This window comes from Hyperoodon ampullatus, assembly GCF_949752795.1.
Source record: "Hyperoodon ampullatus genome assembly, chromosome: 10".
NCBI classification, from domain to species: domain Eukaryota; kingdom Metazoa; phylum Chordata; class Mammalia; order Artiodactyla; family Ziphiidae; genus Hyperoodon; species Hyperoodon ampullatus.
In genome coordinates this window covers 55,259,970-56,413,402 of record NC_136923.1, presented here as the reverse complement: position 1 = coordinate 56,413,402, position 1,153,433 = coordinate 55,259,970, and the positions used below count along the sequence as shown (strand labels likewise).

Sequence of the window (1,153,433 nt, the reverse complement as noted above, 5' to 3'; positions counted from 1 at the left end):
GAAAAGAATAAAAAAGAATGTATGTATGTATAAATTTGCTGTTATAGAGATTGGCATAATATTGCAAATCAGCTATACTTCAATTAAGAAAAAAAGATTCTGGTCTCCGGGTGCTGGAAAAGTTGGGGAGGGACTAGGTCTTTAGTCAGATTTGTCCCAGAAGTCTTGTGCTTTGGAGCTTGACAGCTCCAGTCACCTGTCTCCTTAGTCCTGCAGCTCCAGGGACCCCAGAGACCCCTCTCACTCTCCAAGTCTGCAGCTTAGGGTCCAGTGCCACACCCTCCATCTCTGTCCTGAGTGTGAGGAGACACGTGGCCCACTCCCCCCACCACCCAAAGCCCTGATGCCCCATGGAGCTGCTCCTACCTCCCCCTCCCCCCTCTTCTGCCAGCGCAATCTCACCCAGTGGGCCTTGTTGAGTCTCTCTCTTTTGGAGTCAAAGTGAAGAGAGGAAATTCCAGAAACTTTTTTTTTCTTAATACAATTACAAAAATAATTTTCCAAACCAAAGTTTAAGAGAGTGAAGGAAGTATACTGCCATGGTAGCTGTCTGAAACCCTCCATAGCACTAGTAGAACTGGTTACAGTTATTTTGTTTTTCCTTTTCAATTTAAATTTTTTTTTTTTTTTTGCGTTACGCGGGCCTCACATTGTTGTGGCCTCTCCCGTTGCGGAGCACAGGCTCCAGACGCGCAGGCTCAGCAGCCATGGCTCACGGGCCTAGCTGCTCCGCGGCATGTGGGATCTTCCCGGACTGGGGCATGAACCCGTGTCCCCTGCATCGGCAGGTGGACTCTCAACCACTGCACCACCAGGGAGGCCCTAAAAAAATTTTTTTTTTTAATTGAGGTTATGTAGTCTTCCACACATTTGTGTTGTATGAAAGATTCTTTTATTGTTTGTGCAAAAATGTTTATTTTTTATTTTATTTTTTAATTGTAGTATAGTTGATTTAGAATGTTGTGTTAGTTTCAAGTGTACAACAAAATGATTCAGTATTATATATGTACATATATATATTCTTTTCCAGATTCATTTTCATTACAGGTTGTTATAAGATATTGAGTATAGTTCTCTGTGCTTTGCAGCAGGTCCTTGTTGATTATCTATTTTATATATAGTAGTGTGTATCTGTTAATCCAAAACTGCTAATTTATCTCTCCCCCCAACTGGTTACAGTTCTATTAAAAAGAAAACAACCAGTTTTGCAGTGATCCGTGGACGAACAAATCACAAACTTATACATGAAGCCTGAAATGAAAGATTATTTGAGGGCATTTGACTGGATTGATTGTTAACCTTATGGTTTTAAAAAAGGTAAAAACAAATCTTTTTCTCTGAATGTGTAGGAGGAAAGGCAGCCTAGAAGAAAGCCATCCTCATTAGTAAAGGAGTGAGAGATTAAGTTAATTTTAATTCTGAAGTGGATAGATGAGAGCACTTTATAAGAAAAATGAGGATGTTTGGTATTGACACGTGGAAAGTGATAAAGAGGAAGCTGAAAGAACAGAGAGAAGAGGAAGATGTAGGCATGAGATCACCACTCTGATTTTCAACTTGACCTGGGGTGAAATAAATCCATCGTCATAAGACTTCCTTGAATATTGATACTCCTGTTTGCAATGAGAGTACAGACATAACTGTCAAAGGCAAGCATGTTTATAAGAAGGATTCTTTTGAGTGGAATTGCAGGCCTTTAATAAAGTTGTACTTTTGCCTTGGTAGAAACTCCATTTTCCAGAAGGCAGCTAAGACAAGCTGCAGCCAACAGAGGCGTCGCTTCACAGTGATCAGTTTCATCAAAACTAGTCTTTTGCAGGTGTATGTATGGTCAAGCAAAAACAAATATTTAAACAAAATCATTTGGTGATTGGACTTGTCTACAAAGACAAAAAAAAAAGAAAAAAGAAAATCAGTTCAGTGCATCTGCCATTGTCTATAGCAGAGGTTGGCAAACTTTTTCTGCAAATGGCCAGATAGTATATATTTTGGGCTTTGCAGACCACAAGGTCTATGTCACAACTACTAACTCTGCTGCTGTAGCATAAAGGCAGCCATAGAAAATCCATAAAGAGATAGGTGTGGCTGCTTTCCGGTCTAAGTTTATTGACAAAAAAGAACAGCTGCCGGATTTGGCCCACAGATCATAGTTTGCTGACATCTGGCCTAGAATATCTTGGAGCCTGGGATGTTGGTCCAAGATTATTGTTCTAGAAACAATTTACCAGGGATGCTACGAAAAAGATTCAGAAGCTGGGGAAGTATAAGCTGTTGAATTAATGTTTATTAAAAAGGATATTAACTGATCTATCTACCAGCATGCTTCTACACAAATACAGTTCTGCAAATGCTTTATCTAGCCCTGTACTTTTGAAAACTAATGTATTGAATGGTATACAAATTTCCCACTATGCACAGATATGTATTTTTGAGAAATAGTGCATTAAAAATAACACCTCCCTTACTTATGTCTTGTCCTTTTCTGCTCTCAAATTCTAAAATGTATTTTATTAATTTTTCCTCTTCATAAAAAATAACCATAGTGAAAATTGAATTGGGAAAGAAAGGAAATAAATTGTCTCAAAAGTAGAACTAATTAAGTGATTCAATGCAGAAGAGTTAGAATGTGGGAGCGTCAAAATTTTAAATGATAGAAAACTTACTCATGCACATATACATTCATTTAAATGACTTATTAAAGCCCTACTGTGTGCTAGGCTTCGAGATAGGCACTGTAAAGGGCATACAAAGAATAAAAATACGTCAGGATTCTCTCCTTTGACAGGGAACACAGACAAAATTGCATCCCTTATAGATGAAACTGATAGATGTAACAATATTTGGAAGAGTTCGTTTCTTTTTATATAAATATTGGTCATTTGGCTGTTGGCATAGGGGAGTTTAGCCTAAAATAATTTGACCAAGCTTCATTTTTCAGGGAGTAGCTCAGAGGTGAGCTACTTTTTTAATCCTAGTGAAACCTGGTGGTGAATATTGTACCAAGACCCTCAGTCTTCTTAATTCTTTATTTTTCCATTTTTCCCCAATAGAACAACAGCAGTGGAAATCAAGACCAAAAGAAGTCTGTTGATCTTCTATAGCGTTTTATATGTCTTTGATGGGGGAAGGTGGAGTAGTCTATTGATTCTATTCAACTTACATAGAAAATTGGCAACCTTAACTATATGAAGACTCCAAATCTACTTATTTTTCACTTTAAAATAATTGTCAGGAGGCAGAAAATGGTATCATGTGCAAACTGGTATATATAGGATGGATAAACAACAAGGTCCTGTTGTATAGCACAGGGAACTATATTCAATATCCTGTGATGAACCAGAATGGGAAAGAATATGAAAAATAATATATATATGTACAGCAACTGAGTCACTTTGCAGTATAGCAGAAATTAACACAACATTGTACATCAACTATAGTTTAATAAAATTAAAAATAAAATAAAATAGATAAGCAACAAAGACCTACTGTATAGCACAGAGAGCTATACTCAAAATTTTATAATAACCTATAAGGGAAAAAAATCTGAAAAAGAATAGGTGTATACCTTGCTGTACACCTGAAACTAATAGAACATTATAAATTGACTATATTTCAATTTTAAAAAATAAAAAAAAGAAAATGGTATCATGGAAGGATTACAGTCCTTTGTCTTGATTCCATCACACAGGACTTTAAAAAAAATGTAAAAATTTCAAATATAAAATTTCAGCTTTTTTTGTTATCACAGAGCATGGTGAATTGATGTCTTCACCCCACTTCTGGTGTGGAGACCAGCAATGAGGTGGTAGTGGGTTGGGGGTGACAGTGAGGCCTGGTATGTGTTATGGGTTGAGTTTTGTACCCTAAAAATGATGCGTTGAAGTCCTAACTCCCCAGGACCTCAGAATGCAGCCTTATCTGGGAAAGGGCCTTTACTGAGGTAATCAAGTTAAAATGAGGGCATCAGGGTGGGCTCTAATCCAATATGACTTGTGGCCTTCCTTATAAAAAGGGGAAATATGGACCCAGAGACAGAAAGACAGACATGCACACAGGGTGAAAACCATATGAAGATGAAGGCAGAGGTCAGATCAGGATGATGAATCTATAGGCCAGGGAATGCCAAACATTGCCAGCAAAGCAACAGAAGCTAGGTGACCCCCTCACAGCCCTCAGAAAGAACACCAACATCTGACCCCATCTGGATTGTGAGCTTCTATCCTACAGACCTGGGTGACAATACATGTCTGTTTTTTAAGCCACTCCGTTTGTGGTTCTTTGTAACAGCAGCCATAGGAAACTAATACAGCACAGGAGTGTGGGACGAGAGAGATCAAAGATAATGTATAGGAGCCAAGGATGTATGCTGACATGCACAGTTCTCTACAATTTTAAAATATCATTTTACATTTTGACAAAACCACTGAGTTTCCGATTTTCAAGGGATCTCTTAGTATGTTGGAGACATGGAGGAAGGAGTGAATCTTACTTTAGGTTAACATCTGTCCATTTTGGCCATGGCTGAAGTGAACATGATTTCCTCTGGTTCTTGGTCATCAATCCCTACCGACCACTGCATTATTGTTTCTTATCCTATCAGGGTCTCTGCAAGTCCAGATCTCTGCCAGCAACTTTCTTCACTCTCTGGGTTGCCGGGACTAAATCATATTTTTTTCAGTTCATTTCAGGTTACAGGCAACTGATTAGAGCTGTCCAAAGTCTTTTACCACCTCTTTAGAATATGAGGATATATGGACCTCATCTAACTGCCAAGGTCACAAAACTTGGTCACTTGGGAACTCCGGGAGGCTGTTTCAGGCTATTGGCTACACTCATTACCAGCACATTTCTACTCTACCTCTTTGTCAGTGCATTTTGCCTTTGTGTTTAAGGTGGGACTTACTGTTTTCTTGGGCTATACTTGGTTGTAAACCAATATGAGGTTTCTGGATTCTTTATACCACCTTCTTGTTCTTGGAATTTGGGTATTTGATTAAAGTCAGTGGGGAGATTTTCCATGTTCCAAGTGCAGAGTAATCATTCTTTGTAAGCACACATGGTACTCTTATGAAAATTGACCATAAATTTATCCAAGCACAAGTCTCATCAGATATCAAATGACTACAGTCATTCAGAGTATTTTCTCTGATGACAATGACATTTTGCTAGAAATCAAAAAGTATAAAAATTACAGGGAAATCCATGTGTTTGAAAATTTTTTAAAGTCACCTCATATTTGTGTTATAACTTTCGTATCTTTTTCTTTTCCTTTCTTTTTTCCAGAATTTCTAATTGCCTTTGGTTTTTGTTGGTATTGATGAAAAAGAATGATATGTCTTTTGCATACTCTCAAGTTAACCTGGAACTTCAATAATATTTTTATTGTTTTCCTTTTTTAGTTTAGATTAGTTTCTAGATTGTACATCCATTGTTTTCACATACTGGCCATTTGAAATATTCTAGCAACTTTTACTGTAAATTAAGAGAAAAGGAAAAGGTATAAAGCTTATACTTTTATATCTGCCTTTACCTTCTGGAGGACATGGTGGTTTCATCAAGTAACTTACTGTTTTTAAGATAAATCATGTAATCCTACTAAGCAATCATAGCTAGCTGTTTAGGAAGTAACTTACTATTGGAATAATGTCAAATTAGTAAAGTTTCTTTTTCTAACCAACTAGTTTTGTATGTGTGAGATTCCTACATCAGCCAACTTTGTGCTCTGTTACCTGTTATGAATAAAAATCTCTCATGGGGCAGTTATTGAATGCATTGGCCTAATAAGGTTTCGGGATCATTGGTAGATTTCAATGTTCCCTCTTTGTCTCTCAATACTACCGCTGGGTAATTAGGAGGCTTTGTACTCACTACCTTCACATCATAGGGATGGGGTAAAGATGAACGAGACGAGAGTTCAGGATGTCAAAAGGATGTCCTTCGTTAATGCAGACGTTTCTTAAGAGGCATTCTAACTTTGTTTCCTGCTTCATTCAACTTGCTTATATAAATGGGAGTAGGGATCCTTTTCTCATGGCCATTCTTCAGGTCTGCTTGGAACTTAAAACAAGCCCACATTTGTGGCAACTCAAAACTCCTGAATTCACTGACACTTGTACTTGTGAGAGTAGAGCTGTTGCAACTCAGGTGACAAGTTGTGAAGAATCCCTGGTTGACTTGGGATGCAAAAATAAAAGAAAAAACGTTGACATTGTGACAGTAATAACCAAACTTAATCTAAAATTTATATAAATTGATCAGTTCTTATAAAAAAAAACCCCATACATACATCAGGGACCATTCCTTAGGGAATGAAATGAGAATGAATGAGAAGTGGGAACCCTGGCTTACCAGCTCCATCCTTGCTGTAATTTAGGGTTGAAGCTCTTGCAGTAATTGAAGTCCTACCCCATCCCACTGAACCTCTTGTGAGATGTACTCAGTGATGATTCTTTCAATCTTAATTTGCAGAACTATAACTCTCTTTTCACTTGGAAAGATTTCTGTGTGAGTCTGTTCACATACTGTATATGTGGGCAGATATAATTAACTTGAATGCTGAGAAAACTAGAGGCACAAAAAAGTTTTAATCATTTGGTCACCATGTAGATATTCCATAATTTAATCACACAAACTAATTAAATGTCAGGCCATTTGTAATACAGAAATCAAGCTATGACCATAGGTCTTCAGTTGTAGTAATTAGATATGCATGTATAATCGTGTTAGAAGCATATTAAGAAAAAAGCAACATCAAGACAGGCCATTTCTTTGTCCCTAATTACTTTTTTATAGTTTTGAGCTGATTTATTGGCACCATTAGGAGCTGCACAAATGTGTAAGTGTATGCGTATGAATCTGTGTGTGTATGTGTGTTTTAATTGGGTTTATTATATGTCAAGTCACAGTTTTCAAATGGATCTTTTTGATGTTTGTGGGAGAGTTAGTTAAGAAATTAATGAGAAGGATAAACAAATAGCATATTTTAACCCTGTGCTGAGCATACTGCTTTTTTTTATATTGAAGTATAGTTGATTTACAATGTTGTATATTTTCTGGTGTAAATATATATATATGTGTGTGTGTGTGTGTGTGTGTGTGTGTATATATATATATATATATATATATATATATATATACATACTGCTTTTTGATTCTGCTGTAGCTCAAGAGAGCTAGGAAATTTTATTTTCGTATATTGCCCAGATTTGAACAAAAAATAAGAAGAAAGCTTCTCAGCAAATAATACAAAACTTTTCCTTTGTTTCATTAATTTTACTTTTTAAAGTAACCTTAAGTAAAAATACATTTGCATCAAATCCTGTTTTGGGTCAAGAATAGAGATAAAAATAATTAATATTAATAGCCAAGCAAAAATGTTTGTTTTGTAAGATCAGGCAAAAACATCACAATACCTTATTAATATTAATCATTTTTTCCTAAGCAAATGTAAGACATAACTAGTGGCAATTTAGTTCTTATATCCCATAAAAAAATAAATATATGCAGTCCTTCTTATTTGTAAAACATAACACTTCTTTTAGTGTTATGTAAAGGTTTGCTTTTGTTGAATTCAGAGAATTTTGTGTTTGCTTGTTGTTTAATAACGTGTGTGAAGGAAAACAGCCAAAGGTAATGAAACTCTCAAGGAGACAGCTTACCTTACTCCAAAGCTGGTGGTGTTCTGTGACAGTAGGAGAATGTTATTAACCTGCCTTTGAGGGGCAAGGATGACACCTTCGTTTTAAGCTTTCTGCATTCCAGAAGGGAGAGCCTCTCTCCATCATGGGAGATGGATTCAATGAGCAGGTACTTTATAACCAAACCTACATTATAGTAACATGTATCATAAAGCTTTTCTAAGCAATTTAGACAGATGATTTTTTTTTTAAGCCTGAAAGAAAAGTCAGAGATGGGTAATAGGTTTTGAAAGCAAGTATATTTTTTAAATTAATGATTAAAAAACAGAGAAATATGTATCTTTAAATTTAGTTCTACAAAAATTAAGCATACATCACATATCAGAACTTCAAATAAAATGGAAGCATAAAAGAATAGTCAAGAAAATTTATGAAAAAATTATGAAAAGTAGCATAGTGAGTGAAGAACCCTAACAAATATTCAGACATATTTTAAAACTACAATATTTAAAATAATTTATACCCAGGCATGGATAGATGATCCAATGTAAATGCATGGAATAAAACAGATTTTCTAGGAATAGATCCAAATATTTGTGAAAATTTAGTATACATTAAGGTTGCATTTTAGCTTAATGGGAAATAAGGTTGCATTTTAGCTTAATGGGAAACAAATTTTTAAATAAACTATTTTGGTAAAATCTACCGGATGTCTAGAGAAAGAATAAAGCTGAACACGGACTTAAAACTCTATGCTAAAATCATTTTGAGATCACCATGTTATGTATAAATTAAATTAAAATTTTAGAATCAAAAAATTAGGTTACTGGACTTCCTGGGTGGCGCAGTGGTTAAAAATCCATCTGCCAATGCAGGGGACATGGGTTCCAGCCCTGGTCCTGGAAGATCCCACATGCCACGGAGCAACTAAGCCCATGCACCACAACTACTGAGCCTGTGCTCTAGAGCCCACGAGCCACAACTACTGAGTCTGCATGCCACAACTACTGAAGCCCACGCGCCTAGAGCCCTTCCTCCGCAACAAGAGAAGCTACCACAATGAGAAACCCGTGCACTGCAGGGAAAAGTAGCCCCAGTTTGCCACAACTAGAGAAAGCCCAAGTGCAGCAATGAAGACCAAATGCAGCCAATAATAAAATATAAATACATTAATTAATTTAAAAAAAAAGAAATTCAAAAAAAAATTAGGTTACCGTAGTGTAGGTGAAGTCTTTCTAAGAAAGATACAAAGTCAAGAAGCCATAAAACAAAAGAATAAATTCACTAGAATTATTTAAATATACACATATATTTATTTATATTTACATGTGAAATTTACATTAACAACTTATAAATAATCTGTTAGGTTCTTTGTCCCTATATCCCTGTCACCTTTAAAATAGGGACCATGAAATGCCATCTGTCTGCTTCAGTCCTGCCATCAGCTCTGAGACTACTCCTGACTCATTTGAGGGCATTTAATAGAATTGTAGAGGTACAACTCTACACCTTATGTCCAAGCAAGATTTGCTGTTGGTTCATGACCAGCAAGACTTGCTGGTTCCAGGAGGAGTTGGGCTCTGGATTTTGTTATCAACATCTGCTCTTTCATAAGTACTTTTTATTTTTTCTGAAACAGCTGTGCTTTGGGGTCACCCTTAATGTTCAGAGATGAAGGACAGCCCTATGTTTCTTCTGCAAAAAAATTAGAGGGGTGTGTGTGTGTGTGTGTGTGTGTGTGTGTATGTGTGTGTTTATCAAAGTAGTTCTTTAAATATTGTAAAGTCTAGATACTGGGTAGAGAATGAAGAGAACCACTATCCATAGCCAAAATAGGAAATGCAGAGTTGGAAAGAAATATCCACAAAAGTTGGAAAGATCCCAACTTTGTCTGGGAATAAGATCTTGAGAAAATTCTTGCTCTGCATTTCTGAATCCCTATTCATAGGCAGGTTCAGATTTTGTGGGGACTGGAGCTTATACCATTTGAGGGGCCCTTTTACAGAAAAAAATATTTTAAAATTACATATACAAAATTAGTTAAAGGAGTGAATATTTATTTAGAGGGTCCTGTATAAGTGAGGGACCCAGAAGTCTAAGCTTTTTTTTAAATGGTAAGTTAACCTCTGCTTCTGTGGTAATTATTATCTGATTCACTGTATGCAATTCATCTGACACTTAATCATACATTGCCTAATTTTGTTATTTTACTCTCCATGCTTAGAATTTTAATTCCTGGAGAGTATTTTTTAAAATTCACTCTCTTCTACTATATCTTCCCCTTTTCTGCCTTCCACCCATCAGGGCTTATCCTGAACCAAATATCTGGTGTGCAGAGTGGGTACTTAATAGGTATTTATGGAATAATCTTTTGAATAAGCAGTGTATGAGTAACTACTTCTCAAATGGATATTTCTCCTTTCAAATAGGTAAATAAGAAATGACTAGGCTAAATGTTTCTTTAGAAGATGTTTTAAACCCAATCAATAAGTTGGGAATGATTAAATTATTAGAACTGGTTGACATCAATATGAAAGTTTATTAATGTAAGGAATCATTATTGTTTTCAAAGTGGGTTACTTCTTAATACAATCACCTAATGCTAAAGATCTCTTTGAGGACAATTAAATTAATTCTACAGGGTAACCCTCCACAAAAAACCCTGTCTTACTCCCCTGCCCAAGTAAATGCCAAGTTTATATCATCACCTTTGTCTGCCTTTGGCTTGATAACCATAGTGGTTGTGTCATTACTGACACATTTTCACACCATCCTTACATCTCAGATGTAAATGAAGATGTGGGTACACACTTTGGCTTTCTTCATCCATCCTGCCTCTTGCTTATTAAAAAATTACCCATGTGGAAAATTAAAAAGAAAGCAGAACTAACTATAGAATCGCAACTTGCAAGCACTCCAGTGAATCGTAATTTTCGTAACTATTAACAATGTGCTCCCTGTGGACTGTAGCATAGATGGGATAGAATGTCGGTTATGTAGGAGGTCCAACTTAATCCTTCCTTCCCACTCTGGAAGGCATAATAACAACATGTAAGGGAAAATGACATCGGGACAACGATGAATTAATCCTAATTTGTTATTTTTTTCAAGAAAATGGTTAATAAATGCTGGTCTTATTTTTTTCTCCTGGTAGTGAAACAAATTACTCCCAATACCAGGACATATTCTTTATCAGAGCAGGAAAATAGAAACCTGGAATTGTTACTTCTTTGCTATAAACATGTTGGCAATTAGTGTCTTTTTATTATCATTGCCTAACTAAATTCCGTTAGCATTTAAGACACCGCAAATGAGGGGAGCCATAATGAGTATGAAGATACTGCAAAGAGAGGCAGTGGCCTTATGTTGATATGCATTCAGTTGTACAGTTGGAACACAAGAAACATTATTAGAAACTTTCAAGGGATACAATTCAGGGCCCAACTACTGCTGCCAATTTAGAGATAGTGGCCAAGTTGATATTCTAGAACTTTTTCATCTAAATAAATCCAATCCCAGTCCTGAGACCTCACTTGCCATATTTCTAATTAGAGATAGAGTGACTAAATGTTAATAAATGACCAAGTGAGGAATAAAAATTAGCTGATATATTCCATATCACTTTATGTTTTGTGATTATAATGGTTATACATGGCTTGAGATTAAAAAAAGTAAGCGAAGGAAAATTAGTTACTAGAGGCAGATCTAAAATGGAGCCATAATGAGGTTTAGGCACAGATGAGATCATGTACTATGGAGCCTGATGGCCTGAGTGTGAATCCTGGCTCCACCAATCACTTGTTTGGTTTCCTTTCTCTTTAAATTTTATCTATTGCAGGTTTTTTGATTTGTGGTTACAGTGTCAACCTAAACTCTATCTACTTGTCTTAAAGTGATAGTAGGTTACATTCAGACACATTCTAAACGATCTACATTTTTTACTCCCCCTACCAGATTTTGTGTTTTTGATGTCATATTTTACATGTTCATGTCTATCTCTTAACTGTTCATTGTAGTTATAGTTGATTTTACAATTTTTGTCTTTTAATCTTTATACTACCTTATTTAACTGGTTGATCCATTGCCTTTACTATATATTTTCCTTAACTAGTGAGATTTTCCCATCCTATGTTTTCTTATTTCTTGTTATAGCCTTTTCTTTTTCACATTAAGAAGACCTTTTGGGAATTCCCTGGCAGTCCAGTGGTTAGGACTCCATACTTCCACTGCAGGGGGCACGGGTTTGATCCCTGATTGGGGAACTAAGATCCCACAAGCTGTTCAGTGTGGCCAAAAAACAAACAAACAAACTCTTTAACCTTTCTTGTAAGGTGGATTTAGTGGTGATGAACTCTTTTTGTTTTTGCTTGTCTGGGAAACGCTTTATCTTTCCTTCAATTCTGAATGATAGCCTTGCTGGATAGAATATCCTAGGTTGTAGGTTTTTCTTTTTTTTTCCTTTCAGCACTTTAAATATTTCATGCCACTCTCTTCCAGCCTGCAAAATTTCTGCTGAAAAATCATCTGATAGCCTTATGGGGGTTCCTTTGTATGTGACTCTTTGTTTTTCTCTTGTTACCTTTAAAATTCTCTCTTTATCTAACTTTTGCCATTTTAGTTATGATATGTCTTGGTGTGGGTCTGTTTGGGTTCATGTTGTTTGGGATTCTCTGTGCTTCTTGTACCTGGATATCTTTCTTTCTTCCACCTTGGGAAGTTTTCAGCCATATTTCATTAAGTTCAATTTTAAACCCCCTTTTCTCTCTCTCTTCTCCTTCTGGGACCCATATAATGTGAATGTTAATATGCATGATGTCCTAGAGGTCCCTTAAACTAGTCTCATATTTTTTTTTCTTTTTGCTGTCTGATTGGCTGATTTCCACTGTTCTGTGTTCTATCTAGTTTGCTTATATGTTCTGTATCACCTTATCTGCTGTTAATTCCTTCTAGTGTATTATTCATTTCAGTTATTATATTCCTCACTCTGGTTCATTTTTAATATTTCCTAATTGTTTGTGAAGTTCTTGCTGAGTTCATCTATTCTTTCCCCTGAGTTCAGTTAACATTTTTGTTACTATTGTTTTGAATTCTTTATCAGGTGAATTATTTATCTTTGTTTCATTATGGTTTTCTTTTCTGGGGTTTTATCCTGTTCTTTTGTTTGAAACATATTGCTCTGTCTTTTCATTTTGTTCAACTTTCTTCATTTATGAAATTAGGTAAAACAGTTGCCTAATCCAGTCTTGAAGGGGTGTCTTGGGTGGGAGTCTCCCTTTACAGTCTGCATGTGGTGGGAGAGCTGGATCTGAAGTGAGCATGGACCATGTCTTCCCCGAGTGTGGGCTGGCAACCACTGCCTTGGTGAGAGGTAGGGCTGACGTTAGAGGGGCTAGAGCCAGAGCAGGTGCAAGCCAGGGCTTCTCTTAAGTTCACACGTGGTCAGCACCCCTTTGGGGCTGCACCAGGGCCCAAAGATCTGGAGCAGGAACCCTGAGAGAGCTGGGCTTCTAGGAGTGATGAGAGTCTCTGTCTTGGTTGGGGGTGAGGCCAGAGCTCGAGGGCTTGGGGCTGCACTTCTGAACTGGCTCTGCTACCTCCCTGGCAGTGGTCTCCGCCCTGGGTAGAGGCTGGGCTGGGGCCCCAGGTGCTTCTATGCTGGGGCACATGTGTGCACCTTGTCAAAGGCAGTCTCTGCCTTAGTAGGGAGCAGTGCTGGAGCAGGAGGGCTGGAGCAGGAGATCAGTGTGGCCAGAGCCCCTGGCAATTTTCAATGTGTTGCCTCCATACTTTGGGAACAAGCAAGTCTGTGTGCTCTTCAAGAGCAGAGGCCCAGTTTCTCACAGCCCTTCGGTAAGCCCCACTGGGTTTCAAACCAGCTAAGGGGCTTGTCTTCCTGTTGTCGGATCCCAGGGCTGGGTTGTCCAATGTGGCGCCGGAATCCCCCACTCCACAGGGAGGATCCCTGAGCCTGTGATGTCCCCTCCTCTCCTGTGTCCCTGCTAGGGGTTTGGGACCCAACTAGATCGCTTCTCTTCCCCTCCTACCTGACTCCTTGTGGTTCTTTCTTTACAGCCTTGGTTGCAGAAGAGCTGTTTTGCTTGTCTTTCGGTCATTCTCAGTGAGAGTTGCTCTATATGTTGTGACAGTTTGTTTTTTCTTTTCATTTCCAGCACATGAAATAGGATTATTTCGCAAAACAGGAGCCTTCTAAGCCATTGTGAGGCGACTGAGAAAGGGTAGTCTGCATCCCTTTGTCTCCCCTTTTAGAAGATCAAAATCTAGACTTGACTAACTGGACCATAGAGTAAAGTTACCTGTAGGAAGAGGGAGGGAGACGCCCACCTTTCACATTGTGGGAAGGAGAAGAAAGGGAAAGTGCAAATTGTGAGATGTGTTCTGACTTTGCCTCTGTAGTGGCAGTTTTGATGTGTTCATTGGGGAGGTGAGCTCAGGGTCTTCCTACTCTGACCGATCCTGCCTCTGCCATTTTTGTTTTCTGCTTGTTCGCACTGTTTTTTCTTTCTCAGTTTTACTTTTCCTATTTTCCTGTGTGTCTGAGTTTCTGACTTCTTCAGTCCTAATTCTAGGATATATAAGCAGAAAGTAAACTTAGAGAACTCACTGCTGTGTCATTCCTTACTTAGGTCCCAAGGTCCCTGGTTGGTTTGCAATCTTATGATGTTTGTTTTTTATATGATGTTAAGGTTTTTTGTTATAGCTAGTGGAAAGAATAGGGAAACATGCTGACTGTATCCTCCCAGAAAGGGAAAAATGTCTCTATTTTTATCAGCATTTAAAAGTTCTTTCATGAGGGAACTGAACAGATTTGTTTTTTACTAGGTTCACTGTCATTCCTTTTTTCCTCTTTCCACTGACACTAAAGATGGTTCTGATTTGTGTCAAATTTTTTATCATGTCGGATTCTGATTGTTGTAATAAAACATTAAAAGAGGCTGTTCAATATGTTTCCAAGTGGATTGTCTCCTGTAATTTAAATTAAGAAACACTTTACAGTATTGACAAGTTTCAGTTAGTATACTCAGCTATAAGTTGTTAACTCAATACAGAAAAGATATAGACAAGAAATACTGGGACAATTTAGAAAATAAATGTACAAACACAGCTTGAGTCCTAAATATTGGTGTAGGTTCATCTGGTTCTATCACCATGCTTAATGAACAAGCTTATGCTTTTGGTCTAAATCTATAATATTCATATCAATGCTTTGGAATGTTGCCTTGAAATTCAGTTCACGTTAAACATTTTGAAAATGAGAGATCATTTTTTCATATTATAATTTTACCTCCTTTTAGCCAGCAATTGAAATATTATAACATAGGGTGATGCCACTCAAAGTGATCCATAAGCCACAGCATCAGCATCACCAGGGAACTTGTTAGACATGCAAATTCTTGGGCCCCTACCCTCAACCTAATGAATCAAAATTTCTGGAGGTGGGGCTCAGGAGTCTGTGTTTTAAACAATTCCTGGGATACACAGATGGTTATTATGTGCCTTTGGCAAAGTGGGTGAGAATTCTTTGGTCTCTAGAGCATCATTGCCCATTCTAGCTCTACCACTTCCTAGCTGTGTCACTGTTATTCACTGGTTGCCTCAATTTCCTTACCTATAAAATAGGATAATAGGGAAAATGTCTGAAGATCATTTTGAAAATTAAATAAGTGAATAGATAAAAGTACCTTTTATCTATTCATAAAAGGTGACTAACACCTACATAACACTTGACAAATGTTAGCTATTTTTATTTAAAATGTATAGTATGATCATAATACCTAAAATAAGAGAACTTTTACTGATTTTTTTTTACTCTTTGATATTTTCACTTTCATGAGAATTCATGTGGTATGGAAATATGACTTGTGTACATGAAGTCAGTTGCCAGGATAATATCTCTTTCCAGCCATGCAGATATAGGCTACTGTGTATTAACTCTATATTCTTTGGTGGAAGGGATTTTAGTATACAGCACAAGCATACATGGGGACATGAGTGTGTGCACACACACATATACTCACACACACACATCAGTTGGCTTAGATCATATTTGAAGGGGACAAGGCATGGAACACAAGCAAGTTGGAGCACTTGGGTTGTTTCATAATTGTTCCCCTGCCCTGGGACCTGTCTATCCTCTGTACAGCCCTGCCCAGTTAAAGTTTCTAGCACACCACACTGAATCCTTTCTTCTTCCTCCTTTCTGCCCTCCTGAGCCTCTGAACTTAAAATCTGCTCCCTTATAACTTCCTGAAACCCACTTTCTACTGTTGCACTGTAATAATGTTTCCTTTCATCCATCCAGTCTACAAGCCTCAGAACTTGCCACGTGTATTCCCGCCTCACCCTCATCTTACCTTCTGCAACATGAATTTGTTAGAGGGACAGATTTGACCTGTGGCCTGTACTTGGGTCTTGATATTTACTTTACTATATCCTGTCTCATCATCAGTTTAAGCATTATTTTTAGGGCAGGGACAAGACTATGTCTTTTATCTCTTTATATATCCAGCCTTTGGTTATTTCACATCTCCCATAAAATCTAAAAAAAACCTAAAACTGTGATAATGCTTTTATTTTATGAATTATTTTATGAGCTCTCTACTACTACTAATACCATTGATTGAGCTTTTTCCTTGACATGAGGTGCTGTGCTTTGTATAATCCAACTCATTTAATGTTTGTAACTCCATAAGGATGGACTGTTATCATCCCTATTTTCCAGGGGATGAAATTAACACCAGTAACTTCTCAAGGTCACATTGATAGTACATGGTGGTAAAGGGCTTGTAGCTCAGGCAATCTGAGTTCAAGAGCTCTCTTTCTCAGCCACCTTGTTCCATGACCTCTTATCTAATATTATCAAAGAGGGTACAACAATTCACAGAGGGTAAGTAAACTTGGCCTGGGGTAAATACGTAGGTTCTCTGGCTTCAAATTCTGTGTCTTTTCTATCATATCACAGGACCACTGTGCAAGTAAGTGCTAATGAAAATAAGACTTGGGAGGACATCTGTGGATTATATTTTTTCTATTAATACCTCTAATTTCTAGAGTGATGCAAGTTGCTTGTTCAGTATATCAGAGGAAGAGACAGAAAGAAAGAGAGAAAGGAAGGGAGGAGAAAGAGATAGATGTATGGAGGCAGGAAGAAGTCACGTTTCATTAAGAGATTGGCTGTTCATGATTTCCTGTGTCATTGATATTTTGTTTCTATTTTACTAATTGACATATAAATGTCCTTATGTTTGTCAACATTCAATCATAAATGAACATCTACCTGAAAAAGCTTTATAACAGTTTTCCCCCCTCCCTGTTTATACAGAGAAATAAGAAGAAAACAAACACCAATAAAAACAAAAAGCCACACCTGTGGTCTTGTCAATTACCAACCACTAAATCTAGTTTCAAATTCTGTTAAAGTAATGGGACCAAAATAGGGAGGAAAATGCTGTACATATCCAATGGAGTAACAGAACATTAGCAATAATGAACTTGGTTTTATAAAGTACAAATTGGGCTAGACAAGCTTGGTCACACTTTTCCAATTGAATCACTGAGTTAGTAAGTGAAGAGAAAGAAGTAGATATAACATATATGGCCCATGAGCTGGAAACACACAGCTGTGTCTTTCTGTACTTAGAGTTCAACCCAAGGAGAACAAGTAGTGGAAAATCAGTGAAATCAACTATGGAAATTATTGATTCATTACTTGAACAATGAGTGAAACCAGAAAGCAAGGAATCAGAGCTGTGTGTCACTGGAATGTTGCAAGGCAAGGAATTGTTACACTGTAGGTGAATCTTATAATCTACTACCACCTTTGACACACCATGCAGTCTTATGGTCTAGCTAGGTGCCTGTGAAGCTGCACCTGGACTGCTGGATCCTGGTGGCTATCATCATGGTCACTTTCATTTGTGTCTCTCTGGATTCCAGGGCCACTTTCTCACATGCAGGGACCTTGTTTGCCAGGCACTAGATTTTGAACCCTGGATTACCTCACCTTTCTTCTAATATCAGAGGAGCTAAGAATTGTTCCATTGTCTTTTGTTATTCCATAGAAGTACTGTCTCTCAGAGTGTTGAACTGTGGGGCTGTATGGGAGCGAACTGGCAGTTTCGTGGTTTTGTTTTATTCCTTTTCAGTCTTTCTGGGTAGAGGAGCCCTGGCAACCCACTGGTTCCCCTGATATGCCGGTGTCCTCTCACTCTCCTTCCAAGGAGCTGACTTTCCATTCGTTCCATTTCTAGTTAGTCACCTTCCTGCAAGTCAGACCACTATATATCAACATTTTCTTTCTATCAGAAACTTTTGCTGTATGTTAAAACAAAGAATTGTGAACAGAACAATGGTGATCTCCCACCATGTTTTAGAGCAGCCTATTTCAAAATAAGATCCATCTTGGAAGCTATAAATTCTTTTGTTTGTTCAATGATATGCTTTTCCAAAATGACTTTAGCGTTATAAACTTTTCTTTTTAATTTTTTTCTTTTCAAAATGAACCATTGATCTGTTATCCATGTCAGCAAACAGATCTTCTCCCTGGTTATAGTTAAGAAGATTGTGATAGGGGAAAAACTAATTATTGCCTGTTCTTCATTGCTGTAACCTGTCATTCTGAATCCAATCCTACCTTCCCAACACTAAGATACGTTTTTTCTAGTTTTATTGAGATATAATTGATACATAACATTGTATAATTTTAAGGTATACAACATGTTGATTTGATACATTTATAAATTGCAAAGTGATTTCCACCATAGTGTTACCTACCACTTCCATCTGTTACCGACCAGGGTTTTTGGCCTCTGTAATCAAAAGAAATTGATAAGAGAAATTCAGACAAGACAAGAAATTCAGGCAAGACTTTATTGTGGCCCCTGCTGCAGTGGGGGATGGGGAGAGTGAAAATAAGCAACAGGTTCCCTTGCTCACTCTCTGAGGTCGGGGTGGGGGGGTGGCGGGGCGGGGCGAGATAGTTCCTTATATGGAGTGAGGGTAGAGGCAGGTCCAGGGGTCACAGAGGGGTGGCTTAGGTGTTTTGCCTCCCCCCCTTTGGTGGTATTGAGTGCAGGGGGCATGCGCAGTACCTGCTTTTGCTCCCAGCTCTTCAGAAATGCAGTTGGGCTTTTAGTCTTTTTGTATCTTATTATCTATAATTTGCCCCAACTGCTCATGCACACAGTTATTTTTATTCCCTTATAGTTTCTTTGTATTTTGTTACTCCAGGAGATGTTTGTCCAGGTGCAAGCACTGCAGCAAAGGGTCCCAAGTCCCAGGACCCAGCCTGTGTAACATCCTGTCCCATAGCTACCATTTTTATTGTGTGGTGAGAACACTTAAGATCTACTCTCTTAGCAACATTCAAGTATATGACTATATTATTAGCTATAATCACTATGCCATACATTAGATCCCCAAATTTGTTAATTCTATAACTGGAAGTTGGTACTTTTTGACCAATACCTGAGATACAATTCCTTATTTTCACATCTGTCTTTGGACATTGTGTTTGGAAGTTTGGCCATTTCTCTTTATAGTCAAGTTAATTTAAGAAATGAGGCCAACTACATTGTACAACTGTAACTTATATAATATTGCACATCAACTATACTTCAATAAAAAAAAGAAAGAAAGAAATGAGGCCAAGTCCACACCATGTTTCTTCCTCTCTTGTAGTAACTGAGGTCTCCTTGTTCATAGACATGGATGTGAAAAATAATTTTGTTTGATGTTAATAAACAAAGAAAATTAGATTTTTATTCTTTCTCTTCTCAGATGGTTTCTCATGTGAGCTAACTGAATGAGGGAGGAAAGTCACAGAGGGACCTGTATTTGTCATTTATCAACTATGTACCAAGAATTGCTCTAGGTACTTTATCAGACATTTTTCCTCTTTCATTTTCTCTTTCTAAATAAAGCTACAAGATATTTCCAAGTTACAGATGAGATAATCAGGTATTAGAGAGTCCAAGAACACAGATAGTAAGAAATAGGGAAAAGTTGAGCACACAAGGCTACCCATTTTCTGGTGGGAAGTGTGCCCTTGGCCAAATTTCCAGAACTGGTGCAGACAACACTTCTGCTTGCCTATTCAGGTCCCTTCTTTTTTTTTTTTTTTTTTCTGCAGTACATGGGCCTCTCACTGCTGTGGCCTCTCCCGTTTCAGAGCACAGGCTCCGGATGCGCAGGCCCAGTGGCCATGGCTCACGGGCCCAGCTGCTCCGCGGCACGTGGGATCTTCCCGATCCGGGGCACGAACCCGTGTCCCCTGCATCGGCAGGCGGACTCTCAGCCACTGCGCCACCAGGGAAGCCCCAGGTCCCTTCTTTTATAGGAATCTCCCTGCTACTGTCTCTCATTTTTACTGTCCACTCTCCTCCATCTGCTTATGACATTTATTGATAGCTTTTTTGCAAAAATTTTTTATTTAGTGAAAGATAACTTAAATACAGAAAAGTACACAAATGACAATTGTATAGCTGATACATTTTCACAAAATAGACATACCCATATCAGGTCACACCCAAGATCAAGAACTAGGACATCATTAGCACCTGAAGTCTTCCTCAGGCCCATTTCCAGTAAGTAACCCCAAAGGAAATCCCTGTCCTGACTTCTAACAACATAGTTTTGCTAATGTTTGCTCTTTAAATAAGTAGAATCATAAGGGATGTACTCCTTTGTGCCTGGCTTTTGTTCTACATTTTGTTCATGAAAGTCACACAGGTTTTTCCCTTAAGCATCAATCCATTCATTTTCGTTACTGTATGATATTTCATTGTATACTATATATATTTTTAACTTTTGATGGACATTTGTTCTTTTTCCAGTTTTTGGCTATTACAGATAATGCTGCTCTTTGCATTTTTGAACAAGTTTCTTGATACACATACGAATGCAATTCAGTTGGTTATAAATCTAGGAGTGGATTGTTGGGTTTATTGGGATGCATACATTCAGCTATGATGAGTGTTGCCAAGCACTGTTTACAATTGGTTTTCAGTAGCAGTGTATGAGAGTTCCATTTCTTCAAGATCCTTGACAGCGCTTGGTATTGTCTGTCTTTTTAATTTTAGCAACTTAGTTGATGTGTTAAGGTATATTACTGTGATTTGAATTTGCCTTTTCCCGATGACTCAGGAGATTAATCGCTTTTTCAAATGTTCATGAAATTGACTGTCTTTTGATTTCACGTCTCACATCTCTAAGAGCTCTGAATGGTCCTGCAGAATACTAGCTTCGCTATTAGCCTTGCGGCTCAAAGCAGCTCAGATGTGTGAAGGAAGTGCCTGCATTCAGAGCTTCCTCTTGGCTGTTGGTCCTGTGCGGCCCCCACCCCAGCAGAGGCAACGTCCTGGGCACTGTGGCAATTACTTTCTGACCACCTGCCTGTTCCCCGTTCCCTTATCCCATAATGTCATTCCTTCTGCTCTGGTTACTCTCTATTTTGTAAATAAAGCTGTTGAATGTACAGTTTTCCTTGAGTTGAAATAAGTCAAGCTTACCCTGCTCTGGCCCCAAGCAAAGGCCCCAGTGCCTTTCTCCTGCTCTAGTACTTGCTTTGATTTCTGGCTCTTGTGACTATGATTCTCGTTTGTCCCGGATTGTTCTGCCTTTGGGCTACCTCTGAATACACAATGCATTCCAGACCTATCCACATTGAAGTAAAGGAGAATTAGCATCAGGGTCTGCTTCTAGAATCAATGTGTTTTGAGAGTGGTCTACAGTAGTTTTTTAAATGATCCCTATTCAATAGAAACTGCACTATAATCTCCACTTCTTTCGCAGCTATGAACTTTTAACCCCTCCCATCTTGGCCAAAGAAAAAAGCAAAAAGGCAGCTTTCCTGCCCAAATATATTAATTCAGGGGAAAAAAAAGTCTTGGTTTATGCTCAGTAATTTAACGTCAAACAAAATCATTACTTTCATAATCTAAATTATAGCCTTGCTACCTTGGCAAACTGATTTAAAAAATTCAACCCTTCTGCATAAAAATACTTCTATAGTATATGATAACAGATCTGATGTGGAGGTCATTGTGTTTTACTCTGATGAATAAAAAAATATAGTGTGGTGTTAAGGATGTCAAACAAGATCAGGGTTTGCCTTCAGCATTTACTAGAGTGGTCTTTAATCCGTCTAATTCTTTGAATATTTGCTACTAACCAGTGAGAAACACTTTTCCCCCATTCTGTTCACTGAGCTGTCTTGCCTTAAAATGTTTTTAGATTTCACTACAAAAACTAAACCAACCAGTTAACTAAGCAAACATACATAGAAGACCCTCAGAAATGTATGTACAGTAACTAAGAGCCTGTGGCTTTGCTCTGTCTGGCAAAGCACACGGCGGTTCTCTTCACTCTGATGCAGTGAGACTCTGCCAGTGTCTGGAAACTGACAGACAAGAAGCTTACACTAGGTTCTGTTAACAGAATGTAATTTTGAACATTAAAATTCTTAATTGATTATTTTTTAAAAGATTGGTTACTTACCTTTAAAAATAAACACAACTTCAAAAATTTCTTTAAACTGAAACCCATTCATTTAGTTGACATATCCTTATTGTTACCAAAAATGCCAAGAAAAATTAAGTTAATAATAAATGCTGTTTTAGTCGCAAATAATGATATTTATTTGATTAACCAATTCATTACTAACCGCTCTGTGTTATCAACAAATATAGACCTAAATCCAGGAGCTCAGGGAAGGGCCAATTCTAGAAAACACGCATGCCAAAGTCATGACTTCGGGGATGTAACACTCTTGATCTTTGTACCTTTAATTTCCTATTCATGTAAACATAGGTTTCCCGATAACTTCCTTATCTGAGGTCCCATCCTTTGATGACAGGTCGTCACTGGTGGCAAACACTGAGTGTTGACCACGTAGTCACAGCTCCAAGAAGCTACATTGCAAAGAGGGGACATATGCCCTTGTCTCAGAATTCGTAACACCTGATGCTCCATTGGCTGTTTTCAATTACATATTCCACTTTGGGACCAGAAAACTAGTGGGATATGTATTTTCTGGAATGCCCGTTGTTGTTTTTTTTTAATGTGATTCCCTGATTTCACTCACCATTTCCACTGTAAGAAATATCATGTGTAGCAGAATGATTGAAAGAACATTAAAATCCCTGGTCCACCATTTACTTTCTTTGTAAATTTGAGCTCCTCTTACACATAGAGAAGCAGAGAAAATAAACAAATAATAAACCCTGGAGGCATTCATGTCCTTGATTTTGATGGTTCTCAAAGTCATTTATATGGAGTTTGGTTATTGTGCCCCACTTGGAGTCCATGAGCCCATAATTCTCCTGTCCTTTCTGTAGTACAGGTTGGGTTTTGCTGCTTACAATGACTCATATGAGTTATGCTTATGGATGAAAGTATACATTCATATTTGACCATGTCCCCAATTTCCCTTTTGCCTTTTAATTATTATTTTTCTTTGTATTTCAGGACCGTGTATGGTTTGTCATATAAGAGGAAAGATTGACAAGCTGAATTTCTAAGTTCCTTTAGCATTTTTACATAACACGGTTTACAAAAATCTTTAAACATGAGATCATTCTCATGCAGCCTCATTACTCTCCATCCAAAAATAGTACTAAAATATTATAATAATCCTAGAGTTTATAAGGGTAAGTACAGGAAACTGATCATAAGGGTGCAAGAGCTATACCACTCACTATCTGGGGAGATATTTTATTTTATTTTATTTTATTTATTTATTTATTTGCGGTACGCGGGCCTCTCACTGCTGTGGCCTCTCCCGTTGCAGAGCACAGGCTCCGGACACGCAGGCCTAGCGGCCATGGCTCACGGGCCCAGCCGCTCTGTGGCATGTGGGATTTTCCCAGACTGGGGCACGAACCCGCGTCCCCTGCATCGGCAGGCGGACTCTCAACCACTGTGCCACCAGGGAAGCCCCAGGGGAGATATTTTAAAAGGATACATTTTCTCATTATACATGAAATAAAGGTTATGAAAATACCTCGTACTACAAATGTGACTCATCATATCATCATTGTCATCACGAATAAGGGTCTTATCTTAGACCTGTAATCATCCCTCAGTTTCTATGAGGATTAAAGTTTTTAGTTTGATTATTCTCAGATTGTTATTAGAAAGCAGCTCATAGATCTTTGCTTCATGTTTTTTTTTTCCTTTTTGAAAGAAGTTCACATCACATAAAAGTTATCCAAAAAGAATTAGAAATGGATAGCAGAAAATAGAGGAATTAATAAATGGGAATTGCTAATCCACCCAGAGCATAAGTCACTGGACTGCAACATTTCCACATTAGAACTTTCATGTCCCCTTCCTCTATAAAAACATATTTAAAATTATATTTTAGGAATCTGTTGGTGAAAAGACAAATATACTAATATTATATAATAAAACATTTTTGTGACTTCAAAGTTCATACTTTTTTTCTTCTAATTAAAATTAAAAAAAAAAAGCATTTTCACAGATCTCTAAAAGTACTGTGGGCCCTGGGCACTGTATCTACTGTGCCTGGTGAGGATATGGGCCCCGAGCAGCAAGTCACCCATCACTAAATGCATCAATTAGGATGCATTTAGATCAGGTTGTCACACAAGGAGACACCCAACGAATGGAGGAATGGAACGCAGGACAGGCAAGTTTTCATAGACAAAGAAAGATGATAGGATACAGCCTGGTGAGAGAAGACTTCCATCTGGTTTCAAGAGATGGGATGGAAATGGCAGGAGGAGGGAGGTCCCAGGAATCTGGAGAAATGTTTAAAAATGGGGCAGATGGGAGGGTGAGTAGAATGAATAAACACAAAACCAGAATCCTGATCTCAGTCACCTCCAAGGTTATCAACAGAATCATACGTGTTGGAAATGACTCCAGGCTTAATAGTGCTTAGGGAAGAAATTGCTTTTATTTATATAAACAAAATAATTTGTGGTAAAGTGTCTACCTGTTTACTTTTTGCCTTCTCTCAATGGAGGAAAGTTATCCTCTATGCAATTGCAACTCTGAAAGAAAAATCACTATTTTTACCTTTTTGTATTTTCCCCAGCGTACCTTTTAACTAACTTTATAAGCTTTTTTCATTTTTATTGGAGTATAGTTGCTTTACCATGTAGTGTTAGTTTCTACTGTACAGCAAAGTGAATCAGCTATACGTATACATATATCTCCTCTTTTTTGGATTTCCTTCCCATTTAGGTCACCACAGAGCACTGAGTAGAGTTCCCTGTGCTGTATTTGCAAATACTTGCAAATCTTTTAATTGAAGGAATGTGGAAGCCTGATGTGTCAGTGGAAACTCGAAAGCACACTGCTCCTTTCATTGTGAAAAGTTAAAAGTCATAGCTCTTGAAACTTCCCTGGTGGTCCAGTGGCTAAGATTCCGTGGTTCCAGTGCAGGGGACCTGGGTTCGATCCCTGGTCAGGGAGCTAGATCCCACATGCCACAACTAAAGATCCCACACGGCAATGAAGATCCCACGTACTGCAACTAAGACCCGGCACAGCTAAAGAAATAAGTAAATAAATAAATATTTTTTAAAAGTCATAGCTCTCAACAAACATTCTTACCTTCATTTCTGCTGAAAATAATACCAAAGCATTGCAGGAGTGTATATAGGGGCTGGGGAAGGGTGGGGGAGGTTTTGATTCAACTTTTAAACAAGTTTACCAAGATGTGTTTGAAATTTCTTTGTAAAAATTACACTAAGATTGATGTACTGTAAATATGTTATAATTGAATACAATCAGAATTGCATCACAGAATGAGGACTCACCTTTTTATTCTCTAATAAAAACCCAACTCTCCCTTATTGCAAAGCATGCCCTTTGCCTTAAAATAAAAATGGTTTTAAGTGATTTTCTTTCAGTCGTTTGGGTCTCCATTAATGTGATGGTGAAATTTCATGTTAATTACTGTCAGTTTCCATGGGCAGGGGAATTGCAGGTATCTTTCTGTGGGTTATGGAAGAAGACAGTTTGGATAAATTACTTCTGTCTAGACAGACTTCTGCCTTTTGCTTTGTTGCTCACTGGGCAAGGAGAGCAGGGAATCGAGTGGAGGTGAGGGATTCTGATGTTGCTGACCTGTGGACCACAAGCTGATTTAAATAGTATCAGCCTGGTGGCAGCGTGGTGCCCATCCAACTCTAATAATTGTATAGTTCCTTTGCAATTTCAGCAGGTCTTGTTTATCTAGTGACAAAAGGACCATGTAAAATCCAGACATACTTGATCATCGGGAGGACTACAAAACACTAAGTTTTGATACCTATGCAGTGGTTCTGGAGTGAGACTGTGCACTGTTACCCAAACTTGGAAAACAAAACTTCAACTTAAACCTTAGGTGAAGTGCTTTGGGTCAGCTTATTGGGGCCACACGGAAGCCCACATAGGAGTATGTCCAAGAGAATATGTCCTTAGGGGATAGAGGAAAAGACTTCACAGTTGTTGTTATCTGATTGAGTTAGTTGGTCATGCATAGAAGTCACCAGTCTTTGGAGAGTCCACACCACTTTCATAAGAAGCACAAAGGAAAGTTTCATCTTGCAGAATTTTTCTCTCATTTTTCTTTATATGATTTTTAAAATTTATCTATTTTTATTTATTATTTTTATTTTTGGTTGCATTGGGCCTTTGTTGCTGTGTGCAGGCTTTCTCTAGTTGTGGCGAGCAGGGGCTATTCTTCGTTGTGGTGTGCTGGCTTCTTATTGCGATGGCTTCTCTTGTTGTGGAGCACGGGCTCTAGGTGCACGGGCTTCAGTACTTGTGGCATGTAGGCTCAGTAATTGTGGCTCACGGGCTTAGTTGCTCTGCGGCATGTGGGATCTTCCCGGACCAGGGCTCGAACCCATGTCCCCTGAATTGGCAGGCAGATCCTTAACCACTGCACCACCAGAGAAGCCGTCTCATTTTTTTTTCTTCCTGTTTGACGGCTTGTTCGCACTGTCCTCACCCCAATAATCTGAATTACAGAGATGCTTTCCTGCATATTATTTATATGCATATCCCAATGCTGGGAATAAAAGCATATAGAAACTCTGATTTTATTGTGTGAATGCTGCATAAAGAGATTTACTTTCCAAAAAAGCACGAAGTGATTTACGCATCCACAGCATACAAGTTTCTAATGCTGTTTTAGAGTATTCTGAAGGATTTATGACTTTCCTGTACGTACTACTCACCAACTCAGATGTCCTTCAGGATTTTCGCATCACTTTTGACAAAATACTTTGAAATCGAAGGTTGTAGTGCAAAGTGCTCCAGACACCAAATAAAATAAAATAAAATCTGAGGCCGTGCAGAATGCTAATGATAATCCCCATTCAGCTGTGCTTCCAAAATTAAAAACTAAATCTGCAAAGCCTTATGTTCTTTTTACTTTTTGTGTGTGCAAATAAACTAAAATGTTGGACTGTTTTTCATAATGTTTAATTTGACCAAATCATTTGTTTTCACCAAACGAAGAATACAGTTTTCATTTACTGTATCATTTCACTTTTCTTTCTTATGACTGTTTTTCCCAAGCAAACAGATTTTGCCATCAGATGCCCACTAGGTGGGTGTTCACGAGCTGTGATGGATTACTTTTAATAGGTGCTGTTTTCCTACTTCATTAACTGCTCTTTAGCTGGTGGTGTTTCTTTGGGCAAGTTGAAAAGAAACAATGGTTTAGCCATTTACCCAAATACACGATGACTCTTAAGTGTATTCTTTTTAAGTTGATTATGTACACACAGGGTTGTATTTTGAGAGCATGAGTGTGTGTGAGTGTGTGTGCTTCTTTCAACCTAAAACTCTCTCTCTCTGCACCTGGCTGACCGCCATCTCCTTGTCAGTCTCCATGGCAACTTTCTTAAGGATAAAGTAACAGAATTGTGAGGGGATCGCCTGCCCACAAACAAAGCTGCCAGGGTCCTGCCAAAGGCCTGACTAGACAGAATCCTCCGCATCCCTTGAGGGCAATGCAGGTTACTCCAGCTGGCTCCTCCAGTCCTGGGAGGAAAGTGCACGAATGTCTTCTGACCGGTATTCCCATACACTGGAATGAGATGCAGAACACACGTCTTGACATTACTTTTTCGTTCTTGTCCACTTGAAATAATTTAAGTATTTTATGTCTAACATTTACTCTGAGATGATATTTGGACCTTTGGCTTCACAGAGACCAGTGCCTGATACAGTGTGTTGAAAATGCAATCAGGACACGATTTAAGTACCTTTAAATCACTTGCATAAAAAGTTGGCCAAGTGATGCTTTTAATATTTTGTCCCATACTGCTTTTTTGAAAAGCAATACATTTGTTTGCTTTTTAGTGAGTTACGAAGGATTCATGCGAGTTTTCCCAAGAAATTAAGAAAAATATTTGTTGAAAGATATTGCTATGAACTGAATGTTTGTGCCCACCCCCCATCCCCAATTTGTGTATTCAGGTCCTAACCCCCAAAGGTGATGGTGTTAGGAGGTGGTCCTTTGGGAGGTGATTAGCTCATGAGGGTGGAGTCCTGAGTGGGATTAGTGCCCTTATAAAGGATGCTGCAGAGCAATTCCCTCTGCCCCGCCCCCACGTGAGGACACAGTGAGAAGGTCCTAGCCATGAACCAGGGCCCTCATGGAAAATGTGACCTTGATGGCACCTTGATCTTGGATTTCTGGCCTCCAGAACTATGACAAATAAATTTCTGTTGTTTATAAACTATTCCATCTGTGATATTTTGTTATAGAAGCCTGAATGGCGTAGGATAGATATATATTGTACACAGTACATACCACTAGTTCTCAACCAGGGACAGTTTTCCCGCATGAGGCACTTGGCAATATCTGAAGATATTTTTGATTGTCATGACCGGGGCCGTGTTACTAGCATCCAGTGGGTAGAGTCCAGGAATGCTTCTAGATATCCTATAGTGCACAGAACAGCTCCCACAACAAAGATTACTGGCCCAAATCATTAGGTAATGAAATACCAAGGTTGAGAAACCATGTTGTATATACAGAGATGTAATATGTTTGTGCTGTGTGTTGTATATGTGTATACATGCACACCAATTTTTAACAAAAATCCTAATGCGTAGCATTCTCAGATAGGAATAAACTATGCGAAGGCACTTTTTCATCTAAGTTGGTTTTGCTCCGTCTGCTCCGACTGGGAACTAGGATTCTCATAATAGTTGTCAATCTTGGGTCAGATTTATCTATACAAGTTGTTTAAGCACTCCTATAAACAACAAACTGCGATTGTTTTTTTTTTAAACTACAAAAGATTACCTGAGAACACATACCTACCCTAAGGAGTGGAAACTATGTATACTTTACTCTGTCTCTAAGAATGATTTCCGTGTGATGAACTATAAATAATATACAAAATGTTTTGATATTAACAATTCTTTTCTGTTAGGAATTGGTAAAACACTTAGTAAGTATGGCTACAGGAATATTTCTGATCTGCAGAATCCAGATTGCTCATTTCATCAACAGAGTTCCGCTTGCTCTCCACACTGTCCATCTTGTTTCTATCCAGTACTCTTCAGCCCAGTTTCCTTATGTTGAGTTTTTTAACCAATTATGGAAAATTATGAGTTTCTGGTTGTGCAAATGCAGAGCTCACTTTAAAGACAAATCAAGGAAACTTTGTTATGTTAAGCAGTGCTACTCATAGTGTGGTTACCTGAACTGCTGAAGGACCACAGACATTTGATTACTGGTCTGCAATGACTTAGAGAAATTGAAAGTAAGCTTTTAGAAACTTTTAGAGCAATTTAGTAATGCACATCTCAACAAACAATTTGCGAATTCACTTGGCAAGTCAAAGGGGGTTACTAGCTATAAAATAGTTAGTGGATCACATGAACTCACATGGTGAGATCATATGTTGGTCTGTGACAAATTAGAGATTTAAAAAAATAATAACTGAAACTTTACCATTGATAATATGAGAAACAACATCATGTTTACTTTTTTATTATTACCTGGAAATGCCTTATTTCATTCATATGTAGATAAGTTCTGCTCATATCTGCCATATCTGGTTGAGCTGCCTTGTGTTTTGTTGTGATGTTGAGGTTAGTTGGTTACTCTTCCCAGGTGGATTAGTGTATGGATTTGGTGCAACACACAAAGCATCTTCTTTTGGGGAGGGAAGAACCTCATGTGTATCACTGAGAATATGCTAGATTATACTGCTGTAACCAACAAACCCCACATGTCAGAGGCTTAGGTCAGCAAAGGCTGACTCCTGGCTCCCAGGGCCCACCTGTCATGGGCAATGGGGCTCTCTCACTGCTCTTCTGGAGTCACTTGGGACCCCAGGCTGATGGGGCACCCAGACGTTCAACATTACTGACTGTGGTCCAGAGACAAAGGAAGTCTTGGTTGCTCTTTGCTTTTAACATCCCAGGTTTACTCTTCAGCCTGTCACTTTTACTTTTACATAGGAAGGCATAGGAGGCAGAAAGGGAAGCAAAGAGATTACTTCCTTTGATTTCAGATAGAATCCCAACCCTATAACTTGGTTGTGGTATAACCATACATAAATTATTTAATCACTTTGGAATGGGACAGTAGTGCCCACCTCATGGGTTTTAATGAAGATTAAATTAGATAACTTCTATGAAAATGCTTTACATATACGACATGCTTGTCCAATGCAGGCAAAAGAAAATGTTTATTATTAGGCTAAAATGGCTTAGATTCAGCTTCCAAAAAACCTTTTTTTCAACTAGACAATTCTAAAAAATATTGGAATCAATTTAGGTAGAACTCACTATCAAACTATGATAGACCTAAGCATCTTTACAATATTGTCTATTTCTGTTGATCTAGCCAACACATCTTGATTATTCTTTATAAATCATGGTGGGAGTGGGTGGATATGAATTATCAAATTTTTCCTTGGGGTAAAAATATTTCTAGTCTTTCATACATTTCCCTGTTAAGCATTTTGTGGTACCACTTTGGTGTTTATTGTTCTAGGTTACTGGGCAATATTGTTTCTAGGGAATTAAAAGTGTGATGTGATGGGCCTTATTTAAAATCTGTGTCCAATTTCAGCTGACTTTCAGGCTAATTGCATATTTTTTTCTGTTTAAGAGTTGATTATGTAGGTTATTTTTTTAAAAGAAATATTCTTTAATAGATTCAAAGTAAACCTAAGAATGATAATCAATATGTTAGAAAGATGTTTTCTGCAAATCTCCGGTCTATTGATGATCAGGACAATTCTACATTTGTGACATCACAGGAAAAGCCATCCCAGCAGTAAACAATGTATTATTGGTTCATTCCCACTGGAGCGGGGATAGCCAAACTTTGTAGTCTCTTTTCTGGCTCTGCTATCAAAGAATATACCATTGAATCAATCTTTGGTTCATTTCTCTTTCTGCCTCCTTCCCTCCCTGTCCAGGCTCCGGACAATGCTGTTCGTTGAATGATTTCAAAAACAGGTATTTTGCAGGTACATCTAGGTTCCTGGGCCTAAACTTCCATTTGGAGAGTCATTATCAGTGTTTCTATCATAAACATAGTGGTGCACTGATGCACAAATATTGCCATTTTTTCACCCATCCCTATAACCTGTGTCAAGTGGGGCTTTGCAGCACCTCCATTTAAGAGGTAGAGCCAGTCTATTTCTGCACCCTTTACTCTGGACTGGCTGTGAGGCTTGCTTTGGGCAGCAGAAAGTGATGGTATGTTGGTTCAGAGCCACGGCCTCAAGAGGCCTTGCATGCTTCTGTGTTTCTTCTGGAGCCCTGCCGCCGCTGTGAGAACAAGCCAGGCCAGCCTGCTGGAGGGGGAGACATGATGTGGAGATGAGCCACGTCATCCCAGCTGAGGCCATGTGAGACCAGCCAGAACCCAGCAGACTTCCTAAGCTGACTGTAGACCAGGAGTGAGCCTGCCAGAGATGCCAGGTGATCCTTAGACTCATGACAGATAACACATTGCAGTGTGTAGGTCACCAAGTTTTGGGGTGGTTAGTTGATGCTGCAGTTGTTATGGGCCCCACAGAAGTGAGGGAAATGGGGCAACAGTGAGCGTCAGTGTCAAGGAGAGTCACCAGCTGAGTTCCACGTCTCAGAAGCTCTCCCCGCAAATGAACACGTTCTTTATTTACCCGGGGCTTCTCATTTTGGCCACCGTATTAGTTTCTTTTTGCTGATGTAACAAAATGCTGCAGACTTAGTGGCTTAACACAATGTATATTTATTATCTTATAGTTCTAGAGTTGAGAATCCTAAAATCACAGGTTTTAAAAAATGTGGATTGGCTGAGGATTTCGAAAATAATCAAGTGTTGGGTTTTTGTTTTGTTCTGTTGCTTAAGACTTCTTTCCTCAATTTTTCTCTTTCCTATTACATTTTATTACAGACAGCAAAAGGAAACCAGGATGTACCTTCAACACTTTGCTTGGAAATCTCCACAGCTCAGTACCCTAAGTTATGGCCCAGAAGGACCGCTTTCCACAAATTTGTGGCACACGTGTCAGCCAAGCTTTATGCCATTATATACAAAACAAGAGACCCCTTTCCTCCAGTTTCCACATATTCCTCGCGTCCTGAGCCCTTGCTAACAATGCCTTTAAGGTCCACTTTTCCACCAGCAGTCTTCTTAAATAAGAAAATGTAAGTTTTCTCCACTGTGCTCCTCATTTTTACCTAAGTCCTCCCTACCAGAGTCATCAATATCCACATTTTTACCTACAGTCTTTTTAAGGCAATGTAGGCTTTTCCTGTCCTGGTCATCAACAGTTTTCCAGCTTCTGCCCATGCCTAATTCCAAAGCCACTTCCACATTTTTCAGTTGTTTTTAATAGCAGCAGCCCACTTCCGTTGCCCAAGTCTGTGTGTGTTTCCTATTGCCATTGTAACAACTTACTTACCACAAATTTAGGGGTTTAAAACAACAAATTATCTTACGTTTCTGGAGGACAGAAAATCAATAATGTTGGCAGTATTCCTCCTGGAGCCCCTAGGGGAGAATTCATTCCCTTGCCTTTGCCTAGAGAGGCTATGTACCTTCCCGGACACATGGCCCCTTCCTCTATCTTCAAAGCCAGGAACTCAGCATCGCCAAATCTCATCCTCTCTCTCCCTCTTGCCTCTGCTTCTGTCACATCGCCTTCTCTGACTCTGACACTCCTGCCTGCCTCTTATAAAGACCCCTGTGGTTACACAGGCTCACCTAGATCATCTAGGATAATCTTCCCATCTCAATGCCCTTAATCCTATCTGCAAAGTCCCCTTTGCTACTTGAGATAATAATACACTCACAAATTTTGAGAATTAGGACATGGGCACCTTTTGGGGGTTGGGGCATGATTCTACCCACCTTTCTAGACGTTTTCTTGTAATATTAAAATCCAAATATGCAGCAAATAGTACTCTTTCATGGGTACTAAAAATAGGATGTGTATATCAAAATTATGTTTCTAAAAGAGGAAAGATAAATTTTATCTGATCATATACAGTGAAAAGTAGATAAATGATAGACAGGTAGATGGATAGATAGATAGATAGACAGTGAAAAGCCCCATATATTTCCTTAAAGAAGTTCCTTTGAATTCTAAGTTATTCCTGAACAATTCATGTTTTAAATGGTGTTAGCTAGTATTAAATTTTTACTAGTAAGAAAGACCACTGTTTGTAGAAGTCTGACAGCAATAAGCAAAGAACATCTTTGGATCAGTAGGAAGGTGGGAATGTCCCGCTCTGTCATTTCTCTGATGCTGAAGGTGATGCTCTCTGCCTCCAAAGCTGTTCCTAAAGGCAGGGAAAGCAGAGCTTGGCCTCTGATGCCCACAGCCCAGTGGGGTTTTGGGTTCAAGGTTGGTGCAAGGCTAATCCAAACCTTTTAGTACCTCTAAGGTTATTTGTTCATATCTGGGCCTGGGGTTTGATCACACCTCTTTCAGCTACCCCATTGTCATTATTACTGTGGATCTTAAAATTTCCAGCTTCTTTTAACTCCACCCACAGCATTTGACACTGAGCTTCAGCGACCTTGAATGCCACAGCTAGTTATGTCCTGTGCAGAAGACAGATCTCCTTTCATATATTTTGTTTACTTGCCATAACCTCCCTGTGACCCTAGTTCTTGCTTTGTAAAATTGCATAAGGAAGCAGAAGACAATCGCACAGAAAACAGACCTTCCTCTCCCCAACTCATCGTAGTATTAAAACAGTACTTCTCAGGATCTTCCATCAGCACAAATGAAAATATTAATTATATTTGTTACTTCATAAAATCTAAATGTGTGGCTGCATCTCTCATTGCACTGCTTTGAAGGCCCTTGGGTTCTGGTCCAAATATTGCTCTTTATATTTGAATGAGATGATTTCTTTGCTGTCTGGGGCAGTTTTACCTCTGGTTCTAAGGCCCAGGCAGTTGTCAAGGACTCTCCCTTTAACATTCTGCCAAGCATCGTGTTTGCTTTCTGAAAATTTGTTTTTCACGGTGAAGAACATCATCAAAGTAACTCCAAAATAACTCCAAACTATCTTCACTGTAGAATCTTTGGTCACTTTAGAGCCCAGCTGTTGACCGATGCAAGTTACAAGGGACAAGTTATCATCCTGTGATACTTACTCTCTTGCATTTACAAGCTATGCTCTTGTGACAGGGAAATCTGTGAGCTGACTTTTTATACTAAGGTTAAAAGAAATCCAGGATGTGGCACTGAAAGTTGGTCTGATGCTTTACTGATGTGTATTATTTCTCTCTTTCTGGAGTTAATGTTCACCTGCCATCAGTCTGCCTCCTCACCCCAAATATTGGAGTCCACTGGCATTCCTTTACATCATCTGTGTATGGGTTTCCCCCTCCCGTCACACCAAGGCAAGTTAGCATCATGAGAAACCTTCCCAGGCTCTGCCACCTGACTTCAGAGTTTGGGATGCCTGCAGAATTCACAAGTCCTGAAACTAGTCACGGTTGCCTCTTTATGCAGGAATTGGTAGTAGTATCATTATGTATTGATTTATTTTCTAGCATTTTATTTGCCTACGTGTGCCCGTGCGTGTGTAGGTGTGTACTTTAATGCACACTATGGTTGACCTTAAACAGGATCTTAATTGCAAACTGGGAAATATTATGGAAGGTGGCATGACTTAGTGGTTAAATGTAGGATTTGGGTGTCATAACACATACATGTAAATTATGACTTTCCCATTTACTAATTTTGCCTCCTTAGGCAAGTTACTTTTCTCTCCAAGGCCCAATTTCTCCTTCTTTAAAATAATGATCGTGATAGAACCTTTTCTATAGGGTTTTGAGAGGATTTAATGAGATTCCACAAATAAATTCCTTAGCATAGTGCTTGGCAGGTATTAAATGCTCAGTGGATTTCACCTTTTATTCTTTATTTTGATAAAGATGTTAAGCAAGTGTTCAGGAAAGTTTCACCTTAAATAGAAATATGGTTATATTGTTTAAAACAGAATTGACACTTACTCGGTATACATTTATTAAACATGTCTGGTACTTTGGATATAAATGTAAAGGTCCCTGCCTTTTTTTTTTTTTTTTTTTTTTTTTTTTTTTTTTTTTTTTTTTTTTGTGGTACGCGGGCCTCTCACTGTTGTGGCCTCTCCCGTTGCGGAGCACAGGCTCCGGACGCACAGGCTCAGCAGCCATGGCTCACGGGCCCAGCCGCTCCGCGGCATATGGGATCCTCCCAGACCGGGGCACGAACCCGTATCCCCTGCATCGGCAGGCGGACTCTCAACCACTGCGCCACCAGGGAGGCCCGGTCCCTGCCTTTAAGGAACCCAGAATATAGGGAGAAACAGTAAAACAAAGGATGATAACACAACTGTGATGGGTATTGTGATAGCGGTATGCTAAGATGCTATGAGAAAAAAGTGATACCTGTCCTGGGTGATGGGAAGAAGATGGCAAGGAAGAGCCTTCCTGGAATAAGTAAGGTCTAGGCTGAGTCCTGAATGGCGGACAAGTAGAAGTTCACCAAATGAAAGAACAGTTATTCTAGGCACAGAGGTAAGAAGAAGAATGATACCATCTTAAAAAAAAAAAATTAAACCACAACATTAGATTATGACAAAGGAACTGGACTTAATTTCTGCATGAATTTGTATGAATCAAAATCTGGTTAAAGACATAGATGCCCATTGGGCAGGTCTCAGGCAGCTCTCGGGCAGCTCTATAAAGACCCGCTTAACTTCTGCCCTTGCACAACAGTTCATAAAATGAGAGTGACTACTATTTACTTAATACCTACTCTAGGCCAGATGCTGAAGTTGGTCTCTTTATAACCAATGTCCTCTCAAAACATATGATATTTTATTGGTTTTAAATCTTATTACAGTGAGCCATGCCACCACTGCAGAAACCATCCTGCAGAAAATGTAAGGAATGACTGAGTTCAAACACCAAATTCCCTTTACTCTGTCCAGGTGATCTTTATTATGAGGATTGGAGTTGTACCTGAAGAATTCTCTCTCTGCTCTTATCAAATACTCAGTTTTTTGATTTGGTAATAGTCAATAGTTTTAGGATTCAAAATAAAATTATTATGTGTCTGTGATTTTCCTGAATGTTAATAACCAAATTTGCAACTTGTGAAGAGCTGATGATTTTAAAGTATGGTGTTATCAAGCTACAAAATTTGAAATTTTATGTACCTTCCCCCTCAGCTGTCATTCATTCCCTCCCAGGGGACAGAGTAGGGTTAGGAAGCAGCATAGGGTTAGGGTTAGTGTAAACAGCTAAACTTCTTTAAGAGTTTCTGGACATGGGTGGCCTCCAGAGGAAGCCATAAAGGGTTAGCGCCCTTCTACATGGTGGACCCTATGGAGCATTAGAGGAAAGAGACAAGGCAGCTAAGGGGCCCTTTCCTTCCTTTCTGTGGGACACAATCATCCAGCCAGTGAAAGGCTGCCACCTTGAAATCGTGCTCTTTAATGAGAGTGTAGGTACCTTAGGAAATGTAAATAGTCCTGCTAACCATGCCTGACCCCTTGTCAGACTTGCTCCCTTTGGATGTTAAAAGGCCTGTCAGGCTCAGAGATTGTTCCTGTATTCATCATCTGTGGAAAAAGGAAGTGTAGCTTGTTCCCAAGTATTCACCCTCTAACGTGTACTTGCTTCCTGTGATCACAATGAATTTGCCAGTGCTAAGTACTTGTGCCCTGTCCAAAAGGTTTACTTGTGATGAATTGAGCTAATAAACATGTAACTGAATGATGCAGCTGCAGATTGACTGTCTCAGCAGGATGTACCTGCTTTGCCATATCCCTCTACTTTCTACCCTTGTACACTCAACATACCCACAGACCCAACACCTGTCGGTTTGGTAGCTGCTGGTTTGTCTTCTGAGGTCTGTATTGCCGTGCCTCTTAAAGCAAAGAACGCTTAGAGATCTAAAATGAAGAGCAAATATGTAGCTCCCTGCCCCTTCCCAGAGAGGCCATCTGGGAAATTGATTATAATACCCTTTTTGGCTGAACTTAGATTTGGCCTCAGAATCCTTCTCAACTCCTTGCTCCAGACAGACACTACCAATGGACGAGAGTTGGCAGGCAAGATGAAACCTGTTGGTCTTTTGTGTCAATCACATATTTTGCATTCTTACAATAGGGGAATCAAGTGAAATTGCACAAGAAGAAGGCTTACATTCTTCCAAGGTTCTAAGAAGAAAAAAGTCTCTTTTATGTTTGTATGTGTATATATATTTGTTCATGTGTGTATTTATCTATTAATATGCATTTGAGGGAGAGAGAAATATTCGTTGGTTATAGACAGGCAAACAAAAATAACTGGGTGTAGAATTTTCATAACCTATAATACATTCAACGAGTAAATTGTAGAAAATAATGACTGTGGATTATTTTCCCCATTATCCACATTTATCATTTGTAGCTATGAAGTGCTCTTTAAAATGGTCTTTCTTGCAAAGGTAAAGGAACATTTTCTGTCTCCATGAAAAAAATGACCCTGCCAGTACCTGTCCAGGTTTATGGTCGGGAGCTATAACCTTTTTTTATGGGATTTAAGCACAGGGAATGTTTCACAGTGATTTCACTGTCACATGAAACCTAGGCAACATTTTGCTCTCTTCATCACTCTATGAGAAATTCAAAGATGGGTTAAGAGGAAAGTCCTTATATTCCCAGAGTCTGAAACTGCATGGAAGTGGATGGTTCTTCCTCCTTTGCTTTTGTGTTTCCTCCAAAGAGTAGGAGTAGAAAGCTGTCCCATCTCTTCAGGTCATTTCAGTTTGCTGAGCATTTACAGAATGTATTTCTGCACAGTCCTAGGTGAACTGAGCATCTTATTTCAGGCACAGCATCTCTGTATTCTTCATTAGATTTATTTACCAACTACTCAGTTTTCAAGCAGGAGCATTTAAACTCTCAGTCTGAAGTTTTGAGTTAATTCAACCCAGGTCTATCAGATAAAATAAAAATACTATTTTCTCTTTCCTCGTTGGAGGATCACTTTCTTGCCTTGAGAACAGCCATATTACATTATTTTAATATTTTTCTTTTAAAAAATGCAGTAGTTCCAGCCATTTCCACTTTCTCCCTAAAATACTTTGTAAAATGAATTTCGAATGGTGAAATAGGTCATCCCTGTGATAGAGATTTTTTGAGACTTTTGCTTTATCTCTTATTGTTCAAACTGTATCATGCTTACAAATAATATTAAACAAAAGATGGTTTTTCCATAATGTTTAGTAAGCAACTGTCTGAATTTCAATAGCTTTTTGGTATACTGTTCTGGAAGAACAGATTGTTTTGAAAAAATAATATTTGCCAATATCTTGTATTGGGAAGCGATTTTTCATCTGACCCCATTGTCACACCCTATTGATGAAAATTACAGCCATTTTGAAAAACATTTTCTGTTGTTTGTCTTCTTAGGTATTTTTGGTTGAGTATATTATGATTCCATACAAATTCCTACACATCAGAAGTATTAGCTTGGAAGTTTAAGGCTGAGAGGCAACCATTAGTATCTCTTTGTCAAATTATGAAAGGAAGTTCTTTAGAAAGTCAGTCTGAAAGCTGCCACACATTCAAACATGTCCTTTCAGCCAATTTAAATAGTCTCAGAACAAATTTAATGTCCCTCTTTGCCCTACAATGTCTGGAAAGCTGACAGTGACATTGATTTCAGAGAGAAAAAGAAGGAACGAGCATTTGGGAAACCTTTTATTCTTGCTCCTTGGCTACATCAGAGAATTCAGAAGATGCAAAGCTAGTGACTGGGAGGAAGATGAACTGGATGGAAGACATGAAACTATAAGAATCTTGCTCTGTCTCTGATTGTGGAAACTTATAGAGCCAATCACAGACCTGCCTCAGGGACTAAAAATTAGCATTTGTGTCAGACAAATACTGGATGATACTTTTTTATATGATGAAAGATTTGCATGTAGTCCTTCCCTGCATGTTCAGTGTTTTAGTCTAACTCTGAGAAGAAACTTAGCAGCAACATACTTTCTCTATGTTCATCTTTACATCTCCTCCCCCCAAATAAACTATTTTGGTTTGCACAGTGAAATTAGTGGAAGCAGTAGCAGTAGCAGTAGCACTAAATTAGTGGAAGCTGCTAGCCCCTCCCCTCAGAGCACATCAGGTGGAATATGTAGGAAAAATAAAGTTTTTATTCTGAGTGAAGTCAAGTGGAGTTTTAGTACACTTGGTGGTAACTACCTTTCAGAGCTTGTTTTCATGTTGGAATTACATCTTATACAGGCATCCTAATCCTAAAGTTAGTGAATAAGCCAAAAAAAAATCGCGTATCAACAAATTTACTTTTTGAAAAACCCTCTAAATTCCGAGACTTTTCTGTTCTGATTGGCACTTGAACCCTCACATAAGCTGAGCCACCTCCAGACAAGTAGGTAAGATCACTTCATATCACCTAGGCCCGGTCGATCTGCCAGCTGAGGACAGCCACATGAACCAAGGCAAGACCAGCAGAACGACCACCAGCTGAGCCCAGCCCAAACTGCTCGTCCTTCATCAATAGATGGTACCTCTCTGAAACCACTAGTTTGGGGGATGATTTGTTGCACAAAAATAGATTACTGGGCTTCACTGGTGGCGCAGTGGTTGAGAGTCCGCCTGCCGATGCAGGGGAAACGGGTTCGTGCCCCGGTCTGGGAAGATCCCACATGCCGCGGAGCGGCTGGGCCCGTGAGCCATGGCCGCTGGGCCTGTGCGTCCGGAGCCTGTGCTCTGCAACGGGAGAGGCCACAACAGTGAGAGGCCCACATACCGCAAAAAAAAAAAAAAAAAAAAAAAGATTACTGATATAGTGAATTCTCATGGATTTTTAGGAAGCTAACTCCCTCCCTCCCTTCCTTCTTCCTTCCTTCCTTTCTTTTCTTCTTTCCTGTTTTACATCTCATATGACAGTATATTTGGGGGCAGACAGTCAAGGGCTGGACTGATGATGTCATCAAGCATATTTGTATCTTTAGCATCTTGGCTTCTTTCCATGGCAAGAGGGCCACCCTACCCTCAGGCCTCACATCTGCGCTCAGGGCAGGAAAAAGAGAAAATGGCTTCACCAATTGCTCCAGTTCTACTCCTTAGGAAAGCAGAACTTCTCCAACATCCCTACCAGACTTCTGCTATAGGAATGAGACATGCGGCTACTGAGAGCTGCCAGGGCAGCTGGGAAGTTCGTACTTGGCTCTTCAGCTCCTTCGGTGGATGCAGAGAAGTGGGCTTGGGAATGGCTGCTGTATTAGCTAGCAAACAGTGTCAGATATATTTCCTTTCTCCTCACACTGTTTTAACTTCTCAGTATTACGTGGAACCCTAGAAAAGGAACCAGATAAAGCTGGATTCATATCTATTCACCAGTTACGTAATACTAACCAAGCCTCAGTTTCCTTATTGGTAAAATGTGAAACATTACTTCATACCTCAAAATGTATTTTGAATATTGAATTATAATATGAATAATTGTGTAGAGAAGTGATATTCTTTATAATATCTGAGATTTAGGTAAATTTTCTACTTGCCAATATCTTGATACATAAGGAAATGTGGCTTTGGATGATCAAACAGGTACAGACTGACTTTGATTTCATCGTGTCTTTCTAGTTAATTAGAGTCAAAATATCCCTGATAAACAAATTTGACGTTAGATCCTGAACTTATTTTAACTTTCTGTAAAAATAGTTTAGAGATGGAAATAGTGAAAAATGGTTGTTTTACCCCATTTGGTATGTAAATTTAGCAGTCTGACATGCAGCATGAAGAGACAAGAGTTATGTTATGGACAATTTGGAATGCTAAATTATGAGATAAAGTTATGGGACATGATAGAATCAGAAACTCCTCAGATAAGCAGCCGTTTCTCCTGACAAACTTTCTTTCAACCCTGCCCAGACGTTGGCGAGTTGATATTACTGGACTTCTTTGACATTAGAGATGACAGATCACTAGTGTTGACTGAAAAAAATATGCACAACGTGAGAGTTGGGAGTTAAGTTTTATTGGGAGCAAAATGAGGAATATAGCCCGGGAGACAGCATTTCACATAGCTCTCAGAAACTGCTCCAAAGAGGCAGGGGGGAAGGTCAGTATATATGTGATTTTGGTGAAGGGGGAGCACATGCAGTGAAGCACACATTTGTGCACAGGGTTACTGCTTGTCTCATGAAGGTTACTGCTAGTCACAAGGAGCAGTTGTCACCATGAAAGTTTTTAGTGCTTTTCTAAATATGAGGAGATGCAAAAATTGGGCTCATAAAATTTCCTCCTGAAAATGTGTAACTATCTGAATTCCTGTTCTGCCAGTTTTTTTCCAGAGCACAGAGTGCCACATTCCTGATCTCCACGCTGAACTCCTTTCAGGGGGTGTTGAAGGTCAGTGGTTGCAGCAGCTTGTGATATAATTCTTGTAGAGCCAGATGGCAAGTGCCAACCTTCAGTTGGCACCAGTGATCCTAGAGGATTCATGAACCAAAGAGCCTCTGTCTTAATTTACAATGACTCAGAATCTTAGGAATCATGATTAAGAAGGGGGAAGGTGTATTATTCAGGCTTTCCTGTGGTAACAAACATAAATCTCAGCAACTTAAAATAATGTATATTTTTTCTTGCTCATACAAACTTCTATGCAGTTCCATTGGTTTCCCCAAGGATGCTCTCTTCCAGTCAGTGACTCAGGGCTCCAGGCAGCTTCCATTTTGGGGCAGAACTATCTGAGCACGTGGCCCTCATGGGCACAGGTAAATAAGTGATCAGAGATGGAGGAGGCACACCAGCTTTAATTGTTTTGGTCTGGAAGGGACACTTGTTACTTCTTATCTCCATCTATTATTTAAATTTTTCACACAGCCCAACACACCTACAAGGGGGGCTGGAAAATGTAGGAAAATGTGGATATTTGTTGAGCAGCACATTTTCTTTGCCACAGAGGAAACTGGTTTCTCAGTAATTGTAACTTTGAGGTTTAAATTAAGGGAGGTAATATTTGTAAAATACCTAGTAGAATATCTGGCTCCATGAAAGCTGAGATGATATCTATTCTGTTCACTTCTAGATGCCAAATGCTGGGCACAGCGTTTGGCAAATAATAGGGACTATGGAATGAATGAATGAACAAATAAACAGACAAGTACTGACTTGCTTTCTTTCCACCACATTTTATCATCTTTGAGTGTAGATAAGAAAACTTGTCTCCTTAGATTAGTACACTGTCCAGCACATAGTATATACTCAATATATATTTGTTGATGATGAGGTTGATGACAGACAGACAAGGCTCACAGTTCATGATCTAACTATGATGGCACTGAGTGATTTTTCTTTTCCTTTCAACAAGGGTTAACATTTTCAATAGGATGGATTGTATCTACCTCTGGCAGTACATTTTAGAAGTATAATCGTGAAAAAAAACCTCTGTTCAACTTCAAAATACCAGGACAAATGTTCCTCATGTGCTGCATGGAGCTGAAGGCATTTAACGTAACTGTACCTTCCAGAGCACATTGCTTTTCTTTCTTAAACAACATAAATTTGCTGAGCTAGTCCTTCGAGAACTATGATTTGTTGACATGAATTCAACATGATCCCAACCTGCATCGTAAGAATGTTTTGATTCCTTTGCCAACTTTTATTCCTTCTGCCAAGTTTTGTGGAACATGCTTTTGGTCTTGGCACTCTCCTGTATATTAGCTATTCTATTTCTTATCATTTCTAGAGAGAGACATTAATTATTTTCCTCTGCACTTCTGGGAGTCATACACATGATATTATTACTGGACAATATCAGTAGATTGTCTCCCTGAGACATATTAAGTTGGGGTAGTACCAAGTGCTTCTGCAAGGTGGAGACTAGGTCTAAGTGGACCACTTTCAGCTGGAGTTTTTTAAAAGTTTGTCATTTCACCCAATAGCAGCAAACAAGTAGAGTGAAGTGCTTATTTGTCCATGAAGACGTAAGAATGCCTTTCCATTTTTATTCGCAAGAAGTGCTTTCTTGATGAAAATTCTAGGTGGATGAGAAACTTGCATCTTTCCCCAGAGGGAGAAACAGACTTGAAATACCGAGAAACATGAATTGGAGAAAATCTTAGTGTATAAGCATTTGGTACTAATGCTGTGATCTGCTATGATGTGCTGTTCACTTGGCAAATGAAGAAATGATGTGGGTTTTATAAACAGAGAACTCTCAATCTGGCCACAAAATTGTGTTGTAAAGTTTGAGACTTGTTTGTTGGCTTTTTAAAAAGTGTGTTCATTTATTCAGTAGTTATTTACTGAGTCCATACTACATGCCAGGCATTGTTCTAGGGGCTGTGGATACAGCAGTGACCAAGACATTAAAACAAAACAAAATAAAGCAAACAAAAACCATCCGACCCTTGGGGAGAGTTTAGGAAAATTGCCTAAAGCCATGCAGCTCTTAAATAAGAGAATTGGGACTCAAACTACCAGTCTGACTTGTAGCCCATGCTTTTCACTACTAAGCTTTGGTCCTTCCTATTTTTTTCTTAATTAATAAACCTTATTTTTAGAGCAGTTTTAAGTTTCAGGAAAAATTGAGCAGAAAGTACAGAGAGCTACAATATAATATACAACTGTCCCACACGTTTGTTGATCTTTGATGCAGAAAATAGAAAATGGATCAAATATGAGTATACCTAATGCATGCCCCCTCTTTCTCTGCAGTCATATTACAATAGCATTAACTGAAAATTGTCCTAGTCCTAGGTTATTCATTCATTTAGCCAACAATTAATTATAGAGCCTCTTTCATGTGTTAGGATGCTCAAATGGCAATGAATAGACAGACATGGTCCCTGCCCTTACAGAGGTTATGGTAGAATGTAAGCCCTGACGCAAATAATATCAAAAATGAGTATAAAATTACAAAAGACAGAGACTTTAAAAGGCAATGTAGCATATAGCACAGGGAACTCTACTCAATAATCTGTAATAACATATATGGGAAAAGAATCTGAAAAAGAATAGATATATATATATTGATGCTTGTATAACTGAATCACTTTGCTGTACACCTGAAACTAATACAACATTGTAAAACAACTATACTCTAATATAAAATAAAAAATAAATTAAAAAAGACAATATGGCACACAATTTTAGATTGGGGATTTGTACAAGTCCTATCTGAGAGAATAATATTTAAATGGCACCTGAAGGATGAGTAAGAGTTTGCCTTGCAAAGAGGAGAGGAGAGGGTATTTCAGGGAAGGGGATCAACAAAACAAAGTTACTGACAAGGCTAAGAATGTGGATCTTTCTAATATAAAGGAGCTGAACTGGTAATGGAAAGGGAACATGACTGGCCTGAGAGATAGGAGGAAAGCCAGGAGACTTTGTTGTCCTAAAGTCAAAAGAAAGCATGATCACATAAGGTCAAGTAAGTTTAAGATTAAAAAAAGTCCACTGATTGGAGGCTGTTGGTGTCCTTTCATTTTTTGATATCAGCATTAGCACAAGGGTTGTTTTAAATGGTTTTTTTAAAAAAAATTTCAAGTGCATGTTTTCTTATCAAGAGCAATGTCCTCAGGTTTCGGATAAAGAAGTGTCTTTGAAGTGGGCTAATTTATGAAGGTGAGAAAGTGGTCAGAGTGCAAAGATAACACTCATGAGCAGCTTGCAAAGAGAGGACAGTAGCCAGAGAGGAGGTGGCATGGAGGGAACTCTTTTTTTTTTTTTTTTTAAGTTGACACCAATTGGAGCAAGTTAAAATGCTGATTTTAGAGAACTGAGAATGAGAGAGAGCACAGGAGGGCAAGAGGGCTAAAAATGCAAGTTGGGGGATAACCGAGGCAGCAGGAAGGTAAGACTCTGGGCACCCGTAGAGGGACTGGCTTTTGCTAGTGAGAGACTCCCTTCCTCCAAGGTTACTGGAGGAAAAAGGGAAAAGTAAAGATTTAATTTAGTTAATAGATTTGATAGCAATATTAATTATATTCTTTAAGAATTATGAAGCAAGAAATTGGTGTGGAGCTGAGAGAGATAGGGTGGGAAGTGGGGAGGAGAAAGTCCAAGTATCTGAAGGTAGTGAGGGTGGTGGACAGAGACCTCATTAGAGAAATACTGTGAAGAACGCCAAGCAGTGCTGAGTGGCTGTCTGAACAGGTAACCAAGAAATTATAGTGATGTCAGCAAATTTGAATCAGATTTCAGTGGACGTAGACACAAAACGTTAGTAGCCTACATAAAGTTTCTCTCTCAGATTACTTGGTATTAAGTCCAGTCTGGTACAGAGGGGCCTGGACCCCTCTGTTTGGTGCTCTGTTTTTCTCCATCATGTGACTTCCATTTCATGGTCCAAAAGTGTGTTCCATTCCAAGCAGGAAGGGAAAAGCAACAGAAAGAGTGTATCCATTCCCCATTTAAGTTTGTTGTCAGAGAGTGGATGATTGAACAGATGCCTTCAGAGACAGCAGTTTCCAGTGCTGAAAGTCTAGAATCTGACTATGGAAGCGGGGTAGCTGAAGTGACATGCGGAAAAGTCACTGGAGACAAGGATCAAGGAAACCACATGAGATGGGTCATTCACATGGACTATGAGGTTTCCATCAATGGCAGATTTCGAGGAATAAAGAAAGAAAGAGAACTCAGAACCCAGATCTTTGACGAATGAAGGGGAGAAACCATGCAGATGGTAGAAAGGCAGAGGGGGACCAGGGGTATTTACAAGACAGTGAATATAAAAATGATGAACATACTCTAAGCTTAGTAAGGAGGTAAAACACAGTGGGGAGCAGCCTGATAGTTAAGAAGAAAGAAGTGGTACCAATGGATCAAGGATATTGATGAGGTAGAGTTGCTAGAGCAGATGATCTAGAAAAAAGGAAGCTACCATCTTTTCTAAAAGAAACTTAGCTTTTATTGTGAAGGAAATGGACATAGTTGTTATCCAAATAAACACTCCAGTGCATGTTAGTACAGCTTGAGCCTGGAGGATAAAACATGATTTTGAAATTTGTTATCATATACATTAATAAGTATTTGTCTATGGCCCAAACATAAGAAAAATAAAATTTTTTTGATTTGTAATATACATTCTAATCATATTATTTTGGATAATTCTTAAAATTTGAAGCATCTAAGCCTTGTTCTGGTTATCCTCACAAATTTGGCCTTTATCTTACTTCAATGCTTTATTTAAATTATAAAATAAAGTATGCATATAGTGTAAAAATGTTCCAACAAAACAGAAGTTTATAAAGATAAAAGCCAAAACATCTTCCTGTCTTGACTCTTCCACTTTTAATGCCACTCCTTAGAGACAATTGTCTTTAAATCTTTCCAGGGATTCCTTGGTGGTTAAGTCGATCATTTAAAATAATGTACTAATTTTTAATTTTTTAAAAACTTATCTTTCTGTAGTGTTATGGACTGAATGTTTGTTTCCTCCCAAAATTTGTATGTTGAGGCTCTAACCTGTAATGTGATGGTATTTGGAGGTGGGGCCTTTGGAAGGTAATCAGGTTTAGATGAGGTCATGAGGATGGAGTCTCCATGATGGGATTAGTGCCCTTATAAGAAGAGAAAGAGACACAGCTTCTTCCCTCTCTCTGTCAAGTGAGGGTACAGTGAGAAGGTGGCCATCTGCAAGTCAGAAGGAAGGCCCTCACCAAGAACTGAGTCTGCTGCTACCTTGATATTTAACTCAGCCTCTAGAACTGTGAGAAAGAATTATGTGGTATTTAAACCACCCAGTGTATGATATTTTGTTATAGCAGCTTGAGCTAAACTATAAAGTTTCTGCTGATTTCCTGATATGAAATATTTGAAACTTTACAGTTACAATTCTGATATATTCTCTCTGCTTCTTGAGTTTGATTTTGTTAATGATACTATTGTTTTAACAATTTAAATGAACATACTTAGCTCTCTATTTCTTGATCCTAAACTTTGGACAGTCCTTATATTTAAGGATGTTGTTTTATAATCTTATAGCCCTGTATTATGCCTCCCTGACCTTGTTTCTCTCCTCTTCTTCCTTCTCCTACCTCCAGGCTTAACATGTCAAGACTTGTGTCTTTTACCTTTTGTTCTATGATTATAATTAAATTCTTCAATGCTTTGTCCATAAGTTGATATTATACTTTGAAAATTTTATCAGTATAGTTTATAACATTTTGATTAATATTATTTACTTCAGAATCAAAGTGGAAAATAGAATGTCTGATTCTAAGAGAATGTGTCAAATGTGTATTCTTTATTCTTATATTCCATCAGTTACTCAAAATAAAACTTAATTTTTGTTTAAAATTTGACTTGTCTTTCAAGCTTTTTGTCTAGTTTCTAATAGTCTTGGAATTGTAGTTGATAGAGAACATATGCCTTCATCTTATTACCATGTACATGGAATGGCGTCTGTGTTCTTCTTGAAGGCATTCTTTGCACATACTGACTACTATTCTTTGATTACTTACTGTTGTTTTTTATTTCACTCCCAAAGTCATCTATTGTTTCTAAGACACCATGATTTTTTTTCTTGGATTCCTCTCTCAGTTTGCTGGAATAGATTTTCAAGCTTTTTAGTTTTGCTTTTTGCTTTGTGTTGTTTAAAGAAGAGGTGGAAAGTAATTTCCAGAATTCTTCCATGTCATCCTTAATTGATACTTTTTAATCCTCCACTTGAAATGTTGATGATGAGAAAGGATTTTGATGCCATTTTGATCCTTATTCCTTTGTAGACGACATGCTTTTCTTTTGGAGAAGATTTAGGATATACTCACAGTGGAATGTGGAAATCTCATTAAAATGTGTATACTTGAAACATTTTTCATTGGTTCCGAAGACTGGAGATAAATTTTCTTCAATTTTTTAAAAATTTCTCCCTCCATTGTCTTTATTCTCTTATCTTTGTACAATTTTTAGATTCGGTTTGGACATTGTTGAATCTATCTTCCATATCACTTAATGTTCTTTTAATATTTCCCATCTCTATCTTTTTGGACTATGTTCTTGGGGTTTTCTTTGAATTTATTTTATGTATTATTAACATGTCCTGTATGTGTGTCCATTCTGTTATTTAGTCTCTCTAGTCAACATTCTATTTTGTAATCATTTTATTGATTTCCAAGATCCCTTTCTTGCTATTTAATTGATCCTTTTTTTTTATAGTTGTTTGTCTTGTTATGGATGACTTTTTCCTCAGATTTCTCAGAGGACAATAAACAAGGTTTTTTTTTTAAATTAGAGGGTACATTATTTCTGTGTCCTCTGGGTCAGTGTTTTTATTCTCTATTTTGATCTTTCTCTTTGAAGTTGTGAATTTTCTTCAAACACCAAGTGAACTTTGATTAGCTATTCATCTTTACCAATGAAGAACTGCACTGATTTGTGTAGATAGGTGGCCTGCATTTCTTTTACAGTTGTGGAGCTGTTGTCCCAAAAGTCTTATGCTTTGAAAGGGAAGGCTGATTCTATACAAGGATAAAGGCCCTGTCCTTGTACACATTTCCCTTTAGGATATGTGGACAGGACATATATAGGCAGGCCTAGGGCTACCACTGTTACTAAGCTAAAGAACATTTTATTTTGAGATTTTATTGGTTAGAATTCTTAGGTACAGAACAAAGAATCTACTCCAGTTAGTTTAATCAAGGAGGGATTTATTGAAACATTAAATAATTCATGCAGTTGTTGAGAGAGTTGGAGAATCAGTTTCTAGAAGAAACTGCTGTTGGAAAAAAAATAAATGAACAAAAAAACGTTTTCCAGAAACTCATTGAAGAACTGGCCTATTTAGGGAGCTACTGGGCCATAGAGCACTGTCCCTGTGCTGCCACTTCAGCAGCTGGACAGATGCCCTGTCTGCTGGCTACTTCATGTAGCCAAATCAAACTCTTGTATAGATACAGCTGACTGGGGGAGCTCGTCATATGTCTACATTCTGGTTGCAACAGAGGGTACGAAATAAGGGCTTTAAACAGTATACCTCAGGAAACAGTATTCACAATGTGGTGGATCATCAAAAGCAGAGTGAGTACTCAGAAAGCAGTCTTAAATGTCCCAGATCCTCCATGTGGGGAAACACACTTGAGTTTATTTCTATCTCCTGGTCCAATAGCCTTTCCTTTTTCACCTCACTGATCTCATGGCACTGTACTTGTTTAATATCTTTCTTTTGTCCTAAAATACACACTAACAGACTCTTGACAAATAAATCTTTCTTATTAGAGATCCCTACCTGAGGCTCAAGATTGGATTTATTGCTGCAGCCAACTGAACAGAATATGAAATTGAAGGGGCTGCCCAGCCCCACCTGTGCACAGCATGCCATTTAACTAATTATCCTAATTCCCACCCCCAGTTTACTTGTACTCCTGTACCTGCTGGGCCTTTGGGGGGCTCCACAGGAAGCACTACGCCCACCTCCACTGCAACCTCTTCTATTTCCTCTGATCTGACCTAAGCATCAATAAGACCCATCTAACTACTATCTTACAGAGATTTGTCAAAATTTCTTGTTTGCTGATTGCATTCTTCCTTTTTTATGTTATTGTGGATACATTTTATATATCTTTATTATTTTATTGGAACTTTGGAAGGAATTGGAGATAAATGGGAGCGTTGAGTTATCTATTTTGTTACAAAGTTTAGTCCATATTTTAGAAAAAGGAAAAACAAACAAACAAAACCTCATAACTAGTTACCTTCTCTGCCCTCTACCCCATGTTTTCCTCTATATTGCCTATCAAGGATTGGTAAACATTCTCTATAAAGGGTCAAAAGCAAGTGTTTCAGGCTCTGTTGGCACTATGGGCTCTGTTGCAACTGCTCAAATCTGCTGTTATAGGGCAAAAGCCACCACAGCAATACATGAAGAAATAGGCACGGCTATATTCCAATGAAACTTGACTTACAAGGATAAATGACAGGCTGGGTTTGGCCAGCAGACCATAGTTTGTTCACCCTGGTTCACATGGAGGATCCTGAGGGTTGCATTTGTCTTTCATAATCATTCATATGATTAACTCAATGCTTGAACTTTCAGTTTCTCATCACCCATAGATGGTAAAGATACGTTAATTGGAAAAATGTAGGTTTGACAACACATCATCCTATCCATTAACAACTTTGTTTTACTATTTCCTTGCACCAATGAATGAATTTCCAGCAGGCCTTTTTGTGACTTTGCTCTTCATAACATGAAAGCAGAATTTAAAGAGGGATTTTCTGGTTTATATCGCCCTGATAACAGAAATAATTTTCAGAATTAGCAAGTTTACATGTAAAGGAGAAGAAAGGTAAAATCTCCAAAATTAACTTAGAGAACCAGAGTAGTGATGTTGCATCCATACCTGGTAAATCAGTCGATGAGGAGAGCACAACATTTTCATCTGAGTTTTCGCTTAAATGGAAACCATGTTAAAATTTGGAGGCAGGAAAAAGGCATAAATGTGGAGAGTAGGTATAATCTAAAGTATTTTGAATTTTAAATGGATCAGAAAATTGCTGAAAACATATTTCCCCACACATTTACTAAGGTGGATTTGTGATGGAAGCAGCTTCTATTTCCCTCTTTCATTTAATCCATGCAGTGCTTCAACACCAATCAAAATCCCTTTAACTCAGATGTCTGGCTTGACATTTGTCTATGCAAACTAGGGAGAGAAAATTCAGCTCTGAAGTTGTCTTGGAGAGAGCAGTGAACCGGATGGGGAGAGTGTTAATCCTCCAAGTGCAGGAAATGTCCACCTTCCGTGGGTCTGATTCTGCACGCTTCCACTGTCGCTTCTATTGCAGTTGAAATCTGCTCTCTTTGGTGCTGCTTTTGAATGAGGGGGTCTGTTCTCATCCCTTCCACTGGGGCACCACCCCAGCTTTGCAGCCAGCACCCCTCTTTCAAACATCCCTAATAACTTCCCAACTGGTAACTCCAATGGTCTGGATTCATCTTTTTTTTGATGGCCATGTGGCGTGTGACATTTTCCTTTACAAACTCAAATCTTTGATTCCTAAGTGCTTCTGTTTCTTGTTTTCTTCCTAAATCTTTCTTTCCTCACTCTGTAATTCAGAAGACTTTCCCTACTGTTCCCATTCTTTTAATAAAAAGAGTTTTTGCCACAGTGCAATGCCACTGAAAGACTATTATCTCTCAGTAGGGTTAGGGTTAGGGTTGCATAGTGATTCCAAGCATAGGTACTTGAGCTGGATGGCATGGATTCAAATCCCAGCTCAGCCACTTACTAGCTGTGTGACCTCGGGCAGGTCCCTTAACCCCTCTATGCCTCAGTTTCTTCATCTTTCAAATTGGGCTAATAATAGTATTGACCTCATTGGATATATAAAGATTTACTGAGTACAAGTGTGTAAAACAGAGTTGCTCAAACTATAACCTGCATTCAGCTCAAAGAAGAATCTTGATAAAAGGCAGATTCTGATTCAATAGTTCAGGGGTGGGGCCTGAGAGTCTGTATTTCTGACACGTTCCCAGGTGACATGGGTGCAGCTGGTCTTACTACATATGTGAGGAATAAGGAGGAAAAGGGCTTAAATCCAAGTCGGGCACATGGAAGTGCTGGCACCCTTGTCATCAAAATCACATTCCTCTTTACTTGACACGTTCTCTTCTTGATCTCATGCATTTCATTTGCAACCTCCTGGAAGAATGAAAGCTTGACAAGTGCAGAGATGTTATTTGTCTTATTCTATCTAGGTGTTCAATAAATACTTGTTGGAAAAAAAGGAAGAGAAGGAGGGAGGAAGGGAAGGAAGTAGGGTAGAGTAATATCGTACGTGAATAGCTCTCAGTTTTTGTCACCAGATCTGACTTCTCTTTACAGTTCCACTGACTCTGCTGAATGTCTCCATCTGGAAGTCCTCTGGGCAACCCATATTCAACCCCTACAAAACAGACCCCACGTCTGCTCCAGTCTTCCCTCTTTTCTCCATATCTGTGACTCTCTTCTATTTTGTTTCTCTCCCCTCCCACATTTTTTCTGTTTTTGTTTTGCGATTGCCATTTTCTCTAAAAGGAAAGGCCTAAACCCATCTCCACCTGTCATGATGGCATATACCCTTCATCTCACACCCCACCTCCCCTATGGAGCCATGTAGTAGGCGCCAACAACACTGCAGATGGCTCCTCTCTTATGGCCCAAGTCTAACTGATTGTTTTGTAGGCTATTCGTGCTTCCCCATTTCAGTCCTGCAGGTTCTGCATTTATGAGTCTTGACATATCCCGGTACCATCTCTATGATTATCACTTTTGTCAAAAATATATATGCACATAAGTTTAAAGAGAAAAAAGGGCTAAAAGTCTGTAGATAATCCCTAAAATTGAAAACGAGAAGTGGCAGTAGGAACAGAAGAATCCTTTCTTGAACAGACATGCATACTTCCTATTCCTTGGAGGCAACAACTCTCAACTCCTTCAGTGGGTTCTTTGTTTTTACCTCAACTTCACTCAGTGACGCACTTATGTTGCTGTTCCTTTTTTTAATTTTTAGCATTCTGTATAAACTCTTCAGTTTGGAAAGTGAAGATTAATTCTCTTACCCATCCTACCTCTGTCAGACAGGGCCACTTCCCATCTCTCCAGTGTAGACAGCTCATGATTTGGATTAGAGGTCAATTTAGTATTTGTATTGTTTTGACAACTGAGCCTATACTTCTTTCCTTTTGTGTACAATCATTTACTTTTCCCAGAGTTAATAATTGTGTTTTTTTCCTCCTACTTGCTTAATAATTTATGTACCACTAACTCAGCTCCCCAAAGCCACCCAGTTAGGAGCTATCTTCTCAGGGTATTGGGCTCTATATTAATTTCATCTTGATTAAGACATCTCTCCCAGAGTCTTTCTACTGCTTCATTCTATATGGCTTGCTCTTTACTGAAAGCTGTTATCATGGGCTCCCCATTACCATCATTTTGAGAATTTCCTTTATGCTTCTCTAGTGATGAATCTCCTGTTTCTAGGATCCTGGGTCTTTCCCATTTTTAATTTACTTCTTTGTTTTTAAGAAATACAACTTTCATCATCTTTGAGGCAAAGAGCACATGTGAGGTAAATTTTTTGCAGTAATGCATATCTGAAATTATTTTTTTTCTATATCATACTTGATTGATAATTTGGTTGAATATAAAATTCTAGGTTGCAAATAATGTATCTTGGAATTTTGAAGGCATTACTCCATTGTATTCTGGCTTCTGTGCTTCAATTTAAAAATCTGATGCTGTTTTGATTCTTGATCACTTATATGCTAACTTCTTTTTTCTTGACTTTAGGATTTTGATTTTTTTTTCACATTGTCACAGTTGTGCTCTGAAAAATTGGTGCCCGTTTAAATCTGGAATTCTAAGTTACTCATTTCTGAAAATATTTTTGTATTTTTTGGTGATATTTTCTTCCCATTCTGCTTAAATTCAGTTTTTCTTTTTGGAACTACTGTTATTCAGATGTTCAATCTTCTGGATTCATTCCCTAAACGTTTTATATTTTTCTTTCATATTTTCCTTTTTCCGTCTTCTATATTCTGGGAGATATTCTTATCTTTTTCTTTCCCCTTTTCTTTGAGGTTTTAATTTCTGTTAGCAAATCTTTTAATTTTTAAAAGTTCATTTTTGTATTTTGTTCTTTTTATATCATTCAGTTCTTGATTCATGAAAAACTATTCACTATTCACTCTCTAAAAAAATATTAACAATATTTTTCTTCTCATGCATCATTTCTGTTTCCCCCAAATTCCTTGTTTTCCTGTGTGTTTTAGTTTCTGTTTTGCATATTAGTGTTGTTTTTTGTCCCCCCTCCCCCCAAATATCTGGCTGTCCTTCCTTATCTGCTCAAACTAAGAAGTATGGTACCAGGGATGGTTGAAAATTCTTATGTGCAAATTATAATTTTCAAACGTGGGTTGGCCGGGCTATTTTATTAGGGCATCCCCAAGATCATTACCAGTTTGGTTAAAATCACTAAAGAAGAATCTTGCGGTCTTTTGTAATCTCAGCATTCATATGTAAACTTTTATTTGTTTCCAGAGTACCTCTGCTGTTAGCTCTGCCTCACTGCTCATAGACATATTTATTTACTCTTTTGGGACCCAGATACTCCAGTCTTTTGCAGGGTGGGGCAGTTGCCTGGCTATGCAAAGTGTAAGAAAGAATCTGGGCATCAAAGTTCTTCTTGAGGGCTTCCCTGGTGGCACAGTGGTTGAGAGTCCACCTCCCGATGCAGGGGACACGAGTTCGTGCCCCGATCTGGGAAGATCCCACGTGCCGCGGAGCGGGTAGGCCCTTGAGCCATGGCCGCTGAGCCTGTGCGTCCGGAGTCTGTGCTCCGCAATGCGAGAGGCCACAGCAGGGAGAGGCCCGCGTACTGGAAAAAAAAAAAAAAAAAAAGTTCTTCTTGAGCAAAATTATAGTACATTCTTCAGTTTTTTTTCCTACTGTCACTCCCTCTTATAGAAGTTTCCATACAGCCCACTCCTAACTTGTGGGAGTTCTGTAGTGAAAAGGGGTGTGTTTCCTAGCTTCCTTCAGCTTTCCCAGGACCAGATAAGTAAGCTTCCCCTACCTAGTTCTTCTGATTTCAAACTATCAAATTACATTGCTGTTGTCCCCTCTTCACTTCCTTTTGTCCTTGTTGGTTTGTTCTTTTAAAACTTTTATTCACCATCATTTTATTGGAGTTTTGGGAAAGAGTGCATCTAAATGAACTTGCCTAATCCTTCCCCAAGCCATTTTTTAGAAAACTTACATATCTGCTTTCATTTTATCTTAAGCAATATTTGTGAAATAATGTTTTTTTCTGTGTATCTATGTTTTCCTTATGCACAGAAAATAAGCACACAACATATTTTTAATTATGCATATAAAGCCCAAGATTATTTTGTGAATTTCTAATTTTAAGCATAACATATTTTGAGAAGTAATATGCAATATCGCACAGCATGGAGTTGACATTCCTTAGACATTTGTTTATTTGAAGAATTAATGGTCCCTGAGCATTCTTTAGAATAATTGTTTTTAATAGCATATTTTACACAATATGTTCTAATGTGACTTGTATGTGTGTATGTGTGTTTAACAGCTGATCATTCAGCCACTTAATGGAAGCAGCCCTACAGACTGTGTACCCCCAGGAACAATTCCCCACTGCTGAGTTACCATACCACTCAGCAGGTTCGAGTCCCTGGCAGTGGCATAAGTATCATCATTATTTTCCAGAATATTACCATCTGCTCATTTGATCCATTAACCTCCTATTGTACCTCATAAAAGAAATGTCCGGTTATAGAGACAGAAAAACTGTGGAGCTAAGCAGAGGAAAATATGTTCGATACACACTTTGATTTGGGAACAGGGGTTAATGCTTCTCTTATTTTCTTTCTCTTTCCTAAATAGTCCATTAACTTTCCTGAAGGGAGATTGTAGCTTATCCAGATAAACGAAATGATCCTGGTCCTGTTTATTTATTTATTGCTGGTAACAGGTTAAGATAAATCAATGATCATTCAAATTAGTTACTTCTTTGTGTCCACCAAGAGTAGAAAAAATAAACAAGCTCATAGCTGGTTAAATTCATGTAATTTCTCTTCCCACACACATAAGTTGGCTCTTTAGCCCATCTTTGTAACACCTTGAAATGATGTAATTTTTTAATTGGTCATATTGACATTTACATGAGGTTGTAGAGTCTGAAAAATTATGTGACTTGGTGGTTTACCTGAATTATTTATGCAGGTACTTTTCTGTATTTCTCATCACTTTATGATAATAGTAATATTCAGAGTATATGTTATTTTGCAGACTTTGTCTTGAGAACTATGTGTGTCAACTCATTTAATCTTCACAATGACCTTTTGAAATTGATATTATTCCACTTAACTAATACTAGATGAAGCACTCAGAGAATTAAATAACTTTCTTGGAGTTGCACAACTAGTAAGTGGTAGGTTGATGTCTGAAACCACACCTACTGGCTTTAGAGTCAGCATCACAGTGCAGACCTCCTTAATTTCAAGATAACATAGGTCTATCTTGACTGTAGTAGGTGAACATCCTTGATTGAAGAGTGAAAAAAAATCTTTTCTTTTCCTGACTTGAGGTTATGCTTATGATACAGGTTGGACAGGGGTCAGTGGTCCACAAAAGATAGTTGGTATAAGCCCATTGCTTTCCCTAGATTAAATAATGACTTCTCTTAGATTATTTGATTTTAATCTTGTTTAAGGCTGCCCTAAAATTAAAATAATGTGAATTCAGTAGGCTTCTAAACTAAGGAAATCATATTAAATTAACAAATAAAAATTCAAATGATGTGAATTCTGGTCTCTTAAATTTTTGAAATCTTTTAGATGCCAAACAAAATAAAAATAAAACCTGTTACATGTAAAGTAGCCATTATTTTAGTATTAAGAAGGTTAAAAATGGAGCTCTGAAACTGATAAAGAGTAGTTACAAAAAACCTACTGCTGAATCATACTTAATGGTGAGAAACTAGAAGCTTTCCCACTAAGATCAGATACAAGGCAAGGACATTTCCTGTCACCACTCCTTTTCAATATCGTCCTGAAAGTCCTGGCTAATTAAATAAGACAAGTAAAGGAAATAAAAGGTATATACATTGGGAAGGAAAAAAAATAAAACTGCCTTTGTTCATAGATGACATTATCATCTATGTAGAAAATCTGAAAGAATCAACAATAACAATAAAAACTCCTGGAACCAATAAGCAGTGATAGCAAGTTTGCAGGGTACAAGGTTAATGTACAAAAGTCAATCACTTTCCTGTATACCACCAATGAACAAATGCAACTTGAAATTAAAAACACATTACCAATTTACATTAGCACCCCTCAAATGAGTATAAATCTAACAAAATATGTACAAGACCTACATAAAGAAAATTACAAAACTCTAATGAAAGAAATCAAAGAACTAAATAAATAGAGAGATATTCCAACTTCATGGATGGAAATACTCACTATTGGAGCTTCCCTGGTGGCATAGTGGTTAAGAATCTGCCTGCCAATGCAGGGGACATGGGTTCGAGCCCTGGTCTGGGAGGATCCCACCTGCTGCAGAGCAACTAAACCTGTGCACCACAACTACTGAGCCTGCGCTCTGGAGCCCATGAGCCACAACTACTGAGCCTGTGTGTGACAACTAGTGAAGCCCGAGCACCTAGAGCCCATGCTCCGCAACAGGAGAAGCCACCACAATGAGAAGCCTGCGCACCACAACGAAGAGTAGCCCCCACTCACTGCAACTAGAGAAAGCCCGTGCGCATCAGCAAACACCCAACACAGCCAAAAATAAATAAATAAATAAATAAGATAAATTTATTAAAAAAAAATACTATTGTCAAGATGTCAGTTCTTCCGAACTTGTCTGTAGAGTCAATGAAATCCCAATAAAAAATACAGCAAGTTCATTTGTGGATATCAGCAAACTGATTATAAAGTTTATATGGAAACAAAAGGCCCAGAGCAGCCAACCCAATATTGAATGCGAACAAAGTTGGAGAGCTGATGCTATCCAACTTCAAGACTTACTGTAAGGCTACAGTAACCCAGACAGTGTGGTTTTGGTGAAAGAATAGACAAGTAGATCAGTGGAATAGAATAGAGAGCCCAGAAATAAGCCTGCATAAATATTGTCAACTGATCTTTAGCAAAGGTAATATAGTGGAAGAAAGGTAGGCTTTTCAACAAATGGTGCTGGAAAAACTGGACATCCTCATTCAAAACAATGGATTTAGATACGGACCTTATACCCTTCACAAAAAACTAACTCAAAGTGGATCATTGACCTAAATATAAAATGCAAAACAATAAAACTCCTAGAAGATAAGAGAAAACCTGGATGACCTTGCTTATGGCAATGACTTTTGAGATACAACACCAAAGGCAAAAATCTATGAAAGAAAGAATTGATAAGCTGGATTTTATTAAAATTAAAAACTTCTGCTCTGTGAAAGACACTGTCAAGAGAATGAGAAGACAAGCCAGGGGCTGGGAGAAAATATTTGCAAAAGACACATCTGATAAAGGACTATTATTGAAAATATACACAGAACTCTTAAAACTCAACAAAAAGGAAACAACCAAAGCAATTAGACCGGGCTTCCCTGGTGGCGCAGTGGTTGAGAGTCCGCCTGCCAATGCAGGGGACACGGGTTCGTGCCCCGGTCCGGGAAGATCCCACATGCCATGGAGCGGCTGGGTCCATGAGCCATAGCTGCTGAGCCTGCACGTCCGGAGCCTGTGCTCCGCAATGGGAGAGGCCACAACAGTGAGAGGCCCGTGTACCGCCAAAAAAAAAAAAAAGCAAAAAAAAGCAATTAGACCAAAGACCTTAATAGACACCTCACCAAAGAAGATACGCAACTGACAATACACATATGAAAAGATGTTCCACATCATATGTCATCAGGCAAATGAAAATTGAAATAACAGTGAGATATCACTGTGTACCACTAGATGGGCAAAATCCAGAACACTGGATCGAAATGCTGGTGTGAACTCTCATTCTTTGTTGGTGGAATGCAAAATAGTACAGGCACTTGAAAGACAGTTTGGAAGTTCCTTACAAAACAAAACATATTCTTACCATAAGATCTAGCAATTGTAGTCTGTGGTGTTTACCCAAATGAGTTGAAAAATTATATACACATGAAAACCTGCACATGGACATTTATAGCAGCTTTGTTCAAATTGTCAAAACTTGGAAGCAACCATGATGCCCTTCAGTAAGTGAATGGATAAATAAACTTTAGTACATACAAACAATGGAATAATATTCAGTGATAAAAAGCAATGAGCTATCAAGGCATGAAAAGACAAGGAAGAACCTTAAATGCATATTACTATGTGAAAGAAGTCAATCTGAAAAGGCAGTTTACTATATGATTATAACTACTCGGCATTCTGGAAAAGGCAAAACTATGGAGACAATAAAAAGTTTGATGTTTGCTGGAGGTTGGGGGTAGGAGTGGGATGAATAAGTAGAGCACAGAATATTTTTAGGACAGTGAAAATACTGTTTCTGATACCATAATGATGGATACATGTCATTATACATTTGTCCAAACCCATAGAATGGACAACACCAAGAGTGAGCCATAGTGTAAAATATGGATTTGGAGTTATTATGATTTGTTGATGTGGGTTCATCGATTGTAACAAATATACCACTCTGGTGGAGGTGTGGATAATGGGGGAGGCTATATATGTGTGGAGGTGGGGGGTGTAGGGGAAATCTCTCTACTTGCCCCTCAATTTTGATGTGAACCTAATATTGGTCTAAAAAAATTGTCTTATAAAAAAATGAAGCTTTATGTTCAATTCTCATAATTTAATTTCACATTGTTAAATTTATTGTCTAAGTGGTTTAAACCCATGGCTGTTTCCAAATGTATCAGCCTAGTTGAAAATATTACTGCATCAATAAAAATTGAGAAAGTCATTGACCCTCCCTGATTCCCCTTTGAGAGGTAAAGTCTTCAGCAGAAAATAAAAAGCAATTAAAAAATAAATTGATGCATTCCTTTCCATCCACCTCCACTTCTGTGAGAAGATTTTAAAAACATTTTATTTTCTACACTTCTGTAAGTTCATTACCACCTTGTTCCAAAAACTGTCTCCATTGTCTGGGTTAAATTAGTTCCATTATTTGATAGTTAGTTGATGAGGTAGTCTTCTTTTTATTCTTGACAAAGGACTTTTTCCACATCTTTATTTGGCCTCAGAGTTGAAACGATTCTCATAGAAAATTAAAAATTTGGGGTTTGAGTAGGAAGCTCAAATGGCTTGATGTGAATATTTGGATGACTCAACATAGAAATGCTGAAATCATCTAGTCTTCCAATTTTCTAGAAAAATGCATGAGTTTTAGGTTCATTCAACAAAGAATGAAAGAAGGAAAAATCATATAAGCTTTTCCCTTAGAGTTAAATATTACCTTTTTAAGGAGAGTTCATACAAAAATTTACAAGAAAATAACAAAATATTTAAAGAATATGGTAAATATTTACACACATACAAATAACATGGATAAATGTATGCATATGAAATATAGACATACAGATATGTGTATACATGTATTTAAAGGTATACATAATATTTAGGTCCACATTGTAGTAGACTTGACTTTACTAAATATAGACTATATCTAATGAACCTGTTTCTCAAAAATAGTAAGTCACTGCTCTTCAAGTTTTTCCTCTTCATCTAAACCTATCTGTTTGACACAGGAAGACCAGATTAATGTTGAACATGAGGGAAATTACGCTTAACACTAAAATAACTTACTCTTACACTATTTCAGACCAAAGTGACCATGAAAGATGCTTACTAAAGTACACTAGAGGTTTTCAAAGGTATAAGGAAGCTCTATCAGTGATCATCCACAGGACCTCTGCAGGTGTTTTCAAACAAAAGAAAATTAATACAGGTAATGGTTACAAAAGAGGGAGAAGGGCAAAAGAGCAAAGACCTGAAGGAGTTCATTACTATATCAACTACGAATCACCCTGATTTGTGGAAGAGAAAAAGGAAAGTGTTGTCCCCCAGAATCCATGTACTGCTGAGGCTGCTGTTGCTAACACAAAAACCATTGCTCCTAACATTTTGCAAGAAGGCTGCACTCCCACTGCATTGCCAGTGTTTGCATATATTGATTCAAATTTTGTTTCCTAATTGTTTATTGCTTGTGTAGAGAAATGCAAGAAGAGTTGCTGATTTTTCAGTCTGTTCAGTTTTTTACTTGTTAGAATGGAGAGGTGACTTCTAAGTTCCTTACGTGTGGAACTGGAAACTGGACATCTAAGATGCTCATTTTCCTTTAAATTTTTATTGTGAATTTTTTATTTCAAGATGAAAATGTGTTTTTCCAGAAAGGAATTTTGTTTGTTTCTGTCATTTACCTGGGAGCACTGAAAGTGTCTGGCCAATCAATTTTTATGAATAAGGGTATGCCCATTAGGTTCCTAAGTTTGCTGACTATCTCCAATTAGACCTCTCACCTAGAGAAAGCCCTAGATTTTGTCTTCTGAAGATGCTCAAATTTTTTCTTAAGATACAAAGAGGCTGTCTTAGCTCAGGCTGCTATAACAAAAATACCATAACCCAGGTGACTTAAAAAAGAGAAATTTATTCCTCACAGTTCTGGAGGCTGGGAAGACAAGATCAAGGTCCTGACTGATTAAGTTCCCAGTCAGAGCCCTCTGCGTGGTCTGCAGATGGACACCTTCTCACCACCTCCTCACAGGACAGAGAGATCATCTCTCTCCTGTCACTTCTTACAAGGGCACTAATCCCATTCATGAGGGCTCCACTCTTAAGATGTAATTACCTCCCAGAGGCTGACCTCCATTAAGGATTAGGGGTTAGGGTTTCAATATATGAATTCGGGGGCAGGGATGGCACAAATATTCAGTCCATGGTGCCAGGTTAAGCTCTGCTTCTGGCCTCAGTAATATTACTTACTTTATTAGCAGAAGATTGATGCCTTCAAGGGCATTAACAACATGTGATCAAATATCTTTAATTGTTTTCACTGGAATATTCTTTGTACCCTAATGTTGGGAGATGGAGTGCAATAGCAATAAAGTAAAATAATTGTTCATAACAATTAAAGTTAGGAAGTAAGCTACATTTCAATCAGGAGACAAACAGACAAACAGGGGGACATCCACACTAATGAGGCACAGGACACTCAACACCTTTAAAACAGATCTATCTGTGTGTAGTGAAGTGTAAACTCTTTTATATTTTTTTGAGACAAAAGCAGTTTACAGAGTAACATGAGAGAGAGAATACATACAGACACAGATATATACACAATGTAAGTACTTTAAATACTTCTGCAAGGCTACGTTCAAACTGTCACCAGCAGTTATTTGGGGAGAAGACAGTGTGGTCAGTAGAGGTACAGGGAGGTGAAAAGGAAATTTTACTTTTTAACCTGTAGCTTTTTGAAATGTTTACATTTTTAGGGAGCCTATTACATTTTTTTAATGAAATTTTCAAGAATCTTGAGAGAAGACAACCTAATCACTAGTATGTTCTTTGTATATACAAACTTAGTCCTCTAAATATAATAGAGTTTATTTTGTGATACTTATTGATATCTTTATTACTTAATAAAATATTTTGCTGAAGCAAAAAGATATCATAAAAATAAATTTTATAATTTAAAATCTAAACAAAAGGAAACTATTAAATCAAAATAATACTTCTTTGATATAATTTTCTTTTGAGATCTAGTCTGCTCTTCACCTTGATTTGGCATTGTTTGAATCATCAGTACATTTTGCAATTTCCATCTTTTCATCTGCTGGAGTTTATGTTCTATTAGAGCTAATTCTAGTAAATATTATATCCTAGATTTGTTCTTTAAAATAAGTTGAAATTAATTTTAATTTAGAGCCGGAACTTTCTTCCGTAGACACATGGGTAAGATTTGTTAAAAATAAATAACACATTTCAGAAAAAAAGATTATTCTTGTCATACTAGTTTATGATAACTACTTTACAAATCTCAAAGATAGTTTTTTCAATTAAATGTTTTAGTGATTTTACTTAAAGCAGTAATTGCTTCAATGATGATAGTGAGGAGAGTAAAATTTTTCTTAAATACCTTTTTTATTTTTCATGATATATTTTTCACCATTTGAATTACTGGCCTGGAAAGTAAATATGAGGAGCTGTTTACAGGTTTTTGCTTAATCTATTGTCATGAAGATCCCAAACTAAATTAAAATATGTATATCAGAATGATAAAACTGTAGCCCCGGTATTTGGAAAATACATAGACAAAATTTTATTCGTGATTGGTTTTGTTTTCAAATGCAGTCACCTCTTTAATGTCTGCACCAAATACCACTGAAAACTTTTGCTTGCATTATAGCCCTCTCATCACAATGGCTCCAATTTAAAGCATTGCCTACTGGAACTTTCTTTCACCAGTCAGTGATGTTTGAAGCACAGTAAGGGGCTTAGCAGCTGTCAAGGAGGCACTCCAAGTAGAGAGAGGAGCATAAGTAAAGGCTTCAAGTTCTGAAACAGCAGCACATTTGTGGAAGGCAAGTAGCTCCAAATGCTACAAGTAAGGCTACTGTTTGGCTGGAGCCTAGGGTACAAGAAGCCATAAAGAGTCATCACCTGAAGTGGACAGGAGTGTGGTCACATCACGTAGAAGCTTTAACACCACTGTGTGATTTACCATGTGGGTTGACGGAGACAGGCAGATGAGTAGATGGATATGGGGATACACAGTAACCCTTGAACAACATGGGGTTTGATTCGCAGGTCCACTTATATGTGGATTTTTTTCAATAAATATACATCGGAACCGCGGATACAGAGGACTGACTGGGGCTTTAAAATCCATGGATTTTGGTATCCTTGGCAGGTCCTGGAACCAATCCCCTGCAGATACTGAGGGACGACTGTAGATTGAAAGACATGACTATATGTTCTATATTACACAAATAAGATTATATATAATACTACACATATTGGCTTAAGAAAATGTAATATACTTCAATATATGATGTTTGCATTTCTACATTTAGCCACATTTATCAACTCCCTTTGCTTGTTAACTGTCTTACATCTCCACATTTGAAAATGTGAAATACTACAGCATTGTTTGCTGGAACAAAATGAAAGTCCCACAAAATGCCTATCAGTTCAGAAAACACTTGAATGAATTACTAATGAGGGTTTGGGTTATTCATTAGACACATTCACTAACATTTATTAAGGAGAGCTGATAACACAGCTCCCAATTTAAATTCATCTTTCTGACCTCATCCTTCATTTATGCTTGCATATCCCCATTATGGTCCTGCAAAATTAATATGATGGACTGTATCATTAAGTGTTAATTATGTGTCACATACTATCAGTGATGTCAGAATTTAAAAGTGGTAGAGCTATTGCCCTTGAGATAGCTTAGAGGTTTTATCCATATGAAAACCTCTGTGTTCTATGATCTACTTAGTATATATGTCAGAAGAGTATTGCTAATGGGCAAAGAAACGTATTAGAATCCTCTTTGGCCACATACTCTACTATGTGCTTTGGAATCTAAACACAGGATGGGTTCCTAATGTAAGTTCATGATGAACAACTCACCAAAATGTGTCTTTTAAATTGCCCTGTTGTTCCAAATGGATGTTTTTCCTTCCATAAATTCTGTAAGATGTTGCTCATGGATGGGTGTTTCTTTGTAGAAATTTAAAAAGGAAGGAAATATCTCTTTCATAGCAATTTGGCAAAAAATACGGCAAAACCTCCCCACCCTAAAACCCTTGCTTAATTCATTTTCATTGACTTTCCAATTCCAGGTTTTTCAACATTTTTATAGGTCAAGGATGGGGAGAGAGAGTCTTTTCTTCCTTTCTTGCTTCTATTTTATGTGCCTTTCATAATGTATACTTATATGTTATTCAAGTCAATTATTCTTTATATTATGAATAATTACTGTTTTGATCACTTAGAAAAGCCATACTTGTTAAGACACCTAATTAAACTTAAAAGCTTTTGCACAACAAAGGAAACCATAAACAAAATGAAAAGACAACCTACAGAATGGGAGAAAATATTTGCAAATGATGCAACCGACAAGGGGTTAATCTCTAAAATATAGCTCATATAGCTCAATATGAAAACAAACAAACCAACAATCCAATGAAAAAATGGGCAGAAGATCTAAATAGACATTTCTCCAAAGAAGACATACAGATGGCCAACCGGCACATTAGAAGATACTCAACATCGCTAATTATTAGAGAATGCAAATCAAGACTACAGTGAAGTATCACCTCACACAGGTCAGAATGGCCATCATCAAAATGTATACAAACAATAAATGTTGGAGAGGGTGCGGAGAGAAGGGAACACTCCTGCACTGTTGGTGGGAATGTAAGTTGGTACAGCCACTATGGAGAACAGTATGGAGGTTCCTTAAAAATCCTGCAGTCCCACTCCTGGGCATATATCCAGAGAAAACCATACTTTGAAAGGATACGTGCACCCCAATGGTCATAGCAGCACTATTTACAATAGCCAAGACATGGAAGCATCGACAGAGGAATGGATAAAGAAGATGTGGTGTGTGTGTACATAGATAGACAAGATAGGTAGATAGACAGATAGATGTCTAGATATGTAGATACAATGGAATAGTACTCAGCCATAAAAAAGAATGAAATAATGCCATTTTCAGGAATATGGATAGACCTAGAAATTATCATACTAAGTGAAGTAAGTCAGAGAAAGACAAATATATATGATATCACATATGTAGAATCTAAAACAATGATACAAATGAACTTATTTACAAATCAGAAACAGACCCACAGACATAGACAACAAACTTATGGTTACTAAAGGGGAAAGGGGGGGGAGGGATAAATTAGGAGTATTGGATTAACAGATACACACGACTATATACAAAAGAGATAAACAATGAGGTCCTACTGTAGAGCACAGGGAACTCTACTCAATATTCTGTAATAACCTATAAGGGAAAAGAATCTGAAAAAAATATGTATGTATAACTGAATCACTGCACACCTCAAACTAAAACAATAATGGAAATCAACTATATTTCAGTTAAAAAAAGAAGACACCATTGTTGCTCTTTTTGTGTAGAGTAACAAAGCCTAGAAATCAAGGATTTGCTAACATTATATAAAGTATCTGGCAATACATTATTGTGTTATGATCTTTAATTTCATACATATATATTAGTGTATAGTGTATATTATACTACATATTAATATATAAGTAATGAGAATGTCAGAGAAGTGTGCTAACCTGAGTCGGGTAATGTGGGGATTGCTGTGTTTTCTAGATTTTAGGGTGCTTTTTTTTTTGTGTGTGTGGTACACGGGCCTCTCACTGTTGTGGCCTCTCTCATTGTGGAGCACAGGCTCCGGACGCACAGGCTCAGCAGCCATGGCTCACGGGCCCAGCCGCTCCACGGCATGTGGGATCTTCCCGGACCGGGGCACGAACCCGTGTCCCCTGCATCGGCAGGCGGACTCTCAACCACTGTGCCACCAGGGAAGCCCTTAGGGTGCATATTTTTACATCCTAACATCTCTGAACCTGCACTGTGCCTCACAGACCATGACATCCCTACAGCCTCTCTGGTCAGGCAGCCGTCTGGGCACCATGGTCACAGCCTGCTCCAGAGAAGATTTCGTTTGGTCCGTGGTGGCACATCTGGACACCTTCAGCTCTCAAATTTCATGCTACACACCCTTCATGGATTTCTAGAGGAGACTGTTGAGGACATGAAGCCTGCTCGTTCCCTAAAACCTTCTAATAACACTGCCTGTTGAGATTTAGAGAGAGTCCACATCAAGAGTGGCAGAATCAGGGTCTGAAGCTTGGAAGAAAAGCTCAGAGACATAGAAGGACATCCTGTTAAGAAAAGCTGCATCACTAACCCTCTTGTTGGCCTGGAGAATATTTGTACAGGAAACATGGGTTGTGACATCTCTGAGGCAAAAAGTGATACAGAAAATTCAGATTCGGAATGTGATAGAATATTATGAGTTCTTTTATTTCACTTACATTTTTCTTTTTATGATCTCACAAAAGTGACAAAGTTAAAATTCTATGTCTAAGTAAACCTAACAGAGCTCTTTCAATAAGTAGAATAAAGATGTGATAATCAAACTAGTGCCATTTTTTAATTGGCAGCTTTTAAATTATTTCATATAATGTATAAAATAATGGCGTGTCATGCAATTAATGGCACTTAGAACTGATGGAAAACTGTAATTGGCTTTTTTTCATGCTAAGTAGAGGCGATAACTATTAATATTTGGGTTTTTTTAAATTGGGGGTTTTGTGGGATCTTCCCTTAAAATGTCAATTCTGGCTATGCATACTGCCTGTTCAGGTATAAAGATTAGAGAACATGGGACTGAAGGTAAAGTAACATGAAGTCCAGAATTGTTTCTTTTTACCTCCCTCAGACCGACTTTTAATTTTTGGGCCCTGACATTTAATTGCAGGAGAAAACTCAACCAATGCAAAACCCATCATTTATGTGACTTTTATTTTAATCAGAATTTCATTATTTTATTTTTGCTCAATACTTATGTTTCATAAGCTAAGAGACTTACCATAGACCATATTTGACTTAATAATTTTGTGACCCTCTTTAACAATTTACATGAAATCCATGGTCCTGTGAATGACCCTTTAATGTAGATCAATAGGTGATATCCAATATCTAAGTCTTATTACCTTACCATTTTATTTCCATAAACCTAATTTGTTATTTAAACCAGCACAAACATGTGTAATGGGAAATAACCCTTTTTGATGACAGCCTTGGTCTGATCACTTATTATATGCATTTTAAAATGCATTCCATCAGAACAGGGAAGAGAAAATGTAGATATCATGCCCTAATATAATGGTGTCTAATGCTTTCTTTGTTTAAAATGATTGATTCTGGTTTACTAGATTATCTGTTTCACTAGCTCATAAATGCAACAGCTGTCTGGGACCTAACAAATGCAATTTTTCTTTAAGATATTAAAATCTGGGAGAGATCATTGCACTGCTTCCATTATCTAGATGATGAGGAAGCACTTTGTACAAGCAGCTCTTAGCATTTATCTCACCAAGGAGTTATTACTGACATACAAGTCTGTTGACTGGACCTAACCATGCACCTTTTGGCAGCAGGAATCTCTTGTTCCATCTTTAAATCCATAGTACCTAGTGTCCTGTCTAGCTCGTTACCAATGGTAAGTGCTCAATAAAGCATAGTGAGTGGGATGTCAGCTACATGAGGTTAAGGACCCAATTTGCCCTGCTCTTTCTTGCCCCATAGAAATGTAGTAAATATCTATTATTAAACTTTCTCCAAATTATGGGGACTTTTGAAGCAAACGACAACATAGAAGAGGCAAAATTTTAGCTACATTAGTGCACCTGACCTTTGAGGAGCTGCCAAGTCACCCTTCCCATGGCAGACCTCCCTTCTGAGCCCCCTGTCTTTCTCAGCTGCAGACAGAGCTGGCAAACAGGAAGGAGACGTGTCGCCCGGACCCTGCTCCCATCGACTCCAGGCCAGCTGCAGTCCTGGGACAATCAGGTTTCCAACTGCTCTGCCAAGGAGGTTCGTGTGACTTAAATGAATATTTATATACATGTCATTAAAAAGTCTCTCATTCAGTCTTTAATAATATTTTCTCTCTGACTGACTCCACTGTGAAGTTAGGATTCCAGAATATCATCTATAAATGAAAAACACTTTTTTGTTGGTTATTCACATCCTTGAGGCTGACTGCACATTTTCATGTCCTACAATTGCTGTTTAGAACCGTGTTTCTGGCTCCAGATTAATATGTCTGAAATTCTACCTAGAATGATGAGTCCAAGAGCTGAATATAAATTGTGTGTCCGTGATATTAGAGACTCAGAGTTGAACACAGAGACATGACTCTCTCCACTTGGAACAGGATATTATTTTATAGAGGGTAAAGTTTATTTTTAAAACTTCAGCCCTTGACTCTGCACTCATTCTTCTATTATTTGGCCTTGTTTATATCGGGTTCCTTGACCTACCCGCCACCTTTTGCACATGTTTTCTTCTCTCTTCAAGCCCTAAGATCTTTCTTGCATCCCTACAGCTCAACACTGTTAATTTTAAAATGATTTATAGTCCAAAGGTTTGGAGAGCTGATTATTTTAAGGAAGAAGGAGCTTGGAAAATTTAGTCATTTCTATGGAGCACAGATATGTAAGATTTAAAAAGTTTAGGTTTTTAAAGAAGATGCCTTTTTTTGGTAATCTCTGAGTGGCAATCTCCTGTCAATAGCATGACTAGAGTCAGTTATCCTAACAGACGTTTTTGGAGGTTATTGTTGGTGAAAAAGCATTCCCTCTTCTCAATGGATACCTCAGAAAATAAGATACATTCTAAGAGCAGAATAAACAGGATTTATCTTAAGCAATAATAAAAGAGACAAGATTGAAACAAAAGGAAAAAATGAGAAAAACTCATTGACAGCTAAATTGCTCATTCTTGATTTCCCTTTCCCTCCCTTTTCCTCTTTAAAGACTCAGAGAACTGTAGAAAAACACTCAAAGGTGAAATTTAGAAAGTCAAATCTAAAGAAGCAGGAGGAGGTTTCCTGAGGCAAGATAAAAGGCAAATCAAGAAAATAGATGGTGGCTGAAGAATGATGGAGCCATTAAAATTAAATATTCAGGCCAAGGAAGCAAGGAAAAGTCATTTAAGTTTTAAATACCTGTTGTACTAGTCAATGAAGTCGATATTTTACCTAGGTTTAATTCTCGTGATGACTTTATGACTGGACATTATTATGTCTATTTTCAAAGATGAGGAAACTTGCGCTCGGATAGTTAAGTAGCTCATCCAAGTTCTTACAGCTTGTAAGTAGCATTAATGAGCTGAGAACTCAAGTGTGTTACTCCAAACACAAGAAGTTAAAGAGAGTTGGAGAATTCATAAAGAATTTGAGAGGTTGAACTTCAAACAAGAAACATGAAGATGATGATTGCAATGATGATAGCAACTTCCACAAGTAAGAGCTTGGAACAGAGAACAGAGGATGAAGGGACGTGAGCTAGGGATTTGATTCCAAAAAAGACAAGCCAAATAAATGTGTCCTTTTATATACTTTACATTTCAATATTTCCTACCATTGTTCTATAGTGGGAAAATTACACATTAAACTGAAGATGTATCTACTTTCCAATATACTGACTTTGCAATCCCATCTGAGTGACATATTGATTGGAAGGAAGAATTCTAGGACCCATGAGAGGGAGTAGTGAGGTGGGAAGCTCCATTCATAGGTGTTTGGGTGTTTGGGTGTCTGGATACAGAGCTTACCTCTGTATCACTTCAGCTCTTGGGGACTAAGATTCCTCATCTATAGTAGAGGCAGTGGGACAAAAATGACTTTAAAATTTTCTTTCTCCATTACTACTGTGATTCTGTGATCTTTTATCAATGGTATACCATCAAAAGCCTGGGATGATTGTATCTGTCAGTGTCACTTTTTACTCTTTCCATTGTTCTTCCCTAATTTACTAAGATGTGAGATTTTTGTTGTTGGTTTTCACTTCCTTACAGACTCTTCTTTCGGTCTTTAAACAATAGCTTGCATACAAGCTGTAGATTATTAATATGTGGCCTTAAATACTATTTAATCTCCATGTGCCTTTGTTTATTCATCTTCAAATAAGATAATACAGTGATATTATTTACCTCTTAGATTTAATAGATAATTGAGATAATTTAATAAGGTTCTCAATATACTACTTGGCACATGGTAGATTCTCAGTAAATGATAGGTCCTCTTTACTTTTCCAAACTAAATATTGATTACTTGCTTTTTAGAGCCGGGAGGCTGTCTCCCCAGAAATTAAATGTAGCATCACCTATTTCATTTTCTGGAAAAGTCATACTCCTTTCCATGGCTTCAAAAACTGTGGCTCCAGAAATTGTGTTTCAAAGTACCTCATTCCCTTTATACTAACTTGACCAAACATTTTTATTTTATTTGTGTTCTGATTCAGCCATTGATCTAGGCAAATCTAGTGCTAGTTTAAACAAAGATTAATGATTCATTACTGACCAACCATAGGTAGTATTTTGTAATCATTTAGCCAAAAGTATACTACTGTAATAAAGTTAAATTGACAAAAGCACTAAAGTCACCCTATTAATATCCTTAACTGCTTCACTTTTGCTGATAATCATGAATCTGCTCCTTTAGTATTTTGTAAACTAAAATAAAATTTTATATATTTCCTGTACAAATCGTGTCTGTCTAACGACAAAAGAATAATACTGAAAGTAATGGTCATAAGACTCATTCATGAGCTTGGTAACAGTTTTGATTTCTTGGTCCTACCCCATAAATTCTGATCCCATGGGTGTGTAGTGTAGTTAATGAGCACCCTGGGGCACCAAGTCATACATTGGTTGCTATAACTTAGAGACCAATTTAGAACATTAATTTGGATTTCACACATAGCATCTACTAATAAATTCTCAAATGAATGAACAAAACAATCCGTGAACAGTGAATGTCTTTATCATCTTATGTGTGTACCTACTCTGTTGTCAGATTGTGACTTACAAATGTCCCTTTATACTGCTTGCAGATATGGAAAAAGAGATCTATTTGTTTTTAAGGGACCATGATGGATTCATGGCCCCTATAGATCACACTGACTGTTATAGACCTGGATTCCTGATGTATAGCACTTTCTCTTTCTGGTGCAACATTAAATCCATGGCATTTAACTATCATCTCTACATTCACCAAAGCAGATACGAAATAATTCTTTTATCATAATATCAATTTCCCCTCCTCCCATTGTTTCCTCTTTCCAGTTTTTTTTTTTTTTTTTTTTTTTTCTGTTTTTGCGGTACGCAGGCCTCTCACTGTTGTGGCCTCTCCCGTTGCGGAGCACAGGCTCCGGACGCGCAGGCTCAGCAGCCGTGGCTCACGGGCCCAACTGCTCTGCGGCATGTGGGATCTTCCCGGACCGGGGCACGAACCTGTGTCCCCTGCATCGGCAGGTGGACTCTCAACCACTGCGCCACCAGGGAAGCCCCTCTTTCCAGTATTTTTGAGAGCAATTTTTGAGAATACTTGCACCCTGGTCACCATTCCACACAATTTAATCATCACGTTGCATTTTACTAGAGGGAATTTGTAACAAAAAAGGGATGAGTGAAACTTACATTTATTTGCATTATGTATCCCAAGCTCATAGAATTGGCTTTGAATGATATAATTATATTGTATTAATTTTCCTGTATCTTGGTGTCAATAGCTAATAATGAGTGGATATGTGTCAGTATTGAATTATTAGGACTATATATTAAAATGTAAGTAATATGTTGAAAGGACAACCTCAAATTATGAAAGGTAGAAATTGGTTGAAAATAAAAAGAAGACCCAATCATTCCTATTACATATAAGCAAAAGCTCTCCTTTGAGTTCTCTTTTAGAAACAAATTCTTTTTCTTCTGATTCTAAGTAATAATTTTTTGTTGGAAAATTTGGGGTAAATTTTAAAATGCATAACAAAGTAACAGTACGATATCCACAATCTCATTGTTTAACTATAATAACAATGAATTTTTTGGTGTATAATATCTGTTATTCTCAGAAACTTAAATATATTTGAAACATATGCTTTGTATCTCTTTTTTCACTTACTATTCTATCTTTAACAATTTTTTCATTAAGAATTATTAGCGGCCTGATGGCTTTGAAAATAAACCCCAGGCTGGGTGTAATCACACCTCCTCACCACACAAGATTAGCTAATATGGGTGAAGCACTTGGAGTGCTTCTGAAGAAAGCAAAATACTGTCATTGTTAGTATGACTCTGTTAGGTACCTCCCTCTTGAGATTCTCAACAGACTTGCTCTGTGCCCTTTTGCCTGCTTCTTGCATCGCTACTTCCAGAACCAGGAACAAATTTCTCCGGATCAGATGGGCTTCCCTGCTGCTTCTTTGGAAGACATGTTAAAGTGAAGGTCCTGGAGCCCCAGGAGCAGGAAGAGACCAAGAGGAGGAGGAGTCAATAAAAGGGGAGAAAGAGAAAAGAAAGAACAGTAACAGCATCTCAATTCACTCTTCTGATTAAGGCCTCTGCCAAAGCATAGCATTTGTTTAGAAGAGCAAATGAGGTGTAATTTGTTACCGAAAGCAGAGCTTGAAGTTCTCACTATAAATAGCATATAATAAGCAAAATGTTTGCTAGCTCAGAGAAAAAAAAGGGACCCTAAAAAGAAAAAGAACACTGATGCGCAGAACAGACAGTTATTATAAAAATGGGAGGGGAAGAGACCTTCAGGATGGCGGAGGAGAAAGATGTGGAGATCACCTTCCTCTCCACAAAGGTATCAGAAATACATCTACATGTGGAACAACTCCTACAGAACACCTACTGAATGCTGGCAGGAGAGCTCAGACCTCCCCAAAGGAAAGAAACTCCCCACGTACCTGGGTAGGGCAAAAGAAAAAAGAAAAACAGAGACAAGAGAATAGGGACGGGACCTGCACCTCTGGGAGGGAACCATGAAGGAGGAAAAGTTTCCACACACTAGGAAGCCCCTTCACGGGTGGAGAGTGCAGGTGGCAGAGGGGTGAAGCTTCAGAGCCGCGGAGGAGAGCGAAGCCACAGAGGTACAGAGGGCAAAGCGGAGAGATTCCCGCACAGAGGATTGGTGCCAAACAGCACTCACCAGCCCGAGAGGCTTGTCTGCTAACCCGCTGGGACGGGTGGGGGCTGGGAGCTGAGGCTCCGGCTTCGGATGTCAGAACCCAGGGAGAGGACTGGGGTTGGCTGCGTGAACACAGCCTAAAGGGGGCTAGTGCATGACAGCTAGCCAGCAGGGAGTCCAGGAAAAAGTCTGGAACTGCCAAAGAGGCAAGAGACCACTGTTTCGGGCCACAAGGAGAGGGGATTCAGAGACGGGCTAAACGAGCTAAACGAGCTCCAGAGACGGGCGCGAGACACAGCGTGGACACGAGAGATGGGCATGAAACGCTAAGGCTGCTGCTGCAGCCACCAAGAAGCCTGTGTGCAAGCACAGGTCACTATCCACACCTCCCCTCCTGGGAGACTGTGCAAACCTCCACTGCCAGTGTCCCGAGATCCAGGGACAACTTCCCCCAGGAGAACACACAGTGTGCCTCAGGCTGTTGTAACGTCACGCTGGCCTCTGCCAGCACAGTCTTGCCCTGCACTCTGTGCCCCTCCCTCCCCCGGCCTGAGTGAAGCAGAGCCCCCTAATCAGCTGCTACTTTAACCCCGTCCTGTCTGAGTAAAGAACAGAGGCCAGAGGGTGACCTACTTGCAGAGGTGGGACCAAATCCAAAGCTGAACCCCGGCAGCTGTGCGAACAAAGAAGAGAAAAGGAAAGATCTCCCAGCAGCCTCAGGAGCAGTGGATTAAATCTCCACAATCAACTTGATGTACCCTGCATCTGTGGAATGCCTGAATAGACAATGAATCATCCCAAAATTGAGGCAGTGGACATTGGGAGCAATGATAGATATTTTTACTTTTTCGCTTTTTGTGAGTGTGTACGTGTATACTTCTTTGTGTGATTTTCTCTGTATAGCTTTGCTTTTACCATTTGTCCTAGGATTCTGTCTGTCCGTTTTCTTTTCTTCTCTTTTAATCCTTTTTTCGTTTTTAATTTTTATTTTATTTTATTCTTTTGTATCTTTATTTCTTTTTTTCTCCCTTTTCTTCTGAGCTGTGTGGCTGACAGGGTCTTGATGCTCCAGCTGGGTGTCAGGCCTATGCCTCTGAGGTGGGAGAGCCAAGTTCGGACATTGGTCCACCAGAGACTTCCCGGCTCCATGTAATATCAAATGGCAAAAGCTCTCCCAGAGATCTCCATCTCAATGCTAAGACCCAGCTCCACTCAATGACCAGCAAGCTACAGTGCTGGACACCGTATGCCAAACAACTAGCAAGACAGGAACACAAACCCACCCATTAGCAGAGGGGCTGCCTAAAAGCATAATAAGGTCACAGACACCCCAAAACACACCACCAGATGCAGTCCTGCCCACCAGAAAGACAATATCCAGCCTCATCCACCAGAACACAGGCACCAGTCCCCTCCACCAGGAAGCCTACACAACCCACTGAACCAACCTTAGCCAATGGGGGCAGACACCAAAAACAATGGGAACTACGAACATGCAGCCTGTGAAAAGGAGACCCCAAACACAGTAAGTTAAGCAAAATGAGAAGACAGAGAAACACACAGCAGGTGAAGGAGGAAGGTAAAAACCCACCAGACCAAACAAATGAAGAGGAAATAGGGAGTCTACCAGAAAAAGAATTCAGATTAAAGATAGTAAAGATGATCCAAAGTCTTGGAAGTAGAATGCAGAAGATACAAGAAATGTTTAACAAGGACATAGAAGAAATCAAGAGCAAATAAACACTGATGAACATAACAATAAATGAAATTTAAAAATTCTTTGGAAGGAATCAGTAGCAAAATAAATGAGGCAGAAGAACGGATGAGTGACCTGGAAGATAAATATTGGAAATAACTACTGAAGAGCAGAATAAAGAAAAAAGAAGGAGAAGAATTAAGGACAGTCTCAGAAAGCTATGGGACAACATTAAATGCACCAACATTCGAATTATAGGGGTCCCAGAAGAAGAAGAGACCAAGAAAGGGACTGAGAAAATATTTGAAGAGATTATAGTTGAAAACTTCCCTAATATGGGAAAGGAAATAGTCAATCAAGTCCAGGAAACAGAGAGTCCCATACAGGATAAATCAAAGGAGAAACACACCAAGACACCTATTAATCAAACTATCAAAAATTAAAAAATATATATATATTGAAAGCAAGAGAAAAACAACAAATAACATACTGGGGAATCCCCATAATGTTAACAGCTGATCTTTCAGCAGAAACTCTGCAAGCCAGAAGGGAGTGGCAGGATATATTTAAAGTGATGAAAGGGAAAATCCTACAACCAAGATTACTCTACCCAGCAAGGATCTCATTCAGATTTTATGGAGATATTAAAACCTTCACAGACAAGCAAAAGCTAAGAGAATTCAGCATAACCAAAGCAGCTTTACAACAAATGCTAAAGGAACTTCTCTAGGCAAGAAACACAAGACAAGGAAAGAGCTACAATAACAAACCCAAAACAATTAAGAAAATGGTAATAGGAACATACATATTGATAATTCCCTTAAATGTAAATGGATTAAATTCTCCAACCAAAAGACGTAGACTAGTTGAATGGATACAAAAACAAGACCGGTATATATGCTGTCTACAAGAGACCCATTTCAGAGCAAGGGACACATACAGACTGAAAGTGAGGGGATGGAAAAAGATATTCCATGTAAATGGAAATCAAAAGAAAGCTGGAGTAGCAATTCTCATATCAGACAAAATAGACTTTAAAATAAAGACTATTACAACAGACAAAGAAGAACACTACATAATGATCAAGAGATCAATTCAAGAAGAAGATATAACAATTGTAAATGTTTACGAACCCAATATAGGAGCACCACAATACATAAGACAAATGCGAAGAGCCATTAAAGGGGAAATTGACAGTAACACAATCATAGTAGGGGACTTTTAACACCCCACTTTACCAACTGGTACATCATCCAAAATGAAAATAAATAAGGAAACACATGCTTTAAATCATACATTAAACAAGATGGACTTAATTGATATTTATAGGACATTCCATCCAAAAACAGCAGAATACAATTTCTTCTCAAGTGCTTATGGAACTTTCTCCAGGATCAAATCTTGGGTCACAAATCAAGCCTTGGTAAATTTAAGAAAATTGAAATCATATAAAGCATCTTTTCTGACCACAACGCTATGAGACTAGATATCAATTACAAGAAAAAAATCTGTAAAAGATACAGACACATGGAGGCTAAACAATACTTAATAACCAAGAGATCACTGAAGAAATCAAAGAGGAAATAAAAATATACCTAGAAACAAATGACAATGAAAACAGGATGACCCAAAAACTATGGGATGCAGCAAAAGCACTTCTAAGAGGGATGTTTATAGCAATAGAATCCTACCTCAGGAAAGAAGAAACATTTCAAACAACCTAACCTTACACCTAAAACAGTTAGAGAAACAAGAATAAAAAACCCCCAAAGTTAGCAGAGGAAAGAAATCATAAAGATCAGATCAGAAATAAATGAAAATAAATGAAGGAAACAATAGCAAAGATCAATAAAACTAAAAGCTGGTTCATTGAGAAGATAAACAAAATTGATAAACCACTAGCGAGACTCATCAAGAAAAAAAGGGAGAGGACTCAAATCAATAGAATCAGAAATGAAAAAGGAGAAGTAACAACTGACACTGCAGAAATACAAAGGATCATGAGAGATTACTACAAGCAACTCTATGCCAATAAAATGGACAACCTGCAAGAAATGGACAAATTCTTACAAAAGCACAACCTACTGAGACTGAACCAGGAAGAAACAAAATATAAACAGACCAATCACCAGAACTGAAATTAAGACTGTGATTAAAAATCTTCCAACAAACAAAAGCCCAGGACCAGATGGCTTCACAGGCAAATCCTATCAAGCATTTAGAGAAGAGTTTGCAGCTATCATTCTGAAACTCTTCCAAAATATAGCAGAGAGAGGAGCACTCCCAAACTCATTCTAAAGGCAACCATCACCCTGATACCAAAACCAGACATAGATGTCACAGTGAAAGAAAACTACAGGCCAATATCACTGATGAACAGAGATGCAAATATCCTCAACAAAATACTAGCAAACGGAATCAAACAGCACATTAAAAGAATCATACACCATGATCAAGTGGGGTTTATTCCAGTAATGCAAGTATTCTTCAATATATGCAAATCAATCAATGTGACACACCATATTAACAAACTGAAGGAGAAAAACCATATGATCCTCTCAGTAGATGCAGAGAAAGCTTTCAACAAAATTCAACACACATTTATGATAAGAACCCTGTAGAAAGTAGGCATAGAGGAAACTTACCTCAACATAATAAAGGCCATATATGACAAACCCACAGCCAACATCATTCTCAATGGTGAAAAACTGAAACCATTTCAAATAGGATCAGGAACAAGACAAGGTTGCCCACTCTCACCACTATTATTCAACATAGTTTCGGAAGTTTTAGCCAGAGCAATCAGAGAAGAAAAAGAAATAAAGGGAATCCAAATCGGAAAAGAAGAAGTAAAGCTGTCACTGTTTGCAGGTGACATGATACTATACACAGAGAATCCAAACATGCTACCAGAAAACCACTAGATCTAATGAATGAATGTGGTAAAGTAGCAGGATACAAAATTAATGCACAGAAATCTCTTGCATTCCTATACACTAATGATGAAAAATCTGAAAGAGAAATTAAGGAAACTCCCATTTACCACTGCAACAAAAAGAATAAAATATCTAGGAATAAACCTACGTTAGGAGACAAAACACCTGTATGCAGAAAACTATAAGACACTGATGAACGAAATTAAAGATGATAACAAACAGTTGGAAAAATGTACCATGTTCTTGGATAGGAAGAATCAACATTGTGAAAATGACTCTACAACCCAAAGCAATCTACAGATTTAATGCAATCCCTGTCAAACTACCAATGGCATTTTTCACAGAACTAGGACAAAAAATTTCACAATTTGTATGGAAACACAAAAGACCCAGAATAGCCAAAGCAATCTTGAGAAGGAAAAACGGAGCTGGAGTAATAAGGCCCCCAGACTTCAGACTATACTACAAAGCTACAGTAATGAAGACAGTATGGTACTGGCACAAAAACAGAAAGATAGATCAATGGAACGGGATAGAAAGCCCAGAGATAAACCCATACATGGTCACCTTATTTTTGATAAAGGAGGCAAGAATATACAATGGAGAAAAGACAGCCTCTTCAACAAGTGGTGCTGGGAAAACTGGACAGCTACATGTAAATGAATGAAATTAGAACACTCCCTAACTCCATACACAAAAATAAACTCAACGTGGATTAAAGACCTAAATATAAGGCCAGACACTATAAAACTCTGAGAGGAAAATATAGGCAGTACACTCTATTACATAAATAATAGCAAGATCCTTTTTGACCCACCTCCTAGAAAAATGGAAATAAAAACAAAAATAAACAAATTGGACCTAATGAAACTTAAAAGCATTTGCACAGCAAAGGCAAACATAAACAAGATGAAAAGACAACCCTCAGATTGGGAGAAAGTATTTGCAGATGAAGCAACTGAAAGAGGATTAATCTCCAAATTTGCAAGCATCTCATGCAGCTCAATGTCAAAAAAAAAAAAAACCCAATCCAAAAATGGGCAGAAGACCTAAATAGACATTTCTCCAAAGAAGATGTACAGATTGCCAACAAACACATGAAAGAATGCTTAAATCACTAATCATTAGAGAAGTGCAAATCAAAACTACAATGAGGTATCACCTCACTCCAGGCAGAATGGCCATCATCAAAAAATCTGCAAACAATAAATGCTGGAGAGGGTTTGGAGAAAAGGGAACCCTCTTGCACTGTTGGTGGGAATGTAAATTGACACACCCACTATGGAGAACAGTATGGATCTTCCTTAGGAAACTAAAAATAGAACTACCATATGACCCAGCAATCCCACTACTGGGCATATACCCTGAGAAAATCATAATTCAAAAACAGTCATGTGCCACAATGTTCATTGCAGCTCTGTTTACAATAGCCAGGACATGGAAGCAACCTACGTGTCCATCAACAGATGAATGGATAAAGGCGATGTGGCACATATATACAATGGAATATTACTTAGCTATAAAAGGAAACGAAATTGAGTTATTTGTAGTTAGGTGGATGTACCTAGAGTCTGTCATACAGAGTGAAGTAAGTCAGAAAGAGAAAAATAAGTACTGTATGCTAACACATATATATGGAATTTTTAAAAAAAGGTTAATAACCTAGGGGCTGGATGGGAATAAAGACACAGGCGTACAGAATGGACTCCTGGACATGGGGAGTGGGAAGCATAAGCTGGGACAAAGTGAGAGAGTGGCATGGACATATATACACTACCAAATGTAAAATAGATAGCTAATGGAAAGCAGCCACATAGCACAGGGAGATCAGCTTGATGCTTTGTGACCACCTAATGCGGTGGGATTGGGAGGGTGGGAGCGAGACCCAAGAGGGAGGCGATATGGGGATATATGTATAGGTATAACTGATTCACTTTGTTATAAAGCAGAAGGTAACACACCATTGTAAAGCAATTATACTCCAATAATGATGTTTAAAAAAGAATTATTTGAAAACTTTACAGTTACAGTCATACAAATGTACTGAATTTTATTTGGTTGTCCTCCATTATTACGTGTTTAGGCAATTTTCATCTTTTTTTCCCCCCTAATACAAAGAGAGATATTCTCATACATAAACCATTGAGTGCATCTCTGAGTGTTTAATTAAAACAAGTTCTAAGAAGTGGAATTCCTGGGTCATATTGTCTAAGTGCTCTTTAGAAAACTTTTACCAATTTGTACCCTTGCCAGTATTGTTTGAAAGCACTCATTTTCTCATAACATCATCAACGTAGACATTTTCTCATAATACCAAAATACAAAATAGTATTTTGTTGATTTCTTTTCTTTGTTTTTGATTAGTATGAAGGTTGGAATAAATGCACGATTTTTAAAATTTTTTAATTTTATTTATTTTTTTAAACAGCAGGTTCTTTTTTTTTTTGCGTTACACAGGCCTCTCATTGTCGTGGCCTCTCCTGTTGTGGAGCACAGGCTCCGGACGTGCGGCTCAGCAGCCATGGCTCACAGGCCTAGCCACTCCACAGCATGTGAGGTCTTCCCAGACTGGGGCACGAACCCGTGTCCCTTCCATTGGCAGACAGACTCTCAACCCCTGCACCACCAGGGAAGCCCAAACAGCAGGTTCTTATTAGTCATCCATTTTCTACACATCAGTGTATACATGTCTATCCCAATCTCCCACTTCATCACACCACCACCACCACCCCCGCTGCTTTCCCCTCTTGGTTTCCATACGTTTTTTCTCTACTTCTGTGTCTCAGTTTCTGCCCTGTAAACCAGTTCATCTGTACCATTTTCTAGTTTCCACATATATGTGTTAATATACAATATTCGTTTTTCTCTTTCTGACTTACTTCACTCTGTATGACAGTCTCTATATCTATCCACGTCTCTACAAATGACCCAATTTCATTCCTTTTTATGGCTGAGTAATATTCCATTGTATATATGTACCACATCTTCTTTATCCATTCATTTGTCGATGGGCATTTAGGTTGCTTCTGTGACCTGGCTATTGTAAATAGTGCTGCAGTGAACATTGGGGTGCATGTGTCTTTTTGAATTATGGTTTTCTCTGGGTATATGCCCAGTAGTGGGATTGCTGTGTCATGTGCTAATTCTATTTTTTTTTTTTTTTTTTTTTTTTTTTGGTATGCGGGCCTCTCACCGTTGTGGCCTCTCCTGTTGTGGAGCACAGGCTCCGAACACGCAGGCTCAGCGGCCATGGCTCACGGGCCCAGCTGCTCCACGGCATGTGGGATCTTCCCGGACCGGGGCACGAACCCGTGTCCCCTGCATCGGCAGGCGGACTCTCAACCACTGCGCCACCAGGGAAGCCCGCTAATTCTATTTTTAGTTTTTAAAGGAACCTCCATACTGTTCTCCATAGTGGCTGTATCAGTTTACATTCCCACCAACAATGCAAGAGTTCCCTTTTCTCCACACCCTCTCCAGCAATTGTTGTTTGTTTATTTTCTGATCATGCCCATTCTCACTGGTGTGAGGTGATATCTCACTGTAGTTTTGATTTGCATTTCTCTATAATTAGTGATGTTGAACAGCTTTTCATGTGCTTCTTGGCCATCTGTATGCCTTCTTTGGAGAGAAGTCTGTTTAGGTCTTCTTCCCATTTTTGGATTGGGTTGTTTGTTTTTTTAATATTGAGCTCATGAATTGTTTATATATTTTGGAGGTTACTCCTTTGTCCGAGGATTCGTTTGCAAATATTTTCTCCCATTCTGAGGGTTGTCTTTGTGTCTTGTTTATGGTTTCCTTTGCTGTGCAAAAGCTTTGAAGTTTCATTAGGTCCCATTTGTTTCTTTTTGTTTTTATTTCCATTATTCTAGGAGGTGGATCAAAAAGGATCTTGCTGTGATTTATGTTGAAGAGTGTTCTTCCTATGTTTTCCTCTAATAGTTTTATAGTGTCCAGTCTTACATTTAGGTCTCTACTGCACTTTGAGTTTATTTTTTTGTGTGGTGTTAGGGAGTGTTCTAATTTCATTCTTTTGCATGTAGCTGTCTAGTTTTCCCAGCACAACTTATTGAAGAGACTGTCTTTTCTCCACTCTATATCCTTGCCTCCTTTGTCATAGATTAGTTGACCATAGGTGTGTGCGTTTACCTCTGGGCTTTCTATCCTGTTCCATTGATCTATATTTCTGTTTTTGTGCCAGTACCATACTGTCTTCATTACTGTAGCTTTGTAGTATAGTCTGAAGTCAAGGAGGCTGATTCCTCCAGCTCCGTTTTTTTCCCTCAAGACTGCTTTGGCTATTCAGGGACTTTTGTGTCTCCATGCAAATTTTAAGATTTTTTTGTTCTAGTTCTGTGAAAAAATGCCATTGGAAATTTGATAGGGATTGCATTGAATCTGTAGATTGCTTTGGGTAGTATAGTCTTTTTCACAATATTGATTCTTCCATTCCAAAAACATGGTATATCTCTCCATCTGTTAGTATCATCTTTAATTTCTTTCATCAGTGTCTTATAGTTTTCTACAGACAGGTGTTTTGTCTTCCTATGTATTTTATTCCTTTTGTTGCAATGGGAAATGAGAGTGTTTCCTTAATTTCTGTTTCAGATTTTTCACCATTAGTGTATAGGAATGCAAGAGATTTCTGTGCATTAATTTTGTAACCTGCAACTTTACCAAATTCATTGATGAGCTGTAGTCATTTTCTGGTGGCATCTTTAGGATTCTCTGTGTATAGTGTCATGTCAGCTGCAAACAGTGACAGATTTACTTCTTTTCGAATTTGTGTTCCTTTTATTTCTTTTTCTTCTCTGATTGCTGTGCCTAGGACTTTCAGAACTATGTTAAATAATAGTGGTGAGAGTGGACATCCTTGTCTTGTTCCTGATCTTAGAGGAAATGCTTTCAGTTTTTCACCATTGAGAATCATGTTTGCTGTGGGTTTGTTGTATATGGCCTTTATGATGTTGAAGTAGGTTCCCTCTGTGCCCACTTTCTGGAGAGTTTTTATTATAAATGGGTGTTGAATTTTATCAGAAGCTTTTTCTGCATCTATTGAGATGATCATATGGTCTTTATTCTTCAATTTGTTATTATGGTGTATCACATTCATTGATTTGCATGTGTTGAAGAATCCTTGCATCTCTGGGGTAAATCCCACTTGATCATGGTGTATGATCTTTTCAATGTGTTGTTGGATTCTGTTTGCTAGTATTTTGTTGATGATTTTTGCATCTATATTAATCAGTGATATTGGGCTTTAATTTTCTTTTTTGTAGTATCTTTGTCTGGCTTTGGTATCAGGGTGATGGTGGCCTCATAGAATGAGTTTGGGAGTGTTCCTTCCTCTGCAAATTTTTGGAAGAGTTTGAGAAGGATGGGTGTTAGCTCTTCTCTAAAAGTTTGATAGAGTTCACCTGTGAAGCCATCTGGTCCTGGACTTTTGTTTGTTGGAACATTTTAAATCACAGTTTCAATTTCATTACTTGTGATTGGTCTGTTCATATTTTCTCTTTCTTCCTGGTTCAGTCTTGGAAGGTTATACCTTTCTAAGAATTTGTGCATTTCTTCCAGGTTGTCCATTTTACTAGCAGAGGGTTGCTTATAGTTTTCTCTTAGGATGCTTTGTATTTCTGCTGTGTCTGTTGTAACTTCTTCTGTTTCATTTGTAATTGTATGGATTTGTGTCCTCTCCCTCTTTTTCTTGATGAGTCTGGCTAATGGTTTATCAATTTTGTTTATCTTCTCAGGGAACCAGCTTTTAGTTTTATTGATCTTTGCTATTGTTTTCTTTGTGTCTACTTCATTTATTTCTGCTCTAATCTTTATGATTTATTTTCTTCTAGTAACTTTGGGTTTTATTTGTTTTTCTCTCTCTAGTTCCTTTAGGTGTAATGTTAGATTTTTTATTTTAGATTTTTCTTGTTTCTTGAGATAGGACTGTATAGCTATAAACTTCCCTCTTATAACTGCTTTTGCTGCATCCCATAGGTTTTCAATCATCATGTTTTCATTGTCATTTGTCTCTAGGTATATTTTGATTTCCTCTTTGATTTCTTCAGTGATCTCTTGGTTATTTAGTAACGTACAGTTTAGCCTCCATGTGTTTGTGTTTTTTATGTTTTTTCCCCCTGTAATTGATTTGTTATCTCATAGTATTGTGGTCAGAAAAGATGCTTGATATGATTTCAATTGCCTTAAATTTACTGTGGCTTGATTTGTGACCCAAGTTGTGATCTATCCTGGAGAATGTTCCATGTGCACTTGAGAAGAAAGTGTAACCTGCTGTTTGGGATGGAATGTCCTATAAATATCAATTAAATCTATCTGGTCTATTGTGTCATTTAAAGCTTGTGTTTCCTTATTAATTTTCTGTTTGGATAATCTGTCCATTGGTGTAAGTGAGGCATTAAAATCCCCCACTCCTATTGTGTTACTGTCGAGTTCCTCTTTTAGAGCTGTTAGCAGTTGCCTTATGTATTGAGGTGCTCCTGTGTTGGGTGCATATATATTTATAATTGTTATATCTTCTTCTTGGAATGATTGCTTGATCATTATGTAGTGTCCTTCCTTGTCTCTTGTAACATTCTTTATTTTAAAGTCTATTTTTTTCTGATACGAGTATTGCTACTCCTGCTTTCTTTTGATTTCCATTTGCATGGAATATCTTTTTCCATCCCCTCACTTTCAGTCTGTATGTGTCCCCAGGTCTGAAGTGGGTCTCTTGTAGACAGCATATATATGGGTCTTTTTTTGTGTCCATTCTGTGAGGCTGTGTCTTTTGGTTGCAGCATTTATTCCATTCACGTTTAAGGTAATTATCGATATGTATGTTCCTATGACTATTTTCTTAATTGTTTTTTTTGTAGGTCCTTTTCTTCACCTGTGTTTCCCACTTAGAGAAGTTCCTTTAGCATTTGTTGTAGAGCTGGTTTGGTGGTGCTGAATTCTCTTAGATTTTGCTTGTCTGTAAAGCTTTTGATTTCTCCATCAAATCTGAATGAGATCCTTGCTGGGTAGAGTAATCTTGGTTGTAGGTTCTTCCCTTTCATCACTGTAAGTATGTCATGCCACTCCCTTCTGGCTTGTAGAGTTTCTGCTGAGAAATCTGCTGTTAACCTTATGCAAGTTCCCTTGTATGTTGTCATTTTTCCCTTGCTTCTTTCAATAATTTTTCTTTGTCTTTAATTTTTGCCAATTTGATTACCGTGTGACTTGGCATGTTTCTCCTTGGGTTTATCCTGTATGGGACTCTCTGCGCGTCCTGTACTTGGGTGGCTATTTCCTTTCCCATGTTAGCGAAGTTTTCGACTATAATCTCTTCACATATTTTCTCGGGTCCTTTCTCTCTCTCTTCTTCTGGGACCTCTTTAATGTAAATGCACACTTTCATTTCCCCTTTAATATATTTTTTATGAGTTGGAAGGGCTGGGGGGGGAGACTTTAATGCAAAAATCTAACCTAAGTTAGCTTTCCTTGGAGCATAAAAGTTACTAGATAAACAATGGGGTTAAGGAAAAACTTGAATTTTTCAAATAACGATGAATCACCTGATCCTCAGGATATTGAACAGAGAAGGTGAGAAAAACGAACAAGAAATTATGGAACAAAAATAGGTCTATCCAGTGAATATCTTTTTTTAAATCATAATTTTTTGAAGTATATTTGATTTGCAATTTTGTGTTAGTTTCTGCAGTGCAGCAAAATGAATCTGTTATACATATACATATATCCACTCTTTTTTAGATTCTTTTCCCATACAGGCAGTGCATATCTCAAAAGTTCTGTCTGTTTGAGATCACTAGAATACAGACCATAATGGTTAAGACCATGGGTATTAGAATCCCACAGTTTTCAGTTAAAATCCCAGTTCTGCCATTTATTTAGTTGGGTGGTTTTAACCACATTATATTTTGTCACTATAAATTGAGAATAACAAGGTGATTCCATAGAATTGTTGTAAACATGAAATAACAATTTTAAAATTCATATCCTAACTCTGAAGAGAAAAGGCACTTAATAAATGACAGTATGAGTAGTAACAGTAAACATTGTTACTGATGTGTTATGAGTGTTCATATTCTTTTTTTTTAACATCTTAATTGGAGTATAATTGCTTTACAGTGGTGTGTTATTTTCTGTTTTATAACGAAGTGAATCAGCTATACATATACATATATCCCCATATCTCCTCCCTCTTGCATCTTCCTCCCACCCTCCCTATCCCTTCCCTCTAGGTTGTCACAAAGCACTGAGCTGATCTCCCTGTGCTATGTGGCTGCTTCCCACTAGCTATCTATTTTACATTTGGTAGTGCTCTTATTCTTATGCAGGAATGGCTGACACAGAGGCAAGGTCAGCAGTGACCTTCCTGAGTCTGTCCTAGGGCTGGGAAAGCTCCATGAAGGTTTCCCCTAAAAACAACCCCATCTTACCCCCAACAACACACTACCTACCACTATTGTTGAAATCCTATGTCAAGAGATTTTCCCACTTAAACATTTTATATTTTAGAATAGAAACATCTAGGAAGACTGTATCCATTCTTTTTTTTAACTAACCATTTACCTTTCAAGGTGAATTAGTTGATCAGATTCTGAGAGCAGATTTTAATAACAAGAGACATGAAGAGTTTTGCATCTTGAGGGGGGCATTGAAGAATTATATAGCTTGGTGTATTCCTGATGCTGGTAGCAATGTATAAGAATAGTTAGGGAAACCCTTATTTTACTAGAATAGAGAATCCATTAGTTAAGAGCTGAGTTACAAGTGAGTGTATTTAGTAAAATGATTTATCGAGAAAAATGTATGCATTGTGCTGTGTATTCAGTTGGTAGGAATAAACAGGTTCTTTAAATTACTGGATTTGAGAGAACAAATATGGTGTGAAAACAGATGAGATGACTGGGCTGAGGCAGGAGCACCACTACACCTCCAGACAGTAAATCAGAAGCACTGGTTGCATCTGGACATGCTCACTTCTTGCCATTCGTCCTGGGGCTTCTTCCTCTTGATAATGTTATTTTAATAATAAAAGCCACGTGGAAGCACGTATTAGGCAGCTGAGCAACAGGTGGTCTGGGAAGCATGGAAAGGCAATTGTATTACAGACAAAGGGTGAGACCAGGAGTGTATGAATTCAGATTGTAATAAAATAAAATTGTATGAGACAGTAAGATCCAGAACTTCCTAGGGATGTTGTAGACAAGTTGTCCCTCCTTTTCCATTATGGAAGTCAGTGGAAATAAATTACAGGCTTACCATGTCTTCACTTTGTTTCACCTGCTCTACTAAAGGTATTTCTCAGAACCCCTGAATCGGGAGACACAGAGCTCCTACTCCTAGTGGTTTATGTGGATTTTATGATCCCAGGGTTGTGCTATCTTGTGTCAATCTGTTGAAAGTAGCTACACACCCAATAGGGATAAGATATTCAGAAGTGGGGACCATGGCAGGGGCATCTCCAGAAGGTGGTGGAAACTTTCATTTTAGCCAGCCTCCCCTGCAGGGTCTGAGGGTAGCATTTTACTGTCTCAGGGTGCATCGTTCATTGCTAAAGCTGAACTTAGAAAATTGCATTTGGTGACTATTCAAACACCTTATTAGATTCACTGCTTCTATTTATAGTAGGAGGTTGGGAAAAATAGAAATAGCAAGTAAAAAATGATGCTTTGGGAATCAGGTCACAATCTGATCTTCTGCAAGGCTGATTCTAGTCTAGCTGCTTTCTTTTCTACAGTGAATAATGATGACCCCCATTAATCTAAATACCCTTATTCATATTTCTTCCTCTGGTGATAAATTTTAGAAGTCTGAAACTAAAATCTCAAGGTTTATCATTAGTGAGAAAGCTCAGTCCTAAAACTTAGTCACCTCTCCATAATCCACGAACTCATTATTGCTCTTTCATAGCAGCTTTTTCCAACTCTGTTTCTCTCCTGTCCTGCTGCCAGCTTGCCACGAGCTATTTCATTCCTGATTTGCACTTTCACTAGAACATGGATGTGTTGAGAAATTGAATTCAAATAATTCATTTTTATTGCTTATAGAGGACAGTTGATAGGAAGGAAGTGGAAATGACAGAAATGAGATTTTAAATCTCTTCTATAGATTTCATTTATTCCATCCATGTTTACTGATTGTCTACTGTGTAATAGGTACAGTAGGGGATAGAGAGAACATAAAGCATGGTCCCTGCCCTCCAAGAGATTTTAACCTCCAAAAAGTGCTGTGTACAAATTGTGCTATCTTAAATAGCCCATTGAGTAAGGCTGGTGTAAATAAAATACATACACTCACTTCAACACCGGGAAGTTGTAAGTGTCACATAGATGGCACAGAAAATAAATGGTGGAAAAATTCAGTTTAGAGAGTTGTAAGTTTAGAGGGTGTATGATCAGGGAAGGATTTACTGAAGAGCTAACATTGGTCATAAGTTAGATTTGTAGAAACATAATACCTGTGGTTATTTCATATTTTGAAAGTATTATATATTGATTGTATAACATTGGAAAGTACAGAAAAGCAATGAGGAGAAAAAAATCAAAATTGCTCATAATCCCACCACCTCGTGAGATACGCGTTGTTGGGTTTTGAGGTGTATTGTTGTAAGGTTTTTTCCTCCATTTATGAGTGAGTGTGTTTGTGTTTGTATTTGTATTGTGTTAGTCGAGGTTTTAGCAGAAAACAGATAGCAGAGTTAAATTCTATGAGTGGGTAAAACATAAGGGAAGCATGGGGGTGGTGCAGGAAATCAAGACTAGTAATAGTAAAGGAGCTGTTACCAAACTTAGTCAGTTAGTGAGGGAATCAGGGGAGGGTGTGGTTACTAAAACTTGGAAGGAGAGCCAGTAGAGAAAATGACCTTGAGAGAAGCAGTGTCCTTCATGCAATAGACTCAGCCAGCCCAAGCAACTTCGCAGGGAGAGAGTGGCGAGAACACACCCTGTTCTCCTCTCCTTGTGTCTCAGATCTTGTGCTGGGGCTTCCAATTGGCTGAACCCAGCTGGAAAACAGATCAAGAGCTCCCAATGGGTAGAGCTTACAATCAGAGAGTAAGATAGAGGAGGATCATGAGTAAACCCAGAACGGCCAATGAGTTTATCTTCCATAATTGGGTCAATCTGTACACACAGTTTTGTAACCTGTATATTGTGACTATTATATGGGTTATTAGCTATTCTCCTATGATGCTATTTTTAATCATTGTATATTACACTTTAAAATGGATAACTATAAATTATTGTGAATGCCCCACCCTATAATAATTAGGATGTTTCCATGTTTTGCTCTTAAAATTAACATGACAGTATATGTGTGTATGTGTGTGTGTTTGTTTACTTAGCTCCATGCAGCTGTCTTTATTTTCTCAAGGTTAATTCTGAGAAATGGGATTGTTGGGTCAAAGGGTATGCTCATGTTTAAGACTTTTGATGTGTGTTGCAAAGTTATCTTCCAGAAGACTATACCAATTAGTTAAAGTAGACCTTCAATGGGTAAGATTTTGATACATGGAGACAGATGGACTAGTGATAGATGGCGTTTGGGGGGACTTCCGAGTGAGCACTGTGAAGAAGGGAGTGGAAATGAAAAGGCACGTGTTACACTAGGCGATGGAAAATTCATCTAATTTGACTTGAGAGAGTTAGTAATGGGTCTAGTAGTCTATTCATACTCACAGTGTTGGAAAGCCCCAGTGCTAAAGTGACAGAACAGTTACACAAGGCAGCTCAGCACAGCACAGCTTCAGGAAAAATGCACTATACACCTGCAAGTATGTTCAAGATTGATACTGGGAAAGTGGGAACATGTCTAAACTCCAAGTACAAAAGAAGATGTACCTAGAAAAAGCCTAGAGGGCCATTTGACAAATTTTGGTCCAAATCATGGCTCCACCATTTACTAACTGTGTGACTTCGGACAAGTGACATAAAGTCTCTTGGTTTGAGGGTTCAAGACTTTGTGTTGAGAGTACGTAGCACAGCATCTGGTGCATGGTAGGGACTCGACGACTGGTCCCCACTGAGGAATGAGTCCAGGACAGTAATGGTGACTGCATCTCACATTCCGTGTCATTGGACTTTGCCCGCTGGCAGGAGAGGGGCAGCACCTGGACAGCCAGCCCTGCAAGCCCTGAGCACCCTCCTTCTTGGTGTCTAGCAAAGCGGATAGAGGGTGTAAGCCAGGAACACAAAGAAATAACATTTCTCTAACAAAAATCTACAGAAAAATAGAATTTTATCAATTTCAAACTTTATCTCCTAGTTTTTGTTTTAATGCTTTTGAGTCTGTTACCACCTATTTGCCTTCGAGTACAACTAGAGGAATTATACTCCCATGTTAGCAGCAAATCCCTGAAATATTCTACCATGCATTAGTGTGTGTCTTTTGTTGTACCTGCCCAGATTCCATATACCCTTCTTTGGGTAAAATCAGCACAGTTTCTCACTGAAAAAACTCAAGTTTTTAGTTCATGAGGTTTGTGTGGTAACTCAAAGAAGGTAACTTGTAATTCATGCCTGCCTGTTCAGAGCCTGGTTCGTCCCTAACCTCAGTGATTAGCTGAGGAGTGATGTGACCCAGGTCAATTTAATCAGAGCAAAACCTGGGATTTTACAGGACTTTTGCTAGGAGCTCACTCTGTTTTCCCTCCATTGGACTTGGGCGTGTAAGGGTGGAAGCCAGAAGCTACTACTGTTTGCCATCATGCCATCATGAGGTTGCTTGATAGAGTAGCCAATATGATGGGCTGCAGTGAGCTTAGTTAAGAGATGGAGAGATAAACCAGCTCTTGTCAGTCCCTTAATGCCCTGGATCAGACTATACCTGAAGCTAGTCTCCTCTCGGACTTTATATTTACAAGAGGCAACGATTCCTCTTTTGCAGTTTCAGTTAGTTGGATTTGGAGTTTTCTGTCATTTTTAGCTAAAATAGAGCTGGCTCACACATACACTTGGTTCAGTAGTTTATTTTTCATGGGATGTGAGGTCATGATGAGGATGGTAATTCTTACCAATTCCCATGATGGGAGTAAAAATTAAATTTCATGCTACTCAACAGGGTTTAAGAACTAATAAGCTAGAACATGGGGAAGGTCAACCTAATACTTCTCTGGACTTGAGAAATAATTTTATATCTTTCATGAATTAGACACTTCAGCCAAAAGTCCCCTCATCACTGAAATACTGCACTTTTAAAATATATAGAGAGAGCAAACATGTGAGGAATCTGGTGGAATATCTCCATTTCATCAAAATAGAATCTTCTGAGAGAAACATGCACTTATTGGGCTTTTTTTCCCCCAAAGTCAGGATTGTCTGGCTCAGCGTACAATAAGTCCTTTGTATCTTTCTCTGTCATCTTCTCATTCAGGATGAAAGCGACACAGAACTGCCAGCCCCAGTCCCCTCCCTACAGGCTGATTTCCTCAGGGCTTTCATCTCCGCAGTTGCTAATGTCACCAACAGGCAGGCTTTGAAGTCAGAGGGAGGGGACCCCTTAACTGGGCAGCAGCCAGGACCCTTCTTGGGAGCCACAATTTCAGCATCCAGTCCAGGTCAGCAGCTCTGGCTTGAGGCGTAGGGGTAACTAATCCCTGACAGGTGACATGGGAGACTATTATCTTCCTCTTCTTCTTAGTCCCAGGTGTGAGGAGAAACCTTGTCCCTGTGTATTCTTGGACTGAAGCTGCTCCCTTTGCAGAGAGCCAGGCATTGTCAGCACCTTCCTCTGGTGCGGCTCTGGGGTATGAGGAATGCGAAAGCCAAACAGCACTTGGGACAGAGAAGAAAGCAGGAAGGCTCGGTTCTTGCTTTCTCCCCTGATGTACCTGCTTTTCCATCTATGTCCTGCCTTAGACGTTGGGGCATAGACACATGAATGATTTGTAGGTTGCTTTTGAACTCTGGATGAACGTGCGTACCTGCGTCTCTTGCATTTTTGCCTATTTCCCGGGCCCTGGGGAGCTGGGAGTAAACCCTAAACCCGGTGGAGTGGGGGGTGGGATAGGGAAACAGAGGCCTTCACCCCTTCTCTCTCCCTCCCGTCCGGACCTCCATGCTTTGTAAGACTTTCTGTGTCGGAGAAGGAGGAGGTCTTCTTCCTTCCTGAGGACTCCGTGGCATGAAATCTCATTCCATAGTTCATAATTTTCCTCCTTTGCTTTCCTGTCTCTTAGCTGTCTGTTTACATTTTCCATCTCCCTCTCTTGCTTCTCTCCATTTCTCTTATTCTCTTTCTTGTTTTCAAATAGCCCATTCAAGTTTGCCTCCAAACAACTTTCTGGAATTACTTTGCCTTCCTTCTCTCTCTTACCGTATATTTACTTCTATTTTCCCTCTTTAGAAACCTTCCTTTTCCAAATTTCTTCTGAGTCCTGAAGCTCTGGGCCAGGCCTGCCCAGGATGCCTATAAAGCTTCTTAGGGGAAAGGCCTTGGAAACTTTAATGGGACAGTAACATTCCAAGCTCGGCATGAATGGCTGACAATCCACAGTTCTCCCTGGCAAGAGGTTTTTCCAGAGGCCCGTCCATAATGCTTTCATGCCAGAACTTGGGATTTCCAGATGTGGTATTAGCGCTATGGGCAGTCAGTTTTTCTACAAAAGCAACTCTGAACCTAGTTTCTCATAATTACTGGGAAAAAAAATAGCCATTTCCATGGCTTTCTCCTCCTTTTTTTTTTTTTTTTCACTTTTATTCTTATGCATGGCTTAGAGTTGCTCACATTTAGACCAAAAATTTCAAGGCACTGATGGTATAACTCACAATAGTTAAGATGCTGGTTTCCACAGACTGTTATCCAGCATCCATTCTGTCTCAGACAGAGGATCACATTTCCTCTTAATGCCTGTTTTAAATATGTAGATGCCATTTAAAGTTTATTTGCATATTCATGAGAAAAGCTATTTCCCTTCCTATCTTTTAATTCCCATCATGGTTAGGTGTGATTTAACAATTTCTCACAGTCCTGCTGAAGGGTCTGGTCAATTTTTTAAAGGTAAGAAGTATTCAGGGAAAGCAATTCTTAGGAACAGAAACCCTGATATAGAGGATATTGCCGGGGGCTTCTGGAATGAGACGCTGTGTATCGTGGCCTGAAGCTGGTGGTAGTGGGATATGGATTCGAGGTAGGGGAGGGTGGGACTCCTATTCCAGCCCTGCCAGCTCCCAGCCCTGTGATCCTTAGGTAGGATCTGAACCTCAATTTCTCATCTATGAAATGTCATCTGGGACTAACACTACACTGCAGACTTGCTGATAGGATTTGATAAAACAATGTTTGTTAAGTACCCAGTGCAATTGTATGTAAACTTACATGAAATCTGCTAGACAGGTTCTGAGGGCTCTGAAAATACTCCTCCACCCCTTCCTGCCAGCCCTATGAGATGGCCCCATTTTTATTATCATCCCCATTTTCCAGAGGCGAAAAATGAGCTACAGAGAGGTTGACTACCTTGGTTATGGTCACACAGCTAGTGACGGAACTGGGATTCCAGCCCCGGCCTCTGGTCATCAAAGCCGTGCAGGAGCCCAGGGCGCCCTCCATGTAATAGTCACTCCATGGATGTGCACACTCATCCCTGCTTGCTGCCTGTTCTGTTTTCGTGATGCCCTGTTCTACCTTCTAGCTTTGTGACATGACACTGCTATTTTACCTGTAATGTGACTGCCTTCGCCTAGTCTGTTGTTAACTCGTCCCTTGCCCACTGCCCCCTCCACTTGTTGGCACTTACCTTCCCCAATCCTCCAACAACTGTTCACCCCACCAGGCCAACACACATTTTATAATGCTGTATGGTTCATCTTTCAAGCTCCTTTTCCTGAATTTAGGGATCTTAAGTCAAACTCAATAAAATTGCTGAGCACAAATTAGAGGCCGCATCAAATAAAGGCAGTTGTGTTTTAAATTTCATGTATTCTGTAGCTACACTTTCAGCTGATAAATAAATAACCCAATTTACTGTAAAATTTCCCTTGTCTTGACCTTCCAGCAGGTAACTCCTGTCCACCAGACCTCTTGCTGAACACTGGTCTTCCTCACTCCTTCACTTACCCCGGGCCCATTTTGCAACACAACGAGGTCGGTCAATTCAGCGGCCAGGATGTGATGGCAGATACCTCTTTCTCTAGGGCTGACCAGCCCCCTCCCACCCCGCTCCCTTGTGTCTTATTTTCTGCCACCAGGTTCCCATCTTAGGTTACCAGACTGATCCTACAGTCATCTGAGTTTGTGATGAGTGCTTGAGCGTTGGATTTCTAGATATCCAGAGGTAATCAAGTTTCGATCATGTGTGGTGCCCCTTCCCTTGTTTCTAATTTAGCGTTTTCCTTGCCTTCTGCCTTGTTTTGACTTTAGCATTAATCCCAGTCTCAGGTCCAAACTGGCCCTGGTTTTCCCCACTTCTCATGTGATCCCTGTCTGTCTTGGTTGTTCTCTTACTCAGTGGCTGTCAGACTGTCACATGGGCCCTGTGTTTCTTATATCCACTGGTTGCTTCAGGGCTAGACCTACATACAGCCACATGGCTGCTGCTTCTTTAGGCCACCTGCTGACTGAGGGCCTTCAAAGCGCTCAACTTCTATACTACTGTTACCCGAGGCACTGTGTCTCCTTTTCAACTCATCAGCTTTTTGTGACACTTGAGTCATTCTTCAGAAACTACTCAAGCAAAACCATCGCAAGTTCCCTGCTAAATGTCACTCTCTATTTGTACTTTGGAATAAGTTATATGCTCACTCCCTTTTACCAAGTATTAATTGAATTTCTGTTATTTCTGGAACACTATTTAGGGTGTGGTAGTAGAAGCATCATTATTTCCTCCTTTTGGCTCAGCTGTAACACATGCAACTGATACAAAAGAAGCTGTCAGTCTAGGACCAGACTCACATCCCCAAATTTCCCAGGGAATAGTTGTAAAATCCAAAGAGAAACTGGAGTTTGTACACTAATGCTGTACTTTTGACTATTAATCCTGACAAAGAGTGGCCTCTAAGTCTTGTTAACTCTCTAGTATCTACGCTGACATGTGCTGCACAATTTCAAAACTTCAATCCCTGATAAATACAGGATGTTCTCAGTTGACTGTGCACTGTGGTTAGAAAGATGTTTTACACCAGTGCCCAGATGACAGGTCTTTTGTGTCTGCCTCTTCTGTTTCACTCTGCCGACAGCAGGGGTAGATAGAAGTACACATCTGAGAGGCAGCGAAGGTTCTCCTCCCACACCAGAGGCTTCACTCCTGCAACAGGGCTAGATCGGGCTGTCTGGATTCTTTGTGAGCATGCTCCAAACTAACATTTATTATCAAGGAAGAAACCTTGCCTAATGTTAGATCACTGATATTTGCCTGGTGGTGTTTCCTTGCAGAAAATTGCAAGAAAGTGATTGAAATGAGTTTGTTGAGACAACTACAGAAAAATCCACCTTTTTCAAGGGCAAAGTTCTGAAAATATCTTTGCAGACTGGGGAAACTGGCTATTTGCTTGTCACTGTATTTTCATAAAATGAATGATGCATCCGAAAGATAAACAGTGACCATGTCAGGAACCAATGGTATTTTGTTGAAGGTTGGAGCATGCTTACAGTTTCAAATTTTTTTTTAGTTATGAGGATAGGGATTTATTTATAAATGTTTGGCCCAAAGCTCATAAAATGTCTGAGTTCTGTTGGTACAACACACAAATCTTTTGCGGTGGTTTTGAGAAAACCCCAGACTTTTCAAGTCTGGGAACAGATGGAGCTCTAAACTAACTGCATTTCACAACAGGGACATGTTACTATCTGCCAGTCTGTTTTCACTGTATGTAAGATGTTCTCCAGTCTAGTCAGCAGATTTATTAAACTTCTATGAGTATGCAAGCTTTTGAAGCGGCTGTGCCGTATACAGTTACAAAAATTAGGGAAACTCAGACCTAGCTCTGCCCTTTAAGAGTCTTGGTAATTCTTGGGCTTCCCTGGTGGCGCAGTGGTTGAGAGTCTGCCTGCCAATGCAGGGGACACGGGTTCGTGCCCCGGTCTGGGAAGATCCCACATGCCGCGGAGTGGCCGGGCCTGTGAGCCATGGCCGCTGAACCTGCGCGTCCAGAGCCTGTGCTCCACAACGTGAGAGGCCACAGCAGTGAGAGGCCTGCGTACGGCAAAAAAAAAAAAAAAAAAAAAGTGTGGAGCTTAAAATCACCTCCCTTTAAAAGAGAAAAAATACATTCTCTCTCTCTCCTCCCACCCTTTCCTCCCCTTCTCCTCATCCCCTTTCTTTCTTCTCCTTTCTCCCTTTCTTGTTCTTTTTTTCACTCAAGTTATACAAACAATAAGGGGCCAAATTTCATGAAAATAAGTGTTGCCTTTACCAGAGAGCATAAAATTGTCGTGTCACAGTTTCTCACATGCCAAGTTTACTACATCAAACCTAAAACTTACCAATGCTAACTAAAGAGTTAAATTATTTAACTTAAAATTATGTAACTTGATCAAATGATTCATTATATGTTTACTTTGATTAGCTACTACCCTTACTATATGTAAAATGATTCAACTTAACGCATGTACAATTAACTCAAAATATTTTAGAATGTGTCTTTTGTATAAGGGTTTGCTTCTTAGCCAGTCGTTGAATATTGACTGGATAAAAGAATCAGTCTTAGAGATGGTCCTTTGTACAGGTTTAAAAACAACATTGTAAATCATTATTAGCATAAGATAAACTTAAGGATATTTGTCATTGGGTATATATGAACCCTGGGGAAAATAACATGTGAAAGTCACATGTTGGCATAAATGCTTTGGTTCAAGGTCTTAATGAGTTTCTTGCATTTCACTTTCCTGAGATAGTCCCTGAATCAAGCTTCCCAGTTGTTTGTATCATTACATCTCTGCTTTCCTTTGCATTGCCTGTGGAAGGCTCTAAATGCCAGCTGCAATCTGAAATAGCTTTTTTATTTTATCTTATTCTACTTTTATTGAATTTGTGGCACTAGGGATTGGGGGTCCTAGGTAGAATCTTAGCTTTTAGCCCTCAGCCAAATAAATATTCTTTTTTTGTTGTTATTGGCAGGTTTTTGTTTTTTGTTTTTTTTGGAGTATAGTTGATTAACAAGATTGTGTTAATTTCAGGTGTACAGCAAAGTGAATCACTTATACATATACATATATCCACTCTTTTTTAGATTTTTTCTCATACAGGCCATTACAGAGTATTGAGTAGAGTTCCCTGTGCTATATAATAGGTCCTTGTTAGTTATCTCTTTTATATATAGTCGTGTGTATATGTCAATCCCAATCTCCCAATTTATCCCTGCCCCCCTCCCCCAATAAATATTCTTTTTCCTGTAATTTTGTTTCTGAGGACCTGGACAAGTTGGCTGCTTTGTATGTTTTTTGAATAGAATGAGCCATGACCAAACGTGATTGTACAGTCAGTAACTAATTAGATGTAAGTCTTATAGAAGGTGCCAGTTGACCATGATGTAAAAGTGTTTGTGTTTGGGTGGAAGGCTAGGAGTTAGGGAGAGAGCTGGATCTTTGGTGTCTTCCCTCTAAGTGGTGTTAAATGAAGCACAGATGGCTTTAGACCCATGCTTCCCACATTGTGGTCCTCAGACCAGAAGCAGAAACATCACGTGGGAACTTGGTAGAAATGCAGATCTTAACAGTAGGGGGTCAGGAGCTTGAAGGAGATGTCTTCATGCAGAGGCCTTTCAGTAACCAACACGTTGTAGAGACAGGCAGCCACCTGTTTCAGCTTTGTTGTCTGGGACTTGTTCCACAGCTTGTCCAGGACTGGCAGACATCTGTCAACTGTAGCTCTGTCTCTTGCCTGGTATGGAAGGACTATGCTCCCATACAGCCTTCCTAGTTGAAAATAATCCTATTTTACTTTATTTTATTTTAAATTTATTTTTATTGAAGTATAGTTGATTTACAATGCTGTGATAATTTCTGCTGTACAGCAAAGTGATTCAGTTTTATATATATATATATATATATATATATATATATATATATATATATATACATTATTTTTTAAATATTCTTTTCCATTATGGTTTATCACAGGGTATTGAATATAGTTCCCTGTGCTATACAGTAGGACCTTGTTGTTTATCCATTCTATATACAACAGTTTGCATCTGCTAACTCCAAACTCCCAGTCCTTCCTTCTCCCACCCCCGTACCCCTTGGCAACCACAAGTCTGTTCTCTATGTCTGTGGTTTTATTTCTGTTTTGCAGATAGGTTCATTTGTGTCATAGAAAATAATCCTACTTTTGAAAAGTCTACAGCTTTTAAAATAATTTATTCAAAAGTTAGCCCTCTTCATCTGTAAATGTACCCTGTGGCTTATTTAAGGCAAAACATTCTCTTATCCTGTTTTTACAACATAAAAAATGGAAAATAACAGCTTAATATCCTCTCCCTTTCCTTTGGACATTTGAAAAAAATGTTTAAAGAGGCTATTTGCCTTTTACACTTCATTTTTCTTCATGTAATCCTTTTTATTTCTAAGTTTATCTTTTCAGGACCTATTTCCCAACACATGTAACTCTATAGTAATTAACCTAGTTCTCCAATTGGAAACGTGTTGAAGCAAAGTCCCCCTTTTGCATGAGGATAGAAAATGACAGTCCTTTGGGTACAAAATTAGTTCCTCTTAATCCTCCCCCAAGGTGTACCATTTTGTGCTCTAACTTGTATGGCCTGTAAACCTTTAGGAATTTTATTGTCTTTGAACATTATCCAGCAAATCTCCTCTAATTAATTTAATCCCTAAAGACATATGCTTGTTGATCAGTATAAATCAAGGCCAAAAATATCAGTACTGCTTGGAAAGCTCTGCTTTTGGCAAGAAGAATCTTGACCTGAGTTGTTTTGAGCTCACACAACAAAGATATGTAGGGAGGTTTTTACTCTACCCACCCCCATTTTATAGGGACAACTGGCAGACACAATAATCTTCATGTATGTGCTCATCCCTCTGACAGCCTTCTCCCAACTGCTGTGGAACATTATTAACATTTTTAGATTTGCAGAAGTAGTCTTAGGATAATCAGAAGGCCAAACATCCTGAGAGGTCACTCAATGCCGCCTATGTATGTAAGTCAATTTTTCTCTAAAGGATAGCATGAATGCATGTCTCTTGTTTTTTTCAGGGCTTTGAGGCTGGAAGAACCAATTGTCTTTCTAGATAACACAGTTTCATGATTAACAACACACTTTATCAGAAGCCTCCCTCATGAGAAAGCTCAGTGCCTTCAACTATAGCTCAAGATCATTGCCTCTGCCTTGCTTCTTCATGCCTGAAAGTCCAGTCGTAAATCACTCCTTGGCTTTCTTCTCTCCCCACTAAATTTTTCTGATTTCTTCCATCTTTTTGCATCTATTTTAGTTTCTAGCTTTCTATCTTTCCCTTATTTCTCTCTTAATTCTTTCTAAACTCTTCATTTAAACCAGACTTAGTATTTTAGTAGGATCAAGGGAGTGCTGACTTGAGTGGGTAGATGGATCACCCTAATAATTCTTGGGTATATTTTCATTCTTATATCCCAGAGTCACTACAAAATCGTAGACTACTGTGATTCCTTTATCCCTTCTTCACATACTTGCATGTGGATTTAGATATAGCATCTTTTTTTTCCAGCCTATTTTATAGGTTAATAGATAAATAGGAAACTCTTTTATTGATTGTTTTTAACATAACAGAATTTGAAGTTACAGTGTCAACACATAATGCTTTTCTCAGACCAACCATATCTGAAGTTCATAAACCTTTTCTTTAAAGGGCCAGAGAGTAAATATGTTAGGCTTTATGGGCTATAAGGGCTCCATTACAACGACTCAGTTCAGCTGTTATAACAGCAGAGTAGCCATAGACGTTATATCAATGAATGGGTGTGGCCATGTTCCAATGAAATTTTATTTGTGAACACTGTGAAATTTGAATTCATATAATTTTCATATCACAAAATATTATTATTGTTTTGATTTTTCCCCAACCATATGAAAAATGTAAAAAGAACATTCTTAGTTTGTGGGCAGTACAAAAACAGACAGCCAGCTGAATTTGGTCCTTGAGCTACAGTTTGCTGACCCCTGAATTATACGAAAAGGGAAGTTTTAATGAAGTACTGAAAACATTTATTAAGCTGAAGCATATCTTTTGTCCAAGAGTGGTTTTTTAGGCTCCTCTCTTTTATACTTACTGCTTCAATCTCTTATGAATCAGACCTACTTCCACTGTTTTCTAATGTCTTTTCTGGCACTAATTTAATGCCACTATACTACACTGCTTCTAGTAGAATGCCTGGCAAGGATTCAAACAATGTTGAGTGAATGAATGAATGAGTGAAAAGGGGGTTTGGGAGAAAGAAAGAAAGAAAGAGACAGACTACTTAAAATGAAGACAGTTTTATAATTAATAAAGAGGACAAGTAAATACAGTTAGCTCTTTGAAAGAATCATCTATTTGCCCCCATCTCAGTACTTTTATATTTTGAACAAAGAAAAAAAAGTTGAATATAATTCTGTTGCTCCTCTACTTTTCCTTTGGCGTTGCCTCAGATTTGTGGGCAAATTTTAATTTTTAAATGTGTACCCATATTAGGGTACAAACATCTATACTTTTTTTAAAAAGATGCCATCCAGTATAATGAAGTTATATCCATATATGTGACTGATTCACTCAGTCAATAAGGATCTTGTGCTAAATGAGGTTCAAATTTACCATGGACCGAGAGTGTTTTGACAGTAATAGATCTAACATTGAAATGTGAACAGCAGCCCAGCAAATACTTATTCTTTTTTTTTAATTAATTTAATTTATTTATTTATCTTTGGCTGCGTTGGGTCTTCGTTACTGTGCACAGGCCCTCTCTAGCTGCGGTGAGCGGGGGCTACTCTTCGTTGCGGTGCACGGGCTTCTCATTGCAGTGGTTTCTCTTGTTGTGGAGCACGGTCTCTAAGCGCACGGGCTTCAGTAGTTGTGACACACGGGCTCAGTAACTGTGGCTCACAGGCTCTAGAGCACAGGCTCAATAGTTGTGGTGCACGGGCTTAGTTGCTCTGTGGCATGTGGGATCTTACCAGACCAGGGCTCAAACCCATGTCCCCAGCATTGGCAGGCAGATTCTTAACCACTGTGCCACCAGGGAAGCCCCAAATGCTTATTCTTGATAAGAAGATCCAGCAAAGAGAATATTGACAAATCAAAATAAATCCTTCGCTGTAACTGAAAATGTACCTTATAGCATATATCCTTTGGACGTGGATAAATGGTATTGTAGAGTAAGTAAAGGACAACACACTTAGAAAAAATGTTCATGATTTATTCACTCTGATACGGTATACAAAACTCATCCTGGTCAATGAAAACCCCTTTTTGAACACTGCAAATCTACATCATTATTGCACCTATATTTATGCTTTTCTGTGTATGTAGGTATTTACATAGACTACCCTGGTCATTTCGACTTAGAGAAACAATGCTATGTTGAAAGCCATGATAACATGTATCCCTGTTTTTCTGTGGCTTCATTGCTTTAAATATATATTGAGCAATACATTGGCATTGTTTCTTTAAATAAGGAAGAAAACAGAAAATCCACCAGTTCAGGGATGCCTAGGGTGCTTTGTATTCTGTAGAATGTGATCAGTTGCTCTGGAAGGGTTTAGGCTCTTAAAGAGAGGGCAGTCCAATCCATATCCATTAGAACAGCCTAATGAACTGCATTTCCAAGGCTTGACTTGGTCCAATTAAATGAGAGACAAGCTAGCTAATAGAACCATCAGATAAGCTGGCTAAGACCACTGATTTTATTCCACATGCAGAGAAATTCATTGGGATGGAGCCAGGTTTACCATTCCAGTGCTTTCCAAATAAGCTCTGTGGAACGCCAGTTCCATAAAATGCAACCAAATAAAGGGTTCTATTTAAAAGGTAGTAAGAGTGTTTTAAGAGACCCTGTGAGATACCGTTCTAGCAGATTCACAGGGCACACTCACATACCCGGGCTCTGGACAGTCCTGCAGGAGTCCTGACATTAGAATACCTTCTTGGTCCTTTGCTCTCTTCTCTGCTTTATGAGGCTAAAATTAAGTAGCACTTTGTAAACCTAATAAATTGTTTCAACCCCAGAATTTCTGATGCGGAAAATTCCCCAAGAAGATAAGATCAAAATTTAAAGAATCTTTTACCTTTACAAAATGCTCTTTCCCTGCTTAGAGATGAAAAACTCTATTTTTTCTGATTTTAAGTGATTAGGAGCTTGTATATTCTTTTTTTTTTTTTTAAGGCTTTTGAGGAATTGGCAATGGAATGAGAAATAAAATACCATCCCTCCCCATTCTTTGAGAGGTGCCAAAATGCCCTGCATTTAACTGGGTCAGCTCTGAGCTAGGATCATGAGTCCAGTCTCAGTTATGCAACACCAGTTGGGGCCTCTGGTCATGTTAAGTGGTGTTGCAGAAACAGTAACAAGAAAATTAATTTTGTTTATTTTCATTTATAGGATTAATATTTTTCACACAGGAAGAAGTGTGATTTGAAATGATAGGGTGTGGCAGGTCCTAAAAGACTGTGGACCACAGGGGAGCCACAGGGGTGCTCAGCCTGGGCTCTCTTCACCTGTTAGAGCAGACAAGTTCCGGGTCATGGGGCTGCCCTGTGCACAGCAGGACGCCCAGCAGCATCCCTGTTCTCTGTCTCTGACTGCCAGCAGCAGCCCTTTCCAGCAGTGCCAATCACAAATGCCTCAGACACTGCCAGATGTCCCCTGGGAGGCAAGGACCCCTGGGCTGGCTGCCCACTGTGGGGCCTCTTTGTTAGTTGCTACCTGGTGCCTTTTGCATTCCTAGACTTTATGTGCCCAACTCATTTATCTGGAAATGAACTCCAAAATATGACTTTTCAGTTATCACCAACCTGCTCGTATTACTACATTCTTTTAAAATAAATTAATATTTCCTAGAGAACTATTTAATTGTTATAAAATCCAAATTGTGTATAAGGCTTCAGTTTCTACTGTTCCTTGGGCAGAGCTTGAAAGCAGAACAATTTAAGTACTATAAATTCTAATACAGTAATTGAATTATAGGATACTGTCTTAGAATTTTCTATATATAAAACCAGTGGGATGAAATATGAAGAATGTTTTTGAGAGGTGTCTGAATAATTGGTTTAAACATGTGATTTTTATGAGTGAATATTTATTTGGGTGAGAAAAATATAATTCACTTTTTTCATAAAGCTAATTCTTGGTCAGATTAAAGAAAGTCAGTCTCTAAGAACACTAAGATCAGTGACAAATAAGATATTTTCGACACTGAGCTTTTCACCCCGGAATCTTTGTTCTACATCTTCATTTCTACTGAAAGCGATTCAGATGATTAAAAAAATTTTTTAAATGTTCACTTGCAACAACAAGTTATAAAATTAATTCCATGAATCCATGAACTTGGAGAAATCATGTATGTGACCTGAACTGCTTGCAAGGCTTTCCTTTAGTATATTTTTAAAGGTTTATCAAATTCCTGTTATATTAGTAACAAACCTACATAATGTTTAAATTAGTTTTGTTTATATTTATACATTTCATTCTTTTACTCTCCTTGTTCCTTCTACCTTTCCATTTTATCTCTTATTATTCAGATAACAACACTAAGAGAATGGTACTATTCAATGTAAATTCATGGGGTGAGCATTGATTTTTTTTTTTTTAAACAAACATGTGCATGTGCACACACAACAAGATAAAGAAAAGAGAGAGAACAGAAGGGAAGGGAGAGAGAAAAGCTGCTAAAAATATTAACAGTGGAAGTGTGCCTTATAGTACAATCCTTTGTACCTCTTTTATTAAAGCAAAACAATAAAAGAAAAAAGAACTCTGAGCTTTTTTTTATGCTTACATTTTTTTTTCATTGATGTATAATTGACTTACAAGATTATGTTAGCTTCAGATGTACAACATACTGATCCAATATTTGTATACATTACAAAATGGTCACCACAATAAATCTAGTTACCATCTGTCACCATACAAACTTATTACTGATGACTGGGTAAAGAAGATGTGGTATATATATGCAATGGAATATTACTCAGCCATAAAAAAGAATGAAATCTTGCCATTTGTGACAGCATGGATTGGCCTAGAGGGTATTATGCTCAGTGAAATAAGTCAGAGAGAGAAAGACAAATACTGTATGATTTCACTTGCACGTGGAATCTAAACAAAGCAAATGAACGAAGATAACAAAACAGAAATGGAGTCAGAGATTCAGAGAACAAATGGGTAATTGCCAGAGGGGAGGGAATTAGGGGAGGAGAGAAACAGTTGAGGAAAATTGAGAGGTATAAACTTCTAGTTATAAAATAAATTATTTGTGGGTATGAAATGTACAGTGTGAGGAATATAGTCAATAATTATGTAATACCTTTGCATGGTGACAGATGGTAACTAGACTTATCCTAGTGATCATTTTCAAATACAGAAATATCAAATCATTGTTGTGTACTAGGAACTAACACAGTGTTGTAGGTCAGTTGTACTTCAATAACAAAAAAAACTCATAGGAAAAGAGATCAGATCTGTGGTTACTAAGGCAGGGAGTAGGGGAGGAGACTTAGATGAAGGCTCTCAAAAATATCAAACTTCCAGTTATAAGATAAATAAGTCCTAGGGATGTAATATACAACATGATAAATATAATTAACCCTGCTGTATATTACATATGAAAGTTGTTGTGATAGTAAATCCTAAGAGTTCTCATCACAAGAAAAAACTTTTTTCTAACTCCTTAGTGTTGTATCTATTTGAGATGACAGATGTTCATAAACTTATGTGGTCATCATTTCATGACACATGTAAGTCCAATCATGCCATACACCTTAAACTTATACAGTGCTGTATATGAATCATATCAATAAAACTGGTAAAAAAAAAAGGGAGAGAGGGAGGGAGGAAGGGAAGGGAAGGGAGAAAGAAAGAGAGAGAGAGGGAGGGAGGGAGGAAAGAGAAAGAAAGGAAGGAAGAGAGAGAGAAAGAAAGGAAAGAAAGAGGGAAGGAAGGAAGAAAGAAAGAGAGAGAAAGAAAGAAAGAAAGAAAGGAAAGAAGCGAATAAGGAAGTAAGTAAATAAAAAGACCAAAGGTAAATTTTAAAAAAACCTGTTGCAGTGGAGAGTACCAGGCACTGGAATGATCTGTGGTGAGAAGCTCTTGGTTCTCTGCAGACATGGTGATGGCAACGCACAGACCATTTCTTTCTTTTATAGGAGAAGCTGAGTGAAACCAAGGGTAGCTGCTCTAGGGGTAGAAGCTGTCAGATGTGTGGGCACCTGGCACCCATGCTGTGCAATATAAGTTCTGTCCTGAGTCATCAGGATTGACCCTGAGTGTGATAGAGCTTAAAGTCACAATCTTGAGAAGCAGACCCACGTTTTGTCATTTGTTCACTCCGGGACCATGGGCATCTCCTTGTGTTCACCTGACAGTGTGCAAGATGCTGTGGGAAGTACTAGGATTCCCAGCACAGAGTCCCTGTCCTTTAGGAGCTTTGAATCCACAAAGCCGTCTAGGATACAAAGTCAAGAGGCAAACGTCTTTTCTTGAAAGCTGCGTTCAGGAAGCACTAGTGAATATTTACTCCTCTTTGCATTTAGAGCTTTGGGTCTTGCCAATGTTCAGGCTGAGAACAAAGAATGAGTAAAAGCATTATTTTATTGCATAGTTTGAATTCATTTATTTTGTGTATCTGCCTCCTAGTTAGGGAGCAACATCATTAAAGACAGGATTGTAATTTTTTTTTTTTTTTTTTTTTTTGTGGTACACGGGCCTCTCACTGCCGCGGCCTCTCCTGTTGCGGAGCACAGGCTCCGGACGTGCAGGCCCAGTGGCCATGGCCCACGGGCCCAGCCGCTCTGCGGCATGCGGGATCCTCCTGGACCGGGGCACGAACCCGTGTCCCCTGCATCGGCAGGTGGACTCCCAACCACTGCGCCACCAGGGAAGCCCAGGATTGTAATTTTTAAACCTGTTCTTAGGTCTTAAATTATTTTGAAATGATCTGAGAAATGTATGTTCAGTATATTAAATGATCTGTTGAATATATATGCAATATATTGGAATATCTCTCTCTTCCACTAAACTACTAACATATCAAGGGTAGAGTATATGTCTTATTCATCTTTGGAATCATAGTGTCCTATTGTATAGTAGGAACTCAATAAATGCCAGACTGAGCCAGATTTAGAAATGTGATATGTGATCTTAAGATCAATGCAAAGAATGATATCTGTTTGTGATTAAAGAAAAGTAGGGTCAGGTTAAATAAGTTAACTGTTTATAAAAAGTCACATTCCCACTGCCCAACAGATGATCGAGGTGGCTCTTATCAGATATTGTAAGAAGGTAGCTCTTCAGAGATACAAAAGAACAAACATCATTTTGTTTCCCTGAACACTTTTTCCTTGCCTGGAGAGAGTGCTGTTGGCTTGCCCATTTGTTCTTTCATCTGCCATGGAAGAGAAGACCCATATATACAATGAACCTCAGTGTTCCTATGTATTTATTTCCACCTCATCTTTTTTTCCCCAAGGATCTGAGTTGAAAAATACCCAGTATTATGTACCTAGTCAGCACACTGGCCTGAGTCTTCTGGTCTCCTTGCCTGGTGTTTTCCTAAGAATCTGCGCTCTGAACTAGTTTCCAACTCTAGTTGCCAACAACATGTCAGGTAAATAATAAATGAAGCAACATATGTATTTCTTATGTGCCATAGAAGACTTACTTTGAATAAATAATAAAACATCCAGAGGACAGCAAAGGGTTATGAAGGATTGCTTCCATCAAGCTTTCCAGCTCATCTGGTATATAACAAACGGATTTCACCCAAGCAAGTTCTTTTGTTTCCATGAATTATTCTTCCCCACCCTCTTTGGGTGTGAGGACCCATGAGAGAAAAATGTGATTTCTACCAGTAATGCTGGTAGAAAATGCTGACAAATGGCAGGACATTCAAGGAGACAGGATAGAAAACAGTGTTACTCAGTGATGGTTGCGTTGTAATGCTCAAACACTTTCTGCTGTTTGTGCCTTTTCAGATAGCAGACTGTAAGAAATTTAACTTCCCTGAATTCTGAATTCTCTTAAATCTTGAATTTCAATTTCACCTTCCTAATACTAGTGTGTGTGTGTGTGTGTGTGTGTGTATGCATCCGTGTTTAATTAATACAGTTAAGTACAGTAAAGCCCCATGTGGCTTAGTTCAAGTACAATTTGAACTTTGTTTGTAACATTGATATCTTTCTAAAGCAGGGGTTGACAATTTTTTTCTGTGAAAAATCAAATAGTAAATATTTTTGTCTGGGTTGGCCGTACCATCTCTGTTGTAACTACTCAATAATACACTCAACAGTGCGAAAACAAATAGACGTGGTTGTGTACTAATAAACCTTTTTTTACAAAAACAGGTGACAGGGTGAATGTGGCCCACAGGCCTGTAGTTTACTAATTCCTAGTCTAACAAAATGCAAAATGGATAAATATGGGAAAGAAGCCACCTGTCTACACCATAGCCAGCCCTCTCTGTGTAAACACATTTACAAGCAAGTCCAACTTAAAGAAATATTTAAATTCCTTGAGTACTAGATCTTTTTCCCCCAGGCCACAGATGAATCAGTTGTCATTACCAAATAAGAAAATGTCTTCGTCACCGTGAAACATTGCCCTCCATCTTCACGTTATCCCCCTTAGCACACCCCTCTCTTTTACTCAACTGCTCGGTGATAAACCTCACTGGAGAGAAGGGCCAGAGTGGTGCCACCAGGATGACTTAGCATCCTCAAGCCCCAGCCTGCAGCTCTTGAAAAAGCTCCAGGCTCAGCTGGCCTCCTGGGCTGGCACTCTGTTACTGTGGGTTAGCACGGGTATCATATTTCTAATGGATTAGCTGACTACTGGGAATGCAGAAGGGTTTTTAAAGTCTCTTAGCTTCTAAATGCAGCACATAAATGGAGTTCTATGAATATTTAATTTGAGTGCAAGACCCGAAGTTCTTTGCAATTAGTTTAACTGTTGCTTTCAGGAGAGAGAGAGAAGGAAAGAGAGAGAGAGAATTTTCTTTGTGTGTTTTCAGATTCACCATGGACTCTGGTTTTCTCATTTTGGAACTTTCCATGAGCTGGGTCATGACCACTTTTAGAAAATGGTCAGAATCCATTTCTTTTGGGGTACATCTAGCATATGTCTTCTCTCAATCATTAGGAAAGAGATGGAGTTTTCAGGTACAATATCTCTTATGTCTTTTGTTAGCAACCTTCCTGGTGCATCTCAGCAGAGCCCAGGGACTCAGGTTTGCCTAAAGGACTGGCAGCCTCTGCTGCAAAATCCACCTGCGTACCATTCCAATCAAATGAGTAACTTATTAGAAGCACAATCTGGCTTGAAATCCCACATGATTTTTTTTTTTTGTCTTTTGATATAAGAATATGAGAATAATGCCCTGGTACATAGTAGGCTCTCTAAAAATGCTGACTGAATAAATTCCAAGGTTCGAATCCTCATTCTTTCTCTAACAATGTAATCTTCAGTAGGACTCAATATTTCTGAGTGAGAGTTTCTTCATTTATAGCAAGAGAGATTTTATAAGGTGATTTTAGGTCCCTTATGGCTCTTAAATTTGATGCTTCTCTGGGCTCAACACTTTGCTAGGTACTGAAATGCAAATTATTAGAACTCCCCAAAGTCTAGGAAGCCTACCATTAATTAGGAAGGCAATAAGCACACATAAATAGCTAGGAAAACAAAAATTCATCATATAATCAAGGACACCTAGTACTCTTTTCAGTAGAGACAGGTTATTGTGAATGTGGGAAGGGCTGATAGAAAAGGAGAATTTGAAGTGGGTACTAATATAGAAAGCAGGCTACTCAAAAGAAGAAAGGAGACATTTCCCGGACAGTCATTAAAGAAAAGAGCTATTAAAATAACATATGGAAACCAGGAAAGAAAATGGTATGTACTGAGAAAAACTGGGGATTTGTCAATTGCAACACTTAACCCTTTTTTGACATAGAACGCCTGTGCTGCATACAGGCTCTTTTCTCCTTTTTAGACTCTTTACTTCCTCCTTCTCTCTCTTCTTTTCTCTTTTCTTTATTTCAATATGTACAGGGTGGAAACATCCTTCAGATTATTTTTTTAAATGGGAACTTTATTTTTTTAAATATCTATTTATTTATATTCTTTATTTTGGCTGTGCCGGATCTTAGTTGCAGCACACGGGATCTTCATTGCGGCGTGCGGGATCTTTAGTTGCAGGATTCAGGCTCTTATATGTGGCATGTGGACTTCTTAGTTGTGGCATGCGGACTTCTTAGTTGCAGCATGTGAACTCTTAGTTGCGGCATGCATGCAGGATCTAGTTCCCGGACCCGGGATCAAACCTGGGCCCCCTGTATTGGGAGCATGGAGTCTTACCCACTGGACCACCAGGGAAGTCCCCAGATTATTTTTATTCAGCCCATATTTTTGAGCACCTAATGGACGCATGAACACAAACCCTAATCTTTTCTTGCCTTGATTGTTGAAACAGCTTCTTAACTGGTCCCCCCGTCCATCTGCAGTTTGCCCCTCCAGTCCCTGTACCCCAGCCATGCCAGAGTAAGGTGCATGTCTAAAATTTCCAAAATACAAGTCTGGCCACATCATTGCAGTTGCATCCCAACATCTGAGGACATGGGGCAGGCACTTTTCATTAGCATGAGTAGCCTTGCAAGTTTGGCTCAGCCGCTTACAGCCTCTGGCCCCATCATGGCCCCTCCCATGTGTGCATCAGTAAAGCCTGATTTCACTCAGTTCCCAAAACATGTCTGATTGCTCGCCACGCTACCTGACCAAGTCCTACGTCATCACTGCTTCCTCCTTTCCTCCTTTCCCCAACAGAGCTAATTATTCCCTATCCTGGCCACTTTCTCTACATTGCTTGATTAGTAATATTCTGTATATCACACTCCAACGTTATTTGATTGCAACAACTAGATGGTAATTCCATAAGAGGAAAGTGTGTGCCTTTCATGTTTTAATTTCAAGCATCCAGCACAATCTTTACACAAAACAGGTATACAGCGAATGTTGAATAAATATCCGGTCCTCAATACTGATGTGCAGAGTTTGATAAAGGGCTCACATTCTTTCCCCTATAAACTGAAGTTTCCTATGTTTTAACAGTGATTGCCTGGTCTTGCTGATTTATCATTCTAGTTGGCTTTCTATCTCATATGAATCTTATTTTGAATGTATCTTTTTCTCTTGTCTATCGGCTAATGTCTAACTCCATTATTAATCTTGAAAATAAATGTTCTGATGTATTCAACATATGACGTCTTAACAGTCTTCTGTAATTGGTGCCATCACCATCTGCTATCTTGTGGTGATGGATTCCGGAAAATATTGTGGGTTGCCATTTATGCGAGAGTCTTTACAGATTAAAGTGACTCCCTACTTCTGTTTCAGAATGCACTTGCCACAACAACAGGACAGCATAAGGCCTTCCATGGCAACATCTGTTGAGAAATGCATCCTTTTGTGTGTGGAGCCTTGTGTTTCCCATATCTCTCTAAAAGCTTAGAACATGTCTTTCCCAGTATCTTTGTTTGTTTAGCAAAATAAATCTATTTTCCATAAGATAGTTGAAGATATATGAATAGATCATTTATATATAACACCCTCCACAGGCTTTAAGTGTGAACAGATAATAAAAACACCTTGCATCCATGATTCATTCTAAGTTTATGACCATTTGATACACTTCAGTAGGACTTTGACATCAATAAAATGCATATGTCACCTCTTTATTACTTTTTATTTTAAATTATTTTATTTCACTGAACTTTTTATTCATTTACTTTTAGTTGTACAAGAAATTACAATTACAGTGGATAGATCCCCACTTGTACCTTCATCCCCAACTTGGCACACGTCCCCAGACACCATTTTAATTAGTCATCACTTTGGTGTGTAAGCTTTCAGACATTTCCCTAAGCATTTATATAGATATATAGGTATCAATACATACACATGCAGAAGTATTTTCATTTTATATATATATATATATTTATGTGTGTACATATATAAACATATTTGTGTATATATGTGTATATATAGTGTGTGTGTATGTGTATATATTTTTGTGTATATATATATATTTTATAGCTTGCTTTTAACAATTAACAACATATCTGTAAATACAGATTTATATGATTTCCTTTAAAACTACCACATAATATTCCACAGTATGTATAATGGAGACATCTGGCTGAGAGTAACCAAAACTCCTCTAACTTGGGTTCAACAATATAGACACATGCTATTTCACTTACAAGAAAACTGAAGGTTGGTATTTTCAGGGCTGGTTTAAGGGCTCAGCAGCACCACCCAGGGACCCAGGTTCTCTTCATCTTTTTACTCATCCTCACACGTTGGCTTTTTCCCTCACGCTTTTTGACTACTTTGGTCTTGGCATCTGCTCACCCTGCATTTAAAAGCAAAAGCCAAGTGCCAGGACAAAGTAGCTCATCTTCTATAAGGAAGCCAGGACCCTTCAGCATACTTCCCATTACATCTTATTCACCAGAACAAGGTCAGTTCTACACCAGCTGCAAAGGACAGTGGGAACGGGAATGTCCAGCAAAGGGGAACCATATGGTTATCACTGGTTTAGACCTACAGTGATCTATCATTGAGTCTTCACATTATCACTGCAAATACAACTATTCTGGTTGTAAGAAAGAAGAAAGGGATGGCTGATAGGTGGGCAACTCAGACAGTCTGTCGTAGAATGTGGTTATTTAATTTTCCATGTTCATTAAGAGTTAGATGATATCTAATCTTGGCTATTAAAAATAGTTCTTGAGGGCCTCCCTGGTGGCGCAGTGGTTGAGAGTCCGCCTGCCGATGCAGGGGATACGGGTTCGTGCCCCGGTCTGGGAGGATCCCATATGCCGCGGAGCGGCTGGGCCCGTGAGCCATGGCTGCTGAGCCTGCGCGTCCGGAGCCTGTGCTCCGCAACGGGAGAGGCCACAACAGTGAGAGGCCCGCGTACCACAAAAAAAAAAAATAGTTCTTGAGGGCTTCCCTGGTGGCTCAGTGGTTGAGAGTCCACCTGCCGATGCAGGGGACACGGGTTCGTGCCCCGGTCCGGGAAGATCCCACATGCCGTGGAGCGGCTGGGCCCGTGAGCCATGGCCGCTGAGCCTGCACGTCCGGAGCCTGTGCTCCGCAATGGGAGAGGCCACGGCAGTGAGAGGCCCACGTACCACAAAATAAAAAAATTAAAAAAATTAAAAAATAAAAAAATAAAAATAGTTCTAGAGTGAAAATGATTGTACCTGCTTCCTTGTTCATTTATGAGTTTGTTTCTCTTATGGAAATACAATGAAGACGAATGGATGCCATAGGATATAAAATATTTTAATTTAATTTAAACTGCCACACTGCTCTCTGAAATGCTTGTAAGAGTTCATATTCCTTCCAGCAGTATATAGTAATATCTGTTTCACATACTGAGGGGTCGTCCAAGCCTCCTCCTTTGCTCACAGTGGCTCCCAGTTGTGGAGGGTGTGCCAAGACCCAGTTCAATGTGGGTATTTTCTCATTCATCTGATGTGTAGGATTTGCTCCCTAATTTCTTTCAGAGGTGATTACTCTGTGTGTAGCTGTAGATTTGATGTGTCCATAGGAGGAGGTGAATTTAAGCCTCCTATGTCACCTTTGACCAGAGCTCAACAAGGATTTTCAGGGTCATGGAGGCTGAGCGCTATCATGTCATACTTGGAGTTTCCTCCCACCTTGGAAGGAGAGAGGCCACTTCTTCAATTGTTTGTTGTAGCTGTTGTTTGGTTGGTTGTTTGTGTGTGTGTGTTTACACACAGAATTTAGTTCTTTAATTCACCAGGGTTTTTTTTTTAGTGGTGAAATATAGCTACGCTACTTCTTTCACAAAAAAGTAGGCAATTGTTTCTTTACTAGTTATTCAATACTAAATTATTTTCATTAGAGTTTGGAATGACATCTTTATCATAATCTCAACGTTTATATACACATGGGCTTCTTCAAACTCACCTCTGATCCTATAACCTAGTTGCCTGCATTTGTGCCTATCTCATAGTTTTTAAAATTAGTCACCCTTTAAACTATCATGTTATAATTGGTAGAAATATAATTTGGTAGAAATTTCCACTTGTTTTTACCTCTTTTAAGTATTGCTCAAATATTCTTGTGTATTTTCCTTCTATCTGACTATTACACTTCGGCAAGATCTATTAAAAGTAAAGCATTTTAGTTTTCTCTTATAAAAGTATTACATATTTCCTGATGGATTTATTCCCTGGGATTTTTTATTTTTTATGTTATTATAGAAAGATTCTTTTTCTTATTAAGTTTTCTTATTGAATGTGGTGAGTACATAGGAAAACTATTAATTTATGTAACTTGATTCTGAATCCATCCACCTTGCTGAAATCTCTTCATTTGTCTATAATTTTAAAGTTAATCCTATGTAGATGGATATGTTATCCTGACATAGAGTTTGACCTTTTTTTACTTTTGTAACTTTTTTTATTCTTGTCTTATTGGATTGCCTAGTATATCCAATTCAGTGATGAACAAGTAGCAGAATTCTTATCTAGTTCTGGAATAAAATGGGATCATTTGTATTATTTAGCCATGATGTATAACATTTCTTAATTTTCTAATAGATGTCATTGATTAAGTAAAGTATGCTTCCTACTTACCAATTTGCTGAGAGTGTCTCACCAGTAAAGATATTACATATTCTTCTTGTTCAGCTATTGACGTATTGCCATAATACACAACAGCCATAAACAGAGACTAACGTGCATTGAGTTCTTTATGCCAGGAACTGTTCTAGGTACTTTACATGTAATCTGTCATTTATTTCTCAGTCATTTCACCCATGGAGAAACTGGGACACAAAATTGTCGCATGACTTGCCCACAGTTACATAGTTTGGTTAGTAACAATAGATAGATTATGTTAGATAGATTTCAGTCATTCTGAAACCCCTAATTTATCTTGAAGTGTTCTTTTTTGGAATACAGTTGATTAAATTTTTAATATTTAATTTAGTAGTCTTGAATTTATGTTCATAAATCAGTTGGATTTCAGTTGCCTACCCAACCAACCTATCTAATGTACAAGGTAGTTTTCTTTCTTCTTCTCTCTTTTATAGGATTATGGATATATGGATATAATGATATGTATGTGAAATAGATATTATGTTCATTAAAGGTTTGATGAAACCCATACCTAAATCTATTTGGTTCTCAGGACTTTTAAAGGTAGAGCTTTACTTCCTTTTATTTTCCTTTGTGAGCCAATCATAGTATATATAGTATATAATACATATTTCTTAGATAATATTGTTTAATATATTGGCTTCAAATTAAACATAATTTTTCTTTTCTGCCTTTCTTTACTTTTAAAAAGTTTTTATTAAAATAATCCTCTGTAAGTTGTTTGCGTCTTTTTTTTCCCCTTTAAATTTGGCTTCTTTGTGTCTTTTTTCTTTTTTCCTCAAGTTGATGTCTTTCATCCTTATTTCTTCTTCAGGAAATCATAATTTCAAAAGTTTTTTCTCTTCTTTTTTAGTGAACTTTAAGAAAACTGACTTTCAACTTTAATAAATTCTACTTTTTATTGGGTGCGTGTTTCATAATTTTTCTTTCATTAATTCCTTCCTTCTATTTTATTTAGTTTATTTCCTTGACTTTAAGGGGACAAGGGAGAGGTCTTTATGCATTAATTTCCATTTTCTTTCCAGAGTGGTTTTGAGAATAACTTCTAGGGCCTCTTCTTTTTAGTGATCTAAGACAAAGTCCATTTTAGTCAATGAATTATATGTCTTATGAAAAAATGTATATTCTATTGATATTTTTGGAGCATAAAATATTATAGATTGTGTATATATGTATTTGTTAGTCTAGCCTCTTAATTATTATATTTAGTCTATAGCACTGCCTTTTTTTGGTTTTATTTGATCTGTCAATTTCTTAGACAGGCAAGTTAAAATTTTCTGTTCTAGCTGTGCATTTTCCCACTTTCCCTTTCATCCTACTTCTTTTTGCTCTTAAAATATGTTTCAGTTATATGCTTAAAGTTTTTAAAGTTCCATCTTTTGGGTAGATTATTTCCCTATCTGTAGGAAATATCTAATTTTCCCCGTTTTATTGATTTTAGCCTTGAATTCCCTACCAGCATTAGTTCCCTGGGTATATGTTCTTTTTTTTTTTTTTTTTGAGTTTCAAGTATCATTGTAACTGCTGGCTTTAGGTCCATGCATATTGTAGCATATGTCAGAATTTCCCTCTTTTTAAAGCTGAATAATATTCTATTGTATGTTTAAACAGCATTTTACTCATTCTTTCATCTGTCTATAGACACTTGGGCTGCTTCCATGTTTTACTATTGTGAATAATGCTGCTATAAACATGAGTGTGCAAATATTTCTTTGACACACTGCTTTCAACTATTTTGAGTATGTACCCAAAAGTGAAATTGCTGGATCATATGGAAATTCCATTTTTAATTTTTTGAGGAACCCCCCCACACACACACACACTCTTTTCCATAGCAGCTGTACCATTTTAGACTTCTACCAACAGTACACAACAATTACAATTTCTTCATCTCATCACCAACACTTGTTATTTTCTGTTTTGTTGTGTTTTGTTTTGTTTTTGATAGTAACCATCCTAGTGGGTGTGAAGTAGTATCTTCTTACAGTTTTGATTTACATTTCAGTTGGGGGTTCGTTTTTGTTCTTGAAATTTCCTGTGAGTCCTTCAGTGAACGCTACACTTGCTTCCTAGTACCTGCTCTAGAGACTTATAAGAGAGTGTCATTGCTGAGAAGGGTGTGCTTCAGCTTATTTCCAGGGGAAAGGAGAAGGAGAAGCTGAAAGGTGTAGTGGGACAATCGCCAGTCTCCTTGGAAGGGACCCTTCCTCTTTTTCTTTGTGCCATCAGGTACTAGATTCTGCCTTGCCTATTTTGAAGCATTCACCCTCTTAAACTGCAAAGTTTCCCTCATTCATTCAATAAATATTCAGTAAAGCCCATTATGTTGGACACTGTTTAGGAGGTGGGGATACCATAGTGAACAAAGCTGATAAAGTCCGTGTCTTCATGGAGCTCACATTCTAATGAGGGGAGACAGATAACAAAGAAAAAAGTAAACAGATAATATGCCAGGTGGAGATAAGTGCTTTGGAGAAAACTGGAAAAAGTTGTATTTGTTCACTGTTGCTATATAAAAAATGATCACTAACCTAGCACCTTGAAATAAGACGAATTTATTATCTTTCCTTTGGTCAGGAGTCTAGCATGGCACATCTGGTCTCTGCTCAGGATCTCATGTGGCTGAAATCAAGGTGTCTTCCAGGGTTGCTATCGAACCTGAGGGATGGGGTCCTCTTCCAAGCTCATTCAAGTTGTTGGCTGAATTCAGTTCACTTCATTGATAGGACTAAGATCTGTGTTTCTTTGCTGTATGTCTACCAAGGGACTGTCCTCAGCTCCTAGAAGCCACTCATCATTTCTTGCCATGTGGCCCTGTTCACAACATGGCAGTTGCTTCTTTAAGATCAGCAGGAGAAACTCACTGCTTCTATAAACCTCTCCCTTTGTCTGTCTTTGACCTGTAAATCCAGATTTAAAGGACTCATGTGGTGAGGTCAGGTCCACCCAGATAATATTCCTTTGGTAAAATCAAATGTGTATAGAAGATAACCTAATCAAGGAAGTAAAATCCATCATTTTCACAGTCCTGGGATTATGGAAGGTACATACTCCAAGAGATGGGGATCTTGAAGACCATCTTAGAATCGTGCCTACCACACAGAGTACGGGATGTATCATGCAGGAGTGGATGAGCATTGTGCCATTTTATACAGGCTGGCAAGTGACATTTACACACAGCTGTGAGATTTCTGGAGGAAGAGTTTTTTTCCAGGATGAAGGAAAAGCAAGCGCCAAGTCTCTGAAGCAAGAGCATGCTGAGGGTACTTTAGAGACAGCAGGGAGGCCAGTATGGCTGGAGCCAAGTGATTAAGGGGGAAAGTAGGGGAGGGCGGAGGAGGTCAGCCTGGGAGGTCAAGATCAAGGAGGGCCTTGAAAGCCATCAAAAGAACTGTGGCTGTTACTCCAAACTGTTGTTTGTTTCCTTGTGTAATATCACAACTTAAAATTATGATTTTGAAAAAAAAAATTTTATAAAGTTGAGATGAGTTTAGAAAACATTTGTGAACCCCAAGCCTGAGTACTGGTGGATAGCTTGGAAGGACAGAGGTTCACAGTCGGTGGTGGAAGCAGTTACAGGATGGGGTGCAGAGCGAGGGAGTTTACAAGCTCAGTGTTTTACAGAAATTAACAGAAATTGTACATTTTCCTGTAGTGAAGCTTCAAGAGGGAATAATAATGTCAGGACATTAATATAATGTCAGGACATTATATTATACATATAATAGTCACAGTACTTGATATTTTCAGTTAGACTAAATATATGCCATTTTTAAATTAGAAGACTTTTAATTTCAACTTATGCAAACAAAATTGCATGCATTGCTTAATTTTAACCATGATTTACTGAACATATTTTGTTTTTTTTAAGTTATGGATTTGATCCTACAAAGTTGGGACTCACAGTATGACAGGAAATATGAGATTAGCTTCTTTAATGTAGCCACATGTTTCCTTTTATGATGGCAAAACCCAATCTTCTGTATCTGCTTAGCCATCCCAAAGAAGAATAGGAAATTAAAATCTTCAAAATCAACTTAGCAAATCAAGGCTCCTGCCTGAAAGGGTTACTGATGTGTAACCTGCAAACCATTTTGCAATACTAGCAGTTCTCTGACTATGGAGATACAGATAATTCCCTTTTATCTTTCCTACTTACACAGCAACTTTAAGAGTGATGTGCTGAATTTCCAGACATTTCTCGCACACTTACCTGGATGTTTCAATGCTGCTCCAAGATCCAACAATTTCTCTTTCTCTTAGAGTTTCTTTTCTGCCAAATCCCCTCCTTTCTGACAGTGTCACCATCTGCTACAGGTGCAGCAACCGAGGCTTCACTGGAACTCCTCTGTCAGTTTTATTCCAACATCCCAACCATTGCTAGTTTACTTCTGAAGCAGTTTCCCACTCTAAAGCTCCCCCTGTAAGCTCCGGCCTTCCCTTACGTTAATATCTGCCAACAGTGACCTACTGTATAGCACAGGGAACTATGCTCAATATCTTGTAATAACCTATAAAGGAAGAGAAAGTAAAAAAAAATATATATGTATATATAGTTAAGTCCACTACATACAAATAAGTTCTGTTCTGAGAGTGTGTTCATAAGTCCAATTTGTTCGTTAGTCCAACAAAGTTAGCCTAGGTACCCAACTAACACAGTCGGCTACATAGTACTGTGCTGTATTAAGTTTATAATACTTTTCACAGAAATAATACATAGAAAACAAATACAAAAAATGAAGAAAACATTTTTAATCTTACAGTCCAGTACCCTGAAAAGTACAATAGTACAGTACAAGAGCTGGTATACAGGGGCTGGCATCAAGTAAACAGGCAAGAAGAGTTACTGACTGGAGGAGGGAGAGGAGGTGGGAGATGGTAGAGCTGAAGGGTCGTCAGCAATAGGAGATGGAGGGCAAGCTGCAATTTCACTCATGCCTGACGTTGATGGCACAGGTTCTGGTTCCTTGCTGGATTCAATTCTATCTACCCTCTTGAAAAAACGATCCAGTGATGTCTGGGTAGTACTGTAGTACCAGCTACATCACCGCTACTTTTATGCCTGCTTCCGGACGTCCTGGGCTTGAAATAAAGACACTATACTACTCTACTCTATACAGTACTGTACAGTAAAGTACACAAAAGCGCAACCACTTGTAGAGGATGCACGCATGTGACAATGTACACCAGACACGTGAACTAACTTACATGATTGGACATGTGAACGCACGTTTGAATCTTTGAAAGTTCGCAACTTGAAAATTTGTATGTAGGGGACTTACATATATATATATATATATATATATATAAAATTGAATTACTTTGCTATACACCCAAAACTAACACAACATTGTAAATCCACTGTGTTTCAATAAAAATTTAAAACAAATAGATCTGCAACCTCAAGGCAGACGTTCTGGAAGCAGACTTTCACTACTTGCCTTCCATCGGCCATTAATGTGCCTGCATGGCCATCTTGTAGGATGCCTTCCCAGTTTTGTCAGTATAAACTATGGAGACTGGGGGAGAGGATGGATTGGTGAAAGGTCAGAGAGTTAGAAAACTACGGCTTCTCAACCAGTGAGCACAGAGCATCCCCAAGAAGCCACTACCACAGGATAGGTAGGATTGACAGGTGCTATCCAATCATAGGCAGCAGCTCATTCCCATACAGAAAATCCTCAGATGGAAACTTGGCTCATGAGGGCCCTCTCCCATCAATTTTTCTTTTCTCTCTCTCTCACTTTCTCTCATTGTTCTCATTTCTCTCATTGTTCAACATTTTTTAAAATATAAATTTATTTATTTATTTTATTTTTGGCTGCGTTGGGTCTTCATTTGTGTGCGTGGGCTTTCTCTAGTTGTGGCGAGCGGGGGACTTCTCTTCACTGCGGTGCGCAGGCTTCTCATTGTGGTGGCTTCTCTTTGTTGCAGAGCACGGGCTCTAGGCAGGCAGGCTTCAGTAGTTGTGGCTCGCCGGCTCTAGAGTGCAGGCTTGGTAGTTGTGGTGCGCAGGCTTAGTTGCTCCCAGGCAAGTAGTATCTTCCCGGACCAGGGCTCGAACCCATGTTCCCTGCACTGGCAGGCAGATTCTTAACCACTGCACCACCAGGGAAGTCCTGTTCAACATTTTTTGTACCCTTCTGGTTACTTCTCTTGCTTCTGGTTTTGAGATTTATCCACTGAGTCAAGGGCAACATAGCAAAGAGGATGAAGAGCATGTGTTCTGGGGTTGGAGATATACACACACTACTATATATAAAATAGACAACCAACAGGACCTACTGTATAGCACAGGAAACTCTACTTAATATTGTGTAATAACTATATGGGTAAAGAATCTGAAAAAGAATGATTTTATATATATATATATATATATATATATATATATATATATATATATATATGTTTAACTGAATCACTTTGCTGCACACCTGAAACTAACATAATATTGTAAATCAACTATAATCTAATAAAAAAATTTATTTTTGATTTGAAAAAAAAAAAAACCTGGTCTCACTACTTGGTAGCACCAGCCTCAGAGTCCTCAGCAATGACCTCAAACGCGGTTGTTGTGGAGATGAATTAAATAATGTACACAAAGTGCTAGGTAATGACAAGCATATTCACTCTCTCCATCTCTCTCTTTTCATTCTGTGTGTATGTTTGTAAGTGTGTCTAGGTATGTAATATGCATATATGTATAAACACACCTATAAAGTCAATGGTGCTTCTTTTCAAGTTTATTTGATTCTTTTCCTTATATTCTTCTCTTCTAAGAGCCTACTCACTTCCTCTTATTCCCTGGAAACTACATGGACTCCTAAGTAAACTCTCACTATATTATAACTAAAGAAAGAGAAGAGATGAAGAAAAATGTTCTTATGCACAGGTCTGGGTGAATCAGACCTAATTTACAGTGACAAAAAATATAATTGTCTATTTACCCATATATAGTATAATACATATTTACACATGCATATTAATTTATGTGCACACACCTAAACCTTTAAACCCCATTTCTCATATTTGCAAACACTGTCTCAGAAAGTGCTTTTTGTTTAGGATTGTAGAATGAGATATGGGTGTGAAACACTTATAAAAATGATAATTATACTTAAATAATGAGATTCCCTTAAAGGTGAATTTACTAGTTAGTATTATCTAACCAACTTTCTCCTTCATTCCTGTATTAATCTGCTCAGGCTACCATAACAAAATATCTTGGACTGGGTGGGTTAAACAACATGAATTTATTTCTCACACTCCTGGAGCCTGAGAAGTCCAAGATCAAGGTGCAAGCAAATTCCATTCCCCAGTGAGATCCCTCTTCCCAGCTTGCAGATAGCTGCCTTTTTGCTGTGTCTCACATGGTAGAGATAAAAAGAGAGAGGAAGTAAGCTCTCTGACATCTCTTCTTAAAAGGACACTAATCTCATCATGGGGACCCCACCCTCATGACCTCATCTAAACCTAATTATCTCCAAAAGGCCCATCTCTAAATACTATTGCAGTGGGAATGGGGCTTCAACATATGAATTTTGGGTGGAAACAATTCAATCCATAGCAGTCCCATACTTGAAAACTGACTTTTCCCTATAAATAACCCCAGATTCTCAGCCTTCTGATTCTTTTTATTTTTATTATATTTATTTATTTGTTGACTTGGTTCCTCAGGAATGTGATCTTGTAAAATGATTTCAAATGTTTTGCTTTGGGTGCATTGTCACAAATATGCTCCTCTAACCTACAGTTCTCTAACTTTATGCTTAGACCTATTCACCTTTGCTTCAGTAGGATATTTCCAATTGGTTGTTCTATAGATGTATGGAGCAAAATACTGATAGATATATTAATTTTTCCACCAAAACACTGTTTTCTTTTCCCTGTCAAGCTCATCAATATCACTGTTTTACAGACCTACCATCTTGGTGATCTTATCCTTCTTCTGAATTTCAAAATCAATTGCTTTGTGTAATTGCATGAAGAAATATATTAATTGATTCAAAGTCTTTTCTTTCAGTGACATCTATTTTAATACTGTTATGCTAGTTGTTAGGGAAAGTACAGAGATTAATTAAAAAGTTGACTGTCTAAAATAGAATTCAGCAAACTATAGCAAGCCAAATCCAGCCCACTATCTGTTTTTGCAAATAAAGTGGGTTTTTTTGTTGTTTTTTTTTTGCGGTATGCGGGCCTCTCACTGCTGTGGCCTCTCCTGTTGCGGAGCACAGGCTCCGGATGCACAGGCTCAGTGGCCATGGCGCATGGGCCCAGCCGCTCCTCGGCATGTGGGATCCTCCCAGACCAGGACACGAACCCCTGTCCCCTGCATCAGCAGGCGGACTCTCAACCACTGCACCACCAGGAAAGCCCCCAAATAAAGTTTTATTGGCACTTAGCCACGCCCATTCTCTTCCAGATTGCCTATGGTTACTTTCACCTTACAATGACAGAGTCGAAAAATTGCTACCAAGACTGTGTGGCCCAGAGACTGTATATTTACTATCTGGCCCTTAACAGAAAAAATTTTGCCCACTCCTGATCTAAAAGATGGAGAATGTGTGTGTGTGTGTGTGTGTGTGTGTGTGTGTGTAATAGGGTAAGATATAAATGTGTGCATAAACACATCTTCTAATATTTTGAACTTAACGAAGAAGATATAAGTTCCAAAATTATGTGATGATAAAGAAGAAAGAGCAATTAATATTTGCTGCAGGGCTACAAATTGAATAAGACTTCACAGAACAGCTTGCATTTTGGTAGAACCTTTTAAAATTAGTATAATTTTAATAACAAGAGGTTAGCAGAGGCAGGTTTTTTTCAATAAATATTTACTAAGTGTCTACTGATATATTCAAATAGATGGGAAGTTTACCTAGCATGAGAATCTGTTACTTCCTTGTGCCTTCTGCAGGACTTAGCACAGTGCCTTGCACATAGTAAGTTAACAGTAAATACCTGTTATTTAATTAGCTGCTGAAATAGTGTGTAACAAATGCATGATAACATTCTACAGCATAAACTAGTAAAATGTTGAGGAGGCATAACTTCTGGCAGGATTTCTTGGAGGGGATGCATTGGAGGGTCATTGCCATTGAATCATCTTGGGTGATGATTACCATTTTTTAGTAAGATTTATTTGTTACTGCAGCCTTAATTTTCTGACACCCAAGTCCAGCTTTTCAATCTGTGATGACTTTCATGGCTGGTAGAGAGTACATTATTTACTTTAGAATGAAAACTAGCCATCATCTGTGTCCTTTGAAGTAGGAACCCAATGAGTAATATTAATATTAGAATGAGCTTGATGCCAAGGGCAAACGACTCTTGGTACTTTGCCATACTTTGCAGCATGGAAACAATAATTTTATAGAATGTTCCACTAATAAGCTAGTCCTTATGTCTTTGGCTGATGGGAATTCTTTCTTTTCTTTTTTTTTTTTTTTTTTTAGATACTAGGCCTAATTGAATTAGCTCATCACCTTAAGCTTATCGTAATAACTTTAGTGATAGCTTTAAGCTTTATGCTTTTTCAAAGCAGTCCATTTGCATGGTGTTAGTTACTCATGACTTCTGAGTCTCCCACCCAGAATTTTCTGAATGCCAAACCCACAGTTCTCCATATGGTAGACACATAGACATCTCAGCTTCAATTTGCTCAAAGTTATATTTTTTTCATTGAAGTATAGTTGATTTAAAATATTATATTAGTTGCAGGTGTATAGCATAGTGATTCAGTATTTTTACAGAGTATACTCTATTAAAAGTTATTATAAGATAATGGCTATATATCCTTGTGCTGTACAGTATACACTTGTTATATATTTTATACATGGTCATTTGTGTCTCTTAATCCCATACCCCAAATTTGCTCCTCCCTCCTTTTCTTTCCCCTTTGGTAACCACAAGTTTTTTTTATATCTGTGAGTCTTTTTCTGTATTGCATGTACATTTATTTGTATTATTTTTAAGATTCCACAAATAAGTGATACCATATAGTATATGTATTTCTCTGACTTATTTCACTAAGCATAATATTCTCTAGTTCCCTCTATGTTGCTGCAAATGCCAGAATTTTATTCTTTTTTTATGGCTGAGTAACATCCCACTGTATATATGTACCACATCTTCTTTATCCATTCATCTGTTGATGGACACTTAGGTTGCTTCCATATATTGGCAATTATAAATAATGCTGCTATGGACTTTCCGGGTAAGATGGCGGAAGAGTAAGACGCGGAGATCACCTTCCTCCTCACGGATACACCAGAAATACAGCTACACGTGGAACAACTCCTACAGAACACATACTGAACGCTGGCAGAAGACCCCAGACCTCCCAAAAGGCAAGAAACTCCCCACATACCTGGGTAGGGCAAAGCGGAGAGATTCCCGCACAGAGGATCGGTGCCGAGCGGCACTCACCAGCCCGAGAGGCTTGTCTGCTCGCCCGCCGGGGCGGGCGGCGCTGGAAGCTGAGGCTCGGGCTTCGGTCAGAGCGCAGGGAGAGGACTGGGGCTGGCGGCGAGAACTCAGCCTGAAGGGGGCTAATGTGCCACAGCTAGCCGGGAGGGAGTCCGGGAAAACTCTGGAGCTGCCGAAGAGGCAAGAGACTTGTTCTTCCCTCTTGGTTTCCTGCTGCGCGAGGAGAGGGGATTAAGAGCGCTGCTTAAAGGGGCTCCACAGACGGGCGCGAGTCGCGACTGAAAGCGCGGAGCCCAGTGACGGGCGTGGGACGCTGGGGCTGCTGCTGCCGCCGCCAAGAAGCCCGTGTGCGAGCGCAGGTCACTGTCCACACCGCCCTTCCGGGAGCCTGAGCAGCCCGCCACTGCCGGGGTCCCGGGATCCAGGGGCGGCTTCCCTGGGAGAACGCACGGCGCGCCTCGGGCTGGTGCAACGTCACGCCGACCTCTGCCGCTGCAGGCTCGCCCCGCACTCCGTGCCCCTCCCTCCCGCCCGGCCTGAGTGAGCCAGAGTTCCCGAAGAGGCTGCTCCTTTAACCCTTTCCTGTCTGAGCGAAGAACAGACGCCCTCCGGCGACCTACACGCAGAGGCGGGGCCAAATCCAAAGCTGAGACCCGGGAGCTGTGAGAACAAAGAAGAGAAAGGGAAACCTCTCCCAGCAGCCTCAGAAGCAGCGGATTAAAGCTCCACAATCAACTTGATGTACCCTGCATCTGTGGAATACATGAATAGACAACAAATCATCCCAAATTGAGGAGCCAGGAGTCAGTACTGTGCCTCTGAGGTGGGAGAGCCAACTTCAGGACACTGGTCCACAAGAGACCTCCCAGCTCCACATAATATCAAACGGCGAAAATCTTCCAGAGATCTCCATCTCAACACCAGCACCCAGCTTCACTCAACGACCAGCAAGCTACAGTGCTGGACACCCTATGCCAAACAACTAGCAAGACAGGAACACAACGCCACCCATTAGCAGAGAGGTGGCCTAAAATCATAAAAAGTCTGCAGACACCCCAAAACACACCACCAGACGTGGACCTGCCCACCAGAAAGACAAGATCCAGCCTCATCCACCAGAACACAGGCACTAGTCCCCTCCACCAGGAAACCTACACAACCCACTAAACCAACCTTAGCCACTGGGGACAGACACCAAAAACAACAGGAACTACGAACCTGCAGCCGGCAAAAAGGAGACCCCAAACACAGTAACATAAGCAAAATGAGAAGACAGAAAAACACACAGCAGGAGAAGGAGCAAGATAAAAACCCACCAGACCTAACAAATGAAGAGGTAATAGGCAGTCTATCTGAAAAAGAATTCAGAATAATGATAGTAAAGATGATCCAAAATCTTGGAAATAGAATAGACAAAATGCAAGAAACAGTTAACAAGGACCTAGTAGAACTAAAGATGAATCAAGCATCGATTAAAAACACAATAAATGAAATGAAAAATACTCTAGATGGGATCAATAGCAGAATAACTGAGGCAGAAGAACGGATAAGTGAGGTGGAAGATAAAATAGTGGAAATAACTAATGCAGAGCAAAATAAAGAGAAAAGAATGAAAAGAACAGAGGACAATATCAGAGACCTCTGGGACAACATTAAACGCACCAACATTCGAATTATAGGGGTTCCAGAAGAAGAAGAGAAAAAGAAAGGGACTGAGAAAATATTTGAAGAGATTATAGTTGAAAACTTCCCTAATATGGGAAAGGAAATAGTTAATCAAGTCCAAGAAGCACAGAGAGTCCCATACAGAATAAATCCAAGGAGAAATACGCCAAGACACATATTAATCAAACTGTCAAAAATTAAACACAAAGAAATCATATTAAAAGCAGCAAGGCAAAAACAACAAATAACACACAAGGGAATCCCCATCAGGATAACAGCTGATCTCTCAGCAGAAACTCTACAAGCCAGAAGGGAGTGGCAGGACATAATTAAAGTGATGAAGGAGAGAAACCTGCAACCAAGATTACTCTACCCAGCAAGGATCTCATTCAGATTTGATGGAGAAATTAAAACGTTTACAGACAAGCAAAAGCTGAGAGAGTTCAGCACCACCAAACCAGCTATACAACAAATGCTAAAGGAACTTCTCTAGGCAAGAAACACAACAGAAGGAAAAGACCTACAATAACGAACCCAAAACAATTAAGAAAATGGGAATAGGAACATACATATCGATAATTACCTTAAATGTAAATGGACTAAACGCTCCCACCAAAAGACACAGATTGGCTGAATGGATACAAAAACAAGACCCATATATATGCTGTCTACAAGAGACCCACTTCAGACCTAGAGACACATACAGACTGAAAGTAAGGGGATGGAAAAAGATATTCCATGCAAATGGAAACCAAAAGAAAGCTGGAGTAGCAATTCTCATATCAGACAAAATAGACTTTAAAATAAAGACTACTAGAAGAGACAAAGAAGGCCACTACATAATGATCAAGGGATCGATCCAAGAAGAAGATATAACAATTGTAAATATTTATGCACCCAACATAGGAGCACCTCAATACATAAGGCAAACACTAACAGCCATAAAAGGAGAAATCGACAGTAACACAATCATAGTAGGGGACTTTAACACCCCACTTTCACCAATGGACAGATCATCCAAAATGAAAATAAATAAGGAAACACAAGCTTTAAATGATACATTAAACAAGATGGACTTAATTGATATTTATAGGACATTCCATCCAAAAACAACAGAATACACATTTTTCTCAAGTGCTCATGGAACATTCTCCAGGATAGATCATATCTTGGGTCACAAATCAAGCCTTGGTAAATTTAAGAAAATTGAAATTGTATCAAGTATCTTTTCCGACCACAATGCTATGAGACTAGATATCAATTACAGGAAAAGAGCTATAAAAAATACAAACACATGGAGGCTAAACAATACATTACTTAATAACGAAGTGATCACTGAAGAAATCAAAGAGGAAATAAAAAAATACCTAGAAACAAATGACAATGGAGACACGACGACCCAAAACCTATGGGATGCAGCAAAAGCAGTTCTAAGAGGGAAGTTTATAGCAATACAATCCCACCTTAAGAAACAGGAAATATCTCGACTAAACAACCTAACCTTGCACCTAAAGCAATTAGAGAAAGAAGAACAAAAACATCCCAAAGTTAGCAGAAGGAAAGAAATCATAAAAATCAGATCAGAAATAAATGAAAAAGAAATGAAGGAAACAATAGCAAAGATCAATAAAACTAAAAGCTGGTTCTTTGAGAAGATAAACAAAATTGATAAACCATTAGCCAGACTCATCAAGAAAAAAAGGGAGAAGACTCAAATCAATAGAATTAGAAATGAAAAAGGAGAAGTAACAACTGACACTGCAGAAATACAAAAGATCGTGAGGGATTACTATAAGCAACTCTATGCCAATAAAATGGACAACCTGGAAGAAATGGACAAATTCTTAGAAATGCACAACCTGCCAAGACTGAATCAGGAAGAAATAGAACATATGAACAGACCAATCACAAGCACTGAAATTGAAACTGTGATAAAAAATCTTCCAACAAACAAAAGCCCAGGACCAGATGGCTTCACAGGCGAATTCTATCAAGCATTTAGAGAAGAGCTAACGCCTATCCTTCTCAAACTCTTCCAAAATATAGCAGAGGGAGGAACACTCCCAAACTCATTCTACGAGGCCACCATCACCTTGATACCAAAACCAGACAAGGATGTCACAAAGAAAGAAAACTACAGGCCAATATCACTGATGAACATAGATGCAAAAATCCTCAACAAAATACTAGCAAACAGAATCCAACAGCACATTAAAAGGATCATACACCATGATCAAGTGGGGTTTATCCCAGGAATGCAAGGATTCTTCAATATACGCAAATCAATCAACGTGATACACCATATTAACAAATTGAAGGAGAAAAACCATATGATCATCTCAATAGATGCAGAGAAAGCTTTCGACAAAATTCAACACCCATTCATGATAAAAACCCTGCAGAAAGTAGGCATAGAGGGAACTTTCCTCAACATAATAAAGGCCATATATGACAAACCCACAGCCAGCATCGTCCTCAATGGTGAAAAACTGAAACCATTTCCACTAAGATCAGGAACAAGACAAGGTTGCCCACTCTCACCACTCTTATTCAACATAGTTTTGGAAGTTTTAGCCACAGCAATCAGAGAAGAAAAGCAAATAAAAGGAATCCAAATTGGAAAAGAAGAAGTAAAGCTGTCACTGTTTGCAGATGACATGATACTATACATAGAGAATCCTAAAGATGCTACCAGAAAACTACTAGAGCTAATCAATGAATTTGGTAAAGTTGCAGGATACAAAATTAATGCACAGAAATCTCTGGCATTCCTATATACTAATGATGAAAAATCTGAAAGTGAAATCAAGGAAACACTCCCATTTACCATTGCAACAAAAAGAATAAAATATCTAGGAATAAACCTACCTAAGGAGACAAAAGACCTGTATGCAGAAAATTATAAGACACTGATGAAAGAAATTAAAGATGATACAAATAGATGGAGAGATGTACCATGTTCTTGGATTGGAAGAATCAACATTGTGAAAATGACTCTACTACCCAAAGCAATCTACAGATTCAATGCAATCCCTATCAAAATACCACTGGCATTTTTCACAGAACTAGAACAAAAAATTTCACAATTTGTATGGAAACACAAAAGACCCCGAATAGCCAAAGCAATCTTGAGAACGAAAAATGGAGCTGGAGGAATCAGGCTCCCTGACTTCAGACTATACTACAAAGCTGCAGTAATCAAGACAGTATGGTACTGGCACAGAAACAGAAAGATAGATCAATGGAACAGGATAGAAAGCCCAGAGATAAACCCACGGACATATGGTCACCTTATCTTTGATAAAGGAGGCAGGAATGTACAGTGGAGAAAGGACAGTCTCTTCAATAAGTGGTGTTGGGAAAACTGGAGAGGGACATGTAAAAGTATGAGATTCGATCACTCCCTAACACCATACACAAAAATAAGCTCAAAATGGATTAAAGACCTAAATGTAAGGCCAGACACTATCAAACTCTTAGAGGACAACATAGGCAGAACACTCTATGACATAAATCACAGCAAGATCCTTTTTGACCCACCTCCTAGAGAAATGGAAATAAAGACAAAAATAAACACATGGGACCTAATGAAACTTAAAAGCTTTTGCACAGCAAAGGAAACCATAAACAAGACCAAAAGACAACCCTCAGAATGGGAGAAAATATTTGCAAATGAAGCAACTGACAAAGGATTAATCTCCAAAATTTATAAGCAGCTCATGCAGCTCAATAACAAAAAAACAAACAACCCAATCCAAAAATGGGCAGAAGACCTAAATAGACATTTCTCCACAGAAGATATACAGACTGCCAACAAACACATGAAAGGATGCTCAACATCTTTACTAATTAGAGAAATGCAAATCAAAACTACAATGAGATATCATCTCACACCAGTCAGAATGGCCATCATCAAAAAATCTAGAAACAATAAATGCTGGAGAGGGTGTGGAAAAAAGGGAACACTCTTGCACTGCTGGTGGGAATGTGAATTGGTACAGCCACTATGGAGAACGGTATGGAGGTTCCTTAAAAAACTACAAATAGAACTACCATATGACCCTGCAATCCCACTACTGGGCATATACCCTGAGAAAACCATAATTCAAAAAGAGACATGTACCAAAATGTTCATAGCAGCCCTATTTACAATAGCCCGGAGATGGAAACAACCTAAGTGTCCATCATCGGATGAATGGGTAAAGAAGATGTGGCACATACATACAATGGAATATTACTCAGCCATAAAAAGAAATGAAATTGAACTATTTGTAATGAGGTGGATGGACCTAGAGTCTGTCATACAGAGTGAAGTAAGTCAGAAAGAGAAAGACAAATACTGTATGCTGACACATATATATGGAATTTAAGAAAAAAAAAGGTCATGAAGAACATAGGGGTAAGACAGAAATAAAGACACAGACCTACTTGAGAACGGACTTGAGGATATGGGGAGGGGGAAGGGTAAGCTGTGACAAAGCGAAAGAGAGGCATGGACATATATACACTACCAAACGTAAGGTAGATAGATAGTGGGAAGCAGTCGCAGAGCACAGGGAGATCAGCTGGGTGCTTTGTGACTGCCTGGAGGGGTGGAATGGGGAGGGTTGGAGGGAGGGAGATGCATGAGGGAAGGGATATGGGAACAGATGTATATGTATGACTGATTCACTTTGTTATAAAGCAGAAACTAATAAAAAAAAAAAAATAAAATAAATAAATAAATAAATAATGCTGCTATGAACATTGGGGTGCATGTATCTTTTTGGATTAGTGTTTTTGTTTTTTTCAGGTACACACCCAGTAGTAGAATTGCTGGGTCATATGGTAATTCTTTTTTTAGTTTTTTGAGGAAACTCCATACTGTTTCCCACAGTGGCTACATCAGTTTACATTCCCACCAACAGTGTACAAGGGTTCCCTTTTCTCCACATCTTCACCAACATTTGTTGTTTGTGTTCTTTTTAATGATAGCCATTCTGACAGGTGTAAGGTGATATCTCATTGTGGTTTTAATTTGCATTTCTCTGATGATTAACAGTGTTGAGCATCTTTTCATGTGCCCATTGGATATCTGTATTTCCTCTCTGGAAGAATGTCTATTCAGGTCGTTTGTGCATTTTTTAATCAGGGTTTTTTTTTATATTGAGTTGTATGAGCTGTTTATATATTTTGGATATATTAACCTCTTATCTGTCATATCATTCGTAAATATTTTCTTCCATTCAGTTGGTTGTCTTTTCATTTTGTCAGTGGTTTCCTTTGCTGTGCAAAAGCTTTTTAAGTTTAATTAGGTCCCATTTGTTTATTTTTGCTTTTGTTTCCTTTGCTTTAGGAGACAGATCAAAATATATATATTGCTACAATTTATGTCCAAGAGTGTTCTGCCTATGTTCTATTCTAGGAGGTTTATGGTTTCTGGTCTTACATTTAAGTCTTTAATCCATTTTACTTTATTTCTGTATATGATGTCACACTGAACTTCACACATGAACTGCCCTCTTGCACATAATCAGGGCCATTCTTTCAGTGGCTCCATCCTTTCATCTCCGGCACTCCTCTCTGTCTTTGAGATTCTCTTATAACATCAATTCTTCCAGTTTAAACCCAGCACCTTCCTCTGCTGCCACCACGTCACAGTAGGGCCCCTGTTGTCTATTCTCATTTTACTATGTCTTTCCACATTAAAACAATCAGTATTTATGTGTTTATTCAAATGCCTGTCTCCCTTGCTAATTATTAATCTCTATCAGTTTCTCTCTCATTGTTGTAGTCCTAGCCTCTACATAATGCCTGGCTCATTATAAGCCCTCATTAAATAAGTGTTTAATGAATGGATGGATGGATGATTCATGTGGGGCATTTACTCTGAGCTAGATGTGGTTCCAGTTGCAGAGATAAGAAGAGGATTAAGTCCTGCCCCAGCATCACTCACGGTCTGGCATGGAAATTCCTCTTCAAACAGATAAACTAGCTTACCTCTTGACGTTAAGCTATTAGAAAAGTTGTAAGTATCGTTTCCATTTATCTTGTTGTCACTTTTACAGGCTAATTTCATTTTGGGAAATCAGCCCATTCCAGGCTCAGTCATTCTGGGGCTGTAGACTGTCCTCCAGGGATGTTCTATGTGACTCCACCTTCCAACCCACTCATGCAGGAGCAGTAGCAGCCGTGGGTTCATTGGATATTTGCTGAGCCAGGAATGAGCTGGAAAGTGACTTTTAGTGTGGAAAAGAAAGATAAATATGAGACTCAATTACTCAGATATAAAGAAATTAGCCTCTGCTAGTTTGATTTTTTTTTTTTTTTCATTTAGGAGAAAAGAGGAAAGATGAAAGGAAGGAGGGACGGAGGGAGGGAGGGAAGGAGGGGAAAAGGGAAGGGAAAAGGGAAAAGGGGAAGGAAAGAAGGCTTTCATAAATTTCAGTTCCCAAAGTTACATGTTTGTATTGTTCTAAAATTTCTTTTAAAGTAGGATTTTAATTCAATAACAATTGCTAATAACATCTAATGAGTATGACACTCTACTAGATGTTTTATTAACTTATTTAATCCTGATGACAGTCTTATGAGGTGGGTTCTATTATGAGTTCAACTTGACCTCAGAGGAAACTGAGGCACAAGGAGGGTGAATAGGAAAACACACTTCCCCTGTGGGTCTTCCCTTGACTACTCACACAGAACACTTTACCCTGGACACTTCTGGTCACCAAATGTGTGACGGTTTTTCCCACACCAAGCAATTCTGTGACACCAGCTGGGTGTCCTGTATTTAACTCCATTCTACTGTGTACCTGGAAGTAGTGTCAGATCCCACAGCTTAAAGGCTCAGTCATACACACCAGTCCCCCACCCCCTGCCACATACTTCAGATGCCAATCACAAGTCCAGATTGTCACCTGTGCTTCTCACTAACTGCTCTAGATCAGAGGTTCTCGTGATCCCTTCCTAAGTTCAGTTAATTTGCTAGAGATGTTCACAGAACTCAGGAAATCAGTTTACTTACTAGATCACCAGTTCATTATAAAAGGATAAGATAAAAAAAAAATACAGATGAACATCCAGATGGAAGCTACATGCAGAGCAAGGTCTGTGGGAAGAGGCGTAAAGCTTCCATGCCCTCTCCTGGCACCTGCATGTGTTCACCCACCTAGAAGCTTCCCAAACTGGACTTTTGGGATTTTTATGGAGGCTTCATCATGCAGGGTGATTGATCACTAAGTCAATTTCTAGCCCCTCTCCCCTCCCCAGAGGACAAGAGGTGAGGCTGAAAGTTCCAAGCCTCTCATCATGCCTTGGTCTTTTTGGTGACCCACCCCCATCCAGGAGCCCCCCCAGGGTCACCTCATTAGAACAAAAGACACTGCTGTCACCCAGGAAATTCCAAGGGATTTGGAGCTCTGTGTCAGGAACTGGGGGAAGAAACCAATACATATATATACTTTTTTCTATTATTTCACAACTCACCCCCTGGTCTCTGACATGGACCCCTCACAGCAAAATGGTATACACCTCACAAGGTCTTGGAATGTTGTAGATCCCATTCAGTCATTAATAATTAGTGCAATCCATCATCGTATTGCATGAAAACTGTCTCCCTGGGCGAGGCCACTTGAATTGGCAGGCTTCTGTTTAATCTTGTCAGGTTCCAAAAACATGAGTGGTCTCAGCGAACTTCATACTTTCAGACATCTGGTGTCATTGAACTAAGAGAGTGTCATCTCTTGCTCTGAGCCTCTCTTGCGGGATTAATGTAATTGGATTTCCCTCATTACATACCCACTTATTCATTCTTTTACCCTCAGCTACTGTTCCTTCTACTCTTTATTTATACCAAAGCTTTTCCACTTTTGGAAGGGACATTGGGTTTAGACACTGTGCTGGCAACCAATCCAGCACAGTCCACTCCTGTTCAGGCAGGGTGAGTTTACAGAGGTGCAGAGCTGGTGGGCAATTTTCACCACCAGGCCATACTGCTGCAGTCACTGTGAACCCCAAATGTGCCAGATGAAGGGAGGGCACATCCTACCCCATCAGGCCCTTAAGGATTCTGACATAAAGGTTAAAAGACAGAGTTACAGTTTCTTGCTTAGAAATCATCCCTGTTTCCAGCAGTTGTAGTTGCAGCCCTGGTCCTGTGACCACTCCATCAGGTAGGAGGAATCTAAAAGCTGAGGTGATGTGGGCAAGAAGGAAAAGAAAGTATAGTCTTGGTACCAGCAGTCTCTCCTCTTGGCAAGAACTGCACTGTCATAGGAGCATCCTAAGGGTATGGGCCATTCCCAAGGTGAAAAAGCTGTGAGAGAGCAGAGCCCAGCTCTGACTTACCTGATCCTTTCCCAGAGAAGTATGTGAAAGCAACTGAGAGAATGTGAAATTTCCCCTCCATTCACACACATGCCAAAAACCCTCTTTCCAATCTTCAAGATACTGAGTCATTGTAATTAGTACTTTGTCATGGATAGGGCGTCTTCTTACTCTACCCTAACAGAGGCTCTCTCATCATGAAGTGGCAGTTCCCAGTGTCAAGGAGAGAGCATCTGATCAGGGTGAGTCCAGGGACACGAGTGATCTGGGAGTCACTGGTACACCCTTGCTGGTCTTGCCACCAAATGCAAGTTTGTGTGCCTGATGCACAGTGAGGCCAAACAAATCAAAACGTCAGAGTCTGGAGCAGAGAAAGAAAGGTTTATTGCAGGGCCAAGCAAGAATGGGTAGCTCATGCTCAAAAATCCTGAACTCCCCGAAGGGCTTCAGCGAAGCATTTTTAAAGGCCAGGTGAGGGGGACTTCGCAGGGTATGTGATCATCTAGTGCACAGTTCTCTGACTGGTTGATATTGAGGTAACCAGCAGTGTCACAGGGGTTAACATGATCAATCCTTAGGCTCCAATAGGCCTGGGGCTACATGCTCATGGTCATCAAGTAGTTAATTTCTTCCATTTGGTGGTGTTTTTTAGCATCTGAAAAACTCAGGAAATATGCATGAGATGCTATTATCTGGGTACTTCAGAGAGGAGTACAGCAGAGGATATGGGGGAAGGGTCTGTCCCAGGTAGGCCCCCTAGGGTCCTGCTGGGTTACAAGTCTAGGAACAGCCCTAAGTTGGAGCTGGGAAAGCACCAGAGTGGCTGGCAAGGTCCCTAAAGGGTGTCTGCAGAGCACAGAGAATGTTCTGTCAGATTCCACCCTTTGAAGGTTTGAAGCTCGACATTAACAGTAGAATAAAGTGCCAGAAAGCACCATGTTTTATGATTATTTTATAAAAAGGGCCTCTGATAAATAAAGCTCACTCAGATACTTGATACTGACAAGTCATGAAAAAAGCAGTTGTGGAAAAATGAAGACAGTCCCCACGTCAAGGGAGCAGCAGTAACAATAACACAACCAAAAAAGCCTGATTTTCCTCAGAGAAGCATATTGGTGGAGTCTGAACAAGAGACTCATCTTTGAGGAATGTTACAAAAGCCAAATAAATTCATTTGTATCATCTTTTTAGATTCCACATATAAAACACAAACGGACTCACAGACTTTGAAAACAAATTTATGGTAACCAAAGGGGAAAGGTGGGGGGAGGGATAAATTAGGAGTTTGGGATTGACATGTACACACTAATATATATAGAATAGATAAACAACAAGGACCTACTGTATAGCACAGGGAACTCTACTCAATATTCTGTAATTCTATATGGGAAAAGAATCTGAAAAAGAATGGATATATGTATATGTATAACAGAACCACTTTGCTGTACACCTGAAACTTACACAACATTGTAAATCAACTATACTATAATATAAAATAAAAATTAAATTAAAAAAATAAATATTTGTACATCTCCATGTCAAAAAACAAACAAACAAAAAACACCGGCACAACACCAACGACAGTAAAGCCAAGACATCAGAGAAGAGAAGACATTTTCTGTTCCTCTGGGGCATTGGAGTGTGGGAAGGACTTAAAAGTTTCTCCCCATTTCCTCATGCGGCCTTCTTCCTTTTGAGTGTCATAATTTAGATCTGCTTAAAAGGATTGATTTGAAAGAAGCTTCTTATACCAAAAGGCAGTTTGTCTCTCTCTCTCAGCCTTTGTAAGTGAACAAAGTCACCACTTGTCCCACACAGGGAGCAGAGAGGGGCTTGGGGTGGGTTTACTGTCCATTCAGGCCCTGTTTTCAGCAGCTTGTAAGTGGGATCTTTAGAACCACACAGCGGGAATCCTTTGCTTGGGGCACGGGTTGGGGAGAGGACTTTGAAAAACCTATTGAAACTCTGAGAGCCGTTGGGTAGAAACTGTTCCTTTTAGACTTCCTCACAGGCTGTACGGGAAATAAACATGCACAGGAAGTCATTTAGCCTCTCTGTGAACTCAATGTTGATATATGCTCACCAAAAAGTTCATTGTGGTACTTAAGAAATGTATGTATGTGGGTGCATATACATGTGTGTGTATGTGTGTGTATGCACAGATATGTCTATGTGTATAAACATTTTCTAATCCTCCCAGACCACAGTGTTTATGAAGTGATGCTAAAAAAATTAACAATGGGAAAAAAAAAGAATAACACAAAAAATAGAGGTGTGGATACCTTTGACAACACTGTGTTTTGGGAGTAGAAACTAAATATAGGTGACATATTTCTAAACGACTCTTTAACAGTCTGCTGGGTGGTCTTTCTCACATGTACTTTGTAGGGTTTTACACTAACTGCTTGACCCAGGATGTCATTATTATGTGTAATGTTCAGTTCATGCTTTTTATTTTTATTTATATGATTCTTGCTTTAGAGCTGGAACAACTTTAAAATCTTCAGTGAAGGGTCACTGAATCCCTAATGTCAACTGGAAATACTGGCTTAAAAAACCAAAGTAGAAGAACAATAAATGCATTTTACAGGAGAAGATTAAGGTACATGGGTGAAGGGAAGAATACCGACATCCCCCATGTGGTTGTTAGGAAGAGAAATCCGTCCAGATGAGTGAAGGCAAAGGGGGTGTCACTGGAACGGTTCACGGGATTCCTATGAAACATGTTACAGGCCTTCTGGAACCAGAGAGCCCTTGGTTTCTGTCTCCATCTGGGCCATGTGGTCACTCAACTCTGCTTCTTTCCGCACATCTGCTCTTTTCACTTTGTGCAGTCAGTGGCCACTTAATTGCAATTTCTTCTCAAGATCATCTAAGCAGGAAAGAAGGATTTAATATCTGGACCCAGGAATACAGGATCAGGAGTGCAGCCAGGTGTTCTGAGAGAAAGGAGCCAAAAACTATAAAAGTCACCCAAGAGGGAGGGGATATGAGGATGTCCTTGTGCATATAGCTGATTCACTTTGTCATACAGGAGAAGCTAACACAACACTGTGGAGCAATTATACTCCAATAAAGATGTTAAAAAAAAAAAAGTCACCCAGAACTGAAACGTTCCTTCCACCTCCCTGTAGCTAGAGTGTCGCTTTGTCTTGTCTCCGTCACTGTTTAAATTGTCTTTCCCACCAGCCCTCCCCTTACTTTCACTGTGGCATCCCCCACTCTTCCCAGATGGGCTTCGTTTTTATATTTATACAACCAAACTCCTGTTCTTCCTTTGCATCATTTCTTAGTTCAAGTGCCCAGTAGAGATTTACAAGTCATTATTGGATGGCAATTTCACATTTCAAGGAGAAGTCATCTCATTGGCCCAGATTGGATCAGGTGACTACCTGGTTCCATCAGACTCGGGTTGGGAGGTCACCTGTAATAACCATGTCTACACAGGTATGCTCTGTGTTCGGCAGGACTTCTGGGAAGACCAGCTGAGCTGCTTAGCTGGTGAAAGATACCTACTACAATCATTATTATAGGCCTCTCTGATCCGTTTACTCCATGCGGTGTCAAGTAATATTTTAATAGTATTCGTTATAAAGGACATACATTCTCCTTAAGACTAACTTGAGCTGTATTTTTATTTATTTTTTATTTATTTATTTTTTAACATCTTTATTGGAGTATAATTGCCTTACAATGGTGTGTTAGTTTCTGCTTTATAACAAAGTGAATCAGTTATACATATACATATGTTCCCATATCTCTTCCCTCTTGCATCTCCCTCCCTCCCACCTTCCCTACCCCACCCCTCTAGGTGGTCAAAAACCACCTAGCTGATCTCCCTGTGCTATGTGGCTGCTTCCCACTAGCTAGCTATTTTACGTTTGATAGTGTATATATGTCCATGCCACTCTCTCACTTTGTCACAGCTTACCCTTCCCCCTCCCTGTATCCTCAAGTCCATGCTCTAGTAGGTCTCTGTCTTTATTCCCGTCTTACCCCTAGGTTCTTCATGACCTTTTCTTCCTTTCTTTTTTTTTTTCCTTAGATTCCATATATATGTGTTAGCATACGGTATTTGTTTTTCTCTTTCTAACTTACTTCACTTTGTATGACAGACCCTAGGTCCATCCACCTCACTACAAATAACTCAATTTCGTTTCTTTTTCTGGCTGAGTAATATTCCATTGTATATATGTGCCACATCTTCTTTATCCATTCATCTGTTGATGGACACCTAGGTTGCTTCCATGTCCTGGCTATTGTAAATAGAGCTGCAATGAACATTTTGGTACATGACTCTTTTTGAATTATGGTTTTCTCAGGGTATATGCCCAGTAGAGGGATTGCTGGGTCGTATGGTAATTCTATTTGTAGTTTTTTAAGGAACCTCCATACTGTTCTCCCTACTGGCTGTATCAGTTTACATTCCCACCAACAGTGCAAGAGTGTTCCCTTTTCTCCACACCCTCTCCAGCATTTATTGTTTCTAGATTTTTTGATGATGGCCATTCTGACTGGTGTGGGATGATATCTCATTGTAGTTTTGATTTGCATTTCTCTAATGATTAATGATGTTGAGCATTTTTTCATGTGTTTGTTGGCAGTCTGTATATCTTCTTTGGAGAAATGTCTATTTAGATTTTCTGCCCATTTTTGGATTGGGGTTTTTTTTGTTGTTGTTATTGAGCTGCATGAGCTGCTTGTAAATTTTGGAATTAATCCTTTGTCAGTTGCTTCATTAGCAAATATTTTCTCTCATTCGGAGGGTTGTCTTTTGGTTTTGCTTATGGTTTCCTTTGCTGTGCAAAAGCTTTTAAGTTTCATTAGGTCCCATTTGTTTATTTTTGTTTTTATTTCCATTTCTCTAGGAGGTGGGTCAAAAAGGATCTTGCTGTGATTTATGTCATAGAGTGTTCTGCCTGTTTTCCTCTAAGCGTTTGATAGTGTCTGGCCTTACATTTTAGGTCTTTAATCCATTTTGAGTTTATTTTTGTGTGTGCTGTTAGGGAGTGTTCTAATTTCTTACTTTTACATGTAGCTGTCCAGTTTTCCCAGAACCACTTATTGAAGAGGCTGTCTTTTCTCCACTGTATATTCTTGCCTCCTTTATCAAAGATAAGGTGACCATATGTGCGTGGGTTTATCTCTGGGCTTTCTATCCTGATCCATTAATCTATATTTCTGTTTTTGTGCCAGTACCATACTGTCTTGATTACTGTAGCTTTGTACTATAGTCTGAAGTCAGGAAGCCTGATTCCTCCAGCTCCATTTTTCGTTCTCAAGATTGCTTTGGCTATTCGGGGTCTTTTGTGTTTCCATCCAAATTGTGAAATTTTTTGTTCTAGTTCTGTGAAAAATGCCAGTGGTAGTTTCATAGGGATTGCATTGAATCTGTAGATTGCTTTGGGTAGTAGAGTCATTTTTACAATGTTGATTCTTCCAATCGAAGAACATGGTATATCTCTCCATCTATTTGTATCATCTTTACTTTCTTTCATCAGTGTCTTATAATTTTCTGAATACAGTTCTTTTGCCTCCTCAGGTAGGTTTATTCCTAGATATTTTATTCTTTTTGTTGCAGTGGTAAATGGGAGTGTTTTCTTAATTTCACTTTCATATTTTTCATCATTAGTGTATAGGAATGCAAGAGATTTCTGTGCATTAATTTTGTATCCTGCTACTTTACCAAATTCATTGATTAGCTCTAGTAGTTTTCTTGTAGCATCTTTAGGATTCTCTATGTATAGTATCATGTCATCTGCAAACAGTGACAGATTTACTTCTTCTTTCCCGATTTGGATTCCTTTTATTTCTTTTTCTTCTCTGATTGCTATGGCTAAAACTTCCAAAACTCTGTTGAATAAGATTGGTGAGAGTGGGCAACCTTGTCTTGTTCCTGATCTTAGTGTAAGTGGTTTCAGTTTTTCACCATTGAGGACGATGTTGGCTGTGGGTTTGTCATATAAGGCCTTTATTATATTGAGGAACGTTCCCTCTGTGCCTACTTTCTGCAGGGTTTTTATCATAAATGGGTGTTGAATTTTGTCGAAAGCTTTCTCTACATCAATTGAGATGATCATATGGTTTTTCTCCTTCAGTTTGTTAATATGGTGTATCACGTTGATTGATTTGCATATACTGAAGAATCTTTGCATTCCTGGAATAAACCCCACTTGATCATGATGTATGATCCTTTTAATGTGCTGTTAGATTCTGTTTGCTAGTATTTTGTTGAGGATTTTTGCATCTATGTTCATCAGTGATATTGGCCTGTAGTTTTCTTTCTTTCTGACATCTTTGTCTGGTTTTGGTATCAGTGTGATGGTGGCCTTGCAGAATGAGTTTGCGAGTGTTCCTCCCTCTGCTATATTTTGGAAGAGTTTGAGAAGGATAGGTGTTAGGTCTTCTCTAAATGTTTGACAGAATTCGCCTGTGAAGCCGTCTGGTCCTGGGCTTTTGTTTGTTGGAAAATTTTTTTATCACAGTTTCAATTTCAGTGCTTGTGATTGGTCTGTTCATATGTTCTATTTCTTCCTGGTTCAGTCTTGGCAGGTTGTGCATTTCTAAGAACTTTTCCATTTCTTCCAGATTGTCCATTTTATTGGCATAGAGTTGCTTGTAGTAATCTCTCATAATCCTTTGTATTTTTGCAGGGTCATTTGTTACTTATCCTTTTTCATTTCTAATTCTATTGATTTGAGTCTTCTCCCTTTTTTTCTTGATGAGTCTGGCTAATGGTTTATCAAGCTTCTCAAAGAACCAGCTTTTAGTTTTATTGATCTTTGCTATCGTTTCCTTCATTTATTTCTGATCTGATCTCTATGATTTCTTTCCTTCTGCTAACGTTGGGATTTTTTTGTTCTTCTTTCTCTAATTGCTTTAGGTGCAAGTTTAGGTTGTTTATTTGATGTTTCCTGTTCCTTAAAGTAGGATTGTATTGCTATAAACTTCCCTCTTAGAACTGCTTTTGCTGCATCCCCTAGATTTTGGGTCGTTGTGTCTCCACTGTCATTTGTTTCTAGGTATTTTTTTATTTCCTCTTTGATTTCTTCAGTGATCACTTCATTATTAAGTAGTGTATTGTTTAGCCTCCATGTGTTTGTGTTTTTAACAGATCTTTTCCTGTAATTGATGTCTAGTCTCATAGCGTTGTGGTCAGAAAAGATACTTGATACAATTTCAATTTTCTTAAATTTACCAAGGCTTGATTTGTGACCCAAGATATGATCTATCCTGGAGAATGTTCCATAAGCACTTGAGAAAAATGTGTATTCTGTTGTTTTTGAATGGAATGTCCTATAAATATCAATTAAGTCCATCTTGTTTAATGTATCATTTAAAGCTTGAGTTTCCTTATTTATTTTCATTTTGGATGATCTGTCCATTGGTGAAAGTGGGGTGTTAAAGTCCCCTACTATGATTGTGTTACTGTCGATTTCCCCTTTTATGGCTGTTAATTTTTGCCTTATGTATTGAGGTGCTCCTATGTTGGGTGCATAAATATTTACAATTGTTATATCTTCTTTTGGATCAATCCCTTGATCATTATGTAGTGTCCTTCTTTGTCTCTTGTAATGCTCTTTATTTTGAAGTCTATTTTGTCTGATATGAGAATTGCTACTCCAGCTTTCTTTTGATTTCCATTTGCATGGAACATCTTTTTCCATCCCCACACTTTCAGTCTGTGTGTGTCCCTAGGGTGAAGTGGGTCTCTTGTAGATAGCATATATATGTGTCTTGTTTTTGTATCCATTCAGTCAGTCTGTGTCTTTTGGTGGAAGCATTTAATCCATTTACATTTAAGGTAATTATCGATATGTATGTTCCTATTCCCATTTTCATAATTATTTTCGGTTTGTTATTGTAGGTCTTTTCCTTCTGTTGTGTTTCTTGCCTACAGAAGTTCTTTTAGCATTTTTTGTAAAGCTGGTTTGGTTGTGCTGAACTCTCTCAGCTTTTGCTTATCTGTAAAGGTTCTAATTTCTCCATCAAATCTGGTTGAGATCCTTACTGGGTAGAGTAATCTTGGTTGTAGGTTCTTCTCCTACATCACTTTAAATAGGTCCTGCCACTCCCTTCTGGCTTGCAGAGTTTCTACTGAAAGATCAGCTGTTAACCTTATGGGGATTCCCTTGTGTGTTGTTTTTCCCTTGCTGCTTTTAATATGTTTTCTATGTATTTAATTTTTGATAGTTTGATTAATATGTGTCTTGGTGTGTTTCTCCTTGGATTTATTCTGTATGGGACTCTCTGTGCTTCCTGGACTTGATTAACTATTTCCTTTCCCATATTAGGGAAGTTTTCAGCTATAATCTCTTCAAATATTTTCTCAGTCCCTTTCTTTTTCTCTTCTTCTTCTGGGACCCCTGTAATTCGAATGTTGGTGCATTTAATGTAGTCCCAGAGGTCTCTGAGACTGTCCTCAGTTCTTTACATTCTTTTTTGTTTATTCTGCTCTGCAGTACTTATTTCTACTATTTTATCTTCCAGGTCACTTATCCGTTTTTCTGCTATTGATCCCTTCTAGAGTATTTTTAATTTCATTTATTGTGTTGTTCATTGTTGCTTGTTTCCTCTTTAGTTCTTCTAGGTCCTTGTTAAATGTTTCTTGCATTTTCTCTATTCTATTTCCAAGATTTTGGATCATCTTTACTATCATAATTCTGAATTCTTTTTCAGGTAGACTGCCTATTTTGTCTTCATTTGTTAGGTCTGGTAGGTTTTTATCTTGCCCCTTCACCTGCTGTGTGTTTTTCTGTCTTCTCATTTTGCTTATCTTACTGTGTTTGGGGTCTCCTTTTTACAGGCTGCAGGTTTGTAGTTTCCGTTGTTTTTGGTGTCTGTCCCCAGTGGATAAAGTTGGTTCAGTGGGTTGTGTAGGCTTCCTGGTGGAGGGGACTAGTGCCTGTGTTCTGGTGGATGAGGCTGGATCTTGTCTTTCTGGTGGGCAGGTCCACGTCTGGTGGTGTGTTTTGGGGTGTCTGTGGCCTTATTATGATTTTAGGCACCCTCTCTGCTAATGGGTGTGGTTGTGTTCCTGTCTTGCTAGTTGTTTGACATAGGGTGTCCAGCACTGTAGCTTGCTGGTCGTTGAGTGAAGCTGGGTCTTAGTGTTGAGATGGAGATCTCTGGGAGATTTTCGCCATATGATATTACGTGGAGCTGGGAGGTTTCTTGTGGACCAGTGTCCTGAAGTTGGCTCTCCCACCTCAGAGGCACAGCACGGACTCCTGGCTGGAGCACCGAGAGCCTTTCATCCACACGGCTATTATGTTTAATGAAGTCATATCTCTGGCGGCATCCCATCATCACCAAAACTGGCACAAGGGGGCCATCCCTGGTTTCACATCAACATGATCTCAGGCACAGACCTCCTTGTTTTTCCATTTTGTCTTTAAGTTACTTGTTGAAACAACCGGCCCGCGGTCCCCATGACTGTTGTGTCTTTGGCTGCTGGGGCTCCTCCAGAGCCAGCAGCCTCAGTGAGGCTGCCCTCCCCTTGGACTCCGGGGCAGTTCCGTGACGGCGGAGGGAAGAGTCCCTGAGCCGGGAGTTCCAGCTCTGCTGATGTATTTTTAGATTACATTGGAATATACTGAAAATAATTTCAGGGTACATTTATTGATTATATTTCTAGAATTATCTTGCAATCTCTTCCTGTTGAGAAGCACTGATGGAGACTGAGCAACTTTTAAATGTGGGCAGTTTGATTTGGCTATTGTATCATCATGGTAATTGAACTTGAGTTAATGGTGGTACATTATCATGTGATAATGATGTCACCAACAGGGAAAGATGGTCTTATTCCATACAGTGAGTGGTGCTCATGCCTGTATCTTACAACAATTTTGTGCTTTTTTGGATTTTTGATTGTCTATATATATTTATATTAATACATACCTATAATGGTTTTTCTCAATCTCTCTTTCAGATGGTGTATGTGGTTCATTCCTAAGCCTTATTCTTTGGAGATGACAAGTTGCTAATCACATAACCAACCCTAATTCTGCATTCTTTGAACTTTTCATCTGTAGCTCTGTATCCTTTCTAGCAGTGTGTCCTTAGGGATGTTGTCTAACCACCGTACATCCCAGTTTCTTCCTCAGTAAAATGGGGATAATGACACCTCTGTCACTCGTTTGTTCTGAGGATTCAGAGAGACAGTGCATGAAAGACACAGCAGCAGGTGTCAATAAACATTGCTATCGTGATCATTCACCTTGTACTTACTAGTCTCAGAGATGTGGTTATAGTAGCTTCCTCTGGTGACCAGTCAAATCCCCACAAGCCCATCCCTGTTTCATCTCTGATTTCAGCTGCAACTGTGAAGGACAGATTTACTCACTGAGCACTGACAGCATCTTACCTGAGTCTACCTGTGTGTCTCTCCACCTTCGCCCCAGGCCCTTCTCTGATGCCAAGAGAGCTCAGTCTCCCATGCCCAAATGCAGCTTGAAGGTGCTGGGGGTGATCATTCCCTTGAGGGCAACTCTGACCCAGTGTGGGGACAGAGGCCAGTCCACAAATGCTCCAACATCTTTCTGTGGATAATTCTCAGGGACATTTTGAACCCTTTTCAGTGGTCTCAGGAGAATCCAGTGCTTTTTACTTTATAGCATACATATCAATAATGCACATTCATGTAGATTTTTTTTTCTCATTTTCTGACGAAGACTCACATTTTCTTCCCTCTCGAGTTTTGTAACCCTCCAAACAAACAAACAATCCTTGCCTTAGAATCTGTTTTAGAGAAAATCCAAACTAAGACAGTGTAATGGCAGAGTAGTTGAGAGCGTGGGTTATGGAGTCATTTGTCTGGATTTGAATCTCAACTCAACATCTTAGTAGTTATATTACCTTACGTATTTAAGTTACCTTATTTCTTTCTGCCTCAGTTTCCTCTCTTCTAAAATACAGATCATAATAGGAACTACCTCCTAACATTATGAGTAATACATGAGATATGACAGTATAAATATGAAACACTTAGAATGTGTCTGATGGATGGGACGTTGCATGTAAGCATTAAGTCTTACTGTCTCCTCGTAAAACTCATTCTGTTGTGTCTATAAATCTTAGTATTACTTATTCCGTTCTTTCTCATTAACTTAGTGCAGCCTCCTTTTGCCCCTTTCTTTCTCTTCCTTTTGTTTGCTAGTGCTGACTGAGTAGGTAGAACAGCAAAAGTACAGCTTTGTACTTTCTGGAAGCATGTCTGAGGGCCCTTCCTTTGTGCCATGCCCTGCCCCCTGATCTACTGGCAGATACCAGATGATGCTGCCAGCTCTCAGTTATTCAGAGTCTCTTTATCCAGACTCTTTGCTCTTCTCTCTGGCTGCCTGCCTTTTGGCTGTCACATGTTCCCTGGCATTGCTCTCAGAGGGAGTGCCAAGGAGGGAAAAGATAGCAGAACTCAGATTAGCCAATTATGGGGTCTAGAAAATTAGCATTTGGGGGTCAGTGGGCTTCAGTTTTTTGGGCCATCTCTACCCTCCATTACCATGAAAAATTCAGAATCAGCCTTCTGCAATAGCAGTGTATTTTTTGTTGATTGAGATCTAATTGAGACATAATAAAATGCACAGATCTCAAGTGTTCCATTTGATGAGTTTTGGCAAATGTATGCATTCATGTAATGACCCTCCAGAATAAGATGGAAAGCCTTTCTATCACCCTAGAAAAGTACCTTATTCCCCTTTTTAGTCAATTCTCCTCCATTCTCCAAGGAGCCACTTTCTTATTTCTTTTTTTATTGACGTACTGTTGATTTACAATGTTGTGTTAATTTCTGCTGTACAGCAAAGTGACTCAGTTATACACATATATACATTCTTTTTTTTAATATTCTTTTCCATTATGGTTTATCACCAGATATTGAATATAGTTCCCTGTGCTATACAGTAGGACCTTGTTTATCCATTCTGTATATATACTAGTTTGTATCTGCTAGTCCCAAACTCCCAATCCATCCCTCCCCCACCCCCCTCCCCCTTGGCCACCACAAGTCGGTTCTCTATGTCTGTGAGTCTGTATCTTTTTCGTAGATAAGTTCATTTACTCCATATTTTAGATTCCACATATAAGTGCTATTATATGGTATTTGTTTTTCTCTTTCTGACTTACTTCACTTAGTATGATAATCTCTAGTTGCATCCATGTTGCTGCAAATGGCATTATTTTGTTCTTTTTTATGGTTGAGTAGTATTCCATTGTACACATGTACCATTGCTCCATTGAGGGACATTTACATTGTTTCCATGTCTTGGCTATTGTGCATAGTGGTGCTATAAACATAGGGGTGCAGGTACCTTTTTGAAGTATATTAATAGCTTTGTCTGGATATATGCCCAGGAGTGGGATTGCTGGATCATATGGTAATTCTATTATTAATTCTATTATTATCTATTATTATCTATCTATTATTATTCTATCTATTAATTCTGTTATTATTAGGTTTCTGTGGAACCTCCATGCTGTTTTCCATAGTGGCTGCACCAACTTACATTCCCACCAACAGTGTAGGAGGGTTCCCTTTTCTCCACACCTTCTCAAGCATTTGTTATTTGTAGACTTTGTTGATGGCTACTCTGACTGGTGTGAGGTGGTATTGACCCAATTTCTTAGTTCTATTACTACATATATTTTCCTTATCTTGGACTTCACATACATAAAATCACAAATAACTTTTCGTCCATTCTTAGTCTTCTTTTATTTGGCACAATCTTGATATCATCCATGTAGTTGTGTGTATTGGAAGTTTATTCTTTTTTTTATCACTGGGTAGTATTCTTCTACATGAATATACCTTTTTTTTTTTTTTAATCCATTTACCTGTCAATAGACATTTGAGTAAATTGTGTTTGGGGGCTATTTTGAATACAGCTGCCGTGGTCACTCTTTTTTTTTTTTTTTGGTCATGCTGCACAGCATGCAGGATCTTAGTTCCCTGACCAGGGATTGAATCTGTGCCCCCTGCAGTGGAGGCATGGAGTCTTAACCACTGGACCCCTAGGGCAGTACCCATGGTCACTCTTATAAAAGCATTTTTGTGTAAAAAAGTAAATAACTGGGTGTGGAATTGCTGGGCCCTAAAGTAGAAGTGTGTTTAATTTTATAAGAAACTACCAGTCAGTAGCTATACCATTTTACCCTTCCATTGACAACATGTGAAAGTTCTAGGTCATCAATAACTTCACCAGCATTTAGAGTTGTCAGTCTTATTAGTTTCAGCCATTCTAGTGGGTATGAACTGGTATCTTATTGCAGCTTTATTTTTATATTTTCCTGATGATTAATGATTTTGAGCACCTTTCACCATGCTTACCCGCTATCCCAACATATGTTTGCACATTGTCCTTTCAAGTCCTTAATGGTAGTTTAGTCAAGCCAATTTGACCAATATTTTTGAGATCCTGCTCTTAGCTGTTCGAAAGGAAAATGTGAGTATCTTGGGTTCTCTGGCAGATACAGAGAAGTTCAGGGAGTCCTCCACTCAGCAGCAGATGCTGTCAATGGTCTGCCCCTACTTTCTTAGCACTTACTTTCCCTGAGCATGTATACAGCGTCCTGGAACTCTATACATGAGAACTTTCTTTTGGCCTATGTGTATGGCAGGCCTGAAATGCCAGGGGATTAATGTTTCAGGAACAACCCTCAGTCAATGACGAATGGGAATTGGAGGTTAAATACACCATCTTCCTTGCACTTTGGGTAAAATAACTCTGAACTGTGGTCTACACTGTCTCCCAGGGTCCCTCAATGGAATTGAACCTTAGTTCTCTACAGTAATCACTTATTCAACGATGTAAATTTATCAGCTCATCCTCTCTCTGTCACATTTCCCATTCTCTGACTGATTTTCTCTAGGATCGCTTCCAAAGTGAACTACTTGTACTCAAGTTCTTGCATTGCGATCCTCTTCTGGAGAAATACAGATGAGACACATTTCCAGAAATATGCATCTTGGGACATAAGAATTGTATGTAAGACTAAGAGATTTGATGATATGCTCATGAAGTTATGACATTGATTTCCTGGGTACCCACACAAATGAAAGGACCAGATGAATATGATCGAAAATTAGTAATATCAGTGCCTGGTAGAAGCAAATGTCCCTATGGGCTGGTTACTGAGGTTTGGAATAGATTTTCCAGAAAAGATAGAGTCTGGTAGGATCATTGAAATGTGAGCTGAGAGGAGGGGAAGACATTACAGGAAGGAAGATGGGTTGTAACAATGGCATGGTTGTACAAATCATATTTGGATTTACAATCTACGTGGAGCTTGAGAGTATATGAAAAGGGACAAAAAAATAAGACATGCAGTGCTGGTTAGGATCAAATTAGAATCTCAAATGAAAGACTAGCAAGTTTGGACTTTGTCTAATAGATAGTGGAGAGTCACTGAACATTTTTTCAGCAGGAAGTAACACAATAAAGTAGGTTTCTAGAAAAAACTAATCTAGTGTCATTGTAGACAGTTAATCAAGGCTCAAGGTAGAAGGTTCTTGATGTAGTTTTGTGACTCAGATATAAACTGTTAAAACCCTAAAAATTCATAGCACTAATGAGAATGGAAAGGGCAACATCAATTCAAGAACTACTGAAAAGATTCAATAGAATTTGGTGACACTGATGATGGAACTTGGAGGACAGATAAAGGAGTCAAAGTTTTTCTAAGGTTTCAATGCTGTTGGTTTCAAACTATTGCCAAAATATTAACAAAATCTTAAAAATTATAAAAGATAAAATTTTAGAGTAAAACAATGAATTCAGGGCTTCCCTGGTGGTGCAGTGGTTGAGAGTCCGCCTGCCGATGCAGGGGACACGGGTTCGTGCCCCAGTCCGGGAAGATCCCACATGCCGCGGAGTGGCTGGGCCTGTGAGCCATGGCCTCTGAGCCTGCGCATCCGGAGCCTGTGCTCCACAACGGGAAAGGCCACAACAGTGAGAGGCCCACGTACCGCAAAAAACAAACAAACAAACAAAAACAAAACAAAACAAAAACAATGAATTCATTTAATTTTATACACTGTAATTTCAACTTGGAGTCCCTTTGTGGTGATTTTTAAGGGTTATACCTCTATATCCAACAAATATTTTAAGATCTGGAACTGGAATTTAGGAGAGAGTTGGTACTGTTAAATGATATCTGAGAATCATCTTTTTAAAGCTTTGGCCATGTATGAGATCACAAAGGAAGGAAGTTAAAAGAGTGAAGAACACAGACTGAGGATTAAGCCCTGGCAGAAGACCACATTTAGGGCAAACAAAGAGAAAGAGAAGCAAGGGGGTGAGAGAAGAAGGTATAGCCAGAAGGGTTGTGGAGTCCAAGAGAAAGATGATTGCAATGGTGAGGGGATAAACATGATTAGAGGCTTCACAGGTCAAATGGTTAGAGGCTCCGAGAAGGATAAACACTCCTTGGAGCTGTAGAAAAGGCAACACATGAACTTGACCTCATTAGACTCAGCCTGGTTGGTGAGCTGAAATTTACATAGTAAGGAAACAATACAAAACAACATAATCACATGCTACAGTGTTTGAGCAGCACTGTGAGAGCTTTGTGAGAGCAGGAAGACAAGGGGCCACTAAAGCCACAGGCATCATGGGGGAATGGGACCAAATACAGGTGTAACTTGAGCATGAGCTTTGCAAAAGGAGAGAAAGGAATGTGCAGGAGGAAGACCCCATGAATAAAATCACTGAGTAGAGACTGATGTTATTTGGGAACATAATTAAACTAAGAGATGAGGATATTTCCGAACTTACTTATGCATATACTGCCTGCTTCTCCATGAATTTAAAAATCCCTGAGCCAATCTAAATGTGAAAAGAGATAAAGTACCTAAACATGTCTAGTCTGAAGAAGCTACCTGTAGAATCAACTGACCTAGTGAGAGTGATTAGGTTTAGTGTCCATAGATGCAGAAACGAAGACATTTTCAGTGCCAAAGGCAGTTTTTTGGGTGGGCTCATTTATTCTTTGAAGTGACTGTATATGTGGTAAAAAAAATAATAATAATATGGGCTTTTTACGTGAATATGGAGCTTCTGTACCTAGAACCAAGCACAAATATGCTAATTTTATAGAAGTCCACTATTGCTGCTCCAGCACAGGTTTGTTCTAAGGAGGTGTGCAATAGTCTGTGCTTTTGTGCTGCTGCACCTGCCCATCTCATTGAGCTATTTGTTACCAAATGCAAGTTTGTGTGTCCAATGAACAATGAGGCCAAACAAACTGAAACACCAGAGTTTGGAGCAGAGAAAGTTTTATTGCAGGGCCATGCAAGGAGAACAGGTGGCTCATGCCCAAAAAACCCCTTACTCCTCAAAGGGTTTCAGCAAAGCACTTTTAAAAGCAAGGTGAAGAAGGGGCGTGGTTAGTCATTGCAAACTTCTTGGTGTAGGAATCCTTTGTTCTTGCAGCTGTCCACATAGGTCAGGTCCTGATGTTCCTGTAAACCTCCAACAAGACAAATGTTATTCTCTGTTCTGTAACTTTTTATCTCTTTATGAATTGACTCAAAGATCAGAGCCCTGAGAATAGGCTATCCTATATATTTCAGGCAATAGGCAACATTCTTTTACAAAAGGTGCAGAGCCAGCATGACTAAGCACAGGCAACAGAACAGGTCTAATATGGAGTCAGATTTGTTCTTCTCTATTACATATTGAACACTTGGATAGCACACATGATTAGGGTGATGATGGGGATGAGACTGGATACAGACAGTCAAGTAAATCTGTCTACCTTAACAAGGCTAATTGGTTCTCCAATTTGTGCTTTAAATATTTTAAATTGTCTGTAAGTAAACCACTGATTTAAATTTACTTTTCCCTTGCCAAATATTTTGAAGCTATTGTGAGAGAAATAGATCTACTACTACCTTTGAATTGCTGAGGTCCTTAATTTTTTTTGGGGGGGGTTATTTTAAGATGCCCAAATCTGTCTTCAGAAAAGTTGTTCCTCTATCTAATGGCATAAGAATCTAGCCCAGGGCTTCCCTGGTGGTGCAGTGGTTAAGAATCTGCCTGCCAATGCAGGGGGCATGGGTTCAAGCCCTGGTCCGGGAAGATCCCACATGCCGCAGAGCAACTAAGCCTGTGCATTACAACTACTGAGCCTGTGCTCTAGAGCCCACGAGCCACAAGTACTGAGCCCGTGTGCCACAACTACTGAAGCCCATGCACCTGAAGCCCGTTCTCCACAACTAGAGAAGCCACCACAGTGAGAAGCCTGTGCACCGCAATGAAGAGTAGCCCCCGCTTGCCACTAGAGAAAGCCCATGTGCAGCAATGAAGACCTAGTGTAGCCAAAAATGAATAAATTAATTAATTAAAAAAAAAGATTCTAGCCCAATGGGAAACACAATCTCAGATAAAAGTTTCTTCCCCACTAGGTTTTCTGAATATAATGGCAGTGAGATTAGCACATTTCCCAGTTATTGAGTTGGCATGTGCCCATAGATTTATAAATAGAATTTATTGTGAAAGTTACTGTGCTACTTGGGTAAGTAGCTATTGCAATTTGATGATAGAAAGTGTTCTCTGAAAAGAAACTATTATATGCTTTATATGCCATGGCCATCTGAGGACAAAGAAGGACAGAAGACACAAGTGAATTTTGTTTTCAGTCCATTTTACCCCATATACAATTATGAACAACTAGATATATTTAACATTTGACAAATTGATTTTTTCCAGTTCCTATATTTTTAATTACATTGGGCCAGTTGGGGGTAAATGATGATTTCAAATCCTTCATCATTTTTCTGTCGTTAGGTAGTGGAATGGTGACATGTTGAAATGTGTACAGATTTCTGCTGATGTGCCCCACAGGAGAGTCATAGCCTCATGGAATTTGAAGACCATTTGGAGTCAGGAACCAACCTGTGCCTCGATCCAGCCCTTGTAAATGAAGATATTTGTTTACTGAATTCAGATAAAACTAATGGTGAATTTCTAAGGTGAACCTTGTAATGAAAGGATATTTATGTAATTGAAAATATCGCCATTGCTGTCACCAGTAAAGTGTATCTCATTCCTGAAGGATGGAGTTACATGTTACAACTAAGAAAAACTATTTTCAATAAGATTAATTTCAATGAGCCTTTGTGCTTTGTGATCGTCAAAATTCTAATAGTGAGAAAACACTTTTATACTAGTCAGAACAGCATTTTATGCCTCCTCTTAGGAAATCACGCATTTCCTTTAACCAGCCAAGTCCTGTGCCTTGATCATACATGGGAATGCACACTGCTATACACAGCTGACTTGGGTTCTATACAGAGCTGTCTTTACATTGCATTTCTTTCTTCTTGATAGTCTAGCTCCACAGTGAGAACCTACCAAACCAGTAAGTCTCGAGTAACCATGAGTCCTGGCTTCAGCTCCCAGTGGAACAGCAGCCAACCAGCCTGGAATACTTACTCCTTTCCAAGAGCAAGCTTGCACTATCAATCGCATGCCAGCTATACCTACTGTACTGGACATCCTGCTGTAAGTACTCCATTTTTCTGTATTTAGTAAATTGGATGCTTTATGCAGGTACATTTTGAATCCAGAGTTGGTATCTCTCTAAGTGAGCAGTATTTCCAATGTTATAACTATTCTAAAGCAAGAATATGCTACTCTTGAGTAAAAGAGATGAGCACTGGAGAATATCTTAGGCATTTAAATGACATGCTTGGATGATTTTTTGCTGAAAATTGATGTCTTATTTAAAGTCATTTCTAGGTGAAATAGGTTGGCAGAATTTTCAGAATGGTGTTAGTGTGAAGGCTGAATATATGTAGGTCTCTGGTTTTATTTTCTCCTGGCTGCTGCTTATGAATTTAGTTGGTTGTTTTTGCACTGGGAGAGGGTGTCTTTCAAAGTGGCACAGAACAGTCAGTGGAGCCTGTAGGCTCCCACTTTCATCAGTGGCCTTGTTGATATAGTTAAACAGATATTAACATACAGATATAAATTACTTAGTAGGGTATTTTCCAGTTACTACTACACAGAACTCTGAGGTTCTTGGCACAGATGACTCAAAGGGCAAGAGAAAGAAACATTTAGTGGAGAGAAACTCATGGAATTTGAGAATCTTTTTGAACAGGATACCTGTTTTTGCCATTGTTTTCTGAGTCTCAATCCAATTCTCATACACTAAGATTTTTGTTGTTATAAACTACCCTTATACACTTGGAAAAATTATGATGAATGTTGATTAGGAAGACACCTGTTTTCTGCTAACAATATAAACCTAAGATTCCTGGGTAATGAGAGCCTTTTAAAAACAAGCCATATCCACTTAAAACAAGCAGATATAGGTTGATATATATGAACTTTATGGTAACCACAAATCAAAAGCCTACAACAGATACACAAAAAAAATAAATAAAGAGAAAGGAACCCAAACATAACACTAAAGAAAATCATCACATCACAAGGTAAGAGACTAAAAGAAAAAAGAACAGAGAAGAACTACAAAAACAACCAGAAAACAAGTAACAAAATGGCAACAAATACATACCTATCAATAAGCACTTTAAATGTCAGTGGACTAAATGATCCAAAAAAGACATAGCATGGCTGATTGGATAAAAACAAACAAACAAAAAACAAACAAACAAAAAAATAAGCCCCATCTATATGCTGCCTACCAAAAAAAAAAAAACTCCAGAGCTAAAGACACATACAGACTGAAAGTGAAGGTATGGAAAAAGATATTCCATTAAAATGGAAAAGAAAATAGAGCTAGGATAGCAACACTCATATCAGACCAAGTATACTTTAAAGCAAAGTCTGTAATAAAAGACAAAAATGGGCATTATATAATGAAAAGGGGGTCAATCCAAGTAGAGGCTATAGCAGTCACAAACATGTATGCACCTAATACAGGAGTAACTAAATATATAAAGCAAATATTACCAGACATAAAGGGAGAAATTAACTGTAATACAATAATAGTAGGGAACTTTAATACCCCACTTACATCAATGGATAGATCATCCAAACAGAAGATCAGGAGGAAACAGTGGCCTTAAGTAACACATCAGACCAGGTGGACTTAGTAAATATCTACTGTATATTCCACCCCAAAACAGCAGAATACACATTCTTTTCAAGTGTATGTGGAATGTTCTCCAGGATAGATTACATACTAAGCCATAAAAAAGATCACAATAAATTTAAGATTGAAATCATATCAAGCATTGTTTCCAACCACAAGGGTGGGAAACTAGAAATCAAATACAGGAAGAAAAGTGGGGAAAAATCACAAACATGGGGAGGCTAAACAACTTGCTAATAAAAAATCAATGGGTCAATGAAGAAATCAAAGAGGAAATCAAAACATACCTTGAGATGAATGAAAATAACCACATAACTTCCTAAAATCTATGGAATGCAAAAAAGCAGTTTTAAGACAGAAGTTTATAACAAAACAGGTCTATTTCTATTCCCAAGAAACAAGAAAAATTACAAGTAAACAACTTAACTTTCCATCTAAAGGTATGAGCAAAATAAGAAAAAATCAACGCCCAAATTCAGAAGAAATAAGAAAATAATAAAGATCAGAGAGGAGATAAAATAGCAACAAAAATAATTTAAAAATCAATGAAACTAATAGCTGTTTTTTGAAAATATAAACAAAATTGATGAGCCAGCCTCATTAAGAAAAAAGATTTAGGGCTCAGATAAACAAAATTAGAAATGAAAAAGGAGAAGTTACAACCAATATCACAGAAATACAAACAATCATAAGAGAATATTATAAACAATTATATGCCAACAAATTGGACAACCTAGAAGAAATGGATAAATTCCTAGAAAAATACAATTTTCTAAGACTGAGTCAGGAAGAGATAGAAAAACTGAACAGACTGATGACTAGTTTTGATGTTGAATCAGTAATCAGAAAACTTCCAACAAACAAAAGTCTAGGACTGAACAGCTTCACAGGGGAATTTTACCAAACAATTAAAAGAAGAGTTAATACCTATGCTTCTCAAACTATTCCAAAAAATTGAAGAAGATGGAACATTTCCAAACTCATTGTACAAGGCCAGCACTACCCTGATACAAAAACTAGACAAAGACACTAAAAAAAAAAAAGAAAGAAAATTAAAAGCCAATATCCCTGATGCACATAGATGTAAAAATACTCAGCAAAATATTAGCAAACCAAATTCAACAATCCATAAAAAGGATCATACATCATGATCAAGTGGGATGTATTCCAGAGATGTAAGGATAGTTCAATATCTGCAAATCAATCAGTGTGATACGCCACATTAACAAAGTGAAGGATAAAAATCGCATGACATTCTCTATAGATACAGAAAAAGAGTTTGATAAAATTCAACATCCATTCATGATAAAAATTCTCAACGAAGTTAGGTAGAGGGAACATACCTCACCAGAAGGCCATTTATGACAAACTCACAGTTAACATCATACTCAATGGTGAAAAGTTGAAAGCTTTTCCTCTAAGATCAGGAATAAGACAAAGATGCCCACTCTCACCATTTCTATTTAACATAGTATTGGAAATCCTAACCATGTCAGTCAGACAAGAAAAAGAAATAAAAGTCATCCAAATTGGAAAGGAAGAAGGAAAACTTTCACTGTTTGCAGATGGCAAATATGTAAAAAACCCTAAAGACTCCACCAAAATCTATTAGAACTATTAATGAATTCAGTAAAGTTGCAGGATACACAATTAATATACAGAAATCTCTTGCATTTGTATACACTAATAATGAACTATCAGAAAGAATTCAAGAAAACAATCCCATTTACAAATGCATTAAAATAATGAAATACCTAGGAATATATTTAACCAAGGAGGTAAAAGACCTGTACTGTGAAAACTATAAAACATTGATGAAGAAAGTTGAAACAATGTGAATAAATGGAAAGGTATCCTGTGTTCACGGACTGGAAGAATTAATACTGTTATGTCCATACTACCCAAAGCAATCTACAGATTTAATGTAATCCCTAACAAAATACCCATGACATTTTTCACAGAATTAGAACTAATAATCTTAAATTTTCTATGGAATCATAAAAGACCTGAATAGCCAAAGTCATCTTGAGAAAAAAGAACAAAGCTAAAGGTATCACATTCTGTAACAGACTATACTACAAAGCTACAGTCATCAAAAGTATGGTATTGGCACAAAAACAGACACATGGATCAATGGAACAGAATAGAGAACCCAGATATAAACCCACACACATATGGTCAGTTACTCCATGACAAAGGAAGCAAGAACATACAGTGGGGAAAAGACAGTCTCTTCAACAAGTGGTGCTGGGAAAAGTGGACAGCTACATGCAAAAGAATCAAACTGCACTTCTTTCTCACACCATATACAAAAATAAATTCAGAGTGGATGAAAGACATAAATGTAAGACCTAAAACCATAAAAATCCTAGAAGAAAAACCTAGGTAGTACACTCTTTGACATGGGTCTTAGCAGTATTTTTTGTATATGTCTACTTAGTCAAAGGAAACAGAAGCAAAACTAAATAAATGAAACTACATGAAGCTAAAAAGGTTTTGCACAGTGAAGAAACTAACAACAAAATGAAAATAAAAACCTACTGAATGGGAGAAGATGTTTGCAAACTATATGTCTGATATGGGTTAATAGCCAAAATATGTAAAGAACTCATACAACTCAATATTAAAAAAAATAACCTGATTTAAAAATGGGCAGAAGATCTGAATAGGGATTTTTCTAAAGAACACATACAGATGGAATTCCCTGGTGGTCCAGTGGTTAGGGTTCTGTGCTTCCATTGCAGGGGGCATGGGTTCAATCCCTGGTTGAGTAACTAAGATCCCACAAGTCACATGGCATGGCCAAAAAAAAAAAAGAACACATACAGATGGACAATAGGCACATGAAAAGGTGCTCAACATCACTAATAATCAGAGAAATGCAACTCAAAACCACAATGAGATATCACCTCACACCTATCAGAGTGGTTATCATCAAAGATAACAAATAACAAGTGTTGACAAAGATGTGGAGAAAAGTAAACCCTCGTGCACTGTTGGTGGGAATGTAAATTGGTGCAACCACTATGGAAAACAGTATGGAGGGTCCTCAAAAAAGTAAAAATAAAACTGCCATATGATTTAGCAATACCATACCTGGGTATTTATCTGAAGAAAAGGAAAATGCTAATTTGAAAAGATGTATGCACCCTAATGTTCATATCAGCCTTATTTAGCCAAGATATGGAAACAACCCAAGTGTCCACCAACAGATGTGAGATATATATATATATATATATAATATATATATATATATTATATATATATACACACACACACAAACAACGGATTATTATTCATCCATAAAAAATGAAATTTTGTCTTTGTGACAACATAGCTGGACCTGGAGGGTATCATGCTTAGTGAAATAAATCAGACAGAGAAAGACAAATACTATATGTTTTCACTTATATGTGGAATCTAAAAATAAAACAAAACAGAAACAGACTCACAGATACAGAGAACAAACTAGTGGCTACCAGAGGGGAGAGGGATTAGGGCAGGGGCAAGATAGCTTAAGGGGATTAAGAGGTACAAACTGCTAGGTATATAAGAAATAAGTTACAAGGATGTAATATACAGCACAGAGGATATAGACAAAATTTTATAATAACTTTATTTGGAGTATAATCTATTGAATCAGTATGTTGTACACCTGAAACATAATATTGTAAGTTAATTATACTTCAATAAAAAAAAATTTTTTTAAGAGTATGTGTGCATGCTTCTCACATTAATTCCTCTAATCATCAGTAAATGTGCATTCTTCAGTGTTCAGAAGAGCCATTGTAACTTCTGCACTTTGCCTCTCCTTTTTGCATTGCAAGGTTATGAAATCATAGTGTCCCAAACTTTATCCCAAATTGAGATAATTTGTCTCCAATATCGTGACATAAAGTCACTTAAGAGAAGACTCAAGGTATCCACTCATCATATAAATTGGTATAACTTTGTTCAAAAGCAATTTGGAAAAACTATGAAAATTTAAATTGCACATACCTTTGACTCAATAATTAAAATTTTGGCAATTAACTGACATGTACAAGATGTATGCCTAAGGATGATGCTAGCAACATTTTTACAAATACTTGGAAAAAGAACCTAAACAAACCTCATTCATTTTCATTCATCCATTCTTTCAAAAATATCTGAAGCATGATTAGGCATTTATTGAATTCCAGAGTTCTTCCAGGTGAAAGAAGCACAGGAATGAGCAAGACCAAGTCTTGCTCTCAGGGAGCTTCCATTCTAGGGAACAGGGAAGCTGGCAACTACACAAATAAACATATGAATAAATAAAAAGAAGCAAACAAACCAGAAAAATATACAGTAGTTTTCAATGTTATGCAGAGACTCAAAATAGCTTGAGATGTTGGAGAAGGACCAGGTGGCTATGTGGGTTGTATTGTCAGCAAGTCCTCAGTTGGAGCCAGGTTTCCTCTGAGATCTGAAAGAAAGAAGAGATAGAACTATGCAGAGATCATGAGGAAGAGCACACCAAGCAAAGGAAACAGAGTGAAGGACTTGAGGCCAGACTGAGCCTGAATGTTCTCCATCCAGAGGGAGCCAGTGTGCCCCAAGGTTGGTCTGGGAAGGATAGAAGATGGTAAGGTCAAAAGGAAAGGCAGCGGCCAGAGCGCACAGCTCTTTGTAATGCAGAGAGAGTTTGTATTTTATTTAAGTCCGATGGGAAACCATTGGAGTGTTTGAAGCAAGGAAATTAAATGACATAATATAGTATATTTTAGGGCTCACTCTGGCTGCTGGGTAAAGAATTTCTGGTAGCAGAAAAAGAAGGAAATCGGGGAGTCAAATTGGGATAATATTACATATACACACACAAATGCATGTGTGCATGTCTGTGTATGTGTGTGGGGTTACTTCTGTAGAATGGAATTGAAGTTCTGCAGTAAGAGGATGACTTTTTCTTATATATCCTTTGATCTTTTTGGTGTTCAAAATATATGCAACTTGTTTTCATAATAATAAAAGACAAGTTGTATATATATTACATAAAATTTTTTTTAGTAACCAGTGCATATCTAAAATGTCTCCTTAGCTTTTTCCCTTCAGTCATTATTTGTCAAACAAGATTATGACAAATTATAATTTAATGTGCTATTTCAATTCATATTCTTATTGGCCTCAAGGCCATATATAAGTAGCTGACATTTATTGAGCACTTAATATTTTTCAAGCTCTGTACTGAGCACGTTTATGTGTATTATATATGTATATATATTCAAAATAGCCCTAGGAGGTAAGTACTATTATTATCATCGTTTTAAAGATTAGTGAAATAAAGCTTAGAAAAAGTAACATCTCACCCAGAGTTACACAGCTAGTAGTGGGGCTTGAGATTCAAACGTGGCGGTCTAGTCTCTAACCTGCATTCTTAAACGTTGGATTATATGTATTATACTACTTACCATTAGTCTTTATTTACATATTGAGAACAATCCCATAGTTGTACCTCAGATAAAACTCTTTTTAATCATTTAATTTAAATGTGCATATACCTCTCTACTCCTCAGAGAGGTACTTGTATTTATAAGATATTCAATTTTAGGCCTGGGGCTTGGAATAAAGAATAGGTGTTATTCTGTCTTGGAAACTACTGGGATAATTACAGGATGTCTAGCCATTTTTTTGGGCTTCAAAATCCAGAAACTGATACTTTCTTTTGTTACACCACTGAGAGTAAAGTGAGTCAAGTATGGAAAGCAGAAGCAAAAGATTAGAAAATACTTTAAAAAATAGTCATGGGTGTTGTACTTCTGATTTCAAGGATACTCTAAGGATCAATTTTAAAGCCTACTGGACATCCTTCCATTATTTCAGCATTTAAACTTTTCTTTCATGTTTTCCTCCCCTGCCTAATCAGATGGCATTAACCTCTTGACTCCAAGATCAGTGCCCATTTAGCTCTGCTACCACCTTATAAAAGGAATGATATCATCTGATAATAAACCAGATGTCCAGCATAGGAAAACTTGGAGAGCTGACTTATGATAACATACAAAAATGTTGACCACCTCATAACTTGTACTTGGGTCCCTACTGCAAGTCAAAATACTGGAGAAGTAATTTAGATTCCAAAATGGGAGAGTAAATCCTACAGTTGCCATGTAGTGTAAGATCCACAGAGGTTTTGTGGTCAAAACCACAGAAATGGAATTCTGATCTGAAGAGATTGCCAGTGACTTTCTTGAGTCATATAACTTAGTAGCCTTTAATGAAGATGTAAATGTTCTGTCTCCCTTGTGAGATTCTGGCCCTTTTTCTTAAGTTACTGGCTTGATTGAAGATTTTCAGCTCTTTAGTTTCCTGGGGTTACTAGGGTTACAAGGGAGTCAGCCAGTGAAATGTTTTTGCAGTCAGTAGATGTTTCGTTCTCCTGCTACAGAGGAATTCTGATACCCCATGAGTGCCTGGTTAGTTAATTTTGTATCAGTAGCCTATAGAAATCTCAGAATATAGTTAGGCCTCTCCCTGACTAAGAAAATCCTGTTGTACATCACTGCATTTGTTTCCAGTGGCTGCTGTAACAAATTACCATAAACCTGGAAGCTTTAAACAATGCACATTTATTCTCTTACAGTTCTGGAGGTTAAGTGTCTGAAATGGGTTTCCCTGAGCTGAAATCAGCTGTTGGCAAGGCTGCACTCCCTCAGGATCTTCTAGGGGAGACCCTATTCCTTGCCTTTTCCAGCTTCTGGAACTACATTCCTTGTACACCTTGGCTCATGGGCCATTCTTGCATCATTAAGGCCAGCATCACAGAATCTTCAAACCTATTTTACTTCATCTTCACTCTTCCTTCTCTGTAGTCCAATCTCTCTCTGCTTCTCTCTCATAAGGATGCTTGTGATTACACTTAAGGGCCCACCCACATAATCCAGTAATCTCCCCACCCAAAGATCCTTAAATTAATGACATCTGCAAAGTTCTTGTGCCACATAAAGTAACACTCACGAGAGGGCAGAGAGCAGAAGCAAGAAGAACTACAATCCTGGAGCCTGTGGAACAAAAACCACATTCACAGAAAGATAGACAAGATGAAATGGCAGAGGGCTATGTACCACATGAAGGAACAAGATAAAACCCCAGAAAACAACTAAATGAAGTGGAGATAGGCAACCATCCAGAAAAAGAATTCAGAATAATGATAGTGAAGATGATCCAGGACCTCGGAAAAACAATGGAGGCAAAGATCGAGAAGATGCAAGAAATGTTTAACAAACACCTAGAAGAATTAAAGAACAAACAAACAGAGATGAACAATACAATAACTGAAATGAAAACTACACAAGAAGAAATCAGTAGCAGAATAACTGAGGCAGAAGAACGGATAAGTGATCTGGAAGACAGAATGGTGGAATTCACTGCTGCAGAACAGAATAAAGAAAAAAGAATGAAAAGAAATGAAGACAGCCTAAGAGACCTCTGGAACAACATTAAATGCAACAACATTCGCATTATAGGGTTCCCAGAAAGAGAAGAGAGAGAGAAAGGACCAGAGAAAATATTTGAAGAGATTATAGTTGAAAATTTCCCTAACATGGGAAAGGAAATAGCCACCAAAGTCCAGGAAGTGCAGCAAGTCCCATACAGGATAGACCCAAGGAGAAACACGCCAAGACACATAGTAATCAAATTGGAAAAAATTAAAGACAAAGAAAAATTATTGAAAGCAGCAAGGGAAAAATGACAAATAACATATAAGGGAACTTCCATAAGGTTAACAGCTGGTTTCTCAGCAGAAACTCTGCAAGCCAGAAGGGAGTGACATGATATACTTAAAGTGATGCAAGGGAAGAACCTACAACCAAGGTTACTCTACCCCGCAAGGGTCTCATTCAGGTTGGATGGAGAAATCAAAAGCTTTACAGATAAGCAAAAGTTAAGAGAATTCAGCACCACCAAACCACCTCTACAACAAATGCTAAAGGAACTTCTCTAAGTACGAAGACGACCTACAAAAACAAACCCAAAACAATTAAGAAAATGGTCATAGGAAAATACATATCGATAATTACCTTAAACGTGAATGGATTAAATACTCCAACCAAAAAACACAGGCTTGCTGAATGGATACAAAAAGAAGACCCATATATATGCTGTCTACAAGAGACCCACTTCAGAACTAGAGACACATACAGACTGAAAGTGAGGGGATGGAAAAAGATATTCCATGCAAATGGAAATAAAAGAAAGCTGCAGTAGCAATATTCATATCAGATAAAATAGACTTTAAAATAAAGAATGTTACAAGAGACAACGAAGGACACTATATAATGATCAAGGGATCAATCCAAGAAGATATAACAATTATAAGTATATATGCACCCAACATAGGAGCACCCCAATACATAAGGCAACTGCTAACGGCTATAAAAGAGGAAATCGACAGTAACACAACAATAGTGGAGGACTTTAACACCTCCCTTACACCAATGGACAGATCATCCTAAATGAAAATAAATAAGGAAACAGAAGCTTTAAATGACACAATAGACCAGATAGATTTAATTGATATTTACAGGACATTCCATCCAAAACCAGCAGATTAAACTTTCTTCTCAAGTGCGCATGAAACGTTCTCCAGGATAGATCACATCTTGGGTCACAAATCAAGCCTCAGTAAATTTAAGAAAATTGAAATCATATCAAGCATCTTTTCTGACCACAATGCTATGAGATTATAAATGAATTACAGGGAAAAAAACACAAACACATGCAGACTAACCAATACATTACTAAATAACCAAGAGATTACTGAAGAAATCAAAGAGCTACTCAAAAAATACCTAGAGAAAAATGACAATGATAACACGACGATCCAAAACCCATGGGATGCAGCAAAAGCACTTCTAAGAAGGAAGTTTATAGCTATACAAGTCTACCTGAAGAAACAAGAAAAATCTCAAATAAACAATCTAACGTTACACCTAAAGGAACTAGAGAGAGAAGAACAAACAAAACCCAAAGTTAGCAGAAGGGAAGAAATCATAGAGATCAGAGCAGAAATAAATGAAATAGAAACAAAGAAAACAATAACAAAGATCAATAAAACTAAAAGCTGGTTCTTTGAGAAGATAAACAAAATTGATAAACCATTAGCCAACTCATCAAGAAAAAGAGGGAGAGGACTCAAATCAATAAAATTAGAAATGAAAAAGGAGAAGTTACAACAGACACCGCAGAAATACAAAGCATCCTAAGAGACTGCTACAAGTCTATGCCAATAAAATGGACAACCTGGAAGAAATGGACAAATTCTTAGAAAGGTATAGCCTTCCAAGACTGAACCAGGAAGAAATAGAAAATATGAACAGACCAATCACAAGTAATGAAATTGAAACTAGGATTAAAAATCTTCCAACAAACAGAAGTCCAGGACCAGTTGGCTTCACAGGTGAATTCTATCAGGCATTTAGAGAAGAGCTAACACCCATCCTTCTCAAACTCTTCCAAAAAATTGCAGAGGAAGGAACACTCCCAAACTCATTCTATGAGGCCACCATCACCCTGATACCAAAACCAGACAAAGATACTATAAAAAAAGAAAATTACAGACCAATATCACTGATGAATATAGGTGCAAAAATCCTCAACAAAATACTAGCAAATAAGGCTTCCCTGGTGGCGCAGTGGTTGACAGTCCACCTGCCGATGCAGGGGACACGGGTTCGTGCCCTGGTCTGGGAAGATCCCACATGCCGCAGAGCGGCTAGGCCCATGAGCCATGGCCACTGAGCCTGCGCGTCCGGAGCCTGTGCTCCACAACGGGAGAGGCCACAACAGTTTTTTTCGTGTACCACAAAAAAAAAAAAAAAAAATACTAGCAGACAGAATCCAAAAACACATTAAAAGGATCATACACCATGATCAAGTGGTATTTACCCCAGGGATGCAAGGATTCTTCAATATACACAAATCAATAAATGTGATACACCATATTAACAAATTGAAGAATAAAAACCATATGATCATCTCAATAGATTCAGAAAAAGCTTTTGACAAAATTCAACAGCCATTTATGATAAAAACTCTCCAGACAGTGGGCATAGAGGGAACCTAACTCAACATAATAAAGGCCATATACAACAAACCCACAGCAAACATCATTCTCAGTAGTAAAAAATTGAAACTATTCCTCTAAGATCAGGAACAATACAAGGATGTCCACTCTCGCCACTATTATTCAACATAGTTTTGGAAGTCCTAGCCACGGCAATCAGAGAAGAAAAAGAAATAAGAGGAATATAAATTGGAAAAGAAGAAGTCAGACTGTCAATTTGCAGATGATATGATACTATACATATGGAATCCTAAAGATGCCACCAGAAAACTACTAGAGCTAATCAATGAATTTGGTAAGGTCACAGGATACAAAATTAATGCACAGAAATCTCTTGCATTCCTATACATTAATGATGAAAAATGTGAAAGAGAAATTTAGGAAGCACTCCAATTTACCATTGCAACAAAAAGAATAAAATACCTAGGAATTAACCTACCTAGGAGAAAAAAGCCCTGTATGCAGAAAATTATAATGCACTGATGAAAGAAATTAAACATGATACAAATAGATGGAGAGATATATATACCATGTTCTTGGATTGGAAGAATCAATATTGTGAAAATGACTATACTACCGAAAGCAATCTACAGATTCAATGCAATCCCTATCAAATTACCAATGGCATTTTTTAAGGAACTAGTACAAAAAATCTTAAAATTTGTATGGAGACACAAAAGACCTTGAATAGCCAAAGCAGTATTGAGGGGAAAAAACGGAGCTAGAGGAATCAGACTCCCTGACTTCAGACTATATGACAAAGCTACAATAATCAAGACAATATGGTACTGGCACAAAAACGGAAACATAGATCAATGGAACAAGATAGAAGGCCCAAAGATAAACCCACACATCTATGGTCAACTAATCTATGACACAGGAGGCAAGGATATACAATGGAGAAAATACAGTCTCTTCAATAAGTGGGGCTGGGAAAACTGGACAGCTACATGTAAAAGAATGAAATTAGAACACTCCCTAACACCACAAAAATAAACTCAAAATGGATTAGAGACCTAAATGTAAGACTGGACACTATAAATCTGTTATAGGAAAACATAGGAAGGACACTCTTTGACATCAATCACAGCAAGATCTTTTTTGATCCACCTCTTAGAGAATGGAAATAAAAACAAAAAGAAACAAATGGGACCTAATGAAAGTTCAAAGCTTTTGCACAGCAAAGGAAACCATAAACAAGATGAAAAGACAACCCTTAGAATGGGAGAAAATATTTGCAAACAAATCAATGGGCAAAGGATTAATCTCCAAAATATATAAACAGCTTATGGAGCTCAGTATTAAAAGAACAAACAACCCAATCCAAAAATGGGCAGAAAACCTAAACAGACATTTCTCCAAAGAAGACATACAGATGGCCAAGAAGCACATGAAAAGATGCTCAACATCACTAATTATTAGAGAAATGCAAATGAAAACTACAATGAGGTATCACCTCATACCAGTTAGAATGGGCATCATCAGAAAATCTACAGACAACAAATGCTGGAGAGGGTGTGGAGAAAAGGGAACCCTCTTGCACTGTTGGTGGGAATGTAAATTGATACAGCCACTATGGAGAACAGTATGGAGGTTCCTTAAAAAACTAAAAATAGAATTACCATACGATCCAGCAACCCTACTACTGGGCATATACCCAGAGAAAACCATAATTCAAAAAGAAGCATGCACCCCAATGTTCATTGCAGCACTATTTACAATAGCCAGGTCATGGTAGCAACCTAAATGCCCATCCACAGACGAATGGTACATATATACAATAGAATATTACTCAGCCATAAAAACGAACGAAATTGAGTCATTTGTTGAGACGTGGATGGATCTAGAGACTGTCATACAGAGTGAAGTAAGTCAGAAAGAGAAAAACAAAGATCGTATATTAACACATATATTTGGAACCTAGAAAAATGGTACAGAGGAACCTGTTTGCAGGGCAGAAATTGAGACACAGATGTAGAGAACAAACGTATGGACACCAAGGAGAAAAGCTGTGATGGGGTGATGGTGGTGGTGTGATGAATTGGGCAATTGGGATTGACATGTATACACTGATGTGTATAAAATTGATGACTAATAAGAACCTGCTGTATAAAAAAAATTAAATTTAAAAATTAAAAAAAAAGTAACACTCACAGGTTCCAGGGATTTGGTTGTGAACATGGACTATTTTTCAGCTACCACAATAGTACCCAGTGACTCAGTGGCTAATTCTGAGCCGTTAGGTAATTATTCAGAGCTTCCTGAAATTGATGAGACTTTTCACTGAGGGACATGATGTGAGAGGGGTTTTTTGAGGAGTAGAGGACTGAAATGGATATTCTATGGAAATTCAAAATTATTGAAACTCACTGGCATACATTTGATTGTTCTGAACCCACTGTTTTTCTACCTATAAAATAAGATGATAGCCACTCCATTATAGATCTCTGTATAGATATTCTATGGAAATTCAAAATTATTGAAACTCACTGGCATACATTTGATTGTTCTGAACCCACTGTTTTTCCACCTATAAAATAAGATGATAGCCACTCCATTATAGATCTCCGTGTAGATATTCTATGGAAATTCAAAATTATTGAAACTCACTGGCATACATTTGATTGTTCTGAACCCACTGTTTTTCCACCTATAAAATAAGATGATAGCCACTCCATTATAGATCTCTGTATAGATATTCTATGGAAATTCAAAATTATTGAAACTCACTGGCATACATTTGATTGTTCTGAACCCACTGTTTTTCCACCTATAAAATAAGATGATAGCCACTCCATTATAGATCTTAAAAGAAAATGTGAAGGCAAGGTGATTAAAACTCTACTAACATTTAATCCATTGCACTATTAAAAGAAAAAGAAAACCATGCAAATGAAGAAAATATATCCAGACATCTAGGGTGGCCTCTTCAACTTGGGATATAAAGTGGCAAAAACTAATATTCAAAATATTCAAGTAGTATAATAATAAAATTGATAAGTCAACTATTAAATATAACATACTATCTTTATTGACTAAGAAAGTTAAAAAGATATATCATGTACATTTCTTACCTAATCATATTATTTCTAATACATTTCATTTGTAAAATTATTCCAATAATTTCCAAATAGTATATTCACTAGGGTGCTGGTTTTGACCTTTCATTTGATTCTTTGGTCAGCAGCTGAATGGTAACCCTGTTGGCTTTATGACTTGACATTGGTAACTACATCAAATTTCCAGCAACTTCCTATGAACTGATAGCCATTAAGTGACTGGGGATCATGCTAATCATAAAAGAAGGGGATTTGCTGGGCTGCCCTTCATGTGAGCTGAGCTCTCCATGACCCCTGCCTCTTCTCCTGTCTTGCACCTTTCTCTTCCCATACCTGAAATAGTGTCATCATTTGGGTGATCCTGGGGAGATGGAGAGATGGAGTCGGGAAGTGGGAAGAGATAAAAAGTAGATGGGGAGTATTTGATCCTCATGCTGAGGCCAGGATCCTGTGTGTTATTTTCTCTTTGTGCCAGTCATGAGGCAGTGACCAGGTGCAACTCAGCTAGTAATGGAGACAAAGCAGAAACAGCTAAAAAAAAAAGAGGTAAAGTGAATTAAAAAGTAGTGGGCTTGTGCCTGGGGGCTGATGCTGCCAGGAGGCTGTGAAGGCTGCTGCTGAGGCCCTGTTTCTCTCAACAGAAGAGCAGACGGGTAGGAGAGGAAGAGTGGGTGCTGGGTTTCGCTTTCTAGAAAAAATCCTGCCAGGAAAAGGGGAGGGACCACAGCACTGTCTTGTTAGAGGACTCTCTCTTTTAGTTCTTGAATAAGGTTCCAGGAGATTCCCTCTCTAGAAACTTATTTGCAAAGCCCAGGGACAACAGCCTTCCATCAGGAGTTAAGCTGTCAAATAAAACAAGGGGTTCGCAAACCTATCAGAAAGGGCATTATCCCACAATGAAGGTATTTATTCGCTATCTATGTCCATGGCACCCAGTTGCCTTACAAGCTGCTCCCTGAACCCGGACCTGCCATGGGCAAGGACAAGCATTTCTTTGGGAGGATTATAGAAGGCATTAGAAAAGATGGCAAGTCTCCCATTTCCTATATAAGGACTTTTATGTTTCAACACAACCCACCAACTTTGGAGATAAATGGAAAACATTTCAAAGAGTACTGAAAATGGACAGTTTTCAGTGAAATAATGACCAGCTCTTCAGTTTCCATGAATTTTCTTTTGTAAACTGGCTTGCCCTATAACTTACTAGTATTCCAATAACTAGGGTTACTATCCCGATTTTCCTGGTTTATGCTTTTTCCTTAGAGTCGTTATTAATAGTGTTCCCTTTTACTCTCAAAAATATTCAACTTGAGAAGATATATGGTCTCCCTACCACAGCCCTTTACAAAGGAAAGCATGTTCTTTGCACATAAACCTTACTTTGGTCTATTCCCTCTGGGTGTGAAAACATCCCAGAGGGGCGCCAACGAAGGAGATGCCTCATGTGATGAGTAATCAGGCTCCCTAAACCAATGGGGCTTCTAGTCTTCCCCAGCTGTCTGTGTATCTCTGTGCAATTATTTAAGCTCATAGTGAAAGCTCATTTAAGCTTTTAGATAACTTAAAAATGGGAAAGAAGGTATGGAAGTTTTCAAAATTCTTCTAGGGACACGTTAACAGAGTTTGAAGACCACTACTCAACGGTAATTTTTTCTAAACTTTTTTTCATGTCATGGAGCCTGTTCACAGTGAGTGAAGCCACTCACAGCTCAGGACTCAGCCTCCAACCTGGCCCAGCTGTTCCAAAGGCCAAGAGATTACATATCTCTACACATCTGTATCTCTCACATTTTATCACTTCTAAGGCTATGGGTCTCCCCACACTCATAAAATCTCCTACAAGACTGAATATACAAAACAAATAGTAACACGGTTACCTTCATTAAAGTTGGGGTAAGGAATTTTATCAGTTACGATACTTCTGCTGCAGATAACAGAGTATCCAGCTGGCAGTGACTTCAAAGAGAGAGATGCACATTGACTGTCTTAACACAAAGTCTGGAAGTAGGGTGCACGTTTCTACATGCCAAGATGGCTGCAATAATACCATCCATCCCACGTGTCTTTATGCTATGTGACACTGCCATTCTCTCACCAAGTAGTGGCATCTAAGTGCCCTCTTCCTGAATCTGGCCTTTGTGACTCACTTCTGCCAGACAGAATGTGACAGAAGTGATGCTGCATGACTTCCAGATCAAGGTGCATCCTTCTGGATACAATATTCTTCTCCTTTAGCTCAGGGATATATACATACAGCTGAGAAAGAAAAGGCCATGTACTTTTATCTAGCTCTCTTACAAAGCTGGGTTTCTGAATGCCCTCTCTCAGGACACCCCCTTTCTGAACCCAGTCACCGTGCTGTGAGGAAGCCCAAGCTGTATGGAGAGGCTGTATGTACGAGCTCTGGTCTCAGCTGAGCCTGGTTTCCAGTCTCCTTAGCCCACACTCCCCATGTGTGAGTGAAGAAGCCCTCAGGTGACTCCATTCTCTTGCTGTTTGAGCCACACCCAGGTATTTGTGGGAGGTTTTCCCATCTAAAGCCTCAGACGTGAGAGAGCAGAGACAAACCGTTCTCAGTGTGTCCAAATTCCTGACCCTCAGAACTGTGAACATTACAAAATGGCCATGGTTTTAGGTCACAGCCTTGGGTGGTTTGTTGCCCAGAGATAGCAGCTGGAACAATAGATGTTTCCAAGTTGGTGTAGTAGTGGGTCAGCCTCATCAAGGACTCAGGCTCTTTCTGTTTTTCTTCCCTGCTACCCTCAGTGTTGTGGTGTCACCTTCCCTAGGCATAAGACGACACCCACAATTCCAGACATTTCATTTAATACAGCAGCACCTCAGGAAGGAGGGAAGCAAGCAGGAGCTTTCATCTTGCACCAGTTTAGTCAAGGAAGAGAATCTTCCCCAGAATTCCTTTGGTAGACTTGCCCTTACATCTCATTGACCAGAACTGGTTTTTCTGCTCAACTTTAGACTAACATGAAGCAAAGGAAAACAGACTTCCCAACATGGATCTAAACCAGGAGCATTTAAATTGCCTGGAGGACTTCCCTGGTGGCGCAGTGGTTAAGAATCTGCCTACCAATGCAGGGGACACGGGTTCGATCCCTGGTCTGGGAAGATCCCACATGCCGTGGAGCAACTACGCCCATGCACCACAACTACTGAGCCTGTGCTCTAGAGCCCATGAGCCACAACTACTGAGCCTGCATGCCACAACTACTGAAGCCCACACGCCTAGAGCCCGTGCTCTGCAACAAGAGAAGCCACCACAATGAGAAGCCCGTGCACTGTAATGAAGAGTAGCCCCCGCTCTCCCACACTCAGCAACAAAGACCAAATGCAGCCAAAAATAAATAAATAAATAAATTAATTAAAAAATAAAAAAGGCCCTGGGGGCTAGAATGTCTATAAAAAAATAAATTGCATGGAGATCTTTTTTGTTTGTTTTTCTTAAAAAGAAAAAAAACAAAACTAAACTAATCCCAAGCTTAACTCCTAACCAATGAAAGCAGAACCTACCCAGGTGACTGCAATCATAGTTGAGAATCATTGGTTTGGAACCTCGCTACTTAAAATGTCGTCTGGGGACCAATGGTAACAGCATCACCTGGGGACTTTAGTCTCCGCCTACGAATAAGAATCTGTATTTTATCTGGATCCCCAGTTTATTTGTTTGTACATGAAAGTTTGAAAAGCACTGGTTTAAACAAACTATAAGTTCTCCCTGGAGGCTAGGTGTATTATCCCCTGGGGCTAAACAAAGTCAAGGTTCTATTGTACAGAAAAAGGAAAATGAGGATTGCAAAAGCAATTAACAGTATCTGCTCTAGGGGCCCAGACTTCTGTTATTTTGCCTCCCCCAGCATGCCCTGAGGCATCTCCCTAGAAGATTAAGTCTCCTTGGAGCACAGCTCTAAAAATCATACACTGAAAGCCAATTCCTGCCTTTATCACAATATATAAAACCAAGCTTAAATCGACTGTGCTGCTTCTACTTCACTATGAGGCTGGTTGGTGGCTGCCCATCTGTACGTGTCTCAAGGAGTATATTCTTGGTCTTACTGTCCTAAACTTTCCTCCTTCTTGTGCATAATCCTTCAGGGGCTAAAGTTTGTTTCATTGAAGTACGCTTGCTTCCTGACTATACAGTTTTGGTTGTCTAGTGTTTGTACATACTACCTGGAGCAGCTGAGTACCAGTCTTGACCCCTCAATGCTCTTAAACTTTGAATGAGGTCATGTATTCATTCAGCAAACATTAATTGAGCACATGCTGTAAGCTGGACGTTGTGCTGGGTGGGGACAGTGGTAGAAGGAAGGATAGAAGAAGAAGGGAATGGAGAAGAATACAAAGTGTCCATATTTTCAAGGTGCTTAAAAGCTAGTGGGGAAGAGATTTGAGGAAACAGACTGAAATTATATAATGGTAACAAGGTTCTAAACCAGTCGTTCTCAAATACTAAATGTGGATCCTTGTAACATGGTAGGTTGAGGAATCAGCTAAGCATTTGGACTCAGGAGTCAGACTAGCTTGGGTTCATATCCCACCTCTATCACTTAGTAGCTGATGACCTTGGGCAAGGTTATTGAGCCTCTAAGTCAACTTCCTTCTCTATAGAATAGGAAACTTATAACCTACTTCTTGAGGTCATTGTGAGAATTTAATGAGATAATACGTGCATAGCTATTTAACACAGGCTTATCCCTTATAAATCACTTAATATATAGAAGTTATACTAAAATAAGAAAGAAATCAATGTTAATTTGGGGCATCAGAGAAGGCTTCCAGGCTCCCAGTTTGCACTATTTGGATGGCATCTTCTTTAAGACCTTGGGGCTCAGGATTTGAATTATCAAGAGACCCTCAGGTACATGTGTCTGCCTGGAAATCTCAACCTCTCTCTTTCTTGGCTGTTGAATATCCTGTTTAATAGATCAAGACCAGGAAAGCATTATAACTTTGCCCAGAGTCTCTCATTTCTAGTGACCCTAAGATCTAAATGCCACCTGTTTCATGCGGTATTCTCCCCAGAGGTTATGCTTTCCAGATAAAAGTTAAGAATCCTGGCCTTCCTGCTTCTCCCTCCTGACCTTTATTTTTTCCCATGATGTTTCCCAGAGCTGAGGTTTCATCTGGTGTACTTTATGCCCTTTGTTCAGTTCCCAGCCATGATGGTCTCCTTTCCCATGGCCGAGTCTCTCTAACAGTCCCTTACCCACCTCCATAATGCATGGCTTGACACCACTTAATTCTGAGTATCCAGCACAGACATTCTGGGGAATTGATACAGCCATCCATCTAGGCTTGGTCCATACCTCCTGTGGCAGAGCTTGGATTTCCTAAGACATTGTGGGAACTCAGGGCAGGATCTTAGGCTGCCCAAACCTACCTCCAAGCAGCTCTCAGGTTTGTGAGTTTGATTATTTTTAAATATCCCCTGCTTTGATAATTTTTTAAAAATTAACATTAAAATTGATTAAATGCAATACAGCATCACATGAAATAGTAAATTGTAAAATCATCAGTGAGGGACTTCCCTGGTGGTTCAGTGGGTAAGACTTCATGCTCCCTATGCAGGGGGCCCAGGTTCAATCCCTGGTTAGGTAACTAAATCCCACATGCCATAACTAAAGATCCTGCATGCTGCAACTAAAAGATCCCGCATGCCACAACTAAGAGTCTGCATGCTGCAACTAAAGGTCCCGCATGCCACAATGAAGATCCTGTGGCTGCAACTAAGACCTGGCACAGCCAAAAATAAATAAATAAATAAATAAATAAATAAATATTAAAAAGTAAAATAGGGACTTCCCTGGTGGTGCAGTGGTTAAGAATCCACCTGCCAGGGCTTCCCTGGTGGTGCAGTGGTTGAGAGTCCGCCTGCCGATGCAGGGGACACGGGTTCGTGCCCCGGTCCGGGAAGATCCCACATGCCGTGGAGCGGCTGGGCCCGCGAGCCATGGCTGCTGAGCCTGCGCGTCCGGAGCCTGTGCTCCGCAACAGGAGAGGCCACAACAGTGAGAGGCCCGCATACCGCACAAAAAAAAAAAAAGAATCCACCTGCCAGTGCAGGGGACACAGGTTCAATCCCTGGTCTGGGAAGATACCACATGCCACAGAACAATTAAGTCCATGTGCCACAACTAGTGAGCCTGCACTCTAGAGCCCATGTGCTGCAACTACTAAGCCATGTACCACAACTACTGAAGCCCATGCACTCCAGGGCCTGCGTGCCACAACTACTGAGCCTGTGTGCTGCAACTACTGAAGCCCGTGTGCCTAGAGCCCACGCTCCACAACAAGAGAAGCCACCTCAAAGAGAAGCCCGCATACCACAACAAAGAGTAGCCCCCACTCGATGCAGCTAGAGAAAGCCTATGCACAGCAATGAAGACCCAACAAGCCAAAATTAATAAATAAATATAAAAAAATAAAATCATCGATGAATCAATTTACTATAGATATAAACCATTTTCAAAGACTTTAGTTGACAGCCTGGCCTCTTTCAAATTTGGTTATGAGCACTGGAGTGAGATTAAACTCTCTTTATAGCAAGGGACCTGACACATGAGAAGAATTTCGAGATGATAAGGAAGAAAAGTGGCACCACTGTTACAAAAAGGCACATGAGACGGAAAGGTTTCGGTTTGTGATCAGCAGTGTTCTAAATGCTGGGGCTGACAAATTACCAGAGTTGTCTGTAATTTGTTACCCATGTGAGTGAAGGATGCCTCACAAACGTGTTCAACTGAGTCTTTGAAAGAAATAAAGGCAAAATATGCTTCCATTGTAATGAATCCCTCTCCAAAAGAAAAAATAATAATTTTAAGATTAAAAACAAAATGCTCTGATTAGCTCCTTTCACCCTTTTAGGAAATGCAGATTTTATCAATAACTTTTATGAAGGGACTTTCCATGCTGCCTCTTAAGGCCTAGCTTTGTCATGATCACAGGCAGTGAACTTGAATGGCATCGGCATTATCAGCTCGGCTTATTGGAGCAGCTCCCTAATCCTTCATGTATGAAGACCCATTAAGGTTGGGTCTTTTCTTTTCAGTGACAAGATTAACACAGGTTCTTTGGGGATAAATATCTAAACTTTTGGAATGAACGTTAAAGTGAAAATTCCAGCTTCCTTCTTTCCTAGCCATAGAGGATGGTTTATCCTTTCAGAGACTTTTTGGTTGTGAATGTTCTTTCTCCTTCAATTGCTCTTCAAACTTAGATGTGCATTTAAATATTAATGGAGAAATAATCACAAAAAATATAACAAAATATTCACCTCTAAATTCAACAGCTAGCTTCAGAAACAGAACATTATTGATATTTTTGAAGTTCCTTTAATGCATCTTCTTCACAGCCCCCAGAGGTAACCATAATCCAGGATTTTGTTTTAAGTATTTCTTTGCCTTTTTTCATAGCTTTGCCCCATATAGGTACTTAAACATATCATTGCCTAGTTTTGAACTTTATAAAAATGTGAAATGTACAATACTACATGTATTTTGCAATTTTTTTTTGCTTTTGTGCAACATTATGTTTTTGAGATCCATCCATTTAATGTAATTAGCTAGAGTTCATTCAGTTTCACTGTTGTATTATGAAACTGAATATGCCACAATTCCATTATCCATTTTCCTGTTGATGAGTATGTGGGCTGTTTCTTGTTTTTACTACAATGAACAATGCTGCTGATTTCCTGTCTCCTGGCACACTTGTTGCCTATGCCAGGGTGTGGAGTTGCTGGGTTGTAGGGTGTGCTGTATTTAAGCTGTGTAGGCAATGCCACATGGCAGCTGTGCCCCAACTTAGGGTTGAACATGGGTCTCTCTTATTTCCTCTGTGTGAAAGACTTGCACTGTCTTTTCTTCATTTTTCTATTGAGATATTTGTCTTTTTCCTTATTACATGTAGAGTTTCTTTATATAGCTGGATAATAATCTTTTGACAGTGTGTATATAGCAAATATCTTCTCTCAGTTGCATGCTACTGTTTCATTTGTTATGGTATCTTTTGCTGAACAATGTTCTTAATTTGAATGTAACAAAATCAATCAAACTTAAAAAAAAATGGGTAGCCCTTCTATTGTGTTGCTTGAGAAATTCTTTTTTTACCACAAGGCAGACGATGGCTGTCTCTTCTCTCCCCCATCCCTCTTCTAGGATAATCAGAACAATGAAGCCAGATTTTATTTTATTTATTTATTTTTATTTTAGGATTTTTGTGTTGGGCATTTGAGGGAAGGTTGAGAGGGGTCATGCATTCAGTGCAGTGGGTGGCTGTGTACCCCACTCTAGTAACTTCTTTTCTCATTCTCTTTCTCTTCATGATCAATGGAACCACCAAGAAGTTCTCTGGGAAAGAAAAATGCCGCATTTACTCAGGTCCCCTTGGGACCTCAGATTCTATCCCAGACAAGTCCATAAAGGAATTTCTTTGGGACACATACAGTGTAATCCCTGCAGGAATTCTCTTGAGGTCAAAACAGGACTTAACAGAGATGGAAGCCCGTTATGCTTGCTGTTCTTAACTTCCTTTCCTTCACTTAACAATGTATCATGAAGATCCTTTCCTTGCTAGAAATATAAAATCCATCTTCCTTTTAATTGTTGCATAAAATATAATAACATGGCTTTATATGAAGTATCTAAATCTTGCCTATTTAGGGGCCATTTAGGTGGTCCCCATTTTTCTTTATTATCATAATGATAGAGTGCATATGTGCATGTGTAGACACATGCAATGTGTACATAGGTGTGTGTATGTATATCCCTATATATTTGTAAAATTGCTTCCTTAGTATTGTTTTGGAGAAACAAAATTGCTGTGACTAATGATATTTTCATTTAAAATTTTTACTGTAGCTGCAAGGTCGCCTTCCCACCGATGTTGACAAGGGTAAGCTTCACCACACTCTAGTCAATATTGGGTACTATCTGGCAATTAGACTTTTGTTAATCTGGGTGAAAATAGTATGCTATTTTTTTTTTTTTTTTGCATTTCTTTCATCACTGGAGAGGCCAAACACCTTCTGAAGTGTTTATCAACCATTTATAATTTTATAATGAAGTTAGCTCCTTCCCTAAATAAAAGTAGAATGATAATATAAACCAGTGTAACTGAAGAGATATTTGCCATTTTACTGCACTGTATTTGCATCCTAAAAGCAATAGAATTATATTTATATCACCTGCAAATTGGTATTTTTGTCGCTATTTGTACCTAACCTAAAACATCACAGACCTAACCATGCTAAAAATTAATGGATTTGTCTGGGTTTGTCGCCTGAAATCTTTTAGTTTTGATGCTTTAAAATAAGAAGAAATTCACAAAATTCTCACCAGTGTTATCTTATCTGATCTGTTACATGTTAAATACTTTTAAATCAGCAGACATAAATGAAACAAAACAAAACACAACAGAATATTTATTAATTTAGTACTGTAAAACTTTTTCAAGACGTTTTATGTACTCAGGATTCTAATCCTTATTCCATAAATCAAGCTTTTAGTGAAAACATTTTTAAATGTGAATGACAGAATCATAGAAAAGCATAAATAACACCCAGGAAAATTACAAAATTCAGAATATGAGGGAACATTTGGGAAGGTACATGGGTACCTCAACTCTCCTGTTAATATTCTGTTTCTGAAGCTGGGTGATGTGGACACAGGTATTTGCATATGTGGTTTATACTTTCTCATATTATAAAATATTTTTTAATATTTAAAATTAAAACCTCAGTACTTGCCTTTTTCCTGTTCTACAGTGGCATATAAAAAAGGATTACCACTCTAAAGCTTAATGATCACATCTGAGAGGTTTCACATGCCAGGATATTTGGCAGCCATTCTGTGCAGGGATCATGGAGCCAAGTCACCAATTCTGAGTGGCCTGGATGCCAGTACTCAGTGTGGCAGAGGTGAGCACTCCAATGCAGCAATCACTCGAATTCTTTTAGCTCTCATGGCACCACAAGTAGTAGAAGTTCTCAAAGGCATCTTCAGAAAAGAATGAAAAATGGAAATGGTACACGACTCAACAAATCTACCCCAAACCACACTGGTAAAACCTTTTAAAAAAATGTAACTAACTGCTTTTTCTCCTTCATTGATAGTTTGCGTCTATTAGAATATAGATCTGAAGCTCACACCTTTTACTTCTTAAATTGAGATGATGAGTTTCTTAAATCTCCCAAAATGTGTTTGTTATCAAGTCCTAAGGATAAGCATGATGGGCTTCATGTGATCATAAATTCAAAACTCTGGCTCATTTTGGAAGATAATGGCTTGAAGGCTAATAATTGTCACTTTGGGATTTAATAATGAAAATGCACAGGAATATTTTGTGAAGCAGCCTTTTCAGGGTGGGGAGCCCTATCTTGTTTCAACAAGTATAACTTTAATTGGCCAAGCGTTTCGCTGGCAACAGGAAGGAGAGTGTAGCCTCTGGTGAGGGTAGGGCCGTGTCTAATGTCCACATTTGGCCGTGACTCTGGCTTTGAGGCTCTCAGCAGAGATGCCCCGGTGGCAGCCCCACACTGGAGTGGCCTCTGCACTGCTGTCAGGGCAGTTAACATTTACAGCACAATTCATTTATGTTTTTATGGGGCCTTCATATTCCCTTTATGACACCAAACAGGAAATGTCCATGCAGGGGATGAGCAACACTGCACACCAAAATCTGCTTTAGTTTATTTTTTATGTTAATATTCATTAAACCTCTAAGCCCAGGAGGTGTAGTTTCCTCAGTCTCTAACATCGTGTACCCCTCAGAGAGCTTCAAGCATTGTCATCTGAATGGAACTTTTTACGGCAGAGTGACGTTTTCTTAGGCCACTTTGAGACGATATAGTCAGGCACAGAGACCTGATATGGTTGGGCACAAAATGCCACTAATATAATTATTTTGCTTGTTTAATCAATGCTTGTTACGTACTTATTGTGTACCTACTGTCTTAGTTGGCTTGGGCTGCTATAACAAAATATCGTACCCTGGGTGGTTTGAACAACAGACATCTACTTCTCACAGCTCAGGAGGCTGGAAGTCTGAGATCAGGGAGCCAGCATGATCAGATTCTGGTGAGAGCTGTCTTCCTGGCTTACAGACGGCGAGCTTCTCCTCTTGTGTGGTCACGTGGCTTTTCCTTAGTTACTGCTGAGAAACAGAGAAAGAAATAGAAAAAGAGAGAGAGAGAGACAGAGAAAGAGAGACGTCTTTTTCTCTTCTTATATGAGTGTCAATCCCATCATGAGGGCACCCCCCTCATAAACTAATTACCTAGTTACTTTTATAAGTCCCTCATCTCCAAATACCATCACATTGGGGGGCTAGGGATTCAACACATGAATTTTGGACAGGACACAGACATTCAGCCCATATCACCTACTATGGCGGGCAGTTTTCTGGGTCTTGTGGTATATTTGTTCAGGTTTTCCTATGTCTGTTTGCCATATGAAACCCTCAAATCTCAGAGGTTAAACAAAAGAGGAACTTATTTCTTATTTGTGTGAAGGTTTTTGCACAGTGATTAAGGTGCTCATTTCCTAACACCTCCCAGCTTTGCCATCCCCTAGAGCCTTGGGGTCATCCCCAGGACCCTCTGCATCCAACTCGCCAAGAAGGGAGGAGAGAATAGAGAATGGCTGTTGGGAGGTCTTTGTGTACCTAGCCTTGAAGAGCAGAGGTCACTGCCACCACATTCCATTTGCTGGAAACTCAGCCATGTGGTCATGCTGGTTTCAAGGAAAGCTGGGAAATGTGGCCATGTTTCTTGGAAAGAAGAAAATATGGTATTGAGTACGAAGCCAGTCTGTGCCAAAAGTGCTACACTATTAGACAAGACAGACAAGGTTCTCACTTGTCTGGAGCATCCCTTCTGACTCAGCACAGCAGACGACGGACATGTACGAGGACGTGTAAGTAAGACTTACAGATAGTGATGAATGCAGTGTAGAAAACACCAAAGCAAATGAGTTTCGGGACCAACAGCCGAGGGAAGGGAGCTCTTCTAAGGAGCATGATGAGAGAAAGAATTTCTCTTGAGGTAAAATTCTGAGTGAAGGAAAAGAGTCAGCTATGCAAAAATCCAAAGAAAATCTGTCCAGACAGAAAGCAAAGGGCCAGAGTCAGAACAAGCCTAGTGTGTTTGAAGCTCAGAAAGAAAGGGGGTCTGGCTGAAGCTCATGGACGGAGGTTGGGAGTGAGATGTTTGGAGAGAGGGGAAGCAGGGGACCACCTTAAGCAGAGCCTGCAGGTCTTCCCTGATTCTGTGTACAGAGGTCTTTGCTAAGCATTCTGGATGCATTATCTCATTTAATCATTTCAGCAAATCTGGGAGGTGAATTTTATTGTCCCCCTGAAAAAAATGGGGAAACATGGAATTCAAATAACTTTTGCAGGGTCCCACAGCCATTGAAGAAGAGTCAGATTTATACCAGAGTCAGACTCCAAAACCACACTGCCAGCCACAATGTGACCATGCTTTCAACCAAGTTCTTAGTCAATACTGTGGACTTTTTTCTAGTTCATGCATGAAATGATGCAAAACAATGTGTTCTGCCATCTTAAAAGTTCAGACAACAGAAACCACTGAGATGGTTCCCAAGCCAATGCATATTTAATAAAGGACATTTCTAATATTTTTTAATTTAAAATTTTCTATAATAAATATGCTTTGCTCTTACATTAAGAAGTTTAGTCATATTTAATCATTGTCGACAATGAAATTATTGTGACATAAGAAAACTTGTGGAGCTTAATGCAAAGTATTTTATACAGAAATATTGCTTGCAGATACTCCCCTCTTTTAAAATGTATGGCAACCCTTTTCCAAATTTAACTTGTAGGATTATCCAATGAACCATGCTTTTTATTTTTCTACCATCTAGCCTGCTATTTTTAGAGTTTATATGTGTTCAAAGTTTCAAAGTGCCACTATTTCCATTCTATTTTCTTGACATCTAACTTTCCTTAAGTTTAGCTATGTGTTCTGAAGGCTAGATTATTAGGTTAAATCACTGTAAGTCTATGTTTCTCTCAAAACCTAGACCACTGGAAATCCTCAACCAATTAAGGATAAAAGATAACACAGAGTCCTGTTCTAACCCTGTCATTCAATTTTTCTTTCAATGCCTTCCTGTTTCTTTCATTTTATTTTATACTCATGGCATCTTTTGTCCATCTAAAGAGGACAGATGCAAGCTCACTCTTGAATCCTGGGAAATGAAAGGAATTCAACATGAGACGTGTAGGTGGAGGAGTTGGCCACTGATTTATCTTCCTTAAATGATGTGAGATGACCAAGAACAAGGGCCCTGCAGTGCAATGCTCTGTGTGGAAAACCTCTACTTGGGAAACCAAGTTGGTAGAACTTTGAAATTGTCACATGATATGTGCATCTCAGGGTAGAAAGTCTCCCTTTTGTTCTTCCTTATTCAACGAATCATGAATAATTTAAAAGATTAAAAAAAGAAACAATTTTTTTTTTTCCTTTTAAGGATAGGGAGAATCCTGTAATTATTTTCAGGGGAGATTAAACAGATATAAACACTCTATACAGCTGGAAGAAGAAGTCGAGTGATATTTTTTAGAAGAAAACTTAAGGCATTTAGACCAGGTAATCTCTACTGACGTATTGCTCTCTCCTCTTTATCATCCAGCTTTTCTATTATGTCTTGTAAGGTTGACGCTGTACCAAGAGTAGAGAATATAATGTCAGAAGACCTAAGTTTGTGTCTAGACCACCATTTACTTGTTTCCTTACTCTGGGCAAATTATTTGTAAATTTTGACTTGGTATTCTCTGCAAACTATGATAACATAGGTGAAAAAGTGTGGTAAATATTTAATGTTATATTAATGGGAAAATGTTAGCATCATTAGAATCAAATATTTCTAATTCAATCCAGCATCCTGACAATTAACTTCCTCTCATTCTCTTTGTAAAATCCCTGTCTGTTCTGAACTTTCCATCATGCCTGGACCATCCTGACTTTTAAGCTCTCTTTTTTTTCTATTTTGCTTCATTCAGAGCTTTTCCTTCTTCTAGGATCAAAAAAGCAGTTTTGAGTGTAGGCGGAATCATAGAGGCATTCATTCCTTCGTGCATCCCCGCGTCACTCGGCAGCTCTCATCTTTCCCTCCATCGCTATCCCCGCTACTCTGTTCTTCCTGGTCCTGCTGGGGGACTGTTCCCTTCTTCCAGGCTCATTGTACTCCTGTTATTTCCTTGGACTTGATGAACTTGAAGACTCTTTCAATCAAATGATGTTTCTCTTCTGGGGACAAAAGGAGTAATTTAAGATTCCCTTCATTTTAAACTCAGTGGAGGTATTACTTCCTCCAGGAAGTCTTTCCTGACTTCATCCTCTTCTGTATTGAAACATTGCTACAGGCTGTGGTTAAACAATATACTACTGCATAATGTTATATAAATTTGTTTTGCAGGGAAATGCATTTTGAATTACAAAGTTCTTACAATATTCTTTCAAAACACATGCTACTTCAAATTGAAAAGGGCTTATATATTCATCCATTCATTTATTTATTCTTTTGACAAATATTTATTGAGATCTGCAATGTGCCACATGTTGGTCTAGATGCTTGGAGTACAGAAATAAGTAAGATGTAATCACTTAAGGAGTTCATAGTTTAAGGGGATAGGAGACACATACAGATCATTAGAATCACAAGAGAAGGGTAAAGGTTTGGAAAGTGCCATGGCAGCTCCAAGTCTGAGTCACTGCCTTTGCTTTCTACTAGGGATGGCGATACAGAAGAAAGGGTCCTTTAGTGGAATCTTGAAAAGTTAGTTAGCTGTGTGCAGGGGAGGTCATGAAAAACAAACAGAACAGCAAGGCAAAGGCCTATTTTTTTTTAATGCATCATCATTCTCTCGAGGCCCAACTTTATCTATAACATGAGGGCTTTGGATTAGAGGAGATTTTATGACTCTTTCCAAGTTCCATGCTCCTAGGATTTCTATGGATTTCTATTTCTATGATGTTTTGAGCATCTTCTCCGTGTAAAGCCAATGTGCTGGCCTCTGTGGCGAAAATGTCAGCTCTGTTCTCAGGGAACTTACCCTTCTGTGAGACATGGTAAGGAGGGTTCATTTCTTCAGCTAGCCAACTGACAGCAGTGCTTGAAGTGCTGTGTTGAGAAAGTTGTAAAATCACATCTAGATTCATTACAAGAGCTGTTCTGAGGAGGAGAAAGCCATGCAGAAGGGAATGTGCATCATTTCCCTTATGTTCTAGAGGTTACATTTAGTAAGTTACCCAAAACCTTATTAAAGTAAAAAGTTGAAGAAATGAATTTTGAAAAGAAAGCACTTTGAAAACCAGAGTGTCATTTTATGGGTGTTCATATCATTAAAGACAAAATCCTTAACTTTAATGGTTTGTCCTTTTAACAACTAGACTGATGTCTGTAGACAATAAAAGTGATTTTGTGTTTTGGGGATGCAAAGGGAAAACTCATTTTAACTGCCTTGTACAAATTAGATTTCACACGCTCTCCTAACAGCCTGTTATCCGTCACAAACTCCCATTGTGGTATATATTCTTGTAGTCAGAATGTTGAGTGCTGTATCCCAGCAGCTATATCCTAGGAGCTAACACAGGAGGTATTCAATACATAACTGCTGCCTGAGCATTGAGTGAAAAGTTCCCCGAAATAGTTTGTGTAGCTTTTCAGCTGTCAAGGTAGATGGAGAAAGTTCGCATCTGAAGATCATAAATAAGATGAGAGAGAATGCCAGATATTTGACTAGAGGCAACAGTGCATGAGGAAGGGAAGTTTAGAAGTGATGTTATTTCAGAAATCAAACTTTATGAATCTTGCATATAACCAAATGACAAGCTGGCTTTTCATTTACACAATGGACATGAATATTAAAGTATTCATAAAGACCAGTAGAGAAATAGAAAGTTATTCAGATGGAGTGAAATTTTAAATACAAAAAAATGAATATATTTTATAGACTTATCTCAGCATGTAACAGATTTTGATGAAAACAATGTAGACTGTGGGTATGGAATTCATTTATGCAGATTCTTATGGCACAACCCATTAGAATTCTTAAAATACATTTAGCCCATGTTTAATAAAAACTCTAAAATTTACCATTTTCTTTTGTGCCTATGTCTTTCCATTTTTCTCTTAGCCTATTTATACAAAACAGGCTATTTCTATTGTTAGGAGTAACTTTGAGAGAAATTTCATTATTCATTAAATTGTTTAGAGAAATGTTTCAATTCTAGGAACTGCTCCCTTCTAGCTAAGCTCCATAATCTTTTCACGTTAGAGACCTATTTTTACCCTCACAAGGCAATAAAACTTCTATTTAAGCTATCGCTATGGATATTGATTATAAAAATTTCTGTAAGTCTGAAAACTTCAAGTGCTTGTGAATTATAAAGCCAGCCTCTTCATCGTCAAGCTATAGCAAATTATTTTGGAGTCTGTTGCAGTTGCTTTTCAGGAAGTCTTTTCTTATTTTCTGTTTCTATTCCAAGTTTAATATTTCACAGAGATCTAATGTGGACCTCCTGCTATGAGATAGAGTTATAATGAGGGTCCTTTATCACTTCCAGGCATAAATTCCTTTGGATGGGTTCAAGACAAGCCTCATTCTGAACTCAAATATAGAAACATTTTGTTATTTGAGTATTGCTCGGATACCCAAATCTATAATACATTATATTAGTAACCTGATTAAAAAACAGTAACAATTACCCCTCCAGAATTACCACCTTCTTACTTTAATGTTTTGTGTCTTTTCCTTGGCTAATCTGGTGTTAGACCTTTGAGAGGCCACAGGCAGAATCAGCTAATGTGAAAAAAAGTACTGTGAGAGATTGCTAGAGAGAAAGAATTAACATGAAAAGATGTGAATAACTGAACAACTCGTTTTCTAATACCCTTCCAGAATTTAAATCCTGGATATTTTTGGATAGAGATAAGGAAGTTTCTAAGCTTGGCTCTATTTGAGGAGTTTAATTGACAGTGGATTGAGTATATTTCTGTAAGATGAAAATTTTAAGTATTTTCTTTAAGCATAAAAATGGTTTAGGAGTCTACTTGTCCATGAAATTCACATGATTAAACATAACAAACGAGGAGTTTTTCCTCCATAGAGTAAATAACCTCCTTCCCATGTGTATATTGATATAAACTTTCAGTGCATTTGTTTTATGATTTAGCACAGATGGTTTCTCCCTTCTTTGAGGCTGAAAAATGGATTTCCTTTTGGTTCCCCTGGAGTTCTTTTTCTCTGCTGGTTAGAGAATAGGTGTTAGCTTTTCCTGAAAATCACACTTAAAGAAAACTGGGGCTACACCTTTAAAACTTTTTTATTTGTGCATATTTCAAAAAAGAAATGCACAATAGTAGTATCTATTGTTAGTACACATTAGAATTTATGCTCTCATGATAAGAACACTTCCCAAAGAGCCAAAGAAAGCCAGATGATTTTATGAAAAATCACATGAAAACCTATTACATTAGAACAGGTGCTTGGCATTTATTGTACCCTTTATTTCACACATTTTGTTAGCATCAGTGTAAGATTCAAAAGCATATTGTTTTATCTGTTTATCACGTTTAGATAGAGATAATAAAATTAATCAAAATAGGTAGGCTGTAATCTGAAAATCTTTAGCAGTATGGTGAGGAAGATTTAAATAATTCTTCTATTTTATCTAAGCTATTCATAATTGCTAAATATGTTTCTTGGTCAATATCATTTAGTCTGGCATAAATATTAGTACTTTTAAACCCATTTAAAGTCATTACTTCATAATTATCAAAACAATACTATGAAGTACACAGTGTTATCTTCTCTAATGTAATAGATACAAAGAAACAAGAAGATTAAGTGGCTAACCTTAGATGACCCAGGATTTGGGGAAAAGGAACTAAGTAAATAGTAGTTAATAGTTTTTTGTTTTGTTTTGCTTTTTAAATTTTTATTTATTTTTTTTTCCAGGAAAAATTCTGTCTTCTGATGCATGACATTTGAACAGATCTTCTCCTTCTTACACTGTATATTTCCAAATGGGAACATTGTCTCCTTGGACACATTGTGTCTGAGATGAACCTAATGATAATAGTAGGAGCAACAGCTAACATTTATTGAGTGCTAATTACATTTGGCAATGAACAAAACTCTTTCAACATGACTTCATTTAATTCTATTAATCACCTGTGAGATACAGCCTAGTGTTATCAGCATTTTATAGATGAGGGAAACCTAGGTTCAAAGACTAGGAACTGACTCAGTGTCAGGAAACTCATATATATAAAGGTAACATCAGATGGTATGCTTTTCACCAATAAACTGTGTCACGAGAAGGATTTGGCTGAAGTGGAAAAACAGAACAAACCCCTTGTTAATCAACATATTATAAATGCCTTGTTCTAATTCCTTGAATTACTGTTGGGCAAATATAATTAAGATTAAAAGTAACTCATCAGATTAAGATTCTACATTATAATTTAATCCTTTTGGGTTTTAGTATTGCTTTAAGCACAGAGCTGTTAAAAAAAATTGCGGGGCTTCACAAATCAAATGAATTAGTAGTTATAATTTGGTATTGGTATATCTACCAAATAGCGCTAAGTGAGCAAATAATCTCGTATGTGGGTCTTAGCTAAGCTTGTTTCTTCCTGGTGCCACTGCATTTGCAGAAGCCCTCTTCCCATGGCAGGGGCTGCTTCCTCCATGCTTCCCTACTTTGCCCTTCTAACCCTTCTTCTCTAATCCCTTGTGCCCTACTTGCCTCCACTTCAGCTTCTGTTCATGCTTTCTTCCATATCACTGTCCTTGAAATGTTTGCAAATCTTTAATGATTCCAAATGCCACTGATAGGTGATGGGGGTGGGGGTCTATGGAGTCAGTAAGAATTTTAAAGCCAACTTTAGAAGTGCTGTAATTCAGTGGCAATTGTGTGTGGGGTGTTAGACATGAAAAGCTATGCTGCAGATTAAAACTAGATCAATACATGCTAAATGAACAGGTGTCTGTATTCTTCATGAATCTCTGTCTACCTCCTTTGTCTTGATCTACCTCAATCTCCCATCCATTTGCTGTGCGTCTTTTATGTCTCTTTCTCTGCCACCTTAAAATTTTGGATTTGAGGTACTTCTGCTCATTTTATTAAGGAGCAAAACAGTTTTGCCAGGAAGTGCCATCCATCAGTAGAAAGTAATGAGATTCTTTTGTGCATAATACACTGGGGCTTTCTGTCTCCACCATAAGTTGCAAAAGCCACACATACTGTCTTTTCTAAGTTGGGCTGAATTTTATTTGCATTCACTCTGCCACAGATGAACTCTATCAGATTTTAAAATCAAAAGCCCCAGATGGACTCCCTGTGTAAAGAATATTAAAACTCAAAAATAAAATGCAATACTTCAGAATGAGAATAATGAAAAAAATCATGTTTAATGCATCTGATAATTATTGAATTAACAGATTCTATTGATTACACTTGGAGTTGGCAGGGACAGGGGCCCAGCAAGCCAAAGATATCCAGCTTCATTCATAGAAGAGCTCAAAGCCTTGGAATTTTATTTTATACTTCCTATTGTTTTCTTTCTTTTGCACATTCCCACCACCCACGTGTAAACTAATGGATTAATCCACACACATGCATAATGGTGATAAAATTGGAAACACAAAACGTTAACCAAACTCTAACCTCTCCAAAATTCCTTGAACTAACGGTAACAGTGTCAATACTGCTGAAAGATAGTTCTTCTTATTACCTGTACATACTTTAAATATTTCCCAAAATGTCTCCCACCACCTTTCTCATTCCCAGATGACTGACATATGTTCCTGTATTTTTTTTTCAAAGCAAGATTCCATTGATTTTAAAACACTGAATAAATAAAGAGAACCTGGAAGCTTTTGGAAGTAGAAAAGTCATGATTTATGTAGGGGATGATATAGCATAAAACTAAAGATTTCCCCCATTCGGGGCTCTAAGATATTTACCTTGCTTCTAATGATCAGTGCAATGAAAGATGCTACTATAATACATAAATAGTCGATATTTTGTGTAAATTCTGTGCCCTTCTCTCTGAAATAAGCCTGTCTTTTAAAAAGTGGTTGGCCACTGGCAATTTTGTTTGACAGAATATAATATGTAGATAAGCTACTATGATTATCACAATAGTACATGATGAAATAGTTGTAGTTTTTCTTCTTTCAATACCTTTACTCATCATAGGTGGCTGAACCCACTACCCTCTTCTCTTTCCCCTTGAGTATGAATAGAAAAGTGGATATCAAGGTGTTATTTTATCTCATTCATTCAATAAGTACTTGCATTTTTTGCAAGCTAAAGGTGTAGACATAAATAAACACAACACCCACCACTAGGAATTCACATTCTAGAAGGGGAGAAAGGTATATTAAGAAACAAATAGCAATACTCAGTACAACATAAAAGCTGATAGAAAAGAAGTGTGTACATGGTTCAGTGGAAATTCCAGGGAGAATGTGGTCAACTTCCCTGGGATAGAGATGGGCAGAGGGGATGCACCTCCTCAGTGGAGAGCCACCTGAACATGACTCAATATTCCGGTCCCAGCATTAAGAGGGCCTAAGGATTTATTCTAGAGTATCTTTTAACAAATTTCTAAGATTTTTACTTAGAAATTACTTACAAGTAACTTACATATTCAACTCCGCTCCTGCTTGCCCAGGTTCTGTTTCCTTCCTTCCTTCCAAGTTATTTAATTATTTATTTATTTATTTTGGCTGCACTGGGTCTTCTTTCTTTTTATAACCTCAATTTATTGTGAAATTTAGCATAGATACATTTGTGAAAGACTATAAAATATATACTTCAAAAGTTTATTATAAAATTAATAGCTTATAATCACCATGTAGGTCTATAGACAGATTATTGCCAGCACACCAGAGCCATCTATGTGCCCCTACATTTTTTTTTTAATTGGGGTATCGTTGTTTTACAATGTTGTGTTAGTTTCCACTGTACAGCGAAGTGGAGTTCCCTGTGTTATACAGTGGGTTCTCATTAGTTATCTGTTTCATACATATTAGTGTATATATGTCAATCCCAAACTCCCAGTTCATCCCACCACCGCTTTCCCCCCTTGGTGTCCATACATTTTTTCTTGACATCTGTGTCTCTATTTCTGCCTTGTAAACTGGTTCATCTGTATCATGTTTCTAGATTCCACATATATGCATTAATATATGATATTTGTTTTCCTCTTTCTTATTTCACTCTGTATGACAGTCTAGGTCTATCTACATCTCTACAAATGACCCAATTTCATTCCTTTTTATGGCTGAGTAATATTCCATTGTATATATGTACCACATCTTTATCCATTCATCTGTTGATGGACATTTAGGTTGTTTCCATGACCTGGCTATTATAAAGAGTGCTGCAGTGAACATTGGGGTGCATGTGTTTTTTTGAATTATGGTTTTCTCAGGGTATATGCCCATTAGTGGGATTGCTGGGTCATATGGTAATTCTACTTTTAGTTTTTTAAGGAACCTCTATACTGTTCTCCATAATGGCTGTATCAATTTACATTCCCACCAACAGTGCAGGAGGGTTCCCTTTTCTCCACACCCTCTCCAGCATTTATTGTTGGTAGATTTTCTGAGGATGCACATTCTAACTGGTGTGAGGTGATACCTCATTGTAGTTTTGATTTGCGTTTCTCTAGTAATTAGTGATGTGAGCATCTTTTCATGTGCCTCTTGGCCATCTGTATGTCTTCTTTGAAGAAATGTCTATTTTAGGTCTTCTGCCCATTTTTTGGTTGGGTTGTTTGTGCTTTTTTGATATTGAGCTGCATGAGCTGTTTGTATATTTTGAAGACTGATCCTTTGTCCGTTGATTCATTTGCAAATATTTTCTACCACTCTGAGAGTTGTCTTCTCATCTTGTTTATGGTTTCCTTTGCTGTGCAAAAAATTTTAAGTTTCATTAGGTCCAATTTGTTTATTTTTGTTTTTATTTCCATTACTCGAGGTGGGTCAAAAAAGATCTTGCTGTGATTTATGTCAAAGAGTGTTCTTCCTGTGTTTTCCTCTAAGAGTTTTGTAGTGTCTTGTCTTACATTTAGGTCTTTAATCCATTTTGACTTTATTTTTGTGTATGGTGTTAGGGAGTGTTCTAATTTCATTCTTTTACATGTAGCTATCCAGTTTTCTCGGCACCACTTATTGAAGAGACTGGCCTTTCTCCATTGTATATCCTCGCCTCCTTTGTCATAGATTAGTTGACCATAGGTGTGTGGGTTTATCTCTGGCCTTTCTATCTGGTTCCTTTGATCTATATTTCTGTTTTTGTACCAATACCATACTGTCTTGATTACTGTAGCTTTGTAATATAGTCTGAATTCAGGGAAACTGACTCCTGCAACTCCGTTTTTTTTCTCAACATTATTTTGGCTATTCAGTCTCTTTTGTGTCTCCATACAAAGTTTAAGATTTTTTGTTCTACTTCTGTGAAAAATGCCATTGGAAATTTGATAGGGATTGCATTGAATCTGTAGATTGCTGTGGATAATATAGTCATTTTCACAATATTGATTCTTCCAATCCAAGAACATGGTATATCTCTCCATCTGTTTGTGTCATCTTTGATTTCTTTCATCAGTATCTTATAGTTTTCTGAATACAGGTCTTTTACCTCCTTAGGTAGTTTTATTCCTAGGTATTTCATTCTTTCTGTTGCAGTGGTGAATGGAATTGTTTCCTTAATTTCACTTTCTGATCTTTCATTGTTAGTGTATAGGAATGCAAGAGATTTCTGTGCATTAATTTTGTATCCTGCAACTTTACCAAATTCATTGATTAGCTCTAGTAGTTTACTGGTGGCATCTTTAGGATTTTCTGTGTATAGTATCCTGTTATCTGCAAACAGTGACAGCTTTACTTCTTCTTTTCCAATTTGTATTCCTCTTATTTCTTTTTCTTCTCTGATTGCCGTGGCTAGGACTTCCAAATCTATGTTGAATAATAGTGGTGAGAGTGGACATCCTTGTCTTGTTCCTGATCTTAGAGGAAATGCTTTCAGTTTTTCACCTTTGAGAATGATGTTTGCTGTCAGTTTGTCATATATGGCCTTTATTATGTTAAGGTTGGTTCCCTCTATGCCCACTTTCTGGAGAGTTTTTATCATAAATAGGTGTTGAATTTTGTCAAAAGCTTTTTCTGCATCTATTGAGATCATCATATGGTTTTTATTATTAAATTTGTTAATGTGGTGTATCACATTGATTGATTTGCATGTATTGAAGAATCCTTGCATCCCTGGGATAAATCCCACTTGATCGTGGTGTATGACCCGTTTAATGTGTTTTTGGATTCTGTTTGCTAGTATTTTGTTGAGGACTTTTGTGTCTATGTTAATCAGTGATATTGGTCTGTAATTTTCTTTTTTTGTAATATCTTTGTCTGGTTTTGGTATCAATGTGATGGTGTGCTCCAGGTCTTAGTTGTGGCATTCAGGCTCTTAGTTGAGGCATGTGAGATCTAGTTCCCTGACTAGGGATCGAACCCGGGCCCCCTGCATTGGGAGCCCCAGGGAAGTCCCTGTTTTATTTCATATTAACTGGAATGGGAAACTCAGCTCCATCATCAGTTTCCTAAAAATGTTTAATCACACTGTTTCTCTGACTGTGAGTAAGTTCACTGAGTATTTCACGACCCTAGTGAGTGGGTAACAACAGTCGCACAGCCTTCTACCATCTTCGTTTACACCCTCTTTTTTTCTTCCTCCCTCCCTTCCTTCCTTCCTTCCTTAGTTCCTTCCTTCCTACCTTTCTTTCTTTCTTCACCCCTGGCATCATAAAACTGTCCCTCTTGCTCTCTTCAGAATAATCAAGTCTCTTTTTAAAAAATTTTAGCAACAGCCTCCACTCACTTCCCCCCCATGGAACTCACCTAGCTCAGCTGAGCTTATCGAGACATTTTCTCAGTTCTCCCTCAAGCAGGAATTGCCACACCAGCTCCAAAGAGAATTAAACTTGCATAACCAAAAGAAAGCTTCACTGATTTGATAAAAACTTGGATGAATGTTTGAATGGCCTTGGGGCATTCCTAAATAAATAGATTAGTTAATGCCTATTGACTGCCAGGTTTTGTTCTGAGCCTGTTAGGCATAGTAGTTCATGGCATTTAGCAAATCTGAATTGTAGCACTAGTGCTGTCCCAATTTTACTGAAAGCACAAAGAGATGAATCACAAACAGGTAAAATCACTTGACCAAAGTCCCACAGCTAATAAATGGTGAACTAGGATTCAAACCCAGAGATTGACTTGAGCCTATGCTCCTAAAGATTATACTATATTATAGAAGAACTGAGAACTCAGTGCTATGTTGTCTATTAACACTCTTGACATATTGGATATCAGTTTGAAAGTTGTAAGAGACACCCCAAATAACAGCAATTGAAGTAATTTATGAATATAACTCATCACATATAAAAGTCTAAGAGTAACTGAGAGGTTGACACATTACATCTTACATCCATTGGCTAGAACTTGGTCACATGGCAACACTTTCTTACAAAGAGAGGCTGAAAAATCAAGTTTTATCTTGATGATCATGTACCAACAAAATACAAATACTAGGTAAAAAGAGAACAGCTATTGGGAGCAGCAACCTGAACTGAAGTGGATTAACTCTTCATATTTTCTCCAAATTCTTTCAAGGTCAGTTCCTTCTCTAAATAGTTTTACATTAAACTTGAGTTACAGAATAACTTCGATAGTCATCAGATATAACAGGTGCATCCTTGTTTTGTCTCTGCAGAACATAGATGTGGAATTATTAGGGTGGAATCTTTAATGGTGTATGGGCATCTTTTGTGTTGAAAACAGAATCACAAGAGAACAGATGTACCCATAATGCCTACAGGTACAATCTCGTTCCCTGGCAAGGACTAGCCCGTGATTTTGCTTAAGTCAGGAACCGAAGTGCAGGACAGCATATGTTTTCTAGGAGAGGTAAAAACATAGACCAGAGGCTTGACAACCTGATAATATTGAGGAAGTCTTTGGCCTTTCAGTACTGATGGAACACTAGTTGTTCATTACTTTCCATTGGGTTCTGATCTAAGAGTTAGTCAGTAAATCAATCCTTTAAAAAGGGCAAACAAATTGTCAAGGGCTAAATTTGGCACTGTGGGAGAGGCATTGCCGTTATAAAGTTGTGTGTCGCTAATTAAGTGATGAATCCAGAGCTGTAATTAATACTGTGTTCATTTATCAAGGTCACATATTTGGAGGAGCTGAACATATGACAGCAGTGAATCCTTTGATTGCTTCAGAAGTGAATATAGGGTAGGTGGGTAGTTCCAGATAAAAAAGTATCCTGATTGTGGTACTATATACCAGAAATTATATTAGGCAGTGGAGGGAGATATAGGCGTGAACAAAAATAATAACTTTGACATTGTGGATCTTACATTCTGGAGGGGGAGAAAAACAGTAAATAAATAAATAAATATCATTATTAAATATTGTTATAGCAGTACATTTAATAAATGAATAATATTAAATAATATTTTAAATACAGTGAAATATTTTAAAATAATATTAATGTTAAATAGTTAAGTAGGTAATAAAGATTTCATCTGTCATGTGGTTGTGGTATATGATCAGAAGAAAAACAGAGTAAGGTAGGGATTACAGAGAAATGACGTGCAGTATTTAGAGTGAGTGGTCAGGAAAGGCCCTCTTCTCAGGCACATTTAAATCGAGACAACTTTGAAATGGAAGAGTAGGTCAAGCAGAGGTCCCAGCACATGCAGTGACCCTGAGTAGTGATGGTGCTGGGTGTCCTGGGAGCAGCGATAGCAGCTGACTGTAGCAGAGTGAGCCTGAGGAGAGTGGTAAGACATGGGGTCTGACATGTTTCTGGGGCACAGAGCTTATAGAGACTGTGAAGCCATGGTGAAGACTTCACATTTCATTTGGAGCAAGGCTGTCGTTGATCATTATAACTCTCCTTCTGTTACTCATTGCATATTTCTTATTGCATATTTCTTATTTCAACAGCCAGTCCTTCTTCTCAACAGTGTTTCAGTTGGTGGGTTAAGTTAGGCCTTCATCTCTGAAAGGTTTGAATGATCAATGTCTGTGTCTTTGTGTTTTCCTGTAGTTTTCCAATTAAGTTATACTATTGGATATGAAATGACTAAGAAGCATCTCAGAAAATCTCCTAGGTTCCACGTGTATTCCTCCCTGCCCCCACTGTATAACATCAACTCGATGTCCTCTGGGTAAATGACATTAGTCACCCAAACAATAATTTAATCACCTTTGCCTATTAATGCTTTAGTGGCACAAATGACCCCAAATGGCCAGGTGATGGTGTCAGTTTCCAATCCAGTGGACTTCTTGTTGCATCACCTTGACCATTTCTTCCCTTGGGATTTGAAATGACTAAATGAGTGGAGTCAAATTTAGAGAACAGAAAGCCAATACTTTGAGTGGAATATTAGTTGTAATAGCGAGAAGACCCACACTTCCTTTCACCATTGTATTCTGACTATAACAGAAATAGCACAGCCCCTGGTTCCAAAGCTGTACTTGATCCTACAGGTAAGTGCTCTGAGCTTTCTGAGTGTTGCTTCCAACACAGGCCACGTCTGAGCTTTCAAAAGGCCATCCTACTGATCTGTTGGGTCATCTCCTTCTAGATAATGGTATATGTGGTAAATTCCAGTGTAGTCCACAGGGTCCAAAGCCGTGGCTGGGCTTTTGGTGTAAAATGAGTTCTTTAGTCAGAAGTGATGTTTTGTGAGATGGTCATGTTGTCAGAAGCATTGCAGAGAGCAAATGCAAATCAGTATGACAAGTGTTTACACCTGTGAAGACACACGGCTGCTCCCGTTGGGATGGAAGGATCCAGTATAATCAACCTGCTGCCATGTGGCTGTTTGGTCTCCCTGGGATTGGTGTCCTGTAGGAGGCTCTGTGTTGGTGTCTAATGTTTGCAAGTTAGTTGCTCAGTAAAGGTAAGAGCCTAGACAGCCTAGAAGAGGAAGGTGCATGCTTTTCATCATATGCATACTTTCGATCTCTGCTGCCTTGGTTACCTTTTTAACAAACACATCAGCAAGCACTAGAACAGCTAGAGAAAGAGGCTGACTGGCATCCGTGAATGTATTTCCATTGCCATCTGAGCACTGAGAGCCTCCTCTGTCATGAATGATATTTGGTTATAATGCGTAGAGGAAAAAATATCTTTCCATGTGCCTTTCTCAGAGAGCTATCCACATACCTTCTCCCCAGATTTCCTTGTCACCAATCTATTCTTTCCAAGTCCCTGACCATTCAGCTAAACTCTTAGCCACTGCCCATGAATCAGTGTAGACCTTTTCCTCTAGCTATCTCTGAATCTAGAGAAAGGGACAACAGAATATTCTGCTTAAATTTTCTTTAACAGGATGTTTTCCGTTCACTTCCATCTTTAAGAAATACTCTAGGTTGGGGCAATGATGCTGAAGCAATCTATTTCCAGTTGCTTTCAGTATATCATGCTATAAACCAGGCCCAAATGGTCATAAGGATGCCCTGTGATGCCTGAAGCATAGATTGAGGTAGAGAGACAATGCAGCAGGAGCAGGTGATGTATGAATCACTTGATGACATCAATTGTATCTGCCTTCACGATATGATCCAGGTTCATCTCTTATAGCCCATTTCCACCTAGTGGGTTGCTGGTGCATATGCCCAATTTTCTGGTTTGATCGGTCAAATACCATGGTGGGCAGTTCAGAATGCATGGTCAAGTGATGTCTCTCAGTCAAGTGTAAAGCATTGGGAGAACCCAGTGGCCATTTAAGAGCTATTTCTCATAAAGAGAATGGTTATCATAGAATGGGAGAAGACTTTGCTCTGAAAGCTTTAAGGTCAGCACCGTGATTGTCCTATTGAAGGCTGCTAGCAGGACTATGAGACACGCATATTTGCCACAAACACTTTAGTCCCCCCGGGTCTGCCGGGTTATAAGGTCTCAAGGGCAGAGTAGCTTTCACTGCATCCTGGATCTGTAGCAGAATCTTCTCTTTCTCTGAGCCCCACTCTAAAACAGAAGCCTTAAAGTTACCCTTTAAATAGTTTGGAGCAGCACACTGAAATATGATATATTTTGCCTCGGAAATCCAAAAGATACCAGACTAGCCTTATGCCTCTTTCTTAATTCCAGGTAGTCCAGGTTGACGCAATTTCTCTTTCACTTTGGAGGAAGGGCCTCAACTTGCTCCAGACCATTGGAGTCCCAGAAACTTCTCAGAGGTCGAGGGCCTCTGAATTTCTCTGTTTCTTGCCTATCCTCTGGCATTCATGTATCTTAGTAAGGCGTTTTAACCTCATGCTACTTCCTGTTTTCCAGGTCCAGTCAGCATGATGCCATCCATATGCTGGACCAGTGTGTTGATCTACAGATTGTCTAGACAATCCAGATTTCTACAGACTAGGTTATGACAGAGGGAAGGGGAGCTGGCACAGTCTTCATGCAAGACAGCAAAGGCACACTGTTGGTCCATTCCAGTTGAAAACTGTTAGTGCAGGAGCTAATCAGGATAACAATAGTATTTAAAATCATGACCTCACACCAGTCAGAATGGCCATCATCAAAAAATCTACAAACAATAAATGCCGGAGAGGGTGTGGAGAAAAGGGAACCCTCCTACACTGTTGGTGGGAATGTAAATTGTTACAACCACTATGGAGAACAGTATGGAGGTTCCTTACAAAACTAAAAATAGAATTACCGTATGATCCAGAAATCCCACTCCTGGGCATTTATTCAGAGAAAACCATAATTCAAAAAGATACATGCACCCCAGTGTTCATTGCAGCACTATTTACAATAGCTGAATTTTGAAATTTTGCTGAAAGGTAGAGTAGAATAAGCATTGAGAACTGAATGTCGAATTTGGCAGTGACTCTTCAGTGACTTGAAAAGAGCAGTTTCAGTGGAGTGGGTAGCAGGGGCCAAATAGCCTGACTGGAATGGATTCAAGGGAGAATGGAAGAGAGTCATTGGAGAGGGCAAATATAAAAAGGTCTTTCAGTGAGGGTTCTTGTAAAGATAATGAAAGAAATTAGTGTCAACTGGAGGGAGTCAAAACAGCATGCCTGTGTGCTGGAAATGATGGAAGAGCAATGGAAAAAATACGTTTCAGGAAAAAGGGGTGATAAGTACATGAATGAAGACAGCGCATATGTAAGAGTCAGGAGAGTGTTCTACAGTTCAGGTTCAAAGATGATCCGCAGTCAGGGCTCATAAAAGGGAGGAGGGAGGTAAAAGTTTGAACTCAGCATACTTGGTCATCCTTCAAGAGGTAGGCTCAGAATGGTTCTCCCTTTCCTCAACATGCCCCCTGCCACACACACACACCCTTCCATGCAGACACAAAAACATTAACAACAAAGCATGGGAAACTGGAAGGCCAGGTGGAGATGCTCATAAATATTCATCAAAATATCATGTTGGTGTTTCCTGGCATTCTGTCCTCAAATATCTCTGTTATGTTTCAGAACCAAGTATTTTTACTGTGAGATTACAAATTATCTCCGGACCTAGGGAAGACTCTGAGTAGTTTGAAAATAACAATGTACATTTCATGATTTAGCAAAACAAACACAAAATCATTTAAAAACACAGATGCCATGGATGGCTTGTAGGGACAGCTGTTGTAACATTATCGAGTCAGGAAAAAGAACGTCTTGCTTCTGTATATTATAGGGTTGGATCTTTTTTGACCTGGAGTCATAGATACAGTTTGCTCATGTTATCGACATAAGGGATGAGCAAACTTTTTTTAAAGGAGCAGGCAGTAAATATTTTAGGCTGTGGATGATATGACAACTGCCTCAACCACTCTGTCCTGCTGTATACTAGCTGTGTGACATTGGCAAAATTATATGCCAGTCTGTGTCTCAGTGTTCTCATCTGTACAGTAAGGATACTATTAGCACCTGTTTTGTAGGTACAAACTAAATATGTTAATATATTTAATGCTTAGAACTGGATCTGGCAGAAAAGACTCTCTCAGCCAGTGAGGGCTCTTATTATAGTATACTACGCTGAGTCGCACTCCTATTCCTTTCTCCTATTGCCCAGTTCCCAACAGCCATCAGCATAAAGGTGATCATTTTTGTTATTTGTGTGTGCTTATGTCCTTTATGTAAAAATAAGCAAACAAGTATATTTTCCATTTTTCTCATTTTTATGCAGACTACACACAAAATGTCACCTTACTTTAAAAAACTTAGTGTGTCTTTAAAATCTTTATACACCAACAATTAGAGAGCATCTTCAGTCTTTTGTACAGCTGCATAATGTTCCATTTTACCCACATGACATAATCTATTTATCCAATTCTCTGTTTATGGACAACATATTTATTTCTAAATATTTGCTATGAATAAGGAATAACCTAGTACATATGCCAGTTTGAGTTGTGTAAATATACCTATAAGGTAAATATCCAAGACTGAAATTTTAGGCCAGAATGTTAATGATTTTGTAATTTGGGTAGATATAAGTTAATTTTTTTTAATGTCTAATTTATTAGTTAAGGTCCTGGGTTCTAGAATCAAACTGAGTTCAAATCCCAGCTTCACTACTGCTACCTCTATAAAATGAGCAGCTCCATCTACATCACAGTGCCCCAGCTAGAGCTGTTTCCATTCAGCTGCGGTTAGAATCCAGTATCAAGTGGATTGAGGGTATGGATATTGAATGTGGAGTCAATTGTTTCAAAAAGTTTGTCTATGAAATGAAAGAGAGAATGTAAAGAGTTTGGGATGATGGATGAAGGGACTCTTTTAAGGGAGAGATGTGAGCATATTTAAATTTTGATGGGCCGTGATTTGGTTGAGAAAAACTGATTATACAGTACAGGGATATGCAGGAAAGCATAACAGTTACTGAGAAGGAAGAAGATAATAGGAAAGGAAGAAGATAATAGGAAAGGAAAAAGAAGGAAATGGGCTTATTGGGCTTAAATGATGGGAAGAGCTTCCCACTGCAGTAACATGAGGGGTCAAAGACAAAGGAAGCTGTAGCACTTATAGTTTTAGTAGAAGGTAGTGAGGGCTTTTCCATCTGGTCGCTTCAACTTTTTTCACCAAAGTAAAAGGCAGAGTCATCTTCTGAGATTAAGGGAGAAAGGGGCAGTTGAAGGGTTAGTAGTTGGCTCTTTGAGAGGAATAGAAAAGGTTGAAGTTTGTTGCAGACGATGACACGTTAAGTTGATCAAAGAAATGGACGACGATTGCCAGTCAATGCCATGCTCCCATTTGAGTTTGGTGATCTTACATCCACAGTGAAACCCAGCTGTCTCTCTGTGGAACTTCAGCTGAGCTTAGCCACTCAGGTGTAGCACATGTATTAATTACATGATTTTCTAGGTAAGTAGCAAGTGGGGGGTATACCTCGCCAAGCGCATTTTAAAAATAAGTGAAGAAAGCAATAGATTGGGAAAAAGTGGAGGATTCAGGAGGGTGAGAGCAATTTAATAAGCAAATAAGAAGGAGAAGTCGTAATAAGGTAATGTGCACAAATCATGTAGCATCATCTCTAGTACATAGTTAGTACATAGTGCTCAGTAAGTGTTTACTGCTGTCATCATCATGAACAGAATTGTGTCCTACATTTATCCAACCTAATGCTTCTCTTTGAGTCCCAAGAATACAAGAATCTTTCAACAGAGAAGGTAAGAGAGGCTTCAAGCCAGCTGGTTATTTCAAAAGTATAAAATCAATCCACTTGTTTTTTTTTTTTTTTTGCTTTATAACAAATTTAATCAGTTATACATATACATATGTTCCCATATCCCCTCCCTTTTGTGTCTCCCTCCCACCCTCCCTATCCCACCCCTCCAGGCGGTCACAAAGCACCGAGCTGATCTCCCTGTGCTATGCGGCTGCTTCCCACTAGCTATCTACCTTACGTTTGGTAGTGTATATATGTCCATGCCGCTCTTTCACTTTGTCACAGCTTACCCTTCCCCCTCCCCATATCCTCAAGTCCATTCTCTAGTAGGTCTGTGTCTTTATTCCTGTCTTACCCCTATGTTCTTCATGACATTTTTTTTTCTTAAATTCCATATATATGTGTCAGCATACAGTATTTGTCTTTCTCTTTCTGACTTACTTCACTCTGTATGACAGACTCTAGGTCCATCCACCTCATTACAAATAGCTCAATTTCATTTCTTTTTATGGCTGAGTAATATTCCATTGTATATATGTGCCACATAATCTGACATGCCAATGGGGCAGTTCATTTTTGTTTTCCTTATTTCTATGGCAAACATGTTGCACTAACTTTGAGAGTGATCAAAGTACAAGACAAATAAAATTTGACCTGGTCAAGTCGAGCATTTCTGTGATAGCTTTAAGGAGCTGCCACAAATTTGATATCTGATTTAAAGCAGTCATTGTTGCCTTCCCCTCACCTCCCGTCTCTGAAGGTTGGCTTGTGGAATTGGACCTAGGAGGGGAGGAAGAGGGTGAACACATCAGGTCATTTGATGTTGTCAGAACCAGGATGTATATTGATCAGCTCGGTTATTTAATCCTCTTGTAATTCTGCTGTTCCAATACAATGAGGCTCTGAAGCTCTGTGAGCAGGCTCTTTTGCTAGGGGTTCTCTTGTTTACTGAAGAAGAGTTAGAGCGGGTGGGAGGACAAATACACAGAACAACGAAAAGAACACAATGGAAATCATCTAATTTATTATCTATATGAATGTGAAAGCATGGAAGAGAGCAGAATTTCTAGCAGTTCCACATGAAAGGTTAAAATAATTCAGAGTGATTTGTGTAAACTATGCGACAGGTCAGCACATTTGAATCTCATTTGAATTCCACAATGATCATAAAAAGAGGTGTAAGCAGAATAGCTTTGGTTAGCTCTGCGTGTCTTTTACTGGCAGCGTGAAAAATAAAACTCTTTAGCTGTACATAGGTGTAGAACTTCCAACTGGGCTGCGGTTAGATGCTCTGAGCTTTCAGTGGTCATATTTGTCTTCCCTGTTGATCCTTTTTTATTTTGTTTGTTTTATGTTCTTTATTGTCTGTCTCCCCTATTAGAGGGCATGGCCTATGATTGTTTCTCTCCAGTTCTTAGAATAGCGCCTGGAATATATTATTAGGTCCTCAAGAAATATTAATTGAATGAATTAATGAGTGAATGTCTAAATTGTGCTTTCACCATGTAAGTAAATTCTATTTTTTCAAGAAGGTATTTGATTGAACCTATGTATGAAAATTTACTATTTTTGAATCACCTTCACATAGCATCAGTTGAAGGAGATTTAGTGGGTAGCTGCAAGGTGTGTGGGGCAGAGGACTTGAACTGCTTTTGGTGATGTAAAAAGCCCACCGTGTGAGCCTGTGCCAGCGAATACCATGGCATGTCATGGAGGGGGTTATGCTTGCTTGATCAGAGTTGGGGCTGACACTTGGCTGGAAATGTCTTCAAGTAAAAGAATTAGGTAGAAAAATTTTCCAATAGCTATAAAGAAAATTTTTCCATTAATTAAATGTGAGCTAGGAGACCACCAGAGTTTTTCCTTTAAATATAGAACTGATGGCACATTGTGGTTTCAGTCATCATGATTACGCAAATACAAACCTCTTTAAGAGCATTATAAATAGTGTGGCTTAGAAAGAAGAGCCTCTTGACTTTTTTCCTCACAGTTCTTTTTCTTTCTCCAATGAGTTCTTGACCGTGTAAAATATTACATCCTGATTTCCTAACATGAGAAGCAAGTATATTTCTGGATCTTGTTTCTTGCTTATTATGAGTAGTATTTATATTACACCCAGAGGATAGTTTTTTGTGTGTTATTCTTATAAATGACTTGAAAGATCCAATAAAAATGGGAAAGGATTTCAGGATAATGGTTCCTTTTCAAATGGAGATGAAGCTTTTTGATTACACAGGGTTGCCTTTCTCTGTTTACAAATACTTTGTCCTTTATCCTTGCCCCTGAACTTCTGTCTGCAGTGATCCTGTATGTAATGAGGCCTGGCATGCGTGGTGTCAGGGAAAGGTCCAGATAAGGGAGAGAGCACCATCAGATAGTCCTTGTCTAACATACAGTATTTCCCCCCATTATCCTTATCTTCATACTTACTTCTGTTACTACACCTTCTCCTGTTTTCAGAATCAGCATGAAACCGTGGAGCTCTTATTCTGCAATGACATATTTTAATGGCAAGATCTGTTTATGTATATTCCGTGAATTAAAGAGTGGAACAGTTTTCATTAAATTATCTAAATACATTTCCAAGATTTAGAGGCAACTGATTTGTAGGGACACTTGCCTTCCTTATCTTCTTTGAGGTGACTTTCAAAGTCTAGCTCTAACTATTATATAGAGACTAGGTAACTATATTCAATATCTTGTGATAACCCATAATGGAAAAGAATATATATAAAACTGAATCACTTTGCTGTACAGCAGGAATTAAACACAGCATTGTAAATCAACTATACTTCAATAAAATTAAACAACAACAACAAAGGCTAGCTCTTACTACACTTTGTGTTTATATCCCTTTTTTACCTTTCCAAACTCCCTAGCATACACTTCCTAAATTTTACTCCTAGATTTGCTCAGAGTGTTATTTTTTTAATCTATTTTTTAACATCTTTATTGGAGTATAATTGCTTTTCAGAGTGTTATTTTAATAACACTGCTTCTGTTTTTAGGAGAATAATTTCCCTGGCAGATTTATTATATTCATATGTTTGAACAAGTTCATAGAAAGGCAAAGTCTTAAAACATGAATAGTCATTTATTTTTATTTTTATTAAGGCATAATCTACATTCAGTAAATATCACCCTTTTTAGTGTCCAGTTCTGTGAGTTTTGACAAATATACACAGTAACATAACCATGGTCACCTCCCAATTTTCCACACCCCTCTGTAGATAATGCTGCAGTGAATGTGGGGGTACATATATCTTTCTGTGCAGGTGTTTTTGTTTTCTTCAGATAAATACCCAGATGTAGAATTATTGGATCATATGGTAGTTCTATTTTTAATTTTCTGAGGAAGCTCCACTATTGTGCTTGTACCATTTTATATTCCCGCCAACAGTTCACAAGGGATCCCTTGCCTCCAAATCCTCATCAACACTTGTGATTTCTTGTCTTTTTGATGCTGGCCATTCTAACAGGTGTGGGGTGATATCTCATTGTGGTTTTGCTTTGCATTTCCCTGATGATTAGCGTTGTTGAGACTCTTTCCATGTACCTGTTGGCCATCTGTATGTCTTCTTTGTAAAAACGTCTATTTAAATCTTCTGCCCATTTTTTAATTGATTTTTTTCTTCTTTTTGTTTGCTGTTGCTTTACATATTTTGGATATCAATCCCTTATCAAACATATGATATGAAAATATTTCCTTCCATTCCTTCCATAAAAAGTAGGCTGCTTTTTATTTTGTTGCTGGTTTCCTTTGTTGTGCAGAAGCTTTTTAATTTCATATAGTCCTACTTGTTTATTTTTGCCTTCATTGCCTTTGCTTGTGGTGTCAAATCTGAAAAATTGCCAAGATTGATGTCAAGGAGTTTATGGCCTATGTTTTCTTCTAGGAGTCTTATGGTTTCAGGTCTTACATTCAAGTCTTTCATCCATTGCTAATTAATTTTTGTTTTTGGTGGAAGACAGTGGCCTAGTCTCACTCTTTGTTGTCCAGTTTTCCCAGCACCACTTATTGAAGAGACTATCTTTTCCCCATTGTGTATTCTTGCCTCCTTTGTCAAAAATTTTATGGTATTAATAATTTCTCTTCTGTCTACCAACATTTTACTAAGTCCTTTTTATATACTATTTCACCTAATTCTCAGAGAATGCTATGACACTTTTCTGAATATCCCATTTTCCTGAGGAGGCAACTGAACACCTCTGAGGTTAATAGGATTTCATGGGGTAACATAGCTAGGTAGAGAGAGGAGATTGGCCTACTTTCAGGGCTATCCTAACTCAAAGCCCTTGTCCATTTTTCTAGGCTTATAACCACTTCTCCAACCTGGCATTTTAAGTCAGGAACCCAGAGATATTGCATTCAGTCAAGTTGACATATTTAATTACTGTTTTTTGAGGATTTTTAAGTTGCTTGCAGACATGTTATGAAGCATCTGTAGACAGCATTCTTCCATCAGATGAACTTTCCCAGCTGGAAGGGTCTTGCTGATATTTTCATGGATCTGTTGTAAAACAATCTCTATTTTCATAAGAGTCCCTGAGACTTTTTCTTCCGTGTTCATTTCTGTTAGGAAGTGGTACAAGGAGCTGCTAGGAGGATCAGAGGCTGCAGATTTAAGTTTGGGGGTCTTTCATCATTGAGGAAGGCTTTCTTTGTTGAGCAATGTTTGGCTTTGATTTGCATCCACAAACAAACACACGTGCATACACGCATGCATCCACACACACACATCCGTACATACATGCCTGGGTATACCCATATTACCACCACCCATGTCCAGATAGTAAACATTTCGACCTCCCGCAGGAGGCTCCCTCATCCCTTCTCTAGTCTAAAGGGACCCCTCCCACCCTCAGCCTCCATGTATACATATATATACACACGTAGAGGTGACCCAGTCATTCCACTTCTATCCCCATATATTAGTTTTCCATGTTGTACTGGGTGAAAGTGGAATTATGTAGAGTGCATTTTTGGGAGTCTGACTTCTTTCACTAAACATAGTTTTGAGATTCACCCATGATCTTTTTCAGTTGTTATTTGTTTGCTTTTCATTTTCATAGCTTTGTAGTAGTTCATTGTCTGAATCTCTTCCAATCTGTTTATCCATCTTTCTGTGAATGGATACTTGGATTAAAGCTGCTAAGAACATTCTTGCCATGATCTTCGTGTGGACATAGGCACTCATTTTTCTTGAGTATGTACCTAGGAATGGTGTTTTGGTGTCATAGGGTCAGGCTTGTATTTTCAAAAAGTGATTTGGAATGCTGTTCAGAGTGAAGGAGCACAGCAAATGATTAAAATGAAGTGAAATAGTACTTATGATTGGAGAAAGAGGAATTAGGGTTACTCAATCTAGAAGATATGGCTGAGAGATGATTTCCTAATTCTCTTGAAGTATATAAAGTCTAAATTTAGGGAAGAAAGGAACACAATATCAATTTATACAAAGTACAGGGAGAGAGAAAATGGGATTAAATTTTAGCAAAAGAGTGCTTAGGCAGAGTATTATTATAATTAACATAGAAATAGGTTCCCCTCCCCAGGGTGTCTTCAGATAGAATGCTCTCTCCTACGGTAAAAGGTAGATAGAAACAAACCCTTCCTGCTATCTCATGAGTCCTTATTCTTGATTTGTCTTCTGGAAGATACAGTTTTCTTGCTACTGTGTCTTATGGGTAGGGTGACGATATTTTTTTCAATTCTTGAAGCCCAAAAGCTCAGTACAGTAAGATGTTAGATTGGATCGTATGCCAGGACAAAGGCTTCATTCTGGACCCTCGGAGTGACACCTGGACACTTTTGACAGAAGTGAAGCTAGGGATGATTTCTGCTTCCAATATGATAGAGCAACTCATATTAGACCAACCTTTCTACAGATAACACTAAACTCTGGGCAAAATGTAAAGGACAGCTATCAGAAAGCACTGAACAGAGACCCAAAACAGGGAAATTCTGGAGGGGAGTCCACACTTAGAATAAGGGAATGGTTCTGGGTGGATTTTCCATTTTCATGCCTTCTAGCTTGAGAAAGACTGTACCATGCACCGTGGAGGATGCCTTAAACTCCTGAAATTATATTTGGGTTCTACCTGGGACAGAGACTTAAGACCTCCATAGGGTTTTTTGAGAGTGGGACACTGAGACCACTTTCTTTTCCCCACAAACCCAAGTTTAGTGTCCTTTTTTACTTTTCTATATCTGGCTACAATAACATAAAAAGCAAACACATATTTCCTCTATGAGGCTGAACCAGAGCCACTGTTAGCATATGTGATGTCATTACAAGAATTAGAAAACACTAACCTTCTGGGGGAAGGCAGCCTGCCTGGAGAGTTCTAGGCAAGCACACAACAAAACTACATCTAGGGCCACTGCATAGCACATCTTCAGGTGATGCTGTTCTTGCAGTAGACTTTGTGAAGTTGTACCTTACATAATCTGTTCAGGCTTAGGATGTTGCCATCAGGAGGCCCCTTCCTCTGGGAGGGTCACTGCCTCAGGCCACAGCACATGGCTTGGTGAGCAGGTGTGACCTGCATTTTAGCTACAACTTGCCCATTGTGATCTACACAGATGTAAATGGCAGCCTGGTGCCAACTTGTTCTTTCATGGCTAAGGAAATTTCCTATTTAATTCATAGCCTTGTGCTTCCTTACGTCCTTTTTTTTTAGTTGAAATATAGTTGATTTACAATGTTGTGTTAGTTTCAAGTGTACAGCAGAGTGATTCAGTTTTTTATGTATATATATAAATTCAAATTCTTTTCCATTATAGGTTATTACAAGGTATTGAATATAGTTCCCTGTGCTATACAGTAGGTCCTTGTTGTTTATCTATTTTATATATATTAGTGTGTATCAGTTAATCCCAAACTCCTAATTTATCTCTACCACTTTGGTAGCCATAAGTTTGTTTTCTATGTCTATGAGTCTGTTTCTGTTTTGTAAATAAGTTTAATTGTATCATTTTTTTAGATTCCACATATAAGCGATATCATATGATATTAGTCTTTGTCTGACTTACAAAATGTCATTCTTGGGCCATTGTTTTGTGGTTCTTTTCTGCTAATCTCTGGACTGAGAGGAAAACTGTAACTCAGAATCCCCCTGGTGTCAAAGTTAGCCTTCAAGGACATAAAAATTTGAAAACACATTTCAAAGGCTACTTATATATAGATTTTTTATAGTACAGCTTGATGTCCTAGGACACTAATGATTCAATAAGCCATCGTCATTTTGGAAAATGGTTTACCTAAATTCGGTTTTGGAAGAACACTTTTGTTTTATCTGGAAATGTAGCTAATTTTCTGTGTATGTCCTTTGCAAGAAATGTTGAGATTGTACTGTCAGAATTTCAAGGATGATAATTTTCTTTTTGGTCACGGGAACCCAAGGCAAAGGTTCACTTTGGCCAGTCTTCCAAAGATATGGCGAGTTCTGTATTGGTTTTCTACTGCTGCCATAACAATTGCCACAAACTCAGTGGCTTAAAGCAACACAAATTTTGTAGGTCATAAGTCTGATAAGCATCTCAACAGGCTGAAATCAAGGAATTGGCAGGGCTACATTCCTTCCTGGAGGCTCCATTTCCTGCTCATTTGAGCTGCTGGCAGAATTCAGTTCCCTGCAGTTAGCTGTAGGACCCGTTTTCTTGTTGACTCAGCAGAGGACTGTTCCCAGCTTCTAGAAACCTCCACATTCCTTGGCTCTTGTTCCCATTCCTCCATCTTCAAAGCCAGTGATGACAAATTGAGTTCTTCTCAAGTACTTTCTCTCTGACTCCCTCTTTTTCCCTCCTCTTCCACTTTTATAGGCTCATGTAATTAGAATGGGCTCCCCTGGATAATCTGGTATAATTTCCCCCTCTCCAGCTTCCTAATCTTTAATCACATCTGCAAATGTTTCACCTTTATCATGTAATGTAACATATTCACTGGTTCCTGGAATTAGGATCTGGTCATATTTGGTGGGGGTGGGGTGGAAGATTATTTTGCCTACCACAGCCTTCAGACATTCTGCCCTAACTGCATTCTTAGCTTAATTTATTTAGTAAACATTTAATGAACACTTAGTTTGCAACAAAGGATATACAGATCAATGAATTATGACTCTGCTTCCTACAGAAACCAGAGTGATATGTACAGATACACACTGAATTCATTAGAAATGTCAATTTCACTGGCCAGCTCCTTAAAAATAGAGACAATGGCCTTCATCACAGATTCCCAATGCCAGGCTCTCTATGTCACACATAATAAGCACTCAGCAAGTTTGCTGAATTTATTAATTCTAAAAATATCGGTTAAGCATCTACCTAATGCCAAATATGTGTCGACTGAAAAAAATGCACAACCTAAAAGTTGAGAGTTATGTTTTATTTGGTGGACAAAACTGAAGACTTAAGCCTTGGACACAGCATCTCAGATAACTCCAAGGGACTGCTCCGAAGAGGCAAGGGGAGAGCCAGGATATACAGGAGTTTTTGCAACAAAGATCAGGTAGAATATCAAAGATTACTGTTAATTAAAGAAAACCAGACATCTCAAGTTAAGGAATTTAGCAGTTTTCTATGTATAGCAAGATTCAAGAGGCTGGGCTCACTGAAATCATTCCTTTGAAATGCACCTCAGCTATCTGGGGCCAGTATCCTGTGCTTTCTCATCCTGAGTTTCCTTAGGTGCACCGTGGGTTGGGGGGTGGCTGCAGTGTCTGATGATTTGATGGTAGGCATTACGTTTCTATCCTGAGTTCTCTCAGGGCTCACCGTAGGGGTGGCTGTAATGTGATGGCTTGATGGTTGCAATATGCTTTGTCTACTGATATGACAGGCAATATGTTTCATTCACATAGGGTTCTAGATGTTTAGTAGACATTAGTGAAAGAAATAATCCGAATCCACACCCTTGTGGAGCTTACATTCTTCTGGGCAATAAATATTTTAGCAGGGGCACTTTCATCCTATTGCTGACTGATGAACACACAAATGGATGAGGCTGAGTAAATAAATTAACAACAGGTTATCAGAGATTTCGAATGCCGTGTCTGGGTGTTTGAATCTTTTTTCATAGTTAGTGAGGAAAGAGGGAATTTTCTTAAGCAGAGGTGAATTGACAAGATCTATTTTTTAGAAACATATGATGGTAGAGTAGAGGATAGATCTGAAGATGGAAGGTGTAGAATGGTTTGCCAAAGGTTTAAACTGAACCAGTGACATTTGGAATAGAGCAGAGGATGTGGGCTCAAGAGATATTTACAAGACGTAAATCTGGAGAAGGGAAGAAGTTAGGGAAACTAACCTGGTATACGGTAGACTGGTAACAACAAAGGACATACTTTTACAGTCTATTTGAATATAGGTGATAGTCACTCTCCTTAAATTAGTTTAATGAACAACAGTTTTTCCTGTTAACATATTATAATGTACATACACAGAGACACCTCCACGTAAAATATTTCAGTATTTTGTATCATACTACTAACATGACCAACAATGTATTGAGCATCTGTGGAACATATAGCATGCTTCAGCATTCAAACAGGGAACTTAAACAATCATTCTTTTGGAAAGCAATAGAATTTATGTGCAGAGCCATCAGAACTGAAAGCTTGACATGGGAAATTCAGCAGTTGAAATGCAACCAAGAACACATCAGAGGTGACCTACATAAAGAAACTTAGTACGAATGATTCCTCCTTTGGGGAATCTACTTTTGTTCTTTCTTGTTCAACTGGAGAGAGAAAAAAAATTCTGTCTGTAAAAATGCTGAGGAAGAAACTAGGGTGGAGAATTGTTTGAGAGAGCCCATTTTCATTGTGTCTGTGAGAATTTCCAATAGTTAGGTGTTAGAAATTATTGACACCATCTGAATATATTTCTTTCTTTAATGGCTTTGCAACGATGGCTCTCTTAGGACTGTCTGGCCAGCGTCCTGCAAGTGTGAAACCATTGATCAGGAAATATTCCTGCAGCAGAAAGGATCTGGAGGCATCCATAAAGTCCAGTGGAATCTTTGAAATAAGAACCTGTCTCTTGACCCCTCTACCGACAATTCAGAAACTTTTCACGCTAAAAGAAAGAAAGCAACCACTTTTGACTTTATATTTGCTTAGGTAAATACATACATACACTCAGATATATTAGTAAAATCCCAACATAGCACTGTAAGTGGTGACCAAAAATTCAAATGCACAAAGTGTTTGTTCATATTATTGAGAGCTTAATGAGATGTTTGGGATGACCTGGCTCAGCCGGCTGACTGGGATTTTTAGGGTCCAAGAATCAATTACCAAAGTCTTATGTCCAAATTAAATTTATTGCAGGATAAGAGATGGTAAGTTTTTAATATTTTTCATACAAAGCTACACACAAACACACACAAACACACACATACTGCTTAAGAAATAAGCACATAGAAAAGGAATTTAGCTATTATTTTAAAAATTATAAAGCTGTGTCAGATAATCTCAGCTTCTTCCTAGGCCATAGAGATACTCTATACCCAGTAGCAATGGGCTACTGAAAAGTTCTCTAAACTTCCAATCATGGAGTTGTGAAATCTTCGAGCTGAGTAGAGGTTAGTCCAATCCCCTCATTTACAGAGGAACAACAATTACCAGAGAATTTTCCAAATTCTCAGAAGCTGAATGATTTCTGAGCTGGAATAGAACTCAAAAATTTTCTCCTTTCTTGAAACATGTCCATTCAGTTTTCTTGTATTTATTCATTTTTCAAATGGTGTTAATGTTTATAATGGGGTAGGAAGATGGGCATTTCAGGAATTTAAAGTACAGAGTGAAATTCAGGAATCCATCTATCTTTCTCTGGTCTTTGTCTCTTGCCCTTATTCTCTCCCACTGTCATGCTGACTATTATGTCATTCTGGGAAATTTTATTCAAATAGTTTGCATATCTAAGTTTTATCCCTCCCAAATATCAAAACCCCTGGTCTTTTGCTTATCAAATAAAGACATTATGATAACTGGAGAGTCAATTTTTTAAAGAATTGGAGATCCTCCAGGGAAAATTCCTGTATTTTTAAATTAAATATCTTATAAACACTTTATCTACTTGCTGATCTTAATGCTTTAAGGAAGACAAACAGTCAAAATAAGCAAAATCAAAACACTGCAAAGCACCAATTTTCTAAAATTGAAAGGTGAGTAAACTTGAAGTATGAGGGTTACTTTTTTTTCTTTGCCTAAAACTGCTTATTGTTGTTGCATTACTCATGAAGCTGTAATATTCCAGACAGGTTAGAAGGTGATATAAAACAAACAAACAAACTGATTGCACTAAGAAAATATTTATTCATCTTGTTTTTATATTTCAAGTCTTCCACTTTCCCCACTTGCTTAAAATTTGTCTTAAAAGGCACAGTTCCTGAGAAAGTTGAGGATGATTGAAAAAAATGACATGGTATGTCAAATGGAGGGGATTTTGTCCCAACATAATGTGTTGAAAGAAATGTTGTTGAAATAGTTCTTGCTATTATTCCTGGATCAAGAAGTTAAGGGCTAAATAGATTATGAGCCACTTAAGGATAGGAGCTGTATCTTACTCAATTCTACTTAGTCTTAGGATTTTTAGAGAGAATGTTCAACAGTTATTGTTATTCTCAACTGTAATTGGCCTGTAGTTCAGTGGTAGTAATTGCAAAGAATGAATATATACTATTCTGCCAATTTTTCCATTGCCCTCAATTGTATGGACCAATTTTCCATAGACCAGTCAATGACTTTGGATTTAAGTACTAAACCTTTAAATGGGCTTAACAATACCAACCAGCCATCAAGTATTGCTTCTATGAACTAAAAGTTATAGGAAAGAATTTTACAGAGAAAACTGTGAAAAAAAATTAAGTAACACTTGCATTCATTATATAACTAATTTTAACTTACATTCAGATTTTAACCACAGTGTTATATTTCCAGTTCTCACTGACTATTTGTAATTTTCCAGAAGGTATTATAGTTGAAAGGAAAAAAAGAAAACAGTATCTTCTTCTCTTCCCACCTTTTTTTAAAGGATGAGATAAAAGTGAGGTGTTTTTGTATTCTAATTAATTTCTTAATTTATTTCCATCCCCTTTCAGGATTATAATCAAGGAAAAGTGTGATGACTCTTAACATTGTTGTTAAAGGATATGCTCTGTGAAGCTGCAAGGCTTGGCTGGAAAGTATCTGCATTTTAGACATAGATTCAAATGATAAATTGGCACATATTAACCTTGAGTATTTGAGAAATGATACTGAGAATTACATTTGAGAATTTGAGCTCCTGAAACTTAAAGGATCTTCCTGAGTCTCCATCGCTCCTTACAAAATAATGAGGTTTTCCTGAGGGTTAACTGAGAAAACAAATACAAGAATATCCAGCATTTTGTCTGGCATAAATATTTGCTCATTACATGTAAGTTTCCTTTCCCAGGATTAGCTGGGGACACTTATTTCAAGCAAATGATTGACACTATGCATGGAAGAATCCACTTTCTTTGATCACTGAAATAGAGGTCTGTGTATCATGTTCTACTCACACTATGTTCTAAGTCTTCTCCAAAGAGTTATTGCTGATGGAAACTGGCCCCAGTTGCTTGTTTAAGATAAGTGACACACACAGTGTCTTCTTTCACTGTCACTGTTACTGATGTCCCTATGTTTCCAGAGAGCCATCCACCTTGAATGTTCCTAAAGGGAGTAGACATTTTTTATGCACATTCTGTAGAGTGGCTACTCCCACATTTTAAACATCAATAAGAGATTAATGTAGAGAAGAATTAAGGATGGAAGAAGCTGGCAAAGGCTGTTAAGAATTGTGTTGGTTAAAACCAAAAGCCACTTTCTTAACTAAGTGATCAGACTTAGCATCACCCATAATCAGATCCAAGTGCCTCTTGACTGATACCCTAAGAAGGGAATGGTATCACCTAGGTAGTAATCCTGCCAAAGTTTGCCTTCAATCCAATCATGAGGAAACAATCAGACAAATCCCCATTGAGGAGCTTTTAACAGGTTTGTACTATTCAAAAAAAGGCAAGATTGGGACTTCCCCGGTGGTCCAGTGGGTAAGACTCCACACTCCCAATGCAGGCGGCCAGGGTTCAATCCCTGGTCAGGAAACTAGATCCCATGTGCATGTTGCAACTAAGGATTCGCATACTGCAACTAAGAAGCCCACATGCCACAACAAAGATCCTGTGTGCCACAACTAAGACTTGGCACAGCCTAAATAAATAAATGTTTTATTTTTGATTAAAGGAGACTACAGATACATGAGAAACAAATAATCCTTCACTACTGGATACTGGGTTTCCTTTTTTTTTTTTTTTTAGTGCCCGGAGGGCTATGAGAAACATTTTTTTTTTTTTTTTGGAGGAATATCGGGGAAATTTGAATAGGAGCTGTTTATGTTAGCTAATAGTGTCACATGAAAGTCAAAATTCATGGGAATTTTGCACAGTTCTACAGGAGAAGATCCTTGTTCTTAGAAGATTTATGCTGAATAATCAAGAGGAGAAGTGTCATTGGCTGCTTCTTTCTTATAAATGTTTCAGTAAAAATCTGTGTATGTACGTGTGTGGGGTTACAGAGAGAGAATGTAAGACAAAACAGGTGTAGCAAAATGTTAAAATGGGTGAATCTAGGCAAAGTAAAATGTGGATGTTTATAACACTGTCCTTATAACATTCCCAGAGGTTTGAAAGTTTTCAGACTAACACATTGGGGAATGAAGCAAATATTTATTTATACTTTATATTGGTTAATATCCATGTATGAATACTTCTCAAGAAAAGAAAGTTAACTCAAGTAAGGCAACAGAAATATGTTGAGGAGTGGTTTTTGGTTTCAGTATCCATCTAGCTGCTCAGACATCACAGTCATTTTGAGCTTTTCTATATAGAATGGATAAACAAGGTCCTACTGTATGGCACAAAAAACTATATTCAATATCCTATGATAAACCATAATAGAAAAGAATATGAAAAAAAGACTGTTTATCTATACATAACTACTTTTCTGTACAGCAGTAATTAACACAAAGTTGTAAATCAACTATACTTCAATTAAAAATGTAGAATAAAAAAAAGAATAAAAAAGTGCATTGAAACAAACAAACAAAATAACAAAAAACCACATCACAGTCACTTTGTTCTTCTCTTTTTCTTACCATCAGCATCCTGTCTGCTGCCCCTTCTGACGGTGGTTAGACAGCCACCCTCTCCACCCTCGTCCAACCATCACCACCATAGTCACCTGGCAACAGAGGTGATTCCTCTCTCTGCAGTCACACTGCCCTCTCTGAACCCACTCCCCAAAACACAGTCACAGTGATTTTCTAAAACTGTCAAGTACTCATGACCCCTACTGCTGCTAAAACTCTCCAATGTTTTCCAAACCCACTTAGAAAAATAAAATTCACACTCTTACCTCCATGATCAGCCTTCTCCCTCCACCCTGACCTCTGCCTGATCTTCCAAGCTTTCCCTTCCCTGCTCCTCTCTCGCTCCACTATTCTAAGCTCCTTCTGTTTGAGTTTCTTTGTCTTTGCCTGGAATATATTTTCTGCTACGTAGCTAGGCCCCTCTCATCCGTCACATCTCAGGTCAAATGGAGTCTCCTCAGAAACTCTTGCCCTGACTCTCCCAGCTAAAGTCGTGCTCAGTTCCACCCTCGCATCGCCTGGTGTTCCTTCTCCACCCTTCACAACGATTATCTATTATTCTACATTTTTTGTTTTTTGTCTCTTTTCCTGGAACTTATGAAGCTTCATGAGAACAGCCACTGCAGGATCTCTAGCAACTAAAATGGTACGTGCCTCATACAGGTACTCAAGAAATGATGAATGAATGAAGGAAAAATGAGTAGTCTGTCAGTGACTACGGAGCTGTGTCAGTGAAAGTCCAGCCAGAAATACAGAATCTATGCTAATTAAAAAAAAAAAAAAAAAGGAATGTGATGTAGGGAATTGTCCACACAGATGACGAAGGAACTGAGGAACCAAACAGGGATCCCTGAGATTGTCAACAGCAGGAAGCCACCATCCCCCCTGCTGAGGCAGATGGGAAAACTTATGCTGCTGTGGCCTTGAACCAGTGCCAAGTGGTAAAAGCTGAAACTACTTGCTGACGGAGAAGCCTCCAAAAGCAGGGAAGAAGGAGGGAATAACGTTTTCCTTCTCCTTGCTGTCCTGTCTCCAGCCAGATGGAAACCAGGTAGAAGCCAGCAGGCCCAGGAACCTGGGAAACACAAGGAAACTGGGAACCTGTGCACCAAGGCACCTCTCTCGTGGGGGATGGGGGAGGAGGGGCTGCAAGGGACAAACAGGTGGGCAACCTGACCAGGGACCTACCTGCACAGGAACCTTTCACTGAATGAGGAAATGCAAATCCACTTAGGAGCATTTGTTCTCCATCAGTGCAGCTCTGTTTATACTTGGAGGACCAGGAACACTTGAGAGTTTCCAAAGTATCTGGTAATGGGGAAATGGTATAATCATTGTGCTTTTTCTGGAGGAGCAATTGACTCCATTGTTTTAAATTTTGAGCTAGTTCCCTGAAAATGTGTCTGGAGGTTAACAAAAATCATAGTTATCAAATTATTAAAAAATGTAATTCATATTTTAAATCCTGTTTCCTGACTTGTTTGGTATGCTATAGTGTTCTGGCCCACATGTTTCTAAATCTAAGTAGCATCATCATTAGCACGTGAAAATCACCGGGTGGGGATTATGCTTAATCATATATTGCATTTATTCCAATCTATTTAAACACTGGAATTTTCTTTTTAATTAAATTAATTTTTTTATACAGCAGGTTCTTATTTGTTATCTATTTTATACATATTAGTGTATATATGTCTGTTCCAATCTACCAGTTCATCCCCTGCCACTTTTCCCCCTTGGTGTCCATACGTTTGTTCTCTATGTCTGGGTCTCTATTTCTGCCTTGCAAACCAGTTCATCGGTACCATATCTCTAGATTCCACATATATGCGTTAATATATGATATTTGTTTTTCTCTTTCTGACTTACTTCACTCTGTACGACAGTCTCTAGGTTCATCCACATCTCTACAAATGACCCAATTTCGTTCCGTTTTATGACTGAGTAATATTCCATTGTATATATGTACCACATCTTCTTTATCCATTCACCTGTCGATGGGCATTTAGGTTGCTTCCATGACCTGGCTATTGTAAACAGTGCTGCAATGAACATTGGGGTGCATGTGTCTTTTTGAATTATAGTTTTCTCTGGGTATATGCCCATTAGCGGGATTGCTGGGTCATATGGTAATTCTATTTTTAGTTTTTTAAGGAACCTCTATACTGTTCTCCATAGTGGCTGTATCAATTTACATTCCCACCAACAGTGCAAGAGGGTTCCCTTTTCTCCACACCTTCTCCAGCACTTGTTGTTTGTAGATTTCCTGATGATGCCCATTCTAACTGGTGTGAGGTGATACCTCATTGTAGCTTTGATTTGCATTTCTCTAATAATTAGTGATGTTGAGCATCTTTTCATGTGCCTCTTGGCCATCTGTATGTCTTCTTTGGAGAAATGTCTATTTAGGTCTTCTGCCCATTTTTGGATTGGGTTGTTTGTTTTTTAATATTGAGCTGCATGAGCTGTTTGTATATTTTGGAGATTAATCCTTTATCCGTTGATTCATTTGCAAATATTTTCTCCCATTCTGAGGGTTGTCTTTTCATCCTGCTTATAGATGAAAGCTTTTGCTGTGCAAAAGCTTTGAAGTTTCATTAGGTCCCATTTGTTTACTTTTGTCTTTATTTCCATTACTGTAGGAGGTGGGTCAAAAAAGATCTTGCTGTGATTTATGTCAGAGTGTTCTTCTTATGTTTTCCTCTAAGAGTTTTATAGTGGAATTTTTTTTCTTATAATTTGCAAAGACAAAAGTCAGCAGTTGAAGGAGGCCATGTGGCTCCTGCCCATTTCGTATCCTTGAATCCCCTGGCCCAGCTGTGAGGTCGGAAAGGGACCCCTAGCTCCTTCTAACAGCTTCACACCGACTCCCATCTTCCCTCCCTCTCTCTCCATGCCTGTCCCCCACTTCTCTCACTGCTCCCTTTCAGATACCAAAAGAAATAGAAAGTGCAGGGTCTCATTTCCTCCTCATGCCACTTTTCCCGAAGCCACTCTCATCTCTCTCAAATATCATGAAAGAAAGCAAAACACAGAAAACATCCTGGAGAAGCAGCTGTTCCGAGGGAAGGTACACTTCTACAAAAAGAAAATAAATGAGTTTATATTTTGGTACTGAAACCTAATCCGGCCTCTGTACCCCAACACTGAATTAAATCTCAGAGACAGAGTTTTGGGTGAAGTAGAAGAGAATAGCTCTATTGCTTTGCCAGGCAAAGGAGGCCACAGCACGCTAATGCCCTGAAAACTCTGTGTCCTGACCCGGAGAGGGTAGTGAGGAGTTTTATAGGAATGGTTCAAAGAGGGCATCATTAGCTCATGGACATTCTTCTGATTGGTTGGTGGTGAGGTAATTGGAAGTCAGCATCATCAACCTTCTGGTTCCAACCAGTCTGGGGTCTATGTGCTTGTGGGCAGCATACAGTTAACTTCTCCCACCTGGTGGGGGTTTCAGTATCTGCAAAACAGCTCAAAGATATTGCTTGTATCCCTTGAGGGGGAACCAGGACCCTGCCCCAAGGCTGCACTACTGTTTCTCTTGACTGCTCCTCCTTTGTCTCCCTGTCCCCTCCCTTCCCTGAGTAACAACTGTTTGGACCTGCCCTTTGGAACTCAGGGAAGGTCATGGAGGCTGAATGAAGCCTATTTCCTGTAATCAAGAAATGGGGGACACAGTAAAGCTTTTGTGCCCAGGAGACTCACAGGGTCCTGTTCAGTTTCAGTACCCTGTGATGTTATACAGAACAGACACAGATTCTGTTTAGGGTTCCAATTCCCCTGGCTCAATAAGGAACAGAGGTGGGCAGATAGAGGAGACACTGTTGACAGGGGACATTAATGTACTTTTTAAAGTAATGGGTCAGACATATGTAAATCATGGGAGGAATGTCATACAAAATAGTGAGTGAAATATTTATACATTCCACTGAAGTTTAGTGTATGTTCCAGAGGGAGTTGCCCTAGAGAGATGGGTCTCCCCTTTGTTCGGAATCTATTTTTTCACTTGCTCTGACATAGCTGTCGACTTCACAGTCATTCTGAAGTTGATTAGATCAGAAGGCAGAGACCGGCCTGCCCAGCATGACCAATGACAAACATCAATGTTGTGGGGATTCCAGGCTTGTAGTCTGTATACTGAAGTTGTTTTTGGTGTTCTGTGGGCCTCTAAGTGGTTTCCTGAATTTTAGTGCTGCTGTATTTGTTAGTCATCTGTGTTCCAAACAGGGCAGCATGATGTGCATACACTTCCCTAAAATCCAGCTTGAAATTGGCTGTCAGATTCATGGAGCTTGATTATAAGTATGTGCCCACCAATGCTCAGCTAAATGCAGAACCTTATTACCTTTGTTTTGCTTGTTTTAATAAAACCAAACACTTTAAGGAAGTAAATTGTTACCTATTGAGAACATCTTTGGACCTGCTGTTGAAATGATTTAGTGTTTCTAAAACATATGGTATAGGTGGACCTGCATGCAGATTCTTTTCTGTCTGAAAGTCAGAGAGATCTATAAAAACTGCTAAAAATGATGAGATATTACACTAAGTGATTTTCAACCACTATTTAACTTTCACAAAAACCCAAGGAGGTGTATGGTTTTCAGTGCCATCTTATAGATGTGGAGATTGAGGCTTACAGATGTCTTCCCCACATCTGGGTCGGCTCTCAGTACAGGTTCTGATCCTATATCCATCTGAGCACAAAGCCATAGGGCAGCATTTTAGTGAGCATTACCCTCCTTCACAAGGACTTCTGAGTGTTGGTCTCTGGGTCATGTGACTATGGGCACAGCCCCGGATGCCTGGGGGCCTCTTCAATGGAGAACCATCGTGCTTCTTTACCAGCAACATCAACAATTCCCCTTGGCTTCCTCATCTCACTGCCAGCTTGGCTCCTTGAAAGCTTTATCTTGCCAGAGGTGCCAGTAAATATAGACTCCAAAGCCAGCCTCATTTTAACTATGTAATTAAGAGTAGACAGCTGAATTACCAAGTCATACAATTTTAGAGTTGGAAATGACCTTCAAGTTCATCTGATCAGAACCTCTCTTTCTCCAGGTGAGAAGGCTGACCTCCAGGGAATTGGAGGAATTTGCCAAACAGGTAGGGAATGTGACTATACGTGAATGAGAAAGCACATACATTCATTCCCAGTCCTGAACTCTTTCAACCATGGTATTGTCAGAACACAACATGTAAATTCCCTTGGCCATAGATAGTGTCCTTTTGATACTAATATTGATATTAATATTATTAATATTGATACTAATGCTGATATTATATTATAGAAATAAATATTGAATATCCATGATGTAGTCTATGATAAGATTTTATTTTTTAACATTAAAAGAAAGAGCTGGTTTTTCAACTATTGTTTTAAAATTCATACCTGAAAATTATCATCTCTTGTCAAAGAGAGAAACAGAAAACAAAATCATTGTCTTAGAATATCTAATAATAAAGATAAGCTTGTAGGAGATCAAGATTAGTCCTAAGTTTTTCTTTCTCCAGTTTTTCAAGTGCTACCTCTTTGTAGGAATTTTGACTAAGAATCCAGAGGCCAAATCTAGGTGCACAATTTCTTTAAACTGATATAATTGCAACAAAAATGGGAAGGGGATACTGAGGGGAATATCATATCCTAGATATTGACTATTCAAATAGGAGGATTCTCTTCACAAGTGTAGATCCTACCCCTTAGTGCATTCTGAGAATCTGACATTAGATTCTTTTATAGCTCTGAAAAAACTCTATTTGGAACCAACAGAATGACTTTAGAAAGCACACCATTTTTTTTCCCTGAAATGCTCAGAGACTGTACCTCATGTTTTGTAGTTTCCGGAGGCATCCTGCCTGAATGTGGTATGTATGAGTCCTTTTCATTCAACAAGGGAAATAAGTGAACATTTATGTAAATGCCTCAATGTATGTGGCTATTGTATTATTTTCCATTTTGAAAAACTGGCTCTTCAAATTGTTTTCTACATAGGAAAATTTTGTTTCAGATATGTGATATGTCTAAAGCCCTCTTTAAAAATGGTACTGTTTCTGTGTTTGGAAATAGTTTAAGTGGGATTTGGGAAAAGCAATGAGCTCTTTTCAAGAGATTGAATTCTAAAGAAGGAGCAAGAGTACAAAATATCATGCAAAGTAAATTCAGTCTTCCAAAACCATTCTCCGGAGATTAGGTTTGGAGAAGTGAATGGAGAGAGAGTGTGAGGAACATTTCCTCCAATTTGTAATATTGGATCAGGCCCATTTTAAACTGCACTAATTTATTCTTCATTGAACCATAGAGATTAATTAATCCTTTGTTTTGCTGGATTAATGAGTAATCAATATGCCAAAGGGGAAAAAAGAGAATGATTTCTTCTCAAGGAACAAAGCATATCAGGTAGCCAAGTCATTTTATCTTTTATGTTTACAAAGCACACTGCAACCCACATAAAATGTGTGGCTTCGAGGAGATTTAAGATCTTTTTTTAATACTAAGATATCCTGTGTTTGTGTGTTTCAGATAGATACAGGCCAGTGGGACACATACACTAAAATAACCAATGCATTGTGGCTGTATTTTGGTGGCCTCTGCTCTTCCCTCCAATTTTAAGTCAGTTTCTATAGTTCTTTGACACCTTTATAGGATAAGAAAGTCACTTCCCCTGAGAGTCCCTCCCGAACTACCAAACTTAATTCTGACCATCCTCTTTGGTCACCAAACCAGCCCCTTTCAACCAACTCATCTTACTTATTTTCTTCATAGTGCCTATGACTACCTGAAATTGTCTACTTAGCCTATTTATTTACCTGCTTCTTGCCCATTCCTTCCCCACCCCCACAAATGTAAGAGTCAGGATTCTGTCAGTTTTGTTCCCCATTGTATTCAGTGAATCTAGCTGGGATCCTTGCACATAGCTGCCAAGCAATACGTGTCTGAATGAACGAATATCAGTGAATGAATGAGTTTGCAATGGAATGGACTTGACCTGAAGTGGTTTCTCTAAGAGAAACAGAAGACGTAAAGGATTGGGTAGGAGAACTTGGAGCATAAAACCGAAGAGAGAGATACTGAGAATGTCACAGCACCTTAGAAACCTGTACTTGGTGTCCAGAATACCATGGGCTTTCTACATTTCCATGGACCAGGAACATTCCTGCTGAATGTTCCACGGAGGCCCTCGTGTCTTTGCTGCCTGTCTAGTCTAAGCATATTTGCATGCAGCCCAGTGGTGGGATTGCATGTTGGCAATAAGGGTGGGATGGATGGAGGGCATGTTTGGACAGATGCTTCTCTTAACTGTGAGAATCATCCAGGTACTAGTCGGGGTCTGCTGCTACCATACTAATTCCTATTTGGCAGATTAACAATAGATACTAGGACATACCCTGTAAAATAGTGCATTGTTAGCTTCTAGGAATTCATCTGTAATCATAAGGTCTGCGATAGTCTTCCATTCTGCCATAACTTAGTTATAATTTGAAAATACCATTAATATTTGTATTTCTAACCCCAAAGGTAGAGATACTAAAGTCTGTTAATATATTAATTTTTAGATTGAGCAGGGGCTTATGTTATAAAACACATCAATGGAATATAAAAGGGGCATAAAGTGGTACCTGAACATTTATATAATATATTTCTAGTGTCAAAAAGGTTTAATTAAGATATGTAATCCATTGACATCAGAACTGGCAAGTGATTCTATACATCATATATATTTATGAATAATTATGATATTGATCCCTTCAAGTAAAATTGAGAATGGTCTCTTCATTTGCCTTTGCTTTAAACCATTCCCCTTTAGAATGTGAAGTCATAAGTCCCTCTTTAGAGACTTTTTGAAATTGTTAGATTTTTAATTTGAGTCATTGTAGTAGGTCTTTTGGTTGCAGGCAACAGAGACTATCTCTGTCTAATAACAACAGAAGCAATCTATTGAAATGATATGTAGATTGAAAAACCAAAGCCCTGCCAAAGAAGAGCTGAAATTGAGAGATCAAGGAACAAAAAATAATGAGGACTCCACTCTCTTCTGGGCATTACTGTGGTCAGGAAGAAATGCCACATATTGTCCATGATGAGGTCACCCAAGACAAGCATTTTTTTTTTTTAGACAAACATTTTTGAGAAATGAATCTGACTGATTCAGTTGAGTCAGTGCTCAACCCTCCTGTGAGTAGGAGACCATCTTTAATAAAAATTCATAAATGCAGAGGGACTGTTTCACAGGGAAAAAATAGCATGCTATTACCAAACAAACAAACAATAAATAAAAAGGATGCTGGTCAGGTAAAAACACAAATATCCACTACAGTAACTGATCTAATCCCATCCCTCTCTAATGTTGGTTTTGTTTTGTTTTCCCGGAAGCATGGGAAATAGTCACTCATACTGATCACAGCATCTTCAGCAATGACAGAAGAATAAACTTGGATTAAATCTTAGTGTTGATTAAGGTATAATAAGCCAGCACATTAAAAAGAAATATTAATTGATGGTGACAAGGTAGGTGAGTGGAAGGAAATTAATATTTCAAGAGAGCCAGGTACTATGCTAATTGCTTTTCAGGACCCTCTCATTAATATTCATCCTGATCACAGGAGGAAGGCATTCTTATACTGATAGGGAAGCTGAAGATCAGAGAGTTTATGCAACTTTTTTTCAAGGTCACATACTTAATGACATACAAATATGATGATGTGGTGTATTACTGGGAATACAATTCCAAAGGAAAACAACATGCAATTGTTAGTTGGCTTTGCTGATGTAATGTTGCTGTTGTCACAGATAATTAGTACATAACGCCTCTCTGTTGGACCATTGTGTTCTCTTGAGACCTAATAAAATGGAAGCATCTCTTTTTCTACCAGTATTGTTAGGATTATGAATATTATCACTAAATAGTGTTCTCTTTTCTTGCTAAAAATCTCGGTTGACAGTTTTTATTTGAAACCAGTCATCTTGTTTTTAACCCATTTGTCTTAGGTCAGATTTCCTATCAGATCTTGAGGCAGGGGTTTGGGTTTAAGTGATTTATGTTAGGAGTGCTGTTCAGGAAACAGACAAACAGAAATACTTTAAAGGAAGTGAGGGAAACAATAGGAAAGAGGATGTGCTCAAGGGTGGAAATAATGAGCCCTGACCTCATCCTCAAGGGACTCCAGAGCTTAAGTCACACTATGAAGTCCTTCTCCCTGACAGCAGGGTGTCACCTGTGGGCAGTTATGCAAAGCTGGGCAACTGTGAGTCCTTAGCAGATGGCATGCAGAGGAGCTGGAGGATGGGGGTTACTAGCTCTGTATAAGGGATCTGGGCCAGCTGTGAACAGTCAACTCTCATTTGACATTCAGGAGTTGAGTCATTGCCAGGTGCAACCCTTTGGTCAAAGGGAGGATAGGTCTTTGCTGGCTCTTTCCTTGCAACAAAAGTTTTCACACCTCAGCAAACCTCCTTTCTAACAGAAAGAGCTCCTAGCTGAGCCTGCTCATTTTTGGCAGGAGGGTGTGTGTCATTGGATACTTAATGACAATACTTAGCCATTGGCTAGGTTCGGACCTGCTTTCCTAATGTCATGGGATGTGGCTTTGCCAAGAGGAGACTGGAGTAGCATCAATGCCATGTAGCTGAAACCTCACTCCTTCTTGGGTGGGACTTGAACCCAGCCAAAACTCAGATTGGGACTCAAACCTACGAGCTGGGACTTGAGCCCACTTGCACCTCAGATTGGGACTTGAACCCACAATCCCTGACTAGGAGGGGACTCGAAACCACTGTCGTTTGATTAAAACTGCTCACCTGGTGTCAGGACTTACTGAAGCTCAGGTCCTTTTGTCTCGTTGCAGAAAGAATTCAGCATGAGGCAAAGATGCAGGCAAAGAGTGAGTTTATTAGTATAGGATGCTTGTGAGAGATAGAAGCAGACAGGCAAGGGAGCACAGCACCAAGAACAAAGAGGGCTACATTTTTATAATCAAAGAAAAAGTGGGGAGGGGAGAAGGTCACCTTCTTCCTCATTTTTAGGTAGACATCAAGGTTTACATGATTAGTTCCTCCTTTGACCCTATATGGTCTAACCAGGACTGTCATGGTGCTATTTAAATCATATGTGTATTAGCAGAAGTGTGGTCACATATACTAAAATATGGTAATTCATCTTGGGCTCTGGTATAATGTCCCCTTTCTCCTATATTTCTGTCTTGGCTGCATGCAGAAATGCTAGTCTTCAAGGACTATCAACTCTTTGACTTCATGTAACAAGATTCAGACCCTGTATCTGTTGTCTTGTGTTTTATCAGGGTTTGTGACTTGAGTGTGTCTGGCACTTGGATGCACCTGGTCTTCCTTCAAAGTAGTGTAGATTGTTGCTAGGTTACTGGATTCTTGAGTGGTCATTAGCTTACAACAGTCTCCCAAACTCCCTTAAAATTCCCTTTCTGTCCTTAATCCCCTCGTGGGATTTCTAATCTGACTATTTAATTATCCTACTCTATGTCTACCACAGCTGTGATTCACGGCTGTAATTAGTGCACCAGTAGTTTAATAGTGAAATTTTGTATGGGAAAAATAGTACCTTTCTGTTTGTTTTCCTAGTTTGCAGGTCTAGGTTAAACATTTGTATCTTGTTTTTATGCCATAGGTAGATAGCTCTTGTTCTATTTCCCTTTTCCTTATCTGCCCCTCTTGAACTGAGTTTTGTGAACTGATACACTTTTGTCATTTAACAAATGTTAGGCTATTTAATATCATTTTAGTAGATGAACACTGAGGCATTTTTAAGCTGGCATAAATAGGTATTTGCTGCTTTCTTCTATCCTTCCTTCAAAGGATAGTCAATTTGCATTTATTTTATTTTTACCAAATAGATCTTCCTGTGTCCTACCTATACCCTCACCCCTTTCTCCTTCACTAGATCACTGTCTTAGTTTAGACCTTTATCGCTTCTTCTCTGGGCTCTTGTTAAATAGCTTGCTATGTGCTCATCAAAAGCGTAATGGTGATTTACAGAGAAATCGAAAATATGTGACTCCATCAATTTCATGGAAATGGCTTTACCGAGCTGAGATTCAGAAACGTCCACTTCAGTGGAGAGACGAGTATCTTATCTTCACAAAGGGACCTGACACCGATTACAGGGCCGAGGGATGTGTGAGCCCATCTATTCCTTGAGAAGTTATCCTGGGCTTTCTCCATGAAGTTTTATAGCCTGACCTTGTGTGTCATAGAGGGTCTGTCTATGTGCCTGCCTGCTTACCTAGTAAGTGCAAGAGACAGAACAGGCCCAACACACATTGAGTGCTTGTGACCAGAATGAAGGACAGACCAATCACCCAGGGGCCTGTGCTCCCCTCCCTCCTGAGGTTTGGGTACCTCCATTCTTGCATCTCTCAGCTGGCTGCCCTCCCCACAGCACCCACTCTCTTTCCCCAGATTCTCTGTGCTGCAGTAGAGTCCTCTTTATCAAACCCAATTTTTATTTCTTTTTATACCTTTTGAGTTCTTTTCTTATGCATACTTCACATAAAGTGAAACAATTACAGTTTTTAAAAATCGAATGATGTCCTTTTCCTACTTACATTTTACTGGTTCTCCATGATGTAATTGATCATGAATTGTATATAATTCTGTGTGTGTGTGTGTGTGTGTGTGTGTATTCACACACTGATCTCATACCAGTTTGTGTCTTTACATCCTACATGCCAAACCACTCGCAGATTTGGGAACACAACACGCTTTCTCAAACCTCTGAGTGTTACCACTTGGCATTTTCTCTTTATTTTAGAAATTCAGCATATGAATCTAGGGGAACCCATTTCAGTTCATAACACACTTGTTAAAAACATTTCTGCCCAAAGGAAAAACAAACATTTTAACTCTTTTCTCAACTTCGCTCATTTCCACTCTACTTTTCCCTGACAGATTTCCTTGAGAGTTTTCGATTTCAATTTCAATAGTTTATGAATATCCACTTGCTTTCAGAGTCCTAGCAAGTGATTCAAAGAGTGCGGGATATGTACTTTTCCTTCAGTTGGACGATAATTTTTCAAAGCGAGCTCACGTATTACGTAGGCTTTTATTTTTTATTGATTTCTTTGCCTTTTCCCTCTGTCTACCTGAGCCAGTCTCATGTCTTCATGAATGAGCTCACATTTCACCTCCTCGGTGCAGTTTTCAGTGGCATTCTGGGCAGTGTTATCACTCTTTCTCCTGTGTTTCTGTAGCATCTCTTACATGTGTGCCTTTTACTATTTGTGTTTGCCTATTTACATATCTGTTTCTCCTCTGAGACTTTGAGGGCAGACGTATAAACACATACGGTTCCCCAAGGTTCAACTGGTTGTTTTCACAGGATTATGTTGGCCAAACACCTCATGGAAACCAGTAGAAATCCCACACCCAGCTGAAACACGAGGAAACAGACTCTTAGGTGGGACTCTCTCCAAGCAGACTGGGCAGTTCCTCTGTGAGTGATTTATTGAAGGCAGGCTCTTAAGAGAAACCTTTCAGGGGGTGAGGGGAGCCCAGTAGGAAACGGACGGAATTGGAGAGGTGTGGTTTCAGGAGTCCCGCTTCAGCCTGGTCCCAGGGGAAGCTCTGGATCGTGAGAGAGCATTGCCTGCCTTTAGGCAAATGAGCTGGGCTTTTATGCCTTTGGTCATGAGTCACCCCAGGAAGTGGGTAGTTGTAACCTCCCAGCAACTCTGGACAAGGTGCCTTCTGTAGGCTAAAGGGGAGCCTCCAGAAAAGGTGGGGGCATGGGAACACTGGCTTGGTAAAGGAGATCTGGGCAGGGGGCAGAAATAGCATCTGCTACTCACACTCAGATATTTGATGGCTATCAAAGAGAGGGATAGTTCACACGCGTTGAGATCTCACTTTTTGCAAGTGCTGTGCTACGTGACTTAAGTGTGAGGCTTGGGCCACTCGGCTGTCTATCCTAGATTCTATTTAACCAGCTTTCAGTCAGGGATAATATCATACTACAGATCTAGGTATTGAGCCAGGAAAACAATGTCTATTCCTGTGTTTCATCAAATTCAAGAAGCACTGATTGCAAAACACGTCTTTATTTTATATTTCACTGTTCTACTGTGAAGGAAAACACAATAATTCCTATTAAATTATAATGCAGTACTTTCTTATCTTCCATTTTGTGACACAGCCTGCTTTCAGAGATGTTCAAAAACAAAAGTGTGCATGAAATTTTGAAATATATAAATCTTGATAGCTAAATGGCAAGTAGGAAGAAGTTTGTATTCCAACTTTTACAATATTAGATTATTAACTTAATTTCTAAGATTAACTCACAATGGGTTATTTTAAATGACTTTAAAGTAATACAGTACATACAAGAGTTTGTAAGAATTATTGTACTTCTAAGTTGATCATAGGATGGACTTTTGATAGAATCTGCATATACTTTTTTGAAACTTACCTTTGGTCGAGGACAAGTATATGGTATTCTCATACATAATCATTATGTGTCATATCTGAGAAGAGGTTATTAACTACATTTATCAATAGTTATTCAGTGACTACTATGATTTGCTAGAATGGTATATACAATATTGAAACTAGTGTTTTCTTGTGCATATATATTATATTTATATATATTCTTTTGAAGTATACTTGAGTTACAATACTATGTTAAAGGAATGAAATTGGGTCATTTGTAGAGACATGGTTGGACCTAGAGACTGTCATACAGAGTGAAGTAAGTCAGAAAGAGAAAAACAAATATCGTATATTAACGCATATATTTGGAATGTAGAAAAATGGTACAGATGAACCTGTTTGCAAGGCAGAAATAGAGACACAGACCTAGAGAACAAATGTATGGACACCAAGGGGGCAAAGTGCAGATGGGATGATCTGGGAGATTGGGATTGACATATATACACTAATATGTATAAAATAGATAACTAATGAGAACCTACTGTATAGCACAGCGAACTCCACTTCGCTGTACAGTAGAAAGTAACACAACATTGTAAAACAACTATACCCCAAATAAATAAATAAATACCTGTTGAAAACAAAACAAACAATACCATGTTAGTTTCAGGTGTACAGCACAGTGATTCCGATTCTTTTCCCATATAGGTTGTTACAAAATATTGAGTGTACCTCCCTGTGCTATACAGTGGGTCCTTGTTGGTTCATCTATTTTATATATAGTAGTGTATATATGTTAATCCCATATATTTGTTAATCCCAAACTCATAATTTATCCCTCCTCCACCTCCCACTTTGGTAGCCATAAGTTTGTTTTCTATGTCTGTGAGTCTCTTCCTCTTTTGTAAATAAATTCATTTGTATCATTTTTTTAGATTCTACATATAAGTGATATCCTATGATATTTGTCTTTCTGTGTCTGGCTTACTTTATTTAGTGTGATAATCTCTAGGTCCATCCATGTTACTGCAAATGGCATTATTACATTCTTTTTTATGGCTGAGTAATATTCCATTGAATGTATGTACCACATCTTCTTTATCCATTCATCTGTCATTGGACATGTAGGTTGTTTCCATGCCTTGGCTATTGTAAATAGTGCTGTAATGGACGTTGGGGTGCATGTATCTTTTCGAATTATGGTTTTCTTCAGATATAGGCCCAGGAGTGGGATTGCTGGATCATATGGTAGCTCTGCATTTAGTTTTTTAAGGAACCTCCATACTGTTGTCCATAGTGGATGTACAAACTTACATTCCCAGCAACAGTGTAGGAGGGTTCCCTTTTCCCCATACCCTCTCCAGCATTTGTTATCTGTAGACTTTTGGTGATGGCCATTCTGACTGGTGTGAGGTAATACCTCATCGTAGTTTCAATTTTCTTTTCTCTAATAATAGCAACGTGGAACATCTTTTCATGTGCCTTTTGGCTATCTGTGTGTCTTCTTTGGCAAAGTGCCTATTTAGATGTGCATATATTTTTCAATCTTCAGCACAAAGTATAAAACTAGTGAGGCTATTGACAACCTCAAAAGATGAGGCTCATCCACATGACCTGGTATGCTGCATCATCTTCAATCCCCACCCATTGCTTCCTCAGCACCTGTCTCACTTCAGGAGGTAAAAAGCCAAGGACAAAACCATTAATTCAGTGAAAACAAGACTTTTTTGGCCGATGTAATGGGTCATTCTATTACAGACTGATGTTTTTCTAATTCTCCAACATTAGTGTGAACATCATAATATTAGTGTGAACATTATACATATTAACAATGAATCATTTTTAAATGAACCTTCTTTGAGCAACAGCCAAGTGAAATGAAACAGTCATACTCATTATGGTTTGGTTTAGTTCGTTAGTTGAAACATGAGAGATTTCTTTATTTAGTCTGTGATAGAAAGGGCTTATTGCCTTAGCCAGCTAGTCGCTATTACCAAAATTAAAAACTATATAAATTATACAAAGCTATTTACAGAGGCTAGCATCAAAATTACTGTCCTTGCTGAGGACAAAATGATGTCTTCAGTTGAACTTCCAGATACAAAATAGCAGCAAGAGATAAATCAATTTCTGGACCATTATTAAAGGATTAATGGTGGGTCCCAAGTCTCTGTTGACCAGACTTATTTTCTCTTTTACGGTTGGTATGTCTTTGCTTGGTTTTGAGTTGTTATTACAGAGAAAATTGCTGCCATGTTAAAGAAAGCTAAGAGCAGCCAAAAAAACAAATCTCTTTTATTGTTTTTTTGTTTGTTGGTTTGGTTTTATGTACCATTGTCAGACAGTCAGCTTTGAGATATTTTACAAAATAACAAAATTTTCAGTTGGTTGGTGTCTAAACTGATAAAAATAATATTTTAAAGTGGATTTAAAGATAGGTTCAAATTCACTTGCAGTCATTAACATTTTTAGGACTGAAAGTATAAGTCTTCAGAATTGTTTCTCCCTTGGGTGAAGGTAACAGAGAAAAGTTTTCATCTCATAGTTTGGTCCTCATATATAAGTTTCAATTTTTCTCCTATCTAAGAAACAATATCTCAAAGAAAGCCAAAAGGATAACCTTTTAAGAGAATGTGAGAACATCTCTCCGCTGGACCATTCAACTTGGCTCAAGATGGAATTGTATCATAGAAAAATTGAATAGCTTCAGATGTTATGAAACTGGGTCATCTCCCACCATCATGATTGATCAGAAACTACATGAGAATCAGTGGGAGTGGGAAAACCTGTGGAAATAACCACAGAGCTTAGATGTATTTTACTGGGAGTTTGACTCAACAATAGTTTAAACAGGTATTCTTCTTTAGTTCTTCTTTAGTTTGAGTTTAGGAAATTTATTTTCCAAGCTAAGAAAAAGGGCAATGAAAGGGTCAATGTTATGCAGTTTTTTACTTTTTATATTTTTTCTGGTTTTAAAAATAATAGAGAAAATATAGCTCATTGATGGAATAAAAGAAAAATCACTTTTATTTCTACTACCCTGTGATTCATTCATTCATTCCGTGTACTGTGTGCCCGGCACTGGTCTAGGAACTGAGGCTCTAGCAGTAAAGTGACTCCTACCCTCACAGAGCTGACAGTCCCATAGGGGGAGATAGACAACAACAAAAGTAAAGGACACAGTGTGTTAGAAGGTGATAAGAACGATGAAGAAAAGCAAAGGATGGTCTTCGTACTGCACACAACTTCAGAGTGTACCATCCACATTCTATTTTATGAGAATCTCATTTTCTGGAACAATACCACGTGGCCGTAGGAACGAAGACTGGAGACTCTTGGTGAGAACAGAAGGAAGAGGTGGGGTTTGGGGGCAATGGCAGGATTGCTCCAGAAGGTAACATGAGAATCTTGAAGGGGGTACTATTTAAAGGAAGAGGGTTCCAGGCCATGGGATCAGCCTATGCAAAGAGGAGAGGGTGTTCAGCAAGCGTGAGGCCCAGGAGGGAGGCCAGTGTGATTGGACGAGTGTCAGATGAGGAGAGTAGCTGGAGGTGATTTCTGGAAAGTACTAGAGAGGCTTATGAAAGGAGTGTGAGATGCAGCCACTGGAGAATCTGAGCAGGGGAATCTGACATTTTCCACAGTCACACTAGATGCTGTGTGAAGAATAGACAGTGGGTCACGGGGTAGCCAGGAAGGAAGCCAGGCACCCTATCAAGAGGTGAATGAGGGGATCTGATGAGGATGATGATGATCTAGGAGAAAATGATGGTGGTTCAGACCAGGGTGGGGACAGTGGTGGATAGTGTTTGGATTCTGGATATATTTTGGGATAAAGAGCCAATTAAATTTTTTTTCATACAACATATGATGTAGGAGAATAAAAATAACTTCAAGTTTTGGGGCACTGTTACCATAATAGAGTATATTTATCTAGTACTTTTGTATGGATTAGTGTATGTGCTATTTATATAAAATATTTTAAGGTTGTAATTCTATACTACCTACTAGTGCATAAATTTTTCACTTAATATATGTTATGACATAAGGATATATTCTACATTCTTAAATATTAGTTGAGAATATGATATTTAGAACAAAAGTTTTATAGCATTCCAAAAATAGAATATATTACCCAAGGTACAGAATTGAGAATTGGGATGGGGTCTGTCAGAGGTTGGGGAGCAGTGGGCAGAAGTCTTTCAGGAAGGGACCTGTTTGGGTTTGCTGTTTTTTCATCTTGTCATTTCAGAGCTCCTTAGCTTGGGAGACTCACCAAAAAATTTCCTCTCTGAATTTGGTATGGGAGCCAACAGTTAGCTGGGCAGAACTCTGCTCGTTGTCAGGAAAGGGTGCCCTTGTTCTAAGTTGGAGGTTACCCGATCTTCCTCCAACCCTGCCTGGGCTTTGCTCACCTAATGCAGACCTAGAGAGGCCATTCATCATGCTCTCCTGTATCCCGTGATCTCCCCAGAGATGCTTGTGGGTTCTAAATATATACACACTGACCACCACTGTCCCCGTGCACAGCACAGTGGGTGTTACCAGGTTCTGCTGGAATCTCTTCCATGTTTATCTCAGACAGGCTGTCCCCTCACCTGTCTGTCAGTGCTGTCTGGTTGCCTTCAGGTCCATCTGGTATATTTATACCACAACTAATAGAAATCACTTCTGCTCTTTGGTAGGTAGCTGTAGTTCCTACTGCATCCTTTTCTGAACTCTAATATGGCCTTTTTCATAGTTTCATGGCGGCGATCATGTCCATGTGTGCATGTTGTCTGAAAGTCTCTGAAACATTTTGTGTGTGTGTGTGTGTGTGTGTGTGTGTATCAAATACAACATCAAATGGAAACTCCAACTCATACAGTAACTTACTTCTTAAATTACTGTTGCATACTTATATTTCTCATGGCTTTGAGATATGGTTTTATGACTATTTTTGGCATGCAAAATATATTTTAATCAGAGTTAAAACACATTTTATTAATTAGATAGTATTAGAATTGTATGATGTATCTCATTTCTCTAAGTTGGAACTCACCTTTTATTTCATGTTAGAGAGATAGATACTGTGTAGATTTCAAAATATACAGATCAGCCTAGAAAATGAAGGCCTTGCCTAGAGGGAAGTAGGTTAAATAAGGGAAATCTTGACTAACTCGGACTTACGGACACCACTGGTTATGACAGAGAATGATGCCTGTGCAGGATTAGGTCTTACTTGACTTCTGCTATGATCCAGATTAAGCAAGAAGATGACCATTTAAGTTTCGTGTTGCCAAAGTATCCATCCAGCCACCAATTCTTTCTCCACAATTTTATGGAATGCGTATGAGGAACCAACAGTAAAAAAACAGAAACAAAAACAAAACACAACAACAAACGTAAATTCCGTCCTCATAGAATTTACTCTCTACTTAAGAGAAAGACAATAAACACACATATACCATGTCAGGTGGTTAGTAATGCCATAAACATGCATAAAGCTGGGTAATAGGGTAAAGAATGAAGTGAAGGTGCTATGTTATGTAAGATGATTAAGAAAAACCTCTTTAATAAAGTGGCATATGTGCAGAGAGCTTTAGAAGTGAGGGATTAAATCAAGTGGCCATCCAAAGAAAGCCTGTTTTAGGCAGAGGGAAGCAAAGTGCAGAGGCTCCAGGACGAGAGTCAGCTGGCCTATTGGTGGAAGGGCAGGAGGCTGGTGAGCGGGGCAGCAGAAGAGCAGGCAGAGATGAGGTGAGGGCCTTGAGCCCTTCTGTGCCTGCCAGGCCCCATTCTTTCTTTGTTCTTGTAGATCTTGAAGATGTTTTTTGTTCTTGTAGATCTTGAAGATCTTCCAGAACTTCCTTTTAGAACAGAAATGCCCCCAAGGAGAGCAAGATCTCAAGCTCATTATCATTGTCATGTTCATTTTTCTGTTAACTTCTTGAAGATCCGTGGAGAACCAGCAAAGGTCTGATTTAAGGAAAACAAAGTGCCTAGGTGGTGAATTAAGGAAAAGACAAAGAAAAGAGAAAAGAGCATTATAATGTAGGTGAGAGGGTAACAAACAAGTTTATTTGATATTGGAGACAATTGTGTTTTGCCTACCCAAATTAATTCCCCTTAAATCCCTCTTTCTTTTCTGGAGGGCTCTAATTTTGATCTATAGTACATGCTCCATTCTTAAGCCATATGCAGCCATTTGCTCTGAGAAAATGACCTTTCTCCCATGCTCAGGAGGGTAGTATGTCTTGTGTAGTTTGAGCCAATCATTGTAATTCCCTTTTCCTCATTAGTGAATGACTTAGGAAACAGTATGTGACCAATTCTGTCCAATAAGACATGAGGAGAAGACTGCTTGAGGCAGGAGCTTCTAGTAAAAGTTATTTAAAAGGTACAGGAGGAGAAGGTAGCTAATTCCAGATATTGGCGGGGGAAGATATCTGTAGCCATCTTGTGACCATGAGGACAGCTATCAACATGCTGAGGGTGGCTTGCATTGTTATGTGATTGACCCTGGCACTGTCCACTGACGGGCATTTTCTTTGCCTCTTGCTACAGCAAGGAGCTCCAGAATCCACACCAAAAGGGAATAAACCCCAAGAATATATATTATATATATTTGTGATAACAAACATATGAAACAACCTATATATCTATCAATAGAGAATCATAAAATATTATAATTAAAATTTATATCCCCGTTATATGTTGTTTTCAAAGAAAATGCTCACCATGTATTGTTGGAAGAAACAAGTACAAGAAGATATAAATACAGTATTTTCTCCAGATGTCACATATGTGGACAGAGAGTCAGAGAGACAGAGATGGACAGAGAGATAGACACAGAGAGAGAAATATATATTCACTATTCATAGAGAAAAGAAAATCCAGAAGCAAATAGACCAAATACTAATAGCAGTTGCCTCTGGGTTGTAGAATCAGATGAGATCAGATATGTGAATTTGTTTTTATACAATTTTGCATTTCAACATTTTACAGGAAAAGGTAGAGCTTTTATAGTCAGCTGAAAACTTACTAATTTTACAAAAATCGAAGGATGATCCATGTGCCTCATAGGCCTTCTCTAATATAACTTTTAACCTGTCAGAGTCTTTCCCATGAACTGAGAACCTCTGCGCCCCTCTGTCCAGCTTTGCCTCAATCTGGCTGCTACATCAGGCTCTTGCCTCAGTTTGAATACATTGCGGCAGGCAGGGGTCTAAGCACCAGTGTCTCCAAAACTGATGAGAATTCCTTGCAGTCCACCTGTCCGCTACCTTCCTCTGTCTCATGTGGCCAGTGGGGCAGGCCTGCAGCAGGTAGGACACTGGTAACTCCCGGGTAGTCCCCTTGGGCGACACCCTGCCCTTGGTTTCCGCAGCTGCCTGGGTGTATGATGGTGGCCTCTGGGCTTCATCCAGCCCTCCTCTTTGGTGAGGGCACTACACACTGATGATCTACACAAAGCAGGGATGCCAGTGACTGGTCCTACTACATAAACCTTCTTCCACCCCATGGACCAGGGCGGTGTGAGACTAACGCATGCGTGCAGATGGCATCGGCAACATTGCCGCATAGTCCAAATTAGGATGCAAGTCAGCTTGAGCCATTACGGAGGCTTGGGGCTTCTAAGCTAATTTATGGTGACCTGCAGAGGCTAAAATGAGGCAGAATCTGGATTGTTCCCCTATTATGAGACTCTGGGAATGACTCCTACCTCATTGGTAAGACAGGATATTTAGAGCTGAAATATTTAATATTTCAGAAGACATATCAAGGAACAGTCTTAGTGGACCCCCTATTTCCCGGCATCAGCATCACCTATAATCTGTCAGCCTATATGTGTTGGGGTGCTCCTCATATTATTTTTCTGTCCTATGACAGGGAAAGGAAACGGAGGGTGGAGGAATAGGTATATTACATGTGCACACATGGGTGGTGTGACTGTCAGTGTGGGGATGCCCCAAGCTGTCACCGTTCAGCTTCCCCCCCAACTCAGAGACTGAGGCAAGGGCTTGTGTGCAGAAAGTGTGTCTGGAGGTGATTTCCTGAAGCAAGAGGAGAGTGGAAGGAGGAGAGTCCACGGTGTTATTAAGGTCAAGCTAAAACGTTTACAGGGGAAAAAAAGGCTGCGGTTGGTCAGTGGGGATCAGTTTCACTGAGGCATCCTGAGAAGGGACAAAAAGGCTTGCAGATTGTCTGCCTGAAGGCTGAGAGGCAGGAACGTGTATCTACTAGCACCTGTCCTCCTCTGGTAGCTCAGTGCAGCCTTTGTGCTACCACCTGGCCCTCGGCTTCCCTGGTCCAGCCATTGGTGCCATTTGCTGGAGGAGGGGCCCTCCATGCAGAGAACCTGTGCTGGCAGGAGCTGTTCCCTCGAGCTGAGGTGGCCACGACTATGTGACATGGTGACCTGGACCACCAAGTTCCCAGGGTTTCGTCCAGGTGTATGAACCTGAAAAAAAACACACCTTGATTCACAGCCCTTAGAAATAGTATTTTCTGGATCAGAACTGAAGACTAATTAGATTTGGCCTATGCAGTCTGTATTTAATTCATTTATTAAGCACCTATTATGTTTTTGGTGCTGGGGTAACAAAAATGGATGGGATAGTTTTTAGATTCCAGTTTGGTACAGGAGATAAGCTCATTACGATGAAATGTGTTACCTACTCGAAGGAGGTATGCATAGGGCACCTAATGTGGTTTCCTGGGGAAACCACATTTATTCCAAACTGAGGAAGACTCCAGGCGGAGGTAAGAGCCGGGACATACGTGTGTGTGTGTGTGTGTGTGTGTGTGTGTGTGTGTGTGTGCGCACGCATAAAATTCTTCCTTTCAGAAGAGTTGTCTGCTTTATGTGAATTATTTCTTCTTATTGTCAAAATTCAAATCTAGAAGAATGGTAAAGTTCATGGAGTCCAAAATGATCACACAATAGACTGGTTTTAGTGAGAGTGTATTTTCATCCCAATTCATATTTATGCTTTGGATACTTTCATATTTTTGGTTTCCCGGTAGTTACTTAAGACGCAGATGTAGAGAATGGACCTGAGGACACAGGGAGGGGGAAGGGGAAGCTGGGATGAAGTGAGAGAGTGGCATGGACATATAAACACTACCAAAAGTAAAATAGATAGCTAGTGAGAAGCAGCCGCGTAGCACAGGGAGATCAGCTCAGTGCTTTGTGACCACCTAGAGGGGTGGGATAGGGAGGGTGGGAGGGAGACAAAAGAGGGAGGGGATATGGGGATATATGTATACATACAGCTGATTCACTTTGTTATACAGCAGAAACTAACACAACGTTGTAAAGCAATTATACTCCAATAAAGATGTTAAAAATAAATAAATAAAGAGCATCCATGCAGCTCATTCCTAGGTTAGAATTTGTATTCAGCCAAAGAAAACCTTTGCACCTGCCACTAAAATACGTCCACTTCTGGGTGGAATGCACCAGCTGCTCCCCAGCCTCCGACGGCACGCCAGGCAGCTCAGGGCTGAGAATGAGGCATCATATCCCAGGCAGATGAAACTGGTGGGGAAATTTTAAGTCAACAGAATGCAATTACCCAAACTGAAATGAGGCCAGGGGCATATCAGGAGGCCCATCCCATCTGTTGAGGAGAAGGATCACCAGATATTTAACAAGGGCAAGTGGTCAGGATCTTAGTTCTAGGAGTCATTTAAAAGGCAGGCACTTACACAAAGACTAAGGGAAAAGTGCACCTGGTATGCAAATCATATTTCTTCATTTGAAAAGAAATATCATAAAAAAAAGACGACATTCCCCCGCACCCCCCAAAATAAATAAATAATTAAAAAAAAAAAAAAAGAAATAACATTAAGACCTAGAAGATCAGCCCCTTCTTGCTCTGGGAGGAAAGAAATGTTTATGGATGGGGAGGTGAAATATTTCTACATCAGCTCCTCTTAACAAGGACAATTGGTTATCCTGGAACTGACAGAAAGAGATTTCCCAAACCAAACTTATTGGATCCAATACATTTATCCCTGGTTGTAATGGACAGGTCCTTCCATTACCAGCTTATGGAACAACACTGTATGATTTTTCTAGGGGTCTTGACACAGCATTGTTTTTTACCAAGAAACAAACCTAATTTTTAGACTTTGCAGCAAAAAGAAATAAGCTGGGCTTGGACAGCAGCCTCTAACAGCTGCTGTGTGATGGTTGCTCATCGGAAACGTGTAATCCACAGGTCCATTTCAGCACATGGATCCCCTGCCTGTCTCCCCGTCCTGAGTAACATGTGTATCTTTCTCCCGGAGAGAACAGAAAAATCTGTCTCAGTCTCCAAGCCAATATAAACCCAAGTATTGCTACAAGCCCCCGACACCCCTTGTCAGATAGAGATGAAGAGTGAGGCATCTTGTACCAAATCTGGTTTGATGGGAATCCATCACACTGAGAAATAGACTGGCTTTCCTATTTTCCTCTTAATAACCTGCCCTCTTTGTGGACCAAGAACTCAGCATTTCCAACCTAAGGGAGAAATAACAGAAGGCATCACTGGGCCAGATGTCTCCTTTTCCAACTGTTGCTTTGTGGAGCTGTGCTGTCCCCAGGTTCCTTTGTGCTGCTCCCCAAAGTGAGGTGCTACGAGCCATCTCTGTATCCTCACTCAAGGGACTGTTCGATGCCATGCTGCTGATCCTGCAACACTCTCACTTCTCTTACCCCCTGGAAGTAGAGAGGAAGGAAAAGAGATGAGCTGGTAAGGGATCTTATTCAGCATTGGAAAAAAGAAACTTCCTTTGTTGGGGTGGTTCACTTTTAACTCTGTTTGCAAAGGCAGTGATCTGGGGAACCTGAGAGGTGGCCGGGGCTGGAGGGGCTGAGGCAGTGAGCTGTCATGTTTCACACGGCTTCCACCGTGGGAAGGAAGGTGCCACAGGCGCCCTGACAGGCTGAGTTATTTGCAGCATCTCTCTGTGTCGCCCCCCACCCCTCCCTCGCACCCACTGTGGGACAGCACACAATGTCATCATTTACCTGTCACAGCGGCAGTTAAGGTAGGAGATCGGGGTCCCAAAGTCCCAGGGTCTTCACACTGGTTTCTCCACCCTGCAATGCCAAAACTTCCCAGAGATTCTCCTAAGATGAGCCCAGTCTGACCCATGGCCCATCCGAGCCATAAATGAGCACTGTTCTTAAATTCCTAACTCTGAAGAGGTGTAGGTATTTGATGGCTCTTGCTAATAAATTCTGACCTGAGCTTTAACCACTTTTCTTTACTAATTGGCCAGAACAGATTTCTTAACTTCATTCATTCTTTCTTTTTTTTTTTAAATTTCTTGATGATTTGTAACAACGTTTATCTCTCACAAAGGAAAACAGAGAATTTATTAGTAAATGTTGACCTAGGGCTCTGCAAAAGTTAAAAACTTGGCATTATTACTTAGAGGTTTAGCTTATACTAATTACCTCTGAGTTTTACTAGCCCTATATAACAAGCTACCCTTTGCACATTTTATGTGAAAGCCGCTTTTCTGAAAGGATGAAAGTTGTTAGAGCCGGGAATGAATTAGGTGCTAAGTTTTATTTCCGACTAAATAATTCTCCAGGTGGGGAAACTTTTAGTAGTTAAATTGCTAAAAATGAAGATTCTACACGACAAAAACAAATCTCCAAGCAACAATTATTTGTCTGTGTTCTTAGCATTTATGAGTCTCAGTAAGCAGTCAGTACATCTATGTTCCCCCCATTACCTTTGGTCATAAACTTCCTTAAAGAAAAAACGAATAATTACATTTCCTGACTGCAGAATGAGCATAAACATTCAGAATAGTGAAAAACCCTGGGTGGGACAGTTGGTGCATCTCGACTTCCCGGGATTAAACTATTTTCGAGGCATTGGCTAAAGAGTCAGGTAACTGTTTGGCCTTATTTTAGTTCTGCTCAGGGATGTCATCTCTAGAAGGCAAATCATAATCCGTGCGGGGCTGTTACTGAATGCAAGTTCATGCTCGACACACAGTGAGGCCAAACAAACCGAAATGTTTGGAGCAGAGAAAAGTTTATTGCAGGGTCACGCAAGGAGAATGGGAGGAAACCCCAAACTCCCTGAAGGGTTTCAGCAAAGCACTTTTAAAGGCCAGGTGAGGGAGAGGCGTGGTTAGTTGTTGCAGACTTCTTGGTGTCAGAATCCTTTGTTCTTGCATTGGTCCAGGTAGGTCAGGTCATGATGTTCCTGTAAACCTCCAACAAGAAAAATGTTATTTTCAGTTCTGCAACTTTTTGTCTCTGTATGAATAGAAAAGAGTTAAACCCTTAAAGGTCAGAGCCTTGAGAATGGGCTATCCTGTATATTTCAGGTTATACACGAGGCAAAGTCAATCAAATACAAAGGTTAAAGTAAAAGAAACAGATCTAATATGGAGTCAGATTTGTTCTTCCCTATGACAGGGCAGGCTGCTTTTGGATTTGGTGTCTCCCAGCACACAGCTGCTGGGAATGGCTGGGAGTCACACAAAGCCTGTGGCTCAGGTGTGTCAACCTCAGGTGTGATGCTGGTGTGAGTCTCCCATCCACTCTGGGGCCAGCCAGCGTACCCCTGCAGCCAAAAAGATGTAGTCTCAACTTGGTTTAACAAGTGTATCCTGGGACCGTGGGATACTGGAGTCAGAAAGGGACCTTAAATGACCTAATCACAACCTTCATTTTACACTTGGGAAAACTGAGGCTCCAGCTGGGGAGTTGATTTCTCCAGGGTCAGTCACTCACAGTCAGAAGCCCTGCGTACCCTGGGTTTGGTACTCTTAAGTGTCATCTCTGGGGTCAGGAAGGTGGCATAGGGTAGAGGGTAAGGAATAGACAAAGAAAAGAGAGTGAGTTAGGAAATTTGCAGGAACGAATATTTTCCTTTGTAGTTCATGTGGGTTTCATTATTCTTTGTATTGCAATTGGAAAAGACATCAATGCAATGTTTTCGCCACTAGAAATGTGCAAATAGAAATGAGAGGACATAAGACAATTGTGTATTTCCTAGATCAGGACTTTTCAAACTCTCCAGTGAGAGACTGGTTTTTGTTTATTTCTAACTGACTAGCTGATATTTCTGTAAATTACTAGAAAAATGAAATGCAAAAAGCAGACTTTCAAACTACAAGTCCACACTTTCATTACTTAGAGACAAGAGACATAAGATTCTTCCTATAAAGTTGATGGACACTCAGCCTCAAGCCCTGTGCTCAGTGGACATGGTAGTGTCTGCCCATCAGCACTTGTCTGGGGACCACACTCAGGTAGCGCTGTTCCTGACCGCCTTTTCCCTTGTATTTTGCACATTTGTCTGGTTTCTCTGAATTGGACCTTTATGATATCAGGGATGGGGATCTGGGCATGTGTTATTCTGGACAGGCACTTTTTGTGCTGAATAACAATTTAAGAAAATAAATATTTCCTTATGCTAAAAAGAAACAAGTTCATAATTATTAAAAAAAAACAGAGCCCTTGGAACACTGTATGGATTCATATTGGGAACATAACTGTGGTTTAAGTCTCTTGAAGGGAGGCTCAATTTGGGGACATGTTTGCTTTACTTGGTTTGAGTGTAAAGACGATTGAAAATATTAGGCGTTGCCAGTTGTCCGTAAATTTAAACTCTATCAATTCTTGTGTCCTCTGAAAGGCCTGTGAACTGTGTCAGTTCATCGGTTAGGAGTAGGTTTGGACAGATTTAGGAACTTAAAAATACAGAACACCCAGATAAATTTGAGTCTCAGACAAGCAATGAATAATTTTTATAAGTATGACCCAAATATTCCATAGGACATATCATATGCAATATTTGGAATATAGTTATATTAAAAACATACTCACCATTTTTCTGAAATTCGAATTGAATTGGGTGTGCTGTATTTTATATGGTAACTCTAGTTAGTAGTATCCTTTCAGCTTAGACTTCTGCAACTCTGGATTTTTTTAGCAAGACAAATCAGTCTAGCCAATCAAATCTGGCCATATCAACCCAATTTGCTTAGCTATTGGCAGGTGGAAGCTGGACAGTTGATACAAAGTCATGATCTTCCTTTTAGAAAAATGTGTTTCCCATGTAACAAAGCAGCTATTCATCCTTCTCTACTTTGAGGCTTTTAGTTTGGGGTTTTCCAAAGCTCTGGTCCCACTAATGACACAAGTCATGGCAGACGGTATACTTGTAAGAACGGCCTCTAGAATCTGCCAGTTATATCAAGACCAAATTGACTCAATGGACTGGAAATAGTGACATTCTTTGCATGGAAATATACAGGGAGGCATAGTGATAAACCAAAATAAAAAAACATTCTTGGTTTCTACAACATATTGTAAACAAGCTGGCAGAGCTGCATCAATATTTTTTACAAATAAATTCAATGAGAAACTTAGAAGTACAAAGGCCGAATTAGTTGAAGATAAAAATAAAATCTTAGATACGATGCAGTTTTATTTTAATCCTTTTGAAGCTATGTCCTCTGCCTTTGGTTGCCGTTATTTTTTCATTATCCTCATTGAATAAGAGAATAGGTCTTTAGGTCTTTTTTTTTTTAAGACAATGGCTTTTTAATATTTTAAAATTAATTTATTTTTAAAATATTTATTTATTTATTTGACTGTGCCGGGTCTTAGTTGCAGCATGTGGGATCTTCATTGCGGCATGTGGGATCTTTAGCTGCAGAGTGCAGGATCTAGTTCCCTGACCAGGGATCGAACCCCAGACCCCTTGCTTTGGGAGCACAGAGTCTTAACCACTGGGCCGCCAGGGAAATCCCAGTCTTTAGGTCTTAAATGAGAGTTTCGACCTTTTTTTAATGTAGAATTGATGCTTCCAGACTTTAAAGACTTAAACTTTTCTTAAATTGCTGTCTCAGGTAAGAAGTAAATGGCTACTTAAAATACACGTGTAATTTATTTTGATGTTGTCACTTCTGGGAGTTTAAAAATTTCCTCTCAACTAATAATAAAACCCTTACTTAGAAATACATATATATTTTAAAACAATGTTTATTTCACTTAATGAAACATATGCTGATTTTAAGACAAATTGGAAAATGCCAAAATTTGTCAAAAAGAAAAGTAAAATCACCAATAACCCCACCAGAAAGGGAAAGTTTCACTGTTGCTATTTTGATGCAGTTCTTCTATTGTCTATGTGTTTATATTTCATAGTTTAAAACCTACTGCATGTACAATGTTCTGTTTTTTTCTGAATTTTTATTTTTTCCATTAGCTATTCAAGTTAAGCATTTCCCATATTGTTAAAATGTTTTCTAAGGATCATTTTAATGGTTGAATTATACTTTATACTGTAATTTATTTAATCACCTAGAGTTGGACATTCAGGTTTCTCTAGTTATTTACCATTAAAATGCTATGATGGGGCTTCCCTGGTGGCGCAGTGGTTGAGAGTCCGCCTGCCGATGCAGGGGGCGCGGGTTTGTGCCCCGGTCTGGGAGGATCCCGTGTGCCGCGGAGCGGCTGGGCCCGTGAGCCGTGGCCGCTGGGCCTGCGCATCCGGAGCCTGTGCTTCACGACGGGAGAGGCCGCAGCAGTGAGAGGCCCGCGTACAGCACAAAAAAAAAAAAAAAAAAAAAATGCTATGATGATCTCTTTTAGATTCTTAGAACTGAAGTTACTGGGTGAAAAGGATGGAGGTTTTTAAGGCTCTACATTTTGTTCAGTAGACATTTAATAGAAATGTATAAGTGTCCATTTCATTGACCTTCACTGTTGCCATATTTTCTTTCATTTCATTAATACATTCTCCAGAGAAACACAAGTAGTCAGATGTGTATTTGCATATATATATATATATATATATATAGAGAGAGAGAGAGAGAGAGAGAGAGAGAGAGAGAGAGAGATAGCAAATTATTTTCACGGATTGGCTCACATGAGTGTGCGAGCTGGCTAATCACAAAACTGTAGGGCAGGCTGGCAAGCTGGAGATGCAGAGAAGAGCTAGTGTTGAGTCTTTAGTCCAGCTGTAGTCTGGAGACAGACTTCCTTCCTTCTCGAGGGACCTCAGCCTTAACTCTTAAAGCCTTCAATTGATTGGATGAGGCCTACCCACATTATGGAGGGTAATCTGCTTTACTTAAAGTCTACTGATTTAAGTGTAAATCATGTCTAAAAAATACCTGGCAACAACATCTAGACTGGTGCTGACCAAACACCTGGGCACCATAACCTTGCCAAGTTGACACATGTAACTGTGTATTAACCATTACATCTGTCATCCAAATAGAGTTTATGCTGTATGACAGACAGCCATGCTCTTTCTTTCCAGTTTGCTATGAAGACATAAGTGACTTATTTAGGATGTTTCTGTATACTGTGAGTTTTATGTTTTAAACACAAAGGTTTTCTCATCCGATTTTGGAGTAAAGCATTTAAGATTTCAATCAAGGACACTGAGGAAAGAGCCTGAGTTTGGACCTTATACAGAAATGAGGCAGAAGTGTTCCTCTACTACGTGATACCTGGGTGAGTGTGGATCAGGTAGTTAAACCTGATCCTTCTCAATTTTGTAAAGTGTGAAAAATCATACCCAGTTCCCAGGTACTTGTGCGTTTTCACTGAGGAAACATTTATAGGCATCTCCTCCAATGTCTATTATGTAGTTGGCCATCTATATCTGTGTTCACTTACTTCTTTGCCTTCTTTATCTCTTAACTAGTTAACACCACACCCCAGTACTTACTCCAAATAGTCAGTGAAAGAATACTTTCCTTCTTCTGAGTGTTCAGTATGATAGCAGTTCTCCTCCTATGAAAAAAAAATTTTTTTTAATTTTATTGAAGTATAGTTGATTTACAATGTTGTATTAATTTCTGCTGTACAACAAAGTGATTCAGTAATATATATATATATATATAGACATCATTTTTCATATTCTTTTCCATTATGGTTTATCACAGGATATTAAATATAGTTTCCTGTGTTATACAGCAGGACCTTGTTGTTTATCCATTCTCTATATAATGGTTTGCATCTGCTAATCCCAAACTCCCAATCCTTCCCTCCCTCCCCCTTGGCAACCACAAGTCTGTTCTCTATGTCTGTGAGTCTGTTTCTGTTTCATAGATATGTTCATTTGTGTCATATTTTAGATTCCACATGTAAAGTGATATCATATGACACTGGTCTTTCTCTGTCTGACTTATTTCACTTAGTATGATAATCTCTAGGTCCATCCATGTTGCTGCAAATGACATTATTTCATTCTTTTTTATGGCTGAGTAATATTCCATCATATATATGTACCACATTTTGTTTTTATGCTATGATGGTTAATATTTATTTATATCTTATATTCTACCAATTTCCAGAACGTTTTTGAGTTAGGTTACAGTAAAAACATACACAGTGTTATTTAAAAGTCATGTTTTGGAAAAATATTTAAGGATATGGAAAGGTAATTGTTATATTAAAAAAGTTACAGAGTTTCCACAATATTTTCACAGCTTTGTAAAAGAGAATACATACCTAACCTGGAAGAACATATACCAAAATTTTAAGAGGAATGATTATCTTTGAATTGTAGTATTTAAAAATTTTCTTTTCCCTTTTCTGCATTTCAAAAGTAAAATGTATATCATTATTTTTGCAATCAGAAAAACATAATGTTATAAACGTACATGCATACATATAATAGGATAGAGGTGGGAAATAGCATAGAGAAAAGAAATTCAGTATATTTTGTTCTCCTGAATAAATGAATCTAAAATTTACAAGACTTGTTCATTTCCTGAGGCTTATAAAACAGCTACAAATTGTTCATGCTTAGTGCTTTAATTAATACATACAAATATTTTTTAACATCTTTATTGGAGTATAATTGCTTTGCAATGTTGTGTTAGTTGCTGCTGTATAACAAAGTGAATCAGCTATATGTATACATATATCCCCATATCCCCTCCCTCTTGTGTCTCCCTCCCACCCTCCTTAACCCACCCCTCTAGGTGGTCACAAAGCACCAAGCTGATCTCCCTGTGCTATGTGGCTACTTCCCACTAGCTTTCTATTTCCCATTTGGTAGTGTATATATGTCCATGCCACTCTTTCACTTTGTCCCAGCTTACCCTTCCCCCTCCCTGTGTCCTCAAGTCCATTCTCTACGTCTGCATCTTTATTCCTGTCCTGCCCCTAGGTTCTTCAGAACCACTTTTTTTTTTTTTTAGATTCCATATATATGTGTTAGCATACTGTACTTGTTTTTCTTTTTCTGACTTACTTCACTCTGTATGAGAGACTCTAGGTCCATTCTCCTCACTACAAATAACTCAATTTCGTTTCTTTTCATGGCTTTGTAATATTCCATTGTATATATGTGCCACATCTTCTTTATCCATTCATCTATCCATGGACATTTAGGTTGTTTCCATATCTTGGCTATTGTCAATAGTGCTGCTATGAACATTGGGGTGCATGTATCTTTTTGAATTAGAGTTTTGTGCAGATATATGCCCAGGAGTGGGATTGCTGGATCATATGGTAGCTCTATTTTTAGTTTTTTGAGGAACCTCCACACTGTTTTCCGTAGTGGCTGCACCAATTTACATTCCCACCAGCAGTGTAGGAGGGTTCCCTATGAAACTTCAGTTTTTACTTTTTGTGAATATGTTTCATTTCACCTTCCGTGATTTCCTAAAGTAGCATGCATTAAGCACTGATAAGTAAATGAGATGATTTTAGATAATCATTTTATTTATTCATTTATTTAATGCACATTTATTAAGTGTGTATTAAATTCCAAGGACTGCTCTAGGTGCTGGGGATATAACAGGGAACAAGACAAATATGCTCCTTTCCCTTGTGGAGCTTAGATATTAGCGGGGGTGCTACTCAAGCAAGGAAACCAATGAATACAGAATCAAACGACAAGTAATGTTGGATTAGTCAGGGTAGGCTAGGTGATGCTGTGGTAAGTCACCAAATCTCAATAGTATAATCCAACAAAGGTTTACTTCTCATGCATGGCAAATCAGTGGCTGGTCTAGGTGACTATTCAAGGCAGCTGTTCTCACCCCTCTGAGATGCTTACTCCATATCAGCACATGCTTGCCTCAGAGAAGAGTGGACTGGAGAATTAAACAGCAGCAGTTAAAGCTTTTGTGGGTGTCGCTCGTAAAAGCTTCATATTTTATTGGGCATAGCAAGTCATGTGGCCGTTCCTACTTTCAATGAAATGGAGAAGTGTGAGTCTTGCTAATCCTAGTGGTAAAGGAGATCCAGATGTGCCTGCCACAGTGTTGAGTGCTACGAAAAATGTATATAGAGAGCTGGTGGATAGTGTGCATTTTTTAAAAGATAATAGAAGCAAAATAAACAAAATATACATAAAGTATATTATTGCTTAGAATTCTAATAAAGTTCACATGGATTTCAGGAAAAATTGAGTCAACTTAAAGAAAAGTATTTTTATTGTTTCAAATTGGTACTCAGATATGAGAAAAAACATTAAGGTCATTTGTGAATGGTTGAAGTTTGAGACATACTGATTTGTTAAATCTCCTTGAGGACATGGATGATGATACCGTATTTATACTGGTACCCTCAATTTTTTAGGCCCAGAATAGAGGCTCAATAAACTGTTGTTGAAGTTAATATTGTTTGTTTTAAACTGCTCTTGCTTTTCTACTTAACTGTCTTGAACTATAGTCCATTGTAGTTTTGTCTTGAGGCTTGAAATTTTCTTCCAAGGCCAATTTTTATTGTCTTTATCTACATTAATATTTTTACATTCAATTATCGTTTAAGTTTGGGCCACACATACTTGAACGGTAGTCTCTTTCTTCTCATTTGTCTCAGACATTTTCTTAAACCATTGTTAAGGATTCAGTAGGAGAAAGGAAAGTTGTAACATTAATGTTGGAATTTGCAACCTACCATCTTGTCTTTAAGAAAACAAACAACTTTTATGTTTCATACTCATGTGGCAGCTGCTGGGTTGGAAAGAGATTTCACAAATTTGGATAAAGTGGGCAGGAAATGCCACAATTTTTGCCTTTTATGTTTTACTCAAGGTCATGGATGTCTTTCTTAAAGGTAAAATAGAATACTCCTTTTGAAGATAGTATGATTATGGTTTTTCCTTATATCTCTACTGTTCTTTTACTTTTGACTAAGTCTTTGTAATTTACAAAAATAAATCTTCCAGGGCTTCCCTGGTGGTGCAGTGGTTGTGAATCCGCCTGCAATGCAGGGGACACGGGTTCGAGTGCTGGTCTGGGAAGATCCCACATGCCGCAGAGCAACTAAGCCCCGGCGCCACAACTACTGAGCCTGCGCTCTAGAGCCCGCGAGCCACAACTGCTGAAGCCTGTGTGCCGCAACTACTGAAGCCTGCGTGCCTAGAGCCTGTGCTCTGCAACAGGAGAGGCCACCTCAGTGAGAAGCCCGCGCACCACAATGAAGAGTAGCCCCCGCTCGCCGGAACTGGAGAAAGCCCGCGCCCAGCAATGAAGACCCAACGCAGCCAAAAAGAGAAAAAATTAAAATAAATAAATAAATAAATAAATCATCCAGAGAGGGGACCCAGTTCTTCTCTGAGTGGCTAGGTCAAGGGCAAACCAGAAGACTTTCTGCCTCTGTCCAATTGCCCCTTATTTCAATACCATCACTTCCCCATCTCTGGATGTATGTCTGAAACATCCTCTCAATTCTGTTAGCCAAGAACTTGTCTTAAATAAGTGCCTCTCCAGTCTGTGCTGTGAATCACGTGCATCTATAAGAGTCCATGCCCTTTGATGCAGTTTGCTGCTTTTGGATTTGTACAAAATTTGTTTATTTGGCAAATGGCACACAGCTGGCTTCTGATTTAGAGAGTGCCTTAAACTAGTTCCCTCCTACCTTAACTTGATCATTTAAATGGAAAGTGCTGCAGCTCCAACAGAGCAGACATGATATAAAAACTATTTCTGACATGACTATCTTGCCCCCCGAATCTCCATGGCTACTGGGATCTATGAGGGAAAAAATAAATTAAAAAATGAATAAAACACAGGTTTTACCATCCTCACAAGGGCTAAACTGTCTTTACATTATTTAAGAAAAGCTTTAAATGTTCAGTGAATGTTCTTAAGCTATGACAATTAATGCCCAGAAAATACCGATAATCCAACGGAATGGAATAGATTTTGGGAAGTGGCAATTTGTGTAGAAATTGCTCATAGTATTGACACATACTGGGAACTTTGCATATAAGTGGGCTATAGCATGCACTGAGAAGAGTTATTTATTTGGCTTTTTATTTGTAAATAAGACAGTAGTCCTTTCCCTTTAAGGAGCATCTTAGCAGTTATGAATGAAAGAATACTGATGTCCTTTGTCCAAAGTGGCCACGTTGGCAGAAGCATCTTGGCAGTTATGGAGGAGCATCCTGGCAGTTATGAATGAAAGAATACTGATGTCCTTTGTCCAAAGTGGCCGCGTTGGCAGAAGCCATCTAGGATCCTGATCCTAGGTGTCTTATAATTTGGAGGAACCCCAATCTTTCATTTAGGAAGACAGCATTCTGTAGTTGAAGATGATTTGGATAGAGTCCTGGCTGTACTGTTAACCATCGCTAATTAGCTTTCCCCACCAAATTCCACCAAGGCTTGTAGACCTTGTCCCAGCCTCATTCTCTACTCTTTACTCCTCTACTCTTTACTTGCTCCCTTCCAGCCCCTGCACTATATCTGGCACATTCCAAAGACACATGCTTGCTGCCAGCCTTTCCGTTCTTACTGGTCCCTCAGCCTGGGATGCTCTTCCCCAGGTACAGGCTTGTGTTTATTGAGCAGATCCAATAAGTACCAAGGTGTTATCAATGCTTCACATGTTTAACTCAGTGAATTCTCATAATAACTGTATGAAGTGGGCAGTGGCATCGGATGGATGAGGCGCCTTGTTCTGATCTGTGTAGCACTATATCCCCTGCACCCAGAAATGTACTGAAAGATAGATATGAGTTGGGTTAGAGTTGTTTCTGATATTTAAGATGTCTTATTCTTCAAACATTTACGGAGCAACCATTTGGTGCCAGATGCCATGCCAGTTTTAAAAAAGATGAAGGTAAACAAGAATGATGGGACCTCCTCCTTTCCTGCTTTTCCCGATGCTTTTAGAGCTTTTAGAGCATCGTAGAGAAAACGAGCAATTCATAGGCAGTGACATAGGATGAACATTATATTAGGGTAAATACAGGTGCTGTGGGAAAGCCAGTGGGGAAGCCACTGGGTGTGGGTGGTGCTGAGACCAAAGGGCGGGCTGGAGGATCTGCTGAAGGTGGGTCTGGGAGAGCCCCCCTGGCAGAGAGGATGACCAAAGACTGAGAGCACAGCCCAGACCTGAAAGCAGGGCAGTGTCACTCAGGCATCAGATGTGGGGGACAGGGTCTACCGCCTGCCTCTGGAGAAGAAAGTTAGGTTTTTAAGTGACTTGAAAAGTATACCAAAAGTCAGGACTCTATTGTCTGAGCAGTGAGATGCTGCAAAGAATTTTGAAATCAATGGGATTTTTATTTAGCATCTGATTCAGTTGACTCTCTCCAGCTAGGTAAGTTGGAAGTAGTTCCATTTTCTAGATGAGACCTCTGAGTCCCAGAAGAACACATAGACACTGGCAGACTTGATTTAATTTTCTCAGTGACAGGACTTCTACCTCCTACCCTCCACCCTCTCCCCTTCCTTCCTTCCGATCGTCGTTCTTGTCAAAAGTCAAACATAAAACTATGTGCCCACCATCCTGATTTGTCTCCAAGGAACCTACCTGCACTCACAGGGCTCCCAGAAACCAGAGCCCTGCGGGAAGCCCATTGCCCCGGGGGTGGTAGGGCTTGTACATGGGACCACATTCTCTGGTCTTCTTGCCTAGGAAGCTGGATTTGTGCCAGGAACCTTTTATCTGAAAAGGTGACTCAGGGCTGGGGAGAATACAGCCGACTTGACAAAGTCGAGAGGAGTTCAGTGCTGGTCTGCCCACGCTCTGGGCATGCGTGAGCCCTCAGCAAAACACAGCTGGCACGTCTAATTTTAGCCTCGCCTGCCTTGAAAAGGGACCCTTTAAGGAAATATATTTCCTCTGAAACAATCTGTATTATAATGTAGCAGCTGATAGACACGTCAGAATACTACTTATTATTGGTGGAGAAACACCCTGCCAAGTGATTATGATTTTTGTTCTTTGTGTTTGTGTATGATGATGTCAGGAAAGTGATTAAAGCCTCCATGAATCATAAAGAGATAGACAGTGAGAGAAACAGTGATTTTATTTATCAAGACGATCATACACCGAAGGGGACACCTCTTTTGATTTTTACAAAATGGATGTAATGATCAGATTGATTATTTCTGCTATGATAAGTTGCTAATTGTGATCTGATGATGCCTGGCTTGTTACGAGCAGTCCTGGAGTAGACTACAACATTTCTTCAATACTTACCATCCTCCACGTTCTCCGAGAAGTAAAAGGTTAGTTTCTAAAGCAGGTCTTGGATTCCTTCGGCTTTAGTGCGTTCACAGGTTTTGAAAGCATCCGGGACACACTTTTTCCATTTTCACCAGCAAGCTTAGCCCGTCTGCCTTGATTTTTTCCTTTCTCTCCCTTCCTCCCTTCGTCCTCCTGTCCCTCCCGGGGTCTGCTGTGTTTTGTTTCGCAGTGTGGCTTACCTTGGAACTTGGCAAGCAAAGCAAAGAAGGCAGCTCTTGTGCGGGGTTGATGGAGGGAAGGATAAGGAATCATCCGCCGCCCACATTTGAGTTCCCCGGGATCAGCGGCAGCGGCAGCAGCTTTGCTGCAAAAACCGCTTTGCTATTCGAGATAGCCAGTAGAGGGAATCGGAACTTTGCTTGCAGCAGGGGTTGAAGCAGCCTTTTTTTTTTTTTTTTTCTTGGAGGAAAGACTGCAGCCTTCTGGACTGCGTACGCTGCTCCCTGGAGGGGCTCTCCGGGTCCCACCCACTGGCTGGAAGGAGGGGACGTGAATGAAAGGACAGGACAAGCACCGAACACCATGTCACTCTGGGAGGGACACAGCAGCAACTGAGCTGTGAGAGGTTTTTTTTTTTTTTTTTTTTTTTAGTTTTTCTTTTCCCCTTTCTTTTTCTTTCTCCCCCCCTTTTTCTTTTTCTTTTTTCTTTTTCTTTCTATTTTTTTTTTCGTTTTCTTTAAGGTGGGGAAAGAGACACACAGGAGACAGGAAGCTGATCTGCAAGATTTCCGAGTTGTGCTAAAAGGACTTTGATTTTTTTTTTTTTTTCCTTTACAAACGCTGGCAATTGACATCACTACAGACAGCCGGGTAGAGAACAAACTGCCTCATCCCAAGTGGACCCCAGGCGAGAGCTGGGGAGGCTGTGTGGGGTTTTTCCTACAGATCCCCCACCTCCCTCTTTTTTTGGTGTGTTTCTTTTTAAAATTCTTGCTGTGTTGGAACTAGTGAGTGGTGGAAGACTCTCCGAAGCCTCATCAGTCATCGGGACTGTCAGGAATAGTGGTTCCAGAGGAAGCTCGGCCTGGGGCACATACCCTGTCATCCAGTTCCCTGCCTCGGAGACAGAGATTCCAGCTACATGGGCAAACGCCTGGATCAGCCACAAATGTACCCCCAGTACACTTACTACTATCCTCACTATCTCCAAACCAAGGTATGGCTCGCTCCACAGTCTGGCAGCAGTGGGGTGTCCTTCGGCACTTGGGATGGGAAACAGACAGGCATGTGAATTATTATTTACCGCCTCCCTCCCCTTACCCCATCACCTCTTCCTGCTTCTTTGAAATTAGTAACATAGCAATGGAGTTAATGAAGCAGAGAAGGATATAGGAAGAAAGCAAGCCTGGAACTGGTGCTTTCTCTTTAAGAAGAGATAATAGTTTTACTTGAGTTCCTTTGTTGTTATTTGGCTGCCTAGGTGTTCCTGATATCCGTCAAGTCCTTGGCAGATGGGCAGGGTTGTTAAAAAGGAGATCATAACAGTGATGATCAGGCACAAGAATACAATTTCAGGGGCTTTTCTGGTGAGCTGTTCTTTGTTTGTGGCTCTAAAAGGTTTTTTTCCCACTGGATAGGACACGCCGGGGTGGGGGCGACTCAAACTTTTAACCGCTGAGCGTAGAATGAAAGACGGGTGTGGGAAGGGACACGGTATCTAATTCAAGTCTCTTAGAGTTTGTCTGGGTGCATTTTTGGGTTTTTTTATGGCCTTATTTTATACTGAGGATGGTCAGGATGCTAGAGAGTGAATTTAGGAGCTTTACAATAGATGTTCTTTACTTTTAGAAGCTAGATGTTGGCTGCCATCAGGAGGCCTGGGGCTTGAAAAAGGATGAACTATACTGATGATAATTGGACATGAATTGGTTAAATACTTTAGGCTTTATGTGTGTGCTCAGATGATCATGAGGGGGCCAGTGGCAAGACCACGTCACTGAACAGTGGGTCATGCCAATCATGAACTTTATCCTGCAGTTCAGACATGGAAGACTCTCAGGTGTGAAATCACTGCTCCAATTTGTCAATTACATCGGACTTAATTTCGGGGGAAAAATGTTGGTTGTTCCCCCTTGAATGCATGGATTGTATTCCTTTATGGATGATATTATTTTATATTGCATTAGCCAGACTCTACCGTGTTCTTGGTAAATACGCCGGGAGTGAACAAGGCATGCCTGAGTGATCTGTGCTGTCACCAGGACTGGGTGCTGTGATTTGGGTTTGGTAATTCAAGCCGTAGTTAGCTCTCATTTATTCTCTCTCACCAAACAATGCTGATTTGTAAACCAGATCAGGCAGCAGACTTTCAGTATTATATTAAAGATTGTTCTTTTTTTCCCTTCCTTTCTCAGTCGCTTTACAATTTGCCCTGCCCCTCCAAGGTCGACTCACACTGCTTTTTGCCTTTGTGAGCATTTAGTTTGGGCTGCTGCTGAAATAAATAGACCAGCCCGCCTGCTCCAGTGGCTAGAGTTTTAACTCTTTGGGGGATTGGGAAGAGAACGCTGCCTGCCTTCCTCAAAGAAATGGCAAAGCAAGGACAAGTTAAAAGGGGAAATTTATAGTCATTTCTCATCCCCCAAAGAAACAGAAACAACAAACAAAGGTTGCATGAAAAATATCACACATTCCATCCCCTTTAGTCATTTGGCTAAATTTTTCCAAATGTTTCAAAATTCGTGCTTTCTTTTTGGTTCTTGTTTTCTCCGATGAAGTCTATTCAGAAAAGAAACTTTAGATCAAAATGAATGGAATAATTGCTTTTTGGTTTGAGATTTCTTTTAACCTATTGCTAGCGGGAAATAATGTCGGGCACATTATATTAAAGACAGGACCAGCTACACTGGTGGGAAGTTTGTGTGTGTGTGTGTGTGTGTGTGTGTGTGTGTTGTTTGGGGTAAAGAGGAAACATGGGGTGTTGAGGGAAAAGAGAGCTAGAAAAATAGAGAGGGAATTTAAAAATAAATCTGTTTTGGGGTCCTATGTAGTTTAGTGTTGTGTAGACAGGCAGCATCTGGATCTTGTTACTTTCAAGCTAGTCAAAGCCATCAACTTCTGGAACATTTTTAAAGAAGTTAGATCCATTAGGTGACCTCAGCTGATATTTGGGTAATCAGATCAGGGTGGTAGAGAGTATAAGATCAGCTACTTTGGCTATCATGGTAGTTCATATTGATTATTACGTTGTAAAATTTCGACAGTGCTGTGAAGTTGTCAAATATCATTACAGTGGCTCTGAAATGACAGACATTAATGACATTCCTGGAAGCTGAAGATATGAAAATGTGCCCTGTTTGGGAACTTAGGCACTCAGGGAATGGGAGGAAGGGTCAATGTGCAATATTTTAAAATACGGGAACTTTCTGACAGCATTCGCACTGTATAATAAAGTCCCATCACACCCTAGCATAGCATGAAAACAACCGGGTTGTTTCGGTAGCACTTTTTGCTCCTTTTACACTTATAGCTCAAAATATAACCTATAGTAATTTTGAAGGAAATGCATGCTGCTTAGATTTATTTGCTAAGCCTAGGTGGAATTCCATAAAATCCACTGTCCTTCCAGCCTTGGCTTGTAGTTTTAATCCAATTTTAAAATCATTGCTTTTTAAAATGATGCTGATATGTAAAGAACATTTATGGTTGATAAAAATAGAATTCTGTGGTTGACAACAAAAATCATATTCTGGTGATACCCCATGCCTTAAACTGTTCTCTAAATTCAGGTGTTTTTAACTCACCCACAAAAGCTATTTGCTGACATTAGTTTTGGTTGGAAAATCTTCATGGGATGTTTATTATTGTATTCATTCAGAAAATGCCAAAATACTGAGCCTTCTCTTTCTACCTAAATATGTGTGTTAAATGCAGCTGCTAGTTTCTTATGATAAAACAAAATGAAAACGGATTTTGAAATAAATGCAAATGTCTTCCATTTCCTCAAATGCAATTTAAGTTTTAGAAAAACTTGTGACACTTTCCTGCTTTCTCTGCTCCCCTTACTACCCATCATATTAGAACCAATCTCTTCACTTTGTTGTTAAAAAGAAAAAAAATAGAAACAAGATATTTATGCTTTTGTTTCTTTGAATAAATTTCCAGATGCTTAAAATGTTATATTAGAAAAATGTATGGGTAAGTCAAATAAAAGGAAAACCCATGGCTGACTTGTAGCTGTTGTACCTTGTAGTAATGTGGGTATATAACATGCTTACTCTCCCAGACCTCACATTAAAAGTTGTCACTTGTCAATTTTCCTTTTTACCAATTTTGTTTTCCTAGCCAAAGAAGCAATTTCTAAAAAGAACATTACTTTTATTTAGAAGTAATGAAGAAATTTTGGTGACATGTCATAATATTTCAATAAGAGACATAACTGGGTTTTTAAAAAAGTTTCATCAAAACGAATTTGCTGTTGGAAAAGCCACCCATAATAATCAGCAAGTTTTGGAGAAAGGAGACCAAAAAATAGTTTCTTAGCTTAATGATAATATATGTAATGATGTTTGCTTAAGTTGTAACATAATATTTCTCAAGAATTTTGTTACAGCCAGTCCAAATAACCAACCTGTTGCTATTGCATTATGAGACCCAGGGTGAATTTCAATCTGAATTTGAGGTACTTTGGGGGGGTCTTCTTGGAAAAACAAATGAGTTGAACTGGGAAAGCTAAAGAGTAAAACATGGTCACAGCCTGGTGAGTTGATATTTTGCAGTTGAGAAATAGATATTTCTCTCATATGTGATATTTAGAAAACTTTAGTCATCTTCATGAAACTTTAAAACTCACCCAAGCACACACAGCAAGTTTGTCTTTTCTTCCTTTCCACGCCCTTGCCAGATCCCTCTATTTCTCCCAGTTCAGTGCAGTTTCTAATCACTCTGCTTTTTCATCAGTCTGCTGCCTGCCCTTCTTTGGCCATCTGCTTCCCCAGAAAACCTTGAAGAAAGGGGTTCAGACCATGGAACCCTGACCAGGTCTCCCTGGCTGGTGGTACTCAAATTCTGTTCAGAGCCTGGTGTGAAGTTGGGGTCAGGTGGAGGAATAATTCATCACCAGCACACTGATTTCAGGCTGAATTTCCAGCCATCTGCAGCTGGACAGCCGCCCGGCCCTGAAAGTCTAGCTGGACCCCAGTTGTGCCATGAAAAGAGCAGACACTTGAAAACACAAGGCCAGGGCGGCCTGCAAAGGAAGAGAGAGCCTCCCGTGGGGCCAAGGATATTCTTAAAGATGTCAATGTACAGGTCCTACAAAAGCAAAACAAAACAACCCTTCACACATTCCTCACACATGAAAATGTAGAAAATCTTGCAGAGGGAGGGAATGAGTTTAGAATTTCCTTAGTACTTCCTGCCTCAGATTTGCATTGATAAGTCAGAGTTGGTAACTTGCCAGTTACCAACCAGTTTTGTATGTTTCAGCCTTGAAAACTCCCAGGTACTGTTTTCCTTTGAAAGACTGAAACATATAAAACTAGTTTTCTAAAAATCTTCCAGCAAGAGAATTTTTAGGAATAACTCCACATATTTCTTTTACTGCAGGGGGGTTATATGATAGCATGAAATGATGATCGATCTTATCTCCTGTTAGAATGTATTCTATTTTAATTGGTTTTAAATGAGAGAAACAGAAACAACAGGCTACCTTGCCTTTTCAATTTGTTTTTTTTTTTTCATTACTTCTCCAAATCTTTGTTTGCATTGGGATTTTCTTTCTCTAATGTCATCACTGTTTTCACAACACTAAGTTTGGTGCCTACTAAAAGGAGTAGAAATGTAAAAAGTTCATGGTTTGTTTTTTTTTTTTCCGGAATAATTCCAAACTTAAGGGAAACACCATGTATATTTCTTTGAACAGTACCTTTCCAATACATTTTCCTTTCACTTTCTCTCAATTTGGAAAAAGAAAAACAGAATTATAACTCAAACCTATTTCCATGAAGTACTAAAATGTATTCGAGGGTTGGAGGTAGGGGCCACGTGAAGGAAGAGGCCAAAGAGAAGGAAGGATGCACATCATTCCAGGTCTTTCTGGCTCCAGGAATTCTGGAAAGCTTCGTTTTTGCACTAATATGATTTACACAATCCTTTTTGACATTATCAGTCTTTTTGTCAGAGAGAAGTCTCAGTCACAATGATGCCCATGCCAAATTCTAAGAAAACCAGGGTTTTCCTTTAAAAGAAAATCTTTGGAGTGTTGGACTTCTTATTCAGAGTAAATGGTTGATGTTTATCCAAAATTGACTTCAAGTACTACATTAAAATTGTGTTTTGTAACAGCCTCATAAGCCACAGCTGTATGTGATTAAATAGTGTAATATCAAAAGCATGTGAGAAGAGACATTTTTATGCTATAGCTGTTCGCAGCAAGAGTACAGATGGGGCTGAGGGGAGCCCAAGAGCAGAAATGTGTGTGGTGATACGTGTGTTGTTGAGGATATGTTATGATACGTTGTGTTGAGGGTACGTGTTGCTATTTTTGGCAGTAGTGGGAAAAATGCTGAACTATTTTGGATGTGATTAAAAATATGCTCTTTGAAAATGGAAACCAACATAAAATACCAATTTTTATTTTAAATATGGAATGCCATTTCATTGCAAAACACATAGTTACTGAATGGATCTGAAAGAAATACAGATGGAAAGATGAAAGTTATTCCCGTGAAGCACACATTCAAAAAGCAAAAGTGAAGTTTTTCCTTTCTGTTTTGAAATTTTAAATGGTTTTCTTCTCTGTTTCTTTGCTACTTTAATCTATGGAACTATTGTAAGAAAACCTTCAGGCCATTTATCCCTAAACAAAAGAGTGATACATAGTAAGGATCAGTGACATAGAGCAAAATAGGTGGCAGTGTGATTCTTTTTTAAGATGTTTGAGAATATGATATTCAGTTTGGTATGAATATTAATATTTTGTTGCTGCTGTTAAAAATTACATAGTCACACAAGGAGACAACTTTTGTTTCTATTTCTTTAGCAGGGATGTTATAGTAAAGAGGCTTTAACTACAATGTTTTTGAAAGACTGTTCATGAAAACTATAATCTCTCATCTTCTAGAGATTATCAATCTATAGGATTACTAATACTAAAGATTTATTACTAAGTGATCATTTTCAGGGCCTTGAAAAAGCCTATAGAATTGGCTATTTATTTTCAGATTTCAAACATTCAAAAGCAATTTTCAAAAGGCAAGAAGAGGTGTGGACCGAGGTAAGTTGGATTCTGTTTGTTTTGGTTTTTAATTTTTCTTCTTCAAGTTGATATTGGCAGGGAATTTGTCCACATAACTTTATTTTTCCATGTAGATTTATTGGTCAGGAAATATATACCATGTAGAATCAGATATCTGAATGAAGTTTTGCTGCTCAGAACATCAACCTCTAATATACATCCAATTTCTAGAGGATGGAGAGTAAATTATAAGGCATTCATTCTGCTTTTCTTTGGGAGAATTCTCTGATTTGTGTGTCAGTAAGTTAGTTTCTAGGACAAGTTCCCTAAGATCCCTTCCAGTCTTAGCATTTGTAACTCTCGCTTTGAGATGGATGAGGCTGCTTTGATATATTAGGGATATTTGGGAGATGACCTTGGATTTGTGCCACTGATGAGTTTTTGTTCGGGTCCTCAGCACTTTCTACAGAGCAGATCAAGTGCTGCTTTGACGACTCTGGAGGCTTGACACATGAAACTGTCTGCATCCTTCACCACATCTAAATCCAGGGCACCCAGAGAAACACCCCCATCACCCAGGAGTGGGTAGAGGGCAGCTCCCAGGGGTGAGGCCAAGTGACAGGCACTCTTTAATCATCATTGCTGGCTTTGTCGTGGTTCAAGTTTTCTTCCTTGAGTGGGTAAAATTAGGCCTTATGCAAAGACTTGCTCTCTCCAGGTGGCATAAGAGCTGAATAGTGATGCATGTGTTTGGCTAAACCAGTTGATCTCATTAGGATCCTGACAGCCCTAGTTTCATGAATGAATCTAAGAGCTCGTGTACATGTGGAAATAACAATTGATAGATGAAATGCTATTCTGACTGGAGTTTGCAAAACCTTCAAATCCATGAATTTCTGTATAGTAACCTTTAAAGCGCAGGGGAAAAAATACTCTAGTAACCAGAGTGCACAGTATTGTAGGAGAAAAATAATATCTTCTCCAGGACACATAAACAAAAACATTCTCTTTTCCTCTCTTTCTCGCTAGGTACTCTTCTTGGTCCCCCTCAAAGCCCCTGTTACCTGAATTAATGAAAGTAAATGGAACCCTGAATTTTGTTTTTATGAATGACTAACAAATACCAAAAATAAACTAGACTACATACACAGTCAAGGCAACCCTGATAATATCCTTTCCTGTTGTGTGGAAAGTAAGGCATAATAGAAGTAAAATAAATCTCATGATATTCTAAATATTGGTAGTAAGTGTTTTGGGGAACTGATTTTTAACTTGTTCTAGAATTAGTTTTCCTATCATTATACCGTAGGGTTAAGAAATTGGCATGTATTGCCAGATGCAGGTGACCTTCTGTTTATCTCATTCTTAACTGGTGGTTTTCAAGCTGAATATGGATCATATATAGAATTTAATGAGAATTTTGGAGAAGTCTTCCTATTTTTATCTAGGAGCTGCTATTTATCTTAGTCATATTTCTGATTGATGACAATTTAGTGAAAAGGAAAATGGGAAACAGAATGCTATCTGGTTTTCTGGAACTGTTTAAGATTTCTTAAAAGGTTTTCTTATGTATACAAGTCATATTTGAGGCTATTACTGATGACTGTAAACTCTTAGGTTGCCCCTTTTAAAACTTATTCACACAGATTGGATGGTGGCATCCTGAATATAACTTAGAACTAAGGTAACTTAAAATTCAAGCAAATATACATTTTTCTCTCTTTCTTTATTTTTTCATTTTTTAAGCAAATATACGTTTAAAGTCCCAAATAGTTTTTAAAGATCTTTCTTTCTTTCTTTCTTTTCTTTCTTTTGTTTCTTTCTTTCGCTATGCCAGGTCTTAGCTGTGGCATGCAGCATCTTTGAGTTGCAGCATGCAGGATCTTTAGTTGTGGCATGCGGGATCTACTTCCCTGACTAGGGATTGAACCCGGGCCCCCTGCATTGGGAGCACACAGTCTTAGCCACTGGACCACCAGGGAAGTCCCCCAAATAGTTTTGAGTAGATGAAGTATTTGAAGAAGTGTGTACAAAGCTTGGAAGAACATTTTAGACTGTTTTCAGGGATATCATACAAGAGAACCATATGACATACCCATGAGGTTGAATTTCTTCTTGAGAGATGAGAGAAGCAGTTTTTTTTTAGCTTGATGCTAGTCTCTTGAAGGGTTGTGACAGCTCCTGTGTTAGCCTTGGTCTTGGCTTTCGGCCCCTCGGTCTCTTGTCCATTGCCAGGCATACCAGTCGAGACTGTGCTTCCAGAAGTAAGGATGTTGTGTTGTAATCTAGGTAGGCAGGGAAATCTGAAAAGAATAAAGTTCTGATGTTCTTTCCTCAATTTATTCCAAAAAGTTAACCATTGACTTTATACTTTATTATTCATCTGTTAGGACAACTAGACTTATGTTAGCAACAGGGAATTTTCCCTTTCTGGCTTGTTCTTGTGTTTAACTTTGTTGATAAGCTGGAAAAGGATGAGGAAAAAGTACAAGGGAATAGGTCAGTGAACAGGGAAGAATTCTGATCTTTTAAACTTTTTTATTGAAGTATAGTTGATTTACAAGGTTGTGTTAATTTCACCTGTACAGCAAAGTGATTCAGTTATACATATATATATTCTTTTTCACATTCTTTTCCATTATGGTTTGTTACAGGACACTGAATATAGTTCACTGTGTTATACAATAGGACCTTGTTGTTTATCCATGAACAGGGAAGAATTTTTCTCCAAATTTAGTGATGTCCTTTAACAATAGGAGAAGTAAAGCGTCACTCTAAAACCTCCATAGTTTCTGAACACTTTAGGAGCCTCCCACTTCTCAACAAATATATTAAACATATTAAAGTGTACTCATATTCCACATCAAATTATATTTTTTGCAATAAAATATGGGAAGAGTTTTTATTATTTTGCCACTAAAACTCTCTGAGTATGAGTAAATTCATTTATGTGTGCTTGTGAATTTATGTGCACTTACCATCTTGCATATGTAGGTGTTCCTGCAAATGAAAAAAATCTAATCTACAGATCTTCTTGAGGTACAAAGAAAGATTATTTCGGTCTCTACTAAATAGAACAATGAATAAAGTTGGCAATGTATTATGCTTTGTAGAAACAAATGTTTGCTAATTTTGGTTTCACAGTTTTCTTTTTTGTTTGGAGGCAATACATTTTTCTCATCTTGTCAGTGCTTTTGTGGGTCCCTAAAGTGGTCGGAGAGCCTGAAAAGCTGGCCATATCTCTACCTACTGTGACATTTTGGCATTCAAGATATCTCTGTGGGCCTCCCTGGTGGCGCAGTGGTTGAGAGTCCGCCTGCCGATGCAGGGGACACGGGTTCGTGCCCGGGTCTGGGAGGATCCCACATGCCGCGGAGAGGCTGGGCCCATGAGCCATGGCCGCTGGGCCTGCGCGTCCGGAGCCTGTGCTCCGCAGTGGGAGAGGCCACAACAGTGAGAGGCCCGCGTACCGTAAAAAAAAAAAAAAAAAAAATCTCTGTATTTTAGTAATCCCAAATTTCCAGGGTGGGACATGTGTTAGAACAGCACAGTGTATTGGAAAATGTCATTAACATTCTTTGGCTAAAATATGTCACAAGCAGATACATTGGATTGACCTTTGGTGGTGAGAGCAATTGAGAGTTCCAGATCTGGGTGCCAGGGTCACAGAATTTTTTCATTGTGCAATTGGTAGAATTGTTTACCAATTGGAAAGAAAAAGAGCTTGACTGTAACAGGTGTTTCCCTGGGCTCTCAGCTTAGGGTCCAAGCAGGAGGCAAGTTCCTGGCACAGTAGTTATTTTATGGCATAATCTTTCTAAATTCTTCTGTTTCTAAATAGGGTCATGGGTTTTTTACATGTGTTAAAATGGCCACCTCCTCCTGTTCCCCAAGTCCACGATTATTCACCTTGGATGACTTCTCTTGGTTTCCAGAGGTCCCTGTCAACACTGCAACATCTGTGTGCCTCTGAAAGCAGACATGTCTGCACATATGCACACCCCAGTCAGACCCACCATGACTCTCACAAGTGGGTGAGCACCCTGAAGATACTGCTTCTCTAGCCCTAAGCCAAGCACGATGCTTCCTTCATTTTTATTATGATTTTTATTATTTTCAGTAATATAAGAAAACAAGGATGCCAGGTCCAGAGCAGGGCCTTCTCTCCCCACCTCAGTCAAGAAGGACTTTTCTCTGTCTCTCTCGACCCCTGCATATGCTCACACCCGAAAACTCCCTCCCCTCCCACAATCTTGAAGGGAGAATTCTCATAATCACCCAATGTTTTGATTCTCCTCCTAATTACTCAGTTTTCCTTCCCCGCCCTCTAGCCAGATCTCACCAAATTTCATCAGCAGATTCAATGAATAAGCTTTGATTTCTCTTTCACAAACATAAAACACACACACACACACACATTTCTGGAAACTTTAAGAATTGTTTCGATGGTTCTGATTTTCTCTGAGGCTAAATGACCACTGAGAAATATGGAGGGGCAAAGTGGTCTTAAGGAGACATATACTCATTCTTTTCAGGTCTAATAAGTGATTTGCTGCTAGCTGATGGCAAAAAGGGACGAGTCTCACCAAAATACAGATGACTAATAACTTTTACTTTCTTTCAAAAATGTAGTATCTTCCCATGATCTGAGATATATTGATAATGTATTATGCAAATTAGATATATATTCTTTTTCCTCCATTATTCTTGATAGAATTTTTTAGAAATCTTATTGATAGATTGACTCTAATTTTTCCCCAATTTCATTGTTTATTGTTTATATTGTGGAAATTCTAATGATCCTCAAAGCTTGTAATGATGAGGCTGTCAATAGCATGGTAGAAAAAAATGGCAGTTCCATGATTTTAATTTTACAAGTGATTTAGGAGAAGCACCAAGAAAGATAAAACAAAGAAAAGAAGAAAGAGAAAATAAGAGGCTAATGTTATCAAGTTCTAATTTATTTTTGAAAATGTCTGGAATTTGACTATTTTCCTTTCCAAAGGCAAAGGATAAGAGCTGTTTGCAAAGGAAGTGATAGTTTAGGAATCAAAGAACCATCTTCGGGAAAAACTTTGATGTGAATATAGAACTTGATTTGGAGGAGTCATATAGTTGAGACTTTTGGTGTCTTGTGAAAAAGTGAAAAAATCAGTGCTTCTGAGGACAGCTTAGTGCTTTGTTCTAGGACAGCTTAGTGCTTTGTTCTGCTTCCACATATCAATGCACTTGATAACTTCCAGCACCTGCTTTTCTTGTTCTGGTTTACCCATCACTCGTTCCTACCAATGACCTGGATAAAAGCCTTATTGTTTTTGACTGGAAACAAGGGTGTTTTATAGAAGGATATTGAAATAAAAGTTTTACACATATTTGAAATTTCTATGTATAAAATGTTCATATAAAATTTTTATCTGCTCAAAAATATAATCATGAGTGAAGCTCTGCTGTTCTATGTAGAAAGGATCTGGCTTTGAGTGAGGTAATCCAATAGAATAAGTTATAAAACCAGCAAAGCTGTATTGGCATAAGAATTGTACAATGCTAACCAGATGGCAGTGATGTTTGAGGGCCACTGATGTGCCCAGGGATCCACAGAGCAGTTGAATTGAAGATATGAATGCAATCGTGCTTAAGTGCCCTGGCTCTCAGCACATTCATATGTTAGAGGGTGGATCCTGGTGAAAGAGTGTCTAGATTTCAACATGGTCATTGCAGTTTAGGTCAATAGAGGTCCAAGAAAAGTTAGCTATTATTGTTATTATTATTCATGGTCTGTCTTTTCTGCCAAGTTCATTTTACTGACTTCTCCATCCTTATTCCATTTAGGATGTCTGTCTGCAGTGACCTCACATTTACACTGCATCCTCTCCATCTCTCTGCCTTTCCCAGATTGTCCTTCCTGAGAAACTAACTCTTTTCTTTCTGTTTCACAACTTCCACTCCCCTTCCCCTTTCCCTCTCACCCCTTTTCTCCTATCCTCAACTTGTCTGCTATGGATTTGCCTTCTTTGCCTCCCTGCCTTTAGCTCCTAAACTTCTTCCTACTTTTTGTTCTCTTTGCTCTCAGTTTCCTCTTATCTTTTTAGTTATTGCTTTTTATTTTTTCCCATTTCTTTCCAAGGTAGAGTGGATTGGATTTTGACTTTCTTTTCTTGCTTGGTTGTAAATTTATTTTTGGCTTTCAAATATACCTTTACTTATCAGGATCAGATTTGTTTCAGAGTTAGTCTGTGAACCCCCTGAAGACTAGGACCACGGGGTCTTCATCTTTGAATGCCCCACAGGATCCAGTAGAGTGCCTAGTGCAGGCTGAGTGCATAACAGAAGGTTTTTAGCGTGTATTAATCCGTGTTGTTCAGTGTGTCTCATGCAGCCCTCTGTTGCTGAAGGCAGTGATTTTTAAAACCAGAGTTGCTGAACGTTCCCTTCACCTCTGTGATGCTTTTTGTCAAAAGGCATTTTGTATAGCAGAAATAAGTCTTACTAAATTCTTTTACATATACCAACTGATATATCACTCCCTACCCCACCTTTCTCCCCTGAAACATGTGGGCCACTAGGACCCCAGGATTGTTGGTTAGAGTTAGGTTATGTACGCAGCTAATGGGACACACTGTGATAGCAGGTGAGCTAAGTCAGAAACTGCAATAGGAAAAGAAGAGAGAGAAGGGAAGAGAAGAGAAGAGAAGGGAAGAGAAAAGAGAAGAGGAGAGAAGAGAAAAACTGACACAGTGTTGCTTCCCAAGATGCTGGCAAGAACATCAGAATGCATGCCAACTTGGAAGGACAGAAGTGGATTTCAGAGACAGCCAGTATTTGGAAATTGGGGATGAGAACAAGCAAGGAGGTCAGGACTAAATGGCAGTGGTGGTGGTTTGAGGGGACTGGAGAGGCCATTCTTGAGCAGTTGCCAAGACTGTCAGCTTGTATATGCAGCTTCCTTCCTTGGGTTGGCGGAGAGTTGGACATATCAGGAGGTGAACTCAGAAGACGCAGCTAGGAGATGGATTGAGTGCTAGGCCCATCTTTTTGTCTATTTTTCTTATTTGAGACAGAGGATCTTGAGTATAATAGTCATATATTATCTCCCTATGCCATGTAAATATCCACAGCAATATGGATTTTTTAACTCAAGATTTTGAAAAGACAACTTCAAAGATCAAATAAGACTGACAATGCCTATTTTGGGAAAAGAAAGCTCTAGTTTCCCTATACAATTAACTAAGCAGGTATAAAGATACGTCCAAAGTAGCGATAGATGATATAAGATGGGATTCTGATGTCAACTTCAAAGGCTTCCTCACTAAGGAATGTATGGAAACAATAGCCCAGTTGTGGCTGCAAACTGTGTTTTTGGTTTGGATGCCTCTTGATTTTTCCAAGTTGTGTTGAATCTCTTATGTTTGTTTTGCAGTTTTGTATTTTTTTTTCTCTACCATGTTCTTTTTTTGCATCAAGGCTCTTATTACCATCTGTAGAAAATATAGTCTCTATATATGTAATTCCTCAACATTTAGTAAATTTTTCTATCGCGAAGTAATCCAGACTAATCGTATCTAGTGAAACAACTCAAGATATATATTGAAAATATTAATAATCTTCTGCACACCACACTGGTCTGTGAAGAACTCTCAGAAATAACATATGTTAATAAAAAAATCATATGTGCCCTTCTATAACATTCTTTATGCTCATACAAACATACAATCAGATCTATGGTATCTGAGATCAAACTGAGCAGGTTATTTTACTCCTTTTTTCAATGGAATACATACTTTGTGCATTCTCCCCAGTTCACGAGACATGTCCTTTATATTAATTGTCAGGGTAATTGTTTCTAGTGTGTTTGCATCACATTTTATGCAAGTGTTGCCCATCGATGGGCACGGATTTTTTTTGCCACCATTTTGCCATTATGAATAATTTTACAATAAATGTATAAGGTACTCATTTCAGTACTGAAAATTGAATCATTTATCTTCTAAGCAGGTTTGCTTCCTTTCAAACACTGAAAAATGCCTTGACGAGTTCCTTATTACACAAGGATTGACATCAGTGCTTGGGTTCTTTTTTTTTTTTTCATTAAGCAATACCCACCATCATTTCCTCATTTCTTGGCATTGCTCTATCCTTGATCATTTTTTTTAACATCTTTATTGGAGTATAATTGCTTTACAATGGTGTGTTAGTTTCTGCTTTATATCAAAGTGACTCAGCTATACATATACATATATCCCCATATCCCCTCCATCATGCGTCTCCCTCCCACACTCCCTATCCCACCCCTCTAGGTGGTCACAAAGCACCGAGCTGATCTCCCTGTGCTATGCAGCTGCTTCCCACTAGCTATCTGTTTTACATTTGGTAGTGTATATAAGTCCATGCCACTCTCTCACTTCGTCCCAGCTTACCCTTCCCACTCCCTGTGTCCTCAAGCCCATTCTCTACATCTGCATCTTTATTCCTGTCCTGCCCCTAGGTTCTTCAGAACCTTTTTTTTTTAGGTTCCATATATATGTGTTAAGTGCTTGGATTCTTAACCTGAAGATTCTGTGTCCTGTGGGACTGACCTGCCCCTTTGTGTTGGAGTGATAAGGGTTATTAAAGTCTGTTCCTTTTGGTGAGATGATGAACTTCTGGACTGAGGTTTGAGCTGAAAGGGAACCTCTCACATTTGGCAGAAGAAGAAATGTCTCTTTTTTTGTGTGTGTGACACCCTCATGGGGATCCCAGCCATGCTTGGGGTGAGCAGGGCCAAACATTTCTTTGCTTCTTGTCCATCCCATGGGGCCGCACTTGTGTTCCACGTTGATCTGCTTTGTCTGCCACTCATATTCCAAGTTGAAAGAGCAATAGCAGGCGAGGACAGCTTCAAGCAGCCCAAATCTTCCGGAGTGGTTGGAATCTAGCTGAGACCTTTTTGTCCTAGAGCAAATATTCGTGTCCCAAGAGTTTGGACATCAGGATTTTCCTTTTTATGTTATTATCTTGGGAATACTGCAAAATTATATTTCGTGATAGCCCTCATCTGGTGCACTTGTTTGGTGCTCCTTGACCATAGGAGGAATATCCTGGTATATTAACTGAGCTGGAAAAGTGACTCTGGAAAATCTAATGTACCTCAGTGAAATCTGATTTTGTTTCTTTTTTCCCCCTGTACTTGTCCTGTTTCTCACTTCCAACATAAATTTTAATTAAAGTTAAAACATGGCAATGAAAAGAAGAGAGCAAAAGATGCAGAAGATGCTATGCTGGACTGGTATAGAAATATTTACCAACTGAAATCCATCTAGAAGATAGTAGGTCATAAAGCCTCAACTGTTTGCTCTTCCTATAAAAAAAAGTAAATCGAGGACATGTATTTCTAATAACACTTAATTCTATTTAATGTATTTATATTTCATAGCCTTTTAAAGTTTAATGATCAAGTTCCACATGCTTCTTTGGAAACTCAGGGAGTATCCTAAACATAGACCTGCAAGGATGACTTTTTTCTCTTATTTTGTGTATGAGATGAGAAGGAGAGCTTAGTTCAACACAGGAAGGCCAATTTAGCATTTTCTCTTTTTACAACTAGAATACCGACCTTTTTTTTTTTTTTTTTTTTTGAGGTACGCGGGCCTCTCACCGCCGTGGCCTCTCCCGTTGCGGAGCACAGGCCCCGGATGCGCAGGCCCAGCGGCCATGGCTCACGGTCCCAGCTGCTCCGCGGCATGTGGGTCTTCCCGGACCGGGGCACGAACCCATGTCCCCCGCATCGGCGGGCGGACTCCCAACCACTGCACGCCACCAGGGAAGCCCCCGATCATTTTTTAACCCATGCTTAAAAAGCAACAGTATACCATACTTCATATATATTTAATGCAAGTTGAAACATTTTAACCAAGTCTGGAAAAGGAATTTAATAATCAGAAATGAAAACAGCGCTTTGGTTAGGTGAAAGGATTCTGAGAGAGAGGTCTGGGAGGCCAAATTTTTTGATTCTAGAACTTGCTTTAATACCATATCCCCAGGGTTTCCTGACCTTTTTATATTTCAGTTTCCTGCCACTTCTTCCAATCATAAGAATATTTAGTTATTTGGTAAGAATGTCCTAATGATCAATATTAGACTAGTAGTAATGTGTTTCAGGGTTCTGTAAAGAATGCCAATATATTAACATATTATGAAAATGATAAAATATAAATAAGAACCGTTAACTCCAAGAGATTGTTATAAGTGATAACGGTAAGAAGAGGGGGACTAAGAGGCCTAAAATTGACTTGATACATGAATATAATGGACCACAAATCCTTACGAGAGCTCAGATCAATGCCCTTCACTGAAACATTTCTTTGCACTTCCATTATGTTTCTCCGGCCTCCATTTCTGCCATCAGTTGGATTGAAATCATGTAGAGAGATTTGCTTTCAGTATTTCTCATACTTCTTCCATGATTTTTTTAATTGTGGTTTTGTTTTGGAAAGCAATGCAGGTCTGTTTCAGTGCTTCATAGAAAACTCACCCTGCAGTCTGAGATGAATCTATTGAGAAATTGTCTGGTTTTTACATTGCTATATTTCACAATACTTTCACTTTTCTCATTTAAGTTCCCAGGATGCTTTTTGTCCCCAAAAGTAACTAAATTAGAGGAGGGAGGGGTGTCATTTTCTTGTAGCCAGCTTATAGAGTGTCAGCCCTTGCTTCCCTAGAGCTATAGCTCGTGTTTAAAAATGCTTTGAGTGAGGCCAGCACTGGCTCTGGGTGTGGTATTGGGTTTTAACTAGATAATTTTCCAGACTTGTTCATTGGGGAATGAAGGAATTGAAGGTTTTTAGTTTCTCCAGCTTACACTGGGCTTTCAAATATTCTCAAACTTGCTCACATGTAACATCACTGAACTTAATTGTAATTACTTGTTAATCTTCACCCAACTGTAACGGCTTCCCTCACCTACACCTTCATGCTCAAAACCCAAGGGCCATCTCAAAGGTCTTCCAGCTGGGTGACCCTCAGTCCTTGCCCAGCATCTGGTAGGTGCTTGATAAGTGTCAACTGATGACATAGAAGTTGTTACATATCCTGAACTCTAGTAACACTTATTGATAACACTTATGCTTTCTGGGCACTTAACCAGTTTTTCTTCCCTGTGTTTTTTTCCGAATAATTCATCCCCCAGAGGAAAGAATCCTTGTGCTCCTCTTCCTTGTCTCGCTCTCAGACCCTACAACAATGACCTGCATGTAGGCCGTGCTCTCACTCTCTAAACATCCTTTAATTGATTGTAGAATCTTCTGGAAAGTTGAATGAAACTACTCCATATTTATCTGTGCTTCTGCTATAGTTTTCTTTATTCCTTTTTAATTTCAAAATAATACCGCACTTTCAATTCCAAAGATACATAACACTAGGAAGGAAGTATAAAGGTGAAATTCTCCTCAAGGTGTTTGGCTTTTTTTTTTCTGTAAAGTATTTGCTTTATTCTTGCTCATTCTCATGCTTACTCTCAAGTCAATATTGACTTAGCAAAAAAAAGGTGTCTGTGTACACCTGCTGTCTCCCACACCCTCGTGTATGTTTGGCTTGAAGATGCTTTGGAAAAGGAGGAAATAAGATTTTTCAGTGTTTGTGCACTGTTGAATTATAATATCTTATAGTCCAGTGCTGTGCCAATTTATTTCATATCCTATAGTTATTAAGAAGTGATTTGGAACGTGGAATTTCTGAATGTGAAATCCAAGGTGTCAATCAATGCACGTTCATAGAGCTCTTCCTTAGGCTGGCCCTGTATAGGGGGTTTTGAGACAGTCTGGGACCTGGGACCCTTTACAGCAGTGCTTGCACATGGACAAAGGTCTTCTTAAGCAACAGGATACAAAGAAACTGTACGTGATTAAAAATAATTGCATGCGTGTGCTGTTGGGGCAAATTATAAACAAGGTACAAAACGGCCACAGATCAACTGCCATTTGTGAGTTGCTGGGAGCCAAAGCAGGGTCCTGTACATGATCCCTGCACCACCGGAGCGGTGGGCAGACCATCTAAGCCACACCTGCTGCCCCACCCACCAATCTGCCCCATTGTTACCCCACTTAAGGACCCAAGCAGGGGAGTGGGCGTGGGCACCTGACTCTTGCTTCTGCTGTCTTGAGCCTTGGCCCAAGTCCCCATAAAGCTTTGCCTGCAATTCTCTGGTGGCCTCTCATCAGTTTCTATTGATTAGAGAGTCTAAGGACTGGGGCTGGTAACAGTCTGTTCAAGACAGAAGGAGGTTATACTATGATTCTTGCTCTTCAGACGACCATTTATTTGAGGAAACAGAGGTGACACATGGAACAAAAGGGAGTAATTGAGTAATTAGATGCTAAATTGTGTGACATTGACTTAAAGAGAAGGGACAAGGGCTGTTTGGGCAAGAAGAGCCATGAAGGGAGAAGAGAGTTTAGGGTGAGTCTGGAAGAGAACAAAGGAATTGGACATTTGGCATATTGGTGAAGTCAGGGAAGGATGGGTGGGCACTCCTGCTAGAATTAGAGCCGGAACATAACATAGGCATGAGGTACAACTGGGGGGATAACAAACAGTGAGGAATCAGACTTTGCCGGAACAGAGAATGGGTGGCAGAGGGAATTGGTTGGGTTCCCAGAACACAGCAATGACTGAAAGTCCTTCGAGGTCAGGAAAGAAAAACGTGAACTATTGTTTAATCTTTGTAGAGGGAGTAGATTTATACGATTCATTCCAGAGGCATAAACTATAAATGAAAAGAATGATAGACTTAAAATTCTTTATTTTTAATGCAATTCCCACATTATGACTACAGGCATATTTATGCACCTTCATCTAGCACAACCCTACCATAATTTAAAGTAAAAAGCAAGTAAACAGTCTTATAAAGAAGGTTTGCAGTATAATATTACTAAGGTTGAATACTCTGGGTATAAAACAGGCTCCTAGTATTCAGTAGGACAAAAAGAAAATGAAAACACTCCAATAATAAAAGGGAGAAAAATTCACAAATGAAAACAATAGAAATAGCTAACAAGCACTCAAAAGTATGTCACTAATAATCAAAGAAATGGTGACTAAAATAACAGTGAGATATTATTTTCACCGGCTAGATTTTTTAGAAGTTAAACATTTCTTAACAGCCAGAGTACATTGAATTATAGGGAGGCAGTGGCTCCCAACACACTGTTCATACTCAGGGGAATATTAACACATAGGTACCTTTTGGATCTCAGTTTGAAAGAATGTATCAAAAGCTTTCAGAATGTACATGCCTTGTTATACAGCAAGTTCAATTCTAGAAATACCTGCTAAGGGATAAAAGTATGGGTGTATAAAGGTGCTTATTGCGGAACTGTATTTAATAGAGAAGATTGTAAGCAATCTAAATGTCCATATATATGGTGTAGCTTAAATAAATGCTGTTATATCTTTACAAAAAAACACTTATGCAGCCATGAAATCTATGCATATGGATATATTGACTAGGGAAAATGACATATTGTTAGGTTTTAAAAATAAGGTATAAGACAGTGCTATTATATGATTCCAAACCTATTTTTAAAATCCTGTATGTCTGTGTGTGCATGTTTATGCTTGTCCTGTGTTCACCTGTTCCTAAAAAAACATAGGAATGATTTTGTCTGGGTTTTTGGATGACATATTTTTTAAGGCTTTTGAGTATGAGTTGATGATCACTCAAACAATTAACACTGGAAATTAAGTTGTTTCCAAAAAACAATGATGACAAGTTAAGAGGGAGCCACCCAGTTAGTAGAGGGAAGCGCTTACAAATTGTTTCACTGGGAGGGAAGAAACATTCATAAAAGGAGTATTTTGGATTGATTACTAGTATGTTGCAAGATGTAGTGGCGCAAAAGGGTAACATTTAGGATATCAAGCTAAACCGGGGTGAGCATAGACAGGAAAGCAAGAAATATCAGGGACTGGAAAAAGGGCAGGTGTGGTGGGTGACACGGAGGCTGGAGAAAGGGGCTGAGAGTGACCTGAAAATAGACTATGATCCAGTTTGAAATGTAACTTCAGGGTGACAGTGGGACTCCCAGATGAAGATGTGCTGTAGGCAAGGAGGAAGAGCTGAGCATGAAGTGAGTCCAATGGCAAACACAGATTTAGGTGTCACCTACACGGAGGTGACATTTGATGTGGTACGTGTGAGTGAGATAACCAGAAGTGAGGACAAAGCTGAGATTGTAGAACTAAACAGAGTTCAGGCTCCTTCCTCCCTACCTGTGCCCCACACGTACTTCTGGGTTAAGGTCATCTTCCGTATGGCAAAGCTCTTGCAAAGGTTAAGAAGAGAATTCGTTACTGGCAAGAGTATTGAAGTGATAAACCTCAGAGAGTTTAGAAAACGGGGCTGGCAGAAACTCAACCTATCTTAAAGTCTGAAATCGTCTTTGCCAGGTTTTAATTTTATCTTTACATGCAGTTGTCCTTGGCCATTCACTTCCTGTTTTGTTGCAGTGATTCTTTTGTGTGGACCTATTTTTGAAAAGTTTTATTTAGAGAGCATGAGATAGTTGGCGATGTTTCATTTGTTTGCGGCCTTGCTTAAATGATTAGTTTTTATTTATTTGTTTATTTTATTTGTTTGACTGACCAACTGATTATTTTGTGGGATTTCTTTCTCAAGTTGTACTTTAGGGTACTGGTTCTCAAACTTTAGCATACATAAATAATCCCCTGGTGGATCTTCCTTCCTCCCTCTCTTCCTCCCTCCCTCCCTCCCTTCCTTCCGTCCTTCCTTCTCAATAGGTTTGGGGTAGGGCCTAAGAAATATTTCTCATGATCTCCTAAGTGAAGCTGATGCTGCTAGCCTGCAGACCACACATTGAATAACACTGTTCTAGGAAACATGATTTTGAAGCCCACTTTCATTTTCACTTACCGTCCTTTCACAAAGAACCAACCAACTACAACACCAAATAGTCTGTTGAAATGTATTGACGGTGGCACTTCCTGATTATTATAATGTACTCTGTAGCCATTTATCCAGATTTAAACTTGCCTGTAATTTAAGTAATTAAAATTATTTTTGTGGTTTACCTCTCCTGACCCTGGTACCTTCATACATTCATGATACGATTGGAAAGAGACTTCAAGGGAAACACAGTGAGTTATCCCCAGGATCTTGGCAAAAAGAAAGACTAGTTTGCCTTCTGATAGTTAAAATTAACTGACTTTGCCAGTACATATGGAAAAGCAATATTTATGCAAGAATGTATGAAAATCTAGTTTAATCAGTGAGTTATTAAAGCTATCTAGAGAAAAAACTATGTTACAGAAAAGACTGACAGTTGAACACATGTGTGGTGCCCTGTCCAAGGGGAAGGAACTTTGTATCCTGAAATCCAAGCATTCTTGCCAATACAGAAGGGGTCTCTGCTATGTGACTCAACCTGGTCTGGGGAAAAACATCACTTTTGCCTGTTTATTTCTCTGTTGTTTTTTTTAAATGTATTTATTTTTATTATTTATTTTATTTTTGGCTGCGTTAGGTCTTTGTTGCTGCACACGGGCTTTCTCTAGTTGCGGCAAGTGGAGGCTACTCTTTGTTGTGGTGCGCAGGCTTCTCATTGTTGTGGCTTCTGTTGTTGTGGAGCATGGGCTTAGTTGCTCCGTGGCATTATTTCTCTGTTTTTAAACTGCATTTTATTAGCAAGCTTCCCATGTTATTATTTCTGCAAAATGTGAATATGCTGATCATAATATGTGTGTTATCTATGATAAATTGGCCTTCTGGTTTATACATTAGTCTCATGTGAGTTGAGTTAGGTTGCGTCTGTCCCCAGGATTCTGCTCATCTCAGTGTGTGCTGAAAAAGTCCAGGTCCTAAATCTGCAAGGCTGGGGAACAACCATGATCCACCATAAATTCACCAAGACAGCAAAATGCTGGGTCCTATGAACAGCCAACAGCCAGGCCTAAATGGACACTCCTCTGCTTTTCTGAGCACTTTACCTGCAGTGCATTTGTTCATTCACTAGGAAACAGAACTAGAGAATTTTATAAAACTGAAAGGAACTTTGAAGTCATTAGGGCTAGCCCTTTCATTGTAAAGTTGAGACTATAACCTTCCACTGGAGTCCGATTATCTCTTGAACCTGGCAGTTGACAGGATCCAAAGGCTAGGTTCACTGTCAAAATATTCCACTGCCTGTGGGGTGTTTCTCCTTTGTGGTGTCTTAGTCTGAAGTGTGGTGCTTGGCATCGGGTTCTGGTGCTAAAGTCAGAGTGAGAATTGATCAAACCTTAACCTCGAGGCCCCTTCCTTAATTTAATTTAAGAAGCACATATTTGCATTAGAAAACCTGTCTGTTTTGCTTACCTTTGAAAGTGAACTTCACTTTCACTGAATTTCTCTTTCTAACCTTTGTAGCGCAGGATGACACTTCTTTATAAAAACCTCAAAGAATAAATCCTGGTGATGTGACTATATTCTTAAAAACGTGCCAGAGGGAAAATATACATCAGAGTTCCAAATAAGGCTGAATGGATTGTGGGCCTATTGTACTAGGTCCATACATTTAAAATTATACTTTCAAATATGCATTAGTTGATAGAGGGGAATAGAGTAATTTTTTTTCTTTTCATAGAGAACTCCATATATGTTTGCTTTTATGTTCTGTCATAATGGGAACAAGTGATCATAAACACTTGATTCTAATCATTTACTATCATTTTGGGGTTTCAGTTTTTTTCCTCTCTGTAATTGGAATCAAGGATTAGGAATAATGTTTGCAACTTGCCCAGTATGTGGTTCTTTGTATGTATTTGAGCAATGGTAGTTATTCTTAAGGAATATTTTAAATCTAACTGGTATTTAGAATGGGTGGTAAGACTCCAAACAAAGGCACTGAGAGAATGTCTGGACTCACCACCCTTTAGTGCTTTCTCTGCCTTCTTCAGCTTCTTACAGTTGGATCCACTGAGGTCATTACCCTGCAGACAAAGCCTGACCCAATCTTGGCTCATGTAAGAGGGCTATCATAGCTCTCACCTCACCACTTGGAGGATCCTGGGAATAAGTTGCCCACCCAAGTATGGGATGTGGTAACCTGACCACAGTACTTCCAATGCCTGGCACTTTTGCATGAGACCACCTCTGGGTAGCATGCAGAGCCATGCTTCTCCCTCACCCCCACCTCACTAACTATTCAGTTATTCTATGGGACCTTCCTGTCCTGATGGTGCACCATGTGGTTTCATGGGGAGGTTCTGGATCCCCAGCAAGATTCAGATCCATCCTCTTCCTCCTTATGGAAATCTAATCTTTTGCTGCATCCCAGGGACCTGAACCCTCCCTTACATCACTTCCCAAATTCCCAGATATGGCTCTTTACTGACTTGACTGCCTTCCTGGTTTCCCCACTATCCTAATAAACATCCACAGTGACTGCTTCTGGAAACATCCTCTGAGTTTTCCCTTTAGAAACCACCCTTATGACCAACCGCCCACCTGGCCCCTGCCCGCCTCTATGAACTCATCGCCTACCCCTCTCTCCCTCACCCTTTCCTATTCCAGCCACAATGGCCTTCTTTCTGTTATTCCAACACACCGAGACCTTGGCAAGAGCTGTTCCCTTTGCCTCAATTCCTCCCTTACTGTGCCCAATCTGAACAGGAATGGTTTCTTCTTGCTGGTCAGATCCTAGCTTAAACCACCTAGTATAAAAGCATCCCCCAGTCAAGTTTCATTGCTTCACCATATTTTCATTCCCTGCAACACACAGAGCTCTTACCGTTACTGGATATTTTTCTTCTTTTTTTTCTTCTTTGTTTACTATCTGCCTTCCCTATTAAAATGTAACCTCTGCAAGAACAGAGATCTAGTCTCTCTTGTCCTCTGCTGTATCCCCAGAGCCCAGAACAAGGGTTGGCACATAGTACGTGCTCAATAAACATTCGCTAAGTGAGTAACCGGCTGCCGGTCAGGTTTCTTTCTGTATCTGGCTCTGTTTTCCCAGTGCCTGTGCTAGATTATAGGCCAAGATCATGCTTCCTTTGTCTGATAACAATAATGAACCTACGTACCTCAGATACATTGGCCAGTTTCACCATCCCATCCTTCTCAGCTAGAAAGATACAGATAATTGATAGCGGTGCCTGCCACCTCCTTGGGACCCTCCTAGTTTTCCAGGAGGCTCCACCAGCTGACCAGAGCATGAAATCAAAGCAGCATGTCCTCTTTGATTCTTCAAGTTGTTTCTGAATTTCCATTCTACCAGAATTGGATTGATGGTACCTACAGTGGATTATCCACATTCCTTTTAACTAAACTGGCTTTTCAGAGGAAATTGTTTAGGGAAAGTTTGCTCTTCTTTTTAAAAACACCTGAAGGTACTTAGCAAAAGATAAAATGCAGAGATGCAGAGTTTGGGTCCCATTAGAACTCAGTGGTCAGAGTGGTCCAAAGGAAGCAAGAACCTCAACAGATCAGGGGGGTGTTCACCAGCTGGGCTAAAAACACATGAGGGAGCAATAGCACACGTGTGTGCACACTCCATGCCAGTGTGTTGTTTGACACTTCTTTCCTCTTCTCTATGCTGAAATCTGCATGCCGTGAACATTGGATTTCACTAGCCCAGCACCCATTCTTCCTTGTTTTTATAATTGTACCCCAGTTTCTTGGGAAACTAATCTATTGGATATAGTTTTGGTTAAATTACTTATCCTGGGGCAAGGCATCTGGACATAAGGAAGACTCTTGACCAAATCTAAGAAAGCAGATGTTCTTTCCCTAGAAGATGTGTCTTGATTTGTTCATGTTGACTGTAGCTAACTGTCCATCAGCTTCTTCAGCTTAGATTCCCGCAGCTTCTCTGGTTCCTATCTTAGCTGCTTGCTTCTTTAGGTTTGCTTTTGCTCTAGTCAGTCAGATGTTTCTGCTTTGACAATAAGAATCAATCACTGTTACCTGCAACCATGGAACCCTAACTCATACAGAGTAAGTATTTAATAAATGTCGACTAATAATAAGACAAAGAATTGATATTTCATATTATGGGGAAGTAGAGCAGAACCTCAGATTTATCCCTCCCTTCCTTGTGATGTGAATGTTTATATAAGGAAGAAGCAGTCATTACTTCCAAAGAATGCAGTGTCTCCCTTACCAGAAAGGTCCTTTCAGTTGATCAAGTTGGGGTTCTATCTGCTTGACCTTGCTGCACTGTCTCCTTTGTTTGGAGTCTTCCTTAGGCCTTCCTGCCCCAGCTTCATCTTCTAAGTCCCGCTCACATCCTACCTCCTAGGATAAAAATGAATCTTCTTTTCCCTTCCCCTTCTTTCTTCCCCCTGCCCTTCACTGAGTCTTGTTGGTTTTATAGCAGGTACAGTACATAACCACGGGCCTTGTGTCTTGCTGCTAGACAAAAAGCCATATATTAACTCAATTGTTAAAGAAAGAAAACACACAGTTAAGAGGAAACTCATCTTTTAACAATATATTCACCACTACATGTGGTGACCTTGTTTAAAATAGCTGCTAGTTCTGCTGCCACTATTTCCATTTCATTCGTCAAACTCCGGCAGCCTGAGAGCATCCTCTCCTCTCTCTCTGACTCTACTCCCCTCCGCAAATGTCTCCACCTGCATTCGTGTCCTTTCCATGACTGATCACTGAGCTAAATGACGCATTGTGCTTTATCTAAAGAAATCGTAAGTGGAGGATTGCAGGAAGGTCGAGCTCTCTCCAGTGTCAGTATTTTTGCATTGCTTATAAGCAGTTATGCATGTGTGTTAGTCGTATTTTGAGTAATTCATTTACAGCTGCGGCTGCGAAGAATAGGCATGTGATTCTCTATTTATAAAGTAGCTCACAGTCCCTTCCCGTGCTTGGCTAGAAGTGGTGGTCTATATTGGGAGAAGGGTTTTCTGGAGGTCAGGATTGTGCTGGGAATGAACAGGGAAACCCAGAAGGATTGGGGTGACTCATCACTGCACTGTTTGTGTTTCCTGGGATGGTGATATTGTTCAGTGCAAAGGTGAAGCCTGAGCAGGACAAATGAGATGCCTCGGGTAGAGCACTGAACACATAGATGGTGTCTGTCTTTGGGGGTGAAATTTTAAGAGAACATTAAGGGGAGCAGGCCACCTACAGGGTAGAAGAATAAGTGAATTAATAAATCATTAAATGTATAAATCATTAAATCTATAAATTAAATGTATAAATGTCGAAAAATACGTGAATTTATAAATCATTAAATGTATAAATAGGTAAATTATATGGATCAAGAAGATTACAACTCATACTTTGCTTTTGCATTAGATTTAATGAAAATATACCAGATTCTTCACTGCTTTAAAAATGTAAGCCTATATATAGGAAACCCAAGTTTTTGTGTAATAACATTTTTATAGACCAGTAAAGTAGTATAAAACTTTTTATAAAACTCTTTTTTAACAGTTGTGGGATGGCATGCTCTGGCAATTGAAATGAATAGATAAAACTGATAAATGCAGAGTTCCACTAGTTACTAGCTTGTCAGGAGATTCGGAGAAGTCTTTGAATTCACAGTACCTTTATTTCACCTGTGAGGTTAGGGACAATTCCATTCTACACATATTTACTCAGCACCTGCCATCTCCCAGGTACCCTACTTGGTTGAAAGAGTTGGCTCATTGGAGGAGATAAAGAGATTTTCATATTGCATTTCCAGGGTCTGTCATGGAAAGCACTCTGTCAACACTGAATGAATAAGGGGGATGAAATTACTAAATAAGATCTCAGTCTATAATTTGGGAAGGGATTTAAGACAGGAGCATATTGCCTAGTATGTGATATAGAACGCGTTCAGTCCTACAGTAGGTACAGAAACCTGCCAGGGCCAGAGTTTATGATTATGTCAATCCAGAACCATTGGTGAAAACATCATGGAGGATGTGTTATTTGAGATGCGTTTTGAGGAATGCCTAGACTCCTGTGGCAGTGTCTGTAGGGCTGGCATTGTTGGAGGTCTAGAGTTGGAAAGGATGCACTTGAGAGGAATAGAGGATAGTGGTGGAAAACAGGGAGAAAAAACTGGAAAAGAAAGTTTGGTCGGAAATCAGGAAGACCTTGAACGCTACGGTAAGGAGTCTGTATGTTCTCATGAAGATCATGAGCTGTAGTCTTGTTTCCAGTGTGGAATGATATTATCAGACAACAATCGTTGTGAACAGTTTCTCTATAATTGATTAGGATGGAGATGCTAAAGAGAGCTTTGAGGCAAGAGGTCAGGTTGGATGTTATCAAATTAACCCAGGTAACAGATTATGAACTTCTGGCTTCAGAAAGTTCTGTTGGAAGTGAAGAATTGTTGAGGGAGTGTTGGCAGACATTGGGTTCGAGGAATGGGGGTAAGGGGTAGAGAGGTTTCAAAGGTGAATCTAATGCTTTATTGCTGGTGTGACCCTGAAGATGGGACATTCTCACCTGAGGAGGAGGCTTAGGAGGAAGAGCAAGTCCTGGGGAGGTGACAGTGAGCTGAGTTTTGGACATGCAAGCATGGAAGTGTTTGTCGGTTTGTTGGCTACCTGGAGCTGCCTCCAAGTCTGTTAGAAATTTGTACAGAGACAAGAAAAAAAAAGTACTGAAGCTTATAATAAAGATCTGGAATAAAGATTCAGATTTAATAAAATTAAGAATAATACCAGCAACAGGGCTTCCCTGGTGGCGCAGTGGTTGAGAGTCCGCCTGCCGATGCAGGGGACACGGGTTTGTTCCCCGGTCTGGGAAGACCCCACATGCCGCAGAGCAGCTGGGCCCATGAGCCATGGCCGCTGAGCCTGTGCGTCCGGAGCCTGTGCTCCACAATGGGAGAGGCCACAACAGTGAGAGGCCCGCGTACCAAAAAAAAAAAAAAAGAAGAATACCAGCAACAGCTAACACTTTTTCAAGGGTTTTGTGTTGTATTGTATTGACTCATTAAATCCCTACAACAACCTATGAGGTAGGCACCAGAGTTATCATTTTACTGATATTTGGGAGTCATCAGCAGAGCTTTTAGAGCAAACAAGATTAGAATGGAAATAGAAAAACAATTCAAGGACAGAATCCTAGGGAATATTAAGGAGCTAGTCAGTGAAGTAGCAAGAATTGGTCAGAGACATAGAGAAAAGACTTGTAGTTGCCAAGGAGGGTGGTGGTGGGGAGGAATGGATTGGGAGTTTGGGATGAGCAGATGCAAACTATTATATATAGGATGGATAAGCAACACGGTCCTACTGTATAGCACAGGGAACTATATTAAATATCCTGTGATAAACCATAATACAAAAGGATTTTTAAAAGAATGTATATATATATATATATATATATATATATATATATATATATATACGTGTGTGTGTAACTGAATCACTTTGCTATACAGCAGAAATTAACGCAACATTGTAAATCAACTGTACTTCAGTAAAATAAATTTTAAAAAAGAATTGGTCAGAGATTGAAGAAACAGAGTTGAGTATTATGATAGCAAAGGGAAGAGGAAATGTCATAACAAAAAAAGTATTTAGTTAGTTCATGTATTAGAAAGAGTTTAAGGTATGATTATCCCTCTGTATCCGAGGGATATAGGTTCCAGTACACCTCACCCCTTCCCCGCTGGGCAGTGGCTACCCAGGATCCTCAAGGTTCTTACAGTTGGTCCTCTGTATCTGCCGCTTCCACATCTGAGGGTTCAACCAACCATGGATCCAATATTTTTTCTTAATGTCTTCCACCCAAGCCTTGATTGAATACGGAGAGCCGACTATATTTGAAGACAGAAAACAATGCATTGCATTTAGTAATTTGAGGTCATTGTTGGCTTTTGGGAGAATAGTTTCAGCTGGAGGGCAGGTGAAGAAGACTAAAAATTTAGTGGGAGGCATTAGTGTTGTCCACGCTTTCTAGAAGTTTGAGACTGAAAATTGGGAGATAGGCACACCCTAAACTGGAATCATGTAATTAATGGAAGGTGTTTTTGAAATCAAGAGGGTTGAGAGTATTTGTGGTTTCAGTGAAGGGAGGAGGTGGCCGTGAGGGATTGGAGATGAGAGGAAGTAGGTAAGAGATGCCATTAAACACACATCCTGAATCCAGGGGGCAGATAATAAACAGATCACGGGCACCAGTGGGACAGTTGGTCTTAGAAACCTAATGTATAATCACTTCTTCCTCCAAGAAAGGAGGAAAGAAAGGGTAGATGAGGACAGAGATAAATTTTGCGTTGGGACAAAGTAGAAATAGATCATGTCTGAAAACTTTAATCTCAGAAAAGTAGGTCATCTTCTGTGAGAGAGCCAGGAGGGCCTGAGAGAGGTCATATCTGCAGAGGCAAAGGCAAATTTTTCTTCCTAGTAGAACTTCTTGCTTTACAGTTCCAATAATTGAGGAATTTTCAAATAGAGGAAACTATTACTAAGTGTACAAGAAACATGTGTGGTGGAATTGGATCCTTTCCACTGGAATTCTTAAAAATACTTGAATCCAAGAATTTAGGCTTCTGTATTTTTTTAAAAGCCTTTATTTTTAGTGAAATTCTCAAGACCACGATTGAAAGGCTTAGAAACCATATTTGTGTGTGAACAAGTTTTTTTTTTTTTGAATTTTTGAACTTTATTTATTTTTTATACAGCAGGTTCTTATTAGTTATCCATTTTATACATATTAGTGTATATATGTCAATCCCAATCCTTCAATTCATCCCACCACCACCACCACCACCACCAACCCCACCCCTGCTGCTCTCCCCCCTTGATGTCTGTACGTTTGTTCTCTACATCTATGTCTCAATTTCTGTCCTGCAAACTGGTTCATCTGTACCATATTTCTAGGTTCTACATATATGCATTAATATACGATATTTGTTTTTCTCTTTCTGACTTACTTCACTCTGTATGACAGTCTCTAGATTCATCCATGTCCCTACAAATGACCCAATTTCGTTCCTATTTATGGCTGAGTAATTTTCCATTGCATATATGTACCACATCTTCTTTATCCATTCGTCTGTCGACGGGCATTTAGGTTGCTTCCATGACCTGGCTATTGTAAATAGAGCTGCAGTGAACATTGGGGTGCATGTGTCTTTTTGAACAATGGCTTTCTCTGGGTATATGCCCAGTAGTGGGACTGCTGGGTCATATGGTAATTCTGTATTTAGTTTTTTAAGGAACCTCCATACTGTTCTCCATAGTGGCTGTATCAATTTACATTCCCACCAACAGTGCAAGAGGGTTCCCTTTTCTCCACACCCTCTCCAGCATTTGTTGTTTGTAGATTTTCTGATGATGCCCATTCTCACTGGTGTGAGGTGATACCTCATTGTAGTTTTGATTTGCATTTCTCTAATAATTAATGATGTACAGCAGCTTTTCATGTGCTTCTTGGCCATCTGTATGTCTTCTTTGGAGAAATGTCTATTTAGGTCTTCTGCCCATTTTTGGATTGGGTTGGTTTTTTTTTAATATTGAGCTGCATGAGCTGTTTATATATTTAGGAGATTAATCCTTTGTCTGTTGATTCGTTTGCAAATATTTTCTCCCATTCTGAGGGTTGTCTGTAGTTTCCTTTGCTTTGCAAAAGCTTTTAAGTTTCCTCAGGTCCCATTTTTTAATTTTTGTTTTTATTTCCATTACTCTAGGAGGTGGATCAAAAAAGATCTTGCTGTGATTTTTGTCAAAGAGTGTTCTTCCTAGGGCTCCCCTGGTGGTGCAGTGGTTGGGAGTCCTCCTGCCGGTGCAGGGGACGTGGGTTCGTGCCCCAGTCTGGGAGGATCCCGCATGCCGCGGAGCGGCTGGGCCCATGGGCCATGGCCTCTGAGCCTGCGCGTCCGGAGCCTGTGCTCCGCGGCGGGAGAGGCCGCAGCAGTGAGAGGCCTGCATACCACAAAAAAAAAAAAAAAGAAAAACAAGAGTGTTCTTCCTATGTTTTCCTCTGAGGGTTTTATAGTGTCTGGTCCCTCATTTAGGTCTCTAATACATTTTGAGTTTATTTTTGTGTATGGTGTTAGGGAGTGTTCTGATTTCATTCTTTTACATGTAGCTGTCCAGTTTTCCCAGCACCACTTATTGAAGACTCTGTTTTTTCTCTATTGTATATCCTTGCCTCCTTTGTCATAGATTAGTTGACCATAGGTGCGTGGGTTTAATTCTGGGCTTTCTATCCTGTTCCATTGATCTGTATTTCTGTTTTTGTGCCAGTACCATACTGTCTTGATTACTGTAGCTTTGTAGTATAGTCTGAAGTCTGGGAGCCTGATTCTTCCAGCTCCGTTGTTCTTTCTCAAGATTGCTTTGGCTATTCGGGGTCTTTTGTGTTTCCATACGAATTGTGAAATTTTTTTTTCTAGTCCTGTGAAAAATGCCATTCGTAGTTTCATAAGGATTGCATTGAATTGGTAGATTGCTTTGGGTAGTAGAGTCATTTTCACAATGTTGATTCTTCCAATCCAAGAACATGGTATATCTCTCCATCTGTTTGTATCATCTTTAATTTCTTCCATCAGTGTCTTATGGTTTTCTGCCTACAGGTCTTTTGTCTCCCTAGGTAGGTGTATTCCTAGGTATTTTATTCTGTTTGTTGCAGTGGTAAATGGGAATGTTTCCTTAATTTCCCTTTCAGATTTTTCATCATTAGTGTATAGGAATGCAAGAGATTTCTGTGCATTAATTTTGTATCCTGCAACTTTACCAAATTCATTGATTAGCTCTAGGAGTTTTCAGGTGGCATCTTTAGGATTCTCTATGTATAGTATCATGCCATCTGCAAACAGTGGCAGTTTTACTTCTTCTTTTCCAATTTGTATTCTTTTATTTCTTTTTCTTCTCTGATTGCTGTGGCTAGGACTTCCAAGACTGTGTTGAATAACAGTGGTGAGAGTGGACATTCCTTTTCTTGTTCCTGATCTTAGAGGAAATGCTTTCAGTTTTTCACCAATGAGAATGATGTTTGCTGTGGGTTTGTTGTATATGGCCTTTATTATGTTGAGGTAGGTTCCCTCTATGCCCACTTTCTGGAGAGTATTTATCATCAATGGGTGTTGAATTTTGTCAAAAGCTTTTTCTGCATCTATTGAGATGATCATATGGTTTTTATTCTTCAATTTGTTAATACGGTGTATCACATTCATTTATTTGCGTATATTGAGGAATCCTTGCATCCCTGGGATAAGTCCCACTTGATCATGGTGTATGATCCTTTTAATGTGTTGTTGGATTCTGTTTGCTTTTATTTTGTTGAGGATTTTTGCATCTATATTCATCAGTGATATTGGTCTGTAATTTTCTTTTTTTTTTGTAGTATCTTTGTCTGGTTTTGGTATCAGGGTGATGGTGGCCTCATAGAATGAGTTTGGGAGTGTTCCTTCCTCTGCAGTTTTTTGGAAGAGTTTGAGAAGGATGGATGTTAACTCTTCTCTAAATGTTTGATAGAATTCACCTGTGAAGCCATCTGGTCCTGGACTTTTGTCTGTTGGAAGCTTTTTAATCACAGTTTCAATTTCATTACTTGTGATTGGTCTGTTCATATTTTCTGTTTCTTGTTGGTTCAGTCTTGAGGGGTAATACCTTTCTCAGAATTTGTCCATTTCTTCCACGTTGTCCATTTTATTGTCATAGAGTTGCTTATAGTTTTCTCTTAGGATACTTTGTATTTCTGCAGTGTCTGTTATAACTTCTTTTTCATTTCTAATTTTATTGATTTGAGTCCTCTCCCTCTTTTTCTTGATGAGTCTGGCTAATGGTTTATCAATTTTGTTTATCTTCTCAAAGAACCAGCTTTTACTTTTATTGATCTTTGCTATTGTTTTCTTTGTTTCTATTTCATTTATTGCTGCTCTGATCTTTATGATTTCTTTCCTTCTGCTAACTTTGGGTTTTGTTTGTTCTTCTTTCTCTAGTTCCTTCAGGTGTAAGGTTAGGTTGTTTGTTTGAGATGTTTGTTGTTTCTTGAGGTAAGATTTTATTGCTATAAAGTTCCCTCCTAGAACTGCTTTTGTTGCATGCATCCCATAGGTTTTGGATCGTCATGTTTACATTGTCATTTGTCTCTAGGTATTTTCTTATTTCCTCTTTGATTTCTTCATTGATCTCTTGGTTATTTAGTAACTTATTGTTTAGCCTCCATGTGTTTGTGTTTTTTACGTTTTTTCCCCTGTAATTGATTTCTAATCTCATAGCGTTGTGGTCAGAAAAGATGCTTGATATGATTTCAATTTCCTTAAATTTACTGTGGCTTGATTTGTGACCCAAGATGTGATCTATCCTGGAGAATGTTTGTGCACACTTGAGAAGAAAGTGTAATCTGCTGTTTTTGGATAGAATGTCCTATTAATATTAATTAAATCTATCTTGTCTATTGTGTCATTTAAAGCTTGTGTTTCCTATTAGTTTTCTGTTTGGATGATCTGTCCATTGGTGTAACTGAGGTGTTAAAATCTCCCACTATTATTTTTTTACTGTCGATTTCCTCTTTTAGAGCTGTTAGCAGTTGCCTTATGTATTGAGGTGCTCCTATGTTGGGTGCATATATATTTATAATTGTTATATCTTCTTCTTGGATTGATCCCTTGATCATTATGTAGTGCCCTTCCTTGTCTCTTGTAACATTCTTTATTTTAAAGTCTATTTTATCTGATATGAATATTGCTACTGCAGCTTTCTTTTGATTTCCATTTGCATGGAATATCTTTTTCCATCCCCTCACTTTCAGTCTGTATGTGTCCCTAGGTCTGAAGTGGGTCTCTTGTAGACAGCATATAATGGGTCTTGTTTTTGTATCCATTCAGTGAGCCTGGGTCTTTTGGTTGAAGTATTTAATCCGTTCACATTCAAGGTAATTATCAGTATGTATATTCCTATTACCATTTTCTTAATTGTTTTGGGTTTGTTTTTGTAGGTCCTTTTCTTCTCTTGTGTTTCCCACTTAGAGAAGTCCCTTTAGCATTTGTTGTAGAGCTCGTTTGGTGGTGCTGCATTCTCTTAGCTTTTGCTTGTCTGTAAAGCTTTTGATTTCTCCATCGAATCTGAAAGAGATCCTTGCTGGCTAGAGTAATCTTGGTTTTAAGTTCTTCCCTTTCATATCACTTTAAACATATCGTGCCACTACCTTCTGGCTTGTGGAGTTTCTGCTGAGAAATCAGCTGTTAACCTTATGGGAGTTCCCTTGTATGTTATTTGTCATTTTTCCCTTGCTGCTTTCAATAATTTTTCTTTGTCTTTAATTTTTACCAGTTTGAGTGCTACGTGTCTCGGTGTGTTTCTCCTTGGGTTTATCCTGTATGGGGCTCTCTTCACTTCTTGGACTTAGGTGGCTATTTCCTTTCCCATGTTAGGGAAGTTTTTCACTATAATCTCTTCAAATATATTCTCCGGTCCATTCTGTCTCTCTTCTCCTTCTGGGACCCCTATAATGCAATTGTTGTTGCATTTAATGTTGTCCCAGAGGTGTCTTAGGCTGTCTTCATTTCTTTTCACTCTTTTTTCTTTATTCTTTTCTGCAGCAGTGAATTCCACCATTCTGTCTTCCAGGTCACTTATCCATTCTTCTGCCTCAATTATTCTGCTATTGATTCCTTCTCGTGTATTTTTCATTTCAGTTATTGTATTGTTCATCTCTGTTTGTTTTTTCTTTAATTCTTCTAGGACTTTGTTAAACATTTCTTGCATCTTCTCAATCTTTGCCTCCATTCTATTTCTGAGGTCCTGGATCATCTTCACTATCAGTATTCTGAATTCTTTTCCTGGAACGTTGCCTATCTCCACTTCATTTAGTTGTTTTTCTTGGGTTTTATCTTGTTCCTTCATCTGGTACATAGCCATCTGCCTTTTCATCTTGTCTCTCTTTCTGTGAATGTGGTTTTTGTGCCACAGGCTGCAGGATTGTAGTTCTTCTTGCTTCTGCTATCTGCCCTCTGTTGGATGAGGCTATCTAAGAGGCTTGAGCAAGTTTCCTGATGGGAGCGACTGGTGCTGGGTAGAGCTGGCTGTTGCTCTCATGGGCAGAGCTCAGTAAAGCTTTAATCCACTTGTCTTCTGATGGGTGGTGCTGGGTTACCCTCCTGTTGGTTGTTTGGCCTGAGACGACCCAACACTGGAGCCTAACTGGGCTCTTTGGTGGGGCTAATGGCGGACTCTGGGAGGGCTCATGCCAAGGAGTACTTCCCAGAACTTCTGCTGCCAGTTTCCTTGTCCTCATGGTGAGACAGAGCCACCCACCGCCTCTGCAGGAGACCCTCCAACACTAGCAGGTAGGTCTGGTTCAGTCTATGGGGTCACTGCTCCTTCACCTGGGTCCCGATACGCACACTACTTTGTGTGTGTCCTCCAAGAGTGGAGTCTCTGTTTCCCCCAGGCCTGTCGAAGTCCTGCAATCAAATCCCGCTAGCCTTCAAAGTCTGATTCTCTAGGAATTCTTCCTCTCGTTGCTAGACCCCCAGATTGGGAAGCCTGATGTGGTGCTCAGAACCTTCACTCCAGTGGGTGGACTTCTGTGGTGTAAGTGTTCTCCAGTTTGTGAGTCACCCACACAGCAGTTATGGGATTTGATTTTATTGTGATTGCACTCCTCCTACCATCTCATTGTGGCTTCTCCTTTGCCTTTGGATGTGGGATATCTTTTTTGGTGAGTTCCAGTGTCTTCCTGTCGATGATTGTTCAGCAGTTAGTTGTGATTCTGGTGCTCTCACAAGAGGGAGTAAGAGCACATCCTTCTACTCCGCCATCTTGAACCAATCTCCTGAACATGTTAATATTAACATTCATTTTGGGGACTTCCCTGGTTGTGCAGTGGTTAAGAATCCACCTGCCAATGCAGGGGACACGGGTTCGAGCCGTGGTCTGGGAAGTTCCCACATGCAGCGGAGCAGCTAAGCCCGTGTGCCTCAAGTACTGAGCCTGCGCTCCAGAGCCCACGAGCCACAACTACTGAGCCCTCATGCTACAACTACTGAAGCCCGCACACCTAGAGCCAATGCTCTGCAATAAGAGAAGCCACTGCAAGGAGAATCCTGCACACTGCAATGAAGAGTAGCCCCCACTTACCACAACTAGAGAAAGCCTGAGCGCAGCAACAAAGACCCAACACAGCCAAAAGTAAATAAATAAAATAAATTTATTTTTTAAAAAAGATTCGTTTTTTCGTTTGTTTTGTAGGAATATTTTTCTCTTCCTGGGGAAATGAAACAAAGGAAAGTCACAGGACCCATCTCCTCCTGCCCCATCTTCTCTCATTGCTATTAGGCTAAAGCTGGAGGGAAAAATCCCTCAAGGTAGACTCCTTGGGGTGACTTCATGTGATGAAAATTTACTGTCATGTGGCATTTTGAGAAGCAGCATCTGGCATATTTGCTCATGTTTATGGCTCTGATGGTCATGTGTTATTCTGTTTGTTTTATATAAACTAATGTTTTATCTCCACTGAGTTTTTCTATTATTAAATAAGAGTGAAGCAAAGCAAAACAATATATAAAACCTTTTACTTTGCATTATGCAACTCTCAGTGAGTCCAAATCCATGTCTGATGTTACATATCGACGGTGCCCCTATGTTAGTACACCTGAGTGCTGCCTTTTCTGTGGTCCACGCCATAGGCACTTTTCAATCCTATCCCTGATTCTGTAGGTTAAGAAGGCTGCCGAGTGTGGTCCTGGTTGATAAACAGAGCTAATAAGCAAAACTAGACATTATCTGTTATGTGCAAACAGACTCGAGCTGCATTTCTTTGTTGGGTTCTCTTATTATCTTTAGAGAGCCTGGCCTGTTCTCTAATATGGCTCTCCTCTTAAATGAAATTGAGATCGCTGATCAATCCGGGTTGGAAGAATGTAATAACAGTTTCTGTAGACTACTTTATGCTCCATAGCCAGGCCTCAAGAAGGAAGGACACAGGTAGGATGGAAAATTGGGCTGACAGGTCATGGAAGCAACCTAAATGCCCATCGACCGACAAATAGATAAAGAAGATGTGGTGCATATATACAGTGGAACATTACTCAGACATAAAACGGAACGAAATTGGGTCACTTGTAGAGATGTGGTTGAATCTAGAGACTGTCATACAGAGTGAAGTAAGTCAGAAAGAGAAAAACAAATATCGTATGTTAACGCATATATGTGGAAAAATGATACTTGCCAGTTTGCAATGCAGAAATGGAGACACAGATGTAGAGAACAAACATATGGACACCAAGGAGGGAAAGTGGTGGTGGGGGGATGAGCTAGGAGATTGGGATTGACATATATACACTAATATGTATAAAATAAATAACGAATAAGAACCTACTGTATAAAAAATAAATTTAAAAAAGTTTAAAAGAAAAAGAAAAAAAAGAAAATTGGGCTGAAGTCTGAGTGTGATGGGCACTGGCTGCCAGATTGATTGAGGAATAGGTACTTGTTATTCTGAATGTGTCTCTCATATCACGATATACAAACCATCAAAGGAAGCTGGTATTGAGCCAGAAGATTTGTGAAGCCAGGGAATAAATATGGAATATGTTCCTGGGTTGTCCGTTATTCCAGGTGTTTAGGGAAAGTTTGAGATTTATAGTTTTAGGCAACTGGAAACCACAGTAGGGTACGAAGCACGGGAACATGCAATGAAATGTCCATTTAGGAAGATTTGCTTGACGATGGCATATATACTTGGCTAGCAGAAGGCAAGAAAAGGGGACATGAGAGGGCTTGCATTGGATCAGAGATTCCTAAAGTGTGCTCCACAATGCACTTGTACTCTGAGGTGTACTTTGTAAAATAAAGGACTCTCCAAGTCTGCTTGGGCAAGGCTGCACCATCCACTGACATCATGGAGAACTCAGTGTCCATCAGTGTATACCAGGCTCTGAGAAGGGCTGAAGGGAGGAAGCCTGTTTCAGTTGGGTGAACCCACCATTTCCTAAACATTTTGTCCACATCATCTTGTGCAGAATAACACCTCCAGGGTTATAGTCTAACACTGGAGTCACATTCTAAATTATAAGACAGTGATCAGAAATTAACATCCTAAACAACCAGCTATGTTTTTTCCTCTAGAATTCTATTTATTTGGTTGAGCATAAGATAAAGTGATTAATTTGCATTTAGGGAACCCGTTTTTTGAACAATATATTCTCTAGTTTAAAAAACCTGAACTGCTCAACTTACATAGAGACATAAGGGAACCAAGGATGACCAGGGGAACAGAAATTCCTCTTTCAGGACCAGAGCTCATCCTCCATTATAAGTTCCTGGTTGTAGCAAGTGGCCACAAACGTAGATCACTAATCCCTTCTCACTCTTCCTGCTTCCTCTCTAACTCTCTGCATTTGTATTTGTGTGTCTTTTCTGTCTCGTGTCCTGTATATTTGCATGTCCTGGTTTATTTCTGTCTCTTTATCTTCATCTCTTGACCCCTTTCTCTCTCTCTCCTTCTTTATCTTTCCCCCAAACCAGCACATTGACAAGCATAGAGTTGAGTTCCCATGAATTAAATGTGCATGTGCTGTGTCTCCCTGCACTTACTTTTTGCTAAACTGCTATTCCCTGGAAACCATGAAATACTCTAGGTGCCTTTGATCTGCCCCTCTCGTCGGCTCTGCTTTTCTGGACCCTCACTCCGCACGTGTCATTCCCCCATTTCATGACAGAGGCATCAGAGGGACGAGAGTCCCCCCTTGTTCCAACCCCTTTGCAAATAATCTCCACATTTCTCAATGCTGACCTGGAAGGCATTTTCTCACCATCTGTGGATCATATAATTAATGACACTTTTGAAGGAATGTCCACATTTCTTATCTCACTTGTTACACACATCATTTTTAAAACCTTGGAATGATGAGCTGGCATTTCACGTAAGGGTGGTCCCACAAATCAAATGCAGGGTGACTGGTTTCATTTCTTTGTTGAAACATCTGGTCCTGTTTAGTGCATGACAAGAAAGAGGTAGGAAGCATGTAAAGGCTCTCACTGTCCTCAGCACTGATGTCTTTCTCTTTCTGCAATTGTATTATGAAACTTACTGCCTCCAGAAGAGAAAAGAAGTTAAGTCTATGACCATTACATTTATCAAGACTCATTTTCACGTCTGTGGGCCTGAAAACTCTGTGTGGCCAGCTTTTCCAGACTCCAGTCTGGGACCCCTGCCTGGAGCGAGGAAAGTTGGGGTACAGGTCATGGGTGTCTGTGGGGACGTGGTTTACTTGCAGCAGTGTCACATTAAATGTCATGATGTTAATAACGGAGATGTAAACCACCACCACCTCCCAAATTTCCTAGCTATAAAGCAATACTTTCCCCCTCAAGGATCCTACAACTCTCTCATGGGAACATCTGTAGCTGCTGGTACATAGACATCAGGTATACAGTATTTTGTTAGAAAGGCACAATGCCCATTGGAAGGAGAGCATCTGTCTCCAGAGCAAGCAGTGGGTACCAAGCAGGTGATGAGTTTATAGATGGACAGTGTGCTTAATAACCACCCAGTCTCTTTTATAGAAACTCCCTCTTAAATGCCAGCCTCAAGTCTTGGCCCTATTCCCTCCCAGAGTTTGTTTATAGTTTTTGGCAAACGGAAAATTCAGCATGAGTGGAGAATAGTCAGTAAAACCTAGAGGAGTTACCCTTGAACAGATACATGGAAATCTCCTTTCTGCTCCTTCTTGCCATCCTCTTGCCGCTTGGTCATCGGCAGATTCTTTCTTTGGTTTTCTCTACTTGGTGGTGCTGCAGCAGCGGCTGTGTAGGGTCATAGTCATGGAAGAAGTGTACATAGCAATAATAGCAAACATTGTCTATGTCACTGACTCCATGACAGGCCCCGCTCTAGGTATTTGACATATTAACTTTGTCCTCACAGCAAGCTCATTGCCGTGACACTGTACCCTACAAATTTGGACCTTGTGTAATGGGGAATTAGCTCCAGGATCCCTGGAGCTTTCAGCCAGCTAGCTAACTCTGGTCATCCCATGACTCTCACAAAAATGCATGCTCATATTTTACTTTTTTTTTTTTTTTTTTGAGGTACACGGGCCTCTCACTGTTGTGGCCTCTCCCGTTGCAGAGCACAGGCTCCAGACGCGCAGGCTCAGCGGCCATGGCTCACGGGCCCAGCCGCTCCACGGCATGTGGGATCTTCCCGGACCGGGGCACGAACCCGTGTCCCCTGCATCGGCAGGCGGACTCTCAACCACTGCACCACCAGGGAAGCCCCCATGCTCATATTTTATTGGATTGAATATTTAGATCCCATTTAAAAGGGTATGACAGGGGTTTACTATCCTGTTAGTATCCTTAGCTTACAAATGAGGAGACTGAAGTACAGAGTGTTTAAGTAGTTTTCGAAGACCACAGAGCTAGAAGGCAGGAGGCCTATTGAGTCGTGTGGCTTCTGAGCCCAGTCCGGTACAACCTGAGGTTTATAAAAGGTGTCTAGGGAATCAAGTTGTTGCCTAAGAGTCAGGAGACCATGGCCATGACCTTGGTTCAGTTCCAGGTACCCTGTGTTTCAGCCTTGTGTTCTGCTTTTCCCCAGGTGCCTGGGGGTGGAGGGAGCCAGGTGTGCATAAGGCTGGGAGCTGGCTCGTTGAGGGACCTCCACTTTGAATTCAAGTTTCAAGTTTTATCTCAAAATGAGTTTTATGAACTGGAGGAGTTATATTAAACCTAACTTCATGTATCAACCATGAATGTTGTCTTATGTTGCATTTTTCTGAATTAGAGTCTTTCTTTCCTAAAGTGCCACAAAAGGCATGTGCTTTTCTTGGTAAAGTGATTCCAGTAGCTGGAATATAAGATCAGTAAGAAATATACCAAAATAGCATTATATCCTCTATCTGGATTTGACTTTGGGGAATCCAGGACTGGAAAAAATTCTAAATGCCTTCAGTCAGAAATATAGAGCTTGAATGTTTACAGTTGGAAGCTTTTAGGCCTAGGAGCAGGGCCATCTCTAGTCTAATCATAGCCCTTGCTAAAATCTAACTTGAAATTTAACTTGGAAAAGAAAACATACAAATTAGACTCTATTGGCACTATTACAAAGCAATGTGGCATTATTTATTAAAACCTTAAAATGTTCATAAGTTTTTATCTAATTATCCTGTAAGTAGAGATGGAGGAGGCATTTATATTCTATATATCTATGTATCTATGTATCTATCTATCTATCTATCTATCTATTTTCTACCTCTCTATGTATTTTCTATCTATCTATTTTCTATTTTCTTTCTATATTCTATCTATATCTATTTTCTATCTATCTATTTTCTATCTATCTATTTTCTATCTATCTATCTATCTGTTTCTATCTATCTATCTATCTATCTATCTATCTTGCTAAGCAATAATATTCTGGTTGAAAAGTAGTCAAACAGAAATGTATAGAATAAAATGTCAAAATGCTCCTTACTCCCATTCTACTACCCAAAATTCAACCACTCTTTTTTTTCCCCAGATTTATTGAGGTATATATAAAGTTGTATATACAATGTGATATATATATATATATATATATATATATATATATAAAATGTGATATATATATAAATATATAATGAATTAATTACCACAATCAAGCTATTTAACATATCCATCACCTCACACAGTTATATTTGTGTGTGTGTGTGAAGAACATTTAGGATCTATCCTAGCAAATTTCAAGTATACAGTACAGTATTATCTTCTATTCTGAACTATACACTTCTTGGAAATGAGCCTTGTGTAAATGGCTATGAGGATTAAATTTTAATTCCTATGCACTCAAGAGACGTTTATTGAATGAGTGAAAAATACTAATACCATTATTACTCATCTGTAGAAATGTTAGTGATTCTAATGTGAACAATGAATATTGATATATTGACACACCAAAGTCTGTCTAAGACTCTAATTTGGTGTACAGTTTTATACTTTCATTGCTCTTTTGGTCATGTACCAGATTTAGTTTATTCTTTGAGATTCACTCTTTTTTCAAAACGTTTTTAGAGATAAAAGGAGTTTAGAAAAGACTCAGTTCAACATTTGAGAAAAGCCCTAAATCAAAATACAATAGGTCTAAAAGACAGCCTATTCAGTTTGAGTATGGTGACATTTATTCTTGTTTAGAAAGGTTTATGTCGGTTGCTAATATGTTTTTGGCTTATCTAAACTAAGCTATGATAGATCTGAACAATGATATATTCAGAAAGCAAATGCAATATAATGAATAAAATTATTTTTTTATCCTTATATTTCAAAGAGTAAAATAGGATGTCCATTAGGAGAACTACAGTAGCATGTTGAGTTTTGTTCATTCTGTCTCTCTGGTTTTAGGTTTTATCTGAACCTGAAAGCTTTAAATCATCTATAGTGGAAAAATCTCACCTGTTGTGTCCCTAGTGTGATAAGCTGAGGAATGTGTAATGAATTTGCAGCCATTCAGAAGCCACAGAGACAACACATAAAAGCTAAGGTTAATTGGATAGAAAAAACAAGAATCAATAAATACATATAATGAACACATACACACACACAGAAATACATGAAAATAAAGGAAACTAAACATAAATAATTAAGGTATTTAAGAAATTAGGAAATGTGAAAGGGATTTTGTGTTTATGTACTAAAGATTTGAGAAGGAATACTTCTCCCTAATGACTATAAAAGGTCCAGAACACAATGACGTCATATCAGTTAAACTACAGAGTTCTTCCAGAGGTAGTGGGACTACGTTTTATATTCACCTTTAGTTTTCTTCTTACAAGACTACACTTGTTCCCTCCACTCATGGAAAGAACAACTTGTCTTATTACCCTCCAATGGAAATGAGTTATGAACCTTTTATGTGGAGATTACAAGACAGCTTTAACCTCTTTATAGTTGAATTTCAATGATGAATGCAGTATCTTATTTCATCTTAGTTAATTTTTTTTTTCAAGAATTCCTTTTCCTCTTCTGATTTGTAGGTACATACAAGATAATAATGGGAAAGATCAAATTACCCTGTTTGGGATCCTGTTAAACACTTTTCTTTTGTCCTGAGAATCTTCAGCATTAATTTCCTGTTTTTTCTTCTGTATATGTCAATCCAACTAGAAAAAGCAGGCATTTGTGACATTCATAAAAATTTGGTGTCTTTATGAGATTGTAAGCAAAGCTTGTATTTTATGCCATACCCATCCCTCCTGATTAATTTTACTAACTTTTTCTTAGGTTAGTAAAATAGGTAGTCAGGAATCCTGTGAATTAGGACTATAGGAACTGAGGTCACTTAGGCATCAGTTGCAAGTTGAAATGAAGACTCCTAAAGATGCAAAAGGTCCTAACATGGGTACCAGAAACAGCACCATTAGGAGAGGGAGATGCACTGTGCAAGAAAGATGGATGCCCCTGTGTGTCAGCTGGCTGGCCAACATCACACTTTTTGAAAGCCCTCAAAAGGCAGGTCCTCATTGTTTTAGCTCCTCAAATACAAGAGCCCCTTACCTTGAAATATGTCATCCTCTGGCACTGATTCATGATTAATTCTGAATGATGACCTTTGGATGATTGGATAGAGTTTGTGACTTGCCCAAAGTCAAACCAATGTAGACAATCATGGACCAGCCCCTTCCTTTGGACATTTCATTAATTCATTGACACATTCATCATTTATTGAGTGCCAACTGTGGACCAGGTATAGTGTTATGTGCCAGGGGTATGAAGTTGAGTGAGACAATATCCCAAACCTCCAGAGGCTTAGAGTGAGTAATAAATATGCAAATCAATGATTACAGTTTTATCAGTGCTATAATAGAAACATGATCAGAATACTAGGAGAGTGTAAGGGCATCAAAATCAGGAATCAAGGAAATTACCCTGGAGAAACCTAAATTTAGACTGAATTTTGGAGAAAAACTGGAATGTCTAGTTAAAGAGACAATGAGACAGCCCTGAGACCTGTAAGAAGTCAAGGAGAGGGCTTCCCTGGTGGCGCAGTGGTTGAGAGTCTGCCTGCTGATGCAGGGGACACGGATTCGTGCCCCGGTCCGGGAAGATCCCACATGCCGCGGAGTGGCTGGGCCTGTGAGCCATGGCCGCTGAGCCTGTGCGTCCGGAGCCTGTGCTCTGCAATGGGAGAGGCCACAACAGTGAGACGCCCACATACCACAAAAAAAAAAAAAAAGAGAGAGAAGTCAAGGAGACAGTAAAGTGTTTCAGGTATTTGTGGAATGGCAAACACTTTCACTGGACTTGAGCCATGGGAGCTGAGGGTAGGGGGTAGGTGTGGAAGCTGCGGACAATGCCAGAGGCCAGATCGCAAAAGGTTGGGATGCTAAGCTAGGGGACGCTGCCCTAACTGGGAGCAAAGTGCTTAGGTTAAGGGAAGAGTCCACTCTGCCCATTCCTGAACATCATGCAGACCCCAGAGCCTCAAAAATCTTCCCTTGCCTCATTCAGGGCATTTCCTCGGGGTCTGGCCTTCAAAGTAAAGGCAGGCCTCCTCTCCCTAAATGGAATTCCCATGCCAACTGCTGAGAGATATCTCTTCCTTTCATTTCGCTTGTATCTCCCCTCTGGAAGTGAGCTCTGGGGGCCTGCACTGCCTGCCTGGCTCGTGTGATCAATTTCCCTTGATTGATACTCGTTTGACTGTATATGAAAAGGGGCAGAGATGCCATCAGCGTAGGTATAGGAGGTAATGACTCAGTCCCCATCAAACCCTGCCCTCTGAAACCTCCTCCACAAATACTCAGGAAGGCACACCGTCGGAAAAAGCAACTTTGAGATTCTGAACACTCAGGTTTTAAATCTGACCCTGCCCATGACAATCTCTGAGATTGGACTCGATTCAATCCCTCCTGTGTAAAAGGATCTGACTTACCTCATTAAGTCCATGGATTTTGTTTTCTCAGATGAGACATCCAATTGTCTATCTAGATGACCTTTGCACAAGATGCTGAGTTATTTTTAGATAGCAAGGAGATAATCTCGTGCTGGGATTAGACTTAAGTTGACTGTGGATTGGAAGGGATGGGGGTTCTACCAAATAAGAGGACTTCGTAAATTCAGGGTTCTCTGAAAGGTTCAAAACGCCTGGTTTTGTTTTAACTCTTAAATAGCAAACTCCTTAAAAATGTCTTCAAGGGGGCTTCCCCGGTGGCGCAGTGGTTGAGAGTCCGCCTGCCGTTGCAGGGGACACGGGTTCGTGCCCCGGTCTGGGAAGATCCCACATGCTGCAGAGCGGCTGGGCCCGTGAGCCATGGCCACTGAGCCTGCGCGTCCAGAGCCTGTGCTCCGCAGCGGGAGAGGCCACAACAGGGAGAGGCCCACGTACCGAAAAAAAAAAAAAAAAGTCTTCAAGGTATGTCATGAAAAATGTTCTTTCCGGAGGTGAAAGGAGCCATTCATTGCTTAATAAACTGGATCATCTTCCTTCTTAGAAATATTCTGTGGCATATAAATGGAGACATTTATACTATCACAGAGAAAAATTTACAGTCATGACATACATCACTTCAAGATGCTTAATCCCTGGGAATCATAATCAGAGAGAATTTTATTCACTTATGGAGGAATATTTTTAAAAGAAACTTTTGCTAACAGGTTGATTTTCTATTTTATTAACTACTTCTTATCAGTCATGAATTTGCTACTTGGGCAACTCGGAGTCACCTGAAATGAACTGGAGAAAGGATATTAGTTTTAGTTATGAATTAAGACTTTGAATAAATAACTTTTTTTTAAGTAGGAGGCTTATAAGAGTTTCTGAAATGCCAGATAAAAATAGCCTTTTATAGAAAGGTGAGGTAAATGTAATGTGACATAGTGAAAAGAATAGACTTTGAAGCAGAGAGGATGGAATATGAACCAAGGCTCTGGTGTTCTTTATTTCTAAGACTTTGGGAAAATCTTTGAGCTTTGTCTTCTGTCCTGCACTACCGGTATGTTTTGAGGAATAGATTGAGTTAAGATATAAAATATTTAGCCAGTGCAGGTGCCAAATGACCCCTAGATGTCCTATTCATGTCATAGGTCAAGAATCTGAAGAGAGAATTCCCTTGAGCTTTCCCTCATTTACAACCTGAATAGACACCTAGCAGTCACTTGAATTAAGTGTTTTATTGTACCAGATAAAGGTTTCCCAAACTTTTTAATACAATAGCCCATTTCCTTGAATAAATGATCCTAGGAACTTCCTTATGAATTAAAAATAATCATTTTGACATGATTATCTGGGGCAAAATAAAATGAAATAACCAGACAGTTTTTTACTGTTTCCCATTTAACCAATGATGTACACTGTTCAGTTACCTCAAAGTTAAAGATTTTTTAAACTTACAGAAAATAGGAAAATATAGGAATAATTTGACCACAAGAGATTTCCGATGGTAGCGTGTTTTGTGTGGCTAAATTCTGTAATTTTCACAAGTTGTTTCTAAATGATGAGATAAGGGACACATTTTAGTTTGTGAGCTTTTTTCAACTTGTGAAATATTCCTGGCATGTGTAGCTTTTTATTCCTTACAAATGAAGATCCAAATTGGAAATAGCAGTATATCAACCTGTATTTTTTCTTCTTAGAGTTGACTATGGACTACTAATATCATCTTGATGTATTATGTAACATGATAGCAAATTGTATCTCAACACCAGTACTGATTCTATATACTTCCTGCCATCATGGATACAATAATCAGTTACATGGCTAAAAATGAAGGCAACTTACAAATTTATAAAGGTCAAAGCCACCCAGCTGGCTAGAGGTGTTCAGCTTAGGGCTACAACTACTGCAGTCTGAGTCCTGGCAGCTTCCTCCCTCCTCTGTTAACTGCTCTGCCCCTCTCAGTAACTCTAAGTGGCTTTGCATGGTTTCCTTTTAAGAAAAAAACAAAACATGTTTAATGCCTTATTTTATTTATTGACTTTTAAAAATTAGATATTATGATGGATCCCAGTAGTGGTATTTTTTTTCCTTTTTTTTTTTATTGGAGTATAGTTGATTTACAATGTCGTGTTAGTTTCTGCTGTACAGCAAAGTGAATCAGTTATACAGATACATATCTCCACTCTTTTTAAGATTCTTTTCCCATATAGGTCATTACAGAGTATTGAGTAGAGTTCCCTGTGCTATACAGTAGGTCCTTATTAGTTATCTATTTTTTTTATAGCTCTTTGTTGGAGTATAATTGCTTCACAATACTGTGTTAGTTTCTGTTGTACAACAAAGCGAATCAGCCATATGCATACACGTCCCCATATCCCCTCCCTCTTGAGCCTCCCTCCCACTCTCCCTATCCCAACCCTCTAGGTCATCGCAAAGCACCAAGCCGATCTTCCTGTGCTATGGTTCTGCTTCCCACCAGCCAACTATTTTACATTTGGTAGTGTGTATATGTCGATGCTACTCTCACTTCGCCCCAGCTTCGCCCTCCCACCACATGTCATCAGATCCATTATCTATGTCTACCTGTTTATTCCTGCCCTACAACTAGGTTCATCAGTACCTTTTTTTTTTTGATTCCATATATATATGCATTAGCATTAGGATACAGTATTTGTTTTTCTCTTTCTGACTTCACTCAGTATGACAGACTCTAGGTCCATCCACCTCACTACAAATAACTCAATTTCGTTTCTTTTTATGGTTGAGTAATATTCCATTGTATATATGCACCGCATCTTCTTTATCCACTCATCTGTTGATGGACACTTAGGTTGGTTCCATGTCCAGGCTATTGTAAATAGTGCTTCAGTGAACATTGTGGTGCATGTCTCTTTTTGACTTATGGTTTTCTCAGGGTATATGCCCAGTAGTGGGATTGCTGGGTCATAGGGTAGCTCTATTTTTATTTTTTTAAGGAACCACCATACCGTTTTCCATAGTGGTTGTATTAATTTACATTCCTACCAACAGTATAGGAGAGTTCTCTTTTCACCACACCCTTTCCAGCATTTATTGCTTCTAGGTTTTTTAATAATGGCCGTTCTGACTGGCATGAGGAGAATTCTCTTTTCACCACACCCTTTCCAGCATTTATTGCTTCTAGGTTTTTTTAATAATGGCCGTTCTGACTGGCGTGAGGTGATACCTCATTGTAGTTTTGATTTGCATTTCTCTAATAATTAGTGATGTTGAGCATCTTTCCATGTGCCTCTTGGCCATCTATATGTCTTCCTTGGTGAAATGTCTATTTAGGTCTTCCACCCATTTTTTAACTGGATTGTTTGTTTTTTTGATATTGAGCTCCATGAGCTATTTGTATATTTTGGAGGTTAATCCTTTGTTGTTTCATTTGCAATATTTTCTCCCATTCTGAGGGTTGTCTTTTTGTCTTGTTTATGGTTTCCTTTGCTGTGCAAAAGCCTTTAAGTTTAATTAAGTCCCATTTGTTTATTTTTGTTTTTATTTCTGTTACTCTAGGAGGTGGGTTGAAAAAGATGTTGTTGTGGTTTTTGTCAGAGTGTTTTTCCTATGTTTTCCTCTAAAAGTTTTATAGTGTCTGGTCTTATGTTTAAGTCTTTAATCCATTTTGAGTTTATTTTTGTGTATGGTGTTGGGTAGTGTTCTAATTTCATTCTTTTACATGTAGCTGTCCAGTTTTCCCAGCACCAATTATTGAAGAGGCTGTCTTTTCTCCATTGTATGTTCTTGCCTCCTTTATCATGAATTAGGTGCCCATATGTGCGTGGGTTTATCTCTGGGCATTCTATCCTGTACCATTGATATATATTTCTATTTTTGTGCCAGTACCATACTGTCTTGATTACTGTAGCTTTGTGGTGTGGTTTGAAGTCGGAGAGCCTGATTCCTCCAACTCCATTTTTCTTTCTCAAGATTGCTTTGGCTATTCGAGATCTTTTGTGTTTCCATACGAATTGTAAGAGTTTTTGTTCTAATTCTGTGAAGAGTGCCATTGGTAGTTTGATAGGGATTGCATTGAATCTGTAGATTTTTTTGGATAGTATACTCATTTTCACAATATTGTTCCTTCTAATCCAAGAACACGGTATATTTCTCCATCTGTTTATGTCATCTTTGATTTCTTTCATTGGTGTTTTATAGTTTTCTGAGTACAAGTCTTTCTCCTCCTTAGGCAGGTTTATTCCTAGGTTTTTATTCTTTTTGTTGAAATGGTAGATGGGAGTGTTTCCTTAATTTCTTTTTCTGATTTTTCGTTGTTGGTGTATAGGAATGCCAGAGATTTCTGTGCATTAATTTTGTATCCAGCAACCTTACCAAATTCATTGATTAGTTCTAGTAGTTTACTGGTGGCATCTTTAGGATTCTCTATGTGTAGTATCATGTCATCAGCAGACAGTGCCAGTTTTACTTCTTCTTTTCCAATTTGTATTCCTTTTATTTCTTTTTCTTCTCTGATTGTTGTGGCTAGGACTTCCAAAACTATGTTGAATAAGTGTGGTGAGAGTGGACATCCTTGTCTTATTCCTGATCTTAGTGGAAATGCTTTCAGTTTTTCACCATTGAATATGGTGCTTGTTGTGGGTTTGTCATATTTGGCCTTTATTGTGTTGAGGTAGGTTCCCTCTATGCCTACTTTCTGGAGAGTTTTTTATCATAAATGGGTGTTGAATTTTGTCAAAAGCTTTTTCTGCATCTCTTGAGATGATCATATGTTTTTTATTCCTTAATTTGTTAATGTGGTGTATCACCTTGATTGATTTGCATATATTGAAGAATCCTTCATCCCTGGGATAAATCCCACTTGATCATGGTATATGATCCTTTTAATGTGCTGTTGGATTCTGTTTGCTAGTATTTTGTTCAGGATTTTTGCATCTATGTTCATCAGTGATAGTGGTCTATAATTTTCTTTTTTTGTGATATCTTTTTTCTGGTTTTGGTATCAGGGTTATGGCAGCTTTGTAGAATGAATTTGGGAGTGTTTCTCCCTCTGCAATTTTTTTGGAAGGGATTGAGAAGTATCAGTGTTAGCTCTTTTCTAAATGTTTGATAGAATTAACTGAAACCATGTGACCCTGGACTTTTGTTTGTTGGAAGATTTTTAATTACGGTTTCAATTTCATTACTTGTGATAGGTCGGTTTATATTTTCTAATTCTTATTGGTACAGTCTTGGAAAATTGTACCTTTCCAAGAATTTGTCCATTTCTTCATGGTTATCCATTTTATTGGCATATAGCTGTTTGTAGTAGTCTCTTATAATCCTTTATATTTCTGCAGTGTCAGTTGTGATTTCTCCTTCTTCATTTCTAATTTTGCTGATTTGCATCCTCTCCCTGTTTTCCTTGATGTGTCTGGCTAATGGTTTATCAGTTTTATTTATCTTCTCAAGAACCAGCTTTTAGTTTTATTGATCTTTGCTATTGTTTATTTTGTTTCTATTTCATTTATTTCTGCTCTGATCGTTATGATTTCTTTCCTTCTACTGCCTTTGGCTTTTCTTTGTTCTTCTTTGTCTAGCTGTTTTAAGTGTAGGGTTAGATTGTTTATTTGGGATTTTTCTTGTTCCTTGAGGTGAGATTGAATTGCTATAAATTTCTCTGTTAGAACTGCTTTTGCTGCATCCCATAGGTTTGGGGTCGTCGTGTTTTTGTTGTCATTTGTTTCTATGTATTTTTTTATTTCTTCTTTGATTTCTTTAGTGATCTCTTGGTTATTTAGTAGCGCCTTGTTTAGCCTCCATGTATTTGTGTTTTTACAGTTTTTTTTCCTGTAACTGATTGCCAATCTCTTAGCGTTGTGGTCAGAAAAGATGCTTGATATGATTTCAATTTTCTTCAATTTTCTGAGGCTTGATTTGTGACCCAAGATGTGATCTATCCTGGAGAATGTTCCATGTGCACTTGAGAAGAAAGTGTATTCTGCCACTTTGGGGTAGAATGTTGTATAAATATCAATTAGATCTATCTTGTCTATTGTGTCATTTAAAGATTGAGTTTCCTTATTTATTTTCTGTTTCGATGATCTGTCCATTGGGGTAATTGGGGTGTTAAAGTCCCCTACTATTACTGTGTTACTGTCAATTTCTCCTTTCATGGTTGTTAACATTTGCCTTATGTATAGAGGTGCTCCTATGTTGCATGCATAAACATTTATAATTGTTATATCCTCTTCCTGGATTGATCCTTTGCATTATGTAGTGTCTCTCCTTATCTCTTGTAACAATCTTTATTTTAAAGTCTATTTTATCTGATATGCGTATTGCTACTCCAGCTTTCTTTTAATTTCCATTTGCATGGTATATCTTTTTCCATATCTTCAGTTTTAGTCTGTATGTGTCCCTAGGTTTGAAGTGGGTCTCTTGTAGACAGCATATATATGGGTCTTGGTTTTGTATCCATTCAGCCAGTCTGTGTCTTTTGGTTGGGGGATTTAATCCAGTTACATTCAAGGTTATTATCAATATGTATATTCCTATTATCATTTTCTTAATTGTTTTGTGTTTGTTTTTGCGGGTCTTTTTCTTCTCTTGTGTTTCCTGCTTAGAGAAGTTTCTTTAGCATTTGTTGTAAAGCTGATTTGGTGGTGCTGAATTCTCTTAGCTTTTGCTTGTCTGAAAAGCTTTTGACTTCTCCATAGAATCTGAATGAGATCCTTGCTGCGTAGAGTATTCTTGGTTGTAGGTTTTTCTCTTTCATCACTTTAAGTATATCCTGCCACTCCCTTCTGGCCTGCAGAGTTTCCCCTGAAAAATCAGCTGATAATCTTATGGGGATTCCTTTGTATGTTATTTTTTGTTTTTCCTTTTCTGCTTTTAATATTTTTTCTTTGAATTTAATTTTTGTTAGTTTGATAAATATGTGTCTTGGTGTGTTTTTCCTAGGGTTTATCTGTATGGGACTCTCTGTGCTTCCTGGACTTGGGTGACTATTTCCTTTCCCATGTTAGGGAAATTTTCAACTATAATCTCTTCAAATATTTCCTCAGACACTTTCTTTTTTTCGGACCCTTTCTTTTTCTCGCACCCCTATAATTCGAATGTTGGTGCATTTAGTGTTGTCCCAGAGGTCTCTGAGATTGTCCTCAATTCTTTTCATTCTTTTTTCTTTATTCTGCTCCTCGGCAGTTATTTCCACCATTTTGTCTTCCAGCTTACTTATTCATTCTTCTGCCTCAGTTATTTTGTTATTGATTCCTTCTAGTGTATTTTTCATTTCAGCTATTGTTTTGTCATTTCTGTTTGTTTGTTCTTTAGTTCTTCTAGATCTTTGTTACACATTTCTTATATTTTTTTCAGTCCATGCCTCCATTCTATTTCCAAGATTCTGGATCATCTTTACTATCATTATTCTGATTCTTTTTCAGGTAGATTGCTTATTTCCTCTTCATTTATTTGATCTTGTAGATTTTTACCTTTCTCCTTCATCTATGACTTTTTTTTTTGGCCATCTCATCTCATTTTTTTTTTTTTTTTTTGAGTGAGATTGTGTTCCTGTCTTACTGGTTCTTTGACCTGAGGCTTCCAACACTGGAATCTGTAGACTATTGGGTGGAGCTGGGTCTTGGTGCTGAGATGAGGACCTCTGTGAGATCTCACTCCTGTGAATATTCCCTGGGGTCTGAGGTTCTCTGTTAGTCCAGTGGTTTGGACTCAGAGCTCCCACTGCAGGAGCTTCTGCCCAACCCTGGGCTCACGAACCAAGATCCCACAAGCCTCATGGGGTGGCAAAAAAAAAAAAAGAACAATAACAAAGTAAAAAATAAAATTAGACTAGGAAACTAACAGATATGTTAGAAAGAATGTAAAAATAAAAATATAGATGAATCAATAACTGGAAGGTACATGAGTACCACAATATTAAAAAAAGAGGAGGAGGGAAGAGAAAAAAAAGGGGGGTGGGAGAAAGGCCTTGGCTGTGGAGGGCAGGGCCTAGGCAAGGGCAAGGTTTGGGTGGTGGGCTACCAATGCTCAGGAACCACCGGGCTGTGGGGGGTGGTGCTTACGCTCAAGGAACAGAAGGGGCCCAGGCGTGCCCCCCATGCCTGGTCTCAGAGGGCAGGGGACCTCATCTGGGAGCCCAGCAGGCTTCCTGGGCTTGAGTGGGTGGGGCAAACATCCTCCTCTCCTCTCCTGCTCCTCTGGTCTGGGGTCTGGGAGGGCCTGTTCCACCTGCCTCTCCTGGTCTACCCGGCCTCCCTCATATGCCTCCAAGGACCCACGCAGCCTGGAGGGGTCTTGGAGGGCAGGGGACTGGCCTGGGAGCTCAGCAGTCTCCCCGTGCCCGAATGGATGGGGCAATCACCCTCTACTCCTCTCCCACTCCTCCCGAATGGCTCCTCCCACCTGCATCTCCTGATCTCCCCATCCTCAGGGGCGCAGATCCTCTGTCTTCCACCTCTCCTCCCCCCCTCAGTCCCCCTACATCCTACCACTTCACTTTAGGGTTCCTCCTGTCTCCTTGGGTGTCAGAGTCCCCCACCAGCTGCCGGCAGGCACCCTAGGTGTGGGGAGACACTAACTCGTGTGTTCCCCCACCGCCATCTTGACTCTGCCTCCCCAGTAGTGGTTTTTAATGACAAGATTGTCCATGATAAAACGTGGAAAAAGAGTTAACAGTGATTTTGCCAGGTACTATGGTTAGTGTTTTATAGAATTTTCTATGGGATACTCCCTTTGTGGAGAGTTCTTCTCCTTCCTTTTCTTCTTTTCTTTTATTTTCTTTCCTTCCCTTTCCTTTCCTTCCTTCCTTCCCTTCTTTCCTACCTCCTTTCTTCTTTGAGTCAACCCATATTTACTGTATCCCTACCAAGAGCCAGACATACATACAAGGCACCAGGGAAATGAAAAGTTAGAATTTCTAATCTAGTGAAAGTATTTTCTGTTTCTTTGCTTTGAATTTACCCAGAGTTGTCTTTATTTACATATAAACATATAAATTCTAATTAAGCTATAATCATATTGGATACATTACAATACAGTATTTTGGAAACTTTATCAATTAACCTAAGCCTCCACATGCCATAGAGAAAATTAGAAAGTTCATTCTTAAAAAATAAAAGTAAAAGACAACAACAACAACAACAACTAAAAAAGTTCATCCTTTAACATTCAAATAGATCTGGTGAATATAAGAGGTACATTTTATGAGTAGAAAATCTGAGTCTTGCAATTTCTTGATTGCAGTTCTCTTAAACCACCTAGTCCAAACTAAGGCAGTTGCCTTGTTAATCATTTTTCATATGTGGGGGGGAAAAATGGCCACACTCCAGCTACTGGTCTTTGTATTTCAGGAAATATATCATATAAGGAAACCCCACTCTATGCAAAGGATTTGTAGATAGTTCTTTGGAGTTAATTTTCATGAGCATTAAAAGGTACTTAAACCCCATGCCAGGGAGAGAGTTTATTTATAAATGATTGCCATAAGCTCTTTAGCGACTTTAGTTAAATAGAGTAGCACCTCTTTGCCACTGAATGAGTAGTGTGCAGAATTGTTGGGACCGCTTGGAACTCTGGAGCAGCCCATTGTTTGAAGATTATGTTTTTGATGTTTCTTGCTAAAAGTCATTCATTCATCTAATAAGTATTATTTAAGAGCATTCAGTGTGCCAAGATGTAGACTTGACATTGCCATTGAGACCATCAAATTCCAGTTTCATTTTTCAGAACCAAGCAGGAGTTGGTGCTGGCAAGTCAAGAAGGACTGAGGCTCAGACTGAATGTCACTCATGAAATATCTGGGTTTGAATATGCAAATGTCATACGTAAATGTCAATGGTGATCAAAATAACAGATATACAGCTTATATGTATATATAATATATACATAAATTATATATATATAATTTATATATATATAAATTATATATATAAATTATTTTTATAAAGAAAAATAGAAGTATACTTCAGTTTATTTTTCATGTAAAGTTGACTTTTGTAATAGGCCTGCATGACACAATGGAATTTACAATAATTGCAGAATTATGCACAATTACCATAGTGAACAAATCAAAGCTGTACGCTAGCTTATGTTACTGCCTTGATCTTTTGAATTTTGGGACAGAGCAGTGTTGATCATTCGGTGAACTGGCGACTGGTGTAACTGAAAGTTGGGAAATGCTGAGATTCGAATCTTCTATGTTTTTTCCATTATTCTCATCTTTACATGACCTAAAATGCATGCTTAACTCCAGTATTGAAGTCAAATTAACAACAGAAAGAAACAAAAGTCAGAGGCCACGTGTAACATGTCTTGGATCCCTTCTTCTCTTCTCTTCTGAAATGTGTCTCTTCTTAGATGAATGAGTTTGAGAGGAAATTTTTAAAATCAGCTATTTAGTATCTCTTAATATCATCCACATCCTTCCTTGGCATTTCCCCCATGGCTTTCATTTAAGCATATTTGCAGTCTCAGACATGAAATAAACTTTTTAAGGCATTTGGCTGTTGGAGGCATTTTGGGAAAATGTGAATGAAGCCAACAAAATGGCACAGCTGGTCAGAGATTCCCCTTGTTCCAACAGGGTTCTGATATAGGGATTGTTTTCTAGGATTTGCCCAGTCTGCTGGAAATACATTCACTGCAAGAAAAATCACTATCTTTAACAATACCTATAGATTTCTTTAAAAATTTTTTTTTATTTTTAACTCTGGACTTTATTAAGAGGACAGAGAAACTCAGTGGAGTGGGATGATGTAGATGTTACTGTGTGCTGAACTTAAATGCACTCACTTCTATAAAGCAAGTCATGAGCACTGCCTATACCCTCTCATTGCCTCTGGGGGGACCCAGTTGAGAGGATTAGCCACTGATGCTGATCAAAGAGGCACAGCGTTTTGTTCTGGTCTGGGTTCTTCTTTTCTTCTTCGGCTTTTTCTTTCTCCCTTTCTATGTGCACTGTTCTTGCGAGCTTCTTTTATTTTTTATTTTTATTTTTTTAGAAAATTGAAGCAGTGAGTAACTTTTCAAAGGCTGCATGGCTTGTAAGTGAAAGTTACTAGTAGAATGTTAACCTATTAGTGGGTTTGGAACCAACAGAAGTAGTAGAACTTGTGAGATTGGAACTTAAAATTCTGTTTCCATATTCCATACTTTAAAAAAAGTTATTACTGTTATTTTTTAAGTTTTCTTTTATATTGGAGTATAGTTGATTTACAATGTTGTTTTAGATTCCGGTATAGAGAAAGTGATTCAATTATACATGTACATGTATCTAAAGAATATATACTTGTGAGCTTCTTTTAAAACCTCTTAACTATTTATAGATTATGCACCATTTTGGCTCATATGATTTACAATGGCCTCAAGAGCCAGGTCTTTCCATGTAGTTGGTTCTTTTTCAAAGCATTTGGCTTTTGTCTGGAAGGCTCACTCTTATTGCTGTATAACCTGGAGTGGCCACATCTCGGGTTCTGTGCGCTGTATTTTTTTAGCCTTGGGGTGTATTTCCCTTGTGTTGCCGTAGTGGGTGGGTTGTTTGGACAGGAAGAGCGGCTTCCTTGTTCTGTTCTCCCAGCATTGAAGGGCTCCCTGACATTTCCCATTAAGCCCTCCACCCCCTGCATTACAGTTGAATCATTCCCCTCCTAGAATCTTGCAGAAGTCAACAGCTTTCCCCTCTCTTCATTCTTTTCTTCTCTCCTTTTTCTCCTTTCTCATTCCTTCCTTCTTTTGGTTTTCCTCATCTGCCTGTCTTCCTTCTTTCCTTCTTCTCATTATTTCTTTTGTTTTCTTCTTTTCTCGCTGTTATGATCTTTCTTTTACTTTTATATCTTTTTTGTTATGAAAATGAGATCCCAACTTATGGAAATTTATCCCACAGATCTGTTTGCACACAGGTGAAAGGTTGCATGCTGGTGATTATGAATGGCAGCATGGTTTGTAATAAGAAAGATTGCAAACAACTCAAAGGTCCATCAGCAGAGGACACGTTGAGTAAACAATAAATATTCATATACTGAAACATTATGCAACTCTAGGAAAGCATCAGAAGGTGCTCTGTGTATTAATTTGGAAATATCTCCAAGACATTTTGTTAAGTGAAAAAAGCAAAGTGCAGAACAATTTGAATTTTATATTTCCTTTTGTGAAAAGAAGTGGTGGGGAATCAGATTCTATTTTTGCTTTTATTGTAACTAGTAAACACACAAAGAAATCTGTATAGGAAACCCAGGAAGCTACTCATAAGTGACAGGGGATGGGTGAGCTGAAGAATAATGGGAGGAGGAATTTCATTGTTATACCTTTTGTAATTATTAAATTTTAAAAACATGTTAATATATTATCTATTCCAAAAATTAAATCTAAAAATGTAAACCTCAAAAGCCAAAGTAAATTTCAGCTGAAAGAAAACTACTGACCCATTAAGTGCTAAAAAATATATAAAGCATTGCCATGACTGGGACATTTGTCCAAACTCATGGGTGCCCTTCTAGCCTCTTAGTTGCTTATGGCTTGAATCATGTAAAATTGTCATTTTCATAGACAAAAACGCTTTTGAACATTGGCAATTTCATATATTTCAATAGAATGTTTATCTTAGTTAAGGCATCAAAAAGCTGCCACCAGATTGCCTGCGCTATGATGCCCTTAAAGTATTATTTTATTTCTCTTTTGTGCTCTAGACACCCTTGAAGTCTTAGTTCACTCACTTTGCTGGGCCACCTGGGTAGTACTGTGCGGTGGGGCATTTCTCTCTGGAATTACCTTTCCATCCAAGCTTTATGAACTTTGTGCACAGCTGTAGGTTAAGCCCTCATGATCTACCACTGGGATTATAGCCTTCTTCTGAAAAGTCACTCTGAATTCCAGGCTTTCCTTGCGGGTCTAACTTTCTCACTGCCACCAAATTTATCTTCCTACAAGGCAGTTTGGATCATGTTTCTCCTGAGTAAATTTATCCTGTGTTAATCAGGGTTCTCTGGAGAAATAGAACCAATAGTATATATAGAGAGAGACATAAGAGGAAGTTTATTACAGGAATTAGCTCAAGCAGTTTTGGAGGCCTAGAAGTCCTGGAGATACAGGAAAGCCTGTGGTGTGATTCAGTCCTAATCCAAAAGCCTGAGAATCAGGGAAGCCCATGATGTAATTCCCAGTCAGAGTTCCAAAGACCTGTGATGGAGTCGGGGGAGAGACATGTAGGTCAAGTAGAGAAAGAGAGAATTCACCCTTTTCCACCTTTTTGCTCTATTCAGGCCCTCAAAGGATGGAATTATATCCATCTGCATTGGTGAGGTTGGATCTTCTTTACTCAGTCCACTGAGTCAAATGCTAACCTCTTCTAGAAACATCTGCACAGACACACCAAGAAATAACCTTTTACCAGCTCTCTGGGCATCCTTTCCTCCACGTAACTTGACCTATAACAGTAACCATCACAGATCCCATCTCTCTTCACTGCTTATAGATTAAATACGGACTGAACTCCTTAGCAAGGCATGTCATTCACCTCCAGTCACTGAGTTTTTTTCACAAACACCCTATACCTGTTCTTTGCCCAAATTGCCCTCCCCTGTAGGTCATGGCTTTGAGAATTACATTGTTTACCAAGAAGAACCTTCTTCAACCTCCGTACCTTTCAGACATCTCATTACCAAGTAAAGTTTCCACACAAGTAAGTCTTTTCTCTGTAGCTCTGACCCCAGCCATCCAAAACTAATTTTCTCCTATTTATGTTTCCATGGTCCCGTATACCTACTCCTATTTTAAAGGTACTTATTATAGTGTATTCCAGATATTTGTTTATGTGACTGTCCTGCTACCAACTAGTGAGCACTTGACATCAGAAACCCAGGTCCTGGTCACCCTGTACTCACTCTCCTTAGCCCAGTGTCTGGACTACAGTAAGTCTACGGTAGTTTTATGCTTAGTAAATATTGTCATATTTAGCAATGCTTCAGTCTTACTCTTGGACTCCTTTTCTATATGGAAGAAGGTTTTTATAAATCTTTTTTAAAAAGATGGGAGACTAATGTTCAAGAAGATCTTGAGAGTGGGGAAAGAAGTGCTTATCCACTATGACCTGAAAGTTGAAAGTCTAAAGCAAACTCTCCAATTTCTTTACTATTTGCAATAAGGTTAAGATTTAGTCTTGAATGTAGTCTACACATTCTCTTTGATCATCTCCTTTGCTTCATATTTGTGTTGATTTTGATGATGATGAAAGCAATAGACTCACATGAGTTATGTTGAGTCTTTTTTTTAGTTATGCCTTTATGTTAATTGATCTTTTCTGTAGTTTTGAAGGCCTGTGCTCATATTTAATTGTAAAAATTCAGGCTATCTCAAGACCATAGACAGAATTGTGTGTTCTCCAAAAAATAAATCTAAAACTTTGGAGTGGAGGATAAATGAGAGGTTTTGTTCCTCCTACTTCTCCCCCTCCTCCTTTTCCTTCCCTTTCTGTTTACTTAATATTATTTCTATTTTTATTATTTCCTCTAATCTGGAAAAATAATAGCCTGTTAGCTTAGACTATCTAAGTGGGACTTTTACCTTTGTTGAAAAATATTAAATTATCCCAGTGGAGTAAATACTCGTCCTGGGATGTGAATTCTTTGTTGGTGTGTGAGTACTGTTGATCACACAGATATTGGGTTGGCCAGAAAGTTTTTTCAGTTTTAAGTAAAAATAAAAGACATTTTTCATTTTCACCAAGAACTTTATGAACAACGTAGTCACTAACCGAACAAACTTTTTGGCCAACCCAATATATTACTAACCGGTACTTGGGGTTGGAGAGTTTTATCACAAGAAGGTGTTCTAGTCATTGTATCTTTATCTCACCTGAGGATTGGGCTCCCTGTTTTGTAGATGATAATAAAAGCTAATATTTATGTGTGTAACTCACTATTGCCTTTTCAGTTAATCAAAATTAGCACCAAAGAACTATCATTCATCACTTTGGAGTGTTTTTTAGAGTATGAGAGAAAGCAATATTAGTCCCTGAATCTTGGTTGTTGGGTGCTTTCCTTCTTCTTTTATCAATAAATGATTATTCATGAACAAAGAAAGAAAAGAGAATGGCATCATTCTGCAGTGTGCTCACTTAGTGGGACCTACTCTGATCTCGTCTATTATAGCATCAGTATGGCTTGCCCATGGCCCCTTATACTGCAATCATCCTTCAACTGTTTTCAGAGTGCCTCTCCAGTTAAACAGTGAGCACATTCAAATGGTTTCATTGTACTATAAAATCTTTGGCTTACTGGACGTAAGATTTTTTAAATTAGCAAATTTTCTATTGAACCCAGGAGTATATGAGAGCGGGCATGACTTTGACTGTTGAAATGAAAAGTCTCTAAGAACAGTGAAATCGTGATTGTTAGAAGTGGTTACTGTGATTTGTTAGAAGTGTTTACTGTAAATGTGAATAAGTGGAAATGAAAACTGAAAGCTTGCAAGATTAACACAAAATGGATATTTGGTATTATTCACTTCTTTTTAAATTCCATCATCCCCTACCACCCAATTCTTCACCCCAGAATTAGGGTGACCTGTTGCTTTCCACAGATTCCATGCAATAGGTAGATGACTTAAGAACTCTGGGATCTGTCTTCCTTTCCCCCAACCTCTAGGTAAGTGTTTTGGCAGCTAATGCCACCAGTATGTTCACGGCCTAGAAAGTAATCTCTCCTTCCTTCACTTGTTAGCATCTCTATCCTTCTAGTCTCAGTTCGGGTCTCCCGTGCTCCTACAAGCCTTCCCTGCCCTCTTTGGCTTGGTCAGACTCTCCTGTGTGGTGTTCAGAGCACCACTTCCTTCCTAACACTTGTCACAACTTCAAGTTCACAACTTCAAGTTCACATTCGTTTACATGATTATGTGATTCCTCACTAGTCTAAAACCTGTGAAGCTGAGGACAGTGTTCGACTCTCTATTGTATCATTAGTCCCTAGTCTAGGGCTTTACACATAATAGGTGTTGAATCAATTTTTATTAATTTTCTGAAAGTTAAACCAAAAGCATTTCTTTACTCTGAAAAGTAAACTAATGTTTTCAATGCCAGTTTGTAGGTAATATAGGTATTTTTAAAAATTTTATTTTATTGAAGTATAGTTAATTTACAATGTTGTGTTAATTTCTGCTGTACAGCAAAGTGATTCTGTTATTCATATGTATATTCTTTTTCATATTCTTTTCCACTATGGTTTATCATGGGATATTGAATATAGTTCCCTGTGCTATACAGTAGGACCTTGTTGTTTAGCCATTCTAGGTATTTCGGGTTTTTAATTCCACAATATATTATCTCTTTTCTCCCTATAATAAAATTAATATTTCTCCATGTTTTTGAAGGTAACCCTACATCCACATCTTCATGAACCAATTACCAGTGTAAGCATATGGACTTTAAAATGTATATACAATTCTCCAGAGCTCATGGTGTAATTAAAATTTGGAAGGGCAGGTGGCTGAGAGGTTTCAGTAATTTATTGTGTTGCTCTAAGATCAGAATCGAAAATTTTAAAATCACAGCAGATTCTATACTTAGCTTGTGTCTGACGCATATACAATGAAAGCCACAGAATTAGTTCCCCAGCAAGAGGATTTAGCGAAAGATTTAGAATGAAACTGAAAGAAATAATTTATTGAGTTGAATCATAGAAGAGCATCATAGAAAAAGTGGATAAAGGGTAGAGAATCTCTTAGTCTCCGTACTTCGTTTGGCCAGAGGTCACTGCAGAGAGTTAAATAGGTAGATTTATCATTGTCTCAATTCACTCATTCAAAGAAAATGGAGTGCTTCAGTGTGCCGAGCTCCAAGCCAGACAAGATGCCTAATTAACCAGACCCAGCATCTCCGTGGAAAGCTGGTCTTCTACTCCCTGATGGAATTTTAAAGTTTTGTTCCTGACCTAAAAAGACCATGATCAAATCTGGAAACTTGAACCCCTTCTCACATTCCCAGAATGCTGTAAAAGTGTGTTCATTCCTCCAACTTCCAGAACCATCTGTCCCATGTAACCCTTCTGATCTTTGTGAAATTTAGCTAGCCCTCTATGACATTACTAGGCTCAGTTGCCAGGATAGACTAGGTCTTCAGAGCTCTATATCTGCATAATAGACATCAGACTGTTTGAACAAAGCACAGACTCAACACTTGAAACTGTTACTTCAGGCTCCAAATACCTGAAGTTCAAATACACCACAATGTGGTATTTTGGTCTCTATTTCTCCATGGTAGAAACCTGCCTTCCTGGATTCTCCTGGTCCTGTTTTAAGAGTGGGTGTTTGTTTATAGGTGCCAGCTGGGGTTTATCGTTCCAGCTATATGTGTCACTCAATAGCTTCTGCCTTCCACCACCCCTGTACTGGATACACTTTGGTATAAGTCCTACTTAATAAGTGCTATTTTAAACTAAATGACTTTATCTAATTTATGAAATCATTTGGGCTGGAAGAGACCTTGAGTGAAACACATAGCTCATCTCCTTTCTGAGAAGAGCTGGATAGATTTTTATTGTTCATAAAATCCATTCTGGGTGGGTATCTATTCTCAGCCTTCATTATCTCCAGTGTAATAATCCCACAGCCTCCTTGGCTATCTTCCCTATTGCTGAACTAGCCTTGCTTATTAATCCTGTAATGATACCTTCTGTCTTGTAAATATTGCAGCTGTGCTGAAGTTTCCCTTGATAACTTTTTCCTCCCTGCCCACCCTGTGGAATGCTTCTAGAAGGAGGGTAATTACGGGAGCAAACAGCACCAAATGCTGTGTTATGCAGCCTTGTCCTGAGCCTGCTAGGATGGTGCTGTCCGTCCTTAGAAAATTAAGCTATTAAATCTGCCGCCCAGGGTGGTGATTGAATTGGTAGTGCCACTGGCATGAAATTACTTCGCAGATGTGTGAATTTCACAGCCAGTAATGTTCCTCCCTACCTAAGTGTTCTAACTGTAGCATTACATTAACACAATGATTTAGGGGCTATCCTGGCATGCTTGTGGTAGTGTTAGGACAAGGACATTGGCTGGACAGGCCCTAGGAGAGTATGGCTCAGGAATTGTCCCAGAAAAGAACTGGCTATGGAGACTGGATAAGGAGCTTCCTCACCCATTTTTTCATCCACCTGTGCTACCCAGCATTGGCACCGTACCCACATCTCCTTGATTTCGTTTTACCATTTCTGAGCTCCCATCACCCAGGCCCTGGATGCTTTGCTTCTGCTGGCCAGCATTTGGGACTTTCTTTAGAGTGCTGCCTTTGGGCTGCTGAAAAGCTGAGGTGCCTAAGGGTTCATGTCCTCCCTGATGTGTATGAAAGCCCAGCTCCCTTGCTTTTAGTTGGGACAAGCCCTAACATGCAGCCTGCAGTCCTTAGGTCTTCAGTGAGATCAAACTGAAGTTACCCCTTGTAGCATTTCACCTTGCTTGGTTTCTTTTCCTTCCCTGGCAGGTTTCCCCCACTCCCTTTCCAGTTTATCCTGGGAACACTTCTTCAGTAAATCGTGCCCATCCTCGTCTTGGATTTTGCTCCTGCGAACCAGGCTCAAGTTGTTGCTCTGTAATCCACTGAGAATGGGAAGTCAGGCTTTTCCACCTCGTATGGTAAATGAGCTGATTTCCATGCATGCTTTTTCGTAACAAGCCCATCTGATCCTGCCCACGGAAATCACAAGTTTTTTCCAAGATTGAAAGGGGCTTGTCCATAATATTGCTTTGCATTTTTTGAAATAGCAAAGCTTACTTGGTATTCAAACCCATAGTGGGTCCCCTTTCCTGGAGTTCTCCTCAAGTGCTGCATCTCTCGCGCTCCTTTTGAAAGCAGCTCGTCCACCTATTAGAGCACAAGCTACGTGCTGCCTCCAACTACAAGATTTGTCCTCAAACTCGACTGTGAATTCCTAGGGGGTACCAGCTTGTCAGAACCCATGACAAGCAACTCATACATATGGTGTCTTCTACTCCAAAGCTGCCCAATAGTTGTTTGTTGCCTTCTACTGATGAAAGGACTTAAGTGTATCCATACTGATGGTAAAGTCCCCGTGGCTGGGTCACTGATTTGACACTTTTGCTTCAGTTTACTTAGCTCAGCTCCTGCAACACTGTCTGACTTATCTCTTCTAAGTCCAATAAAATTTTATATCCCCAATAAATAAATATCAGAATATCAAGGGTCAATGGCAAGGTAGGAAGGAGTGATGCATTTGGGGACAAAACAACAAGAACCAGTCATGATCATTCACTCACCTCCTTTGCTCTTTCCTGTGGGTCTTTATCCACAAATAGAACTTTTTTTTTTTCAGCCTATTCTCCTCTCTCTCTCTCTCAAATACTTTAGGAATATTAACTGAGAAACATGCTTTATCTTAGAAATGAGTATCTTTCTGAGAACGAGAGCTGACCTGACTGCAGTGTTGAATTAGCCTGGAGGCACCAAGGATAGCTTGTCTGTTCATGAATGTTCCAGAAGTTTTTGCTGCAGCTGAGAACAACATATTCATTGTGGTGTCAGTCTCCTTCTGTTCTCAACTCTTCAAACATCTCCTACTGTTCTCAACTCCCTAACCCTAACCCTAGCCCTATCTGAAACAGCCAGTTAACCACCCTCCTTCTATGTGTGTCTTGCACACAGTTGGAGCTCCATAAATATTTTTCAAATTAATATTGAATAAAGCAAGGAGCAAACGAACTTGGGACCGTATTTCTTGTAAGCACAAAAAGCTATTTTCAGAACCCATAATTGATAACACTGAAAAATAAATAAGGAGGTTGTATTTACGTTGCATGTTCTTGCAATCATTAGCAGGCTGACACTGAAATGAGAATTCAAAGTATAATTAAATCATGACATTATTCTAGGATGACTTCATACCCTTGCTGTAGACTAGCACATGATTTTGCTTGTTATTATTTTCTCAGCTACCCTTTTAAATATGAAAAAAATTCAGTAACAGAAAATAAATATTGAAAAATTTTAGTAGCAGGAAAACCTAACCTTTTACTCAGTGACTATGTATTTTTTTCATTTGGTTGATATCCTATTAAATTTGTATATGTGTATGAATATGAAGTCTATGTGTATAGTAATATTTACATATGCTGCTTTTATATCAGAGAGAGATTAAGGAAAATGGTCTTGGTAAATATGGTCTAAAATTGCAACTTGGACTATCTTCAATCTCTTGTCTGCCCCTTTCATGGCATGATACTACCTGGTAGATTCTGTCCCTTATTCTTATGACCAAAGGTGAGATAATCCGTGGCCACTGGCATCCAGGATGCTCTCAAGGTTTTCTGCCCAGGTGGAAATCAACACATGTAACATTCAGTGCTGAGGAGGTGGTCTAAAGTCACGGGGCTACATAAAAAACGTTCATTTGAAAATTCCACCACATGAACCCATTCTTCTTGAACTCTAGACCATATTGGATAGAGAGAAATCAAAACAAAACAAAATGACTTTCAATCTGTTGGATAATTGACTAGCTCTGTCTCCTCTGGGTCATTGTAGAATAAGAGCAGAGATGCAAAGTTGTCTATGTTATTTTAGTATGACTAGGTTAAGATCTTTGATAGTCTGACAACCCCGTCTAGTCTTCATTTGTGTGAGGAAATACAGTAAAAGAGTAGTTACGAGGTCAGTGCTTCGGGAATCAGAGGGACTCAGGTTTGCTCTTAGCCTGATGGCCTTAGGCAAGTTGTATAGTTTATGGGGTTTTTTTTCCCCCTCATCTGTGCAATGGCTCTGCATTAGAGAGTTGATATAAGAATGAAAAAAAAATTGTGTCCAAATTTCTTAGCTTAGTACCTGACACCTAGCAAATGCTTATTAGTGGAACTAGTTAATGATATTAATAGTAGAGTCCTAGTTGTTATCTTTTTGTTTTTATTATACATGATTAAGCTTTTTACAATTCTTGTTTGCAATACAAATATAACTTAGTGTTTTTAGTTCATATCCAGATTGAGCGTAAATGTGTCTTCAAGAATATGAGGAAATTAGGAGGCTAGTCTGCTTAAATTACTTTCTACACTTGATCTTAGCCAAAAGGGCAAGAAGCGATGCTTGAATTACTTTCTATTCCCAATTTTGATTACATACACTCTTAAAGTAATCTTTTGCATTATTTAATAGTTTGTTTTTTCCCATCATACGAGAATGTTTGTAAAGTCCCTTATGTCTCTATATTTTTAAGAAAAAGTGATCTGTTTTTATATCCAGTTTAATAGCTTTTTTGTTTTGCAGCTGTGAGGCAGTAAATGATAAATCAAAAACTAATATTTCCAACTACCTCAAAAAATTAAAGTCTGTGACAGACTAAATATGGGCTCAATGAGGCTTATGGATGATTTGTTCTAATTAGATATAAGGTAAATGTTCCTGCAATTGTGACTTTTATTAAAGTCAGAACATGTGGTTGTTCTGGCTTTCCCACATTGCCCCTTTAAAAAATCATTTGAAAATATTTGGGGTCTGCTGTTGCTGAGACAATATGGCTTGGCAGTGTGTTGGTAACTTAATAAGCTTGCCACATTTGTCATGCAGAAACTGTTCTTTATATGCAAAGCTGTCAGATTGAGTATATAAGTCTTCTTCGCATGAAATAATATGATAAAACTCCAGTATCAAATTGAATGCTGTACTAGCATTTGGAATCTTTCATGCATAGGGTGAAATTGTTTTACAATGGAAGCATTGTTTGATGACAAATACTCTTTTTGTAACATTCATCAGTTATGTTTTAATAGCAGGCATTATCCTCCTGACTGTAGGTCCGCCTTTCTTGCTGTTAACATACTGGAGAGTGAGTCGGCTTCTAAGTTATGTTTGGCATTTTTTAAAGGGTTCATGGCTGCAGTGAGACTCCACTATGGGTGTCGTAGGTGTTTTCATTCTTCCTTTTCTGCCAGGTTTGTGATAGAGCCGACAGTATTTTCCTCCTTCCTGGTTTTGATTTAATTCCCTACGAGAATGCTTACTAATATAATATTTCAAGGCTCAGCTCCCCACAGTGGAAAATGTGGGATATACACCTATAAGGCATGTGGGCATGAAGAGCAGGAGAATCGGTTAGCAGAAATTGTGGACACAGCCCATGGGGCAAATTCTAGAAAGTCAGGCTTTTGCTTTTTGTTCAGTGGTGGACGTCCTCAGAGAACTGGCCCACCCATGTCAGTTTCAAGGGGCTGGAAGGGAAAGAAATGGCTCCAGATATACACACAGCAAATGTGTTTCAAGCAGCTCTTTGCCAAGCAAGTTCCTGTTACAGGGTGGCCCCGAGCCAAAGCTCTTCCAAGCACTCCAGGGCTACTTCATGTATTTGGTATGTGGGAGAAACTCGTAACTCTGGGACTGCCCATTGTACAGCGCCTGTCACGTCTGAAGTGTGAGCATTCCAAAGCCCCAGTGGGGCAGTCACCAACCCAGAGATCGACAGAGAGATGCGTTTTCACCGGGAAGGGTTTAGCTGAAGGTAGATTAGACCAGAAAGCCCTGAAGTTCTCTCTCTGTCTCTCCCTCTCTCCCCCTCTCCCCCTCTCCCTCTCTCTCTCCTTCTCTCCCTCTCTCTCTCTCCCCTCCCCCTCCCTCTCTCTCTCTTTCTCCTTCTCTCCCTCCCTCCCTCCCTCCCTCCCTCCCTCTCTCCATCTCTCCTTCTCTCCCTCCCCTATCTCTCTCCCTCCCCCTCCCTCTCTCTCTCCCTCTCATCCCTCCCTCCCTCCCTCCCTCCCTCTCTCTCTCTTTCTCCTTCTCTCCTCTCCCTCTCTCCCCTCTCTCCCTCCCTCCCTCCCTCCTCTCTCTCTCATTCTCTCCTTCTCTCTCTCCCTCTCTCCCTCCCTCCCTCCCTCTCCTCCCTCCCTCCCTCCCTCCCTCCCCTCTCTTTCTCTTTCTCCTTCTCTCCCTCCCCTCCTCCCCTCCCTCCCTCTCTCTCTCTCCTTCTCTCCCTCCCTCTCTCTCTCCCTCCCCCTCCCTCTCTCTCTCCCTCTCTCCTCTCTCCCTCCCTCCCTCCCTCCCTCTCTCTCTCTTTCTCCTTCTCTCTCTCCCTCTCTCCCCCTCCCTCCCTCTCTCCCTCCCTCCCTCCCTCCCTCCCTCTCTCTCTCTTTCTCCTTCTCTCTCTCCCTCTCTCCCTCCCTCCCTCTCTCCCCCTCCCCCTCTCTCTCCTTCTCCCTCTCTCCCCCTCCCCCTCTCTCTCCTTCTCTCTCTCTCTCCCTCCCCCTCTCTCTCTCTCTCTCCCTCCCCCTCCCTCTCTCTCTCTTTCTCCCTCTCTCTCTCCCTCCCCCTCTCTCCCCGTCTCCCCCTCCCCCTCTCTCTCCCTCTCTCTCTCTCCCCCCTCCCTCTCTCCCCCTCTCCCTCTCTCCCTCTCTCCCTCCCCCTTCCTTTCTCCCTTCCTCTAACTCCTCCCTCCCTGTCTTTGATTTTGTGTTTTCTTTTTGAAGGGAGCTGTTTTCTAAACATATGAAAAATAATTATAAAATATTCATGGACATTCTCAGTCCTGGGTTGGCCAACCCGAATTTTTCAGCTGATCAGGCTTTCTGGTTTTTCTTAACAAAGGAAAACCAGCTCTTTGCAGCCCATCACTTCACAGTGAAGCCTCCATCTGGAATGAATTCGGCGTCTTTAACAAATATGTGTTCTCTATTCAAAAACCATCTAAAAATAGTGCTCCAACAAGTAGGAAAAAATATTTTGACATTTTCTTCATGTCTTGTGGGGTAAGCACAGTTGGAAACAGGCTTTCTGTTAATTTTCACAGGCTTAAGAGTTGATGTACTTTTGTGTACAACTTATTCTTCTCAAGGATGCTTTCTGATCTGAAATATTATATAGTAAGTATGTTTGTTATCAAGGCCCCATTTATGTTACCATAAGTCAACCTTCACATTAAACTCTAATTCAAGGAGTGAAAATGATCAATCGAGGCCTGCTGACCTATGCCAATGCTGACTTTTCTTACGTAGTTTTACATGAAGAACTACACAGCCAGCCTGTAAGGTTCTGTTCACAGCCTGATCTGCAAACAATCCTGGATGGCAGTGACTTCGGTCCCAAACCAAAGGATTGCCTTCTAGGAGAGCTGAGCCCTTGTAAGAACAATAACCACGCCTCTAATTTAGTAATTGACTACCACAAGTTAGGCGTCACAAAAGGGACTTTATATCTTCTCATTTAATCCTATAAAGATTAAATTATAGGATTAGTATATCTGAGTAATCAGTTACTCTAACTTGAGAAAACGGAAACTCAGAAAGTTTAGCAAATTACCAAAGGTAAACTGGCTGATAAATACTAACAGACATTCAAACCCAGGCCAGACACCTTCTACTTTGCCTTTGTGTTCACCCTTAGAAGAGGAAAAAATGGCAAAATCTTGATCTTTTTGGTCAAATTCATATTTAAATAATTTGAAAAAAATGAAGCTCAAATTCTGTGTACCTTCTTTTTCCAAGCCTTCTAGCACTATTTGGTGTTTTAATGTACAGAGTTTCAGAAAAATCTGAAACTGTTTTTAAAAAATGCTATCACAATAGTTTCATGGCAACATGCTTAAAATTCTAAAATTAACCCTGGAACAATAGTATAGATAATATCTTTGATTATTCTTAACCCCCCATACCTATCCTTTTCGTTATTTTGTGGAGATGATTAAGGAAAATACTTCAATCTAAAGTTGATAGACATTTACAGAGGTGTTTATAAATTAATGAAACCATTGTTATCTCAGGATTAACTTCTAGCAATCCAGCATATGATTTTAGGAATATCTGATAAAAAATGTTGAAAACTTCTCCCAGATGATCAACATTATTTCTTAGAGAAACGGTTGCTGCGAGGCCCAAGTTATCCATAGTCTTTAGGGACACGCTAGGGAAAATTCTGTTTCAGATTTCCACATGTGTTCTGATGTCATATGTAGCTGCACAGAACCAAGGACTGATGTGATGTTAAAACCACGCTATAAGCCTAGGACACAATTACGAAATGACCTCACAACACTGCTTGTCTCTACTGATGCTTTGTGTTCCAAGGGGCATAGTTAAGGGACAGGTCTGGCAAGACTGACCTTTCCAAATTACGTTTATGGTACAAAATAGTATCTGGTCATTGTGCTTTAGGAAAGAGCAAGCAATTTGAAAAAACAAACAGCTCCAGTGACAGCCGGTGTCCCAGGTTAGAATGGTGCACGTGGAGGGAACTTAGTTCTTCTGTTCTGGCCTTCCCATTTTTTAGATGAGAAGACTGAGGCTAACAGCATGAAGTGACAGGCCCAAGACCTAAGGCCAGTTAACAATGGACAGAGTGGAACAAAATCCATGTGCATGGTCTGTGTTCTTTTCTTTGAGTCCTGATTGGCCCTCCTTAGGCTTTTTTGAACAATCTTCACATCTATTTTGTCTTTCATTTGCATTCACTTTTATGGTCCAGCTATAAAATATCAATTCCAGCATCTTAAATATCATAAATAAGGCTTAGCACATTTTAAACTTCATCTGTGAGTTATATAAAAGCAAATAAAATGTTTGGTACTCTGCAGATTGACATCGACTGAGACACAAAAAAAGAGTAATTGGCTTGCCTTCCACCCAACAATATGTCCTTTGTAAACTAGAAGAGAATCTTTCCTATAAAGGTTTAGAGTGGTGGTTCTCCAAGTGTGGTACCTAGACCAGGAGCTTCAGCATCACCCTGGTAACTGGTTAGAGAAGCAAATTCTCAGACTCCTCCTCAGACCTACTGAATCAGGAAGTGTGTGTGGGGGGGCAGCAACCTGTTTTAAAAGGTCTCCAGGTAATGCTTATGCAGGTTAATGTTTAAAAACTACTGATCTACTTATTCAGATTATACAGGTCTAACTTCCTTCCTTCCTTCCTTCCTTTTTTACTTCTTTCCTCCCTCCCTCCTTCCCTCCCTTCCTTTTCTCTTTCTTATTACATAAGTACTTTAGTTTTCATTTTTTCATAAATTACTACCTTTTAAATCTAGAGTTATTAAGCAACCACCATATCAGCCATTATTCTGGACTTCCAATGCAGTTTAGAGCCAGTTTTGTCACCCCTTTGTGGATAAGTGGACCAGCATTATCAATTTCAATACGATTCTTGGCCAGTGTTTCCCTTGCAAATTTCAAATGATTGTGTCTCCTGTGTCTCTGCCATGCTTGTCGCTAACTGGCATCTCTTTTGACAAGCCCCGCTGCGAGGCCAGCCATTGCAAGCCTGGAGACTCCGAGATCCTCTCTCTCTTGTTGCCCTCTCATTCTGCCTGAGACCCCTCCTGGGCAGGAGTGTGGAGTGGGGTTAGTTGGTTGGGAACACCTGCTTTCTCTAGAGCCCAGGCCATAATTCTTCTGGAGATGAGTAGGGAAGCCTCATTCCTCTAGCTCTAGACCTGGATTCCCTTTTTGCCAACCCTAGATTCACTTCATTATCTCTGTCTGGCAGAAGTCAAGACTAAGACAAATGGCATTTGCAAATGAAACCATCTTGGGGACAAGGGCTCTGGAGCATGCCTGATAAGAGATCTGTTGTTCTGTCTGGTTTCAGGTGCTGATGGGGGCACCTGGAAATGACTGCAGGTCCTCACAGATGCAGAATTTCTGACCTTTAGTTGTTCAAAAATGTCTGGAGAGCAGAGTCATGAATCATGATTATTAAGCAATGGGGGGGAAAGCTGCGTGACTGTTATTTAACTCCTGGCAGCGCTGTGAACTAGATGGGCTTCCAGTAAACCTTGTCACTTTTTAAAAAAGAACAGCAAGATGTTATCAGGAAAGTCACATGTCTTGAGTGAGGGGACCAGTGGTATTAAGTAAGCAGTTGCCTTGCAACTACAATTCCAAGAGTTCTCGCAAGAATACCTATCTAGAATAATACATTCCTGATACATCACAGGTGCCAGAAATTTCTTTTACAGAGAAAATAACTTAAAAAAACTTTTATTGAAATATAGTTGATTTACAATACTGTGTTAATGTCTGCTGTGCAGCAAAGTGATTCAGTTATACACTTATGTATATTCTTCTTCATATTCTTTTCCATTCTGGTTTATCACAGGGTATTGAATATAGGTCCCTGTGCTATACAGTAGGACCTTGTTGTTTATCCATTCTATATATAATAGTTTGCATCTGCTAACTCACTCCAAACTCCCAGTCCTTCCTTCCCCCACCCCCTACCCCTTGGCAACCACAAGTCTGTTCTCTCTGTCTGTGAGTATGTTTCTGTTTCATAGATAAGTTCATTTGTGTTATATTTTAGATTCCACATGTAAGTGATATCATATGGTATTTGTCTTTCTTTTTTCTGATTTACTTCACTTAGTATGATAATCTCTAGGTTCATCCATGTAGCTGCAAATGGCATTATGTCATTCTTTTTTTATGGCTGAGTAATATTCCATTGTATATATATACCATATCATCTTCATCCATTCATCTGTCGATGGACATTTAGGTTGTTTCCATGTCTTGGCTATTGTAAATAGTGCTACTGTGAACATTGGGGTACATGTATCTTTTTCAATTATAGTTTTGTCTGGATATATGACCAGGAGTGGGATTGCCGGATCATATGGCAACTCTATTTTTAGTTTTTTGAGGAACTTCCATACTGTTTCCATAGTGGCTGCACCAATTTACATTCCCACCAATAGTGTAGGAGTGTTCCCTTTCAGAGGAAAGAACTTTTAATAAATTTGAGGGAGACCTGAAGTAGAAATACCTCGAGAAGACACAAACTATTGACTGCAAAGCACAAAATGGTGCAGAGTTCTGACTTCAGGTGATGCTCTGGGGTGGGGCGAGGGGCATATTGTGTTGGTTGCAGGAAGAAGGGAAATAAGAGCCCCTAAGAAGATGCACCAGGGGAATGGTGCAAAAAGATGAGATAGAGCTGGATGTAAACATAGTCTTGCGTTTTTGTTGAGGACTGGTCTTTACTAACAGATATTTTCTGTCAAGGCAGTGTTCTCCAACAATCCTAGATAAGAGAAACTTCAGCCCCATCTAAGGAGAGATTTTAGCAGTTTCTCTGTCTTCCCTCAGGACTGGTTAAATAATTTGAAAGGTGCAGTGCAAAAGATAATATGAGTCCCCTTGTTCAAAAATTATTAGGAATTTCTAGACGGCAGCAGCAGAAAATTAAACCAAAGGCAGTGTCCTTCTAAGTCATAGCCCTGTGCACAGGTCTTGTGCCCATGGAGACTGTCTTCCTTTATTAATCTTTTCAAAGTATTTGTCCTCTTTTTTGACCAGTGTGCATCACCACTGGACTGCCATCTTATGACAGAATGCAATTTTGTAAAGTCTTTTTTCAACACTGTGTATTGAAAGTTCCCTCTTGACTTAATGGAGGATTTTGAGAATGGAGTAATACCTTCTTTAATGGCCAAATAAATTGAAAGTTGAACGTGTCTCAAAATCTATCCTTTCTTCATAGTCTTTCTAACATTAATTCCAAGTTTGTACTAGGGAGACTTGGTAAAACACCAGTTATTTTCTTCTGCTCCAAAACTGTGTCCTTAGAAGAGAGAATGGCTTTTGTCTGAATCCATCATATCAAAAGCAAAGATGGTTTTATCACAAAATCTCTTGTAAGCAATTCTACTTTTTAGGAGATATCAAGTATCTCAGTTTCTTCTATGTGCTTTTGTTTTGTTGTTGTTTTGGTTTGGCAGGATAATTATATCACAGTATTTCAGTGGTATAACAAAAATGGTAGCAAATAAAGTATATTTTGTGTTTTTGATCATCCTGTTCCTTTATATATATATATATATATCCTTTAAAAATTAGATTAAGGGCTTCCCTGGTGGCGCAGTGGTTGAGAGTCCACCTGCCGATGCAGGAGATGCGGGTTTGTGCCCCAGTCCGGGAGGATCCCACAGAGTGGCTGGGCCCGTGAGCCATGGCCACTGAGCCTGTGCATCCGGAGCCTGTGCTCCGCAACGGGAGAGGCCACAACAGTGAGAGGCCAGCGTACTAAAAAAAAAAAAAAAAAAAAAAAAAATTAGATTAAGCTAAATCCTTTTTAAATAGATAAAAGCTGATCTTTATTTGATGCTTTTTAATCATATTCTTCTATGTTTTATTAGTTTGCAACCTGCGAGGTATTGTCATAAGCTCCACAGCACTCATGCAGTGAATAGGAAGAGCTGACCACTGGTAGTACTCCTATTGGCTTGTTAGAGAAAGATAAATAAATTACCTATCCCTCCATGCATGCATCATGCATGCATCCATCCATCTACAACACTTTTATACATATGCATATATAAAATAAAAGAATAAACAGTAAAATCTTTCATTAATAATATATGTAATTAAATTAATAACTCATAATTACATAAGAGCGATATTAAGAAATACTGAACAATCAAAATGTTTCAAATATTCTCTCCTTTAATTGTTAACAACTCTGTAGATTTATCACCCTTCATTTAAGTAAAGGAAAATTCAGGAAAATTAAGTTATGTTGCCCATTTTCACATATTGGAAGGTTCAAAGCACAGATCTGTATTAATTTTAAAATCCATGTTCTTTCCATATTACCCTGCAGTCTCAAGCAAAACATTTTGAATTTTTCTCAGTATGTTTATTCTATGATCTTTCTTTATTACTAGTTTTTTATATGAAGTAAGCCATGTAATAACTATTTGATTTGATCAACAAGATTATTACAGCTCAAGAAGCTAGGCCGACTTGCTCAGTTCAGGAGCCCATCAGAGACCAGGACACTGCACCAGTGACCCGGGTCTTGTTTCTTGTCCCTGTACTAGCCTGGCTTCTCCTGTGGTCACTACTCTCAAGTAACAGGATACATTTATCCTCAGTAGTTTATGATCCTATATAAATCTCTACCTACTTAACAAGTGTAGAATTATGATTTTCCATCTCTGACCATCTAAGGGCTTCCCTGATGGTGCAGTGGTTGAGGATCCGCCTGCTGATGCAGGGGACACAGGTTTGTGCCCCAGTCCGGGAGGATCCCACATGCCGCAGAGCGACTGAGCCCGTGGGCCATGGCCGCTGAGCCTGTGCGTCTGGAGCCTGTGCTCTGCAACGGGAGAGACCACAACAGTGTGAGGCCTGTGTACCACAAAAAATAATAATAATAATAATAATAATAATTACCCTTAAACAAGGAAGTAAACTAGTCATTTTCATTCTGAGAATGTAGAACTCAGCTCTTCATTTTAGGCACCATGCCAAACACTGCTAATTGGATTAAAACCAAAGAGGCATTCTTTTTCTTGTCTGTGGAGCCTCACCTCTTTGGTTTAATTTTCATAAAACATCATGTGTTTGGTAAGATTGCATCCCTGGGGATACAGTTGGGGTAGCTGGGGTCTAGAGAAGGCTGAAAGCTGAAGGATTCCAGTGTGATAGGGGAATGCGTTTCCACAATAATAATGTGTAAAAATCGAGAAGAGATTCTGCTGAGTTCTGAGTTGTTTCCTAGAAAGGAGGCTTCAAATGTGAACAGAAAATAGACACTTGTGCTCTTTACAAAGGACTTAGTGGCTCATCCATGGGGATTTGAGACCTAGTTCTTTTTACCACTCACTGGTATACTGAAAAGCTGACCAATTGTAAAATCAACTTTGAAGGCAATTTCCAATGGATAGAAAATAATGAATCTTTTCTTGGTTTTATTATATTTTTACCTGGTTGCTTTTCTGGATTTGGAATATGCAAAAATTAATTTTCCTGTGCATTTCCCAATGTTGTCTGCTAATCTGCACTTTTGTCTCATGTCTATTTGCCTGAGGTATTGAAAGTTAAGAATCAATGAAAAAAAATGTCTCTTCAAGTTTATCTTTAAGGATCAGAGTACAATAAATAAATAATTTAAGATTTAGATTACAAAACCATAATGGATCAGTTAACCATGCCTCAGTATTACCAAGTGTGTGAGGAATTTATTTCCATAGTTGTCAAAAATATAACATCGAACCTTATGTTCTACTCATAATTTGACCAATTGCTTAGTTAAGTAAGTGTACATTAAAAATTTACAAATTGTGATTAAATCAGGAAGGTTTCCACACATTGTAGAAACAGCTCATGCATTTGAGGAAGAGTTGGAGACAATTCCGCAAAGACCCTTCTCGCTATAAAATTTTACTGCAATGATTCTAAATTTGTAAGATGAAGAAAATGTTGAGAAGCCAGTAACAAATTTCTGTTGGGCTAATTTACTGGTGGAAAAATTGATTTATTGGTATGTGTAAAGTGGAGACTGAAATTCTAATCAGAGGAATGTCATATAGTATATGTTTAAGCTGTATATGTTTATGTTTAAACATATATGTATATGTTTAAACATATACTGGTTTCTTATATAGTTGCTATTCAGTAGAAGAGCAATTTCTGAAAAGGTGAAAAGTTTGTATCTGTATATGTAGCTAGATTCAATAATGTGCTTGCATTGATGTTTTTATCTAATAACGTATTGAATAATATATATAAACAGCTTAGGGCTACCCTGGTGGTGGAATGGTTGAGAGTCCGCCTGCCGATGCAGGGGACACGGGTTCGTGCCCCGATCCGGGAAGATCCCACATGCCGCGGAGCAGCTGGGCCCGTGAGCCATGGCCGCTGAGCCTGTGCGTCCGGAGCCTGTGCTCCGCAACGGGAGAGGCCACAACAGTGAGAGGACCACGTACTGAAGAAAAAAAAAATATATATATATATATATATATATATATATATATATAAACAACTTAAAAAGAGCATGTGTGAGTCCATTCAATAGAGGTTATGATTTCTGGTCTGAGTGAACTATCTTATAGAAATGGACATAAATAATGCTGTATTGAAACTTCTGTTTTTCTTAAAAAATGCAACCAATTACCTGAGGAAACCATGTGTTTTCTGCTTAAGTCTACTAATACCAACGTTGATAAATGTAGCTAAGTCTAAATAAACCACTTTAATAAGCAAAGAAGGACACTGATATTTAAAATCTTAAGTGTTTTAGTCTGAGTGAATAATTTGAGAAACTTTCAAAATAAAACTTAAGACTGGAAAATAATTTTACACATCTGTATAATTAATATTTTGTAGTTTCTCTTAAGTAGATGGCTCATATATTCCCCTTACTTATGAGCAAGTTTTTCTTTTGTATATAATACCAAATTGCAGAAAGATTTTCGTAACTTCAAAGGTAGAAGATGATGTTTCCTGCACTGGAATAGCACTTAGGTCTTGGTAGGAATGTTGATGAATTGAAAGCACCAGGAAAGCTGATTCTAACTCTCTGCCCCTCAGAAAACATCTCTATTTTAATGGTTCCTTCACAAAACAAAGATTCCGTTATAGAGGCATAAATTTAATTTCTCTGCTGCCTTTGATCCAAAGGTCATGGCTGGTAAGCGGCAGAGCCCAGATTTGAACTGGGACCACCTCTCCATCCCCAGTTGGGTGTACTAGTAGTGGGTCCCTTTGTCTCCACTGTTCTTGTTCTTTACTAAACAAGGATGCAGTGCTTCAGAACTACACGCAGGCATAGGCAGCAGTGTTCCCATTTCACTGGGGGTGTGTATGGTGAAGGCACGTGTCTAAGGGACTTGCCCAAAGGATGGGTGGCAAAGCTGGGATTGATATCACCTAGACTGATCCCAGACAGAAAATCACATTTTTCTCTCCTCCCTCCCTCCTCCCCACTTCCCTCCCTCCTTCTTTTCCTACCTTCCTTCTATTAAAGCAAAGAAACTAAACTCAGTCTTATTTGTAAAGGTAAGTCTTTCTTATATTTATCCATCCATTATTTTTTTATTGAAATATAGTTTATTTACAATGTGTTAATTTTCAAGTGTATAGCAAAGCGATTCAGGTATATATACATACATATATATATATGTATACATACGTATATCCTTTTTCAGATTCTTTTCCATTATACGTCATTACAAGGTATTGAATAGAATTCCCTGTGCTATATAGTAGGACCTTGTTGTTTACCTATCTTATATATATTAGTGTGTATTTGTTATGCCTAAACTCCTAATTTATCCCTCCCTCCCTCTCCCCTCCTCCGCCCCCTGCTATCCCCTTTGGTAACCACAAGTTTGTTTTCTATCTGTGAGCCTATTTCTGTTTTGTAAATAAGTTCATTTGTATAATTTTTTAGATTCCACATATAAGTGATATCAGATGATACTTGTCTTTGTTTGAATTCCCTCATTTAGTATGATAATCTGTAGGCCTATCCATGTTGCTGCAAATGGCATTATTTCATTCTTTTTTATGGTATCCATCCATTATTATTATTTTTATTTTTTTTATTTTTTGCGGTATGTGGGCCTCTCACTGTGTAGCCTCTCCCATTGAGGAGCACAGGCTCTGGACGCACAGGCTTAGTGGCCATGGCTCACGGGCCCAGCTGCTCCGCGGCATGTGGGATCTTCCCAGACCGGGGCACGAACCCATGTCCCCTGCATCGGCAGGCGGACTCTCAACCACTGCGCCACCAGGGAAGCCCCATCCATTATTTTTGATGGCATGCTGTAGACCAGGTGCTGTGCTGGGCCCCACAGAGGCTAAACAGTTTCGACCATACAATGTGGTCAGTAGAGTTTTATCACACGGTAGCAGTTGCTTGATTCCTGGAAAGTATAACAGACACTGTCTCCTAAAAACTTTCCCTTCACTAAACAAGGGCAACTGGAAATTGTCCTTGGTTTTGCTTGGGTTCACCAGTTCTGAATCTTCTTTTGGGAATTGCTGGTAGAGAGCAAGTTCCCAGAGCTACTATTTTTAGTTTCATAAGGACTATCATGTCTATAAACTGTATTCCCTTTGTTGAGGCCAATGTCTTAAATGCAGTCCAAAATCAATTAGCTGTTATGTGCAAGCAGGCTACTGATTAGAAAGGTAAAATTTCTGTTTTGTGTATGTTACCAGTATTTGGTACCTTTTCTGGAACTAGTTTAAGCCAACGATTTTTATGTATGTGGTTCCCTCTCTCTCTTCCCCAAAACGATAATTTCAAATTTTCAACATGTAATCACAGAGGAAATGAACAAAATAGATTATTTTGCCATCTCCGCATAAGGGGCTTCTCCAGAAAAGAGAATACAGCCACCGCCAGTGACTGTTGTCTTTGACTCCCAGCCCAGGACCTGAAGATTTCTCTTTGAGAACTTCAACCCCAACCAGAAGTCTTTTCACAAAGGGCTGTAGGATTGTTAGTTATCCAATGTCGAATTTCAACCCTCCTGTAAACACCATCTAGCCAAATGTGATGTCAGCGATATTTGTCTTGTTAAAAACCTGAAGTGAAATCATTGGTGCACTATTTTCCTTCCAGGACAGCCTCTTAGTTATGGTGGAAGTGAGCTATTGACTGGGGCCTTCCCATCCATCTAGGCTTCCTTTATGATTGTAAATGATCTCATGTACTGAGGGATAGCAATTTCCATTCTTCGTTCAATGAATTCTACCTGAGAGTCCTGTCTATAATTTTCCTTGTGAGAGGAACAGAAGGACTGAGAATGATAAATTGTCCCCTGAAAAGTCATGGCTTCATCTAATTCTATCACAGAAAGCTATAGATTTAAATTTTCTTGACTGAGGAATGTTTAATAATAGGAAGTACTATATTCTAACATTTTTGGAGGAAGAAGGATATTTTATCTCCCATGCATCCTCTTTCACTCTTTCTTGCTTGATCTATGCTTGATCTAAAACCTTGGTTTCTCCTCTTGCTTTGATGGGGATTCCACTAAAATAATAAAATGCCTCTCCCCATAGGAAGCCCTTCATCAGAGACAGCCCTTTCTGTCTGTACATTTTTTGGCTTGCATGATTTTCTCATCCAAATATAAAGCTCATCACGCTGTAATGCAACTTACTAGAATATCCCTGAAAATTCATGTTATCCAGCATATGTGTGGGTCTGACGTTTTAAGGGACGTGCTGGCAGTCCATGGCCAGAGGGGACCATTAAGGAAACAGGTTTGATGGAAGTCTTGACACAGGCATTGACAGCAAAATCAAATGATTAATTTGGAGTAAGAGAAGTGTTTCAAACTAATGAGAAACATGGTTTGGGCATACCCGCAGACTGTACACGTGGCCAGGGGAAGAGAGGGGAAAATGAAGATGTATGTTCAACTTGGGTTATTCTTTTATGGAAAGGATGCTACAAAGTGAAAAAGTATAAGAAATTTTTATCCTGGTGATTTTTCTGTGAGTCTTTGGGTCTCTCATCCAAGCCCATTTTGCAAATTTGCTGCCTGGGATGACAGGTACAAAAACAGAGAGAATATTTGTAAACCTGGAGTTGGCCCATGTTAATATAAATTAATTCTCAATCAAAAGGACCACATATTTACTTGCTGCTACTTTAGAGGAGTAAATGGAATACAGAAACACCAGCAGAAGACACAGAGTAGGAGCTCACTATTTGTGTGTGTGTGTTGAGGCAGCCAGAGCAGTGCTTCTGAATATGGCAAAGTGAAAAGACTTATGAAGTTTTGCTTTCTGGTCACACTTTGGTTTTATCGGCCTTTTCTGTTCTGTGAATTCTGCTGAAGGCAGTTCAGTCTTATGGGTTTGGAACTCCTGAATTATCATAGACCCATTGGTGTGTGGATTACTAATAAGCATTAATGGAACCATATTTTCAGGCCTCTTTGCACACATAGCTTAGTTAAAATTCTTAGCTTCTAGAAAAGCTGATTTTTGACACTGTGGGGATGGTGCTCTTACTGCAGGAAAAAAATATTACCAGAAAGAATTTTGGGGGCTTCAAACATAACATGTCAGTAGCTGTTGACTGGAACTTTCTAACCAGAAGTACATGAGAACTAAGTTCTTGCCAGAATTCAGGCTTTCCTGCTCTTTGTGTTCTGTAAAGCCTAGTGGTGGATTTTCAGTTAATGCCTCAGGCTACATGAAAAAGGAGTTCCTCCAAGAATGTCGGGAATTCCTTTGGTGCCCAGGAGGAAATATGAGGACTCTGGACGCCAATGAGAGAATGGAAAATGAGGATGGGTGCCGTAATCATCATGCCGACTCCTGTAGTTCACTTCGTGTTCTTTTAAAATAAGATCTAAAAGTGTTTGAGAATTTTTATAAAGCATATGTCAACTTTCTAGCACTTTCAAGTTGAATGCAAGTTCGTGTTCTTCAAGTGACAAATAAGTGTAGGTAAGGCCACTCACTCCAGGTCTGTAATTTTTAAAGATACTTAATAAATGGGTTCTACTTGTTACTCACAAAATGCAGACAAAAATTCATAGGAGAAAGAGTGGTTTAGGGATCTGTTTGTTTTAATTGAATGTAACTAAACACACTTGTAATCCTTTTAAATTATAGTCTATTTGTATATTCTTGATAATTAAAGTTATCTATGGTATGTTTGTGTGTGAGTGTACGTGTGTGTTCATGATGGGGGAAAAAATGGCCTCTTGGGAAGAATGGCATTTTGATGAATCACAGGAAATAGTAAATTATGCGGATTCCACACAGTTCCCAAGGCTGTGACCATTTTACCTCTGAAATTCATGAACCAAGGTCTGAAGGGAGATTGGCTGGAATTACAATTCAAATGCTTTACTTTGGGAGGAGGGCAGGGTGGGGACAGAATTAAATTTTCAGTTTATTTCTCCAAACGAAACCCATTGTGACGGCTGCCCTTAAGAGGGAGGGAATGCATACTTTTATGATAAAAATTTCTAGCAATGTGAAGCACAGAGGCATTTATTTTAGATGATACTGGCTTTAAAAATGTTTAGATTGGTGGTCATAGTAATAGCCTATTCAAAACATTTCAGGAAAGAACATAACTGCACAGGGTAAGGTTGACCAAGTACATGAAATGGTAATGAATCAGTAATAAGTGAACGTTCCAGATTTGCACGTTCTCGCTACACACTGAGTTTCAGGGGATCTTTATAAATAAAGTGGGAAACCTTATTTTTTTTCCTCAATATTCTTGTTTTTCTCTCATTTTAATTCTCTTGGTTGCCTTGTCAATTAAGTTAATTAAGGCTGAAAATAATTCTCCCAAGGGGGCATTGAACTAAAACATTTCAGGCAAAATCATCTCTAAGACTTTTAATCTAGTCAGGAAATATTAATAATATGCAAGTGGGGTTATGCATAAAAGGAATGGTATAAAATGTTGCATTGTTCATGGTGCATATATTCAGACAAAACACTGCATTTACTGTCTCCAGAAAATGAAAGTTAATTTGTGCACTTCATCAACAGGCTTTATTACAGTGCCACATATTTGTGGTGGCCCTCAGGCCATGGGAACTTTTCACTCTTGACTCCACTCATTTAAAAAAAGGCCAGACTCTTAAAAAGAATGGATATATGTATATGTATAACTGAATCACTTAGCTGTACACCTGAAACGAATACAAAGTTGTAAATCAACTATACTCCAATATAAAATAAAAATTAAATTAAAAAAAAGAAAAAGTTACAGATTGGTTTAAAAAAAAAAGCTAAAAAAAAGGTCAAATCAAATCACTCTTTATTTTTTAAAAGGGGTTCCATACAATAATGGAAATGCAGTTGAGAGTGTTAGCTTTTTGTTAGTCAGTTGAAGAGTAATTGGCAAAAAAATCTTAAACTGTCTGAACTCCAGTTTCCTCCTTATTCAGTGAGGTCACAGGGATGTGGGATGGATTTTAGCAAATTGAGGCTTGATTCAGAAATTAGAATATATAGTTCCCACCCAAGAATTAATCTTTAATAAAAATGTAGATTCACATTTGATTGCATCCCTTCCTCCAGCTCAAGTCTGTAGTGGAATGGACGCTTCAGAGTAAAGAAGGAGGCACCGTGTTTCTCTCTGCCTTTCCCTCCAGCAGATCCTTGCTGCCCTGACCCTGGTGGGGTCAGCATGAGAGGAAAAGGTGGGTGAGAAAGACAGAGAAGTTCTCACTTGACCTCTGTCATAAGATGGCTCTGCATTCTCTTCCCAAGTCTCTTTCTTTCTTGGGAACGTTCTTAGTATCTTCAGAGGCCCCTACCATGAATGTCTGAAAGCCCGACTGTGACACTGATGATCATTATTCTCTAGCCCTGTGCTCCCAGCTCAGCCCCTGGAGGTCCAGCCTGTCCAACATGGACAGGAGACAGAAATGTTTGCACTGGTTCTGTCCCCCTCTCCTCTGTAACCCATATCTTGTCCAGGGAAGACAGGCATCCTTGGCCCCAACAAAGTCTGAGTATGCAAGGCCACCCCCAGACCACCCCCACCTTTAATCTGCACCCAAAGCAGTTTACCAGCTGTTCACTTTCTCCATTTTCTAAGTAGGGACTAAGCACAGTCCTTCTGGCCCTGTTAACTTAGAGCCAACGCACTCAGCCCTTGATGGGTGCTTCCGAGGCTCCTCTCTCTGCTTGAGTGGAGGGGTTAGCGCAGAACTACTTTCTCCAAACACATCTTCTCACATGTCCTTCTTCGATCTCAGTTTCCTTGGCCCGCAACATTTTTTAACACTCAATGTACATTTAAGCCCATCTAACCAGCTTCCTGTCATTCTGCTCTGACATTTCTTTTTTTATATAAATTTATTTATTTATTTATTTTTGGCTGTGTTTGGTCTTCATTGCTGTGTGCGGGCTTTCTTTAGTTGTGGCAGCGGGGGCTACTCTTTTGTTGCGGTGCGCAGGTTTCTTGTTGAGGTGGCTTCTCTTGTTGCAGAGCACAGGCTCTAGGCACATGGGCTTCAGTAGTTGTGGCACATGAGCTCAGCAGTTGTGGCTCATGTGCGCTAGAGCATAGGCTCAGTAGTTGTGGCACACAGGCTTAGTTGCTCCACGGCATGTGAGATCTTCCCGGACCAGGGCTTGAACCCATGTCCCTGGCATTGGCAGGCGGATTCTTAACCACTGTGCCACCAGGGATGCCCTGCTCTGACATTTTACAAATGTTATTACAACTTGCTGAGCGGTCTGCTATCTATTTTATCTTTGTACCTCAGTTTTACAAGAATATAATTTTTCCCTTTAAGTTTATTTTTTATTGAAGTATAGTTGATGTATAATATCATATGTAACAGGTGTACAATATAGTGATTCACAATTTTTAAAGGTTATGCTCCATTTATAGTTATTATAAGATAGTTGCTATGGCCCGCATGTTGTACAATATATCCTTGTACCTTATTTTTTTGTGGTAGTTTTTTTAAATTTAATTTTTATTTTATATTGGAGTATAGTTGATTTACAGTGTTGTGTTAGTTTCTCCTGTACAGCAGTGTGATTCAGTTATATGTATACATATATCCGCTCTTTTTCAGATTCTAAAATAATATAATTTAACATACCATTACAAATAATTTAAATTCTAATAGCTTTCAAAACTTCTTATTCCATTCTCTCTTTGTGAAGCCATCCAGTGAATCCCTATTTACTCATATAATTCTAACAGTTCATTTTAAACATTTTTGAAAGTAAAGGAATTTTAAAAATTGTCATTATAAAATTGTGGCTAAGAATTAAGGGATGCATGTTCCTATTCATTAACACTGTTGATTATTTGTTTTGTTTTTATAAATTGAACAATTGATTGTTTTAGGACTGATTCACTCTGGAGATTACTAATTTACTTACAGATGTTTCCAGGTCTGGATTCATGGAACAGAAAATTCTATAGGTAGATTTCAGTTAAATGACCACATATAGAATAAATGAAAACTTAATACATTCTTAAAATGTCTTCATTTGACAAAATTGCAATGAGCAAGGCAGTGTAGTAGATGGTACAGAGGCCATGAAGACGCATAGAACAAATCTCACGGTCTGCTCTAGGACAAGGTGGTTGCCTAGGATGAGCCTTAATCAATATCACAAAAGAGAAGGACAAATACCGTATGCTAACACATATATATGGAATTTAAGAAAAAAAAATGTCATGAAGAACCTAGGGGAAAGACAGAAATAAAGACACAGACCTACTAGAGAATGGACTTGAGGATACGGGAAGGGGGAAGGGTAAGCTGTGACAAAGTGAGAGAGTGGCATGGACATATATATACTACCAAACGTAAAATAGATAGCTAGTGGGAAGCAGCCGCATAGCACAGGGAGATCAGCTTGGTGCTTTGTGACCATCTAGAGGGGTGGGATAGGGAGGGTGGGAGGGAGGGAGACGCAAGAGGGAAGAGATATGGGAACATATGTATATGTATAACTGATTCACTTTGTTATAAAGCAGAAATTAACACACCATTGTAAAGCAATTATACTCCAATAAAGATGTAAAAAAAAAAATCACACATGTGGAGCAGCTTAGTTTCATTCGGACGGTAATTGATTATTTGGAGAATTAACTTCAAACATAATATTAAGTAGTGTGTTTAATATTAAGGAATTTAAAGAGAAAACAAAAAATGGTCCATAATCTACTGCACAGATAATGCCTTTTGACAAAAAAACAAAACCAAAACCAAAATATAAGTGCATGTTAAGAAAATTTTAATAGGATGGAAAGCTATGAAAGGAAAAGTGAACATCTTCTATCCTGTGTCCTGTTTCCTCTTTCCAAATCTAACTATGCACTTCTAAGAGTTCTTGCCTGTTTTTCTAGAGAATTTAATGTGTACATATTTATATTTGCATATATGTATATAAAGTTATCATTAGAGATATGTAGATACCAGCTACTTCTTCTTTCCCTCATTTCTTCACCTTTTCAATCTCTCCTACAGCTCTACCTCATCCCTGTTAATAGCAATAGTACATTCCTTGTAATCTGGGTACCAGAATGTCGTCAATCAGTGCATTCTTTTTTTTTTTTTTTTTTTGCTGTACGTGGGCCTCTCACTGTTTTGGCCTCTCCCGTTGCGGAGCACAGGCTCTGGACGCGCAGGCCCAGCAGCCATGGCTCACGGGCCCAGCCACTCTGCGGCATGTGGGATCCTCCCGGACCGGGACACGAACCTGTGTCCCCTGCATCGGCAGGCGGACTCTCAACCACTGCACCACCAGGGAAGCCCAATCAGTGCATTCTTGATGACTGCTTTCATTGCTAATACAAACAATGATGTGATGAACGTTATTATGCATATTATCTTTGAACCTTGTGATAAAATCCTAAGTCTCAACACTAGATCAAAGGAACCCTGAGGTTTCTGCTATTTCAGAGATTGCCAACTTGCCTGTAAGAAATGATCCATACATTTATATTTTAACCAGTAGCATCTGCTTTTTCTCATAACCTCTCTAGCATTTGGACTGCTGAACTTCCAAATTTTTTGCCAATCTGAACTGTGAAATATGCAACCTCATTTTTTTATACATTTCTTTCATTATGAAGGAGCTTAGATCGCCTTTATCCATCATTTGTATATTTTTCTAGAAACTTACTCTTTTTTTTACAGATTTTTATTTTGAATTGTATATCTTTTTACTGACATTTTTGAGTTCTGTATAAATTAAGAAAATAACATTCTATCTGACGTAGCACATATATTCTCCCCAATTTCTTTTCTGCATTTTGATTTCATGATATTGTTGCCGTACAAAAGTTTAAAATATGTGTGTATAAAATCTAACATTTTTTTCTTTTGAGCCTTCTAGGTTTTTAGACCTCCTTAAAATAGCTTTCCCACTAAAATATTATGAATAAATTCATCCATACTTGCTTCTAGACCTTTTGAATTTATTTTTATATTCTAGTGTAAAGGGTAAAATACACAAACACATATGCATATACACACATACATTCATGTTTATGATATATATACACAAATATACATTATAGTTGATATATGTAAGTTTAAAAATCCAATCAACTGGATCTACAGTCCCAACATTAATTATTGAATAATTCTTTCCACAGAGATTTGAAATTTAGTTGTACCATGGATTTTATTTCCATATGTTTTTGCTATATTTCTGAATTCTTCTAATTTTATTCCATATCCTATAAGTGCATTTTTTCTCCCCAAAACAATTTTAATAATTAGTATTTTGTAATTAATTGTATACCATTTAGGTCTATTCTCCTTTCTTTAATCTTCATTTTCAAAAATTTTCTTCAAGTTTTTATGTCTTTTCTTTGAGATAAATATTTTGTTCATTTTCACAAACAAGTGTCACAGTGTTTTATGGGTCTTTTGGGGGACTCATTTGTATTCATAGATTAATTTTGAACAATTTGACCTTTTTATACTATCCTGTTTTCCTTTTATAGTTCATGGCATATCTATCCACTCACCAAATTTTGCCATGGTATGTAGTAGAATTTTAAATTTTCTTCACATAAGCAATGTGGATTTCTTTTAGATTTATACCAAGTATTTAATATTTTTGTTTACTATTAAAAATTGATTTATCTCTTCATTATATTTTCTACATTTAGATTATAACTTTACATATCACTCTCTTACAGAATTCTCCTAGTGTTCCTAATATATTTTTAAATTAATATTTCCTTGAAGCATAATCACATTACCTAAGATTAATGATAAACATGTCTGTTGATATCCTATTTTTATAATTTTTTCTTTCTCTTATCTGATTGTATTATCTAATACCTACAAAGCAGTTTAAAATTATAGCATATTCTTGTTATATTCTCAGTTAAATGCGACTGATTCTTTTTACCCTATCAACAGTGATGACAGCGTTCGACTCTGTGTATGTGTGTGTGCACGCGCGCGCGCACACGCATACGCGTGGGTGCATTTGACTTGGTATAAAGAAAGCAGATATTTCTATTGTTCAGGTTATTTTAGCACATCAGTATTGGACTTGAACTGTGCCTTTTTTGTGTCGATTAAGGAATATAGATTCATAGGAGCATTTATTTCTTAAATGTCCACCAGCTTTTTTTTTTGCTTGACTGCAGCTGGGCATTTTTTTTTTCTTCCTTTACTTACTATAATTAGGCTTGCGGGAAGGAAGATTTTGAAATCATGCTTCATTCTGCCATCTGAAACCAGAAGTCCTGGTGGGGATGCTTTAATTATTCATCATGGAATCTCTGTATAGCAAATCAAATAGAGTTATGTATTTTTCACTTGATGATTTTGCTAATGGGTTTCTAATCTTCACAACTTAAGACACCCAAAACAGCCAATAATGTTTTAAACAACATAATTAATTATTGCCTGGAAGTTTCTACCAAAGGGCATGTGGACTTTGATGAGATAAAATTATAAACCAGAAAAAAGAGATTAACACTTGTATTTTAATACATATGCAGTTTCTTATTAGCAAATCTCATTGATAAACGTATGCAGAGTTATTTTAGGTGTGAACCAAAGTCCTTTAGAAGTAGATTAGCTCTTCATCTGGACTCTACAACATTTGAAATCCTGTTACCTGACACAGATTAGTATGAGATCCAGATGCTTTGCCAGCAATCCTAGTCTCCAGTAAAAGTGAGAGGGGTTTTCATTTGTTTTTGGTTTCTTTCTGTTTCTTGTTTTTACTTAATGGTAAGTTTTCTTAGGAAGTATGCCTTAAAATTGCTCTTACAATGTGTTGATTAGTCATTGACATTTTCCACTTTTCTTAGAGTTATTATCCCAACTCTAGAATTAGGAAATACTCACACATTTGAACATCCCCTTGCTCTCTTTCTTTCATTCCACATAGATGTTTGTGAAAGGTATATGTACCTGTTTACATGTGTGTGCATATTAATTTCCACAATATTTTTGCCAGATATTCATGCCATAGTACAACTTTGTTCATTTATGGTGTGAAATATAACTCTCAAGCAGACCATAGCCCTGGTTCTCACAGTCACACCATCTCTGTCTCTCTCTCGGTGTCTGTGTTTCTCTCTGTGTGTCTCTCTGTCTCTGTCTCTTCCTCTCATTCTGTCTCTCTTTCTCTCTCTCTGTATATATCAGCTACATAGTGATTCAGATTTTCGTGGATTTCCATGGAGTTAATACAAGAGGAGATAGATTGTGCTTCTGTTGAGCAGTATCAGGCTCTGCAATCATGATGCATTCATTGCCAACATCAGGACACCTGGCAGAGTGGACGCTGACCAAGAGGAAGTACCCTTGGCGGCCACGTGTTTCCCTGTTACTTACATAGCACTCACTCTCTGCCAGGTTGTGTTCTAAGAACTTTACATCTGTGAATTTACTTAATCCTTCAAAACCGTGTGAGATAGATACTATTTATCCATTCCATTGTCAGATGTAACATTGAGGCACAAGGTATTTAAACAACTTGTCTAAGATTATACATCTAGTAAGTGCAAACCAGAATTTGAACACTTTGGTTCCAGAGCCCATACTTTTATCCACAGCAGCCCTGCCTCAGTTTTTATCTGTGTTGTAATTATTCATTTCAGGGCCTGGGCTCCTGCCAGACTGGATATTCTCTGACTAAGGAAACACACAGTCTTGTCTACCTTTCTGTCCCTGGTGTCATCACAATGCCCACCGTGTATAGGGAATACATAACTTATTTTGTTTTAAATTGAATTAAAATAAAAATTTGTCTCTATAATACCCCTTCTCTTATGCCTCTTCATAAACAGCCTTCATAATAAACTCTGAAAAGATGAAATTTGGTTAAGAAAAAGCAATATAGATAACTACTGTATGTTTTTCTAACACATGCTTCATTTGGCCTACTGCTTAATTCACATTTGTCATCAGTGCACTTAGAATGTTCACTACAAATGGCCATTCTCATAACTTGGAGCTTCCTAACACCTCACTCTTTAGCCAAACAAGGTAACTCTTATGGGGAAATCTGCACATTAAAAAAAAAAAGTAGATGTTCTGTTCATCTTCTGATGTCACATCCCAGAAAAAACATACTCCTCATTACAGCAACATTTAGTTTTCCAAAACATCATTGACTACACAGTGTGCTCCTTTGTTTCCAAAATCAAAGGGAAAGCTTTGGATAAATGGCAATTGCTTTTTTTTCCAAAGAAGAAATCCTAATGGAAATTACACTGAAGAAAAATTTACGTAAAGCAAAAAGCACAGATCTTAAGTCTACAGTTCAATGACTTTTGTAAAAGTATATACCCTTAACTATCACCCCAATCAAGATATAGAACAGTTCTGTGGGTCCAGAAATTTCTCATATTCCTCCTTCCAGCCAGTGCTCCGCACTCTCACCTTTCAGCAGGCCCTGATATGATTTCTATCAAGATATCGTAATTTTGTCTGTTCTTTCTAGAACTTTATGTGAACCTTGTAAAAACAAAAGTTACTAAAAAGAACTGTAATCATGATCACTTTTATTTTTGCAAGGTCCACTCATTGGTTGCATGGTAGGTACGTCATCCAGAGAAACACGCTGATGAAGTAGGACCAGTACAAGTTGAATTCACAAGTCAGATGATGTTGAACACAGACATTTAAGCGTGTTTCAAGATCATTCTTGAGAAGCAGGCTTCACACTGACAGTTTCTCTCACCTCTGTTACGTTGTCTTTTTATTTCACAAGTCTCTCAATAAAGTAGTGATGGGAAAATCCATTTACTCTATGTTTTGTTGCCCTAGTGGCAAATTTTGTGGTGCTCAGATCTCAAGCAATTAGATCGTAATTATCCCTCAAGAGGCTATTTTCTTAAGGCAATTTATTGGGCCAAAAAGTCCTCTGGAGAAATAACAGTATTTCTTAGTTTCAGAGAGCATGGTTAACCTCCATCTAAAATGTGATCTTTATGACCTTCATTCTATTAAATAAATATTCATGAGTGTTCTGGCCATTATTGCTAAATATGCATATGAAAATATTTACAAGTAACTGTCATTGTTAAGCGTATCAATTTTTCTTTATGACCATATTGCTTTAAACAGTAGGTAATTTGTACACACTCCTGTGATCAGTCTGAAGTTTACATAGTAAATAATATTTACTGGGAAATATATGTGTGTGTTTCAGTGAGTGTGTGTATGCGTTCACATGCCTACTACCTCCTATGTGAAAAGAGACCATTTTCCCCCAGAAATAGAGAGTTAATGATAGCACTTATGGCATCAAGATCCTTGGAGGACCAAATGAGATAGTATACTCAAGAAAAGTTGGGTATTATTTGGTTGGAAATGTATAAAGAGGGATGGTCTTACATTGGGTACAGCCTTTACAAGATCTTACACATGAGTGGTTGCATACAAATGTCCAGTTTCCAAAGGGGAAAATAGTGGGTATAGTGACAATTTTAACCTATATTGTTACTTCCCAAATGCTACAACTATTTTCCATGTTGGACCATGTACAGTGTACTGTACAAATAACATCAGGTATTTTTAACATTTAGTTTTGACTATAGTTGGGCCTTAACATTGACTTTAGAACCTACTTCCGGGTAAGGAGCAACTCCACCCCATTGCAGTTTTTTGGTCCTTTGGGCAGTGTCCTGTTTGGAATATCATTCCAATATCAATACTTTCTGAGATCTTCCTGCATGCAAAGGAATAAATAAGTGGTTCCCATTCTTTTACATCCTGGGCCACATAGAAGCTCTGCCTCTCTCTCATCTGCCCTGGAGACAAGTCTGTTCCAAGCACCTGATAGTAGCTTCAGCTTCTAATTCTGATTTATGTTCTTACCTGCTAGGACTTTTGGTTGAATTTGGTATGGCCTCATGCTCTGGCCTAAATCTGGGACTGCCTCATTATAATCCCTGAGGCAGCTTACGACTTAATTCAGAAGCAGTGGGACAAGAGGGAGGAGATATGGGGATATATGAATATGTATAGCTGATTCACTTTGTTATAAAGCAGAAACTAACACACCATAAGAAAAAAGAAGGAGTGGGACATGATACATTTAATTTGGAGTACATTTGGGCAGACACAAGCCTGGAAAGAATTAGGAGTAGACTGTTTCTTATTTGGGTTTGCCTACTTTGTGGACCAGGATCTTCACTGTGAATAATCACAAACACATTAGCGAGACCTGATGACTATATAAAGTAATTCCTACTGAGGCTTTCTAACCCAAGGTTTCGTGAAACATCAAGATGTAAAAGGAATGATTGAGGTTAAGTTCTAATTTAAAACAACAATGAGAAAACTTTTTTGCTATCAAATGGATTAAAAATATAAGACCTGTATCACCTCACATGGATAATGATGATGTCCAGGAATGGTTACTTTCACAGACTAAATCAGAAAAGCCACTTGGATGGCCACTTGGAAATGTCCATCAAAATATCTTAGGTCCAGAATTTCTACTTCGAGGAATTATGTTCACATGGACAAAATGATATATGCACAGGGATGGCCTGTGTAGACACGTTGGAACCTACTAAAGGCCCGAAGTGGAGGGGGTTTGGTTAAATATGATACAGCTACATATATGACACTGGAAAACCTCAGGTATATCATTTACTGAAAAAAAAAGTACTAACCTGGCAAAACAATGCATGTAGAATAACACATTATTATATAAAAATATATTTATGGGTATATGTCCATAAACATTTATAATTGCATAGAAGGGCTGGTAAAGTGGAGAAGGATGAACTTGGAGGGACCTACATGTTGTAGACCCAGTTATATACGCCATGGAAATGAGACATTGCAGCGAGCCTGATCTAGGATTTCTCATGCTTCAAGAACAAAATATGAATAAGCATTTAAAACAACCTAAATATTTTAATTGGAGCTTGCTGGCCAAAATTGGCTTCATTTCCAAGGAATACATGTGAGGGTAGCTAGCAGCAAAGCAGTGTAGATAGTAGCAGTCTTGCACTCTTTTCACATACTTTGTATTTTCCCATCTATAAAACGCTGCTTTGGAAAGAGCCACGGGAGTCCTTCAGGAATCCCCGATCTCTATGGCCTTATTAGATGCACAGACATGTGTCTCCTGGTGAGAGTCTCATGCTGGGAAAGTCATTAGAATAATAAATTTCACTTCTCTGTGCGCTGGCTTTCTGAGCTTCAGGTGCATATGCCTTTTGTGCTTTTTCCATTTTCCTGTAGCTTGAAGTATTGGGATTGCCAACTATCCCTTCCTGCAAAGTTTTGCCAGCATCATGAGTTCATGGAGTCACTGATGCCTAAAATAATTTGTGGAGTTCAGATTGCCATAGCCCTACACAGTTCTGTTTATTCTCGATTTTGAAGAACTCAGTGAAAAATAAGACCTAATTAATGAAAATAGACTTCACAAGGGCTATTAAGGAAGATCCCATAAAATACTTTTCGATATTTTGTATTAGAGTCTGACCCCAGCTTCCATTAATACCACTATCAACAGCATCCGATAGCATCTATTTATATGGATGGAAATTATTACATTAAATTGCAGTTTTCAAACAGAGAGATTCTGGAAAAGGCCTTGCCACACTAAATGGCAATTTCTATGGGTGGGACAATGGCAATTTCTGTAGGTGAGGAAGGCTGCAGAAAGCAATAACATGTAAATTCACCATTAAGCTTTGCTTTTTCAAAGTAAGGATATCAAAAAGATTTAGGAAAAGTATATTATATAGTAGATATTCCTTTTAAAATTTTAAGGAATTGCCATTCAGTTTAGAAATTTAGCATAACAGCATTTTGCCATAATTTAAATATTGTTAGAATTGGTTAATCCTCCTGTCTGTATCAAACAAGGAAAAAAAAATAATACATATAAGTGGCAATAAACATTTGGATCTCCAAAAATAATGCTAGGCTGGGACGTCCCTGGTGGTCTAGTGATAAAGAATCCGCCTTACAATGCAGGGGATGTGGGTTCGATCCCTGTTCGGGGAACTAGGATCGCACATGCCGCAGCGCAGCTAAGACCACGCACCACAACTACTGAGTTCTCGCGCCACAACTACTGAGCTCTCGCGCCTCAGCTAGAGCCCGTGTGCCGCAAACTACAGAGCCCACACACTCTGGAGCCCGCGTGCCACAACTAGAGAGAGAAAACCGGCACACCACAACTAGAGAGAAGCCCGTGCACCACAACAAAAGATCCCACACTCCTCAATGAAGACCCCGCCTGCCGCAACTAAGACCCGACACAGCCAAAAAACATAAATAACATAAATAGATAATAAGTAAATCTTTAAAAAAAGAGAGAAAAAGAATAATGCTAGGCTGAAATAAGAGCTGAACCAACTTTCAGCTTTAAGACTATTCCTCACTGTCATATGCATCTAAATTTGGGACAGGTAAAGAAATCACTCTTTGTAAAAATGTAACTGAAGTCAGGTTTATTTCTTTTAATATAAAAAGTAAAATAGGATTACTCAGGTGACAGTTCTGTTATTAGTGATATGCAGACATTACCTAACCACACATATCTATATTGATCTATTTGAAAAATTTTTTTTAAAAAACAACTTAGGGTTCTAATGAAAGATTCCTCCAAATTTGTTTTTCTGGCCTAACTAGAGGGATTTTTTTATTTTGCAGGACAAGAATTTTCTAAACACCCCACAGAGCACACCAACTACTTTGACACAAATAAAATTAAGCTCATCTCTTTACAGTCTTTTATCCTTTATCTAGTTGAGCTGTGACACTTGTTGATGACTTCTTTGCCATTGTTTCTGTATCTACAGCTTTAAAAATGAAAATGAAAATCAGTCTTTACTAGAAAAGCATGTTCATCCTTGATCAAGGAATCAAAAACAATTGTAAAGGTTAATTATCAACCCAGATGTCCAACAGTGGTGGAACTATTTTGTAAAAAATAAAATGATATTTGGAAACACATGGAAAAGCTGAAAGAGAAAAATACTATATATTTGTATGTACTTTCTGGTGAAAATTGTGTAAAAGCTTTCTGTTGAAATATGTGATATTTATGAGAAGTCTTCAACATGCTTAATAATTTGATGTGGTATTCCATTTTATGGATAAAGTTATAGTGTAATTTTTTAAAAATTGATGTTTATCCCATCAATAATTACAATAGAAAAATAATTTAATTCTAATATGTAAGCATTCCATTACTTTACATCTATATGGTGAAATATTGTCTCCACTAAAACTTACCTTTAAGAAAATCATTTAATAACCTGAAAAACAATTGTGATATGTTAAGAAAACAACATACAATGTGTGTGTGAATGTGTGTGTGTGAGTAAGAGAGAGAAGAAACAAAGAGACAGAGAGACAGAGGGAAAGCAAGACAGAAAAGTATTTTAGTTGATGCGGAAAGGCAATGTGTCAAAACAAGAACACTGCTAGAATCAAATAATTTATCTTTAATAGAATTCTGTATATTCCAAATTTTCTGTTATTAACATTTATTACCCTTATAATCAGGAAAACACCATAAATGTTATTTAATCACCAACAAAGCATAGCAAAATTTAAAGGATATACAGCTTTTAAAACTTGTGGTTGTATTTGCTTGATAGGAATATAATTACTTTTTATTTCTTTCTGACTTTCTGTGTTTTCCATTTTTTCCTATAAAGAACATGTACTGTTCTTGGAAGAAAAGATAAGTTTTTTGTTTTGTTTTTTACAAAAGAGGCAAATAATATTTCCCCATTCTTAATCAAATATTTTGGTGAAACTAGAAAATAAAGGACAGTAATGCACTTTCTCTACAACTAGATTATAACTAATCAGGAAGGACAAGAGTGCACTTGATTTTATTATGTTTCTTCCTCTGTTCTAAGCCAGTAAATGAAAAGAAATATTGAGGGTGATATGTTGAAACATCCATAAACCAATGATCAAGATGTCACCTTGGATGAAAATAAGAGAATTACTGTGGCATCTCTCTTTTAGACACTGAGACTACTTTGTGCGTGGAACTAATTGAAACTGTAACTAATTCTTCAGACCCTGTGCTAGTCATAGAATTGCAAAATGTCTCTTTGTATGTGGATTCCGGATACTTATGTGGCCATCAATTGAGTTAACTTTTTATTAAAATAGAGAAGTTTCAGCCTTAACTAGCTTGCCATTAGAAGTTAGAAAGGAGTCTAACATTGTATCATTTAGTAAAAAAGACCACCAAGGTCCATGGAGCAATGTATGGAGTGAAGCTGGTTCAGCAAACCCTATTGTTGGTACTTGGCCTGATCACCCAGAGAGATGGAAATGTCTATACTGATATGTGGAAAGCCAAAAGAGCAGATTGATCTATGTTCATTGGAGTGACGGCTAGGGAGCAAATTTGTCATCATTTTTCGCACAATGCCTAGTACATTGCCTGGCACTTAGTAAGTGCTCAATAAATATTGTTGAATGAATTAATGAATTCTACAGCATCAATCTGAGCTATCTTTCGCATCACTAATGAAAAACAGGAGTTCAGTAGAGGCTGTTAAAAAGTAAAGCTTCACTGAAATTTAAACAGAACAGAAAAAAATACGAGAATTGTTCTAAATTTCTTGAATCAGAGATATCCCCAATTTGTTTTTCTCTTTTCCAATCTCACAAGTGTTTGCAGTAGTTCAGATGAAACTTCTTAAGCCACTGTCCCGACGTACCCACACAGTTTGAAGATGGGGAAGAGAGAGCAGGCAATGAAGAAAATGATGGTGTGTAAATTAAGAAAACTGTTGAAATTTCCTTTTGGCTTGTTTTGTTGATGGTTGGGACAGGGTCAAGGAAGGAGGGAATATTGGCATAACCAGCAGAAACGTGTCCCAGCGTCCAGAGCTAAGGGGCAAGAAAGAGAGAAATATGGGAAACTAGTGTAGAATGGATTATTGGACCTAGAAATGAATGTAGCTGAAATTCTTCTTTCTGTCCAGTAAAAAGGTCCCCAAATGGTGACAGTGAGGACTCCCCAGTTCCAACCCTGATTTACAGAAATAACTTTGCACAGTAAAAAGGCAGCTCTTTCTGAAACTTCAATGCCAAACCTCCAAGGCTCTGGCTTAATTAATCTGAGGATACAATGCAGGCCCAGCTCTTCTTTCAGATGTCATTTTCTTGAAGCCTACAGTTACGTCTCTCTAACAAATAGCCCAGAGAAATGGCTTTGTGGTTTTCCTTTCATACATTCGGAGATGATGGACAGACAGGCCTTATGACATGCGATTCTGGGAAGTCTTTTTAATTGACTTGTTTACAGATGTAAAGAACTTGAGCAGCTAAGTGGTCTGCTGTTTACTCTATTGCTTTCCTGATGGGCTTTTCTCAAGAGAAAGTGAGTAAATCATGACATAATTTGTTGATTTCACCTGGGCATCATTGAGTCAGGTTGGAGTATAGTCGTAGTTGACCCTGCATCTCATGTCTTAGGTTAAAATTACAACGTACATAAACATTTTATCAAAAGTTCCCTGCAAGTTGGACATTCATTTTTATGTTAGATAACCTATTTAAGAATTCCTGACTCCTGCTAGATATATTGCTTTGGATAAGCTGTTGGACTTTTTAAAATTTCCGTATTTTATGTCTCTTTGAACTCAACTATGCGTACTCCTTGGATTTTAGTATTTGGTTTTTAGTGCATTTGCAGACCAGAACGTTTCTGTTGATTAATGGTGATATAAACCTGGATCTTCCACTGATGCAATTCCTAGATTCAGACTGTCTAATAAATTACTGGAGGAGGAATAATTAAAAGCTTCTTTCAGTTCTATTATTAAGTTACCAAGGATGCCTGGATGCTGCTTCTAGATGTGCTATAATTTATACTATTAGTGTGGATTGTTTTGGTTTTCTAAAAATAATAAATGACCCAGTGAATAACGTTTGGCTAGAGGCATACAAGAAAACAATCCATAGTATATAGATTTGTTCAATGGCATTTAAAAGACCTTGATTAGAATTCAGTCTGGGCTGGAGTGATGAGAATGCTGTTTACTGATGGCTGTTTGAAGTCGTCCTCCGTGGCAAAGGCGGAAGGGGTTCACAAATCGAAACATTTCTTACGTCCAGTGGCTGGATGCAGCTGTCAGGAGGAGCTGACATTTTAAAGAGAGGAATAAAAATGTCTGTGTGTCCCGATCGCTGATACCATTTTTGTGTTTTGGTTTTTATGCTACCTTTGTTGGCTCAGAGCTCCAGCAGTGAGCTGAATGGGCCTTCCCAAGATGCTGTGTCCTCATGGTTCCTTGAGCAAACGCTGGTATTTTGTACGTGGAACAGGAAGTATCTTCTCTGACATAGTGGTTCACCTACACCTGTGTTCCTTTCAACCACCCTAAGAATCATCTCAGCATGCTTAGTGTTTGGGGATTGGGAGGGTTTACTTGTATGGTGCAGGGATGTGGACTGGAGAAAGGCAGGCACAAGGTGATAAGTTTAAATAGTTCATCTTTGAGATGGAAACAGACATTTGATTGGTTTTGCCAGTGGGGTGGGGCAATCTCTGGTGTTAGAAAGCCAAAAAATTTGCCAGGCAAATTTATTCACCAGGTTCTGGTTTAAATATCTCTCTGTAGAATTATGTTGGAAACACATACACACAGCATTATTGAGTGAGCAAATGTGGTCAGTGCTGTCAAGAAACTGAGAGGTAATATACACAAATTAATGCCATTACATTAAAATATGACAGTGATTTTATTAATTCTGTGTGTGTCTGTGTCTGTGTGTGTGTGTGTGTGTGTGAGAGAGAGAGAGAGAGAGAGAGCATCATACAAAACGGGCAGGAGACAGCACAGATCATTTTGCCATGGTAGATTCAAGGAAGGCTCTACATTTGATCTAGGTTTTGCAGGAAAGGTCCAGCCTGAAGGTGGAGATGATGTTCTGAAGGAGAGAGACCAGAAAACTTGACTAATCTAGAGTTTGGAGAATCAGGCTGCGTTTCAGTCAGTTCTAAGTACAAAAGGTCTTACTGACTTATTTTCCCATAGCCTCATCACCTTTAAAAGATTTCTTGCTTCTTTCATTCATTAATCCTTTAAACATTTTTTATATAACAGTCATATATCAATATTCTCTTAGGTGTGGGGGATTCAAAGAAAAGTATACAAAATCATGGAATAAAAAACACTGCCCAGGGCTTCCCTGGTGGCGCAGTGGTTGAGAGTCTGCCTGCCGATGCAGAGGACACGGGTTCGTGCCCCGGTCCGGGAAGATCCCACATGCCGCGGAGCGGCTGGGCCCGTGAGCCACGGCCGCTGAGCCTGCACATCCGGAGCCTGTGCTCCGCAACGGGAGAGGCCACAACAGTGAGAGGCCCGCGTTCAGAAAACAAACAAACAACAACAAAAACACTGCCCAAAAGCATACAGTGGGGGTGAGGTGGGGGGCACCAAGGAAGCAGTTGTAATCTTCCAATGATCACCACTAGTACTCACAGTGTATTAAACAGTTAAAGTATGAAAGTTAGCCAAAACGATGCTTTCATTTTGAGAGAAAAAATTAAATACGTTGTTTAAAAAAAACTTTATTAATTCTTGGTTGTATGTGTTTGTAATAAGATAAGCTAGCTAAAGTGCCCTTATTTTCCTTTTCTGACAAATAAGAAAATATTCTAGTGAATAATCAAACAGGAATATTTCAGAAATTTAAGTTGCAAACTATTGTGAGAAAAAAATTTTAAATGCCTTCGTTGGGAGCCAGAGTTTCCAATGTCACCATAAACTGATAAGCAACAAAATAATTCTACTTGCTTCTTTTAATTGTAGTGTTTCTCAAGTATTGGATTTCTGTTTCTTACTCCCAGTTGTACTGTGGTTCCTCTAGTAATAAATGTCTCGGGGAAATCAAGCACATCTGTCTTCCCAATGAGAAAAGAGAAACTATTAATTGGCCTAGAATTACTATTGCAAAAACACAAAAACAAAAGAGATTTGTCTTCAAGTTTACCCATCTGTAAAATGGGAATGATAACAGGACCTACCTCACAGCCTTACTGTGATGTTTCAATGAGAAACAAAAAATTCACTTGAAGCCATTAGAACAGTGCTCGGAATATAGTAAGAGCTCAATTATGTTCCTTCTATTTTGTGCTTATACATTAGTAAACCTAATTCTAAATTTTAAAAAACTAGCAGGCAAAATTCTAAGATATAGGCACATATAACTTCCTCTGAATGTTTAATTCCATAAAGCAGGATGCTTGGACTTATTTTCTGAATTAGTGTCTGGGGTTTCTCGTGTTAGAGTGTCTTCTGGAGGCCACATGCCTGTAGTGGTGATGTCATGGCCCCTTGTGGGTTAATATTGAATTTGTTCTGTCTGTTTAACCCAGTGAATCACAGCACTGCTATTCTGGGTATAAGTAGCTTCTGAAACTAGGCAAAAAGTTTTTTAAAAAAGGAAAAAAAAAAAAAGAAAAGGATAATGTTGGGTCACACCAAGGATAATCTTCCCCCTAAAAGAAATTCTGGCTTCCCGATAATACCAGCTGGGTGTTCTCCCTAACCTCCTGGCTGCACATATGTGATGAATAATTGTGATTTAGCAAAAGAAAGTGAATGGGAATGGAACAAATTGAAGCAATTAACTAAAAGATGTAAAAGGGAAACAAGAGTCAGACTTGGCCCCCGGACCTTGTGGGTAGGAAACCCTCGGTGTTGGTTAAAGGAATGGTAATGATGACTTTCCCTGTTTGCAGACTGTTATCAGTGGTTAAGGCCCTTATGATTTTCGCTGGAGACTGCGAAGGAATGCTAACATATGAAACCAAGCAAAGAAGTGGCAAGTAATTGAGCCTTGAGGGATCCTTTGGAAAGCAGCTATCATTTAGGGGAATGCACTTTTGATATTCATCTAGCTGGTTTCAGAGTGCCTGTTTGCAGGAAATGAAATTCTAGACTTTGCTGTTTGAAAAGGGGAGGAGAGGGGTGGGTAGTGTTCTCAGAAGTAATCAAAGCCTTTTTAGCATTAAAAATGACTGAGGAATGTTTGGAGCTGGAGGCACAATGATGCAAATCAAATGCTGTATTAGTATCCTGCCTGGTGACCCTGGAAACCTTAAAAATTCTGCCTGGAAGTGGGTGGTTAGCATCAGTGCATTAGACTCAATGCACTGAGGCAAGGAAACCCAGGGTGCTGTTCAGTTTGCACAGAGAGAGGGTTTAGTGCTGGGGCAGTGGGACACCAAGTGCTTACAGGGAAGAGAGGATGAGTGAGGGTGGACTGGGGCCCTTTTGACTCACTTCCGTCTGAGTGTAGCAACCAGTCCAAAATGGCAGAGGGCAGCAAGAACAAGACCATAAACTTGTGAAGGTGGGTCTTTCCCGACCTGAATCAAGAGCCCTTCAGTCAATGTGAGTTGCTTTACTTGTTTTATTTTTTTCCCATCTGATATTTTATATTTTTAGTTTTTATTTTTTTACATTTTATGGAAGTATAGTTGATTTACAGTGTTGTGTTTAATTCCTGCTGTACATCAAAGTTACTCAGTTACACGTATATATATGTGTGTGTGTGTATATATACATATATATATATTCTTTTTCATATTCTTTTCCATTATGGTTTATCACAGGATACTGAATATAGTTCCCTGTGCTATACAGTAGGACCTTGTTGTTTATCCATCCCATATATACTAGTTTGCATCTGGTGAGTTGCTTTATAATGAGAATACATCCCTGAAGTTGTAAAAGGTATGGATGGTATCCTACAGAGAGCTCCACCTGGCTTGTGTCAACTACAGTTGGCACTCGCCATGGGCACTTGCCATCTACCTCTACAAGGATTAAATCATGTGCTGCTGCAGCTGCTGATTTTCAACACTGCCCTGTAAGGAGTTCAGGGTGGAGAGCTGAAATGAGACACTCTGTGCTCTGGGAAAACAGGTCTTCAGATAGTTAGATATTTTCAGGAGCCAATTTTATGAGCCCATTTCTTGTATCTCCTCATATCTAGAAAAACACTAAAATCCTTCATGGTGATGACTGCTCCTCGTGACTAGCAGAAACCTTCTGCCAAAAAAATATGTGCTTGATTGCATGTACTCCCCCTTCACCAAAGTCACATATATACTGATCTACCCCCCCTACCTCTTTGGAGCAGTTTCTCAGAACTATCTGGAACTCTGCCTTCTGGGTTCCAGTCCTCATTTTACCCCAAATAAAACTAAATGCGCACTCTCACATTGTGCATTTTTTTAAGTTGACACTTGTGAAAAACAATTTTTAAATTTTCTAGGAATTTCGCAAGATGGTTTTTAAACACAGTCATTATTTGAAATCACACCATAGAAACTTGTAATTAAATAAATTATAGTTTAGAAAGGCAATACTCAAAATTCACCACTTCGTAATGATTTTACTGGGTTTTGCTATTATCTGTGCTCTTGAAGTTCTTAACATTTATTATATCCATATGGTAAAAATATCATAAAATGGGGTGCCACTGCTCATTTCTCCCAACTCTGCATTTTGTGATGTGATGTTGGTAGCTTGAAATTGGCTTCAACTGGCCTTACTCCCACCCACAGGAAAGCAGCAGCAGGACAGTGATTCTGAAGCCTTCACAGGAGCAGTTGAAAAGATACAGTGTGTTAAATGCCATGCTATTTAGGTCTTCTGCCCATTTTTTGATTGGGCTGTTCTTTGTTGCTGTTGTTGTTGAGTTGTGGCAACAGACTCACAGACAAAGGGAATAGACTTGTGGTTGCCAAGGTGGGGGTGGGGGAGGGATGGACCCGGGTTGGTAGATGCAAACTATTACATATAGAATGGATGGACAATAAGGTCCTACGCTATAGCACAGGCAACTATATCCAGTCTCCTGGGATAAACCATACTGGAATAGAATATGCAAAAGAGTGTATATATGTATAGCTGGGTCACTTTGCTGCCTAGCAGAAATTAACACAACACTGTGGACAGCTATACTTCAATTTAAAAAAAAAAATGCAGTGTTATCTGGTAAAGTCCGCCTCTTGATCAGCCCTCTGCTGGCTTCTTTCTTAGTGGCTCCATTTCTTAGTGTTGAAGAACCAACTTCTACTACCGCTGCAGAACCTCTGCCAAAGCCAGAAGACCTCGGGCACCACTGGTGGTCAGATGTGCTGCCCTTGGACAGGAACGTGGACATGAGCAGAACCAAAGTCCTGGCTTAGCTGATCTGGGGGGAGGTTTGGACAGTGGGGGTTTGTAAGACTCCCCAGGGATGCTCCTATGGAGGCAAGGTTGACAACTACGAGTCCAGGGAAAACTAACATTTATTTTTGCTTTTCTCCTTCCTATGGATTTCTCCTTCCCCCAGTTATGCTGCTGCCTACGTGACTCACCTGTGTCCACTTTCTTAGTAATTCTGCCCTCACCTCTGTGTTGATGGAGTGGCTTCAGGATTGCAGAAGCCCCAGAGCTGCCCACCACCAAACAAGAGAGTGACTCTTTCCTAAAAGTTCCATTAAAAACCCCGGGAGAGGGCTTCCCTGGTGGCGCAGTGGTTGGGAGTCTGCCTGCCAATGCAGGGGACATGGGTTTGTGCCCCGCTCCGGGAGGATCCCACATGCCACGGAGTGGCTGGGCCCGTGAGCCATGGCCGCTGAGCCTGCGCGTCCGGAGCCTGTGCTCCGCAACGGGAGAGGCCACAATAGTGAGAGGCCCGCGTACTGCAAAACCAAAACAAACAAACAAACAAACAAAAACCTTGGGAGAACTTGAATGGGTGTGGTTTGGAGCGTGTCTGTCCACCTCCCAACCAATCTCTGTAAGCTGGATGGTCACCTCCCTGTCCAGTGATGCTCCTATACCATGGCCAACCCCACCAAGACAGGTGTCGAGCACACTGATGTACGTCTGCTTCACTGGCTTGGACGACCCTTGTTGGAATCATGTGTTAAAGGCTTCATTCTAATCATCAGCAAAAAAGTGATGGTAGTCCTAAAATTGTTACCAATTTATTTCAAGTCTGGCCTTTCTGCAAGGATTTTACTAGAATAAAAGTGACTCTTGTTGCATATATTTTTGATCAGCATATATAGCCTTGATTCTGTTTTGGGCTTTGGTGGCCAGGGAAAGCCAAAAGTTATGGTGGAATAACTCCTGAGATCTCATCTCTGATCTGCCTCTAGCTCGCTTTGCAGCCTTGGACGAGTCCCTTAACACTTCTCTATCAGCTGACTTGTCTGTGAAATAGAGATTAAAATACCTGTCATTTTATCTCACAGGGGTATTACGGGGATTAAATGAGATCATGTTGATGAGATAATTTTGAAAAGAGTCTCATCCTACAGTTGTAAAGTATTATTCATATTTACTGGCTAGCCAAGTGGTGTTAGCTGTTACAAGTAAAGATGATAAACATGCAAATGCGTGTGTTCAGCTGATTATTTGTAACATAAATAAGTATTCTCCTGATATATATTCTTTTAGTTACAGCTCTGATTTGGTTGCAGATGCTGTCTTTGCTAAGACAGAATTTTACTAAAACTCTTAGAATGATTTTTTCTAATCTTATCATTCTTAACTGTTAAGTATGACACCAAAATTAAAACAAAAATGTATAAAATCAAAGTGCAGGCATATAGGAATAGACAGAATTTATTTTCCAAATAAGCTCGATTGGGACTTGTAATAAGATCGCTCATTTATTTTATAATTTCTTTGAAATAGGTTTCCTGGTTTAACTATTTCTCACCTTCAGAGTATCATCTTTGTCTTGTATGCCTAGAGACTTTCTCTCAAGGTCGGCCTCAAATTTGTAGCCTTTTGTGAATCCACTGTGATAAAATTCCTTGTGCCATTCTCTGTGTTTTTCTCTCAGTTTTCTGAGCATCACACACACACACACACACACACACAAACACAGACACATATAGAGCACATGTCAGTTTTTGTTGTTGTTGTTTTTGGTTTTTTTTTCGGTATCCGGGCCTCTCACTGTTGTGGCCTCTCCCGTTGCAGAGCACAGGCTCCGGACGTGCAGGCTCAGTGGCCATGGCTCACGGGCCCAGCCGCTCCACAGCATGTGGGATCTTCCTGGACCGGGGCATGAACCTGTGTCCCCTGCATCGGCAGGCGGACTCTCAACCACTGCGCCACCAGGGAAGCCCACATGTCAGTTTTTATAAGGTTTATTTGTTCATCATTTTTCCCTAATCCTTAAAAGCAGCAACCCAATGTATTATTCCATCCCCTTTGCACCTAAGGGTGCTGATATGTACCTGTAACCTAGTAAATACTGAATGAGTGATTGAATGAGAGTACATTTTTTGAAGGTGGAGAGAAGATAGAGTAACAAGGAAAAAAGATCAAAGGGAAACTACTAAATTTTATTTCTGATTCATAGAGAAATATACTTCATCGATTCAACAGGTTTTTACTGAATATTTACTACATGTCAAATATCAGGGTGCAGATGAGGGTTAGCAGTGAAGACTACAGATATCGTGTGATCCACACCGAGGTAGACAAACACATGATAAATCATTTCAAAATGGAGGAGACTTGATTCAGAGCAGTCAAGGAAGGACACGGAAGAGACAGCCTTTCATCTGAGACCTGTGGAAACAGGAGTAAGTTTTACAGGGACCCAGAGGGGAGCATTTTCGACAGAGAGAAGGAGCAAGAGAGCAAGGGGACCAGAAAGAAGAGGGAAGGAGGGAACAGGAGACCCCCAACCAGTGGTTAGAGTCCTGCCTCAGGGCCTCTCAGGCAGGTTACAAAGGACAGACAGTGGGGATGGACTGGGCTTTCAGTTGGGGAAAGACACCCACCCCGTGTGTGTGTGTGTGTGTGTGTGTGTGTGTGTGATAAATATGGCTTGTTCTGACAAGTGGCAAGGGCTACTAATATTCCACCATCTTCTTTGTGGCTCTACCCCTTTTGAGGTGTACAGGTGGCAAAGCCAGTTGGGCTATGGATGAAAACACACAAGAGAAATAAAATCTCACACAGAGGGGCTCCTGTGTGCCTGGTATTGTTGTAGCTGTCCTGGTGGCTTTGTGTATGTTAACTCATTTCAGTCCTCACCACAAGCCCATGAGGTGGCTATTGTTTTCGTCTCCATTGCACAGATGAGGAGACTGAGGCACAGAGGATTAAGTAAATTGTCCACGTCACACACGTTGGTAAGTAAGCCGCAGAGCCAAGGTCAAGGCCAGGCAGTGAGACTCCAAATCCCATACTCCACATAGCGTGATGCGTCTGTGAACTGCTTGTCCTAGGTCTGCAGTGAGTATGGAATTGGGAGCAAGTGTGTGATCAGTGGTCTTGTCCCCTTGAACAAAGTGTTGTGAAAGTTGTGTGGGCTTGCATCTGACCTGTGTACAGTCCACATTATGTTTCCATGATGGATTGGGAGGAAAACGGTCCTTCAGGTAGTTCCGTAGTTCCAAAAGCACAGGTCTGAAGTGTACACTGTCCTGCCCTAAAGGAAATATGGTGGTAAATCTCCTCTTTTGTGTCTCTTGGTAGCCCACGCGATACATCATGTGCAGAAGTGTCATTTGTCATTTACCTTGTGGAAGCTTGTCTTATTTCCTTCCTGCCCCTTGGGCCTCTGAGGAAGTGTGAGAGAAAGGTCCAGAAGGGGAAGAGATCATGTGACCTCCTGCTCTTCGCTGTTACTGCTAAGTATGACTGTCACCTTACTACAACCATCCTGCAGCACCTCTGGAAATTGTGAGCCTATGGGAGGAGCAAGGTGGTCTGAGTGCTGGGTGCTTATCAATGTTCTCTCTGGTCACGTGGTCCGGGAGATTGGTGTTAAGTGGACCAATGGTCTGTGCTGCCTTTTTTCTCTACTAAGGCAATAACCGGAAGCAGCCACAACCTACCAGCCTGGTTAAATGGGATTGGTTATGAAATTTGGATGGATTCCTATAATGTCACCTCCATGTGGTGAGGGGCAGGAGGATACATTGTTTTGACAATAGCAGAAAAGGAACTGAAGTAGTAATGTTCTTAACCTTATACAGCAAATCAGTGCCAGCAGCACATTGCCCAGAAATCTTTATCTTTTAATCCACGTGATAACCCTTGAATCATATCTCCCCCGCCGCCCCCCACCCCGGCTTTAACTGCAGAGGTTCATTTTGTTCCTGAGCTAATGACTCTCTGGGTCAGATATCAAGCATGTGGTACCTGGGTGGAAGGGATATGTTCATTTTAGTCTTAGTTGTTGTTGTTATTAATGTTACCTCATGTGTTTGGTATTCTGTGTTGGCTGTGGAATCAGATTCCTTTCTCGTTCCTGAAAGAAACAAAACAGTGCACACAGCATATGTGGGGAAACTCTTGTCCATCTTCCCTCCCTCCCTCCCTCCCTTTTTCTCTCTCTTTCTTCCTTCCTTCCTCTCTTCCTCTCTCCCTTTCTTTCTTTCTTTCTTTCTCTTTCTACTGGTGAATTAGAAAAACTTATGATAAAAAATTGTTAAGTGAATGTTGCCATTACACGGGCATTTCTCTGCAGTTTTGAATAAAATCAGAGCCGTGGTAAAGACGTCTGAAGGCTCACAATACTCACAAAGTACAGATGCCTCCACAAACAACTCACACACAAAGAGAGATGTGGAATTTTTAGAAGACATTTAGTTCTCATGTTGTCTTAGTCAAAAACAATGCCAATTTCATTTCAAGTAAATCACCTACTTATGCCAACAGAGGACAGAGTGTTTGCCTTGACTGGCTTGCTTCATGGATAGTAAATGGGAACAGGGAAGCAGTTGCTGTATGGTGCACGGAGACATGAATGGCCTCACATATATGATAATGTACATGGAGAAGCATAGACCTGTACTTTATTGATCTCTTCCTTAATGTGTATTACTTCCTGCATCTTCAGGGTTGCAAGGTATCTGTTGCTTTATCTAAATTGTCTTGCTTAAGAAATTTGCCTACTGTGTATGGGGGTGGGGAAGGGGTATATGGGGTATATGTGCTCTGAAGTATTAAAAGTTCTTCAGTTAACTCTTGGGAGCACTAAAAATCAAACAGGTTTCATCAGATGACTGCTCTGTTCATTGAGGTCCTGGAAACAACACATTCTTTTGACTTGAGGAGGCAACACCTAAAGTACGATCCACTGAAATACCTTTCCAGTTTTACTATAGACTCTAGATATGTGGCAATACGGGTTTAAAAAAAAATTATACCCCCTTTCTGTTCTATCATCATTCAAACAAACTAATACAATCATTTACAATTTAACATAGAGTTTAGATAGATAGCATTCTGAATTTTGATATTTTTCTCCTATTTCTTTTACTAACCCTATTTAAGCAAATAAACAAAATCTAGGGTTGATTAAAGAAAAAAATAACACACACACATTCATTTACACACATTATTAGATGGGCCTTATGATGAGAAAACAAAACAGGATGTTTAAGGTACAAGGTGTTGAAGAGAGAATGGCTTAGTGAAGCCGACCTTCACTTGTACTCAGGCTTCTAGGCTGCAGTGTCATAGATGATATATTCTGTCAAAGTAACAATGCCTTTAATTGGGGGATGCTACTTATAAAAAGATGCTACTTATGAAGGGAAGCTGATCTCTGCCATGGCAGCTGTTACATTCTGATTTCATAAATAAGTCAAGGTTGTGTTTTTCTTTTGGTTTAGTGTGTTTCAGTAAGAATTGAAACTTAAATGGAAATAGTCCTTTTTTGAGAATAGCATGTGGGCCTCTCGCAGCTCATGGTTCCCTGTAGAAGACAACCTGCTCTCTCCTACTCTGGCTCTGGACGCCCATCTCTAGGATCTCCGTGTTTGCTGATGCTGCTGACTCCTTTAAGATGGGGAAAAGGCTGCAGAAAGTTATTTCTCTAACACTAATCTTTCTTCTATGACACTTATAAATTGATTTGCCAAGAAAGATTCCTCTCAGCCTACAAGCGTGCTTTAAAAATCAATATTGGTGGCTAGTTACATTTATGGTGATTCAAAATGTTGTGTGTGGGTAAGCACCTAGGCGTCAGATGATAGCATGATATTGTTAGCATAAAATATCTAATTCCATACTGGACTGTGAGCTCCTTTAGGTCCGTTGTCTTAATCAGCTTCCCCACCCAGCGCCTAACTCAGTATCTGGCAGTGTATTGTAGTAGCTAAGAATATGTATAATCAGGAATCAACACCCAAGTTCAAATCCTGGCTCTGCTACTTACTCTAGGATCCTGGGGTCATAAGTTTTCAATATTTTAGTGTCTCAACTGTAAATTGTAGGCAATATTACCCCTTACCTCCTAGAATTATTATAAAGATCTAATGGGATAATGCATGTAAGGTACTTAGCCCAAGGTGAACAACTAATACATGTTAATTTAACCATATAATACGTATTATACCCACCGAACTTTGAGGTAAGCCATTACCCTGAGGTGGTTGGTAACTATGAAATTACAATGGAAAAGAATCTAAATGTGAGATGGAATTCTAACTTTGCTTGGAAAGTGAAAACACATAAGCCAGAAAGATTCCAGACGTATTCTATAACCCCTGACGGGATTTGAAGGAGGGTCGTGAGTGAGACAGAGGCCAACAGCTACTGCTTTCTGGTCTGGAATGTTTTATTAAACCACCCAGGCCGTAAAACTAGGAGGGAAGTTTTGCTATCAAGGACAATCATCTGACGTCTTGACCGTATTAATATATAAGTGTGATTCTGTGCCGGTGTCTGGAGTCTACGTTGGAAAGTCTGGAAGGAGATGGGCACTTCAGAGGGTAGCGCTGGCAACCAGCAGGCAGTCTCCTTCCTCTCCACGCTGCTCAGCATCACCACCCTGCTCCCGAGGGCCTCGGACATTCCTCAGTGTTGTGAGCCGGCAGGAGAGACATGCTTTCTAGCTGGCTCAGATTACCTTGTTCTGGTTAAATGAAAAAGTATGAGCATACGTTCCTTGTCACCACAATTCCAGCTGTCCCAGGCAGTGTTCTTGGAGCAGAGATATACGATCTGGTAACTCCTGAGGTTAGAAAACAGAAATGTTGTGGTTGCCAAGGGGGAGGGGGGTGGGGGGGAAGGATTGGGAGTCTGGAGTTAGTAGATGCAAACTATTACATATAGAATGGATGGACAACAAGGTGCTACCGTATAGCACAGGGAACTGTAGTCAATATCCTGTGATAAACCATAAGGGAAAAGAATATGAAAAGAATGTATATTTATGTATAACTGATTCACTTTGCTGTACAGCAAAAATTAACCCAGCATTGTAAATCAACCATACTTCAATAAGAAATAAATAAAAGTTTTTTTAAATGTGTTGCAGGACAGACCTTCCCATCCCTGACACAGGGCTTCCTGCCTCCTGTGTGGGACAGGAAGGTAAAGAGGGGAAGTCCTAATAACAGACGGTCTTCAGTGTGTGCTCAGCCCAGCCCAGCTGAGGGCACAGAACACTGCCATTCAGAAGGACAGGATCAGAAGACAGGCTCCTTCAGGAGAAAAATGAGCCAGAGTGTTTGACGTGTTGTCCCTGAGCACATGTTGCAATGACCTCAGTTGTTTGTAACACCCAGCAGACCTTCAGGGCTAATGCCAAGCCACACGCTGCCCCAGGCTGTCTGGTTCACACTCACACTCTTATCGCTCATAGCTTTGTCCACTCCTCCTTCTGACCCAGATCCAAATCCTTTTCCTGGGTTCTCCAGAACTCCAGAGTTGTAGACAACATCTCTTTTATCCTCAAACTCTTCTTGGTCTCTTTCACTTTCTCACTCACACTCAAACCTGATATCCCAGAAGACACTGCTTCCCTTCAAACGACCTCAGATTGGGAGACTGCACTCCAGTGGTGCCAGAGGGCCTTCCCAGGTGCCATCTTCAGATCATTCTCACTCTCTTTTCTGTAACCACCTCCATTTTTGAGTCTCATGAGTCTTCAGACCATATCACCTACCTCCCCTCCATCCTTCACCCACACCCCTTCCCTTCCAGGTCACTCATGTATCCCACATCAATCCTGCCATATTCTTGGTGATTTTAGGACCCTGGCCTCTTCTCCAATGAGTTTCATCTCTCTTCTCCCTCAGCCACTCATCCAATGGCCATATCCCAGATCTTGTCATTACCAATTACTAAAACCCATCTGTAATCCCAGTTCCAGGGGTCCTACACTTGGGTAATTTCTTCCTATTTGTCTAGCTCACTACTTTGGGGATTCTGATTCTAACCCTTAAAAAAAATCTCATTAGGAGCAATGAGCCATTGCTTCAGTAGTTTTTTCTTTGTCACTCATTTCCTCATTCCCCCTCATCCCTCCATCCTCTGCTTAGGCTTCATGGAAGACCATTATGACTCTCTTACATATAATTATATAAATTTCCTTATCCCATACTCCCTCCTTTGAACGACTCCGGTAAAATTCTAATCCTGGCTGTCTCCAGCTCTCTCTCTTTCTCTCTTTTAACTCTCATGAACCTGACAGGAGAAAAACACTCTACCTGCTACCTGGTCTCAGCTGAAATTCACAACCCCTCCCCTCAAACCATCCTTTATTACTACCATGCAATATTGGATTTCCCTGTTGTATTCAGTGCTCCCACTCCTCCTGGATGACGAGTTGGTACATTTTCTCTTCTCTTTCTTCCTTGCTTGCTACTTCATTGAAACCATAGAAACAAACAAGCAAACAAAAGAAAAATTTTTAAATGCTCCCACCACCATATCTTCCAATGGAGTTATTCCTCTCAGCGCACAAACATGCTGTAAGTTTTCTCATTTTAAGAGAAAAAAAAAATGGAAAGTTCTCAACTTCACTCTCTTTTCAGTGACTGCCTAATCTCTCCGCCCATTTATTTATTTATAATTTTTTATTTAATTTTTAACTTTTAAAATTTAATTATTTTTTAATTTTAATTTATTTTTAATTTTTATTTATTTATATATTGTCAAGTTTTAAGTAATTTTTAATTTTTATTTTGTATTTTTTTTCTCTGCCCAATTACAAAGTAGAACTCCATAAGAGACAAGTCTCTTCACTGTTTCCACTCGCCCTCCTCCTGCTCTGTTAAGGCCACTCTCATCGTGTCCTAATCACCCCTACTTTGTGAGGGTCACCTAGGATGTCTTGTTGCCTGGTCCAATGGGCCATTTCCATCTTACTGTACTGTTAATACTGGGCAACATTTGACACACTCGACCCACTCTTCCTTCTTAAAACGAGGACTGTTTGACGCTGTTCTCCTTTGTGCCCCTACTAGCTCACTATCTGCTTCTTCTGTGTCTTCCTGGCTAGTTTCCCCTTATTTCCATACTGGAGGACTCCAGAGCTCAGTGCGGGAATTTCTGAATGTCTTGATCATGTCCTTAGTGAGCTTATCAAAATTTGCATCTTTAAACATCATCTGTATCTTGATGATTCCCAAATGTATATTGCTAAGCTTGGCGTCTCCACTAAACACTAGACTTTGTAGAAAACTGAAAACCAGCATTTCCACTGTGGATATTAAATAGAAATTCCACAGTTAACATGTTCGAAACAAGTCATTCTTTGCCTCTCAAACTTGCTTTATCTTTAATCCTTACAACCTCCATAAAGGGCAACTCTGTACTTCTATCTGACCCCGGTACAACCTTGACTTCTCTTTTTTTCTCATATATCACATGAGCAAATATTAATGGCTCTATTTGATCATTTCTCACCATTTTCACCTCTATAAGCCCAGTCCAAACCAACTCTTTGCCTATATTATTACAATAACTTTTTAACTAATGACCTTGTTTCATTCCTGCTTCCCTAAGGTCTGTTCTTCACCCTACAGCTAGAGTAAACTTTTAAAAACATATATCAGTTCATGTCATTTTTCTGCCCCAAAGCTTTTCAAAAGTTTCTCATCTCAATCAAGGTAAAAGCAGAATGTTTTTTCTTTTATAAACATCTGTGAGGCCCTGTTATGTTTCTGCCTTGCCTTCTTCTTCTCTCCTAGGTAATGCATCTTAGCTACGCTGGCCTCTTACCTATTCCTCGTGCTAAGAGGACCCCAATCCCACCCTCTTGCCACCCCCACTTCCAGTTATGCTTGTTTATTTCTTCAGGTTTCTGACAAAATGTCACCCTTCAGAGAGAGCTTCCCCAACCGAACCATATACAATACATAGGTATACATATATGTTTTTATATGTGTGTGTGTATGCACACATACATATATAACACATATGTCACCTTTCTCTCTACTCCTAGCTTCCCATATACCTTTCTCCTAAGTAGTAGGTAAATAGTTTATTATCTGACTCTCGACGATAGAATGCAAGCTTCAGGAATGTGTGCTTTGTTCCTTGCTGGATTTCTAGCACCTAGAAGAGTGCATGGCACAGAGCAGGTGCACAATAAATATTTGTTGAATGAATAACAAACATTTTTGCATAGCTTTGACTTTTGTCTTTAAATCACTTCAATATTTAACCCCTATTTGCTTTCCAGGAAGGCCAATTAAAGAAACACCATTTCGAGTAAACACCATTTTGTGTCCCCTGTTCCCTCCTCAATCTGTAGAGTGGTAAAATTTTTCTGCTGCAACAAGGTACCATTTTTTTTTTCCCTACAGAAAGAGCTTGCAGACTGGATGTCTCCCTTCCTTTTAATATGGACACATCGTTAGGCAAGTTCCTGCAGTGCTGGTTGGTCTGAGCATTTGAGAGGAATTGGGTAGAGGAGGATAGCACTTACCTAAAACTTAAATCCTCTCAATTTTTAAAAAATTTAAAAGTGTTGTTTAATTGAATCCCTTTGGGGAATTATTCTACCTCATGGAGAATAGTGATGTGATCACAACAGAATCAGTTTGACTCTCCCTCTGGATAAGAAAAAAAATTAAAATGTACAAAAAGATCAACTCTCTGCTTTCTTTCCCCCCAGTGCCCAGGTACGCCCCTAGCATGGCTTGTTATTTCCCCTCCTTGCCTTCAGCTTAGCTTTTTATTTTCTATTAAAACAGCCTACTTTTGAGATCGCTGGAACAGTGATTCGAATCTCTGATAAGACAAGGTTACAATTTAATAAGAAAAAAATGGGGCAAAAGGCCACTCTTGAGCTACAGAGCTGCTTGGCTCTGTGATGGCTGCCTGTACATTGGTGTTTAAATACCTGAACGAGAGTTTTGTCATAGAAACTGAACTGTGGAGGGGTGTGCGCAACCCTCTGAATGTCCTCAGGCATAATTTAATTGTGGGCTGACACCCTTAAAGACATTCCAATTTGAAGGTCAGATTAGCAGGCATTGCAGGTCTTATTTCAGCATCACTGGTCAAGTCAATGTTTAAATTTCACATCGAGTTGGATGGTGATAAACATATTTAGTGAAAATGCCTTTCTTGCTTCTACAGTTCTCTGTAGTGACAGACACCGGGTAGGACCAGAGAAGTGCACCCAAATAAAATAAGAGCCATAATCCTCTGAGTTTTGAGTAGTTGCAACCTTCATTCTTGTCCACAAATGGAGGCTGTAGAGTAGGTTTGTTTCCTGCTTTTGGGGCTTCACCAGGGGTAAGTAGATCCTTACTCAATTACAGGCTCCAGAACTGCTCCCTGGGGATGGGAGTGGGAACTGGAGTGGAAGGATGGGTGGGGGATTGCTGGTGAAAGTGGCCGGCTCACTCTCTTTGCTTACTTTCTCGGGGCTTTGGTGAGAGTGTGATGGAGATGGAGAGGTTTTAAGGGACTCCTATAAAAAGTCCCCTCGATTCCACCCCTGCTAAAAACTAAAGTTTTAATTTATGTTTGCACAGCTTTCTCTCAGATTCCATTCTGAATGAGTAATAAAGCTATGGAGATTTTTTAAATTCTTTTGAAAATTGAAGATTACAAAAATCCCTCTGCCACTGTTTTCCCCTGTCTTGGTAGATAGGTTGGCGATTTCCAAATTCAGGATAAAATTTCACTGCTCCAAAATAAATACATTTAGGAAACATGGCTTTTACACAATATTTCCCAAAATATGTTCTGTTGCCACACATTCAAAGAGATATTGGGTTGGCCCAAAAGTTCGTTCAGGTTTTTCTGTGTGATATTATTTTTTGGCCAACCCAATATGTTATGATGTAATAAAATTTCCTGGTGAAATAAGCTTGGAAGACACTGCCTATTACTATGTTTTATTAAATCTAAGATGCTGTTGACCTTAATATCGACCACTTTTTAATGTACAGCCAAGAAAAAAATTCCTGCCAATTAAACTATGATTTGATTATAGAAACATCTCCATCTCAAAGGGTTTTTTTTTGTAGGAAAAAAATGCATGTCTTCGAGTTTATGAAATACAATGTGTACAGCCTTTTTGGAGAGTACTGGAGTATACTAGTGTACGATAGATGAGAGATACCACAGTAAAATTCTCTGCTGAAATTCTTTTAAATCATCTGAGTCTCTATCACACCACTCAACTTTATATTTGTTAAAAATTATTTGGTGGAGTATTATCCAATACAACATGGCAAAGACAGGTGATCTATTGAAAGATTTAAAGAAATAGTGAGAAAAATAAAAGAGGAAATGAAAGGTGACCTTGAAAGAAAATAGATGCAACAAGTCCAGTAGAGCAATTGTTAAGTATATAGAAAAAAATGAAAGAAAATATTTCGAACAAGCTATTGAATTTGAGCAAAAGCTGTCTTTGATTTTACTAAGAGGAGTTCAACTAGAAAAGGGACAGAAAGAAGGTCGTCTGAGCTTGTGATTGGTGAGAGTGTATGGGGAGAGACACAGATACAAACGCTGTTATTGCCATTGATATAATCTTAGTTATGATCATAGAACTTTTCTTGAAATGCTGTTCAAATCTGATGCCAGTTGGTGGCCCAATTATACTTGTGAACATTATATGGGCAGGTTTGGGGGAGGAAGAGGTACGGTTCAGATCCTTAGAAAAAGATGTTCAACTTTGCAGTCACTGCTTCCTCCCTCAATGGTCAAGAGGGAGGGATGAACAAAATCAAGTAACTGAGGACCTCAGTGTGTAACTGCTCAGTGACTTAGGCACTTCATATTGTCATAGTCTGTCATTCTGGAGTTTGTAAAACTATCTACAGAAATCTAAAGTAATGGAATTATGCAATTCGCTGACCACTGAATGATAAGTATAACTATGAGACTGATGTTTAGCAGAATAAATGAGTTACACCTATGACAAATACAATTAAATTAAGAGAATATAGAGAAAAATAAAGAAAAGATTAGGTGGACCATGAGACATAACCAAATGGAAATGTGTATTACTATATCTGGAATTACCTTATTTTGGCTTACTTGTTCCTTCTCTGTTTCATCCATTTGGAAGGTATCACTCATGAGAGTAGACTGTCTTTTTCATCATTGTATCCTGGCTCTTATGTTAATGGCTGGATTATAGGAGTCACTCAGTAAATATTTACAAAATATTTACAAAGTGGATGAATAAACAGAATGTAATTTAATCCATCATATTCACTCCTACTAATTAAATAGTGTATCATCTTTAAAGCTTTTAAACCTTTGCCTAGTGGATAATAGTCTTCTAGGTAATTTATTAAAATTTCAGATAATAAAATATTTTAGACAGCAAACTATGACTGCCACAGTAGGGGAAATATTACATGTGTATATTAATTGGCTTAATGTGATCAGTCATGACTACATGTCTATGCTGGCAAGGGTAACAGAGAAGGATCCTTCTGTGACCTTTCCTCAGGTGGAAAGAGGTCCTGCCAGGCATCAGTGTTGCAAAATGGCACAGTGTCTGCAGAGAAACCACAAAGGAACCTTCTCTTTTCCCTGTTAGAACTTTTCTTCCAAAGCTTAGCTTTAAATTCACCCTGATGACATTTTTCCTCTTTTTTTTTTGAAAGAGCCACTATTTTCACAGATTCCTTTAACAAAGAGTAAACTTTTGCTGGTTTATGAGTGAAAACTACACTACAAAGGTGAAGCAACATCTTTGATGAACATGAAATGATGTCTTGGCATCCCAAGGATAGGAGCCACTTTTTTTTATCATTAGACTTTGAATTGTAAACTTCTAATACATACCTATGTGAGAACACATATAAGGGGATATATTGAGATCTCTGTCACTTTGCATTCTAATGCTGCCCCAGAAGAAGTCAGCCTTTTAAGAGTTTTCCTTCCTTTTTACAAAACCTGAAAGTTGATTTGAAATTTAGCATTTTTCAGGAACAATCCTCAAAATAATATATATTTTTTAAATATTGATGTTTTTATTTAACACTTAGCAGGACAGAATCTTTTCCATGGCTTGTAATATAATATACCATGTGATAATATGTACAGATATATCCTATTTCTTTTTTATTGAAGTCTAGCTGATTTACAATGTTGTGCCAGTCTCTGCTGTACAGCAAAGTGACTCAGTTACACACATACAGACATTCTTTCTTATATTCTTTTCCATTGTGGTTTATTACAGGATATTGCATATAGTTCCCTGTGCTATACAGTAGGACCTTGTTGTTTATCCATCCTAAATGTAATAGTTTGATAGGTTGCATCTACCAACCCCAAACTCCCAATCCATCCCTCTCCCTTACCCCCTCCTCCTTGGCAACCACAAGTCTGATCTCTATGTCTGTAAGTCTGTTACTGTTTTGTACATAAGTTAAATTGTGTCATATTTTAGATTCCACATATGAGTGATATCATATGGTACTTGTCTTTCTCTTTCTGACTTACTTCACTTAGTATGATCATCTCTAGTTGCATCCATGTTGCTGCAAATGGCATTATTTTGTTCTTTTTTATGGCTGAGTAGTATTCCATTGTATATATGTACCACCTTTTCTTTATCCATTCATCTGTTAGTGGACATTTAGGTTGTTTCCATGTCTTGGCTACTGTGAATAGTGCTGCTATGAACACAGGGATGCATGTATCTTTTTGAATTATAGTTTTGTCTGTATATATGCCCAGGAGTGGGATTGCTGGATCATGTGATATATCCTATTTCTATGTGTAGTCATTCAATCAACATTATAGAGACCCATTCTGTGACCTAGAAACTAAGAATTAAAAGATGAATGGGACTTCCTTCAAGGAAATTATGATCCCAGATATAACACCAATATGTAAATATACACAGTATAATGTAGGAAGGAAAAGGAGTGGACCTTCTCAAATTATTGTTGGTGAACAAAGGAGAAAGTTGAAGAATGAAATAATTCAAGTGGAAATGATTTATGAGGCATATATCCCAAGTTTTACATATGTACACACACATACAATAAATTAAATTAAATTAATTATGGAATGCAAAACCATCAGGGTAAAGAGAGAATAACAATTAGCTACCCAGATACCCATTTAATAGTATCAGGTTTAGCAAAACCAGGTTTACCATATAGAATGAAAATATCAACCCTACTGGTCCTACTAAAATGTAAGTCATCAGGTCGTGTGACTTTGGTACCCCAAACCCTTTAATGATTCCCTATCACCCTCACATTGGCCTCTGAGACACCCCCCCCCCCCCGCAGGCCCGTGAGCTCTCCATCCCTCACCTCTTTGCATCTCCTGGTACTTTTCTGGTCCATCCACCCTGTTGCTCCAGCAACAGTGGCCTCCTTGCTGAGCCTCAAACATGACCTGGCTGCAGTTCTCTCGCACTGTCTATTCCTTCTGTCTGAAATGCTCTTCCTTTAGGTAGTCATACCTCCTTCAAGACTTTGTTTAAATGTTAACTTATTAATTAAATCTATCCAGACCACCCTGTTTTAATTTATGAATTGCCCCTCCTGCGCCTTCCCTCAATCCCAACTCACACTGAGGCCACAATTTACCAATTTACCCTTAGCTGGCTCAGAAAGACATGTCTGAGAAAGAGATGGTTGGGTGAATAGAGAGGTCTAGATAGAGAGAAAAGCAAATTTAAGGTAAGTGCTGTAGAATGTGACAGGTGAGAATGAGGAAAAGGCAGGGGTATCTTGGATATTCTTTGTACTATTTTTGCAACTTTTCTATATTTGAAATTACTTCTAAAAAAAAATTAAAAAATAATGAGGCACTCGCTTACTACCTAGAGCCGCAGTGGAGACTTCTTGACTCCTCTGAAGGAGATTATTTTCTTTTCTAAATACCTAACTTACAGTCAGGCAGGGACTTGGTCTTTTGGGAAGGGAAGATGTTTCGTGCATAAAAATAGCACCATGGAGGTGTTTGATATGTTAATATTTTACTGCGTCTTCATTTTTATTATTTATTATTAATGAAATGCAGTTGTCTTTGAAGCCTGCTGAGTGTTTAATAATGAAATTGTACAAAGTTCATTTTCAAATGTCTGCGTCCCATATGTGTTAGGAACACAAATGCAATATGTGCTTCAAACCACTTTATAAGGGGAGGACTGCAGGCAGAGTAAACCAACTGATGCTTTGTAAATGCCTGTTTACATACACAATGGCCAGGTTGCCTAGGCACCTTATGAGTTTGCCTGCTATACACAAAGTGCCCATTCATTCACTGAGCTTTTGGTTATGTGGTCTAAGACATCCACTTATAGGCTCATACTATAGTATGATTTGGTAACATGTTTCCCGTGGTCCGCACTTAAATTTATTCACTTTCAAATACTGATTATATTCTTCCTTAATATCCCAGGGTTCTTTGCATAAATTAGAGTCAATTAGTTCTCAATCTGTGGTGGTGCTATCACGAAAATTGACCTTGATCTTAAATGGTTCCTGTGTTGAATGTTTGCCCACAACTTTTTACCATTTCTGCTCAGCATGTGCAGTGCAATCATTGGCTTGGGCTAGTTTGGAAGGAGGGAGGCAGCCTAGCTTTAGTCAAGAGAAGCATGAGCTCACCTAAGACAGCCGTGCCCCTAGAGTCCTCTCCCTCACTGGCCGCCTTTCTCTCTCCTTCCTTCACACCCTCTAAGCTCCCCACTTACAACTCTTCTCTTCCAGGCTTTTCTCCATTTTAGCCACCAGAGAGTTACAGGCAGGCAATCCCATAACCGCAGGGTCTTGCTCTGGGATCAGTGACAGAATAAATAGAAGAAATGCCTCCATGATGACCAAGTCCTGGGAAGTGTAGTGAGAAAGGAAGGATGTGGGAGAGGCTTTGAAATCTCCTCGTGGCCTTTGGGGAATTACACACGCAGCTACTCTCAGCACCATCAATGAGAGTAGAAAGTCTGTAGACCCAAATGGACCTGAGTTTGTCTCTTCTCTACCCCCTGTTAGCTGGATGAGCATCATAAGCCAACCTCTGAACCCTGGACTCCTCGTCTGTCAAAAGGAGGTCATTACAATACCATTCAGAGGATTCTTGTGGGGATGAAATGAGATGACACAGATATAATAACTCCTGCTATGGCTGGCATGCTATTATTTTATTCAGCAGTGTTATTTCTTTAATTTTTGGAGACTTCACCCTCCAGCTCTAAGATAGTCTGTCCAGAGCTTTTTTGGGTTAGTGAAGGAGCTTATGGACCAGTGAGGCACATCTCTCTCCCATCTCTTCAGTCCTCGAGATGTCAGTGGCCAACATCTCATCAACTGTACCTCCTAGAACCATGTGACAGCTATGGGAGTAAACAAAATCGTCTTGTAACTGACAATAACCAGATCTTAGGCTGGCAAAAGCCAGAATTACTTTTGTGACTTGAAAATTCTTCTGAATTAGAGATGAAAAGATCTTTCTCAGCTCTTTCCTGTTGGCAGAATTCCAGAGAGAACACATGGCCGTTGCCCATATGACAGTTTGTGACTAGGATTCTGGAAACGCTGTTAGATGGGTACACAGTAAAAGAGTGCTTTAAAGACCCTCGCCTTCCAAGACCACCATGTGCTGCAAGTGTCAAGTGACCCGAGAAATGTTTACATAGCATGGATAAAGCCAGGCACTGTGAATCTCCACCAGTCTATTTTTTTATGGTGTGTCACCGTGCAGGAAGACACTTATAAAGGAGAGAATGTGATTTAGGCTCTTGGAACTCAGCTTTGAAGAGAAGGGCTTTGGTGTTTTTGTGACAATTTTCTGCTATACATCTGGGAAATGTTTGTTGAGGGTGTGAATCACTGTGTAGATCTCAGAAAGGCGTTTCTGTTTTCTGTGCTCCCAGGCTGCCAGTGCTAAGGCAGTGTTTCTGGCTGACTGCCAGCCTTGGAAATTCACTTCTTTCTAGATCAAGCCTCCTCGCTCCTTCTAGACCTGCCTCATCTCCTTTTCTTGTCCCCAGAAATTTGAACTTCTTTTCATAAATTACAGGGCATAATCATTTGGAACAAATAAACAGACAAAGCCCAAATCTCAAACAGCTGTGGCCCCATTCATATACATATATGTATATGTTATGTACATATACACATAAATATGCACACACATTGCTATATATTTTCTCATCTCACAAGCTCAGATGAATAATAATTTAGTAGTAAAGCACTTGAATTTGAAGGTCGGCTTAGATGCAATTTAACTGAGCATCCTGCTTAAGAAGTAAATGCTCTTGCTTATAAGTAAAAGAATGTTTATCAGGAGCTTTAAAAATTGTGGTTTGTTTGTCTTTTATAAAAGAAAGCTGAGAGAATCACTCTAGGAGTGGGGAGATGCTCAGAAGTTTCAGACACCCATAGCCCCTTGGCTTTAGCCTCATGGTCTCAAAACAGCTAAAGAATCTCCAGCCATCATACCCTGATGACATCAGTATCTCGAAATGACCATGTTCCAAGGCCCCACTTAAGCTGAGAAGAGAGGAACAAAAGCCAAAAATTTGTGCCAGATGAGTCTATTATCTTGATTAGAGAAGTAAGAATTTTCCTGAATACTTGCTCAGCCGACTTCCACTTATACCTTTTTGGCCAGAAATATCCTGAAGCCACTCCCAGATGGAAGGCTGCTAGGCAGGGAAAGAGGTAGAATGAAGGATGGAGGCTGCATCAGGGAACCAACCGTGTTTGCCAGATATCCCAAGAGAATAGCGAATTTTATGTATATATATATACATATGTATATATATATTTTAAAGAATGGTTGGGTGGAAAGATTATAAAAGGGAAACTAATCTGTGGGAGTCCCTATATATGCACCAGGTTATTGTATTCAGAAATAGAGCAAAGGATAGCCCAATTTTTGTCAACTCAGAAGCAGAAAAGTTGTACAAGCAGAACACTCAGCTATTAGCAATAATTAAAATGTTTAAAAGTCTAGTTGCCATCTCTTCTGGGGAGAAAACTTGATAAACCTACTAAGCCAATGAAATGCTGTTGTCTGTAATTAATTCTGAGACAAATAGTGAATTCAAGGAATATTTATCGGGTATCTACTAAGTTCAGAACACTGTGCTGACGCCATAGGAATTCTGACATGTGCTACAACATAGATGAACCTTGAAGATGTTATGCTAAGTGAAATAAGCCAGCCACAAAAAGGCAGATATTGTGATTCCATTTATATAAGGTACCTACCGTAATCAAATTTATAGAGACAAAAAGTAGAATACTGGTTACCAGGGGCTGGGAGGAAGGAGGTTGAGGAGTTTTTGTACAATGGGTACAGGGTTCCAATTTGGGATGATAAAAATATTTTAGAGTCAAGTGCTTCTGTGTACTCACAACAATGTGAGTATACACTTAAAATGGTTAGAATGGTAAATTTTATTCTATGCCTATTTTACCATAAAAAATTAAGACAGAAAACCAGAAAAAAACAAAACAAAAGCAAATTACCTGCTGTCAAGGACCTTACAATTGCATGGCAAGTAGGAGAAGTACGCTACTTAACTTTAGACCAGATGGAGAGTAATACATAGTCCAAAATGGAACCAATGTCTGTAGGGATCAACAGGTTGAAAGATCCTATTTGGTCAGCCAAATGAGGTCATTCTTCTCCATTCCTATGACCTTTCATCATTTAAGATGTTTCTCCATGGATGTGCTCAAGTTTTATGGGGAAAAATGGTAGGAATCATGGTGAAAAATACAAAGAAGACCGTGACATTTCTAAGGGAGAATTAATAGATGCATTTGCCCGGAGCATGGGGTATGGACTATAAATAGAAGAGTTGGGACTGGAAAGTTCATTTTGGAGAATAGGTGAATACTAAAGTAAAATGATCTATGCAAGTCTTTGTGTCATTAGAAACCACTGAAGCTTTTGGGGTAGGATATTGATGTAATCAGTATTGCTCTGCACTCAGAGAAGAAGCAGGGCACATAGAGTGAGGGAAGGAGAGCAAGATGCTGTTACAGCTCTTGATTTTATCTGCTGATGTCATATGGGGTCAGACAGTGAAATTCAGTGGTGATTCAGATTTGAGTCCAGTTGACTGGTCTTGTTCTTCCCCCCCACCAGTAGTCATACCTGAGGAAGATAGTGTGTTAAATTCTATTTATTTCAGTAGCATGGCAAACAAGTAACAGGAAATACCAATCTGCTCTGGATTTGGTATTGGGAATCATTGTCCCAAGCATTACAAGCAGGAGAGAGAGAATTGAGAAAGGAGCCTTTGAGATATGCCTTCCTGGATCACATGGCGGTGAGGGAGGTGAGGAGCAAGCATCCCCAAAAGGACAGGGTTGGGCAGTCAAACACATTGTGGACAGAAGGTAGCAGAATGGAACGTTGGAAGCCACAGATGTAGTTTCCAGAATGTTGAGTGATATGGAGTGCAACCACTTCCAAAATCTGAGAAAGATGACAACTGAGAAAATCCCACTGGCTTGGGTGATCAGAGATCTCAGATCTCACCGTACAGGGCAGGATGATCCTAGAGTGCTTACAGCACAACTCAGATGAGGGGAGTTTGAGAAGGGGAGCAGATTGAGGGAATAGAAGAAACACATGGGGATGACCCTTTAAGGAAGCTCAAAAGTTAAAGAGAGAAGACGGAAACAGAGCCTTGGGAGGAAAGCAGGATCCAGTGAAGGATATTAAACACTGGAGAGACCTGAGCATTTTGCCAGGAGCCAATGTAGGAAAAGGGAGAGATTAAACATTACAAGAGAGAAGGAGGGCAGTCAGAAGGGGCAGGAATATTTGTGGGAGCATGAGATGAGGCCCTTATAGCCCTACACTGGCCAAGGTTGGAAGGGACCAGGGAAAATCAGAGGAAGAGTTAGGAGTTCCAGGTGGAAGCGTAAATGTCATAATGGCTGAATAGATTGCTTTAAAACCCAGGTGAAAACAGCAGAGTAAAAACAAGCAAGGAAAACCCATAGAAGATAATATGAGGAAGGATAATAACTTTCACCATTTATCTTCCAATGCTTGTGTCACTGGGTTTCTGCCACCTCTTTTATTTTTCCAGCTTTATTGAGATATAACTGACATGTAACATTGTGTAAATTTAAGGTGCGGAACATGACGATTTGATACACGTATATATTGCTAAATGATTACCACAATAAAATTAGTTAACATATCCATCACCTCACATAATTACAATTTTTTTGTGTATATCATGTGAGAACATTTAAGTTCTACTCTCTTAGCAAGGTGCAGGTATATGATGTGGTGTTGTTGACTGTAGTCACCATGCTGAATATTACATCCCAGAACTCATTCATCCCTTTTGCCAACTTTGTTATCTTTGTCTTTTTGATAAACAGCTATCCTAAAAAGTGTGAGGTGATATCTTATTGTGGTTTTGATTTCTGTTTCCCTTATGATTAGTGATGTTGAGCACCTTTTCATGTACTTGAGGACCATTTGCATGTCTTGTTTGGAAAAATTTTTATTTAGGTCATCTGCCCTTTTAAAAATCAGAATTTTGTTGCTATTGAATTGTGTGAATTTCTTATATATTTTGAATATTAATCCTTATCTGATATGTGGTTTGCAAATATTTTCTGCCATTCCTTAGGTTGCATCTTCATTTTGTTGATCACTTGATCATTTCTTTGGCTGTGCAGAGCTTTTTAGTTTGATGTAGTCCCACTTGTTTTTTTTTGCTTTTGTTGCTTGTGCTTTTGGTATCATATTCAAACTTGTTCTCAAGACAAGTGTCTAGGAGATATTCCCCTATATTTTCTTCCAGGAGTTTTATAGTTTCAGGTCTTACCTTTAAGTCTTTAATCCATTTTGTGTTAATTTTTGTGAGTGATGTAAGATTTCATTCTTTTGCATATGAATATCCAGTTTTATCGACACCATTTATTGAAAAGACTGTCTTTTTCCCACTTAGTATTCTTGGATCCTTTGTCAATATTAGTTGACAGTATGTGCATGGGTTTATTTCTTCTGGGCTCTTGATTCTATTCATTTCCATTGATCTATGTGTCTGTTTTAATGCCAGTACCATACTGTTCTGATTACTATAGCTTTATAGTATAATTTGAAATCAGGAAGTGTGATGCCTCTAAATTTGTTCTTCTTTCTCAAGCTTGCTTTGGCTAATTAGGGTCTTTTTTGGTTCCATATAAATTTTAGGATTGTTTTTTCTATTTCTGTGAAAAATGCCATCGGAATGTTGATAGGGATTGCAACAAATCTGTAGATTGCTTTGGGTAGTATGGACTTTTTAACAATATTAATTCTTCCAATCCACAGCACAGAAAATCTTTCCATTTATTTGTGTCTTTTTCAATCAATATCTTATAGTTTTCGGTGCACAGATCTTTCACCTCCTTGGTTACATGTATTCCTAAGTATTTTATTATTTTTAGTACTATTACAAACCAGATTATTTTCTCTGTTTCTCATTCAGATGTTTCATTGCTGATGTATAAAAATGCAACTGAGTTTTGTATATTGATTTTGTACCCTGCAGTTTTACTGAATTTGTTTGTTAGTTCTAACAGTTTTTCCATCTCTTTAAATTCAGTGGAAGGTAAATGTTCTCAGTGTTTTAATCATTTCATTAATTACAGTTAAAGAAACTCTGAAATCTCAATAAGAACTGCCAAGAAAAAGGAAAGAATCCATGACTGAATCCGAGATGAAAAAAAAATTAAACTAAACAAACAAATAAGTGAATAAAGAAAATGCATAAATGTCTATAGCAACTTTATCCATAATTGTCAAAACTTGGAAGCAATCAATGTGTTGTTTGATAGGTGAATGGATAAATAAATTGATACATCCAGACAATGGAATATTATTTGGTGCTTTAAAAAAATGAACCATCAAGTCAGGAAAAGACATGGAGGAACGTTAAATGCATATTACTAAGTGAAAGAAGCCAATCTGAGAAACCAATTATACTGTATGATTCCAACTATAGGATATTTTGGAAAAGGCAAACTATGAAGATAATAAAAAGATCAGGGATTGAGGGCAAGGAGGGATGAATAGGTGGAACACAGAATTTCTAGGGCAGTGAAACTATTCTGTGATATTACAATGGTGGATATACATCATTAAATATTTGTCAAAACTCATAGAATATAGAACACCAAGGGTGAACCCAAATGTAAGCTATGGACTTTGAGTGACAATTACTTGTCAACTCAGGTTTATTGATTGTAACAGGTCTCTCACTGTGGTACAGGATGCTGATAATGGGGGAGGGTGTGTGTGTGTAGGGCAGGAGGTATGTGGGACTCTCTGTACTTTCTGGTCAGTTTTGCTGTGAAACTAAAATGCTCTAAAAATAAAATCTATAATAAAATCTATTATAAATAATACATAGTACTGGATATAAATAAGTCAAATAGAGTTTCCAGAAACATCTATCACTCATTGTTAAAAATAGCCCATATTAATTACAAATGTTTAAAAATGTTATGTTCTGTATTTAACATTGGTTCCACAAATATTTGAGCAAGATTCCACCATATCACTGGTAAAGTTAAGTTATAAACTATTATGTGTACTTCTGTGAAAGAGGCATGAAATCTGACTCAGGCCTCTGCATTTACAGTATGTGCATCTTCAGTGTAACATTTGTCAGGCAAGGTGGAGGGTTGCAGAGCAAAGCACCTTTTCATCATGAGAGAGTATGTGATGCCCTCATGGATGCAGAGCTTCAGGAAGGAGGATTGCTTATGTTTACTACTGCTTATTTAAACCCTGGGCAGAATTTAAGAAGAAAAGTTATAACCAAACTAGGTTGGCTTTTAATTTAAACAGTGATAGCCACTTTAGTGTCATAAAGGAGCATAGATGTGTAATAATGACATCGTGGGAAGTTCTAAATGAAACTGAGGGATAGAAATCTTTCCTTCTTTCAGAGACTGCTTATAAGTAAGACTGAACTTGAATTTATCCTTTAAACTTTCTTAAACAGAGAAACTCCCTTTACAGAAAAACTTCTGCGTTGTGGTTTTATTCTTCTCAGTGTTCAGACAGCTGCTACAGTTCTTTTCTCTCTTGTGGTCATGGTATGACGATTGATGTTTTTAACCTGGAAAAGGGGAAATTGCTTCAAATTAAAGAAAGACAGCTTTGAACAAGTTGCCCCAGAGCGAAACATTTCAAACATCAAGCACGTTAGTGTAGCTGCCTATACTGTAATTTCGATAACAGCACAGACACCAGGCTGGTGTGTGTTGCTTGTTGGATGATAGCCACTTTCAGTGTGCTCCATTTTATGCCACAGTGATGACTTTACAGTGACAATGATGAAAAGAGCTCTTAGTAATATACTGAAGACTAGGCTTTTAGATATATATCTATGGCCCTCCAATCATTAAAGACAGGGGTGCAGGAAAAATTATTCTAATGAAGGAAGAGGTTATCTGGAATGTCTACAACCAAGGATTCAAGTTAGGACTGAAGATTCCAGCAGAATTGTATATAGCCAAATATACAAACAGCTCAACTGCATGTGTTCGAAATCAGTCAAAATATTTCAGGGCATTGCATCTTATTTATTTTTGTATTCCATGCAGAGAGTTTTGTTCAATAAATGTTCCACAAGTGAACAGATTAAGCAATGATGTAGGTTTTTATAACACCAAAAACCAAAAATGTGACTAACATAATAAAGTAGTTGTGAGATGTGCTTTGACTATCCTTTTTGTTTTCTAATCGTGCTAGCCGTGGGTTAACTATATTGATCTTTTCAGAGAGATCTTGGAACTGTTTTCCCGTTTGATGGCAAAGTAGTCTTGAATAGAAGTATAATTGGTCAGAGATCAGTTTGGAGGCCCCCCTGTATAACCTGTACTGACTCCGAAAAGAAGCGTATTTATGGATTTGGAAGTGAGATTAAATTTTATATTTTTCACGGGGTGGGGGCAGTGCTCCACCTACACAGTTTGCAGTTTGTGGCACAGAACTTTACAGCAGAGGATATTCAAGCTGGGTCAATAAAGAATTCAGATGGAGGGCTATGAAAATGAATTTGAATGTATTGACAAAGTAACTCCACGATTCCAAACAGAGGGAGACAAAAGCCACTATGATCTCCTACAATAGCTATTTATACTTTATTTACTGAGCATTTAATTTGTACAAGGCCCTGGAACCGTGAAGAAAAGTATAAGAGGATCCTTTAATGTTTTAAAATAGGAGAATTTAAAAAAAATAAAATAGGAGAATAAAAGGGAGGGGGGATTGAGCTGTTGATCATAAATCAATCAGATATGTCCTATTCTCAAGCAAAGTAAAAGATTACAAAGTTAAAAATTCAGACAAACAAACAAAGAAGCATACCTAATCTCCTACTTTCCTATAATTCTTTCAGAATCATAGCTGTATTTGAATGTATTTCCTTATCCTGACAGGGGAGTGCCCAGCTGTGCCAAAGCTGAAGTTTGGGAGGAAAGGTCAAAGGAAATAAATGACATGACATGAATGGATTCAGTTCTTTTCCCAAAAGCTATTGGTCTCATATATTTAAGGTACTTGTTTAGAGCGAAACATGCGGAGCATCTTCTGTCAGTTTAAGTTGAAGGGTGGGTGAAGGAAGTGAATATTGTGTGTATCCGACCAGATCTGGCTCTAGGTAGAAGCAGTGGAACAGCTCTAGGGGTCACCTTTACCTGGTTACCTGAGCTGGAGAAAGCTGATCTATGACTTGTAAGAACGGTACCTCCAACTCGAGGCCCCATCCATTGTGAGGCTCACAAGAAAGGCCGGACTTGAGGAAGCAATGGGATTTCTAGAAGGACATTCCAGGGCTGTTGAAAACTTTTTCCCGGGCAGTATGATGGTCGCTGGAAATTCTCTGGAAAGCCCGTGGTGACGTGGCTGAAACAATGAAATGCAATTGAAGTTGGGGAAAATCAATCATTTTTACTTTTCTCCTTTTCTGTCGTTAATAAAATATGATTGCAGATATACGATTAAAGATCTTAATTGGTAAAGAAATAAGTTCCTTATCTCTGCTTCTAACCTAGGAAAACAATAACTAATCAAACACATTTTTAAAGGTATACAAATCTGACCCCAAAGACAGCGTGATGTAGTTCCCAAACTGCTCAGTGATTTCTCCTTTCTCCCACCTGAAACTTCTCAGTAATAGACATTTGGATTAGTTTTATGTTCTTTTCCTATTGACATAAAGTTATATCTGATATCAGCATTCTTCTCAACTGGACTATGCAGTATAGTATAGCCCAGATTGCAGTAAAGACCAAGAAGGTGTGGTGGAGACACTAACATCCCAGAAGTTAAGAGATGCTGATTCCCAGGGGTGCTTCTTCAACGACCCACGATGAAGATGGAGTTTTTGTTTATTTCTAATCCATTGCAGCCTGATGCTTTTGTAAAGGATGAAACCAGACGTTTGGATGTTGTGACTATCAAACTGGCATCCACATTTGTAAGCGTTCTCTCTCGATTTCTGTAATTGAACTTGTGGCAGACTGGACTCAGCTTGTAGACTGGCACCTGCCCACGGACCACACTTGGAGCCTAACTCATTTAGAGTGCTCTGTGGTTTGTTTTTGGGATGGTGACTTTCCCTCCCTGAAATTCTTTTCCCTATTTATAAAATGAAGTGGGAATACACTGAAATCCTACGATTCTATCCGTTTTGATAGAATTTTCTTTTTACTAGTTGTGCCATCCAGTCTATTATCTACATGGTCTCTGTTAGGCCCCATGTAAACAAATGAGCAAAGAGCATGTTTTAGTTGAGGGTTTACAGGCTCTATTTTTACAGAGTTGTCACTTAATTGTCACACCATCTGCAGGGTAGTGGCTCTTTGGACCAGCTACGTTGAGGGAGAACATGACTGCCTGAGTAGCTCTGGACTTTCTAGGGACACCCCCCTTATACCCCCTGCTGTCCCCTGAGGGCTCCAGGTGGCATAGGATAGTGCCTTGGCAGGTCAGCCCTGAGTGATGAAACTTCCATTTGCTTCACTAACCGAAGTGAGAGTACTGAGTTACAAGTAGGTCAGTTCTGAAGATGGCAAAGCGCCTACAGCCTGAGGTCACTGGCTCCCTCTTCTCTCCCAAAACCTGTAGTGAAAAATACACACCCAAAGGTGGCAACAAAACCATCACTATAAAAGCTGTTAACTGTTGTAGTCTTGGATAAATGTTCAACTGTGGAATGATTTTAATGCTAGACTGTTCCCTCACCCTCTCTGAATTTTAATGAATGATAATAAAAGGAGGAATGGAAGAAGACATTTATCTAGACTTAAAAGTCACAATAACCATGGGTGAATGATTGTGCTTAGTCACTTTGTGTCTAGAGTTTATGTTTTTAGGATGTGTTTTAAATGCTAGGACCAAAATCTAAGTTTTCATGGATTTTAAAGTCTTTTTCAAAAGAAAATTAGATCATAATGGGAAAGTTGGTGATTCTTCATGAACAAGTGATTTGGAAGGCTCCATGCTGTTTCTAAGAATTCAAGATGGTTACAACTTTCTGTGAGAAAATAGATACTGCAGATAGGCGAACCACTGTTGGTGCTTTTGGTTACTGACTTCCAGACTTTGTGTATGGTCCTGCGCCCACATTAAAAAAAAAAAATCACAGAAAATATATATGTCAGGTCATGCTCTTAAAAATTCTTTATTCTTAAGCATCTCTAAGAAAAGAAAAAAAACACCAATACTTCTTAATCCATAAATCCTCTCATTTGTTTTTTTTTAATTGGTTTTGTGGCAAATCAGGGTACATGACTTTCATACTGAGCCTCATTGATTTTTGGTATATTGCAAGTACCCTTGGCCACATGTGTGGTCATCATGTATGTTGGGTAAGGTAGGAACAGGGGGAGTGTGTACTAATTAGATGAATGAGTCATGCAGGAACACACACACACACACACACAGATTTCCTTAAACACATCTTGCTTAACTCAATCTGCAAATTGTATGGCTATTGTTCAACTGTCTGCTTCATTTGTCACTGACAGCGGTGGGGAAAATCCAGCCCTTTCAGCTATATTTGCAATCACTCAAGATGTACCTGGTCAGCTACTGATTGATTTGGACAATATACTTTGTTGTTTTGGTTTTCCGAGTTTCCACTCTTAGGAAAAGGTGAAGAGATTGCACAACTTTGGAATTTATATGCCATCTTGAAAGAGATAGATTAGACAGATTAAAACAGTACTTGAATGTCCTCACAAAAATTCCAACTGAATATAGACATAAATTTTCTTCCTGTTGCATATCCTAGTTGTTGAATTTTAAAAAAAGATTAATTTCTAGACTATTTTCCAGAGAGAGGCAAATAAACACCAGACTATATTTAACAAACCTTCAAGTTACACTGTCAGTCACTGTGATGTTTGCCTAGAGGCAAATTAAAGTAAATATCTTCAGCACGTTTCTGAAGGAGACATTCAATCAGCATCGTGATCTGCTCTCGATGTGTTAAACAGTTGAGGCTCATAGTTATGCTGTCTTCAAATTCATTCTGCTGAGCCTGACCTTAAGAGAATCTAAAAAAGCAATTAGTTTTAAACAGTGGGAGTGCCATCAGTGTGAAGGAAACAAATTACACAGTGGGGTGATATTTTTAGTGATTTTTAAGGAGATTATTAAAAATGAAATCTGCACTAAAAGCTACGATTGTAATCTTTAAAGGTGGCACAGAGCAATGCATTATTTTCACACAGCTACACTCCCTAAATGGTACTCCTAGCCCCTTTCTGTGTCCTAATGAAAGGTGGTCTGGCTCGTTAAGCCACATCAGGACTCCCCCTGGATAATCAAGCCAAACATTTCTTCCACATGATTTGTTGAATTCAACCCCTTTGCCTTGTCATTCAATTTTAGCAAACATTTACAGTGCATGCATCAGAAACCAAAACTGGGCTTTGCATTCAAAAATGTTGTTGATAACCCTTAACTAGACGTCTAATTGTGTTTTGAATTTATGGTTACCAAACGGGAAAGGTGGGGCAGAGGGATAAATTAGGAGTTTGGGATTAGCAGATACACACGACTATATATAAAATAGATAACCAACAAGGACCTACCGTATAGCAGAGGGAATTCTACTCGATATTCTGTAATAACCTATAGCGGAAAAGAATCTGAAAAAGAATAGATATATGTATATGTATAACTGAGTCAGTTTGCTGTACACCTGATACTAACACAACATTGTAAATCAACTATACGCCAATATAAAATAAAAATTTAAAAAGTCACATCTTTGTGTATTCACACACGCAGACATGCACACACAAAAATAAAACATTTTGTTTTATTTTTACTTTTTGTTGACAGGATTAGCAAAATGTCATTCTATTGAAATTTCACTTCTTTTTCTTTAACTTGTAGAGCTATAGCTAAAATCGGCAGAATTTTTAAATGCTCAAATTTGCTGTCTGTGTGTTATAGTCACTTACCTATATGCAGGTTTCTAATGCCAAGGAAGAAATGATCTTAATGTTAAGTGTGATCGTCATAAAAATCATATTTATGAAAATCAGACACATGCTATTCTCACAGTGTCCTGAGTGGAAGCTCTCACATGGAGAACTGCCTGGTACACTCTGTAGAGCCAATGTAGATGCCAGTGCAGTTCAGTAATAAGTTTATGAGCAAGAACAATACAAATGATCATGATAACTAACAATTACACGTGCTTACTCAGTGCCAGAGACTGTTCTAAGTCGTTCACATCTGCTCCATTCACTGAATCATCCTAGCAGCTCTAAGAGGGGTGTACTATTTTTAACCTTAGTCCTCAGATGTGGAAACTGAGGCTCAGAGAGGTTCAATAACCTCTCCAAGGTAGCATGACCTTGAGGAAGCTTGTATGCAAACCTCAGCAGTTTTCAGGGTCCCATTCTCTGCCACCGTGCTCTATGGCTGAACAGTAGGGGCAATTTTGCTCATCAATATACTCAGCATAATTTGATTAAAATAGGAATAGTCAAAAGATGTTAGTACAGGCAGATACTATATACTAATTATAATTTGATTCAAATATGCAGATTTAAAGAATTATAATATAAGCCGCTGCGATATCTGAGTGTGATTAGGTTACATAGAGTCAAAGATCTCAGTCTAGGAAGATGCTTCCAGGGTCTCCATTTAACCAGGCACTTAAGCACTCCTACAGCCTCCTCCCTTTTCTCCCTAAGAGATAACTGAGTTAGACTCGGGCATCACACTTGCTTCTGTGGCTGAAATGACTCTTAGCACAGTCCTCTTTACAGTGGGTACAAATCAGTGTCCCCAAAGCTAATCTGGATAAATCAACATCATGAAATTAGGTTGTTGAGATTTTCTGGCATGTGTGTAAATATTCTCACTTGGGTAATAATAAGATAATTCACATTATGAATGGAAATAAAATTAGTGAATAAATATTAATGTCTTTAAGAGACAGTGCAGAACTTAGAGAAAGCATTTCTAAAAATAGGTGCCTTTTTGAAAACTGAGTAAATAAAATATTTCGGTTTAGTTTGCATCCAAATTACAGATTTGTTTTGACTTAAGTTGGTCTTTGATTTTTCTGTAATACCTTCATATCTCTAAACAGTTCTGCCATAATTCTTCAACGTTTTAAATATAACTATCATGTTAATTAGCTCACTCGGTCAGAATTTGGTTTAAATAACAACATGATCTTGGGTTTACTTCTCATATGGGTCAAAACAGTACATTTATGTGTAAGGATACAGAATCTGGAGCCAGACTTCCTGGGATATAAGACCAGCTCTAACACGTCAACTGTGTACCTAATGTTTATATGCTTCAGTTTCCTCATGTGTATAATGTTTGGAACAATGTATGACACACCACAAACACTATAAAAATGATGATTAAGGGAAAAAAATGTCCTCAAGTTTAAAAAGCAATCATAATCTCATTCTTGGTACTAAATTGGTACAGAATAAACCGTTTGATAATGGTGTTTAAATTACCCTTAGGGAAATTATATGTGTAAATAGGTACAGATTTCTGACTCTCTAATGTCATTATATACATTATACGTTTATTCCTTTTCTTTCTAAATAGTGGAAAGAACTTACAGCAGCAGATCCTAGCTCTTTTGAAAAGCACACATCTCATATTGTGTAATCACTAACACAAAACAATTGTTTTCTTCAGAATATATATAACAGAGAGTTGAAGAATCTACATCAAAAATGCTCAGCTATGATGAGGCTGAGATTGAAGCCCTTTTCACAAAGGATGTTTTGTTACCTGGTGGATTTATATTGGACCAGGATTGCCAGCTAAAGTCTCTTCCCTTGAAGGTTGCAAGGTTGCATAATTAGTTTGCTGTTGCAGTCAGATGGCTAACAACCTTTATTCTAATCCCAGTGCAGAATGAAATAGACTCTCAGAGCTGGAAGGCACCTTGAGGTCACCTAGTTCAACTTGCTCATATTATAGATGAGAAAACAGCCTCTGGCAGATTAAATGTCACCCAGCAAGTTAGTTAGCTGTCCATCAGGATCTCGGAAAAAAGTTGCATTTTTAAGTGGTTATTTCAGTTATCTGTTTCTGCATAAAAATTAGCAATAGATAACAAAGTGGCTAAAAGCAAGTATGATATATTGCTTATTAAGTTGTTGATTTTTTTGAATAAGGTTGTGATTCTCTGCATTGACCTGGTAGGCTTTTTGCTCCATGTGGTGCCACCTAGGGTCACTTACACAGATCTGTTTATCAGGAGCTCTGTGGAGAACCCTCAGTTGGGGCACCTCAGTTCTCCTTTCCATGGCCTCTTTCTCCATATGCTGTCTTGGCCTCCAGGGAATCTCCATGGAGCCTCTCTCTCCTGCAGAATATTCTGTGACTGAAATGGTACATGTTTTAGCCTTAACTCTTAACACAGTCTTCCTTTCAATGACTACACATTATTGTCTTTAAAGCTTATCTGTAAAAACCCATTTCAAGAAATTATGCTGTTGGAATAATTTCCTTACAGGATGGTGGCTGTGTTACACGACAATGCATCTCAAGAGAATAAATCCCAATGCATAAGTGGTTATCAAAACGACTTGTGTCAAACTCATGGATAACCATTGGTGAAAGAAAAATATTATGGTCCAGACCAGCATAATATGAGACAGCATTATAATAGAGTGTAAATTATGGAAGATGTGTTCATTTGGAGTTACCCATGTGCCTTCCGACCATGGTGGCAGATAATTTATGTGGTCAAAGTCAAAAGAGCAAGTTGTGAGAACACAATATATTAACACATAGAACTGATGCTTCTCTAATATTTCTTGCATTGCTTCACTGAAACAATCCTACAGTAGACTGTAGGATTAGGATGAAACTTTCCAGAATGTGATAAGCAACAAGAATATGCACATTGGCTTTGGCAGCTACTGTTTCTTTTTTTAATTGAAGTATAGTTGATTTACAGTATTTATATTAGTTTCAGGTGTCTAGCATAGTGGTTCAGTATTTTTATAGATTACACTCCATTAAAAGTTATTACCAGATAATGGCTGTATTTCCCTGTGCTATGTAATATATCCTTGCTGCCTATCTATTTTATATATAGTAATCTGTATCTCTTAATCCCATACCTGTATCTTGCCCCTCCCCCCTTCCTTCGCCCCTCTGGCAACCACTAGTTTGTTCTCTATATCCATGAGTCTGTTTCTGTTTTGCTATATACATCCAGTTGTTTTATTTTTTTAGATTATACATATAAATGATATACAGTATTTGTCTCTCTCTGACTTCTTTCACTGAGCATAATATTCTCCACATCCATCCACATTGCTGCAAATGGCAGAATTTCATTAATTTTTATGGCTGAGTAATATTCCATTGTATATATATACCACATCTCCTTTACCCATTCATCTGTTGATGGGCATGTGGATTGCTTCCAAATCTTGGCTATTGTGAGTAATGCTGCTGTGAACATTGGGGTGCATGTATCTTTTCAAATTAGTGTTTTCATTTTCTTCCAGATATATACCCAGGGGTGGAATTGCTGGATCAATCATATGGTAGTTCTATTTTTAGTTTTTTGAGGAATCTCCATACTGTCTTCCATAGTGGCTGCACCAATTTACATTTCCACCAACAGCATATGAGTGTTCCCTTTACTCCACATCCTCAACAGCATTTGTTATTTGTAGACTTTTTGATGATGGCCATTTTGACAGGTGTGAGGTGATATCTCATTGTGGTTTTGATTTGCATTTCTCTAATAATTAGCAATGTTGTGCATCTTTTCACATACTTGTTAGCCATCTATATGTCTTCTTTGGAAAAATGTCTATTCACGTCTTCTGCCCATTTTTGATTGGATTGTTCATTTTTTTGATATTGAGTTGTGTGAACTGTTGATATATTGTGGATATTAACCCCTTGTTGGACATATCATTTGCAAATATTTTCCTCCTATTCAGTAGTTTGTCTTTTTGTTTTGTTGATTTTTTTTTTTTAGCTGTGAAAAAGCTTTTAAGTCCCATTTGCTTATTTTTACTTTTATTTCTTTTGCCATAGGATGATGATTCAAGAAAATATTGCTACAATTTATGGCAAAGAGTGTTCTGCCTATATTCTCTTCTAGGAGTTTTATGATTTCGGGTCTTAACACTTAGGTTTTTAATCCATTTTGAGTTTATTTTATATATAGTGTAAGGATATGTTCTTATCTCATTGTTTTATACGTAGTTGTCCAGTTTTCCCAACATCACTTATTGAAGAGACTGTGTTTTCCCCATTGTATATTCTTGCTTCCTTTGTCAAAGATTAATTATTGTAGCTCTGTGGGTTTAATTATGGGCTGTCTGTTCTGTTTCATTGATTTTTTTGGTCTATTTTTGTGCCAGTACTATACTGTTTTGATTACTGTAGCTTTGTAGTATAGTCTGAAGTTTGGGTGGGTGATAACACCAGCTTTTTGCTTTTTTCTCAAGATTGCTTGGCAATTCAGAGTCTTTTGTGGTTACACATGAATTTTAGGAGATATTTGTTCTAGTTCTGTGAAAAAAATTCATGGGTATTTTGATAGTGATTGCATTAAATCTATAGATTGCTTTGGGTAGCATGGACATTTTATCAATATTAATTCTTCCAGGCCAAGACCATGGGGCATCTCTCCATTTCTTTGTATCATCTTCAATTTCATTCATCAGTGTTTTATAGTTTTCAGTTTCACCTCCTTAGTTAAGTTAATTCCCAGGTATTTTATTCTTTTTGATGTGATTTTAAATGGGATTTTTAAAACATTCTCTTTCTGATAATTCATTATTAGTGTATAGAAAAGCAAAAGATTTCTGTATAGTTCATCTTGTATCCTGAAACTTTACTAAATTCATTTATTTGTTCTAATAGGTTTTTTTTGGTGGAGACTTTAGGGTTTTCTATATAATGCATCATGTCATCTGTAGATCGTGACAGTTTACTTTTTCCCTTTTAAGTTGGATGCCTTTTATTTATTGTTCCTGTCTGATTGCTGTGGCTAGGACTTCCAATACTATGTTAAGTAAAAGTGGCAAGAGTGGTCATCCTTGTCTTTTTCCTGAATTTAAAGGAAAGAATTTCAGCTTTTCACCATGAAGTACGATATTAGCTGTGGGTTTTTTCATAAATGGCTTTTGTTATACTGAGATAAGTTCTCTCTATATTTAGTATGATGAGAGTTTTTTTAAATCATGAATGGATATTGAATTTTGTCCAGTGCTTTTTCTGGATCTATTGAGATGATCATGTGATTTTTATCCTTCCTTTTGTTAATGTGTTGTATCCCATGGATTGATTTGAGAATATTGAACCATCCTTGCACTCCTGGAATAATTCCAACTTGATCATGGTGTATGATCCTTTTAATATGTTGTTGGATTTGATTTGCTAATATTTTGTTGAGAATTTTTGCATCTATACAAAATTAAAGATATTGGCCTGTAATTTTGTTTTTTTGTAGTGTCTTTGTCTGGGTTTGGTATCATGGTAATGGTGGCCTTGTAGAATGAATTTGGGAGTGTTCTGTCATCTTCGGTTTTTTTGTTTGTTTGTTTGTTTTTTTGCGGTATGTGGGCCTCTCACTGTTGTGGCCTCTCCCGTTGCAGAGCACAGGCTCCGGACGCGGAGGCTCAATGGCCATGGCTCACGGGCCCAGCCGCTCCGCGGCATGTGGGATCCTCCCAGACCGGGGCACGAACCTGTGTCCCCTGCATCGGCAGGCGGACTCTCAACCACTGCACCACCAGGGAAGCCCTCATCTTCAGTTTTTTAAAAGCAGTTTGAGAAGGGTGGGTATTAGCTCTTCTTTATATGTTTGGTAGAATTCCCTTGTGAATCCATCCAGTCCTGGACCTTTGTTTGCTTGGATTCAATTTCAAATTCAGTTTCACTACTAGTGATTGGTCTATTCAAATTGTCTGTTTCTTCTTGATTCAGTCTTAGCAGGTTGTATGTTTCTACAAATTTATTTACTTCTTATAGTTTGTTCAATTTGTTAGCCACTGTGTCTTTATTTCAGATAGTGAGATTCGATAAACCAGGCAGCTGTCAATATTTCAATATTTAAATATTCAACCATAAGACTAGAAAAAATATTTCCAATGCATATGTAATAAAAAAGTGAAGGCATGAGAACACAACTTTGGGTGTGATTTACCAAAAGAAAGAATGAGACTTCAGTGTGTCTTTTATTTGGGATGAAGATTATTCTGGCCTTAACCCTATAGTGAACTGCTGCTGCCAGTAACTCAGAAAGGAAAAAAAAAAAAGTTCTTCCATTAAACTGGCAGCCTCCTAACAAATTTTGCCAATCAGCATGCACACGCATCAGTGATGAAGCCATGTCTTCCATGAGACTTCTCTTGGCCACTCTCAAGTCCTTGACACACACCTTGTCACTGACAGCTAGTGTGTAAATTGCCTAAAAGCTCCATTAGGTTGATCTAGGCAAGGGAAGCCCATCTGTCAGTTCTGTGACACTTTCCCTTTTGGATCCTCATGTGGGAATATGTTCTTGAGACACCCAGTTGGATGAATTTGTGCCAGTGTCTGGAATCACCAACCTTGGAGGAAATTGTCACTTCTACTTTTTTTTTATAGACTTTAATATTTGATCTCCTCTTCCCCCTGTTACTGAAGAATAAAATTTAAATGGATGGGAAAGTTTTCTATTCTAAATAAAAAGGACACATTATTATTTTATGCACAGAGGAAGGAACATGATGAGCCCTCTGTTTGGGAAATCATGGTATTACTGGGTGTTTTCCAATGCTGTGTGTGTGGTCTGATCTTCACAGGAGAGAACACACAATTTCAAATTAGCTGGAACTTGTCAGCTGTTGCTGATAGAGGTTGGAAGTTTTGGGGAAAAACAGTGGCATGACATTATTTCAACAGGCCTGCCTATTAAAGTCATTGATTGAAAATGGCCTCATGATTCCTCTCCTCTCTTTCTTTTTTTTTTTTTTTAAAAGACAACAATTACATGTAAGCAATTGGAAAAGAAAGTCTAACCCCCTTGTTCCAATGGTTTTATGAGCATACTCAAGTCTCTTGCCCATCTCAAGTTGAAATTCCAAGAGAAAAGTTAGAATTGGCAACAGCAGATTCAGAAAAGCACCTATAACTATGATCATTGGTATCTGTTCATTATAAACAAACTTTTATCCATCTGGTCTACCAGAATGGTCCACTCATTTTTCTTTCTAAATGGAGGTAGAGTGGCATAAAAGTAATGTTGGCCTCACCAAGCTGGGAAAGAAAATATTAAGGATCAGAAAATAGTTCATAGAAATGTACAGTAAATTATAATCTAGAAACAGAAAAATAAAATATTTCCTCTTTTTGAAAAATTCACAATTCTATGTCAAACGATGTAGGCAGGTATATGAAAGGTTTACGATGGGACAGGACTGATGCTTTTGATCATTTTGGCACCTAAATGGTTAATTTCATCAGATTTAGAGTCTGCTTTCTATTTTTCAGGAAATGGTCCAAAAAACGGACTGTTGTTATTGACAGGACTACCAAACTAGTTATTATTTGCTAATAATGTTGTGTTAAAAGTCTAAGCAGAAAAAAAAAAAAAGTCTGAGCAGAGCATCTTGCCAGAGAGAGAGTAAAACTTTTACGCCCAACAGTGTTTGGATGAGCAAGATAATTATACCCTTGTCCACAGCAGATGCTCTGTTCTTCGCTTTGGCAGTTTCCCTGTTCAGTGTGCAAATAATTTTCTCCACTGAAGTTGGTGGCTATTTGTGACAAATATATTTCTTTTCCAGCAAAGAATGGATCTTTTCCATCATCACTCACAAATAGCCACTGAATGGAGTTTTTATTATTTTAAACACACACGCAAATCTGATATGAAGCAGAAAGAAATTTATGTTCATGTCCCGTAGCCATCAGAGAATGTTATATGAAGAAAGAAGTTATTTACCAAACTAGTTGGAAAAATACATTGTAACAATTATTTCAATATCCTTAATAAAATCAAAATTTAAAAATCACGTCTCAATGTTGATAGACAAATGAATTTTTAATTCAAGTATACACAAGTTCAGTTTATAATGGAATAGACCTTTATTTACATGTATTGATATTTACAAAGATCTTATGAGCTCTCTCTATCTCTGTATTTTTGTAACAGGCAAAATTTAGTTGATACATATATAGTGAGACCTAGAATATGAAGTTCACTTCCCTCACAGTTTTGACAGACATGTGTGACTGTCCTATGTTTGAAAAGATGAGCGTATTCTTGGCCAGTGATGAGTAAATATATTTCCATAACTTCTCTTGGCTTAGCCCAGCTGCTATAACTCTATCTATAAGCAGCAGGCTAGCAGGTGTTTGGCAGAGAGCTGCAGTAGGAGAAGAAAGGAGGAGATCTATTTTCCATATCTCCTTTTTTCTGTTCTTCACACAGGCCCCCATCAGTAGAAAGGCAAGCACAGCCTCTCCTCAAGATGCCATGTTTTCACAACCATATAGCACAGCATACATTTATCTCATAAAACTAAGAATATAATTGGGGGCTAGGTTTCTGGATTATCCCTGGATCTACCAAGAACAATCACTATTGACAAGATTTTTATGGTAAAATTCAACATCTAGCAAATGATTAAGTACCAACTGAAAGACTGGTCCTCAGTACAGTAAATCTCCTGCATACGAACGAGTTCTGTTCAGAGAGCACATTAAGTCCAATTGGTTTGTAAGTCCAAGAAAGTTAGCCTATGTACCCAGCTAACACAATCAGCTGTTTAAGTTCACACAAATAATACATTAAAAGCACACAAAAAATAAAACATTTTTAATCTTATAGTATAGTACCTTGAAAAGCACAGTAGTATAGTACAACAGCTGGCATACAGAGCCTGGCACTGAGTGAACAGGCAAGAAGAGCTACTGACTGGAGGAGGGAGAAGAGGTGGGAGATGGTAGAGCTGAAGGATCATCAGCTATAGGAAATGGAGGGCAAGCTGCAATTTCACTCACGCCTGACGTTGATGGCACAGGTTCTGGTTCCTTGCTGGAACCAACTACACATTCGCCTCTTTGAAAGGTCACAAATTGAAGGTTCGTATGTAGGGGACTTACTGTGCATACATAAGTGTTAAGGGTCAGTGCCCCATGCCCTGTCCTCAACTCTCCAGTGTGCCAAGTCAGGGATAGCTAGTAAAGGATGAAATACTGCACAGAATATTTATCACCAGCAGAGGCAGGAGGAAAAGGGCCCCTATATAGAGCCTTAAGCAGGGAGGAGATAAATCTGCCTGTGATACAGGTTTCTCAGAGGAGGTGGAATTTGAGTCAGGATATGTAGGTTTTCTCCTACCAGTGGGAGCCAGGAGGAGGGCATCCCACATAGAACAAGAGCACTGATTTGGAGTCAGTAGATTCCACTTTGCCAAACTCTCAAACACCACGATTAGGTGAGATGGCACAGAAAAGGATAAGTGGCCTGTTTGAACATCGACATCATTTCTCTCCTCTTCGAAGTTGCAGCTGAAAAATAAGGAACAATCCAGTATAGTCTCGAGAAGATTCTAGACTATGATGTACAGTCCTATGCTAATAAAGATCTAATAACTCACATACTTATAAATATAGTTCTAGTTGTATGTAAGAGTCACGTTGAGATATTATTGAAGGTGGTATCAGGACACTAGGATTCTAGGTGTGTGCAGGGTTAAATGAGATTAGTGATAACTTCTACTCACATGACACTGCCAGGTCATTGTTATCTTAGATCTTCAATGTGAGATTTTCACCTCTGTTTCCAGATGAAGAGAATTGAGTGTGCGTGGACCATTCACAGAACTGAATTGCTGCTTCAAATGGCACATCCCAAGTTATAAATAACTGAGCCAATTGTGTGTAAAGTTGGGAACTTCCTTCCCAGTTGAATGATCAATGAGGAACCAGGGACGTAGTCCTCCTGGTCTCCTCCTTCCTTTCACTTAACCTTCCCCATACAGGCTGCACTCTGTCCTCTCATTTCTTTCTTTTTTAAATTAATTTTTACTGGAGTATAGTTGATTCACACTGTTGTATTAGTTTCAGGTGTACAGCAAAGTGAATCAGTTATACATATACATATATCCACTCTTTTTTAGATTCTTTTCCCATATAGGCCATTACAGAGTATTGAGTAGAGTTCCCTGTGCTATACAGTAGGTCCTTATTAGTTATCTGTTTTATATATTGTACTGTGTATATGTCAATCACAATCTACCAATTTATCCACCCTGCCTTTCCCCCAGTAACCATGTTTGTTTTCTACATCTGTGACTCTACTTCTGTTTTGAAATTAAGTTCACTTGTACCATTTTTTTAGATTCCACATGTAAGCGATGTCATATGGTGTTTGTCTTTCTCTGCCTGACTTACTTGTCCTCTTGTTTCTAATCATGTATCTGACATATCTATCCTTTCACACCCTTCCTCTGTGGGAAGGAGCTTATATACCTTCAGTATAAACAACCGACTTGGGGATATTATTTTCTCTTTGTTGAGAATTTTTTCAGGTTTTAGGATGAGGTCCATTTCTATCAATGTTGAAGCATTTTTAGTGGTTTCTGGGTTTATCCTCGTGTCTGGTTTTTGTAATAAATACATACAAAATGGGACTGTAGTCATGTAAAGAGGAACTACCTGGTTAAGCAAATTTTACAAAATATTACAGAAAAAAATATATCCTTCTCATGAGATAGCCCAGAAAAGGACCACACACTTTTTCCATTATGTGTGTATAGCTGAATCTGTTTCTCACCTCACTTTCATTCTTTAGGAATTACCACCAGGGTCTCTTGGTTAAAAAAAAATGAGTTCGAACCCCAAACAAAGGAATATCATTCCTCCTCAAATAACTTAATTACACAGAAATGCTTTTTGGCAAAAAGCAGTTTCTAGCATCTTCCATGTCCCTGCAATTTATCCATACTCTGGATTACCTCATTCATTCATTCTGACAGGGGACTGTATTTGTATCATTGCCTGACAGATGTGTTACATGTTTCAGTCTTAAAATATTCGACTCTGAGCTCAGGGCTGCATACTTGGGGGATGATGTTAAATCAGCCTCGGCGTCGCACTGCTGCCATCGCGCCAAATAACTCAGGGGAAAATGATAAGGGTATAAAGAGATCAGTAAGGCAAGAGAATCTATGCTTTCAAAAGTAAGGCAAAATAGGAAAAAGACTATCAGTCAAGCACTGGGAAGCAAGTAAAGCAAGAGCAGGCCGTGTTTGGGACACCCTTACACCACAGTGAGCCATTACCCTGTGAGTAGTAAATTCTCTTACGTTTGCCTAACTCCTGTAATATAGGTCATGCTAAAATACAGCCGTAAGACTCACCGGCACATCGATCAGCCTGGCATTGCTCTCTCTTCTCTCCTAATAGAATAAAATGAGGACATGCCTGATGAATGCTGTGCAGGACAATCCCAGGTCATTTCTATGGGAGCCATCACAACGGAGCAGTCTCCCTGCTTAAAGAAGATCTGTATGACTCATATCTTTGTAAATGTGCAATATGCAAATACGCTTCTGCCCTTTGAGATGATATCACTCAGTGGAGCTCTCATAAGTGCCTGGTTGTGTTGGATTTTTTGGTGGAAAACCAGCAAGCCATAGAAACTGGCAGTCTGGAAATGACATCCTTTATTGAGTCATAGGTACTCAGATGTGAATCAAAAAGCAATCATTTCTTTTTTTTAGCAAAGGCATTGCATTATTCTAAATTTGAAAAAAAATGAGAATCACTTGCAGACAGAAGAGAGTAAAATTTATGAACAGTTGGAAATAAGAATTTTTTTGTATGCTAATGATCATGGAGACTGTGTGAAGATGGTCCAGCTTTCCTCAGCTGCCGCTAAGGTGCTTGGTCCTTGGGGTGAGGCCCTCGCTTCATCCCGCGACTAGCACTGAGTCCGGCAGCCCCCGCCTAGCACTCGCCTGCACCATGGCCTCCGTCTTGGAGCTCGCCTGCATCTACTCAGCCCTCATCCTCCACCGTGATGAGGTGATGGGCACTGAAGGTAAAATCAATGCCCCCGTTAAAGCAGCCGGTGTAAATGTTGAACCTTTCAGGCCACGCTTGTTTGCAAAGGCTTTGGCCAATGTCAACATCAGGAGCCTCATCTGCAATGTGGGGGCTGGTGGACCTGCCCGGCAGGAGGTCCTGCCCCCTCCGCCACTGATGCCCCAGCTGAGAATAAGAAAGTAGAAGCAAAGAAACAAGAATCTGAAGAGTCTGATGGTGGCATGGGCTTTGGTCTTTTTGACTAAACCTCTTTAGTAACATGTTCAATAAAAAGCTGAGCTCTAAAAAAAAAAAAAGGTCCAGAGCCCTTGAATATCAGTTGAAGGAAGATACTCTTTAGCATTTCATGATTTTCTTTCTTTTTTTTTTAACATTTGGATAAAGTGTGAAAATTAAGTTTTGTTTTAGGAAGATAAAGCTTAAGGTTGTTTGCAGGACAGATTACAGTATCAATACTTGGAGCTTGGGAACAGGAAACACAATTTGGAGACAGGAACATTGATCCATATGTGAAGTGAACTGCTCCCAGGCAAGAGCAGAGGCAAGGGAGTGAATGGAAAAAGACAGATGTGAGAGGCACAATGAAGGAACCATAAGCAGGACTTGGTTGCCCGGATGAGACAGAGCCATGAAGATCAAAAACAGATGTATCCAGATGTTAAGTCACCAGAGCACAGTTGATCTGTGAAAAATGGCTGCTAAGTTAAAGTTGAACATTCAAGACATAATGTGGTATGAAACATTGCTGCCGTGATTTGGGGCAACACGTGGAGATGCCCGGAAGTACAGCAGGCATCCGGAAAAGGGCACCAGGGGTTGCAGGCTGAAAGCAGGCTGTGGGCGGAAAAAACAGCATGTGGGAAAGCATGGGTGCAAATGACCACAAAGGACTCACATCTGAAAGTGGAAATCCCTGATTGGTATGGGGAGGGGTGGAGGGGAGGCTGGGGAGGCTGGTGGAGAAGAGATGGCAGCAGGTTTGCTTAGAAGCTGATGAAATTTAAGCTTTAGGGTCCCTCCTCTTCTCCACCCTTTTCAATAGTCCTATATCTAATCTTATATCTTCATTCTGTATTCTTCTTCTTAAAAAGTCCAATGACCATCCAAATTGGACACAAAAACTTTAGCCCCACAAAAGCCACATTCTTCCATTGCCTAGAAGTGTGTTCACATGGTCATATGGGCTTGGAAAATTTGCAAAAGATATTTTGATAACAGCTGGTTAAGACCCTGTCCTTTTCCATGTCAGCTGCCCCATCCTCACTTTTCCCAAGTGGTGGTGGTATTTTGGAATTCCGCTGAGGGGAGGCTGGTAGAGATGAGCTTAGTCTGGATACATGCATGTTTGTGTTAACACTAGCTGTCCTGTGGTACGAATGGTTTCCAAGAATCTCAAACTGCCCACCGTGTGATCTTCTGGGCATTGTGGCAGTCATACACGGCCACAAGATCCTAGTGTGTTTGGTGTGTTGCCTCTGGCCCTTAACACTGCAAGTATATGGGAAGGAGGAGAAAAAGATCTGAAGCCAAAAGATAAGTCTATGCAAAATTCTTCCCAATTTTTTGTCCCCAAATTTGTTATCCCAACCATTTATAAGCCATTACCATTAATGAGTTGTGAGGCTGAAGAAAAAAAATATTCTAAACTATCGACTAAAAATATGTATAACTCATTCACTTTGCTGTACACGTGAAACTAATACAACATTGTACATCAACTACACTCCAATAAAAAATAAAACATAAAATAAAATAAAATAAAAATAAAATCTATTCCTAAAAAAAGCCTCTCTATCAGCCACTAGAGGACAGACAGAATTACTTTTTCATTCTCTCTACAGAAAATATTATGAAATTACTGTCATATGATGAGAGAAAGAGTATGCAGACAAAAAAAAGAATTATTTTTGAAGTGTGTCAGGGAGTTAACACTGTTATTTCAACACCTTCAATGCTTTTTTTGTGTGTGTGTGGTATGCGGGCCTCGCACCGTTGTGGCCTCTCCCATTGTGGAGCACAGGCTCCGGACGTGCAGGCTCAGCGGCCGTGGCTCATGGGCCCAGCCGCTCCACGGCATGTGGGATCCTCCCGGACCGGGGCATGAACCCGTATCCCCTGCATCAGTAGGCGGACTCCCAACCACTGCACCACCAGGGAAGCCCAATGCTTATGTTTTTTAAAAAATTTATCAGCTTTTTAAAATTGGTGATTTGTTGCAACAGTTCTTCATTCTAAATGAATATTCATTTTTGTAACCAATTTTATAAATTTTATTCTTTTTTTAATGAATCCTCCTGCCCCCAGTTTGTAGTTTTAGGTACTACAAAACCTGGATCTCTCCCTGCATTGGGGGGTTGATCATAATGAAGTACATAATGTTTCATAATGAAGTATATAATCTTAATGTCTGGCCCAACCATGCAGACCATTTTGGAATTAAACACCTGCTGTGATCTGAATGTTTGTGTCCCCTCCCCCCACCAAATTCATATGTTAAAATCCTAATGCCCAGTGTGACAGTATTAAGATGGGGGAGCATTAGGGAGATGCTTAGATCATGAGTGTGGAGCCCTGGTGATGGGATTAGTGCTCTTATAAAGACCCCACAGAACACCCTTTGCCCCTTTGCCCTGTGAGGATACAGGATAATCTGGGACCTGGGAGAGGGTCTTCACCCAACCATGCTGGCCTCAGATCTTGAACCTCCAGCCTTCAAAACTGTGAGAAATATAAAATTCTGTTGTTTATAAGCCACCCAGCCTATGGTAATTTGTTATAGCAGCAGGAAGGGACTAGCAGCATCCATTGCTTTCAGCTTTTGTGTGTTCACCCTTTTTACGTCCTGTCATCTAGCTCTACTCTATAATATCCTCATCCTCTAATTCTTATAATTACAGAATGTCTTAGTGGTTTATATATTAGTGGAACACATTACTATTCCCTAAAACTCTATATCCCAATGCAGTTTAAAAATAATTCCACTCTCTGAATAACATAGTATTTGAGAAATATATTTAACCAGAACTTTAATACTCGTTCAAATCATAGATAAGTGGTTCAAATCAAAACTGCAGAATATAAACCAAAGTTAAGAAGATCTCGACCTGTAACATTATTCCATGTAGAGGATTTCAGGAATTATAACTAGTTTATTTAGTAAAGTATTGTCAGAAGTACACAAATGATCTTGAATGGAAAGAGATTATCTACCACCTATCATTACTCCGTTAAAACAAATGTTATATAATTAAATATTAAATGCTAAATAATAATGGAGTCATTTTGTAACAGAATATATAGGATGTATTCTAGCCCACAGGAAGACCACCCACTGAAATTGAAGTTTATATAATGAACAAATTTGGAATGTCAGTGATCATTTTTCTGAATTTTCCCAATCCCTCTGTGTCTTTTATGAAAAAGAATCTGTAAGATTCGGTAGAGATAAGACATGAGGATATTGCTTGGTCACTAGAAGTAATGTATCAGCTACAGACCTAATTTTCATTTTCTTCCATGCATAAACAAGTCTTATCTTTACTTGACCAGCCAGGGTATGATAAGTAGCTCAAAGTAGATGGAACACATCGGGTCACCCCATTTTCAGTCTTCTCATCATGAGGAAGCAAATGTAAAACATGCGTCTTTTTGTCGTTATCTCTGTGCTCACACAAGATGGTAGAGTGTGTCCACAACAGGAACTGGTGGCCAAGATTAGAGGTGTGTCTGTCTGTCATTCTCAAACTGCTAACATATGACACTAACTGGCCTTGCCAGACACCTTAGTACTGATTGAAATTAATGACTAGTGGAATCTAAGTAAATAAAAGGAAACCTGTCTTTGCACATAGCACAGCCAGCTTTGAGGTGAATAAAGTCAACAATGTAGAATATTGTAGTACAGTCGTCCCTTGTTACCTGCCAGGATTGGTTCCAGGGCCTCCCTCAGATACTAGAATCCACAGATGCTCAAATCCTTTGTATGAAATGGAAATGGGGTGGTACAGTCTGCCTCCGTGTCTGAGAGTACGGCAGCCTTGGACATGGAAAGCAGACTGTACCCCAAACAGTGCTTCTCGGCTAGTGGTGGGTGTATTAGGGTCTCATTCTTCTGTTTGCCTAAACTGAAGGACTTTAGGCATTAAGAAGGAGTTCTGCCACTGTGGTGTAGTCTGCACTTTGGGCATCTTTACTTTCCTCTGTTGAAATCAGAAACCAACACCAGAGGATGCTGGATTCTACTGGTTAAAAAATATTCCTTTGCCAAGAAATGTCTTAAATATGGCCATAACTCATTTGAGTAAAAGTCACCACAGTGGTAGAGAAAATTCCATGTCGTTAAGTACCTTCTCTCATTTTATTTTATCTCTATTTTTATGAAAGTAATTTTCTCTGATTTCTGTAAACCACTAGAAAAACAATCAAATTAATTGCATTTATTGTCTTTGAGAACTCTGGTTATAAAAGTTAACCATTTCACAGTTCAATTCATTCCCATACTTAAAACAATAACCTGAGTAGTAAAATATGCTTTTTAAAAATTTATTATGAGAAGTGTAACTTACAATAAAAGAAATAGATGTTCTCATAAGAATTATCATTGGTACTGTTTCTCTTATCCTTTAATAGATGTAAATATTGACCACATTTTGGTGTATATCAATTTTCCTATCTTTTATTTACTTTCTATCCTGCAATTATATGTGCTCAGAACTCTGTGCTAACTTTACCTGCCTGAACTGTTTCTCTATTTTTGTCTCTTTAACACTTAAAGAGTAATTGTCACTGGTTATATTTTATCTTTTAAAATATCTTCTCATAATAATATTTACTTTTATATATTATTGTTGCACTTACACAATGAATTCTCATATATTCTGTTTTACATATGTAGTGCAGATTAAATTTGTACTGGTTATCTGAGAATCAGAACTCTTTGGTCTTTCTTTGGTATAATACAAACTTTCTCTAAATAGACCCCTTCTTCAAGTCAAAATTCTGGACAGAAATTTTAAAGCTAGCAACTTCAGGAATTCTACATATAGGAAAGAAATAGTTTATTTGCAAAACTATAAGGAAGTGTAATTCTAGGCTGCTTTCCTGTCCATGTCTTCTAAACTTGAACAAGTTGCTTACCCATTATCTGCCATAGTGTTGGGTTCTGTATGAAGTTGGTTATAAGCAGAAGGGGTGCTGAGATACATCTGTGTTTTATGTTACATACATAACTTAATATGTAAAGCTGGCTTATTAAAATGTTTAACTCCACACACTGTTCATTAGACCCATTTACTGAATTACAGAATCCTTATAAAATTACAGATATTATGATTTCAAGGAGGCAGCTTTTATCACTACTGCAATAGTTAGTACTATAGTTAGTACTATACTTTTTGCTTTGGTGATAGATGTTGTCATAGTTTAGCTTCTTACATTTGATTGTCTCTGTTTTGATTCTGCTTAAGATGTGATCAGATTCATGGAGTTAACGGTCTGCCCTTAAAGAGTTTAAGTGGGTCTCAAGTGTTTGTACATCAAGGGGTGATGACATAAAAATATTTTCTTTTCAAGGAGTTCTCTGTTGGCTAATGAGAGGCAGGTTTTCTTTGAGTCCATCATTCTTCAAGGGATTCTTATGTTTCCTGTACTGTTACATCATTAGATCATGGAGATTCACTAAATCTGTCTGCACATCCTGCCCTCGCACCCTCTCAGGGTGCCCTCTAGTCCTAGAAGCTGAGACAAAACCACCAAGAAATCGTTACTCTGTCTTCCCAGGATACTCTAGCTCCTTCGTTATATGCATATAAACCCTTTCCTTTGTTTATGTCTTCTAGGATGTTGGGCGTTTCATCTGTGGTCACATCTGTTTGTGATGCAGTGGGGCCCTGGCATTGGCTGGTACCATTTGTGAAAGCTGATGGCTAAGTTTTCAGAAATTGTGTCAGCCAGTTGTTGAACTGTTAGTAGGTTAAAATCAGCCAAATAAAATTGCGTATATGACAAAAATCAGCAAACCTATACATCAGGGCTTTTTCGGTTTTTGTTTTTGTTTTTGTTTTTTTCCTTAGAGACCTGGAATACCAGCAGAGTACTAATTCTGAGTTAGTTTTCTGTTTTGATCCTCACTCTGGCCAACTTGCCTTCTATGGAACAGAGCAAGAACTGTGGCGTCTTTTGGAGAAGCAAAGCAATGGTCACTCTTCAAAAACTCTTTTAGTGATTATCCTTTAGAAAAGGCTCGTATCTCTGTTTGCCAAGTAACACATAGGATTCTCCAAACCAAAGCAAAACTAAACAAAATAAAATCATTCTCTGGAATACTGGGGATGTGTAGTAAGTACTTCGGAACGTAAATATGTATGACTATCCCATTTGTGTACAATAAACTATTTGCTAGAGTTACCCTAAGGCACATATCATACTTGTTAGAAATGAAGGAGATAATTAAACAGAAATAAGCAGTTTAAGCAATTGTTTACCCACAAAGTCTTCTTGTAGGGCAACAATTTTAAGAAACCTAATTATATTTAGAGTTGGAAGCTATGAAATTGGTACAGTTTATTTTGTGTATATAAAATTCCTTGTAAGAGGGTAGACATTTAGTAGTTAGTGTGTTATTTAACCCATAAGCGTTTTTCCACAGGAGATAAGATAGATCTTATTTTAATGAGCACTTTCACAATTTGTAGATATTTTCTCAAAATTTGTATATTCTGAAAATGACTTCCCTTGTGAAAGTTTATGTTTATCTTAAAAATTCTTTTGAGGGTCTTGTCATCAGTTTATCTGAAGGCAATTAGTATCAGTAGCTGAAATAGTACTAACTGAACCTAATTTCTCATTGAAGAATGACATTTCTTGGTTTCTAATGGAGAGAATTTCAGTTGGGCAAGCATCAATGGATTGTTTACTTTGCATTGGAAGATTTCAAACCAGGCAAACCCAAGTTCACTAAACCATTCAAGAGACCAACCAGTACACATCTTACTCAATAGATCATGATTGTTTATAATAACAATGAATATTGTAAAAATGCTTTAAGATTGATGTAACAATAGTAGCTAGCCCCTGAAGAAGGCTTACTGTGTTCCAGGTTTTATTCTCAGTACTTTCCACATAATTACTCATTTGAAATGTTTATAGTCTTCTAAGGTAGTTATTATCCCATTTTCAGATGAGGAGACTGAGGCAAAAGCAGTTAGGTAATTTGTCCAAGGTCATACAGACAATGAGTGGTACAGCAGGATTGAAACCTGGGTGGTGTGGCTTCAGGATCTAGGGTCTTAGTGGCTGTACAGTGACAATAACACTTCCTTCTTCATCTTGAGTCTTTGGAGAGTCTCCCAATTAAGGGCAAATACCCTTTTTTTGCCAGTCTCTGAAGCCTTAATCACTTATTTTAAAAGGCCAAGAGTAATTTGCAGAAGGAAAAGCAGGACTGTCTTATCATTGGGGATAGTTCATTCTGTTCATTATGGAGAATATCCCTGTGCAAAAAAAATCTCCAATAATCATACAAAAAAGAACATGCATCAAAAATTGGATTTGGGGGGCTTCCCTGGTGGCGCAGTGGTTGAGAGTCCCCCTGCCGATGCAGGGTATATGGGTTCGTGCCCCGGTCTGGGAAGATCCCACATGCCGCGGAGCGGCTGGGCCCGTGAGCCATGGCCGCTGAGCCTGCGCGTCCGGAGCCTGTGCTCCGCAACGGGAGAGGCCACAACAGTGAGAGGCCCGCGTACCGCAAAAAAAAAAAAAAAAAAATTGGATTTGGTTTCAGAAACTCTCTAAAGCACAAAGTGGATTGACTGAAAATATACTGGGAAAAGGAGTGCTTATAGAGGTTTATGATCATGAGAAATAGAAGTTTGAATATGTAAATATCTCATATGTTTCTGATTTAAAAATTATCATAAATTTGATAACCATATAAATGTGTAATATTCATTTTATTTTCAGATCATTTTTTTTCTTGAACTTGAGCATTAGTTTATTCTTATAGTTACCATCTCAGCCCAAAATACCATAAATGTTGAAAATATATTCATAGAAAATTATCCACAAGTGTTCCTTCCAGTTTTTATAATGAAGCAATTACTTTGTCGGTATTAATTGCTGTCACAGTTAATTGATCTGTGCTCTTTGTCTTCTTGAGGAAATTGTTGTGTTTTATAGTCTAAATTTCTTAGATTTAGGACTTTCAAAGTGTTGGTTCTGTTCCCATTTAACTTTGCTGCAGCAATAAAATATGAATGAATTGGCTAATAAAGTAACAGTTATTTTATGTCATGGAATATGGGTTATTGTTTATGAATTTGCTGAATTGCCCCAGTAGTTCACTATATGAAAGCATTCTTGTTTTTCACCTTGGTCTAGTTTAGAGAGAAATAAGGTTGGTAGAATAGCAGACAACATGGGGTCGGGGTGTTCTTTTTGGGGGATGTGCAGGTGAAGTAGATGATGTCATATTGAAAATGCAAAGCTTCCTTCTCAGACATGAAGCTTGTCTGCCAAAAACAGAGACATTTATTCTGTACCAGCAGTTTACCTCAGTTGCTTTCTTTTCTTGGTATTTAGCAATTTTGCAATACAGATGAAACTTTGATTATTAGTTAAAAACAGATAAAATACATCTTGTCCTTCCCACAGATTATATTTGACCTCCTGTAAATCTCTTTTAATGATGACTACTTTGGGTCAGGGGAGGTATCAGTTGAGAGAGAGATTTTAGATACCAAAATCTGGACCCACTCAGGAGGGAGAAAAAACTGAAATGTGGTCTCTACTGAAAGGAGATCAACTGCACTTAAAAATGTATGAGGAGCAGCATAGACATTGCGACAATTTTTCTGCTCAGTGCGTTGAGGTGCTATATATGTGTAGGGTATTGTGGGAGGCAGGGCCTTGGAATTGCCAGAATGATCTCCATCAGCACGTGCAGTAGAACTTCCTGCCATCACCATGTTCTGTGCCCGCCTGTTCGACATAGCACTTAGTAGCCAGTGGTCTTGAACATTGGAAATGTGACTACTGTGACTGAGGGATTGAATTCTTTCTTTCACTTTATTTGAATTAATTATCTTTACATTTAAATAGCTACATGTGACTAGTGGCTACTGTCTTGGACTGCACATATCTAAGGTTAAATCTGGGATTAACTGGAATGAAGACCGCCCAGCTTCAGGTCCTGGATGTGCTGCAGGGTAGCTAAACAGCCTTGGAAAACCCTGTAACCTGCCCAAGCCTCAGTATTCCCAGCTCCAAGGTGGGCATAATAATAGGATCTACCTCTAAAAGTTCTGATATCATGAAATAAAGCAGTGAGTATAAAGCTCTTTGAACTGTGCCTGGCATAAAATATATGCTCAACAAACATTAGCCTGTGTTATTCTTTTTCATTATTTTGTGACCTTTTGTAGATTTTAAGAATGTAGAAACTGAAAAAGAGATAGAAGTGAAATAGGTCTAAAGTAATAAACAAAAAAGTCCATGACATGGGATAGAATTTTAGGTTATACTGGAGGAATATGTGAGATGGACATATAGAGAAAGTAATTATAAGGTGACTATATATTCCAATTTGCTTTGGATGGTTTCAATTTATACCTTGTGTCCTGGTTTAATTATTAATATCTACTCTTTTGTTCTCAAAAGTATCCCAAAGGTGTTGTAAGGTACATTTTTAGAGTCACCCTGGAGGAAGACATAGGCATGCAGCCCAGTTATTCCAAGTGGAGGGAAAAAGATGCATGCACATGTGACTATGAAGGTGTGGTCTGGAGGGACATTATAAAGGTGGGATGGGAGCTTGGACAAGGAAAGTAGATGTTATTTTATGTGGTATTTATGCTGTTATTACATTGCTCCCAAGTCATCATAGATCTACTTTCAGAAAAACTAAATTCTTATTTAATTGGACAAAATGATTTGGTGTGTCAGAAAAGCCTTACATTATTTGATGTTCTGATTGGCCTTCTGTCATCGATAGCAATTTTTGTTACACAAAACCAAAGTTTGAAACAAACTGCTTTCTTTTTATCACTGATTAGCTGCCTCATTCTATCTGTTTTCATGACTGAAAACTTTGAAAGTGTTTACTGGGTTGCAATAAAGTACCAGGTTGACATAACTTACGGTGGGTGTTCTTTAAGCTACGTCTATTGGTCTCTATTCTATTTAGGCATATATTAGAAAGCTAGAGAGTTAATTGTTGGCAATATTGCTAATTGTGATTTTAGGGAAACAGTGTATTAAACTGTGAAACATAGAATATTGTAAAAAAATGAGGAAAACCTTCAAAATTAGAGATTATGGGGGGAGAACTAAACTAAAAATTTAAGTAAACGTATAAGGTACAAGAATGTGACTCAACTGTAATTGTTTGACTCTCCCCAAGTCCCTCCCTTACTCTTCATCTCTGATGGCATTCTGAATCAAGGTGCTGACCATTGGCTCTCCTGGAGGTCTCCATCGATAGCTGATGGGGACCTGTTTTGGATTTTCACTCTTCTCCCAGTGATTCTAGCCCATCATGAAAGCAGACATTAGAGTTTATCTCTGAAGTATTCCCCAGACAGAACAGAGGTACCATACAGGGATTAGTTGCTCTCAGGATTTCTGGGGAATTCTAAAAATTATTGTTATACTGTAGTGGACTTTGTAATCTCCACCTGGGGAACCAGTCATGGCTCAATTTTTGCAGGAGGAACCAATCATTATCAATATAGGAATCATGAGCTGTTTCGGTTATTTGCAAAGTGTAGACTTGACTTTTTAAACTAAGTAAGCACCTCAAATTTCAGTCTGTCTGAATTTTGTTTATTTTTCCTTAAAAAGGTCAAGAGTTGGCCACGTTAAAAGAAGGGTTGGAGCAGAGACCAGATGTCATTGACATTTGGAGAATTGAGCAATCTTTATAAAAAGTCATTCCATCATTTATAGTAGTCACTCTTCTCAAGCTTGTAAATTTATTAATGAAACTGGGTTATAGCTGCTTGAAATGAACAATAATTATTTTACTTGTGTTTCCAAGTACCGTGAATTTTAAAATGTCATTTAATATTGAAACCTCTGAATGGAGTTCAGTGACTTCAGATTAAGCCTATTTGTAAATAGCACAGAGCAGTGTGTGATGATGCAACTACTGGGGTTTTCAAATACTAATATATAGTGCAAAAGTGAATCTCATCCTAACAGGTTTTTAATCAAACCTCGGTAGTAGTAGTGATGTGTAAATACCTTGAAATTAATCATCCATTCCATCCACAATGATTGTTTCATCAGTGCTTAGTGCTTTTTGGTTCTTGATAAAAACGGCAAACCCCAGTTCTAATGACATAGTTTCATCTCAAGAATAGTGGCTGCCATACCTAAAAAAAAAAAGATTGACTCTTGTAGCTCCCGCTTAAAGGTAAATTACTCCAACTGGGACTGAGAAATCCGTGTTCATTTTAAGGATCTGCCTCATGATGATGATGCAAATGTTAAGAACAAAAAATAATTTATTTAGTATTGACTCTGTGCCAGGCACTGTGTTAAATATTTTATGTGCAATTTATAAAGTAAGGCCTCACAACTGACCTCTGAGGTAAGATCATCATCATCCGTCTTTTACTCATGACTAGTTAGTGGTGGCGTGGATTCTCGGCGGGCGATCTGGAGCTCTTAAGCATTCTGTTACCACTGTTGACAGCAGCTATTACGTAGGCCAGTGGCCAGAATGTGCAAATGAATGCCTTTTGTGGGGAATTTTGTCCTTTAGTACTCATTTCTGTATCTGAGCTCTGGATAGGCAAAGTGAAGTGGGGCAGGTTTTCGCCAAACTCTGTTATAAAAGGTATAACTGAAGCAATTGTTTTCTACAGTTGTAGTCTCCAGAATGGAGAGGCAATTGCCTAGCATAAAATTGCAAAGCCATCCTGTATGTGGTTCATGAAACGCTGGCTACAGTCGCATGGCTTGCCTTAGATATTAATTTAGCCACATTCTTATTGCTTCCATGGACAATATTCTTCTTCACCCTCATTGGAGACTATTACAGACACTACAGTGATTGCCATGATTCCTGTCACATCCACAGCAGCATCCACCAAGCAAAAGATTGCATGCGTACGTGCAGGCTAAATAATGTATGATTCAAGACAGGAATGTGGTCTGTATTCATTTTTGGAGAGTAAAAGAGTTGCCATGTCAGTCTCACGGGAGACTTTATCCAGGGCTTTACCCTTGAGTGGATAAAAGAGTACAAATTCTCTTGCACTGGAGATGAATAAAAACAAATTGGGGAGACCATCAGCAGAGCAGACTGCTGCATGATGGAGTCCAAGGCTACCCAAAACCACCAGACCAACTGCTCCAGGATCCTGCCAGCAACCAGACGCTGGGAAGAGGATTGACTGCAGTTTGGCATCAAGGCCTTGTGATTCCCAGACGAGGAATTGCATGCAGAAAATATTTAAAATTCTCTTTGTAAAAGAGTTATGTTTTCAATCACAGGGAGAAGTATGTTTCAGACCTAGTCTGCTGCAAAGGAAATGTGGCAGAGGGTTAGTTACAAAGGGTGAAGGTACTGGGGAAAGAAGTTGAACTTTGGTTAGGTGAGGGGTGTTTCAATGAATAGTTTTAGGCCGTTGAGTTATTGTCATTATTCCACAACGGGGACTGTATTGGCCTTTCAAGGCGAGGGGATGGATCTCTATAAAGCAGTGCCTCCCAACCAGAGACGATGTCATAACCCCAGGGCACATTTGACAATATCTGGGACATTTTGGGTTGTCACAGCTTGAGGGGAGCGTAGCACAACTGGCATCTAGTGGTAGAAGACAGGGGTACTTTTAAATATCCTACACAAGACAGCCCTCCACAACAAAGAACTATCCTGTCCAAAATGTCAGTAGGGCCAAGGAGGGGGGACGCTGGTTTAAAAGGACCTGGTTAATGTCTGTGCATAACAACACGGCCTTCAGACAGGTGTTCATCCAAGGTAGCCTGGCATTGTATAAAAGACGATTTTTAATGATTTATTTTATTGATGTGTGAACATTTATTTGATGTACCAAATGCTTTCTGTTTAAAAAAATAAACAGGAAAACAAACAAACAAACAAAAACACAACTCACATCCCTCTCCAGTTTATCTCCAAATTACCTAAGGGTTAAAAACACAAATGGGCCGCCCTCCAAACCACACATTTTCCAAGAATGTAGGAGGACCTGGTTGATTCACTTTTCAAACTTGAAAAATGAGGCATATTAACAAAGCACACTAAATGAATCAGCTGCTTAGGATGATCTACAAGCCACTTCATTTTTCTGTTATTAAATAACAAACCATGAATCTTGACAAATGAACCCCCTTGTTTGACATTATTTGAAAAACTCATAACACACTCTCTTCTGATGGTGACTTCCCCTTTGAAATTAAATTTAAGATGGACTTCATTTAAATTCTGATAGAGGGAAAGGCCTTGTTAACCTTCCTTGTGACTGTATGCTGTTTATCATCTTCATTCTTTTCCTCCCCCTTTATACTTGGATGGGCCAGAGCTCCAGGCAGGGTGTCATCCTGCAGAGTTCATTGCAAGGAAGACTTTTGTGTTTATTGGTGCCCATATCATGAAGAGGAGAGGTTATGTATGTAGTGTTGTGCGGGGCTGTGTGGCTTCTGGGGTCAGATTCCCTAGGTTCAAACTGGAGCTCCAGCTGTGTGACCTTGAGAAGGTCATTTGCCCTTTCTGTGCCTCAGTTTTCTCATTTGTAAACCCAGAAGAAAATGATTTGCCTCATCGGGCTCTTGTGGAGATAACATATAACATGCTTAGCAAGCAGATGGCAAATGTTACCTCTAATTATTTGAATAGTTATTTTAAATATAGCATCTTCCAAAATGGATGCTAAGTCATTTTATTTAATTTCCTAAAGAGGTCGCTGGTATGGATTGGCTGATTTTAGCAGCCCCGACATGTGGCTAAGAGGGCTTTAGCCCCCATGTAAGAATCCCTAACAAACCCTCCAAGCATTGCCACCATGAATAAACATCTAAGAAAAATCTGCATACTTGCCAAGCATATGCAGCTTCAAGACAAGCCCTCTATCCCCCTCCTCAATCCAGTACCATCTGAAGACCCTCTTCTGAAAGTCTGCTGTTCCTACTGGTTTTAACAAGCTGACGCTGCAAATTCATGGCAATGCCCTGCGCTGGTACAATTCAGCATTACAATGTTCTGTATCCCCAGACTCTTTAAGTCCTCACCTTTCCTAAATAGGATTTATAAAGTGTGACTTTGATCAATATAGCAAAGCCAATGTTATGTGAGGGGAATAATAGTTTTAACTAACATTTTAAAATGTCTTTCTTAGTACCTCAAAATGATTTAAACGTTAATCAATGATAAAATCACAAATCCATCTAAAAACAAAGAATTGAGAAATCACAGCCACTTTTAATCAGGAAAGTGGCTGCTGTGACCCATTGACCCCTAAAGGTTATCGTCACTCCTTTTTTTCTTTTTTTTTTTTTTTTTTAAGAGATGCCATAGTTCGGTCATTTGTCTTTGGCAGCCAGAGTATGCAAAACTGCTTTTGCTTTTCACGTATTAATTCAAGCCTATGCATTTGTCAGACATTCTAGGAACCTTCTGCCAACGTTTTGTTGATTACGGAATGTGTATTTTGAAAATGAGTAGAAAGGAAGCAATTTATAATTCTTAAAACAAAAGAATGATTTACAATGTAGACTGCTACCTGAATTGTTCAGCATATCATCAACAGATAAATGAAAATATTAAGGATTAGCAAGAGTGTTGGCACTGACTCTTAAAACCTGTGAAGTGATTGGTTCAATAAGACTGAGAAAGTCTACATCTTTCAGTAGAATTTCTAGAACTCACAAACAAGAATAGGGCATAGAAAACCACTTTTCACTGTATGTATTTTTCAAAGGGCTTTTGAAATACATCCTTCTCTACAAGAATCTGGTGATTCCACTACTATTTTTAAATTATATACCTCCTTTCCATGCATACAAGTTCCCTATACTCATCCTAGCTTCGATTCGCTCTGCCCGTTTTGTTTTAATTTTTCCCACTGGGCCCTTTGGAGGGCACATTTATTGTTTTAGGCACCATGCAATTTACTAAATGGTGTCTGGTTATGGAAATGCTTGCAAAGACCCCTGGGGCAAAAAAAGAATTAAGTCAACACAGATTGATCATCCTGTAGTTGGTGTTTTCTTATTTGATCTGTCAAGGGCTCACTCGGTCTGAACTGGTCCATCTGATCTGTGACACATAAAGCTAGATGCATTTCTCTGGTTCCCTGGTGGTTTTAAAGGCTATGCAGTGGGAAAAACTGCTTTAAACAAAGCCTCATTTTAAAAGAAGCCTGAGTACAGACTGGAATTCAAAGAATTTGGGGAGAGGGGAGGTGAAAGTGGTAAGAAACAGCTTGAAAAAAGCCCTGGGAAATTTAAAAGAATAACGCACAGGAGGGAAGTCAAAGATAAATCCCATCTGTTCTGTTGTGAGATACACAGACCAGGACACTGCTTCAGCAAGGCCGTATTGAACACCTACTAAGTGCAGGACTTGTAAAGAGGTAGAGCTTAAGTGTTCTGGGGTGTCGGAGGAGAGAAGCAGAATTCGTAGGTCAAGAAAGAATATTTTTTTAATCTCAGCCAAGAAACTTTATTCAGCTTTATGCAGATATGACATTCCAAAAGGCAATGAATACCCGTTATTTTATTCAAGTATTGAGAACGGAAGGTATTCTCCCATGTAATTCATTTCAAATTGTATGTTAAAAATGTTGGTCATAGATTAAGTAATACTGATTAAGTGGTTGAATGCAGCTAACACCAAGGTTTCTAGCATGGAGGCTGCAAGAATGACAGAAAGACGGAAAGCAGTGGGTCTTTGTGAGGGGTGGGTGGCTGTGTGGGGAGTGGGCGAGAAGAGACCAGAGGGAATGAGTTACATTTTCACATATTGCATCCAAGAGGCGTTGTATTGTAGCCAGTTGGGAATATGGACTGGGGCAAATCTGAAATCCTGGATGGTATAAAATGGATTATTATAGCAAGAAACAAAACTGGACACAGCCTCCTGTCTTTATGAGCTAACTGCTGTGATCAGTCAGTTTTTATTGTGTGGGATGTAGCTTGAGTGTTTACGAAGCTTCCACTTGCTATTGGATAAGTACTCACCTCCTACCCCTGATAAAACAGCTAATGAATCTTCAGGTTAGAACTCGGCCAAAGTGTCCCCACTGGAATCATGCTTGATGCATTCATTGTGTATTTACGTAACATTCTAGATTATAGTTGAGAAAACCTGGGATAGATTTAAATGCTGATATCACTTGCAAGACACATATGAATCACAAATATTATCATTATTATTATTATTTCTTGGCCGTGCCGCATGGTATGCAGGATCCTAGATCCCCAACCAGGGATTGAACCCACCCCCCCTGCAGTGGAAGTGCAGAGCCTTAACCACTGGACCGCCAGGGAATTCCCATGATCATCATTATTTCTTGTGTTTTTGTTATTGCTGACGCTTATTGTGCACTTACTATGCCCAGGAACAATTTTGTTTGCATTAACTCATTGAGTTTTTGTAAAGACCCTATGATGTAGGGGAGTACTAATTTTATCCTCCTCATATTAATGAGAATGCTGCATCTCAGAGAGGTTCAGGCACCCCAAAGATCACACAGCCAATAATAAACACATCACGGACTCAAACCCAGACAGTCAGTGTAATTTTAGAACTTTTGAAGATATGCCTGTATGAAAAGGAAATAAAGGATAAAGTGTAATATATCTCCTAATTCTGGCATGTATAATTATAAAGATCCTCACATTGCATACTCCAAGTCACTGGGGGTCATCTTATCATTTACATTTTGTAATAACACAGTGTGACAGGTTAGACCAATGGTTCTTTACTGGGAGAGAGTTCCCCACCCTAGGGGACACTTGGCAGCATGTGGACACATTTTTGGTCCCACAACTGGGGGATGGGTGCTACTAGAATCTGGTGGGTATAGGCCAAGGATGCTGCCACCAGCCTACAATGAACAGAACAGCCCCGGCGACAAAGAATTATCCTGTCCGGTATGTCAGTAGTACCTCAGCTGAGACTTTCAATCAGAGTGATTCCAAGAGGAGAGAATAGTAGCTTAGTTTGCAAATAAAGGGCATTCACCATGAAGGAGCAGATTTGGGAATGGGAGAACGAGATAAGATGGAGTCGTTCACTCATTGGTTCACTCATAGCATCGCTATTTATAGAGTGATCACGCTGGAGAGTAATGGTGAGGAAAGCAATATGAGGAAGTTTCTCTGGAGAAAAGGAGGGAAGATGGAGTAGAGGCAAGGCAGAGATGCTTGGCTGTCACAGGTGAGCTGGGCCAGAGCTTCGGTGCACCCAGGAGAGAACTGTGCTAGGCTGATCCAAATGCAGGGCCAGATGGGGGGAGAGCAACTGATGTTCTCAGAAGTACCCCAGAGTAGGGACATGAACACGAGTGTGCATGTGTGGATTGGAGAGGCTGAGAAGCTTGCATTGCTTTCGAGTTGCTCTGCTGGCCTGGGAATAGGTTGCTGGCTTTGTTTTTCCAGTAACAGCCTTTTCTGTTTCCAGCAGTCCTATGCACCAGCTCCCCACCCCATGGCTCCTCCCAGCCCCAGCACAAACAGCAGCAGCAACCACAGCAGCAGCAACAGCAGCGGGGAACAGTTGAGTAAAACCAACCTGTACATTCGAGGCCTCCCGCCAGGCACCACTGACCAGGACCTAATCAAGCTGTGCCAACCGTAAGTGCCCCCCACCCTCTGCACCATTTCCAACCTCATCCTTGCCCATGTGGGCTCGTCCATATGGGGTTGGGTTTTGCACCCAATGTACCCAGTGAGGAAGACTCTGCTGTAGAAATGGGACTTAAATTTAAGATCTGAGTCCAGCTTATTTTGGGAATGGAGTTTGTTTGCCTTTTGCTTTGAAAGAGAAGGTTCTTGAACAGAGAGACATAGGGATGCTGGCTGATGTGCATGTATTGACCAAGAAGATGAGGAGCAGTCATGGAGTTGGGTCCTCACACCTTGTGGCCGGTGGGTTCTCACACCTTGTGGTTGGTGGGTTCTCACACCTTGTGGCCGGTGGGTTCTCACACCTTGTGGTTGGTGGGTTCTCACACCTTGTGGTTGGTGGGTTCTCACACCTTGTGGCCGGTGGGTTCTCACACCTTGTGGCCGGTGGGTTCTCACACCTTGTGGCCGGTGGGTTCTCACACCTTGTGGTTGGTGGGTTCTCACACCTTGTGGTTGGTGGGTTCTCACACCTTGTGGCCGGTGGGTTCTCACACCTTGTGGTTGGTGGGTTCTCACACCTTGTGGCCGGTGGGTTCTCACACCTTGTGGCCGGTGGGTTCTCACACCTTGTGGTTGGTGGGTTCTCACACCTTGTGGCCGGTGGGTTCTCACACCTTGTGGCCGGTGGGTTCTCACACCTTGTGGTTGGTGGGTTCTCACACCTTGTGGCCGGTGGGTTCTCACACCTTGTGGTTGGTGGGTTCTCACACCTTGTGGCCGGTGGGTTCTCACACCTTGTGGCCGGTGGGTTCTCACACCTTGTGGCCGGTGGGTTCTCACACCTTGTGGTTGGTGGGTTCCCACACCTTGTGGCCGGTAGGTTCTCACACCTGTGGTTGGTGGAATCAATGATGAATCTCATGAAAGAAACTGCTCTTTTTTTGGAAAGGTATTAGTGATGGGGATCACAAAAACTCAGAAGTGGTAGATTTCAGGATGGCCACCTGCTGTTTTGCAAAGCTCTTCTGGTCAGTTCTTGCTTGGTAAATGTAAGTTCAGCCAGGACCAGGTAATTGGAAAATTAGAAGCCTAATCCTTTTGTTTCCTTGAAAACATCTATTTCCAAGTCCAGTGAAGCTATTCCCACCAAAGCCAAGAACCACACTCACCTAGTTTTATATTTTCCAGGAAATACGGTAGTGATTAAATGCCCTTCCAAAATGTTTTCATTCATCTACTATCTACCAACACTTATGTTATTAACTCTTTTATTTCTGTGCAAATCAATTAAAAGTTTACCCTCCAAATTAAATGAATAGTGGATAACAAATTAAGAACCATAGGCCTGGATTTTTAGATTGCTGTCTGATTATTTTCAAAGTAATATCAGTGCAGCTATTTGTCACTTGACTGTGCATTAGCTGGGTATTTTTAAGTTGGGGGAAACTATTACTCAGTTTTTCTTTTGCTGTTTTGCAATGCTTTTATGAGAAGGTTGAGAGGATATTTACTTTGTAAATTTTCCAACCTCTAAAATATTGGAAGAGGAAAACAAGGCAGATAGTATTTATTTGCTTTTGTTCTGGTTTTGAAGATTGGGAACAAATATCAAAACAACAGGAAGTGGCAGATTAAACAAAATACAAATACATAACTATATAATCAGTTGACAAGGCAGTATGTAGACTAGAGTAGGGGCAACCTGCTCGTATCAACTGCCTTGATTTGTGAAAGATTTAAGACAGAATATTGAAAAAGAAATATTTATTTGAAAGCAGTTAAAAAAAAAGAAATGTTCCAGGGCTAAGATATACAAGTATGTTAGGTTTTGGTCTATAAAATGTTGAGGTTGAGAATTGGAAGGTAAATCACTCAACGTTTTTTAATTTTTTTGCTAGTGTTAGAAAATTCTAAACTATTTTGATAAACAAGGGCTTTGAAAATGTGAAAGATGACGGACTTTATGTTAGAAGCTTCAGATGAATAATCTCCTGTAATGGGTACTGATGTGAAAAAGAAGGCCAGCTATTATCTTTGTGTGTGAATCTTACTCATAAAAAATATTGGTGGGTTTTAAGGAAAGATTCTTTCCCACTTGTTGAGCTTGTTGAAACACAGATTTCAGGGCCCCTGAGATTGCGATTTCACTAGGTCTGGGCTGGAGCCAGAGAATGTAAATTTCGGCAGGTTCCCTGGTGTTGTCATGATGCTGCTGGTGTTTTGAGAAATACTTCTTTTTTTTAAAAAAAGGCACAACTTAAAGGTTGAGAATTATGTTTTATTGGGCAGACTTGCTGAGGGCTTAAGCCTGGGAGGCAGCTTCTCAGACAGCTCTGAGGGACAGCTCTGAAGAGGTAAAGGAGGAACCAGGAGATACAGGAGTTTTTGCAACACAGACCAGGTAGTCGGAACATCAAAAGATTACTGTTAATTAAGGAAAACCAGGCATCTCAAGTTAATGAATTTAGTGTTTTCCTGTGTATGGCAGATTCAAGAGTCTGAGCTCATTGAAATCATCCCTTGGAGATGTACCTTAACTATCTAAGGCCAGTATCCTGCTTTTCTTCATCCTGAATCTCCTCAGGATGCACAGGGTGGCTTCAATGGCTGATGGCTTGGTGTCCACAACCTCTTTTGTTTACTGATGTAGCAGGTGACCTTTTTCATCCACATATCTCTACATTAATATAAAGCCCACTGACTATTCCTAACGCAGAAAATCTCATTAAATATGTGAAGGTATTTGAGGTGGTGTATTATAACCTGCTTGGCCACCGTGTGATCTTGTGGCAAATCATTTACTGTCTTTGAGCCTCCGTCTCCTCATATAAAAGAGTGGTCTGGGTTTGATTATTTCTAGGTTTACTGTAGTACCAGTGGTGTACTGCAGCTGCCTCTGACTGAGGCACCAGAGCCAGTGGTTAAATATTCAGGAATTCCTGAGTGATTTGTTACAGACTCAGTATCTTGAAATCGGCCATGGTGAGAGTATTTATATCACAGGAATCAGCAAGACCTATAAATGAGGGCTTTTAAAATTCTATGTAGTTTTGTTTTTTGAGAACTGGTTTATGAACATACCACTGATGTAGCATTATACTATGAATTTCTGTATCAGTGTCCATTTCTGCCAAGATATAGCCAGAAATTTATAAATGGAAAGGGTTACCTAAAGTCTGCATTAGCATTTTTAACTCAGGAAAGAGATTTAGTGGCACAAGAACATTATGTTTGAGGGAAAAAAATGTTTTGTTTGTGTTTCTTCTGTTTATTTGAGAAATTTAAAGAATGCCAAGGGCACAGAGGGTAGTGGTTACTTGTTCATATTAATTTTTGCTGGCTAATAAGATCTGGCCCATGTTATTGTTATTGTAAAAATGTTTGTGGGTTCTTCAGTTATTGAAGTGGTCTGGACCTGAGGTTTATTGCTGAGATTTGCTTTCCGGGAGACTGAGAGGACTAATGTGACCGGGCAGCATAATGTAGAGGAAATAGCCATGCGCTGAGAGTTTGGGGTTTCATTCCTGGCTGTGCCATCACCTGGGTATGTGGCCCTAGACAAGTGACTTGTCCCCTCTTAATTTTGGTTTTCCCCATGTATAAAATAATTTGTTTATACATGATAATCTTTTAAATATTTTTTACTTTAAAAGTCTGATAGTTCATTGAGGCCCTCACTAGTTAGCAGTAAAACCTACTCTAGTCACCTTTCACCAATCGCCTTTTACAGTGTTGGCAGGGCCACTACCTGAGCTGATTCAGCTGCATGAATATGACCTGAGAGCTGGGGACGCCTTTGTTAGGGACCATTGTAAGTCCTTTGTAAAATCCTGGTTTCCTCTCTTGTAGTGGTGATGTCTTAGAGGGCTCCTTGCTCTTTTAAATTAGCATTCTTCTAAAGATTCAAATCATCTTGCATTCCTATGACTCATCCAACACTTTAAAATAATGTTACCTACAAAACAGATAATATTTGTAGGTTTCAATTATCTTGCCATCGGGATAAATTTTCCATGGTTATTCCTATGAAATTATAAGAACTTTCAGAGTTACTATTCCCTTATATTATAAGAAATGCAATATTTGCTAATATCCATAGTAATAAAATAATAGAAAACAGAGATATATTAAAAAGGCAGAGACATAGCAAATTATCTGGCATTAGAATACAATATCCATATGAATACTAATGAACAGCAAGGAAATGATATTAAAGGAAAGAAATTGCATTACTTCTCAATGTATTATCTGAAAGCAAATTCTTATTAAGAGATTCCATTCACATTTATCATCAAAGCTCCTATGGTTGGATCACATGTAAAGTCAAGGAAAGAAGGCAAGACTAAAGAATAGACATGAAGAATGATTTTACTCTATGGAAAATCTCTCTAGTTATACCTATGTTTTGGATGAATACATGGAATTGTGTGTCTTGTAGGAAATACTAGTGTTAAAGACCTTGTAATGTCTTTTTTTAAATTTAATTTTATTTATTTTTTTATACAGCAGGTTCTTATTAGTTATCCATTTTATACATATTAGTGTATATATGTCAATCCCAATCTCCCAATTCATCCCACCACCACCACCTCCCCCTGCCACTTTCCCCCCTTGGTGTCCATACATTTGTTCCCTACCTCTGTGTCTCTATTTCTGCCCTGCAAACAATACCTTGTAATGTCTTTACCTTGAAAAATTTCAAGGAACTTTATTGTGTTCTCAATCAAGAAATTTTCACAGAGCACCTATGTTGCATGCCAGATAGTGTGCTAAATATTCAGTGGTGAGTACATTTAGATAAAGGTCTTGCTTTAGCAGAGATTATATTTTGATAGGGAAAGTGGAAATCAATGAAATGATCATGTGATTTGATATAAAATTGCAACTACAAATGCAAAAAAAAATAGAGGAGCGTGGAAATAAGAGGGTTTGTAACATGGGATGAGACCTTGTTAAGGCAATGGGCAAAGGAATCTCTGAGCTAAGATCAGAAGGAGTAGGAATAGGTTTAACTAAATGAGGAAGGAAGGGAAGAGCATTCTAGGCAGAAGGAACTCCATGTGTGCAGAACCAATGGCTGGAGGGAACATGGCAAAGACAAGGGGCTGAGCAAGGGTCAAGTTGTTATAGCAGAGAGAGGGGGTGGAGCCTGGGGCAACATGACCTGGAAACATGGAGGGGGTATGGTGATCCCTTTGTATGTCACGTTAGGAGCTTTGTTTCAATGAAGGAAATCATTGAATTGTAACAAACGGGAAGGTGACAGAGTCAGATTTTTGTTTCAAAAAGATAATTCCGACTGCCAAGTAGAAAAGACCTTACGAGATCAAGGAACAGAGCAGGACAGTTGAAGAGCGAGCTGGAAGCAGAATAACTAATGGTCAGAGAAGAGGGTGTGAGAATTAATATTTGTGGTGGGGGAACAATTACGTGTGGTGAAAGATGTCTTTTTTCATATGCATTTGTTTTTCTATTAAAAAACAAGGACGTTAGAGACAATTAACCAAACGAACTCCAAAAGAAACAACAAAGTAGCACAAAAGAGGACCCAAATTAGTTGATTTTTAATTTTTTTCTTACCCTGTCATGAATGGGTCATCAATATACTATTAAATATTTAGTGGCTGCAGTATTTAAAACATGCAAGGCTGATATAGTGAAAACTGAATATCCAATTGATTATACAATTATATTCATAAAATGGGTTATCAGTTGGAGACTCTGGGTGGAATACTTGAGTTATGCACCATTTTTGCATATCTCAAAAGGGGGATATGGAAGTGAGGGAAGATAAATTTGGCTTAATAAAGAGAGAGAGAGAGAGAGAGAGCATTGCAACTTCTTTGGACCAAATAAAAGTTTGGTGGTGTAATGATTTTTCACATATTAAGCTCTGTTTCCTACCTCAGAGAAATTGATAACCTCTATTGTGTGATTCTAAACATCCCCTTGAAACACACTGAGATTAGTCTTGAAAAGTAAAGGCACATATTTAACATAATGGACAGAATTTTTAATGGAAAGTAAAATCATTAATGTGTTTATGTTTTCTACAATCTACCTTTTATCTAACCATTCTCATAACTTATAAACTTTAATTAATATAATGCTTTCAGAAAGCCCCGGCCAGATTGCCCTCACTTCCAAGTGATTGATCTGGAATTAAGGCCAGCACCATGCAGGTACAGAGTGAATTGTTCTTTTATAAAGTGAATGCGCTGCTGACAAGGCCGCTTTAAGCAGAATAAAGGAAAAACCAGGGAACTCTAGGGTAGGTGCACACATACTTCCAATCATCACCTGAAGATCAGGAAGTCAGATGCCCCAGCCTTCATTTTTCTGGGTAAATGTTTTCCTCGCTCAGGCTCTGGCATCCTAGGATTGCTCCCTTTAAAAGGAAGCTGTAAATATCACTTTAACATTTAACGAGAGAGGAGAAGCTCCCACAGTGAAAAGCCAGGGGAACAAAGTAGGAGTGTTTGTACCCACGCTCATCTCCCAGACTTTGACCCAACCCTGCTGGATGTCTGGTTAGGTGTGGACTGAACGCAGAATAGTAAAAGGAGACTCAAGTGCCATCTGGGCTCTGAGTGCAGAGTCCATTATACATGGTGTCAGACAGTTTTGACAAATGCACTGACACAATCAAACCTTTTATCAATTTAAAAAGTAACCTTGTCACAGTAATATGTCAAACTGTTCAGATACAACTAAAGGAAAACAAGTCGTCACACACTCCAGAGGAACCGAGTAAATAAGAAAAAAATGTGACTGGAATTTTTTTTGAGTTCTTTCTTCCCATGTCAATGAAGATTTTAAAATTCCTTCTAATAAAACCTGAGGAAATTTATGAGCCTGCAAGTCAGGCTCAAATGATGCAGCTGCTTTGGAGGTGTCCTGTATCCGTTTGGTGGCAGGTATGAGGAGGAGGTGAATTTGAGGCTCTTTGAACTCTGCCTTTGTTTCATTTAAATGAAAGAGTGCTCCTAAGGCCCAAATTGGTTGCCTGAATTCAGTGAGTCAGCATAGATGTGATACTTTGTTACATATAATAATTCAGGTTTAAGTACAGTTATGTTTGTGAAGTATGTATTAGAAACCACACAGAGTATTTGGTTTGTAATTCATAAATAATTATCAGTAATAACACAGTTATATTTATATAGATTATTAGCATTTATTGTGCATTATATACCATGTGCTCTGCTGAGTTTTTATATTACCTTATTTAACTCTCAAAACGACCCTACAGAGTGGGAACAAAAATTACTGAGTAATAATTGAGTAAACTGAGTCTCAAGCATATTAAGGGGGTTGTCCAAGTCTATACAGCCACAAGGATTCCAAATCCAGCTCTGGCTTCAAAGCCCTTATTCATAACCACTAAAACATTCATTTAATGAGAAGGGTAGCATAAGTCCTGAGTTCTCAAATCCATGGCTGTCCAGGAGAATCCTTGAAGAGGTTTAAAAAATACTGATGCCTGGGTCTCACCCCCCAGGGATTCTGATTTATCTAGTATGGGGCCAGCTTAGACACTAAGATTTTTAAAAGCCTGCTTAGGCAATTCTGTATGTAGCAAAGCTTGAGAATCATTGGAGTAAATAATGCCACACTAACCACAAAACATAAGTGAATCCTCTGTTTTAACTTCCTTACTCTGACTTTTGGAGAATCTAGAAATTTCATAGGACCTACCAATTTACTTTCAGTTAACCAAGAGACTTAAAAATAAATTCTAGGGACTTCCCTGGTGGCGCAGTGGTTAAGAATCTGCCTGCCAATGCAGGGGACACGGGTTTGATCCCTGGTCGAGGAAGATCCCACATGCCGTGGAGCAACTAAGGCTGTGCGCCACAACTACTGAGCCTGCACTCTAGAGCCCAAAAGCCACAACTACTGAGCCCGTGTGCCACAACTACAGAAGCCCGCGTGCCTAGAGCCCGTGCTCTGCAATGAGAGAAGTCATTGTGATGAGAAACACACGTGCCGCAACAAAGAGTAGCCTCTGCTTGCAGCAACTAGAGAAAGCCCATGCATAGCAATGAAGACCCAATGCAGCCAAAAATAAGTAAATAAAATATAAATAAATTTATATAAAAATTCTATTAAGGTAATTGGAAAATGAGTTGTATTTTGATCACAAAATGGGAATTTTAAATTAGGCACATGAAAAATCAAGGTCTGGAATAGGTACCTAAAAGTGCTTTAAAGAATATACTATCCTTCACATAATTTTCATAAGTCAAATATTTCTTCAACATTTCAGTTTTTAATAATGTTTGCACTTAATTGATAATTAAGCAATAAATTCTTCCTATTTTTGACTCGTGTTATTAATCTTCTATATATATTTACTTTTTCTTGCTGCCCCATAGTCTGCTAAATGTAAGTCTACTGAATCTTAAAAAGAAATCAGCACTTTCCAGCATTTTGGGGGCATCCTGGAAATTATTGTCCCACTGATTCATTGACTATCCATTCATTATTGTTTTAATTACTTTGGATGAAGACGATTCTGCTGAATTTTTGAGATTTATTTGAAAATATATTTATTTAAATTGCAGATAGCTGATAATACTTTCTTCTTATTTATTCTACAGATAGAGAAGAGAAAAAACAATGATTAAACCATTGAAAGCACCAGTTAACTTAGGTTACTATGTTGGTGGCAGCACAAAAATGTTGGAGGTGCCAAATCAAGGCTTAGAGGTCTGGGAGAGGTGGAATTCCAGACAGATATTTTGATAGTGCTTGAAAATTTGAGGGACTTGGAATTCAAGGGCAGGAATCTGGCAAGTTCAGATGGCATCTTGGTTTTCAATTTTCTCAATGATCTTCTAATTGCTAAATGCAGCTGACTGTTTTTAGTACTTATTTTATTTGATCTCTCTGTTACTTGATCATGTTGACTTCACCTTTATTCTAGAAATTACTTTCTCCTTGGCTGGCATACTCCTCCATCCTGGGTCTCCTCCTAGGATTTTGTCTTCCAGCTTCTCCACTATCTGCCTCTTGAATATTTTGGTGTTTTAAAAGTTTAGACCTCCTCTCTTCTCACTCCATAAACTCTCTGCTCTCCTCTACTTAAATGTCAGCTATTCTGATGATTATTAAATTTATATGTCCAGCCCATAGAGGTATACTTTTTTTTAGTCCTAGATCCATATCTCATTATTCCTTGTACAATTCCAAATTTGTATCCCAAGAGCTATCAAAGTCATTGTCCAAAAAGGATTATTCCTAGACTTGTCCCTTCTTCAGTGTTCTCTTTCTCTCTGAATGACAGCATCACCCATCTGGTCATGCAAATAAATAATCTTAGGATCACTCCTTTCCCCAACCTAGAAATGGTTTCCAAGGCAAATAGATTTCAACTGCTGGTCTCTTTTGTTTCACTACTGTCATAGTTTATTTACTTATTAATTCCAAAGTATTTATGGAATGTCATCTATGTGCCAAGCATTGCAGATACCTGAAGACCTGGTCTCTGCATAGAACTTGCATTGTAATAGAGAGAGATAATATAAGAATGAATGAATAAAGAAGAAAACATCAGAATATGCCGTGGAAAGGAGGTTGAAAAACCATGAAAAGAAGGTTGTACATAATGACGGGCAGGTTACTAATGAACTGAGGAACCTCTTTGAGGTGAGATGTCAATTTCAAGAAGCAACCAGGCATATGATATTCAGGAAGAGTGGCATTACAGATGAATGTGGGAGCTTGTACAAAATCCCAAAGGTGGAAATGAGCTCGGTGTTTTCAAGTAACATAAAGAAGGTTGGAATTACAAAAGAATAGTGAATAGGGGAGGTGGGGGCAGTAAAAGATGAAGTAAAAGAAAGTATACCAGGGCCAAATCAATAGAGTTTTCTAAGTCAGAGCATGGAGATTGGATTTTATCCAAATTTACTTTTTTTAGAAAAGTTATTTTGACTACTGTAAAGAATGAATTTTAGGGAATGTGAGAGAAGAAGCAAGTAAATGAGCAAAGATGCCATTGTGGATTCCAGGAAGGAAATGGTGATGGCTTGGATTAGGATCATAGTGGTGGAGGAGGTTAGATGGATGGCTTCACAGTATATTTTGAGAGTTTTGATAGAAGTTACTGATGAATTGGATCTGGCAGGAGGGTTAAGGGAAAGAGAAATTAGGGATAATTCTTAGGTTTTGGCTTTAGCATCCAGCTATAGAGTCACTTAATACAATGGGGAGGATTGTGGAAGGAACAGTTTTGAGTGGAGAGAAATCAAGTGTTCTTCTAGTTTTATTATTTTTGAGATGCTATTAGACATCTAAAATGAGATACAAGTTCATAGCTTAATATATGACTAGTTTTCAAAGCAGAGGTTAGAGTAAAAGACACAGAATGCAAGTCCTAAGCATTATAAATAGCATTTAAACACATTGTACTGATAATACTATCATGCCTAATATGTGTTAGATATTATTCTAAGTATTTTACATGTTAAGTACTTCATATCACCTGTGTTAATTCATTTATACTTCATGATAACCCCTATTTTAGAGGTAAAAAAAATGACACAAAGAAGTTAAGTGACTTTCCCAAGGTTACATAGGTGGTAATTGGCAAGTCCAGGATTTAAAATAAAGAGTGTGGCTTGAATGCCCTCTCTTAACCATGATTCATACATAGGGTGTGCACAAAGCAGGAAAAGAAAAGTGGTCATAAACTCAACATTCTGAGAGGAGGAGAAGCCAAGAAAGGAGTTTATAAAGGAAGCAATGAGATAGAGGAAATCAGGAAAGCAAGAGAGTGATATTATAGAAGCTGGGAAAAGACAGTACCTCAAGAAGTCAGAATGATCGAGGGTGTGGAATACTGTTGAAAAGTTAAGAAATGTAGAAGAAAGAGAAATAGAGAAGTTACATTTGGTTTTGGCATTGCCAAGGTCATTGGCGAGCTTGACCAGGGCTGTCTTTGTATGGGGTAAAAGCTAAAAGCCATTTGGTGGGCCTTTCTTTAGGGTCATCACTTGACAGTGCTTCCAAGTGAAAATGCCTCTCTCTCCTTTGTGCTTGAACTATGCCTAAATAGTCATTTTCTCCACTGATCTTCTGGTTATTCTCTCTTTATCTTTCTTTACCTCTATCTCTATTTCTGTCTCTTTAACTCTTTCTCATTTTCCCCTTACCTTCTTTCACTATAAGCTTTTGATGTCAGTAGATTTATCTTGCTCATTTTTTCACTCCTGGTGCTTAATACAGTTTCCAATATTTAAGTGGTAACTAATAAATATTTATTGATTGAATAAAGGCTGAATGCATCAGTGATATAAAAATGATTTTATTGGATTTAATCATAAAACTTGTTTCAGGGTAGACTTTGAGTTTATAATGCGAGATACAGGAAGAGGAGTTTTTCTTAGACACTGCGTTTAAACTTGAACTACTGGAAGCAGGAAACAAGGAAGTACCTGGCTTCAGTTAATTGATTGGGGCTTCATATCTGACTGTATTTGAATAGATCAAGGAACAAGAAAAGCTATTTGGCTGACAGGGTCTTCGTGCTCCGGCCACGTGTCAGGCCTGAGCCTCTGAGGTGGGAGAGGTGAGTTCTGGACATTGGTCCACCAGAGAACTCCTGGCCCACATAATATCAAATGGCAAAAACTCTACCAAAGATCTCCATCTCAACACTAAGACTCAGCTCCACTCAACAACCAGCAAGCTACAGTGCTGCACACCCTATGCCAAACAACTAGCAAGACAGGAACACACCCCCACCCATTAGCAGAGAAGCTGCCTAAAATCATAAGTTCACAGACACCCCAAAACACACCACCGGACGTGGTCCTGCCCACCAGAAAGACAAGATCCAGTCTCATCCACCAGAACACAGGCACCAGTCCCTTCCACCAGGAAACCTACACAACCCACTGAACCAACCTTACCCACTGGGGGCAGACACCAAAAACTACAAACCTGTAGCCTGCGTAAAGGAGACCTCAAACACTGTAAGTTAAGAAAAATGAGAAGACACAGAAATACACAGCGGATGAAGGAGCAAGGTAAAAACCCACCAGACCAAACAAATGAAGAGGAAATAGGCAATCTACCTGAAAAAGAATTCAGAGTAATGATAGTAAAGATGATCCAAAATCTTGGAAATAGAATGGAGAAAATACAAGAAAGGTTTAACAAGGACCTAGAAGAACGAAAGAGCAAACAAAAAATGATGAACAACACAATAAATGAAATTATAAATTCTCTAGAAGGAATCAATAGCAGAATAACTGAGGAAGAAGAACGGATAAGTGACCTGGAAGATAACATAGTGGAAATAACTACTGCAGAGCAGAATTCTAAATAAAAGAATGAAAAGAACTGGGGACATCTCAGAGACCTCTGGGACAACATTAAATGCACCAACATTCAAATTATAGGGGTCCCAGAAAAAGAAGAGAAAAAGAAAGGGACTGAGAAAATATTTGAAGAAATTATAGTTGAAAACTTCCCTAATATGGGAAAGGGAATAGTCAATCAAGTCCAGGAAGCACAGAAAGTCCCATACAGGATAAATCCAAGGAGAAACACACCAAGACACATATTAATCAAACTATCAAAAATTAAATACAAAGAAAAAATATTAAAACCAGCAAGGGAAAAGCAACAAATAACAAAAAGGGAATCCCCATAAGGTAAACAGCTGATCTTTCAACAGAAACTCTGCAAGCCAAAAGGGAGTGGCTGGACATATTTAAAGTGATGAAAGGGAAGAACCTTCAACCAAGATGACTCTACCCAGCAAGAATCTCATTCAGATTTGACAGAGAAATTGAAACCTGTACAGACAAGCAAAAGCTAAGAAAATTCAGCACCACCAAACCAGCTTTAAAACAAATGCTAAAGAAACTTCTCTAAGCAGCAAACACAAGAGAAAGAAAACACGTACAATAACAAACCCAAAACAATTAAGAAAATGGTAATAGGAACATACATATCAATAATTACCTTAAATGTAAATGGATTAAATGCTCCAACCAAAAGACATAGACTGGCTGAATGGATACAAAAACAAGACCTGTATATACGCTGTGTACAAGAGACCCACATAAGACCTAGGGACACACATAGACTGAAAGTGAGGGGATGGAAAAAGATATTCCATGCAAAAGGAAATCAAAATAAAGCTGGTGTAGCAATTCTCATATCAGACAAAATAAACTTTAACATAAAGAGTATTACAAGAGACAAAGAAGGACACTACATAATGATCAAGGGATCAATCCAAGAAGAAGATATAAAATTGTAAATATTTATGTACCCAACATAGGAGCATCTCAATACATAAGGCAAATGCTAAGAGCCATAAAAGGGGAAATCAACAGTAACACAATAATAGTAGGGGATTTTAACACCCCACTTTCACCAATGGACAGATCATCCAAACTGAAAATAAATAAGGAAACACAAGCTTTAAATGATACATTAAACAAGATAGACTTAATTGAAATTTATAGGACTTTCCATCCTAAAACAACAGAATACACTTTCTTCTCAAGTGCTTATGGAACATTCTCCAGGATAGATCATATGATGGATCACAAATCAAGCCTTGGTAAATTTAAGAAAATTGAAATCATATCAGGTATCTTTTCTGACCACAATGCAAGAGACTGGATACCAATTACAGGAAAAAAATCTGTAAAATATACAAACATATGGAGGCTAAACAATGCACTACTAAATAACAAAGAGATCACTGAAGAAATCAAAGAGGAAATCAAAAAATACCTAGAAACAAATGACAATGAAAACACGACGACCCAAAACCTATGGGATGCAGCAAAAGCAGTTCTAAGAGGGAAGTTTATAGCAATACAATCCTACCGTAAGAAACAAGAAACATCTCAAATAAACAACCTAACCTTACACATAAAGCAATTAGAGAAAGAAGAACAAAAAAACCCTCAAAGTTAGCAGAAGGAAAGAAATCATAAAGATCAGATCACAAATAAAAGAAAAGGAAATGAAGGAAATAATAGCAAAGATCAATAAAAGTAAAAGCTGGTTCTTTGAGAAGATAAGCAAAATTGATAAACCATTAGCCGGACTGATCAAGAAAAAAAGGGAGAAGACTCAAATCAATAGAATTAGAAATGAAAAAGGAGAGATAACAACTGACACTGCAGAAATGCAAAAGATCATGAGAGATTACTACAAGCAACTCTATGCCAATAAAATGGACAACCTGGAAGAAATGGACAAATTCTTACAAATGCACAACCTTCCGAGACTGAACCAGGAAGAAATAGAAAATATAAACAGACCAATGACAAGCACTGAAATTGAAACTGTGATTAAAAATCTTCCAACAAACAAAAGCCCAGGACCAGATGCCTTCACAGGCGAATTCTATCAAAAATTTAGAGAAGAGTTAACATGCTTCCTTTCCAAACTCTTCCAATATATAGCAGAGGGAGGAACACTCCCAAACTCATTCTACAAGGCAAACATCACCCTTATACGAAAACCAGACAAAGATATCACCAAAAAAACTACAGGCTAATATCACTGATGAACATAGAAGCAAAAATCCTCAACAAAGTACTAGCAAACAGAATGCAACAGCACATTAAAAGGATCATACACCATGATCAAGTGGGGTTTATCCCAGGAATGCAAGGATTCTTCTATATATGCAAATCAATCAATGTGATACACCATATTAACAAACTGAAGGATAAAAACCATATGATAGTCTCAGTAGATGCAGAAAAAGCTTTTGACAAAATTCAACAGCCATTTCTGATAAAAAGTCTCCAGAAAGTAGGCATAGCGGGAACCTACCTCAACACAATAAAGGCCATACATGACAAATCCACAGTGAACATCATTCTCAATGGTGAAAATCTGAAAACTTTTCCACTAAGATAAGTAAGAAGACAAGGTTGCCCACTCTCACCATTATTATTCAACATAGTTTTGGAAGTTTTAGCCACAGCAATCAGAGAAGAAAAAAAAAATAAAAGGAATCCAAATCGGAAAAGAAGAAGTAAAGCTGTCACTGTTTGCAGATGACATGATACTGTACATAGAGTATCCTAAAGATGCCACCAGAAAACTACTAGAGCTAATCAATGAATCTGGTAAAGTTGCAGGATACACAATTAATGCACAGAAGTCTCTTACATTCCTATACACTAACGATGAAAGATCAGAAATAGAAGTTAAGGAAACAATCCCATTCACCGTTGCCACAAAAAGATTAAAATACCTAGGAATAAACCTACCTCAGGAGGTTAAAGACCTGTACTCAGAAAACTGTAAGACACTGATGAAAGAAATCAAAGATGACACTAACAGATGGAGAGATATACCATATTCTTGCATTGGAAGGATCAGTATTGTGAAAATTACTATTCTACCAAAAGCAACCTACAGATTCAGTGCAATCCCTATCAAATTACCAGTGGCATTTTTTACAGAACTAGAACCAAGAATCTTTTTTTTTTTTTTTTTTTTTTTAGTTTCTGCTTTATAACAAAGTGAATCAGTCATACATATACATCTGTTCCCACATCCCCTCCCTCATGCATCTCCCTCCCTCCCACCCTCCCCATCCCACCCCTCCAGGCGGTCCCAAAGCACCAAGCTGATCTCCCTGTGCTCTGCGGCTGCTTCCCACTATCTATCTACCTTACGTTTGGTAGTGTATATATGTCCATGCCTCTCTTTCCCTTTGTCACAGCTTACACTTCCCCCTCCCCATAGCCTCAAGTCCATTCTCAAGTAGGTCTGTGTCTTTATTCCCGTTTTACCCCTAGGTTCTTCATGACATTTTTTTTTTTTTAAATCCCATATATATGTGTTAGCATACGGTATTTGTCTTTCTCTTTCTGACTTACTTCACTCTGTATGACAGACTCTAGGTCTATCCACCTCATTACAAATAGCTCAGTTTCATTTCTTTTTATGGCTGAGTAATATTCCATTGTATATATGTGCCACATCTTCTTTATCCATTCATCCGATGATGGACACTTAGGTTGTTTCCAGCTCCGGGCTATTGTGAATAGAGCTGCAATGAACATTTTGGTACATGTCTCTTTTTGAATTATGGTTTTCTCAGGGTATATGCCTAGTAGTGGGATTGCTGGGTCATATGGTAGTTCTATTTTTAGTTTTTTAAGGAACCTCCATACTGTTCTCCATAGTGGCTGTACCAATTCACATTCCCACCAGCAGTGCAAGAGTGTTCCCTTTTCTCCACACCCTCTCCAGCATTTATTGTTTCTAGATTTCTTGATGATGGCCATTCTGACTGGTGTGAGATGATATCTCATTGTAGTTTTGATTTGCATTTCTCTAATGATTAATGATGTTGAGCATTCTTTCATGTGTTTGTTGGCAGTCTGTATATCTTCTTTGGAGAAATGCCTATTTAAGTCTTCTGCCCATTTTTGGATTGGGTTGTTTGTTTTTTTGCTATTGAGCTGCATGAGCTGTTTATAAATTTTGGAGATTAATCCTTTGTCAGTTGCTTCATTTGCAAATATTTTCTCCCATTCTGAGGGTTGTCTTTTGGTCTTGTTTATGGTTTCCTTTGCTGTGCAAAAGCTTTGAAGTTTCATTAGGTCCCATTTGTTTATCTTTGTTTTTATTTCCATTTCTCTAGGAGGTGGGTCCAAAAGGATCTTGCTGTGATTTATGTCATAGAGTGTTCTACCTATGTTTTCCTCTAAGAGTTTGATAGTTTCTGGCCTTACATTTAGGTCTTTAATCCATTTTGAGCTTATTTTTGTGTATGGTGTTAGGGAATGATCTAATCTCATACTTTTACATGTCCCTGTCCAGTTTTCCCAGCACCACTTATTGAAGAGGCTGTCCTTTCTCCACTGTACATTCCTGCCTCCTTTATCAAAGATAAGTTGGCCATATGTGCGTGGGTTTATCTCTGGGCTTTCTATCCTGATCCACTGATCTATCTTTCTGTAGAACCAAGAATCTTAAAAATTTTTATGGAGACAGAAAAGACCCTGAATAGCCATAGCAATCTTGAGGGGAAAAAGCTGACCTGGAGGGATCAGGCTCTGTGACTTCAGACTATACTACAAAGCTACAGTAATCAAGACAGTATGGTACTGGCACAAAAACAGAAATATAGGTCAATGGAACAGGATAGAAAGCCCAGAGATAAACCCACACACATATGGTCACCTTAACTTTGATAAAGAAGGCAAGAACATACAATGGAGAAGACAGCCTCTTCAATAAGTGGTGTTGGGAAAATTGGACAGCTACATGTAAAAGAATGAAATTAGAACACTCCCTAACACCATACACAAAAATAAACTCAAAATGGAGTAAAGACCTAAATGTGAGGCCAGACACTCTAAAACTCTGAGAGGAAAACATAGGCAGAGCACTGTATGACATACATCACACCAAGAACCTTTTTGACCCACCTCCTAGAGAAATGGAAATAAAAATAAACAAATTGGACCTAATTAAACTTAAAAGCTTTTGCACAGCAAAGGAAACCATAAATAAGACCAAAAGACAACCCTCAGAATGGGAGGAACTATTTGCAAATGAAGCAACTGACAAAGATTAATCTCCAAAATTTACAAGCAGCTCATGCAGCTCAATATCAAAAAAACAAACAACCCAATCCAAAAATGGGCAGAAGACCTAAATAGACATTTCTCCAAAGAAGATATACAGATTGCCACCAAACACATGAAAGAATGCTCAACATCACTAATCATTAGAGAAATGCAAATCAAAACTACAATGAGGTATCACCTCACACCGGTCAGAATGGCCATCATCAAAAAATCTACAAACAATAAATGCTGGAGAGGGTGTGGAGAAAAGGGATCCCTCTTGCACTGTTGGTGGGAATGTAAATTGATACAGCTACTATGGAGAACAGTATGGAGGCTCCTCAAAAAACTAAAAATAGGGCTTCCCTGGTGGCACAGTAGTTGAGAGTCCACCTGCTGATGCAGGGGACACGGGTTCGTGCCATGGTCTGGGAAGATCCCACATGCCACGGAGCGGCTAGTCCCGTGAGCCATGGCCGCTGAGCCTGCGCGTCCGGAGCCTGTGCTTCTCAATGGGAGAGGCTAAAACAGTGAGAGGCCTGCATACCGCAAAAAAAAAACCACAAAAAAAACCTAAAAATAGAATTACCATATGACCCAGCAATCCCACTACTGAGCATATAACCTGAGAAAACCATAATTCAAAAAGAGTCACATACCACAATGTTCATTGCAGTACTATTTACAATAGCCAGGATATGGAAGCAACCTAAGTATCCATCGACAGTTGAATGGATAAAGAAAATGTGGCACATATATGCAATGGAATATTACTCAGCCATTAAAAGAAACGAAATTGAGTTATTTGTAGTGAGGTGGATGGACCTAGAGACTATCATACAGAGCAAAGTAAGTCAGAATGAGAAAAACATATACCATATGCTAACACATATGTATGGAATCTAAAAAAAAAAAATCCAATGGTTCTGTAGAACGTAGAGGCAGGACAGGAATAAAGATGCAGACATAGAGAATGGAACTGAGGACACGGGGAGGGGGAAGGGTAAGCTGAGACAAAGTGAGAAAGTGGCATGGACATATATACACTACCAAATGTAAAATAGCTAGCTAGTGGGAAGCAGCTGCATGGCACGTGGAGATCAGGCCAGTGCTCTGTGTCCACCTAGTGAGGTGGGATAGGGAGGGTGTGAGGGAGAGACAAGAGGGAGGAGATATGAGGATATATGTATACATATAGCTGATTTGCTTTATTATACAACAGCAACTAACAGAACATTTTTAAGCAATTATACTCCAATAAAGATGTTAAAAAAATAATTTGTACTACTGGAATGAAAGAAGAAACGTTTTGGATATGAAGTGTTTTTTTGTTTTTGTTTTTTTTTAACATCTTTATTGGAGTATAATTGCTTTACAATGGTGTGTTACTTTCTGCTTTATAACAAAATGACTCAGTTATACATATACATATGTTCCCATATCTCTTCCCTCTTGCATCTCCCTCCCTCCCACCCTCCCTATCCCACCCCTCTAGGTGGTCACAAACCACCTAGCTGATCTCCCTGTGCTGTGCGGCTGCTTCCAACTAGCTATCTATTTTACGTTTGGTAGTGTATATATGTCCATGCCACTCTTTCACTTTGTCACAGCTTACCCTTCCCCCTCCCCATATCCTCAAGTCCATGCTCTAGTAGGTCTGTGTCTTTATTCCCATCTTACCCCTAGGTACTTCATGACCTTTTTTTTTTCCCCTTAGATTCCATATATATGTGTTAGCATGCGGTATTTGTTTTTCTCTTTTTGACTTACTTCACTCTGTATGACAGACTGTAGGTCCATCCTCCTCACAGGATATGAAGTTTTTTCACACTGTAGATCCCAAGGAGATTTCTAGAAGGAAGCCTCAGGATAACCTGAGACACATGTGTGGAAGTAATCAAATCAGGATTGATACTTTGATTACTCACTCAGTATTGCTACTGAGACAGGAAATAACCATTTATTCTGGCCTGAACTATCAGGTCTCAGCTGTCAGACAGGTCACAGTCTGCCAACTGACTGCTAATTCCATAGCTAATGCAAAGTAATTTGGGCTCATAGAATGGTGTTTGCTGAAAATTTTTGGTTCTGAAAGTTTTCTACAGATTGATCTTTGCAACCAGTGACTTCTGAGGCTACCATATTACAGACTATTGATGAGAAAAACACACGAAGCAAATCTGTGTATTTGCCATATTAAATATCACAGCTTTTAATCTGAAAATTGGCAAAAGTATGATTTGTATACATTATTTAATCACGATTGTGAATGTTATAGTTAAAATTTATTCTTTTTTATTAAATTATAGTTGATTTACAATATATTAATTTCAAGCATACAACATATTGATTCATTATTTTTAAAGAGTATACTAAATTTAAAGTTATTATAAAATATTGGCTATATTCCCTATGCTGTACAATATATCCTTGTATATTACTTATTTTATACATAGTGGTTTGTACATCTTAACCCTTTGCCCCTCCCTCCATCCCTCTCTCCACTGCTAACCACTAGATTGTTCTCTATACTTGTAAGTCTGTTTCTGTCTTGTTATATTCATTTGTTTTGTTTTTTAGGTTTCACATGTAAGTGAAAACACAGAGTATTTGTCTTCCTTTCTCTGTCTTATCTCACTCAGCCTAATATTCTCCCAGTCCATTCCTGTTGTTAAAAATGGCAAAATTTCATTCTTTTTTATGGCTGAGTAATATTCCATTGTGTATATATTACATCTTCCTTATCCATTCATCTGTCGATGGACACTTAGTTGCTTCCATATCTTGGCTATTGCAAATAATGCTCTTATGAACATTGGGGTGCATGTGTCTTTCCAAATTAGTGTTTTTGTTTTCTTTTGATATATACCCAGGAGTGAAATTGCTGGTTAATTGGTAGTTCTACATTTAATTTTCTGAGGAACCTCCAAACTGTTTTCCACAGTGGCTGCACCAATTTACATTCCTGCCAGAAGTGTACTAGGGTTCCCTTTTCTCCACACCCTCTCCAGCATTTGTTATTTGTGGTGTTTTCTACAATAGCCATTCTTACAGGTGTGAGGTGATATCTGATTGTGGTTTTGATTTACATTTTCATGATGATTATCGATGTTGAGCATCTTCTCATGTGCCGGTGGGCCATCTGTATGTCTTCTTTGGAAAATGTCTATTCAGGTCTTCTGCCCCTTTTTTTTTTTTTTTTTTTTGCGATACGCGGCCCTCTCACTGCTGCGGCCTCTCCCACTGCGGAGCACAGGATCCAGACGTGCAGGCCCGGCGGCCATGGCTCACGGGCCCAGCCACTCCACGGCACGTGGGATCCTCCCAGACCGGGGCACGAACCCGCGCCCCCTGCATCGGCAGGCGGACGCTCAACCACTGCTCCACCAAGGAAGCCCCTTTCTGCCCATTTTTTAATCAAGTTGTTTGTTTTTTGATATTGAGTCTTGTCTTGTTCCTGATTTTAGAGGAAAAGCTTTTAGCTTTTCATCATTGAGTATGATGTTAGCAGTGAGTTTGTCATAAACTGCCTGTGTTATATAGAGATATAGTCCCTCTTTACCAACTTTGATGAGAATTTTCATCATGAATGGATGTTGAATTTTGTCAAAGGCTTTTTCTGTGCCTATTGAGATGTTTATGTGATTTTTGTCCTTCATTTTGTTAATGTGTTAATACTTGTTGATTGTTATAGAGGGGATAGGTTACAGTTTATTCTTAAAAAGAAAATTGAAAAAAAAAATTTGCTTTAGTGTTTATCTGTTATCATATTCGTTATATCTCTAACAATGTGGTATCTCTTGACAAATGAGGACTTCATTCTACGGTTTAAATATGCCTCTGAAAATTGTGTACATATGTTTGTTGTTTTCGTTTTAAATCAACATTATTTAGGAGTAAAATTAAATGCACTCATTTTAAGTGTAGTGTTTGATGAGTTTTGACAAATATATGCACCTATGTAGGCACCACAATAATCAAGATATAAAAAATGTCCATCATCCCTAAGGCTTCTTAACAATATAGTCAGTGTGCTAAGAAGTTCGCAGTATAAAGCCATCCTACTTAAGAAAGCAAGGGGTGACATCAGACCATGAGAGTATCAGAGAATTTTTAATCAGTTGTGTGTTCTTATTAATCACTTAGAAGTGGTGTAAGCTTGATAAAGTCATGTAGCCCATCTGAGTATATTAGTGACTGATACATATTAAACCCTAAATAAATTCTAGTTATTGTTATTCACTTACGCAATGGAAAAATCTTTTTTGTCATTTATGCAGTACTAAATTAAGTAGAGCTCACCTGTAATTTTAAGGGTTCTGTGTTCAAACAGAGCACATATTTTGGTTTTTGCATTATTCCTGTCTTACTTATCTCTATGTAATCATAACTTCTTGTATTAACTTGTAATATTTTGTATGATTGTTTCTATCCGTTGTTCAGTGGTACAGTCATGCTATAAACAGTCACAGTATCAGGATAAATACATACAATTTAGGCTTGATCTAAAAGATTAAAACAGTGCAAAATAAATTTTAAAACACCATAATGCTTCAGTATGGCATAATGATATGCTTTAACAAATAAAATAGAAGTTTTTGAATCAAATTGATGCCAAGCATCTTAGCTCTTCAATATAATTAAGTGGTTTAAAACATATTTGATAGTCTTAGTCAATGTGTGTATATTGATGATATTATGATCTCAGGGTTTATTGCTGAATCAATAGGTTGAGTTGGTTTTAGCTTGAATTAGTTCTTACCAACTAAATTTTCTTCCAAAGTATATATTTAAAAAGTGTTTCCTCTGCTTCTATTAAACAATGTTATAGAAAGCTCTTTTGTGTTTACTAGAAACTTCTATTTATTGAAACAATTACACTAAATTTAGAATTAGGGAGACAGATATTAAATAATATCAATTATTGAAATATTCATTGTAACCATATAAATTCAGATGCATTTCAAATATGGTTTAGGTTGAGTTCTTTCTCAGAAAATCCAGAACCTGTGACAGGTCACCTTTTTTCTGTACATCATTATGAGGACCACTCTGGGTACGAGTCTCAATCTAACTTTATCAGCTCTGTGTTCTTGGACAAGTTACACTACCTCTCTGTTCCTTGGTTTCTCTTTCTATAAAATGGGCACAGTAATGATACCTCCCTTTTGGGGTTGTTAAGAGAATTAAATGAGTTAATACATGAGAAGCACTAAAATAGGGCCTGGTATGGGTATTACGCTTACAAGAACTTACCAATATAAACTGAAATAAGTTTTCTCCTAATCTAAACATTCCTTGTGAAGTGAGTGGTCATGATTTCTAGCTCTGTGTTGAAACTGCATATGACAACATACTACCCCAAGTCCTTTCAGCTCTGGAGCCCTGTGATTCTTCACTTGCAGGCTTTATCTCTGTGAACACAATTGCCTTCATTATTCAGGACACAGGCCTCGGTTGTTGGTAATTATTGCCCTCCATACCAGAGTTTTCAAAGGCACTGAGCCTAACATTGATTTGTTACCTGCAGGATTGAGCCTTGCTGATTCTTGCACAGGAATCTTGGGAAAGCAACCAAGTTTAAGACAAAAAGCTGAACTGTTTCACTGATTCATGCTTCAACATCCCAGGGCAAGGCAGAGACATAATCTCTGGGTGATCGGCGTGTCTCAACACAGAACCAGGGCATGATCACACAGAGAACTCCCTGAGCACTACAATTACCTGCATGCTTTATTGGATAAAGGGTCTTTAGGATACTTTCATGACCACAGACCAGAAAAAGGCCATGAGCAGTTCAAGTAAGAACTAGAAATGAGGTTATCAGAGAACTGTAAAAGGCTCCCCCCAGTTTCAAATTTTAAGAGTCATCTGGCACTAATAATGAATGACACCTCTGAGAGAGGGAAGGGGGCATATTTCCAGGGAATGCTTTCATGTCAGGATCATTTTGTCTGAGTGGAAAGTGATTTGCTGTGGGCCTTTACATAAATAGTTCCTGGGTCTCTGCCTCTGTATGTGACTCGGTTTGCTTTAATCTAAAGCAAAAGGGTAGTATTTATGAGGTTACAACTTCAGGCTAATCCTGTGGACCGTGAATTTGTTCACGTTCATTTCATGTTAGAATTCCAGTGAAATGAAGAAAAATGACAGCGAAACTGACATCTCAGTGAGTGCTGTGTACCAGGTACTGCTGCAAGCACTTTTCAGGTAGAGTTGAGACAGGCTGGGACCTGGGACCCTTTGCTGTAGTGCTGCAATGCCTGCACCTGGACAAACCTCTCCTCCAGCAACAAAATACAAAGAAACTATATGAGACTAAAAATAATTGCTTGCATATGCAGTTGGGGCAAATTATGGACAAAAAGATACAAAAGACCAAAAAACTCAACTGCCACTTCTGAAGAGCCAGGAGCAAAAACAGGGTGTTGGGAGCAAAAGCAGGGTACTGCGCATACCCCCTGCACTTAACACCACCAGAGGGGTGGGCAGACGACCTAAGCTACCCCTCTGGCCCAACCCCTGGACACACCCCTACCCTCACCCCATGTAAGGAGCAAGCTTGCCAGCCCCCCAGGGAGCGAGCAAGTAAGGGAACCTGTTGTTTGTTCTCGCTCCCCCCTGCTGCAGCAGGGACCCCAATAAAGCCTTGCCTGAATTTCTTGTCTGGTCTCTAGTCAATTTCTATTGATTGGGGAAGGCCAAGAACCCTGGTCGTTATCAGAATGGTCAGCTCTTTCTGGCTTGTCAAGACTTTCCAGGTTTCAGCATGAAGGACACACATCCTGGGAACCCCCCGATTCCAGGCAAAGTGGACTCTACTTAACAGGTATTATTTCACTTAATTACCAACCTCTTCCATTACCAATGAGCAACTGTTACTCTCTTTTGCCACTAGGGGAACTGAGATCCAGAGAGGTAAAGTCATTTTTTGAAGGTTCTAGAACCATTGACACATCCTACCAGTGGCTGAGTGGGAATTCAAACCCAGACAGTAGAGCCGACTCTCATTCTTCACCTAGGTTTAGGTATTGGAATAAGTGCATAAGTTGCTGAAACAGACCCTTTTCACCAAAACTTGGCCTAGAACTTGGGTACTTCAATGCCTGTGGGTGTAGGGAGAGGAAGACAATTATTTCTATGCCATTCTTTGGTGACACCAAACCATATTGCAGACTCAGTCTCAGAAATGCCTGTCAATGGGCATGAAGTAAGGACTTTCTGAGCCACCATAGAAAATTGGTTAATGACTTGCAAAATTCTGCCAAAACAACACACCTGTACTGTACAGTCCTGTAGTGCCTTGCATAGTAACTACTTAAGGAACAGTTTTGAGTGTCTAGTTTGGGGAAAAAAGCACTTCAGCAAAATGTGTTTTGTTTACATTAAGGTCCTTTTCCCCTTCTTATAAAAGCATGAAGAACTCTTTAGACAAATTATGATAAAATATCTGAAAACATCAAACTGTGTTTTGAATGGAAGTTACTATTTCCTGGATATTACTGTGATATAAATGCTCTTTGATAGAGTTTTATTTCTTCTATCATTCACTACCTATATGAATTGCTAAATGTTCTGAGGAGAGTAGTATAATAGCTCCCAGATTTTCAAGTTTAAAAAAGTGATCAAATAATAAAAAAGGGGAGGGCTTCCCTGGTGGCGCAGTGGTTGAGAGTCTGCCTGCCGATGCAGGGGACACGGGTTCGTGCCCCGGTCTGGGAGGATCCCACATGCCGCGGAGCGGCTAGGCCCGTGAGCCATGGCCGCTGAGCCTGAGCGTCCGGAGCCTGTGCTCCGCAACGGGAGAGGCCACAACAGTGAGAGGCCCGTGTACCGCAAAAAAAAAAAAAAAAAAAAAGGGGGAGATGGGCAATGTGGTATTACCAACTTTTAAATTTATTAAACAATGATACTAAATAAAATACCTACTACTGGTAAATGATGGTTACAAGCATATAGATCTAGTGGCACAAATTGTCTATCACTAGCACATTTGTTTTTCAAAATTTCATTTTAATACCAGACGGGCCATCATCTTAGTTTAAGACAAGAAAGTTTATCTCAACATATTACAAAAATAGGTGTTATGTTGGAAAAACAACTTGTCTGCGCTGTAGCATCCCAGGCACTTCTTTTGGGTACCAGTGTGTCAGCGTTCAGTGCAACTCTGTTCAGTGCAACATGACACCAACTGCTCCAACAAAAGAGTTCCCTTTTGTACCACAGTCATTGTAGAATACCAGTTTCACATCCCTGTGTTGACAGAAATGGGAGCAGCGTATTTCATGCTGTTTCACTCAATTGAGAGTTTTCTGGGCAAACAGAGATGCTGAGGAACCACAGCCCCCAAGCCAACACCAAGAATGGAAGAAGCTGCGACAGGCTAGCATAGCACACCCCAGGCGGGGGTGGTCTCAGCTCAGGATGCTTACCCACTACCCAGAGCTCCCAACTCACCAGGAAGGAGCAGTTGGGGATGGATGTGAAAGGCATAGGTTGGGTCTGGAAAACGTTGTCGAGGATTGTCCACTAGTGTGGTGACTGGGAATTGGGAGACCCGAGTCACTTCCTAGCTCTGCAGCCAAAGAGCTCCATGGCCCTGGCAACTCCCTTTACCCACTAAGCCTCAGGTGCCCCTATAATTGTATGACCTTCCAGAATCCTTCTGTTATAAAACACACAGCTGTTTAATTTCCAATTCTCCGGGATCCCCGTTTTCTGCTAATGGACAATACGTCCTAAAGCATTAATCAGCCTTGCTCATAGAGGTCATTTTGCAACCCGATGGAACACAGATGCCCTAAGCCTAAAACCATGGTGATAAATAGAAAACAAACAAGCAAATCAAATGTCGAACGAATAAGGAAAGCATGTACTAAATACTGTATGCCAAAAAACAGTGGGGCAGATTGGAAACTTGTGGCTGGTTTTCCAAAGCAAGTACTATGGCCAGGACGTATCAGCACATAACACACACACACACAGACATACACACACACACACATGGTGTCTGTATGCTTATGAGCACTTCTATATTTAGAGATAATTTCCTTGAGAGCAGGAATGGTTTCTTTTTCCAATCCCCAACATTTAGCTCAGTGACTGCCACATTCCCAGGGCCTAGTCACAATTTGTGGCATGAAATGTTGTTATCTGTTGGGGACTAATTTCCAGGTCCTGTGAATACTTTTACATCTTAAATTCTTATTTTCACTCCTTAGGGCAGAGTGGGAAAAAATGGCTTTCTCCAGAACCAGACTTCACAGAATAATATTTGTTAATATATCCCTATGGATATTAAAACTATAGGACCAACATTTTTATACCTGCAAAATACTGAGTAGGTAGTTGGAAGGGTGTAGGTGAGGGTAAAACAAGAAAGAAATTCTTTTTATTTTTATTTTTAATTTTTGTTGGAGTATAGTTGATTTACAATGGTGTGTTAGTTTTAGGTGTACAGCAAAGTGAATCAGTTATTATATATGTATATGTATCCATTCTTTTTCAGATTCTTTTCCCATATAGATTATTACAGAATATTGAGTAGAGTTCCCTGTGCTATACAGTCCTTTTTAGCTATCTATTTTATGTATAGTAGTGTGTGTATGTTAATCCCAATCTCCTAAATTATCACTTCCCCCAACATTTCTCCTTTGGTAACCATAAATTTGATTTCAAGATCTGTGGGTCTGTTTCTGTTTTGTAAATAAGTTGATTTGTATCATTTTTTATTAGATTTCACATATAAGTGATATCATATGATATTTGTCTTTCTCTGTCTTACTTCACTTAATATGATAATCTCTAGGTCCATACATGTTGCTGCAAATGGCATTATTTCATTCATTTTTATGGCTGAGCAATATTCTTATAGGATGTTGTCATAGATACTTTCAAAAATCAGTGCCAGCTCCCCTCTCTGGGCTCTTTAAAATAAAAAGGCAGTAAAGACAAGCATTTCATGACGTCAGAAGAGAATAAATAGACAAAGGACACCTCCACCAACTTTTTAGTCTCTCTCCATATTGAATATTGAAACAACATTCAATATTACCCACAATGGCCTCAGCCCCCAGCTTATGAGGGGTTTTGTTTTGTTTTCTCCAGATTGTCAAGGACATCAGGATTCCTCACTTTTTGAGAAGGCAGACACAGCAGGTTTTGCACAAAAATTCTCTAAGAGGAAGGTTGCTGGTATTTCCATGCTTTTTCCTCCTTGGATGGAAAGTGATTGACAGCGTGCCAATCTACAGCCTCATTTGAGATGCACTACTAGATAGGTACCTGGCTGTTCTTTTCTAGGCAGCTTAGACAGGAAATGCACAACTGTTTTTTGTTTTTTGTTTTGGCTGTGTTGGGTCTTCACTGCTGCACACAGGCTTTCTCTAGTTGCGGCGAGCAGGGGCTACTCTTCGTTGCGGTGTGCGGGCTTCTCATTGCAGTGGCTTCTCTTGTTGCGGAGCATGGGCTCTAGGCATGCAGGCTTCAGTAGTTGGAGCACATAGGCTCAGTAGTTGTGGGACATGGGCCTTAGGGTGTGCGGGCTTCAGTAGTTGTGGCGCATGGGCTTAGTTGCTCCACGGCACGTGGGATCTTCCCAAACCTGGGGTCGAACCCGTGTCTCCTGTACTGACAGGCAGATTCTTAACCACTGTGCCACCAGGGAAGTCCCATACACAACTGTTTTTCAGAAAGTTTCTCCTAGAGAGTCTGCAAGCATACCACAGTCAGGCTGTCACACAGGATATGACAATGGTGTGAACAAATCACGGTGTAACTCAAGTGCAAGAACATCATGTGCTAATCCCCTTTGTTTACCCTGAAAAAAGAAAAAAATTAATTGCATAATGAGTGTTAAGGATATTTTGGGCAAACAAGGACAAATTGGGCCATGAGTTTTTCAGAGGAGATGTTTTCTGGATCCAGATGTGTTCATTATGTTTACAGGATGTCAAGTTATACGTGTAGGCGAGACCTCAGACCAATGCGGGGATTTTCCTTTGTAAGGAGCTAATAGCCTTTAACTGCGATGTGTAGAGTATTTAGCTCCCTAAGAGGAAGCGTACCTCTTAGTTGAATCTTAACTTATTTCCCTCTCTGTTGCATCTCTCATTTACTGTAACCCTCAGGGGTGTGTGTGTTAGTCCTAAACAGGCAAAGCATAGATCTTCTTTCTTGCAATCTGTACCAATGGAAACAAACTCAGATGAGACAGGCCAGTGGCTTATCAGCTGCCTCCTGTTTTTAGAGTCCTGGACATGCCTTTATGATGGACGGCCTCCTAGAGTTTACTCCGTGATCTAGAATCAACCATTTCTGTAAAATTGACATCAAAGTTCAGATTTCTTGAAGCAACTGGAAAAAGGGAACTCTATGGTTCCAAGTATCAGCATGATGAACGATTAAGTTTTTCTGACACCTAGAATGCCCTTAAGCCAGTGTCAGTAACACAATGGATGAGTAAACTTCAAGTGTTGTGCAGAGAATTGAAAGCAGTCTAGGAGAGCCAGAGAGAAGGAACAGTTCCAGCTGTTGAGCCAAAATCATCGTTGATGTCCCACCAAATTATCTGACCTTTGCTTGATTTTCTGGAGGGGATCTAGGTTACAGTTTACAAAAACAGGTAGTAAATATGGGATGAAAAAGAGAGAAACGTACACTGGCACTCTCCTTTTCAAGAAGTTCAAACCAAGGACTTAATATTGAACAGAAGAAATAAAGCTGGGTTCTTAATTAGGGTTCTAAGAAGCCACTAAAATGCATGCAAGGGCTTCCCTGGTGGCGCAGTGGTTGAGAGTCCGCCTGCCGATGCAGGGGACACGGGTTCGTGCCCCGGTCCGGGAGGATCCCACATGCCGTGGAGCGGCTGGGCCCGTGAGCCATGGCCGCTGGGCCTGCGTGTCCGGAGCCTGTGCTCCGCAACGGGAGAGGCCACAACAGTGAGAGGCCCGCATACCGCAAAAAAATAAATAAATAAAAAATAAAATGCATGCAAAATTTTGAAAATAGGCTTGAGTGTACATTATTCTGGGTGAAATTTACATAGCCTGAAAATGTTTAAAAATTGTTAGGCAGTTTAATAGGTTCTTGGATATATAGCAACCCCATACGTGTAATCTTGCTGTTAATATGTTTATAGATGGGAAGAAATCTACATATTCATGTGGGTTCCACTGAAAGCTCTTTGAATTCCTCCTGCTTCTCTTGCTTGCTAAAACAGAAGCCTTGGGACTATGGCAACTCTTGCAGGTACACCAAATTTAGCTCGTCTCACATGTTTTACTTTCAACCCATTTGGAAGTGAAGTTTTAGTAGGTAGCACTGGCTTTTCAGCCATTTTCTCTGAAATACTTTTACTCCACTTAGTTAGGGAACACTCAGACTTAAAGCTTCCCCAGGAAGTACATAAGCACTGGGCTGGCTTGCAGACAGGGCAGGTCTCTATATCTCTGGGTTGGCACGGCCTGGCGAAAATCGTTGAACTGCAGCATTTCCATCATGGTGCCAGCTCGATGGATGGCTAGACGCCAAGATTGCTATTTGGCAACAAGCGACCGGACAAGCAGCTGGTTATTGCAGTGAATCTGAGCAGCATGCATGGGGCCCTGACTCTGGTGCCATACCCTCCAACCCAGTTAACAACTGAACCCTGGAGGCGTTTTCTGACTCCCTTCCCATCTCATCTTGGGATGGGCTTTGCCCTGGCAAGGGGGGTCTCCAGCAGTTTGCCCCTGCCTGGTCCTGAGCTGGGGCGTCTGGCTGGAGAAGATGCTTACAGACTCCCGAAGGCTGAGGGAACACTGGGCAGCCAGGGCTGGCTCTGCGGGCGGGACTGGCCAGAGCATGATTTCACTAGAGGCTGGCAGGGAGAGGGCAGAGTCAATGTGAGCTGCTGGCATTCCACTCTAGCCAGGGGCAAAGAGGTGACAGCCTGCTGGCATCTGCCTTTGGCCCTGCTGGCATCTATTTTGCACTGATTTTTGTGAAAAGCGCTAACACTAAGGGGCCTAGTGAGCAAACTTGTCAAGAGGAAATTTCCAGGAGGAGGAAAGGGAAGAGAAATTGGCCCAGGAGACACAGCCATGATCAAGGCATAGAGTGACATTAGCCATGGGTGAGCAGGATCTTACTAAATTTTCTCTGAGTTACTAAAGTGGAAAAAAAATCCCTTACTTGGGCTTTTGAACTCCCTGTTTCTGCCAGAACTTCCGGACCTTGAGACTAGTTTGATCTTAGGCTTTTGGAAGGGAGAAAGGACAGCTTTTCAGGATGCTCCGGCTTCCGGTAGGTGTTCCTCTCCTGGGGTCTGGCACCATCTGTAAGTTTGCTGCAGCTGCTGATGAATTCAAACTGATTGAGCTGGGCTCAGCATACCTGGAAAGCACTCATCCCTCTTTTTTATTGTTGGGGTGAGAGTGCAGAGAAAGGACTCTGGTAAGATGCTTTTCCGATTGTTCTCTAACCAACACCATTATACAGTTTGGAGCACTGTGCCCTCCATGGTGATTCCCTGGAACTCAGAGAACTATTCAGAATGGTTCAGGATGAAGCCTGACAATTGGAACATAGATATTGGGTAATTCTCAGTATCTTTCAAAGGACGACTGTGATTTCTCCTAGGGAAAGTTGAAGTATACTACAATGGCTGGAATTAGTAAAAATGTCGGCACAGAGGACCAAAGACTCCATGTGTTTAATTTCTGGGATTCCCGCCCCACCACATAGGACAAGTACCCACGGGATAACTTCTATGAAACTTGTCTTTTATTCGTAATATTTGGTCACTTTCTGGAGCCAGGCTATCACTTTATTGCATTTGTTTACTTTTTTTTTGGATTTTTGAATTTTATTTATATTTTTTATACAGCAGGTTCTTATTAGTTATCCATTTTATACATATTAGTGTATATATTCAATCAAAATCTCATTTATTTACTTTTTTAATTGAAGTATAGATGATTTTAAATGTGTTAATTTCTGCTATACAGCAAAGTGATTCAGGTATATACATGTATATATATATACATATATATACATATATATACATATATACACACACACATATATATATATACACATTATTTTTCATATTCTTTTTTTTAAACATTTTTATTGGAGTATAATTGCTTTACAATGGTGTGTTACTTTCTGCTTTATAACACAGTGAATCAGTTATACATATACATATGTCCCCATATCTCTTCCCTCTTGCATCTCCCTCCCTCCCAACTTTCCTATTCCACCCCTGTAGGTGGTCAAAAAGCACCAAGCTGATCTCCCTGTGCTATGTGGCTGCTTCCCACTAGCTATCTATTTTACATTTGGTAGTGTATATATACCCGTGCCACTCTCTCACTTTGTCCCAGGTTACCATTCCCCCTCCCCATATCCTCAAGTCCGTTCTCTAGTAGGCCTGTGTCTTTATTCCCGTCTTGCCCCTAGGTTCTTCATTACCATTTTTTTCTCAGATTCCATATATATATGTTAGAAAATAGTACTTGTTTTTCTCTTTCTGACGGACTGCCCTCTGTATGACAGACTCTAGGTCCATCCACCTCACTACAAATAACTCAATTTCATTTCCTTTTATGGCAGAGTAATATTCCATTGTATATATGCGCCACATCTTCTTTACCCATTTATCTATCGATGGACACTTAGGTTGCTTTCATGTCCTGGCTATTGTAAATAGAGCTGCAATGAACATAGTGATACATGACTCTTATTGAACTATGGTTTTCTCAGGTTATGTGCCCAGTAGTGGGATTGCTGGGCCATAAGGTAGTTCAATTTTTAGTTTTTTAAGGAACCGCCATACTGTTCTCCATAGTGGCTGTATCAATTACATTCCCACCAACAGTGCAAGAGGGTTCCCTTTTCTCCAGACACTCTCCAGCATTTATTGTTTCTAGATTTTTTGATGATGGCCATTCTGACCAGTGTGAGATAATATCTCATTGTAGTTTTGATTTTCATTTCTCTAATGATTAATGATGTTGAGCATTCTTTCATGTGTTTGGTGGCAATCTGTATATCTTCTTTGGAGAAATGTCTATTTAAGTCTTCTGCCCATTTTTGGATTGGGTTGTTTGCTTTTTGATATTGAGCTGCATGAGCTGCTTGTAAATTATGGAGATTAATCCTTTGTCAGTTGCTTCATTTGCAAATATTTTCTCCCATTCTGAGGGTTGTCTTTTGGTCGTGTTTATGGTTTCCATTGCTATGCAAAAGCTTTTAAGTTGCATTAGGTCCCACTTGTTTATTTTTGGTTTTATTTCCATTTCTCTAGGAGGTGGGTCCAAAAGGATCTTGCTGTGAATTATGTCATGGAGTGTTCTGCCTATGTTTTCCTCTAAGAGTTTAATAGCGTCTGGCCTTACATTTAGGTCTTTAATCCATTTTGAGTTTATTTTTGTGTATGGTGTTAGGGACTATTCTAATTTCATTCTTTTATGTAGCTGTCCAGTTTTCCCAGCACCACCTATTGAAGAGGCTGTCTTTCCTCCACTGTATATTCTTGCCTCCTTTATCAAAGATAAGGTGACCATATATACGTGGGTTTATCTCTGGGCTTTCTATCCTGTTCCATTGATCTACCTTTCTGTTTTTGTGCCAGTACCATACTGTCTTGATTACTGTAGCTTTGTACTATAGTCTGAAGTCAGGGAGCCTGATTTCCTCCAGCTCCATTTTTCTTTCTCAAGATTGTTTTGGCTATTCAGAGTCTTTTGTGTTTCAATACAAATTGTGAAATTTTTTGATCTAGTTCTGTGAAAAAAGCCAGTGGTAGTTTGTTCAGGACTGCATTGAATCTGTAGGTTGCTTTGGGTAGTAGAGTCATTTTCACAGTGTTGATTCTTCCAATCCAAGAACATGGTATATCTCTCCATCTGTTTGTATTATCTTTAATTTCTTTCATCCGTGTCATAGTTTTCTGCATATGGTCTCTTGTCTCCTTAGGTAGGTTTATTTCTAGGTATTTTTGTTGTTGTTGCAATGGAAAATGGGAGTGTTTTCTTAATTTCACCTTCAGATTTTTCATCATTAGTGTATAGGAATGCAAGAGATTTCTGTGCATTAATTTTGTATCCTGCTACTTTACCAAATTCATTGATTAGCTCTAGTAGTTTTCTGGTAGCATCTTTAGGATTCTCTATGTATAGTATCATGTCATCTGCAAACAGTGACAGCTCTACTTCTTCTTTTCCAACTTGGATTCCTTTTATTTCTTTTTCTCCTCTGATTGCTGTGGCTAAAACTTCCAAAACTAAGTTGAATAATAGTGGTGAGAGTGGGCAACCTTGTCTAGTTCCTGATCTTAGTGGAAATGGTTTCTGTTTTTCACCATTGAGGACGATGTTGGCTGTGGGTTTGTCATATATGGCCTATATTATGTTGAGGTAAGTTCCCTCTATGCCTACTTTCTGCAGGGTTTTTATCATAAATGGGTGTTGAATTTTGTCGAAAGCTTTCTCTGCATCTTGAGATGACCATATGGTTTTTCTCCTTCAATTTGTTAATATGGTGTATCACCATAATGTGTTGATTGATTTGCATATATTGAAGAATTCTTGCACTCCCGGGATAAACCCCACTTGATCATAATGTATGATCCTTTTAATGTGCTGTTGGATTCTGTTTGCTAGTATTTTGTTGAGGATTTTTGCATCTATGTTCATCAGTGATATTGGCCTGTAGTTTTCCTTCTTTGTGACATCTCTCTCTGGTTTGGTATCAGAATGATGGTGGCCTTGCTGAATGAGTTTGCGAGTGTTCCTCCCTCTGCTATATTTTGGAAGAGTTTGAGAGGGATAGGTGTTAGCTCTTCTCTAAATGTTTGACAGAATTTGCCTGTGAAGCCATCTGGTCCTGGGCTTTTGTCTGTTGGAAGATTTTTTAATTTCTTTTCTGATTTAATTAGTTTCAATTTCAGTACTTGTGATTCGTTTGTTCATATTTTCTATTTCCTCCTGGTTCAGTCTTGGAAGTTTGTGCATTTCTAAGAATTTGTCCATTTCTTCCAGGTTGTCCATTTTATTGGCATAGAGTTGCTTGTTGTAATCTCTCATGATCCACTGTATTTCTGCAGTGTCAGTTGTTACTTCTCCTTTTTCATTTTGTAATTCTATTGATTTGAGTCTTCTCCCTTTTTTTCTTGATGAGTCTGGCTAATGATTTATCAATTTTGTTTATCTTCTCAAAGAACCAGCTTTTAGTTTTATTGATCTTTGCCATGGTTTCCTTCATTTTTCATTAATTTCTGATCTGATCTTTATGATTTCTTTCCTTCTGCTAACTTTGGGGGGTTTTTGTTCTTCTTTCTCTAATTGCTTTATGTGTAAGGTTAGGTTGTTTATTTGAGATGTTTCTTGTTTCTTAAGGCAGGATTGTATTGCTATAAACTTCCCTCTTAGAACTCTTTTGCTGCATCCCATAGGTTTTGGATCATCGTGTTTCATTGTTATTTGTTTCTAGGTGTTTTTTGATTTCCTCTTTGATTTTTGCAGTGATCTCTTGGTTATTAAGTAATGTATTGTTTAGCCTCCATATGTTTGTACTTTTTACAGATTTTTTCCTGTAATTGATATCTAGTCTCCTAGCATTGTGGTCGGAAAAGATACTTGATATGATTTCAATTTTCTTAAATTTACCAGGGTTTGATTTATGACCCATGATATGCTCTATCCTGGAGAAAGTTCCATGAGCACTTGAGAAGAAAGTGTATTCTGTTGTTTATGGATGGAATGTCCTATAAATATCAATTAAGTCCATCTTGTTTAATGTATCATTTAAAGCTTGTGTTTCCTTATTGCTTTTCCTTTTGGATGATCTGTCCGTTGGTGAAAGTGGGGTGTTAAAGCCCCCTTATGATTGTGTTACTGTCGATTTCCCCTTTTATGGCTGTTAGTATTTGCCTTATGTATGGAGGTGCTCCTATGTTGGGTGCATAAATATTTACAATTGTTATATTTTCTTCTTGATTTGATCCCTTGGTCATTATGTTGTGTCCTTCTTTGTCTCTTGTAATAGTCTTTATTTTAAAGTCTATTTTTTCTGACATGAGAATTGCTACTTCAGCTTTCTTTTGATTTCCATTTTCATGGAATATCTTTTTCCATCCCCTCACTTTCAGTCTGTATGTGTCCCTAGGTCTGAAGTTGGTCTCTTGTAGACAGCATATATATGGGTCTTGTTTTAGTATGCATTCAGCCAGTCTATGTCTTTTGGTTGGAGCCTTTAATCCATTTACATTTCAGGTAATTTACATTTCAGGTAATCCATTTACATTTCAAGTAATCCATTTAATCCATTTACATTTCATTTTGTTAATTGTTTTGGGTTTGTTATTGTAGGTCTTTTCCTTCTTTTGTGTTTGCTGCTTAGAGAAGTTTCTTTAGCATTTGTTGTAAAGCTAAATTCTCTTAGCTTTTGCTTGTCTGTACAGGTTTTAATTTCTCTGTCAAATCTGAATGAGATCCTTGCTGGGTAGAGTAGTCTTGGTTGTAGGTTTTTCCCCTTCACCACTTTAAATATGTCCTGCCACACCCTTCTGGCTTGAAGAGTTTCTGCTGAAAGATCAGCTGTTAACCTTATGGGGATTCCCTTGTATGTTATTTGTTGCTTTTCCCTTGTTGCTTTTAATATTTTTTCTTTGTACTTAATTTTTGATAGTTTGATTACTATGTGTCTTGGTGTGTTTCTGCTTGGATTTATACTGTATGGGACTCTGTGTGCTTCCTGGACCTGATTAACTATTCCGTTTCCCATATTAGGAAATTTTCAACTATAATCTCTTCAAATATTTTCTCAGTCCCTTTCTTTTTCTCTTCTTCTTCTGGGACCCCTATAATTTGAATGTTGGTGCATTTAATGCTGTTGCAGAGATCTCTGAGACTGTCCTCAATTCTTTTCTTTTTTTTTTTTTCTTTATTCTGCTCTGCAGTAGTTATTTCCAATATTTTATCTTGCAGGTCACTTATCCGTTCTTCTGCTTCTATTCTGCTCTTGATCCCTTGTAGAGAATTTTTAATTTCATTTATTGTGTTGTTCATCACTGTTTGTTTGCTCTTTAGTTCTTCTAGGTCCTTGTTAAACGTTTCTTGTATTTTCTCCATTCTTTTTCCAAGATTTTGGATCATCTTTACTATCATTATTCTGAATTATTTTTCTGGTAGACTGCCTATTACCTCTTCATTTGTTAGGTCTGGTGGGTTTTTACCTTGCTCCTTCACCTACTGTGTGTTTCTCTGTCTTCTGATTTTGCTTAACTTACTGTGTTTGTGGTCTCCTTTTCACGGGCTGCAGGTTTGTAGTTACTGTTGTTTTTGTTGTCTGCCCCCAGTGGGTAAGGTTGGTTCAGGGGGCTGTGTAGGCTTCGTGGTGCTGGTGACTAGTGTCTGTGTTCTGGTGTATGAGGCTGGTCTTGTCTTTCTGGTGGGCAGGTCCATGTCTGTTGGTGTGTTTTTGGGTGTCTGTGGCCTTATTTTGATTTTAGGCAGCCTCTCTGCTAATGGGTGGGGTTGTGTTCTTTTCTTGCTAGTTGTTTGGCATAGGGTGCCCAGCACTGGAGCTTGCTTGTTGTTTAGCAGAGCTGGGTTTTGGCGTTGAGATGGAGATCTCTGGGAGATTTTAGCCATTTGATATTATGTGGAGGTGGGAGGTCTCTTGTCGACCAGTGTCCTGAAGTTGGCTGTCCTACCTCAGAGGCACAGCACTGACTCCTGGCTGGAGCACCAAGAGCCTTTCATCCACACGGCTCAGTATAAAAGGGAGAAAAAATAGAAAGAAAGAAAGAAGACGATAAAATAAATTAAATTTATTAAAAAAATAATTATTAAAAAAAAATTTTTAAGTAATAAAAAAGAGAGCAACCAAACCAAAAAACAAATCCACCAATGATAACAAGCGCTAAAAATTATACTAAAAACAAACAAACAAACAAACAAAAAACGGACAGACAGAATCCAAGGACAAATGGTAAAAGCAAAGCTATACATACAAAATCACACACAGAAGCATACACATACACACTCACAAAGAGAAAAAGGGGGGAAAAATTATATATCTTTGCTCCCAAAGTCCACCTCCTCAATTTGGGATGATTCGTTGTCTATTCAGGTATTCCACAGATGCAGGGTACATAAAGTTGATTGTGGAGATTTAATCCGCTGCTCCTGAGGCTGCTGGGAGAGATTTCCCTTTCTCTTCTTTGTTCGCACAGCTCCCGGGGTTCTGCTTTGGACCTGGCCCCGCCTCTGCGTGTAGGTCGCCTGAGGGTGTCTGTTCTTCGCTCAGACAGGACGGGGTTAAAGGAGCAACTGACTCGGGGGCTCTGGCTCACTCAGGCCGGGGGGAGGGAGGGGTATGGATGTGGGGCAAGCCTGCGGCGGCAGAGGCCAGCATGACGTTGCACCAGCTTGAGGCATGCCGTGCATTCTCCCGGGGTAGTTGTCCCTGGATCACGGGACTCTGGCAGTGGCGGGCTGTACAGGCTCCCGGGAGGGGAGGTCTGGGTGGTGTCCTGTGCTTGCACACAGGCTTCTTGGTGGTGGCAGCAGCAGCCTTAGCATCTCATGCCCGTCTCTGGGGTCCGCGCTGATAGCTGCGGCTCATGCCCGTCTCTGGAGCTCCTTTAAGCAGCGCTGTTAATCCCATGTCCTTGCCCACCAGGAAACAAAGAGGCAAGAAAAAGTCTCTTGTCTCTTTGGCAGGTCCATACTTTTTCCTTGGACTCCCTCCCGGCTAGCCATGGTGCACTAACCCCTTCAGGCTGTGTTCACACTGCCATTCCTCTCCCTGCAATCCAACCTAAGCTGGAGCCTCAGCTCCCAGCCCCCGCCCGCCCCACCCCGGCAGGTGAGCAGACAAGCCTCTCTGGCTGGTGAGTGCTGGTTGGCACTGATCCTCTGTGCGGGAATCTCTCCACTTTGCCCTCTGCACCCCTGTTGCTGTGCTGTCCTCCGTGGCTCCGAAGCTTTCCCCCTCCGCCACCCGCAGTCTCCGCCCGCGAAGGGGCTTCCTAGTGTGTGGAAACCTTTCCTCCTTCTCAGCTCCCTCCCACTGGTGCAGGTCCCGTCCCTATTCTTTTGTCTCTGTTTATTCTTTTTTCTTTTGTCCTACCCAGGTACGTGGGGGAGTTTCTTGCCTTTTGGGAGGTCTGAGGCCTTCTGCCAGTGTTCAGTAGGTGTTCTGTAGGAGTTGTTCCACGTGTAGATGTATTTCTGATGTATTTGTGGGGAAGAAAGTGATCTCCACGTCTTACTCCTCCACCATCTTGAAGCTCCTCCGCCTCATATTCTTTTCTCTTATGGTTTATCACAGGATATTGAATAAAGTTCCCTGTCCTATACAATAGGAACTTGTTGTTCATCCATCCTATATATAATAGTTTGTATCTGCTAATCCCAGTCTCCCAATCCATCCCTCCATCACCCCCCACCCCCTTGGCAACCACAAGTCTGTTCTCTATGTCTGTGAGTCTATTTGTTTCATAGATAAATTCATTTGTGTCATTTTTTAGATTCCGTATATAAGTGAGATCATATGGTATTTGTCTTTCTCTGTCCGACTTATTTCACTTGGTATGATAATCTATAGTTGCATCCTTGTTTCTGCAAATGGTATTATTTCAGTCTTTTTTACGGCTGAGTAATATTCTATTGTATATATGTACCACATCTTCTTTATCCATTCCTCTGTTGATGGACATTTAGGTTGTTTCCATGTCTTGGCTACTGTGAATCGTGCTGTTGTGAACGCAGGGGTGCATGTATCTTTTTGAATTAGAGTTTTGTCTGGATATATGCCCAGGAATGGGATTGTTGGATCATATGGTAACTCTATTTCACCTTATTTATATGTTGATTGTCACATTTAGTGCCCTGTGTTGTAATTCATTCCTTCCTATCATCTCTCCCACTAGATGGTGAGCACGCTGAGGGGTGAACTGTCCCTTATCCATATTTGTATGCATTTTAATTTCAGTGACACTGAATTATATGGAGAAGTGAAATGACTGCCATTTACAGCAAGACCTTCTTTATTCTCCAGATACAGAAGTACAGTTGATTCTTGTTATTTGCAGTAGTTATTCTATAAAGTTACTTTAAATGCTGAATTAGCAAATAGTGAACCATTGCTCCTAATAGAGAGTTAGGTTTCTGCAAAACTCTGACTACAGCATTTTTATCAACCAATCAATACATAACCTTGTTTTGTGTGTTTCAGGACACCTGTTTAATATATATTGTTAATTCATTAGCGTTAAACTGGTGGCTAAAGCACTATAACTCAGGCATGAACAAATTCACCTAACACATATTTTCTCCCTGAGGCACTGTCAAAATCCAGAAATAGCAAAATTTAAACTACCCAATCAGTGAAACAGTATTTAGGAAGAGTTGATTGTGCAAGTAAGAACAGTTTATGAATTGGGAACTTTCAAATTTAAAACTGGTAGGAAGCTCTGAGGCCTGACATGACAAGATGGCTTATAAAGTCACAATGAGGATGTTGTGTAACCTTTACAGTGATGGGTTATTTTGAAGGATCGTTTCCAGAGGCAGGGGTTAGTTAACAGTGATGATCTTATACCACTTCTAGGAAAATGACTTAAGTGTCTTTTATGATTATCAGAGGCATTTCCAAGAAATCACCTTAGTGATGTTTCACTCATGTTTATGAAATAAGCTAGATTTAGCTTGTGTCCATGGCTTAAATGGTTTTATCTGCTTGGAAGATTTTCAGTCCCTGGCTCCACTTTATTTTAATAGCACGTAGTAGCCTTCTTGCACTCAGGAACACTAGAGACCACTTCAGCACTAGGCTTGGGGGCCATTTTAAGTAGAAGAAAAAAGAGACACAAACGTGTGAAAAATGTGCACTAAACAGACAGCCAAAAGGACACCTGTTTCCAGGATAAGCTGAAGCAAGAAGGCAGAGTGTGGCCCTGTTCAGCTTCAGCTGAGAACATGTGGGTCAGGAAACTCCATTTTCTCACCTCATTGCACATTTCCACAAACGACCAGGAAACCACTGTATAGGAGTTACCAATACATCTTAGTGAATAAGTAAATTCACAAATACTGAATCTGTGAAGAGTGAGGATGGACTGTATTATATAACACTACTGTTTAATCTGATAGTCACCATTTTGTTTAATCCAAATTGGGTGTGTGGTAGAGTGTAGAATTAGAAAACTGGGAGTGTTTTATAAGTCCTGATTAGGAAATTTTCATTCTAAGTAGGTTTTATTTTTTATTTATTTATCTTTTATTGAAGTCTAGTTGATTTACAATGTTGTGTTAATTTCTCAGGTACAGCAGAGTGTTTCAGTTATACCTATATATATATTCTTTTTCATATTCTTTTCCATTATGGTTTATGTCAGGATATTGAATATAGTTCCCTATGCTATACAGTAGTACCTTGTAGTTTATCTGTTCTCTATTTAGGGGTCCCCAAGCCCCAGGCTGAAGACCAGTACCAGTCCCTGGCCTGTAAGTCTGTGAAAGAACCCTTTCCTTCTTCTGAGTGTTCAGTATGATAGCAGTTCTCCTCCATGAAACTTTATTTTAAAAAAAAAAAAAAAAGTTTATTGAAGTATAGTTGATTTACAATGTTGTTAATTTCTGCTATACAACAAAGTGATTCAGTTATACGTACACACACACACACACACACACACACACACACATATATATATATAATGGTTTGAATCTGCTAATCCCAAACTCCCAATCCTTCCCTCCCACACACCCTCTCCCCCTTGGCAACCACAAGTCTATTCTCTATGGCTGTAAGTCTGTTTCTGTGAAGTAGATTTAAAAATTTTTTTTAATTTTATAATTAATATTTATTAATTTATTTATTTTTGGCTGTGCCATGTGGCTTGCGGGATCTTAGTTCCCTGAACCCGTGTCCTCTGCAGTGGAAGTGTGGAGTCCTAACTACTGGTCTGCCAGGGAATTCCCAGATTTTATTTTTAAATAAGGCACTCATTTTTATCGGAGTGTTTAATTCCAAAAGAAAACTGAGAATATGTAAAAACATGTGTTTTCCAGAAGACACTCCATACCCCCTATAATTTGCTCTAATCTAGAAGTGAATGCAATATTAACTAAAAATAAAGTATTGAATGCATAAGGACCCATCCCAAGCACAAATATCTGCACACTGGATTTTCAGTAGCAGCAATGAGTTTAACTCAAAATAGAATATAGATATGCATGTATTATTGATGATAATTCACTCTGGGGAACTTCCATCTGCAATGTATCTGATCCACTATGTACCACTCGCTACAGTACATGGATCTTTTTATTCATCTTGTGTGGGATTATGAACAGCACTGGAAGGATGTGTTCATTAAGACTCATAGGATAGGAAAGTAATGACCATTTTCATAGTAAAAGATCTTTTTCTAATAGAAAAAAATGGATATTATACTTCCAAGGCATTATTCAAATATGTGTGCATGTGTAAGTATTTGAAGAAACTCAAAAAATTTAAACTTTGACATCTTTAAATAAATACCTTCACTTAAAGAACCAAGTGTTTGTGTATGGAAGGTGGTATAAGAAATACATGAAAAGACATCTGCCTGCTCTGTGAGCACAGGAATTAAACAAGTATATATGGGTACAATGTGTGAAGGGCATCAAAAGACTCCTTGTTATAAAATAAATAAGTCCTGAAGGGACCAATCATAAGCATTGAAATTGAAACTGTGGTTAAAAATCTTCCAAGAAACAAAAGCCCAGGACCAGATGGCTTCACAGGCAAATTCTGTAAAACATTTAGAGAAGAGCTAACACCTATCCTTCTCAAACTCTTCCAAAATATAGCAGAGGGAGGAACACTCACAAACTCATTCTACGAGGCCACCATCACTCTGATACCAAACCAGAGAGAGATGTCACAAAGAAGGAAAACTACAGGCCAATATCACTGATGAACATAGATGCAAAAATCCTCAACAAAATACTAGCAAACAGAATCCAACAGCACATTAAAAGGATCATACATTATGATCAAGTGGGATTTATCCAGGGAATGCAAGGATTCTTCAATATATGCAAATCAATCAACGTGATACACCATATTAACAAATTGAAGAAGAAAAACCACATGATCATCTCAATACATGCAAAGAAAGCTTTCAACACCCATTTATGATAAAAATGCTCCAGAAAGTAGGCATAGAGGGAACTTTCCTCAACATAGTAAAGGCCATATATGACAAACCCACAGCCAACATCGTCCTCAGTGGTGAAAAACTGAAACCATTTCCACTAAGATCAGGAAAAAGACAAGGTTGCCCACTCTCACCACTATTATTCAACATAGTTTTGGAAGTTTTAGCCATAGCAAACAGAGAAGAAAAAGAAATAAAAGGAATCCAAGTTGGAAAAGAAGAAGTAGAGCTGTCACTGTTTGCAGATGACATGATACTATACATAGAGAATCCTAAAGATGCTACCAGAAAACTACTAGAGCTAATCAATGAATTTGGTAAAGTAGCAGGATACAAAATTAATGCACAGAAATCTCTTGCATTCCTATACACTAATGATGAAAAATCTGAAAGTGAAATCAAGAAAACACTCCCATTTTCCATTGCAACAAAAAGAATAAAATATCTAGGAATAAACCTACCTAAGGAGACAAAAGACCTGTGTGCAGAAAATTATAAGACACTGATGAAAGAAATTAAAGATGATACAAACAGATGGAAAGAAATACCATGTTCTTGGATTGGAAGAATCAACACTGTGAAAATGACTCTACTACCCAAAGCAATCTACAGATTCAATGCAATCCCAGACAAACTACCACTGGCTTTTTTCACAGAACTAGAAAAAAAATTTCACAATTTGTATTGAAACACAAAAGACCCCAAATAGCCAAAGCAATCTTGAGAAAGAAAAACGGAGCTGGAGGAAATCATGCTCCCTGACTTCAGACTATATTACAAAGCTACAGTAATCAAGACAGTATGGTACTGGCACAAAAACAGAAATATAGATCAATGGAACAGGATAGAAAGCCCAGAGATAAACCCATGCGTATATGGTCACCTTATCTTTGATAAAGGAGGCGAGAATATACAGTGGAGGAAAGACAGCCTCTTCAATAGGTGGTGCTGGGAAAACTGGACAGCTACATGTAAAAGAATGAAATTAGAATAGTCCCTAACACCATACACAAAAAAAACCTCAAAATGGATTAAAGACCTAAATGTAAGGCCAGAACACTATCAAATTCTTAGAGGAAAACATAGGCAGAACGCTCTATGATAAACATCACAGCAAGATCCTTTTTGACCCACCTCCTAGAGAAATGGAAATAAAAACAAAAATAAACAAGTGGGACCTAATGCAACTTAAAAGCTTTTGCACAGCAAAGGAAACCATAAATAAGACCAAAAGACAACCCTCAGAATGGGAGAAAATATTTGCAAATGAAGCAACTTGCAAAGGATTAGTCTCCAAAATTTACAAGCAGCTCATGCAGCTCAATAACAAAAAAATAAACAACCCAATCCAAAAATGGGCAGAAGACCTAAATAGACATTTCTCCAAAGAAGATATACAGATTGCCAACAAACACATGAAAGAATGCTCAACATCATTAATCATTAGAGAAATGAAAATCAAAACTACAATGAGATATTATCTCACACCGGTCAGAATGGCCATCATCAAAAAATCTAAAAACAATAAATGCTGGAGAGGGTGTGGAGAAAAGGGAACCCTCTTGTACTGTTGGTGGGAATGTAAATTGAAATAGCCACTATGGGGAACAGTATGGCAGTTCCTTAAAAAACTACAAATAGAACTACCATACGGCCCAGCAATCCCACTACTGGGCATATACCCTGAGAAAACCACAGACAATGTAAATTGAAATAGCCACTATGGAGAACAGTATGGAGGTTCCTTAAAAAACTACAAATAGAACTACCATACGACCCAGCAATCCCACTACTGGGCATATACCCTGAGAAAACCATAATTCAAACAGAGTCATGTTGGGTTTCCCTGGTGGCGTAGTGGTTGAGAGTCCGCCTGCTGATGCAGGGGACACGGATTCGTGCCCTGGTCCGGGAAGATCCCACATGCTGTGGAGCGGCTAGGCCCGTGAGCCATGGCCGCTGGGCCTGCGTGTCCGGAGCCTGTGCTCCGCAGCGGGAGAGGCCACAACAGTGAGAGGCCTGCATACCGCAAAAAAAAAAAAAAAAAAGTGTCATGTACCAAAATGTTCATTGCATCTCTATTTACTATAGCCAGGACATGGAAGCAACCTAAGTATCCATCAACAGATGAATGGGTAAAGATGTGGCACACATATACAATGGAATATTACTCAGCCATAAAAAGAAACGAAATTGAGTTATTTGTAGTGAGGTGGATAGACCTAGAGTCTGTCATACAGAGTGAAGTAAATCAGAAGGAGAAAAACAAATACCATATGCTAACATATATATATGGAATCTAAGAAAAAAAATGTCATGAAGAACCTAGGGGTAAGACGGGAATAAAGATGCAGACGTACTAGAGAACGGACTTGAGGATACGGGGAGGGGGAAGGGTAAGCTGAGAGAAAGTGAGAGAGTAGCAGGGACATACATACACTACCAAAATATATAGCTATTGGGAAGCAGCCACGTAGCACAGGGAGATGAGCTCGTTGCTTTGCGACCACCTAGAGGGGTGGGAGGGAGAGAGATGCAAGAGTGAAGAGATATGGGGACATATGTATATATATAACTGATTCACTTTGTCATGAAGCAGAAACTGGCACACCATTGTAAAGCAATTATTCTCTTATAAAGATGTTAAATAAATAAATAAATAAATAAATAAATAAATAAATAAATAAATAAATAAAAATAAAATGTATGCACCCACCAAAAATAAATGTCCTGAAGGTGCACAGCATTTAACTTTAGGTAATAACACTGTATTATATGTTTGAAAGTTGCTCAGAGAGTAAATCTTTAAAGTTTTTATCACACACACACACACACACACACACACACACACACCAAAGACAAGTATAGAAATAACTTTCATATGAGGGTAATCAGTTTTTGGGTGTGATAAAGACGCCACCACATGAGAGGATCTAGAAAGTCTCTTTTGAGACGGACCTTGCATGGACAGTGTTGTGAATGGGACAGCACAGAGCACACATGGAGTCACACCTCCATCCAGGCTGACCCATGCGTGGGGAGCACAGGGCATGAGTTCCCACAGAGGTAAATTTAAGTCACTCAACCCCAGAATCTGGGAGCCATCCTTGACTCTGTCTTTCTCTACCTCCACATGCAGTCAGTTGCCAGGTCCTGCCACGTCTGCCTCCTGGATTTCTTCTGAGTTTGTTCATCCTTTGCTCCTGCATCCTTCCTACCACTGCTCTCATCCAGGTCCTGCTGTCTCTTATGGAAAGGCCTTCCTGAAGGGCCCTAACAAAGGCCCTTTGGCCTGTCCTCTGCATTGCAACTAGAATCAGCTTCACATTAGGTGACCCAGATAAGGTCCTGTCTCAGCCCAGAGCCCTCAAGCATTCCCACCACCCTTGCCTGCCATCAAGTCTTCTCAAGGTCAAGGAGCCCCCATTTCCTGTCTCAGCCTCGCTTCTGACCACTTGGCACCTTCACTCTCTATGTCAACATTAATGAACTCACCTCAAGTCACTAAGACTGCCCTCCAGGCTTTTATACCTGCTGTTACCTCTGCCTGGAGCACTCTCCCTTCCTGCTGCCTGGGTAACTCCTAGGCACCTGTTCAGGCGTCAGTCTATGCCAGTTCTTCTAGGAAGACCTTCCCAACACCTCTCAGATTAGACCAGATGGCCTTCTGAATTTCTCACAGAGCACCCTGTGCTTACATAGAATGAACACACAGTGTATTATAATGACATTTAAAAATCTTTGGCCTACCCTCCAACTAGACTGTAAGCTCCTCATAGATAAGGACTACATCTTATTTACCATTCTATATTTTCCAGTGTAAATTGAATGAGTACAGTAATAGATACACAGGCTAGGGAAGATTTTTGGAGGAAAAACAGCTACATAGCCAGAGATAAACATATTTATCTGTGTAATGTATATTTATACACTCATGGTTCATGGTTACTCATGGTTAAGTCTTTCAATTATATAGAAAAAATATATAGAAATAATGGAAAACGGATTAAAAATCTTGACAGGACAAAGGCAGAAGAGCTTTCGTTTAAATGGTTTTTCCAAATATATACATTGAGTATTGACTGTCTTTTTTGAGTCCTTGGGTGGAAAGGGGTTAGGTGGGATGAATATTAGCACCATACTCTAAGCTAAGCATAGCATATTTTATAACATCTCAAATAGGGCTGTGTCTTCTCTTATTCAACTTCCTTAAAATGTTTCTCTGTAATTAATTAATTTCCCTATTACATCATGATGTGAGGGATCCTGGTGAAGTGAACAGAGCGACACAATCAGGAGATTGTGTTTCTGAGCCTGTTGCCTTGGATAAGTTATTTTGACTCTCTGGGGGAAAAGAGCTGCTGGAATGAGTTGATCAGAACTTGCAAGTCATTTATTCCCACAGACAAGTGAGTTATTAACACTCTTTTATGTGCAGGGCACTTTCCAAGGTCCAGTGATAAACACACATCATCTTTTCTTGAGGAAGTAAAATTGACAGGGTTAGTTTGCTTGGCTGAAAACTTCACTACTGTCCCTCCCCACCTTGGTTTTCCAGCCTCAAAGCACATGATAGTATCATGAGATACTATTAGCAGGAGGAGTACTTCTCATCAGCAGTGTCATCAGGCAGAGCATGTCTAGAATTTGAAGACTTGATTTGTACTGTCTTTTTGTCCTACTGCCAGCTGAACAATCACATAAGCATATAACATTCGTCTACAATAATGATGGCGTTATTTGTCATCTACCTGCTTAATATGTCATAAAGACAAATTATATTCTTCTTTTAAACCGTCTTCTTGCTTCTTAGGAATCGGTGCTTATTATCATGAAAGATATTCATTCCTTCAGTCTTTAACTCATTTAGCAAACTCTGACTAATCTCCAGCTATATTTAAGCTGCTTGTGATAGGTGCTGAGAATAAAAAGCCTTTAGAGCAAAGACTCAGTCCATGAGGACCTTACAGGTGAGTGGGGGGACCAGGAGAGGAAATGATTACAGCAGTGTGCTAAGTGCATGACTTCTAACTTAAAACATTTCAGCTTTCGGTGCATTTCTGTTATGCAGGCCCTTTGAGAAAGTGCAAATAGAAAAATTAGACCATAAATGTGCTAGTGTGAAGCAAGGATCCAGAATTAAGAGAACCATAGAATCATAGGGTTAGAGTGGGCGCTAAAACACAAGTCCAAACTATTTTCTAAGGCTTGAGTTCCATCTAAAACCCAAGTGCCAAGAGGTTCACTAGCTTACCTTGAATATTTATAATGAGATGGACTCCCCACCTTTTGATGTATTTCATGTCACTGTTGATCAGCTCTCATTGTTTATGAGGTATTTTTTTGTAACAACTAAAAATACATCTTGCCATACAGAGCAAAGCTAATTCTATTCAGGGTAACAGCCTTGAAAATATAGCAAGGTAACTGTCAGTGCCCTTGTGTCTTTTCTCCAGGCTAAATAAAAATCAATACACTATTGGTAGAAGTCTGTTAGCCATCCCAAAGTCTTTTCTGAATATAAAAGGTAGAATAGTATTTTTCAGTGCGCCAGTTACAATTCGTGGCTGTTGAGATCAGTCTGGCAGGAAAGAATTAGAGTAGAATAGAATAAAATACAAAACGTCAGAGTGTTTTACACATAGTAAGCCTAAGTATTGTTTCATGAAATGTTTATTTCAGGTGTGTGTGCATGTCTGTGTTTCTGTATGCCAGTGTTTGTATATATACTGAATCCCAGATTAAAATTATTTCTTTTTTTAATTGAAGTACAGTTGATTTACAGTGTTGTATTAATTTCTGCTGTACAGCAAATGGATTCAGTTATACATATATATATGTACATTCTTTTTCATATTCTTTTCCATTATGGTTTATTACAGGATATTGAATATAGTTTCCTGTGCTATACAGTAGGACCTTGTTATTTATTCATCCTGTATATACTAGTTTGCATCTGCTAATCCCAAACTCCCAATCCTTCCCTCCCCCTCCCCCTCCCCCTTTTCAACCACCAGTCTGTTTTCTATGTCTGTGAGTCTGTTTCTGTTTTGTAGATAAGTTCATTTGTGTTGTATTTTAGATTCCACATATAAGTGATATCATATGGTAGTAAAATTATTTCTTAATGTGAATCACAATAAATAAATTGAATTAAATTAAAATAAAACCATTGATACTTCACACCTCAGGAGACTTCACATACTTTATTTATTTATTTTTTAACATCTTTATTGGAGTATAATTGCTTTACAATGTTGTGTTAGTTTCTGCTGTATAACAAAGTGAATCAGCTATACATATACATATATCCCCTCCCTCTTGCGTCTCCCTCCCACCCTCCCTGTCCCACCCCTCTAGGTGGTCACAAAGCACTGAGCTGATCTCCCTGTGCTATGCAGCTGCTTCCCACTAGCTTCACATACTTTAAATAAGGATTTCTGGAAGTCAATGTGCATAAGACTCACCTGGAACGTTCGTTAAAAACAGATTATGTTCCATTCCCCTCCTCCCTCTTCTCCAGATTCTGATTTGAAGTGTCTTGGGGTGGGATGAGTTGCATTTCAATTTTAATATGAATTCCATTTTTATAAGCTCCTGGGTTCTGCCACTGCTGATCTATGGAGACCACCCTCAGTCCCACTGCCCTTAGTGGCACTTAACTAACTTACAGGAGAACTAAGTGAAGGTCCGAGTGTGTCAATCTATAGAGTCAATGTGCAGTACCACTTAATTTCTTTTATATTTTAAAATCAAACTAAATAGAAATTATTAATAGTTTCTTCTCACAGCCCACTTTGGAGATAGTTGGAGAATTGGGAATAGTGCTTGCAGGGGAGACCAGGGTTAGAGACATAAACTCAAGAAGGACTTAGAGAGAAGCGCGTCTGATTCCGAGCAGTCAACTCATTTACACTGGCTGAGCTCAGCAAGGGTCAGACCCATCTTAGTTCCCTTAACACATCTTCCCTGAACTGTCCTTACATCGTCTGGGGAGAAAGATGGGTTCAGTGGGCTCAGCCTTCTTTTATGATCTCAACATTGGTTCAACTTTTCCAGTCCAAAAGCGATTTTCCTTAATAGAAATCCCCAGTGCAAAGTAGCCAGAAATTGTGCTTCTTATTTGTCATTTCCAACTGGACACGAAGTTTCAAGTGGATGTCCTGTCTTGATTTTCTCATTTTGTTGCTGTTTCACCTGAGCATGCAGTTTTCTTTTCTTCCTTTCTTGCATTTCTTGTTTTATCTTAGAATTATCTGAAGACTCCCTTTGAGAACACTCATCGTATAGTGTTTCAGTCTTGAGGGATTTCCCCACACTCTACGGCTGTCTCTGTCTTCAGAGACCCATGCTTCAGCATCATGCCCATGCCTTTCTTCTTACTGTCTTCTTGTCTCCCTTCCTGAAACCCAGAGCCTCACTTGGCTTTACCCGTTCCTGTGGCCCCTCTCTCCAAGCCTCTCCTATCATGCAGACAATAACGGCAACAACAACAACAAAATGGCACCCCTAGTTTCACACAATTCCAAAAAAGTGTTGAAAAAGTCTAACAATTGCAAAAAGAAGCTTTGATACACACAGATCGGAAGAGTGTACATCTTGGTGATATTGCAACATTGTGTGTGAGGACCTCTTGAAATGTGGAGGTAGGAGTGGGAAGTGATCTTCTCTGTGTGAGATACTCATGAGTCTTTAATATTTTGCATTAACAACAAGAAGTCTAAATATAAAAAGGGAGTCTAACATTTTGAGTTTAAATCTGCCCCTTTTTAGCTTTGTTAATTTGGGGCAAGTTACTTCATTTTCTGAGTCTCTATTTCTTTCTCTTTAGTGTGGGTGATAATACATCATGAAGTAGAGCGATTTAAATGCATGATCAAAAACAAAGAATTACCCTCATGGAAGATTCTGTCCTAATTACCACTGTTAATCTGATTCCTGAGTTACAGCTTCATTTGTTAAGTCCCATTTCTCTACAGACCCTTTCTCAAGGGTGCTGACATCAATGTCAGGTTGGGCCTCCTTTTAGGAGAGGCTGTCTTGAGGCTATGACATTTCTTCATTTCTTATTGTTTGTCAATTCAAATATTTTTTTAATTAAAATATAGTTGATTTACAATGCTGTGTTAGTTTCAGGTATACAGAAAAGTGATTCAGTTTTATATATATTCAGATTCTTTTTCACTACAGGTTGTTACAAAATATCGAGTATAGTTCTCTGTGCTATACAGTAGATCCTTTGTGTTCACCTATTTTATGTATAGTAGTTTGTATCTGTTAATCCCAAACTCCTAATTTATCCCCCCTCCTTTCGCCTTTGGTAACCACAAGTTTGTTTTCTCTGTCTGTGAGTCTGTTCCTGTTTTGTACATTTGTATTATTTTTTAGATTCCACATATAAGTGATATAATATGACATGTCTTTCTCTGTCTGACTTACTTCACTTAGTATGATCATCTCTAGTGGTATCCATGTTTGTGCAAATGGCATTATTTCATTCATTTATGGCTGAGTAATATTCCATTATATATATGTACCACATCTTCTTTATCCATTCATCTGTCGATGGACATTTTGGTTACCTCCATGTTTTGGTTATTGTTAACAGTGCTGCAGTGAACATTGGGGTGCATATATCTTTTTGAATTATAGTTTTTGTCTTTTCCAGATATTTAATGATAAATCACTGGTTACTTTCTTGCATGTATACTATTATATATCACCTCCTAATTGGATGGCATTACATATTCTCATTTACTTCTATTGTCCATTTATTCAGCTTTCTGGGCAGTCGGGGCCACATTGTTGGCAGTTACCTGTCTTCAGCCTCAGAGCTGCACCTCACTTTCCTTGGTTCTTTTTTGTTTGTTTGTTTTTTTAGAGATTTAATTTTATTCATTTTTGGCTGTGTTGGGTCTTTGTTGCTGCATGCGGGCTTTCTCTAGTTGTGCCGAGTGGGGGCTACTGTTCGTTGTGGTGTTTGGGCTTCTCTTGTTGTGGACCATGGGCTCTAGACATGCATGCTTTGGTAGTTGTGGCACATGGGCTCAGTAGTTGTGGCTCACAGGCTCTAGAGCGCAGGCTCAGTAGTTGTGGCTCACGGGCTTAGTTGCTCCACGGCATGTGGGATCTTCCCGGACCAGGGCTCAAACCCATGTCCCCTACATTGGCAAGCGGATTCTTAACCACTGTGCCACCAGGGAAGTCCCTCCTTGATTCTTAAATGTCAGTTCTGGGACAAAGCCACTGGCTCTGCTTTCCCGAATATACTCAGCCCTTACAGTGAATGTAGCAGTTACTTTACCCCAGCTTCTCCTATTTTAGCAGTTTCAGTGAAGCTATTTTTTGATGCTGTGCCAAATGTGTATTCATAGATTGCAGCCATGGCTAGGCTGTTGGGAATGATAAATCTGTAAGCTAAGAGGATGGATTGTGCCCATCAGGGCTATTACTTATGGCTTTTTCTTAGAAACACAAAATGGCTTAAGAAAACTAAGAGTGGAATTGCAAAATTCAACCTATTTTTTGTTTTTTCAGATAGCTACAGTGTTTTAGATACAGAGCTCAGTCACCGATTCAACAAAATCTTAGTAAGTGCTCATTATGTGGCTGGTGCTATGCTAGGTATTGGGGTATCAAAGGGCAGCAGAATAGATATTATGATGTCCTTATGAATCTGTAAGTGTAATGAAGGGAGTGAACTTGAAACCACCAAAAGCTGTAGAAGAAAAGTACAGGGTATTGTGAGAGTTGATGTTAAAGGGACTTGATTTAAGCTGCAGAGGATAGGAACCTCGAGGAAAGGCTTTCAGAACAAGGAGACATTTGGGTGATTTGTGTTTCCAGAGCTCCTATGTGGTAAATCACAGCGTGGCTTTTAGGTAAATGTTTGGGCATCTTTGGTATTTTGATCAAGAACCAAGGAACACATGTACTTAATCCGTATCACTTAACATTAGCAAAGTCAAATGGTGAATGTGCCACTTTTCCATAGCCCTGCCTGCCTGGGAAATGCCTTTCCAACATGGAGCTTAAATGTGTAGGAATGTAGCTTTGATGTGGTCGGGGTTAACATGTTGGAATTCTAGAATCGTTCTTCATAGACCAGTTTCTTCCAAGGCCTGGAATCTCACCATTCCTCCCTTGGAAATAGTGCTGGGTCCTACGAGCACAGTTCTCTCAGGGACCTTTGGTCACAGAAAGATTACAGGCCCACTTGTCAAAATACCAAAATTCCAGGATTCTGTGTTTGTAGTTAGTAAAAGAACAGCCTGAAAGAAGAAGTGCTCTTGGTTCACAGAGGGGCCTCTGGGCACTAGTCTTGGCCATTGCAGCCAGAACACCGAGACTTATTCCAGGGAAAAGCATGTGGAGTGGACACCTCATTACCTAGAAATCCTCTGTGGCGAGGACTCTGTACATTTGCCTCCTTTGCTCCCTAACCCAGCTCCCAAGTGTTCTTTTATTCACATATTACATTAAACTATCTTGTGGAACTTAGATGAGTAAAATAAGAAGATAGCGTATATCCTGTTGGCTTTTGTATTCTTAGGAGACTAGATGCAGCCACACCTACATTCCACCCATCAAAGTACAAAGTGCAGCCAGCCAGGTCCCCTCACTGACTGTGACGCATTTCCGACATAATGCATAATTGTCTTCGAGACCTTCCGCATCTGTCGTGATCTTGTTTTTCCTTCGAAACCTGCAGTCCTGAAACAATTTAATGTGAAAATGGACCACAGCTCAGTGGAAAGTCAGCCTGGCCACTACATGGGGCTCTAAGGGTTTCTCAGATATAAAGAACTCTTAAGATGAAGGAAGCCAAGTACATCTGTGGTTACAGCCAGTGAGGATGGCGGACAGAAGGGGAGGCCCCATCTATCAGGGTGAGTGGCCACGTGCAGGGCGTTTGTCTGGTTCAAGATTGTCACAAGGGCCATTTGCTCAAGACAGCTGAGTTTAGACTGAGGGTCGCTCTCCTTCTCTGCTTTGCCACACCCCCAACCCCTCCTTTAAATGATCAAATTTGGTCTTTATCAGCCTGCCTAGGCTTTCAAGTGAGTTGTTCAAGCCATGGTTAACTCTCAGCTGAACTAGAAGCAAGTTAAAGCCAGGACCTTGAACCTTAAAAATATTTTTTTCCCCGAATGTCTTCTATGGCACTTGTTGTACTTAACAGGCACCAAGTAAATGTCTGGCTGATGGATTGAGCTCTCTGTGACTGCCGGAGTCCACAAGGCTTTCAGTGAATATCACGGGTTGAATGTTGTTTGTCAGAAAAACAAATGAACAAACAAAAACAAACACGGCTCTGAGGTTCAGCTCAAGTTTACTTCCTCTGGGAAGGAAGCCTGTGAGACTCGTCTTCCACTGCTCACCCCACCCATCCCTGGCTCACAGCAGAGGTGTGTCCTTTCTCATCCACATTCCTCGTGATGTCTTAGTGTGGATGCTTGAATCACAGCCACTTGGTACCACTGACACTGTATTGGATGGATTTATTTTCATGTCTCTGATGCCGCATTAGTCAGTGAGCACTTTGGAGACAGAGCTTACACCTGATCCATCTCTCTAGTCCCAGGACAGTGATTGGAACACAGAAGCAGCCAGATATATAGTTATAAAATCCATACCTGAATAGTAAATAATAAATATGACAGTGATAATCACCTTCATTTACCTGTCTAGCTCAATCTCATTTCTCTAAAAGGGTGTGCCAGGTCCACAAAACAAGGCAGACAGCAATGAAGGGTTTTCAAGACAGGAAATGGAAAATGAAAGTTTGGCTTCTTCTTTTCCTGCTTTCTGAAAAGCCACAGCACAAGTCACGCGAATAAAAGACATAAATGTCAACGAATGGATTTATTGGTGGTAAGCATTCCAGCTTCTCAGTGCAATGCGCCAGCATTAGTAGTTGGGCAATATATTTCAATGACTGCTTCTAGCATACAAGTGTATATTTAGAGATGAGAACACAATAGCACTTAAATAATTAATAATAAATAATTAACATATTATTCCAGAGAGATTGCTTCTATTATTTCTGCCGTATTGGTGGACTCCATTTATCTTTTCAAAAGGCTTTATGGGACTTAAGAATCCACCTGCCAATGCAGGGGACACGGGTTTGAGCTCTGGTCTGGGAAGATCCCACATGCCGCAGAGCAACTAAGCCAGTGCACCACAACTGCTGAGCCTGCGCTCAACTCCTGAGCCTGTGTGCCACAACTACTGAGCTCACACACCTAGAGCCTGTGCTCCGCAGCAAGAGAAGCCACTGCAATGAGAAGCACACGCACCACAATGAAGAGCAGCCCCTGCTCACCGCGAGAGAAAGCCTGCGCCCAGCAGTGAAGACCCAATGCAGCCAAAAAACAAACAAACAAACAAATAAATTTATAAAAAAGCAAAAACAAAGGCTTTATGATTTGGGACCAGCATAGAGGGAAATGTGCATTTCCTTTGAAACATTTTTTTTTTCCTGCATATCTAGTGAGACCCCGAGCCTGGAGGCCTTTCAGAAACACACACTTTGTATTTATAGGTTCAGGTATCTATATGGTGAAAATTTTCTTTAATTGGAATACTTTATGTAAAGTCCTCAAAAAGGTGTGTTCAAAGACAGAAAGCCTTGCTATTCAGAGGATTGACTTTTCCAAAGCGACTCATTCATATTATTGACTTTTTAAAGTGAAGATTCCCTAAGTGTTTGTTCAGCCCTGCAGATTCTGAAATCACAGGAAGAGTGCTGTACATATATGCTTTGTGATTTTACTTCTTGAATTCCGTCCTAATTCAGGTCTGGGCATATTTTGGTGGAGTTGACTAGGAGAGAAAGATTTGGTCATTCTGGTTTGCCCTGGGCCATCTGAACAGCTGTGTCAGGAGCAGGTCCTGGAAGCACTGGGCTCACTGAATTTTGGATGTCATTCAAGAAGCAGTGTGACTCCATGGCAGGATCTCACTCACTGCCTGTTAACTGTTCCTCTGTGGGCACTCTGGAAGTCAAAATTCAATAGGAAGGCCACTTGAGAAATGCTTTTAATGAACTATACAAGTCAGTCGTCTGAAGAGAAGGCCGGTTCTGATACAGCAATGACACACGTTTCCTCACACTGATGCCAATTACAGGTCATAGGTATATGACAAGAAGGGGACACAGCTGTTGCAACCACAGCTGAATTATAGCGACTGACAGAAAACACACCTGGAAGTGGGTGTTTTCTCTGTGAAAAGCAGAGTGCAGCCTCCCGTGCTCCACAACACCCTTTTCAAGTGTCCTTTCCATGAACTCTCCAGATGCTTTTATTTTCAATCATTATTTTGAATTCACCAACCTAGTGATTGTTTGATTATCTTTTTTTTCTTTTTTTTGGCTTCCTTTTGGAGGATGAAATATTTAAGACTATTTTTTTTTTTTAGATCATGCATTTGCACAACTTTTGAATTCTTTGGAAATAAAATTACTCTTAATGAAACATCTGAAAACATGAACAGTGAACAAGCAGAGTTCTCCAGAATAATGGTGCTATTGTTAGGTGATTGAATACTTGGGAGATTAATATCATGGTGTACTGGCATGTTGGTTAATTCTAGCCATAATTTAACAGTAAAACCTACTTAGGAAAGCAGGAGGCTGAACAGCTTGTCAGACACACACACACACACACACACACACACACACACAATGACAGATTAATTACTGTTTATACACAGACAGTGTTGGCCTTATTTTTTTCGTAATCTGTGATTTAGGTAATAATGGCACTGTAATTTTAACTCTCTGTGCAGTTTGAATGTTGCTTAATTGTTTTATTACCATTGTATTTAGTGATACTAATGCAGGGTGCCAGCAGAATTTGGCTCTGTGTCCCTAAGTCTTTATTTACATAAGGCTGGCATTGATTTAGACTTGATAACACAGATCCCATTGCTACTAGATTACTCTCAAATTGTTTGACCAAAGGCTATGGGGACATTTTAGGCCAAGTGAAATATAATTAAATTTCTGAAGAGTTTTCACATTCTCTAAGCCGGGATTTTCTTTTCTTTACAAGTTTTACAAATTTCCCCAGATGAGACCAAAGTGCCTTTTGCTGCAATTTTGACATGAGTTGTCTGCATGTATTAGCTATAGACTATGAGTACATGGCAGATGACAGTGTACAAAATCTTGCAAAAGGAGAAGAAAACCAGAGCCTCAAATAAAGTTCAAATCTACCTTTTTCAACTAGTCAGCTTTGGCAAAGGCAGAGTTTTGGTAACTGGAAAAGTTACCTTGGCTCTTAATAGAAAGTTAATTTCTTGTAGCTCCTAGGTTCAACAAAAATGCATGGAATTTCATGACTTTTGTGTGTGGATGTCATTAAACTGTGTGTTTACGACAGTGATGTGTATAAGAAATCCTTGGGGATCTAGTTAAAATGCAGATTCTGATTCAGTAGGTCTGGAGCTGGGCCTCATGTTCTGCATTTTTAAGAAGCTCAAGGTGATGTCTGTGCTGTGTTCCATAGACTGTACTTTGAACAACAAGGTCACAAATCAGGAGAATTAAGCATGTGACATCTTTTGTAGGTGAAGAATTAGGCTTCAAAAATATGTACAGGTGTGAGACTATTAACTTAAGGAACTGAGAGTCTAGTAGGGCTTTTATCAAGGGAGAGGAATAAATATTGTTTTACCTCTTTGCCTTTTAGCTAAAGTTTAACCTTTCAAGGAATGCTATGCATACCTTCAGCTATTTTGTTTCTCTACATTAATGTGGCTTCGTACCTGTATAATACAGAAATAGGTATGACAGTGGAAGTGACTTGAGGGTCATAAAAGATCCCATAAATTGGGTTGCTTTTGCTGAGTTTTTATTTTAAAATGAATTTGAGTCGGCCAGCAGTCTGCATGCTACATTGTTGATGTTCTTGAAATTTTCCATCCTTCAGAAAGGAGGGGTGGACCAGAAATCTGCATGTTCTTTGGCTTCTGTGGTGCCAGACCCCCCAGAAGGCTTGTAGCTTGATAAAACGTAAGCTTGGTTAGATAACCACACACAAGACCCATGTGTTACCTGCCGAAAGCCTTGGCTTTTTATACGGCATTACACTTGGAAAACATCATGTGGCATTAACCTAATCTGGAATAACCTAAATGGCTGATCTGAGTACTTGGTGAAATACAGTAACTTTGTAGGACTTGGGTTTTGGGCTTTTCAGTATAGAAAGTACTCTAAGAGCTTATGTAATATTTGAAAGATGACTGGAAATAAGAGAAACATTTACTTCAGCTCTTAGTTTTGTCTCTGTGGTAACACCAGAAGACTTAGTTTTATTTTGACTGTCAACTACTTACTACTGGGATTATTTGAAAACCCTCTTAAGTAGTTTATTTTGTAGGGCATCAGTTTTCTAAGCTACAAGAGTCTTCTCTAGACCTAATGTAAACTGCCTCAAATTGACCAAAGTCTTGTGGAGACAGAACCTTCTATGCAGTATTTGGAAACATGGATGCTCTCTAGATAATGTCATTTTGAGTTGCTGACATTGCCTGTTTTATATTCAAAGACACACACACACACAAACACATACACATACATACACACAGATTCAAGATCCTACTTCAAATTGTGGTGAATTATAGAGACATAGTGAGACAGAACATTACAAATATTTACCTCTTCTAAAAATCAGACTGTGAGTTGGACGTAGTTCATGACGCAATAAAGTTACAGTATATTGACTTCTCATAAATAGCGGGAAGGCATGCCTGGAAACCTGGCCTAATTTAGTCCATCATGTTTCATTAAGGCACTGCTTACTAATCTGTAAAACTTAGACATTTTATTCATAAAGAATGATAATATTTTAAAATCAATAGTTTGAGAAATATTAGAGAAGCCTGCAACATGAAACATTGGTAAGGTTGTGGAGAAACCACTATTCTGTGGGCGATACACCACTTTGGGAAACAACATGTGTTCTACATGCCTCAGCTGTTCCCCTCCCGAACATCTGCACCAGTGAATATGAAAATATTCATGATAGCTGTGTTCATAGTGTCAAAACTGAAGGGATGTGTATGGATAAACCTAAGTGAAAATAGATAGGAACTGTGATAAACGATTGTGAATTACCTGTTCAAAGGAACACTCTACCCCAGTGAAAATAAAAGAATCCCAGTCCCTTGCACCAGCTTGGTTGAATTGATGACTTAAAATGTGAAATAAATGAGGTGCAGTAAAACATGTAAACTATGATTCATTGAAGTAAAGTTCTAACATGAGTAAAACAACCAATATATATCATATAATATGATAAAACAGTAGAGAAAAACAAGGGGTACTTTATTAGAGAATTCAGGGGAGTGGTTATCTATAGAAGTAAGTGCAGGAAATGGGGTTAGAAAGAGGGAAACAAAGTATTTGACAATTATAAGCGATAATTTATTTCTTCAGCTCTGTGATATATGTTCATCTAAAAAGTTTTTACATCTTTTCCATATGTTATAAATAATCTTTCACATATTCAATACCCATTTATATATAAATACTTATTAATTTATTTATATAAATTAATATATAATTAATATATTTATTTATATAAAGTAATATATAATTTAATATAATAACAGTATATATATAATATTACATAATTCAATGTATAATTTAAATAAACACATTTATTATTTTCATTCTGAATTATTAAAAATTCAGTATGCTGAATTCTAACACAAGCAAAGCAAGACAGGGTTATAAATAAGCTAATATTAAAAAAAAAATCCGTGACTATCCCCAAACTTTTACCTTTTGAGTACAATATAGAAAATGTCAAAAAGCAATGCATATTTTAAGTGTTAAAAATGTCTGTTTGTCTTTAAACTGCAGTTTGATAGTAAATACTTTAAAATACTCAGCTACCATAGAATAGGAAATTGAAGCTTCATGGTTTCAAAGATTCCTTTGAGTGTTTGGAAGGCCTGTCCTTTATGTGCAGTGAATGAATTTTCTCAGCATAGCGACAACTTGAAGTAGAAATATTAGCTATTGCTCAAACAAGATTAAATCTTTTCTCTTAGGGACTCCGCTGTAGGGGCTGTAGGAAGAGACCTCTCTATAAGTGCATGTACACAATGACACACATACAAACACACACAGATCTGTATGCTTTCTAATGTTGCTATTTTTTTGAGAAGCATGTAATTTCCAGGAGGAAGCAGTGAATGTTAGCTCAAAAGATACGTGTAGGAAAATCAGTTCTAAAATAGGCAGGAGATCCAACGCAGGGGGCACATGTTTGATCCTTGGTCAGGGAACTAAGATCGCACATGCCCCGTGGCACAGCCAAAAAATAAAAAAATGAAAAATAAATAAAATAAAATAGCCAGGAGACACATATATCGGCAGCTGTCAGCCATCCACACCTTTATTCTTTTGAAGTTCCTTAATATGATGACATACCCTGAAATGATGATATACTTGAAATAAAAAAGGCAGTAGAAATGCAGTAAATGAACTGTGACCCTTACATTCCTGAGGACATCCTTTGGTACTTGGTAACATTCACTAAAAATTAGATAATTACTTAATTAATTTAATAGTAATAACAATAATAATAATAATAGTAATAATAAAGATGCCTTTGTAAGTGTGTACATTGTAAACGACCTAATGAAGATCACTACTTTTACATACTTGCTTGTTTGTGTGTGTGGCTTACACTGTTCTAACAGTACTGAAATAATTTTTATGTTATATACTACATTGATTTTGGCATTGCTTATACTTAATAGTCATATAGAAAGTCTTTGAAAGTGTTAGTGCTGGATAAGGAATTATGTAAGTGGTGTGATATGTGAAACCCATAAACAAGAAAACCTATATGTAGGAAAGGAAATTAACCTACCTAGCAAGAGTTTGTGTGGTGAGATTATGAATAATTTCTGTCTTTCTATTTTTTTCTTCATTTTCCAAATCTGATTTTATGAGATATAGCCCCTCTATAATGGAAAAAATAATCACTTATTAAAATGTCAGTGCTCAAGTGAGGAGTGGGCTGAAGACTGTTAGTAGAATTTCAATCTTATGGGCGTGAAATGTGGCTTTTCATTACATTTAATGTTAAGGAAATTGGAACCAATTATGTTCCCATGGCACATGAAAGTTCATACCATCTAAACACATCAACTTTTACTTTGGTTTACAAGTGGTTAACTTTAAGACAAAGGGGACAAGAGGCCACCTCCTGAGCAGAATATATTACTTCCTCTTTGTGGGTGAATTTCTATTGTGTAACACACATCTGTAAGCAGGGTACAATGAAACCCACACTAATCCAATTGGGAAAAATCATGTAGCTTCAAAAGGAATCCACCTGGCAATAGAATCAGGCTTATTTGCAAGACATAAATATATGTATGTGGGGATACAGAGCATATGTTATAATATTTTCTTCTCAAAACTACTATTTTTATTGCTATAATGAATTTTATGTCAGGGGCCTTAGTTTGTGTTTTGTTTTGTTTTTTTCCAAATTACTATGCTATGATATAGGTAAAAGTCTCTTTACACAATAAGAACCAATATGTTGCTGATAATTTATTAGCACCTCTATTTATATTCTGTTTGTATATTTCTTCTTTATTCAGCCTGTGCCAAATGGTTCTAAACTAAGGCTCTTAGAGACTCGAAAGAAAACAGTACAATTCCCTCAGAAAATGGATGGATGAGAAGTATTTTTTGCTGCTCCATGTCTGTGTGGCTCCTTTTTATTAGAAATATCATTAACTTCTGCCACCATGCTATTATTTTCTGAATGTTTTATTGAAAAACGCTCTCTAGTAGAAAAGTGCACTAATTGTCAGTGTACAGCTTCTTGGTGTGTTTTCATGTCACCAGCAGCCAACTCACAGAGCAGGATGTGACCAGCACTGTAAACCCACACGCCCCTTCTAGTTACTAACTCCTTCCAAGGATAACCCCCATCCTGATTTCTAATACATAAACTTATATAAATAGAATCTTTTAATATGTGCTTTTCGCTGTCTGCTTCATTTTGCTCATCGTTGGAGATTCCTCCACATTGTTGCTTATGGCCATTGTTTGTCATTCGCATCACGGTGTAGTATTTTATTGTCTGAATAAATCCAATGTATTTATCCATTATATTATCATTGGCCATTTGCATTGTCTCCAGTTTGGGGCTGCTGATGAACGTTGTTATAAACCATTTTTAATACAAGGAAGAAGAAACACAGCTTCTTTAGTAGTAATTTCATATGTTGTGGGTCTAACAAAAAAAAGTTTCAAGTTTGTTTTCTTGTAAGCTGATTTTTTACATAGGAATTAATATCCTCATCATTGTCTATTCAACCACTTTTCCTGAGCATCTATTCTCTGCTGTCTTCCGTATGATGGCTGGGTGATACAAACAAGGAAGATGGTTTCTGTTCTCAAGTAACTCTCAGTAATAAGCCTGTGCTTACGTGCAGTGGGAACAGAGCTACAAGGAGAAAGCACCAGCCACCCTGGGAGAGGGGATGCTCCTAATTCAGCTAAAAGAACAGATGATTATGGAAATCTTTCTGGAGGAGACATACCGATAGGAGGCAAAGGAAGTTGGGAGTAGAGAGGCAGGGGGAGAGGAAGACAATTCTTGGCTGGCGGAATTGCATTTTAGCAGTGAACATTCTGGAACCTTCCAGGAGTCAACTTTAGTTGGATTTGGGGGCTCACACTGGGAGATGATGAGATTGGAGACCAGAAAGAGAAACTGAGCTGGCTGTCTTCCCTGACGGATGTAGTAGAAATGAGATATGCAAAACACTGTGGGGCAAAGAACTGTTGAGCGCAAAATTATTCTTGGATTTTTTTACTGAGGTGATACCGCAACCCAGTTGAGTAACATTATACATATAATAAAATGGAAGTGAAGAGTTTATTTTGGTGTGAGTAGTGTCTGTAATGGATTATTAAGGCACAAGTAAACACAGGGAGTAATGAGAATAGTTAATCGAGCACAATGCATCTGCCAGTAAGTGATTAACTTTGATAAGTTTTTCCTATTTTAATTTGCACCACAGTTTAGAACAGCTGCTTTTATCATTCCTGGAGGAACATTATCACATCATCAGATGTTTACTGTGTTACTACTAGGTGTAGATGGTCTGCACCATGAGTATGTATAAAGCATGGAGTCTCCCCTTCAGTATTATGGGACATGATCTGTGCTTACACACAAAATTCATAGTCATAGGTTTTTCAAGAAAGTATGCAAACAAGACTTTGGTTGTGATAGTATAGATATTATGTTACACTGAGAGCATCTTAAGGGACCTTATAGTGGACACTAGAGACCATATATTCAAGCTTTATTAAATAAGAGTTGATCAGGTAAAAAGAATCTATAAGAAGACATGATAGTCTTCCTGACATGGGGAGCAGCTGAATTTTCCTTGCATTTTCCCTTTAGCCCTGGACCTCCCTAAGTGGAATGGACTAAAAAAGTCTCAGAGACATGTACCTTGTCATGCAAAACATTTTTCCAGTGGAAAGAAAGGAAAGCACTCAGAGGTGTGTGTACACCTGCAGTGATGGTGGGAAGGGTTAAGACAAATGAACAAGCAGCCACTGATAACTGAATGGAGACAGCACTGCACACATTTTGCAGTCTACTCACTTTCTTAATTATGTTTTTCAGAATGTATTTATAATATCAGCTTAAATTGTCTGACTATTAAGTAATTGAAAGATTGAACATCACTCCAGCAACTACTGTTTTGGAGAATCAACTGCTATAAGCTTATTACTAAGCTGGAATGCTTAACATGCATTCTTTTATTGTCTTCTCACTTACCTGGTGTGATAGTTATATATTTTTACATATAATTTTTAAAATACTATGACTAATACAGACAATCTATAAAACAAATAATCTTCACAGAGGTAAATGTACTGCATCATTGATTTATGTTATCATGAATTATTTGAATATCCATTGGACGGTGAGCTTTCTGCTATGGTAACACAAGGACTGAATCTTTTGGAGTGATACAGAAGAGCTTTGTCCAATATTTTATATTTATATTGGAAAGTTTATAACTTTCTCAAAATTTTATGTGAAGAGAGTGATGTGTTGACAAAAATGGCTGTGTTCTCATCCACTTGGGTACCTTGTTTTATAAGTTTTGAAATTAAGGATATGAGATTTAAAAGTTGGGCTTGATTTTCATCTTTTCTGCTTCTGGTATGTGTGAGCTTCATGGGACCACTTCTCTCTACATGATATCATTTTGTCTATTTTTCTCACTGCAAGTTCTGATTCTTTTAAATGAAGCAGTGGCATTCTTGTAGTAAAAAAAGCTTAGAGTAGCTGCTCTACTATACGAAATTCCTCATTGAATATATTATGTCAGTTCTTTTTCTTGAGTGTCTTTGTCAATTTAAAATAACATAATGCCATAAAACATTTTACAACAAAGACTTTACAACTATTTCATATTTTGGCTCTTGAATGGTGTTATAACTCACTCTCTTTTTGAATGAAATGAAGTGAATGTGCTCAATATAAGATCTAAAACGTGATATATCACTGTCAGTAGGACATGCACTTTGTCACATTGCAAAGTGGAAGATATATCTGTGCCTAGATATACTTACTCTTATTGACACTCTGATTGTCTTCTCTGATTTCACAACCTTTAGCCCATTCTTGTACAACTGTGACTCTAGTGTGAACCATATTCATAATGCAAAAATAACTTTGCATCAGAATTTACATTCTGATGTTGGGGATGTGATATACGGTATTCACTCATTTATTCATTCATCCAACAAACAATTATTGAGTGAGCCCTGCATGTAAGTCTAGGGGTATAAAATAAATAACACCTATGCCCTACCCTTGAAGAACTCATCTTCAGTATTAGGATGGTCAAAGGTATAGTACAGCACAGTACGATGCAGTATTGATAAAGTATTGCATTTTTGTCATTGACACAATTGATGATACAATGCTCTTTCTAATAGAGATATGCTCAATGCCATGTTGGATCATAACCAGAACTGAAATGAGCTACTTGGGGAAGAGAGAAAAGTCATCAGAGAGAAGATGCCAGATGAGCTGGAGGAGGAAGGGTCGTGACAAAGAAAATCTGGATGGGAATTAGAAAGAAGCTAAGTAGCCTAAGCGAGGATTGGGAGCTACTACTTTATTAGTAACAACTCCATCACAAAACTTTCCTGAGAACCTGATTTTGTGCTTTGGTACTGAGGGATATCATGGAAACTGAGCATGTGCTCTGAACAGCTGATTCCACTGCTACTAAAACAAGGCTCTCAAAATGGTCACATATGCTACATATTTGATGCAGTTTGTTTTTTTAATAGTGTTGAGTCAATAGATGATGTCAGGATTTTCAGAATCTGAGGTTTGATGTCTTCCCCAAATAGCAAATGTCAATTCTGCTGTGAAGCCATGTTTTACATTATGCATACAGTTCACATTAGAGTCACAGATGTACTAGAATGGGCTACATGTTGTGAAATCAGAAGCTTCTTTAAGAAAGAAGTTTCTCTAGAAGTGAGTTCTAACAATCTATGATGAATGTCCAGCTATACTATGTCCAGTGACTTTTGGTCATTTTTGTGCCTTTTGGAGCTGAAGTCATCTCCAACATGTACAGAAGACTTACAAATGTTTTTGTGACCCCAGGACTGGCCAGGGGACTGACTTTTACCCAAGTTTATTCATTATGCTTTAAGGACAGTGTGATTATCAAGGAAAGAGTAGGGATTTTGTAGCCAAACGCACCTGAGTTCACATATAAGCAATGTAACTCCATAGCTTTGTCAACTTGGGCAAGTCACTTAAGGTATCTAAGTTTAATTCTTCATCCTTAAAAAATGAGAATAGGGCCTCCCTGGTGGCGCAGTGGTTGAGAGTCCGCCTGCCGATGCAGGGGATACGGGTTCGTGCCCCGGTCTGGGAGGATCCCATATGCCGCGGAGCGGCTGGGCCCGTGAGCCATGGCTGCTGAGCCTGCGCATCCGGAGCCTGTGCTCCGCAACGGGAGAGGCCACAACAGTGAGAGGCCCGCATACCACAAAAAAAAAAAAAAAAAAAAAAAAAAAAAAAAAAAAAAAAAAAAATGAGAATAATAATATCAGCTTATTAGGTAGTTGTGAGAATTTGGAATAAAATACCTAATGCACTCTGTGTAGTGACCAGCATATAGCAAGTGCTCAATTAATGTTATATACGAATTTATTTGTGTATAAGTGTAGTTCAGTCATTACTAGGTGTTTCTGATGTGGAAAAAGTTGTCAGGTTCATAAAATTTACTTAAAAATCAGAAGATTTTCATAGACATTTATTATTCATCCAACTCTGTCCTGGATATTTCAGGGATGTCCACAGAAGCATAAAGCATTATACGGACCCCTGAAAAATCAAGGTCTGGTTGAAGAGACAATCTCATGGAGAACAAACAAATAATACCATAAAACAGGAAAAAAAATAATAATGCTAGATGATTTTATGCAGGCCATGAGCACAAAAGCTATGCAGATTTGGGAGAAAGAGCTGGCAGACAATGTGTCAGAACATGCAATTTGCCCTGGAAGGATCTATATTATTTAGAATGAGAAGGGGCAGCTGGAGGACATCAGGGCAATGTCACAAACTGGCAGCCATCAAGCTCAGTCTGCCTAGAAGAGTGTTTTCACATTGTTTTATAAAAACTCTAAGACAATCTTGAAAAACTGAGAAATATTGCCTGAAAATCCAGATTTCTTTCAGAAACAATCAGAAGGCCTTGAAACATTTGGATTCCATTCCTTTGTGGTAACAATGGCCAGAGACAGGATGCAGGGCCCCTCCAGCTGGGGCTTGAGTTGTCCAGGTCGTCAGAGTCTCCACCCTGTACACACATTACTACCCAACTAGCTTCTGCCCCAGAGATGTTTTCAGAGAAGGGAGAAAAGGGAAAACAGCGAGTTCAATTTTGTTGCATTTTTGAGATGTTGCATTTTGCATTTTGAGATGACCATTCCATCCAAAGGGAAATATCCGATAATTCTAATTTTTCCAAAGGGAAATAATTAATAACTCTAAATATCCAATAACTCTAATTGGAGATTCCAGACTGAGGTTTGAGGGTGAAGGCAGATCTAGAGAAAGAAATATGAGATGGAAACACAAAGAAATGGAAATTCAAAATGTGATAATGAAGGAGATTTCTAATCAATGGTTCTCACAGTGTGGTTCTTGGTTCTAACTTGTGAGCTTGTTAGACATTCACTTTCTTGTACCTTATCCCAAACAATCAAAACTCTGAGGTTGGAGCCCAGAGTTGTAAGAAGCCATCCAGCTGATTCTGATACATGTTCTTTCTGAGAATTAACAGTCTCATGGATATTGTATCACTAAAACAAAAGTGGGCTAAGGATTACACTTGAGGTGCACCCACTTTTAGGAATCTAGAGGAGGAGAAAAGCCAAGTGAAAGAGATAAAGGGATAACTTGTCTGCAAGAAAGGAAGATAAGGACCAGGTTAGTGTTCTGCGTGGAACCCAAGGGAAGAATGTTTCAAAATGAAAGTTTTCCAGGAGGTTAAATGGTAGTGAGAAGTCAAAGATGATGATAACTGATTTTTTTACTTATTAAGAAGTTACTAGTTAATTTTCAGTTATGTTCCAATAATAGAAGTCAGTATTTAGAATGTAATTAGAAATTAAGAAGAAAGAAGTAGAATGAGCAGAGCAATCATTCAAGAACACTCTGTCAAGGAATGAAAAGAGAGAAACTTGATGATAGCCAATGTATAGGAAGAAATGATCTACAAATGTTCAAGGGCAGGCAGAGGGGAAAGAGCCCTGGTGCTGGGGAAAAAAGATTAAGTTTCAGAAAACATAGATGACATATAGGGAAACAAGGGCACAGACGTGGCAGGGATGAATGGGAGTTGGAAGAGAGAAAAGGAGAAGCAATGGCTTCCTTTTTGAGACAGGAGGTTGGCAGGAGGCACTAGAGCTGAGAGGCAGGCCCCATGCTCTGAAGCCAGACAGCCCAGGATTCTGCTTTTGCTACTTCCTAGTCATGTGACCTTGAGAAAGTTACTTCAGGTGTTTCTGTCTCAGTGTTCTTGTCCATAACACAGCTAGTGACCACATTCAGGGCTTGTTGTGATGACTAACAACAGCGGATATACATAGAGAGCCTAGAAGAGGGGCTGGCCCATAGAAAGTGTTGTAAAAGTGTCAACTAAATAAAACAAATAGGGATGGACATTAGAGGGGTTTTGAAGGGAGGACCCATGAATCCTGGTAGGATCCTTTGCTTCCGGTAAGAGAAGTATTTAAAATCTCTGAAATCTAAAATCCACTTACAGAAGACCAGGATTGGGCCCTTGAAGACCAAACGGCCTTGGGGTGGGATACTATTGACAGTCAACCACGCGTGGATGAACTAGGAGTGGACAGCAGTGAGAACCAAGGAGGGCCAGGGTCAAGACGTGGTCCACCAAGTACCATGACTTGTTGGCTGCTGGCTGGGAAAGGGGGAACTTGAGAATGAGTGGGCCTGTGGTAGTAACTGGAGCAGTGGGTACTGGTGGGAGGTTAGAAGGCAGATGCATATGGAAAGGCAGTGGGGGCTGCATGGAAGGGGCTGAACTTTGAGATCAGACTGAGCAAGGAGTTAGGTGTTGCCAGGAGGAGACTGGGTGAGTGGAGGAGAAACTGTGAATTGACTTGGAGTATAAATGAGAGGTCATATGAGTGTCAAAGCATGTGCTTCCTAAGGGGCCTCTGCCAGCACAGAGACTGGCTGTATCAAATAGTCAAGAGATATTGTTGTCCAAGTTATGCATGGACATTTGTATGCTACACGGTAAATGTATAGGTAATAAAGCATAAGGCAGGCTTTAGTAAGACAATGGAAGAAATTTCAACGGGTCACCCATTGTACTAGGAAGTTTAGCACACACTATTTTATTTCATCTTTACAGGCACGAAAAAAAGCAGGCCTAGTGATTACACTATACAGATCAGCAAACTGAGGTACCAAGGTTTTGAGTAGTTTGTTTGTTTCACATCCTATGGGTGGTACAGGTCAGATTCAAGTCCATATTTTTTTAACTTCTTATTTTATATTGGACTGTAGTTGATTAACAAGGTTGTGTTAGTTTCAGGTGTACAGCAAAGTGATTCAGTCATACATATACATGTATCTATTCTTTTTCAAATTCTCAAGTCCATATTAATTGGTTCCAAAGCCTATTCTCTTTCCTCATTAGCACAACAAATATTAAAGGATGTTAAGCATGCTGAAATGTGCTATGATTGGTTGTAGAAAGTACCCAAAAGGATGTGGTTTGCCATCCCATTTGTTTGCATGGAAATCTCTTTCTCGCAAGCTTTCTCTAAGATGACAGGCTATATACCCTAACTACATAACATAAATACAAAACCTAAAATGTAACCAAGAGTTAGCAAGTTAGTGATTTTTGTTTTGTTTTGTTTCAGAATTTGAAAGTATTTATTTTCAGTCTAGTATATTCATTCCAGCTTTACATCCATTTCTCATTAAAGAACCAGCAAAGACACTAGCCAGTTACTAATCATTATTTGCCTGCCAGTTATTTTTTTCATATTAGTACTCTAATTCAATCAAACTAGGAACTAGCAACTAGTTATTTCAGATGAAGGAAGAGAGTTACATAGACATTGCCCATGTGTTTTCTTTGGACTTTCTAAAAAGTTCCTGACAAAAATTTCAAAGCAGCTGTCTTTGAGTTGTAAGTTGTCATTATATGAGGTAGATGAAAAAATATTATTAAGCAAAAACTCTGAAAACATTTGTAGTCCATCTTTTTCAACATAGAATATCATTTGATCAAAAGCAAATGCTATTTGCAGTTTTGAAAGTAGTTCTCCGTGGCTGTAGAAAGTTCCCTCAGACTGTGAATTTTGCAGATAACAAACCACACATGCTTTGGTGTTTGTATGTCATTCTCTTTCTTGAAGTGGTGGTTCTCATAACACTATCAGCAACATTAGCATCACCTGGGATCTTATTAGAGCTGCAAATCCTTCAGGCCCACCTCTTACCTGCAGAGTCTGTATTTCTGGGAGTTGGGCCCAGCAATCCGTGTGTTAATAAGCCCTCCAAGAGATTCTGGGGCACATCAAAGTCTGAGAACCATTGTCTTAGAGTTGGTCAGATTGTAAATGCAGCATGACAGCCCTAGGATCATGGTGAACCTATTTGTAGCGTGAAAACAGTAATTTACTAAATAGTAATACATCTGTCTAAAAAAGAAATTTTTTTTTAGAATTGTTTTTCTTATCCCTAAGGAGTATAAAAAACATTTCTGATTGTCAAAATGTTACCCCTTCTTTAAACACTTCCTCCTCCTTGAAATTTTCTTCAATTCTCCGAGCTAGAAACTCTTATTTTGTTTTCTTTGGAGTGTGCTAGTCCGAAGTTGTAAATTAAAAAGGACATTTCGGGCTTCCCTGGTGGCGCAGTGGTTAAGAGTCCACCTGCCGATGCAGGGGACACGGGTTCGTGCCCCGGTCCGGGAAGATCCCACATGCCATAGAGCGGCTGGGCCCGTGAGCCATGGCCACTGAGCCTGCGCGTCCAGAGCCTGTGCTCCGCAACGGGAGAGGCCATGACAGTGAGAGGCCCGCGTACTGCAAAAAAACAAAAGGATATTTCAGTTTGTGCAATAAACTTGTGACATTTATTTGGTGTGGATTCAAGAGTATGATTATCTCTGGGGGGATAAAATGAATGCCCAAACTACAAGGCCAAGAACCAGGTTCTAGAGTATTAGTTGTCTGTTCTGGGTGATACTTATTGGCCTCTGTTGTCACACACACATGTGGGTGACAGAGAACTTGGAGGTGTTAGGTGAGGGCTTGGTGGGACCCACTGCCAAATCACTGTGTCAAGAATTTAAGGAAGTCTCATCTTCATTCCCTTTATCAAAGCTCACCAGACCTTGGATAAGAGGTTATTGTGTTAGTTTGCTAGGGCTGCCATAACCAAGTACCACTTAAGCAACAGAAATTTATTTTCTCACAGTTCTGGAAGCTAGAAATATGAGATGAAGGTGTCAGAAGTGTGATTTCTTCTGAGGCCTCTCTCCTGGCTTGTAAATGGTCATCTCTTCCCTCTGTGCCTTGTGGTCTTTCCTCTCTGCCTTTGTCCTAATTTATAAGGATGTCAGTCGTATTGGATTAGGGCCCATGCATAGGACTTGGTTTTACCTTACCTCTTTATTTTTTTTTCATATATCCATTCTTGATCAAATTCTTTTCCTACTTAGATTGTTATATAATATTGAGCAGAGTTCCCTGTGCTACTATAAAGTATACCTTACTTCTTTAAAGGCTACCTGCCCAAATATGGTTACATTTTGAGGTGTTGGTGTTAAGCCTCAACATATGAAATTTGAGGGGACATAGTTCTGCCCACAATAGTTACTCCTGGCTTTGACCACTTGTTTGTAGAATGAATTTTTTAATGACTCAGAATGTTAATGGACTGTAGACTTGTTCTCTTGTAGATGGAACCTGGATGATGTGGTCCCTCAAAGAGATAGTCCCACCACATTCCTACTGGATCTCAAAAGCCATAGATGTACCCCATTAGCATCCCCAAGTGCCAAAGAATGAATGAGGCTTCTAGAAGTAGGCAAACAATCACATTGGCTAAAAGGATAATATTCCATCCATTAAATAAATGTAATACCTTTGTTCTTGTCTTGGTATCAGTATAGAAGGCTTGTGAAAAATGAGTTAGCTGGGAGTTGATTGACTGTGGAAACTATTTTCAGTCTCTGCCTATATTACTTGAATTAATATACACAGTGGGTGATTCAGTAAAAGGCTTTAAAAAGAAATTCTTTATAGAAAAATCCCACCGAATTGATGTCTTCATAATTGATGAAGAGTAGACCCATAATTGCTCTATTTTCTCCTCACTTTTGGAAAATAAAAGATTCCATTAGTTTAAATGAGGCTTCTATGTGGAATAATCAAGGGTATCCGCAAATGACTCAGATGCTATTTAAGAATAAGAATAAATGTCAGAAAGAATTGATTATTTCTTTAAAAAATTAAATGTAAATATTTTATTGACAAGCTCAGGTAAGCGTATTTTTTAGAGTTGATAGGCAACACATGAATTATAAAACTCAGTTGTGAAAACTCAAAATGTAGTAAGTGGGTGGTTATTGTGCATTGGCTTCTGTTTGTGATCACAAAGTCCTCTTAGACTATAAAGACAATGTTATTTGGAACCGGGCTGTGTTTGGAGAATTTATGGGCACTCAGGATAGTTGGTGACTTTGTAGATATGACATGGAATTGTTTATTTTTATATAGAAAAGTGCCCTAGCAGTGCTGTCTTAGGTGCTTCTCATACTGGCTAGAGAAGGCACTGAGCCCAGATGGAAAGAATTATGGTTAAAAAAAAATGTGTTCATTTATTTGTTTCCCCCAAGAAGTTGAAACCCCCCCAGGAAGTTGACTGTGGGTGATATTTTATCTCTTCTAGCTTCAGGAAGTGAAAACATAGAAGAGAGAATTGGGGACCCTGCTGAGGTGTCTACTTCCAGGCATTGTTCAGTAATTGGGTCACATATTTTCCTCTAATATCAGATTTTGCTTTCCACTTGTGGGTGGCATAAAAAAAAAGAAAAAAAGCTTTCTGAACACTTAAGGTCTTGATCTAAACTCCAAAAAGGGGAAGAGTAAATAAATAATATAATGTAAGTTTAGGAATAATTTTACCTGAGAAATATTTTTTTTCTTTAGAATATAAAAAAAATATATCTTTAGTCAGTAGTTTTTACTCTACTTTGACAAGACATAAGAGAAATTTAATACAATTCTTCACAGGTACATTATATGGGTGGTTTTTGTCTTTATGGTGGTTTTAGGTCTTTTCAAAAAAGAAGTCTAAACTTGATTTACCTACATCAGTGGCTGACTTTGCAGGGCAGGGAGGATACAGCACCAGTCATGCAGAAAGTCCCTGTTTGTCATCATGAGAGTTCAGACATGAACTAGAACCAATGGCCCATTAAATACCTTCTCTTGTTGTTTAAAGCATATTCTAGCTTTGTGAAATAATTGTTAATGCAGAATCTTGTAACTGAGCCAAGGACTGAAATTCCTCTAACTCCAGCCAGAGTAGAGGCTGAATTAACAAGTTGTGTTCTATGGTTTTGTGATTCTGGACCATTGGAAAGTCTCGCCTAGAGAGTAATTAGATATAGGGAAGTCAAGAAACAGCATACTTTGCTTTTTGGCATGTGTGTGTGTGTGTGTGTGTGTGTGTGTGTGATTTTTCCATGTATAGTAGTATTGTAATACTTTCTAAATAATAAAATTATTTTTTTAGGAAAAATGTTGCTTGCTAAAATAGTCACAAATGTTTTCTACAAGAAAACATTTCACTTTTGTGGCTGTAAAAGACTGATAGTCATCTTTTCCATATACTGCATTTTATGAAGAAGAAATCCTTGTAACAGTGATACAGTAGGACAACATGGACACCATAGGTTAAGAGTCCCATTGTGAGACAGAATTCACTATGACATACAGTAATTTTCAATTTCCTCTTTAAGAGACAGAGCTAAATTTTAATTTAGAAGGTACTTATGGAAAAATTTCAGGAGTGGCTTTAGAAACAAAAGAAGAAGGAGTTTTGTCTTAAGGGTTTATGCGCCTAATGTGAGATGGTTATAAATGTTCTAAATTCTTTTTCTTCCTCTGGTTTTTACTTCTTCCATATTGTATTGATGGGTGCTTTGTGTGGGAAAAAAGGTTTCAGCAAATGTTCCCTTTTTTCTCCCTTTTTGTTTTCTTCTCTAAGTTCCATATAATTTTGCAAATGTTTACTTGTCTGAATAGTCCAAACCTAGCAAACATCACTGTAGTTAATGGGTACGTTTATAGGTACCTTTAAACATTGTCTACTGAACACACTGTTCAAATATATTATTGTACTGGTTATTTTCCTAAAAGAGAAACTCTTGGGATGAAATAGAGCTCTAAAGAGAGGCTGTATGTATGTCCTGGGGGTTGGGGAAGGTGGAAGGAGGAAGAATTTTGGGGAGAGTGGGCTTGTATATACAAGGTGTTAAAACCAGTTCAAAGAGCATTTGAAAAGCTAGATATCTGTAGGCAACTTATAAAGGAACATTAGGATAAGAATGTCGGTTTAGATACAAAACTAATTATTGTTGAACATGGCAATAAGCTGGAACTTTAGGGTTATCTTTTCCACTGGACAGAAATTATTTGCATCTCTGCTCAATAAAAATCTACAAGTTAAAAAAGAATGAGTCAACAAACAGTTTGTCATACTAAATAAACCATGAAAAGATTTGAACCTATGGGTAATTGTATGATTAAGTACAGTGAGAATATAGTTAATAAAATCCCAAACATTAAAAATAACAATATAAATGCAAATTATTCTTTTTGTTTTGTTTTGTTTTTGCGGTACGCGGGCCTCTCACCGCTGCGGCCTCTCCCGTCGCGGAGCACAGGCTCCGGACGCGCAGGCCCAGCGGCCATGGCTCACGGGCCCAGCCGCTCCGCGGCACGTGGGATCCCCCCAGACCGGGGCACGAACCCGTGTCCCCTGCATCGGCAGGCGGACTCTCAACCACTGCGCCACCAGGGAAGCCCGCAAATTATTCTTTTAGCAAATAACGTTACCTTCCAAGTTTCTTAGTGGAAGATTTTGACAGTCTAAGTAGTAGTGTTTTAAGCTGAGATTTGGGACAGAACCTTAACCCCCTTCCACTTCTTATCTACCTCAGAGAATGCCAAGGACTGGAGACAGTTTTATGTAGCAGATAACAGCAAAAAAGTGATTGTAAGAAAAGCTAATATTAAATGAGCACTTTCTCTATGCCAGCCAGTGTTATCAGCACTCTAGGTGAACCCCACAACCTTATGAGGTAGAGACTGTTATCATCATTTTATAGGTTTACAAGTAGATGTACACAATTTTAAATAAATATCATCTAAATCAATATAAAAATAGATTGATATCATTATAGATGGTGAAATGACACAAAGAGCACATAAGACTTAGTTAATCAAATATACCCTGGCTGAACTGAGATTCGAGCCATGGAAGTTTATTGCCACAGTATATTCTTTTAATGACTACATTGCGTTGCCCTGGAGATCAAATACGTGGATCCCCAAAGATGTGAAGGTTGATTGAGCAAGACGACTTGATATATGTAGCTTTTCTACTTTAGAGGCTGCATGCTATATTAGTTAAGCACTGCACCAAACTCAAAAATCCCATATTCAAGTCCCTACTGGAAGTTTCACAAATTATGTGATTTTGATCAAGTTAATGATCTTTTAGAACATACTTTCTTCATCTGCAAAATAGTAAGAGACACTTTCAACCCTAGCTCTCTTCGATTTCGTTTACTGTACGGTTATCATTGTAATGGTGCAGGAAGGGCAGGGGTACTAAAGATGCAAGTAGCTGAAGCGTCAGGTTTATGCTCCTGAAATCTTCCCAGTTCAGCTTTGGACAGCTCCAGCCCAGTTCAGCTGACTTAAGAAGGGTGGAGCTTATAGGTGGGAATCATCTCAGACTCCTTCCACTGATCTCATACAATTATTCCTGTTTCTATTGTGGCCTACCAATAGCTCAGCTCCTACTGGAATGATTTCCAAGGCTGTAGGTGATATTAGTATAATGATAGCTGTTCCATTGGGGAAAAAAAAAAGAGGCAAAGGCATTTCTAGCACTATGCTATTTTCAACACTAGAATTTTAATAAATGACCACTCCAAGAATTTAATGCTCCAAAGAATTAATGGTATAGTACAAGGTGATTACAAATGGAAAAGAAACATTGGTGGTAGGGAACCTAGTTCATTAATACACAGAATGTTTAATATTTATCCTATGTTCTTATACTTCCTTAGGAACATAGAATTAAAGGAAAACTTGCCAAATATTTTGTGACCATAGCTGAAATCTTGAACATAAGATGAGTTGTTAATAAACTTGGTATTTAAATTTGCATTATAACTTCTCCATGTTCTTATGTTGATCTAGAAGCATCTTTCATGGAATCCTAAAAAAGGACAGGGTCTTAGGACTTATCTTCTTCAGTCCTATCATTTATACCTCATAAATAGGCTCAACAAAATTATCTCATTCCCCATATTACCCATCTTTGAAAAAAAAAAAACCTAGACTAGGTCTTCTGCAAGAGATGATAAAATAATTAAAACATTTATGATGTAAATATATAGATATATTATGGTAGAAATTTTATTGTAGAGGAAGCACCATGGATAACCTATATCATTGATTCTTTACAGCAAACCTTTATTTAGCTTCTCCATGGTGTTAGGCATGGAGAATACAAAACTCAGTCCTTATCCTCAATTAACTTACAGTATAACTAATGCCTTTTTAGTAGCAAAAAAAAAAGTCCTATTTATCCTACAACCTGCTCGCAACATTTCAACTTAACCCTCTCCCAAGTCATGAAAAGTGATTGCTCCAATTCTCATTTTTACAAATGAGAAAATGGGCTTGGATAAGTCGTGCTGACTGCTCAGGGTTACAGCACTAGGTAAGTGCCCGAGCTAGACGCAGGCCCTGATCAGCCTGACTCCAAGGCCTGTGCATTTTTCCATGAATCCACAGAGTGTGATTTACTTTGATCACAATCACACACAATCCCCTCTTAGCCACCTATGACAGCCTGACGGGTTTATTTTCAAAGGCTCAACCCAGTGATTATGTAGGGAAGGAAGCCCATTCTCTAGTTATAAAGAGGAGCTGGTGAAAAGAGGTCATCCAGCTGTGAAATGGGGATTCAGAGCTTGTTTTCTTGGTTTATTCCTGCTCAATTGTGTGTGCACTGATGTTTATTACGGTGTTTTAAGTGTCTTCATTGGGCTACAATAACGTGGATTTTTTTCTTTTTTTCCTCTCTCTCTCTCTCTTTCAGGTATGGAAAAATCGTATCCACAAAGGCAATCCTTGACAAAAACACAAATCAATGCAAAGGTATGTGTCAGGGCCTTGATACCTGAGCTTGCGCCTGTGTGTTCCACTGATGGCTCCTCCTAGGCGAGGCCCAGGCACCAGCTGCACAACGATCCCAATGTACAGTATATGGCAACCTTTTTAAGCACGCCGAGGCTTTGATGAGTTGTATTTCTAGTAACATTGCTCATTAATTTTTTTTCATTAACAAACAAAATGAAAATCACAAATCAGAACAAGTATCAAATTGCTTCAGCATAAAACTAAATTACCTCCTAACAACTTTGGGTTGTCTGATTTGAATGATATCATCAGTGATGCAAATTGATTTCCTATATAAAAATGAGGAACTCTGGGGAAAACTTTCCCATGCAAAACACGTTCTCATTTATCTGTTGTTTAAAGCTTTAGCTACATTGGTTGATTAGGAATGAATTTACTGATGGGCCCATTGTGTCTCAGTTTCAGCTGTAAGCATCTCACGGGATCTCAGAATTTGTATCTTATCAAGGCTTCTTTTTTTTTCCTGGAAATGTTTCTGAAGTTATTTGACTATATCTGTGGCTCATGTTTTTTTCATGTCTGGGAATCCAGTACTCTTTTAAGGGCTGCATCCATTTATTTGTGAAATCTATATGGGCTCTCTTGCATGACTGAGTTCATGCTGGAAAATTGAAATCCTTTTTGTAACATGTGTCGTTTGTTGTTTCTCTAATCCAGTCATTTTTATAATACCAACATCAAGAAATATGGTAGAGCCAAGATCATTCTAAACACTGCCCCTATTTCATGTACAAATATAATGTGTGCACGTTTTTGGAACACTTATACACTGAGAGTATATCCTGGCTTAATTGGGTAATGGTCAGATTCAAATCAGCAATTAAAGAAAAAAACAACATTCCTTGTGTCCTGTAAACTCACAAATGCCCCAGGTATTTAGCTACTACAAGACAAAAATTAATAAGACATCATTTCTATCATCTAATATTTCAATTTCTAGTTGAAAAGGAAACCACCAAGAAAACCAAGAAACTAATCTTAATATATGTGTTAGGATCAGTATATCAGCCTAATATATGTGAGAGTGTAACAGTGATGTCTATAATACAGGGATCCACAAAATACTCTGGGAGGAGAATATGGAGATTCCCTTTTGGGAATGAAGTTTGTAAAGGCAAGGCAGAATGGATGGCCTTGGGAAAGGTTGGTGTTCAGGAGAAAGAATTTCAGAATGTAATTGAGCAGACCCATGTAACTAGAATAGAAAAAATGCCCAGGTAAGGATATCGGTAGAAAAAAGGAAGGGGCCAAGAGTTTGGAGGCATTTATAAAGTTATCCTGGACATTTTGAACTTAATTCTGTACACCACCCTCATATGTTTTTTTGAGCAGAAACGATATGATTCTACCTGTGTTTTAGAAAAGTTATTTTGCCAAAGTGGGTGAAACTGAGTTACAAGGGGGAAGAAACTGGAGGCAGAAAAAAAGCAATGCACAGTTGAAATCCATAGATCACAAGGAAAATGAGGAAAGTCCCTCAGGCACTGTTAGAAAAATGGAAAGGGGGTCACGTGAGTTTTCAAAGGTAGAATTAGATATTTTCTGTAAAGGTGAAAGGACGCTAGCAATGAAACCCACATGTTGAGCTGTCATTGTTGGGGAAGAGGGCTGTGTCACTGACTGAAGTAGGAAGTCCAGAAGTAGTAGTAGTGGGTTTTCGGGAGAGGTGGTGAGTTATGTATCGGACATCCTGAGCTAGAGGCCCTGGTGTAGCATCCCTGTGGGCAAGGGCAAGGCGGAGCTACAAGAAAGCTCAGAGCTACAATGATGACCATAACCAAGGGAGCAGATAATAACACTAAGGGTAACTTGTAGGGGAGGTGGTGGAGTGGGGTCCATCAGGGTAGGCAGCTGAAAACTGCACCTTGGAGGACATATATGAACAACATTGGGCCATGGCTGTGAGATATTCTTCACTCTCAGCCCGTGGGAAGCATGTGGTGTGTGAGAAGCCTTAGACTATTAATTCTGTCACTTCCAGACATGCCTGACCGATTCCCAAAGTTTGGGCTAAAAATATCTACAGGAGCAACCAGAGACAATTGAGGCACCCAACTCAGGCAGTCAGTAATATTGATTGAGCCCCAGTCATGAAGGCAGATGCTTCACAGACAAGCAAGCCCTTTGAACCTCAGTGGATCCCATGACTTGCCTGATCCTTGGAGTGGTCCATATGGAGGGACCCTCCATTAGAAAAAGGTTTGCTCGGGAATGCAAGTATCTCTTGTCACTGTACAGCACTGGTGAAACCAAAAGGGTCCATTGCTAACCTGGAAAAGCTGTATCTTAGACTATAATCATAAGGTTTGAAGAGGAAGGGGATGTAGCTGAAGCGGATTGTCAGAGTTTCCATAAGCAATTATCTCTTACAGTGGGGTGCTGATCTGGACAGATGTGGTGGGTATACTTACCTCAACCCCTAACACTCCTGTCCACATCTTCTTGTAACTGCTTATTTAATTTCCTCTCTCTCTCCAAAGAAACCTTTAGACTCAGTGAAGACAGGACCTGTGTAATCTAGAAAATGTATCTTCAGAGAAGGGAGTTGCAGGGGAATGCTTGACTGTCTATTGGAAATACTGGAAGAAAATATTAGAACATATCTCTGTTTTGATGTCAAGTTTCTGTGTGTTTTATAAGGTACCTGTTGGTATAGTTTTATAAATGCTCATGTTTTAAACACATAAATATATAAATATTGAGTTTGCTGCTCTAAGATATTTTTATTTATAATACTATGGATGTAAAAAGTAGTTTGGAGACTACTGGTCTCAAACGTAATAAGCACTGATAAATTTGGAAGGAGAAAGTGGAGGGAGGGAAGGAGGGAAGAAAGATAAGGAGAAATAAACAGAGGGAGGGACCACAGAACCCCCTCGGGGCATCATTGAAGGAAAGGCAGTTAAGGATGATTTTATGTGAGGCAGAGGGCTGTTAGACTTTTTGCCTTGAGGCTTATGTCAAAGAGGCAGGTGATCACACAGTCATTTCACACTAATAAAAGCCTCCAGTGGAATTTTCTGGCCTCAGCATTTGGAGTCTGTGGATGGCAGTGGTGACTGAATCGCACCTTTCACCAAGCACGTGGGGCGGGTACCCTAAAAGTAAGCCCCTGTGGTCAGAGAGGTACTACTGCCACTTCCATGTCTGGGGGAAAATACTACTTTAATGATACTTTAAGTCCTATTTAGAGTATTATTATTATTTTCTTCAGAAAAACGGCCCCTGAAATAGTTACAGGTAGAAACTCCATACAATTGGGAAGAGAGAGCAATTCCATTTATGGAAAGTTGTTTATAGTCATTGATGAGTGTGTGAGCATGTTGCTGAGGCTGGAAAGAGGGTCACTGTGAATTCAAGGAGCTGATGGGACCAGGCACCAGAGCAGCATTGAAGCATTGATTTAAATAGCCAAGAATTGGAGCAGGAGTAGTACTGGAAAAATGGACTGATGCAGAAGGTATTTGTGGGGAAATAGGAGGAATGATACCAGGATACTATAGACCATGGTGAAGATGAAGGTGCATTGGTTATAAAATGTTGTGAGGTGAGATTTACATTGGAGATTTTAGGTAGGAGGGAAGCCATATGGAGTTAGGAGCAAGGGGGACTCCCCACTTACACGTCCAGTGGGAGAAGGGATGGTAGGGGGAAAAACACACTTGGGAGGGCTACAAAGGCCCAGTGTCCCCAGAATAAATCAGTTAATGATTGGAAACATGCAAATGGAAGCAACTTGCAGTGATAGTTTATATCCACTCAGGATGCAAACGTAACATGTGGGCCTTCCAAGGCTGGTTACTGTGAAACTAATGCACCCCTTCTTCATTAGGACTATGCTAATTTGGTAGAGCCTTTTTTTTTTTTTTTTTCTTCCCCCGGTACGCGGGCCTCTCACTGTTGTGGCCTCTCCCGTTGCGGAGCACAGGCTCCGGATGCGCAGGCTCAGCGGCCATGGCTCACGGGCCCAGCCGTTCCGCGGCATGTGGGATCTTCCCAGACCGGGGCACGAACCCATGTGCCCTGCATCGGCAGGCGGACTCTCAACCACTGCGCCACCAGGGAAGCCCGGTAGAGCCTTTTAAAAGTCAATATGGGGTCCTGTACGAACTCTCCTCCCGCCCCCCCGCCCCGGGGAAAACGCTTGCCGGGGTTTGTCTGTTTTCACGCCTGGTGTGGCTGGAGGTAACAAGATGCAGTTTCTTGGAGGAAATCGGAGGAAACTGAGGTTGGCAGATGACCAGAGGAATGCTTGCTACCCACATAGCCTTCTGTTTTACTTGCAGCCGCCTTCTGGAAACATATCTTTGATAGAATTTGAAAACTTGGCTATCGATAGAGTTAAATTGCTAAAAGCAGTTAAGAATCTTGGTGTGAGCTATGTGAAAGGAACCGAGCAGTACCAGAGTAAGCTGGAGGCTGAGCTTCGGAAGCTTAAGTTTTCCTACAGAGAAAACTTGGAAGATGAATATGAACCCCGAAGAAGAGATCACGTTTCTCACTTTATTTTACACCTTGCTTACTGCCAGTCTGAAGAGCTTAGGCACTGGTTCATTCAACAAGAAATGAATCTCCTTCTATTTCAATTCAGTATTTTACCCAAGGACACAATTCAGAGTTTCTTAAAGGAGAGCCATTTGCAGTTTGAGGCTATAAGTGATGAAGAGAAGACTCTCTGAGAACAGGATATTGTGGCTTCATCACACAGTTTAGGTGGGGTTCAGTTGGAGTCAGTTTATAAGAGCCCTTTTGCTGATGCTCTGGATTTGTTCCGAGGAAGGAAAGTCTATTGGGAAAATGGCTTTGCTTATGTACAACTCAAGGACATTGTGGCGATCATCCTGAATGAATTTAGAACCAAACTGTCCAAGGTTTTGGCTTTAACAGCCAGGTCCTTGCCTGCTGTGCAGTCAGGTGAGAGACTCCAGCCTCTGCTCAGCCACCTCAGTCATTTGTACACTGGTCGAGACTACAGTACACAGGCAAATGTTGGGAAGGTTTCTTTAGATCAGATCGATTCGCTTTCTACCAAATCCTTCCCACCTTGCATAGATCAGCTACATAAAGCCCTGCGGGAAAATCACCATCTTCGTCATGGGGGCCTCATGCAGTACGGCCTCTTCCTGAAGGACATTGGCCTAACCTTGGAACAGGCATGGCAATTCTGGAAGCAGTCATTTATCAGAGGAAAGATGGATCCAGATAAATTTGATAAAGGCTACTCTTACAATATCCGTCATAGCTTTGGAAAGGAAGGCAAGAGGACAGACTACACACTTTACAGTTGCCTGAAGATTATCCTAACCAATCCACGAAGCCAAGGGGATTATCATGGGTGCCCTTTCTGGCACAGCGATCCGGAACTGCTGAGGCAGAAGATGCAAGCGTACAAGATCCCTCCCTCAGGGATCAACCAGATTTTGGATTTAGTAAAAGGGACACATTATCAGGTAGCCTGTCAGAAGTTCTTCAAGATGACACATAATGTAGATGATTGTGTCTTTTCTTTGAGTCATCCAAACAGTTCTTTTTTGAGAGCCAGCAGATCCTCAGTGGAGGTAAAGACATCAAGAAGGAATCCATCCAACCAGAAACGCCCCAACCCAAACCGAGTGTCCAGAGAAGCAAGGATGTGTCATCTGCTCTGGCCTCACTCATCTCCTCTCTGGAAATGGATCTGGAGGGACTAGAGGAGTGAACAATCCCTGGGCAGTTGGTAGCCCGTCTTCCTCACTGGCTTTTATTTCCTACTTTATGATTTTATCTTTTTCTTTTTTGCCTGCCATCTCCCTCCACCCGACCCCGCTTCATCCATCCACACATGCATGAGCTTCTCGGGAAGGCAGCCTTGCAGGTAAAAACAAAGACCTCAGGTATATTTTGCTTTGACAGAAGAGAAGAGGAAGAATTTCTTTTGAAATCTAACGCTTGAATGGTGTGATTTAAGTCCCATTTTAGGAGATAAAACAGCTTTCTGTCCCCTAGAAACAGTACAACTGAGAACAGCTTTTATTTTAACGCTTATCACTGTAATGTTGACCCAGGACTTTTCTGGACCATTTTTGTTAATAAATATCAAAATGTAAAAGAAAGAAAAAGTCAATATGAAAAGAGCAATCGGGAATGTACTATGATGCTACTAATTCTACTGAGAGATTTTATTCAGACATATTTTTAAAGTGTTTTATATGCTCACGCTTAGCACCACTTTATTCTCTATATGGGTACCACCGTTATACAGCCATTACCATGATAGTCGAGAGGACTAAACTACGACAAACCATGGAATTGTTTATTAGAGGAAGTTCAGTGAGTATGGAAGAATATAAAATCATGTGTACCATAAACATGGAGCTATGGAAATATTTGACAGTCAGTAGTGCTCATGGTTATGTCTGTGGGTGGCCAGGATGCTTGGTGCAAACACTGCCTTTCCACTTCATAGATGTGTGACCTGTGGTCAATCCCTTAACTTTGCTGGGTGCCTCAGTTTCCCCATCTATAAAATGATAATAATAATAGGGCCTGACTTGATAATTAAATGAGTTAATACATAGGTAATGCTCAACAATACCTTGTGCTGACTGTATAAAATGGCAGTACTAAGCAAGGAAAATCTTTGTGTTAAGGTGATAGATTATTATTAACTTCACATTTCTCCAAACATGTGATATTGTCTTTTCTAGGAAAAAAAAAGGCAAAAACAGCTCTTGGAAAAACTAAAGTGGTTTCAATTATATTTATATTTTGGTTGTTCTTTCTGTTAAACCTTAGTAGCACCTGCCTATGTTTCTTTGTTTTTGTAAATTAATGTTAGCTGAAAATAGCAATGAATTAAGAGAGAATGTTACCCTTTGCTTCTTTAACGAAAAGGTAGAAGAGAGTTCTTCTTGACCATTGCTTTCTTAAGGAGGGAAATGGAAATGGAAATGGTGTCTGAGATGGCTTTTTTAAACAAAATCACTAAGGGCATTGAGCCTGTCATTAAAGAATGAAAATTGGATTCGGTCTTCTTGGAGACACTTGCTTTTCAATCATTTGCAGTGTGGCCTCTGGACTAAGGCTATGCAACTGAAACCAAATATTATGGAGACGGGATTTATTGATTTTGTTTTTAGAGACATGATATGAGTTCAGTTTTTCATGAGCTGTTGCAAGTGAGGTATGAGAAAGTACATGCACTAGTCTCCTTAGAGGTGAAAAGAAACGGCATCAGAATTAACCCAACCCTGGACACTTCCTGGGTCTTAGCATCTGAAGGAAAGGCTTTTGTTCCCTCCTGCACCCCACCCCACCCCCAGGCCTCTAAGTCTGTATGGTAGGCAGGCCCGCATAAACACACTCACTCTCTATTCCGGAAGGGGTCGTGGGGAGCTCTTTCAACATAACCTCTCGTTTTCAGGATTGTTCTTTCTTGGGTGGTGGCTGCGGCAGCTTTCATTCTGTATAATACGGCAACATAAAACAAAACAGTCACCAGCAGGCCCAAATGACCAGAAATTGCTGAACAAAGCAGGCCGCAGCTCCAGATGGAGGGTAATGAAAAACAGATCGCAGTTCATTCAGCCACTCAAACACCAGGACCCAGTAAGAGCTATTGTACAAGTCACAGAGATTTGCACTGCTTTGTTTTTGTTGTTTTGTTTTTCCCCATGTGTTTTCCTCCTGGGTCCAGTGTATTTGCTAATTTTAAAAAGTCAGGGGAAATGAAATGAAAGAAGCCATTGAAAACAAGGTGTAAATCTTCGTTGAACTGACTTGTCTCTGCCTTTTCCTGCTTTTTAAGTTTGGCTTCCTCTGTACCACCTCCCACCCCCGCCAGCCATTTTTTTTCTGACAGGCTATGAGTTTAGAGCAGAGGGAATGAGTAATGGATATTCCATAGAAAGTTTCCATGCTTAACAGCCAAAGGATATAAGAGCCATTAGAGTGTGCCAAGCATACCGACTTCTAAGATCTTGAAATACTCCCTTCTTGCCTTTGTTGTCACAGGCTGCTTGAATTATATTTATGGAAGATTATGTTGCCCTTACCATTTCATTGGACCCCTAAAACCAAAGTTGAAGACAAGGATCCAAAAGTTCTGAGATCATCCATGAAGGGTATCATTAATTCTTTATTAAATGAAACCATAAATTGTTATTCTTCTCTAAGAGAAATAATTCTGCATACTAGATTCATTTCTATAGAGAGGGATAGAACCCACCTAGATTGTTTCACGGAGGGGTGTGAATGAATCCATTTAGCAGTTCTAGATTCATGGCCCTGTTATATGCTTTTTAAAAGTATTTCTGGATAACTAAGTAGGAGGCAGTATACTTAGACAAATTTGGAATTAATCCATTTTATTTATTTTTTAATTTTCTCCTTTAGTCACTAACCGGGCGTATTTAAATAGCAAGTGAGGAAAGTGCAGATTTCTGTATTAAATTCCATGAACCTGGAGGGAGGGATGGATACTCTAGTTTGTCATATTTTTCTGTAGTCTTTGCAGGGTATGCAGTAGCCCCTACCTACAGACCGATCCTAGTAAGTGACACTGACATGCACCCGGGCAGAACGTGTGTGTAAGTAGAACCATTTGGTTTCCAGAAAATAGCATACCTACCCGGGCCTAGTCCACAAGGAAACTAAGCAAGTAAAGGAAGAAACTAAACACCATGAAAAGCCTCTTTTCAATACCTGTTATTTCCCCAAAACAGTGAAAACTAAAATAAATATTCTGTGAAATTTATGAGTCTGAGGAATTACATTTTGAGAGGAATAGGCTCCTCCTCCAGCTGGGCTCACAGCCTCTAGAGCAAGGAGCCCAAGATGCAACGAGACTTGAAAAACACATTTATTTAATTTTCAAATACTGGAATTAGGTTACCAAAAAAAAAAGATGAAAACAGTTCTGTTTAGACAACTAAATTTCCCATTTCCCTTTGCGGTATGAAGTGTGTGATTTTTCCCTGAACTTTTGTGAATTTTTCTCTAATCTGGTACAGTATTAATTTTGCACCTAGGCACAGGTGATCAATATATAAACATATATTCACTTCCTTTGGTACTGATACTGAGTTTTGTTTTCATTTCAGAAACAGTTAGTTTGTGTAGGAACTTTGGTAACTTCAGTCAGAATTGTCCTGTAGGTACCTTTTACAAGAAATTTTCATCCTGGGCCTCTTTTGAGAAAACTCCAGTGTTTATAGTCTTATAGCCAGAGTTAGGAAAGAACACTTACTTTGAAGGTAAATGGTCGCCATGTGTTGTCTCCAACTCAGCCATACAACTGCAGCTAAAGACACTTCTCCTGTCAAGGATAATCCTTTCGAAACTGTTTTTCTCAGTTCAGTATATTCAGTATTTTAGAGGGTTCTTTTATGAAGATGATGATGATGATGCGATGGTGCTGAGTTAACTTTGAGAAGGCTTTGAGATAAATGTAAAACAAAATATCTACTCATGTTTTGGGAGTCATACAACTGCACATTTTTCCTCAAGAGTGTCTTATAGCTCTATATTTGCTCAGTATTTGCTTGTAATCACTGTGAATATACACATTAGGTGAAAGTAAAACTCTCCACCAACACTAAATTTAATAGGTAACAGTACTTTTTTTTTTAAGTTTTTTTTTTTTTTTGATGTGGACCATTTTTAAAGTCTTTATTGAATTTGTTACAATATTGCTTTTGTTTTATGTTTTAGTTTTTTGGCTGCGATGCATGTTGGCTCTTAGCTCCCCGACCAGGGATTGAACCTGCACCCCCTGCATTGGAAGGTGAAGTCTTAACCACTGGACCACCAGGGAAGTCCCAACATTGCTGTTTTAAAGCATAAATGTATATTTGACATCATTTAATACTATAACCAATCTCCCTAGCTCTTTTGCATGTGAAGAGATTATTTTATTGGAAAAAAATATAAATAATTTGTGTGGAGTTTAAAATCATTTAAAAATAAAATGGTAGCCTAAATGTGAAAAGAATTTGAAAAATAGGGGACTTCCCTGGCAGTCCAGTGGTTAAGACTTTGCCTTCCAATGCAGGGGGTGCGGGTTTAATCCCTGGTCAGGGAACTAAGATCCCACATGCCTCATGGCCAAAAAAACCAAAACATAGAACAGAAGAAATGTTGTAACAAATTCAATAAAGACTTTAAAAATGGTCCACATCCCAAAAAATCTAAAGAAAAAGAATTTGAAAAAGAATAGATACATGTATATGTATAACTGAGTCACTTTGCTGTACACCTGAAACTAACACAGCATTGTTAATCAACTATACTCCAATATAAAATAAAAATTAAAAAATAAAATGGTAGAGTTATATTGCTGTCAGCCATAATCTGAATGTGACTTTTGCTAACGCATGTCTTCTAACTTCACAGAAATCCTTTTGTCCAGATATCCTGTTTGTTCTCCTGCTCCTGTCCTTCAACTCCCTATGTTTAGAGTTTGTTAAAATATATAAAAAATGCTCACTCTTCTTACCTCTGCTAGTCTGTTAATGATTTCTTCCAGAATTCACCTTCCCAAGAAGTCCTCAGTAGACTCTCCTCATCCTATTTACACACTTTACAACACCACCTCCTCTGAGTGTCATCTGGGAGCAAAGATCTTACACCCCCTTATCTCTTGGGCTTTTGTGATTAGTGTGTGTCTTCATCTAGATTATAAACTCCTCAGGCTTCTCATGGACCTTATTTTCTACTGCCAAAGTGTTGAGGAAACAGGACGGTTCAGAGGGGTCTTAGATTCCACGGGCTTTATCTTTCTCTCTGGGAGCCTTTGATGTCACATCAGGAGAAAGATCAAACATGGCTGGGTATATGTTCCAAAGGCCTGTAAAATCACCGAGGATACCAGAGACATAGCATACATACATTTCCCAGTTATTCTTTAAAGGTAAGCACTTATAACTTTATTAGTGTTAGAGAATATTTATTAGTGTGTAATTATCCCTTTGACGTGTTTGAAGTTATCTATCTTCATTCATCAATGCTTTCATAAATATGTGGGAAATCCAATATATATAGCAATATTTCTTTTAAATAATATATGAACTGTAATGACATAGAATGGATAAATATTATATCTGTGTGTGTCCAATTTACTAAAATTCATGTAAACTTGCAATACCATGTAAAGTCCTTTCAAATATAGGACTTCAAAAACATATAGATTCCCCCCCACCCCAAATAACCCTCTTAGTCCTTCAAGGAGTTTTCAGATGAAGTCTACACTGAGACAATTTCTAAGTAATAATCTTAGTTTTCTTGGACAAGTTACATAATGTCTCTAAACATCTGTTTCCTTAACTGTCAAATGAGGTTATTTATACCTACAATGAAAAAAGTATTTTCAAAATTACACGGAACCCTGTTTGTAATGTGTCTGGCACATCTGTCAGGTAAATTTTTCTGTGGTCTTGCACTTGGATTTCTTCTTGTAGGAACCATCTTGTCTAGAGCACCATTATATCTTACACAATTTAATGCAGTTATGAGTACTTTTGAAGTGTTCAAGGAATGTGTATTTCATGAATTGACATGTGTTTATTGAGACTGGCTTTGTTTTTTATTTAATTTAATTTATTTACTTATTTTATTGAAGTATAGTTGATTTACAATATTGTATTAATTTCTGCTGTACAGCAAAATGACTCAGTTATAAACATATATACATTCTTTTTTATATTCTTTTCCATTATGGTTTATCCTAGGATATTGAATTTAGTTTCCTATGCTATACAGTAGGACCTTGTTGTTTATTCATGAGACTGGCTTTGTTAATAGCAAAAAGTATTTAAAGGACTTTTTTTCATACGTTTTTGTGTTGGCTATACGATAGCCCTCAGGATTTTTCAAGGCCTATAAACTTGATGTCTTTGAAGAAAAGTGCATTCCATCACAGTGGCAGGTGGTGGAATTCATTCTGAGTTGGGTAGGTTCTGAAAGAAAAAAAAAGTGCTCCTTTGTTCACCCTTTGTCGTGATGTTCACTCCATAACATTGTTTTACAAGTTCAAAGGTAAAAGGGAAAAAAGCCTAAAGATTCTTGCTTCCTTAGCTTTGAAACCATAGTAAAAGCATATTTTGTTTAAGGGATGGTGAAAAGTCATATGATTTGATGCTTGTTCTTATTGACTTATTGGTTATTCATGCTGCTCTTAAAATAGCTATTTTTCCTTTCCTTTAGTTAAGAAATGAGAACTCTGGACTATGAAAGAGAAAAACTCATGCACATGACTGAAAAAAAAAAAACCCAAACTATAAAAACCAAAATTGAATTTGAAGGATGAATGTATCATTTGTTATAATTGTAAGTGGCTGTAAGTGGGCTCACATGTCTATTTATCCATAAAATATTAGTGATATAAGGTCTCTATTTCATATGATCATTTTAAAAACCAGCTTGGTTTCCCCATTGTGTTGTGAAATAAGAGAAAATAGCAAGGTTCACATTTAATTTGTACTACTTCTCTTAAAAGGTCAGTTTATTTTAATTACTAGGCATCTGAATAGACCTATTGGTCATTAAGCTGACATCAGCCCTGAGTTGGAAGAAACCTGTATTCATGGAGCATCTTTGGGACACCTTCTCTGTGCCGCTTTTAAAGATATAGTTTCTCTCAAGAAGAGATAATAAACCGCTTAAGCTGCAGATATAACAGCTTTTCACATCCTTGGGGCTTGTCCACTCTGGGAAAAGCAGGAGCTGAAACAAAAGATTTTAGGGAAGCAAATGCTCAAAAACACACTAGGCTTTGGGCTTAAAGGTGATGTGAAAAATAACCATGTTTGAGATTGTACTAAATGAAACCAAGTGGCAAAATTCCATGAGACATGGACTACAAGGCATTGGAGTTTATGTCTTTGGAGTACTTTTATTATAATAGATAATTAAAGTGAAAATTGTAGCTTTTTATTGAAGAGTGAAAGAAAAGAAATTTTTTTCTTAAAAAAGAGAATTATGTGAGGTAGAATTTAGAAGCTCATTAAAAAATACTGTTAAAAAACTGTGATTAAAGAGTTTCTCAAAGGTTCTCATGAGATATTTTTGAGTAACAAGGGGTTAAAAATCAGAAAATCTCTGATTTCATATATACAATATAAATAAATTAGGGCTAATACTACATTTTTCATAGAGAAGCAGGTGATGAAACAGAATAATTTGAGTAGGGGAAAACTTAAAATTTTGCTTTTTAAATAAAAATTGCATGTGTTTAAGGTGGACAGCATGGTGATTTGATACACATGTAGGCAGCGAAATGATTACTGTAGTCAAGCTAATTAACATGTTACCTCACAGAGTTACCATTTGTGTGTGTGTGTGTGTGTGTTTGTGTGTGTGTGTGATGAGGGTGCCTGAAATCCACTCTTTTAGCACATTTCCTGGATTCAGTTCTGCAGTATAAACTATACTCACCATGCTGCCCATTAGATCGCTAGACATGGTCAACCTACGTAGCAGCAATTTTGTACCCTTAGACCAGCATCTCCCCATTTCCCCCCACCTTTCTACTCTCTGCTCTTGTATATTTGATTTTTTAAGTTCCACATATAAGTGAGCTTATATGTATTTGTCTTTCTGTGTCTGACATTTCCTTTAGCATAATGTTCTCCATATTCATCTATGTTGTTGCAAATGGCAGGATCTCCTTTTTTAAGGCTGAATATTATTCCATTGTATATATATGTACATATATATACACCACATTTTCCTTATTCATTTGTTGACAGACACTTAGGTTGTTTACATGTCTTGGCTATTGTGAATAATACTGCAGTGAACAAGGGGTTGCAGGTAACTCTTTGAGGTACTGATTTTTTTTCCTTCAGATGAATACCCAAAAGAGGTACTGCTGAATCATATGGTAGTTATATTTTTAGGTTTTTGAGAAACCTTCATACTGTTTTCCCACAGTGGCTGCACCAATTTGCATTCCCACCAGCAGTGCACTAGGGATCCCTTTTTTCTACATCCTTGCCAACATTTCATATCTTTTTGATAATAGTTGTCCTAACAGGTATGAGGTGATACCTCATTGTGGTTTTGGTTTGCATTTTCCTGATGATTAGTGTTGTTGAGCATCTTTTCATTATCTTTGGCCATTTGTGTATCTTCTTTGGGAAAATATTATTCATATCCTTTGGTCCTTCACCCATTTGTTATTAGGGTTGTTTTTGTTTGTTTGCTATTGAGTTGTATGAGTACCTTATATAATTGGGATATTAACCAACTTTATCAGACATATGGTTTGCAAATACTTTCTGCCAACTAAAGGAAAACTTAACAAACCAAAGATTCCTATATGAAAAGCGGAATTTCCTTAGTGTTACTCAATTTTAACCATTGTTTTAAACAAATGAGAATAACTCCAAGTGAAATATGTATGTACACATATAACTTTTATATGTATTAATATATTTATTAATATATTTATTATACATATTATGATATATGTATGTTAGAGTGTGTGTGTGTGTGTGTGTGTGTGTGTGTGTGTGTGTAAGACAGGGAAAAATATTTATGAGACACTTGTATCCTAAGAGAGTTTTAAAAATCATTCTATAAAGATTTACATCAAAGTTTGTTGTAGTTTAGTAGAACATAATTTTCTGAAAAGAAGCTTGAAGCGAAATCCTCACCATTCTTTGTAACTAAGCATCTGCTGTGTTACATAAACCAAACAAGTCCAGGGGAAGTTGTTATGCCTTAGATAGTGATCAGGTGCTTTGCGATTTTCTTCTATTGTGAGAAGATAATATGACAAGTTATAAGGTATTAACATTGCTTATACAATGATCAAAAAGCTTGATCAAGCATTGATACAATGTGTATATGTTACGGTTAGGGTGAAATCTGTGTAAAAATTTAACATTTCTACTTGCATCATTGTATTTCCACCTATTATGTCCTATTAACATAAACTGTTAATGCAAATAACACATCCTATTATGTTGTCCAAGTCAGCCTATCTTTCCTCTCTCTATGTCTTTTTAAAGTTACTAGTCTGGAGCCAGTCCTTTGGCTCTGCTTCTTGTTAGGGAAATTACTTTTTTAAATTATATGAAGTATAACTTTCCAGATAAGACAGTTCCAATTTATAAGTGACCTTCTGTGGAAAATCAAAAGCCCGTATTGTCCATGCATGGGTGAAAACATCAGCCATGATGGCAAACTGAAGGGTAGTTGGTCTGTGTGGTGAGGAAGACAGATGGTTTCTCTATGAACCCACGGTCTCTTGTAGTGTCAAGGGCTATCAGACCTATCAGCATTCACCAACATTTTTATCTTGTGTATCCCATCTGAATTCCGTTAAGGGTAGGAAGTAAAGTCTTCAACCTATTTCCCACCAACCAATCAATGAGTAAACCAAATAAAACAGACTAAAGGACTAAGACAGAAAAAAAAGAGGAAGTGAAAAGTGAATCCCAGTGACAAGGGTCAGGAATGGCATCTTTGATTTGTTTGTCCAGGAAGGAAACCCTGCTTTACAGAGTGAGCTGGCGCATGAGTTGATGATGCCCTGTGGGATCCTCAGAAGTACGGTAAACAGTGGCTATGGGGCAGGAGATGTATTTGTACTAATACGCTGTGCAACTCAGCCTTGGTCAAATAGTTGTTCAGCATCCTGGAGTCTACAAATCTCTTAGAACATTCCTGTAAGTCATCAACAGGGCAAATCTGTCTAGTGAAGGATTGTTGTTTAGCTCCAATACTGCTTAAAAGTATTTAGATGTGAATACTTTTTAGTGGTGCCTAAACCACTCTGCTGTTTTCATAAAAGCAGCCCACTTCACTCACTTGTGTACCTGCTTGGCCCCAGAAGGCACGCATGGCTTCAATTTTTAATAGCTTGTTGAGTGGATATCAAGTAACTCAGAATTATTATTATCTCCGTTTTACTGCAGAGGAAATGAACCTGGAGATGGTGGACAACTTGTCGACCACTATTGCCAGCATCCGGTCATAGTCTGTCAAATCTTTGCTCCCCATTATTTGCAATTCCTCCCTCAAAATAATCCCCATAAGTAAGACTAGCAGGACAGATCCTGGATGGTAGTAATGACAAGCAGATGCAAGCACAGTGTTTTAAGTTTGCGTGAGGCGAACAGTTTGAAAGAAACACGCCGTGGTTCTCACCCGCCCCCTTGCATCCCATTACAACAGTATTGATGGGGATTATAGCTCTGTTATGTCACCTAATATAGATGTAAAAGAACCTGCAGGTTGTGCCTTGAAAGCATAGTACCTTTTGAAAATATTTTGATCATTTTGTTTCATTTAGAGCTATTTTCTTTTTTTAAATATATTTTGGGAACCATTTTCTGTTCACTTCAATTTTGCACTTAAGTGATATTGACCAACGTCTAGCCTTTCATCTGTGTTGACTTCAATGCGAGTAGCAGTTTAATCAATTTTAAGTGGGGAAATATCACAGAATTATGGATGGTGGTAGGCAGGCACAGTGCTGTTGATAATTTCTTTTACTCTCAGGATTCAGAATGAGGCATGTGCTTCCTTAAAGGGCCCATGTGGTAGAGTTTCACAGCAAACATTCTCTTTCATCTTGTTTAAGTTCTGTTTGGCTGGCCTTCCATGTTTGCTCGCGGGGATAAGGTTAAGACCTCTGAAGAGGCCACTCCATCCCAATTACTTACTCAGCCTTCCTTCTTTTCTTTAAATAGCTTTCACTTAGTTGTAGAGAGTGTTTTGGTGTCATTATCTCTTTGATGGATGAACCCAGGGATAAACAACTATTTTCTATTTGGATTCTAAAGGTACGATCAAGTTTAATCAAAAAGACTATTAATATTTTGAATGTATCCATGAATCAACTCTTGCAGCAAAATACCCAAATGCCTGCTCACGTCAGTCTTTCCTTTTTCAAGCTGGTTTTTCTCCAAAGATTCTTCCCCCATCCACATAGTTTCCTATTGTCTTAAGTTGCCTTCAAGTCTCCACCTCTACCCAGAAGCTGCCTCGTCTTGAGCATCGCCCAGCTTTGACAACTCTTCTGATACGTGCTTTTAACCTCACTTTAGAATCCCCTGCCCAAATTTGAGTCTGAATTTTTATGTTTGGATTGTAACTCTGTTTCTTTCTGGTCTAGTCCTTGAGGGTTACATGTCTCAGGCCTGACATTCTCCTTCCAGTTGCTGACTTTATAACTAGATCCTGCTTACTGGAACTGTTGAGAGAATTATTTCACTTCTCTAACACCATCATCTGTACTTAGTCTGTTTTTGCTGCTGGGATTTTTTGCAGGAAGGGTAGCCCTTTCCTATTTGTAACCAAAATTAAATCATTCTGAGGCAGGGCATGAATGTGTTTTGTGGGGTTTCTTGTCAAGCTGAAGATTGTTATAATAGGCAAACAGGAAGTCCTCATGCACTGGAAACTATAACATCCTACCTTAGCGTGGCATCTGTGTTCTTCCATAATAACCAGTCAGCTTGGACATCGCCAGAGCTCCTTGAATTTTTTGGATGATGGGAGAAAATGGAAAAGCTTTCTCATTTGGATTTAACTCAAGAATTAAAGCATTGCCTGAAGCTCTGTGCTGCCAGTGGTTTTATTCAGGCTTTGTTCTCTGAACAATTTGTAGATAGATGGTTGTGTTCTGAATTCCCAGCCCTCATTAGCTAACTGCACACATGTGGAAACACAGAGGCTGTGACCTTCAGATCCACTCCGGAAATACAAACGTGGCCTCTAAGTTTAGAGAGGAAATGCTTCCCTCTCTCTAGCCAGGAACTGGGACTGATGCTCTGCCCAGGTCACATAGACGTCTGAGCTGTCCCAGCCAGCAGGGAAAAAAATGACCTCCCGGGTAATATGTGCGTCATTACGACTTGACCATGTCCTTGATCCAGTGGACGGTAGCTCACTTAAAGCGCGTAGACCTGTAGGACTCTTTTAAGTCATAAAACATGGACCCAAACAAAGTGGAAATGACTGATAATTGGTGAAATTATTGATAATTTATCTGTGAAAAGTTAACCAAGAAAAAAAATTAATTTAAAGGGGCCATAGAGATGTCTTATTTTTATCAGCCTTGTTTAAAAGCAGAAGTTGTTTGTTTTATTCTTTGATGGCTACATTTCAAGAGTCACTAAACTTTCCAACCCTTTCAGCAAAATAAACTCAGTCTTGTCATTTTTTCCTAAAGATGTAATCTTTGCATTGTATTACTGAAAATTTGGAAATAATCTAAATATGCAAAAATGGAGAATGACTAAACTCTGGTTAAAGCAATGGAGTATTTTACAACCATTTAAAAAGATAATTTTTAAGACTTTGAGGCCGCATGGGAAACTAGCTGTAGTATGACGTAAAGTGGGAAAAAGAAAAATAGAAAAGTCTCTGTATGCTCTGCTAATAACTAGGTCAAAAGATGATGCATGGTGATTATTGAAGATAGTTTTGCTTGGTAGGTGTAAGTATTGGTTGACATTTATGTCTTCTCTGAATTGTGAATTCTTTGAGGGAGGGATCACATTTTCCTATATCTGCAAAACCAAGACCTAGCATATAATAAGGGCTAATCAGTATTTCTCAGTTAATCCATTAAAGGATAGCCAGGGAAAGCAAATTATAAAATTGTATCTAAAATCTGAATATAATTCTGTAAAAATAATACTTCAAAAGGCTAAGAACTTGAAGATATCATGGAGCAGTGATTACAAGGATTCTCTGTATAGTGACATATTGATTTTCAAATCTCCATTTTATATGTATGTATATATATATATATATTTTTTAATGTGCTATCTAGAAAAAAAACAATGAGTCGACTAGTGTCAGCATAACTTAACAGTATTGAAATGCCACAAGAAGAAAACGTTCATTTATTCGATAATGAGAGTTTAAAGATATGCATCTTCATTAAAATTCAGTTATATGTGTACATTTTTGAATCTCTGTCATTTGAATGAGATGTCATAAATGAAAAACTTCTAACTACTTATCGTAGAATACACAGCCTTTCATGGTCTGGACTGTACTCTCTAACATTAGGGCTACTGCACTTTTTGTAAAATGTGAGTCCTGCCAAGCTCTGGGACTGGGGAGCACTCACATGGTAATTCCCATGAACAGCCCTACTGGTGTAATGAGCAACTTAGGCGGCCATACTGATGACCCTGATCAGTTCTTATCTCTTACCATGTATCTAATCATCCCCAACTACTAACACGCCATATGTAAAGGCACTTTGGTGCCTATTCCCTTTGCTTGGAACAATCATTATACCTCTTATTTAATAATAAAGTCTTGTATTTATTGAACACTTACTATGTACAGAAATTATACTGAGAGCTTTATATACATGATGGCAGTGTTTTTCAAATTGTTATAATTATTACCTCTATCTTATAGGTGTGAGAGACAAGGAACTTGCCCACGTCTCCACAACCACGAAATAGCAGATGTGGGATGTAAATTCAGGGCTGCTTTGTTCTAAAGCCCAACCATTTAATCTCTCACATCCCTCTCCTGTGCTGCCTGTGCTCTTCCTTGACTTGGGTGACTCAGCTGATAAGAACCAAGTCTTCAAAGCTTTCTTTCTCCCTCCACCCATGCCCGAGCCAACCTAGACACCCTTCCTCTGTCTCCGTTAATAAAGCTCTTTGTTTTCCCAAAAGTCTCCCCAGCACTTAGAAAACTGGATATAATCAGTGATTTTTTTTTTGTACCTCTTACATGATGGGCTTATCATGGGCAAGTATTTTACACTTATTCAGGAAAAAAAAAAAAAAAACACCTAACTGTATCTTGTTCATTTCTTGTTCACTTGTACTTAGCACCTGCTTGAAACATGAAGTAGTTATCCCAAGAATGGCTGGAAGAATAAGATAATGAATGGCTGAACCACATCTTAGGTTCTTAATACCTGGATATAGCACCAAGAAATCATCATGCATGTGTTTTGGTTGTGATTAGAAACCGGGATAAAATTGTAGCCATTTATCACCCAGCTGCACTAAGCTCAGGGTCTTGTTAAGAACATTTGGACTCAGAGTACTTTTGCAGATTCATTGCGTTCTTTAAACAGTGCTTTAATCATGCCCCTTGCCTGGTTAAAACCTGTCCATGACTTGTTATTTAGTTTCCTATCAAGTCTGAATTCCTCAGGATGGCTTTAAAGGGCCTCGTAATATGAATCAACTCACAGTATTTTTCATTCTGTTTCAACATATACCTGTCAGGCTAAGCAGGCCAGTCACTTTACTCTCCCAACACATCATGTTTGTACTACCTTGGGGTCTTTACTTAACTCATCGCCCCTCTCCAGAGTACATCTTTCTGGAATCTTCTTCAATTCTAAACCAGACTTAGATTATTGGTAAATTAAAATTCTACTTACTAGATGGAAGCTTTCCTATCTACTTTAGCTCTTGGTAAAGTCTCTTTTCTACGAATTCTCTTTGCTTCTGTCAGATAATTTACCACTTAATAATATCACTGACTATTTTCAGCAATGCTTTAGTTATGCCAGCATTGTTGTCCCTGCAAAATTATTAACAGATACCACGTATCTGTTCTGTTGTTTCAAACTACAAGATATTTAGTTTCCACTATGGGCTAGAATCTATTTTGCATGCTTTATGAACATTTTATTAGGAAAAGATTTGAGTTTCCCTTTGGTTAATGACAAAGGAGAAAATCTTTCAATAGACAGAGGGAATTGATTAAAGTCAAAAGTTGGGTTCTAAAAATAAGTTTGACTCTCAAATTTGTGATTTGAGAGGGATTCTAATGATACACTGTTGTATGTGAACAGATGAGATCATGAAACTAGTTTTGTGCTTGGGTGTCTTGTGTGACCTTAATATTTGGTATGTAACATATGTGGAGAACAGTTTTTACTGTCCTCTGATAGCTGTTGGTGCCTCTGTGAGTTGCTATGTTTGGTCTACTGACCACCCCATGTCAAAAGACCTCAACCCTATATTTAGCCCAACATTTGGCCAATGTCTACTGTTGGTTATAAAGGGAAACCTGGGAAATGAGTTTGAATGGGTAGGCAAATAATGAAAGAAAGCATGGGCCCTCCTCATAAGACCATCATATATAAAGAATAACACCCTTTTGCCTTTATTTGGGGAATATGCCTCCATCATTTCACTGTTTATAAGAGTAATAACAAAATGGGATTTTCATATTATGACTTAAAAGTTGAGGGGTCCCACTGTGTCTTAGGAAAGAATGAAAACACATGTGTCATAAGACTAACTGAAAACAGAAATTTCATATCTGGTCATGTTCAGTCACTTCACTGACACTGTGCCTCCTGAGTTTGGAATTCCTTGGAGAACAGAAGTTGAAAAGGAAATGGCGAGCTTTTCCAGTAACATTTGGTTTAAATTTACCTGCAATTAAAATTCTTATGTTATGGTACTAATATTTTTCTATTTCTGGTTTCAGAAACATTAGCTGTTTTAGATACATGTAGCAAAAGCCTCCCTTTTGTGATAATTTCTAACAATTCATTAAGATAATTAAAAATAAAAGGCAAGAGAAAGAAAAAATGGAAAAGTCTACACCTTCCCTACCTCTCAAGAGATAGTCATTAGAATTTTTCAGCAAGTGGAGGATTGCCCTGTCACTTTACATTATGCTGGATAGTAAATAAATACCTCACATATTTCTAAGTTTGGGATATGAGCATTTGAAAAAAAGTAAGAAAAATAATTTATTCTTTAGCTGCAGCATGGTGATGAGTGCGGAAAGGGGATTTTGATTCACCTGACATTACAGTTAGAATTAAATTATTATCTAGAGACTATAAATATTGCATGATTCCTTCTTAAAGTTGATAATTAAAATTTATAAGACTTCCATGAGAATTCCTAGAATAAGGAACTTAAATAGTCTTAAAACTTTAAGATTTGATGTCAAGATATAAAAGTAATTGCATTTCTCTACATTTTCCATTTGATATTTGATCCAACTGCTTTATGGTTTCACCAAGAAACTGACCCAAAGACTTGAGAATTAACACCAAGGACCTTGCAGGGGAAATAAAAAAGAGAACACACTAAACAAAACAACAAGCGGTGGTGAGGAGAGCTGTAATACTCCCTTGCATATCCATCTTGGACAAAGGCTGTCTAATATCTCAAATGGTGTGGCATGTGAACCATGCTGCATGCGTGGGCCTTCAACTTTAGCATTTAGAATGCATGTATATGAACAGAAGGGTATTCTGACAATCTATCTTTTCTTTATAATCTCTGCAGCAGTTCCAAAAGTCCTCAGCTGGAGGATAGATTTGGAAAGTGCTGCTTTTCTGCTCTCAACACATTCGGGTAACCATTCCAAAGCTGCCAAGGTACCACTTCAGAGGCAACCTGCTATTACTGAAATGGAGTAGGACCCTGTGGTCTGTCCCCACAATGTACTCCGCCTGCCTTTTGTCTGTAGAAAAGCTTTAGCCAAAGAATAAGTTTAATCAGAGATGTGAGAAAATGCAGAAATAAATGAAAACATTTCAACAAGACTAAATAATAATAGTTTAGTCATTAAGCAAAGTCAAGGGCCTTTAGTTCCTCTTCATGGGCTATAGATAACACTATGACCCATATCCTGTGAGCTGTCTTATAGAGACTAAAACTCCCACCAGGTGGAGGAAGTTTAACTACACGATGACCCGACTGTAGCCATGACGTAAACTGCCAATGTTCCAAGAATTGGCCTGAATGAAATGGGAACAAACCGACCCTGGAACTGAAGATTAACAGCACTTATAAAAATCAAGATGACGCTAGTCAGACCACCACATGACCAGTTTCAAGATGAGCGTCAGAGCTGACTGCTGTTTCTGCATGTAGCTCCCTTCCTCTGCCTATAAAAGCTTTTGCCCACTGGTTGTCACTGGGGGGGAGTTGGCCTTTGGACAGGAATCTGCCCCTCCCCCCGCCCCCAGTTGCTGGCCTCCAAAATAAATTAAACTGTCCTTTCCACCAACCTTGCCTCTTGAGCAGTGAGCACCTGGACCCACTTTCGCAAACAGATTTTGGCTCCCAACGTGAGGCTGGGCTCTCGCGATATCTGGCTCCCGGGGGTGGGTTTTCCGGAGCAGAGCCGCCGCCTTGATGACACGCTGGGATGGCTGCAAGGAAACTGCTGCTCATGGCTCACTGGCCCCGGGAGGGGATTTGGCGGGGACATTCCTAACAGCTGCCCAAAACATTTGTTTCGGGGGTTCTCCCTGTTTCTCCCCTGCAAGGCACTGGCTGCCAACGTACGCTTTTCCTTGGTGGAACGGAAAGATGCCTCTGGAAGAGGTGGTGAGCTCCAAGACCAAGTAAGTCCACCAGTGTGCACCCGGAAAACGTCTCTTTTGAGTACAAAGTCCTATTTGAGCATTTTGCCAATTGTTTCTGATGTGTTTCTGACGTTGAGCACCCTTTATGAGCACTGAGTGTCATTTGGGTATTTTGCCAGCTGGTTCTGGCCTGTGTCTGACATCGAGGCCCGTTTGTGTTGGGGAGTGTTTGTTTGGGACTCCGTATAGGTCATCCTCTCAGAGGGTTTGTGACAGTTCTGTCTTCTGGTGTGTGAGTGTGTATTCCATTTGTGTGATTGGTATTCTTGTTGCCTTTTGTAAAATGAGAAATTCAGGTTCAATTCTTCTTCAAACTCTGAAAATATTGATTAAGATGAAACTCTTTTAAAACACCAAAACTGGTTCTTTTTGCATATGCAGTTAGAGAAAGCTAGCTTGATAAAATGCTTTTTTCAGAATTCTGACCCTGAGAGAAGAAAAATATTTCTAGGAGAAAGCTTGAAGTTAACTCTTATCAGGGCTTTGAAATAAAAACATAGCATCTCCCCCTCCCCCCAGTTGCTGGCCTCTGACATAAAGCAAATTTTCCTTTCCACCAGCCTTGCTTCTTTATTGGCTTCAGAGTGGCGAGCAGCCAGACCCCACTTTTGGTAACATTACCATGTGTGCTGTGATTCATAAATGGACCCTATTATTTTCCACAAGACCCCCTTAGCAGCAGTTCCAAAGGAGCGGGCTCGAGATTTGATTATCCAGGTCCCTCTCCTGAACACATCTTTCACATCTGACATTTACACTGGTTGCACATTTTTATGGAACTCGTTAGGAAGCAGTCTGAACCTTAAAAAGGTGTGCATCTTCCTAGAACGTTCTGGACCAGGAAGGTCTTTTATTGGACTTCATGCTTTAAGTTGAAACCTGTCCTTGTCTGATTAGAAAGTGTTTCGGGGAACAGATTTTGTTATTTTTCTAAGCCAGGCTGTAGGAGTTGAGCTGAAGGTATCACTAACCAAAAGGAATTTTTTTTTTTTCTCAAAGAGCTGAGAACCAAAGGAAATGACTCCAGTGTTGAAAATCCTTTTATTTCCTCTGTGGACGATATCTGTGCAGCTGAGACAAACCTTTCCAGTTGGCCCCCACCCAGACTTTATGGGTACTGAGATTAGGAAGTGGTATGGTCAAAATAGTCCTTGAACAAATTGCCTCCAGTCTACAAAACCTCAAAGTTCTTGACAAAGCCATGATTTCTTGCCACATTTTATTTTTTCACATGGGTAACTGACCTGTCATTCGTTAATTACCTTGCCAGGATTTCTGCAGTTCTTTTTTTTTTTTTTTTTTTTTTTTTTTTTTTTTTTGTGGTATGTGGGCCTCTCACTGTTGTGGCCTTTCCCGTTGCGGAGCACAGGCTCCGGACGCGCAGGCTCAGCGGCCATAGCTCACGGGCCCAGCCGCTCCGCGGCACGTGGGATCCTCCCAGACCGGGGCACGAACCCGCGTCCCCTGCATCGGCAGGCGGACTCTCAACCTCTGCGCCACCAGGGAAGCCCTCTGCAGTTCTTTTAGTAACCTCTATCATTTTTTTTTTTCCATTTCTTTTGGGAGGAGGAAGCAGACTTTGTGAGAGAAGTGTAGGGTGTCTGTAAAATTTCTCTTTGTGAGACACCACACGTTTTGCTCATTTCCCTTGCCTTCCATTTGAAATAAAATATTGCCAGGCCACAGTCAAGCTTATAAAAATGTGCTTTCTTCCTTCCCTGATGTCATTCTACACTTTTCTTCTTGCTTTGCTTTTCCATATCTGAAAATAAGGCAATGCTGGATGAGGCTTCAAAAATCAACACCCATAACTTCCTTTGACACGATCCTACCCCGGGGAAAGAGAAAGGTATTCATCACTCTATAAAATATGCTGTACCCTCAGCCTCCCTACCCGGTCCTGGGATCTGACTCATCTTTGCACTTCTGGTGACCAGCATAGTGTTGACATGTTCTAAGCGTTCAGACATATTTACAAAGTGGGCTCGAGTGGGCAGTGTGTCATGGCATCAGGATACATAGAGCAGGTTAAAGAGGGATTTATGACATACTTTACAAAGTCAGGAACTGTTCTCTGAATTAAAAACTGTGCTGAGGGAATAGCAGTGGTTACAATTAACTGTTCTTCTAAAAATGCTTAGTTCTTCCCTGTATCTTATCTACTCCATGGGAAGCTATATGGCAGACACTCCCTTGCCTGCATAGACAATTTTGTACCAACTTAAAGCCACTCAGACCTTCATGGAGGTAGTTGTTCCTCATTGCAGTAGTTCTTTTCCTAAGAAGTCTTCGGATTTGATGGGGACTAGTGGTAGTTCTTATTTAACATACATGATACTTTATTAAAATGAACTTTAGTAGACTGACATTTAGTATTAAATGGGGTTTATAAATGCTAGTTACTCAGTCTAATTTGATGTGAACCAAAATTTGTCAAATATGGTTTTCTTTTGCATTTTTCCTTGAAGTATAGTTGATTTACAATGTTGTGTTAGTTTCAGGTGTACAGCACAGTGATTCAGCTATATATATATATATTCTTTTTCAGATTATTTTCCCTTATAAGTTATTACATAATACTGAATATGGTTCCCTGTGCTATACAGTAGGCCCTTGTTGTTTATCTGTTTTATATATAGTAGTGTGTATATGTTAATTTCAAACTCCTAATTTATCCCTCCCTCCTTTCCCCTTTAATAAATATAAATTTGTCTCCTAATTTGTCTGTGGGCCTATTTCTGCTTTGTAAATAAGTTCATTCATATCATGTATTTAGATTCCACATATAAGCAATATCATATATTTGCCTTTCTCTGTCTGGCTTACTTCACTTAGTATGATCATCTCTAGGTCCATCCATGTTGCTGCCAGTGGCATTATTTCATTCTTTTTGTGGCTGACTATACTTCAAATACGTAATTTTGATAGATACTGTGCTTGGCACTGGGGTAAGAAATAGGGAAGGTGTATTGCCTATAGTCAAGTACTCAGAGGGTAGGAAAGACAGATGCTATATACATATATATATAAAACTAAAAGATAAGATGAACACAATAGCTGATTATAATATGTAATGGCCAGTGAGTGCTTTATACATGTCAGATCTTCTAATAAATCCACTTATCTGAGTTCATTTAATCCTCCCAGTGACTCCATAAGGTAGGTGTAAGGGTCATTAGCATTTCACAGGTGAGGATAGCCAGGCACTCTTCTCAAGATCACTCAACCTCCTACCCACAGAGCCTGAGTCCAGATAGTTCCAAAATATATGCTCTCACCTGCCACACAATAGTGCTACAACTAGAGTGCTCTTAGGCAAAAATGAGGAAATGGTTACATTTCCCCTCAGGTTAGAAAAGGCACACAGGAAACAGGAAAGCTTCAGGGAGGACATGATAGTTGAGCTTGACTCCAAAGAGTGATTGGGAGTTTATGCAGCAGAAATGGCAGAGAGAGATTTACCTGGAACAGGAAAGACCTGGCAAAGGCCAAAAGCTGTAGAAGAGCATGGTGTATTCTGATGGCTTAGAAGTTCAGTGCTTGCATGTATGAAAGCAGGAAGCTATATAACCTGAAATGCAAGCTCAAGTCTTATTTGGAAGGTTTTTTTGTAAAAGCTTGAGTAAAGAAACTATTACAAAGGCAGTGGGGACCAAAGAGATTTATAGGTAGAGGAAAATAATGTGGTCAGAGCTATCTTTTGGAAAGTCAGTTCTAGCAAAAGAATTGGGGATGAGAGAAGATGAGGACAGCTAGATGCAGGAGCACAGGAGGATGGATCCTTTCCCTTGCATTCATCTCCTAGCAACAGAAAACATGGCTGAACAGGGATGTAAGCTGTGTTTCTCCACAGCATAAGGCGAAGGCTGAAGGAAGATGGGAACCCAGAGACAATACGGAGACTCCATCATTAGGAACCTGTCCTTGGCTTGTGACTCTTATCTTCAAGACTTTCGCCTGTGGTTGCAGACCTCCCCCCCTTCCACTTTATCAGTATATTTGCATTTCAGATAGGAAGAATGACAGGGCTAAAGAGCAAAGGATAAGTGACAGCTGAGTGTGTCTTTGTTCAAGAGCTTTCCCCTATGTGTCATTGGCCCCAGACTGTAACACAGTCATGGGTGCAGGATACTCAGGTGAGGCTGGAAACTGTAGTTCTATAGCTAGGCATATTGCCAGCCATTGATAAATAGAGTGCTGGTAGGAAGAGAATTCTTTCAGAGTGGATATTACAGTTGTCTCTGTGAGGGTTTTTTTTTTTTTTAATATGTTCTCTTTATACCCACTTTGTTCAGACCTTTTTTTTTTTAAAGGCTATTTATTCTTTTTTTTTTAAGACCATACTTCATTCAGATTTCTTTTGCTTTTTTTTTTTAATTTTATTTATTTATTTATGGCTGTGTTGGGTCTTCGTTTCTGCACGAGGGCTTTCTCCAGTTGCGGCAAGTGGGGGCCACTCCTCATCGCGGTGCGCGGGCCTCTCATTATCGCGGCCTCTCCCGTTGCGGAGCACAGGCTCCAGACGCGCAGGCTCAGTAATTGTGGCTCACGGGGCTAGCCTCTCCGCGGCATGCGGGATCTTCCCAGACCAGGGCTCGAACCCATGTCCCCTGCATTGGCAGGCAGACTCTCAACCACTGCACCACCAGGGAAGCTCCCCCTTTTTTTTTTATCATAAGCAGATGTTGAATTTTGTCAAAAGCTTTTTCTGCATTTATTGAGATGGTCATATGATTTTTATTTTTCAATTTGTTAATGTAGTGTATCACATAGATTGATTTGCAGATTTGACCATTGTGTATGGTTATTTTAATGTATTGTTGAATTTGGTTTCTAATCTCAATATTTTGTTGAGGAATTTTGCATCATATTCATCAGTGATATTGACCTTTATTTTTCTTTTTCTGTGATGTCTTTGTCTAGTTGTTTTTTTTTTTAAGATTTCTTTTTTTGATGTGGACCATTTTTAAAGTCTTTATTGAATTTGTTACAATATTGCTTCTGCTTTATGTTTCGATTTTTTGGCCCCGAGGCATGTGGGATCTTAGCTCCCTGATCAGCGATTGAACCTGCAACCCCCTGCATTGGAAGGTGAAGTCTTAGCCACTGGACCTCCAAGGAAGTCCCCTTTGTCTAGTTAGGGTTGTTGCTGGCCTCATAGAATAAGTTCAGAAGCATTCATTCCTCTTCAATTTTTGAAATAATTTGAGAAGGATGGGTGAGGAGCTTTGGGAATAGAAAAGGTTAAGTGGAGACAAATTTTATGGGTGAGAATCCAGAAGACCCAGGTACTAATAAGATGAGGCAGGCTGGGGACCGGAAGGCATCAAGGAAGATGCTGTAATTTCTGACTTTGGCAACTGGGTCAGTAATAATAGTTTTAACCGAGATGGGGAGAATAAAGAAAGATTAGTTTTATGGACAAAGTAATACATGTGATTCAGATATATTGAGTTGGATATAGCACTGGGACATCTCGTGAGAAATTTGGTAAGTTGCTGTAAACAGACCTAAAGTTCAGGAGATGATGAGATGGGTGTCAGATCATCTAAACCACAGCAGCTGATTAAATCACCTAAGCAGACTGAATGGGATGGCAGATAGCACAAGACCAAGGACAGGAACTCTTTAAGGGCAAGCAGAAAAAGTCAGGGAAACAGACAGGGTGTAATGACATAAAAGTGAAGAACAACATTTCTAAAAAGAGATGCTCAGCAGTGTTGAGTACCTTGAAGATGCCAGACTGCAAAGAAGATATTGGGTTGGCAATTAGGTCATTATTAGTGTTCAACAGATGTTGAAAAAATAAGTACATTAATACATACACTTCTTAACTTTGTATGTAGGTTGATTTCATATTCTTTCAGGGACTAGCTGTGTTTAGAGAAGAAACCACACAGAAGTCAAGGCAGATCCAAAATGGTGTTAGGGGATAAGAAACATCAAGGAAATATGGGCACCTTCCACAAGTCAAGTTCAAGTGAAAACATTTAATTTTATACTTTATTTCTTTCTTAGAATCCTACATGCCCCAGTTTTTTTCTAAACACCCATTTTTTTAAAATTTATTTTTTATTGAAGTATAGTTGATTTACAATGTGTTAATTACTGCTGTACAGTCATATATATATATATACATACATACATATATATACTTTCTTTTTCATATTCTTTTCCATTATGGTTTTTCACAGGGTATTGAATATAGTTCCCTGTGCTATACAGTAGGACCCTGTTGTTATCCATTCTATGTATACCATTTTGTATCTGCTAATCCGAAACTCTCAATCCATCCCTCTCCCACCCCCGCTTCCTTAGCAACCACCAGTCTATTCTCTATGTCCCTGATTATGTTTCTGTTTTATCGATAGGTTCATTTGTGTCATATTTTAGATTCCACATATAAATGATATCATATGGTATTTGTCTTTCTCTTTCTGACTTACTTCACTTAGTGTGATAATCTCTAGGTCCATCCATGTTTCTGCAAATGGCATTATTTCATTCTTTTTATGGCTGAGTAATACTCCATTGTATATATGTACCACATCTTCTTTATTCCTTCATCTGTCAATGGACATTTAGGTTGTTCCCATGTTTGGGCTGTTGTGAATAACACTGCTATGAGCATTGGGGTGCATGTATCTTTTTTACTTAGAGTTTTGTCCAGAAGTGGGATTGCTGGGTCATATGGTAATTGTATTTTTAGTTTTCTGAGGAAGCTCCATACTGTTTTCCACAGTGGCTGCACCAACTTACATTCCCACCAACAGTGTAGGAGGGTTCCCTTTTCTCCACACCCTCTCCAGCATTTGTTATTTATGGACTTTTTAATGATGGGCATTCTGATTGGCATGAGGTGGAACCTCACTGTAGTTTTGATTTGTATTTCTCTGATTATTAGCAGTGTTGAGCATCTTTTCATGTGCCTGTTGGTCATCTGTATTTCTCCTTTGGAGAAATGTCTTTTTAGGTCTTCTGCCCATTCTTTTGACTGAGTTTTTTTTGTTGTTGTTGTTGAGTTGAATGAGCTGCTAAACACCCATTTTTGCAGCTTTTGAAAACTGTGACTTCTAGAACATTTGGGGTAACTAAAAGGGCAGAAAGCAAGCCTGTTGTGCATAAGTCAAAGTAACTTACAATGCTTACAGTTTTAAATAGTGCTTGCCTCTTATCTCTTTCTGAATGCAGGGCTTTTCATCCATGCGTCCACAGTGTATGCTGAGTGACCATCCTGTGTCTGCCTGCACCAACATTATGGATGACTCAGTCAGACTCATTGTAGATCATTTCTGAGAAATGTCTACTTTTCTTACGTGGACCCACAGCCACTTAGAAATGAGTTCTTCTTTGAATTTTAAAGACAGAACAGCCATTGTCTTATGAGTTATCATATCATGGTATTGGGCACAATCTCATGCATCTCCTGGCTATCAAACTGCTGTATCCATTTCTTGTTTTAGGCTATAAAGTAGCCACCTCCATGCATGGACACATGCAAGTAATGAAAATACCTCAGGAAAAATACAGGAAGATTCTATGTTAATAATGTGTATGACCTCTTCCATCGCAAGAGAGGGCCATGATTAAAGATGTATCCTTTAACAGAGATGAGTATGAAAACATTTATAGTTTTCAGGGGCAACTCTCTTTTCACCTTAGCAGGAAATGTCTAAAGTTTAAGTGACCATTTTCATCTCATCAACACACTTCATACCACTTGGTTTGTTCATCTTTCAAAATCAGTAAGAGTTTGTAAGCTCATTCACTGTTTGTAATTCGCTGAAGGCAGGGGTCCACTTATACACTGTGTGTTACAATGTGGAAAAGATGACATTTTAATTTGGTGTCTCAACTAATAAAGTATTCAGTTCTTCCTTAAGGAATTTATTATGATATTTACAAACACACAAATCAAACAGAATGTTAGGGGTACCTAACCTATGTGAGCAAGGTTGATGGGGGACTGGGGTAGAGAGGTGGGAATGGAGTGGTTGCCTTACATACGCCTTACCTATATTTCTGTGTTCCCTAAATAATAGCCTAAACTGGCAGTGTTGTAGGGAAGTTGCCATAGCTTTTATCGATAGTTGCAAAGTACATCGGTACAACTCTTCTAGAAAGCAATTTGTCCATAAGTTTCAGGCCCTTATTTACTACTGGGAACTAATCTTGGGACAGAAATTAATCCAAGAGAAGAAGAAATTCACCTGAAAACTAAAAATGAGAAATTATGAAGGCTGAATAAGGCAAGGGCTTTGCAAATGGAGAAGATGTAAGAGATTCAGGAAGTGTTAGAAGGTCAGTTTGACCTAGCCGGGTGATGGAGGGGATGAATGGAGGGTAGGAAGGTGAAGAAGAAGAGAGAGCCTAGAATGACCTTGGAGGTTTCAGACTCGGTCAGCTGTCTTAGCTCACTCTTTTAGAAGCAAAATACACAAGCAGAAAAACATACTAGAAGGGTTACCCAGGGTTTGCATTGAGTACTGTTGCATTTGAAAGGTCTGTGTGACAAAGATGCTGAGTAGACATAAACAAACAAACAAACAAAAAAAAAAACCAGGTCTGGGATTAGAAGATATCCAGGCTAGAGACATAGATTTGGAAGTCATAAGTGGTCATTGGGAAGCAACCCAACAAAGAAGTAAAAATATATTTAGAGTAGAATACTAATACATAGTAATCATTGTGAGGACTGTGTTGCATCTTGGGAAAATTCTCATAACATTAAGTAAAAAATGAGAATGAAATACATCACTGCCATGATTATAGTTTATATGCATAAGGACAAGGACTAGATGGAGATAAAAAATGAAAATATTGTAATTTGTGTGGTAGGATGATGAAAATGCTTTCTTTCATTTGCTGTTAATACTATTTTTACTATATTTGTGCAACAAGAGTCACTTGAAAGCATTCACACATTTAACCTGCACGTTGCTGTAGAGTTATGAAGTTGAGGAATGTTCTTAGAAGCTAGTGATTTTTAAATTTTTTAAATCTTTGTATTTAATAAAGTAAAAGTTTAGATGGACAGACAGAGCATATCTGAAACAAATAGAAATGGAACGCCATTACTTGAAGCTTTGCGGAGAATCTATACGCCTTTTTCTTCCCAGCTTCCCGTCCCCCCCACCCCCACCCCGTCCCAAGTACTTCCCTTATCTCTTAGGTGAGGACCACAGTTGGAAAACCACTCAGTCTATGCTTTTCTCCTCAGATGACAGTATGAAACTCAGAGGTCAACCAACAGAACTCAAATCAAATCAGTTGAACTGCGAGGCTGGCAGTTTTGGGCCCTTTGGTTTCTATCTGAAAATTTCCTCCTTTGCCTTCACACTTTCTGTCAGCTAGATCAGTTAGGATGGGTTTATGGGGTAGATTTTACTGCTGCAGTCCCAAACTTGGACCTGATTTATCCCCTCAAATGCTATCAAACTGCTGTATTGTTATTACAATGGAAGCTTTACAATGCATTCTAAGGTATGTTTTTTTTGTTGTTGTTGTTCTTGTTTTTTTGTGTGTATTTGATGATAACTTTTTCTGTGATTTATTGAGTGAATGGCCAAAAGTTTGACCCTTCTGTTCTTTTTTTTTTAATTGAAGTGTAGTTGATTTACAATGTTGTGTTAATTTCTGCTGTACAGCAGAGTGATTCAGTTATACATATGTACATTATTTTTTATATTCTTTTCTCTTACGGTTTATCACAGGATATAGAATATAGTCCCCTGTGCTGTACAGTGGTGGGACCTTTCTAGTTATCCATTCTATACATAATAGTTTGTATCTGCTCATCCCAAACTCCCAATTCATCCCTCCTTCCCCACCCCTCACCCTTGGCAACAACAAGTCAGTTCTCTGGTTGTGGGTCCGTTCCTGTTTCATAGATGGGTTCATTTGTTTGACCCTTCTGTTCTAATCAGAGTTGCCAGATAAAATATAGCAGCTCCAGCTAAATTTGAATTTCAAATAACCAACAAATACATTTTAATAAAATATGTTTAGTATATGCATTTTTTTAGTATATGCATTTTTAGTAAATGTCCCATATAATTTTTCACTCTTTATCTGAAATTCAAATTGAATTGGACGTCGTAGTGTTTTCTTTGCTAAATCTGGCAGCTTAGTCTCAATATTAAGAAGGTACTTTCATTCTAATGTGGAGACTTAGTGGCAACAGCCACTGGCCAGATGTGACACCTGAGCACTTGAAATGTGGCTCGTCCACATTGAGATATGCTGTGGTGAGTGTAAAATACACACTAGGTTGTGAAGACCTAGCGTTAAAAAAGAATGAAAATACTTCCATTAATTTCAATATTGATTAAATGTGGAGATGATACCATTTTGGATAGGTTGGGTTCAATAAAATATATTAAAATTAATTTCACCTGTTTCTTTTACTTTTATTAATGTGGCTACTAGAAAGTTTACAATTACACTTGTGACATACATTAGATTTCAGTTGGGCAGTACTGATTTTCTAGGCCTGGAGGAAATTCTGGTTTTTAGCTGTTTTGCAGAAGATATTTCCAAGAAGCCAAATAAATACTATCAGCAGAGTAGGCTGAATGAAAGTAGTACAAGATTTATGCAAAACACACCTAACCAAAGTCAAGTGAGAAAAATGAGAATATATCTTCATGTTGGTGAAAGTAGTTGGATTTGATAAACACTCCATATCAGTGGATGCATATGTACTCTGCACATTAATAGAAAGGGTGTTATCCTTTATTGCTGTTTCTCAGCAAAACACTGAAAGTGCTGATTTCTCTGTTACTTCAATGATACAATACAGTCTTTCCCCAGGGAGTTCACTATAACTCATTGGTGTTTAATTCTATCCAGTGAAGTTAGAGACTCATAACGCAGACATCAAAATTTGGAAGGAATCACAAGGTGTTACCTACTGAGGTCAAGGTTCATGTCAAAACTAATATTAACTATTCCATCTGCCTGTAACGTACTTTGCAGAGAGCCCCTGGGTCAGTCCTTACTGTGTTAGGTCTCTGCTCAAATGTCATCTGTTCAAGAAGGCCTCCCATGACAGTATTACCTGAGATGGAGATGTACCCTTTAACTTTCTCATGCTTACACACTTTATTTTGTTTGTAACACTGGCATTCTATTTTATTTCATCCCATCCCTCATAGTACTGAAGATTTTAAATTGTTTTAAGTAGTATATATTACTTTCTGTCTTCCCAACTAGCATAAAGCTTCATGATGGCAAAATTGTTTACTGCAGTATCTGCAGAACCTAGAATAGTGCCTGGGTCATAAGTAGGGGGGCTGTGATCCTGTGGCTTTCTGATATTTCCTAGTATGTCTATTTCTTCTTGTTCCTTGTTATTTAATAACTTGTTGATATGTCAAAAACCAAGTTTGAATTGGTCTTCCGCACTTTGGAAGTCAGCAAAACAGCTCCTGGACCTCTGCTCCCTCACTTCCTCCTATGGGGCTCCTACACTGAGTCAGGCACATAATAGCTGCCAAGAATACAGTAGAATTCGTGGAGCCAGAGCTCCACCCCTCAGCAAGCTTGCTTCCTAGGAACAATCTCAATCTCTATGGTTTTAAGCTTCCTTTTTGAACTGAAGTGCCAGAAAATTGAGTTCATGATGTATCGATCTATGCTGACAAATTTGTTTGCTAAGTTTCAATGGAATCAACAAAATATGGGTCACTTACTTTGCACGGGGGTGGCCAGTTCTCAGCTCTTCATGTGGATGAGCTCAGTTATCCTCACTGTAACACCAGTGCTATTATTACCCTCATTTTTTCAGATGAGGACACTGAGACAAGGAAAGGCACACAATCAGTGAGACAGGCTGGCTCCAGGATATTTTAACAACTCGATACCTAAGGTCGATGAGGCTAACCAAAATAAAACTACTGTTGACCTCTTCCGTGAAGTTTAAGATCCCAAGTTGTTTCTTCTGGTTTGGGCATGATGTTAGTTTGGAATGCTCTTCATCTCCATCTTAGCGTAACCCAGTCTTACCCATTTTACAAGACTAAGCATACTGTAAAATCTGGGCCAGTCAGGAAAACAGCCATGCCTCTAGGCTGTTCAGAAAGAGGGATTGTTTCCATAGAGATGGAAGAGCCAAGAAGCTGAACACAGCCTACAGGGGAACCCAGAGGTGAGGACAGCAGGGAACTGCCAGCACATCCAGGTCTGGAGGGAGAGGGGGGGAAGCTGGTGTTACCATAACCAGAAATCGGGCCATCCAGTGAAAACCAGGCCCACAGAAGGGCTACCTGGTGGGAGCTGAGCCAGGAGGAGACACCGTAGCAGAAATACATTGCATTCTCCTTTGCTGCCTATTCTTCTGCCAGGGCCTCCCATTGGCCAAGCCTACTGGAACGTAGTTGGCAAAGGAGCCTGGGAAGTGTAGTTTCCAAGGATACAGAGCAGAAGGATAATCTGCCGGCCGACAGGCAATTGACCCGGACACATTAGGTGTCCTCTGACGTCAGAGCTCCCACGGCCCAATAAGGTAATAAGGTAATAAACCTTTCCTCTTTTGTGGTAGAGGCATAATAGATGTTAGCTTAGTACAGCACTGTTGTACACTGTTGTACTATCTATTATGTATTATTATGTACAGCACTGTTGTTAAGTGCTGTTCACACAGCAACTCCACTCTACCCTCAAAAGAGCCCTATAGAGTAAGCAAACTAGTATCCCCATTTTCCAGATGGGGAAACTGAGGCACAGTAACTCCCCAGCATTGCATAGTAAGTGACAGAACCTGGATTCCACTCCAGGCTGTCCAGCTTCAACGTGCATTCTCTTAACACCGCACTCCTCTGCCGCTCAAGGTTCCTGCTGTTCTAGTTCCTGAGCATCTAGTGCAGGGCTCTGCATGAAGCAGGGACTCATTAAATACTCATTTGAAAAATAATTTCCTGATTTTACTACTACATAGTAATCACTTAGATTCTTAACTTTTATAATCACATGGGTTGGTTTGTTTTTCAAATTGTTATTTCCTTTGTTTCTTACATTTCAGTAATCTCATCTCCCATAGTCTAACTGTCCTGTGCTTTTTCATCTCCACAACTGCATGTTATTTTCTGGAAAGCAAATTCCTGGGGTCAGATATCCAGATATATCTTCTTTAGAGTTCTCCAGTGTTATAAACCACATTCTTGGGAACATAATCAGTTTGATTCCTGGAAAGTGAACTCTGATGAGGCAAAATTCTTACAACAGCTGCTTTCTATTTATCAGTCTGCCATTGCTGGCTTACTGTACTTAAGAAGCTTCACATACATGATCGTCTTTAATGCACACGGCAACCCTGTGAGCATTCTGATAAAATTTTCCAGTGCCTTTATTTTGCATCCTTATTTGTTACCTATTCTTTTTCCACTATAATCATGTCCAGTTTCAATATGAGGACATTTCAAGAAGAGGAAACTCAGACTCATGGGTCACGCCCAGTTAGCAGCAGAAAGGGGATTTGAACTGTATCCGTCCAGTACAGAACTTACAAAGGTTTCAGTGATGACACACAATCCCATACAAAATGAAAGCACACAGAGATGAAGGGGTTAAAGGAAGTGCAGATGCTCCTTCTGGTGCCTGAGGAATGTGGATGTACCTTTAGAAAGCACATGCTGTACACTGATTTCATAAAACATTTAGGCCTGGAAAAGATGGCCTTTTACTTTTTTTTTTTTTTAAGGGAATTTCTTTTTCACTTTTAATAAACAATTTTAACTTAAAAAAAAGGTTTTTTTGGCCGTGCAGCATGGCATGCGGGATCTTAGTTCCCCAACCAGGGATTGAACCCGTGACCCCTGTGGTGGAAGCGCAGAGTCTTAACCACTGGACCACCAGGGAAGTCCCAGCCTTTACTTCTTAAGAATGACCTCTTGTGACCACCAGCCACAGAAGAAAGTACCTGAAGAATGGATTTCTTTTAGTGAGCAAAACCTAAATAAGCATCTGTTTTAATAATTGGCAAGTCCTTTAATTGAGGCATTCGCATCCTTGTCTTTCTTCTGGCCTTTCTTCCAGTTGGATTTCTGTGTATGACCATTATGGGGAACTGTGACTTTAAAAATATATTTTAAAAAGCCCACAGTTAGCCTGTGAGCACATTTTTATTCTGACTCTAGCTGCAGGAACTGAGTTTGACTAGGTTCTGAATCCAAAGAAAATCCAGAGAGGCATTCCTAAACTTGGACCTTTTGTCCAGGCTCACTTCCTATTGACCCCGTGACAGCCCTTCCGCTGGCCCGTGGTCAAGCTGTCCACACAGAATAGGGAGCAGTGTTCTCCAGGGCAGCAAGATCATCCAGCTGATAAAAAGGAGCATGAGATGCAACCAAAATGCCAATTCTCTTTCCTTTCTGGGTTTGCTTGAGTCCAAAGGTCAAAAGGAAGACAGAGCAGTGCAGTGTGTTAGTTGGTAATTCCACGCTTATGAGGGCTCAATAATGCAATCCGTTCCCATGCCCATCTCCTCAAGGAGTCCTTCAATCTCCCATCTTCATCCCCTAAACACCGGCTTGTGTGAACATGCTATTAGCTGGCATGGTCCAATTTCAATATTAGCAGTTCCATTCAGTTTCAAGGTCCTCACAGTTGTCTACGCTTGCGTATGAATCTGACGCTGCTGCCAGTTTTCTTTGAGGGCATTTTAGTATCATCTCAGTGCTTATGTTATTATCTCTGGAAGTGTTGTTTTTCAGCTATTTTCTGCCTCTAAAAAGACAGGGTCGTTTAGCTATTTTATCAGTGAAATTTGAGCATGTAGTGTCGCTAACACTTGACTTGTGATTTTCTTGATTTCTTTTATGTCACTACCTGACCAGGGAAACACAGTAGTTTCAGTGAGAAGCCACTTTAAGGATCATCTGTTCTCTAGTGACTTAGTGTGTGTCCACCCAGAAGCAGCGTGAGCATCTCCCGGGGCTTGGTAGAAATATTCAATCTTAGCATCACCCCAGATCTGCTGCTCAGAATCTGCATTTTCTCAAGACCCCCCAATGCTTCCTATGCAAATTAAAGTTTGAAAATCTTTAAAGTTTGGCCCAGATCCACACTACAAACACATCTTGTAAGCAGTCCTGTGAGGGGTTTTCCAATCTCTTTTGATCACTTCCAATAATAGGGATGTCACTTTTGCAAGAATTATTGGAGAGCTGAACTCTGCCTCCTTGTGATTTCCACACTTAGACCTTATTTCTTCTCTTTAGAGCAAACAGAATAGGTCTAATCTGACCTTTCAAATAGTTGAAGATAACTAACCTGTTTCTCATCCCTTTTCTTTGTCTCTCTCTCTCTGTCTCTCATCCTCTCTCTTTTATTGGCTTCTACCCACTTGCTCTATATCCCTCCCCTCTTATCTCTTTTCATGCTAAGTAGATTTTCTACTGTTCCTTACCTTGCCTGCTTTCCACATTTGTCAACAATAATTATTACTGTCTCACTAATGGTCTCTGGATGTCCAGTTTCTCTGAAAATGTGCTGTGTAAAATGGGATATAATATATATAACATTCCATGAGATGTATCAGTAAGTATATTTATTGTATGTGTTTATAGAGAAGTACAGGGGATTTTTTTGGGGGGGACTGTGGAACAAAGACAAAGATGCAACTGCTGACTCTGAACTGTTCCCAGCACCCTCCTGGAGGCTACCTGGCCACCACGTCCAGGAGGATCCAGAGAGTGGCATTATTGTTCCACACAGTCATCAGTAGGTGGAGTAAAAAAAAGGGGGCTCAGTGGGTGTGAGGAGTATCAGCATTCTCTGTGTCTATGAGTCTGCTTTCATTTTGTTTTGTTTGTTTCTTTGTTTTGTTAGATTCCAAATGTAAGTGAGATCTTACAGTATTTGTCTTTCTCTTTCTGACTTACTTCACTTAGCATAATATCCTCAAGGACCGTTCATGTTGTTGCAAATGTCAATAGCTCATTTTTATGGCTGAGTAATATTCCTTTGTGTGTATATAGCACATCTTCTTTATCCATTCATCTATCAGTGGACACTTAGATTGCTTCCAGATCTTGGCTGTTGTGAATAACGTTACAATGAACATCAGTCTGCATATATCTTTTCTAATTTGTGTTTTTATTTTATTCAGGTACATATCGGAAGTTATTTTGTTGGATCCTATGGTAGTTCAATTTTTAATTTTTTAAGGAAGCTCCATACTGTTTTCCATAGTAGATGCACCAATTTACAATCGCACAAGCAATTCAGGAGGGTTCCCTTTTCTCTGAATCCTCACCCACATGTTATTTGTTATTGTTTTGATAATAGCCATTCTGACAGGTGTGAGGTTGTAGCTCTTTGTGGATTTAATTTATATTACCCTGATGATTAGTGATGTTGAGCATCTTTTTAGGTGCCTGGTAGCCATCTGTATGTCTGTTTTGGAAAAATGTCTATTCAGGCCCTCTCCCCATTTTTTTAATCAAGTTGTTTGTTTTTTCAGTGTTGAGTTTTATGAATTCTTTGTATATTTTGGATATTATCCCCTTATCAGATATATCATTTGAAAATATCTTCTCCCATTCAGTAGGTGGCCTTTATGTATTGCTGCTAGTTTTGTTCACAGTGCAAAATCTTTTTAGTCTGATGTAGTCCCATTTGATTATTTTTGCTTCTGTTTCCTTTACCTGAGAAGACAGATCTAAAAAAATATTGCTGAGACCAATGTCAAAGCACATACTATCTATGTTTGATGTATGGTTTCAGGATTACATTTAAGTCTTTAATGCATTTTGAGTTTATTTTTGTATATGGTGTGAGAAAGTTCTCCAGTTTGATTCTTTTGCATATAGCTGTCCAGTTTTCCCAACACCATTTATTGAAGAAGCTGTCTTTTCCCCACTGTATACTCTTGCCTCCTTTGTCCTAAACTAATTGACCATAGGTGCATGGGTTTATTTCTAGGCTCTCTATTCTGTTCTATTGATCTATATGTCTATTTTTGTGCCAGTACCATACTGTTGTTATTACTGTAACTTTGTTATATAGTTTGAAATCAGGGCACATCATACCTCCAGATTTGTTCTTCTTTCTCAAGGTTGCTTTGGCTATACAGGGTCTTTGTGTTTCCATACAAGCTTTAGAATTATTTGTTCTAGTTCTGTGAAAAATGTCTTTGGTATTTTAATGAGGATTGCATTGAATCTGTGGATTGCCTTGGGTAGTATGGTCATTTTAACAATATTAATTCTTCCATGATCTTGATATATAATTCCATGATAATACATGAGCATGATAGATATTTCCATTTGTTTGTGTCACTTCCAGTTTCTGTCAACAATTTCTTATAGTTTTCAGAGTACAAGTCTTTTACCTCTTTGGTTAGATTTATTCCTAGGTGTTCAATTCTTCTTGATGCAGTTGTAAATGGGACTGTTTTCTTCATTTCTCTTTCTGATAGTTCATTGTTAGTGTACAGAAACACAACAGATTTATATATGTGTTAATTTTTCATCCTGCAATTTACTGAAATTATTTACTATTTCTAATAGTTTTTGGTTTTGTCTTTAGGATTTTCTATATACAGTATCATGTCATCTGCAAACAGTAACTTCTTCCTTTTCAATTTGGATTTCTTTTATTTCTTTTTCTTGTCTGATTGCTGTGGCTAGGACTTCCAGTACTATGTTCAATAAAGGTGGCAAGGGTAGTCATCCTTGTCTTGTTCCTGATCTCAGAAGAAATTATTTCAGCTTTTCACTGTTGAGTGTGGTGTTACCTGTGGGCTTTTTGTGTATGGGCTTTATTATGTTGAGGTATATTCCTATGTACCCATTTTGTAAAGAGTTTTTAATCATAGATGGATGTTGACTTTTGTCAAAAGCTTTTCCTGTATCTATTGAGATGATAATGTGATTTCCATTCTTCAGTTTGTTAATGTAATATATTACATTGATTGATTTACAGATATTGAAACATCCATGCATCCCTGGGATAAATCCCAGTTGATCATGGTGTATGATCCTTTTAATGTATTGTTGAATTTGGTTTGCTAATATTTCATTGAGAATTTTTGCATCTATGATCCTCAGTGATATTGGCCTGTAATTTGTGTGTGTGTTGAGGGTGTGGGGTGGGTGTGGGTGGGTGTGGTGTCTTTGCCTGGTTTTGGTATCAAAATAATGCTGACTTTGTAGAATGAGTTTGGAAGCATTCCTTCCTATTCAATTTTTTGGAATAGTTTGAGTAGTATAGGTGTTAACTGTTTACATATTTGGTGGAATCCACCTGTGAAGCTGGCCAGTCCTGGACTTTTTTGTGTGTTGGGAGTTTTTGATTACTGATTCAATTTCATTTGTAGTAATTGGTCTGTTCATATTTTCTGTTTCTACCTGATTCAGTCTTGAGAGATTGTACATTCCTAAGAATTTATCCATTTCTTCTAGGTTTTCCATTTTATTGGCCTACTATTTTTGTGGAACTCAAAGTTTAAATTTTAAGAATTTAACAAAATGAAAATTTAACCTTAATCACCATCCCACTAAGAGATGAACGCTGAGTATTTTGTGGCCATTATCTGGGGAATGTGTTCCATTCTCTTGCTACTCAAAGTGTGGTCTAAAAACCAGCAGCCACGGCATCATCCGGGGGCTTGCCAGAAATGCAAAATCTTAGTACCAAACTAAAGCTCCAGAATCAGAATCTGCATTTTAAGCAGGTCCCTGTATGATGCACATGCACGTTAAAATTTGAGAAGCACTAGTCTGTTCTAATGCTTCATCAGACAGGCTTCAACTATGGGCTCTACCTGGATTGTTTTCGTTTGTTTGTTTAAAACTACAGACTGCATGGTGACACCACTCACCTTTATGCTTGTACAAAGGGATACGTCTTTTTTTCCTCATTTATTCTCTTTTCCACTTCATTTAGGACATAATGTAATTTGAAAAGAAAACCTGTGATGTCTCTTGGAGTTGAATTTTCTTTACCAGGATATTTATAGAATAAGGGATGCCAGTGTTCCACGCATGCTCTGTTTCACCTTCTGATGTTTTTGTTGTTAATAAGTGCCCTTCCCTTGGTGTTTGAGCATTTCAAGTGTTCTTGCTGAGGCAGCAAGGGAAACGCAGTTCTGTGCTTGTGTAGGATGTCGTCCTGGTAATGCATATGATGTTAAGTCTCTGTGCCTCTCAGCATTTATCAAATTTGGACACAAATTTTAGGAACAAAAATAGAACTTGGACCACTAGAGTCTGAACTCAGCCCGGTGAGCTCATTGGGGGATCATTGTAAACTGTCTCTGGTCACGTAGCAATCCCCTACTATTTTTCCTCTTTTTCTATTGCTTGTCCATTTTTGTAGAAGCCTGGTCCACAGACTATTTTGGTCTCCAATCTGTTTACTATATTCCTTGGAATAGCAGAAAGAGTACCATTCTGAGTCTCAGTAGGCCTGCCGGTACTGTGCCTGCTAATATTGCAGGCTTTCAATAAATGTTAGATCATTTCCCTCTTTCTCTTATTATTAATAGTTAGATATAGGACTTTGAGGTACTACTTAGCTCTTTCAGCTTGCATTTTCCTCATCTACAAAATAAGATTTAGACTGAAAGACCATCTCTATACAGAAAGTTCAGGCTGATCCATCCTGAGAGAAGTATCGCTTGGGCTCTGGCTTTGATGGAGGTGCCTTAGTGCCATTCTTCATCCAGGGAAGCTGAGGGTAGGGGGTCCAGGCTCCCTGTTTTTGGCACTGGGTCCCCCGTACCTACTCTATGTACTATATTTCTTCGTAAAATTTTTATTGAGAAAAATTCCGAAGCTCTTAAAACATGAGTGTGATCCTGTAAGAAATAAAAATAATTGATAGTGTGCAACACATCAATGTCACTCTAATGGGAAGTAATAAAGTGCATTTTGTCTATGACCTTCTAGTTTTCACATTGTGCCGTGACAAAAACCAGAGAAGCATGGCTCCTAAAAACATTTTGTGTGAATTAAGTCACTGGCCACCTATACAAGTTTACTCTCCAGATTTGGGGACTTCTATTTAGATTTTATTTTAAAAGTTACTACCTTGAAGGCTTCTGATGATTACTTTTCTCTCAGGTGCCTTTGTCTGATTTTGAGTTTTTAAATGGTTGTATTTTATGCCAGTCAATCATGAAGTCACCCTGTGCTGGAAACATTTAGGCCCATGTGGTTGGATGAGGTATCCTCATGCCAGTATCATTTTATGCAGTTTTTTAAAAAACTACTATCATCTATTAAATACCCCTTTTGGAGCTTCTACTTTTGCTCAGTTCTCACTATGGAGATTAAAAAAATCTGTTTCTGATCTGTTTGTTCTGTCGAGCATTCTATGTCCTGTGATTAAAAAGCCAAGCAAGTATTTACCAAGGGTTTCTTGATAAACATTATGGGTCATTCTTTAGGTCTCTCATATGTGCTATACTTTCATGTTTTTTATTTTTTATTTGTGAGGATGTAAATGGAAGAGCAGTTAACTCCAGGTCTTAAATTAAGAAGAGACCGGGCCACTGTCCTTGGACCTTGGAGTTTTGTTTCCTATCTTACCATGATATGATCCATCTTCACATAATGTCACCTGTCAACTGTAGACGCAGCACATGTTGCCCTGTCTGGGGACAAAGGTCATGGTCCATCCACACCCTGAGCAAGCTTTTACCCGCCAGCACATTGAAGTATAGTTGATTTACAATTTTGTGTTAGTTTCAGGTGTACAGCAAAGTGATTCAGTTATACATGTATGTATATCTATTCTTTTTTCAAATTCTTTTCCCAGTTAGGTTTATTACAGAATATTGAGTAGAGTTCCCTGTACTACACAGTAGGTCCTTGTTGATTATCTATTTTACATATAGTAGTGTGTATCTGTTAATCCCAAACTCCTAATTTATCCTTCTCACCCACCTTTCCCCTTTGGTAACCATAAGTGTGTTTTCTAAGTCTGTAAGTATGTTTCTGTTTTGTAAATAAGTTCATTTGTATCAATTTTTAGATTCCACATATAAGTGATACGTGATATTTGTCTTTTTCTGTCTGACTTACTTCACTTAGTATGATAATCTCTAGGTTTGTCCATGTTGCTGCCAATGGCATTATTTCATTCTTTTTTATGGCTGATTAATATTCCATTGTATATGTGTACCATATCTTCTTTATCCATTCATCTGTTGATGGGCATTTAGGTTGCTTCCATGTCTTGGCTATTGTAAATAGCAGCACATTCTACTTTTGAACCCAACTGATTATCTTTAAACAAGAAATCTGAAGTTTCTGCAGACAGAAAGGAAAGTCTGGCTGGATCCCTGTGTCTCACAAAGTGGGCAACTAAGAAGTGGCTGGAGTGAAACAAGGCCACGAGTTCACCTCCTTTTACGAAATATCTCATTTTGTAATTACATATAAGTTCATACTCTGTAATAGGGAAAAAACAATGTAAATGTTTTCTTTCTTATAGACATGTCATAGGTTAGAGATGACCCACATCTGTTCAATGTGAGAACATGTTTTCTAAAGATTCTCTGCACCTTGAATTAGCATTAAGAGATTTTTAGATGACTAATTTCAGTTTTATAGATTTTGCTGGAATGAGTTTAACCTCTTGGACCATGAAGATATTTAGCACTGGGAATTTAGAAGAATTTATTTCAAATCTTCTAGGTGGTGACAAATTAATTATACTTTAAACAAGACTTGATTATCCATCACCCTTTGAGTATGGTTCCAGGGCTTTTAGCAGTACAGTTGACATATTATTCATTCATATTATATGTCATCAGGCAAACTTGGTGAAGAACTATAACTGTAATACTTTAATTAGTTAAAAGTTTTTTGATGAGAGGGATTATTGATTCAGTGGAAATATTTGAAGAAAAGAAAGCCCAGCACAAATCGAGAAAATAAAAATCCAGTCAACATGATGATGTATGTTGGCAGCTGATTTTATGGAAACTGCCAAACTAAATATCAAAGGTGTATTTTATTCCTATGAATGAAACCAACTGCAAATAATGAAGTAATTTAGCACACAACATACAAGATCATTTACCTAGCGATTCCCTATAAAGGACATTTCATTGTCAGACAAAGGGGTTCATACATTTTCCTAACTTTCCTTAGGGGTTTTCAGAGCAATTTTGAATTTAAGCAATAAAATACACCCTCTTTATATAGCAAAGATATTTGTTTTCTAGATGACGATGAGAATATCCTGATTTTACAAGTGTCACTGAATGATTGTTTTCATCTTGACAATTTGTTCTCATGACTGTAAATGTATCACTCTGTAATCTCATTTGCTGAATCTTAAGATCACTTCCATTAAAAGCATTTCATTGCATGACACTGTTAAAATTCTTTGGCAATGATTAAAGAGGAACTAAATGCCATCTCCAGTAAGTTCATTTTGCCCTTTGAATATGCAGTTCTTCTGGTTAGCTTTTTCTATCCTCTGGAGATCTCTGAAGATTCAGGATAATGGCATTTCTTCAGATCTGAAGTCCTCAGAGCTGAACTTTGACAAACCTAGTCTGTATCCTTGTTCCTTCCATAAGTTTTCCCTTGATGCTCTAGGCAGAAGCATTTGTGACCCCATAAAACAGATGCATATCTAATAAGGCATTTAGGTATAAGATTAATGGTCGATGTCATTGCTCTTTTTTTTTTTATTGCTAGTAAATAGCAGTTGAATTGCAACTGATCAAGAGGTATCCAGTGTGGTGGGTTTGGATTGCATGACTCATCTGATGAGCTGATTTAAAATCCAAAGAAGGATTCTACTGAGTTATTTCTCTTGGATTAGCAAAGTGATCTACTTCTGGTTTATTCGTAGTCTATTGGTTTGATGTATCAGCAACGTTTGATTATAAACCTTTGACAATAAGCAACAAATAGTTGCTCTAATAGTTTCCAAAGTGTACTAATCTTATTCCTTTTTAATTCTCATCTGAAGTTTGGAATTACTACAGAATTAGCTAGACATAAATAGTCCTGCCAAGGAATGACCTCCGAACCTCTTAACAAGTGGGAACAAAAGACCTGAACAGTTAACATCATTGGTAGTCCCAAATTTCTTTCTGATTTGTATTACTTTCCCAAATAGAGAATATCTGCAACTGGCAATGCCACAAATCTCTTGGTAGGCATGCACACACACAGAGTAGGATCTAGGCAGTCATTATGGTAATCTCATTAATAGGAAGTATGGCATTTAAGGGAAAGAAGTAGTGTGTGTGTTTCAATAACCGAGTGACACTAACATTTACAATATACTAGATTGGCATATTTAATTTTTTCAGACTAGCCACCAAAAAAAGAATCTCTTCCAGGATTACTGACTGATCATTAATATTGCTTCTCTTTACTTTTCTCAGCATTTGCACCACATGTTGTGTCAGTTTTGTTGTAGTTACATGTTCTGTTCTAATAGTCACTGATTTGGAACATATGCTGGTTTAACTGTGCCACGATCTCTGTCATATTTCACCACTGTGACCTTGCAAGGGCTTAGGAAGCCTTGGAGCTGTGTCAGAAGAGCTTCCCAGCCTCATACATTAGGGGCCGCCCAGCTGTGCCGCAGAAGTGAGCTGCACACTCCAAGCAGCCCAGAGTGTGTGAGTGTTGTGCTCTCTGGCCAGGTCAATTTGTTAACCTCACTGTGATGCCACCCTGAATTGCCATAGAAAGAGAGAGAAAATGAATCGTCATGTTCTGCACCTGTCTCTCTTACCACTTAGAATGAAAAAAGCAGTTTCTCCCCTGAGTCCAGGTGCTCATCAGAAATATGAGGATTGGGCTGGACTCAAAGGTATTGGTCAGTGTATCTCAGAGATTCAGTGTGAAATGACTTTAAAAGTATTGTACCAACACTTTCACAACCTGTAGGTTCCTGAAAGAGTATTTGTCTTTGTCAGATTGGGCTACTATAACAAAAATACCATAGACTGGGTGGCTTAAACAACAAACATTTATTTCTCACATTTCTAGACGCTATAAAGCCCAAGGTCAGGGAACTGGCAGATTTGGTGTCTGGTGAGAGAACTCTTCCTGGCTTGCAGGTGGCTGTCTTCTGGTGTGTCCTCATGTGGCAGAGACAGCTGGCTCTAGCCTCTTTCTCTTCTTAAAAGGATGCTAATTCCCATTACGGGGGCTCCACCCTCATGACCTCATCGTGATCTAATTATACCCCCAAAGACACTATCTCCTAATACCATCCCATTGGGGCTTAGGGCTATCACATAGGAATTTTGGGGGGATACAAACATGCAGTCCATAACACTAAAAGGCAGGGAAACGGAAAATAATTCTTATTTCATACTTGTTATAATATGTACTTCCTTTCTTGGAAACACAAGGAATGACAGCTTTCCTAAATTTTTCAAATTTATTTTTCCAAATAGATTTGGATTAGGTATTGCATTAATTTAAAAAGGTGTTTTGGGCTTCCCTGGTGGCGCAGTGGTTGAGAGTCCGCCTGCCGATGCAGGGGACACGAGTTCGTGCCCCGGTCTGGGAAGATCCCGCATGCTGCGGAGCAGCTGGGCCCGTGAGCCATGGCCGCTGAGCCTGTGCATCCGGAGCCTGTGCTCTGCAAGGGGAGAGGCCACAACAGTGAGAGGCCCACGTAAAAAAATAAAAATAAAAATAAATAAATAAAAAGGTGTTTCTAGATCTTTTGCTGAGGGGAGAACAGGATAAGAGGTAAGAAAGACAAAACTAACACAGGCGGAAAGTGACAGCTTTTCTAGTAAAAAGATGAAGTGTCTAGATTATTCGTCACTAAATCACTATCCCTGTAACATTTGCAAATAATTTCTCTTTTTCCCAATTTGAAAATATATTTAAGTTGGCAGAATGGACCACTGGCATGTTTTCATTTCAAGTGGAATTTGAAATGGTTTATCGAGACCTTAACTTTGGCCCCAAAGGCTGTTTACTAGGTGAAATACTATTTTATTGTACTTGGAAAGAATAAGTATTTCAATAGAAGAACACTCTGGCTTCCAAATCTGACCCCTTGGCAACAGCAATTTCAAGTCAGTGTATGCTAGTGAATACAATGAAATCCTAAGAAGTTACCAAGATATCTTAAACTAAATTTCTTGGTTGAAAGTTGTTTCCAGAAAGTCTTGTACCATCTTCTCAGGAACACTCAGGAGCCCTCATAAAAACAAATTGTGCCTCTCACACTATGAGTTTGAATCTTTTTCTATTTCGTCTTCATATCACGAGTCATGACTGGCTGTGAACACATCGCATTGGCAAGTGTTTCAAGTCTTCCGTTTGGTGTGTGTATGCATCAAAGTTTTACAACATTTGAAAATCAGGGGGCAGATAATTATGATATCTGTGATCCTTAGGATACTTAGGATCTGTGATACTTAAGATCTATGATACTTAGGAAAATAGGCTGTACCTATGATGTTAACCCCTTATAAATGCTTGGGTGTTACTTGAGGAAGGTGAATACAGATAAATGTGAATTCATAGATAGTCAACCAGGTACTGGAGCATTTATGTTCAGTCAAGTACACGGACACATAAACTGTCTCAACCTCTGTACAATGATGTACCCAGGATTTTCCCATAAAAGATTTGAGGTGACTTGTAAAAAAAAAAAAAAGCTTTACAATGAATAGAATAAACTTGAACTAGAAATAGAAAACCAAGAGCATTGACAGGAAGTGGAAAGAAGTGTAGACTACTATTGAATGCTAAGCCTCCTGGTAACCCAAACAGAAAGGGATGCAAATAAGGGTCATCCTTATCCTTATTCCAACTGAGGAAGCTCCTTGGGAGAGGCCAGAGTTTTTTCTGGCAGAAAATTCTAAAAGAAGTGTTCTTAATTTACTTAAGAATTGCTTAGAAGCCAGCAAGTTTGAATTTGGTGGTTAAAAACAGTACTCTGGGTAGATTTATATTTCCAAATTACAAGCTTTGGTTTTTTTCAGTATTACTTTGATAAATGTCATATTAGAAAGAGGAAAATAAGTAGCAGGTGGTTCACTCTGGTCGACTTTGTCCCTGTGGTCAGTAGAGGCGCAGGCTGACCGGGAGGCAGAGCAGTTCCCACCGACCTGGATTTGTACCCAGCTTTGTATCCTCGGTCAAGTTCTGTGACCTCTGTTACCTTCCGGGTTTTTTTCCATCTATAAAATAAAAATGTTAAATTGCATGGTTATTGAGATTCATGAGAAAATAGATCTAAAAAATCTAAGATTGCCATAGTACTGTCTCAAACATTGATGCTAAAGATAAAAGTATATATTTTCCTCATTTTTTGTGCTTTCCAACTGGTCAATAATTTTCACTTCCATAATTGAGGAATATGTTACACAGAAAAATGAGTATAGTCACAGAAATTATAACTGACTCGGGTAGTTCTATTTGGCAGTCAATGCTATAGTTACTTGGGACTTGCAGGAAGTGAATTATTATGGATACGTGGGCTTCCAAAGCTATGGGTCTACCCCTTTGGGAACAAAACATACTATTGTTTCAAACAATAAAGTTAACTATTCATAATGAAAATCTTTCTCAAAAAATTGGATTGCTTTTTAAAGGTGAATATGCCAAATAAAAATAAACTCTCAGAGCGATTTAGGATTATTAGACTTTATTCTGCTTTAATACAGTGCTAACTGGGGGGCTTTGTGGTCATTGGAATGTTTGTCCTACACAAGGAGCTCCAGCCTCCTGGGCATTTGGAATCTGTTCCTTTTACCAGCCTTGTGGCCCCTTGATCTCCTTCTAATTCATGACATCTAATCTGCTCAGATTTAAAAATCAGATAATCAAAGCTCGTTTTAACTTTGAGTAGAATAAGAATAAATAGAATCTGGTCATCTAGGTATCAAGTACCTGGGTTTTTATACATGAACTCTGTGCCTTGTCTTTTAGTTCCTTGGAGCTCCTTTTGATTTAATTGATGGTTTACACTGTGTTCTGGAAAGTGAAATGTTACTCTGTTTTCTCCAAGTGTTATCAAAAATGACAAGACCTTGGGAATGCCGCACATGCCCAAAGTTCAAAGTCATTAAAATTCTTGAACACTTGAATGTTCAGTTATATTTGCTAATGGAGAATCACAGACCTTTTCTCAGGTTTCCTTTGGAATTATTCACAAGAGGTAATTGTTTATTCCTTAAAGAGTTTGAGAGAGGGAAACTTCATCTTCTTCTCCGTAGGTGTGGTCCAAGGTTTAGCCACACTTATCCTTCAAGCAGCCTCCCTTTGTCTCACTCACCTGCATGCCTCTGTCTTTTTTCTTTGGGTTTCATTCATAGTGAAAAGAAAAAACATTCTAAAACAACTACTCAAGTATTTTAAATTAACTTTTAAGTACCTTAAAGTCTGAGTCTTCATTTCAGCTAAATTACGTTTAAATATTTCCGTGTCCATAGGCCATAGTTCCTAGTACATTGCAAAGGGGATATTTTTATTTCCATTATTCCTTAAAGATAAAGTGACTAGAAACAGGAATAAGTGCTTCCCACATGACAAACTGGAAGGAGAGCTTTGCTTTATACTTTCTCTTATATATATGACTACGGAATTTTCTCTTTCTTTAATTTGGTAATGTACCACCTTTATTGAAGTTCCCATTAGGCAGTTAATTTACTTCTTTTCCTTTGACTCCACTATTTGATTCTGTATTCTGCACCACATTTGTTTGTTAACAATCAATAGTTCCACCTAATCTTTCTGTTGTGTTTGTAACACGTTGAGTAGTATCTAGAATGCTTCTATCAGATCTACTAGGTGACATTTATTGTGCTCCTAATCTGCCCTGACTTCTAGGATCAAGACTTCACACACATGATCTCGTATAGCTCCATCATAACTCTTTGACACATAAAGTTATAATCCCCACTTTACAGATGAGAAAACCGAGGCTGCGGAAGTTAAGTTACCTGCCTCAGTCAGCTAGTACAGGGGTCCCCAACCCCCTGTTAGGAACCGGGCCGCACAGCAGGAGGTGAGCGCAAGCTAGCGAGCAAAGTTTCATCTGTATTTACAGCTGCTCCCCATCACTCAAATTACCACCTGAGCTCCGGCTCCTGTCAGATCAGCAGCGGCGTTACTCTCATAGGAGCACGAACCCTACTGTGAACTGCACATGTGAGGGATCTAGGTTGCGTGCTCCTTATGAGAATCTAATGCCTGATGATCTGAGGTGGAGCTGAGGAGGTGATGCTAGCGCTGGGGAGCGGCTGCAAATAGAGATTATCATTACCAGAGAGGTTTATTTGCACAGAGACCGTAATCAGTCAATTGTTTGCAGACATATCAAACCCCTATCAGTGAGTGGCAAGTGAAAACAAGCTCAGGGCTCCCACTGATTCTGCATTATGGTGAGCTGTATAATTATTTCATTATACATTACAATGTAATAATAATAGAAATAAAGTGCACAGTAAATGTAATGCGCTTGAATCATCCCAAAACCATCTCCTCACCCTGGTCCGTGGAAAAATTGTCTTCCATGAAACCGGTCCCTGGTGCCAAAAAGGTTGGAGACTGCTGAGCTGGTAGACCTGTGAACCAGAATTGTACGCAGGCAGGGTGGACTTTTTTTTATTTGAAGTGTAGTTGACTTACAGTGTTGTGTTAGTTGCAGGTGTACAGCAAAGTGATTCAGATATACATACCTATATATCTGTTTTTTTTCAGATTCTTTTCCCTTATACGTTATTACAAAATATTGACTAGAGTTCCCTGTGCTATACCGTAGGTCCTTGTTGGTTATCTATTTTATATACAGTGGTGTGTATATGTTAATCCCAAACTCCTAATTTATCCCTTCTCCTCCCCCCTTTCCCTTTTGGTAAACATAAGTTTATTTTCTATGTCTGTGGGTCTATTTCTGTTTTGTATATAAGTCCATTTGTATCATTTTTTATTTTTAGATTCCACATATAAGCAATATCATATGATATCTGTCTTTGGCCTAATTCACTTAGTATGATAATCTCTAGGTCTATCTATGTTGCCACAAATGTCATTATTTCATTCTTTTTGATGGCTGAGTAATATTCCACTGTGTATATATACACCACATCTTCTTTATCCATTCCTCTGTTGATGGATATTTAGGTTCCTTCCATGTCTTGGCTATTGTAAATAGTGCTGCTGTGAACACTGGGGGCCATGTATCCTTCTGAGTTATGATTTTCTTCAGGTATGCCCAGGAGTGGGATTGCTGGATCATATGGTAGCTCTATTTTTATTTTTTTGAGGAACCTCCATGTGCTGTTCTCCATAATGGCTGCACCAGTTTACATTCCCACCAACAGCACTCTTCATGGCAGTACACTTACACAGGGCCATGGTCTGGGTTGATGCCTGGGAGCAGAAAACTTCTATCCACACCCATGATATTTCTTTCAGAAGCAGTAGAGATGCAGACTTGGGCTCATCTCCATTTGCCATAGAGATCAATTTCTTCACAATCTGTGAAGCTTCTTGGAAGTGTTTCCCTACTATGCCAAATTGCATTATTACTCTCATGCAAATTCCAGCAACTGATCTTCCCTCAGTTGCCTGCTCTTGCCCATGATCTCAGGGAAATGAGCTGGGAAACAGATAGAAAACTACATAGTTTTGTGCTCACAGGGACATGAACATTGCCTGACCAAGTTTACCCCATGTTTACCCCCAAGTTTACCTGTACTTGCTTTAAGTGGGTGGGCTTAAATTTCATACTGCTAAGCACCAAATGAATATAAAATGTGGCTTTAAGTACCACCCAAATGTGAAAAACTTGCAAAAATGTATTCTCAGCTCAGATCCCTAAAAGTGCAGCCTCACCTAGCCAACTGCCTGTCACTTACTCTAATACGTAGGTGGTATTCTTTGCCCAAAATCAGGAATTAACATACCCGATTTTTACATGGCAAGAGAGGTGACAGTTTTCTCCTTGGTAACCACTCTGTTCCTTCTAATAAGTGTTGAGCCATTTCTAGGTTGGCTGACAGTTAGTTGTAATGTTTGAATAACTCTCTCTTCCTCTTATTTTACCATTCCTGAGGGGTATTTATGTCAAAGACTAGCTTCTTTTCTTGCCTTTTATAAAAAGATCAGAGAATCTCTTAAGTCACCTATAAAATACCATTCACCATCTTTGGTAAAGGTAAAATTTAATAGTCAATAAGAATTTTCAGGAGCAATAAAAATATTTTTAAATGATTCAAGTTTAAGAAAAATGATAAAGCTTCAGTATGGTCATGGTGAGAAAGGCTCCTCTGGGCAGTGTCCCCCCTCTGGGTGTTGGAGACTTTCTGAGATAAACAACCACGTGGCAGGAGGGGAACAAACAGGTTTAAAACCATGTTTTTCCTGGATCTCTGAGAGGCGTGTCAGTCAGGCTCTGGATTAGACCTGAGTGTTACTATCAAAAGATAAACCAAAGTCCTGCTGCACATACTAGGCAAAAGTTGACATTTTCTGAACTCAGTTTGAAGTAAAAACAGAAAAGAAAACTATGAAGCAATATAAAAGGTCTAACAAAATCCACACTCCTTAAACAGTTTAGAATGTCTTTTGGAAAAAAAATCACATATGATATGACAATTTATATTTATCAAAGAAGTAAAAGGACCCCAAAACACTTAGTTAAACTTCTGCCTTGTCACAGGAGATGCTGCTGTGCATTACTTCAGACGTGTTCTTTCTTTCATTCTCCCCTCCCTCCCTTCCTTCCTTCCTTCCTTCCTTCCTTCCTTTTGTATAAGTATGTCCCATGCAATACTTGGCACATAGTTATACTAAAAAGTATTTTCTTTTTATCTGAAGTTCAATATTTTAGAAAAAATTAGTATAATAATAGTATATGTTTTCAGTATCCAAACAGAAATAGCGCAATAGTATAATAATTTAGTTATATAGTGTATAACATCTTTTGTATAGTATTATAGTACTATGGATGTATAGAGTAGATAATTTACAGTATAATATTCAATAGAATAATAATTTTGTATAATAATTTTAGTATAAGTATGTCCCATGCAATATTTGGGACACACTTACATGAAAAATTGTTAACAATTTTTCTGAAATTTAAGTTTAAATGAGAGTCCTGTATATTACCTGGCAACCCTACACATTTCAGCAAATGCCATCCAAGGTGATAGCAGCCAGGAGAAGAAATAAATGGAGGGCATCCCTGGAGCTTTATCTTCTTGGCCTGGAAGTAACACACATCATTTCTGCTCACAGTCTGTTGGCCAGAACCCATCACATGGTGTCAATTTGACTGCAGTGGAGACTGGGAGTCAGGGATGGCTCATGGATAATTGATGACCACTAAGTGCTCTGTTGTATTCACCCAATGATACTTGTGCATCAGTGAAGCCAAAAGGATGATTACATAGCAGTAGAGAGCTCTGGAAGTACTGTGGGCAGTTAATGGAATGAATGATCTCTTTTACCTGGGAGTGCCATGTTGGAGATGGAATCTAACCTGAGTCTTGATGGGCACATAGAGAGAAGTAAAAGGGCATTTTATGGGCAAAACAGCATAAACATTACCATGGAGGTAAGAAAGCCAGAGCGTAAAGTAGATGAAGTTGACATCGTTCTACTGGTCACACTTTGATTAGCATATAGATCTCTCAAGTTTGTCCATCATCCCTATTCTTACCTTATTAAAAAGAGGATTTAATTTTAAATTGATATATGATATACTATGAAGATGATCAGAAAAACTGGGCAGAAAGAGGGATGTGGATTATGGGCACATTTGCTTAATGAGTGGTCCTATATAACAAATAAAATTAGATGGTAAATCCTCAAATTACATGATTAGCTTATAGTTCTGTCTATAAGAACAAGAGAAGATCTTGTCAGATTAAGAAATCTAAAGCTTCTGGAAGTTTTGGATAGATGCTTTAAAAATCATAAAGGTTTTTATCTTTATGATAAAAAATAAGCTCTTTGCTTCTGGAAAAGAGAGAAAGATTTTGATTCCCATTCACTATTGCAGACTCAGTACTTAAAACTGTTAGTTTGCTTTCATGAGATATATTTGCAATATCCTCAAATAAAAAATTGTTCAAGTCCATAAAGAAAAAAAAAATGAAACACTGTTTGACAGATTTGCTTCTAGCTTTGGGAGCCAAATTGTAATGGTGAGTACATTTCAGGGGTAAATTTTTGAGATTCTGAATATCAGAACTGAAAATCAAACTCTTGACACAGCACACCATGGCTTTAGGGAAGGAAAGGAATGTTTACTCTTGCTAAGGTTAGTGGACAAGTCTGGTCAGAACATCATGAGAAAACATACTTCTCTACTCAGGACCATGTTATCTCAATGTTTCACATTCCTGTCCTTTCTGGAAGCTAGAGTTATTATTCCAAAGTCTCAAGAGGTTTGCTGTAAACTCTAAATTGCTCTACTTACCCTTCCTAACTAGGCATCCATAGTCAGGGCATACATTAAAAAAAAAAAAAAAAAAGACATATGTTAATGAAAAGATTTGTACTCTAGAATCTTCCTTGCAGCATGACTCTGAAAATGACCTGGTCTTCTTTTTACCTGATTTTTGCAATCCCTGAAGCCAGCAGAGGAACTGTTTTATTTCTTTTTAAAGCATACCAAGAATAAAGTCAGCTGGTAATAAAATGCAACAATAGTCATCTCTAAGCAAAAAGTAAATAACAGTAGTGTTGTTCTAATGGTTTTGCTTTGAATCTTTCCTCCCTTACAATTTTTATTCTATATTTTCCGAAGAAAAGAATAAAAAATCCCACTGCTCAACATCTCAGAGCTGAAGGATCTTGTTTATTTCTAGGTGGTCGTGACACTAAATGGGAATGGGAAATCTATGATTTCTTTTGTGTGTTCAGTTTCTTAGGGCACCACGCTCAATGCATAGCACAGGGTAGAAGCTCAAGCTTACATGCCCGAGTTCTTCCACTAACTAGCTCTTAGGCAAGTTATTCTAGGACTCACTTTCTCATCTGCAAATAGGCCTGATAGGGAATAGGATCAGCCTCATAGGGTTATTGTGGGCATTTAATATGTTAATATCTGTGAAATGTGTGGCACTCACTGTGCCTTGCTTGTAAGTTCTTAGAAAATATGAAAGAATATTGCTTTTATTTACAAAAGACTAAAGAACATCTTACAGAATATATTTTGTTTATATCTGACTATTTCCAGTGTTCTAGGTTTTAGGCTGATTTAATTACAAAGGCAGGCCAAGTTTCCTGGGAAAGAGGTTATGAGGTGGAGATTTGCAGGCACAAGGTTGTTAGGGGGTGGCCTGGGGATCAATGAGAGTGGGGAGTGAAGGAAGCAGAAACAGGCAGAAGAGCAGGTCACAGGACCTGGCCAGCACCTGGGTCTCAGGGAAGTTCTAGAGCTGGAATGGTCCTTCAGGTTGTCCCAGTTTGCAGAGAGGGGACCAGGCCCTTGTACACCCCTTCACACTGAGGAGTCCTTGAATGCAGACTGCTGCTCTGCGGGGAAGGGGACATGACCTCATCTCGAGCCAGGTGGCTCTTTTGGGCTTAGAGTGACTCACCTGGTAGCTGACAGTCACCAAAAGAGGGGGGTCCCCACAGTCTTGAAGCGCCACCAAGTGACACCACTACAGCCATGTGTGCACTGTAATATTCATATTTTCATGTCACCAGTGTCTTAATTTGCTTGAATATAGATCTTGCATGCTCAGATTGAGAATAATGGAAAGTAATTTTCTAAGAATACCAAATAACTGACTAATTTAATGAAAAATAACATTTCCCCCCGGGCACTTGTTTCTTTATAACCTGAAAATTCACCCTGTGAATTTCGATGTTTCAACTTGTCATCTTGTTAGAGTATAGATACAGTTGAGTTTGTAAGTAATGTTTGAACATTTTAGAATTATTATAATCTTCTTGCAAGCCTAGTTCCCTATGCGCTTTTTGTTTTCATTTCCATGGCATTAATCGCATTATAAGAAAAATGAAGGAGATTTTAAATGTGCCCATCATTATTCCATACTAAGAATATCAGCTGTATTTATTTTTTTCGAATTGCCTTCCTAATATGCAAATGTATTTTACATCAGCCTATTTATGGTAGGTCTATATTTTTCATTATCTTTTTTTCTTTAACTTAACATTGCATTATAAATATCTTCATGTAGCTACTCACTTTCACAATTATAATGTAATAGAAACACAGGTTTCTAATGAGAAACCATACTGTAGGTTTAGTAATGAGAAGTACATAGTAATGAGAAACGCTATACTGTAAGTCGCTGTATTGTAAAATGTTTGGCTTTCAGCTTTATTCCACGTTTTCCCTTTCAAATCATTCTATAAATTATAAAATTCTGAACTTAGCAAATCATTTCAATTAAGTAAACAGTCATGGTCGATGCTGGCTTGCGTTAAAGGGCAGATATAACAGTGACGATACTCAATCTGCACCTGGAAACAGTTTAGGGATGAAAGTGTGGTCCAGTCATATAAAGGAGTAGGCACAGAATAAAACGTAGTCAGTGACGCAGTGGAGAAGAGACAGGAGTGATGATTTCTAACTGTGTAGGAGGGAAAGATTCATAGAAGAGGAGGATTTTAAGCTAGGCTTTGCAGGAAAAGTAAAATTTAGACAAGGGGAAAAAATGATTAGGATGTTTTAAGTTAAAAGTAACAGCGAAGGAAAGATGTGAAAGTAATTTATGAATATAAAGAACTGTGAGTCATCTGGGATGGTGACTTTTAAAAGATGAAAATGTGGGGCTTCCCTGGTGGCACAGTGGTTGAGAGTCCGCCTGCCGATGCAGGGGACACGGGTTCATGCCCCGGTCCGGGAGGATCCCACATGCCGCGGAGCGGCTGGGCCCGTGAACCATGGCTGCTGAGCCTGCGCGTCCGGAGCCTGTGCTCCGCAACGGGAGAGGCCACAACAGTGAGAGGCCCGTGTACCGCAAAAAAAAAAAAAAAAAGATGAAAATGTGATGGAAAAGATCATTTAGAGTCATGTATTCCAGGTACATGGCGCTAACAGGAAGTAAGAACTAGTAGGAGATGTTAACAGGAGACTCACATCCCAGGTGGGACGATACTGCACTAATTCAAGGAAAGTTTACTAACTTCTTCTTGCATTTTTTTTCTTTCCTTCATTCATTCATAATTTATGAATATATAATCATCTTCCAGGCTGTTAGGGCTGGGACTGTTAGAATAAAGATCAAGATCTATTTAAAATTATACATTCACCCAATAAATATGACTTGAGAGCCTACTTTGTGGAAAAGGGGTAGTCAGAGCTGAATTCATCTCAAACCTTAAACTTGAGTTCTCAGCCGGGTTGTGAATAAGGCATCACATTTGGTGATTATAGGCTGTCATATTAGCAATATGAAGAGAACACTGAAGTTCTCACCAAGTACCATTCCACAGAGGAGATGAGATGGACTCTCTAAATGATGCTTCATCCTGACTCTTGAAGAGACAATGGATCACTCTGTTCTCCCATATTTTCTCCTCAGTCTACACACAGAGAAGCAAAATCCAGACTCAAATAAAACAATACACAGGCCAAGTCATCTGGCTCTTTGGGGGTCAGGAGGAATTAGAATACCTTGAAATATTTTATGTTAGTTTCCTGAGTTTTGGGGACATTCTCACTTCTGTGAAAAATACAGGGCTTTGAGATGCCACCCTGCATTTTTTTTTTTTTTTTTTTTTTTTGTGGTACGCGCGGGCCTCTCACTGTTGTGGCCTCTCCCGTTGCGGAGCACAGGCTCCAGACGCACAGGCTCAGCGGCCATGGCTCATGGGCCCAGCCGCTCCATGGCACGTGGGATCTTTCCAGACCGGGACACGAACCCGTGTCCCCTGCATCGGCAGGCGGACTCTCAACCACTGCACCACCAGGGAAGCCCACCACCCTGCATTTTAACACTGCTGTTGCACATAGCATGAAGGATTTGGTCCTTCCCCGCCCCTCCCCTCTGCGGGTTGCCCTTAACCTTGCTCTCAATCAGGCACACACCATGATACCAGGCTGTGGTTACTGCATCACTTAGATTTCATACTCACAGATGAGCCACTGCTCTAAAGAAAAATGCTTTGTTTAAAAGGACAAGACATATTTTCCAAAACCTTTTTCAGAACTAATGTAATCATAGTATTAAGTCTTATTTATACATTACCTATTACGGCTCCATCGAGCGCTTGATAAAATATAAGAAAGATAAAACCAGATTACACTTGAAATGTATCATTTGTGAAAACATGTTTTAAATTGAAGACATGTTGAAAGTCATTACTTACATTAAAGATTTCCAAATAGGCATTTTATGATTCTTCCACAATCAGAAGTTGTCTGTCAGCTAATATAAACTTAAATCAAGAAAAAGCTTATCACCATGTAAAACATCTTCTGCTTTCAGAGGACAAAATTATATCTCAGGTACCATCCTTTAATCAATGAACTGTTACTTGATGGTTTGAGGCAGGAGTTAGCAACCTTTGGGTGGGTTTGGTTAGCTTCCTATATCCCTGGTGGGGCGGGGTGGGTGTAGGTAAGGAGCAAATTGAAATTGGCAAGGTGTTTAGACAGGACACTGTCAGTGCTTGGCCCATCCCCCTGGCTCCCTTTTCTCTGTTCTCACACCTCTCCCCAGACTTGGGTGTGCTTATTTCCAACTGCTAGTGTCTCTGACTCTCCTCGCTGGTGTGGCCCTGAGGCTACTTGAGCTGCTTTGCCTGCAGGTGTACAAGCCAAGTGCCTGGACATCTGAGGGGCCCCCTTCCCCACCAGGGGCTCATACCCAATGCCTATCTGCTGTCTGAATATGAAAGCCCAGCTCCCTTGCTTGGGTTAGGACAAGTCCGAGGTGTAACTTACGCTCCAGAACTCCCCTGCAGGGTTAGGCTGATGTTACCTTTCATAAAACTTCGTCTGAAATCGTATACTTGCTCGGTTTCTTCTCCTTTGTCTGCTTCTATCACTCCAAAACGGGATTGCCTGGGAGTGCTTCCTTAATAAACAGCTTTCCTATAAAGACTTGTCCTAGAGTATACTTCTAGGGAAGTTGAAGACAGTGCTTCTGTATAAAGCATCTCTTTCCTATAGTCCACCTTTTAGAGATGTATTCTGGGTTAATACATCCTCTCAGTTGTACATATAACCCTGACAAAGTTAAGTATAATGAAACAGAGCATTCCCTAATATCTGAAATGGTGTATAGATTCAGTAACCAGGATTTACAGAAATTAAAAAAAAAAAACAGTTGCCTATGTGGAATTTGCTTTTTGTGGTACCCAACGCACTGTGACTATTTCTACCAACCTTGTTCTTTCTACATCCAAACAATGGTTGTAATTGCAAAATGCAGAAAGAGCTGCTGAGACCAAGCTCTGGCTGGAAGCCAGTTCCCATAAGTAGGATGCTGTAGGTAGGAAGAAGAAAGGGAGCAGTCGTACAGGGCATCCTGGGAACTGAAGATTTTAGTGTGTTTGATGAGTTCAGAGACCCTGATGAACAGCAGAGGGTGGATGAGCCCACCTCTGCCCAGGACACCTACACAGACTGACTGTTAGACACCAGGGTTGTCCAGCTGGAGTCCAACTACAGATCTGATTGGGATTTTAACCCAGATATTTAAAAAATAACCATGAAGCAAGGGAAGTCCACTAACTCTATTTATAAACACAAAATATGGGTAATTGTCTCCTTCTTTTGGGTCAGTAGCAAAAATGTAATCTACAAAAATGATCCTGTGGCAGAAATGACCCTGAAAACCAGAGGAAGAGCAGACCTCTGAGCACCGTTTATAACAGGAACCAGAAAAACTTTAGAAGACTATTTGTCTTACTTAATCTGATTTCAGAAGACATCGCCTTTGGTAAACAGGAAAAGAAAGCCACAAAATAGAATAAGCTGAGATGAAGAGACAACAGGATGAGATGAAGAGAGGACAGGATGTGAGGGCAAAGAAACAAGCCGGGATGGGATGGGAGCCCGGTGAGATGAAGGAGGAGCACGTGGAGGCCAGAACAAGATCTTCAAAATTAAAACCACGCTGGAGTCGGCGCTCCACACACACGGAGCCCATCACAGCATAGAGAAGAACGGAAGAAAATGATATTAGATGAAGTGAAAGTTATACAGGATAAAGGAGAAGATACAAACTCAGAATAAGTGTTCTGGAAGCAAACTAGATTATTTGGAAAAGTCACAATTAAAGGACCCTCCTCAAAGCTGGGGGGTTGGGAGGAAAGGGGGTTGGCTAGAGATGCAGATGACAGAAGTTTGCCATAATCCAGGCAAAATTTAAATAATTAGACACATATCCTGATATATTTTATTTTTTATTTTTTTATTTTCCATTATGGTTTATTACAGGATATTGAATATAGTTCCTTGTGCTATACAGTAGGACCTTGTTGTTTATCCATCCTGTGTACAATAGTTTGCCTCTGCTAATCCCAAACTCCTACTCTTTCCCTCCCCCACCCTCCTCCCCCTTCTAATATATTTTTAAATTACAAAGAGAAAAACTGACAAACAACCAGAAGAAAAATGCAGGTTATCTCTAAAGGAATTAATATTAGTTTGGCCCCATAGAGTTATTTGCATCACAGAATTTCAAAGGATGATGAAGCAAATTTAGGGAAGCTGTCCTTTAATTCACTTATTTAGAAAATAGTATGCTCCTACTATGTGTCTAGCATTGTGTTAGATACTGAAAATACAATTTATGTTTATAACCTGAAATGATGATCCTTGTATGGAATTAAAAATAATTGATCATCACAATTACATTCAAAGGCTTATGTAAAGCTATAATCTTCAAAATGATTTATACACTGGGCTCTCCCCCTGGAGTTTCTGATTCAGTAGGTCACAGGTAAGTCCCAATAATTTGCATTTCTATGGAGTTCCTACTAGATGCTGATGTAGCTGGTCCAGGAACCACACATCAAGAACCACTGATTTATATTAACTGGAATTTGGGAAGGAAAATAACAAAAATGTTCAGCTGCCTTGGAATGATTACATAGTTGTAGTTGCTGAAATAGTTTTTGAAGATTATTCAATGCCGTAGAAAAATCCCAACATTACAGTTTTGCATAAAGTCAGCATAAAAAATGCAATACCATGTTCTTTATATAAAGGATACAGTTAAAATGGAAGAGGTAGGTGTCAAACAGATTGTCAGGAATTTCAAAACTAGTAAATAGAGATTCTCTCTAGGCCATGTCCTCAATAGTTAATTTTTATTTTCATCTTTATAGCTTTCTGTATTTTCTAAATGAATATACGTTAATTTTATGTTGAGAAAAAGGAAAATAACTCCCCCCAAAGTCCTAGTTCAAATGTTGTCTTCTTGGTAAAGCTCCCGCCAGCCCTCATCTGAATGCCATCTGTGAATTCTTCTGTCAGCACCTCCTGAAAGCATTCATCACCTTTTATATCATTCATTAAAAACTGGCTATGCACATTAGCATTTTTAAAGCCTCTGAAATGTCTCAATGTTTAAAAAAAACCTTAATATCATTTACTTCAGGATTTTCCAAACATATTTGTCCATAGAGCAGTGCAGAACATCTATTACTGTTCTCAAGAATAAATGGCCCACACAGTGGCATTAGCAACTCTTTGACATTTATTGAATAAATGGGTGAAATCAATGAATCAATGAATTATTGGCTAATATGTTACTTATTAATATTTTTCCAAGGGGTGAACCTAAACTCAGAGTGTTCTTTCAAAGGCCATTAGCATTTTAATTTATATGTACTTAAACTTCGAATTCTCTAGGTACTTAACTCAACAAACTTTATAAATTGCCTAATGGGTGCAAGGCACCCTGTGACATGCAAAGGTATATTTTGCATGGTCAGGTCTCAGCCCAGTATTAATTCACTATTTCTTCACATATCCCAGCCTTCAAAAATATTTAAATCACTTTTCATAGTTGATTGTATATCTACATGATTATTATTTAAATTTAACCAACAGTGAGAATTTCATTCAATATGAGTTAAATCGACAATGGGAGAATCCAAGCATCCTCTCAAAGAAAAGTACAAATACCAGATGGAGTTTCCTGCTTTTTGAAAGTGGATGACACTGTCTTTCCAAACAAATATCGTATGCCAAAAAGAAGAACCCATCTGTATTTTATAATTAATTATTTTCTGTGCCTAAGAATTTTTTTTCTTCTGCAATGGCTACATTCCATCCTATTAGTACCTTAGATTATGGGATTTTTTATAGCTCTTTATGTTTTGCAATTATATGTTATATAAAAATATGCAAAAATGTTTGGAAATACTTGGTAACTTAGCAATGAAAGTAGTATGAAATGTACTCACGTATAAACAGTAAGCTTCCCAGCACACATACACATATCACCAAAAACAAAAAGTGGAAACAAAAATATCTGAAAGAAGGGAAAAATCAACCATAAAATTTAAATTTGTTATTTTCATGTGAGGATTGCAGAATGCTTTCCCTCAAAGCTGCATATATGGCAAGTGTCCCAGAATAGATTGTTCATGCTCAGAATTAAAAGATGTTGTGATTTTGAAAGGGAAGGAGAATCTGGCGGGGGGGGGTGACTGGAGTTAAAGATGGCATTTTATTATATATATATTATATATATATATATATATATATATATTTTAATGTATCTATTGCATAACATCTTATGGGAAAACCCAAATGAACTTTTTTGGCCAACTCTATTTAAAATGTCTTAGTGAGTACAAACACTTCCCCTATAATGAGATGAGGAAAACCAAATATTTTAATATGGAATGCCATGCTTAAAATAATCAGACACTTTTAAAACATGACTATCTTCCTTTAATAAATGTAAAAAATAAAACATAGCCCCAGTAGGTTTAGAGTGAAGATCAAGATCACTCAGTGAATTAGAAGAGAAGAGAGTACAGTTGAGCTGACTGTCTGCTCATGTGCATAAATACTGGTCTTGATATGTTGATATGTCAACACAAGCTTCACTGTGACTTATCCTTGGGCCACACCTCTTTGTAGTTGAGAAAGTCATTAAAAATATGGCTTTTAATCAACAACATTTGAGGTCTTTACTGACAAAAATAATAATTGATTGCTTATTTTAACAAGATGTCAGGCACTATTTTAGGTGACTTACATATATTAATTCATTTAATCTTCACAACAGTGTAGTGAATTGTAGATAGGTACTGTGATTATCTTCATTTTCTGATGAGGAAATGGAGATTCAGAGATCGATAATGAGGATTTGACGCCACACCTTCTGGACTGAGTGCCAGTGCTTAACTGGGCTGCTCTGCTGGTTGTTTCTCAAACAGTGATATATATGTATTTGGGCAAGAAATTGAAATCCACGAATACTATTCCTATAAAATAGATTGACTCAGTGCATGGGGAGGATGGTGTATTATCAACTGATAATAAAGAGAAGTCTGTGTAAAGTTCCTTTTCTTCTTGAACATGATTCAATTATTCTTAATTTTATGAGCTGGAGGCATTTGAATATCAGAAATCCAACTTTTGGACTAATTTTTGTTTGTTGGCATCAGCCAGGAGTATTCCAGGCAAGACATGGAAGTACAGTAAGTGGAAGGAAGTGTGACTAGATGGGCACTGTGGAAAATGGACGCAATCGTGACCAAACTAAAGAAGCTGACAGTTAACTGTTTTCACACAAATCCAGTGCTGCCCAATCTTCTGATTATTAAAGAGAAGCTGAAAAATCGGATTCTTATCTGAAATAACTCAAATTGGAAAACATACTGCAATGAACTAAATGAATTAAAAAAAAAAAAACATTAGAAACAGAGCAACTCAAAGAAATCACTTCCCTGGACTGGCACTAGTCTGTACGGAGGAAGTTGTGATGTTGATTGTGGAGCCAAGTGTGTGAAGTGACGACTTGTTCCCTGCGGGGATGTTCCAGAAGCTTGCCTGAACCACTTCTCTATCCCTCTCCACACAACCAAGGAACTATTTTCTCCCTTCAGTCTACCTTACACTACTTGGTGTAAGGTTGCTTTGGGTACAGAATTTCACATATAATGTTAGAACTTTCAATGCAAGGAGGGTCTTTCTCCATCCCCCTTTCTCCATCCCTCTTTCTCCATAGATTTTACTTTGTAAAAATATTCCAGCTCAGCTCTGTCCTCTGCTAACCCATGCTCCCCCATCATGAGCATGGGCCACCTTTGAATAAAACACCAAATCATTTTCTAGGGAAAATCATCCCATGTTACAAATAGCGTTCCTTCAGGGAAGCCACTCTTGAGATTTCTACAACTTACCTAGATAGTTTCATTTGTGATTTGGGCTTAAAGATGTGACTTAAAGAACTGGAGGACGGAGACATTTCTTGAAGAAAAACCTAGAAGAGAGGGAGAAAAAAGAGCCAGAAGAAACAAATCAAGGGGTTCATAAGGTTGTTGATTTTACAGTTTGATCCAAGAGAGACAGTACAGCACCAGGTCTTCTATAGGAGGTGATCAGATAAACCTCTAGAAGGGCAAATCCTTGTAGAGGACCCCTTTTTCCATTAATAATCTCTCCTCTTTCCCATTCCTGAGAGGCTTCTTGGAAAGGAACCTACAGGTCTACAGGAAGGAATGCTGTCGATTTGTACATCTGAGCCAGGACTATGCCTGTTACTTTGAAAGATATAGAGGAGGAAAGAGACATATCAAATGATAAAACGCCCTCTTAAAACTCTCAGGGATTCCATGCTTTAACCTACTGCCAATTATCCAGAATGCCTGGTGACCATCCTGTGTCTGTCTCTTTTTTTTTTTTTTTTTTTTTTTTCGGTACGTGGGCCTCTCACTGCTGCGGCCTCTCCCGTTGCGGAGCACAGGCTCCGGACGCGCAGGCTCAGCGGCCATGGCTCACGGGCCCAGCCACTCCACGGCATGTGGGATCTTCCCGAAGCGGGGCACGAACCCGCGTCCCCTGCATCGGCAGGCGGATTCTCAACCACTGCGCCACCAGGGAAGCCCTGTGTCTGTCTCTTTTACCCTTTCGAGGGTCATTTATTAGTTCATTTATGCAATCAATGTTTCTCGAGTGACTGTCACATCCCTGCAGGGGTGAGGATATTGTAGGAAACCCACACCTAGTTGAACCCTCAGCCAGGATATATCAGTAGGAAATTCTCACATCTTTAATCTTCATTACTACAGGGGGAGCCTCTGGCACAATTACACAAGAAAAAAAATATTTTAATGTCATATTTTCACTCATTTTTTCAATTTATATATATATTATCGAAGTATAGTTGGTTTACAATGTTGTGTTAGTTTCAGGTGTATAGCAAAGTGATTCAGTTATACATATGTGCATATCTATTCTTTTTCAGATTATTTTCCCTTATAGGTTATTACAAAATATTGAGTATAGTTCCCTGTGCTGTACAGTAGTAGGTCCTTGTTGGTTATTTATTTTACATATAGTATTGTGTATATGTTAATCCCAAACTAGACATTGTTGACCAATGGATGAATTTTTAAAAAAATCCTTGAATATGTCATGTATAAGTATTATAACTGAAGCACATTTCCTATAAAATGTTTCTGACTTTATGGTTGTTACTTAAAAATATATATACCTGTTACACAGAAGCCCTGCTGCACAACTTCAGGATTCTTATGCAACTCATTTATGTGACAATGAGAACATTTCTGCTCACTGAGACTAGGTCACCTCGTGTGCAAAATAGGAGCAGTAATACTGAACTTAGAAAGTGTTGGGAGATTTTCCTGAGGTAAACTGTGAAAAAAACTTAATGCTGTGCCCAGCACAGAGTATGCAGTTTTTATTTTTATTATTATGTAAATTTTGATATGTATATTTTGGACATTGTAGTGTTTCTTTAATTCAGGAGGTTTAAACCACCCTGCAGAACTTGCCAGAGGAAAGAGGTGGACCACTGATCTCGGAGGTCTGTGGGATGTGGCAGCTTGAAACAGGACCTTAGTCCTTGTCTTCTTTCAAGAAAGAATTCAGCAAAGAGACAGAGAGTATGAAACAAATAAAGCATTTATTAGAGACAAGGTCCTCATGGAAGAACACACGGGCAGACTCAGAGTGAGTCGCTCCAATAGGGGTGGCTAAAGTTGCTTATATGGTGGCAGTTTTCTGGGTGCCCTCTGGCCAGTCATCCTGCTTGTGCCCCCATTTGGTCTGGCACAGGGCCCTCTCCCATGTGCAGGTGCATCTTTCAGCCAAGATGGATTCCAGCATGAGGGTTTCTGGGAGGTTGGCAGGACATATTAAGGGCTGGTGTGGAACCCCCAGGATCTCTTTTGTACATGTGTGGTCTGGGAGGTGTCCTTGACCACAAGAATGAGAAAAATGTGGTCTCCTTATCTTTTATTCAAGCAGAGCTCTGCTCCTGTCGTTATCTTTGTCTTGAGTGTCAACAGGAGACTGCAGCTGCTCAGCCTGGGGCCCAGCTATCACCTGCCTCACTACTACTCTCCAGCCCCACTTTTTATATTCTAGGGTAGAAGTCACCCTCTGTAATGTATTGTCAGCTGGGCAAGTCAGCTTCTAGAAAGACAATGCTATCAGCTTGGATCTAGATACAAGTCAACTCTATCATTTCCCAGAAAAGAATATCTTTCAAAAATCAATCTTAAAATATCTGATGTTACTGAAACTGTCGCTGCTTCACTTCCTAGAAGAGGGTGCTTTGGGCAACAGGAATTTCCTGTAGTTTTTTTTTCCATCCTTTCCTTCTTCATACAGATAGAAATCAAGCTCTCTTAGGTCAATCTTTGTGTGTTTTTTCCATGTGTATTTGAAGCCCAGAAGGAATTCAAAGCTTCCTGTTCATTTGCAGAAGAAATTGATACAAAATGAAGAAGAGGGAAATATATTCTCCCCTCACCAGCGGTTTGGAAAAGGAAACTTAAATTATGTCCCCAAACATTTATTTACCTCGTATGTGGTATTTGTTGAATGGCTAGAGGACCTTAGGGTACAGGGAAAGGAAAGCTTTTAGAAGCTTATAGAAAATGAGTTCTTATTGTAGTATTACTGTGTCAGAAAGAACAAATAAAAATGTTTCTGGCTTGTGCCAGAGTTTGTGAATTTTTGAGAACATTTTCAAGGTCAAGTTTCTAAGAGCAGGACTTGAAAACGGTTATTTCACTGCCTTCACCATGGTCCTGCTTCAGTGCGGGTTCTGACAGCCTCTCAGCTGCACTTCTTTGTGGACATCACTGGTCTTGGTGTTTCTTGGTCCCTTCAGATGAGCCATCGGTTCACTTTTTTTCCTTCTGCTGAGCAGTATTTTTCCTGGGCCCTTTTGTTAAGTCACAGTAAACGAGGTGAGCAACTAGCAGGCCCGTGACACTAAGTCGTTTATTGATTTGAAAACAGCACTTGTCTCACCTCACCTTAAAATCCTAGAGCACAAAACTTCAGTTCCTCAAAAACAGGCAAATCATTAACACCAAAACACTTCAGTCCTGTTCTCAGGGCACTTTGGACATAATTAGAAAAGAGAACCCTACCTTATTATGATAACAATAATAACTCTTTTTAGTCATGGTGACTTTGACATCCAGCATCTTCCAGGTCTTTCTGGAAGTTAAATATTTTGTCTTGTTGCCCCAAAATGCATAATCACAGATCAGGCCAGTGCTGCTATTTGGGGGTTGGTGTGGCAAATTTACAAGACTCTGTTGCTTTTAAATTATATAATGATGAAAGGGCATTTTATTTATTTATTTTTAATAAATTTATTTATTTATTATTTAGTTTTGGCTGTGTTGGGTCTTTGTTGCTGCGCGGGCCTTCTCTAGTTGTGGCGAGCAGGGGCTACCCTGCATTGCAGTGCGTGGGCTTCTCATTGTGGTGACTGGTGAAAGCAGAGGTATTTAGTTTGTATGAATTTACCATTCATTCTTTCACTCACTCATTTCCTCATTTTTTCAGTGGCTAATCTGAGCCAGAAAGTGTCCCAAGTCTTGATGATTTGTCCAGTTATGAGCAGAACCATCCTGTTCTCTATTATCTTGTCCCTAACAGTCTGTTAGGATAAAATACACAAATAAAGTAATCCACAGATTGTGTCCAGCACAGCGAAGGACTTTAACAGCATGTGGTGATAGAGGCTCATGGAGGAAAGGGAGAATCCAGGTATGTACAGTCTAGGAGAGGAGCATTCCAGCCAGTGGGAACAGCAGGTTCAAAGGCCCTGAGGCAGCATGGCCCGACTATCATGAGAGGGCATGAAGTTGGTGTAAAATTGTTCAGAGGTTCCAGGCTGTGCAAGGTCAGATCAATTGTTCATGCAGCTCCTTCCCCAGCCCCTCCTCTTTGGTCTTTGTTAGCAGTCCCAGAAAAATTTTTGAACTCACCCTTCACTTACCTGGCTCCAAATCTTTGCTCAAACTAGAATGCCCTTTCCTTCTCATCTCTAAATGTTTTCATTATGCTGAGCAAAAAACAAAAACAGAAAAAGGGTGCACACTTGTGACTCTGTTTATATGAGATGCTGGGACAGTCACCATTCATCTCTACTGACAGGAAGCAGATCCGTGTTTGGGAGGCTGGCACCTGGTGAGGGGTGACTATAAGGGGGAAAGGGGAACTTTGGGGGATGAGGCAAGTGCTGAATCTTGATTGTTACGGTGGCTATACAGGTGAAAGTATTTGTCAAAACTCATCAAACTGTACACTGAAATGGGCATTTATCATATGTAAATTATACTTCAATAAAGTTGAGTAAAAAGTTATAAAATAAGAAAAAGGAAGGTATTAAAAAGCTCCAATTCCATCTCCCTTGTCTCTCCCCTCAGAAATAAGCTTTCCTTTTCCTCCAGCATCGTGCTGTATGCCATAGGTTTTTGTGCTTTGATACACACACCACGTACAGCCCTTAAGGAGTATGGGGGTGTCACACAGGCTGGTTCTCCATTGGGCTTGCTTGTCCCCTTAGGAGAGAATCTGCATCTTGTTTGTCTTTTTCTCCTCATATCACCTTCCTCGGAGCTCAGAAGAGGACCTCACTGAACACTTGGTCAATCAATAGCAAAATTTTCATATTTAAGTCCTGCCTGGTTCCTAAAAAGGATGAACAGAAAACAAAACTGATTTCCAGGGTTTGATGAATGGATGGGCTGGAGCCCACATCCTGGCTCCATGTATAAAAATTGGGGGCATAATGGGTATTCGACTCACCTTCTTCACACCCGTACTTATTGATTTAGTGAGATGCTTGTGACGGCTTCTCTGTCCTCCAGTAGGTAAATGCTGTGTTGACTGTCTGCATTATGCTTCTTAATGGTCCATTATTCCTCTTCGGAGAGTCCAGTGGTAGAATCAGTGTTGGCAACCGGCACAGAGTGGACACGACAGTATAATAGGAAGAGAGCTATTATGTCCCATTATTACATCGAGTGAAGGGTAATTGAAGGAGCATGTGGTCTGTCACAGAGCTGCCACTTGGGTTGTTATGGGGAAGGCTCTTAAATCAGCCCTCCTGTGCTTATTCTTCAGAAATCTTTTCCCCTTCCCACTTCCCCTCTCCCTATGCAATTTTTGGTGTTCCAAACTGGCTGATAACCTGGAATATTAGCTTTTCAAAATGCGACACAGAAGTTCACCCATTCCTTCCAACTCATAACACTTTAAAATTGTGACTCCAAATTATTCCTGTAAAAATAGCTGATCTTTATGACTCCTGGGGGATTTCTTATTTTAATCTGAAACCTTCCAAAATGGTTCAGTTTTGTGGAAATGATGGAGGAATGTCTGGTCTTAGCAGTTTTTGTGTTCAAGGGCAAATCAACCTCTGTGCTTGCTAACTCTAATTTTCCAAGGGTTATGAGACTTTAATTTGATTCTTTATCCAGTGTGCATAAAATGTTCACTGGAATTTGCATAATACATTTATTGTATAATCACTCTTCACATTGGTTACCTGCTTCTTTAAATGAACAGTACTTTTTAAGGGAATATATTAATGTAGGGCCAATTTGAACTTTGTAACTGAACAGAATTAAGTATATCTCTGAAGTATAAATATATGGGAGAGAGAGGGAGGGCATGCAGTTGTGCTGAACATGGTTATTATATAAAAATAACCCCAATCCTATATTTTCAAACATTCATTTTGCAAATATAAGCAGGGGCAGCATCGCTGTCTTTAAAAATATTAAAAAATGTTATGTGGAAAATGTAATACACCTGCCAGGCTTGTGTCTTAGAATGTATTTAAGGCGAGTGGATTAAATCAGTGTGCAGATTTCAGCACAGTCTGAGAAGGTGAGGGTGTTGGAGAGAGAGGATGCTTAGGCAGTAGGCCAGATGCTTTAAAGGCATTTAAATTTATTCAGTTCCCAGAGCCAACATTTAATTAAGGTAATATTATTATTAACCTTAATTTTTGTTGTGTGTTCTGTGCCTTTGGACTCAATGCTATCACATAGCATATTTGAAGATTAGGTAGAAGTTGGATGAGATGATCCCCATTTTCTTCCATTTTATGAGAATGGTGTGTGCAGTCCTGACTTGACCAGTGGCTGGTTGCAGACCAGGGTGTCTCGGTTGTTTTTTCTTTGTCTTTTTTTTTTTTTTTGCTGTACCACACAGCACATGGAATCTTAGTTCCCCAACCAGGGATCGAAACCGTGCCCCTGGCATTGGAAACACGGAGTCTTAACTACTGGACCACCAGGGAAGTCCTGGGTATCTCAGTCTTTAATGTGCATTCAGGTACCTGGAGATCTTGTCAACATGTAAAGCCTGATTTAGTAGCTCCATGATGGGCCTGACATTCTGATTTCTGACAAACTCCTAAGTGATGTTGTTGCTGCTGGTCCTCAGATCCCAAGTAGAGTAGTAAAGTAGAAAACCTCTCAGGGGGCAGGTTGAAGATGGTGGAGTAGAAGGACGTGCACTCACTCCCTCTTGCGAGAGCAGCATAATCACAGCCAACTGCTGAACAGTCATTGACAGGAAGACATTGGAAATCACCAAAAAAGATACCCCACATCCAAAGACAAAGGGAAGCCACAGTGAGATGGTAAGAGGGGCGCAATCACAATAAAATCAAATCCCATAACCACTGGGTGGGTGACTCACAAACTGGAGAACAATTACACAACAGAAGTCCACCCACTGGAGTGAAAGTTCTGAGCCCCATGTCAAGCTTCCCAACTTGGGGCTTCAGCAACAGGAGGAGGAATTCCCAGAGAATCGGATTTTAAAGGCTAGTAGGATTTGATTGCAGGACTTCGACAGGGAGGGGGGAAACACAGACTCCACGCTTGGAGGGCACACACAAAGTAATGTGCGCATCAGGGCCCAGGGGGAAGGAGCAGTGATGCCATAGAAGACAGAACAAGACCTACCTGCTAGTGTTAGGGGGTCTCCTGCAGAGGCGGGGGGTGGCTGTGGCTCACCGCAGGGACAAGGACACTGGCAACAGAAGGTCTAGGAAGTACTCCTTGGTGTGAGCCCTCCTGGGGTCTGCCATTAGCCCCACCAAAGGGCCTGTAGGCTCCAGTGCTGGGTCGCCTCAGGCCAAACAGCCAACAAGGAGGGAACTCAGCCCCACCCATCAACAGACAATTGAATTAAAGTTTTACTGAGCTCTGCCCACCAGAGAAACACACAGATCTACCCACCATCAGTCCTTCCTATCAGAGAGCTTGATAGATAGCCTCTATCAAGCTCTTAGACAGCCTCATCCACCAGAGGGCAGACAGCAGAAGCAGAAAGAACTACAATTCTGCAGCCTGTGGAACAAAAACCACATTCACAGAAAGACAGACAAAATGAAAAGGCAGGGGACTATATACCAGATGAAGGAACAAGATAAAACCCCAGAAAAACAACTAAATGAAGTGGAAATAGGCAACCTTCCAGAAAAAGAATTCAGAATAATGATAGTGAAGATGATCCAGGACTTCGGAAAAAGAACGGAGGCAAATATCGAGCAGATGCAAGAAATGTTTAACAAAGACCTAGAAGAATTAAAGACCAACACTTAGAAGAATTAAAGAACAAACAAATAGACATGAACAATACAATAACTGAAATGAAAAATACACTAGAAGGAATCAATAGCAGAATCACAGAGGGAGAAGAACGGATAAGTGACCTGGAAGACAGAATGGTGGAATTCACTGCTGCAGAAAAGAATAAAGAAAAAAGAATGAAAGGAAGACAGCCTAAGAGAACTCTGGGACAACATTAAACACACCAACATTTGCATTATAGGGGTCCCAGAAGGAGAAGAAAGAGAGGAAGGACCTGAGAAATATATGAAGAGATTATAGTCGAAACTTCCCTAAAATGGGAAAGGAAATAGCCACCCAAGTTCAGGAAGCACAGAGAGTCCCAGGCATGATAAACCCAAGGAGAAACACACCTAGACACATAGTAATCAAATTGACAAAAATTAAAGACAAAAATTATTAAAAGCAACAAGGGAAAAACAACAAATAACATACAAGGGAGCTCCCACAAGATTAACAGGTGATTTCTCAGCAGAAACTGTACAAGCCAGAAGGGAGTGTCACGATATATTTAAAGTGATGAAAGGGAAGAAACTACAACCAAAATTACTCCACCCGGCAAGGATCTCATTCACATTTGATGGAGAAATCAAAAGCTTTACAGACAAGCAAAAGATAAGAGAATTCAGCACCACTAAACCAGCTCTACAACAAATGCTAAAGGAACTTCTCTAAGTGGGAAACACAAGAGAAGAAAAGGACCTACAAAAACAAGCCCAAAACAATTAAGAAAATGGTAATAGGAACACACATATCAATAATTACTTTAAATGTGGATGGATTAAATGCTCCAACCAAAAGACACAGGCTCGCTGAATAGGTACAAAAACAAGACCTATATATATGCTGTCTACAAGAGACCCACTTCGGACCTATGGACACATACAGACTGAAAGTGACAGGATGGAAAAACATATTCCATGCAAATGGAAATCACAAGAAAGCTGGAGTAGCAATACTCATATCAGATAAAATACACGTTAAAATAAAAATGTTCCAAGAGACAAGGAAGGACACTACATAATGATCAAGGGATCAATCCAAGGAAAGATATAGCAATTATAAATATATATGCACCCAACATAGGAGCACCTCAATACATAAAGCAAATGTTAACTGCTATAAAAGAGGAAATCGATAATAACACAATAATAGTGAGAGACTTCAACACCTCACTTACACCGATGGACAGATCATCCAGATAGAAAATTAATAAGGAAACACAAGCTTTAAATGACACAATAGACCACATAGATTTAATTGATAGTTATAGGACATTCCATCCAAAAACAGCATATTACACTTTCTTCTCAAGTGCACATGGAACATTCTCCAGGATAGATCACATCTTGGATCACAAATCAAGACTCGGTAAATTCAAGAAAATTGAAATCATATCAATCATCTTTTCCAACTACAATGCTATGAGATTAGAAATAAGTTACAGGGAAAAAAATGTAAAAAACAGAAACACATGGAGGCTAAACAATGCATTATTAAATAACCAAGAGATCACTGAAGAAATCAAAGAGGAAATCAAAATATACCTAGAGAGAAATGCCAATGAAAACATGACAATCCAAAACCTATGGGAGGCAGCAAAAGCAGTTCTAAGAGGGAAGTTTATAGCAATACAGTCCTACCTCAAGAAACAAGAAAAATCTCAAGGAAACAATCTAACCTTACACCTAGAAGAACTAGAGAAAGAAGAACAAACAAAACCCAAAGTTAGTAGAGGGAAAGAAATCATAAAGATCAGAGCAGAAATAAATGAAATAGAAACAAAGAAAACAATAGCAAAGATCAATAAAACTAAAAGATGGTTATTTGAGTAGATAAGCGAAATTGATAAACCTGTAGCCAGACTCATCAAGAAAAAGAGGGAAAGGACTCAAGTCAATAAAATTAGAAATGAAAAAGGAGAAGTTGCAACACACACCGCAGAAATACAAAGCATCCTAAGAGACTACTACAAGCAACTATATGCCAATAAAATGGACAACCTGGAAGAAATGGACAAATTCTTAGAAAGGTATAACCTTCCAAGACTGAACCAGGAAGAAATAGAAAATATGAACAGACCAATCACAAGTAATGAAGTTGAAACTATGATTTAAAATCTTCGAACAAACAAAAGTCCAAGGCCAGATGGCTTCACGGGTGAATTCTATCAAACATTTAGAGAAGAGCTAACACCAATCCTTCTCAAACTCTTCCAAAAAATTGCAGAGAAAGGAACACTCCCAAACTCATTCTGTGAGGCCACCATCACCCTGATACCAAAACCAGACAAAGATACTACAAAAAAAGAAAATTACAGACCAATATCACTGATGAATATAGATGCAAAAATCCTCAACAAAATACTAACAAGAGAATCCAACAACACAGTAAAAGGATCATACACTGTGATCAAGTGGGATTTATCCCAGGGATGCAAGGATTCTTCAGTATACCCAAATCAATCAATGTGATACACCATATTAACAAACTGAAGAAGAAAAACCATATGATCATGTCAATTGATGCAGAAAAAGCTTTTGACAAAATTCAACACCCATTTATGATAACGACTCTGTAGAAAGTGGACATAGAGGGAACCTACCTCAACATAATAAAGGCCATATATGACAAACCCACAGCACCATCATTCACAATGGTGAAAAACTGAAAGCATTTCCTCTAAGATCAGGAACGAGACAAGGATGTCCACTCTCCCCACTATTATTCAACATAGTTTTGGAAGTCCTAGCCACGGCAATCAAAGAAGAAAAAGAAATAAGAGGAATCCAAATTGTAAAAGAAAAAGTTAAAGTGTCACTGTTTGCAGATGACATGATACTATACATAGAGAGTCCTAAAGATGCCCCCAGAAAACTACTAGAACTAATCAATGAATTTGGTAAAGTTGCAGGATACAAAATTAATGCACAGAAATCTCTTGCATTCCTATGCACTAACAACAAAATATCAGAAAGAGAAGTTAAGGAAACAATCCCATTCATCATTGCAACAAAAAGAATAAAATACTTAGGAATAAACCTACCTAAGTAGGTAAAAGGCCTGTACTCAGAAAAGTATAAGACACTGATGAAAGAAACCAAAGATGACACAAACACATGGAGAGATATACCATGTTCTTGGGTTGGAAGAATCAGTACCGTGAAAATTACTATTCTACGCAAAGCAATCTATAGATTCAGTGCAATCCCTATCAAATTACCAATGGCATTTTTTCACAGAAGTAGAACAAAACATCTTAAAATTTGTATGGAGACAGAAAAGACCCTGAATAACCAAAGCAATCTTGAGGGGAAAAAATGGAGCTGGAGGAATCAGACTCCCTGACTTTAGACTATACTACAAAGCTACAGTAATCAAGACAATATGATACTGGCACAAAAACAGAAATATAGATCAATGGAACAGGGTAGAAAGCCAAGAGATAAACCTACGCACCTATGGTCAACTAATCTAGGACAAAGGAGGCAAGGATATACAATGGAGAAAAGACAGTCTCTTCAATAAGTGGTGCTGGGAAAACTGGACAGCTACATGTAAAAGAATGAAATTAGAATGAAATCCCTAACACCATACACAAAAATAAACTCAAAATGGATTAAAGACCTAAATGTAAGACTGGACACTATAAAACTCTTAAGGGAAAACATAGGAAGAACACTCTTTGACATACAACACATCAAAATCTTTTGACCCACCTCCTAGAGTAATGGAAGTAAAAACAAAAATAAACAAATGGGACCTAATGAAACTTAATAGCTTTTGCACAGCAAAGGAAACTCTAAACAAGATGAAAAGACAACACTCAGAATGGGAGAAAATATTTGCAGGCAAATCAACGGACAAAGGATTAATCTCCAAAATATGTAAACAGCTCATGCAGCTCAATATTAAAAAACAACCTAATCAAAAAAGGGCAGAAGGGGCTTCCCTGGTGGCACAGTGGTTGAGAGCCTGCCTGCTGATGCAGGGGACACGGGTTCGAGCCCTGGTCTGGGAGGATCCCACATGCCGCAGAGCGGCTGGGCCCGTGAGCCACAACTACTGAGCCTGCGTGTCTGGAGCCCGTGCTCCGCGACAAGAAAGGCCGCGATAGAGGCCCGCACACCACGATGAAGAGTGGCCCCTGCTTGCCACAACTAGAGAAAGCCCTCACACAGAAACGAAGACCCAACGCAGCAAAAAAATAAATTAATAAACTCCTACCCCCAACATTAAAAAAAATGACCTTCTTTGAAAAAAAAAAAAAAAAAAGGGCAGAAGACCTAAATAGACATTTCTCCAAAGAAGACATACAGATGGCCAAGAGGCACATGAAAAGCTGCTCAACATCACTAATTATTAGAGAAATCCAAGTGAAAACTACAATGATGTATCACCTCACACCAGTTAGAATGGGCATCATCAGAAAATCTATAAACAACAAAGCTGGAGAGGGTGTGGAGAAAAGGGAACCCTCTTGCACTGTTGGTGGCAATGTAAATTGATACAGCCACTATGGAGAACAGTATGGAGGTTCCTTTAAAAACTAAAAATAGAATTAGCATATGACCCATCAATCCCACTACTGGGCATATATCCAGAGAAAAGCATAACTCAAAAAGACACATGCACCCGAACATTCATTGCAGCACTATTTACAATAGCCAGGTAATGGAAGCAACCTAAATGTCCATTGGTGAATGGATAAAGAAGAAGTGGTACATATATATAATGGAATATTACTCAGCCATAAAAAGGAACGAAACTGGGTCATTTGTAGAGACCTGCATGTACCTAGAGACTGTCATACAAAGTGATGTATGTCAGAAAGTGACAAACAAATATCATATATTAGCATATATGTGGAATCTAGAAAAATGGTACAGATGAACTGGTTTGCAAGGCAGAAATAGAGACATAGATGAAGAGAACAAATGTATGGACCCAAAGGGGGGAAAGGGGGTGGTGGTGGTGGGATGAATTAGGAGATTGGGATTGACATATATACAGTAATATGTATAATATAGGTAACTAATAAGAACCTGCTATATAAAATAAATAAATAAATAAATAAAGGAAACCTCTCATGGGAGGCCACTCTGGGTTCCGCTTGTAGAGCCACTTCCCTAGTGATCCAGGTCCTGATCCTACTTAGGACCATTTTATATCCTAGTCACTGTCCCCTAAATTGCATCTCAACCCACATCTTCTAGGATCATGAAATCCTAGTTTCTCTAGACAACCAGGATTCTTCAAGCAGGCTCTGCCTGTAAGAGGAAAGACCTCAGCTGTAAGTCATGGATCACCAGCTATCAGAGGGACTCAAAAGAGTTGGTGCAATCAGCTACTGTACCAATTTACAAATTACGGTCAAATTACCTTGGGAAAAACATGTCTTTGATTGTTGAAAAAGATTACACGTTCAACTTATAAATGAATGTGCAGTCATGAGTATAATGGCATGACTATTCAAACTCTTGGCATCCTTTCTGAACCACAGAGCTGTAATTTTGCCTCGTAAGATCCTGATATATTTCCAAAATTCCTTTGAGATAGATCCAACTTAATTGCAATGAGAAAGAAAACGTGCTTCCAGTCCCTATATTTCAGGAGGGTATCGTTTGAATTTGATTTGACTGGTTTCTGATATCTTTGGTTTGTAATGTCTAAGGGTCTTTCTTTGAAACATCTTTGAAAGAATCAAAAAACTTAAGAAAAACCACTCTCTAAAGTCTAGGAGGCTTTGAAAGTATTGCCTATTACTATTTTATTAATTTAAAAAATCTTTCAAAATATTGGAATAAAATCAGTTTTGCAAAGTAGGAAACATTTGGCTAAGGCATAATGTAGAGCTCAGAAATCTTTAAGAAAGAGTTGGTCAGTTGGGATGCTGAAAATAAGATATTAATGGTATTTTAGAGATCCACATTTATCGACCAGGAAATGTAGCCACATGTGTTATTAAGAGAAAAAAAACACATAATAATGTGTGCATAAAGTGGCACCATTTTGGTTAAAAATAAAGGAAAAAATAAGGTAACAATTTACTTAGCTTTAGGAGGTGGCACCATGGCTAATTTTTCTCTATATCAACTGAAATTTCCAATAAAATTGTATGACTTTTAAAACTAAAAAAAAACAACACTCCTATTTATTTTTAGGGGAAAATGGACAATTGTGGAGCCATTTACAAAATCTTACAAATGTTTTTCATTTCATGATTTTTAATAGCAGAAATTATTTTATTTCTCTATAAATCCCTAAGTGCTTCTAATACATACAAAAGTAAGAGCTCAAGAATTAGTTCTAGTTGTTTTTTCAAGTTAGAACACAGACGGATTCATTGGACAATTTCTTGGGAAGTTGGACCAGAGCATTAAGGTCTAGGTAGAAAAGAAATTTCATTTCATTGAATAATGTTTTGTTTGGCATGATTTTTATACTTTATTTTTAATCTTTTTAATCACATGCATGTGTTATTTTCAATTGCCTACGTGTACACTTAAGTTTCTTTGTTTTCTAGATTCTAATACAAAACTAGAATTGTATTTGGTATATCAGGTGGGTTGGAGAGCAGTAATTTAGGGTCCAAGAGGATGTCAAAGCCACCACTTATAGTGACATAGACAGTACTTGTGGACATTTATTTTAAATATTTGGAATTTGGCATATAAATACATGACTGAAGACTGTTTCCAGTAAAACATGGGTATATGTTAGGAAATGCATGACTTATTAGACAGAAGCTCCCCGAGGGTTTCAAAGTGAGTTTTGTCAAAGATTTGGAAGTAGGAAATCATGGATGGAACCCTTTCCCAGGAAAATAATGGTGTTCTAAGGGACCCAGGGCTTGGTACAGAAATAAGAGATGGATTGACAAGTCTGTGGAGGGACTAGCTAGATTGTAGACTGTAACAAAAACGAAGGCACACAGGTGCATGCCTCTTCATAGGGTTACCTGTATGTAGGATTCACTTTCTCTTCCTTCCTTCTTGCAGTGAGCTGCTTAATGCATCCTTCTGGGTGGTTACCTAGTTGCACTACAGTGTCCATCCTCTAAAGGTGAATGTGCCATAGGGCAGGAGATGTCTCTGCTGTAGAAGGATGTGTAAGACTACAAACAAGCTTTCCAGGCCGTTGGCTGGAGGCATTGAGTGAGTGTGGATTAAAGTACTTGGGGTGGGGGGGAAGGGGAGATTGTTCTTCCATTGATCCTCACACACTGAGGCCATCAACTCTGCTCTTCTGATGGAGGAATAGTTTACAGTTCTACCTGCCTGTAAGGCCAGAGCAAAGAGAGGGGGGGAAAGATGGGCACCCAGGAATAAAACCATAGTTTTGCCTACTGTGGGCTAGGATTGCAGAGCTGTAATTAGAGTATTCAGTTACAGCTTGCTTCCATCATACTTACAGACTCAGTGGAATTGTTTTATCAATACCCTGGCCTGCTCCTGCGGCCACAATGCATTATACACTTACACATCCCACTGCTGTTGATGGCAGAGACACTTAGGACCAAAGGTTCACATGAGACATATATTTTATATGTGTCCTTGAACAAAGGAAAGGAAAACTTTGCAAGATGATTCACAGAGGTTAATCTATCCATTTACAGCCAAGCAGACTGCTCCCTTAATCTCTACAATATTATAATAAAATCATGGCTGGTTTAGTCGAAAACCTTGACAAATCAGTGAGTTTCTTTAATCTCAGTAAAGCATAATGATCTCTCTAAGCCCATTAAATAATGATCCTGATCCTAATTTTGACTTTATTCTGTAGAAAGAAGCAATTTCTCTCATTTAAAAATCATTTGAATGGGGTGACAAGGGAAGTGAGTTTTGGGTTTTGAATTTGTGTTTGGTTTAATAAGACTCTCTGTGTACCATAACTGGAATAAGAAGTGTCCCATTTTCAAGCGGCATGCCACTAAGTATGTTGCTCCCTAAATTCGTCGTGTCTTTTGTAATTGTCTTATTCTGTAGGGAAATGCCACTTGGGACCTAATTTCTTTTCCCTAGTCCTCACTTTTGTCATTTGCTCTCAAAGTGTACTGAGTTTGCCCCCACCTGGAAGAAATATTTGCTATCTTAGAACACTAGCACTTTCTTTTCATCTTTCATGTGATACTAATTCCTCCCTATATTTTGTATTTAACTTAATGTGTTTCTATTATGCACAAAAACAGGAAAACAGAAACATTGACTAATGCACACATAAATGTAGAATGTGGATAGTTTTACCATCATGCTGCTCAATGAGAAGGGACCTGACTCAGGTACTCAGCTCTGATGAGCAGAGCTGTGCACACAAAGCCATGCATATTATACTCAGTGAAAACATGCCATTTTGCATATGCTCACTGATGTAACCCCATGCATAAGAGGACCTTCCACTATATTTAAATGTCTTTATCTATCCTACTAGACCATGAACTCCCTGACAGGAAGGGCCATGTCAGAGTATCTTGGTTTTCCCTGCAGCATTGAACACACTATCTTCTCTGCACATAGTAGATGTTTAGTAAATTAAGTAATAGTAATATATACCACATCATCTTTATACAATGGACTATTACTCAGCCATAAAAAAAGAATGAAATAATGCCATTGGCAGCAACATGGATGGACCTAGAGATGATCATACTAAGTGAAGAAAGAGAAAGACAAATGTCATATGATATCACTTATATGTGGAATCTAAAAAAATGATACAAATGAACTTATTTACAAAAGAGAAACAGACTCACAGACATAGAAAACAAACTTATAGTTACCAAAGGAGAAAGGGATGGAAGAGGGATAAATTAGGAGTTTGGGATTAACAGATACAAACTACTATATATAAAATAGGTAAACAACAAGGACCTACTGTATAGCACAGGGAACTATATTCAGTATTCTGTAATAAATTATAAAGGTATATATATATATTCAGAATATATGTATTCTTAATTACTTTGTTGTACACCTGAGACTAACATAACATTGTAAATCAACTATATTTCAATTTAAAAATAATAAAAATTTAAAAATAAAAAATAAAATTAAGATTAAATAATAATATTAGGAAAGTCACATCATGGTTCAAAAGTGTCCCATATAACAGGTCAATTCTATTCCCAAGACTGATGTCTTATTTTAGTGTTCCTGGCACTAGAATATCAGAATGTTTAAGTAATTAAGCTCAGAAGTCAGGGGAAGGGAATGAAGCAATCTGTTTCCTGTATGGTGGACCCTGTTACCCACCTTATTTGCCTCCGTTTGCTAAGTGTCTGAAGGCTTCAGCCCTTTGCATAAGTACAGACACTGTTCTTTTCTGTATAAAACGGTTCCATCCTTTTTCCAAAGATGCTTCAAAGTGGAGGTCATTTCAGATTTTAATGGTTTGGATTCTTTTCCTCAAAATGAGCACTCTTGTCTTTGGCCTCTGCATTCTAGCAGGATTTGTCTTTTGCCTTTTTTGTTGTTTTTTTTTTCCACCCATGTAAGTTAGGCTGTAGGGCTATTGCATTGTAGCATCCTTGCTTCATTGTAATGGTCAGTCACAGGACATCAGTGCGAAAGGGAATACTGAAGAAATGATTGGGTTTCCTTGTTAGTTTGGTTTTACAAGCATACATGTAGCAAAGAATTTATCAGTGCTGTCCTTCAACTACCTCCTTTGATCAACATAATGCAGAGAACTAGGAAATCCAATAATAAGCGCAGACATTTGGCAGTCATTCAGCAGTTTAGGGATGTACAAAAAAATCGAAATACAGATGCCTGGAGGCAGCCTTGAGTCCAGCAGACTTCCAGGAAGCCTGCAAATCACTCTTTCCTTCCTGCAGGCCACCTTCTGTCCGTGCTCTGAGCTCAGATGACAGCCGCAGAATATTCTTAAGCCTAAGTAGAAAGAGGGGGGATTTATGGAAGGGCGATTCTTAAACATCTTCAGCTGTTAAATTGGAGTGGAACTTCAGTGGAACCTGTGATTCCTAGACAAAGTGTTCACTTCTGTTTAAAAATCGTATTTGACTCACATCTGGATTGTCTTTGAAAGAAGTTGGGTGTTAACATCAAGCCATCTGTGTTTCAAGTGGGCTTTTATGACAGTCATTCTGCAGAAATATGAAATGTCGTGTGAGATTACACTCTGAGAGCTAATCTCACTCGGCTCATGCCACCACACATCTGAACCAGGAATTCTGGTTTGTATCATTTCCCCCACATAAAGAACCATCCAAAGTTGGTAAATATGTAAGCAGTTTACATAGAGAATTTAAGGATCCAGCTGCAACACAGAAGTATAAAATTAACTGTTAAAGATGATGCCAAAGGGGAAATGTGGGGGAGGGATAAATTAGGCATTTGGGATTAACCTACACACACTAATATATATAAAGTAGATAACCAACAAGGACCTACTGTATAGCACGGGGAACTCTACTCAATATTCTGTAATAACCTATATGGGAAAAGAATCTGAAAGAAAATGGGTATACGTATATGTATAACTGAATCACTTTGCTATACACCTGAAACTAACACAACATTGTAAATCAACTATACTCCAATGTAAAATAAAAATTAAATGTAAAAAAAGATGATAAAGAGACTTTTAGCAAAATCCAAATGAATTGTCACACAGGGGTCCAGCTGAATGGCAAAGGTCACAGAGAAGCTGCCTACAGATAACACTGAAGAAAACAAAAACAAAACGCTCTGGCAGTACCATTGTTGGTAGAACTCTGTCATAATTTCTTAATATATACATTTTTTCTTCTTTTTATAAAGTCACCAGGCTTGTAGTGCAATAAAAATAACAAAACTTTAAATTAACACACCAAGTTTAAAGCATTTCAGGAAAGTATTGATTAGCTCTGCGAATGGAGTGAGTGCGTTTGGCGAATGACCTAATTAGCATGGAGATGGCTCTTTCTTGCTGCTCTCTGCTTCCCGCTAATTGCAGAACTGCTGGCCTTATCCCCCTGACAAGGAAGGAAAACAAGGACTGGGGTGTGTGGAGAAAACAGTGACATTCAGTTTTCATTCATTTGAACCTGCTGCCAAACTTAATTATGTAATTGAGGCAGACCAATGGCCTTTCAGTCACTCGGGCTGGTGTTTCCAATGGGTCCCATTTTATGGAGGATTTTAGCAGTTACCATAAAGGATTATTAGCTGGAGCTGAACTAATCTCCCTACCCTGCCTCTCACCAGCTGTAGGTACAGAGGTTTCTCTTCCCAGGCTTGATGATTTGTAGTTAAGGAAAGCAAATTGAAACCAAATTGGAGTTGCTTTATTCCTTCGTAAAGGCATCATTATTCTCTCGGGGCAGCTTCGTATTTAATTTTGTTCCTTTCTGATTGCGATGTAGTATATGCTGTCACATAAAAGTCAAGAATACAATGTTTATCCAGAATTGTGGTGTTTTGTGGGGGGGGGCGGTGCTTGAGACATTTTACCTCTGCTTGTTCATTTTAATTGGTGAAAGTTTGTATGAAAAACACAGAACCCAGTGAAACGTTGATTCTTTATTTATAACTTTGCTTCCCAGGAGCCTTCAGGAGAGGAGATATTTTGTACTTAGGTATTTTGTACTTAGATATTTTGTATACTCTCCTTGCTGGCATGATGGCTCTTTGGAAAGACACTCTTCTTGAAGTTCACCCATAACTTCCCCAATTCAGGCAAGGCTCAGGGTGTCTCCTGCCCTCACAAGGATTTCTTCTGTTTGGATTGGAGTTCAGCCCTGGAGAACAGCATCTTGATTTTGTAATATCCTGTGTGATGTGTGTAGTGGAAAAAATGGAGGAAGCCACACTGTGATAGAGGCCGAGAGTCATGAAATCCTTGGTGGCGTCACTGGGTGGCAACGTGGCTAAGCCAGAACCGTGGTTGCTTGGCATTTATATTGTTCTTTAGAGTCAAAATGTATTAACAGACATTTTTATTAGTTAATCTCCACTGTAGTCCCATGAAGTAACTTAGCATCTTTTAAACATGGTTTCAATTAATTTCGACAAATGTTTATTAAGCTCAGGCTATGTCCCAGAAACAAAGATATACAAAGAAATAACACCTGGTAATCGAGACTGCTCTTTTTTTCTTCCTTCCAGTTACAATGGGCAAAGGGCAAAGTCCCTCTTTTAGCAAAGGACAGCACTTCATTCATGTTCTAGAACCCCTCACACTTCCACTTTCTCAGGAACATTGCCCTATAAATTATCCCCTTATCTGCCTGAAGCTTTAATCTCTTGACTTCTGCTTGATCTTTCTTATCAACATTCAAAAGTGCCAAGAACAGCATCTATCTCATAGTAGGGGCAACAAATAAATATTTGTTGAATAACTTGAAAGAATATTCAGCAGTACTGTACCCTGGCTTCACACTGAAACCAGCCGGGGAATAGACACACACGTGTGTGTGCAAACACCTTGGCCACATTCCCAAAGACACTGATTTCATTTTCCTGGGGGTGAGAAATGAACATTGGTCATTTTTTTAGCTCCCAAAGTGCATCTAGCATGCAGCTAACATTGAAAACCATAGCATCTCCTATCTTACAACCAACAAACACAAATAGCTCCTTTGACCTCATATCCCCCTTGAGCTAAAGCTGGCTATTAATTCTCCTTCCCAGCAGCATAATGGCAAAGAAGACTGTAAACACTCTCTTTACCTCCCTTAGTCTTGCTCTTCAACTACTCAAGCAGACTTCAGTCGCCTCCGCTGGCCTGTAGCCAAGCTTAAAAAGAAGTCCATGATATACACTACTGTATATAAAATAAACAGCAAAGACCTATCTCTAGCACAGGGAAATATACATTACAGTGTCTTGTAATGGCCTATAATGGAAAAGAATCTGAAGCTGTACACCTGAAACTAACACAATATTATAAATCAACTCTAGTTAAATAAAGAAGTCCACGCTCCTAAAACATTGGGTCTCTCAAGCTCCCATCTTGCTCTCACTCAATGGCATTGGACACCGTCAGTCTCTCTCTCCTGCTTGGGAAGCTTTCTTACCTTGGCTATGAGACATCTTATTCCCTTTGTATTTCCTTCTTTCCCTCGGATTCTCCTTCAGCCTCCTTTGCAATCTCATTTTCCTATCTGACACTTCAGTGGTGAAGTTCAGGCTCCAACCCTGGACTCTTTGCTTCTACTTACACCAGGCACTTTTGTCTTTTTCTGTTTCTGTAAATCATGCTGTTGATCTCCTAGTTTACATTTCCAATCTTATTCCCTTTTCTGAGCACCGGCCTAATATATCCAGCTGCTATTTGACATTTTTACTTAGATGTCTCACAGGCATTTGTGGCTCACCAGGCCTCAAACCAATATTTTAATTTTCCCTCTCCCCTGTTTGTTCCTCCTCCCAGCTCCCCATTTCTGTAGATCACATCTCCACCCACCCCATTGGCTTATGCTGAAAAAGCAGTAGTAGGGGCTTCCCTGGTAGCGCAGTGGTTGAGAGTCCGCCTGCTGATGCAGGGGACACGGGTTCGTGCCCTGGTCCGGGAAGATCCCACATGCCACGGAGAGGCTGCGCCCGTGGGCCATGGCCGCTGAGCCTATGCGTCTGGAGCCTGTGCTCCGCAACGGGAGAGGCCACAATAGTGAGAGGCCTGCGTACCGCAAAAAAAAAAAAAAAAAGCAGTAGTAATCCTTGTCGCCTGTATCTCCCCTACTCCCACCCAGTCCATCCATCACTGGGTCCTGTTAATTCTGCCTCCAGAATGTAACTCAGACCATCCATTGCATCCTGTCCATTTCATGGCCAGCTGTCATTTGTCCAGATTGCTGTAATAGCCCCTAAGTTATCTCCCTGATTCCACTCTTGCTACCTGCCTCCCCCAAAACCAATACCATCTTTAAGACAAGCCAGCTAGAGTGATATTTTAAGAAATGCAGGTCATCCCATGCCACTGCTTCCTTAAAACCTTCAGTAATGAACAATCAATCATCAGATTCTGTGGTATATGATCTCATTTACTCTCAGGGAAGGCATACCAATTTGTAATTACAGATTTATTTGTATGGTTATTTGCTTTATGTCCATCTCCCAACTCAACTATAAGCTGCATAAGGGTGGGAACGGGGGTTTTTTTGTTGTTGTTTTCACTACTCTATACCCTGTACCTGGCAAAATGCCTGACATAGAATTTCCTTACTGAATGAAAGAATGAGCCTGCAAACACATGAGGAAGACTGACCAAAGCATGAGGTGGGAGGGGTGCCTTGTCAAACCTCATGTAGCCCGTTCTGCTGAGAACTCAACCACTCCATGAATAAGGGTACTGACTGAATGAGCTAGGTTGAATTCTTTTATGGGATTGTTTTATTTCATGTGCTAACCTCCGAGTCTAAGGAATTTTCAAGAATTGTGTCCTCTCTCTGGTGGGTTTCAGGGGCTTCTAGAAATAGTTTGCAAAGTAAGATTATAAAGCAGTTCATAGTACAGTATATTTGGAAAGGGCCTGTGTGGACTTTGCTTCACATCCTGGCTCTACTGATTAAGCAGCTCGTGATTTGGGAGCAGTCTTGTCACCTGGCTTAAGCTTCAGTTTCTCTGTGTGTATACGTGAACAGGCATGAGGACAGTAGTACATGTATTATTATCATTTCATCAGGTGTCAACACATCACCCACTCAGGGCAGTTGCTGGAACATAGGAGATAAAGTCTGCATTTTAGTTTTATCTTCCTCTCCCTCTAACTCTACTTCTTGACTTATTTTGTTCTTTTTCCTTGTTTTCTTTCTGCTTTTTCCCTCATCTTACTCATCTTAGTGGGTGCTAATACTCATATTAGTCACATAGTTTGAATTTTGTGGGAAGAAAGGAATTAGCAATACTGACAGAGCAGGCTTCCTTTTGGATTCGAAATACAAACTTCCCAGCTTCTCTGCCCAGCTTTTCAAGAGCATTTGATGGTACACTGATGTGTAACAAGTTCATTTTAGGTTAACATGCTGGGAGGGAGAAAAAGAAGAAGAGATTCAAGGGGAGAAAATTAAAAAGTTAATTACAAGAAACAACTTGGTAATTGAATTCCCTTTCACTTTTTCGTTATTTTAGTAGGGGTGGGGCATGGTCACAGTGCATGGTTAGTAGGTTTGCCTTAGCAGTTCCCCTCAAAACTTCTAAATGAGAAAAATACTGGAATACAGAGCAAATCCCTGCCTGACAGCTGAGGAGAGGAGCAGGATACGTATGGTGGGCATTGAGTGCCAAACACTCATTCTTGAGCATTTTTATTTTGAAATATTCTTGGCAGCTGAAATTACTGTTAGGCTAAGCCCTGAACTAATATCAGCTATTTTATGGGTATGCAAAATCCCCTTTTCATTTATTCTGTTTTACTGGCTGTTCCTTTGGTCTCACTCTGTACACACACGCACACACACACACACACACGCACACAATCAGAGAACAGTATAGGCAACTCTTGTACCCTTTTCAGATTATACTTAAGTAACAAATAAGTGACATGGGTCTTTGTTTCTTATTTTTAAAAGACGCTTGAATATTTCTCTATTTACTCACCCTTTATCACAGGTTCCTTAACAGTCAAATCGTTTATTTAGGATGTTATGTTTGAGAGAGACGAGGTCTGTAATGACTTTACACAAGCTTGGAAATCAACTGCAACTAGTTTCAAACCTCCCTGGACTCATTCACAACCTTCATTCATTCATGTAGTCAACATACATTTATTGAATGCCTACGGAATACCAGAAACTGTTGAGGTTGCTTGTACTAACTTCATGCTGGTTCTATCATGGCTTTTATTACCACAGTTTTTTTGAGGATTAGAAAATTAACTTTCGAGATAAACTTTTCTGTATTTTTCACCATTTTGTATTCCTCATTCTTGCAGCAAATCCACTGAAGAAAGAAGAACATGGTTAAATAATATATTACCTTACTCACCAAATTAGTCTAAATCAGCTTGCTGATTACATAGCCAATCTCAAAAGCAACCTCTAGAAAATAAGCGAGTTACTATTTTATGTTGAATGATATTGTGGTATCTTTCCTGACATGTTAAGGGCCGTAGATTGAGGTCTATGGTTCAAGCAGGGTCATGAGTGCAAGTGTGACCACAAACACACATTCTATTTTTGTGACAGAGATGCAGCTATTTGTGAGTACTAACCAGGGTCTTTGTGTTTTCACAGGGTATGGTTTTGTAGATTTTGACAGTCCGGCAGCTGCACAGAAAGCGGTAGCGTCTCTCAAGGCAAATGGCGTGCAGGCACAAATGGCCAAGGTAAGAATGGTGTTTCAATTCTGATTTTTTTTTTCTTTTGTGATCATATATTTTTCCACTGCCCTGAGCTGAATCGAATTGGAGTTTGCAACAATTTAGATTATGTTTACTTGTTAGGGAAAATAAGAAACCCCATGATAGACTTGGCTTGGAAGAACCTGGCTAGTTTATTTCATTAATTCTTTGTGTATATTTATTACTGTTCTCCTTTATTATGGTAACCTCATTAGTGATTTAAAGGCACTTGTGAAGTGCTCTGTTTACCCCAGACCAGAGCGGTGTGTGTATGCGCATGTGTGTATCTGGGGCTTTCACCAGTAAACGGTTTTGGAGGAGTACCGTTCTCAGTAAGATGTCTTTGATAAACTACGTGTTGAAAACTCACTCACTCTCATGCTGCGGAGAGCCAATCGCTGAATGATGGGGTGGTCTAATCTGTGCAGGGAAATAAGTTTAACACAAATGTATGTTGTCTGTATTGCTAGAATTTCACTTTGGCCTTTATAAATAGGTTTTCTTAGATAATAATTTCCTAAATATTAATAATTTTCAATATGCTGTGATTGTTTTGTAAAACAAGTAGTCTAGAACTTTCTACCTGAAATTATAATGCATTTTTATATTCAAGAAAACAAATAAAATCATTTATAATAGTTTTGTATCCTGATTGCAGTGGTAATTACAAGAATCTACACATATGATGAAAGTGACATGCACGCATATTGTGTTCACAATGTCAACTTCCTGGTTTTGATATTGTACTAAAATTATGTAAGATATAACCTTTGAGGAAACTGGGTGGAGGGTACAGGGGATGTCTCTATACTGTTGTCCTGTAAATCTATGATTATTTCCAAATAAAAAGTTTAAAAAATTAGTTATAGCATAGGGATGCTTGGTACATATTTGTTTTAAAATAATGGTCATTTTGGACCATTAATTATTCACATGCAACTTAAGTTTTCTGATTACTACCAGTGAATGTGTTGATCTTTGGATTCTCAAAAGTTAGGTAGAAAAACCAATAGACCTTGAAATCCTGATCTAATGCTTTTATGCCATATTTATGTATACACTTAACTCTTAACTATTCCCACAGAGAGCTGAGTTATATTGACTAAGTTGCCAAATTTTTGGTCATTTGGATTTTATTATCATGGCTAAAATTCTCTGATGACATTTTCCAATTTCAGCATCCAATAACTAGAGGTGGTATATTTGGTTTTCTTCATCTTCACTTGTCTTCTAGCAAGCTGAAACCTCCCCTATCTGTTAACCTTCTGTTGTGGGTCACTTCCCATAGAGATTACTTTGGAGGACTCATTGCCCTTTATGACACCTTAATTGTTTTTCAAGGTGGGATAAATTAGAATTTGAAATCTTTCAGCTGTGTATTTCTCATCATGATTGTGCCTGGAAGTTTTGAATTTGGTCATGAACTAAGATTGATGAAGTTAATCTTTGTAATTAATAAGGGAATTACATACATGTCTTGGTTTAAAGGTTACTTGACAAGAGTCAAGTTACTTGGCCACTTAAGTAGTGGCTTCTTACTCCCAGCAAACAAGTGATAAAATTACACTGGTTAGGTGTATGCAAAATATAAATTGAATTTCAACTGAAAGGCAGAACCTATTGACAAGAAAATGATGAAAAACATGCTCAAGAAAAACCCTTGTTATTGACATATCTTTGATCTAGTCTATGGATACACTGCCAAATTTTAGAAATTGCTAGATTGTGGCAGTTTAAAAATAATGATTAAGGTCTGTATAATCTCCACTGTTTCAAATGTCCTCAGAACACACACACACACACACACACAGTGTTATTTGTTGGATAAAAACCATTTTTATCTTGCTCAAGAGGAAAAGAAAGTTGTGTTTGATTTTATAACTACTGAGGATCCATTGTGAATATTTTCCCTCGTTTCTGAGCATTTTGGTACATAAGGAATCTCTCTCTCTCTCTCTCTCTTTTTATTTTTCACATACACACACACACCAACCACTGACATCTCATCTAGACAGAAAAATATCAAAGGGAAAATATTTTAAAGAGCTTCTAAGACATCATTAGTTATAGTCAGCATCTTGACCCTTGCCCACATGCCCACTATACACAGTAAGGAGATTCCAACTGCGATGCTTAAAGGCACTTAGTTTATTTCTGGAGTTGCTTACAGATCTCTACCTTATCAATTATGCTGTCTGTGGAGGAGATTCTTATTCCCTTTTTTTCCTCACTGATTTTGAATGTAAAGCCCAGAGCTGTAGATCTACATCTGCCTACTGGAAAACTTTCAGCAGTAAATGACTCTGTAATTGAACTACGGAAGCAAGTAAATAGCCTCCCTTTGACAATGAAATGGAACAAGCTTGACCACCTGTATTAGTAGATTTCTCACTGCGCTATTGGATTTCATGGCCTTTTTCCCTTTGTCCTGGTGATAATTGTTTATTATCATATAAACCTGCAGTCTGCAAGATGTGGGAAACTTGCACTGTATTTTTTGCCGTTTAAGTATCTACTGAATTGCCGCCTGCATCCTTTTCCTTATCAATATCCTACTATGCAGTCTGTGGAGCCAGATTTTAATGAGTCCAGGATTTTCGAGCAAAAATGCCACAAATAACCGAGGTTCCCAATAGCAACCTGGAGCAAACATGAAACGCTCCAAGTGAATCACTTTATTTAGCTAACTTACTCCAATGTGTGCATATGAAAAATTCAACTGATTTGTCAACCAGGAGGAATTAATAAATCATCCAGTAAGTGGTAATTGATTAATAATGTATAACCATTAACACAGACTGACATTTTCTGTGTACTTGCTGTTCTGCCAGAAAGGGTTTTTAGGGATCAAAGCGTGTTTCTTTTAGGAGAGCAGATTTAAAATATTTTATTAATACATAGAGATTAAGAGCGTAGATTTGGAGGGAGATATACTTGGCCTTGAATCCTGGCTCTCATACCACCTGGCTGTGTGACCTTGTCTAGCTTATTTAAATACCTCTGAAATTCTCCAATAATAATACTTAGTTTATAGGACTGCTGTGAAAATTAACTAAAAATAAACACAAAGAATTTAGTAATTCAATAAATATTGTTATGCATTAAATTCAAATTTGTTACTGAACTTTCTGTAAATCCTGATGTATGCTTTAAGTGTTACTTTATTTTAAAAGTTTTCTGAAAAATACAATCAATAGGATCAATCAACAAACATTTTTATTGCTTGCTAAGTGCCAGGCACTGTGCTAGGTATTGGAGATCAACATTGAATAAAACTTCTTTCTTATTCTGGATTTTCAGCATATGATTTATCTCCTGGGATTGCTACAGCTCTGGATTAAAAATATTGGTTGTTGCTACTCTTGCCAATTTTAAGGGATTTAAAAGATAGTCATTTGCCAAGGAATATGTCTCAAGCATAAAGAGAAAAGAGCTGAGAAAAACCAACTAGCGATAGCTTACCTCATAGGTGTTTATTTTACTCATTAATAAGAAAGCTGTAGATAAGCAATGAAGGGCAAATGTTTTGGGTGCCATCAAGGGTCAAGGCTGCTCTGTGATTCTTTATATGTGGCTTTCATCCATACATTTACATGTTCTTTTCTAAAGTGCCACTTATTATATCCACATTTAAGCCAGGAAAAAGAAAAGGGCAAAAGGCTGAAGAATCATAAGGCTGATTCTGAAGTTTTAAAAGCTTTTCCAGAATCCTAGCTCAGGAACTTATGTTTACATCTCAATGGCCAAAACTGAGTCATATGGTTTCCCCCTTAGCTGCAAGAGATTCTAGGATGATGAGCATTTTAGCTTCTTGGCCTATAGTAGAGAAAATTAAGAGTCATTTATCTCCCTGGCTCTCCAACATACACAAACCCGTTCTTCCCATTTATACATTTTGGGTGACATGCATTCATTCTTTCCTGAAGGGAGCCCACCTCAAAGCCTCACCCTGTAATCACATCTGGGGATGACATCATCTCCAACAGACCCAGACTCAGCTGCTCCTCTTGGCTTAGCAACTCATAGCTTTAAAAAACAAGTTATCTGTCTGTACTCCCACGATATAGAACGACAGAGGAACAACAGGAAGCATGAATCCAAGGGAAAACTACCACTTGGGAATAGAGAGAATGGAAAACAAACAGAAATCGCTGATGCTAATACATATCAAATTCTGCTGGGCAGGAGTAGAATTCTTGGTTTGTCAGTGTAGGATGTTCCTTGGTTAACCAGTTGCATCACCCATGTCTGCCATCCAGATGGGTCTTCCTTGCCCACTATTCCCCAGGGTCTCATGGTGGCCTCCCTGAAGGGCTGCGTAGTTTTAGAAACTGAGTTTTTCTGGATGTAAATTTGGAGGCTCTGGAATGGCTCTACGGTCACCAATTATCACCAGCCAAGCCTTGAGTAACCTCGGGCTTAGCAGGCCTCTTTCTTATTTGCTTTCTGTCAATTCCAAGCATGAGAAAACAGAATACATCTCTTCCCCCCCGCCCCCCGCAGGGAAGGAGTCACCCCCTCCTCAGGGCCTTTAGATAAGGCTTTATCACGTCTACAACAAAGACCGCCATTCCAGTCACTAACGGTGGTTTACTCCACTGTGGTATATGTAGAAGAAATCAAAGTTAAATGATCACCAAAGGGACCAAGTATCCAAGAGGATTTCAGACCATCGGGAATAATATAAAGATATTGTGTCAACCATTAGGATAATAAAATAATACCATGTCAACCATTGTAGCGAACCAGATTGGTACCAGAGGAAAGGAATTCTTTTTTATAAATCAATGACCTTAATAATAGTTCTTTTGGGGGAAAAAAATCATTTATTTTGAGATCAGAAGAGATCATTAAAAAATCAATGAACATAGGAAAATAAATTCTGTAAGTTCAAATATGTGTATGCATACAATTAATTTTTTAAAATGCATCACCTCTGTGGAGTCCTAACAGTTATATTCCAGTAGGAGAATTTTAGCTAATGAAGGAAGGACCTATTCCATAGAATATTCTAGACTTTTTTTCTGAAGTTCAACCACTAGCCTCATGATGATGTCTATCAAAGCTACTCTTCTGAATGTAGAGGCACATACTAGGCTTCCTCAGCCAGATTCTTTCGGCCTATGACAATATTAATATTGCTTTTACTCTGGTTTTATTGCTTGGCTTTTATCATTTCCAGGTAAATGAGAGTAAGAAGGCTATTTGGTGTCCAGGGGTCACTACATTGGTGGGGCCTGCTGGTAAACCAGCCAAACAAGGAAATTTCTCAAAGGCTTTCACATACGAAGGAGAGAAGCATTGTTCAAGGGAAATTTTAGTAACCATGGAAGATGTTGCTTCCTGTGACTGGGTGGAAAAGTCAATCAATACATTTTATTTATTCCTAAGTATTGCATTCTTTTTGATGCTAATGTGAATGGGATTGTTTTCCTTATTTCTTTTTCAGCTATTTTGTTGTTAGTGTATAGAAAAACAACTGATTTCTGTATGTTCATTTTGTATTCTGCAACTTTACTGAAGTCATTTATTAGTTCAAACAGTTTTTTAGTGGAGTCTTAGGGATTTCTGTATATAACATCGTATCATCTGTAAACAAAGACAATTTTACTCGTTCCTTTCCAGTTTGGATGCCTTTTCTTTTTCTTGCCTAATTGCTCTGTCTAGAACTTCTAGCACTGTGTTCAAGAATAATGGTGAGTGTGCCCACCTGTGTCTTCTTCCTGATCTTAAAGGAAAAACTTTGAACCTTTATCATTGAGTATGATGTTAGCAGTGGGCTTGTCATATATGACCTTTATTATGTTGAAGTATGGTCCTCCTATACCTAATTTGTTTAGAGTTTGCCATGAAAGGATGTGTGTTTTGTTATTATTGCTATAAACTTCTCTTAGAACTGCTTTTTTGCATCCATTGAGTTTTGGCCTACTGTGTTTCTCTTCCGGTTTTTTTCAAGATATATTTTTTTATTCTACTTTTGATTTCTTCTTTGACCCATTGAGTTTTCAGGAGTATGTTGTTTAATTTCCACATATTTGTGAATTTTTCAGTTTTCCTTCCATTACTAAATTCTAGTTTCATAACACTGTAGTTGAAAAATATACTTGGTATGATTTCAGTTTTCTTAAATTTGCTTAGATTTATTTATTTATCTGACGTATCGTAGAGAATGTTTCTTGTGTGCTTGAGAAGAATGTGTATTCTGCTACTGTCAGATGGAATATATTTGTTCTATATTTGTCTGTTAGGTTCATTTGGACTAAGGTATACTTTAAGTCACTGTTTCCGTATTGATTTTCTGTCTGGATGATCTATTTGTTTTGAAAGTGGGATAATACAGTCCCCTACTATTATGGTATTGTACCTATTTCTCCCTTCAGAAATTAGGATTTGCTTAATATAATGCTGGTGCTTTGATGTCAATGCATATATATTCATGATTGTTACATATCCTTGATGAATTGACCCCTATTTATCATTGTACAATGACCTTCTTTGTCTCCTCTTACTATTTTTGACTTAAAGTTTACTTTGTCTGGCATAAGTATAGATATTCCTATTCTCTTTTGATTTCACTTGCATCAGATATATTTTTCCATCCCTGCACTTTGAGAGTATGTGTGTCCTTAAAATTGAAATGAATCTCTTGTAGGCAGCAGTTAGCTAGGTCTTTTAATCCATCCAGCCACTCTATGTCCTTTGATTAGAGAATTTAAACCATGTACATTTACAGTAATTATTGATAGGTAAGGACTTACTGTCATCTTATTAATTGTTCTAGCTGTTTTGTAGTGCCCTTGTTCCTTTCTTCTTCTCTTGTTGATGAATTGATGATTACCTCTAGTGGTGTGTTTTGATTCCCTTTTCTTTATCTTTTGTATATCTGCTAGGTTTTGCTTTGCTTTGAAGCTTACATAAACTATCTTATAATAGTCTACTTTATCCTGATAACAACTTAACCTCACTCGCACACAAAACCTTTTTCTCCCTTCCTTTTATATTTTTGATGTCACAATTTACCTCTTTTTATATGGTGTATTCGTTAACAAATTACTATAGATATAGATGTTTTTAATACCTTTGTTCTTTAACTTTTATACTAGAGTGAAGTGGTTAACACACCACCATATTATAGTATTATTCTAAATTTGACTATATGCTTACTTTTACCAGTGTAGTGTATATATTCATATGTTTTCATGCTACTTTCATTTCAGCTTGAAGAACCCCTTTGTGCATTTATTGAAAGACAAGTATAGTAGTGATGAACTCCCTCAGCTTTATTTTGCGAGGAAATCTTTATCTCTCTTTCATTTCCAAAAGACAACTTTGCCAGTATAGAGTATTCTTGACTGGCAGGTTTTTATTTATTTTACTACTTTGAATATATTTTCCTTCTCTCTCCTGGCCTGTGAGATTCCTACTGAGAAATTTGCCGATAGCCTTATCAAGGTTACCCTGTAAATTACAAGATTCTTTTTTCTTTCTGCTTTTAAGGTTCTCTTTGTCTTTGATTTTTGACTGTTTCATTATAATGGTCTTAGAGAAGATCTTTTAAGTTAAGTTCGTTTGGTGACCTATGAGCTTCATGAACTTGAGTATCCAAATCTGTCCTCAGATTTGGGGAGGTCTCCATCATTCTTTCTTTTTTTATGAATTTTATTTTATTTATTTTTTTGTACAGCAGGTTCTTATTAGTTAACCATTTTATACATATTAGTGTATATATGTCAATCCCAAACTCCCAATTCATCACACCACCACCACCCCTGCCACTTTCCCCCTTTGGGGTCCATACGTTTGTTCTCTTCATCTGTGTCTCACTTTCTGCCCTGCAAACCATTTCATCTGTACCATTTTTCTATGTTCCACATATATGTGTTAATATATGATATTTGTTTTTCTCTTTCTGACTTACTTCACTCTGTATGTTGGTCTCTAGATTCATCCACGTCTCTACAAATGAATCAGTTTCGTTCCTTTTTATGGCTGAGTAATATTCCATTATATATATGTACCATATCTTTAACCATTCATCTGTCAGTGGACATTTAGGTTGCTTCCATGTCCTGGCTATTGTAAATAGTGCTGCAATGAACATTGGGGTGCATGTGTCTTTTTGAATTATGGTTTTCTCAGGGTATATGCCCAGTAGTGGGATTGCTGGGTCATATGGTAATTCTATTTTTAGTTTTTTAAGGAACCTCTATACTGTTCTCCATAGCAGCTGTATCAATTTACATTCCTACCAACAGTGCAAGAAGGTTCCCTTTTCTCCACACCCTCTCCAGCATTTGTTGTTTGTAGATTTTTTTGATGATGCCCATTCTAACTGGTGTGAGGTGGTACCTCATTGTAGTTTTGATTTGCATTTCTCTAATAATTAGTGATGTTGAGCAGCTTTTCATGTGCTTCTTGGCCATCTGTATGTCTTCTTTGGAGAAATGTCTGTTTAGGTCTTCTGCCCATTTTTGGGTTGTTTGTTTTTTTATTATTGAGCTGCGTGAGCTGTTTATATATTTGGGGATTAACCCTTTGACCGTTGATTTGTTTGCAAATATTTTCTCCCATTCTCAGGGTTGTCTTTTCATCTAGTTTGTAGTTTCCTTTGCTGTGCAAAAGCGTTGAAGTTCCATTAGGTCCCATTTGTTTATTTTTGTTTTTATTTCCTTTACTCTAGGAGGTGGATCAAAAAAGATCTTGCTGTGATTTATGTGAAAGAGTGTTCTTCCTATGTTTTCCTCTAAGAGTTTTATAGTGTCTGGTCTTACATTCAGGTCTCTAATCCATTTTGAGTTTATTTTTGTATATGGTGTTAGGGAATGTTAGTGTTCTAATTTCATTCTTTTACATGTAGCTGTCCAGTTTTCCTAGCACCACTTACTGAAGAAACTGTCTTTTCTCCATTGTGTATCCTTGCCTTCTTTGTTATAGATTAGTTGACCATAGGTGTGCGGGTTTATCTCTGGGCTTTCTATCCTGTTCCATTTATCTGTATTTCTGTTTTTGTGCCAGTACCATATCATCTTGATTACTGTAGCTTTGTAGTATAGTCTGAAGTCAGAGTCTGATTCCTCCAGCTCCATTTTTTTCTCTCAAGATTGCTTTGGCTATTCAGGGTCTTTTGTGTCTCCATACCAATTTTAAGGGTTTTTGTTCTAGTTCTGTAAAAAATGCCATTGGTAGTTTGATAGGGATTGCATTGACTCTGTAGATTGCTTTGGGTAGTAGAGTCATTTTCACAATGTTGATTCTTCAAAACCAGGAACATGGTATATCTCTCCATCTGTTTGTATCATCTTTAAATTCTTTCTTCAGTGTCTTATAGTTACCTGCCTACAGGCCTTTTGTCTCCCTAGGTACTTTTTTTCCTAGGTATTTTATTCTTTTTGTTGCAATGGTAAATGGGAGCGTTTCCTTAATTTCTCTTTCAGATTTTTCATCATTACTGTATAGGAATGCAAGAGATTTCTGTGCATTCATTTTGTATCCTGCAACTTTACCAAATTCATTGATTAGTTCTAGTAGTTTTCTGGTGGCATCTTTACAATTCTCTATGTATAGTATCATGTCATCTGCAAACAGTGACGGTTTTACTTCTTCTTTTCCATTTTGAATTCCTTTTATTTCTTTTTCTTCTCTGATTGCCATGGCTAGGACTTCCAAAACTATATTGAGTAATAGTGGTGAGAGTGGACGTCCTTGTCTTGTTCCTGATCTTAGAGGAAATGCTTTCAGTTTTTCACCATTGAGAATGATGTTTGCTGTGCATTTGTCATATATGGCATTTATTTTTTTGAGGTAGGTTCCCTCTATGCCCACTTTCTGGAGAGTTTTTAAAATAAATGGGTGTTGAATTTTGTCAAAAGCTTTTTCTGCATCTATTGAGATGATCATATGTTTTTTCTTCTTCAATTTGTTAATATGGTGTATCACATTGATGGATTTGGGTATATTGAAGAATCCTTCCATCCTTGGGATAAATCCCACTTGATCATGGTGTATGATCCTTTTAATGTGTTGTTAAATTCTGTTTGCTAGTATTTTGTTGAGGATTTTTACATTTATATTCATGAGTGATATTGGTCTGTAAATTTCTGTTTTTGTAGTATCTTTGTCTGGTTTTGGTATCAGGGTGATGGTAGCCTCATTGAAGGAGTTTGGTAGTGGTCCTTCCTCTGCAATTTTTGGGAAGAGTTTGAGAAAGATGGTGTTAATTCTTCTCTAAATGTTTGATAGAATTCACCTGTGAAGCCATCTGGTCCTGGACTTCTGTTTGTTGAAAGATTTTTAATCACAGTTTCAATTTCATTACTTGTGATTGGTCTGTTCATATTTTCTGTTTCTTCCTGGTTCAGTCTTGGAAGGTTATACCTTTATAAGAATTTGTCCATTTCTTCCAGGTCATCCATTTTATTGGAATAGAGTTGCTTGTAGTAGTGTCTTAGGATGCTTTGTATTTCTGTGGTGTCTGTTGTAACTTCTCCTTTTTCATTTCTAATTTTATTGATTTAAGTCCTCTCCCTCTTTTTCTTGATTAGTCTGGCTAATTATTTATCAATTTTGTTTATCTTCTCAAAGAACCAGCTTTTAGTTTTATTGATCTTTGCTATTGTCTTCTTTGTTTCTATTTCATTTATTTCTGCTCTGATCTTTATTATTTCCTTCCTTCTACTAACTTTGTGTTTTGTTTGTTCTTATTTCTCTAGTTCCTTTAGGTGTAAGGTTAGATGGTTTATTGAGGTGTTTGTTGTTTCTTGAGGTAGGATTGTATTGCTATAAACTTCCCTCTTAGAACTGCTTTTGCTGCATCCAATAGGTTTTGGATCATCGTGTTTTCATTGTCACTTGTGTCTAGGTATTTTTTGATTTCCTCTTTGATTTCTTCAGTGATTTCTTGGTTATTTTGTAACGTATTGTTTAGCCTCCATGTGTTTGTTTTTTTTTACTTTTTTTCCCCTGTAATTGATTTCTAATCTCATAGCATCGTGGTCAGAAAAGATGCTTGATATGATTTCATTTGTGACCCAAGATGTGATCTATCCTGGAGAATGTTCCGTGTGCATTTGAGAAGAAAGTGTAATATGCTGTTTTTGGATGGAATGTTCTATAACTATCAATTAAATCTATCTGGCCTATTGTGTCATTTAAAGCTTGTGTTTCCTTATTAATTTTCTGTCTGGGTGATCTGTCCACTGGTGTAAGTGAGGTGTTAAAGTCCCCCACTATTATTGTGTTACTGTCGATTTCCTCTTTTATAGCTGTTAGCAGTTGCCTTATGAATTGAGGTGCTCCTATGTTGGGTGCATAAATATTTACACTTGTTATATCTTCTTCTCGGATTGATCCCTTGATCATTATTTAGTGTCCTTCCTTGTCTCTTGTGACATTCTTTATTTTAAAGTCTATTTTATCTGATATGAGTATTGCTACTCCAGCTTTCTTTTGATTTCCATTTGCATGGAATATCTTTTTCTATCTCCTCACTTTCAGTCTGTATGTGTCCGTAGGTCTGAATTGGGTCTCTTGTAGACAGTGTATGTATGGGTCTTGGTTTTGTATCCATTCAGCAAGCCTGTGTCTTTTGGTTGGAGCATTTAATCCATTAACGTTTAAGGTACTTATCGATATGTATGTTCCTATGACCATTTTCTTAATTGTTTTGGGTTTGTTTTTGTAGGTCCTTTTCTTCTCTTGTGTTTTCCACTTAGAGAAGTTCCTTTAGCATTTGTTGTAGAGCTGGTTTGTGGGTGCTGAATTCCCTTAGCCCTTGCTTGTCTGTAAAGCTTTTGATTTCTGCATCGAATCTGAATGAGATCCTTGCTGGGTAGAGTAATCTTGGTTGTAGGTTCTTGCCTTTCATCACTTTAAATATATCATACCACAGTAATTTTTCTTCTTCTTTAATTTTTGCCAATTTGATTACTATGTGTCTCGGTGTGTTTCTCCTTTGGCTTATCTTGTATGGGACTCTCAGCGCTTCCTGGACTTGGGTGGCTATTTCCTTTATCATGTTAGGGAAGTTTTCGACTATAATCTTGTCAGATATTTTCTCAGGTCCTTTCTCTCCCTCTTCTCCTTTTGGGACCCCTGTAATGCAAATGTTGTTGTGTTTAATGTTGTCCCAGAGGTGTCTTAGGCTGTCTTCCTTTCTTTTCATTCTTTTTCCTTTATTCTGTTTCATGGCAATGAATTCCATCATTCTGTCTTCCAGGTCACTTACCCGTTCTTCTGCCTCAGTGATTCTGCTATTGATTCCTTCTAGTGTATTTTTCATTTCAGTTATTTTATTGTTCATCTCTGTTTACTTGTTCTTTAATTCTTCTAGGTCTTTGTTAAACATTCTTTGCATCTTCTCAATCTTTGCCTCCATTGTATTTCTGAGGTCCTGGATCATCTTCACTATCATTATTCTGAATTCTTTTTCTGGAAGGTTACCTATCTCCACTTCATTTAGTTGTTTTTCTGGGGTTTTATCTTGTTCCTTCATCTGTTACGTTGACCTCTGCCTTTTCATCTTGTCTGTCTTTCTGTGAATGTGGTTTTTTTGCCACAGGCTGCAGGATTGTAGTTCTTCTTGCTTTTGCTGTCTGCCCTCTGGTGGATGAGGTTTTCTAAGAGGCTTGTGAAAGTTTCCTGATGGGAGGGACTGGTGGTGGGTAGAGCTGGCTGTTGCTCTGGTGGGGAGAGCTCAGTAAAACTTTAATCTGCTTGTCTGCTGATGTGTGGGGCTGGGTTTCCTCCCTGTTGGTTGTTTGGCCTGAGGCTACCCAACATTGGAGCCTACCTGGGCTCTTTGGTGGTGCTAATGGTGGACTCTGGGAGGGCTCACGCCAAGGAGTACTTCCCAGAGCTTCTGCTGCCAGTGTCCTTGTCTTCATGGTGAGACACAGCCACCCCCCGCCTCTGCAGGAAACCCTGCAACACTAGCAGGTAGGTCTGGTTCAATCTCTTATGGGGTCACTGCTCCTTCCTCTGGGTCCCGATGCACACAGTACTTTGTGTGTGCCCTCCAAGAGTGGAGTCTCTGTTTCCCCCAGTCCTGTCTACGTCCTGCAATCAAATCCCACCAACCTTCTAAGTCTGATTCTCTAGGAATTCCTCCTCCTGTGGTTGGACCCCCAGGTTGGCAAGCCTGATGTGGGGCTCAGAACCTTCACTCCAGTGGGTGGGCTTCTGTGGTATAAGTGTTCTCCAGTTTGTGAGTCATCCACCCAGCAGTTATTGGATTTGATTTTATTGTCATTGCACCCCTCCTACCATCTCATTGTGGCTTCTCCTTCGTCTTTGGATGTGGGGTATCTTTTTTTGGTGACTTCCAGTGTCTTCCTATTAATGATTGTTCAGCAGTTAGTTGTGATTCCGGTGCTCTCACAGTAGGGAGTGAGAGCATGTCCTTCTGCTCCGCCATCTTGAACCAATCTGTCCATCATTATTTCTTTGAATAAGCTTTCTGCCTCCTTCTCCCTCTCTTCTCCTTCTGGAACTTCAATAACTTGCAGATTGTTTTTCTTGATGGTAATCCATTGTTCACTTATTCCATCTTTACTTTTTAGTCTTTTTTCTTTCTTCTCCTGGATAATTTCACAAGTCTTGCATAATTCACAGTTGAATTTCACAGATTCTTTCTTCTGCTTGACACATTCTGCTGCTGGTAGTCTCTACTGCATTTCATTTCATTTATTGTATTCTTCAACTCCAGAATTTCTGTTTGGTTCTTTTTAAGTGGTTTCTATATCTTTGTTTTCTCATTCTGTTCATGTATTATTTTCCAGATTTCACTTAATTGTCTTTCTGTGTTTTCTTTTGGATCATTGATCTTTAAAAGAGCTATTTTGATTTTTTATTGGGTAAATTGCAGATGTACATATTGTTGGGATTGAAGATTATTGTGACCCTTTAGTGACGTCATGTTTCCTGGATTTCTCATGTTCCTTGATGTTGTCTTTTGCTGTCTTTGCATTTGAAGTGGCAGTCACCCCCTCTAGTCTTTACTATCTGATCATGGGAAAGAAGTACATTCCCTCAGCCCTGTTAGGGATTCTGAGGCTTTTTTGGACTTTCTGTGGATATACCTGCCCACACTTCTTGCTCCCTCTTTTGGCAGAGCTCTCAAGCTTGTTGCCTTCTTTTGATCCTACAGCACACTACCTGGGTGCTGACATACTCTCTTTTGCTTTCTCCAGTGTGAGGCTAAAGTTCAAGTCTGTGGTGTCTTCCTGGCCTGCAGGTTCAGGTTTACTTTCCATCTGTGCTCACTAGCCATTTTCCAAAACTCATTTTTACCACCACCAGGAGTGCACAGTGTGGGGGTGGGTGTGGATGAGATACTCAGAGTTATGGGCCAAGCAGGGTGTCCCTAGTGCCTTGCAAGTGGACTTTTGATGGAGTTCACAGTGCCATTAGTAGGATCCTCATCCCTTTTAACACCCTTTGAAATTCCTATCTGCCACTCTCCCAGCCTCTTTCACACCCCAGTCATGCAGCTCAATAATCTGGATGTGACAAGGGAGAAATGTAGTGTCCCCCACAGCTGGGGAAGCTGGGCATTCACACGCATGCTCATCTCCTTCTTGGGTGAAATCGCAGGGCAAGATGGTCTCTCTTGGCACTAAACTGTGCCACCTTAGGGGAAGGCTGGCATGAGTAAAGTCAAACTTTTTCTCTCACCCTCTCCAGTACATCCAAACTTGTATTCTTTGGCTCCAACTGTGTGCTATAACTTTTCGACTGGAAACCTGGACTTCAATAAAGGCTCTCTCATTCGTGAGTGATTGTCTAAGACATTGTTCTCCAGGGCTCCAGGACTATAGCTGAGAGGGACTGGTGCCAGTTCATGAGCCCTTGCAGCATCTACAGCTGGGATTAGGCTCTGTATTCCTATTACCTGATGCAGAGCTGTGTGAGACTCCTTTCAGGTCCTTTGCTGGATCCCACAGCTCCTGCAAAGGCACTTTTGTCTGTGGATGGATGCCAAATTGTTGTTGAGAGGGTGATACGGGTGAAGGATATCTTACTTGGTCATGTTGTGACGTCACTCTCTGGCTATTTAATTTCTAAAGTGAAGAAGCAGACTGGAGAAAAATCATTAATGCAGTGGACTTCTGAGTCTTTTAGAGTTTCTGACTTACATAGTAGTAACTTAATGAATTTTTTTGAATGAAAGAATGATTGAATGAACAAATGAATAACCAGTGTTGTTTATTATAATAATTTTCAACTCTGATAAATCCTTGTGACCTTGAACTAACTTTTGCTCTGGAATATTCCTTTAATTCATTTCCCAACCAGATATCTGGGAGGACGTAATTCCTGAGTTCACCAAAAATGGTTTGAGCTAATCATTCCAACTATGGATTGGGGGTGATGGTGTTTATTGGATACGATGGACATCTTTGTTTCTTAAGAAGACATATGCCAGGGATTTGAAAATGAAGATGAATAGCTCTTACATTTTAAAAACCTTAAGGAAATTGGGTATGCAATTGCATATGCATACATGCGTGCACATACATACATCTACAAAATACTTATTTATTTTTATTCTTTTAACATCTTTATTGGAGTATAATTGCTTTACAATGGTGTGTTAGTTTCTGCTTTATAACAAAGTGAATCAGCTATACATATACATATATCCCCATATCTCCTCCATCTTGCGTCTCCCTCCTACCCTCCCTATCCCACCCCTCTAGGTGGTCACAAAGCACCGAGCTGATCTTAAAGGTATTTTATTAACATCATTTTCCCATGCAATTACTCAATAAATACAAAAATATTTGACAGCTTCACAGCCTGTCTACCCTTTGCTTGAAAGTGGAGCTTAAAGTAATAACAAAATTAAATAATAGGCCTCTGCAATCTCTGATTTTCTGTGCATCACATGATTTGAATCACTTCAATATTTATGGGAACTATTCATGAATGCATTACAGAGGGGAGAGATAGAAATTTGAGTGTTGTGAATGAGCTAGCATCATATCCAGCTGGACTCCTTCCCCCCCAACTCCAGGACACACATTTTACCCACTACTTGACAACCACACCATGAAACTCAGGGTCTCCTGGCCAAATCAGTTGGGGTTGACATTCCAACTACGTGAGCACATCTGCTCATGCTCCATATATATCTAAGAAATATTCCAAACAAAAAGGAAATGTCCAACTTCAGGAAAATGGTGAAATTCAAAACAAATACAAACTTTCTTTCCCTACTGAAATTTTTTTTTTCTCTTAATATCTCTGGAAAAGTGACTTACGCAACTTCTTGTGCCTTTCAATAAAAGAAACTTTTAGGCGAAGCGATACTAAGAGCTTATTTTCTCATACTGATAAATAACTTTTATCCTTTTTTTTTCTCATACTGCTGAAAGACTTTAGGCTTTTAGGATCGATTTGGTAATAATATTTTTATGTCAGACATAGACTGTCTTCCCTGTTATTTACATTTAAGATAATTGAAAAGAACTGCTTGATAAGCCCAGTGCAAAAGAAATTTTACATAAAGATATTTACTAATTCAAAGGTAAATTGCTCGAGAGGTGATAGACTTCGCTGAAATTATTGTTATTCAAAAATATAGTTCATATTCTGTAAGAATAATGGCATATTGTAGGGGTACTGACATTCACATTTATATTCTTAGGGATCTGGCTTTAGAAGGAACCCTGGTCAGTTATTTGTGTAAGAAATTACACCAATTTTTAAAGATACAATATCAAACAAAATAAGAGTATTCTTGTTGGAGAATACTTTGGTGTTGAATACAACACACAGAAGTCTGTATTCTAAACTCCCAGAAAATAAAAATTTTGATTTACTAATGTGGAAGTCATTCAAAGTATCTACCCAGTTCTGGTTTCATAATCCCTGAAGTAGCTACTCCAAATTCCCCCATGAAATATACAAGATAGAGGAAAAAATAACCAATACATAACTTTGAAAAACCAAGATTAACAGAAAACAAATTTCTAGAAACACTCAAGAATACCATATTCAATACTGACACCTTGGAGCAGAATTGAGATTCTTAACACCCCACTACCTTATTATTAATTAGTTTATACAACTAAGTCTAGTTTTCCTTGGTTCTCTCCTTGCTTAGCTTCTAGAAGAAGATATTACATGCAAACACACAAACAAGCCCACATCACACACAGTATGTTGTCAAATACCGGCATCTTCTATTTTGATTGTGCTTGCTGAGCATCATATTCATCTGAGGAGATTTTTTTCATTCTTTTTATGTTTTCAATAAAGAGTATCTAAAAGCAGAATCTGGGAATGTGTATTTTTTAAAAGTTTCTTCAGTGATTCTGAAGGTTAACCATATTTGTGATCAACTTCTCTAGAAGATGCCAAATGTGCAGTAAAAGGAACAAAAATCTACAAGGATGGGAAAAGGCTGAGTCCAAATTCAATAGGATAAAATCCAGAAACATTAAGCTAAGGAGAAAAAGGAACTTAGTGAACTGAAGAAATATTACAAAGAAAAGAGTGCATTAACAGAACTAGATTCCAAACTGGTGGTACTTAGGGACAGAGTTGACACCATAGAAAATTAAATCTGTCTTGAAGATTTGATTAAAGAAGCTCTCCCAGTATGCAGAAAAACAAAATTGTCAAATTTTGGGTAAAATGAGAGAGAATATGATATACATGGAGGGTGGAGGGTGGAGATCCAGTGTAACAACGAGCATATCACCCAGAAGGAGAAATAAGCTGAAACAGAACCAATAACCCAATATGTCAATTGAAGCCATCTTTCCAGAGCTGATGCATCCTTTCATGGAGATTGAAAGAATTGAAAAAATTCCAAGCAAAATGAAAAGACATAATAGCTATAGATATTTTGGGATCATTTAAACAGTTAAATAAAAAAATTGTAAATGTACATACATCCATGCAGGGGGAAAAAGTTGGTTACCTAAAAAGGGCACAAAAATTAGCTGCTTTTGGGCTTTCTTGGTGGCACAGTGGTTAAGAATCCGCCTGCCAATGCAGGGGACATGGGTTTGAGCCCTGGTCTGGGAAGATCCCACATGCTGCGGAGCAACTAAGCCCATGCGCCACAACTACTGAGCCTGCGCTCTAGAGCCCGTGTGCCACAACTACTGAAGCCCGCATGCCTAGAGCCCATGCTCCGCAACAAGAGAAGCCACCGCAATGAGAAGTCCGTGCACCACGACCAAGAGTAGCCCCCACTCGCTGCAACTAGAGAAAGCCCACGCACAGCAACGAAGACCCAATGCAGCCAAAAATTAAAAAATAAATAAGTAAATTTTTTAAAAAATTAGCTCTTTACATATTTACTATGAGGCTAAAAATTAGGAGACAATGGAGTAATGATTACTTATTGTTGGAGGTAAGACCACAAAATTATATGTTCAGTCTTCTAAATGAAGCCACAGAAACACTATCTAGTTGAAGTGTAAAGCTGATCTTCTTAATATACATAGTGATTACCTCACTTCGTAAATATTCTTAAATTCAAATTTAGTAAATAAGAAAAGACATGAGCTGACAATTCACAGATGAAATATACATGGCCAATAACATTAAAAATAATCATAAATATTACTAGTAATAAAAGAAATATAAACAAAAATAAGATATTTTTATTATCAAATTTGCAATGATTAAAGCAAATAGAAGTATCATATTTTGGCAAAGTTACTAATTGTTGAAATGCAAATTGGTCTGACTTTTCCAGAAATTACTTTGCTGAGTTTGACCTATTCATTTCCTTCTAGAAATCTAGCTTTAAAATAATACAACATGCAGACCAAGACCTATTGTAGAAATAATTTTAAGTGTGAAAAATTTGGATGAGATCAAATAGCCAAGAATAATTGTGGTAGACATAGTCTTTGTAGAATAGTGGTTTGATAGGTTATAGCAAACCTGCAATTCATCTACTAAAATGGTATTTTTGAAGCATATTTAATCTTAAGAGAAACACACTCTGAGTTCTAAAGAAATCCCAAAATGCTGTGTAAAAGCTCTTTGGTGATTTGTTCTGTTCCATACTGCTCTAAGTTCCCAAAATTTTAATAGTTTCACCAGCATAATTACACTAGTACACTGTTAGCTTTCCTTTTTTACACATTTCCCTTCACTTGAACTTTCTGGCCCTTTCTCATATATATTTGACAAAAGAACTACAGATAGAGAGTGTTATTATATCTTACGTGGAGGAAATGGTCCATGGATTAATGTCTGTAATGTGCAATTTTGGCAATCAGGGTTCACCTCAGCCTTTGCTGGGACACAGGAAACCAGCTAATGGCTGATAATGTCCAGGAAATTAGTAACTCGTGCATATGGTAAACGCTCTGTTCCCAGACAAATGATTTGTTTAACTGATGGCTGGAGTTCTCATAGGAACTGTTAGCAAATTGGAATAGTAGGGCTTTATTAACCAGACTATGTGCTAATCCTTGTTTTTCCCTGACTGAAGAATTTTACCATCATATCCAACACAATGGGAAACTGTATACCCAGTCAAGGTGTTAAAGGCACCAACATTCTATATTCAAAAAGGACCTTTTTATTTTAACCCTACTATTATCATAGTTTTCTTGTAACATGGTTTTCTTAATTAGTGTAAAATTCTGTAAAATGAATCATGAATATTTTTTAGTTGTGAGAAAGGTATTAAATCAGATGACTTTGCTTAATGTCCTGTTACTGTCTGTTCGTTTTGTCAGTGATGGTGCTGATTATTTATGACCCGTTGTTTGCATTCATTGATTTTCCACAGAGCATCAGGCCAGCCTCATGACCTATGTTTTCATGTTCATATTATCTCATTTAATCTTCCTACCCTTCTCCTCCTGCCCCCCTTTCATAGTCAGCATTCACATTTCCCTCAAGCCACAGTTCAAGGGCTAGTTCCTCGGGAAATCCTAATGACACCCTAGTCTTTTTATATGTTTTCATAGAACCGTGTTCAGCTTCATAGACTCTATGTTCACAATTTGTAATTTAAATCTTATATGGGAGATAGTTGGATACAGTCCCTCTACCACCCAGAGTATAAAATTCATGGGGGCAAAGACCATAACAGTGCCACCGTTGCACAGCATCTGTCCAGCAGATAGCACAGAATAGTAAACATTTGTTGAATGAAAGAACTGTGTGGAGTTATCATTATTTGGGTTTTACAGGTGAAGAAATTAAAGCTCAAAATTTTAATTTAACCAAAGTCATACAGCCATTAGTGCATCAGAGTGTTTTTGATTGAGTAGGACACTGAAAGCACTGCAAAATCTATTTGCTTTTTATATCAAAACTGAACTTTATTAAATATTTACCACTTCTTTGTATAGTCTTCTAGAGCACTGATTCTCAGCTAGAGACAACTTTTCACCCACAGGGACCATCTGGTGATGTCTGAAGATGTTGCCAGTTGTCACAACTCAGGGCAAGGGTGCTGCCAGGATCTACTGGTGTCCTATGGTGCAGGAAAGGGCCCCTCCCCTCTGCATTGGCCTCTTCAGCTACCTACCTTCTTCCTTTCTTCCTTCTTCATTGATTTACTCAACATATTTGCCTAGGCTTATTGGTATGCGGAGAACCAATGGTGAATAAAACACAGTTCCAGATGAAAGTAAACTTAACAGTCTATAGAGAATTGCAGATAAGTGAATAGGTAATTATCGTATGTGGTAAACAGTTATGTAGAGGTGCATACAGTGGCACATAGTGGAGACAACATTGCTCTCCTGGAAAAAGTAACATCTAAGCTAATGTCTAAAGGATGATTTAGAGAAATGGTTCTCAATGGCAATTTCTAGAAAATTTTTGGGTGTCACAATTGTGGTGAGGGGTTGCTATAGTATCTAAAGGGTAGGTATAGGCCAGGGTTGCTGCTAAACATGCTACAGTGCGTGGAACATTACCTCACCACCACCCCCACCAGTACATACACACAACAAGGAATTATTTGGTCCAAGATATCAATAGGGTTGAGGTTGAGAAATCCTCTTTTAGAATGATAATGCCAGGTCATTGTGATGTCATCACTACATTTTTAAAATCCAACTAATTTTGTTGTCCTCAATTAATATTTTTCTAAGTTGCAGTTGGCAGTAAAATAGTATCTATCTATCTATCTATCTATTCATCATCTATGACTTTTCATCTTATAAGTGATGGGAAACTATGTGATTACTTAATGGAAATAAATTTTAATATCTTTAATGATATATCATACTTAATAATTTATCATACCCCCTTCCTTTTTAATTTCTATCACAGTCCAATCTTAATCCTCTATGGCACTTCCATTTTTAGTCTAGTTCTATGACCACACTCTTTCTTGAGGCCAGAGTCCGTGTTTGATTCAATCTTCATATTTCCCTCATGGTGGGCTTTCAGATTTTTTATTGGAAAACTGCACGCAAGTTAATTCTCTTGGAGAGGTTGAACAATTAAGTCTACTAAAAAGTAGAGATCAATGGATTAAAATACTTATTATACTGTAGTACCTGCAAATGGGCCCACATAATAAATTTTTGATCACTAAAAATTCTTTCAGTTAGGGTTCTGAAGTCACATATGATTAAGCTCCTTCTGGATAATTTGCTCTGAATGTTAGAATTTTTTTCAGGAAATACCTCTGTTTCTTTATTTTTTTAAGATCCATCTTAGTTGTTGGAGATCATTCATTTTCCTTCAGGGGTAGACCACTAGAAGAGTTGAAATTTGATTGGCATTTGCCTGTCAGCATGTCCTTTTAAAATGGATAGAAAATGATGATTAATTAAAATTCAGGTGCTTTCAGATGTATTTTGGCATATCGGCTATGCTGACATACTCTCCCAAAATAAAGCAAAGATAAACCATATAATGATTTTATTTCCTTTTTACTTTCACGTTGATAACTTGATTTTGAGATTTTTTCCCCCTCTGTGCAGGCACTACAACTTTCCCATAGCTGGTTTTTATAACTTGCATTGAAGATGATGATTCTGTTTCTTCTCTAAATATTTTTAGTGTAATATTTACATTCTGCTTATATTTTTGTAAATTGTTTATCCTCATTTACTTTTTCTTCTTTAAAATACAACCTGAAAAACACGTTGTGGATTAAGTGGGGCAGCTATACAGGATATAAATATTTAAGCTGAAGGAAAAAAAAAGCACTACAAATGTTTATTGTTGATGACATTGATGTGGTGGTAAAAAGGTCAATGCACCAGCATAAGGATGCAGAGTTTCTTTTGGTTTTTTGTGGGTTTTTTTGTGGTACGCGGGCCTCTCACTGTTGTGGTCTGTCCCGTTGTGGAGCACAGGCTCTGAATGCGCAGGCTCAGCGGCCGTGGCTCACGGGCCCAGCCGCTCCGTGGCATGTGGGATCTTCCCGGACTGGGGCACGAACCTGTGTCCCCTGCATCGGCAGGTGGACTCTCAACCACTGCGCCACCAGGGAAGCCCAGGATGCAGAGTTTTCAATATAGGCAAGTCCCCACCTCTAGACTGTTGTACATTTCAATTGACAGGATAATAATGTGTAATTTTATAGGGATTCCTTTGCATTTTCCAGAATTCTAAATGAATTCATAAAAGCTCTGAGTTCCTCTTAACACTGATGATTCCTAATTATAGCATGGATTGGGGAATCATCATTGTACCTCATGTACTTCATGGCAGACCCTCGTAGAAGAGGAAGTGGGGTTGAGATGGGATGCAGATAACAAGGGTTATCCAAGAAGAATATAGAGAAAATAGAAATGAGATAAGATATAACATTGCTTCACAAGTTGATGAACTAACAAAAATAAATCATGGATGTCTCTTAGCCTTGGTCTTGGCAGTTCAAATTCTGCAAGGGGAAAAAACAGTGCAGCTTTCTGATTCCTTTTCCATATTCTCCCTAATTTGATTTTAATGGGTGGACATAGTGTGTGTGTGTCTCCTGCAGACTCCAGTGACTTATGTCCTTTCACACTAATACAGCTAACATGTTCACTGCACTTCCAAAGATTTTGTAATAACTAGTTAGGAGCTGGTCTGCTATAGCAAGTTAGGTGTGTTATATGGTCTTCTTGCTGTTTGCCCCTCTTCTTGGTTTTGTTAAGGTGTGAAACAAGGCAGGTTTCCTTTTTGCTGCTTGTAGGTATCTTAGGAGTTAAGATACTAGCTTTGGTGAAACTCACAATTTTCAGTTTCTGACTTACTAAAGCTATTGCTAAGTAGGAATTTTGTTGATTCGTGCATCAATACTATGAAGTTGTGAATTACCTGTCTCTACTATCTTTGAGTTGTACAATGATAAATTAGATCACAGATGACTGTCTTTTCTCACTACTAGTTTTTGTTCAACACAAACTCAGTGGTCTTATAACACTCCTTTTGGGTGGCTGTGTAATTGATGGTTAAAGACTGTATTGTTGGGATCTGGCTGACAACAAGGTGTGTGCAAATATAAATGGATCAGGGACTCCCCTGGTGGTGCAGTGGTTAAGAATCTGCCTGCCAATGCAGGGGACACAGGTTCAAGCCCTGGTCTGGGAAGATCCCACATGCCACAGAGCAACTAAGCCCGTGTGCCACAGCTACTGAGCCCGCACTCTAGACCCTGCGAGCCACAACTACTGAAGCCTGTATGCCACAACTACTGAAGCCCGCGCACCTAAAGCCCATGCTCCGCAACAAGAGAAACCACCACAGTGAGAAGCCTATGCACCTCAACGAAGACTATTTCCTGCTCGCCGCAACTAGAGAGAGCCCATGCACAGCAATGAAGACGCAATGCAGCCAAAAATAAATAAACAAATAAATTAAAAAAAAAAATCATGCCAAAGTCCAAAGTCAGGGACGAACCCACAGTGAAAAGGAAACCGGTGTGACCACCACCCAGATATATAAAAAAAAAATTCAAGATACAAAACATTTCCAGGGACTTCCCTGGCAGTCTAGTTGTTAAGACTTTGCCTTCCAATGCAGGGGGTGCGGGTTCGATCCCTGGTCGGAGAGCTAAGATCCCATGTGCCTCGTGGCCAAAAAACCAAAACATAGAAAAGAAACAATATTGTAACATTCAATAAAGACTTTAAAATATATTGTCCACATCAAAAAAAAAAGGCAGAAAAACCAAAATGTATAAGGACTTGGCTTACAAATTGATAGACATTCTGGCCAGGTCATTTTTCACACCAAAGAGTTTTCTTCTCAGGGGTGTTTAAGTGTGTTTAACTTCCTTAGATCATCAACGTAAATCTTCCTGGAGCCCAGAGTACCCAGAGTATTCAGTAACCCATAGACTCTTGCATCAGAGCTAGAGCAGGGGATGGTTTGCTCATATCATAAGAATCTTTCCTCAGACTCTCAAAGTACAAAGCATCTATGAGAAGCTGCCATGTGTAATTTCTTATAACTCAGTTTGATTTTATAAGCAGAACATATGACTATGTTGTATGTATGCGATCTAAAATCACAACTCGGCATAAGTGGATGTGAGAAAAACCAGCAGCCAGATTAAACGTTCACATCTGTTTCTGACTTTTTCTTTACTATTCCGTTTCTACTTGTTTATTTATTCTTTCATCTTCTAGAGCTCACTTACAGACAAATGTTGTTAATGCCAATGTTTAAGAAAAATACATGGGCAGAAACATTCTATCCATTTTTTCTTTAAATTGTACTACGTTCTTTAAATTGGGCAAATAATCTTCACTATATCAATGGAGAGCAGAATTCTTTCACATGAAACACAACTTTTCCATAATATTCAATCCAAGGAATGACAAATAATACAAGATACAATAATTTTTAAAAATCTGAAAGAGAAAAAGAACATTCTTTTTCACAGCTTGACTCAACATTAAGTATTCTGTTAAAGTCTGTGTGGTAAGTTGTTTTGGAAAACAGCAACCATCCTATTTGGGATTCCAGAATTGCTGTGTTTGATACATTTTCAAGATACTGTAAATTTAACTTGTCAATTTATTACAAGTTTTAGATTCATGAGATATTTATGAGTAGAAGATATAAATGGTAAACCATTAAAATTTTCATTAAATTTAAATTTAATTTCAAGGTCCCCTTTTATTTGCTATATAATTGGCAAAAAAATTGCCTATTTTTAGTTTTCTGGATTTTGAAGTTTTTCCCAAACACCTTTTTGTAAAGAAATAAAGAAAATTTAAGCACTTTACATTTTTACTCCACTTTCAGAGAATTCATATCTTACTCTTGTATTTTTCACATGTTTCTGTGCCTGAGGTTACCAATCCCATTATATTAAAACTGAAATTTATAAAAATTCATTAATGGTTTAAATATTGTACTCATAAATTTTAGTTTATCATTTATTTATGATATTAATTCCTTGCTGCTGGTTTCATAGGAAAAATAAACTTTGTTGAAAAAATATGCCTACAAATATTTTATGTATTTTTCACCTTTATTTTAGAATTCCTCAGAAGATACACAAATGCAGAGAAAATAGTATAATAATTTGGTATAAGGAGCTTTAACATGTTCATCCCCTAGCTACAACATTTCTCCTACTGTCAGTCCTATTCCATCCAAGCTTTCTCAGTTTCCTCACACCACTAGATCACGTCCCAGACATCATATCAGGTTATCTCTAAATATTTCACCATTTACCTCTACCAGCTGAGGATTTGTATATACCCATGAAACTACTCCTGAGTGAGCTATTTTTTAAAAGCTGTTTTAATTTTTGTGGAAATATTTTAATATGTTTGATAGGGTGCTCTCAGTTAAAATCAAATTTAAATCTTTCCAACAAAATAATTGAGAATTATCTGGAAAGAAATGACTTAAAACTAAGTGTAATAATGCTAATGGAATATTAAAGGATAAGGCAGGATATATTTCATCTTGAATTCTTGGCTTCATTGTTTCTGAGTCATAGTTTTGCAGAAAACTTCTCAGGCTAATCCCCTTGGGGTGGGTGTTTTAGTTCTTCTGTGCTATTGTTTAGATGAGAGGATGTTCTCTGTCACTTACATGTATCACTCACCTAAGTTGTATACATGTTTTTATATATATATAAACTGCTAAGACTAGAAGAATGTGGTCAAGGCAAGAATGGTTGAATATATTCACCAAAACTGTTTAGGGAGAGTACTGCTTAATTACACTTTAACCAGAACAGCTGAGAGGCAGAAGGTCCAAATGTTTCCTGAACCAATGTAGAGATTCAGTGTGTACATGTCTCTCTTCGGTCTTCCTTGCTTGGCTTGGGGAGAACCTTAGAGAGCAGCCAGGATTCTTCTCGTATGCTAATAGAATGCTTGGGCTTTGTGTTTTTATATGTTTCATTCATATTCTTTTTTTTTTTTTTTTTTTTTTTTTTTTTTTTTTTTTTTTTTTTTTTGTGGTATGCGGGCCTCTCACTGTTGTGGCCTCTCCCGTTGCGGAGCACAGGCTCCGGATGCGCAGGCTCAGCAGCCATGGCTCACGGGCCCAGCCGCTCCGCGGCATATGGGATCCTCCCAGACCGGGGCACGAACCCGTATCCCCTGCATCGGCAGGCGGACTCTCAACCACTGCGCCACCAGGGAGGCCCTCATTCATATTCTTTACATGTAACATTCACTGCAGAGTTGGTATTAGCAGAGTACTTGCTTCTCAAAAGTACTCTGTATATTTCAGGACCCATGGTTTTTATTTCAAACCTGCTGTGGATTGATGCTTTTGTAAAATATAATAAAAATGAATTCAGAAAAATGAAATAAAAGAAAGCAGAGACAAAATACAAACCCCATTTTATTATTAATTAGTTTTAACATATATAAAGGTAGTTTGTCAAATTGCTATAAGTTTTTTCTCTTTTTTAAAAAAATTTTATTGACGTATAGTTGATTTACAGTGTTGTGACAATCTCTGCTGTACAGCAAAGTGACTCAGTTTTACATATATATATATATTCTTTTTAAAATATTATTTTCCATTATGGTTTGTCCCAGGAGCCTGGATATAGTTCCCTGTGTTATACAGTAGGACCATGGTGTTTATCCTTTCTAAATGTAATAGTTTGCATCTACCAACCCCAAATTCCCAGTCGGTCCCTCTCACTTTTCCCCCTCACCCTTGACAACCACAAGTTTGTTCTCTATGTCTGTGAGTCTGTTTCTGTTTTGTAGATAGGTTCATTTATGTCAGATTTTAGATTCCATATATAAGTGATACCATATGATATTTGTCTTTCTCTTTCTGACTTACTTCACTTAGTCTGATAATTTCTAGTTGCATCCATGTTGCTGCAAATGGCATTATTTTGTTCTTTTTTATGGCTGAGTAGTATTCCATTGTATATATGTACCACCTCTTCTTTATCCATTCATCTGTCAGTGGACATTTAGGTTGTTTCCATGTTTTGGCTATTGTGAATAGTGCTGCTATGAATGCTGGGGTGCATGTATCTTTTTGAATTATAGTTTTGTCCAGGTATATGCCCAGGAGTGGGATAAATTGCTGTAAGTCTACATTTTTGTTCCTTACTTCTTCTCAGACAAGTAGCAAATATTTTGTGTTGTGGCCCTAGTCTGCAGACTGGACTGGATTGTGACAGTCACAGTATTGACCTGCCAGTATGGCACTGTCACCGACCAGCAAGCCCAGACTCCAGCCAAAGGCCTGGAGAGGGGTCCTGGATGCCCCCTTATCTGTGCCAGGTTTTAACTGGATTGCGAGATTATTCTAAGGATCCTGGAAGAAGAGTCAGGGTAACCAGGATGTCTGGGTAAAACTTGTCAAGGCTGGGGTGGGGGGGGTTCAGTAAGAAACTGTTTTCCAGGAGTCATGGCAGTATTCCAATACTTTAACAACCAGTGTAACCGAACGCAAACCTTGCCAGTACCTGTTGGTCCTATCATCACGTAGTAGATTATGGTACACATGTGTTGAGTGAATGGGTGACTGATTGAACGAGGTTTGTAGAAGGAACACTTCTCCTTTAAAGTTTGTATTAATAGTAATTCAGACACCAAGATAAGATGTGTGTATGTCAATTTCAGGGCATGCAGGGACATCTAATTTCTTTCTAATTAGATGTATCAGGGCCTAAGCACACACACAAAAAAGGGGCATGGATCATTTGGGAACCCATGTCCAAGTCAAAGAATCCTTAGAGCACTTTTGGTTTGAGCTCACATGGAGCTTGTCTCTTTACATGACCTCATCCTAGTTGCATGTTTGCAGCTGTAACAATTTGGCTTTCTTCTCATAAGTAGAAATTTTCATTGTAAAAAATCACATTGACTTTGACTCGAGCTATTCTAAAAGAAGTTATTTTTAAAACTTGAAGTATTTTCTTGATGATGTATTTTATTTATTTGAGAACAACCACCGAGGTGGGTATGGAATGTTAACTGATGAAGGTGGGTACAAAATATGTGAGGACTCAATCATTAACACATGTACATTCTAGAATGGAAATGACAGATTAATGCATACACATCAGCTAGAGAACAGGGACAAAGCAATATAAGGCTAAATGCCCACAAGAATTAGATTTTATACAGCAGTCACCACAATTTGTCATGTTCTTTCTCAAGTCCTGGGTTATGCATGAGATTTGCTCTCACCATCCATTCTTACCACCCACCCCTCCTTGGTGAAGTAATACAAAACCGTTTTTCAGATCCCAGGGTAGATGACACTTCTTTCAGAACCACTTTGATGGACAGTGCCTCCACCCATCTTTAGTTATATGTCCCTTCCTTGAGTCTTTCCAGCCTCCTATAATTATCCTGTCAAATGACTAAAACATTGGACACTGGCTCTTTACTTCTGATCTCTCCCATAGTATTAGCCTCATGTCTGGCATGTAGGGGCTCAAGAAATAGATGCTGACTCATAAAATAAACAATAGATTGTTGATCTCTTAATGAACATTCAGAAACCAAGCAGTCTTATTTAAATTTCCTAGAAAACACTCCCTGCGATAGAGCATGGCATCGTATTTTGGAAGGAGAAATGATTCTGTAAAGAATTCCTGCATTCTGGTGGAATTCTACACATATATTTTTAAACCTTTTTAAGAGCTAATGTTCTTATGCAGATATTTTCTACCCTACCTCTCTGACCTTTCTGTCTATCTTTCAGGTAAAAAAAATCCATTATTCTTTTTGTATATTTAATGGGATTTGTCAAGTCTTGGGTGCAGACATGTTTTATTTCCTGAGTAATGAGATGCTTCCATTTGTGGTAGGACATCTTTTCCTGCCCCGCGTGAGATATGCCAACCCAAACATGAATTGGAACACCAAATACGGTGTCTTGTGTGTTTGTCAGTTGTGATCTATTTCCGAAAACCAAGTGCAGTGCAATGACGTATTTTACTATTTGTGAACTTTACCTTCTGTTAATATGATTGAAGCAACTGGAAATGGAAATTGTCAGGGCAGTTTAACAAAGAAGCCCTGTAAAACTTATAGTTCAGGTAGTAAAAATCAGTTTAGAAGGCATATTCTTCAAACCTGAGTTTTATTTGGTAAAATACACTGGTGCCTGACCTTTCCAGAAACATACCAAAGAGGAGTCATTTAGAGGTCCCTGTCTTAAACTATAAACAGGCTGATCAAATTCGGCTGTATTTTGTTCACAGTATGACAGAATGCATAAGTACACCACGTAGACAGCTAAATGACTGGCTATTTGGATGAGTTTGATGTGTATTTTATGAAATTACACACTCTACCAAGCAGTAAAAAGTCAATCTTATGCACTAGAAGAATCTAAGGATTGAGTAAATCAAAGAATCTTGACGTTCATCTTTCCAGGCTGGCACTAGAAAGCTCTACACTCTTGGGCAACTTTTAAATTCCTGCAATTGAGGTTTCAGGGTCGAAAACTGGAAATGTTACACATATTGTACATTAAAGTATATTTTAAGGGAGTGCGTTTTCAACATAAAAAAATTGAAGTTCCATAAAGTGTGAAATATAAAGTAAGCTCTGATTCCTCATCCATCCCAAGAGGTGATCACTCTTAAGAGGTCCCATATATACATCCAGACATTTCCTGTGTGTATTCAAGCGCAGGTGTACCCTCTACCCTCTGCTGTGTATACACCTGAGAGGCAGTGTAGCTTTCTTCCCCTCAATTTCTTCATTTCCTCCCTTGTAATTTTAGGATGATTATAGTACCTGTGTCATACACTTGAGGATTAACTGGTATTTTAAGCTTAGAAGAGCATCTGTCTTATTGAAGAAGCTTTCAAATTTAACTGTTGATTATGTTTGTTATTATTGTGAATAAAAATTTAATATCTATTTAAATCAAAAGAATGAGCATGACATATATGTATGTAAATAGATACTTGCATATATTTTTTTGTATCTATACAATGTCTTCCTGTACACACTGTTTGGCATATATCTTGGACACATTGTCATGTTAATATATATATAAAGGTTTGTTTCTAATCACTGTACAGAATTCTATTTCATGGATATACTGTAATTAATTTATGAGTCCTCTATTGATAGAGATTCCAATTTATTCCAATCCTGTGCTATGAACAATGTTGTCATAGCAGATTTGTTTGTATATGATTGTGTTCTTACAAAACATTATCTATAGGATAAATGGATGAAGGTTGGCCTGAGAACATTTACATTTAAAATATTGGTAGTCAATGACAAATATACTGCAAAATTTTTGCCGAGCTTTTCTTCTACTAGCAAGATAAGGAAGTTGTCATTGTAAGGGAGATGTTTTGAAGACTCTCTATTTAGGGCCGAATCTTTAAAAAAAAAAAAAAAAAAAGAAAGAAAAAAAGCTCATGAACGGGACACCAAGATAAAAGGCACTACACTGGAGTTGACAAAAATGGTTTAATTGGTAGCAGGTAGCTTTTGCTTTTTTGAACAGTAGTCACATATCATAAACCAAAGATGAAGTAAAGAATTACAGTCCAAAAATACAACTTTATTGAATTCTAAAAGAAATATTGCAAACAATTTTTATAGTCTTATTTTGAAATTATATAGTAAATGATCAGATTAGTTTCACAATGTAATTATTGTAATTAATATGAAATTTGAGCCAAGTCAATTTCATCTCCTCCTCTTATTAACCCTATTAGCACCAAAGCCCCCTCCATGGCTGTGTAGACTTGTAGAAACACACAGGACCCTATGCTCAGTAGGTCCCCATGCAAGGTTGACACTCTATTGTCTCCATCTTGAAATTCTTCACAGTTTTTGAACAAGGGACCACTTATGTTCATTTTGCACTGGGCCCCACAAATTATATAGCTGGTCTTGGTGAGCAATAATTAAATTCTCTGTTAATTAGGCTGGCTGAGTTGAAACACAGTATATTTGTTTGTCTGTTGGGAAATGCCTCACAGTTGTGCTCATGCCTTATTTCTGAGAAGATGCAGTGTCTAACAGGATGTCAGCCAAATGTCTGATATAGAGCTCTGAGAAAATAATTATGAATGAGACTTTGATACAGGTCTAATTCAAAGGGATCTTATTTTCTGAACAATAAAAATGCCTTGCATTTATATAAATGCATATCCTGTAAGGCTGTGGTAGAATTTCACTAAACACAGACAGAAGTATTTTCCCACGCGAAGTGTTAGGTCAAATGGGAAGTTGCTTATTTTGTGCTGATGATGTATACTTTAGAGATCTAATTGCCTGATAATCCCAATTTAACAACAAAAGTGAAGCTCAGGCAAGATTAATACTTGTGTTCAATGACACTGACCTCACTAACCGATCCTGAACTTGAACTGTTGAGGTGGTGTTCCCACCTGCTCCTCCTTTCCCAGTCCAGAATTTTCTTCCACATTTTGATAAATGGTTCTAATTGCAGGCAATTGCCATGATAATATTCCATGATTGGGTTCTCCACCTGACAGAGAAATCAAAACCAATTAAAAATGGATTTTCTAAATAGCTGTGGAAGAGGAGACCTGCTCAAATCCTGGAATTAGACTACTTGGCTTCAAAGCCTGAACCCTGTGACCTTTAGCCCTTGAGAGCATCTCTGAGTTGGACTTTCTTGATGGTAAGATGATAATAAAACCTATGTTATAGAACATTTTTAAGACTAAATGAGATTATCTGTGAAGAACCTGAACCATGGTCAGAGCAAAATAATAATAATAATAAAGAAGCCAAAAAAATGATGTTTCATATAAATGGATTTACATACATTTTATTGGTATAATACAGTAGGACAGATGTATTTTAAATAAAATTTTATGGTTTTAATAATATATCTGATAAGTCTGGGGTAAACAAATGAAAAGATGCACTGAATTATAAATTTCTGGTTTTATCACAGTGTATAATAGTGGATGCATTTGGATTAATAATGTTAAGATACTATAAAAATACACAACTGAATTAGCTTTAAATTACCATGTTTGATTGACATTTTAGAATATGTATAATATATTAACTTCCCTACACCAATATTATGTTGGATGAACAGAATATCAGTCGACTCACATGACATTGAGCTGCTGGACAAAGAACCTATGCTTAGGGGGTCACAGCATTTTCTTTAGGATGCATTTTTATTACAGTAAAAGACAGTATAGATTATTTATACCAGAATCTTCATTTATAAGTGAGAAAACTGAGTCCCAGAGTGATTGTTCAAGTATTGAATATTGGCTCACCCATGAAGGTTATGAGAATTTTTATTCAAAAACCATGGCATTGTTGTAAAGTAGGTATTTGGACTACATTGAGTTCATTGTCATATTTAGCAATAAACACAGAGTTCTGTCTTTCTGAATTCCATCCTACTTGACCCAGCGATGGGCAACAGGAAAACTCATGAGAACCAAAATCAATTCTTATTTTCTTTTACCACTTCCTCATATAAATGAGAAGTCTGTCTTGTGTCTTTACTTTTGGCTTGTTAGAATTTTAAGAGCAATAGAATGATGGGAGAGAACAATAATGTTCAAAATGAGCAATAGAAGTACTTGCTTTGGGGATTTTCAAAGTGAGGGTTTAGGGAACTAAAGCAGCTTTGGCTGAGGAAAGAGAGATGGAGCAGCTGTAGGAGCCCTGGTTCTTTTCAGTGTTCGGGATGAGTTGACCATGCAAGGAGAAAATGAGAGGCCTTTAAAGGAGGGAAGTGTAGGAAAATTGAGCTTGTTCTCTGCTCTTCCAATTTTCTTTCTTAAAGTCAACTTTTGTGAAGTATAATTTATGTACAACAAACTACATCCATTGGAAATGTACAAAGCCATGTGTTTTGATAGGTGTGTACAACGGTGAGGCAGCCCCACAGTCATGCAGGGCTCAGGGCCTTCTCTCACAGATGGGCTTCTGCAGCCCATCCCCCTCACTGAGGGGCCACAGCTACCCACCAGGACTGGAGCCTTGCAGCCTGATCATACCTCTTCCTATATCCCCAAATAAGCTTATCTGCTATGTTTCCCTAGAGACTTTTTTTTTGACATTTATCATGGTTTATTTTATTTTTTAATATGTTTGCTTTTTTTTTTAACATCTTTATTGGAGTATAATTGTTTTACAATGGTGTGTTAGCTTAAATAACTGTATTTGCGCTCTATATTCCTGGAAAAATAGATAGAATATATTTTATAGTTAATTAGCCAACTTTATTTAATAATTAAAAACAATTATGTACAAGAAACAATATTCAAAATTTTTTTTTTTTTTTTTTTTGCATTACGTGGGCTTCTCACTGCTGTGGCCTCTCCCGTTGCGGAGCACAGGCTCTGGACGCGCAGGCCCAGCAGCCATGGCTCACGGGCCTAGCCGCTCCGCAGCATGTGGGATCTTCCCAGACCGGGGCACGAACCCGTGTCCCCTGCATCGGCAGGCGGACTCTCAACCACTGCGCCACCAGGGAAGCCCCAATATTCAAAATTTTGAATGTGCAGTAGTAAAGCCAAAAAGCTAGGTTTACTCTGCAAAATCCAAGCTGATATATGGGGAAAATATACAGATGGAGAAGTCCCAGGAAGACCAATATTTAAACGATAGCTCTCGGATTCCTGCAGGTCTGTCAGGAGTAAAAGTCATTTTCATTTTCCCTGTAGTGCATGTCCAAGGGTGGAGGGAGGGGTGGGGGGCGCGTGGATCACTAAATGGAAGGAAATATGGGTAGATGGCGGAAAGAAGGAAGGTAGACGGTCAGGGGAGACCACATCAAGGTCACCCACAGGTAGTAATTTCAAAAACAGAGGGGCTGGAGAATGTTCTTGTATGACTACGCTGCCTGGTAATGACATAGGTTTAGAGCTGGGAAAACCCAGATTTTAGTGCCAGCTCTAGCACTGGTGTATCATGACATGGTCCCTTTTTTCAACCTTGTTGAACTTAATTTCTGTGATTTTTAAAATGGGAATGATATTATCTATGTTGTGGAGTTGGTTTAAGAATTAAACGGGATCATACACTTTAAGAAGTTACAATAAGTCAGACACAAAAAAGAATATACATTATGATTTCTGTATATATTAAGCTGAAAAACAGCTAACACTGAGCTATGATGATGACAGTCAGAATAGGTGCCACCTTTGGGTGGAGCGTGATAACTAGGAAGGAACACAGAGGCTTCTGGGTCACTGATCATGTCCTGTTTTTTATCTGGGGGGTAGTCGTGTGTGAGTGTTTGTGTGTGTGTGTATGTGTGTGTGTGTGTGGATTCATTACTTAAATGATACAAGCCACTCTTTTATGTTAGTAAGGGCAGGAAGGAGATATTCACATTTTCTTGTAGGATGCTGTAAAACTGCCTCAGAAATGTTTTTTTTAAAAATGTACTGGTTACTGTTTGGGGTGGGGAGATGGAAGATGAGGGTGGAGGGCTTTACACAGAATATCTCCTATTACTTATTTTTTAAAAATTTTTATTAGAGTATAGCTGATTTACAATGTTACATTAATTTCTGCTGTACAGTATCTCCTATTATTAATTTTTAAAGTGTATAAATGTGTTAGCTATTTAGGAAATTAAATACATTTTTTAAAATATCACAGATTTAAGCCCAAGTTTCCCCACCTTGTCATTTCTCTATAGGTCCTTGGTGATAAGGGATTGGGTGATAGCATGATGATGAGACATCTAAGATTCTCTAGTCCAAAAAGTCAACTTTTAGCCATAAAATAAAGGCTTATTTTCCTGTGATCCATACTATTACCAGAAATATGTTGATTTCTAGGAATTTCTATTCACGTCAGTTAACTTACCAAGCATTTTTAAATACCACAATAATTTTAGCGATTACCTACCATTGCAGTCTATAGCCAGCAGCTGGATGCTGCTTGAAGTTGCTTTCTTTCCCTCCTTTCCCAGCAAGAACATGACAACAATTAACTCAGAGTAGTGTCTGCTAGAGGAGTGGTGATTCCTTCCAAGCCCAAACAAAATTAGATAGGGAAAGAATTATGAGGAGAAAACAATTTTCACGATCTTATTGTAAAGTGTGTAGGAAAGTATGTGAGAAGGAAAATGCACATGTAAATACTTTTTTTACATTATACTTTGAAAAGGATAGGGAAGCAAGAGTCTGAAAACACAAACATAGTTTTCAGGGAAAAAAATTCCTTCAAAAAATTGTGACATACTTAGTAAGATGGGGGATAGTTGTCAATTGCTTACAATCACAATGACAGACATGATATTCTCACTTTGTGATGGTGAAGACCATGTTTTTTATTTCTTTTGTGTCCCTGCTAGTACAGACAGAGGCATGTAGTAGGGAGATCCCTATGAAGACCAGATGGGCTGTGTGACAAAGAAGAAAGCAGGGGGTGAAGAAGGAACCTCTCTGTGCTGACCTGGGCCAGTTTCTCATCTCATCAGGCCTCGGTTTACCCATCCATATAATGGGCACATTGCTCTAATTAACCTCTGCCAGTTATAAAATACAACTCACTTGATTCAGTTGAATACTCCAAAATTTCCATGCTGGAAGATTTGGTAAAAGGGAATTTTGCTCCTGGATGATATTATTAATAAGGCAAAGTTTAATGTTTGATACCACCTTTCACAGACCCCTTTGGATTATGTATCCAATTTAAGGTTAAATTGCTAAATGTAGTATGTTCTGGCACAGTGAAGTGTTTTTGCACTTGAGACTATTCTTGCCTTCTTGATTGCCTTCCTGAGTATCATCTGTTGAATGTTTTAAACTCCCTAGAAACTGTGGTATACTGAGTTGTATTTATTAAAAGCCTGTGAACACTGGATCTTAGAAAATGAAAACTGAACATAGGAAAATAAACTTACAAATGCTTGGAACTCTGAGAAAATTTTGCTGTAAGTTAAAATAAGGCTGAATAATGGTGAAGAGAGATTTAATGATTCCAAAAAAAAATGAAAATGCTGAGTATGCCAATGGCAAGAGTGAATTTTATAACTTTTTTCAACACCATGAAATTTTATCTCCTGAATTGGACCCTTTAGTAGTAAGATTTGCAGGTCATCATTCTTATTTTTATTGATATTCATATGCATGCCCCTTATTAAGAATTGTAGGGTGTAAAGCAAATGTATTCATACATTCTGAATCTCCTATTTCATGTGATCAGCTATCTTCTAGTGACTTCTATGTACTATTTTTGAAAAAGTTTTTACTTTTGCTACGAATGATTTCTCATTCATATATTCAAGTTTACAGCTTACATCTCACTTTCCACTGAAGCCAAGTGGGGGTCACCAGCTACCCTGAGTCATAGTAAAAAAACAGTTTTATAGGCTATCATTAGGATAAAGTTCATGTGACATAGGCCTTTGTTCTTTAACTGTGGTGGCCCGCCTACAGTATAAATGCTGTAAAAAGTCAATTAACAGAAAAAAATTGTAAGTATATTATCTTTGTGTACTTGATTTCCATATCTGCATTTAAAACACAGTGTGACTTAAAAATTTTTTTGACAAATGTGTAAGTAAACTTTAGCATTCTATTTTTTTTAACATCTTAATTGGAGTATAATTGCTTTACAATGGTGTGTTAGTTTCTGCTTTATAACAAAGTGAATTAGCTATACATATACATATATCCCCATATCTCCTCCCTCTTGCGTCTCCCTCCCATCCACCATACCCCGTACCCCTAGGTGGTCACAGAGCACAGAGCTGATCTCGCTGTGCTATGCAGCTGCTTCCCACTAGCTATCTATTTTACATTTGGTAGTGTATACATGTCCATACCACTCTCTCACTTCGTCCCAGCTTACCCTTCCCCCTCCCCGTATCCTCAAGTCCATTCTCCATGTCTGCATCTTTATTCCTATCCTGCCCCTATGTTGTTCAAAACCATTTTTTTTTTTAGATTCCATATATATGTGTTAACATATGGTATTTGTTTTTCTCTTTCTGGCTTATTTCACTCTGTATGACAGTCTCTAGGTCCATCCACCTCACTACAAATAACTCAATTTTGTTTCTTTTTATGGCTGAGTAATATTCCATTGTATATATATGCCACATCATCTTTATCCATTCATCTGTCGATGGACACTTAGGTTGCTTCCATGTCCTGGCTATTGTAAATAGAGCTGCAATGAACACTGTGGTACATGACTCTTTTTGAATTATGGTTTTCTCAGGGTATATGCCCAGTAGTGGGATTTCTGGGTCATATGGTAGTTTTATTTTTAGTTTTTTAAGGAACCTCCATACTGTTCCCCATAGTGGTTGTATCAATTTATATTCCACCACCAGTGCAAGAGGGTTCCCTTTTCTCCACATCCTCTCCAGCGTTTATTGTTTGTAGATTTTTTGATGATGGCCATTCTGACCGGTGTGAGGTGATACCTCATTGTAGTTTTGATTTGCATTTCTCTAATGATTAGTGATGTTGAGCATCCTTTCATGTGTTTGTTGGCAATCTGTATATCTTCTTTGGAGAAATGTCTATTTAGATCTTCGGCCCATTTTCGGATTGGGTTGTTTGTTTTTTGGATACTGAGCTGCATGAGCTGCCTGTATATTTAAGAGATTAATCCTTTGTCAGTTGCTTCATTTGCAAATATTTTCTCCCATTCTGGGGGTTGTGTTTTCATCTTGTTTATGGTTTCCTTTCCTGTGCAAAAGCTTTTAAGTTTCATTAGGTCCCATTTGTTTATTTTTGTTTTTATTTCCATTTTCCTAGGAGGTGGGTCAAAAAGGATCTTGCTGTGATGTGTGTCATAGAGTGTTCTGCCTATGTTTTCCTCTAAGAGTTTTATAGTGTCTGGTCCTACATTTAGGTCTTTAATCCATTTTGAGTTTATTTTTGTGTATGGTGTTAGGGAGTGTTCTAATTTCATTCTTTTAAATGTAGCTGTCCACTCTTCCCAGCACCACTTATTGAAGAGGCTGTCTTTTCTCCATTATATAATCTTGCCTCCTTTATCAAAAATAAGGTGACCATATGTGCGTGGGTTTATCTCTGGGCTTTCTATCCTGTTTCAGGGATGTATATTTCTGTTTCTGTGCCAGTACCATACTGTCTTGATTACTGTAGCTTTGTAGTATAGTCTGATGTCCGGGGGCCTGATTCCTCCAGCTCTGTTTTTCTTTGTCAAGATTGATTTGGCTATTTGGGGCCTTTTGTGTTTCCATACAAATTGTGAAATTTTTTGTTCTAGTTCTGTGAAAAATGCCATTGGTAGTTTGACAGGTATTGCATTGAATCTGTAGATTGCTTTGGGAAGTATAGTTGTTTTCACAATGTTGATTCTTCCAATCCAAGAACATGGTATATCTCTCCATCTGTTTGTATCATCTTTAATTTCTTTCATTAGTGTCTTATGGTTTTCTGCATACAGGTCTTCTGTCTCCTTAAGTAGGTTTATTCCTAGGTATTTTATTATTTTTGTTGCAGTGGTAAATGGGAGTGTTTCCTTAATTTCTCTTTCAGATTTTTCATCATTAGTGTATAGGAATGCAAGAGATTTCTGTGTTAATTTTGTATCCTGCTACTTTACCAAATTCATTGATTAGCTCTAGTAGTTTTCTGGTAGCATCTTTAGGATTCTCTATATATAGTATCATGTCATCTACAAACAGTGACAGCTTTACTTCTTCTTTTCCGATTTGGATTCCTTTTATTTCGTTTTCTTCTCTGTTTGCTGTTGCTAAGACTTCCAAAACTATGTTGAATAATAGTGGTGAGAGTGGGCAACTTTGTCTTTTTCCTGGTATTAGAGGAAATGATTTCAGTTTTTCACCATTGAGAATGATGTTGGCTGTGAGTTTGTCATATATGCCCTTTATTATGTTGAGGTAAGTTCCCTCGGTGCCTACTTCTGGAGGGTTTATGTCATAAATGGATGTTGAATTTTGTCGAAAGCTTTTTCTGCATCTATTGACATTATCATATGGTTTTTCTCCTTCAGTTTGTTAACACGTTTTATCACATTGATTGATTTTCGTATATTGTAGAATCCTTGCATTTCTGGAGTAAACCCCACTTGATCATGGTGTATGATCCTTTTAATGTGCTGTTGGATTCTGTTTGCTAGTATTTTGTTAAGGATTTTTGCATTTATGTTCATCAGTGATATTGGCCTGTAGTTTTCTTTCGTTGTGACATCTTTGTCTGGTTTTGGTGTCAGGGTGATGGTGGCCTCATAGAATGAGTTTGTTAGTGTTTTCCTCCCTCTGCTGTATTTTGGAAGAGTTTGAGAAGGATAGGTGTTAGCTGTTCTCTAAATGTTTGATAGAATTCGCCTGTGAAGCCATCTGGTCCTGGGCTTTTGTTTGTTGGAAGATTTTTAATCACAGTTTCAATTTCAGTGCTTCTGATTGGTCTGTTTATATATTCTATTTCTTCTTAGTTCATTCTGCTATTGATTCCTTCTAGAGAATATTTAGCTTCATCTATTGTGTTGTTCATCATTGTTTGTTTGCTCTGTATTAGTTCTTCTAGGTCCTTGTTAAACATTTCTTGTATTTTCTCCATTCTATTTCCAAGATTTTGGGTTATCTTTACTGTCATTATTCTGAATTCTTTTTCAGGTAGACTGCCTATTTCCTCTTCGTTAGGTCTGGTGGGTTTTTACCTTGCTCCTTCATCTACTGTGTTTTTCTCTGTCTTCTCATTTTGCTTAACTTACTGTGTTTGGGGTCTCCTTTTCGCCCGCTGCAGGTTTGTAGTTCCTGTTGTTTTTGTTGTCTGCCCCCAGTGGGTAAGGTTGGTTCAGCGGGTTCTGTAGGCTTCCTGGTAGAGGGGACTAGTGCCTGTGTTCTGTTGGATGAGGCTGGACCTTGTCTTTCTGTTGGGCAGGATCACGTCCGGCAGTGTGTTTTGGGGTGTCTGTGAACTTATAACTTTCAGCAGCCTCTCTGCTAATGGGTGTGGTTGTGTTCCTGTCTTGCTAGTTGTTTGTCATAGGGTGTCCAGCATTGCAGCTTGCTGGTCATTGAGTGGAGCTGCATCTTAACGTTGAGATAGAGATCTCTGAGAGAGCTTCTGCCATTTGATATTATGTGGGGCTGGGAGGTCTCTGGTGGACCAATGTCCTGAACTCGGCTCTCCCACCTCAGAGAGTCCTGACACCCGACCGGAGCACGAAGACCCTGTCAGCCACACAGCCCAGAAGAAAAAAGAAAGAAAGAAAGAAAAGAAAAGAAAGTTATTTTAAAAAATATGTTTGTAGTTAAAAATTATGCTACAAAACAGTGTGCTAAACTTTAATAAACAAAATATTTATGTATTTAAAAAAACTGGAAGACAATTGGAGTTAAATGTATATTTGGTGATGGAATTATACAAATTCCCCTTTCTTCAAAATATTTTCCAAGTTTTCTGTACTATGTAATTAGAAACAAACCTAATAAAAAAGTTAAAGCATAAAAAAAATTAAATTAAAAAATTTGTAAGTAATTTAAGAAAAGAAAGAAGAGAACAACCAAACCAAAAAGCAAATCCACCATTGCTAACAAGCACTAAAAACTATACTAAACAAAACCAAAAACAAACAAACAAAATGGACAGACAGAACCCTCAGACAAATGGTGAAAGCAAAGCTATACAGACAAAATCACACAAAGAAGCATACACATACACACTCACCAAAAGAGGAAAAAAATATATATATATATTTAAAAAAAGGAAGAGAACAACCAATCAATAAACAAATCTACCAATGATGATAAACTCTAAATACTAAACCAAGATAAACATAAGACTAGAAACAAATTAGATTCAGAGATCAAACCCCAAGTCTACAGTTGGTCCCAAAGTTCACCACCTCAATTTTGGAATGATTCATTGTCTATTCGGGTATTCCACAGATGCAGGGTACATCAAGTTAATTGTGGAGATTTAATCCACTGCTCCTGAGGCTGCTGGGAGAGATTTCCTTTTCTCTTCTTTGTTCGCACAGCTCCTGGGGTTCTGCTTTGGATTTTCCCCACCTCTGCGTGTAGGCCGCCCTCTGGTGTCTGTTCTTCGCTCAGACAGGACAGGGTTAAAGTAGCAGCTGATTTGGGGGCTCTGACTCACTCAGGCCGGGGGGAGGAAGGGGTACGGATGCGGGGCGAGCCTGCGGCGGCAGAGGCTGACATGACGTTGCACCAGCCTGAGGCGCGCCGTCTGTTCTCCTGGGGAAGTTGTCCCTGTATCGCGGGACTCTGGCAGTGGCTGGCTGCATAGGCTCCCGGGAGGAGAGGTGTGGAGAGTGACCTGTGCTTGCACACAGGCTTCTTGGTGGCAGCAGCAGCGGCCTTAGCGTCTCATGCCCGTCTCTGGTGTCTGCGCTGATAGCCGCGGCTCATGCCCGTCTCTGGAGCTGGTTTAGGCAGTGCTCTGAATCCCCTCTCCTCGTTCTCCCGGAAACAATGGTCTCTTGCCTCTTAGGCAGGTCCAGCCTTTTCAGACTCCCTCCCTGCTAACTGTGGTGCACTAGCCCCCTTCAGGCTGTGTTCACGCAGCTAACCCCAGTCCTCTCACTGGGATCTGACCTCCGAAGCCTGAGCCTCAGCTTCCAGCCCTCACCCGCCCCAGCGGATGAGCAGACAAGGCTCTCAGGCTGGTGAGTGCTGGTCGGCACCAATTCTCTGTGCGGGAATCTCTCCGTTTTGCCCTCTGCACCCCTATTGCTGCACTCTCCTCCGTGGCTCCAAAGCTTCCCCTCCGCCACGCCCCCGTTTCTGCCAGTGAAGGGGCTTCCTAGTGTATGGAAACTTTTCCTCCTTCTCAGCTCCATCCCAGAGGTGCTGGCCCCATCCCTATTCTTTTGTCTCTGTTTTTTCTTTTTTCTTTTACCCTACCCAGGTGCGTGGGGAGTTTGTTGCCTTTGGGGAAGTCTAAGGTCTTCTGTCAGTGTTCAGTAGGTGTTCTGTAGGAGTTGTTCCACATGTAGATGTATTTCTGCTGTATTTGTGGGGAGGAAGGTGATCTCCACATCTTACTACTCCACCATGCTGAAGGTCTCTCCAACTTTAACATTCTTAAAAGGACTTTCATCTAGGAGGAATAAAGGTCCTTAATTAACCTTTTTCCTAGAGATGTTTGTTCACAGGTCATCCTAGGAGCCAGTCCCTGGCTATTTTGAAGTGCTTTTTCTCAGTAATGTAAAGCCACCAGTTTACCCTTTTTAAAAAGGTCATTGCTTTAGGCCAGGGGTCCCCAGCCTCCAGGATCTAATGCCTGATGATCTGAGGTGGAGGTGATGTACTAATAATAGAAATAAAGTACACAATAAATATAACGCACTTGAATCATCCCGAAACCATCACCCCACCCCTGGTCTGTGGAAAAGTTGTCTTCCATGAAACCGGTCCCTGGTGCCAAAAAAGTTGGGGACTGCTATTTTAGGGAATTAAATTGGGTGGCTTTACTGATAATTGAAATAGTGCAACGAACCAATTATTTCAGTATTATTATTATTTTTTTAATTGTGGTAAAACACATATCAATTTTCTAAAATATCTGAATGTGTCTATTAAGTCTAAGAAATCTAATAGTACTTTTTTTTTTTTTTTTTTTTTTTGGTACGCGGGCCTCTCACCGCTGTAGCTGCTCCCACTGTGGAGCACAGGCTCTGGACGCTCAAGCTCAGCAGGCATGGCCCACGGGCCCAGCCGCTCTGCGGCATGTGGGATACTCCTGGACCAGGGCACGAACCCGCGTCCCCTGCATCAGCAGGCGGACTCTCAACCACTGCGCCACCAGGGAAGCCCTAATAGTACTTATTTTTAAATGAAGTGCTCCCTCCGATACCCCACAAATATACCCAGGGACCCACAGCTGTTATGGGCTGCTGGAAAATGCTGGCCCACATGAGAGTCCAGTATCATGTCCCTGAAACTCTGGTCCTTGTCCTGGTAAGCCTCCTGTGGTTATTTATTCATGTCACCTTGCTCCAAATGCCTGCTTCTTTATGCTCCTATTGGGTGAAAGAGAGCACGTTAATTCTGTCTCTTTAAAATGTAACTGATGTAACACATAGTGGAGTGGAATTTTAAACCCTTGCATACTCCAAACTCATTGCAGAGGCTGGAATGGAAACATAAATCTGTAGGTACTCATGTAGTTATAAATGCTGAACTTTAGAAAATTTAAATAGTCTCCATTTCAAAAGGATGCTCAGGCATCAGTGGGAAAGATGGAGGCTACTGATTGTCATGAAGGCTGTAGATTCATTTTGATGGTCTTTATGTCATTAGTAAAATAATAAACAGAAAGGTAGGGGTTGTATCTATAGAGAGCCTACAGTATTTTGTGTTAAACTCTTTAGTAAATTTGACTAGAGTTTTACCTCCATTCATTAGGAAGGACAAATTTTAACCTATCAGAAAAGTCTTCTGACAACTTACCGTCTAGTTCTGGAGTGAGAATAATATGTGTTTTGGCCAAGATTAAGGTTGCCTGATTCAAGCATTTTACTTTGTTGTGGCAGTAAAAAGTATGCCCTGTGCCATTTTTAAAAGAAAGAAAGAAAATCTGTCAGATAACAGAGGAAATCCTGACTGAAAAAACATCACATACTTGTGAAAAATAGAAAATGTACTTTATGGAATTAGTTCCAGTCTTGAAGTTGGGACCCTTGATTTAGCTTTGGCTTTGCCATAGTCAAATGTAAATACATTTATAGAACACCTATCTTGTGCCAGACACTGTACACGATCCTAGAGATAAAGTAAAAACTAAGATACACCTTTCATGTTCTTTATTTACCAGAACGTATTTCCTTCATTCATAAAATGAAAGAACCTGATGATCTCTACACGCTTCCAGCTCTGATGTTCTATGTAAAAATCAATGAAAATATTCATTATTCTTTCTACAAATGTTTATTATGATTTAGCAGTTGTGCTGTAGGTACTGGTGATGGGGTGAACAAGACAGAGAATGGCTTACATCTGAGGAAGGAGACAGAACCTGAAAAAAGTAAACAAATAATAAAGTATAATTCCAGGGAGTAATAACTCAGTGAAGTAACAGAAGCACACAGAATGACATGGTAGTGCCTGGGAGAGCTATGTGTATTATTAGAACAGAGCTCAGAAGGCAAAGTGATGTTGAGAGTGTGCATATGCAGTTAGTTTCATAATATGAATCTAAATACTGTTCATACAATAACCGCACCAAGACATATTGGGAGACAGCTTTAAATATTGGGCTCACAAATATTATCCAGTAGAACAATCTTCTATCAGCTGCAGTTTGCAGTGAAATTGACCTGTTAACCTCTCTGTCCCAAATCATAGAAACATCCAAAGTGTAAAAAATTAGCAAGTGCCTAGGATGGAACCTAAAGCTTAAATAAATAATATGTACCATCAAAGCATCACTGACCACAGAGAATCCATGGATCATGACGTAGAGCACCGATTATGGAGCCAGACACCCAAGTTCACATTCCAGCTCTACCATTTACTGTGGAAACTTAGGCAAATTATATCATTTTCCTGTGTTTCAGTATCCTCATGTGTAAAACGGAGTTAAAGAGTAGCCCCTAGTCTATAAAGTTGCTATGGGGATTAATAGGGTAATCTACTATTTTAGGGAATCTTTTATTATTATTATCCTATTTTAATATATTTAATTTTAAGCTGGTCCTAATGTAATAAAATCACTACCCTTAATTATGCACTGAATACTAGACAATGAATAAACATTATAGAAGTCAGTTCTCTTTTTCCCTCCTTCCACAGTGACCTTGTACGTTAACACAAGTCATTTTTTGAAAGGCTGTGTTCAAAGCAAATGAGTTATGCTGGAGAAAACAATGAAAACTCCACCTAGAGGAAAAATAACCCAAATGCCCTTCATCACCTTATTGGAAAATGGAATGCTTGCTTGGTGGTGGGTGCCAGTGGTGTGACAGACGGATGGATGGAGGAGAGTGGGCTGTACAGTGAGAATGAAGGATGTTACTGCTGGAACAAATCGGTGCTTTTATGTGATATGCCTGGTAAATTAATTTTGTGGAGGGTAGTTACTGAAAATTTGCTTTTGAATATTCTGAAAATAGAGCCTGTAAACATCCATTAACCTTGACTGGCCAGATTCCCTTTCTCTTCCTCTTACTAGGTTTTAGTATTATGTTTTAAATTCTTACTCTGACTACTGGGAAGAGGAGGGAGGTGAGAGAAAGGGACAATATAAGAAGCCGAGAGACCCAACGGGCTACCATCCATTTTTGTTTCTGATGGTTTCATATCTCTTATCTCCATTTAAAAACGTAAAGATAAATAGAAAAACTTAGAAAAATAAAAGGAGCACATATATGAGCATAAATAAATAGGAACATATTCTCTTGATTCCCCAAAAATGTTCAGTGTATGATGATATCTTTTGATGGAAAAAAATATATTTTCTGGTCCTATCAGGAATTCCCTTGGCTTAGAATATTGACTACAGATTATGTAAATTTCTCAGCACTTAAGGCAAACTGTGGCACTACTGAACACAGTGGTTTTTGGTTTTCTTTTTTTTCAAAATTTTTGTGGTATTTGTGTAACGGACCCCGTGGAACCAACTTAAAACAAGTGTAAGCAAAACCTTTGATCCTTGGGGAAGACAATTTGATGCAAGACGTTTTCTTGGTGACACCTCCGTAGACCCACCATTCATCAGCTTTGACAGCGTTCGGTGATCTATGGCCAATAATCTCTTCCTAATCTATAGAGTGTAAACTCTTCCAGAACTGCAAATATGCTACCCAGGTGTTAAGAAGGTCACCAAACCAGTTCATTTGCTGAGATACAAGAAGACAGCCATCCTGGGATATGTTCCCCCACCCCAAGTCATTGGGGAGAGAATTGTTTAATTACAGATTTTAGTGATAAGCAGCAACAGAAAGCCCTTAAAAATATAATAGTGTACGTGTATTGGGTGCCTTCATACGCCTGTGCTTAAATCACGTGATGATTTATTCTCTACAATAGCAATGAGACAGCCAACTCTTTCCTGTGCGTTAGGAACTGTTTCGGGCACTTTGCATGTATATCTTGGTGTGGTGCAATGTAAACCAGGCTGAGCAGCCCTTCCATCAGCTAGCTATTTGCTCTTGGATAAGTCGAACTCTGAGTTTCAGGGTATTGGTAAAATGAAAAGACTAATATTCGGCCTACTCCCCTCTCAAAAATTTGTGTGTAGTTCCAAGAAGAAAGAACGTGAGGGTAAAAATCACAGAAGACATAAAAGTCAGTAACTTCTGCTTGAAAGTAAAAACCTTTGGATTCTGACAAAAAGTGATCAAGCTCTCTTAAGCCTAGACATCAATACAGGTCTCCCCCACTTTTCGAAAATTCTCTTTATGCCGCTTCGCTTTTACAAAAGACCTACATTAATACCTACTTTTTGCTAACCAAAAGAAATCCAAAGAGGATTTTTGCTTTTATGGAAAAGGGCAAAAAGCGAAAATATCCTTCAGCATTTGTTTTGCAGGGATCTTTTACAGAGGCAGCCACCCACCCACTCCCCTAGCAGTGAGAATGGCCCCACTAAGCTCCTTCCTGGGAACTACACTCAGCGTCTCAGCATCAAACTACCATAGCTTTGAACTGTGTCTCTAAGCATCTGTGCTTGATCTCAATCGATATTGTGCACCCTTAGCAAGATGTGTCCTAAGGTAATTGCTTCTTCACTTCATGTCATTTTGGCTTATGAATGGTTTCATAGGAATGCTCTACCTTGAGATAGAAAGGGAAACCTGTGTTAGCCCACGGGAGATACAATTTGAAGTGTGAGTCGTGCAGGTGACCTACATCTAAAACATTAGAAAGTAATTCTTTACCCAAAGTAGTGGTCAAGCAGATTTACTGTTAGTTATGAATGGTATTTTGACCATTCTTGTTTGGTAATCACTGAGCAGTAAGATGTAAATATACAAACATCCTAATAGTAACATCAGTATGAGGAGTATAAGACACAAAGCACTTGCAGTATCAGTAGATCTGGATGTCAGTGCCAATGTTTAATAAATGTCACCAAGAGGAATACAGTGACCAGAGCAAGGGTGTGGTGTTGAGATGAAGGGCGTAAACCCTGGAGCCAGAGCATCTGATACACCAGCTTCACCACTAACTGAACCAGGGATCATGCTGCTTATCAGTGTCTTTATGTGTATAAATGGGAACACTAATGGAACTTTGTAAGTTAATACATGCCAAGTGCCCGGAACAGTTCCTAACACACAGGAAAGAGTTGGCTGTCTCATTGCTATTGTAGAGAATTAAAAAGCCTGGGCTGCTACCCTAGTGCTGCCACTTCTTTCTCTGAGTCTCAACCTCTTTATCGGAAAAGAATGGTAGTAAGAAGATTTACCTCTCTCTTTCTGAAAAATTGAATGGGATAATGTACCCTCAATTGCATTATAGTTTTCAGGAACTAATCACGTGTCAGGAGTTGTTGTTGTTTTTTAATTTTAATTTTTTTTTTTAACATTTACTGCAGTAACTTTTAGTAAAGTGCTCCCTGCAGTGTGTTAGCCACCCCTCCCCACGTATGCACATCTCACCTGTAAAAATGTGTCTGGGCTTTCCTGAGTATCCCCTGTGAGGCAAAATCACCCCCAACTGAGAATCACTGCTCTCAAGCATTGTTCAGATGCCACTGCCTCCAGAAAGCATTCCTGGGCATCCATTATGGTCTCTCCTGTTGTGCTCATGAATGTCCATCCCCAGATAACTGTTGACTTTGTATCATAATTACCCATTTACTTATCCATATCCCCCTATGGACTGGAAGTTTATTTTGGCCAGGAATTGTGTCTTTCTCACCATTGGTTCTACATAGTAGGTGCTATCGCATATTTGTTGAAGGAAGTCAGAAAGGGAGGGAGGGAGGGGGAGGGGGAGGGGAAGGGAGGGGAAAGGAGAGGAGGGGAGGAAGGATGGATGACAGGTATATGATCGGGCCATGGCACTAATTAGGATTCCTGAAGGAGTCACTTACTCTATCTGGTCTCTGTTTTTTCATCTGGAAAATGGGATGTTGGCCCTGACATTGTCTAATATCCACTGCATAACTTTCCGGGCCCACTGCTGTGCCAGAGGTGCAGGGGTAACTAGGTTCCTGAGGAGTTAAGGTGCAGAGCCAAGCCCTCCATTTACTCCCAGGAGAGGCCCAACTTCTGCAAGAAACCTGGCCCATTGTTGTTACATGAGCATCAGTCCTCTGAGACACGTCCCATCCCTGGATAGGACAGAGCAGAACCTGGAAGCAGCCCTTGTTTTGGAGGGATGTTCAGAGAGTAGCACATGTTTTATGAGGGAACTCCCAGCATAGCTCAACCGTCGTTGCTGGATTAATGCTCACCAGCAAGATGAAATGCAGGGGCTGCCTCAGCTATTCCATGAGTCCATGTTTCTATCAAAACAACAATTTTTTAAAAAAATGTGCTGAAGTCCACAGTCCATGTCGATGCAATTGGAACATTTGTTCCCAGAGAAAGGGAAGGACTGAGGTTCTTCTCACACAGAGCTGGGTATGTTAGTGATTCTCTCCTCAGACTAGTGTCTCCACCCACCTTTCAGAACGGACCTCAGTGGGGATGAACTTGAGAGGGGCCTGTGGTCTCTCTAGGGAGATGGTGCTTTCACATCCCAGCCATCAAAGGGTACCGAGAACTTAAATGCACTAGCATCTCTCCCTAAACCCTCTGTATTTAAGGACTTAAAGAGTCTGATTAATGTATTTCCTCTAGTTTAATAGAGATCATTATTTCATATACCACAAGGAAAGAAAAAGCATACCTTTTAAGGTGACAACACTATCTTATAATATAGATTATTTTCATATAACTCTTCAGACTTATTTAAATGTAGATTTTTTAAAAAAATCATTCTTGTGCATTCATAAAAAGGAAAATATAAGTAAATTAAACTGTTTATTTTAAACAGTTGTTCACAATCCTCATCTAACTCTGAATGACTTTATGGCTGAGAATTGTCATATCCCTTGTTTTGCCCCACACAGCATGCTCCTGTCTGCCATCAAGAGCATTGGTGACATAGCATTGCTTAGAAGGATGCTCCACTGATGTCCTCTCTTCTAAGTCGCCAATCCTGCACCTTTCAAAGTTCACACGTGGGCAAAAATGGTTGCATCCTGATTGTACATGGCTGACAACTACTTTAAGAAGGATCCGAATTTCAGAGCCATTAAAATATGAAAAAATGTGCATTTTAGAATTGATGAAATAAGTAATTCACACCTTAATGATGAGAACTGTCTTCTTTCTACTTTAAAAACGTGACAAAGTTCAGAGTGGAAAGTACCTAGGTGTTAGAGCCAGGCAGGGCTGGGTTCATATTCCTCTGTCTACTGGCTATTGTAATGAGGGCAAATTATTTAACTCCTCCAAGTCTGTCTCCTCATCTGTAACCTTGTCTTAAAGGATTATATTTATTGGAGATAATAAATATAAATAGACCTCCTTGCCCTAAGTAGTTATACAAAAATATATTCTCTTCCTTCCGTGAAACAAGAACTTAAACTGGTGTTTTCACTGCATTTGAACCTTTTGTGTGTGATGTTTCCAGATTGAAATTGCTAAAATGGGTAAAGTAGTTATGTCTTAATAATGAATTGGGGGACTTCCCTGGTGGTGCAGTGGTTAAGAATCCGCCTGCCAATGCAGGGGACACGGGTTCGATACCTGGTGTGGGAAGATCCCACCTGCCATGGAGCGACTAAGCCCATGTGCCACAGCTACAAGCCTGTGCTCTACAGCCCGTGAGTCACAACTACTGAGCCTACACATCACAACTACTGAAGCCCGCATGCCTAGAGCCCATGCTCTGCAACAAGAGAAGCCACCGCAATAAGAAGCCTGCGCACCGCAACGAAGAGTAGCCCCTGCTCACCACAACTAGAGAAAGCCTGTGTGCAGCAACGAAGACCCAATGCAGCCAAAAATCAATCAATAAATTAATTAATTTTAAAAGTTAAAAATTAAAAAAAAAAGAAATAATGAATTGGTTACTTTTTGAAGATGAAGGGCATATTCCGATAGCTTGGTTTGTAACATATTTCACTTAACAGAGAACCCATCCATGGTTGTGTTGTCAATTTTTAAAATTCCTCCTATCAAGAATTTGAATTTTGGCTGAGGTCAAATGTTGAATCAGCAATAGATGAAAGACTTGATTTTATGCATTCTCCTCTACCCATTTTCAGTCCAGCTGTTAAATGTTAACTCAGAGACATGGTTTAGTATCCAGTTGACCTGCTAAGGTTGTTATTTATTTGACACTAACATGTATCTCCTAGTGCAATGCTAGGAGATACATGTGACCTCCAGTACACAGCTTGAAAATTCAAATCGAAGAATTAGTATTCTCATTCCTGGTGATAATTCTGTATTAAATTCATAGTAGGTTGCAGGAAGTCATCTTTCTCATTTTATGAAACAGAAAAGGATAGGAAGGCAGAAACTAAAAGCAGTATATGGCTTCTCCCAGGAGGTGACTAAAACTTGGGAGCCACTGGCTAACCTTGGCGTTTTTATTTTTCTTCCTGATTTCTGTTGCTTCTTCATCTTGCCAACACCTGAAGAATCTGGAAAAAGCATCTCATTTTTCCATAGAGCAAGACACAGCTTCTAGTTTCCTTCATAAAATATAAAGTCGGACTTATGTTGAGCACCATCTTCGTTTTGTTTGTCTTCTGTCTCCTGGGATAGACAAGCTGGTGAACGTCCTTATAGTCACTAACAGCTACTGTTCAAGTTGAGAGAATTTTGGAGAAATGGACTTTAGCATCATTGATTCACATGCATTTTATTGTGCTATCAGTTTTTATCATTCCTAGAATAGGCAATGAGCAATCTAGAAGCAAGGGTTGGATACAGATTCACTGTCAGCTTCCCCCAGCACCTAGTTCAGGCCTGCCATGCATCAGGCGTTCAGTAATTCTTATTCCCTGTCAAGAAAATTAGTAAGAATAGGATGGGAAATGGAAGAGAGAGGAAATTAGCTATTCAGAGAAATTCTTGAATTCTTTCTGAATCTCACCAATAGGGCAAAGCAACTGCTTAATCATATGTACCATCACCTGAATTTATGGTTAGAAATGATTCTTGAGCCCCACCCCAGGCCCACTGAATCCAAATCCTCAAGATCAAGCCTTGGAAATCTATAACTTATAATCATCACTCTTAATGCTGAGGCAATTTTTTTAAATACTGAAGGATGATCATATTTTTTTAAATTTGCTTAAGTTGATAAAATAAATTATGATTCATTTCAGACCAGTGTAGAACTAGGGGCATGGGAATGTGGTACTGGGCAGCAAAATGATTGGGGAGGGAGTTCCCTTGTTTTAAGTTTGGTTCCCAAACCATCATTTTACTCTTCTTCCTGAGTTGTCTATTCTCTCTCTTTGGGCAGCAGAAAAACACTCAATTTTATCCTTATCTGAGGACCTAATATTCTCCAGTGCTCAGGAACCTGAGTATTTTGAAAAGGAGTTAAATGGTTATTGATTCAGAGAAGTGATTCAGAAAGTCAAAAACCTTTTCTATATGCTAATTATATTATACCTATTACTGTACAGATAATAAATAATAAGAAATTATTTTAAAATAACATAAATAGATATGATCACATAAAAATGAGAACATTCCTTAAGGCTCTACTTGGTAATAGCTCTTCATTGCAGTGTGATAGACAGGCATAGTCACCTTGCCAAGCTCTATTTGTGTATGTTTCTGTCTCCAGACACATACAACTTTGGTACCACCATTTCATCTCTAACTGCTTCTCTCTGTTATTATTAGGGTCTGTATCAGATAAAGCATTATAAATACTATTATAAATAGCATTATAAATACTACTATAAATAGTATTATAAACATTATTGAGTGAGCTGATTGCTCAATTACAGAGGAAATAAGAGGTTCAAATTCCCATGTAAGATTTTGATTAACATTTGTATAAATATAAGTAGAGATCTTTTCCAGTAGTTTTGGAATATTACTACTTTCTCTCAGTAAGGCATGCTGATCCACCATAGGTCAAACACCAGAATCCCACTAGAACAAAAATTGATCATAACCAAAATAATCACACGTGTCGTGTATCATGAGTGGCTCATTGATTCATTTATAATGAGACTTTCTGCAATGAATAGCCCAGTTTGAACGTCATTTTTCTAGTCCTTGTAAATCACTATTTGTCTGTCTGAAAACCTATTTTTTTCTGTTTGGCGAGCACCTTTTACTTGCTAATGATCTGTGCAAATTAAACAGTAAAGGAGAGGAGAGGCAAGGTTAGCTTTTCAAAACTTCTTTACACTGGGTGAATGGTAAGCAAGAAGCAATCATCCTATGACGCTCCTCCGTCCCCACCAACAACATTCCCACTCCCCAACCCCCAAGAAAACTTCTGAGCCACAGAGAAGAACAACAGATACAGACACACGCATGCATATGCCACCCAGAAGAGCAAGTGGGTGAGAAGGAAAGTCTGTTCACAATACCTTCTTGGAAAAGACTAGCAATTAGATAAGATGCTTTCTTGATCCTGTACAGCCTGGTGTCTGTTCTGTTTCTCTCTGGAGTTGCTTCAGTTCAGACCCTGAGCATGTGCTTTGATGAGATTTTTCCCAAAATAATTCCAGTAGATTAAAATTCCACATTAGCCAAATTTTGCATAGAGGGAGGCACTGAGGATCCAAGGAGTTAGCAGCTTTTCCAAGACTATTGATCATTTAATAGTATGAGAATTCACCCAGTATGAGAAATACAAATTTTGATCTTTCATGGAATTACCTTTGTTCTGCATTGCTTCTTGTTTTCGTGTTAGTAAATTTCCTTAATAGTCTTAGTGAGAGAAGAGACTAAGAAAAATAGAGAAGGTCTTAATGTTTGCAACGGAATATGCTTATAGTTTTTTAAGATTTATTGGTTGATGATGACAAGTTATCTTTTTTAACTGACATAATATAGAGTCTTCGAATTCTGTCTTTCATTTCAAAACTGAGAACTGCTAGACACTTGGGCACTTGAGTATCTTGGAATTTCAGAATTCTATTCTTCCCTTATGGAGTGTGGCTAGGATTTTTAATGATAATTGTTAAGAGGATTTTGTCATGGCTTTGAAAATACTCAGTGCTGTAAATAGCATTTTGCTATCCAAAAGCCAGGGGAAATGATTAAGTGGGTCTTTGCTCATTTTCAAGACATTGCAAGGTAACTTCTCTAAAATGAAATTTATGAATGTATAAAGCTTAATAAGCAAAGAATGGATCTTTATGTGCATTCTTCCCAACATTGAATTTAAGAGGTTTTCTCTGGACAATATAAGAACAAAGCTGTGGATTTTTCTCTTTGCTGATTCCCCAATACCTTATGTAGTTGCTAATGACACTTTTTATTTTCTTATGAATAACTGATGTAACTGTTTTTATTTTTACTCCAATGAGATTTACAGTGTGCTAAAAGCAATGTTATAAAGATCTCCAAGCAAATCTTATACTGTGTTTCTATAAATCATACTTGAAGACATTCCAGGGAAATGTTACAGTTTTTCACTGTACTCATCTTGCTAAAGCATGATCTCTGCCTCTGCTTCTTATCCATATTCATGATATCCACTTATCCATAGCTATTGTTTCAGTCCATTTGAGCTGCTATAACAAAACACCACAGACTGGGTAGCTGATAAAAAATAGAAATTAATGTCTCACAGTTCTGGAGGCTTGGAGTTCCGAGATCAAGGCACCAGCATGGTCTCATTCCAGTGCGGGCTCTCTTCCTTGTTCATAGCCTGTGCAGAGGAGGCTAGAGAGCGCCGTGGGGTCTCTTTTATAAGGGCACTAATCCTATTCAGGAGGGCTTCACCCTCATGACCAAAGTACTTTCCAAAGGCCACTCCTCCTAATACCATCACATGGGGCATTAGTATTTCAACATATGAATTTGAGGGCGGGGAGGTCACAGACATTCAGACAATAGCAGCTACTTTCACCCCCTTTTGTCAAATCACCAAAAAGTGAAATTTCTGTGTGGCTGTCTAAAAATTTGAAGGTTCAAGATGGAAGAAATAAAAATCAGTTTTCTCCATGAAACTCGTGGTCAGATTTAGAAATACGCCTTTATTCCAGTTTTCTACTTAACCTACAGATAACCTTCTCAAGGGAGTTATCTGTTCTACAGGAAAAAATGCAGTTGGACAATAGCAGGAAAATAAATAGAGTAGGCAGAAGGCATTATACTTCATATCTCCTCTAGATAACAGTCGTAGAGTTTGGATGGTAGGATTATAGCATACTAAATTATTTTTACATAATATAATATTACTGTTTCCTTTCCAGTGTCTTGTATTTTGAAATCCAGAAACAAAATTAGTGCTAAATACAAGTTTACTACTATCTTGGGCATCTTGATACCATTTTGCTATTTTAGCTCAGTGCTGTAAACCACCAAAGGATATATTTTGGGTTTCCAAATTGTTTTTTCTTGAGCAGTTGCTGGATTGGCCAATGAAGAAACTTGATTCTGACCCGAAAAGTGCCTTGAGCCATAGATCTCCTACTCAGAGTGCCAGTTGAGGGAGAATTCTTTCTCTTCTCGAGTTCCCTGGAGCAGAGGGAGAAAGATGAATCCACAGATGAGTACCCCAAGTCCCTGCCACATTCCTATAATCAGACGAAAAATCCAGCTTGTACTTTTGGCTGATTTCCTGGCTGAATGGAGATTGGGCACAATAGTTTCTGACTCCCAATCCACATTTTATCTGCTGAATATTAATAACTCTCAGGATCCAAAGATATAAATTTTCCCACTCAATAATCTCATTTGTTTTTCCTACAAGAGCATTGGCAAAATGGAGACAACTAACTTGCTAATATCTCATAAGTAAATTTCATAGCAGTGTTTTAATACCTACCATATTAATTGTCTCTGACAAAGGAAGATGTCTATATCACCAGAATAACTAATATCAAATGATCTAATAGGTAATCACCAACAGTGTTTTAGCATTGTCTTAGTCATTGTCGGGGTACAAAAGAGGGAGAGAGATGCATTCTTTCTTTGATGCTGCTCTTTTTGAGGTGGCTTTTTACTAGCTGACATTTGGGTATATAGTTTGTCCCACTAATGGAATTGCTTTAATATGCAGAAGCATATTATGTGTAATTGCCCTTGTTAATGCAGACACTTTTCTCACCTAGAAGAGAGATCATGGGGTACCTTCATCAACCAAATTTCCCTTCTTTTCCTGCAGTTTAGCAACCTAGCAGGCACTGCTGGTGCTTTATCTATACCTTGTCTTTTTTCTCTGTACACCATAGGCAGCTTTCTGCACATACCTCTCCACCTGCAGACTTTTCCCCTGGAATCAGTAACCCTCAGTCACTAACAAATGGGGAACAGGTAAGTAAAGACTCAGACCTACTTTGGGACTATTCTCAGACGTGTGTTCTGTACCAAGTCCCAGAGCTCCCCAGTTTCTCAGAGTGGTGACTCGCCTGATAATGTACTTTTTATTGACTTCCTTTCCTTGCCTGATTTTCATCCCCTACCTCTGATAGGTGTTTCCTGGTTTCACCTCCCAATTCATCTACTTGTACTTACATCCTTGTCTCAGACTCTGTTTCTGGGGGAGCCCTAAACAAGATAATAGCCTTTTCTAATACAACCTGTTCATTTAGGTGAAAGAATGAGAGTTCTTCCAAGACCTCACCATTTCCTTCCTTCCTCGTGCTCCCTATTCAGCTCATCCCTAATATTTTCATGGTGAGTTCACCTTGCCACAGTACACCAGTTATGGTCTTCTTCCATGTATGTCTGGATTACTGCAGCAGTATTCTAACCGGAGTTTTTACTTCCAGCTTTTATACCTTCAGATAGTCTTGAAAACCACTGCCAGACAGGTTTTACTGATCATCTATTAGCTGCATGGTCCCAGCATTTGAGAATCTTCAGAGGTTCCTACACTCACTACTATAGTGATATGATCCAGGTTTATGGCTTTCAATATCTGTATGCCACTGACACCCAACAATTATATCTCCATATGGAACCTGTCTCAAATGCCAGTCTTTTGGGCACCACTGCTTACTTGACATCTGCACTTGGATGTCTGTCAGACATTTCAAGTTCAAAATGTCAGAGCTGAACCCCTGGTCTCTCCCTACAAACCTGCTCATTCTGCAGCCTTTCCCATTTCAGTGATGGCAGCTCCATTCTTTTTATTTCATAGACCCAAAACTTCGGAAATATCCTTGATTTATCAATTTTTCACCTCTAGCCCATTAGGAAATCCTCATGTCCCTAACTTCAAAATATATTCCAAATTTGACCACTTCTCACCCTCTCTACAGGTAAAATTCTGGCATGAGCCAACCTTATGTTGACCCAGATTGCTATGCCTCCTGGTTGTTCCCCTTGCTTCTTGCTCTTCCTTCTTCTCTGTTTTCTCAATACAGGAGACAGAGTTCCTTTAAAACTGTTGGGTCAGATCATGGCCCCCATCTGCAAAAAGCCAATCAAGGGATCCCCCTCTCACTCAGGATAAAAGCCAGCATCCTTACAGGGGCCATAAGGGCTGACTTGAGGAGTCACTCATATCTCCCTGACCCTCATCTTTACTACTTTTCCCATCTTTAACGTCACTACTGTCACATGAATTAATTAATCAATCATCGTATTCACTCAACAGATATTTCTAAGCATTTGGTCTGTGTCTGCAATGTTCTAGGCCTTGGGGATGAATATTGAACAAGAAACGTATGGTTCCTATCCTCTTGAAACTTAGGTTCTAGTAGCTTTTAAAGTGTAGTGTTTTTACGGTATTATCCTAATTAATTATATATCTCAGCTTTTTTCTCTACTATCCTGTGTATCAAACCTCCTATCTGTGGTTCAGGCTGGGGGAAAAAAAGGAAAAGCAAAGAAAAGTCATTCCCAAAGCTAGAGAGACCAACTCTTGGAAGAATTCCATAACCTTTTGGCTTGCTCCTCATTGGCTAAACATTGTCATTTGGCCACCCTAGCTGTAAAGGATGCTGGGAAATGCAAGTGTTTAGAAAGGTATGTTGCTGCCATGAAGAAAATCAGGTGTTTTGGGGTTTTTTTTCTTTTTTTGTCAGTTAAGAAGAAAGGGAGTGGGGGAAAAAAAAAGAAGAAGAAAGGGAGAATGTATACTGTGTAGATAACTAAGTGCTTTCTACCATAGCTGGTATAAAATTACCTGTGGTTTACACTGGGTCTAGGTTCTGCCCACTTCTGAACATTTTAATCAGAAAAGCATTACTACACTCACTTGTTTTTATATTAGAATAAGGGCTATTTATTACCATCGGCTCAGGAAATGACCCAATGTGGCCTTGTAAGACAGAATTACTTTTCAGTGACTCCAGCGGAAAGTTGGCTGCCTTTTAACTTAATAACTTGAGAACTGTCAGTATCCTTTGAAGTTAATGATAGTTGTAAAGTGCAAATAAAAATTTTCCTAAAGGAAATCAAACTCACTAAGACTCGTAAATGAATACTCTGTCACTAGAACTACTAATGTGTATGTGAACGGGTGGGTGCAAGGGATTGGGGCGTGTTTAGAATTTCGTTGTTTTTTGGTCTGGTTTTGTTTTGGCTTTTGAGTTATAGAGTGTCTAACAAGTTTTCACCTTGGAAATAAAATGTAAAGCATTTAATGGATTTCTTCTGGTTGTCAGGTGGAATATTAGAAGCAAAGATATTTTGTGTGAACATTGTGTTGGAAATACTTAAAATGTGATTGTCACCTCCCATGTATCAGTACAGCAAGGCCTCACCAGGTAAATAAACACAGTTTCTTACTTCAGTCTTTCTGCCCTGGCAGGCTATTTTCTGAATTGGTATATGGATCCTCATTTTAATTAACTTTTATTTTCTTTAATGAATAAAGTTACTGGCCAAACCAAGCATGAACGAGTCATCTGTGCAAAAATAGCAGGCACCTCTTGTCCAACTTATGTAAAGTAGCAAACAGGTCATTTCAAGGAAGTATCAAGCAACATAGTGTATATGTGTAAAATGTAACTCATTTCAGTCCCAACTTAAAGTAGTGAGGAGGTTACAGCGAGGATGGGGAAGCTTTCTCTCATTGGTGCATTCCTGCCTTTCATTTACAAATCAAAGTTTGTTTCAGCAGGAAGTAGCATTTTTTCTTCTTGTTGCTCATTTGTGGGTTTATTCCTACTTAATTTGCTGATCCAAAGAGATGCCAGATTGACATCCCTGGGGACTACAGTTTCCTATTGGTGCCTGGCAGATGAAGGCAGCAAGCAGGAGCTCTGTGTGTGCTGGAATTCTTGGTAACTTCAGGTTTCTGGAGGCAGAAATTTAAAAACCCTCCTGAAACCTTGGTTGGTACCTTCTGCTCACCACCCCCCCCCAAAAGACAAAGCAGTCAAGTTAATTTCATTAAGGTTGGTTAGAAGATATTAAAGGATTTTTTTTTTACTGTGCCTTTCTCAAATACAATGTTTTCAGGACCTCAATTTTTTCTATAACTCAGTGCTTCTAAAGTTGCCTGATTATAAGACATACATGCTTGGTAAAAAAATGTACATTTAAGATTCTTCCCTTGGAATCTAAAAAAAAAAAATCGTTCTGAAGAACCTAGGGGCAGGACAGGAATAAAGAGGCAGATGTAGAGAATGGACTTGAGGACACGGGGAGGGGGAAGGGTAAGCTGGGACGAAGTGAGAGAGTGACATGGACATATATACACTACCAAATGTAAAGTAGATAGCTAGTGGGAAGCAGCTGCATGGCACAGGGAGATCAGCTCAATGCTTTGTGTCCACCTAGAGGAGTGGGATAGGAAGGGTGAGAGGGAGACGCAAGAAGGAGGAGAAATGGGGATAAATGTATATGTATAGCTGATTCACTTTGTTATACAGCAGAAGCTAACACACCATTGTAAAGCACTTATACTCCAATAAAGATGTTAAAAAATAAAAATAAATAAATAAATAAAAACCATTAGGGAGGTATATAAAATGTGCTGTGGATTAGAGATGAAGAAGAAAATGATACTATTAGGACTTGGGGAGAAAGGGAGAAGCTTCTGGGGCAGGTGGTATTTCAGCTAGATCTTGAGGAAATGGGACAAAAACAAAATTAAAGAAATGGGATTCCAAATGGAAGATATAACATGATGAGCCATGATACCTCTTTTATGAGCCTCAGTTTCCTCACTGTAAAAAGTGCATAATAATACTTTCTTACAGAGTTGTTATGATAAATAAATGTGAAATGGATGTGTAAATACTTTAAAAAAAATTCTTCCCTTGGAAATTCTGTTCATTAAGGCCTGGGTGGTACACTTCTAACAAGTATTTCTGGTTGTTCTTACCATCAAGGCAAGTTGAAGAAGGCTCCTCTTGTATGAATGAATATGATGCAACTTAGACTTAAAACACTAAGTTTAGGATTATCTTTAAAAGTCCCTCGTTTCCTCATTATGCAGTATTTATTACTGGAATACATTTATAAAGCATTTAGTACTCTTAACAACATGGGCACTGGAGTGGACCATTTCTCTCTTCAAAAAATGGAATAGCTTTGGGCTTCCCTGGTGGCACAGTGGTTGAGAGTCTGCCTGCCGATACAGGGGACACGGGTTCGTGCCCCGATCTGGGAAGATCCCACATGCCGCGGAGTGGCTGGGCCCGTGAGCCATGGCCGCTGAGCCTGTGCTCCGCAACGCGAGAGGCCACAACAGTGAGAGGCCCATGTACCACAAAAAAAAAAAAAAAGGAATAGCTTTAAGAGCAATACAGAAACTTTCTTAACAATGCCAAACTCTGCAAGTATTTAAAGGCCCCTAAGAAACCACTGGTGATAGTTAGATGCCACCTTCTTTGTTCTTTGCCACTAGGAAAAAACCAACTATTTGAAACATTCATACCATTCAGAGGAATTGTGAGTTTCGGAAGGATAGCTTTTCTTAGAGAGCTGGGTTTATTTTATTAGGACCCATAGGGAAAGGTGCATATGGGTATGTAAGCAGCTTGGGATTGTGTTCCTGGAAAGCACAGGGAGATAGAGTAGCCACCTTCCACTCCTACCAAACAAAAAGATACCAGAGCCTAATCACAGTTTTAATATGACTACAAACAGTATGCTGCTAAGTTTCACAGTAGTCAATTTCCTGCATGTTGTAACTTCTTGGAAAACTTGCCAGGACAGTATTGTGAAGCATGTGGTTCTCCTGGAGTAAAACCATGTATTAAAATTAAATCCAAGTTAACAATAGACTATGAGCCTGTCTTATAGTACATGATGGATACCTATTTAAAATCACTAATCCACAAAGGCTGTAACTCATAATTTTTGTACTCTGATATTATCCTGAGAATTTCATGTAATCTCTCTGGATCATGTGGCTTATAAGATTTTCCCACACAGCTGCAAAATTACTTGTTAGTTTATCTGTCATCATACTCTGTTACCTCACACATCTCAGAAGTTGTTGATGGGTGTCTCATAGTCACTACTGGACTATAATTCCCAATTTATTCCTCACCCTGGAACTACCAAAAGATAGCATCAATCCTTAAATATTCAATCGCCTTTCAAGTGAATGATTTGTGAAGCATTTCAATCTGCAAAAATCTGCAAGGAAGAGACAGGCCAACACATTCCATAGTTTCTCCTACTCTAAAATTTCTTGACATTTCTTGACTTGAAATATAGTAAGAAAAGTTGAAAACTGTGTCATTTTTTAGACATTTCTAAATTAGGTCAATTTTGAGCCAAATAAGGCTAGACTATTTGGTTGTTCATGTCTCTTGTTACAAATTAACCCCAAGTTTGTTGCTTCAAACTTGGAAATTTTCTTAATGTATATCAGTGTAAAATAAGACCACATTTTTTTAATTTCAGAAATTGGAAAACACTTCAGATTTCTGTATGATCAGAACAACCTCTGGCCCAAGAGTTAAAATTTTATTTTATTGTCTTTTATTCTGAAGTCTTATAGATTTCCTTTCAAGTTATTTACTCCAGTTGATTTATAAAGATGCAAAAGTGCCATTGTAAGGAAGAGTCCAATTTGGGAAAAGAGGCCTGGGTGAGACTTGGGACATGTTTAGATGGTCTACCACAGCTGAATTCCAAAGTGATTTAACTTAATCTCTGCATGAAAGGCTATATTTATCTACTTTTGCAAAAATTTGGAAATGATCTTCATGTCTAAAAGAAAGGAAATGGTCATACACAGGAAAGATAATTTGGAGGCACTTATTGAAAAGTACAAACTCCTAGATTCTATTTCAGACTACCAAATAAAAGTATCCCAAGGGAAGTTTCTGGAAATTGTCATTTTTATAAATACCCCTGGTTATTCTTACATTTATGCAAACTTTGGAAACATCACACTATTACGTTTGTAAGGTAGAATATTATTTGACCACTAGATTCTGCTTCCAAAGAATTTGTAAGAAGATGAGGAAATATTCACAATAAAATACATAATGACAAAAAATAAACTAGTCTATATATAAAACTATATAGAGATTATGATCAGAATGCAGCCCAGAGTAAATAAAAAGTGTCATTGTAAAAGCTGGCCTCAGGTGTCCGCTTTTCATTCAGGAAGATACCCAGATGTGAATGTGCTTGAGAGAAGGACCAGCATGAGATAGAGCACAACCAAAAAGGTTGCAGAAAAGGGGCAGGGATTTTTAGTTCCTTGGGTTTCACCTTGGGGCAAGAAAAGATATGTCTAAAAGGAAAAGAAAGGGAGGCTGAACAAGAGATTAAAGACTGAAGAGACAGATGAGTTAATGAGTCAATGAGTTATTCCAGATTTTGAGGATAACCAAGACATAGCGCCAGGGATGCCCATTACTGCAGTTTAAACTCTTTGCTGTACAGCACTGTCCTGAACCTTCATGGAATCCCCTCCTATACCCTGACCTTTGGGAAGCATGCACTGGGGAGATTTAAGAGAAAAGGCACTGCTGTGACCCACAGACATGTGGATGCAAGGCAGGAGGAAGAGAACACTGACAAATCAGGATGACACAGGGATAGATGCAGAAATGTTAGGCATCTCAATGATTTTCCCAAATATAAGAGTGACACCAGAAATCTGGAAGACCTGGGTAGTCCCATGAAGTTGACATATTGGTTACACACACACACACACACACACATGTACACACACACACACACAAACAAGAAAGAACTAAACAACAGACAGCAAAAGGTAGAAGTGTTATCTGCATGTTGAGATTAAAATTGCTTCATATCTTGTTTTGTTGCTGTCCTGCACTGGACATATATGATCTATGATCTATATAACAAAGGAAAAAGTGGTTAAACTGTGGTAAATACCGATAATTTTTAGAAGTCTTTCAACAAAAAAGTTCTAAATGTGATAGAAAATCAGCCAAATCTAGTACCTAATTTAAAATCCTGCAGTACCAAGAGCTATGCTACACTAGCTAACATTTTAGAATGACCTACATTGGTCTGTCTGTCATAAATAAAATCAAACTCCTGAGTTCTCAAAATATGATGTGCTACACAAAATAATTTACACTGAACTATTGCATCATGCATGGATTCCACTGGTTCAAAGTGGGGAAAACATTTTAATGATTTTATATTCATCTGTACAGTTCTTTTTGCTGTCAATCATACAGTGATGCATGGCTCCTTTTCCTTCTTTTAAAGATAACTTTTTCTCTATTTAGAAAATAATACTTATGAAACAATATTGTATATAGCCCGTAAGCATGTAGTTTGTGCTGTCAGTTAAACTGAGTTTGAAAGCTACCTCTACCCCTACTCCTGTGTGACCTTGGGTGAGTTGTTTCCTCTCTCTGCAGCTGTGTTTACCTGTGAATAGAAATAATGATGCCTCTTGCTTCGTAGGACATTTGTGAGGATCACATGAGTTAATGCATGGAAAGTGCTGACCATACTCTGCAGCCAATTGTGCAAAATAAATTAATTAGAATTGGTATTTGCTCATAATAGAAACTTTAGGAGGAAAAACATTAAGAAGGAAATAAATATGATCTAAATTCTTAAATCCAAGGCAAGAGGTACCATCATTTTAGTGACTTTTTATCTTCCTCCTTTGTTTAAACAAAAAATACAAAAATGGACCCTCATATATATTATAATATAATCTGATTTCTAACATTATATAAATGAACTCATTTTCTGTCTTATTAAATATGCTTCCAAAGCATTATTTTCCATTTGTAAGGAAGCATTATACTTTATTTAAATATCATATTGTTGGACATAATGGCTGTTTCATTGATATTTTAAGAAAGCTGCACTGACTTTCCTCAAAACTAAATACTTGTGCATATCCATGATTGTTACCTTAGAATCAATTTCTAGAATTAGAATTACTGAACAAAATGGTATATTTTTAATATGTGTTTAATACATGTTTATTATATATTGCTAACATGCCTTCCAGAAAGTCTGTGCCAGACTTTCACGAATATACACAAATATTTGAGCCTTTTAAAATGTTTTACTTCCTAAGTTGTCACACTCACCAAGGAGACACTAGTTGAGCATCCACTGAAAGTGGGCACTCTGCGGGGTGGGCAGCAGACACACCAGGATGCTAGTGCTGAGTCATGGTATCTAAGGGGAGTGAGGGCCCACTGCACCATGCCTGGGACCTCTACGGCCTTGGAGATGCGTATCAGCCTTTAGAAGCAAAGCCTCTTGGAGAATCTAGAAGAGGGAAGTTTGACAAGTCCCACCCAAAGGGAACTGACTTTTTTTTTTTTTTTAATTGAAGTAGAGTTGATTTACTATGTAATGTTAGTTTTAGGTGTACAGCAAAGTGATTCAGTTATACATATACATACATTCATTCTTCTTCAGATTCTTTTCTCATACAGGTTATCCCAGAATATTGAGTAGAGTTCCCTGTGCTATACAGTAGGTCTTTGTTGGTTATCTATCGTGTATATAGTAGAGTGTGTATGTTCATCCCAAGCTCCTGATTTATCCCTCCCCCTTCCCCTTTGGTAACCATAAGATTGTTTTCTATGTCTGTGAGTCTGTTTCTGTTTTGTAAATAAATTCATTTGTATCAGTTTTTTAGTTTCCACATATAAGTGATATTATATGATATTTGTCTTTATCTGTCTGACTTCCTTCACTTAGTATGATAATCTCTAGGTCCATCCATGTTTCTGCAAATGACGATTTCATTCTCTTTCATGGCTGAGTAATAGTCCATTGTATATATATGTACCACATCTTCTTTATACATTCGTCTGTTGATGGACATTTAGGTTGCTTCCATGTTTTGGCTATTGTCAATAGTGCTTCTGTGAACATTGGGGTGCATGTATCTTTTCTAATTAGAGTTTTCTCTGGATATATGTCCAGGAGTGGGATTGTAGGATCATATGGTAGCTCTATTTTTAGTTCTTTGAGGAACCTCCGTACTGTTTTCCATAGTGGCTGAAACAGTTTAAATTGCCGCCAACAGTGTAGGGGGTCAAAGGGAACTGACATTTCTAGAGCATTTTTCATAGAGAGAAAACATCCAGTTTCCCTTACTAAAAACCATAACTGCTTTCATCTGTTGAACCTGCGTACTTTGACAGGCATACTGCTGATGTTTTACTACCACCTGTAATCAGAATGGGGATATAATGCGCGGGGGATAATGCCTGGGAGCTGCCAGTGAAGTGAGTTAACTTGCCCAAGAGTTTGCAATGTCAAGTGAATGTGCTGGGTTCACCATCAGCTGTGACTCCCAGCTCTCCACTCTTATTTACACCTGGGTTCTCAACCTTCAGTCTTTGGTACAATTGTGAGTTTTGCTGTAGCTGTATGCTTCTCTTCCTTAAGTTGATCTCATATTTATTTTTGAAAGTGTTTTTAAAGGAAACTTTCTATTTCTATCATAAAGGGAATATTAATAATTTTTACTGCATATAAGTAAGATAAATAAAAATATACGCTTTCGGGGCTTCCCTGGTGGCGCAGTGGTTGAGAGTCCGCCTGCCAATGCAGGAGACACGGGTTTGTGCCCCGGTCCGGGAGGATCCCATATGCCGTGGAGTGGCTAGGCCCATGAGCCATGACCACTGAGCTTGCGCGTCCGGAGCCTGGGTTCCTCAACAGGAGAGGCCATAACAGTGAGAGACCTGCGTACCGCAAAAAAAAAAAAAAAAAAAAAAAAAAAAAAAAATATATATATATATATATATATATATATATATATATATGCTTTCATGTGTACTACCTAAAATCATCTTACCCCTCCATCCCCTCCTCATACCTCCTGCCGGAGACCAGAGGTGATCACATCTGGGGACACCACTCCATGCCCTGCTTCCCTAACAGAAAAAACGCAATCTCTATAGATGGCAGGATAAGACCAGGGACCTTGCCTTTCTCCTACTGGTTTCTTTGTTCTTGTTCTATTCCGTGTGGTCCGGGAGGAGCTGGGGAGACATCTTTACAGTGTGAAGGGTGAGTGTGCTTGTCTCAGAGGAGAAGAAAGAAGGGCCCCAGAGGTTCTGCTCCTGCTCAGAGAAGGTGCTCAACACACCCTGTTTAACTTCCTTTGAACAAAGGCCTAGAGACTCAGAGCATCGAAACAGAACCAGTGGCTTCGTTCTCTGGGTAATTCAGGCTTCTTTCCATCCGTAGATCCCAGACGTGGCTGGTCCAGCATGGTGACTTGCAGTTACCAGCACAGGTTAAGCCTGTCTGGCCAGGCTTTGTATCGTAGCATTTTCTTCATCAAATATAATGACAATTTGAATAAACCCTTATGTCCAGGGAACATTTCTCATAACTTATTATGGAGAAAATAGAGACACTTAGATTCTTTGAACATTTTTTAAAAAGATCCTCACTGTGTCAGCCTCTGTTTGTTTTTGCGGGACATGACAGTTATCTGAAGAGAACCAGCCAGATTTAATCTGACAGCTCCAGTCAGGGAAGTGTGCTCCCAATCTAATTACTCAGTAATCTAGTCAGGACGGGAGTAATTCTAGGCCTTTCTCAGGCAGCTAATCACATTGCCCAGGCGTTGGCAGCCACTCATGGGGAGCTTTCAGGAACAAGGTTTGGGGCCTGCATGGGCTTCCCTGTGGTGAGATTTCTTTGTCAGCCTCCCCCAAACTGGGTTCTTCAGGTTGGTTGCTATTGTGTTGTTGTTGCTGTTTTTCTCCTCCTTACTCCTCCCCTTCATGGCTAAGATGGTCTCAGTTCAGCCTCAAGTTCTAAGTTGGACAAGACCTTCCTTTCTGAATGTCATAGGGAAGGGGGCTGACTCTCAGGTCCACTTACTTCTTTCCTTGTGCAGGGATAAATGAAGGATGCTATGCAATTTTCAGAGGAGAAGAAGAAAGATGAAAAAGTTCTTTTTCTACAAGGAAAGCACTGTGGCTTGTGAACTCTTCTGCATGTCATTTCTCTATTGATGTGGGCAATTTTGGAGAGAGGTTTTATGGAGAAAAGAGACAGTGAGCAGATATTTAGTATGTCAGTGACTCTGAATGTCAAGCTCTAGGCAATATCGATCGTGAATCATTTCCATCATCACAATTTTAATACAGAATGTGAAGATTGAAAAAAAGGGAGAGAAGAAAACACATCCACTGAGCAGGGGAACTTGTGTCGCCACAGTAATTAATACCCTGCCATTTTCTTTCTCTGAAAACCCTCAGTTAGGATAATTTCATATTATTCCTGTAAATCAGAATGTTTTTCCAGTGCATGGCCTTCTGACACTCTAAAAACTGAGGTGTCTCTGAAAAATCATTATACCAGCACCAGACCTCTTTTCTTCTACTCCTGTGTTTTGAACATTTCTCCAACTTTGCATAATCACTGCTTGGTCATTCTGAATCCAAACATATGAGTCTAATAGAGGGGAATTCCAGGCACTAATAGGTTTATAATGTAGTAATTTCCCCCAAGTTATCCATGATAAATGGGCTTCCCAAAAAGCCTCTAGCAGTCATAACACAACATATTATGCGGACACGAAAAAGAGGAAATGTAAAATGCTGTGTTCAATTGTTGGTTGTAATTTTGAACAGGTTTCAACCACAGTTTGTACTTTCTCGCTTTCAATTTTTTATGCACTTAAAAGTGTTTTTATTCCTGTAATTGTAGGTGGTATAGGCCCCTAGGGGTCGGTTGTTTGGATGTGCCTCTATGTACACACAGAAACTGTTGCTGAATCACAGGTGTATTTGGGCCTAGAGTCTGAAGCGTGTGGGCCTGGAGGCTGGTGTGTCTGGGATGGAGCATGCAGACTGATCTCAGTACCCATCATTCTGCTCCTAAGGATGTCCTCTCTTCTTTAGTTTTGGGTGTAGATTCCACAAAATCTGTCACTGTGAGTTTATCTAAAGAGTTCACTCAAACTATAAATAAACCCTAGTTTGGGACTCTTATCTAATATAATATGCACATTTTAGTCTCTGATTGCAAGTACTATAATTGTTTGACTCCAAAGTACAGATGAAAGTAGGGCTACTACATCTGAAGAGTAGTTCATGCCAGGCATTTATATCAATACTTCCATGAGTCAGAATGTGTGCTTCCATCCAGATGAAATGTATTCTCTAGGTCACTAATTGAAATGTTTACGCAATAATTTAAACATGTCAATTCTGTATTACTTTGTATAACAACTTTCATCTGAGAATGTGAAAGCATTCATGAGAAATTAATGCCATGGTGGTTAATCCTTACAAAAATGTTGCTTACTTCTTACAGAATCAAAATGAGAAAAAAAAATGTTATAGCGATGACTTGTAATGATCCCCCATCTCAGTGTATAATTGGCACAAATAAAAAAACAGTGGTTCTTTTTCTTAAGGCTATTTCTCTGTACAAGTTAAAATGACTCGGGAATGCAGGAGACTCACAAAGGAGACTGCAATATTAAGAGCTTATCTGAGCAATGGAACCTCTAGGTATTTGCTAATGTGGCACTCTTTTCTCTGCTTTAAACACTAGATCTTGAATTACACAAGTGATTGTTATCTGAAAATCAGTATACATTGTTGATTCCTCTGTTCAAATTAATATCTGCTGAATGAGTTTGGCTTTGGAAAAGTTCAGCTTTGTGTTTTATTCATTCCTTGCTAGGGTGTCTGATGCTGTCTAAGGAATGTCCCAGGACAGAAGGGTCTTTATATAAGGAACAATAATAAATTCCTTTATTACCGTATATGAATTATCAGCCTGCCCTCAATCAAGTTAGATTTTGAACTTTAGTTAAATCAAGATGAGGCAATTATTTCAAGTTTTGATCCCATGTACAGGGATCTTACATTTCACTGTATCATTTTTACTACTGTTTATTCCCCATCACATTTGTTTCGGTTTCTTTTTTTAGAAGTCAATTCATTTAACATGTTTTAGCTTTGAGTCAAAATCTCCTTCAAGCTGGTGATTGTTGTACTTCCCTACACAATTAGAAATTTGCAAGGTGATATTTGGTGTTTTGCAACATGAAAGGCATACTACCCTTACCCGTATAGGAATCGTTCAATGACTTTGATGAGATTTTTAAAATCTGCAGTTTGGGTGAATTATTGCTGGCTGTTATCCAAGCCCTTCACCTCCTCCCCAAAATATAGTTTTTTAAATTTATATTGTCTACTTTTGTGCACCTTGCCATGGCTTACATTTGGGGATTCTCGCAAAGCCCCACATTACTTTTCATCTGTTGAGTATGCTGGGTACAATTTGCTGGGTGTGCCTCATACTTCACGTTGGTAACACACAATTCTGCTGTCTTCGTGACGTTCCCTTATATCTGTGCTGTCCAATAGAGTAACAGTTTGCCACATGTGCCTCTTTAAATTGAAATTAAATTAATTTCAATTTTAGAAAATTAAAAATTCAATTTCTCAGTTGCACTAGTCATATTTCAAGTGCTCAAGAACTCTGTGTAAGTAGTGGCTTCCCAACTGGACAGGCAGATATAGAATATTTCCATCATTGTGGTTGACAGACTTCCAGAGGAGAAGCCTACATTGACTCAGAGGCAGAGAGCCAGTGTGACCAGACAATTCCAGGTTCAATACCAGAAGCAGCATAGTCAATACAAGTAGCTGAGACTCTCAAAGGAACACACGTGTAATTACACCCCATCATGAGTTCTCATTGCAGTTATATGAAATCATTCAAATGTTGGTTTTATTCATTCTTTAAAAGGAACAGGGCCAACAGCCACTTGACAGCTTTGTCTTTTTATTTCACTACTGTTAGCCTGTCACCTAAGGACTCTTACAAATATGTCCACTTTCAAATACTGGTTAAGGCTTCTTAGAGATGCTTTTGTTTTCTGTTCATTCAAAGTCACCTGTATCTCACACCAGCCAAGGGCTCATTTTTCCTCTTCTTCCCTTTCCCTGGTCTTGCCCTGTTCCTGCAATTCTGCTTGATGATGTTTAGTTATCAGAGGGAAGAAAGGGAGGAGACTTAAGTGTGTTTTTTAAAGTAGATATTCTGTTTTTGGAATCTCCCACTTGGTTTAAGTGGAAAAGGCTTTGAGGCAAGTCAACTATCTTTTGCGCTCCCATCCTCTTTCTGAATGTGTGTGTACATAGGTAGGATTATCTGGGAGCAAACATCAGGCTTCTGAAATAGCCTTCTTCTCTTCTATCAAGTGAATGCCTGAATGCCTGTGGGGTTGTGGCGGCCCCTGCCCCGAAATGTCCTCACTGTCTGTGGACACTTGTTCTCCTTGAATGCTGGGACTCATCAAACTCCAAAAAACTGGTCAAAGTTTTCCCATGAAACGATCACAAGAAAGAAGACTAAATGTTCCATTCTCAGGTTTCTAAGTAGAAGGGGAAATTCATAATAGTAATTCAGTGTGAAACAAATGCACAAAATAAAAGAAGTTATGTTACTCCCTAGTGTCTTCAAAAGCTTAGGATTTTGAAGAACTTGAGATGATTAGGAGTATATTATATTTGGACCAGACTGTGTATTCATTGCTGGAGGTAACCTCTTCCAGAAACATGCTTTGACAATCCTAAAAGGGTAAGATTTGGGGAATTCATAGCTCTCTGATATAGATATATGAGTTTTTAAACTGAATTCTTGCCATAGTTTTTTAACTGATCACACCCATTTCTCTGAAAATATAAAGGTTATTACATACGTTTTTTAAATCCTCAAGTCTTTTGTGAATGTCCTACTGCTTACCTTTACTGTCTTATCTGCTACCTCTCTCCATAAGCACCTCATCTTTTAGTGATATTTAGCCTACTGCAGCTCCCGGAGCAAGCTGGGTACCTGCTTTCACTATAAATACCAGTAGAATGCACTCCTACCCATCAGTTACCTGGAGAACTTGGACTCATCACTTACCTTTGCTCAGATGCTCCATCTTTAGTGAAGTGCCACCACCCCTGGATTAGCTGTCCATAGCTCCATGACAAATGACCCCAACACTTAGGGGCTTACAACAACATTTTTGATCTCACAGTCTCACTGGGTCAGGAATCCTCGGGTGGCTTGGCTAGGCCCTCTGGCTTAGGGTGTCTCACAAGGCAGTACTCAGAGTGTTGTCCAGGACTGCACTCAGGGGAAGAGCTGCATCCAAAATCACACACCCAGTTGTTGGAAGGACTCAGTTCCTCATGGGCTGTTTTACCGAGGCCTCAGATTCTTGGCTCATGGGCTTGTCCATAGGGCAGCTTACAGCACTGCAAGTGTGCGGAGCCAAACAAAATGTAAAGAAGACAGGATCACAGCCTTTTATAACCTGATCTTGACAAGGACATCCTATCTCTGCTGCATTCTGTTCATTAGAAACAAGTCACTAGTTCTAGCCCACACTCACAGGGAGGGCATTACACAAAGACCGAGAGGGAGGGGCCTTTGGCAGTCATGTCAGAAGCTCCTTACCAGACACACCCCTGGCCCAGCCAATCCCAGACGCACTAAGCATTGAGTCCTGATACTACCTATGCCTGCACTTCCCCATTCAGTTCCAATGACCAGTTTCCATGTCTTACTGGTTTTCATATCTTTGGTGCAGTGGCTACATGGGGAGAGGGATGTGAATACTAGTTGAAGACTGAATGAATGAGTCAGTCTCCACTGTGAGGATTTATATAAGGATGGCTGAAATCCACTGGATCTACTGAATGGAAAGTCATACAGAGGGTTTTCTACTCTAACAGCACATATGAGTTTCTTAAGGATTTCATGCTCTGCAAAATCATGCACTAAAAATAATGAAACTTGTGGAAAAAATAGAGATAGTGCAGACTCCACAAAACCTATGAAAATTCATAATCCCAACACTTACAAAAAATACTAGCAATGCAAGTTTACACCCTGAGGTAAGTACTTGCTCCTTCTGGATGTAGGTGTGGGAGGGCATTCAGTTCTCCTAGAGACTCTTTATGATAGAATTTTAAAAACTAAATTCAGCTGCATTTTTATTAATCAGTTGTTTTAACATGAGAGAAATGTGTTTGCAGCTTCTTGACCTGCATTCACAGCTTTGTCAGATATATTAGCGGAGTAGAAAGCAGAGAGGTTCTTGAAGCTTCTAAACCATCCTGCATGAAAGGAAGGCAATTTTGCAGAATTCTGAAGCTTTTCCCTAAACATCTGGAAATGTCTACTATATATTTTTGGTTGTTTGTTTTGCTTTGTTTTCTTTTCTTTTATTTTTTTACTTGTAAGAAAGCTTACCTCTGCTCACTTCAAAACATTAGCATGCTTGGAAGAATCTCAGAGGAACCAACACACTTCCATTTTGTCCTTACATCAGTCTCTTAGTTTTCAATTGCATATGAGTTAATTCATGTCACTGAAACACCCAGTACAGAAGAACAGTCTCATTCTTCTCAGCTTTAGGAAAATCCCCTAGGAACCATGGAACTTCACCACTTGTTTTGAGAGTATTAAAAGGTGCCCTGAGGCCTTTGGGCACAACTAACATGGTAACTTATCCTCATTTCCAACTTCAGAACTAATTGTGATTTTAAATAAGCATAACTTCTTTGGTCCAAGGTTCTCAAAGTCTGTTCCTCCCTCATTCTCTCCTTTCCTTCCTCCCTTCTGTTGCCACGTTATTTTTTCTTTACTTTTAATTAATTTTGAATTGATATTTTATTTACTTTTTGAATAGGTAATATGTTCACATGGCAGTAAATATAAAGAAGTATCTCCTTCTCATCCCAACCATCATTAAGATAATTTCCCTCCTGAAGTCCAGGGAATCTTGTTATATGGCTTATCTCCATTTGGAGTTACACAAAGGCCATGTTAACAAATCAAACTATGTCACCAAATTCTAACACATGGCATTTTTAACTCATATAAGCACGTTCTTGTTTTACTTTAGCTAACTAGGACATCATTGATTCCAAACAATCGAGAAATATAGAAATTTCAGTGTATTGGCAAATTCCCATCTTCCTAAACATGTGACACACATAGGGATGGACCTGGCCATAATTTCCTTGCTGTAATTCTATCCTGTTTAGTTTTTATAAATATAAATTCTCATTCTAAATTTTTTTTTTTACCCAAACCTGTAGGTTTTCCCTCAATTTTGTATCCTTGTACGGAGTTGGGAGATGATGTAAAGAGAAAGCCAAAAACACATATAAATGGCAATTACCTAAAATATCACCTAGGGTGCTTGTCAAAGTATATGGAGCCCAGATAAACACTGGAGATTAAGTAAGAAATCAAAAAGTATTTTAAATGTCTATGACTTCCTTCAGCCATTTAATATTTAATCACAAATCAGTGGTTTTTGGCTCTCCTGTTAATGATCTTATAATTACATGCCTGACGTGCATTTGAGGAGGAATTCACTAAGAAGATGTGGCAGAATTTTATTGCTCACATACATGGAACAAGAGACAAAACTAAAATTTCTCAAAGGAAGGTCTTTTGGGAAGTGTCTAGATTAATACAGGTGAACAAAAAGGGGATTAATGGTGTTTAACAAGCAAAATATTTGGAATTTGTTTCTCAGATATTTCCAATGTTTGTCCTGTGATGGTGCCCTCTTATCTCAGAGGTGTCAAGGGAACCTCTTTACCAAGTCAAGTGCTCTCTTGTGAATTTCTGAACTCAATGGAAATGCAAACTTCATCATATTTTCTGCTCCTAGAGGCTGACCTCTAAATCCCAAAGGCTATTTTATTCCCTTTGGTCTGAACATATGTGAAGGTTAGAAGAGTGAATTTGTAGGAAGCAAGGAAGTGGACAGCAGAAGGATTCATGTATGTGGGCAGGTGGGCTAGAAACAGCCTCTATAGTCAAATTCTGTAGGAAGGAGTGGATTAAGAAGAGGACAGATATTTGGAGATATTGGTTAGATAAGAGTCATTAATTGGAAAAAGAAAAATAAAAGCTCTCATAAAAATTACTTGTTCAGATTTGCTTAGAAATCTTTGTGATAGCAACATCGTGGCAAATCTTTAGATCCGTACAGACCTGATGTTTAATTCCAGATCTGTTGCTTATTAGCTATGAGATCTCAGGTAAGCTACTTAAACTCTCTGAAGTGACATGTCCCCATCTGTAAAATTGGGATAAGTATACTTACATTTCATGGTTGTTCTGAAGACTACTGATATCGAATAGCAAACTTTAATGTAAAACCTGGAAAAGACTAAGTTATAACTTATCCTCCTCTTCATCATCACTGGAGAGGCATAATTCTGTTTAAAATCTAAAAGATGTTACAGAGCTGAAGGCAGACATCTCTGAAGCATGTTTTACTACTCAAGGCCAGAGATGCAGTAATTTCAGGACTAGTCTTGTTTCCCTGTAGCTAAAGGATTCTAAGCCATGGACCAGGATGAGGATGTGTTTATGGGCTTCTAGGTGATAACAGTCTTTGTGCCTAAATCTTAATTAACATAATCATCCTTTCATAGTGATAACACTTTCATTGTGGTATTTTCACATATCATTTGGGAGTATATTTTTTCACCTAAGAAGCCTGGTAGCTACTTCTCCAAACCACCAATATCAAACGCCATTATGTATCTCTGGTAATCATCCTGTTATAATTCTACCTGTTGTGACTTGGCAATGAGTCAAATTTCTTGACCACAATACCATGCTTGGGAAGGTCTAATGTTTTCCATAAAACAGAAGTTGTTCAGTCTTCAACTGCAAGGTATGCTTGGCCCCATTTTCAATGTCTTCATCAACCTTGTTATGTGTTCACTTATTTGGTGCATGTTTACTGTTCTGTGCTCAAGAATTCCTGTAGTGTTTTGTATTCCTTGTGAGTGGCCTTCCTCCCTGCTCCTTCTCTGCAAGAAACAAAGATTGGCATTGAGTCCATTTGTAGGTGCCACTTAGCTGCTATCTCTGCTAGGTGTAGACACTAAGTCAGACAGAGAAAGACAAATATCATATATCGCTTATATGTGGAATCTTAAAAAAGGGTACACATGAACTTATCTACAAAACAGAAATAGAATTACAGATGTAGAAAACAAACTTATGGTTACCAGCGGGTAGGGGGAAAGGGATAAAGTGTAAGATTGGCATTGACACATACACACTACTATAATATATCTAAAATAGACAAATGATAAGAACCTACTGTATAGCACGGGAAACTCTACTCAATACTCTGTAAGGACCTACATGAGAAAGGAATCTAAAAAAGAGTGGATATATGTATATGTATAACTGAATCATTTTGCTGTATACCTGAAACTAACACAACATTGTAAGTCAACTATACTCCAAAAAAAATTTTTTAAAAAGAAAAAGAGAAGGGGGGGAAAGATTGACAAAAGAGACATTGCACATAACCCCACTTCTGATCATTTTAAGCCCATTTTTCAAATGATAAAACTTGCATGTAGTAAGGGAGGGAAATAGTGATGGAAGAATCGAGATTTCTTACCTTTTTAATGACATGTAGTAAATATAGGGGCACAGACTCATATGTCTTCAGGGTCACCAGTAATTTATGGGCCACAGGTTGTCATGTGGACACTGCAGCAAATCAAAGAGAGTAAACCTGGAGGACAGGGGAACACCTCTACTGTAAGGGGCCCTGAGATGTAGGAATATGGGTTGGGTGTGACCCCATCTTCTGATTTTCTAAGAGAAGTCAAAATACATAAACTGGTGTGTGTGTGTGTGTGTGTGTGTGTGTGTGTGTGTGTGTGAGTGATTTCTAAACATTAACGACCATTTTGTTAAGGCAGTACTAGTCCCCCCAGACCTGACCTCATTGACTGTGGACTCAGAAGATTGGAATTTTGCCTCTAGCTCTACCTGCTTTACTTCATGTAGCCACTAAACTGCAACCCTTTTGTTTTATTCTGAGGCTTTGCCTCACACTCCTTCTTCCTCAGTGTCTGGATCTGTGAAATAGGGGTAAGAGCATTTGTTTTTCTGCCTCCAGAAAATCAAGGACCACAGCACCTGGGAAGATGAATGAGGTCATTTGGTTAAGCGCTCCTTGCTGGGTGGAAGAAGGATGGCTTATGAATACTAACAGCATTTGAATTATGTGAGCTTTCATGGAAAGAGAGTTGGACCATTTAGCTCCCCCTCTGCAGGGAGTTATAAGAGAGGAAACCAGGGAGGAAGAGGCTGGAAACACTTCTTCATGACTACCTCCTGGGGTGAACTACGAAATGGCATTGGGGATGCTGAGACTTTGTCCGCATGGTACTGTAGACAATGCAGTGTAAGCTGAAGAGAGCAAAACTCTCACTATGTGAGTTTGTGACTTTGTTATCTGTTGGAAAAGTGTGAGCAAATGCGGATGAACTGTCTACCTAAGGCTCTGGCTCAAAATCTTTTTTTATGTTCTAATCAAATTGTCTTTTTATGGCTCCCTCCCTCCCTCCTACGTAGCTAGGGTAGACTAACTACTGAAACAAGCCCCAGCATATCACTGTATTAACCCAATGATAGCAGATGTTTCTCTGAGATACTCCCAGTTGGTGGGTGGCATTTCACATAATGATTCAGAAAACCAACGCCCTTCCATCCTATGGCTCTCCATCCTCTGGGCTTCCCCACTAGCTGGCAAATGGGGTCAGAGTGCAATGTGTTACATGTGGATGATGATTATGAGCCACATCTGAATGAATACCTGTGCTGTCAGGAGGCGTTGGCAGCCACTCACATAGCCTGCTACTGTCTGCTCTGTCCCTAGCTGTGGCTCCTGGTGGAAGTTGTTGATTCTTGGGTAGAAATAAAAATACATGTTTGTTATTTTTAGTGTTTGATTCTGAGACTGTCATGGGAGGCAGGGTTCTATTTTGAGTGATGTGTCATGTAAAAATAAAATGATTGAATATTGTGGAATTATACAGTGACTTTGATTAGTGTAAGCAGTCAATACTAATCAATGCACACAAAACAATACAAATGGTCTTGCTCTTTTAGCACAATGCAGCTGTTAGTGGTTGACAAATGATAAGGGAAAAGAAGATAGACACATATTCATCCAAGCTGGTGAATGTTATGAGGATTGAGAATCTAAGTATCTATGAAAAACATAGGTTTAATTAACCTTTGACAGAGCTTCTCTTCAAAATTCATGAAAATGGAAAGCTTCAAGATACTGAAAGGTAAATAAGTGACAAAAAATATCCTCTAGGGATTCCCTGGTGGCACAGTGGTTGAGAGTCCGCCTGCTGATGCAGGGGACACAGTTCGTGCCCCGGTCCGGGAAGATCCCACATGCCACGGAGCGGCTGGGCCCGTGAGCCACGGCCGCTGAGCCTGCGTGTCCGGAGCCTGTGCTCCACAACGGGAGAGGCCACAACAGTGAGAGGCCCGCATAGCGCAAAAAAAAAAAAAAAATCCTCTAGTAATTATATATCTGTAGGCAGTTGAGTATAGGAGTTAAGAGCTCTAGGAACAGACTCCCCAGGTTTCAATCCTAGGCATACCAGATCCTATTTGAATTTCTCTGCAAAAAACTCTGTTTCTTCTTCTGTAAAATGAAGATAACAAAAATGGAACTCATGATGTCTTAGCAAGGATCAGTAAGAGGACGTTTGTGAAGAGATTATGGCAAGTAGGAAGCACTTGTTAAGGTTAGTTGTTATAAGCACACAGAGAAAAAAAAGCATCTTCTTAAAGAGAAAAATGGTTTAAAACAATACTTTTCAAAATGTCATGAGCATACCAGTACCTAAATATGAAGTTACTATGGAGATTCTGGTTCATTAGGTCTGTCAAGGAGCCTGAGATGATGTATTTTTTACGAGTTTCTAAATCACATTGACCTTGCTCGTCCATGGACTATGCTTTAAATATAAAGAATTAAACTTTATAGTTATATCCTTATTTAAATTTTGAGTTGTCTGTTGCTTATCTAGGAATGTGATAAATTGATTCCTGGTATATGATAAGAAAGAAAAATTGCCCTTCATGGTGTAAAGTATCTGAAAAGCGTCCATAAATGCGCAAGAGATGCTGTTGAATGAGATGCCTGAGGAGCAAAAGAAGTAACCCCAAATTTCATATATGTCACATTTTGTGGCAGGAATTTTTATGGCCCAGAAATGTTGTCTTAAGAGTCAGTGATACAGGGTTGATGGACTTCAACGTTGATGAGACTTTTTGCTCTTCTGATTTGTTGGGTTTTTTAAACATGATTCCCTTGGGCTATTGTCTGCCATTGGCTGATCTGGCATTATCATTTCTTCAGTATGCTAAAGAAAAGACTAAAAATTTAAATGGAAGACAGTAATTGACTTCTAAGTTTGTCTAGTGTTTTTTGGCTCTTGTTTCTGGTACAGTTTGTTACATTCTTTTTCAGAGCAGTGTCTTGGGATTCCTGCTAGATTACTTAATTTAGATCACTACTCTTTCCATTAATATCATCTTTTTCCCTTAATTGTCCACTTAGTAATGCATTATCCTGCTTCATATATGTCATTGTTAAGGGTTCTCCTTTATTCAGATTCTGAACTTTTTCATATCTGTTGGTCATCTTTCTAGATATTCCATTTTTCCTCTCTTCCTTTATCGTTATTTTAATTGAATTGTACAGCTGAGTCAAGGTTTTTGGTGATATTGGCAATGACCTGCTGCTGGACTTTGAAGACCCTATACAGGGGGTTGAATTTCCACTTTTCCCTTTGCTCTCCTTGCATCTGTCCTTCTGCCATATTTCCATGTCAAATGGTACAAGCCTATAACTCAGAGATGAACAAGGAAGCTCCCAGGAGCTAGGAACCCAGAGCACTCATCTAATAAAAATCTCAGTCCCTACTGCCTGTCACAAGGCCCTGTGGCCACTGTGCACCCTCAATGTACATATTTTCTCTCTTTACAGCCAACTGTTGTATTTATTACTTTACATAATTATCAACTGAGTGGTCTACACATCTTGCAACAACATTTGCATCCTTCTATACTTAAGGGTTTATTATGTGGGATTGTTCTGTTAAAAATACAACATATGGAAAAAAAGAAAAGGCATGTGATAAATGTGATTAGAATTAGCCATGTATGTATAGATTTATGAGTCATGACTTTTTTAAAATTGAAAGCATTGAAAGAGAGCCTAATTATATACTTTGACATGTTCTTGTGTTTTCAACAATAGTACCAATTTATATTACCTATGTCTAAGTATTAGAAAGAAACAGAGAACATTAAGATTAACTGACAATAAATAAATGTTTTATTTTTTCTGGAGTAACAGGCAATGCCTTATATATATTAACTTAGTCCATTTCAAATGTATATAGTAAAGGAAACCCACATTCTTGGGGTACAAAATTTGACAATGAAAAACAAGCAGGCATTCCCCAAGTGACCAAAAGTTGATGATGGGTCCAAGCTGTCAACATAAACTGCGAACAGGCTGAAGTCCAACACCAGGAGAAAACTGGGGTTGTAAGTAAATTTTTCATCCCCCACAGTTCTCTGACCACACTAGTTTGTTTGATGGCCCTGCCCATCTCTAAATGATTGTTATCTCTGACTTCTACCCATATGATTCTTCTCACTTCTCAAACTGTGCATCTTGAGGTTTCCTCTCCTTGGGAAGCCAGGAATGAAAGACATGGCAATGATAAGATATTTCAAGAAAAGGGGTAATCCACCAATGGGTTGGCCATACAAAGCTTGTGCTGCTAAGACACCAGCTTTATACTTTATTTATTAGTATAAATGATATAAAACATCTGATCCTTCCAAGAATATCTTTAGCTGTGACTATAAATCTGACCTAGTTTTAATAAATGTCTGGGGTTTTTGTTGGTATAAGTTTGCTATCTACCAAGATGGAAGACAGTGGGGTCTTTCTGAGCATCGGTTCCTGCCGGATGGATAGTTCTTTGGAGACAAAAGCTGTGCCTTATTTTAACAGCCTTCGTCATACAATGCCTCTCATAAAGTAGGAACTCAAAAAAATGTGGATTGAATTAATGTTGTCTCACCACACTTTTCCCTGTGATTTATAATGTAATAAATAAAAAATAGTCTCTAGTTTTGAATCGTGTCCATGGACATTTCATGAGAGAGAGAGAGAGAAAGAGAAAGAGGGAGATAGATTTAATGCCTATCATCCCTATGAAGTACACAAATGGCTGATGACTTTAAAAATTCCTTAGTAGCCAAAGATAACATATTCCAAAAACTGTAATTAATTTTTTGCACATTGAAGATTTCTACTCTGGATTATCTGTAGTGCCATTTTTGGGGGTATATGAAGAAAAGCAATTTTTCTATAGTTTTGGTTAGTAGAGTGGCTATGATATTTTTGCTGCCTTTAATGAAACCTTTTTTTCTGATTCTCCTAATAATGTTATGGCATTTTTCCAAAAGGGAACAACAACAACAAAAATTCCCTCTCTCTTGGGGCCTGGAATAATGCAACAGCCCTGAGCAGTCAATTGATGGACTAAAGGTTGGGTAGTCACCAGAGGCAATCTTGGGAGATGTAAGGGGTCCAGTGGCAATCTTGGGAGATGTAAGGGGTCCAGTGGCCTCAAGAGTTCAATACTACCTAAGACCTCTTGTGATTAGTCTGACAACACCATGGAGAGCTCCTCACAATAGTTTATGGTCAGTGATAGTCATAGGTTATTTCTTTTTAAAAACTGGTATTTCAGATAAAGAGAATATTAAGGTTTTGGTTAGTTCCTTGGGAGGAAAGTCTTAATTGGTTTAAGGCTGTGTTCCCAGTGCCTAGAGTGTACTCGGAAAAGTAGGAGCTCAATACATATTTTGGATGAATTAATGAATTAATTACTCAATTGGATAATTTCTGTGGCTTCATCTAATTTTGATAAACTTTTAAAATCTGTTAAAACTGTTTTCTACTAAATACTGCAATTGAATTGATCTATAAGTAAACATAAATCCCCTTGAAAATGATGAAATTATCTAGAACTCTCTTTGACCATGAATTTCACCACTTTTAAGACAGAAAGAGGATAATGTCTCTAATTCGGATTCAGAAATTTGATATTTAAGGGGACTGGATGCCAGCTGCATTTGTTCATCAAGGTTATTCTTAGCCTATATGTTTATTATAACTTGTCGTTTTTTTCTGAAGTTGAGGCAATGATTCTTTATAAATATGTATCCATCCCAATGGAATTGGGATGATACAGCATTATCCAGAGAAATAGAATCCAGCCAGGAAAGAGTCTCTTACCAAATATCAACAAATAATAGGCTCAGATGAGAAGAAAATATTTTATGTTCCTTTGGAGCCAGACTTTAAGCTAAAAGCATCTTTAGAAGATACTTAAACATTTTGAACAATAATCTTGCTAATTGAAGCCGAGCTGTATATGTGGATTGAAGCATCCTTTAGAACACTTCCAGGTTAATGGGGTTCATTTCTGAGCACCAAATAAGAAAGAGTTCATAGAGGCTGCATTGACAACCATTCCAGATTTCTGTACAATGTAAGAACTAACCAGGTAGGAAGAATAAGAAAGAAAAAAGAAAAGAAATTGCTATTTGAGATGGCTAGAGGAAAAAGAAGGGAATAATATTCAAAGCCCCAGTTTAAGTAGGAAGAGTGAAAATAATTTTGAGGAATAATGCTTAGTGAAAATAACATTCCAGTTCTCCAGGTTGTACTAGCTAAGGAAATGCATAGAATAAATGATGAAGATGCTGGTGGCTGAAATTAGGCATATCCAGACTTTTGGAAACAGTTGTTACCAGATTTCTGAAAGATAAATATTTAGTGATATTATTTCATGTGTGAGAATCTAGGTAGATTGGACCTCTTCTTTACTATTTTTACTGGTGTTTTTTAAACATGAGGCCACAGAAGAATAAATAAATTCTATATTGCCCCCAAGAAAAACACAACACATTATATATCAGTGACTCATGTAATAACTGAATTCTCCCATTTGTTCTTTGTAAAACATTAATATATTTTGAAAGTTAAATAGTTTGCATATTTTAGCCTTAGCTAGATTTGATGATTCTATTATTTTAATGCCAAAGAAATATTTCAGTATCTTAGGATTCCTTTTCCTCCTCCCCTTTCCATCCTCTGTCCCTTTCTTCCCCTCCCAGCCTAAATTAGTCAGTTTTTCAGGAATGATATTGTGAACATAAACTTTCTGATAATAACCCTCTTCTTCACAAACAGAACTGATGGCAATGTAAACAGTTGCTCTAAATAAGTAAGCCTTGAAGTTCATCAGCATTTCTTTTTAGGTTTTATATCTTAGAACATATTTCATTTTGAGTACAACTTCTTGGTAACCAATTATAAACAGTCTGATCTTTTTCATTTTGTATGTTTTGTATGCTCAAAGAAGAAAAAAAATTATTAATTAATTATCATTCACATCTGGTACTGTGGTAGGGATTCTATATGAAACTTTCCAACTGTATGGCACAGATAAAGTTTCTAATCTTAATTAAATACCAATGCCATTATCTGAAACTACCAGCTATATCTCATGGTTAATAAAATTCCCATCAATGGCTCTCCATCTCGCTCAGAGTAAAAGCCAATCTTTAGAATAATCTACATGACCTTGGAGTATCGCTGGTCCATAGCTAACCCTCTCCTCATCTCTCCCACTGTCTTCCCTCACTTACTCTGATACAGTCACTCTGGGTTCTCTGCTGTTTGGGTTGCTCCATAAATATATGCTGGCATCAGGGCCTGAATATACAGCACTTCCTCTTCCTGGACCCATATTCTCCCAAATATTCATTTGCCTTCCTTTTCTCTATCAAGTGTTTCTCTATCAAGTGCCTTCCTTTTCTCTATCAAGTTCACATGTCACCTTCTTAATAAGGTGTTCCCTGAATGCCCTTTGGAAATTATAATTCCCTACTCCCCATCCTTACCTCCACTTTATTTTTCTTCAAAGCATTTGTAATATATTAACTAATTTACTTTTTACTTGTTTATTTCCACCTACTAGAATGAAACCTTGCTGAGGGCATTTGTGATTATCACTACTGTATGCCCAGGGGACAGAACAGTGCCTGGAATCCAGTGGGTATCCAGTATTTGTTTAGATATTTCTTCAATGAATGAATAAATTTATATTTACTGCATTTTATATTTGCACAGGGCTCTTGAACTTATTCAGCATGTCAGTAGAAATGTGTATTTTTTAGTTCTAGAATCTTACATGGCAAATAGGTGGACTAGAGAAAAAAGTCAACTTCTTTTTATAACTTGAATGGAGAGGAATGTCACAGAAGCAAGTATATGATTCTGTAAAGCCAATACTATCTTTTAATCATTCTCTATTTGTTGAATATTAATATAATTGAATACGGTGTTATTTACCTCACTGGCATTAATTTCATAACTTTTTATTAATAGCTATATAAATCTGCCAAGAGAATATTTTTTCAAGTTAGTTACTTTGTATAAAAATACTTTTAATATTTAGCATTCTTGTATAAGTAGAAATTAATCCATTATAATTATTAATTATTAGCTCTCAAAACATTCTTTAGCTTTGAAGTTCAATATTTCACCTAAACTCTACTGACCTGTCCAATTTAATAATGTACTAAGATCAAGGATTATCCTGCTTGCACTGAACAGAACAGATAAGAACAAATAAGATTTTAATGCCCCATCTTGCACTCAGTAAGTCAGTTTTTGAAATTATCTGAACATGTAAATTAATGTTTAATATTTAACCAAACATTTCCCTTGCCTCAAAAACTCAGGGAAATAATGTGCTTGTCCCTCCCCACTCTCAAAGGAATTGAGAAGGTAAAACAAGTAGAAAACATCAGTGATAAATGGCTGAGGTCTGGCAACCTGTATATGATGGAATATAGTTTTGAAATAATAGAGCTTCTGCCTATTATCAGGTTGGCGCTGACATAGGCTGGAAATATCCATTTGTCTTGGGTAAGAACTCATCACTTGCATATGTTTAACTCTCAGAGGGTTCTATAATCTGTCCCAGTGGTTCCCAAAGTGAAGCGTGGACCAACAACATCAGTATTCCTGTGAACTTCTTTGAAGTGTCAATTCTCAGGCCCCATCCCAGACCTCTGAGTGTGGGCTCCAATCACTCAAAATCAGTTTTTTCTTTGAGGTGATTCTGATGCAGCTAGTTTGAGGAATGCTGATTGATCCTATTTGGTTAATATGTATAGAGCCTTTATTATATAGAAAACACTGATTCAATATCCTGTAAAAACCATTATGGAAAAGAAAAAAATAATACCCTGTGTGTGGTGGGGCAATAAAGATGCAACACGTACATTCTCCCACAGAGGAAATTATGCTGAAGGCACTAACTGGCAAGCCTCTGACGAAAGTCTTCTGAAGTGTCTGGACTGGCACACATGGAAAGTCTTGGTGGAGATCCACAGCTTGACATAGTCTTTCTCTGATATTTGGTTTCATTTTTATCTGCAGAAATTAAGTCCACATTTGTAATTTTTAATTTGTAAAGTGAAAGAGTGTTGAATTAAATAGAAAAGTTTAAGTAATCTTCTATGGATAGCAAATTATATTCATGGAAAATTATAACTCAAAACAAAAGCAGTATTCGTTTTTAATGACATCTATATAAGTTTTGACTCAGGAAGTGGGGCAAGGAGTAACCTATTAGAATAAGGATAGCAGATACCACCCCTCCCAAGACACTCCCTTTATTGTTTCTGAGCTCTGCAACTAACCACCTACTCAGTGTCTTTGATGTCATTCTTATTGCAAACCATATTAGCTTCTTTGTGGATAGGGAACCCTATCCTGTTTATCCAGACAAGAAAAACAGAAACCACTCTAAGTATTTCCGACTGAGGGCCTTTAATACAGGAATTGTTTACAAAATGTTAGAAGAACTGAAGAAGAAACTAGAGGAGGAGGATACAGTAACACAGAGATTAATGATAACAAGAAACTGCTGATACCCCTCAGGTTGGCCAAACAAAACCGAGGAGTGGTGTCACCAGATGACAGGGCACACTGGTCACTAACACTGCTAGAAGACTCTACTTCTGTTGAAAGGGCCACCAATCCCACTGCAAGAGCTGCCAGACACTACTGCTAGCCTGGCTGGCCATGCCATTTCCTGCAATAGTGCTGGAGCCAGCAGCTGAACCAGAACTTCTGAAGTTGCTGGAACATGTAGCTGCCTGCCAACACTGGTGACACCTCCTAAAGCCAAGAGAAAGTGCACTTTCCCTTTCTCCTCTCCTCCAGTCTCCCACCAGCCCCTCCTATGGGCCGACCTAACCAGAAGTCAGCTGGAAAATCCAGGAAATGTAGTTTTCAAGGTCCTAGCATCTGGGATACTGAATAATACACAAAAGGGGGGCATGAAGCTTAAAGAAAGGGGGCAAATGACCTGCCCAGACATAAGGATGCATCTTAAAACAATCACTTGGAACTCATGGAATCACAGAGTTTCAGAGCTTCAGGGACACTTGGCATTATTCTGCATGTGTTTTTTTTCAAAATCTGTGGACTTGTTCATTACAAAGTAAAGGCAATGCTATGGCAAAAGATGGTGTTGGAAGATGAGCTCCCTACCTGCAATGGGTTGTTCTCCATCTCTCTGCCAGGCTAGGACACCCTCCTCTCGTGGCTGGCAGTGCTGCTTGCTACTGGCTCTGGACTGCCCTGTTCTCTGGAGCATTGCCCTGGACCAGAGTGTGGCCTCCCGCCTACTACTAGGGGAGCCTACTACTGTGACCAGTTGATAAGGTGTATAAGAAGCCATCCAATCGTATCAAGGCAGGACAAGCCCAGTGGTGTGGAAGATGCTCCAGAGCCCTCCATGGAAGAGACCAGGGCCGGACTTTGCCTGAGCCCACAGCTGTGCCTGGCTCCTCCTTATCTCCTCTCCTGTTTCACTTTCCTTGCATCGGCCCCTCAGTAAATCATGGGCATCTGGATTCCTGCCTCAGGACTGCGTCTAGGGACACAACCTAACCCTAACCCTAACCCTACCCTAAGACATTGCCAATACTCTTCTCTTCACTCTCATCTTTGAGCTGCACTTGTGTTGGCAGAGTGAGTCCCAGGAAGCCATCTATCTGAGTGGGAATAAACCTGATGTTCTGATCCTGGGGTCACTGACCTGGTAGTGCCTGATGCAGTAGTCCCTGTTACTGCTTTCAGAAAAATTAAACAATTCACAATCACTTTGACTATTTTTGCAATTTCCCTTAGGCCCCACCAAAGTGGGAGTCCAGAGCAGCTGGTAGATAAAAACTAACAATTTAAGAACAGAGATCTCACTAGGATATTAGTGACTCCCAGACCATTTCCAGGGTTCTGTGGGTGAGTTGTTAAGCCTTGACATGATTCTAGTTTCTCCCATCATTCCACTTTCTTCCTCCTTTTTATTTTCTTCCCACACTCAGTGTTAGTTTTTTCTTTTTCTTTTTAAAACCACCTGTGCCAAAGAATAGAGAGCAGGCCTTTTCCTGAAGCTGACTGGACATATCAATCTCCTTTCGTCCAGCACTTTCACATGGAGTCAGATGGTGAGGGCTCCTTCATAGTATCATGTCTCACTGTCTTTCTGAAGACATTCTGCAAGGGTTTTCCTTGCCAAGCTTCAAATTACAGGGTCTTATAAAAGGCCTTTTAACCTGCCATTTGTCAGGGGTTTTTTGTTTTGTTTTGTCAGCTTCTGACCTTTTCTACCATAGAAGAACCATACAGTCATTGCTGGCAACTGCTCCTTGGTCTCTGGTGTTGGCCAAAATCTTTCATTCACAGTAAATAGTATTTAATATGTTTCCAACTGCATAAAAGACTGAAAGGGACCTTATTATGGGTGAATTGTGTCACCTTAAAATTTGCATGTTGAAATTCTGACTTCCCAGTATCTCAGAATGTGACCTTACTTGTGAATAGGGTTGTTACAGACATAATTAGTTAAGTTAGTGTGAGGTTGCGCTGGAATTGGGCAGGCCCTTAATCCAATATGACTGATGTTTTTATAAAAGGGGGGCATTTGGAAACAGCCATGCGCACCGGGAAAACACCATGTGAAAATGAAGGCAGAGATTTGGGTGATAGTTCTACAAACCCAAGAAGTGGCAAAGATTGCCAGGAGCACCCAAGAGCAGAGGCAGGGAACAGATTTTCCCTCAGAACACTCAGGAATAGCCAACCCTGCTGACACCTTGATCTTTAACTTCTAGCCTCCATAACAATACATTCCTGTTGTTTAAGCCATACAATTTGTGATACCTCATTATGATAGCCCTAGAAAACAGGGCTGGGACTAGAACTTCAAGATGGTAGAGGAGTAAGACATGGAGATCACTGTCCTCCACACAAATACATCAAAAATACATCTATATGTGGAACAACTCCTACAGAACACCTACTAAATGCTGGCAGAAGACCTCAGACTTCCCAAAAGCTTTGATTTTACCATTTGTCCTAGGGTGCTGTCTGTATTTTTTGTTTGTTTGTTTTAGTATAGTTTTTGGTGTTCGTTTTCATTGGTGGATTTGTTTTTTGGTTTGGTTGCTCTCTTCTTTCTTTTTTTTGTTGCATGTTTTTTTATTTTTAATAATATATTTTTTATTTTAATAACTTTAGTTTTTCTTTCTTTCTTTTCTTTCTTTCTTTCCTTCTTTCTCCCTCTCCCTCCCTCCCTCCCTCCCTCTCTCTCTCTCTCTCTCTCTCTCTCTCTCTCTCCCTTTCTTTCTCTTTCTTTCTTTCTTTCTTTCTTCCTTTCTTCCTTCCTTCCTTCCTTCCTTCCTTTCTTTCTTTCTTTTCCATTTTCTTGTGAGCCATGTGGCTGACAGGGTCTTGGTGCTCCTGCTGTGTGGCAGACCTGAGTCTCTGAGGTGGGAGAGCCGAGTTCAGGACATTGGTCCACCAGAGACCTCCCTGCCCCTTGTAATATCAAACACCCAAAGCTCTCAGAGATTGCCATCTCAACACCAAGACCCAGCTCCACTCAACGACCAGCAAGCTACAGTGCAGGACACTCTATGCCAAACAACTAGCAAGACAGGAAGACAACCCCACCCATTTAGCAGAGATACTGCCTGAAATCATAAGAAGCTCACAGACACCGCAAAACACACCACCAGACGTGGTCCTGCCCACCAGAAAGACAAGATCCAGCCTCATCCACCAGGACAGAGTCACCAGTTCCCTCCACCAGGAAGCCTATACAACCCACTGAACCAACCTACCCACTGGGGGAAGTCACCAAAAACAACAGGAACTACGAACCTGCAGCCTGTGAAAAGGAGACCCCAAACACAGTAAGTTAAGCAAAATGAGAAGACAGGGAAACACACAGCAGATGAAGGAGCAAGGTAAAAACCCACCAGACCAAACAAATGAAGAGGAAATAGGCAGTCTACCTGAAAAAGAATTCAGAGTAATGATGGTAAAGTTGATCCAAAATCTTGAAAATAGAATGGAGAAAATACAAGAAATGTTTAAAAAGGACCTAGAAGAACTAAAGAGCAAACAAACAATGATGAACAACACAATAAATGAAATTAAAAATTCTCTAGAAGAAATCAATAGCAGAATAATGGAGGCAGAAGAACGGATAAGTGACCTGGAAGATAAAATACTGGAAATAAGCACTGCAGAGCAGAATAAAGAAAAAGAATGAAGAGAATTGAGGACAGTCTCAGAGACCTCTGGGACAACATTAAACGCACAAACATTAAAATTATAGGGGTCCCGGAAGAAGAGAAAAAGAAATGGACTGAGAAAACATTTGAAGAGATTATAGTTGAAAACTTCCCTAATACAAGAATGGAAATAGTCAAGTCCAGGAAGCACAGAGAGTCCCATACAGGATAAATCCAAGCAGAAACACGCCAAGACACTTACTAATCAAACTATCAAAAATTAACTACAAAGGAAAAACATTAAAAGCAGCAAGGGAAAAGCAACAAATAACATATAAGGGAATCCCCATAAGGTTAACAGCTGACCTTTCAGCAGCAACTCTGCAAGCCAAAAGGGAGTGACAGGACATATTTAAAGTGATGAAAGAGAAAAACCTACAACCAAGATTACTCTACTCAGCAAGGATCTCATTCAAATTCAATAGAGTAATTAAAACCATTGCAACAAGCAAAAGCTAAGAGAATTCAGCACCACCAAACCAACTTTACAACAAATGCTAAAAGAACTTCTCTAGGCAGGGAACACAAGAGAAGAAAAACACTTACAGTACCATTTTCTTAATTGTTTTGGGTTTGTTAATAGGAACACACATGTGGATAACTACCTTAAATGTAGATGGATTAAATGCTCCAACCAAAAGACATAGACTGGCTGAATGGATACAAAAACAAGACCCGTATATATGCTGTCTGAAAGAGACCTACTTCAGACTTAGGGACACATACAAACTGAAAGTGAGGGGATGGAAAAAGATATTCCATGCAAATGGAAATCAAACGAAAGCTGCAGTAGCAATTCTCATATCAGAAAAAATAGACTTTAAAATAAAGACTATTACAAGAGACAAAGAAGGACACTACATAATGATCAGGGATCAATCCAAGAAGAAGATAAAATAATTGTAAATATTTATGCATCCACCATAGGAGCACCTCAATACATAAGGCAAATGCTAACAGCCATAAAAGGGGAAATCGACAGTAACACAATCATACTAGGGGACTTTAACAACCCACTTTCACCAATGGATATATCAGCAAAAATGAAAATAAATAAGGAAACACAAGCTTTAAATGATACATTAAACAAGATGGACTTAATTGATATTTATAGGATGTTCCATCCAAAAATAACAGAATACACTTTCTTCTCAAGTGCTCATAGAACATTCTCCATGATAGATCATATCTTGGGTCACAAATCAAGCCTTGGTAAATTTATGAGAATTGAAATCCTATCAAGTACCTTTTCCAACCACAAGGCTATGAGACTAGATATCTATTACAGGAAAATATCTGTAAAAAATACAAACACATGGAGGCTAAACAATTCACTACTAAATAACCAGGAGATCACTGAAGAAATCAAAGAGGAAATCAAAAAATACCTAGAAACAAATGACAATGAAAACATGATGACCCAAAACCTATGGGATGCAGCAAAAGCAGTTCTAAGAGGGAAGTTTTTAGCAATACAGTCGTATCTCAAGAAATAAGAAACATCTCAAATAAACAACCTAACCTTACACCTAAAGCAATTAGAGAAAGAAGATTAAAAAAACCCCAAAGTTAGCAGAAGGAAAGAAATCATAAAGATCAGATCAGAAATAAATGAAAAAGAAATGAAGGAAACAATAGCAAAGATCACTAAAAGTAAAAGCTGATTCTTTATCTTGTTTGACAAGATAAACAAAATTGATAAACCATTAGCCAGACTGATCAGGAAAAAAAGGGAGAAGACTCAAATCAATAGAATTAGAAATGAAAAAGGAGAAGTAACAACTGACACTGCAGAAATACAAAGGATCATGAGAGATTACTACAAGCAACTATATGCCAATAAATTGGACAACCTGGAAGAAATGGACAAATTCTTAGAAAAGCACAACCTTCTGAGACTGAACCAGGAAGTAATACAAAATATAAAAAGACCAATCAGAAGCACTGAAATTGAAACTGTGATTTAAAACCTTCCAGCAAATAAAAGCCCAGGACCAGATGGCTTCACAGGCGAATTCTATCAAACATTTAGAGAACAGTTAACATCTATCCTTCTCAAACTCTTCCAAAATACAGCAGAGGAAGGAAAACACTAACAAACTCATTCTATGAGGCCACCATCACCCTGACACCAAAACCAGACAAAGATGTCACAACGAAAGAAAACTACAGGGCAATATCGCTGATGAACATAGATGCAAAAATCCTTAACAAAATACTAGCAAACAGAATCCAACAGCACATTAAAAGGATCATACACCATGATCAAGTGGGGTTTACCCCAGAAATGCAAGGATTCTACAATATACGAAAATCAATCAATGTGATAAAACGTGTTAACAAACTGAAGGAGAAAAACCATATGATAATGTCAATAGATGCAGAAAAAGCTTTTGACAGAATTCAACACCCTTTTATTATAAAAACCCTCCAGAAAGTAGGCATAGAGGGAACTTACCTGAACATAATAAAGGCTATATATGACAAACCTACAGCCAACAGCATTCTCAATGGTTAAAAACTGAAACTGTTTCCTCTACGATCATGAACAAGATAAGGTTGTCCACTTACACCAGAATTATTCAACATAGTTTTGGAAGTTTTAGCACAGCAATCAGAGGAGAAAAAGAAATAAAAGGAATCCAAATTGGAAAAGAAGAAGTAAAGCTGTCAGTGTTTGTAGATGACATGATACTATACATAGAGAATCCTAAAGATGCTACCAGAAAACTACTAGAGCTAATCAATGAATTCGGTAAAGTAGCAGGATACAAAATTAATGCACAGAAATCTCTGGCATTCCTATATACTAATGATGAAAAATCTGAAAGAGAAAATAAGGAAACACTCCCATTTACCATTGCAACAAAAAGAATAAAATACCTGGGAATAAACCTACCTACGGAGACAAAAGAACTGTATGCAGAAAACCATATGACACTGATGAAAGAAATTAAAGATGATACAAACAGATGGAGAGATATACCATGTTCTTGGACTGGAAGAATCAACATTGTGAAAAAGACTGAACTACCCAAGCAATCCACAGGTTTATTTCAATCCCTAACAAACTACCACTGGCATTTTTCACAGAACTAGGACAAAAAATTTCACAATTTGTATGGAAACACAAAAGACCCCGAATAGCCAAAGCAATCTTGAGAAAGAAAAATGGAGCTGGAGGAATCAGGCTCCCAGACTTCAGACTGTACTACAGAGCTATAGTAATCAAGACAGTGTGGTACTGGCACAAAAACAGAAATATAGATCCCTGGAACAGGATAGAAAGCCCAGAGGTAAACCCACGCACATATGGTCACCTTATTTTTGATAAAGGAGGCAAGAATATACAATGGAGAAAAGACAGCCTCTTCAGTAAGTGGTTCTGGGAATACTGGGCAGTTACATGTAAAAGAATGAAATGAGAACACTCCTGAACACCATGCACAAAAATAAACTCAAAATGGATTAAAGACTTAAATGTAAGGCCAGACACTATAAAACTCTTTGAGGAAAATATAGGCAGAACACTCTATGGCATACATCAAAGCAAGATCCTTTTTGACCCACCTCCTAGAGAAATGGAAATAAAAACAAAAATAAACAAATGGGACTTAATGAAACTTAAAAGCTTTTGCACAGCAAAGGGATCTATAAACAAGACGATAAGACAACCCTCAGAATGGGAGAAAATATTTGCAAACAAAGCAAGTGACACATGATTAATCTCTGAAATATACAAGCATCTCATGCAGCTCAATATCAAAAAAAGAAACAGCCCAATCCAATAATGGGCAGAAGATCTAAATAGACATTTCTCCAACGAAGATATACAGATTGCCAACAAACACATGAAAGAATGCTCAACATCACTAATCATTAGATAAATGCAAACCAAAACTACAGTGAGGTATCACCTCACACCAGTCACAATGGCCATCATGAAAAAATCTACAAACAGTAAATGCTGGAGAGGGTGTGGAGAAAAGGGAACCCTCTTGCACTGTTGGTAGGAATGTAAATTGATACAACCACTATAGAGAACAGTATGGAGGCTCCTTAAAAAACTGAAAGTAGAAGTACCATATGACCCAGCAATCCCATTACTGGGCATAAACCCTGAGAAAACCATAATTCAACAAAAGTCATGTACCACAGTGTTCATTGCAGTCTATTTACAATAGCCAGGACATGGAAGCAACCTAAGTGTCCATCGACAGAAGAATGGATAAAGAAGATGTGGCACATATATACAATGGAATATTACTCAGCCATAAAAAGAAACAAAAGTGAGTTATTTATAGTGAGATGGATGGACCTCATACACCTCACTACAAATAGGCTGTGTCATACAGAGTGAAGTCAGGAAGAGAAAAACAAAAACCATATGATAACACATATATATGGAATCTAAAAAAAAAAAAAAAAAAGGTTCTGAAGAACCTAGGGGCAGGACAGGAATAAAGTCGCAGACTTAGAGAATGGACTTGACGACACGGGGAGGGGGAAGGGTCAAATGGGACAAAGTGAGAGAGTGGTAGGAACATATACACGTACACACACTACCAAATGTAAAATAGATAGCTAGTGGGAAGCAGCCACATAGCACCTGGAGATCAGCTCAGTGCTTTGTGTCCACCTAGAGGGGTGGGAGGGATTCGCAAGATGGGGAAGATATGGGTATATATGTTTATGTATAGCTGATTCACTTTGTTATACAGCAGAAACTAACACACCATTGTAAAGCAATTATACTCCAATAAAGATGTTAAAAAAAAAAAGAGGCCTGAATTCATCTCTCCTCCTACCTACATCATATATGAAACTCATTTTATTTAGTAAAGTTCTACTCCAGGATGTTGTTTTTCAACAGAACATCTCAATTTTTATGCATGTCTTCATGCGTATGTTTCCTGTTTTTAAAAGCCTTTGTTTGATATATTTTGTACTTTGTATTATGTATTTTTAAAAATTTTTGTTGTTATTCTTGCTTATTCTGATCATTTGTAAGTTTTTTTTTAACTCTTCTATACATTGCTTTTTAAAATTAAATAATAAAGAGACATTTGTTATTTAGAGAGTTGAAAAATTAGCAAACTTACTTTTCTAGCTGTTACCTCTCTTCTCCAGTTTCCAAATTTGTTTATTCATATTACTGTTTTTATATCCAGCTTCATAATATTTACATTTTGTTACATAACATAATTAAAATTATTCAACTTTAGGTCTGCATTTAAACAAAATCAGTATTCATTTTCAATCATTTTATAATATGGCTATGCAATTCTTGAATTTTCATTTTTATTTATATCACAATTTTCTGAATTTCATAAACTGGTAGTTTTTAGAGAAGCCATTGTGAGTGTTATAGTACAATATCTGTGCATATATCAGCATGTCTATATTTTACATTCATATGTAAATGACACCGATACATAGGGTATAAAATTCATGTCACTTTCCCCCTTCAAAACTCATTGCACTGCAATTCTTTGTTTTGTTTTCGTTTGCTTTGTTGTTTGTTTTTTTTCCAATATTGGTGTTGGCTAAAGTAATCCTGATTTGCTACCTGATAGCTAAATTTCTTTTTCAGTATAGATGCCTCAAGGATTCTTTCTACCCCTGAAATTCATTTGTTATTGCTTGTTTTGTAACAAATTTTTCCTAAAATGTGATATTCCATTTTGATGTAGGTTTATGAAAGTCTTTATTAGTTTTTTAGAAACATTTAGTTCAACCTTGAATGTTTTTGTTAGGTGGATTTCCCCAAAGCCTTTCCAACAGATCTGTGACTTGGTTTTCGGAAATACCTACTCCACTTCTCATTCCAAATTTCTCTGTATTTGGCAGATATACCTCAACATCTGCTGTCTGGAGTTTTAGTATTTTCCCAGTCTTGTTGTATAGCCTCAGCTTCTCAGATTTTTCTTATTATTTTCATTTCATTGGGTTTTCTGGAAAAGATGCTTATTTTTCTACAGGCCGTCTGGGATGGTTTTCCTGAAAATTAGATCTAATGAAGGGTAATCCTGTAAGAGTTGTCATACTTTTGGGTTAGTATGGGGAATAACCCAGCCCCATAGTGGGAGTCAGGCCCAGGTTGAACCAGGGCTCTGTCTGTCACACACCAGCTCTGTGGCCCCCATTAGACAACCAAAACTCTCTAAATCTCTGCTTCCTTACAAGGTTGTCTTGCGGATTAAATAAGCAACCTACTTGAAGTTATGAGGAAGTTACCTGTATACCCACTATAAATAGAAGTGCAAGCTACTATTATCGTATTTATTGAAAAGCAGCCATCAGGCTATAGAAAGTAAGATCCATCCATGCAGGACCAGACAGCAATCCTTCCAGTGTGCTCAGCTCTTTTTAGGACTATTTGGAAGTTCTCTTTTCCTGTTCTTCATCCCCTGACAAAATATGCATTGCAGCTCTGGTTGGTAGAAAGTATTCTGTTGGATTGGGGATGGTGGGAGAGAGGTAGAGAGAAAGGTTTTTAAAAATATATCACATTGAAACTTGACTTTCAAGTACTTGGATGCAATCAATTTTGAGAGGATTCAAAGGCGAGTTATAAATACCACTAGGGGTTAGGAAGCCATTCTTTTACCAAACACTAAAGAAGCTAATAGGATTTTCCTTGGAGAAGAAAGTCAGCGGGGAGATTTCATACTCTACCACTTGTGATACAGGTGAGATTAATAGCCAACTGAGATTCTTTGTGTCCAGTGATAATGGGGCAGATGAAAATTGATTTTAATTGCATGACGATAATCTCCAGACAGTGAAAGCAAGATTAGGCTTTCACTAACCTTGGTGGTAGGGAGGGACCACCCCCTTGGGATATGGGGAAACTGGGAATGGCTACTGGAGAGGCAATAAGGTACTGGGTTCTTCAAGTGGGAAGAAATTTACATTACCTCCTAGGGGAGTCTGGGGGCCTACCTGCCTCTGCATTTTATTGCGACCCGACCCTCCACAGGAGCTCTTAGCCAATGACTTTTGGGTGGGATGATGAAGTCACCTTTCTGGATATCTTTAAAAGCTGGACAAATGATTTATGGTTACCTTACAGTATTTCCTGAACTTTCTGACACTGTGCTTGCACACATTAAGCTCTGCTCCAAGTGGTCCTGTGGTCACAGCATCAGCATTGCTTGGGAGCTGGTGAGAATCACGGGCACCGCCCAGACCTGCTCAATCAGTGTCTCTAGGGTTGGAGTCCCAGGATTCAATGTTTTCACAAGCCCTTTGGGTGATTTTTATACATGATAAAATTTGAGAATGACTGAATTTGATTGCTCTTTACTGGTTAAGAACCCACATGAGCTTCTTGTGTTTATTTTCCACCTCTTGGCAACACATGCCCACATGCAAACAAGTTAAAAGCAGGGTAAACTATTTCTTTGCAGGATCCTTAACATTGTTTTATTTGTCAGCTAACCTTTTAATAGTATTTCTTAGAGTCCATTTTTCCATATGATAGATTGCCAAGATCATGATTAAGAAGCTTATTCAAATGTATTTAAAATGTTTAAGTGGAAATAACCTGGAGATATAATTGCCTAAGTTTAATCAAGGATTTAATTTGTAGCTCAGACCAGCCAAATGGATTTTCCTATTTTTCAGTTCCCTGCTTGTACAAAGAAATTAAAAAGTATGGAATCATAGACTGAGCAGTGACCCTTTGAAACATATTGCAGTGTGCCCACTTATTCTCATTAGCTGTATTATCTCAGTATCATCCTGTTCCTTGGGACTTGTAGTTCCCAAAACTAGACTAGAACAAGTGGGGGAAAAAAAGATAGCAATATCTTTTTTCGGTCAAGGGTTATAAATTATTGCCAGGCATATTAGCGTACACATTGCTATGAGAATTAATAGAATAGGTTAAACATCCTGTTCTTGATTCTGTTTGTTAAAAAATGCCCTGTTTTAGCATGCCATGTCCAGCTGCCCTCAAACCACTAAACTGGGGAGAAGTGTGATTGAGAATTGGAAGACATTTCAAGTAAATTTGATGATGGCCACTGCTGGTGAAGGACCATTTTTGTTGCCCCCTCCATTCTACCAGTGGTGATAGGTTTTCACTGAGCTCTTTGCACTTGTTTTACACAATCCCGAACTCTGAATACTTTGTGCCCCACGATGTCCATCTTTTAGACCCTGAAATCTCCAGGCTAGGTTTGACAGAGCAGCAGTTTATCAACCATGGTTTGCCAAGTCACCATCAATGCTCACTCTGAGAAAAAGATGAACAGAAAAGGTTGGGGATATTCTAATCAAGGTGGGAAATTTGCATTTCAGTGATGCTTTGCCTATCAAAAATGCTGGATTAGGATGCAGTGTAGTGGACCACTTCCATTGCTCTAGGTGTGATGAGGATAGCAGAGTCTAAGTAAAATTGTGTGTCTTCTTCTCCCCTGGCTAGAGTTACGTGGGTACATCCGAATTCTTCTTTATGTAGACAGTCAAGACATTTCAGTAACACATCATTCCATGTAATTGCATCTTGTGCAACTGGGCTGTTTCTTGCTTCTAATCAGAAAGAAACAGGAGAAAGGACAGCTAGATTGCACACTATTCAGAATAAGATAAGGTATATGTTGTAGTTTTTCACCAACATTTTATTATGAAAATGTTCAAACATGGAAAAATGGAAATCAGCTTATAGTGAACTCCCTATTCTAGATTCTACAATGTATCTTTTACTGAACTTGCTTTACTCATCCCTCTATTCAGTCATCAATCTATCTTATGTTTTTCAATAAGACATCAGTTGCAGACAGCAGTACACTTTAATTCTAAATGCTCAGCATGCATGTCATTAACTAGAGTTCAATCCTTGTTTTATTGGTTTTGGGGTGAAACTTTCATAAAATGAAATACACTGACCTTAAGTATGTCATTCAAAGTGTTTTGCCAAACGTATCCATCTGTGTAATCCAAACCCTATCCACATATAGAATATGGCTCACTACCCTAAAAATTAATTAATGTATGTGTTCTGAATTGATGTATACATATTGCTAGACCTCTGACACTTTTCTTAATTTAATGAGGCTCCCGTAGGGCTTCACATGGAAACTCTGGGGGCTGACGTGTTTATCTTCTCTGCTATCTTTCTCTACTCTCTTACTTAATGAAAATAACATGCTACTCAGTCTAATTGCCATCCTACATATCCTACACTTAGCTCATGGTTTAATTTTCTAATGTTCATCTGAATTAATAGAAGAATGCCAAGATACATGAGTTAACTTTATTCAGCTTCCTCCCCTCACCAGCCACCTCCAGTAAAAGTAAATAGACTCATGCTAATTGCTCCACAACTTTCTCCATGCTCATTGCTCCTCAGGAAGGATGGCCAGATGCAGGTAGGCAATCTGATGTTATTTTTTAAACCAGTTCTGGTTCATTGTTAATGACTGCTGGTTGCTGGGAGTGCTATGTTAGGAAGGATCCTGAGGCTCTGTCTATACTTAGTGAGAAAGTACCACAATTGCTTAGTGCTGCCTGCCACAGGTAGAAGCTGGGGCTGGGAAGCAACAGCAGGTGTGTTATCCCTTTTACATACTAGACTTGTGTGAGCTCCTGGTCTATTCCGTGTAACCATCCGAAAACATGTCTAGATTGAACCAGGCAACTGAAAAGGGCAGAAGGACACTGAATGCCAGTCTAAAACATCTGTCCTAGTTCATATTTGTATCTTATTAAAATAATCAGTGTTGCTTTGAAACAGTTCTACCCACAAACAGGATGTCTAAATCGGGTTTAAAAATACAAGGCAGGGGGAATTCCCTGGCGGTCTAGGGGTTAAGACTCTGAGTTCTCACTGCTGGGTTTGATCCCTGGTTGGGGAATTAAGATCCCATAAGCCCTGGGGTGCAGCCAAAAAAACAAACAAGGCAGGGGAAAAAGCGAGAGCAAAAGGCAGGGACCGATGTGTTCTATCATTCTAAGCATGAAAATGTGTCACTATTTGCCTTAAGGCTGATATACTCCAGGAGTCACCCTTCTTATGCAAAGTATAAAATTCTAAGTAGTGAACTATTTGAATCACTGCTACTGTGGGATCATAATGCCCAGTTCAACTTTTCTGCTTTTCTCTAAGAAGCAAATAGATATGGGGCCAGTCAAGATTATTCTTTGTGCATGGGGGTCAGGAAAGTAAGGTGAGGAATCCAGCTTTGCTTTCATCTTTTTACTCGCCAGCTTTATTTATAACACCTCAGCAGATGTCAAGACAATGTGTTTTGTTGCTCGTAGCCTCCGTGCTCTCCCCCTTCACTGCAGTGTTCCCCACATGTGAGTTGCTTGGCTCAGAAGCATTTTTTGAAGACTCAATTTTCAAAGCAAATACACCCACATAAGTCAGTAGTACTTTCGAAAACAAAGGTTATCACATTTTTCCAAGGGGGATAGATGAGAGAAGGGAGGATGCTGAGACAGAATGTGAGTTTATGTTGAATGGCAGGTCTCATAAAGATTACATCCATAGTGCACTACCAAACTGAACAACAGCAGAGGGGAAGGGATGCGGGGCTGGGGAGGGAGGGCTCAGATGAGAGCAAAGTTAAAAGAACCATTTTAGCAAGGTGTGAAGTTTAAGGGGCATGCCTGGAGGGTAGGTTTTCTTACCAAGTCTCCTGTGAACGCCTGACCAGAAATACACAGGCGGGGAAACACACAGACACCCCACCTCCTTGAAGGGAGAACATTCTTATTTCATCAGGATTGCTGAGGAATGCTGCTGATGATAAGGCTACAGAAAATATTTCTGGGAGTGCATTTTCAGAACTTGGGAACAGAGACAGTCTGTCTGAACCCAGCTCAACTTTTCTTTCTTATCACTTCTTAAAAGCATGTTATCTTTAAGAGCCAAATTAACATTTCATGATATGGCTTCTCAGCAGCTGATACGTGGGCATCCCAGGGCTAGACAGGGATGACTAAGCAGTTCTGGAAAATGACTATCCCCAGAGCTGCTGGCTTGACAGTTTCCTTGTCTATCACAGATGGAGGCTATTTGTTCCTCTCTAGATATAAGTGGCTCTGTAAGCGAGGACTCTTTGCTCCAGGAAAGGTGTGAATAGTGTAATAAACAAAAGGAGCCACATAGTATATTCTTATGAGAAGCCAGTTAATTATCCATATCAACATGGTCAAAGTATGGTTCATTTTCTGTTTTGAATAGTGCACGACATAGAATTTTCTCAATGTGTTCAAAGATACACTTAGTAACATGGCAGGCAAACATTCTAATAGTAGGGTGCTCTGCTGGGTAGTCTGCAAAGTAAAACTCAAAAATAAAATAAAATAAATGCAATCCTCATTCCTGGAAGATGAGTCCCAGTGTTTAAATTTTGACTTTTGATATTCTGTTTTCTTGACACCTTGAAGAATTTCAAGTGCCATATTTGAATGCACTTTAATGTTTTAAAATAGGAGAGGTTTTCAAAAACATACAGCTCTGTGAAGTGAGGTATATCAGTGTATTTTTGTGAGTAGCTGTATGATAAGTTTCATCACATGGTTAAAGCATTATAGAATCAAATAAAACTAACTGTGCCTGGTAAAAGGTCACTTCTAGTAGATTTCTTTAACTATGTATAAAATTACATTAGAGAGTTGTAGGATGGCCATTTTTCCTGGAATGCATTGTTAGCTTTCTGTTTTCTATTATTAGATAAAGGCACTTTGAACAAAAGTTTTTCTCATAAATTCTGGGATATTAGATTCTTTTCACATATGATTTCTCCCTTCTATTTTTATTATCATAGGGTAACATTTTTTAAAATATTGCTTGTTATACAGAATTTGAATGTCATTATCCTACATGGCTTCTGATATTAGAGGATATCAGAAAAATTTAGAGAGGTACAGCTGTGGACCAAAATTCGAACAGCTAAAATTCAAGGTTCATTACACACACACACACACACACACACACACACACACACACACACACGCACACCCCCAATGAGGTAAGTAGGCTGGTTTTTATGTACTTTGAGGAATAACAGTTCTTTTTCTTACTGTTTCCTGATAAAACCAAATACAATTCTCTTTCATTTATTTTGCAAGTTTTATTTTCTTAGACTTTGGTTTTTCTTTTATTGCGTGTGTGTATATGTGTTCATCTAACTGTTTATATCTTTCAGTGGTTAAAACAACTTCTGGCATTTTTTTGTAAAGGAAGTTTTAATATGTTTGATATGAGTTTTTCTGTTGTTTTTCTTCTATACATTTGGTAAAATACTCAACTACTTAAACTCTATTCCAAGTTTACTTTCCCCACCCCCATGGGAGTTCACACAAACAAAACCCAGGTTTTTTTTTTATTCTATTCTCTAAAAAAGGAAAAAGCATTAGCTGCAACCATTCTTTAGCCATTATTTTAGCCATCTCAGTCATGGAAATAGATAAGGAGACAGAGCAAGAGGTATATACATATATTTAGAAAGAAATAGTTCACAAAAACAGGCATGAACCACAGGACTGGATCTTGAACAAGCAGGCATAATGACCAGGAAAAATTTAGGTTCCTTAAGTGAGGTTTCTTTAAGAGGTTTTATGCATTATTTTAAGACTTACCTAAGTCTTGCCTGCATCTCCATTTTGATAAGGACTCCAGTGACCTTTCCTGGCAGTCTTCAGTGGGCACGGTTACCCCCACTTCACCCCCACCTGCACCACTAGCACCATCACCCCACTTCTGCAGCTGGGTGACTCAGGAAGACTTCTAATGTGGGTTTTCCGTCCGATGTACTTTACTGACAGTCCTTCCAAAGGGGTTTAGTGGTCCCAACTTTGAACTGGGTGGCATTGCTGTCCCTGCTTGGAGCTTCATTTGGAGGTGGAGGCAGGCACTATGCCATGGCAAGCACTCTTGCCCTCAGATAGGCAGATCTGAAAGGTGATCACCAACTGGGACTTAGTACATATTCAGGAGGGCTCTCATCCCAAGCCTTTCTCTGGGTACTTAGGCAGACAAAAGAGATTTTTCCTTTGAGCTCTCATTTGCCCATCTTGACTATATTTCTGTTACTTTAAAGAGCACTTTTTTTTTTGCGGTACGCAGACCCCTCACTGCTGTGGCCTCTCCCGCCACGGAGCACAGGCTCCGGACGCGCAGGCTCAGCGGCCATGGCTCACGGGCCCAGCCGCTCCACAGCATGTGGGATCCTCCTGGACCGGGGCAGAACCTGCGTCCCCTGCATCAGCAGGCGGACTCTCAACCACTGCACCACCAGGGAAGCCCCTAAAGAGCACGTTTTAATCCAGTTGTTTGCATGTCTCCCAATGAAAATATTTCCTTGAGTCCCTCCATATCAAGAAATATTTCATTCCATCTTTGCAAGTTCCTTGTGTCTGTGAGTGGGCTGGTATACATACCTATTCTTGGATAGAATATTATGGACAATTCTAATATTTTAAGTAAAAATATGAAAAAGAATAGATAACAAATTAAATATAAAAACATGATTGCTTACATTAGTACATATACCTTCCTTTTATTTTACACAGCCTTCTTGGTACATACAGACTCCAAAATAATAGGGTGTAACTTTAAGCAGCTTAATTTATAATGTTTATTATTTACTTTTTTCTTCCATTTCTTTATTTTTTCTTCAATTTCTGGGTGCAACAAAATTCTAGGGTTTAGGAGAAATTGACTCATTCTTTTGTTTAAGGAGTTGGGGCCTGCTGTCCTTAGTAAACCTGGCTATTATATTTCCTTCTCTGAGACAAAATGGCAGGCTCTGCCTAGGTGTTCCCCTCTACTAATATATGTCATCGGTTTTGTTTTGCATTCCGTGTAGTACTAGGAAAGAATGAGGTCATACGTTTTGAAAGTGCAGCATATTTTGTGGATTTTCTTTATGCATGGCTTCTTCTTGAGTCTGATTTTTTTCTTTTCCTTTGTAGGTCTCACTTATACCTTTATGCAGAATCTTATACATTGCATCAATTGAGGACATGGTTACAGATAATATAAGTGATTTTAAAAGCCACCAAACATAAAGGGATTTTTCTAAGTCCCCAGAACAGCTGGCTTTCTGTTTAATTCAGTCCCTTCAGAATGTATCTCATTTCCCTGATATGTAAAGCCATACAATCATCTGCAAGTAATCAAAAGGGTAGAATCTTTAAGGAATCCAGTCCATAGACAATATGTATTATGTTATTTAGTGAGATTTGACAAAGTCATCTAGGCATTTGAACATTATTATCTACAGGAATTCTTTTTCTTTCAACATAGAGACATTTAGTTCAGATTTGTAGAGCAAAGAATGTCTGTTTCCTATGTGACATGAAGTGTCTCAATTTAATCCCCATTTTACTTCATTATGAAGGCACTGAGCTAATTATTTTTTGAGAAATAAATGATAAATAACAACTGACAATTAGACACAAATGCTTTGGAAGAAGACTGTGTTGGCATATGTGGGAAAATGTTTCTTCTTTTTAAATGTAAAACATTATAAGGGATTTGAGGGGAAAAAAATGAGGCTATCAAACTTTGCATTCCCATTTTTTGGGCTGCAGGAAAAAAATACCAATTTTTCACAACTGTGATTTGCTAGAAATAAGTTGTGAAAGATGATAAAATGATATGCTACCTTTTTAATTGTGGTGACAACTAGCCTTGAAGGGATTATTAGCTCCATGAACTGAAGTCAAGTCTGTAGAATGTTGATTAGTAATTACACATATTAGAACATTTCCAAATTAAAGGTGTTTTAATATTTTCTTGCCAGAAAAGACAACAGTCACATTACTATTTAATGGTACTTGAGAAAACTGCATGGAGTAGAAAAAATAAGTACAGTCAGTTTCATGGAACATCCAAATGGATTTGGTTTTCACTCAGCTCCACCGTTGCTATGCAGTGCTTTTCCCAGAACAAGGACCATCTTTCCATTTAATAAGATGGTTTCTTCAGGCTTCACTTGTTTTTTGGTTTTTTTGCTTTTGTTTTTCTTTTCGTTTTTTTTCTTTTCTTCTCCCATCTCCCATTATACTTAGGCAGTACCACATTCTCAAACAATGAATAGTCTTCCAATGATTTCATATGAATTCATTTCATTTCCCCATTTTCTTGAGGATGGAGAAATCATTTACTTCTTTGGTAGTTTCCTAAAATTCTTACTGCAGTGAAGGACATAATGCATTCCTGTTGATAAGAGTTCTTTTGTCAGTTTGGAAGAGGACAGAGGAGACATCTTCCTGTCTTCAAATTGTAATGCTTTAAAAGGCTGCTTACACTCTGGAAGAGTACATGTTTCCACATTTTAAACTTAATCTTTAGTTTGATATATTTACATTTTTCCATATGGATTAATGGAGATAGTCAAGTCAGGCACAGGAAGTCACAAGATGTTTCTCAATGAAGATTTATAGGAAGATCTGCTCTTTAAAGGGAACTCAGAGAACTGAGCATTTGTGAAGAGGAGATTATGGTTCAGTCTTTACATGGGACAGACTCACAGCTCTGTGGTCTATGAACCCTATACCAAAATTCCTAGAGCTGATCTTTTTGTTTTTATTTATATTGGTTTCCTGTCTCTCTTAGAGTTTGTGAGTTTGTTAAAGGAATATTTTTCTAAAGGATGAATTGCTTTAGTTATTTAAACTTATATATTAGAATCCCCCTTGGATATTCTTCTTGTCTTACAGCAAAATGCATAATTTTGAAGGAGAACCAACATCTTGTTTCTGTCATTGCTTCTGTGCTCTCTGTGACTACAGAGAAGAATTTAGGTGGAAATTATTTAGGATTCTTTTTTTAATGGTTTTAAAATACACAAATTAACTTATGTGAAAACATAGCCTTAAGCTTAATTTTATGACCCATACATTTTGAGTATTCAAAATCGGGCTAATAAAAAAAAGCAGTAGATATCCTCAGGGGTTTAATTTTACTCATATGGTGAGAATTGATGGTTTATGAGTTTTACAACATTTCATTAGGGAAGTTTTACCAGGGAAGCAGGGTGGAATATATACAAGGTTTATCCTACACTGGCAAAATGGAGCCCTCAATAGAGTTTGTTTACACATCCTGATTAACTTGATTGCCTACCTTGTCAGGAAACACTATGCAAATGATTTTATTTTCTGGGTTATTAAACCAAGAAAGAGACAGAAAATCACTTTTATTACAGAGCAATCTTTGCATGCACATTTTACATGTTTATAAGAATCTCTTTAAAGGGAAGTGGTACAAGATGACTGCTTCTTTGACAATCTAGCTGCTAGCTACCCAAAAGAAATGACACATTGCTTAGGATGTTGACTTTATGGTGCATTTTGGGAGTGTAAATTTTATTTTTCATGTCTCTCACTATATAGAGAACAATATAAGTGATATATTTATAAGATATTAGTAGAGATATTTAAGGGAAAGTAAAATAACATGATTTTTTTTATTTTGTTCATTTTGTTTTTATAAATTTTGATTCAAATTGCCTTTCACCTCCTAGGAATCTTTAATGAATTGATTTTTTTGTTTGTTTGCTCTGTCTTTGAAATTGATTATATATATTTATGGCTCATTTTTTACAATATTCAAGTACCAAATCATCTCTATTCACATCGCCAAAAAGTTTTGAAAGTCATTGCTACCAGTTAGTGCTATCCTGATCAGAAATGTTAGAAGCCCAGAATCCTCTTTCAATTTCTGTACTTTTCATACCAGTATTTGAATTTTGTGTTTTTGTTTCATCTAAGAACTTTGACTTTTGTGCCCTGTCATTAAACTTCTGTGTATATTTTTCTGCCTCTTTGCTACAGTTTGATTATCTGGGCTAATTTTAACACATGCACATTGACTAGAAAATGATGTTCTTTTAGGTATTTTTATGTCACTGTAACTCATTAAACTAAACATCTCTCTCATTTCTCAATCCAAAAGAATGGGAATATATAGTTTTTTAAGTTTCAGAATTTGCATCTACTTTAAAGGGTTTCTGTGTTCTTCATGTGCAATGTTTAGCAAGGTTTGTATATGTGTAGAGGATTGGGTAGCAGAAAATACTGTCTACCAGAGGGCATTCTGTTATCTTGTGGTTTGAAAGGCAAGTTTAACTCTACAGAATTGCAGGCAGGAAGAGACATTACACAAATAAGCCAATCATATTTTGACATCAAAGTCTTGTGTTGACACTTCCATCAAAACATGAGACAATAAAACATTAATCTTGACACATAAGTTCTTGTAAGTGTTGTGCAGAGCAAAAGTTTTCTCTTGTATTTAGACTGAGTCTTCTAGGTCACAAAAGCACCAAGAAGAAAATGGACCAGATGGTTAGGGGTTCTGTACCTCCTCCCAAAACACCTGCCCTTGACCTGAGGAATGACTTTCTCGCCTTGTAAGATCAGCCCAAAATACAGCTCGAAGGTGACCTCTCTATCTGCTCTCCTATTAAGAAATAATCACACCTGCCCTTGTTACTTCTCATGACTTGTTTGTGGGTTTCTGGCAACACCAATCAAGCAGTTCTTTATAATAGCCAACCATTTATTTAGTGGGTTCTTTATTTCTACTCATCTAGGGAAGAAAAGTCTAGAAGTCCTGCAGAAATACCCAAAAGGAGAAAAACAAAACCAAACAAAATGGCTGAATTCTTGACACTTGTGATTTAAGTATCAAGAATTTGTGTCACTTGTGATGAAAGGAGAGTCTCCTTTCATCTGTCATGTAAGAAGGATAAGTGCCAGGTTAAATTTTTATTTCTGGTCTGGTTTCTCTGACAGAGACTCATACTTCTGCCCTAGAGTTAAATCTAATGGAAAAGACACCTATTGAAAGTAAATGGCTTGGGACTTCCCTGGTGGTTCAGTGGTTAAGAATCTGCCTGCCAATGCAGGGAACACGGGTTTGAGCCCTGGTCCGGGAAGATCCCATGTGCTACAGAGCAACTAAGCCCGTGCACCACAACTACTGAGCCTGCGCTGTAGAGCCTGTGAGCCACAACTACTGAAGCCCGCGTGCCTAGAGCCCATGCTCCACAAGAGAAGCCACGGCAATGAGAAGCACATGCACTGCAATGAAGAGTAGCCCCCGCTCACCACAACTAGAGAAAGACTGCGTGCAGCAACCAAGACCCAAAGCAGCCATAAATAAATAAACAAATAAATTTTTAAAAAGAGAAAGTAAATGGCTTGTTTTTATCTCTAGAAACTGTCTTCTCTCCAACACAAGTCAGTGTGGATTTTCACCTAGGAGTTTCTGTGGATAGCCATCACATACTGGTAGTGATCAAACAAGTTAAAAAAAAAGTCTTATTTATGTGTGACCCTTAGTTATACTCTTTAAAATGCCATGTTTCTATTTTAACTTTACTAAAACTTAAAAAGGTATAATTTTTACTCTCTGGTACCTCTTGCCAGTATTTATTGTCTGGGTCTCATTTGCAATGAGGTATAGCAATAAGCATTAAAAGCTTTAATGAATCAAATATGAATTTGTTTGAATGTCCTGACTTGCTGGCACTAAAAATGGAACAACAGAACAGAGGAATTATACCAGAACCATCTCAAGTATTCATGGAACCTCTACACTAAGAGAACTTGTTTGGTAGCCTAATTAAAGAACTGGCTATTTGTGATCCCCTCCTGTCATTTCTTAGACATTAATCAATGTGATCCTTAGCCTCCTTTTCAATCCTTCCCTCGGGGGAGACAGGAGGAGAGAAAACAGTATATAATAATATAATTTCTCTGATCCTCTACACAGACCACCTAGTAATACTGTTGTGAAGCACATGCAAATGCAAATAGCTATATTGCTTCTGCATAATAGAAACTAATATACTAGTAACTCCAAAGGGGACAAATGTTAAGGTGGATCTTTTGCAAAGCAGACAACATAATATAACACTGAGAGTGATTATGCTCTCTTTTCTTTAGGGTAAGTGATGAATGTTCAGATTCAATACTTAATATTTGCTTTATAAAAAGTGCATTGTGCTCATTTATTTTTTTTTGGCATGGAAGGATGCTTTAGAAGATCACTTCATTCAATATTTTTAAAATCACTGACTAGAGATCATGATTTACCTGTATATTTTCATAAGCATATACCATAACTCATTCTGTTTAATGGCTAAAACACTTCCCTATAATCATCTTGAGACTAAAGTGATCTTCTGTTGAGACACTTTCCTCCATGACAAATCAGCATTCTGTTATCTGATAAAAACACAAGGCCCTTCTTTTCCATTTTCCCCAAATTTAGAATGAATTAACAACATCTATTCACCAGAAAACGTTTATTAAGAATGCATGATGGTAATGTTTGATGGCAAATTCAGACTAATACATGGATCTCAGATTCATGAATATAATTTTCTCTGGATAGTTAGATATTTTAAGATGGCTTAATGCCTGAGGAATAATGGCATTTATTGATTGCATGTTCACATATACACACGTGAGTGCCTCTGTGGGGATGCTTATCTATGTGCAGCTCTATATAAATGAGTACAAATGTTAGCTCTTTGACATGAGATGTTGAAACTATTAGAGATGGTCTACACAGAAGAGTCTAATTACTTTTGTTTCAAAAGTATATCGAGGAGTATTTAGGTCAAAAAAGAATTTTTAGTCAATTCATTCACGTGCTTCAAATGGTTGAATCCTTGGTCCTTCAACTGTGATCAGGTTGTATATAACCACCATTTGCAGTCCTAAATCTAACGGATAGCCCAAGTCATGAGCAAATAAGTGTCCAATAATAAGGGTGGGGGACAAGAAAAAGACACAGATTTTTTTCTGTTGAGTCATTTATTGACTGTGATCTTATACAAATGACTTTGTTTTCTTGGATCTATGTTTCCTTATGTATAGAATAGACTGTGTTACTTCACAAGATTAGTGCAAGGATTAACTGATATTGACATATATGGAAGCCTAACATACTTCACTTGTATATTCACTTCGCTTTATAAATCTTCCCTTCTTGGTGGAGAAAAAGGTGAAATCAATGACTTAGTAAGCCAAGACAGCCTTTGGAGAGTAGAGAAGAGGTCCTTGGGTTGTCCTAGCTGTCCGGGTAACCTCTGCTTCTGATATCCAGTTTTCAATAAATTTTGATTAATTTTTTCACCTGTTTGTCACATACATTTTAACTCAAATGTAAAACTATGTTTGTCTTTCATTTCTAACTCCCATCCCCCAAAATCATTCACAAAAGCCTTCGTCTTTATAACAAACTTCTACAGATTGGGAGAGACAGCTTCATACCATAAGTAGGCAACTCTCTTACCACTGTTAATCCATGAGAAAAAAAAAAAACTACCTTAGAAATATTTTATAGGGCTGACTTAGTTAATCTTATTAAGAAGTTATGACTGTAGAACTAGTTAGAGAGAGGTACTCTGTTCTGGGTTAATTGGGGCGCATTGTTAGCAAAGGCTGGAAATCTGTGTATAAATGCAAGTGGCCAAAGTATTTTCCTGCTTGAGTTTTTAAAATTCTAATGAATATGGGTGGTTTCTGAATTTCTAGGCAATGCAGGATTTTCATGATGTTACAGTTCAGTTGTCTTTCAAACTAATTCTCTATGCAAGTCACTGTCCCAGATGCTGTGGCTACAAAAGAGGAAGTATTAAAAAAAATAAAAATTTCTGCCCACCCCAAACCCCTGAATTAAAAATATCTAGTAAAGTGAAAAAGATGCATACAAAAAACAAACAAAAAAAGAAAACATAGCAGATGACTTTATATTCTTGTATATGGGTAGCACTTCCTGGTGTTTATCCCTGCCCTTTCAGTGGTTGGGAGCCTCTCTGTGCCCACGGTGATTTTTTCCACCTGCTCACTTACCCCTTCACTTCGAGAGCAAGTTTGGCAGTTTGTTTGAAATAGTACCTTTGCTCAAAGGAAACAGAAAATTCCTTTTTTGAGTTTTACTATGACTAGTACCAAAGTAGAATTTGTTCATATTGGGACCCTGGATGGTATAGGAGGAATGAATTCTTACTCCAGCTGTGCAAAAGTTTAGTGTAAAGAAGAATAAATAAAACAAACTTGTAGAAGTCAAAAATAACACAGCTCTAGCACTTAGATATGTGACCTTTTCTTTATTATAAAAGATGGTTAGTCCTACCGACTTTAGTGGATTCCCACAATGGTTCAGTAAAATAATGTGAGCAATTGGCTGGACACATAGAAGGCATTCTATAAATGCATGTTCTTATCTAACTTCTGAGAACCCTGTGTCGACTATGCTATTCCTAATGTCCATTAAGTAGGGAGCATTTTACTCCATGTGTAGAGCTTACTCTTTATTATTATTTTGACTCTTGAATGTTAGTCCTTCTCTTCCAGAGTTTTTATTCTACTGGATTCCCTTTCTTCCCTTCTCCTTTTTTTCCCCAGTGCAAAATTTTAAGCAAACCCTCAGTCTTCAGGTAACAATTTCATGTGAAAAATTAATAATGTCATATCAGAGTAATGCCAGGAAGTTATGAAACTTCGCTGTTACTGACAGATGATTAATTTTCTTTTTATTATTAGGAAGTTGTTTGTAGGCAACAGTAGAGAACAAACTCTGCTTGTATACATTGCCAGCTCTTGCTTAACTTGGTTTCCCAAACAAACCCAAACTTAATTTTACCCCAAAATATAAGCCAGTTCCCATAGCAAAAATTTTACCCATTTCCAGTTTGATTTTTATTTATTGTCCATTTCTCTGTTGATTGAGCTCATCAGATTGAGCAGCAGGATGGTCATGGGATGAACAGTAGGGCCCAGGGGTCACTCGCTGTGGTGTTTCCCCTAAACCAAGACCAGTCTCTAGGATTTCAGTGTTTCTTTCCTCCTATTTGCCTTAGATAAAAATCCCCTAGGCACTGGTGTTTTTAGAATTCTCCTTGTTCTCCATTAAACAAGTCCCTTAGAATCTTGACCCAATAGTGACTGATGGTGATCCTTGATTATGGAAGCTTGTAGGCATCCAACTCAAGCAGTCCTGCCTCTAGGCACAGCTCTGCCCCTTACTGGCTGTGTGGCTTCCCGTGAGTTAGGCTCTCCCTTTTTTTCATCTTTAAAATAGGACTATAATAGTTCCTGTCTTATAAGTAAAATAAACTATCTTAGTATACAGAATGGAGCATAGTAAGTACTAGATAGATGATACCTGCTATTGTGAGCTAATTTATGGCACTCATTGAAACTATTCAGCAATTAAGCTTTCATTGTGGACAGACCCTTACGAAGCATGTTACACATGGTATCAGAACATGGAAGGAGGGATCTTTTGTTATATCAGCCACACTGCATCACAGGTGACTGCCAGCTCCTCCTTTCTGAACAGAAGCCGGGAGAAGATGGAAAGTTAGGTGTTCACAAAACAACTTCATTAATAATACTTGAGAGTTGATGGTTTTATTTTGTTAGCTTGGGCTCCCCAAGAAGCAGACCCTGAAATAAAGATTCAAAAACAAGTATTCATCTGGGAAGTAAAGGAAACATCAGAGATGGAGTGGGGGACTGTGACAAGGAAGAATGCCTCATCAAGCTAGCCACCACTGTACGTGATGTGAGCTTAATCCCACTAGGGCAACTCCATGACACGTCTCATTGTCATCACATTTAGGGGCGAGGGAGCTGGGGTATTTATACACCAACCCGTGAGAGTCACCAATTAAGGTTCACACCTAGTGGTTTGTTAGTTCTCCAGCTCTTCTAGGTTGCTACAGAGGGGGACAATGTAGCTCTGGCCAGCCAGGGAAGTCCTTACATAAAGATATGCAGGGTCTGTGTGCCCTGTGGTGGGAAAAACAAGGGCATATAAATGGGCACCAAAAGCATCTGTTTCAATTACTTATTTGTATACGGTTTTAATGAGAACCTTCCTGAATATATATTTTTGAGGATACAGTAGGTTTATATTGAAGTTTGATTTAGAAACACATGTAGTTTGCATAAAGAAAAGCTATAACATGCCTACGGAATTTTAGACAATTTCTTCCAAACCGTAAATCCTTGAGCACTTGCTCCTCAGTGGACCCACTGCACCATCATCTTTATCAGTTTTACTTCACATGCTTGATCTCTCTGAAACTTTGGGGGAACATGACCAGAGCTTCATACAATTTCCCTTTCTTTTCATTCTCTTTTCTACCCTTCTTAACTACTTTGCATATCAATATGTTATCCATGAACTGGCAGGGTACAGTTTATTTCATCTATTATTCTGCTTCACAAAGGAGGAATTAATAATAATTAATTATTAACACAGAAACTTAGATAACTACTCTGCTACCTGATCCACCTGGTAGTGCATTCACTTGCAGATTCTGCCAGTTTCTGTCCTTTTATTATATTGCTGATAATTGTTATTCCTCTGAAATGTAGCATGTGCACCTCAGTCCTAAAAACTACGTAAGAAAGGCAACACAGAAATCATCGTACCTGGTGCTTCATTTTATGTGGGCTACCTGAAGTGACAAGCTTGTGGCTGTGTCCACATTCCTGTGAAATTAATGTTCCTTCTTCAGACACCTCTTATTCTATTTATAGTCACAGGGCTTCAGTTTTATAAGTGTCCAGAAAGTTCTGAGTAATGCACGAATTCTACATACACAGCAAATGCAACCTTGGCAAAATGTAATCCCTGGTGAGAGAGAAAAACAGAGAATCAACAATCCGTTGCTTTTATTGGAATAATAAAACTGGAGCAGTTTGTGTCTTAAAGTGCTGTAAACTAGATTTTTTTTCATGTAAATTGCATAGCCAGGATATAATGGGCATTGTCATGAAATTGGCAAATGGAGAATTACAGTTTTTTGGAGAAAACTTGACTTCTTCTCAACACTCTTTCCTTCTTTGTTTACTCATTGAAATACGCCTGTTTTTATGGATGGTTGGTCAAGATGTGGGCTTAAATGGAACAGTATTTCATGTGAGTGGGAAGAGAATTTGTGTATGTCTACCGAAACATTAAGGAAAAATGAGTACAAACATTTACTGTCTTCCCATTCATTTTTTTCACCATATTAAGAACTTTAGAAGTACTCCATATGGACTATGCTGTTCTTAAGACTTATTAAGGAGGGGATATTTTGCTTAATATATAGAACCTACTCTTAATTATTGTTTTGACCATTTAAATGTAATTACATATCTTTGTTGTAGGAAAAATTTATAGAATTACATAACCATATTAAAGAATATTATGAAACTTCTGTCTTCAGTTGCTACTGTATTTGGCTTAGGGATAATAAGAGTTGAACTTTCAAGATACACCATACAATGGGATAAAGCCTGATAGAATATAATGAAATGACCCTGACATACCTATAAATGCAACCAACCAATGAAAAAACTCCATCGTTCACAAGAATGATTGTGATTGATTCTTTGAATCCCATTGGTCCATGGATCTGTGGCTGGGCTGTCTGTGCTCTGGTAGCTCTTTGAGAAAGATTAAGGGTTCAACATTATTTAAATTTCTCTTTGCCTCTCACTCTCTCTCTCTCCAATATCGTAGTATGGCTAGTTCATATTTCTGTTCATTACATCATCTTAGAAGCCTTCAGAATCAAGTCATTCATCATGAAGCAACAAAAAGAAAAATATCCCATTTTCAGCAAGTTTGAGTTAAAGCTGGCAAATTATGTAAAGCAACACTTAAAAAGGGGACCCTGGGGCCTCCCTGGTGGCACAGTGGTTGAGAGTCCGCCTGCCGATGCAGGGGATACGGGTTCGTGCCCCGGTCCGGGAGGATCCCATATGCCGCGGAGCGGCTGGGCCCGTGAGCCATGGCCGCTGAGCCTGCGCATCCGGAGCCTGTGCTCCACAACGGGAGAAGCCACAGCAGTGAGAGGCCCGCATACCGCAAAAAAAAAAAAAAAAAAAGGGGGACCCTGGAGAGGGATTTTGTGGCTATTTCAGGACTCATATTTGTGGTGGAGTGGACAGTCACTCAGAACCATGTTCATGATACTGGTTATTTCCATCCCAATGTGGCCTTTAGGTCTTCATTCAGAAGCAGCTTGCTACAGCACGTGTATCATAGAAAAAACTGAGGTGTGGTTTTGTTTTCATATCTTAGGCTAGTAGATTAAGTAACACAGAACCTAGCTTTGAAACCTTTCTCCTTTTTTGTTTATATTAATCTTATAGGTGAAAAATAAGTTCTGGTTTTAATTTATACTTTTCTGTATACTGGTATTAATCTTCTAAAATATGTGAATTAGCCATTTTGATTCTGTGAGTTGTCTGCTCATTTCACTTTTCTATTGGTTTTTCATGTGTCTTCCACTTTTATTATAAAAATGTCAAACATTCAAAGGCAGTGAGTGTAGTATAATGAAGACTTTGGTCTCCATCACCCAACAAGTTTCATTTATAATTCCAATCATTCCTGTTCCTTCCAAGTTATTTTGAAGCAAATTAGAAATTTATTGTAACATCTGTAAATATTTCTGCATGCATTTCTAAAATATAAAACCCCAATGCCAAAATTAAAGCGTAAATTAATAGTCCATTAATAACAATTAAATGTTCAATATTCAGATCATCTCTTAAAAGTTTCAATTTGTTTGAATCAGCTTCCAAAGAATGTCTCTACATGTGATTAGATGAAATATTTCTTAAATCTTGTTTTACTTGTAAGTCATCTCATCTCTATTTTTCCCCCCTGAATTTTTTTTTAGAAGAAACCAAGTTATTTGTCCTGTAGAGTTTACTATAAGCTGGATTTTGCTATAGTATTCATGTGGTGACATTTAATATGCTCCTCCGACCCTGTGTTTCCTGTGGATTGTTAAGTAGACTTTGTGGTTTGGAAAGATTCCTTCATAAGTGGTGTCAGGAGGGATGTGATGTCTGGTTATCCGAATTTCTTGTGAAGTGACAGTCTGATGATTATTGTCAAATTCCATTAATCCATTAGGAATGGCAAAATGGTGATATTCCAGTTCTGTTATTCCTGTCTTGTTTATTAGCTGGGATGCTTGTATAAAGGCTGTGTTTCCACTATTCAGTGACTCTGTAAGGTCAAGATCGTTTGTATAGGAAAGGCAAGATAAAGGCTTAATTCTTTTTCTTTGTAATCAAATGTAACAATTTCCTTCCCTAACATTTTGTAATGGTGACTAGTAAAGGTTCTTTTGGTTATGTGTTGTTTTATTTTGTTTTAAAGATCATTATGAACTCACAGAAATAACTAAATTTACTATGTTTCTATCCATTCTAGTTATATTTTCTTAATGATGCTTAAATTGTCCCACTTGAGAGATCAGCGGGAACCTCTGCAAATTGGCTTCTGAGTCTTCATCTTAGTCGGCTCAGGCTGACATAACAAAATAGTATAGCCTAGGTGACTTACACAACATTTGCTTCTCACAGTTCTGGAGGCTTGAAGTCTGAGATCTGGGTGCCAGCATGCTTGGGTTCTGGTGAGAGCCCTCTTCCTGGCTTGTTGATGACCACTTTTCACGCTATGTCCTCATGTGGTAGGGGGAGAGAAAAACACAAGAGCTCCACCCTTGTGACCTCATCTGAACCTAGTTACCTCCCAAAGGCCTCTTTTCCAAATTCCATCACATGGGGGTTAGGGCACAGTTTAGTGCATAGCAGTCATTTTGACACAATCTTAGGAGTCTCGGTTTCTTTGCTTTCAGGTAGGACAAGATAATCCAAGCTCATTTTACACTTTTCCTATCCCAGCACTGGAGTCAGCTAATTTTTCAAGGAGCTCTGGCTCCTTTTAGTGGGAAATGGTAATTAAAAACCAAAATCTAGGCACTAAGAGTGCTCATTGCTTTTGTTTTTGGTCCTTATTTCTAGGCATTTTCAATGGACAGAAACAGGATTTTTTTTCCAAGATAAAATATATTATGATTTTATAAATACACTTCCAACTCAAATTCAGGATTATTGGCTTTTTTTTAGCCTCGTTGATTTTATATCTGTATTCCTTTTCTTTATATCAAAAATCTTTGTTTTTAAGGTGACCATTAGCTTATTACTCATTTGTAAAATGAGCTTTAAAACACCAATAAAGTCTTGCTATGATATTGAAAGTTTAAAATATGTTTGCAGTTCTTTTTTATTTTCCCTAAGGTATATACCCCAATGGAGATTTATAGCCAAATTACTGTGTATTAAAAACACCCAGAGATAATTACTATTAACCTTGTCTTTCCAGCTTTTGTTCTGTTTTCAAAGACCCACAACCCTAAGAGCACAGGAGACTAAGATATATATAGATTCCTATAGCCTTTTTTTCAGTCAACATTGTGGTTTAGGTATTACCTATGTCAAAACCAATTCTCCATAAACATTATCTTAATGTCTGCATAGTGTCATATTGTAATTACCTTAACAACTTTTCCATAATATGTAGACACATGACACCTTCTGATACATATTGCTCTGTTACAATTAAGGAAAGACATTCTGATTTGTACTCTAAACATCAGTGCATGATACCTATGCTACCTGTCCAGGAGACTGTAACTCTGATTGTAATTCAGTAGATCTGGGACAGAACCTGAGATTCTACATTCCTAACAAATACCCAGGTGAACCAATGCTCCTGGCCCTTGAATAGTATTTCAAACAGCACTTGTATAAAGGATGATGATGGCCCAGTAATTTATTTATTTTACTTCCTCTAAGACTGAACAAGGGGGCTGAACTTAGCAGGTGTAATTAGAGCAGATGAATAGATACCCTAGTACTTATATTTACTGAGTTTCTAAGATACCTTCACAGTAAAAACTCATTTTAGGGTATTTTAGCCAAATCCTAAATGAAGTCATACTACTGGACAGTGTGACCTCTGGATGTTCTTTCTTCCTTCTGAGACCTTTAACCCCAGGGACACTTTTGTCTGCCTTTTCTGCCCTTAGGCCTATTTTAGATGTGTTATAGTTCAACATAAAAATATGGAGGTTCTTTACTGTGATAAGCTAGGGGGTAACCTCTCCCTGTGAAGGCAGGAATAGTAAGGACTGCTTTCTCATTCTGTTCATGTGTTGTTGAGTTAACCCCAATGTTGTGTTTGAGGCCCTTCCAGTGAGGCAGGTGGCGGGACAAGCTCTGATGAGACTTCAGAATTTCCCCAGAATACATGTTTTCTACATCTCTTGCAAGGCCCATGTTCCCAGATTTTTATTATCCTAATATTTGGCTGCCTGGTTCTAGGAATACAACTGTGAATAGCAAATATACCTGTTCTAAAGGATCTTAGAGTTTAGGAGGTCAGACAGGTGAGATACTTGGTAATTATAGAGCTTTATGGATGGTAAATGTCATAGTAAGTTATAAGTAGGCACAGAGGAGGGAATCATAATTCACTATTGTAGATTTTTTTCCAGGAAAAGTAAAGACAAGGTATAATTAGCCAAGGGGGAAAAAAGAGAGGGGGTCCTGGAAGGAGGGAATATCTTGTAAGAAGGTTTAAAGGTTCAAAAGAGAAAGAAGGGGGAAAAGGCAAATTGGGAACTCCGAGTAATCTGGTCTTGAGGATACCACGGGAGATTATGAATGTGTGTGTCTCTGTGTGTCTGTGTGCACTCACGTGCTGGGAATGGAGGCATCATTTTGTTGAGGAGGATGAAGAAGTTGTAGAGGTAAGTCAGGGCCAGCTAAAACCTTTGAACTTAATTCTTAAGACTATGGAGAACTGTTAAAAAGTTTTAGGTAGGGAATGTCAACCTGCCCCCCCTCCTCACCAAAAGACACAAGAACCTTAAACAAAAGCCACTCACTGCAACTTGAAGAATGAATTCCTGATGAGCACATGTGAAGGATGAAAAGACTGATTCAGAGCCCTGGAGAGTTTAATAATGACTAACATTTATGAGTGTTTATGTCAGTGCTAGAGGCCAGCACTAGACACAAGCGCTATTTTGAGACATTTTAAATGTATTATTTAACAATCCAAACAACCTGTTGAGGTGTATATGTTTACTATCATCATCCCCACTTACAGTTCAGTATGCTGCATCAAAATGTGGTTGAATTACACTTCTGCAGCCGTTGAACTACACAGTTGTAGAAGCATGACCTGAACTCAGGTGGTTTGGTCCCAAGGTTCACTCACTTCACTACTGGGTTGTACGCACCTCCATGGAGACTAAGATGAAGTAAGCAGGCATAGCTCTATTGCTTGAAGTTGGTTAATATGTGTACATATTATTCTAATTCAGTGGGGGAGAAGGGACTTGACACAAAGGCTGGTGAAATTATAAAAAACATTGACTATAGCAAATATTCTGAAGAGATCAGATACTTAATGAATGCTATTTAAGAGTGGCATCTGGTTGTCACCTGGGAAGTCTTATGAGTAGGAACTTTCTGTCTTCGTTCATGTAGGTAGGTACATGTATGCTAACATTTCCACCATGCCCAGAATATGTGTACACGTGGTTGGCTTAAAGTTCTACCCAGGTAATGCCATGTTATAGCAAGGTATTATTTTTCATCATTCCATGTCTAGCAAGTTAATCAATATTAAAGTAGGTAGAAACTCACCTCATTACGATACATTTAGAAGATTGAGAGTCAAGATTCCAGATTCCCAGTCAGAGCCCGAAAGACCTGTATAACCTTTAAACATTAAAATAAAATAAAATACGTGTGTATGCTCCAGGAAAGAATTGGCATATATAGAGCTATTTATTGACTAAGTGTTCCCGGTATAGAAATACAGATGCATTTTGGCACTTACCACATTTTCTTTTAAATGCCTCACCATTTTTCAAAAGGTAAAAACAGGTCGCCAAGAGCAACAGAAGCAACCTATTTCTGCCAGCTTGGGCAAGTGACTTATCCTCTTGAAGTCCCCATTTCCTCATCTGTAAAATGGCGATAATTATGCCTATTTTGCAGGAATATTGTGAGAAAATACATGTAAAGTGGCTGGCACCTAGTGGCTATCCAACCAATTTAAGATTGGTACTTTTTTTTTCTTCCTTGGCAGTAGAGTTGCATTGTCATTATTTTAAAATGCTGAGATTACTTTTCAAATTGCTGTGCTGATTACAAGCTTTCTGAAAGAAATAATTACTAAAAAACAGATCTCAGTGAAGAATTTAGATTTTTGAGAGGAATAAGCAAATATGCCACTATACTTTGTCTCTACTCAAGAGTTAGCAGAGTTTACCTGTTAAGATGAAATATATCTTTTTCATAAAAGAGGCCAACTTGGCATTTATTAGCTTTGACCATTGCTTGGCAAGGCCAGGTCCTAATTCTAAATTTAGAAAATTAACAAGACTCTTCGTATACCACAGTGTTCATTGCAGCTCTATTTACAATAGCCAGGACATGGAAGCAACCTAAGTGTCCATCGACAGATGAATGGATAAAGAAGATGTGGCACATTTATACAATGGAATATTACTCAGCCATAAAAAGAAACAAAATTGAGTTATTTGTAGTGAGGTGGATGGACCTAGAGACTGTCATACAGAGTGAAGTAAGGCAGAAAGAGAAAAACAAATACTGTATGCTAACACATATATATGGAATCTAAAAAAAAAAAGAGGTTCTGGAGAACATAGGGGCAGGACAGGAATAAAGATGCAGACATAGAGAATGGACTTGAGGACACGGGGAGGGGGATGAGTAAGCTGGGACGAAGTGAGAGAGTGGTATAGACATATATACACTACCATATGTAAAATAGCTAGCTAGTGGGAAGCAGCCGCATAGCACAAGGAGATCAGCTCGGTGCTTTGTGACCACCTAGAGGGGTGGGATAGGGAGAGATACACATGAGGGAGGAGATATGGGGATGTGTGTATATGTATAGCTGATTCACTCTGTTATACAGCAGAAACTAACACACCATTATAAAGCAATTATACACCAATAAAGATGTTAAAAAAAAAAGTGAGCAAGACTCTTGTCACATGACTGTTGGTTTAATTAAAATGTGACCCCACAGTTTTCCAAGGAGACATGTTTCCTGGTGTCAAGTCTCATGTGTTTGCTACTAGACAGTAGGTTGCGACTAGGGGCTATTCCACTCAGCAAATAAAGATACAGCTTTCTCAGTCATATCTGGAGTGAATGGCAGTCCTGTTGCCTTTGAGTCAGTTGAAGGGTAAGGAAGTGAGAGATTTCCTAGCAGATGTGATCATTTAAATCACAGTGGGTTATTTAAATCTAGTATCTTGTATAAAGCTTAAAAAATAATTTTCATGAGGACAAAAAACTATATGGGATAAATCCCCCCATTTTTCCTTTGGATCAGGGCATTTTTTAGAATTTTTAAAATTTATTTATTTTAATGAAGTGTAGTTGATTTACAGTGTTGTTTTAGTTTCAGGTGTACAGCAAAGTTACACACGTATGTATTCTTTTTTTGGATTCTTTTCCCTTATTGGTTATTCCAAAATATTAAGTATAGTTCCCTGTGCTATATAGTAGGTCCTTGTAAGTTATCTGTTTCATATATAGTAGTGTGTATATGTTAATCCCACCAGGGCATGGTTTTTAAGAGTAGCCCATTATACAAATATAGTTCACTTTCTCCTGTTTCTTGACTCTTGTAACAAGCAGTCACATGTTGTAGGAGCACTACATTTGCTTTGAAGCCAGAATCAGAGAAGTTCCTCCAGAGGATAAGAGAGTGTAGCACTTAAGCACAAAGAGTGAAAGCAGGGCTTCCCTGGTGGCGCAGTGGTTGAGAGTTTGCCTGCCAATGCAGGGGACACGGGATCGTGCCCCGGTTCGGGAAGATCCCACATGCCGCGGAGCGGCTAGGCCTGTGAGCCATGGCCGCTGAGCCTGCGCGTCTGGAGCCTGTGCCCCGCAAAAGGAGAGGCCACAACAGTGAGGGGCCTGCGTACCGCAAAAAAAAAAAAAAAAAAAAAAAGGAATTTCATTAATGTAAAAATTTAGCAGAGTTTATTTTTCTTGTGAATAATTATAGTTTGTTTTACCCTTTGCGTTTTCTTTAGCCATCTCCTACGTTGAATCACTCCACATCCTCCCATTCATTTCCTTTTACTTATAATCCCTATGCAAACCTTAACTCACAGAGAAGCATTATCATAGCCCAATTATGTCACAAGGTTGTGGGAAGGATGGACTGAGATTCAGGAATTAGTGTTGTTATTTAGATTTGAGAACAAGGGTGATGGTAACACTGCACAGTTGATGTTGCTATTAGCATGAGGAATGGTGGTCATTCCAGGTTTGTTTACTACTGGAAGACAGGAGAGGGAGGGCTCCTGGTTGAGTTTTCACTGATCCTTCAACAAAGCAGCAGGTGTGCCATCAAGGGCTCTGCCTTCGCTTCGTGGCTGTCCTTCCCATCAGGCTGGTTCTAGCAATTGTGAGCCACTGATGCTCCAAGGACATGATGTCACCTGCTGAAGGCTTCCAGTCTGTTGTGACAGAATAACTGGTCCCTGGTACAAAAGAAGCATATGCTGTTGATTGTGAGAACTCTGCTGCTTGATGTCAGGAAGCGAAGTCATCAACAGTGGTGAATCCACTGTGTGCCTAAAATTGCCATGAAGATCCCTCTCCATGAACCATTCTAGTCCTAACATTTATAATTACTTGCCTTCTGTAGCAAAATCCCAGCGTTGTATTTTCCTGCATTGATACTTGTGGTTCCCCCGCCTCTAGTAAAATCTCTAAAAATATTGAAGCATCTATAACCCTGATTTGCTCTGTTCTGCCAAGGGTGCTGTGATATTGTCACGACATCTAGCAAGAGTGACATGTAATGAAGACGTTCAGGTCTGAATAGGCTCCATTGTTCTGCTTTATTGTTTATGGCACAGGCAGCAGTGGGATGGGGGTGATGGAGGAGCTGTCTACAAAAGCATCTCCAAGGATGCCTTTGAGTGAAGTTGAGACTCAGGATTTGGCAGAACTCATCCAGTGTGAAGACATGTACCCCACTCCACCACTCTCCCACAAGAGATTCTCCAAGCAGAACAACCAGTGACATCTTGAAGCATTTACAGATCTTCAGGGATGGAGCCATGAACAGAAAGGACGATCACACCCTCAATCACCATCATTTAGATGCTCTGGATCTAAGAGAGGGATGTCTTAGGAAAACCGCAGTGGCTCATGTATAGCTCCCAGAAACTTCTGCATGCAAGACATTTCCAGGACTGCTTTTCCAAATCACCCTTAGAACAGAAGGTCGCATTAGGAGAGCTGAAGTCCCCAGAGTTATATCCAGTTTCTTGGATAGGAAGGGAAGAAAATGCAGACTTTTTCAGAGATGGTTTGCTATTTATCTGTTCTTGACATAAACCTGAGGCCTCAGAGAGTTCACTGATGCATCTCTTTACCATGGCAAATGAATAGTGAAGGGAACATTGTGTACTTGTAAAATCCAAGGTGGGGATGTTACATGAGCTGTCTCTGCCTTAAAGTTAATGTCTTTCAAAAGGTTAGTTTTTTTACATCTGGAAAATATTTCTCTATATTAATGTTTCTGTCTCCAAATCACCATAAAGTTTTATCATGCATATTTTAAACAAATTATGGAAATGCCTATTTAGAGTCTCTTTTAAAGATTATTATTGCAAGATTATTATTATTATTGCAGTGAAATAAGTTGTAGGAAGTAAGAGTCTGCTTTTGTGCCTGGGTAGGTTGTGCCAGTTGAGCTAATAAACACTTTCATCCTTAGAGCTAGAGCATTTGGATGGAATATCAGGGATGAATGACATTTCTATAACGTCTTAATCAAAGAGCCATCTTTTCTGGACCTGTTTATTTTGGAAAACAGTGTTAAATGTTTTTTTCAGTTCAGTGTGAAAATGCTTTTTCATAAGTATAGCAATGAGTTAATAATCACCGTCTTCACTAAAACTAAAAGAAACATCCAACAAGAAAAGCTGCTAAACCAGTCTTCCCCTACCCTGCCCCCCACCAAGAAAAAGAGGACTGTATTTTTCTATTTTTCCCACACAAAAACAGTACGCCTTGGTTTTTTGTTGTCTATTCCTTCAAACTCAAATAAGGCTACACTAGACACAATTCATGTTTACAGAAATCAGACAGTTTTGGGTTTTTTTTTTTGGTTCCCTGCCATTTCTCTCCTCCATGGGACGATTTCTTACTGGATTTCTTGCCAAATGAGGGTAGGAATGGAAAGGCTGTCAGGAGCCAGTAAGCCCATTTGAGAAAAGATAGGTCAAGGTTTTTCATTTTAGAAAGCCTACAAAATACAGAACAGCTTACAGATATGTGCTGGGATGCTTCCAGCTGACACTTTTATTGTGATCTATTTTATTAAGTTCCACTGATGGGCCCAGTCTGTGGGATGGCCCTCAAGTATGACAGTGTCAAGTGCTCCTGGTGGCAGGCTTGACGGGGGCTGATGGCTCCTTCCATTGAGAGAGCATCAGCCTTTCGCAATAAAGAGCAGAGCAAAGCCCCTACTGACTGGCGGCCCTGTGAGCTGCTTTTGTTTTGCATTCTTTAACACTCGACACCCTTAGAGGGTAGTTTATCCAAGGAAGTCAGATTCCAAAGCAACCTTCCTTTAGAAGTCAAGAGGCAAGAGGCTCGACTGAAGATGAACTTACTGATTATCACTACTCTCCATTTTAATAGCAGATGGAAAGGTTTTTTTGTTTGGCTTTGTTTTTATTTAAGTATAGCTGATTTACAACGTTGTGTTAATTTCTGCTGTACAGCAAAGTGACTCAGTTATAAATATATCTATTCTTTTTCATATTCTTTTCCATGATGGTTTAGTCACAGGGTATCGGATATAGTTCCCTGTAGGACCTTGTTGTTTATCCGTTCTCTATATACTAGTTTGCATCTGCTAACCCCAGCCTCCCAGTCCTTACCCCCCTCAGCCCCCTCCCTCTTGGCAACCACAAGTCTGTTCTCTATGTCTGTGAGTCTGTTTCTGTTTCCTAGATAAGTTCATTTGTATCATATTTTAGATTCCACATATAACTAATATCACATGGTGTTTGTCTTTCTGTGTCTGACTTACTTTGCTTAGTAAGATCATCTCTAGGTCTATCCATGTTGCTGCAGATGGCATTATTTTGTTGCAGATGGAAAGTTTTGAAGCCTGCTGATTACGTTACTAAATAGTCACTGACCTAAGCCTCAAGAGATAAAGTAGCCACCACTTTAGAGGCATGGCTATTTCTGGCTCTAAATGTATACAAAAATATTAAGAATTTAATCCCAGTTTTGACTGCAGTAGGTGTTCTTTCAGAGAAAAAATGGAATCATAAACAGTGTAATCCCTACAGAGTTGAAATTAGATCTTGTGGGAAAGGAATAATTTTCCTTGTTTACATATTAAAAGCTGTGCAAATTTAATTTCTTCTTCATTGTCATTATCTGGATTTGATACTCCCACTGGGCTGTCAAGAGAAGTCTCAGGAGATGGGGATGATTCTAGCAGTGGCCAGTGTTCTGTCAGTGGTGGGATGGATGGATCCAAGCCAGTCATCTCTGATGGGAAGCAGAGACTGTGGGTGGCATCCCCACCCCATTTTTTCTAGATCTATCAGGAATCATAATTAGGGAACTAACTAACCTTGGAAACACTGAAGGGTGTGGTGACATTGTGACATGCCACCCGAATGCCCCGTCAATGAAGAACTTGTTGCCCCAACTACTGGGAGGGCTGTGGACAACAGCCCTGACATTCCTGACAACAGGGTTGACAGGAATGGTTGCAGCTGCACAGGACCACTGGGTCCAAGGTTTTGCCTTTCTTGGGAAGGCCACATCCAAGGACTGACCCATGTGCTAGTATGAGTGCCTGGCCATCTAGGCCCAAATCAGAACAACTAAGGGCCATTCTAGCTCTGGGACCAGCCAAGGGCAAGCCTGCATCATGGCTCAACTTCCCCCTCTGTCCACTCCTTTGCAGAGGAGACCATTCCAAAGTCTGTCCTTAATACACAGGATGCTCTAAAACTCCATCTCAGGGTCAGCTTCCCAGGGAGCCCAAGCTGCAGTCAACAGACAACCAGACACACTGCAGATTCTTTACTGCATGGTCTGCAATTACAATTATAAGTGACTTTGTAGGATTGTAACCCTGTTTTATGTGTGATGGGTCTTGTTAGCAATACAAGCAACTTCACAGCTAACACTAAGAGGATAGAAATGTGATGTGAATTTATGGAAAGAAGGTCTCAAGCCTTTATCTTTACATCTAGGATCAAGCATCAGCTCCTGATGGAATTGGAGAAAATCAAAAGATTCTATTCCGTTTCGTGAGAAGTATATTGGTTTTAGTCTATGAAGAAGTTTTTACAGTTTTTGAGTTATGTGCATGGCCCTATGAATTTTTCGCTTTTAAAAAACTTCCACCCTTTTGATTTAAGATTTTGAAGAATTATTGCCTTCATTATCAGGACTCAGTGATGCTGCCAATTCAATTATCTATAGTGGAGGGCAGCGGTGGCCAAGATAAACGAAAACAATGCATTATCCAGAATCATTTATGTTTTTCCCTAACTACTTTTTCTTACATTTGAATACAAATACCTTATAGAATGAAGTTTTAAATAATCTGCCTGTGGACAATTGAAAAAAAAACCTATATTTATATTTGATTCTTTCTCTAAGAAAGTTATAATCAAATATAGTAATAAAGATGAAGCATTACCTTGCATAAAAGTCATTCTTAGTATTTTATCAGTCACAAAGGATACTAAAAGGCAGTAGAAGGGTAATGGGGTCAGTTGAGTGAATGGTTAGTGGAAAGATACTTGCGGGGGAAAGCAGGTTGCCATTTTTCAGATTGCATTCCGACCCCTTTTCAGAATTTCCTTAGCAATTGCAAACAGAATGGAAGGAGATGATTTGTGTGAGAAACTGACCTTACTTGGTTGTTACATGTATGAAAAATTTTAACAAAGCAATCCTTTAAGCCATTTTGATTTTAAAAGTTCACCTATCTTCTGTTGGAATTTTTATTTATTTGCCTTTTAAGACTTGTGAATAAAAAGGACTCAGGCCATATAAATTTATATGGGCTTTTTTTTTAGTTGAAGGGAAGCTAAATATTCTCTTTCTTTGCTCTGTCAGCAGTAAATAATGATATCTCTGTGATAATAAGAGCTAAGTTTCATTGCATATGTTGCTGTTCAGGCACTATACTCATGCATGTACATGTATTTTCTCTTTGTTTCTCCAGAAATCTCGGGAAGCTCACATTAACCCCATGAAATGCTAAGGCTCAGAAAGTTGAATAAGTCACCAAAGGTCACAGAGCTAGAAAGGAATAGACTTAGTGTTCAGGGTCAGACAGCCTGACTCTATCATCCATACTTTTTCCAAAATACTGAACAGCGGTGGATGTCAGCTCTGTGTTCTCAAAAGAAATAGGATCCGCTTCAAGTAAAAACACAGTGTGTTAGCTCAAAGATGGAAAACCGTCACCTGTCTCATTTCAGTGAATTCTCTTCATCCAGTTTAACTGTCAGACCATGCAAGTCACCACTTTTGTTTCTAGAACCTCTGAGTCTGAGTTTAAGGAGTTACTGTTCTCTTTGGAGGCTTCTAAGAAGTATCAGCCTGCCTGTTGCTTGGTTTTTATTTCTTGGCATGAGTTAATGCTATGCTTTATGGGAATGCCTTAATTTCTCTATTTCAGTATAAACAATTACTTATGTAACCATTCTAATATATGCGAAGGAACACTAGTTCATCACCCAAAAACATTGGAACACCTACTGTGTGTTAGACTCTGTGCCAGGCACTGAATATAGAACAGTAAAAAACATAGATATTGTGCCCACTTTCATGATGTTACTTCCTTATCGGAAAAGAGGCAAGCAATATGAGTTCTAGAAGCCAGTTGATTATAATTTGGTCTAATGAATTCATCCATGAGCTGTTAACATTCTTAACCTGAGCACATTTTGAAATAGAAGGGATTTACTTCTAAGGAAAATATTTTCCCCATCTCTGCTTTGAAAACAATGAAATGTGTATTTTTTAAAAAATGCATGAGGCAGTATAAAGTACTATGCAAATAATAGGATTTGAGGCATGTATTTGCCTATTAACATGGCCTAAAACTTTTTTTTTTTTTTTTGCGGTACGCGGGCCTCTCACTGTTGTGGCCTCTCCCATTGCGGAGCACAGGCTCCGGACGCACAGGCTCAGCGGTCATGGCTCACGGGCCCAGCCGCTCCGTGGCATGTGGGATCCTCCCGGACCGGGGCACGAACCCGCGTCTCCTACATCAGCAGGCGGACTCTCAACCACTGTGCCACCAGGGAAGCCTCATGGCCTAAAACTTTTAATTGTTGTAAATAGCAGTGATTATTGCATATATTTTATATAAAGTTCTAAGATACACAAATGATGCTGTGTACACAAATGATTGTATTCTGAGATACACAAGTGATTATATTCCCTTTTATAGTCCACCCTTTTTTTCCCCCAAACATTGGACCTCCATGTGTTTAACCCCATTGATATAAGATCCACAAAGACCTAGAAACCTTAAGCCCTAAGCTTTTGCATAACTGTTCCCAAATATTGGGTCATCCTCCTCAGCATATTAGCTCGGATTCCTGCCAGGTCTGCAAAGAACAAATTCTCATTAGAACCTTGTCCAAATCTCAGTGTCATCCTTCCTATTTATTGGAGTTGGATTGGATTCATGACCGCTACCCCTACCATCTTGACATGTAATTTTGGCCCCTTGTTGAATACACCCCTGAGACTGTTCCTGGAAATGATTTTCTCTACATTTGCTGGATCTCTGGGCTGTCCTGAATACGTTTGGGAAGAGAGTTTCTGTTTTGGGTCTGTGGATCTAGCCTGAGTGTGAATAACTGGGTCATGTTCCTGGCCTCAAAGGAACTTGGAGCCTGGCCTGTGAGGTTGCCTGATGAATACAGTCATGGAATTTGCAACTGAAAGAGGCCTTAGAGACCACCTACTCCAACTATCTCAAACAGGCACAGAAACTCTAGAGCCAAGAGGGGTCAAGTGACTAACCCAGGGTCTCAGAATGAACTCGTAGCAAAAGCCAGACAAGAATCCAGTTCTCTCCCCCAAAGATCACCCTCTTCCCATGGCTCCGTACACAGGCTCTAATTTTTGGCTTGCCTTGGTCTTAATCTAATGAATAGGATGGACCATTTGTAAAGTTTGGATGGGTTTAAAATAAGGATTAGCTATTGTCTTTTGTGACTGAACAAATATCTGGCTCAAGTTAGGGACTGAAGAAAAGGAAAATAATAAAGCAAAGCAACTACGTTATTTACAATGTAAAAGTGAACAGTAGCAAAACTATTAAAGGAGTTAAAAATTTATATATCTTTGGGTGGTTTGTAAATAAGAGTCACTGTGTTCTTTTTCTATTATTATTGATGCATAGTTGATTTACAATGTTGTCTTAGTTTCTGGTGTACAGCAAAGTGATTCAGTTTTATGTTTTTTTTTTCATATTCTTTTCCTTATGGTTTATCACAGGATATTGAATACAGTTCCCAGTGCTATACAGTAGGACCTTGTTGTTTATCCATTCTATATATAATAGTTTGTATCTGCTAATCCCAACCTCCCAATCCATCCCTCCCCCACCCCCACTCCCCCACCTTGGCAACCACAAGTCTGTTCTCTGTGTCTGTGAGTCTGTTTCACAGATAAGTTCGTTTGTGTCATATTTTAGATCACATATAAGTTATATGATACTTGTCTTTCTCTTTCTGACTTCACTCGGTATGATCATCTCTAGGTCCATCCACGTTGCTACAAATGGCATTATTTCATTCTTCTTTATGGCTGAGTAATATTCCATTGTATACATGTGCCACAACATCTTTTTTTTTTAACATCTTTATTGGAGTATAATTGCTTAACAATGGTGTGTTAGTTTCTGCTTTATAACAAAATGAATCAGTTATACATATACATATGTTCCCATATCCCCTCCCTCTTGTGTCTCCCTCCCACCCTCCCTATCCCACCCCTCCAGGCGGTCACAAAGCACTGAGCTGATCTCCCTGTGCTATGCGGCTGCTTCCCACTAGCGATCTACCTTACGTTTGGTAGTGTATATATGTCCATGCCTCTCTTTCACTTTGTCACAGCTTACCCTTCCCCCTCCCCATATCCTCAAGTCCATTCTCTATTAGGTCTGTGTCTTTATTCCTGTCTTACCCCTATGTTCTTCATGACATTTTTTCCCCTTAAATTCCATATATATGTGTCAGCATACAGTATTTGTCTTTCTCTTTCTGACTTACTTCACTCTGTATGACAGACTCTAGGTCCATCCCCCTCATTACAAATAGCTCAATTTCGTTTCTTTTAGTGGCTGAGTAATATTCCATTGTATGTATGTGCCACATCTTCTTTATCCATTCATCTGATGATGGACACTTAGGTTGTTTCCATCTCCGGGCTATTGTAAATAGGGCTGCTATGAACATTTTGGTACATGTCTCTTTTTGAATTATGGTTTTCTCAGGGTATATGCCCAGTACTGGGATTGCTGGGTCATATGGTAGGTCTATTTGTAGTTTTTTAAGGAACCTCCATACTGTTCTCCATAGTGGCTGTACCAATTCACATTCCCACCAAGAGTGCAAGAGTGTTCCCTTTTTTCCACACCCTCTCCAGCATTTATTGTTTCTAGATTTTTTGACGATGGCCATTCTGACTGGTGTGAGATGATATCTCATTGTAGTTTTGATTTGCATTTCTCTAATGATTAAAGATGTTGAGCATCCTTTCATGTGTTTGTTGGCAGTCTGTATATCTTCTTTGGAGAAATGTCTATTTAGGTCTTCTGCCCATTTTTGGATTGGGTTGTTTGTTTTTTTGTTATTGAGCTGCATGAGCTGCTTATAAATTTTGGAGATTAATCCTTTGTCAGTTGCTTCATTTGCAAATATTTTCTCCCATTCTGAGGGTTGTCTTTTGGTCTTCTTTATGGTTTCCTTTGCTGTGCAAAAGCTTTGAAGTTTCATTAGGTCCCATGTGTTTATTTTTGTCTTTATTTCCATTACTCTAGGAGGTGGGTCAAAAAGGATCTTGCTGTGATTTATGTCATAGAGTGTTCTGCCTATGTTTTCCTCTAAGAGTTTGATAGTGTCTGGCCTTACATTTAGGTCTTTAATCCATTTTGAGCTTATTTTTGTGTATGGTGTTAGGGAGTGATCTAATCTCATACTTTTACATGTCCCTGTCCAGTTTTCCCAGCACCACTTATTGAAGAGACTGTCCTTTCTCCACTGTACATTCCTGCCTCCTTTATCAAAGATAAGGTGACCATATGTGTGAGGGCTTATCCCTGGGCTTTCTATCCTGTTCCATTGATCTATCTTTCTGTTTTTGTGCCAGTACCATACTGTCTTGATTACTGTAGCTTTGTAGTATAGTCTGAAGTCAGGGAGCCTGATTCCTCCAGCTCCATTTTTCGTTCTCAAGATTGCTTTGGCTATTCGGGGTCTTTTGTGTTTCCATACAAATTGTGAAATTTTTTGTTCTAGTTCTGTGAAAAATGCCAGTGGTAGTTTGATAGGGATTGCATTGAATCTGTAGATTGCTTTGGGTAGTAGAGTCATTTTCACAATGTTGATTCTTCCAATCCAAGAACATGGTACATCTCTCCATCTATTTGTATCATCTTTAATTTCGTTCATCAGTGTCTTATAATTTTCTGCATAGAGGTCTTTTGTCTCCTTAGGTAGGTTTATTCCTAGATATTTTATTCTTTTTGTTGCAATGGTAAATGGGAGTGTTTTCTTCATTTCACTTTCAGATTTTTCATCATTAGTGTATAGGAATGCCAGAGATTTCTGTGCATTAATTTTGTATCCTGCTACTTTACCAAATTCATTGATTAGCTCTAGTAGTTTTCTGGTAGCATCTTTAGGATTCTCTATGTATAGTATCATGTCATCTGCAAACAGTGAGAGCTTTACTTCTTCTTTTCCAATTTGGATTCCTTTTATTTCCTTTTTTTCTCTGATTGCTGTGGCTAAAACTTCCAAAACTATGTTGAATAAGAGTGGTGAGAGTGGGCAACCTTGTCTTGTTCCTGATCTTAGTGGAAATGGTTTCAGTTTTTCACCATTGAGGACGATGTTGGCTGTGGGTTTGTCATATATGGCCTTTATTATGTTGAGGAAAGTTCCCTTTATGCCTACTTTCTGCAGGGTTTTTATCATAAATGGGTGTTGAATTTTGTCGAAAGCTTTCTCTGCATCTATTGAGATGATCATATGGTTTTTCTCCTTCAATTTGTTAATATGGTGTATCACGTTGATTGATTTGCATATAATTAAGAATCCTTGCATTCCTGGAATAAAGCCCACTTGATCATGGTGCATGATCCTATTAATGTACTGTTGGATTCTGTTTGCTAGTATTTTGTTGATGATTTTTGCATCTAAGCTCATCAGTGATATTGGCCTGTAGTTTTCTTTCTTTGTGACATCTTTGTCTGGTTTTGGTATCAGGGTGATGGTGGCCTCATGGAATGAGTTTGTTAGTGTTTTCCTCCCTCTGCTATATTTTGGAAGAGTTTGAGAAGGATAGGTGTTAGCTCTTCTCTAAATATTTGATAGAATTCGCTTGTGAAGCCATCTGGTCCTGGGCTATTGTTTATTGAAAGATTTTTAATCACAGTTTCAATTTCAGTGCTTGTGATTGGTCTGTTCGTATGAATGTGTTACTGTTGATTTCTCCTTTTATGGCTGTTAGTATTTGCCTTATGTATTGAGGTGCTCTTATGTTGGGTGCATAAATATTTACAATTGTTATATCTTCTTCTTGGATCGATCCCTTGATCATTATGTAGTGTCCTTCTTTGTCTCTTCTAGTAGTCTTTATTTTAAAGTCTGTTTTGTCTGATATGAGAATTGCTACTCCAGCTTTCTTTTGATTTCCATTTGCATGGAATATCTTTTTCCATCCACTTACTTTCAGTCTGTATGTGTCTCTAGGTCTGAAGTGGGTCTCTTGTAGACAGCATATATATGGGTCTTGTTTTTGTATGCATTCAGCCAATCTGTGTCTTTTGGTGGGAGCATTTAGTCCATTTACATTTAAGGTAATTATCGATATGTATGTTCCTATTCCCATTTTCTTAATTGTTTTGGGTTCATTATTGTAGGTCTTTTCCTTCTGTTGTGTTTCTTGCCTAGAGAAGTTCCTTTAGCATTTGTTGTAAAGCTGGTTTGGTGGTGCTCAACTCTCTCAGCTTTTGCTTGTCTGTAAACGTTTTAATTTCTCCATCAAATCTGAATGAGATCCTTGCTGGGTAGAGTAATCTTGGTTGCAGGTTTTTCTCCTTCATCACTTTAAATATGTCCTGCCAGTCCCTTCTGGCTTGCAGAGTTTCTGCTGGAAGATCAGCTGTTAACCTTATGGGGATTCCCTTGTGTGTTATTTGTTGTTTTTCCCTTGCTGCTTTTAATATGATTTCTTTGTATTTACTTTTTGACAGTTTGATTAATATGTGTCTTGGTGTATTTCTCCTTGGATTTATCCTGTATGGGACTCTCTGTGCCTCCTGGACTTGACTATTTCCTTTCCCACATTAGGGAAGTTTTCAACTATAATCTCTTCAAATATTTTCTCAGTCCCTTTCTTTTTCTCTTCTTCTGGAACCCCTATAATTCGAATATTGGTGCGTTTAATGTTGTCCCAGAGGTCTCTGAGACTGTCCTCAGTTCTTTTCATTCTTTTTTCTTTATTCTGCTCTGCAGTAGTTATTTCCACTATTTTATCTTCCACGTCACTTATCCATTCTTCTGCCTCAGTTATTCTGCTATTGATCCCTTCTAGAATATTTTTCATTTCATTTATTGTGTTTTTAATCGTTGCTTGATTCATCTTTAGTTCTTCTAGGTCCTTGTTAACTGTTTCTTGCATTTTGTCTATTCTATTTCCAAGATTTTGGATCATCTTTACTATCATTATTCTGAATTCTTTTTCAGGTAGACTGCCTATTTCCTCTTCATTTGTTAGGTCTGGTGGGTTTTTATCTTTCTCCTTCTCCTGCTGTGTGTTTTTCTGTCTTCTCATTTTGCTTATGTTACTGTGTTTGGGGTCTCCTTTTTGCAGGCTGCAGGTTCGTAGTTCCCGTTGTTTTTGGTGTCTGTCCCCAGTGGCTACGGTTGGTTCAGTGGGTTGTGTAGGCTTCCTGGTGGAGGGGACTAGTGCCTGTGTTCTGGTGGATGAGGCTGGATCTTGTCTTTCCGGTGGACAGGTCCACATCTGGTGGTGTGTTTTGGGGTGTCTGTGGACTTTTTATGATTTTAGGCAGCCTCTCTGCTAATGGGTGGCGTTGTGTTCCTGTCTTGCTAGTTGTTTGGCATAGGGTGTCCAGCACTGTAGCTTGCTGGTCGTCGAGTGAAGCTGGGTGCTGGTGTTGAGATGGAGATCTCTGGAAGATTTTCGCCGTTTGATATTATGTGGAGCTGGGAGGTCTCTTGTGGACCAGTGTCCTGAAGTTGGCTCTCCCACCTCAGAGGCACAGCACTGACTCCTGGCTCCTCAGTTTGGGATGATTCGTTGTCTATTCATGTATTCCACAGATGCAGGGTACATCAAGTTGATTGTGGAGCTTTAATCCGCTGCTTCTGAGGCTGCTAGGAGAGATTTCCCTTTCTCTTCTTTTTTCTCACAGCTCCCGGGACTCAGCTTTGGATTTGGCCCCGCCTCTCCGTGTAGGTCGCCAGAGGGCGTCTGTTCTTCACTCAGACAGGACAGGGTTAAAGGAGCAGCCGCTTCGGGGACTCTGGCTCACTCAGGCCGGGGGGCAGGGAGGGGCACGGAGTGCGGGGCGAGCCTGTGGCGGCAGAGGCCGGCGTGACGTTGCACCAGCCCGAGGCACGCCGTGCGTTCTCCCAGGGAAGCCGTTCCTGGATCCCGGGACCCCGGCAGTGACGCGCTGCACAGGCTCCCCGGAAGGAGGGCGTGGACAGTGACCTGCGCTCGCACACAGGCGTCTTGGCGGCGGCAGCAGCCCCAGCGTCCCCCGCCCGTCTCTGGGGTCCGCGCTTTTAGCCGTGGCTCGCGCCCGTCTCTGGAGCTCCTTTAAGCAGCGCTCTTAATCCCCTTTCCTCGCGCACCAGGAAACAAAGGGGGAAGAAAAAGTCTCTTGCCTCTTCGGCAGGTCCAGACTTTTTCCTGGACTCCCTCCCGGCTAGCTGTGGCGCATTAGCCCCTTCAGGCTGTGTTCACGCAGCCAACACCAGTCCTCTCCCTGCGCTCCGACTGAAGCCCGAGCCTCAGCTCGCAGCCCCGCCCGCCGCAGCGGGTGAGCAGACAAGCCTCTCGGGCTGGTGAGTGCCGGTGGAATCTATCCGCTTTGCCCTACCCAGGTACGTGGGGAGTTTCTTGCCTTTTGGGAGGTCTGAGGTCTTCTGCCAGCGTTCAGTAGGTGTTCTGTAGGAGTTGTTCCACGTGTAGCTGTATTTCTGGTGTATCTGTGGGGAGGAAGGTGATCTCTGCGCCTTACTCTTCCGCCATCTTCCCCGGAAGTCTCGAGAGGTGTTTCGTTTATGCCTTCTCAAATTGTCTTCTGCCACATCTTCTTTATCCACTCATCTGTCAGTGGGCATTTAGGCTGTTTCCATATCTTGGCTATTGCACCTCACATTCTCTTTAACCCTGCTAGCCACAGCATGAGTAAGAAAATGCTCCCCACCTTAATGCATGTTCGTATACAGGATCCTTGCTTCCTCCAAGTATGTACGCCGTCTTGAGAGCAGTGCAACCAGCCAATGCTCCAAAACTTTGCTAAAAATCTACTCTTTCTTTCAACAAACATTTACTGAGCACCTACTGTATGCTAGGATGTCTTCTAGGAGCTGGAACCATGTGAATGAACAAGGTAAACAATATCCTGCTCCACAAAACCTGCAGTTTCATGGGGGAGAGGGAACCATGTTGTTCTGGAGAAAGGCAAGGCATGGAAAGGGAGGGAAGTAAAGGCAGGTGTGTGCAATTCTAAACAGTGTTGTAAGGGGTGGCCTCTCTGAGAAGGTGATATTGTACAGAGATGTGAAGGGGTAGAGGAAGAAATCTATGTGATTTTCTGGGAAAAGACGATTCTAAGCAGAAGGAACGGCAAGTGCAGAAGCCCTGAGTCAGAATCACGCCTGTGGTATTTGAGGAACAGCAAGGAATCTGAGTGAGCAGAGCAGAGAGAGAGCAAGGAAGAGGAAACAGAGTGGGGAGGAGTTGTAGGTCATTCTATGGAGATTTGCTTTTATTCTGGGTGAGATGGGAAACCATTTCAATTTTGAGCAGGACCACGACCTGACCATATTTACAGCTTTGCAAGGATATCTCAATCTGCCGATGGTCTGAGTTGAGAAGGTTCTGTATTTGGGCAAGTGTGGAAGCAGGGAGACCAATGAGGAGGCTGTTACAATAACCCGGAGAGAGATGCCCCTGGGCTGGACACTGGGCTTCACACACAGAGATGAAAAGAAATCTATGAATTCTGAATGATTTTGAAGGCAGGATTAATAGGATTTAATGACTGAATGCAGAAGGAAAAAGAAAGGAGTCCAGGATGACTTCAAGTTTTATGACCTGAGCCAGTGAAAAGTTACCATTTACAAGATGGAGAAGACTGGGAAGGGGTGATTTGTGGTGGGGGCAGTGGCTGTGGGATGTGCAGGTGGAAATGCTGAGTACAGGCAGTTGTGCACACAAGTCTGGAGATGAAAGGAAAGGACAGAATTGGAGAGATGGCTTAGAGGTGGAATTTAAACTCATGAGACTTGATAAGATAGCCTGGTGGGGATTACATGTAGGGGAGGGAACACAAGATTTAAGTGAGAGTGAATATTCAGCTCTCTTCTCCCTAGAAGCACAAAGATCAGGTATATATAGTAAGTAACTTTAATTATTTTATTTTCATTTCACATGGAAAGTAGAATTAATTATTTTCTTAACATGCAAGGTAGAATTAGGTTGTTGAAAGTTAGGATTAGGGTTAGTAAGTAAGTAAGTTTAGACATTTAGGCATGCACATGCATGCAGGCATGCATACGTGCACTCAGATGATAGCTCAGAAGAAATGGGGGTAATGTTGAACGGGCTCTTTTTGAAACTTGGCCCATGATGAAGATAAAGATAACAGCAGTTACAGGCCTTGAGGCAAATCTTCCTTCCTGGGCCTAAGTCTGATTATTTGGGGAGTGTGCTGTCTGTTTTCCAAGTTACAGAGCACAAAGGGAACTAGTGTCATTTTATCAGCTAGATAATTGAGAACTGTTTTAATTTTTCGGGAAAATATAAGAGTAGTACTTTTTGAAGATAATTTCATTCCTCTGTGTTATCTCCCCCCACCCAACTTCTGCTCAATTATTGTTTTGTTTTGAAACTTTGGTTTGAAGAATATTTTCTGGAAAGTGATTTCACTGTCCTTTGTGAATTGTAAAATGATGTCCTGCAGTCAAGTGAAATTTTCCTTTGATGAACTTGTGTGAAATCCAGGGGCTGGTTGAGAGTGCCTATCTATGCCTAACCATGTGCTGGATGTTTCATAAATGTTCTCACCTTATTTGCCTAGCAGCCCTGTGATAATGGTATAGTGAGCTCCATCTGTGTCCAAGAAAAGTGAGATTCAGAGAAACTAAGCAACTGGGCAAGTAGTAAAATGAGTGTTGTAACTCAAATCCTGTGCTCTTTTCTCTGTATATCATACTGCATCTTTTTACAACTCTACCAAAATTTCCACCTAAGCCCAAACCAAGCAGATCTTTCTAAAGTTGAAAGTGTACCTGCTATTACTTCCCTGGAGTCAGTGCTTATTCTCTTCTAATCATGTGACTAAGCACATTCACAAGTGATCTGTGTTGACAGCATCTTCCCTTAGAGAATTCCCCTGGATGTTCAATGTGCAACTGCCCTAATCCTCACTGCACATCAAATGGCTGTTTCTATTATTAGCTTTATTCATAGTCTTGGTAACTGAGAGATGAATAACCAATCTTAAGGTCAGAGGTGAAACCACAGGTCCAGTTTTCTAGTAGCAAATCATTTCGTTTGGGGGTAGACTACCTGCTGGGGCGTTGTATGTGTTTGATGAAGGGGCTGTTTAACTTGGTGCATCAAATTGCCTTATCACATTTGTGCACATTGCTTCCATGCATGCTCATTTGTCCTGCACAAATCCCAAACCAGTCTTTTACCCTTTGATGCTTTTTCATCTTTTGTTCTGCCTTATTATTCCTAGGAAGTAAAAAAAAAAAGATCCCAAAATATAAAGTTTGAATTTCAATGACTGTAAGGACAGAAAGCATAAGTGGCCCCTAAATTTAGCAAATAAATTGGCAAAGATGAAACAGATGGGCCACACTACTATAGTAGATGTATAAGGAAAATGGAACTTATATACACTCTTGGCAGTTGTAAAAATTGGTACAAATTTTATGGAGTACCTAGAACAAAATAAATTAGTATTTATTTTGATATAGAAATTCTACTTCTGGAAATGTATCCTCTAGATATAGTCACACAGCTGCTGGAGTTAAGATACCTGGGCAGAGATAACTGGACCAAAATATTTGCTTATTGCACTATTCTTGAAAAGCAAAGACTTGTCGATGGCTTTCTAAAAACCAAAACAAATTTAACTCTGAATCTATATTAAGTTTATTATTTTGGTAATGTAACAAATCTTATCCTTTCTATATAAAAATTTTGAAATCACGGATAAGTAAGAAAAAAGAAGAAGGAAATTATATTCAGGGTGTCACCAGGTAACCATCATTAGAAAGTGAGTGTATTTCCTTCTAGTTCTTTTTTGTGCAAATATGTTATGTGCCAACATGGCTTTTTTCCTACTTTCCCCATATAGCTTGATAACATTGATACTTTCTTTTATCAGAACTTTCTACAAAAATCCATTTTAATAACCACAAGATTCCCCATTTTATGGAAACATTGTAAATTAAACTTTCCCATTGTGCAGGAAATTTAGTTGTTTCCAGTTTTGCTTTGAAGTACTCTGATAGTAGCAGGTCAAAAAGTACCTACACGTTCCTTTTTTATTATTTGATTTATTTGCCCCATGTTATCCTCATTGGTTCTGGTTTTGCTGAAGCTTTGTTGACAGAGTCTGGGTCAGTATGTATATTCTAATTTGTTTCTCTCTTGGTAAATCACTTTTATGGTTGGTATAATAACTCAAGAAGTTACTATATGTATATAATATATGTATATATGTGTGTGTATATATATCTATATCTCACATCTATAACACATTATTCTTTTAATTTCAGCCGCAGCATTTGATTTTAACGCACTCATATTTTTGGATTTGGGGTGGTACAGTTATGTCATTGGTGGCTGTCTGGTGTTTTTAAAGAGCCTGGGCTCTGGAGTCACCAGCCTGGGTTTAAACCTTGACTCTGGTGGCTGTGTAGTTTTAGACCAGTCCTTTATCCACTGTTTATTCATCTGCAAAACAGTGGTGACAGTAAGATCCACCTTGAAGGCTAAATATAAGTGTTGGAGACAATGCAGGGCAGGGCTTAACACACAGCGCATGCTTGATGAAAGGCAGCCATCATCACCCCTGGTACCTGCTGCTCGTCCTTCGCTCTGTTCTTTTGATATTATTGTAGTTTTTGTTCAGCTTTTGCCACACACTTTCTCTTCACTTCCAGTCGGGGATCTTTTCCTCAGCTCTGCGTTGCATTAGGCTTAGGTGTTCATCTCTGTAATAATCACATTTCCTCTTTTCCTGTCTCCTCTGCCCCTCTCCTCACACCAAGTATTGCTAAAATATGAATTGTCAATTACTAGCATGAAAATGAAACTGATGATAAAATCACGAGCTCCAGTTTTTTGGGTATCTCTATGGGTTGGTAGCTTTTAAATCGGAACTACTAAATTGCTGATTTTTAAAAATCTTTTAACATTTTTGTACAACGAACACAATTTGTGTACAGGAATGGGGCTGTTGACCTATTAGGACTGCAGAGAAATGTGGGGCTTGAACTCTTATAATCCTCTCACTCACCTCATGAACACAAGACATGACACTCGGGGAATTTAGTGCAGGCTTCAGAATGAAGGAGGAGAAGCAGAAAAATGATTTAGTGGCAGGGCCAGTTGATGATATCCTGTTCACATCTCTTCATTATGCCCTGTGACTTTTCTGGATCCTTGACTTGGGATATTGCCATAAGCATTTTGTATGTCTCAGGGGAAAAAAAATCATAAAAATCATGAAGAGTCACCCTCTTGGAAGGGACCCATTGTCATACTCAGTTAGATTCTTGTGGGAAATGGAAGCCAGGGAGGACAATCATCAGTGACAGTTCTTATTATGTAGTTTTGTGTACACCGATGTTTTCTGCCCTGTCTTTAGTATACAGAGGAAAAGATATCCTCTCTCAGAGAAAGACAACTATCGCATGATATCACTTATATGTGGAATCTGAAAAAATGATACAAAAGAGCTTATTTACAAAACAGAAATAGACTCACAGACATAGGAAACAAACTTATATATAACAAATATATATATATATGTTCACTTGGCTGTACACCAGAAACTAATACAACATTGTTAATAACTATACTTCAATTTTTTAAAAAAAGATCTCCTTTTCTGATTTAAAAAAAATTTTTCCTGTAGTTAAAAAAATAACATTCAATGTAAACTAATAATAGAGAAATATCTGGGATAAAATTCTCATGAACATCTGCCCCAGAGACACACATTATCATTTTTGTATATAAACCTTCTTATCTTTGTCCATGCACATACACGCATTCAAGTCTACATCCTTGTGTATTTCACTTATCTGTATTACATACACTTTAAAAAAATAGCATTAGTTTTCTTCCCCCCCCCCCAAAGCAGACCCTGAGGCAAGAATTTGAGTGTATTTAGTTTATTTGGGAAGTGATCCTGGAAAACAGCAGTTAAGGAGTGGGGAAAATGAGATAGAGACAGGAGGAAAGTCCAACAGGGATGTTCTAACAGGCAGATTTGGGCTGTGGGCGGTCGGAGCTCCTGTTTGCTAGGATGCCTCCCAGGAACCAAGCATAGTACACATCAGATGAGGGGGCTATAGCATTTATTGTCAATGTCCATACCCCATTGTCTGACGTTTGCCCCCAGGCTGTAAACTCCCCTGCAGCTTGACTTGTGCCTGTGCCCGGACTAGCATCCTTCTGCAGATCTGGAAAAGACAGAGCAGAGAAACCCTGCACGTACCTTACCTGGGAGTGGCCATGGTGCCTGTGAGTGTCTACCACGGTCGTGTGCTAATTAGATGGGCCAAGGATGCTGTGTGCACTGCCAGCACCGAGCATCATCTCCAATCCTGTCCTGCATGTTGTTCTTCAACTAGCTTTTAAAAAATTCAGAAATGGATCTTGGATACATCCCCAAGTCAGCACATGCATACATATTTACATACCCTTTTGTGTTTTATTGTTATTTATTTATGTTGAAGTATAGTTCATTTACAGTGTTGTGTTAGTTTCAAGTGTGCAGCAAAGTGATTCAGTTATTCATATATATTTTTTTCAGATTCTTTTCCATTATAAGTTATTATGAGATACGGAGTGTAGTTCATACCTTTTGTTTTTAATGGCAGCATTTCTCCCTGAATGCGGGCCAGCTAATCACTTGAGTGAGAACAATGCCAGTTTTTGTCCTCATTTTACCTTGTGAACCTAGAGGTGTGCCAAACAATCCTCCCTAAAACCAAGAGTGATTTCACTTCTAAAACAGTGCATCTCAAATTCTTCTGTACACATGAATTACCTGGGGAACTTGTTCAAATACACATCTGATTTAGCAGGTTTGGGGTGGGGCTTGAGATGCTCCATTTATAATAAGTTCCTGAGCGATGCTGATCCACAAACCATGCTTTGAGTTCAAGGTTTTACAACCAGATAACTTGAAGGGGACTTGTACGTTGTAAAAGTACTTCTTATAAGAGTCTGGAGAATTTGCATAAGGATAACGTATTGAACTAGGAGAAGAGAGACTCTAATTTCCCGCTGTGAACTTGCTTTGGACACGGTTATCATGCAGGTGCTTGGTTCTGGTGTAGAATTTATGGTCCACTGTGTGCATTCCTTTGCTTGCAAAGAGAACAGGCTTCTCATCTGCTCAGCTCTATAAATGTGTTTGGCCAAGATGGGCTATAAAACTGGATTTGGAATATTCCAGGGTTCCTGAGTGTTTACATTTACACATCATCGCTACTCTTATCAGATCACAAACCTGAATGTCTTATGGATAAATCAACTTAAAGGATCCAAAAGAGAGTTTTAGATTTTTCCCTTCAAATTTGGTCCTCCATGTCTTCTGTTACAATAACTAGTAACTGTGTGGGTGAAGATGCAAATCAAAACCCTGACATAATCCTTGAATCCCTTCTCAAATTCCTCATCTCCAGCCATGAGGAAGTGTGTAGAATGTACCTGAAAAATGGGTTTTTTAAAGCCCACTTTTCTCCACCACCTCCACTGTCATCTCCATCACTCTCATGATCGACTTGACTGCACAAGCTTCCCAGCCTATGGGAACCCTCCCCTATGTCTTAGCTCCCCATTCCCTTAGAAACAAATCGATTTTCTCAACAAAGCAGATCATGTTTTTCCCCACTTGAACACTTCAGTTCCTTCCCATTGCATATTAAGAACAAAATCCTAATTCTACTCAATATTCTGTAATAATCTACATGGGAATAAAATCTACAAAAGCGTGGATATATGTATACGTTTAACTGAATCACTTTGCTGCACAGCAGAAACTAACACAACATTGTAAATCAACTATACTCTAATATAAAGTAACTTTTTAAAAAAGAACAAAATCCTGGTTCCCAGTGCATAGACCCAGCAGGGCTACAGTGCCCTCAGAGGTCTGGGCCCTGCCTACCTTTCCAGCGTGATTTCCTGCCCCTGTCTCCTGGCTCACTGTGTCCCAGCCACACTAGCCCTTTTCCTTGTGCACAGGAAGTGCTTTCCTGCTGAGGAACTTGGCCTTTCTGCCTGCCTGGAAAATGTTTTGAATTCTATGAATTTTGTAATTTTTTTTCAGTTAATCTGATATGCACCAATCCTTTCTCTATGTAAATCTTAATCTATTTTACTGTTGTAGGTCTTAATCTGCCACTCTTTTGAAGGTTCATAAGGAAACAGTGAGGGAAAGAAAAAAAAAATCAAAGAAAGCCTTGATTTCTGTCCTTGCTGCTCTTCCTGCCTGTCTTCTTTGATTTCTGATTTCCTCTATGCTAAAGCATGCAGTTTTCACTGAATAGCTAATAAGTGAAATGCCATTACCTGTAAATAGGTACATTTTGATTTAGTGTATTCTTTAATGTAAGCTTCCGAAATTGATCCAGTTACCTGTTCCCTCAGTGCTTCATTTTATTTTGTTTCTCATTTACTTAAGAAGAAAACAGAGGCAGGCACCAAGTGAATGTGTACAGCAGCTTAGATGGGGAAAAGATACAGATATTAACCTCTGTGGAGTGTCATTTAATCCTTACTGTGAGAGCCTGTGATAGCAGTATCCTTCTTCTAAATAGCGAGGAGACAGTCAAAGAAGTGAACTCACTAGTCTAGAATTATAGTGTGTGTGTTTGCATGTGCATGTGTGTGTGTGTATACACATAAACTTATACGTAATATAATATGTAACTGCTTCTGGATTTGAAACTAGATCAGCCTTGGAAATCCCTGGTGGTGTTTCATTATATTGGCATCTTTCTCACTGGAGTTTGTGGAAATATTTTTAGGTCTTCATGACTTTCCTATGAGAATTTATAAATTTGGGACTTTCCATTCCATGATAATCTTTGAAATGATTATGAAAGCATATTTGAGGTCATCTGGTTGACCAGCTGATGTCACTGCCTGTGTCTGTGTTTGTATCTATAATCGCATGGTGCCAAGGAGACCTACTGTCACTGTCTGGGGCTAATGAGGAGAAAACAAGGCAGACGTAACAAGTAAATGATGCTTTTAGGCCAAATGAAAGCAGTTAGCCTGGCAAGCTGTGCTCAGATGAAGGTTTCATAGCAATTCAAATAGAGAAATTGATGGGAGAATCAGAATGTCGCCTGGCAAAAATAACATAGCCCGTGAACTTCAAAAATACCTGCTGCAGTCAGTAGCATGTTCATGTGGCAAGTGGCAAGTGGCAAGTTAGATTTGGCAAAATGACATCCTCCATGATATCACATTAATGTTTTAATTGTAGTGGTTATATAACTTTGCTTTTATGCAATTTTAAAGTGCACTTGGTTTACTAGTTGTATTGGAGCTATAAACAGAGGTATATCAATATACCTCATTGATTAAATGTTTGCACATATTTAAGTTCTCCTTAATAAATATAATCAAATCAACACTGGGAGTCTATTAGGTATATTTATATAAACTATATAATGATACATAGTGATAGATATGTAATGACAGTATTTTTACACCACACACACACACACACACACACACATATAATTGTTTTTTCCACTTTAAAGAGGTTGATACCAGGGTATCTCAAGTTTGGCATGACAGATACTGTCTTTCACAGACCATTCTTTGCGGAGGGCTTTCCTCTGTGTGATGGGATACCAATATCAGCTTCCTCACTGCAGTTGTGGCAGATAAAAATGTTTTTCCAGATATTGCCAGATGTCTCCTGACGGGCAACATTGCCTCGTTTCAGAATCAGTGATCCATGCATGCATTACTCATCTACGGTGACCACTGCCTTGTCCCATGCTGTGTTTGAGGTTACAAACTCTCAACAGCATCGACTTTGTGTCTGCAAATGAGGGAAGGGTCCTGATGGTGCATATGTGGGCTACACTATGGGGAGGAAACCTACCAGCGTCATGGAGAGATGGCAGTGTTGGCAAAGAATTATGTCTGCCTTGAAAGAGATTTTATCTAGCTCTTCTTTTATGCTGTATTGTTTCTAGATTCTTGAGATCCAGTTTGAATCTCCATCTTCATTCTCTCTGTTCAATCACCTAGGCAAACATTTTACAAAATCCTTTTCTTGGAGACCAGGAGCTAGGAGTATACATGTGAGCCAAACAGATGGGCACTGTACAGGGTGTTGTTAATTATAAGGATCACATTGTATTAGGGGAAACAAATGCTGAATTCCACGTTTTTTGTTCTGTCTTCAGGGAGTGTAGTTTGGATGCAAGACAAAGAATGTATACTGTCTTATATTTCTTTTGTAAGGTGAAGTACTTATGATAGATATTTATTTTTTTGAATTTTAGCTATCAAGATTAATAGCTTGTTTATTTTATTTTTACAGCTGCTTAACTTTCATTTTCAGATAATTTCAAAGTTACCAAAAAAAAAATTTGCAAAAGTCGCATAACACCTTCCACCCAGATTTTCCACATATTAAACATTTTCCACATTTGCTCTATCATTTTCTCTATAAATATATACATAATAATATTATTATTCTAAAATATTTGAGACAAAGTTAGATTTGATGCCCTGTTATCCTTAAATACTTCAGTTGTACTTCCTAATAACAAGAACATTCATGCACAGTAAAATGATCAAAATCAGAAAATTAACCTCAATACACTAAAAACATCTAACGTCCCACTAATGTCCTTTATAATAAGCAAGCATTTTATCAGGGCAGGAGCTAGGATTCAATCCAGCTCAGTCCCTACATGGACTTGTCACGCCTCTTTAGTGTCCTTCAACCTATCATACTTCTTCAGTATTTCTTCATCATTTCTTCATTTTTGAAGATTAAAGGCCAATTATTGTACATTGAATGTCCCTCAGCTTGGGGCCATCTGATGTTTTCCAATGAGTGGGTTCAACTTTTCACTGTTGGAAGGAAGGCTACAGAGCAGTCCTGTCCTTCTGGTGGATCACACAGGGGGCGGGGTGGGCAGGACCTGATGTCCACCTGCTTCATGCTGGTGATGTGACTGATCAAAAGATGTTGTCAGCAAGGTATCTCCATGGAAAAGTTACTATTGTCCTCTTGTAATTAGTAACCTTTGGGGAAAAATTCTTTGAGACTATGTACAGTTCCTAGTTCTCATCAAATTTTCACTCACTTGTTTTGACATACACTGATCGTTCTTGCGTAAGTCAATTATTACTATTATTGTTACCAAGTAGTGATTTTGTAATTCCAACATTCCTTCCACAGTTTTAGTTTGCATCCTACTTTAAAGATGCCTCATTTATTTAGTTAATCACTTACATAAGAAGAGTCTCATGGAAGCAACCAAAATGTCCATCAACGGATGAATGGATAAGGAAGATGTGGTACATATATGCAATAGATCAATGGAGTATTACTCAGCCATAGAAAAGAATGAAATAATGCCATTTGCAGCAACATGGATGGGCCTAGAGATGATCATACTAAGTGAACTAAGCCAGTCAGAGAAAGACAAGTATCATATGATACTGCTTATATGTGGAATCTAAAAAAAAAAGGTACAAATGAACTTATATCCAAAACAGAAATAGACCCACAGACACAGAAAACAAACTTATGATTAACAAAGGGGAAAGGGGGAGGGATAAATTGGGAGTCTGGGATTAACAGATACACATTATTATACATAAAATAGATAACCAACAAGGACCTACTGTATAGCACAGGGGACTCTACTCAATACTCTGTAATAACCTACATGGGAAAAGAATCTGAAAAAGAATATTTATGTGTGTGTGTGTGTGTGTGTGTGTGTGTGTCTCTATCCCTAACCCTAACTGTTATATATATCTGAATCACTTTGTTCTACACCTGAAACTAGCACAACATTGTAAATCAACTATACTTCAATTAAAAAAAGAGTCTCATAGATTCTTATTTTATGGGTTAAATCCTAACATTTTGAATATTTATTCCCGAATGTTTTAAAGAGAGTTCTGACAAGGTAAAGATAAATGGTGGCCATAAACTCGCTACTCTTTTCTCTCCTCTTGCACGCACCGTATGAGCTAACTTTGCAGTCCTATTCAGGTGTTAGGGTCATCCAGCAGAAGCAGCCACTGCCTCAAAGGGTGGGTGACAGTTCTGCCTCAGTGATTCATTGAAGTGGGGCTGCAGGAGCACAAGTCACTTTCTCCTTGGAAGCCTGGAGCACGTTATTGTTCTTAACTGTGCTGAGAGTGCCAGTGACTCTAAAGCTGGGGGAAAAAGACGCTTAATGAGTTTCAGCATGTTAATGTACTGCAGGTTCCCAATTGTATGAGTTTAAGGAGCTTAGCAATTTGGTATCTTCTGAATAATAGCATTTATTTTATACTCTAAATACTCCTGGGGAAGTCTGAATAACACTGCAGCTTCTTTGGCATAATAGCTTTGGTGGGCTAATTGACTTCAACCATGGGATTGCTCCTTACAAAAAAAAAAGCCACAGTTTTGATTAATGAGCCTAGTAATAAATCATTAATCTTTTTAGCTCATAAATGATAGGAACAGTGCTCTGCAATATATTTCTAGATTCTCCTTGCTGATCCAATGTCCACATTTTAAGAATCTTATCATCAGTTTAATATGACCACCTCCATGTAATTTAATATAATATCTAGTAAGTTTGCACCCATGAGGAATGCAATGGGACAGATTCTAAATAGCAATAATCGGGACTTCCCTGGCAGTCCAGTGGTTAAGACTTGGACATACAATGTAGGAGGTGCAGGTTTGATCCCTGGTCAGGGAGCTAAGATCCCATATGCCTTGGGGCCAAAAAAACACAAAAACATAAAACAGAAGCAATATTGTAACAAATTCAATAAAGACTTTAAAAATGGTCCACATTAAAACATCTAAAATAAATAAATAGCAATAATTGCTCTTTTATGAACATGACTTACATTTAATTAGTAACTGTCCTTCTGCAATGTCCTAAATTTCTTTATTTCTATAATTACTAATAATTATAGAAAGGATAATGAGTTACTGAGCTTCTCCTGTGTGTCTGGAACTCCCCTAAATATTTAGTATATTGTGTCATTCAATCCTCATAATAACTCTCTGAAGTAATTAGTATTGTTTCCCCTTTACAGTTCAGGAAATTTGCTGAGCAATGATAACTAGTTAATGTCATAGAACTGGTAAATGCCAGAGTCACCATGGCACTGTCTTTTACAGATTATTCCTGCCCAACATTTTCTGGAGGTTTATAAATAAATTTGTTTTTCTTTTTGTTAAAATTGAAATATATAAATAGTTGAACCCACATTGAAAATTTTGGTTGTCTTAAGGCTTAATATATCCTAGGGGGTTATATATTTCAAGAATTAATTTTTGTGTTCATAACATAGCTGAGACACCATTTAGAAATAATTTAGACTGTGTAATCACCATATTGAAGAAAATAGAACTTCAAGTTATGGACAGTAAGAGCATAGGAGGCAGATGTCTACATCCTTGCCTGCACTAATGTGTTTGCTAATGAGAAATAGCTTTTATTGGTGAAATTTAGCTGTAAACTAGCCACGAGGCTGAACTCTCTGTGGCAGGTGAGAATCATGGCCCATCATGTCTCTGTTGTCAGGATTTAGCTCAGTGGCTGGTATAGACTAGAGGATTAAATGTTTGATGAGTGAGTGAATGAATGGTCAATAGTATAAAAAATAAGAGGATGATCCATTTAGTAAAGTAGCTTGAGTCAAGATATGTAAATCCACAAGTGGCTTTGACTGGGATCAGTATTGTGACCCCGTGGGCCCCCAGTTGCTCAGGTGTGCTGGCAAAGAGCTCAGGACTCCTGTAAACAGAACTGGGGGAAAATGGAGATGCATGCATGCTTTTCTCATCGATCTTCCAGGAAGTCCTGGTGACATCATTTAACTCGATGTTGAGTCACATTAAGAATAAGACTTATCTCTTTCCTACTGGTGAGTTTTAAGAAAATTGCAATTAATATATATGCCAAATAAAAGCTGGCATTGATGATGGAAGTTATGCTTTTCAAAGATAAAGTGGTTTATCTCATTTGAACATCTACAACCTACTATGCACCTCTTGTTTCCTATTTCTCTACCAAGGTCATGATGTTAATACCAGAAATGCAAGAAGTGAAGCTTCTAGCACCCAGTTGGCTTCCTTCTCCCACCTGCTTCATTCCTGCATTGATAGATCAGTTTTCATGGTGGTAATCAAACACACACACACACACACACACATTTTCTCCAAGCTAATGTTAAGGATCGTAGGCCACCACATGTTCTGCAACCTTTTCCAGCTCTTTTCAGAAAGGCTAGGATTAAATAAACCTAGGATATGCCATCCTTCACTTAGACTGACAGGATTTAAATTTATAGCTGAATTTGTTTTCTAAAAAAAGGTGCTGGTGTAGAGCTGACTGTGTCCTCTTTCTCTATTCCATGTGAAATATGCATGGCTTTACAAAGCCAGTTTCCTGTTAAGTTGACATCGGACAATTTAGGAATAAAAGTGGGTTTAAGCAAAACAGCAATGCAACTTCATATATAAAGCTGTAATTTTTCACTTTCTATATATGCAGCATATATGTTGTAAATGTATCCATATGTAATAGAGGTTAGAGGAAAACTAGCCAGGTGTGTTTTTCTTAGCAACTTGAGAAATTTTTATTGTGCCAGCCTTGAAAACAAAACTTAACTTTGGGTCTTTTGTGAACTCATTCCCTCAGTAGGATGAAGGGATTTCCATTCTTCACAAGGTGAATTGTGCTTCCAAGTAGGTTTTACACGCTGAACACCTGTAGGAATCCAGCCACTGTTGGCTTCTTCCCCTTGATCTATCAGAAAAAGTTGTGAGCCAGCCATTAAACACACTGTGTTATGTTGAAATCTCAGGTCTCTGAATCAAATAGATCAGGATTTGAATTCTCATTGGATTTAACAGCTGTGTGACCTTGGACGATTGCGTATCTTCTTAAGACCTCAGCTTTCTCACATGTAAAATAAGGACATTAACCATATCTATCTCAAGGACTGTTTTAAGGAATAGAACCATAATGAATTTAAATAATTTTAAAGCCTTGTGTGTGGCACACAGTAAGCTTAAAATAAATATTAGATAATATTGTGCCATACAGTGCTAATAACAAATCCTATATAACAACAAGTAAGTTATATGACTTGATAATAATATTAATCCTATGTAGCAATGAATATTTTAGTATAACTATGTCCTGTGCAATATTTGGGACATACTTATGTTACCAAGTCCAAGCTCATACTGCTCACCTCAGGACAGGCCAATAAATCGAGATGAGTTGTTGAGCAAAGAATAGTGACTTTATTTGGAAAGTCAGAGGACTGAGAAGATGGTGCACTTGTGTCCCAAAGAACCATCCCTGAGTTAGAGTTCAGTTTCTTTTATACTGAAAGGGGAGTGGGTGTGGTTGGTTGTCGTAAACTTCTTGGTGCCGGAATCTTTTGCTCTTGCTGCTGTTCCAGTTGATCTGGTCATGATATTCCTGTAAACCTCCAATAAAACAAAGGTAATTCTCTGTTCTGCAACTTTTTATCTCTGTATGAATGGAAAGTGTTACAACTTTAAAGGTCAGAACCTTAAGAATGCACTATCCTGTATATATCAGGCTACAGGTAACATTTTTAACTTGTAGCAGAAGCAATAGCATACAAAGGTCAAAGTAAAAGAAACAGATCCAATATGGAGTCTGATTTGTTCTTCGCTATTACACTTATACTAAAAAATTTCTTGTGGTTTCACACAGAAATTCAAATTTAACAGGATGTCCTGTATTTTATCAGGCTGCCCTACTCTCAAGGGACATAGTGTTTGCCGCCCAAGTTCTGTTGCACAACTCCAGGAGTTACCATTGGTGCTGGGCTCTGGGGTATCGTTGACATAGAACACAGTGGGAATGGTTGCCCTTGAGTGGAATTCTTTGTCCCTAATTTCTTTATACCTCGCTCAGCGACCACATTTGTGTGTGTTCCCAATATGCCTGTGAGCCTCAGCAAGTCTATGCTGTCATATTCTGGGCAGAAGACACGGAAATGGTTTGCATCTGTTCTGTCTTTGTATGTGTTGTGATGATTATTCCAGAAGAAGTTAATAGGGTGCCATAGCAAATGTATGGCCATGTTCATGCCGTTTCCAGAATTCCAGTTGTCTGAGGGAGAATTGTGGTCACTGTCAACGAATCAAGTGACAACTTTGTATCCCAGAGCTCATGGCAGGGAGACCCCCTTCGGAGAGGTGAATGAGACTGAGGAAAGGGGATGAGATTTGTTTACAATATTGAGTTTGTTTCTCTATAGTTTTGTTTCCTGTTCGCACTTTTGACCATCAGGACCCTGAGTACAAAACCATATGTCTTTGTGATATAGCAGTACATTACAATAAAACTATAGAGAGATCTCAATATTGTAAAATGTTAATTTAGCATTTTCTCACAGGAGAAACCATCCCATCAGGTGATACTGGGCTGAGCTCATGAGGTCATATGGAGGGAGAAGTCAAGGAGAGCCAGGATCCCACCTGGCCACCTGGCCCAGGACCACAGGTAACTCTAATTCAGTCATGGAGGCTCAAGGGGCTCATAACACTTCACTGCTCATCTCAACCCAAGGGCTGCTTTAAGCCTGCCCTGCCTTAAAGAATAACATACACAACCCAGTGTTCAGGTTGTCCTGAGCACTAGAAACAGTTTCTCTTTCTTTGCTGAGTGTGTTATACAGAATTAACCCCCCCTCCCAGATTAAACTTGAGGATGAGAATGCCAGTTGCCAATGCTGTGCTTACATGGAATCTGAAACAATGAAATCCTTCTTTTAAAACATGTGTTCCTTAGGGAAGTTGTTCTTATTGGTTCTTATTTTAGGGAAATTGTTCTTATTGGTGCCGTGGGAGGAAAAACTGGTAGAGGCTCTCCTCTGACTCCATCAATATGTGAAATCAGGGGAAGAGAAATCACCTTCTCGCTTTTAGTGGAGGGAGAAGACAGTTGAAAACAGAGGGCAACCCCCTTCATTGCTTAGCAAATAAGACAGAGGACACACTTATTGGGCACCATTTAGGGGTGAAAGACTACTTCTTGGCAGTCTTTCTTTATTTTCCCTCTAATGGTCTTTAATGCATTACCTCAAATGAATGCTTCTAGAGCCCCCACTGTAAGGGAAGGCTCTGGCTCTCTCTTTTTACCGGGTCCAAGGCCATGACTTTGTAGCTAGGGAACACAGAGGTCCAACTGTGAAGGACAGAGTTGAGCATATGCCCTTATATATTTATGGCAAAACAGATTTGAATCTCCAGAGAAACAACCAGTAAGGGGTGTGTGTGCATGTGTGTATGTGTGTGTGTGTGTGTGTGTATGAAGAGCTTTATTTCCTGGAATCTGCCAGATTATGCAGGCTGACAACTCCCAAGATCTGAGGTCAGCAAACTAGAGACCAAAGAAGAACCAGTGTTTCAGTTTGAGTCCAAAGGCAGGAAAGAAACAATGCCCCAGCTTGAAGGCCGTCAAGTTTAACTCAGGGGAGGATCAGCCTTTTTCATATCTTCAACTGACTGGATTAGGCTCACTCACATTAGAGAGGGCAGTCTATTTTACTCAGTCAATGGATGAGTTTAAATGTTAAAGTCATCCAGGAAACACCCTCACAGGTAGATCCAGTATAATGATTGACCAGCATCCTGAGCATCCTGTGGCTCAGTCCAGGTGGCAAATAAAATTAATCACCACACATATGTATGGTACTAAAGCAAGTATGTCCAGAATGGCTGGCTTCCTCCAGATCTCACCTAGAGGAGCTGTAACTCCTAGAGCCATGCAACAAGCATGCTGATGATGTTACTAGAAGAGTAAGAGCATCTGTGTACAAAGTTAGTGTTCAACTAATTCTAAAACCTCTGATGCCTTTAGGGCAGCTTATTAATGCAGGAGGCTCTAACTCCCTGCTTCTGTTTTGGGGGAGAAAGTAAAACATTTCATTTTTATTATTATTAATTTTTAAATTGCTACAGCACTTAAAATAGGATATCCCATTAAAAAACAATTGTGCCTTTGTCTCCCCATTGATTTTTCTTTCTACTGGTGCTATCCATGGACTAGCAGTATTTATAGGCAATCCCCAGAGTTGGTGTACTATAGTAGAAAGGGTATTAGGTCAAGAGTCAAAAAATATCACTTCTGTTGTCATTTATTCACTTACTCGCCATGGGATTTTTGTATTCCTCTTAAGATCTTAGAACCAATCTTCTCATTGGTAGAGGGGGGTTAATAGCCCTATCTACTGCCTAGAGTTATTATAAAGGGCCATACAAAATAAAATAAACATCCATGAAACACCTTAAGTACTGTAAAACTCTGCTGCCTGTAAGGAAATATTATTATCTTCAGTCTGTATGAACATCCCCTTCAATTTGTTTTTAAAGTATTATAGTCACGAGGTTGCTTTAGAGTTGTTTCAAACATCTTCAGGATATTTCAGGATATTTTGTCACCACTGCTCAGGACAATTCATCTTGAGACAGCTTTGTCCACCTAACAGTTAAAAGTGACTATAAATTGATTACACATAATTTTGTGATTTAATAAAAACTTGATAGTATGTAAAGTAAGCAAAAACTATTAACTTAGAAAGACCCATAGTATAATATATTATCGTGGAAAAAAATAGGAACTAGTCCCCTAAAACTGTTAAAATTTGGTCCACCAAATGGTACTTGTTCACAAGGAAATACATACAGAAATAGAGAATAAGCATTTAAAACCTTTTATAACAAGTTCACATTAGCATGACATTTAATCCAAATGGAATTTTGGTTTGTTTAATGTAGTAATAAAAAATTGCAATTTGCATTTTGTATGTCTCTTAATTTTTTCTCTTAACTTTGAAAAATGTAAATATTTTGCAAATACTGGTTTGTGACAGATTGGAAATAAAAATGGTCCCCACCACAGGTGGCTTGAGAAACATCGCTCTAAAATTCCTAATGCCAATAACTACTTCCTGAATATTTAAATATAATTTCATCAAGCATGAGTGTTGTCAGATTGAGTGTTGAAATCTTCTTCAAACGTAGTTACCTTTTCCAGAATCATGTATATATAACAGTCATAATGTGTATCCAAAAAACACAGCCCCAGACATAACCTTTGATCCATATATGAGCAATAATTTTGCCCTCCGTTCATATTCATTTGCTAAGCTTCCTTGAAATGTTCTGACATTGTCTTCAACTGTAGTAAAGCAAATGAGTACCAATAAACCTAACACTAAAAATCTGAGAAAAATGAAGTCATTTCAGGAAAAAAATTTTTATATTCTTATGTAAAATGACAAGGTCTCTGCTCCCATTAACAATGGAGAGGTTACTGTTCTAACTTTTTCACAATCTTTTGACAAAACTAAATAATAAATCAAGAAATCCCCATACAGATGAAAAGATACAGAAACAGAGCAAAATGGTGAGATGGTCAATTAAATGTAATAGATGTATGAATTGTAGTCATATACTTTTACAGACTAGCATACACTGCAGAGTGTTCACTCAGTTGATGATGTGTGAAATGCTGACTAAGGCTAGGAATCCTCTTTTTTTTGTAGCCTTACCTCTGTAACTAAAGATACTTCATGAATAAGCAAAAGTGAATAAAATAAGGGATTCAGAGATATTTATTCTTGTATGTGCAAATATTCCTTTGACCACAATTTGCCATCTGTTATTCATTGATGTTTAGGAGGAAAGGCAGTGTTAAGAACTGGGAAGAACATTGGACCAGGTATGAAAGGATATGGGTTCTATCTCTAACCTGTTACTATTTAGCTGAGTGGCCTTGAGTAAGTCATAAGCACTATTTTAGCTTGTTTTCGTTTTTGTTTTTCCCATCTGTTAAATATCAGATTGGACAAGATGCTCCTTTAGGTCCATTCTGGAACTAAATGATCATGAAAATTTAAGTTAAAAAACAAAAAGATTTTTAAAAGATTCTAGATTGCAGGTATCACATGAGTTATTTTTCTGCAGATTTAAAAGGCACATTCTTTTAGGTTCATGGTGCCAAAGAACCTTTTGAAAGAGCCCATCTATTAACATAAATGTGGTACATAAATATAAAACTGAAAATAAAAATATAAATGCATATATTACTTTAAAGTTCATTCTATACAGAAATTAAATTCTACTGTCATCAACAAATATGTTCAAGACTTATATTGTATTTCAAAGGAGAGAATTACTTACTGAATAACACTGCCCAAATGCTGTATTCTTCCTGTAAATACAAATTAAGGAATGACACTCTCCAATTCTGTACTGTCTCCATGAATACAGATTAAGGAGTTGGCCTTGCTGTTTGAATTTGGATTCAGAAAATAGCTACTGGGCAATCTCTTGTGTATTAAGCTCTGTGTGTTAATTACACACCATTTTGAGAAGTTGCAGTGCATTCTATACTTGCAGAATTTGGAAATGGATTTGAATCAGTATACACTGGTGTACTGCTACTTAGATCTGTACACTATGCTTCACTAGTGGGATTGGTTGCTTATGGTTGTTTAGCCTCATTAAGGATGACGGTATACAGAATGTTGGGCAAATGCCAACCCATTCATGGGACTGCCATGTTCTGCAGCCCACTCTCTGGGTTAAGCAGGAGCTCCCACTGGAACTTGAGTTGATCTAGGGTATAAGCTCCAGAAATCACATCATAGGAAAGTTTTTCTTCTCTCAACTCTTTCTCAATTCTGATTCTTCACAGGAAAAATACTCTGTCTGGTCCTAGTGTGCTTAATACCTCTCTTAATTATGAATCTCATTTGTAACTAAGAGAGAGTCAACCACCAGGGTCACAATCTTCTGCGAACAAACAGTAGCTAATATAATTTAATCACGTGAATTTGTTGCCAATTTTGATAGTAACCTACTTATGCCAAGTGATACTGGCTTTTTAGCTATGGTAACAATATAATGTTATCTTTTTCAATGGATTTTCTTAAGCCCAAAGATATTTTGATTTAAAGAAAACTTTTAAGGACTTCCCTGGTGGCACAGTGGTTAAAAATCTGCCTGCCAGTGCAGGAGACACAGTTAGATCCCTGGTCTGGGAAGATACCACATGCCATGGAGCAACTAAGCCCATGTACTCAGCAGAACTACTGATCCTGTGCTCTAGAGCCCACACTGAAGCCCACCCACCTAGAGCCCATGCTCCGCAACAAGAGAAGCCACCACATTGAGAAGCCCATATACCACAATGAAGAGTAGCCCCCACTCACTGCAACTATAGAAAACCCGCACGCAGCAACAAAGACCCAACATAGCCAAAATAAATAAATAAATAAAAATTAATTAATAAAAAAGAAAACTTTTAAGTAAATAAACTTATAGTACATGGCTGGCAAATTTTCTAAGATGATATGTGAATGATTGAAGCTTGGGAAACATTGGGCTACTGGAAAAATACACTGAGATGGAAGATAGAAAATCTGACTAAATTTAATTTGAACCCTGTCACTAATTATTGGATTGTCCTCAGGTGAGATGATGAATTTTTCATGCCTCCATTTCCTCATTATCCAATAAGTATGATGATATTTGCCTAGCTACCTTTGGAATGATGATGTGAAGATTAAAATTAAAGGATGGGTAGTAATATAAAGTCAAAAGTCATATGTACATAGGTTTGTTATTATGTATCTGAAACACCACTTTTTCTTTTCTTTTAGGTTTTTTTTTCTTTTTTCATCACCCCAGCGGTTGGGTGGGGGATCATGTCCACTTAGGAAAAAAATAATATCATCTCTGTTTTCTCTCTAGGATCATGCCATTAATTAGTGGTGTGTGTGTGTGTGCGTGTGTATGTATGTGTGTGTGTGTATGTCTGTGTGTGTGTATGTCTGTGTGTGTGAGTGAGAGAGAGAGACTACAGTTGTACAGTTTCTACATATACACTATTCCCAAATACTAAAGCTGTGTTGTCTTTTCCTGATTGATTACCTGTTTATTTGCACTGTTTTTCGTGGTGATCACAAAGTTTGAAAACTAAACTATGTTTCAAAAAGAACCTAATAATAGATCTTATTCATCTCAAAGCTTAATAAAAATATTATGGCCTGTCTGAATATTTAGAGCTGTTAAAAGTAATGGAGCTTAGTTTCATGCCAAAACTATTTCTTGATCTGTAATAATATTTGGAATTTTGTTTATTGTATTTTTCATTTTGCTTAAAACCTCAAATTTGCTATGGAATATATCATCTCTTCACAAAAGATATTTTACTATTACATAATGTCATTTCCTATAGACTTCAGAATTGCTTTTTCCAATTTAATCATGTTTGTTCTTGAAGTTAAAGTTGTTGTGTTGGTTAAAATATAATAGTTCATTTAAATATGGGATCTATTTTGATATTAATGATCAGTCATGTCAGGCTTTTGTCTGTGCTTTATTTTGAGACATGCATACAACTAAGTTCCAACTTATTAATTCATTGTGTGAAATAGAAGATATTCATGCACTTACAAATAATGCTAGCAGTTGTTTGATTTCCCATTCTATTAAGCAAAGCTTATTTAAGCACTACTGCTTCATAATCTCATTCATATATAAATATTTAACTGTGGTCTATGGGAGTGATTGCCAAACTTGAGCAGTCATCAGACTCACCTGGAGGGCTTGTCAAAACACAGATCACTTGGCCCACCCTCAAGTTTCTGATTCCAAGGTGGGGCCTAAGAATTTGCATTTCTAGAAAGTTCCCCATTGATGCTGAGGCTGATGATAAATGCTGTCCTAGGACCACACTTCTTTTCTCCCATTGGTGCAGTGGAAGGCACTATAGCAAGACAGGGAAGCCCATGGACTTTGGTGATACCCCCAGGTTTCAGCCCTGGCTTTGACACTTAAGAGCTGTATAACTCAGACCAAGTTAGGGATCAATTCTGTCCACTGTAAAGTAGTAACAATTATATGTACTGGAAATATTGAATGAAATAATGTATATCAAGTGTTTAAAGCAATGCCTAGCATGTTATGAACACTCACTAAATGCAACATTAGTAACTAGTGGTGACAGTAGTTAGAGTGGTAATAGAACCACTAGTTATGGTCATAGAATATACATACTTACCTTAGTTCAACTGCAATAAAAGTTTATTAGACTATTCTAAGGAAGGCTAGACAGAAAGTTTGGTTTTCACTGATGACATTGCTTCTATGAGAAGCATTCTGGCAAGAAGGAATTCAGTGAAAAGAAATACCACCCTTACTGAAAGAACTTCCAAGAGCATGCTAGAGATTGGAACCTAGATGGCAGTGTAAGCAAAATGTATAAATTTGTGCAATGTTTCTCAATATTCAGAACTTACTGCATGTGTTTCTTTTTTCCCTTAGCAACAAGAGCAAGACCCAACAAACCTATATATCTCAAATCTCCCCATTTCTATGGATGAACAGGAGCTTGAGACTATGCTGAAACCATTTGGACATGTCATTTCCACAAGGATACTAAGAGATGCTAATGGAGTCAGCAGAGGCGTTGGCTTTGCCAGGTAAAACACCTGCTCTTTCCTTGTATTCCCTTTAATTCCATCCCTTTCTAGCACTACAATAGTGCTGGAATATAGAATATTCAAAGAAAAGTAGCTTATCAAACTGACTGTATCTTTGCTTTGAGTCAGAGAATTCCAGTGTAACTAGAAATATGTTGTTCTTGCTAAAATCTGTACATAGAATGTTTATATCTGTCTCAAGTTGTAATGGTATGCATAACCCCTTCCCAGTCCTCTCTATGCCTGTAGATCAACAAAATCAGATGCCATCAGTTTCTACTAGGGATAATAAATGCCCAGCACCCCAGAGCTAAAGACCCCATGGGGTGAACAAAGCATCCACATGTTTCACCATGGATTTCTAAAGAGCAAGATGGCAGAATTTCTCAGTCAGGGGAAGAGAGAAGAGAGGAAAGATTTCGAGAAACAGGAACTGTTGGGTAGTCGCAAGGAACTCAGAAATCTAAGGGGAGGTGAAGAGGGCATTTGCATTTAAGAGGCCCTGGCTGTGTGTTTTTGATGTTTTAAACAAAACAGAAAAGAACAAATTGCACTTTTCTCATTGTTGGAAAAAGATGAGTAGTTTTCTTTTTAACTTTGAGAGAATGTTTACGAAAGAGGATCTCAGCCAGGAATGGAGTTAAAATGGTGGTACCTGCTGTGCTTTCATGAAGAAACAAAGTTAAGGAAACTACAGGGAAAATGAAACTGCTCAATAACAAAGAAGAAAAGGAAAAGCTATGTCTCCACGGTTGGGTGTGTTTATGCGTCTTGAGGTCTTGAGCCGACTCAACATGAATGAAATGGATGGATGTTAATGTCATCTGGAAGGCAGCCCCTTGCAGGCAGGTGTTTCCCCCTATGGGGAACCCTGCCATCATTGGAAAAACCATCCCAAACCAACCTCTGTGAACCCACTTGGAGAGATATGAAAATGCATTGATTAACTGACCTCTAACTTGACTTCCGTGAGGTCATGGACCATGTCTTAAAATTCTTCTTCCCCACAATGTTCTACACATACTAGACCAGGAGATGTATGCAGGATATAGGTCTGAAGATTTGAAGAGAAGTCAGCAGAATGAAAAACATCTCCCAGACTTGAATGTATGCATGAGGCATTCAAGTTTTCAGAACATTGTTAACTGTTGATTGTCATGGTCAAGGCAGAGCTAATTGCAACACCTGGGTCTCTGAAATTTGCCAACTTACTCATTCTTGGAGACTGTACAGCCTGCTATTGGAGGCCTAGCCAGTGCAGGAGGCACTAAATGCCTGCCATGCTCCACTTCACACTGCGTGTACACGCCTTTGGCTCAGCACCCACCTCCTGCCCCGCAAAACCTCTCTCTAACAAATTAGTTTCTCCTTCATTTATGCTCCTGCTGAGAAAGGAACATGTTTCAAATTCATCAAGAGAACACATTTTCTAAGAGGATCTATGTTTTGTTTTTTAAACAAAAGATTTTTGGTACAAAGTATCGATATATTAGTTTGCTCAGGCTGCCATAACAGAATTCAACAGACTGGGTGGCTTTAAACAACAGACATTTATTTTTATTTTCTCCCAACTCTAGAGGCTAGAAGTCCAAGATCAAGGTGGCAGTAGGTTTGGTTTCCTCTCTGTGTCTTGTAGATGGCCTTCTTTTCCCATATCTTCACATGATCTGTCCTTTGTGTTTGCTCCTAATCTCTTCTTAAAAGGGCATCAGTCAGATTTGATTAGGATCCACCCATTATATATACACACAATTTATAATCCAATCTCCTGGGATAAACCATAGTGGAAAAGAATATTAAAAAAAGAACGTATCAGGGCTTCCCTGGTGGCGCAGTGGTTGAGAGTCTGCCTGCCGATGCAGGGGACACGGGTTTGTGCACCGGTCGGGGAAGATCCCACATGCCGCGGAGTGGCTAGGCCCGTGAGCCATGGCCGCCGAGCCTGCGCGTCCGGAGCTTGTGCTCCGCAACGGGAGAGGCCACAACAGTGAGAGGCCCGCGTACCGAAAAAAAAAAAAAAAAAAAATCAATATATATATGTAAAACTGAGTCACTTTGCTGTACAGCAGAGATTGGTACAACTTTGTAAATCAACTATACTTCAATAAAAAAATTAATGAATGTAATATAAAAAATATATATATACACAATTTCTTTATTCATTCATTTGTTGATAGACACATAGGTTGTTTCCATGTCTTGGCTATTGTAAACAATGCTGCTATGAACATTGGGGTGCATGTATCTTTCTGAATTAATGTTTTCGTTTTCTTCTGATATATACACTAGTGGAATTGCTAAATCACATGGTATTTCTCTTTTTAGTTTTTTGAGGACTCTCCATTCTCTTTTCCACAGTGGCTGCACTAATTCATATGCCCACAATAGTGTACAAGAGTTCCCTTTTCTCCACATTCTTGCCTGTCCCAGTACTGGTGCCAACAGACTGGTGGGTGGGGATGGAGCTGGGTCCTGAGGCTAATAAGCTAGAGGGAGGATTCCACGATGGCACTTTCTAGCACCAGTGTTATTATGGCAGAACGAGCTCCCAGAAATGACTGCTGCCAGCATCTCTGTCCCCAGGGGGAGTCCCAGTTGCCTCCTGTCTCTCCAGGAGACTCTCCAAGATTAGCAGGTGGGTCTGACTCAGGCTCCTTTCAAATTACTGCTTCTGCCCTCATTCACGGAGCATGTGAAATTTTGTGTGCCTCCTTTAAGAGTAGAGTCTCTGTTTCCCACAGCCCTCTGGGTCTCCTGAAAGTGAGCCCCACTGGCCTTCAAAGCCAAACGTTCTGGGGGCTCGTCTTCCCAGTGCAGGACCTCCAGCCTGGGGAGTCTGATGTGGGTTTCTGACCCCTTGCTCCTTGAGGAGAACCTCTACAGTTGTAATTATCCTCCCCTTTGTGATTCACCCACTGGGGTTGGCGGGGGGTCGGGGGGCACGGATCTTGACTATACCATGACTCTACCCCTCCTACCTGTCTCATTGTGGTTCCTCCTTTTTTTTCTTTTTGGCTTTTTGAGTTAATTATTATTGTTTTGTCATATTATTATATTCACATTTTACAGTTATAGAAAAAATGAAGGCAAGAGAAGTTTAAAATCCTGTACAATATCTCACAGAAGATAAGCAGGAGAACCCACTTATAGGTTCGGGTATAGGTGAACATAAACCCATGTTCTCAAGATCACAAAGGTTATAGCCAAACAAATAACGATATATCTTTAGTTGTGGAAGATCTTTTCTGGTAAGTTAGTCTTTTCCATTGATAGTTCTGTAAATAGTTGTAATTTTGGTGTGCTCGTGAGAGGAGGTGAGCTCAGGGTCTTTCTGCACTGCCATCTTGAGACAAAATCCCAGGTGTGGCTCTTGGTTCATGTGCAAGAGATCCTGAAATTCCTTTGACTCAAAAGAAAACCCCCATTATTATTTTACTTGTAAGCTATATTCATCTTCTTTGATAATCACCTCTTCAAAGTAAAGGTGGTATCTTCGTTTTATATTTATATTAAATAATATTTATATTATTTATAGACAGCACAATTACAGGCTTTTTAACGTTCCAGAGGCAGTAGATAGTGTCTGAAATTACAGACTTTCATTTTATTTTATTATTATTTTTTTCCTCTCTTGTAACATAAAACAATTTTGTAAGATCCACCCCCCTGCAGGCAGCATTTTATAGCCAAGTCATAAACCCTGAAAAACAAAAGTTTATGGTGGGAATGCTGACATTCAGACAGTCAGACCCACTACTGCAAAGCTCGCGGGTGCCAACAGAATACCTTGCCTTCCAGCGTGAGGATCAGAACATAAATCAGCCTGAGTCTGGAGGGACAGGACTGCATGTTCACGTTATCCATTTCCCATTCCCAGAAACATAAGACCGTTTGTCTAACAAAAATCACATTGACGAGTGTTATGAGAGGCCGGTAAAGAATGACCCAAAGTGGAGAAGGGATGAGGGTAAGCGTTCACAATTACTCCAGCTTCAACATCTGGGAACATAGAACCTCTTTAAGCAATGCATTTACTGTCCCCTGGTGAGCTAAAGGGCGTGAGAGACCGCTGAGCCCAGAGACCTTTGTATTCTGTGGTTTTTTTCACCTCTCTTCAGTACTCTTAATTTGATTCTCATGGAGTTTTGTTTGAATGACTTTTAACATCTGGGCAGTGTTCTACCACTCCCTACCAAATGGGCAAGTTTTCCAAATAAACCATTTCAGTTCTTCTTTCTTTTCACTAAGTAAAAAAATTAATCACAGTTACAGGAAGACAAATATCAGCCTGATTATTAAAAATTAATTAAAATATTATTTTTGTATTTTCTTTTAATTACTTTAAGTATCGTTACAATTTTATTCTTTAACTTTCCACTGCCTGACATTTCTTGCTGCCTATATCTTCTCCCGCCTCCCAAAATGGAAAGAGAACTCGGATTCAGAATAAGCATAAAGAAAATATAGAAATTTTTAAAATTATAAGGCAAATGCCAATACTTTCTTTGTAGGCAACTATATGATGCTTTAAAATGACCATCAAGCCTATCTAAATGTGATTTTATTGTTTGGAATGTGTTTCGATTCCTATCTACCTTAAATCCATCTTTAAGAAATGTTGTGTTAATATTTCTCCCTTGATGTTTTGGCAGTTCATTTGCCATTACTGTCTCAAATGCATGGGACTAGGAAATCAAATGTGAGCAAAGAAAATCTCTAAAATGTAAACTTAGTGATTAGTAACCACCAAACTACAGCTGTGTTTGCACAGAAACAGGTTACAACTGTGTTTGCTGAGATTGAAAAGAAGGTGGACTGTTACTCCTTTTAGTAATTTTAATTCCTCTCTCAACTGCCAGCAGATGTGATCCACTAAAGAGAAAACCCCTGGTCCACCCTGTAGCTTCTTTATTCTTGTTTTATGTGTTTATCTTCATCGTTTCTTTATGTTGCCTCTTTGTCTTTCTGTCTTTTAACATCAGAAAGTCATGGTCCTGGCTAGAAAAGGCAGAACACTCTACTTTCTTTTCCATGTATTAGGAGCCCTGGTTTTCAAAACCCAAACCAACCAACCAACCTGTCAACCAAACAAACAAATGAATTAAATTGCATTGAATAATCTATTATTCTGAAATCCCCTGGTCTTCAATCTTTCTGTATACATGCTTTCATAAAAACTTAGAAAAGGAGAAAAAACATACAGTTTATTGTTCTATTATTTTGAAATTGGAATGGCATTATTCCAAAGTCAGCCCTCTGTGGGATGGGAGGAGAGTTCTGAATATTATTTATCCTTGTGAAACTGAAATTGGAGAACTTTGTTACCTTGCAATTGGAAATAGAGGCCATTCCCTGTGCTCGGGGTCTGTAAGATCTCTTTACCCTGTGCTTGCCCTAAGTACAAACCATGACAGGGACTCTTGAGCCCTGAAGGCTGTGGGGATTTCAGGTAGGTTGTTGGCTTCCAGCCAATAAAGAGAAAGACTTTGAAATATCATTTGGAGGGCACATGTGAGCCTCTTTTATTTAATATCTTTCATACATGCTCTGCTTTCTATGAATTGGACCAACCTAACATCCATCTATACCCATGTGGTTATAAATATGGCTTTATGGTCAGAAATAACTTAGCTTTCATCTTAGTTCTGTTCTTCCTATCTGTGTTCTTGGACTAGTTACTTAAACTCTTTTAGCCTCCCTTCCTGATATGTAAAATGTATTTTTGAAAAATTTTTATTGGAGTATAGTTGATTTACAATGTTGTGTTAGTTTCAGATGTACAGCAAAGTGAATCAGTTATACATATACATATATCTATTCCTTTTTAGATTCTTTTCCCATATAGGTCATTACAGAGTATTGACATCTTGATTTTATTTATTTATTTATTTGTTTATTTATTTATTTTTGGCTGCCTTGGGTCTTTGTTGCTGCGCGTGGGCTTTCTCTAGTTACGCCAAGTGGGGGCTACTCTTCCTTGCGGTGCGCGGGCTTCTCGTTGTGGTGGCTTCTCTTGTTGCGGAGCACGGCCTCTAGGCGCACGGGCTTCAGTAGTTGTGGCTCGCGGGCTTAGTTGCTCCGCGGCATGTGGGATCTTCCCAGACCAGGGCTCGAACCCGTGTCCTCTGCACTGATAGGCAGATTCTTAACCACTGCGCCCCAGGGAAGTCCCGTAAAATTATTCATCCGTGCATTCATTCAGTTCACTCAGTAAATATGTGGGCACTACTAATATGCCAGTAATTATTCTACATGTGATAATTAGAGATGTGCATACACACACACACACACACACACACACACAAGTATCTGCTTTCATTGACTGGCATTCTACTGGATTGGGGACACAATAAGTATGTCATCAAACATAAAATAGTAAATAATGAGTATCAACAATATCAAATAACTAAAGTGCTATGAAAACAAAATAAAGCATAGGGGTGCTATAGAGAATGTGACAAAATGAGAGGTTTGAGGTAAAGGACAGGAAAGCCCTCTGAGGAGAGAGCATTTAAACTAAGGTGCACATGATAAGAAGAAACCAGCATGAGACTCCCTGGTGGGCCTGGAGAGGGAAGAGAGCTGTCCCAGCAGAGGAAAAGAGAGAAGGAGAGCTAAGCTGGGGCCAGTTCCTCATACTTGGGAAACAGAAAAAAGGCAAGGTTGATATATTATAGAAAAAAGAAGAGAGATGTAATAGATAGTAATATCTAGTAATGAATGAAATATGGCTGCAGCTCAAAGAGATTGATTAAAACTGATCAAATGAGTTCCAGTTGCATTGAATGGTGAGATTTTTCTAGACCTGAACATATTATACTTATTGATTCCTTCTTTATCTCAGTTTTAATTTTTGAATTGAATGTTTTTCCATTTCTTTACCAAATTCCCTTTGAACACAATTAATCTATGGTTAAAAGATAGATTTAGATTATGATGCATCCAGACAAGGATGTCAGCTGGGGGTAGGTAGGTAGTCTGAAAGAAGCAGTTCCCAGACTAAGTAAGTGTAAGTAAACTTATTTTTTCTTACATTTTTCTTGAAATACACAGCCTCAGAGATCATTTTGTTCCTTGGGTATTGATAGTTTTATGATGAAGCCGTCAAAGTGCTGGCTAGAAACATAGTTTCACCACAAATGATCCAACTGAAGAGGCTAGCATGGAGGAGGAGTATTTACAGAAGTGTGGGCAGAGTTAAGGGAACTGATGAAGGGATGCTGAGATACCCAGAGATGAGCAGCAGAAGGAAGCCTTTACCCCTGAGAGCAGACAGCAGGTGAAGCCATGTGCCCAGAGCCCAGTGAGACCCAGAGCCTTGGAGGAGGTGCCCCCTAGAGGTGCTGTAGACAGGGAGGGATGTAACCCTTGCCAGACAGACGTGGTGCCAAAGCAGAGAGGATGAGGAGGACCAGCCAGATCTCTCTCTGTTTCCACCAGGCCTCCAGTGGTGACACCAATAAAAACCACCAAGTAACAGAGCAAAGGTGATACAGTCCATGGAAGGGTCACTTCTTTGGGGCATAGAGCAGAGCAGAGAAGGCATATGGGGGAGGGCTAAGCAGAAAACATCAGCACACGTAGATGAGTAAACTAATTTTCTTTCCTCTTGACTCCACTATTAAAAAGTAGAAATAGAAAGCAGTGCAAAATCAGCAATAAATACCACCTGCTACTTCTCCTTCAGACTGTCAATGGATACAGGTAGGTTGGAATGATGGCAAACTGGCTCTGTTTACAGAAAACAACTGCTCAAATCTAGAGTAACTTTGCTGTGATGTCTTTTTTCTGACATCATTTCTGACACCAAATATGTGGATTTTTGTGACATTGAATATGTGTCATTTTTCCATACTAATTATCCAATTCTCTGACTCCAGCTGGGTGTCCAACAATTCATTTCAGTTTTAACACTACTCAAAGTTGTCATCAGGCTGCACAGGTTCAAGGGCTCAGTCCCACAAGACTATCCCCACTTCAGACACCACCACAAATGGGGTACCAGGCTACCCACAATTCTGCCCCACCCACTACAAATTCAGGGGTTCCCTTGACACCCCTCAGGCTTGAAAATTCACTAGAACTATCCACAGACTCAGGAAAACACTTAAATATTTACCTGTATGTCATAAAGGATACAGCTCAGGAACAGCCAAATGAAAGAGATGCATAGGGCAAGGAAGGGGTTGGGAGAATGGCTCAGAGCTTCTCTGCCCTCTCTAGGTGTCCCACCCTCCCAGCACATCAGTGTGCCCACCTACCCATCAGCTCTCCAAACCCTGTTGTTCAGTGGTTTGAATGGAGGTCTCATCACATAGGCGCCATTGATTAAATCATTGGCACTTGGTGGTTGCACTCAAATCTCCAGCCCCTCACACATCCCCAGACACTGAAGAGTGGGCCTGACAGCTCCAGCCCTCTAATTCTTTGGTCTTTCTGGTGACCAGCCCTATTCTGAAGCTATCTAGGGGTCTCACCTTGAATCACCTCATTAACATAAACTCCAGGTATAGTCAAAATTGATCCATGACAAATAACAGAAGACATTCCTTTCACTCGGGAAGTCCGCAGAGTTTTAGGAGTTCCACGCTAGGAACCAAGGACAGAGACCAAATTTATTTTTGTTATACCATAGTCGCCATGCAGAAAATACCTTATCTCGTCTTTCATCTCATCTTTCAAGAGGAATCAGAAATTCACATTTTCATGTGAAGTCTCCCAATCTCTAAATGTTGACAACCATTTCAAATTTTTCAAAAACTCTTTGCAGCCCAAGCAAAACATTCGTGAAGGCTGGATGTGGCCCATGGTTTCCAGTTTGGGGCACCTAACAGAGAACTCCAGAACAGTGGTTTTCAACCCTGACGGCACACTGGCATCACCTGGGCAGCTTTCAAAAATATGTGCCTAGGGCTTCCCTGGTGGCGCAGTGGTTGAGCGTCCGCCTGCCGATGCAGGGGACACGGGTTTGTGCCCCGGTCCGGGAAGATCCCACATGATGCGGAGCAGCTGGGCCCGTGAGTCATGGCCGCTGAGCCTGCGCGTCCGGAGCATGTGCTCCGCAACGGGAGAGGCCACAACAGTGAGAGGCCTGCGTACCGCAAAAAAAAAAAAAAAAAAAAAAAAAATGTGCCTAGACTTCATGCCAAAGCAATTAGGTCAGAATCTCCTGAGCTGGGGCCCAGACACTGGTATTTTTAAAAAATAGTTCCCTGATAATTTTAATATACCATCATTTTTAAAATAAGCTTTTTTATTTTGGAATAAGTTTAGTTTTACAGAAAAGTTACAAAGGTAATACACAGGTTTTGTACACCCTACATCCAATTTTCCCCATTCTTAACCCTTTGCATTACCATGACATATTTGTCAGAATTAAGAAATTGACATCAGTACATTATTATTAACCAAACTCCAGGCTTTATTGGAATTTCACCAATTTTTCTACTGTTATCCTCTTTTTGTTCCAGAATCCAATCCCTGGTACCATTTTGCATTTGGTTGTTTTTCTCATCAGTCTGCTCTGGTCTCTGACAGTATCTCAGACTTTCCTTGTTTTCCACGAGTAGTCCCAGCCAGGTATCCTGGAAAATGTCTCCAGGTCTCCATTTTTCAATGTTTATTTCATGATGGAATCCATGTTATGTCTAAGTTTTGGAAAGAATACCACACAGGTGAAGTGCCCTTCTTGTGATATCATATCAGCGTATAATCTCTATTTCTGAGAACACCTACTCTAGTTAATCATGGCTGAATGAAATGGAGATGGCCGGCCCCATCCAGCTTCAACACAGATGAAAGCAAATCAGGGCAGGAAATCAGGAGTGATGACAGGAGGCCAGCAGTGGAGCCCCATCCCTTCCAAACAAGCCAACGAACTCAGTGTCAACAGACAAAAGGTTCCATTGCAGGCTCCTCCACCAACTCAACTTTAGAGAAGCCACTGCTTTCTGGTGTTATTTTCTTCCTCTGTACCATGTAGAAGTTGGTATTTCCAGTCCTGAATATATGTGATTCTAAAGTTTTGGAGTGGGTTTTCATGAACCAAATATTATCCATAGCTCCATTTCATAAGAGGAATGTGCTTCCGTGCTAAGCAAGGGGCCACCAAAATGTCAGAGTTTCTGCAAAGGGAGGTGGTAGGAAGTCCAGTCTACTGCCCTACTTGGCATTTATGACACTTGTCTCCTAAAGATGTCAAGCCCCTCGAAGGAAGAAAACAAATTGCAAAAACTGAGAAAATTCAACTCCTTCACTCCTCTTTCTTGCTGAAATTCACTATTATTTCTTCTGTTACCATGGATTACGAAGTCAATGACATAATTTGTTTTTTACAAAATCTTTTCATGTTGACACTTTCCACAAATCTTACCGGAAGCGAGGATGAATGGCTTGCAAAGCTGTCTGTTCTAAGTCGCCAATAATTTGTATGGAGCCTGTGATTGCAAAACCACAAAAATTTCACAATAGTGGAAACCTTTCATTAAGCAACATAAATGACAGGGTGGATTTGTTTTAACTATGTGCGTAATCATGCTTATTGCTTTAAGATCATAAACTGAGAGATTCTCCATGGAGGTGAGACAGGTAGGCTGCAAATCGTTTTACACAATACTTTGCCACCTCTGTGTGTTAAGTCTGACCCAGAACATTCTCCCGGTATTGGATCAGGCTCTCATCTGGTGTAATTTGCCCGTGGGGATTGTACTGGCTATGAAACTAGCACCTATTAGTAGCTGTTGTAAAAAAGAAATTTTCTCTAAATCACAATTCAGTGGTGCGTTTCGAATGACTGAAGCCAGGTTCCTAGGCACGGAGACAAGAAAGAATGTCAAGCAGGACCTTTAATGCACGTTTGTATTTAAACATCAGACCTAACAGAAAACCCTGAGACTTTATACAATGGTTGGAGCGTTGTAGGAACCTAATTAATGCATCGCATTGTCGGGTGAATGGTTGGCCAGGCACACGAGCTCTTCTGAGGGATGTGAGAGGGTTCACGTACCGCCTAGAAAGAATGAGTGCCATTGTAGGGATTCAGTGGCCCATCTGAAGGGGCCATGGAAAGGCAGCTTTGTCTGGCACGCTGCCTTTTCAGACCCACTTGATAATATTAGTGTCAGTTTCAAGTGGAGCGCATGCCAGATTGCAGATAGCTTGGGCTGGCATTTCAAATAGGCTAATTGTGAAACTGGAGAAGAAAATGGTCACGTTCTTGCTAAGGTGGCCATTCAATGCAGTCTCTCCCCCAGAGTTCCATGGGTCTCACTCTGAGCCTTTCCCCTTCGCAGCTCCTCAATTGCCCTCTTTGCTGGGATGGCTTGGCCTTGTTAAAATGTGCCCTGTGTATTAAAATGAAATTGTCACTGCTGGGTAGTGCCACATAACATGGTTTGACACTAAGCACTGGCAGCTACAGAAAACAGACTTTTATTGCATTTATTCTTTCAGAGATGAGAGTCTCTAAAGGCTCCTGCAGACATATACTTAGTTAAATCTGAATGAAGCCAGAGTGAACACTCTACGCTGCTGTCTGGTGTTCACAGAAATGGCCTCCACTGGGCTTGGTGGGGCTGTAAACCAGTCTTAACAAAAGATGATCGTACTAGAATCCAAAAGGGAAGATATGAGGCTTTCAAACCAGGACAAAAATGTTTTGGGTGGATGGACGAGATGAAGCCACCAAGCACACACACACTATCCCCCATCCAGTTTCAGTGTGTGTTTAGAACTCCATGTCGTTTTAAAGACAAAAGGGGAAGGATTTGATTTGTAGGACTCTGGCAAGCAAGCTTTAGATTCTTAACTGCCTTTTATCTAGACGAGTACCCAGAGAGCGACTGAACTGGGAGGGGGCCCTGGGGCATAAGCTTTTCATTCCATAGCTCTCCTGGAATCAAAATTCCATAAAGCAACATCTGTAGTAATTAAGGGCGCACGTTTCCTCTCTCATTCATGTCTCTGCTAGGAGGGAAGGTTATCTTCCCGAAGAGACAATGGATAGTGGGTCCTGTGGGAAAAGAGAAAGAGCAGAATTTGAATTCTTTTGTTCCTAGAAATGGAAGTTTCCTAGTTAAAAAAAAATTAAGGGATTTCCCTGGTGGCACAGTGGTTAAGAATCCACCTGCCAATGCAGGGGACATGGGTTCACGCCCTGGTCCAGGAAGATTTCCACAAGCCGCGGAGCAACGAAGCCCATGCGCCACAACTACTGAGCCTGTGCTTTAGAACCCGCGAACCACAACTACTGAGCCCGCGTGCCACAACTACTGGAGCCCACATGCCACAACTACTGAAGCCCACGTGCCTAGAGTCCATTCTCCACAACAAGAGAAGCCACCGCAATGAGAAGCCCGCACACCACAACGAAGACCCAATGCAGCCAGAAGTAAATAAATAAATTTAGTTTTTAAAAAAAATTAAAACTAACAAGTTGGAAGATGTAAAAAGTTCCTCTGGAAAGAAAATGTGAAGGAGTTAGCAAAATTATACTTAGCTGCTCCTCAATATTTGGAATGGGAAATGATTCATCTTATCTTTCTAATCCAAATATCCTCTGATTGGGGGGAATTTATGATTAAGCAGTGAATAAAATGCTATTTTTGTTTTTATTTTTATTTATTAAAAGTGGGTATTATTAAGCTTAAAGAGTTTTAGTTTTGCATTTCGACACAAAAGTGAGTCACTCTTCAGATGTTCTTCAAGATAACACTATGTGGATCCAATGAGCATCTAATAAATGAACATTAACCTATTAATGTCAGATTAGTTTCCTGCGCTTTCTTGTCATATTAGCACCAGCTATGTAATTTGTGGGATCTAGTGAAAATTAAAAATACAAGACCCCTTGTTTAAAACGTATTAAGAGTGTCAAGATGGTGATAACAGAACTTTAAATCAAGGGCAAGGTTTTTCTAAGCACAGGGCTCTGGTACTGCATGTGTACCCCCGACATTGGTCCTGCTCTGCTTCACCATCTTACCAATGCAGAAAAAATGTACATCTTTCCCATGCTTCCTAGGAATACACATTGGAAAATGTTTTGTTTTGTTTTTTTAATTTGAGTCATAAAATAATTATAGCTCCCCAGATGGAACGTGCTTTTGAAACCATCTTCAAATAGAGCTACCATATGATTCTGCAATCCCACTCCTGGGCATATATCTGGAGCAAACCGTAATTTGAAAAGATACATATATCCCAGTGTTCATAGCACTATTTACAGTAGCCAAGACATCGAAGCAACCTAAATGTCGATCAACAGATGAATGGATAAAGAAGATGTGGTATATGCATACACAATGGAATATTACTCAGCCATAAAAAGGAATGAAATAATGCCATTTGCAGCAACACAGATGGACCTAGATATTATTATGCTAACTGAAGTAAATCAGACAGAGAAAGACAAATATATGATATCACTTATATGTGGAATCTAAAAAAAAAATGATACAAATGAACTTATTTACAAGACAGAAAGACTCACAGACTTAGAAAACAGACTTATGGTTACCAAAGGAGACACATGGGGGTAGGGATAAATCAGGAGCTTGGGATTGGCATACACACACTATTATATATCAAATAGGTAACCAACAAGGACCTAGTGTATAGCACAGGGAACTCTACTCAATATTTTGTAATAACCTATAAGGGAAAAGAATCTGAAAAAAAATAGATATATATGTATGTATAACTGGATCACTTTGCTGTACGCCTGAAACTAACACAACGTCGTAAATCACTATACTTCAATAAAAAATTTTTTTTCTTAACCTGTAACTCAGATGCTCTTTCCTGCACCCCTCAGCTTACCTCCAAGAGTTTCCCTGAGTGAACCTTCCCCTGGGCCACAGTGCTCTACTCACTCTACCCCGTCTACAAGGACACAGCCTGCCCCCTCCCAGCCTGGCCCCTACCCTAGTTACTTCTGCAAAGGCCTTTCTGTCCTCCTGGGCCCACTTCTCAGAGTTTTCCTGGCTTCTGCAATTCCTCTCACATTTGAATTCCTCTCGGTGTAATAAATATATAACTTATTTGGCATTTGCTTATATATATATTTTTTTTCTTTTTCTTTTTTTCTCTGCATGTAATATGAATATGAAAACACACATAAAATTTGGATGTAGGAAAGTTTTACAAATTGTGTCAAAGGGCTCCATTCCAAGAAAGTTCATATTAATAACAGAGCAGAAAATCCAAAATTATACACTTTGCCTTTTAGACAAAAAATTTCACACATTTCATACACATTCTTTTATATGTATGTGTGCCATTTCTTAAGTCCGTTTTTCCTCTAGTGTACCGTTTGTGGGAATTAATTTCTTCTGATCACAGTTGACCCTTTAATTTTTATCTTCCACACCCTGTTTTACAAAATAATAAAGTCCAGATATAGTTACTATTTAGAAAATGTTGCTGATACTATTCTACTTAGGAGACAGCAACACTGCTAATGTTGGCAGTATGATGCTATGGCCCCGAATGTTATTCATTAGCTTGTATATGAGATGCCAAAATTTGGCACAAGAAACCCAGTCTAGGAATATTGATACCCAGTTTGAAAAAATAGAAGATTGTCTGAAATTGAAAATTAAGAAAGTTCAGGACCTGAGGTTTGTGTATATATGTTCTCCTCACACATTTGGGACCCCAAATAACTCCCTTCTATCTCTCACCCAGTGAATTTTCAATAAAGCCGTCATGATGCTGATGACAACACCACTGCGTGAATCTCTCCTGTAGGCCGCCAGTTGTTTAAACGCAGTGCATCCCCTCCCCTTGTTTTGTGGAGACCCTTGAGGTACAGCTTAGTAGTTCCTGTGCAGGTTGGTGTCACCCAGGCCTCAGCTAAAAGCCCGCCTCTACCACTTAACTGCCAAGGTGGTTCATTTCGCTAAGCCTCGCTGCCCTCACTAGTGTGAAGGGCAATAACGAGACCTGCCTCTCCGGTTTGCTAACTCAGACATTCAACACACATTTATTGAGCACTTTCAAGTGTCAAGCATTGCTGTGTGGAATAAGTAAGATAATGCCTCAGGATTACGTCTGGGTGATGACTCTGCACAGTGCCGTCCACGGTGGCAACATTCAGTAGAGTAAGTGATGCTCTCAGTAGTGATGAGTTTGTGATGTTCTATCTACCTGGTCATGGTGGTCATGGCAACAGTTGGCGGTTCTGGTAAAATTCTGAAATCAAGCTTTTCTATGGTTTTCTTAATTTCCTTTTCTTTTTAATTTATTTTTCCTGGATATGTACAACTTCATGAAAGCATATGATCCCCTGTTTACTTCTTTTCCCAGAATGGAGTCTACTGAAAAATGTGAAGTGGTAATTCAACATTTTAATGGAAAATATCTGAAAACACCACCAGGCATCCCAGGTAAGAAATACCATAAAGTAATCATTAAATAATATCCAGGCTCATTGCTGTTATCAGAATGAGTATATAGTAAAGCCCATGGTTGGCCACTGGGAGGGAAATTTTTGCCTTTAAAAATATGTATTTTTTAATACTATGTAACAACGCATCTTTCTCAAAACTACCAAAAGCTTCTTGGTGATTGTTCTTTGGCCTGTCTTTTGAATCTCTGCTGCTAATTCCCTAAAGTGAATTAGAAGAAAAAGATAGCAAAGAATAGGTTAAAATGCACTCGAAGTGAAGAAAGTTTGTGACTCCTATCATTAATATTGGTATCCTGATTTCTAATTTGTAACATATCTAAACAGTGATATATTATAAATAAAATGACAGTGGCATCCATAGATTGAGGCCAGTTGACAAACATTTCTTACCAGTCCATGACAAGAAGAGTACAGAAAAGGAGAGTAAGCATTTAGAAACTTTTATAGCAATATGACATTATCATGAAATCTTAGTGCATAACTTCATATTTTACAAAAATATCAAATGCACATTGAATTTATTTTAAGCTGTCCATGCATCAGAGGTAGTCTAGGAAGCACCAATCTAGGCTACCTCAGGGCATTTCACATTTCCAAAGGCAAAATTCTTAAGATTTGACACATGTTATAAGATGATACAACTTTATGCTATTAAGAATTACAGTCAATGTAAAAGAATTGACTATATCACATGTATCAGGATGTGAGCTAGAAAGACATCAACATGATATTAATTTGGAAGTAGTATATATGAAAAGTATTGAATATTAAGTGAGTAAATTAAAAAATATATCTTACTCATATGTCAATAAAACTGGAAGAAAAAATATATCTTACTCATGCATAAAAATATTAAAGGTTGAGTGAAGTTCTAAAAAAAATTATAACAAATAGATAAGGAAATATCTGACTATACATGTTGGTTTATTTGTTGCTTTTCGATTTTCTGTGATTCTCAGGAGAAAAAATGTGAAATTCTTCAGTCTTACAATATTTTTCCTTTTGATGATTTTAAGCTGCCTCTCTGTAGTGTTTGCTACATGAAGTATCTACTATTTAAAACCCATGGCTAGAGAGTTCAGGGGTTGAGCATTTTGGTTCCTTAAAATATATTGAGGTTATATAGAAAAGGAAGTCTGAACAAAAAGAAGTATTTTTGTAGCGGGATCAGGTTCCTTTTATGACTCACTCAGTTTTGGGAGGATGTTGGGAAAGGAGAAAGGCCCGTCAGACTGACACTTGGATGATCTGGAAAATCCCAAAGTAGGGCCCCTGGTTAATCACGAGCCGGCAGTGAAGTTGTACCTCAATTTGGTTAGTTTCCATGTGTGACATTCCCTTGAGAACCGGCTGCATTATGATCCAATTGGAGACATATGGTGTTGTTGAGAAACGAGTTAGCAGTTTTCATCTCAGCATGTCAGCTGCCCTTGCATTTTAAGAGAAATACTTTTTTTTTTCTTTTAGCATAAAGGACATTTTAAGACACTCTGCTCAGACCCATCACTGAGTAAAGGAATTGCATTGTTAAAGGATTTTCCGCTTATTCATCTTATTTTAATCCAACAGATGGCTACTTATATAGAAGACATTCAAACTAGATGTGAATTACATGGTTATAGAAAAAATTCAAGAATGAACAAAATAGGTGGAAATTATTGTTGATTGAAGTTTTAATACAGGTCTCAGTTTTTTATGATTCTTCCTTTTTGGAAAAAGACAGTGAAATCCTTCTTGACCTGATTGATTTGAAATTGTTTTAGGTTAACCCATAGAACATACAGCTGACTAATAGAATTTAATGCTAAAGACAAAGTCACTACAAGTCCCCCAAAGATCTGTGCATCCTTCCTTGAATAAGCAGGCTGTGATATTAACCTATCTAATATCATAGCTACAACCCAATGAAAACATTGTGAATAGCAAGAACTTAGTTATGAGTTTCTCTCTCACTTTTATCATGTGGGACCATGAGAGGCAGAATAATTATGCTCAGTTAAAAACTCTTAAGAGATACAACTTTATGCTTCTGAGATTAGCCTTCAACATAATAGAATTAAATATACAATATCGATCATCATCAGTACTTGAATTTGCTTATATATGCTTACTTTGGAAGTCAAATAGAGTTTAATAAAGGCTTCAAATGCTAACAGAAGACATATAATTTTTTAGTGAAGTATAGTGGGTTTACAGTGTTATATTAGTTCAGGTATACAGCAAAGTGATTCAGTTATATATATTCTTTTACATATATATATATTCATACATATTTATATTCTTTTTCAGATTCTTTTTCCTTATAGGTTATTACAAAATATTGAGTATTGTTCCCTGTGTTATACAGCAGGTCCTTGTTGGTTATCTATTTTATATATATAGATAAAAACATATAAATATAGCATATAGTGTGTATATGTTAATCTTAACTCCTAATTTATCCCTCCCCCTTCCCCTTTGGTAACCATAAGTTTGTTTTCTATGTCTGTGAGTCTGTTTCTGTTTTGTAAATAAGTTCATTTGCATCATTTTTTTTAGATTCTGCATATAAATGATATCATATTATATTTGTCTTTCTCTCTCTGGCTTACTTCACTTAGTATGATCATCTCTAGGTCCATCCATGTTGCTTCAAAGGGCATTATTTCATCCCTTTTTATGGCTGAGTAGTATTCCATTGTATATACGTACCACATTCTTCTTTATCCATTCATCTTTCAATGGATATTTAGGTTGTATCTGGAGAAAACCATAATTCGAAAAGACACATGCACCCCAACATTCATTGCAGCACTGTTTACAATAGCCAGGACATGGAAGCAACCTAAAGATACATAATTTTTGATATTTAAGTTTGATGTGGAGTAAAATGACATAATGCAAGAGGCTGGTATTTTGGAAATCACTGCAGTAAAATGACTGCTGGGTTCATTTACTCCGTCATGACAGGGATAATTAAATTTGCGTGCATGCTGTTTGCCTTTCTTGGTCCTCATTGCTTATTTCTTGTAGATGGTTGAAGTCTTATTTTCAGAAACTCATATCTTAATCCTATTTTCTGTTCCATCTTGAGGCATGTGAGTGAGATGTCACAATGAGCCCTGATACCTAGTGATTCCTTTGATATTTTCAAAAGAAGTGATGAATTCCTCACTTTTTAGATACTAATATAGCTTTAGAGAGATGGTCCTTGCTTGTGGGTACTAATTAAAATCATCTATAATTGATTTGACCACTTGCAATTAAAATAGAACTTTAAAAATTGTAAAAACCTCAGTGTTTCACTTTATCACGATTTGGCATTTTGAACTCAGAAATTTGTGGGTTTTTAGAACAGCACATGGATGGTTTCAATGCAGTGCTTTAAGGTTGTGTGAACGAGAGGCCCACAAGGATCCAAAAATGACCTAAGATCTTTCAGACCCTAAGACAGCTGTGGAAAAGAGTGAGCCTTGCTTCTAACCTCCCTCTAAGCAAGCAGAGAGAAATCGGTACCATATTCACATCCCTTCCTTCTTCATTAGAGATGACTTGGGGAAATGTGCCATTTTTGTTCTGTCACTCTTGACAGTGATTCCTCTTAAAGTAAATGCAAAGTTCACTATTTTCCTGAGATGATGATCTAGTTTCCAAATCCCATCCTGTGTCATTTCTATAGAAGAACAAGATAAAAATCTACATCAACCCAAAACTTTGACATTGATCAGGCTTTCTCTCTCTGAGTTCCTCATATTTGTTCATAACAGATTTTATTTTAATGAATACATCATGGATCATTAATGCCTATTACAGCCTCCCAGAACTAGCTCTGTTCACTTTGAATTATAACGTTGTCCCCAGATTTTGGCTACCTGGATCACTGAAGCTAGACATACATCAAAGAACATCTAATTATTTGAATTCTGGTATGTGAGATACAGGAAATTAACTAAGACCATGTGGCCGTGTTGCTACCAGCAGGTGGGAAGCAGCGACCAAAGACATGTTAAATAGCGTCAGTCATGTCATTGCTCTGCAGAAAGGGATCATCCGGTATTTTCTCCCTCCCCTAGAGGGAAAAGAAAACACGTTCCATAAATGTCGCATGTCGTACATATTGATCTTGATGTTTTCTGGACAAAATGAAGCATCATTAGTTGCTTGCTTGCCTGACCCCAGACATTTCTTTGTTCCAAAACAAATTGCACAGCAACTTGTGCCGCCCCAAAGCGTTCCATTTTAAAACCTCTAGCAGAAAGGGTAAGTTCCCGGGCACTTCAGGGATCTGTAGGGCGTGAACTAGAAAAGCTCACGTTCAAAGAGCCTGGGAGCACCACGTGGAAAGGCTTCGGCATCTAAGAACATGTATTGACGAGCAGAACATTCAGACTGGTTTGAGGAAAAAGAAATCACGTTTTGCTCTTAAACTAGGCTTTTGCCTGTAAGCACATGTTCCTATCAGTGGAGCAGTCTTTTCAGAAGACAATGGAATAACCCACTTTTAGTATGATTTTATTATTCTTTGGATAATTATATCTAATACCAGTTGAACTCCAAGAAGTAGGGAAGGGTTGAGAGAGACCTCACCCTATTTGGGGATCTTTTCAATTTTAGCAAATCTTCTGATCAGCAGAAATTTGGACAGATACTTACGTGACAGAGGAATCATGTTTTCCTAATCAGTAAAGTAAAACTGTCTTCTTGATCCTTTTTTTTTTTTTTAATTCATTTTTGGCTGCATTGGGTCTTTGTTGCTGCGCGTGGGCTCTAGGTGCATGGGCTTCAGTAGTTGTGGCTCACGGGCTGTAGAGCGCAGGCTCAGTAGTTGTGCCACACGGGCTTAGTTGCTATGCAGCATGTGGGATCTTCCCGGACCAGGGCTCAAACCCGTGTCCCCTGCACTGACAGGCGGATTCTTAACCACTGTGCCACCAGGGAAGTCCCTGATCCTTTGATATATAATTTTATGATTGTATGTTTATGTAAATAAAAAATGTGTAGGATTTTGGATGTGTATGTGTATTTAGGGGAGCATTCAAGGAAAAATATTTACAGTCTGATAATTTTTTAAAGAAAATGGAAAAAATTAATGTTGTTTGCATAAATTTCAAACTTCCCTCAGAGTAAAGTATCAACAATGTACTAAAATGAAATTTAGATTACAATTCTGAATATTTGAGCAACAGACACATTTTTATCAGGGAAAATGTTGCCAACTCTCACAAGCAGTGTTTCCTCAGTGGTACCAGTCTGATAAGTCACAAATGCAACTATAGTTGAGTAAAAGGCAGCAAATAGAAAAGTATTATTGTGTACAGTTTAGTAAAAATATATCTCTGATTCTACTCATGAGAAGCACGGCCTAACTCTGAGTTTTTCCTCTTTGTGAAACTAAAGCATCATTTGCATAATAAACTTTGTGAACACCTTGATACCCAACTGGGCGTTGCCTTAGATTTCTCGTTAATAAGAGGATTTTTGCAACACTTAGGAGGTACTTTCTGTTGAGCTCTTCATCTTTAAAGTTAGTGATGCTTTCTAGATTATTTCTATCTACCAAACACATAGTTGGTTGCTTCATGATGAAATACTGCTGGAGTATTATTAGTGAACTTCACAGAGCAAACTGACCACTTCATAGCCAATAGTCTTAGAGGCTGTGAAGTCTATGTTCTTGGCCAATCATTTCTCAGCCTTTCTATGGAGCCATACCTGTTATGGTGAAGGTAGTTTGTGAGTTGGTAACTAATTAGATAGGGAAGAAAGGAGACAGAGATTATTACATTTTGAAATCTGGATAGTGAGAGGCCTGATAGAGAAGGTACAGGGGATCGTCTTCAGGAGATTAAAAATGATTGGAATGGGTTTTGAGTCCTGTGCTATAACCCTCTGCCTGTGATCACAGCTGAGGAAGAGGGGTGCATCCAGGAAGCATCCCACATCAAGCATCCAGCAAATCTCTCTGCTTTTGTAATTCAGGGAAAATGTATAAAATCTAAAAATCTATAAAACCTCACTCAAACTGATATGGGTTTTCCGCAAAGTTTGGGGGAGTTATCACTTCCTAGTACAACTCTCAATCAATGGGAAATGAGAGTCAGCAGATTCTAGGAGTTTCCCACAGTGGTGACAAGCTCAGTGAGGCACCTTTTATTGGCTTTTCTTTCTTCCCTGACTTTCTTTTCCTTTCCTATTATGTTTCTGCTTCCTGACATCGGCTCCCAATTAAACTATCTTGTTCCAGGCTCTGATTTGGGGGAACTCAAATTAAGGGGGGTGATCCAGCAATTGTGGTAGAGAATTATGTTTTGATTTAAAACTTCTGGCCATAGAAGAAGAAAGGAGATACAGCTAAAGTAGTGAAGTGAATATCATTGACCAAATATATTGTTTTCATTACTTTATTTTAAAAATTTATAGTAGCATTTATGAAGCATGTATTAGGGATGATAAAGGTGAATATTAGTGATCCTAGACAGATGGTAGTCAGAGTTTAAATTTAGCAAGAGAGATGTGTAAGACAATGAGGATGAAGTGCCACTGTGACGTGGCTGAACTTAGAAAAACTGCAGACATGAAGAGGTGGGTCGTTGATGAAAATGGGGAGAGAATGAGGGCCCAGGAAATAGTCATAATGCCAGCAAAGTGAAGGTGAGGGGCAGGCATAGAAAATCGTGACACAGAGAAAAGAATTTGTGAGATTTTGGTCTTGGATAAAGGTAGAGTGGTGGCCAATGATAATGGGTCCAGTGTGGGAACATCTGGAGTTGATGGAAGTGAAATGATCTTTAGTTGAACAACTGGGCCTTCTGATTAGTATGTTGGGAGGGTTTTCAACAAGGTTGTAGATTTCCTCACTAACCTTCACTCTTCCCTTGATCTTCCCTAAAGTTCTAATCTTCATAGGAGAAGGTTAGGGAGAGTGAAGAGTGATTTTTTGTTTATGTATTTGATTCTGAGTTTTCTGAACCAGGGTTTTGTTTAGTTGTTTTATTTGTTTTTATTATTGTTGTTGCTTCAAGTGCTATTGTTTAGCTCAGTGTAGATTCTCAGTAAATGTTCTTTGAAGTTGATGCACAATTCCATGAATTGAATAACCCTCATACTTATATTTGCTTTTAATGGAATTCCTGAGGATGTATGGGAGATGCCCACCTTCTGTGTCATCAACAAACTTGGAGGAAAACATTGAGAGAAATCTTTAAATCTTTTCTTAATTTCTGACAAAAATTCTCTACAACACATTTGTTATCTAAATATACAGAGAGAGAGAGAGAGAGAGCGCTACATATTCACAAGAAAAAGAAACTTAATTTGATTGAGAAAGATTCTAGTTGCTTTTTAAAAAGCCTCATTTTCCAGGACTGCTTTCCAAGGTGTTATGCTGGTAATCAAATTGTTATTTCTCTAAAGAACTCATTCTTGAATGGGACAATGATGAATTCTGCTTTCCGACACAGAAGATAATATTGCCTAAGTTGTATTGAAGTAATGTCTAGATCTTAACTTCTTGCCACTGGATCTAGTTAGGCACTATTACTATGCTGTACTTCTTTTTTTTTTTTTCTTTTTTCCCATAAAAATGTGACTATCTTGAGAATAAACAAAAAAGAGAGTTTCTTGGTCTATGCTTTTATTCCTTTTGGCATAAAGTCACTTCTCTCTGCCTATAGGAAGTACTGCATTGGCTTATTATTCCTATTATAATGATATATAATACAATATGTAGTGTTTAATCAATATGATATGGACAATATATTTTGCTGGCCATATATTTTCTATAATTATGTATAAGCACCAATGAATAGTAGCAGAATTTGTCTAGAGTCTGCACTTGGCTCCAGAATCTGATTTTTTTTAAGCAATCAAAATTTCATGGAACTGAGAAGAGGAATGAAGAGGTTTTCTATACATCTCCAGAATCACGAACCATCTTCATCTATTTTTATGTAAAATAATAACTCCATTCAGGTCTTCAAAAATTTCTGCACTGAAGATTTCACAGTAAAGACTTACAAGGGAATTCCCTGGCAGTCCAGTGGTTAGGACTTTGCACTTCGACTGCAGGGCACCCAGGTTCCATCCCTGGTTGGGGAACTAGAATATCACATGCCACACAGTGCAGCCAAAATAAAAACCTTACAAAATAAATTACAAAGCCTTAATTTTATTCCTAAGATGATGTTGGGCTTTGCCTTCTCTCAGCATTACTAATGAGTAGTTAAACCATGAGTGTCTGTCCGAATGAGTCCTATTAGCAAGCAAAGAGGTTTGAGTAGCTTAAGACCAATTAAGACACAAACCATAGAAACCAAGCTCTGAATAATTAAGTGCTTAGTGCATTTCCACATCTAGAGTTTCATTTAATAGGATTGATTTAAAAATACATTCTAACCAATTTTGGGATAAATGGATAGTAGCCTGAATTAAATTCTCGCCACTCTCTCCTCTCGTAACTATCAAGAAGCCTGCCATGTACACAGCTCAGTATTTATGATCTAATTTTTTAGAATGTAAAGTCTGCAAAGTTTAAGAAAATATTTTAAGAGGAATATAAATGAAAATGCTCATTAAGAGGGCTTCCCTGGTGGCGCAGTGGTTGAGAGTCCGCCTGCCGATGCAGGGGACACGGGTTCGTGCCCCGGTCTGGGAAGATCCCACATGCCGCGGAGCGTCTGGGCCCGTGAGCCATGGCTGCTGAGCCTGCACGCCTGGAGCCTGCGCTCTGTAGTGGGAGAGGCCACAATGCAGAGGCCACAACAGTGAGAGGCCCGCATACAGAAAAAAAAAAAAAAAAAAAAAAAAAAAAAAAAAAAAAAAAAAAAAAATGCTCATTAAGAGAGCTCCGAACCAGCCATCATTTTTCTTATAACTATTTCCTCTGATTTCTTACCTCTTTAAGCCTATGAATGATGAATCAATTAGTTTATTTATTATTTTAGTCATTTTTCATTACAAAAGAAGAAATCTTTCAAAGGATATTGGCATGTTTTTGATATTTTTTTTAGAATTCATATATTTCAAAGACATATTTATCCAATTAGACTGTATATTTTTCTAAGAAAAAACTTTAATGTTTATCTTTCCCTTTTCCTCAAACAACTCATAAACTATTTGAATGTAAAGACTGCACCTTGGTGTTCATGTTTCAAGCATCTAACCCAATGCCTATCACAGAAGAATACCAGTAATTATTTGTTAAATGAGTCAATATCTACTTGTGATAGGCAGAATCATGCCCCTCTTCTGCCAAAGAACTCTAAGTCCTAATCCCCATTCCCTGTGAATATGGCAAAGGACTTAAGGTTGCAGATGGAATTAAGGTTACTAATAAACTGACCTGAAGGTAGGGAAATTATTCTGAGTGGACCCAGTGTAATTTGAGTGGGCCCAGTGTAATCACAGGGGTCCTTAAAAGTGGAGGAGGGGCAGGACAGGAGCTCAGAGGGATGCAGTAGAAGGATTTGAGCTACCACTGCTGGCCTTAAAGATGAAGCAATGTGGGCAGCTAGCCTCTGGAATATGAAAAAAGCAAGAAATTGGATTCTCCCCTAAAACCTCCAGGAAGGAACTCAGCCCTATTGACACCATGATTTTATCCCAGTGGAATGTGTGCCAAACTTCTGACCTACAGTAGTATAAAGTAGTGAATTTGTATTATTATATACCCCCATGTTTTTTGTTAATTTGTTATAGCAGTAACATAAAACTAATAGAATAGTATAGAACTCATTTCAACTGAATATCATCCAAACTGTTTCTAAATTACATTATAAACAGCCTCTGGAGAAATTTCTTAGTTTCTCATACTTTTAACTTTCTTTGTATTATTTGGTGGCTTGTATGTTAAACAGGAAAAACTATCTTGTTAATTATTTTGACTTTAGAGTTTCTTTATACCTTCTCATAAAGATATATTAGAATGGAAGACTGTTAAACATCTGAAAAGAGAGTCTTTAGAGATGGGTGATAAGGTATCAGAGAACATTTTCGTTTTTTATTGAAGTATAGTTGATTTGCAATGTTGTGCTAATTTCTGCTGTACTGGAAAACAACTGAGTTATACACATATATACATTCTTTTTTATATTCTTTTCCATTATGGCTTATCCCAGGAGATGGGATATAGTTCCCTGTGCTATACAGTAGGACCTTGTTGTTTACCCATCCTATGTATAATAATTTGCATCTGCTCACCCCAAACTCCCACTCCATCCCTCCCCTCACCCTCTCCCCCTTGGCAGCCACAAGTCTGTCCTCTATATCCACGAGTCTGTTTCCATTTTGTAGATAGGTTCATTTGTGTCATATTTTAGATTCCACATATAAGTGGTACCATATGGTATTTGTCTTTATCTTTCTGACTTACTTCACTTAGTATGATAATCTCTAGTTACATCCGTGTTGCTGAAAATGGCATTATTTTGTTCTTTTTCATGGCTGAGTAGTATTCCATCATATATATGTACCACATCTTCTTTGTCCATTCATCTGTCAATGGACATTAAGGTTGTTTCCATGTCTTGGCCATTGTGAATGGTGCTACTGTGAATATAGGGGTGCAGGTACAGAGAACATTATTTTTGACCTAAAGAAATCAAATATCATTTCAGACCATCTGTTTCCATAAAATGTGCCAGGAAAGGTACACCACTGTAATCTAAATTCATGCAAATGTGTACCTCTTAACTCTCAACCCTAATGTTTGCTTTCAGTAATTGCTGTTATTAAAAAAAAATCATTAGGTTTAGAAGAGCTCAAAGAGGTTATAAAGCTGATATCAGCCTTGTGTTTTAGGTGATTATATCTAAAGCATATATGATGCCCCATTCTGCCTCACTGTCCCATGAAATAAAGAGTGCCCTAAAGCTCTGAATAGGTGAGTCCCATAGGAAAGCTTAGTTTTGAGACCTAAGTAGAAGTTCAGGGAGATAATTATCAATATTTATTAAGTGTTAACACGATATACAGTTGGCCCTTGAGCAACCCCCCGGGGTTGGGGCACTAACCCTTCTCGCAGTTGAAAATCCTTGTATAACTTATAGTTTGTTCTCTGCATATGTAGTTCCTCCATATCTGCAGTCCTACATCCATGGATTCAATCGACCTCGGATTGTGTAGTACTACAGTATTTCAATTTACTATTGAAAAAATTCCAAGTATAAGTGGACCTGCCCAGTTCAAACCTGTGTTATTCAAGGATCAACTGTATATTCTTATTATTCAAGTGCTTAAATTCGTATTGATTTAAGTGCTTCTTATTATTCACAGGATTAAAATACTTTCAGGGAATTTACAAAAATATATTTCTCAGCCAAAGATGTATTACAGTTCTGTAGCAAGATTAGGGGGCTGTAAATAGGGTCATTTTCTCTTGAACTGAGAGTGGGACTTATTTCGGACCGGAAGTTGATCAAATAGTGTACTGTCACTGAAATGTCCTAAAGTAAAAGACTCAACAATTTAAGTTGATTTCTAGCTGTTTGGTGTTAGAGCAGATGTTAGCCCTCCCAGGGTGCTTTTCTGACTTCCATCAGCCAGCACCTACATCTCTCTCTCTAGGTGGGCTGCCCTCAGGCTGGGGGAGCCTGGTTTGCTGATGCACAGTGAGAGTTAGAAGTATCTAGGAAGTCCCATCCCCCTGATGGGGGCAGCCCTTAAACAGTGATTGACAGGAGTTGAGCTCTCTGCATCCCAGTTCTTTTGCTCCTGATGAGCACACCCTGATGTACTCTATACTGTCTCCACAGTTTCCCTGACTTACCTGGACATACACATGCTAGACACACTCTAAGTAAGGTAGCAATTGTTGATAGTTATCAGGCTTCTCTGCAAAAAGCAAAGACAGTTTGACTATTGATAAGACCTTTGTAGTGGTGGATAGAATTGCAATCCTGTGTAATGTGAGTGAGTAGGTTACTGGTGGGTAGCACGATTTAGCTGATCCCACTGTGTCTCGATGAAGGTACATCCAAAAGAATCAAAATTATACCAATATAAAAGATAATGGGGTTTTAATACAAACATTCCTAACAAAGCACAAAAGCATAGAACTCAAATATTAAAACTATTTTTTATGAGCAATGACTTTAAGATGGTGTGGTGTATTTGAACCAAATGGTGGTCCAGAGACCTGTGGGGTCCCTGAGATCCTTTCCCTTTCTGGTGGTCTTCAAGGTCAACATATTTTCATAATACTGGCATATTGTTTACCTTTTTCACTCTGGTTCTGTCATGAGCATAGAGTTGAGTTTCCCAGAGGCTACGTGATGTATGATATGGCAACAGATTGAATGTAGAAGCAGATATTAGAATCCAGCTGTCTTCTATTAAGCCCCAAATTACAGAGATTTGCACAAATATAAAACAAGGCCACTCTTGTGTTTATTTATTTTGTTTATGAATTTTTTTAATAAAAGTATATCACTTGTGGTATGATGTGATTTTTAAAAAATTTTTATTGGAGTATAGTTGATTTACAATGTTGTATCAGTTTCAGGTGTACAGCAAAGTGAATCAGTTATACATATACCTATAGCCACTCTTTTTGTAGATTCTTTTCCCATACAGGCCATTACAGAGCATTGAGTAGAGCTCCCTGTGCTATACAGTAGGTCCTTATTAGTTGTCTGTTTCATATAGTCGTGTGTATATGTCAGTCCCAGTCTCCCAATTTATCCCTGCCCCCCCTTACCCCCTGGTAACCATAAGTTTGTTTTCTACATCTGTAGTTTAAAATAAATTAATAAGGAAACATCTAAAGTTCTGGGTTTTTTAATGGTAAATATAAATAGATTTAACCTATGTAAGCAAAAGCTCTTTGGAGTCTTTAATAATTGTTAAGAGTGTAAAGAGGTCCTGAAGCAAACATATAAACAATCAACAAACAAAACTTAACTTTGAATGTCCCTGATATAGAGTGAAACTCAAGATTCAAGTCCTTTCATCTTCTCAGAATTAGAAAAGACTAAGGAAGATAGCCATGATAAAGATGAAGTTTAAAATATCCTCTCATCTTTCTAATCCTATGTGGAAAAACTGGATGTGTTCTGGAATGCTATTTTAAGTGGAATGATTAAGAAATACCCTTCTATTAAATGAGTTACACTATTACTTTTTGGAAGCAAGCATACAGATTCCTTAATTTATAGTGAGTTCTTTTGTTTTTCAAATGCAGAGGCAATGGTTATGCTTCTAAACATATGCTTCATCATTTTATTAGCAAATAGTATATTGTTTGACCGAGTACATGAATGTTTTGTTGGAACAATGTGCATACACAGCATGTGTGGTGTGCACAGTTGTGGTAATGGAACTGTGTGATATGTGAGTGGCACATGAGTCTGTCAGAACTTAGGGAGAGTTTAAGGATAATATTTAAGAGCCAGAAGGCTAACCACAGATATGACATAGGAGTTCTGTTATCATCATAAGAACTGCTAATTTCACATAGTGCTTGTCTTCCAGCTGGACTGTACTTTGGAGTTCTACCCACCATGTGGGATGCATCTTACAGACTTCCAGGTTTGCTAGTTGAAGTAAATAATAACAGTAGTATAATAATAATAAACAATAACACATAACTAATTGAACACTGTATACTTTTAGTTTTCACATAATTTTTTTTTAATTTTCAGAAATGGTAGTCTCCTGTTCCAGAGTCCCAAAATAATGATTCTTTTAAACTTATTGCCTCTTAACCTAATATGAAAGATCTCTAAGGAAAGTAGTTACCGAGTCATCTTTAGTAACTGGTTATCATTTTAACCCAATGAATTCATATAAGAGATAAAAGAATGTAAGATACAATTTCTCCTGTAATTTATTTTGAAAAGACACAACTTAATATTTGTTTACATCCTTTGACAGCCACAACACTTTTCTCATCCCAAGGACAAGTGTTTTTCCTTTTTGCTGCATGTATGATGGTAAAGAAAAGTGCAACGTCCACTCGCTTGAGAGCCTCCTGGCTGGCATGCTCTTTTTCCTCTGTGAATTTAATTGGCGGGAGAACATATTCTATAGAGAAAACCATCTTCTCCCTTGGAGACTAATGGATCTCGGTTTAACTTTTGGTTCTGTCTCTTGTTACTTTTGAATATGGGAAAGTTATTTAGTCTCTTGCCAGGCTCGTCAAAGAACCTAATGTTTCCATTAGGTGTTTATAATGCCTTCTTTACCGAAGTGGTGCTAGAATTAACTGAGAGATTTTGTGCAGCTCCACAAAAGTTCTGGCAGGAAATGGTAGATATTCCCATTATAGGTAGCATCTGTTTGCATCATAAGAATCATTTCATCAACATCCACTCTCTAGGCTGGAAATATAATTTCACTTTTGAAATCTGTGAACTATAATCATTGATGGACGTTATCTAGTACATGGACTGTATAAGGTATACCTCTCTTAGAGCTAGGTTAAGACCACCCTTCAGTTTCCAAACTTTTTCACACATATCTCATTCTAGAATACTGTCCAATTAATTAAGTGTCTCAGCGGGAGCTCAACAGTTCTCTAGGAGGGTTAGAAAGAGTAGCGCACCAGATATATATTTACCTGAAATTTGCTGTGGTGACCCCCAATTCATAAATACTGGTCACACTTCTGATAGAACCAAGACAGTCGTGTTAATGCAGAGGGTCATTATTTTAGGTAAAACAACGGTAAAAACACGAATGATCTCAAACCTCTTGTAATCATTTCTCAGCATATCTTTGCACCTCCAGTTCACAGGTCCTAGGATCCCCCTCTACCCTAATTTCCCAAAGAAATCCTGCTCAAAAGTAAATATAACATTTTTCATGTAGATTTTCCTGATTTCCAACTTCTCTGCTCTTAAATTTCACTGCATCCCATTGAATTGTTTTCTCCTATATTGGGTATCCCTTTGTGATATAAAGCCTCGTGTGACAATTGCTGTCTACTTGCCTTATCCCACTGGATGGCAGAATTATGCCTTTTTTAATCCTTATATCTCCTCCAATGTCTAGCATTTAAACATAGGAGATGCTTAATATAGATACACTGAATTGAATTTTAAATCATTGAGCCCATTATTCCAGTGTGATTTCTTAATACTGTCTTAATAATACATTTGATCAGTAAATACTTATAAAGTGAATATAGAAGCTATCAACTACGACAATTCCATATAGAAGTATTTTGCATAATATGTTCCTTTTTGTAAATTTTAAAACATTTAAATTTCAAAAGCTTTCACTGGATGGAAGTCAGTGTTCAAAAATACAAATATCCTTTTCTTTCTCATAAAGGTTAAATTATCTCTCCATTCTACACCCTATTTTCCATTGCTCCCATCTCCCGATTAAAAAAACAAAAAAGTAATGGGCTATGAAATATAAAAGAGGCAAAAAGAATATAAAATAAATGAGTTAGAACACCAAACATCCTGTTGGTTTTTACAATTAATTCTACAACTAATAACTGACCTACTGTCTTTTACTTACAATCCTTTGAGAACACAGCTCTAGCCCTTTCAAAGGTTTCTCTCTTCCTGAAGTTCCTGCAGGTTCTGTCCTTGTCGTGCATAGGGGTCACAGTGCCCCATATCAGCAGAATGGACTCATTAACCTTTCCGTTGATTTGAACTGTCGTTTGAATAAATATTTATACCCTTTTCCCCGATGGCTTAATGAAGTCCTTTATCAATAGCACGAAGAGCTTCTCCCCTTGACCTTTGTCACCTGTTCGTTCAGAAAATTTTTATCAAGCTGTTTTGTTTACATTGTTAATCCCTTGCTGCCTTAGGTTTGGCCCAGAAACATATTCATTCTGGATTTAGTGGAATTATTTTACACTCTTTTGGTTTCTGCAAAGAAAATAATTTCTGTCTTTGGGTTTCCTGTTTTAACTTTAGGATATAAACATTTCCAATTTCTGAATATTTGTCTTTCTGTTTCTTGTCTGCCTGTGGAGTATTTCTCTTGATATTCTTTGTATGTGATTACTTCAATTTCACTTTTTGATAACAATATCTCCTACAAGGTACAGTTAGAGGAGGTGTTAGCTAACACTATGGAGGTAATCAAACCAATATATGCGTGTATCAAACAGACACTTTGAACACCTAAGCTAAATTTACATGTTACATGTCAATTAAATCTCAATAAAGCTGGGGGAAGAAAAGATAGAGCCAAGAAATGCCTCTGTTTCCCTGTCCCCATGTTCTATCAATGAACACTTCTTTTATGAGGAGAATAAATGGGGGGTTACTATATGCCAAACATTGTGCTTAGTGCATTATGGATTATTCTATTTTATTCTCAAAGTGCCCTTCGGAAAAAGGCACTGTTCCATTTTGCAGATGAGGTGGCTGAGACTTACAGAATTTATGTAAATTGCTCAGACTCACACATAATCAGTAAGTGGGCTGATTGATCCCAGGATTAATTTCTGCCACTACTGGATACGTGACTTGGACAAGTTACTTAACCTCTCTGTGCCTCAATTTTCTCATCAGCAAAATGGAGATAATCATAGTTCCTTTCTGTACTATCATCGTGAGGTGGCTGTGGGTTAAATAAGTTAACACCTAAATATTGAACTCTTGGAATGTTCCTGGTAAATACTAAGTGCTTTTTAGGTGTAAGTAGCACTTAGTTATACTGTCACAATGTTTTTTTCTTGGATGGAAAGGGGAAGTACTATAGGAGAGGAAATCCCATAGCTCTTCCTCTACGTATGTTTTCCCTCCATTCGCAAACTTGGAGGACCACGTTTCTTCTTTATTTGCTAAATAAGATGAATATTAATATTCTGTATTGGGTTAAGTGTTTCATTCCTTTAGTACATTTGAAGCCTTCCTCTTTGAGATTCAGTTGCTCACTTCAATACTTATTCTAGCTTTTAGAGGAGTAGAAATATTTGGCCATCACTTTCAGCAAACCATGTACTTTATTTTTATACTAGTGTTTAATAAGTGGTTCTCTTGTTATAAAGGAGAGGTAACCTATTTATAGAAACTTCCTTTGGAGAAACTGTCTTTCTTCAAAAACTAAGCTGTAGAATGATTTTTTTCTTTTATTTTTGCTGTTTTGAGTTGTATGTAAAGTTTGAGAGCTGGGTCCAGAAGAAAAGGCAGATTGCTAAAAAGCCTCAATTAGAGGAATTACAGACTTGTGTTTTTCTCCTTCTCTATGGTATCCTCTCATTGGATGGACCAAAGAAGCAATGGAAACTGAATGAGACCTGATAATGCTTTTTATTCCCTGTATTCCAAAGATACTGGAGAAAGTATCTTGCTTTCAGTACCGTTTCCAGGCTGAAAAGTACCACTTAGAAAAGCAATTACTACAGGTACCTAATTCAAAGAACTGACTAGAATTCCTTTTGTGGTTACAAAGGGGCTATGAATCTCAAAGTCATAAAGAATATCTACTGGATTGAAAAAATTTCTAGCAATCCTAGATTAAGGCCAAAAAATCAAAATCTCAATGACATGTTAGAAAATCTGTATAGTTTAATGACTGGAGGCACAAAAAGATGGTACTTTAAAGCCTGGTTTATCGGATGGTAATTCAATGTCCTTCACACTAGTAGACATTTAATATTTTTTCTTTATTTATTAAGCAAATATTTTTAATTTGAGTGTAAAGTAGACCTAGGAATACGTTTCCAGGGTGAGGAATAAACATACAGTGGAAGAAGAGTAATGAGGCAGCCAGAGAATGGGGGTAAAAGGAGGGAATGAGCAATTGCACATGGAGGAGAGATGCCCAGATCAGATCTTGATGAATCCTTTGAATTGAATAGAACTAGTTGGGGCTGGTTTGGTCTGGTTGGGCTTAAACTAGGTACTTGGGTTAAGTTCCATACAGTTAGATTTTTTAGAAACCTGAAGTTGATCAATTTTATTTTTAACTAAGTGCTTCTATATTAAAGATATTAAGCATTTGTCTATCACATTTCCTACAAGTGTTTTTACCTAGTTTACGGTTTAACTTCCATTTTTTAAAAAAATAGTTTAATTTTTATGTGAAATAAAGTAATCTTCTCCATTATACCTTTTAAAAAAAAACTTTGAATGTAAGAGATTTCATTAGCATTCACTTCTGTAGCTTTTACTTTTCCTCTACATTTAACTTGTTAATGTATTTGGTATCAACTAAGTATCTAAATTGATTATTTAACAAGGTATCTCATCAGTACTTAGAAATTAATGCATCCCTTGCACATATTTGATATTACCTTTCCCTGTACTAGGTTAATTACCTGTGATATGTGTGCTTACTTTGCACAAGAGTCACAACGGTACACGTATCTGACATTATACTGTATCTCACAGAGCTATACCCTCCTCTAGACCTTACTTTCAGATTTTTATTTTTTATTTATTTTTATTTATTCATTTTTTTAAACATCTTTTTTGGAGTATAATTGCTTTACAATGGTGTGTTAGTTTCTGTTTTATAACAAAGTGAATCAGTTATACATATATACATATATCCCCATATCTCCTCTCTTTTGCATCTCCCTCCCACCCTCCCTATCCCACCCCTCTAGGTGGTCACATACTTGAGGACACGGGGAAGGGGAAGGGTAAGCTGGGACGAAGTGAGAGACTGTCATGGATGTATATACACTACCAAATGTAAAATAGATAGCTAGTGGGAAGTAGCCGCATAGCACAGGGAGATCAGATTTTTATTTTTTAGTTTTAGCTATTTTGCTTCCAGACCTACTTTAAAATCAGTTTTGTTACACTGTCTCCAAAATGAAAATGACATACATAGTTCCTGAAAACTCCCTTACGCTGCCCCTTTGTAGTCAAACCCTCCCTTTCACCTTTAGTCATTGGAAACCACGACTTTGTTTTCCATCCCTGTAGTTTTGCCTTTTGGAGAATGTTATATAAATGCAATCATACAGTGTGAAGTCTCCTAAATCTGCCTTCCTTCTCTTAGCCTAAGGATTTAAAGTCCATGCATGCTGTTGAATGATCATTAGTTCACGTCTTGTTATTGCTGTGTAGTATTTCTTTGAATTGTTGTGCCTCATTTTGTTTATTCTTCAGTTGAAAGGCAGATAAGTTTTTTGAAACTAGGTATGACAAAGTACCCATTTTTGATGCCAAAACAGTGTCTTTTTTGGGGGGGGAGGGGGTACTATTAATTGGGAGTGTATCCTGGATTTTATGTAACACGTGGAGTAATCACTATCTAATCCTTGACTTGTTGTCTCTTACGTAGCTAAATTTTAAAATACTAAGCCGTTTATTTTCCTGGAAAATTTAAAACTTGACTATGATGGATTCTTTTTTCAATGTACATTTGGTTTATGTTATATTTTGAGTTGGTAATATGTACAAATAGTTACAACATTCAAAAGAACTTCACAGTGAAAAATAGTTTCTCTCCCTTTCCTGCAGTGGTCACCCTAGTTTTCTCCCTAGAAGAACCGGGGTCAACATTTCTTGTGTTTCCAGAGGCTGTTCATGAATACCAAACATTTAGATTTTCACTCCAGTGGTAGCAAGTAGACACTCTCTTCTAAACCTTGATATTTTTCACTGAACAAGGTACCTTCAGGTTTATTCTTCACAGTGCAAGGGAAGCTGTTTCACTATTTTTGATGGTTGTATAGTATCCCGTTTTATTGATACACAGTGCTTTTTATAAAAATGTTCGAAGTTCCTTACTTATGAATATCTAGGTTGTTTTTTTAATCCTTTTCTATTACAAATAGCACAGAAATGAACATTGATATTTGTACCTTTTTCACATAAATGCAACATATCTACAGGAAAAATATGTAAAGTGGACTTGGTAGATAAAGTAATACTTTCTTGCTTATTAGATTTTGATAAATTTTGCCAAATTTCTCCTCTCATAGGTTATCCTGAGCCCCACTCACACCGGTCAGTATAAGAAGTTCTTTCTCCTGACACCTCGGCCAGTATAATGGTTATGAATCTTTTTCTTAGCTAATATAACAGGTGATGTTTTACCATATTGTAGTCTTAAGAGTAATAAAAGAAATGTAAATGAAGGTTGAGCATCTTTGCATGTGTTTAGAGCTTCGATCTTTCCTCTTTTTGAGCTCTCTGTTCATATTGTTTGTCCAGTTTTCAGCTGGCCTTCTTCTTATTCATTTGTAGGTACTTTATTACAGTAAAGAAAACTGGTGTTTGTCAGTCACTTATCTTTTGCCTTCATTAAGGGTGGGTTTTTTTTTTCCATTTCAGATTCTTTTAAGATTATACACGCACACACACATACAATGCCTGCTCTAAAAATATTAAAATATCATTGTTTTCTCTACTAATGGTATCATTTCATCTTTTAAAATCTAATTGTGAAATCATCTAGAATTGATTTTAGCATAAGTTGCAAAAAGGGAGAAACGAGCTTTATTTTTCTTTATTTCCTGATAGTCAATTATTCCAACACCACTTATTGAATGATACATTCCTTCCCACTGAATTCAAATGCTACATTTTTCATCTATTCAATTACCATGTACATTTTTTTTTCTTTTCTTTTTCTTTTTTTTTTTTTTTTTTTTGTGTGTGTGGTATGCGGGCCTCTCACTGCTGTGGCCTCTCCCGTTGCGGAGCACAGGCTCCGGACGCGCACGATCAGCGGCCATGGCGCACAGGCCCAGCCACTCCGCGGCATGCGGGATCCTCCCGGACCAGGGCACGAACCCGTGGCCCCTGCATTAGCAGGCGGACTCTCAACCACTGCGCCACCAGGGAAGCCCCATGTACATTTTTTAATTTCCTTGAAATTTCTATTTTTATTGTTCTGTCAAATCAGGTGTTAACTTACAACTTTAATAGCGAGTAATTTCTATGATGTTTTAATACCTGGAAGGGCTATGCCCATCACCACCTTGACAATTTTCTAATTTTTAATAATATTTCTGATTTTTTTTGACACTAACTTTAGAATTCATTTTATACCTGTTCCCCCCCAAAATATATGGTCATTTTATGACTTGTTCATTTGTGAGACAAACCTATTGTTTTCAAGAGGAGACTTTCAACTTTGAGGGCTAGTTACCAAAGGAAAACTATGACATCACCTGGCAGCCATTCCAAATTATAGCCATGTGTTCCAGAATGGTTTCTTGCTGTGCTAGACGGTGTGACATAAATCACTTCCACTCCATAGGCAATGCTAACCATTTTCTGCCTCTTAAAACTCACAATTTTAAAGGCAGAAGGTATCACAATATCTTATAATTCTGCATATTTACAAGTGATTCAGCTAAGAAACACCAACCATGATGAGATCCTTTTCCATTTTCTTTGACTGTGAACACATTTTTACTGAAATGAATAGCTCTCTTCTACACTGATATTGAGAAAAATATTTCTTGCCCAATATTTCAAATACAGTTAAAAAACCCACTCTGGAAACAGTGGTAGAAGAAAAGCAATATATGAAAGTTAAAACATTGTATCAAAACAAAATATAATTGTGCTGTACAGGCTAGATCTCATATTTAAAGAATGAAAATGCTTGCATTATACCACTTGTTTCTGAAGCATCTTTTGTAAAGTACAGCAGGCCACTAGGAGGACTCCATTACATAGTTTACCTTAGTGTAGATGGGACTTACAAATGTATTCTGTGGATTTTGGCTCTGTGACTTTCCAAAGAGCATGATTCATTCCTGAGTAATCTGTAACCCATACTTCTTGTATAATCATTAGAAAAGCCTGCCTTGATGATTTTTCATTGAATATCAAAGCTCTCAGAAGTATGCCTCTGGGAATGACCCTACACAGATGGAGGAGCTTCTCCAGAATGACCCAGGTGTTACCCCCGCTTTTGTCTCTCTGGTATTGTGATTTACCAAGTGTTTTACAGGAAGGGATTAAGCCTTCTGGAGAATTGCTTAATTTTCAAAAGAACTGCTTTTTTTGTGTGCCTGCCCCATTTTCTTGCTTTTTGAGTCAGTTTTAGGGATTTTGAAGTTGAAAATACTGAGCTATTTTATAGCCTCCACAGTAAAATATTTATACTTTGATATGGAGTGAAATTTCCCCAATTGCATGATCTTTGAAATACAAATTTGATTTACATTTACTTTTCAAAGCTTTTAATTCTTTTTTGGTGAACATCCCCTGACACTGAGCTCTGCAGACCTTCTGTTTGTTTAACTTTGTCTCCTCCTTTCCAAGTGATTGTTAGACTTGGTGGGAGACAGTCAAGGAAATCAGAGGGAACCCTCACACCAGCCCCTGGTAGAATATGCACCTTATTCCTCTGTAAGGACATTTACAGAGGAAATTGTGTGTTTGTGAAATTATGTAAGAAATCCTGCTTTCAGAAGGCCTTTTATTTATTTTTTAAAGCCTCTCACACCTAAGTGGGGTGAGTAGGTGAATAACATTGATTTCTTTCGAGAGGGGTGTTATGTAAATGCCACCTGGTAGAATTGCATTTTCATTTCCTACATTTATCTCATCTTAAAGTCTTGAAGTCAACCCTATTTTTTGTGTGTATTGCTGTTTTCAGAGAAATTCCATGTTGCAAAATGAAAGTGACTGACCAGAGATGTTGAAATCATGCTTAAAAGCCTCTTAACTGTCATCTTTGGAGTTTCAGAATGTCATTTAAAAAAAAAAGTCCAAACAAATAAATGATAAAAGGAACAAATGGTTGTGTACTTTAGCTGACATCATTATTCAAATAGCTTCTCAGTGGTTTCTTTTTTCTCTTTTTTCTTTCCTTCTAGAAAATCCATTTTTGGAAGATGGCTTTGAACTAGGCCCAATCTATAAGGACTAGATCTTACTGTTTATCATTAAAGGTGGAGGATTTTCTTACCTTAGAGATACCACAGTTGAGCTCATCATTAAATGGCTAGAACTGCCCTCTAGTCTGAAACTCCATCTACTCAGCTAGGAGAACCAATACAGAACTTCCTCCTCTTCTAAGATACCATGGTGGGACCCACTAACAACTTGTTAGTGGATGTCCCAGAAAAGACTCCCATTAATAAAGCACTGACAGGTATGTCAGTGCATTTTGCATTTATATGACAATATCTTGGACACATAAATAGGAAACTTGAATTGGCACTAGCGTGTAATGGTTATTCCTGTACTTAATCATCGCCAATTCATTTTTTCCCTGAAATGACCAGTTTCTACTTTTTAATTTAAAGATAATGACACACCTTAGTTTCCAATTGGTTTTAAATCCTATCGTAGTTTATTGAATGTACTCAGTTAACTAGAAACATCACTGAGCTCTTTCTTGAGTGATCTAAAGTCTGATGACTTATTAAAGTAAATTTTAGTGTACTAACCAGAATTCAGTGTTGTATCATCATAGCTGTCTGTTAACCATATAGTGCTATGATTTCTCTTTTGGGCCTCTGCTATTCTCAGTCTAAAAGTAACAGAGCGTTAAAAAGAGGAGAGAAAATGGATTTAGAGCAATATCCAAACCTTGGTTCCCTGCTTCATCCATAATTATCATTCATTTTTCACAGTCTCAATTCCAGTTATCAAAAAATAGGTGTTCAATCCAAATTCCACTTCAGTTTCTAGGACAGGAATTCCCATATGTCTTATTGTTTTTCATATTCCAGCTGAATACCTTCCTTTCAAATGTAGGGCCCCTTATGCTTTGGCTCCACACTCTGACACTTACCAAGGTTCCTAGCCTTGTCCTCTACCACCATGGCTGCTCAGAAAAACAGGGCTGCATGAACTGAAATTGAACCAGAGATCAGAATCCCAGCTCCACCACCTACTGGTTGTGTGACCAGGGGCAAGTGACTTAACCCCTCTGTGACTCAGTTTCTTCACCTATATAATGAGAACAATAATAGCATCTACCTCAGGATTTTTAAGTTAAATGAACTTTTAGATGTAAAGCCCTTAATGTAGAGTCACCTCCCAATAAGTACTCAGTAATAATATTTATCATCATCACCAACACAAATAGAGGTCAATATTATTTATTCACTTTCACCTTGCTTTAGCACATCCTAAACTCTGCCATCAGGAGTTTTGGAGTGGGAGACAGCTATTCTTGTTAGCAGCCCTAATTATATTCTAGAGTAGCAGCACAATTCAACAAGAACAACAACAAAGAACAAGAAGAGAGTATCTAGGGAAATTGCTTGAGGGAAACTGTCTGTCCTGGCATTTATTCTTTACTCAGCAAGTACTTATTGAATCTCTACCATTAATCAGGCAGAGTGCAAGGCCCTGGAAATATGGTGGCAACCAAAATAGTTATGGGCCCTGAACTCATGAAACTTAATGTCTGGGTGGGAGACAGTTGATAATCAGATAACCCCCAAATGTGTAATGCCTATAAATTAAAGAACAGGATGCAATGAAAAGAATAAGATATGACCTATTTTAGTTATCAAAAAAAGCTTTCTGGAGTTGACTGTTTAATTTGAGACCTGAAATGGACATAGGAAGGTAAAGATTTGGGGTGGGGGGTTACAGGCAGAAGGAACCCATGTGCAAAAACCCTGAGGCAGGAGTGAGGGGTCTGAGCAGTTGCAGGACAACTGATGCCTGTGGAGCCCAGGAAGGAGAGAGCAGGGCTCAGTCATAGGCCAGGATGGGGGGCTGGTCTGATCCCTCAGGGCTTCAGAGACCTCCTTAAAGGTCAGGACTGGATTCTAAGTACACTGGGAAGTTTTTAAGCAGGGCGGGGTGACATAGTCCAATTTGTATCTTTAAAAGATTGCACTGGTTCATGTGTAGAAATTGGACTATAGAAAAAACTGAGTGGAAACCAGGTGACCATTAGAAGCTATTGCTATGCACAGGAAAGAGCTAAAGATGGCCTGGGGGTGGGCGGTGGATACGGTCTTATCCCAAATTGCATTTACTTATTTTTAATTACATTTACAGTTACATTTTGGAGGTAGAAGAGGCAGGACCTGGGTGAGAGATTGTGTGTTAGTTTGGGGGGAAAGGATGGTTTCCAGGATGAATCCCAGATGACTCTTAGATTAATGATGTGAGTAACATTACTTCACATTACAGATGTAAATAGGTGGCGTCATCATCGATGAAGGTAGAAAAGATGAAGAATGCTTTCAAAGTGGCTGAAGAGTCTTGTGTTCATTTCTGATCAGGAGTCAGTATAGATGCCTGCTAAAGATTAAATAAAATAATTCATATAGGGCTTCCCTGGTGGTTCAGTGGTTGAGAGTCTGCCTGCCGATGCAGGGGACACGGGTTCGTGCCCTGGTCCGGGAAGATCCCAATGCCACGGAGCAGCTGGGCCTGTGAGCCACGGCCGCTGAGCCTGCACGTCCGGAGCCTGTGCTCCGCAACGGGAGAGGCCACAACAGTGAGAGGCCCGCGTACCGCAAAAAAAAAAAAATAATAATAATAATATAATAATAATAATTCATATAAAAAACAGTAAAATACCTGCATATAGCAAGTGCTCAGTAAAAACTTAACTATTTACCTATAAGATTTAGGCTGGGAGCTTGCATATTTGACATGGTACATAGAAGGGCCTGTTAGCATCTGAGACTCTCCGGTCCACTGTTTTTGTTTGTTTTGAGGTTTAATGGGGCCCTTTACTGCGATGGCAGAGGTAAATTTGCCTCATTTGTTGGGAGCACAGCTAATACAAGCCACTGTATTTCACAGCTAGTCACATGTCTCTGTTGATTTACAATACATGTAGATCGGGAAGAGTGAGGGAAACAGTAGCCTGCAAGTTCATGTTTGAGGACTGACTCTTGCCTTTCCCTTCTCTAGACACATGCAGGCAAGTACTTCTCTCATAGGTCCAGCAGCTGCTCCTCCAAGCCCCTGTCTGTACCAGGCGCTAAGCCTGGGATGCTGTTGCCCAGTACTCATTTGAACCGTCTCTCTGACAGTATCCAAAGGAATTTCACGATATATGCAAAGTTTTCTCTGAGAAAAGCTTCTCTTTCCACATGGAAGGGAAATTAGCCTTTACATCCCTTAAGGATGCTCTCTTTTTTTTTTTTTTTTTGCGGTACGCGGGCCTCTCACCTCTGTGGCCTCTCCCGCCGCGGAGCACAGGCTCCGGACGCACAGGCTCAGCGGCCACGGCTCACTGGCCCAGCCGCTCCGCGGCATGCGGGATCCTCCTGGACCGGGGCACGAACCCGCGCCCCCTGCATCAGCAGGCGGACTCTCCACCCCTGCGCCACCAGGGAAGCCCAAGGATGCTCTTTTTAAAAAATGAAAAATAAATACTTGGAGAAAATATTTTCTCCTATAAATGATGAGGGAATATATGAGAGGTTTAAAACATAAATTATTTTGGTTGCGTGAAGGGTGATGCAAGGGGAAAACACAGGCATCTCAGTCATTTATTGTCACCTCCAGGGATGATGGTAAAGTGCCATGTGAGGAGCAACTCTCTAGAAAGCAGTAACACTACCCCAAGCACACATTGGATTGTATGATCCTTAAAGTTATTATCTGCTGTTATATTTTTCTTTAACTTTTTAATCTATTTAACAAATGTTTCAGACAGGTTTTTCTTAAGAAATGCCATTGATTTACCGATACAGCAGCCAATTCTCATTAAGGAAATAATGATGAGTTCCTGTCAACTATTCATAAATGGAGTTGACTTAATGCTAAACTATGTTCCAAGATTAGAAAACCACTGAAGAAACTTTGAACACAGGTGATTAAATGATTCAAATTTTATATAATCCTCTGTCTTCCTCCACCAAATAACCAGTTTCCAAATTGTTAAGCCTTTTACTTTTTTTTCTGACTTATCTGAGTGACATGATATACTTGAGTTCCTCACATTTCAAAATTTGTCTTAAATGCATGATGGATGCTCACACACCTGCACTTAATAAATATTCTCTTCAACTTTCTTAACACATCACAACAAACTATGTTAATACTATCCTACTTAATGCCAATGGCACATCAAAAAACAATCCTGGAAGGAAAGACTTTTTTCTCCCAGTCAATTTGAAACCTCCTTATTCATGTAAAATATTTTATTGCATTAATTTTTCAAAGCAGCAAAACAAACATTCATCAAGTGAAACTAAGCATGACCCCCCTCAGCTGGGTACATCTGTTGCTTTCCTGCTGTGTCCTTGAATAATTCATATTAATACATTTAAAGTATATACTTCATTCAAATGAGCAAACAAAAGTAAAAGCTGGGGGCTTCCCTGGTGGTGCAGTGGTTGGGAGTCCTTCTGCCAATGCAGGGGACATGGGTTCGTGCCCTGGTCCGGGAAGATCCCACATGCCGCGGAGCGGCTGGGCCCGTGAGCCATGGCCACTGAGCCTGCGGGTCCGGAGCCTGTGCTCCGCAACGGGAGAGGCCACAACAGTGAGAGGCCCGCGTACTGCAAAAAAAAGTAAAAGCTGGTAGAAAGCTGACCCTGGAATTCTGTGATTCCATTTGCCTCTACAAGGAGGGTGTAGCAGCATCTCCACACCCCTGGGCCCCTTGAGAGCTTTATTTATATCAGCAAATATATGGAAGTTGCTAGCCAGGATATTTTGATACCTTTTCCCCGTAGCCTGCTTTCCTTGTGAATACCTTTAACAAGATTTGTAGTCACTGTTTGTCCCTTTTAGCTCTCTCTGCTCACATCACATGATAGATGGTCCAGGTACACTGAATGACATCTAGGAATCGAAGCCAACACAGAGAACACTAATCAGCTTTAACTTCTGGAAAATTAATCAATGGGAACTCATCTCATGCAGTGCAGGAAAAAAATCTTCAGTTGTATTCACTCCCCATCCTTTTGAACTCTGTTAACTGATGCTCTGAATGGTTTTGGAGGAGGGGATAATATTTTTCACCATTATAGCATTTTGTCCCTCCCCCATTCATCTGGTTATGTGTTAAGCCTAGAAAAATTAGATAAAAAAAGAAAGGGGAGGAAAAAAGACAGTCTAGCAGTTAAAGACCCAATGTTGGGTCTTCTCTTTCAAGGGACTTGCTTTCTATAATTTTTATTTAAAAAAAAACACAAAACTATCTCCTATAAGTGTAGCAGGTAAAATTTCAATGATATAGAATACAAAGAATAAAATAATCTATGAGATGTTTTCTACATAAGACTTTATCACAATATTTGGCAATCATCACTATTCCTGCTTATTTGAAAAGAGTCTCTATAGCATCAGATCATCAGATCCCAAGCGTTATATATCAGAACTACACTACAAAAGATATTTTTATATTAGTAATTAATCATAATAATACAATTTAAATATTCTCTAATATAATTTCTGAGGAACCAGAAAAATTTGTATACATTCAATACTGCCCATTTTTTAAATAATGGTAAAGTTAAAGTAGAGTAAAAAATTGTTTAAACAGTGACGAGTTGACACTTACTTTGTGAAAATTACATGAAGAACATACAGATTCTTCCACATCACAAAATTTTGATCTTTTACAGGGTTTGTCAAACATTCCCAGTCCCTGGGACCCTTTTGTTAAGAGAAAAGTGTCCTAGAACTACCTACCTAACATCTCCCTGTTCACTTGCTTACCTGTCCAATCTCTTCCTCCCCTTACCTAACCAGAATAAAGAAATTAATAGGCTGTTATAGTCTTGCTGTTGAAAAATAGTGTAAACTAATAGGTGGGTAACGAAAGATAATAGAAGCCAGTTTTACATTATTTATTTAAAGGCAAATTAAAAACTGAAGCTTTAGTGTATCTTACATTAAGTGGTAATGTAGATCAGTGCACAGATCATTTGGAGACCCTGCTGTGGTTCATCTGTGTTACAGGTACCACAGGACCTTTGCTCTTAATCTCAATTTCTTGTATTCTTTTCTTTAGACTGAAATTTGATGCTGACTGTAAAGATGCTTCACAAAAACCTAAAAACTACTGAATAAATGTAAAACATTATCTTCAATGGCAGCATAGAGTACCTCCACCCATCCCTCACCATAGGGTTATATGAATGATATCTATGGAGTGGAAGTTAAGGACAAAGGAGTGCTGAAGATGAAAGCTGCAGTTGATAGGAGCATCCATCCACCTTAATGTGGTCTTTATAGTTTGCAAAGTGATTGGCTGTAGTGTCTTAGCATACAGCCAGAAAGTGAATTTTATCAACATGTTGAGACAATTTCATATATAAATATACATACAGATATATATACGTATATACATATAACAATCCCAAGCTACAGAGAAATTGCAAATAAAGAGCAAAGAATATATTTTTAAACTAAGCATAAGTTGTTGTCGTGGTACATTCTCTATAAATGGTAATTATTGTATTTATTATCAAATGAGTAATTATTATTGAGTAGAATAACATTTAATGTGGCAGTATTTGTATACATAGAGTGGACGTTAAGTTCTTTTTTTTTTTATTTTAGCTCTTTTTATTAGGAAATAGTCTCAAAGATAAATGTTGTGACCTAGAACAGAACCATTTTCTCCCTTAAAAAAAATCCAACTTCAATCATGTGTGTTTTTCTTCTAAACTACTTCTGATTTCTTATAAAAGCATATAAGAATCCTTAAGGAACATCTAACTCAAATCCATCATCACAGATAAGGAAATCCCTATCCAGTTAATTCATTTGCCCTGGACCACCAGGTTGCACATAAATTTCTTTATGATGGATTTGAGAAAACCTGGTCTTTTCACCACTGCTCTCAAAAAAAAAAAAAAATGCAAGACTGAAATGCTTTATATGACCTTTCTATTCAGAGAAGTTTGGTTATATTCATGTTTGATACAAAACTATTGAGAAGAAAACTCTGACAGAAAAGATACATACATAGATATCAGTCTGGAAGCCATTTGTTTCAGATCTGCTTTTGACTTGATTTGAGAAATTAACACAGGAATAAAACAGGATCACAAAACAGACCTGAATAATTTATAATTAGCTTCACAATACATAGACAAATATTCTATTTGGGTTAATGTTTTTTGAATACATGCCAAGTAATTCAAAGACAGCCCAGAGCTTAGTAAAGAAACCTATGTTTTAAGATCCATCACAGAAACTCTCCAAATTAGATAAACCATATGCCAATAATTAAGAAGCAAGTCTACTATTGTATTACTTTTAAGAAATAGTAAAACTTGTGATACAAAGGCTGCTCTTCTAACACTCTGAGCTTTATATATTTTTTTAAATGCTTCTTTTTTCTTACTGTTTATTTCTAGAAACTAGAGATAATCCATGTTTTTCATAGAAAGTCTCTTATTTCTGATTTCTTCCTTGTCAAAAGCCAGTTTGTTCACTTACAGAGCCTGTAATGAAACCTCAATTTACATTATACCTTAAAGAAAGGACAAGATGAATCTGTGATGTTTTTCTCCTCATATATGAATGAAGATGCCAGTTGCTTTAACTATTCTAATTAATAACATACCTTACTACAGTGTATCAGGCTTTCTTGGCAAAGACAAGTGTATTTGTGTGTGTGTGTGTGTGTGTGTGATGTTTGTGGCAAAATCCTGTTGAAATTTTGAAATTTCCAGGAATACCTCCTGAATCCATTTAATTCTCTATTCTAAAACCACTAGTAGTGTTAAATCCTTTTGTTTATTATCTGGTCTGTGACTGGATTGTTGGATTTCTAAGTACATTAAAAATGGACAAATAGAGATTTTTGTTCCCTCGTATATTCAAACTTGGCTAAAAGTCCTCCCCCTCTCACTTTAACTGCCTTCTAATATCTGGTATTAGCACAAATTTGTCTTCAAAATGTATGAGGAGTAAGAATGACTCTGAGACATAGCCTGTTCTTTTTCATTCTGCAGCATAATAGATTTTTAAAAACTAAAGCTTTGATCCATGAGCCATATTTCTCTTTTCAAACAGAGAATTGAAACCTACAGACACACAAAAAAGAACCTAGGGAAAGAAATAGCACCATATTTTCAAAAAGCAGAATTTATTTTTTCCACCACTGGTTTATTTCCTGTCACTTTGATATCACCTTGTCACCATGCAAGTGTCTCAAACCAGGCAAATGACAGTGTTTCATCCACGTGCTCTCCTCCTGATAATCTAAGTCAGTGAGGAAGAAGATAGGCACAGAGAGTCTGTTGGGACAGACCGTCCAGAAGTCACCCAGGAAGTGTGCTGTATAATGTATGATGTTTTGTGGAAGGGTTATCCTGGAAATCTAGAATCATTTTATACTTTCTATTGACCATACCAGCTGGCAGAGTTTTGGTGGGTAATGAAGGAAGCCAGCCCAGTTTTCAAACCTACATGGGTAATTCTCACATCAGGTGGAAGACTTAACACAGAGTTTACAAGTAAATGTGAAATGTCACGGAGAAAGAGAGAGTAGTGAAATCATGGTTGCTTTAGTCCTTTACCACATGAGTTTGTAGAATCCAGCCTAGAATGGCATGGATCTTTAATAATTATTACAAGGTAATGTCAGATTTCTGGACGTCTGTGTATTATCTCTCACTTGATTCAGGTACATCATGAATTCTATTTCTTTCAGCACCTACTGATTATTCTATGTTGAGTCCTGAAGGATCTACATGCTTTTTAAGCTTATTGCTTTTCACAAATTAAGTATCTGCAGTTGCTTTTTCCAAAAGGATTTGGATTCTTTTGCAGTGCAATTGAAGTGGATTTGTTTTTTGAATTTTATAAATATCTGAGTCATGAACATCTGTATTCACTTTCAGATGTCACAATGAATCAATTTTGACTATCGGCATTATTAAGCTATAAGTTGGGTGTGTGTGAAAAATATGCTTTAATTTGTTAATGGACAATTAAGCAGGAAAACCTTTAGAAGCAGAGAAATAAATGATGTCTTACTTCCTTAAGGGACAGTGTTAAAGAGTGTCTGAAGGAGGGGGTACCTACAATCACCTGTAATGAAATAGTAAGAACATAAAACTGTCAGCATCAAGATTGCTTTTTCATATCAAACCATGACAAAAATGCCACTGCCTCACTAAGCCACTGCCTTTTTCTGCTCTGCATACATCTAGCCTCTCAGCTTCCCCAAATCCTTTTCAGAGTGAAGCAGGGAGCCTAATACATTAATAAACAAAATTAAATGAAATAAAATATTTTCTATGATCTCTGTTAGACATAAAACCTTACTGGAGGGTGATCTTCTACTGTGCATTAAAATAAAAAGCATGCATAATCCTATATGGAGCATATATGCATACAGATATTTGTACAAAGAAATTCATTGCCGCATTGCTAGTAATATTTTTTTTAAAAAACTGGTATTATAATTCAAACGTCTCTCAACAAGAAAATGATTTTTAAAAATTATTTAGAAAACCTTACAATGTACAATGGAATACTATGCAGACATTAAAAAAAAGATGATGACGTGATGACTTGTAAAGATGTTCCACAGTACATTTTTACATGAAATAAGCAGGTTTCAAGATCACTAGGTGTAGCTCAATCCCACTGTAAAAATAAAATACCATGTGAAGGTGTGTGTGTGTGTGTGTGTGTGTGTGTGTAATATCTAAATATATCGCTTTGGGCAATGGGAAAAATAATATTTTCCCATTTTCAAATTTGAATCCTTTTCTTCCTCTCCCCTACAGCTTAATTCCAAATTTCAGTTTTTGTTTAAGCCAAAGCAAATGCAGTTTTTTTTCCAAATTAGGGTCAACAAGTTTTGACTCAAATCATAATACATATCACATTGATTTTATTTTTAAATATAAGTGGATAAGTTGCTCTCACATAGTTTATAGTAAAAAAGTCCGTGGTTTGTGTCACTTTCCTTTAAAGCACAATTAACAGGTCACCACTCTGTTTTCAGCACAGTTCAGGATCTCTTGCTAGTTGGGAGCATTGTTGTTGTTCATCCCTTTTGTTGGCTATGTCAGCAGATAATACTCATATTTTAATACCTCTGTGGTGAAGCAGCAAAGCCCCACAACTTCTCCAGGGTTTCTCCTTCCTGCCATTGCTCACTGACCTTTTACAAGTTTAATTATTTATACTCAATTTGGCTTCTTCTCTTTCCTTCTGCCTGCTAATGTATCGAATGTAGAATTGATATTGTTAACCATGCAATGAAATATGCTCCAGGAAATCTCTCGCCTTCTAAACCCCAGTGACAAATGAAAAGGAAAATTCCAAAGGAGCTTGCAATTTGAAACACAGAGGGTAAAATAAGAATGCATTGCTGAAGTTACAGTGTAACACATCACTTCCTCCCAGGAAAGAATTTTATACAATACCTAGAGCAGATCTTCTGATCAGCTGTTCAGTAAAGCAGCCAAGTGTACGAATGATCCTGTAATCCCACGTCACTATAAGGATGGGTTAAATAAGTTAATGTCTGCTTGACCCCATACCTTATAATAAGACATCACAGGGACTTCCCTGGCGGTCCAGTGGTTAAGACTTTGTGCTTCCACTTCAGCGGGCATGGGTTTGATCCCTGGTCGGGGAACTAAGATCTCGCATGCTGTGTGGCACGGCCAAAAAAAAAAAAGCACAGTGGGGCTTATTCTACCTGTTCGACTATCACTTAGACCTGTTCGACTCATTTTGAAAAGAATTCAATTATAAAGGAAGAAAAGTGTGAGAAATGGGAAGGATTAGTACATTGGATAACGTGCTTTAAAAGCATTATGATGATGACAATAGCAATTCTGATATTTTCATGAAGTGAAGGATATTTTAAAAGGTATTTTAAATACCATATGATATGACTTATATGTGGAATCTAAAATATGACACAAATGAACTTATCTATGAAACAGAAACAGACTCACAGACATGAAGAACAGACTTGTGGTTGCCAAGGGGGAGCGGGGATGGGGAAGGGATGGAGTGGAAGTTGGGATTAGTAGATGCAAACTATTGTATAGAGAATGAATAAACAAGGTCCTACTATATAGCACAGGGAACTATATTCAATATCCTGTGATAAAGCATAATAGAAAAGAAAATGAAAAAGAATATATGTGTGTGTATATATATATATATACACACACATGTATGTAATACTGAATCACTTTGCTGTACAGTAGAAATTAATACAACACTGTAAATAAGCTATACTTTAATTAAATATTTTTTTAAATTTCCTACTGAATTCTCCTGAATAAAGAACATTAATTAAATGATCAGTGAGGAAATACTGATTTTTAATGTGATTTGTTACAGTGACAGAAAAGAACCGAAATGTAGATTCTTCTTATTTGTCCTCTGATTTACTTTCATTTCCTAACAGTCAATGAAGAAGATAAAATAAAACTTAAAGGTCAGAAAATAGTTATTTGCCAATATCTCAGACTTCAAAAGTTGAATAAAATAATATTGAAAGAAAGAAAGAATCAACCAAGTCTTTGTTGTGGACCAATGAAAGAAATGAGGAATTTATCTAAAAATCCTTTTTAAATTTTCAGTTAATGTTCAGAAATTGACTAGCTTTATTTTTTCATAATATTTTTGAGTCATAGGAGGTATAAAATAAACTTATCTTTTTTCACATAATTGATTTTCTTGTTTTCTCTCAAAAAAAAAAAAACGTATATGATGATGGTCCTGATGTAACAGAAGTATTTAAATTTCCATTTCTACACCCTAACTTTGATGATTTTTCCTCTTATTTCTCCTGAGTTGGAAATAGAGGAATTAGTGTTTAAAAGATATGTAAAATAATATTAAATGTATATATTTTAAAGTATTAAAGACAATACATACTTCAATTCTTTTGTTTTTTTTAAATATGGGTATGGGGCTTCCCTGGTGGTGCAGTGGTTGAGAGTCCACCTGCCGATGCAGGGCACACGGGTTCGTGCCCCGGTCCGGGAAGATCCCACATGCCGCGGAGCGGCTGGGCCAGTGAGCCATGGCCGCTGAGCCTGTGCGTCCGGAGCCTGTGCTCCGCAACGGGGGAGGCCACAACAGTGACAGGCCTGCATACCAAAAAAAAAAAAAAAAAAAGGGTTTGGTTCTTTAACTTTAGAGAATGTCATTCTTGTTATCCTTCTTATTGTATCAGTAATAAGAACATCTTTTAAAAATACCTAGGTGTTAAATTTGTTTCATTTATCCACATGGACACACTGTGTGTGTGTGTGTGTATGTGTGAGTGTGTGTGTGTGTGTTATACCAGCTTACATTTGTATATGCACATGTGTGCATAGCTTTTTATTCTGGGATAAGACAATAAATTATCAGTTTATTACTAGGAATATAGGTCTTTGACTATGTCAGTAGTTCTGGCCAATTTTCACTACTAAAGTTAAAAGTTTATCTCATTTGATTGATTAAAGTTTTGTGGATTTTTTTTTTTTTTAATAAAAGGTAGCAGGGAAGCACCTCATTTCAGAGCTCACATTTTCTGTTTTTCCCTGAGTGTTCCCGTCTCTCACAGATTTTTGAGGGATTGGGAGAGTGCTCTCTTTCTGGAGATTCCTCTTTAAGGTTTGTTTACTGTGATGATTAATATAGTGGACTGCTATTTCCTGTGAAGACAGCAATGTTAGGCTGAAATGCTTTCTAGTAAATGAAGAAAAGAACTTTAACCTCAGGAGTTTTGGAGGAAGAAAAAAGTACATCAGTAACATCTGTTTAAAATCAAGATTCCATCACTGCTCTCACCCCCATCTTGGTTCTTTTCTTCCATTGGTTAGACATGTTCAAATTTTGTTTTATTTCATTTTACCATAGTATTGACATAGTGTTTAAGGAATCTGCTTTTTTTTAATCCAGGAAACATCATTTTCAATTTCTTTATCAGTATCAAATAAGCCATTATGTTAGAAATGTAAAGAAACAGCATAGTCCCTAGATTGTAGTGTACACTTAGTTAATAGAAGTAATTATTTTCATCCTGGTGATAATTAGCACAATGTTTCCTTATAAAGATAGTCATCTTGACAAGGTCATTTGGGTGGATAAGAACAAGAGATTTGATGAGTAATGTCTAATTAAAGACAGGTGATCCCTTTAGCGCTAATATTCTCTGGATCTCCAGTTATAATTCTTTTATTTCTAACAAAATTAAAACTTTCTGGACTTCCTTTGTGCTATCCAGGAAGCATTAGATATTTATGTGTCATAGTAGGTTATTTCTGTTTAAGTGAATGGTTGAAATATAAAAACAATCTTGGAGCTCTTTTGCATTTCACACGTCTCCTTCAGGTAACATTTCAAATATACATACACACAGGTAGGTGTCTATACACACATACACACACACATACACACACATATGTATGTGTGTGTGTATATGTATATATATATATATATATCACTTTTTATTCTCAGAGAAGACAGTAATAAGGATTAAAGTAAGCAAATTCATAATTCTCGTCTCACTCTTGGAAGTTTTTTTCCCCCCAAATAACAGTCATGGTGTATTGAGCCTTATTTTTGGTTCCTTTTGATTTTTATAACATCTTAATTATTTATTTTAGATACCAATAAAAAATATCCCTAAGTAGTAAAACAAATTCTCCCCATAAAAACGCATTACTTATTTCCTAGTGCATGTATATTTTCCTGAACTCATTTATTTGATCGTGAATATTTTTTCATATATCCACGCATATGCATAGGTATAAATAGTTTCATATACTATATATTGTTGTACTATCTGCTGTCTTCTTGAGGTAGTTTATCATGAACTCCTTTACATATAAATATGTCTCTTAATAGTTTCATGTGCCATAACATTTAACTAATTACCCTGTTATTGGACCTGAATGCCGTTTCCAGCTTTTATTATTATGAATAATGCTGCAATAAGCATACTTATGGTTCTCCCTTTCTACAGATCCTCAATTATTTGCTTGGGGAAATTTTATCAAAGTCACCCTTTGAGTTTAATATGTTTTATGGGTCATCGTAGATACCTAGTTCAAAATATGGTACATCTTTTACAACCAACTCTGGAAAGCTTTATTTATGTTGTTAAAACATAATATTTCCATAAGATTCTTGGCATAACAGCCCCAAAATGGCATGAGTTAGGAAATCTTCCTAGAAAGTTCCCTCAGGAGATCATGTTGTGCTCTACAGAAATTCAAAATTGATATCTCATTTTCTGTCTTTTGTGAAACAGTTTCCCATAAACCAAAAGAGCTTAGAAATCTCTCATGTTAGTTTAGAAAGCCCTCTTTTATGTGCTCCTCCCTGTAGAAGAGAGAGTTTCAGAATGAGTGTTTCCTTGAAAAATTCAAGTGGCTATTTGGAAAGTAGGTCTGCCTGGTTGCCAGTTTAAAATTAAAGCAAGGGGACTTCCCTGGTGGCGCAGTGGTTAAGAATCCGCCTGCCGATGCAGGGGACGCGGTTCGAGCTCTGGTCCAGGAAGATCCCATATGCCATGCGCCACAGCTACTGAGCCTGCGCTCTAGAGCCTGCGAGCCACAACTACTGAGCCCGTGCGCCACAACTACTGAGGCCCGTACACCTAGAGCCCGTGCTCTGCAACAAGAGAAGCCACCACAATGAGAAGCCTGCGCACTGCAAGGAAGAGTAGCCCCCGCTCGCCACAACTAGAGAAAGCCCACCCGCAGCAACGAAGACCCAACGCAACCAAAGATAAATAAATAAATACATTTATAAAAAAGTAAATAAAATTAAAGTAAGATGAGCTTGGAAATAAGGCCCTAATATTATAATTTTAAAGAATTCTCTTTTATTTACATAATTCTCACTGTAAGAAATTAAAACATTAGGTCATATATAAAATATATACCCAAATTTTTTCTATGCCAAATGAAGCACATAGATTTGAGTTATAAATGGAAAGACATTATAAATATTTTTGGCAGCTTGATTTTTGATTGGTGTTGTGTAATACAGATCCGATTCGTTTTTTAAAATAGTTTCATAGTATTCAGTTGCATGCATATACCATAATTTACTTGACCATCTCCCTATTTTTACTATAATGAAAATAATTTGTATTTTAAAAACGTTAATTTATTGAGGGCTTATGTTCTTTATATGTACAGTTGACCCTTGAAGAACACTGGTTTGAACTGTGCAGTTCCATTTATATGCGGATTTTTTCCACTAAATACATGCTGGTGTCCTACACAATCTGAGGTTAGTGGAATCTGTAGATGCGTACCCACATATACTGAGGGCTGACTGTAAAGTTATACGGGCAGATATTCCATGCTTCCAACCCCTGCATTGTTCAAGGGTCCACTGTATGATCTCATTTAAACCCTAGGAGGAGGAAGCAATACTTCAAAGGATTTCTTTACATACATATGATGATATATATTTTCTATTTGGGGCACTGGGATCTCAAGGTAAGTGCATCTAACATGTAGATAGATATGCTGATTTATGCCTCCAATTTATAGAAAATTTAAAACTAGAATATTTCGTTTCAGAGAAATTTTTTTCCTTTTACAGATGAACATAGAGATGATTTTTTCAGGGTCTTTTCCATCATTAGAAATTCCTTCCAAAAGAACCCTTTAGCTTTGATGCTTACCCAATAAAGCAGAATAAAACGACTTCCTGGGAATATTTGCCATTGAGGGTTTGGTCAGATATTAGTCATAACCCTAAAAGCTCTTTATCTCTCTTCATTGCACTTACTATCCACGTGTTGCCAGAGAATATCTTGTTTAAAAGATTTTAAAAGCATTGGTTGAATCTTTTTGTGAGAATTGATGTTGAGAAAAAGACATGGTGAGAAGTAGTGTAACAATAGCTCTCGTAATGGCAAATGAGATGTTCCAGGCAGGATTGAGTAGACATCCACTCATCCCCATTTCCCATCTTCCAGGCACTTCTCTGGGGCCCTGGGGTCTCATCTCCAACTGCAGCACAAGCTAATAGATTTAATTGTCACTTTACTTTAGATGCAGGGAAGCATCACCCCTGTTCATGTAAGATAATTCCCAGGTTCCTGAGCCTCCCTGCACTGTTTCCCTTATATGTCCCAACCCTGAGACCACCTGCCTCAACTGCCCTGCACAGCTGTTAATTATAGTCTCCTCTTTCACAAATTTAAACACTGAAACCATGGTTATATCTCCTTTCTCTTCCTCACATCCACATTTCTTCTTAGGGAACAATACACGGCAATATTGAACAATACAGGCTTTACACTGACATGTGGTTAGAAGTTGAAGGCAATTATTTAACCGCTCTAAGTCTCAGTTTGTTCTTTGCTACAAGAGGGTTAACATTAAAATGAAAAACAGGGCGTTTTGAGGATTAAATAAGTGTGTTAGCTATTATTGTAGCTACTATTGGTTCCCTGTCATAACTCAGTAGAAGTTAATTTTTCATTATGTCATGGTGCAGTGTGGTCAGAGTGTAGGGTATGTGGATTCTAACCCACGCCCACATTCAGGCATTCAGGCCTCTGTCATCATATGGCTTGACCATTTTTAGGGCCTCGGAGTCCTCCACTGCGTGCTCTTCTATTCAGAAGCAGGCAAGGGAAGGGAGAAAGCACAGGAGATTGCCTGAGTAGCAAACCCCAAAGTCATGTACATTCCTCCCCATGTTTCACTGGACAGAGCCCCGTCCTGTTACTTGGCCCCCTAAATGCAGAAGAGCAGGGAGATGTAGTCTGTTTGTATGCCCAGGAGAAAGAGAATACAGATGCTGGTGAACATTTCAGCTAACCTCTGCTACGATTATCATTTGGGGATAAAATCAACATATTTCTGTGAATTGGCACAGCCTCTAAGCATTCCTCCGATGGTGACTTGCTTCGTTGAATTTAACCCAGCCCAGCCCAGAAATCAAAGTTTTTTTGCAGTGATTGGAAACAATTTCATACAAAGATATTATTATAAATCTTCATGATTTACAGGTTTTTTCATTTTTAACAAAAAAATGAACCTTTGAAAACAGTCATTTCTACACCTCCAAAACTGTTGTGAGCCATTAAAATTGGCACAGAGTACATAAGTCATGTTTGGTTTCAATTGACGTCTAAATAGATATATATATATATTTTGTATAAGTGGAAAATGAAGCATATATCACATATCTCCTATTAGCCATCTTTTTTATTACTCTTAATTTTTTGAATTAAAATGTGTTGCATTTAAAATTTTTAAGAGATACATTTTGAAAGACACAAATTGAGTTTAGTAATTGTGTGTTCTGTCAAGTTTTCCTTATTTCTGATTGAATCTAAAAATAGAAGTCAGCATGCATTTGGGAAAGAAAACATCAGGAACAAGAAATGTTTTTGGATAACATACTTAGTATAGGAAAGTAGATTTATGAATGCAATGTCATCTTCCATTTTGGAAGATGATATCCTAGTGAGAACTAAGTCTGTGTGGGCCAGTGGGGAACAAGAATAAACCATTTGAAAGTTTTTTTTAAAGTAAACCGAATACTAAAAAAAATAGAGTCGTTGTAGACGCAACGGTCTACTTCAGTACTCTGGGAAGAGTCAATATAGTACTGAACCACCAGGGATGTTTGCAGTTACCATTAAGTTCTTGCCTTTATTTTTTTTTCTTTCTTGTTGCTTCTGGCCACATCAGATTTTGATGAAAGTGGATCCTTTGTAATTGTCATCAGGAAATAGAAACCTGAAAACAAGTGATCAGGAATAGACGATGTCTGACTGATTTTCTCCAAACTCAACTGTCACTTGACTCCTAGTGAACATTTTTGCCCCATTAGATGTTCCTTCATGAGTCAGTAATTCAAACTCATATATATGATTGGCCTTTTACCAACTGCACTGGGTGATACTCCTTAAGCTTTCTTGTGTGCATTGTGTCAGGTTGGTAGGTGCTTTTCTCTTTTTCACATTTGCTCCGACATACTTCATCTGTCAGGGCATTCGGTGCCCTTTGCCACTTCCTCAGTCTGAGTGTGTGACAGCAAGTATTTGAGAGTGTTCTTCCTCCCTTCTTTCAGACTAGTGAATGCCTAATTTTAGACAAACTATTTCTGCCAGTTTCCCAGTTTAATCCCTGTTGCCATGATTAAGTCATCCAAAACATTCTTCAATGACATCTGAGGCTTTGGAATTTAAAAGTAAATTGCTTCTGGGGAAAACAAATCAAACTTGCATTGCAGACCTACAGAAAGTGCATTAAAACATATTACGTTGCACTTTTTTGGTGGAATAAATTGAGAGTCGCAACAATGTTTCTTCTAGCAATGTCAGATTCTGAGACACTTCAATTAATTTTGGCTTTAGATTGAGTTTCTCTCCAACACTCCACTCTCTATGTGATGTGTCTACATTTTTCAGTGTATCCAGTGACAATGTATGCCATAAATTATTGGCTTTGGTGCCCAAAACTCAGAGTAGAAAGGTAAAGCAGTATACTAGAGAGAGTACATGAAGGAGATATGGATTTGATTTGATTTTCCATGACTGATTTGCTCTGTGACATTGGACAAACTGTGTAACCTCCGTGGGCCTTCATTTGTGTCACCATTCCTGCCTATCTGCGAAGGTGTCATGGCTGCCATATTACATCTGAGATATTTTCTGGTGCAAAGTGGTGGGTTTGCTGGTAAGAAATACTCTAAAATCCTCCACTGTCTCAGAGGCACCTTGCATGCCCCATTTGAAAACATTAAGAAGGACAGATTAGTCAAGTGTGGTACCTGGAGGAACCCATTGTGTTTTGTTGATAAATTCAAGAAATTAAACACCTCACTTTTTCTGGCAATGAAGAGAGGGTGAATATTTACATTTTTTAATTGAATTTTTTATTTTATATTGGAGTATAGTTGATTTATAATGTGTTAGTTTCAGGTGTACAGCAAAGTGATTCAGTTATACATATATCCATTATTTTCCAGATTCTTTTCCCATATAGGTTATTACAGAGTGTTGAGTAAAGTTCCCTGTGCTATACAGCAGGTCCCCGTTGATTATCTATATTTTTTAATTCACACTAAAATTTGTTACAGCTTAACTTGAAAAAATTCTTTTTATTAAAGTATAATATATATATATATATGTATTATAAATAGCTTGATAAATTTTCACAAACTAAACAGCCACATCACTGAGCAAAATGTTACCAGTTCTACAAGGGACTCCTCATATTCTCTCCCACTCACTACCCCTCCACCTACTAAGGATAACCACTGTCCTGACCTTTAATACAATGCATGAGTTTTACCTGTTTTTGTACATTATGGTGGATCTTACAGTCCATATTCTTTTGTGTCTGACATTTTACTCAAATATGTTTGTGAGATTCACCCATCCTGTTCCCTATAGGAGTAGATTATTTATTATATTTGTTGCATAGTATCCGTTTGTGTGAATATGTCATAATTTATTTATCCATTCTAATGTGGACAGACTTTTAGGTAGCTTCAAACTTTTGTCCATTACTAACAGTGTCACTATGAACCTTCTAGGATTCCACAGTCCAATAGAACTTCCTACAATGATAGAAGCATCTTATGTCTACACTGTCCAATATGGCAGCCACTAGCCACATGTGGCTATTGAACTCTTGAAATGTGGCTAGGAGGAAATAAACTTTTAATTTTAGCTAATTTTAATTAATTTAAAGAGTCACATTTGGCTAGTGGCTACCATATTGGATAGCTCAGTTCTAGAACATGCCTTTAGGTAAATGCATGTACTTATTTCTATTGGGAATTATTTCTATTATATCTAGGAGTAGAATTGCTTAGTCATAGGGTATGCAAATGTTCAGCTTTAGTATTTCTCCACCAATAGTGTTCAGATGAGCCAATTTGCCTTCCCAGAAATGTATGATACTTCTACTTTCTCCACATCCTTGATAGTACTTGATATTTTTTATTACATAAAATTAGCCATTAATAGATTGACTTTTGTAGCTGCCCTCATAGTCTTCCCACTTCCATTCTTGGCTCCTTCCAATCTAGTCTTCACAAAAGAGTCAGATCCTTTTAAAAATACAAATCAGTTTACAGTAACTCTTTGCTTTTTAAAAATACAAATCAGTTTACAGTAACTCCTTGCTTTAGGTTCGTTACCCATTTCCCATTGTATTTCCAATAAAAGCCAGGTTCTTACCAAAGTGATGTGGTCCTGGTTATTTTCGTAGGATTAAAGCCTCCTACCCTCCCCTAAGCCTATTATACTCTAGCTCCATGGACTCTCTGTGGTTCATTAAATGAACAAATATCTCTCTTTTGCCTTTTAAATTTTGTACTGTGGTCCCTCCTGCCTGGAAAGCTATTCTTCATTCCCCTCCCAGCCTTTCCTGACTCTACTTTGTCTGCCATTCACATGAGCACCAATCTCCTCCTTCAAATCTCAGCTTCAGTGTCACCTTTTTAGTGATGCGTGCCCTGACTGTCTATCTATACAGGTCCTCCTCTCACAGGTTCTAACAGTTCATCTGGTTTATTTCTTTCCCAAATATTATCGCTACTTATTGTCATTCATTGGGTTATTTGTTTACTTTTCTTACTTGTATCTCACCCTCACCCCACTAGATTATAATTCTGTAATGGTAAGGACACGCCTCCTCTGCTAATGACTGTGACAGGCAGAATAATGCTCCCCCACGCCCCCCAAAGATGTCCAAATCCTAATCCCCAGAACCTGTGAAGATGTTATGCTATGTGGCAAAGGGGAATAAAGGTTGCAGACAGAATTAAGGGTGCTAATCAGCCGACCTGAGTGAAATTATCCTGGGTTACCTGTTTTGGCCCAGTATAATCATAAGGGTTCCAAAAAGTAGAAGAGGAAGGAAAAAGAGAAGGTCAAAGTGATGTTATGAGAAGGACTTGACCCAATGACACTGGCTTTGAACATGGAGGACTGGGGACCAGAGCCGAGGAATGTGCATGACTCTAGAAAGCAAACAAGGCAAGGGAGTGGATTCTCTCCTAGAGCCTCCAGAAGAGAATGCAGCCCTGGTGACACCTTAATTTTAGCCCAGTGAGACCCATGTCAGAATTCTAACCCACAGCAGTATAAGGTAGTAAATTTGTATTGGTTTAAGCCACCACGTTTATGGACTTGTTACACCAACAGAAAACGAATACAAACGCCTAACTAGAATATGTAAAGTTAAAAGGCAATGAGGGAGAGAGCCTAACAGATGGGCTGAACAGAGAAGTTTTCAGGAAAGAGGCCTATTTTATGGGTCATGAGAGATGAGCTGTATTTGCTCTTACAGAGAGCATAGCAAGAACCGTTTAAGCCAGAAATAGAGTGTGTGCAGTAATTAGACAGAAGGACCCATGAAACATTAAGGTGAACAACAGCTGTAGTAGACTCATGACTTGTGACAGTTAAAGTTGCAACCAGCATCTTAAACTAATGTTATTACTTCAAATTAAAGTATCTAGCTAAAACTAAAAGTCATCATGCTAGCCATCTAATCACTGAGGTTGACACCATCAATATATACCATGGACAAGCCAGTTGGGGTCTTTATGACCCATTGACTGATACCAAGATGGAAGAAAAGCCCTTAGCTTTCAAAATTTTCCCAAAGCATTATACGAACAAGTATAAGAGTAAGACCATGCAAAAGAAAAGAAGAAGAAGTGTTTGATGTTTGCTGTGTGTAAGAGACAGTGTCTTCTAAGCACTCTGTTATCTAATCTTCAGAATGCCTCGCAACAGATACTATTCTTAATCCCATCTATAAACTAATAATAGTACTGAATATTAGAACAGTTAAGTAAACGGCCTAAGGTCTTGCAGGTGGTAGGTGACAGAACTGGGATTTGAACTGATGTTTTATGATCTTGGAAGGCAAATTCTTAACCAGTTAATATCTTTCATGTGCAACAAATTAGAAATGAATGATGATACAATTTATCTCAATTTCAACAACAGTTTGAAGACTCCAGGGCAACAGAGAGTGCCTTAGTTCACTATCTTCCAATTGACTAAAAATTGTTAAAGTGTGTTTAGTTCATATTTCTTTGGATTGTTTTTAAAGAAAGCCTAGTAACAGAAAGGGCCAACTCAGAATAAAAGATGAAACAGAGAAACTGTTTTGTGCTCTCAGTACTTTCACACCATCTTGCCAAAGGAGCCTCTCCCAGATCCAAATTTTACATTGGATCTAGAATCCTGTAAGTTCATTTCATGTTTTCAAACTTGATCCAAATTTACATCCTCAGAGGCCAATTTAAGATCTCAAGACAAGTTGCTTTAAGGGATAAATTAGAAGCAGCTTAGTAAGAGTTTTACATTTTGCAGAAGAAGAAATGGTATCTGGAGGAGTGAAAAGATTTCCCAGGATGCCCACTTATCATCACGCTGTGCTAAATGCCAGGGGTCACTGTGCACAGGCCTGTCTTCAAGATCCTTATACTGTGGTTGATCCTGAGAGGACATCCTTTTCAGAACAAGCTAGAGAAATATAACGCAGATATCAAGTAGAAACAATTTTCCCCTATACGATTCATTTATTACCCCTATGACAAACTGTAAGAGAACCTAAAAACATCCTGACTGAAGCCCATTGGTACCCCAACCCAGACCCTGTTATCAGGCTGTATCATCCCCCCCAACCCCCCGCCCAGCCTCTGTGGGGGCTGACAGCTTGTACCTGTGCCCTTCTCTTAAGAATTACCTTTGGCAGCAGGCACCTACGTTGACCAGAAATTCCTTGGAGATTATTTTCTTCTCCTAGGAAAAGTCAACAGCCAGTGACTGACCTACATAGGATATAAAAGACCAGCCGTCTTGCTGCAAGGAAGGACACCTTGATGGTGCCATTCCTGCTCTCCAGCTCCCCCAGGGACCAGGTTGAGGCTAGACTCAAGCCTGAGATAACATCCTTGCTTAGCTTCTCCCCTGCTCTGCCCTGCGACCTCATTTCTGTACGGGTTTCACTTGGAGGCATTCACTTGCTCTGCTCCTAGGAAATGTCACATATCTATAGTTTTCCCATATGACTTCCAGATAAAACTTTTTTTGAGAAGGACCTCGTTTCTTTCACTTGTTCTAGAGAAAGTGTATTGCTATGTTCTAATGTCACTCTTCACTAGACATAGCACACTTCAGAAGAAGACAATACTTTGGGAAAGAGATAAAACCAGAGGAGTTCTAGGAAAAACCATTATGGAAGGCACTGTGGCATCTGGATACCTGAGGACTTTGGAAATTCATGGAGAGGAGCTGGATCAATGGTCTCCTGACCCTTGGTCCAGACCTTTTCCCTCAGCTTACTGGCTGCCTCTTTATACCTTGTTATTAGGATTTAGTGTGATTCACTGAGTAGTTCTGAGTAAAATGGTTTACGTGGTAAGAAAGATTATTGCCAAACTGTTCCCAGGCTTATGGAACAAAGTTACAGGAAACAGAAAAATCTGCCCATGAAACACTGGCCCTAATCAGAGACTGGAATCTTCACAATTAAAATTATGCTGCAGCAACGTGATTTTTTCTTCAAGGAGGTGCATTGGCCAGAGTAAAAGAGAAAAGATACAGCCTCCTCTCTTGAAAGAATGGACACATGAATAAATGAGTGACTGCATGGCTGGAAGGCTGGCTGGCTGGCTGGATGGATAAACAGATGAATCAGTGGAAGGATGAGTGATTGAATATTCTTGCCGCAGTGTCCTTGAGGAGTAAGTTCTTTGCTTTTGTCTGTTCTTCAGTGATAAAAAGGTGTTACTAAAAACCTAACTCAAAACACAGAGGAGAAAGGCAAACTAGTATCTTTTTTCTTTCTCTTCACTCTCTCTTTTCTTTCTTACCCTCTTATGATAACAGAATGTGTGAATTATTTGGGGATATTCATTAAGGAAAATGTTATGCTGGGACTTATTCTCTTCTCAAGATGATGACCGAGATCTAAGGAAGTGATTCACACCAGTTTCTTCAGAGACAAGATTTCTGTTCCTTGAGAAACACATTGTTTTGAAAAGTTAGCAAGTTTGAGAAGGAAACTTTTGTAGCTTCCAAGCAATTGGAGAGGTATATTTTATTTAAAAAGTGGTATAACTTATATATGTTTGCTTATAGCCAGAATGATGAAAATATATTTATATATGAGGTTTTAACATTATATTTGAAATCACTGATTAGCATACCTAAGAAACTAATGGTAAGTTAAAACAATTTATTACTTTTGAGTGAAGTATTATGAAATGAATGAAAGATTAAACTAAGTAAAAATATATGCATAGAGGAAATTCATGTTGAAGCCAAGGTAGCCTTGGGTTTTATAGAACTGTTGCTACCACTATACTTGGAAGACAGAGCTACTTCACAGTTGTTTAATTCTTAAAACTTTCTTGTGCTTTATCATATTGCCTCTGAGATGCCATAGGTCTTACTCTATAATTTTTAAATTACTGACTTCAAGAGCTCAGGGAAAAAGTGAGTGTTAGGACCAAATGACTCTGATATATCACTAAGGTAAAATGACTTAAAAAGAAAGTAAAATATTTAGATAAAATTTTAGAACATACAAGAAATGACTTCAATTAAAAGATATGTGTATTATGGCACTTCTATATAAAACACTCCCTCTCTCTATATATATTTATATTTATATGTGCGTATATATATATATACACACACACGCACATCAGAACAAAAATGACAGGGTAAGTTCATAGCATTGTTACACACAATGGGAGTCAGAACAAAAATGACAGGGTAAGTTCATAGCATTGTTACACACAATGGTAGAGTTCTCATGAGTTTTAAAAGGCAAGCAAGGTCTGAGGAAACACAGCCAGACCTTCTAGTATGAGTCCTCATGGGGTCCTCAATTCATTTATGCTTTCATTTTGTTCATTGTCATTAGAATGAGACACCCAGATTTTAATGGCCTACTTCGTTGGCAAATGATACTATAAATGAATAAACTGTCTTACTCTGACCTTTCCATTTACCTCTAATTTGAATCACTACTTTAAGATGTTCTACCAATTACATCACTGACAAACAATAAAAAAAAAAGGATCAGAATGGACAGCCATTCAAAACAAGAATGTTTAAAGATACTGGACTCATAACCTTATTCTCAGAATCCATGTTATAAGAATAGCATGTGCTGTGGAAATGTATTGATTTGAGAATGAACAGAGTAAGGAAATGGAGAATAATGCAAGTGTGTTTGCTGCACTACCATAATTGAATTTCAGAAAAGACTAAGTGAAAATTTAAAATGTTCTTTGTCTATTTAATCACACAGTTTTTGATGTGAATTTTTGGTTTCTTTGTTCATCGGGAATCAGTAGATATATCTGTACAAACACATATAGCATCCTCTTCTGTAAACTACGATGTTTTTATCCTGTTTGGCTTCTGAGCTGAATTTCTTCAGAATTTGTTATATAGGGTTATAATTGCAAACGTTTATAATTTGCAAACTTTTCCAAGTTTGCCCACATACAGCCTACACTAACCGTAGATATACTGGTAGCAACTTCAACCAGGGATAGATTATCTGATGCTGAAATTGGTGTGAAGTTACCATGATAAAGAAAGGAATGGGTTGGCATATTTCTCCTTGGAAGACTTCTGTGTTTCCCATTTGGGCAACTTACTTACTTTGATACTTACCTGAGTGTGCAGTGACTTCTCTTCTTTGAGATTTTCTTCTTCTGCAGTGTGATAGAGACAGTCACAAGGATGAGAGGTTTCTTGGGGAAAAGTGGTAAATGAGGAAGTCTGGTGAAACCACGTGTTGTTCTTCTGGAGTACCAAACTGGCTTACCTAACATCTTTACCAAGTTGAGGATTAGAACCTAGTTCTCCTTTTATGATTGCTAGAGAATCTTCCTTAAAGTCTTGAGTCTCAGAGGTCTCTTGTATTTCCCTCTAAAGATTCTTACAGATGCACTCTCACTGGAAGTACCATCAGTCAGGTACAGCAGGAACAATTTGTAGTGAAAATCATAGAGTTAATGGGATCTGTGGATTCAGTGGTTCTTTCAAGGCCATGTGACTGTCAGGTTGTTTTCTGAGTCTGTGGTCAGTAGTTTTCTTGGGATAATTATTGTCTTGCTTTCTCTTGCAAATATATTATTTGAATAAATATCCTGGAATCATAGACTTTTTGGGGGGAGCTGCAGGGTTCTGATGTTTTATCCCATCTTTCCCCTTCATTGTATAAATATGCATGCTGATACCCAAGAAGGCTAACAGATTCTCCATTTCACATGTCTCCTGTGTTTGTGGCTAGGTCAGGGCTGGAACTCTCAATTCTGACTTACATTAAGAGGCTTTCTCTCAATGCCGTACTGTGTTACTGAATACTGTGTTAACTTACTGGAGTAGGATTCTTAGAACCAGAACCATTGGTGATACATTATTTGAATATCGCATTGCATCTTGGGCACAGTTGGAACAAAGTGTATTACCTAAGAAAAACAATGAATGGATCCCAACTCAGCCTGTTCACTGGGTAACCCACAGCTTAGTCAGCAAGTTGGCAGGCTGAAAGATACAGACCAAAAAGATGACAGGGAAAGGCCTATGGAAATGGCATAATTAGATTGTGTCTCTGTTAAATCTTTTGGTGAATACTTTGCCTGCTGGTAACCTCAGAGCATCGAGAAACTATGAGTCATTTATCTCCTTTCCCCTTGCTTTTCAGGAGTAGCTCAGGTCTGAAGAGTTCTCAACAGTTCAGCTGCCAACCTAAATCTATTAGCCATACTCTCCTAGAAATCACTTTCCAGCCACATGAAATTCCGCTGTCCTCATACCCCGAGAAGCTCCGACTTGCCACTATTCTGTAGACCCCTCTTTCCCTGTCCCTTTCCAGTTGCGTGCCTTCAACTCAAACTGCTTACTATTATTATTACTGTTGTTTATTTTGTTTTAATATAAACAGATTATTTGACTATATTCAGTGAGACCTTTTATATATGCTGCTAGATTGATATGCACACATACTTTTTTTTCTATTTTAAGTAGTTTTTATTTATCAACTTTTCAAAGAATCAACTTTAGCTGTTTAGATCCCCTCTGCTGTACTTCTTTTTTTTTTTAACATCTTTATTGGAGTATAATTGCTTTACAATGGTGTGTTAGTTTCTGCTTTATAACAAAGTGAATCAGTTATACATATGTTCCCATATCTCTTCCCTCTTGCATCTCCCTCCCTCCCACCCTCCCTATCCCACCCCTTTAGTTGGTCACAAAGCACTGAGCTGATCTCCCTGTGCTATGTGGCTGCTTCCCACTAGCTACCTATTTTACGTTTGGTAGTGTATATATGTCCATGACACTCTTTCACTTTGTTTCTAGATTTTTTGATGATGGCCATTCTGACCGGTGTGAGATGTTATCTCATTGTAGTTTTGATTTTCATTTCTCTAATGATTAATGATGTTGAGCATTCTTTCATGTGTTTGTTGGCAATCTGTATATCTTCTTTGGAGAAATGTCTATTTAGGTCTTCTGCCCATTTTTGGATTGGGTTGTTTGTTTTCTTGATATTGAGCTGTATGAGCTGCTTGTAAATTTTGGAGATTGATTCTTTGTTAGTTATTCATTTGCAAATATTTTCTCCCATTCTGAGGGTTCTCTTTTGGTCTTGTTTATTGTTTCCTTTGCTGTGCAAAAGCTTTTAAGTTTCATTAGGTCCCATGTGTTTATTTTTGTTTTTATTTCCATTTCTCTAGGAGGTGGGTCAATAAGGATCTTGCTGTGATGTATGTCATAGAGCATTCTGCCTATGCTTTCCTCTAAGAGTTTGATAGTGTCTGGCCTTACATTTAGGTCTTTAATCCATTTTGAGTTTATTTTTGTGTATGGTGTTAGGGACTGTTCTAATTTCATTCTTTTACATGTAGCTGTCCAGTTTTCCCAGCACCACCTTTTGAAGAGGCTGTCTTTTCTCCACTGTATATTCTTGCCTCCTTTATCAAAGATAAGGTGACCATATGTGCATGGGTTTATCTCTGGGCTTTCTATCCTGTTCCATTGATCTATATTTCTGTTTTTGTGCCAGTACCATACTGTCTTGATTACTGTAGCTTTGTAGTATAGTCTGAAGTCAGGGAGCCTGATTCCTCTAGCTCCATTTTTCGTTCTCAAGATTACTTTGGCTATTCGGGGTCTTTTGTGTTTCCATACAAATTGTGAAATTTTTTGTTCTAGTTCTGTGAAAAATGCCAGTGGTAGTTTGATAGGGATTGCATTAAATCTGTAGATTGCATTGGGTAGTAGAGTCATTTTCACAATGTTGGTTCCTCCAATCCAAGAAAATGGTATATCTCTCCATCTATTTGTACATCTTTAATTTCTTTCTTCAGTGTCTTATAATTTTCTGCATACAGTTCTTTTGTCTCCTTAGGTAGGTTTATTCCTAGATATTTTATTCTTTTTGTTGCAGTGGTAAATGGGAGTGTTTTCTTGATTTCACTTTCAGATTTTTCATCATTAGTGTACAGGAATGCCAGAGATTTCTGTGCATTAATTTTGTCTCCTGCTACTTTACCAAATTCATTGATTAGCTCTTGTAGTTTTCTGGTAGCATCTTTAGGATTCTCTATGTATAGTATCATGTCATCTGCAAACAGTGACAGCCTTACTTCTTCTTTTGCGATTTGGATTCCTTTTATTTCTTTTTCTTCTCTGATTGCTGTGGCTAAAACTTCCAAAACTATGTTGAATAAGAGTGGTGAGAGTGGGCAACCTTGTCTTGTTCCTGATCTTAGTGGAAATGGTTTCAGTTTTTCACCATTGAGGACGATGTTGGCTGTGGGTTTGTCATATATATGGCCTTTATTATGTTGAGGAAAGTTCCCTCTATGCCTACTTTCTGCAGGGTTTTTATTGTAAATGGGTGTTGAATTTTGTCGAAAGCTTTCTCTGCATCGATTGAGATGATCATATGGTTTTTCTCCTTCAATTTGTTAATATGGTGTATCACATTGATTGATTTGCGTATATTGAAGAATCCTTGCATTCCTGGAACAAACCCCACTTGATCATGGTGTATGATCTTTTTAATGTGCTGTTGGATTCTGTTTGCTAGTATTTTGTTGAGGATTTTTGCATCTATGTTCATCAGTGGTATTGGCCTGTAGTTGCTTTCTTTGTGACATCTTTGTCTGGTTTTGGTATCAGGGTGATGGTGGCCTCATAGAATGAGTTTGGGAGTGTTCCTCCCTCTGCTATATTTTGGAAGAGTTTGAGAAGGATAGGTGTTAGCTCTTCTCTAAATGTTTGATAGAATTCACCTGTGAAGCCGTCTGGTTCTGGGCTTTTGTTTGTTGAAGGATTTTTAATCACAGTGTCAATTTCAGTGCTTATGATTGGTCTGTTCATATTTTCTATTTCTTCCTGATTCAGTCTTGGCAGGTTGTGCATTTCTAAGAATTTGTCCATTTCTTCCAGGTTGTCCATTTTATTGGCATAGAGTTGCTTGTAGTAATCTCTCATGATCCTTTGTATTTCTGCAGTGTCAGTTGTTACTTCCCCTTTTTTATTTCTAATTCTATTGATTTGAGTCCTCTCCCTCTTTTTCTTGATGAGTCTGGATAATTGTTTATCAATTTTGTTTATCTTCTCAAAGACCCAGCTTTTAGTTTTATTGATCTTTGCTATTGTTTCCTTCATTTCTTTTTCATTTATTTCTGATCTGATCTTTATGGTTTTTTTCCTTCTGCTAACTTTGGGGGTTTTTTGTTCTTCTTTCTCTAATTGCTTTAGGTGCAAGGTTAGGTTGTTTATTTGAGATGTTTCCTGTTTCTTTTTTTTTTTTTTTTTTAATTTTTTTTTTAGATGTTGGGGGTAGGAGTTTATTAATTTACTTATTTATTTTTGCTGTGTTGGGTCTTCGTTTCTGTGTGAGGGCTTTCTCTAGTTGTGGCAAGTGGGGGCCACTCTTCATCACAGTGCGCGGGCCTCTCACTATCGCAGCCTCTCTTGTTGCAGAGCACAGGCTCCAGACCCGCAGGCTCAGTAGTTGTGGCTCACGGGCCTAGTCGCTCCGCGGCATGTGGTATCCTCCCAGACCAGGGCTCGAACCCGTGTCCCCTGCATTAGCAGGCAGATTCTCAACCACTGCGCCACCAGGGAAGCCCCTTCCTGTTTCTTAAGGTAGGATTGTATTGCTATAAACTTCCCTCTTACAACTGCTTTTGCTGCATCCCATAGGTTTTGGTTCGTCGTGTCTCTACTGTCATTTGTTTCTAAGTATTTTTTGATTTCTTCAGTGATCACTTCGTTATTAAGTAGTGCATTTTTTAGCCTCCATGTGTTTGTATTTTTTACAGATCTTTTCCTGTAATTGATATCTAGTCTCATAGCATTGTGATCAGAAAAGATACTTGATATGATTTCAATTTTCTTAAATTTACCAAGGCTTGATTTGTGACCCAAGATATGATCTATCCTGGAGAAGTTTCCATGAGCACTTGAGAAGAATGTGTATTCTGTTGTTTTTGGATGGAATGTCCTATAAATATCAATTAAGTCCATCTTGTTTAATGTATCATTTAAAGCTTGTGTTTCCTTATTTATTTTCAGTTTGGATGATCTGTCCATTGGTGAAAGTGGGGTGTTAATGTCCCCTAGTATGATTGTGTTACTGTTGATTTCCCCTTTTATGGCTGTTAGCATTTGCCTTATGTATTGGTGTGCTCCTATGTTGGGTGCATAAATATTTACAATTGTTATATCTTCTTCTTTGATCGATCCCTTGATCATTACGTAGTGTCCTTTTTTGTCTCTTATAATACTATTTATTTTAAAGTCTATTTTGTCTGATTTGAGAATTGCTACTCCAGCTTTCTTTTGGTTTCCATTTGCATGGAATATCTTTTTCCATCCCCTCACTTTCAGTCTGTATGTGTCCCTAGGTCTGAAGTGGGTCTCTTATAGACAGCACATGTGCGGGTCTTGTTTTTGTATCCATTCAGCGAGTCTGTGTCTTTTGGTGGGAGCATTTAATCCATTTACATTTAAGGTAATTATCGATATGTATGTTCCTATTCCCATTTTCTTAATTGTTTTGGGTTTGTTATTGTAGATCTTTTCCTTCTCTTGTGTTTCCTGCCTAGAGAAGTTCCTTTAGCATTTGTTGTAAACCTGGTTTGGTGGTGCTGAACTCTCTCAGCTTTTGCTTGTCCTTAAAGGTTTTAATTTCTCCATCAAATCTGAATGAGATCCTTGCTAGGTAGAGTAATCTTGGTTGCAGGTTTTTCTCCTTCATCACTTTAAATAGGTCCTGCCACTCCCTTCTGGCTTGCAGTTTCTGCTGAAAGATCAGCTGTTAACCTTATGGGGATTCCCTTGTGTTTTATTTGTTGCTTTTCCCTTGCTGCTTTTAATATGTTTTCTTTGTATTTAATTTTTGATAGTTTGATTAATATGTGTCTTGGTGTGTTTCTCCTTGGATTTATCCTGTATGGGACTCTCTGTGCTTTCTGGACTTGATTAACTATTTCCTTTCCCATATTTGGGAAGTTTTCAACTATAATCTCTTTAAATATTTTCTCAGTCCCTTTCTTTTTCTCTTGTTCTTCCTGGACAGCTATAATTCGAATGTTGGTGAGTTTAATGTTGTCCCAGAGGTCTCTGAGACTGTCCTCAGTTCTTTTCATTCTTTTTTCTTTATTCTGCTCTGCAGTAGTTATTTCCACTATTTTATCTTCCAGGTCACTTATCTGTTCTTGTGCCTCAGTAATTCTGCTATTGATCCCTTCTAGAGAATTTTTAATTTCATTTATTGTGTTGTTCATCACTGTTTGCTCTTTAGTTCTTCTAGATCCTTGTTAAACGTTTCTTGTATTTTCTCTATTCTATTTCCAAGATTTTGGATCATCTTTATTGTCATTATTCTGAATTCTTTTTCAGGTAGAATGCCTATTTCCTCTTCATTTATTAGGTCTGGTGGGTTTTTACCTTGCTCCTTCATCTGCTATGTGTTTTTCTGTCTTCTCATTTTGCTTAACTTACTGTGTTTGGGGTCTCCTTTTGACAGGGTTTGTAGTTCCCGTTGTTTTTGGTGTCTGTCCCCAGTGGCTAAGATTGGTTCAGTGGGTTGTGTAGGCTTCCTGGTAGAGGGGACTAGTGCCTGTGTTCTGGTGGATGAGGCTGGATCTTGTCTTTCTAGTGGGCAGGTCCATGTCTGGTGGTGTGTTTTAGGGTATCTGTTGCCTTATTATGATTTTAGGCAGCCTCCCTGCTAATGGATGGGGCTGTGTTCCTGTCTTGAAAGTTGTTTGGCATAGGGTGTCCAGCACTGTAGCTTGCTGGTTGTTGAGTGAAGCTGGGTCTTGGTGTTGAGATGGAGATCTCTGGGAGATTTTCACCGTTTGATATTACATGGAGCTGGGAGGTCTCTTGTGGACCAGTGTCCTGAAGTTGGCTCTCGCACCTCAGAGGCACAGCACTGACTCCTGGCTGGAGCACCAAGAGCCTGTCATCCACATGGCTCAGAATAAAAGGGTGAAAAAATAGAAAGAAAGAGGATAAAATAAAATAAATTAAAATAAAGTTATTAAAATAAAAAATAATTATTAAGAAAAAAAATTTTTGAAGTTAAAAAAAAAAACCCACAGACGGACAGAACCCTAGGACAGATGGTGAAAGCAAAGCTATACAGACAAAATCACACACAGAAGCATACACATACACACTCACAAAAAGAGGAAAAGGGGAAAACATAATATATCTTGCTCCGAAAGTCCACCTCCTCAATATGGGATGATTCATTGTCTATCAGGTATTCCACAGGTGCAGGGTACATCAAGTTGATTGTGGAGCTTTAATCCGCTGCTTCTGAGGCGCTGGGAGAGATTTCCTTTTCTCTTCTTCGTTCGCACAGCTCCCGGGGTTCAGCTTTGGATTTGGCTCCGCCTCGGTGTGTAGGTCGCCTGAGGGCGTATGTTCTTTGCTCAGACAGGACGGGGTTAAAGGAGCCGCTGCTTTGGGGGCTCTGGCTCACTCAGGCCGGGGAGAGGGAGGGGTACGGATGCGGGGCGAGCCTGCGGCGGCAGAGGCCGGCGTGACGTTGCACCAGCCTGAGGCGCGCCGTGCATTCTCTCGGGGAAGTTGTCCCTGAATCACGGGACCCTGGCAGTGGCGGGCTGCACAGGCTCCCCAGAAGGGGGGTGTGGATAGTGACCTGCTCTCGCACACAGGCTTCTTGGTGGCTGTAGCAGCAGCCTTAGTGTCTCATGCCCATCTCTGGGGTCCGCGCTGATAGCCTTTAAGCGGCGCTCTGAATCCCCTCTCCTCGCGCACCAGGAAACAAAGAGGGAAGAAAAAGTCTCTTGCCTCTTCGGCAGCTCCAGACTTTTTCCCGGACTCCCTCCCGGCTAGCTGTGGCGCACTAGCCCCTTCAGGCTGTGTTCACGCCACCAGTCCTCTCCCTGCGATCTGACCGAAGCCCGAGCCTCAGCTGCCAGCCCCGCCCGCCCCGGCGGGTGAGCAGACAAGCCTCTCGGGCTAGTGAGTGCCGGTCGGCACCGATCCTCTGTGCGGGAATCTCCCCGCTCTACCCTCCGCACCCCTGTTGCTGCGTTCTCCTCCGTGGCTCCAAAGCTCCCCACCTCCACCACCCGCAGTCTCCGCCCGCGAAGGGGCTTCCTAGTGTGTGGAAACCTTTCCTCCTTCAGAGCTCCCTCCCACTGGTGCAGGTCCCGTCCCTATTCTTTGTCTCTGTTTTTTCTTTTTTATTTTGCCCAACCCAGGTACGTGGGGAGTTTCTTGCCTTTTGGGAGGTCTGAGGTCTTCTGCTAGCGTTCAGTAGGCGTTCTGTAGGAGCAGTTCCACATGTAGATGTATTTCTGATGTATCTGTAGGGAGGAAGGTGATCTCCGCGTCTTACTCTTCCGCCATCTTGAAGCTGCCCCCAACACACATACTCTTCTGAAAGTTGCTTAGCACTAAAATGACTTGGAACATAGAAAATAGTGCATTGAGTACATAGTATATTATCATTTTTTCCCAAGCCCTAAGTAATACGAGAGCACAGGATATGTATCTTTCCCTCAACATTGTCTTCCACATAACCTCGTTCCCTAAATAAGATACATGTTTAAAAATTATATAACATTCAAAGAATTAAAGTTATGAATTTTACGTAGTGCTAGACAGTCCTTAAAAAGAACAATCTCTGGCAGATCACAGACTAACAAAGTTAACATGTTGGATTGAAACCTGCATAGTCTAGAGGAGGAAAATTAATTTGTGAAAAAGTAGCTTTTTTTTTCTTGTGTGTATTTTTAATGGCCTTAGCAAAGCAAAATGGAAATATTTGCATTCTCTGCAATCAGTTTACATGCTTAAGCATTTGTTTTTCTTCCCGTCCTAAACATAATTGTCTATTCAGTAATAATCCACGTAGTAGGGAGCAGAATCAAGAGATGCTGTGCCTGTGGCATCAGCCCGCTGTTAGCGAACACGTTTCTTAGGCTACAGTGCTAATTGGAGTTTCTTTTCTCATTTCGTGATACAGACTTGCTGACTATCCTGCTAAGATAAAATAGATATGTTTCCCATCTCGCTGGTGGAATTTCCTCTCCCTCAGCCACTGACTCCAATCTGCCATCTCAGTTCTCCAGAGCTGCTGACACAACAGTCTTCTTTCCATCTTCATTGTATTTTGGAGTATTGTGAAGATAGCCAAGGCAGAGTGAGAGTGGAGATGGTGGGGAATAAAAAGAAATTGTTTAAACCAAGCATTGAGCATGGTACCTTTTTTTGTTAATTTTTATCATCTGCTTAGAGTTGATGCTGACAAAACCTTGTAGTTTGACAAAGCGGTTGGGTTTAAAGCCATTTACAACAGATTTCATACAAATTCCTATAGCAACCCCTATTCCAGTATCAGACATTAAGATGGAATATGCATCCAAGATTGGTTTCCAAAGGAAACTGGAAAGGAAGAGTAAGAGGAGACTGCCTCTGCTCAGAGGGATTTTCTGTTTACATGAATTCTGGTCCCATTTCTCATGCTCAGATCTCTAGCATGTCTGATTAGAACTTGCAGAATTAATAGAGGGCTTCCTGCCTCTCGGTCTCTCTTCAATACTTTAGTCAAGGGAATTAATTTTTAAAAGTTGCTTTATTTTTGAGCAGCTTGTGAAAGTCTCCTTATTTCAGTTAAATAGAAGTCGATTTTGTTAGCAAGCTGTGCTATTTCTTTGGGCTACATTTATATACGCGTATCCACTAATGACATAGTGCAGATATTTTTAGCAGTTGACAATCTTTTGCTCCACTTGTCACTTCTGTCTTGGGGCATTTTTGAGAAAGTTTTGCTGGGAGCAACTTGAAAAGGATCATTTTTCTGTATTAAAACTTGTTTAAACAGTTTGACTCAATGAAGTTGTGCGTATGAAGCTAAAATCAAAGATTTCTTTCAAGAAGAGAGCGTTTTAGTTTTTACATAGAAAAACTTTGTTCTGGAGCAGATATCAAGCAAACAACCCACTTAATCCATCTTCAGCCCTTCTTTGACCACATGCTATGCTTTTTAACACTTATCTCACAGATAAAGTCAAGAGTGCAAGAGATGATAGTGAAGATTCAGGGCAGGCTGTAGCACTGAAAAACAAAAGAAAGAAATTTCAAAACATGAGTACTTTTGATTGTGGTCAATAGATCACTTTGTTCATAAAGCTTTGACAAAATATAATACATAGAGTGGTTGTGTATGTAATATATGCACAGGTCACAAGAGCCCCCTGGAAAGTTTCCCTTGTTGAGAATTTTAGTATTTAACTTAAAATTATAGCTTTTGGACTCTTTCATTTTTTATTTCTGGTGAACACATCAAATAGAAAGCAACTTGTTTAGCTAACACACTGCAGTTCAGACTCTGCCACTTGTGTATTCATTTCCAATAATGTTTGCAATAGCCTTAGTGCTTAAACACCCAACAGAAAATAGAGGTACAGGGAGGTAGAAATTAGCTCAATAAGTTTGGACCAGAAAGAATTAAATTGACCTTCAACTTCACATTTCTCTGTCCTTCCTTAAAGTAGGGATATACAGAGGTGCTAAGTTGATTTATGTTAAGTTAAAACCATTTCAGTAAAGCAATGACCTTGTACCAATAAATGTTTAAGTATCTAGTTCTTCAGGGATCAGTGAAAAAATACCATTCTTAAAATAACACAGATCTTCTGTGAAAGCTTTTGACTGCCAAAAGATTGACTCAAGAGTGTGTTTTAAACAGCCTTCCTACATGAAGAAACTAAAACATGGCTGCTACGTGCTTTTACTTTATTTACAGGCTGAAATGGTGCAAAGATGAATGAAAAAAAGAAACACTTGAGAGCAAGATATGTTTCTTTGCTCATAATTTTCACCTCTTATGAGGGCTGGATAGGTGTTAAGGGCATGGGTTCCCATCCCACTTTTCTTCTAAAGTTACCTTGGACCCTGCCCCTCCTGGTGGGACTTCTCTGTACCTGGTTTTCTTGGCTACAAAATAAAAGTTGAGGACAAAATGATGTGCAAGGTCTTTTTAAGCTTTGAAAGTTCTGGATTTATATCTCAAAAAGGATTTTTAAATGATACATAATTCAAGATACATGTACAATAAGATCTTTAATACAGGCAATTTAAAACTATAGAAAAGCGGACTTCCCTGGTGGCACAGTGGTTACAAATCCACCTTCCAATGCAGGGGACATGGGTTCGAGCCCTGGTCCAGGAAGATCCCACATGCCGTGGAGCAACTAAGCCTATGTGCCACAACTCTGAGCCTGTGCTCTAGAGCTCGCAAGCCACAACTACTGAGCCCATGTGCCACAACTACTGAAGTCCACGCGCCTAGAGCCCGTGCTCTGCAACAAGAGAAGCCACCACAATGAGAAGCCTGCTTACCACAACGAAGAGTAGCCCCCTGCTTGCCACAACTAGAGAAAGCCTGAGCGCAGCAACGAAGACCCAACATAGCCAAAAACAAACAAACAAACAAAAACTATAGAAAAGGAATATAAATTAAATAGATGAATAATCTGACTTTTGCATAGTTACTGTAATTATTATAATTCACTCAAAACTTGCTGATATAGAAGGTAAAATAAATATTTCAAAATCCTTCAAATACTTTGACTAAGAAAAAACAGAAATGTGTAGTAAATCTGTTAGAGTATTATTCTCTTCAAAATTCTGTATAAGATCCTCAGGCTTCCCTGGTAGTGCAGTGGTTAAGAATCCGCCTGCCAATGGAGGGGACACGGGTTCGAGCCCTGGTCCGGGAAGATCCCACATGTTGTGGAGTAACTAAGCCTGTGTGCTACAACTACTGAGCCTGTGCTCTAGAGCCTGCGAGCCACAACTACTGAGCCTACGTGCCACAACTACTGAAGCCCACGCACCTAGAGCCCGTGCTCCGCAACAAGAGAAGCCACCGCAATGAAAAGCCTGTGCACCGCAACAAACAGTAAACCCTGCTTGCTGCAACTAGAGAAAGCCTACGTGTAGCAATGAAGACCCAACACAGCCAAAAATAATAAATAAATTAAATTAATTTATTTTAAAAAATCTATATAAGATTCAGATTTTCCAAAGCCCGCTTGACTGATTTTGTTTTTTCCTCTTGTTTCTCTAGGGAGTAAATTGATATTGAGTTTTGTTTTTAATTTTTTTAATTGAAGTATAGTTGATTTACAGTGTTTCAGGTGTACAGAAAAGTGATTCAGTTATATTTACAAATATATACATACATTTATATATGCTCATTTTCTGATTCTTTTCCATTATATGTTATTGCAAATTGTTGAATATAGTTCCCTGTGCTATATCCTTGTTGTTTATCTACTTTATATATAGTAGTCTGTACCTGTTAATTCCAAATTCCAATTTATCCCTACCCCCTTTCCCCTTTGGTTATAACTTATGGTTATAAGTTTGTTTTCTATGTCTGTGAGTTTTGTAAATAAGTTCATTTGTATCATTTTTTTAGATTTTTAGAAGAGTATTTAGAAGAATGCTTTTTCGATTCACCTTGAGAGTAAACCTTCACCTTAATTAATAAATTAAGGTGGGAGAATTGACACCATAGGATGTAGTCTTTCATAGATGATAAAGGTTATCCTGAATCAGCTGTAGTGGGGATGGTAAACCACTAGTTCAGCAGTTAAGGTTCTGTTGTTCTAGAATTCGAGGACTGAATATACTGGTGCTGCTTAAAGCCCAATAGGTCAGAAATTCCATATTTTAGACCTAGTGTTGCCTTTATCCTAGAGGTCTTCCCTGAGGTCTCGTCTTGAAGTCATCAGTACTTGAGGTATAATATTCATTCTCCATGTTGTTTGTCCTCTGTTATCTACCATTCCATAAAATTGTGTTCTCCCTTTTTGATCTATCCCTGGATCCACTGTTTCACCATCAGCAAAGACAGTATACCCTCAGCATTCACTTAGAGTTTCTGCTACCACCCTGCCAGCATCAAATCCAGGCTCTTCCCCAAAGAAACTACTTCATTCCAACCTTTCTGAGCTCTGCTTATTCTCACTGGGGTAGTGGCTTTCACGCTCTTTGGTGGCTTCTGGATGATGGTTCCTCTTCCTATTTGTAAACACTCTGCTTTGTTTGAGTCTCACACAAGACCACCCTCTTCACCCATCATCCACTGGCCTTCAGATAATGTGCTCTGTCACTGAAGTTTTGGCATCTGGATAAGTTTCCATTTCTAACAAAGTTCCTGCCAATACTCTATGAGCGTTGTCAACAGTCATTTGTTATATTGAACCATCCTGCCTAAATACCTGGCCTCTTGATGTTTTTACCTCATCATCTGCCATGACTCCCTCTTCAATTTCTTCTCAGCCACTCACTCTCAAACTCAAGATCACACAACCTCGGGAAACTGCTCTCTCCAAAATCATGACGTCAACTTCCTACTCTCATCTTGTAACCTTCTATTTTCCAGGGTGGTTGTTCAGTTAACGATCTTTCTCCAGCCTCTTGGGAATGTCTGGTCCACTGGCCCCTCTTTCTTTATCCTGTCCCCTAACTTGGACTTGTCATCCTTTGTGGTTCTTATCTGATTAAATCCCAAACTTAGATGCACTCAACTGGCTGCTTTTTTTGTGTCTCCAGATAAACCATAAATAAAATAAATCAGAAGAGAAAAACAGATTGCTGCACTATGATCGCCAACCTCAACTGCATCTCTGGAATTCCTCTAAAATCCACCTACTTTCACTGTTTAACTTAGTCTCCAATTCACAATGGCCATTGCAAACAGTCTTCACCCTTCTGAAATTGCTGCTGCCATGCCTCTCCAGACATTCAGCAAATGACATCCCTTTTCACTTAATTTAGAAGGTAGCAGTTATGTGATGGGAACTCCCTTAACCTGCCACCATCAAACTTACAAATCTATCATCAGAACACAGCTGTATCCTTCCTTCCTATTGCAATAAAAGAGGTGTCTCTCTTCCTCTCAGAGGCTGTTTTCTTTTTCTTCACACCTTGGAATCCACCCTTCCCTGTTCTCTATAATTCTCATTAATGATTATCCCTTTGATCACCTGTTACTTGGCTCTTCTCTCTCTATTGGATCTTTCTCAATAGCATCCATATCTATACAGGAACAATTGTCTCCAGTTAAAAATCAGGCAAAGCAAAACAGACATCTCCCTCCATCTCTTTTTCCTCTATTACAGCTCTTTTATAGCATAACTTCTTGAAAGTTGTTAAGAAACTCCTATGCACATCTCAGCCACCTGCCTTCCACCCCCACCAGTTTGCTGTGATATCTCTTGTCAATATCATCAATGGTCTCATGCACTGAATTCATTGCTCAGTTTTTGTTTTTTATTTTACTTAACCTCTCACTAGCATCCAATCACATTATCCATTTCCTCCTTCTTTTCTAGGTTTCTGTAACTCCATACTCTTTTACTGGCTTCTCTACTTCTTCATATAAATCATGGCATCCCTCCAGGTTAACCCTCAAAACTCTTTTTTTTCTTACCATATACTGTGTTTCTAAACACCTGAATCCATGGTCAGGCTTCAGTGTTGATTTATATGACTCTCCCATTTTTCAGCTCCAGTCCAGCTTTGAGCTCCAAATGTGTATGAGCAACTACTTATTTAATATCTCCTTTTAGACATTTCAGAAGTACCTCGAAGCTTGAATTAAAATGGAAATAATTATCCTCCTCCCTCCCCAACTTTCTCTCAAGTTGTCCTTACTTTATTTTCCACACTGGAACCAGCCTAATCTTTAAAAACAAACAAACAAAAACAAATATGATTCTTAGTCAAATACTTAAAAATCCTTAAAGACTTTCCAAATATTTAGTTTTAGGACCAACTTTATTTACCAGAGTCTAAAAGTCCCTATAAAATCTAGTTGCCCCTACTTTGCTGTCTTAACTTACTCCCTCACTTCCCATCATTTAATCAGGTGGATCATTTTCCCTCCCTTTGAACAGTCTATGTTTCTTCCTTCATCATAGCTTTTCATGTGCTGAACCATTTGCTTAGAATCCTCTTTCCCTTCTTTCATCCTTTTAATTTCTGCTCAAACTTCAGCAGAAATTTGAGTTCAGCTGAAACTCCCATCCTCCTGAAAGCCTTTCTTGGCCTTTCCATGACCAGATCAGACTGTTTCATTGGCATTTTTGACATATCACAATTTCAACAAAATGATAATTTATGTAATGAATTATTCCATGTCTTTCTTACCTATTAGAATGTAATCTCTACTAGACAAAGGACCATGCCTGCCTTGGTCACCTTTGTATTCCTAACACTTAGCAGAGTTTTATTTGTTCCTAATGGATATTCAGCAAATATATTTTTAATGGCATGAGTGCTTTTGTACCTAACCGAAATCTCTAGACTTTATTAACACGTAACTTTTTAGTACCCTTTCACTGAAGTGCAAAATTTCTTGATGGGAAAAAAAAATCCATTTTTAATTTAAAACTTTAGTGTGTGATCACAAACTTAATAAGACTTAAATGACTTACTTAATTGTTATATGATCCACCTTTTGTTTTCTATAATATTCCTTTGTGTTTTTCTATCACTTTCTACACCAGGCACAATGCCATGGAAATTAATACCCTGATCTCTTAGAAATATTTACCAAGGAAGATAGATAGATTTGAAGGAATTATGTTGTCTCTCTATTCAGTGCCATGTTAAATACTTAAAATGAATATGTCTTTTTTTTCTTATAGACTCATAGGCTGACTGTATGATCTTTGTTTTGTGAAGTAGAACAAGCATTACTAGATTTTAACCCAGTTTAGAATCCTGACTTTTGTATTTACCCATAAGTTTAAGTGGGTTACTTAATCTCTCCCATCTCAGCTTTTACATCCGTGGAATGGCATGAACACCAGTGAGATTAATTAACTGATTGTACTCAGATGTCTTCCATCCCCACCACTCATCCACTACTTTCTTTTCCTTTATTAATATTCATACTCATAATCCTTGAGAGCTCACTTGAAAGTAATTTAATGAATATATTCCTTCAAAATTGTGGAACAGGGACTAATTGAAAAATAGAGGAATATAATGAGAAATTTTTATCTTTACACATCTTGAAATAATATTAAAATTGAAACTGGTGACTACAGTTAAAGTACTATCTCTTTGGCTTAGATATGAAATCTTTTGATATACTTCACTGCAAAGGAATCTAACAGATTGATGACAAGTTCAGGCTCTGGAGACAGACAGACAGACCTGGGTTATAAACCATGACATTGGTCCTACTAAACACAAGACCCCGTGTAACCTCAGTTTCTAAAAGTATTTCCTCAGCTGAACAATAGAGGTAATGGTAAAATATTCCTCATAAGGTGCTGGTAAAGACTAAATGCAATAATGCTAATAATGCATTAAACACTGTGCTTGGCATATAGAAGCCTTCAAGAAATGCTATCAGTAAGTTGAGACAGAGAGAAATATGACTTGTGATATATTTTTGCCTAATGTGAGTTCTTTCTTTTACACCAAGTAGATGGCCAGGTGATAAATTTATTAAACTCTAATGATGAACTTACATATAAGATGAAGATCTAGCCTATCCTTTCTGATCTCAACAAATGGCCTCATCTTTGTCCTCCTAATATCCCCAGATAATTGTGACCTTGCCCTTGAGTGGGTGTAGAACCAAGAGAAATGACCTTTCAAATCTTGCCTTTGCCTTGGTATCTAATCCTTGAATAGTGCTGTCCTCAAATGATGGTTTTCATTACATTGGAAGATTGGGCCAATCATCATTAGCGCAGACACTTCAGCAATTTTTCATCCCAACACTGCTATAATGATAGTTTCAGCACAGGTGATTCTTCTCCTTAATCATAGTGATTACGAATCTATTGAATAGAAGCTGTATCCTAGTGAGCATAGAGTAATTTTTTTTTTTTTTACTGTTTTTCTGTTGTTGCTTATTGATATTTCTTAAATCCTTATGGTGGGTTGTGTACTTTTTATGTCCTTGGTGTTCAGATTTAATATCCTTGCTTTTCTTCTTTATACTTTAATTAAAATTTAATTATAAATTATAAATGTACACCTGGTGTACATTTGGAACATTAAACTCTGATTGCTATTTTGTTCACTTAAACCTGTCGAACTTTCCAAGGATTTTAGGCCTGTGTCCTTCTTACATACACATCTGAATCAAGGTTGGATGCAGTGCTGTACCACTTGCCCTGGCCTGGTATGAGCTACTCATGCATTTAATTAATGCCACTAATGAATGGTATTTTTGTTCCAAGAAAGTAAGTAAAATTGTTGCAATGGAGATTTCTGCTTCCATATTTTATGAAATCAAAATAGAAGAGTTATTTCATTCCCTGGTCGTCAAAATTGTCCGTGGACCTTTTGTCAACAAAGCAGTGGACATTTAATTTCAAGGAAGTGTGAAATCTAAATCCATGATGATAGTGACTGAGACGCCAAAGATTAAATTAGCATTTTTGTGATTCCTTCATTTTGTGGCTCTGTGGTCATATATGCTTCTGGGTCTATCTGGTGAGGCATATTCCACTGAATGACGTCCTCTGTCATTCCTTCACCCTGCCAGAGGTCTTCCAAGTCATAGACACAGGACTATATGATCGTGCTCTGATGAAGGCATCCTCCACAGGCTTCCCTGTGAGGTGTGACAGATGCCAAACTGTCTTTTTCTAAGTTTATGTCACAGAGTAGGTGTTGGATAATCTCTTCCTTCCTTCTGAATACTTGAATATTGAAACAGGCCACTTTGTAGAAATAAAACTAACACTTTCTACTATAAATTTATCTAATATTTATGATTAACACTTTGATTATGGTGAGACCATTTGACCCTTAAGTAACAGTATATTCTTCAATGTTTTATTGATTTTGGCCCCACCTAAATAGGGTATTTCAAACACAAATATTAAAGCGGAAAACCATAAAAGAAGGCTAACTAATAATAGTAAGAAGCATATTACATTGTGAATTTCCCACTTACTTTTTCAAAGTGTGTTTTGATTTATTTTGTGCCATGTACTCATATTTTTATCTCAGTCACTTTGATGTAGTTTATCATTGGAGGGTTTTAAATGCTGGGTATTTGCAGAATCCAGTATAGCCAATTATTTTTTAGTTCAAATTGGCAATTTATTAGTCCTGGTTTTATGCATTAATTAAATCAACTAACCAGAAAGATTTAATACAAATAAAGGTACCCATTAGTGTCAAGTTTATATTCCTTTTTTAAACATTTAAAAATGTGATAAAATAGTTATCAATATTAGCACAGGAAATTTTTCAATAGAAAATGGTAACTAATATACAGTAACACATGAGATTGCTTCAGATATTTCACCATTTTAATATGTTCTCAAGTGAAATATTTGGGGTTACTTGGAGCTTTTTTTTCCCAATTTTATTGAGATATAATTGACATGCATCACTGTATAAGTTTAAGGTATACAACATAGTGGTTTGACATATATTGTGAAATGATTACTGCGGTAAGTTTAGTGAGCATCCATCATCTCAAATAAATACAATAAAAAGAGAAAGCACAAAAAGAAAAAAATTATTTGTGTTGAGAAAACTCTTAGGTTTGATTCAAGTTTATATTTCTGTTGTCAACTAGAATGTTTTTGTTACATAAAAAACTCTAAAACACGGGTTCATAAATTCTGTGAGATTGGGTTTCATGAAGTAGCTCTCCAAATATAGGGTAATCAAAGAGGAGGAGAGTATTTGAAACTGACTAGTTTATGTTCATGAACATCCTTATAAGGCTGCCAGCTACTATTGGAAATATATTTTGTGAGTCCTCCTGATTAATGGCTAAGGTTTTACTAAAGTGAACGATTGTCCCTTATTCCAGAACTACAGTGTCAACAGTAGTGAGTAGATTTGTAAATACTTTCTTCCAGGTAGCCCAAGTCCTTCATCTGAAGCCATTAATTTGGTGACAGCCAATAATTATTTTAAGTGGCCCCTGATGCTGAAACGCACAGATGGCTTTCTTCCTGTGTGGTGCAGGGAATACTCTAAATTTCTGAGAGGTTTCTGTCACCACCCAAAGAATTTCCTGTCAGCAGTGACATTTGGCCTAATCATTTATTCTCTGTTATAAGGCCTCCCTGCAGTGGCTCTCAGAGTCTGGAAAGCTTCTGTTGTCTTCAGAGCCACTGCTGTCCACATCTGCTAACAGTATTTTGCTTGAAGTGTCCCAACTTCTCTTAAAAAATAGGATCCCCTTCATTCTTAGGGCCCCCTGCTGGGTCATTTTCCTGGAAATAATGTCAGACTCTTATGAAATTTCATAAGGGCACAATTCTCAAAATTATTAATGAGGAAGCATTTTAAGATATAATTGGAATGAAAAAGTTTATAAAATGTTACCCAAAAAGTAAAAAAAGAACTCATTTTTATTTCATAAATAATTCAATCATAGTAGGAAAACAGTCAGATGGAATACACCAACATGGTGGCAATGATTGGTCTTAGCAGTGGAGTTACAGATTTCTTCTTTGTGTTCTGCATTTTGCAAATATTATAAAACAATTATTTTTGGGAAAAGAATCTTTAAAATACTAAAATAATGATTATATCCATGAATAATAAACATAATGAAAACTATTACAAAAAAGAATATCTTTCAAAGATTTTTACCATATAATGTTAGTGTAATACTAATTTTCTCTATGACATTTACACCACCTACCTATTACTATTCAATATACTTTGAAAATTATATAGGAATACTTTTTACTTCTTCATGACTTCAATTCTTCTGTATGTGTGTGTGCTTCTTATTTATATCCATCTCCCTTCCTCTTCCTCCTATATATCTGTATTTTAATATGAAGCTGTAAGAGAATGAATAGAGTGGAGAATTCTACTGGGAAATAGCAAATTGACAGAGTTTAATGGTTTTCAAGCCTTTTGGTTTCAGGACTCCTTTACACTCTTCAAAACTATCAAGAATTCCAAAAATTGTATGTTGGTTATACTTATCATAATTTACCATATTGGAAATTATTTAATTTGTTTAGAATAATAATAAAACTATTGAAATATTAATCTAAATGATATTTATGAAAATAATCATATTTTCCAAACAAGCAAACAACTAGTAAGAAGGGTGGAATTGTTCTATATCTTTGAAACTATCTTTAATGTTTTATCTATTAGAACATGGCTGAATTTTCATATCTGCTTCTGCAGTTGCTATATTACACGTCATGTAACCTGTAAAAAAAAACTACACTGTACCTGTTGAGAATGAGGCCTAAAAAAAGAGTGAAAAAATACCAATAGCATCTTAGTATTATGAAATAGTTTTGACCTTGTAAGCTCCTTGACAGGTCTCTGAAACAGACAAAATTTGAAAATTGCTAGCCTAGGATAGACATATTTTATTTTTGTAGCTGTACAGTGTTCCATTTTAATGAATGTACCGTATTTATAAAGTTGCTCTGCAGATGAGTATTTGTATCTCTTTGAGGTTTTATTTTCCTTACAAACAATGCAGCAATGAATATCTTTATAAAGATATATTTGTCCACATGCATGGGTATATGTAAAGGATGGATATTTAAAAATGAATTACTGTGTTAAAAGTTATGCATACTTACTTCACTTAGTATGATCATCTCTAGGTCCATCCATGTTGCTGCAAATGGCATTATTTCATTCTTTTTTATGGCTGAGTAGTATTCCATTGTATATATGTACCACCTCTTCTTTATCCATTCATCTGTCGATGGCATTTAGGTTGTTTCCATGTCTTTGCTATTGTGAATAGTGCTGCTATGAACATTGGGGTGCACATAAGCCAGACAGAGAAAGGCAAATATCATATGATATTGCTTACATGTGGAAACTGAAAAAATGATACAAATGAACTTATTTACAAAACAGAAATAGACCCACAGACAGAAAAAACAAACTTTTGGTTTCCAAAGGGGAAAGGGGTGAGGAGAAGGATAAATTTAGAGTTTGGGATTAATATATGCACATTACCAAATATAAAATAGATAACCAACAAGGTCCTACTGTATAGCACAGGGAACTATGTGCAATATCTTATAATAATCTATAAGGGAAAAGAATCTGAAAAAGCATATATATACATATATCTGAATCTGAACAAGCATATATCTATATATATATAGATAGATAGATAGATATAGATATCTCTGAATCACTTTTCTGTATATTGAAACTAACACAACATTGTAAACCAACTACACTTCAATTTTTTAAAAGTTATGCATATTTTAAAGTATGATGTGTTGACCCTCTAAGGAAAAGGTTTTATAAATATTTAATTCAAGCAAAACAATATACACTCTTGTTTCCTAGCTCTTTGAAATACTAAGAAAAAATAAATGTTGTAGATGTATGTCCCATAAATATTTTTCCCAATCAATACATTCACAATTTTTAATAGACTTTCCTCAATCTGATGATTTGGAATTTCAATACTGTCTAAATTTTATAGACTATGTCCCTCGTCCATGGTTTTTAATATTTTGGGAGCTTCTACAGCGATGTTAATCAAACACTCTTTTTCTCCATTTCCATCTACTGGAAATTCCCAATATAATGCATTTAGATATAGAAATCTTTTAAGACTGCTGTGGTTTTGATAAACTCATAAGAAAATGATAGTTTCCATAATTGGAATAATGTATCAAAATAGATGAATTCCAATATTTTAATAATTCCTGAAATTGTCCTGAGGCAAAATCTGTTCTACTTTCATAAGTGTTTCCATTTTCTTGTTAAGAAGAAGAGTCACAATCTGAAATCCAGCTCTAATTTTCTCCAAGACGTAAAAGAGAAGACCTTAGTAATTACTTGTCTTTTTCATCTGACCACTTAGTGTCTTCTTTTCTTGTTTTTGCCAATGAATGCAAAAAAAGAAGATTCCCCATAAAAAAATGTTCTTCTCGAATGGCTGTTCTTAGACCTTCAGTTGTACTTTACCTTCAACTCATTCTTTGCAATATTACACATCTTTTCACAGTAAAAGAATGTTCCTCAGTTAAAACTTTTTAAAACATATTATTTTGAATTTGCTGTTTTTTCTGAGCACTACCCATGTTATGTCATTATTGAAAGCATCCTGGGACCAAATCTAGTTAAAAAACTATTTTTATCACATTTTGAAGAAACTGAATAAGCAAGTTCTTATTCAGTTATGAAACTTCTTTCAGAAGTTATGAAACTTCTTTTAAGACTTGTCTTTGAAGCTTTGTTCACAATATGACTTATTTCTCAATACTCTGGACATTCAGAGGCCATAAGCATTTGAATAGTTGACCAGTGTTGTTAATGGGGGCTAACTATTTTAGAGTGTGTCTGCCATCTACCAGATCTTATTTGATGTGATTTAATGGCTCAAATAGATATTTGCTGAATGAATGAATAATAATTACTACTACTACTACTACTATTACTACTACTAGTGATATTATTTTTATACCAATACTTGAAAATTCTCTACCTCTTTTGCTTTTTCTTTCATTTACTTTCCTCTGAAGTAGGCTGAGTAATAGCACTTCAGATATATCCATGTCCCAATCTCAAAAACTTATAAACATATTACCTTACCTGGTAAAAGGGACTTTGCAGATGTGATTAAGTTAGTATCTTGGGATAGGGAGATTATCCTAGATTGTTCTGATGGGTCCCATGTAACTGCAAGTGTCCTTATAAGAGAGAGGCAGGAGGATCTGAGGATTAGGAAATGTGAGGGAGGGACCACAAGCCAAGGAATACAGATGGCTTCTAGAAGCTGAAAAGACAAGAAAACAGATGTTCCCCAGAAGCCTCCAGAAGGAACCTAGTTCTGCTAATTTTAGAGTTTTGACCTTCAGAACTGTAAGAGAATAAATTTGTATTGTTTAAGCCACTGAGTTTGGAGAAATTTGTTGTAGCAGCAGTGGCCATCTCATACACCCCTTTTGCTTCCATTTCTTTCTATATTTCATGCCATTAGATGTTGCCTCCAGAACCAAACATCTGTGGCAGTGCTTAGCACTTAGATTGGTGATATGTGGAGTTCACATTTTAGTTCAACCCTTTTGCCATAGCAGATATTCTCTGTTTGTACGAGTGAACTATGCCTTCTGTCAGCTTAAAGGCCTTTCGTGTCTTTGTCACATGAATGTAAACACATTCAAATCAAAGTATACTGCCCACTTTTAGAAGAACAAATTGTCCTTTAACTTTGCACCTGCAGAACTTAACCTCATATCTTTATTGGAAAATAACATTAAATTATTTAAAGATACAGGGTCATGAAGATAAGCAATGCAGGACTCCAGTGATTTTTATGTTATCAGCATAGGTGTGATCTTAAAACACTGAAATTATTGAAACGATGTTCATAGCTATATATTTAGTTTATGTGTGTCTATTCCAATAGCCACTGAGGTATATTTCATTGTTCACAATCTATAACCAAAATCCTTTTGCTATAGCGTAAACATAATTTATCAAACCCATGGACATTAACTAGGGTTTTGTTTTATTTCTTCATTAATGGAAAATGAATTGTATCTGCTTTTATTTATCTTATGCATCTTGGACTATAAAGAGCCAAATGTTAACAATTGGTCTCAGTTAGTCCGCTCACAGAAAGTATAATTGATACCTCTGAGGCGTGGGAAAACTAGCGACCAAAACAATTGGAAACGTTCTTCCTTTGGTTCATATTTAAAATATGTCATTTTACATTTTCTGCTCTTCGTAGTCATTCTGTCTACATCAGGAAGAATGCAAATAGATGTGGTACAAATTCCCTGGTTATATAAATATTGTTCTAACTGTAAAATAACTGACCATCTATACTGATGGGCTAAGAAGTCTCTTTGAATTGCTTTGCTTATAATTGGTCCCCATGGGGACCTGCAAAATCCACAATTTCTGATAAAGTTGAAAGCTGTGGGGGAGTTATAAATTATAATGTAGTTATGACTGGGCTAGCCAATACAATCTCACAATCTGTTATTAGAGCGTTGTGTCTAAGGTTTGTTAGGAAACACGAGTCCAGAAATGTCACCATTAACTAATGTGTGATTTGGTCGCATTTCTTGGTAAGAAAATAAGATTTTAGTTGTCCTTTAAACCGAACTTTCTCTAGGAGGTTATGCAATGTAAGCCAATATGATTAATATCACCATTGAATAATTTAAAGTTACTTCCTCTAAAGAGAAGAATCCCACTGTAGGACCAAACACAGTGTAAGGTTCAGACTTCAGGTTCAGATAGCCTGGCATTTCCATCCACTTACTGATTATATGGTTTTGATGGATTGATTTGTCACTAAGACTTACTTATATAATCCATAAAATGGAGGGAGTCATGTAGTTCATTGAATTGTTTTAGAAATTAAGTGAGATAGTGTATCTGAATTGGTCCAAGTCAGATATAGCATAAAGTGGTAATGAATAAGTTCTCAAATATCAGTGGCTTAACTCCTAAAAAGTGTTATTCCTTATTCACATTATAAAGTCAGTTGTTGGGGACTCTGCTGCAAAGTGACTCAGAAAGCATCGTGAGAGGACACTGCACCACCAATAGAACCCCTGGCCTCCAAGGTCATGATGACAGGGGATCAGAGATGGGAGGGGCACACCAGCCCTGGAGGCTGTCTCAGAAGGCACACAGGTGTCATTTGTTGGTACATAGGCCAGAGAGACTTGGAAACATAAGGAAGACTGGGAATATGGATATTTACAGGCATGGTCTTTCCCACAGCATCTGAAATGCTTAGCAAGATGCCTGGCACATAATCAGAATAGCTCAATAAATGTTAGTGATTGTCTTTGCTGCCATCATCATCATCATCATCACGATTACTTTAGAGGCAGTACGTTTATAATTAAGAATCCACCACCAACTCTATGACTTCGGGCAAACTTTTAAAACTCTCTGAACCTCCATTTCTTCCATTGTAAACTTGGTTCACCTCATCAGATTGTTATAGAGACTAACTGAAATAAAGTGCTGCCATGTAGCTCTCCCTCCAAAAAGATGGGGGTTTTGTTATCACTACACATTTTTACCCTTCGTTGGATCTACCAGTTGATTCAAACCATTTAAATGCCTATTTGTGTGTGTTTTTAATGCAATGGTGTTAAGATACCTTGATTCATTTTAGCATTTATATGCTAATATTGATTTTTCCATTTGTGACAGATATATACAATTATTAATTATACACTCAGCAGGTGTTTATTAAGTGTCCACCGAATTCTAGAGGCTAGGGATGAGCAATAAACAAGATAGGCAAGGTCTTTACCTTCATGGAATTTGGATTCTGGAACAGTGACGAGGGAAACAGGGAATAAACAAGCAATGGTAAATGAACTGTGTAATTTCAGATCATGATAATTCCTATGAATGTACAAAAACAGAAAGATCTGGTAAAGACTGGTGAATATTTCATTTTGTAAGATCAGAGATGGCTCTGAAGAAGCAACATTTCAGCTGAGATTCGAATGACACCGAGGTATTTGGTAGAAGAGGCTGCCTGGCAGAATTCCAAGTACAAAGCACCTTGACTCATTAAATGTCATTAGAGCAGAGTGAGCGATGGGCAGAGTGGTTAGAAATGAGGTCATAGAGATAAGGAGGGACCTTTGCTATGAAAATAGTTTGATTTTTATTTTTCTAAATTTGATGAAAAACTATCAGAGGTTTTCAAGCAAGAGAAGGACTCAACCTGATTTTTGCTTTATTTCACTGACTACTTCACAAAAAAACCAGTAATAGAGGCTATTGCAGAATCCCAGAAAGAGATAGTGGTACTTTTTCTTTAATTGAAGTATAGTTGATTTACATTGTTGTGTTAATTTCTGCTGTACAGCAAAGTGATTCAGTTATACATATATACGTGTTCTTTTTTTTATATTCTTTTCCATTATGGTTTATCATAGGATATTGAATATAGCTCTCTCTGCTAGGACCTTGTTGTTTATCCATCCTATATATAATAGCATACATCTGCTAATCCCTGGTACTTTTGAACAAATTAGATGGGTGGGGAGATGGACAAAAGTGGAAAGATTTGGGATGCATTTTGAAAGTAGAGCTAAAGGTTGGTAAAGATGTGGAGGTAAAGAAAGGAAACCTCTTAGATTTATGAAGTTAGAAGTTCATAAATGCCCTCCAAGGAAACATCTGATAGAATTTACAAAGATGACTTACTGATGGAGGCAAATACATTTTACTTCAGGGTCAGAAACGGGGAAAATTCATTTTCTTTTGAGGATTCATCCATGGCCCAAAAGCCAGGAAGAGTAGTTTTTACTCATAACAGGCTTATATAGCTCCCTTATTTTAAAAATAACTAGGTCAGGTTTTTTTCTAATGAAATAAAATATTAGGCTGAAATATTGAGTTAATTAAGTATGGGTTGCTGTAATCTACTGCCATGCCCATTTGATGTTGTATCCAGGAAGAAATGAGAGATACAAGAGGTTTATAGTATGACATACATGATAACAAGGAGTATAGAGTAAATATATTTGTCATTTCAGGGAAGCTCTTACCTGACATAATCTTGGGAAAGCCTGCTTTGGAGAGATAAATGGAGAAACCATTTAGAATGATGAATTAAACCTGCCTTTTATCTTTTCAATCATGTCCAATAAAATAGTTTATATTGAGCAGGAGGTTCTACCCCCCTGATCTAAGATATACTGTTGTACAAGATACACATTGTGTGGATAAATAATCTGACCCACGTTTGTTTCCATGTTAAGTCCTGCAAGTACTGAAATCTCTCTTTGAGCTTACTGGTTATGACTTTTTATCTCAGGGTCAGAGTTCCAATTTCAGCACACAAAGCCCTTACCTTTGGCAGCTGAAGGCCTGTTATTATGGGCAGAGATGAAAATTTCCCTGGGCCAAGATCTGTAATTTTCTATGTTAAGTCTTGAACCAGTAAAGTGAAGTATCAGTGACTCATTTAAAATTCTTTTTCTCATGAAGCAGATTAGTGATTCTATTAAGTCCAGTAAAGGGGATAATCTGGACCACTCTAGTTTTTTGTTTTTTGTTTTTTTTTATGGTACGCAGGCCTCTCACTGTTGTGGCCTCTCCCGTTGCGGAGCACAGGCTCCGGACGCACAGGTTCAGCAGCCATGGCTCACGGGCCCAGCCGCTCTGCGGCATGTGGGATCTTCCCCGACCGGGTCACGAACCCGTGTCCCCTGCATCGGCAGGCGGACTCTCAACCACTGCGCCACCAGGGAAGCCCCCAGGAAAGCTTTTATATATCCCTGGTTGGTGACTGCTGCTACAGGTTTTATATCTAATCACCATGTCCAGGAAATACATGCTGTGTTCGATACAAAGTGTTTACTTCTTTGATTATGATTATTTTTAAGTTAAAAAAGAACATATTATCAAACCACAGTTGCTTACAGTAGCCAAATTTGAAATAATCTTTAGGAAACCAGGAAAAGTTTTCCATGCCTAATTTAGATAAAAAAGCCTTCCTTGCAGACTTATTAAACACCAACTGTATTATTAAGAAATTTAGAGACTCTTCAGGCAAAAATATTTTTAAAACTTGACAGATATTATCCACTGCCCAACTGGACTGAAGAACAGTCTTGGCTTATTTAGCTGAGTAGCTGCAGAAGGAATGATCCTCCGTGCTTTCTGTTGTCAAGTCATGGGACAGTTTTCTGGGTGTCTTCTGCCCTAAAAATGAAAAATAGGCATGCTTACTAAAATTGTGTGTGTGTGTGTGTGTGTGTGTGTGTGTGTGTGTGTGTGTGTAATTGACTATGTTCCAGAAGCTACATTATGCTTGGGGAAAACAAAGATGAATAATGCAGGGAGCCTACCCTCAAGAGGTTTTTGATTTGGTAGAGAAAGACATATAAACCTGAGTGAGCAGCAGTGTTTTACACATGCCAAATTAGATGTCTATATGGTAGATGCACACAGGAAGAGATTGGAATTGACTTGCGATTTTTTTATCACTTGTTTAATGTCTATTTTGCTATCAGAAAGAAAATTCTTTAAGGGCTAGAACTGTGTGGGAATAAATGTGTCCATTTTATTCCCTGTTTAAATCTTTCATGGATAGCACAATACCTGGTAGATAGCACTTATGTTTCAAATTAATTTTGAAAGTATTTCAGGAAAGGTTGGATGAATTAATTGAATGAATGTATTAAAACATTAATTAATGCTAAGGTCTCTCTATGGGAACTTGGGGCAGGGGATGTGGATAAAGAGGTCAGGAAAGATTCTATGAAAATGATTAAGTGGGAAAAATGGGAAGCCAGTCAGGACAGAAGGATCAGTATAAGCAAATCTAGGAAGGTGTGAAAGGTCTCAACCCTTTCTGAGTAGTCCTGTAAGTGGAAATAGAGATGTGTATATTTAGGTCATGATTTTGGGTAGCATTTTGTGCTAAGGAGTTTGGACTTTATCCTATAGGTGGACATATGGAAGATTAGCATGAAAAAGTTTGCATTATATGAAGATCTATAGGCAATAGAAATCCATATAAAATACCTTTAATGTCCAATCCCAATGGAAGAATTGATACCTATTTAAGAAAAATGAATTTAGGATAGTTACTCAGTCTTCCTCTGGGGTAGTCTAGCCCTAAACTGTTTTATCCCTTTGCTTCTGTAGCAGGAACAAACGGATATTCTATTTTAGAGCCATTCATATGCATTGTTTTTACACTCAACTCCTCCATAGCGAGGACTGATTCCTTGTATGACTCCTTAGATAGATTTATCTGTAGACATTTACGGCACATATGGTCTTTGACACATCTTTTTTTTTTTTTTTTTTTTTTTGTGGTACGCGGGCCTCTCACTGTCATGGCCTCTCCCGTTGCGGAGCACAGGCTCCGGACCGTGCAGGCTCAGCGGCCATGGCTCACAGGCCCAGCCGCTCCGTGGCATGTGGGATCTTCCCGGACAGGGGCACGAACCCGTGTCCCCTTCATCGGCAGGCGGACTCTCAACCACCGTGCCACCAGGGAAGCCCTGACACATCTTTGAAGAACGCAGTTTCTAGTGTCTTGGTTAAATTTACTTAGTATCGATTAGTAAGTGATTCAGGCTCCATGAAAGCAGTCTTCAAATTGTCACAATTTTAGTTCCTTGAATCCTGAGTTAGAAAAAGCTCGGTCTCAAGCCATTGCCCCCGTAAATCCTTCATCCACGGAAGGGACGTTCTCCTCCCAGCTGATGGCTGGAGCCCTGTAAACAGATACCTACCCAGTTATATACAGCTTTCCCTTTGAAACTGGGACATATTTATTTCTACTAACTCAGTTCACTGCATTTTGGGAATTCTTTCAGTCTCTAGCCCAGGTAATATATGCTTAGAAACAGCATACAGGAAATTGACCTATGTTTTCTTGGCCTGAGTTTGGGTTCAGTTTGGGGGTGCATATGTGTTTGCTTCCTTGGTGGAGGATTGTAAGTGAATACTGGGAAAAATCCTGATGTTTTTCATTATAAGATTCCTCACTCTGGTTCCCCCTCCATTTGTTTTTAGGGCAGGTAACATGAGCTCCATGTGAAATTAGAGTTATACCTGGGAGTAGGACTTGAAATTCTCTCTTGTTTTTTGATTTTTCAAGCAGGCTGGCTAGGTATATTTAAATATGGAAATTATGGGACCCTATTCTCTCTTAAAAGAGGAAAAGGTTGTGCTCTCACTCTTAAATCCTTAAGAATTTCATTAATGTAAGGAATCTTAAGTTTTCTTGTCTATCTGTCTGCATGTATTTAATAATTTGATCAGCAGATAGTGAATTGTGTGCTTCTGTCAGACAATTTGCTAGGCCACTGGGGTGGATGCTGGGCAAAGGTGAATATGACCCAGCTCCCGACTCCAATCAAATCAAATTCTCCTAATAGTGGAGAAGAACATGGACACGCATTATGGAAATTTAATGAGATTTAGCTGGTCCCCTATTGATGGACATTGATAAATTATGGTACATGATAATTATGCTACAATACTGAGCAGCATTTCAAAAGGATGATATGTGCTGACTCTTCATATATAATTAAACAAACAATAAAACCCACATTCTGAGTGTCCCCTTTGGAATTTAAAAAAAAAGAACCAGATAACTGGAAGATGGATTAGTAGGTATATATTTATACATTTTCCTGGAAGGAATTATAAGAAAATGGGGGGAGTTGAGAGGGGTCTTATACTTTTTGTTTTTCACCTTTGTATAATTTGAATTTACTACCAAGAATGTCCTTCTTTTGTTTATGTGTTTATTGATTTTTAATATCAAAGGGATATCTGTACTATAAGATTATTGCTGTATATTTTTTCTTCTTTGTGCCTCTTTCTAATAAAAAGTGCCATGTCACATAGAGTGTGTAGTAATCTATAAAGATTACACATAGTATGCAAAGAGGTCTATCAGGGGCAAGTACAGCACCATGGAAATATGAGGGAGGGGAGGAGGAAGACAAGACCAGATATGGTCCATCTTGGTCAGTAAATAAGATTCTCCTTGTTTTAAAGACTCTTTATCTTAGAAACATTTTCCTTTGATGTTTTGCCTTCCAACTACACAAGCTTCCCCTCTCTGTTTTTGGACAGGTAAGTCAGCCAGTTGTAGATTAGTCAGTTGGTGCTTCTTGGAAGTACCTGTGCTTTGCACTTTCTTGGTGTCTTCACTCAGCACAGATGAGGTTTCAGTCAGAAGGAACCAATTGTACCTCCAACATGTACATTGCGTCTCATCTACGTGAATCATTAACTTTCTCTCTTATGTTATTCCCCTAAACAAGGTTTGGTTTTTCTTCTAAGAATAAATTTTTCTATATAAAAAGAATTATCAGAGAATTGTTACAAGTAAGAAAAAGATGGTGCCTTGCTTGTTTGTTTCCTTTTTTTTAATTTTTTAAAAAATTTTTAATTGAAGTACAGTTGATTTACAATGTTGTTAATTTCTGCTGTACAGCAAAGTGATTCGGTTATGCATATATATATATTTTTCCATATTCTTTTCCATGATGGTTTATCATAGGATATTGAATATAGTTCACTGTACTATACAGGAGGACCTTGTTGTTTACCCATTCTATATATAAAAGCTTACATCTGCTAACCCCAACCTGCCACTCCATCCCTTCTCCAACGCCCTCCCCCTTGGCAACCACCAGTCTGTTTGTTTTAATACTTGAAACAGAGAGGTGAGTTTGAGATAATTACTTAGCCATAATATTATTTATCAAAAAAAAAACCATACTATGTTTTTTCTCTATTTTTTTCTAGTCAAACAGCTGTTCCGCTTTTGTTGTCACTCTGGAGCATTTTCTTTTTCTGTCAGCCTGCTTCCCATAATAAAGAATTTTATTTGCAACTAAATATAAGCACTAATCCATTTCAGAAAGATAAAATTGGGAGTGTACATGCAAGTTACACTTTCTTTAAGTGTTATTAACTTTTTATTTGTTTCCACCATTTTACATTTCTTTGGCCTAAATGATAGGAGTACATATGTGTCTGACATTTGTAAATATTACCCATGGTAAGTCAGAAAGAGAAAAACAGGGGCTTCCCTGGTGGCGCAGTGGTTGAGAGTCTGCCTGCCGATGCAGGGGACATGGGTTCATGCCCCAGTCCGGGAAGATCCCACATGCCATGGAGTGGCTAGGCCCGTGAGCCATGGCCGCTGAGCCTGTGCGTCCGGAGCCTGTGCCCCGCAACGGGAGAGGCCACAACAGTGAGAGGCCCACGTACCACAAAAAAAACTCAGAGAAAAACAAATACTGTATGCTAACACATATATATGGAATCTAAGGAAAAAAAAAAAAAGGTCATGAAGAACCTAAGGGCAAGACAGGAATAAAGACACAGACCTGGGCTTCCCTGGTGGCGCAGTGGTTGGGAGTCCGCCTGCCGATGCAGGGGACGCGGGTTCGTGCCCCGGTCCGGGAGGATCCCACATGCCGCGGAGCGGCTGGGCCCGTGGGCCATGGCCGCTGAGCCTGCGCGTCCGGAGCCTGTGCTCCGCGGCGGGAGAGGCCGCAGCGGTGAGAGGCCCGCGTACCGCAAAAAAAAAAAAAAAAAAAGACACAGACCTACTAGAGAATGGACTTGAGGATATGGGGAGGGGGAAGGGTAAGCTGTGGCAAAATGAGAGAGTGGCATGGACATATATACACTACCAAACGTAAGGTAGATAGCTAGTGGGAAGTAGCCGCATAGCACAGAGAGATCTGCTCGGTGCTTTGTGACCACCTAGAGGGGTGGGATAGGGAGGGTGGGAGGGAGGGAGTCACAAGAGGGAAGAGATATGGGAACATACGTATATGTATAACTGATTCAGTTTGTTATAAAGCAGCAACTAACACACCATTGTAAAGCAATTATACTCCAATAAAGATGTTTTTTAAAAATAATAAAATAAAATAAAATGTGAAATATATATATATATTACCCATGTAATTTGTTTATTCTGTTAAAATAAACTTATTAGAATGGCAGTACAAATCATCTTAGCAGGTCTCATTGAATGCTTGGTTTTCACTTCTAATTCTAACCTGTGCTCAGAGAACCACAGTAATCATATCTTAGTGAATATTCAGTCTTTTTGCTCCACCCCAAAGTTATGACTCAAGCACAAGAACTGCCCAAAACTCATTTCTTCTTACCTCTGATGGGGAAGGTGGAAGGTAAGCAGTTGGAGAGAGTGTTTGATTAGAAATCCAGAATACACGGTTCTGGGTATGATGTTTCCATCAGCTACCACAATTTAGCCAGCAATTCATTGAACTTTTATTTTCCTTATTGGCAAAATAAAGAGTTTAAATTAAATACATTTTAAGATCAAACGATAGACAGGGACTATAGGCCTTCCAGGATGGCAGTTTAGTACAACTAAGAACTGTCCAAATAACTATACCTCATTTAGTATAAAAAACATAGTTAAATGGTAAACAGGCTATAGAAGTTGAAAGGAAATGGAACCAAATAGCCCACTTTGCCATATGCAAAAGGCTTTCTAACTCCAAAATATAATAATCCAGTGTTGTAACCTTCAAGTAATGTTTGTCATGTCAATTGTGGTCTAGAGTTGGGACTTGCTGTTTCTACATCTAGGAAGATATGTAGCTATAGATATACATGTACATATATGCATATGAACTTTATTATTATAAAGCATATGTGGGATAGAAAATAGCAAATCATTTGCATACAAATCAGAGGAATTCATCTGCAAACTTTCCTGGATATAACAGCAAGTATTTTATTTTATTTTATTTTTCTACTGTAAAGCACTTTATTTTTTTTAATTAATTTTTATTGGAGTATAGTTGATTTACAATGTTGTATTAGTTTCTGCTATACAGCAAAGTGAATCAGTTATACATATACATATATCCACTCTTTTTAAGATTCTTTTCCCATACAGGCCATTACAGAGTATTGAGTAGAGTTCCCTGTGCTATACAGTAGGTCCTTATTAGTTGTCTGTTTTATATATAGTGGTGTGTATCTGTGAATCCCAATCTCCAATTTATCCCTGTCCCCCCTTTCCCCCTTGCTAACCATAAGTTTCTTTTCTGCATCTAACTGCAAGTATTTTAAAGGTAGTATTAAAAAAATAAGGACATGGGTTCTAACATAGATTTAGAACCAGACTTATATCCATAACTTGTACATCATTATTATTTATCCCATATCAGTACAGGCTACTTCTGTCTGCATGTGAAGGAATTAGAGATACTGATCAGACAGAAGACAGCAGGAAGCTTAAGGACTATGGAGAATTATAGTAAGGGCTGAAAGTCCAAATACATTGTTGTGTCAACTTAAAGAAAAACACACAACGTAGGAGTCGTTAAAGTTTTATTCAGGGACCTTACTGAGGACTGTGGCCTGGGAGACAGCCTCTCAGAAGCCCTGAGGGAATTATTCCAAAAAGGTAGTGGAGAAACTAGCTTACATATGATTTTTGGCCTGGGAATATGTGCAGTCAACCATACACCTTGATACAAAATTACTGCTAGTCACAAAGAACAAATATCTTAAGTTAATGATTTTAGTGCTTTTCTATCAATGGGAAGAAGCAAGAATCGGGGCTCATTAAAATTCTCCCTGACCTCTACATCTAACTGTCTAAGGGGCCTGTTTGTCCAAAGCACAGAGTGCCGCATCCTGTTTTTCATCCCAAATTCCCCTGACAGTACCCTGTTGGTGACAGCAGTGGCTAAGGACCTAGGGCTGGGGGCTGAGCCAGGCTCTTTGTTCTTTGTTCTCAGTTCTAGTGCTGGCAGTTTTCATCTGGAATTCTAAAAGTGTTTCAACTATATCCTATCATTGTATCCATCTCATTTATTAATATTTTCATTTAGCAAACATTTGATAGAAGCCTGCTTTTAGCCAGACTTGGTATTAGTCCTTCCTGTGCTCAGGTCATAATCTGGCACTCGGCATGAGAGAACCATGCATGTGAACTGTGACGTTTCCAAACTCTGTGGTATTGGACGTGATTTCTAAGCTAGAGGATGTTCTATGGCTATCAGGCTAGAGGCAGACATCCATTCTCTGTTCCCCAAATACTGATCCATATTTCTATTATGACAGCCATTGCCATCCATTAGAGTATTCCTTTTACTTGTCTTTTTCCCTCTAGACTGACCACTTTTTCAGGTACAGAGTCCAGGGTAGTGAAACATATATGTATACTGAATAGCTTTCAGTTTCCTTTTAATAATGAATGAATGTGTTAAAAATGTTTCTAAGTTTAACATCCTTTGATTAGTATCGTTTTTGAATTCATTAGTATGAACAGCTTTTTTTTTTTTTTTTTTTTTTTTTTTGGCGATACATGGGCCTCTCACTGTTGTGGCCTCTCCCGTTACGGAGCACAGGCTCCACACGCGCAGGCTCAGCGGCCATGGCTCACGGGTCCAGCCGCTCCGAGGCATGTGGGATCTTCCTGGACCGGGGCACGAACCTGCGTCCCCTGCATCGGCAGGCGGATTCTCAACCACTGCGCCACCAGGGAAGCCCTGAAGAGCTTTTTAATGTACAAGTCACCCTGAATATCACAGGGATAGTTCAATTAAAAACTAATTCATATCCATACCTGAAAAAAAAGATAGTTTCTAGATTAAAATTTTATCATATTTTATCTTAGTTCTTGAAATGTTTTTTTAATTTGTTTTCATCTCATCCCTCTACTCTCACACAAAGATTTTTTTAAGCTCGCCCCCAATAAACTGCTTCTGTTGTCATTAGCTTACTCTCTCTACCAGCTCCTCCCACTCTACTTTTTTTTTTCTGAAGTAAGATTTATAATCTATCCAACGTAAGAAATTTTTAAATTTAATATTTAAAACATCAGGAGAGGGGATTAAGAGCGCTGCTTAAAGGGGCTCCACAGACGGGCGCGAGTCGCGACTGAAAGCGCGGAGCCCAGTGACGGGCGTGGGACGCTGGGGCTGCTGCTGCCGCCGCCAAGAAACCTGTGTGCGAGCGCAGGTCACTGTCCACACCGCCCTTCCGAGAGCTGGTGCAGCCCGCCACTGCCGGGGTCCCGGGATCCAGGGGCGGCTTCCCTGGGAGAACGCACGGCGCGCCTCGGGCTGGTGCAACGTCACGCCGACCTCTGCCGCTGCAGGCTCGCCCTGCACTCCGTGCCCCTCCCTCCCGCCTGGCCTGAGTGAGCCAGAGTCCCCGAAGAGGCTGCTCCTTTAACCCTGTCCTGTCTGAGCGAAGAACAGACGCCCTCCGGCGACCTACACGCAGAGGCGGAGCCAAATCCAAAGGTGAGACCCAGGAGCTGTGAGAAAAAAGAAGAGAAAGGGAAACCTCTCCCAGCAGCCTCAGAAGCCGCAGATTAAAGCTCCACAATCAACTTGATGTACCCTGCATCTGTGGAATACATGAATAGACAACAAATCATCCCAAATTGAGGAGCCAGGAGTCAGTGCTGTGCCTCTGAGGTGGGAGAGCCAACTTCAGGACACTGGTCCACAAGAGACCTCCCAGCTCCACATAATATCAAACGGCGAAAATCTTCCAGAGATCTCCATCTCAACACCAGCACCCAGCTTCACGCAACGATCAGCAAGCTACAGTGCTGGACACCCTATGCCAAACAACTAGCAAGACAGGAACACAACGCCACCCATTAGCAGAGAGGCTGCCTAAAATCATAAAAAGTCCACAGACACCCCAAAACACACCACCAGACATGGACCTGCCCACCAGAAAGACAAGATCCAGCCTCATCCACCAGAACACAGGCACTAGTCCCCTCCACCAGGAAGCCTACACAACCCACTGAACCAACCGTAGCCACTGGGGACAGACACCAAAAACAACGGGAACTACGAACCTGCAGCCTGCAAAAAGGAGACCCCAAACACAGTAACATAAGCAAAATGAGAAGACAGAAAAACACACAGCAGGAGAAGGAGCAAGATAAAAACCCACCAGACCTAACAAATGAAGAGGTAATAGGCAGTCTACCTGAAAAAGAATTCAGAATAATGATGGTAAAGATGATCCAAGATTCTATTTCCCAGATCCAAAACCTTGGAAATAGAATAGACAAAATGCAAGAAACAGTTAACAAGGACCTAGAAGAACTAAAGATGAATCAAGCATCGATTAAAAACACAATAAATGAAATAAAAAATACTCTAGATGGAATCAATAGCAGAATAACTGAGGCAAAAGAACGGATAAGTGAGGTGGAAGATAAAATAGTGGAAATAACTGCTGCAGAGCAAAATAAAGAAAAAAGAATGAAAAGAAGAGAGGACAGTCTCAGAGACCTCTGGGACAACATTAAACACACCAACATTCGAATTATAGGGGTTCCAGAAGAAGAAGAGAAAAAGAAAAGGACTGAGAAAATATTTGAAGAGATTATAGTTGAAAACTTCCCTAATATGGGAAAGGAAATAGTTAATCAACTCCAAGAGGCACAGAGAGTCCCATACAGAATAAATCCAAGGAGAAATACGCCAAGACACATATTAATCAAACTGTCAAAAATTAAACACAAAGAAATCATATTAAAAGCAGCAAGGCAAAAACAACAAATAACACACAAGGGAATCCCCATCAGGATAACAGCTGATCTCTCAGCAGAAACTCTACAAGCCAGAAGGGAGTGGCAGGACATAATTAAAGTGATGAAGGAGAAAAACCTGCAACCAAGATTACTCTACCCAGCAAGGATCTCATTCAGATTTGATGGAGAAATTAAAACGTTTACAGACAAGCAAAAGCTGAGAGAGTTCAGCACCACCAAACCAGCTTTACAACAAATGCTAAAGGAACTTCTCTAGGCAAGAAACACAACAGAAGGAAAAGACCTACAATAACGAAGCCAAAACAATTAAGAAAATGGGAATAGGAACATACATATCGATAATTACCTTAAATGTAAATGGACTAAATGCTCCCACCAAAAGACACAGATTGGCTGAATGGATACAAAAACAAGACCCATATATATGCTGTCTACAAGAGACCCACTTCAGACCTAGAGACACATACAGACTGAAAGTAAGGGGATGGAAAAAGATACTCCATGCAAATGGAAACCAAAAGAAAGCTGGAGTAGCAATTCTCATATCAGACAAAATAGACTTTAAAATAAAGACTACTAGAAGAGACAAAGAAGGACACTACATAATGATCAAGGGATCGATCCAAGAAGAAGATAGAACAATTGTAAATATTTATGCACCCAACATAGGAGCACCTCAATACATAAGGCAAATACTAACAGCCATAAAAAGAGAAATCGACAGTAACACAATCATAGTAGGGGACTTTAACACCCCACTTTCACCAATGGACAGATCATCCAAAATGAAAATAAATAAGGAAACACAAGCTTTAAATGATACATTAAACAAGATGGACTTAATTGATATTTATAGGACATTCCATCCAAAAACAACAGAATACACATTTTTCTCAAGTGCTCATGGAACATTCTCCAGGATAGATCATATCTTGGGTCACAAATCAAGCCTTGGTAAATTTAAGGAAATTGAAATTGTATCAAGTATCTTTTCCGACCACAATGCTATGAGACTAGATATCAATTACAGGAAAAGAGCTGTAAAAAATACAAACACATGGAGGCTAAAGAATACGCTATTTAATAACGAAGTGATCACTGAAGAAATCAAAGAGGAAATTAAAAAATACCTAGAAACAAATGACAATGGAGACACGACGACCCAAAACCTATGGGATGCAGCAAAAGCAGTTCTAAGAGGGAAGTTTATAGCAATACAATCCCACCTTAAGAAACAGGAAACATCTCGAATAAACAACCTAACCTTGCACCTAAAGCAATTAGAGAAAGAAGAACAAAAACATCCCAAAGTTAGCAGAAGGAAAGAAATCATAAAAATCAGATCAGAAATAAATGAAAAAGAAATGAAGGAAACGATAGCAAAGATCAATAAAACTAAAAGCTGGTTCGTTGAGAAGATAAACAAAATTGATAAACCATTAGCCAGACTCATCAAGAAAAAAAGGGAGAAGACTCAAATCAATAGAATTAGAAATGAAAAAGGAGAAGTAACAACTGACACTGCAGAAATACAAAAGATCATCAGAGATTACTACAAGCAACTCTATGCCAATAAAATGGACAACCTGGAAGAAATGGACAAATTCTTAGAAATGCACAACCTGCCAAGACTGAATCAGGAAGAAATAGAAAATATGAACAGACCAATCACAAGCACTGAAATTGAAACTGTGATAAAAAATCTTCCAATAAACAAAAGCCCAGGACCAGATGGCTTCACAGGCGAATTCTATCAAGCATTTAGAGAAGAGCTAACACCTATCCTTCTCAAACTCTTCCAAAATATAGCAGAGGGAGGAACACTCCCAAACTCATTCTACGAGGCCACCATCACCTTGATACCAAAACCAGACAAGGATGTCAGAAAGAAAGAAAACTACAGGCCAATATCACTGATGAACATAGATGCAAAAATCCTCAACAAAATACTAGCAAACAGAATCCAACAGCACATTAAAAGGATCATACACCATGATCAAGTGGGGTTTATTCCAGGAATGCAAGGATTCTTCAATATACGCAAATCAATCAACGTGATACACCATATTAACAAATTGAAGGAGAAAAACCATATGATCATCTCAATCGATGCAGAGAAAGGTTTTGACAAAATTCAACACCCATTTATGATAAAAACCCTGCAGAAAGTAGGCATAGAGGGAACTTTCCTCAACATAATAAAGGCCATATCTGACAAACCCACAGCCAGCATCATCCTCAATGGTGAAAAACTGAAACCATTTCCACTAAGATCAGGAACAAGACAAGGTTGCCCACTCTCACCACTCTTATTCAACATAGTTTTGGAAGTTTTAACCACAGCAATCAGAGAAGAAAAGGAAATAAAAGGAATCCAAATCGGAAAAGAAGAAGTAAAGCTGTCACTGTTTGCAGATGACATGATACTATACATAGAGAATCCTAAAGATGCTACCAGAAAACTACTAGAGCTAATCAATGCATTTGGTAAAGTAGCAGGATACAAAATTAATGCACAGAAATCTCTGGCATTCCTATATACTAATGATGAAAAATCTGAAAGTGAAATCAAGGAAACACTCCCATTTACCATTGCAACAAAAAGAATAAAATATCTAGGAATAAACCTACCTAAGGAGACAAAAGACCTGTATGCAGAAAATTTTATAAGACACTGATGAAAGCAATTAAAGATGATACAAATAGATGGAGAGATGTACCATGTTCTTGGATTGGAAGAATCAACATTGTGAAAATGACTCTACTACCCAAAGCAATCTACAGATTCAGTGCAATCCCTATCAAACTACCACTGGCATTTTTCACAGAACTAGAACAAAAAATTTCACAATTTGTATGGAAACACAAAAGACCCCGAATAGCCAAAGCAATCTGGAGAACGAAAAATGGAGCTGGAGGAATCAGGCTCCCTGATTTCAGACTATACTACAAAGCTACAGTAATCAAGACAGTATGGTACTGGCACAAAAACAGAAAGATAGATCAATGGAACAGGATAGAAAGCCCAGAGATAAACCCACACACATATGGTCACCTTATCTTTGATAAAGGAGGCAGGAATGTACAGTGGAGAAAGGACAGTCTCTTCAATAAGTGGTGCTGGGAAAACTGGACAGGGACATGTAAAAGTATGAGATTAGATCACTCCCTAACACCATACACAAAAATAAGCTCAAAATGGATTAAAGACCTAAATGTAAGGCCAGACACTATCAAACTCTTAGAGGAAAACATAGGCAGAACACTCTATGACATAAATCACAGCAAGATCCTTTTTGACCCACCTCCTAGAGAAATGGAAATAAAGACAAAAATAAACACATGGGACCTAATGAAACTTCAAAGCTTTTGCACAGCAAAGGAAACCATAAAGAAGACCAAAAGACAACCCTCAGAATGGGAGAAAATATTTGCAAATGAAGCAACTGACAAAGGATTAATCTCCAAAATTTATAAGCAGCTCATGCAGCTCAATAACAAAAAAACAAACAACCCAATCCAAAAATGGGCAGAAGACCTAAATAGACATTTCTCCACAGAAGATATACAGACTGCCAACAAACACATGAAAGGATGCTCAACATCATTAATCATTAGAGAAATGCAAATCAAAACTACAATGAGATATCATCTCACACCAGTCAGAATGGCCATCATCAAAAAATCTAGAAACAATAAATGCTGGAGAGGGTGTGGAAAAAAGGAACACTCTTGCACTGCTGGTGGGAATGTGAATTGGTACAGCCACTATGGAGAACAGTATGGAGGTTCCTTAAAAAACTACAAATAGAACTACCATATGACCCAGCAATCCCACTACTGGGCATATACCCTGAGAAAACCATAATTCAAAAAGAGACATGTACCAAAATGTTCATACCAGCCCTATTTACAGTAACCCGGAGATGGAAACAACCTAAGTGTCCATCATCGGATGAATGGGTAAAGAAGATGTGGCACATATATACAATGGAATATTACTCAGCCATAAAAAGAAATGAAATTGAGCTATTTGTAATGAGGTGGATGGACCTAGAGTCTGTCATACAGAGTGAAGTAAGTCAGAAAGAGAAAGACAAATACTGTATGCTGACACATATATATGGAATTTAAGAAAAAAAAATGTCATGAAGAACATAGGGGTAAAACAGGAATAAAGACACAGACCTACTAGAGAATGGACTTGAGGATATGGGGAGGGGGAAGGGTAAGCTGTGACAAAGTGAAAGAGCGGCATGGACATATATACACTACCAAACGTAAGGTAGATAGCTAGTGGGAAGCAGCCGCATAGCACAGGGAGATCAGCTTGGTGCTTTGTGACTGCCTGGAGGGGTGGGATAGGGAGGGTGGGAGGGAGACGCAAAAGGGAGGGGATATGGGAACATATGTATATGTATAACTGATTAAATTTGTTATAAAGCAAAAAATAAAAAAAATAAAAATTTTTGCCAATTTGAAAAAAATAAAAATAAAAAAAAAATAAAACATCAGACTTGTAAGTTATGATAATAAAGAGATATTTTTTTAAAAACATCACCACAAATCCAATATAAATACTAGAAGAATTTAAATAAACTGAATGCTAAAAATGAAAAATGTTCAATTTCTCTAAGGGACAGCAGGAATTCTGCTATTCATACATATTAACTGAAATGTATGTCAACATCTACTTATAAGATACAATGTTAGAAACATTTTTAGTGAATCATAAAGCTGACGTTGTGTTAAGTTTTAAATAAAAATCAATATATAGTGTTTTACATTAATTTTTCTAAGCAAAATACTTGTCATCTGTTCTTTTGCTTAAAATAGCAAATCCTGTAAACCATTAGATTATTTCATCAGTTTATGCATCCGATGTTTTATGTTTAATGCAGAGTTTGGAAGACTAGAAATACTCCACTAAACAAGCAAATTGTAATTACTTCTTCATAATTACCATGCAACTTTATTGCCATGCATTGTTATAATTATATTTTAAATATTCCCCATTTACATGAGAGACCATAATGTCTTCTAGCACATTACAAACGGTGGCTTATAACTGCATCTCACTTCCACAAAGGCCTTTTCTTCATTTAGCCTCTATTTCAACTACTGTTAAAAGAGACTAAACAAAATCAATTGGCATCATAATACTGCAATAAGGAAATTGTAGACAATATAATATTTCTGTGCTACTGAAATCATCTCATTATTCAGAGGATTCATGTTTAACATCTAAGGTATATTCCTCCTTCCTTAAGGATTCAGTCATAATCACATCAGTGCTTCTCAAACTTAAGTGCGTACAGGAATCACCTTGGGATCTGGTGCAAATACAGATTTTAATTCAGTATATCTGGGAAAGGGCCCTCAACTCTGCATTTCTAACAGGCTCCCATGTGCTGATACCACTGCTGCTGGTCCTTGGGCCACACTGAATAGCAACACTGTCAAGTATTATGTATATCTATGTGCAAAATGCTGTTAACAATTTTCACACACACACACACAAACTTCACCCAGAACTCTGTTATAATCACTTTCCACCTTCAAGCCTGGAAATTACTTATTACTGTTAGAAGACTTAACAGAAACTGTTACCAAAATCAGCTTCCGCTGTTCACCACTCAAAAGCCAATACTCGGGCTTCCCTGCTGGCGCAGTGGTTGAGAGTCCGCCTGCCGATGCAGGGGACACGAGTCCATGCCCCGGCCTGGGAAGATCCCACATGCCGCGGAGCAGCTGGGCCCGTGAGCCATGGCCGCTGAGCCTGCAAGTCCGGAGCCTGTGTTCCGCAACGGGAGAGGCCACAACAGTGAGAGGCCCGCGTACCGGAAAAAAAAAAAAAGCCAGTACTCAAGAGACAAGTGTTGGTTGAAAAGAAAAGATTGCTTTATTCAGGAGACCAGTAACCTGGGGGGAAGGTGGACTTGTGTCCAAGAACCAACTCCCAAGTTTCTGCTCAACCATGAAAGTTTTTAAAGGAAGAATCATTTGGGGAGGGGGTCAGAGTCTTTGTTATCTTCCGCTGTGTATAGACCTTCTTCTGATTGGTTGGTGGTAAGGTAGCAGGGTGGTATCCAGGAATTTTGTGCTTGGCCTGAAGTTATCATCCTCCACCTGGGTGGGGGCCTTAGTTCCTGCAGAAGAACTCAGAGATATATTGTTCCGTATATTCCTTGAGGAGGAACCAGGACCCTGCCCCAGGGCGGCTGCACTACTGGTTCTTGCCAAGAACAAAGGTTCTTGCTCCTCCTTTGTTTCTGCATTCTCTCCTCTCTCTGATTAGCAACTCTTTGAATCTACCCTTTGGAACTCAGGGAAGGTCAAGGAGGCTGAATGAAGCCTATTTCCTACAAAGAAGAAACGGAGGGCACGGAAAGGATTTGTACCCAGGAGGGCCCCACAGGGTCCTTCTCGGTTTCAAAACATCATTGAACCTGTGAAAAAAATCTGCCAAGTAAGCATTAGGGAATTTCACTCTGAAGTGACATGGGGTAATAAGAGACAGCTTCCAGAAGAATGTGACATTTGAGCTACATTCTGAAGGTTGATTAGTAGTTTGCCAGATGGAGGGTATGGGTCCAGGGGGCGGGGTAGGAGGGAGATGCAAAAGGAAATTTCAGGCAGGAGGAAAGGCATTTAGAGGTGAGGGGACTGTAAACCACTGGGGGAGAGGAGGAGACTGATGAAAGGTAAGATTAAGGGCACAAATTCTTATCTTCTAATTGAGGAGTTGAGATTTTATCTTACAGGTGTTTAGAAATTACATGAGGACTAGAAGATTATATAAATCTAATTAATATAATTTACTAATGTTTTCTCTTCCACTCTGAATAAAATAGTCCCCTGGGAAACTAACAATCAGAATGACATGCTTGCAATTCAAGGGTAATATTATGGATACTCCATCTTATTCTAATGACACATTTGAGCATTTGTTTCTGGGTTTTTTTTTTTTAATTCATTTAGTGAAACATTGTGGCCCTATCTTCTTTCCCATCATAATCATCTTCAAATTAAGAAAGTAACAGATGTTTCAACTTAGCAATGTCAATAAATACAAATAGGTCATTGTCAACCTCCATAGCCTACTAGTTTATGAAGATCCTTGAATATCAGGGTGGCTAATATTTGAAGCCTCTAAGACACTGCAAAACACAATTTGCAAAGATATCTCAGTTAAAAGCTAAGAAAGTCTCACCCCATGACTTTTTAAATTTCCCCTAGTGTTAAAAATAATTTTTTGAAAGTTCTCTTTTCAATAATGGTGAACTTCAAGATAGGTTTAAAATCCAGAATCTCCTAGTCTATCTATATTTGATCCTTGGCAAGCTAGACCATTGTTATCTGGTAATATTTGTTTCAAGGATGCTTCTGCACAATTTTTTATGCTAGTGGGTAAAAGAAATCTTAAGGTTAATCGTTCATTCAATCTTTTCTTTTCCTGCCAGTGCTGCTCCCCAATTCTATAGCTTCCAAGGTTTCACCAAAAAAAGACTTTTAAATGTATATATACACACATACACATATGTATAATAGGAGAGGAAAAATAATTTTCTCTCTACTCTTCTAGGTCTTGACTGAGACGCCCCCTGTAATAAATGACAGATTAACAAGAGAAAAACAAACAGGAGTTTAATAACATGTATACTTCCTATATACATGGCAGGCACTCAGAAAAACTGAGCCCCTCAGTCAGCAGTCATTCATGGCAAAAGACAAGGATACAGGGAAGGGTAAAGAATTAGGCCCACATGTGGGAGATCATGAATTGGGCAGCATCCCAGCCAGCAGAGAGAATGGAGCTCCCAGGAGCTGTACAAAATAAAAGACTTTTATAGGCAGAAAAGAGTGGGACAAGAAAGGCATACTAGCAAAAAGTGGATTGGTTGTGACAAGGTCCCTTTCCTTTAAGGGATGCAGGGGTCTGTTAGGTTACCTCTCTAGTGCTGACCAAGGGATTCCTGAGGGACTGGTTTCAGATTCCATTTCTCAGAGATGCTGAAACTATAAGTCTCTGTTGGGTGACATGGGGCTTAGCATAAGTGACTCCATTTAAGACTTATTGTCTTGTTTTTAACACCAACATAATCGGAAGGGGTTGATTCTTGTCTCTTTACTTCTAAGGCAAGTTCACATTCTGCTTCAACTGATTATTTTTTCAACAATATTTGTTATATTCTTTTATGGTCTGCCAGTACTTTTTTGAAGCCCAGTTAGTTAGAACAGCCGCCAACAGAGTTGAAACTAAAAGGGGGCCAAAGGCAAGCAAGAGGACTTCAAAAGATATGCATTACAAAGCACTACTGTGACTCACATAATCACTTATATTTAAAGGGGATTTGCTAATGTAAAATTGGTTTCTTATCTTCCCAGCCCCTAGTGAGCCTTTACTGTGCAAATTCGCTGATGGAGGACAAAAGAAGCGACAGAATCAAAGTAAATACACCCAGAATGGAAGGCCTTGGCCCAGGGAAGGAGAGGTGAGTCCTGACTGACCTGTGCTCAGAAATGTGGCCGCAGACATCCCTCAGGAGGGTGGCAAGACAGACACACAGGGCTGTGAGAAAACCAGGCCCTGTAGAAAACCAGATGGCAAATGAGCAGGCCTATATTGATTTAATCAGAATAAAATTAGTTCAGGAGGAGTATAGGACTTCCAAATTGACCTCAGTTCTGCACTACAGTAAGTCTTCTGTCTTTAACCAAACTTGAACCCTATAATACTCACTGAAAGACTTAGCCACAAAGAATTGATCCATAATTGTGTCATAGTTATAAAATGAGGGTATGATTACTTAAGAAAATATTTTCAGTGAAAACAATAGTGAGAGTTAAATGTTTGTGTTTGAAAAAAACAAAAATTTAGATTTCTTTCATTCTACTGTTGAGATGTTCCACTTGCACATACATGTGTAGTTACGAAATGCCCATGTGCTCATAAACATGTTGATATGTGTCTTATATATGTATATATCAATATAAAATATGACATTTTCTGTTGGTCAAGGAGAAAGAAAAGCAGGCACACACAAGGTTTTGCTTTTCCCAACAAGGAGAAAAGCATTTAACAGTTAATTATCCCTTTACTCTCCTAACACAAAACAGTAGAAAAGCAAGCTTATGGCTCCAGTGCCACTTGGGAATGGATTCCTGTTGGTTATTTTTGTTGTGAGAAGACAAGGAAAAGGTGTCTGGGCTTCCAAGAGGTCTTTTTATTCTTTGTGAAATAGAATGGATTTGTTTGAATGCCTTGAATAAATGCCATTTTGTACCAAGGCCATCATTTCAACAGAAGAGCTTTATTTAGTATTTCTATTCAAAGCATCTACTTCATCCATTTATCATTTAAGAGGCATCCTACTTGATGCAGCATTTTATACTTTCAACACTGAGATTACAGTTGTAAGGAAAGAAAAGAGGGTGGGATTTTTTACTCAGCAAAACCTTTAGCCATTTTTCAGTTTCTAAGACTGTAGTCTGTTTTGAATATTTCCATGCAGATCTCAAAACCCCTTGTAAAGTGGATAGCTATGTTTAAGTACTGTATAATCTATAACTCATTACCTTAAGGAAAAAGGGAATCACCACTGAACACTTGAAGCTAATTAAAAAAAACCAAGAGTTTCAATATTTCAATTTTAGAAAAGTAGTCAAAACAGAAGAGGGCAGGGTGTGACCATGTGTTTTTAGTGGGCAGTTTGTGATTAGCAGGTAGCCCACTGCCCCCAGAAGAAAGGTGATTTGTTATAGCACTCATTTTCACAGTGGTCCAATGCCAGTCATCCATGGTCTAGAAAGACTCATTTGATCTTTCAAAATTTACTTGAGTCAAATGCCCGCTGATTAGAGATTTCTGGATCACAGACCATAACTGCAAAGCCTCAATATTTAACTAGGTAACTTAGCAATGATGACTGAAATTTCAGTTCCTATTATTATTACATTCACTGAATAGATACCAACTGCAGCAAGACACCTCACTTGAGTCTACACTTCTTAGAAACCAAACCAATAAACATAAAAGAAATGTAAACTTAGAGCGGCCACCCTGCTACTGTATACAGAATTCAGGGCTCTGGGTTTAGAGCATGATAAAGCATGTACTATTGCCATGGAAGCATGTGGAGTCAAATTTAGGACCCAGGCACCTTGTAATTTAAATGTAGGTTTTAAACTATATTCTTAATCTTTGTTTTCAAAAGTTGCTTTTTAAGAGCTATAGGTTTTCTTGTTGAATATGAAAATCAAGGGACCATCATAAATTTATCTGTGACCAATAAAAACATATTCCAAGTATGCAGATACATTTCAGAGGAAAGAAATCAGAAAAAGAAATGGCATGAACTGAAAATACATTTATCAGATATCTTGGTTTTGAGATGAGCATGTTAACTTTTGCTCTGTGATTATGTGATTATGGTCTTAGAAGTAGACACACCAAGAATATTGGATAACTTTGCCCATTATTACATATATTTTTTCTTCTATTTCCCCTTGCATAGTACTTGCTAGACTAAATAAAAGTATGTATATTAGTATGGTGTATAAGGTATGACATCATACAAATTAATCCTATGTAAGCAATATTTAATCATTTCTTATAAACCAGTCAGTTCTAGTTACTGTACTTCATTGTTTCTAAGACACACATTTTTGTTGTTGTTTTTCCACATTTTGACACTGCTGAAATTGACTCTCCTCTTATAATCAATGGCAAGACAGTTTGTATTTTCTCCTGTTAAGTCACCTGGGGGTACTATCTACATTCTCTGCTTTAGGTCTTTGACCGCATAGATCTTATCAATTGAAACTCTAACTAAAGCAAGGACTGTGGGTCAGATTCTTAGAGAGAAGTTTTTGCTTCCTTCCCTCACCCAGATTGAGACATGCATCTTCCCTTGAAGTCCATTTCTGGTGGGTGGTTTTGTGTTTTATTCACCTTGTAGCCCTTTGGCATTCCAGCTTTATAAGGCGATCATTTGGGCTGCTTGTTTTTGCTTATTTGTTTTGTTATATAAAATAATGGTAAACCTTTCAATCATCGTTGCCTTAGATAAAATAAAAAATGATAATTTAGATTCTGCTGCTTCACAGCCTGAGATCATAGCCCAGAATGAGGCTAATGTTTACTTGTCCTCTCTCTTGAGTCAGGTGAAAAATGATAGTGTGAAAAAGATTTCTGAGGTAATGCTTCAGATACAAAACCAGTGGCTTGCAAGCAACTTTGAAGTACCTTAAACATAAAAATTGATAGGCTAATTAAAATTTTAATTTATTACGTAAAGCTGTTTTATTCTGGGTGGCATTTTGATAACAGTTCTTCTAACATAGTTTGGTGAAATGCTATTACTGAACACGTTATACACATAAATTAGTGTAAATTAGCCAGGTTTTGAAATATAAGTATATGCTGGCAGACGTATTTTTGCATAAGTGAAGAATACTGGAATATTTTAAAGTTATTAACTACTCTCTCAAGTGACACCAAAAGCTATGAGCAGAAGGGCCAGGGATTGGGGCTGTGAGCCCTCTCTTTCCAAGGACTATATAACAGTCTTATCATTTTGTTTCTTAATGCAGCCTTCCTCAAATTCTTTGGCCTTTGTTTCCCTTTATACTCTTAAAAATTATTAGTTATTAGTTCATTAAAAAAATAAACCCATCACCTGTTAACAAAAATCATACTTTTTTATGGAAAGTACTGTATTTTTCAAAGCAAAGACTTTTTTTTTTTTTTTTTGAAGAAAGGCACTGTTTTACATTTTTGCCCATCACTTAAATGTCTGGCTGAGTAGAAGATGACTAGACTTGCATTCAGGCAGACCTCGTTTTACTGCACTTCCCTTTTTTGCACTTGACAGATATTGTGTCTTTTACAAATTGACGTTTGTGGCAACCCTGCATTGAGCAAGTCTATTGGTGCCATTTTTCTAGCAGCATTTCCTTACTTCCTGTCTTTGTGTCACATTTTCATAATTCTCGCACTATTTCAAAATTTTTCATTATTATTATATTTGTTATAGTGATCTGTCATCAGTGATCTTTGATGTGATTATTGTGATTGTTTTGGGGCATCATGAACCATGTCCATATAGGATGGTGTGTGTGTTCTGACTGCTCCACTCACTGGCCATTCCCCCATCTCTCTCCCTCTTCTCGGGCCTCCCTGTTTTCTGAGGCAATGCTGAAATTAGGCTAATTAATGGTCTCTAAGTGTTCAAGTGAAAGGAAGAGTCCCACATCCCTCACTTTAAATCAAAAGCTAGAAATAATTAAGCTTAGTGAGGAAGGTATGTCGAAAGCCCAGATAGGCTGAAAGTTGGCCAAGTAGTCACTACAACGGAAAAGTTCTTGAAGGAAATTAAAAGCACTACTTCAGTGAACACATGAATGATAAAAAAGCAGAATAGCCTTATTGCTGACACAGAGACAGTTTTAGTTGTCTGGATAGAAGACCATACCAGCCACAACATTCCCTTAGGCCAAAGCCTGATCCATAGCCAGGCCCTAACTCTCTTCAATGCTAGGAACGGTGAAAGAGGTGAGGAAGCTGCAGAAGAAGAGTCTGAAGCTAGCAGAGGTTTAAGGAGGTTTAAGGAAAGACTCCATCTCCGTAACATCAAAGTGCAAAGTGAAGCAGCAAGTGCTGATGTAGAAGTTGCAGCAAGTTCTCCAGAAGGTCTAGATAAGATAATAAAAGTGGCTACACTAAATAACAGATTTTCAGTGTAGATGAAACAGCCTCTTTGGGGAGGAATATGCTATCTAGGACTTTCCTAGCTGGAGGGGAGAAGTCAGTGCCCAGCTTCAAAGTTTCAAAGGACACGCTGACTTTTGTTAGGGGCTAATGCAGCTGGTGACATGAAATTGAAGCCAAAGTATCCAAGACTGGATACTATAGACATGATGGAAACATATAGACAGACTCCCTACCCCCTTGGAACCTAAAGTAGGAGATTAAAAGTAGAATTGAATACAATTTAGGTTGTAGAAATAAAATCACTGACTGTAACTGACTTCGTACCTACACAACAGTTAAAGAAAGCCAAAGCCAAAATAACAGCAAAAATAACAACAAAAACAGCAGCCGCAGGAATATCAGCTCACATTTGTCATGTTACTAACCATTAAATGTTCATTTGATTGATTGGTTGGTTGTTTTTCAGGGTAGGTAGCTGATTTGTCTACATTTAAACCCCACCCCACCCCCAATTCTCCTGAAGGTTGGAAAGCTCTGCTTTGTCACCCATCCCGTAGAGGCATCCATGCTCATGGGTGCTGAGTGGCTCTGAGAGAATAAAGTTAAGAGAAGTAACTTGAGCTTTGAGTTGTTATTTAATAAATCTTGAGTCCTCTAATGTGCCCAATTGAGAATAATAATTCTTTCTGAACTTTAAGGAATCATGTGTGTCAACGTCAGTGATATGCTCAAAATTGTTTGCTTTTGGTTGTAATTTACCAGGCACTCTACTTGAGTGGCTAATGGGGTCAAACACTGGAGTTTAAGTCACAAATCCACAGCTTTCAAGCTGAATGACAAACTTTGACCCACGTTTTGTTAATGTTTTTATAAGATCATATCCACAATCGTTATTTGCATTCCAAGCATTATTTGGCACTGAACATTACGTGATTTTCAAATTTCTAGCCAATTTTCCCTTGAAGGTCATGTAATCAAAAAAGCCAAGAGCTGGCAAGGAGAGGGGGACTTGGATGGAGAAGATGAAAGAAAAAGAAAAAAAGTAAAAGAAAAACATGAACTCTTGTAGATATCAAGGAAAAGATTGAGCTACTGATGAATTACATGGTTGGTGTTTTTAAAGGGAAAGAAGATGAATTATTAACCTACCTATTCTGGCAAATCATGACGTTTACAAAAGTGCTTATACAACCTCCCGTGGCTATGAAAAGTACTCCTCATGGTCAAGTACTTTCCAGTATCTTTCAAAACTATTATCTTTGACAGAAGAAGCATTCTGATGCCACGACTGGTGACTTTCTGGATTTAACAAAGAATTAGCAAATGAATTTTCTTACATATTCTACGGTTTAAGCTTCTGCATCCTAGTCTATTTCAAGGGTGAGGTTACCAAATTCTTCTGTGTAAGGAATTTTTAGAATCCTTATAAATAGTGCTATTAATTTATAAAATTTCCTATTGTTTAATGAAAGCCTCAGACTCACGAAATAATCAGTTTGAAAAAAGGTACAGTTGATCTTCATTATTTGTGGGAACCAGATTTGTAAATTTATCCCACTTGCTAAAATTTATTTGATACCCAGGATCAATACTCAATGGTGTTTTTATGGTCATTTGAAGATGTGCAGAGCAGCAAAAAGTTTGAGTCACCAAACACATATCCCCCAGATGAGGTTGAGCGCATGATGCTTTGCCTTCTTGTTTCAGTTCTTATACTATCAACTAATGTCCTTTCTTTGGTTTATTTAGGGTTACAGGTTTTGTTTGTTCGTGCTTTTCACTGTTTAAAATGGCCCTCAAGTGTAGTGCTGAAGTGTTGTCTAGTGTTTCTATGTGAAAGAAATCTATAATGTGCCTTATGGAAAAAATATGGAAAAGTAAAGATAAGCTTTGTTCAGGCATGACTTAGAGCACTGTTGGTTTTGAGTTCAATGTTAATGAATCAATAATATATATTAAATATGGTGTCTTTAGAGAAAAATAGATATAAAACAAGGTTATCTATTGATCAGTTGGTGAAAATGTTGTGACCAGACAGGAACCTAACCATATACTTCCTCTAAGAGCAGTGACTCAGTATTCCCTAATTCAGTGTTCATGGTGACTTAATAGAATAGAATTACTTCAAATAACAAGATTCAATTCTCTCTTGTTTTATGATCACTGCCATTGAATGGGATCCAGTCTCTTGGTTAAGTTTATGTCTCTCCCACTGATGTAAAAAATAATGTGCATGGGTATCAAGCGTATGAGCCAACTGTCTTAATTTGAAGAGCTGTGTTACAGTCTATTGTCAGTCTTTATGGATTTAAAGACATTAGTTCTTACTCTACTCAACCAATATGTGTAAAACTTTCTAAGGAATTTGGAAAAAGCTCTGATCCTGTTTTCATTAATTTAATGAGTCCATGAGTGACTAGTAGACCTGGAATTATTTCATAAAATCCTTAAACATTTGACCCAATGTAAAGATTCACGTATCTTCCTTAGCAAGAAAAAGTCATTAGCCTAATACATTGAATTATTTCTACTACATTTATATCATTCTTATTTACACACCTCTTTGAATCTGAGAAGAAGCCATTTTGGCTCTTTAGGAACCAAACTGGGTCACATTGATATGGACATTATTGATGCTGAAGGGCATGTAGATGTCTGTGGAAGTAACAGCAAACATGCTCCATAAAATCTGGAGAGAAGAGGCTATCACTCCAGTCACAGTTCATAGGGAACCCTAGCAACAGAATATTTTGTTGAGTTTCTTGAAAACATTTGGCTGTCAGTAGTTGTTACCAATGTTACTGTAAAGCACATGCTTTGAGACATTCTTAGCAGTGAGGAAAACAAGGCACAACTCAAACACTTGGCCCTCTGTCCTTCAGTTGGATCTTTTCTGACTAGTGCATCCTGCTTCCAAACTATTTGATCAGTCACCAGTCAATGTCCTTCTTATTAAGTATGAGAAGAACCTGACAACAGGCCCAGGAATTCATCATTTCTGTTAGCTTGGGAGCCATATTGACTACAATTTTATTTTACAATACTGAACATTAGAAAATTTGTTTCATAGATACAGAATTGACGTCCTTCCCCAATGAGCCATTAGAAGTAATACTTTGGGACTTCCCTGGTGGCGCAGTGGTTGGGAGTCCACCTGCCGATGCAGGGGACACGGGTTCGTGCCCCAGTCCGGGAAGATCCCACATGCCGTGGAGTGGCTGGGCCCGTGAGCCGTGGCCGCTGAGCCTGCGCGTCCGGAGCCTGTGCTCCGCAACGGGAGAGGCCACAACAGTGAGAGGCCCGCGTACCGCAAAAAAAAAGAAGTAATACTTTGAGGAGAAACTGAAGCACAGTTTCCTATGAAATAATATAGCTAAAGTCTGAAAATCTTAGTAATAGTTGCATGTAGATTGAGGTTATCTTCAACCATATTCCATGGAAGTAGAAACATCATCTGTATAGTTTGCTACTGTTTCCATTGGATATATCATAGTGCTTGGCAGTTAGTTGTCCAATTCTTTTCTTTAATGAGACCTTGGGAAAAAAGTTAAGATTTATCTAGTAACATGGCCAGGTTCTTCAAATAGTCCTTTTAACTTTGAACTGAAGGAGAATCTTTACATATGTGATCTTGAAAAGAGCAATTGGCTGTTATGATACACGACAGCACTTGCAGTTAAGTGTGTTAGCCAGCCCACCAGATGTAGCATTTTCATTTCATGTGCTTTGCCTGCAATTTCGAAAGCAGACTCAAGGTGAATGACCCTTCTAATCTCAAAAGAAATCTTCCCATTGGCAAAAGAACTTGAATTCTTAGTAACTCAGCATGAATGCTTTCTTAGTTAAGTTTTTTTTTTTTTTTTTTTTTTTTTTTTGCGGTACGCGGGCCTCTCACTGTTGTGGCCTCTCCTGTTGTGGAGCGCAGGCTCCGGACGCGCAGGCTCAGCGGCCATGGCTCACAGGCCCAGTCGCTCCGCGGCATGTGGGATCCTCCCGGACTGGGGCACGAACCCGTGTCCCCTGCATCAGCAGGCGGACTCTCAACCACTGCGCCACCAGGGAAGCCCAAGTGTTCTTATTTTAAAGATGCTGGGTCTAATATTTACTAACCTATGTTCACTAAAGGTAAATCTTGTAAATTCCTGTAATAGTGTAAGTTTGGATAAAATGTGATTGATGACAAGCTCTAGTCCTCTGTCTCCTCTCCATTCCCAAGGAGGAGAATGGGAAAACTTACTTATATTCTTGGGGAGGGGATAGTGCTGGGAGAATTAGGAGGGGCTGAAGGCTGGGAAGATTACATCAAGCATTTACAAGGAGAAAGGCTGATGGTTGATCTCCATGTCTCCTCTATGCCCTTGACCCAGTCTCCATGGATCAGGGCAGCTAAGTGGGGCGTCAACAACCTGGGGGATTTCTGGAGTTGTTGGCACTGTCTTGGCAACCCACCTGTCACAAGATGCAGAATCATCCCCATCAATATTTAAGCTGCAGCTTATGACCTCAAGGTAACATCAAACTATAGCTGGGACCTGGCAGAATACGGATCAATTAGCTAGATACCTGGGACTTTCAGCTGTCTAGCTGCACAGGCTCGCCCTGGATGCAACCTCAGCATCTGATATTTTTTACCCTATTTACCCATGTTATGGTGGAGATTAATAGTATATACACTACATCATTGACTCTGACACAATCAATTAAAGATAAAGTATTATATTAAATACCACTAAAAAAGAGGAGAAACTTGCCAGACTCTCAAATGCCATCAAGTATACTGTGAGCCCCAATTTCATGGATATTAAAAAGTGAAACAAAACTATGTCTTGGATTGCTGTATGCCTGGAACTAACACAACATTGTTAATCAGCTATACTCCAATATAAAATAAAAAACAAAAAACAAAACTATGTCTTGGAATCTACAAAGATCAGTCATTTAGACAGAGATAAAAACAGAAGTACCTACATTAAATATGGCAATGTTCTCTTATCTCTTTTGTGATTATCAATCAAGGCTTCATTTAACTTTGGTTTTAATGACGAACTCAGACTAACACTTTTTTTTCCCCAAGACTTTGAGACCTATGCTATGATACCTTTTCTTCTGCTTCCTTCTTTTTTAAAAAAAATTTTATTTATTTATTTATTTTTATTTTTGGCTGCGTTGGGTCTTCGTTCCTGCGCGTGGGCTCTCTCTACTCGCAGAGAACAGGGTCTACTCTTGGCTGTGGTGCCCGGGCTTCTCATTGCAGTGGCTTCTATTGAGCAGCACAGGCTCTAGGCTCACAGGCTTCAGTGGTTGTGGCTTGCAGACTCTAGAGCACAGGCTCAGTAGTTGTGGCTCACGGGCTTAGTTGCTCCGTGACATGTGGGATCTTCCCGGACCAGGGTTCGAACCCATGTCCCTTGCATTGACAGGCAGATCTTTAACCACTGCGCCACCAGGGAAGCCCTGCTTCCTTTTTAACAATGCTTTTTTGTGTGTGCCGCCATAGACTTTCTCAGCCTTCCAGTCTTAATTCGGTCTGCATCTTTTTATCTTGTCCTTCTCTATGGTAAGATAAGGGAGAGCATCTCTGTCTGACAAGAATGCTGTAGCGAAAGCCAAAAAGGGAGAAATATCAAGATGACAGAGTTCATAAACAATAGCATAACTCTCCTTGATGTTCTTTCCCCAAACACAAGGAGGGAAATTATCTCTATTCTCTGCCTGTTTTTACTATTTCTTTTTAAAGTGATAAATCCCCTGCATTTCATTTGCTTGATCCCTGACAAACTCCTGGAGATTTCAAGACGACTTTTAATGATCTCCTCTTCTCTGCACTTGGGGTCAGATGCCTGGGTAAGGAGGGGCCTCGAGTTCCTCCTGGGCTCCCACTCATGATATGGTTCATGTGCACGGGCTGCCCTGTTACATCGGGAAGGTCTCCCAATGACCCCAACAATCATTTTGCTTCCCCCCATCTCTACTAATCAATCAAGGTCTGAGACCTTGTCTTTAGACGTTTGAGTGAGTTCACTTGAAATTTTTTTAAGGAAATTTTGCTAATAAGGAAAATCTAAAACACTCCAATTCCATTTTCAAATACAAATTTGGGAATTCCCTGACAGTCCAGCGGTTGGGGCTCCACATTTCCACTGCACAAAATTTCCATTCCCCACAGTGGAAATATATTCATTTACTAATTCATTGAACAAACATTTACTGAGTCTGTTACATTCCAAGCACTGGTTCGGGAAGAAGAGATACCAAGATGGAAACGGTCAGGAGCCTGGTTAAGAGAGGCATACACATGGCAAACTGTGGTCATGTTAGCTCCCATCCTGCATCATGGGGGCAGAACTAAGGTAGAGGTTAATGCTTCATGGAGAGAGACATGGCTTTTAGAGGCTATGACATTTAGCCTGAGGCTGGGAGAAGAGCATTGCAATATTCCTTCAGGCAATGATACAGAAAATTTCCAGCCAAAACCTATAGCAGGAAAGGCCCAGAGGTTAACACTAGAGTGCAGGGTAAGTGTATGTCTGAGTTTGGTGAAGGGTGGGGTCTGGGATTGCACAGGAAAGTTGTGGAGGTCAGGAGGTACATACACATTTGATCATGAAGGGCTCTGTAAGCCATGTTTTATCTCAAAGGTGATAAGATGCCACCAATGTGTTCAGATCTGCCTGTCATAAGAACACATTTCACAGCATGATGGTATGGTTGGTGGATGTAAAGGAAGGTGCAAGCAAAGGCTGGAGAGGATATTTTTACCAAAGGATAGTAGTAAACACCCAAACAAGAAATGATAACCTAAAAAAAGATACTGATGATACATGAACTTACTAATTTAACTTGGCAATAAGTATCTGGAACTCAGTATGGATACTTGAGTTTGAGACCAAGATTTGGGCATCACTTGGACATAAACAATAGTTGGGATCAGAAAGTGAATGTCATCGTTGTGTAGAAGGAGAGAGAAGGAGGGAAACCCTGGTCCTGAGCACTGGCACCTCAAAGGCAGATCGAGCAAGAAAAAGCCCTCTGAGAGGTCAGAAGAAAACTAGGGGAGAGCCTCACAGAAGCAGAGGGAAAGGAGTTTTGAAAGAAGAAGGGAAAAAAAAAATCCCTGGTCAAATGATGCAAACTAATCAAATACGATTTGGAATAACAGTGATTTGGGGGTTCAGAAATTATGAAAGTCAGGGAGTGTACTGTAAGCCAGTTCACAGGTCAGTTGGCATCTTTTGGGACAGTGAGCTAGGATTTCTGTCTTATCTTAGGACCATGCAGTATTGGCTCCCTTTTGTAGGCTTTGGACATTTCCTTGTCTCCCGTCTCATTTGTCCCTCATCCTCTCTTTAGAGGAGGGACTGGCTGCACAAAGCCCAAGGAGCATCCCTCCAGCAGGTGAGAGCAGAGACCTGCCTTACATGGTTGACTGTCTCTCCCAGGAGACACAGACCACTCAGTGGTCACGTATCCACGCCAGAGCCATTCCCGGTAAAACCCTACCACTTGCCTCTTCTGAAGGCCAGGAGTTCAGGCTCTCATATCCTCTTCAGCAAGCACACTCTCTTAACAGGAAAGAGGTTAAAAGCCCTTTATTGGCCAAAAGCTTGACGGGGTATTGATCATTTTGTGGTTTTCTGGTGATTTTTATTGATTCCTCTGAATGTCTTGGATATCCACACTTCGGGGATCACATATGAAACCTTCAATTTATCAGCCAGTTTGGCCTTTGGATTTATAAATTGTTACTAGTTTCCATCACTAGAAACCCTGAATCATTAACCCTGGATTTTCGGTCTTCATTCTTGACCCCCTGCTCATTCTCACCTTGACCCTTCTGGCTGTAGCTATCCTTCCCAGCTTTCTGTATTCTACTGACCCAGCAAACCCAAATGTCTCCTGACATTTTCAAACTTACTTCTGAATCAGGCCTCTGATCTATATGACTTTTACAAATAGTATGCCTTTTTCTACCCTCCTGAATTTATAATTTTAAAACAAATAATAGAAGATATAGTATGTTTCTTTGGTTTTTCTCCATTATAAAATATTTCTCATCATATACAACTTAAAAGAGCCAGAAAAAAATATGAAAGAAAAAAAAGCCATTTATAGTTACTACTTATCCCAATATTGAACATTGTTGACAGTAATTTTTCCTCAGTAGTTGAAAATTTTTTTAATTTTTAAAATTTTTATTTGTTCACACATATTGTACACGTAATTTTGTATCATGATTTCTTCACTAAAAGGCGTGTTTTCTAAAGAGAAAGGCTGGTAAATAAATATAAACAAAGTTAAATGAGGTTTCATGACAATAGCAGTACCTAAACATTTATAACGCATTATACTTTTAAGCCCTTTTCACATATCATTTTTTAAGTCATCTTATTTCATTTACTGAATTTTTAACCATAACCAGCTAACAGTTATAAAGATTGTTTAATTAGTTGCAAGAATTAAACTCTTTAAAAATAATATCCAGAAAACCAAGTTATCCTTTTCTTCGTTGGCTTCCTGAACTCATCTTGTGCTAATTCAGTACGCAATATTTTCTAAAATATACAATATTTGCTACCTATTTATTAAAGTGTTGCCTGAAATCTGATCTTAGAAGATTGGAAAGTTTTGTAATTATTCGTTTGTAACTCATCCAATCATGATGTATTGTGTGTCAGGGCAGAATTTAGAAAAAGGAGAAACGTTAAGCTACAACATCAGTGTTTCAGTTTTCCAGGAATTACAGTGTGTATTTGTCCATGTAATCAAATGTTTTGATTCCCATTCACATTACACTGTAAAAACAGTTTCAAAAATGACAGAAACCATTCTATCAGCTACCTTTTCAGTGGCTTTGTTAGAGTCAATGACACTCTGCTCCTCAGATAAGACCAAGCATTCCAGTCCGGAAGGTCTTCTTGAAGTGGTAATGGCTTCTCTAGCGAGTACATTTTAAGCAGTAGTTCCATAATTATTACTTCTTCATTTAAAGTTATGGTTATCAAATATCTAGCCCCTAAGTCAAAATGATGTGTCTCAATGGAATCCCCTATGTTTATTGGAAATAATTTTGGGTCCCTATGTCGACTGAAAAAAAAAATGCACAACCTAAAAGTTGAGAATTATGTTTTATTTGTTGGACAAAACTGAGAACTTAAGCCTGGGACACAGCATCTCAGATCACTCTGAGAGACTGCTTCCAAAGAGGTAAGGGAGGAACCAGGAGATACAGGAGTTTTTGCAACAAAAACCAGGTAGTCGGAACATCAAAAGATTACTCTTAATTAAGGAAAACCAGACATCTCAAGTTAAGGATGCATCTTCCTATATATGGGAAGATGCAAAAGTCGGGGCTCATTGAAATCATTGCTTTGATATGCACCTCAGCTATCTGAGGCCAGTATCCCGTGCTTTCTCATCCTGAGTCTCTTCAGGGTGCACTGTGGGGTGGGCGGTGGCTGCAGTGTCTGATGATTTGACGGTGGGCATCCTGTTTCTATCCTGAGTTCCCTCAGGGCTCACCAGAGTAGCTGTAGTGTGATGGCTTGATGGCTGCAAATCTTTATTTACTGATATGGCAGGCAACATTCTTTCATTGACACCTAATTACTCCAATAAACCATATTTTAAAGTTTTTATTTAGCTCTTATAGATTCTATCTGAAAGGACTAGAAATACCCCATTATGGCTGAAATATTAAGCCAAAACTCAGCTGCTGCTGGAAAATGACAAAAATGTCCCCTCTTTGTTTTAAATAAATCATAAATGCCTTTAATCCACAAATAATGTGAATTTTAAAAATGGAAAATATTTGTGAATTTAATAAACCCCTTTCAAAAGAGAGTGACGGGATTAAACATCACTTCTCTATTTATGTGCTGTGACATTTTCGTTTTGTTCCAAGTTACTTTACTTTTTGTGTGACTCTGAAGTTTGTAAACATGCCATAAAATTTGTTAATTACATAATGACGATTTCATGGTTCTAGCTCAGTATAAAGGTGGCTAGACAGAGCCGCAAAATCGATTTTCTTTTTTACCTTGTGGAAAGAAACAAAAGGAAATGGAATGCAAAATCTGCATTAAGACCATATTAGAATTATAACTCAACAATCTGTTACACATGAAATGAAAACCAGGTGCATCCCAGTGTTAGTTATTGTGCTGTGATATTCAGCCAGCGGTTTAAGTTCAAACACCCCTTTGTTTAACCCATGCCTTGCTTTGTAAACCACAGTGTTCCAAATGCAGATCTCTGGTTGTCTTCTCTTGCCAGAGGTCCTCAGAGGCACGACTGGCCCCAGGCCAAATCATGAAGTAGATGAAACTTGGCTTCATGCTCTCCTTAGTTTCTCTCCACCCACCTGTCCCCCAGTGCCTACCCTACTCACCCATCACTCTGGTTCTTCCCTCTGTTTTCCAGGGGGCTCATGCTATTTCTTGTTGCCAAAGCCCTCTTTGACTGTATCATATTCCTGCTTGAAAAATGATCAGTGGTTCCCCAAGAGGAGCCAAGCAATCAAGACCTTCCTCCTTTCCTTCCAAATCTTATTGTCAACTGCTCCCTCCAATGTTCTACTGCAAGTGGATCGTCCGCCTTGCCCTTTTTATTCACACGCCTTTTCCATGCTATTATTCCTTCTGCCTAAGCTGGCCTCCGCCTCTCATCTCCATCTATGGAAATCTCTCACCTGTACCTCCTCCAAGTGCCTTCCCTGACCACCCTGGCCTCTCCCCTACACCTCATGCATACCCTCACAGGGCACTTACCACGTGTTGCTTTGTGTTATAATGTTTATGTATGTGTCTTGTCTCCAGGCACTGTGGTGGGCATTGCACAAAAGTAATATCTTTTAAATTTCACAACAATCATCTGAGGTAGGTATTACTATACCACTTGACAGTTAAGGAAAATGAGGCTCAAATAGATTAAATAACTTGCCTGAGGTCACAGTGCTAGAGAACAACAGAGCTAAGCCTTGGACCCAGGTCCAAAACATATATTCTCTCCACTAAACCATATCATCGTCTATTTAGTTCTTTCCATTTTCTGAAAGATGAGTGGAGGTTTAAGATGGAGGAAGAGGCCAACTTAGGCTTTCTGATTATCAAATACTATTCAAGAAAGAGAGAGAATTTTTGTGATAATTACCGTATTCCTGGCTAGACCTGATTGGTTAACTATAATCCATGAGGAATTCAAGTCAAATGTGAAAGAAAAAAAAATATTTACCTGACATTGCCTGAACAAATACACATGGCATAAAAAGAGAATATTGAAGACCTATAATTCAAGAAAGGCATTGGTCTCTGAGCACTATTGGCAAATATGTTCAAGGAAAACAGTTAAATGTGGCTTCCTACAAGTCCCCTGGGATTTAAACAATTTGGGGGTGAACAGGGGTCTGAAGATACAATGATCATTTAAATCTCTTATTAAATAACAATATCTTTATTGAGTACAAAGCCTGTTTTTTTCATCCTGTTTTTGGTGTGACATCTTGGATAAGTTAGGGGAGAGAAGCTTAGGGTTTCTAAGAGGGAAATCTCATCCCAGATGGACAGCTTTTCCAGCTGCCCTCTCCAGGACCCAGAACCATGGAGTCCCACCTGGACAGGTCCCTCCTGGGGAGTCTTTGGCCTCGGACCAGCCTCCCGTTTGTCACATGGCAGAGACCCCATCCAGGGAAGAACTTAGACTTAGAATCTACGTGCTTTGACATCACTGCCTTTGCTTCTCCCATGGGGGGAAAGTAATCTGTCTTCATTTCCACTCTTCTATTCTCATTTTCCAGACCCCAGCTTGTCACATTATCATATCGTATTTCTTCAACATGAGTGATGGGCAGTTATCATTAAGCCTGTATTCTCAGTGCATCTCCATCTCAGCTTTGTTTGCAAACTTCGTTTCAATTATGTGTGCTCCCTGTATGCCAGTTTCATTTATAGATGGCTCTACAGTTCAGTTTTGTTCCTCATACCAATCCTAATAATAATTTTTAAATTACTGTTTAGGGAAAACAATGCATGTAAGCTTGAATGTAGCAGGCCATCCTGGACTTCAGGCCCTATCTTAGAAAGCCTGAGAATTTTCATTTCAGTTATGTGTTAAAACTGAGGAATTAAATGAGCTTATCAGAAAAACCACCTTCAATCACACTGGAAAAAAACTGAAACATGAAAGCTCTTTTTTATTTTCTCTAAAGTTTTTATGTTTTTTCTTATCCTCTACAAAAGTCAATTTATTTTTTTCTTATTTTTTTCTTACTAAAGCTAATTTATTTTTTCTTATTATTTTGAAATAATTATATATTCACAGGAAATTGCAAAAGACATCTACAGGGAGGTCCTATTTACCCTGCACCCCGTCTCTCCCAGTGGTTACATCTTATATAATAATAGTGCATTATCGAGCCAGGAGATTGACATTGGACTAATTTATTTTTAAGTTTCAAAAAAGAAAAAAATCCGACCTAAAGACAACCTAGTCAGCTTTATTTCATTCTATTTCTGTTTCTGCTCACAAGCAATAACCAGGCTGACAGTTCTGGAAAACAAAGGGTGGTAGACCCATGCGGCCACAGAGAAATGATCTTCGAGGCTCATTCAAAATCCTAGTCAATGTCATGGCTAGTCTGGGTTGGAATCTGGTTCTGCCTCCACACATGTGACCTTAACCAAGTCACTTGATCCCTCCAAGTTTCTGTGTCTTCATCTATCAAATGGAGGAAATATTTCTCCTGCCTACTTCATAGGGTCCTTGTGAGAATGAAATACGATGATGTGTAGGAAAGGAGGTAGGGTGTCAGTCAGCGATCATCAAGTTGATATTCTTTTCTGCAACAACTGCCAGTTACAGAAATGTAGTTTTTCAGTGGTGGTTTTATTCTTAGAAAAAAAACTAAACCACCTCCTTATTAGCCACAAGGCCTAGAATTTCCATCACATGTAAATGACCTTCCCTTTCTACACTCTTAGTGGGACAGGTACCAGCAAATATTGGACAGCACTCTGTGATTCATTGCCTAGACACCCCTGAGGCTTGCAATATTTTAAAATAAATGTTTCTTAACATTTTCTTCTAAAAGGTCAAATGCGTTTTAAGTAGCTTTTATTTTTACTCTGACCCCAGCATCTATCCTTTCCTTTTTTTCATGCCATGAGATATACAATAGGTATTCTTGAAAATAGTGAGAAATTATAAGGATACCAGATTAGACAGTGCATGGCTTATGAATTAGAAATGCAAATCATCCAAACTGCATTGTTCTTTGGTTTGTCTGGATATATAATATAAACTCCTAACTCACTGGTGGATTCTGGTGTTCAGATAGTAAAAATGCTAGTCTTGGTAGTAAGGGAGGAGAAATATATAGGATAAAGTAAACTTAAATCATAGAAAGTAAAGATAAAAGCATTGTGCATACTGAATGCTTCGGACACCACCATAAAAATGTTAAGATCCATTTTCTCCCCTCTTCCCCCCATATACAGGCTGGCATGGCTCTGACCTATGACCCCACAGCTGCCATACAGAATGGGTAAGTAGACTACGTTTTCTCTATTTTAATTGCTAAGGTATCTTTGAACTCTGAAATCAGTACTGAAGAAAAATATTCAAATCTTTCTTTTTGTTTTAAACCTTTCTCATCATTGTATTTTTTTCTTCCTGTGAGTGACTCTTATTTCATGGCACCCCCCATGTCACCCATTCTTACAATGCTTCTGCCCACATTCTGTCTCTCCCTTTCTCATCTGAGAAAGAGTAAGGAGTAGGATTTGAAGGGGGGTGTATGTAGATAGACTGGTCTGGGAGAAGTGTCCGTGTATCTCTACAGTAAGAGTGTCGCTCATACTAATAACTCTAGAGTTTAGATTTCAGTAATTTTAGCATGTGCCCAGGTTCATTTTGACATTAATAATGCTTCCACTCTTGCCTTCTGGCTATCAGGGGAAGGGTAACGGACAGAGTCAAGTTAGTAGCTTGGTGATTGCATTTTCATTCTTCATCGTAATAAGCACCTGGAAACTTGAAGCCTCTTACTTAGAACAAGTCACATAGCCTAAAATTCTCCTCTGAAAAATCAGACTTAAGCTACATGATCTGGCCTCTCTAAAACTCTCTCATTCTGAATATTCTTTGGTTGAAACTTTCTTCTTACTTTTCAATTTATTTTCTTTACTTTGGCCATCCTGCAATGGACCAACAAACCAAAGAATAAATATTATTTTTATTTTCACAACCTTTTATCTTAGATTTCTCCATGGCTTTCAGTTTTCTGTCTTTCAGTCTCATTAAAGAATCAATCAGAATGAAGGTCTCATTTAAGATCAACTTAGAGGATAGAAGGAATTAAACTCCATTTTTCTATTTAGTCAGCTGCATCTAATGAACACCTGTGGGATGTAGAAAATGTTTAGTACCCTCTTATTTTTATAGTTATTCATTCAGGGGGTCATTTATTTACTCATTCAATAAACATCCAATGAGTCTGCCAAGCGCAGTACTATGCTCTGTAGGTTTAAAAAAACAACGTATGAGACAAGGGCTTTGCCCTCAAGAAACTCATGGTCTATCCTTCCATGAAAGAGTCAACACGGTTGGTAGTCTAGGGTAAGAGTCTAGTCCTTTGTCCTTTGTTGATTAAAACTTCTCTAGGAGTGAAACTTAAGAATATACTTTCATTTATCCAATAAGCCTTCTCTTATTTCCAACAAGGCACTTTAAACTTGGTGGTCAGAAGAACAAAAGACAAGATGTAAAGACATGAAATAAAGTCCTCTAGAATCGTACTGTATAGTTGAGAACATAAAATAGTTAACTCAAAAGGCATAGAATAAGGCATTATATGCTCAGCAACAGTGACAGAAAACAGGTATTATAATGTAAGGGAATGACATTTGTTGAACACATACTAAGTACCAAGTATTTTACATTTGTAATTTAATGGTACATGGTTTCAGAGTCTAATACATGTAAAAATACATGTAATTACAATTAGAAATTTATGTGCACACTAGAAAGTAGAAATAATAATTGAATGAATACCTATAAGTTAATTAACTAGATTCAACAAGTGTTCATGTTTCGATACATGTATATGGGTGTATGAATATATGAATCATCTACCTAACTGTACTATATATCTATCTGTTTATTATAGAGATCTTCTTGACCAAGCTTTTAGGTCAAGGATTGGAGATGCCCCAGTGACCTAGGTCTGGACTGGAGAGAGTGAATGCCTTGCCTTAGTCAGTCATCTTTCCAGTGCACAATTTAAAATCTGAATTTGTTTTCCCAAAGACCTAACTTTCCAAGTTTTCATCCTGATCCATTACAAAACTACAGAGAAAAAAATTGAGATTTCAGCCTGCAATCTGAGCAGCCCTAAGTGAGCTTTGGGTGGTGCCATATTAGAGGCAGTGAGGACTGCCTAGTACACAGGGAGCATGTCTCCCTTCCCAGGTCACCATCTATACCGTATAGAGGTCGACTGCAAGTACATACGTCTGCCTTCTGTGACATCTTTGTCTGAACCTTATAGTAACAGTATAACATTCTATTCTTTGAACTATTTCAACAGTTGCAAAAGTGTTTCATCCTCTTCACTGTCCACTTAGACATTTACAACAATGAATATTTTCCTCAGGAAACAAATTGTAGTTAAGATGCTGAGAATACCATCTTCTTTATTTTATCTCCTGTCATCTGATAAAGAACTTTGTGTCATCCAGCAGTCCCTGTTTTCAATACTGTCTTGTCTACTGAATATTCCTTTCAGCCTGTAAAATACTTGAGTCTCTCCCACCTATAAAGAAGGTAGAAGCAAAACAATCCTTTTCTGCCCATGAGATCACTTCTAGTGACCACACTCTTTTAGCTTTCTTTTCACTGGTAAACAACCCCAGTTTTCTATACACACTGTCTTCCCATATTGTCTCTAATTAAGCCCATTGAAGTGTGAATTCTGGTCTCAGACTTGACTGGAATTTTCCCTGTTGGTGTCTCCAAATTTGAGAAAAAAATTTGTCCAAATTTTTTTGTCCAAATTGATCTCCAAATTTGTCAGTTGTAACTGACACACTCTTAGTCCTTATACTGTTTGAGATCTTGCATCATTTGACTTTCTGTTGTTGTTGTTATTGTTACCATTTACAGCTTCATGAAAATTTGTTATTTCTTAGATTTCACGACTCCATCCTTTGCTGATCCTCCTTGCTCTCCCCTTGCACTGCTCACTTGGTGTCTGCGGATTCCTCCTCTTCTGCCCACTTTTATTAATCTTTCTCAGGGTTTAGTCTTTTCTCACTCTGTGTTCTATCCAGTTGATCTCATCCACTCCTCCTGCTTTTAGGAACTGAAGACTCCCAAGTCCATACTTCAACTTCATAACTAGATGCAAAAATAATCACCTGTGTGTCTAACTGCATTAGGTGCTGCTCCTGGATATCTTTGTCCCAAAGTGAGGTCATTATCTTCAATCAATCTTTCATCATACAAACCAAATCAAATGAAAAGCAAGATCAAATTACTTGTTCCTTTTTTAAAAATACACTCTAAAGCCATTTAAGCCATAAATTCTAGTTCTCTGGGTATTCTCTCCTAAAACATTCTTTATAATAAAATTGGTCCTTAAAACTTACTCCATCTATCTTTGAATTGTATCTTCAACCCAGCTCTGCCTCCCTGCCACTGGTTGAGTTTATTCAATCACCATTCCCTACCTGTACTAAGCTTTTACTTGCTTCTAATATAACTGACCTCCAAACCATTTTCACATTGCTTTTTGAATAATTTTTTAAAGCAAAAAGCAATCAGTAATCATCTACCTGCCTGGTTTAATGTATTATGTAGACTTTACTAACTGCAGAACAGAACTCAAACTTCCAAGAATGGCACAAAAAGAACTCCGTGATTTGGTTCCTGCAACTGAACTGGACCTTCTTTGATTCTCAGAGCATCCCAAGCTACTTTAACCCATGTGTCTGTTGCTCATGGAATTCTCTCTGCCTGGAGAGAATGGTGATATTCTTCCTTCCTTCCTTCCTAATTCCTTCCTTCCTCCCTTCTTTCCTCCCTCCCTCCCTCCGTCCCTTTCTTCCTTCCATCCTTCTTTCTTTCTTTCACTGCTCTCATTTAAAGAACACCATTAGGGACTTCCCTAGTCACGCAGTGGTTAAGAATTGAGCCCTGGTCTGGGAAGATCCCACATTCTGTGGAGCAACTAAGCCCACATGCCACAACTACTGAGCCTGTGCTCTAGAGCTCACAAGCCACAACTACTGAGCCTGCATGCCACAACTATAGAAGCCCGTGCACCTGGAGCCCATGCTCTGCAACAAGGGAAGCCACCGCAATGAGAAGCCCGCCCACCACAATGAAGAGTAGCCCCCCACCACAATGAAGAGTAGCCCCCACTCGATGCAACTAGAGAAAGCCCACGTGCAACAATGAAGACCCAATGTAGCCAAATAAAATAATAAATAAATAAAATAAAGAACACCATTAAATCATACCAGGCAGAGCTAATTAAACAATTAATCATAAGAGACACAGTTTAAGCAGTGGTTAGGAGTTCAGACTCCAAAACCAGCCTTCCCAGGTGCACATCCAAATTCTGTCATTTACCAGACATGGGCAAGTTGTTTGTGCTTTAGTTTCCTCCTCTGTGGAGATGATAGTAACAGTACCTTTTCATAAGACTTTGTAAGGATCAAAGGACCCCTGCATGGCACAATGTGATCTTCATTGTCAATATTGACACTATTGTTACACTACATTTCATGTGACCATGATACACAGACAGTCTTTTTATCATGTAGCTGTTGACATCATATTTATTTCCTTGATGGACTATTAACTCTGAAGTCAGGTTCCGTGTCTTATTCATCTTTACAGACTGTTTGACTTAGTACTATGAATGCCAAATCAGATACAGAAAATGTGACTGATGACGTCTGCTTGGCTCCAGCAAGGTGGCATTAGGGAAACCATTCCCCTTCCTGGCATCAAGCCACTCTGTCCCCATGTAACACCCAAATCTGATCCGCTTTATTATTTTTTTAATTGGAGTATAGTTGCTTTACAATATTGTGTTAGTTTACACAGTACAGCAAATTGAATCAGCTATACATATATCCCCTCTTTTTTGTATTTCCTTCTCATTTGGGTCACTGCAGAGCATTGAGTAGAGTTCCCTGTGCTATACAGTAGGTTCTCATTAGTTATCTATTTTATACATAGTATCAATAGTGTACATATGTCAATCCCCATCTCCCAATTCATCCCACCCCCTACCCCCCCACCTTGGTATCCATACGTTTGTTCTCAACGTCTGTATCTCTATTTCTGCTTTGATCCTACTTAAACGCAACCTGCAGTTTCACCCAAAGGAGCCAAACTGCACATGAGTTTCTCATGTCCTGAGTTAAAAATGGAATTTCGGAAGGCTTAGACTATCCATTGTGTTGTTGGTGCCAAGAAGGTAGAAACTTTATTTCATGAAATGGAAGAGATCGGAAGATTGTAGCTCACTAACCTTATTCACTTGATATTTCTTCATGTAGATGGTTTTTAAAATGTTTTGTTCATCTTTGGTTTTATTGCCTTATATGGTAACATTTAAATAATGGGGAGTAGAAGAATAGTCATTCCTATGGATGTTAAGATGCCAAAATAACCACAAATGTTTCCTCAACACACTGTTCCTTGAGTTATTGTCAGCATGTACCTCTTTGAAGTGGGGAAGCTGATTTAGAAAATTCACTGAGCATATGAAGGAATGGAACGTGAATGTCCAGAGTCAAGTATTTACTCCTAATTACATTGCTGTATTCGATCCAGTAGGCAAACCTAACTCAGAGAGCAGTAACCTAACAGAGAGATAAATATTTATTGCTGTAGAGAAGAAACTGGTCCCACTTTATGTAGAAATGTATCCAAAGATACAGTTGCAGCTGACTCCAATACAGTTAATATTGTTAAAGGTCGCTTAATGCTGACCCAGATCAACAAATTTTATCATTTGAATACTTACCTGTTGTACCATTTAAAATCATTCTGGTGATGCAAATTTGAAGAAAAATATTTCCCATCCTGTCAGGAACAATGGGCACGCATGCAAATTCTAGACACAATGCAAGTAGTATTGTGACAGAAGCACAAAGTGCTATGAGATTTATGTATGTATTAACTTTCATATGTATAAAATATTTCTGAAAGAATACACAAGACATGGTGACAGTGGTTCTCTGGGGAGAGCCAACAGAATACCGAGAAGTAGGGGTGAGAGGGAGACTTATTTTTCACTGTTTATATTTTTCTATTCTTTTCACAAAGAAAAATAAAGAAAATTAATGTCATAGGACTACAGAGAAAAGGCAGTTACATTCTAATGAGGGATTCTGAAGGCTTCTTGATGGAACAGTGACATGAGCTTGTCCTCTTGGAGATGTGCTATGTCACCACTAAAGGTCATATTTTATCTTTCTGAATCATAGTTTTGTCTGGATATATACCCAAAAGTGGGATTGCTGGATCATATGGCAACCCTATGTAGTTTGGGGTGAGCAGATGCAAACTATTATATATAGAAGGGATAAACAACAAGGTCCTACTGTATAGCACAGGGAACTATATTCAATATCCTGCAATAAACCATAATGGAAAAGAATATAAAAAAGAATGTGTGTGTGTGTGTGTGTGTATATACATATATATATATATATATATATATATATATATAACTGAATCACTTTGCTGTACAGAAGATATTAACACAACATTGTAAATCAACTATACTTCAATTAAAAAAAAAAAGAACATATGTTATGATCCTGTGGCATCCCTTAACTGCACTCAGCCATAGGCGTTTCTGAGTATCAAATCCAAATATGTGTCTCGGGGATAGCTGGTAGCTCAATTGTGTCAACAGTTAAATGTTCTGAATTCTATAACCTCAACCTGAATACAGCAACATAAAACTGAAATAAGTACTCCCAAATTAAGCTTGATATTTCTCTAATGAAGAACAAACACTTGTAAACATGGACCATGGTGTATCTGAGCTGCTTGCATGTAGGCAGTAAAAAATGTCGGTTGTGTCATCTGCTTGAATCTGCCCAAATTATCACTTTAAAAAAATTAATTCGGGCCTCCCTGGTGGCGCAGTGGTTGAGAGTCCGCCTGCCGATGCAGGGGATATGGGTTCGTGCCCCGGTCCGGGAGGATCCCATATGCTGCGGAGCGGCTGGGCCCGTGAGCCATGGCTGCTGAGCCTGCGCATCCAGAGCCTGTGCGCCGCTACGGGAGAGACCACAACAGTGAGAGGCCTGCGTACCGCAAAAATAATAATAATAATAATAATAATAATTAATTCAATGTCACTTTTATCTAAGGCTTTGAAGGTTACAGTGAAGAAATTTCTGGGTCACAATGGAAAAGTAAAACGCTTGGTACTTTTTACTATAGGCTAACTTAGGAAAATAAAAATGTCCATTCTTCTTTTGGAGCTATCTGGCATAACTCTATAATGTGTTATTACTATTGCCCTATTGCTTTTTTAACAGTCCAATACAAAATTCCATCACTTTCAACTATGAGCATGGGAGGTGGGAAATAATTCCTCCCCCATAGTCAAAATTGCAACTTTCCTGTGATCTTTTCACTAAGGGCTGCTGTGTAAGAGCCTTTTGGATTGTTTTATTTGAAGAAAATGGATTCTTGGGAGAGATGTGAAAAAAAAAATGTTTTCTGTAGCCTTGGTTTGCCAGCTGTTTTATATGGGCATTTGATATTAAGTGATACGGAAACCTTATCTTATTACACTAGGAAAGGAATCTAGTGTGAAGCATACGTTGGCATTACAATAAAAATAACCAATAACTTATTAATCTTGTGCTATAGTGTTGCCCTGAGGATAGTATTTGTGGTTCTGACTCCAACAAAATTGCCTATGGACGTGAAAGACAAGGCAGGGCTGTTTATTTCAGTGGGCAAATAGGATTGTGTGTGGTTTTCTGCATTAAAAAACATCCTACCCTGGGATTATTGATATATACATGTTATTTTTATTGTCAGTGAAATAAGATTCCACCATATTACTACTGACTGCCAAATCCCCTGAAGATGACTTTTCTGCAGGCAAAATAATGTCCTATTAGTGACCTAGACTTCCATTTTCTGGACTTCTGGAGCCCACTTGCTTTACATGCCAGAAAACCAAACAACCCTTTGCGTTCCTTAAAAATATTACTTTTTTCAGAAGCTGGCTTAGAGTTCTACAGATAGATCATGCTTAGTTAACCCGTTTAGCCCCTTTGGCATTTGGAATTTTGTTCATGGGAAACCTCTCCAGAGATAACCAGTTCACATTCCTGCAAAAGTTTCTCAACCTTGACACTAGTGACATTTTGGACCAGATCATTTTTTGGGTGGGAGCTGTACTGTATTTAGCAGCATCCCAGACCTCTACCAAACAGATGCCAGTAGCAGCCCCCTGACCCAGTTGTGACAACCAAAAATATCTCCAGATCCTGCCAAATGTCCCCTGGGGAGCAAAATCCCTTTTAGTTTAGAACAAGGTAGAAAAGGAATACTTGTCGTACACTTGTGGATTCACTATGTACATTTTGGCAAAGAAATATCTTAGGGGAGTAAACTCTTCCCAGGAAAATGGTTAGCTAAAAATTCATTCCCAGTTTTCTATAATAGCATTTGCAAGGCATAATGCATAAATAACCAGATACAAAAACATAAAGTCACATGTTTAGAATGACCTTAGCTTTGTTATTATGGCCAAAAAGTGCTGTCAATTTCATCTTTCCTGTTCCCCCAAAACAAGACACCTATTCTTGAAGTATTTATTTGGATGTTCTTTCTTTCTTTCTTTCTTCTTTTTAAATGTGATGGCCATGTGAGAGTGTTTTTAAACCATGAAGGATACATGGCAGGGATTGAGAAAAAGTGAAGAGATTGGGAAATTCATTCTGCAGTTCTCTCTTTGGAGTCTGGCTAGGTGCATTTTCTTTAGATATGGTGCCTTTAAGCCTCAGATTCAATAATATCCTCTCCTGTCATGGTTTAAGCAAAGGTTTCCTGTGAATTCATCTGGTTTATGTTTGGATTTGGGGAGAGCCTATTTCAGAATACCAGAATTAGGGGATCAAGACAGTGTGCTGAGTCTGATCTTCTCAGTACATCTTCTGCTCTAAATGACTCTCTGATTTGAGGGGCAGTACTGGATCTTGCTGGGAAGCATGAAATATTCTTGTTTGATGGATAGGATTAGAGCAGACAGAACAAAAATGCCTGAAAATTTCCCCCAAGGGTGCCCTTTGTTAGTATCCGTTTACTTGGCTGTTTTCTTTATGTTTCTGCTGTTTTTCCCATAAAATTTCCTGTAAACTTTGCCAGTCCATCCTATCCTTACTGCTTTCATTTTTAATATGACAATTGGTACATTTCGCAAAATAAACCAGCCACTCTAAAATGTGATGCATGATTTGCTCTGTTGGTACAAGAGGCTGAAACTGGGTTTCTAAGAAACTTGCATGGTGAATGAAAAGGGCCGTTTGTGGAGTGGTCATGAGTACCTGCTATGTTATTATGAGCCCCAAATAAGTCTTTCTGTTCACTGACTCATAAATAAAATCTGTCAAAGATAAGATCTAAAGCGTTTTTTTTTTTAATACAAACCATGATTTTTGTAGAAAAGGTCTGTTTTCCCTGGTTGTCAGTACCTTTGCATGCTTAGAAAACAGGCATTAGTTTAAGCTTCCACTGAGCATTTACAGATATGTGATGCCAGCCAATTTTCTCTGGGTTCTCACCTCTCAGCTTCCTGTTTGAACAGAAGCCATCTTCTGTGCCCCCACCAATTTGACATTGGCGGCCTCTACTGTAATCACTACTTATCTCTCTAAACTGCTCTGCATTCATTTATTCATTCATTCAACCTACAGGTATTAAGCAAGACATACCTTGGAGATATTGTGGGTTCAGTTCCAGACCACTGCAATAAAGCAGATATCTCAATAAAATGAGTCACACAATTTTTAAAAATTTCCCAGTGCTTATAGAAGTTATGTTTGGACTAGACTGTAGTCTATTAAATGTGCAAAGCATTATGTCTAAAAAAACAATGTACATACATCAATTAAAAATATTTCATTGCTAAAAAATGCTAAGCACCATCTGACAATGCAGGGTTGCCACAAACCTTCAATTTGTAAAAGTTGCAATATCTGTGAAGTGTAATACAGCAAAGCACAATAAAATGAGGTATGCCTGTATTTACTATGTCCCAGGCTCTGTTCTAGGCAACAAAGTCAAGGTGTCCTCAACTCTCTTGAAGCTGACATTCTAGAGGGAAAAATAATCAATAAATACATTCCGTTAGTCAACTTGACTGCTGTAACAAAATGCCATTGATTGTGTGGCTTTAAACAACAGAAATATATTTTCTCACAGTTCTGGAGGCTGGAAGTCCAAGATCAGGGTCTGGCTGATTTAGTTTGGGATTTAGTTCCTGGCTTTTACAAGGCTGCTTTCTCATTATGTCCTCACATGGCCTTTCCTCCATGTGAGCATGTGGATAGAGAGAGAGCCAGCACTCTAATGCCTCTTCTTATAAGGACACTAACCCTTTGAGGTTAGGGCCCCACCCTCATGAGCTCATTTAACCTTAGTTTCTTCCTTAGAGGCTCCATCTCCACATACAGCCACTTTGGAAATTAGGACTTCAATATATGAATTTTAAAGAGACACAAACATTCAGTCCATAGCATATATAAAGACATTTTTAAAAATGATTAGTTCAGATAGTGATAAGAACAATGAAAAAAAGAAATAAAGGAATAGAGAACAGCTGGGGCAGAGATGGTGGTTGCTACTTTAGCTAGAGACTTCTGAAAAGATGGGAAAGTTGAGTGAGACCAATAATGAGAAAGAAATAGTTCTAGGGTGATTTGGGGAAATAACCATTCCAGATAGAGAGAATTGTAAGCGTAGTGGCCCAAGATGAGAGTGAGAATGACAGGCTCATGTGACAGAAGAAGGTCAGTGTGGTTGGATCCTAGTTGGCTCTGGGGAGAGAGGTGGGCAATAGCCTGATTGTGCTCGTCAATATGAGGAATTCAGATTTTGTTCTCATTGCAATGGAAAGCCATTGACCAGCTTTAGGCTGGTTAATGTATAGATATGGTTCAATTTAAATGCTTAAATAGAAAGACTCAAAGGAATGTCCTACCCATCTTTGGTATACATAGTAAATGTTCAATACATTTTTTTAAAGTGGAAGGATGGATGTTTTCTTACATAGTAATTGACTTTAAAGTCAGATTTATTAACTGTAATTTATATTGAGTATATATTCACTCTTAAGAGTGTACAATTCTATGAGGTCTGACAAGCACACAGTTGTGGAACCACCAAGCAATGAAGATATAGAACAGTTACATCACTTTCCAAAATTCCCTCAGGTGTCTGTGCACTCAGACTCTTCCCCCAATCCCAGCCTTTGGCATCCATTATTTATTTTCAGTCTTTAAAGTTTTGCATTTTCCATAGTATTATATAAATGCATATAAAATATAGACTTTTGAGTTCGACTTCTTTCATTTAGCATAATTTACTTAAGATTCACCATGTTAAATATATCAGTAGTTCTTTCCTTTTAATTGTTTAGTTGCATCCCAGTGTATGGATGGACCACAGTTTATTAATTCAATTGAAGGATATTTGGCTTGTTTCCAGTTTTGGGCAAGTATTAAATAAAGCTGCTATAAATATTTGCATTAAGGTTTTTGTGTGAACTCAAGTTTTCATTTATCTTCAGTTACTATGTACCGGTGGGATAGTTGGGTTATATGCTATGTATATGTTTAACTTTATAAGAAACTGCCAAACTGTTTCCTAAAAGGGCTGTATCATCCTGTATCTCCACCAACAATGAAAGAGTTCCACTTTCTCTGAATCCTTGACAGCTCTGATTGTCTTTTTTTTTAATTTGGCCATTTTAATGAGTATATAGTCAATATCCTTTTTTTCTAAAATTTTAGAGGTATTGTAGGTATAGGTATGGATAGTAAGGAGGATGCAATGTGTAATGGTGTAATTTTTTCAGCTACATCTTTTTTAACCAAAAGACTATGACCTTATAATCCTTGTTGAGAGCTAGATCAATTTAAGACTCTAGTTCCCCAATCCTTGCTTGAAGACTTGTATAGGATCTAAGCTTAAAGAATTTACTCTTTGAAACCTGGCAACCTTGAAATCCAGCCCCCCTACACTCAGTGGGGTTCTCATGGAATGCTTCTTTAGAAAGGTGACCCATGAGATCCTCTATTCAAAATATCAGTGACCCCTGAGAGGTGATGAAGGTTTTGTCTCCAAAACTCCAACCTCAGTCATACTATTTAAAAGAAAGAAAGAAAGAAAGAAATATTACTAAAAGTTATTACTTTTAAAAAGTAATACTTTTTATTACTAAAAGTAGTAATTGACTTTTGCTAAGAGTATGGCAAAGTGAAGTAATGATTCCACGATCCCTGAGAGGCATTTTCCCAATCTATCCTGATATCAGTGAAATACTCCATCACAGCCCACCTGGTTTTGTCTGCATGATGTGTGGCTGGTCACTCTAGCCTTTCCCTTACCAGTGAGACATAAAGAAAAAAAACATGATTTAAAATTCTGCTGTGGAATTTGAGCATTAGGTAACTTGTGGACTCCAGGGTATAGTCTGAGCAGAGATGGCCTGTAAGTATTTTTGATACCCTTTAATAGATCTCTATTAAAGCTGTCCTTTAATAGATCTCCAGAAGGATCATCCCTCCTCTGATTTGTGAAGGTCTGATCTTGCCCAGTATTATTCTATAATTGTTCAATGAAGGACCCTGGAAGACCAGAAAACTCAGTGCTTTTTACAGCATGTACAGTGGTATATCACATAGGTCCAGAATCTCCATCAGTTCCCTGACTGAATCCAGAAAAGATTCCTTTCCTCACCTAGACCTAAATTGTCCACAAATTGTCCTCTTTTCATGGAGAAAGAAAGTACTTCGCTTAGTTTCTGCCTGAGGGCATGGATTCATGCCTAGCACAAATGATCCAGAACTCTCTGTAAGCTGATCCTCTTTCTTGAATGAAGGGATAGATGCAGTTTCTGTCTGTGTAACACCAGCCACCTGTATAAAGCTTGGTGCTATGGTTTTGCCTTTCTTTCAAGGAGCTTTAGAAACAATGCCCATGGCTTTTCTCTGCTATTGGTTAAACATACTATTACACTCACCTGGCCTAAGAGATTTTTGTGCAGCCAATTTTATAAGAGGACTCAAAATTGTCATTTTATTCAGAACAACTTATTTCTTGTGGAATCAGAGACCATCAGTCTCCTGCATGGTCCTGTTAACAGTTGATGGGCAACATGAGGGTGGGTCTCTGTCTTCTCCAGACGTGTGTGGTAGCGTTTGGTTAGCAGCCAGGCGTGCATCAGCTTCATGAATCTATGAATCTTCTTTTTGTTTTTCTGTTTGCAGATTTTATTCTTCACCGTACAGTATTGCAACCAACCGCATGATTCCACAGACACCCATCACGCCATTCATTGCTGCTTCCCCTGTCTCCACATACCAGGTATGTCCGGTTTACCTGCACCTCCCGGGAAACCTTTCTTGCCAGGAACAGACTAGATCAAGACAAAAGGGACACAGTAGGATTTTTGTTTTAAGTTGTCTTCCCTTTAGTCATATCTTAATGTCATAATACTCAAACTATCCATTGAGCCTACACTTTCAAGGGTTTGTTTGCATCTGTTTCACTGAATGATAAAAACCCACCGAGCTTTCCATTCTTCCTGCTGAGTTTTCATGATTTTGCTACTTTCCAGCCAACATTAGTGCAGCTTTCTTACCACTGAGAGGTTATTTTGTGTGTTGTCTGTTATTTTGGTTGTTGTTCCCTAGGGTATCTTTTCTGAGAACACATTTCTGGCAACTCCCTGCACACCCTCCAGGATATTGTATCATTGTCATCTCATTTCGTCACAATTGTTCTGTGTATCCATGGAAAGCTACATGGATAGATGAAAATCATTTGCTCCAAGAAATAGGGAAGATTATCAAAGGGGTTAAAGTAATTCCTACTTCCTCTTCTTACTTCATTCTCAGTTCCAAAGAGGCCAAAAGAGACCTCGGGGGTTCTACATGTTGAAACACAAGAAAATCTGAGACTCAGTGTGTGTCCTAAACCAGATGTTGTAGCCAGTTAGTAATGCTAAGTCCACAGGTGGATTGAAATAGCCATCCTTCTCCCTCAAACAGTGCTCCTTATCTTATTCCTTTGAGTCATCAAAGATATGATATTTCTCCCTGCTTCTCTTTACCTCATGTAGTTCTTCAGACAATTCTTCTAATTCAAATAGAAAAAAATGCCTATGAATGCTACCTAGAGTGTTGAGTGTCACTGTTTAAAGCTTTGGAGAGAGAAAGAAAGAGCAAGAGTGCGAGTGTGTGCCTGCGTGTGTTTCCCTATATTGTGCAGATGATGGGTGGGTGGGGGGTTTACAACAGGGAAAACTGTAATGTTGCTGACTGCTACGAATTCAGTGAAGTTTCACATTATTCATCCACTACATACGTCATATCAGGAGGTCCCAGCTGTCAGAGCATCATGCTTGAGACTATGCACTTTTTTCCTTAACTGATTCCCCCTAAAGCAGATCATTCTCATTCTGTGTCTGCACTTAGATTCTTGATACCTGTCGGGTGAGCGGAATAGACTTTTGTGTGAATTGCATTAGAGGGTCTCAGAATGGCTGATTTCTTAATTGCCTTTCCTTGGGACCCATGAGGCTAAGTGCAGATGCTGTTCAGTTTTTGCTCTTCCTACAGGCCTGCCTGGTTGTAATGTGTGTTTTTTGGTTTTTTACCCATTTTTTTCTCATCTTGGCCTCTGTTTCAGCCAAGACCACCCATTGAGCTCCACTGTAGAGCACTTTGGTGACATGAATAAAATCTCCACAGAACAGTCATTTCTTTTGGGAGGGCTCATAAGTGGAATTTAACTCTGGCTCTCTTTTCTCAAAAAAGGAATTAGAGCAATTTCTTATGTTGTTGATTCTTGCTTTTCACCACTTCTTTTTTTTTTTTTTTTTTAATCTAAAGTTCATTGGCAATTTCATTGATGTGAGTATATTGAAAACAAAATCTTTGGGGCTCTCTATGTCACAATCAGCTCTTAGAAGCTGACTTTCTCATTTGGCTGATGGCGAACATTCAGAACACTTGGCTGGCTCATATACTCATTTTTATTTGCATTACCAGTTACCATGAGCGAGAAAAATCACAGACTTGCTTAACTTGGGTTTAACCCAAAACATACCCCAAAATTTCTGGTTTATCGCTCTAATTCTTCCCCAACTTTTACCACTTGGATTTATTTCCAAGATGGGATCACTTGAGAATATGAAGTTAGAACCAATGACAGAAAAAGAGGAAGTCTTAGAAGTCATGTTAAGCAATGCCTCCTTCCTTATTTGCCCGGGTCTTCCCGGAAGTTGACCTACAAACAGGAGATTCCTGAAGCCTCCAAATGTGCTCCATGGCTCAGCCTGGCCCATGTGGGCACTACAGCCAGCTCCAGGGAAGTAGGAATTTGCTTTACATTGTACCATGTTTCAGGGACCAAATGAATCAGGTCCAAGAATTTCCTTTGTACCCTTAGTTTTGAGCACTGATTCGCTGTAAGTCAGGTGGACTCCACTTTCTTATGACCTAGTGTGACTCCACTGAACGCAAGAACCGAGTTCTCTCTGTGATTGCTTTCTTCTAATAAATGCTGTTTGATGCATAGGTCCAGAGTACTTCATGGATGCCTCATCCGCCATACGTTATGCAACCAACAGTAAGTGTTCTCAGTCACCTGAGGCTCGATGTTTCTATTATCCGAGTGCAAGCTTTTGTAATGCATAGAAGCTTTGGGGTAAAGCTTTTGTTCTATTCCATGCCTCTTTCTGGCAGCCCTATTTTCCAGATACAAAGCTGTTCCTGAAATTCTATAAAAGTGTATATAGTAGATAGCGTGATAGTGATGGAGAGAAACAGAGTTGAGAGAGGAAGAGAGAGAGAGAGGGAGAAAGAGAACAAACTTGATTGGAGGAAATAGCAATCAAACTCTCCTGTTACTGTCTACCATTTGTTATGAAAGGAGAGTGTCTACTTCATGCAGAATTGTGAACTCTGGACAGTTAAATCCATTATAGGAGGAAAGCCTTTCTGTTGTCCTTCTCCTCCTGTTATGCTTTGTTTTCTTCGGATGCAGTTGGGTGTGCATTGGGAACGATTTTGTGTATCATGGCTAAGTGTTGACTCAAAGCAATATATTTGAAATAGGAAGGTATTTGTCTACTAATAGATGTGGATAGATAATAGATAGCAAGGTTGGTAGATGACTTTTATGTTAACTAACTAGAGCCATTCTCTTCTTCTTTTAGTGGAAAATTTCTTCCCAAAATATTCAAACTCTATTTTCTACTAGCTAGCTTTCCCATTTTGTGGTACAATATTACATTAGTCCCAAGGGAAATAATATTACCTATTCCATTAGAATCCAGGCTGAAGACTATTGATTCCATGTATCTTTGTCGAGGTCTTCCATGTTTTTGAGCTCTATAGAAGTACTAGCCAGGGAGATTTCAAGAGCAATATACTCATGGGAGTGTGAGATAGGGGAAAGATCCCCAACAGAAAGTTGTGTGACAAGGTCTCTGGTGTACTCTCCTGGGTATGTTCAAATCTGTAACTTTGTTTCCTTTTCTGTCACTATACTTAACATGGCTTTGGGGAGGATCAAAACAGAGAGAATATGTGAAAACAGTGTTTGAAGTATGACATACTATACCTTATTATTATCATTAATCCTTATTATTGAATGTATTAGTTGTTCAAAGAAGAAGCAGTGCTACATTTTAACCCTTTTCAAAGCTAAATATAAATAAAGTAGCACATATTAAAAAAACAGGGAGTTAAATACACAGACATCTATTTCCTGGACTCAAAGGATCACAACACCTGGCTTTCATATTTGAGCTTTGTCCATTTTCTTAAAAAATAAGGAACACTCCATGTTGCTCCTAGTGTTTTGATAGTTTGCTTTTTATTTAAAGAATAAAATATATGTAGCTTACTAGAGCAGAACTTTAGACCCTATTCTGCAGATCCCCATATTTACTCTTATTCACATACCTTGGGGGCTTCCTGAGTTTATCTGATCTGTGTTGTGTAAATCAGACCAACACATAACAAATCGAGGCTGTTCTTTTCTGTCCAAGTTGTGAGGTAGAATTCAACAGATGGAAACAACTACCTTCTAAAAAAATATTGTGTGTGTCTAAAGAGCATTGAGGCTAGCTTAGTCCTCACACTGAGGTCAAGCATCATCTCATCATGGCCTAAAGGAATGCACATCTGGCAAAATCTGAATATTTTTCTAGATACCAAAGTATGGAAGATTCCACAGTATTTCTGGAGCTGTGAGGAGATGGGAAGATATTTGTATGTGTTTTTTTCCGACTGCCACTCAGGGCCTTAGCTAAGTGTTTTATTAGCTCCTCCTCCTCCCCAGACCAGCTTCACCCATTTTTTGGATGTATTATTTCTTGTATATCTTCCCCTAACAATAGTTGTGTGTGTGTGTGTGTGTGTGTGTTCATTTGTCCCCCACCAGGATCTTTCTTGTGATGGCTTTTGCTCCCTAATATCTTTTCACCTCCCCTGACTAGACTCTGTATGATGTTTGAGCTTAGGTCACCCCCCTTAAGATGTAATGCTTGTGGCTGGGACAGATTCCTGGGGAAAGGAGTGGCTGGGGCACCCACCACCTTGTTATCTTTAACATGGAAAAATTGGCTAAACCGCATCATGGAAACACAATTTGTAGCATCAATCTGTAACAGTTTTGTTGGTTGTCTTTATTGTATAAAGAACCTTTACCCAACTGGTCTTAGTTTCATCATCAAAGTGGGGTTGGTTAAATTAATCACTCTGTGATACTAAAACATAAAAATAATTAGGCAGTCCAGGGTGGAGAAATAAAATACCTGGATCTGAAGGGAAGGAATGAATGACTTGGTGATTAATAGCATGGACTCTTTTTTTTTTGGCTGCGTTGGGTCTTCATTGCTGCACGTGGGCTTTGTCTAGTTGCAACGAGTGGGGGCTACTCGTTGTTGGAGTGCACGGGCTTTTCGTTGCAGTGGCTTCTTTTGTTGCTGAGCACGGGCTTCAGTAGTTGTAGCACGTGGGCTCAGTAGTTGTGCTGCATGGGCTTAGTTGCTCTGCAGCATGTGGGATCTTCCCAAACTAGAGATCAAACCCGTGTCCCCTGCATTGGCAGGTGGATTCTTAACCACTGCACCACCAGGGAAGTCCCAATAGCATGGATTCTTGGTTAGGCTCTTTGAGAGAGGAAAACCTTTCTGTTATAGGACTTCGGGCAATTAAACTTTCTGAGCCACAGTTTTCTCATCTGTAATATGGATATAATCATGACTAAATTATTATGGTTTCGGTTCATGAAATGAAGCAAGGCTTTAAAGCTCTTAAAATAGTGCCAGACAAATAGCAAACACTCAGTAAATTACTGTTATCATTATTCAGTTATATGAGTAGATGACTGCACATTGTGCTTTAGATTAGCCCAATTATATAAAATGAGTGTTGGTATAGGAAGAAGTTGAGAAAAAGCAATAATCACCCATTTCTACCACATTCATACTGCTTATTTAGCATACTTTCCTAATGAGTTTGGTGGAGATAGCCTCTATGGCTATAAATAAGATAAATTGCTTAGATTGGTGTTTATCTCATTTACTTCCTAAATCCTTCAACACCTATAATAAAAATAATGAAAATAAAGGCCCATTGGGTACCTCTTGTATGTCAGTAACTGGAACCTACTTTACAAATAAATTCAAGGTGTCCATAGCTACACATCTCCAATATATTGCCCATAATAATGATTTGCTTACAACTCTTCTCCTTTCTCACGTTTTCTCTTCCACTATTTTAAGAAAATCATACAGATAAGCTCTCTGTGTATAGAGTGCAAAGGCATGCTTCCCCCATCACTGTGAATCACATGGCCTCCTACACTGCAGCAAGAGCCCTTCAGGTTCTTTTTAAGCTCGACTCGAGGGCCCCAAGGTCTCAACCAGGCTTGTATCTGAAGAGAAAACAGTGCTTCATTCAAATCTGAAAGTAGAGCACAGTGCCTCTAACCTTTCCCTACTAGGGAGGGGTAATGATCTATAAGAGAGACATGAATTGATGGAAAGAAGGGAGGGGAGTAGTAAAAGGACGCGAGGAAAACAGAAAGCATAAGCGTAAAGCTGAAGTTGGCCGTTTAGGTTTGCTTCTTTGCAGATTGAAATTTCTGAGTTGTGTGCAATGCACTTTTTTGTAAACTTAGAAGAAAACTCTGAGAGGCTTCTCACTTTTAAGGAAGAGGGAATAAAATTCTCCCTGCCTTGGTCATATCTCTCGTACTGGTGTTTCTGCGAGGAAACCATTCTCTGTCAGTTGTCTGACTCTGGGACTTTATCAGGCCAAACCCCACTGAGGACAGCAAGAGCGTTTCTATTTGCACTTTATTTTTTTTTCACTGAAAGAGAGCACTCTGAGACTAAATCAGGAATTCACTCTTTGCTGATGTTGCCAATGCAGTTGGGTACGTGTTGCTGTTTCCCAGTGCAGAGTTCTGTCCTAAACTCTGAAATCTCACCACGACACTGACAGGATTTTTTTTTTAAACATCTTTATTGGAGTATAATTGCTTTACAATAGTGTGTTAGTTTCTACTGTATAACAAAGTGAGTCAGCTATATGCAGACATATATCCCCATATCTCCTCCCTCTTGTGTCTCCCTCCCACCCTCCCTATCCCACCCCTCTAGGTGGTCACAAAGCACCGAGCTGATCTCCCTGTGCTATGCGGCTGCTTCCCACTAGCTATCTGAGAATGGACTTGAGGACACGGGGAGGGGGAAGAGTAAGGTGGGACTGACAGGATTTTAATAGAGGATGGATTGCACTAAATATCTACTCTGTGTGGCAGCTTGTCACACCGGAATCTCATATGAATGCACAATTGAAATCCCTGTGTTATGATATGTCAGGTATTTTGTTACATCTGTACTGACAGGGAGAAAAGATGATAGTTCCCAAGAAGAAGTACAGTTCAATTCTCTTACATTTTATTTAGGCTCATGTGCATCATAAATCTTCTGTTCTTCATGTGGTTAGCGTTAATTATTCTCAAGGAGAAAGGTCAACTTTCATTTTTACTTAATTACAAATAACTTATCTAACTACAGGATTCTAAGAAATGCAAGATGCTCTTATGGAGTCATTGGATGATTTGTTGCTATGCATGGCTAAATTATGACTTATGATGAATAAACCTTACATTTATAGCTAAACAGTCAATATAAACTTTCCCTCTACAACAAAAGAAAAAGTTCAAAAAAGCTCCAGAATACTTGATTTGGTCATTCTTTACCTGCAGGTAGGTAAGACCTAAGGCTTAATTTTAGGGGCCATATCCTCCAAATTTGCAGGCATGTTTTTCCTAAAACACATCACCGAATTTGGAAAGAACATTTAAGTCATTAGAATTCTGTTCAGAAAGCAAAGTTTTCAGATACTATCATTTTATTCCGACCGCTGAACTGAGCAAAAATTCTTTGTAAGTATCATTGTCAAAGTACCAAACAAAGACAAAGTGTGTTTGCTATGTAAGGAGTTTACCTGGTGGATATAGATCTACAGGCCAAATCTTTTTTAAGTAACCAGCAAATACAAAATAGTAACTCTAGCCCATTTATACTATTTCTACCAGAAGAGAATTTAAAAAAATATGTGAGAGTAAGTTTAGAAGGAACAACTTCATTTGGGTGTCACCTCCCTATAAATATACTCCTGGGGTAAAGTAAATACAAAGAAGACCACTTCCACAGATAGTCTCTTCAATACCTTAACATTTAAGTTCTACTCTCTTAGCAAATTTCAATTATTCAACATGGTGTTATCAACTATAGTCACCATGATTTACATTAGCTTCTCAAATCTTATTTATCTTATAGCTGAAAATTTGTACTCCCCACCACACCCCCAGCCCTTAGCAACCACTTTCTTCTCTGTTTCTATGAGTCTGACTATTTTTGTCTTTCCCTAGATTCCACATGTAAGTGGTACCATGTAGTATTTGTCTTTCTCTACCTGGATTATTTCACTTTGCATAATGCTCTCAAGGTCATCCATGTTGTCACAAATGGTAGGATTCCTTCTTTCTGCAGCTGAATAATATTCCAGTATACACACACACACACACATACACACACACACATACACACACACACACATACACACATAACACACACACACACACATATATACGTCACGCTTTCTTGTTCCATTCATCCATTGAAGGAGACTTAAATTGTTCCATATCTTGGCTATTGTGAATAATTCTGCAATGAACATGAGAGTGAAAGTATCTTTTTCTCCTTGAAATGGTCACTTGATTAAGTCTTTTACTGGGCCCTTAGTTATACCAGACATCGACTCTTCATTTCAAGAAACTGAGAACATTGAGTTCAATGAAAAAAAAAAATCAACAAATAATAAACAAATATTCTTGAGCATTAAATATGCACAGAATATTCTTCTAGGTATTGTTGGAAATGAGAGAGAGTAAGAAAGAATCAGTCTGTCCTCAAGGCACACAATCTCTCTGTGGAGATAATTATTATATGTGTAGAATGATTCAATTAAAAATCTACAGCAGAAAAGGTGTGAAATGCTTAGCATTTATATAACACTGAAAATGACAAAGTATCTGTGAACAGCTAAGGACATGGAAGAACCGAGATGAAAGCATGAACTTAAAGGATGGGTGGGGTTGATGGGGATAAAGAAAAAGAAGGAGGGCATTTTCAGTGAAAATAACACACCAAAAGTACTGAGGGGGTCCTCAGATTATTTCAGGGGGCAGCAAGGCAGGTAGCCTGCATTAAGTGAATTGTTTGTGTTAGGGAAAGGTTCGGTTGGAAAGGTAAATTGTGGTCTATTGAAATACAACTTTTATTCATCAAATCTGGCACACTTTCCTATACATTTTTTATTAGCTTGGTGGTCCCAATGCTGTTGTCTAGAATTTAGGCTTACTTAGGAAAATATAAAATAGAAAGGCTAAATTATGTCACTGATGTGTGTGAAAAAGTTACAATTTCCAGGGGCATCATGGATGAATCAATCATGAATGGACAAAACTTTTCAATTTGGCTGCATTATGAAAATGTCATCATGCACAGCCTCTTTTTATATCCATGGAATTATTTTTGGAGGTAACAGTCATTTTTCAAGTAGAGCTTCTGAAAGTTTCTTGGAGAGAACATTTCCCGATGTCTAAGATCCCTGCCTTCTAAGCACAGGAATGGTGAGAATAAGCAGTGAATGTGGAGTCTTTATAAATCCAGATGTGTGCATATCACTTGCCTTTTGCCATGCAGTTTTATGTTATTTTAATATGGACCTTTAAAGAGAAAGAATAGGTCAAGGAATAGTGTATTACTTTTTAGAACTGAAGGTGCGTCATTCTGAACATAAGATTGACAAGGTACTAAGAGATAAAGTTCCAATGGTACATTACCCCCAGTGTGTCCTTAGATAGCACTTAGAATTTCTTTGTCACGGCATCATCAGTAAACCAGAATTTGCGAGTTCCTTTGTAAAGGTGTTAACAACATTACATCCTTAAGAGCTACTTAACATATGAAATATAATTAGATATGTTATAAACATAGGATATAAATTTATCAAATCTCTTAAAGCCCTATTTTCTATGGATTATCTCTAGAGAAAGCAAGTATGTAGCTAAAATAAAATCCATGTCAGACTTTCTAGAAAACAGCCAGTTACCAGGGCAACACAATCATATTGAGATAGGGTAAATAATTTATTTTATAAATGCTACCAGGGCAACAGAAACTACTTATGAAATCAGTGGAGGATTGAGGATTAGTGTACAGATAATCTATGGAACTATTTGTTCTTTTGTAGCACACTGGAATAAAATGTTTATTTTATTTATCTTTATATATGACCTTAACAGTTTTGTGACGTATGTGGATATTCATTAAACAAATGGTAATGAACGAGTTCAAATATTGAGAGTATTTCTAAATATTCAAAGATATTATTCACTATTTCTTGCCCCTCAGAATGTCATAGGGATACCTTATTTTGCTTTAAAGATTAACCTTTGCTGGGTTAGCCCTGGAGAGCCCAGGTATTTCTACCTAGGTGGTATGTTTACAATTTAGGGTCAGGGCTTATTGTGTTGACTAGCTTATGTTTTATTAAGCCAATAATTAAGATGCACCAGGTTGGGGGAGGGGATGTAATAGATACAGAGTCACATATGATCTAATCAAGTATGCTTTGAAAAAAGAGACATCATTTTAGCTTCAGTAACAAATGTAAGAAGTTACACAATTTACAGTAATATTTGTCAAAATACTAATGCAAATACTAGTAAAGTGCCTTCAAACTTTTCTCTTCTACTGCCTAAGAGGAATATTTACCAAAGGTAGGACTTGCACTCACATTTTCTCCCTGTTTTAATATTGTTTGCTTCTCTCTTGTTCAAACTCCCTGTTAGAAAATAAATGCTTATAGTATATTCAGCTATGGGTAGCAGGGAAAATGTGTGCAAAGTGTAGAACTGGTAAAGAGGGTGGGGTTATTCATTGTGCCAGGGAGTAAAGGAGTAAGAGCAGGCTTCACAGAGGAAGTAACTTCTGAACTTGGCTTTGAAAAATAAAGGAGTTTTTCAGGCAGAGTTGTGGATGTCAGGCAGGAACGGTATTCTAAGCAAACACCAGCTCACAGCTAAGGCTTTGGTTTATATACCACATGTTACAGCTGGTGAGCATCTGAGATGGCAAGGAATTTCCAAAGGCTACCAGGTGCCTCTAATGCCGCATCTGCCATGAACATGGCATCTATGTGACCTTCAACAGTGATGCCACAGAAGGTGTCACTTAATCATGAATTAGGGCTGTCATATCATCCCATTCAACACGGCATCTTCTCCTAGAGATGTGCCCACACCTCCGGACAAAGCCTTACACCAGACCTTTCACAAGCTCTCCACTCAGAGTTGAGTGAAATATGCAGGGCATGTGTTTAATATCACTTGGGTGTCATAAAATAATCACTGCACTTTCTGCATTAGGCTGTCTTAGGTCCAGTCTCTGAGCACCCCAATTGGAAGTGGGATACCCACCCTCCTCAGAGCCCGGAGAGTGCATAGTGTCTCATCACTTGACTGTCCCAAATGCTTCATTGTTTAGTTATTCAAATGATAAAGTGAGAGGATTGATACGCCAAGAAAAAATAGCAGGACTTACATGTCTACATGAGGGGTTTTTGTTTGCCTTTTGTTTTGTTTTTCATTTCATTGTTTCTGCAGTGGAATCAATTTGGGAGGCATTTTCTAATGATGTCATCTTAGAACAGAAAATTTTTTAAATTTCCTCTTGGGAATAATTTTCAGAGTAATGTATTAATCACACAAGAAAAACAAGTTAATCAGGTAATATTCACAAAATAGATCAATAGATAGTGATGATACATTAGATAGATAGATAGATATAGATAGATAGATAGATAGGAAGATACATAGATAGGTAATCGTTACTTTATCCAGAGGCATTTGACTAGTTCTTTCTCAACTGGAGTATAATTTTACTATTTGAGAGCGTATCACATATAATTCACAGTATCTCTCCCTTTTCATTTATTTTCTGGCACAGATTAGGTACTAACTAAATATTTGTTGATAGACTACACTGCATAGGCTATTTCTGCATTGACAAATATTGATACATTACAAGCAACCAGCTTCTGTTAGACAGGGATGCTGACAGCATTTCTGAGGAAAAGCAAAAGGGTGCATCCTCTTTGAATCCAAGCCTAACATTTAAGGGAAATTGATGCTGCTATCAAATTTGTCTCTGTATATTTGATTATTAAATCTTGTCATTGACAGTCAACAGGTTTGTTCAAAACAACTTAGGAAAAACACTTCTGTGTTCCTAATGTAGAAGTCTAATGGCTTTTCAGTTATAGTTTTGCTTATATGAGCTTAAGCAAACTGTGTTATTCACCAAGTGTATTTGTTCCCTAATCTCTGCTCTCATCACTTTCTGGGAAATTTGGAAAGGGTTTGCAGAATTTCGTTTGTCCATTATGAAGCTCCAGAATGCAGTGTTTGCAATATATTTATGCAGTTGTTGGCCATGGGTGATCATTATAGGCAAAGGCTGTATATAGTGAAGGTGATTCTTGCCAATCTCTTCTCCATCTTCTTTTCCGTCTTAAAAACCTGAAAAATCAGTAGATCTACTTGTTAGGAAAAACAGCAACCCTCATTTTCACTATGATATAGGAAAACACTCTTCTCAGATCAAATAAAAGAACGAATTTGGAAAAATTTGTACAGTTTGATATCTGAGCAAGTTTAGTTTTTCTGCTTCCTGTGTGACCTAATTTTCTACCAGCAAATCTCTTTCTTTTGATATTGAGATTCATTTGAATAAAAATGAGATATCCACCCCCTTCCGTAACCAAGAAGAATGAGTAATAAGGATTTCTACCTTGCCCACTCTTAGAAAAGAGCTGAGGTTACTTAAAATTAAGGACACACTCAAAAAGACAGTTAAACAAAAAGGAACACATGTCATATAGCAGAGGAAATAAATTTATTAAAACTTTAGGCTGTCTGTGGGTAATTTACTATAATGGAGTATTCAAATTTCGTCTTGAGTTTTTAGAAGCCAAGGCCAAATGGCTAAAAAGAAAAAAAAAACTGGTTATATTGTTTCTTTCTCTGATAAAAGGAAACATATCATAAGGCCAGGGAGAGAATTTTTTTTTTCTTTTTCTGCTGCTATATTCTAGAAAAAAAATTATAATGGTATCATGTTATTTCCCAACTCAGTGTCTTAGCAGTTTTACATGCTGAGATAATAAATGTGGCCATTTAGTTTATTAACTCTCAATAAAAACCAAGCAAATGTTAACTTTCAATTTTGTGATGAAATGTCTAGAGCAGCTAAATTAAGATTTTTCAGATATATAAGTTTCTCATGACCTAACTTGATACAACCGTGCCACTTAGGAAATCGAATTGGTTAGAATTGGCCTTGTTTAGACTTTCAAATTTCCTTCACCTCAGCCAGGATTTTATGAAAATTATGCCATCTGACAGACTATCATCCAGATAAAGCTGTTTTTCTTCCTCATTAAAGGGGGCTGCAAGATTATCTGTAGTTTGTGCCATAATTCTCAAGAACATCTTTTAGAATAGCCTGGACATATACTCAATTAAGATCCTGTGGTTCTGTTTCTTTGAGTGTTTGAGAGACAAATTTCACCTAAAATGTTGATGGTAGGTGTAAGACCCACTGGCCATCATCACTCAGTGACTTATGAAGTATTCATGATTTTTAGTAGTACTAGGTCCTGATGCGTTGCCAGGATGAGTGAGGTGTAAAATGTAGCAAACTGAACCAACAGAATTGAATTATTTGGTATGGATTATGAGATTTTTAGAGTATATGCATAGATTAATGATTTAGCTTCAGCCAAATCAAGCCATTGTATCTTATAGTTATTCCTCAAGTTTAGCTGACTCTGAAAACTACGCTTGAGAAATGACAGCAAAACCAGATTATCAGCAGAGAAGACAAAATGTACCTTCCTTCTAACTTTGACAGGAAGACACACAAATAGTTCTGTTGGCAACACACTATTTATATAAGACATTTAAAAAAATTACTATGGCGCTTGTTCCTTTTTACACCACATAATGTAAGTATAACTTCATTGTACATAATGGAAGCTAGGAACAAGGTGGGAAATCTGAAAGCAGATTTCAAGAAAGAGGATTCATCCTTATCCATGTTATAAAGCATAGTGTGTTCTTGGCTTCTTAATTCTCATTTAACACAAAGGAAATCAGATTAATTATGAAGTTGAGCTCTGAACAGTAATCTTAAAACTTCTATTCAGAAGAGAGACTTTTTATCAAAGAGTTATCCTGAAAGTGTTTGATCAATACACATTAGAACCACTTCTGCATAACAATAGTGTATATTAAAAAATCAATCCTTACTTTTCTATAAAGCCGTCTATCTCTCAGTCTTGTGTCTGGAATATTTTCAATCAATACTAAAAAATCATTATAATGCTAAGTTTCTGTTACATGCTACATGCAGAAATCCTTAGATTCTTGTCACGCTCTAAAATTATTTCTGTAACTTCCTGAGATGCATACACAAAGTTTACTTCAAAGAATAGTTTATATTATACATGGCATGGACTGGTGTATAGATGGATGAATACCACGAACATATTTCTGTCCACATATGCTGATCTCCACTGTAAATATTATTTCCAAAACACTGACCTATACATATAATACAAATAGGTAGATGTTTATATGACCGTGTTCAAAGTCACACTTGCATGATACAAAAGAAAGACTAAACACTGTTGAAATTCATGGTATAAACTAGAATGAGAGGAGAAAGAATGAAAGGTATGAAAGAGATGAAATAGAAAAATTGAAGAAGAGAAAGAGAATAGATATGGAGGATGCACAGGTCAAATATGACTCTAGCTGATTTCAGCCTAGATGGCTAGGTAGAAGGTGATGTCCTTAAACTGAATTAGTGTGTGTAAGAAAAGGATTAAGTTCAAGATCAGGGACACAGAGTTCCTTTTGGGCATGTTGAATTTGTGGAACCAGATAAAGGTTTTCAATATGTAGCTTTTGGCATACAAAAGTGGCAGTGATAGACTTGGGAGTCGTTCACTCCCATTGGAGAGAACAGGTGGGATTTCTAGCAATCCATTTACTTTTCACTAATAATTACCTTGCTTGATCTATGCAATAGCTCTTAGATGTAGAAATATGAAATAATATATGTATGATGACATAATATCTAGTGTACTAGTCTAATGTACACTAAATCAAATGCTTGCGTATACCCCTTGCAAGCAAGATTATTTAGCAACTTACTTATACTTTTGCTTACAGCTATAATTTTAAGACTAATTATGTATTATATCATATATGACTTTTTGTCAACCAAAGTATATGCACCTGATGTTTCCACTTAGGGAACTGACTACAGTGATAAATTGGAAAAGAGAGATAGATACTTTCAATTAGAAGAAATCTTAGAGGCTATTTAATCCAACCCCCACTGAAGTTTAGGAGTTGATATAATGGTTTGAAAAATCATCATACAAGACTGTTTTATTCCAATTCCATGTAACAGTTTGGGAAGGTATTTTTCATTAAATCACCTTTCCTCTGTAGCCACCAATCCAGCATGAGGAAAATCGACAAAATTTGAAAAGCACAGAAGCAATCCCTGCCTGGTACAAGCCAAGGAAGCAGTCAACCCTTTGCCAAACATCCAAAGGGGCCTCTGTATATTTAGATTTATTTATCTCATTGTTAGTCATTGTGAATGTAGGAAATCTTTAAACTCTAAACTACTACGATTGGAGGGTCTTACCACTTTTAGCATAGGATGGTCTTTCTTTATGTTCCTGAAAATGTTTCATTTCTTTTGCTTTATTGACAAGATTAGATTAATTCAGGCTTTTCTGGATTATCCTATCCTTAGCCCTGGGGGTTTTCAACTGTAGTTTTCTCTGACACTATGCTTGATGCTGGTAATAAGAACCACTTTTGCTGATCATAAAAGTATGAGCTCAGAGTGACTCAATAATTCCAGCGTTCCAAATGGCCAACTTGAAAGGACACAGAAGGGGGTTGTGAGAGCTGTTATTGAAGAACATAATATTCTCCTGTGGGATTTTTCCATGCCCTGAGGATTTCATACATGCTGTTCCTTGGGCTTTTCTCTCCTCCCTATTTGACATTTTAAAGAGTAGAAAGTTTAAAGTACATTTCTTAAGAATCCCTAGCATATGTCCATATCGCTTGACAGTGTTTACAAATCGGATTGTGGCTCAAAGATTTAACTTTCCTTCATGTCTTTTTCTCAAAATAAGGTTCAGTCTGAAATTGGCAAGAGTGATGATTCATTGGCAGCCAATCAGCAGGAGGGTCCTTTAGTGGAATATTATGTGAAATATAACAGGATTAAATGTTTCACATATAAACCTTTCGTCTCTGTACCATCTAATTACTAACATCGGAACTGGTGTCTAAGATTTTGTCAATTTTTTTTCCTTTTGTAATTCTAATAAGAACAACAGTAAAACAAGAGATTCTCAATTTTGCATCTGGAATAAACATCTAATGCAAGAACATGCAGCTTCAGCCTTTTCTCTTGAGACAGATTAGAATATATCTCCAGTACTTCATGATTCTGGTTTGCCTGGTTCAACAAGGCTGCCCTGTTAGTTGCAATCACCCTCGCTTATGAAGTTTTATAGACAGTACCACGTAAATCAGAATGGTCCAGTCGTTTGATCCTGTCCATTTCTATTACACATGGCCAGGCATATGATGAGAAGTGTTCTGGCTGACACAGTTTCTTCTTACAACTGTCCTAGAAAATGAAATAAATTGTTACAGCATTGATTTCCTAGCAGAGGCAAAATTATGTAAGAAGGAAAGTCCTGCTTTTACTTATATTCCTTTACTCTCTGATCTTTTTCTCTCCTTCCTTCTCTCTTCATTTACTTTTGATCTGATACAGATTAAATTCATTAGACAATTACTAAATCTCACCACACTTTTGTTTAAGGTACATTTTCTCTTCTTGATTTTACTAAGTTTAATAAACTCCAGTGAGTATCCATTAGAGATCATATACTTTTTTTCATTTTGAATGATTAAACTTCCTCAGAAATCATGATTTTTGAACCTATCTGAAAGTGGTTAGATATCCCTTCTATTACTTTCATTTGAAAACTTGTTTATTGATTGTTCAGGAGAAACACATGTTTGTCTTAAAGTAGGCTTTTCATTATCACATGTCTAACTAAAATTGTGATAGAACACTACAAGTGCAAATGAATCAAAAACATGTAGATTATAATTCCATGAAAATATTGTGCATTTGAAAATTAAGGAGATTCCTTAGGGAAAGAACATGTGTTTTAAATTTTATTAATCTCCTGATATGTAAGAATCCTCCAAAGAAACATTCAAGGGCTTCAGATTATAATTATTGTGTAATTAATTAACTTCTGGAACAGTTCCAGTAGAATCAAGAAAACTTCTGTTGCCTGTATCTTGGAAGAATAACAGCAATGAAAAAGTAGATACTCCTTACCCAGTCTTTCCTTTTGTAACACTAAAGGTGCTAGATTTCTTTTAAGGCAGTAAACTTATTGGAAAAATCAAACCAGAATCATTTTTCCATCCATGTATTCATTCATTCAACAAACATTTATCAGGTGTCTGCTTTGCACTTGGAATGCAGAAGTGAACCTAAAAGAGATTTTTTCCCAAATGGAACGTACATTCTAGCAGGAAAAAAATAATTAAATAACAAAGAATATGCTAAGCAACGATGTTAAGTATTCGAGGCCAGATTTTGATGAAATTATCAAGAAGGTATGATTTGTCTTTGGGAATCTCAGCCATTTATTTTCAACACCCACTCCACCCCCAACCCCACCATGATGCCCTTTCTTCAAGACACTTAGATATTCCAAAAGCTCGTTCTTTATCTCTTTTGCTTTTTTATTTAAATAATATTTATAGAGAACTGACTATGTGCCAGAAACTGTTTGCTGTTCCACGTTCATGCCTACAATGCAGGGTGAACAGGTGTGGTCCCTGCCCCCATGAAACTTAAAGTGTGCCTGGGAAGAAAGAGAAATCAAATGAGTGTCTTAAGGAACATGAAAATAAGCTGGTTATAAATCCTATTAAAGAAAGATTTATGAGATTCTGGTTGTATCTATCAGTGGGCACTGACTCTGTGTGTGTGTGTGTGTGTGTGTCTGTCTGTCTGTCTGTCTGTCTGGTGGAAGCCAAGAGAGGGACGATGGGAAACATAAAACAGCCTTTCAAGCCAACTAAACTAATAGAGTGTATGCTTCTTTCAAAGGCTTTTCCGAAGAATTCAGTTTGGTTATTAGCATCTTAGTGTGGATGAGGTTATCAGTAGGCTTGGGTATGTGCATTTTTTTCTATCACTACATAAATGAAAAGTTTAACTCCCTAGAAAATTCCAGGCATCAGCATACAGGTGCATTGGTCCTTGGATTTAGAATTTCCAATCTCTGAAATAATACCCTCCCTGTTCAGTTTCCATAGAAGTCCTTTGCTCTGTCTTTTTATGAGGTGTTTTATGATATTACATGTTATCACAAAAGATAAACCTGAATATTATAGAATAATGTTTTTATGCATGAAGAAAGTGGGGCTCAGAGAGGTTAATTGACTTTTCTAATATCACACAAGTTGCTGGCAGAGCTGGGACAGGTATATTTCAATCCAGTTAACACCAATTCTATTTCATTACATCTGGCTTGATTCTTCATTAAATTTTTATATTTCAGGTTATATAATTTAACCCAGAGTAAATCAAGTTGACAGATTAATAAAAAAAAAATTGTGATTGGGTCCTTCTCTACATAGAACATGAAATACTAGTAATTATGTCCATTAATGCTGAATAGATTAGCATAAGAAGTAAGAAATTTTTAATCTTTTAGCTGTCCCATCATTACATTTTAAGTGGAAAAGAGTTCATATAATTTAGTTAAAAGTTTTTATTTTGACAGGCACCTTCATCCAAATACATATCATCATCATGTAATGCTTTTTGTCTTAAAACTATATAATGCTAGATGATATGTCTGAGGTAAATTTATCTTAATTTTAGTCTGCATAATCATTGAAAATGGCTCATATTAACATAAATATTGTAGATATTTCAGCTTATCAATTTAAAGATACTTTTTGCATTTTAAAAGAGGTAGATTAGATAAAGCACATAATAAATAGAGAAAATATCATGAAAGCACAATACCAAAAAATGTGTTATTGAATTTTCTTTAAGCCTGTGTTAACTAGAGCACTGTCTGAAACTATGTGCTAAAATTCTTTATAATTTCTCCACACAGAAGATAGCTTATTACTGAAGCGCCATAAGTAATTTGAGAATTGTATAATAATTTTGCTGTGAAGACCAGACTCTTACTTTTTTCAAAATCCCACATATTAATTAAAAAAGATCAAGGAGTTCTGAATTAAACTCAAATCGAATAATTTCTTCTAAAGTATTGATATTTTGTTAAATTACTTATATTAGGTTCTATTTCATAAAGTAAAAACAATAAATCATTAAAAATAAAACCAAGAAAGAAGTTCCTTTTTTTGTCTTTTCATATAAGCTCACATTTTTTTAAATGAGAAAAATAATTATTAGTAAACATGGACTATCTCCTACAGTTTTTAGGTTTTTTCCTAATTCATTTTTAAAATGACTTAGGAAGTTTTGCTAAAAGTCCTACATTCATGTAATGTCATTGAGAATAATTTGCCAAACACAGAAGTTTTAAAACTACAGAAACAAACTCAGCAAGTTTCATTGACCTTTTTCTGACTCACCAAAGATGAAAGACAAAGATGGGGACCAGCTCACTCCTTTGGGGAGAGAAAGTCAATATTGGATTTGCATGGGGATTGCAAACTCTCTTCCAGGAAGTCAGGGACAGCTAAAGTAAAGGACCAGAGAAAGGCAGAATTTCTCAAAGAAGAAAAAAAAGGAAGGAAGCTTTCATGGAGAGGGGGAGGGGTGGGGAATGCAGCTCTCAAAACTGTAGAACCTCTAATTCAATTCATGCAAACTATCACAGCACCCTCCTACACAAGTGAGTGTGATGCCTGCAAGCAAGTTTGTGGCATCAATAATTTCTGCAGTTGCTAATTCTACTTAATAACTTTTTCAACTGTCCACCTTCCTTTTCATTGTAATTCCCTGTCTCTTCGTAATTATTATCACAATATTCAGGTTTTGGATGCAATTTTATTTTAATACCATGGATGCCTCCATGGAGCAGGCTTAGGGGATCCCTCCCAGAACCAGATTCAGGGGCCAGCAATTCTAGAGAACTTCAGGTATTCTAGAAAGCTCCATGCAGGCCCCACTGCACAGTGCCAAAGCCATTGCCTGAAACAGCTGTACCGACTTCTTTTAAACTCTGTGGATTTTCAACTTTTCTGCCACTACATCTGGGAATTTTGTTCTCACATTTTCCACCCAATGACCTCCCTGCTTCTTCCCACTGCTGATTCTAAGAAAAAGATTGTGGACTAATTTGGTTGATTTGACATGATCTTAGAGTGTTAGCCCTAGCACTCCTCAGAAAGCTTGGTTCTTCCATTACTGACTTATTTTTTTAGCATACCTATATGGAAAATGTCCCACTACCTCTGGGGGTCTGATTCATGAAATTTGATCATGCATAACAGTAACAAGAAGCAAGATTTTCATTGATCTGCTGAAAATTAGCCACATAGGTTAAAAAAATCAAATCAGATCCACAAAGGTAAATGAGACCAAAAAAGAAAGGAAGGAAGGAAGGGAGGGAGGAAGGAAGGAAGAAGGAAGGAAGGAAAGTTGGACTGTCCTTTGCTTTTTGCTGATAAGTTTTGGCATTTGAAATGGACATTCTTTTCTGTGTCTGAGCAGACTCATTGATACTTTGGCTTTTGAAATTTTATGACGGGAGTAAATTGACAAATATGATTACTGGTCTTCACAGTTTAGGTGTTAAAAGAATGCCAAATTAAACATTGCATTTTGCTGTTGTTTTCAAAAAGAATGATGAATCAAAAACAGTTCTCTCTCCTTTTCTGAAATTTTTGCAGGCTACCTTCTTGCAGACTAGCTTCATCCCAAAAATACCTTTAAAAGGTCATTTTACCCATCTGAGTCCACAATAGAGCTATAGCACGTAGTATGGGGTGAAATAATCTCTTCTTATCTGGATACAGTCTTGGAATATAATTTTTATTTTTAGCTTTGATCATTGATTTCCTGAGTCATAAAGTCCCCAGACGAATGTTTTATCAGAGAAATAATTGTTTTCAAAGCCACAGAAACTATTATGAACCAATGATGTTTAATGATTTTTGTTTGAATTTTATACATTGTGTAGAAATAATTTCTTAAAAGTTAGGCCTACACCAAGACCACTGGATATTAATATTTGTTAGCCCTATCCTATGAGAAAACCACTGAATTATAATTAGATTTGGGTTTTTGAAAAAATTTTATTAAATGCCCACCATAGTCAGAATAGGTAGGTGTGGGGTAGTCATGCTTGCTATTCCATTACCATGCAAATACTAAAAGCTATCAATTGAATGGTTGTTTCTGGGGTGCAGGCAAAATTCTTAGGAGGAATAACACAATACAATATTACCAGTCAGTTAACAATGGTCATTAATGAAAGAGCTAAGTGAGCTGTGATTGACAATAGAAATGAACACATCTGAAATTACCACCAACTCTTCTTCAGGGATGAGCCATCCATCCCGAGAAACCTCAGCCTTTAAGGGCATTTTTGACCCTGATAACTAAGATAAACATTGAGTTATTTTTAGACACACTCTACTGTGTGTCTAATCTATAATTCTCTCTCATTTTTTAGAGCTGTTTCCTTCTCACATTCAGTCTGGTGCTTGGTGATCTCAGGCTGTTTCCTAAGGGCCCATGGCCTCCTGCTGTAGCAAAACCTCCAGGCTTTCTCAACCTGGGTAATGCCTTAATTTATAGGGGAGACACACATCCTGGGCCTCACCTGTGACCCCAGGACTTGAGTGTTAGCAATCAGTCAGCCAACACTGTAGACAAACTGAAGACAGAAATTGACATGGTATTGCCAATGATGCTTACCTCTCTGAGAAATTGTAATGTCCTTGATCGCTTTGTCCGCATTACATTTTTGAAACTTGGTTTTTCTTACATTTCATTAAAGTTATTTAACTACTAAACACTGAGTTTTTTCAGGGCAAGACATAAGAGTACCTCAGTAAGTATTAGTGAAAGAATCGATTAATTAATGTTCTTGTTCCTAAACTCTAAATATCACCAAAATATCTTTTAAAAAGTTATTAAGGCCCTAACACTGCAGACATTTTGGCATATATACTGTAATTTAAGCAGTCCCCTCAATATCGGGAAGTGATATGATTCCTATACTAAAAGTTTTGCTTTGTCAGTTTCAAACAAGCCAAGACAGACTTCTTAAAAAGCATAATAATTTTTGTTCCTAAAATATATTCTAATATCAGAGTGTAACTCTGCCACAGAGCAATTCAAGTTAATTGTCTGTCCATTTAAGAAATGATATCGTCTTTTCACAGTATTTCAAAGACTTGGATGAGTTGGGGTGTAAACATTTCCTCATGGGAACTTTATACAATCAAAGAAAAGAAATGAATGAGTGATATGTACCTAGGCTAATTGAAGTGGTTTTGAGTCAACCAGGTGTTTTCAGCTGAACTATGCCCACAGATGCTATTGCTTCATTATTCCTTAATCTGGGGATTACCCCAATTGGCTAGCCTGGTGACATTTGAGTGTTTCCAATAAGCTTTCCTCTCTTTTGTTACAAACTTTGTAAAGGGCCCTTATCTGGAGCCGGCCTATCTCCTGCCCTGGAAATGTTTTGAAGGAAGTTATCAGGGATGTTTGTTTTTCCTGCTCTTGGATGTGGTCTTTGGTGAGGTCAGAAGAACGGAATGAGTGTTGCCACAGATGACACTGAGGCTGTTTCCACAGCTGGCTGCAGAGAGGGGGTGGGCAGACCCTCACAGATGAGTTAGCATGTGGAGGTAGATGATAGAAAACATCTGTCACAACGGGAATGAGCAAAAACAAGGTCCCTTTGAAGATTGCCTTTGAATGATGAGGTGGGGGCTCTGCCTCCGTAGTGGAAATGAAGGATGTAGTTGTTGGCAGGCAGATGGCTTCGGGCCTGCTCTTGCATGAAATAAAGCAAACGTACGTGTTGAAAACCCCTGAGTAGTCAAATTGCCTGATTTTGCCGAACATTTATTTCCCCACCTATCGCACACACAATCTATGAGAAAGAGAAGGCATGCCAAAAGAAAGGTGGGAGTAAATCTAGGAGGAAAAACTGGTTATGAATATTTTCTCTTGAATAACTTTAAAACAATAGTATAATTTTAGCTGGTGGTCAAAAAGTCAGAAAGATCCTTTTTGCTATAAGTTTATTTTAATGTATTTGCAGCCCCATGTTATCTTTCACAGAAGTTTTGAAAAGTAATATAAAGATGGTATATCATCAAGGCCCTAAGATGATAAACACTTCAAAATTTGAATACCAGTTAGTATATATAAAGACATGTCTGTTTTCCTTCAGGGAGCAGTAGGAAATAATAAAACAAAAAACTTGGTGAACAATTTTTAAAAGAATAATACTAGTTTATTTTCTCACCCCCTCTACCTTCAAAAATAAATTAAATACAATGAAATTAGCATGTTTTTATTTCCTAAGTAAAGTTGCTATAGAAAGAAAAATTCTGACAATAGATTAGTCTGATAGCAAATAAATGCTGATGATTAGCAGATAAGAAATTTCTAGATCGCTTGTAACTTGACCCAAAGAGGTGCTACTGCCACTATCCCCCAAAACCACATTGCTGCAAACCATGAATTCATGCTGCTTCTGCCCCCGCCTGGATTGCAAAACGGATGCCACAGGCCCTGGCCACTTCTCATTCGTCATCATCTTCAAAATCTAAGTTCTTCACAGGTACTTCTGTCTAACACTAGTCGTATATCTACATCTTACAGTGAGGGAGTCTAGGAAATGTAGGGTTTTTTTTTTTTTCAATTCTATATTGAAAAGGCAGGATTCACTTTGGGGGAAACTAATAATATGCCAAGAGAGTATTAAAAAACAAATGTCTCCAGCCATGACTGACGGAGGCACCACAGGAAGTAGCTGGATTAAGCCAATGAGGGATAACCTAGCTAGTAGCCCTGAACAGAAGAGAGAGGATCTGGAGACATTTATGATGTGGGATTGGCAAGACTTGACTGTGGTATTGTTATGCATGACGAGGGAAAAGAAGGCAAGGATGGCTTCGAATTTTACGTATTATTCCAAGAATGGAACAGAGGAGAAAGAATATGCTCTGAGGATAGAAAGAGAGAGAGAGAATGTTCAAAATGGGACAGGGTAGTTTTGAGGTGCCTGAGATTCTAGGTTCAGTGAGCAGCTGGAAATTTGGGTTAAGAGTTCAGAAAAAAGGCCAAGACAACAAAGAACTTTTCAAAAACTTTCATTTTTAAACTACCTTTAGCACTTTAGACTAATTCCATAAGGACCTAGCAAGTAGTAATATTTTGGAATTTTACTTCTGACACCTAACCCCTTGTATGTAGTTGTGATATGTACATAGATGCTGACTCACTACTTTACAGGGCATTCAGCATCTCTTCCAACACTTGCCTACAGTAGCCATTTCAAACTCATCAATGGACAAGACATTATCTGGAGAGAAATGGAGGTTTCCGTTTGAGGGTTGCCATGCAAATATGTCATGAGAAAAGAAAGGAAATTGTTTTGGAGAGGAGATTGTATGGATAAAGGCAGAAACCCTATGGAGACTATTGAGGAGATGAACTAAATATGACTGGCTGTTCGTGGTTATAACATATTTGCAGGAGGCATATTAATGTTACAAAGACTATTTGAAGCTGTGTGGCCCTCAAATAGGAACCGAAAAGGGAATTAACAAAATGAGTAAGAAATACATGAAGAATTTCTTTAGAAGCAATGCAGTAGAATAATTACTCAGCTAGAGCCATGGCAGACATATAAAAAACAGAGCAAAGTTTCTCATACTTGACCTTGAATATGACTTACCTGGAAATCTTATCGAACTGCAGATTCTGATTCATTGGGGCTGGGGCTGGACCAGAGATTCTACACTAGGCTCCCAGATGGCACTAACTGTGCCTGGACCACACTATGAAGAGCAAGGTACTAGAGAGTTTAAGACCATTCTATTAAACAAAGAAAAAGTCACACCCACTGATGTAGTAATACTGTTTAGGAGAAATGGCAATAAAATCTAAGTGTAACTAAATTTCTAGCACAAATAATACAAAAAATAGAATATTGAAGAGTAGAAACATAAAGTTGGCTTTCATCTCATCTACTGGACAACTTTAGGTACATTAACTAACATCTCGCATCCCTCAGAATATATCTTGGTTGGATGCTGCTAATATGTAACTTTTTTACCTTAGGATATGGCCATGCCACCAGGACGTATTTTATATCAGCGTTAGGTTACAAAACATTTCACCAACAGTGTATATACTAAGTTTGAGGTGTGTTAGTGACAATAGTACTGATAGAAAGTGCACTTTAAAGGGAGTAAATCCCTTTTTGAATAGGGTCATGGCTTCATACCTGTATCTTAGGTCTGTTCAAGTTGGCAGCTTTAACCAGGCAAATTCCTAAAAATGTCTTAAAGGAGAAAACAAATAGCTCAGAAGTGTCCTCTGAGGGACCACAAAATAAAGTGCATTTTGTAACAAATTGCAGGACGAGGAATAGCGGCTTTCCTAGTAATATCCAGAATCAAGGTGCCTGTGACATATTTCGGTAATTTGCACTATAAGCAATGGCCATAAGTAGGGTAACAGACATCCTTTCTTCTTGATCACCCCTGTGGTTTAAGAAATTATCTCCCAGGCCCCTTCACCAATAGGATGCTGCATGACCTTGAAAATGAGTTGCAGCAGGGTTTTTTGGCTTATTTGTCAGCAAGGAGAAGTTTTTAATGAGAAGTTTTATGACAGCTCACAATCCTGAGCGCTAGTTAAAGCGAGACAAACATCTTACCAGACAAAAGACGCTGCCCATAAATATTCAGACCTCTGCTGGGAATCCTGTTTGCCTTATCATTTGAAAGAAGACTGGCCTGGAATCCTGCTTCTGATGTGCATTTTAAACTTTCTGTACGTTGAAAATCTGCTTAGAGGTATACAAAGTGATGGCAGTACAAGTAAATAAAGCATTTCTTCTCCATCACATGGCAAGGCTTGACAAGAATCTTAGGCAGATATATGGCTATTAAAGCAGTGTGTGGCATGTGAAAGCCCTCATAAAAAAAGCTTATACTGTGATATATAAAGGACATTTTGCAGCATTTGATTGGGTCCATCTAATTCTTGCATAAAATGGAAATCGTGCAGTGGATCCAACCTTAGAGTTCCTTGGGTGGTGTGCAGCCTTTAGAATTAGAAGCCCAGAAATTCTCTTGGTAAATGGCAAGACTGGCCAGCTGGCAGTGGTCAGACATGGGCACTTTTAAAGGAAAGCAGAGCAACTGAATGAATGGATTTTTAAGACCATGCTGTTGTCCAATCAAGAAAGTGCTTTTGTGATTTCAATTGAATCACCTTGTCCAGTTAGAACATAGAGTTGCTGTTATGTTTTTCATCTTTTTAAAGTCATGGCAACCCTGTCAGATGAGCAAGTACCCTTCACTCATTTAGAAATTCAGCACCACTATGACCCATTTCATGAAAGACATTGTGCTGGGCTCTGAAACCCTTAAAAAATAAAGTATCATGAATGGCACAATGAACTAGAATTCAGGGGAGAAATAAAGTATAATCATGATCAGATATATGCCAAAAGCTAGGAGACGAGAGGAGCAAATGACCAACAACCTGGGTCAGACACAGGAGCTGTTCCCTAGAATGGAGCATTTGATAAGAATCTTAACACACGCATGCAAATCTGCTGGAGATGCCCAGGCCAAGACACCAAGGATGGGAGAGCAAGATGGGTCGGAGACAGTTGAGCAGTTCAGTGTGCTGGAGGAGAGGCTTCATGTGGATGGGATTTAGATTAGAAGGGTACATTGTAAGCCATGGGATCTTAATGGAACATGTGTACCATGCTCAAGGGGCCACCTTGGATCTACCTGCAGGGACCTTCTTTTGGAGATAAAATGTAGAAATGAGTAGGAAGGCACAACCTCATGGGTGACCCTACTGCTCATTCGATCTAGATGGGACAAGCAAGAATGGAAACTATTTTGATCTTATAATTGATCATCCTATCTACCCTTATACTCAAATATAACTTACAGTAGCCATTGGCTTATCAGTGCCAGTGTCCTAAACATGTGACATTTCCGCTATAAGAAAATATTTTTCAAGATGCTAACTCAGTTGTAAGCATGCAATCTAGGCTGTACTTTGGTAGAGAAGATAGTTTAACACAGTTTCCTTTATATCCTGTCTTGGAACAAAAATTAAAGAAAATCGGTTTTGCTCATCTTTAAAGTGACAAGTGTATTTTTTTTAAGGTAGGAAAATGGTTGGGAGCTGTTATCCATATTGATAGTATAATTTTCTATTATGTAATATATGTGATGAGTAGATATCAGAGGCTTTTTTTGTTCTTAAAAAATAGGGAAGATGGTGAAATATAATGTGACTAACCGATTCATTTGATAAGTGCCACAGCTTAATGGTCCTTAATATTTATTTATTTTTATTTTCTCAAATCTCTTTAAAAAATTTTTTTCTTATTAGAAAAATTATGGAGCCTTTTACATCATTTCCCTGTTCATGCAACTTCTTTTTTTTAAATCAAAGTATAGTTGATTTACAATGTTGTGTTAATTTCTGCTGTACAGCAAAGTGATTCAGTTATATGTATATATACATTCTTTTTTCATATTATTTTCCATTATGGTTTATCATAGGATACTGAATATAGTTCTCTGTGTCATACAGTAGGACCTTGTTGTTTATCCATTCCATATATAATAGCTTACAAATCTCTTTAAACTGATTTTGGAACTGTGCAATGCACCTGGGTGAGGAAGCCATATACCACAGGGGCCCTGCAAATGGAGACAGAGGACTTAGGTTACACCATTAGTTTTCCCACACAAATAATGTGATTCCTTCACATCGTCTACCTCACACTGCATGGGTTTTTATGGCACATAGGTTTGTGTGTGGTGGATCTCGTGGCCGAGAGCCACACATTGATTACATGGTTGGAATGGGAGGTGATGAACACAAATCCACCCTTTGTTGCTGAAGACATAAGACTCTCTGAGGAGGCCCTGGGATCCTTCTGTGCACACTTAATATTTCCATTGTCTCAGCAATGATAATTTCTTTAAGTAGAAATATGAAAAGAAAAGATTATATAGTAACCCACCTGCATGATGAAATTCCTTTTATAGTTTTAACCAGGTATAGGAGTTTAATGATAAAAGAACTAATTGGTCTACTGCACATTCAGTCAACAAAACCATTTGAGCCTTGGGCCCCAAGGTCTTCAAAATGTCAACTCTTCCTCAATTCTGTAATACACTTAAAAGCCATTGTACTCGATTAGAATTCTAAAGAAGCTTGTTAAAACATCAAAAGTCACTGCTACACAAATTTCTTAATTTTAAGCACAGAACTCTAAAGGATTCAATAAAGCATTGTTGAGAATACTATTATCTATATACCTGCTTTGGTAAAAAATACTTCCATGTGACATGTTTACTTAAATTCTCATTCAAAATGACACTCTTGTATAAATAAGCACTTAACCAGTGGTTGAAACCATTATTCACAGTTGAATAAGCATGGTATATAATTAGGATTCTTTTAAAGGGGACTTCATGGTTAAAACGAATTTGGCTTTAGTGACTTTTAATATTACATATTTTTAATAAAACACTTCCAATTAATGGCAACTGAACCCAAAAGCAACATGAAATTAAGAATGTTTATAAGACTGTAAGAAAAAACCCTCTGTTTTTACAGTTAATAGATATTCTCTCATTAGATAAACTATGTACAAAACTCTTCTAAATTTACCACATAACAATGGAAGATGCCCTGCTTCTAAACATGATACCCCAAACCCACAGGTACACACCTCTAGGTAGCAGTCCAAATATACCAATCAAATCTAATTTGTCTAAACTTAGAAAAGAGAAACCCAGCTCTAGTTAGCTGTGTTTCCAAAATAAATAGCAATATACATTTGAACTCAAAACTAACCATATAGGCTCTATAAAGTTACATAACATAAAGTCAATAATAGTCTTGCTTCCTTTCATTGATAAATTATAGGATTGGGGCAATTGATTTAGATATCAGGTGTTTAAGAAACTGGTTTATAGCATAAATATAATCTCAGTATAGAATCTAAGGTCTGCTGTTAGATGTAGGGTGCAGAGAGTGGATGGCTACTTTGTGCCATTTTCTAATTACTGCAATTTCAAATCTTTCTCATTTTGTGTAACTGGAGCTTATGAATATATATTTGTGTATACCAGGATTTCTGAACCCTAGCACTAGTGTTTTGGCTGGATAATTCTTTGTTGTGGAGAATTGTCCTGTGTGTTGTAGGATATTCAGCAACCATAGCCTCTACACACGAGGTGTCAGTGGCACCCCTTCCCCAGTTTGACAACTAAAGATGTCTCCAGACATTGCCAAATGGCCCTTTTAGCCACTGCAGAATCACCCCTTGGTGAGGACCACTGATGTATGCACATACACAAATACTTTTTATTTTGATCATTTCCATAAATATGCGATGGTGGCATTAGTAGAACTTTTTACATCAGGTGAATTTCAGATCTCATCGCTAAGGGTATGGTGATTGAATATGTTAATAAATGCACACATACGTGAGCACAACCTTGGTTTTGAAACTGTACTGCCCTCTGTGAGAATGAGATTTTTCAGAATCTTTGGATTGCTTCCTTTTGACTATTAATCTCAAAATACAATTTGTAAGAACCTTTTGATTTGAATTTTTCTCTTTCATCATTTTCCAACCAATATTTATGAAACATATATTACATGCCTCCTACTGTAGACAGCACCATGACACTGTAAATAGACAGTTTGAACAAGCAAACGTGATTTCAGCCCTTTTAGAATGAAAAATCGAAATTTTAAAGGTTGGTAAATGTTAGCCATTTTTAATTTTACTGAACAATTTGTGGTGCCGATGCATAAAATTAATTCACAGACACTGTTTCAAGTATCTACTGCATGTAATTCATAATTAGAGGGATTACAAATATGTGTAAACATTACCCTCGCCCTCTTGGAAGGTATATTGAAAGAAGCAAGTGGAGAATAATAAAGGGAAGGAAGGATAGGGGCTAACATGGGGTCCTCAAGGCAGCCGGGCTTCCACACCTGGTTATTCACGATTCTCCCAAGCCTCCAGTGTTTGTTGGAGATCATTCCAAAATGCTTCCAGAGTGGAAGTCATATCTACCAGCTTTGCCACAGCTTTCTGGGTTTCAAATATATATATATATTTTTAAGACAGACCGTCTTCTGCAAGTTGGACATCGATCAAGGTAGTTGAGGATTAATGAGTGTTGCTGAGGATGGGGAAATCTTTCCCAATCCTTTTTTATCTCTCCCTAGGCAGCCCTATGTAAACCTCACCAAGCACCCCTGCAAACAAAACAAAAGAAAACAAAACCCACGCCAACATCAACAAATGAAAAGGTGAAACATCTCTACATACAGAGCATGGAGTGTCACAAACTCATATAGCAGGGCACCGCATTTGGTTAGCTATTTCCCAAGTTAAGTGAAATAACTTTATGCCATTTATATTAGGAAAACATCATTGCTACTGGAAAATCCGTTACACTAACTAGTTTACTTGTAAGGGCATATCATTCTCTGTACATCACGTGCTAAAAATAGCCTGGTGTACACAAACTCCACTAGATATTTATTCTAGAAATATTAAAAACTGAGAAGCAGAAAACACACAGATGAGAAAGAAGACAAATGACCTTAAACCACATTTTTTTAAGTCGTGTTGAATGATTACTACTAACAAGTCCTATGGTTTTGCATAAGTGACCATAGGAAAAGAGCACAATATGGGCTGCAAACATTTTTTTCTTTTTGGAAGAAACATTTCTTTTTGTTTTTTTCTTCTTTTTAACTTATTTTTTATTGAAGTATAGTTGAATTACAATGTTGTTAATTACTGCTGTACAGCAAAGAGACTGTTATACACATATACATTCTTTTTCATATTCTTTTCCATTATAGTTTGTCACAAGATATTGAATACAGTTCCCTGTGCTATACAGTAGGACCTTATTGTTTATCCATCCTATATATACCAGTTTGGGCTGCAAACATTTTGACCTGAGGCAACTAGATTGAACAAGAGGAAAAAGAGGGTGATATTTCTTTTCCTTTTTTTCACTTATGTTATAATTTTCCTACCTTTTATTAATACTTTTACATTTCTGTGATTTCAGATTCAAGGCTCCCTAAGATTCCAAACAGGAAGGAATTTTAAGTGTGCTCCAACACAAGCACACTGGTCAAAAAGAAACGTGTCAGATCATCAGACTGAGGCCTGAATTACTCAGATAATCACCCCATTTCAGCTCATCAAAAATGCAGGCTTGACCTCTTTGCATTTTTAAACAAAATGTAATATAATTATTACACAAAGGCTCATACCCTATCACAAGATTGGTTTAAAACAAATAATTGAGAAACAGTATAAATAAAGTAAGACCAAGTATTTGTAACACTGACTTATACAATGGCCGTTTATAGACAGAGCACACGTCTCAAATTTAGAGGGCATCAGAATCATTTGGAGAGTTTATTAAAACACAGATTCCAATGACCGAAGCCCAGAGAGTCTAATTTAAATTCTTGATCATATTTGGAGTGGCACTGGTCTAGAATATTGACATTCACAGGAATATTCATACAGGTAATTCTCATTGTGGTCCATATCATGGCATTAATGTAGGTTTTAAACCAGCTATGTGTGTTCTTGATGGGAGAGAGCCTTGCTGGTGTTTTCCCCAATTTGCCAATGATCCTATATTTCTGTTAGAAAATTAAAATATCAATGAACTCTCCTAGACTTAAAATTTCTTTCAAATATTGGCAGGAGGTTAACAACACAGATGCTTTTGTGGCCTTAGGTCAGATATATTTATTCCACATCAATGATCTTTGGAAACTTTATCCAAAATCCTGTTGAAATTGTTTATTTCAGAATTAGGGCAAACGGCTCCACCCTATGACACTTGAGTGTGAACAGCTTTGTTTTGCAGAGGCTGTGGCTAAAACAGACCAGACAGTCCCATCAGCTGTCTGGTCATTGTGCTTTTTAGTGGAATTACAGCATGTTAACAGTATTTTTCTTTGCAGCTTAAACATTGAGCAAACCCAGACATCCGGAGATTCTAAAATGAAAAATCTGTTTCCTCTTGCTTTGCCATTTGCCAAGCGAACTCCTTCAGACGGCACATTCTATACCTTTTGAGTACATGAAATTACCCTTAATGTGTTGGCAACATCTGTCACAAAACACTCTTCAGTCTATGGCTTAAATGCATCAGATAGGAAGGGATTTGACAGTGTATTTAATGAGGCACGATTATAATTTTGCCTTAACAACATAGATTTTTCTCTTCCTTTTTTGTTATTTTTTCTTTCTTTTTTCTCTCCCCCACACTTTTTCATGTCTTACACAATACAAAGGAGATTCTGTAGCTGAATTGCAATTGATGAACACAGTGACTGGCAAAGCCCAATCTTTGTTGTAGATAACCAGCACTTCAAACTCCCTAAGCTGTCTGTCCCTGCTAAAGTGCCATCAAGACAATGTGTTTCCCCAAGGGGTTCCTGTCTGCTGTTCCCAACTTACTCACTGCTTGTAAGTTTCTTCCATCCCTTGAGATTCTTAAGAAATGTATGATCTTAATCATTTGTTGGAATCCTGTGTTTCTTGAACATTTTTACTAAACTTGAATAAGAATGTATGACCTGATGTGTCTTCCCCCAAGAAGCCTTATTTCGTTGTTCATTTTATTTGCAATAGCTGGCCTGGTTTAGGAATGTTTCTCTTACATTGTCTTCCACTCTGTGCCTAGCGCTGCTATTTCCAATTCTAAATGATGACATATCCCTCCCCCCACCACACACACACACACACACACACACACACACACACACGCTCTTCCCTTTGATTGTCAGGTTTCTGGTTTATACACAGAAGCAGTGCTCACTCTGTGGCATCTGTAATCAAATGAGTCCCCAAGCACTTTCCATGAAAAGATTCTCTAAAGAGACCAGACGATCCTTCCGAAATTAATTCCAAATGCAGACATTCAATCCATCTATACTTATCATGCATGGATTTTGATTTATCTGTCTGTCACAGGCTCACCTTATCTCATTTACATGTTGCCACCCAAAAAAAAGACTTAAGACTACCTCTCACACTGCTGGGGAGTGAGGTCACCCCTAGGGCATTGGGAAGAAAGTATCCTGACCAAACACAATTTGGTCTTTATCTCTGATATATGATGAACAATTCTTTATGTGACTAGGGCAATCTGATTAGAATTGTGGGGTTTCCGGGACTGTCACAAGTTAGCTGTGTGTCAGAACCTCTAGGGACAAATATTCTAAGAAGATAGCCTAAATCTCAAGTTCAAGAAGAGTATTGAAGTCTTGCACCTGCTAAGGATTAGAATGTTGTGTAAGTGCCACATTTGGGCTAAAAAAAGAATGCTTCAGAACTTCTGTCTTAACTCTGAGATTATTCTATAGTTTATCCCTAAGTGATTTAAGAAGCGTCTCAGTTCTTCTCAAAGTATTTACTGCTAGTTTGATATGACAAATACCTGAAATAAAGGCTGGTAATTTTTTTTTTTAAGGAAAAATTAAAGATGCTTTTGTTAAATTCAGGCAGCAGGAAGAAAAAGTGTTGTGTCTCTGAATTATAATTAAGTAAAAGCTTATCATGTCTCTCATTTGAGAAGCATTCTGATGACTGACAGTTTATGGAAGCATCAAGAAATTCAAGCAATGCAAATGCATGAGTATGTCTATTTACAAGCTACAGATTATAAAATAACCTATGCGTTTTGATTGATTCTAGCTCAAAAGCCCAAATGTCTTTGAGAACAAAGCTAGCTCTGTATATCAATCATTTACAAATATGTGGTTCAGTTTCTATTTTCCTTCCATATTGATGAGGAAGAGCTCACAAGGAAGGCTGAGTGACAGCCTGATCTTTTAACAGGTACAGTCAGGGAGCTGGATTTGGATAATAGCACGAGAAACTGATTATCCTGAGCTAAGGTATTTTAGGACATATTTGCTTGTGGGTAATTAGTTTGGGTGCTGAGATCCTACCATCCACATGAATCCGACTTATTTTTTTTTCTTCAAAATGTTTATTTATATGAAAAAAGTCACATAGAAAAATAATGTTTACAGAAAAAATAGCATTCAGATTCATAATCATTTTTCTACCACTGGGTATTTAAATGAGCTTCTGCCTTTATTACTATCTTTAAAATAAAGCACTGGAATTATAAATTATACAGTCTCAAAGATTCCATCCAACCCTAGCTTTTCAACTAATAAAAAAAAAATCTTTCCATTCTCTAAGTTAGTCAATTAAGGTGGAATAGTAGGATAGTGGAAAGGAAAAGGAAGGGAAGGGTAGTATGGCCTGGCTCCAGGCTTCATGGGCCATGTGACACTTTGTATATGGACAGAATTTTTTTATGTCTATTATTTCTTGCATTTCCAACAGTTATGATAAATCAAAAAGCATATTCTAGAAGTAGGCCTTTCCATGATGAAACACTTGATATTTTTGCATTTAAAAAAATTTCAGTGCTGTTTCATTTGACCAGCGTTTAGCAGAGTTTAGTACCCTCTAGGCTTGTGTCAAAAGCACAGATAGAAAGAAAGTAGGTCAAAAGCTTAGGAGGAAAAAATATGGGAAATAGTAGCTTTGATTTTTATAACATTTGTGTTAGATTTTAATATGTCCTTTAAAGGTATCCCGTCAAGAAACCCATCTGGACCAGCATTATCCCCCTGGGGGAAGGTTGTATTGAGGTGATCAAGAATTATCTGTATAGGGCTTCCCTGGTGGCGCAGTGGTTGAGAGTCCGCCTGCCGATGCAGCAGACACAGGTTCGTGCCCCGGTCCGGGAAGATCCCACATGCCGCGGAGCGGCTGGGCCCGTGAGCCATGGCCTCTGGGCCTGCGCGTCCGGAGCCTGTGCTCTGCAACGGGAGAGGCCACAACAGTGAGAGGCCCGCATACAGCAAAAAAAAAAAAGAATTATCTGTATAAATCCTGGGTGAATGACAAAAACAAAAGTTTTACTCAATATCAAGAACAATTAGAGAATTTCCATAGTATTTATATTTTTCAGTCAGAGAAGTTTGTATGTAGAACAGTGAGAGAGGATATATCTGATGTCTTAGAATACATTGTACATTGAATATTGGAAGTATAAATGACAATGACAGATAAATCACATCAGAGATAAAGTCACTAATGTTACATATTTAGACAGGCACAAAATGAAATGAATGGATGTAAAAATCACTCACGGCTCAAGTTAGCCTTTTTAGTGAGAAGTAAGCATGTATGGTGTTAACACAGTTTACTGTGTTTATTTTTTTAAAGTTTCCCTCATTGTGGAACATGTTTTCAGATGGACATTGTGTGTGCTTATAGGGTGCTGTGATTACGCCAACAATGGACCATCCTATGTCAATGCAGCCAGCAAACATGATGGGCCCCCTAACACAACAGATGAATCACCTTTCGTTGGGCACAACAGGAACGGTGAGTTGAAGAGTTTGTTTCCTTTTGTTTTCTTGGACTTCATCAATATAAGGTGCAATACTCGCTGTTCTTACTGGCATCATCAGCAGAGCTGGTTCTGCACCACTGACTAACATGCCTTTTAGGTCCCACTGTGAATAAACTGCCCTCTGCATGCACAGTTCCAGGGCACATTTACTCTCATTGACAAGGCTGAAGGTTTACCGCGTTGCATTTAAATTTGTGTTACTTCTGGTTCCTATGATGCAATGCACCAGGTGTGTCTATTTTAGACCTTGTAACTTTATACACTTGAGCCTAGTTTTTCTTTCCCAGATATTTACCACTTCAGCTCAGAGCATCCCCAGGTTATTCACAAGAGAGGGGCCAACCTTGATTATGACTAATATGCAAGGCTTTTTATTTACTTTCAATGTTTAAAGCAATGAACCTCACATAATCAACTTATTCTAATCTTTCTTTTGAATATGTCAACATAGATGATGTTCAAAAAAGGAAAGGAATCTAATGTACCTGATTTTTTTAATAGGTAGGGATATTTTTGATTAGCCATTATTTTTCCTTAGGGCACAAAAATATATTCAAAAATGCTCACTGCAGCCTTGCTTTTATATCAACAAGGCAGTTGAAATCATTGGCAAACCTTTGTTTTTTAAAAAATCTTTTCAAAGACAGTTCCCCAAATGGTCAGGAGGGCAAATGTCTAATACAACATGGAATACTGCAACTTTATTATAGAGAACAATGAAAAATGTCAAAACCAATATCCCATGTAACAGTGTTTATTTTTCATAAATGTTAATGTAGATAATTTTGTCATTTTTAAAGATGGAGAGAGGAAAACATGTATCTTCTTCTGAGTGAGACAGCTTTAATACTATAGAAAGCCTGATGGAGCCCTATTGCTTCTGTCTGTCCTTAGGAAGATAACACCTCCTGGTCTCAATGCCCCTCTCCATCCAGTTGAAGTAATGAACATGGAGATCTATGGGACCCCTTCAACCATATGCCTCTATGACTTTATGCCTGTATGTCTCATAGTCACCACTACTGTGATTCTTCTCAGTTATGCTGGCAACATCTCCAAACATCTAAGTACACTAGGTACATTAGCTATATATTGGAGATTTTACCTTAAAGCAATGGCTTGCTTGCTGCATAGATGTGTTGACTCACAGGCTTTTGAGGATTTGAGGAGTTTCTGACATGTCCACTGAGGTCTCAGTAATCTGCTCTAAACAGGAGGAAAGTCTGTATACCTAATGGAGAGAGTCCCATTGTTTCAATAAAGAAATTTAGTGTTATGAACATAAACAAAGTACCCATCTGGAAGGCCTCAGTTGCTGAACCTATAAAAAGCAGTTGATGATACCTATGTGTCTGAAAGCTTAGACTAGATCAAATGATTCTTTAGGTCTCTGAACTAGACTTTTAAAAGTCATGTCTAAGTCTATGTTTAATTTTACAGTGTGGTACAGCTAATTTTCATTAGAATTTGAAGATACTATTTCTATAGCTTTTAGCAATGTGTGAAGATTATCTGTAGTCACTTTTCTCATTTATTAATAAAGCAGATCCCAGGACAATATTGGAAGGCTTGAAGTTTCTCATGTCCCACTACTGATTTCCCTTTATATCTGCTTTCCCCTACTTAAATGATCACAAATTATGAATAAATGAAGTAATGCACTTTTACTGTATTGAATGACAATTTGTAATCTGATAAAGGAGGGAGTTCTAAGGCAAAGCATAAAGAGAAACACTTTATAAATTCTACTCATTTGAATCAAAAGCAAAGCCAGCTGACTTACTGAAATTCAAATTTGGAGGAAACTAGGAAAAATATGACCTAAGTTAATTGAGAATATGACTGAACCCTTTAAGAAATTGAAAAATAAGCTCAATTATATAGAACAGTGTCAGAAGTACAATACTTATTGATTCAATAATGTCTGTTATGACTAGTGTTTGAGTATTTTCAAAAAGGATGCGTTTATACAAGACCACAATTTTTGCCCAGCTGGTAATAGCCAAATTATTCAATAATGATATATCCCCTTTTCTTTCTCAGAAAGCAAAAGTTTTAAGCATGTGGCTTATATTTAACATCAAATTTCTTTTAGCTTTTTTAAAAATTATTTTCCTCCTTCACATTTGTACTAATGCTTAAAAACATTATAAGCTTTATGTAAATTGATGTTTTGCAAAGGTTTAAAGTTTCATAAGGTTCTGAAAAGGCAGAGAGAAAACAGTATTAATTTTTAGATTTATTCAACAAAATATCACTGACAACGTTGAGTGTCCAGCAGGAAGTTATACTTTTTTCTTAAACTGTCACTCTTACACTTTGATATAATATCATAGATTCATTTTATCTGAATTTTTGATTGGCATTTGGAGTGGCTCTTATTGATTCTTTTGATTCTTTTAATCAGATTCCACCACCTTATTACATCTTTTCAACACACTTTATCCATTGCTGGGAAGGTGGCCTGGTATCATGGAAAGAACAGTGGATATTGAATTTGAGTTTAAAGCCTGGTTCTGCCCCCTTATTAGCTGTGCATGTTTAGGCAGGTTACTTGACCTCTCTGAACTTTTATTTCCTCGTTTGCAAAGTGGGAAAAGTAATGTTTATATCCCAGGGGTGTTGTGAGTGTTAATGGCATGAGATATGGAAAACGTGCAGTTTTTCAAGATAAGCTACTTGGATTTTAATGGGAAATCTCCCTATGTTTGAATATTGCACCCAATTTTCCTAAGAGCTGTCTGTTTGTGACTCCTCCCCAAGGTTTTCCTGGTCCTCCTCTGATCTCTCTGGCCACTGCTTCTTTTCTTTCTTAGGCTGCTAAATAAGTTTTTAAACTTACTTCTCAATCGTACATGATTTCCTTAACAAGCTCCTCCACTTCGATGGTTTTGAACTCTGCCTTCTATGACAAAGACTCTTATATCTGAGTCCTCAGGGCTAACCTTGTCTTAGAATTTTAGACCATTTTAGAATTTTAGTCATTTGTCCAACCACTTGCTAAATATTTCCACGTGACTCTCCCTCTGACATCTCGAAGTCAACGTGACCCAAACTAATCTCATGAGCTTCCCAAGCTTTCTCCCCACTGACCCTTGCTCTTATAGGGTCCTGCTCCTGTTCCCTCTCAAGCTGACCCCACTACCACTCACCCGGGGAGTCCAACACTACACTTAGGACCCAGTGTAGACCCTTTCCTTCTCAATTCCCACTACATGCAATTACTATTCAAGTCCCATAGACATCTGTGAAATACATCCCTTCCTTCATATTCTAGAGTCTCTGCCCTGGGCCTTGTTTGATTAACTGTAATAGTCCCCTAACTGTTCCTCCTGTTTCCCACCTCAATTTACTCCAGTCTGTTCCCCGCCATATTGCCACAGCCAGTCAATCTAAAACTCTCCGACCACGTCTCTCTCCTACTGTAATTTTCCAGGGCTTTCAGACATCTGAGCTCACTGAAATTCTGCAAAACAAGGTGTGAACAGTGACAAGTCAAGATTAAGACAGGAACCTCAAGTCCAGAAATAGTTTCCAACGGCAGAGCAGAGAGATCCAGGGAGTAACCAAAGTAAGCAGGGTTCAGGGCTAATGGGACCTGGAGCTAGATTAGAATTTTCCATCTTCAGAAGGGGTGCCTTAGGCCATATGCTATGTCCTGCTTTCTTTTCTAAGATCCCTGAGTAAAGAAAGTGTACTGAGCCAAAGCCTCTTTTTCATCTTCATAAAATTAGATGTATTTGGTCCCCCATGACCCCACATTTTGAAAGGGATGCCTTGTAGGTTAATTAACCATTCTTTGCCACCTCAAATGTTTATTGTTCAATTCTTTACCTATTTTTAAGCTGGACAGGATTTGCAGTGCTTAAAAGAAATGAATTTTATGCAAGCAGTATAACGGTTTTATTCCAGGGCTCTGCTGACCTTCAAGAAGTATCTAGCTTTTCTGCTTTTGTTTATTTTTTGTCACAGGATTCCCTCAAGGACCAAAGCCCTATTATCCATAATTTCTTATCAGTCTATTGTAAGCTTTAGCAAAAACCACTGGGGATTTTACTGTGTTATGAGAACCTCCAAATTGCATGACAATCTGGTTTTACAAGTTTCTTATCTCCTTTTCATTTGTTCAGTTGGTGGTCACCAGTGGCTTACAATGTCACCAGAATCTGTTGAAAGAAATAAAAAGTTTTTGTTCTGCAGGCTCCTTATCTGCAGTTCTGTTTGTGTCTCCAGACCACTGGTGATTTGTGACATCATTGGATTCTGGTGGTGTAACCATAGCCGTTCACAGAGATAATCTTGTAATTGTTCTTGACTTGTTCAACATAGTTCTCTCACAGTTTTCAATGGCACCATCCCTCCTGTATTGCTTTGAAATTCTGATGGTATCAGGTGAAAATCCTGAATTATTCATTTTGCTTAGAGATTGTCTATTTTCAACTATTATTCAGGAATATAAGTATTAAGACAGAGTGATAAAAACCAATACATGATGTTAAATGGACTCATGATTAGGAAACAGTATCATAAATTCATAAGTGGTCATGAGTACATCTCCTGAAATGTTTTTTCAGGAAAAAGTATCAATCAATTAAAAATGGTTAAATACAAGAAAGAAAATATAGATGAAAGGGAATAGTTTTTAAAAATTTATTTAGTCTCGTTGTATGATAAGTGAATTTTTGAAGTTAGTACAATATAAACAATAAACAAGTAGGCATTAAGTGAAAGTCTAGTATTATGAAAGTTTATTTGCAAATAGTAAGCTTTTGCTGTTTAAAAAAGAGATTCTGAATTCCAATAAATTAGCAAAAAATACAAAAGTACCAATGTATAAAATGCCAAAGACTATGAACAGATAGTTGATAAAGGAGGAAATAGAAAGCCAAAAAACATATGAAAAATGATCAACTTAAGAGTAAATCTAATACACACACAGACACACACATATAACCCATTAAATAAAGTTATTAAAATAATACACATTGCTGACGAAGGTGTGGGGAGATATACATTCTCAAGCATGGATAGTGTGATGGTAGGAATCCAAATTTGTGAAAGTGTCAACTGGATAGCAGGGTGGGCCTGAAAGACATTTCAAAAATAGCTCTATTCCCCGACCAAATAGTTATAGTTTTGAGGACCTATTCTCTGGAAATATTCTAGAATAACAGAAAATATATCTTAAAAATATTCAGCCCAGTGTTCTTTATAATATCTAATAAGGAAGATTAAATAAATCATAATCCATCCATAAACTAGAATGTAATGCAGCATGAAGTTATAAGTGTATAAAATAATTAGGAAGGGATTAACTATCATGTTAAATCAAAAGAGCAGGATGTAAATTTGCATATGTGGAGTTCGTATCAACTATGAAAAAATACTTATGAAATAAGGCTATAACAAGTACAAACAAGTGTGATGGTTTCTAGATGATGGGATTAGGGATAATTTATATATTAATCATGATACTTTTCTATATTCTCCAACAATGAGCATGATTTTTTATAAATTCTAAAATGTTATAAATATATTCTTGGAAAATGACTAGTGTCACAGTCTTGTTTATTTGTAGTAATAATGTGTGCTTAGTTTTTTAAAAGATAATCAGAATTACTACCAGTATTAATAAAATATTTGGAGACCCCTTGAAAATGATTTTATATATTATAGATTTGGGGATTATAATCAAGTCACTAGTTTGCATACCTGTCGTGAGAAACAGAATAACTCATGCCTAAGGTTTACTTGCATTTGAATCTTTGATCAATGCTTGCTTGGCTGGCCTTGCATTGTTCAAGTTCTAATCTGTCTTTTCACACACCATTCACTCATGGGAGAGTGATCAACATTGTCCTTTTGTGGCCAGGAGATGAAACGGATAAATTTGTGATAGTCCAAATTAAGTTACCAAGTAGGTGGACGAGTGAAGTTTGAGGTTTTAGTTTTTAAAATGGAATAATGATCATATGAATGGAATGAGGGTCATGCAAAAGCATCCTTTTAACCATGTTTGGGCAGTTTATTTGAATATGAGCAATACCCGGTTCCTTTTACACAGTTTACCCCTGCAAGGGGAGCTGGAGAAATCAGAACTTTCCATTTTTAGAAGTGGGGCCATGTCCCACTTTCCTTTTTAAGATCCCTGGCTAAAGAAATGATATTAAGCCAAAGCCTCTTTTTCATCTTTAAAAAAGCAGTTATATTTGGTCCCACATCACCCCAACTTTTGAAATGGATGTCATGTTGTTTAATTAACCTCGATCTACAATTTGCCACCTCCAATTTTATGACACTTTGGAAAAAGACAGCAGCCATCTGTTGAATACATTTTGTTCTATTGATCTGTGCAAATTTTTCATTTATCTCTTTTGAAATTGTAGTTATTTCTTTTGTTCTCCAGGACTGGGGTTTCATATTACGCTTTGGTCCCCTTCCTGATGGGCCACTTTGTAGAACTTTTGTGTCAGCCAAAGAGGGTACATATTGCAAGTTGATGACCCAAGGGAGGGACCAAAGTTATGAAAGATGAGGAAGATGACAATATCTGGCACAGATGATGCTGTCCTTGCAGGTCACACGGGGCCTAACGACACGTCCAGAGTGGTGGTTGTGGGGACCATTGTGTCAACTGTCAACTGTCAAGGGGTCAGAGTGCCTCCTTGAGTGCTTGAAGGCAGGAGCCTTAGGTACCATGTGACATACAGTGGGCACTTCCAAGTTTTAGAGCTAAAATTCTATTTTATTTTCTTTTGTACTTCATTGCATTCTTTCTCATGCTCTTTTCATTCAAAGATTCAGTCCCAAGACAGGATTATGATACTCCACCAGCTGTTGTGTCAGGTAGGAAAATTCTAATTCCTTTAAGACTTGATTGGATGGGAGAGAGGGAGCTTGCCTGGTTTTTCTCCAAAACTCTTTAAAGCAGTGATTCTCAAACAGTGATTCTAAGCAGGCCATTTCAATTTCAGTTCTGGGGTGGGGGGTTAGCATATGTGGTTCAAAAAAGGATATTTAATATTACAATCCAGTTTTGTGTATGGAAAATAAATGTGTTGCTTTTGAAATAAAAAGTAAAAGCTCAAAGACTTTTGGTCTATGAAGGATACACAGAAAACTGAGTCTGTGTTCTGTGTATCAGTAATTCTTAGTGTTGGAAGCATTCATTAGACTTTCTGGGAAATTGGAGAAGGATACTTGTGTTTGTCAAAAGAGGGCACAGATGAATAAAAGTAGTTTGAGAAGCACTGCTTTAGAGACCGGAATTCCTCTGAAATCAGAAAATCATCCCATTTTGCTTGCTCTGCACCCACCGTAGTGTCTGACACATAGTAGGTACTCGATATAATTGTTGAATGAATCAAAACTTCAAATTTGTTCCAAAAATGGTGTTTTGGATATTGAAAGAAAATCTGCCAATGTTCCATTTGTACAACAAAGTGGCAGAGGTTGATTTGAGAATTCATTAGTGTCTCGAGCATTTTAATTAGCAATATTGAAGTAGTTTCATAAAATCCAGTGGTACAGTTTGTCACAGAGTATACATATGTGAAGACATGAGTTTTAATTTTGAACAGCACAGATCTTCTTGTGCTTTCATATTGATTTTGCATTTTGGTTTCTTGCAAAGAGGAAAATGGGCACAAGTTTTCATTTTTGTTGATTTAAACTAAATAAAATACTGGCAGCATGAAGGGCTTTGAACTCTTTAATCCTTTGATGTGTCAGATGATGAGGACATAAAATCTAAACCAAGAAAGGGCACTGGAGAGAGAGTAAGAGACAAAGGCCAGAAACAGAATGGGAGAGCCCAGAGAGCAGCAGAGTCTGGCAACTGAATGGTGGTTTTCAAGCAGAGAACATTGTGTTCTTGGCCACCTGGTTTGCCTGACCCAGCATATTCAGGGTAATCCTTTTCTCATGTCTTGTGGACTTGTTTAATTATGCTCATGGCTGAATACTCCTCTTAGAAGTTCAGTTGAGAAGCAATGAGTTAGCTTTCAGCTGTGAAGTACTTTGGTCCTCCTGGAAATCTCTATAAGTTGTCATTAATGAAAATACCACTTATCTTTCCCCAAAGTGTATTACCTGTTGTATCTTCATGTGCCTGTTTTATTTAGGATATGGGACCCCTGGAAAGATGCTTCTCTAACGCATGTAGCCTTTACTTTGTTTACCGTGTGGCATCTTTGTTTAACAAGAGGCATATACTCTGAATAATTTGCCAGTATTGATAATAATGAAAGACACAAAATGGAACTTTCCTTCAACTAGGTTTTCTGATTTCACTTTCAAGAACACAATGGAAAAATCAATGAAAACATCAAAAGCACTTACTAGATGTGTGTCATGGGTCAGGCTCTACACAAATCAATTTTGGCAGAACATCTGGCAGCAAATCTGGACTCAGAGTTCCCACCTAATTCCATAGTCAGGCGCCACTGAGAGTCCTTGAGCAGAGAAATGACTTGATCAAAGCAGTGCTTTAAGAAACTTAATCTGGCAGTTTGGTGTGTGCTTGAGGAATAAGACAGAGTAATTATGTAGAACATTTAGAAAGCTCAGATATGATATCACTAAATTGAAATAAGTGCTAAGACCCCAGTGAAATACAAAGGGACTAAAATAGAAGTGACAGGAAAAATAACACTTTGGGAGATTTTACAGTTGTTTTCCCCTTACAAGATTGTGTTGGTGGTTTAACATCTTATAAATTTGCACAGACTTCTTTGGCCTCTTTAGTCTATCTATAAATGAAAATAGACTTGCCTTCCTAAAATGTTTGTGACTTATCTGGTGGGCACAACTTGAATGACATTTGAAAAGATAACATATCCTTTGCCAAACCCTTGATCAGATCAGGAAAGTGAAACAGGCATAAGGTATTGTGATATCCTCTTCTCATGTCTCCCAATATGCCAGTGTTGGACAACTCCAATAGTAATCGATTCTTGGCCATTGTAGGAGCCAACTAAACTGCCATGATGTATCGGAGTTTGAGATATCTCCGTGGTAATCTACAGAAACCAAACCCAACCTAATTCTGTTCAATCAATATATCAAACATTTTTTGACCACCCTCTGAGTGCTGGGCACAACACTGAAGTACTAGAGATACAAAGATGAATAGAAAATGGACCATTGGTTAAAAAAAATATGATGGTCTAAATTAATGTTGTTGTTGTTGTTGATGATGATGATGTTGAAATGTATAAAGTATGGAGGAACTAAAATTTAGAATCTACGATGAAGATTGGGAACCCTCAGGAATAAAGTGAATTCTGAGCTTGATGTGGAAGGATGAATATGAGTTTACCAGTTGGACAAGAGTGGGAAATGTACATGAGGTGAATGGGACAGGAAATGAAATTAGATGATTAGATGACAGCAAGTTATTTGGTATTCTTGGGGCAAAACATCACGATGGCAGACACTGAAGGTGAACTCAGGGTAATCAGGGTAAATCTGATTTTAGGCAAGAACTCTTTCCTCTTTGAGCCACATGCCGCCTTGTTCTTTTAGTTATTCAAATAGTATTTATTGGGAGCACACTTTGTGACAATCACTGTGTCAGGTGCTAGGGATACAACTTCCTTCTAAGAACTTAGGGTCCAATTAGGAAGTTAGGCACAAACAAGTGATTACACGTTTGTAAAATCTTCAGTAAGATGCCTGAGTTCAGAATCTACTGTGTCACTCATTAGCTGTGGAACCTTGGGAAAATGATGTAACTTCTCTGTAGCTTGGATTATTTATCTGAGGAAATATTAATTACCTCGTAGGGTTGTTGTGAGCATTAGATGAGTTAAGATATGTAGCCTGCTTAGCACAGGTTCTGGCATCAAATAAGTGCTCAGAGGTTATTAGCAGCAGCTATGCTAATCATCCTTGTTACAAGGCGCTATGGGGGCACAAAGAGAAAACTGACCCATGGTAGGAGTCAGAGAAAGTGGAAGAAACCTCTGAATGGAGACATAAGGACACATGGGAATTAGCCAAGTGAAAAATAAGATGGAGGGGGGAGTTTCAGACTAACAGGGCAGCATGTACAAAGCTCATGGGTAGCAGGATATGGCAAATTCGGGGAACTACAGATGGTTCAGTAGGACAGGGATGCATAAAGAGTGATGAGAGTCGAGAAAATGATCCTGGACAAATAAGGTGGAGCAATGTCACCAGCTATGGTAGCTGGGACTCCATCCTGCTGGCAGTAGACATAAACAAAAAAGTTTAAGTTGGAGAGTGACATGATCACTCTGGATATAGGTGGAGAATGCACTGGAGAGAGACAGAACTGGAAAATGGGGACCAGGGGAATCCTGTGATAAAACATCACAGGATATTGAATATAGTTCCCTGTGCTATACAGTAGGACCTTTCTGTTTATCCATCCTGTATATACTAGTTTGCACCTGCTCATCCCAAACTCCCAGTCCTTCCCTCCCCCCAACCCCCTCCCCCTTGGCAACCACCAGTCTGTTCTCTATGTCTGTGAGTCTGTTTCTGTTTCATAGATAAGTTCATTTGTGTCGTATTTTAGATTCCACATATGTGATATCATACGATATTTTTCTTTCTCTGTCTGACTTACTTCACTTAGTATGATCATCTCTGTGATACTACTTGTTTTTGTGTGTGTGTGTGTGAAGTATTAAGTGCCATCTTCTGAGAGTGAGTGGGAATGGCATGGTAAGGGACTGAAGGAGAACAGAGATTTGGAAAAAGAAAGCCAACTAGCAATACACAGGAAGCTTGAGGGGCAGCCCTGGGAGGCCATTTGAAGCTACAGACTATAGATTTTTGTTATACCAGTCTGTAAGAATGTTTGATTTTTCACTGTAGTGATCAGTAGCCAAGAAGGCAGACAGGTGGATTAATCCAGGGCTAAGGTTTCACTGAGTAGAGTGAGAAAAGGAGCAGTGTGTGCTGACATTGGCAAGAGAGTTACTGAGTGACAAACTAGTTTCCAGGATGGATAGAAAAAGAAAAGAATGCAGTAGAGTGTGGGAGAAAAGGAGAAAGCAAGGAAGATAGAGACTAGAGGTCTCAACGAGGCATACGAAGTGGTCAGAAGTACAATACTTAGATTTAGGAATGTGGATAATGAACTAATATTTCTCAGCAAAGTCAAGGTCATGGGAGCAGATGGCCAAAGTGGACTTGAGGTGAAGGTGACGGAGGTTAAGGAAGTTCATCAATATGAGCATAAGAAGGTGCTATTTCAGTGGGGTATTTTTGTATGTCTAGATTTTGTTTTGTTTTGTTCATTTGATTTTTGACACTAATAAGATGTGGGCTAATCATCAGGAAGAATGTCCCCAGTAGAGGGGATCACTGATAGAACATATTTCTGGAACATGTGACAAAGACACTGAAGACTTGACCTCACAGAATGTTTAAGAATCAAGTTTTTTCCTGGAACGTTTGGAATATACATCTAATTAAAGGCAGGAAAGTATATTAGCGTAGTATTTTTCAGAGTGTGATTTGGGTATCACCATGATACTTGAAGTGATTTTAGGAGTATAGGAACCAAAACCTTTTATTTTGACTTCAGCAGCTGTAGAGTTACTTTAATGTGAATTTGAATTAAGTTCGTCAACTGCATGGCTGAAGATCTCTTTGCTTAGGAAAAGTCTAAGGTGAATAGTTAAACAGTGAATACATTTTAAAAAACAACAACAATAATTCAGGAAGGATAGAGCTAAGGCCAGAGTGGTGATGTCCAGAGAAAGTGGTTGAGGTTTGGGAGATGGGGTCTCTGATTTACTTCCTCTCTCCTCTCCAAATCTCTGCTACACCTTATCCAGCTCATTTCAAGGACAGAAAACAGGAGGTCTGGAACTACCCTCCACATTTTCATGCAAAATCACGAGTCTATTCTCTCTTTAGTGTTTCTTTTCCATACAATGATGACTCCTTAGAAGATCCTCCTATTTGAAAATGAAAAGTAAAACATCATTTTTTTTTCTGTTCATAGTTGGATTTTATGAGAAACATATGAAAACTACGGATAAATGTTGTCAAATGTTTATCTCAGTTGCTTTGAACTTAATTTCCTCAATGGTCATCATGATGAAATCAAGAAAAAGACCACAATGGACAGAGAACAAACTGAAGTAGAACCAAAATTCATTCTCCTTTTCTGAAAACCTTAGAATTCAGAATTTGAATCTGTGTTTGGAAAAAATGAAACAAAGAACCAAAAATGCATTGACAGCAACCCATAGAGCTTCTGAACATACTTTCATCCTCTGCCGTATTCTTTCTACGTACTGGCTAAAATAGGTTGAAAAGAGTCAGTCTTATCATCAGTACAACTTCAGGTCAAGAATGAAGTCTTCATCATGGTACTTGCCCTGATTCAGACAAAATTCACTGTTAAACTTATGCAGTTTTTCCACATTGTTTTGCTAGTCAATAATATCAGTTTGCATTGGAAAGCCTCCCTAATTTGGAATCGGTGATGCTCTACCAAAGATTTGGTTGAAACCCATCTTTGTACTAACTCTTCTTGAGTGGATATTACTTTATAAAACTGTTCCATAATTTGGCAGGGATGAGGGGTGATGTTTAAGCTACTTCAAAGAGCAAAACCATTTTTCAAATGGGGGTGGTGTTTAAGCTACTTCAAATCATTTTTTAAGCTCTAAACATTGGTTTTCATGGATACCATGAGCTAATTACAAATGATCTCCGTCTCTTAATTAAAAATTAGGTCCATTAGTACCTCCAATTAGCTACAATTAGCCATTAAGTTGTATTTACTGTAAAAGACCTGACACAGTTATATGTGCTCCCACAAAACATGCATGAAAATCAGTTTCATTTCTTTGCTCAGATTCTGTGCATCTACTTTGATTACCAAACTGCATTTGTTTAAATGTACTAATGAATTGATTTTTTTCTTTTTAATAAGTTCAATAAGGAGACTTTCTTTGTTTCATTCATTCAACTAATATTCATTGAGCTCCTAGAGTGCTACAAGGAACCAAGGCTAGATGGTATAAAATAGAGATACATCCCTTGCCTTCAAAGAACATAGATTCTAACAGCAAAGGACAGAGTTACAAAGAACTGTCACAAAACACAGCATGTGACAGATATCCTAAGAGCAGTACACAGAGCGAGACTTTGTACAAGCATTTGACACACAGGCCTGTGCATGCTGTTACTGTGATCCTGCTGGTGCATTTGTATTGTTCACTACATTACAGAAATGAAGTTTTAGAAGACTTTAACTGTGGGACCACAATTTTTAGTGCTCTATTCAAGAAACTGTTAACTAAAGAGAACTTATGCACATAGTCTTTTCTGATATCTAAACATCACTGTTATTTAGCCCAGTTTCTTTTTTCCGGGGTGGAGGGGGAGGAGAGCATGGGATAGGAGGATACAAAATCCTATGCCTTACCTTCTAATCCAGCGAGTTGTTTTTTTTTTTTTTTCTGTAAAGGTCTAGAAGTAAATATTTTAGGCTTTGCCAGCCATTGGCTCATGTCACAACTACTTTTGCCTTTCAGGATGAAAGCAGCCACAGACCATGTGTAAATGGATGAGCATGGCCACATCCCAATAAAACTTTATTTATAAAACAAGGCAGCAACCAAGATTGGCCTGTGGGCTACAGTTTGCCCACCTCTGCTCTAATCAATGTATTTTCCTAAGTATTCCCAATTAAATACTATTACTGACATTCCTTACAATAAGAGCATGAAGTTCTTTACCTTTAAAGCTAGCAGTTGTGTGTGTGTGTTTAATTTCTTGAAAGGCAGATGAAATGTCAGAAAGGCAGAGGTGGAGAGATGGAAATGAGGACTGAGAGAGACATTTCTTAGCGTTTTACTTTGCACATGATTGATTGCAGTTCCGAAGTATGAAAACACTTCAAGTATATTTATATTTTTCATGTGCTCAGCCTATATTCGTTTTCTGGGATGTATCTGTATGTGCCAGTAACAGAGGATCATCAACCAGGAAAATCAATATATATTCTGTTAATATCCCCTTGGCAGCCTTTAGAATTCTGTACGTTTAGCAATTTAGGGAAAAGGGAAAAGATACATCATCTCAATAGATTTGTAGTAAAAATGTATTTTACATCTTTGTCCTTCCACCTGGGCTGGGACTGTTGTTGCTGTTGTGGTTGGTTTGAGTCCACTGAAGTTGTCCCTGACCTGTCAGCGCTAGTGATTCTGTGTTCCCGGGTGGCTGCTTTCTCTGAGCATTGTGTTCTGCTTGGCGCACACATCCAATGGAAAGGCAGTATCCACAGTGTCTTCTCCATGGTAGAATCCTTCAGCGGGTGGCAGCAATGGGCTTAGGGCAGCCATGGCCGCCACACACGTGTCCTGAGTACTTCAGTCAGCATTTTCAAGACAACAACAGATTTTAAAGGAAGCTAACTGCATGTGCAGGCATCAGCCCATCTGGCAGTAACACCACATTGTTCCCTTTTTAATCAACTGCACCAAGTGGGCACTTGAGGTTCCTGTCGGAGAATCCAACCATGAATTGACTACAATGCAGCCCTTGCCAAAGGCATGCTTGAGACACCTGACACTGGAGAGAGACTGCCTCGCAGATGCGCTAACATTTCTCTAGACTCTATGTTAAATTGGTTTATCAGATAGCAAAATATCTGAACCATATAATTGCACATCCCTGTAGAAATGCTTTCTCAGGGTGAATTTTAACATTTTAACCTCTTCTTTCTTAGACAGGTGATAATGACACACACATTTAAGCAACATCTAGCTTTTTTAAGATGCCACAGTGGACGTAATTATCCATTATTTTACCCAGCATCCTTTATAAAGAAACAAATGATGAATCGCTCCTTGAGTTCAGTGCCTCAGCAAGTATCTCTCTCCATATGAGCGGATATACTTCTTTTGAACTGGCAATGTAAAATACATAACTTAGCCTTTAATTAGATGTATATTCCAAACGTTCCAGAAAACAACTTGATTCTTAAACATTCTGTGAGGTCAAGTCTTCAGTGTCTTTGTCACATGTTCCAGAAATATGTTCTATCAGTGATCCCCTCTACTGGGGACATTCTTCCTGATGATTAGCCCACATCTTATTAGTGTCAAAAACCAAATCAACAAAACAAAACAAAATCTAGACATACAAAAATACCCCACTGAAATAGCACCTTCTTATGCTCATATTGATGAACTTCCTTAACCTCCGTCACCTTCACCTCAAGTCCACTTTGGCCATCTGCTCCCATGACCTTGACTTTGCTGAGAAATATTAGTTCATTATCCACATTCCTAAATCTAAGTATTGTACTTCTGACCACTTCATATGCCTGGTTGAGTCCTCTAGTCTCTATCTTCCTTGCTTTCTCCTTTGGCCTTGGTTGTCAGGACAGTGGGAATCAGATGTACTACACTGCAAACTTTCCTGGTATATCATGTTCTCTCTCTTGCTCTCAGCTGTTTGTTGACTTGCTGGTGTTTTTCATTGTGCTTTTTCATACAGTGCTTAATTTTATAAATCCCTCACAAATTCCACTTGGAAGCACAAAAGCTCAAATTCCTATGGTAAAAAAATAAATGAAACAAATGGTAATGGGCTCAGGGAAGTTTGCGTGCTCTAAAGTCTCAGTGGAAAGATAAAATGAAAGATGATCATGATTATGCATTGATCTGATAGAAAAAATTGCCAGCAGGCACTGTTTTTATTCATTACACATGCAACTCTGAATAGGAATAAGTATGATATAATAATTGGAAATGGCTTTTAGAGTCAAGAGTATGTATGTGATTCCTGGTCCAACTAGTTAATAATTATTTAACAATGGCAGCCACTTAAGTTTTCTGAAGCTAACTTTTCCTCTCTTTAAGTATAGATAATAATGCATTAGCATCTCTATATGTGTATTAATAGAAGGATTTATTGAGGTGACACAGCTAAAGTACGTAGTAAGTGCCTAACTCATAATAGATATTAAATTATTATTGAGCCTTCTTTTCCTCTTCCTTTCCTCACATTCAGGGAAGTGTGTTAGGAATTTTGAAGTGTCACTAATCTTACATTTACATGATAGATGGACTGAACCAAAATAGTATTTTTTTTTTTTTTTTTTGCAGTACGCGGGCCTCTCACTGTTGTGGCCTCTCCCGTTGCGGAGCACAGGCTCCGGACGCGCAGGCTCAGCGGCCGTGGCTCACGGGCCCAGCTGCTCTGCGGCATGTGGGATCTTCCCGGACCAGGGCACGAACCCGTGTCCCCTGCATCGGCAGGCAGACTCTCAACCACTGCACCACCAGGGAAGCCCCAAAATAGTATTTTAAAAGAGAGTTTCCAAACTCAGTATCTAAAAATAGAAGAAATATTAAAGGGTTTAAATGTGTATCTTCTCTATTGGCTGAACTATTACAATATTATTAACTGCATTAATATAATAAATAAATTATAAAGCTTTTTTAACAAGATGAAAAATAATCTTCTTAATGGAAGGTGAAAAAAGGTAACAAAAGTAAATAATCTTTAGGATTTGGGGTCCTAAAACATACATATGAACAGAAGCTAGAAGAGAATGCATTAAATGATTATCTTAAGTGCTTTTAATTTTTTTCTAAACTTTTAGACATGTTGCTTTGCAGCTTGTATAATTTACTAGAATTTTAACAGCACAGTCTTTGAATATACATAATTTTAGTATTTTAATATACATAATTTTATGTATGTATGTATACATACCTAATTTTAACAGCACAGTCTTTAAATATACATAATTTTCTTTCATTTATTTTTTACCATAGGAATTAGAGTTTTTGTGTTTCCAAGTAGAATTTGTGAGGGGTTTATAAAATTAAGCACAGTAGGGGCTTCCCTGGTGGTGCAGTGGTTGGGAGTCCACCTGCCAATGCAGGGGACACGGGTTTGTGCCCCGGTCCAGGAGGGTCCCACATGCCGCGGAGAGGCTGGGCCCGTAAGCCATGGCCACTGGGCCTGCACGTCCGGAGCTTGTGCTCCGCAACAGGAGAGGCCACGGCAGTGAGTGAGAGGCCCACGTACCGCAAAAATAAATAAATAAGTAAATAAATAATTTTTAAAAATTAAGCACTGTGTTAAAATGCACAATTTATATACCAGAGAAACATGAATATATTGCTGTGAAGATGAGGATTATGGTGATTGTGATGAGTATATTGATGGTAGTGGTAGCAGTGGTGACCTCTAAAAATGTCCCCACTTCCATTCATTATATCTCAACCCTATGGCATTTAAGGCAGAATTACAAGAAACATATCTTTCTATAGAGGTGGCATAGAATTTTTGAGCAATTCTATTGTCTAAAGTCACTGTTTAAATCAACTATACTTCAATAAAAAAATTTAAAAAATAATAAAGACTTATTTTTGGGGGGGGGATTTTTTTTTAAACATCTTTATTGGAGTATAATTGCTTTACAATGATGTGTTAGTTTCTGCTTTATAACAAAGTGAGTCAGTTATACATATACATATGTCCCCATATCTCTTCCCTCTTGTGTCTCCCTCCCTCCCACCCTCCCTATCCCACCCTTCTAGGTGGTCACAAAGCACCGAGCTGATCTCCCTGTACTATGCGGCTGCTTCCCACTAGCTATCTATTTTACGTTTGGTAGTGTATATATGTCCACGCCACTCTCTCACTTTGTCCCAGCCTACCCTTCCCCCTCCCCATATGCTCAAGTCCATTCTCTAGTAGGACTGAGTCTTTATTCCTGTCTTGCCCCTAGGTTCTTCATGACCCCCTTTTTTTTTTTTAGATTCCATATATATGGGTTAGCATATGGTATTTGTTTTTCTCTTTCTGACTTAACTTCACTCTGTATGACAGACTCTAGGTCCATCCACCTCACTACAAATAACTCAATTTCGTTTCTTTTTATGGCTGAGTAATATTCCATTGTATATATGTGCCACATCTTCTTTATCCATTCATTTGTTGATGGACACTTAGGTTGCTTCCATGTCCTGGCTATTGTAAATAGAGCTGCAATGAACATTTTGGTACATGACTTTTTTTGAATTATGGTTTTCTCAGGGTATACGCCCAGTAGTGGGATTGCTGGATCATATGGTAGCTCTATTTTTAGTTTTTTGAGGAACCTCCATACTATTCTCCATAGTGGTTGTATCAATTTACATTCCCACCAACAGTGCAGAAGGGTTCCCTTTTCTCCACACCCTCTCCAGCATTTACTGTTTGTAGATTTTTTGATGATGGCCATTCTGACTGGTGTGAGGTGATACCTCATTATAGTTTTGATTTGCATTTCTCTAATGATTAATGATGTTGAGCATTCTTTCATGTGTCTGTAGGCAATCTGTATATCTTCTTTGGAGAAATGTCTATTTAGGTCTTCTGCCCATTTTTGGATTGGGTTGTTTGTTTTCTTGATATTGAGCTGCATGAGCTGCTTGTAAATTTTGGAGATTAATCCTTTGTCAGTTGCTTCATTTGCAAATATTTTCTCCCATTCTGAGGGTTGTCTTTTAGTCTTGTGTATGGTTTCCTTTGCTGTGCAAAAGCTTTTACATTTCATTAGGTCCCATTTGTTTATTTTGTTTTTATTTCCATTTCTCTAGGAGGTTGGTCAAAAAGGATCTTGCTGTGATTTATGTCATAGAGTGTTCTGCCTATGTTTTCCTCTAAGAGTTTGGTGGTGTCTGGCCTTACATTTAGGTCTTTAATACATTTTGAGTTTATTTTTAAGACACTATTATTTTTATGTGAATTAATTATCCACCTATCAGAAGGTGCATCTCCACAACCAAGTGACTGCCGCCTTTAACATTTTTCATATTGAAATCAAATTTGAAGTGATATATATTCTGTTCCTTGCATATAGCACTTGGAATAACCTAAAATCTTCCCAGTTTTGGGGGGGGGGTTTTAATAAATTTATTTATTTATTTATTTATTTGGCTGCATCAGGTCTTTATTGCTGCACACGGGACTTTCTCTAGTTGTGGTGAGCGGGGGCTACTCTTCGTTTCGGTGCACAGGCTTCTCATTTCTCGTTGTGGTGGCTTCTCTTATTGCAGAGCATGGGCTCTAGGCGCACAGGCTTCAGTAATTGCAGCACACGGCCTCAGTAGTTGTGGCTCGTGGGCTTTAGAGCGCAGGCTCAGTAGTTGTGGCGCACAGGGTTAGCTGCTCCGCGGCATGTGGGATCTTCCCGGACCAGGGCTCGAACCCGTGTCCCCTGCATTGGAAGGCGGATTATTAACCACTGCGCCACCAGGGAAGTCCCCTTCCCAGTTTTTTAAAAGTGAGACTTCCAGTCTCTTGTGTTTAATGGGATTGATGTCATACATTTGAAATTGGGATCATATATAATATACTTTAATTACATATGATATTAAGTCTAACTTCCACAAGTTTTATATCTATATGTATATATAATTATTTGTGTGTATTCATATGTGTGTGTGTGTATACATGAACTCTCCTAATATTGGAGGTAATTTATTTTCCCAAGCTGTAGATCACAAAATATTTATTCCTACCAAAATTATATCATTTCAAAGTCCATTTGCCACCCAAGATATTGCTTATTCTTCTCTCTTTTCTACCACTAACTTTTATTCATTTTGATAATGCAGACTACATTACAAACAGTATATTATTTCTTATCAGGCCAGTCTTTTTTTTCCCCACTTGTCTGAACCATGCACTCTGGTGTAATCACTGTGATTTAGCTTTGATAAAATATTGATTGAAAGGCCATCAGCTACCTGGCCCGAATACGACATATAAAAACTAGAATCACTTCCAATCAAGTTTCCTTAAAAATGGAAAACAAAAAGGTGAAAAGACTTTAAACCAATGATGCTCTTTAATTTACATGCAATGGGCATATTTCTGTTGGCAGCAAAACTATGTTGGATTCAGAGTAATGGACTGTGGGTCCCTATAAGACATAAATTTAATTACTTTATGTGCCTGCTCTGAGTCCAGCCGTCTGCCCAAGAGGATCAAATCTGGGAAAGCATAGGACTCCAGATTCAGAGAATAGAAATTGCATTCATAACTGAGCAGTTACTTTAGCAAATTAAATATGCAGAGTTAATTAAAAGAATAGTTATTGAGATTTTTGAGATGCTTGTTTTGGAAGGGTAAAACCTAGTAGCCAGAAAAGACCAAGAACCAACTATAGTCAAGCAAAGTTAGGTTTACTAGCCTGCAGAAACGAGGGAGAAGTTACATCAGGTGAACAATGGAACATCTAAGAAGAGGAAATTTGGAGGGTCTTATTTAGGATTTGAGCATGCAGTGTGACTTTGATAAAAGCTTAAGTGATGGTCTTTTCTGCATTGGGTGCTATCAGGAAGTGGTGGGGGGCTTCCCTGGTGGCGCAGTGGTTGAGAGTCCACCTGCCAATGCAGGGGACGTGGGTTCGTGCCCCGGTCCGGGAAGATCCCACATGCCGCGGAGCGGCTGGGCCTGTGATCCATGGCCGCAGAGCCTGCACGTCCGGAGCCTGTGCTCCACAACGGGAGAGGCCACAACAGTGAGAGGCCCGCATACCGCAAAAAAAAAAGGAAGTGGTGGGGGGCTTGAAAGATTGGGCGTCTTCTTAAGCGTCGTCTAGTAGGTGAGAGGAACGAAGCAGAGCTTCATTGGTAAAGATGCAGCAGTCACGTTAGACTGAAAAGGGAGGTGTTTCATTGTTTCTAGGTTTGCAAAATGTCCTTTCCTCTGTCTTTTATCTACCCTACTCATGGTGTGTTCTTGTCTGATAATTGTTGATAATCTTAAAATAGTTTAATTGCGAATACTATGACCTGGCTAATAGCTACCAGCTAATTAAAGATAATTTGGAAGATTTCCATAAATTATTTCTTTATCTAAAGAGCAATTATCATTTTACCTGACAAAAATATAACTGAACATTGAGTGGCCTTGATCAAATGTAAACACAGATGTGGGATAGGTCAAATGTGATTTATTAATCACATACATTGAGTGTATATGGAAGGTATTGTGAATGCAAAGGTGAATATATGTACTCACAGAACATGCTATGTTCAGGGCACTGAGCTGAGGGCTTCAAGTGGGTCCATTTGATACATACAGTAGTCACAGACACCCAGTAAGGAAGCTTCTATGTCCTCTACAAATTGATTCTTTATAAGCCTAGCTAGACCCTCACTTACATTTATGCTCCTTTGGCTGTTTAAAACTTTTTGCTCTTCTCAAATGCCAAACACAAGCCCTGCTTTTTATTCTCAGAAAATGGCGACATCTTCCTTGATGAGAAGATGGAAACTATAGTTGATCTGATCTCCCACAAAGGTGTTCTCTTTACTTCAAATGTCTGCTTCTTCATTCCTCCTCTCTTCCTATCCTCCTATAGTTTGTCAGGTCATGGCCCTCTCTTTGTCAATGTTAACCCTTCCTCCTATATTCTTGATTTCTTTTTTTTTTCTTTTGGTTTACAGCATTGACTATTCTCTAACCCACATGCGTCTTCTTCATTATATACTTATCCATTGGTGACTTGACTCTGCTTTAAAAAGAAGCATAGATCCTTTCTATCTTGTTTTCATGTTTCTCAGGGTGCTGGTCTCAGAGAACTTTACTTTTCTCTGTTTTCTCCCTCAGTGAAGCCATCTACTTCCTCAGCTCTAGCTGTCATAGAGATGACCTCCTTATCTATATTGCTCATCCTGCCTCTGTTTTAAGTTCCACACCTGTGTTTCCAGCCACCTTGTAGGTGTCCCCACCCTTGGATAGCCCCATGGAAGTTCAAACTTCATATTCACAATTTGTCTCATAATCTTTCCTCCCGATCCAGTTTCTTTTCCAGACCTCCCTAGGGTTTGAGCAAACCTCTATAAATATTATTTCTCTAAGCCAAGATCTTGCAAGGAAAGTGTAGCTATGAGTTTAGGATTATTACGGTCTTTGACAGTGGTTTGGAGTATAGCTCTTTCTTTCTGGGTGAGAGCTATATGATTTAATATGCAACTGAGCTTGGAGTAGAAAGGATAGAAAATCTCTTATTCATTGACAGGTGATTTTTATTCCAGGCAGTTGTGCTCAGAACCTCCGAGATGTTTTGGCTCAGTCTACCCCACACACAAGCTTCCTTTTTCTTGTAAATTCTACTTCTACAATATACTTCTACTCTGTCCTACCCATTCCATTCCCTTACCTCCATCCAGGTTGTACCCTTGTTACCTTTTAATTTTATTATTGCAGTGTTTTCCTAGTGTCAACACCTGGCCCTTCTCTTTCTTATTTAGCCTTCCCCCAAATACCTCAATAAAATTTGAGATTAACATTGTTTAAACTTTATTTGCAAGGATATGGTCTTAATATAACAATTGGGAGTACCTTAGTAGGTAACTGTCCCTACCATATGATTATTGCCAGAAAGAGGGTACAGATTAGATCTCTGAATCTGAAGTCATTTTTTTAATAGCAAGACTCAAACTTGCCTGCCCAGGATATACCAGAACTACTTCACTACTCAAAGCTGTGGATGGCTTACGTAGATTGTTCTACAAAGATGTCGTACTGTAGACCCACAGTGTGATGATGTCTCTGTGTGTATACAGACCTAAAATTTTTCTGAGAAGAATTTAACCTCCAAATAGAGGGGGTTTATTTCATATGGAGTGAGTAGGTTCTCTTAAATTCTTTTTAGCTTCCTTAATTTGACACTATCCATCCAATGCCAAATGTGGCTGATGGTTAAAACATAGGAGTCCATGTGTAACCAGCAGCAAAGAAAGCTACATTCCAAGTCCTTGTCAAGAAGTATAACAATTCCAAAGTCACTGCTATTCCTACCTTTCAGAACCTTGGCTAAGAGAAAATAAAATTTTGGTAGGAGCATTTGGATAATGTGCAGTATATCCATTCTCTTTGGTTCATCTAAATTATATCCCTGGATTAACCTGCGAAAGCTGTCTTACTTGGATGACTGTGTCCCACTGACCCCCTGAAAAATAGCTTTTCCTTAAATATGCATTGGCATAATGCCACTCACTTACATTTGAAGGAATGTATGATAAATGCCCTTGGAAACTTGCTTTCTTACTTTAAAGCTGTTGTTCATTAAGATTACATAGTATCTGCTCCTTTCAGACTTATGGGAGAAATATCTCTCTTGCCTCCATATTGGGAATTATTTTTCCATGCATCTGGTTTATTTTCTTACCTAATGAACACAGGGAATCATGTAATTTATTGCTAAATAACTCTGATAATTTTTTAACATCTTTATTGGAGTATAATTGCTTTACAATGGTGTGTTAGTTTCTGCTTTATAACAAAGTGAATCAGCTATACATATACATATATCCCCATATCTCCCCCATCTTGCGAAACCTTCCCACCCTCCCTATCCCACCCCTCTAGGTGGACACAAAGCACTGAGCTGATCTCCCTGTGCTATGCAGCTGCTTCCCACTATCTATCTATTTTACATTTGGTAGTGTATATATGTCCATGCCACTCTCTCACTTCATCCCAGCTTACCCTTCCCCCTCCCCGTGTCCTCAAGTCCATTCTCTACGTCTGCGTCTTTATCCCTGTCCTGCCCCTATGTTCTTCAGAACCATTTTTTTTCCCTCTGATAAATTTTAATGGCATTTATTTTATTAGCCTTGCTGTACTTTCTTTCCCTTTGTCTCATTTTTCTCACTTATTGGTACAACAACACTTTATACAAGTTTGGAAGCTGCCTAAAATCCTTTTGGGGAGCAAGGTGAGCTATACTTAAATTCTGCGAAGGGAGACTCCTAATATATTATTTTCCCAGTCAAAAGCCACAACACAAAGACCGCAAAAATTAAAGACTCATCAGCCTGTGTTTGAGTCTGCCGCCGTATAATCCTCAAGCTACTTTAACCAACTGTTATTCCTACTGTCTACCTCCATAACTCTATTCTTTCACTGGTCATAATTATTTGTAGTATGTGTTTGGCTGTGAGAACTTTCTTTCTTGCCTTGCTCTTGCTGACCTTCCAGCTCTTGCTGGAATTTCTTCCCCGTCACACCTACAGTTTCTGTTGGTCAAATCTTACCTATCAGTAATGGAGTATCTCTTCCACCAATCTCTTTCTGATTTGCACGGCCAGATGTGATCTCACTTTATTTGGAAAACCCTCAAAGCCCTCTGTGGGCTCCTGTTGTATAGATACTGGTACATTCCTCACCACTCTCTACCCCATTTTTAGATTGTACGTCCATGGAGGTTTGGAGGTCAAGGACTGTGCTATTCCTATTATTTCTGGTGGCACTAAAGCTCAAATTTTTGATGAAAATAAAACAGTGTTTTTTTCTTGAATTCTAGTTGATTTACAATGTTGTATTAATCTCTGCTGTACAGCAAAGTGATTCAGTTATACATAGATATACATTCTTTATATTCTTTTCCATTATGGTTTATCACAGGGTATTGAATGTAGTTCCCTGTGCTATACAGTAGGACCTTGTTGTTTATCCATTCTCTATACATTAGTTTGCATCTGCTAACCCCAAACTTCCAATCCTTCCTTCCCCACTCCCCTTTCCCCTTGGCAACCACAAGTCTGTTCTCTATGTCTGTGAGTCTAAAACAGTCCTTAAATAAAGACTCACCCTCAATTAAAGAATTCAGCATTGGCTCTCACTCCAAATCAATGTGGAAGACAAAATGGGGAGACAATACTAAGCTCGTCAGATGCCTGCATTTTCTCTAAAAGGTCTAAAAGTTTGGACATTCTCCCCCAGAAAGTCACTGTAATTAACAGTCATCCATTGCAGGCTTAGCACAGCATCCATCTGATGGGTTTTGCAGATCCAAGTCTTCACCCACCCTAATCCATTCTCTCCATAGCCACCAGAGCCATCTTTCTACCACGCACATGACCTGCCTCCCATCCTTCCACAGCCTTCCAAACATCAGCCTCAGTCCTTAGCCCATGTACACAGCCCTTCCTGATCCTGGCGCTTGCTGCTGCAGACTCACATCTTACTCCTCCTGTGCTCCAGGCAGAGGGCACTCCTCTCAGCTCCCAGGATGGGCCAAGATGCCAGGGTCTTCATATAAGTGAGAGTATGGTAGCCATGAGCAGTCCCTCTGGCTAGAATGCTGTTTCCTCCATGCTTCAACTTGATGCTTTCTCAGCAGGGATCTGTAGCTGGTTTTGCAGGGCTTGTCTCGATGTTTCCTTCTCCTTAGAAGTCTCCCTCATCCTTCCATCTTGTCCTAGAGTTGCCCATTTTTCTTATTCCCTCAGATCCCTGGGAATATCTCCATCATAAAATTTAATGCACTAAATCATCATTTTCTGCTAAATTACCTTTCTTTCTCTCCAGAGTCAAGACTGTAAACTCCTTTAGATCAGGGACTACTTCTATTTACCTTATTTCTCTATGACCCAGTAGTATCAGGGTAGGTGTTTAACAAATATTTGTTTATTGAATAAATAATACCTACTTGTAAGAATGCTGAATGGCAAGAAACACATTGTGTATAATCCTAACCTTAACTTCAAAAGATGAAAATAGCAAGAGGAAAACAGATTCTGAATTCCCAAGAAGTTTGGAAATTTGAATGAATAAGTGTAGAGGGCTTTCTGAATGGGATAGAAAAATCTCATGAACAAAAAAGTAAGAGAAAAAGTGAAAGGATTTGGAGAAAGCAGAATTACTGAGAAGATCTTTATATGAAATAATTTAAAATATTGGGGGAAATCTACAATGTGTCTGTTAGAACTATAACTACCCTTTATCACTGCCACTTATCTGGAAGGTTTCATTTTTGTTAGTTGTTTTCCCTAGATAGTCATCACATTTATTTATCTTACCAACATCATTATAATGGATTCCCCAGTCACCTTCTGAAAGTACTTTTATACCCTTTTCATTGTCCAGGTCTCTCATATGGACACCACTGCAAACATACTGGTCTCAGTGATGTAGCATTTTTGCCTCATTTCTTAAATCAATTCTTCAGTGGCGTGTGTCATGCCTTTTGCAGATTCTCTGGAAGACATGCATCCAAGTGCCCCACCATCATTGTGAATGGTAATCAGGACAAGTAATGGCCTTTAGCTTTTTTTCATTAATGAAATGGAAAAGCACCATACCCAATCCATTAGTGACGCACTATTATATTGAGAGCTTACTGAAAAAAGGCAGCCAGCCGGTGGACATAAGGCTGTTTTCCCTTAAGTAGGATTTTCAACCAAGATCAAACAAGGCACCCTTTCATCTAGCAGGAAAGTTAGTGCTCCCTTCCCCTTTCTCCTTCTCATTTTGTTTTGTCCCAATTTGTCCTGACAGTCCATAAGGAATTTAACTGTTTTCTAAATGACATTGAAAATTCTTGCAGATTAAGAGTTTCATGAAGGAAAAAAAATCAATTCTTTTGAAAACCTTTCTGTTTGTTTCTGTCTGTGGATTTTAGCTTCTTGAATTTCTTACTCTAAAAGAGATATTTTCCCCTTGATTTTTTTTTTCATTATAAAACTGGATATAAATATAAAATATGTAGCCATTCTGTTTTTTTAAAATTATTATCATTCTTTTAGCAGTCATGTAGTAAACCCCCCCTGTTATTTTCATTCCTTTAGAAAATTGTTTGATTGATGGCCTTGAACTCAGCTAGTTCAGGCCAAACTTGAGGTTTTTTTAATCCCCTAAACTCGATTGAATTATTTTGCCCTTTGCTGATACTTTATAAGGTGTCTGCTTGCTTTAAAGCTTACACCTCTGGCATTCGTACTTATCACCCAAGCCACTTAGACTTCAAGTTTATTTGAAGGGCTAATTCCACACGATGCTAAAGTGCACATGTGTGTATACAGCCCAGTTCCTAAAATACCTTTCCTTAGGAATCTCATGAAGAGTGGAATGCAACCACTGAGCCAGAGCAAAGGACATCAGCCTCACGGGCCTTTTACTACAATCACTAGGTTATGTGTTACGAAGATGAGTATTGAAGCATGTGATACAACCGATGCATTGAAGCCTGGGGAAGGGCAGTGGGTGACCTTCATCATCTCTTCTGCACCACAATCCACTCCCAGGGACAGAATGAGAAGACGAGAGAACCTTAGAAATACAATTCCCAGGCCCCACACCAGACATACTGAATCCAAAACTGGCCATGGACCCAGCACTATCGTCTTTAACAGCCCTCCAGGTGGTTCTGAGGCACAGTCAAGTTTGAGAACCACAATTGCCAGCCAAGCAGCCAGTCACAGGCATGCATGTGAATGGGGGAAGGAAAAACCACTTAAGACAATGGAGGATTAAATTTATGATAGAATAAAAGTAGAAATGCTTATTATCCTCTATTATTCCAACTTTTTCCTTCCTTCCAGAATTCTGTCATATATTGTTGTTGTCTTGTATGATTTCCTTCCTTCTGCATGATGTGTTTTTAAAGACCAACAGAACTGGACTTAGGTTGGAATCTGAGTAGAGTGGGTCCTTGGGGAGAAAGAGATGAATCCCTAATTGAATTTACGCACTACACTCAAAACTATCAGGGCTCATGGCCCGTAATGATATATTTAGGAACTCCCCAGACAACGAAGCCGTGTGAACTGGCACATGGATGTAGTGTATGTATTCACTAGGGCACGGTTATTTCCCAGGGGATACTTTTAGGATTATTAAGACCCCAAACCAGAATGGGAGCTCAATCCTCTCTCTTAATGTGGAGGGGAGGGAACCAACATTGTTTACAAACATAACAGCAGTAATTCCTGGGTGTGAAGTGCTTATGGTCTTCTTTTCCCCTTTCTATTATATTCATACTCATACTTCATACTTCAGGGAGGTCTTACTAATGTCAAGAGTTTTCACTCCGTTTTTAAAAGGACCAAGGACATATATATATTATAATAAGAGTCTTGATCCTTTTAAAGAACTCATGGCAGCCCATGAGTCCAGGGAAGGACTCATATATTGTCAACAAGCATCTTCTTCCCCAGCACATTCCTTTGAGCCTCTAGTAATTAGGACAGTAACTAAATTGGTCTTTTTTATTTTCCACTGGTATGAAATACAGCTAAGAGGATTACTCCATACTTGGATATTAAAGCTCTTTTTGTAACTGGCAGCACCTAATCCTGATTATTCACTGTTTGTATTTCTAAAATACATAAAACTAGAAACAAAGCTTTCAACTGAGCCCCTACTTTCACACCCAAGTTGACCTTGGTTGTCTACAGACTCACTGTGACTTATGGCTAATGAGGACAGTTGTACTTTTCTCTCCTCCTCTTCACCCTGCCCCCAACCCTTTGCCAGTGCCTGCAGAATTCTGGGTAGAATTGGGAAGAAATTTTATTGGGCATATATTTACTTACCTCCCACGCCTTTCACAATTGTTTTCAGTTCCTTTGGGGATATATATTTTTTTCTGTTTTATTTTCCTTTTCTTAATGCAAGATCTTCCAAGGAAGAATGATAGAAGTTCAGAGTATGCAACATAAATCTATCATTTATACTTAATTAATCTTTTGATCATTTATGTGAATTATAGATTTCCTTGGGGAACATATTTAAGCATAATTTTCCAAACAGCCCCTAGGGTAGCAGATTTAAATTTTGTAGCATATTGGAATTACCAGGTGAGCATTAAATATTAATGCCCAGGCTACACTCCAGGCCAATTAAATCAGGTTCTCTGTAGGTAAGCCCCAGGCATCAGTATTTTCTTCAAATGGCTCAGGTGATTCCAATGTAAAGCCAAAGTTGAGACCCAGGGTCCTAGAGACTGCGCCTCCATCTCATGAGATGTTACTGTACTTAAAAAATTAAAAGTGCTGAGGTCCAGCACTTTTGGGAAGTATAACAAACTGCACTTGTCTTCTTAGAGAGGCTTGTAGAGTCACAATAAATATTTGCAAACTAAAGATGGAGAAGTACTGCAGGGGAAAAAACAGTGGATATAAAGAAGGAAGGAGGAAAAAGAGAGGAAGGAAGGAGGAAAAAGAGAGAAAGGAAACCTCATCTGCAAGAAAAATGAAAATACCTGCTTAGCTTGGTTTATTCCATCATTTTTCAAATTTTTTGACTCGGAGTAAACAAGACTGTGGAACAGCTATAAAAAATTCTTTGGAAGAGCCTTCCGTGGAATATTATTTGGAAGATACTGAATAAAAGAAATCCAGGGCAAAGTCTTTTCTTGCAATGCTCACTAAAAACCTACAGATATCCAGATTTGTTTTACCCTCATGAAGTATTTGTATTTAAAGTAACTTACTGAGGTTAGCATACAAGTTCAGAATTTACACAAGGTGTCTGATAGAAACAGGATACTTGGGTCACAGGCAGTAAACAAGATTTAGTTTAGGAAAGTCAATCTCCCTGAAATCCACAGAACAAACAAGTTCGATGAATGGTACATGGAGAGATCCCACATGTAGTAAACACTGGAAAAGTTTGGGAAATCCAATCAGGTAAGAAAATGGAGTGATAGGATAGCAGAAATATGCCAGGATACCTGAGATCTAGTACTTGGTGGCCCATTCAGGGTCAATACAAATAAAGCGATAGTTTGGGACTATTCCAGATCCCCACACTCCATTTGATATTCTCTTCTCCTAGGCTTTTCTAAAAACCTCAGAACTTTATACCCCTGGGGCCTGTCCCATCAACTCTAATCCTATAGTTTCTTCTTCCCTTCATCAAAACTAGCCTCAGTCTCTTTCTCAGGATTCTCCCAGCTCCTTCTTGAGGGCCAGTTATATGGTAAAATACCAGTTTCTGACTGAGTTAACATTTAATCCCAGGGTGGAATTTTAGGCACTGTGGTAAATTGTTTCCATTTCAGTTGCAGGGCCGTTGCAGAATGATGGTGGGCATTCTCCATATGAGTTTCCTCAGAAATCTCAAAAAATTCTGCTAATTAGTGTCTCCTAATTAGGAAAAGTTCTTGAGATGCTGTAAATAGTAATGAAAAATATTTAAAGTAATTAGGCAAACTGGATTCGGATAAACATTTGAAAGGGAGAGCCAACTCTCAAATGTCAGAGAAGGCTCTGTAAGCAGTTGAGTTTTATTGACAGAATAAGAGGATCAAATGCCTAGTAGGCAAGGTAACAGAGGCCTGTGCTACCCCTGACCTGCTGTTCTGGGCAGTTCTATCAGAGCTGATGATGTTGTGTATTTGTTTGTTTGTTTGTTTGTTTTGTTTTTTTGCGGTACGTGGGCCTCTCACTGTTGTGGCCTCTCCCGTTGCGGAGCACAGGCTCCGGACGCGCAGGCTCAGCGGCCATGCCTCACGGGCCCAGCCGCTCCACGGCACGTGGGATCCTCCCGGACTGGGGCACAAACCCGTGTCCCCTGCATCGGCAGGCAGACTCTCAACCACTGCGCCACCAGGGAAGCCCTATGTTGTGTATTTTTTAAACTCATTTTCTCATTTGCCTAATTTCCCCTTTCAAATTCATATGACCTCCTCAACCACAAGGAATAATTAAACACTCAGCTCAAAAAGATTTAATTTAAAAATAAATGTATTGATTCATGTACCTGAAAAGCCATAGAGAGAACTGGCTTAAATAATATCTCTAAAACCTGTTTTCTTTCTACTAAGCTGTGTATCATCTTCATAGCCTCACGTCTGATGAACCCAGCCTACCCGTTCCTCCCCGTCATTGTCAAGGTAGCAATGATGCCCTTACATGCTCACACTTACATGCCAAAGGAAGAGAAAAGGTAATTTCTAGAAGTTTCTACACACACAAAAGAATATTTTCCTCTCCCAGAATTTCTAATAAACATCTTCTCTAGTTTCATTGGTTCTGCGAGGGTTATTTTCATCCACTTCTGGACAGGAGATCAGGGTATACTAACTGTGGAGTCAGTCACATTCTAATTATATGATTGGGGAAGCGGGGGGCATAAGAATTCCCAAAGGAAATACAGGTTACATTGGGAAGGGAAAATGGATGTTGAGTGGTTGAAAATAACTGGTCACCGCACCTGCCCTCTTATCATCCTTCCTGCCCTGCTGTCTAGAATCTACACTACTATAGACTTTGATTTTTCACTTTTGATCTAGGGTCACAGTTTAGTCATCGATCCCTCTTTTTAAGTTTCTTTTCTTGTTTTATAAATATTCTTTAGATAAGAATTAAGGATATTTGTTAGTAAATTAAAACCCATGTATTTTTATTTTCTATAAGAGTGCCTGAAATTCATCAAGGAGGAGATTGGTTTATATCTGCCACTATAAGACTCATAACACCTTTTTTTTACATTCCCTATTTTTTTTTAATAAATGTATTTATTTATTTATTTATTTTTGGCTGTGTTGGGTCTTTGCTGCTGCGCACAGGCCCCCTCTAGTTGCGGTGAGCGGGGGCCACTCTCGGTTGTGGTGCGCGGGCTTCTCATCGCAGTGGCCTGTCCTGCCCTGGAGTACGGGCTCCAGGTGTGTGGTGGACTCAGCAGTCGCAGTATGCAGGCTCAGCAGTTGTGCCTCACGGGCCCAGCCACTCCGCGGCATGCGGGATGCCCCCGGACCAGAGCCCAAACCTGCATACCCCTGCATGTGTAGGCGGACTCCCAACCACTGTGCTACCAGGGAAACCCCATTCCTTTTTTCTTAATATTCTTTCCCATTACGGTTTATCATAGGATATTGAACATATTGATAGTTCTCTGTGCCATACAGTAGGACTCTGCTAACCCCAACCTCCCACTCCATTCCTCCCCCAACGCCCCCCACCCCCACCCTTGGCAACCACAAGTCTGTTCTCTGTGTCTGTGTGTCTGTTTCTGTTTGATAGATAGGTTCACTTGTGTCATATTTTAGATTCCACATATAAGTGATATCATATGGTATTTGTCTTTCTCTTTCTGACTTACTTCACTTTGTATGCTAATCTCTAGTTGCATCCATGTTGCTGCAAATGGCATTATTTCCTTCTTTCCATTGTATATACATACCACATCTTCTTTATCCATTCATCTGTTGATGGACGTTAGGCTGTTTCCATGTCTTGGCTATTGTAAATAGTGCTGCTACGAACATGTGTGCATGTATCTTTTTGAATTATAGTTTTGTGCAGATATATGCCCAGGAGTGGGATTGTTGGATCATATGGTAATTCTATTTTTAGTTTTCTGAGGAACCTCCTCACTGTTTTCCACAGTGGCTGCACCAACTTACATTCCCACCAACAGTGTAGGAGGGTTCCCTTTTCTCCACACCCTCTCCAGCATTTCTTCTTTGCACACTTTTTAATTATGGCCATTCTGACTGGCGTGAGGTGGTACCTCACTGTAGTTTTGATGTTCATTTCTCTAACAATTAGCAACGTTGAGCATCTTTTCATGTGCCTAATCTGTATGTCTTCTTTGGAGAAATAAGACTCATAACATCTTAAACATAGTTGGCTTTCATAAATATTTTTTAATGATATGTGGGAAACACAGTGCCTTGGTCATGAGAAAGAAAAACAGGACCTAAACTCTAGAAAAACCTATAGTTAACATTCTAGGAAAACAGTGTCCATAGTAGCCTGTGAGTTTGTGAAGGAGTGTTCCCAGGCCCTAAACAGAAGCTAACGTCTCCTGGGATCTAGAAATCAAGGTCAGATGGTAGGACCAGGCCAAGGAAAATACGGAAATGAAATTAAGAATAGTCTGTATCCATACTGATTTTTCTTTCTGTTTGACTTTTACTACCTAACTTCTTCTATACCACCACCCTAAAAAGTGCACTTCTGGTCTTCCTGTTTATATTTTTTAATAACCATTGCTTTTATTTCTTTTTGGAACTGCTTCTTAGATGCTTCTCTCAGTGATCCAACCCTTTACTTATTTCTCCAGTAGATAGAAAATACTAAGATTTGGGGCAACTTTTCAGTCTTTTAGAGTCAACTGTATCCAAGTCTATTTTCTCTGTTTAAGAATGTAACCCAGATGTCACTGGATCCTGAAATACTATGAAACCAGATAAGATTGTCTGGAACCCCCAATTCCATGCCCTTTAGAAGTCCAAGGCTTTCTGAATTATGTATTTACGTTTTTGAGACCATATAGTCACCTGTGTCTGCTCTGTCTACTCCACACTGATTCAGATGTGAAATTCACCCTTTTTCCAGTTTTCCCACAAAAATCCTACTCAGAATAACATTAGGGAAGGCTTGAGTCATATTCAGTAATGGACATGTAATGGACATGTAAGCAATTTCAGACTGAATATAAAGATTCATCCCTGTGCTTAAAATGCCCTTCAGCGCCCCCCTGCCCAACCATGGGATTCCGCCAGCCCTTCCCCTCCACGTGCTCCTGGCCACCTCTCTCCTCCCACTTTCCTCTAGCTCCTCCAGGCTTCCTCCCTCTCCCTCTTTCTCAGAAACACAAGTTCCCTCCATTTATAACTCTCTCTTCATGTACGTTAAAGTGTCTGTCACCCAATCCTTAGGAGCCTCTGTTGATACCAAGTGTCTTATCAATGTAATTTCCAAGAGAAAGAAATGAACATTTCCTGCCTAAGCTGATTTCTGATCCTGCCAAACTATGAAGATAATGACATTTCCATCTTGTCATAATAATAATATCAATAAAAATAAAACCAGGGCCTTCCCTGGTGGCGCAGTGGTTGAGAGTCCGCCTGCCGATGCAGGGGATGTGGGTTCGTGACCCGGTCTGGGAAGATCCCACCTGCCGCAGAGAGGCTGGGCCCGTGAGCCATGGCCGCTAAGCCTGCGCGTCCAGAGCCTGTGCTCCACAACAGGAGAGGCCACAACAGTGAGAGGCCCGTGTACCGCAATCAGTCAATCAATCAATCAATCAATCCAATAGTAATGACTGTTCCTATCTATTAGGTTGTTAGTATATACCCAGCTCTATGCTAAGAGCCTTGTATGCATTATTTGACTAATATTTCTCAAAAAAAAAAGCTTTTGAGTATGAATATTTGACTCCATTTTACAACACACTAAGAGATTTATAGCTACAAATTGAGATTTTTCTTAACCATCATGCTAAACAACTCAAGTAAACTGCGAGCAGGTGGATTGGGGTAAAGCTGAACGTAAGTGAGATGGTGCAGTTCACGATGATTCTTAAGACCTCAATGGGAGTGGGTTGAAATTTACCCCAAGATGATGTGTCTATCCATTGTTTGACAGCTGTTATCAAACAAGTTTTTCTTCAATTTTTGTGGCAAAAAGTGGAATCTGGACTCTGGTACCAGAAGGTCTCTTTCCTGCTAGTCCTCCTATCCCTTGCCCTTAACTCTTTACTTTGAACACATCCTTGGAGGCAAGAATGGTAATATCTGTAGCTCAGCAGAATCTCTTCTATTATGCTTTTGTGTTGCCAAAGTTATATATGCTCACATGGATAGGGTAATATTGTTCCAATCTGGTTTTTTTTCCCCCTAAATATGTACAGTTCCTAGAATTACTTTTCTCAAATAACTTTATGCTCTACTTTTGCAGTTTTCAACTTGTTGCTTTATATATTTTTCCTCCTTATTTAGAACATTACCCCATCTTCCCTGCTTCTCCCCACTTCCTTCTTACCTTCACTTACTTGTTCCCCACCCATCTTAGATCAATCTCTAATGTGAATATTCTATCTAGTCGAGTAGGTCAGGTTCCACACCTGAAAGTCTCTTGACTCAAAACCAAACGCACACAAAAAGTATTTGTGTGTTGACTCTTGTAGAGACTGAACTTTGTTTTAAAGGACAATTTAAAGGGCACCCTCAACATTTCCTCTTGTTGACTTTCATTGTCTACTCTAGTTCACTGGAATGGCTAGAATTTATGAAGAGTGGGTCTGAGATGGTTGAGCTTTAGTCACAGACTTAAGTAGAAAACAACAAAGCTTTGAGGCACATTGAGGACTTGTCTATCTTCTTGACAAAATCCCTCCATTCTTTCATTTCCAAAACAGAGAAGCAAACTCCATTTCCTAGAGGAAAGACCAAGCGAGCCTTGAGAGGCTGAGGGTGTTAGTTGTTGGCCTGTGTGTTCATGTAAGTTTCTGAAAGCGCTATCCAGGTAATAGGTCAGTCAGGTCATTTGTTAAAGTGATTTTTTCTTCTTGAAGCTTGCAGATTTAGAGGCAGATTTAAGTAAATGTTGATTTGACATCAACAGCCTCTCTCATTTGAAGAGGTCATTACTTTACAGAGACTCTTAATTTTTTTCAATTAATAAACCATGATAATAAGCAAAAATAATAGAGAATGTTAAGAAACAAAAAGGATGGTATAAACAGGAAATTTAAATACAACAAGGGAAGACTAACAAGAAAGTAATAATACAGTAAACCAACTTAATCTGTTCCTGGATACTGTGGTAAATGTAAAATTGGCAATAATGAATAATATATAAAATTAAATAGCTTTATATATGTCAGATGATAAAGGAGAAAGGAACTATCCAGGACATCCAATGGGTTGGTAATGAAATCTGTTTTTTCTGGGCTCTATCACGTCCTATTGCCTAACTCATGCTTTAAGACTATAGTTTATTCTTACTTAGTATTTGGCACATACTAGGGGCTCAATACAATTTTACTGAATGTTGCTAATTTTTGGAATTTTACAATAGAGCACCATCACCTCTCAGTTTCCTTAATTTCTCACTTCTGGTGATCTTTTCTCTTTATGCCTTCCATTTCTTTTTCTTGTCTTAATGCACTGCCTAGAATCTCTAAACAATGTTAGAAGAGATGATACTGAACATCTTTATCTTATTCCAAAATTCAAATAGAAAGCATTCAGTGTGTCACCATTAACTGTGAGGTTAGCTGTAAATTTTTGTTTACAGACTTCTATTCCTAGTTTCCATCTACTCCTAGTGTGCCAAGACATTTCCTCATATGCAGACATTAGATTTTATAAAAGATATTTTAAGTCATTACAGTGATCATATAATTTTCTTTATTCTGTCAATATGGTGAATTATGTTGATTGACTTTCAAATGTTAAACCTACCTTGCAATCCTGAAATAAATCACTTGAACATTATATATATTATATATATATATCTCACTGAGTTGATAAATTTTATTTAGGAAGTTTTTATAAATATTCATGAGAAACATTGGGCTGTAGTTTTTGTAGTTTTTTCTTCTCGTAATGTCCCTTTCAAATTTTGATATAAAGAATATGCTACTTTATAAAATGAGTTGAGAAGTGTTCCTTCTTTAGTACTCTCTGGAAGAATTTATACAAGGTTGCTATTATTTACTCCTTAAAGGTTTGGAAAATTCACCAGAGAAGCCAGTTGAAGCTGATAATTTTACTTTGGGAAGGTTTTGGATTCTGAATTTACTTTTTTTTTAGTAAATGTAGACTATGCAGTTTTTTGTTTTTTGTTTTTTGTGTGTGTGGTACGCGGGCCTCTCACTGTTGTGGCCTCTCCCGTTGCGGAGCACAGGCTCCGGACGCGCATGCTCAACGGCCATGGCTCACGGGCCCAGCCCCTCCGCAGCATGTGGGATCTTCCCAGACCGGGGCACGATCCCATGTCCCCTGCATTGGCAGGTGGACTCTCAACCACTGTGCCACCAGGGAAGCCCTATGCAGATTTTTTATTTCTTTTTGCATCTATTTTACTAAATTTTGCTGTTCAGCAAATTAATGTATTTTATCTAAGTTGTCAAATGTATTGACATAATTTTACTCATAATATTCTTTTACAATCTTTTCTACTTACCTCCCCTCTCTACTAAGCCCAAGGAGTCTTTCATTCATGCTACTCCACTGTGAATATGCTTTCATAGTTGCCTCCATTCTAGTTCCTAGTTTTATTTGACTTACTTTTCTTTATCTCCTGAGTGGTCTTTGTGGTTCATGGAATCTCCCTTATCTTTCTCTATATTTCATGTTACCCATCACAGAAAAATTGAGGAGAAGGGAGGAAGGAATTCATGATATCTATATGGAGTTGTTTCAAGTTCAAATTTTAAGACATAGTTTCTTTTTTTTTAATTGTTTATTTATTGGCTGCGTTGGGTCTTTGTTGCTGTGTGCGGGCTTTCTCTAGTTGCGGTGAGCGGGGGCTACTCTTTGTTGCAGTGCGCGGGCTTCTCATTGTCGTGACTTCTCTTGCTGCGGAGCACGGGCTCTAGGCGTGTAGGCTTCAGTAGTTGTGGCACGTGGGCTCAGTAGCTGTGGCTTGCGGGCTCTAGAGCTCAGGCTCAGTAGTTGTGGCGCACGGGCTTAGCTGCTCCGCGGCATGTGGGATCTTCCCAGGCCAGGGTACGAACCTGTGTCCCTTGCATTGGCAGGCAGATTCTTAACCACTGCACCACCAGGGAAGCCCTGACATAGTTTCTTAATCAGCTAAATTTCCATAGTATTATCTTTTATTTTTATTGCTACCACGTGATCTGTGCACATGCTCAAACTTAATGGGCTTTGGTTTTTTCCCATACATTCGTGAAAATTGCTTTTTCTGCACAGTTGAAGGCCTCCATAGACTGTGATCCCGTGGGAATGATAACTTCTCCCTATATTGCAGTGGGTGAGGTTTTGTAAATTTCCAATCTAAGAAAAACCTCCAAGATTCTTCTTTGTTCCTCTCTTTGCTGTATGGCAGCAACAAATAGGCCTCACCCCAGAATACAATGATGACAGTCTGTATTTTTTGTTTAATAGTTTAATGCACACCTCTCTGGGCTATGTTTAGCACTATTCTGGTGAACTGTATAGGATAACATAGGCTACATACTCCTAAAAATTCTGGGCTCCCCTTTCTATCAAGCCTACTAACTGGTCTTCTTCCCTTTTCAGGTGCTTTTACTTCTAGTAGGTGAAGTCTATGCTGCTATCTATATTCACATCTACCTACACTTTAGGGACAATTATTTCATCACTCATAGATGTCTACTTTGTTATTTCTGCATTAGTACCTTAAAAAGTAAATAGGCTATAAATTAACACTAACATAAAACATTATGAAAGCCTACACTATTACTATGATGGGGGTATCCACTTACTCTCCAACATTTCATTGGCAGAAGTGGAAGAATATAGGAAGAACTGAGCAGTAGAGGTCCAAGTAGAAGTTCAGCCCTAGTGCCCTAGTGGGGGCACTCTTTCCTTTCAAGGAGACCCTCTTCAGCTCTATTCTTCTCTATGGATGGTCTCTCATCCACTGAGTGACATGGAGACTTAGAAGGCATTCTTAGAATTATACTCCAGGCAGCTGTTACTACTTAGCCAATGTAAACATGTGAAATGATACTAATTTGCCACCCCAACTACACCAACCTCTCCCTAGCTCTGAGATGACAGAATTTTACAAATCCAAGAAATATAATCCTCAAAACCCCAGAATACCTCTACCTAAGGTAACTCCGTGGCCTCCTCCTGAGCCGCTCACCAGATACTGATGAATCATAATTCAGGTTGTTCCCTATACCCACAAGCTTCCTTTATGAAAGGCAACTTTGTATTAGATGGAACTCATAGTAATTCACACTGCATGCTGTTAGCATCGTCCAGCACAATTTCTGCTTTCTCTGCTCAACTTCCTTTCCTATATCCTTCTCAGTGACTTTCTGAGTTTGATAGGACCTGGACAACTACTCTTGCTGAAATTTGTTAAGTCGATTTTTGAATGTTATAGCAAGGACTAGACGCACCAACTTAAAACCTATGTAGTATAACAATAACTCCAAATGAACAAGTTTGATCAATTATTTTATTTTATGAAATTCCAAAAATTGAAATGTGGGGATTTCCTTGCCACCCCTTTGCTCTACAGATAAATAAAAGTTTGCTCTAGGGAAATATATAAAACGTTTTTTATTTGTTTTGCTTTGGTGGGGGAAGAGAAAGTAAATCAGGAACTAAAAATTTGGAGTTTTCACTTTCTGTTTCTTCAGAAATAATCAATGAGTCCACAGTAACAGAAACAGTTTGTTCTAAATTAAATAGACAAAAACACAATTCCTCTCCAACTTCACCATTTTTTTTCCTCTCTTCATGTAACTGTCTTGGTGATGCAGTGTCTAGACTTCTTGGAAGAAGTGATGGAGTCTGGAATTTATTCTGTGGGTTTGAAAATGGCTTATTTGCATCTCCTACATACTTCTATGTGAAAATCCATTGCTTTCAGAATATGTAAAAATCATTGAACTGTTTACCAAAAAAGAAAACTTATCCATGAATGTCAAAACTTTAAGCTGCCACCAACGGGGAAATATTATATGGATTTATCCATTTTATCTACATCATCTCGTTGTAATATGGGTCCCATCAGCCATTATATCCCCTCAAAATGCAAAATAATGTGTACTCATGAAAGAATTATGGAAGACATTTTCTAGCTTTTGAGAAAAACCAGTAAAATAAATTAGTTTAAAGGATAGAAATCCATTCTTGTTTTGGTTTTAATAAGTAATTCACAGAAATTTATCAACTCAAAGGGCAGTTTTTTTTATATCACAGGTCCTTCTTTAGGTTTTTATCATTTATTAGCTGGATGAAAAGATAGCAATCTTAGGCACTGAGATCTAAACCATGTTTGTACAGCCTGCATTATTAAGTCTGACTGTAGTTTATCTTTGCTCTTAAGGAAATCATACTGTATGCTTAGAGAAAGTCCAGAGTTATTTGTCACCAATTACCTAAAGCTGAGAGTTGATCTTACACATAGCTGTAGCCATTTCCTGTAAGTTCTTGTGCCTTATTTTACAAGGCTGTCACTTCTTGAAGCTTTACCCTAGAAAATATATGTCTACCACAGAAAAGTTTCATTGTAAACGTTTATTGAGAGATAATAGCCTTACGGGGTATAAAACTCCATAGCACTGGCTTGTTTAAAATAAGCCTATCCCTAATTTTAAAACAACATTCTCCAGCTCTATTAGATTTTCTGTGACACCAAAAAAAAAAAAAAAAAGAGCAGCCAGAAGGGCATTTTTTTTTAATTAAAAAATATACATAAAAAACACATTGAACTGAGCTGATCTCATTTATACTATAAAATCTCTATTAGTTCTGAAGAGTAGCATAAAATTAAATTATAAAATAAGTTAAGCACAAGGGGTAGCCTTTCTAGATGAAAATGAGGTATTCTGTGTATATAGTGAAAATTTTAAAATCTATGGAAATGAAATGACAATAAAATGTTAAAACCAAGGCATTATTATCAATATTTCTTAATTGGAACTCCAATTATTAAAGTCTTATTTTTTTAAAGTTGATATTATTTTGCATGGTAATGATCATAAAAGCTCTTAGGACCTTAGTTATTTTATTTCAAAAGTACTGAAGTAGACTGAAAAGTGGGCTGAATCTTGTGTCAACAGAACTGGAGTTATTCCAGTATATCTCAGTTTCTCAGTCTGTAAAATGGGTGAGCCATCCTGCCTAACTCACAGCATTGTTCTGAAGAGATAACTCTGAATTTATGCTATAAGCAGTTCAGTTTGGGCCACTTTCACAACTTCATTGAATGCCATAGAAGGTATGAAGTTTTACTGATTTTACTGAACAGAACACAGATGGGTTTTGAATAACTCAGAGTCATTTCAAGAAGCTTAGCTAAGAATAACACAAAATGCTTTTCATTAACTACACTGCTTGAGAACTCTAGTTTGACAAGGGAGGTCTAAAACTGAGGTGGATTCTCATGAGAAGTCGTGAATGGTGCTACGTGTGGCCCCAGCTCACGTCCCTAAATCTAGTTCACAGAAAGGTCTCCTTAGCAATGCAGACCGTGGAGCAGGGGTGGGTCGAGCCATGTCCAGTGACATTGTCTTATGTCAAGGACACGCACACTCACTGATGACAATTGCAAAGTTTGGAATTACTAACTCAGGAATAGAAAATACTCAGATCAGTGAGGGAGCATCCTTTTACTGGTGTATTATACATCTTGAAAAACCATGACCAAAGGGGAGAACGTGAGCCACAAGAGCATTAACTCTGTTGGTGAAAACACATTCCCACTTGCTACAGATCTACTAGGATTTTTGATATTCAATTAAAGAAACGTTTTTCAAAGTATATTCTTGAGAGTACTAGTTTTAAGAAAAATCAGTAGGTGCTACCAAAAACAGTTTTAGAAACACTGATTTAAAATCTCCTTTAAATAGGCTTCTGTAAAACCTGATTTCTCAGAGTTTTAAAATTCTATAGCAAAGAGGATACATTGTGCAGCATTGCTCTGGAACACAGAAAGCTTTTTTTCTCAGTTGAGCTAACATTCTAAAAAAAATACATTGTAGGGAATACTAAATTAAGGGATGTTTAAAACCTATATGACATAAGCAAACCACCTGTCTGAAATGGCCAAGAAACTGTTATCTCCAACATACTTTCTAGAGCAATTTTGTTGGCAAAGCAGACACCTGCCATGGGTACTAGATATGAAATAATATTTGCTGAAATGTGACTCCAGAGTTCTGTACTTATTTGAAAAATTGATAGCAGTTGGATACCTGAATAATCATTGTCTGCTTAAGGACACAGGATAATGATGAGCAGAGGGGGCTAAAGTATTTGTTTAAAAGTTATACAAACACTTTATAGGGGTGGGGAAATTGATATCTATAGAGAACTCAGAATTATTGACAGCTAAGAGGCATACAAGATTTGTAATTGGAAATGGAAGGCTTTCTTCTTGTGTCCTTTTATTCAGCCATTGAATAATTATTTACTAGGTACCAGGCATTGTGTGGAGTGTTGGAAGATGCAGAGACATGTAACACTTGGTCCATGCCTTTAGAGAGATGAGAGTCTGGACAATTTTAATAGAAGAGTGATGGACACTCTGGGAACACAGAGGATGGGCACAGAAACCTCTGCTAATTTTCAACTATGAAGCTAAGTTAGTAATATCCCCAATCCTTGCAAACAACTGCCCTTGGTACACATTACAAGGCTGTTTTTGTACACATAGGAATTGCACACAGTTGTTATCAGCAGTAACACATGGATTACAGGCAGCAGTTTGGTTTGTTTGATTTAGTGTTGTTTCACTAAGGCTGTCTCTGTTTTTAGCAAATAGATGTAGTAAGACAGTGCTTAGTTTAGGATGGAGAAGCACTTATCCCAGAGTTGTTCTATTGCTATATTTCTCTGTGAATAGTAAACAGCAACAACAACATCTGATGAATCAATCTCCATTCAGATATTTCCCTCGATTCAGAATTATCATGCCTCTTGGATACTGAAAGTACCGATCAATGCACAACTTTGTAATTTAGGTTTTGCATATTTATGCATGGCCTTAATACATGAACTCAGCGAATTTAGAAGAATAAAGAATCATGGGCTTGTAGTTTTCCGTAAAAAGTGTTCCTCTAAAGCTTTGTGTATTGAGAAACCTTGTTTTCATTAGATGGCTCTGGTTCTGAAATTTTGTGATGTTAAAGTTTAGAAACTCAGAAATACAGTTGATTTCATAGAAGATTCCATTCTCAAAGAGTAGAACTTTGACTTTTCAGGGGGTATGTGTATTAGAAATAGGAATATGGGTCATGCTTTTTGCTTATGGTAGTGGGCATATAATTTTTCTGGGGCTTCCGTTTTTCGTTGCCAAAATACATGTTATCCACAATACATATTTTACTGACTACTACAATGTAGTGAAGAATGATTGGACTGTTGTATTGTTCATCTGGATGAAGAAAATTTGGAGAATTAAAGGAGTGGAAAAGGAAATACAGTGAAATGAACATGGAATGGGGGGAAGGAAGAAAAGCAACTTCAACATTATCTGGAACACTCTATTTCCTTTATATATAAAAAAGTGATCAAATGACAAAAATGATAACATTTACCTCTTCTCATTGTTGCTCAATAAGTATTTCTTACATTATTCCTCTCTTTTACTTTAGTTAGAAAAGAAATTATTATTCACAATATAATGATTCATTCATTCAACAAATAATCTGTTGAGAGCCTACTATGTGCTAGCAATAAAATGGAGAAAAAAACAGACGTCATCCCTGCCCTCCAGGCATTTGTGTTTTAGATGTGAAAGTGAAATTTTCGGGAGCTGATGTAGAATATTCAAAAGGACAAAGTGAGGGGATGGGGTGAATGAACTTTTACTGACATCGGGGAGGTGGGCTGCTGTTGGTACTGAATCAGTAAGCGATGACTATTCTATGCTGGTAGGAACTGCATTATTTTTGGTCAAAATAAAGTTTACGTTTCATCATGCTTTGGTGGGGGGCCACACATCGAAAACAGTCTTATGTGATATCACTTTTCTCACTGGTTGCACGCCCAAGTTCACCTGCATTTTTCTTTGATTCCCTCTAGTATATGACTGCCGCCGCTCCTATGCAAGGGACCTACATTCCCCAGTACACGCCTGTGCCTCCGACAGCTGTTTCCATTGAAGTAAGTCTGTCTCTTCTTACAGAACAAGGTTAGGGCAGATAAATCTCAGCCACTTGCACTGGGGTCCACCATAACCCCCCAAATCCTTATTTGTGATTTTTGTGCTGCTTGAAAATTTGAAGTTGCAAACTCACTCAGTGAAAGTATGTACTTTACTTGAACATACCTATGTTTTGCTTTGCATATGACATAAGCAAAATTTGGTATCCAGGTCTGAGAGGAGTGCCATCTTTATGTTTAGAGAAAAGATCAGAGATCAAATAACTACCTCATGAAATGTTAGCCACAAACACTCAGAAAGAGGAAGGCAAAACATGCGCAGCTATTTGAATGAGCTAGTTCTCTGACGCCTTGTTTCTCCAGTAGTGGTCCCTAGACCTGCATTATCAGTATCACCTGAGAGCCTGTCAGCAATGCAGATTTTCAGACCCCACCCGGATCTACTGAATCAGAGTTTGCATTTTAACAAGATCCCTTAAGGATCGAGGTGAACATTAAAAGTTGAGAGGGACTGGATTAGAGAACTGGTTGTCAAACTTTTCTGCATATCAAAATTATTTTAAAAATTAATACTTTAAAAATAGTGATGCCTAGGTTCTATTGCCAGAGAGTCTGATGGGGTCTAGGTTGTGGACTGGACACCAGGATTTTTAAAAGATGCTAGGTGATTCTAATGTGTACCAAAGATGAAGAACCACTGCTCTCGCCAATGACCCTTGACAGGACTGTGGCATCCTACAGACAAGAGAGAAAAACTTGTACTACTCATATTGCTATGGATACTGTGAAAGATAAAGTCATATTTTCCCTACTGGAAGCTTTGTCCCTCCCTTCTCTCTTTCCATTGGGCTGAATCCATTTCCTCTATACATTATTTTACTGGACAGAGACAGCAAGATACATAGGAAAGGAGCGGGGCATAGGGCTATGTGGATGGTGGTAAGACACTTAGGGGTGTATACTTCTCTCTGGTTCTAACCATTATTGTGTCTTGCCCGCCCCCCCTTCCCCTTCTCCTGATGCGCATTTGCCATTATGGTCACAGTGCATTTCTTCCATCAGTTGGGACTCCTCTGGAGTTCACGCCATTGCTACTCCATGAGTTGGCCAACCAACTCATGTTGGTACCACTCATTGTGGGAGACCACCATGACTCTTCCAACCTCTGGAGCCACAGAGATTGGGTGAGATCTTTACAGACCAAATTAGGTCTTTTGAAATGTTTGTTTGTTTGTTTGCTTGTTTTTAGTGTGTGACAAATATTTGCTCATACCAAGGTTTGGGAAGCACAGACATTTAAGAGGACAGTGTCCTGTCACTTAGGAAACCAAGGAGGTCCAATTTTTAAATCTTTTATGTGTTCCAGACCTATGGTCCCCAAGGAATGTTTCAGTATTAAAGAGGTTTTAATTGGCTTTTCAGAATTTCAAGAATATGTGATTAAAATGTACGTTCTTTGCTATATTTAGCTATCAAAACCCATCTAGGCCATAAGAAAATTATGAATCTAGACATTGTAGGTGACTTTAAGCATAAATCTCTGCCACACATCCACATTTCTCTATCTCTGGACCAAATGTGTGTGCTTATCTACAGAATCTGAGCTATTTGAGGACTATAAAATAAGGAGACACATTTCACAGTGTTGCTTATTGGGAACAGTGTAATTATAGTTAAATCTAAGAATTATATAAGTATATGCTGATATATTACCTTGAATTTGTGCTTATAAAGGAAAGCACTGATTCATTTTCTATGTAAAAACACACATTGAAAATTCACCAGTATCCACACAAATCAGTGTGGGTGGGAGGTTCATCAAAATGCATAACACCAAATAGTATACTAGGAAAAAAAAGATTGAATTCATAAAGGGAGAATTTTCAGATTCTGAGGAACAATTTCAGGGAGATTTTGTTAGGGATAGGGAGTTGACCAAAAACCTATACCCCTGCAGAAGCCCAAGGCTATAATATAAGTAAAACCAGGAGAATGTATTCAGATAGATTCCCTCCCTAGGACTACTAACTATCAAACCTCTCTCAGAACCAAACACATTCTGAATGATGACCAACTCAAGAAATCCATTCTTGTTGGCATCTGATGACCAACTCAAGAAATCCATTCTTGTTGGCCAAAGCCATTCAAATGGTAAGGGGAGGAGCGAATCAAAATTAAGGATGCTTGTTTCTTTCTTTCTTTTTCTGAAACTTCTAAATGAATTCCAGTTCACGTCAAAGAAAATGAAAATAAATAAATAAAACAAATCAAATTGCTTAAGGGAGACCCTGCTTAACAGTGTCCTTTAAAAGAATTCCAAACTTGGATGTAGATTTTTATGAAGGTCAAAGTCCATTGTTTTGCCAGATCATAGGGACAGGGTAGACTACTTTACTCCCAGGAAAATGCTCAAATATACACGTTTTTATATGAATTCTGCATGAATTTTTTGATTAAGGAATCATTATTTAGTGTGGCTGTATGCAACCATGATTTAAAAGTTCTAACTATGGGCAAAATGCTTTCTTCATCATTTGACTGCTACAGGGTCTTCTGATGGCAAGGTTTCTTGGTGACACATTGAGGTAAATTCCTCAGCCCTTATCCAAACGTGATCTGTGTTTTTTCTTCGGGTTCTTACTGTGGCTTTATATAGCTGAGTGCAGCTCTACTCAAGCCATATGGAAGATGGGTATGCCCTACAGTCCATCTGCAAGAAGCCCTTTTGCTAAAGCCAATAAGACTTTTGTGTTCTTATTGCCTCCGTAGGGTGTTGTTGCTGATACCTCTCCCCAGACAGTGGCACCTTCATCCCAGGACACAAGTGGTCAGCAGCAGCAGATAGCAGTGGACACATCCAACGAGCATGCATCTGCATATTCTTACCAACAGTCTAAGTAAGTTCAAGCCATACTAAACTCTTTCCCTCCAGGTCAGCCATCTGGGCATTACTCTCTTATGTGGCATCTGCTATCTTTTGCTGCAGTACAGACCATCCCTAACTCAGTGACAAACATATATTTAGTTCATTATTCTGTGGGTTAGAATTTGGGCTGACCTCAGGTGAATGGTTCTTCTGATATTGACTGGACTTGCTTGAGCATCTGGGCATAGCTCCTGGGCATCTTCACAGTTCTGCTTCTGGGTGTTAGTTGTCTGATGGTTGAGTGATGGACACCAGTGAGCCATGTATTGCTGACCCTCTAGCAAGCTTATTCCCATGGAAGTCTCAGAATTCAGAGAACAGCAAGAGAGGATGCCCAAATGACCAGCATTTTTTCAATTTTGTTTATGACTCATTTGCTGTTGTCCCATAGGTCAAACGCAAGTCATGTGACCAAGCCCAGAGTTAATGTAGGAATTCACTACCAAAAGGCTTGGATACAGAGAGGGGCATCATAGACATTGTTACCAAAAAAAATTCTACCACACATATTTTTTGAAAAACTCCAATATTCACACTTGAAACTGGATAGTGTGCCTGCATTTTGGTCTCAGTGACTTCATTCTTAAATGAAGACAGTAACACTCCCCTGGCAAGGGTGCTTCAAACTCACCCAGTAAAACAGTTTATGAAAAAGAGTATTGTTAAATATAAAACAACATGGAGTACAGTCTTATTCAGGAATTAAGTGGCAAAGCAAAAATCAGGGAGTCAGAATTACTACTGAAAAATCCTTAAATCACTTAGAGAGCAAAGTTCAGTTAGCTTTGTGTTGAGTAATTATGGAGATAAAATTTTGCAATGTTTTGATTGAAACCAAAGGAATTAACAAAAGTTCAGTCTATATACAGATGTCTTGTCATGCTAACTATTTTACTTTATAGGTAACAGTCAAAGCCCTGGTGAATAGAAAATTCCCAAAAGACTCTTCCTGTTTTCAGCGTGCTGTTCCATTTCTTGATCATCAGTTTTCCTTCATCTCAATACACATTTAGAGATTTGTTTGTTGTTGAAAGATTAATAATGGTAGTGGAGTCTTCAGTATGTGCTTTAACTTCTAAAGTCAGTCCTCCAAATTAAATATGCTAGAACATGACTTAACCTTACAAATACAAGGTATTATTATTACTATTATTATTATCATTACTACTACTACTACTATCATTATTACTATTACACAATAACTTTCAGGAAATATCTGTAGTGAATAAGGCATTTTTGTTTTTTATTTGTAAGTTTTTTTATTTTTATTTTATATTGGAGTGTAGTTGATTAAAAATGTTGTGTTAGTTTCAGGTGTACAGCAAAATGATTCACTTATACATACACGTATCTGTTCTTTTTTCAAATTCTTTTCCGTTTAGGTTATTACAGAGTATTGAGCAGAGTTCCCTGTGCTATACAGTAGGTCCTTGTTTGTTACCTATTTTAAATATAATAATGTGTATATGTCAATCCCAAACCCCCAATTTAGCCCTGCCCCCCCCCACTTTTCCCCTTTGGTAACCATAGGTTTGTTTTCTAAGTCTGTGAGTCTGGTTCTGTTTTGTAAATAAGTTCATTTGTATCATTTTTTTAGATTCCACATATAAGCCGTATCATATGATATTTGTCTTTCTCGGTCTTACTTCACTTAGTATGATAATCTCCAGGTCCACCCATGTTGCTGCAACTGGTATTATTTCATTCTCTTTAATGGCTGAGTAATATTCTGTTGTATATATGTACATCATCTTCTTTAATCATTCATCTGTTTATGGACATTTAGGTTGCTTCCATGTCTTGGCTATTGGAAATAGTGCTGCAATGAACACTGGGGTGCATGTATCATTTCGAACCATCATTTTCTCCAGTTATATGCTCAGGACTGGGACTGCTGGATCATATGGTAGCACTATTAGTTTTTTAAGGAACCTCCATATTGCTTTCCATAGTGGCTTTAGCAATTTAGATTCCCACCAACAGTGTAGGAGGGTTCCCTTTTTCTCCACACCCTCTCCAGCATTTATTGTTAGTAGACTTTTGATGATGGCTATTCTGACTGGTGTGAGGTGATATCTCATTGTAGTTTTGATTTGCATTTCTCTAATAATTAGTGATGTTGAGCATCTTTTCTTCTTTGAAGAAACGTATATTTAGGTCTTCTGCACATTTTTTGATTGGGTTTTTTTTTTATTGAGTTGCATGAGCTGTTTATATATTTTGTAGATAAATCCTTTGTCAGTTGTATCATTTGCAAATATTTTCTCCCATTGTGTGGATTGTCTTTTCATTTTGTTTATGGTTTCCTTTGCTGTGCAAAAGCTTTTGAGTTTAATTGGGTCCCATTTGCTTATATTTGTTTTTATTTCCATTACTCTAGGAGACAGATCAAAAAAGATATTGCTGCAATTTATGTCAGAGAGTGTTCTTCCTATGTTTTCCTCTAAGAGTTTTATAGTATACAGTCTTATATTTGGGTCTTTAATCAATTTTGAATTTATTTTTGTATATGGTGTTAAAGAATGTTCTATTTTATTCTTTTACATGTAGCTGTCCAGTTTCCCCAGCACCAGTTACTGAAGAGACTGTCTTTTCTCCATTGTATAGTCTTGCCTCCTTTGTTGTAGATTGACCATAGCTGCTGGGTTTCTATATTTCTCTTTTTGAGCCAGTACCATACTGTTTTGATGACTTGTAGCTTTGTATTGATAGCATAGCCTGAAGCCAGGGAGGCTGATTCCTCCAGCTCCATTTTTCTTTCTCAAGATTGCTTTGGCTATTCAGAGTCTTTTGTGTCTCATACAAATTTTAAGATTTTTTTATTCTACTTCTGTAAAAATGCCATTGGTAGTTTGATAACGATTTCATTGAATCTGTAGACTGCCTTGGGTAGTATAGTTATTTTGACAATATTGATTCTTCCAGTCCAAGAACATGGTATATCTTTCCATCTGTTTGTGTCATCATTGATTTCTTTCATCAGCATCTTATAGTTTATTGAGTACAGGTCTTTTGCCTCCTTAGTTAAGTTTATTCCTAGGTATTTTATTCTTTAGGGTGTGATGGTAAATGGAATTGTTTCCTTAATTTCTCTTTCTGATCTTTTATTGTTAATGTATAGGAATGCAACAGATTTCTGTGTATTAATTTTGTAGCCTGCAACTTTACCAAATTCATTGATGAGCGCTAGAGGTTTCCTGTTAACATCATTGGGATTTTCTATGTATTGGATCATGTCATCTGCAAACAGTGATAGTTTTACTACTTCTTTTCTAATTTGGATTCCTTTTATTTCTTTTTCTTCTATGATTACTGTGGCTAGAACTTGCAAAACTATGTTGAAAAAAAGTGGCAAGAGTGGACATTCTTGTCTTGTTCCTGATCTTAGGGTGAAAAGCTGAAAGCATTTCCTCTGAGTATGATGTTAGCTATAGGTTTGTCATATATGGCCTTTATTATGATGATGTATGTTCCCTCTAGCCCCACTTTCTGGGGAGTTTTTATCATAAATGTGTGTTGAATTTTGTCAGTTTTCCTGCATCTATTGAGATGATCATATGGTTTTTACTCTCCAGTTTGATAATGTGCTGTATCACATTGATTGATTTGCATATACTGAAGAATCCTTGCATCCCTGAGATAAATCCCATTGATCATGGTGTATGACCTTTTAATGTGTTGTTAGACTTGGTTTGCTAGTATTTTGTTGAGGATTTTTTGCACCTATGTTCATCAGTGATATTGGCCTGTAATTTTCTTTTTTTGTGATATCGTTGTTTGGTTTTGGTATCAGGGTGATGGTGGCCTTGTAGAATGAACTTGAGAGTGTTCCTTCCTCTGTAATTTTTTGGAATAGTTTCAGAAGGATAGGCATTAAGTCTTCTATATATGTTTAATAGAATTCACCTGTGAAGCTGTCTGGTCCTGGGCTTTTGTGGAAGATTTTTAATCACAGTTTCAATTTCAGTACTTGTAATTGACCTGTTCATATTTTCAATTTCTTCCTGATTCTATCTTGGGAGATTTTACCTTTCTAAGAATTTGTCCATTTCTTCTAGGTCGTTCATTTTATTGGCATATAGTTGCTCATAGTTGTCTCTTATGATCCTTTGTATTTCTGTGGTGTCCACTTTAATTTCTCCCTTTTCATTTCTAATATTATTGATTTGACCCCTCTTCTATTTTTTCTTAATGAGTCTGGCAAAAGGTTTTCAACTTTGTTTATCTTTTCAAAGAACTAGCTTTAAGTTTCATTGATCTTTTCTATTGTTTTCTTCATCTCTATTTCATTTATTTCTGCTCTTATTCTTATAATTTCTTTCCTTCTACTAACTTTGGGTTTCATTGTTCTTTTACCCTAGTTGCTTTAGGTGTAAGGTTACATTGTTTATTTGCGATATTTCTTGTTTCTTGAGGTAAGATTGTATTGCTATAAACATCCCTCTTAGAACTGCTTTTGCTCTGTCCCATAGTTTTTTGGATCATCATGTTTTCATTGTCATTTGTCTCTAGGTATTTTTTGATTGTCTCTTTGATGTCTTCAGTGATCCATTGGTTGTTTAGTAGCACATTGTTTAGCCTCTACATGTTTGTGGTTTTTACAGTTTTGACTGTAATTTATTTATAATCTCATAGTATTGTGGTTGGAAAAGATGCCTGATATGATTTCAATTTTCTTAAATTTACCGAGGTTTGATCTGTGGCCCAAGATGTGATCTATCCTGGAGAATGTCCTATGTGGAGTTGAGAAGAAAGTGTATTCTGCTTCTTTTGGATGGAATGCTTTGTAAATATCAATTTAATCCATCTGGTCTAATGTGTCATTTAAGGCTTGTGTGTCCTTATTAATTTTCTGTCTGGATGATGTGTCCATTGGTGTAAGTGGGGTGTTAAAATCCCCCACTATGATTGTGTTACTGTTGACTTCCCCTTTTATGGCTGTTAGCATTTGCCTTATACATGAGGTGCTCCTATGTTGGGTGCATATATATTTATAATTGTTATATCTTCTTCTTGGATTGATCCCTTGATCATTATGTGGTGTCCTTCTTTGTCTCTTGTAACAGTCTTTGTATTAAAGTCTATTTTTTCTGATATGAGTATTTCTACTCCAGGTTTCTTTTGATTTCCATTTGCATGGAATATCTTTTTCCATCCCCTCACTTTCAGTCTGTATGTGTCCCTAGTCCAAAGTGGGTCTCCTGTAGACAGCATATATATGTGTCTTGTTTCTGTATTCATTCAGCCAGTCTGTGTCTTTTGTTTGGAGCATTTAATCCATTTACATTTAAGGTAATTATCAGTATTTATAGTCCTATTGCCATTTTCCTAATAGTTTTGGATCTGTTTTTGTCAGTCTTCTTCCCTTTCTCTTTTGTTCTCTTGTGGTTTGATGACTCTAGTGTTGTGTTTGGGTTACTTTTTCTTTTGTGTGTTTGTATCTATTGTAGTTTTTTGGTTTGCAGCTCCCAGGAGGTTTTGATATAGGATTCTGTATATAAACAAGATTATTTTAAGTTGCTGGTCTTTTCATTTCAAATGCAATTGCCATTTCCTACGTTTATACTCTTCTCACAGTTGCTGGTTTTGATATCATATTTGTTTGTGGATGATTTCCTACTATTACTTTATGTTTTCCTTTACCGGTGAGCTTTCCCATTTGTGATTTTCTTGTTTCTAGCTGTGACATCTTTTTTTTCTCCCACGTAGAGAAGTTCCTTTAGCATTTGTTGTAAGGCTGGTTTGGTGGCACTGAACTCTTTTAGTTTTTGCTTGTCTGTAATGCTTTGGATTTCTCCATTGATTCTGAACAAGAGCCTTGCTGGGTATAATATTCTTGGTTATAGGTACTTCCCTTTCATAATTGTAAATATATAATGCCACTCCCTTTTGGCCTGCAGAGTTTCTGATGAAAAATCAGCTGATAGCCTTATGAGGATTCCCTTTTACGTTATTTGTTGTTTTCCCTTGTTGCTTTTAATAATTTTTCTTTGTATTTAATTTTTGTTACTTTGATTATGGTGTGTCTCGGTGTGTTCCTCCTTGGATTTATCCTGTATCAGGATCCTGTATTCTACATTTCCTGGACTTGGGTGACTGTTTCCTTTCCTGTGTTGGGGAAATTTTCGGCTATAGTATCTTCAAATATTTTCTCAGGCCCTTTCCCTTTTTCTTCTTCTGTGAATGTTGGTGCATTTAACATTGTCCCAGAGGTCTCTGAGACTTTCATCATTGCTTTTCATTCTTTTTTCTTCTTTTAAATTTATTTATTTATTTATTTATTTATTTATTTTTGGCTGCATTGGGTCTTCATTGCTGTGTGTGGGCTTTCTCTAGTTGCGGAGAGTGGGAGCTACTGTTCATTGCAATGCATGGGCTTCTTATTGTGGTGTCTTCTCTTGTTCCAGAGCATGGGCTCTAGGCATTCAGGCTCAGTAGTTGTGGCTCACAGGCTGTAGAGCACAGGCTCAGTAGTTGTGGTGCACGGGCTTAGTTGCTCTGTGGCATGTGGGATCTTCCCAGACCAGGGCTCGAACCCATGTTCCCTGCATTGGCAGGCGGATTCTTAACCACTACACCATGAGGGAAGTCCCCTTTTTTTTTTCTTTATTCTGTTCTGTGGCATTGATTTCCACCACTCTGTCTTCCAGTTCACTTATCTGTTCTTCTGCCTCAGTTATTCTGCTATTGATTCCTTCTAGTATATTTTTCATTTCAGTTATTATGTTGTTCATCTCTGTTTGTTTTTTCTTTGTTCTTTAAATCTTCTATCTCTGTTGAAAATTTTTTGTATCTTCTTGGTCTATACCTCCATTCTTCTTCTGAGGGTTTGGATCATTTACTATCATTACTCTGAATACTTTTTTCAGGGAGATTGCCTATCTCCTCTTTATTTACTTGTTCTTATGGGTTCTTCTCTTGTTCCTTCATTTGCAACATATTTCTCTGTCATCTCATTTGTCTGTTTGTGTATGTGGTCTCCTTCCCGCAGGCTGCAGGATCATAGTTCCTCGTGCTTCTGGTGTCTGCCCCCTGGTGGGTGAGGCTGGTCCAGGGGCTTGTGTAGGCATCCTGGTGGGAGGGGACTGGTGCCTGCCCTCAGGTGGGTAGAGCTGGCACTTGTCCCTCTGGTGGGCAGAGCCGTGTCAAGGGCTGTGTTTTGAGGTGGCTGTGAGCTCAATATGTCTTTAGTCAGCCTGTCTTCTGATGGGTGGGGCTGTGTTCCTATCTTGTTGGTTGTTTGGCCTGAGGATTTACAGCACTGGAGCCTGCAGGCTATTGGGTGAAGTCAGGTCTTTGTGGCGTAATGGGGACTTCCCAGAGAGCTCACGCTGATCAGTATTACCTGGGACCTCTGCTACTTGTGCTCCCACAGTGAGCTACAGCTGACCTGGCCTCCCCAGAAGACCCTCCAAGACCCCTAGGTAGGTCTATCCCAGGTTCCTATGGAGGTACTGCTTTGTACTGGGCCCCAGTGCATGTGGGATCTTGTATGCCTTCCAGGAGTGGAGTTTCTGTTTCCCCCTGCCTTGCAGAACTCCTGCACTCAAGCCCCACTGGGTGTCAAGGCTGAATGCTCTGGGGGTTCTTCCTCCAGATACCAGATGCTCAGACTGTCTTGGAGGGCTATTTTTATGTGGGAATGTCCCTGCATAGCCTATATTGGTTTAATATTTTTTGGTGCAAGAGGTGTTTTTATTATAGATGTCTGCCACCTCTTTTCTCAGTGTATGCTGGTAGTTAACCCCTTGATACAGTAGGTGTGACTGGTGTTGTGGTGACCAGAGCCTGCCCTGCATATTTAGTGGGGACTCCCCTTTGCTCTGTGGTTGTCACTGCCGTGTTTGGATCAGGGTCTGCTCCCTAGTTGTTGGAATAGAGGCCCCCAGATCTGTTTCTTAGCTGTGTTTCTGATCTGTGGTGTGATGTAGACAGGATTGGAGCATTCCCACTGAGAGAGAAGCCACTGAGTATTCCTCCTCTGGAACTGTTCACCTGTGAGTGTGCTCTGTTTTGTCACCTTTCACCCGTTGTGGGAGCACTCAGATTACACTGTTATTGGCACTGCTGTCAGCCCCACCTTAACCATAGGTATGCCAGCAGTTGGCCCTGGTGTCTCTCAGGCATTGTTTTCACCAAGCCACCAGCACAGAGCCACTGAAGTCAGGTCCCAAGATTGTAGTAATCATGGATCTGGACAGGCTATGGGCACTATGGAAGCATCTCAGACTCTGGCCTTGCCCAACCCCCACATGTACCTGCCCACAAAGTCCACAGCTGCTAAAGCTTGACCCATCTTGGCTGTGGGAGCACTCATTGTCGGATCAGATATTCTGCAGGTTCTGAGTTTACAAAGATAGTTGCAGGGTGTAAATCCACAGTTTGTGCAGCTGTGAGGAGAGATTTCAGTTCTTCTCCCATCTCTCATGGCCCCTGGGACTCAGCTATGGTTTCAGCCCCACCTATGTGTGTCGGCCACCCACAGGCATCTGCTCCTGAAGCTGCCCCGGAGCACACAAGCCTACCCTGGCAGGAGGGGGTGGAGTAGGCGGCAGCCAGGGGCATAAGAGCCTGCCCCGGTGGGAGCCCTTCCCAGTGCCTGGGGAGGCAGGGGCTGGTGCATGGGGAGAGAGGCTGCATAGGTGGCCTGCCCTTTGCACATCACTCAACAACGGCACTTCGCTTCTATGGCGATCTGGGCTTGCTCTCCGAGCATTCTCCATTGTGGAGCTCCTCACTCCCATCCCCTCAGACTGTCTTCTCACAGCCAACAGCAGTCCTTTCCACACGTCTGCTCTCCAAACCCAACATTCTAGCACCCTGCCCCTGTATACACCAGTGGACACACCTCTCAGGTTTGGGCGTGCAGGGCTGTGGCATGGACCATCTGTGTAGGTTTCACTCTGTCCAGCCTGCCACAGACCAGTTGCTGCACTCTCTTTCAAGCCCCCAAAGCTCCCCTCTGTCCCAGCTGATCTCCCCACCACTAAGGGGGCTTCCCTGGACGTGGGAAATTCTCCTCCCCTTCAGCTCTCCCCAAGGGGTGCAGGTCCCATCCCACTTCTCCTCTTCCTTTTCCCTTCTTCTTTCTTTCATCCTACTCTGTTATGTGGGGATCTTTCTGGTCCTCCTAGTTGTCTGAGGTCCTCTGCTAGTGTTCAGCAGGTGCTCTGTGAGAACTGTTCCATTTGTAGATGTATTCTTTTTTTTTTTTTTTTTGGTACACGGGCCTCTCACTCTTTTGGCCTCTCCCGTCGTGGAGCAGTGCAGGCTCAGCGGTCATGGCTCACGGGCCCAGCCGCTCCGCAGCATATGGGATCTTCCCGGACCAGGGCACGAACCCGTGTCCCCTGCATCGGCAGGTGGACTCTCAACCACTGTGCCACCAGGGAAGCCCTGTAGATGTATTCTTAATGCATTTGTGGGGAGAGTTGAACTTTACGTCCTCTTACTCCTCCATCTTGACTCCCCCTGTAATTTAATTTAAAATACCTTTAGTATAGATATAAATAGACATTATGATATTAAATGTATGTGTGATGGGTTAAACTATTTTTCAGGGGCACTCAGTGACCCTAATCAGAATTTCACACCCCACAGGAGGTCAGCTCTCATTTAATGAGAAAGGCCAGAGGGTTGTACAAGTATTTTAAACTATCCATATTTCAATTAGCATAATGATTGTTAGAAATGAGTTGCCTGATGAAAGCAGTGCCATGTTAATTAGCATAATGAAACTGGAAATGAGCTCCCATTTGTGAAATTTGGAGTATTCAAGATAGCATGCATTGGCTAAAGTATTTTAGAGATACTCTCCACTCTACACAGGAAAGATAGAATAAGACTGTAGGGAAACTTGTAGCCTATAACTTTAGGGGTGTTGCTTGTGGCTTATTCTCAAAACAAGACTGTTGTAAAGTAGATTTCTCTCTAAGGAAAATGTAGTCCCACCTCTAGAAAATGGTCAAGATACAAACCCCCTTCCTTGCAACTGTCCAGAATCTCCTCTTCTCCCTGCCTGATTAAATCAGCTTTAGCTGCCTCCACTTGTAAGCCCACAGTGAGATGCTCTCTTCTTTCTCAGGGTTGTCCCCACCTTTCATGGTCACTGTATGATGTGACAGGGATGGGGGGTCTCTGCCTGACCCACAGGGAGCATCTCTGCCTCTGATAAATTCTAGCAAGAGTGTCCCCATCCCCCTTTACACCTAGACCCCGATTCACTTGCAGTATCCAGAATCATGCCAGAATCTATGCTAGGACACATACCCCTGCCCTCAAGGATTTTCAGTCTAATATGAGAACCTGAGGCTGGAGTGTGGTTAACTAGGCGGGAAAGTTGTAGGAGAAGAGACCAGCTTTATAGAGCCTTTGGTCCTTGGATTCTTCTTAGCTTTGTGTAGACTAAGTATTCTCACTTTTATTCTAGGGGAGCTGCAAAACCTTTGGAGGGCTTGAAGAGAAGGAATGATGGGATTTGATTTACCTTAGATGACTCCAGCCTCAGGTTCCCACCTCCAGATTTTTGAACTTCCTGTTTTCTCTACCTAGAATGCTTTTCCTCTAAGTCTTTCCAAGATTAGCTTATAATTATCTTCCACATCCAGACCTACATGAGAGACCTTCCCTGATACCAAATCTTAGGTATTTATCCAGCCACTTTCTATTACAGAATATACTTATTCTGTTTTGAGATTCTTTTTCTTTTTGATTGTTTGCTGATTGATCCATTGATTGTACATCTACTCCTTGTGGGAAGTAAAATCCAAAAGAGTCGGGAGGCATCTGCCTCGTTCATTGGTCTTTCCTTAGCATCTGGAATACTGCCTTTCTCATAGTAGGCACTCAAGTCAATAATTGATGATTGGATGAATAAAGGTGTCATTTTCATTTATCCAGACATCATTAAACTGTTAACAAGGAAGGTCTTGAATCACTTATTTCCTCATTATGCTTTGAAACAACCAAAGCCAGTTTCACCTACTCACAAAGCCTTGACAGATGCTTCTGGCCACGCAGTATCTCTCATCTCCTACCAGTGTCTCTCACTGTGTTCCCACATAGCTAATCTCTGTTCCCTTCTCATATATTAACTAACTCACTGAGCATACTTAAAAACTTCCACTCTGCTTGGAACAGAGTGCCAGAGACTACCATATTATTTGATGGGATTCACACAGGCTTTTAGCTAAATTTAAAAAATAAAAAACAGGGCTTCCCTGGTGGTGCAGTGGTTGAGAGTCCACCTGCTGATGCAGGGGACACGGGTTCGTGCCCCGGTCTGGGAAGATCCCACATGCCACGGAGCGGCTGGGCCCGTGAGCCATGGCTGCTGAGCCTGCGTGTCTGGAGCCTGTGCTCCGCAACGGGAGAGGCCACAACAGTGAGACGCCCATGTACCACAAAAAAAAATAAAAATAAAAAATAAATAAAAAATAAAAAACAGAGGAGGCGGAGACAAGATGGCGAAATAGAAGGACGTGAGCTCACTTCTTACGAAGACACCAAAATCATAACTAACTGCTGAACAACCATCGACAAAAAAATGCTGGAACCTACCAGAAAAGTTATCCTACATCAGAAGACAAAGAAGAAGCCACAGTGAGATGGTAGGAGGGGTGCTGTCATGACAAAATCAAATCCCATACAGCCAGGTGGGCAAGCCACAAACTGGAAAATAATTATACCACAGAAGTTCTCCCACAGGAGTGGAAGTTCAGAGCCCCACGTCAGGCTCGCCACCCTGGGAGTCTGAAAATGGGAAGAGGAGCCCCCAGAGAATCTGGCTTTGAAGGCCAATGGGGTTTGCAGGAATTCCACAGGACTGGGGGGAAAAGAAACTCTCCTCTAGGAAGCCACACACAACATCTCATGTTCATTAGGACCCAGGGAAAAAATGCAATGGCTTCATAAGAACCTGGGACAGACCTACCTGCAGGTATTGGAGGGTCTCCTGCAGAGGTGGGGGATGGCTGTGGCTTACTGTGGGGATAAAGACACTGGTGGTGGCAGTTCTGGTGAGTACTCATTGGCGTGAGCCCTCCAGGAGGCTGCCGTTTTTCTCACCAAGACCTGGGCCCTCCCAACAGCCCATAGGTTCCAGTTGTGGGACACCTCAGGCAGAACAACCAAAAGGCCAGGAACACAGCCCCACCCATCAGCAGACAGGCTATTTAAAGTCTTCCTGAGCACACAGCAGCCAGCTAAACACACTCCCAGACAAGGCCCTGCCCACCAGAGGGACAAGATCCAGCTCCACCCACCAGTGGAGATCATAAGAGACTACTACAAGCAACTATATGCCAATAAAATGGACAACCTAGAAGAAATGGACAAATTCTTAGAAAGGTACAACCTTCCAAGACTGAAACAGGAAGAAATAGAAAATATAAACAGACCAATCACAAGCACTGAAATTGAAACTATGATTTAAAAACGCCCAACAAACAAAAGTCCAGGACCAGACAGCTTCACAGGCAGATTCTATCAGAAATTTAGAGAAGAGGTAACAACTATCCTTCTGAAACTCTTCCAAAAATTTCAGAGCAAGGAACACTCCCACACTCATTTTACAAGGCCACAATCACCCTGATACCAAAATCAGACAAGAATACCACAAAAAAGAAAATTACAGGCCAATAACACTGATGAACATACATGCAAAAATCCGCAACAAAATACTAGCAGATGAAATCCAACAACACAGTAAAAGGATCATACACCCTGATCAAGTGGGATTTATCCTAGGGATGCAAGGATTCTTCAACATATGCAAATCAATCAATGTGATACACCACATTAACAAATTGAAGAATAAAAACCATATGATCATCTCAATAGATAGAGAAAAAGCTTTTAACAAAGTTCAACACACATTTATGATAAAAACTCTCCAGAAAGTGGGCCTAGAGGGACCCTACCTCAACAAAATAAAGGCCATATATGACAAACCCATAGCTAACATCATGCTCAATGGTGAAAAACTGAAAGCATTTCCTGTAAGATCAGGAACAAGACAAGAATGTCCACTCTCGCCACTTTTATCCAACATAGGTTTGGAAGTTCTATCCACGGCTATCAGAGAAGAAAAAGAATTAAAAGGAATCCAAATTGGGAAAGAAGTAGTAAAACTGTCACTGTTTGCAGATAACATGATACTATACATAGAAAATCCTAAACATGTTAACAGAAAACTAGCTCATCAATGAATTTGGTAAAGTTGCTTGATACAAAATAAATGCACAGGAATCTGTTGCATTCCTATAAAGTAACAATGAAAGATCAGAAAGAGAAATTAAGGAAAAAATTCCATTTACCATCACATGAAAAAAATAAAATACCTAGGAATAAACCCATCAAAGAAGGCAAAAGACCTCTTCTCAGAAAACTATAAGATGTTGGGACTTACCCAGTGGCACAGTGGTTGAGAATCCTCCTGCCAATTCAGGGGACATGGATTCAATCCCTGGTCTGGGACGATCCCACGTGCCATGGATAACTATGCCCATGCACCACAACTATTGAGCCTGTGCTCTAGAGCCTGTGAGCCACAACTACTGAGCCCACGTGCCACAACTACTGAAGCCCACGTGCCTCGAGCCCGTGCTCTGCAACAAGAGAAGCCACCGCAATGAGAAGCCTGTGCACTGCAACAAAGAGTAGTCCCTGCTCGCTGCAACTAGAGAAAGCCTGCACACAGCAACAAAGACCCAACACAGCCAAAAATAAGTAAATAGATAAATAAATTTATAAAAAAGAAAACTATAAGATGTTGATGAAAGAAATCTAAGATAACACAAACAGATGGAAAGATAAACCATGTTTTTGGATTGGAAGAATCAATATTGTCAAAATGACTATACTACCCAAAGCAATCTACAGATTCTATGCAATACCTATCAAATTACCAATGGTATTTTTCACAGAATTAGAACAAAAAAATCTTAAAGTTTGGGGCTTCCCTGGTGGTGCAGTGGTTGAGAGTCCGCCTGCTGATGCAGGGGACATGGGTTCGTGCCCCAGTCCGGGAAGATCCCACATGCCGCGGAGTGGCTGGGACCGTGAGCCATGGCTGCTGAGCCTGCACGTCTGGAGCCTGTGCTCCACAACGGAAGAGGCCACAACAGTGAGAGGCCCACATACCGCAAAAAAAAAAGAAAAAAAAATCTTAAAGTTTGTATGAGACACAAAAGACCCTGAATAGCCAAAGCAATCTTGAGAAAGAAAAACGGAGCCAGAGGAACAGGCTCCCTGACTTTGGACTATACTACAAAGCTACAGTCATCAAAAGAGTATGATACTAACACAAAAACAGAAATATACATCAACGGAACAGGATAAAGAGTGCGGAGATTAAACCCACATACCTATGGTCAACTAATCTATGACAAAGGATGCAAGAATATACCGTGGAGAAAAGACAGTCCCTTCAGTAACTGGTGCTGGGAAAACTGGACAGCAACATGTAAGAGAATGAAATTAGAACACTAACTGACACCATACACAAAAATAAAATGTATTAAAGACCTAAATGTAAAGCTGAATGGTATAAAACTCTTAGAGGAAAACATAGGAAGAACACTCTCTGACATAAATTGCAGCAATATCTTTTTTGATCCACCTCCTAGGGTAATGAAAATAAAAGCAAAAATAAACAAATGGGACCTAATTAAACTTAACAGCTTTTGCACAGCAAAGGAAACCATAAACAAAATGAAAAGACAGCCTACAGAATGGGAGAAGATATTTGCAAATGAAGCAACTGACAAGGGATTAATCTCCAAAATATACAAATAACTCATACAGCTTAATGTCAAAAAAACAAACAACCTAATCAGAAAATGGGCAGAAGATCTAAATAGACATTTCTCCAGAAAAGACATACACATGAACAAAACACACATGAAAAGATGCTCAACATCACTAACGATCAGACAAATGCAAATCTAAACTGCAGTGAGGTATCACCTCCCACCAGTCAGAATGGCCAACCTCAAAAAATCTACAAACAATAAATGCTAGAGATGGTGTGAAGAAAAGGGAACCCTCCTACACTGTTGGTTGGAATGTAAATTGGTACAGCCACTATGGAAAACAGTATGGAGGTTCCTCAAAAGACTAAAAGTAGAGTTGCCATATTATCCAGCAGTCCCACTCTTGGGCACGTATCTTGTGAAAAGCATAATTCAAAAAGATACATGCACCCCAATGTTCACCGCTGCACTATTTACAATAGCCAAGACATCAAAGCAACCTAAATGTCCATCAACAAAGGAGTGGATAGAGAAGTGGTACATATATATACAATGGAATATCACTCAGCCATAAAAAAGAACAAAATAATTCCATTTGTAGCAACATGGATGGACCTAGAGATCGTCATACTGAGTGAAGTAACTCAGACTGAGAAAGACAGCTATCATGATATCGCTTATGTGTGGAATCTAAAAAAATGGTACAAATGAACTTATTTACAACACAGAAATGAAGTCACAGATGCAGAAAACAAACTTATGGTTACCAGGGGGGAAAGAGGGAGGAGATAAATTGGGAGAACACGATTGATACATACACACTACTATATATAAAATAGATAACTAATAAGGACCTACTGTGTAGCACAGGGAACTCTACTCTCTACTCTGTGATGGCCTATATGGGAAAAGAATCTAAAAGAAGTGTGTATATTTATACGTATAAAACTGATTCACTTTAGTGTACACCTGAAACTAACACAACAATATAAATCAACTATACTCCAATAAAAAGTAGATAAATCAATAAATTACAGACAACACAACAGAAGGTTATAGGACAAAATTTAGAGAAATATTTAAAATGTGCATGTGAACAAAAAGGTTATATTTGGAATCATGGGTCAGCATAATTTTAATATTCCAAATTACACTTTCCAAGCTAAAAAAATATTACTTCCCATTTTGTATTCATGCTTTTTTTTCCTCCTATTGTTAAAAGAGGCTATTAATACAAGAGACTCTGATTACTCTTAGCCCAAACGGGGGAAATGATACCTGTGTTTTATTTTGGAAGTTCTTTGGAAATTCCTGTTCCTGCTTAGGTTATTCTCAGTTTTTCTTTGTGCTATTTAGGAAATCTTAAAAATAACTAGGACTTTAAAAGTATGAGTCTTCAAGCAAAGTTACATTCTAATAAGCAAAATCAGAAGTCCTTGGTTCAAATTCCATCTTTGCCACTTACTTGTTGTCTCCTCAAGAAGCCTCCTTCACATCTTTAAAGTGAGAGATTAGATCAGTGTTCTCCAAAAAGTATAAATTAGGTATCCAGTGCTGAGCTAGGATTTACCATCCTGCCCTGGAGGTGGGGTGGGGAGGGTGGTCAAAAGTGGTTTTAAGAAACACTGCTTTAAGCTAAGTGAAATGCTTGCTTAATTGCAGCTCTCTTCAAAGCCGTTAATATGCTAGTGGCTGTGACCTCCTAGAGGGCCAGATAGATAGATACTTCCTGAAAGATTTGAGTGTGTGCTGCCCTCCTCCTTTGGAATGCTAAAGAAACAAACAAAAAATTAACAAATTATTAAAGAACTAAACAAAATTTTTATTGTCAGCATGATGATTATTTTGATACTAATTTAAAAGATTACATTTTTTCAGAAACAATTTTTTTTTCTATTGATACCTTTCTTTGTTGGTGCCCTAAACGCACGTTTAGTTTATAGTGGGTAATCCAGTAGTGGGAGTATAGTGTGCAGGTTTTCCACACTCTGGATCACAGAATCCCTCTTTTCACATGAAAATTTGTGAAGCTAATCTGTTAGAAATGACTCTGGGGAATCCTGCATCCTTAGATCATCTTTAAGAATTCTTCTAGCCTAAAAGTCTAGAATTCTAAGATGATGATTTGCTACTTTTTAATATATTCACTCTGCTTTTTGGGGGAGTAGGCACGGGGAGGATGGAGGATGAGAGTGTTCAGAATGACTCTGTGATCTTAAATTCGGTCAAACTCTCAGTCTTCCAACCTTCACAGTGACCTTAGAAGGCCTTTATCTCAACCCCAATATTGTTGGTCTTTTTAATTCTTCAGGTCTTCTCTGTCTAACTGAAGTATCATGACACCAATTGCCTATAAATCGTCAGTATGGTAATGAGCAAATTATATGCCCTTGATTACCATCCTTACATGTCCTTTAAGCTTGTGAATAATAATATATTTCTATTTGCACAGTACTTTACAGTTTGCAAATGATTTTCATAATCATGCTCTCATTCACACAAATTTCTCTTTTTACATTGCAATTCATTTTATTTTTAAAATAGTCTCACTGCACAACTTAAAATGTTCTTGTTGCTCCTGATCACAGCCTTGACACTTTGAAAGCCTACTGTTTTTATGAATGCCAGTGCATGTCATAAGCATTATGTAAATGTGCACTTTCACACTTCATTAGGACAGAGAAGGTGCACAGGAGTGAATTCAGTTCTATTAAATAGCAACACCTTTTCCCTTCAAACTTCAGCTAGCCATCATGAAAATGTAAAGCACAACCATTTATTTCTCCTCATTTGTTTTCATGTAGCAACGAGACCACTTGAAGGATGAAGCAAGTGATGGTAGGAGGCTATTGGAAACATTTGTGTAAGGTTATAAAACTTGAAAGTAGCTCCAGCCTCACTCATAAATACGGATGCTTAGATACCAGCCCATGTGACACACCTGAGCAGTGAGGGGGTTCTGTGTCATGTAGTCCATTAACTAAGACAGCATTCACTGAGCAGCTCTATTGGAGATTCATGCTGTATTAGGCATTTTCTGCTCAATGCACAATAATACTAGGGTAGAAGATGGAAGTGGGAGCAAAGAATAGACCAAAAAACAAACATAAAAACACACACAAAAGGTTGTTCCCATAACAAGATAGATTTTTAGAAGTAAATGGCATAAACCTAAACTTTGCAAAGATGTACAGAGAGATCAAATATATACCATGGTTCCCATGACTACTACTACTAAAATTTCCCTTACTGTTGCTATTATGAAAATTTTGATTGCTTTTATTCTTAAAAGGAACCCCACTTTCTTGCATAACACAGAAATAATATGTATTTCTAGAGACTTAAACTCTTGGTTAAAAATGGAAATATTCACTCTATCAATGAGTTGCTTTCCTTACATGATTCTAGGAACAAATTACCCAGGTTTCTAACAGCTATAGCTGAGACATATGAGGGCTTTTTGCAAATTAGGAAAAGGAAACCCTCAGGCTAACTCAAAACATCCCAGGCTAGTTCAAAACATTGTTGAGGGCTTTTTGTGAATTTGAATAAGGGCCACTTGCTCAGGGCAAATGCAGCCCTGCACCAGAGTACACAGCTTGGGGAACAGACCATGGGCTAAAATCAGCCCCCAGGCACTCCTTCGGCCAAGCATCCTGTGCAGTGAAACACCTGGACAATTCTACCGAGCAGCACTGAGGTTTCTTTACTAAATTAAGCAACTGGGCACCAGAAGAACCCACAGAACACTGAGGGAACAAGGCTTCATCTAAATAGGACCTACAGATAGTTTGAAGCATCTTCATTTTAAAAGATACCCCTGAAATTCTTGAGCTAAATTCTGATCTGTGGGTGGAAGAGATAAGAGTAAAGATCAACCCACTATTAGCTCAGCCCTGCCATATAGATGGGGCAGAATCAGAAGAGATTATGTGGGCTGGGCTGGCAAAGTGACATATAATAAAAATAGCATTTGTCTTGTTAAACACCTACAATGTGCCTACCAGTCTGCCAGAGTCCTGGAGAGTAAAAAGTAGAAGTAAAATATAGTCCCTGCTCTCAAGAATTTAAAACCTTGTTGAGATAGAGAAGCAAGGAAGAAGAAAAGAAATTGGAAAGTGAACAAAACTGCATTGCCCTCTTACCTGTCTTATTTACATAAGCCTTCTGCTTATGTGGATACACTTGATGGGCTCCATGAGGTAACAAAGAATCAATTGCTGCAGATGTAAGCTCTTATATACAGGATGGATAAACAACAGGGTCCTACTGTATAGCACAGGGAAGTATATTCAATATCCTGTGATAAAGCACAATGGAAAAGAATATTAAAAAGAAGTATGTGTATATGTATATCTGAATCACTGATTTCTGCTGTGCAGAAATCAACACAACATTCTAAATCAACTATACTTCAATTAAAAAAAAATACAACCCATTGCTATATCCTGGGTACATAGTAGGGAATCACAGATTGTTTGACTGAGTTTGTGATGAATCTCATGGGAGTTCTGAAAGGACAGAATTACTCAAGGACTTTCTGGAGGAGCTAAAACATAAGCCAAGCATTGAAGAATACATTCCATGAACATAGGAAATATTGCTTGTCTAGATATATTTGTATATTTACAACTTTACAACAGAAAGATATTCTTGATCTATTAGCCATGCTATTTAATATAAACAAACTCCAGCTCAAATAGATATTTGTGTGAAAGTGGCAGAATTTGACACTCTCCTAAGCCCAATGTGCTTTTTTAACTGTTATATTGAAAGAGCTTGGTAGCTTTTAAAGAGCGCTCACTGGAAAAGAGCACAGAAGGTGATTTCAGAGTTGTTTTGGTGTAATGACCCCTCTTATTCCATTGTTTTCACAGACCATAAACAAGACCGAACGAAGAATGTCCGTCTGAAACTCTGCCTTGAATGAAGAAACTTCATTGAACAAGAAGTTGGCTTCCAGTTTTGCACAGGCGTCGATGGAATGCTTTTTTTTTTTTTTTTTAATTTTCTACTTTACCCAATGAAAACAACGTGTTTTTATGTGCTGTGCAAGTGGTTCCTTCATGTGGTCTGACAGTTTATTTTTGCCATCATTCTTTTTAAAGAAAAAAAAATCCCAGAAGAGGACAACAACAAGCAAACAAAGCAAAACATGGAAGGTTGACATTTATCTGGAAGAACATTTGAATTCAGAATTTATCTGAAGGTGTAGATAGATTTTTTTTTTTAATGGAAAATCTGATGTCAAGAGGTGGGCAAGCAGAAATGGAAACAAATTGTCTTCCTCAGTAATTAAGCTACTCTTTCTTTTTCCCTTCTTGTTTAAATCTAGTGGGTTGGTTTTTTTAATTTTTTTTTTCTTAGAAATATTTAGGTAAGGTTTATCTTGAATCTTAATTGCCTTAATTTTAAGGACGTCAAAGGCTCTCGAGGCAAGCTCTCAACGTCTTGTTTAAAAAAAGAAAGAATTGAAATATTGTGCCAGCTTTCACTGGTACAGAAGTTTAAGACTATGAGTTTTTAGGGTGAAAAAAAACTGTACAGTTTAAAAGAAAATGTTTTTCTTCATTTGAAGAAAATTTGTTGATAAAAGAAACCATGGCAACTGCAAGAATTGGGAAAATGCTGGGACTTCTCATGAACTTTGTCTTAAGTGTTGAATCATTCTAGAAGGCTAAAACATTTTACGGTAAAGTTATTAATGTTGGTTTCAAAACAACTGCATTAGAAATAATGCGTGTTTGGGGGGCAGAATGCAGATTTTTTTATTTCTGAAGCGTGATGGCTAGCAAAAGCTTTAGTGCTTTTTATCTGCAGTCTTTTTTATGAGCTTTACAAACTTTTTAGTCAGCTTTGCTTGTCACATTGCAAAACCTAGCTTAAGAGCATTTAAAAAAAAAAACAAGTAGATAGGAGCTTATGGTCAAAAAGTGAAAAAAAAACCCACAAAAAAACAAAAAAAGCAATAGATAGAGAAATTGTTGACAATTTCTGTAGTCTTTCCTAGTTGTGATCAAATTCAGCCTATGGATGGCCTATTTTATACCAAAGATGAAGTGGCACCCTATTGCAGTCCAGAAGATAGAGGTTGTTTTCCTTTTCTTCTCTTTTCTTTTTTAAAATTTTATTTGACCTACATGGCCGGACCAGTTCTTACTTTGTTGTTTGTTTAAACTACCTTCCACTGGTGTTTTACATACTGCAAAAAAAAAAAAAGTTTTTATTTTAAATGTATTTTTGTTGATAGTAGAAGCTTGTTCCTGTGTGGTCAGCAGTTTCAGTATCAAGAGTTCTGGATTCCAACCAATAGAGCCAAATGGCTTTATATTCCATGCGCTTTTCTGGTTCCTTCCTAGCTCTCTTGAATTGTGAAGCCTGTATTGATGGCCACCAATGAGCTACAACACTTGTTTAACAGGTTGAAACTTCTTTATATGAATTTTGAACTCAAGATACTCCCTGAACTGGTCTGAAAGATCACTTGTCAAAAAAGCTCAGTGATGCTCTGTTGAGTGGTGAGTGGTCTCCTGAAAAAGTCTCACTGTATTTGTAACAATAGTCTTCCTTCTAAATTCCCGCACTTCTAGATTTTTGTCTTCTCACCTCAGTCTTTGTCATCATCTACCGTGAATAGCCACCTTGACTCCGCAGTTGGGGAGGGGATATCTTTTTTTTTTCTTTTTTGCCTCTTTTCATTGTATTTTCATATTCTGGTGTTGTCAGAAGAAAGAGAAAATAGACTTTTTAATTTCAGTTTAGCTCCTTGAGGCAAATAGGACCAATAAGATTGAGGATTCTATTAGTGGAATTTAGGTAAGCTTTTAATGCTAGTTGACAATCAAGAAATTGTATGGTTTATATGAATAAGAACCCAAATAATTAGATTTGATCAATTATTAAAGCCAAAGGAGATATATTTGCATTGAGAATGATGCAAAACATTGTCTAAAATGAATTAAATTGACTTACCAAACATCTCTGCATATTTGAGCCATGAAATCCATGTTCAACCTATACAGTTTTACCTGAAATGAAGGACAGTGGAACTTTGTTAATTGACCCATGTGGTAGAATGGCTTTCTAATGTATCATTAGAATCAATAGGTGAAATTCTTCTCACAAAGTCACAGGAACCTGTCTTAGTCCAGAAGGAAGAGGGTAATGCATACAGTGCACTGTAAAAGAAAACAGCGTAGGTGTTTAAAAACTAAAATATTAAAAAGTAAAGCGTATTCCCATTAGGTCAACATGAGTAATGAGTTTGACTCATAAAAAAATAATCAATATTCTACTATTTATGACCTGTAAACAAAGGCCTAGTGTTGAAATAAATCCAATTCTCTTATTTGAAAAAACCCATGAATTGAAAGCTCATTATCTAGAGAGTGATTCCATATCTTTGTGGTCCAATTAGAGGCAAAAATATAGCTAAGGCAATGTAGCATGTGCTACGAAAAAGTTTCAACTGGTCACAGCCATCCTTACGGTTTTCCATACTTCAGAGAGAATCCTAAATTTATACTTTCTTCTGTTCCATTTTTCAGCTTTTTTCTGTTCCATTTTTCCGCTTCTCATGTATTTTAAGGGTGGCACTTAAGTTTTCTCTTTGAGAAATGGGCCCCCAAGTTACTGGGGGATGAACAAACCTGTATAGGAACTGTGCTTTTTGTTTCTCTTTTTCAGTCTCTGAACTCTTTGTATAAATAAGGATTATCCTGGGCATAATTCATTTGAATATGAAATCAACATGCTTTCTTTTTCTTCTGTAAAAAAAGAAAACAAAACAAAACTTAATGTGATACAAAGAAAGTCTCATTTACACAATCAACAATGAGACTAAGAGGTAGCTACCATGTGGCTGATGAATGTGCCTAGGTAACTTCCTGTTTCTATTCAAAACTACTGCTTTATTTATACATTCAGCAACATTTTTTTCAACTATAAAATTTCAATAATCTCAATTTTTTTAAACCACTTCAGGCAGATTTTATCATTTTGCCTGTGTCATTTTATGTGTCCATGTGTGCTTTGTGTTTGGATTTTTTATATTAGGCCATTCTATAAAATATTTTAAATCTAAAAGGAAAAAAAAGAAGGAAAAAGTGGCACATGTTCAAATTTACACATCATCTCACCTAAAAATTGTTTTTAAGAATCAAGTCTGGGGAAAAAATAAAAGCATCAACAGGTAAGCATTGTATGAAAAGTAAAACAAACTTTACTTTTCATACTTTACATTGTATGAAAAGTAAAACAAACCAAAACATGTGTTCAGTACATACAGACATCAGAGTCCTAATTTAATCAGCAATATAGATTATGGTGACTTTAACCCAATTTAGGACTACAATCATTTTTTAAAGTATTCTGTTTCACAATACTTCAAGCATTTATTCAGATGTTTCCATTTTTCCTTTCAATTGTAATTGCCAAGACTTAGCCTAAATGTCAGGAAACAAACTAAAACCACAATCCAAATGGGATAAAAATCATCTCCTCCAAACTCTAGTTCCATGGTCAGTGGAGGAGTAGGTATTCTTTTAATAACGAGGAGGTGTTGTCAGGAAGAAAGTCTGTATAGTGACTGGGAGATCCTCAGAGCATGGCCATGTCTTCTGAAGACATCACAGAACCTAGGTGAACTAAAGGTAATACTTGCAGGGTGGGTGCCTGTTTGTCCTTCAACACGGGCATGTCTTGAATATTGCAAGTCACATGCTATTCTAAAAATAATCTACCTGACTGCAGTTTGTTCAGGGTTAGTTTGTTTCCTTGGTAGATTTCAATCATTCAGATGTTGTCGCCATGCTTCACTTGAATCAATTCTCCTGTGACCTTAACATCTGCCACATTTGACAGCATATAAGACTCACTTCCATCCCTCCTAATGAAAAACTACATGGTGTTAAAAGAGTCTGTATCAGAGATGGAAAGCCCAGGGCAGGAGAAGGCTAGGTGGAGCAGGAAGTTTGCTGTACCTACAGAGTCCATCAACCCCTTGCAAAACTGTTTTATAATCATTTTCAGTCCACTTATGAGAAAATAAAAGTACTAAAAGTACTTAGTGTTTTTAACTTTATTTGAATAATTGGGGTGTCTATTATATATATATATATACACACACACACCCACACACACCCACGCCCACCTATGAGTCTTTCACAGTGGCCTAAAATTCCAATTAATGAAAGTTGAGATGTGACTACGACCTTTGCAGTCTTCTTCAAGCTTGAGAAAAAGTTTCAATGGACTGTCTAGACAGATGATAATCTTAGTAGGAGACTGAAAATACATTTGACAATTCAGTCTCATTCTTAATCTGAGTGCAGGAACCACTGCAAGATGAGCTGATCAGCCGAGAGAAATTTTTAAGCGGGTTTCAGTGATAAATGTTTTTTATATGATATAAAACCAAATGAAAATATAATATTTATGTAGGTATATAACAACATTCAGCACATTGGAAGAATCACACTTCATAATCAAGTTTAAACATGTCATAGAGCCTTGATCTATATTCTCTTGTCCACAGTAGGGAGTAAGGATGAGATTTTGTTTTTCATGTTATTGTGACTGGCATGCTTCAAACTTCTGAGCTCGCTGGGACTGACATCCCCTCATTCCAGTTTGAGGGAATGATGGGCTTGAAACAGGCTCGTTGATTCTGTGTATGATACCCCTTCTGTGAAAGAGTAATAATGGGATTTCATTAGTGAATCAATTTGTTTTGCAAATGACACCTACTGTGGCACTGGAAGACAGCTGAGTCTGACTCAAATTGAACATTTCTTACAAAATATTCTGAAATTTGAAATTGGTCCCTTAATCCAAGTGCTCTTGTTCGTGGATCTCCTCTGTGGAGTACATAGAGTTCAGGAAAGTACAAAAGCTAAGAACAAAATCCCTGAGTGGCCCAAGTGATCTATGTTGATGTAAGGCAGGGGAGCTCAGCCCCGATTGGTGATTTCTTTTATCTCTGGTTTTATACCTCATTACCTATGCTGTCACATAAAAAAGGCTGGATGGCTTCTCCATATTTATTTCTTTGTATTTCTGGGAGGGAAAATAAACTTTTTAGAAAAGCATCTTCTACGCAGAAGCTCTAAAGTTGAAGCAGGAGTGAGATTGATCTTGGAGTCTGCAGGAAGAACCACTAGGCCACTGGGTCATGCTTTTCTTCCACTGTATTCCCTCCAGTTAGTGACTGCCCTGAAGCCCCAGTCCTGCAGAAATACAATACTCCCAAATTTTGAAGGGCTAATCATCTACTTTGTGCACCTGTTTTGTCTTCTCTTTTCAACTATTAGGACTTGGGCTCTATTTCCTCCTATTAGCATTTCACCCTGAGGATGGAAAAAGAAACATTTGGAAATAATATTCAAATCTGTTTTGTCCCTTAGGTATTCATTTATTGAAGCAGTTTGAAATCATTGGTAAAATTAATGTCAGTGCATTATATTCTGTGGGATTTTAATATCCATAATGTCCCTTTCCCATCCACCACAAACAATTGAGAGTTGGCTGTATTCTTGCAGAATATAAAGGAAAAAACTGTAGCAAAAAATTTGGCTTCCCTCAAAAGAAAGCTATTTTGGATTTGTTCACTATTGAAATTTGAACCAGTAGAACAGGTCAACTCAAAATTGAGTTATGGGAATATAGTAACAGCCCTTGGTTAAATATGCACTCTTATCCCTATCTTAAATCTTGGACCAAAAAATTGCAGTGTTTATTTTTTGACTTTGCATTACAGTATTAAGGCTTTAATGACCTTGACACTCCGGTGAATTTTTTAAAAATAATTATTTCAAGTTTAAATAGTATCCAAAGTGTAATTTTAGGATTATACTGTGTATTTTAAACTCTCTGGTCTTACATTATTAAGAAAGATGCTCTGTCCTCCTCCCCAAAATATGTTATTTCCTCATATATAAAAAGGAGTTATTCCATAGTTTTCAAGAACTATAAAAACTATTTCAAAAGAGACACTTGAAAAAGTTTTCACCATTCTGAGAATTATTGCTTCCATTTATTTAAAAAGAAAAATGTAATTGGAATCTTAATTTTAAAAATATATATGTAAAAGTGTACTTGCTATGAAATAGTTTATAAAAAAGAAAAAGGGACACAGCTTCTTTTAAAACCCTTGTTTCAGGCCATATATGACTTCATAGAATTTCCAAAACATCATTCAATTTTGAATTTTATTTAAGAGCATTTTGTACTGCTGTCTCTGTCATGGAAAATTCTGTAATTCTACAGTGTTTCTGGCTTTATTTTTAATTTTTTCATCTGTACCACAGTCAAATTAGCTACCATTTTCCCCATTCCTTGGGCTTTCTGTAGATCAGTGGATGTTAGGTTTAAACTTCTGTTTTCTTTGATGAAGCTTTCAATAAAAAATGAAAATAAAATCAACCAAGTAGGGCCGTTGTGTTTTTCTTCACTCTCCCAGAAATGGATTGAGGGAGGGCATAGTGGAAGGAACAGTGTCTGTATTTAATTGACTTCCTATAAAATTTCTCAAAAAAAGAACCATCCCTGGTAACAAAACGTGAGAGAAGAGGGACCACTGTATTCATGCAAGGGAGCTTGGAAAAGCCATTGTTTAGGAGCTTTGGGGGTATGGACCACTTAGGTGTCCCTAGGACCTCACACACTCTTCCCAATTTTTACACTTAAGGATTCAGAGATCATCCACCTCCTGTCTAACAAACACGCCCAACATCTACCAATAACGCTGTATTTAAAGGGGTGCTGACAAAGATAACTCTTTTAGCTGCAGTCCAACATTAGTACAGTGAAAAGTAATATAGCTCAAACTTAATCTCAGAGGGTTTTTATTCTGGATTTTTTAATAAAGGAGTGTCATTTACGATAAAGATGAAGAAGTCTCTCAGCTATCAAAAAGTCTGTCTTGGGGCTTCCCTGGTGGCGCAGTGGTTGAGAGTCCGCCTGCTGATGCAGGGGACACGGGTTCGTGCCCCGGTACGGGAAGATCCCACATGCCGCGGAGCGGCTGGGCCCGTGAGCCATGGCCGCTGAGCCTGCGTGTCCGGAGCCTGTGCTCTGCAACGGGAGAGGCCACAACAGTGAGAGGCCCGTGTACCGAAAAAAAAAAAAAAAGTCTGTCTTTTCGTTTAAGTCCTTAGAAACGGAGCAGTCTTCTCTCCCAGGTTCTTTCTCCTACCCTTAGGAAGTTGCAGGTTACTTCTGTTACAAAGTGGTCACCAGGTGGCACTGCTGTATTAGTCTCCAGATGATTCCAAACCCAAATTCCAGGTCTTAAACAGAAGCAGTAGTGTGAGGGATGGCTGTAATAGCAAGAGTCACAACTAACGGAGCTGAGCCTTTGCCAGAAAGTGTGTCAGACCCCACACTTGAGTTCACACAACCCCCACACACATGCTCTCAGATGGGTCCTGCCATTGCCCGCATTTTCCAGATGAGGCTTGGAAAGTATGGCAACCCCCCATGGACCTACATCTTAGAAGGGCTACAGTATGCTTCTCAAAACAGATTCAAGATCTCAACCCCTAGATTCTAAGGTTTTTTTCTTCTGCGAGGGCTTTGAGAAATGCCAATGTGGAAGGCACCTTTTTTTTTTTCATTTTTTTCAATATTTTTTTTTCCAAAAGTTCATTTGACCTGAGATTTTGTGGTTTCTGTAGAAGAGGGCATTGGACAGTCATTCTGATCACTTGGTCACAATTCACATTTTCCATCCCAGAAATAACTTGCTGTTTCCATCATCTCTGTGATTTGTTCTGGAAGGAAAGGACCTATTTACCAAATAAGCATAACTTTTCATTGACTATTTCATTTAACAGTGCCCAGCACACAGACACTCTGTAAACATTCTAATGATAAAAAGATAGACGCTTCTCATTTACAAGGATGTCATATTCTAGTAAGCACTGGTTTATGATAACATTTTAGCATGAAATAAGATCAGGAGATTTTATGAGCAATACACTTAACCCTCCCATGGCTTGATGCAAAGTGGATGGAGAGACTACCTGGTATGAATGCAATCATATCTTCTCTCATCCACACACAGGGAGGACCTTCAGACCCTTCAATGCTGCCTTTTCCTAATTCAGAACCTTAGCAGAGCAGCCAGATATTTCACTGTCACCCTTTCCCCAAATCATCTGGGACATTTAACTCTATTGACAGCAAGGAGGGTGGGATGGGCCATTCTGAAATTGTTCTAATTCTAGTAGCAGCTGTTAGTATTCTAAATCCTGTGTTGCCATTTCAGCAATCTTCACAGCATCTTCACAAGGAATAGATTCCATTTCAAGAAACCACTTTCTTCATGCATCATAAGAAGCAACTCCTGAGATGGCAGAGTAGAAGGACGTGACCTCACCTCTTCTTACAAAAACACCAAAGTCACAACTAACTGCTGAATAAACATTGACTAAACAAAAACAAAAAACACACCACTGGGACCTACCAAAAAAGATATTCCACATCCAAAAACAAGCCACAATGAGATGGTAGGAGGGGAGTAATCATGATAAAATCAAATCCCATACCTGCCAGGTGGGCAACCCACAAACTGGAAAATAATTATATCACAGAGGTTCTCCCACAGGAGGGACAGTTCTGAGCCCCACATCAGGCTCCCCAGCCTGGGGGCCTGGCAACAAAAGGAGGAGCCCCCAGAGAATCTAGCTTTGAAGGCCCATGGGGTTTGATCCCAGGAGCCCCATATGATTGGGGTAAACAGTAACTCCACTCTTCTCGTGGCACCAGGACCCAGGGCAAAAAATCAATGACCTCATGAGAGCCTGGGCCAGACCTACCTGCTGGTATTGGAGCATCTCCTGTGGAGGCGGGGGATGGCTGGGGCACTGCTGAGACAAAGACACTGGCAGGAGTAGTTCTGGGGAGTACACAGGGGCATGAGCCCTCTTGGAGGCCATCATTTTCTCACCAAGACCTGGCCCCTCCCAACAGCCTGTAGGCTCCAGTGCTGGGATGCTTCAGGCCAAACAACCAATAGGGTGGGAACACAGCCCCACCCATCATCAAACAGACAGCTTAAAGTCTTCCTGAGCACACAGTTCCCCACTAAACACACCCCTTGACATGGCCGTACCCACCAGAGGGACAAGACCCAGCTCCACCCACCAGTGGGCAGGTACCAGTCCCTCCCACCAGGAAGCCTGCACAAGCCTCTTAGACAGTCTCATCAACCAGGCGGAAGACAGCAGAAGCAAGAAGAACTACAATCCTGCACCCTGTGGAACGGAAACCACAATCACAGAAAGGTAGACAAAATGAGACAGCAGAGGAATATGTCCCTGAAGAAGAAACAAGATAAAACCCTAGAAGAACAACTAAATGAAGTGGAGATAGGCAATCTACCTGAAAAAGAATTCAGAGTAATGATAGTAAAGATGATCCACGATCTTAGAAAAAGGATAGAGGCACAGATCAAGAAGACAGAAGAAATGTTTAACAAAGACCTAGAAGAAAAAAGGAACAGAGATGAACAATACAATAACTGAAATGAAAACTACGTTAGAAGGAATCAATAGCAGAATAAGTGAGGCAGAAGAACAGATAAGTGAGCTGGAAGACAGAATGGTGGAAATCACTGCTATGGAACAGAATAAAGAAAAAAGAATGAAAAGAAATGAGGACAGTCTCAGAGACCTCTGGGGCAACATTAAATGCACCAACATTCACATTATAGGGGTCCCAGAAGGAGAAGAGAGAGAGAAAGGACCTGAGAAAATATTTGAAGAGATAGCTGAAAACTTCCTTAACATGGGAAAGGAAACTGTCACCCAAATCCAGGAAACACAAAGAGTCCCAGGCAGGATAAACCCAAGGAGGAACACACAGAGACACATAGTAATTAAATTGACAGAAATTAAAGACAAAGAAAAAATATTAAAAGCAACAAATGAGGTACAAGGGAACTCCCATAAGGTTGTCAGCTGATTTCTCAGCAGAAACTCTGCAGGCCAGAAGGGAGTGGCACAATATATTTAAAGTGATGAAAGGGAAGAACCTACAACCAAGAACTTTCTACCCAGCAAGGCTCTCATTCAGATTCAACAGAGAAATCAAAAGCTTTACATACAAGCAAAAGCTAAGAGAATTCAGCACCATCAGACCAGCTTTGCAACAAATGCTAAAGGAATTTCTCTAGGCGGAAAGGAAAAGGCCATAATTAGAAACAAGAAAATTATGAATGGAAAAGCTCACCAGTAAAGGCAAACATACAGTAAAGGTAGCAGCAATCATGAGAAGAGAGTACAAATACAGGATATTGGAAAGGCATTTGAAAATAAAAGATCAACAACTTAAATCTTTATATATTGACTGCCATATTAAAACCTCATAAGAAGCAACTCCTTATCTGTTAGTTTATCATGAGATTGCAGCAATTCATTCACATCTTCAGGCTCCACTTCTAATTCTAGTTCTGTTTCCACCACATCTGCAGTGACTTCCTCCACTGAAGTATTGAACCCCTCCAAGTCATCCATGAGGGTTGGAATCTGTTTCTTCCCAACTCCTGTTAATGATGATATTTTGACCTCTTCCCATGAATCACAAATTTTCTTCATGATATCTAGAATGATAAATCCTTTCCAAAAGGCTTTCAATTGACTTTGCCCAGATCCATCAGAGGAATCACTATCTATGGCAGCTATAGCCTTACAAAAATATATTTCTTAAATAATAAAACTTGAAAGTCAAAATGGCTCCTTGATCCATGGGCTGCAGAATGGATTTTCTATTACCAGGCATGAAAACATCATTCACCTTTTTTGTACATCTCTATCACAGCTCTTGGGTAAGAGGTGCCTTGTCAATGAGCAGTAGTATTTTGAAAGGAATCTTTTTTGTTGTTGTTGTTCCTGAGCAGTAGGTCTCAACAGTGGGCTTAAAATATTCAGTAAGTCATGTTGTCAACAGATGTGCTGTCATTTAGACTTTGTTGTTCCATTTATAGAGCACAGGCAGAGTACATTTAGCATAGTTCTTAAGGGCCCTAGAATTTTCAGATGTTAGATGAGCATTGGATTCAACTTGAAGTCACCAGCTGCATTAGTCCCTAAGAAGAGAGCCTTTCATTTGAAGCTTTGAAGCCAGGCATTGACTTCTCCTCTCTAGCTATGAAAGTCCCAGATGGCATCTTCTTCCAACAGAAGGCTGTTTCGTCTACACTGAAAAATCTGTTGTTTAGTGTAGGCATCTTCATGAATTATCTTAGCTAGACCTTCTGGAGAACTTGCTGCAGCTTCTACATCAGCACTTGCTGCTTCACCTTGCACTTTGATGTTATGGAGAGGGCTTCTTTCCTTAAATCTCATGAACGAATCTCTGCTAGTTTCAAACTTTTCTTCTACATGTTCCTCAGCTCTCTCAGCTTTCAGAGAATTGAAGAGAGTTAGGGACTGGCTCTGGATTACAGTTTGGCTAAGGGACTATTGTGGCTGGTTTGATCTTCTATCCAAACCATTAAAACTTTCTCCATATCATATCAGCAATAAGGCTGTTTGGCTTTCTTATCATTCTTGTGTTCACTGGCTTAGCACTTTCAATTTTCTTCAAGTACTTTTCCTTTGCATTTACAACTTGGCAAACTGTTTGGCCCAAGAGAGCTAGCTTTCAGCCTGTTATGGCTTTTGACCTAGTTTCCTCACTAAGCTTAATCATTTCTAGCTTTTGATTTAAAATGAGAGGCATGCAACTCTTCATTTCACTTGTACACTTAGAGGCCCTGTGGGATTATTAATCAGCCTAATTCTTTTATTGTTGTGTCTCAGGGAACAGGGAGGCCCAAGGAGAGTTTGAGAGACGGCAAATAGCTGGCTGGTGGAGTAGTCAGAGCACACACAACATTTAAGTTTTGCCATCTTATATGGGCATGGTCTGTGATGCCCAAAACAATTACAATAGAACTTCAAAGATCATGGATCACAGATCACCATAATAAATATAATAATAATGAAAAAAATAGAAATCTTGCAAAAATTACTACCAAAATGTGACACAGAGACACTGTTGGAAAAGTGGAGCTGATAGACTTGCTCTAATCAAGGTTGCCACAAAGCTTCAGTTTGTAAAAATGCAATAAATGTGAGGCACAATAAAACAAGGTCGACTTGTACACAGCTCAAAGCTTGAGAAGATATCAAAGCTGAAGGTAGAACAGGGTAACTCATGAGGTGGCAATTGGCAGCTAAGAGCATGGGAGTGGATGAGATGGCTCAGGAGAGGATGAGTAATGAACATAAACTTGGGCAAAGAAAGAACAGTGGTCACTCACACAAAGTCTGGACAGAATGAAAGGAGCAAGTAAGGAAGCAGAGAAGAAATTACTTGTGGCTAGATGGAGAAACATGTATTGAGACCATAAGAGAGAAATGAGTTTCAAGAAGACACAGAACTATGCTAGGGGATACTGCTGTGGGGGGGAATGGGGGAGGGCGGGTGGTGTCCAAGCTGGGTTGCAAGCCAGTTGAGTGGTGAATTTGAGAGGAAACTCTTATTTTTGTCGGAAATTTATCCTTAAGCTAATAATTACACTCATGTATCTCAACCACAAGCAGACCTTAACGGAATATGCAGGACTTAATGTATACTTAATGAAGATTAGTTTCCTAATTAATGGAGTAGCATATATAATGGAGATTCGTTTCCTCTATTAGAGTCATTTATAATTTTCTTTAAACAAAATCTTATGGATTACTTTAACACCCTATATATGAAATAAAGTCTGTCTTCAGATCCCCTTACATACCTAATATCTCATTCTTAAAACAGTCATGAACATAGAAGCAGCAGATGAAATGGCATTCAAGCTCCGACTTCAAATTTGGCATCAAATCTTATCATTCCTTTAGCTACGTTACATCATATTGGTAACAGCTACAAAGGAGAATATCAATTATGTGTGAATGTGTTTCCATGCCTCAGTATCAAATGAGCCCATTTGATCTATGAGAATCACTTCAGATGTTATTGAAGGAAAATAAGAGACTCTTGGCAGTAACTTCTTTTATGGCGTCTGTTAAGCTGAAGTTTAGGTAATTCAGTATTGACACATGGCAAAACGTGTTTCCAACTCTGTGTGAAGCTTTCTTATGCTTTGCCTAAATGTTTAAAAATGTGATGTTCTGGCAACATTGGATTTAATTGAAAATTCTCTAATAAAATGAATCCAGTCAAAAACAATTTGTAAAAGTTGTTGAGAGACCGTGGTGTTTACATTTATAAGTGCCGAAATTCTGACAGAGAGTTTGGAGAGAAAAGAGTAGGAAAGTTCAGAGTAGGAAAAGGAATATTTTCACTTCTTTTTCTAATAACTTTCTGGCTATGACATTATTTTCTGGTCATGACCCACCACTCTATGACAACTAATGCTAAAATATTGGTACATGTTGGTGTATGTCCTTTCCATTTTTTTTAGAATATTCATATATAATAAAAAATTTTAATACAGAAAATATATTTTCTGAGTTACGTTTAAAAGAACATTTTCTACTCTATTTAGTTTTTTTACACAAGTGCTTCTCAAATTATCTGCAGCAAAGAACCAAATTTTCGGCTTTTTAAAAATTTTTAGTCTACTGAAAATCAATACTTTAAAAAACACAAGAAAGACTTATTACGAGAAGAAATAAAATTAAAAGGACACACAAAATGCCAATCCCAATTTTAAATTGTTAATTCAACTGATACTAAATTACCCTCAAATTACTACAAAAGTTTTAAAATCTGATTCTCACATTTTGTACTTATGATAAGCTAGTAATAAACAGTTCATCAGCATATCCCTAGACCACACTCTGAGTAGCCTGACTTTACAACATCATGTACGACATTTTATATACCTTATTCCACTGTTCATAGTTACCAAAATTTGTTCCACTTGTCACTTTTGCCTTATTTCCTTCTTATTGGATCTAGGCAGGGACAAGTTTTGTAAAGACCAGAGTCAAGGGAGTAGTTATCATTGGAGATGGACTCTATTACATTGGAGGTGGGCAAGGTGTGAGATTTAGTTAGTAGAAATAAAATAAGTAAAATACAGAAATTTGGAAAAGTGTCAAAATCAATGGGTGCTTTTGGAGAGACAGCCAAAACAAGGAGGAGAAGCTGGCAAAACAGTAGAATGGTTTCCATTCTTCGAGCTCAGAAATGAGAAGGGCCAAGAACACAGTCTATGACCAGAGAGAGTTGTCTATTTCATAAAACGTTTTCACCTAATCATTGTTTTCCACACTGGGGTACATGTAACACTGATAGTAAGCAACCTGTTATTTGGTGATACTTAGATAAGTATGTTTTTATTTTTATATGTATGAATATTCATGATATTAGAAAAATCAAACTAAGCATCAAAATTCTGAAATCATGACTAGCATCACTTAAGATAAGGCTATGTAATAAAGAGAGTTGAAAGAAAATAGTTAATAACTGTATAGATGCTTTGCAAATATACCTATAGGGACACCACTCAATCTGGGAGAACTCTGAATTCAATATAATTTAATTTAATTTCAATATAATTTATTCTCAGTCAACATTCTGTATATTTTCAGCAATTGTTTTGGAGCATAATATATATCATAGAAGAATGCTGGGCCATGGGAAAATGAGTAGAAACATAAAAGAGAGAGGGCTTGGGTTACTATTGTTGTAAAACAAACCACCTTAAAATTAGTGGCCTAGAGCAACCACTTTATTTTGCTCGTGGTCACAGTCACGTGGGTTGGGAATTCAGCAAGCCCAGCAGGAATGGTTTGTCTTGCTCTCTCATTTTCTGGGAACTCAAAGATGTCAAGCACCTGGGCCAAGAGGATTTGAAGACCAGGAACCACCCCAGGAGCTCTTGATAAAATGTACTATCTGTACATTATTCAGTGGGTCCAGATTAGGGTGTGGGTTGAGGGTGGCCTGAGACTCTGACATCAATGCTGCTGGTCCCAGGAGTGCACTTTGCGGTGCCAGGACAGGAAGATACAATATATTCTTGGGAAGAATCTCAAAAAAAAATTACTAATTATAATTGGCTTTACATAATGTTTTTCCACACACAAATTTGTTCAGATAACTACTATCAGTCCATTCAAATAAAGTCAATTTATGATCAAGTTAAAACCTTCCAGTCTTTTACTAGAAACACAAAGATTGACAATATTGAGAGAGATTACAAGGAGACGGGGGGTAAGTGAAATTAATGAGAAGTGGCAAACTGAGTATAGTGTTTACCAATATTTGATTGTTTCATTTGAATGCATAGTTTCGAGTTTGCAAGGATAAGTTTCCTGATCTATGTCTTCTCCTTACACACCGGCCAGCATGTTCTTAACCTCAGAATCGGAGACAAACTGAACATTCAGAGCAGCCAACCACACAGAAACACACACACACACACACACACACACACACTGAAGTAAATTTACTCTGAGCCAACAGCATCCCCAAACGTGTGTGAAGAAACCATTGCAGACATTTCTATCAGAGTCCCAGCGCTTTGCTAATTTTCAACCTCTTAGGGGAAAGGAAAAGGCAACAGTATGTAATTAGAGAAATCTGTGATTTACACATTAACAAACAAGGCAATGCAACCCACAAAGGAGCGAATAAAATTGTGGATAGCTAATAAGTGTCAGTACTTATTAAGGCTAAAGAAACCACGTATGAAACAAATCTAAGCCTTTCCCAAATGGTACAGGGCAATTATATTTGGCATAAGTTCCACGGGGAAGATGCAGCTTTAGAAACATAAAGAACTGAGAAATTAGAGGAAGATAGTCAGCTGAAGATACAAGGAAAACATTTTTCAGATATATCACAGGCAAGGGAAAAGACAATGGTGAGAAAAAGGAGACACTGGAGGCCATGGGGAAAAGGAGAAAAAAAGTGAAATATGCCTTTTTAACCTCAGCCTTCATTCTGGAAGATAACGAAAAATTTTAAATTTCAAAGTCACCCACAAGAACTTGTAGAATAACCTTGATGGAAATTTCTAGCAGCACTACAGAGACCTTTAATGCCCAAAATCAAAAGAAACAGATGAAGAGTCCCTTGAAGAATGTATTCCTCTCCTGATGGTAACTTTGTTAAACACTGACTCTTTCACTAGAAATGATGAAACAAAGATTATTTCTGCCTTTGAGAAGTTTCCATAGAATGGAAAGTCTACACATACATGAGCACACACTCCAGCAGTTGTGTATACAAGTTCAGAAAACCTCTGGGCCTTTTTCTCATCAAGACCTCTGAGTTTTGACTCCAGATGCTCTACTTAGGAGAAAAAAGCGTGACCTTTGGCCAGATACTTCACTTCTTTGAACCACTTGTTACTGGCCTTTAAAATGGAAATGATAATATGTATAAGTGAAGGATGTTGGGAGAATTAAATATGAGAATGCCCACCTCATAAATATATAATACTTGTTTTTCTTTCTTTCTACCTGAAATAAGCATGCTGCAGAAGGCCACAGTTAAGGATGATGTCTGAGACATTCAAGGTGGTCCATCTGCTTTGCTAGGTCCCTCCCTACCTCTTTCCCTCTTGCTTGCAACATTATTGAGCAAATCACAATAATGAACATAATTCCTGGGCTTGAAGATCTCATAGTGGAGAAGAAGAAAAAGAATTGTAAACCATTTCAGTGCAATGTGATAAGTTCTGTGTCAAGGGTAAGTCCAAGTTATTGGAGGAGAATCAAGGGTGACTCTTAATTCTGGGCAAGAGAATGCAATGTTAAAGCTAATGGCAATAGAAGTAGTCAAGAAGGGCTGTCTAGAGGCAGGGCATTCAAAATAAGTTTAGGACCTCCAAATGGACCTCATCCTGTTCATTGTCACATCCCCAGTATCTAGCACATTGCCTGGTATGTAGTTCATAGTTAATAAATTTTAGAATAAATGGATAAATGAAGGTGGAGGGCAAGGACAGGAGAGGAAATTGAACTCTTGAGAACAATGTTTTCAATCATGGTTGAACATTAGAATGACCATAGGAGGGACTTCCCTGGTGGTCCAGTGGTCAAGACTCCATGCTTCCAATGCAGGAGGCGTGGGTTTGACCCCTGGTCTGGGAACTCAGATCCCACATGCTGCACAGTGTGGAGAAAAAAAAAAAAACAATGACCACAGGAGTTTCTGAGACCATACTTTGGGGATGGGGTAAGGGACAATACATTTTTATAAATCTTCACAAACAATTCTGTTATCCATGTTTGAAAGGGGGGATTGTATGTGTTGAGGCCCAGTAACACAAGATGGCTTGTTATCAGCAGATAATTAAGACATAAGTAAGGAGAAGCCAAGATGGCGGAGTAGAAGGATGTGAGCTCATCCCTTCTTACAGAAACACCAAAATCACAACTAACTGCTGAACAACCACTGACAAAAAAAAAAAAAAAAAAAAAAGCAGAAATGTATCAAAAATGAAACCCTACATAGAAAGACAAAGAAGAAGCCACAATGAGATGATAGAAGGGGCGCAACTGCAATAAAATCAAATCCCATACCCACCAGGTGGGCAAGCTGCAAACTGGAGAGCAATTGTACCACAGAAGTTCTCCCATAGGAGTGAGAGTTCTGAGCCTTACATCAAGATCCAGAGCCTGTGGGTCTGGCAACCTGAGGAGGAGCCCCCAGAGAGTATGGCTTTGAAGGTCAGCAGGGTTTGACTGCAGGAATTCCACAGACCTGGGGTAAACAGAAATTCCACTCTTGGAGGGCACACACAGGGTCTCGTGCGTACCAGTACCCAAAGAAAAAAGCGGTGACCTCATAAGGGATTGGGCCGGACTTACCTGCTGGTGTTGGAGGGTCTCCTGTGGAGGTGGGGGGCAGCTGTGGCTCACTGTGGGGACAAGGACACTGGTGGTGGTAGTTCTGGGGAGTGCTCATTGGCATGAGCCCTCTTGGAGGCTGCCATTTTCTCACCAAGAACTGGCCCCACCCAACAGCCTGTAGGCTCCAGTGCTGGGATGCCTCAGGACAAACAAACAACAGTGTGGGAACATACCTGTTGTTTGTTTGCTCTCTCATTTGCTGATGCCCCACCCATCAGCAAACAGGCTGCTTAAAGTCTGCCTGAGCACACAGCCACTTCTAAATACACTCCTTGACATGGCCCTGCTCACCAGATGGAAAATATACAGCTCCACCCAGCAGTGGTCAGGCACCAGTCCCTCCCATCAGGAAGCCTGCACAAGCCTCTTAGACAGTCTCATCGACCAGGGGGCAGACAGCAGAAGCAAGAAGAACTACAACCCTGTAGCCTGCAGAATGGAAACTGCAATCACAGAAAGGTAGACAAAATGAGATGGCAGAGGAATATGTCCCAGATGAAGGAACAAGATAAAACCCCAGAAGAACAACTAAGAGAAGTGGAGATAGGCAATCTGCCTGAAAAATAGTTCAGAGTCATGATAGTAAAATGATCCATGATATTGGAAAAAGAATGGACACACAGGTCAAGAAGATACAAGAAATGTTTAACAAAGACCTAGAAGATATAAAGAACAAACAAACAGAGTGAACAGTACAATAACAGAAATGAAAAATACACTAGAAGGAAACAATAGCAGAATAAGTGAGGCAAAAGAAAGGATAAATGAGCTGTAAGACAGAATGGTGGAAATCACTGCCATGGAACAGAATAAAGAAAAAAGAATGAAAAGAAATGAGGACAGTCTCAGAGACCTCTGGGGCAACGTTGGCACCAATGTTTGCATTGCAGGGCTGCAGAAGCAGAAGAGAAAGAGGAAGGACCTGAGAAAATATTTGAAGAGATTATAGCTGAAATTTCCCTAACATGAGAAAGGAAACAGTCACCCAAGTCCAGGAAGCACAGGGAGTCCCAAGCAGGATAAACCCAAGGTGGAGCACACCAAAACACATAATAATCAAATTGACAAATATTAAAGATAAAGACAAAATTATTAAAAGCAACAAGGGAAAAGCAACAAATGAGGTACAAGGGAACTCCCATAAAGTTATCAGCTGATTTCTCAGCAGAACCTCTGCAGGCCAGAAGGGAGTAGCACTATATATTTAAAGTGATGAAAGGGAAGAACCTACAACCAATGATATTTTACCCAGCAAGGCTCTTATTCAGATTTGACAGAGAAATCAAAAGCTTTACAGACAAGCAAAAGCTAAGAGAATTCAGCACCACCAGACCAGCTTTGCAACAAATGCTAAAGGAATTTCTCTAGGTGGAAAAGAAAAGGCCATAACTAGAAACAAGAAAATTACAAATGGAATGGCTCACCAGGAAAGGCAAACATACAGTAAAAGTAGGAAATCATCTGCACACAAATATGATATCAAAACCAGCAACTGTAAGAAGAGGAGAGCACAAATGCAGGATATTGGAAATGCATCTGAAATTATGAGACCAACAACTTAAAACAATCTAGTTTATTTAGAGACTGCTATATCAAAACCTCATGGTAAGTGCAAACCAAAAATCTACAATAGATACACACACAAAAAAGAAAAAGGAATCCAAACACAACACTAAGTTAATCAACAAATTGCAAGAGAAGAGAACAAAAAAAGGAAGGGAAGAAAAAAGACCTACAAAAACAAATCCAAAACAATCAAGAAAATGGCAGTAGGAAAATACGTATAGATAATTACCTTAAGCATAAATGGATTAAATGCTCCAACTAAAAGACACAAACTGGCTGAATGGATACCAAAAAGAAGAATGGTATATATGCTGTCTACAAGAGACCCACTTCAGACCTAGGGACACATACAGACTGAAAGTGAGGGGATGGAAAAATGTATTCCATGCAAATGGAAATCAAAAAAAGTGGGAGTAGCAATTCGCATCTCAGACAAAATAGACTTCAAAGTAAAGTCTGTTACAAGAGACAAGGAAGGACACTACATAATGATAAAGGGATCAATCCAAGAAGAAGGTATAACAATTGTAAATATATATGCACCCAACATAGGAGCACCTAAATATATAAGGCAAATACTAACAGCCATAAAAGGGGAAATCGACAGTAACACAACAATAGTGGTGGACTTCTACACCCTGCTTGCACTAATGGACAGATCATTGAGACAGAAAATCAATAAGGAAACACAAGCCTTAAATGACACATTAGGCGGAGATCACCTTCCTCCCCACGGATACACCATAAATACAGCTACACGTGGAACAACTCCTACAGAACACCTACTGAACGCTGGCAGAAGACCCCAGACCTCCCAAAAGGCAAGAAACTCCCCACATACCTGGGTAGGGCAAAGCGGAGAGATTCCCGCACAGAGGATCGGTGCCGAGCGGCACTCACCAGCCCGAGAGGCTTGTCTGCTCGCCCGCCGGGGCGGGCGGCGCTGGAAGCTGAGGCTCGGGCTTCGGTCAGAGCGCAGGGAGAGGACTGGGGCTGGCGGCGAGAACTCAGCCTGAAGGGGGCTAATGTGCCACAGCTAGCCGGGAGGGAGTCCGGGAAAACTCTGGAGCTGCCGAAGAGGCAAGAGACTTTTTCTTCCCTCTTGGTTTCCTGGTGCGCGAGGAGAGGGGATTAAGAGCGCTGCTTAAAGGGGCTCCACAGACGGGCGCGAGTCACGATTGAAAGCGCGGAGCCCAGTGACGGGCGTGGGACGCTGGGGCTGCTGCTGCCGCCGCCAAGAAGCCTGTGTGCGAGCGCAGGTCACTGTCCACACTGCCCTTCCGGGAGCCTGTGCAGCCCGCCACTGCCGGGGTCCCGGGATCCAGGGGCGGCTTCCCTGGGAGAACGCACAGCGCGCCTCGGGCTGGTGCAACGTCACGCCGACCTCTGCCGCTGCAGGCTCGCCCCGCACTCCGTGCCCCTCCCTCCCGCCCGGCCTGAGTGAGCCAGAGTCCCCGAAGAGGCTGCTCCTTTAACCCTTTCCTGTCTGAGCAAAGAACAGACGCCCTCCGGCGACCTAGACGCAGAGGCGGGGCCAAATCCAAAGCTGAGACCCAGGAGCTGTGAGAACAAAGAAGAGAAAGGGAAACCTCTCCCAGCAGCCACAGAAGCAGCGGATTAAAGCTCCACAATCAACTTGATGTACCCTGCATCTGTGGAATACATGAATAGACAACAAATCATCCCAAATTGAGGAGCCAGGAGTCAGTGCTGTGCCTCTGAGGTGGGAGAGCCAACTTCAGGACACTGGTCCACAAGAGACCTCCCAGCTCCACATAATATCAAACGGCGAAAATCTTCCAGAGATCTCCATCTCAACACCAGCACCCAGCTTCACTCAACGACCAGCAAGCTACAGTGCTGGACACCCTATGCCAAACAACTAGCAAGACAAGAACACAACGCCACCCATTAGCAGAGAGGCTGCCTAAAATCATAATAAGGCAACAGACACCCCAAAACACACCACCAGACATGGACCTGCCCACCAGAAAGACAAGATCCAGCCTCATCCACCAGAACACAGGCACTAGTCCCCTCCACCAGGAAGCCTACACAACCCACTGAACCAACCTTAGCCACTGGGGACAGACACCAAAAACAACGGGAACTACGAACCTGCAGCCTGCAAAAAGGAGACCCCAAACACAGTAACATAAGCAAAATGAGAAGACAGAAAAACACACAGCAGGAGAAGGAGCAAGATAAAAACCCACCAGACCTAACAAATGAAGAGGAAATAGGCAGTCTACCTGAAAAAGAATTCAGAATAATGATAGTAAAGATGATCCAAAATCTTGGAAATAGAATAGACAAAATGCAAGAAACAGTTAACAAGGACCTAGAAGAACTAAAGATGAATCAAGCATCGATTAAAAACACAATAAATGAAATAAAAAATACTCTAGATGGGATCAATAGCATAATAACTGAGGCAGAAGAACGGATAAGTGAGGTGGAAGATAAAATAGTGGAAATAACTGATGCAGAGCAAAATAAAGGAAAAAGAATGAAAAGAACAGAGGACAGTCTCAGAGACCTCTGGGACAACATTAAATGCACCAACATTCGGGGTTCCAGAAGAAGAAGAGAAAAAGAAAGGGACTGAGAAAATATTTGAAGAGATTATAGTTGAAAACTTCCCTAATATGGGAAAGGAAATAGTTAATCAAGTCCAGGAGGCACAGAGAGTCCCATACAGAATAAATCCAAGGAGAAATACGCCAAGACACATATTAATCAAACTGTCAAAAATTAAACACAGAGAAATCATATTAAAAGCAGCAAGGCAAAAACAACAAATAACACACAAGGGAATCCCCATCAGGATAACAGCTGATCTCTCAGCAGAAACTCTACAAGCTAGAAGGGAGTGACAGGACACATTTAAAGTGATGAAGGAGAAAAACCTGCAACCAAGATTACTCTACCCAGCAAGGATCTCATTCAGATTTGATGGAGAAATTAAAACGTTTACAGACAAGCAAAAGCTGAGAGAGTTCAGCACCACCAAACCAGCTTTACAACAAATGCTAAAGGAACTTCTCTAGGCAAGAAACACAACAGAAGGAAAATACCTACAATAACGAACCCAAAACAATTAAGAAAATGGGAATAGGAACATACATATCGATAATTACCTTAAATGTAAATGGACTAAATGCTCCCACCAAAAGACACAGATTGGCTGAATGGATACAAAAACAAGACCCATATATATGCTGTCTACAAGAGACCCACTTCAGACCTAGAGACACATACAGACTGAAAGTAAGGGGATGGAAAAAGATATTCCATGCAACTGGAAACCAAAAGAAAGCTGGAGTAGCAATTCTCATATCAGACAAAATAGACTTTAAAATAAAGACTACTAGAAGAGACAAAGAAGGACACTACATAATGATCAAGGGATCGATCCAAGAAGAAGATAGAACAATTGTAAATATTTATGCACCCAACATAGGAGCACCTCAATACATAAGACAAATACTAACAGCCATAAAAGAAGAAATCGACAGTAACACAATCATAGTAGGGGACTTTAACACCCCACTTTCACCAATGGACAGATCATCCAAAATGAAAATAAATAAGGAAACACAAGCTTTAAATGATACATTAAACAAGATGGACTTAATTGATATTTATAGGACATTCCATCCAAAAACAACAGAATACACATTTTTCTCAAGTGCTCATGGAACATTCTCCAGGATAGATCATATCTTGGGTCACAAATCAAGCCTTGGTAAATTTAAGAAAATTGAAATTGTATCAAGTATCTTTTCCGACCACAATGCTATGAGACTAGATATCAATTACAGGAAAAGATCTGTAAAAAATACAAACACATGGAGGCTAAACAATACACTACTTAATAACGAAGTGATCACTGAAGAAATCAAAGAGGAAATTAAAAAATACCTAGAAACAAATGACAATGGAGACACGACGACCCAAAACCTATGGGATGCAGCAAAAGCAGTTCTAAGAGGGAAGTTTATAGCAATACAATCCCAGCTTAAGAAACAGGAAACATCTCGAATAAACAACCTAACCTTGCACCTAAAGCAATTAGAGAAAGAAGAACAAAAACATCCCAAAGTTAGCAGAAGGAAAGAAATCATAAAAATCAGATCAGAAATAAATGAAAAAGAAATGAAGGAAACGATAGCAAAGATCAATAAAACTAAAAGTTGGTTCTTTGAGAAGATAAACAAAATTGATAAACCATTAGCCAGACTCATCAAGGAAAAAAGGGAGAAGACTCAAATCAATAGAATTAGAAATGAAAAAGGAGAAGTAACAACTGACACTGCAGAAATACAAAAGATCATCAGAGATTACTACAAGCAACTCTATGCCAATAAAATGGACAACCTGGAAGAAATGGACAAATTCTTAGAAATGCACAACCTGCCAAGACTGAATCAGGAAGAAATAGAAAATATGAATAGACCAATCACAAGCACTGAAATTGAAACTGTGATAAAAAAATCTTCCAACAAACAAAAGCCCAGGACCAGATGGCTTCACAGGCGAATTCTATCAAGCATTTAGAGAAGAGCTAACACCTATCCTTCTCAAACTCTTCCAAAATATAGCAGAGGGAGGAACACTCCCAAACTCATTCTACGAGGCCACCATCACCTTGATACCAAAACCAGACAAGGATGTCACAAAGAAAGAAAACTACAGGCCAATATCACTGATGAACATAGATGCAAAAATCCTCAACAAAATACTAGCAAACAGAATCCAACAGCACATTAAAAGGATCATACACCATGATCAAGTGGGGTTTATTCCAGGAATGCAAGGATTCTTCAATATACGCAAATCAATCAACGGGATACACCATATTAACAAATTGAAGGAGAAAAACCATATGATCATCTCAATAGATGCAGAGAAAGCTTTCGACAAAATTCAACACCCATTTATGATAAAAACCCTGCAGAAAGTAGGCATAGAGGGAACTTTCCTCAACATAATAAAGGCCATATATGACAAACCCACAGCCAGCATCATCCTCAATGGTGAAAAACTGAAACCATTTCCACTAAGATCAGGAACAAGACAAGGTTGCCCACTCTCACCACTCTTATTCAACATAGTTTTGGAAGTTTTAGCCACAGCAATCAGAGAAGAAAAGGAAATAAAAGGAATCCAAATCGGAAAAGAAGAAGTAAAGCTGTCACTGTTTGCAGATGACATGATACTATACATAGAGAATCCTAAAGATGCTACCAGAAAACTACTAGAGCTAATCAATGAATTTGGTAAAGTTGCAGGATACAAAATTAATGCACAGAAATCTCTGGCATTCCTATATACTAATGATGAAAAATCTGAAAGTGAAATCAAGGAAACACTCCCATTTACCATTGCAACAAAAAGAATAAAATATCTAGGAATAAACCTACCTAAGGAGACAAAAGACCTGTATGCAGAAAATTATAAGACACTGATGAAAGAAATTAAAGATGATACAGATAGATGGAGAGATGTACCATGTTCTTGGATTGGAAGAATCAACATTGTGAAAATGACTCTACTACCCAAAGCAATCTACAGATTCAATGCAATCCCTATCAAACTACCACTGGCATTTTTCACAGAACTAGAACAAAAAAATTCACAATTTGTATGGAAACACAAAAGACCCCGAATAGCCAAAGCAATCTTGAGAACGAAAAATGGAGCTGGAGGAATCAGGCTCCCTGACTTCAGACTATACTACAAAGCTACAGTAATCAAGACAGTATGGTACTGGCACAAAAACAGAAAGATAGATCAATGGAACAGGATAGAAAGCCCAGAGATAAACCCACACACATATGGTCACCTTATCTTTGATAAAGGAGGCAGGAATGTACAGTGGAGAAAGGACAGTCTCTTCAATAAGTGGTGCTGGGAAAACTGGACAGGGACATGTAAAAGTATGAGATTAGATCACTCCCTAACACCATACACAAAAATAAGCTCAAAATGGATTAAAGACCTAAATGTAAGGCCAGACACTATCAAACTCTTAGAGGAAAACATAGGCAGAACACTCTATGACATAAATCACAGCAAGATCCTTTTTGACCCACCTCCTAGAGAAATGGAAATAAAGACAAAAATAAACACATGGGACCTAATGAAACTTCAAAGCTTTTGCACAGCAAAGGAAACCATAAACAAGACCAAAAGACAACCCTCAGAATGGGAGAAAATATTTGCAAATGAAGCAACTGACAAAGGATTAATCTCCAAAATTTATAAGCAGCTCATGCAGCTCAATAACAAAAAAACAAACAACCCAATCCAAAAATGGGCAGAAGACCTAAATAGACATTTCTCCACAGAAGATATACAGACTGCCAACAAACACATGAATGAATGCTCAACATCTTTACTCATTAGAGAAATGCAAATCAAAACTACAATGAGATATCATCTCACACCAGTCAGAATGGCCATCATCAAAAAATCTAGAAACAATAAATGCTGGAGAGGGTGTGGAAAAAAGGGAACACTCTTGCACTGCTGGTGGGAATGTGAATTGGTACAGCCACTATGGAGAACGGTATGGAGGTTCCTTAAAAAACTACAAATAGAACTACCATATGACCCAGCAATCCCACTACTGGGCATATACCCTGAGAAAACCATAATTCAAAAAGAGACATGTACCAAAATGTTCATAGCAGCCCTATTTACAATAGCCCAGAGATGGAAACAACCTAAGTGTCCATCATCGGATGAATGGGTAAAGAAGATGTGGCACATATATACAATGGAATATTACTCAGCCATAAAAAGAAATGAAATTGAGCTATTTGTAATGAGGGGGATGGACCTAGAGTCTGTCATACAGAGTGAAGTAAGTCAGAAAGAAAAAGACAAATACTGTATGCTGACACATATATATGGAATTTAAGAAAAAAAAAATGTCATGAAGAACATAGGGGTAAGACAGGAATAAAGACACAGACCTAGTGGAGAATGGACTTGAGGATATGGGGAGGGGGAAGGGTAAGCTGTGACAAAGTGAAAGAGCGGCATGGACATATATACACTGCCAAACGTAAGGTAGATAGCTAGTGGGAAGCAGCCGCATAGCACAGGGAGATCAGCTCGGTGCTTTGCGACCGCCTGGAGGGGTGGGATAGGGAGGGTGGGAGGGAGATGCAAAAGGGAGGGGATATGGGAACATATGTATATGTATAACTGATTAAATTTGTTATAAAGCAAAAAATAAAAAATAAAAAATAAAAAAAGTAAAAAAAGACAAAAAAAAAATGACACATTAGACCAGATGGACATAATTGATATTAATAGGGCTTTCCATCCAAAAGCAGCAGAATACACATTCTTCTGAAGTGCACATGGAACATTCTCCAGGATCAATCACACTCTGGGCCACAAAGCAAGCCTCAGTAAGTTTAAGAAAATTGAGCTCAGGTGAAGCATCTTTTCTGACCACTATGCTATGAGATTAGAAATTGACTATAAGAAAAAACCTGTAAAAAACACAAATACATGGAGACTTAACAATATGCTACTAAACAACCAATGGATCACTAAAAAAATCAAAGAGGAAATCAAAAAATACCTAGAGAAAAATGACAATGAAAACACGACAATCCAAGACTTACAGGATGTAGCAAAAGCAGTTCTAAGAGGGAAGTCTATAGTAATACAATCTTACCTCAGGAAACAAGAAGAATCTCAAATAAACAATCTAACCTTAAACCTAACACAACTAAAGAAAGAAGAACAAACAACCCAGTCAGTAGAAGGAAAGAAATCATAAAGATCAGAACAGAAATAAATGAATTAGACACAAAGAAAACATTAGAAAAGATCAACGAAACTAAAATCTGGTTCTTTGAAAAGATAAACAAAATTGATCAACTTTTAGCCAGACTCATCAGGGAAAAAAAGGGAGAGGACTCAAATCAATAAGATTAGAAATGAAAAAAGAGAAGTTACAACAGACACCACAGAAATACAAAGGATCATAAGAGACCACAGCAAGCAAACTATATGCTAATAAAATGGACAACCTAGAAAAAAATTGACAAATTCTTAGAAAGGTACAATCTCCCTAGACTGAACCAGGAAGAAATAGAAAATATGAACAGACCAATCACAAGTACTGAAATTGAAACTGTGATTTCAAAACTTCCATCAGGGCTTCCCTGGTGGCACGGTGGTTTAGAGTCCACCTGATGATGCAGGGGACACGGGTTCGTGCCCCGGTCCAGGAAGATCCCACATGCCGTGGAGCGGCTGGGCCTGGAGTCATGGCCGCTGAGTCTGCACGTCCGGAGCCTGTGCTCCGCAATGGGAGAGGCCACAACAGTGAGAGGCCCACGTACTGGGGGAAAAAAAAAAAAAAAAAAAACTTCCATCAAACAAAAGTCCAGGACTAGCTGGCTTCAGAGCCTAATGCTATCAACCATTTAAGAAGAGTCGACACCCATCCTTCTGAAACTATGACAAAAAATCACAGAGGGAGGAATACTATCAAACTCATTCTATGAGGCCCCCATCACCCTGATACCAAAATCAGACAAAGATACCACAAAAAAGAAAATTACAGGCCAATACACACTGATGCATATAGATGCAAAAATCCTCAACAAAATACCAGCAAACCAAATCTAATACTTCCAATCTTGAGTAAGAAAAATGGAGCTGGAGAAATCAGGCTCCCTGACTTCAGACTATACTATAAAGCTACAGTCATCAAAACAGTATGGTACTGGCCCCAAAACAGAACTATAGATCAATGGAACAGGATAGAAAGCCCAGAAATAAACCCACACATCTATGGTCAATTAATCTACAACAAAGGAAGCAAGAGTATACAATGGAAAAAAGACAGTCTCTTAAATAATTGATGGTGGGAAAACTGGACAGCTACATGTGAAAAAAAAAGGAATTTGAACATTTTTTAACACCATACACAAAAATAAACTAAAAAGTGCTTAAAGACCTAAATGTAAGACCATATACTATAAAACTCTTAGAGGAAAATGTAGGCAGAACACTCTCTGACATAAGTCACAGCAATACCTTTTTCAATTTGTCTCCTAGAGTAATGGCAATAAAAATAAAAATAAACAAATGGGCCTAATTAAACTCAAAAGCTTTTGCACAGCAAAGGAAACCATAATCAAAATGAAAAGACAACCCACAGAATGGGAGAAAATATTTGCAAACAATGCAACCAAGAAGGGATTAATCTCCAAAATTTACAAAGAGCTCATGTGGCTCAATATCAAAAAACCAACAATCCAATCAAAAAATGGGCAGAAGACCTAAATAGACATTTCTTCAAAAAAGACATACAGATGGCCAAAAAGCACATGAAAAGATGCTCAACACCTCTAATCATTAGAGAAATGCAAATCAAAACTACAATGAGATACCACCTCACACCAGTCAGAATGGCCATCATCAAAAAGACTACAAATAATAAATGCTGGAGAGGGTGTGGAGAAAAGGGAACCATCCTACACTGTTGGTGGGAATGTAAATTGGTGCAGCCACTACAGAGGTTCCTTAAGAAACTAAAAATAGAGCTACCATATGATCCAACAATCCCACTCCTGGGCATATATCCAGAGAAAATCATGGTTTAAAAGGATACATGCACCCCAATGTTCATTGCAATGCTGTTTACAATAGCCAAGATACAGAAGCAACCTAAATGTCCATTGACAGATGAATGGATAAAAAGATGTGGTACATGTTATACAATGGAATATTATTCAGCCATTAAATAGAATGAAATAATGTCATTTGCAGCAATATGGATGGACCTGGAGATTATCTTACTAAGTGAAGTAAATCAGACAGAGAAAGACAATATCATATGATATCACTTACATGCAAAATCTTTAAAGAAAAAATAGAAATGAACTTAATTACAAAATAGAAACAGACTCACAGACTTAAGAGAACAAAATGGTTACCAGGGGAGAAGATTTGGGGGGAGGGACAGACTATACACACTGCTATATTTAAAATAGATGACCAACAAGGACCTACTGTATAGCACAGGGAACTCTCCTCAATACTCTGTAATATCCTAAATGGGAAAAGAATTTGAAAGAGAATAGATACATGTATATATATAACTGAATCACTCTACTGTACACCTGAAACTAATACAACATTGTTAATCAACTATACTCTAATATAAAATAAAAATTTTAAGTAAACAATGAATTTTCCATTGCTTTTACCTTATTCAATAAAGAAACTAATAATAATCTTAAAAAAAAAAAGAATTAAGAAAAAAAAAAAACCCTAGGGGTTTTCAGCAGAGATACTACCAGAGCAAAGCAAAGGAAACTCTTCTCCACCATTTAAAAGGAGGGATGGGACTTTCTGATAGATGACTGTTCTAGTCTAGGTTGCCTGCCCCCCACCCCTAAAACAGAATCTGTAGAAAAGCCTTTCGCGCAGGTAGTTTATTTGGAGTTGATTCCAGGAAGCAGGAGCTATGGACCGGGAAAAGTACAAAAGGAAGGAAAGAAAAAGTGTGCAGTTGAGTTGATAACCAGCATGCCAACTCCATCCAACCAGACATTCTGAGGAGCCCCTAAGACAACTTTCATAAATGCCCTCCAGATGACCTACAAGGAGAAGCATTTCTCAGCTCCTGTATGCCAGGGGTTGAAGTTGGCCCTAGGGCATGTTACCTCCTTTCAGACATGCGAAACAGAGAAATCCTGGGGCAGAAAGTGAAATATGTGTTTACATACTTGGGCTGAGCTAGCGGCAGAGCTAAGGTTAGTTGAATTTCATATGGAACTGGGGTAAAGGCCACAGCTGGAATCAGAGAGAGGCTGAGAGTGGGCGTGGAAGGGATACAAGAGGAAGCTGATACATTCGGCAGCAAGATTCCTTTTAATGAACTATTTAAACTTATTCAACTTGTTTGCAGCACACATCATCACCCTCCTCTCAAAGCAAATCACATATTTCTCTGGTTGGTGAGTGTTCCATTTAACCTGTTATTTGGGCTGATGTATAGACTTTAGCATGTTTTCCTTTTTTAAGTAATGGGTTAGATCATCTATAATTGTTTGCTTAAAAAATGATTTATCATGATTTTGTTACTCTCTTTTGCCATCAGAAAGCAACAACAAAAATAGAGAAATTGGATTTCATGAAATATTTTAAAATATGTGCATCAAAAGACACTAGAAATAAAAGAATAAAAAGGCAACCCACAGAATGGAAAAAATGGATAACCAAAATACAATGGAATGTTTTTTAGTCTCAAAGAGTTAGGAAATTCTGCTGTAACATAAAAGAAACTCATGTGGAGTGAAATAAGCCAGACACAGAAAGACAAATACTGTATGATTCGACTTATATGAGGCACTTATATGAGTAGCCAAAATCATAGAGACAGAAAGTGGAATGGTGGTTTCCAGGGCTGGGACAGGCTGGGGTGGGGGGTTAGCTTTATATGATGAAAAGAATTATGGTGACATGATGGCTGCACAATGCTATGAATGTATTTAATAACACTGAACTATATTCTTAAAATAGTTAAGAGGGTAAATCTTATCTGTATTTTACCACAATATTTTTATTGAGATATGGTTGATTTATGATATTATATAAGTTTCAGATGTACAACACAGTGGTTCACAATCTGGAAAGATTATACTCTGTTTATAGTTATTATAAAATATTGGCTATATTCTCTGTGCTGTACAATATATCCTTGTAGCTAATTTATTTTATACATAGTAGTTTGTACCTCTTAATCCCCCAGCTCTATCTTGCCCCTCCCCCATTCCCTCTTAAAAAAATATTTATAAAGAATAAAGAAAGGGTTGGGGACAGGATGAAAGAATAGTGCATAAACATTATTTGTCATAATGACATAGAAAAAACAAACTAAAAGAAGAAAGAAGGGAAAATTTGAATAAATGTCTTTTTTTTTTTTTTACGGTATGCGGGCCTCTCACTGTTGTGGCCTCTCCCGTTGTGGAGCACAGGCTCCGGATGCGCAGGCTCAGCGGCCATGGCACACGGGCCTAGCCGCTCCGCGGCATGTGGGATCTTCCCGGACTGGGGCACGAACCCGTGTCCCCTGCATCGGCAGGTGGACTCTCAACCACTGCGCCACCAGGGAAGCCCCTGAATAAATGTCTTGATTGCTAATAGGTAACATGTGGGAGCCAAAGCACATTATTTAAGTTTTGTAAACCAAAGAGTAAATTCTGTACTTCTCCTTTGTTTCTGTAAGAAAATTTATAAACGTGTTTCCTTGTTTCCCTTCACCATCAAGCTTTCCCTGTCACAGCTCTGCCTTCCAGAAGCAGTACTTCTCAAGACTGATACTTTTGATTACATGCACTCTTAAATCCTTTCCAATTGATCTACCATATATTTGTTGCTTATTTCTATATAACAAATTGCTCAAAACTTAATGGCTTAAAACAACAAACATGTATTATATTACTGTTCCAGTGTGTCAGGCATTCAAGAGTGGCTTACTTGGGTTATTCTTGTGCAGGGCCTTTCACAAGGTGGCAGTGGTGTCAGATAGGGCTGCAGTGGCCTGAAGCCTTGATTGCAGCTCATTATTGTGGCCATTGGCAGGAGGCTTCTGTTCCTCTCCTGGTATTGACTGGAGGCCTCACCTCTTTACAGAGCTGCTTGAGTATCTTCACAGCATGGCAGCTGGCTTTCTCAGAGTGATCTGAGAGAGAGAGAGAGAGAGAGAGAGAGACAAGGAGAGGAGGATGTTACCTTGTTCTAAAACCATTGCTTTCCCACTGCATCCTCCTCTTTTCTTTGTAATAACTGCTCCTGAAGTACTTATATGTAAATTGAAAGTTGTAATTTCTTTTAATCTCCTTATGAAGTTATATGATACTGTAGGGATGCATTATAATTTTGCTTTTTTTTTCCTTCCTAGATGATCTATGTGGATTTTGGAGGTAAAGTAGAACAATTTGTATTCAGGCAGCATTATCCTAAAGGAAACAAGGAGTTTCCCAATAAATAATTTTTGAATGTGAGAATGAATGAATAAATTGATATGAAACCAGAGGGCTCATTTATTGAATGAAATGACACTGATCATCCATCATGGAGACTGGATTTTCATGACCATATTGTCAGACTATTTTGTTTCTGGAGAAAATGGGGGCTGGTGTTATAACTGAAGTGTTCTTGGGTAAGAAAAGAATGCGTAAAAGTGGAATCAGTTGTAAAACTGGAAAGTTTAGTGGCATAAGACCTCCTTCTGTGACCTGTGGTTGGCATGAGGGCAGCCTGGCATGGTGGGCTTGTAAGCAAGGTAAAACTATAGCTTGTTGAGTGAGTAAGCCAGTGTCCTCAGCCTTCTCTGCATTGTGTTATACGATCTCAAACACTCATATTAGTTAGAAGTATGATTGTCTTTTCACGCAGACACACCAGGAAATAAACAATGGAGATGGAGCGCATGTCTGCCGAGATATATATTCACCCTTGCAGAGAGAGGCTTATGCACCTGCCTATTCAAATATGGTTAGCCTGGTGTCTTACTGAGAGGAATACTGGCAAAGTGAGGAGTACTCAAAGATCAGTATCACCCCTGGGTGCCGTATCCCACAGTGGGCTCTCCGTGGAGAGACCTTCCCCAAGATCTTTAACTTCTCTGAATCTCAAGTTATTTGTCCAGACCTTTAAGACAACTTTGAATTTTTCTGTCAACATTTTCTTATTAACACTTTTGTTTTAGGAGGTGACCGTTTTTTGTATTATTGACTTCAAATATTTCCAAGTGTGTTTGGTCAAACTTCCTTATTCTCATAAACTCTCAAAGACATACTTTGCATTTCTGAGGTCATTCAGGATGTCATATTCTGTTGAATCCTTTCTGATCAGATTGAAAGATTTTAGAAAGTAGACAATTTTCTCTTAAGCTAGGCAGTATAATGGAGTATGTTTTCTTTAATAGTGTTTCAGAGGTGTCATTCTGTACACAAAAATGGCTGGTTTGGGGTGAATAAATGAGTATTCTGTTTTTCTAAAGCATGTCTTTGCTCCTGAAAATAAAAGTTAGAAAGAGAGTAAGAGAGAAAGACAAAGAAAGAAAGAAAGAAAGAAGGAAGGAAAGAAAGAAAGAAGGAAGGAAGGAAGGAAGGAAGGAAAGGGAGAAGGAAGGAAAGGGAGAAAGAAAAAGAAAGTATTATTTATTGATGGACCCCAAACCTACAATTATTGTGAACATGGGAAAACACATTGCAAATCAAGGCTGCAAACACTCATGGTCATGCTTTTGTTGTCACTGTTCTTTTTGTTTCCTTGTACACCATCATTTCCTAAGGTTCCATTTAATTAAACATTTCTTTTATTGGTAGTGATTTTAGATAGTTGGTTAATGTACCAAAACAAATCATAAGGCTAAATTACCAAAAATCACTTTTCAAACTATGATATTTGAGATTATGGGAATTCTTTTCAATGGAATAAAAAAGGGGGGAGTATCTCAACAATCTTTCTATGACAGAACAATCAATCTGTCTTGAATTCTACACAAATCAACATAGAAAAAGAAAAGTGTATTCAAAAGTAAGGGACTTTCTACATATATACACTAATATATATAAAATAGATAACTAATGAGAACCCGCTGTATAGCACAGGGAAATCCACTTCACTGTACAGTAGAAACTAACACAACATTCTAAAACAACTATACCCCAATTTGAAAAAAAAAAGTAAGGGACTTTCTGGCCATTGGAGAAAAAAAGAAAGGAACCAAAAACTGTTTGCTTTCTACCTCCTGGCAGTGTTTCAAATCATGGGGCAGGCATGTGACCTGAATCTAAACTTTCATGAGAACACACTTGATTTTAAGAATTAGGGATCATGATATTGATTTCTTTCCACCAGAGGGAGCCATAGACTATGAGTTAGCAACCGTGCCTGTGCTTCTGGGCACACAAACACAATCATCTATAAAGTAGCTCTTTTTAAATCAAGATGGTGGAGGAGTAGGAGGATGTGGAGTTCACCTCTCTCCACAAATCCATCAAGAATACATCTACAAGTGGAACAATTCTCACAGAGCACCTGCTGAACTCTAGCAGAGGATCTTGGACAAGTTAAAGGACAAGAAAAATCCCCTTGCAACTGGGTAGATGAAAGAAAGAAAAAAAAGAAGAAAAAGAAAAAAGGAAGTGGAATGGGATGTGCACCCCTCGTGGGGAGCTGAAGGAGATGAGAGGTTCTCGCACTCTGGGAAGCCCCGTCACCGGTGGGACGGAAGGGGAGTTTCAGGGGCTCAGAGGAGAGCACAGCAACGGGTCTGTGGCAGGCCGGACAGAGTGAGACCTACACAGCTGGTCCGAGCCACAGCCCTGCACGCCCCAGCCTGAGATGTGTGTCTGCTGGTGCAGACGGGGGCTGGGTGCTGGAATGTGGGGTTTGAAGAGCAGATCTGGGGAAGGGACTGCTGTTGGCTATGAGCAATCAGCCTGAGGGGATGGGAGTGAGGAGCTCCACACCGGGAATGTTTGTAGAACAAGCCTGGGCCACCATAGAAGCAAAGTGCCATTGCTGAGTGACGCATGAGGGGTGGGCCCGCCATCGCAGCCTCTCTCCTCACACTCTGGCTCCTGCATCCGCAGGCACTAGGAGGGCTCCCACCTGAGCAAGCTCCTGCACCCCGCCCACCACTGCCTCCACTCCTCCCACTTGGGCTGGTGTGTGTGCTCCAGGGCAGCTTCAGGAGCAAACGCCTGTGAGTGGCCCACACATGGAAAAGGGGCTGAAACCACAGTTGAGCCCCAGGGACCGTGGACTAAGGAAGAAGAGCTGAAATCTCTCCTCATGGCTGCGGGAACCACGGATTTACACTCCCCGCTGCTGGCTTTGTAAACTCAGTGTCTGTGGAATATCTGAATGGATGAGTGCCCCCACAGCTGGAGTGAGTCTGGCTCCAGCAGCTGTGGGCTTTGTGGGCATGTACACACAGGGACTGGGCTGGGCCAGAATCTGAGCTGCCTCCATAACTCCCACAGCGGGTCCAGGTGCGTGACTACTGCAGTCCTGGAACCTGACTTCAGAGGATCTGTGCTGTGACCTGGTGAAAACAATGCCTGAGAGACACCAGGGCCAACTGCCAGTATACCCACAGTTGAGGCAGGACTGAGAGCAGTTCCAACAACAGTGCACTTTGGGAGCCTGCACAATGGGTAAAAGGGGACACAACTGAGCACATTACCAGGTGAACAGCTCCAGAGGAGGAATACTCAGTGGCTTCTCTCCCAGTGGGAATGCTCCAATCCTGTCTACATCACACCACAGATCAGAAACACAGCTAAGAAACAGATCTGGGGGCCTCTACTCCAACAACTAGGGAGCAGACCCTATACCTGACAGGGCAGTGACAACCATAGAGCAAAGGGGGGCCCCCCGTTCAATACCCAGGGCAGGCTCTGGTCATCACAACACCAGTTAAACCCCCTATCAAGGCGATAATGGCCACCATACACTGAGGAAAGAGGTGGCAGTCTATAAACAGCCCATGCACCAATAAAAAACGAAAATTAAGCCCATGCAGGCTACACAGGGAAATTCCCACATAGAATAGCCCTCCAAGATAGTCTGAGGGTCTGGCATCGGAAGGAAGAACCCCCAGAGCATCTAGCTTTGAAGGTCAGTGGGGCTTGAGGGCAGGAGCTCCACAGGATGAGGGAAACAGAGACTTTACTCTTGGAGGGTGCACCTAAGTTCTCATATGCACTGTAACCCAAAACATAGCAGTACCTCTATAGAAATCTGGGCTAGACCAACCTAGGGGTCTTGGAGGTTCTTGTGGGGAGGTGAGGGGTCAGCTGTAGCTCACTGTGGGGGCAAAGAAACTGGTAGCAGAGGCCCTAGGGAATATTGATCAGCGTGACCCCTTCTGGAGGTCCCCATTTGGGCACCAAGACCTGGCCCCAACTAACAGCTTACAGGCTCCAGAGCTAGAATACCTCAGGCCAAACAAAGAGCCAGAGAGGAACACAGCCTCACCCATCAGCAGACAGGCTGCCTAAAGTCATACTGAGCTCATAGCCACATCAAAACACACCCTTTGACATGGCCTTGTCCACCAGACCCAATGCCACCTACCAGAGGGCAGGAACCAGTCCATTCCACCAGGAAGCCTTACACAAGCCCCTGGACCAACCTCACACACCAGGGGGCAGACACCAGAAGCAAGAGGGACTACAGTCCTGCAGCCTGAGGAAAGGAGACCACAAACACAGAAATTTAGACAAATGAGATGACAGAGTAATATGCTGCAAATGAAGGAACAAGATGAGAACAACTAAATGAAGAGGAGTTAGGCAATCTACCCAGAAAAGAATTCAGAGTAATAAAAGTAAAGATGATTCAAAATCTCAGAAAAAGAATGGAGGCACAGACTGAGAAAATATAAGAAATGTTTAACAAGGAGCTAGAATATTTAGAGAACAAACAACCAGAGAGGGACAATACAATAACTGAAATGAAAAAGACACTCAAAAAATCAATAGCAGAATAACTGAGGCAGAAGAATGAATAAGTGAGCTGGAAGACAGAGTGAAGGAAATCACTGCCACAGAACAGAATAGAGAAAAAAGAATGCAAAGAAATGAAGACAGTCTCAGAGATCTCTGGGACATCATTAAATACACCAATATTTGCATTATAGGGGTCCCAGAAGGAGAAAAGAAAGAGAAAGGGCCTGAGAAAATATTTGAAGAGATTATAGCCGAAAATTTTCCTAAGTTTTGTGGAAGGAAACACTCAAGTCCAGGAAGCACAGAAAGTCCCACACAAGATAAACCCAAGGAGGAACACTCAGAGACACATAGTAATCAAACTGATAAAAAATTAAAGACAAAGAAAAAATACTAAAAGCAACAAGGGAAAAGCAATAAATAACATACAAGAGAATCCCCATAAGGTTATCAGCTGATTTTTCAGCAGAAACTCTGCAGGCCAGAAGGGAGTGGCATGATATATTTAAAGTAATGAAAGGGAAAAACCTACAACCAAGAATACTCTAACCAGCAAGGCTCCCATTCAGATTTGACAGAGAAATCAAAAGCTTTACAGACAAGCAAAAGCTAAGAGAATCTGGCACCACCAAATGAGCTTTACAACAAATACTAAAGGAACTTCTCTAGGTGGGAAAGAGACAAGCAACTTAAAACAACCTTGTGTGTGTGTGTGTTTGTGTGTGTATGTGTGTATAGACTGCTATATCAAAACCTCATGGGAACTGCAAGCCAAAAAGTACAATAGAAATACACACAAAAGAAAAAGCAACCCAAACACAATGCTAAGTAGAGTCATCAAATCATAAGAGAAGAGAACAAAAGAGGAAGGGAAGAAAAAGACCTACAAAAACAAATTCAAAACAATTAAGAAAATGGCAATAAGAATATACATATCAGGCTTCCCTGGTGACGCAGTGGTTGAGAGTCCACCTGCTGATGCAGGGGACACGGGTTCGTGCCCTGGTCCGGGAAGATCCCACATGCCGCAGAGCGGCTAGGCCCGTGAGCCATGGCCACTGAGCCTGCGCGTCCGGAGCCTGTGCTCCGCAACAGGAGAGGCCACAACAGTGAGAGGCCCGCGTACCGCAAAAAAAAAAAAAAAAGAATACACATATCAATAATTACCTTAATAATAAATGGATTAAATGCTCCAACCAAAAGACATAGACTGGCTGAATGGATACAAAAACAAGACCTATATATATGCTGTCTACAAGAGACCTATTTCAGACATAGGGACACATACAGACTGAAAGGGAGGGGATGGAAAAAGTTATTCCATGCAAATGGAAATCAAAAGAAAGCTGGAGTAGCAATTCTCATATCAGACAAAATAGATTTTTTTTAAAATATCTATTTTATTTATTTATTTTTCTATATTTTGGCTGCGTTGTGTCGTAGTTGCGGTACACGCGATCTTCATTGTGGCATGCGGGATCTTTTGTTGTGGCGTGCAGGCTTCTCTCTAGTTGTGGAGCGCAGACTTCTTTCTAGTTGTGGCATGTGGGATTTCTCTTTCTAGTTGTGGCACATGGGCTCCAGAGTGTGTGGACTCTGTAGGTTGCGGCACGTGGTTCTCCAGTTGAGGCACATGGGCTCAGTAGTTGTGGCACGTGGGCTCAGTGGCCCCGCAGCATGTGAGATCTTAGTTCCCCAACCAGGGATCAAACCCACATCCCCTACATTGGAAGACGGATTCCTTACCAGTGGACCACCGGGGAAGTCCCCAAAATAGACTTTAAAATAAAGACTGTTGCAAGAGACAAGGGATGACACTATGTGATGATCAAGGGATCAATCCAAGAAGGAGATATAGCAATCGTAAAAAATATATGCACCAAACATATAAGGCACTATATGTTGCCTCACTATATAAGGCAAATGTTAACAGCTATAAAAGGGGAAATCAACAGTAACACAATAATAGTGGGGGACTTTAACACCCCACTTACACCAATGGACAGATCATCCAGCCAGAAAATCAGTAAGGAAACACAGGCCTAAATTATACATTAGACCAGATGGACTTAATTGATATTTTTAGAGCATTCCATTCAAAAGCAGCAGAATACACATTCTTCTCAAGTACACATGGAACATTCTCCAGGATAGGTCACATACTGTGCCAAAAATTAAGCCTCAGTAAATATTTTTAAATTTATTTATTTTAATTAATTTATTTATTCTTTTTGGCTGCATGGGGTCCTCGTTGCTGCGTGTGGGCTTTCTCTAGTTGCAGCGAGCAGGGGCTACTCTTCGTTGTGGTGTGTGGGCTTCTCATTGTGGTGGCTTCTCTTGTTGCAGAGCGTGGACTCTAGGTGCACGGCTTCAGTAGTTGTGGCACACAGGCTCAGTAGCTGTGGCTCGTGGGCTCTAGAGCACAGGCTCAGTAGTTGTGGTGCACGGGCTTAGGTGCTTTGCGGCATGTGGGTTCTTCCCAGACCAGGGCTCGAACCCATGTCCCCTGCATTGGCAGGGGAATTCTTAACCACTAGCGCCACCATGGAATCCCACCTCAGTAAATTTAAGAAAATTAAAATTATATCAAACATCTTTTCTGACCAGAATGCTATGAGATTATAACTTACTGGGGAAAAAAATGCAAAAACCCAATCACTTGGAGACTAAACAGTATGTTACTAAACAATCAATGGATGACTAAAAAATCTCAAATAAACAAATTAACCTTACACTTAAAGCAACTAGAGAAAGGAGAACAAAAAACCCAAAAAGGTAGTAGAAGGAAAGGAATTATAAAGATCAGAACAGTAATAAATGAAATAGAGATGAAGAAAACAATAGCAAAGATCAATGAAACTAAAAGCTGGTTCTTTGAAAAGATAAACAAAATTGATAAACCTTTAGCCAGACTCATCAAGAAAAAAAGGGAGAGGACTAAAATCAGTAACATTAGAAATGAAAAAGGAGAAGTTACAATGGACACCACAGAAATACAAAGGATCATAAGAGACTACTACAACCAACTATACACCAATAAAATGGACAACCTAGAAGAAATGGACAAATTCTTAGAAAGGTACAATCTCCCAAGACTGAACCAAAAACAAATAGAAAATATAAGCAGACCAATCACAAGTACTGAAATTGAAACTGTGATTTTAAAATTTCCATCAAACAAAAGTCCAGGACCAGATGGCTTCACAGGCAAATGCTATGAAACATTTAAGAAGAGTCAACACCAAACCTTCTGAAACTATGCCAAAAAATTGCAGAGGAAGGAAAACTCCCAAGCTCATTCTACAAGGCCACCATCACCCTGATACTGAAACCAGACAAAGATACCACAAAAAAAGGGAAATTACAGACCAGTATCACTGATGAATATAGATGCAAAAATCCTCAAAAAAATACTAGCAAACTGAATCCAAAAACACATTAAAGGATCATACATGATGATCAACTGGGATTTACCCAGGGATGCAAGGATTCTTCAATATATGCAAATCAATCAATATGATACACCACATTAACAAGTTGAAGAATAAAAGCTCTATGATCATCTCAATAGATTCAGAAATAGCTTTTGACAAAATTCAATACCCATTTATGATAAAAACTCTCCAAAAAGTGGGCATAGAGGGAACCTACCTCAACATAATAAAGGCCATATATGATGAACCCACAGTAAACATCATTCTCAATGGTAAAAAACTGAAAGCATTTCCTCTATCATCAGATTTAAGACAAGGATGTCCACTCTCACCACTACTATTCAACATAGTTTTGGAAGTCCTAGCCACGGCAATCAGAGAAGAAAAGGAAACAAATGGAATCCAAATTGGAAAAGAAGTAAAATTGTTACTGTTTGCAGCTGACATGATACTAGACATAGAAAATCCTAAAGATGCTACCAGAAAATTACTAGAGTTCATCAATGAATTTGGTAAAGTTGCAGGACACCATATTAATACACAGAAATGTCTTGCATCCTTATACACTAACAATAAAAGATCAGAAAGAGTAATTAAGGAAACGATCCCATTTACCATCTCATCAAAAAGAAAAAAACACCTAGGAATAAACCTACCTAAGGAGGCAAAAGATCTATACTCAGAAAACAATAAGATGCTGATAAGAAATCAAAAATGACATAAACAGATGGAAAGATATACCATGTTCTTGGATTGGAAAAATCAATATTGTCAAAATGACTATACTACCCAAAGCAATCTAAAGATTCAATGCAATCCCTATCAAATTACCAATGGCATTTAGAAGTGGAACACAAAATTTTTCAATAAAACAATTTGTACTGAAACACAGAAGACCCAGAATAGCCAAAGTAATCTTGAGAAGAAAAAAAAATGAAGCTGGAGGAATCAGACTCCCTGACCTCAGACTATACTACAAAGCTACCATAATCAAAACAGTATGGTACTGGCACAAAAACAGAAGTATAGATCAGTGGAACAGGATAGAAAGTCCAGAGGTAAACCCATGAACCTATGGTCAACTAATCTATGGCAAAGGAGGCAAGGATATACAATGGAGAAAAGGCTGTTTTTTTCAATTAGTGGTGCTGTGAATACTGAACAGCTACATGTAAAAGAATGAAATTAGAACACTCCGTAATATCATACACAAAAATTAACTCAAAAGGATTAAAGACCTACATGTAAGGACAGATACTATAAAACTCTTAGATGAAACACTGTCTGACATAAATTGCAGCAATATATTTTTTGATCCACCTCCTAAAGTAATGAAAACAAAAACAAAATTAAACAAATGGGACCTAATTAAACTTAAAAGCTTTTGCAAAGCAAAGAAAACCATAAACAAAACAAATGGGAGAAAATATTTGCATATAAAGCGACAGGGATTTATCTCCAAAATATACAAACAGCTCATTGAACTCAATATCAAAAACACAAACAAACCAATCAAATAAAGGACACAAGATCTAAATAGACATTCCTCCAAAGAAGACATACAGATGGCCAAAAAGCACATGAAAAGATGCTCCACATGACTAATTATTAGAGAAATGCAAATCAAAACTGCAATGAGGTATCACCTCACATCAGTCAGAATGGCCATCATCTAAAAATTTACAAACAATAAATGCTGGAGAGGGTGTGGAGAAAAGAGAACCCTCCCACACCGTTGGTGGGAATGTAAATTGGTAAACCTTTATGGAGAATCATATGGAGGCTCCTTAAAAAATAGAGCTACTGTATGATCCAGCAATCCCACTCCTGGGCATATATTCAGAGGAAACCATAATTTCTAACAATACATGCACCCCAGTGTTGATTGCAGCACTATTTACAATTGCCAAGACATGGGAGCAACCTAAATGTCCATCAACAGATGAATGGATATAGAAGATGTGGTACATATATACAATAGAATACTATTCAGCCATAAAAAGTACCAAATAATGCCATTTGTAGCAACATGGATGGACCTAGAGATTATCATACTAAGTGAAGTAAGTCAGATGGAGAAAGACAAATATCATATGATATCACTTATATGTGGAATATAATAAAAATCAACTTGTTTACAAAACAGTAAACGTCTCACAGATCTCGAAATCAAACTTATGGTTACCAAAGGGGAAATGTTGGGGGAAGTGATCAATTAGGAGGTTGGGATTAACATATACACACTACTATATACAAGATAGATAATTAATAAGGACCTACTGTATAGCACAGGATGCTCTACTCAGTATTCTGTGATAACCTATATGGGAAGAGAATCTGAAAAAGAATGTGTGTATATATATATATATAGCTCTGTGTGTGTGTGTATAACTATACACCTGAAACTAACACAACATCGTAAATCTACTATACTACAAGAAAAAAAAATTTTTTTAATTGGAGAAAAAAATAAAGTAGTTCTTTTTAGGTTTCATATTTTATTATCAAAGAAAGTTTTTTTTAAGATCAAATAATCACTATTAATTTTCAATAAGGTAGGATTTATGATTTGACTCTATACCCTTCTGACATTTTTACCCTCCAGAATGAAAAAAAAAAAAGCAGAGGCTTAATCTTTTATGTACTTCCAAAGGTTTATTTACTTAGAAATTGGCTGATGGAAAACTTTTTGCTTCAGGAACCTAAGGACGAAGTCCACCTACATTTTGCCTGTTGGGATTCATCTGGGACAAGTATTTGGAATTTGTGCATCCTGTGGAACTGTCCTACGTTCTGATTTCCAAGAAAGCTACAAGGAAGCAAGGCCCTGGCCTCCAGGTGTTTCTCTAGTTCTTATAGTTGTGTGCGTCCATTCACTTCCAGCCCAGTAGTGCAATCCCCACCCTGCTCCACAGAGAAGATGCTCCAGCTCTGATTTACTATCTATTGAAAACCCAAGCTTCGCCCTGAGTCTCTGACACTCTCATGCTTGCAAGCTGCCCTCTAGTTGCTTCAAATGCTGGGCCTGTAAAGACAGATTTACTTGTACTCCTTTTGTACTTTGAGGGGCAAATTTTATGAGCTGAAAGCTGAGTGGCAGTCTCCTATGAGTGTTCAATAAGGCAAAGTGCTTGTGAAGTATCACCCCCATGGCTGCGTTCTATTGGCTGATTAAGACTAAAATAGTGCATGTGGAAATGGAGAACCATTGGAAATTCATGGGCCAGCCGAGATCACAGCCCATCATAATTTCTCATGTGAAAATGTGATTTCCCTACCCCTGTTTCCTCTGGTTACTCTGCTGAGAAGCTTTAAATGAGTTTCCCAGCCTGTGACAAGGGACTTCTGCCACGGCATTGCTTGGGGGGCACAATTCAGAGTAACAAAGGCACCAGGTTTCCAGAAACTTAGACTGACCAAGGGATGGCTTTCAGGCTTATGGAATGATGACTCCTAAATGGGGAAAAAGCAGATGTTTCTGAACAGCTTAAGCCACTTCCTGATTTTAATACAGTTTCCACAATCACTTTGTATCTGACAATTGTACCTGATGGAGAGAGCACAACATGACAGCTGCGTGGGCATTTGAGGCCTAAAGGACATGCCTACCTTCCCAGGACTCTGGATAGTGATTATAATTGTTTCTATTTTCATATAGGAATTAAGGCATTACTAAACCATTTAAAAAATAAAATTTTTTAAATAAATAATTTCACATAGCATGAATTATTTTGTTAGCAAACGTAACTTTTCTTGTAGCTTCCTTCCCCTACCCCATTAATATCATGATTTCCTTTTTCTAATCCTAGACTATTTTATGTCCCCTGCAAAGTGTAAATCGTCCCCCTACAGAATTTAATTAGGATAATTCATTACAGCCACAGGTTTGAGCAATTTACTGGGAAATGTGGACTTTCAAACTGGGGGCCCCACTTTAACACAGTTTAATATAAATAGTAAGGAGAATGGACAAATTGTAATCAATAGTTTAAAACTCTTGCTAGGGACATTCAGTCTGAATAAAGCAGTATATTCTTTTTCACTGGAATTACACCAACCCAGTGTGGTTACATGAACCAGAACTTATTTGGCAATTAGGTATTTCTGACTAATAAAAATAGGAAATAAAATGGTTTCTGAATAAAGACATGGAGTTTTCCATCACCCAGGACCCCTGCTCCAATCACTGCCTCCTTCTCTCCTTCCCTTCAAAGCACTTAAGGTATCCAAATAGATATTGTTATTCATTCTTCTCATTTCCCATTTCCTCCACAACTCCCAATTATTGTTTCCTGCCTTCAAACCTTTACTGAAATTGCTTGTGTTAAATTTATTGATGTCTTTCTGTTTGCCAAGGTCAACAGAAGCTTTAATGCCTTAAGTGATTCCCCTTTCTGACTTCCTTCTTTACTCACATGGTCTCCTGTCTGATTTAACTCCATCTCTAGCCATTTCCTCTCTGCCTCTATTCTGTTCCTCTGTCTACCCTTACACACTCTCTCAGCTTTCATTCATCTTCCTTCTTTCTTGGTCTCTACTTCCCCTAAGTCTCCTCATCCTGAATTCAACTACCATTTACACAATGATAATTTTTTAGTCTTTTCTCTGGTTTAGACTTCTAAGATCCAGCCTCTCATTTCTGTCTCCTGAGCTTCCCCACCTGGGTGACTGGCATGGAGATAGTACTATGTGGCCACCCAAACTGTTGCTTTCTTTTTTTGTATGTTACCAGCCACATAGTTGCCAGCCTTCTCTGCATTTATGTGGGGCCATGTGATAGGCATATGGCCAATGGAATATGGGTGAACTTGACACACATCACTTCCATTTCTGGTCCCTGTGATGCCCTGCATGGTCCTCTAAGCTCTTTCTCTTCCCTGACAATGTTGGAGGATGGTAGGGCATGAGGTCCACCAGCCAGGAACATTCAATCCATATTTTGCTGAAATGAAGAACACTGTTGTCTTAGACCCCTGAGAAGTGGGGTTGTCAGTTACAGCAGTTAGATTGCCCTGGTTATTATGGTGTAATGAAGGTACACCGGTAACTCCTTGGTACCTCCAAAAGGAAACTCAGCTTGTTCCACAGAACAAATTCCCCATCTCAGTAAATGGGACCCCATCTCACACAAACCAGGAATTTTAAGTCTCCCAGAACTTATCCTCCAACCTTATCCCACATCCAGTCTCTCCCCAGGCCATGTTCACTTGACCTCTTTCACATATCCATGGACTAGACACTCTGGTCCAGCCCCTCATGGCTCCCAGCACACACAATTACAACTGTCTCCTAATTGTTCTCTGTTTGTCTCCTCCCATCCTTTCCAGCTGGTTGCCCACACCCTTTGAAGGATGATCTTGTTCTCCATCCTCATCTCTTTTTCATCTTAAAAATGAATGACACCAATTTTCTGCTCATAAATGAATATATATATATTTTTAGAAATTTTAGAAAACTCAGAAAAGTATTAAATAGAAAATAAATGTCAATTACAATTTCATTACCTCAATACAAACACTGTTAAACATTTGGTTCACAGGCTTCCTATGTCATTTTTTATGCGTGTGTTTATAATTATTATCCATAGTATTTTAAACTTAATTTTTATCTTTATCAAAGCAGTACATATATGCATTTTAAAGGTTGCTTACTAATACTACATGAAGCAGAGCAGAATATACTGACCCAAAATATACCTCTTTGGCATAGAATTATTTTAGGCTAATTATTTTTATGTAACAGAAGACACAGGAGACGCTCTGAGAACCAAGGAGAAGTTGCCCTTTTGTAAAAGACATTTACATTTATAAGGGGAATTATTATAGGGTGGTCTCAGTCAAGAGCCTAGAAGGGTAAAGAGAAAATTATGTTCCTTCCCGCACATACATATATAGTGAAAAACAGCAGCTCCCTGTCTCAGTCCTCTCAATTTCCAGCTCCACCCCTCAGAAGAAAATGCTTTCAAATAGTTTAGTGATTTATTCAGGGGTTTTTCTCCGTAATTTTAAATGACATTGTTGAACTGCTATTCCTTGATTTCTAAATTATATATGTTATCAACTGACTTTGGTACTATCGAAAATGAAGATTAAGTTTTACATCCATACAAACTTTCTACTTGATAATAAAATTATGCCACCCTTTTGGTTAAACAATAATGGTATTTACATAATTATTACTCTGCAAATATTACTTAAAATTAAACCTCATATTTCTTTTCCTGTTCAAGTTTCTTTTTTCTGGAGTTTAGTAATTGCCTTTATTTATTGTCTTCTTAGTTTTCTCTATCACAAATATATATTCATATTCTCAAAAGAATCCAATATGCTTTTCCCTACATAAAAACACATTAGACATCCAGTTAAATACATTTTGGGGCACTTTCCCCATGAAAGCTCTCCACATTCATGTTCCAATCTGGACTATATTTTAGTATCCAAAATGTATAAATAATGCTTAAAAGTCAAAAAAATTTTTTTAAATGAGAAAAAATGGGGAAAAGAGATGCAAAAAGGCTATTCACAAGTGAGGAAAACAATGGCCATTAAACATGTGCAAAGTGGTTCCATTTCATGGGTACTGGCAAAATTAAAATGCTTGATGATTCTAAGTTTATTAAAAAGTTAAAGTGGTACCTTTTGGGAAAGTGTGTCATAATCTAATGAAGTTGCAGACATGCGTGACATACAACACAGCAGTTCACTAGAAGTCATGTACCCTAAAGTAACTTTTACTCACATACATGAGTGGATGTGTACACTTATGCATTTTGCAGCATTGTTCTTAATAGCTCCTGAGGGCAATAGTTCTGATGTACATCAAGAGGACAATGGGGCTTCCCTGTTGGCGCAGTGGTTGAGAGTCCGCCTGCCAATGCAGGGGACACGGGTTCGTGCCCCAGTCCGGGAAGATCCCACATGCCGCGGAGCGGCTGGGCCCGTGAGCCATGGCCACTGAGCCTGCGGGTCCGGAGCCTGTGCTCCGCAACGGGAGAGGCCACAGCAGTGAGAGGCCCGCGTACCGCAAAAAAAAAAGAGGACAATGGATACATGAATTATCATGTATTCACGCAGTGGACTGCAGTACTGCAGTAAGATTATCAAAGTGCTTATCTATATGGATGAATCTCATATAACAGATGCCATGAAATGATAAAACGTCAATTTCAATATACTAATTATTCCTGGGAGAGAGTGTTGGGGAAGTGATGGGGTAGGACTACACAGAGGGCTATAAACATATTAGCATTTTCTTCTGAAATTAGCATGGTGACTACTTTATACTATTTATTCCTCTTTATCTGAAATGTTTCGTAATACATGAAAAAACTGGAGTCAAATACATTGTAAGAGAGCATATTTGTTTTGACTTTTGAGTATGTAGAAATTGGATAATTCATAAGTTGTAGGGTCCCCATTGAATGGTTTTCCAGAAACAGGATCATAAAAATAATGTTATTTGACAGAACAGAAAGGAAAGGGCTTGATTTTTTTCCTTCTTTCTGAACTTCTCTTACAGATTAGAGGTGCTGTGTTTGAGTGGTATTTTGGGACTGAGTCTCCTGGCTAATGGGCAATTTCATTTTGACTCAAGGAAACTTTATGCCTAAAAGTGCATGAAACAGCAATTAAATACCTGGCTAGAAAAATGAGCTTTGAATATGTTATTCTGTCATTATAACTGGGAAATACCTTCAGAACATTTCAGCCTTCTGTGACACCAAATCTTGCAGACTTGTATGGAAATGTTGAAAGCTTTTCCAGATTTGCACCCACTTTAATGTTGTAGGAGTTTGACTTGCTAATTAGGCTAACGTACTCTGCCAGTGATGTTTATTAACATAATTTCTAATTCAGTCCTGATTTTTCTGCATGTGTTTCATTTTGGATTGAACACATCTCTGCCTTGGACTGTCAATATTTCCACTGTGATGATAGAAGAAGGGCAACAGGCACACAAGATTAAAAGGAGTTATGTCAAGCTCCAGATCTCATCACAATGCTAGGGGGTCCTGTGTGTTACTCTGTCCACCATTAAAAGGGATTCTATGCAGTTCTGCAGTGAAAGCAACGCGCTGAAATTAGAGGCCTTGAATTCACTCCAGGTTTTACTAACTCACTGTCTTGTGGTAAGTAACCCCGAATCTCTTGGCTTTACATACTAAACTGCTAAAAGATTTACAGCACTCACAAAAGTAGAGTAAGTCTTAATAGACATTTAGAAATTTCCACTAATAAGTTACCTTTCTTCCAAAGCATTCCAGATTCTAAAACTAATTAGGTGCTGTCTACTTATTAAGTGCTAGATGATGAATGTTTTTGCTGAGTTTTGAAATTCTGGGGAAGGAATGGTGAGGCATAATCATTGTTGGCAGTGAACCGTACACACGATGAACAGCATGATAAAACCTTCAAGTCATTACTGTAGCAGATTTTTAGCTATTTCACTGGTGGGACTGGAAACAGGTACTGTCTACAACCAACATAAAGAAACATTGATACATCTGAGCTTTCAGGATGGATCCCCAGGATGTCATGTGAGTTGTGACTAAGGAGAATGATAAGTTTCTTTATTAGCTAATTTGTATCTAGAAAAGCCAATTTCCAGAACCATAGTTAGTCTGCCCTAGAAATATTCTAGTGACTCAGGAGAAGACGTATAAAATCTGCCCTTTGGTAAAGAAAAGAATGGTTAAGGACTTGGAAAAGAATGAAACACTGCACCCAGATTTCAAAGCATCACTCCCCAACATTTTTAGAGCTATTACCTAAAGTCTGTAGACAGTGCCAGGGCACTGAGGCAACAGTCCTGGGGCCCTCCTCTACAGGCAGCTTCCATAGCAAGATGCATGAGCTCTCACCCTGATCATGCTGGTACCCACCGCCCACCCCCCGAAAACTATGAACTTTGTTTTAGAGACATTTTTCTCTTTCTTATGACTAGATGAGTTAACTACAGCCTACCTTACCAATTATAGGAAGCAACATAAGAGCACTAGAAAAAATAATGCATTTCAGTGATTGACTACAGCTGCTAGGTAAACCAGAAAATGCTTACCCTTTACACTTAGAAATGTTTTCATACTCTGCTGATTCCAAAGTCAGAGACCAAAGACCCATTTTTTACAGCAGTTTTTCCAGATAAAGGTATATTTGTGGGTTGTTTTTTTTTCAAAGTGGCTTCTGTATGCTAAGAACCATCTAGGGCTCTCCAAGTCTTAGGTTCATCTTTTAAAACATTAAGGAGTAGAAAATCCAGAAAATTTGAAGAAGTCTTGTTTGAGACCTGTGTTATTTTGATTCCAATGAATGAAAGTCAATTTTATATGGCTTAAGTGCAAAGGGAGGGAGATAGTTGGGTTAAAATCAAGCTGTAGGCAGGGAAAGGATGTAACTGAGCTCAGAAACATCTGAAACTAGGAACTTGAAAGCCAACAGGTCTTTCACTCTGCCTCGCATTTTAGCTTTTCTTTGAGTTCCAATTTCATTTTCTCTCCTTTTAGGCCACACTGCTACACGGCTGACTTATGTCCAATTCCTAATTTAAAAAAAAAAACATACCTAATAGATCCAGAGGAGGGGCTTTGATATGGTTAGGGTGAAAAGGGAGATGAGAAGAGTAAGAAAACCCAGCACTCCCATGAGAATCAGATAGTTACCGTACAGAGAATGAGTGCTGTTCTCAGAAGAAATAGGGTTTGGAGCAGACAAACCAAGAGGTGTCCACAGTGAAATCTCATTGAATCCTTTAACATTTGCAATGTGTAGGTGATAAAACAGATTTAGAGCAGGGCAGTGATTTGTTCAAGGTCATGCAACTCCTAAGTGGAGGAACTATGACTTGAATCTGGACTTTATCTCCCAACCCCTTTCTCTTCTCTAATATATATGATTTAATCTACTGGTTGGCAGCATATGTATGTTGGTGTATGTCAGATGACACTGTGATATCTGTAAGATTTGGGAGCGGGACACAGGGAGGTTCTCTGTGCTCTCAGTTTTGGGATTTGCCTCAAGGAGCCTATGAGCAATGCCGGTGAGTCATTCCTTCTCTAAGATGTGGGCTGTGTTAGGCTTTTGAATTACAGAAAGGAAAAAAAGAAATGGTATGACTAATTAACCAATAATTATAAAACATTAAATGTGCAAAAAGGAAACCTACCTGATGAGGCCATGAGAAAATTGTGTAATAGAGGGTTGTGTTTGTTTTAATGAATGGGGATACGCACTTATGGAAGTTTTCCTTGTGGAAGATTCTAAGGTTATTTAAGTCAGAAATTGGTTGATTCTGAGAGTCAGTTCCTAAATGTGTGTACATGCTCTTGATTTTCTTTCTGGGAGTCATCTAATTTTGGGACTCATACTATGAAGTGTGAGAAACTTGAATTAATTTCAGAGGAAATACGTTCATTAAAGGCCAACGAATGTCAGTTCACTGTACCAGCTAGCTACTGCTGTGTGACAAATCAATTCAGTGATTTAAAGCAGCATGTGTGGGCTTCCCTGGTGGCGCAGTGGTTGAGAGTCCGCCTGCCGATGCAGGGGACACAGGTTCATGCCCCGGTCCAGGAAGATCCCACATGTCGCGGAGCGGCTGGCCTGTGAGCCATGGCCGCTGAGCCTGCGCGTCCGGAGCCTGTGCTCTGCAACGGGAGAGGCCGCAACAGTGAGAGGCCCGCATACCGCAAAAAAAAAACCCAAAAAAACCAGCATGTGCATCCTGATTAGTGGGGTTTTGCTGATTTGCACTGCCCTTGATCGTATAGGGATATTTCAAGCAAAGGATGCAGCTGGGCTTGGCTTCTTACTGCCACTTGGCTCAGACTGCTTTATGTGTATTCATCTTGGGGCCTAAGATGAGGGGACAGCAGCCACAGAAGGGAACCTCTACTCATGACACAGGTGGAGATGTGAGAGAACATGCCCAATCATGTAAGCAAGTTTTAATCTTTTGATTGTGTCATGTTTGCTGGCATCCATTGGCAGAAAAATGGCCAAGCTCAAAATCAAAGTGTGAAGAAGAATGTCCCTCTCATGGAGATGGTGTGGGGTGGAGTGAGTGAATAGTTCTAGACAATAATCCAATCCACCATAGAGTCCAGAGCTAAAAGTTTATTTTTAAAAAGTATATTTTAAAAGTGCATTCCCAGGGCTTCCCTGGTGGCACAGTGGTTAAGAATCCACCTGCCAATGCAGGGGACACGGGTTTGATCCCTGGCCCAGGAAGATCCCACGTGCAACAGAGCAACTAAGCCCTGCACCACAACTACTGAGCCTGCACTCGAGAGCCCGCCAGCCACAACTACTGAAGCCCGTGCGCCTAGAGCCAGTGCTCCGCAACAAGAGAAGCCACTGCAATTAGAAGCCCATGCACGGCAACGAAGAGTAGCCCCCGCTCGCCGCAACTAGAGAAAGACTGCACACAGCAAAGAAGACCCAAGGCAGCCAAAAAAAAAAAAAAAAAGTGCGTTCCCAGGTGATTCTAAAGGAGAAGCACCACATATTGTGAGAAGGTGTTGACTTTTAAGAGTGGTGAGCAGACCGGCCGGAGCAGGTCCGGGGTGAGGCGGCGGTGCCCCTGGGCCCGACCATGGTGCAGGCCTGGTACACGCACAAGTCGGGCGATGACCCGCAGTGGCCCCACCGCGGGGAGCCCGGGCGCCCGGTCGCCCTGGAGCAGCTGCGCGGGCTCGGGGTCCTTTACTGTAAGCTGGATGCTGACAAATATGAGAATGATCCAGAATTAGAAAAGGTCCGAAAAGAGAAAAACTACTCCTGGATGGACATAATAACCATATGCAAAGACGTACTACCAAATTACAAAGAAAAGATTAAGATGTTTTATGAGGAGTATTTACACTTGGACGACGACGAGATTCGCTACATCCTGGACGGCAGTGGGTACTTCAATGTGAGGGATAAAGAGGACAGTTACAATCAAGACTTCAAATTTTAACAGAAAAACTTGTACATTGTTTTTTTTTAGTTAACAATTCTGAGATTCAATTATACCTAATTTGTTATAATCATAGAAAAACCCTAAATTAACCTCATATTTGAAAGGCAGTTTGCTTTAAGGTTTTTTTTTTGTTTAAACTGGATTAAAAATCTTTATGTCAAAAAAAAAAAAAAGAGTGGAGAGTATATATTTTTGCCACCAGAGGAAATCAATGGTTTTCTTTCTTTCTTAAAGTTAACTTTTCTATATATTGAACTTCTACTCAATCTACTATTATTAATTTCATGTCAGCCAAGTATACAAGTCAGGGTTTTCCAGAGATAGAACCAATAGACCATATATAGATATATAGAAGGAGATTCATTACAAGGGATTGGCTCACACAATTATGGAGGATGAGAAGGCCCACAGTTGGCTGTCTACAAGCTGGAGGTCCAGGAAACCAAGTGGTGTACATCCAGTCCAAACCAAACGGCCTGAGGACCTGGGAGAGCCAATGGTAGAACTCCTAGTCAGAGTCCACAGGCCCAAGAACCAGGAGCCCCAATGTCCAAGGACAGGAAAAGATGGTGTCCCAGCTCAAGCAGAGAGCAAATTTGCCCTTCCTTTGCCTTTTTGTTCTATCCAGGCCCTCAGTGGATTGGATGATGCCCACCTGCATCAGTGAGGGTGATCTTCCTTAGTCTATGAAATCAAACGCTAATGTCTTCCAAAAACACAGACACACCCACAATGTTTTACCAGCTATATGGGCATCCCTTAGCCCACTCAAGCTAACACCTAAAATTAAGCATCACACCAAGTGATCATCTGATTTTACTGTGTCTTCATTGTATCCACTGTAATTTTGTGGGGGGGGGGGGAGGGGGGGTTAAGATGGCTGGAATGTGATTTGGCCCATTTTCTTCCTTTTTCAAAACTTGGGTTCAGAGTTGAGTTAATGATTATCCTCAGTTTGGGCCACATATTTATCATGAGTCCATGTAAGTCCTCTTTTTTCGTATTTTTTAAAAAATGTTTTCTCTATAATCCTCATAACCTAGTCTCCTTCTGTTCCCCTTCTGTACCTTTGGCAATGATTCTGAATCTTTAAATGTGTAGTTGTCCTTTGGTATCTGCAGGTTCCAGGAGCCCCCTTCAGATACTAAATTCTGAGGATGCTCAAGTCCCTTATATAAAATGGCACAGTATTTCTATATAACCTATGCACATCCTCCTGCATACTTTAAATCATCTCTAGATTTCCTATAATAGCTAATACAGTGTAAATGCTATGTAAGTAGTTGTCAGTGAATGGCAAATTCAAGTTTTGCTTTTTGGAGCTTTCTGAATTTTTTTTTTCCTGAATACCTTTGATTGCTGGTTGAATACTTGGATGTGGAACCCCTGGATACAGAGGGGCAACCGTGTATCTTTCTGATTGTATGTGTTCTTTCAAAGTGTGTATTGATAGTTTTGTGCTATTGTATTTTTAAATTATGTAAGTAGTACTGTGTTATAGATCTCATTTTATTCCTTATTTTTGCACTCATTAATTCTCTAATTACACTCATTCATGTTACCGTGCATACCTATTATCCATTGCTTCTCATTGCTATATAGTACTTGGAGGTTTGTATCCACCATTGGGTTTGTTTCCTTTCTCCCAAGGATGGAGGCTCAGATTGCTTCCAGTTCTCCATGACTACCAATAATCCTAAAAAGAAAATCTTTATACCTACTCCCTTATGTGCCAAATCTTATGCTACCATCCTAGACAGTCTGTTACCTCAATTTGTCATTAATATGCTATTTAAGGGCTTAAAGCAGGGAAAAGACTTGACCACATTTTGTTTTAGAAAGGTGACTAGATGTCATGTGTAAATGATGTTGAGTTTGGATGAAAACACTGAAAGCAAGGTGGTCAGTTAGGGTTCTGTTGATCATCCAGGCAAAGGCTGAGACAGAACCAGACAAAGTGAGAGAGAAGGAAGAGGGCAGGATGGGAGGAACTGAGGGCAGTTCAGGGACTAAAATGATGGATGTGACATCTTCTCTTGCATAGAGAAGGAAGTGAGAGCTTGGATCTAGAACAATTCCCACATTCCTGGGTTGTATGATTGGGTAAAATGGTTGCATTCCAGGATGGTTTCCCTCCAAGATGAGGAATGCTGGAAAAGGAGCAGGTTAGGGGAGATGGTAAAGAAAACAAGCACATCCATCAAGGACTTAATGTCAAATGAAAGCTCCCAAATGAGCTGTGTGTGTGTGTGCATGTGTGCATGTGTGTTTTAATTCCTTTTCTCCAAAAGCAGTGTACATTTTCCCTAATATATTAGATCTGAGCACCTATTTTATTTTGTACTTGACACCTAATATATGTATGTATATTTGTATTAAATTCTAAGTATATCCAGAGGGCTTGCTTATTAATTGAATTTCCTGAGGCATAACTCATTCCCATGAGGTGCTAATAATCTGATAATTTCAGGTCTTTAATGCTAGAAATATTGATGAGAGCAGTTAAATAACTTCTTAAAGACTCTATTAGTCATATTTGTCTTTTAACTTGGCTAGAATATGTGTTTCTTTCATTATCCCTGTCACACACACACACACACACACACACACACACACACACACACACACACACACATTTTCCTGTTTTAGGAAACCTTCAACCATGACCATTTGATGTATTATCCTTCAAAAGACAAACTTATCAGATCTAAAAGTATCACCTCAATCACCTTGCTTCTAGTAGGAAGACACTGGCCCCTGGCTTTTGAGAGAAGGTTAAATGAAGCCAGAAGGCTCCTGTGTTCTATCTCATTGACCTCTCCCCAAGGCTGTTCTCTGTGTCTTCCCACTGGGTTGAATCAGTGCCCCCCATTATGCAAGCGCTCAGATGTGAAAGAAACAGCAGCCTCTTTCAAGCAGAGGAGCAGGCAGTGTGAAGCCACCATCCAGCATCACGGGGAGCAGGCTGCCTGGGAAGCAGGGGTGAGGCTGAGCCTGCTGGGCCCCTGGTACCCAAGGCAGAGCATCACTCCCCAGAAGAAGAGAGGATGTCGAGGAAAAAGGTAATAGGGTCAGCATGACAGAAGAGTGACAGCAATTTAAAGAGGGGTGACGGAATGAAGCCACAGAGGAAACTCTTCTCAGTGCAGCTCTGACAAAAATTCAAGCGGTGCAGCTCTTAGATTTCTGTAACATCTGGGAAAATTTGAACATGGTTTGGTTTGTTTGATTTGAAAATTGGTTAAATGCTGTAAGGATGGAAAACCTCCAGCATTTGTATTAATCATGTAATTGTCAGATCCATTCCAATGGAGTTTTGTGTTATTGTTGCTATTTATAGCATTTATTCTTTCTGGGTGACTTTGGGTGCATCTGATGGTATAAAACCAACTTGGAAATCTACCACTACATGAAAATTCTGATGAGAATGATCGTTTTCACTTACAGGGAGTTATTACATGTCAGATTCTAATTAATTCACATAAGAATACTATAAGTTATGTATGGTCACAACACTTTTGAAAATTAGAAAATGGAGCTGCTAGAGGATGAGGAAGTTGTCCAAGTGTTCTGTTTCTATCATATAATAAAATACTGGAGGGCTTCCCTGGTGGCGCAGTGGTTGAGAGTCCTCCTGCCGATGCAGGGGACACAGATTCGTGCCCCGGTCCGGGAAGATCCCACATGCCATGGAGCGGCTAGGCCTGTGAGCCATGGTCGCTGAGGCTGTGTGTCCGGAGCCTGTGCTCCGCAATGGGAGAGGCCACAACAGTGAGAGCCCCGCGTACCGCAAAAAAAAAAAAAAAAAAATACTGGAGCTGGGACTTATTGTCTGGCTACAATTGTTCTTTGATTTGTCTTCCTGATTCTTACATTTCTAAAAAAAACAAGTTTGGGTGATTTTAACCTTTGTAGTGAGCATAAAACACCTGGGAACATCAAAGTCAAGCCACGCTTAGAACTTCTTCCTGGGATGCTGAGAACCTGCATGAAAGTTTTCAGATATAGCATCACACCTTTAACAACATAGCTTGATCAACTTGGGAAACAAATTTATCTTGGGGTCGGAAATGTATGTCAAGGTTTATATATGAAAGCCAGGGTTTTTTTTTTTTTTGAAAGCCAAGATTTTTCAAGCTTGTAAATAGATAGATCCAAATAGTGTGGCAACTTGAAAAATCATATGATTAATTCTTTAGATAGCCACTGAAAAGTCCAAGTGAATATAAACATGGAAGAGGAGAGGTATTTAATCAGCCCTGGAATCTAGAAAAGTGATCTCAGCCACAGAATAGAAACTTCGAGGAATTTCTACAACATAGAACACAGATCAAGGGCAGACCTGGGCATATGATAACCATGGACAGGCTGGTAATTTAGTGCCGCTTCAAATGCATGTTCTCTAGTATCTGGTAAGCACTTATTCATACATGACATGAAGGACTGCCTGAGATGGGGGCAGGGGGAGCTAATCAGTGCCCATGCAGGGTCTTAATGTCCCCTAACTTGTGCTTCCCACTCAGCAATTAATAGGAGCCTCCCCGCAAAGCCTTCCCCTCCCCAAAGCTCTTCAATGATAATCTCTTATTACACAAGCAGGTTTCTCATGGGTTTAACCCCACTTGAAGCCAAGTATTCCTTCTCACCACATAGAGTTGGTCTTTCCTGCTGTATCCTTCTATCTCTGAGTAGTTAGATTAGTACTGTTTACTACATTTCTGGTAAGCAGTACTGTCTCCCCAGAGGAGCATGGGTAAATACAGTTTTCTTCTTTTTCAGGTTTCCAGTAATATTTTTGTTCCACAATGATGGACCCCCAGCTCTTTTCTGAGCTTGGTGATTCCCTCAATCTACCTCTGATCCAAATGACACTAATTTGAAAGAAAATACAATCTGTGCCCCATCTCGCTGCTTGCCAACAGCAAGCAATTGGAAAATTACTCATCTAAAAGCTATTGTCTTCCCTAATTTGAAGCAAACAAGCATGGAAGTGAGGTGGAGCATGAAGGGGAGGACAGTGAGGCACATTTCAATCGCACCAGGTCCTGGGGACATATTACAGGTGCCTTAGGGCTGGAGGAAGTTGGGACCTGGTGTGTCACACACTGTGCATTTGCATATGGCACCACAGGAGCTATCTAGACAGGCTCCAGGAAAGGAGAGCATGCAGGCGAAAGGGGTTGCCCTGCCTACCTACCTCAACGCTGCCAACACACAATGGAAAAGTCTTTTACAGACGCAAAAAATTTCCTACGACCAAACCAAAACAATTCAAACAAACAAAACCAAAATACCTCTCTTATCCTTTCCTCTACCTTCTGGCTGCTGAACCAAATCAAAAAGTCGAGTAAAAATAAACTTTCCCTTCTACCTCCACATTTAGCCAATGATTGAACAAATGGCCCCCATCATTTATCACCTCTCCTAGAATCCATCTCTAATCCCAGTGCTGAAAAAATCTCTATCAGTAAAAATGAACAAATAGAAGGAAAGGTCAGACATTTAAAAACTGTTTAAATTAATAAATACTTTAATTAATGATAATTAATTAAGATAATGAATCAAAGCAAATTTATTACTATCATTAAGAAGTACTGTAAGAAGATATAGAGAACAGACTTGTGGTTGCCAAGGGGGAGGGGGTGGGGGAGGGATGGGTTGGGAGTTTGGGACTAGCAGATGCATACTATTATACATAGGATGGATAAACAACAAGGTCCTACTGTATAGCACAGGGAAGTATATTCAATATCCTATAATAAACCATAATGGAAAAGAATATGTAAAAGGATATATATGTATAACTGAGTTACTTTGCTATACAGCAGAAATAAACACAACATTGTAAATCAACTATAGTTCAATAAAATTTTTTTAAAAGTCCTGTAAGAAAAATGAGACAAATTTGAGAAAAGTCTCTAATAAGTATTCATAGATATTATATCTATGAAATTTGAACACAAAAAGGAAAAAAACAGAGTTAAAAATGTTCATGGTGATAACTGCTACAAGAATATGACTCATAAATTAAAAACTATGATGGAGGCAATGGAAAACATATTGGAATATTTAGAAATTTGAATCAGTGAAGAAGAAAAAAGCACAACACCTCTTCTCTAAGTCATAAGGAGAAAGGGAGCCTATAGCAGTCATTAGTGCTCTTTTCTAAATATTTTTAATTCTTTGCTCCTATGGTGCTCGGGTTCCAAGATAAAATCAAGAACAGCCAGTTAAACTTGAATTACAGCTAAATTATGAACTTTTTAAAATATAAATATGTCTGAAATATTGCATGGGGGCATATTTATATTAAAATTTATCTACTTATATGAAATTCATATTTAACTGGGCATTCTGTTGTTTTATTTGTTAATTTCTGGCAACCCTACTCTGTCTTTGGGGTATGATAGGATTGTGTTTCCCTACCTACTGAAGAAGCTGGGTGTGACCATGCTGCCTGCTTTGGCTAAGAAAATGACAGTGGCAGGGATCTGAGTCACTTCCAGCGGGAAAGTGCTAAGAGCCAGTGAACAATCTGACAGAGTAGAAACCCCAATGAACCCACCTAAAACAATTAGTATGAGGAGGAAATAAACTTTTGTGGATTTAAACCACTAAAATCTGAGGATTATTTGTTACTGCAGCATAATCTAGTCTAGCATACCAGATAGATTATGACTGAATACATAAGTAAGGATACAGTTGGGAAAATAGACAGACATATAATTAACATTGAAAACACACTTCCACCCACAATTTATTAAGCAAACCTAGTCACAGGCCCCACTCAGGAGTAACAGGAGGTACAATCCTACTACGCCCCTGAAAGTGGGGAGAACAAGTAAGGAGGTGAAAAATACTAATATACCTACACAGAGATAGAAGGATGCAGAGGAAAAGAAAATAAATCTCTAAATGAAAAGGTTTATAAATTTGATAGCAATAGTAAAAGTTAAAAAAGTAGAAGTCTAATTATTAATAAATATATTTTAATAAAACTATAAATAACATTTATAACAAAAGATAAAAGCTAATTATCTTCAGTATGCAAAAACATTTTGAAATTATGGCCATTACTGATGGCCATCCTATATCAATTGTTCTTCCTTATAAGAAACTTGGTTTTCTTTATTTGTTTACTTTGGGGGTCCTGGGAAATGTGTACATCTAGTTTTATTTCCCAGACTCTTTTTCAGGCAAAAGTTGCCATGTGACATAGTTCTGACCAATAGGAAGTGACTGGAAGTCACTGGGGGTGGGGCCTCAGGAGAATGGCACAAACTCCAGCAGACACAAGCTTTTTGCTTTTTGTCCTTTCCCTTCCTCTTACCTGGAGCATATCTATGATGCTGGAGATGGCACAGCCATTTGTGACAGTAAGGAAATAAGCAAGAGGCTAAAAGCTGTGAGTTAAGGATGAATGAGTGGAAAGACAGAAGGACCCTAGATGTGGACTTCTTTTTAGGTGATTAAAATAAAACCTCTCATTACTAAAGGCGCTGTATGATAAATAGTCTTTCAAAAGAAGCCAAGTTATAACTGTTAAAGGTGTTTCTCTGGTCCTTAAAGGAGCTTAAACTAGAAGTTCATACTAGGACCCCACTATTTATCCTTTATAAGTTATTTCCTATAGTTATGTTTACACAAATTTTTGAGTAAATTATTCCTAGTTCTTATTACAGAATGTTGTGTTATTCATTTTCAACCAATCTTTCTTAATATCTCTATAATGTCTACTTTTGAAAGAATTCTTGTAGATGTTGTAAGTATAATTTCACCCCAAATTTAAAAAAGTATCAAGTGTGTGTTGGTAATGCTAAAAAAATAAAAATAAAAGAAGCCAAATACAATTCTTAACATATACACACATCAGAAAGAAAGAAATTTAAAACACTAAGCTAAAGTGGGTGAAGTATATCAGTAGACACATTTGTCTTCATAAAGACAAATTCAAATTTATAATAAAATGAGAAAATAGCCTGTATTGATGTACTGATAGCTGGGGTGTGTCTTGGAGAATTATAGCCGTGCCTGTGTTGGGAGTATAATTTGGTTTAATGTTGGTGAAAATTGTTTTGGGGAGTACATGGAAGCTTTTTATAATCTGCATAAGTTTCTGACAAACAATTTCACTTCTAGAAATTTATTCTATGAAAATACTTAGGATAGGTGTGAAGAGAATGTTCTGAAGGTCTTTATTATAATAATGAAAATCTTAAGATAAATTTGCCAAAAATCGAGGTCTGTTAAATCAATCAGAATCATTTTATCAATTTAAATTTATTCTAGAATCTTACATATAAATAATTAAATTAGAAAAAGTTACAACTACTGTGTTTGCATTAATATACAAAAGTCCAGGCTGTAAGTGGCATATATCATCGATAACACACACACTTAGGCATGTATGTAATTTTTAAAGTACAATCATACTATATGTACATTGTTTTTTAAAATTAAATAGGATACTCTGTCATTTAGTACATTTACATTTACTACATTCTTTCTTAATAGCTTCCTAGAATTCCTTACAGTTTTTCATGAAGAGAAGTTTTACAGTTGTTTATCTTATTTAATCTGTTTTTTTAATTAATTTTTTATTGGAGTATAGTTGATTAACAATGTTCTGTTAATTTCTGCTGTACAGCAAAGTGAATCAGCCATACATATACATTATATCTGCTTTTTTGTGCTTATTTCTATTGCTTTTAATTTTACTTCCCCCTCCCCATCCTGAGGTTAGATACATAAATGTATTTTATTCCTTTTAAAACAGTTTCATTTTTGACCCCTAGTCCTTTCATACTTCTAGAATGTAGAGTATGGTGCAAGGTAAAAATTAAGATTTTGAAAATTAATTTATCAGCCAACTGTCCTTACTCAATTTTCTGAATGAAATATTTTTTGTACATGTCTTTGTATGGACATATGTTAAATTGGCCATACATGTGGAAATCAGAAATCCAAGTAGAGTAATATAACCTTCCAGTGTTTCTCCTAAGGGACTTTAGGCAGGTATATCACTGGTCAGGATCCTCCATTCCACATTTGTAAGATTAAAAACATCCCTTGCTTTTTTATCTGTCAAGGTTACATGAAATAGAACACTAGCTGCATTTGACTAGAACTGTCAAAACAAGATAATGGATGGCTTATTTGGACAGATCAAACTGTGGTAAGATTTCCCGTCTCCCCATTAGCTACCTTTCTTTCCTCCATTCTAAAGCTCAAGGGATGCATTAGATTGGTGGATGGGAAATAATCAAGGAAGAAAGATTGAGGGAAGGTAGGCTGAGGGGAAAAATTAAGACATATTCCCAAGGATGCCTTTGATGTTTGAGAAGCTTAAGCGCCCTCTGGATCAGAGAGCTGGAGGGCAAGACTTCAGAAACAAAGCCCAGACAAACCAGCTGCCACTGGTGTGGGACCAGGTGGACCACTCCAGGTATATTCAGAGCTGCCTCTCCTTGCTATTCAGAAAATGTTCTCTAAAAAGTGGTGGAATTCTCATTTTCATTTTTCTGTTCATGTCCAGACTTATGACTCTTAACTTTTGATTCTTGTGTGGCCACAATTCTCCCTCTGGCCACAGAGGTCACCCACATAAGCCTGAGGTGACCTGATGAGACACCATTTGGAAGTCATCTTTCTAACTGAGAGCCCTGCCATAGTCCCAGTAAGCCCTGACATCACAGGGTATGAGGGAGGGGGTGCTCTTGAAGTAGCTGAAAGGTTATTCCTTCCTACACAAGGCTTTCTGAAATTATAGCCTGGGAGGAAAATGGCTTCTCACCAATCCTAATACACGTTGAGACTCGAGGTGCAGCCTCAGAGGGCCAGAAGATAGAAAGAAAAAAAAGTACTTTTGTTGACTGTTCTTCTTTTTCCTTTTTGCCTTATTATTTTATTCTATTTAGGAAATGATTTCTTACAACTAACCACAGAGGAAATGGTGAATATATAGTGTTACCATTTTTTATTTGGGTTTATGGATTTTGCTACTTCAAGTTTCAATGATTAAATTTTAGACAACTGAAGAAATAACTAGAATAATTACATTTTAGTATATAGGCAGTGCTTTTAAAGGTACTAAATTTTCATTAGATTGGTCTTTTTTTTTTTTTTTTTTTGAGTACTAACATATGGCCAAATACTATACCTGGAGGAAAGAAGAATAAATGAGACATGGTTCCTGCCCTCTCAAATATTTCAGTCTGGTAGTTAAGGGAAGAATGTTAAATTGAGTATCTTATATGTTAGTTAAATATGAATGTTCCATATATACACTACCAAATGTAAAATAGATAGCTAGTGGGAAGCAGCCGCATAGCACAGGGAGATCAGCTTGGTGCTTTGTGACCACCTAGAGGGGTGGGATAGGGCGGGTGGGAGGGAGACGCAAGAGGAAGGAGATATGGGGATATATGTATATGTATAGCTGATTCACTTTGTTATAAAGCAGAAACTAACACACCACTGTAAAGCAATTATATTCCAATAAAGATATTAAAAAATAAATAAATAAAATAAAAAATTTTTTTAATATATGAATGTTCCTGTTGTTTCAGAGTATCAGCTAAGGGCCCCAAACTAAGAGTCATAGGAGCTAAGCAACTAAAGTAACTTACAAGACCATCTCTGCCAGTGTTTGGAAAACTAGCCATTTCTTTGAAAGTTAAACATACACTTACCCTATGATCCAGAAATTCATCTTCTAGTTATTTATCCAAAAGAAATGAAAACATATACCCATACAAAGACTTGTGCCTGAATGTTCATAGAAGGTTTATTCATAATAGCTTGAAAAAATGAAAACAACTCAAATATCCACCACATGTGGATGGATAAACAAATGATAGTATATCCATACACGGAGCACTACTCAGTAATAAAGATGAACAAACCACTGAAAAATGCAACAAAGTATATATGATTCTTTTAAGGTAGTGAAGACAGACTCGAAAGAATATATATCCTTGATTCCACATATATAAAATTTTCTAGAATGGGTACCTTCAAATGGGCACATTCTACTGTATGTAAAATATACCTTAATAAAGTTGTATTTTTAAAGATCCATTACGCCAAATTAGTTCTCCCAATTATGTAAGAAAAATACTAAGAATTCAGAGAGACAAACATATTTCTCAGAAGCCCCCATGATGACCACTGCTCAGCTCTCATCCTGATATCACCCTATAACTGCAAGTAGAAGTGAGAAAGTGAATATCTGGCTTTTTTTTAAAACACAGGTCATAGGCATTGGGTACAGTAGAAAAGGTTGGAAATGGCTGTTGGATTAGCCATACAACAAGGTCTTACCCAAAAGATATTCCCATAGCCTCAGAGGGAGATGATTAAGGCTTGAAAGGGGGTTGTGGAAACTGAGCAAGAGAGTAGGAAATATGATAAAGATATATTTGGACGGTAAAATGTGCCAGATTTCATGATCAGAAGACGTAGGTTGGCTAGAAGAAAAAGCCAATGATGTTTTTCAAGTTGGGCGATTGTTAGATGATGATGACATAAAATGAATTTAGAAATAGAAGAGTTAAAACATTTGGAAGCACGGGAAATCGGAGGTAAGTTCAAAGTTGAACATGGCAATTTTGTCATGATAGAGGCAGAAACAAGCAGACAGCATGGAATTGTGAAATATCTATTATTTTATTATTTTTTTATCATTCATAGTTAAAATATATTTGCATGGATTTTTAAGTTTCTGGAAAAAAAACTAGTAGTTACAATACAGTTTAAGATAACAAAAGGAAATTTTGTGGATTAAATTTCCAGAAAATATAGGAGGGGGTGAGATCAAAAGTTCTGATAGTGAAAGTAGCATTGAACAAGAGGAAAGACAGTGTCCCTTAAACCACAGCTAAAACCAGTAAAACCCCCAGACTGTACGGTTATATGAGTCAATAGTTTTCCTTGTTTACTTAAACCATGTTTTTTTTAAATATTTATTTATTTATTTAAATTTTTTTTTTTATGGCTGCATCAGGTCTTAGTTGTGGTACTCAGGATCTTTGTTGAGGCATGTGGGATCTTTCATTGCAGTGTGTGGGCTCCTCGTTGCGGTGCATGGGCTTCTCTCTAGTTGTGGCACGTAGTTTTTCTCTTCTCTAGTTGTGGCGCATGGGCTCCAGAGAGCATGGGCTCTGTAGTTGTGACACACAGACTCTCTAGCTGAGGTCCACGAGCTCAGTAGTTGTGGCACATGGATTAGTTGCCCCGCCGCATGTGGGATCTTAGTTCCCTGACCAGGGATTGAACCTGAGTCCCCTGCATTGGAAGGCGGATTCTTTACCACTGGACCACCAGGGAAGTCCCAAGCCATATGTTTTCATGGTGATAAAAGATTGCCCCCAAAACATGTACCCTGGTTTCAGAGAGAAGACAAAAATGTTGGCACTGCCAGTTAAGAGGTAAGTGATCCAGAAGTCATTTAAGTTCTCAGGACTACTGTTTCCTCATCTGTGTCACAGTGGCACTAGTACTTAACTCAGAGAGTTTATGTCCAATTACATGAGTCATAACATCCAACCAGAAGTATGCTCAGTGAAGCTTAATTATCTTTGTTGCTACTCTCTGTCTTCACTCATAATTAGACCTGAAATATTAAATAGAACTCAGTACCTCTCAGTTGCCCTATGTAGAGAAGCGTCATAGTTCTGATCACATAGCTTGACAATGACTGAAGAAAATAATATGTGAAAAGCTCTCAGAAAAATGCCTGAAATGTTGTTAAGTACGAGACAGTCACTATTATTGTTTTCCTAAACTCCTCTCTCCTCTTCTGAAGTCCAGTCCTTCACTCCAGACTTTTAAAGACATATGGAATGAAGCCATTGTCACTACTTAAAATCTTCAATACCTTCTCACTGTATTAGGAGGAATACCTAAAGCCTTAACGTGGCTTAAAGAGGCCTGTAAGGATTCAGAGAAGCAAGTGCAGGAGGAAGCAGGCTGCAATCTTATCTCTGGGACTTGCTGACTCTCTGGGCTCCTGCCTGTTCAATGCCATGAACAGACCTGTTCTCTCCTGCCCTAGTTCCTTTCTTTGTATGTGCTGTTCCAGCGGGGGTTGTGGTGTAGACTAGAGAAGGCCTAGTTATCCTAAGGTATCAAAACTTAGAGATTTGTGAAAGGGGTTGGCGTTTCTGTGTAGATGAGTGGTTTGTTCCTAACAGCAGGCATCGCTTTCAGGGCACGGATTCAAACTGGAATGAAGGACTACAGGAACCAAAGCTGAATATTGAGGGGTTTTCCTGAAATCAGATCTAATAATAGAATGAGCAGGGGAGAATTTTGTTATCAGTTTGCTTTATTTTTATCTTTCTCTCATGTATTGCTTCCCCCTAAACATTCCTTGGTATTTCAGTTCTAAGTGTGAGTATCTAGGCGAAATTTTTCTGGTGGGACCAGAACCATCTGTTTCTTGATGTGTATGCTTTAGAAGACCACTCTTTACCTGTTAGCCCTTAATTTAAGCAGAGATTATTTCACTTGTGCCAGGTCATGGCTTCTGTTACTGGGTTGACCCACTTTTGTGCCAGCTGCCAGAGATGTTTCTCTTTATCCCTTTTCTTTTTCTTTGTTTTTCCTGTAGCAGTGTAGCAATAATCTTAATGTGCTACTGTGTTTTAACAGTCACTTTAGACTGACTATTAAAATAAAATAGTGTAGTATAAAATTGCGGCATAGATGAGCAACCTCCAAAGGATAGATCCCAAGGAAATGGTGTTATTTTCAAGGGACAGCAGAGGGCACAGAGTGTGATAGAGAAGGGAGGGTAGTCTGTCCATCCTGGGTTGTGGCCCTAAAATTCACTCTGTAATTTACCTTTCATGTTGGTTTCTGTTTGTTTGCTGGGATACCTGATTCAAGTGTCAAAGAAAAATCACAGACTCTTGTTAAAGCAGTAAGTAAGGAAAACTTTGTCCAAAACTATTGTGATAAGAGTACTGCATTAGAGGAGAGAAACTGAGTTCAACTCTGAATTCAACAAAGACAGATGGGTGTTTATAGCCAAGAAGAAGGGTGAGGGGATCAGTGGATGGAAAATTACTAAGAAGAGATGTCAAGTGTTGGGGGGAGGGTCCCTGTTAAACTGACCTCACAGGATTCTGACCTTGTCCTGACAGGTGAAGGACACAGACATCTAATGAGGGAGATCCCATAGCACAGAGGTCCCCAACACCCCAGGCCGCGGACCTGTGCCGGTCCTGGCCTGTTAGGAACCGGGCTGCACAGCAGGATGTGAGAGTGGGTGAGGGATTGAAGCTTCATCTGCCACTCCCCATCGCTTGTGTTACTGCCTGAACAGTCCCATCCCCCCAACCCCCACCCCCACCCCCACCCCGTCCGTGGAAAAATTGTCTTCCATGAAGCCGGTCCCTGGTGCCAAAAACGTTTGGGATCACTGCCATAGAAGAAGAACTTGATCCAATGAGAAGGGTGGGGAAGACTTAGGAGACTCTTTGCAAAGACTGTGCTGGACAGGCCAAAGGCAGGACAGAGGCGAGGTCGGGCCAAGTTGAAACGAGGGCTCAGAACCTGACTGAAGTTTGATCAAGGAGAGCCTTTGTCACCAGGCGGCCTCTAAACAAGACACCACTAAATGAGGCAACAAAAGCCTGTTATCTGGTATGGAGTCGTCTGTATCCCAGCTCAGTCCTGCCCAGAAAGAACTGGAGAAACAATTCCATAGGGAATCTCCAAGATTGGTATGCCCTTAGGCAGAACACTAGAACTGCCTTAATGTTAATTTAGACCTAGGAGACCCAGCGGTATCCTTCCCTTGCTGGTTCTAATTAACAACCCAAGTAAGAAGGGACCTTTAGCAAAATTTGGAATAGAGTGTGTTTTCAACATCTCTAACCAATTTTTGCATTCCACTTTCACCTAAACCCTGACCAAGTCCCCTTTTGACCTCACACTGCTTCCTGACTGCTTCCCAAATTTTAGATTTCTCTCTACTTCTCCTTCCAAAAATTTTTAAAGAATTTTTCCACAATCCCTCATGTCTCCCAAGTGACTATTTGCATATAAGAACTCCCTGGGTGTAATGCTTGGACCACAAGATATGTCCAATGGAGTAGTTTGGTAATATTGTCGGGGAAAAAGCTTTGGTCCTGGGAAGAGGGAGGGCTTTGGTCTCCTATAAATCATATCATATAGGTTGTGAATTTACAAAATTGATCTTGACCCTCGACTCCTGAAGTCTTTATATCAGAGAAGATTGGACAGTTGGGAACCTTCAGAAAAGATCATTTTATACTTTCATCTATGCTTTTTTCTCTAAAATCCTGGCTCAGGCAATATCATATCAAGAGTTAATAAAAATAGACAGGAATCAGGGAAATTCTAGACAAGTTCACACTTGTCAAATCTGAAATTAACTGGCAAGACGCTTTTTTATTAGAATATTTTTCTGAGTTGTAATCCAGTCTCTCAATTCTAAATTTCATCAAGATGCAAGACTTTGCATTGAGTAAATCTATAAGCCAGACTTTACAAGAAATCTGATAGAGCTTGTATGTGACCCTATGTTGATTTCTATACAGCCGTGTTTATTTATGCTCAATGAGGAAATGCTAACTACAAATTTTAAAAGTAGGTCCTCAGAGAGGAGCAACTTTGGATGTGTTCACAGTCTTCATCTTAAGAAAATGTCCTTCTTTTAGAGATGGGACATGCTCTGATTTCATATGCCTGCCCCTCTCTGTACAACTCTGTTTTCTCAACCCACTTTCTATGAATAGTTCTCAGTCTGCTATAGTCCCTTTGAGAGAAGAGAACATGAAAGTTCAACATAAAGTGAGGAGAAGCTGAAAATGTCAGTGCTAGAGTGAGAGGGAAGAAGAAAACTTAAAAGCAACTCAAGAGGTTTCCACTAGCTAATGTTGATACCTCCAGTGCCCCTAATGGGCTGTGGATAATTCCTATTGTCTACACAAGGCGTGTTGGTGCTTCTCCAACAGAACACAAATGAGTAAGAGTCGACTCCATATGGAGAGACTTTAAATGCTGACATCCTAATGAGATTTGTAAACTTCAGAGACAGGATATGGCTTCTCCTATGCAAAGTACTAGCCATGCTCTCATGAGAGATTTAGCAGTTAGCAGTTGCCAAATAGGATGCTTTTTGACTGTGCTTTGTTTCCTTTAATCTTAATAAGATGGAAATTGTGGGAAAACGAAGAGCAGAGAGCAGTCTTTCCCATGGCTTTTATTTCCTATTAAATGCAGTGAAAAGCAATATCCATATATTAGTTGTTCTGCCTGCAGCATTTGGCTTCAAGGGGGTCGCTTCAATTCTCTATGTGACCTAAAGCCCAGGGCTGGCACTTCCCATTCTGTGATCAGGAACAGAAATCATGAGACTGTGCCCAAAGCAGACTATGGAACCCCGTAGAGTCATCCATTCCAGCAAAGGGACAGCCTGTTTCTAGCAGAAATTATAGGAACTACAGTAAAGTAGAATTACAACTTCCTTTTCTCTATTGAAATATTCTCCCCTAATTTATCAGGAAGTTCAAGCAAATAGGAGTACTATGCAAACAGGTGCTTCCTGGATCTGGGTGTCTGTTGCTTTTCCCAGGTTAGACATGTTTTCAGCTATTGTATTCAAATATGTTCTCGACCTTTTTCTCTCTTCTCCTTCTGGGACCCCTATAATATGAATATTAATGTTCTTAATATTGTCCTAGAGCCTCTTAAACTAGCCTCATTTTTAAAATTCATTTAAAAAGTGTTTTGTTCTGCTTGGGTAATTTCTACTAATTTTTACTCCAGTTTGCTGATCTGTTCCTCGGAATTATCTAATCTACTGTTGATTCCTTCTAGTGTATTTTTTGTTTCAGCTCTGTTTAGTTTTTCTTTATATTTTCCAACTCCTTGTGAAACTTCTGACTGTGTTCATCCATTATTCTCCCGAGTTCATTCCGCTATTGATTATGATTTGATTTTGATTTATGATTATGAATTTGAACTCTTTATTGGATAGATGGCTTATCTCCACTTCACTTAGCTCTTCTGGGGTTTTGTTTGTTCCTTCATTTGGAAAATATTCCTCTGTTACTTTGTGCCTAATTCTCTTGTTTATTTCTATGTATTGGAAAACCTCAGAGAAGGGGCCTTATGGAGGAGATGTTCTGTGAAATTCGGCAGCATGCTCTCCTCTGGTCACCACAGCTACATGCCTTAGGGGAGCCCTCCATGTAGTCTGTGTGGGCCTTTGTGCTGTGATGAGGCCAACTTCTGTGGGTGTTCTGGTGGGAGGGACCAGCCCCTGGCCTGGTTAGCTGCCAGCCTGCTGGTGGGTAGGGCCAGGTCCTCGTGCAACTGGCTGTAAGTCCAGGGGAGCCTGAGTTTGTGTTGACTGGTAAGCCCCTCTTGCTAATAGGCTGGAAAAAGGAATGCAAAGTAATGTTTGCCTGCACCAGTGTTCGTGTGGCAGAAAGCTTCCCCAAATGGCTACTGCCAGTGTCTGTGTCCCAGTTGCCTCCTGCCTCTCTGGGAGTCTCTCCAAGATCAGTAAGTGGGTCTGACCCAGAGTTCTTTCAAAGTACTGCCTGCTATGCTGGGACTTGAAATGTGTGAGATTTTGTGTGAGCCCTTTAAGAACAGAGACTCCGTGTCCTACAGTTCTGCAGCTCTTCTGTACACAAGCCATGCTGGTGTTCAAAACCAGATATTCTGGGGGCTTATCTTATTCTGGGGGCTAGTAATGTGGGCTCAGGAGACTTAATCCTCATGTTTTTCATCTTATGTTCCATGTCCATCCTCCATTTTTCCATATTTCTCAACTTCAGGGCATCTGCTCCAGAGAACAAATTTGGGGTCTCTTTCGGGGGAAAAGAAGAGTGATAACCTGGTTAACCGGGGTCAGAAATGTACCCAAGTTTATAAATAATTTATATAAAGTCTTAGCTAATGATTTGGTCCAATTTTGATTTAGGCATTCAACTAGCTTGCTTTCACACATGGGAAATGCTATAATTATTATTGTCCTCATATTTACTATTTTAAGAAAATTCTGATCTAGATTCTCATAATTGCACATAATTTTTATAATTTTGGTATGGGGGAGGTGAGAGGAAGCATGATTTCCAACATCTATGGAAAAATAAAGAGAATTAGAGATTAGCTCAAAAACACGTGTAGAAATTTGGAGAGTGTTATTACTTTAGGCCAGGATCTAAGTAGATGCACTCTCAAAATCCATTATTATTATGTTTTTTCATGAAAAGAGAACTTTTTTTAAAAATAAATTTATTTATTTATTTAATTTTGGCCACGTTGGGTCTTCGTCGCTGCACGCGGGCTTTCTCTAGTTGCGGTGAGCAGGGGCTACTCTTCATTGTGGTGCGCGGGCTTCTCATTGTCGTGGCTTCCCTTGTTGCAGAGCACGGGTTCTAGGCATGCGGGCTTCAGTAGTTGTTGTGCAAGGGCTCAGTAGTTGTGGCACAAGGGCTCTAGAGTGCAGGCTCAGTAGTTCTGGCGCACAGGCTTAGTTGCTCTGCGGCATGTGGGATCTTCCCACACCAGGGCTCGAACCCGTGTCCCCTGCATTGGCAGGCAGATTCTTAACCACTGCGCCACCAGGGATGTCAGAGACCTCTTTATAGTGGTCCTTTACTTTGATGAATTTTGTGTTATGGTGGTTTTATTTGTTTGTGAAGTCTTTGACACTCAGCCCATTGAGAGGTGGTGTCTAATTCTCCTCCCCTTGAATATAGATTGACATTTCTGACATGCTTCTAACAAATGTAAGATGGAAGGAATGACACATGGTGACTTCAGAGGCTGGGTTATAAAAGGTGATTCCAGGTCTGCCTGGCTCACTTTCTCTCTGGGACATGCACATTTGGAGTGTGGAACTATCCTGTAAGATGTCTGCCTACCCTGAAGAAGCCATGTGTGACAGATCACGAGGGAAGACAAAATAGAGATAAAGAGAGATGCTGAAAGAGCCCCAGCTACTGGGGCTCCATCTCTTTATGACTTCTCAGCTCAGGCACTATGTATGTGTGTACCTCTCTGGTGATACCCAAGTGAGGAAGCCTTCAAGATTACTCCAGCACCAGCAGCTGTGTGACAAACACAAGATTTTAAGTAGATCCTCCTATCTGAGCCAAATCAACCTCCAGAAACCTGAGAAATAATACTAATAATTGAGGCTGTTTTGCATCACTAAGTTGGGGGTGGTTTGTTACATAATAGTAGGTAACTAGAACACTTACAGTGTTGGTCCAAGTACTCAACCTGTGAAGACATAGCCATGGAAATCAGTTCTCTGTAAGGAGGTCTTGGCTCTGCCCCCATTAGCTTCTCAATCTTAGGGAAGATACTTTAACAAATTCTTCAAATCACAGATTTCCCATTTGTAAAACGTGAATGACGATACCCTGTAAGCAGGGCTATCCTGTTAAGTGAGAAAAAATCTGGGGGAACTCTAGGTACTGCAAAACACAACATAAAGTTGTGAGTTGTTAGTGAAGTTTTCATGATGAGCAGCATTTCCCATGAGTGAGTTTGCTGAGGGGTTTTCAAAAACTTGGCTGAAGCTATCTCTGTTGGGTAGTTGAGGTTTGGGGGAACGGCGGATACTTCTGTCCATGTAATCAAATTAATATCTTAACATTTTATTGTATGGAACAGGATAGAAAGCCCAGAGATAAACTCACACACATATGGTCACCTTATCTTTGATAAAGGAGGCAAGAATATACAATGGAGAAAAGACAGCCTCTTCAATAAGTGGTGCTGGGAAAACTGGACAGGGACATGTAAAACTATGAGATTAGATCACTCCCTAACACCACACACAAAAGTAAGCTCAAAATGGATTAAAGACCTAAATGTAAGGCCAGAAACTATCAAACTCTTAGAGGAAAACATAGGCAGAACACTCTATGAAATAAATCACAGCAAGATCCTTTTGGACCCACCTCCTAGAAAAATGGAAATAAAAACAAAAATAAACAAATGGGACCTAATGAAACTTAAAAGCTTTTGCACAGCAAAGGAAACCATAAACAAGACCAAAAGACAACCCTCAGAATGGGAGAAAATATTTGCAAATGAAGCAACTGACAAAGGATTAATCTCCAAAATTTATAAGCAGCTCATGCAGCTCAATAACAAAAAAACAAACAACCCAATCCAAAAATGGGCAGAAGACCTAAATAGACATTTCTCCACAGAAGATATACAGACTGCCAACAAACACATGAATGAATGCTCAACATCTTTACTCATTAGAGAAATTCAAATCAAAACTACAATGAGATATCATCTCACACCAGTCAGAATGGCCATCATCAAAAAATCTAGAAACAATAAATGCTGGAGAGGGTGTGGAGAAACGGGAACACTCTTGCACTGCTGGTGGGAATGTGAATTGGTACAGTCACTATGGAGAACAGCATGGAGGTTCCTTAAAAAACTACAAATAGAACTACCATTTGACCCAGCAATCCCACTACTGGGCATATACCCTGAGAAAACCATAATTCAAAAAGAGTCATGTACCAAAATGTTCATTGCAGCTCTATTTACAATAGCCCGGAGATGGAAACAACCTAAGTGTCCATCATCAGATGAATGGATAAAGAAGATGTGGCACATATATACAATGGAATATTACTCAGCCATAAAAAGAAATGAAATTGAGCTATTTGTAATGAGGTGGATGGACCTAGAGTCTGTCATACAGAGTGAAGTAAGTCAGAAAGAGAAAAACAAATACCATACGCTAACACACATATGTGGAATTTAAGAAAAAAAAATGTCATGAAGAACCTAGGGGTAAGACAGGAATAAAGACACAGACCTACTAGAGAATGGATTTGAGCATATGGGGAGGGGGAAGGGTAAGCTGTGACAAAGTGAGAGAGTGACACGGACATATATACACTACCAAACATAAAATAGATAGCTAGTGGGAAGCAGCCACATAGCACAGGGAGATCAGCTCGGTGCTTTGTGACCACCTAGAGGGGTGGGATAGGGAGGGTGGGAGGGAGGGAGATGCAAGAGGAAAGAGATATGGGAACATATGTATATGTATAACTGATTCACTTTGTTATAAAGCAGAAACTAACACACCATTGTAAAGCAATTATACTCCAATAAAGATGTAAAAAAATATTTTATTGTATTTAAGTGTTTTTTTCTAAATAAATTTATTGGCGTGTAAAATCACAATCTCCATACTAAGGAAAATGTCAGTAACATGTAGGAGTGGAAAGATAGGGGCATGTAACTTCATTTGTTTTGGGAGCTCAGCAAAGATTTGTGATTGAAGATTGGATGTGTTTTCAATGGAATATCATCATGTCACAATGATACTCATTCCTAATGATCAGATCACTTGCCATCACATTCATACATTGCTTTTATTTTTTGTTTGTTTTTTGTTAAGTAGAAGAAGGGATAAGCAACAATTTAAGAACAATTTATAGGGCTCAGCAGCCTTAGTGACCAATAAATAGGAGTAACAATATAGTGTGGCAGGTTTAATCTCAATCTACAAAATTAGATGTGCAAGAAGCAGTCTTTTCTTTTTCTTGCACTCAATTTAATTTTTATTTTGAGCCCTCATTCTACCCTGCATGTGATGGTGGAAAGTTAATCACAGTCAGTTTGTGCTTTCCTCCCATTCAGGATTGCAGCTAATTTCTGTATTACTTCTCTCATCTTAGAATACTGGGAGAGTACTGTGTTCCTTTATGTCATCTGTGGTTGACAGACCTTGTATCTCACTTTTGGAAAGTGACCTTACTGCCTAAAATGCAGTGATTCTTAAACTTTAGTGGGCATCAGAATCACCTGGAAGCTTGTTAAGACACAGATCCCTGGGGCCCACCCCCAGAATTTCTGATTCAATAGATCTGCATGGCTTGAGGACTTGCCTTTCTAATAAGTTTCCAGAGGATGCTGATGCTGGTGATTCTGGACTACACTTTGATGTCCACTGACCTTAAGATGAAAAAGTCAGATCTGCCTACTTTACTGAGAGCCTAACTTATCTTAGGAAAGCCTTCTCGACAAGAAACCCCATCGCTCTGTATCACACACCAACCAAATGCGAAAGGTGATTCCAGAAGGATTTCAGAGAGAGGGGTAAGTGCATTTCAGGATTTTAGCTTTAATAAACCTTGTCATTTATTCTTTCATTCTTTCAATCATTTGCTATATATTAGTTTCAGAAGCTATCAAACAAAAAATTAAAATGTGACCTGGATAGAGAAAGAGAGAAACAAAGCTTTTCTCTCTATCTCCCTACTCACAGGATGGATCACATGTCCCATCGCATTAAGAAAAAATATAGGTTTTTCCAATGATTTGAATAAATGAAATCCATCTCATTACCCTTTCCCGAATCTGAAACAACCACCATCAAATGTGTCATCTCATTTTGCTTTGTATATGCAACTGCTGGAGAAATCTTGAACAGTCTAGGAACAAAGTCATTTTTAATTACATATACTTTTGGAACTTTGCTTCTTTCAAGGTGGGGAATACTGGCCACCCCATTTGGCTATGAATGCTCTCTCGCTCTCCCTCTCTGTCTGTCTCTCTCATTCTCTGCAGTCTACAGGCTGCATATTTTATAATTCCTTTCTGCACATCCAACCCTTTTATTTGGTGAGATTTCTGTGGAATCTGCTAGGTGTGTGTCATGTAGTTTACTGGCTTGAAATAAACTCACTTTTAAGGTGTTCTGTTTGGGAGACAAATAAAAGGAGGAACCAATACCATACCTGCTTGATAATGAAAATCGACAAAGTGTCTTTCTGAAATAAAGAGCTAGACACCCCTTAGACCATCATGCACACAGGCGCATGCACATGCGCGTGTGCACACACACAAACACACACACACACATCAGAGTTCCTCAGTGCTGACTCCCAGGTCCTCTTTTCACTTTAGTTGGTCTTATTGTTAAGCTTGGTGACTGACCATGTATCATATGACTTGATTTCAAAAAAGATCCCAGAATGTCCGGCATCCATGTGTTCAAGAAGCAAATGTATTAAGGGAGGAGAGTGCTGGCTATGGAGTCACACACTTGGGTTAAAATTCTGGTTATGCCACATTCACTATGTGAGCTTGGTCAAGTCACACAGTTTAGATACGTGACTTAACTTCTCTTTGCTTCAGTAAGATGGGGATGGTGGGAATGATAATTCCTGCCTCCCAGGTGTGGGGACTGGCAATGCATGTGAAGCACTTAGCACAGTATCTGCACACTCAACAATTCATAGTTGTTACTCCATGTGTTCTGTTGCCCTTTCTTTCCTGCCATTTTCTGTCTCTGTAGAGGTGAAAATCTTTTTTTCTTGGCCACTAGGTGGAGAAAGCAAGCTTTCTACAGTATTTGAATTAAACACAAGGCCAAATCATCCTGACCAAAATACTGCAGACATTTAAGGGAAAGTTTTTGTTTTTCCTTCCTCTTCTTTAGAACTTCAGACAGCATGAACAGGGTATCTGGAGAGATGTCTGGAGAATTCTTGAGCAGCTCACAAAGAAATGTTTGAGTTTTGAGTGTGGTCCTGCCTCGAGGCACTAGATTTTACCCAGGGATGGTCCAAGGCAAATGATGAAGTTCACAATTCAGCTTTCCAGAACCTTCTTATCCTCCATGCCTTAATCTCTTCTCACTTGCATTTCAAGCAGGTACCTGCTCAGTACTTTTTTTTTCCTTCTGAGGTATTATATAGCTACTGATTCCCATGGACATTTGCATTTTGACATGAACTCCCTTGATACGTTACCTTTCTTCAGTCTAATATAGTAGTAATGGGAACCCATTGGACTTATTTCACAAAACTGTTGGGAGGATCATTTAGTTAATACATGTGCAATCATGTGTGAACTCTAAGTTCTCTACAAGTAAGTTCTTTTTATATTGAGGATATAAATTTCTGCCTTTAAATAAATAAGTTGAGAAGTCCAAAAGATTCTTGAGAAAGAATCAGGTTTTCAAGGGGATGAGGTTACCTTTCTAGGTGAAGGCACTGTGGTGCCCTGCACATAGGCCAGGTATTACTCCAAGCTCCATATTTCCTGCCTTACACTCCTCATCTCTCCTTCTCACCTTGTTTCCAAAGTCTCTTTTCATTTGCTTTCATACCTATTTTTACCTTCCCAGCACTGACCCTTCAGATGAACAACTATTTGCAATGTTAATCCAAGCTATTGATTGGTATCTTCCTAAGAATTATCTCATCGGCTCCAAAAATTGCAGCTACACCTATATCCCTAACCCAACATTCAATAACCCATACTATTCCAACAAGTACCTCATGATCTCTGTGTATATAAGGATATTCTGGCAAGAATCATCCAAAGAGTTTTCATTTTTACACATACTTTCACTTACAGTGCAAATTTTATTCTTTCTGTGATGGAAAATAACCAAGTTCCATACCAAATTTTTAGCCTGTAATTCATGTAATTGTATTGTAAAAAAAAAAATTATCTCATACTTTAAAAAAGTAGTCCCATTTGCCCTTCCACTAGTGTTCCTTGCAGGCATTTTTGTTGTTGTTTTTATTTTCCTATGTTATTTAAGGAGGGAAAATACTAGGAAAAATTTTAGTTTATGTTCAGTAAATTTCCGCTCTAGGACTTGAGGTTTCTATAGGCATCCAAGAGCATAGCCGGATCCCTGAAATGCTATTCCATTTAAATGTGGTTTGAAATAGCACACTTATTTCCACTAAATTTACTTTAAATGCATCTCACAGAGTGATCATTTTTGCATAATACACACACACACACACACACACACACACACACACACACACACAGGCATCTAGGGCCTAAATGTAAGTGTAAATTCCATACTTTTCCCTTATAAAATTTTCTGATTCTCAATTCATAGTGTCAATTTGCAATCACTACATTCCATAAGCATAAGACATTCATATATATTAAATGTCTTATAAGGTGCTTTCCCCCAAACAGACTCTGAGACAAAGATTTGAGTGCAAGCAGCTTCTCGGGAAGTACAGGTAACATTGGTAGGTGAGAGGCAAAGAAATACAGTGAAGATAAGCAGACAATGAAGTGTATATTATAAAGTGGGCTCCCGTATAGACTGGAGCTTAGTCCTGTGTGGAAACTCTGGAAATGATGCGAAATACAGTCCTTAGTATTATCGAGTGAAGAGTGAGGAACAGGGGGTATTGATATCCCTATACCTGTCAGTCATTTGTTACAGACTTCTAGAGGAGGGAAGATCTTAATTCTCAGCCCTTCCCATAAGCCTTGCATGTGAAGCCCTCCAACAAAGATGGAAGTTCTGGCCATTTCTTCTGCCAAGCACAGAAATGGTAAGAAGACCCAAAATGAAAGGGGTGGAGGATTGATCTGCCTGTTATGCCCACCTATTAGCAAAAAATTGCTACTCATATACCACAATCCACGTTCATGCCTACATTTACATCAAGTCCCCAAACTAAAATTCAATAGTCAGTTATAGCTCAATAAAGCTGGAAAAAATTAATTCATAACCCCCTGAAAAATAAATCTCCAGGCCAGATGTTTTCATTGGAGAATTCTAGAAAACATTTAAAGAAGTACTAAAAACAATTTTACACAATGTCCTCCAGAAAACAGAAGAGGAGGAAACATTTCCCAGTGTATTATTTTATGAGGCATAATTGCTAATATCACAAAAAATAATCATTCTCTATACTAACGATGAAATGCAGGAGTTGAAATTAAAACACAATTATCATTACAATTATTTCAATACTTGGATATACACTTTAAAAAGTGTATACCTTAAAGAAACATCCAGGTTTTGTATGTTGAACATTACAAAATGCTGTTAAGTCAAAGAAGAGAACATAACTGTTCATGGATTGAAAGACCCAACATATTAAAGATGTCAATTCTCCAAGGTGATCTGTAGATTAAGTACAATTCCTCTCAACATCCTAGTGAGATTTTTTTCTAGAGATAGTCAACGTTATTGTATAATTGTACAATAGTGTACCAAGAGTGGTATTGGTGGAGGAACAGGCATATAGACCTATAGAACCAAATAGAGAACCCAGAAATAGACCCAAACAAAAATGCCCAGTTGATTTTATACCAAAGTGAAAGAGAAATTAAGTGAAGAAAGAATACCCTTTTCAACAAATGATGCAGGAACAATCAAACATCCATAGGCAAAAAAAAAGATCATGAACTTAAAGGCAAAATGTAAAAATATCAGTCCTTGGGAAAAGCAAAATTATTCTTCTATTTTATGTTGTGTAACATACGTCACTTCCCTGTCTCTTGACAACAGTTTATTTGATTTCATTTCTTTTGAGAAGCAGGACAGAGTCTGAATGGGAATAATAATAACAGCCCCCAATTCAAACGGAAGTTAGAAGGATTAAGTCAATCAACATGGGAGCCTGAGGAACAGTTCCTAATACCTGGTAAGAACTCTAAACGTATTAGGGGTTTTCTAATATTTAATTCTGAATATTCTCTTACAATTATCATTAGGAAGGTGTTTCCCAAATCTACATGTTAAAGGCCTATCGATTAAGAGAAATCAGAACCCGGAATTTCGATCACTCTTATACGCAGGGAAGTGATGCAAAATAGTTGGATGCTTTTTGTATTTTTTTCCAAGGGAAGCTTGTTTCCAATCCTATTTTGCCCATGAAATACCATTTTTGGCTTATTAGAATGACGTAATAGACACCTATCTGAAATCTCAGCTTGGTACAAAGAGTAGAATTGGTTTGCAATAGAACCAGAGTGGAGATATAAAGTGAGTAAAAGATTAAATACAGATACTATTATGAGCTAGGATGAGAACAATACCAACAACAATGGTTCCTCAAAATATGGATTTTCCCACTCATATTGGAATTCCTAAAGTTTATAATGCAAGACATGTAGCCCCCAAATTAAATATTTCCCTCCTGGTTCTGAGAAGTTTTGTCTTTAAATTAGGGATTTGTTTCCCTGAAATAAGCTGTTCTTTTCAGTAGCCATCAAAAACTATGAAAAAATGTAGTTTATTCTCATCACATGGTTCAGTCAATGAATTTAAAGATTTTATTTTATATCTTCTTTGGCACCTATCCATTCAAATGTATGCCCTGATTTCATGTATATTTTGAAAATTAAAGGTAAATTTCTACTTGTATTTTACATAATGAACCTCATGCCTAATCCTTGGTGGTCTTTTTGGTTTTAACATGGCATTTCTTTTTCTAAAATGCTGATCAATTTCAAAATTATCTGTGAATTTTCCCAACTTATAAACTTTATATCCTACTCATCTATACTGCTATCATTGCTAGGTAAGAACACATTTTAGAATTGGCATGATGTTAACAACAATTAACCATTTTGTAGATTCTTGCTCCAATTAGAATTCCAAGACTAAATTAGATTATCTATTGTCAATTTGGTACTGTCACCACTACACTCTAAGGGTAGGAAATATATTTCCTGGAATCCTCTTCAACATATGGTTCCAGGCTGGCATTTGCCAATGAAAGGAACTCATGTCTGATTTGAAAGGTGGTGGCAAAGCAGAAGGCATTGCCTTCTCTGCCTCTGGAGGCTGGTACAGCCAGATGTGCAGAGAGATGAGAGTTTACAGCAGCTTCCTGGTGACTCCAGAATATGACCCACTTTTCAGATAAAACAAATGGTGGGAGCTTCTCAGTGATTCTCAAAAGTTATAACAGCCTCTAGGAAAATGTTGAAAAATCACCGAATTTGGTGTTTCATGCTGAAATCTTCAGCATCAATTCCTCTGACTTCTGTTAGTAGCTCCCCTGTCCTTCTATAGTAGCTTTGCTGTCACTCTTCTAACTGCCACATAAATCCCTAATTCTGTATTAAATCTGCTATGCCTGGAATACATAGAGTCATTCTGTTTTCTTAACTGAACCCTAACTGATACAAAGACTTTCAACACCTTGAAAATAGTATCCCAAATATATCCACAAGTCCTCATCAAGTATCCCAACTGAATTCACTGAAAAATATTCTCTGCCACATGGCACCTGCCATGTTGCTCTTCTCTGAAGATTACTCCATCATGTCCAAGATTGCCAGTGCCCATGAGTATGTCCCTGGACCCCAATGATGCCAGTGCAAAGTTGACCATCTCCAGATAGCTCTAAACTGCTGAGAATGACATCCTGAAAATCTGAGGAGCGCCCAAGTTAAATTACAATTTGGGTAGAAGTGGAAGAATGCCACGGTTCCCCCATTTAGGGTCAAACTTAAACACAAACATCCAATTCAACATCAAACGTCAACTCCTAAACCCTGCCTATGTCCAGTGTTTCTTAGAGTCACTCATGATAATATCAACTTTGACTTCTGTCTGCTGTTCATCACTTTTGTGGGCTCAACATGTATGGAAACCCAACACTGTATTCTCAACCCTCTCTCTTGAGCAGATCTCCCCCCATGCGATTCCTCTACTCTTGGTAGCTACCATGCATGGTGACTGTACTCAGAGGATCTGCATCAGTTGCACTGTGTGGTTAGACATGTCTGTCCCACCCTTGGGCAGAACTTAAGCTAAAGTGGTGATTCCACTAAGTGAATATAGATTATTATTTTGACTTAGTGTTCAGAAAAGTCAGGGGAAATAGTGAAAAGAAACCTTTCTGGAACCTGCCTCTCAGGAAGAGCATAATGGTTAAGTCTGGAAACTTTAGAGCAGACTGCCAAGGCTTAAATGTCACCTAAAGCACTTACTCATTGTATGTCTTTGTTAAGTTACTTAACCTCTCTGTCTGTAGAAAGTATAGAATAATAGTATGTACATAGTAGGGTTGTTATGAGGACATCTTAATTACGATGATACTTTTTTGTGTGTTTGCACTAAGTAACTTTGGCAAAATCCCTTTGCGTTGACTTTGTTTCCAAATCCCCCAAATGGAAGCTCTATTAACCATTTTAGCTCTACTATTCTATGGATCTACATGTATTTTCTTCATCAGCATGACTTTAATCCAGTTGGAAAAACAGCAACAGTAAGAAACCACACTGATTTTCTCCATGGCCAGGGCAAGTTGCATTGAAACCACTAACCCTTTCACTGAACTGCATGCTGGGCAGTAAATTCTGAGAGTAAATCTTAAATAGGGAAAGAAAAAAAGAAAAACAAGAATTCTCTCAGTTGAGAATGTCCTCTGACATTAAATGGTATGTAAAACTGTTATTTTTCTAACTTCTGATGCCCTCGATCCCCACTTCCAACTATGAAAATTGCTAAGTGTTGACCTTATATCCACTCAGACCAGTGCAGCCCTCTTGATAACTGTGGTCAGAATTTGATTTGTTCTAACTGCGGACATACATCATTCCTTGCATTTTAGCTACTTAGAAGACAGCTAGATTATTAGCTCTGTGGGTCAAAAAAAAAAAAAAGGGACTTATATGTATTTTTTCCCCTTCAGTATAGTTTACTTATGAATCAGAAGCCCAACAAGAAGTTATAAACTGCTGAGTTTAAGTGGTATCCTATAGCTTTGGTTATGTCAGGCTTCAATCACACAAAGCACAAGCCTCTGTAGTTATGTTAAGCAGAAAGAAATTTAACACAGAGAATTACGTTGAATCAGAAATTAGTAGAAGGACTTGGATCTTGGGCTGTGCCATGAATATTTCTCAGAAAAACATTGTGGAATTAGTTCATTAGGGAAGCTGTAACTTCTACCAGGAAGGCACTCACGGGAGTGTGAGCTCCAAAAGCAAATCCCCCTGCCATGTCCCTAGAGCCATGTCATGCCTACTAGATATCTACTGGGAAAATAATGGATGCCCCATACTTGGCCTCTTGGCATGCATAACAATGGTGAATTTCAATGCTGTTACAGGAAAAAGTACCTCATTCCAGCTATGTCTCAGCCTCACTTTTTGTATTCCAAATCTCATGGAAGTGAGTCTGATTCACTGAAACTAAAGATTTGGAACTCTAGCTATAAAGGAGCAGAGAAATGTAATTATTGGCTAGTCAGGCTCTGTAGTACACTGGGGCATTCTAGGAGGATAAGATTCTTGTTGAAAGCTAATCCACCATAGCCATCACAAGCATTTATGGAGGACATTTTTTTCCTGATTGCAAAAGTAATATGGTCTTATTTAAAAATGATAAAATGAGAAAAGAATAAAGAAGAAAAAATAAATTTCTACTTATACTGAGAACATGTTAATATATATTTTTCCATGTAGAATTTTTCTAAAACTTTGTCATTAAAGGCTCTTACATTTATTTGTTGTTTTTAAGGCCTTTGCCTTTTGGGGATTTCTGTTACAGAGAGTAAAATGGTTTTAGTTCCTATCTCCAATCAATCCACATTGTATTTCAAAATGTCACTTAGAAAAAAAACTTCAATTTTCAATTCACCTGGAGTCTCTGATGTAAGTCAGAGCAACTATATCCAAATGGTCATCAACTACTTTTATTTCCACAATGGATTAGATTCATAACCCAACACTTTAAATTTGCTTTGCAAAGTGCTACAAAATACAGAAAAAATATTAAATGATCTATATAGTATTGCATATTTTGATTAACATATATAATGAACAGTGTGTGATGTATTAAAAAAATAATAAAAGTCTGTTGCCTAAAGGAGAGATGATTAAAATAAATTGTAAAAAGTAGAATTCAAGAATTTCATCATAACAAAACCCAACCTCCTAAACTTTTGATTGATATTCCAAACTTGCTGCAAATATTTGTGAAAACAAATAAATGTTCCCATTTCACCAGTATGAACTGCAAGAGAAAGAATATTTGTAAAGAACCTAGCATGAGGTAATACCTCTGGATAATCAAGTCTCACAGTGATTCTGCCATAATCAATGAGAAAATTCTGATCTATAATTAAAATGCATTGACACAATGAAACATTCATTAGCTGGCTGTACCACAGGGGCAGAGGGGTAGGGTGGAGGCAGTGGGGTGGGCTGAGAAAGCCAAGCCTGTGATACCAGCTCTCTCAAACTCTCTCAGGATAGGTGTTTTTTGTTTTTTGTTTTTTCCAGGAATGGAACTGCTTGTCACCAGAATCCCCAAACAATACTTGATTTTTCAGGGTAGGGGAGTGTTAGGGACTGAAACTTGTGCCCCTACACCGTCCAAATTTGTATGTTGAAATTCTAAACCCCAGGACCTTAGAATGTGACTATATTTGGAGATGGGGCCTTTAGAGAGGTAATTAAGTTTAAATGAGGTGGTTAGGCTGGGCCCTAATCCAATATGACTGGTGCCCTTATAACAAGAGATTAGGGAGCAGAGTCAGCCTCCAGGGAGGCTTATGTACAGAGAAGGCCAAGTGAGAACACAGTGGGAATGACACCATCTGCAAACCAAGGAGAGAGTTTTCAGGAGAAACCAAGCCTGCCAACACTGTGATCTTAGATTTGGCCTCCAGAAGTATAAGAAATAAATAGGTAGTTGTTTAAACCACCCCTTCTGTGGTATTTTGTTACGGCAGCCCAAGCAAACTAACACAGGGAGAAAAAAGTGAAATGTATAATTTAAACAAATAAGTTTGATGCTCCTCTTGGTATAGAAAAGTTGTTCTCAAACAGGAAATTCTTCTCCCCCTAGGGGACATTGGGCAATGTCTGGGGACATTTTGATTGTCACATGGGGGGTGGGGGCAGGGTCTACTGACATATAGTGAATAGAGGCTATGGATACTGTGAGACATCCTACAGTGCACAGAACGGTCCCCCTCCTCCAGAACAGAGAATGATCCAGCCCAAGAACTGAGGTTGAGAAATTCTACTGACTGTAATGGCATGACTTTGCCTCACAGGTTTGTGATTTGGGAATGAGGAGATGTAACTTTTTTTTTTTTCCTGGTTGGGCCTACAAAGTAATTTCTGCAACAGCTAATTATCTTGTACTAGCCACTCTGAACAGTTAGCTAGAGGATGTTTCACTAATGATCCCCATCAGGCCAGTTGGCCCTACCTGTGATGAACATACTAGACCTGGGAACTTTCCACTTTACTATTAGCAGAATGGAAACATTTCTGCTATTCTGTTCTCACAAAATGCAGAAGGCAGAAACTAATTCCACAGATCAAATGTTTCTTCCTTTAAAGATGAAGGACAAATAAGACCATTCTTTTTGCCCACAAATGTACTGGACATGAATTTATTAAACCAACTAATTATTGAAGTGAATTTTTAAATGCCTTATTTAGTGATAAGGAATATTAAAACTGAGTTAGGACATGTTTTTTTTTTTAAGACGATGAGTCACTTGAAGCTTAACTTCTATCATTTAGATCCTCTGACATTGTTTTCTTTTTCTCTTTCTCCTTTACCCTCATCCGTATCTAGTCACCAAGAAAGAGCAAGAAAGGCAATGATGTTCAAACCTGAGAAGATGGATTAACGCAAGGATGTTCTACTCCTCCCGAGATTAAGCTGGACCTCTTGCTCTTATGGGCTACTGTGATGCTCTTTGGATAGAATAAACATGTAATGTTCTTATGCTTGGGGACAAATAGGGAAGATGAAGGACATCTAGCTCTACTGACCCCTTAGAATTCTGCAGTGTAGGATTTTTTTTTTAAAGTCTTTTGGGATCACAGGATCACATAACAATGGAAGGCTCGGTGAATTCAGGAGACGCAGTAACTCCAGCTGGTATCATACGTCTGGCTTTGACATGGTAATGGTTATTTAGGTGATTTCAGTGATGAGAGAATCTGCAGATCACCACCTCTGCTTGTTCCCTGCTTCTTCCCCTCATCCAAGTGCTGGCCTAAATCAAAAATTTAAGATTCACAATTCATCAAGATGACTGTGAGTGCATGATAAATTGGGCAGATTAGATTTTATATATCTTTAGCTCCACAAATCATCATTTATGAGTCTCACTGTTGGATGCAGAGTGAGAAGAGAAATATGGGGAAATATGGGAACCAGGGTGTGATAATCTCATTTGAATTAGACAAATGAGGCCCTGCTGGAAAGGAACACCCAGGGTCTCTGAACAAATTTATGAAGTCAAAACAAAAAATAATTACAGTGCAGAAATGGCTGGTGCTGGATGAACCCACTTCATTCCTAATGTTGGTTGGCAGCTCTTCATCCTGATTATTCCATCTGGAGATAATTGTGTGATATCATGCATAAAATTAAATCATAAATCAACCCAACTAGCGAACAGGCCAGCAAGCTGCTGAGAAAGCCAAGCGTAGGGGAGGTGAGACTTCTCATCTTAGTGAGAGATATAGGAATGAAATTAAGAGAAGACCTGTAGGGGGTGACCCACAGCAAGTCTGCAGGCTTGCTTGCTGACAACTGCTGCCAAAGTCCATGCCTCAACAGAACAAGGACAGCCTACACAATGATGCGTTATCCATTTGCTGATGAGGGAAGAATGTTCCATTCATGAAAGGAACTATGTACTGCTTTTCAAGGATCTCTGTTTTGAGTTGGGGATGTCCAACATGAAATACTTTATTTCCTTTCCTGATGAAATGTTACTAGTGATAGAAAGTTTATAAACACAATGGAAGTCTTAAACAATAGCATAAAATCAAACAGCCTTCGAGGCTTAGTGTTTGGAGAATTAAAGAATACACCATGGTCTCTGACTTAGTAAGTAAGCTGTGGTTAATTTACAGGTTATATTTGGAAAGGGTTTTTCAGAGGACAAGGTATGGTTTTAAAGCAGTGGCTATGATGCATATAAAAGAGTAAAGTAATTAGGATAAAGACAAATGTATTGTTTAAATGGTGACCATTGATTTCTATAAGTGCTTTTGCTGTGGCCTGTAAGTTGGAGGGGGTCAAATCTCAAAGATGATCCCAGACTCCTTAAGAGCTCAGGATGGAGCAAATGGCCGAAGGGCATTTAATACTTCTTTCAGCCGAATCATTTGAGATGATAAATCTCATTGGCTTTGGAGATTCCATTTGTGACCGTAATAAATGGAAAGTCCAGCTGTACGTTGAGTCTCTGAGCTTTCAAGTGGCAACAGTAGCAGATGTTGGGAGGCTGGGGGCTTGTGAGCATCTGCGGGAGGACGGTCACGGGGCCGCTCAGCAGAGATGCCTAGTAGAAGACGATAATGAAGATAAATTATTTCTTGTCCTTTTTTCCCCCTCTGAATAATATCGGGAACAGTAGAGCAAGAAAAGCCACCAGTTCTGAAAAATGCTTATTCTTTTGTTTCATTCCCAATTGTATTGTGTCCATATAATGCATATATACTGAACCCAAATATTTGTAAGTATAGGAATCTGGTTGGTTTTAGACAGTTAGAAAGTGGGCAAACCAAAAAAATGAAAAACCTTCATAGGAATAAATACTATTTACCTGTCTTTAATGACTTCCTTTCCCCCATCTCCTACCCCCCAAGAATGTTTGTTTCCTGTTCTTCATTTTGGCCAAACTCAACCAGAAACCAGGAAACCACATACATATAACAGTGTTACGATAATGAGCAGCATTAGAATTCTATTTTATCAGGTTTATTTAATTGGCCAGAAGTCTTTTAGTTGCAAACCTCAGAAACCCAACTCAAACTAGTCTATGTAAAGAGAAGAAATTTATTGTCTTATGTTAATCTATCTATCTATCTGTCCATCCATCCATCTTATGTATGTATGTATGTATCTATCTATCTATCTATTCATCTACCTATTATCTATCCATCCAGCTATCTATCATCTATTCATCTCTATTCATCTATCCATTTGGCTATTTATCTATCAATCCAGCCATCTGTCTATCTGTCTGTCTATCTATCTATCTATCTATCTATGCACTGGTTCAGGCAAGACTGCATCCAAGTCTCAAATAGTCCTCTCCTATATTCTCTCTCTCTTTCTCCCTACCTCTATCTCTTGATTCTACTTTTTTCCTTGGTTTTATTCTCAGTTATGTCCTCTTTCTATAAAAACAAAGTCCCAGTGACTCCAGACATATATATTCCTTGGGATCCATGATTTCCCAGTGGAGGAGAGTATATCTTTCACAGTGATTTTAGCAAACTTAGTACAAAATGGTATATGTGGAGGAAATTGTGACTAGGCACTCTGATTGGAGCCAGACTGAATGCCTTGCATTTAGCCTACAACCGGAAGTTTGCTAAAGTTTTAAAGCTGGAAAATAAAAGACCAAATCTTTGTTTTAGAAGGATTACTCTGTCACCAATGTGAGAAATGACTCAGAATTGGAGAAAACTAGATTCTAGAAAAGGAGTGCAGGCAGCAGAAGGTGAGGGGGTACTGACAGAAGCTTTAGAAAGGATAAAAAGCAGATCGCAAAGGCCTCTGAGGAATATAATTGGAATAACTTAGCAACCAATTCAATGTGGACAAATGAAGAAAAAGGAAAAGTGAAAAACAGCACAGATGTTTCCAGTTTGGAAGACTGAGTGGATTTTAAGGTCACTCACTGATATGTTGAGACAGCTCAAAGTAGTGAGTTTGAATGCATTCTTTCCTTGCAGATATTTTAAAGTAGTTTTTCTATCCCTTAGGAAGAAATACCAACAAATCTAATACCTCTTGCATTCCGCTCATAGCAGAGAAATTGTGAACAGACTTTAGGCAACGTTCAAGATTGGAACTAGGGTAATGTTTTTATCAGCAGGGCCATTTAGTCAATTCTTCAGGCTAATTCCACTAAAAGTAATCAAAGTTTAAATATTACTTTTCAGCTTTTAGTAATTCACAGTATTAATGTTATAAATATTTGATTTTTCTCAAAATAATATATACTATGATTTAAAGATTTTTTAATGTTAGTTTATTGAAGTCTGCTTTTAACAATTACCTGGAAGAGGGCACGTAGGAAGTGACAGATAGAGCCCACAGGTGCTGCAGTGCCCACAGGGTAGGCAAGGAAGAATATTGGGGCCAATAAAACTTTATTTACAAAAACAGACGGGCAGATGTAGTAATTTTTTAATATTGAATTATAACATTATCTATCTAGATTCCTGAGTTTTTTGTCACCTTCTTAATTTTTTTTTTTTTTTTGGCCCAAGGATAATGCCTCAATTTAGTCCCATTTAGATGGTACTAAGCCAACAGGAGTTTGTTACCAAATACAAGCTCAGAGCATTGGATTCAGGAGGGAAACTATGCGCAGGAAGATTGAGGGAAAAAAAAGAGTTTCTCCATCTGATGATCAGCCTATAAGCCCAGATTTGGGGGAGCCAGACTCACTTGCAGAGTGTCAGAAGAACCACAGACCTATTTTGGGTCATCATCTTTCAAACAAAGCCCCACCTAATGACAGCGGCATGTCTATGAAGCTTTCAGTAGGTTTCCCTGGGCCAAAAATGTGCTCTTAAATTTTCTGAAATGTGTTAATAGTTTATAAAATGTGATATTGGATTTTGAGTCTTGCTACTAAAAATGTGGTCTGTGGATCAACATCTCCTGTTTTCTTGTTAAAAATGCAAGTTCTCAGGCCACATCCCTGGCCCACTGGATCAAAATATGCATTTTAGGGCTTCCCTGGTGGCGCAGTGGTTGAGAGTCCGCCTGCCGATGCAGGGGACACGGGTTCGTGCCCCGGTCCGGGAAGATCCCACATGCCACGGAGCGGCTGGGCCCGTGAGCCATGGCTGCTGAGCCTGTATGTCCGGAGCCTGTGCTCCGCAACGGGAGAGGCCACAACAGTGAGAGGCCCGCGTACCACAAAAAAAAAAAAAAAAAAATGCATTTTAATAATATCCCCAGATAATCTGTATACACATTAAAGTGTGAGAAATGGCCTCCAAACTGGAGTACAAAATTAAAATAATAGAACTTTTATTTATTGTTGTTTATCTCATACTCTTACCAATTCAATAATATGTATATATTTTATAATTTATTATGTCACTATAGTAGTACATATCTATTATTATTGGGGTTATATTTATAGACCTTTTTTCTTTAATAGACAGAAATACATGAACAGAAATTTTTGGAGATCACTTCTTGGAAGGTTGCAACTCTAAGTCCTTGAAGAGAGAAATAAAAGAGGAAGGAACAAAACTTGGAGTATTCTAATTTTCTGGAGTGACCTTCAAGCTTAGTCTGTTATCCCAAGGTCATGATGACTAATTACTGCATCTATGAATTCATTAAAATGCTCAAAGAGCCCTCCAGGAAACTTCTTAACCTAAGCCATCCTCAAGTGGTTTATTCTTTTCCTGTAATACTTACTACCTGATCCCAGAACATAAAAGCAAGTTGAATTCACAAATCAATGCTTAGAAAATTATCTAGTGATAAAGAACAAAGCAAATTCAGAATTTGCACAATCCTTTCTTAGTCTGATTGAGGGGAGTCTTAACTATCCATTTAAAATTTTTTTTATTTCAGTATTTTTTTTTCTGGATAAACAATGAAATGCAAATACCATGGTCATTAATGACCTGATAAATGTTTCATCCCCTTGGAAGAGGGAAGTTCATGCTTGGTCTGGCCCATTTCTGAGATGTACCCTCCTATGTAATTAGTGATGCTTTGACTCAACCACCTAGGCCCAAGTCAGTTTCTTGTTTCTTTCTTACTTCCTGTATCTCTATCCTCTCTTTCTCTTTTTTCTGTCCTCTTTGCCACACATTTCGGGTTATATGTGACTCACATTAATAGAGAAAATAAAGAGAAATCAGTCAAAGGCTTCGAAAAGATGTTAATAGTAACATTTAACTTGAGAACTACCTGAGGATTGGATAAGTAGACATTTTTTTCAAGTAATGTTTAAATTTATTACTTTCATATATCTGAATGAGGCATTTGGGGGAAATTCAAATTGGCCAGGTCCTAGGCCAAACGATTTTCTATTCAGCCTTTGCATTCAAGCTGCTCAAGAATGTATGTTTATAGTGCAGAGAAACCACATTTAGAAGATTGTCTCTGTTCTCCCTTCCAATGTTCCATATCGTGCTTGACTCTTAAAGGCACCTGGGTCCACACATGACTTTTGTTTATGGAAGCTTCCCTTTTTCAATGTTTTCCCTGCATCACTATCCCAATCCATGAACTGAGGATATCCATTCATCCAATCCTCTTTTATTAAGCACTAACTATGTAATCGTAGTCAGTGTTAGGCTCCACCTATACAGAGTAAAAACACTCAATGCCTTTTACTTGAATTTTCCCAGAAACAGTCCGTGAGGAAAGGATTTGGACGCAGGCAATATTTTGAAGGTGATCCGAGGAAGCACAAGCAGAGGGGTGGGGGAAGTGAGGTGAGGAATTTGTATGTGCATATTTATGAATGGGTCCTTGCTGTGGGTAGCCAGGACTCAGTCCTACTGGGGACACTTAAAAGAATCATGTAGAACACACCTCAAATTGTCCCAGTGAGGGACAAGGAAGTGGGGTGTGGCATATTTCCCTTCCAAATACGCCCACAACAATATCCCCCAGGCCATAACCTCTTCTTGCAATGTGACCTTGAGGTTCCTTTATTCAAGGGCTTGGGTGGATTTGCGACTTTGGTGGAGGTGGTTCTGTATGACATCAGAAGCTTGGACTTAAAGGGCGATACAGTTTCTTCCTGTTTCTCTTGGGATGCTCATGCTTGTAGGAAGCCCTAATGAGCCCTCACAGAGAAATTATATGGTGTTCCAGCCATCAGACCCAGCTGAGGACCCAGCTACAGCCAGCACCTACTGCCAGAAATGGGAGTGGGCAGTTCTTCTGATGGTTCCCAACTTCAGTCAAGTCACTCTGAGCCTTTGCATCTTCCCAAATGTGGCCCAAACATCATAGAGCAGATGCTCTATGCTCTTTCCAACCCCTCATGCCCAGACTGGTGAGCTCCCAGGTAAATCCATGTGGTCCTTTGGCTCTGAGTTTGGGGTGGTGTGCTATGCGGCGGTTGATAACCAGACACTGGGGCACTCATCCATCAACATCCAGCCCTTGTCAGTTGTGATGCGCTAGGTCCCCAACACACTCAGGCTGCCCTGCATGGCCAAGCAAGTTCCTGCAGCCTTGTGGAAAGTCCACAGGCAGAGAATGACACTCAAAGTGGGAGCTGCTAGCTGTACTGTCCCTGCCCCTGCAGTTACAGGTGAGTGCTGAGTGGACCCAGGGCTCAGGGGCTGAGCAACACCACCTCTGGTCAAATGGCTCACACAGCAGGTGAAAGATGAACAGTTAAACTGAAAGGGTGGAATATGCTAAATCCAATGACAGAGTTAGCACAGGACGCTCTGAAGCTCCAAGGAGACCCTCTACTCCAGGACACTGAGGACCAGGAAGGTTTCCCAGAAGAACAGTTAAGTGAGCAGTTTAGCCTCCAAGGCTAAAAATTGGAAACCTCTCCAATATGACAAAACTCTCTGGAGAAAAACATTTACAAAGACATCTGTTTTGGGGATAGTATTATCTTGGCCAAAAAATGAAATCCTCGTAGGTTACAATTAAATATATGATCACTGTTGGCTCCCCTTTCTAAGAGAATAAGGTCTCAGCGTGCGTGAAACTGATTTAATGACCTGCCTATCCTTAAGACAGGGAGGGATACCTTTGCTGTTTTGGTTAAGTGAAGAAAATATGCTCTTTCATATTGATATTCTGTAAATTCCTACTTAATTCAAGAAGATATCATTTTCCAAAATGAAGATAGAGAAGGGGAAATTTTAAAATATCATTATCCTTTGGCTTTCCATCTGAATATGATGGCTTTGTTAAACACTGCTTTTTTAAACTAAAATTCTGACCCCCTACTCACCCAATTTTTCTGACAACTTCCATGATGCTGAACAAACCTTTCTCTGTGTCATCTCTGTGTGAATACATTTCCTAGTGGGTTTTTTCTGTTTTTTTTTTCTTTTTTGCGGCACGCGGGCCTCTCACTGCTGCGGCCTCCACCATTGCGGAGCACAGACGCCGGAAGCGCAGGCTCAGCGGCCATGGCTCACGGGCCCAGCCGCTCCGCGGCATGTGGGATCTTCCCGGACCGGGGCACGAACCCGCGTCCCCTGCATCGGCAGGTGGACTCTCAACCACTGTGCCACCAGGGAAGCCCTTTCCTAGTGTTTTTGATTTCTTGACTCTTAGTGAACTCTCCATTTGAGTCTAACATACAGAGAAGTACACAAATCATTTTAGCTCAATGACTTTTACAAATGTACACACTCATATAACCAACACCCAGGTGAGTAAGAATAAACAGAACATAACCCAGCACCTCCAGAAACAATGCCCCCAGAGTTAATCACTCCCCTAATTTCTGACACAGACTAGCTTTCCCTGCTTTACGCACTTTATGGAAGGAATCACACTGTGTGTACTGGCCTGGGTCGCCCTTCTTTTTGACTCAGCATTACTTTAGTGAAATTCATCTATCTTTTGTATAGTTGTTTATTTTGATTGTTTGATTTTAACTGCTATTTGTTACATTTTTGTTACTGGAAAAAAAAAAACAGGAGGTTCATGGTTATCATCTGACATCCTGACATTCTGCTTCCAACTGAGGAAAACCTTTATTAGCAGGGAAAAAAAAGAAAAAAGAACTTTCTGAAACACACTGCATGAGTTAGTGTTTCCTCTGAAAGTTTGGCAAGGGCGTGGGAAGCGGACTATATTAGTCATTCAGAGGATTTTGTCCTCAGATGTCCCGATTCGGAGGTTGAACAATTCCCATTGTAAGGTAGGATTAATGCTGTTACACGCTCTCTGTGCATGACTCCATATTACAAATGTAAAAGTTACATTTTAAGTTCAAAGTGCCACCAGTGATGTTTATTTGCTTGCATTATCATAGTTTGGGTTCACTGTCTCTTTTAGGGCTGGGAATTTGGGGCCAAGGGTATGGGAAAGTTCCTTTCTAGTATGAAACATGTCAGTGCCTAAAAAAGTATATATGTATAAATTATATATATATATATATATATATATATAAAGATAATCTTAACCTAGTGATTTTATTGCTAAGTTCTATGACACTGCAGTAAAACTGTAGAACCTTCATTTTCCTTGCTCAGAAAGCAGCAGCATGCTGGGTTGCACATGCCTCCAAAGAGGAAATAAACTATTTTAAATGCGCAGACAATTGAAATTGCAAAAGCAATTCCTCCAGGAAGTGGGTAACCGTCACCCATGAGGTGTGAGCAAGACCTTAGTTTAATAACAAATGGGTAAGAGCACAGGCCAACAGCTCGGGCCACATTTCTTGTGTCCCTGCATTCCTAAATTGCTTTTGCAAGGACACCCCAGACAACTGTAGCCTCTGTATGTATCTAGAGTCTGCTATGAGGTTCTGAAAAACTAGAGCGCGCTGGGGCTAGTTTAACAGCGGGAGCTATAAGGCAAGGAGGAGACTGAACTGCTCTTTTTCGTGTCGGTCAAACTGCCCCTGGTACACTGGGTTTCATTGTTGGTGCCCTTTGTAAGACAGCTAAACTGAGTAGCTTTATGAGTAACCAACCACAACAGTGAGAGGCCTTGAGGCACGCAATAATGGCCATTAGCATTTATTATGCACTCAGCATGCCAGACCTTCTCCAAGGATGCGATGGCATCTGAACCTCCTGAGAGCCCCCAGGGTGGTCACTATTACTATGCCTGCATTTTCACACCCAGGAAAGTAAGACTTGGAGAGATCTGTCAGAGTCACAGAGCTGTAGAGCTGGCTTTGAACCTTAAGTGGTCTGACTCCAGGGTCAGTGCTCAGAGCAGCATACCACATGACTTGTCACTAAAGGACCCTATGAGACGCAGAGGGGATAGGTTCACCCCTGCCTCATAGGGTCCTTGAGCCATTGACCATGTACAGGGTTCACCTGAGGTCCTGACCATAATAAAGCCCTCCATAAATGTTGGCTACTATTACTATGAACAGAATGGTAGTGAAAGAGTGATTAACCTGGAGAATTTAGTGAGGACACGGCAGTGGTCTTAGAAGTAACTTCCTGTGGGTGGTGATGTGTAAGATGGCAGACAGCATGGCATCTTGGGAAGGGCATTCATTGCTTTAGAACCAGGGCACTTCTGTTTCTTTTTATAACTGACTTTTGGCAAATCACTTAACCACACTGAATCTCTTTCTGCATGTCAGTGATGGAGACAATAATTACTACCTTTCAGAATTCTTATGAAAGACATGTAAAAAGTGCCCTAAAGATGTCTGGCACATAATGGAAACCTTGCAGAGGTTAATTTTCTTCTCAACAACCTCTGTGACTCAAGACTAGAGGATGGAATTGTGATCTATCAGAGGAAGTTTAGACGTGGTCCAAAAATCATTATCTAAATGGGCTTCCTCAAGAGAAAGTGCTGGCTCCCAGTGGAAGTTGCTAAGTATTTCAGAAGAGGGGTGGGCTAGTGAACTATTTGACCTTTAGTCCTTCAACTATTATGGAACCAAGAAAACATTCACACAGCCTTTCAGAAAACTCCCTTGAGAACACTCATGCTACAAACAGTTCTTAGTAAATCTTAGGATCCATTAAGCTTGTTTATGGCCAACAACAGTGATGGGAAGATGCATCAGAGCCTCCCAGGACCTGCTCACTGGTGTGCTTCTTGCAAAGCCTTGTTTCCTCTGCAGTTTGAGGTGGTGGTGGTTTGTGTTGGTTTTCTTCATGACAGCGTTGAGGATGATGCTTTATTAAAATAACTTTTAGGACCTTCTGTTCATTCTAAAACTTTCCTTTCTCCTTTTCAAACCAGGAGCCAGGGCCTTTACCTTTTCTTTCCTTAGACTTTTGCTGAGCAAAGGTAACGTGAAGGAGGGAGGCACCTGATGGAACGGTTTTGGAGGTAATAAAGGAAAGAAGAACGATGTGTCTCAGTCCAGGAAGGGGTTCGAAGGCCTCCATCCTGTGAGCAGGGAAGACGTACCAGCCCCTCTGCTGGGAGCAAGCCTGGGGAGACAGTGAGACCTCAGAGGGTACTGCCTGGTGGACGCAGAGAACGTGGGGAGCTGAGGTTTCCTAAATCAGCCGACATCACCATGAGCAGATACAGCAGTCATCAGGCCTGGAGGAACCAAGCAGTGGGCATCTCACTGTGAACTGGGGAGAGCCAGTGACCCAGGACCATGGTGGATGTCCCTCCAGCCCTGCCTCCCTGGAAATTCCTGAACACTAAGGTGGGGGGGGCGCGGGGAGGGCAGAGAGCAAATCTTCCATCAGCCTCGGGAGTCTGGAGTCGGATTTAGGTTGATCCGTAAAAAGGAAGAAATTGTGATTATTTCTGCCACATCTGATTTTGTAGGGCAAGTTTAACCTTCCACAAAAATAAACCCATTTGAGAGTTTCGATCTAAGGTCATAGCGTCTGGGTCTCTCATCATGATTAGAAAGTGCTGCCTCATTAACCCAGTCAAAGGTGAGGACCAAGGGAACCTCAGAGTATTAAGTGATTGATCCAGATGGGTCCAGGTGAGTGAAATCCATAATTCTCGATTTCCTAGCTCCTAACTGCTCCCTCTTCAGGTTTGAGGAATGCTGTCTCAATATGATATCCATTATTTCAAGCAAGATTTTATTTCTGCTTGTGATATTTATGGAAACCAGGTGGAAGAAAGAAATGCAAGGGTGCCCCCCGGGTGCCTTTTAGAGCCCAGCCCCCACCCTTCTGTGCACAGCTCTCACGTTGCTCCTGCCCGGTGCTGAGAGCAGGGGGCTTAGAGAAAGCGCTTCATGATTGAAAAGGACTTGAGCATCCTGAGATGAAAGCAGTCTGTGAGCCTGAAGTGCCGCTCCTTGAAGGATTACTTCTGTTTATGTTTTGGCTGCCACTTGGTTATGTTGAAGAGAAAGAATGATTTCAGAAATTGATCCCTTTACCCTTTGAGCAAGCCGAAGTGGGCAGAATTGAAAAGGGATTTCAGGCTGCTGTTGGTGGCTTTGCTGTGGAGGCTGTTATCACCCCCTTGTGGGGACAGTCTCCGGGCTTGGCTGGCCTCCAGCAGTTAATGAAGGCCCCTGGAGAGTCACCTCAGTCTCTTTGCTGCTGCAGCTGGCACACTTGAAGGTGGGTGAGAGAAGAGCTCCTGGGCAGGAGGAAAGGGGGCACCTGCCCAGCTACCCACTGTCAGCCCCTCTGCCCCACCTTTGGTCAGGCTGCTTTCCAGACTGAGATAATCAGGCAGTGAGTGCCCGCACCATGGGGCTCAGATGGGATGAAGACTGGCTTAGCTTGGGTGGGGGCAACAGGAGGGGGAATGGACTCCAGGAAGATGCTCCTGATTCCCGGTCACTGCAGAGGACGCTCCTGTCTGCAGTCTCAGGAGCTGAGGTACCTAGGAGGCTGCACCTCCCCGTCTTTCTTCTGCTTTATCATCACCCCTCATCCACACTGGTTTCCTCGTCTTGGACAAACTTTCTCCTTGTGTAATTTTTACTTTTTCTTCCTAACATCTCAATAGAAGTAGAGATTGTTAGAGTTTCAAAGGATTTCAGCAACCATCTCTTCCAATTTCTCACTTTATAGACGGGGAAACTGAGGCATGTGAGTGACTAGCTGAGCTGATGACAGAGCCAGCAGCAGGAGTCTGGGCATCCTGTCCCCTCTCCAGGCCTCTTCGTAGGGTGTCCCGCTGCCTTCTCCCCTCTGCCCCCTTCTCTCCCCCAAGCAATGGTGTCAGAAAGTGGGAAATCAGAGTTCTTGTCCTGTCACCAAACCACCATGTGACTTGCTGAAAATCACCCAGTCCCAGGCCTTCTGTTTGCCCATCTGTGAAATGAAGGATCAGATTAAAGGGCCTCAGTGACAATCCCACGTGTTCACCAAATCCAGCTTGTTTTCCTTCTGGGCATAGGGGAAGGCTACATTTTCCGGCCACTGCTCCATCATTTTGAACGGAGGACTGAGTTCAGGAAGGGTTGGAAGTGGGGTGTCTCACTCTAAGCCTTGGTCAAGATCCCCCTCATCACTCTTCTTCCACTTTGTGGTGACCTTGAGGCCCCCAAGTACGTTGATGGGCTTATAAGAAGGAGAATGACCCTGCAGGGCATTACGCTTCCACCCTCCTCACATCCCCTACCTCAACAAGGACATGAACACACTGAACCTTCATCACGTGACTGAGAACTGGGGATTGGTAGTTACTGCAGTTTCCTACCCTGGCTAATAAAATCTCGCAGACCCCTTCAGCCACAATGTGCTAAGACTTTCCTGATCATTGTTAGTTTATTTTATTCTCCTTTATTCAGCATTTATTAAGCACCTGTGATGTACCAGAAATCGTGTTATGATCTAGTTCCTTGTCTCTGTCAGGAGCCTCAGCCCCAAATCTAATTCAAACGTGATTGTGGGGGACTCAGCGTACAAAGCATAACCTGCCTTTGATTTCTCCATCTTTCTTCCCACCACAGTGGTACAGAGGACCCTGGGAGGAACGGCTTTCAATTGCCATCACCCAGTGCCATGGTAAGGAAGTCTCAAAGCAATGATTAAGTACCAATGGGCCAAGTTACAAAGGAATGAGAGTCAGAGGTGTTTCACATGATGGGGCTGGTGGGGCTGAGTTGAAGTGATTCCACAACATTCACTCCAGGGGACTGGACCGTGTGACCACCATTTAGAAATACCTGTATTGGGCCTTATGGGTTCTTTTGAAAACATCTTTAAATCAGGCCCGCAGACAAGCACCATCTATCCTCATTAGAACTGTCTGTTTCCTGCTGGCCGTGGTGTCCACTGCCGCTCTCAGATTCTTTAGGTACATTTTTCTTCTCAGCATTGAAGCTGAGCACACCCATCTGGCCGGTGAAAGAATATAATAGGGCATATTTTCAGCATGACCAATTAGATGTGCAACTCCCATGAACAATAACAGGACTTGCGCTACAGATTCTTCCTCAATAAATCTGGCCTTTCCCCTTATGAGCAACAGATGGGTTTTTCGCAATGGCTCATTACCTCCTGGCTCAGCTCTGTTGCCAGAAGTGAAGTATAAAGTTATTTATGGATGGAGAAAGATACATAAGTCACCGTGGATTATTTTCTGCCATCCTTTTCGTTTATTTAGTTAGAGTTTTCTACCGCTCGAGATGAGCAAGTTAGAGAAGATGGTGGTGTCCCCACTGGGAATGGAGATGGATGTCCCTTCAGCCTCGTTACTTTTCCTGATGGCTGCGATCTCTGAAGGTGACGCTGTGTTTCCCACAAGAAATGGTAATTGGGATATTTCAATAGAGAAGATACCCATTCCTCAAAAGATTCTCTAGCCTTTGACAGGCCATCTCTGTGAGATTTGGTCAGTGGGGGCACAAGTCAGTGCCACTTAACTGCATGTGATACGTTTGAGAAGAGAAAACAAATTGCTTCTTTACGAAATGCCAATATTTTTCAGTGCTTGACATCTCAGCCAGATAGAGAGTATTCCTCTGTCAGTTGGGGGGAGGACAGGGAAACAGGCCAACAGACTGCCAGGCTACACATTATATGGGAAATACACAGTAAAAGTATAAACATACATGAGGGAAAGAGGGGGGAGGTGGGGAAGGGATTGAGAAAGTAGCACTGAGTCCAGTGATCTCAGATTTGTGAGTGTGGAGGAGACTATGCCCTGTGAACATACTTCTATTCTGTCCAGTTCCTCCCTGGGCAATTCCTTAAACGATCTACGCCTCAGTTTCCTCATCTCTAAAATAAAAATAATAAGAGGATGGCCTAGGATTGATATGAGCATTAAATGAATTAATATTTGTGACAGTGCCTACCGTATAATAAGTACTATAAGTTTTTATATAAAGAAACTCAAGCCAGCAGTTGTCATGAATTGACTTGTCTTCCCGGGTTGTTCATTGGGGTTGCCAATTATGGGAACTTTCTTCCCTCTCAGGCCACAGGAATGGATGTGTATCCAGTCCCTGTTCTTCCTGAGGATTTTTTAAATGGGTACAAAGGAAAGATGGTCAGTTTCTCTATTAAGGGTAAGGCTCTGAGTTATAAATCTAGATGCTTCCAGAGGCTTTGTGACCTACTCTGTTGACAAAGCTGATTAGCAATAGGAGAGATGAATCCAGCACAGAGGGAAGCAGAGACAAGAGATGGAAAGTCCTAAGCTGTGTTCCAGTCCCAGGTTCATTGGTTTCTAAGTCAGCCATACACATGCCTTCCTGCAGTTTGCTTACATGAATAAAGATGTTCCCTTTTCTGGGACAAGAGGAAGGGAATAATCACTTCAAATTGGGTTTCTGTCACAGCAACAACAAACCAAAATTTAGTGGATAAAGACCAACATTTACCGGAAAATACAATTCTCTGTGCTTCTACACTTCCCCTCTCCAAGGAGTTCCCCTCTCCATATATATATTTGGAGAGAGAGAGAGAGAGATCGTGAGGTATGGGGATGATAAAGAGTCATTTTTAAAAGACACCTGAAGAGTCATTTTAGAAAGACACCTAGGGTTATTTCTACAGCCCAAGCATGCAGATCACAGAATCACAGAGTCCCAGAGTTCAGAATTGCCTCCTAGATTTTATTCAGATGATATGGTTTCAGACTTTGCCTGTTGAACACTGGGAAGCCAGTTCTTCTGAGTTGGGCAATAGCTCTACTGATGAAGACAGTTATTTGAGCAAATCTGACTTAGCAAAGTCAGCAAAGTGTTCCCTCATCATTTCTAGTCCTTCCCTCAGGAAAACTACTAGTCTCCTTCCTATTCACATGAGAGGATTAAAATATTTGAACAGTTTTTATTTCCTTGTAAGTCTTTTCTTTCTTGGGACAGACATGTCTACCAGAAACATTCCATTAAATAGTACCGAGAGAGAAACTTTAGGATACTCGAGAGTCAACAGAGTTGGTAGAAAGAATGTTTGCTTAAAGTCAGACTAGTGCCGTGTTAAAAAGTGGCAAGGCTTGTTGGAGTCTATCATGTGAATGAAAAAGAAAAGATCACGTGTCTGGGACAGACTTTCAGCAGGAAGGATGTGTAGCTTCACAGCACAGTTGTGCTTCCCAGGACTCGTAACCTGACTTCTGCAATTACTAAACCAGAAAAGCATTGGTAGCACATACTTCTCATTTCATTTTTTCCTAGGTTGATTTCCTTTAGAATTGATGATAATTAAAACAGACACTATGTTAAATGGTATCCTGTGGTTGGTACTTAGAGTTTTCATTTAAAACAATACATGCAGCAGAGAGGCTACTGAAACACCACCTACCTTACCTGTACGACAGTTTTAGCTGAAAGAACACATTTCTGAAACCTTATTTCCCTGGAATGGTGAAGGAGAAATTAATACTGGAACAGAGAAGATGCCTCTCCTCCCCACCTCAGGTTTCATGCCATGGGTCCAGGAGGTCTGAGGGCAAATTACTGATATAGGCAACACCATGGATGGATCTCAAATGCTCTGTGCTAAGCAGGGACAGACACAAACTACTATGTACTCTGTGACTCTGTTTATATGACAATCTGGAAATAGCAAAACTACAGAGACAGAACAGACCAGTGATTAACAGAGGCAGGGAGGGTTGGAGGGGGATGACTGCCAAGAGGAATGAAGGAACTTTGCGGGAGATAAAAATGTCTTATGTCTTGACTGTGGTCATGGTTTCATGCCTGTGTGCGTTTTTCAGAATTCATAGAATGGCAGACCTAGAAAGGTTGACTGGCATTGTGTGGAAATTATACCTCAATAAATGTCCATCTTAAAGTGCTATACAGCAAACCACTCTAAAACTCAGTGGCTTAAAAATACCATTCATGGGGCTTCCCTGGTGGCACAGTGGTTGAGAGTCTGCCTGCCGATGCAGGGGACACGGGTTTGTGCCCTGGTCCGTGAAGATCCCACATGCCGCGGAGCGGCTAGGCCTGTGAGCCATGGCCACTGAGCCTGCGCGTCCAGAGCGTGTGCTCCGCAATGGGAGAGGCCACAACAGTGAGAGGCCCGCATACCGCAAAAAAAAATACCATTCATGGTCAAGGCCCTGTGGGGGTGGACAGTTGACCTGGCTGGACACAGCTCTGGCAGAGCTCCGCTTTCTGGAGGCCTATAGGTCCGGGTCTGACCTACTAGCTTCTCATCTCCCTGGAGCCTGCAGCACGACTGGGCCACGTTCTTCTCATGCTGATAACGGAGGCGCAACAGAGCAAGTCCAAACACAGAAGGACGTTCCAAGTATTTGCCTGTGTTCCATCTGCTAAAATGCCTTTGGGAAAAGGAAGTCATGTGACAGCCCAGATTCAAGGGGTTGGGAAGAAAACACCTCTAGTGGGAAAAACTATCTGGAATACGCAGAAATGAAGTGTTGGAACAATAACCCAACCTTACAGAAGGCTCTTTACTGAGCTACAATGGAATGGCATGCCTCTTGCTTCTTTAAGGGTGGTAAGAAGCAGCGGTCATATGAAGATCATTTTTACTTTTTCTGCATTATTTATGTTGAAGATTTGTTTTTTAATTTAGTGTTTCAATTATGAGGTTCCTCACTATAAATTCTTAGAATTTAGACCAGACACTCACACTCTGTTTTCTGGGGGGAAAAAGAAAAAAAAAGTATAGTTGATTTCATCAGACCATCAGAAATCTGTGATTCACCTTGATGTCTTTTCACCTTGGTAACCAGGAAGCTCGATGCCAATGGTTGCTCGGTGGAGACAACCATGCTATTCCAGGTTCCTTCCATGTTTATCCTCCCTCTGCAGGACTACAAGCTTTTTTTACATCTTTATATGTATCCACCTTATTATCTTCATGCTTTTTGTTGCAAGATTCACAAATATCTTCTGAAAATAGGTGGAAGGAGAAGGATCACAAATAATGCAAAGAACAGTGGATGAGGAGGTAGAATAATATACCCTAATCATTTCCCTGGCACTTACTGTGTGAGCTTTGCAAATCTCTTGATCTCTCTAGGCCTTGAGTTTTTAATCATCTTATAAGGCCAATTATGTCTCTCTCTACTTACTGTTCAACATAATGGAGAAAACATGTGAAATCACGATGCAATTTTAGGCACCACTGACTCTTTGGTTATAAGCCATTTTCATCAAGCGAGTACACAGGTGTGACTTTGGCTCTAGAGGAAGCCCATATTGTTCTATAAGTGGAACAAAAGCCTCCCCTTGATTTCTTGCAGTGGCTTTGCCTGCCAAGTGGTTTAGGAGATTTGTAATAGCAGGAGAAGGCACAAATTCAGTTCACTGGCAGTTTCAGGCATGTACAGAGGGATGAGAGTTCTTCAAATGCTGAAATGAGCCAGTGGTCTCAGGGTGATTTTAAGCAGAAAACCTGCCACAGTCCCAGTAAGATCCTATGGGATTTACGGTGTCAGAACCAAGGTTGAATAAAGTGCAGGGATTAAAGGAGCTTGACTGGCCACAGAGGGGCAGCTTCTAGGTCAGTGAGTCATTGAAACTGTATAGATGACAGTCCTTTGGTGAGAGGGCAGTGAGGGGATTCCCGGAAAGAGTATAATTAGTTCTCTGACCTATTTGTACTCTCACCCTGACGCACAGTGTTTCACTGGGCAAATGTCACAACTTCTTGGAGTCATTTTTTCATCATAAAAGTGAGAAGAAAGTGACTTAAATGGACAATTATTTAGAATTTTTAGAGAAATTTGAGCCATAAAATTTGTAATCTACCTGAGCTCAGAGTACATGTTTGATTTCATCAAAGTTTTAAGACCCATGTGTTTCCGAGAAAACTTGAGTCTGTGCAAAATTACTTAAAGCTCGGGGCAAAATTACACCTTGGGGTCTATTTCTCAAAGAGCCCAACAGGTACGAAAAAATCATTCAATCTATGCCTGATAATTTGAGTGTTAATTGACTGGGAGTCTCCCTTTGCAGAAAGACACATGTAAAAACATAAACCTATACCAGAATCACCTAAATTGTGTATTGTAAGTACTAATTAAGGGGCCCCCTTCAGACATCCTGAATTAGAATGTCAAAGGTGGGGCCCTGCCTGAAACTTTAATTTTAAACAGATGCCTCACCTGACTTTAAAAGATGGTACCATGAGAACCAGGGTATTTAAGCAGGGACTATCCTAAGTCATGTTTCATGAACCCAGGTTCTTGCTTCTCAGGTGCACAAAACCACAGAATAAACATGCAGCGCTGCCCCATTTCTCTTCACTTTTTTTTTTTTTTTTTTTTTTTTTGCGGTACGCGGGCCTCTCACCGCTGTGGCCTCTCCCGTTGCGGAGCACAGGCTCCGGACGCGCAGGCTCAGCGGCCATGGCTCACGGGCCCAGCCGCTCCGCGGCATATGGGATCCTCCCAGACCGGGGCACGAACCCGTATCCCCTGCATCAGCAGGCGGACTCTCAACCACTGCGCCACCAGGGAGGCCCTCTCTTCACTTTTAAAGTAGTTAACTTGGTATCATTAAGCACTGCTATATTTAAAATAGATAACCAACAAGGACCTACTGTATAGCACAGGGAATGCTGCTTAGTATTCTGTAATAACCTAAATGGGAAAAGAATTTGAAAAAGAATAGATACATGTATATGTATAACTAAATCACTTTGCTATACAACTGAAACTAACACAACATTGTTAGTCAACTATGCTCCAACATAAAATAAAAATTTTTTTAAAGAATTTTTATTTTTTGTCCATCAACAGATGAATGGATAAAGAAGATGTGGTAAGATTCAAATGAGGCAGCTCTGCCAACGTGTCTCACACAAGGGGGTGTTATCCTTTCCAAGGATGTCTGGCAACTTGAGTCCTCCAATTTCACAGAACCATTTAGAGGTTAACTCATGGCATCATACCTCCTGTAAAGGCTACACACCTCACTGTATTCCTATATCCTGTTCACATAAGGATGGGGAGGGACCAGCTCTCAACAGCCAATCCATTGATCCCGAATACCTTTTATTTCACCAATGCAAACCTATTCCCAGCATTTGTCATGGCATCAAGATACTAGTTTCATAAATAAAAACTAACTTGCCATAGTTACATGCAAATTTTAAAACCTTTGGTGTTGGCTGAGGTAAAGATAGCAGAAACATGTGAACTAATGGCTTCTGCTGGTAGGCTCTCAGATTAGCCTGCTAGCTGAACAACCCTGGGTAAGCATTCTTGAGTACTATGCAGTCTGTACCTGGGTTGTAGATTTATCCAACCAACATTCAGAGAATATCATTCTTTCTATGCTAAACTATTTTCATGAAAACAATACATATCTTGAACCTGGTCCCAGGGACCTTGGTAAATTGGACGTTGTAGCCCTGAAATTTGCACTGTGTCACACAGGCGATGCCCATCCCTTAGTTGTTGAATTAACTAATAAGTAACTGTATGACTGAATGTATAAATCAATCAGTGACAGCATTTCATCCTTACCACCACCCTGTGTGATATCATCACCAGTTTATAGGTTAGGAAACTGACACTAGAGCGCTTAAGCAAACTTCCCAAACTCCGTCCACTTCTAAGTAGTGGAACCATTGTTCTGAGTCTTGCCTCCTTACAGCACAGGCTCACCTCCCTGTGCACAGAGGTATGGAAACCCACAGTATGTTTGAGAAATGCAGGAAGTTCCATTTGGTACAGTGTGAGACCGTGAGAGTGATGAGGGAGATTATGTGGCAAGATAGATATGATGTATCTGAGAGCCACATGCTTTATTTTATAGATAGTGGGTGATTCATCAAAGATTTTTTTTTGATAGAATAGTGACCTAATTCCAGCTATACTTTAGAAAGATGGATCTTTCTAAATGCAGAGGTGAGTAGTTACTTTAGAGACCATATGGTCTATAAGTCTAAAATATTTACTATCTAACCCTTGGCAGAAAAACTTTGCCAGCCTACTCTAGAAGAAGATATTCTTAGTTATTTTAGGTTGGCTAGCACTATTAGCGAGAAAAATCTAGATCCCAGACTTGTGAAAGTACAGAGGAAGAAAGGAGGTTTTGCTGGTCTACTCAGTATGAGCAAGCATGACCCAATCATCCTGGTTTGCCCAGATTTTTTTTGGTTTTAGCACTAAATATCCCATAATCCAGGAAATCCTTTAGTCCTGTGCAAACTGGGACAGTTGATCACCATAATGATCAGAGCAAAGTCATGAAAAAGCAAGTCAGAAACTTGAGAACAGAGACATAAAGCCCCATTTGGAGATGAAATCAAGTATGAACATTTGAAGAACCATCATGGTCAAAGTTCACAGGGTGAGTTTGGTTTATGAAATATGTAACATGCCCAGTCTATCAGTTAGGATTAAGTTCAGCTGTGAGTGACAGAAAACACAGAAAGGCAAAAAAAATGAGAGGTAAGTAGTTCGGGACTTGTATGACAGCCTCTTGATCATCAGGGACCTAGACTCCTTCTACTCGATTGTATTACCATCCTCAAAATGTTGCTAGAACTTTCTGGACCAAGGTGGCTGCTTGAGCTCCAGCCATCACAGCTACATTAAAGTCAACAGAAAGGAAGAAGAGGTGAAAAGGGGAGCATCCTTATCCCATAATGACTCTTCCTCAAAGTTGCATACCTCACTTCTGCTGTTATGTCACCATACCTACACACAGGAGAGGCTGGAAAACATAGTTGTAATTCCTGGAAGTCAGATGCCCAGCTAAATATAGAGAAACTTATTACTAATGAAGAAATAAGGAATGGATATTGGGGGACAACTAGAACCCTCTGAAACATTTAGATAAGTATAGTTGTTATAAATTCATAGCTAATATTGTTGGGCTGCCTTTATTTATCAGGCACCATGCCAAATCCTTCTTATAAATTTTCTCATGTAATCCTTCCAAAAATATGTAAGTTATATATTATCATTATTCTGTATTTGATATATGGGGAAATGTAGGCAAAAATAGGTAAAATTAATGTTGCTAGATTACATAGCTACGAGGTAGAGCTAGGATTTGAACTCAGATTGGAACCATGAGTTTAATGGCCTTGTAATACTGCCCCCTAGAGCACTCTATAAGGCATGATTTTTACCAAGATTTTGCCAGCCCATAGACCAAAATCTTGAGCATAAAATTCACATGAGGTCAACCATTGGATTGCTACAGATTTCTAGAACAGGTAGATCTCATGTCACTAATATGGCTCCTCAAAAACAAAAGAGAATACATACATAACTATATCTAATCTATATATACATATTTACAATAAAATTTACTAATAAAAAGGAAGAGTAGCACATAATTGTCAAATAATAAATATATAGTTCTCTTTACTGTAAATTCTACACAGCCAATTGATTCCCACTGATTACTTCCTTTGATTTTTACCAAACTCACATATTCATAGCCAGACTCCAGTTGTAACTGACAAACGAGTAGCTCTGCCATGAATGCAAGTTGATATTTTCATTTCTGTTAACCACTGAGTTGGCAGGAAAACAACAAAGGTGATGGAACCTTATTTACTCATCAATAATGTGACTTCTTTGCCAAACTAGATAATAATTTTCAAATAATAGAAAAATATTTACTCAGTTTTTGTGTTATTAATAATGTAACAGCTATAGACACAGCACACTTTTAAGTATAGTCTGCATTACCAACATTTTCTTCATTACTTTCTTAAGTTTAGAACAGGGATTGAAAACTATGACCCTTGGGCCAAATCTCCCTCTACCCATTTTTGTAAACAAAGTTTTTTTGGATCACAGCCAGGCCTATTCACTTACATTTTCTCAATGTCTATATTATTTATATGTATCTATGTCTATAATATTTACAGATTATCTGATTTTATGCTACATCAGAGTTAAACAGCTGTGACTGAGGCCCTATGGCCCACAGACTTGAAAATATTTACTATCTGCCTATTTAGAGAAAGACTTTGCCAACCCTTGGCCTAAATAAATGAAAGAAATCTGTATTTTCAGGGAAAGAAATCAGGCCTTTCACAAAGATGAGAAGCTGTTTTGAGAAAAGAGATATTAGGACATCTTCAGAACAACAACAAAGGTGGGTAAAACACGTTGGGTTGATCCAAGTAAGAATCTTGGAATTTAAAGGAATGAGGCAGAACCTTTTGTCCCAGCAGAAGATATTCATTGTATTTTCCCTAGATTCTGATTAAAAAGAAATTACCAATGGAAAGAGATGTTGAAGAGGAACCAAGCCAACCCTGGATGGGCACCAGTGGTGTCCCTGCCTATAACTTCATTACATCAGCATCTGAGTTTCGTAGCATGAATGAACTGAGCAACGGCCAGAAGCAGAAGCATGAAGCAATCACCAAAGAGTATCCTCTCCAAAAATTCACCTTTTCTCTTCTGAAGCACAAAGGACTTAGGTTTCAAAGATGGCTGCAAGTCATATTTCTGCAGTTCTTTTTCAAAGTTTATAATGCCCAGACAAGAAAAAAATAAATAAAAGAAGACTGCAAGAGCAAATGAGGGCATGTGTGAGCAGCAAAAATAGCAGATGTCTTAAAAAGATAAATGATATTATAGGGGAAAACTGACAAGGTAATTCTCAAAATGCAAGGCCTTAATTACTTATTTCTATTCTGGGTATCCAATCCAATTATTGCTGGAATCAGAAACGGAAAATTCTTCATTGCGTATTTAATATCATTACTATGCAGCATATTTAATATGAACCAAACCGTATTTATATAGCTAATAAACTGTTCAAGGGTGGTACACTAAAATGAGAAGCCAACCAAATCTCCTCTCAGGGTGAGTACTGGACACTTTGCTGCAAAGCCAGTTCTTCTGAGGTTAGCATCATCTGCTTCTGAGGTTAGCACATCTACCCTGTGTCTCATCATGCCTCAATTCTCTGATCATTTTTCTGTTTTGGAAATGCTGCTGAAATATAATTTGTTTTGATTCCAGAGTATTGTGTAATTTTAGCAGAGGCCTGAATTAATAAACACAAATGGAAACTTCGACACTGAAATACTGTGACAAAGTTTCATTATAAGGAGGTTATATACATGATCCAGGAAATGTGAATTTTTTGATGATTATTAAACTAAAAATACAGAAACAGAAAGTTTAAAAAGTTTTATAGAGAACTCCCAGAGCACTGAGATTATGTCCAAGGATGCTGAGGAATCCATTTGAAAAGAGTCAATAGGCAATATTTTTCAAATGCATTTGACTTTACTTATTTTATTTTTGGCTGTGCCGCATGTCTTGTGGGATGTTAGTTCCCCGACCAGGGATTGAACCAGCGCCCTTGGCAGTGAAAGTCCTAACCACTGGACCGCCAGGGAATTCTCGAAATGCATTTGACTTTAAAACCATGTATTTGCGGAGCAAATGCAGTAGAAACGCATTTTGTAAAGGATGGGATTCATGGAAGAATCAAATTCTGTTCATTGGTGTCACCCCCATGATAGAACAGCTGACTGGAGAAGCAGCCTGGCCTGGGGGTTGTTTTCTCAAGGTCTGGGGGAAAGCCAGTTCCATACAAAGCTGGACCACCACCTTCACACAGCCCAAAACATTTTTAAGTTTGAAAAGTAAGAAAGAGATCACTGCACACTCTGGGTCCTGAGAGGACAAAAGCCAGGTGCCGCCCTCCTGTAGAAGGAGAAGCTATTCTGGTGATTCTCTGACGTGGCTGGAACTCGGGAGAGAGCCTGTTCTTATGAAACTTCAAGATGAACTGTGCAGTCTTCCTAAGTGTGGATAAAGTCAAGTCCCTTTCAGACCCTTTAGGGTTTTCTCATGATTATATCTGTACATTTATAGAGCATTTTTAAAGGGCTTCAGGCATTTTTATCAATTATGAGAGAAAGAGAGAGAAAATGAGCTTTTGTAAACATAATACATGTATTAGTCCATTAGGGCCGCCATAACAAAACACCACAGCCTGTGTGGCTTAAACAACAAGAATTTATTTTAGCACAATTCTGGAGTCTGGAAGTCCATGATCAAGGTGCCGGCAGGGTTGGTTTCTCCTGAGGCCTCTCCTTGGAGACAGCTGCCTTCTTTCTATGTCTTCATGTGGTCCTTGCCCTGTGCACATGCATCACTGGTGTCTCTTCCTGTTCTCATAGGATTAAGGCCCATTCTTATGACCTCATTTATCCCTAATTACTTCTTTAAAGTCTCTATCTTCAAATACAGCCACATTGGGGGTTAGGGCTTCAACATATAAATTTTGGGAGAACACAGTTCAGTCCATAACAATGCTTGATCATGATAGAGTGCTCCAACAAATATCAAAGTACGAAAAAGAGAGTGAATTTTTAAACATCACTCAAAAATAACAACTTTAGCTTTAGGTAAACATTAGTCCACACATCTCTCCAACCATTTGGATGAATCACTAGCTTGATAGACTGAAAATGAGGTGAATAGATTCCAATCTATGTAAATGGATTCATAGCATATAAATTTATTTTAATTAAATAATTTGAATTTTTAGTGGTACGATATTTACCTTGCAGTTGATTCTAAAACTAGTGTGTAAGGTTACTATTTTTCCTATAGATTTTTAAATCACCTATACAGTATACTTTTTGTGTATACATGCTGTTCGCTACTTCCTAGGAACATTATACTTGAGATCCTTTAAGCTAGACTAAAGGAAAGAAAAAAAAAGGAAAACCAATTGTGTATGTGTAGTCATTTAAGCCATTCAATAGATGTAAAAGAAAGGGTGAAATATTATGAAGCTCTCCTACTTGCTTGCAAGGGTCATTTCTGCCTGTTTTAATATGGTCTCTACAAGTTTATAAGTTGGTTTATTGTTTAGATTATTAAACCAAATAATATATATGACAGCACCTAGCAGAGAACCATAACAGCTACTCAGAGTGGATACTCACTAAATATTTGTCAAAGTAAATCTAAATTCTACTTAATCAGAGCCACAAGTATATTGTTTTTTGAAAAATCACTGAGAAGAATGGCCACCTGTCTTCCCAATTTGGCATTTTGCATTGGAGTCTTATTGAATAACTGTCTCTCTTATGCCCCAAGGCATTGGTCTAATGGAATGGGATTTTACAAATATGTGAAGTTTTATAGTCATCCATAAATTAAATGATGCAATTATATTATACTTAATGTAGCAAAAAAAAATGTAAATGCAATAAACTCATTTAAAACTTAGAATCGATATTGCTTAAACTCAACATATATTATTTCCTAAAATATTTCTTAAACTTTAGAAAAAATTTAGATTATAAAAACAATTAAAATTTTGGTGTCATTATTGTATTTTTACAATGCATGCTTCTCTTTTAGATTCCTTGTTATAAATGATGATGAGATTAGGCTCTTACAATTCCTCCTACTTCCTGTTCTCAACACTTAATTTTTCTTATGGGCATAGGCGTACACAGATTCGTGAGTTCTCGCAGTGAGAATTACATATGTATTCCATTCCGGGACCATAATTCCCACTGTTTCTTAGTTCCATTTCTCTGTGAATTTAATATTCACCAACAGTCTTTTTCCTTCATCTTCTGTATTTCCAAGTTCATTAAAATTTTTTTCTTAGTGATTGGAAACTCATAAAGTACTTTTATTCCATAAAGAATTCATGAGTACCGTGTGGCTATAGTTCTTGCGTGTTTAAGAATGTATTCATATGACCTTTACTGTACAATGACAATGTGATTGGGTATAGTATTCATGGCTTGCATTTTTTTCCTCTCAGACTTCGCTCCTGTATTCTAGCTTTGAATGTTGATGTTGAAAAGTTTACAGCCAGAATAACATCTCCCTCCTTGCTGTCTGAATGCCTGAAGAATTTCTTTTTTTCAATGAATTTTCAAAGCTTAGGTGAGTCTGAGTGTCAATCACTCTGAATTTGGTTTTTCTTCTAAAACAAATTGCTTTTTCCCAATTTACAAATCAAGTTCTCCTCACTTTTCAAGGCAGTTCTTTGAATGCCTCACTTTTTCATTTATTATGTTCCTAATCTTATCGAGAACATTCAGGGGTAGCAATTTTCCTTGTGTTGAGTTAGTTTCTCCACCTTTACACAATATTTTCTTTCTAGAGTTGGTTTAGTCATTCTGTCATTTTTTATGCAATTATCTCAATACTAGGCAGGTGAAAACTAAATATAAAAACCAATTGTTTGTTAATATTTGTTGTTGTAACACCTAGCACAGGACTTTGGGACTCTAAGATGATTCTATTTATTGTGAGAGCAACAAAAATGCTGGTGATTTAAGTGTAAGAGTTTCAGAGGGTTCCAGAGGCACTGGCAGTGAGCATTGCCATTTTCTGCAGATAGGAAAGCAGATGCACGATTGCAGTATCTTGCTCAAGGTCAACAGCTGTAGACGAAGCATTTGAGCTCCTCTTAGCACTAGGACTGTGTTTTTTAAATGTTCCTTAGGCAAGAAATATTAAACAATGATCACCGCATTGACCTCCTGACGGTACAGAACCTGAGGCAGCAGAGGCCCACCAGCTGACCCAGGCTCTGAATTTCCAACATGGAGTAGTCAGTTTCCTATGGCTGCACAGAGGTGTGAGCATTTTTTCCCACTCCTGTTGGTTAATACATTTCCTTCTTTCACTGTGGAATTATACTGGCTTAGACACTGCCAAGTTTGTGTCTCTTAAGAAATTCAGCACACACTCTCAGTCATAAAAGCAGAAACCCAACTGATTCCTCCCCTAGTGAATTTTAAGAGCTGATTGAAACTATCCAAAGAAATCACTTTAAAAATTCAGCTTTATTGCATGGGGATGAAGAAACGCAAGGGGACTATCAGGGGCCCCTCCAAGATGGGAGGGAGGCAGGAAGAAAAAGGAGTCTCTTCCCTCCTTCATTCTTATCTAGGAAACCCCAGCAAAACAGAACCAATACCTCTAGACATCCCCCCAACTCCACTCTCGCCTCAGAGTCGTGACCCCAAACCAGCAGCTTATGAGAATGCAGGACCCTCCCAGTATCACAACAAACTTTCTTTAATCACATGGACTTTTTTTTTAAATGAAACTTTAGGTCCCTTCACTGGGATAAGTAGAATAGGCACTTAAAAAAAATTGAATGGCATGGTAGAAAGACCAATGTCCTCCCCAAAGATGTTCATATCCTAATCTTCAGAACAGGTGAATATGTTACCTATATGGCAAAAGGAACTTAGCAGATGTCATTAAATTAAGGATCTTGAGATGGGGAGATTATCCTAGATTATCCACGTGGGTCCAATGTATACAAGGGTCATTATAAGGGAAAGGGGAGCAGGGGGACCAGAGTCAGAGAGGGAAATGCGAGAAGCAGAGGTCAGAGGAGAGACTTAAGATGCTGGGGCCATGAGCCAAGGGATACAGGTAGCCTCTAGACACTAGAAAAGACAAGGAAATGTTCCCAGAAACTCCAGAAAAAATGCAGCCCAGCTGACACAGTTCAGAATCCTGACCTCCTGAACTGTAAGATAACAGTGTTGTTTCAAGTAATTCTTTTTGTGTTAATTTGTTACAACAGCAAAAGGGTGGAAGAACTATCAGATATTATTAGTTCAGGTGGGTAGTGTGAAAAGAACACAAGTCAGTATATTCAAGTCTTGTCTCATCCTCTGTTTTCATGGTGGTGTTTAAATTATTACACCTTTCTGACCTCCAGTTTCCTCTTTATATTTTAGATAAAAATAATAATGAATTAGTCACGATACTTTGGGTTGCAATGCACAGAAATGTGATTTACTTTGGATTAAGCAGAAAGGGACTTTTTAATCTCATCTAATTTAAAGAGTAACAAAATAAGTACACCTTCAGGTACAGCTGGATTTGGGTAAACAAATGATATCAATCTCTTTATTTATTGGCTCTAATTTTCCCCTGTGATGCCTTATTCTCAGGTAGAGGTCCCCAGCTGGCAAATACCACAGGTGTGATTTACCATAAAGTCTGTTCTTGCCCTCTTATATGTGACTGCAAGAATCAGATAGCTCTAAAAGTGCTTTGTGTACAGAAGTGACCAACTGCATATTAGCTATTATTAAAATGCCCAATCAGAAATGATAACTAGTTGCCATCCAGAGCATCATTTAACACTACAATCTGATTAGAGTAGTGAAATCACACCTACTGTGGCAAAAATTCCTTGGAACAGATTCACTACCATCAGGATTTTCAACTCTCATTATAACCTGGATGTATAGCCTTTTGAATTTAAAAATACTCCTTCCAGCCCTAGAAACTCAACACCCTTAGAGACAGCACATCGCTGAGGGTCTTGCCAATCCCAGTTTAGTAACTGAAGGGTGTTGAGATGAAGCTAATTAGATGATGGCACGCAGACAACCAGAGCCAGGCAGGATGAGGAGGAAGGGTTTTCTGCTTTCCAGACCACAGTGTTGAAGGATCACACTTTTCTCCATCTCAGGGCAGTGGGAAGGGCGGTTCACAGAACAAATCAAGTTGATACAGGGCAGAGAAGTTCCTCTTCAGGTCTGTGTGATTTCCTTCACCAAGAGGTAGAGCATTCCTTGAGTTTGGTACAAAAATTGTGACCCTGCCATTTTTGGAGGACAAACTTGAACTCAATACAACTTCTGTCTCCATTTTCTCATGCCATTTAATTTTGATGTCTACCTAATAGTAACTAAAGTATACCATTTACAATAACTAGTGGGATTTTTAGAATCCTCACTTCAGGGATAGCCTTTGTCTGACTTATTGGTCTTCCCCATGACACAGACATGAAGGTACTTACTTGTTCTGGTCAGGGATGATGATGGGGTCTGAGTCGGGTGTTGCTTTAGGGAAGTGTGGAGAGGTGAGATGTTTCCACCTGCTTCATTACCACACAGATTTCTGTTTCTTTGAGGAATGGAAGAATTTCAGGGTTTTCTGAAAAAAATGTACCTGGTGTTGCTGTCACTGTGTGGGAACGGATGCAGGAAGAGGCTGGGGAGAGTGTCGAGGAGAATATGGGATTGCTGCTTAGGACAGACCCATCCCCTTGAACTTCAGACAGCCTAAGGCCAATATGAAGCAACTTATTTTAAAGAAAGCCCTGGCTCCTTTCTCCCTCTGAAACGCTGCTGTCCCTGTCACTGTGATCCATTTCCCTCCATAACCTTTGGTAAACAATCCACTTCTCAACCCAAGGATTTCTGGAATTCTAAATGTCAAAAATGTCCCCTTCCTCGTGGCTCCTGGGAGCTGGAATCCAGCCAGTTCTTAGAGATTTCCAGGGAGAACTGGCCTAGTCAGCATATATCATGGTGAAAACCATGTCCTTTTGTGGATTTGCACTTGAAAACTTCTTACCAGTATCTACGACCAATACAGTGCTTGTTTTGAAAGTTAAATACTAGGAAAGCTGTGAGGTTTTCCCAGGCCATTTCTTATCAAATCCATCTTAGTCTTACCTGCTTATAATGGGCATACAGACGCCCAGGGTATTAATAGCATCACTGAAAGTAATCCCTGCTACTAAGCACACACTGCATCTGCCTTCTTCACTTTGCCCATAACAATAGATAATAGCATCACTGTCAATAACAGCAGCTTCTCACACAAAGAACAACCATCGTGAGCATTTATCTTCGTCATTTACTTGTCATGCATTTCAATCCACTCATTAGTTCTTTCTGTCAGATTAATTATAAAGATCTCTTTCCATTTTTTTGCCCCAGATCTAGGGTTTGATCTCTGAATCTACAGATTCTTTCTAGTTGTACCCTTCCCTGTTGGGAACATTGGCCAGATGACTCCTAAAACTGGCTGGGAGTGACTATTGCTGGTCTGAAAAGACTGGAAGTCTGTTAAATCCTGCCCTTGCTCAGGACCTTGGTGGCTGTCCTATGCCCACCAACCTAGGTGGGCTCAGAGTAAGAGGCTCACTTTTTTCTAAAGAAAGGTTTCTTATCTCTGGTGGAGTATCAGAATCACCTCGGCAGCTAAAAACAAGACAGCAGACAACAATAACAATAAGAACAATAAAATCCTGCCTAGGTGACATCATAGATCAGTTAAGTCAGAATCTTCAAGACTGAGCCCAGAGCTACTGAAAACCACTGTTCTACAGTTGTAAATGGTCACAATGCACAGGTCTCACTGCCTTTTCAAATGCTGGACTATCTATTGAGGTGAAGAAGCAGAGTAAATCTGCGAAATCCCAGCATGATATAGTAAAGCAGTGGTTTTCCACCAGGGGTGTTTTGGCTGCAGACATTAGGTAACGTCTAAAGACATCTTTGGTTGTCACAGAAGGGGAAGGGGGTGCTGCTGGCATCGAGTGGGTAGAGGACAAAGATGCTACACAGCCTCCAATGCACAGAACGGCCTCTTGCAACAAAGAGCTTTCTAGCGTGAACTGCCAATAGTCCTAAGGTTGAGAAAGCCTGCCTTAAAGGGAGGTGACTTTCTCCTTTTGTCAGGACCCTGTCTATAAGATCTACTGAACTAAAATTCAAAGCTCCCAAAAGGTCAAAGGAGGCTTCGTCCATTTCTCTTTGGGGTGATTAGTAAGGTAGGCTGCTGATTTCTTTAAATCATCTTCATATTCTCCTTTACTCTAAGAGAAGGAAGGTAATTTTAGTGAAGGTGGGGACGATCCAGATTTCTTTAAATCTATTCTTCAGTTGACTAATGGGAAATCTGTTTCTTTTCCAAACACCAGTACAAAGACAGGGGAAAGCAGAAGGCTGCTGCCATCATTCTGAAAAGCTTTTACTCTACTAATAAAAAGGACAAACATAAGTCCCTCCACTTCCTCCTGCCCTGAATGCAGACATTCGTCTAGTATGCGGGCAGCCATCTAATGCGCAAATCTGAAGACGAGGCTGAGAGAGTGACCACAGTCAGCACTGGCACCTTCAAGCCACTGAACCCATACCAGCAACTGCCTGCATCTAACCTACATGCCACATGAGAAAAATAAACCCCTTGTAGCTTAAGTTAATAGGAGTTTTCAATCACATGGGGCCATGAACATCCTTGACTGTTACAGAATGTATCTGGTAAGAAAGCAGAGAAAAATCTTGAAACGAAATCACCTAAATGGAAATTCACATCTGAGTTGAAAAATAATCACCATTTTTCTTTTTGCAGTATAAACATTTACAATCCACATCTGCGTGATACTTTCCCCAGGTGCACAAGGCAGGGAAGATGGAAAGTCAGGTTGCTCTGGTTTTTTACTTGTGTTTGGGAACAAATACAGAAAAATGATTCTCCATAGAGAAGAAAAAGCCAGGATTCAAATTTCCAGTGCCGACTTTCCTCTGTACCCAGTGCCCCAAGCCTGAAGCTGGACTCCCCACTCAGGTTTCATAAGCCCACATGCCTGATTTTGAAAAGCTGCTTTGTGTTGGAACAATGGAGCTATGCATGCTACTTCTTTAATGTGTTTAAATTGTTATATATGTCTTCAGTAAGAACACAAGAAATTTACCAAAAAAGAAATACATTAATGAAAGAATACATCTTAAGGAGTTGTGGCTTAGCCTAAGACAGCTGGGCTTAGCATTAAAAATTTTCATATTCTTCTAGATAATTACGCTTCAAGGCTGTGGTTATATATTTGAGTCAGCTTACAAGCAAAGAACACCAGCACTGGAGTCAAATGAACTTGAAATTGAATCCTAGTTCCACCATCTATAGTGGTAGAGGTAACTGCAGTTAGTACACTGTCTACTTATTAAGATTATCACTTCGGACACGTCATTTAGTCTACCTGAATCTCAGTGTTCTCACCTGGAAAAGAAATTATTACTACCTGTCACCCAGGTTGTGGGAAGAAGTGAAGAAATGCACCTGACCTACAGTAATCAGCTATTATGATTATTAACCAGCACATGACGGGTAAAGATCCTCCCTCCCGGCACAACCCTCTGCAGGAACTTCCCACAGAGTCGCTTTGATAACCTGACCCACTACTTAGATGTTCAGTTCATTCTCTGCAACATTCCTGAGCAGCTGCTTAAGCCACGTGGACCAAGTTCACCTTAATAAACAGACAGGTTCATCTGAGTGAAGATGGTCTGTGTTACCCTCTCTCCAAGGCCCTCACTGTTGGCAAGGCTGAAAGTCAGAGGTAGATGGGAGGTCAGAACCAGTCCTGTTTGGAAGTCTGGACTACAGATCCACTGGAGTAAGTAAAAGCCCAGGAGTTCCCTAAAGAGGCCCTATTCGCAATGACACAGAGAGGAAAAGCAGATGTTTATTCATCCTCTCCCTGCACTGCTAGCTCCTCTGTAGATTAAGGGCTTACACAGCCGCACACTTTGTTAGTTTATAGATCTTGAATAAAGGAATTCCAGACAAGTTCTTTATTCAGTACAACTTGTCCAAGAGGTATACGGTATGCCATAAAAGGGTGTCTGCCAGATTGTTTCACTGAATTGTAAACCAAGCTGATTTCTTATTCTGACAACCATAGAATAAGAGTTTCCAATGCTTGAAACCTATCCCAGTGAATATGAAATGCAAGAGTCAGGTAAATTACAAATAGACAGACACAGATAGATAGACAGAAAGACAGATAGATTTATTTATTTATTTCAATGAGTGGGAAAACTGAGGTTTGGGGATTTGCCTGAGTCCAGAACTTACCCTTGAATGAGCTAATGTTCTCTAGAGATCACATGGACTTGGGCCAGACCTCAATGATAATTTTGGATCTGCTATTAAATAGTCATGGTTCCTTGGAGGTCCCACTGCATTTCTAAGTCTTTGCTACCCCATCTGTCACATTAGTTTATTTGGATTCACATATCACCAAGGACAGTACCAGATCTAAATATCATGATTCTTTGATTAAAAATGGTAGCTTTGCCAAATGCAAAAATGGATGCCATTTGCCAGATGCAAATGGTAGCTTTGATTAAAACTGGTAGCTTTACCGACTATATAGCACAAGGAACTATATTCAATATTCTATGATAAACCATAATGGAAAAGAATATTTTAAAAAGAGTGTATACTAAATCCTCTTATTAATTCTAAGAATCTGACATGGATTTAAATTTTTTCTGTGTATTACTCAATGTAATGTGTGTGTTTCATGAGCCAGTGCTAGTTCCTGAACTGTGTGTTACTGGTCTGCAATGAGATAAGAAACTGAGAGTAAGAGGTAAGAAGCTTTCATAGTAATTTGATAGGGTAATTATATATCTGCAGAATCTAACGATAAAAAGTTTGGTTTGTAAAAAAAGAAACAAAAACTGTATATATATGTATAACTGAATCACTTTTCTGTACAGCAAAAATTAACACAACATTGTAAATCAACTATATTGCAATAAAAAAAATTTTTTTTAATGGTAGCTTTGCAAAGTTAGGTGAATGGTGATGATTAAATAGTTGTAACACCTTTCCTGATCCCCATCATGCCATGTATGGAATCATGCTCTATGTTCTGGGGCTGGGATGCTGCCTTTTCAGGTACACAGATTTTGCCTTTCAATACACACATGATGCATAAAAGTCAAACTTGCTGTAGAACTTCTTGTGGGTGTGGGGTAGTGGGAAACGTCTTCTCCACCAGAGTCAGATTCATTTGCAAGCAGCGAACACATATTATTGATCCTTAGGGTTTATAAAGATTGGAGCCTATTAGGCTATTTCACTGGGCACTTTGTATTTCGAATTGAAAATATGCAGAGGTGCAGATATTCTATTACCATAAAAAGAACAGGAAAGTCAGCGACTAGAGTTAAATTACACAGGCCTGCAGCCCCACCTGTTGGCTGCTGTGTTAAAATCACCACAGAGTCCTAAACTTTCAGAAGAGGAACAGAGCTGATCTCCAAAATACAAAACAAGAGGGCAGGTTATGTGAAGGTCAAATACTAGTTAAACTCACTTACAGTTGAAAAGAAAAAGCATGTCCCTAGAAAATGGGTGGCGCATCTTAATTCTAGATGGCCATGTGGTAACTGCTGATTTTCATTCACTTTATTTTTGATGAAGCACTAGAGAAAAATGAAGAGATAGAATGATAGGATTTCAGAACTGGATAAGTCTTTAAATAATAGCGTAACCTATTCATTGTGGAGATGAGAAAACCAAGCTTCTAGGACATTATATATTTCAGAGCCACAGAGCTCAGGAGTGTGAGTACCAGGACCAGAACTCACTCTTCAGATGTTTAGTTCTTTATGGTTGACTTTCTTTAAGAAAATTCATTTTCATAATCCAAGTCCACTTTCAAATAACACTATGTTACTTCATGGGTAGTACTTTATAATAACAAAATAATCCTAATTTCTCCCTCCAGTCTCTTTTATCATTGCTGTCATTTATTTCACTTACACATAAGCATACATAAACACATTGTGGACAAATTATTATTTTTATATCAACTAAAGAAAAATGTTTTAATTTTACCTTTAAAAAAAGAAAATTCATTTTTTGAGATCTTTATATTCTCTATTTTTAATAGCATGCTATTGAGAACCAGAGGCAGTTCTCACAATATTACTTACTTAAATTTACACCATTCAGGAAGCAATCTCAAAAATAACCCCTGGGCTTCCCTGGTGGCACAGTGGTTGAGAATCTGCCTGCCAAGGCAGGGGACACGGGTTCGAGCCCTGGTCTGGGAAGATCCCACATGCCGTGGAGCAACTAGGCCCGTGAGCCACAATTACTGAGCCTGCGCGTCTGGAGCCTGTGCTCCGCAACAAGAGAGGCCGCGATAGTGAGAGGTCCGCGCACCGCGATGAAGAGTGGCCCCCGCTCGCCGCAACTGGAGGAAGCCCTCACACAGAAACAAAGACCCAACGCAGCCAAAAATTAAAAAAAATAAAAAATAAAAAAAATAACCCCTATTTCAAGCTCCTGGTCAAAAACATCCACTATGTGTTGTGGTGATTACAGAATCAAAACTTAGCACAGAACAACTTCTTTCCTTCTTCTTCATCCTTCTCAGCAATACATTCATTTTCTTCCCACTGAGTTTATGGTGCCTGATGAGGGGTTGTGTTTCCCATGAGACATATGACTCCTAGGTTGTGGTTCCCTGGGATGCTAATGACTCACTTGAGACAACCAAGTCCAATAACGAGACAATTCTCTCCTCACTCTCCTATCGCAACCACACCTTCATGTCCATCCAAAGGGGATGGAAACTCAATTGGGAAATAGGTCATCAAAGCACAGACAGGATGCATCAGGGAGAAAAGTTAGTGAATGCCACCCTCAGTGATCAAAGACCAGTAAGGTCTCATAAGTGCCATCTTGGACAGAAGTCAGGAAATATCTACCAGGATCTCTAATTTTTAGGACTTTGTAGTCTTCCAAATGTAAAGAAACTTATCTCTATTCCTTATTCAAAAAAAATAATTAGTAATTAACAGCACATTCCTTAAAGAGAAATAATGCTTACACTCCCTTCCTGAGAGCAGCAGGGAGGAAGAGACCTTGCGAGACAAGGTCTTGCTTTCTGGTCGGTTTTGAGGGTACATGGTGATGAGGAGGGAGGCTTTAGGGAGGAGAGGAAAGCAGATTGCATCAAATTGGATCAGCTGAATGCTGCCTTAGGGCCTGCAAAGTGGCCCTAAGGACTTGATATTGGAAACACGTATGGATCCCCAAGCTAATTCCCCATTCGGTCCATTGCCCAAACCAGAAGGCTGAGGGTTGTCAATAATCTTCCCTCCCCTTGAACCTTTATCATTTGCATCACTTCCAAAATATCTGAATCTGCCCCTCCCCCTCCATTCGGACCATCACTCCTTGGCACCTGGGACATATTGCCCTGCAGCTCCTTCCAAACTAATCCCCTTCCCCTCAACTCCATTTTCCACACTGTCACCAGCTAATCCATCTGAAATGCAAATTGAACCTTGTCTCTCCTTACTTGAAGCCATTGAGCAGGGACAAAATTCAAGCTGCTTCTTTTTTTTTTTAATATTTATTTATTTATGTATTTATTTGGCTGTGCCAGGTCTTAGTTGCGGCATGCAGGATCTTTGATCTTTAGTTGCAGCATGCAGAATCTTTAGTTGCAGCATGCGAACTCCTAGTTGCAGCATGTGGGATCTACACACAACAGGGAGCAGCCCAGAAAAACAGTGATGGTTTTAAGAATCAGGAAATAGTATAACCTTAAAGTCAACAGTTTTTTTAAATTGAAGTATAGTTGATTTACAATGTTGTGTTAATTTCTGCTGTACAGCAAAGTGATTCAGTTATACATACAGATACTCCCACTCCATCCTTCCCCCAACCCCCTTCCTCTTGGCAACCACAAGAAAGTCCACAGTATTAATTGCCAAGTGCGATGGATACTCATGGGAGGAAGATCAGGAACTCAAATTTATATATATGCCCATCATCCCAGTAGCTCATCCGTTAACTCATCTGTCCATGCATCCACCCAACCAATCTTTACTCATACCACAAACATGTCATGAGAATTCAGTGGTTGTCAAGCCCTAGTATATGGCACAGGGGTAACAATGATGTCATCTGTTCCATCCAGGGACCAGAGCACTGGTAAGAGCTAAAGTTGCACATATTACGTGTGATATGTCTCACCACTGATTTTGGTGTACCAGAGAATCACCACATTGCAGAGGAGTTTAGCCAGTGTAGAGCACGCAAAATTTTTCTCTGCTTTCCAACTGTTTGTATACTTAGGATGCAAAGGAGACAGGCCTTCAGTGAAATTAGAGTGGACACCATTTATGGCTAATCTTTGCATCTCTAGTATTTAGCGCAGTGGTAGATCCATGGTTAACCTTCAGTGAACATTTGTGGAACTGTACCTGATAGGAATTTGAACTGCTAAAAAGATTTATCAGGATCTTTCTATTAGAAACTACATTTTTTGGATGTCCCCTGCCAGCGTGAGTCTGGTTAGATGCCACCAGTGAGAGGCACTTACATGAGATGCAAAAACAGAAGGGGATTTGCCTGTGGCTTTCAGACTTCTTACAAGAAATTACCCACTGGTGCCATAGGCAAATGAGTAATTGAGGGTGGCTTTGTTGAAATTCCTGAACTTCTGAATTCCCCGCCTGTTACCCCAACCGGAGTATAGAATTCATAGTTCACGAAGCATTGGGTAGAATACCAAGAAAAGTTTTGCATCTAATTTTGCCTACCAAGGCTTGAAAGCAAGACTTAAATAGATCAAACTGTTTTTAAGTAACTTAACTGCATCTAAGAACAAGTCCTGAAATATTTATACAAATACAAAAATATCCAACACCTATAAAGGTAAAATTCACAATGTCTGCATACAATAAAAACTTACCATGTATGTAAAGAAACAATAATACAACAGTAATGAGGAGAAAAATAAATCAATTAAAACTAACAGAGGTGACACAGATGATAGTTAATCAACAAGAACATTAAAACAGTCATTATAACTATAATCCATATGTTCAAGAACTAGAGGAAAAATTTAATATGATAAGTAGAGACATTAAAATATGTATTTTTTAAAAGACCCAAAATCAAACTTCTAAAGATGAAAGTTGCATTAAAGGCAGATTAGAAATTACGAAAGAAAATATTAGTGAACATGAGAACCTAGACTCAGAAACTATCCACAACGAAACTCTAAGAAAAAAGTACTGAAAAAAGAATGAATAGAGTATCAGTGAGCTGTGGGAAAACCTCAGTGGCCTAACATACATGTAATTTGTATTCACAATGGGAGGAGGGACAGAAAAAATAGTTGATGACATAGAGACTGAAAATTTTCTAAATTTGAAAAAAATTATAAATCCACAGATCCAAGAAGCTCAATGAACTACCAGGACAAGAATTCTTTTTTTTTTTTTTTTTTGCTGTACGTGGGCCTCTCACTGTTGTGGCCTCTCCCATTGCGGAGCACAGGCTCCGGACGCGCAGGCTCAACGGCCATGGCTCACGGGCCCAACCGCTCCGCGGCATGTGGGATCCTCCCAGACCGGGGCACGAACCCGTGTCCCCTGCATCGGCAGGCGGACTCTCAACCACTAGCGCCACCAGGGAAGCCCCCCAGGACAAGAATTCTGAAGAAAACTTCATCAAGGCATATCATGATTTATTTGCTTATGACCAGTGCTAAAGAGAAAACTCTTAAAAGTTGATGTAGGGGCTTCCCTGGTGGCGCAGTGGTTGAGAGTCCGCCTGCCGATGCAGGGGACACGGGTTCGTGCCCCGGTCCGGGAAGATCCCACATGTTGCGGAGCGGCTGGGCCCGTGAGCCATGGCCGCTGAGCCTGCGCGTCTGGAGCCTGTGCTCCGCAACAGGAGAGGCCACAGCAGTGAGAGGCCCGCGTACCGCAAAAAAAAAAAAAAAAAAAGTTGATGTAGAATAAAGAAACACTATATACAGAGGGGAAAAAAAGATAAGAATGACAGCAACTTTCTTGTTGAAGACAATGCAAGATAGAAGACTTTGTTTTAGTAACATTTTTAAAGTACTGAAAGAAAAAAACACCAATTTTGAAATCTTTTCCCACCAAAAATATGTTTCAAAAATGAAAGTGAAATAAGGACTTTTTCAGACATATAAAAGCTGAAAAAATTTATTTCCAGCAGACCTAAACTATAAAAAATGCTAAAGGAAGTCCTTCAAGCAGAAGAACAGTGGAGGGGTGTGGGTGAAGATGAGGGGTGTGGGTGAAGATGGCGGAAGAGTAAGATGCGGAGATCACCTTCCTCCCCACAGATACATCAGAAATTCATCTACACGTGGAACAACTCCTACAGAACACCTACTGAACACTGACAGAAGACCTCAGACCCCCAAAAAGGCAAGAAACTCCCCACATACCTGGGCAGGGCAAAAGAAAAAAGAATAAACAGAGACAAAAGGATAGGGACGGGACCTGCACCAGTGGGAGGGAGCCGTGAAGGCGGAAAGGTTTCCACACACTAGGAAGCCCCTTCGCGGGCGGAGACTGCGGGTGGCGGAGGGGGAAAGCTTCGGAGTAGCAGAGGAGAGCGGAGCAACAGGGGTGCGGAGGGCAAAGCGGAGAGATTGCCGCACAGAGAGGATCGGTGACCTCAGGCACTCACCAGCCCAAGAGGCTTGTCTGCTCGGCCGCTGGGGCGGGCGGGGCTGGGAGCTGAGGCTCGGGTATTGGGTTTCAGTCGGAGCGCAGGGAGAGGACTGGGGCTGGCGGCGGGAAGAGAGCCTGAAGGGGTTAGTGCACCACGGCTAGCCCGGAGGGAATCCGGGAAAAAGACTGGAGCTGCCGAAGAGGCAAGAGACTTTTTCTTCCCTCTTTGTTTCCTGGTGCGCGAGGAGAGGGGATTAAGAGCTCTGCTTAAAGGAGCTCCAGAGACACGCGCGAGCCGCGGCTAAAGGCGCGGACCCCGGAGATGGCCGTGGGATGCTGGGACTGCTGCTGCCGCCGCCACGAGGCCTGTGTGCGAGCGCAAGTCACGGTCCACGCCCCCCTTCCGGGGAGCCTGTGCAGCCCGCCACTGCCGGGGTCCCGGGATCCAGGGACGGCTTCCCCGGGAAAGCGCACGGAGCGCCTCGGGCTGGTGCAACGTCACGCCGGCTGCTGCCGCCGCAGGCTCACCCCGCACTCCGTGCCCCTCCCTCCCCCCCGGCCTCAGTAAGCCAGAGCCCCCGAATCAGCGGCTCCTTTAACCCCGTCCTGTCTGAGCAAAGAACAGACGCGCTCCGGCGACCCACATGCAGAGGCGGGGCCAAATCCAAAGCTGAGACCCAGGAGCTGTGAGAACAAAGAAGAGACAGGGAAATCTCTCTGTGCAGCCTCAGAAGCAGCGGATTAAAGCTCCACAATCAACTTGATGTACCCTGTATCTGTGGAATACATGAATACACAACGAATCATCCCAAATTGAGGAGGTGGACTTTGAGGACAAGATTTAAGATTTTTTCCCCTTTTTCTCTTTTTACAACAAATTATCCCAAATTGAGGAGGTGAACTTTGAGAGGAAGATTTAAGACTTTTTCCCCTTTTCCTCTTTTTACAACGAATTATCCCAAATTCAGGAGGTGGACTTTGAGAGCAAGATTTTCGATTTTTCCCCCCTGTTCTCTTTTTGTGAATGTGTATGTGTATGCTTCTGTGTGAGATTTTCTCTGTATACCTTTGCTTCCACCATTTGTCCCAGGGTTCTATCCGTCCGTTTTTTTTTTAACTACTTTTTAATTTTAATAACGCTACTATATTTTATCATACTTTATTCTATTTTACTTTATCTTCTCTCTTTCTTTTTTCCTACCTTCCCTTCCTCCCTCCCTCCGCCCCTCCTTTCTTTCTTTCTTTCTTTCCTTCCTCCCTCCCTCCTGTCTTCCTTTCTTTCTTTCTTTCCTTCCTCCCTCCCTCCTGTCTTCCTTTCTTTCTTTCTTTCCTTCCTCCCTCCCTTCTTTCTTCCCTTCTTTACTTCCTTCCTTCCTCCCTCCCTCCTTTCTTTCTTTCTTCCTTCCTTCCTTTCCTTCTTTCTTTCTCTCTTTCTCTTACCTTCCTCTCTCCCTTTCTTTCTTTCTTTCCTTCCTTCCTCCCTCCCTCCTTTCTTTCTTCCTTCCTTCCTTTCCTTCTTTCTTTCTCTCTTTCTCTTACCTTCCTCTCTCCCTTTCTTTCTTTCTTTCCTTCCTTCCTCCCTCCCTCGTTTCTTTCTTTCTTCCTTCCTTCCTTTCTTTCCTTCTTTCTTTCTTTCTTTCTCTCTTTCTTTCTTCTACTAATTCTTTCTTTCTACTTTTTCTCCCTTTTATTCTGAGCCGGGTAGATGAAAGGCTCTTGGTGCTGCAGCCAGGAGTCAGTGCTGTGCCTCTGAAGTGGGAGAGCCAACTTCAGGACATGGGTCCACAAGAGACCTCCCAGCTCCACATAATATCAAGCAGCGAAAATCTCCCAGAGATCTCCATCTCAACACCAGCACCCAGCTTCACTCAACGACCAGCAAGCTACAGTGCTGGTCACCCTATGCCAAGCAACTAGCAAGACAGGAACACAACCCCACCCATTAGCAGAGAGGCTGCCTAAAAATATAATAAGGCCACAGGCACCCCAAAACACACCACCAGACGTGGACCTGTCCACCAGAAAGACAAGATCGAGCCTCAACCACCAGAACACAGGCACTAGTCCCCCCCACCAGGAAGCCTACACAACCTACTGAAACAACCTTAGCCACTGGGGACAGACACCAAAAACAACGGGAACTACGAATCTGCAGCCTGCAAAAAGGAGACCCCAAACACAGTAACATAAGCAAAATGAGAAGACAGAAAAACACACAGCAGGTGAAGGAGCAAGATAAAAACCTACCAGACCTAACAAATGAAGAGGTAATAGGCAGTCTACCTGAAAAAGAATTCAGAATAATGATGGTAAAGATGATCCAAGATTCTATTTCCAAGATCCAAAATCTTGGAAATAGAATAGACAAAATGCAAGAAACAGTTAACAAGGACCTAGAAGAACTAAAGATGAATCAAGCATCGATTAAAAACACAATAAATGAAATGAAAAATACTCTAGATGGGATCAATAGCAGAATAACTGAGGCAGAAGAACAGATAAGTGAGGTGGAAGATAAAATAGTGGAAATAACTGATGCAGAGCAAAATAAAGAAAAAAGAATGAGAAGAACAGAGGACAGTCTCAGAGACCTCTGGGACAACATTAAATGCACCAACATTCGAATTATAGGGGTTCCAGAAGAAGAAGAGAAAAAGAAAGGGACTGAGAAAATATTTGAAGAGATTATGGTTGAAAACTTCCCTGATATGGCAAAGGAAATAGTTAATCAAGTCCAGGAGGCACAGAGAGTCCCATACAGAATAAATCCAAGGAGAAATACGCCAAGACACATATTAATCAAACTGTCAAAAATTAAACACAAAGATATCATATTAAAAGCAGCAAGAGAAAAACAACAAATAACACACAAGGGAATCCCCATCAGGTTAACAGCTCATCTCTCAGCAGAAACTCTACAAGCCAGAAGGGAGTGGCAGGACATAATTAAACTGATGAAGGAGAAACACTTGCAACCAAGATTACTCTACCCAGCAAGGATCTCATTCAGATTTGATGGAGAAATTAAAACCTTTACAGACAAGCAAAAGCTGAGAGAGTTCAGCACCACCAAACCAGCTTTACAACAAATGCTAAAGGAACTTCTCTAGGCAAGAAACACAACAGAAGGAAAATACCTACAATAACGAACCCAAAACAATTAAGGAAATGGGAACAGGAACATACATATCGATAATTACCTTAAATGTAAATGGACTAAATGCTCCCACCAAAAGACACAGATTGGCTGAATGAATACAAAAACAAGACCCATATATATGCTGTCTACAAGAGACCCACTTCAGACCTAGAGACACATACAGATTGAAAGTAAGGGGATGGAAAAAGATATTCCATGCAAATGGAAATCAAAAGAAAGCTGGAGTAGCAATTCTTATATCAGACAAAATAGATTTGAAAATAAAGACTATTAGAAGAGACAAAGAAGGACACTACATAATGATCAAGGGATCGATCCAAGAAGAAGATAGAACAATTGTAAATATTTATGCACCCAACATAGGAGCACCTCAATACATAAGGCAAATACTAACAGCCATAAAAGGGGAAATTGACAGTAACACACTCATAGTAGGGGACTTTAACACCCCACTTTTCACCAATGAACAGATCATCCAAAATGAAAATAAATAAGGAAACACAAGCTTTAAATGATACATTAAACAAGATGGACTTAATTGATATTTATAGGACATTCCATCCAAAAACAACAGAATACACATTTTTCTCAATTGCTCATGGAACATTCTCCAGGATAGATCATATCTTGGGTCACAAATCAAGCCTTGGTAAATTTAAGAAAATTGAAATTGTATCAAGTATCTTTTCCGACCACAATGCTATGAGACTAGACATCAATTACAGGAAAAGATCTGTAAAAAATACAAACACACAGAGGATAACAATACACTACTTAATAACGAAGTGATCACTGAAGAAATCAAAGAGGAAATAAAAAAATACCTAGAAACAAATGACAATGGAGACACGACGACCCAAAACCTATGGGATGTAGCAAAAGCAGTCCTAAGGGGGAAGTTTATAGCAATGCAATCCCACCTTAAGAAACAGGAAACATCTCAAGTAAACAACCTGACCCTGCACCTAAAGCAATTAGAGAAAGAAGAACAAAAAAACCCCAAAGTTAGCAGAAGGAAAGAAATCATAAAGATCAGATCAGAAATAAATGAAAAAGAAATGAAGGAAACGATAGCAAAGATCAATAAAACTAAAAGCTGCTTCTTTGAGAAGATAAACAAAATTCATAAACCATTAGCCAGACTCATCAAGAAAAAAAGGGAGAAGACTCAAATCAATAGAATTAAAAATGAAAAAGGAGAAGTAACAACTGACACTGCAGAAATACAAAAGATCATCAGAGATTACTACAAGCAACTCTATGCCAATAAAATGGACAACCTGGAAGAAATGGACAAATTCTTAGAAATGCACAACCTGCCAAGACTGAATCAGGAAGAAATAGAAAATATGAATAGACCAATGACAAGCACTGAAATTGAAACTGTGATTAAAAATCTTCCAATAAACAAAAGCCCAGGACCAGATGGCTTCACAGGCGAATTCTATCAAACATTTAGAGAAGAGCTAACACCTATCCTTCTCAAACTCTTCCAAAATATAGCAGAGGGAGGAGCACTCCCAAATTCATTCTACGAGGCCACCATCACCTTGATACCAAAACCAGGCAAGGATGTCACAAAGAAAGAAAACTACAGGCCAATATCACTGATGAACATAGATGCAAAGATCCTCAACAAAATACTAGCAAACAGAATCCAACAGCACATTAAAAGGATCATACACCATGATCAAGTGGGGTTTATTCCAGGAATGCAAGGATTCTTCAATATACGCAAATCAATCAATGTGATACACCATATTAACAAATTGAAGGAGAAAAACCATATGATCATCTCAACAGATGCAGAGAAAGCTTTTGACAAAATTCAACACCCATTTATGATAAAAACCCTGCAGAAAGTAGGCATAGAGGGAACTTTCCTCAACATAATAAAGGCCATATATGACAAACCCACAGCCAACATTGTCCTCAATGGTGAAAAACTGAAACCATTTCCACTAAGATCAGGAACAAGACAAGGCTGCCCACTCTCAACACTCTTATTCAACTTAGTTTTGGAAGTTTTAGCCACAGCAATCAGAGAAGAAAAGGAAATAAAAGGAATCCAATTTGGAAAAGAAGAAGTAAAGCTGTCACTGTTTGCAGATGACATGATACTATACATAGAGAATCCTAAAGATGCTACCAGAAAACTACTAGAACTAATCAATGAATTCGGTAAAGTAGCAGGATACAAAATTAATGCACAGAAATCTCTGGCATTCCTGTACACTAATGATGAAAAATCTGAAAATGAAATCAAGAAAACACTCCCATTTACCATTGCAACAAAAAGAATAAAATATCTAGGAATAAACCTACCTAAGGAGACAAAAGACCTGTATGCAGAAAATTATAAGACACTGATGAAAGAAATTAAAGATGATACAAATAGATGGAGAGATATACCATGCTCCTGGATTGGAAGAATCAATATTGTGAAAATGACTCTACTACCCAAAGCAATCTACAGATTCAATGCAATCCCTATCAAACTACCACTGGCATTTTTCACAGAACTAGAACAAAAAATTTCAAAATTTGTTTGGAAAAACAAAAGACCCCGAATAGCCAAAGCAATCCTGAGAACGAAAAACGGAGCTGGAGGAATCAGGCTCCCTGACTTCAGACTATACTACAAAGCTACAGTAATCAAGACAGTGTGGTACTGGCACAAAAACAGAAAGATAGATCAATGGAACAGGATAGAAAGCCCAGAGATAAACCCACGCACATATGGTCACCTTATCTTTGATAAAGGAGGCAGGAATGTACAGTGGAGAAAAGACAGCCTCTTCAATAAGTGGTGCTGGGAAAACTGGACAGGGACATGTAAAAGTATGAGATTAGATCATTCCCTAACACCATACACAAAAGTAAGGTCAAAATGGATTAAAGACCTAAATGTAAGGCCAGAAACTATCAAACTCTTAGAGGAAAACATAGGCAGAACACTCTATGACATAAATCACAGCAAGATCCTTTTGGACCCACCTCCTAGAGAAATGGAAATAAAAACAAAGATAAACAAATGGGACCTAATGAAACTTCAAAGCTTTTGCACAGCAAAGGAAACCATAAACAAGACCAAAAGACAACCCTCAGAATGGGAGAAAATAGTTGCAAATGAAGCAACTGACAAAGGATTAATCTCCAAAATTTATAAGCAGCTCATGCAGCTCAATAGCAAAAAAACAAACAACCCAATCCAAAAATGGGCAGAAGACTTAAATAGGCATTTCTCCAAAGAAGATATACAGACTGCCAACAAACACAAGAAAGAATGCTCAACATCATTAATCATTAGAGAAATGCAAATCAAAACTACAATGAGATATCATCTCACACCAGTCAGAATGGCCATCATCAAAAAATCTAGAAACAATAAATGCTGGAGAGAGTGTGGAGAAAAGGGAATACTCTTGTACTGCTGGTGGGAATGTGAATTGGTACAGCCACTATGGAGAACAGTATGGAGGTTCCTTAAAAAACTACAAATAGAACTACCATATGACCCAGCAATCCCACTACTAGGCATATACCCTGAGAAAACCATAATTCAAAAAGAGACATGTACCAAAATGTTCATTGCAGCTCTATTCACAATAGCCCGGAGATGGAAACAATAGCCCGGAGATGGAAACAACCTAAGTATCCATCATCGGATGAATGGATAAAGAAGATGTGGGACATATATACAATGGAATATTACTCGGCCATAATAAGAAACGAAACTGAGCTATTTGTAATGAGGTGGACAGACCTAGAGTCTGTCATACAGAGTGAAGTAAGTCAGAAAGAGAAAGACAAATACCGTATGCTAACACATATATATGGAATTTTTTTAAAAATGTCATGAAGAACCTAGGGGTAAAACAGGAATAAAGACACAGACCTACTTGAGAATGGACTTGAGGATATGGGGAGGGGGAAGGGTAAGCTGTGACAAAGCAAGAGAGAGGCATGGACATATATACATTACCAAACGTAAGGTAGATAGATAGTGGGAAGCAGCCGCATAGCACAGGGAGATCAGCTCGGTGCTTTGTGACCGCCTGGAGGGGTGGGATAGGGAGGGTGGGATAGGGAGGATGGCAGGGAGGGAGACGCAAGAGGGAAGGGATGTGGGAACAGATGTATATGTATGACTGATTCACTTTTTTATAAAGCAGAAACTAAAAAAAAAAAAAAAAAAAAAAAAAAGAGTGTGCCTGCCAGAGCGGGGGACACAGGTTCGAGCCCTGGTCTGGGAGGATCCCACATGCCACAAAGCAACTAGGCCTGTGCACCACAGCTACTGAAGCCCACGTGCCTAGAGCCCATGCTCTGCAACAAGAAAAACCACCGCAATGAGAAGCCCGCACACCACAACAAAGAGTAGCCTCCACTAGCCACAACTAGAGAAAGCAACGAAGACCCAACACAGCCATAAATAAATAAATAAATAAATAAATAAATTTATTTTAAAAAGATTCTAGGCAAATTGATTAGGAAAAAAGACAGCAAACACAACTTATAAGCATCAGGAATGAGAAAGGTAAAATTACTAGATAGATTCTACAACTATTAAAAAGGATAACAAAGAAATATTGTGAGCACCTTTATGCCAATACACTCAACATCTTAGGTGAAATGGGTGAATTCCATAAAAGGCAAAAACTACCAAGCACACTTAATAAAAAACAGATACCTGGAATGTACTATATAAAGAATTGAATTTGTACATTAAAAACTTCTCACAAAGAAAACTTCAGGCCCAGATGGCTTCCCTGGGAATTCTTTCAAATATTTAATGAAGAAACGATATCAATCATGCACAAATTCCTCCCAGAAAATTGGGGAGATGAGCATTCTTCCCAACTCATTTTACTGAGAATAAAAATATTACTCTGATATCCAAACTAGGCAAAGATATTACAGGAAAAGAAAAATATAGACAAATAGCACTTGCTACCATAAATACAAAAATTGTTAACGATTTAGCAAATCAAATTGAAAAATATGAAAAGTGTAATATATCATGACTGTGTAGGAAAGAATTTCCCCTAGCCAAAGAGAGGTCTAGCCTTTACCCTTGACCCTTGTTTTCATTGTCATTTGTCTCTAGGTATTTTTTGATTTCCTCTTTGATTTCTTCAGTCATCCATTGGTTGTTTAGTAACATATTGTTTAGCCTCCATGTGTTTGTGGTTTTTTACAGTTTATTTTTTCCTGTAATTTATTTCTAATCTCATAGCATTGTGGTCAGAAAAGATGCTTGATATGATTTAAATTTTCTTAAATTTATTGAGGCTTTATTTGTGACCCAAGATGTGATCTATCCTGGAGAATGTTCCGTGTGCACCTTAGAAGAAAGTGCATTCTGCTGCTTTTGGATGGAATGCCCAATAAATGTCACTTAAGTCCACCTGGTCTAATATGTCATTTAAGGCCTGCATCTCCTTATTGATTTTTTGTCTGTATGATCTGTCCATTGGTGTAAATGGGGTGTTAAAATACCCCACTATTATTGTGTTACTGTTGATTTCCCCATTTATGGCTGTTAGCATTTGCCTTATATATTGAGGTGCTCCTATGTTGGGTGCATATATATTTACAATTGTTATATCTTCTTCTTGGATTAATGCCTTGATCATTATGTAGTGTCCTTCCTTGTCTCTTGTAACAGTCTGTTTTAAAGTCTATTTTGTCTGATATGAGTATTGTTACTCCAGCTTTCTTTTGATTTCCACTTGCATGGAATATCTTTTTCCATCCCCTTACTTTCAGTCTGTATGTGTCCCTAGGTCTGAGTGAGTCTCTTGTAGACAGCATATATATGGGTCTTATTTTTGTATCCATTCAGCCAGTCTACATCTTTTGGTTGGAGCACTTAACCCATTTACATTTAACATAATTATCTATGTGTATGTTTCTATTGCCATTTTCTTAATTGTTTTAGATTTGTTTCTATAGGTCTTTTTTCTTCCCTTCCTCTTTTGTTCTTTTCTCTTATGGTTTGATGACTATCTTTAGTGTTGTGTTTGGGTTGCTTTTTCTTTTGTGTGTGTGTTTCTATTGTAGTTTTTTGATTTGTAGTTCCCATGAGGTTTTGATATAGCAGTCTCTATATATACAAGGTTGTTTTAAGTTGCTGGTCTCTTAGATCAGCTCAGTGCTTTATGACCACCTAGAGGGGTGGCATAGGGAGGGTGAGAGGGAGATGCAAGAGGGAGAAGATAATGGGGATATATGTATAGCTGACTCACTTTGTTATAAAGCAGAAACTAACACGCTATTGTAAAGCAACTATACTCTAATAAAGGTGTTAAAAAAAAGTTGCTGGTCTCTTAATTTCAAAAGCAATTTCCATTTCCTGCTTTTGTACTCTCCTCATGATTGCTGGTTTTGATATCATATTTGTGTGTGGATTATTTCCTACTTTTACTGTACGTTTGCCTTTCCCAGTGAGATTTCCCTTTTGAGATTTTCTTGTTTCTAGCTGTGGTCTCTTCTTCCCCACCCCCAACACCTAGAGAAGTCCTTTAGGATTTGTTGTAGAGCTGGTTTGGTGGTGCTGAATTCTCTTAACTTTTGCTTCTCTGTAAAGCTTTTGATTTCTATGTCATCTGAATGAGAGTCTTGCTGGGTAGAGTATTCTTGGTTGTAGGTTTTTCCCTTTTATCACTTTGAATATATTGTGCCACTCCCTTCTGGCCTGCAGAGTTTCTGCTGAAAAATCAGCTGATAACCTTATGGGGATTCCCTTGTATGTTACTTGTTGCTTTCCCCTTGTTGTTTTTAATATTTTTCTTTGTATTTAATTTTTGTCAGTTTGATTACTGTGTGTCTCTGCACATTCCTCTATGGGTTTATCCTATATGGGACTCTCTGTGCTTCCTGGACTTGGGTGACTGTTTCCTTTTACATGTTAGGGAAGTTTTTGGCTATAATCAATTTAGGAGAGCCTGGGTAAGGGTACCTGTTTTCAACAATTAAAATGATTCATCCATACGTTCTCCTCTCATCCAGTGGCCAGATCCTTAGTAACTCAAATCTCTTTTACCACAGCCTCAATCCAAGCATAATGTCCTGCCACCCTGCAGGTGGGCCCAAGGTCCTCTACACTATATTCTCCAATTGGGGCAGAACCCTGCTAAAATCTTTCATGGTTCTCCATGGCCTGCAGTTAAAGACCCTCCCTTAATGGAGCATCTAAAACCACTGGTAATCTGGCCTTTCTCATCATGTCTTCCTCTCTCAGCTCAAACTGCTCACATTTCCCCAGGTGCCCTGTGTTCTTATGATCATTTATACCTTCACCCAGACTCTTCCCTTTGACTGGAATGTCACCCACCCTCCTCATCTGCTTAAAATTCAAATCTCTGTGTTATGAGATTCTTGGTAAAAAGGCTTCGTTCTTTTTGCAAAGGAAAATTGGGGTTTTTTTTCCCTTATGTTCAGGTCTTGTTCATAACATCCCTGTAACTCTTGTCACAGTGCTACGTGGGCTTTCCCTGTCTATGGGACCCCTCTTCTAAACTCTGAGCCACTGAAGCACCTGGATTGGGTTCTATTCAGCTCATTCCCAGATTCTAGCACAGTGTCTGGAACATATGAGGCACCTCTCAACGTCCCTTAAGTGGCTGATAGATATTTTATTTTCTCTCTCTCTTTTTTAACTAACTGAAAAAGATGGCTTAGAATAGAATGCGACAATGTTGGCATGCCCAAAGCTACATGAAAAAAGATCTGTATCATTATTAACATAATGAAAATGTGTGAAAGTATTTGCCTGTACAAGGACATCTGAGCAGGGATTTTTCATTCTCTGACATTGCTAGATAAAACAATTTTGCTGGACCCTAAAACATGATTTATTTTCCCCAAAGATGGCTGGGCTCCATGTGTAGATAGGCACGGAGAATTTTGGAGACCAAAACATGATCAGATTATTATTACCTGGATGGTTTTGCTTATTATTTTTCTCTGTAGTCATAGATAAGAGTCCCATAGATGAGGGACAAACTTACTTGAGACAAAGAAACTAAAGCACCCATTTTGGATTTACAGTGTCCTGTGTTTGTCACAAATTTCTCTCCTAGTGGGGACAGTTCACGGAATTTACATACTTGAAGCCCCTGGTTTAACTCTTGTTAACCCAGAGTTCACAGAAAGAAGAAAAGAAAATTGAGTAAGGGGTGTCCCTTCCTATTTTATCTTCATCTCAGTAAGAAAGCTCGGAAATTTTATAATCACATGTTGTGATATGAGTACTCCATCCTGTTGACTAATCTGCAGACATGACATGGTTACTTGACCCACACCAAACCTACTTCCATGCATACAACATTCTGTGATCTTTCTGTGTTGCTATTTCTTTCCTTCTCCGCTCCTATTCACTTATTTCCACAAACCAACTCTGTAAAGTATGTCACTTAACTGTCACAATCAAATTACTGTGTGGCAGGAAAAAAAGCCACCCATAAAACAAGAGAAACATGATATAAAGTCAGTTATCTTAAGGAGTTTTCTCTGTAGGTGATTTTGCAAATGCCCTAAAGAGTCTGAACCTCTATGAACACTGTGCTAGTTTTGTTACTCAATATATTTTTTAAATGATGGTGATTACATGCATATTTCTCCCCCAGTTTCTCCTCAGAGTTGAAATATTTTCTGGTTGGAGGACAAGAGTGGTAATTAAATTATTACTTAATTATCTCCTCAAGAAGGTAACATTTAAATTTATTGGCATTGAATGATCCTCCATGAGAGAGACCAACATCATATTTTAGCAATTGGTTATATATTCAGAACAGAAATACTAGAGTGGGTTCAGGAGGGAGGCAATGGTGACCAGGAAAGTGTTAGAAAGCAGAAAGCAGAAAGAAAGATCAAAGCAACTGCGGTTCCTTTATCTGATCGGGAGGCATGGGAGAGCAGGAAGACCTTTCAAAGTAGCTAAACAGACTTCTTGGGATTTTAGAACCATGGTAGAGGGAAAATTAGGTAACTTATCTAGAATTAATACACTGAAGAAAAACAGAGACTTGACAGATAATATTTCATTTACTTAAATGGGCTGTTATGTTAGAGAGGCATGGGGACTAGAGGGGATGCAAGGTCAGAGAGGTGTGGGGACCCGAGGGGGTGCCAGGTCAGAGAGGCATGGAGACCAGAGGGGGTGCCAGGTCAGAGAGGCATGGGTACCAGAGGGGGTGCCAGGTCAGATAGGCATGGGGACCAGAGGAGCTGCTCAGTTAGAAAGGCATGGAGACTAGAGGGAATGCCAGGTCAGAGAGGTGTGGGGACCAGGGGGGTGCCAGATTACAGGGGCGTGGTGGGCCAGCTAGTCTCTGTTTTCACGAAAGATCAGATGAGAAGAATTTAGGTCACCTCCCTGGTCATTTAAGGGCACTGAGGCTTTTCAGCATTGTATGAAGAGTGGTGAACAAGCGTGTCTTTAGAGTTTACTATCATTTGCAGAGAACTATGCAGAAAAAAGATGAAAACACTATCTGAAGTTTGGGGGGAAAGTAATGTTCTCTTTAGTCTGAATTGATAAAATGTGTCCTATTCGTTGATAACAGGTAGGAAGAAAATGTATGACCGGTGCCTTCTGGAGTTTCTACCATGACTTCCTGCCCATCTAGCTCAGCACTGCTCAGGCTTGTAGAGAAGGCGGAGAGTGAGTTTGCTGCCTGCTCTAATTTGTCTTCCCAGCTTCCCATGTGACATGGGAATCTCATTTCCTTGGAATCAATGGAAAAGTCCATCACTGCCATTCTAAAAACACATTCTACATAAGTGCCTATCAAAATCAAGGAAGCCTCTTTAAGTCTCTCAAAGGCTACAAGAAGGACATTTTGCTGAAGAACTACAGAGCTTCAAAAACTATAACAAGAATGTTCTTTGTGGTTGCCATTTTAGATTCCTTAAATCTTCATCATTGTACTTGAATCTCCTCTTTCCTCTTGAGCACTGATAATTTGCCAAGACATGTCTAAGAGCTGAAAAAGAAAGAGATGGAAAATATGGCACCGGTGATAGGGTGTGTATCACAGAGCAATGAAGCATATTCCAAAATCTGGTCGGCATTGAATTAAGAACACTGTATCTACACCTCCACCTTTCCAAGATTATTAGCATCCCAGGGCTGAGCTTCCTGGCACAGTCCAATACCCAGGAGAATGAGGCTTCCATTTAGTGTGTGGTGCCATAAACACTCTAGCCATGAAATAAAATATTGACAGGCTATCAAAAGAATCAAAATTTCCTATTTTTTAACTGTCAGGCTGTATGTGGCATTTTAGCTGAGTCAAGAAAAGGTACACTGATATCGTAAAATGAGCATGGGAGGATTTTGGACTCCAAAAGAAATCTGTTTTCCCTCACTGATAATGATATGACCTTGGCTGTATCATTTAGCATCTCTGAGGATCAGTTTCCTCAGTCGATAAATGGAAATGCTTATGTACATTCACATAAGAATTGTAAGAATTAAGTAATATAAATAAATTAAAATATATTCATTTTTACATAATATTGATAAGAATGCAGTACAACTTATTTTACTTTCCCCTAAATACTTTCCTGAAAACACTTTTCCTGCCTTAAAAGTTTGACAATTTATTCATTCATTCATTCACTCATTCCTTGGATATTTATTAAAGACCAATTCTTCCCAGGTTCAAGGCTAATTTCTGGCTATCCCACTACCAGTAACACATAGTTGGTGTATCTAAGGGCATTTGGTGTAGTCAGGATAAGTAAAGCAGGGGTTGCAAGCTGGCAACTGAATTAACAGACTTATTTGTCTTTGCTTATTTTTTTTTTTTTTTGGCATACACACTGTTTTGTAATATTTTAGATTTGAGTGCTTTTGGAAGGACATTTGATCTTCAATTAGCCAAAAGTCTACTGTTTTCTACAATTTTTACCCTGGTTTATCTCTCATTTCTTTTACTTTTCTGAATCCTAAAAAGTATTTTGTGTGTGACCTTCATGTAAACAGTAATAACTATAGAGTAGAAAGAAAGAGTATTAATGCACACAGGTTCAATGTGTTAAAAGAAAAACAGGATAACGATGTTAACTTTAAAGTGAATAAAATAGAGGAAATGGTCCCTAATGTGTCTCATTGATGGGATCTACTTTGGCTTCCTGTCATCTAGATCCAAATCCCATGAGAGAAGAAAGCAATCACATTCCACTATATCTCTGAGAAACATCTGCCTCTCGTACACAGATACAAGAAAACTTGGCTTGAACTCAAATTTCAAGATGAATAATTCAAGTGTAGTTCATTTTGAATTATTTTAACTAAAAAATTCATTAACTTGAAAACAATCTTAAAACCATATTAATAAAGGACATTCAATCATCTAACAGCATTTGTTTGCATTTTAATTTCATTTTCTTTCATCTGTCATATATCTTATTTGGACTACAGAATGATTTTGCTTTAAGTAGTAAAAAAAAAAAAAAAAAAAGACAGAATTTGCCTAGGTGTGGGCAGAGTTGGAATAGGAGTCCTAGTGTGAGGCTGAGATCCACCCTGGGCCTGGGTGCGAGTGTGGCTGTAGGTTCCGGCCTAAATCTCAATGGGGAAAATTCTGGGTCATACAGCTGACTGGCACATCCAGGACAGTTAACAGCAGTACTACAAATTTCCAATTAATAGCTCCCAGTTATCACCTGGAAGAATACCTGGGATGCAGGGGTAACCAGCACTTCCATACCTGCCTGACCATTTCCTTGCCCAGACTTACCTGCCTCTCTATGTCCACTTTTGCCCATCCCCAGGTGTGAGAATAGGTGCTACTTGGAGAAAAGAGGCCAATCATCAGTTATATTGTATACAAATTTTGTTATTATGGGGCATTCTCACAGGACTTTGCTATATATATATCATGTTCCCTTAGAAGTTAAGTTGCCCTTGTGCTGTCTTTCTGAGACTATGAAGCGTCTGAGGTCAGGGATTCTACCTGGCCTCTTCTTCCCAATGCATTAAATATAGCATTAATTATAGTAGATACTCAATAAGTGTCAGTTTATAAATAAGTACAGTTGATGAATGATCAATATAGAATTAACATCAGCAATCCTCCATCCATGACTGTCTTTATGACCTGGGGAAGTCACTCAATGCCCAGATTCTTCCTTTAAAAAGTAGGGATCAAAAGGAAAAAAAGTAGGAATCCTAATACCCTAACCACCACACAGGGCTGTTGTGAGGACCAAATCAGACAGCTGGTGTGAAAGCACAATTGCAGTCATAACACTATAGAAGTGACAGGTGGACTAACAATTTTAATACTTATTAACAAAAACAAATTCTTGTGGGACTTGGCAGGCGATGTCCTCGTTCACTGGGGCCACCTCACAGGCATGATGTTTATGCAATGTCTTCCACCATGATTTGTACTCTTTAGGGATAAATAATACAGATGGTCTTTATGGTGGAGTTAGTCCTTCAGTGTATGTTTTATTCTAGTTTAAAAGTTAAAAGCTAAAATTATTCCTGGAGGGATTACCCATAATAATACACAAATACGGTCTGTGGTACAGAGCAGAGATAGGTCATAGACATACAGAGGTGATATGCCTCAAGCCAGGATTGCTTTGAGGATGAAAGAGTGTCTTTCTCTCATTTCCACTCTTACCCTCTCCTGATCTTTAGAGAAGGTATTCTTACATTATCTTGCCTCTTCCTCTTTGCTTTCAGATCATTAACAAGCTACCAGGTGAAATCTGTACACTAGGTATATCAGTTTCTAGGACTGCCATAGCAAATTACCACAGATGGGTGGCTTCAAACAACAGAGATTTATGAAGTCCAAAATTAAGGTGTCAATAAGGCTGCACTCTCTCTAGGACCCTAGGGGAGAATCTGTCCTCTGCCTCTTACAGCTTCTGGTGGCTCTAGGCATTCCTTGGCTTGTGGCCACATCACTGCAGGCTCTGTCTCTGTCTTCACATGTCTTTTCTCTCTGTATTTCTTTTTTTAATTTGGGCTTTTATTGTCATCAGATTTAGGGCCCACTCAGTAATCCAGGGTGATCTCATCTCAAAAACCCTTAACTATATCTGCAAAGATCCTTTTTCCAAATAATATCACATTCACAGGTTCCAGGGATTAGGATGTGGACATATCTTTTGGGACCCATCATTCTACCCACAAGGCAAAGAACTTAAAAGTGGATTGGAATTCCTCAAAGCCAAGATAATTCTGCTAGCTCGTCTTTTGTTTAGAATAGATAAAATGCTCTGAACATAAACATGGTAGAAAACCCCTAACTTTCTTTTAGTGAGGATAATCCTTTACCCAGCCTCTTTGATGATTTTATTTAGGGATTATTGTCAAAATCCAGACTATCTTCCAAGCACTTTCTGGGACAATCAGTAGGGTAGAACCATGAATCTCCATGAGCCCCAGTGATATTAATAAACTATAATAAACACAGAAGATTCATGAAATGAAATGAATGCAATTATACTGTAAGAAATGAGACTGGTTTTCTCTTTTCCACACTCCATTGAGCGGGCAGCATATATTAGGCAGTAGAAAGGCTGGAAATCTTTACACTCAGACTGATCAGAGCTCAGACTCTCATTCTGCCACTTACTCAGTGTGGGCCCTGCAGGCAGTTGTTTAACCTCCCTGAATCTCAATTTCCTTGACTATGAAATTAATAATATCAATAGATAATATTTATAGAGTACACACTATATGCCAGATAGTCTTTTAAATGTTTTCACATATGTTCATTCTAAATCTTTATAATAGCATTATGTAGTAGAGCAAACTTCTAGGGGCCCACCCATTATCTCTCCATTTTTCTTCCTCAATAATGAAGTTTTAAATGGGCTTAATGGCCACCCAGACAGGGGCTACAGTGGCAGAAATAGGTGGTCATGTGAGTGAGTTTCCTCTCAAGCGATTTGAGCATATCCTGTATCACTTCCCTAAAAGATAATTCCTTGCTTTGGTTTTTCACCAACATAGCAGTGACTTGATATCCACCCCCTGGACAAGGACAGTACTCAGCGATTTATAGTAACCACTTCCACAGATTAGTTGGCATTTCCTAATGTACTCTGTTCATCTGGCTATTTTCACTCAGTATAGTTAGAGATTCATCCTCATTGTTGAGTACCAATACCTCATTCCTTCCTATTGATTAGTACTAGTCAATTGTATGGATATACCAAAATTTGTTTATCTGTTCACCTGTTGATGGATTGTTGGGTAGTTTCCAATTTGGGGCTTTTACAAATAACGCTACTATGAACATTTGTGTGCAAGTGTAGGCTTTCATTCCTCATGAATAAATACCTAGAAGTGATTGGGTTATATGGTGGGTGTATGTTTTACTTTTCAAGAAACTTCCAAACTGTTTTCCAAAATCATTGTACCATTTTACTTTCCTCCCTGCAGTGTATGAAAATTCCGGTCATTCCACATCCTCACTGACACTTGCTATGATCCATCTTTAAATTTTAGACATTTTAATAGATGTTTGGTATCTCATGTGGTATTATTTGTATTTCCCTAATGAGTAATGATATTGAGCATATTTTTATATATTTGTATATGTTTATGTAGATGAAGTACCTATTCAAACATTTTATAGGCTATACATTTTTTCAATTATACCCAATCGTCACATAAATATTGTACATGTGCTTTAAGCAGTAAACTTAAAGTCAGAAGTGATACACATCATGAGTAGTTATACTCTGTAACAACTTCATTAAACAATTTTTTCCATCCTGAACATTAGAGTCAAAAGTATCATTAGAAGCAAAACTTTTTCTAATGCAAAGCATTCTTTCCATTAGAATTTTTAAATTTTCTTATCAATATTTCTCTCTGAGACACCTCAGGGGCCCTCTGGAAAACTCAAAGTTAGCTAGAGAAAGAAACTTACAATCTGTTATCAAGAACAGTTTAATATTCCAGGAGAACTTTGTTCTCTTAACAGAGAGAAAAAAACAAATTCAGTCTTGTCTCAGTTTACTGTTTATAACAAAATTCATTTATCTAATTAACTTCAATCTAATCTTAATCCTGACAAAGTACAAAATTCTTTTCTCAAAGTTCCTTTTTCACAAACCTTTTTTCACTTTCTGGATCCTTATTAATTTGTCCCTTACTTTCCCCATACATAAGCCACAAGCTCTAGAGCAAAATTATTCTTGTTTTTTTCCTCAACAAAAATATCTCCAGTCTTTATATAACTTCTCTCACTGGCAACACATATCCTACTTGTTTTACATACTGAAATGCTTCCTTTATCATTTTTACATATCACAATTTTTAACCCTTGAAAACCTTAACAAAACCAAGAAACAAGTAATTGAACTACTTGTTACATCATCATTTTCTGATTGGCAAACTTAAGAACATATTCCATGACCTCTAAAAACATACATTTTTCTCATAGCACAATTTCTCTTTAACGTGGAAAAAGATACAAGTTTAATAAACCCAAACCCTCTTCCCCCTTCCCACCCCCATGCTTGAAGTTTTACTAATTAACCCAAGGCTGAAGTCTCAGGCAAAGTGTTTGTATTTCAAGGACATGATAAGTTAACTTCAAGCTTTCTCCTAGGTGTTTTTTTGTTCTCTCAGGGTCAGAATTCTGAAAACAGTATTTTATCAATCTAGCTTTCTCTGACTGCATGTGTAAAAAGAACTAGTTTTGGAGTTTCAAAAGAGTTTCATCTTAACCAATTTTCTCTGGGGTGTGAAGAGTATTATTGGTGGCCACACAGTGTTTTTGTTTTTTTTAAATCTTTCTTTTCCTTTAGTTAAATTTGCGGTACGCGGGCCTCTCACTGTCGCGGCCTCTTCCGTTGCGGAGCACAGGCTCCGGACGCGCAGTCTCAGTGGCCATGGCTCACGGGCCTAGCCGCTCCGCGGCATGTGGGATCTTCCCGGACGGGGCACGAACCCGTGTCCCCTGCATCGGCAGGCAGACTCTCAACCACTGCGCCACCAGGGAAGCCCTAGTCATAGTTTTAAAGCTAAAAGTTTTCCTAATGAATTGAACCTGAATTTCCCATTTTACAAAAGGCAACAAGAATACCAATCACACAAATGGAATACACACACACACCAGAAGACAGAACTGTTACAAACCCTCCAGAGGATGACTGATATGGAGTCCCAAACGAACGAAAGAACCTCAATGTCAGACACATGTCAGAACCAACTGGCAAAATGTCCAAATAGAACTTCATGCTCAAAAGAGAAGTTTGCCGGGTGCACACCGGCGGACTTACCTGGTCTTGTTGCTCATCGGCTCTTCCAGAGGCATCTTTCCGTTCTACCAAGGAAAGCATACGTTGGCAGCCAGTGTCGAGCCGGGGAGAAACAGGGAAGAGCCCCGAGACAAATGGTTTCGGCAGCTCCTAGGAACAGCCCCCTAAATCCCCCTCTCGGGGCCAGCAAGCCAGAGAAGCAGGCTCCTCGCCGCCATCCCGGCGGCGTGTCGTCAGGGCAGCGGCTGTGCTTGGAAAACCCCCCGGGAGCCAGATATCGCGATAGCCCAGCCTCACGTTGGGAGCCAAAATTTGTTAGCGAAAGTGGGTCCAGGTGCTCGCCGCTCAAAAGCCAATAAAGAGGCAAGTTTGGTGGAAAGGAAAGCTTGCTTTATCTCAAAGGCTGGCAACCTGGCGGGGAGGCAGACTCCTGTCCAAAGGCCGATTCACACACACACACTGACAATCAGTGGGCAAGAGCTTTTATAGACGGAAGGAGGGGGCTACATGCAGAAACAGCACAGTCAGCTCTGACAGTCATCTTGAAACTGGTCAGGCAGTGGTCTGAACACCATCATCTTGATTGTTTTAAGTACAGCTAATCTTCAGTTCCAGGGTTGGTTTGTTCCCATTTCTCTGAGGCCAGTTCTTGGAATTGTGGCAGCTTATGTCATGGCTACAGTCTGGTCATCATGTAGTTAACTTCTTTCACCTGGTGTGGGTTTCAATATCTACAAGACAGCTCACAGGATATGGCTCAGAATATTATCTATAGCCCATGAAGAGGAACTAAAAGTCCTTGACTTTGCTTACTGACTAAACCGTTATTGTTGTGCCCTGTTTGACCACTTTGTTTCTCCATTTTCTCACTTCTCTGTAAACTTATTCTTTGGCTAAAGTTTTTCTACAGGCAAAAAGGCAGGCTGAGGACATGGGGGGCAAGGACAATAGGGTCCTGCTCCGTTTCAAAAGTGTACCTGAGAAACTACCAGAAAACTCCCTTTAAGAAAGAAGGAATTGTTTGCATAAATCTAAGTGTTGTAACCTTCCCCCAATTCTATTGTTTTATAGAAAAAATTGTGCCTCCCCCAGAAAGCCCCCAAATTCTCCAGCAGTATACAGCTGTTGGGTGTGAGTCAGTCTACGCAGATATGAACTACCTGGGCTTTAGCATGTGTGCTAATTAGCATGTTAGATCATGGGGCACAAGGATGAGCCATTCACAGGTTCAAATCCCAATTCTACAACCTACCATTATGTGGTTGCCTCATTTATATAGAGATAATATATTTTAGGGTGGCCCTGAGAATTCACACATGTTAAACACTTGTTTCTGTCTTGTCCAATTAATGGTAGCTGCTAAGATTATGAATATCAATATCTACTGAACCCAGGCATCTACAAGATCCTAGAAATCACTTCTATAAACTCCTGGACCAGAAAATGTGTCCTACTAGATGGTAGGTAATACTGTGAGGTCAGTAGGTGAGCATGGAGACAATAATAGTAAGAATATTAGGGGTTTTTGAGCATTTACTAAGTACCAAGTCCTGTGCTAAACATTACACATGTGCAATATCTTTTTTCATTGAAGTATAGTTGATTGATGACATTGTGTTAGTTTCAGGTGTACAGAAAAGGGATTCAGTTACATACACACATTTTTTCACATTATTTTCCATTGTAGGTTATTACAGGATATTGAATATAGTTCTCTGTTCTGTACAGTAAATACTTGTTGCTTATCTATTTTATGTATAGTAGTTTGTTAATCTCAAACTCCTAATTTATCCCTCCCCAACACTTCCCCTTTGGTAACAATGTTTGTTATCTATGTCAGTGAGTTTGTTTCTGTTCTGTATATAGATTCATTTGTACTGTTCTTTACATTCCACATATAAGTGATATCATCTAATATTTGTCTTTCTTTATCTGACTTACTTCACTTAGTATGATAATCTCTAAGTCCATCCATGTTGCTGAAAATGGCAATATTTCATTCTTTTTTATGGCTGAGTATTATTCCATTTTATATATTATACACACAACACACACACACACACACATCACATCTTCTTAAGCCAATCATCTGTCAATGGACATTTAGGTTGTTTCCATGTCTTGGCTGTTGTATACAGTGCTGCTCTGAACATTGGGGTGCATGTATCTTTTCAAATTAAAGTTTTCATCTTTTCTGAAGATATGCCTAGGAGCGGGATTGCTGGATCATTTGGTAACTCTATTTTGAATTTTTTTAAGGAAGCTCCATATTGTTCTCCATAGTGGCTGCACATGTGCCTCCCAATGACCCCAGGAGTGCTAGTGTTATCCCACTTCACAGGTAATGAGACTGAGGTATAATAATTTAAGTAAATTGCCCAAGATCACAGGACTAGAAAGAGGTGGAGCTCAGATCTGAACAAAGGTCTAACTCTGTGGCTGACCTCTTCACCAATGAAGTATAAGAACAAACACTTGTAAAGCATTTGCTAGATGTAATCTCTCATTACTAATTCAAGAGAGATTATTATTCTTGCTTTTAGTCTTAATGTAGTTCTATAAAATAAACACTGAGTATTATCTCATATCACTGAGATATTATCATGTGAGTGAGAAACTATTACCTGGACACTCAGAATGAAGTATGGCCCTATTTCCATTAGTTATATGGATTGTTGGAAGCTGTTATTATGAAATCATCCCCACTCCATTTAAATAGGACAGACTGTAAATTTGAGTGATCCCACTGTCTCTACTTAGACAATATCCCAGTGTTTAGTGTGGATTGGGCAGGGAAGGAAGAGGGAGAGAAAGGGGGCCATAGTCTAACAGATAAATCTGTCCCTTATTTTCGCACCGCTGGCAGCTGGAAGCACTGCAGGAAAGCCATCTAGGTTGGACTAGGTTTGGAGTGGACAGAAGACTTTTTACAATTCTGCTGTTTACCTAAGAGAAGCATCTTGTGGTCATCCCAGAGGAATTCACTTTCCTGCTCGGTTTGCCATGGAAGAGAAGGAGGGCCTTACAAACAGAGCCCTTGGGTTTGCTCAGCTGTGAGATTTCCATTAACCACCCAAAAATTCGCCTGGGCACACCGTGTATTTGCTCAGCCCACGGTGGCATCTTCTCAAGACCCATTGTTGTCTGGAGAGCCTTCCAAAGTCCTGAGTCTGTAATAAAGCAAACAGCTTGCACAGTCATTACTGTCAGGCTCTGGTTGTATTACACAGCCTCTGAATATCACCGGTTGAACTAAATCTCAAGACCAAACACCATGCATGATAGGTAAATATGTTCTCATACCTGTGGGCACCTTAGCTACTTCCTGCAAAATATTTCCTCTCCACCAACCTACTGGAAATTTGATTATAAACTGCAGATAGGGAGAAATTCACTCTCTGAGCTTTATTGAGGAACTTTTCCCTAACTAGTAACTGTAAAATATTTTCCCATAAGAGTTCAGATTAGGGTACATAGTAATCCTATGTATGTGTGTGTGTGTGTATATATATAATATAGCCTATGTATATATCCTATGTATGTATATATCTCCTACGTATGTGTGTGTATATATATATATCTTATATCCATAGCTAACAATTATTTACATGGCGTGGCTTTTCAAAATCACTTGCCTATGTATTTTTTCATTTGCTTGGAACAAGTCTCATTATTATCTCATTCTATTTATTAGAAAACTACTGCTCAACATGGTTCGAGGATTTTGCTAAGATTTGTCATCTAGTGAGTGGGGGAACCAGGGTGCCTGTTGTTCTGCCTCCATCTTTCCACTCCTCATCTCCATATACAAACCCACTAGACCTTTGCTACTCAAAGTGTGGTCTGTGGAGCAGCAGCATCCCCATCACCTGGGCACTTGTTAGAAAGGCAGAGTCCCAGGGCCCATCCAGACCTACTGCATCTGAACCTGAATTTCTAACAAGGTCTCCAGTTGACATTAAGTTTCAACTGGAGACCTTGTTAGGTCTAATCATCGTACAAATGCCTAATCATCCTACAAGTGACTCACAAGTACAGCATGTCCTGTCTCCAACTGAACAATATATTACCATGTGATGGCATTTGAAATCATGTGTATTGAATACCAACAGGGAAGCTGACATTATGCCATTTCTTAAGATATTATACAGGCTTAAGGTCTACAATTTTATCTCCACTTCTTGAAAATCCCACTTTTGGTACAACTACAACTGTATCAACAATTGCCTCTGTACCCACGTAAGCAAGGGAATGATGCTGTGTGTCTCTCCCTGCTTGGGTAACAACGCCCCTTGGCATTAGCCTGGTATAATATGGGGGTAAGCCACATGAAGATTGAGCCAGATATTCCATTATGGGCTTTCTACTTGATGCACACTTTTAAATTAAAAGATCAATGCCAAGTAAAGGCTTGTGAAATTGTAGTCCTCCTGCCATAAATTGTGCTGCTTCATAATGGATTATATTTGATGTTCCTAAGACAAATTATCTATTGGAAATCAATGCTATGTCCAATAGCTTTGCTGATAACCAGTTAAAGGAGCTCAGATGAGTTATTTAAATTCCTTGGTGCTTATTTTTCTTGCCTGCAATGTTAGATCAAGTAATCTCTATGCATCTCATCCAAGCACAGACTTGGAATTTTAAATGGTACCGAAGATTTATAGAGTCTGGAAGAACAAAATGAATTCACAACCAAATAATATCTTTCCCCTCCTGCATTCTTTCGTGAATGGAATCTCCCTGGCCCTTCATTAATTACACTTAAGGCAACCATTTCCTTTCTTCTCCCTAGCAGGAGAGAGCTTCTAAAATCTCAGCAATGTAGAGCTTGGACCTCAAATGAAGTCTGCATGATTGAATGCCGAGGAGTTGCTGAAGCACTCCAAGGAATTTGTAGTATAATCACAGGGCCAGATACTGGAAAGCTACAGTAAGTGGCCCAGGGGAGGAGATTTTTGGTGAAAAATTACACAACAGCAGAACCTGGATCCTGAGAAGTAGATAATACTCCTTTATGTAATAGGAATATTCTTTTAAAATAACCTCCATAAGAATGGCTCATTTTCAGTGTTCAAAGTGATCTAGGCCCTTTTGTTCTTAATCAAGGATTTCCCTCTCAGTTTCCTGTGCAAACATGGCTAGTCCATGAGCGGACATTTTAGATGAGACCCAGATTCCTGGGATGAGGGGATGCTGCCCAGCTGGTGCTGGTGTCTGAGGTCACCAGCCTCCTAACCTCAGACTCCCGTCACCTGGGATTGTAATTAAGGGTGTGTGTGTGTGTGTGTGTGTGTGTGTGTGTGTGTGTGTGTGTGTGTGTGTGTTAGTAGGGATAGAGAGAATTTTAGAAAGAGAAAACTAATCCCCGAAGTCCAGGAAACATTGCATTGAGTCAAGTCCAAAAATAATTAACAAAGGGCCTAATACATTTCAATGACGTGTTTCTAAGTTGAACAGCTGGTATAATTTTGCTTCAAGTGAGGTGGTAGATTATGACCCCACACTCATTTTAATGAGCAGGGAGGGATGAGGGCATGAGTGTTCCAATGTAGAGCAAGAATGGGAGAGAACAGTAAAGCCAGCAACGCCTGTAACAGACGGCAGGCAGGGTCCAGGGGGCCGCTGCCTGGTCATGGGTGCTCACACCTTCCTGGACCCTCCATTTCTCAGGTTTGGGGGAGCCCTAGGATTTCCTACTGGGAGCCCTTTCCATGAATGAAGAGCCCTTAAGACTGAGTAATTGTATAGACGTTTGTCCAGATCACTCTTCTTGGAATTAAAAAGCACACACGTCTCATGGTTTTACACGAATCCCTAATGGCAGCCTCCCTTTTCCTGCTCTTTTCTTTTATTCCAGACCCATATTTTAAAAAAGCATTTTATACCAGTACACACACACACACACACAAAAGTTTCACATATAATAAGGCAATGTCCAGAGATATTTTTCACCATCACAATGGAGGGCAGGTGATATTGGCCTCTAGAGCAGAGGTCAGGGATGATGCTAGACATCCCACAATGCACCCACAGACCCAAACAACAAGGAATTATTCAGCCCAAATGTCATTAATGTTGAGGTCTAGATACATCATAGAATCGACTCCACAAATGACACCAGGGTTTTATGTTATTTCACAGAAGTAGCTGGGCCTTACAGCATAGCCACACCACTGCTCTCTAAAGAAATGTTCCCCCAGCACTTCCCTGGTAGCGCAGTGGTTAAGAATCCACCTGCCAATGCAGGGACATGGGTTCGAGCCCTGGTCTGGGAAGATCCCACATGCCACGGAGCAACTAAGCCCGTACGCCACAATTACTGAGCCTGTGCTCTAGAGCCCACGAACCACAACTACTGGGCCCATGTGCCTAGAGCCCGTGCTCTGCAACAAGGGAAGCCACTGCAATGAGAAGGCCACGCACCACAATGAAGAGTAGCCCCTGCCCACTGCAACTAGAGAAAACCCACATGCAGCAATGATGAACCAATACAGCCAAAAACAAACAAACAAATAAATAAGTAAATTTATTTTTTTATTTTTATTTTATTTTATTTATTTATTTATGGCTGTGTTGGGTCTTCGTTTCTGTGCGAGGGCTTTCTCTAGTTGCGGCAAGTGGGGGCCCCTCCTCATCGCGGTGCGCGGGCCTCTCATTATCGCAGCCTCTCTTGTTGCGGAGCACAGGCTCCAGACGCGCAGGCTCAGTAATTGTGGCTCACGGGGCTAGCTGCTCCGCGGCATGTGGGATCTTCCCTGACCAGGGCTCGAACCCATGTCCCCTGCATTGGCAGGCAGATTCTCAACCACTGCACCACCAGGGAAGCCCCAGTAAATTTATTTAAAAAAACAGAAACGTTTCCCATCATGCTAACTTCATTCTTGCCATGACTGATCCCGTTTATAGGGTGAGAGTCTTGAGATTCTGTCTCAAGACTGGATCAGAGGTAACTTGGTTGCAGTTCTGCTTTGGTGTGTAACCCCACGCTTGGAACATGGATGTATCTGACAGGTTCATACTCTGATGCTTTACAGGATTCAAAATGATGTGTGGTCCATCTCTGGATATGTTCAAGAGACCCCAGGAGCATCTGTCAGGGAAGAAAGTGAGGGGAGCTCTTTGCAGCCTAGAGGGTTCCCTCCAAACCCCAGGGGTATCTGACTGCACTCAGAAGAGGTCTCTGGAACAAAATGTGAGTCAGTCCATGAGCTGGAAAACCAGTGGTCACCGGCAGTATTTTCTTACTGAGACTAGAGTGTTGGTGGCTCTTGCTGGGGCCATAGAGCCTCTCACTCCCTCAGACCTGCCCTCACCCTGTTGCCTGTTCCCCTAGGGCCCCCTAGTCCTGGGAGGGTTTCTGGGCTCCTGGGTCTAAAGCTGCAGCACTGTGCCCCTGTGAGCACGTGTAAGGCTTGGCAGGACTAAAGGAAGGGTTGCCTGCTAACCCTGCCCACCCCGACATTCCTGTACATCCCACCCTCACTCCTGGCCAGTATTGCTTGGGTATTAAATCAAGAATGTTTGAGAAATAGTTTTGAAACCAGCCCCGAAGAAATCGAAAGTAAAGTCGACGTATCTCTGAGTGTGACGAAGAAACTCTCTCCTGAAGGTCTCTTCCTGCCTCCAGCACAGGGGCTATTGGAATGAAAGCCTTTGCCAGTTAGAAATCAGGAGAGTCTGGGGGTTGGGAGGAGCCTGTGGCTTAATTTCAGCCCTTGGCCACTTTCCTCTAGCTCATTTCTCTGGAAAATAGTTGAGGTTGGGGTGTGTTTTGTATCGATCATGTGGAATTCAACAAAGAAGGGAAAAAGGCAGTGTTTTAATATGTTCCTTACACAAAGGAATACATTCTGCTTTCTCTGTTTACAAGGTGGGCAACCTGTTAACACAGTGCAGGCTGCATGATCTTTGGCTTAAAACATCTGAAGGCCATAAAACATCCAGGCTTCATCAGGTGACTCATAGGAAGAGCACAACCCCCTTCCCTTCACCCCCACTAGTCGCTGAGTGATCATCTTAATCACCTGGAGGGTGGATTACACGGACGCTGTGTTTCTCACTTCTCACTTCATAGGTCTGGGTGGAACCCCGGAATCTGCATTTCACACGTGTTCCCAGGTGACGCTGATGCTGCTGGTCTGGGCTGATCCCTCTTTAAGAACCATTATACTACATATAAAATAGATAATCAACAAGGGCCCACTGTATAGCATAGGGAACTATGCTCTGCCGTTGGCATGGTCTCTGTTGAATAATTCAGGTGTGCAGGAAATATCACATTTCTGCTTTTTACATGTTAATTGAAGTCTAACGCCAGGCCTTTACTGAATTCGGTTGGTAGGAAATGTAAGTACAGTCACTTGAGAGCTGTCCCCTCCTCTCAGGCTCACACCAGAATCCAGGAGGTTCAGGTAGTGACTGGAAAGCAAGGCAGGGCTTGTAATGGACGGTTCTCAAGTGCGCTGACCATCTCATCCTCCAAGCCCACAGTGGTGGATCTCTGCTTCCACCACAGGCTGGAGCCAAGGGAATCACTGCTAAGTCTGGAAACTTCACACCCAGGGTCTCGCCCCCTGCAGCCAGCCTTCATGAGCTACTGTTGCTCTTGGAGCCCCTCGATTTCTTTCTGTTGAAAAACTACCATAAATAACTACAGATAGAAAGAATCTGAATCTACGGGGCTCTGCTTTCCTGTGTGTTTACCTTATTGTTTACTTTATTCTCCACTAACTCTCCCTAAGTGATGGCAAAGAGAGCCATTCAGCAAATCCAGACTGACTTTCTACCAGTTTGCAGCCTGAGTGGAAAGAGACTTTTTCCCAAGCAGGGTTCTCATTGGCTGCCTTGAGTCACATGTCAACCCTGAACCAATCAATATGATCAAAGGGATTTGGCGTTCTGATTGGCCAGGCCTAGTTGACACACCCAGCCCTGGGACCAGAAGTGGGGCAGCCCCACACACGCTGCCTGGTGGACAGTGAGAAAGGTGTAGTTTCCTCAAAAGGAAGGCATGGGCTGTATGGGCAGAGAGAAACCATGCATGCCCACTGCAGGGTGCCAGAACTCATAGATGGGTCACCTATAAGATCTTTTTTTTTTCCTTAATAAATGTATTTGTTTTATTTATTTATTTTTGGCTGTGTTGGGTCTTCGTTGCTACACGCAGGCTTTCTCTAGTTGGGGCGAGCCGGGGCTACTCTTCCTAGCAATGCGTGGGCTTCTCATTGCAGTGGCTTCTCTTGTTGCGGAGCATGGGCTCTAGGCACGCAGGCTCACTAGTTGTGACTTGCGGTCTCTACGCAGGCTCAGTAGTTGTGGTGCACGGGCTTAGTTGCTCTGCAGCATGTGGGATCTTCCTGGACCAGGGCTCGAACTCGTGTCGCCTGCATTGGCAGGCGGATTCTTAACCACTGTGCCACCAGGGAAGCCCACCTATAAGATCTTGACAAGCAAAATGATCCTGAAGGAGACACAGCCTCTTCTAGGTGCAGTGAATGAAACTAATGTGCAGAGAACTTAAGAAACTTGCCCAGGTTTGCACAGTAAGTTAGAGGAAGAATGCTCCCATGTTTGTATTTTTCATGCTCTGTAACTGTTCTAGGTCCTCCGCTCTGGGGGACCTGCCTGAGCCTGTCTTGCTAAGACAAACCTCAAAGTTCAGAACTAGTTTGTTTCATCTCTCTGCAATCCTCCTCTGTTCTTCAGAGTAGATGCATTAGAGAATTAATTTAATACACCTTTTGGGGTACTATTTGCATAAATATCCATGGATATCCTCCTTCTCCAAAAAGGTAGCAATTAAAAATAATTAATACTGTAGTGGACATTTCAGATGCTGTTGGCAGAAGATGATACTTTAAAGCAGGAGGTACTTTTGATCAGTATAATACACTGAACATCTACCCAACCACTGCACAGCATCTGCTCTAGTCAAGGAAGATGCTGGTGTTTTGAATAAGAGAAGGTAATATGGAAAATATATTCATGAAGCATTACCATGTAAAAATAGTAGTTTATAAAACTAAATGTATTATACGATCATATTTATGCCAATATATATATATGAGTATACAGAGAAAGATGTTTGGAAATGTGTTAAAATATTAATAGTACTTGTATTTGAATGTTAGGATTATGGTTGATTTTTTTCATTATACTTTTCGGATTTTTTTAAAAGGAAACTATAATAAGCACATCTTGCTAGTACAATGATGCATGCATTTCCTTAATTTTAAGACGATTATAAGAGTACCATAGGGCTTCCCTGGTGGCGCAGTGGTTGAGAGTCCGCCTGCCGATGCAGGGGACACGGGTTCGTGCCCCGGTCCGGGAAGATCCCACATGCCGCGGAGCGGCTGGGCCTGTGAGCCATGTCCGCTGAGCCTGCGCGTCCGGAGCCTGTGCTCCACAACGGGAGAGGCCACAACAGTGAGAGGCCCACATACCGCAAAAAAAAAAAAAAAAAAGAGTACCATAGAATTAACAGATTTTCAGTTTAAAAATTCACTATTACCTTATTACTATACATTATTTTTTATCTCAATGAAATGTCTGACTTGTTCATGGAGGGAAATAATAAAAACTTAGTTTTTTTTCCAATAAAAGGGAAAAGTAATAATATGAGATCACACCTTGGTTACCCTTTATATTATACACGACATTGGATGTGTCAACATTTAAAAATTTTAACACTGAGATGGACATCTGCCATTAAAAGTAAACACAAATCCCTTGCCAAAGTTGTAAATTCACAGACACTGAAATAAATAACCAAAAAATGAGTATGGTTTAAGCACTGAAGTTTCTCAGCAATGTTACAAACCAAACCAAATGTCGAGTACAAATAATGAAACAACTAAAAAATGACCTGCTAAGCTACTTTCCACTGTACTTCTTCAAAACGTGGCTGTTGGGTATTGCACATGGGTATTGCAAAAACTAATGACAAATCACTTTTAGCAGCCAAAACCATCGACAAATTATCTCAATAATGATAATGTTCATGTGTGTTTGTTTTTTTTAAAAAAGAGTATTTTATGCACAGAGATGAAAATTTGCAAAGTCTGGTGGTGGGTGCCCTAGTTTGGCTCCCCAGAAGCAGACTTGAGACAATGATTCGGGGCAAGCAATTACCTGGGAGTTGCAGGGAATGATAGTGGGAGGGGGGCAGTGAGAGAGGAAGGGGTGCGTATTGAGACACCTCTCCTGTGGGTGGGTGGAGCTCAAGTCCATGGGGAAATATTGAGGAGCAGAGAACACATACCTTGGACTGAGCCCATCTGATGGGTGAGGGTTAGGGAGCTTGTGTATTTGTCCATTTACTCAGTTACTGGTTGAGCCCTTGCTCCCAGGCCTTGTTAATTTCCTGGCATTTCAGGCTTGCTCCTCAGGCTTCTGGAGAGAGCCGCAGTCTTCTGTGGTTTTGAGGCACAGTGTGCAGAGACCAGCTGATGGCTGATGGCAGGAGCAGACTGAACGGTCTGAGGGATGTGGCCGCAGCCCTGAGAGCCTTTCCTATGGCAGGTCCATAAGGTCAGTTCCTTCACCCTCAGCTCATAGAATATAGTCAAGTTTCTCGTCACAATGTATACATTTCTTACAGCCTTCATCTCTAGGCCTTCCATCTCCTTACTCCAAACAGTCACATCACCACTAGTCAGTATCCCTAGTCAGTATCCTGGAAGCCACTTCTGGAAATAAAGATTCAAATTCTCCTTGTAGCAGCTCTGACAGATTTGGATTTGTTGGTTTACAAACTGGCCCCATACACGAAGGGCAAGGAGAAAGCAGAGAAAGCGGCAGACCACTCCAGATGGGTAGGTGGCAGGCGTCACAAGCACGGGAACTCACATACCAGACTGGTCTGGAGTGCCGCAAGCCGAGAGGATCCCCACGCCTGCTTGCCAGAATCTCAAATAGTTATGTGGATGCCTTAATGGGGTTCAGTCAGATAAGCCGTCTAACAAGGTCTCAACACCACATTACTCTCTCAAGGCTGCGCCCTTGAGACTGGCTCCCTTGGTGGGAACAATGGATGAAATGTACATTCCAAGGTCAGGGCAGGTGGCAAGGAGCATCCAGGTGCCCTGGGTCAGCTCTCAGGTCAACCAGCGGTCATGTTCTCTCCACGACCTGCCCCAACAGAATTGCACGTTCCACTTTGGCATTTTCCTGTTTTTGTTTTTGTTTTTATTTGCGGTATGAGGGCCTCTCCCTGCTGTGGCCTCTCCCGTTGCGGAGCACAGGCTCCGGATGCGCAGGCTCAGAGGCCATGGCTCACGGGCCCAGCCGCTCCGCGGCACGTGGGATCTTCCCGGACCGGGGCACGAACCCGCCTCCCCTGCATCGGCAGGCGGACTCTCAACCACTGCGCCACCAGGGAAGCCCCACTTTGGCATTTTCTACATGAGTTTCTGCAACACTGATTTCTGGTTGTTTCACAGAAGCTTCATGGCCCTAAAGTTCATCCACATATGGATTGACTTTTCTTCTCTGAAACTGCCACATTGAGGTGAGTGTCAAAACCTGTGTTATCAGGCAGCTGGAACGCTTCACCAGTGATGCCGTATTTTCATCAAGCTGTAGTGTCTGGGCGTGTATGTGCAGACGCAATGCCGCATAAGACTCAGAACTACAAACCCAGCAGTTGACAAGATGGCCATTAAGAACCCTCCCAAACCAGAGGTAACTACCCTTCTGTATAGGAGGAAACTAGCCTAGCTACCTTCCAGCCCCAGCCCCATATTTGTTTGATTGTCAAAATAGTTCACTATTACTGTATATACACACTCAGTTGGGTTTCAGGAATGCTAAAATACGAGGAGAGATGTACATCTTAGAATAAAAAGGGGGGGGAAGATACGCAGAGAGATAAATAATTTTTTAATAGTGCACAACAGAAGTCTTTTGGGAGAGAATTATCTTCATCTGGGAAATGCTTTGATAACCCTGAGTGAAATAGGAGACTGGGTGTGGGTGTGGATTATGTCCAGATACCAAGACCACAGCGGTGGGCTGGGGCTGGGGATGCTGTGTTTAATGGCAGGTGAAATGTGATCTCCTTAGCAATGCAGAAAGGAGGGCCTGAGGAGCAAAGCCAAGAGGAGCAGAAAGGAAGAGAGAAAGCAAAGGGATGAACAGAGGCCAGGACTGGGTGCGGCCAGTAAAATTCCACTATGGTGGAGCAATGCCTACTTGTTCCTTGAAAAGTTGTTTTTGTCGCTGAAAAGCAAATTCCTACTCTTCTGTTCTACACTTTCTTCTTCTTTCCCGGTTTAGGAAAGTCCATTACTCTCACGAATAATTTGATGTGTATAATTTTTTCAAGACGGAAAAAAAATGAACTGAACTGGGATTTGAGTCAAGATGCATGTGGCGGGGGCAGAGACTCCATAAGAGGTCCAAGGACCTGAAGGCTCTAGTTGCTCTGAGAACATAAGCCCACCCTAGGAGCCTGCAGCAACAATGCCATGAGGACTCTACCTTCTCAACCAAGGCAGCGGGATGGGGTTAAGCTAGTCACACCTACTAATTAAAGGTCCAAGTGACCCTCAACTGAAATCTGACATGTGTGTTTGTATATGTGTGTGCTGCTTACTAGACATCTTAGAACATCATGGCCAGTCTTCCTTTATCTTTAAGAAACCTCTGCAAAAATTCATACCATATATTGATTTCATTTAAATACATATGTATTTTATATACTCCTGTATAGTCAAGGTTGTATTTTTGTCTCTTTTCTTGAATTATCATGCATCTACCTTTGGCTTTTAGTATTTGATGTGAGGCAAACTCATTTGTCAATCAACAGCACTGGGGTAACACTGGATAAGAGGAGGAAGAGAGGAGATGGCCCCTGGTCTGCTTTAACTTTTTAAACTGTTGTGGGTTCCTTATTCCCATAAAGAATGAAGACACCATGACCCTGTCAACATTAAGAGTCTAGAGAGAAACCTAGATGCCAGTATGATGCCAATTTTCATGAAGATGCTGTATTGCTTACAGATAATACTTATCTGTTTCATCTTATAAAAATATGAGTGCTGAGATTGCATATTTACTAGCTTATATATGAAGTCCCATTATGTCTGAGTACTAAGTATCATTGCTCATTAAACTATTTATAATTTATAAATTTTTAAACTTAAGTGGATTGTCTGTGATAAAAACAGCATATTAATGGGAACAGGGTGAACGAGTGTACATTTTATTTATCGTTTATATTGATTGTTTTTTACAAAAGACCACTGTCCATGTAGAAGTACAGAATATCTCTGAAATGCTACCTTGTTACCAGTAGTTATCTTAGGAAGTGAACATCTGCATGAGAATTCTTCTGTTTTGTATTTTCTTAATTTCATTCCAGTTTACAGTGGGAGAAAATTAACATTGGAGTTTTATTTTGGTTGTGTTTGTGTTAAGTGTGGTGTATGGGAAAATGCCCTGGCATAAGATTGGGAAGAGGAATCCAGTCACTGCTCAGCAACTCAGGGGCAAGTCATATAAACTCTCTGTGCTGGAGTTTAATCATCTTTCAAATGGAGAAATGACATTTTATTTTATTATAGCTTCCCATGGAAGAAAGGAAAGGACCATGTCTCTCTATTCCTCCTCCTCCCCCTCCTTCTTCTTCTCCTCCTCCTCCTCCTCCTTCTTCTCCTTTTCCTTCTCCTTCTCCTTCTCCTTCTCCTTCTTCTTCTTCTTCTTCTTCTCCTTCTTCTTCTTCTTCTTCTTCTTCCCCCCTGTAACCCTGTTGCATACCACAGAGCCACACTTGTGTTTAATAAATGCTAGGTGTTTCATATATAATAATAGAATAATAATTACAACATACTATTAATGTATAATTTATAATTATTAATAGTAAGTAAAATATATGCTTGGTGTTTAATAATATTTGTTGGTTGGTTCAGGGAATGAGGCATGCATGAGTATTTTTAATTATTCAGCAAGACATCAAGCTAAGAGATAATTAGTATATAAGCCAGTATGGAATGGCTCCAATAACTAGACTGCCAGGAGATTCCCTAAGTCAAACCTGTTGGCAAAAAGGGAGAATCATCTATTCTCTGTTAGGGGTGCAAGTTGTGATTTAGAAAACTCTAAAGATCTCTTAAGTTTCAAAGCTTAAGTGCAGAGCAATTGACTCCTTTAATTATTTAATTGTTTATTATTTAAATATTAGTGCATAAATGATAATGTTTATTAAATAAAAGTCTTAAAATAAGCATAGGCATAAGGAAGATTATTAAAATCACCATAATCCTACCACCCAAAGATAACTGCTATAAAGATTTTGGTGTATCTGTATAGATGTGTGTGTGTGTGTGTGTGCCCATGTGTACACACAAAGGGGATGGGTGGAGAGAGAGAGAGAAGAGAGAAAGGAAATACATCTGCTTGTATTCATATATCATCTATTTTACTATGAAGACTGGATCATGTCAGCTATACTGGTTAACATTAATTTTTCATCTGATATGTCATATGCATCTTTCCACATAAATACATTTATTTCTACCACATCATTTTAATAGTCACCTAATATGAATGGATCTTATTATCACATTGTATTTAACTAATTCTTTTCAATAGGTTATTTAGTTTATTTCCTGTTTCAAATCCTTTCTGGATTGAAAACCCTTGCATACCCACCTGGGCCTTTGATTAAATATCAGTCTTTCAGGGCTCTTCTTTGCACGTATTTCTGCCCTCAGACAGAGGCTATTGCCTGGCGCTGCTGGCAATCAGGGAATCCAGCAGACAGAGCAGATGTCTTTTACGTGTCCACATGTGCAATCACATGGTATTTGACTAAACCGAATGGCCAATTAAGTTCAGAATTAGATTGCCTTTTTCCTCTCATCTATTTGATTTACTATCAATCAATGTGGATTAAACAATCGATTCTCATTTTTAGGCAGACTTTGCTTTCTTTATGTATTCTCTCTTAACCTTTCTCCACATAAAAATCCAACAAAAGGAAATATCTATGTAAAATAAATATATTGAGTATAAATTATAAATATATTGAATTATAAAGTCTTAAATATATGACATATGCAATTAAATTATAAATATCTTTATTCTGGAATTATTCCCGAGGCAACAACTCACTACGTAAACCCAGAGTTAACCTTGCTGCCAGGAGGGATTAAAGAAATTATGGGTCATAAAAAAGGTATCCTAAAGTAGGTGACAAAGAAATAATGTGATTTTTTAATTGAAGCCAGTGGCTGAATGGACTCCCCTGGAGGGAAGTGGGAGGGGCTGGTGGCTTGCATTCTGTCACTCCCCTTTCAGGAAACTCCATGGACCTAGGATGCCATGAGCTCATTAATTTCTTTCTCTAATTGAAAATCTGGTTGATCTTCTCATTTCCTTTTTTAATCTTTACTATTTAAGTACCAATTGATAGAATTCTGCAGTGTCTAGAACATAAGAGATGTTCAATAAATATTTCTATGATTGAAGAATGAATGAATAAGTGAATTATTGAGTACCAAGTGTTTGCAGACATTGTCTTAGGCACTGGGAACACAACAGTGAAAAGAACAAACAACAATCCCTACTCTTAGTAAGCTGACATCCTAGTAAAGAAAAAAGGGCTATATATAAATAAAAAGTAAAATGTATAGCAAAATGTATATGGATAAGGGCTTTAAAGAAAAGCCTGGGAAGGGGAAGATATGTATGGAAGGTGGTGATGAAGTTGAAATTTTATTTATTTATTTTTTTAATTTAATCTTTTCTTTTAATTGAGGTATACTTGATTTACAATATTATATATGTTTCAGGTGTACAACATAGTGATTCACAATTTTTAAAGGTTATACTCCATTTATAGTTATCATAAAATATTTGTCATATTCCCTGTGCTATACAATATATCCTTGTGGATTATTCATTTTATACATAGTAGTTTATACATCCCCTACCCCTATATTACCCCTCTACTCTCCTCACTGGTAACCACTAGTTTGTTCTCTATATCTGTGAATCTTCTTCTTTTTTATTATATTTGCTAGTTTTTTTGTATTTTTTAGATTCCAGATATAAGTGATATCATACAGTATTTGTCTTTCTCTGTCTGACTTATTTCACTAGGCATAATACCCCCCCGAGTCCATCCATGTGGCTGCAAATGGCAAAATTTCATTCTTTTTATGGCTGAGTAGTATTCCATTGTACCTATATACCGCATCTTCTTTATCCGTTCATCTACTGATGGAACTTAGGTTGCTTCCACGCCTTGGTTACTGGAAATAATGCTGCTGTGAATATTGGGGGTACATATATCTTTTCAAATTAATGTTTTTGTTTTCTTTGGATATATACCCAAGAGTGGAAATGCTGGATCATTTGGTAGTTCTATTTTTAGTTTTTTGAGGAACCTCCGTACTGTTTTCCACAGTGGCTGCACCAATTTACATTCCCACCAAAAGCGTAGGAGGTTCCCTTTTCTCCACATCCTTGACAACATTTATTATTTGTGGTCTTTTTGATGATAACTATTCTGACAGGTGTGAGGTGATATCTCATTGTAGTTTTAACTGGCATTTCTCTGATGATTAACAATGTTGAGCATCTTTTCATGTGCCTGTTGACCATCTGTATGTCTTCTTTGGAAAAATGTCTATTCAGATTTTCTGCCCTTTTTTAATTGGGTTGTTTGGTTTTTGTGATGTTGAGTTGTATGAGCTGTTTTAGATATTAACCCCTTATCAGTCATATCATTTGCAAATATTTTCCCCCATTCAGTAGGTTGTCTTTTCATGAACAAATAATTTTAAAATTTGTATGGAAACACGAAAGACCCCAAATAGCTAAAACAATTTTGAGAAAGAAGAATAAAGCTGGACGTATCAAGCTCCCTGACTTCAGACTATACTAAAAAGCTACAGTAATCAAAACAGTGTAGTACTGGCACACAAAAAAAGACATATAGATCAATGGAACAGAATGGAGAGCCCAGAAATAAACCTACACACTTACGATTAATTAATATATGACAAAAGAGACAAGAATATACAGTGGAGAAAAGATAGTCTCTTCAATAAGTGGTTTTGGGAAGACTGGACATGTTAAAGAGTGAAATTAGAACATGTTCTATTCACCATACACAAAAATAAACTCAAAATGGAATAAAGACCTAAATGTAAAATGGCCTATGGAAACAATAAGACTCTTAGAAGAAAACAGGCAGAACATTCTTTTACGTACTGGTAGCAATATTTTTTTGGATCTGTCTCCTAAGGCAAAGGAAATAAAAACAAAAATAAACAAATGGGACAGTTTAAAGCTTCTGCACAGCAAAGGAAACCACTGACAAAACAATGATGTTGAAACTTTAAATGGGCTTATCAGAAAAGGCACAATTGCCCCTTATATTTGCAGGACCTGGATCAAGAATACCAGTGGGGTCCACATACTAAATATTCTAAAATTATAAATAAAAAATACTGTTAATTAGAATACATTCTATTCTCTTAGCTTGACATATATCTTCATAATTACAAACTTGAAAATTATGTATAAAGTTATGGCTTTTATATGACAGAAAATACCAAACATTACTAATTTAATTATTATAGTGTGTTTCTGGGTGTTGTGTTGATGGGCTAGCCATATTTAAGTGAATGATCAAATAGAGACATATATAATTCATACTATTGTATATATTTATATAGTTTAGAAAAGTTTTTTCCTGCTTTACAAAATTTTGGGGGGAACCTCATAAAATTTTAGGACATCAAATTTGAGAAAATGTCCATGGAGGTTCTTTCTTGTATGAGCTGTAAAATTTGGAAGACTTTTCTTTATAAGGACTAATTTCTGTCTCTGGATATTTTGAGCCTGTTTCTCCTCCACTACTTATATATTCCTTGTGTCAGGTGCTGTGAGATACCTTTATTTTGTAATACAACCTCTGGATCCCAGGCATCTGTGTGCCCTAGCTCTGGGGGAGTTGGCACAGTTGAAGTAGGAGTATTTCTAGAAGCTATTCCTGCAAGGAGACAACTATCAATAAACACACAGCAGTGTCAGCAAATTATATAAATATGCTTTACTAAACTACCTTTCTGCTGAAGCCCCAAAATATATGTGGCCACTTGCTATAAGGGACAGTATGATGGAGGGGACCTCAGAGTGGAAAGAGACCATGGTCTAGCTCTAGGGAAAATAGAACACTTTCAGAGCCATGTGACAAAACCCCAGCGATGATGAATACGTGGCTTCTCCAAAGCCTTTCCCATTGTTTTGAAGAAAGTCTTTTAAAAAAGTCTTCATCTGTTTCTTCATAAATCCACCTCATTTATCAACAAAAACAAGCCGAAGGGGGGAAAAGCCCACGTGAAGTATATGTAGTTCTATACAGAGCAGATCTTTCCATTTTCAGATTTCAATAGATATTGAAGTTATTCTTGATTAAAAATGTTGTCACTGGGTGGCCTCATCTTTTCTGAGGGAAAGAACTAGGATCTGGATCAGCCTGTTCTCCAGTCTCCTCCAGTTCCCGGGATTCTGTGACTGTCTTTGAAAGTATCTTTGGCGCATTCAGTGTCTCAGAAAAGCTAGTGGAGACAGATTGCCCACTCGAACCAGAACTGGAGGAAGGTTCCCACTGTTAAAAGATCATTGATAGAGAAAGGGAAGTTGGCTCCAGTGCTGATAACAAAGCAAGGATAGTAGTGGGGGCTGGGGAGGGGGTGCCTGGGAGGGGAAAGCTGGGGTGCCCACCCAGAGGGGGCCTCCCACACAGGGAAACTTCTGCATCACAATCTAGATCAGACTTAGTTTCTGCTCTGAATCATAGCTGGACTCAGTTCTTCCTGCTTAATTTGATTTGGATTATTTATCTCTGTTTAACATGGTGTGCATGGATCATTTTCACTCAGATGGTACCATGCTCCCCAAACGAAGCCTTAACTGTAAAGGACAAAGAATTCAGCAATGACATCTTTCATGCTTTAATTAATGAGAATGCCCCTAATAAGACCCAGAAGACCACATATCACATCTGAGCACAATTACATTATATCTGTACAATGCCTGAACTTAGCAGTTCTGGGCTTCCTGTTTCTCCATACAGTATAGAGATAGAGTCACAATTCCAATCCATGTTAGATTATAGGAACCAAACTTAAAGGGAGGCTTTGGAATTCAATTCTGCAAATTTTTTTTTTCTTTGCAGTACGCGGGCCTCTCACTGTTGTGGCCTCTCCCGTTGCGGAGCACAGGCTCCGGACGCACAGGCTCAGCGGCCGTGGCTCACGGGCCCAGCCTCTCCGTGGCATGCGGGATCCTCCTGGACCGGGGCACAAACCCGTGTCCCCTGCATCGGCAGGCGGACTCTCAACCACCACGCCACCAGGGAAGCCCAATTCTGCAAATATTCAGTGGAGATATTTTTTTCTGTTCACGGAGGTTAAAAAATAGCTCAGTGGAAACCAACAAAATTAGGTGTAGGTCAGGGAATTACTTCAATATTTTGTGGCACAATTGGTTTCACTAAGTCCCACATTAGCCTAAAATGTGGTGACTTTATGTCCAGAAGTTTTTTCAACAGTCCTGGTTTCAAATTTACTGTGTTATTTCCCCACTAGGGAGGCTCGTGATTGTCACTTCATGGTGACAATATCTTTGGTTTAGAAAATATTAGGCAAAAGAGAATTTTGCTTTACTTCATTTTCTTAATTGCTAAAGCTGCAAAGGTGAAAGACAGAAAAGTTGACATCAATACTGCAAATTTATAGGCATCCCAGTATCTCTCTTATGGCACTTAAACTGTGTGCATACAAGAACTTCAGTACAAAAAGAAAAGTAGCCATTATGTTGGATAGCTTGCTTCTGTTATTTATTTTCAAGGAAATCTATACATGGTCTATCACAATATTTATTAACCTTTATTAGTTTTGTTGCTTAATTGTCTGATTTTCCTACTAAACCGTAAGTTTCAAGGAGGTAAGAATCGCATATATCATTGTAATGTATGCCTTATTCCATTCATAATTCTAATTGGGGAACACATACTTTTATTAGTGACAACTAAAAAATAGAATTCCAAGTATGTACCAAAGGCATTCTTGTTAATAGTGAAATTCAAGAAGAATCTTTAAATTGGCTTTTAATAAATTCACCATAAGATGAGTCAAATGTGAGTAACAATCAGTACAGGTTGGTTTCTGCTGCTGTTTTTACTGGCAAACAATGGCCAACTGCCAAAAAGCAGGTCAATCCACACAGCTGTTTTCAGTGATTCATTTCCCCTGATTTCCCAGCTGACCCATTCGGGAGAATAGCAGGCTTTAAGCCCTAGTTACCAGCCTCATGGTTGCAAGGACCTCCCTCCCCTTCAATTGTGGGAGCATTTTAAAGGCTACAGTTGAGGATTGGTCATCCTGGGAAACAAAGTCGTTTCCATGCCTAGAGTGTAACCAGGCAAGAATGGTCCAGAAGAAAGTGAAATGTTGATTTTAGGGTGAGATGCTCCCCCATGGCTCTGACTCATAACCTGCCTCCCTCCCAGCTTTCTCTCCCACCACACCCAGACATGAGCCCCACTTTCCAAACACTCTGCCAGTTTCCAAAATACGGAAGTTTCTTTCACCTACTGGTCCCACTGCTATTGCCACTGGCTGGAATTCTCTTCCCTCTTCTTTGTTTGAGAACCTCCTCTTTTCTCCAAGGTGCAACCCAAGTATTACAGTCTCTAGAAACTTCTCATAAACCCTCCAAGGTGGATTAGATACTCATTCTTAATGGGGGGATATTGCCCGCAAGGGGATGAAAATTGGCTGTTGGAAGGCAAAAAAATTCTTACTCTTTTTATGTATAAAACACAGACATTAATGTAGTACATATATAGACATACAATGTATCTGTAATATGAAATTTTCACTTCAGGGGCAGTGATTAGAAGAAAATATTTAAAAAGTCTCCTTAAGTGGGTATTAGTGAAAATAATTTTGAGAAACCCCAGGCTACATGCTCCTTTGACTACCCCTGTGCCTACTATTTAGCTGTTTCAAATCACTGATTTAGAATAGTTTGCTGCCCAGCATTATTGCAGCAAGAGCTGACTCATCCCCCGTTGTAAACCCTTCTCCCACTCCAGTCGTGGCTATAAGCATCTTAAGAGCTGGGACAACTGTCTTGCTCTCCATCGCCCCCTTAGGACCAGGCGCAGTACTGCAACGCAGTGGACGCTAAGAAGTTTGTTCAACAGCTTTGAGGAGATCATGGTTTCTCAGCCCTACTCACAACTTTTACACCCGTTGTGCCGTACAAAGAAGCTTTGATTCCTTCCCACTCTTTCAGCACCTATATTTGATGAGATGGTGTGTCATGAATTTTGATTCCATCTGCAACAACCAAAGAAGGGATGACTCCAATCTAGTATCTACAAGGGTGTATTATAGTTTCTATTAAAACTATTTTTCTCTCTAAAATCACCCTTATTTCTACCAAAATAGCCAAATAAAGACTAATTTGTTTGGGGAAAAAAAGGAAATAAAAATTTCTTGTAATCTTAAAAAGAAGCGATGACTCCAAGTTGAACTTACAGTGTGGATGTGTCCTGTACAAATGTCTGAAGAATGTTTTGGCTCAGCTGTTGTTTGACATGCTCTATTTCCAAAGGTTTCCATCAAGGAGGGCATTTTCACTGTGACGTCAGTTGAATCAGAAGTACTGGGTGAGAATTTGCAGACATGTTTGCAGCTTTTTGTAGTGGCACAGATCCCTGGGATGACTTCAAATTCCTTGAAAAGTCAGTATCAGAAAACTGTCCTTAAAATGAATTGTACCTGTCATTCTCCTATTTTATCTAGCTCTTGTATTAATATCTCACCTTATAATGAAGAAGGAGAAAATGACAGGGAATAGCTAACTTTATTGAGTGTGTACTATGTTCTATCTGTTTTGCTAAGTATTTTCCATACATTGAACTCTCCCAATAGTCCTATAAGTATTATTGTTTTTCTGATTTACAGATGAGGAAACTGATGATTAAAGCAGTTAAGAAATTAGCTCGAGGACTCACAGCTAGAAGTGGAAAGCTAGGATTTAAACCCAGGAAAATCTAACTCTAGAGCCGAAGCTTTTAAAGCACTATGCCAGTTAAAAATCTGTTTCAAAAGTACATAAATAAAGTAAGAAAAAAAAGATCATTGATTTAACTATTCTTTTTATTGGTAGGCACTTTACCAAATGTATCATATGTATTCTAAAAGCATCTAAATGGTGACGATCACGATTGCTGTTAACAAGATTAAATAAATGGACTGGGCATTTAAGTTTGCAAATAAAGATGAAATTTCCACTTGGGATACATGCATAGCAATCTCAGCTATGGGTCTATATATGGAAAATGGACTGTTCCCAGATAGTACAAAGTTGAAAAATAGATTCCAAGTAAAATATTGAGACATGTTGGAGAATTTGCATACCACACTTGTTGTTAGAAGTTATCATTGATAGAAAAGTGTGAGTATGTTGGGGGGTAATGGGGGTGGTGAAAGGAGACAAAAAAGGGAGAAACTGGAAAGACTAAAAGAGAAAATTCAGATTCTGTGTTGTAAGCATCTCCACTTCCCTCCTCCATTCCAACTGACAGCATGAAGGAATTCTTTTCATAGCAATTTGGCACTACAATAGGACATCAGCGACTAAAACAGAAAAAGAGAAGAAAAGAAACTCCTGAATGTGGAAAGCAAGTCCATGGTTCAGAAAGCATGAACTTAGCACAGACCTTTTCCATTTCTAGGAGACGTGACATTCCCTGTGTGGCAACATTTCACTCGGCACCCTTGAAAGATCCAGCCACATTTTAAGGTCTTCACAAGAATACTGAGAGAGTAGTATTCTTTAAACTTAAGTGGATTTTTTTTTTTAAGTATAGCCTTAAAACAGAGGGGAAATTGTAATAAGGGCAAAATAGAATTCAATTCTTTAGCTAAGAAATGTATCCCAAATGAAATTTCAGATTTTATTCTTGTCCAGAAAACTTCCCCAAAAGCCCTTTTTTGTGAGCAAAAATTTTTTTCCTAAGACTTACCACTGATGCTGATTTACTCCTACTCATCAGCTATTTTGTTACTGGAAAAGCACATAGTCTAGTTGAAGATATGGTCTCTGGAGCAAGATATACTACTGTGTTCTCAGGCAGGTCACTCACCTTCTCTGACCCTCAGTTTCCACACCTACCAAATCAGATTGTAATATTTACTTCTAAAGGCAGCAATGAGTTGAATGAGGAAGCATATATAAATGTTCAGCTTAATTTTTCCCCCCTTCATTCTTGTCCTTTCTTCTTTGGTTGTCAATGTTTTCTCTAAGTTTTCTTCCAACCTTTAGTTCTGTGGTAGTTAATTCCCCTTGTAAGAAATATTTTTGTAATACTCAGTTGGTTTTCCTGTAAAATTTTCACAGGTAATCAGAGAGTAGAGGCAAACAGGAAAAATGGTGTGGAGGAAATATCATGTTGTGGTTTCATGTGTACAACTCACCACTGCTGCTTGTGGTCTTAATTAAGGAAAGCAACCCAGTCACCACTGGAACAGAAAATTTTAAAGTCACTCAAGGCAAGGTCTAGCTGAACAGACATTTCTCAAGAGTGCCAGCTGGCAATGATTATAGAAGGCTCTAAGGGATACAGAAAAAAAGACACAGTTACAAAGAAAAAAAAAGAGATCGTTGATTTAACTATTCTTTTTATTGCTAGGCATTTTACCAAATATATCATGTGTATTACATTGTGTGATCTTTTCAATAACATAGGACAGAAACATTTAACCCCATTTGCAGATGAGAAAACTGAGGTTCTCAGAAGCTAAGTTAACTTCCACAAGTTTAATCAGCTAGTAAGCATCTAGGCCAGAATTCTAATCCAGTCTGGGGGCTCCAAAGGCTGTCCATGTTACCTGCTGATTCCCAATGATATATGAACCAGGATGTATAATTCAAATTAGTTTAAGCAAAACTAGGGAATGTATTAATTCCCATAAGCAAGTCATGGGGAAGAGTAGAAAGAACTAGTCCCAGAAACAACTAGTTCCAATTCATATATATATATTATATATATATATATATTATATATATATATATATATATATATATATATATATATATATATATATATATATATATATGCTGTTTGGTTGCCTGTACTTCCTTCTTACCTCCATCCTCCTAATATTAATATAACTTTGATCTTTAACATTTTCCTTACCAGGGCTTGTGATTTTAGAACTCCACACCCCCCAACACATACACACACACACACACACACACACACACACTGTGGCCACTTTCCCCAGGCACTGTTTTCAAATGGACTATAAGCTCCTGGAAAGGAAGAACAGTATTTTCTGCACCTTTTGTGTTCTCAGGGCACCTACAAAGGGCTGGGCATAGTCCTGTGTCAATAGCACTTGTTTTAAAAGTACCTGTAAAAAAATAAAAGAAAAAATAAAAAGTACTTGTTAATGTATATCATTGAAAAGATTTACAGACTAATCACATTTGGAGTCCATACTCAGATTTAGCCCTGCTTGTGTTAGTGTTCTAAGTCCTGTGCAAATGAGTATTTCTGAGAATAGGTATTCACGTTTATTTAAAAATGTGCAAATGATGACATTTTCTCAGTTTTTTTCATCTAAAGTTGCAAGGTTATATTAAATCGTTTTCATATTTAATGATATTGTTGCCTTGAAAATGAGGTATATTATGAATGTTAAGCTCTTGCAAACTGCCTTGCATGAGTTTCCCTTATTTAATTCTATTCTTCTCATGATCATTTCTCATACATTTCCATGTACTAATTATGTTCACACTGATGTCTGAAATAACCTCAGTCAAGGTCATTATATATTTTGATGGAAAATCACTTCAATCTCAATGACAATTTACATTTCCCTATCTAAAGGAAATTCGTAATGACTGTTGAAGACTTTTCTGTAAATAGAGTCTGATTTTGAAATTCTAACTGAATTTTATATTTTGTCCCACAAAAAATAAGCACATCATTATTTTGGCTCAAATTACGGGGTGTCTCACCCAATCATTCATGGCTTGGAACATGAGTTTCTGTTTCTTGTCCTTTTGCCGGTGGGTTGAAAACTGTCTTCCAGGAATGCCATGAATTGTGGATGAGTAATGAGGACACATAGGTGATTTAAGGATACCCAGGGTTTATCTGTATGTGAGTGTAGGAAGTTCAAGGGCTAAATGTGCTGAAACATTCATTGGGATGTCAGAATTTCTTTTGTATGAAATGGGAGGCATGACTCTCCTATCATGCATTGCAAATCATGCTCTAATTAGTTTGTCGCTTTTCTTCTGATTACTTTTTTAGTAAAGCCTTTATAGAGCTTCCAGTTACTCTAGAATATAGTCCAATCTGCTTAAGGTTGCCCTCAAGGACCTGCAGATTCCAGCCTCTGCCTAACTCCAGGGACACATCTGCATTCCTCTCCCCCATCCCTGCCACGTGGCAGCCACACCTTCCAGTTTCTCTAATGAACACACCCTGCTTCCCACTATTTAGCACACAGTATGTTCACGCATCTATTCCTCCTGCCTGGAATGCCTTCCCCTCCCCTCCTTCACCTGGCTGATGCCCACCAGCTCATAAGTTTCTACTTAAGTAGCATTTCATCCCGACCTCCCAGACCACATGTGTATTTTCAAAGGGCCATGTATTTTAGGTTTGAATTCTGAAAGTCTAATTAAGGTTTCTAATTTTTCCCTTAGCCATGGACAGTTCTGTCCCCAGGCTGGTGGGAACCAAGAATAAAGAGCTGAAGAGCAGGAACATTTGGATTCCTTAGATGTTTTTTGTGTCCTTTTCCCCATTCTGGGTCCCCAGAGAATGAAGTCAAAGAAGCAAATACTGAAAGCGTCAAAGCCTCCAAGGATGGAGTCGGCCACAGACAAGTCAGCAAATCCAACAATTTTCCTGGGCTTGTCTGCAGATGACTGAGGTGCTCTCCATGAACCACAGCAGGGAAGTGGTCCACAAGACTCCTCCATTCAGGCATCACCAGCCCCTGCTGCCCGCAAAGTCTCCCCACAGGGCTCTGTGTGCTGGGCTCCTTCTGTGAGCAGTGACACCCAGGGCACGTATGCCCAGCATTCTGAGTCAATGCCCTCCTGTCATTACTCTAAATAGTTTACAGAAATGATGAGTGTGTGTGCCTGTGTGTGTCTTCTGATGACTGCAAACATACTTCAGCTTTCTAATTTTCATGCACAATATTCCATACTCACAAATGATATTCCATACTCACAAATGACATTTTCACTTTGTTTCCGAACTTTCTGAAATATAACTGAACTATAACTTTCTGAAATATATAAATTTATAAATATATATATTTATAAAAAATATAAATATTTTTATATATAAAATATATTTATATAAATATAAATATACTCTAAACACCTGTGAGGAAGACTGTGTGGAAGACTGACCTCAAACTGAATACAATTTCCTACCTACCACACAACCCGTACTTTCCTTAGTAGCAGCATCACAATCATTAATTATTTTAATTATTTAGTTTTCTAATTATTTGTTCGATATTGTTTCCTCCTTGTAGTCTGTACATTTCATGAGGTTTGGTACTGTCTTGCATATATATATATGTATGTATGTATATATATGTATATATGTATTGTGTGTGTATATTTATATATGTATATTCCTTTTCAGATTCTTTTCCCTTATAAGTTATTACAAACTATTGAGTATAGTTCTCTGTGCTATACAGTAGGTCTTTGTTGGTTATCTAGTTGTGTATATGTTAATCCCAAACTCCTTATTTATCCTCCCCCCCCTTTCTGCTTTGGTAACCATAAATTTGTTTTCTGAGTCTGTAAGTCTGTTTCTGTTTTGTAAAGAAGTTCATTTGTAACATTTTTTAGATTCCACACATAAGCAATATCATATGATATTGGTCTTTCCCTGTCTGACTTACTTCACTCAGTATGATCATCTCTAGGTCCATCCACATTGCTGCCAATGGCATTATTTCATTCTTTTTATGGCTGAGCACTATGCCATTTTGTGTGTGTGTGTGTGTGTGTGTGTGTGTGTGTGACATCTTCTTTATCCATTCGTCTCTCAATGGACATTTAGGTTGCTTCCATGTCTTGGCTATTGTAAACAGTGCTGCAATGAACATTGGGGTACATGTATAATATCTTTCTGAATTATGGCTTTGTCTGGATATATGCCCAGGAGTGGGATTGTTACATAATATGGTAGGTCTATTTTTAGTTTTTTAGGGAATCTCTATACTATTCTCCATAGTGGCTGCACCAATTTGCATTCCCACCAACAGTGTAGGAGGGTCAACAAGGAGGCTTTTTAAAAGGAAGGATGCTTATCTCAATCTGAGTAAAACCACACAGATCAAGCCATGCCCCGCACAACTCTAACAACTGGTGTCAGTACATCAACTTTTCAAATAATTAAGTTAAAACACTTTCTTGAATACTTAATTATGAACAAATAATCTTGACATAATGAATGCCAGCTCTTTACTGAACTTTGACAACACCAAAAGATATAACAAATTGTCCCTATTCATGAAGTGACCTGGATTTGTCATAAAAAATGCAAAATATACTCAATCCAGAAGGGGATATAGACCATGCACATAGAAATGTCCACCCGTCTTTTTACACTTCAGCAAATACTACAACTGCTTTTATTTAAAAATATATTTCCTCACATCTCCATTCTTTCCATGAAATGAAGAAGTTTGTTTCACACACACACACACACATACACACACACACAAACACATGCTTGTCTAAACGTATCAGAACACACAAAACACAAAGGTGGCAGGGTGTGGGGCTGGGACTTTATATTTCAGACCTAGCTTCACAAGAGGTTATTTTGCAAATGGATTTCAAAAAATAATTACATTTATCAAAGCAATATTTATTCTACTACACCATTATTGATTTCACCTACACTTATCAAATTTATCTTCTGCCTCTATACTTGCATGCCTCTCACTTCTTTGGGTTAAGAGAGCGTGTATATCTGTATGCTCAGGGCTCCCCTTTGAAATAAGATGTCTGTGAAACCCAAACACAAAGCAGCAGGAATTAGGCTTATTTTTCTTGTCCCTGTTTCATTAGACCTGCTCCTGAAATTCTTGGGTCTACCCTAGTTTTGTTTTGTTTTGTTTTGTTTTGTTTTGCGGTACGCGGGCCTCTCACTGTTGTGGCCTCTCCCATTGTGGAGCGCAGGCTCAGCGGCCATGGCTCACGGGCCCAGCCGCTCCGTGGCATGCGGGATCTTCCCGGACCAGGACACGAAGCCGCGTCCCCTGCATCGGCAGGCGGACTCTCAACCACTGCGCCACCAGGGAAGCCCTACCCTAGTTCTTAATTTACCTTTGCGGTATAAGCAAATAATGATTGCATTATATTTAGTTCACTGAACATAGATAAATTACATCATTCTTGTCATGACACTTTAGACCATGAAAATTAAATGGCAACTAATATTTTTAGAAGCAGTTTAAAAAGCTAATATTAATGTGTATGAGATATCAACAATATGTCTATAATTCAAAAGGTTCCCTTTTCTCCACACCCTGTCCTGCATTTTTAAGAAAACAGGTAAGATTTTAAATGACGATGATCCCAGGCCATTTAAGATGGTGACTACGTGGTGTGATTTTTGAGGAAAAGGGGGTGATTAATGAGACCTCCAGATAAAGTGCCCAATACAAACCCATTAGACAACACCCCAGACCAAAGCTCAGCCAACTTTAAAACACACTCATCTCTGAGGAGTAAATCCTGGTTAAGATCCAAATAACTCCAAAATCCAACACCCATCTTCCAAGTCATCACCAGCAAAATAAAATGCAAAAGAAAATAAAATAGGTAGGCTTTCAAATGAATTTTGCTTTGAACACAATTCCAGCCAGTATCAAATATTCTTGCTTACCATTATCAAAGGAACAAATCAAAGAAAAGCAACCCAATTTCCAAGCCACAAATTGGCAGTCTCATCCATGTCATACTTGTGATCAATGCTTTTTTCCTAGTTACTGGGCATTTTCATGAGGTCAGCTGTACAGGGGAAGCCCATCAGGCATCCACCACCCACCAGCAGCACAGCCGTCCACTCACAACTCTCCCTGGTCACCAGGGTCATTTGCAACTGTGAACATGGCATCACACAGGGACGTGCAGGGGATATGAATGTGACCTCTGCTAAGTCTCTTGGTCCTTCACTTGTTTCAACATCGTGGCGCTTTATGACTTCCCTCGAGAGACAATTCCAATTATTCTCACAGTTTATCTAGGTTTCTGGAAAAATCTGTTTGCAAGTTGCCTTCCTCCACCATGTCCCCTGGCAATAGGCTTACTGAGGAATATATTTTACCTTTACATTTTTATTTCTGAGGAGAAACTACTAATTAGACATTTGTTTTCCATGTGTTTTCCACACACAAACAGGAAGACTGTAAAATAGCATAGGATAAATTGGGACGCTGAGATAAACATGTACTTCAACTCTGATATCCTGACCTATTTTCAGAAGCTAAGGGAAGAACAAATTCTGTTTCTCCTCCTAAGTAGCTCCATGGGAATTCTCTCAGTGCAGTGGTAATGTAGAGCAACTCTCTCTATTCTTGGAAGTGAAGTTCAGCTTTTTAAATTTCCAAAAGAAAAGATTAAAATTGTTCTGTACTTCTCAAAAAATATTCTCTTTCATTACCTCAGTGTTGACAGCAGCTGTCATACCTTGGACTGGAATACTATTGGTAGAATCACTATATTTCTGAGATTCCTTAATTTTCTGAAAGTTTTGAAAATAAAAAAGACAGGATATATGACCTTTCAAACTCTCTTCATTGCCTGATTGTATGGAAGGGACACCTTTTGAGGAGGGAATCATTTGGAATACAATTTTAGTGTCATGAAAAGAATGCAATTTATTCCAAAGAATACATTCACCCAAAAACCTATCATTTGCAGTCAATTCCAAATTATCCATGAACAACAGGGACAGAGAGGACAGAGCCAGTGAAATTCCAAGGTTAATCTGAATCCTCCTTTTACTCCTTTCTTCTTGCTCCTTTCTGCCACAGGGCCTTTGCATATGCTGTTCTCTGTTGCACACTAATGCTTTATTCATTTTTTCCTAATTTCTTTTATTGTACCTGTATTTAAGTCTTACTGATGATTCAAAAAATTGAATCAACAAAAAGGGCATTTATTAATTCAACAACTCCTTATGTGGCCAATAAGGGGCAGTATTTTGTTGGCATTTGGAATATAGGAATTAGCAGGATAAAGTCTTTGCAGATAGCAAAGGAGATAGCCACAGACCTGAACTATAATCTAGCAGATTCAGCACTCTGGTAGAGGCACGTGTTGGAATGGGAAGCAGCATAACATGGTGGGTAAGAACAGGTGTTCTGGGGCCACAGTTCCTGGGTTTGGTCCTATTCTATCACTTACTAGTTGTGTGACCTTGGACAAGTGACTTACCCTCTCTGGGCCTCAGTTTCCTCATCTGAAAAATAAGGATGATGATAATACTATATCTACCTCAAAGGACTGCTTTGATGTGTAAATGAGGTAATACATGTAAGAAGCTTAGAAGAACATCTGCATCAAGCAGGGTTTGTTCTTACTATCAGGGCTCCAGGAGTCCATAGGAGTACATGACAAATTCTACTGGAGACTTTTCAGGAGACCTGGCACTAGAATTGCATTTTTGAGGGCACAGAAAAAGCATGGACTTCTCTTTCAAACATCTTGGCAACAGCAGACAGCATTTCCAGATTTCAAATTCCTACCCCATGGTAACTGTACAGGTTCTAAGTTTCAACCCAATATTCTGCCTCGAGGTTTTTTTTTTTTTTTCTTACTCTTTAAAGATATCATTACTTCCTATTTTAACAAAGGCCATGAAATCATCTCAGAACTTCCTCATGAACGATCCTAGTTCTGGAGAACACGTTCTCAAGCAACATGTTTGTTATTTCAGTGTAAAAAC

At 38.8% G+C, this 1,153,433-nt stretch overlaps 3 protein-coding genes and 1 pseudogene across 9 annotated transcripts; all 4 read left to right on the top strand.

Annotated features, from left to right (window-relative positions):
• Nucleotides 1-251,233: 251,233 nt before the first annotated feature.
• RBMS3 (RNA binding motif single stranded interacting protein 3) lies at nt 251,234-968,589 on the top strand (the record flags this gene model as incomplete). Of its 6 annotated transcripts, XM_079713423.1 has the most annotated exons (15): nt 251,234-251,308; nt 413,164-413,336; nt 490,112-490,170; nt 579,710-579,801; nt 736,513-736,670; nt 751,977-752,056; nt 845,756-845,862; nt 863,573-863,619; nt 876,617-876,713; nt 878,931-878,981; nt 911,735-911,845; nt 918,672-918,719; nt 955,102-955,182; nt 957,952-958,079; nt 968,538-968,589. In XM_079713423.1, the coding sequence occupies 15 exons, from the start codon at nt 251,234-251,236 to the stop codon at nt 968,587-968,589; spliced, it is 1,359 nt and encodes a 452-aa protein (XP_079569549.1). The 6 variants fall into 6 exon arrangements, with proteins under 6 accessions (XP_079569549.1, XP_079569550.1, XP_079569551.1 ...); XM_079713424.1 differs by lacking the exon at nt 968,538-968,589 and having other exon boundaries at nt 413,167-413,336; nt 957,952-958,083; XM_079713425.1 differs by lacking the exons at nt 918,672-918,719; nt 968,538-968,589 and adding an exon at nt 860,357-860,395 and having other exon boundaries at nt 957,952-958,083.
• LOC307059195 (large ribosomal subunit protein P1-like) lies at nt 395,439-395,764 on the top strand (annotated as a pseudogene). Its single transcript has one exon. The product of its transcript is annotated as a large ribosomal subunit protein P1-like (transcript).
• Nucleotides 494,406-495,910, top strand: LOC307059253 (DNA primase large subunit-like; the record flags this gene model as incomplete). The annotated part of the gene is given in 3 exon segments (XM_079713073.1): nt 494,406-494,705; nt 494,898-495,732; nt 495,735-495,910. Coding segments are annotated over 3 exon segments (1,311 nt in total).
• A 61,230-nt stretch (nt 968,590-1,029,819) lies between the features above and the next one.
• Nucleotides 1,029,820-1,030,185, top strand: LOC307058922 (acireductone dioxygenase-like; the record flags this gene model as incomplete). Its single annotated transcript, XM_079712623.1, has 1 exon — nt 1,029,820-1,030,185. One exon carries the CDS (start codon nt 1,029,820-1,029,822, stop codon nt 1,030,183-1,030,185), a length of 366 nt encoding a protein of 121 aa, XP_079568749.1.
• Between the last annotated feature and the right edge of the window lie 123,248 nt (nt 1,030,186-1,153,433).